The sequence below is a fragment of the Pararge aegeria genome, chromosome 8, assembly GCF_905163445.1.
Source record: "Pararge aegeria chromosome 8, ilParAegt1.1, whole genome shotgun sequence".
Lineage (NCBI taxonomy): Eukaryota > Metazoa > Arthropoda > Insecta > Lepidoptera > Nymphalidae > Pararge > Pararge aegeria.
The window spans coordinates 16,774,226-17,927,658 of NC_053187.1; the positions used below are offsets into that span (position 1 = coordinate 16,774,226).

At 35.6% G+C, this 1,153,433-nt stretch overlaps 24 protein-coding genes across 42 annotated transcripts; 11 read left to right on the top strand and 13 right to left on the bottom strand.

The window, feature by feature from the left end:
* Nucleotides 1–278: 278 nt before the first annotated feature.
* On the top strand, nt 279–14,245 carry LOC120625722 (proton-coupled folate transporter-like). Of its 3 annotated transcripts, none has more exons than XM_039892889.1 (8): nt 279–856; nt 938–1,203; nt 2,811–2,967; nt 3,968–4,069; nt 8,929–9,066; nt 12,531–12,614; nt 13,316–13,472; nt 14,083–14,245. In XM_039892889.1, exons 1-8 carry the CDS (start codon nt 367–369, stop codon nt 14,159–14,161), a joined length of 1,473 nt encoding a protein of 490 aa, XP_039748823.1. In that variant the 5' UTR covers nt 279–366; the 3' UTR covers nt 14,162–14,245. The 3 variants fall into 3 exon arrangements, with proteins under 3 accessions (XP_039748823.1, XP_039748824.1, XP_039748821.1); XM_039892890.1 differs by having other exon boundaries at nt 1,130–1,203; XM_039892887.1 differs by having other exon boundaries at nt 279–1,203.
* A 14,550-nt stretch (nt 14,246–28,795) lies between these two features.
* Nucleotides 28,796–108,580, bottom strand: LOC120625870. The gene is made up of 13 exons (XM_039893121.1): nt 107,522–108,580; nt 98,308–98,467; nt 94,127–94,228; nt 92,102–92,239; nt 87,244–87,327; nt 67,336–67,492; nt 55,398–56,034; nt 51,124–51,283; nt 36,971–37,072; nt 35,763–35,900; nt 33,765–33,848; nt 31,625–31,781; nt 28,796–30,782 (listed from the first exon to the last, which is right to left on the bottom strand). Exons 1-13 carry the CDS (start codon nt 108,296–108,298, stop codon nt 30,695–30,697), a joined length of 2,784 nt encoding a protein of 927 aa, XP_039749055.1. The 5' UTR covers nt 108,299–108,580; the 3' UTR covers nt 28,796–30,694.
* A 25,702-nt stretch (nt 108,581–134,282) lies between these two features.
* LOC120625711 (kinesin-like protein KIF18B) lies at nt 134,283–148,614 on the bottom strand. 4 transcript variants are annotated; one of them, XM_039892863.1, is made up of 8 exons: nt 147,857–148,614; nt 146,012–146,230; nt 145,064–145,269; nt 142,439–142,791; nt 141,503–141,693; nt 140,198–141,125; nt 139,471–139,590; nt 134,283–136,148 (listed from the first exon to the last, which is right to left on the bottom strand). In XM_039892863.1, exons 1-8 carry the CDS (start codon nt 148,373–148,375, stop codon nt 136,081–136,083), a joined length of 2,604 nt encoding a protein of 867 aa, XP_039748797.1. In that variant the 5' UTR covers nt 148,376–148,614; the 3' UTR covers nt 134,283–136,080. The 4 variants fall into 4 exon arrangements, with proteins under 4 accessions (XP_039748797.1, XP_039748796.1, XP_039748795.1 ...); XM_039892862.1 differs by having other exon boundaries at nt 134,283–136,151; XM_039892861.1 differs by having other exon boundaries at nt 134,283–136,163.
* A 42,237-nt stretch (nt 148,615–190,851) lies between these two features.
* On the top strand, nt 190,852–204,972 carry LOC120625887 (signal recognition particle subunit SRP72). Its single transcript, XM_039893145.1, has 13 exons — nt 190,852–190,980; nt 191,750–191,984; nt 192,606–192,750; nt 193,961–194,151; nt 195,157–195,294; nt 196,388–196,520; nt 197,416–197,595; nt 198,877–199,038; nt 200,878–201,090; nt 202,436–202,533; nt 203,348–203,449; nt 203,890–203,994; nt 204,790–204,972. The coding sequence occupies exons 1-13, from the start codon at nt 190,878–190,880 to the stop codon at nt 204,923–204,925; spliced, it is 1,941 nt and encodes a 646-aa protein (XP_039749079.1). The 5' UTR covers nt 190,852–190,877; the 3' UTR covers nt 204,926–204,972.
* Nucleotides 204,973–205,919: 947 nt separating this feature from the next.
* Nucleotides 205,920–209,359, bottom strand: LOC120626065 (probable rRNA-processing protein EBP2 homolog). Its single transcript, XM_039893349.1, has 5 exons — nt 209,159–209,359; nt 208,669–208,889; nt 207,999–208,157; nt 206,903–207,050; nt 205,920–206,332 (listed from the first exon to the last, which is right to left on the bottom strand). The coding sequence occupies exons 1-5, from the start codon at nt 209,210–209,212 to the stop codon at nt 205,967–205,969; spliced, it is 948 nt and encodes a 315-aa protein (XP_039749283.1). The 5' UTR covers nt 209,213–209,359; the 3' UTR covers nt 205,920–205,966.
* Nucleotides 209,360–214,685: 5,326 nt separating this feature from the next.
* Nucleotides 214,686–232,144, top strand: LOC120625664. 2 transcript variants are annotated; one of them, XM_039892782.1, is made up of 12 exons: nt 214,686–214,841; nt 215,474–215,587; nt 217,060–218,786; nt 219,003–221,604; nt 221,826–222,004; nt 222,212–222,389; nt 222,585–223,017; nt 223,205–223,308; nt 223,512–224,891; nt 227,192–227,399; nt 230,770–230,889; nt 231,835–232,144. In XM_039892782.1, the coding sequence occupies exons 2-12, from the start codon at nt 215,549–215,551 to the stop codon at nt 231,861–231,863; spliced, it is 6,999 nt and encodes a 2,332-aa protein (XP_039748716.1). In that variant the 5' UTR covers nt 214,686–214,841; nt 215,474–215,548; the 3' UTR covers nt 231,864–232,144. The 2 variants fall into 2 exon arrangements, with proteins under 2 accessions (XP_039748716.1, XP_039748717.1); XM_039892783.1 differs by having other exon boundaries at nt 223,220–223,308; nt 231,835–232,143.
* Nucleotides 232,145–249,271: 17,127 nt separating this feature from the next.
* On the bottom strand, nt 249,272–289,051 carry LOC120625663 (transcription factor cwo). Of its 3 annotated transcripts, none has more exons than XM_039892779.1 (9): nt 288,656–289,051; nt 259,158–259,278; nt 257,244–257,427; nt 253,330–253,491; nt 252,819–253,013; nt 252,189–252,358; nt 251,548–251,703; nt 250,789–250,879; nt 249,272–250,265 (listed from the first exon to the last, which is right to left on the bottom strand). In XM_039892779.1, the coding sequence occupies exons 1-9, from the start codon at nt 288,706–288,708 to the stop codon at nt 250,087–250,089; spliced, it is 1,311 nt and encodes a 436-aa protein (XP_039748713.1). In that variant the 5' UTR covers nt 288,709–289,051; the 3' UTR covers nt 249,272–250,086. The 3 variants fall into 3 exon arrangements, with proteins under 3 accessions (XP_039748713.1, XP_039748714.1, XP_039748715.1); XM_039892780.1 differs by having other exon boundaries at nt 259,167–259,278; nt 288,656–289,049; XM_039892781.1 differs by lacking the exon at nt 259,158–259,278 and having other exon boundaries at nt 288,656–288,700.
* Nucleotides 289,052–295,909: 6,858 nt separating this feature from the next.
* LOC120625611 (ADP-ribosylation factor-like protein 8) lies at nt 295,910–303,013 on the top strand. Of its 2 annotated transcripts, XR_005658820.1 has the most exons (6): nt 295,910–296,122; nt 297,003–297,083; nt 298,401–298,474; nt 299,632–299,793; nt 301,386–301,969; nt 302,017–303,013. XR_005658820.1 is itself a non-coding variant. In XM_039892683.1 (5 exons), the coding sequence occupies exons 1-5, from the start codon at nt 296,000–296,002 to the stop codon at nt 301,507–301,509; spliced, it is 564 nt and encodes a 187-aa protein (XP_039748617.1). In that variant the 5' UTR covers nt 295,910–295,999; the 3' UTR covers nt 301,510–303,013. The 2 variants fall into 2 exon arrangements, 1 of the variants encoding a protein (XP_039748617.1); XM_039892683.1 differs by having other exon boundaries at nt 301,386–303,013.
* A 9,602-nt stretch (nt 303,014–312,615) lies between these two features.
* LOC120625610 lies at nt 312,616–315,651 on the top strand. The gene is made up of 2 exons (XM_039892681.1): nt 312,616–313,034; nt 314,320–315,651. Exons 1-2 carry the CDS (start codon nt 312,791–312,793, stop codon nt 315,021–315,023), a joined length of 948 nt encoding a protein of 315 aa, XP_039748615.1. The 5' UTR covers nt 312,616–312,790; the 3' UTR covers nt 315,024–315,651.
* On the bottom strand, nt 313,030–315,501 carry LOC120625608 (protein ALP1-like). The gene is made up of 2 exons (XM_039892679.1): nt 315,164–315,501; nt 313,030–314,079 (listed from the first exon to the last, which is right to left on the bottom strand). The coding sequence occupies exons 1-2, from the start codon at nt 315,472–315,474 to the stop codon at nt 313,182–313,184; spliced, it is 1,209 nt and encodes a 402-aa protein (XP_039748613.1). The 5' UTR covers nt 315,475–315,501; the 3' UTR covers nt 313,030–313,181.
* A 1,573-nt stretch (nt 315,652–317,224) lies between the features above and the next one.
* LOC120625606 lies at nt 317,225–327,606 on the bottom strand. Of its 3 annotated transcripts, XR_005658819.1 has the most exons (7): nt 327,336–327,606; nt 325,972–326,151; nt 325,355–325,546; nt 323,488–323,774; nt 321,200–321,362; nt 318,988–319,819; nt 317,225–318,578 (listed from the first exon to the last, which is right to left on the bottom strand). XR_005658819.1 is itself a non-coding variant. In XM_039892677.1 (6 exons), the coding sequence occupies exons 2-6, from the start codon at nt 326,143–326,145 to the stop codon at nt 319,103–319,105; spliced, it is 1,533 nt and encodes a 510-aa protein (XP_039748611.1). In that variant the 5' UTR covers nt 326,146–326,151; nt 327,336–327,606; the 3' UTR covers nt 317,225–319,102. The 3 variants fall into 3 exon arrangements, 2 of the variants coding, with proteins under 2 accessions (XP_039748611.1, XP_039748612.1); XM_039892677.1 differs by having other exon boundaries at nt 317,225–319,819; XM_039892678.1 differs by lacking the exon at nt 327,336–327,606 and adding an exon at nt 326,943–327,011 and having other exon boundaries at nt 317,225–319,819.
* Nucleotides 327,607–328,985: 1,379 nt separating this feature from the next.
* Nucleotides 328,986–334,449, top strand: LOC120625609. Its single transcript, XM_039892680.1, has 5 exons — nt 328,986–329,164; nt 329,648–329,954; nt 330,675–330,880; nt 331,289–331,963; nt 333,394–334,449. Exons 3-5 carry the CDS (start codon nt 330,854–330,856, stop codon nt 333,748–333,750), a joined length of 1,059 nt encoding a protein of 352 aa, XP_039748614.1. The 5' UTR covers nt 328,986–329,164; nt 329,648–329,954; nt 330,675–330,853; the 3' UTR covers nt 333,751–334,449.
* A 688-nt stretch (nt 334,450–335,137) lies between these two features.
* On the top strand, nt 335,138–345,629 carry LOC120625697 (cyclic GMP-AMP synthase-like). Of its 5 annotated transcripts, none has more exons than XM_039892836.1 (6): nt 335,138–335,475; nt 336,225–336,350; nt 337,337–337,486; nt 340,786–340,984; nt 343,397–344,065; nt 344,752–345,629. In XM_039892836.1, the coding sequence occupies exons 2-6, from the start codon at nt 336,235–336,237 to the stop codon at nt 345,115–345,117; spliced, it is 1,500 nt and encodes a 499-aa protein (XP_039748770.1). In that variant the 5' UTR covers nt 335,138–335,475; nt 336,225–336,234; the 3' UTR covers nt 345,118–345,629. The 5 variants fall into 5 exon arrangements, with proteins under 5 accessions (XP_039748770.1, XP_039748771.1, XP_039748768.1 ...); XM_039892837.1 differs by lacking the exon at nt 335,138–335,475 and adding an exon at nt 335,513–335,659 and having other exon boundaries at nt 337,352–337,486; XM_039892834.1 differs by lacking the exon at nt 335,138–335,475 and adding an exon at nt 335,514–335,794.
* A 1,861-nt stretch (nt 345,630–347,490) lies between these two features.
* LOC120625795 lies at nt 347,491–352,985 on the top strand. Its single transcript, XM_039893006.1, has 4 exons — nt 347,491–348,005; nt 348,556–348,795; nt 351,229–351,481; nt 352,841–352,985. The coding sequence occupies exons 2-4, from the start codon at nt 348,785–348,787 to the stop codon at nt 352,880–352,882; spliced, it is 306 nt and encodes a 101-aa protein (XP_039748940.1). The 5' UTR covers nt 347,491–348,005; nt 348,556–348,784; the 3' UTR covers nt 352,883–352,985.
* Nucleotides 352,986–363,408: 10,423 nt separating this feature from the next.
* Nucleotides 363,409–497,489, bottom strand: LOC120625583 (dual specificity testis-specific protein kinase 1). The gene is made up of 10 exons (XM_039892642.1): nt 496,776–497,489; nt 381,960–382,081; nt 373,441–373,642; nt 372,287–372,372; nt 369,433–369,562; nt 367,845–367,970; nt 366,562–366,677; nt 366,010–366,113; nt 365,427–365,946; nt 363,409–365,216 (listed from the first exon to the last, which is right to left on the bottom strand). The coding sequence occupies exons 1-10, from the start codon at nt 497,127–497,129 to the stop codon at nt 364,973–364,975; spliced, it is 2,004 nt and encodes a 667-aa protein (XP_039748576.1). The 5' UTR covers nt 497,130–497,489; the 3' UTR covers nt 363,409–364,972.
* Nucleotides 497,490–505,043: 7,554 nt separating this feature from the next.
* Nucleotides 505,044–649,277, bottom strand: LOC120625821. Of its 3 annotated transcripts, none has more exons than XM_039893050.1 (13): nt 649,108–649,277; nt 624,856–625,149; nt 520,892–521,030; nt 517,991–518,055; nt 516,971–517,109; nt 515,964–516,076; nt 512,129–512,263; nt 511,286–511,420; nt 509,980–510,199; nt 508,370–508,515; nt 507,217–507,546; nt 506,113–506,319; nt 505,044–505,236 (listed from the first exon to the last, which is right to left on the bottom strand). In XM_039893050.1, exons 2-13 carry the CDS (start codon nt 624,998–625,000, stop codon nt 505,136–505,138), a joined length of 1,875 nt encoding a protein of 624 aa, XP_039748984.1. In that variant the 5' UTR covers nt 625,001–625,149; nt 649,108–649,277; the 3' UTR covers nt 505,044–505,135. The 3 variants fall into 3 exon arrangements, with proteins under 3 accessions (XP_039748984.1, XP_039748985.1, XP_039748983.1); XM_039893051.1 differs by having other exon boundaries at nt 512,135–512,263; nt 649,004–649,277; XM_039893049.1 differs by having other exon boundaries at nt 649,004–649,277.
* LOC120625822 lies at nt 534,321–535,130 on the bottom strand. The gene has a single exon (XM_039893052.1). The coding sequence runs from the start codon at nt 535,128–535,130 to the stop codon at nt 534,321–534,323; it is 810 nt and encodes a 269-aa protein (XP_039748986.1).
* Nucleotides 649,278–658,480: 9,203 nt separating the features above from the next.
* On the bottom strand, nt 658,481–721,163 carry LOC120626071 (elongation of very long chain fatty acids protein 7-like). The gene is made up of 8 exons (XM_039893358.1): nt 721,141–721,163; nt 703,505–703,728; nt 695,474–695,664; nt 688,644–688,724; nt 678,841–679,003; nt 678,214–678,350; nt 661,714–661,778; nt 658,481–660,194 (listed from the first exon to the last, which is right to left on the bottom strand). Exons 2-8 carry the CDS (start codon nt 703,602–703,604, stop codon nt 659,849–659,851), a joined length of 1,083 nt encoding a protein of 360 aa, XP_039749292.1. The 5' UTR covers nt 703,605–703,728; nt 721,141–721,163; the 3' UTR covers nt 658,481–659,848.
* A 65,141-nt stretch (nt 721,164–786,304) lies between these two features.
* On the top strand, nt 786,305–801,023 carry LOC120626038 (elongation of very long chain fatty acids protein 7-like; the record flags this gene model as incomplete). The annotated part of the gene is made up of 5 exons (XM_039893319.1): nt 786,305–786,340; nt 795,898–796,083; nt 799,042–799,110; nt 799,417–799,716; nt 800,799–801,023. Coding segments are annotated over 5 exons (816 nt in total), but the record flags the coding sequence as incomplete, so codon positions are not given.
* Nucleotides 801,024–815,687: 14,664 nt separating this feature from the next.
* On the top strand, nt 815,688–870,563 carry LOC120625762 (elongation of very long chain fatty acids protein 7-like). 2 transcript variants are annotated; one of them, XM_039892960.1, is made up of 6 exons: nt 815,688–815,802; nt 859,978–860,120; nt 861,546–861,736; nt 863,359–863,439; nt 863,995–864,294; nt 867,054–870,563. In XM_039892960.1, exons 2-6 carry the CDS (start codon nt 860,024–860,026, stop codon nt 867,294–867,296), a joined length of 912 nt encoding a protein of 303 aa, XP_039748894.1. In that variant the 5' UTR covers nt 815,688–815,802; nt 859,978–860,023; the 3' UTR covers nt 867,297–870,563. The 2 variants fall into 2 exon arrangements, with proteins under 2 accessions (XP_039748894.1, XP_039748895.1); XM_039892961.1 differs by lacking the exon at nt 815,688–815,802 and adding an exon at nt 857,318–857,390.
* An 11,426-nt stretch (nt 870,564–881,989) lies between these two features.
* On the bottom strand, nt 881,990–911,751 carry LOC120625736 (elongation of very long chain fatty acids protein 4-like). The gene is made up of 6 exons (XM_039892907.1): nt 911,616–911,751; nt 892,701–892,762; nt 886,998–887,188; nt 885,033–885,107; nt 883,961–884,260; nt 881,990–882,838 (listed from the first exon to the last, which is right to left on the bottom strand). Exons 2-6 carry the CDS (start codon nt 892,753–892,755, stop codon nt 882,623–882,625), a joined length of 837 nt encoding a protein of 278 aa, XP_039748841.1. The 5' UTR covers nt 892,756–892,762; nt 911,616–911,751; the 3' UTR covers nt 881,990–882,622.
* A 10,292-nt stretch (nt 911,752–922,043) lies between these two features.
* On the top strand, nt 922,044–927,839 carry LOC120626039 (elongation of very long chain fatty acids protein 4-like). The gene is made up of 5 exons (XM_039893320.1): nt 922,044–922,110; nt 923,170–923,360; nt 923,804–923,878; nt 926,652–926,948; nt 927,606–927,839. The coding sequence occupies exons 1-5, from the start codon at nt 922,044–922,046 to the stop codon at nt 927,837–927,839; spliced, it is 864 nt and encodes a 287-aa protein (XP_039749254.1).
* A 3,288-nt stretch (nt 927,840–931,127) lies between these two features.
* LOC120625796 (elongation of very long chain fatty acids protein 7-like) lies at nt 931,128–935,205 on the bottom strand. The gene is made up of 5 exons (XM_039893007.1): nt 935,127–935,205; nt 934,546–934,733; nt 933,363–933,437; nt 932,526–932,825; nt 931,128–931,347 (listed from the first exon to the last, which is right to left on the bottom strand). The coding sequence occupies exons 1-5, from the start codon at nt 935,179–935,181 to the stop codon at nt 931,129–931,131; spliced, it is 837 nt and encodes a 278-aa protein (XP_039748941.1). The 5' UTR covers nt 935,182–935,205; the 3' UTR covers nt 931,128.
* Nucleotides 935,206–1,024,218: 89,013 nt separating this feature from the next.
* On the bottom strand, nt 1,024,219–1,126,043 carry LOC120625655 (glutamate receptor-interacting protein 1). The gene is made up of 16 exons (XM_039892758.1): nt 1,125,651–1,126,043; nt 1,062,244–1,062,453; nt 1,059,989–1,060,233; nt 1,058,925–1,059,217; nt 1,056,160–1,056,335; nt 1,048,650–1,048,751; nt 1,047,057–1,047,213; nt 1,045,991–1,046,217; nt 1,045,408–1,045,553; nt 1,043,977–1,044,334; nt 1,043,279–1,043,434; nt 1,039,569–1,039,697; nt 1,033,478–1,033,987; nt 1,032,324–1,032,523; nt 1,030,523–1,030,630; nt 1,024,219–1,024,366 (listed from the first exon to the last, which is right to left on the bottom strand). The coding sequence occupies exons 1-16, from the start codon at nt 1,125,763–1,125,765 to the stop codon at nt 1,024,295–1,024,297; spliced, it is 3,204 nt and encodes a 1,067-aa protein (XP_039748692.1). The 5' UTR covers nt 1,125,766–1,126,043; the 3' UTR covers nt 1,024,219–1,024,294.
* Nucleotides 1,126,044–1,153,433: the final 27,390 nt, after the last annotated feature.

Sequence of the window (1,153,433 nt, forward strand, 5' to 3'; positions counted from 1 at the left end):
TTCGCTTTATAGATTGTGGTACCAGTAATATAGATATTAAAAGTTATGTTTATAATCTTCTAGAATCTATATACGATATGATAAAGATGTTATTGTATTGCATACACATAGTTGTATACTTTAAAGCATTTCATCTAACCTTCATAACGTTTTAAAGGTTTCTTATCAACGACGTACATTGCAAATATTGGATTTAATTGTTATATAAATAATCATAAACAAGAACAATAATGGAACTAATACTATTATTTAGTTTAGTTTGTATTGTTGCATTGTTCTACAAGCAGACGACGTCAATTTTCGCGATGTAAATATTTTGTGTAATTATTTTTCAATAATAACGTTTCCGAGCTTAATAACAACAAAATGGAAAAGTTAAAAACCAAAGAAGTTAAAGAATTAGAAGATTTGGGCAAAGAAGAAATAAACGAGAGTTCTCCCTTAAAATGCGACCATGAAACTATTGAAAAGAAAGAAAAAAGTGAAAAACTATCATTCATTCAAAGACTTAAGATAATTAAAGCCAACACAACAGTGGAACCTATTCTGGCATGCTATATAATGCCGAGTGTACTAGCTTCGCTGGCAACGCAAAATTTAAACCTAGAAAAGGCCTGTCTCGTAAACCTCAACTACAGTAGTGAAATTTGTGACGCTTTAAAATCTAGGCAGACGGAAAATTATACAGAATACGAGGAGAAGGTTCAAACATTAATTGCCGGAATTCAAGCTTGGAAGAATGTCGTTCAAACTGCGATCCCGGTTTTAATTATTCTGTTCGTGGGCGCATGGAGCGACAAAACCGGCAAAAGAAAAGCGTGTATACTGATGCCGATAGTCGGTGAATTTATAACATGTATAGGTTTCATAATTAACACATACTTTTTACGTGAGCTACCCGCAGAAGTGACTGCTTTAACTGAATCCATATTTCCAGCTTTAGTTGGTGGTTGGTACACCAACTTTATTGGTGTGTTTAGCTACATAGGTGACATCACGTCTCCTGAGGATAGGACCTACAGAATTGGTATTGCTAATTTATGCATGTCACTCGGCTACCCGATAGGTAGTGCGTTAAGTGGAGTACTGCTGACTTGGATAGGTTATTATGGAATATTTTCGCTATCAGCTAGCCTGTATTTATTCAGTCTTGTATATGGATATTTCTATTTGGAAGATCCTAGTCCGAAGCCCAGAGATAAGGTAAGACTTAAATCTGAGTTATTATTTAGAAGAATGTTCCGTCCAGATATTGTAGGGTCAGGACCTCATCTATTTTTTTACTTTACTGCACAACCGTGAATGGATTACGAAATAGGCGGCCTAAATTATTCTATCAAGGCTGGCGAAAAAAATAGCTTTCTGTAACATCTGTCTTAAAACTAACTCTAAATCAAAGTAGTAAGGCCCAGCCGAAATGCAAAAAATAAATGAATATACTACGATTATACACACATCGCCATCTAGCCCCAAAGTAAGCCTAGCTTGTTTTATGGGTACCTACCTCCGTTATAATTTTTCTCAATATTGAACAGGAGAGCTGTGATGAGACGCTCTAGTTAAATAAATAATATTCGGATTGAAAAAAAACCTACCCAACGGTGAGCGCTGTGTATTTAAGTAGGAGGTCCCGGGTTCGATTCCCGGCCCGAGCAATTAAGGAAATTTATAATTTTCCGAATTTTCTCTGGTCTGAGCTGGCTCTTGGGAGGCTTTGACCGTGGCTAGTTACCACCTTACCGAGAAAGACGCGCCGCTTAGCGATAATGGCGGGCTAACCAGTTAGGGAGTATGACTATCATACTCCCTAACTGGTTAGCCCGCCACAATCTTAGATTGAGCCATCACATCAACCAGATGAGATTGAAAGAAAGAAAGAAAGAAATATATTTTTTTTAATATATTTTACATTGCGCCACACTTTACAATATTAACGACACCACGTATGTTATGTGTAGCACAATCTAGAAAAAAGGTGCCAGCTCAGCATTGTGCTGTATGCGCCAGATTTTTAGCTGGCACCTTATACCAGATTGCAATTGAGGGCTTACCTGGAAAAACCTGCTGAAACTATTTTTCCCGGATAAAAAGTATCCAGTGTGAGTCTTGCCAGGGTTAGTTTAGCTGTTATGCCGTGCGTAGGAAATAAAGTCTTTTTTAACCCTCCGCTAACCCGGTGCTTTGTTGGAAAATACTATCTTTACGATATGAATTTAGTTTTATCAAATTCGGTGCAATGGTTGAGCTAATCAATGTAACATAGTAACATTAGTATGGAGTTAAAGCAGCAATTTTGCTATGTGCCTCTTTAAATTGGCCGTAGAAATAAAATTCGTACTCTTCAATGTATTACAAGCACAAAGTGTTTTATGTTGTATTATGAACACCTTGATTTGTCATTGGACCTAATTCTTAGATATGAACTAATTTTAGTTTTTTTTTATTTATTTACTTTATTGCACAACCTAAAAAGCTGTTTTCAAAAGGCGACGTAGTGCTAAAGTATGCTACCAGCCAACTTTCGTGCGAGAAAAATGAGTCAGGGTGTAGCCAAAAATTTTTAGAAGTAAAAAAAAGGAACATATAAACATGTAAAATACAGAAAAAAACATATATAATTAAATGTATAAGTTTAGGGTAAAAAAATGTTACTACACTATCGTGTGCTTTGATAAAGTCGCACACGTGCGTTGAACTTTATGGAAGGAACTAAAAAACCTTTTCAATGTTCAATATAATTGAATGAAAGATTCAGTATCTACTGCAATTCTTATTATGTCAGTGTTCTACAGCCATGTTGTTATTTCCAGAAATACCTTGGAGTGTTCGGTTTCTTTAGAGAGTTCTTCGACGTCGGTCTCGTTATGGAGACTTTTCGGGTTGCCTTCAAGAAAGACGATGGCAACAGGAGGCTACGTGTCTGTTTGTTGCTTATCGTTGTGTGCGTAGTGTTCGGTCCTATGCAAGGTAAGATATCATCGTCATCATCACATCGACCCATTAGAGGCCCACTACAGTACAAGGGTCTCACAGAAGCAATTAAAATATAACTTTATTTAACGGTGAAAGAAAACATCGTGAGGAAACAAGCATGCCTGAGATATCTCCATAACGTTCTCAAGAAGTGCGGAGTCCACCAATCCGCACGAGGCGAGCGTGGTGGACTACGGGCTTAACTCCTTCTCATTGTGGTAGGAGACCCGTCAATGCAGTGGGCCAGTAATTGGTTGATGATGCTTTTTTTATAAACCTAACCTCCATGAGATTTCCACACAATGTTTCTCTTAAAGCAAGTTGAAGTTGAAGCAAGTGATATTTTGAAATTGTTTAAGCTGACACATGAACACAATTAAAGGTAATAACCATTTATATGAAATCTTTAGTTAGACCGCGAACAGTTAAAGCAATTCAAAAGTGCTATTTTTACTATCGCGATTTATATTTCACGTACGGTATTTCACCTACAATAAAATTCCTAACGATTTTTGACAATATTTATAGAGTTCACAGCATAGACGCGCTTCTAAAATGGACAACGAAAATTCGCGCGAATTTAATCCGCACCACGCTAGGTCAAAGTTGTATGAAACCACAGTTTTTTAACAGCGCTAATTTTAAATCGCAAGTGCAGATTTCTCGATATGATTGCAATTGTTAAGGAATTGCGAAAAATCCACTAGACCGCGTACTTTGTATATTGAGATTTTTTTTTCTCATAGGGAAAAGGCAAAGGTATATCACCGTACAGCCTTGTCTTCCGTGTTTAATAATCATGTCTTATTTGATTGTAAGGATAAAATTACAAATTACTAAATACCCCCCTAAATTTTATCCCTCTATTGGAGTTTATGCTTGTCATTTCGTAGAATAACAATAAATTGGTTGCGCTCGTTGGTTAACAGGTCCCGCATTCCGAGTGTAACCGTCATAAGTCATTAAAAAATATTTTTTATTTTTTATTTTGCAGGTGAATTTTCAATACTATACCTGTTCGCGAGATTCAGATTCAATTGGGATGAAGTGAAATTCAGCATGTGGTCAACGTACAGTATAATTACGAATTTGCTAGGTAAGCATTTATAAAATAAATTAATATGGGTTACATATACTTTAAATATTTAAAACTACCCCCGACTATCAAAATAGTGTATATTATTCTACTAGCCAAGCCCTTTCATTTGATACCCATATTAAAGGTGTTATAAAAAAAATGTAATTCGCCATTTTGTGGTGTCGGCCATATTCGACCGATTTCATCAAACATAGCCAAGAACACTTCACCTTTCAAACAAAATCGGTTTATCCGTTAGGAAAATACGATGCCACAGACCAACACACACCCACATACATACTTACAGGCATGTCAAAGTTATAACACCCCATCATTTTTGAATCAGGGTTCAAAGTTCGATTTAAAAGGAAAACTTTTTTCGTCGTGTTACTAACCACTGCGCTACTGAAATCTTCAAAATGATGAATGAATGAATGAAGTGTATTCAACACTTTTATTGCCCACCGCATAAAAACACAGGAGAAATTTTAAATAACGAGTTTAGACAATGCATACAATTCGGCCTTATCGCTACATAGCGATTTCTTCCAGGCGTAAAACTCAGCTCAAGAAGAGAGGTAGATATTGCATATCATCATCATCATCACATCAACCGATAGACGTCCACTGCTGGACATAGGTCTTTTGTAGGGAGTTCCAAGTTCCACGATTCTGAGCCGCTTGGATCCAACTCGGGAAACTCCGTGCCATCTTTTCGTCAGAAATCCCTCAGTGCCTGAAGACGAAAGTCTTCGAACAGTGCGTGTTGCCAGTGATGACCTATGGCTCTGAAACATGGTCGTTAACTATGGGCCTCATAAGAAGGCTTAGAGTCACTCAGCGGGCGATGGAGAGAGCTATGCTCGGAGTATCTCTACGCGATCGAATCAGAAATGTGGAGATTCGTAGAAGAACCAAAGTTACCGACATAGCTCAACGAGTCGCGAAGCTTAAGTGGCAATGGGCCGGGCACATAGATATTGCATATAAATCCTACTAATATTATAAATGTGAAAGTGTGGATATTTGGATGTTTGTTACTCAATCACGAAAAAATGGCTGAACGGATTTGGATGATATTCGGCATGCATGTAGCCTTTGACATGGAAAATAAAATAGGCTACCTTTTATCTCGATTCCTTCAGTAGTTTCTAAAGAAAAATTGAAAATTGTTTTCGAGCTAAGCCACGGGCAGGCAGCTTTGAAATTTGGTACGCATGTCACCTATGCTAATGAAAAGGGCATGTACTTTCTATACCGATCTCTCAAATAGTTCCCGTGGTAGGATTAAAAATTGTTAACGAGCGAAGCTTTAGGCCCAATTCTGAAGTCCACACAAACGAAGTCGCGTGCAGAAGCTAGCTATTTATAAAATATAAGTATTATATGTTTTTGTTATAATGTTTATCAAATCTTCACAAAATTTTCAACAGACCATCTTAATTGTATCGGTATCGAAAATTAATTTCAATGTGTCTTGTCCAGATATACGATTAGTTTCAATTGTATTATTTATTAATTATAAGTTTGCTGTGGGCTTCTTCTTTGACCAGGGTGCGTTTTGAATCTTTGTAGCTTCAGTTTTAAGTTTACGAATGTAGCTATTAACTCACTCCTATCTACATATTTTTCATATTATATTATAACTAGCTGTTGCCCGCGACTTTGTCTGCGTTTGATTTTGATTTTTGATGTGGCATTAAATCTAGTTGTAGATCTAAAAAAAATTAAAGTATTCAGTATCGCTAAGCCTTAAATGAGGGGTTTGCTGCTGTCCGCTGAGAAGTTCTGTCCTCTATCTCCAACCACATTTAGATCCACACAAAGGTTGGGCAAAATTAAACACATATTATAACCTCTATAGTACAAAAATAATTATTTAAATCGGTTATAATTTTCCGGAGTTATGGTGTAAAATAGTCAAACACTCATCCCCTCTCCCAAAGGAACGGAGCTTAATATCGGGATAAAAAGTATCCTATATTACTTCTAACACTTCGAAGAATATGTGTACAAAGTTTCACGAGGATCGGTTGAGTAGTTTTTGCGTGAAAGCGTAACAAACAAACTTACATTGACATTTATAATATTAGTAGGGATAGGGATGTTAGTAGGGATGTACTCACAAAAGTGCCGTCAATGTGCCAATTTGAATTAAGAAATATTTAACTTTGACTCTTTATTAGATTCAACTACTTATTACAAAGTTCTGGGCTATTGCCAAAAAAATATAGGTATTGAAGGAAAGTCCTTAAAGGATCTATAATCCATCTATCTGGTTATTGAACCTAACATGTGATAAAAGTTGTCATAAACCCGCTAACACGTAGCAGTTTGGTGGGTTTAAGCTCTTTGTCCTATTTGTTCTTTATTGGGCTATACTGTTTGTTTTATTTTAAAATTATGCGCATACACCGGAATATATAAACAGTGGCAAATGCAGATAAGATAACCAGGGTCTACTTGTAAAAATTGGTGCGACCACTTTGGCGCCAGCTCTGCCTATTTATGCCTGCTACCTAATGGTTTTATTTAAATTATTCCACATATCTTATACATATAAGTAAAACGTTATGTAAGGAGAAGAACTCATACTATTATGACGGACACTAAACCATATTGTCATCAATATAATTTTTACGTTATTTTCTAACTGTGGGTCTGTAATAAAAAAATTAGTTAAATATAATATGTACCAATTTGTTCTCGTAGAAATTTACACGCTCTTTCTCTCATTTACTCCATTTTATATTGTCCGCAAACGCCGCCATATTTAAAAGAGCGATTCACCTTTCTTGGTAGCAATGTTCACTTAAATCTGCGAGCTAATAATGACAGCAAGTTACACTTTCCTGCTAGTCGTTCATTGGCGTATGGCAATTCTTTTACGGTAAAGGTGGTTAACCTATGGAAAGAGCTGCCGAGGGAAATAAGACAGTCCAAATCATTGAATATCTTTTAATCGTATAGTTAAAAGACTATTTCCTGTCTAGTATGTAGTAAAATATCCATGTAATTTTATGTGTATGTTTAAATAGTAATATGTATTTAAGTTTATATTTTGATAAACATATGATATAACATATATTATAACTTTGTATATGTAGTATTAGTATGGATTGTATATGTAATGTATATCTATAATTAACACAATTTGGGTATGTCACTATCCCATTTTATGTAATATGTTTCTTCAACAAAGGTTGTCTGGAGGAGATCGCTTCAAGCGATAAGAACGCCTTTGTGCATATGTTTTGTATTATCGTTCTTTTTTGTTATCCTGGCTTTCTATTTGTATGTGCAATAAAAAAACTTTCTCTTCTTCTTCTTCTTCTACTAATAACTATTATATATATTGTCCCAACAAATAATAAAAACACGTCAATAAGGTATTATATGAGAAACTGACGTTTTGACGTAGTGGCCACTTTAATCTGTAATATATCCTCTTTGGTTAGGAATTCTAATTCAAATTTATAGCCATTTACTCAAGCTTTTATGTTTTGAAAACCCTAATTCATTTGTTTTTTCATCTTTTGGGTTTTTCTTTGCGTGACTCAGTTAACAAAATGGAAAATTTAAAAAAACGCGTTATTTACTTATATTTTAATTTAGGGTGCAGTGTATTGCCAGTAATTTGGCATGCAATGTCATAAGTAGGCGATGTGCACCATTTTTAAATTATTTTACGATAAAAAAGTACAAAATTGTCAAATACTACTGGTTTTACTAAGATGTTTGAAAAATAGTCTTAAGCATATAGCTTAAGACTATTTTTCAAACATCTTATTTGAAGACTAGATAAAATATAGGCGCCACATTTCTGATGCGTGTATGTTCTAATACTATTATTATTTAAATTTTTTATCATATATAGTTTTAAGTAATCTTCTTAGTCAAATGAATGAATTGACAATTAAATTAAATTTTTCGTTTGTGCTGTTTGACTATGTTATCTCTCAAAAATGTAATGTAATGTAAAACTATAAATGATAAATTATAAATAACTAGTATTAGAACAAACGAATGAGAAATGTTGCGCCTATATTTTATCTAGTCTTCAAATAAGATGTTTGAAATAGTCTTTAAATACTTAGTAAAACCTTATTTCTATAGCTCAAGCTAATTAACGGAGTAAGGACTAACGGTCCCACGCGACTCCATCCGCGTATGAGTCGACCATAAAAGGTTTACCAAGGACCATTTTTCAAACGATTTTTAAAGGGGATCAATTCCGTGATACATCATTTTGGCGTAAATTCAACTGTGTTACGTCGTACGCAATATAAGATTCCAAAATGAACATATTTTTCCTGTTTTTGCAACATTTTTAATTTATGATCCGTTCCTATTAGTGCGTGCAAAGCGTGAGGTTGTTATGTCCTATCTCAATAAATAGACTATCCAAAACAAGATGATTTTTCCTATTCGATCCAGTTGTTGCTGATATTAGCGCGTTCAACCAAACAAACTTTTCAGCTTTATAATAAGAATATAGATTATTTGCAGGTAATAAATTTACGTTCATACGATTTCTTTTGAACCTCCGAAGCAAAAACAACGGGTAGGTATAAGTTTGACGTGACTGTGTGTGTATATGAGTGTTTGTGTGTGTGTGTGTGTGTGAGTATGTGAGTGTGTGTGTGTGTGTGAGTGTGTTTGTGGATTCGTTTCCCGAACGGATGCAATGATTTTGATTTAGTTTTTTTGTTTCAAAGTTGAATTCGTCGAGAGTTTTCTTAGATATGTTTTATGAAAATCGGTACAAGATAGCCGCCGCCATAAAATGGCGCATTACATATTTTTTTACAACTACCTCAATAATATTCACAATATTTAAAGTCGGTGGTTCTTTTAACTACACTATTTTCTTTCAGGTACGGCTTTCTCAATAAGTCTGTTCAGCAACTATCTGAAGCTGGATGACACGCTGCTAGGAATTATCTCAAACATGAGCAAAATCATAGCGTCGTTCGCCTACGCGTTTGCCAGAAACGACTTCGAAATATATCTAGGTGAGTCAAAACACCATTTCAACTGTTCTATTTATTCGCACTATTTAGAGATATATAAAGATTCTGCGCTAATGTAGATTATCTAAACTTTATTTTTTTTAAAGTGTCAGAAGTCCTTCAATATTTATTTAACTGATTCCGTTCCACATGGTCCGAATAAAAGTTGAATGGCTATAAATTATATAGTCTTTTGTCACTATATGTATATCAGTATATGTCATTTGAAAGAAAAAGACAAAACATTGTGAATTATTACTTTATAATGTTTATCACAGACTGGCTTAGCATTGTTTAGCTTGCATACTGGCATTAAAAAAAGACTTTTGTTACCACAACTGGCTTTAGGTCTTCATTTAGGTTCGTTCGGTTCTCCGAGCTATGTGCCCTGCCCATTGCCACTCAGTGGAGTGCACTGGGTTTCTTACCAGGGTATGCATACAGTAGGACAATTGCATGAAACGGCAAACAATACCCTCCAATACGACTTATATAAAATAATTAGGGTATGCAGTGCTTTCGTGCATGTATGAAGTGCACGCTACTGTTGCCACTTAAGCTTCGCGACTCGCTGAGCTATGTCGGTAGCTCTTGTTCTGCTACGGATCTCCTCATTTCTGATTTGATCACGTAGAGATACTCCTAGCCCGCAGAGCAACTATGCGAGTTGTAAATATCAATTCGACGTTGTTCACACTAACACCATACTTTAGTCTAACTTGATTTAACTTGGACGACCAACACAGCTTAAACTTAACTTAACAGATGCACACTTCAACAATGGTTATTGCTCAGTTACAAAGTTCTGTAGCCGTTATTCAGGCAAGTTGAGACAGCTTATTGCTGTTGGCTGCAACGTACGGTTATGATTTTTCAAGTGATGGCGAAGTATCGACTATAGTGCCGTAACTACTCGAAGCCTAGGCGGCAGTACCTTAGGGCTAAGATCGAAGGGTCATTCATCCTCCATGCACGATGCTGTGATAAAGTTGTATAATGCCCTAGTTAAATAAAGAATTTTAGCTGTTCGGCTTCTGACCCACAAAATGTAGCGGCTTGATCTGTAAACACAAAATTTGAAGTTTATTAAGAAGTTTTATCATCATCTGCTTATAAACAACCAGTTGCTGAACAGGATGTCAACACCACCAATTCCCTTAAGCTGGTCTGGGACCGAGAATTTAGACAGTTAATCATATACTCGTAATTAACATTCCTTTTAAAATATTCATTATTTGGTTTAAATAGAGCCCAAACTTCGCCCAAATTTTTAGGTTTGTCGGCCGATTGGAAGTACGCAGCGACCCTGTTTTCGGCCAAAGCCGTGGGTTCGATTTCCGCAACTAAAAAATGTTTTTGTGATGAACATTAATGTTTTTCAGTGTTGTGCGTTTATCTGTATATTATATGTATTTATAATATTTTATCAGTCATCTTAGTTACGCTTACTCTGGGTCTAGATGGCGATGTATTGTCGCAGTATATTTACGATCGACTATTGTCGAATAGTACAAGTTGCCACTTATATAGCTCCGAAAGTGCTTCAAAAAATCTCAGACCCATTCAACTAGCAATGGTCAGAGCTTTCCTTGGATTTTTCTACCTGTTCTACCTGATCACATCATAAATGAGGGGGTCCGTAGAAGTATCAGGGTTATACTCTACCTATCTGACAGAATCTTGAAGCGAGAGTAGCAATAGGCGGGGGAACATAGAAGAAATGGTCTAAAGTTGCTGGAATAACGACCTCACAGCAACGCTGGTAGACTGTCCACTAGGTAAACAGATGTAGAAGGAGTAGGAAAAAAACTTGACACCGTTGGTGATAGACCATGACATTTCGAAGTCCTCCCAAAACACCTTTGTCTCGCATCATCATCTCTAGTGGATATCCATCGTTTGCTATGATGATGATAAGAACATTATAAAAATGCTATTATTACATTAATAAATGAGAGTTTGTAGGTTAATAGCCGATAATGTTTCCAATCTTATCAATCCCTGATAATACAAATAATTCCTTATTGTCACCCACTTATTGTAAAGGAGTGTCTTAATATCACGCGCGTTTATAAAAGTAGCGATTAGACGAGACGTGGCTTGGACAATCTATACTCGCGCTACCTACTTATAATTATTATAAAGCTGTATAGTTTGTGTGGTTGAATACGCTAATCTCAGGAACTAGGATTAGAAGAACTAGGTTTTTTTTTGCGTTTTATCTTCCGATGCGTACGATGCGTAGACGATGAAAGTTATGCCAAAATAATGTAAGCAAGAATTGTATATCATTTAATGTTGACACACATGCGGACAAAGTCACGGGGAGCATGTACCACTAACGTTGTACTCATGCCATTAAGGCCATAATTGTTGTATTTTGAATACCACGCTAAACAGTTCCTAAAAGTTGTTTCAGCGTCATCATCGGGCATCCTATTACCGGGCACTGGCCTAATTCTAAGCTTACCTGGCAGCGATCGATCGAAGCGATAAGGCCGCCTTTTGTATTCTGATTTTGCCTTTTTATATGCTTCTTCTATTTCTTCAACTTTTAGTTGTATGCACATATAACGTTTAAATAAATAAATTAATACACCCAAAAATAAAGGTAACTTGAGTATCTGTAACGGATTAAATCGCGAATGAGAAGAACCAGAGTTACGGACATAGCTCAACGAGTCGCGAAGCTAATCTCGCAATTGGTGGTCTACATAGCCCGGAGAACCGAGAATGGCGAATTGGTAGAATTTCTTTGTATTCTTGATTTCTCTGTTAAGTTCAATTGAATATTATGTTGGGTTACATATATAGGTAGTTATTACGTCAATTTTATTGCGGCTTAGCTTTTTCAGGATTACAAGAAAAAAAAAACGTAGAAATTACAGTACACTTTAAATTAACTTAGTTCACGTATGTACCTATAGCCGCTAAAGTATAATAATAATTTATAGAATAGTAATTTTAATAATCAGGCCGCTGAACATAACGTATCTAGTAACGTCCACTTTTACGACGTTTCTAGCGTTAATCGGCTGATATAATGATGATAATGAAAATGAACAATAAAGATTCTGTTTTATCTATGTTCGTCTCGACCACTGCACTGACTTTTGGCACATGCATATCTTCCTGCGGATGGACATAGGATGGATTCGGGAAAAGCACGGGATTTTGAAACAATGCCATACCGTGCGTAGTTATTGAAAATGAAAAATCACAGTCGCCTATAAACAGAGGAACAGTTCGCAGGGCATGCAAAGAGCAAGTCCTGCAACGAGCCACCCTGTCTATTAACCTGCGCAGTAGGTAGGCGTAGGTTCATGTGCCTGTAATTACACCGACAACCACGCTCGTAAGGCCGAAACACAGCATTGCACCAATGCTGCTTAGCGACAGAAATAAATTTCGTTATAAATTTATTGGTTACTGTGCATCCTTGTTAATCTCATGTTATGATATTACAGCGCCCCTGTTGGAAATTCTGAACGGCACGTCGTTTATCGCTATGCGGTCCATTGCCACGAAACTCGTCAGCGGGGAAGAGTTTGGTTAGTATACGTATATAATGAAAATATAATGTATAAAAGAGATCGCCATCAGCATCGTCATATCAACCACCCACAATGAGATGGGTTTAGACCGTAGTCCACTATGCCAGCCCAGTGCGGATTGGTGAAACACCCAGGGATGAATGAATGAATACAATTTTATTGTACCATCAAATTGTATTAATTCATTCATCCCACCACACACAGAAAATTCATAAAGTAAAAATATAATAAAGCGTTAAGGGTAGAAGGTACAATTTAACGGCCTTAAGCTATATAGTGATCTCTTACATGCAAACGCGTACCTGAGAAGTTTCCTTGACCCTGCTTTCTGAGTCCAAGGCCGTGGGTTCGATTCCCACAACTAGAAAATGTTTGTGTGATGAACATGAATGTTTTTCAGTCTGGATGTTTATCTGTATGTTATAAGTGCTTATGTATATTATTCATAAAAATATTCAACATTTATCTTAGTACCCACAACACAAGCTACGCTTACTTTGGGGCTAGATGGCGATGTTTGCATTATCGTAGTATATATGTATTTATTTATATGTGAGGTTAATGAGGTTTATAATATAAAACCTAAACGGTTCGAGCAATATAACACACGGTAGTTCCGTCGCCAATACCTTAATCTTGGCTCGAACTTGGCTGACACGGTCCGTGTGTCTTGAGCCATGAAATTCTTATATTTTCAGGTAAAGTCAACTCTCTATTTGGGCTAGCGGAAGCAATGACCCCTCTAATATACGGGCCCCTGTACTCCAAGGTATATGTGGCAACCCTCAACGTGTTACCTGGTGCTGTGTTCCTGTTAGGAGCGCTGCTCACGTTACCAGCTATTGCTATATTTGGGTAAGGTTCTTTCCCCAAAATAGATGATTGGACGACCGCTGAGTGAGTGCTGTGAATTTAAGTGCGAGTTCCCGGGTTCGATTCCCGAGACTTCCCGGTGGGCAGTATGAGAATTTATAATTACTGAATTTTCTCTGTTGGTGGCTAGTTACCACCCTACCGACGAAGACGTCCCACAAAGCGATTTAGCGTTCCGGTACGATGTCGAGTAGAAACCGATTAGGAATATGGGTTTAATATAACTGCCATACTCCCTAACAGTTTATCCTGCTACAATCTTAGACTGCATCCTAACTTACCACCAGGTGAGATTGCAGTCAAACGTTTACTTATATTGGCATAAAAAATAAAAAATTACGTACGATAAAATGGCGAACCAAGCAGATGGTCCACTGACTGTAACCGGAAAACCGTTATTTAGAAACAGAGAAACACTTTGCAGGATATGCAAAGAACAAGTCCTACAAGGTGTAGTTCTTTTTCATGATATTGTTATGTTTTTATTCTCAACTATATCTATACCTACCTATAGTTATCTTCGCCAATATTTCTATTTCATCCAAAACAGGTCCTTTATCTAGAATTTTGATATTTTGACATGTTTTTTCAGGTGGCTCTACTTGGAGCACAAAAAGGATAGACTGAAAAACAATCAAGACATAAAAATTGGTGATAAAGACAAATGCTGAAAGAAAATAAATTTAAATGTGTGTTGTACTTATTTGTTGTAGTTGATATCTTATCGATTTGAATAATTATTAGTCCTAAAGACATTATATTTTTCATTTGCAAACTGCATCCCTTAAAATAAGACCGAAATTAAAAAAAAATCACAAACAAAATATTAAAAGGAGCATACTTATTTTTCTATAGAAATTAATTCAAAACATTCTATGTGACAACTAAACTTATGACAACCCTATTGAAGATAATAAAACCAACACGCGCGTAGTACCAATTAGCGAGGCATAGCTTATAAAGTGACAGGAGTCACTTACTTGATTTTAGTTTGGCATGTGATGTAAGGACTGTATCTGATTTCTTTCAGTGAAAAAATTGGTTGTCTGTAAAGTCGGCTTACTGACGATAGTTGAACGTGACAACGTCGTAAGAAAATACTGATGGAATGGTTGCATTTTTCAAAAGAAAATTTTAATTTTATTTGTTTTATAAATATTATCGTTGCTATAAACAATTGACACCACATTCAATTTTCACTGCACTTAATTCTTGCCGAAAACATGTTAATGTATTATTGTATAGAAGCTGTCCACGCGGACGCATCGCTCACTCAAGTAGGAGAGAGACAGATGTCTAACACGGAGGCCGACTGTGCCTCTTTGTCGCTCGTTCCGCGCTCTCACTTGCACTTCAAGCCTTGAATGGAACGCCTCAGAGCGAGGTAACGCCGCATACGTCATGTTTTTTATGAATGAATTATAAGACGTGTCAAAAACTGTGGCAATGGTTTACTCAAAAACTATAAGCGTTTCGGTTTCACAGATAAGTCTTAGAGGCAGTAAATCACCTCTAAAGCACGTGAAGTAATATTTCGGTTTTCATTTACATGTTGTATTGAAATGTATAATTTAATAAAGTACAAGTAAGTACTATGTTGGATTAAGTAACCTGGCATTATATTTTAACGTTAAATATATTTTTAAGCAGCATCATTATCGGTCCCTTTTAATTACTTTTAATGATTAAGCGAAAATTACCTTTTGTTTAATTCGAAAGGGCCTTTATGTGCGGCGACTCGCGTCTTAATGAGGTTTTCAAAATTTAAAGGCAGTTTTGAAAATAATTAACGATCTCCGGGCTGAGTGGTGGAGCTTTTGTCGGCCGTTGACGTTTATCTAATGCTATATCATCATGTTACGTAAGGGCGTACGCAAATGGGCAACTTTTGTTTGTTTAGATTGAGTACTTTCTCTTAACTTATATACTATTACAACCCTTCACCCGAAGACTCTGAGAGGAGCTAGCCAAGATGCAGCACGCTGTGGTTTCAAGTGGGAGATCCCGAATTCTATACCCGACAGGGGCAATTTAGAAATTCATAATTTAGGAATTATCAGAACCCTTTATTTATCCGATAGCCGTCTCTAGGATGCAAATGTTATATACCAAATTTTGAAAAAAGGATAGCTATGCGAAAGGTATCGAATTCTATATTTTTAAACGCGCGTATTTTTGCGTATATATTATTATAGTCATAAAAACCTTACACCTATTTATATTATTCACAAAATATTCATCAGTCATCTTAGTAACCATAACACAAGCTACGCTTACTTTGGGGCTAGATGGCGATGTGCGTATTGTTGTAGTATATTTTTTCGGCTTTCCTTTCGTGGAGACCGTGTTCGAGCGACTTTTGGAGTCCAGTGTGTTTTTTAATTTATTTGTATTCTATTGTTTTTTTTTTATTTTCCTAACTTCATAGTGGTGTACAAATAAAGAGTTAAATAAATAAATCTAAGCAATTTAAATAACACTTGCTTTAAATGGTAAAGGAAGACATCGTGAGGAAACCTGCATGCCTGAGAGTTCTCCATAATGTTCAACGGCGTGTGAAGTCTACCAAAGCGCACTTGGGCAGCAAGGTAGACTACGGCCTAAATCCTTCTTACTCTGAGAGGAAACCCGTGCCCTGTAGTGGGTAATAGGTTGACGATGATGATGATGATGTTCTAGAGATTTAAAAACAAATATCCAGAGAAAAAAACTTGAATTTTGTAATAGTAGAGCATCGCTGTAAAACAAAAAAGCTATCTACATTAATTACCATTAATTATTTAGCAAAAAAGGTAGGTACCATTAACATGGAGCTTTTATTAAATTAGCAAACGTCCGGTGTGGCTTTTTCCTTATATTTGTAGAGGGTGTGACCAATTCAGAGGGGGTGTTTCGTTTTAGCTGAAACTTTGTAAAGCGGTTCATTCTACGTTACCTGAATCTATACTTGCTACTAATACTATAAATGTGAAAATTTGGATGGATAATTGTCTTTTAATTACGGCAGAACGGCTGAATTTAAACATAGATCTTAGTCTGGAAATGCACATAGGCTTCTTTTTAACCGGAAAATATAAAGGGGATAAAGTTTTATTGTTCACGTTTTTTTAGCATACTCTTCAGGGATCGGAGAATACCAGAGGTATTCACATCAAAAGTCGCCGGTAACGATATGATCCATCGTCATTGTTTCCACGTAGTTCTAAAAAAAGGTGGATAAATAAATCAAGCTGCTACCTAATGTTCATGGGCTGCGGTAATTAATTAACACCGGGTCACCCGATTGCTCGCTATTAAACAACCATCAGCTGATAAGTTCATGATTTGGGATTAACAGACTTCTCATATCTGTTACACTTATCTCATGTCTAATCACCTGTCCAAGATAAGCACCTTTTTACATTTTGACGGATTTCCAAAGGACGCGCTGTCAACTAAATAAATCATAGTAAAACTTTCCCATTTGAGTCCAGCTTATCGTGTAAGATGATTAGGTTAGGTTATTATATATTAGGCCAATACTTCTTTAGATTTAGATTTAGTAAACTGCATAACCATAGCATAAAAAAGAAATGCAGTATTTCGGATATTTTCCTGAGCCCGTTTAGACACTACAATCGCTTTGTCTAGACGCCTTTGACGGACCTCTTTGTGACTATCCTTACTCTTTGGTATAACTTTACATCCATTTGGTTGAAAGCTCTACACATATCCCTCTCTCCTCTGAATGGAGACCTTACCATAATGGAACTTTTAATCAGGCTGATATCCGAAACTAATAATCAATAATACTAAACATTTATTTGCAAGAATGTTGTACAATATCAAGATGATCAATTTAAGTTTACGAATATAGTTATCACCAACATATCGATACCACTCGTATATAATTTTTTTTTTATTATTTACGAATTGAAAGTTTCATTTATGAGTCTATTTGAATAAAGAAATATTTGTATAATAATATACATAATCAAAGTCAAAGTCAACGTGACTTTGACTTTGATTATGGTGCTGAACGAGGAGCGTGTGGGTTCTTCCCACACGCTCCTTTCGACAATAATCAAACACCCCCACGAAAGCGCCCACGTCCTTGTGCCAGTATTATTAGAAAGAAAATTTTAAACAAGATTATATCCATAAATAGAATTTAAGCCGACCTTTAATAACATTACGTCTAATCTGTGTTAGTTATTTAGCAAGCCTACTCGCATTTTGTATTAACAAAAGTATGGGAGAAATGAGTCAATGTGACTTATATTCATGATTTCACCCGGCTAGGTTTGTTGTGGGCTTCTTCTTAGACCATGACGCGTTTGGCACCCTCGTAGCTTTAGTTTTAAGTTTACGAATATGGTTATCGCCCTCATTTTACTACCGTGTAAACATTTCTCTTGTAATCTACGCATCTAAAGATATTTTTGACTTTGACTTTTTACTTTATACCCTATTTAGGCACTAAATATGCGTGCACAGTGTACGTGTAAACCTTTACATATCCCCATTGTGCACGCATATTTATATACCATCAACGTAGTTGCATGCAATATTGGAGGGTGGTCTTGCTTAGAGATGGTCACGATCCAGATCTTTCCTTTTTTGTAAAGTGGTACAGAGAATAACATAAGCATCCACATAAAATTTCCATGCGAAGAAAGTCCCGGCCGACGAATAGCAATTCATATGTGTTTCCATATTACAATAACGTCAATTACGTAGTGTTTAATTTATAACTCATCTATATATATGAAAGAAAGTTGTGTTAGTTACACCATTTATAACTCAAGAACGGCTGGACCAATTTTTATGATATTTGATTTTTTGGATTCCTCTTAGACCGGAATCCCTACTAATATTATAAATGTCAGTGTAAATTTGTTTGTTACGCTTTCACGCAAATACTACTCAACTGATCCTCATGCAACTTTGTACACATATTCTTCGAAGTGTTACAAAGTAGTAGAAGTAATATAGGATACTTTTTATCCCGACATTAAGCTCAGTTACTTTGGGAGAGGGGATGAGTGTTTGACGATTTTACACCATAACTCCGACAAATTATAACTGATTTAATTAATTATTTTTGTACTATAGAAGTTATAATATGTGTTTAATTTTGCCCAAACTGTGGTTGGAGATAGAGGACAGAACTCCTCCGCGGACAGAAGCAAACCCGTCATTTAAGGCTTAGCGATACTGAATACTTTAATTTTTTTTATATCTACAACTACATTTAATGCCACATCAAAAAACAAAATCCAACGCAGACAAAGTCGCGGGCAACAGCTAGTAGGATAATAAGTTTTAAAATATAACATTCATCAAAAAGAAAAAGTTACTAAGTTCGCCGGAACAGCTAGTAAGCCATAAAAGTGTCCTGTGATGACGGCAAATCAGAATACGGTTATCACAACCCTTCACCAATCCGCTGGTGTGGTACGGGACTAAGGGTATGTCACGGAAAGTGGGCAGCAGAGTCCTCGTGTGCTACGTCGACTACCATCTACTGCGTTCATTCTCCCGTTGGGAGAGACCTTTAGTCCAACAGTGGACTGTTATATGCTATGATGACGATGAACCCAAAAAATAAGTTTGAATACGATTAACGTAATTGTTTCTCGCGTTAAGTAAACATATTTCAGGAAAATTCCCAAATCACCGGAAAACGAACCCGGGACCTCCCACTTATAAGGCCACAGCGCCTCACCACTTCGCCAGGGAGATTGCCAATCACTGTAAAGTTAGTATTCCACTACTTTAAATTAACAGTTTTAGTCAATAAAACTGAAGAAAAGAAGGCTTAAATGGAGGATTTTTTCTGAGATGAAAACTTATTCCGAATAAAATTAATTATTATTACTGTTAAGAATTAAATAATTCCGAGCTATTATCGAACAATTAACGAATGAGAGAATGAACGAAGAATTGAGAGTGACTGTTGAATAAAAACACTTTAAATTGCAACACAGTAAAGGTTACAGAAAAACAAAATGAATCCTCGGCATTTTCTTCATACGCCTTTGAAATAAATCGCTATGTAGCGATAATGTCGCAAAGGGGTACCTTCTATCTTATCCTTCTTTCGTATTTGCATTTATTCCTTCTTTTGATTTTTGCATGTTGTGTATTCATTCATTCATTCATACAATAGAGCAAGATTAATATTGTGTAGTTTCTATTTCATCTTCTACGAACGAACTCTATAAAAAATAAATCATTTAAAATAAAATAAGTAAATAAAGCCTTTATTGCTGATCTACAGTATTTATTTATTATTTAACTCTTTATTTGTACACCACTATGAAGTTAGGAAAATAAAAAAAAAACAATAGAAATACAAAGACAGAAGTAGAATACAAAAGGCGGCCTTATCGCTTAGTAGCGAGTATGTACAATATGTAAATTTAAATTATTACCACTAATATCTCTGTAACTACTTTTTTTCTTCTTTGGTGTGCAATAAAAGTGTATTCATTCATTCATTTGTATCATATTATATTGAATATTAATTTGAATAAATAAAAATATGGTAGAGACAGACATACACGCACACACACACACACACAAACACACACACACTTATACACATATTACAAAAAAAATACAAATAAATATACTACGACAATACGCACATCTCCATCTAGCGTAGCTTGTATTAAGGGTACTAAGATAGCTGATGAATATTTTTTGAATATAATACACATAAATACTTATAATATACATATAAACACCCAGACACTGAAAAACATTCATTTTCATCACACAAACATTTTCCAGTTGTGGGAAACGAACCCACGGCCTAGGGCTCAGAAAGCAGGGTTGCTGCTCACTGCGCCAGTCGGCTGTCGAAACTTCTGAATATGTATTCTCTTTGTTTTTTCTCTAATTTCGATGCACATATGGGAAGACACTGACCCCCAAGACACGGGACATCCTAGTTTGGGGGTCTAGGGTAATTTTAGAAAGAACATTCTACTTTTAAGCAATTAATAACTATAATTATTATTAAAAGCTCACTGATAAAATCTGTGATCCTAGAGCGGGCAAGTTACCTTGGCCAACGAATTAGTTTGGCCATCCAAAAGGGCAATGCTGCCAGCATCTTAGGGACTGTGCCTCGCTTCGGTGGTTTCGAGGACGTTTTAGATTTTATTAAGTTATAAATAGTTTCTTTTAGGTTATATTTATAAAACAATTATTTCTGAGAAAAATAGAAAAAATAACTTCATATAATTTCTGACTTCGTTTAACATAAAGATACTAATTTGAAGGGTTGCTCATAAGCGCGTAAACTGTGAAGGAACACTTTTGGTATCTCATTAAAAATGAATATGGGATTATGGGTTTCACCCTTCCGAAGCTTTACATTCTTTTCAAAGAGGCTCATTAGTACGCGTGAAAAAATACGGAATACATTAGGGTTTTTTCCATGAACTTGTCTCTTAAGACAAAATAAAAGGACTACATCTTGGTCTACGATAGGCGGTCTGGTGGGAGGCTTCCGCCGTCGCTAGTTACCAACCATGCTGTCAAGCGATTTAATTTTCCGGTACGACTTGGTATATAAACTTATTTAACCTCCCTGGCGCAACGGTGAGCGCTGTGAATTTAAGTAGGAGGTCCCGGGTTCGATTCCCGATAATTTCTGAATTTTCTCTGGTCTGGTCTTTTGGGAGGCTCTGGCCGTGGCTAGTTACCACCCTACCGACAAAGACGTGCCGCTAGGCGATTTAGTGTTCCGACGCCATGTCGCGTGGAAACCGTTTACGGGTATGACTACTATACTCCCTAACAGGTTAGCCTGCTACCATCTTAGACTGCATCATCACCTGGTGGTGACACCAGGTGAGATTGCAGTCAAAGGCTAACTTATAGTAGAAAAAAAAACTGATTAGGAGTAATGGTTTAGCAGAACTGCCGCACTCTTATTACTTCCAAATTAGAAGTCCTCACTTTTAAGCCAAAAGGTACATACAATTTTTTCATCAAAGCAAGAGAAAAGCAAAGGATAAACGCGTTCGAGATGTGGTGCTGGAGGCGCATGTTGAGAATACCCTGGACAGCCGAGCGCACAAATGTGTCTATCCTGGCGCAGCTAGGAGTTAGTGGTCTACTTTCCTCTATATGTAACCAACGTTTGCTTTCGTATTTCGGGCGGCGGGGGAATGATAGCCTGGAAAAAATTATAGTTACGGGCAACACCGAAGGCAAAAGACCTAGAGGTCGGTCCCCAACAAGATGGGCAGACCAATGAAAAAACCTAATTCGGACCGCTTCTATCAAATCGCCAAAATGGCCTCCAACATACGCCGATAGAGACAGTTTACCAACGCGAAGTTAAGATTTCACAGGACCACGATCTTCAGTGATGAAAGAACGACCAGAGAGAGAGAGATAAAATTTTTTGGTTGTATCAAGTTATAGACCTTAACTTCATTTTTTATATAAATGGTCCACCAGATGGTTAGTGGAAAACCATCTTCTAAAAACAGAGCAACACTTCACAGGGCATGCAAGGAGCACGTCCTGCAACATGCGCTTCCTATGAACAAACGGCAGTCAAAGTCACTGGCCATATTTAAAAAAGCCGTTTAGTGTTATTATTTGTCCAACTGAAAGCGATGTTTAACAGTATTTATTTACTTTTATCGAAGTATTTATTATATGTTAAGTTTATTAGGTTTTTTTTTTTAATATTCATTATATGCTAGATTCATTTGTGTATATTAGTTTATGTATTAGTATTTAGTTATTCGTGTGTATTTATTTTATATTTTGTACCACCTGCAGTTCTCCTCTTTTTTTCCTAATTCTAAGGTTGCCTGGCAGAGATCGCTACTAAGCGATAAGGCCGCCTTTTGTATTTTACTTCTATTTTTATGTTTCTTTTTTGTCTTGTGTAATTCTTAATGTGGCCTTTTATTCTAGAAACATACGATAAAACAATTCAAATTAAAATTATTTAAGTTCATAATAACACTTACAATACATACATTACATTTATCATTAAAAATATTACATTAATTTTAATTTTTAGATTAAAAATATTATATATACTATTAATTATTGGTTTCGAGGACGTTTTAGATTTTATTTAGTTTTAAACAGTTTATTTTAGGTTATATTTATATTTTAAAGAAACAATATTACTATAATAAAGTTTTTAGAATAATAAAAATATATAATTAAGTAACTATATCACATAAAAATAGATTAAATTATGTTGCACGTTTTAGATTGCCTATTGGCAAAGGCCTCCTCTAGCTCCCGCCACTGAATTCTATTGGCAACTCTACGCCAGTTTGGTCCCGCGGTCTTTTTTATTTCGTCTTCCCATCTTGTATATGGTCTTCCGTCTTCCTCTGTTTCTGTTTCCATCGCGCGTATACCAATTTGTGACTATTTTACTCCACTTTTCTTGATGATCTCTTTGCGAATGAGGGGTTATTATTATTATTATTATATAATAGACTAAGCAGCTTTCGCTGATGCGTGTATATCATATCTTGCGCTCTTTGTCTTTTTGATGTTTATCCAGTCTATTCTTAAACTGATTCAGTGATTCTGCAGTCACTACATCTTCAGGCAAGGCATTCCACATGTGTATAACTCTATTGCTGATAAAGTGCTTGGAAGGATTAGACGATGCCTGCTGATATTCAAGTTTGAGACCATAGCCCCTTAATCTGGGGTTACTCTTTTTTGAAAATATTTCCTCAAAATTCGGAATGTTGTAATACTTATTTAATATTTTATAAGTTTCAATGAGATCGCCTCTTTCTCGCCTACTTTTGAGGGTGCTGACTCCCAGGTTTGCTCATATGAAAGATTTCTCAATTCTCTTGGCAGTTTAGTGGCTCGTCTCTGAACCATTTCAAGCATTTCTATATCCTTAACAAAATAGGGACTCCAGACCTGGAAAGCGTACTCCAATAAAGGTCTTACACATGTCTTATATATCTGTATGAAGGTTTAAGCCTTATTTGCCTGTAATTACACCGGCAACCACGCCCTTGAGACCGGAACACAGCATTGCAACAATGCTGCTTAGCGGCAAAAATAAGCATGGCGATAGAACTTCCCCGGAGGAGCTCTGACAAAAAAAGCCTCTGCTAAAAAATTGCATTACAAAGCTCTACTAAAAATTTACATTGAAATTTAAGAAAAATATATTCGAAAAGGAATGTTTTATGCAAAATGTCGACTCACATGAAGTTCCTGAACTGTACAAACTCCGGTTCCACAAAACAACCGGACGAATTTATAATTGAGCAAACCATTATTTAGATTTAGGCAAATGAGCGCGTGCAAAACACCGCCATTCACTTACACTCGTACCCGTTTGTCTTTGAGTTTTTGGAAACTTGTTTATAGGCCTGCGTCGTATTACTTAATATTTCGAGAAAGAGGTTAACCGCTTAATCCAGCTCGTATGGGCAGCGTTAATAACTTCGTGACCAGTTTTCATCCAAAATCACTGTAAAGTGTGCGTGTTGCCAGTGATTACTCACGGCTCTGTAACGTGGTCGCTAACTATGGGCCTCATAAGATGGTTCTGCGATAATCTTAATCAAATAAGAAATGAGGAGATCCGCAGAAAAACCGAAGTTACCGACATAGCTCAACGAGAGCTGAATGGGCGGGGAACCGATATACCTAGGGGCCGGAGTAGCACGGACAGACCACATAACGAGTCTGTCCATCGGAAGTCGCTGGATAAAAGCAGCACTAAACCGTCATGAGTGGAAATGCTAACAATAGACCTATCTCCAGCAGTAGACCTCCTATGGTTAAGAATATTTTTTTTATAAATTACTATCGTACCCAGCCGCTTCGCTGGGCTAGATTTTGCTTTATTTTATTAAAACAATGAACTTACATCATTAAGTTTTTAATGTAAGTCTCATAATATATTAAATTATTTATTTCTCTCCGTATTCATTCTCTTTCATTCTCTTCTCGAGCGGGTGAAGATCATTATCTACACCCATGTACACCCAACAATAGAATATCATCATAGTAAATAAAAGCTGTATTTGACAGTTCCAAAAGAGGAGTGCTCCGATCGTCACCAAACTTTACAGGATTACTCGCCAGGTCAACCGGAGATTCCTGAAAGTTTCATTGAAATTGGTCCAGCCGTTTCGGAGCCTATACGGAAAATACCCACACACTTTCTCTTTTATATATATAGAAATTAGATAGATGATCCTCGTTTACCGTCACTTGGACCATATGTCCGTCCGTCAATTATTAATTTAAAAAAAAAAAGATCAAGTAGAAACTACGCATTATTATTTCCCCTAGAGTTCGATGGAATAGAATGCTATGAAAAGATGATTATTATTAGCTTTATGACCTATTTCCAACCCTTTCCTTACTCGCGAGGCAATCATTTCCATACTCCGCGAGTGTTAATTAACACGCATTCCACATTACTACTGATTTACGGCGTCTTAGAAATTAATCCTGTTTGAAAATCCAAACTTCATTATGAGTAGAATCTGAAGAATTAGACATCAAGTTTGTTTTTCGCGCCAACTTTACCTCCATGGCGCAGTGGTTCGCGGTTTGGTCCTACAATTGGGAGGTCCCGGGTTCGGACTACGGCAGGGGCTTTAAGAATTTACTCGTTTAATTTCTGAATTTTTTCTCTGGTCTGCGTCAAGCGATTTAGCGTTCCGTTACGATGTCGCGTTTAAACCGATTATGGAATATGGGCATATTTTAACTGTTATACCCTCGAAAAGTTTAACCCCTTATCATCTTTGACTGCTGCATCACTGACCAGGTGAGGTTGCAGTCAAGGGTTAACGAGTGGAATGAAAAAAGAAATTCGATATCAAGTAGATTTTCCGCGTCAACTCTTTACCTACGCAGCAACGGAGCCCAGCGGTGGGTCTTATAATTGGGAGGTCCCCGGTTCGATGTATGGCTGGATAACATAGGACTCAATGATTGTTGATTTTTTTATAGTCTGTTCTGCTTGGTGGCTTTGATCACCAGTAGAGAGGTACCGCCATGGTACGATGCTGTATACTACGGTCTATAATAACAAGAGACCTGTGCCCAAATAATAAAAAAGATACAAACTTTTTTTGTCTGTTTGCCTGATAATTCAATAGTATTTGTTGTTATTAGACACATAGGCACTCTATAATGACCGGTATCCACTAAGTTCTTTTTTTAGATGTTAGCGGTGAGCGCTGTGTGTTTACGGCCTTAAAGCATTGGGACGGTTGGCGCAGTGGGCAGCGACCCTACTTTCTGAGTCCAAGGCCGTGGGTACGATTCCAACTGCTGGAAAATGTTTGTGTGATGAACATGAATGTTTTTCAGTGTCTGGGTGTTTATAAGTATTTATGTATATTGTTCATAAAAAAAATATTCATCAGTTATCTTAGTACCCATAACACAGGCTACGCTTACTTTGGGACTAGATGGCGGTGTGTGTATTGTCGTAGTATATTTATTTATTTATTAGTTAAAATTGCAAATACATCTAATGACAAAGACTTTCTACTGAAGGGTGGGAGCACTTACTTACAAGGATATCCTCACAAGGGATGAATATTTTTACGAATAAATCATTTTTTTAATTATTATTTTTCATAAATAGTATCGGATGGATTCGGAATTCTTAAAATATAGTTGCACTCTATTACATTGAAACAAGAGAAATTCCAATCTTTTTAATTGCGTACCTTATTAAAAGTTATTTTGTAAAGCATACAAATTAAGTGGACAGGCGGCAAAGCATATTTCCGTAGCTTAATAAGTACCTCTGGCTTTAGCGCCTTCAAACCCTCTCCAATGTTTACAAGAGGATTTCTTTTCTAGAAATTCTATTTAATTTTACTTTACAGTAAAGAAAAATATAATAATTTCTCAGCTTTGGGAGTTGGAATATTATTTTTGTCATACGAAGTCTTAGTTCGCCTCGACCTCTATGGCCTAACTACTTTACAACTTTTATTAAATACTAATGAAATAAAATACATATATATATATAAAATATAATTTAACGTAATCTCAACTGACGTTTTTTCTCCTATACATGAAAAACATAGTAAAAAACATAGCGCCAGTCGGCCGTCTGGCCGACTGGCGCAATGGGCAGTGACCCTGCTTTCTGAGTCCAAGGCCGTGGGTTCGATTCCCACAACTGGAAAATGTTTGTGTGATGAACATGAATGTTTTTCAGTGTCTGTGTGTTTATATGTTTATTATAAGTATTTATGTATATTATTCATAAAAATATATATTCATCAGTCATCTTAGTAACCATAACACAAGCTATGCTTACTTTGGGGCTATATTTCGATGTGTGTAATGTCGTAGTATATTTATTTATTTATTTATAGTAGGTACTTGAAACCAGAGTTATTAATAGTTTTCACGTGGCATACTACCATGAAAAAAAAAACTTTTAATTTATTTATTTTTTAATTCGGGGCCGGCTGAGAAGGAATAATTAACCAGAGCAAACAAATTCCTACAGACCCAGAAAGAGTGTAATAAGTAAAATCTTACCAATGAATAAAATTTGACCTATTAAATCCCATCCGAAATTAACCCAACGAATAAAAATTTCATCGCTCGGGCTACTATATTCCCGGAGTAAAATCTGTCAAATTATAGGCACATAGGCACTCTATAATGACTGGTGTCCACTAACTTCTTTTTTTATATGTTAGCGGTGAGCGCTGTGTATTTACGGCCGAAATGCATTGGGCCGATTGGCACAGTGGGCAGCGACCCTACTTTCTGAATCCAAGGCCGTGGGTTCGATTCCCAACTGGAAAATGTTCGTGGGATGAACATGAATGTTTTCCAGTTTCTGGGTGTTTACATGTATATTATAAGTATTTATGTATATTATCCTAAAAAATATTCATCACTTATTTTAGTACCTATAACACAAGCTACGCTTACTTTGGGACTAGATGGCGGTATGTGTATTGTCGTAGTATATTTATTTATTTATTTAAATAGGATTGAAATTACGGGTTCGAGTCCCAGCAGGGGAATTTCTAAATTTTCTCTGGTCTGGTCTGGTGGGAGACCTTGGCCTTGGCTAGATATCGCCGATAATGACGTTATTATTTATTGATGAAAGAGTACGATGTCCCTGGGACTCCGCGATTACATTTAATATACACTATTTCATTTTATATTCTATTTAAAATTCATTAATATTACTTTCACATTTTATTAATATTTTCATTTGTTAAATAGAAAGAATAATAATAATACTATGATGTGAAACGTTTTTGAAGTCTAAAGTGTGTGTGTGTGTAATGTCTTAAGTTAGGACAACAATTCGGCGGATCATAAAGTTTAAGGGAGCCGTAAACTGACACTTGATGGATGAAAAAAAATATAAATTCAGCCTTTTTCAAAAAAAGAACGACATCCATACGAAAAATTAAAAATATGGTAAGATAAGCACGCAATACCACACCTTGTGGTAAGAACCGTAGTCTAACTTGACTACGGTTCTTACCACAAGGTTATATGAGTTGCTAGTGATAATCGATTGGTGAAAGGTAAATGTATGCCTAGAACCTTCTTTGATTAGGCGTTACTTACTTAGGCATCGCCTTGTCCGTCGTAAGCGAAAACGGGCATGATATATTTATGTACATATATTGTTCGGTTTTTAATTTAATTTGATGTATAATAACTTTGAAAAGTGTATGTAATTTATTTTATCACCTCTTATTAACCTGTTGCACTATGCCGTTTTCCTTAACTTCATTCTACCATAAAAGGTTGTCTGGAGGAGATCGCTTAAAGCGATAAGACCGCCTTTGCGCATTTTATATATATATTTTTTTTTTGTATTTTATTTTTTTCACTTTAATTTGTGCAATAAAGACTTTATATCTATCTATCTTTTTTACCCCTGATATACTGAACCAATTCTGCCGGAACTCCTTCAGTAGTATAAAGTAAAATAAGTTATGAATCTTCTGATACACTATTTACAAACAAAATCAAAGTTATTTTGGTTTGAAATAAAACTCAGTACTGAAACTTATATTTTTTTATTTTTCATATATCTAAAAAAACACAGGAATCTCATATTGTTTAAAATAAAGCTAAAAATATAAATACGAGTATCATCACATCAACTAATTGCCGTTCTACTACAGAGCACGGGAGCCCCTCCCACAATGAGAAGGGGTTAAGGCCGTAATCCACCACGCTGGCCCAGTGCGGATTGGTGGACTCTACACACCTTTGAGAACATTATGTAGAACTCTCATGCATGCAGGTTTCCTCACGATGTTTTTCTTCACCGTTGAAGCAAGTGATATTTTAATTATTTAAAACCGACATAACGCACTAACTCGGCTCCCCGAAAGTGAAGCCGAGCCCAATGCGCTATCCCCGCTTCCTATATATACGAGTATGGTACAGTGAAATCACAATCAATTCCCAACAGTCTATAAAATAAAATTAATATGAGAACATTTAGTTTAGGCATCAGTTGTTAAACCTTCTGTGAAATTTGAACGTAATAGCAAAACGTAAAATATTATACTTGGTTTTCAAAGCGAACGGTGAAATCAGGTCTCAGTCTCAATTTAGGGACACCAGTAATTCCTCGCGGACAAATTCATAGACATCGGCTAGTCACAAATCACTGATATTGATTGCAGTACCGCACATATTTTGATTACGTGAATAACATATAATGCATAAAAGTGGACTGTAAAGAATTCATAGCGCATAAATTAAATGCATTACAGCGTTCACTCTCAACTGACAGATTTTATTCATTTAGCACAAATAAATAATTGATCAGCCGGCAGATTGGAGCTTGAAATTTCACATATTTTTAACTCGATTAAAAGTTAGTGCTTTATCTCAACTGATACTACTATATTTCCATCTAAGGCTGTATCAATTTACAGTTTAGGCCTTCATTAAAGTGCCATGCTGCAGGTGTATGGAACGTTAGTACAAGATATACTTGTTCGCAATCGAGGAGTCATTTTCGAGTATGGAAAACTTGAACATCGTATTAAAATGGATCTTACTTGTTGTTCAATCAAAGCTAAAATTGACCTTCAGTTCTTTAGCTTGGACTTTTGACGGAACATTTGTTAAATTAAAATCAGAAGTACTTGCGACTCTAAAACGAGTGAAATTAGGTCCATTTTTCTTAGAAGATACAGAGTTTGAAATGCCAAATAACCCATTACCCTTTAGGGGCTGAGTGCTGCTTAGTGAGGTTAAAAGAGCTTAAACTATTAATAATCTATATATATCTTAAACCAAAAAAAAGAGATGTTATTTTTAACGTATTTCTGACGTCCCTAATTTTTGCCCGTTTCACGCAATTCAGTAAATTTTTTTGGATAGAAAAAAAAGTACTAACGAAAATTTAAAGTAAGCTTTTCTTAGTTAATAATTAAAATTTGGGATAAAATAAGGAAAAAAAACTAAGTATATATGAAGACATAACTGCGTATTTTGTTTGATTTAATTAACTAATTTATAATGATGTTTCATTTTTATTCTTACTTTACTGACGGTAAAAACACTATTGTAAATATTACTATGCGGTTATCGGCATTCAACGCTCTTTTATGCCATCACTAGCGTCCCGCAAAGACTTCGCGCCGGTGTACATTAGAAAAAAAGTAAAGTTGCTGACGTGTGAATTTATTTATCGGCGACTTGGTTGCAAAATATTACCTTTATTCCATAATATATACATACATAAACATCTGTGAAAAATTATCGCTGATATAAATGATATTAGTGATAAGTATCCTGTTGGAACTATTGTAAAATTAATGTCTTCTAGTCAAACCAGTGAATTGATTACATCAAAATACAGATCTCTATCTATGATGAATTGTCTTTTTTTTATTTATAATCTGAAGAAATAGATAACCCAGAAGAATATCACCGCTCTCGACACCCTTTTGTGAGGAGCGTATAACACAGTTTACTAACGTGGACTCCGTACAACGAGCGATTTCTTTTTTATTAGTTACTTTATGCTTTCTTTGCATTTGAATAATTATAAATTGTAATATTAACTTAAATGTTCACATCTGCCACGTGCCCCAGGCGGCTAACTCTATTTATCTTCCCTCTCTTTTAATCTTCCTCTCTCTCTTAGATTTACTTCATTAACACACCCATTTGATGCTAATTTCGACTACTTTATCATGTATCTGGTCTTATGCAGCATCTGAGGGTGCGGTTGGAATATAAGTTATATTTAATGTTTTCTCACGAGCGTCTTTCTTGTGGCGGCTGTAGAACCATCTGTGAAAATAAAAATAAAAGTTTTTGGTACAGTAGCGGAACCCGAAGTCGGTGATAGTTTAGTCGATTGTATATATAACAACCAATTACCGGGAACCCACCACGCTGGCCCAGTGCAGATTGGTTGACACGCACACCTTTGAGAACATTATGGAGAAATCTCAGGCATGCAGGTTTACTCACGTTGTTTTCTTTCACCGTTGAAGCAATTGATATTTCAATGGCTTTGAAAAGTGAGAGGTGCGCGTGTGCGGTTTCGAACTCGGCCCCCAATTGTGAAGTTGAAGTCCTACCCACTGGGCTATCACCGCTTTATATATATATATAAATATATATAGGTTATTGACGGCCGATTGGCGCAGTGGGCTGCGACCCTGCTTTCTGAGTCCAAGGCCGTGGGTTCGATTCCCACAACTAGAAAATGCTTGTGTGATAAACAAGATGTGACACAAGATAATGTAATGTTTAAACTATTTATGTATTCATATAAAAAAATTCTTTAATCTTAACCCATAACACAAGATACGCTTACTTTGGGGCTAGTTGGCAATCTGTGTATTGTCGTAGTATATTTATGTTTATTTTTTTATTTATTAATATATAAAATAATTATGTTGGCATCAGCATTAACCAGCTGCGTACATAGAGGGTATGCACAGGGTATGCATATGATATAAAATAAAGAAAATTTCCAGTACGAGATATAAATACTTAAAGGTAGGCTTTTTATAACTCGTACAGGAAATTTTCTTCATTTTACATCATCTGCATACCCTGTGCATACCCTCTATGCACGCAGATGGTTGGTATATACCAATAGTATAACCCTTAGTTATACTCACATGAATATTCCGACAGCGGGTATGGTCGCTGTGACGCTGAGTAGGAAAACTGCTCCAGGCAGTATGTGTAGCGTCATGATGTAGGTGCGGGAATACAGCGGAGAAAATATCAGAGGCATCATCGTCTCCGCCAGCCCGAACAGAGAAAACACTTTACCTGCAATTAATAGCACTTAAATGAGGTCCACGATTCGAAAATTTGGGCGGAGGTTTTAATTAGTTAAAAATCCAATATGAAGAAATTATACTAACTTAATTGTGCACTAAGAAGCTCTAACAATGATTACACGTAACACAATATAGTTGTTAATTTTAAAAGTAGCATTCATGCCTACTCAATAGCAATTTCGTTGTAATTTTGAATAGTGGTAACGCTAGCAAACCAAATATTATTCTCCTTATAAAACACAATATTGCTTTATATCTCTTTACACGAATAAATATTTATTATATGTTAAAGTGTATATTAGTTATTTTTTTTTTAATATTTATTATATTATGTATTGTGTTAACTATATATATATATATATTTGTGTAAACTAGTTCAAGTAGTATGTAGTTATGAGAATGTATTTTTTTTTAATATGCACAACCTGCAGTATGTTATCCTTTTGTTTCCTTACCCTAAGGTTGCCTGGAAGAGATCGCTACGAAGCGATAAGGCCGTCTTTTGTATATTGCTTCTGTCTTTGTTTTTTTTTATTCTTCTTCTGTATTTTTTTGTGTGCAAATAAAGAGTATAAGTATACAGAAAAAAACTCTAGTGCGCAATTGCACAGTTAAAATTTTCTAAACATTTATTTTTTAATGCAGACAGATTATATAAGATTGTCACCCTACTAAACAGATCAGCTGTTGTCCTGAGGTAAACACCCTTGCAGCTGCATTGCGATTAGATGCTAATTTTACATAAGGTCTTTAAAAAATATGGTAAAAAAATAACATATCATTTAATGGATGTATATGTTGATGTATAGTTCTATAATAATGATAAAGCATCGACCATCATCTTAAGAAGCTTTCGCTTGGTTGTTGGATCAAGAGTCGGAAACAAAAGGCAGTAGTCCTTGAAACGGCGCGTATTGTGAGGTTTTAAAATAAAAATTAAAATCAATAAATTATAGAGTAAAAAAAAATAAAGCATAACCAAGCCTAATTTAAATAATATACTCGTATCTTTATTTCCGGCATCCAGGCTTTCTATTACTCATTGTGGCGTAAAAGCAGTCTACTGCCGGTACCTCAAACATCCCTGATGCGCTATAAAAATTTTAATTAGTGTACTCTTTGTAATGTTATCCCAATAAGCGAGATAGTTGGTATTTTATTTGGTGTTACCCTCGGCCTCAAAGATTATCACCACAATCTTTCTCGTATTCTTCATAGTTTTAGTTAGTCAAGACCATGTTTACCCACAAAAGCTCCACATATAGCAATCCGCCTTCACCGCGCCACAGATCGATGAACTCAGCGGCACCATATAATAATTTAGCAGTTTCAAAAAAATAATAAATAGATGGCGCTACAAGACCGATGTAAAAAGCATATTATAAAAATTAAGCTTAATTTGCTTTACTCCGCGAACAGCAGGAGAATCTGTATGGTGTAATTCATATTTACTTCAATCCGTGTACTCCACACCAAACAGATCCTCGGCAATGTACCCTCTACGCACTTACAATCAATAATTGTTTTTAACAATTATTCATTGCAAAGTCATCATCTCCTCGGTTTCGGAGCGAAACGTACGTAGAGGGTACATTGCCGGGGATCTGTTTGGTGTGCAGTATACGGATTGAAGTAATTATAAATTACACCAAAAAGATTCTGCTGCTGTTCGCTGATTATAGCAAATTAAGCTTAATTTAGTTAATATGTTATGGATTTCCGCAAAGTAACGCCTGCTTGTATCCAATATTTAAAAAGCATATACTTATTTCGGCATCGACGGTAGAAGAGCCGAAGCATAATCGGTTAAAGCGTTCAGGCGATTGCCATATAGAGTCGCAGGTTCAAATCCTGTCGTTTCCGAAAATTTTTATATCCATTTTTAATATATAAAAAATTGGTAAAATAATCATCCTGTATTTAAAACAATTCTAGTTAGTTAAGTAAACTACAAGGACATAGCTGCACCTACCTAGTTCTTGGTGTGAAACCAACTTCGAGGCGATGGAGCGCAGAGCTATGGTTGTAGTGCCGTCTAATATTTGCGCGAGCGGAGCTGCAAAATAAATGAACGTCTTGATTAATATTTCCAATCCACGACACAAAATCTTAAGTCTATCAGAAAATATCCATATTTTATATCCATGTTTATGTATTTCTATTTATTTTCGAATAAATCATCATCATCATCAACAGCCATTGTGCTGGATATAGGCTTCTTTCAAGCATGCCTACCTCTTTTCGGAGTTCGTCGCTCCATCTAGATGGGGGGCGTCCGACACTCCGCTTACGGACACGCGGTCTCCACTCGAGCACCTTTCGACTCCAACGTCCATCGGTCCTCCGACAAACGTGACACTGCCACTTCAGTATGCTAACACGAAAGGCTATGTCAGTTACTTTAGTTCTTTGGCGAATCACTTCGTTACGGATCTTATCCCTCAAAGAAATACCAAGCAAAGCTCTTTCCATAGCACGCCGAGCGACTTGAAGTTTGTGAATTAGCCTCGCTGTCAGTGTCCAAGTTTCGGCACCGTAAGTCATGACCGGCAGGACGCACTGATCGAAAACTTTTGTCTTCAGGCATTGCGGTATGGGTGATGAAAAGAATCGGCGGAGTTTGCCGAATATATATGTATATATAATTGCACTATCCCACTCTCATGCAGCTTTTCCTTCGGCCAGAGGTTGCTTGTAAGAGATTGCGTGCAGCAATAAGGCCGCCTTTGCATGCCTATAATTCTTGTTCTCTATTTTATGTATATTTTGATGTACATTTTGATGTATCTTTTGATGACGGGCGATTGGCGCAGTTTGCAGCGACCCTGCTTTCTGAGTCCACGGCCGTGGGTTCGATTCCCACAATAATAATATTCATAAAAATATTCATCAGTCATCTTAGTACCCATAACACAAGCTACGCTCACTTTGGGGCTGGGTGGCGATGTGTGTATTGTCGTAGTATATTTATTTATTTATTTATGTTTGTGTGCAATAAAGTATTTCTTCTTCTTCTTCTTAATATTATAAATGCCAAAGTCATCATCATCCTCATACCGCCATTTCCGGCCCACTACAGGGCACGGGTCTCCTCCTACAATGAGGAGGGATTAAGGCTGTAATCCACCACGCTGGCCCAATGGACTCCACACACCTTTGAGAACTGCATGAAGAACTCTCAGTCATGCTGGTTTCCTCACGATATTTTCCTCCACCGTTGAAGCAAGTGATATTTTAATTGCTTAAAACGCACATAACTTAGAAAAGTTATAAGTGCGTGCTGGGATTCGAACTCGACCCCCCGAAAGTGAAGTCGAAGTTCTACCCACTGGGCTATCACCGTTTCCTGCTAAATAATGCTAAAGTGAGTCTGTTTAATTACCCCTCAATTAACTACTACTCCGGAACACGACTAGTCGTATGACACAGCAAATCGTGACAAACGGCAAAACATTTAGCGGCGCGGCAGGGTGGTATTTCAAGCCACGGATCAAACCTACCACCTTTGTTTTGTTGCTCATTTTGCACCACCCAGGGGCCACGTGTAGGGTAATGAGGGTTCCAACCTATCTTTGGTAAAACCTACGGACGCGAGCAACTCTGACCCCTCCATTGTCTTTTAACAATGTTTGGCGCACCCACTGCACCGACCTTTACGAAATTTAGAACATATCATTTCGCACCCTGATGAGGGACATACTATATTTTGTATGTTAGAGAAGTGTATAGTGGAATACATAAATGGAATACATGTTCGATTTTACCTGACTTGTGGGCTCTTCTTAGACCAGGGCGCGTTTGGAACCCTCCTACCTTTAGTTTTAAGTTAACGAATGCAGTTATCACCACACCATCACTAACATTAATGTAACATGTTAAATGTATGAACGCTTCATAAGTGCCTGTAATAAGGTCTACATGATTAAAACATTTTTGAATTTTGATTCGGATTCGAATAAAAAAATCTTACCCATATACACTTCGGTGTTATTTCTTGCAAATGCTAGAACTAAGGATCCAGCTATCTTGCTGGTGGTCGCGATCACCCCGAGTATAGCATCATCGAGTTTTAACTTCTTACTGAACATGCTTATGGAGAACATGGTACCTGGAATAATTTAAAGGCAAGGTAAAATGACAGGAGATAATAAATGGCAGATAACAGAAGAACGCATGTAAGAAAAAAAATTACGTAGCGGTACATATTTGTGGAAATTGCTGGATAAGGAAAATTACTGGTAGATGAAAATTTTTTAGTATGAGAATACTTATTTTGTTTTAAATTGAAAATAACTGCCTTGACTAGATTTGTTTCTCGGATAAGTACAAACTTTTAAGTCAGTTGATGTGTAGTACCCATCGGAGTTAGATAAAATGTCGTAGTTCCACACCTGCGTCTCGTAGAGAACATTAAGCACTGACAATCACTCGAACCTAGATATTCATCATCATTTGTTACCAGCCTACTACAATGCACGGGTCTCCTCTCGGAATGAGAAGGAGTTAGGCGTACTCCACCATGCTAACCAAGTGCGAATTAGTAGACTTCACACGCCTTTGAGATTACACTGAAGAACTCTCAGGGATACAGAGAGATACAGTCTCCGAATTTTTGAAATTTTTTTTATTTCTCTCCTATGATTAAAGATGACTGTGCTACAATGGGCTATCCATGCCCTCAGCTGCACAGCTAGAATACAGGAGACATAAATTGTTTCCCCCGATTGTATCCACAATTTATTTGGCCACCTTCCAAAGCTAAATAAGAATTTTACCCCCGTTTCACCATATTGTTATGAGATAATTTCCACTCGCGCGCCACTGTACGGAGGGTGAATAAAACTTGAAGAACAAAATATTAATAATTGATAATAAAAATAATAATAATAGGCTTTATTGACCACAGCAACAATTGCAATAACATAAAGAAGACGAAAAAAACAGATAAACCGTTTAAATGTACTTTAAGTCTTTGTGGCAATGGTTCAGCTCTTCAGTTTTGTGAGGCAACAGATACCTGCCAAGGAATATTACAACGCAGATTTTTAATAGGTACCCAAGATTATAATTTTAATTTTAAGGCGCATTACTTCCTATCCGCGTGACGAGAATATCTCCTCTCCATACTAGATGTGCTGGGTCAGATAAGGTTTGTCTATGGAACTTCCAAATACTCACCGACAGCATGTGTGACGAGACTGTACGTTGAATATATACTGTACTTCACTTCGTTCCAGTTAAAACGGTATCGCGCAAAAATATACATTATACTCATTTCACCTGAAAAAGTTAAAAAGTCCATTAAGGCGAATACTCTGTGTCCCATGCATATTTAATTTGTATGAAATTATTATATACCCCGGCTTTAGGTTTTTTAAATTAAAAGCCATAATACCGACTGCAGATATACTTCACGCGTATTCCCGATAAGCTTTTATTTTAAAAGGAAGTCACAGTTATTACTATCATAAGATAAATAACGGTTTCAACTGAAAACTGACGGGAGATATATTTTGACCACGGTCAATTTAAAAAGCCTGTAATCTTCCTCTATAAAAAGGTCTACTTAAATCAGAGTTGAGTGCTGTTGTTGAAGCTCTACTCTTTCTATACTAAAAACATAGTATATTTTGAGTGTCGTTTTAGTTTCCACCAGTGTTTAGCTAAGCTAAGCTATATCTTATATCTTTAAACGAGCAATTCTTGTATGTATATATATATATAATTGGAATCTCGGAATCGGCTCCAACGATTTTCATGAAATTTGATATACAGGGGGTTTCGGGGGCGATAAATCGATCTAGCTAGGATTCATTTTTAGAAAATGACATTTTATTTGTGTTTTTTCATTGGAAGAAAAATAACAAAAAGGTGGCGTTTGGGTAGTCCCAATTTAAACTGAAAAATATGACTTCCTGACATCTATTGGCGAATAATAATACTGTTTTTTTTTTTAATTGTGATAATTTTTATAAAAAATATATATTTATAAAGATAAAAAAATGATTGTCAAAAATCTTATGTATGACTATATGTGTAGACGATGTAGCAGTACGCTGCATTCGAAATTTACGCGAGCGAAGCCGCAGGGCATATCTAGTAAATTTTTAAATCTTATTGATTGCACCTCTTTTCTATGTTTTTCCTTTTACGCCTTTGGTTGCCTGGAAGAAATCGCTATGTAGCGATAAAGCCACCAAACTGTACTCTCTTGCTCTGTATTTATATCTCTATAACTACTGTTTTTCTTTGGTGTACAGTAAAAGTGTATTCATTCATAAATAAAAGGTTTTATGCATGGATATTATAAACATCCTATCCTATTTAAACCTATCCTTAGCTTGTTTAGTTAAGGATAGATTTATATATAGTATAACAGGTTAATGGATTGGATGAATTTACTAAAATGGTGAGCACTAGCCTCGTTAAACTAGTGATAGTCACTAAGACACACACACACACTTTGCTGAGTCTCGTACAATACTGAGGTGTATCGAAAAATGTTTCCATATTTATATTAAAAAATCTCCCGTATTTATGTTGAAATACCCAACGAAACAATATCATGAACACTGACTAAGAATAAAATATAATTTAACAATTTCTTGAAAGTACTTATAAATTAAATACGAAATTATTTGCACACTTCAAAAAAAATGCTGGCACTCGTCAAGTTATAATTTATAATTTTATTACTGTAACACTAGGTTTACAAAGTGTGTGAAAAAGTTAACAGTGAGTGAGCGTTCGCCTTAAAAATCATCCATCCATCAAAACGGGCGAAATCTGCGAAAGTGCTCTCACAGTATCATATTTGTTTCACTGTGATGGGACTAAATGTTTTATATCGCCGTGCAATTCAAAATGAACATCAAATGAAAATCACGTATAAAATTCACACGGGGCAGATTGAATTTTATGTATGTGCTGGAAATTTGATGACTACCATCGGACCTTGTGGTTAGCACCTCAACTGACGGCTATACGTTATGTTTTCGTTACCATTTGTAAAAAAAGAGAGCATATTAATATCTAATAATAATAAAAATTTTTGGTACCAAAGCTATAAAGTGCGCCTAGCAAAATCGAATAGCACAGGCAGGTAGGCGCAAAAGAGCGGATACAATTTAGTAAGGGACACTAATCAGAAGATGAACGCGAGCACGGAAAAGAAAGTAGAAGATATACTTACCCTTTTAAGGAAGGTAGGGCAACCGCTCATTAAGAATTTCTCTAAAATCTACCCTAAGTGGGTGGAACAGGGATCAGAAGTTTGCATGAAAGACTTTTAGTTAAAGGTTTAAAGTTGCATAGTTTTAAATTATATACCTCTAAAAGCACTTTTTAAAAGTACCCACCCTCAAGGATGCCAAATAAAAGTTTGTGTGGAAATGTCGTGAGCAACCGCTAATTATGTTATACCTATATATATATACCTCTAAAAAGATTTTTTTAAGGCTCTACGTAAAGCTGTGCTTAAGTTAATTTTCATTCATTACCCGCATCATCTTTCAAATATTTAAAATGAAAGCCCTTTAGAAACCATTGCCTAACGGAAGTAGGTATAAAGTGTAGTGAAGGCTGAAGCTGTCATTTTTCATTCAATCCATGGGAGTGTTTCGAGGAGCGTCAATTACTGAATTGAGCTGACATTAATGGAGTTACTGCGCGAAATGTTCCCGCTATAGTCTAGGAGCTGGTGTTCGCATAAAGTCTCGTGATTGCACACTAAAAAAACAGAGTTTTCTTTTTTTATCTACTGCTTATTTCTATTCATTCATTTGTTTCGTCATCAATATCATCAACATTATCAACCCATCAGAATGAGAAGAGTTTATAGGCCGAAGATATTTTCTGTATATATATATATATAGTGTTTCTTTTGGAAGTCTCGAATGTGATAACAATTTAACTTGGGTACACAAAACCTAATTATTAAGAGAATATATATTTATCATAGGTACCTTATATTATAGGTAAACTATAAAAAAAAATATTCTTACTTACGAGATAAAAAAAGCTTCGTTTGACATTAATAATAAAAAACACTTACATAAAAAGGAAACTTATTTTTGATTGTTGCAAAAACTAACATATGTTACCTAATTTTGATATGTGTAGATATGGAGACCACCGACCACAATATCACCTGATGGATTGTATCTTCATTTTAGCCTAAAATAGGCCTATCATATAGACTGTATGAATAAGAACGCAAGGACCTCGGTAGGGCACTCCAAATCGCAAGCGCGCGGATATGTGAGTTGGTGTGATATGAACAGATGTTAGGTGGTAAAATGATAAGCATAATTTAAAATAATAATTAAAATAACTACAATAAAACTACGATAAAAATAAGTCATAAAAATTACATACAAAAAATTGTGAAATTATGATAATAATTATTCAGGTCTTTGTTAGACTTTAGTGAGTCGCCATCTCTTAGCCTAAAAGATAACATCACAGCGTCATTCGATAAATAATAAAATAAATAAACGAGGTCATTGGGGAGGGGACACCAGAAAGCTATTTAATAATCTCACTAATACTCGATTTAGAGTTAAGATTAAGTCTCTAGACTTTATTTAACATTTCAGGTAATTGGTTGATACCATGGTGAAAATGATGTGGAAAAAACTTCACGCCGTTTGGTCATTATCTCTCCTCTTCCAGAAAGTGTACGAGGTGACTAAGGTAATTTAAAAGAGAACGGGCACTAGCGTACTCTGTGCTACTACCACTTTCTACTGCGATCACCAACACGTTTGCCCAGCGTGATGATTATATGAGCAAACGCTCCTATTTGAAGATGTCTTGAGTCAACCAGTGGACTATTGGATAGAAGCAGGCGTTAATTTGCGGAAACCCATGACATATTATGTAAATTAAGCTTAATTTGCTATACTCCGCGAAAAGCAGGAGAATCTGTGTGGTATAATTTGTAATTTCTTCAAACCTTATACTCCACACCAAACAGATCTTCGGCAATGAAGGGTACACAACGCACGTTTCGTTTCGAAACCGGAGCATCCTCAGGAGATGTTGACTTTACAATGAATTTGTTATAGTTGTTTGTTGTGTTGCTTTTGTATAGTTGTTATATGAATTGTTAAGTGAAAAAAGTAAAATAAAGATGCTTAATTCGATGGTAGGAGAGCCGTAGCTTAATTGGAAAAAGCGCTCATGCTGCGATTGCAAGAGAGTCGCAGGTTCAAATCCTGTCGGTTCCGAAAATTTTTATATGCATATGAAATTTATAAAATTAAGCTTAATTTTCATAATATTAAGCAGTGGCTATTGATGATGTCGAAAACATTGGCTGTTTCGTATTGACCAATATAAATACGAACACGAATATAAATATAAAGAAACTTTGACTTTGATATTGAAACCGCAAAACCGCAGCACAACACGCAAGAGCAATTCAAAATCGCGCATAATTTAATAGATTTCTATAGTTTGCGAATCGTTGTGCGGTTTTACACCGCGCGGCATAAAGTTGCGGTTTTAGGGCGTACCCACTATGCAAATAGATTCTAAAGGGCTCCATACATGCAATTCGTCGCAAGTGTTTTGTGTAACAAGATCGCTTGGATGGCTGCTATTAAAACACTTTTCTAACTGGAAAAGTACCTACATAGTCAGTATTACTGAAAATGTTTTAATAGTTCGATATAAATTATGATTATTATTGTTTTTGTATAGTTTAACGGTAATTTATTTCAATATTAAAAACTTTTGTCATATATAATTTCTTTATGTTTTGTTTTTAAAACTTAATTACAAAATGGTTAAAACATTACAATTCATGTAATAATAAAAATTATTATAAAATTACAGATTTGTATGACATTCAGAAAGTGTACGGTTAGGTTAGGTATAAAATATTTAATTTGATTTGGCTTGATTTGAGTGAAAGATTACGGCGCACATTAATCCTTCAATACTGATTATTTTCATCACAAAGAGATGCTCCGAGAATCAGCTATAATGGCGAGCAATTATCATCATCATAGCTCTCTAAGGACTCTAAGCTTTCTTATCAGGCCCATAGTTAGCGACTAGAGTTAACAAGGATGCTTGGAAGCAGGCCGCTCCGCTCTCATCTCTCACAAGATAGAAAAATTCTGAAGATTGTAAACTGTAAAATGATGTTAAAAAGAGCAATTTTCTGAGTTTCTCGGTAGATAGATACCGCCTTATGAACCGGTGGTAGAGTCACTACAAACAGACTGAATATATTTTTCAAAAAACCTTAAAAACTAGGCCTACTTGAAAAAAAAAATTTGAATTTTTCAATTTTGAATTTGAGTTAACTAGTAGGTAGTTAAACTTTACAAGTAACACTGTGAGATAGCGATATAAATTTTTCTAAAACCTATAACCGTTTAAACAGTCTTACCTTTTGTCTTAAGTTAACGAATTATCACCTTCATCTCTGTACTGTCAATTAGACAAGTTTTTAAGTACCATCGCAACAAAAGTGCCGTATATTTGTAAAAAATAGAACTTGCCAACAGAATATACAGAATATGCAATGTGTAACAGAATAAAGAAATACTGTCGAAGGGTGCATAAGTAAATTTCAAAAGGAATCACCCGGTAAAAATATTAAATCAAAAATGGTATATTTATTTTTCCATACAAACTAATTAAAAACATTCTCAAGTTTTTATGACAACCCTAATAGAGATAAAAAACCGACACGTACATAGTACCGACGCGTACGAAATAAAGTGCCAGGAGTCACTTCATTTTACTTTTGCATGTGGTGTTAGGGCTGTATCTGAATTCTTTCAGTAAAATCTATGGCAATGGTTTACTCAAAAACTTTAAACCTTTCGGTTCCACAGATAAGTCACAAAGATAGTAAATGTACCTCTAAAGCCTCTGAAGTATAATTTCGATTTTGATTAGCACGTCGTTACTTAGAATTTCGATTAAAATATCAGTTAGTATGACCAAAAATAATGAGAGCCCAATGGACTTTTAGGACCCAAAGCGCTGCAGTGGCGACCCCAAACTGGAAAACGCAACAGTTTCCTTATTTTTTCTCCCTGAATCGCAATTCTCGCGGGAAAAAACCGCGCGTTAATCGCAAGTGTGTCTAGCAATACAGTAAGTGCATATTAATGTATGTTCTATGCTTATAGGTACAATAAACAACTGAACAATGACATAATCGCTCCATTTAGATACCCGCGACTGATCTTATTGTTTGTATATTGAACTAAACTGATATATTGCTTTGTATCATCATTACCATCATCAATAGTCTGTGTGCTTACAGTCCACTGCTGAACTAAAGGCCTCTCCCATTGGGAGTGTTTGCCTGAAAGGAGAGATAATGACCATTCAAATTTAAAAAAAAAACTTTAGTGGAATGACCATTAAAGTTTTTTTTTTTCTCCTTCCAGTGTGTTTTTTCTTCTACGTTTCTGAACGAACTGCTAACGTTTGGCGTTTGGAACGCTCTTCCGGCTTCGGTGTTTCCTGATACAAATTAACAGCTTTCAAGGTAACAGTGAATAGGCATTTGCTAGGCAAGCGCACCCTAACTTAGACCGCATCATTGCTTTATATCAAAATTCAAAATTCAAAATTCATTTATTTCAAGTAGGCCTAATACAAGCACTTTTGAAACGTCAAGTCTGTCCGTGTGTAGTGACTCTACCACCGGTTCGGAAAGCAGATTCTACCGAGAAGAAGCCGGCAAGAAACTCAGCAGTTTTTTTTTCCAACATCAAAAATTTACATTTTGCATTTTTAATTTTTCTATCTTGTGAGAGATGAAAGCGGACCCGGATGCTTCCAAGCAACCTTGTCATTAAGAAACTCATCAATTGTATAATAACCTCGCTGTAATAAATGTGTTTTAACACATTCTTCAAACTTATGCATTGGTCAGGTCCTAAATTACCTTAGGAATCATATTATAAAAGCGTATACTCAATCCCACAAATGACTTCTGCATCTTTCGCAGACGATATGCAGATGTCACTAATTTATGACCATTTCTTGTAAGACGACTGTTTATATCCACTTTTTGGTTAATAATTCTAATATGTTGTCTTACAAATACTATATTGTTATAAATATAGTAGTATCAGGCATGATAGTTGTCAAGCGCAAGTCAATGAAGTACAAAAAAAAAGCAATTGATATTTTAATTACGTTAAAGGCACATAACTTAGAAAAGTTAGAGGTGCGTCCTGGGATTGAACTGGGCCCCCAGAAAGTAAAGCCGAGCTCCTGCCATGCGATGCTTTCAGGAATTTTGAATTGAATTTCTTGTCATTAACATACTGTGCTAATTATCGTCAAAGCCCACAGACTCATAAAGGATCAGCATGGTGGATATGTCCTTAAACCATCTCTCATTATGAGTGAGGAGCCATGTGCCGGGAGCAGAGGGACGAGGTTGACGTTAGATATCAAATTAAAAAACGCACTAATTTAGGAACCTCCCCTTTTCTTCTAATTCGGTTAAAGAGTTACTTTACATAGTATTATCTGTGCACTTCATCTAGTCTAACAGCTACCGCATTCAGTGATAAATATTACATTGTCTTATTAGCACAATAGCTATATTGTTTTAAAATATTAGTCATAGATCTATATTATATATTATCAACAGCAATTCGTCAGCGCACATTTAAAATATGTTTTCCCATACAAACTTTTATCCATTGGTCTGCGACCTACCGCATAGCAACGCCCGCCTGTTCGGTTTTGCTTAGCGTTGTTGCTTACTTTTTTATATTTCCTGACTTCTAAGGCATCAATATAAATTAAATTAACATAAAATAAATGTATCCTAACGTAGTCGTCTTAGTTTTACTACTAACAGATTGGCCACAGTGGCCATTAAAGAAATTTAATGTATTATTGTTATTAATATAAGAAAAGGCTAGCGAGTTCGGTTCGGTTCTATTTAATATGCAAATATACTTAATAACATCGCTTATAAGAAGCAGTAAAATCAAAAACACCTTAAGCCTACCTTTATATATTGGTATAAATAGATATATACTACCACAATACACACATCGCCATCTAGCCCCAAAGTAAGCGTAGCTTGTGTTATGGGTACTAAGATAGCTGATGAATAATTTTATGAATAAAATACACAGAAATACTTATAATATACAGATAAACACCCAGACACTGAAAAACATTAATGTTCATCACACAAGCATTTTCCAGTTGTAGGAATCGAACCCACAGCTTTGGACTCAGGAAGCAGGGTCGCTGCCCACTGCGCCAGTCGGCCCACTGTAGGACACGGGACTCCCTTCAGGATGAAAAGGATTAAGGCCTTAGTCGACCATGCGGGCCGAGTGCAGATTGGTCTAAATCAAACTTAAATATTTCTTTATTCAAGTAAGCACATCCATGGCACTTTTGATGCGTTAATTACGTACAAAATATGTCCATAATAATAATAATAATCATTTATTTCAGGCTTTACCCATAAAATTTAACATCATTTACGAAATAAAATAAAATAAAATAGTATAATAATAGTATTGCGTCATGACCGGCGTAAACCTAAAACTAAAGTTACTGGTCTAAAATGAAGCCCAGAACAACCTCAGCAGAGTATTTTTTTTGTTGTAACCATCTCACATTGTCATTTGGTCAACTGCACACGTTTTTGAGAACATTATGGAGAACTCTTAGGCAGGCTGGGTTCCTTACGATGTCTTCCCTCACCGATAAAGTTATATTTTAATTGATTCAATTACAAAACGCACATAACGCCGAAAAGTTATAGGTACGAGCTGGACATCGAACTCGGTCCACTCGAAACGCTACAACCACTGGGCTATTACTGCTGCTAGGCTATCACCTAGTACAGTAAGAGAAAATTACAAGCAGTAGGTAATCTACGAAACCGAGTGATATTTAATTGATTCAAATTTATAAAATATTGGTATGGATGCATAGATTTACAGATACTACATAATGTTATGCGCATACGCATGTATGACCTGTTTGAATGAGCAGACGCAAAAACCCAAACACAATGGCGCAATCACCCACGCGCGCTCCCGGCTTGCACTATTATAAATTTTGACGTCGCATAAAGTCCTATCCACATATATAATTCCCCTAGTTTACGATTTAGATTGTTTGTTTTAATTCCTACGTGCTTACATTTTCAACCGGAGGCAAAGATATGTTCCTTATTTCGGACTTACTTTTGAGGACATAGTTTACAGACGCTTTAGGGAAGCGCGGCAAAAAAATCTCGACTTAATATAAGTTCTTCTTATATGTATAGTATCTATAGTTATTTTCATACATTGTATAGTATTTTATGTGTTTTAATATGGATGCATCAGTTGCCTGAAATAAATAAATAAAGACACGAAAAGAATCTAACGTATTTTGAGGTAGTTGAAGAGCAAAGTAATGGAGAGGTGAATGTTCCAATTGATGACATAGGGATCTGAAACGGGGTAATATGGGTCTTATAAGAAGGCTCAGAGTCACTAAGCGGGCGATGGAGAGAGCTAGGAGTATCTCTACGTGATCAAATAAGAAATGAGAAGATCCGTAGAAGAACTAGAGTTAATGACATCGCGAGTCGCGAAGCTGAAGATGCAATGGGTGGGTCACATAGCTCGGAAAACCGATGGCGACCTCGCAACGGTAAAAGCAGCGTTGGTCGGACCCTGAGGTGGACAGACGTCATCAAGCGAGTCGCAGGCATCCGCTGGAAACAAGTGGCTAAGGAACTTGGATTTTAGAGCTCCCTACAAAATACCTATGTCCAGCAATGGACGCCAATCGGTTGAAGTGAAGGTGATGATGAGATATTAAGGGTCTTACAAATAAATGTGGCATAACACACACGTCACAACGTCACTAAGTGTATGCAGTGTTCAATCACACCCCAAATAAATAAATATAAATAAATATACTACGACAATGCACACATCGCCATCTAGCCCCAAAGTAAGCGTAGCTTGTGTTATGGGTACTAACATAACTGATGAATTTTTTTTATGAATAATATACATAAATACTTATAATATTATATAGATAAACACTCAGCACTAGAAAACGTTCATGTTCAAATGACAGCAACTGTCAGTTTCAGAGCGTGACACTACGTTCCCGGTTACCGGGTACCAGGTTCCCTTTTCAGAATGAGGGCTCATCAACAGCAACAACAACAACCAACAACATCAACAACCAACAACATCAACAACCCATGATGTTGTTGGTTGTTGTTGTTGCTGTTGATTTTTTAATAACAGCTCCACCGATTTCGATAAAATTTAAATGAGACCACTTGGAAAGTATGCCCTATAAAACAAAAAAAGAATTTTCAAATCGGTTCAGGCGTCTTCGAGTTATCGGGTCGGGTCTTCGGGTAACATACATAAAAAATAAGATTCCGACGAATTGAGAACCTCCTTATTTTTGAAGTCGGTTGAAGATAATGTATACTGATAAATAAAAGGTCACGTCTTTTATATGATGCTGATCAATTAGCAACTTGTTATATAATTACAATACAAGACAGATGTTCATAGCGGTCGACTGATGTGTGCGGATAGGCCTTATGCGAGAGCGTAACTCACATTAAAACAGGATGCAAATTAAGCTCTTTTAGAGCATACATTAAGTTTTTGCTATAACATTTAAATATTTTGTTGTCTTATCAATAACTTGTAATTCATAGGGTTTCGTTGTTTGATTTTGTTAACCCCCGACGCAAAAACTACGGGGTGTTATAAGTTCGACGAGTCTATGTATATGAGTGTGTGCGTCTGTCTGTGGCATCGTATTTCCGGAACAGATGAACCGGTTTTTATTTTGTTGTTTTTTGTTTTGAACCTTAAATTAGTCGGGAGTGTTCTTGGCTACGTTTCATGGAAGTCAGTCCAAGATGGCCACCGCCGCTAAATGGCGGTTTTAATATATTTTCTAAACTCCATCAATATGGGTATCAAATGAAAGGGCTTGACTAGTAGAATACTAAACATATGTCAAATGACAAATCCGAGATGGTCTCAAAACGAATTACATATTTCACAACTCCCTATATATAAGTGCAAAATAAAAGGACCTAACTAGTGGAATAATGTACACTATATTAAAATTGGGGGTTTTTAATTTTTATATTTCATAAATATACTACCAAACAGAACTCTCATTTCTCCACGCAGACTCGCACTTGATCGCTTTTTACTTATAATTATTTATTTATTCAAATAATTTATTTTATGTATTTACATAACGCCTTGACGAATATTATCACTTAACTAGAAACTAAAAAAAAATATCTGTAGTAATAAAATTAAAGAGATTGTTTATTGTTTTATTTGAAAGCGCTTATCTCCGGAACTACCAGTAAGATACAAAAAAAAATTATTACAAAGTCGTATGCCATATTGTTCGACGCAGAAAAAAAAAAGAAAAATATAAGACGGGTTGCGCCTTACTTTAAGTCCGATCGCAAAATAGCTTTAGTACGGACCATATGATAGAGCCAAACTACTGTGGGTGGAGTATCTGCTAAGCCCACTCCCACTGATATTACAGCGAGGTCATGTTTGTGCGCAAGTTTTTACCAACTAACGGCCGCTCTACACGTTACGTTCCGGCAGCGGTACGACGCAGGAGCGATGCTTCTGCGGCTTTGTTATCAACATCAACCTATTAACGGCTCAGTACCTGTACTCGGCACGGGTCTCCTTATCATAATAAGAGGCTTTGGATGTAGTCCATCACGCTGGCCCAGTGCGGATTGGTGGACTTCATACGCCTTTTAGAAGATTGTGGAGATCTCTCAGGCGTGCGCACGATGTTTCCCGTCATGGTTTTTAATACGAGCATAATTGTATAAATTAAAAACGCACATTACTCTGGAAAGTTAGAGGAGTGTGCCGGGGTACAAGGTCCCCCCGAAAGAGAACCGAAGCCTAACCACTAGGCTACTACTAGGCTAGCAGGCATAATAGTACGAGTATATTATTGTTACTTTTTATACATATAATAAAAAAGTTGGTATGCCACACAGTGCAGACCAGCACAGCACTTGTAACCATATCTACCTATATCCCTATCTATACCCGTCATGATTTGTAGCAGGTATGGGGTCTTTGGATACTTTAGAACAAAGGCATAGGAGGGCCTGTCTCTTACACTACTTCTTACTCCTTAATAATAAGGTTGACAATCTAGACATACTTAGCAAATGCTGTGCTAGTGCCTGGTAAAACGGTACGAACTTGCAGGGAAAGATTACCACTATTTTCACTCGATTCGTTACGTACGCACTATACTCGAAATGCTCCAACATTTCGCGCGCTCTCGTTTCTTAATAATATGATTGCTCAACACCAACAAATTGACATATTTAATATATTCAGACAAATGAACTAATATTTTTGTAATGTACATCTGTAACTGACTTAGCGTACGTTTTGGCTAGCTGTAGTACTAAGGGTATACATAAATAAATAAATAAATAAACCATCGAGCCAAAGCTAGGAGACGCCGCATTCATCTCCGCCGACAAGTTATGAGAGTTCTAAACATTTAAAATATGCTTCAACGGTGAAGGAAAACATCGTGAGTGAACCTGCATGCCTGAGTGTTCTCCTTGTTCTCGAAGGTGCGTGGAGTCCACCAATCCGCACTAGAATAGCGTGGTGAACTACGGCCTTAAAACCAACTCTCATTGTTGGAGACCCGTGCCCTGTAGTGGGCCGCTAGCGGGTTCATATGATTAATGTAGCCTAAGCTTAAACGACAAATTGAAAGTAATGATATTGATTTTCATCAAATTCTTGTCACATAGATATTTGTCGTGTTTCACTATATTATGTTTCTCGCAAATAGCAAGTTCGCAGTCTTTAAAATAATAATTAAAAAAAAAAAATTTGATACAAAAATTTATAAACATATTTTTCAAAATCTTTAATGCAGTTAAATTATAAAACCTGAACTTTAAATGGTTTTACAATGGCGCAGTCAAGGGCGCTAGCTTTAGAAATATGGATGAATTTGAACTTTAAAACAAGAAGAATAAATTACATTTTACTTTAACGCTACAGTTCGATTCTCTCAAACGAGTCTATGATTTCGAACATAAAAACATGATGCAGAAACGCCAGGATAACGCTTTTCATGTTTGACACCACCTAGTAAATGGTTCTATCTCATCATTATGCTACATTGCTTGTTAAGAATGCAACGCTGATTTTCAGCTGGGTTCCAGCCAAGCCAAGATGACGCCACGGAAATAATTATAAAAAAAGAAAAGAAAACAAAAGCAAAAAATAAAAATTAAAAGGTACATCTTGCAACATGTTATTTAATAATTATTGTATTTGTACAATATATGCTAGTATAATAACGATTCAATGAAAAAAATTATTAGACTGTGGCGCATAGGCAATGGTACGATCCAACTTGTTATACCCAACGGGAAATATTATTTGAACGATGTCTAGGGAACTACGTTATCAATATCTGAAGATATATTGAGGTAGAAATTCTGGCTATTTAGGAAAGTTTGACAGTTGACACCCATAGTGAATGCGGATAATCGAGGAATAGCTAGTAAAATTACAGAACTGGCGAGTTTGTTTGTTATTACTTTTAATTTTGCTAGTAATTGCTGCTGTTCGATTTATTATTTCTGCTCAGAATTTTCCTTTTACTACTGAGGAAAAATATAAGCCAATTTAAATATAATTAGAGTAAAATGAACAACGTAGCACGACACATGAACCTACATATAAATATTAAAATTACAGAACTGTTATTTCTTTTAATTTTGCTTATTATTGCCGTCTCATTTATTATTACTGCTTAATTTTTTTTTCTTTTATTGAGGAAGATTATAGGCCAATTTTAAAAAGTTTTTCATTTTACACATAATATGTTAAAAGTAAAATAAAAAACGTAGCACGACACATGAACCTAGAAAGTAATTGTTCCTAAAGCTTCAGATATTGTTTGTATGTATGTTCAGAAGATCTTAAGATTGTTTCTTATAATTAACTAGCTGTTGCCCGCGACTTCGTCTGCGCTTGATATTGTTTTTAAAGTATTCAGTATCGCTAAGCCTTAAATGAGTATAGTAGTATATATATAACATGTGACTGTCAATTAATTATAGACAAATAATTTGCAATAAAATAAAATTGCGACTATAATTAAAGATCTAAGCTATCCTATCTCTTAAGTTGGACCAGACTGCTCACGGTGTGTCAATTTAATTTAAAATCGGTTAAGTTGTTTAGGAGTCCATCGCGGACAAACATCGTGACAGGAGATTTATATATATTAAGATTAGTACATACCCCAGAAAGGTCCATAGTTCAGGCACACCACAATCATAATCAGACATATCCTTAAGCGTCTGTTGTTGGAGCCTTTTTTGAACGCAATGTGAAATGTGTCCTTTATACTCCGAAAGTCGAAGAACTCGACGAGAAAGCCAGTGCAACAAGCTTTCTTCTCCTGAAACACACTACATTATGTCTTTGATCTTTATATTATAAGAATTATACAACGTGTAAACGAATTACGAAATAATCTTGAAGGATGCATAATTATATTTCATAAGAAATCACCATGTAAAAATATGAAATCAAAAGAAGCTTATGTACTTATTTTTCCATAAAAACTAATTCAATACATTCTAAGTGTTTACTCATGACAACCCTATTGAAGATAAAAGACAAACACGCGCATAGTACTTATGCTACACGACACGTACCCAATAAAATGACAGTCACATGATTTTTACTTTGCATGCGATGGTAGGGCTGTATCTAATTTCTTTCAGTAAAAACTATGACACTCACAAACTGAAAGGTTTTCAGTTTCACAGATAAATCTCTGAGACAGTAATAATGTAATTCTGAAGCCTGTAAAGTATTATTTCAGTTTTCATTAACACGTTGTGGATAAATAGTATATGAGACGCTGTTTACTGTTTACAAATGTAATGGAATATGTATGTTATGGAACAAAACTGCAATAAATGTTCCTTTAGAATAGATCTGAATGAAAATCTATACATCTACATGGATTAATAGACGAACGGATATTGACCAAATAAAGTTTAGGTTTTTTAATCCATTTTGGAGTAGATTAAAAAAACGTTAGTTAGTTCTTATTAATAAAAATATTCACAGTCATCTTAGTACACATAAAACAAGCTAGGTTTTTTTGGGTTACATGGAGATGTGTATATTGTAATAGTACCTTTTTTTATATTAAGTGACCAGGGTTCTTTCCTTTAAAGTTTTAATTAATATATTCAATGTATTTTAACTTATACATTGATATGCCCAAAATTACTTGGGAATCATATTACAAAAGCATATACTCAATACCACAAATGACTTCTTTCGCAGACGATATGCCGATGTCACTAACTTATGTCCATTTATACATATATCCACTCAAGCGCGCTTATTAATGCTTTCCATCAAGCATGATTTATTATAATTGTAACTTTTTAACAAACTTGCTTTGACGGTGAATTAAAACATCGTAAGTATTCGTCAAAAGTGGTTACTTGCCACGACTAAAACCTCCCACCCGACTAGAAAATTCTGAAACTCTAAATTCGAACTTCGAATTTGAGGCCTCCCACTTTTGAGATCACTGTGCGCCTATCACTGTGACAGGGAGATCCACAAACTATCATTCGCATGTAATATTTATCATTATCTATCTATTACCGACCTACAGGGCGCGGCTCTGTGTAAAAAGGGTTTAAAGTCAAAGTCAATAATATCTTATTCAAATAGGCCAATAGATGGCACTTATGATGCGTACATTACATGAGAAATGTGTTACATGGTAGTAAGATGATGGCGATAACCATATTCGTTCCTAAACCTGAAACTAAAGCTACGAGGGTTCCAAACAGGTCCGGATCTAAATAGAAGCCCACAACAAACTTAGCCGAGTGTTATTTTTTGTTATCACCATCTCACATTGTCATTTAAAATTTTTAGAAGAGAATCTGGTTAGAGCTATAATTCTCACCCAAGCTTTTTTATCGTTTACGTAGTCCTTTATACTATAATAGGACTTTTCTATAAACTTACGTTTAATACAAACTTTGAACTTTTTAAGAGACATCTTCAAGATGTCAATGGGTAGTTTATTGTAAATATGAATGCAATTTCCTTTAAGTTTAGGCCACAGTCAACATTGGACAGGTGCTGATTGGTAGACGTCATTCAACTTTGAGAATATTATAAAGAACTTTCAGGCGTACCGGTTTTCGAACTCGAATCCGAACTCCGTTCCCCGATAGGGAGACTGAACCACTAGGCTATTACTGGTTCCTTCTTATATTAAGACTGTAAAATTGTGTTAAAGTTTTTATTCTTACATCACGCAGACCCATAGCAAAGTTTTCATGGGATTCATATAGGTAAATGGTTAAGAGACGCTGTTTGCTGTTTACATTTTATGGAACAAAAATTTCCGATATGTTTTAGAATAGATCAAAATGCATATTTATAAATACATCTTCATGCCTTAATATAACAGAACGGATATTGAAGAAATTGAATTAAGGTTTTTTTTTATCCACTACAAATTAGTCCATATATGCAATCTCACTTGGTTGTACGTGATGATGCAGTCTAAGATTTTATTGGGCTAACCTGTTAGTGGTATGGCAGTTATATGGAACTATAACCCCCGATCGTTTTTTACACGAAATCGTATAGGAAACTAAGCTTCTATCTAGATCTCTAGCTGCGGCCAAAACCGCCAACCTGACCCAGAATCACTCAGAAACTATAAATCCTATATTACCTAGATCGAACCTGGAACCTCTCACATATAAGACAGCGCTCATTGCGGCGCCGGGGAGGTCAGTCATCAATATATATATTTATATATAATTTTTTTTAAATATACTTTTTAAATAAAATACAACCTTACACAATAAACACATCGCCATCTAGCCCCATAGAAAGCGTAGCTTGTGTTTTGGGTACTAAAATAAGATAGCTGATGAATAAATATGTATATATGTATGTATATACACATAAACATTTTATTTATTTGTATATATATAAACAAGGTTAACTATGATCTACAAATATAATGTAAAAAAAATCGTAAATTAAAATAATCCTAATTTGGCCAAAGTTTGGGTGAGTATCTGACTCCAGATTAGTTATAAGTGTATTTAGGATAAGTATCACTTATTCTACCGCGGACTAGTAGCATGAACAGGATTCATACTATAAAACATATGATAATAATAATAATAATACAATATCAATACACGAAAGATGCTTTGATCATGAAAACCCTACTAATACTCTTCTGACTCAAAGGATAGTAATGTTTAAAAAAGGCTCAAGCGAAGTGATATGAGTATACTATACTCATATCACTTTGCTTCTTACCGAAGTAAAGTGGTTTAATATTTCTCATCTTTAGTCTATAACAGTTCACTGATGGACTGAAAGATAGCGTAGTGATTATGGGCAAACCCTCTCCTTGGGAGAGGGTTTGCCCATAATCACTACGCTGGGCAGACGGGTTGTTGATCGAAGTAGATGGTAATAGTACCGCAGAGAACGCTTCTGTCTCTTCTCCGTCATATTCCTTTAGTCGCCTCGTACGACAAACGCGGGAGGAGATGGTGACAACAGTATTCGGATCTGCCGTCACCAAACGCAATATTTCTTTTTAATAATAAATCTATATTTAATTCTATTTTTAATCTTAAGAAGCTTTCGCTTGGTTGTTCGATCAAGGGTCGTATACAGTTGGCAGTAATTCTTGAAGCAGCACGTATTTTGAGGGGGTTCCTCACTCTGGCGCCCTGACCGGTTGCTTGGGTACTCAAAAGCCCTTGCTTGGGTACTTATTTTGCGGAAATCCATGATATATTATAGAAATTAAGCTTCCTTTTGATAATTGTTAATTGTATGCCTAGTTATTCTTTAATAATTCACACAGTTAAAAATTAAAAAAAAAAATGCTAGAATCTTTATTTAAATTAATTAGAAATATTCTTACTACTACCATCTTCTGCGTAATTATGGGCAAAACCTGAGATGCCTGTTCTCCAGCAGTTAACTGTTACAGGCTACTGATACAAATTATTAACTATATTAATACGAAAGTGGTTTGTTTGCGCTTTCACGCAGCATGTAACGTATTTATAATATATTTAACGGAGCATCTTTTTTTTATACCTCTACAAGTTAGCCCATGACTGCAATCTCATCTGGTGGCAGTCTAAGATGGTAGCGGGCTAACCTTTTAGGGAGTATATTAGTCATACCCATAATAGGTTTCTACGGTAAATCGCACCGGAAGACTAAATCGCTTAGCGGCACGTCTTTGTCGGTATGGTGGTAACTAGCCACAGCCAAAGCCTCCCACCAGACCAGACCAGAGAAAATTCTGAAATTCCAAAATTGCCACTGCCGGGAATCGGACCCGGGACCTACCTAAATTCACAGCTCTCACCGCTGCGCCAGGGAGGTCGTCAAACTAACTTTTTAAAACGTAATTCTGAGCGTAATGTCCCATCCCTTACGCTATAAATACGTTAGATGATCAATGAAATAGCAGCACGTACCTTTGGTTTGGTCTGCAGCCACGTATGATCCTTAATGGCGAAAGTCACGTAAAGGAGGTTAAATACATGAAACATACCCGCCACTGCGAACACCCAATAAAAACCCATGTATTTCAAAAGCACCCCACTCAGTCCCATACCTATAGGAAAACCAACTGTCATACACAGACTCAACATCCCTAGCCTAAACGTCCTCATTTCCTTGGAAGTGATGTCACTCAAATAACTATATGTGCCGAGTATAATTGTGTACCATCCTCCAGTGAGCGATGGGAATATGACCTCCATGAACACAGTCCACTCTACTGGGACTTCATAAAAGAAATACGTGTTCGCAATGTTAAGCATACAGGTGATAAACTCCCCAAGGATCGGTATGGTCATACAGATTTTCCGGCGTCCAGTCTTGTCGCTCCAACCTCCGATAAATAACATTAATATGGTGGGAATTACTGTGTGGATCACACTTTTCCAAGCTTGCACAGACGCTATTAACTTCTGCACTTCATCCTCTTCGAATGTGTGATTTGCGCGCTTCCGCAAACGCAAATCTCCGCACACCGCATCACCAAATTGCAAATTAACTCTGCAGGCTTTGTCTAGATTCAGGTTCTGTGCTGCCAACATACCTAGTACGCTAGGCATTACGAATAAGCCAAGTACAGGCTCCACTGTTATATTCGATCTCACATACTGCAGTTTCTGCCAGAAGTTCAAGTTTTGTGCACCCTTTTTGGGTTTATCCTTCAGCGGTTGCTCCTCAGCGTTTTCCGCGATGGGATCCTTTTCACTATGCATTTTTGATTATTTTAATTATTTTTTTAAATTAAACTAAACACATATTTATTTTTAAATTAATTAATTATATCATATCCGTCGCTTGCTAGACGCACCCACTCACTATGATAAACTCGAGAGACCTGCCTAGCGGCGTTGGTTTATGAGAGGACCTAGTGTTCGATTGACCGTCAGCGTCGTTGTGAACGCAAACTTCCTTTTTATTGACATATCAGTCTTAAAACTATCTAAAAACATCTATAGCAGATTGAAAATAAACACGCTGGCTATTATCAAACAAAAAACAGGGCTGCCACTCAAACTAATAATAGAAAATAGGTGCTATACCACATTCGTTCAGATTTTTTTTTTAAATTATAATCAGTGACACTTGGGAATATGTAAAACTCTAACGATACCCCATCCATCCAAATCTGTTTTAGCATTAAGAAGTCATGATGGAAAAAAAAACTCACATACATACATATTCCCTTAAAACATGGCAGTTCTTTTTAAACAATCTATTAACGATGTGTTTCATTTAACAGCGGAAGAAAACATTGTGAGGCATGCCTCCAAATTGTACTCTCTTGCTATGTATTTATATCTCTGTAACTACTTTTTTTCTTTGGTGTTCAATAAAAGTGTATTCATTCATTCATTCATTCATGCCTGAGAGCTCTTCATAATGTTCTCAAAAGTGTGTGGAGTCCGCCAATCCGCACTGGGCCAGTGCGGTGGAATACGGGCTTAAAACCCCTTCTCATTGTAGAGACCTGTAACCTGTAGTGGACCGGTAATGAGTTGATGGTGATGATGACTTGTTAGATTTTAGGAAAATATACAACAGTAAATATATAATGTATTGTTTTCTGTATTATACTATATATCTTGCTCAGTTCTAATATACTGACAACCTGACGACTTATCGACACGAATAGTTAACAATACGAGGTAACGTTCTATTAGAAATATATACCAGCTCTCGCAAACCACAAGCAAATAGGCTATAACCATTTAATAGCCGTATAAACACATTAACTCCAAGCAGTGGCGTGCACTTCATACATGCACAAAAGCGCTGCCTACCCCAACATTTTCATATAACCGGCATCAGAGCAGGATTTCGCCATTGTATGCCATTTTACATCTCTATGCTTACCCTGTTCCAAATTCCTGTGCACGCCACTGACTCTAAGCTATTACTGTTAAAATTTGTGGCAGCCCTTAAATATAGATACAAAGGCTTAGGAGCGTCGAAGTCAATATCTGATTATGATATAATAGCAAATGAAAGTCAAACAAAAAGTTTTATTGTTTAATCCAATGTTAGTCACTTTAAATTAGTTTAATATTATAGTAAAAGACACTAAACTTCTTTATTCACATTCTCCATTTCCTCAACTTGCTTATTGTCCTCTCGATGCTCGAAGTACATCCATCTGAAAGTAATAACACTAATATATATATATATACGGCGGTCTGGCGCAGTGAGTAGCAACCCTGCTTTTTAATTCTCAAACCGTGGGTTTGATCCCCACAACTGGAAAATGTTTGTGTGATGAACATGAATGTTTGTCGGTGTCTGGGTGTTAGTCTGTATATTTAAGTATTTATGTTTATAATTCATACAAATATTCAACAGTCATCTTAGTACCCATAACACTAGCTACGCTTACTTTGGGGCTAGAAATAAAACTCAAAATATAAGCTTTTGATATCTATCTACCTGTGATGCCGTCATTGCAGAGTTTTTTAAGTCACGCTCTGACATTTGACAGGTGCTGTCAGTTGAAGTTTTAATTATCTATGTATCTTTGGAAAAAGCATTGCTTGACTATTCTGACTTTACGCAACGTTAGTTAACAAAGTACTAAAGTGTTAGCAGTGGCGTGCACTACATACATGTACATAAGCACTGCATACCCAAATTATTTTATATAACTCCTATTGAAGAGGAAATTTTATAATCTTTTATTTTCCGAATAAGAGGTAAATAATATAATAAATATAATGTTTACGACCCTTGATCATTTCCTATTGTCCATAGACCATTTTTTAAAGTTTTAGCTGTGGGAAAAACTTTTGATATGATACCGAACCTTCTGACTTGAGTTATGTTGGATTTTAACCCACTCTGCAATATATCAGTTGCGTTTAGGGTAAGTGTAATTGTAAAACGAAAAATCTAAAATCATATAAAATAAAATTACTGGCACATTCGCAACTCAAATTTCCTATTTCTTTTGATGGCAGAGTTATCATGAGATTATAAGCTGCTAAAATTCTGCTGTATAAAGCTGGATATTATGTATATAGCCCAAACTAACCAAACACAAGGAAGTCCAGTTCTATAATCCTATCACGCAAATCCTTGATTGTTAGTTGACAAGCTCTAACTCTGAGCATGTGATAATGAAAAACAAAACGCATAATGTTGCAATGCCAAAAATAAAAACAAAAAAAAAACTCATAAATATTCAATTACAAATTAATAACATTAGCTTCATAGGAATAATACATTACTTAAAGCGTATTCATTTATTCTAAACAAGCGACAAATAGTTAAGTAGGTATACTTTTAAAATGAATACATAATTCATTTGAACAGATTCGATAGCTGCTGAATAACAAATGCCAAATACTAATAATAGCCGTACTTTTATAGATTACAAGCGTCAGCCCGCAACGTCGCTCGGGTACAATCATTTCTTATAATTAGATATTTTTTTTTAAAGATTTTACTAAGATTTTCGTGGTTAATTAACATTTCTTAATTGTAGTTCACGATAATAATAGGTTGGGGAAAAAGTCTTTTCGCTTTATATTATGTATTAACTTGTAATAAAATCTCTTTGGCTATACTACTTGTATCTGGCTGGTTTTGGTATCATTAAAAGTTTAAATTTTAAAGAAGATAATTCCAAATTCAAATTAGGAAAATAATTTTTTAATTTGTTTTTCGTACTGTGAAGATGAATCTAATGAAGAAATTCGATAAATTTTAAACTTTTACTACAAAAAAGGTAAAAATGCAACGCAAGCCGCTAAAAAATTTGCCATGTTTATGGAACTTGTGCAGCGTCTGTGAGAGTAGCACAAATTTGGTTAAAACGTTTTCAAACGTATCCGTATACTCCACACCAAACAGATCCTCAGCAATGTACCCTCTACGCAAGTTCGCTCCGAAACCGGAGCATCCTAGGAGATGTTGACTTTACAATGAATAACTGCACATTGCCGAGGATCTGTTTGGTGTGGATAATAAGGATTGCAGAAATTATAAATTACACCATACTCTCCTGCTGTTCGCGGAGTATAGCAAACTAAGCTAAATTTTCATAAAAATATATAAAGCAAAAAGAAATGGCATTTGCGAGTAGCTATTAGTGATCCTTTTTACGGATGATGTTCTAGTACTCTATATTAAACTAGCTTTATACAATGTAAATGAAAACCGAAATAATACTTCACAGCATTCAGAGGTACGATATGTACTGTCTCTGAGACTTATTTGTGAAACTGAAACCCTAATAGTTTCAGAGTAAACCACTGCCATCATTTTTACTAAATGAAATCAGATACAGGCCTAACACCACATCCAAAATTCAACGTGAGTCCTGTTATTTTATTGGGTACGCGTCGCGTAGCGTAGTTACTATGCGCGTGTCGGTCTTCAATAGGGTTGTCATAAGTAAACACTTAGAATGTTTTGAATTCGTTTGTATGGAAAAATAAATATGCTTCTTTTGATTTAATAACTTAACAGGGTGATTCCTTAAGAAATATACTTAAACATCCTTCTATATTATTTCGTACTTCTGTAAGACGTTGTATATACATGATACTGACATTTTACGCGACCTTGACCCCTTCATAGATTTCGATCTTTATACCTTTTCGTGCATCAATTAAAAACCAAATTTCTACTCTTGGCACGCGCTAATTTTAAATTGGTCAACTCTTTACGGAGACATGTTTCTATTTTTTGGGACTTGCCTGGTAACGAGATCACGAATTTTTTCTCCTTTTTACAATACCCTTATAGAAATGTCTTATACTGGAATCCCGGTTCTGGTTATATGATATATACTATAACTGCACAGTACTCAGTCACGTACTTATTTTTTTTGTTTATCTATTTCTTTTTGGCTACATTTTAAACCTGTATTTCTATAAAACTATGATTTATGGAATCCATGATTAATAATTTATGATGTCCGATATTTATAAAATATTACTAAAAAAATATTGTGTAAATATTTCTTCTATTTCTGTGTGTTATATTAGGTTATATGTATCGCTTATAATATGTCTTTAGAATTATAAAGACATATTAAGACTCATCATAATTATGATGAGGAAACTGACTGATTTCTGACTGAATACTTTGGTCTTGTAAGAAATATTTAATATTGTTCTTTATCATCGCGGCATACCTAAATAGATAGCTAATCGTTAAAAAACTCATCATTGCTTCGTGAGCTAGAGTTTCTGACTGAGTTATAATTTATTATAGATTATTATGAATATATATAAACTATATATTAATTTAAATAAACTGTTTGTAATTCTACCATTGTCAAAAAACTGGTTGACTGCCTTTTTTAGTATTCAATCATTAAAACCTTTTAATTTTAATACCTGAAATAAACTTTCCAGTATTAACACCGGTATCGAACTTTTTATTTATCTCCTCAGTGACTTTTGACAGTGTGAAAAACTAAAAGGATGAACAATAAGAATAACGATTATTTAATGACTGTATGACTGATTGGACTTTTCTAATACATACGAGTACTACGTGTAAGTGAAAACCGAAATAAATCTTTACAGGCTTTAGAGGTAATCAATGTACTGTCTCTAAGATTTATATGGGAAACCGAAACGCTAATATTTTTGGAGTAAAATACTGCCATTGTTTTTACTGAAAGAAATCAGATACAGCCCTTACATCATATAATATAAAAGTTTTAAATAAAACGACTCCTGCCACTTTATTATGCGGAGGGTAGCGTAAGTACTATGCGCGAGTCGGTCTTTCATCTTCAATAGAGATGTTATAAGTAAACATTTAGAATGTTTTGAATTCGTTTGTATGAAAAATAAATATGGTTCTTTTGATATAATATTTTTACAGAGTAAGTCGTTATGAAATATACTCATGCGCCCGCTCAACAGTGTTTCTTAATTTGATTTCGTAAAAATATCTATATTTTTTTTGTGCTTTACATTAATGACTATTATTTATATAAATATTGCTATTAATTGATTTAGAGGTAAAAGAGAACTTTTCGGTAAACCTAGCCAGTGGAAAAGAATTAAAGGATAAAAGGTACAACAATAACTTATTAAAAATAGGGCTAAGACCCTACTTTTCTGAAAAAATATTATAGTTTTTATAATTACTTTACAACGTCTCTCTTCAGTGTCATTTGGAAATGGGAAAGGTTGGAAGAGTTAAGAATAGGTACAACAGCTAACAATAAAAAGTTTTTCATTTCATGTTTATCATAAATCATAATGATATTTTAATAATATTGATATGCCTTCGTGGTCTTGTGGTATTATTGGTGAAAATATGTTTATTTTTACAAGATCACTATTCAATTAGTGGGAAATGTTGCAAGTATGAAGAATAAATACGATTAAAACAGTAACTAACAGTAGTTAAGAAGTTAATAATAAAACTTAATAAAGTTTTATTGTTCAAAAATATATAATTACATATAATACTTTTTTAATACGCAGAAAAAGTAGGTCAGTTTTCTTTTTGCTTGACAAGTACCATTATTACATAAATTATTTAAACCCTTTGAGGTATTTCTAAATAAAATAACTTTCTAATGATAAAAGACTTCGAAGTTTATTGTTTAAAAATAAACAAACAAACAAATTATTCCTCTTTAAAATATTAGTAGGTATAGATATAGATTTACACCGTTTATCAACCTTAGCTTTGAGTATACCAACGCAATACTAATCTTTCAATCTTTCAATCAAAAGGGTACTCTGGGAGCATATAAATACTCGTACCTAATGTTTAGCATAACTTTTTTATTTTTTTATTCATAGTTGTTGTGCAATGCACGTTATTGCACAACGATTTTATTAAATGAAACGGCAAAAGGAAAAAATCCATTTCAATGACCTCTAGCATTGTATAATGTGAAAAGGACAGAAACAATGAAATAAAAGTTCAAAAATAGAAATCTGACTATGAAGAAATTTAGTATTTCTAAAATTTTTAAACTAAGCTAAATAAAAGCTGAAGTTCTCTTAGGTACCTATAGTAAGTTTTAGACCCTGATATCTTGTATCACTCTAATATATGTATTAACAAAAAGGCGTAGTTAGTAAACATTAAGTATTTAAATTTATTACAATAAATAAATTGTGTATGTGTTTAACCAACTAGGTATATACTAGTCTAACGAGACATTTTGTACAACTTAATAATTGTTATGCAATAGATTTCTCAAATAAAAATAAAAGCTACAATACACTGATAATATTTGCGACGTAGACTCGAAATAATTATTCTTAACAACTCGTCAATCCTTAACCGGTTGTTGAGGTCAGGTGACATTCGTTTTTTATCAATGACGATTTAGCACTTCTCTTTCATTTTACTTGTAAGTGAAAATATTGTCAAAATAATAGCTTGCTAATCAATGAAGCGTTTTTTTTATCCTCTTTCCATAAAAATCTAAAACTGACGGGTGGCTTACAAATAATTCTATTTTCAGAGGTAATATATTAAATTAAACAAATTTCAAAATTTAAAACACCGAAATGTAACATTCAGAGACATTTAGTTTAAAAATAAGTAACCATTTAAAAGTTCAGAAACCTAACCTAATCTAATAATAAATAAATAAATATACTACGACAATACACACATCGCCATCTAGCCCCAAAGTAAGCGTAGCTTGTGTTGTGTGTACTAAAATAGCTGATGAATATTTATATGAATATAATACACATAAATACTTTTAATATCAGTAGTATCTATACAGATAAACACTCAGATACTGAAAAAGATTTTTGTTCTTCACACAAACATCGTGGGATCGAAACCACGGCATTGGACGCGGAAAACAGGGTCGCTGCCCACTGCGCCATTCGACTGTCTAAATCTAATAACAAAGATCATAAATTTAACAAACAGACGCAGTCGATGGTTGCAATTTGCAAGTTGCTTTTGAAATTTTTGATGCATTCTAGAAGTCGTCGAGTGTGTCATAAATTAAAATATTAAATTAATTTTTATCAAAGTGCTACCTACTTTTAGAGGAAATATCAGCATTTATTTATAAGTACCTAGACCCGCCCCGGTTTCACGTTACTAATCTTTGAATTTCTTCACCTACAGTATACATGTTTACTACATTTAAACCTTCCTCTTGAATCGCTCTCTCTATTTCTGAAAATGCAATTTTATGTTAAAAACCGTAAATTCTCGATAATGTCTGCATAATTAATAGTAATTTTTATTTTACCCCATTCAATGAACAACAAAGTTACGTTAGAAACTTTACTTCAAAGTTTCGTTAGAGTTAACTTTGTGTTTTTTTTCTCTTGAAATCATTTTAGTGAATAGAGTAAAAGCGGGCAATTATTTAGTCAGTAATTTGGTCAAAGAAACATACTTCTACGACGTGTAAATAAAAAACGATTACTTCAAATGCTTTAAGGGTACATTATTTACTTTCTCTATGACTAATCGATGAAAACGAAAGGTTAATATTTTTCAGTAAACCAGTGCCATAGTTTTTACTGAAAAAAATCAGATGCAACACTAACATCCCATGCAAAAATAAAATCAACTGACTCCTGTCACTTTATTAAGGTTTGCGTCACGTACTGGGGGTACTATGCCCTTGTCGGTCCTTTGTCTTTAATAGGGTTGTCAATGGTATACACTTTTGAATTAGTTTGTATGGAAAAATAAATATGCTTCTTTTGATTTAATATTTTGACAGGGTAATTCCTTATGAATCCTTCAACAGTATTCCCTAATTCGGTTAAAATTTATTTTGTGCTGTAAATAACTGTATGGATTACAACGAGATTAAGTCCCTCCCGTTGGCGGGTAAAGAGTAAGTAAATAGTCATTATCATCGACACACGACAACGGTGCAATCACAAAGCAATACATGTCAAATATTTAAATAAATGAAATTTTAGAGTTCCGTACCAAATTGCAATTGGTGCCGTACGGTCATGGCAGATCTGAATACTAGACGGACTACGTCGATAAAAAAAGATTGGGTGTGAATTATTGCTCTAACCAGGTTGCTCTTCTAATAATTTTAAATGATATTGTGAGATGGTGATAACAAAAAAAAACATCCGGCTAAGTTTGTTGTGGGCTTTTTCTTAGACCAGGACGCCTCGTAGCTTTAGTTTTGAGTTTACGAATGTGGTTCATCATCGCCATCATCTCACTACCGTGTAATTCTTATGTACGCATCACAAGTGCCACCTATGGGCCTACTTGAATAAAGATATTTTTGACTTTGATTTTTTTACCAGCCCTCTCTTCCCGCAGTTATCGGAGAATCGCCGGCAGCGCTCTGTCTACTACTTCAATCTATTGCGATCTCCAACCCGCCTATCCAGTGGTGATTATGGGCTAACCCGCCCAGCAGTGGACAATAGTTTTAATTTATAATATAGTAAATAAGATAATTGTTATTGTTGTTGCAATGGAATTTTTATCTGAATTTAACGTTACTATTATTATTATTATTACAATTTAGTACTCTATCATTTGATGATTTTAATTTTTTTTTAATTCTTAACAATGATTGAAAAAAATAAAATACACTATTAAAAATTTATAAGAAAAAACATCCACCCTCCGCTCGCGGGGCTTTTGAATGCCCAAGCAACCCGCGGTAAGGGCTCCAGAGTGAGGAACCTCCTCACAATACGCTACTCAAGGACCTTCTATATGTCGGATACCTTGTAGTCCTTGATCCAACAACCAACCGAAAGCTTCTTAAGATGTTGGTCGAAGCTTTTCGCGAGAAGACTATTGACTGAACGGTCGACCCTACTTATTATTATTATTGTTATTATTAATAGGCTATTGATGATGTAGCAAATTAGTGAAACTCACTTTGTTGTTGCGTATCTGTTATGTTATTTGAATAACATCTAAAATAAAATTTTAAAAGTTGTTTATGCTTGCCAAACTTTACAACTACCTAGCGAATGTCAGCAACTTCGTCTGCGTAGGATTTCTATCCCATCGGATTAAATTTTTTCCCGCAATGACACCTCTAGGTGTTCATTCAAATTTCAGATTCCTACCTTTAATTGTTTGGGTTGTCTTTCAGTCAGTGAGGAGAAAGTCTTTTACTAAAAAGCTTGGTACTGACTAACTCAAAAACAATATAATATTAATACTATTTAAATTGCGAAGGGGACGAGATATAAGTTTCAAATATAATTATTTCAAAGCCAAATATCCCTATGTAAAAATGTGATACGCACTTGGTTTGTTATTCTTATCTTAGTTTACTTCTGAGGACAATTAGGTGAACAAACTATCGTTAAATGGGACATTAGACACTTATTTGAATTTATAATAGATAATTTCCCTCTACGACCCGCGAATATAATAGACAATTGGACGGCCGATTGGCGCAGTGGGCAGCGACCCTGCTTTCTGGGTCTAAGGTTCGATTCCCACAACGGGAAAAATGTTTGTGTGATGAACATGAAAATCAGTCATCTCAGTACCCATAACACAAGCGACGTTTACTTTGGGTCAAGATAGCGATCTGTGTATTGTCGTAGTATATTTATTTATTTAATTTCCTTCTACGACCTACTACCGCAAATACCTTACTTTTTGGACATTCATTGGATTTATAGTATCCATCGGTAGCCAATAACAGTCCACTGTTGGACTAAAGAACTCTACTAATGAGACGGCACTTAATCCGTCGTTGGCAAAATAATATTAAAAAATTAAGATACTTATATTCGCTTTATAGCCAAGAGTCAACCGATTTTATATTCAAATCACACGGCTATCATACCCAGTACCTGCATCATTTTGTATTTAAGCAATTTAAATATCACTAGCTTTAACGCTGCAGGAAAACATCGTGAGGAAACAAACATGCCTGAGAGTGGTCCATAACGTTCTCAAAGAAGTGTGAAGTCAAACAGTTCGTACTTGGCCACCGTTGTGGACTGCGGCTTAAACCTATATCATTCTGAGGGAAGACCTGTACCATTTGGTGGTCCGGTAATGGGTTGGTGATGGTGACCTGCATAAGATCCGTACTCAAACCTGACTACCACAAAAAACCCACGAAGCAGTGTAAAAGGCCGCAGGAGTCGAATTATTTTAGGTTAGTTAGGGTTCATTCATTATTCTGCAAATCTTTTTCTTAGCTTGGAATAGAAGGTAAACGTAATATTATCGCAGGTATTTTCCCACAGAAACGAGACGTTCTTACCGCAAACAAACTATGAAACCATAGAACAAACAAACTTCACTACAATCAGAGATGTAAAAACTACTTCTCTTTATTCAAAACCACTCATTTATCTTTTTTTACTCCGGTTTATTAAAATTATATTTATATATACTCGTAACTCACAAGTTGCTTGAGTCGTCGATATCGGTGTCTGCCTTTTGTTAAATCGATGTATGGTTGTGCGAAAAAGGAAAACAAAAGTTGTACCTACATCACCGGACGCCCGGCATATGTGAACCATCAACACACAAAGGAGTCGAGAGCCGTATAAACAAGGCTTCTGTTTTTAGGCACCTATGAAACACTAGATACACGTATGTGTGTTGACGTTGGGCTCCCAAGGTGTGGAAATTCTTACACCCACTAATTGGAAACCTATATCCAGCAGTGGACGCCCATCCTTTGAAATTACGCTGATGAAAACGGATCTTGTAAAGTCCAAAGAAACCGTTTTAACTTGGGATATTTCTTATTCAAGCAGGGCCACACCATACGTTTAGCCTGCGTCATCAGCAGCGCGTAAGTATGCCTCGTGCTTGCAACCAATGGGAAGACTTCATGAAAATGGCACGTCTGTGATTGGTCGAAAATTTTGCACGTCGCGGCGGACTCGATTTGGACACTTAGGCGCCTTAGCTTTACTTATAGTTTAACCTTACCCAAAGATTGCTACCGCCGGGACAGTCATAGCGGCTCCCAGAAGGAAGACTGCGCCGGGAAGAACATTCAGGGTGGCCATGTAGACTCTGGAGTACAACGGGCCGTAGACCAAAGGCATCATTGCCTCAGCCAACCCGAACAGAGAGTTCACTTTACCTGTGAATAAACATTTATTAGATCGCACTGCAAGACACCGGGCGGGTTTACATCCCTATGTTGTCAATATCCCAAAAACTCGCACGAAGCGATTTACATCTTCTTTTCTTATACGCATGCAACGTGGGTATCTTTAAAGCAAGAGTGAATAGGCATCTTCTAGGCAAGCGCATCCCGCCTTAGGCCACATCTACACTTTCCATCAAGTGACAATATTGCCAAGCGCTAGTCTGTTAACGTTTAAATAGAAAAAAAATCTTTACTAAAAGTATAAATGCGGAAATGCGTTTGTAAATCTCTATCAGACACACGCCTCATCAACAGAGCTAGCATGGGCAGGACCCATTTTCTCCACGGGAAAGGAAAAAAAGTTTATTTTCTCCCCGTTTTATTCTGTCTATAAGCGTGGGCGTACGAATGGAAATAATAGTTTTAGTAGTAGTAGTTTTTTATCAGAGCTCGTTTGCGGAGCTACTATCGCTATGATTATTTTTGCCGCTAAGCAGCATTGTTGCAATGCTGTGTTCCGGTCTCAAGGGTGTGGTTGCCGGTGTAATTACAGGCACTTGAGGTTTAACGGCTATAGCCAATTGGGTAGGACTTCGACTTCACTTCGGGGGCGAGTTCGAATCCCAGCACGAACCTCTTACTTTTCTAAGTTGTGTGAGTTCAAGCAATGAATGGAAATGAGGAAACCGTAAGGGTTTCACATAATGTTCTCAAAGGTGTGTGGATTCCACCATTCTGCACTGGGACAGCGTGGTGAACTACGGCCTTACACCCTTCTCATTGTTGGAGGAGACCCGTGCTCTGTAGTGGGCCGGTAATGGGTTGATGTGATGATGATATCTCACGTTACATAGCACCGAACACTATGCACACAATGATAAGCAACAGACAGACACGTAGCTTCTTGTTGCCACCGTCTTTCTTGAAAGCAACCCGAAAAGGCTCCATAACTAGACCAATATCAAAGACCTCTCTGTAGAAACCGAAAACTCCAATGTGTATCTGGTAATAGGTTTAATATGATAGCTCGGACGTTGGCTGAGGTTGGCGTTTATAGGTTAGGTTCACGTCTGGCTTCACGGAAGATCAGCGCTGTGTCTTTAACAGGCACTGCAAACATGCTGAGTGAAGACCATTTTGGGATCACACCGTTCCTATAAATGTTGTGTTGACTATTAAGTTGTATTTGAATTCTAGTGTGTGTATATACAAATAAAGTTTTCTTTCTTTCTTTCAAAATTCATTTATTTCAAGTAGGCCTAATATAAGCACTTTTGAAACGTCAAGTCTGTCTGTTTGTAATGATTCTACCACCGGTTCGGAAGGCAGATTCTACCGAGAAGAAGCCGGCAAGAAACTCAGCAGTTGCTCTTTTCCAACATCAACAATTTACATTTTGCATTTTAACATTCATTTTTCTATCTTGTGAGAGCTGAAAGCGGAGCCGGATGGTTTCAAGCAACCTTGTCATTAAAAAATTCATCAATTGTATGATATTGTTTCTTATACTGAGAAATCCATCTAGTTTGTATTCAAATAAAATTTTCTTTCTTTCTTTCTTATACTGAGATATCCATCTAGTGTGTATTGAAATAAAGTTTTCTTTCTTTCTTATTTCTTTCTTATTTTCTATATGATGTCAAAAATCGGACCTTTCCTCTCTGTCGGCAAAGACGGTGGCGTTTTTTCTGTGGTACTTATTTAGGGCATATTGAGTGTCCGTAACAAACGCAACCGCGTGCAACCCCTAGTAAATAATGCGAATGACAACAGTGAGAAATGCAATGCATAAGATAAGCTTATACTGCATTATTGCATTTTAGTAAATAAATAGATAATAATAAGTTATCTTATCTCATAAGTCTAGATTATAGAGTGCATTATATGTTTTGTAAATATCTTAGTGTCTCTGATATATACGTAAATACAAATAATGACGGCTATATAGCCATGTTTGGCTTTAAAATTATAGATACGGTAATCACATAGCGAAAATAACTAACTCGGAGCTGGTACTGAGTGTTTTGGGAAAGCGAAGATTTTTGATCAGATTCATTATTGAAATAAAAGTCAAAGTCAAATATTTATTCACTCAAATAGGCACATAGATGGCACTTTTGATGCGTACCTACATTACAAGTAAAATCCCTATCCCTACTAATATTATAAATGTCAATGTAAGTTTGTTTGTTACACTTTCACGCAAAAACTTCTAAACCGATCCTCATAAAACTTTGAACACATATTCTTGGAAAAGTTAGAAGTAATATAGGATACTTTTTATCCCGATATTAAGCTTGGTTCCTTTGGGAGAGGGGATGAAAGTGCTTTACGATTTTACACCATAACTCCGACAAATTATAACCGAATTAAATAATTATTTTTGTACTATAGAGATTATAATATGTGTTTAATTCTGCCTAAACTGTGGTTGGAGATAGAGAACAGAACTCCTCAGCGCTACAGCAGCAAACCCCTCATTTAAGGCTTAGCGATACTCAATACTTTAATTTTTTTTAGAACTGCAACTAAATTTAATGCCACATAAAAAATCAAAAGCAGACGAAGTCGCGGACAACAGCTAGTATGACATAAGAGTAAGTTGATGGCGACAACTAAATTCGTCAACTTAAAACTAAAGCTACGAGGGTTCCAAACGCACCCTGGTCTAAGAACAACCGGGGACAACCTAAAAGCCGACATGCTTATGAGGTAGTCAAAACACTTATCCATCACAGAACTATATTCAAACCCAAATCTGGATTCCTAACCTAACTTATATTACAATTGCGAAAGTGTGTTTGTTTCATTTGATTCTTGGCACAGAGTTAGTTGAACAGACGTTGAGTAACATATATATATATATATATATATATTTATATACACTACCGGTAGGTGACTCTCGTTCATCTCAAGGCAATTTTTTCCTGTTTCTTGGATTGCTATTTATCGATAAGGCCTCAAATTGTCGCATTGTGTTCACTTATTTTTTTCAATTGAGCTGTATTTTTATGTGGTGTTCAATAAAACTTTAATTGAAGCAATTAAAAATATCACTCGTGAGGAAAGCTGCATGCCTGAGAGTTCTCCATAATGTTCTCAAAGGTGTGAGGAGTCCACCAATCTGCATAGGGCCAGCGTGGTGAAATACGGCCTTAACCCATTCTCATTGTGGGATAAGACCCGTGCCCTGTAGTGGGCCGTTTATAGTGATGGGTTTATATCATGATACAATAATAGTGTATTAATACATACATTCATTTATTTGTTCATTCGTTCTTTCGTTTTTTCGTTCTTTCGTTCTTTCGTTTTTTTTTCTTTCATTCTTTCGTTCTTTCGTTCTTTTGTTCATTCGCTCATTCGTTCATTCGATCGTTCATTCTTTCATTCATAAAAGCGGACATCAGCTAGTTCTAATAATTATTAACAAGTATGACAGTTGTGTATCGCTCATAAAGTCATTACAGTATTTGTTTTACGTTTATGTTCTGTAAATATTAGTACAATGCAACAAACAAAGGTAAGATGTTGAGGAAAACTTCGTTAGTTACTGTTAAAGGTGCGCAAAACGCAGCCTTAGCACTTTAAGTACTTATAAACTTGATTGCTGGTAGAGTCACTACACACTGACGGACATAAAGTTTCAAAAATACTTATATTAGGGCTACTTAAAATAAATGAATTTTAAATTTCTTAAATATAGTTCAACGGATACATACCACGATAATATTTTGGGGTTTGTCGATATTTCGACCCGGTTGCATGGATCGTGGTCACGACGGGACTGCGTAGGTACGAGATGTCAAGTTGGATGTCACGGGCAGAATATGACTAGCCGCTTTCGTGTTCTTCTTGTTGCTATTTCACGAACTGTTCGACACACTACACTGGCAACGTCACTTTAAAATTGAGAAGCTGTAGGATGCTTTCTTGGTTTGCAAACTGACCGAAATATCGATAAATCCCAAATTATCGTGGTGTGTAGTTGTTGAACTATATTTAAGAAATGTTGAATAATCACCAAAATTAATGAATGAATTAATGAATGAAATCTTAATTTTAAAATGAATTTTAATTTGTAAAATAAATGAAAAAGTACACATTTAGGCAAGCGCGTGCCAATATTATACTCAACCATAAATCTTTGTTGTAAGAGCAAGCCTATCACACACAAAACCTAGCTTTGCAATACCCAGAATTGCAAACTCTTTCTTTTTTATTCCGCTACAAGTTAGCCCTTGACTGCAATCTCACACGGTGGTAAGTGATGATGCAGTCTAAGATGGTAGCGGGCTAACCTATTAGGGAGTATCGCAGTTATATGAAATCGTACGGGAACGTTTAATCGCTTAGCGCCATGTGTTTGTCGGTAGGGTGGTAACTAGCAGCAGAACAGAACGGCGAAAATTCAGAAATTTTAAATCCCAAAAACAAAACTTTGAAACAGATTTCCGAGCCAATTAGCAAACAGAATCGAATCAAATTGGTCTATCTAAAACATGATAGTTTTGTAAAACTGAATATAGGAGATAAATGCTAAAATATGGATATATATTTAACCCCGACGCAAAATAAGGGGTGTCATAAGTGTGTGTGTGTGTCTGTGGCATCGGTGGCACAATCTGGTGGCACAAAATGGCGGATTACATATCTTTTCACAACTCCCTCAATATGGGTAAAAATGAAAAGAATACTACTGCACTATGACGAATTTCTAATCCAAGATGGCCGCCACTAAAGCATCTATTAAATGAAAGGGCTTCACTAGTAGAGTAATGTAAACTATAAAGAAGGTCGGGGGTTTTTTCTTTTATATATCATATGTAATTTGAACTGCATAGAAACCTAATATTGCATGAAATTAATTATACCCCACGTAACTATAACTGGGTTAAGTATTGCAGATTTGGTTTATAAAATAAATTATTGAATTGTCAAGGTAACTGCATTGGTAGAAATGAAATCAGAAGACCTTATCTTTTTTTCTTTTTATAGTAATAATTGACGGACCATGCAGATGGCCCACCTGATTGTGGGTGGAAAACCATCGCCTATAAACAGCAGCAACACTTCGCAGGGCATGCAAGGAGCACGTACTGCAACATGCTGCCCTGTGTCCATCTATTTGAGCCATAGGTGTTAAGCCTCATGCGCCTGTAATTACACCGGCAACCCCGCCCTTCAGACCGGAACACAGCATTCCAACAATGCTGCTTAGCGGCAGAAATAAGCATGGCGATAGTACTTCCTCAAACGAGCTCTGTTACAAAAAGCTCTGCTAGTACTAAAATATAGTTTTAATTGTTTACATAGAACTCTAAAATATTTGCTCTGTATGTATTTATTTTTATATTATTTGTATTTGTATTAGCTATTTATGTATTATTGTTATATATAGTAGATGTATTTTATGTTATGACATATTTTTAAAATTGCACTATCACATTTCTATTATAATTTTCTTCTTTCATTAAGGGTTGTCTGGAGGAGATCGCTTAAAGCGATTAGACCGCTTTTGCGCATTTTTATTTTTCTTGTGTTTATGTTTTCAATTTATATTATCTTTATCCCTTAATTGTGTGCAATGAGGAATTTATCTATCTATCTATCTATAAAACGTAAGTTTAAAGAAAAGTCCCAATATAATATTTAAACCATAAAAAGCTAGAGTATGAATAGGTCTTACTTCGTAGCAACATAAAATTAAATGAGAGATGGTGATAATAAAAAAAATACCTGGCTAAGTTTATTTTGGGTCCGTCATTTATTGTCTACTATTAATATATACATATTTACATAATTGGGAAAAATTAATATGGTAAATTGTATATTTGTATATATACAATTTCAATTGAAGGAATTACCAATTGTTATACTTTTCGCATTACAAAAAAAAAAGTTTTATTTTTATTATTTCGCTAAATTTTTATTTACAATTTATATATATTATGTTTATGTACACCACATAAACATATATTCATTTATTCAATTTTATGTAGCCTAGCGAATTACAACTGTGTGATGGAAGTTTTTGTCTTGTTTGCTTCTTATCATTAAAATCTACTACAATATTTCATTAAGCTTTTTTTGCCGCGTAATAGAGTCGGTACTGAAATAAAATATCCTATTTTGTTAAATATTGACTAGATTTTATCTCTGCTTTGCCCGTGTTTTCTATTTGTGTTGCACGGATGTACCTACCGCTCTATGGTCATTCCATTCAATTGGAAAAGCCGTCTTATGTGTACCATTCCAAACCTGAGATACCCAAATAACAAAATCCAGATACAATCCTATTTTAGCGTGAAGAGATTTTCTTTACATCACAACAAGTAAGGTCCTTTACTAAACTATTAACTATAGTGGTAAATGATGATGCAGTCGGACAAACAAAATACAAACACGAATGAAACAATAGACTTAAAAACCAGGTTAGGTGTGCAAAGTTTGTCTTATCGCTAAAGCGATCTCTTCAAGACCACCTTTGGTAAAAATAATTCTTATAAGAAACGGGTTGTTGCAGCAATAAAAATTTAGGCCTACAAATTTAAAAATATAGTAACATACTGGTAACTAAATATAGTATAACTATATAAATATACTATAATATTACTAATAATACACATAAAATAATTTTAGTTTACTGGAGTGAGATGGTGGCGATAACCATATTGGTTATCGCCACCATCCCACCCGTGTACTTTTCATGTAATGTACGCATCAAAAGTGCCACCTATGGGCCTACTTGAATAAATATATTTTTGACTTTGACGTTTACTATGTATAATACATATTGTTTATACATATTACAATAATAAACTACATCCTTAAATTTTACATGCATAAAAAATAGTTTTTCAAACGACTCTTAAAAAGAGCCAAGGATTTTGCCGGACGTTTGTCAGCAGGCAGGGAATTACAGAGTCTGACACAAATAATCGTAAAACAGTTACTATAGTATTTCTTTACAATTTTGTGAAATCCATGCCCCTAATCGCGGCATCGAACCAGAAGTAGAGTGGTAACTAGGCTGAAGCCTCCGAAAAAAAAAATCCCAAGTTGTTCCTGCCATTGATAGAACCCGGCACCTCCCACTTGTAAGACCTCAGCTACAGCTGAGCCATCGACCAAAGTAACATAATTGCTTTTTATAAAAAATAAATACATAAATAAAATAATAAATATACTACGAAAATACAGACATCTAGCCCCAAAGTAAGTGAAGCTTGTGTTATGGGTAACTTGTGTATTTTTATGAATAATATACATAATCAATACTTATTATACACATATAAACACCCAGACAAAGAAAAACATTCATGTTCATCACACAAACATTTTGTAGTTGTGGGAATCGAACCCACGGACTTGCTGCAGGGTTGGTGCCCACTGCGCCTATCGGCTGTTGTTAGATCAACCCCTACAATTCTAAGGTCCAATAAATTATTGTATGCAAAAATTAACTTCTACTTTTGTTGCTTTTTTTCAAACCAGGACAAACCAACAAAAATACTATGCATTTATTCGTAGGTATAAATCTCGAATACGGAAAATTCCCTGATAGGGTAAAAAAATCTTGCATGAATGAAACTGATCTATTTAATTTCTAGAACACTTTTTGCTTGAAAACCTATCGCGTACCGTAGAGCGTAACATAGCACATAATGACAGGTTTTAACGAGTATTTATTCAGAGTTTAGAGTTTACTTGGAGAATTTGCTTACTTTCCGTCGGTTTGTCCGGCCGAGATGTTCTTCGAAAATAAGAAACTTATGTGTCTTACGCGAATGCAACGGAAAACGGGCAGCAGCGTTCTTTGTGCTACTACTACCTACTCTGCGATCACCAGCCCGCTCAGCGTGGTGATTATAGGCAAGCCCTGTCGTTGAGGGAGACCTTTATTCCAGCAGTGGACTGATATAGTTATTGATGAATGAATGATACTAATATATGCTGTTAAGAGTTCTGGAGTTAGCAATGGAGTTTAAACAGTATTTTTGGTATTTCGCAGCCATTTTTCAAATGGGGGATGAAAGCTTATGTAAACGTCCGTCATTTTTCAAGACAAACAAAACAGTAATTGTTAGAATTTATAAAAATTCTACCCGGAAGGGGTAAACAGGAGATATCACAAAAAAGCAGGAAAAAAAAGGTTTGCATTTGATAGCCTCTTTTTTGAGTAAAGCAGGCAAGCGAGTCGACGCGTATTGTGTAGGATAGTGGAGGAAAGATTGTATGAGCAACTTATATTATTGATTGTACGCTGACGAAATCACGGGAGATTGCTAGGTTAGAATTATACATTACTAACTGTTGCCCGCGTTTTTAGTCCGCTTTTCGTACGGTTTTTTACAAATCCCTCGGGACACATTTGTTTTGCTGAGATAAATAAAAAGTAGCCTATCGAATTCCCTCACTCCCGGTCCTTTTAACTAACTCTATGCCAAAAATAAAATTGATTGGTCGCTGCGTTAGGGTTTGACAAAAAGTTTAACAAACAAACTCACTTTCGCATTTATAACATTAGTAAAGTAGTATTTAGCTTCTACAGATTCTTTACCAAAACTAAAGCAAATTAAACTAAAACGAATTACGCTTCTATAATACCTATTAAAATAATGCATTAGCTTAAGGGTGCTTCAGCTGAAAAGGCTTTTACTTCAGCATGATGCAGTATTTGACAACTGCAGCGCTGATTTTCTGGAACAGCCTTGTTTGGCGTCACGTCCCGACTGGGAAAGAGAACGTGAGGACTTGACAAGCAACGTAATTTCTTAAAAATGAATGTTTTTCATAGTTAATGCGCTACTCTTTGACATACGACACTCTCTCTCTGTTCTATGAGAATAGGAGAAAGGGATTGAGAGCTGGGGCCTCCAACCTCATTCCCGTGCTGGCGGGATTTAGTGACTTGCCTGATGGAAAACAATGATGAGTCTAAGTTAGGGCGCAGTGGCCTAGAAAATGCCTGTTCACTCTTGCTTTGAATGCATTAAGGTGCGTGCGTTCCATCGCGTTATGAAACAGAACGTGAATTGAATTTCAACCACATAATATAACTACATCTAACTGTCTATCCTTTGCTATGTAACGCTTCTATTATTTCTAATATCAACACAAATATTTTTGTTTGTATACCTACCCTCGTTTCTATGTTTATTTCTTGTTATGGAAGAGCGGTGTCTTCTGACACAGGGCTAGTAATACTACCCTTAAAAGTAGGCACCAGCTATGAGTGTTTACAGTAATTTTATTTACCCAAATAAACTTTTTTTCTTTATATCTAACAAAGATTTGCGCAATATGACCACGCTGGGCAGGCGGGTTGGTCATCGCAGGGCTAGACTGATCGCACCGGCGTCGCTGCTGCCCGACATCGGTCTGTGACGTCCAACTACAACCAATCGACAGCAGTGGACGTGGATTGGTTGACACAATGATGATGATGATGAATATAACCACGTATGATAATTGTTAAAATCTGCCAACAGTTTGAGCAACGAGAAACGAAGTATGTTCCCAGCTTGATTTTTATCCATAATAATTTAGCTAATGGCTTCAATCAAATGGTTTGTTTGTTTTTAGATTATTTAAATTTATTTCGTTACGTAATTTAAAGATCCTTTCTTTTTTTTCTTTTTTATATATAGTTTAAGTTGTCAATGACAAGTTCTTTGTGTAACTCGTACTTTATATGTTAATTACTGTGTGTTGTTTTTTCTCAAATAAAACATTTTATTTATTATATTTATTTAAGGCGAGATGCACTATAAGACGGTAGCAGGCTAACCGGTTAGGGGTACAGTTAGCAGTTATATTTAACCCCTACCCCGGTTCACGCGCTATCGTACTAGAAGCATGGAACGTCTTACAAGACCAGAAATCTTATTTCTCCTACCTGAGAGTGAACCTGATTCCTTTCTCCTAAAAGTAAACTGACACATATAAGACGCTTTGGGACATTAATAAGCTGATGTCGATTATGACGACGATAGAACAAAAAAAAATTGCTTAAAAGTCAAAAAAAATCTTTTTCAATATAGCGTTCGAGATCGAGGCATAAAACTAGTTTATATGTAACTTTACACCTCCGTAACACGGTGTCTAGAAGCAATGGATCGTCTCAATAGATTTAATAGAAAAAGTAAAAAATATATATTGTTTTGTCAATGATTTCCGTGTCACCTGATAGCGTTGCCTTCAAGTACGTAAGTTGAGATCGCAAGTGCGGAGCTGTAGTATAAATAGTACGTAATAAGAGGGCTCCGTATAAGTACAGTTTTAAGAAGATCATACAGCGTTTGATCTTTTTTTTTTTAATAAAAATAAATATACTACGACAATACACACATCGCCATCTAGCCACAAAGTAAGCTTAGCTTTCTTTAGATGACTGATGAATATTTTTATGAATTAAATACTTATAATATACAGATAAACACCCAGACACTGAAATCATTGTTGCTCATCGCACAAACATTTTCCAGTTGGGGAAATCGAACCCACGGCCTTTGACTAAAAAAAGCAGGGTGGCTGTCCACTGCGCAAATCGGCAGTCAAAAGTCATGAGGTTCCATAAAATACGTGAGGTTTTAAAAAGGGTTGTGGTTCGAGTAAAATCTCAACTAATCTTACGTTGGAGAGAGAGGAGGCCTCGGCAAATAAAACGCAATTTTTAATCTAATTTAAAAAAAAATACTATTTTGACCCATTTATTTTAGATTGTACGTGCTTAAGATTAATTTTATGCAATCGATCAGATAAGATCATTAACTAATTCGTTTGAAAGTAAATTCGTTTGAAAAAATAATTTCATTCATACTTACATCTACTGACTGTCAACCAACCATATTTGTTTTATACCATTTGTTTTTTTCACCTTTTTACAATAAACAATCCAACGCGTTTACGTAAGAAACCCACATTTTGAAAAATCTCACGTTAGATTGGGGGAGGGGGGAGGGTGTTGACTAAAATCTCACGAAATCTCACAAGGGGGGGGCGGGGGGGTGGTGGGGTTTTACAGAAAATTTAAAAAATTTAAAAAACACCTCACGTTATAACACCTCGCGTTATAACGCCCCCTGGCGAAATATGCAAAAAATTTGTTTAAGTATTAAGTATTGCCAATATAAGAATGAATGAAGTATAGCTATCGTTTTTCTATTCCTTTCCCGATGAGCATGGCACTCCTATATATTCCCGGCCATCTTTTTTTTTCAATCAGTGTCCCTCCACTTGAGGCATAGGTGTTATCATGTACCTATAATAACACCGGCAACCACGCTCCTTAGACCGGAGTATTAAACGTAAGCTTATAGAAAAGTCCTATTATAGTATAAAGGACTACGTAATCGATAAAAAAGCTTGGGTGTAAATTATTACTCTAACCAGGCTACTCTTCTAATAATTTAAAATGACATTGTGAGATGGTGATAAAACTCCCGACTAAGTTTGTTGTGGGCTTCTTCTTAGACCAGGACGCGTTTGGAACCCTCGTAGCTTTAGTTTTAAGTTTTTGAATGTGGTTATCGCCATCAACTCACTACCGTGTAATTCTTATGTACGCATCAAAAGTGCCACCTATGGGCCTACTTGAATAAAGATATTTTTGACTTTGACTTTTGAGTACAACCATGCTGCTTCGCCGCTGATTTCCTGACGAGCTACACATACGCATATGAGGTGCACCTATGAACACCTATGCCTCAGGTAAATGAACACAGGGTGACGCTTTTTTAAAACGTGTTCCTTGCATGCCCTGCGAAATGATTCTCTATTTATAGACGATGGTTTTAAACTGGTCTGCTCGCTCGGTAAATTGCTACTAGAAAAAACGTAAACAGTGGTGGGAGGCTTTACCTATAGGCAGACCCTAGTTCTTGTTGCAGGTTTGAGTGAATAAAAAACTTGACTTCGCGAAGGTTGTATTTGAAGAAGTGAATGCTACATTATTTTGTGTGACAAGTTACATTGACAGATGACGCAAAGTTCACTGACATTGACATTGATTATTGTAGTACTTGACATTTCACTATGGTTGTAAAGCGCGCTGACACTCCTTAATAGGTTAGCCCGCTACCATCTTAGACCGCATCATCATTTACCACCAGGTGAGATTGCAGTCTTGCTAACTTGTAGGGGAAAAAAAAAGGTCAAATTCGACAACACTTCTGCAGGCAGGTCTCTGGTCAAAGCTGGCAAAACTAGGATCCAAAATATTTAAAAGGAGTTTATAAGTATCCTATGTTCTAAGGAAACAGGCTAATATGCGAAATTGGGCTAAGATTTGTTTAGCTGTGCATCGAGGATTTTCATTTCCTCGCGAACTTTTTAAAGCTATACTTCATTTGGCGCGTTAGGGACAAATGATGAGAGTAAATTTTTACGATGCACGCGCACATCGTCACGAAAAACCGACACCCTGAAGTTAGCTATAGTCAACCATTTTGTTTTTCAATAAAAGGTATGACACTGTACACTTTTAATTGTCAAAGTCTGCGGACTCATTCCGGTGATTCAATCGATTCAATTGTACAAATAAAGATCTTGAATTTTAATGATGAAACTTGGTTTTTCGATAATGAGATAACTAGATAATGCGTGATAATAAATCTGAAATTTAATGGATTGTGTTAGAGTTGTTTTTTCTACAAACGCAGAATAAGGCGAAAGATAAGATTTTTATCCTGTTACGCCAAAGAAGTACATAAATACACACACGCGTGTACATAAGTACACGCACGTTTTTTTGCGTTCCGAGGTGAAAAATACCCTATGGCCATGTAACTATATGGCTGGACTAAAGGCCTCTCCCAATGGATAAGTTTGCCCACTACGCTAAACAGACGGGTTGGTGATCACAGAACATGGTAGTAGTAGCAGTAGTAGCACAGAATCCGCTGCTGCTGATGTTCCATTACATTCCCTTAGTCACACACTGGAAGAGTGGTGACAGCTGATTTCCGATCTGCTGTCACAACACGACTTATCCATTCAAACTACACATGTGCCCAATTCCAACAAGAACGGTGTAATGGTTGAACTTAAAATACAAACACATTTTCGTATTTACAATAATAATATGGATACTTATTAAAGTAAATATGACTATAGAATCGCATGGCTAAAATCATACCTGCTTTTACTTATCAATATTGTATATGTGAATGCATAATGTAGTACAAAGCAAAACAAGAAATAGCTTACATTAGGGTTCCTTACGAAGAGGGGAACGGTCTCGTTATGTCAAGTGGCTTGACTACTTTTATAAATTTAAAAGTATATAAAAATTTTCGACCGAACCGACAGGATATTTTTACATCAGTCTTATAGCGACTGTTAAAAAAATTGATAATTCTTCTAAGTCTAGGTAAAAACACTAATAAAAATTAGATCCGTGCCCTGTAGTAAGCACTTAAAATGTTTTTAATGCTGTATGTTGGAAAAGAGCAACTGCTCTTTTTTTTTCGGTAGAACCTGCTTTTCGTACTGGTGGTAGAGCCACTACAAACATTTTTGAATTTTATTTTCTTAAAGAATTTATATTCTGTGGTAATGCGGAACACTCGAGTGCGTCTCGAACTTGGTAATTTTTTACACTTTGCAGTTCTAATAGGAATTTTTAATACCTGTTGTTAAAACAACAAAGTTGGTTGTCTATTTCACAATATTTAATGTGATTTTGTCACACTTTCACGATATCCGTATGGTCATTAACTTTAGTTAAGTTTGTTTGTGAGTCACGAAGTCCCAGATTAGATTCCAAAGAGAGTAGAGCCATTCGTGAGATACAAGCAGCATTATTTAGTCGCTCTTAAGCATGATTGCGTGATTGCTGGTCTTGAGGCTTTAAAGGAATTTGAGGCTCGATACCTTCGGCTCACGTTGATGGGCACAATGCGACCGTCACTTTGAAGGACGCACACCCAACGAAGTGTTGGTCTGTTACACTTACATTCCAACGTTTCCACTTATAATCAGGGATATCTACTTGGATGCCAATTAATATGAAAAAACAATGAATAGATAGCCACGGCCGAAACTCCCACCAGACCAGACCAGAGAAAATTCAGAAATTATAAATTTCCAAATTATGAATGGAACTCGCGACTCGACTCAAATTCAAAGCGCTCACCGATGCGCCAGGGAGGTCGTCAAAAGGTCGTCAAAAAATCGTCAAAAGAATGAAATTCACCCGCGAAAAAACTTAGTCTAGACTTTGAGGCGTGCAAAGACGGTCTCAATAGCTAAGGTGCCATAAAGTTTTTATATTGTTTGATAAAAATAGGTGCACTGATCTCGAATTTCCAGAATAATTAATTTGCAAAACAAACATAACATAGGAACTTAAGGATTATTTGCATTTTAAATTGTTACTTAATTTATATAAGGAAATAATTAATTAAGACATCTCATGGTCGCGAGATTTTGCTAACCGTATAGAGCTCAAAAATTTGGTTCTTGTGAAAAATTTGCAAAATATACTTCTATAAAATAAAAATCAAACTAACTTCATAGCTGAGTATTCAAAAATGAAGTTCAAGAAATATATCATCCTTAACTCAAAGTTAAAAATATATTTATAAAAGTAGACCCATAGATGGCACTTATGATGCGTACGTACATTACACGAATGTTTACACGGTAGTGAGATGATAGCGATAACCATATTCGTAAACTTAAAACTAAAGCTACGAGGGTTCCTCGCACCCAGGTCTAAAAAGAAGCCGACAACAAATTTAGCCAGGTGTTATTTTTTGTTATCACCCCATCACCTTATAAAAAATACCTAGTTAGAGCAATAACTCACACCCAAGCTTTTTTAAATACTAAATAAGAAATATACAACGACAATACAAACATCGCCATCTAAGCCTTAAAGTAAGCGTAGCTTGTTTGATGGGTACTGAGATAGCTGATAAATATTTTTATGAATAAAATACACATAAATACTTAGAATTTACAGATACACCTAGACACTGAAAAACATATGTTTAACGCACAAACATTTTCCAGTTGTAATCAAACCCAACTTGGACCCAGAAAGCAGGGTCGCTGCCCACTCAGCCAACCGGCTGTCAAATAATAAGTCTCTTCTATAAGCTTAAGTTTAGAACAAAACTCTTTAAGAGACCTCTTCTAATTATAATCTTCAACCCATTTACACGGCACAGGTCTGCACAGGAAGCAGTCCACCACGCTGGCCTGTGATTGGTAGACTTCACACGCCCTTCAGAACATTATGTAAAACTCTTAGGCATACAGGTTCCCTCACTATGTTTTCCTTCACAGTTAAAACAAGTGATATTTAAACGCTAAAAATAGCATGCAAACGAAGTTCATTTTTTCTTACGTATTTTGTAATGTAAACAAATTTTTGATTACTTTTTATTGTGTTTCAAAAATAATAAAAACATAATTATTCAATGAACAATCTCTTTTTATATTATTTCTTGTCATTTATTTTAGACGCTTGTTATTTCCTTTATATTTTTATAACATACGCAAAAATTTAATTGTAAAATATTGTTTCCATAATTAGAAAAGGTAGTGGTGATAACCCAGCGGGTAGAACTTCGACTTACCTTTCGGCGGGCCGAGTTCGAATCGCAGCACGCACATCTAACTTTTCTAAGCTATGTGCGTGCGTTTCAAGTAATTAAAAAATACTGTTAGGGCAAACATCGTGAGGAAACCTGCATACCTTAGAGTTCTCCATAATGTTTTCAAAGTCTTTCTTTCTCCATAAAGTCCACCAATCCGCACTGGGCCAGCGTGGTGGCCTTAACCCCTTCCTCATTGTAGAAGGAGACCCGTGCCCTGAAGTGGCCCGGTAATGGTTTGATATGATGAGACTCTAAAAACATATTTCATTTTATATATTCGCCACATTGGATAAAAAAGTTAAACTGCTTTGTGGTAACCTGTTTTTTTTTTGCTCAATGGCATATTTTGGCACTTTGAATTAATATGTTGCACAAGAATAAAACTTCTGCGGGGTGTCGCGCTGTTTTATTTACATTTTAAACACCTGATTATTATTAGATCTCATACAAAGGCTAATGAATCCTAAAAAATGCAATCCCACTCGGCTAGCGACTCTATTTACCTACCTACTCGTATTTTTTGTTCCCTATTTCCATAAACCAACTGGAATTCTCCTTTTTTTTTGACATTTTGCACGTAGTACACCACAAGTAAAACTAGCAAGACTTGTTTACTTTGCGTACGTTTATAGTGTGATGTCTTACGGGATCTTATTATTGGGCAAAGCTACTGATATTGAAACTATATTCATATTGCAGAAAAGAGCTGTACGGTCAATATATAAACATAAATCACGTGAATCCCTCTGTGAAAACCTTAAAGAAATGGGTATACTTACGGTAGCCTCACAATAAATTTATAACAATATAGTATTTGTAAGACAACATATTAGTCTTTATAAACGAAAAGTGGATATAAACAGTCAACTTACAAGAAATGGTCATAAATTAGTGACATCTGCATATCGTCTGCGATAGGTGCAAAAGTCATTTGTGGGATTGAGTATACGCTTTTATTATATGATTCCTAAGTAGAGTCCTAAGGTAATTTTGGACCTACCAATGCATAAGTTTAAAGAATATGTTAAAACACATTTATTACAGCGAGGTTATTGTACAATTGATGAGTTGACATGACACAATGACAAGGTTGCTTGGAAGCATCTGGCTCCGCTTTCATCTCTCAAAAGATAAAACATTGAATTGTAAAGTGTAAATTGTTTACGTTGGAAAAGAGCAACTGCTGAGTTTCTTGCCGGCTTCTTCACGGTAGAATCTGCCTTCCGAACCAGTGGTAGAGTCACTACACACAGACAGACTTGACGTTTCAAAAGTGCTTATCAGGCCTACTTGAAATAATTGAATTTTGAATTAGCATTTTTGAATTTAAGTGTGTAGGGTTAAGCTTTTTACACGTGCAGTCTGTAGACTGACTGTACGCAGCGAACATGGTGTTTTTTTACTCCACTTCAAGTAAACCCTGAGTGCAATCTCACCTGGTGGTAATGATGCAGTCTAAGATGGTAACGGCCTTACCTGTTAAAGTCAAAGTCAAAGTCAAAGTCAAAAATATCTTTATTCAAGTAGGCCCATAGAACATGGCACTTTTGATGCGTACATAAGAATTACACGGTAGTGAGATGATGGCGATAACCACATTCGTAAACTTAAAACTAAAACTACGAAAGTTCCAAACGCGTCCTGGTCTAAAAAGAAGCCCACAACAAACTTAGCCGGGTGTTTTTTTTTTTGTTAACACCACCTCACAATGTCATTTTAAATTATTAGTTTAGTTTAGTTAGTGGTATGAACCCTATACCCCAAATCAGATTTTGCGCGCCATCGTACTGGAACACTAAATCGTTTAGCGGCACTTCTTTGTCGACAGGGTGGTAACTAGCCACGGCTGAAGCCCGAAGCACGAAGAAGCCTCACTCTATTGCGTCGTAAACGTTTGCGGATGCTTGTAAACTAAATACTAAACTAAATGAATATACTATGACAATATACACATCGCTAGCTAGCCCCAAAGCAAGCGTAGCTTGTATTATGGATACAATCTCCTTCCACAATATCTAAAATTAAAACAATATATGTACAACTTTATTTGACGAGTGGTCAACTCATTGCCCACGCGTTACACACTTCAAACATCACTTTATGCCACATGACATAAAGCTCACATAACGCATTTCAATGTCGTCTGCGAAAGGTACAAAAGATATTTGTAGGGTTGACTTTTTTCATCATCATTATCATCATCATCATCATATCAACCCATCACCGGCCCACGACAGGGCACGTGTCTCCTCCCACAACCAGAAGGGGTTAAGGCCGCAGTCCATCACGCTGGCCCATTGCGGGTTGATGGAATATTATGTGCTTATAAAATGATTGGTAAGGTATTTTGGACCTAAACTGTGGGCTTGGCTGAGTTTCTCACCGGCTTATAATCGTTTGAATCTGCCTTCGAAACCCGTGGTAGTCACTAAAAAACTTTTACTGGGTTTATTTGATATAAATAAATTTAAATGCCTTGACTTGAGTTGAAATCGATAAGGTGTTTGAATGCCATTAATCTACTAAAAGGTAAAATTATTCATCGACTTTTGGGTGACCTCAACTCTTTATAAAAACTACTTACTTGTCTACTTAATAAAAAAATACTATATATAAAAACACTCGTTCTATATATAAACTACAACTGATTAATGTTCACGACAAAGTCAGCATACTAAAGAGCACCTACCAGCAAACCATAGCGTATCTTATTAATCCATAGAGTTCCATATTCAAACAAGAATAAAGTTATATTTACATAACTATACTAATAATTACCTTTAGAGTTTGTTTTCCTATGTTTTGGTTTGGATGGCCATATTTTTTTTTGAAGTCCAAGTTGGATTTGAATCATCTCTTTTGCATTTGATAGCCCAATTTAGAGGGAAATTATAGGTTTTCTAGCGTCACGCTTCAACTCTTTTAAGAAAAGCTACGGTCGCAAGTTGCGACACCCGTACGATATCGTGGATGAATGGATGAATGGATCGATAGAAACAGAATTTCACACAACACTATTGTCACGCTTAACGTTTGTATAAACTAAACGACAATAACTACTTGGTGTTTGAGAAGCTTGTGTGTGTTTATTTGTGTGTGTCTGCGTGTGCGTGTGAATGTTTGAGTGTGTGTGAGTGTGTTTGTCTGTGGCATCGTACTTGCCGAGCGTATGAACCGAACCGAACGTTTGATTTTGATATTTTGTTTCAAAAGCAGATAAGTTGGAAGCTATGTTTGATAAAAGATGACCGCCACAACAAAATGGCGGTTTTTTTTTTTTTTCACATATACCTCAATATGCATTATCAAATGAATGATACATTACACTATGACAAATTTTAAAGCCATGATGGCCGCCACCACAGATGGTTTTTTTTTTCATTTAAACTTACGCTATGTTATGGACATAGCGTAATCCGTTAAATGGCATATTTTGCGCATTCTTTATTCGAATAATTTGAATCAACAGTCAGAAGAAGTAACCTGACTTTTGCACTGAGATGCATCCTCAGTGAAAACCTAATGGGGAAAACCTAATCCCACCATGCATGCAAGTAGTAATTTCGGGTGTTTTGTACCCAAAAAAATAAAACCCAATAGATCACGAGGTCCTGGGACGGATTCTCGACTAAAGCCAAAATTATTAGCTGATACCCGCGACTTCGTTCGCGTGTATTAAGGTTTTTTATTGCCGCGGGAACTCTCTTATTTCCCGGGATTCAAGGTAGTCTATGTTCTTTTCCATATCAAAAGCTACATGCATACCAAATTTTATCCAAATCCGTTCTACCGTTTTCGCGTGATTGAGTAACAAACATCCACACTCACATTTATAATAATAGTAAGATTAGGAATTTTTCGTTAAAAATTCTCAGTATACTAACCTGTTTAGGAAATAGGCAATGTCCAACCTCGTGCCTTGCCGGGAGCACGTTAAGCCATCGGTGACGGTTATTATCACTATAATGGGGCAACGATCGCTAATGCCCACCAATCCCGCATTGCAGCAGCGTGGTGGGTCAATGCTGTGAAACCCTCTCAAGGCCTGTACCTAGCATTAGAACTATATTAGGCCGGCTCTAAGGACGCAAAACAAAGTTTATTACTTTCCGTTTCCTTTCCTTTATGACTTACCCAATTCTTCGCTTGTCACCAATTTGGATGCGATGGAACGCATCGCGATGAAGGAAGTTCCATTGAATATCTCCACCAGAGGCGCTGCAACAAATAATAGCGTTTAGCAAAATAACACATTTAAGAAAAATAGCTCCCATCACCTTAGAACCGACAGTTGTGAAAAAGCTCTGTATGTTTTGATGGGGAAAAAATTAATAATATTTTTCTATTTTGTTTTATTTATTTATTTATTTTTACTTTACATTTTTTTATTTTATTTTTACTTTAATTGGAAAACCGACAGTTGTAAATACTAAACAGTTAACAAATCGGTTTACTTATAACTAATAACAGGTTTCCACAGATAAGTTTTATTTAAACGAGGGTACCTGGTAGAACCCAACAAAGATGCAGCAAACTATAACTAAAAATAAGGTTTACCTAACATGCAACAGTTTATCGTATATGTTGCGACGTACACTATTCATATTACCATAAAATAAATCAATTTCGGGGTCATTGTAAACAGAATTAAGAAGGCGAGAACGCGGATTATAAAATATTTAAATCTGTTCTTAATTTTAGTTAAAGGTATGTACAGAATCTCGTTATGCCTAGGTAATTTGTGACATCTGCATAACGTTTGTGAAAGGGGCAGAAGTCATTTGAGGGATTGAGTATATGCTTTTATAATATGATTCCCATGGTAATATTGGACCTGCCAATGCATAAGTTTAAACAATGTATTAAAACTCAAGGCTGCTTGGATGCAAGCTCCGCCCTCATCTCTCACAAGGTAGATTTTTTTATATATTTTTTTTTTCATTGTAAACAAAAATGATGTTGAAAAAGAACAATCTGCTGAGTTTCTTGCGGGCTCTACTCGGTGGAATCTGCTTTCCGAACCGGTGGTAGAGCCACAAGCAGACTGACTTAACGTTTCAAGAGTGCTTATAAATTCAAAATAAGTAAGCCCTAGTTGAAATAATTGTATTTTGAATTATGAATTTAGATTTTTTTTTAAATTATAAACGTGAAAATTATGTGAGGGTGTATGGATGATTTATTTGTCTCGATATTCAAAGCTGATGCCCCATTTATGCGCACGGTACTAACTCAATCGTTCGCACGGTTTCATTTCATTTCTTTTTTTAATATTGCACTACAAGTTAGCTTGACTGCGATCTCAGCGTGTGGTAAGTGATGATGCAGCCTAAGATGGCAGCGGGCTAACCTGTTAGGAAGCATGGTAGTCATACTCGTTAGCAGGGGTTAAGGCCGTTGTGCGGATTGGTGGACTCCACATAGGTTTTCTTACGACGTTTTCCTTCACCGTCGAAGTAAGTGATATTTATAATATAATTACTTAAAACGTACATAACTTAGAAAAGTTTAAATTTACGCTCAGTTTGAAAGATAATAGAAGTTTTAATAAGTCTTTCCGAACCTAAACACACGACTAACAACCTAACTACTAAAATTAAGTCGGAAAAAACTAAGGACGGTAGTAAGTATGATAACAGGGCATTGCTCACTAAACAAACACCTTTTCATTTTAGGTATAACCGACAGTTTTCTGTGCAGAGCATGCATGGAGGCAGATGAAACACCGACTCACGTACTACTCCAATGTAGAGGAGTAAAGGAACAACGCGCAGCATACCTTGGCTCCCCAGCATCACTCCCTGAAGCACTTGGCGACCTGGGCGGCCTGCTAAGCTTCTGGAGTGAGCTCGGCTGGCTGGAGTGACCCAGCGGGGAGCCGTACCAGTGGCACTACGTACAACGGAAGGTTCCGGCCGACCAAGTACGGAGACAAGTCCAGAGGAAGAAGAAGAAGAAGTATAAACCTAATTAGTTATACAAGTAATAAAAATACGCGATTTAGTTTTCTTGTATGACATATTTTATACAGTTTTTGGGCTTTAAAACCACAATCGATATGTAAATGAGAAGCTTCATCATTTTTTAAAGTCGTTTAAAACAGAATATATTTTTCATATTAAAACAAATTATTTAAAATGAATGTCAATGCGCACGCGGTTAAAATACTCTACATGTCGCAGAAAGACAACGTGCGCTGTAATGGAAGAGCTCTTTTACCGCATAAGAACTAAGAACCCGCACGTCACCATCGATTTTCTCATAAAATATTAAAGCCACCGAAGTGGATTTAGCTATAAAAGCTTACGTGCCCAAATATTATATATATAATCTATATGTAACAAGTAAATTTTTTACACGCATAAGAGAAAATGTGTGATCGGTTTTCTTTTCTTTTTTTTTGTTGTCTTTGAATCATGGCTTTTTGCATCGTATGTTTTGCTTTAATTCATAATCTTTATGTAGACAAGTTTATCTGTTATAAAAACTGTTAGCTAAAATTTTTCATCTATTAAAAGTTGCTTTTGGAACCTATCATAAACCAAAAGCCAAAGGTACGAATATTAAATTCCCTAAAAAACATAAAAATAATAAAAAGTATAGAAGTGTCGCTTAGACAGTGTTAAAAATACTTACAGACTTTAGCGAAAAAGCTTAAATAGACTGATTTTTATAAAAAAAAAAACCTACAGTCAGGTTAAAATCATCATCCCAATAACCCATTACCGGCCCACTACAGAGCACGGGTATACTCCTACAATGAATAGGGGGGCCGTAGTCAGCCAGACTGGCCCAGTGCGGGTTGGTGGACTCCACACACATTTGACAACATTTTGTAGAACTCTCAGGCATGCAGGTGCGATGTTTTCTTTCCCCGTCGAAGCAAGTGATATTTTAATTACTTAGAAAAGTTAGAGTTGCGAGCTGGGATTCGAACTCAGCCCCCCGAAAGTGAAATCGAGCTAATACCCAATGCGCTGTCACCGCTTCCTTAATAATTAGTGTATAACGATTTTAGGGCGCTCCAATAAATAGCTTAAATTACAATAAATTGGGCTATTATCAATTTGTACACACCAAAATATTAAATGTATTGAAAATTGTTAATCACCAAACTAATTATGACTGCATGGTGCAATGGATTAGGTGAATATTTTAGCACGTCACATTATTTAAATAATTAAATTTATTGCGAGTTTCACAATATGATTATCGTTTACAAATTTACCGATTAAAAATGTTATAGGAAATAAAAACTTATTACGTGGAGCATTACGTATAAAATCTTTAGGATATTAGTTTCTTGAAAGCAATATTGACAATCATTACATTAACCCTTTGCCGGCCCACTAAAGAGCACGGGTCTTCTCCCACAGTGAGAAAGAGTTAAGTAAGTCCACCACGCTGGCCCAGTGCGGATTGGCGGACTCAACACACCTTTAAAAACATTATGGAGAACTCTCAGGCATGCAGGTTACCTCACAATGTTTTCCCTCGCCGTTAAAGCAGTGATATTTTAATTGCTAAAAACGTTATTAAGAGGTGCGGGCTGGGATACGAACTCACCCGCTCAAAAGTGATGTCGAAAACCTATCCATTGGGATATCACCCCTTCCTCACACACCACAACATTTTTTTTTACTACCCTTTAGTTAGCCATTAACGGTTGGACCTCTTGGGAGAGGCCTATCCACAACTAGAGGATTACTGTGCCTCCAACCTAAAAGCTTCAATCAAACTCTTAGAGTGGATATTTGAAGCTATTTAGGGTGAGGGGATTCAAGGACGGGGCGAGCACAAAAGATCCTGGAGAGTCGAAGTGCATCCGCTGAAGCGGGCCTCATTACAAGATAGATAGATAGATAGCCATTAACTGCAATACCACCTGGGGGCAGTGTGGTGTGCACAGGGTTATTTACAAGGGCATAAAGCAAGAAAAAATAAATAATATGGAAAAAACCTCCACCTTCACGAGTCATATAAAAATTTTAGGATGGGCAGTGCTTTTAATGGAGGATCTGTGGAGAGCACGCCATTCCTGTGTAACGTATATGGCACATGGTCATCATGGACATTGTGGTATATGGTCATGGACACACGTCAGATGACCCAAGAGCTGGGAGCTTTTTTAGTCCGAGGGCTAAGTCTTGAAATCTTAAGAGGCAATAGGGTCAGGATTTTGAGTACAAGGCCTTATAGTGCAGCACGTTGGCAAAGCACGGGTTGATAGACTTCACATGCCTTTGAGAAAATTACCGAGAACTACTTTACGAAATACTACACAAGTACGCACAAAACTCCGAAATCTTAGAGGTTCATTCCAGAGACCTAACTCGGTCTCCCCTAAATGGAAGCCGAGGTTTAAACCACCCACTTTCAACCTCTTTGAACACCTCACAGCGACGTACCTCTATGAAGTCGGATATCATTAATCTTCCCAGGACGAGCTACAAATGTTGTGCAAGGCACCGGTGTGTTCCTAGGACATCCCGGAGCCTCCTAAAATTTACTGAGGCTGGCTACCGAGGGAGTTTTAGTGGGTAGAAATCCCACGTAACCCAAATTCTCCCTCAGAAATCGGGTATCTTTTAAGATTTCCCCTCCGTCAAAAAAAAAGGCCTATTTGAACAGTAATTATTATAAAAACTAAGTTATCTAGTTTGCAATATTACTTTAAACTCATATAACTTAATTTGCTATACTCTACGAAAATCAGGAGAATCTGTATGGTGTAATTTATAATTTCTTCAATCCTTATACTCCACACTAAATAAATCTTCGGCAATTGTACCCTTTACGCAAGTTTCGCTCCAAAACCGGATCATCCTCAGGAGATGTTGACTTTACAATGAATAATAATTATTATAAAAAGTAGGTTATTTTAGTTTGCAATATTACTTTAAACTCATATAAGTTAATATTGTATAAGTGACAAAATCCACTGGTTATAACTAGGAGGGCAGTAACAAATTTTGCTTCAACCAATACTCACCGATGTAAATTTCAGTAGTAGTCGTGGCAAATGCGAATATGAAGGACGCCAAGATCTTGCTGGTGCAGGAGATGATGCCCACGATTGTGTCGTCAAGCTTCATGAAGTCGCTGAAGATGCTGATAGAGAACAGCGTTCCTGAGGAAATTATTAACACATGAGCAAGGGTGAATATCCTCATCAAATTAAAATTCTAATTCTAATTCAAAATTTCTCTATTCATGTAGGCCTATCACAGGCACTTATGAAGCGTTCATCCATAAATGTTTACATAATTGTAAGGGGATGGTGATAACTTCGTTAGCCAACTTAAACCTAAAGCTACAAGGGTTCCAAACATGACCTGGTTTAAGAAGAGCCCCAAACTTAGCCGGGTAAATTTTTGTTATCACACAGTAATTTTATATTCAGCTATGAAGCTAGAGCAACTCACACCCAAGATTTTTTATCGTTTAAGTAATAATAGGATTTTTCTCAAATAAATAAATAAAATCAATCTATACTTATATTAAATACTTTATACTTATAACTGTAACCGTTCGAATTCTGTACATTAAAGATATTTAAAATTTGTTTGGGTTGGGGGGGGGGGGGGGCAAAACCTGTACTTATTTTCATTCGTCTCTCTGTCTGACTGCCTGACTGAGTTCAAATGAAACTGTGCACGATTTGAGTTCATACTAAGAGGTAGGACATGGGATACTTTTTATCCCGAAATTGAGCTCAGTTCCTTCGGGAGTGGGGATGAATTTGTTTGGTGGTTTATCACCTCCGTGAAATATAAACTGATTTAAATTATAACTTTTGTGCTGGATATGAATATGATTGAAGATAGAGGACAGAACTTTTCAGCGGACAGCAGCAAACAATGCGTTGGTACATTTATGAAGACTTCAGTACTAGAACTAAATAAAAAATGTTCAAAAAAATTCTTGGTTAGGTTCTTGGTTCCTTTAGCATACGTTTTAAGTAACAACGCCATTTCGATTCTTCCTTTTGTTGAACGATTTTTTGTTTGAAAATTTCTTTATTTGTCAATAAAATGTAACAAATGTTAAACAATAGATATCATAAGTTCTTATTGCTAACGTAAACTAATATTTTTTTGTTGTTCAGGCTAACACACTTTTGTAAACATATAAAATGAGTAAATAAAAAATACAATTACTAAAACTTAACCTTATCACCTACGTAAAAATAAACGTAACACTTTTTCACCTTATCTAAACGTGCTGCTTCCGAAGGCAAGCACATTATTCACACTTATTGCAATAAATTATATTATACTTATAACTTGTACTATCGACGATCTCACATAATACTTATGAGTAGCTACATAGTTTTTAAGTAAAAACAAACTTTTTTTTTACACTACATAAAAAAAACGCTTTAACGATTACTATTCTTTGTAAGTGATAGGAGGTGAGACTGATGGATACCAAATTATCTTATAAATTTACAAAGACGGGCACCCATCTATTTACTGACTTTAGACACAAAGAAAGTCTCAGGAAGGGTTCCTCATGATTTTTCCCCTTCACCGCTAAAGCAAGTGATATTTAATTGTTTTTAATAAAAACGCACATAACTCCCGCAAGGTTAGAGGTGCGTGCCGGGAAAACCGAAGCCTTACCCACTAGGCTATCTCCGCGTATACAACTTATATTGTACATTGACCGAGTGAAAAAACACAAAGTCAAAGTCAAAGTCAAAAATATCTTTATTCAAGTAGGCCCACAGGTGTGCCACCTGATTTTTGATGCGTACATAAGAATTACACGGTAGTGAGATGATGGCGATAACCACATTCGTAAACTTAAAAGTAAAGCTACGAGGGTTCCAAACGCGTCCCAGTCTAAGAAGAAGCCCACAACAAGTTTTTTTTTTTGTTATCGCCATCTCACAATGTCATTTTAAATTATTAGAAGAGCAACCTGGTTAGAGCAATAATTTACACCCAAGCTTTTTTATCGTTTACGTAGTCCTTTATACTATAATAGGACTTTAACTCACTTTAACACTTACCCACTAAGTTGGTGATAATGCTATATGTACAAAACATGCTGAACTGCACCTCGTCCCAGTTGAACCGGTATCTCATGAACAGGTAAAGCACGTTCATTTCACCTGAAAAAACAAAAACAACTCGTCTTAATCTCTGGGCCGTTTGATTCTATTTCTATCAGTATCTACACCGCGACTTCGTTACTTACCAGACCCCGTAGTGCAAGATTTGTTCGCTCGCAATAGAGGATGCGTTTTCGACTATGGGAATACTTGAACATCGTTGTAAAATGGATCTTGTTTGAATCGGATTGAAGCTCAAATTTGCCTATAATTACAAATTACTTAGCACGGTTTTTTGACCGAACGTTTGTATAACTAGTTTGGTAGGAGGCTTTCGCCGTGGCTAGTTACCACCCTACAAAGACTTGCCGCTAAACGATTAACGACAGCGATTAGGAAAATAACTACCATACTCCCCAACAGGTTAGCCTGCTACCATCTTAGACTGCATCACTCATTTTGAATTTTTAGTTGAGATTGCAGTCAAACGTAACTAACTAACTTGTAGTGTAATAAAAACAAAGAAAACTAAATCAGAAGTACAGGATTTGCGACTCTAAACCAAGTACTAGGTCTAGGTCCATTTAACTTTACCAACACAGAGTTTTAAACTCCAAAAGGACTCATCGATTGTGAGCGAGCAAATCCTGTACTACATCTACAAGGTAAGTTCGCAATCTAGCCCTAACAACTGGTCGTGGAATTTTAAAATAACCTTTTTTTATTTTGACATTTTGATTTCTTTAAAGCATTTTTATAGGGTTGGTAAGATTAATTCGTACATGTATTAATTATGTGTTACGAACATAGTAAAGTAAATGAAGGTTTTATTAAACTAATTTGTCCTTAAAATTTTATAATCTTACAACACACAATACGCAAGACTCCATTTATTTAGGTAGTATACCCTTTATTTGTACACCATAAAAATTGTAAAATCAACATGAACGAAACGAAATCAACGACAACGGCTCCTGCCGTTTGGTGACGGCAGATCAGAAAACAGGGCAGTGTCTAGTGAGAGGCATTTTGTTGCTTTGGGGGGGGGGGGGGGGGGGGGTTCCCAGGGATTTCTACCTGCTAAAACCCCCTCGGTGGCCGTACTAAAGGCCTCTCCCGAGGGGAGGGTGTGCCCATAATCAACACGCTGGCCAGACGGGTTGGTGATCGCATTAGATGGTATTGTTACACTTGCTCCATTACGGCGGATTGGCGCAGTGGGCAGCGACCCCACTTTCTGGGTCAAAGGCCGTGAGTTTAATCCCACGACGGGAAAATGTTTATGTCATGAACAGGAATGTTTTTCAGTGTCTGGTTGTTTATATGTATTTTATAATATTTATCTTTATACATAAAAGAAAAATATTCATCAGTCATCTTAGCACCCATAACACAAACTACGATTACTTTAGGGCTAGATGGCGGTGTGTGTATTGTCGTAGTATATTTATTTATTTATTTAAGTTAGCCCCTGACCACTACCTCACCGGATGGTAAGTGAAGATGTAGTCGAAGATGGTCACGGGCTAACCTGTGATGCAGTATGAAGGTCATACCCCTAATCGGTTTCCATGCGACAACACACTGGAACACTAAATCGCTTAACGGCACGTCTTTGTCGGTAGGATGGTAATAAATTCCCGAATTGTCCCTGCCGGGAATTGAATCCGAGACCTCCTACTTAAATTCACAGCGCTCACCGTTGCATCAGGGAGGTCGTTAAACATCTTATACTGCCTCATCACTTTACAGCAGATAAGATACAGGCAAGGGTTAACTTGTAGTGTAAAAAAAAAATGTGCAAACTCTTTTAAAAATGGTCACGTTATCATGGTGATGTTTAAAGCGTTTAACGGAACCACTTATGAATTATCATCTAATACGCGACAAGCTGATATTAAACACTTAGACGTAAGGACATAATACGCAGACACTCTAGATAACGTGAAAATAATATTTCCGTTGATGACTCGTTACCACATTAAAATTTTCGTAGACATCCTGTTTTTTTCAACTCGTTGTTTTTTTTTTCAAATAGGCCGTTACTGCTACCCACGCCTGCGGAGATATCGTTAGTTATGTTAGCGCAAACAGTTAAAATGTACCTAAGGAAATATCCAATAAAACTTCTTCCAGCTTCAATGTAATATACTTAGATGTTATAAAGATTGAATTAAAATTTGAAGAATTCCTCGACATATATTTTCTTCATTTAATTTATATACAGTGTACATTATTCTACTAGTTTAAATTTTAGTTACTTTAAAAATTAAAAGGCTTATTTAATTTTTTATCCATTAGCTTGTAAAATCTAATTCGTAATTCACTAGTGGCGGCAATCTTAGATTTGAAGTTGGTCATAGTGTTTGGTATTGTACTGCCCAACAGTCAAGCCCTTTCATTTGAAATCCATATATAGAGAGTTTAAAAAAATGGCATCAGCCATTTTGCGGCGGCGGCCATATTATGACATATTTATCATACGCTACGCTCCCGACAGGAAGAAAAGGAAAGGAAGAAAAATGAAATCAAAATTGTTTAATCAGTTCGGGCGATACGATCCACTGACAGACACACACACCCACAGTCACACACACTTATATCAGCTCGTCGTTTTTGCGTCGGTGATTAAAAACTTATCACTAAATAACTTCATAAGCCACCTTCTACACTGCTATGGTTTTAAAGCCTGAAAGGTGATGAATTCGACCGGTTTAGCCCTACCATAGTGAGAAAGACTTGCCTTCTAGCGTTCCAGTTGGATGCGTAAAAATCGATATATTTACTATATTATATATTTACTATATCCGCCATAACCCTGCCTTACTAACTAACTAACTAACCTAAACTAACTAAAAAACTACGTAACTCTCACGAAGCATTGTGTATCCTTTTGCAATTTTGTTTACGACTTAGGCTTGTCAATTATTACAATCGAATAAGAAAGCAATTTTGAGGCCTCGGATTGCTTGTCTAAAAATTGCCAGTGAATTTTCGCCTTTAAGGTACTCAAGGTTTAAGAAACAGTAATTCCAGGAGAGTGTTCCACATCATACTCGCCGGGCCGTGTCTATTTCATACATTTGTTTCACTCATGCGATGCTTCGGTCGCGCCCCGCGTTTTCCCGTGGCGAGCATGTTAGTAGCTTAAATCGGATAGCTCTAAATACCTGACCCCTAGTAAAGGAAAGCTGTGTATGTTACCGTAAATACGATTAAAATTATACGCAACGAAACCGTCGACGAAAGTCGTTTATTTTCGCCTTTACAAAAATAAGTATAAAGTATGGAATTAGCCGTATCATTGCGTTGGGACGATCGCTGGAGTCTATCTGAGAACCCCGTAGGGCGCTGGCCCCAGATCCCCGCGCCGCGCGCACTCTAACGGTCAATTCAAACTAGGTATAAGTTTATTTATTTCTTTCTTTGAGAATTTGGTGTAGGATACAGGCAGTGGCGTACACTACACGGAAAATTGCATAAAATGGAAAAAAACGTCCCAGTATGCAGTGCTTTTGTGCATGTATGAAGTGCACGCCACTGGATACAGGTCTCATATATTAAAATCATGTAGGTATAACAGTAAAAATCTCGTCAAATTAATGTCACACTTTATCTATGAGATAGTCATTAATTGCATAGTAACTTTGACGGCCGAGTGGCGCAGTGGACAACGACCCTGCTTTCTGAGTCGTGGGTTCCATTCCCACAACTGGAAAATGTTTGTGTGATGAAAATTAATGTTTTACAGTGTCTGGGTGTTTATCTGTATATTATACGTATTTATGTGTATTATATTCATAAAAAAAAATTCATCAGCTATTTTAGTACCCATAACAAAAGCTCCGCTTACTTGGGGGCCAGATGGCGATGTGTGTAGTGTCGTAGTATATTTATTTATTCATTAGAATTTCTTCAATTTCCACTTAAGCGAAGGAAATTCGCGCGTCTCTATTATGTGTTTAGGTAAGTGATTATATAAAAGTAGACTGATGCAGAAAAGAGCTGTTTGCTGTATGGGTTCCGTAGTTTATGCATACATATTTTACTGCTACAGTTTTCAAATATATCCTAAGTGGGCGCCCTAACACGCTGTACTACCCAGCCAAGGTAAAACCATAGTTGAAATTAATACTTACCATGTAAAGGTCCGAATATAACACACACGACGACTATGAGCAGTGAGACCCGAAGACGCCGCCTCCGGGGCCCGCTTCTGAAGGCGACCGTCAGGGTCTCCCGGACGTGCCGCGCGTCGAAGAACGAGCACACCCAGCCTCGACATCCGACCGGCTGCTCCTAGAGTACAAAGAACGAGTTTTCATATAAGCCATCGTATCCTCGATGCTAGACCTTTATAGTGTAACTAACATCTTCTTCTAAATCTTCCCTACACAGTATAAAACAAACTCACTGTCCGTCTATTTTATTTTATTTTTATTTTATTTACTAGCTGACCCGCGCAACTTCCGCCGCAAGTTTTCTTTCTCCAAATATATTACCATCCTATTTGGGTAGAGAACTTGACTTAAGGATTTGACCCGGATACCAATTATTATTAATGTAATTATATTAAGAGACATTTACTTTAACGTAAAAAACATAGCCTACTTCAACAAATAACTAACTTACTTAGAAGTATATTACACAAAAACAAAGTATAATTCGAAAAAATCCTTATCCTAAGCCTAAGGAAAGCCTATCTTAGGCACCTATGATGCCTTCATATATATTTATTTTCCATATTTTGGGGTGATAGCTACTTTCGTTGACTTAAAACTAAAGTTACGAGAATTACTACACGACCACATAGTTGTGGGCGTGAGTAATTCTCGTATTACGCAGCCGGGTATTTTTTTGTTATCGCCTTCTCACAGAGTTCAATAAAAATTTATTATCTATGAAGTTGGCGCAAATTTATACTGTTTATGATAAAGTTATAGGTTTCTCTAAACTTACATAATTTTATGTAACCTTTAAACTTATTGGGCGACATCCCCAACATTTATTTTGGTATTTTTTAATCCGTCTTTCCACCATGTGTACAATATTCGTAACTTGAGAACTCTCACTTTCTTCTTTTTGTTTTTTCCTTTTTAACTGTTTCTAGCTTTCTTTGTACAATAACTTTTTACGTTATTTTAAATTTTAGTTCTTAATAACACATTTAAAATCCGGAAAGGTATAAGCTATGCCTTAATCTCTGCTGTCTATAATTTTTAAAGATTAAGAAATCACAGGAGGCCGGAGGGCCGTACATTGTATAGTATTCCCATATGATTAACGCTCTTGTTACACAATTTTATAATCATTATTTTACAGACATAAAGCTTAGTCTCAAAAGACTGTCATTTTGAAATAATACTGCAAAGAGTGATTTTATAAGGCGACAAAACAAATTAAGTAACTCAGAATTATTGACACATGCAATTATGCAAGCTAAACTTAGTTTAAGGGTAAAAGAGTGTTCACGGCTACGTATGTCTAAACGTGATTTTATTCTACATGCTTTAACACAATTTTAAACACAAGAACGGAAATTCGTTATATCCTACCTCCCTACAGCACTTAAAGCAAATTCAAATAGATAGCATTCAAATCGATTTTAAAATCGCGCCTTGTATATCAAAACTCAGTTTGTGTGACTTTCGAATCCAATGATAACGGTCGCGGATTCCAGCAAATTCGATATCTATTTTTCATTGAAACCGAAAAATAAATCATTCGTACAACATCCGCGGAAAACGGAATAAATTGACAGCCCTGTCCCGATAGATCGGCGGTATTATAGTACAAGAGTTGTACGTGTGAGTGCTGCGTGTTTATGTACGTTTTCCACTCGCACAAATACGGGATCAGTGCCCTTAACCTACGTTTTCCTTCGATTAATGTAGCTCTATACAAATAACAACGTTGAAGAGTTTGTTTTTTTTTATTTTTGTTTCAACTCACTAACCTCTGGGACCACTGGGATTTGAAAAATATTCTTTGAATTCAATAACGAATTTCTTTAGGAAGGCTAGGTTAAGCTATGGCATTTAAAATGTTGAAGGGGGTTGAATAGGGGATGAAAAAACGACGGGGTGTTATAAATTTGACGTGTCTATGTGTGTATGTGAACCGATTTAGATTATGCTTTTTTGTTTAGATGGTGAATTTGTTACGACGGTTCTTAGCTATGTTTGATGAAATTCCAAGATGGCCGCTGCCACGAAATGGCATTTTAAATTTAGTATGTTTATAAAATTTCTCAGTACCAGCCCTATATGAGGAACTCTGAGAACCAATCATGAAAATTTTACCACTCCATATTAATATGGCAGATTTACTTGAACTAACTGTGAATTTAAATTTGTAATTTTTTATTTATTTGTTTCAGACAGGCCTTTATAAAAACATATTGAATACTTTACAACATAGGAAAAATTGTTAAATAAAAGGAATGTCACAAATACTCTACGGTAATATTAAAATTTTAAATAAAACACTTCCTGCTTCCATATACTGTAAACCTTACAAAAAGTACCGGACAAAAGTCCGGACCAATGATTTTTATTTTTTATTAATTTAAGCACATAACTCCGTAAAGTACTTAATACACTTTCGCTGCAAACGCAACATTGAAATAAATAAACACATCGCCATCTAGCCCCAAAGTAAGCGTAGCTTGTGTTATGGTTACTTAGATGACTGTTGAATATTTTTATGAATAATATACATAAATACTTATAATATACAGAATAAACAACCAGACACTGAAAAACACTCAATCATTTTCCAGTTGCGGGAACCAAACCCACGGCCTTTGACTCAAAAAGCAGGAATGCAGGTATGCTGTGATGTCTATAAAGTTTACAATACAAATTCGTTTTAACATTATTTTCTTTTATTATATTTAAGAATTAATTTATTATTGGTTTTCATATTTAATTTGCAAGGATCCCTCTCAGGTGAAGGCCTCCCCCAAGGATTTCCATTTTGGTCAATTTTTTGGCTGTTTGTAACCAGTTTGTTCCTGTGGTCTTCTTAATATCATCCTCCCATCTCGTGTATGGTCTTCCTATTCGGCATACCAGTGCATAAATCATAGTAAATCTTACAATCGTCTCGTATTACGAATTCAGACACCTATCTGAGCCCCGTGAAACCACTGATTGCGTTACGATGTTCCCCTTCATTCGAATTTGCGTTGTGGCCCAGAGCAATTTATCACTTAGACGTAGGACGACCGGCGAGTGATGAACGGCTCCTGTACCTTAGTCGATATCCAGTAACCAGCGACCCTAGACTTCCGATTGTATTCAACTGTACTATACTATCTATTGTCTCTTCGAAGTACCAGTACATTTGCTGCCTGCCTGCTTGATTAACACTGGAATTCACAGTCAAGATAGACTCTCGATTCTACGGCACCATTCCACCTTTATGCATTTCAAACATAAAAGGCAAATATGTCAAATGACTTTGTCATATATACAACGTGTACGAAATAAATTTGAAGGGAAAGGGAAATATAATACGAGAAGTATATTTCATAAGGAATCAAACTGAAGAAGCATATTTATTTTTCCATACAAACGAATTCAAAACATTCTTAGTGTTTACTTATTACTAGACAACCCTATTGAAGATAAAAGACCGACACGCACATAATGCCTACGCTACGCAACGCGTATGTAATAAAGTGACAAGAGTCACATGATTTTAATTTTGCTTGTGATGTTAGGGTTGCACCTATCTGTTTTCTTTTTCAGTAAAAACTGTAGCAGTGGTTTACTCAAAAACTATTTTTCGGTTTTCGGTTTACAGATAAGTCTCAGAGACAGTACATATAGTACCTCTAAAGCCTGTGAAGTATTATTTCGGTTTTCATTTACACGTTGTTTAGATTCATATGTAAAAAATAGACCATAATGCTTGACTCTATTCAGCTAGAGCTTTTTCAGCGGTTGTCTTTGAAAGACAAAAAATGTTCGTCCAATATTCATGAATGTTAGTATTAGGTTTTGGGGGCTGTTCAGTGTTTCTCGACTACGAATTCCAGTGTGAGAGAGAGATAACTTGACTAGAACGAATTAGTAGATTGTTCAACATGGTGCTAATGCAATGTCTTACGTTACGAGCACTGGGAGAATTCCCAAATGTATCGAGAGATTTTAGAGTAACTACCGCAGATATGTTACATCTACTATTCTGAGTATACTGAGGGTTTTAGGGGCAACCAAATGAAGCATTAACCCCACATACTATACTTTTAACCATCCTAATAATTTCAATAACATTATGGCGAAAAGTTTTGTAGCGTAATTCCAATTGTTTATCTAAAAATTATAAAAATATAAAAAGCAATGTGTCATCTCGTGTGTCAAACGTGTCTTATTTTAATATGGACCTTTGAAAAAGAAGATCGAAACTGCAACGTTTCCTAATAGATGACGCTACAGTCGCTATAAGTACTGATGTGAAAGGCATATACTAATTTCGGCATCGACGGTAGGAGTACCGTAGCTTATTTGTTGAAAGCGCTCAGGCCGCGATTGCCCAAGGGTCGCAGGTTCAAATCCTGTCGGTTTCGAAAATTTATATATGCATTTTAAATTTATAACATAGTTTATCTAAGGTTCGCGCATCTAACATCTCAGGCTTCGGCTATTGAAGAGTAGCATTATGCGTAGCTATATTTATAATGAACAGGGTTATCTTTGGATGCGAGATGGTTCTTAATTAACATCAGTCTACAACTTAGCTTAGTTGGTACTGGTGACGGAGGCATAGGTAGCCGCTCTACGCGAGCAAAAAAAAAAGTGTGTGTGCATATGTACACGCGTTAGAAGCTATGCTTCTTTGGCGTAACAAGATAAGAATCTTTTTCAAAAATATTACCTGTCACCTTATTCTACGTTTGTAGAAAAAACCACACTAACAATAGAAAAAAGGTATTTAATACATTGAAAGGTTTATTATCTCACTAACTGTTGCCCGCAACTTCGTCTGCGTTTCATTTTGTTTTTTGATGTGGCATTAAATTAAGTGGTCATCATCATACGCCTCAGGCCTCATTCAAGCAGCGCTAACTTTTCCTATTTTAGTATTCAGTATCGCTAAGCATTGAATGAGGGGTTTGCTGCTGTCCGCAGAGGGGTTCTGTCCTTTATCTCCAACCACAGTTTGGGCAAAATTAAACACATATTATAAACTCTAATTATTTAAATCGGTTGTAATTTGTCGGAGTTATGGTGTAAAATCGTCAAACATTTTCATCCCCTCTCCCAAAGGAACCGAGCTTAATGTTTGGATAAAAAGTATCCTTTATCCTTCTAACACTTCCAAGAATATGTGTACAAAGTTTCATGAGGATCGGTTAAGTAGTTTTTGCATGAAAGCGTAACATACAAACTTACATTTACATTTATAATATTAGTAGGGATAGGGATAGGGATTATAGGATAACCAAGTTTCACTAGCAAATTGCAATCAATTAAATCACCGTAATGAGCCCGCAGACTTTTACAATTGAAAGTGGACACTGTCAAATCTTTTTTTGAAATCAAAAATGTTGACTACAGCTAACTTCAGGGTGTTGGTTCAATTTACTCTCATAATTTTCCCCTAACGCGCCCAAAAGAAGCATAACTTCAAAAAGGCCATTGAATTTAAAAGTCCCAACTACAGACAACTGGTGAATGGTAACCAGTGTTAAAAATCTCACATCACACCTATAAAAAGTTACATTTTCAGCGCAAAGGCTTTATTTTGTTTCAGTATTAATAAAATTTCTGCCTGAAAACATATTGGTGATTGTCCGCAACCAAGCTGCTTTGACCGCGTGCGCTGACTAAACGATCTGTCATACATAACTATTATGCAGTATAAAAATGTTGACCTTAGTAGTTGCATCGTCCGCGGCATATACTTCTCATTAATAAGACACAAAGAAGATCCTCATGAAACTTTGTACACATATTTTCGGAAGTGTTAGAAGTAATATAGGATACTTTTTATCCCGGAATTAAGCTCGGTTCTTTTGGGAGAGGGGGTGAAAGTGTTTGACGATTTTACACCATACCTCCGACAAATTATAACAGTTTTAAATAAATAGAGTTTATAATATGTGTTTAATTTTGCCCAAACTGTGGTTGGAGATAAAGGACGGAACTCCTCAGCGGACAACAGCAAATCCCCTCATTTAGGGCTAAGCGATACTAGTTACTTTAAATTATTTTAGAACTATAAATAAATTTAATGCCACATCAAAAAACAAAATCAAACGCAGACGAAGTTGTGGGCAACAGCTAGTTAGATATATTTAATAGTATTAAAAGTTTCAAATCATTACAATTGTAGAAGTCAGGTTATGTCTGTTCCATAAACCTACATTCCAGCACCGTGGTGAGTTTACGCTCTACCAAACTCTTTACTATAAAGGACACTTGTGCATTAGATTGACTGATGAATGAAGCCCTAGATTACTAAGCAATCGAGAACTGCAGTGCAACACTCGTTGGTCTTCTCATATTATGTAAAGGTGCATTCAATTGATGCGTCGACTTGCACGTAAGCGATGTCAAATTATACCTATAAAGAGAAAGAATCAGAACGTTGACCCACCACGCTGCTCAAATGTTGTTTGGTGGGCTTTAACGATTTACCGAGCGCGATGGAGAGAAAGCCGATCCTGCTCGGAAAAGACCGAGACGGGCGGATGGTAATCCTAACCCAACTCCTTCTGATCAATAGTCCCAGGTGAAGGGACATAGGGTCGTGTCGGACAGGATGGGGGCTCTTGCCGTTTAACATCAATTTACACGACCCGGGGTTGACAGCAGCTTGCCGTAGCCCATAGCGAGGCACATGAGGTCGGGGAATATTTATTCCCGGGACGAGCTCTACATGCGCTATACGAGGGAGGCACCGGTGCATAGGATATCCCGGAGCCTCCCAAATATGTGCCGAGGATGGCCAACGAGAGTTTGAGTGGGTAAAAATCCCACATAACCCGATCTTCCCTGAGGTCGGGTATCTTTAATAATTTCCCCTCCGTAAACAAAAAAAAGGCTTTAACGATTATTAATTAGATTAATAATATATATCGTGTATAAAGACTCGCGTGTTTCATATAAAACTAGCTGTTGCCCGCGACTTCGTCTGCGTTTGATTTTGTTTTTTGATGTGGCATTCAATTTAGTTGTAGTTCTAAAAAAAATGTATTCAGTATCCCTAAGCCTTAAATGAGGGGTTTGCTGCTGTTCGCTGAGGAGTTCTGTCCTCTAACCACATTCATCAGATCTCCACAAATATTGGGCAAAATTAAACACATATTACAACCTCTATAATACAAAAATAATTATTTAAATCGGTCATAATTTGGTCGGAGTTATGGTGTAAAATCGTCAAACACTTTCATCCCCTAAAGGAACTGAGCTTAATGTCGGGATAAAACGCATCCTATATTACTTCTAACACTTCCAAAGAATATGTGTATAAAGTTTCATGAGGATCGGTTAAGTAGTTTTTGCGTGAAAGCGTAACAAACAAACTTACATTGACATTTACAATATTAGTAGGGATAGGGATTACCGGTCTTGTGTTTTATTTCTGATGTCCCGATGAAGTTAATTTTGTACCTCACTGCAAGTAGTATGTATGAAGATAGAGCATTTTTAATTTAACCGGGTAATAGGTACATGAAAATAGTACACATTTTCTTAAATGAAAATATAACGTGGACCTTCTTAATTATAATAAATTAAAGTTTCTTTCTTAGAGTTTCCGATTTGAGAGTAAGGTTTAACTTATTAACCCATAATGCCAGCAATACGCCACTACAGAGCACGGTAGGGTGATAACGGATCTCGTGACAGGCTTGCGAAAGGCGTAAGTCTTGCAATCACTGCTGTCAAACGTCGCTTTTGTTTATTTATTGTATGGAAAAGTGATGACTTTTCTCAGGATGATAAGGGATATTACGTAGTCCACCACGCTGGCCAAGTGAGGATTGGTCGATTGAAGTGATTCGAACTTTTAAAATACGAAAATATTCCCTCTATTATGTTTTTAATATAGGCTGTATGCAGGCAACGATGCTGGCGATTAGTTCTAGCGCTATAAAAATCGGCGGGCCATTTTCCATAAATAATATTTGGTTAATATTTTCGCTTTGTGGTTGATTAATAATTGAAAATGTCCAGTTGAGGCAGAACAATACTACATTTAACTCAGCCGCGCGCCGGAGGGACTAAACGAGGCACAAATCGAGAGACAACAAACCTGTTTCCACCAAAATCTAGAGCGAAACTTTCATACAGTGAAAAAACAGCAAAAAAGGGCATATATATCTATATATATATACATATTTATATATACATATTTGGAAAACGTATTTAAAAGTTAAGCCTGTTTATTTCCTCGCAAGTGGGATGAAAATCGTCATATGAAAGTCCTTTTACACTCTAAGCTTCCTTATGGACTCGATTATAAAATGCAGTGTACTTGATAAATAATGAATGTACTTACTAATAATATGAAACGGCGCGTATTGTGAGGAGGTTTCTCACTCTGGAGCCCTGACCACCGGTTGCTTGGGCATTCAAAAGCCCCGCAAGCGGAGGGTGGAAGTTTTTTTTTTTTATAAATTTTTAATAGTGTTTTTTAATTTATTCTTAAGCATTGTTAATAATTTAAAAAAAAAAAAAAAGAAAAATAATAAATGATAGACAATATAACTAATAATAATAATGTCGTTGTAAACTTTTATGAATTACCAATTGTTTTCTCTTGTTTCTAAGTTTTGCTTCTTTAGGCTAAATGGATGTAACTTGTCAGAAGATTTTTCTCTATTTTTTTTTAATTATACCTAACATAACATTGTTGTTTCATGAATATGACGCATCCGTGATAATTTAGCCTGCTGTTTGTAAGAAAAATCAATTGCCCGTATTGGGCACAAACAAATAAACAAAAAAAAACGTTCTGTTATCGTGATGTATATGTATATCCTCGAGACCTTAACTAAGCCTTTTTTTAGACCAGGGTGCGTTTAAAACAACGTAGCTTATAAGACCACGGTTGAAAAAAATGGTATTACCGCATTCAAAATGTCTACTTATAGGAGACATTTTGGATGCGTTGTTTAAATACAGCTGATTTAGACTTAACTTAGCTAGCCTTGTTTATAATCATTTACACATTCTTAAGAATAGGTAAATTTCCTATGTTTTGAATAATAATTTGCCAAAAATTCTACATAAATATGGTATTGTGTATATTTCGTTCCATTTAAGAACTCATGCTGCAAGTAAGTAGATGACACAAGAACTAATTTACTTTATAAAAATTGAAACAAATTTAACTTACTCGCTGCCTATCTTCGGCAATAATTGGATCCTTGAGCCGTATGTATCCATAGATGAAACTGGTGAAATACAAACAGTTGGATATGAAGAAGATCCCGTAATACCCGATCTGCTGCAATAGGATCCCACTCAGTGACATTCCTAGGGGAATACCCAACGACATACATAAGTTAGCCACTCCCACTCTAAATGTCCTCATTTCTTTTGTGGTCACGTCACCAATGTAGCTGAATACACCAACGCAAACAGTTATCCACCCGCCGGTCAGCGACGGAAACAAATCGGAGAGGGCCGTGATCTCCAGAGGTAATTCGTAGAAGAAGTATGTGTTTAACATAAAACTTGTCACACACAGCACTTCGCCGACGATCGGCAAGAGGATGCAAGCTTTCCTTTTCCCCGTCTTATCACTCCAGGAACCAACAAATAGCACAAGTATGCAGGGAAATAGTGTCTGCACAATATTCTTCCACGCCTGCACAGACGCTGTCAGTTTCTGCACCTCCGATTCTTCCATCGTGTAGTTCTCAGTCTGCCGTCTATTTAATGCTGAACAAACTTCATCACTGTAACCTAAATTCACCCTGCAAGCTTTTTCCAAATTTAAGTTCTGAATGGCCAATCCGGAAAACACATTGGACATTATGTAGCACGCGATAATCGGTTCCACTGTTATATTGGATCTTATCTGCATTAACTTGTCTTTGACACTTATCCTCTTCTTCTCTTCCTTGGTTTCCCCAGGAGGTTTCTCCGCTGCGACGCTTATTCCGTTCATTATTGAGCTGAATATTGACTTACGGAGATTTATATATTCGAAGTTTGTTTTTTCTCATATTGTCGGCCGATTGACATTAATATTTCTGAGAATAGATTTAAACCCTTGTTGCTTGCCCCATTGTCCGGAACTTTCTTCGTTTATGATGTTCCTCGTGATTTAGGTCACCAATATGCCTCAGGTTAGACGGCAGACTGGAGAATCTTCTTGTCTTAAGTAGATTGAACGGATACGCGTTCGAGTGGAGTCATTTACCAATTTGTTGGTGGAGTGTCGCCTCAGATCGGCAGCGCTCGCGGCACTGCATGGACGGGCGTCACAACCTTGCTCTCAGCTACCGTTTATCCCATTAGACCAATGCCTGTCATTATTGTGAAATAGTGGGTACGTCTGTGTCATTAGTACACGGTCAAGGTACGCTTTAGTAGGCGGATGATATTGAAACGTTCAGGCCCGCTATTTCAGGAGCATGTGACACTTTTGGGAATAGAATTCAAAGGCGCGGCAGGAACCTCTTCTAAAATGGTGGATCTCAGATCCACCATTTTAGAAGAGAAGAAATTATTTAGATTTTATTTAAAAGACATGAAAGCTTGCACTGTAAAGAATTTGCCCGACATCAAACCGACTCACATTCGCTTTTAAAGTATCAAACCTTTACTGCCGAATAAGAGTAATATACGAAAATAAAAAAACTTTTAAACCTTCTTTTCTTTTTGTTAATTCGGTGGCTAAAGTCTCCATATGTATAAGTGAGGTGAAAAAAGCAAAAAGTGCACTTTCACACAAGTAAATTCAGAAACCTTTATTCTCTCGATCAATATATGAAACATATTTCCTAAACCAAATTTCGGCATAAAATTCCAGACCAAAGTTAATATATGAGCGAGGCTAAAATGGCTTAATATCGCGGTCACAAAAGCAATTAAAACACCATACGTCACGGCCTGATGTACTGAACACAGCGCATCTGATACGTTTTTATCTCGTTGATTTATACCACCATTAAATCGGTATAAAAAATCATAGATGCCGCTTTTTGTTTTCATGCAAATGGCCGAGCATTTTATTGCGTGGCTACATGAATGGGTATGAATAAATGTTTTCATAAAGGTGAACAGTTTAATATCTCGAAATTGGAGCGCAAAATAAATCGTGGACAATGGGGTTGCGAGGTTTTTATTACAAGCTTTTATAAATAGGTACGATGTTAGTTTAGGTCCAATGTTGCAAATGATTATAGTACCTACTGCGTAACACTGGGCGGTGGTTTTGCTCTTTTCACAGGCGATGGTTTTCGACTAACCTTCAGTAGGGCCATCTGCTTGGTCTGTCAATTAATTATTACTTAAAAAAAAATTCTAGACACTTTCTAGACTTTCGATATTGTGATTCAAACGTGTCAGTGCAGGTGGACTGAGCATGGTGATTAAGCGGTGATAGCGCAGTGGGTAGGAGCTCGACTTCACTCTCGGGGGGCAAAATTCGAATCCCAGCACGCACCTCTAACATTTCTAAGTTATGTGCATTTTAAGTAAATGAAAATATCACTTGCTTCAACGGTGAAGGAAAACATCGTGAGGAAACCAGCACGCCTGAGAGTTCAAGATATGAGTCTCAAAGGTATGTGGAGTCCACCAATCTACACTGGACCAGCGTGCTGGACTACGGCCTGAACCCCTTTTCATTGTGGGCCGGTAATGGGTCGATACTATGATGATGAAGAATATATCGATTTAAGATCAACACAATTGATGATTTTTTTTACGACAAGGTTGCATGGAAGAAGGCCGGTTTGCTCTCTTCTCTCACAAGATCTGCTGAGTTTCCTGCCGGACAAACAGAATGACTTGACATTTCAAAAGTGCTTATAAACTTGGGCTACTTGAAATAAATTAATTTCGAATTTTGATATATGCTAAATCAATACAGCAAGATAAATGGATCGACGCAGGCGCTTAATACTAGATACTCGTAAATTTCAGAAATTTTGCCTCCTGGGGATCGAACAGAGGACCCAGAGCGCTCACCGGGAAAAGAAAGACTGGATCTATTCAAATTCAGAATCGCATATATGTTGCCATTCCCGGGCTATTTCGTAATAAATAATGTTTAATTGCTTATAAACAATATAGCACAATGCGAGCATTAAGTACGTTCAGATGAATTGCTATTAATTTCCCCGCTTACCCTTATACCTTACGTTTACCATGAATCGCCGGAACAATGGAGTAAGTCCTACTTCGAAACAAATAAAAAATACGGTATCAGAATTGTATTTATTAAATCTATGTGTTTTTTTAATCAATTAAAATATCACTTGCTTTCAACAGTAAACTATATGTATATTAAATACTTCTTAACTTCATTAAATTCGAAAAGAGGTGCAATCTGGTATTCGAACTTGGCCTCCAGGTTTTTTCATGTTTATTATATCTGAATATGATTCAGACGATTTTCAGCTGCAGACAGCCGAATGGTGCAGTGGGCAGCAACCCTGCTTTCTGAGTCCAAGGCCTTGGGTTCGATTCCCACAATTGGAAAATCTTGGATGAACATAAATGTTTTTCAGTGTCTGGGTGTCCATCTGTATATTATAAGTATTTATGTATATTATATTCATCAGCTATCTTAGTACCCGTATGACACGCTGTACTTATGGGCTAGATGGCGATTTGTTTATGGTCATAGTATATTTATTTTATTTTTTATTTAAACGTTGAAAATCAGGACAGTCCTGGCAAAAGCCATTCGCGTGGAAGGCGCACATTTACCCAACTATCCGGAATAATCTTATAACCTGCAATTAATTGGCTAGTTGAGTGCTTAAGTATTCTTGATCCGTTACTTAGATATAATAGAGGCATTTATGGACACTTTATAAGCTTGGTTTCTGTTATAAACCATTTTGTGGTAACACCTTTCTAGGGTTCCGTGGTCAAACAAAAACCTCTTATACCGCTACATCCGACGGTTTATCGGTCTGCGTATTACAACTGATTCCTGAAACAACGGATTTATTGATAATTCAGTTTAACTAAACCAAACTAGACAAGATTTTGATGTATGCCTTTTTTTATTATATTATAACCTTACTAATCATTTTTTTATTTATTTTTAGATACATCTTTAATATTGCAGTTGTTTTACCTGTATATAAATCGAGAAGCAGGCGGCAAGAAAGCAGTTGCTCTTTTCCAACATCAACTATTTACATTTAATATTTATTTTTCTATCTTGTCAGTTATGAAAGCGAAGCCGCATGCTTCCAAGCAACCTTGTCATTCATTCGAGTCTCAAGGAGCCGCTGGAAAAGAAGACCACAAGACTGTGAAGTTTGAAATTACCTATCTAAGACCTACGTCCATCGGTTGACATGACTAAAGTAATCTAAGAAGTTAAATAAAAATTCTACACTGGCAAAAAGAGTTGCAGTCTTATTTCAATTTGTCTGTGGTTTTCACAAAAATGCATTAATAGTTGGAAAATCCAAAAGTGCACGCCTCGTAATCTCATTCATTACAAAAAAATTGAGATTATTTGTAAATAATAATTAAACTACATCTAATTATACCGTGAAAAGTAATAGGCTTCTATTCCTCAAAATACTGAAACCTATAAAAAAAACCAACTCGATAAGTGAAGTATTTCGTTCGTTATCGTAACCACAAGATACGGGATCGGCAAATACAGACACACGGACGTCCAAGATAGAACTTTCTTAAACAATTTTTTAATTATTTTAAATAACAAAAAGAGATTTAACAATATCATGAGAGTTAAAAATAGTGTTTTTCTCAACATTTATCTATTTATATTCACTTATAAAAGAAATAAAGAATAAAAAAGTTTAAGAAACACTCGGTGTACGTAAACTGACAGTAATACCAACCTCAACGCTTCGCTTATGAGGCGTGCAATATTAATAATCTGTACGCAGGCATTAATTCTATACTAATACCCAACCATCCGAAATAAATTCGCATGCAGTTCATAGCTCAAAGCCTGCAAACACAATTAGTCGCCACTTGACTACCTAAGTGCTTTTCATAAGTCGCTGAAAGATTAACAAGCCATTTAAACGTATTATTTCCATGTTCAAAATTGAAATATAAAAGGGGTCTTAAGTATTGCTTATGTTGATGGAGTGTGATGGGAATAAAAATGGAAGGGTTTCACTGATGAGCCGTAAGGATTTATGCATGTTTTTAATGCTCTCATATGGTGAGGCAAACTAAAATTATAAAACATTCACTGACATTTAGTAACAGCTTGTTAGATTTTGTAAGGATTTGTTACATGTTTTTAATGCTCTCATATGGTGAGTCAAACTAAAATTATAAAACATTCACTGACATTTACTAACAGCTTGTTAGATTTTGTAAGGGTTTGTTACATGTTTTTAATGCTCTCATATGGTGAGGCAAACTAAAATTATAAAACATTCACTGACATTTACTAACAGCCTGTTAGATTTTGTAAGGATTTGTTACATGTTTTTATTGCTCTCATATGGTGAGGCAAACTAAAATTATAAAACATTCACTGACATTTAGCAACAGCCTGTTAGATTTTGTTAGGATTTGTTACATGTTTTAAATGCTCTCATATGGTGAGGCACACTAAAATTATAAAACATTCACTGACATTTAGTAACAGCCTGTTAGATTTTGTAAGGATTTGTTACATGTTTTTAATTCTCTCATATGGTGAGGCAAACTAAAATTATAAAACATTCACTGACATTTACTAACAGCCTGTTCGATTTTGTAAGGATTTGTTACATGTTTTTAATGCTCTCATATAGTGATGCTAACTAAAATTATAAAACATTTACTGACATTTAGTAACAGCCTGTTAGATTTTGTAAGGATTTGTAACATGTTTTTAATGCTCTCATATGGTGAGGCAAACTAAAATTATAAAACATTCACTGACATTTAGCAACAGCCTGTTAGATTTTGTAAGGATTTGTTACATGTTTTAAAGGCTCTCATATGGTGAGGCAAACTAAAATTATAAAACATTCACTGACATTTAGTAACAGCCTGTTAGATTTTGTAAGGATTTGTTACATGTTTTGTAATTCTCTCATATGGTGAGGCAAACTAAAATTATAAAACATTCACTGACATTTAGTAACAGACTGTTAGATTTTGTAAGGATTTGTTACATGTTTTTAATGCTCTCATATAGTGATGCTAACTAAAATTATAAAACATTCACTGACATTTACTAAAAGCCTGTTAGATTTTGTAAGGATTTGTTACAGGTTTTTAATTCTCTCATATGGTGAGGCAAATTAAAATTATAAAACATCCACTGACATTTACTCGTAGTAACAGCCTGTTAGATTTTGTAAGGATTTGTTACATGTTTTTAATGCTCTCATATAGTGATGCTAACTAAAATTATAAAACATTCACTGTCATTTACTAACATCCTGTTAGATTTTGTAAGGATTTGTTACATGTTTTTAATGCTCTCATATAGTAATGCTATATAAAATTATAAAACATTCACTGACATTTACTCGTAGTAACAGCCTGTTAGATTTTGTAAGAATTTGTTACATGTTTTTAATGCTCTCATATGGTGAGGCAAACTAAAATTATAAAACATTCACTGACATTTAGCAACAGCCTGTTAGATTTTGTAAGGATTTGTTACATGTTTTTAATGCTCTCATATAGTGATGCTAACTAAAGTTATTAAACATTCACATACATTTACTAACAGCCTGTTAGATTTTGTAAGGATTTGTTACATGTTTTTAATTCTCTCATATGGTGAGGCAAACTAAAATTATAAAACATTCACTGACATTTAGTAACAGCTTGTTAGATTTTGTAAGGATTGGTTACATGTTTTTAATGCTCTTATATGGTGAGGCAAACTAAAATTATAAAACATTCACTGACATTTACTAACAGCCTGTTAGATTTTGTAAGGATTTGTTACATGTTTTTAATGCTCTCATATAGTAAGGCAAACTAAAATTATAAAACATTTACTAACAGCCTATTAGATTTTGTAAATATTTGTTACATGTTTTCTACCATCCCACCGATAATGTTTAATGGTGCATCCACACCGGAGTAATTTTTTGTAAAGCAACATCAAACGACACGATATCATAAGGTGACGTTCTTTTACATTGACGATTATTTATTGAAAGTTGCTCATCCTATCCATATAATAACATAAATAAAATAACAGAAATCTCTTTAGAGATAAGTTGTCTTTGCATGTTCTGTCCTTATTCATATTTGCTTTAATTTTGATACTGAATAAATCAAAATAAATAAGTAAATAGTTGTGTTACCTAAATTTAACTATTTTTAAAAATTAGGCAAGGTTTTTAACACAGCAACATAATACAATTACAACAAATAAGTTTTAGTTGTCGGATGTTGCCCACTAACCCTTGGAAATATTGGTAAACAAAAAGTAATGTTTACAAAACATGAAAACATTTGACGTCATTTATTACAATACAACGAAACAAAGCTTATTAACATTTTATATATATTTTATACCTGCGATATAAAGCCCTAATAATATTATAAATGCGATTTTATTTACAAGAAATGTGTTTGTTTATTTTTTTTTTTTATTCTTTGTCCTTTAGGCCTTAACTTGGCAACCAATATTCTTAATTTTTGCATAAAATTAGTTAAAAGACAGGCTACTTTTATCATTATCATAAACATTTGTTACAATTTATGACAAAATGTTAACTACCAAATTTTATCTAACATTGTATAACTGCAGTTCCCAGTGTAGCAACACCATAAGACGTACTCGTAGCACGAAACAGATCGCGCGTCCAACAGAAGGTCAGGCCCGTAAAGCATGTTTACGGCCTGAGGCCTCGCAAATTGCAATCGTTTCCCCTTCCGTTCCGGCACTTAACAGCCGCTCATAGTTCGCTATACGCCAATGAGGTTATAAGGACACCATATCACTGTGAGATGAGGTTTGAGGAAGCTATGTTTCGGATTTTTTTAGCTATTTCCACCAAAGAAGTGTAAAACCTTTAAAAAAAACCGCCTACCAGTGGCGTGCATTGATGATAAGCGCAGGGTATGCAGATGATATAAAATGAAGAAAATCTCCAGTAAGAGTTATAAAACATTTAAGGATAGGCATTGTAAGAGTTATAAAAAGCCTACTCTTAAGTATTTATAATACACCCTCTCTAAGCACGCCACTGCCGCCTTCTATACTATTTGCCAGGTCCTTTATTTCTTTGTGTGAATATTGTATACACGTTTAGGTACTACAGGATTTAAAAAATATAATAAAAAAACAAAAAATATAGCGCAAGTTAGAAAGAGGGTACTATTTGGCGGCCTTATTGCTACATAGCGATCTCTTCAAATACATAACGATTGCTTGAAAGAATTTTATTTATCTAATATATAGTGTATTTATGTATTTTTGTATCTTGATTTATGTTATATTGATAGGTATTTTATATAATTTTATGTATTTTTAGTATGTAAAGTGTATGTTATTTATCTTATCACTAGTTACTGACCTGTTGCACTATCCAGTTTTCCCTTACTTGATGATTCAATCAAGGGTTGTCTGGAGGCGATCGCTTTAAGCGATAAGATGCCTTTGCGCATGTTATATGTATATTTTTATTGTATTTTCTTGTTTTCTCTGTAACTTGTGCTATAAATGGTCAATCTATCTGTTTCTTTCAGTCTAGCAAAGGCGTGAAAGACAATAGGTCCAAGGTAGGTGGTGCGAAATTACTGCTTATTGTGTGTACGTAACTTCTTCACGCAGTAACATTCAGTATTAAATGCTATATGCCTCTGCGATGGCCTGTGGCGAGGGATTCAGTTTTGCAATCGCATTCCGCTTGTCAGAACTGTGACATGCGTAATCTGCATGAAGCCGCGGGCGATGCTAAAAGCTGAAATTCATGAATTAATTTGCATTTGAAGTTGTACATTAGTTGCCTTAAAACTTGTATATTCGTTGTTCCATTGAAACTATTGAAAGGTCGACTTCATGGTTTATTTTATTCTACTAGGTATAGTTAACCTTTGATGGCAATCACCGTTGGAGCAAGTTTTATTTAATTGCTTAAAACGAACTTATCTCAGAAAAATTAGAGGTGTGGAAGTCGTGCTGGGATTCGAACTCGGCGTCCGGAAAATGAAGAAGAACACTGGGGTATCACCGCTTCTACAATTCGTACAAAACAAACTAATTATCTATAAATTTTCATTTCCCAATAGCTTATGCTAGATGCAAGAAAAGTTTTTCTGTTAAATCGAAGCTTAAAGAAGCAAGCCACGGAATAATATTTGTTTTTGCCTGTTTAACGCAGCAATGTAACTTTATTATAAAAATAAAAATAACCTCCCTATTTCAGTGACAAATAACATGACATTTTTATTATATTCAGCCGACATATTTTAATTTTGTTTATTTTGATGTTTTTTTTTGTAATCATGTAAATGAATTTGTTTAAATTAAGATTTGCATGTCATATATTATGACTAAACATGTATACCTACAATGTTTTATGCAAATAAAAAAATTGAATTGAATTGAATTGAACTTTGTAGGGTCAGTCAATAAAGGAATTATAATAAATACATACACAATTTAAAAATATTAATTACAGATAGGCGTACTCTATAAACACTTTTCAAGCGGGCTATTTGGCCGACTCTATGACTGGTTCGGAAGGCAGATTCTATCGAGAAGAAACGGGCAAGAGACTCAGCAGACGCTCTTTTCCAACATCAACAATTTACAATTTAACATTCATTATTCTTATGAGAAATGAAAGCGAAGCCGGCTGCTTCCAGGCAAGAAATTAATCAATTTTGTACAAAGCTCCACAACATAAACACTTTGCTTAAACTTATGCATTGGTAGATCCAAAATTATCATAAGAATCATATTATAGAAGCATATTATACCTGCCTTAATCCCAATAATGATTCCTGTTCATTTAGAAGACATCATGCAAATTTTTAAAAATTGTACTACTATTACGTCTACTTTTTATTAACCCCGGACGCAAAACGATAAGTTTCGACTTCTACATTTTGGTTCAAATAGGTATTTTATAGTGTTTTTCATCCATATACTTATAATAAAACTGTAACAGTTCTACTTCTGTACTTTTAAGATATTTTGATAACTTCTCTTTTTCCCGGAGTTCAACGCAGTTACATCGGGAGAGGGGGCGGAAGTGTTTGTCGATTTTACAACAAAACGTCTTTAGATATATACCGATTTAAATAATTTTGTTTTACTGTGTAGGTTTGAGACAGAGGAAAGAACTCCTCAGCGGATGCAAACGCTTAAAGCTTAACGATACTGAATATATAAAATGTTGCCACACTTATAAGGACATTAGTGCTAGGATTGGATAAAAAATGTTAGAAAATTTGTGGTTAACCTTTAGTATCCGAATCACTAGGCGATGTAATTTAGATTCTTCCTTTAACGATTACTATTCTTTATAAGTGACAGGAGTGTGTCTGTCTGTGTGTATATATGTGTGCGTATTTCTAGAACAGATGAACCGATTTTGACTAAACTGGTTGTTTTGTTTGAAAGGTGAATTATTCGGGAAGTATTCTAGGCTATGTCTTATGAAAATCAGTCTAAGATGGCTGCCACCACAAAATGGCGGATTACCTATTTTTTGACAAATCCATCAAATATGGGTATCACATGAAAGTGCTAAGCTAGTAGAATAATGTTCACTATACTATATTGTGGTGCATCTAGTAAGAGTTATAAAAAAAACTTTAAAGCCTACCCTTAAGTTTTTATAACTCTTACTGACGATTTTCTTCATTCTACTCCCACAATGAGAAAAAAGATTAGGCTGAAGTCCACCACGCTCACTCATTTGTGCGCATTGATAGACTTCACACGCATTTGGGAGCATTTCGAAGAGTTCTTGATGGACCAAGCAGGAAACCCAACTAATGGTACATGAAAAACTATGAAATAAACAAACAAAATAATAAATATACTACGACAATACACACATCACCATCTAGCCCCAAAGTAAGCGTAGCTTGTGTAAGTGTTATGGGTACTAAGATAGCTGATGAATATTTTTTTTATGAATATAATACATATTTATACTTATAATATACAGATAAACACCCAGACACTGAAAAACATTCATGAATGAATGAATAAATGAATACACTTTTATAGTACACCACAGAGAAAATTTACAGAGATACAATTACAACAGCACAATAAGGTAGAACGTACAATTTGGCGGCCTTATCGCTAGATAGCGATCTCTTCCAGGCAACCAAAGGCATACAAGAAAATGCTATACGAAATTAGTAGGTGGTACAACAAACATTAGTGAAATATTAGGATACATGATCGTCACAAAAAACTGCCTTGGACTCAGAAAGCGGGGTCGCTGCCACTGCGCCACTCGGCGGTCAAATTGCCTATAAACATAAGAACACTTAACAGGACATGCAAGAAACACATCCTGCAACATGCTGCCCTGTGTCCATTAACCTGAGGCGAAGATGTAAGCCTCATGTGCCTGTAATTACACCAGCAACCATGAAAATGCTGCTTAGCGGCAGAAATAAGCATGGTGGTACTTCCCCAGACGAGCTGTGCCACAAGAAGCTCTGTTACTAATAAAAGTGTTCCTCATAATGGTTTCTTCCACCGTTAAAGCAAATGATACTAAATTTATAGCGCACTTTATAAATGTTATATATATCCCTATCCCTACTTCCCTACTAATATTATAAATGTAAATGTAAGTTTGTTTGTTACGCTTTCACGGAGAAACTACTCAACCAATCCTCAACTCATCAACATCAACTTTGTACACATATTCTTGGAAGTGTTAGACGTAATATAGGATACTTTTTATTCCGACATTAAGGTCGGTTTCTTTGGGAGAGGGGATGAGTGTTTGACGATTTTACACCATAACTCCGACAAATTACAACCGATTTAAATAATTACTTTTGTACTATAGAGGTTATAATATGTGTTAAATTTTGCCCCTCCTTAACTCCTCAGCCGTCAGCAGCAAATCCCTCATTCAAGGTTTAGCGATACTGAATACTTTAATTTTTTTTAGAACTACAACTAAATTGAATGCCACGTCAAAAAACAAAATCAAACGTGGACGAAGTCGCGGGCAATAGCTAGTATGTAATAAAGCTTGCAGAGATGCTCAGCGAAACTATATTCACAAGTCAATTGAAAATAGTGACTTTATTTATTTCTTTATTGGACGGCAGCGTATGTCTACTTGTAATAGCCTTGATTTTGATGCACTCAATGCTCACTTTGTTAATGTATCTCCTATGAATTGTTAAGTTTAAATTATCTCAGTAACAGAAACAAGTTAACTTTATTTATATTTTATTTTTTTAATTGTTTTTATTTTTAACTTTTTTTTTTTCTTTCTTGTGTGATTCTTGTATTGTTTCTAAGTTTGTGCAATAAAGTATTCTAAATAAATAAATAAATGTTATTCAACCAACCCAATTTGTAAAACCCTTTCCGGCCCAGTACCTTAGTTTTAAATCATCTGATGTGTTTCCTCAAAAATACAATCTAGAGTTATTCAAGGGGCGGATAAACAAGCCTTTTAAGCCAATTCCTTAAAAGCCGGCAACGCATCGGTGGCTGCTCTGGTGCTGCTGTTTATGGGCGGCGGTGATCACTTATCATCCGGTGGCCCACTTGCTCATTTGCCCGCTATTAATATAAAAAAATAAATCATCATCACCACTTCAACCGATTGGCGTCTACTGCTGGACAAAGGTCTCTTCAGGTAGGGAGTTTCAACAATGTCACGGTCCAGGGCCGCTTGTTTCCAGAAACTTCCAGCGACTTGTTTTATAACGTCTGTCCACATCGTTGGAAGTCGACTAACGCTGCGTTAACCCGTGCGAGGACGCTATAACAGCACTTTGTGACCCCAACGTCCATCGGTTCTCCGAGCAATGTGCCCCGTCTATTGTCACTTCAGCTTTGCGACTCGCTGAGCTATGTCGGTAACCGTAGTTCTTCTACAGATCTCATTTCTGATTGGATCAAGTAGAGGTACACTCAATATAATAAATAAATATACTACGACAATACACACATCGCCATCTAGTCCCAAAGTAAGCGTAACTCGCGTTATGGGTACTAAGATAACTGATGAATACATTTTTATGAATAATATACATAAATACTTTTGATATATAGATAAACACCCAGACACTGAAAAACATTCATGTTCATCACACAAATATTGTCCAGTTGTGGGAATCGAACCGACGGCCTTGGACGCAGAAAACAGGGTCGCTGGCCACTGCGCCAACCGGCTGTCAATATAGTTCTCTGCATCGTCCGCTGAGAGACTGGCCCTTCTTATGACAATAACTGTAAAATTAATATCATCACTTCAACTCATTACCGGCCCACAGAGCACGGGTCTCCTGCAACAATGAGAAGGGGTTAAGCCCGTAGTCCACCACGCTGGCCCAGTGCGGATTGGTGGACTCCATAACCTTTGAGAACATTAGGTAAAACTCTCAGACAAGCAGGTTTCTTCACGATGTTTTCCTTCACCGTTGAAGCAAGTGATACTTTAATTACTTAAAACGCACATAACTCAGAAAAGTTACAGGTGCGAGCTGGGATTCGAACTTGGCCCCCCAAAGTGAAGTCGAGCTCCTACCCAATGCGCTATCACCGCTTATTAATATGAATGTAATCAATCATATTATAGGGCTATACAGTTTCAGTCATCTTACCTCTGATAACACTAACAACGCTACCAAATTGAAATAGCTGGGATGTTCCTCGTAAAGTGAACGATTTATATGGCTCCTAAAGGTGTACGTGTGACACTGTAGTAAGTACTTAGTGGCCAGTAGAGGTTAATAGGGGATGTGACCAGATGTCCCTAAACTGCGGAGAGTCCCGGAACCTTAAAACCTTTATAATACTACTAGTTTTAAATGTAATAAATAAATATACTACGGCAATACACACATCGCCATCGAGCCCCAAAGTAAACGTGTGTTATGGGTACTAAATATGACTGATGAATATTTTTATGAATAATATACATAAATACTTATAATAAAGGTACATATAAACACCCCGGCACTGAAAAACATTGGTGTTCATCACACAAACATTTTCCAGTTGTGGGAATCGAACCCTTGGACTCGGAAAGCAGGGTCGCTGCCGACTGCGCTAATCGGCTGTCAACAATTCAATAGATTACTTCCAGTACTTTCATATTTCAATCCTTATAATGAAAAGTACGTAGATACTACAACTTTCTTGGACATTACCACGTGTTTAAAAAGGTGTTTTAAAAACCTATAGAGAAATTAAGACCTAAATTAAATCTTGGCCATTAGATACTATAATGAGGGTACAGAGACATTATTCATAAGAATTTCTAATTCAAATTAAACAAAATAAAACCCTCACACACACACACACAATCATACAAACATGCGCACACTCACACACAATGATTATATACCTACACACCTCTTTATTTATTTATTTTCCTTGATTTAATTTTGCTTGTAATTTATCAGGATTATAGATATAGGGAAGACACTGCGTCCTGGGAGACAGAGCTTCACACTACTGAAATCTTGTAAGGTCTGCTACGATATTTGCGTTTGTATACCTATGAATTAATGACCTCCTATTTTTAGGAAGTCGGTTAAAAATAAGTATACTTTAGGTTATTGTCCCAGCCGTCCGATTTCTTCTCAAATAGAATTTCCACGTATCCAAATTTTCCGCTATACGCGGTGGTCCCTAGCTTGTGGTAAACGGAGCGCGAATAAACGACGATGTATCGCTAAGCTCATTATTGATTCCACACGAACTACTGAACAGAGTTTGTGTGGTTTACGAAGTTCGCGCTGTTGCCACCATAGCCGGCCTTAGGGTGCCTCTCCACGGGGATGTACTATGTAAGTTGCTAACCGGTGGGTGTGTGTCGAACCAGTGGCGGGCCTAGAGGGTGTGCACACGGTATGCAGATGATATAAAATGAAGAAAATTTCCAGTACGAGTTATAAATACTTATGGGTAGGCTTTTAATAACTCTTACAATGTGACCTTAAGTTTTTATAACTCGTACTGGAGATTTTTTTATTTTTATATAATCTGCATACCCTGTGAATAGGTATGCAGATGATATATAAGCACGCCACTGTGTCGAACCCACAAATGACATCACTTGAAATTCATAGCTTAGCTAAGCTTCCCTCTGGTGACAAGAATACATTAAATAAATCTATATTCTTTGTTTCACAGTAAAAAGGTTTTATTATTTTTCTTACTATATACTTTTTATTGTACTCTTATAGTGACTATATTGAAGCTTCATCATCATCATATCAACCTATTACCGGTTTACTACAGGGCACGGGTCTGCTCCCAAAATGAGGATGGGTCGTACACACACCTTTGAGAACATTATTTAATTAACTGTCTTAGTTCATATAAAACTTAGTTTTGTTGTAGTAACGAAATTTAAGTTTACTTAAAATTAATTTAAGAATGAGTCAATCAAATAAAATTAGAAAAACTATGCTTATTTAATAACGTGATAACTTTAGTATTACGTTCAGAAAGTGTACCTACATTTAGGTGCTTAATTTAAAATAACATACCTATTTGATTGTTTAATTTTTCTATAGAGATTTATGCCTAGTTACCTGCTTTATATTGTGTAAGCCAGGGATGGGCTATGCTACGTAACAATAGTGGAAATGTCAACTAATTTTGTAGCATAACTCTGAACTCGCTTACTGCTTTTATACATTCACCACAGCGCTTTCCACTTATCTCCCACACGTGTGTCATGATTTAAAATATATTATAAGTTTGTCTGGTTTCAAATATATTAAGATGTTTTGTAATTTTAAAATAATTAAGAAAGTAGTTTGATTAAAAATATTTGTATATTGACTTTTAAAAATAAAAGAATTTCGAGTTCGCGTGGTCTGTTCGGTATTCATTCGGGTCAGTGCTGGGGAGGGGATTTGAGAGACCGAGCGGAGAACGCGATGTTCGAAGCGGCTTCCTTATTTTTAAAACACTTTGATTGGAACTTCGGAACCGAGAGGTGGTGTTAAAGAGTTGTATATTAATTTAGCTTGTGTGTAAAGTGAACTAAAATATATATTATTTACTGGTATTGGATAAGGTGTTTTCATTTTACGTGAAACGCATTTATCTATATAGCATAGCTTGTTTTAACGCGTTTCCATCAGTTCTTAGCTAAGCTAAGCCATGAAAATAAAACCTCTTCATTGGTGTATCATACACTTTTTTAGCTACCCAGCTTAGCAGAGCTCCGGTGGGAAAGCAGCCTTAGACTGGGTCCACATTCGATCATTTTAGAATCGTAAATAAATGATACGGCATTATAACGGTGTACCTACCTATATTACACGGCACATTTCGTCGAAATAAGTTTAGTTGCTGAGTCGACCAAAGTTAACAAAGGCTATTTCTTTGAATATCCCAGTTCCTCGGTGTTTTTTCCTCCTAAAGTCCTCCTTTATACATTTTTAAAATATTATCTGGTCTTATTAATAATAACATAAATACTTACAGTACGGCCTAAGTATGTAGAAGTGTCATACTAAATTTAAACAGTGAGCTTACTTATATTTTTTTCTAAAACGCACATAACTTAGAAAAGTTTTGTGCGTTCGGCCCCCCGAAAGTGTCCCCCAAGAAGTCCACCGTATCACCGTATCACCGCTTCAGTGACAAATTAAATCAATGTAATTAAATGTATTATGTGTGTATTGTCGTAGAATATTTATTTATTATAAATACTAATATACAAATATATATACTACGGCAATACACACATCGCCATCTAGCCCCAAAGTAAGCGTAGCTTGTGTTATGGGTACTAAGATGCCTGATGAATATTTTTATCAATAACTAGCGTACCCAGCCCGCTTCGCCGGCCTAGATTTTGCTTTATTTTATTTAAACCGTTCAGCCGTTCCGGAGCCTATACGGAACATACCCACACACTTTCTCTTACACTTAGATAGATAGATAGATATATATGCATAAATACTTAGAATATACATAAATAAATAAATAAATATACGACAATACACACATCGCCATCTAGCCCAAAGTAAATAATTTTATGAATAATATACATAAATACTTATGAAATACAGATAAACACCCAGACGCTGAAAAACATTAATGTACATCACAGAAACAGTTTTCAGTTCTGGGAATCGAACCCACGGCCTTGGACTCAGAAAGCAGGGTCGTGTGTATTGTCGTACCATATACTGTTTTTTATTTATCTTTTAAAATGTTATTGTATGCTCTTATCCTAACTCCGGACTGGTTCTGAAAAATTTGCTATCAATCAACCCAATTTTTCGGGAATCGAACCCAGTACCTCGTAATCCGTAGTTCAATATGCTACCCACTACATTCATGAGGCATTTGTCAAAGCACTATTTCGTGTCTAACACGATATTTTGCAACTAATGCTAATCACGTTTTGCCAACAGGACACGAAAGCCAATTTGGTTACCCTTCACCTTTACCCGTTACCCTTCGCCGGTTACCTTTACGAGTTACCCTGAAAAGGTGCGAGCATAATCGGCCTCTTTTTATTCGGGTCGGACCTCATCAATTAGTGCACACGTGCTTCGGGCTCCCAACATGAGGGTAAATAGAGGTAATCCTTTAACTTATAAGCATTCCATGGCATTACCTAGGACATGGCCAGTGTCGTGCACTTCATATATGCACAAAAGCACTGCATACCCAAATTATTTTATATAACACGTATTGGAGGGGATTTTTTCCATTCTATGCTAAGCACCTGCTTTATGCATTACATGCCGAAATTTTCATCGATATAACTTGAAAAATTATAGCTTTTCATACAAACTCTCATCCCTTATTAAATTCATATCGATGAAATGATATACTTTAATTTTCATAATTTTTTGAACCTTGAACCTATCTCAAAAGTCGAGCTATCAAATGCAAACATCTATATATATAAAAGGAAGTTGTGTTAGTTACACCATTTATAACTCAAGCACGACTGGACAAATTTTTATTTTATTTGATTTTATGGATTTCTCTTACTCTGGAATAGGATAATAAGTATTAAAATATAACATTCATCAAAAATCAAAACATTCATCCGCGGTACGAAGTTCACTGGGTCAGCTTGTTTCAAATAAGACCGATTGCATCTCTATGCAAAATGTTATTTTATCGAATCAATCGACCCTGTTTTGTGAATCCAAGGCCGTGGGTTCGATTCCTACAACTGGAAAATGCTTGTGTGATAAACATGAATGTTTTCAGTGTCTAGGTGTTTATATGTATGTAATAATATTTATGTATATTATTCATTAAAACATTCATCAGTCATCTTACTCATACCACAAGCTACGCTTACTTTGGGGCTAGATGGTGATGTGTGTATTGTCTAATAAGACGGGCGGCAGAGTCCTCAGTGCTACTAGTAACATCTACTGCGATCATACAACCACATTGCAGTCGAACGTGGGTGATGCATACGGTAAGACGTCAACAGTTTGCGAACTTTACAATCCAGGGTGTCCAGTTCAGTTTGAGCCCACTTTAGATTGCCAAAAGTATATATAAGTAAGGGCCCATGCTATGTATGAACCAGCTATTGAAGGCCCGCACCTTTTTACCCACCTATATTCTTATTATGTATCATCAACAGGTTTCTCTGCGCACGCCACTTTTATATGCAAAATTTTGCTACTTTGGATTCCATTTTGCAAGTTTCAAAAGGTTCTCTTAATTTTTTTAAATAAATTGTAGCCTTAACTTCCAGGTGAGGTTTAAATCGTTCCAGTAGTTTCATAGCCTATTCAACAAAAAAATCTTTGCTCTTTATGATATCATAAGTATAGATTAGGTAGATATATAAATACTAACCTGTTTATAAAATAACTAAAAATAAATGTTTAGCCCGAAGTGGCACGAGTGGCCGGAATGGCTGGCCAACCTGGGAGGAATTTACATCGTGTCCCATACGATACACACGCCGCCGTTACCTACATTCGGTCCTCGTATTATGGCAAAATACTTCAAAGAGGATACAAACACGATACCCTTCTCGGAAGACACAATAATAGACATCCGCACAACGCGTCAATTTCACGCAGTTATCCTTTTAATTACTGTTAACACTGAAAGACTATTGGAAAACGTGAAAAGGTGGAGCGCCCTTGCTAAGAAAATGCTTTTTTTTATAGTAATAATTGAAGGACCAAACAAATGTCCCATCTGATGGTTAGTGGAAAACTATCGCCTATAAACGGATTTCACAGAGCATACAAGGGGCACGTCCTGCAACATGCCGCCCTGTGTCCATTGAGGCGTAGATGTTAAGTCTCACGTACCTGTTATAACACCGGCAACTACTGGTGCACAGCAAAGCACCGGTTATTTCAGCTGCTCAGCAGCAACTTAGCTACTGTAGTACCCCTAGTACTACTTCCCCCGACCAGCTTTGTCACAAAACGCCCTACAACCTTCTGAATTTTCAACAACCTAAACTCATAGTGAGATAGCCCAGTGGGTAGGAGCTCGACTTCACTCTCGAGGTGCTGGGTTCGAATTCTAGCACGCATCTCTAACTTTTCTAAGTTATGTGCGTTTTAAGTTATTAAAATATCACTTGTTTCAACGGTGAAGGATAACATCGTGAGGAAACCTGCATGTTCTCAAAGGTGTGTCGAGTCTACCAATCCGCACTGCGCCAGTGTGTTGGACTATGGACTTAACCCCTTCTCATTGTGGGAGGAGACCTAATAGGTTGATATGATGGTACTCTTAGTATAAAGGTGGTTGGAAACACAGAAGCCGGAAATGCATTCAAGGTTTTTGCGGTGCGCTAAGTATATAGGTAAGTAACCTTGGAATATCAAGTACCTATTTACAGATTACAACGTAATGGTACAGATATATATATCTGTACCTATACCTAATATATATAGCACTTAACAATTTTTTACTTGAGGTATCCGAATCGAACCAGTTGGCTACGGATCATCGAGGCCTAAAAAGGTTAGCATTAGACCTGAAAGAAAAGGTATGAGCATATACCCACAAACTTCCAACATGTGGTGTCGGGTAGTGGTGTTAGGTCACGTGCCATAGCCCATAGGTCTGTTTCCGCACTTTTTCCCCGACTTTTTGCGTCGTTCCACGATAATTACTGCGAGTGTTTCGACCAGATCCCGCAAAGTTGGGGCGCGCGGTTTTATATGGGGTCGTTAAAACTCTACGGACTTGTACCTATTTCTTATAGGGTCCAGTTTGTCTTTGGAATACGGAAACTGTAGCATGAAATGAGTTAATGTTATTATCGCACCGCGTTTTGATGGAGTTTAAGAGCCAACTTTTTAGACTTCCCTAGCCTTGACGGCGGATAATGTACAGATATACATTATACAGGGTTAAGTTATAATACTACAAAACTCTTGGCTTCTTATTTCCCGTCATTAAAACTAACAACTTTTGTTCCACGACTTTTCAAAACTCGGTATTACTTTATTTGAAACAAAAAAAAAAAAGAAACGTAATTCTGTAAAGTGACATTACACTGTGCAACCAAATACATGTGATCAGCGAAACAGTCACCATAGTCCACTGTTCCTGTTGCCAAACCGCTGCGAGCCAGCTCGTAAGAGTCGTGTTACGCGCGATGTTGCTGATGCTACATTACAGAGTAGTAACAAGTAGAGTATCTTTGTAAAATATTAAATATTGAATATTTCATTGTCGTGTAAAAAAATAAAGTCGTATAACAAAACTTGTTAGTTTTAATTTAAACTTCTACAGATCTAGCTAGAGCTTTCTGGTATTTTTTATTAACCCTGTGAGGGTCTTGACCGCTGACCATTTATCCCATAATAGTAGGAGTTGAAACACACAAATGCACTAATGTATCTATCCAATAATATATGTCTAATTATGACAGCCGGTTGGCGCAGCGACCCTGCTTTCTGAGTCAAAGGCCGTGAATTCGATTCCCACAACTGGGAACAACTGTTTATCGTAAAAATGTTCATCAGTCATCTTAGTATCCATAACACAAGCAACGCTTATTTTGGGCATAGTCGGCGATGTGTGTATTTATAATATAAATCGAAGAACCTATAATCCCTTCAAAAATCATAATTTAATATAAAAAAACCAAAACACAGCAAAGTCACTTAACTCTGAAATATAAAAAAAGCCCCGCCTTGTTCCCGTAGCCACACACGTGCTTCGTATTTAGACGACACCCCATTTGAAAACTCATTGCATTGGTAAACCGAGGTTTCCCGCAAATGTTGACTCTGCGAGGCGCGCTCGGCGCAATATTGCACGCCACAGACAAACAGCCGTGTTTTTCCAAAGGCTTTACGAGTATCAGCATTAACATATTTGTACCTACTCGCTCTTTTATTAGGTACCAGCTGTTTTCTGTGGTTTCACACGCGTTCAGGAAGTTTTATGTGGTCGAGGCAGATCTGAATACAGTTGTCACGTCTGCTCCTATTCACGCGGGTGTCGTACGAGGCGACTAAGGGAATATAACGGAGAGCGTGCAGCAGCATCATCTGTGCTACTACCATCCACTGCGATCTCCGACTCGCCTGCCCAGCGTGGTGATTACAGGCAATCCCTCTCTTTAGTATTGGAGAGAAGCCTTTAGTATTGGATAGAAGCAAGCGTTACATTCCGGAAATCCATGATATATTATGAAAATTAAGCCTAATTTGCTATAGTCAGGAGATGTTGACTTTACAATGAATAATTGTTAAGACTAATTATTAGTATACAAACAAGGTTATTTTAGTTTGCAATATTACTTTAAACTCATATGAGTTAATATGTTATGAAACTTAAGCTTAATTTGCTATACTCTGCGAAAAGCAGGAGAATCAATATGCTATTTATAATTTCTTCAATCCTTATACTCCACACCAAGCAGATCTTCGGCAATGTACCCTCTACGCACGTTTCGCTCCGAAACCGGAGCATCCTCAGGAGAAGTTAACTTTACAATAATTAATTGTTAAGTGAAGCCTTTAGGCATGTAATGTACTGTTATATTGATGATGGATTTTGGTATAATAGCCACCCGGATATTTATTTATTTATTTATTTTTATTTATACTCTTTATTTGTACACCACTCAAACAAAGAAACAAGACAAAAAAAGAACAAACACATGAAGAATGAAGCAGGATACAAAAGGCGGCCTTATCGCTAAGTAGCGATCTCTGCCAGGCAACCTTAGGATTAGGAAAACTAAAAAGAATACAAATAGGTGGGGTACACTATTTAGTACATACATACAAATATCTACATACTAATACATAAACCAGACTACACAAATAAAAAAAAAATTAAAAATACTATTGATAAATATAAAAAAATAAATATACTAATACATATCTTAATATACCATAAATACTTAAATATGAGTTTGAGTAGATAAATAAATAATAATATCTGACTTAAATAAGTACATCAATCTCTTCCGCACGTCCCGTAATTTTAATTGTTCATTACCTCTAACCTAAACTAGTAGACATGCATTTTTTTTCATTTTACACCTAGTTAGTCCTGCAATCTCACCTGTTCGTAAGTCATACCTCTAATCGGTATCTACGCCCATCGCATCGGAAGACTAAATCGCTTAGCGGCACGTCTTGGTATGTAGGGTGGGTGGGTGGTAACTAGCCGCGGTCAAAGCCAGACCCGACCAAACCATAGAAAATTCAAAAGTTTTAAACTCGCGATTGGGAATCGAACCTGGAACCTCCTACTTAAATTCACAGCGCTCACCGTTGGAGGTCGCAAAAATGCATAACATATGCATGGTAGGTACTTATTCATATTTTCGATTAAGTTTTCTGTATAGGTTTCGGTTTAATTTAATTTTAATTTAAACCAATATATTGAGAAACCGTATCTTAAATAAATATTATAGTGGATAATAAAAAAAATATACGGACATACTACAATGGTAACGTAAACACATGATCTTAAAAATGTATAAACTGTGTTACAATGCCTAACCTCACTGGAAGTGTTAGATACACTGCCGTTGCCAAGCAAAAAAACATTTTTTTGACCAAGTTCTGAGGTTCTGAGGTAAAAAAAGTAGTCTCTTTTTGTGTTTGGCCACAAACACTCCTTTTTTCAAGTCGTAACCGACTAAAAAGGAATTCGAAATAGATATATGATATACACCTAATTTTCTAAACAAAGGTGGTCTACGCCCTTCTCATTCTGAGGGGAGATCCGTGTCTTATAGTGGGCCGGTAATTGATTGGTGGCGAAATGCTTTTTTGGACGAATTTGGCAAAATTCCTTCATCGACTAAGGAACCCCAAAAAATTATGGTTACAAAAAACAAACAGTGGTTGTCCGTTATTGTATTTTAAAAGTGCCTTTAATGCAAATATTTAATCTCAAAGACCAACTTGAAAGGCAATTTGGTTAGCTCAAAAAGGGTGCGGGCGTAATCGGGTTCTTTATATTCCCCTCGGACCTCACCAATTAGCGCCACGTGCTTAGGATTTAGAAGGTGAGGGTAATCCGCAAAGTTACGATAATTCAGAGGTGCTGTGGCTGAAATAGATTTAATTTAGCCTGGAACTTTTTGTCTAGTTTATTGTGATTATTATTAGATATATAGATAGATAGAACACTTTATTGCACACAAAAAAGAAACAACACGAATGACGTCTTAATAATTTTAAACAAATGCAAAGGCGGTCATATTGCTAAAGAAATCTCTTCCAGGCAACCCTTGGGGAAAGTAATTAAAGGTGGTAAAGGGTAGCGGTGCAATATATAGCATACCTATTAAAATAATATATATAATATACAAATATGAATACATACTAAAACAATATACAACGTGCAAATGAAAACCAAAATATTACTTCAGAGGCTTGGGGTACATTGTTTTTTGTCTCTGAGACTTATCTGAGAAACCGAAACCCTAATAGTTTTTTGGGTAAACCACTGCCATATAAACTGAAACTGAAAGAAATCACATACAGCCCTCACATCACATGCCAAGTTAAAATCAAGTGATTCCTGCCACTTTATTAAATACGCGTCAAGTAGCGTAGGTACTATGCGCGTGTCGGTCTTTAATCTTAAATAAAGTTGTCAAAAGTAAGCACTTAGAATGGTTTGAATTAGCTTGTATAGAAAAATAATTATATTTATTTTTCAATCACCCTGATTCCCTATGAAATATACATTGCATCCTTCAACAGTGATTCGTAATTCCGTTACACATTGTATATACTTATATATACCTACGTCTTTATATTATACTAGCTGTTGCCCGCGAGTTCGTCCGCTTTTGTTTTTTGCAAAGACATGTGCCTCATAAATGCACGTACATGACACTTACGCGTAAAATTGATAGACACAGGGCAGCATGTTGCCGGACGTCCTCCTCGCATGCCTTGTGAAGTGTTGCTCCCCATCTGCCACATCCCCTTCCCCCCCCCCCCCCCTTCCTCAATTATTACTATTAAAAAGAACCTATTCTTATGGCCTGATGTGTATCCTGGAAATTGCTATTGGATTATTTTAGGCGCTGTTTAGAAAATTTAGTTTTAAGGTAACTTGTTACCTACGTGTTTGGCAGTTTTATTATACCTTGATAGTTTTCTACGCCCTCCCCGGCGCGGCGCAGCGGTGAGCGCTGTTGTTTCAAGTTGGAGGTCCCGGGTTCGATCTCTGGTAATTAGGGAATTTATAACTTCTGAATTTTCTCGTCTGGTATAGTGGAAGGCTATGGCCGTGGCTAGTTACCACCCTACCGATAAAAACCGTGCCGCTAAGCGATTTAGGGTTTCGGTACGACGAAACCTATTTGGTGTATGGGTTTAATATAACTGCATACCAATAACAGGTTAGCCCTTTACTATCTTACACTGCATCATCACTTACCACCAGGTAGGATTCCAGTCAAACGTTAATTTGTAGTGATTTGTGTAAAAAAAACCGCGTCTTCTTCTTCTTTTAAATTATGGCTTTTCGTAGTGGCAAAACAGCACAACGTACCTTGCCAATGTTAAGTAGCTAAATACCGCGTCATCTTGACTGAAAATTCAAGTTTTGGAGTATTTCTTTTTCAAACTATACTCTATGGTTCGCGCTTCAGTCTCTGGTGAGTGACAGGGGCGCCATCATACGTTAGAGCGAGAAAGCAATATCAGATTGAACAGACTTTATTCGGATACGACTTGCGCGATATTCCTTATTCAAATTATAAAAGCCTCTAAGGACTCCAGAACATTACTTAACCGCAAAGCCTACAGGATGTATGGACGTATAATGTATGTAATAAGGCATTGTCGAGAGAGTGGTGTGAAATAAACATTGAAACTTTGCTCAGAGGTGAAGAGCAACACAAAGCAATTAATGTTGTATCAATCCGTTTGAAGGTTAAAATTTCAAATATGAAGACGGGCAAATCGGTGTGATATTTCTCACCCTCTTGCAGCGAAAAGCTAAAAATAAAAGTATCTCATCAATGTAATATTATGTACGTAAGTACGTAGCATTTATATACTTACTTATATATAATATGTGTGTTGTTAAAGAATTTATAGGTAGTTTATTATAATTATTTTTTACTTAAACATAATTATATTTTAAAGTTGTATAGAAGCAGGCGTTACTTTGCGGAAATCCATGATAGAGGGTATATTGCCGAAGATATGTTTGGCGTGGATTGAAGAAATTATAAATTACACCACACAGATTCTCCTTCTGTTGGCGGAGTATAGCAAATTAAGCTTAATTTTGATAATATATATTTTAAAGTTAAATTGTTGCACCAACACAATGCATAAATGAGAGCAATGTTTTAGGCGGTTAGTGTAAACGGGCATTATTCTTCTTAATCATCGTAGGCATGCGGAAAATAAATAAACCGATTTCGATCCGATTCCCTTAGGCTTTCACCAAAATTTTACGTTAGTAAATAAAACAAAATTAATATTATCATTATATACAAAATTTATTAATTAATCATTTTAAAAGAGCACAACAATATATTAATATTAATAATACCTAGCGCAACAAGCTTATTAAAACACAATTACATAATAAAGGTACGTACATCGCATAGTAAAAAAAAATCATACAATCATATTATATTAAAAAATATAGAAACATTCTTAAAACAATTTACAGTGTCCATCGATATATTAATAAGGTCATATGATATATAATATCAGTGGTGTAACAGTGTTCGCCACCCCCTTATATATGTTTCATAATGCGTCATATACTCAATCCTACAAAATAAAGTTTGTCTGTCTGTTTATTTGTTATTTATCAATGGCTCAATAGCTGAACCAATCTTACCAAAATAAGGTACATATAGCATCCAAAAGGTGATAGACATAAGGACATAAAATAAGTTTATCCCCGAAAAGATTGTGTAGAAATTTTGCACTAATAAGCTTGTATCCTGGAGACTGAAAGAGGATACCTACATGTTGATTCGGGAAAAAAAATTCCCGCGAGATTTTTCAGACTTAATCGGAGGGTCACTTACAAAGAGTAGTTATTCTTACAAAAAAAACAGTCAAATACGACTGTATTTTTTGTTTAAATTCAACTACAGCCTTTAAATGCAATCTCACAAGGTGGGGGGACGGCAGAAGCATATGAAAACCATACGTACCGGAACGCGAAATCGCTTGCGGGCACTCTTTGCCGGTAGCGTGGTAACTAGCCACGACCAAATCCTCCAGACGAGATATTCAGTTTATCTTTATCAAGAATATAGAATTATTATATTTTATTATAAATTTATTTTATTTAACCACTAAAAGCTGTTATTAGTTTAAGCTACTAGTTTTGTATAACACTAACTAGATAATATATTACCACTTATTTATGTTAATTTTATTTTCTCATTAAATGAAACTGTTTCTTTTGAGAATAAAAGTCATTGTTAACATCTATTGTTTTCCCAATTGCCACGGCTACTAATATCCTCTACGCTACGCCACTGTCATATATCAAAAATTTATCTAAGAATATTTCTAATAAATCAGTAGTACACGAATATCCAAACTACAATAAATTGACAGGTTTGTTTATAGTCAATTCCTATTAACAATTTTTCCTAAAACGAGGTACTTATTCGATTGTGTTACAATTAAATTTACAAATCCAAAACTGTAATAGGTTCATCTATTCTCTAATATCTACTCTTAGACTTGTCAATTTAGTGTAGTGTAGAGATATGCAAACAACCGCATTTTTACAGTATGTGTCTAGTTTTAAACCAAAACACACTGATTCTAATACATTAAGATACAAAACATTAATTAAACGCTTACCAAAAAACTTATGTCAAATCGTCATTTAAAATTACATGTCAATACAAAAAGTTAATTATATTAGACAAATTATATAAATCGCTCTTACAAAATATATTATTGTGTAAATGTATTAAAGCTAATAACCATTTATTAAAATCTCTTTATTAATACATACACAAGACGCGACAGATATAAACGAGACGTAAATGTCAGTTTTGTATGGAGATTACATGTTTGTCGGTAATTTTGGAAAAGCTCGTACGTAAAGGATGGTGCGTCATGAGATCACGTCTCGTCACGCAGGAGGTTGAAAATTTGATAATTCTGTTTTTCTTCTTTTTCACTACAAGTTAACCCTAGAAAATTCACTTAATATTAAGCCATGATGCAGTCTAAAACAGTAGCGGGCTAACCTGTATGGGAGAATGGCAGTTATACCCCTAATCGGTTTCCATGCGCCATCGTACCGGAACGCTAAATCGCTTAGCAGCACGTTTGTCAGTAGGGTGTGGCAACTAGCCACCAGACGAGGCCAGACAAAATCCAGAAATTATAAATTCCCCCTCAGCTCTCTGTCCTTTTCACACTTTGTCCCTTTGAAAAGGATAGCACTGTTTATAGACACGCTCACTACTTTGGTTCACAGATACAAGGATGTACAACATAATAATAGTGATTCGTCATGATTACAAAGTTAAACCAGTCGCGAAGCTATGGCAATAGGCTTACACATAACTTCCACATACACATACATGTTGGACAGACTACACCATCGTAGGACGCTGGACGCAAGTGGCAGGAGACCATGGAATTTGTAACCCCTTAAAAAGTCCAGCAGTGGGCGTGCATTTGTTGATACGTTAATGACCATAGCCGGGCGTTTTTTTAAATGCATTTATTTTGTACAAATAATAAAAAAAAATCGCCCTGTTAAGTATTTTTTAATAAAACAATTCCAGAGTATTAAGTTTAAAGAAAAAAAACATACAAAATGTTACGAGCTGGCGTAACAATGCGTTTTAATACTTCTCTCGGCGCGTTATTTAAATCAGATTGTGGTTTTTTTTTTTAACGAAACACACTCATGTTTAAGTAAAATCAATCTTATCTCACATAATTAAAAAAAATTGATTATACTTTCACTTATATTACTGGCACTTCGTTATCAACAGGCAGTGAATGTACAGTCACTTATGTTAACTTCAGCAGTCCCTCCATCATATCTATCATTAAATAAGTAAAGTTTTTGTTGGTCACTAAGATTCTCTACGTCACTTCTTTGTTTACTCGTGTTCATTTCTGTTCACTCCTGTTCACTCCTGTTCACTCGTGTTCACTCGTGTTCACTCGTGTTCACTTCCTGGCGCCGAACGGTGCGGGACGCGAGTACGGGTGCGCCTGCACTCTCTCCCGGCCCCGAACTGCTTTAAAACCCACTGACCTTTCAGTCAACGCAACGTTCTTTTGCCCACCTGTTAGTTTGTTAGTGGACGAATACGAACATTTAGTTAGTGATTATTTATCGTTAAACTAATAGTTGGTAAGACCTCAGCTCTCCGTTCGGGGTACATCACGGCTATCATGGGCAGAAGACAATTATATCCCCGGGGAAAGGATAAAAATATATCTTGTCCCACAGCTTTATCAACTCTCAGAGCACTGGCGCACAAGTGGAAATAATATCCAAATAATATTATATTTGTATACGGGGGTAAACTTTTCCTATTCCATGTTCCCGTGCTTTAGTAATCCCCCGATTATATCCCCTGATATTGGTTATAAGTAACATGTCCATCTGCTAAAGCACAGGATGTGTAATATGGGAAGTTTATCATCGTTTATTTTTACACATATATTATTTAATTTTTTTCTAATGCTCTGATAGTTGATAAAGCTGTGGAAGAGATAATTGTCTCCTGCCCATGGCAGCCGGGCTGATTATGATCCACAGAAAACACAAGCATAACTTTTCGGAGTTATGTGCGTTTTCGGCAATTAAATATCACTAGACAAACACAAACATTTAGTTAGTCAGTATTAATCATAAAACTAACTGCATACAAGACAATGCCTCAATAAATAAGGCCTAATCTAAGGAGATTCGTAGGCATATATCATCCGTTCTCTAATAGGTATCACTTAAGAGTTGGTGAAACGTTATTTTAAAGGCATCGCCTAAATCAGTAGGCATTCCATTTAGGCGATGACTCGTTCTAGTGAAAACGGACATAAGAGTAGTCAATACCAAAGCTTTCGTTTCGGAGGTACAGCTCTCGATCCCCAGAACACACACGAACCTTGAATCATGATACTATAAATCTCCCACGGCTGGGAACAGACCTCCACTTATAGGAGAGGGTATTAGAGCTTGCAGTGGCGTGCACTTCATACATGCACAGATGCACTGCCTACCCTAAAAGAAAATTTATCACTCGTAAAGGAGGATATTTCAATTTCTGCCCAGTTTTTGAATTATGCATACCCTGGTCTGAAACCTTATGCACGCCACTGAGATCTTCGGAATATTATGTTAGTTTGTTAAACGTAACTATCATATTTTAATTAAGTACCTACTTTCAACTATGGCAACAAAAAATAAAGATATAAAAAAAATTAAGTTATGATATTCTTGAAATAATAAAACAATCATATTTACTTTCAGTCTGATATATCTACACCCCTAGTACGATTACTGGGAAACAAAATTCGATATCGAGTTGACTCCATATATTTAATATCTAGTAGTATTTTCGTTTTAGGTACTAAGATAACACTTATTTTTTGTTCAATCATATGATTTGAGGTCAATCCGAAAACGGTCATGACAATGCTCTTACAAAAAACAAATTAATACATAATATCATTAAAACACATACTTCTCTATAATCGACTATAATGACGCAAGCGCGCCGTAGCTACAGTACCTATGGCCATCTTGGTCGGTCATTTATCTGTTTATTTAAATTATAGATTCTTTTATTTGAACAAGCATTACATGCAAAGAATAGAAACATGTATATAGAAGTAGAATACAAAAGACGGCCTTATCGCATATTAGCAATCTCTGCGATACTACCTTGATTAGTTTATCTCAATATGGTGATTAAAATATCGTACTAGTTACATTCTGAATATTCTATTAAAGATAAAGTATAACGCATTACTTATAAATCCCTACAAAGAAAACTGACAAATTTTTCGAGCTGTGCATCGTACTAGGGGTTAGAAATAACAAAGACCTTCATATTATGGAAACATAGTTGGCAATTTCTTCAAATGTCGAACCCCATTCTATTTTACATTATTAATTTCGTAACTCAATCAATATACCGTGTAGGTTTCTAAGATTAAATTAACTTTACTTAAACCGGAGTAATTACTTAACATCGAAATGAACACGTCGGAACTATTGTTTGATATCACGGGGCGGAACTATTGAGTAAGTTACAAGTTTTGTTTAGTACTTTATTAGTATGGGTGATGCATGTGTTAGGATAAAAGCTACGGATTAAATTGAATTCAAATCTTTAAACCGTTATCATTACGTGCAGAAAATCGTATAACTCACAATAGCATATTACAAATACAAATGTTATTATTGAAAGTCACTTTCGTTATTTTTTTTTGTTTTTTAGTTATAATTGACGGGAAGCTTATGGCACACCTGGTAAGTGGACAACCATCGCCTAGAAACAGAGCAGCTTCGCAGTGCATGCAAGGAACACGTCACGCAACATGCCGCCCCGAGTCCAGCAATTTGAGCTATAGGTGTTAAGCCTCATGTGCATGTAGATACACCGGCAACCACACCCTTCAGACCGGAACACAGCATTCCAACAATGCTGCTTAGCGGCAGAAACAAGTATGATGGTAGCACCTCTGACACAAAAAGCTCCACTACTGTCATAAAGTTGTATGCTATTGTGTATAATGTATATATATATAAAGTGGTGATAGCTCAGTGGTTAGAGTTTCGGCATCACTTTCGGGGGGGACAGAGTTCGATCGCCGGCACATACCACTAACTTTTGTAAGTTATGATCGTTTTAAGCAATCAAAATATCACTTGCATTAAAAATGATGATCAGCATCATCATATCAACCCATTACCGACGTCCGATTGGCGCAGTTTGCGCTGCTTTGGCTTTGACCCTGCTTTCTGAGTCCAAGGCCGTGGGCTCGATTCTCACTACTGGAAAATTTTTGTGTGATGAGCGTGAATATTTTTCAGTGTCTGGGTGTTTATATGTATATTCTAAGTATTTATGTATATTACTCATAAAAATATTCATCAGTCATCTTAGTTCCCATAACAGAATCTAAGCTTACTTTGGGGCTAGATGGCGATGTGTATTGTAGAAGTATATTTATTTATTTATTACCGGCCCACTACAGGGTACGGGTCTCCTCCCACAATGAGAAGGGGTTAAGGCCGTAGTCCACCATGCTGGCTTAGTGCGGATTGGTGGGCACTTTGACCTCACAACCTTGAGAACATTATGTAGAACCCTCAGGCATGCAAGTTTCCTCACGATGAATTCCTTCACCGTTGACGCAAGTGATATTTGAATTACTTAAAACTCGCACAAAACTTAGAAATATTAGAGGTGCAGGAATTCCAACTCGGGACCCGAAAAAACTAGTCGACTCTCTATCCACTGGGCTATTATTCATATTATTTTATGGGCATAATATATAAATATTATATTATTGGACTTCATGATTATAATGTGTATTATTTACCTTGTATAGTTCGGAAGTTGGAACCGTCGCGCGACACGCTAGAACCGAAGGCGGGTCCACGCGGGGCTGGCAAGGCGGTGCCCACCCGGCGGACCGGCATCACTGGCTTGACGATACGAGCTGGTGTAGTAAAATAGATTTTTTTTTAATTGTAATATTTGCCGGAACAAATATATCAGAATTCCAAGTGCGAGATTTTCACAAACATTTTTTCCCGTTGTGGGAATATTTATATTATGACTCTTTACTGGTACACCACATGAAGTATAAGAATTAAACAAGAAAAAAATAAACGTAAAAATAGAACCAGAATACAAAAGGCGGCCTTATCGCTTTGTAGCGATCTCTGCCAGGCAACCTTAGAATTAGGAAAAGAAAAAAGCAGAACAGACCGCAAGTGGTACAAAATATAAAATACATACATACCAATAGCTAAATACTAATATATAAACTAATATACACAACATATAATATATATTTCAAAAAAAACCTAATAATATATTATTTACCATATAATGAGATAATAGTAATATCGTCATTTTATTATTATTATTATATTATTAGGAGTATTAAATATAGCCTTCAGTAGGACACATAATAACACCTAACTTAGGATGGCTGCCAACAAGTTCTGTCCCAAAAATTTCTACTACTATTAGTTATATCCCGCGAAATCGTAAAAAAGACGGAAGAAAAAGCTGTCAAAAGCTAGTATTTATAAACGTACCTTTATTGTCATTATTGAAGTTTATAGTCCTTTGTAGAGTGTTAGTCCGATCCGTCAAACCTCTCTTCACCGGCTGTACATCTTTCGATTCAACTTTAACGGGCATCTTTTTAGACACATCCATTTTGCCCGCTAGCACGAATGTTGAATTCAAATCTTTAGGATCAATCTCACCGAAATTATTCAGATTTTCAAACTGCAATCTAGTTTCAGTTTTAATTTTCTTCGCAGAGTTCAAATTCTGAGTGTCCAAAGCTTCTAACGAGTCGTTTATTATAATTGTATCATTGTTTTGCAATTTTATCGGTGTCCCCTTACGTTTTTTAGCACAAGGTTGACGGTTTTCAATGTCTGTCAAATCGTCACTATCAGTCACAATATCAATGGTTGCGTTGAAATCTTGAGATTTTGGCACGTCTTCTTGATTGAAATCGAGTGGAGCAGTAGGGTTTTCTAAGTCAAGGGTCGAGATGAATTTGAAATGTGGATCGTTTTTTATCGTTTCATCCGACCAGCTGATGTTCTTGGCAGATTTCACCTTGTTCATTATCCCGAGATACTCTAAAGTTAAAGCAGGTGGAGCATGCCCGTAACCTTTGAGGGTTAAATAAACTTTTTTTAACATATTGAAAGAATCACTCATGCATTCGGTGGACACAGTAATCTCCTCCTTCATAATTGAACTGAGTTTGTCTTTTAGATCGTTGCTGGCTTTACATATTCTGTATTTGCTTTGAATTTTAACTTTCTCAACCATATCGTTCAAGTATTGGCAGTCCGCGAGACATTCGTCGAGTACTTTCTGTAGTTTCTTGCCACTTACAGTCCAATTGTTCCAAACGTCAATAATTTTTGAATTCCAACTGACATGTTGTTTTATATAGTTCTCTGATGCGCGTTCTTGACGCGGTATTTCTTCGGTGCAAATCTACAAAGAAAATGTATCAAATACAAGGAAAAAAAGAGAATGTAAGTTAAGAAAGAAGAAGATTTTTAGAATAATTTATAACCATATTGTTCGGTGTGGTGACGACAGATCAGGTCACCACCCCTATATTAAAGCTATATTAATAATAATAATCGTTTATTTCAGGCAATATGCCAAACCCATGAAATAAAAGACAAATACTTACTGTAAAGATTTAAATTAAATTAAATTTAAATTAATACACATTAATTAATGAGTTTTAAATTACTACTGATGACGATGATAACAATATTATGAGACAAAAACATAGGGTACCGGCATAATGGTAACTTTAAAATAAAAAACACTCGACTAAAGTATGAGATAAAGTGAGTTACCTGCTCTAGTGCGTCGCATGAAGAACGGTGTGCAAGATCGGCGACGTGCTCAAAAGCACGCGTGCGTAGAAAATGCCTTAGAGCGAGCACACGCTGCTGACTCATCAGAGTAAGTAACTTGCTCTCTAGCGCAACGTGGGCAAGCTCTACTTCATTGATGCGTTGACTCCAGAATGCTTGTTTAGCCAATACTAAAAATATTTAGGTTTTTTTATAATCAAATAGGGAAAAAATATATTTTTATCAAAAAGATACTGTCTAATCGGCTAGTTTTGGATTACATACAAGTTTTTATAGTATGAAATGTTAACACATCTGATATTAAGGTGTGAAAACCTTAGCATATCTTTTTATGACAAATTTGTACAATATAAATACGGTAATTTTACCTGTTTGGCTTATTACCAACTTTCTAACTAATCATATAGAACGTGTTAAAGAATTACGAGATAATATTGAAGGATGCATATGTATATTTCATAAGAAATCACCCCTGTAAAAATATTAAATCAAAAGAAACCTATTTATTTTTCCATACAAACGAATTCATAACATTCGGAGTGTTAACTAATGACAACCCTATTGAAGATAAAACGCTGACACGCGCACAGTACCTATACTACGCGACATTTTAATTTTGCATGTGATGTTAGGGCTGATATCTGATTTATTTCAGTAAAAACTATGGCAGTGGTTTTTAGTAAAAACTATTAGGTTTTCGTCTTCAAAGATAAGTCTCAGAGACAGTACATAATGTACCTCTAAAGCCTGTGAAGAATTATTTCGGTTCACACGTTGTATAAATCTGCGCCATTGAAGAATATACTTATACAAAGCAACCATTGTATTTTTATCTCTTTCGCATAATATTCGTACACCCGTATGTACGAAAGAGATTTTTTCTTGGAGTGGTTTATATAATTAAGATTTTCTTACCATTGCTATCATCAACAGTTGCTGGACTCGAAGACAAAGCCAACTTGGCTTGCAGCTCTTTGATCTTCCTCTCCAACTTGACCTGCACTTCCTTATGTTCTTTATTCTTCTTCTCCTCTTCCTCGAGCTTTCTCTGCAACTCCTTGTTGAGTTTCATACTCTGAGCGGCATTCATGTTGCCGTCGATTATGTTCTTCTTTATGCTGAGCTGGATCTTATTGGCCCTCGCTGCGTATTTCAACGTATTGTAGGTGTCTTCGTAACTGATTGCTGATGGTGACACGTTCGCTATCATCACCGTCTTGCAGTTTCCTCCGAGACTGTCTTTGAGGAGGCGCGTCAGCTTTGAATCCCTGTTAATAGGTTTGATTATTATCAAAATCAGTCTAGACCTCTCCAGCACGAATAGCATGGGTAGGAGACAATTATCTCCCCGGGGAATGGAAATAAATATATCTTCTCCCACGGCTTTAAAAACTCTCAACAGCATTGGCGCACAAGTGAAATTAATAACCAAATAATATAATATGTGACGGCCGAGTGGCGCAGTGGGCAGCGACCATGCTTTCTGAGTCCAAAGTCGTAGGTTCGATTCCCACAACTGGAAAATGTTTGTGTGGTGAACATGAATGTTTTTCAGTGTCCGGGTGTTTATCTGTATACTATAAGTATATATGTGTATTATATTCATAAAAAATATTCATCAGCTATCTTAGTACCCATAACACAAGCTACGCTTACTTTGGGGCTAGATGGCGATGTGTGTATCGTCGTAGTATATTTATTTTATTTCTTTTATAATATATGTGTAATAGGTAAACGGGGGTAAACCTCTCCTATTCCATTTTCCCGTGCTTTATCAGGTGGACACGGTAATTATATCCCTCGTAAGGGGATATAATCGAGGGATATAATTTTTGTCTCCTGCCTGTGCTAGCCCTGCAGAAGGTCTTTGCTCAGCATTCGGCCATTAAAAAGGCTAAGGGCGATGAGTATGCAAAAAAACTTATCTACTAATGCTATCCAAAACAAAAGGATTTTGATTTTATTCTAACTTGAATAACAATTCAATATTAATTTATCATGTTTCCTCCATATCGCGGCACTTTATTTCTTCTCGAATCTCATTCTCTTTATTTTTCAATCATAAATAATGTAGTACGTCAAAATAATTTAATTAATAACTTTTCTAAACATTTCGTGCTACAAAAGAACTATAAAGGATAATTAGCAGCATTCTAAATTCAAAACACTTTATTAAGAGTAGGTAATAACTATTTATTTTTTATCATAAATTTGTAATAAGGGTTTTAAGGTTGTGAGTCGAATATAATTTTCAATACAATGAAAAACGAAACTTTCCACATATCGAAAGCTGTTCAAATAACATACCAAATCCATGGGTCCCAACACGGCACATCCCACCATAACAAATATTTGTAATTTATTTTTTAGGTTTTCTTTTCATTAATCACATTTTTTTAAGACACCACAGTCGTAAATTACAGGTAAAATATTTAAAAGCGTCTACTGACATGGTTTGTCAGTATATATATTTTGTTCTACCCTCAACTATTTTCCAGGAACTACACTCGTTATAATATTATTTATATCTATCTTCTGCATTTTTAAGAAAAACAAAAACTAAATTTCAATTACGTATATCATAGTAAAAAAATGCTTTAAATGTACAGTACCTTCAAAATTGTATAGACTAGAGATAAGCTAGCAAACGCACTGCCACATCTATTCTGAACTACTAACTACTCTCAGGCATGCAGGTTTCCTCACGATGTTTTCCTTCAATGTTTCAACATTGAAGGAAAACATGCAAGTGATATTTCAATTACTTAAAACGCACAGAACTGAGAAAAGGTGCTGGGATTCGAACTCGCCCCCCCAAAAGTGAAGTCGAAGTCTAACTCACTGGGCTATCACAGCTCCTACTACTTCTTTGGGATAAAGAAATTTTATTTATAACTAGCGTACCCAGCCCGCTTCGCCGGGCTAGATTTTGCTTTATATTATTTAAACAATAAACTTACATCATTAAATTTTGAATTTAAGTCTCATAATATATTAAATCATTTATTTCTCTCCGTATTCATTCTCTTCTATTCTCTTCTCGAGCGGGTGAAGATCATTATCTACACCCATGTACACCCAACAATAGAATATCATCATAGTAAATAAAACCTGTATTTGACAGTTTGAGAGTTTAAAAATAGGAGTGCTCCGATCGTCACCAAACTTTACAGGATTACTCGCCAGGTCAATCCGGAGATTCCCCGAAAGTTTCATTGAAATCGATCCAGCCGTTTCGGAGCCTATACGGAACGTACCCACACACTTTCTCTTTTATATATATACTAGCGGATCCCAGCGCCATCTGTCGGGCTGATTTGTGAATCTAAACCATCCAGGGTGCCACCCAAACCCATACCGAAAAATTCATTCAAAACGGTCCAGCCATCTAGGAGGAGTTCAGTGATGTCACTGAACTCCTATCTGCGTGTGTATGTACACACGCACACTAGAAATATATATATAAAGATAGATAGATAGATGGGCCGATGATGAAAACTAGTGGAAGAGCAAACAGCAACACATGCGCAGTATCCTCACCTGTACGGTATGTAGCTGCTACCGTCTGCCAGCTTGTTGATACAGTTGCCGAGCGACAGCAAGCTGCGGTTGATGTTGGCGCCTTCCTTGAACCTCTCCCCCACGCAGCCGGTGGCGGACGCCCGCTCGCTGCCCGCCAGGTCGATCATGGACAGTTTGACCATGCGACACTGACTGCTCGTCTTGCAACGCATTGTCACATACACCTATGGATAATTCTTCTTTTAATTTTTATTCCACTACAAGTTCTGACTGCAAACTCACCTGCAGTGCTAGAACATGCAGGGGATAACAATGATATCCCCTAACAACAACGGGGATAAACTTAACCTATGGGTAACTTAGGAGAAGAATAGGAGAAGTTTACCCCCGTTTGTTATTACACATATATGATTTGGATATTATTTCCACTTGTAATTCTATGAGGTTTGATAAAGCTATGGGAGAAGATATTTTCACCTTTCCCCAGGGAGATAATTGTCTCCTGGTGGTAAGTGCAGGCTAAGATGGGAGGGAGTAATTACTACGCGAAATCGTACCGGAACGCTAAATCGCTTAGCGGTACGTTTTTAACAGTAGGATAGTAACTAGCCACGGCCGAAAGCCTCCCACCAGACAAAAATTATTAATTATTCATAATTATTTAAATGCGACTGCCCAAAAATTTTAAGATGGTGAAAATTTCCCTGTGGCTTCCACAAGGTAAGAATGTACAAAATCATAAAGAAATACAATTGTATTAAAAGTTTGTGGACTTTGGAATTTTGCCCATCACACATTATAAGTGTGTTTCTTTGCATATAATCTTCCATCTGCTATTCTACCACTATTCCGGGACTCACTATTTCACATCACCCTCCGCAAATTAAAAAACAAACTTCAGCTCTGTTATTAATTAAGATCAATGGTTAAGTTAAAGAAGCAGCAAATATTAGGGCAGTAATTCACCTGAAAAACTGCATGGCTCCTGGAACTCTCAGCGTTAGCATCAGTGGGGTGCTGGGTCCTGTTCTGGTTGCCAAACTCCAGCATATCGAGCAGTTCCTGTGCTATCTTTATGTTGTGTATAGACAGCCCCGCTACCGTCACACCATACTGAGGGTAATCCCGCAATTGTAGAGGTGTGGATGATGGTTTTAATAGGTCATACACATTTTCGTTATATACCTGTGGACAAACAAGACTTATTTTAAAGCTTTCATCTAGACTAGATTCTAGTATTTTTGAAGTGAAACTTCTTTGGAGTCGTTGTGATTTCAAACCGGATGCAACAGAAAAAATTACAGGTAAGGGACACAAATACAAAAATGTGTAGGATGAAGCAGGCAAAGAATGAAACAGAAATATACATACTATTATTATATCTGATTTTTTCCTATTTAAGTTACCAAGAAAACCGAATAATATCTAGATAAAGAGACAAACACATAAATATTTAGGACAGAGAGAGATTATACATTTTATTACCTATTCTAGCTACCATGGAAAAAGAATAAACCTTATATTTATCCTAATAGTTCTGATACTCTACATCCACCTCAATCTCTCGTAGGATACTTTTCAGAAGTTACACTTCTGCTGTGTGTGAATAAATTGCACCAGATTTTTTTTTTATAATTAATTATTTATGGACCAAGCAGATGGCCCACCTGATGGTATACACAGGGTATGCAGATGATATGAAATGAAGAAAATCTCCATCAAGAGTTATGAACGTGGGCATTTTAATAACTCTTACCTATCCTTAAGTGTTTTATAACTCATACTGGAGATTTCCTTTATTTTATATCATCTGCATACCCTGTGTATACCCTCTATGCACGCCACTGGTGAAAAACTATTACCTATGTACAGAGCCCAAGAACCTGCAAACTGCTGCTGCTGCTATCAACCTGAGACGTAGGTGTAAAACCTCATGTGAAAAGTTTCATTGAAATGCCTTTAAAAACATATCTAGACAAACTGTCACAGTAAATGGCATTGGCTTTTTGAATAATTTATCTTGATGAAAGTGAGAAATATAGAAGCTACTAAAACAAAAAGGGTGTGTCAACAATTGTGATTTTTAAGCATATTTTTACAGTAAAAAGTTTCCTAAGTTCATTGGAACTGAATAGAAATCCATAAATGAAGTATATTTATTGTGTTTCAGTAATAACCTAGTCTTAAGAAACATTTACTTGTATGGATGTTTGCATGCTTATCTTTATATATATATTTCTTGTGTGCATGTGTATGTCACTGAACTCCTAAACGGCCGGACCGATTTGAATGAATTTTTCGGTATGCGTTTGGGTGGCACCCTGGATGGTTTAGATTCACAAATCAGCCCGACAGATAGTCCTGGGGGCCGTATAGTATTATTATAAATTCTGAACTGCCATTGAAAAGTTTACACGTTTTAAAATTTAGCCTATTTTCATCACAATCATCATCATATCAACCCATTACTGGCGACTACAGGGTTTGGGTCTCCTCCCACTATTAGAAGTGGTTAATATTAGTTAAAAGGGGTTATAGTAAGTTTCCAACACGCTCATCCGATGCAGATTGGTAGACTCCACACAACTTTGTGAACATTATGGAAAACTCTTAGGCATGCAGGTTTGGTTACAATGTGTTTCTCCATTGTTTTAGCAAGTGTGTTCATACTAGGAAAATTTACTCGGCAAATAAAACTCTGAATTAACCAAGTGTGGGAATCACTTGTGAATGCCCATATTGCAGTGCCAAGAGACTGGTATTACTAATGTAATAGCTTCAAAAAACCGTAAGTTTAAATTTATTGCTTACTTCAATATAAGATACGCCAATATCGAATTCTCTATCCACTTGAAAGCCGCTTATGGTGCGAAATAAGTGATCCATAGTCAAATATGTAATGCCAGGGTGTTCTTTACTACCGATCATAGTAAAGGTCTTCCCAGCCCCTGTAGCACCATACACAAACACCGAACAGTTATAGCCCTCCATTAGAGAAGCCAGCATATCTTTCGTCGCACTTTCGAAAACATCTTGATTCGTTGTTTTTGGCCCGCAGACACAATCAAATGCGAATTTCAGCTCCTTGTTGGCGCGTTTGAGGTAATTCTTACTGGGTTGTTGGACCCCTTGGTAGAAAAAAGGCGGCAAGTCCTCCTTGGGATCGAAAACCAGCCGATTTTCGTCAATCACCTCGATCACTGTGCGATTATTTTGTCCCAATTCCCTGTCATTCAAGGGACGCACCCTTACGACAACTTTTATGTTCGAGGCCATATTCTGCGTCGAACCACTTCTGGAAGGTACAAGGGCTGTGCCCACTTTAACCATTTTGAATCCTGTAGCACTAATATAAACGTTAATGTTATTATTGAAACTGTACGTCGAACTTCACCAAACTCCACCAATTATAGCACCCGGTCACAAAATTATACACAAACAGCACTCGAATTCAATCATTAACATAACATAATAAGACAAAACTGTAATCATCGCAATAAATTGTAAGAAATCGTTCGAATTTTTAAATCTTTCGTTAACCGTCAAACGTTGACTTTAGAAGTTTTGAAGCTGACACACGCCATAGCAAATAGCCAATCAGATATAAGAAAATGCGCGTCACAAGCACAACACTCCGCTCGGAAACACGTACCATATTTTATAGTACCATATTTTATACAGTTGCAAAAAAAGTATTTTAATTCAAATAATCTATAATTTTTAATCCACATAAACCTGACGGAAAAATAATTAATTTTACTGTTTTAAAAGCGTAGTACTTATAATTTCCATTATTAGGTATGATGACAGTAACAAGAAATAAGAAAAACGTATTCCTTATATCTAATGCGAGATGGGTATTTATTTCCAATAAATACCACTGAAGAATATAGCGATCTTCAATAACAGATGAAACGCCCAATGACGTCACGTCTTTATAAATATAATGTTGTCCTTCTTGAACTACGAAAATGTCTGCATGTGTTGTTTTCGTATTTCAATTATTGTCTTTAATAATCTATATATATAAAAGAAAGTTGTGTGAGTTACACCATTTATAACTCAAGAATGGCTGGACCAATTTTTATGATATTTGATTTTTTGGATTTCAGTTAGACCGGAATAGGATAATAAGTATCTATTAAAATAACATTCATAAAAAAAAAAATCCTAAGCTAGTACTGACTAAATATTCTATTCCTAAGACAGAATCCTGTATTTGTAATAATTATAAGGGTCAAACTTTTCTATCTTACTGTTACTTAGGGTCTTATTGCTACGCCCTGGCAGGGCCCCATGACTATGTTATTGTTAGGGCATGGTTGCAAGTAATTAAATAAAAAATAATTTTAATATTGAAGGCCTCATAAGCGAAGCGTTGCGTTGTCAGTTTACGCACACCGAGTGATTCTCCGAGTGAGTCACTTTTTTTATTCTTTATTGCTTTTATAAGTGAATATAAATAGACAAATGTTGATAAAAAACACTATTTTTAACACTCATGATATTTTTAAATCTCTTTTTATTATTTAAAGTAATTAAAAAATTGTTTAAAAAAATGTTCTGGCTTGGTCGTCCGTATGTCTGAATGTGCGGATCCCGTATCTTGTGGTCACGATAACGAGCGAAATGCTTCACTTATCGAGTTGTTTTTTTTTATAGGCTTCAGTATTTTGAAGAATAGAGCTAGGCTATTACTTTTCACGGTATAATTAGATGTCGTTTAATTATTATTTATAAATATGTAATCTCAATTTTATTTTATTGAATGAGATTATAAGGCGTGCCCTTTTGGATTTTCCAACCATAGAAAGTATAGATTCAAAACCGTGGTGATGTTGTATTCGCCTCCCCAGGTTTATTAATACCCGTGGCTTAGCCGTTCTTACGTTATTGCGTCGACGCGCGACGGCATTGTATAAGAAACAAATACAATTTCCTCTTAATTTCCGCCGCCGATGTTATCTGGACATAACGAGAGTCTTAGCATTCAGTCGGGACTGTCGCTAAAACTTCGGAGAAACCGGAATTATATTGAGGGCCTTTTGTATACAGAATTAACTACACAAGAGATGGGACCACGGTTTTTTTTGGCGCGGAATATGATCATTTTATAATCCGTAGGTCTAAGTTCTTACATTTCTTAAATTTCAATTTTAATATAAACATATATATTAACTTAGTATATTGACCGCGTTCCACTTCAGCGTTTATAAATCCCGTGGGAACTATGTCTTTTTCTGGGATAAAAAGCATCGTGTTACTCACTATTTTTGGCAGAGTTACTTTTAAAGCGGATTCTGACGACGTTCTTGGCGCTATGGTTTAAAGTGGGACGATTCTATTTTAAAATTTGAGAATTAAAATTTCAGATTTTTCTCTGTTCTGGCCGCACTCGTGACGTCACAGGAAAATTAGAGTTATGTAGAAAGTCCTTGTTCCATAACTAAAGATTTTGGTATTTATAATACAAAAACTGATAGTTTGTAATCACAAAATACTTGATACCTATAATATAAGCTATTTTAACAGTTCAACGGGTACATACGGTAATATTCTGGAATTGTCAATATTTCGACCCAGTTGCATGGATCGTGTTTACGACGGGACTCCATATTCCGGCCCGTACCGGTTAGTAATTAAAGATTTTAAACTAAGCCTTTCGTGATTGGTCAACATTTCTTAAATATAGTTCAATGGGTACATAACACGATAATATTTTGGAGTTCTGCAGCTTTTGCCGACGATATGTCTAACTTTTGATATAACAATTTTTTTCTTCTTTAATAAGCTATACCTATTACCTTTGCCTTGTATGTAAGTAAGAAAACCAATATCGTGTTAGCGGAGGTACGAGTATCTCTTTCAGTACAGTGCCTACTCAAGACTAAACAATTAGTTGGCGAACTCACATTTCACATTCGCATTACAATGCATTGTCTTTGAAACTTTAGCCCGAGTCGTTCTAACTTGGTGCGACGAGTCCTTGCTCGCGAAGAGTTATTTGTTGCGAACGCTGTTCTTCAACATCTACATTGTTTTAAAGCAGGATCTTCAATCGTTAGTTCTGCATAGAAATAGATGCAACACTGTTATAAGCCTCCAACACCCTTGTAACTTAAGAAGGTGAAGAAGAAGAAAAAGAAGAAGTCTTTATCGCACATACAAATAGAAAGCCAGGTTAACAAAATAAACGATAATACAAAACATATGCACAAAGGCGGCCTTATCGACAGACATTAAGACATTAAGAAACATATTACATAAAACGGGATAGTGCAATATCCAAATTTGCTCATTATACACATTATTACTTATACAATACATAGATACTAATACTACATATGTATAGTTAAAACATATATATTAACTTAGTATATTGACCGCGTTCCACGTCAGCGTTTATATATCCCGTGGGAACTATGTCAAAGTCAAAGTCAAAGTCAAAAATATCTTTATTCAAGTAGGCCCACAGGTGGCACTTTTGATGCGTACATAAGAATTACACGGTAGTGAGATGATGGCGATAACCACATTCGTAAACTTAAAACTAAAGCTACGAGGGTTCCAAACGCGTCCCGGTCTAAGAAGAAGCCCACAACAAACTTAGCCGGGTGTTTTTTTTTTTTTTTTGTTATCGCCATCTCACAATGTCATTTTAAATTATTAGAAGAGCAACCTGGTTAGAGCAATAATTTACACCCAAGCTTTTTTATCGTTGACGTAGTCCTTTATACTATAATAGGACTTTTCTATAAGCTTACGTTTAATACAAACTTTGAACTTTTTAAGAGACATCTCCAAGATGTCAATTGGTAGTTTATTGTAAAATTGTATGCAATTTCCTTTAAACGAATTATGAATTTTATGTAACCTAGTATATTGCACTGTAAGTTTATTCTTACTTCTAATGTTTAAATTATTGCAGTCACATTTTTTCTTAAATTTAGAAATGTTTTTATGGACGTACATTAAATTTTCAAATATGTACTGACTATACACTGTCATTATTTTAAAATCTTTAAATTTATCTCTCAATGACTCTCTCGGACCCATTTTGTAGATAGAACGAACAGCCCTCTTCTGCAGCACGAAAATAGTGCTAATATCAGCAGCATTACCCCAAAGTAAAATTCCATATGACATAATGCTGTGAAAGTAACTAAAATATACCAGTCTAGCAGTTTCTACGTCGGTCATATGGCGTACCTATCTTCTTTACCGCATAGGCAGCAGAACTAAGCCTGTTCGATAAATTATTTACATGAGGGCCCCATTGAAGTTTAGAATCTAACGTTATTCCTAGAAAAACTGTCGTATCCTCCAGTTTCAGTTCCTCATTATTAAGTAGTACAGTGGTTTTCACGTGTTTAACATTAGGTAAAGTGAATTTTATACACTTGGTTTTTTTTCCGTTAAGAACCAAATTATTAGCTTCAAACCACTGTACCACTTTAGCGAGAGAGTTGTTTACGTCGTCAAAAGCTAGTTCACGTCGATTTATTTTAAAAGTCAGTGATGTATCATCGGCAAACTAAAATATGTCTTTTTCTGGGATAAAAAGCATCGTGTTACTCTCTATTTTTGGCAGAGTTAGTTTTAAAGCGGATTCTGACGACGTTCTTGGCGCTATGGTTTAAAGTGGGAGGATTCTATTTTAAAATTTGAGAATTAAAATTTCAGATTTTTCTCTGTTCTGGCCGCACTCGTGACGTCACAGGAAAATTAGAGTTATGTAGAAAGTCCTTGTTCCATAACTAAAGATTTTGGTATTAATAATACAAAAACTGATAGTTTGTAATCACAAAATACTTGATACCTATAAGCTATTTTAGAAGTTCAAGCGGTACAGAATTCTGTTTATATAGACCAGATTTTTCTCTGTTCTGGCCGCACTTGTGACGTCACAGGAAAATTAGAGTTATGTAGAAAGTCCTTGTTCCATAACTAAAGATTTTGGTATTAATAACACAAAAACAGATACTTTGTAATCACAAAATACTTGATACCTATAAGCTATTTTAGAAGTTCAAGCGGTACAGAATTCTGTTTATATAGACCTGACGTCATTCGGCTTTTCAACTGTCATGGCCGATCGCTAGATTTTGCAGTTTTATTTATTGAAATAAATTACTGTCATCATGCCTATTACAGCATACCTACCTGATTATAAACTACATCAAACTATTTGAACTTATAACTTAAATTCTCTTCTTCAAGCTCGACATTCCCGCCATCCCTACTCTACGAAGGTAAGTCTGAACTAAGATCCCTTTTTTTTTAAATAAACGTAAAGGCAAAGGTTGCTAACATACATAATGTTAGCAAAACTGCCTTTGCCTTCTACACATTCACTTAAATTATTTGTTGGTAGGAGCTAAATGGTTATTACAAACAAGGAGGTCGTATAGGAATTTGGTTGATTTTCGATCGCATTGGCCGAAAGGTCTCCAGCGGCTACCGTCGTCACCTGTCAACTCCTCGACCTGAGCCCTGTTGGAAATTTAATTTGCCGCCCCCGTGGATAAATTGTGATTTGATAAGTAATTTACTACGAGGGCCGATGGCTATTCGCTCAGTTCTCCGTATTAACGAAAATTGCTTTCTGTACCTGCTTACTAACTCAAGTTATTTCAACGTCCCGTGACCCAGAATTCAAATATGGAATCAAAGGCCGTAGACGGAAAGTCATTTTGGGGAGGACCGAGGATACAGCTTTGGACAACAGATAATAAAAAACAAAAACAAGATGGATTGTTTTACAAATAAATAAATACCTAACTACTTCTGATGTATAATATTGTTGGATGATCTTTTGAAAAATATATGCTGTACGTTTCGAGGCTTTTGAGTCGCGAGAAAATATGCAACTACTTACAGATACTAGATGCTTTGATCTTAGCCAAAAGGCCGAGAAGCGGTGATAGCCTAGTGGGCTTCGGCTTTCCTTTCGTGGCGTCAAGAGGTCGAGCCCCGGCACGCACAACAGACTTTTCGGAACTTGGTGCGTTTTTAATTTAAGCAATTCAAACATCACTTGAAAGAAACTAGTGAAGGATTTGTTGGATTTGTCTCTATCAGCCGCACATCGCTGAAGCGGATCTCGGATTTAAGTGTGTAATTTTAATTATTTATGTATTTCATATAAATTGAGGATAAGGATTGGAAGGATTGTTATATATTTATATAGGTATTTATGTTTTATATTGTATTTGTATTTATATGTAATATTTTTGTATATACATATATATTTTTTTTTATATATTTGTATAATTTTAAATCTTATTTATTGCACCACCTACCTCTTTTCTATGTTTTTTTCTTTTACGCTATTGGTTGCCTGGAAGAAATCGCTATGTAGCGATAAGGCCAACAAATTGCACTCTCTTAATATGTATTTATATCTCTATAACTACTTTTATTTCTTTGATGTACAATAAAAGTGTATTCATTCATTCATTCATTCATTCATCACTTGCTTTTGAAACGGTGAAGGAAAATATCGTGAGGAAACCTGCTTTATTGATTATTTATTTATTTGTAAACATCTATTTATTTATTTACTAGCTGTTGCCCGCGACTTCGTCTGCGTTTGATTTGTTTTTTGATGTGGCATCAATTTAGTTGCAGTTCTAAATAAATTTTAAGTATTCAGTATCGCTAAGCCTTAAATGAGGAGTTTACTGCTGTCCGCTGAGGACTTTTGTTCACTATCTCCAACCACAGCTTGGGAAAAATTATATATAAGTATATAACCTCTATAGTACAAAAATAATTATTTAAATCGGTTATAACTTGTCGGAGTTATGGTGTAAAATCGTCAAACACTTTCATCCCCTCTATAAAAAGTATCCTTTACTTATTACTTCTAACACTTCCAAGAATATGTGTACAAAGTTTCATAAGGATCGGTAAAGTACTTTTTGCGTGAAAGCGTAACAAACAAACTTACATTGACATTTATAATATTAGTAGGGATTTATTTAATGGACAATCAACAGGTTACAACAACAACTTTTAAAAACTAAACAATAAATGAAAAAACATATAAATGTAATATTGTTGACCCACTTAAACACTGCCACAACTTGCGAATACAGAACTATATTGTCAGTTAGAAAGAAAAAAACGATTAAGAGAGACCTGAGAGTAATTATGAGCTGTAAATCTACTGAAAGAATACTGAAGAAACTTTTTTATAAAATTTAACTAAGCACCTACTGAAATAGCAGATGGGAAACCAGCTTGGAATATCGGGTTTGTCTTTATTTCGTTGTATAAAACTGATTTTCGTTCCTCGTCTAACGACTTCATATCATCTTCAGTGTCTCCTTTTTTCTTCTCAAAAATATCAGGATCTCAAACTTCTTTGCTTTTGGCAAGGTTACATTGACAAACTGTGTATCATCATCCATAACAACGTAGCCTTTGCCAATATCCTCTCAACTAACCCAACTTTTGTTGTTGTTTTTTTTTTTTGGCTTCTAACGTAAAAACTGTGACTGAATAACCTAAAAACTTGTGAATCTTTATATTCAATTATATACTGAATACATCCGCGCAACGTGAAGTGTAGAGGCGTGATGTGATAGGATTTCGTAAACAATGCATATTTAAGCGATAGGAGCAAAAGCGGTCGATATGCTGTAGTTTTTTAAAAGTTCTTTTGTCTATCTTCAGAAATCTCCATCAAGTATACTTAAAATTTAAATAGGACAATTTCGAATTAATAATAATAAATAAATATACTACTGTGACAATAGACACATCGCCATATAGCTTAAAGGTAAGCGTAGCTTGTGTTATGGATACTAGGATAGCTGATGAATATTTTTATGCATATAATACACATAAATACTTATAATTTAAAGATAAATACCCAGACACTGAAAAACACTCATGATCATCACACAAAAATGTTTCCAGTTGTGGGAATCGATCCCACGGCCTTGGGCGCACAAAGCAGGGTCGCTGGCCACTGCGCCAACCGGCTGTTAAATTCGGAATAAACCTTTTCCTAAAAAAAAGAATTTTGCATATCCGTATTTTTTGACGACCACCCTGGCGCAGCAGTATGCGCTGTAGTTTCGATTTGATTCCCAGCAGGAGAAATTTAGGCATTTACAATTTTGAATTTTCTAGGTTAGGTGGGACGCTTCGGCCGAGGCTAGTTGCCCCCCTACCGAGAAAGACGTGCCGCTAAGCGATTGAGCGTTCCAGTACGTTATGCAGCAGGTTTCTTCACCTTTGAAGCAAGTGACATTTGCTAATAGTTAATTTTATAGTCGCCAAAAAGTTTATTTTATGGTCCTGCAACGTCCATTCACCTGAGGCGTAGATTTTAAGCCTCATGTGTCTGTATTTACTACGACACTTACGCGTTTCAGAGCGGAACACAGCATTGAAACAATTTATTTATTTATTTATACTCTTTATTTGCACACAAATAAAAGTACAGAAGAAGAATAAAAGAAAACACAGACAGAAGAAGTATACAAACAGGCAGACCAGGCCAGGCAACCTTAGGATAAGGATAACAAAAGGATAACATACTGAGGTTGTGCATATTAAAAAAAAAAAAACATACTAATAACTACATACTAATACTTAAACTAGATTACACAAATAAAATAATACATAATATATTAAAAAAAATAATAATAATAAACTAATATATACTAAAACATATCATAAATACATTAACAACAGTAAATACTATTACAAGTCAAAACACAACAACACAAAAAAAAATGCCGCTTTGTAGCGGAAATAAACATGTACGGGAGCTATGGTGATACGCTCGACCGTAACAATAGAATTGGGGCTCGGCGTAACCGTTCAGGGCGATGGCCCTTCTCGGTCGTTGCAGCGCCGTCTGCAACTGTAGTTGTGTCACTGGGTTGGGACCGTTGGGTCCGTGGTGTCATGTCCGGGTAGAGTCGCGGTAGCGCGATCAAGCCTGCGATATGTCGCGGCGATCAGCGGTGTTGAAATGTCCGAGGGAGGGCTTACGCCCGACGCTCAGCGAGGTCGAGCTTACCAACGTAAGTCCGAACATTCATTTTTGGAAGTTGTATATATAATTATATGTAATGTTTTGCTGAAGCGTAAGGAACTGCAAGAAGAGGTAGAAAAAGAACGTAAACTCGGAAGAAATGTTGTATTACGTTATGACAAAATAGTAAGTTTGCCAGGAAATTTCAAAAATAGGAATTACATGTCAGATACAAGGAAACAAAAACGAAATCTGTCAGCATCCCCAGAACACCAAATTATCTTAGTCAACGAAAGCAATGCCAGACAGATATCAAAGAAAAATAAAACAAATAATATTACATGCTACATGAACATCATAACACTGAAAAAAGGATTAGAGTCCAGCTCGACTGAGAAACACACACAATCAAAAAACGAGTAAAAGAAGCCCCTCTACATCTCCCAATACGGCTTGTCACCGCGGGGGATAAAGACTACAACCCTCCATCCCTAATACAAAAGCTCTACATATGTACCTACAATGCAAAATCTCTACTATCAGAAGAAAGGTTACTTGATTTTAAGAGAGCGATTTCGAAAATAAAATACGACATTATCGGCCTTGCTGAAATACGAAGAATTGGTTATAATATTAGAGAAGAAAACGAACACATTTTCTGCTATTTCTTATTTTAGAGTCGGATTCCTTATTAAAAAAGAATATAAGCTAAATATTGAGAGCTTTATTGGAATCTCCGAACGCATTTGTATCCTAAATCTCAATTTCAACAACACGAAAGTCACTATTGTTCAGGTACACGCGCCAACTGTTGATGCAAGCAACCAAGAAATCGATAATTTTTACCACCAACTCCAGACTGCACATTATCAATATACTAACCAAAAAATAATATTAGGCGATTTTAATGCCCGTGTTGGACAGCGAGTACCTTTTGAAGAAAGCATACTGGGAAAGTTCTGCTACGGAAATAGAGACAAAAGAGGTGAAAAACTACTCCAGTTCTGTTGGGAAAACAAACTATACATTACAAATAGTTTATTTAAAAAAAACAATAAAGCTATGTGGACGTGGCTCTCGCCAATGAAAAGAAGAAGTCAAATCGATTACATATTAATCAATAGAAAAGAAAACATCTCAAACTTTGAAATTATATCAAATTTAACGTTTCCTAGCGACCATCGTCTCCTACGATGCACTTTAAAAATCGCGCCTATAAAGAAAAGTAGAGCAAATTTCAAAAATTATAAAACTAAACTAAATACTTTAGAAGAAAAAGAACAATTCATGCAAACCTTAAAAACTAATATAAATGAAATTGAACTAGGAGAAAATGAAAATGTAGAGTCACAATACAACAAAATTAAAAATACAATACTCACCAGTTTAAGTTCAATTAAACAGAAACCAACAAAAAAACGGGATACTATCCCTGTACAAATAAAATGTCTTATCGAAAGAAGAAATTTATTAACTCGGAAGAAAAATCTGACAAAACAAGAAAAAGTTGAACGTACATACCTCTACAAAAACATCTACCAATTATTGAAACGGGATCGCATGGAACGCAGAATAAAGGAAATTAAAACACATCTTGAATCAACCGGAAGTTTAAAGAGAGGTCTCAAAAATCTTGATACCTCGAAACAATGGATACCTTATATAAAAGAAGATATTACTGGCACGAAAATATCAACAAGATTTAAAATATTAGAAAACGCAACAAAATTTTTCCGCAACTTATACTCGTCAAGAGATGCTCCCACTGAACTCGAAACGACCAACCAGAACTCTACTACTCTTGATAGATTCTCTACACATGAGTTAACAAAAAAAATTGAATCGCTAAAAACCGACAAAAGCAACGGACCCGATGGAATTCCAAAATGAAGCACTAAAATTGGGAGAAATTATACTAGCGCCATATATAACAACTTTATTTAACAAGATTTTAAATGACAGAACAATACCCAACGAATGGGCACAATCTGATATAATCCTGCTTTATAAGAAAGGAGACCCTGCCAATATTAGTAACTACAGACCAATAAGCCTACAACCAAACATGTACAAATTATTTGCTTCTTGTCTTGGGAACCGCCTTGCAATATTCACAGAGAAGTTTCAACCACCGGAACAAGCAGGCTTCAGAAAAAACTTCTCAACAACAGATCACATCCACACTTTAAATTTGATAATAGAGAAATATATAGAGCAAAATAGACCACTCTACCTAGCTTTTATTGACTATGCCAAAGCCTTCGACTCTATATCACATAAAAGCATATGGAAGGCTCTACAGGAGTGCGAGGTACCATCGGAAACTATAGATCTCATAAAGGACATATACTGCAAAAGCAAAAGCCGCGTAAAGTTAGAGAGACATGGCCCTGAAATAGACATTTGTAGAGGCGCCAGACAGGGTGACCCCCTCTCGCCTAGAATTTTTATAACTGTGCTCCAAAGTATAATGAAAACTTTAAACTGGGATAGAAAAGGAATCAATATTAATGGGAAACTACTCAGTAATCTCCGATTTGCAGATGACATCATACTCTTCTCTGAAACAGCATCTCAATTACAGGAAATGATTAATGAACTAAATAATGTCAGCAATACGATCGGCTTAGAACTAAATACTCTGAAAACCAAGGTCATGACAAATCACCACGTTATACCAATAAGGGTTAATAACAACACCTTAGAATACGTTCTAAGCTATGTTTACCTGGGACAACTAATATCTTTCTCTATGACCAGACTCGAAGATAAAGTTAAAAGACGAGTTAACATAACTTGGAATAAATTCTGGAGCAATAAATAAACTTTAAAGTCAAAAATCCCTTTAAAGCTAAAGAAAAAAATAATGGACTCTTGTTTATTACCCTGTCTTACGTATGGCTGCCAAACATGGATTTATAATAATAAAACTAAAAATAGAATACAAGTATGTCAGAGAACGATGGAAAGGAGTTTGCTGAATATAAAACGAATACACAGAATAAGAAATACAGAAATAAGAAAAACAACAAAAATAATAGATGCTTTAGAACATTCTCAAAAACTAAAATGGAAATGGGCGCGTCATATTGCACGTATGGACAAGGAAAAATGGACAAATAGAGTAACCACCTGGCCAGGTCCAACAAGCAAAAGGAAAAGAGGTACACCGAAAGAAAGATGGGTTGACGAAATAATAAGAAAAGCCGGTGAATATTGGTTAACTAAAGCAAAGGACAGACAGTCGTGGGGAAAAATGGAGGAGGCCTTCACCCGTATAGGGGTCCATAGTGAAAATTGATTTTATTATTTATTACTAAGAATTTAATATATACATATATAGATATCATTTTTTTATGCATGCACATATTATAATGTATTAATAATTGATAAAAATGTATTATGGAAATAAAGAGGCTATAATAATAATAATAATATATAATTATATAGGCATTCTTCGTGAACACTTCGCTAGCGCGATGCAGGATTTTTGTAGCGCCATCTAGTTCTGTAATGTGGAGACCGCAACAAACATGAGCTCTGTCTCATAAAGCTCTACTACTCCTATACTAAAGACTAAGTACTACTAGAAATTAAAGGTGCACCTGGAATCGAACTCTGTCCTACGGAAAGACGATCCGAAGCCCTACGCACTAGGCTGTCACAGCTTTTTATTGTCTGCTGATAATATTCTTAGTCGAAGAAAAATTATAGATATTTTTTACTAAATCCATACTGAAAATAAATTCCGAACTGTGAAATCAGTTCTGGAAACTTGTACAACGTTATTATAATTGAAATAATCTCGAACTGGCAGAAGATTGAACACGAATCGCGATACAATCAAAGCAATATTTAACTCTCGCAAAGTTTGAGATAGCTCCCCAGTTGCCAAGAATCCGCACTCGGAATCGATTTGAGCTTGAAATTACTCGTTAATCGATTCTGATTCAGCAAGTTCTCGATTGAAATGGAGTTGCAGATTTCAACAGGATTAAATGTTTGTACTTTGTAACGAAACTTGTGTTTGGCGCCACTTATGAGTAAGTATTAAAGTCTGATGAATTCCATTATGGAGTGAAATTTAAATTTATTTATTTTAAGTAAAAAAGCGTTCAAGTGCGGGTAAGACACCAACTAAAGGTTTTGTAACTTTGAAATGCATAATAAGCAGGTACATGGCATAAAATGGAAAAAATCCACTCCAATACGAGTTATATAAAATAATTTGGGTAGGCAGTGCTTTTGTGCATGTGTGAAGTGCACGCCACTTATTACGCACGGTTATTATAGATGCGCCGAATATTCGTTTAGGATTCAGTTTTCGGCGTATTCAGCATCTTTCCCACTTTACGTATTCGGGCAAATTATTCGGTTTTGTTTCGGCGATAGCCCCGTGGGTAGGACTTCATTTTCACTTTCGAGGGCCGAGTTCGAATCCCAGCACGCACCTCTAACTTTTATAAGTTATGTGCTTTATAAGCAATTGAAAACACTTGCTTCAACGGTGAAGGAAAACATCGTGAGGAAACCTGCATGCCCGAGAGGTCTCCATATACTTCTCAAAGGAAGTCCACCAATCCGCACTGGGCCAACGTGGTGGACGTGTGGCCTTAACTCCTTCTCATTGTGCGAGGAGACCCGTGTCCGTTAGTGAACCGTTAGTGGGTTGCTCTGGTAATGATGATGACTATTCGGCGCATCTTTAATAATAAATATTCATTTCGTTCTTACACATTAATTGAACTTTAATTGAATTAAAGAATTGTCTTTAATTTTACTTCTTCTTGACGGCCGAGTGGCGCAGTGGGCAGCGACCCTGCTTTCTGAGTCCAAGGCCGTGGGTTCGATTCCCACAACTGGAGAGTGTTTGTGTGATTAACATGAATGTTTTTCAGTGTCTGGGTCTTTATCTGTATATTATAAGTATTTATGTGTATTATATTCATAAAAAAATATTCATCAGCTATCTCAGTACCCATAACACAAGCTACGCTTACTTTGGGGCTAGATGGCGATGTGTGTATTGTCGTAGTATATTTATTTATTTTATTTTTACTAAAATACTAGCGGACCATCGCGATCTTCGTCCGCGAATGAATCAACTTCAAAAACTAGTCGTATGTTGTCACGGACAGTTTTATAGAACTTTATAGAAACAATTCCGACAATTCTGATATACTTACTACATACTTCCGTCGTTTAGCGTAACGATTACCGTTCACGCATCGCATGCATCGGAATTACTCAAAAAGGATATTTTTTTGCAGTTTTTGCAACATTTCTCAGTAATGGTAGTAGTTATCGGCCGTAGCATGATATTAAAATTGCTTTAATTGATACTACGAATCCATAAATAAGTCGAAATCGAAACAGCATTTTGCGAGATTTGCGCGTTCAACCAAAAAAACTAAAAAGCTATATAATATTACAAGTATGCCTATCCAATAAACAACATCGATCTAAAACTCTGTTGCGCGGATTTTGAAAGACAGATGCGGAAAAAATAGCGTTGGTATCCTGTTTGCTTTTCTGCGGTAAAAAGAAGCCTATGAGCTATTTCAGGCTATATTGTATGTCTGCCAAATTTCAGTTAAATCGGTTCATTCGTTGTGGCATTAGAGCGTAACAAACATCCATCCATCCATACATCCGTCCTCACAAATTTTCGCATTTTTAATATAAGTAGGATAGGACAGTAGTATGGGACAACGATGTAATGCATCGTTGTCCCATATGCCTTGCGACTTGCTGTTATTAGTGAAGAGTTCTTTATCTCCGACAATATTTATCAGATCTTTATTAAAATTAAATAAAACATGATTGTTAGTATACAATTTTAAATAAAAAAGTATCTCGTAAAATCCAGTGGCTCCAGTCACTTTATTAGGTACGCTTCGCGTAGTTACTATGCGTGTGTCGGTCTTTTATCTTAAATAGGGTTGTCATAAGTAAACACTTAAAATGCTATGAATTAGTTTGTATGGAAATATAAAAATGGTTCTTTTGATTTAATATCTTTATAGAATGATTCCTTATGAAATATACTTATGCACACTTCAACATATCGCGAAATCCGGTTACACGTTGTATATACTCGTATCTAATTTATGTTATATAGCTTTTAAATGAAAATTTACCGCTGTAAAAAAATAAAAAAAGCGTGTGGTGAAGAACATGGAGACAAGAGTGCTTTTTCAAGAGAAACTCCTTGACCAGTCTCTTAACCGACGTCACGGTCTAGATGGAGCTCTTTTGGTCGACTCCGGCAACTCGTTCCACAGCCAAACTGCTTCAAGAAACTCTCTTTCTCGAAATCTTATAATATAGTTCCCCATGCACAGCATTAAGAACATACAGAACTCTTGTACAAGACTAATATTAAGGCATCAAAAACCACTCCACTTTAGTAGTCTTGCTCGAACAGGCGGTTAGTAACTTCATTTTATTTAGCTGTTAACAGTAATTATTTTACCTCCGATTTTCTAAACGTTTACCAGAAAATGGAGAAAATGAGCAAAGTAAATAGCTAACTGCATTCCACGGTTGTGAAGTGTAATGTGTGCTGGGCGTTTTCACTGCTTTTGGGACACAAAGCACTGAATGCAATAATGGCTGAAGGGTTCTGTATGTTCTTGATTCTGAGACCCTCTGTTATAAAGAGGAGTGCAAGTTATAGTGAATAGACTAGTTATTTGGTGCTGTATTTTCAGAGGAGCGAGTCTTAAGGGTGCGAGAGTGTGAGAATTGAAATCATAGGTAAAGTAACGCGCGCTAATTATTCGCAGCTGGAATGTTTGGCATTGTACAAATCCGAAGCGGAGTGGAGTTATTCGCGTACGAACCTAGTCCATACAGCAGAATTAACATATAAATTGTTTTGAATCCGGCGTCTCCATCCCGTTAAATTATTTCGCGAACTTCGCGAATTTACATGGTAATTGCCAAAACTCGAGATTATTGTGGAGATCACGATTGTCCTCGCGCTTAGATAGATGTGTACCTATTTCTGGAAATTAATAGTGAGGCTTTAATATCGTGATTTATGTTCGCTAAAAGTGCGCGTTGCTTCGCAGAAGTCATACTCAAAGGAACCTAGTAGATCTGTGGGCGTACCCAGGAGGGGGCAGGGGAGGGTAGCTGCCTTTTTTTTTGTCGTGGTGGAAAAGCTTTATGGCTACCTCTGTCCTTTTGGGCAGGACAGAGGTTATGTGGGACTCGTTTACCCGAACTAAAAACCACCACGGCATGTCCCTCTCGTTGGCTTTATTGGACGTCCGGGGAACCCGTTGTATACTTCCCAGACGACTACCAACAACCCCAACTGATTGCCAGGGCTACTACGCTAAGGAGGAGGGCATCAGAACAGCTTGACCCCCCCCCTCAGACAGTAGGGAGACTCATATAGGGACGGGTAGCTAGCCCAATAACTACCTGCCGCCTCCCAGGGCAAGCAGACGTATAGACGGCGGGAATATACCGCAAGCAGGCGGCATATTCCCGCCGTCTCCTTCCCCCTCGTCTACGCCGGAGCGGATGTGCGTTTACAGCTTCTTCACGCATCCGCTCCGCGGCCTCCTTCTGCGAGATAACTTCTTCGCAAAAGTCAACCACGGCTTCCCAAAAGGCTCAGCATGGGCAGGGCAGCTGCCTCGCAGAAAATGTATGAACTCGCCGAGGCATTAATAAAAGTGTGAAAGGGGCCTTTTGTGCTAACTTTTTAACTTTTAATAAAAAGCTTAGACACTGGCAAAATGCACGGTGCTATTGACATAAAATGAAACCGCGCAGTGAGCAAGCGCTACAGTCGCCAGATGCTCACTTTTATTTATTTAACTACCTACATATTTAGCAGGATCATTGTGGCGGCTTTCACTACACACTACACCATATATACCTACTAGCTGTTGCCCGCGACTTCGTCTGCGTTCGATTTTGTTTTTTGATGTGGCATTCAATTTAGTTGTAGATCTAAAAAAAAATATAGTATGTAGTATCGCTAAGCCTTGAATGAGGGGTTTGCTGCTGTCCGCTGAGGAGTTCTGCCCTCTATCTCCAACCACAGTTTGCGCAAAATTAAACACGTATTATAAGCTCAATAGTACAAAAATAATTATTTAAATCGGTTATAATTTGTCGGAGTTATGGTGTAAAATCGTCAAACACTTATCCCCTCTCCCAAATGAACCAAGTTTAATGTCGGGATAAAAGTATCCTAAATTACTTCTAACACTTCCAAGAATATGTGTACAAAGTTTCATGAGGGTCGGTTAAGCAGTTTTTGCGTGAAAGCGTAATTAACAAACTTACATTCACATTTATAATATTAAGTAGGGATGTTTCAAAAAGCCCCCCCCCCTCCCACTTTGTTACTGTACTATGCACGTGTAGGTCTTTTATCTTCAATAGGGTTGCCATAAGCAAAAACTAGAATGTCTGAATAAGTTTGTATGGAAAAAATAAATATGCTTCTTTTGATTTAATATTTTTACAGGTGATTCCTTATGAAATATACTTACACGTTGTATGTTTAAAGTAAGTATCTTAACAATTTTTATTTTAACGATGTTGATTACGCATGAATGAATTAAATAAAATAAAAAAATCCGTTTTTTAGGCCTAGTCCGCTGAATTGGGGTAACAGCCAACGCTATAACATTTCGGATTCCGGTCCGCACTAAACAGTTTAACTAATTTACTTCCCCGGCAGCACACCCGCTCTCCACACACTACACAAATTTAAAACAAACTTTTTCAACCGCCAGTGGCTCGAACAACACCTGAACAGATTCTGATTAAAGTTACTCAACTCTAATTGGAAAACTTGTACTGATTAGATTGTTTTCAGAAGGATTACGTTTAACCCCCCCAAATTAATATTCAGGAAGATAAACTTTTCGTTCTAAAAGTTAAATTAAATTATTTTACCCGATCATTTGGCAATATCCAATCCAGGTTAATGAACCAATGCCTTTGGCAATATTTTTGTTAATTATAGTATGACAATAAATACAATTATAATTAAACGTTTAAAAGACTTGGTTATACATTGCTGTAACTGCATAGCTAGTTAATTAGCTGTGAGATAGTGATAGCAAAAAAAAAAATCCGGCCAAGATTGTTGTGGAGAGCTCCAAACACGACCTGGTCTAAGAAGAGCTCTTAGACCAGGTCGTGTTTGGAGCTCTCGTAGCTTTAGTTTAAGATCGCGAACGCAGTTATTAGGAGGTGGTGGACCTTACAGTTATGTAACAATATATGTATGAACGCTTCATGCCTTCGCCTGTGATAGGCCTACATGGATAAAGAATTTTATGAATTTCGAATTTTGAATTTTTATAAGTAGTGACAGCGTAGTGCGAAGTCTTCGGCATACCTAATTCATTTCGGGGCCACTCGCTTTAAAGGTGAAAGAAAACATCGTAAGTGCATGAGAGTTCTCCATTTGGTTACGGTATACGGTAGTTATACGGCCGTAGTGGCCTACAGCCGCCGTTTTCAGAAACTGTCGGGAATCGAAGTCGGTTCCCGTGATAGTTAGGCTGGAGTCATACTCACTAGGCTATCACCGTGAATACAATGAATGTACAGAATAAAAAAGTGGCGAAAATCAGATATGAAATAATGAATATACTACACAATACACATTTCCATTTAGCCCTAAAGTAAGCGTAGCTGTTATGGGTACTAAGATAACTAATGAATATTTTTATTTATTTTTTGTTGCACGCCAAATTAATGGTTATACACTGTTTCAATATAAAAAGCTAAATTGTAACATCTGATTATCTACTAGTATTTATGCAATAAATCTAATTATTATTTTATTATGAATAATATACATAAATACTTATAATATGCCCACCCACCTACAATGGAGCAGCATGGAGGGCCTTTGCTTTTAAACCGTCTCTCCTATGCCCAGGCCTGAGCCCAGCAGTGGGCAGTTATATTCTTTCTATAATATACGAATAAAAACCCAAACACCGAAAACATTAATGTTCGTCACACAAACATTTTCCAGTTGTGGGACTCAAACTCACAGACTTGCCTCAGAAAGCAGAGTCGCTGCCCACTGCGTCAATCGGCTGTCAAATATCGGAAAAGAGGGAGGAAAGTACCTACTTATAATACAATAAATAAACTTGACGAACCTGCCTTTTTCCGAAGCCCGTTTATAAAAAATGTCCCAACAATTCATATACCTATACCTGGTATACCTCCTCCCTGCAAAGCTTACGGCCTCACAGGTGAAGAAACGATAAATTGTCGAAACCAATTTCAAAGCGAAAACGATATTTTGGGCGCATATTCGCGTAATTTTTACTGAAAGCCTCGCACCGCGCACGGGATCTTGGAACGTAATCAAATAGTGAAGAAGGCCAATTTTCCGTGAGAGCGCCCCGAACCTCGTGCTGCCATACCGGCCAAATTAACCCGTTGTGGAGCTTCTACAGTGGTCACAAATATGTCATAAAACTATTATGGACCCTGATTCCGAAAAGGTGCTAAATCGCGGGTACACAAATCACTACATTCAACTTAAATTTACTTTCAAATAATCGTTGGAGTAAGACTATTGATTTTATACTCTGAGGCACTTATTTAGTAAACGTAGCATAACGCCAGGATAGTGATATATGCAGTGGTTTGTCACATGAATTGTGACCGGCAGCACCTTTCGAATATCAAACCGCGACGTTACTACTCCAACGCTACACGACGCAGAATTTTGGCCTTATAAGTTATTAATAAACGTGGCTTCATCATATCGACCCATTTCCAGCCCACTACAGAGCACGGGTCTCCTCCCACAGTGAGAAATACTTAAGCCTTAATCCACCACGGATTGGTGAACTCCACACGCTTTCAATAACATTATGGGGAACTCTCAGGCATGCAGATTTCCTCACGATGTTTTCCTTCACCGCTCAAGCAAGTGACATATTAATTGCTTAAACCCACATAACTTTGAAAAGAACTTGGAACATATTAGAAGGCTGAAATGGCGTTGGAGCTTTTGAATTATTGCATAACTATCCCATTCTTAACAGGAGTCCAACATCAGGATAGTTATGCAGTAATTGTCACACGAGTGACTGATTGCTGTCAGTCACACCTCATGTGACAGATCTAATTTAACGGTGATCGTAAACATAGTAGGGAAACCTGCATGCCTGAAAGTTCTCAAAGACCTGGGAAGTCTACCAATCAACACTTGGCCAGCGCCTTGACTTCCGCCTACGGCCTAACCCCTTGTCATTCAAATTCAAATTCAAAAATGTTTTATTCATGGAGACCTTATTAGTTATTACAGGCACTTATGAAGCGTTCATACATTTAACACGTTAACACTTATGTTAGATGATGGTGATAACTGCATTCGTTAACTTAAAACTAAAGCTATTCCTCTATTCTGGGAACAGACCCGGTAGTGGGCTGTAATGTGTTTGTGATGATGATAGATACATCCATTCTTTCATTATTTTTGTTAGATATTTAGAGCAAATATTTCCTGATGCCTTACTGCGGTTATTGTAGAGGAGTTTTCAATAGTGGCATCATGCGGTAAACGGATTGCGATGTCTAGTTAGAACGAATCAAATCTAGATGTAGGCGACCCGAGCACGCCTAACTCGAGCCGATCCCCGTAATTGAGCTGCTAGCTTCGCATCCTACCACTTTGAGTGCTCTTTTCCTACTTTTTTCGCGAATAAAGTGGTGCAACGTTGAGAAGACATATTCCCGAGCACGGCTACGGAGTAATTGAAATTAGACTCATACCTACTTAATGCCGCTTTTGAATCGTTTCACTGCGTTCAAAGCGAAGTTTCATAAGGTTGTACGCTCAAAAAAGTTAGAGCGTGTAACATTTTACCTGTAATAGCAAAACCTTCTATGCATGACTATAGAATACAGGATTTTCTTAAACCAACTCAGATTTTAAAAATTCAGTGGTAAAAAGTTAGTACCAAAGTCTGTAATTTTTGAAGATCAATCAAGGAAACTAGATACTTCGAGATTTAAAGAAAAAAAAATACTGTTTTTACAGTTTCTGAAAGGATAAATATGGTACAAAACACAGTAGGCACAAAAGATTGAGAAAAAGCATTTAATTTTCAAGCTTAGGTATATCCATTTTTGTGACATTTGGAGTAGAGACATTGGGGTCGAGGGGACGGGAAGATTGAGCTATTTTTCAAGAATTATTAAAAAGGATTAACGAGTCTACCGGTGATCCTAGAGCTGACAGTTACGTTAGCAGTTGTATTGGTTTGGCCATGCGAAGGGGTAATGCTGCCAGCATCTTAGGCACTATCTTAGGCACTGCCTCGCTGCGGTGGTTCTAGATTTAGACGTTTTAGATTTTTTTTGTTTTATTTAGGTTATTTTTATTTATTTACATTTATATTTCAGTTGTATCCATAAGTTTAGGGCTTTGTCTGGTATTTGCTTTGCTGTAGCTTGCTTTCTGGAGATGGTCAAAGGCACCGCGGGAAAACTTATTAATCTCACAGAATATAAATTCTCCGCAGACGAAATGGTTGCCGTCCGTTAGTATAATCATACCTTGTGCAACCACCGAGCTATGTCAGTAACTTAAGCTAATTTATGGATCTCCACACTTATGATTTGACCAAATATAGAATATACCAAGCATTGTCCTTTAAAACTTCTGGTGATTGATTTTCAAATCGGAACAGAATTTCCTGGGACTATCGCGTTCAACCAACAAACAAATTCTTCAGCTTTGTATATTAGTATAAGATATTTTATTTAATACTTACCTTTTTTAAACATATGCAAAGGTACTTTCGGTTCGGTATTATAGTCTAGTAGACAAGTTGAAAATGGTACAAAATAGAGATACTGCTCTTAAAATTAAAAAAAAATAATAGAAAAATTTGCCAAAAGCGTGTCTTGAAATCTTTTTTTTTAATTTCTTAAGTATTAATAGCTTATGAAGTATTGGCAAAAACGAAATGCCATTTTTTTCATCTTCAATTGTTTAAAACTTTTTTAGTACTCGCTTTTGGAACATTTTTCTAGGCGCCATTCCGGATCCAATGAGCTATCGCACATAATTTTAAAATGGTACAAAATAGAGATACTGCTCGTATCGCTATTTTGTACCATTTTCAACTTGTCGACTTGACTATCATACATTAAAAGCAAATGTTCTTCATCTACGCCCCCCCAGTTTCCAGTCTGCTCAAAAAATGATCTGAAATTTTAACATTTGAAGTCTCATTAAAATTAGTATTCTGTCACCCATTATAAAATGAGCCACCCATCTGAATAAACTGAGCGCCGAGCTTTCACATTTTGCGGTTTTATTTACGAGGACCACATTATATTAATGGAGCAATCAAATTTATCAGTCATTGTGAAGTATTGTGTTTTAACAATATAACGCTTTAGGGAATTCAGGATATGCTATTATAAAATCAATTGGATAATAACGTTGGACACGTTTAATTTTGTTAAAACGAATTGGCTAATGGGACTATTACTTAGAGTTAGGGGGCGTTCATAAAATACCTAAGTGAGATGTTTAAGGGGTGAGGGGATCGAGTCAAATCTCATCTAATCTCATTGGAATTTTTTTGGTCTGATTGAAATTTTTACTACACTTATAATTAAACTCTCAGCAATATTGATTATTCGTTTTAACTAGTCGTAAATAAAAGCACGAAGCAATTTTTTTTTTTCTTTGTACAATAACATGAAACGCGTTTTCGTAAGAAACCCATTTTGAAAAATCTCACGTGAGATTGGGGAATGGGGGAGGGGGCTGAATATAATCTTACGACATCACACCAGGGGGGAGGGAGGGACAGAAAATTTAAAAAAAAAACTCACATAATTTATGGACGCCCCCTCAGTAGATGTGGAGCTTTTTGTGACAGCTCGTCCGGGGAAGTACCACCATGATTATTTCTGCCGCTAAGCAGCATTATTGCAGTGCTGTGTTCCTGACCGCAGGGCGTGGGTGCCGATGTAATTACAGGCACATAGGCTTAACAGTTGATGCACACAGGCAGGATGTGTTCCTTACATGTACTGTGAAGTGTTGCTTTGTTCATAGGCGATGGTTTTCCACTTAGCATCAGGTGGGACATCTGCTTGGTTGGTCAATTATTACTATAAAAAAAGAAGAAGCTTATCATTTATTTCATCATCATATCAACCCATAACCGGCCCACCATAGGGTGTTCTCCCACAACGAGAAGGGGCTAAAGCTGGCCCAGTGCGGATTGGTGGACTCCAAACACCTATGGGAACATTATGGAGAACTTACAGGTATGCAGGTTACCTCACGATGTTTTCCTTCACCGTTGAAGCAAGTGATATATATATATTGTGCGTGCTCCGAAGGGTAAGTCGAGCTCCTACCCACTGGGCTATCACCGCTTCATCATTTATTTAGTGATGATTATTATGAATATTCGGGGTCCGAATATGACTTTTACAATCCTCCGTGATTTGCCGTTTTCGGACCAAGCTACCTCAATAGTCAATAACAGCCCACAGCTGGACAACGGCATCCCAATGAAGATGTTTGCCCATTATCACCACGTCTGGGCAGACGGCTTGGCGATCGCAGAAGATGGCAGTAGCAGCACATAGGACGCTGCAGCCCGCTCTCCTTTATATTCCATTAGTCGCTTAAAGGTTTACTTTAACTGCCATATTCCCTAACAGGTTTTTCTGCTACCATGTTAGACTGCATCATAACCTAACACCAGGAGAGATTGCAGTCAAAGGCTAACTTATAGTTAAGAAAAAATAAATCTTTAAGACAAACTTATTAAATTGTAAAACGATGTTGAAAAAGAGCAACTGCTGAGTTTCTTGCCGGCTTCTTCTCGGTAGAATCTGCCTTACGAACCGGTGGTAGAGTCACTACAAACAGACATACCTACTCGACGTTTCAAAAATGCTTATATTAGGCCTACTTGAAATAAATGAATTATGATTTATTTTTTAATTTTATTGTTTTAGTTTTGGCATATTTTTACGACCGTAAACCCTCCTTGGGAATGTTTTTGTTGTTGGAATAACTGCTACCGTTCGATTAAAAGGGGTAATTATGATTTTGATATTACTGTAGGACTATACATACATCATAAATTACGCCAGAGCTTGTCGCATCGTCGGAATTTGTCGCTAGAGGCTTAATATATTTCTCTGTCGACATGCGAAATAGCATTGCGACTGGTTAGATGTATTGCGTTAGTAGCAGAGCTCTAATATGTTAATATGTAAATCAAAGTGGCATTACTAGTAAATTTTGTGATGATGACGACTAAGGTCCAATGTCTTTATCAATAGCCACTTAATAACAGTCCACTGCTGGACCTAAGGCCTCTCCGAACGGGAGGTTGGCACATAAACAACGACGGGTTGGTGATCTCAGAAGATGGTAGTAGAAGTTCAAACAACGCTGCTTTGCCCTTTCTGCTTTATGTTCCCCTGGTCGCCTCGTGCAACATTCAAGGGAAGAGTAGGGGTGGTGAGAACTGTATCTGATCTGCTGTCACAACACGGCACAACGGTAATATTTCAACCGAATCCAAAATCTTCAGATGGCATATTTATTTATTTATTTAACTCTTTTTTAGTTCACCACCATGAAATTAGGAAAAAAAAACAATAGAAATACAAAGACAGAAGTAGAATACAAAAGACGGCCTTATCGCTTAGTAGCGAATACTCATTATAATCAGCACTAAATAAATGATGAATCGGTGATGGCGATATTCTATTTACAGGAAAATAGACCAACTAAAAATTTTGGATTTCATTGTTTATTAATTACGGGCGATACCGGAAACTAATTTCTAACTATTTCTACCTACCAACACGCAGCTTTAAGTTTAAGTTGGCGAACGTAGTTATCACCATCACTTCACAATTATGTAAACATATAAAAGAAAACCCCATATAAATAATTACATAACATAATATAAAACGTTTAATCGTTTTAGTATCTCTTATTACAACATAGCGCATTATAAACTTAAACATCAATCTATCTGAACGTATAGCACACTGTTAATCAACCACAAAGAGAAAACTTCTCCAATCTTATCTTGACGCTTCTGTCTATACTCTACTGTACCTCTATTTTCCCCGCCATTTTATATGACCTTCCTTTTTGATCTGGGTTCCTGTCATTTTGAATTCCTACTCCAACTTATACCGGCCACAGATTATACCTAATTTTGACCAGTCTGAACGAAGATACCTTTTTATCTTTAACCAAATGTACATACAAAGGCAGATTTGCTAACACATATATGTATGAAGTATAAACGCTTCATAAGTGTGTAATTTCTAATCAGAATTTAACGAATGTGCCACCGTTCCTAAGTACCTACTAACGAAACCGTGGGTATGTCTTATTCAAAAAAAATTACCGATTTTCTAGTGGTACGAATACCAAGTTACCTATAGCGGATGAATACATTTACATTTTCCATTCAAATTCCGCGAAAATCAAGCAAATCTTGGTAATTCTCTATAATAGATAACGTTTATACATAAGCGTTTCACACACCAAATAACAATTACGTAATCCCGTAACACCGTAATATTACGCCGAAATTTAGTTCTACGTTGAGTGAAACACCTATCAGGCGATTGTCCCTGAATATGACATACTGTGGAGTTGATAGCTCAATATTGCATCAAAAACGCTTCACGTCGGGGATTTGCTTTTGGGGGCTTTTAGGCAATGCCGGAGTCTCCAATAGGGCCAGTCCTGTACATGCTAACCTCTAGACCAATTTGCTGTATCGCCTAGCATAAAACTTTATTTTATGCTAGGCGATACAACAATAAGGTTAAATAAAAATCTTTTTTAGTTTGATTTTCCAGGAGTGCAGTCCGAACTTAGATCGAACCGTACGCTGACCGTGAGTATGCCGTTCCACAAAACGAAGTGTTACAAGCATTCGTTCACTGTCAAAGCTACTGAATTGTGGAATGTACTCCTATTTAACACAAGACAGTCGAAGTCACTGGGCACTGGTAAAGCTCATTATCTTGCTCAATAAACAGGAGTACCTAAGTTGGTTGGAGTTTATTTATGGTATGCTATAGTATATATTAGTATATTTATTACTATATTTATTTTTATATTAGTTGTATTTGTGTAGTTTGGTTTATGTATGATTTAAACTGTGTTTGTTTTTTAACACCACCTACACAGTCTACTACAATCTTGAAGTGTTTGTAGGTACTTTTTTTTTGTTTTGTGAGTATAAATAAATAAATATTTTAACACTGAACCTAATCCAGTAATCATTAAGATGCGGATGCGAATATAAAGCTGGTAATACACATAAATAATCTTGGGCTTAAAGTTACTTTCAGACAATTTGTCAGGAAAAAGTGTCTCGCCGAAACAAATGGTCCGGACCTTTTTCAGCGCAACGGAATTTTCTAATCTATTATTTCGAACATATTCCCCGAGATTATTACTATAATCTTTTAGTATGCATAATATATTATACTTATATATGCCATGCGTTCCGGTAGAATGTTGCCTTTGTTCTTTTACACAAAATAATGTGTCTTTCCGTCTATCTGTGATTTTGAAATAACTGCTTTTTACTCAGTTCATAATATTACGTTTGTTGCAGGATAACAGTTAACGGTAGAAATACTTATTTCAAATATTTGTCTGTTTGCCCAGGCCAAAAAATGGAACAGGATTTTCACTTTTTCTGGACTTTCGTAAGTCAAGATTGCGATGGGTGGAATTTTTAAATGACCAGTTCATAATTTATATATTCTATGGAATTCGAAAAATATATGAATGATTGAATGAATATAATATAAACTTTACTTTATTTTAATTATTAATTATTGACCATTGATTTTATAAAATATACAATGTATGACGTTCACAAGTGCTGTTACTATAGCCTTAAATGAATATCTAATGAAATCTCATTGATTAATTGATTGATATACTTTTCGTGCACATTACATAAAGCGGATACAAATTAAAAGTATAACAAAACAACATACATACCGTAGCGGCGTAGAGGGCCGCTTGGCCGTTGTATATTTAAAAAAAAAACTATTTTTACCATGCTGGACCAGGCACCTCTAACTTTTCGGAGTTATGCGCATTTTTCTTGACTTAACGGTAAATGGAAACATGGTTAAGGAACCTGCATGCCTGGGAGTTCTTTATAATGTTCTGAACGTCCAAAAACCCGCACTTCGCCTGAGTGGTGCGCTGCGACATGAACACTTCTCAGAGGAGATCTGAGAGGAGATGCATGCCCAATAGTAAGCTGATATGGGTTGATAATGATGTGGCAGTATCTCAGGAAGTTATTCGGCACATGTCTCTGCGTGAAAAAGTCAGGCCAATTTAGCCCTTTTTCTGCGTTAAAGAAGGAATAACTAGCAAACACACTTTCAGAATCATCCTCGCTACATCATTTTTGCTCAGCACAGATCTTGAAGAAACGAAAGTTCGCATCCTGAAACATACAAAGGATAATTTTCATACCGAGAAAGCGATCGGGAACTGTTTCCGCGAAGTGCTAAAAAATAAACTAGGTTACATAACTATGCAGCTAGGTTACATAGTTTTATTGAAGGCATGCTTTTTAGCCCGAGAAAACAATAGGTTCGCGCGGGTATTTAAAAACCCGAAATAAACGCGAACGAAGTCCTGATCAACAGTTAGTAGCTAACATTAATATTTAGGACTATACCTACTCTTTTATATTTTCTCTCCGTATTCAGGAGTTATTTTCGCGGTAGGTATAAGATGGGAAACTATATTGTCGCCTGTCAAAGTAAACTTTAATCGCTACTCCCCCAACTTTCGCAAGCCAAGCGAACTTTTGCGATTTACAGGACACATTGCCTTCCGATATTGCTCCTTTTATAAGTTGTTTCAAAAAGATTTTTAAGAACTTAAATTTTATATGATACTGGTGCCAGTTCGCTTGTACACAAATCTGTAAACTAAATTTAATTGACAAGTTCGAAGTGAAAGATATAAAGCAAGAATTGGATAGAAGCAGGCGTTACTTTGCGGAATTCCATGATATATTATGAAAAATAAGCTTAATTTTTTATACTCCGCGTAAAGCAGGAGAATCTGTATGGTGTAATAAGTTTATTTTCACAATACCTAGTAAATTCTCAGGAACTTCGGCAATGTACCCTCAACATTGCCGAATCTGATCTGTTTGGAGTAAAAGGATTGAAGAAATTATAAAATACACCTTACGCAGAGTATAGCAAATTAAGCTTAATTTTCTTAATAAAAAGTATGCTTTGATTATCATCATCATCAATGCATTACCGGCCCACTACAGGGCTCAGCATGAGAAGGGTTTAGAGTCTAAACCTCCGCAGTCCACCACTTCAAACGCCGTTGAGAACATTATGGAGAACCCTCAGGTATGCAGGTTTCCTCACGATGTTTTCCTTCACCTTCAAGTAACTGCTTAAATTATAAAAGCACATAACTCCAAAAAGTCTTTGTCTCCTGCCTGCTAGCCGTGCTGACGCTCTCAAGATATTTCCAGTGGTTCTAACATAGATGACAATGTACTATTTTGACGACTATTATTAATTTATCTACTCTTAACTTATATTTAAGTATTTATGGTACATGTTAAAGTATGTATTATTATTTTTCATATTATTGTATATTTATTTTTTATATTTATTAATAATATTATTGTATTTGTGTAGTCTGGTTCATGTATTAGTATTTAGTTATTCGTATGTACTCGTAAGTCTTAAACAAACCTTTTCGTTTTTCTTTTTAGTTTTCCTAATCCTAAAGTTGCCTGGCAGAGATCGCTACTTATCGATAAGGCCGCTTTTTATATCATACTTCAATCTTGAAGTCTTTCTTCTTTTTTTTTGTTTTTCTGAATTATGTGGTGTACAAATATAGAGTATAAATATAACTGTAAACAAGCCATACTTTAGCGTTAATGATACTATGGATTGGATATCCAGCTTAACTTGAGAGTCTACATTCAACACCATTAAGGACCCATCTTCCACCAATCCATAGATCATGAATGCAATGACTAACGATCCCCATTTTTGAGTGAAGACAGTCAACAATGAATCTTCGTAACGATCCACTTCCCTTTGATAAGCTTTAAACTGGACGTCATTTTAGTTAATAACTGAACACTTCTCGGATTAAACTGTTTCACTAGTGAGAGAGATTCCAAAAATGGGGAATTTATCAGAAAAGTCATTAATCATCACCGACATGTATTACGTACCGTAGGTACAATATAGGTCGGTGTTGATCACTAATCTTATTACTGCAAAATTTACACTATTTAATTACAGTAAAATGATCAATATTCATACTATAGGACGCACTAGTAAAGAATCTAAAAATTTAGTTCAGGGAGTCTTTTCACCAGGACTTCCCGATATGGGCATAGAGATGTCTCTTAAAAAACGTAAGCTTATAGAAAAGTCCTACTATAGTATAAAGAACTACGTCATAGATAAAAAAGCTTGGGTGTGAATTTTTTTCTCTAACCGTGTTGCTCTTCTAATAATTTCTGAATGTGAGCTAGTGATAACAAAAAAAAACACCCGGCTATGTTTGTTGTGGGCCTCTTCTTAGGCATGCACGCGTTTGGAACACTCGTAGCTTTAGTTTTAAGTTTACGAATACGGTTATCGCCATCATCTCACTAAGGTGTAATTCTCATGTAATGTACGCAACAAAAGTGCCAACCTATGGGCCTACTTGAATTAAGATATTTTTGACTTTGACTTTGACACCGTAGAAAGTACACCGCGAGGCTCACCCTCTGTACTTCAAAAAAATTAAGAGCAAGCCTTCTTATTGGTTGAACCCAGGACTCAAACATTAACGTCCGCTAAGGTCTGCGCTCTCCGCCCGCGTTAATCACGGTTTTATTTACAAATTTCCTATAGCATTTTCTCGTTTGCTCTCGCGGAAACCGTTTGTTACCTTGGCATAAAAAGTTATATTTATATAGATATATATATAATATATATGTTTTATTTATATATTTGAATAAATGAATGAATGAATACACTTTTAATGTACACCAAAGAAAAAAAAAGTAGTTACAAAGAGGTAGGTGGTGCAATAAATAATATTTAAAATCATACAAATATACCTCTTTTCTATGTTTTTTTCCTTTCACGCCGTTGGTTGCCTGGAAGAAATCGCTATGTAGCGATAAGGCCAACAAATTGTACTCTCTTGATATGTATTTATATCTCTGTAACTACTTTTTTTTCTTTGGTGTACCATAAAAGTGTATTCATTCATTCATAAAAAGGAGCATATATTACTCTTCGTACTCTCAATTAATTACTGCTTAATTAGGGCGTAAAGGAAGGACAAAGAAAAAACATACAATCAATCATACTTTCGCATTTATATTTTTATTTTTATTTTTTAGATAGAGTGCTAGATAGTTTTATGAACAATATAAATAAAGAAGGGACTTATTATATAAATATAAACACCCAGACACTGGATATAAGTAGGTAAGGATAGAATATCCTACTTGTACTTTGTATCAGAAAAAAAATGTTGCATAAGGGATTCTCTTTGGACGTTTAAATAAATAACAGTTCCACGGGTGAGGGGGGGCGTATTTTGTCAGGAGCCGTTGATAAATTGCGCGAATTCAATTTAAAAGGGTAATGTTTGTGTCCCTATTACGACGTCACTCCACGCCGCCTATAAACTGTGACGGACCACTGAACAATTGAAATATTGAGGCCTCACATACCTTACTCGTATAAAAATATTGGCCTGAGCCGGATCTCCCCAAACTGTTTTAACTGTTTCCGAAAAAGGCGCTCTTTTCTCTGTACGTTTTTCAGTGTAGGACTGATTTCAACGTGCGCCGCGCCGTTTGTATGCCAGACCTAAAACTTTTACACGCACGTTTACACGTAACTCAGCTTACTTTGAATTAGGGCGAATGTTAATTTCGTCGTTTCTTATGTCCGTTATACCTAATTCAAAAATTGGTTGAAAGTCAGGTTCGACCTATTGAATAGGAGCCGGGATTACTTTGCAGAAATCCATGATTTATATGAAAATTAGACTTTTAAAAATTAAGTATTGTTAATTATTTGTTGTAAAGTGAACATCTCCTGAGTAAGTATGCTCCAGTTTCGGAGATAAACGTGCGTAGAGGTTATATTGCCGAAGATCTTTTTTTTTTTTTTTTTAAGTATATAGACAAGTGCTTGACTGCAATCACACCTGATGGTAAATGATGATGCAGCCTAAGATGAAGCGCGCTTGCCTAGAAGATGCCTATTCACTCTTGATTTGAAGGTACCCAGATTATAGGTATTAGGGAAGACGGAAGATGGGAGGGCATTCCAGGCCTTTGCGGTGCGGATCAGAAAGGAAGAAGCAAAACGCTTCGTACGTGTTGATGGTATTTCAACCACGTAACGGTGCAGATTCTTTCGGTGCCTCGCAGTTCGATGGTAGAAAGGAGATGGTTTGACCAAATCGAATAGCTCCTGAGCACACTCTCCGAAATGTATCTTGTAGAAAACGGCCAGACAAGCAACCTTGCGCCGGTGTTCAAGGCTTTGAAGTCTACTGACTACAAGGTCGTTGCCAATGAGTCTCCCTAGCACGACGATCCACCGAATCCAAAGCATCGAGCTGGTACTTGGCAGAGCCATCCCATAAATGGCTGCAGTACTCCATGCACGACCGAACCTGAGCTTGGTACAGGGTAAGAAGCTGTTCTGGCGTGAAGTAGCGCTTAACTTTGTTGAGGATGCCAAGTTTTTTGCCAGCAGTTTTAGCTTTGGACTCGATGCATTGTCCAAAGCTTAGATTGGACGAAATGCTGATACCTAGGAGCTCAATACTATTCATGATTGGCACAGATACATTTCGGAAAGTCGGAGTTAGGGGGAACGGACTCCGTTTGGCGGAAAACAAACACGCTTGGGTTTGGGAAGCATTAAACTGTACCAGATTAGTGTCACCCCAATCGGACACCTCGCTTAAGGCCAGATTAACGCGTTCCACCAAGCCAAGTCCTCTCTGAGCACAAGAGTTTCGTCTCTACTAGCTCGTGGACTGGACATGTATCTAACCGTCACAGTGCTGTCATCTGCATACCCAAAGATGCCGGGTTTTATCAGATCATTTATATGCAGCAGGAAGAGCGTAGCGGAAAGAACCGATCCCTGAGGGACTCCAGCGTTGATGGCCATTAGGTCAGACGAGGACCCATCGACGACAACCCGAAAAAATCGTCCACTCAAGAAATCAGCGATCCAGTTGCAAAAACTAATGGGTAACCCGTAGGCTGGAAGCTTGTGCAGAAGACTTTCATGCCATGATACATCGAGTGAAACGGCGAGCGCTTCACCGTGCTTATCCATGGCTTCACCCCAGATGTGCGTGGCATACACTAAAAGATCCCCTGTTGACCGATTTCGTCGAAAACCGTACTGACGGTCTGACAGGAGTTCGTTGTTTCTAGGTATGCCAGAAGTCTGTTATTAAGTACACGCTCCAGACTTTTACATAATAAAGAGGTGATAGCAATTGGTCTGTAGTTAGATGGGTCGGCACGGCTACCCTTTTTTGGAACAGGTTGCACGTTGGCAATCTTCCAAGCTTTCGGGACCTGAGTGGTTTTAAGGGAGAGGCGGTATAAACGTGTTAGAATAGGAGACAATTCGGGAGCACAGGTTTTAAGAACCACTGCTGGAATTCCATCTGGACCACTGGCTTTATTCACATCTGTTTGGTGTGGAGTTTAAATATTGAAGAAATTATAAATTAAACCATATAGATTCCTTTTCGCGGATTACAGCAAAATTAAGCTCAATTTTCATAAGATATCAGTTCGACCTTCCAATTTCAGGTCAAGATATTTTTCTTTTAGGCTCCGTTTACACACCTCCATATTATTAACAATATTCTGCATATTGTCAATAAAATTGCCTGTTTGCGGGTCAAGGGTCTCCTCCCACAATGAGAAGGGGTTAAGACCATAGTCCACGACGCTGTCCCAGTGCGGATTGGTGGACTCCACACACCTTTGAAAACATTATGTGGAAATTTCAGGCATGCAGGTTTCCTCAGGATGTTTTCTTTCACCGTTGAAGCAAGTCATATTTTAATTAGTTAAAACGCACTTAACTTAGAAAAGTTAGAGGTGCGTGCTGGGATTCAAACTCGGCCCTCGAAAGTGAAGTCAAGCTCCTACCCAATGTGCTATCGCCGCAATATATTCAATAAAGTATGTCAAATCCTCAACACAAAAAGAAGATTAAACAAAACAACAGAGAAGTTAACTACTGGTCCACAGATGACTGGTATTTTAGTCTTATTGGTAAAAAATATTGTCAATATTTATAGTATGCGGGCAGCCTTAGGTTCTGATAAGCGCTGTGGCCTTAGTGATGAGAGGTTCTGGACTCGATCTCCGGCGGGGAAAATTTTGGAAGTTTAGTTTCTGAATTTCCTCTGTTCTAGTATGGGAGACTTTGGATGTGGCTAGTTTCCACTCTACAGACAAAGACGTGACAAAGCTATTTAATGTTACGGCGTGTACGTATACATACCGCTTAAAAATCGACTCGGTAAGCTCCTACCATCTTAGACTGAATCTTACTATTGGGTGAAATTCCAGTCAAGGGCTTGTAGCGGAAAAAAAAAGAAGAGAAAATGTTAGGTAACATTATTTGCTTGTGGAGCGCATGCTAGCCATACAAGAATCCCATTGACCCCATTTTTAAACCTCTTGCTTGTCGGCGTCCCCTTAAATGGTGACCACTTTGAGGATAACTAGCTTAAGCCTAACTCTTGGTTTCCGATCACGGGCTAGGGTATTAAAGTGTCGACGTAATGGAAAGGATTTGGGAAGAAGTTATAGCCTTTGTTAAGTTGCATGTTCGTGGACCTCCGTCGCAATCGTCTTATAAGTGAAAGGTCCAAGGTCTTATTTATAATTTCGGGTTAAATAAATAAATATATCACGACAACACACATAGCCATCTAGCCCCAAAATAAGTAGGTTTGTTATGGGTACTCAGATAACTGCTGAATAAATATATGAATGAAATACATAAATAAATGGAGCTAAATGAAACTGTAGGATTTAATTTAATACATATAGGATACATTTAACTCCGATGTTCAAGTACTTCCATTCTCGAAAACGACTCCTTCATTGTGAGCGAGCAAACCTGAGACGCTGTCTAATAAAGTGAAACAATTGATCAAGTGTGATATCTAGTGTCTACGATTCTTTACTACGATTGACCTGCGGTTAGAATTGAGTTCTGAACCCTTGGACTGAAGAGTTTCGAGAGTCTTACAAGAGTCTATTGAATATAAGTTTATTACATTTGTAGTATTTATGTGTAAATTACATAAATGTATAATGAATTCATATATATTTATATGCACCACCTACCTCTCTTCTCAAGCTGTGTTTTACGCTATTGGTTGCTCCTAAAAGACCGCTGTTTAGCGATAAGACCGCCAAATTGTATGCGTTGTGTGAACTAGTAATTTCAAATTTTCCTGTATTCTTATGTGATGTACAAAAAACTGTATTCATTCATTCGAGAGTCATCAGGTGTACTTTTTCCAAATCCTCGAACCCCTAGCACATAACAGTATAAACGTAAATGTTCTTAGTAATGTTTTATGGTTATAGGCCACCATGCGGCGAAAATGTTTGAGCTTATGCCAGTATCTTATTTATTATTATTAGATATGGATTCACCAATTTTATGCTCGCATTTATAGGCAGTTTCGATGGCTTGGTACAGAGATAAACATAAAACAGCGTACTAGGTTTGGTTGTAGGTATATTATCATACACCTTTTAGCTTATTAATGACTTGGATACATACTGCGAACTGAGACTCATCATAAAACTTGCTTGATCGCAGCCTAAACCAACAGAAGGAGACCTACCGGGTAGTTGTTTTTATAGGTAGAAGTCGAAGAGGATTTTACTTGGTCAGTCATTGCGCAGTCACGATTCCTATCCCAAAAATTTATATCGATAACTATACAAGCAGCCCAGAGATTCTAAGCCCTTTTCACCTATAAACTACCGATAGTAGAGGCCTATTCCATAATGCACACACTCCACAAGGAACTCATCTAATGGCGAGCTAAGTACCTTTGCAAGCGCCTTTGGAAGTCCCTTTACGAGCTGAGGTCGCTGATGCGCAAGAGTACCGCGTTGGAATCCTTCACGGTTCAATAATACATGAGCATAATAATACGAGTACCTACTACGACCCGGCGTCAGTTCTTGAAATGCTCTACTGGGATCGAACGATTATCACTGACAGGTATATTAAGTGCTAGTAGATCGATCAGTGCGCCTTGCAATAATTGTTGACATTACTATTCCACATGACAATAATCTGGTGAAAGCTTGAAAGGAGAGAGTATCTAAATACTTAGACCTTGCTCACGAGATTACCGCCATGTGGAGTGTTGAGTAAACCGTTATTGTTCCGATCGTCGTTTCAGTCATTGGTCTTCTCGCGAAAAGCTTCGACCAACATCTTCAGAAGCTTTCGCTTGGTTGTTGGATCAAGGGTCGGATACAGAAGTAGTCTTTGAAACGACGCGTATTGTGAGTAGGTTCCTCCCTCTGGAGCCTCGCCGGTTGCTTAGGCATTCAAAAGCCCCGCAAGCGGAGGGTGGATGTTTTTTTTTATAAATTTTTAAAATTGTTTTTGTATATAAGCATTGTTAAGAATCAAAAAAAAGGAACTCATTAAATGATAGAGTACCTACTAATATTAAATTTTCTTTTTTTGTGCATAGTTTAAGTTTACTAATGTGTTTACGAAGCCTAGTTGATGTACCAAAATAGCAAAAACAGATATGTTCTCTCTTAAAAATTGTAACTGTAAAAGAAAATATAAGCACCGATAGTAAAAATATGACAAACAAACTTATTCGCTTGCCCCAATCCTCCAGTGAAGCTTTTAACAACCCTTCACGTGGACAAAGAATCAAAATAGACCTACAAATCTGCCGAAAAAAAAACACTGCAAATCTTGCAAATAGACAGACTTGACATTACGAAACTGACTTTAAAATATGCCTACTTGAAATAAATAAATTTTAAATTTGAAAGGCCCTGCCTTAGGGCTGCGTATGACAAATGAATGATGAACAACGAATGCAATTCTAAAAACGTACCTTACCTATTTGGTAGCCGTTTATACACTATAGGGAACAAAATATCTCTCGAAGGTACGGAACCCTGTATAAATTTCTACCAAAGGAAGCAATTATGAGGTGTCACGTTTTTCCTTGCGGCAACACTGTGCAAACGGCTCGACGGCACAGTGTTGCCAGCGCAATTTATAAGCAATAGAATTTTCAATCCTTCTTAAATCGACTCTTGAGTCTTAAATTAGACGGCAGCCCGTGGATGTTTTGACGCAAATTGGACAGGCGTCAAGACGGGCCGACGCGTCGTTAGTGGTACTTCTAGATTTAACGAGATTGCCTCTCTGGATCTAGGGCTGCCACAACAGTTCTGAGATAAAAGAGTCTCTAATGTAAGTTTTCTTATTATCATGAGAAATAAACGGCTTTAAAGACTAAAATTTAGTTCTTTTTAACTTGGTACGGTTGAATTATGCCCGCCTTTTTAACCGACTTACAAAAAAGTAGGAGGTTCTCAATGCGGTGTTATCATGTCATAAGCCGATTTGAAACACATTTTTTGTTTGTGACGGTTTACTTCCAATGTGGTCCCATTTTCATCAGATCAGGGTCTGTTGAAGGGATTTTGGAGAAATTGAGGGAATTCTTTAAATATTGTAGGGGACAACTATAGCGATTTGAGTATGTTTTAAAGTAACTTGAGCATTTGCTATGAAAGCCACCATTATGTTTGGTCAAGTAAAACTGATGATGAATACTACGAATGGCCACTGGAACTACACAATAATAATTATTACACTGGTTTCGTTTCGATTATTGTATATAGTAGGTACGCAATTTATGCTCGTCATAAAAAGGAAGCTGATGGTGAAGTGCCGGGAGAACTCTTTAAGCATTAACGCACTGACTTCGGAAAAAGCAATATTTAGTAGAAGGTTATGAGCAGTTGACATTACTTGGGTATACTAAAAAGTGTTAATTTCTTTTTGCCAGGATGGAACCGACTTTGTTATACAACTAAAAAGCAAGAAATTAATATTTTCCACAAAAGTAAAATGTGGAAACTACTTACTAGTTGGTACCTTCCTTGCTTCTATATAAAAAGGTTTACGTATACGAAGTACGTACATAGTAACTTTCTAAGTTTTACTTGCTTTTTAGTAGTCAGACAAAGTCGGTTCTTTTTTGTCAATAAATTTTTTTCACAATTCATGTTCGTAGATTTTGAAAGTAAATTGATAATTTAGTACTTCAGAAATGCTTGTATGCCTGGGCAAGAAAGTATTCACAGCAAATGTTAACTTTGTTACTAATATTATAAGTGCGAATGATGTAGGCTTCTTTTTAGTCGCGAAAAAAAAGTTTTTTATGCAGTAGGTACCTATGCGATCTAGAGTGCAATTCTGTTGTTATAAACCTCTTTATGCTAAAATGTATTATGATATTCGGTATTCACTATTCATCAAAGAAAATATCTAGTAAATGCATAATATAGTCCGCTGCTGAAAGAAAGCTTCTCCCAACGGGAGTTGGAGAGAGAGTTTGTCTAAATTTCTGTTATATTCCCTTAATCGTACGTCTCCCACGGAAATAAAAGAGCTAGTGACAACTGTATTCTACTGCCGGCACTGCATTACTTTATTATATATATATAATACATAATCATACTGTTCATGATACCACGTGCTGATGTTGCGCCACGCCGTCTTCTCTACCAGAGATAAATTAAATAATTAAAATCATGATATTTATTATATATATAGATATTTGAACTTTATATATTACTTAATATCTCAATGTTACATTAATATATTATGCTTAAAGTGTGTGGCAAAGGACAATGATCGTAAAGCAAACTCGGACGTCGCTATATGGCAAAACTCTGACGCCGAGGCCGCTACATAATAAAAGTTATTTAAAATATATAAAATAAAAATATCGGTTGGCAGCCCTGAGATCGTCATACACACTCCGGACTCGCAGAATTGATCGCTCGCTATTGCCTAATAAAGACTCCACGTATGGGATTTCAATTTGGGGGCTTTTACTCGGCTTGGGGGCTTCAATTTTCTGTAGCACTAACTGAGGCGCGATGTATTTGACGTCACGATGTTAAGCTAATCAATATCACAAATTGAACTTTATTGAATTGATTCGGTTGGATTTTATGGGTGAAGTGCTCTAATAAATACATCTTTGTAAAGTTTTTGTTCGCCTGTGTGTTAAAATAGTACACTAACAGTTGCACATTATAATATAATTAAAAAAAAAAATATATAATATAATTTTTATATATCGAACTCCTTTTTTCCTTTGCACTTCTAATACACTTTTATTGTAGGTACACAACCTACCATAAAAGTGTTTTAATTCATTCATTCATTAATATCTTAGGGATGCACTTGTCAATGGGATGGGATAGGATTTGTCACGCGATCAAAAAAGAGCTTTTAAAAAGAGTCTTTTCTTTATCACCTAGCAGATTTCTAATCTAATCTAAAAGGCTACGTGCACCGCGTATTTCATTGTGCACCCATTTTATAGTCTTATCTCATAGAAATTGGATGAATGAATGAATGAATGAATACACTTTTATTATACACCACATAAACATATAGCAAAGTATATAAACATACAGTAGATACTCGCACTTAGCCAAAGTAGCAAAAAAATGTACTTTGTTTGACTACTTTAAACGACGTAAAAATAACGAGACGGTGATTCTCGCATGTTTGCAGCGAGTTTGAATTTTTCAATACAGCCGCCGGTGCCAACGACACGCGACGTTCAGACTTCAGGAACTCTCCAAGTTTGATGAGTTCAACACGAGTTCGACACTACACACGGTCTGTCTGGCTTCCACAGTCCATACAAACACTTGATACCGAACCGAATGGCACGAAACTTTAGAACTCCTCTACAAATATCTTATGGAACAAAATATTTCGCTGATTTTTGGCAAACATTTGATAAACCATGCACCAGTTACTGTATTTTTTGTTGTCTAAAAGAACAAGAAAAAAAAAAAAATTGAACAAAATAAATTAAATTTTGTAAATGAAACAGTGATAGCCTAGTGGGTCGGCTTTCCTTTCGCGGGGACCCAGTTCGATCCCAGGTTTCACCCTCCTTTAACATTATCTTATCGGCCTATCCTCATTATAAATGCTTTTGTGAATAAGTAACGATTTTGTAGCATTTATTTGAAAATGTTAATACACTTATCTAATAGGGTAACCAAGAAAAAAATTGTCAACGGCTGGGTGTACAGAAAAATTATTGAGTTTATGCTTACACATTTAAATTAAGACCTAGATGTATATTATGTATGATGAGCATCGATCACTAATAAAAAAGGTGATGAACTAATAAATAAATAAAAATATATGATAACTTTTCGAAGTCATGTGCGTTGTTTAAGCTTTAACGGTGAAGAAAAGATCACGAGGAAACCTGCATGCATGAGCGTTCTCCATAATCTCCTCAATGGTGTGTGAAGTCCACCAAACCGCACTTGACCAGCATGGTGGACAACCCTGAACCCTTCTCATTCTGAGTGGAAATCCGTTCCCCGTATAGGGCCAGTAATAGGTTGACGATGATGAAATGAAGATGTTTTTTTTATATTCTTATTCTAACACTATCATTACAGAGTACTTAAACATAATGCAATAGAGTAGCTTTTTTTTAAAAAATAATCTTTACATTATAATATTTAATTACCTATTCCTGTAACAAATAACCCACATTGCGGTCCTTGTGAATTCACTCAGAGCGCAACAATACAAATGTCATTGCTCTTATATGACATTGAGGAAGCGGAGGGCGCGCGTCATTGGTGCCCCTTTTAATAAATTTGTCCGCCCAATCGGTACTTCCAGCAGTGACGGCCGTCGCCTCCGCCTCACATACCTCTCGGGGACAGACAAGATCGTAACTATCTATCTTCTTCTTCTTTCTCTGGGCTTGTCTCCGTACTTGGTAGGCCGGTACCTCCCGTTGTACGTAGTGCCCAGGGGGTTGTGTAATTTAGTGCACAGGGGGTTTCCGGAGCGATAAATCGATCAAGCTAGGATTATTTTTTTAGAAAATGTCATTTTTTCCGGTAATAACCGATTTAGTGCAGACGAAGTTGCACGGGTCAGCTAGTAAGAATTGACCTAGCCTAGAATAGATATGCGGCTGCAACTAAGCACAGATCACTTTCTTAAAATGAGAGAAAGTCTTAAAGTATAAAACCCAAATAAATTACTCTTCTCCAAAGAACAATGTATCTATTAGATGATTTTGATAAGATTTTTATAAAAAAGTTACAAGTGGCGTGCACTTCATACATGCACAAAAGCGCTGCCTGTCCTAACATTTTCATACAACTGGCAAGGGAGGAGGATTTCGCCATTCTATGCCATTTTACTTCTTACCCTGGTCCAAATTCCTTTGCACGCAACTGATTGTACCCAATAACACCCCACGCACAACTCACTTTACACCTGCAGAATGTTACTAGCTCACAAACTTTTCACATTTTCCCCATTTTATGGTAAAGGTTTCCAACATTTTACTTCTATAAAATAATTACTACTAAATGAAATGAAGTGTATAACCGCCTAGTTCGAGAAACACTACTAAAGTGGAGTGGTTTTCGATGCTTCAATATAAGTCGTGAGCACGGACTCTATGGGTTTGGCGCAGTGTAAACAAAGTGTTCGTTATATCACGCTTTAAGATGCAGTTTTCCAACTTAAATTTTTCAGAACTTGTGCGATTTTTCGTCGCACAGCAAACTCCAGACCCGTAAGCGTCAACGTGCAAGATAGTTGCGTCTTTCTTGGATACAAATACTTCGAAGCTTTTATTTTCTAACTGCTATTCAGTTCGGTTTGATGCTTTAAGTTTGAACACCGAAGAAAACTTTTCTAATTAACCTACTTAGTTACCAAAGCTAACTAAAGTATGTGCAATTTACAAATAAGGATCGACATAACTAAAGATAAGAATGTTAAAGTAAGATTTTGTTAAACAAAGTCCCGGGTGTTAAGTACTTATTCTCAGTATATCAGTACAAAAACATGGTACCCCTTTTTACGAAAATTGCGCGACGGAGGACTATGCAAATCCCCACACTCTTAGTTTATATAGAGAAAAAGTGCAGCATGAATGAATGAATACACTTTTATTGTACACCACAGAGAAATTTACAGAGATATAAATACAACAGCACAGTAAGGTAGAACGTACAATTTGGCGCAGCTTGCTATTTTTTTCTTTTATTATACATAAAAATACATTAAATCAATAAAAAAACCACACACCCCTTGCATTTGACACACACGCATAATATATGCGGTGTGTCTTTTTCAGTAGTGACTTATGACAAATGAACAATGAAGCCTCTGCGAAATATCTGATTATAGAACCACAGTGACCACAGTACCTTAATAATGTTCAAACTTGACTTGACTTCGACCACTAGGCGACTATAACTGTTTAATATACTTTGGTTAATTTCATAACAAGCTCTTGACTTAAACCTCTCTTAGAGGTGTTAGCAGGCGAGGTTAGCAGGCGACCTGTTAAGTGTAGGGCATTATATTGTTACAAAAACCCTTATTAACCTTACGAACCTAAAGTAAAGTAAGTAAATACCATAAGTAAATGCCAGGAAAAATTGCTAGTGCCCATAATTAAACCCAGGACCTTCCTCTTATGAGACACACACACTCACACACACACACACACACGCGCGCGAACATTCACACACACATGTACACACACATACACACACACATGTACACACATACATACACACACACATACACACACATACACATACACACACACAAACTCAACACACACCACAGCGCTCACCACTGCGCCAAGGAGGTACGATGACTAATGGGAGACTAACTTGTGACTGCGGAACTGACAAGAAACTGAGAAAGAAACAATGCTCTTTAAGCGATCAATAGAGTTTCGATCAATGATTACATAAAATTAGAGATAGAATAGCTTTACGTTAGCAAATTAGAGAAAAGTAGATCCTCACCAGAACCAGAGTTCCAAAAAGTTATTCTGAAATGTATGCCATTTGGGCTTTCAAAATTATTTTCTGTTGGGCCCCACACAGAAAATAATTTTAAACGTTGGTAGACACCCTGAGACATAGACAGCGATACAGAGAGTTTTAATCGCTGATGCAGGGATTTTAAAAATCAGTATCATTAAATAAATGAAACATTCCAGTATGACGGCACAAAGGAAACTTTATTTTGAAATTATTTTTCAAAGTTCCGAGCAGGTTCTGAGCCTTCAATCAATGATCATAATATATGATGTCCAAAATTCTACTCTATAATGTGATTAATAATTCATACTCTTTTAAACACGTTTAGTACGCCATCTAACGAATCTTATACTAACTTCGCTCTGTTCGTGAAAGATTAAAATGAAATATTTATTAAGTATTTAAACATAAATACACTTCTATACGAGCATTTAACTGAGTTCTTTTCATAATAATTAGTTGGTTTACTATGTCAAAAATACACAATGCATTTGTCAAGTGAGCAAGCAATATCCAAACGCAATCTCGAAATTATAAAAGTGACAGCCAGCTGTCGAGTTGTCAAAAAATGTCGGCCAACAAGGAAAATAACCTTATTCAGGCCTACGTAGAATTAAATAAATTTTGCCAAAGTAGCGATTATGAAAGGGCATTAAAAGCAGCAGGAAAAAGTAAGTAAAATAATCTGTACATTAATTTATATTCCATTCATAAAACCTCTATTATATTTTACGTTAAGAATTTTCACGTACTTGCTTACGAAACTTTGTTAATGATCCAATGATTCTTAAAACAATCCTTTAATTATCTTATTGTTGTAAAATAAATTTACTTAGGTTATTAAGTTATAATATTTTTTTTAGTTTTTCGCGTAAACAAGTAAGAATGTTTATCAAATTTAACTTATATCAGTCCTTTTATTGCGATCTATGATAACAATGTTAGATACTGCCTTCAAAGCTGCAGAACATCCCTTCGAAGCTAGAGTGTTACATAGATATACTCACAAATGCATCAAGTAATGTCTATGTGAAATGCATTGATCATCCTGAACTATCCTTCACCGATTCAAATTTGAATAAATGATGCATTTTAAACCTGCTTGGGAAATGTTAAAAGAATTTGTTATTTTTAAAGCAGGTTAAGGACTTTGTTAACTGAAGGAAAGTCTAAACTGATTTTGATGGAATTGTTTAGCAGTTTGTAAATAGGGAATTGTGCTAATTCTGTTGTACATAAATACAGTGAAAAAGGATGACATTTCTTTTAGACATGCCAGTTTAGATAAGATTAGATATTTGTGTAAAATACAATCTGCACCAAATACAAGTATTGTGTAAGGCGACTTTATTCTGCAGTATTGAATAACATAAAATATGCCCTCATGAAGTGGCCAATACCGGTTTGTAGAGAAATACAATCCTTTAACATTTCTTCCAGTCCTGCAGATAGCACCAAATGAGCAAAAAGCATTCCACTGTAAAGTGATATGCTTCATACAGCTACATAACTTCAAAGAGGCGCTAACAGTTCTCAGCAATGCCAAGAATGCTTCGCTGGCAAGTGATCTTGTGTTTGAGAAAGCATACTCTCAGTACAGGCTTAACTGTCCCAAAGAGGCCTTGGAGACTGTTGATGGTGCTTCAGAGTTAACACCTGCTTTAAAGGAACTAAGGTAAACTAACTAATCATTCTTTCTTTTGTTATTTATATTATTACTAGCTGTTGCCTGCGACTTCGTCTGCGTTTGATTTAGTTTTTTGATGTGGCATTATATTCAGTTCAGTTCAGTTTGTAAAAAAAATTAAAGTATTCAGTATCACTAAGCCATAATTGAGGGGTTTGTTGCTGTCCGCTGAGGAGTTCTGTCCTCTATCTCCAACCACATTCAGATTTACACAAAGTTTGGGCAAAATTAAACAAATATTATAACCTCTACAGTACAAAAATAATTATTTAAATCGGTTATTACTTCTCGGAGTTATGGTGTAAAATCGCCAAACACTTTCATCCCCTCACCCAAAGGAACGGAGCTTAATGTCGGGATGAAAAGTATCCTATATTACTTCTAACACCTCCAAGAATATTTGTACAAAGTTTCATGAGGATTGGTTAAGTAGTGTTTGCGTGAAAGTGTAACAAACAAACTTACATTGACGTTTATAATATTATTAGGAATTTTGTTTTTCCTTATCTAACATTATGTGGGATTGGCTGAACATGTATTCTTCAAACTTGAAGATGGGATCATTGTTTTGGTTTTATTACATTTTTTATGATAGCGTTTTTCCCATAGGGCTCAAATTTTATACCGCTTAGAGCAGTACCAGGACTGCTACAACCTTTACAGAGATATAGTGAAGAACACCACAGATGACTATGAAGATGAAAGGAAGGCAAATATGTCCGCCGTTGTTTCTAACTTGGCTGCACTAACCCCAGTGAGTTTTGTAGTTTTGAATGTTGCATGTCCCAAAGTTTAAGATACCTTGAATATCATTTTACAATTAGCAAATAAATTTATTGTTATGATGATAAACTTACGTTGATCTTTGGTTTATAATAGCGCTAAGGATACAAAACTATTGCCGATTGGCGCAGTGAGCATCGACCCTGCTTCAAGGCTGTGGGTTCAATCCCCACAACTGGAAAATGTCTGTGTGATGAACATGTATGTTTTTTAGTGGCTGGGTGTTTATTTTTATATTATAAATGTTTATGTATATTATTCATAAACAAACAACGTGTGTGTACTTATGTACACGCGTTAATTATACTTCTTTGGCATAACAAGATAAAATATTTTCAAAGATTTTTGAAAATATTTTATCTTCCGCCTTGTTCTTATTCTATCTTTCTATATATATAAAAGAGAAAGTGCGTGGGTATGTTCCGTATAGGCTCCGAAACGGCTGGACCGATTTCAATGAAACTTTCAGGGAATCTCCGGATTGACCTGGCGAGTAATCCTGTAAAGTTTGGTGACGATCGGAGCACTCCTATTTTTGAACTGTCAAACTGTCAAATACAGCTTTTATTTACTATGATGATATTCTATTGTTGGGTGTACATGGGTGTAGATAATGATCTTCACCCGCTCGAGAAGAGAATAGAAGAGAATGAATACGGAGAGAAATAAATGATTTAATATATTATGAGACTTAAATTCAAAATTTAATGATGTAAGTTTATTGTTTAAATAAAATAAAGCAAAATCTAGACCGGCGAAACGGGCTGGGTACGCTAGTATTCTATAAAAAACGTATTTAATACATTGAAGTTTTTATCATAACGCATTATCTAGCAAAATAAAGTTTATTTGAATATCACAAATACATACATATTGTGAATACAGTTGTCCGTTCTCACGCAAACATACGTAGATGTCCTTACTTTTACTTTGTTGACTGTAGCTAATTTCAGGGGGTTTGTGACGGTGTGCGTGCGCATCGGAAAAATTTACTCTCATCACTTTTCTCTAACGCGCCAAAAGAAGTATAACTTCAAAAATATTCATCAGTCATCTTAGTATCCATAACACAAGCTACGCTTACTTTGGGGATAGATGGCGATGTGTGTATTGTCGTAGTATATTTATTATTATTTATTTACTATTGCATGGTCACGTAAACAACATTGTCGATTTCCCAGACAGCAGATCTGCCAACGTTTGAGGAGAGCACCTACGAGCTGTCATACAATGCTGGCACAACACTGGCTATGCGTGGAAAATACAACGAAGCACTGCCAGTGCTGAAGAAAGCGGAACAGGCGTGCTCTGAGAGCGTCATTGAAGACGGTGGCACTGAGGAGGAAGCTAAAGAAGAAGCCGCTATCATCAGGTACAAAGATTTACAGGCAGATTGACGCAGTGGGCTCGACTAGAAAATGTTTGTGTGGTGATGAATGTTTTTCAGTGTCTGGGTGTTTATCTGTATATTATAAGTATATATTAATATTTAAAAATCTAATTCGTTTGTTTCAAGTAGGCCGAATGTAAGAAGCACTTTTGAAACGGCAAGTCTGAATTTTTGTAGTGACTCTACCACCGGTTCGGAAGGCAGATTCTACCGAGAAGAAGCGAGCAAAAAACTCAGCAGTTGCTCTTTTCCAACATCAAAATTCAAAATTCAAAATTCAAAATTCATTTATTTCAAGTAGGCCTAATATAAGCACTTTTGAAACGTCAAGTCTGTCTGTTTGTAGTGATTCTACCACCGGTTCGGAAGGCAGATTCTACCGAGAAGAAGCCGGCAAGAAACTCAGCAGTTGCTCTTTTCCAACATCAACAATTTACATTTTGTATTTTAACATTCATTTTTCTATCTTGTGAGAGCTGAAAGCGGAGCCGGATGCTTCCAAGCAACCTTGTCATTAAAAAATTCATCAATTGTATAGTAACCTCGCTCTAATAATCTAATCAACAATCAATCGCTCTAATCAACATTTAAAATTTTACATTTTAACATTAATTTTTCTATCATGTGAGAGATGAAAGCGGAGTCGGATGCTTCCAAGCAAACCATTTTAAGAAATTCATCAATTCTAAAGTAACCTCACTGCAATAAATTTGTTTTGATATAATTCTTTCAAATATATGTATTAATTGCTTAGAACGCGTAATTAAAATATCACGTGCTTCAACGGTGAAGGAAAACATCGTGAGGAAACCTGCATACCTGAGAGTTGTCCATACTGTTCTCAAAGGTGTGTGGAGTCCACCAATCTGCATTGGGCCAGCTTGGTGGACTACGGCCTTAACCCCTCCTTATTGTTGGACGAGCCTGCCCTGTAGTGGGCCGATAATGGGTTGATATGATGAAAAGGAAAATATGACTTTGCTCCAGGGTCCAGCAAGCATATTGCCAACAACAAATGGGTAAAGAAAAGGAAGCAGCGTCTTTGTACCAGAATGTTCTAAAGGACAAGCCCTCCGATCAAGCTCTTATCGCCATCGCTAGCAACAACCTGGTTGTCATCAACAGGTAAAGTATACAACGTGTAAATAAAAACTGAAATATTATGAAATTTTATATTAACATTATAAAATTTCATAAAATACGAAATATTACTTTACATGCTTTAGAGTTACATTATTTACTCTGGGAATTATCTGCGAAACCAAAACACTTATAGTATTTGAGTAAACCAATGGCCATAGTTTTACTGAAAAAAATCCGATGAGCCATAAGATCACACGCAAAAATGAAATCAAGGTACTCCCGTCACTTTATTTAGGTACGCGTCGCGTAGCGTAGGTACTATGCACGTGTCGGTATTTTATCTGCAATAGGGTTGTCATAAGTTAGCACTTGGAATGTTTTGAATTAGTTTGTATGGAAAAATAAATATGCTTATTTTGATATAAATTTTTTACAGATTGATTCCTTATTAAATATACTTATTCACCCTTCATCAGTGTTTCGCCATTCCGTTACACGTTGTATAACATTAATATATTATTTTTTTTAATTGTCACAAGCGGAAAATGTATGTGTGATGAACATGTATGTTCTTTCGTAGTATATTTATTATAGTTATTGGGTTGTTAATGATGTGTGTCATTTTTTTTTTCTTTAAATATAATACACAAACATGAAGCATCATTCATGATCTACTTATCCTGCAAAGAATGGTGTGCACAATCATCATAATTCTTTTAAAATAACAATTATTATTTGACGACCTCCTTGGCGCAATGGTGAGCGCTGTGAATTTTAACAGGAGGTCCCGGAATCGATTTCCGGCAGGGGCAATTTACAAATATATAATTTTTGAAGTTTCTCCGGCTTGGTCTGCTGGAAGGCTTCGGCCGTGGCTAGTTACCACCCTACCGACAAAGAGAGGCCGCTAAGCGATTTAGTGTTCCGGTGCGATGTCGCGTAGAAACAGATTAGGGGTATGACTACCATACTCCCTACAGATTAACCCGCTAACATCTTTGACTGCATCATCACTTACCACCAAGTGGGATTGCAGTCAAGGAATAACTTGTAGTGGAATAAAAACAAATATTATTATAAATGCAGTAAATGCAGTACTAATAAACATGCATAACTGAGTCTTTCTGGCGTACAGGGATACGAACGTGTTCGACTCCCGCAAGCGTATGAAGGCGGCAACACAAGACGGCCTCGAACACAAGCTGAACTCACGCCAGCGCGCCAGTATCGCGTACAACCAGGCAATCCTGGCCATCTACTCTAACCAGGTACTCACAACTTCTAAGTACGACCTCACACAGCCAGAATGTCTCACTGAATTCATAATCTTAAATTTCAGCACCTAGCCTCACATATATCTGTACTTGGGTGTCAATTATTGCTCTAAACAGGTTGCTTCTTAAAAAGTTTCAAATTACTTTGTGAGATGGTGATAACAAAAATAATACCCTGATGTTTGTTAGTCCATTCGCGTTTGGAACCCTCGGAAGGTTTAGTTTTAAGTTTACAAATGTATTTATCGACATCATCTCACTATTATGTAGGTACATATTTTGTGTTTAATTAACGCATCAAAACTGCCATCTATATACCTATTTGAGTAAAGAAATATATAACTTGACTTAATAATTCAAATTCATCAGTAGTGTGTTCATTCCCGACACAGGTAAACGTCTTTATGTCAGATGAACTAATACTTGTGGCGGTCTCCACATTATAAAACTAGATGGCACCACAAATACTCTGCATCGCGAAAAAGAAGTGTACACAAAAATTGACCGTATTATAATTTGTCTGAGTTATGGTGTAAAATCGTCAAACACTTTCATCCCCTCTCCCAAAGGAACCGAGCATAATGTCGGGATAAAAAGTATCCTATATTACTTCTAACACTTCCAAGAATATGTGTACAAAGTTTCATGAGGATCGGTTTCGTAGTTTTTGCGTGAATGCGTAACAAACGAACTTACATTGACATTTATAATATTAGTAGGGATTTTATACCATCGGCTCGCTTAGTGCATACCCTGTGCATACCCTCTATGCACGCCACTGGCCTAAACCATTCTCATTCTGAGAGGCTGTGCTCTGTAATGGACCAGTAAAGGGATTATGATGATGGTGCGGCCAAAGGTTTTGTTTTAACATTTCGTTTCATTCCAGCCGGACTTCTGCAAACAATGCTGCGTGAAGCTAACCCGCGAGTTCTCTCAAGAGCGGAGGGCGGCTTTGGTGGAGGCCTGTTCTCTGGTGAAAGAGGGCAAACGGACCCAGGCGGTCACCTTATTGCTCAAACATGGGGGGCTACTAATCCTAGCCGCTGCACAGGTTCTGTTGGCACAGGTCAGTAATTCTCCTACTATCATAAGTAGGGCTAAAATGCGTGCCACGAGGCAGATATGTCCATTCATTTTCTCGTCTTATATCATAGAAATAGAATAGAATCATTGTATTGTCAACGACTATTAATAGCATGTATATACTTACTCATTTATTGTATGTTATATTATTTAAATATGTAAGTGTTGTTATTATATATATAAGTTTATTTTTATATTTATTTATTAATTAAATAATATATTATACACAAATAGATCAAAAGTAAGTAAGTAGTTTGATCTATTTGTGTACACTAGTTTATGTATTAGCATGTAGTTATTCGCATGTATGTATTTTAATATCTGCACCACCAGCAGTCTATTCTCCTCTTCTTTTTTTTCTTAATTCAAAGGTTGCCTGGCAGAGATCGCTATTACGCGATAAGGCCGCCTTTTGTAGTACTACTTCTTTCGATATGTTTCTGTTTTTTATTATATTTTATATATGCTAATGTTGTTGTATACAAATAAAGAGTTTAATAAATAAATAAATAAATAGGACGAGAAAATAGTAGACATATCTCGTAACGCACCAAAGATCGTCATAAAATAAACTTTACCATTTCGTAGGCTAGACAGACGGGTAGATAAAATTTTTTTATCGGAGAAGACGTATTTAAACATTCAAATTTAACGTACTAGTTATATTATGTGACTTTACATAACATATTTCTTAATAATTTTGACTTTTAATGACAAGGTTGCCTAGAAGCAAGCCGCTCCGCTTTCATCTCACACAAGATAGAACAAAGATTGTTAAATTGTAAAACACTGTTGGAAAAGAGAAACTGCTGAGTTCGGTAGAATCTGCCTGTTGTGTATTAAAACCACGAGATCCAGATACTGAACTGATTTATAGGTCACTTATACTGACATACCCACATGGTGCAGTCATTACAAAACTACCTACATATTTCATACACATCACTGCCTTCCTACTTCCTAGAGTCACTACAAACAGACATACTTGACGTTTCAAACGGACAAAAAAAAACACCCGGCTAAGTTTGTTGTGGGCTTCTTCTTAGACCAGGACGCGTTTGGAACCCTCGTAGCTTTAGTTTTGAGTTTACGAATATGGTCATCGCTATCATCTCACTACCGTGTAATTCTCGTGTAATGTACGCATCAAAAGTGCCACGTATGAGTCTACTAGAATAAAGGTATTTTTGACTTTGGCTTTGGCTTATATTAGGCCTACTTGAGTGCATGAATTTTGAATTTGAATTTGACTCTCCATTCACAGGGTGACCGTAAGGCGGCCGTCAAACTGTTGGAGGAGAGCGAGTTCAAGTATCGACCGGCCATCGTTGGGCTGCTGTGTACATTGCTGACTGCTGACAACGACTATGAGAAAGCGTCCAAACTGTTTATAGACGTTTATGAGCATTACAAGGATGATAATGAGGTAAGACTGTGTAATATTTATCACTTGTTTATCCTCATCGCCACAGAAGGCGCGCAGGTCTTTAAATGGTGCCAGCAGCGTCCGCCCTACGAGTCCCATATAAGTTATTCAACTGCTGAAAGCGTGCATTTTTTTAAATGGTGCCAGCAGCGTCTGCTCTAAGGACGCGGTCAAACTGGAAGTAAACTCGAGGACGGGAAATCGCTAATTGTGTTAAGTAACTTGTATGGTTATTTTGACGGGAATAGTGGTTGGATTGACGTCAAACTAAAGCGCGCCGTTGTATCCAACGGCTCTGAGGTTTCGTTATTATGACTTGCAAGCCATTGTGAAGTTGATTTGACTTTATAACAACTTTAATACTTGCAACATGTGATGAAACAGAAGGATTTATTTCCTTCTGTTTCATTACAGGTCGGTTCAAAATGTTTAAACACCTAAAATGGTTCCGTTTGTTCATTACGACGTTTGAATCCATGTATTATTATGGTAAAAATTGACGTACCAAGCAATGGCGTGCACTTCATATATGCACAAAAGCACTGCATACCCTAATATTGATATATAACCTGTATACGAGGGGAATTTTAGCTGTTACATTAAATTTTCCTGCAGTATGCATACCCTGGTAAGGAACCCAATGCACGCCACTGGTACCAAGCAGATGTCCCACCTGATAGTAAGTGGAAAACCATCGCCTATAAACACAGCAACACTTCGAAGGCAAGAAAGAACATTTTACAGCATAAATTACTATTTGCAATTAAGAGAATAACTTTATTAATTTTTCTATTTATGATCAGCCTGCCTATATCCAATGTGCCTAATAGTCCAAATGTTATGTTTCAAATAAGATTTTAATCTAATAATTAATGTGACAATTTATTAATCTAAGTGTTATTATTATATTATTTTGGCATCAATTAGTTGGGCGGTTGTATCTATTTTGTAACATTGCTTGCCAAATTACTGGCAATACACTGTACCTTAAACCAACATGTAAAACCTTATTGACTTGTATTTTGCAATAAATGATTATGATTATGAACGGCATGCAAGGAACACGTCCTACAAATTGCCGCCCTGTGTCCATCAGTGGCGTGCACTTCATACATGCACAAAAGCACTACATACCCAAATTATTTTATATAAGTCGTATAGGGGGTAGTAATTTTTCTATTCTATGCCATGTACCTGCTTTATACATACCCTGGTCGAAGAAGACCCTAAGGTGGTAAGGTAAGGTGTTAAGCCTGTAATTACACCGGCATACGGATAAACAGCAACGAAGCTTGCAGAAGTAAGTGTGCCAGCAGTACTTCCCCGTACGAGCTCGGAAGTACTTCTGCTGAGCCTTATTTACTACGACGGCCGATTGGCGCAGTTTTCAGCGACTGCTTTCTGAGCCCAAGGGCGTGGTTTCGATTCCCACAACTGGAAAAAGTTTGTGCGATGAGCATATGAATGTTTTTCAGTGTCTGGGTGTTTATATGTATATTCTAATATTTATGTATGTTATTCATAAAAATATTCATCTGTCAACTCAGTACATATAACATCAACATAACACAAGCTACGCTTACTTTGGGTATAGATGGCGATGTGTGTATTGTCGTAGTATATTTATTTATAATATTTATAATTTTTATTAGTGTTTTTACCTACACTTGGAGGAATTATCAATTTTATAAATTTAAAATGCATATAAAAATTTTCGGAACCGACAGGATTTGAACCTGTGACTCTCGGGCTATCTCGGACTTTGCGCTTTCACCAGTTAAGCTACAGCTCTCCTACCGTCGATATATATTTATATATTTACTACTGCGATTGTTCCAGAAACTTATTTCCCTCCGGAACGTGTGGCGCGCGGCCGCTGAAGCCCACCAGAGGGCAAACAACACCACAGCGGCTGCTATAGCCCACGAGGCGCTGGCGAAAGCGGCGCCGGGCGACAAGCGTAGTCTAGCTAGGCTGGTGAAGGCTTTGGTGGGAGATCCGGAGCGGGCGAGGAAGTTGGCCGCCGGACTACCGCCTATATCGGAATTGGAGGTAACCATTTCTCTTATCATCATCACTTGTCCACTGCTGGACATAGGTCTTTTGTAGAGAGTTCCAAAATCCATGGTCCTGGGCCGCTTGCTTCCAGCGGCTCCCAGCGAATCGTTTGATGTCATCTGTCCACCTCGTTGGGGACCCAAAAACGCTGCGTTTACCTGTGCGGGGTCGCCATTCCAACACCTTGGAACCCCAACGTCCATCGGTTCTCCGAGCTATGTGCCCCGCCCATTTCCACTTCAGCTTAGCAACTCGCTGAGCTATGTTGGTAACTCTGGTTCTTCTACGGATCGCCTCATTTCTGATTTGATCACGTAGAGATACTCCCAACATTGCTCTTTCCATCGCCTGCTGAGTGATTCTGAGCCTTCTTATGAGGCCCGTAGTAAGCGACACTCTTCTCTTATGTATTACCCTATATTCCATTACCTAGGTTGGCAGCTTCGTGCTGAGGCTTCGTGTAAATGAAAACAAAAATATCACTTCCGGGCAGAAAACTATGGCAGCGATTAACTCAAAAACTTTTTACTAAAAAAAAAAACAACCGAACGTAAAATTAAAATCAAGTTACTCCTGTAACTTTATTAGATACGCGTCGCGTAGTCAGACAGTCTTGATGTTTCAAAAGTGCTTATATTAGGCCTACTTGAAATAAATGTATTTTAATTAGGTACTATGCGCGTGTCGCTCCTTTATCTGCAATAGGGTTGTCATAAGTAAACAGTTAAAATGTTTTGAATTTCTGATTTTATATTTTTACATGGTGATTCCTTATGAAATAAACTTATGCATCCTTCAACAGTATTTCTTAATTCGGTTGGTGCGTCGTACGAGTTGAATAAGGGTGACTAATTCCAGTTTTCACTAAACATATTAACATACTAACATCATAGCAGTTAAACCCAACTGCCATACTCATAGCAGTTAAACCCTTACCCAGCTTAGACAAAATCTCTTTACGCTGATTTTTTTTTAATTCCACTACAAGTTATTCCTTGACTGCAATCTCACCTGGTGGTAAGTGATGATGCAGTATAAGATGGTAGCGGGCTAACCTGTTAGGGAGTATGTTAGTCATACCCCTAATCGGTTTCTACGCGACATCGCACCGGAACACAAAATCGTTAAGCGGCACGTTTTTGACGTTAGGGTGGTCTGTTAGACCAGACCAGAGCAAAATCCAGAAATTATAAATTCCCATATTGCCCCTGCCGGAAATCGAACCCGGAGCCTCCTACTTAAATTCACAGCGCTCACCGTAGCGCCGGGGATTTTCGAGATTGACGAATCTCAAAAATCAAAGTCAAAACGAGAATTGTAATAAAACATATTTTTTAAGAGCAAAATCGACGTGGACGCTTTGGAGTCCTCAAAATGGATGATGGGAGCCAAGATCGTTAAGAAAACCGTCCAGAGCAAACAGGAACAATCGCCTGGGTAAGTTGTTATTCATATTACTAGCGAGCCATTTGTTTATACCATAAACAAGGAACAGATCTCAACCAGACCTTAACGTCAGAGTCAATCTTTATTGTTACCAAACTAAAAAAAAAGAAAACAAAATAAAGAAAACTAAACCATGTTGCAGGTCATTTTAATTTTTTGCCATCCATTTTCGTTTTACCATAAACAATTAGCAAGAACGTGTAGTGGAATAAAACAATAAATAAATCAACAAACGTCTGTGGTTGAGATCTGCTCAACCAGACCTTAACTGTCAAATGAATCTTTAAAATGATAATTTTAGGGGACGTTTGTTGATTTATTTATTGTTTTATTCCACTACACGTTCTTGCTAATGCAATCTCGCCTAGTGTTATGTGATGATGCAGTCTAAGCTGGTAGCGGGCTAACATGTTAGGGGTGTGGCAGTTTTAAACCCCTAATCTGTTTCTACGCAGTAATGCAGTAATTAGCCACTGCCGCCAGAAAAAAATCGGCATGTAAATTCCCATACTTGTTGCCAAAGTGTTCAAAATTGCTTGAAATAAAATAATTTAGTTTTATTTTGCTGGGATAAAAAAGTGTTCAATGTTGATGTTGGAGTTTCTTGCCGGCTCTTCTCGGCAGAATCTGCTTTCCGAACCGGTGGTAGAGTCACTACAAACATACACGTTTCAGTGCATATAAAGTAGGCCTACTTGAAATAAATTAATTTGAAGTTGAAAGGAGAATGCCGGAACACGGTTTCTATGGATGGAAATGTCTAAAATAAATGATTGTTATTATTATTATTATTATTATTCAAAAGGACACCAGGATCGGAACTGGGTCAAAAGACGAAGGCGAAGCGGAAGCGAAAGACCAAGCTGCCACCCAACGCTGACCTGTCCAGACCACCCGACCCGGAAAGGTTTGTACTTTATATTCATTACCCACAGAATTAAGAAAATACAGAGAAACCGTGTAAACGGCTTATATTGAAGCTTGAAGCACCAAAAACTACTCCACTTTAGTAGTGTTTCTCGTACAGGAGGTTGGTCACTTCATTCCATATAGAAGTTGACAGTAATTATTTTAGCTGTACCATGTTCTAAACATTTACCATAAAATTGGAAAAAGTTTGTGAGCTAGCAACATTCCGCGGGTATGTAGTGCTTTATTACCTATAATCAATCTATTATGTTAACAATCTTAGTTTTTATTGTTTATGTTTTAAAACTAAAACTATTTGGCGATGCGTCTATTGTCATAGTATATTTATTTATTTATTTAATATGAAAAAGAAATGTTAAAAATAAAAATTATGGTAAATTGTCGAGAACGAAAATTAAAATACTATTAAACTTACAGATGGTTACCAAAGTACGAGCGTACCGCGTATCGCAAGCGGCGTGGAATACGTCGTGACGTCATCAAGGGAAGCCAGGGGATGACCACAAACGCTGTCGATCAGTAGTAAGTATAATTTATTCGAAACAGTAATACACTGATATCTATAGTACGAGTTTTTACTCAGTTTAGGTAACAGTGATTCATCCAAACAACGTGTGAATATATGATTTTAATTTAAAAAAATAATTACAATTATTTATAGGTTCATTTAATTGGCTAACTCATGTAAAATTCATACTAACAATGAACCTAGTCAATTCTTTTTGACGGACGATATTTGAAATTTAACGCACCGTTTTCGGCTATTTTTTGTTTTTGTTTGACTGGGTCAAATTGACTATTTTGACTTAAAGTATCATCTAAACCTTTGCCCATAATTCTCTGTTCGAGGGACTTAATTTGAAACTGAACGGATCATATTCGGCTCTTATTTATTTACTTATTCATAAAACACAGCAGCAATTAATTGTAACTACATTCATAAAAAAACTAAATTACGTGTTAGAATTAGAAATTGCCTAGTGCCATTACAATAATCCTCAATCCTCATTATCAATCTCCGGTCACTTAAAATATAAAAACTAATATAAGAATTAAAGATCTTTTACTCTTGTAATAAACCACAAGATTGAAGCTCCTTTACCGCACCATGATCTACTTTTTAAGGGAATATTATGTCAGAATTTTAACTGAATTATGTCAGAATTTTAAAGTAATATTATGTCAGAATTTTAACTGAATTATGTCAGAATTTTAACGGAATAATATGTCAGCATTTTAACGGACCGGGGTCGTTCGCCCATGACCTCTTTTCGGCTTTATTAAAATGACATATAAAAATGAACACCTTTGTCACAGTGACATGAGTAAACAAACTCCAACGGCCACGGCAACGGCGGCGAAGAGTCCGCGCGTCGAGCCAAAGTCTGCGGACAGTGCGTGGCAACGCAAACAGCAGCAGAAGAAAAAGGGCAAAGGGAAAGGAAAATGGTAGTTAACCTATACAAATATATACATATATTGTACCATTTATATCATAAACAATTTGTTTTATTGAATGCCCCTATATTTACTTACCAGCGATCGAAGTGATAGCGGATATTGGGTAGGAGCTCCACTTCACTTTCGGGGGCCGAGATCGAATCCCAGCACGCACCTCTAACTTTTCTAAGTTATGTGCGTTTTCAACAGTGAAGGCAAATACCGTCAGGAAACCAGAATGCCTGAGAGATCATCTTCTCAAAAGTGTGTGGAGTCCACCAATCCGCACTGGGCCAGCGTGGTGGACTATGGTCTTAACCCTTTCCCAGTATGGGAGGAGACCCGTGCTCTGTAGTGGGCCGGTAATGGGTTTATGTGATGATAATGATGACGATGATCATCCTCGAAGCGGTCACAGCCCAGTGAGTAAGACTCCGACGTCACTTTCGGGACGCCGAGTTCGAATCCCAGCACGAACCTCATAACTTTTTGTGTTATTTATTTATAAATCTTGTTAGTACTGTAGGGCCAGTTACATTAACTACTAGTCACTACAAACAGACGGACTTTATGTGTTATAGATTCGACAAATTAGCAGTTTGAAATCCCAAACTTTGTGACAAAGGGAAAACGGAACAACAATGCAGAAATATTTTTGGCTCAGTTTGTTGTGGGCTTATTCTTAGACGGACGCGTTTGGAACCCTCGTTGTTTTAGTTTTAAGTTTACGAATATGCATCAAAAGTGCCACCTACTTGAATAAAGATATTTTTGACTTTGATTTTGACCTTTGATGTAAATAAGATCATTACTACCTAGAGTACCTAGAGCTTGTCTTACCTATCAAACCTGAGAATTTAATAGGTATTATAAAAAAATAAATTATACAGATGCTCCTGCCTTTCGTGGAGTATAGCAAAATAAGCTTAATTTTCATAATATATTATGGATTTCCGCAATGTAACGCCTGCTTCTATCCAATATTTACTAGGTAATAAAAAAAACCATTTAATTCCAATATCTTTATTAATCTTATCAAATAAAAACCCTTAAATTATCTCTTAGCATTTTTCCTCTTAGACTTACCAGGCCTTATATTCTTCTTGTTAGGTTTGAATGATTTAGATTTGTAATCGAATGGCTTCTTTTTAGCTGAACTATTAAAACCATCCATTTGGTTTGACGACTCTCTTGTGTTTAATTTAGATCCTTTCTTTTTGCCTCCAAAACCAAACTTGCTGTCTTTCATTGCCCGTCTCTTATTGACTTTGACTTTAGCATTTTTAGGGTTGCCTTTATTTGCATTCTTCCCTTTATTGTCCTCTAAAAAGTCTAGATCTGTAGATTTTCCTTTGCGAACCCTTTTCAGTTGTTCTAACATTTGTTTTTTGTCTGCAGCCTGTTTAAGTTTTGCGTCAATCTGAAAGTATCAATATGACTAAATATTTAGAAAATCATATTGGTTTTTTATTGTTACACTGACATTTCTATATTATTACTAACTAATGTTATCATTTGATTACACCAGTTAATGGAATGAGTGCATAAAGATAAGAAAACAAGAAATCAGTTCCCCGCTGTTATCAAACTTAATTTCATCTTTCCCAAAGTGTTAATGACACATGCAATCAAGTTAAACAGACTATGGCTATTAAATACACGTTTAAGAATTAACTTTTTGGCAGGTGGTTTGCGCAATGGGCAGCAACACTACCCTGTGTGAATGAACACTAATGTTATTCAGTGTCTGCATATTATAAATATTTATTTAAATTCTTCATAAAAATATTCATCAGTCACCTTAGTACCCATAACACATACGCTTACTTTGAGGCTAGACAACAATGTATATATTGTTGTAGTACATTTATTTATCAATTTATTATATATATATAAATGGTGACATTTCTACATGCTATAACACTCAGAGAAAGCCAAATAGTCCAGCAATGCAAGATTGTACAAATTATATGAATTGTTTTCCACATACCTGTACTCTCTTGGCCATTTTCTTCTGGTCCCTCAGCTGGCGAACTTTTTCAGTGCGAGCCTGAGCTGCTTGTTTGGACATCAGGTTCTTACGTACTTTCTGCATGTGATCATCTGACTTTGCCATCTCTGCAAAGTAGTCGTCTGGCCTGAGAGACAACAATCAAATTTAAATGACTAGATATAAGTACAGTACTTCTTCATAGCACCTGGTCTTAGCATCAGCTATCCTCAATAATAAGGCTTTGTAACACAATATGTATTTCATTTATAACATCCAAAGATGGGAAAGTAAGGTCTTCAAACGCTGCAACTCATATATTATGAAAATAAAGCTTAATTTGCTATACTCCACAAACAGCAGGAGAATCTGTATGGTGTATTTTATAATTAGTCCACACCAAACAGATCTTCTGCAATGTACCTTCTATGCACATTTCGCTCCAAAACCGGAGCATCTTTAGGAGATGTTGACTTTACAATAAATATTTGTTAAGAACATCTCCTGCTATGGTTATTAAGCTTAATTTTTATAATATATTATAGATTTCCGCGAAGTAACACCTGCTTCTATCCAATATCTGCAACTGGACTGATCTTCCTAAGGTGTGGTCAATTTATCTTCTGAGCAAATTTAAACATTGTCAGGTTGTTCGCATAGTGAAGTAGTCAAAAACATTTTAAACTTTGTTGGGTTAGGATATTTGAGTATTTTAGAGAAAAAAAATATTAAAATTTATATTAATTAACTAAGAAAATTTTTTGGTCATTTGGTCTATGGATAAATTTTCCGCACCACCAGCATATTTAACCTTGGATCACAGGGTCTTCCACTAAACCTCAGATAGCAGGCGAAACAGTTGATTCTGATTATTTCCACAAATATGGTGACAATAATTATGAAAGCCTGTAAAATCACACATTGGAGTAGCGTGGCAGGTTTGTGTTCTAATTCCCTCTAGTGAGAGTATATTGGGTATTTATGATTGGAACACAGACAAACTTGACACGCTGATCATAAAAAAAAAATATTTAATGAATTGAACTACAGGTCATATCCAAAATTTTAATCAGGAATGCACATGCAAATAGGGTACCTTTTTGTTGGTATATTCAGTTCCTGCAGTCTCTTAATGCCATCAACAACAGCAGCTTGTGCTTGTCTGTGTATTAAGTTCTCTCTCTTAAACTCATTCAGTACCGGGTCCTCTGTGGGGTCATACAATTTGTTGCCTTTTGTGTTTTCCACTACATTCCTGAAAATATTAGAAAGCAGTTATGTTCAACTCTTAGTTAGGTTTTCCTATGATGGTACAAAAAACTAATGATGCACGAATTTTCTTCTTTCTTTGGGAATTTAAAGATTTTCAGCAAGGACTTTGGTTATATTTTTTGTTCATTGCTAATTGTTTAAGTCATTGTTTTTAAATCATAAAAATATAAAAGTTATTTACAAAGTTAAATTAATAGACATTAATTTAATTAATTATAATATTTTATGAAGTTGTAGAAATTTGTATATTTTCTTGTTTGGTCACTTTTCCAGGAGTTGCAACTCAGAATTATTTAATTATTTTATTTATTGAACTTCACACTATTATTTTAATTACATACTAGAAGTATTTCTTCTACTGTCCATTCTTATGTATATTGTTTCTTAGACAATGAATGGTCTTCACTAAACATGCCCAACTAGTTTGAAGCAAAACAAAGCAATAATAGGCAACACTTTTGTCAGTAAAGAAATAATTACGACCAAATACTCACTTCCTTCTTTGTGCTGTCTGTTGCATTTGCAAGGCAATATCAGGAGCCATTGGGGCCACTGTTGTTACTAAGTCAACTGTTTCCAACCAAGGTAGTTTGAGCTCAAATTCCTTCAACTTGGCCCTCAAGTCTGCTACATTGTTCACATATCTCTTCTGTACCTTCTCTATTTCTTCATTTAAGCCAGGTTTAAGTAAACCTTTCGCAAATGCCTCTTGTAACTGAAATATTACGAATTGAATAAAAATTTCATAGTTTAATGATTGATTTTATTTATTTTATTATCATAATGTTTAAACATAAGTCTAACAAGGGATAATGGCTATAAATACAAAAATATCCGAAAAAAGAGCCTAAGAAATTCATACAGAACAATTGTACCAGCTTTATCAAATGCAATGGTTATTTCATGAAAAACTTGAATAATAAGCAAACCCTGTAGCATTCATAAACAGGATAAAAATATTAATTTCATAATAGAAGAACTTACCTCCTCATCAGAATCAACGTCTGTGTCGCTATCATTCAGTACGAAATCACTCATTTTGTGAAGTTGGATAAATCGATCTTATCGCGAAGGCTTTGAGGATTATTAGCAAACCCTCATATTATTCCACCAAATAACCTAAAACACAATTTGAAATCGAAAATAAAAGACAACGTGCACTTGACACAAGTAGACCGCACCACAAACCAATTTTTTTTTTATTTTATTCTTTCCCATGGGGATAACGCATAGGTATATCGCCGTACAGCCATATCTTCAACCAGTTAATGAATACCGCTCAACTACCATTAGCCAGCAGCAGAGAACGGAATAATAAGAGTATACACCTCAGGTACCATTGAACTTTAGAGCTCAAGGGTCCCAGTCTCGGACTAAGAATAATATTGTAGTTCGGTTACACAGAATACTGCTTAAAATTTCAGACTGACTACGCTTGCTTGCTATTTGATTGAAGCAGGTGTTACTTAGCGGAAATCCACAATTTATTATGAAAATTAAGCTTTATTTGCTATACTCAACGAAAAGCAGAAGAATCTGTTTGGTGTGGAGTATATGGATTAAAGAAATAATTAATTACACCATACAAATTCTTCTGCTTAATTTTCAAAATACTTGTTTGGTACCAGCATGGATAATAATTAATAATTATAATAATTAATAATAATTCTTGGACGATGACAGAGTACATATAAATAATATAATTTAACTAAAAGATCGGCGATGAGACAAAGAAAGAAAATACTACAAGCGTATGCTTGAGCGAGGTAGATAGTCACGTTCAGATATCGTATGTATCAAAAATAGTCTTTTCAATTTCATAGTGTCGGTACATAGGCATGAGAATTTGACATTTTACATTTATGCTTTAATTTTTTTTATGTGAGTACTTTTGTTTAGTTTGTTTTATAAATAGTTTTTCTATTTCATTCTTATGGTATTATAATAAATAAAGATCAATCAATCAATCAATCAAAAATACTTTATTGCACACAAGAAAAGAGACAAAAACAACAAAGGTACTATTAAATTTGTGTAACAAAGGCGGCCTTATCACTTATAGTGATTTCTTCCAGGCAACCATTATGAGGAATTGGCTCACATATGAATTCTTATAGCGGTGCGCAAAACTCTAAGAATATACATTCATATTAATAATAACAAAAATTATAAAAACAGTACATATATAAAATAAAATAAAATACTATATGGTAAAATAAATAATACTATTATAACACTAAGTATATATAATAATGTTATCGGTACAGAAAGTAAATGTGGAATATAATAATCATACTTACAGTGTTAAATAATAATTCTTTAGATGCTTCTTAAAAATACTGTGTGATTTAGCCTAACGAATGTCACGTGGAAGATCATTCCACAATTTAACTGCCTTGATAGTAAATGACTCATTGTAACAGTGCGTACGGCTGATTGGCACTTTCAGCTTATTGTCACTCTGAGAACGGAGAGTAAGTGAAAGAATTGAAATAGCACCAAGAAATGTAAAGCGATCTTTAAGATAAGTCGGAGTATGTGTATGAAACAGAATAGTGTAAAGAAAACTTAAAATATGATAGTTTCGTCGGTGTCTAATAGAGAGCCATCGGAGTTTAATTCGGTGTTGAGTTATATGGTCAAACTTCCTAAGCCCAAACACAAATCTTATTATTAGGTTTTGAATTCGTTCAAGCTTGTTAAGTAACTGTTGTGACAAATCTGAGTAACAAGAATCGACATAGTCAAGGATTGGTAGGATGAGTGTGTGAGCAAGAGATATTTTAGTTTTAAGTGGTAGTAGATATACATAATAAAGACAACTTAAAGGAAAATTTTAATACGAAGAAGACTAACGAAAGTAAAAAAGAAACAATTTTTCATCACGCAAAGTGTTGTGTTTAAGGTGTACTGTATCTATTTATAATAAAGGATCTAACGTCATAACGTTCTGAAATCATACTAAAATATCGATTTCTAGAATAACAACTGTTTGACGAAGGTACGAAAAAACATATTGTGCCAAAGCTATTTTCATTAAACCTAGGCACCACCTAAATCGAATGCCTAATGATTTAGGTGATTTCTATTGAACGTGTGTGTACATATGTACACGCGTTAGAAGTTACACTTCTTTGGCGTAACAAAATAAATTCTTTTACAAAATTTTATCTTTGCCTTATAACGACAAAAAAAACGACACTGACAATAGAAAAAATGTGAACGTGTACTAGCGTACACTCGTAAGAAGTGAAACTTCTTTATGACGTTATTTTTCAAAAAATAATTTACTATATGCAACTTTACAGAAATTGGTTAAATAAAGTTAAATTAGATAAAGTTTAATAAAAGGCTTTTATTATCATAGACATAAATACAAATTCTACAATTATTTCATTTTAGCTTATTACTACGAAGATTATTATTGAATTTCATTAATTGTAATAGAATTATTACATTTTAATAAAATTATTTTTTTTTTTTATTTTTTTTTTTTCTATAACTTTCAATCGAACTTTGGTGGATTAGATATTATTTACATCGGAGACTTACGTCAATTACCTCCCGTTCGCGCTACTCCTATCTACAAGCAAACTAAGCTGACTATTGTTGGACCAATATTAACGCGAAATCTGAAATTTTATGAACTAGACCAAGTTATGCGTCAAGCAAATCAACAGTTCTCGTCAATACTTTCAAAAATCGGGAACGGTGAACGTCTTAATGAAAGTGAAATATCTATCATTGAATCTCGTTTTTATTCCGTAGAAGAAGCTGCAACTAAAGGTAAAGTTCCGTAGAAGAAGGTGCAAGGTATTCGATTATTTAATACAAATTACGCAGTCACTGAGTACAATAATCGAATATTAAACTCTTATTCAGAAAAAATAATTTTAACTGCTAATGATGTTTATAGTGGATGTACTATCAAGGATCAAGAGACTTTTGTGCACCAAAAACTACATAAAATGTCCTTGATTGATACAAATAAAAAAATACATTTTTATTTTTATATATTCATAGAACTTGTTTCAGTCAACTGTCGAGATATTTTGTAGGAACTCTTTGAGGAGTCTTGAGTTTTGTTTACAAAAAAGATGGCGCGTAACGGAAAAATGTCACACGTAACGAAAAAATGTTACACTAAATTTTTTTCCAACCCCGATAAAGAAGTTTCACTTCAAAAAAGGTATTTAATTCATTGAAAGTTTTATTATAACAAATTATCTAGTTGAATAAAGTTTATTTAAATATCACAAAAAAAAAATTCTACATAACTAAAGAAATACACATAACAAACATAATTAAATTTGGAATACTAATTGACTCATTACCGGAAAACCAACTTTTACTCAACATTAAAATTTGAGATTTTCGTACAATTAAATCACAGCAATGCAAACTATTGGTGAACGGTTGGTGTTTAGAAATCGCCTTTTAAGTTAGGCATTACTTAATTGCCTTGTTCGTCGTTAGTGAAAACGGGCATAAGGAATAACTCGATGCGATGCGTCAAGGTACTTGAATGTTACGTCTATCAGAAATAATGCCGCACTGTGTGTGGAAACACCAATTTTTTTCTTAAAATTTAACATAAAAAGTTTGTGCTTTATTTCATAGATGAAAATTTAGATTCTATAATAGTGAATTTTATCCTTTCTTTTTGGAAATTCGACATTGCCCACAGTTTCCGAACCCGCTGATAGTACACTTTTCTGTAACCATCTGGAAACTGTACTTTTGGTCAGGGGGCGTGATCTGGTGGGTGGGGACAGTGGGTGGAGCTTGCAGTAAAGTAGGCTTTTTCTCAGGGCGTGTGGCATGGTCAGTGGGCTGGGCACGGTAAACGGAATCTGAGGGCGGGGCCAGTTTGGAGGAGTCAGTGGAGGGCTCTACATCCCCTGCAAGTAGTCTGCTGGATCCAACAGCTAGCTGTGCCCTGGTCCTGACACCCTCGCTGCTGATGTTTTATCTTGGAGTCACAGGCATATTTTTCTAAATTTCACTTCTCTCACCAATTTTTACGCGGTAGTTAAACACAATGGGTCGTCTTGTTTCAGAACACACTTGCAATCGCAGGTCAATGGTACTCCGGAATTGTTGTAGGTCACTATGTTTCACACTTATCACATGTCTGACTGAATGATACTTTAGTTTGCAGGCCACTTCAAAATATTTTTTTGAGAAAAAGAATTAAAAAACGTAATTAAACGTATTTCCATCTCCAAGATATAATCTATCTCCTTGCCCAGTTTCATTTAGATCTGTACAGCTGGTTAGTCTTGAAAAGGTAACAAACAAACAAACAGACAGACAGAGTTACTTTCAAATTAATACTTATTAGTAGGGATGTGATAGTTTTTAAAACAAAAGGATACAAACCAGTGTTTCAAATTGTTTATACAGTGCTTTTAAAATAAACTCAAAAGTAAATTATATTAAGAATTAGTCTAATTCTGTACATTCAAGAAATTAAATAAAAAAATTGAGGGCACTCTATAATCGATACCTAAGCTAAAAATGTAATTTTTTCACGCGCTGTACCTGCTGTATGCTTTCAAATGAAGCTTTGCGCGATCAGAGTTCATTCTCTGAGGTAGGACATAATAGGTATTATCTTGAAATTCAGCCCAGTTCCTTTGGGAAAGGGGATTAAAGTCGATTTCGCACCATAACCCCGTCAAATTTTAACCGATTTGAATAATTATTTTTGTACTGGATAGGTTATACTATCAGTTTATATTTGCCTTAATTTCATGAAAACGGTTGGAGGAAAAGGACAGAACTCTTCAGCGGACCTTAACGATACTTAATAAAGCGTTGTAAAATTATTTATGCAGTAATTTGTCAAAGGGAATTCGACCACACCTCAGTCGTTGTTTCAATATGTTAAGTACATACATATATTAGTATATTATTGAAAAAACTTTACGTGTTGGATTTGATTTATTGAGGTAGGTGTAAATTATGTAGCAGTACGCTGCATCCCGTAATTTACTCGGCGAAAGCGCAAGGCTATCTAATTTAGTAAATGAAATAAAATTTAACTATAAAATCCACAAAATGTTTTGTTTAATATTTCCTATTTCGACTTTTATCTCTACCGTGATATAATACCTTTGCCTATGCCTTACGGGAAAGAATGAAGAAAAAAAAATTAAACCTCTACCGTGAACGCATCAGTTTCAATAAGTTTCTAGAATATTGGCTATGGTACAAAAAAAAACGAAAAAAATCACTATGCCCCAACTATGGACATAGAGTAATTTCATCTTTGTCTATGAAATGTTTAGTCGAACTATCAACTCTTAATATGTCTTGGCGATTCAATTGAGCTTTAATTTATATATAATAATTTTGTTAATTGAGTATAAATACGAAGATTTTATTAATTTCGAGTAACAGTAAATGAAACTTGAATCTTGAATAAAAATTTACGGTAAAGTATTTTTAGCTACTGTTGACCGGAAGTTCTGAGTACTTAGACATGTTCCGTGAAACCCCCCGTTGTTTTGTATCAAGAAAATGCAATGGCCGCCATCTTCGACTCTTGTGAATGTTTTGGTCGTAGTTTCGGATTTTGAGGCCTTTTTCATTTGTGCTATGCAAATTCATAATAGAAATAGTTTCGCTTCATCAAAGGAATACTGAATTCGATACCGTACAGGTTAGTAGTAATCTCCTTCATCATTTTCTCTAAAAGTGTTTACATCTGGATTTCGTAGCCTAACTTATGTGATGTCGTATTTTGCTGTGGATTGTTCGTAAAATTATTAGATTTATCATCATTAATGTACTAATGTTATATTAATTATGTCATATTTGCTGATATAAATATACAAACCTCATTTTCGTATGTATTTATATATTTAATCCCTTTGTTACTAAGCGGGATATTATATTTCATTTGTCCGAACTAATTAGTTTCATTTCAGTCGCTAATTCATTTATTTCGGCTGCATAATTCAGTTTTAGGTTAGTGTTTACTTTTTTGATGTTTGGAGACATCTCAGTTTTTGTGCCACAATAATGGCGGCAGTGAATTTTAACCTATCCACCGATTTTTTCAATTTACAATCTACTATCACAGGCTTTTATGCATTTTTATGCTATTATTTACTGTATTTTCTCGTAGGAATCAGAATAATGTGACTTTTGACTATTTTTTGGAACAATGACCTCGACTGTCATATCGAATTTGTGAACTAAAAATATTTTCACAAGATTGTTGTGCCGCGTTCAGTTTGCGATGATAGCTAATGCAAGGCAGTTGGGTAAAATGACGATTTTCGATTGCAGTCTGATAAAATAAATTGGAGGCCGGGTGCTCTCCATACCATAATCTCGGGTTTGACCCAAGATGCTATTCTCAGCATGTCAGCGACATCAGATTACGAATCAGCGGTCCGGCAAGTGAGTACATTTTTCGCATATTTCAAAAAACCCTGACTTTCTAAGAACCTCCTTACTATGACATACTAGTAAAGCTATGTTATGGAGGATATTTAGGATATATTAATACTATGTTACGCCCCACTGCTGGCGTAAGCTAGCCTTCCACACAGGAGAGGTGGTGGTGGTCACCATCATAAATTTATCTCAATGTTTAGTGTGTTAGGAAATTTTGCTTCCTTTAATTTGATTATAAATATTACCTGTAAGAGTCACCTAAATCTACAATATTCACTAGTGCTATATATCCTAAGAGCAAGATTCTATTTAAGTCTTACAACCTGTGTTTCATGTGAATTTGTGATGCGTAATTTATACTGTGAGTTAAGCCCTCCTGCCAATAGCAAGCGTCAACTCAATAAATAAAAACACTGGTGTATTAGTGGCAAAAATGTTAAGAGAACAATTTGTGTGTTCAGTCTACTTTGTCTAAAAGTTTTTTTCTATAGTATATTATTTGTTATGTATGGATTGAATGATGCAGTGTATATACATACACATACACGCAGGCATAAGTAGCACATTCTTCTTTTTGAAGAACAAAAGTATAAGGCATGCACCAATTCTTAGAATGATAGTTATGCACAATATTTCACACCTACTCCATTCTTGACCTAAAACAATTTCATCATATCAACTCATCATCATCCCTCCACAGGGCATGAGTGTCCTGTCACTTTGAGAGTGGTTTAGGATGTATCCCACCATGCTAGCCCAGTGTGGATTGGTGGACTCCAAACCCCTTTTAGAACATTATGGAGAACTCTTGGGCATGCTGGTTTCCTCACAATTGTTATCATTACTGTTGAAGCAACTGATATTTTAATTACTTAAAACGCATATAACTTCAAAAGTTAGAGGTACTGGGATTTAAACTTGGCCCCACAGAAGTGTAGCGAAAGTCCTCTCCAGTAGTCTATGACCGCTTAAACAATTTAGTAACATAATATTTCTCCTGCATTGTATATTGTTTGTCACTTTCACATTATCATACATAAATGAATATATTATTTCATTCATACAGGTAATAAATAAACAATTTGAAATTCAATGTTGTATTATTGATACCTTTAGTTTGTAATGTTAAAAGTGTATTTTGAATTTTCATAAATACATATTATGTGAAACTGTGTTATGTATTTTAGCTTGTAAAATGAGGTGAGCAGAGGGCTCAGGCAGAGTTATAAGTGTAAATTGAGGACTCTGCCTGAACATTGTTAGATTGTGGTGTGATCCATAAATTATTAAAAAAAATATGCAATTTGTAATTTATGACTTAATTGATAGGTTGTCTTTTTTTTTGCATTCTTACAATGAAAAAATATTGAGTGAAATTATTTTTGATTGAGTTTTTAATTGGCTGTTGCGACTGAATTGCATTTGATTTATCTAATCATAAACTTCATTACTGATTTTTGTAAATATTATTATAGGATTATGGGCCGACCACCTCCAGTGAAAATATGTATGAGCATGTTTTGGATCATAAATTAACAAGTACTATGGATATATCAAGCATTCGAACACCTGTACTAAGGGCTGTTCCCATTTCATCTACTCAGGGTGATCCAGAACCTGATTCTACAAATCCCGAAAGCATAATTCAAACTGTTCACAAAGTAGACAGTAAAGATATTGAGTATATTAATGAAAAGAGATGTGAAGCAGAGATGTCCATTGATTCCCTTCCTAGAATTGTTAGAATTGAAGAAACTACAATTGAAAATGTAGGACATATAGCCTACCCCATTATACAAGAAACCGATGATTCTGGAGATGGCAACTATATAGAAAACACAGCAGCTCTCATTCAAACTCCATTGAATACTTCGATTGTTCAGACTGTCGGCAAACTGCCACAAAACTTCACAATAAATGTTGATGCTGCTGTAGGAAATATATCACATACACAACTTGCAGCCATACAGAATGTATCACAAGATGTATCAGGCAATCAAACATTATGGTTACCAACAATTCTGGCAACTAGTGCAGCTCCAGATGGTAAAAATGATGATGACAGAACACATTCAGGTGTATCACAGATCATAATCACTAGTGAAAGCTATGTAACTGACCCAATTCCATCTAATCGTCGTACAAACATTATTACAGAGGCCAGCTACATTAGCAGACCTAAAACTTCTAAGGTTCAGATATTGAGCAATATATCTTTACCAAAAAATTCAAATTACCCTCAACAGTATATAACTCAGAGTAAAGAGATATCTGCACCCGTATATGGAACTCAAAATCATGTATACAAGTTGAGTGCAAATGTTGTCTCACAAAAGCAATTGAACAGTGCAATGTTGAGCACAAAGCCACCTAAGAACCAGTCGCTGATAGGTGCAGCATCACTTTCACCCACAGTTATAAATAACAGTTCTATGAAGAATGTGCCATATGGTCATACATATTCAAAAAGCACGAACCTAAATAAGCTTAACAATGGTGCTAACTTAAATGCTATAGTTGCTGCCTCATCTGGTAGTACACAATGTCATATTTTATCAAGAGTAGTTTCCGGGCCAAATAAGTTATCGGTTCACTCTGGTAGGAAATCCGTAAGTACATTTAAAGGATCGAAAAGTTCTCAAGTAAATCAGAAGAATCAATCAAGATCTATTAAAATAATACAGCAGGCTGGTACTGCCCACAAATCTGAGAGTAAACCTTGGCCCTTGGCTAGTGTAACATATAAAAGCCAAGCATCAAGTTATGGAATAGTTGAGTCGAACACTTCAAAAGTGATACAGAAAGTTGGAAGTCCCACTCACAAAAATCAACAAACAATGACTGTGCAGAAGATTCCAAAAGGTGAACGCCTCGTTCTACAATCACCTTGTGGACCGGTTTTATTATCTACTGGTCCCATAAGCACCAGTTTAGCTAAAGGTCCACATTATGTCCAATCAGGTGCTACTCCAAATCTTAGATATGTTCAAACATATGGACCAGACAATCAGCTCTCTACAGTGTCCCAAGTATCTGCCAATCAGCAATTGACAGCACAGATCCTAAAATCTCTTTCACAGCCAAAACTTATATTGCAACAATCTCAAACACCTATACATACTATAAATCATAAGCCTCTTGCAGTGGTCACTATTGAAGAGCCAGTAGAAGCTAAACCTATAAACCAAAAGAGGATAGTCTTGTGAGTATTCTAATATTAAGCCATTTCTCATAAGGGAACCTACAGTAATTAGTTATCAGTCAAATGTTTGTCTCACTACTGAATCTTAAACTACTAAGTACTTTTTAAAAATCCAACCTGAAATATACGAATGTGATTAATACAATCAGCTGTAGTTCAAAAGAAAAGTTAAAAGATTATGACCAGGCAATATTAATTATTCTTTTTTTTTTGCAGCGGGGATAAGTCTACCCTTTTGACAGCTGACGATATTGTTGGGATGGAGGAAAGACCCAATTTATCTGAAGAGTTACGTCGTTACTCATTCCAAGCTCTCGCATTTATCATGCTTGATCATACATATGCCTTGCCTGTACAGAAACAGCCAATTGTTAGTACTCCAAGCAGTACTGTGGCATTGTTGTCTCCAATTATAACTTCAACGATTACAACGACTACTCCAATGAGCCCATTAAAAAGTTCCCCAGCCCCAGTGACTAATGTTTCTCAAGAGTTATCACCAAATATACCTATCAGTACCAGTAGTATTGCTCCCATACCAGTGACATCTGTTCAACTAGGTGTTCTTACATACAAACCTCAGCTGCCGCCATTGCCTCCTCAAGATGAGGATACGGCATCTGTCACATCCTCAATAGAAGGGGAAAGAAGACCTCCCATGCCAGGTGGGAGTGACACTGAAACCGCCCCAGAAGGTGAAGAAGAGGGGAAAACTAGATGTATTTGTAATTTTACACATGACGACGGATATATGATATGTTGCGACAGATGCGGCGAATGGCAACACGTTGACTGTATGGGAATAGACCGGAATAACATACCTGACACATACATGTGTGAATTATGCCATCCTCGTCCAATAGATAGGCGTCATGCTCGAGCTATACAAATGAGAAAAAGAGAAGAATTAAGCGCTTTAGGAGCATCTGATTCAGATTCATCAGAATGTGGACGAGCTCCAGGGCAGAGAAGAAAACGGTTATTAACAGTTACAACATATACAAACACCAGTGGATCATGTGTAACTACATATAATTCCAGTTTACCTGTCTTGCCTCCAGTACCCCAACCTTCTCTAACATTACCAAAGAGAGGTCCTAAACGTCCCAAGAAAGCAGAGGTAGTTAGAAAAGGGACAAAGAGAAAACTTGCGGAAAAAAGAGTGAAACGGAAGAAGGAAATGATGCTGAATAGAAGCAAATACAACACAAATATGTCCACTCAGTCTCATTGGCGAGATCAATACGAACTGGCTGTGACGAATCACTATAGCCCTGAACTACGCGCTAAAATTATGAAGTATAGCAGTAAACTTGGTAGCACAGCCAATATGGCGGCTGCGGTAACTGCAAATTTATGTACTACAGTTCCTCACGCCGGCGGTAAAATACTTATAGCTACAAAAGATCTGAAGGACAATTCTCCCATCATCGAATTGAGAGGGAAATACATGCTCTCAATCCAACACAGGCCACAACTACAAAATTCAGCACGTGCCGGTAGTCAAAAACCGGGTCCTTTTGTATTTTTCTATAGATTACCGAAAGATAACACACAAATATGTATTGACACGAGGACATACGGTAACGAAGCAAGATTCGTGCGTCGTTCTTGTAAACCTAACGCTGAATTGCAGCATTGCATCGTTAAAGGCGCATTGCACGTTTATATTGTAACTATAAGTGACATTCAGTCGAATACCGAAATAACTGTTGGACATGACACAAATGGTAGCAAACAACCATGCGCTTGTGGAAATCCTAAGCACTGTAAATTGAATGGACTAAGTCCTTTGGCAACTCGAAAAAGTGTAGATTATACGCAAAGAGAAAAGAGAAGTAGGAATAGATGCTTTAGTGCATCGTCACCCGTATCGCCTCCTTTAAATCTTCTTGTAACAACTCCCACAAAAGATCTACCGTCACCATTCGGTATTATTAAATCTGACAAGAAATCCCCTATAAAACACGAGTATCCTCCTATGTCGCCAGTCAAAGAACCCTTACTTTCTCCAGACTTACCTCCACCTATAAAGTATGAACCATTATTTATGAAGCAAGAAAAAGAAGAAGAGATAGACTTGACAGCAAAAGAAGAAATGAAACCAGAACTTGATGAACCCGATTTTGTTAAAATAGAACCCAAAGTTGAAGAAAATATGGAAGAACCAGAAGATGATGATGACGATGACGACGATGACGATGACGACGATGACGACGATGACGATGAAGACGATGATGATGATGAAGACGAAGATGAAAATGAAATGGAGGTTGAACCGGAGCGGGAATCTATTTTAGAGTTAAAATTAGACGAACATTTAATTAAAGAGCAGGAACCTATTTTACCTCCGCCGGTTGTTGTAGAAAAAATTGTGGAACCAATAAAAGAAATACTAGAGGAGAAACCTTTTACAGCTGAACCAAAAACGGTTCCCAAAATAGAACCCAAGATAGAAACGAAATTGGAGCCTAAAGTAGAATCAAAAGTCGAACCTAAAATAGAACCTAAAGTAGAACCTAAAATTGAACCTAAAAAAGAACTTAAAATAGAACCTAAAATAGAACCTAAAATAGAACCTAAAGTAGAACCTAAAGTAGAACCTAAGGTTGAACCTAAAGTGGAACTTAAAATGGAACCTAAAGTAGAACATGAGAGACCTGTCACTCGGGAGCTAACTGCCAAATCTGCGTGTCATGATAGATCATCGAGATCAAGTCGTACTACTTGCGTCAATCAAGACTCTATGGACGACAAAACTGACGACTCTCAAGACAAAATCACCGCTGCTAATAAGGAGAAAGAAAAACGGAAAATGGTAAGAGAATTGAATAAATATAATAATAAGATTAAACTTTAGCCAAATATTTATTATATTTTTTTATTTCAGTTTATATTTTAAAACTACCTATTTGAATGTGTATGTAAAAAATAACTTTTGAATTATTTACTCGCTGATAAGTAGAAAGTATCTTCATACAATGATTGCACAATTTAATTTGTACCGTTTCTTAATAGGTACCTACTTTTATTTTTCAGACTCGAGAAGAGCGTAAAATGGAAGCTATAATGAAGGCTTTTGAAAGGATGGAAAAAGCTCAGCAGAGGAAACAGGAGGTCAAAGAAAGGCAAAAGAGGAGGGAGTCTGATCCTCATCCCAGCAACATTGATAAAGATGATGATGATGATATACATTGTAGTTCTAGGAAGAGGAGGAAGTAAGTTTTGATACTTGTTTCCTGTTTTTCTCTTCTGGTTTCTGTTTTGACACTAAAGGCAATCTTGACCTATCTGATATTCCGTTTCCTACTACAGCAGGAGACTAAAATCTTCTATGCCTGTGAAAGTTTCATCAAAATCGTTTTAACAGTTAATTTTTTTTTTATACAACCGTTACTTATTCATAATATATGTTTTTCTACCAGACGTAAAGGTCGCGCACGCACAGCATCCCAATCAAACAGACGTCGTCTCAATTCGGCTGACAGTGACATGGTAACGTCTGGAGATGAGGCCGGACCAATGTCTCCGCGAGCCCCGCTTCAATCTGAACATATCATGCCCACACCAGAACTAGAAACTCCACATGAACCAGTGACTGAGGTAAGAAAGAGGTGGCTGTATAACATTTTTGCCAAGGATACATTAAGATTAGAGCTTCAATAGAGCTTCCGGTATAATCTTAAATAAAAAAAAAATTGTTAGTTTCATTTTCGATTACAAATTGAATAATGGGTGTGTGGAAAATTTAGTTATAAGTGTTAATCAAATTGTACCTAACTAAGTTTCCGTTTATAGGATCTGGGCTTAAGTTCGGCATGCCTACTCGTCGAAGCTGCGGTCGGGTCGGTCGAATCGGCGTTCAAACTACCCAAAACGAAGAAAACCATGGCAACAGAATGGATTGGACGATCGCCCGAACGAACCCCTTCACCATACCAATCTCCGTACAGAACTGCATTAGTATCTGCACCATCATTAGAAAGTTTAGTCAGAGTTGCCTCCACAATGATTGGAGATCTCAGTGGGACACCGGATTACCATGATGAAGAGCCATCATCACCTCCAAGGACCCCTGGAAGGGAGAGAAATAAACCTCCTAAGAAGGCTAAAAGGATTACAAGAAGCACCCCTCCAGTGGAAGTTCCTGAAGTGATTCCAGTACAGCATAGTGCTAAGAAACGTTGGTTGAGACAAGCCATTAGTGAGGAAAGCGATTCACCGATAATAGGTAAAAATATATAGTTATCTAGGCTCGGACTGTTATGGTTCCTAATACAATCTTGCAACCTAAACTAAGACATCAATTGGTTTTTATTTATTTTGTATTATAATTCAAGAGTTGGTGCAACTAAAACTTCAGTTCGAGTCACGTTTTTGTTTTTTGTTTTAATTTATTTCATTATTGTCAGTTGTAGATGCATTGGTTTCAGAATCCCCGCCGAACGAAATTGTAACACCATTAAAGAAGAGACGTATGGCCAGGGAATCATTGTCTTGTGAGCAGAATACTATTGTGACTGTAAGTTAATATTGTTTAAGTAGACATTGGCATAGATTAAGTTTCGGGATCGTTTGTCTCCAAGTAACATCCGCCGTAGACATGACATTAATATCTGTTTAATTCCATGACATTCGACTATATTGATTTCAAGGTCATGTTAAATTAGCTATTCTAGCCTTAGCATATATATATATATTTTAATGTTTAAATTTTTGGTTTAGTGTAACGACGAGACGTCTCCCGTATTAACATCTGAGGATTCTCCAGTAAAAGAAGACTCGTTATCTTTAGCACGTCAATATAAACGGAATATAATGGAAATTTACAGTCGGGACCGGACAAGGTCTGATAGTGGACAAGGCTCTGATGATCAGTGTAACATTGATCATGACGTATTAAATGTTAATCTAAGAGGTCCACATAATTCGGAACATATAAGAAGGATTATTGGAGTACCACCAACACCAGAACAGGACGTGCCCCCTGACATAACTAAACCAGAAGATATTGTCATGAATAACAACAATTTGGAACTTGATGAGGGAGCCTACAACAATAAAGTTGTGCCAATGGAGATTGACACAACAGTAGTAACACAAACAAAATTAGAATCAAATGAAAACATCCCAGAAATCAAGGATCTAAAAGGCATAGAGAGCCCGAATGATAAAGTACATAGCTCCCAATCAGCTGATACGTCCGGCAACTCGTCTCCGCAGCGTGACGAGATGGATGATATCCAGAAGAAAATACATTCATTTCACACAGAAAACATACAAATACTGAAGAGTAGAAACAAGAAACCTCCAAAAGAAAAGCGGAAGAAGGTTAATCTAAACTTTGACCTTAACATGGTGGACGATCAGATCAGTATACAATTACGCACCGAAGATGACACAGGATCAAAATCGCCAGAAATTAATGGTGATATTCATGAAGAAGCTAATTCTCACGAGGATGTAAAGTTGCTTGTTTCGCCCGAAAACATACCTTTACCGCCCGTTGATTCGATACCGCTACCAGAGCCTGAGAACATACCACTGCCTGAAGAAACCACGCCGATAGTCATACCATCCCCCGAAACAATACCTCTACCCGAAGAGCCAATGGAGCCTTCGAGAACGGTGATTGTTCAACCACTGGTTGAAAAAGTTGAAGAAAAATGTAGTGATAAACAGTTAAATGACAGACCGTCAGTGTTAGACAACACACTGCCGTTTTCGGCTCGTTTCAGCTCGACTGGTTTATTTTCTGGGATATTCAGTAATATGTCTCATTCATTCAAAGTGGACAACTCAATAAATGAAAACATACCAAATATGTCGTTAATAAAAAGTGCAATAGATAGGACTACAAGTTTAGACGCTAGTTTGTTCGATAAAGGTAGTGTTAGCCCAGTGGACGAGTTGAAGAGTGTACAGGAGATTTTAACTCGCGTGAACAATATGGACTCTAATAACAGTGTGTTGTTGTCTGGAGTTTTGCGCGGGGCCAGCGTGGCGGCGGCTGGCGCCGCCGGAGCCGCCAGGCCCTTCGCCAGGAACAACGACCCGCGCCTCAACCCGCCTCCTCAGGACAAGCCTAAACCTGTTCGGAGAAAGGTAAGTGTCCCATGTAATTTTTTCTTTCACCCCTAGCACCCCGGAACCACTTGTATTTTTCCCTTGATTAACTTGATAGTTTGATTAGTCTTCTTCTTACCCCTATCCCATACAATACAATATTAACTATACAATATTTAATTACTGGGTACTGTTATAAATATTTGGTGTGGTGTTGACAGATCAGAATACAGTTTCTTGCCGGCTCTTCTTATTGGAATCTGCCTTCCGAACTGGTGGTAGAGTCACTACTAACAGACTGATTTGACGTTTCAAAGCATGCTTATAAATTAAGCCTACTTGAAATAAATTAATTATGAATTTTTCACCGACCTTCTACCCACGGGTGATGTACAAGGCGACTAAGGATATATAACTAAATGGGCAGCAGCGTTTTCTGTGCTACTACTACCAGCTACTAGTCACCAACCAGTCTGCCCATAATGATTATTGACTAACACGCCCTTTTTGAAATTCAGCAGTCGATAGGCTATTTTGGATTATTGACGACTGTTTTTCCGTACGAATTCTCTCTTAGACCAATGATTGATATAATCTGTGTCTGAAATTTTATATTTGTGTTATTATGTAGATAATGTGAATGTAGCAAGTTAATATTTACAAAAGTTATGGTTTCCCAATAAATTTACTTTAGCCAATTTTGTACTCAGGAACTCAGAAAGCACTGCTATCGTCATGTGGTCTTATCACTTTACGACCATTTATTTCAAGCATTAGTATAAAAGTTCTTAATTTAGCCAAAAACAGAATTGCATAATGAAAGACATCAGAAATGATTAAAGTTTAACAAATAAACTGGTTTGTTCAAGATGGCAAGGCCTCTCCATGACCTTGATATTACTGAAGTGCATTCAATTTAAGATGTTTTGACTTTTTATTCATGTTTTTACTTCACGAGTTTTTAAAATTGTTATTATTAAGGCTAGTTTCAGAAGCGATTCGGAAAGTCGCACGTATAGTTCGAAATGTTTTTACATAAAACATTGGGTATGTATATATCGCGCCTTTGCGTTGCATCAGATCAGTTCAGATGGCGCTGTTTCGATTCCATATAAATCGTAGTTAACTTTCACGCGATCGAATAAGTAAACGTAGGTAGAAAATCTCACAATGAAAAATCTGATGATTATAAATAATACTTGCGACATCACGCAATCGTCAGAACCTAGCCTTAATTTATTTTTATTGATCATCGATTTAAATTTTGTTTAAATTGTTATACGTGGAACTAGGAATTTAAAATAATGTTAGTTTCAGTAAAGTTTTTTTTTAAAATACATCTTCACAGTAATGTAATTTAGATCAAGGTTGAGATAAGATAGTAATTTAATAATCATAATATTATTTGATATTGACATTTGTGCCAGCTAATAACGTTGTAGAATCCTAGATTATATAATAATAATATACTAAATCTGGTTTTTCTAGTCGAGTAGTTTTCAGTAGAGACCAAGGGAAGGTAACTTGGGAGGTGTACCCCTAATTATATTCAGAAAAATAAACAAAAGTGCCAGATTTCCTGCAGGTCTAGGTGAAGTTATATTCAATTATTTTTAAAAAAACAAATGACAAAATAAGTCTGGACACATTTTCATATATTTTATGGGACTGCATATCTACATTTGCTGTTAAAATTATTAGTTGCATGTTCATTTTAACCCGAGCCTAGAAAATAAATGAATATAAAAGTAAAGTCGATTTTTTAAGAAAACAATACATTCACGAGCGTTATATCTATAGCGTCTATTTAGAGTTTGGAGATATTGTAAAGTCGGAGTAAAATGGATTTAATTTGCCTAGAACGTTTGAAAAACCAGGCATATTAAGTCCTTTTTACTTTGACGATGCAGAGTTTAGGCTACCTTCATCTTTATTCTCCATGCGCCAGCTGATTATCTAAATAAAAATAAATATACTACGACAATAAACACATCGCCATCTAGCCCCAAAGTAAGAGTAGCTTGGGTACTAAGATGACTGGAAATATTTTATGAATAATATACATAAATACTTACACTTAAATATACAATAAACACCCAGTCACTGAAAAACATTCATGTTCATCACACAAATTTTCCAGCTGTCGGAATCGAACCCAACCCACCCACTGCGCCTATCCGCCATCCGTACTATTACAAGTCGACTTTAATGTTAACTATAGTGGTTTTTGACAGCTTTCTTAATTTGACTCTCGAAACATTTGAAACGTCGGGAATACATTGCCGAAGTATGGCAAATTTAAGTTGAATGTTCACTGAGGGAGTGGTTGCGGCCCGCAGCTGTCCATCAGCGAGTACCGCAAGCGGCACCTGGGCGCGCCGGCGGAGGAGGGCGCGGGCGGCGGCGAGGCGGAGGGGGGCGAGTGGTCGCGGGGCTCCTCGGGCTCGGCCTCGCTGTCCCCGCAGCGGCTGGACGCGGCGGCGGCGGCGGCGGCCGACGAGCTCGAGCAGCGCCTGCACCGGGACCTCAACGTGCAACTGCCCAAAGGTAAGCTTTTTTTTAAATCTCAAACTCCTCTTATACTAGTTATATAAATATATAAATTTTAGGGTATGCAATGCTTTTGTACATGTGTGAAGTGGACGGAACACTAAATCGCTTTGCGACACGTCGGTGATAGCTAGCCACAGCAAAAGCCTCCCACCAGACCAGACCAGAGGAAATTCGCAAATTAAAAATTCCTAAATTGCTCCTGCCGGTAATCGAACTCGGGACCTTCTAGTTAAATTCACAGCGCTCCGACCGGCGAATCGTCCAGCGAAATAAACAAATGGACGGAAAAATACCAAGAATGCCACAGGACAGCGGCACCCGGCGACGCGACGCGGCAACTCCCTTCATTTACTCACATCGTGCGAAGATTTTTTCTGTGGCCAGCACGTTAGGTTCCCACCGTGCACCCACCAAAATAAATAAATAAAATTAATATACTACGACAACACACACATCGCCATATCTAGCCCCAAAGTAAGCGTAGCTTGTGTTATGGGTACTTAGATGACTGATGAATAATTCTATGAATAATATACATAAATACTTATAGTATACAGATAAACACCCAAACACTGAAAAACACTTATGCTCATCACACAAACATTGTCCAGTTGTGGGAATCGAACCCACGTCCTTGGACTCAGAAAGCTGGGTCGCTGCCCACTGCGCCAGTCGGCTGTCGAAAATGATACCAAAGACATTAAAATCATCGTATAGTATTGTTTAGAAAAGGGGTGGGTCTATAGCTAAGCATTTAAAGTCTAGAGTTGCTGCAAGCATGGGAGTCAATGAATATAATAAGAGAATTGTATAATTCATCGAAAACATTTTAAATTTCGCACAATGGTAAATGTTAGTTGATAAATAAATATAACTTCAGTATGCATACAACTTGTTTATCATTATTAAATGTTCATGTACACAAATAATATTCCTACTATTTATTGACTGCAGTAAAATAGCTTGATAAGATATAAAACACTCAATTTATTTGACATTTACATTTACTGAGGGTAACAAAATGTGATAACCGTAATGCAATCTGTATCCATACTATTAAATTATTTATATTTAGTATAAATGCGAACGTGTGTTTGTTGGTTTGTTTCCGCTTCCTTCACGCTTTAACTGAGCAAAACCTAATATTTGCTTGTTGAAATTACGGAGAGTAACAAAGGCTACTTTTAGTCCCGGTAAATTAAATTCCCGAGGAAGTGGAAAATCCACAGGAAGAGTCATATTCGCACACCAAATATCGCCATTCTCTTAGGTTTAAAAAAAGCAACTAAACGCGGTTTTCAACACGGGTAACCACGAACGCAATCAACAATCAATATCATGACGAAATTTTGCATAGACTTTATACCGAGAAAATTAAAAAAACGCGAGAACAGTTGCGGACAAATATGTATGTATTTAAGATAATTAAACATTTATTTCGCATCAAAATTAAATCAGTTATTTAATTAGCGTAACATTAGCCAATTACAGAATTGTCATAACTATTTTATTAATGCTATGTTTTCGCCTGAATTTTTGAACCCGTTGGTCGATATCTGGTTCAGCTTTGGAAAGCATTATCGACTGCAAGACGTTTTCGCTGTTTAGTCTTAATATGTTCTAAAGATGAAGTCTACTTTCACATTAATAAGTTGAGGAGAATGGCAAAATTATTCACAAAGTAAGAGTAGCACTTCTGGATTAAGGAGAAAGCGTTCCATCAAAAATTTCTACAAATTTAAGAGCTGATAAGTCAAGTTTTATAGTCGTATTTGCCTTCATTTTGAGAAATCCTTCATGGACATCTTCTGGCAATTAAAAAAACGTTAACCACAAATGAATTGCTGGTCCAGACCAGCAATTTTGAATCACCAATATGCAGTGGCGTGCACAGGGTTTTGGACCAGGGTATGCATAAAGAAGGAAGGTGCCATAAAATGGAACAATCCATCGCATTTATGAGTCATACAAACATTTTAGGGTATGCAGTGCTTTTGTGCATGTATGAAGTGCACGCCACTGCCAATATGGCATCCAGATGTCATATTGGTGATTCAGAATTAACATTTCCGTAATATCGGTGAAATTTTTGGCATGAATATTTAAAGAAAGATTACATCGAGGTTTCTCTTTCTTTCTTACATCTTTTTTTTTATATTTGTCTCCGAGTCCACTGAATATGGCGATAAAAAAGGCGATTTTTTATTTATTGAGTCAAATTTTCATTTAAGTTATTAATTCGATTTTCAAGAAAAATAAATAATAGCGACATGTCTAGATGCTTCTATATTATGAAAGGAGATAATAGGTTAATACATTTGTATAAAGAATCCCTCATATACAATCCTATTGACTCTATAAATGAGCGACAGCCTAAAAAGAAGTCAAAATAAAGAAAAATATAACAGAAACTTCATAGATGGATAACACTGACTTTGTTACCGACCCAACACTCCATTGTTTGAGCTGTAAACAATACATGTTTGAATAATTAATTTCAAACTTGTGTTTTTTCTATATCCAATTGTATAACGATACTTTTAGTTTTGTACTTTATTCCGAACTGGATAAGAACTGTTATTGTACGATGAGTTGTATGTACTTGTAATAGTGCCAAGTCCGAATGCCTAAGCTGTGAGATAATCCGTAGGATATGTGACATTAACATTTGTTTTAATGCAATTTGTATTTTACTAGGTACATGGTTTATTTACGGACGTTTTGTAACATTTCTAAAGCATTTGAGGTTCTGGAGTATAGTACGCTTCATTTTCTCGTAATATCTCTCATCATCTCGTCTAACGGCAATGGCTCCTATTATTGTTAAATGATCTGTTAAATTGAGTCTAGGAAATACGTGGTCGGGTACATTTACTATGACTATGTAATTAACTGGTTTCCTTTATTAAGTAGTCTTATTAGATTTTTTTTTTCTAAATGTTGAGAAAATTGACTTTGTCCACGTACACCTTATAAGTGATTTCTTCCAGACAAACTTTGACCTGTTAAACTACAGAATATACAAAATGCCTTCGAGACACGACGACGAGGCCTGAATTATGGTGATACCCCGAAGATCCGCGTCGCATCGCCCTATCGCGCTATTACTTCGTTTTTTTCTCTCGTCCAGCTTAACATCGCGGTTATAAGTAGCCTATAAATTTTCTCAATAATTGGAGTGTCAAATGAAGTAAATTTTTTTGAAGCGAACTGATTCCTGTTTTTTTCCTGGATGCCATGTTTGGCAGGTGGAAAAGTAAATTTTATCCCATGTCAGTAGATATAAATGGGGGATATTTTTTTTTGTCTATGTGAGCTGTACTGGCACCAATAAATATCCTCGAAACTTGTCTCTTTCCCGCAGGCGTATTCGACGCGCAGCCAACTGCGTCGGAGCGGCAACGCGAAAACCTGAGCTCTCGGCTACGGCGAGAGTTTGGACTCGCGCTCCCCGAAGACGAGGATGCGCGCCTCGCGGATACCGGTGAGTAAAGTCATGAAACAGAACATGTCATAACATAAACATAAGTACAACGACCAATAAAATAAATCGCGACGAACGAGGCCTACTGCAGGGCACGGGTCTCCCCCCACAATGAGAAGCGGTTAAGGCCGTAATCCATCGCGCTGGGTCAGTGCGGATTGGTGGAGTCCACAAACCTTGGTGAAATCTCAGGTATGCGGTTTCCACACGATCTTTTCCTTTACACAGCACACCAAGTGGAAGCCACCACAGCAAGTGGAATTTTAATTGCTTAAAACGCACATAGCTTAGAGAAGTTAGAGGTTCGTGCTGGGATTCGAACTCGCTCCCCCGGGTTTTCACCGCTTCCCAACCAACTGGGCTATCACCGCTTTATATCAGGTATATCAGATGTATATATGAGAATAAAGTGTCAAAAAAATTATGATTTTATAAATTTGGCAAGCAGAGTGCCAAAACTATAAAGAGATTTAATGAAATGAAGATTTCATGTATGTGTATTCATTATACACTTTTTATTGTATACCACATAAAAATACGGGAAAAATTATAAAAAAAAGCAGTTTACACGATGTATACAATTTCATGTAATTAACATTACGTTACAAAGAAAAAATCATTTGCTACATAGCTTGAAATGTTTTGAAATATATATCATTCTCTTAGTAGTAGTGATCGGAGAGCATGTTAGGCTTATTGGTCAAGCGCCTAATATTTTTCCGGTCGTGTTGGATCTGTCATCCCTCTGTGACTGACGCAATAGCGAGTGCATCTGTGTTTGCGTGCACACTTGTGTACTATAACATCCAACTATCCGCTTGATCCGTCAATAATAACTATAAAAAAAACTACCTAACTACTAACTATCCCGTTCATTACACTACTTATTCCGAACAGTGATTATAATTCTAGGAATCTAAATTTATATTCCTGTTTTGTCCTCAGAAGCGGTTGCGAAGCGCTGCGACAGGTAGAGGCGCGCCGAGGCTCAGAAGTATTTTTGTAAATCTCACGCGGTGCGGGTCGGCGCGCTTGTAATATAAACTTTTATAGACGATTCGGTTTTATTGGTGCTGGTTCGGTTGTACACTAACCCTAAACACAATGGACGCCTCTAATAGTTTTGCTGTCCCTTTCACAATGTTCTTTATTTGAAAAGGATAGCGCTACTCTTAAAGTCCTTAAATATATTTAAAGTCGATCGAATTGGCAACCGTTATATTGTATATTTTCAGTTTCGTGTCTTATGGTTTTTATTTTTTATTTTCACGGTTTTTCTGCAAGTACAAATTGTTTTTATTTCCCTCTGTACATATTGTATATAGGAGAGTTTAAGGTAATTTTACGGTACGTATAATATAATGGTATAATTAAAATATAATATTGTATAGAGAAAAGATTTTTTATATGTGTACACACAGCGTTTTATGCAGTGATATGCTATTACCTCTGGAGGGGCAACATCCGCAAAGGTAACAACTACACAGAGTGTCGAGTGTAAGATTTTGGACCTACGCTTACATAAGCTTGAAAGTCAACTACGAGATAAATGGTATGGAAAGAGCGCTATCTAGTGACAGTACAATTTCCTAGTATTGTCACTACATAGTGCACCTTCGATACCATCAATCGTAATAACGCGATCGAATAAGTAAACTTAGGCAGAAAATCTAACACTTGGCACTCATTCCGATTTAATGCTGCTTTCCCTCGCATCGCCTGCTTTATAACTTAAGAAAGAGGATATAAACGTGCTCTCTTGGTTATTAGAATGATTTCCTTAAAATCAAGCATGCACCGAAACACGAAAACGTCTTTTTTTTAATCAAAATAAAGTGCCTTTATATACCAGAATAACTTACTTCCACCATAATAAGTAGTGGAAGCTGAAGGAAGTGAATGCAGAGTGGCAACGCATTCCGACGAACTGTACAGTTAATAAGAGCGTGCTTTATCTTTTTTACTCGTCATTTGATAAGTAATATACGGAGTAAAAAGGATCTTATTTGCATTGAGATAAAGCTCTAATTAGTTTGTAATTCTAAAGCACAGGCTTTTGACATAACGTTTGTAAAACAAAAATCTGGAGTTGAGGATTCGCAACTCTAAAACGAGTGACATTTAGTCCATTTTAGACCATTTTAGACCATTTTACACTGATACAGATTTTAATACTCAAAACCGACTCCTCGCTATCTTGTACTAAGGCTACAGGCTTCCTCAGGTTAATTCACTGTAGCTGGACTGTGCGGTCTCTGGGGGTAATAGCATCTCACTGGTTTTATGTATCATTGCGATATGTTTATTTATTGAATATGGGAGATTCGAGGGGTTAATAATGTATGTCGGGATGACGGATAAGATTTTTGTACGCATAATGTAAGTAAATTAAAATTGTTTTTATTATTATTCGTTTTAACTGAATATATTTTTTTTCTCTCTTTAATCTTACGAGTCCGCACTCGTACGTTTGGGTGACATTCGTTGATTACGTCACAAAAAATGTAGGTTGTGAAAAGGTTTATGTGTGATATGTTATATACCTTTATATAGGTTGCAAAAAGATTGTTACAAGAAGGCAATAAACGTTACGACTTTGTGTATAGTGATATCTTACATCAGACCATGATAATATAATGATGTGATATCAGAAAAGTAATTTTTTTGATAGTTTCTCGCCATTGTTTATGGAGTACATATAAAATACCTGATTCATGATATTAGTTGGGATTACAGGCGACGTTAATATGGTACTCCGACCCATCCATCTTCAACATCATTACGACCCACTGCTGGACACAGGCCTCTTAGGAGAGATAATTCTAGAGCATAGACTCACTACGCTGCTCTAATGCGGTTGGTGGGCACGGGGTTGGACACCGCCAATAGCCTTACCTTGAGCTTGTACTGAGAATTTTTTACCAGAATAATCAAGTACCTACCTAACGATTCTTGGTTTTACCCGGAAATTGAAACCGGAAGGTGCAAAGTGTGCGATTTTCCACCTACGTTTACTTATTATAAGATTACCTACCTAGTGTCCGTACTGTTTCTGAGTATTGTCACTAGATCGCGCTGCTTCGATGCCATATAAATTGTAGTTAACCTTTACTCGATCGAATGAGTGAACGTAGATAGGTAGTCTAGGCACTCTGTTCTCGTCCAGTTACCGAATCAAAATTCCTTTAGCGGCGCAGATCGATCGAAACATAAATGTGATTAATTAGTAATATTTTAGATAGTGATCTTGTTAATGTATGACGTCACACGAATGTGACACTGACGGGTGATATAAGTGTGACGTAATCAACGTAACGGTTTCTCCCCCTTTCTACGTGTAGGTATCTTGTTAGTGTAGGTTTTCTGGTGTAATTTAGTGTCGGAAACAGACTCTCATAAGCCATTCTTAGTAGTAAATACGTGTCATATATATTATAAGAGCGCGTTATTGCAAGGTTTACATCACAAACCCGCGGCACACTTGTAACAAGTCAAGCGGGCCATGGAGTGGCCATGTATATCATGGATTTCCGCAAAATAAGACTATTTTAAACTAAACACCACGTAGCGATCCCGGTCGAAAAAATACGACTACGTTTGTCGACTTCATTTGATTATGACGCGTGACGTTTCCTCGCTTGGCTTTTTTTAAGTGTTTGCCCGCCCTACGGTCTTTATTAGCACTGGAGTTTTACTTGTCGGTTGTAGATTTCCGTTACGATAACCAAGTCTCGTCGAATCCGAACTGATAGGTCTCGAAACTATAAGCAATAACTTTAATCAGAAAATTCAAAAAACACCTCTCGTAATTTATGGACGCCTGCTTACACAAATCTGTACTACAGATTTATATCAAATAGGTCAATTTTAATCTAACATGACGGTGTTTTGATTCTCGATGGCAAATGGTCGATCTCATATGAGATATATAAACGTTTACACGTTCCTAGAGGTTACGCAAGCAAAACAATTTTGCATACGTGAACGCTATTGAGTCGACGTAAAAACTTTGAAACACACAGAAATATGTGAAGACTATTAGTGGGGACGACGAGGCTTTTACTTTAAAAATAATACCAGTAATAAAAATCAGTCAATACTTTTAACAATACACAATTAGATTTTACTAGCTACTAAGTACATTTATCATCACAAATAGTTTAACTTCTTTACGAGCCTGAAAACAAAAGCAGCCGTTCTCATGAAGCTTACAAACATTCGGGGGTTTTTGAGCTTTAGATTTCGTTTGTTTTGAAAAACTAAAACCTTTATTGGTCCTACCATTTCACTTTCACAAAAAATAGAAATACAAATAAACAGGTGTGAAAGAGCTATCTGTCTTTCTTATCCTATGTCCAGGGCTTCAAAAACGTAATATTGAGTTGAAACTACAACGCTGAAAATTTTTCAAGCAAGCTTTTCAAGGCTGTGTGTGATCCAGCACGATGTCACGCTACGTATTTCGAGTCAAATCATTGTAGAACTTTCTGTGGCTATAATCATTCGAAGTTAAGACAAGCTCTACTATTTTAAGCTCACGTACGTAAAGCAACACATACACAAATTATTTGATATCCATTATCGATACTATATAATAGATTTCCAGTTTTTATAACTCTTAAACTAGTTGCCAGAAAATAAACCACAACAAACTACAGTCTAAAAAATTAAGTAGATAAAATTTTTGGTATCAAATTTACGCGACGAAAATTATTCAGTAACTGAGTTTGAGATATTTACCAAATAATTAAATTGTATACGCGATATTGAAAATGTATCCCTATAAAGATTAAAATGACATATCCATTGTGTTTACAGAAATATCACCATCAAATGGCGGTAGACGGACTTAGCTTACTAACTTTGATATTGGAAAGCCAATAAATAACACTGTTGAAATCTTTTCCCCTTTCCAGTCGAATAAGACCTTTTTTTTTCTTCATAACAATTGATTTTACTCAACGAGAAAAGTATTACGTCCAAAATTTGTTATAAACTCCACTGTTCACATATTTTTTATCGCTAAGTCAATTCAAAAATAACAATTTACAAATAAACAACAAAAACAGACTTAAAACAACCAAGAGTACAGAATACCGTACATTCAAACTAAATGATAAAAAAAACAAAAGTAGTTGTATACATTCGCATTAAGTCTTACATGAATGACAACGAATAGATGTTGTGATACCTCGGGCTAAACTTAAACATTTACATAACATATCTGCCATTGTATTACGGAGCTTGATGAGTGTGTTAAGGCGCTTATGGCATCGCTATTGGCATGATATTCTTGGACTGATGCTAAAATTATTCGGCCATTTTTGTTACGGTATATTAGCACAGTTAAATGGTTTCCTTCGTCAATAGTTAGGTTTAACCGATTAATACCAGGAAACGAATACTTAACGTTTGATAAGAAACTTTTTTTTGGAAAGCGTTGCCTGGGTTCATTGAACGCTCTTGTTCCACCTCGCTACCAGCAGGTTTGAATTGTTTTTAAGTTTTTTAGCGTGTATACGAGCCATAAACCGGATTATATTCATAAGCTGTTTATATACAGATTAAATGTCGTAAATTGTGGCAAGGGAAAATTACTACCAGCATCTTTTTTTATAGTACACAAGTAGTAACCTAGCCTTAATTCGACCAATAACAGCCTGTGCTTTAATCGCAATGCACCAATCACAAGCTTTGTAATACAAGGGCTAAAAATCCCAGTGATGCACGTGCAAGTGAAACGGACTTGCAAAATCAAACCATTATTTCCATAAATTTTCTTTCAAATATTATAATTAATTAATCAGTCCATTACATATTAATTTCTTGCCAAATATTCGACTTTACTGGCGCAGAGGCCTAAATTTATTAATAACTGATAATTGTTGAGATTGTTACATAAGTAAAATAATTAAATATTATACGCTTGTTTAGAGCTAAAAATGTGTTTAGGACAAAATTAGTAGTCACATTTTTGAGAATTTTGCATTGTAGGTGAATCTATGTTACATTAATTCAACTATAAAACATTACTTGTGTATCTAAAACTGTTTTATAAGTTAGTTTGAACTCTTGGAGGGAATGGTTTAAGACCAACAATAACTTGGTATGTCGCATAGCCCAGTGCAAGTCAGTCCATCCTAATTGCTCAATTTTACTTTACGTTAAATCAATTCAATTAGAACCCGTCAAATTACAGTTAACTACATCTAAACTCAATTAATATCGATTAATTATTTCATAATTTATGGCTGTATAGTATTGGTTGTACATTTTAAAATGTGTATGTTCGCAACAAAAGCGTTTTCAGGCGAACTTGAATTAAGACAATTTTGATTCTAATGTCATTGTGTAACATCATTGAAACCGGCCAAAATAATTTATCTTGTAAGGCGGAATAGCAACCCTTAATAAAATATTAGCACGCTCACAAACGTGAAGTCGCTTTCGTGTATTTAATCACGCGCATTAAAAAAAATTAACGTGTGTAACACATGTTTTAGAGTAACAAATTGTGTTGTAAAAATTTTATTTTTCTGAAGCACTTAATAAAGAATTTTAAACAAATTGGAGCCTTAAAATTATGATGATGGATATTTTCAGAACTCATCTGGGAATACCACCATGCTCAGTTCTGCCGCTAAGCGGCATTGTTGCAATGTTCCGGTCTAAAGGTTGAATTCCTTTCATGCCTTGCGAAGCGTAGAATATGCTTATAGGCGATAGTTTTCGACTTATCATCAGGTGGCCCATGTGATGATGCGTCAATGTTACTTTAAAAAAAATCAATAAAAACTCGTGACGTTACAGCGTTTCGATATGCGTTAACGACTACCGTTGCGAACTTACTAATCTCGTACTAAGAGTTCTATTCCGCTTGGCCGTCAGCTCAGCGAACTTCTCGCGGTGTTGCGCCAAGCGAGACAATGTTTTCACGCTTACGATATTGGTCCATTCACGGATGTTACGCAACCATGACTTCTTCCTTCTTCCAACAAGTCGTTTGCCTTCTACTTTGCCCATCATTATCAGCTGGTGCAGTTGGAATCGCTCGTGTCTCAGATATTTGATTTTTGTCTTCAGTTCGCACAGTAGCGTAACCGAGTGGTCACTACTATTATTTATTGTTTAGGATCCCAAACTTAGTTAATCTCATTATTATACAACCCTTACCAAATTACGTAGTAATTTTATATACAATTTTTTAAATTTTGTCCCTCGAAACATTTAAGGCCAAATTAAAAAAAAATAAACATTTAAGATGTACCAATTTTGTGTTGTGTTCTAGTTAACTATATTATAACTTTGAATTAATTTAATTAATATATATTGATTACTTTTGCCATAATTACTGTAGCATTTGATTCGAATTGGCGTTATCGCGTCTCGCATGCTCTATTAGTCCGTTATTGCGAAATGTTTGCTTTTACTGCCGCCCTCACGCACCACTATTGGCTATCGGCTAGCGTAATCTTAAAACAAATTTAAATTACATTTTTTCTTACCTGTCTCGTATACTATATACAATCTCGCCGATATTTTTTAATGTAAAAAGTATGTTTTAAAATAAGAAGGAAATAAAATTATACTTATTTAAATAAAATAGTAAGATATTTTTAATATGCTTACATATCTTTTTATTAGTAATATTTTTGAAACATATTTTCGTCTAAAATGTGACAAAAATTTAACATTAAACGACAGGTATACGAGTTACCTATCTACGTTTAGGCCAAAAGTTATGCAGCTTTGCTTTGCGCTGTATATATTTGTAATATGTATATTTTTTTTGTATAAATCGCCCAGGATGGCCTTGATGGTACCGCCTAAATCTAAATTGTACATTTATAATAAGTTGGCTGAGCCATATTATAACAAGTCTTCGTTTCTATACTCCATTGATACTTAATTTTTTGGTGCAATAGTATAATTAATGCAATGGAATGCGATATTTGTGCGTTTGATTTTAATATAGCGTCTGTCATATAACCTTAACTGCCATATATTAAGACACAAGAAATAATTAACTCATGCTTCACTTATTCAAACAGGCTTGTTTTAAAGGTAAAGTAGATTTAAAGTTTTAACTCTTCTTGGTAGCTAGAATTTGTATCCAAAAATATCACACTTGTTTTAGCTGTACGCGGGTCACCATCAAATCTCATTATCTGTTTGTTATTAATCAAATATTTTTTTAAGAGTTATAGCAAGTACGCGTTTACACATTTGCCTGTAGTAAAATATTAATTAATTACTTGTGCGTTGTATATAAATGCTTGTCAAGTTCAAAAATCATTTTAATCATTATGCCGTGTGCATTACAGTGGTGTTTTAATGAAAATTGAAATCCATTGCGTTCAAATTAATGAAAATTTACTTACTCATTTCTCAAGGCATTGGCGACTATCAGTTGCTTCATTTGGGACACTCTTTAAAACACAACGTACGCTTATTTGATCAATAAATGGCGTAAACGACGATCTATGGATAGGTACAGTTAATATATCTGTATTTTACTCTCACACCCATTAACGTCAAAGTTTAATTACATTGTTTATCTTCTTACAAATTGAAACGGTCTTATTCAGAAACGTGACAATATTTTAATGATCTGCAAACCATTATCTACTTAAAAATAGTACCAATTTGATTCTACACATATTACTAACACTAAAAAAGCTGTACTGTTCTTTTCACAAAGTGGATACTAGTGATCATTTAATTAGTAATCAGATTAATTTTAATATGCGAAATCTAATTAAGCATTTGACAAATTAAATGAACACTGAATAATTCTCTGCAATTCGATCACTAAATTATAAATAGCAGCCATGTTTATTTACATCAATAAAACTTTGCTAATTAATATAAATGCTAAAAGCATTAGATTTCGCTGGCAAATGAAATGATAGTTTAAAAAAAGACGCTCCAATTTCAAATTGTGAAAAGGACAAACCGCACTTTTAGTTTTGTCAAATTATGTGTTTAATTTAAATTGGCTCTTTTGCTTATCTGTGCATAATGTTTATTACTATTTAGATGTTAGTTGAACCGTTGCAATAAATCGCCTAAAGGCAATAATGTATTAGTCTATTAGAATAATTAGACGCTAGTGATGTAACTAATTTCGATATACCCATGGAATATACATGTGTCACTCGGAAATCAACGATTAAGAAATCCATGGTACAAAATGTTAAACTAAATTTAAATGACATCATCAAGCCATCCGCAGATGACTGCTTCTCTAGCAGTCATCTCCCTTTGAAGATTTCATACATATTTTTACCATAAGGACATTTTGAAGTAAATTTTTCCAATACAAATTTTCGCCAGCTATTCCATACTGCTTCGCATCACCCTCCACTGGTGCTTATTTCGTTTGTTCGGCAAGCTAGTGGTCGCAACGTGATGTTTATATGCGTAAAAGCATAAACCTTCCTCAAGAATTGGGCTGTAAAATGCATCGAAGATTTTTCTAATCAGACTGGTAACAAGCTTTTCAGCTTGGAGCTTATGCGTATACATTCGTTAACTCAAAACTATAGCTAGGAGAGTTAAAAGTCTAAAAAAAGCCCACAACAAACTCAGTCAGTGGATTGCAAACCAACCTGTGTGTTTTTACATTCGATTTAATTCTCACATTTTGGGATTTTCTTCAGCTTACCTAATACATGAACGGACTTTTAGTTCAGTTGATTACCGTATTCGCCAATAAATAATCGATATCTATATTCGTTACACCACTTGATAGATTCGCAAAATAAAAACAAACACGTTTTTTATTGTTCGATTGCGTGGTTTTATATACAATTTAATTAAAAAAATAAATTTATTGTATAAAAAGGAAATTGTAGATTATATTTTGGGTCCTTTTTTTAACAAATTCATTTATGCTATATACAATTCGGTGTGTTAGTGAATTACACCCGTATTCACAAACATTGCAATGAAGCTTACTTTTGAAAAGTTATATACAACAGTCATGTCGAGTATCGAACTGCAAGGTGAAATAGACTTTAGTTGACTGTTTTTTAAGGTGTTTATTCGGCACTATTGAATTTATATAAGAAAAGTGTTTATAAGATCGCTCAAGAACATATATTCGTATAACCTAAAACTTACAAGGAAACTGGGAAAGGGGGGTACAAAGCCGATGGGGTATTACAGTCTGATAGCGAAAAACATTTTCATAAAGGTTACGCAGTGACAACCATGCCATCAGCTGTGTTTATGTTTTGATTATTTTTATAGAGTATTAGTGATATTTTTAAATCGGCGGTTCCCTAGTACCCTATTACCCAATTATCTTGTAGATGAATGAGAGACGATATAACGTCATATTTAATTAAACTTTATTGGCACTTTATTGTTGTGTTTGTGAATACGGGGAACTATGTATTGAAATTTAATGTAAATATCTAGAATCGGAGTGACTTTACCTTTTAAATATAACTAGGACCGTCTGAAATAGAGATGTATTTAGTTATATGAATACATAACATAATCGTGTATTAAAATAGTATATAATGTATCATCATTATCATATCATATCAACCCATTATCGGCCCACTACATGGCGCGGATCTCCTCCCACAATGAGAAGGGGTTAAGGAAGTATTCCACCACGCTGGCTCAGTGCGGATTGGTGGACTTCACACACCTTTGAGAACATTATGGAGAACTCTGAGGTATGCAGGTTTCCGCACGATGTTTTCCTTCACTGTTGATATTTCAATTGCTTAAAACGCACATAACTCGGAAATCTTGGATGGGATTTTATCACCGATTATTCAATGTTTAGTAATAATAAAATGCAAGACGATTAAAGCAGTAACAGTTTACTAAAAACAATTATTATGTTAGTCTTGAAGAAATCACTATTACTGGCCAGCTTGTATTTCGCAGGATCGCATGTAACATATTCATTCATTTAAATAAATAAATAGGTTACATCTACTGTCAATGTTATACTTAAAGGTCAAGTTACCCCGATTAATTGTATCTCTGGTTGTTGAATATAATTATTGTAAATTGAATTCGCTTTATCTAAATGTTAAAGTGCATTTTGCTGTGATGTTGCATCCATGGGTGTTCTTGAACGCTAGCTTATGTGCGCACGAGAAATATAAACACTTTGCCCCAAACAAGCTGATTAACAAATCCTTCTATCACACGAAGTCCGTTTAGCTTCAATGGTAAAGCAGTGTTTTGACAAACGTTAGCTAAGAAGCGTAGATCTGGTATGGAAACAGTAGATCACAAAAGCAATTTCATTCGAAATTATTCGAGAGATTTTGTACGATCTTTAACGCATAAAAATTGTATTGCTGCCTCGCTGGGAACATTGCTGATTGGCTCTCAGAAAACAATTTGAGAGAGACGTACATTTTAAAAGATATTTTTTATATTTCGTTAGTATGCTTTAGTGAAATACTTGCCATAATATAACTTTGTATAAGAGAAAAATTAAAAGAGTTTAGGAAATATTTTTGGTATAATGTTGATTTGTTTTATTGTAGTAAAGTATTTAGGACGTTTTTAAGGTCACAGTATGTTTTTGTTTCATACTAAGATTAGTTTCCCAAATAAAAAAGTGTAATTCACGCGTTTCAGATTATTAATATGATATCCCATTCGAAGTGATATTTTTGTCACTTATTTAACTAATTGAAACTATCTTAGATTGAAGGTAGTTGTAAAATAAATTGTTTTATAAAAATATTGATGCCAATTTGGCTGTACAGATATCTGAACTAAATAGTCTTATACTAATATTATAGTGCTGCCCGTATCAGAAGACGTGAATGCACTAAATTTAGTTGTATGGGAGTTACACCGATGTACCGCTTTGTAAACAAAATCAGCATGATGCGCTCTAACTTAAATAGTAGTTTATGAATGCATAATATGAGTTATTAAAATACAACTGTGAGTTTAAAATTGTATCACAAAAGTGTTTTAATTACTAGTCTTGTGCACTTTCATACACTACTTTATCTAAATCCATATCTTAAAATAATTTTGTTAGCAAATAAAATATGTCATTATTAAGTCATTATGAGGTCATAATGGTCAGCATTTTAAGATATGTGTTCAGACTAAAGTAAATAATAATATGAAGTATTTTGTAGATTATTAGATGAAATCTTTGTGATAACTTTTAAAATATCATTCAGTAGAGAAAAACTGTGTCTTGTAAATAGTTATGATTAATGGATAAGCGATAAAAAGCTACATATATTTTGTTAACGGATATCGGGGAACGTGTCTTTACCTGTCATTTGCCTTTCGAACTTCTATCTTTCATATCGGAGGTACCTTTTGGCATATATGTTACAATAAATATATATATTAATTAATGGCTATTTTTGACATTCATATTTCGTAAAAAAAAAAGGTCTTCCCAGTTGCTTGTGTTTGACTAAATGTCACCCTCATGATAATATTGTATCAAGTTGTTTTTATTTTGATGAAAAAAAAATACTGGCGGCAACTAATACTTGAAAAAAACTTGCCTATTTTTGTGTATTCGCATACACCTAAAATATATGTCAAAAGGTTCTTTCTATCTGAAAAAGACTCTATGGAGTTGGTATATTTTCCCACCTTTGTCTTGAGTTTCTCCCGAACGGTTTAAATGTATGGTATTCGTGTAACAATGGAATACTTTGCAATATTACATAAATTATATAATTATTATTATATTTTTTTAACTTTTAAGCGGATCGTAATATGGTAGAAGCTCTTGTATATTATGCAGATGTTAAATATTATTATTTCTTTCTTAATGTTTGAAACTAAGCATGTAAAATTTAAAATAATAATATAGAATAAAAGATGTTACGATAATTAATTACATAAAATCTTCGTTTGAATGTAAACGCCTTTCCTTTCGTTTATCCTTGAGCACAATTCCCGCCTACTCTCCTTGGAGCAGCGTGCTGGGACTGATCTCTAAATCCCTCCTAGAAGAGAAGATTACGTGGATACGTTGAATATAAGCCAAATTCAAAATTCGCTATACTATTCTGATAATCAAAATCACAGACAGCTTGGTGGACTACGCGCTACGGCCTAAACTCTTCTCATTTTATGAGGAGACCCAGACCCATGGGCCAGTAATGGGTTGATATGATGATATATCCGATTATACCCAGCCACAAAAGACCTCTGAGTAAGAAAGTCATTCGTACAGAGACAACCTAGGTACTTATGAAGGCAGACTGGTGGCATGAATGTTGCGTTTTCACTAGGGGATTTGAAAAGTGTCATTTTATTTTACAAAATTTATTTCATTTCTTAATGTCATAAAGAATCAGAAAGTCAAACTATACCTAGAGGATAATTAAGTAAAACTCTTTAGTAATATTAAAGATATTTATTTGAACATCTTTGAAATTTAACGCTGACAAAAGAATAACAAAAATGAATGGTGTTGCCAATCCAAAACAATATGGCGGAAAAACTTATTTTCATAGTTCACAGACTATGGAAAATCTTTCCTTTTGTAAGTCTATTGGTAATACGTACACCTATCCTACGTCTAGCATAATATAAAATCTACAAGTCTTATAACGAAAATAATGTTCCAAAATTCAACTTAGTCAAGGTTAACCGCACTTGACTAGTAGGTACATTCTTATATCACAGCCGGTACACTAACACTATATTAGGTATCTTCATCAACTGTTTACAGTCTTCTGTTCACTTCCACCAATCACTAATGATAAAAAATAAAAAAATAACATTTTATTAATGAACATTTAAGTTTAACTTGCCACAATCCTTGACAACGACACAAATCTGTGTGGTATTTTTTTTTTTATTGAAATGCCAATGCCATATAATTAATTTGTAGAAATCGTCACGCAAAGGTTAATGCGTTACCCCCCTCCTTGCGTGTCATTCGGTCTTGTGCTGCATAGTTCGGATATAATCGTCCATCTTACCATATCATACTTGTTTACATAAATGTGACTATTTCCGATGGTGGGATGGCCGGAGGACGGTGTATCCCGACCACACTCGTTTCTTTTGATTTCTACAACGCAGTAATCCCCTGATATATTACGCTGTAGCGCGTTGTAAATTTCACCTCTAAGGATGCCACGGTATCGGGGCGAAACGTGCATTAAGGTGATTTTGGAGATTCTGCGTGTTGCTGCGTACTTATATTTAAATAAACCACACAGATTTGTATGTTTGCCGCGTAATAGCAAATTAAATTTAAATGTTCATTGTACATAGATAGAATACTTGAAATGTATTACCTAGTATGTGTAAAATATCTACAGAGTAAAAATTACTTATTAAGGATTTTACATTACATTTTAAAATTGCAAAGCTGGTTGTATCCGAACCCACTTTCTTGACTTGTATTATTAAAAACTCGTCGCAAATTTTGTATGAACATCACAGCTGCCTTAAAAGTGAAACTTTCTGACTATTTGCCAACCAACCGGTCTTCTCCATACAAAACACATAATTTTTTTACAACTTAGCAATTGTATGACGGTCGCAAGCGGCCACCATATATCGAGTTCGATGCATTTGTCAAAATGCCGCCTACGAATAATTCGACTTCATAGGTTCGTTTGTATTTGTCGCTTGTCGAACCGCAAACGAGACAAAGCCATGGGGCATCCTGCGTTATGAATTGTAACACACCGCACCATTAGTATCATGGCATATGGAATGTATAATAAATTGAATCAGGTGTATAAAATAAATAAAAAATAAAATCCGGCCGCCGAAATAATGCATTCCTGAACAGACAGAGTTCAGAAATGCATCAGTTGGTCATAAAAATAATAAAAATAATTTACTTAACATTAAATTTAGCCCAAAATTTTCGATGATGTTAAAGTTTATTTAATTCAGCGCCACTTTGGAACACATAATTTAACAGCCGGACTGGCATATCTAACGGCACAGACCTTCCAAAGAGGAGAGGAAGATTTAGACGTTTTTATATCCTATCCGATGCACGACTTCAATTTACAAACTCCGGAATGGTACTAAGAATTTAGAAACCCTCAATTTTTGACCAGAACCGGGAATCAAACCTTTGTAATAGTTGAAAATAATATTCCATTATTAAACCTTTTTAATTACTAACAAGTAATCAATATTTGAAGATGACTTTAGATAAATTTATATTATTAAAATATAATATTCATATAATTTAGTTACACATACTTTACAATAATTTAAATTTATATATATTATTATAAACACAATATATATATAATAATAGTAATAAGTAGAAAATCTCTGTACAAAATTAAGTGGTTTTTCATAATCTTAATATATATAAATCTCCTGTCACGATGTTTGTCCGCGATGGACTCCTAAACTACTTAACCGATTTTAAATTAAATTGACACACCGTGAGCAGTCTGGTCAAACTTAAGAGATAGGATAGCTTAGATCGTTAATTATAGTCGCAATTTTATTTTATTGCAAATTATTTGTCTATTTTTAATTGACAGTCACATGTTACATATATACTATTATACTCATTTAAGGCTTAGCGATTCTGAATACTTTAAAAACAATATCAAACGCAGACGAAGTCGCGGGCAACAGCTAGTTTAATATAATTATCCGTTATTTAATCTGAGCGGAAGAAACTTTTCGATTTACGTCATCAGATATTATTTAGTAGCCTGTAATTGTCCACCTCGTAAAAGTGTAACATAAAAAACCGGCTCAATGCAAGTTGGAGTTAATTCATCATCATCATCATCACAACAGATTGACTTTCGCTGCTGGACATGTATCTTTTTATCCAGAGTGTGATTACGTAATTTTATACTTATTCTGTTTTTTTATTCCACTACAAGTTTGCCCTTGACTGCAATCTTACGTGGTGGTAAGGTGGTGGTATCTTACGTACTGCCTGCCATACCACTAACAAGGGCTAACTTGTAAGGGGTATGGCAGTTATGTTAAACCCGTTATCCCATACCACTAATCCGTTTCTAAGCGACATCGCACCTACCGACCTTACTACGATCAAGCCAAATATTGTCCGAAACAATAAAGAGTCTTTCGAATTTTATAGTTTAGTGTAGAAGCCATATTATTAGAAAAAGAACTTTAAGAAATTCAAAATATTCTAATTTAATGCGACGCGACGTTCGAAAAAGACCTCCACAAACAATTTAAAAATTCAAAATTTTGAACTTTTCGAATGTTATAGTTGGTAGGTGCTGCCACATTCGAAGAAAACACCACAAAAAATTCAAAAAAAAATATTTTTTAACATGTCGAATTTTATAGTGTTTGCCATACTCGAAAAAATGCTTATTCGAGTTTGCAAATCTAAAATAGTATTGTACCTGTTGAAGTTTACTTTGAGAAAGTTTCTTCTGCTCAGCACGTTAAACGGATATGTATCCAGACGAAATAGACATCTTTAATAACCAGATAAATTAATCGTCAGTCTTCGATCAATAATACTATCGATAAATAAGAATTCACTCAAGAATCGCATGAATTTATTCGTGCTTTTTTGTATGAAAATGCATAGCTAGTACATTACTGATCGAAGAAAGCAATAGTTAAATGATTCATAATAAATTCGTACTAAAAGCACCTCTATATTGAGACCCTGCTTCAAAATAAGAATAAACGATCCTGAGACCCTTTTTACACTCAGCTCGTTAGTACTTCGATCGTTCATGACTTTATGGTTGTTCGTGAAGAGCATATAGCATACCAAAAAAAGATAACTATTAGGTTAGCTTTTTAACATCACGCTACGACCTTAAGGATGAGACGAAGTAAAATGTCCGGCGAGCACTTTTTGACGCTAAGTGTTTCGATACTCATAGGCAACGGTGCATGTGTAAGAAGGGCCTTACGTGAACTAACACCTGTATTCATTAAATTTAAATTGAGCTCGCACAGTGTATCCAGGTTGCACAATTGAGATTATTAAGAGGTACAGATACAAGTATGTTAAGTTGTATATCAGTAGTTTCGAACTATTATATATTATAAGTTTTTGTTTCACCGTGTTCATCGAGGTCCTAGAGTCGATTCATAAATCTGGCTGAGAAAGGGTTTTAGGAATTCGGCGGGGTCCACGCCATGTGTTCCGTGTCTCGGAAAGCACGTTTTACCGGTCCCGGTTATTATCACTAACATATAGGTAATAATTGTTAAGTCCGCAAACACTTATTGGAGCAGCATGGTGGGTTAGGCTTTAAAACTCTGCCCTGTCAAAGGGGACAGTATTACAGAAGTAAGACGTTAATAGGGCTATGATAAAATTTTGTTTCTATGAATTTTAACCCGAAAATTTGTTTTGCCTGTTTGCCTGAAGAAAAGAAAAAATGTGACTGCAATAATTTAAACATTAGAAGTAAGAATAAACTTACAGTGAAATATACTAGGTTACATAAAATTCATAATTCGTTTAAAGGAAATTGCATACAATTCTACAATAAACTACCAATTGTCATCTTGGAGATGTCTCTTAAAAAGTTCAAAGTTTGTATTTAACGTAAGCTTATAGAAAAGTCCTATTATAGTATAAAGGACTACGTAAACGATAAAAAAGCTTGGGTGTAAATTAACCAGCTTGCTCTAACTAGGTTGCTCTTCTAATGATTTAAAATGACATTGTGAGATGGTGATAACAAAAAAAAAACACCCGGCTAAGTTTGTTGTGGGCTTCTTCTTAGACCGGGACGCGTTTGGAACCCTCGTAGCTTTAGTTTTAAGTTTACGAATGTGGTTATCGCCATCATCTCACTACCGTGTGGTTCTTATGTACGCATCAAAAGTGCCACCTATGGGCCTACTTGAATAAAGATATTTTTGACTATGACTTTGTCCAGACTAATCTTTAGAAGAGTTGAACAAATTTTACTGAGACCCTGACAGAGAATTACATAAAATACGTCTTATTCCGGATATTAACCCTTAAAGGAATGATAATAAGGTACAGGCTTAAGTTCTGTTTTCCAAGTAGAATCATTTAAAATTGATTTTAAGAATTTCCTAAAACTATTTTATTTATAAGCGTCTGCTAAAAACTGCAGGTTTTACAAAAACTCATCCCTAAATTTGAAATTTCAGGCATCGTAAGTCGTAAAACAGTCTTTAATAAAATGGTTCCCGGAACTTGAACTGTGCGTTCAGATACACTGTGAGAACTCCTTGTATGTAAGTAAACACAATTATGAGTCTTCAAAATCGTAGATTGGTACATGATTGTTACTTGCGTGCATAGAGGGTATGCACAGGGTATGCAGATGATATAAAATGAAGAAAATCTCCAGTACGAGTTATAAATACTTGAGGGTAGGCTTTTTATAACTATTACACTGCCTTAAGTTTTTTATAACTCGTACCGGTGATTTTCTTCATTTTATATCATCTGCATACCCTGTGCATACCCTCTATGCACGCCAATGATGATCGCCATTTCATAGTTAATTCAAACAAATTCGAAAATGTAGCGTCAACATTAACTACGATCGGATACCAAAGTACGACATCAATCTTGCGCGTGGATCCAGCTTAAATATAATATCACCAAAATATAAGTATTACAAACAAAATCTGTCATATTCAAACAAAGGAATTATCCAAGGCGCACGGTAGTGCACAAAGCCAAGTTCTTTTAACATTCGTTTGGATGTTACATCATTGTAACAAAGATCCTTGAAGAACATCTTGTCAAAGATTTAAATAGGTACATGGCTGTACCAGCAGCGTTGTACGGAATTAATTTTTGGCACATGTGTATTTAGTATTAGCCATAAACGTGTTATATACTACTTTTCTAATAGATGCGTATATAGAATTCATTGACTGAAATAGGTTTGTAAAAAAATGTATGAAATACAAGATTTATATGATAAGCGCCATCTAGCGACAGTACGGTATTGTAACTGATGCCGGCCAACTATAAAGCTTGATCTCTGAAACTAAAAGTAAAGTGAAAAAGTTTTTTATATAAGCTACTTAACGACCCTTTAAGTGAAGCTATAAGTGTCCCTGAGTGATCGTAGATAAGTTTGATGATAGCTATAAAAATGGCGAATTAATAAACATAGTTAGAAAATCGCACACTATGCGGTCTGTATTTAATAAATCAAGTTTTCAACAAGTAGTATATAACACATTGTCTACTTTGTATTTTTTAAATTCTTAGTACTAGTCTGGCTAGAAGCCTTTTTACATAGGTCGCCATTGCCGTTCACCGGGCTCCCGTTTCACATGGTAGTTGAGGCAGGGAAAGTTGACGTGTATGGTGACAGGATGCAACGCTGTGACAGGGCGTGAGTCTGCGTCCATAGCGCCCAGCTGCCGTGCTATGCAACTGTACTCTACGCTTAGTGGCACGTAGTATTTTCCTGTAGAAATTGATCTAGTTTTATGAATGGCACACATGCTACATACACAAGCTACGTTGTTTTTGGCAAGCTTTGGAAATTTGAGAACATATTTGACCACTATAATAAAGCTCAGCTCAGTATCTAATATATGTTTTCGTAGTAATATTTGTAGCTAATAGCCCACTTGATGTAGGAAAATCATCGCCCACAAACATAGTAGAGCACGCAGGTAATATATCCTGCAATGTAACGACCTGTATCCATCAAGCTGAGAAGGTGAAGGTGCTAAGCCTTATTTGCCTCTAATATTATATATATACACCAGCACAGCATTCCAACAATGCTGCTTAGCGGCAAAAATATGCATGGTGGTGGTACTTCCCCGGAAGAGCTCTGTCACAAACAACTCAACTACTACTTCAATTCTAATCATGCTATTAAATGCTAAAATATTTTTTAAATGTCCGTTTGTAACCTGGATTCTTTAATTTATGTGGTAAACTTAAAACACTTGTTAAATAAAAGGAGACTCAAATCTTACCTAATGAATTGAGAGCGAAGACTGGCACATATTGCGTCGGTAGCTGAGGCTTGTCGTACTGGTGGTGATGAGGCGATTCACTTGATGTATCCTGAAAATATAGAATTAGTTAATAATACAATAAATATAGCATTTTCTCGTATGCCTTTGGTTGCCTGGAAGAGATCGCTATATAGCGATAAGGGCGACAAATTGTACGTTCTACCTTATTGTGCTGTTGTTATGGTTAAATAAAAAATACCAGAAAACTTTCGGCATTTAGTTTACATTAAAACGAACAACTTTTGTTTTACGATTTTTTTTAAATCGATTGTTTGTGAAATATTCAATATTTTACATAGTTGCTCTTCTTATTTCAACTCTGTAATGTTATATCGGCAACAGCGCGCGACCCACGACTCCATCGTGCAGTAGTATTTGTTTTCACAGTGTAATGTCACAGAAATAATAATATTTATTAATTTTATGTAAGAAATTAATTAATACTGAAATTTGAAAATTCTTAGAACTAAAGTTGTTAGTTTTTATGACAGGAACTACAAGGTCGAGCGAGCAAGGTTTCTTTCTGGTGTTTTTTATATGATTGAGTTTTCTCTCAAGAAAATCACAGTACTTGTACAGCCGTCACTATTAGATAATAATCGTTTAAGTCCGCCAATCTGCAATGGAGCAGCAAAAATACTCAACGGTAGGGGCATCCTATAAGATAAACCTTTACTGAGCAGTAGGATTCTAATAGGATCATAATTTAGGCAGTACCTGTGGCGAGGTATCCCTGGCATCTTCAGTGGAGGTGGATGCAGAAGTGGATGCAGATGTGGATGCGGGAGGAGCTGGCTTGATGGCTCGACGCCTCTTCAAGAGCTTGCCGTGACTCGCTCCATTAACTCCGTTGGGCGGTGTAGAATCCTTCACCTGCACGACATATTGGTATTTAAAAGAAAGCTAGATACTCCTCCCCATGAAATGTTTGGAATGGATTTTAAGCATAAGTACTCTTGATTTATTTTATTCTTGCATTAAGGTTGACCCCGAGTTTAACACTTTAATAATTATAGTGAACATGCTAGGATAATTTTTTTTAATAAAACTAGATGATTTGGTAAACTTCGTACCACGTAAATATTAAATAAAAGATATCCGAAGTGACAAATCCCATACAAAAGCTTTATTTGATTTGCCATTTTGTGAGACTAACGGAAATTCCGCACGGAATTCAGTGCGCATCCTGTTAACACATTTACAATATGTTCACAAATTATAACTTAACGAAATGGGGGAAAAAACCGGTAGAATCTTGGTGCACACAAAACAGTATCGTTTTGCCAACCTTCTTTGTGAGTGGTTAAAAACGTAATTGTATTGGTAGGATTAGGTTACAAAATAACAATAAAATCTACCTCGGTATCCAGCGATCTGCTAAATCGCCTCTCTATAGAGTTCTTGAACTTGTAGGAATGGAGGTAGTGTTCAGAGTGGTCCAGTTTGCGTACTTTGCGCAGCGCCTCGCGCTTGAAGCGGCCGTCCAGCTGCAAGGGCTCTGCACTCTCCGCTTCTGGTGGATTTTGTACTGAAATAAAATTGACTTTATTAGCTTATATCGGCGTAAAAGGCGCGTCACACTAGTTCTCATGAAACAGCTTTTATTGAAGAAAGTTTGACAGCAGTATTCTATAAATCTTTAATGCAAATGTTTCTGCTAAAGTTTCATCCAGAGATTTTATCGCTGTAAATATATGAGATCGCATTGAGTACCTGTGACCTTAAAATTCTTCAAACTGGATCTTATATGGCATTGTTTCATATGCAACCTATAATTTCTTAGCCTACGAAAACATATCTACTTCATATAGGAAACATCAGAGTTCCTATTAGCTTTCAGAATATCAAATGTCTTTAATTCAAGTTAGGTATCATATCCTGGTCTTTAAGTAGGGCATAAAGACAAGGATGGGATAGAGACCAGACTAGCATGAAGAAATCTATAATTAAAATTATCAAACTAAACAAGGGAATAAAATTATCTTTACCCCTTTCACATTCCGTAGGATATGAGGGCCCAGTTGAGAGTTCCTGCTCATAAGGCTCCGGTTGAAACGCCGGCGGTACTTCAGGCCTCTGGATGACCTTGACTGCGAATCCTTGAGAACTGCTCGACGAACTTGTTGTCTCTGAAGATGACGTCCCGGGATTTGACCGTGTCTTCTCACGTAGCATCGCGTCACCTATAAGATGGAGATAGGAGCTGTTGAAGTGCTGGGCAGGCCAAATGACTAGGTGAAAACAATCTAATGTCTTTTGATTGATGCTTAAAACCGGCTGAATGCAAAAATTATCTTGGAGCGCTATTTTATGACCTAAATATAAAAAGGTAGATGAGGAATTTAAAGTTCCAAAAGTGATGTCTTTCTGAATATGCAGTCGGGCTGTGCAAAGATACAATCTAAAATTGGCCAAACGTAGCACAAACCTGTGTTAACATAGTCCCTGGTCCTGCAAAATTGCCTGCTGAGCGGAGAATAGTTATGTAAACTAACCAACCTTTGGTAACGACTTCGCAGTGTCGCTGCAGATGCGAAGCGAGCTGCACGCATAGTCCGTCGCTCGGTGAGAAGCCCTGAACCTCGACGAGGAAGCGAACAGCCTCTGCTACGGCTTCTTGGTATCCGGAGCGGAATTCCTCGCCAGCCTGTCGCTCGGCCGCTACAACAACCCACGCGCAAGATGGAACATCTTCGGGCGGGGACTCTCGCAAACATTAGATTCCTTCAGTGTAGTGGCATACCACAGATTGATTTTGCTCAACGGCTGTCCTCGCTTTTTAACACGTCTATGATACAATCCCTTACTTACTACTTTGTCCCCGGAAAACAAACGGTTCCCAAGGGATTTGTAAGAAACCGTAACAAACGCGTACGCAGAACGCGGGCACCACTGGTTTATTACATATTTTATTATAATCGATTACGCTTTGTCATCGTAGTATATGCATATCAGGCGTTTAACCAGATACTGTTTTTTTTTACCAAAGCGATCGTAATCCGTCTTCCGTAAAAGTAAGCGCTTTAGAATAATTTCCAAATACTTAAGCACAACATTTGTAAGCGACCGATAAAGATTGAAATCTTAATAATAACTCTTTTGTCCGCGAGTCTTTCATGATTTTTTTTTGCATTAAAACTTGTTTAGTACAAACTATTACGTTATCCTTATAATCAAATAAAAAAGCGAGTACAGCCGTAACATTTTTAGAAGCATACAATTATTTAAATAGTAACAAAACGAGCATATCAGAATAAAAATTTCAAATGGGTTTCAATCAAAACAAATGTATTCATGACTTATGCAGTTTACTTACTAATTTAATAATTCTAACGTCAATCAATCGTGAAGCACCTGAAGAAAACTAAGTAATCGATAGTCACAAGCCAATATTCTTATATGCCTGACTACCTGAATTTCTTTGTTTTAATTTACAATAATATAATTCTCATTTCCACATGTTTTTAGAACTTTGTGGTAGCACATACGTGCGTCCTATATTACTAAAATATGCAATAATTAATAGACCTTTAAATTTATTTTATTGATTGAGCGAATCAAGGTCTGACAGGTTTAATAAGATGTAATTAAGGTTTGTCAGTTTGTTCTTCTGTTAGATTCTTGTAGCAATAAAATGATGGAAGCAGCTAATATCAATGAATTATTATCAAATAGAAATAATACCTATGTTTTATTGTTGTAAATTTGTTTTCCTTAATCTTACAACATAAACCCATATTTTTTAAAAGTCTAATAAGATTCTCTTTCTTAAGGAAGTTATTGGTTCCAGTGGCGTGCATAGAGGGTATGCAATGGGTATGCAGATGATATAAAATGAAGAAAGTCTCCAGTACGAGTTATAAAAAACTTAAGGATAGGCATTGTAAGACTTATAAAAAGCCTATCCCTGAGTATTTATAACTCGTACTGGAGATTTTCTTCATTTTATATCATCTGCATACCCATTGCATACCCTCTATACACGCCACTGATTGGTTCCAATACTGTTACATAAATTTTTTAACTAGGCTGACAGTCTAAAGGTACAGTCTTTTTTACAATATTTCCTGTGATAAATTGTAAAAAATATGTAGTAATAGTTGTAAAAAGTATGTAGTAAAAATTAGCCGTTGACTGTAATCTCAACTGGTGGTAAGTTATGATGCAGTCTAAGATGGTAGAGGGCCAACCTGTTAGGGAGCATGATAGTCATACCCCTAATAGGTTTCCACGCGACATCGCACCGGATCATTAAATCGCTTAGCGGCACGTCTTTGTCGGTAGGTGGTAACTAGCCACGGCTAAAGCATACCACGACTAGACCTGTCAACTTAGTTTATTTTATAGTTTTGTGTATATAATCAGAATTGGCATCGTTACTGACAACACAGATATAAGCGCTAGACTGCGACCACGCTTGAATGCCAAGAGATATCCTATTCGATCGCGTGAGATTTAATTACCATTTGTATGCAATCGACAGAGCGCCATCTAGTTTGAATACTGGGAAACAGTATTGTAACTGGATAGTGATTTATAGCAGAAAATCTATCACTCCGTTGGTAACTTACGATATATGTATTTACAAAGCACATCTTTAATAAGTTCCACGTGGTACTAGGATGTAACTTTTATATGTTCCACGAGGAACGTTAAAAGCACCACTTTATAACACCAATTTAGCACGCTTCCACTTAGAGCGCTCTCTAGGTGGAAGCGTGCTGGCGCGATAGCCCAGTGGATTCAACTACAACTTCACTTTCCGGTTGGGCGAGTTCGAATCCCATCCTCTCACTTTTCTAAGTAATGTGCGTTTTAAGCAATAACAATACCACTTGCTTTGACGTTGAAGGACAACATCGTGAGGAAACCTGCATGCGTGAGAGTTCTCTTTAATATTCTCAAAGACGTGTGGAGTCCACCAATCCGCACTAGGCCAGCGTGGTGGACTACGGCCTTAGCCCCTTTTCGGTGGTGAAATTAGAGGGCCTCGTGTGAGATTGTCTCATCCTCATCATCATCACATCAAACCATTACCGAGCACGGGTCTCCTCCTCCTACAGTGAAAAGGGGTTAAGGCCGTAATCCACCACGCTGGCCTAGTGCGGGTTGGTGGACTCCACACGTCTTTGAGATATTAAACAGAGCGTGATTGGTGGACTCCACACACCTTTGAGAACATTATGTAGAACTCTCAAGCATGCAGGTCTCCTCACGATGTTTTCCTTCACCGTTGCAGCAAGTGATATTTTAATTACTTAAAACGCACATAACTGAGAAAAGTTAGAGGTGCGAGCTGGGACTCGAACTCGGCCCCCCGAAAGTGAAGTCGATTTCCTACCCAATGCGCTATCACTGCTTCAGATTGCCAACTTTAAACTTATATTTAATTAATTGAACGCGTAAAATCAAACTACGATTTATATGGTATCGAACCAGCGCCATCTAGTTAAAATACTGGGAAACAGTACTTACTGTCACAAGGTGGCAATGTTTTGTTACCATATTAATCGAGATTTTGCTTTCACGCAATCGAATTGGTAGCGCAAGTAGTAAATATCACATATGGCACCTATCTCTCAATCGCAAGCAGGTACGGGTTTGCCGGTTGGGACCAGGGTTGAAGGTTTCAAAGGAGGTAGCAGTCTAACACTTGCTTGAATAAAAGAATTAAATAAAATAGAACAAAGAACATCAAACTTTGGCATTGATCCTAATTCAGATGTAAACAAATCTATACACCGAACTAAATCGGTAGTTCTTAAAATAAATGATATTACAAAACTAAATTGCTATATCCAAAAAAGAAATATACTTCATTGTACCATACGAATAAGAAACCTGGCAGTAGTTACATTATTTAACAGAGGCGACAGTAGAGTAAAAATTTTTTTTTTCAACACAAGTTAGCCCTTTACTGCAATCTGATCTGTAGTTCGTGATGATGCAGTCTAAGATGGTAGCGGGCTTACCTGTTAGGGGTATGGCAGATAGATTATACCTATACCCCTAATCAGTTTCAAAGCGGCATCAGAAACAGACGATAAATTAGTGGCGAACTAATTTATCGTCTGTTCCTTTAGGTTTTAAGTTATTTCTTTTAAATCGCTATTTTGAAGCAAGAAAAACAAAATGTAAAAACTATGAATAACATAGATATCCTAATTCATAGACAAGGAAGATAAAATAAAACTTTAACACCAGTCGTTCAAGTTGCCATATTGAACATATCGATCGATCGATCGATCTATCTAGCCAGTTCGATCTATCTAACTAGCTAGTTAGATAGATCGATCGATAGATTCTATGTACTATTGTTATCTGATATATATTTTTTTGTATATTCATTTAGTTGAGTGTAGCGATTTGTATAACCGAATTACTTCGACCATTTCGCAGGATTCCGCACTAACCATTGACGCGGTCCTGTAAGAACTTGAGGTGTCTGATCGCCATTTCTATGATCTCAGTCTTCTCAACGCGGCCGCGGCCCTTCTTGAGGTAATCCGGCGGGATGAGGCGGGACAGGTCCGCCAGGCAGTTGTTCATGCGATCGCGACGTCGCTTCTCTATGATCCGATGAGACATAGGATCTTGCTGTAATTAAAAGGGATAATAAGTATATGGGGTGGTAAGGCTTAGATGAGACAGCTTTGGTTTCTTATGACAACTAAACTGTACCGAATGAACTCAAAAATGAAGTTCCTGTCAAGTTACCATAAAAAAAACAGTCAAGTTAGAGTCGTAGTAAATCGCGCACGAGGATTCCGTATCATCTATGAAAACGACAATAAAAATCATGTCTGTTGTATGGGAGCTTGTATAATTACAAATTCTAAGGGTATATAATCGACAAGAAGCTGCTCCTTCTGTGCTACTACTACCATCTTCTGCCAACACCAACGCGTCCGCCCAGTCCGCACATAGTCACCGATACCGTGTACACGACCAACATTGAAGTATAAAAAACCACACCACTCAAACAAAGGGTTAGTGACTTTATACCATTTAGCAGTTGACAGTAATTATTTTACCTCTAATGTAAGGGCGGTATATAATTTCATTCAGTAATTGTTCACTGGAAAACTATTAGGATTATGGTTTTAAAGAAAAGTCCCTGAGACTTTTACCGCAAGCCTCGTTGGATATTCCTTACACTTTCAACAAGTCAATGAGAATACAAACATCATCTTTCATCAACAGCCCATCCACTGCTAAACCACACCCTTTCATCATGTCATGTGTCCAGCGGGCTGGAGGTCCCACACTTCGTTTACCGATTCGCAGTCTCCACTCCAGAATTCGTCCGCCCTGTCCGCCCATAGTCACCGCAAACGGAGAGGCCTTTAGTCCACACGTTAGTGGACAGTTATAAGCTATTGATATCGGCGCTAATAACCGAGAGCCTTTGACCTATGCCTTGCTTACTAGCCTACAAGTAAATGTTAAGTCGTGTAATTAGGCTTTAAGCCTGTACGTAAAGTACAATCGGCCGTCAATCTCGTTTACATGTTACCTAACAATCACAGTTATATCCCTGACAACTCACATTATAAATAAAGAATATATATATACTACCACAATACACACATCGCCAGCTAGCGCCAAAGTAAGCGTAGCTTGGGTAATAAGATGACTGATAAATGATTAATGAATAATATACATAAATATTTATACTTAATATACAATAAACCCCCAGACACTGAAAAACAATCAGTTCATCACACAAACATTTTCCAGTTTTGGGAATCGAACCCACGGCCTTTGACTCAGACTTCAGGGTCGCTGCCCACTGCGCCAATCTGCCATCATAGTATTTTAATCGGCATTGGAACAGCATAGTGGGTTTAATAACTCTATCCCCCGCAGTTGCGCATGGAGGCCGTATTTCCAATGCCCCTCGGCAGAAGTATTTATGAATCGAAGAATATAAAACTTTAAATGATTTAACATCAGGATTAATGAACACATACTTCCTAAGCAGTTTCCTACATTGAATGAATGAATATACTTTTATTGCACACCACAAAAAGTACATAGAACAAAAAGAAAAGTATAACAAAACAACGTATACAATTTGGCGGCCTTATCGCTACATAGCGATTTCTTCCAGCAACCAATGGCGAAGATAAAAAACAGTTACAGAAAAAAGTTGGGTGGTGCATATAATACATATTACATACATACTACATTATGGATTTTAATTATAAAACACACAAAATACATTACATCCATATTTTTATTTTAGAATGAATGATGAGTGACAAAACACACACAAACAAAGATAAGAAAGAGGGTAAAAATCGGGCATATTCAGTTTGACTTGCCCTCGAGACCTTCCCCTTCTTGAGATAGGCGCCGGGTGGGTAGTCCGCCTCGTCATCGGACGGCGGCGCGGCGAAGTTCAACTGCTCGCCTCCCCTCCCAAACTCGTCGTTAGAGTTGTAGCTGGAACAGGAGAATAAAGGCGTCAGTAAGGGTTTAAAATAAAAAAATAAACAGTTCATTTCAGGTTTTAAAAACAGATTTAAGAAAACACAGAAACCGTGTACAGGACCAATATTGAAGTATCAAAAACCACTCCACTTTAGAATGCTTTCTCGAACAAACAATAAGTCACCTTATACCATTAAGCAGTTGACAGTAATTATTTTACCTCGAATGTTTTAAGCGTTCACCATAAAATGGGAAAATGGGAAAAAAAATGTCATTTCGCAGGTGTAAAGTGAGACGTGTGTGTGGCGTTTTCCTTGTTTTTGAACGCAATGCACTGCATACAATAATGGCTGAATGAGGGTTCTGTAAGTTCTTAATTCAATGGTTTAAACATAATATTAAAAAAGATATGAAACAAAGAAAATAAAGTAAGTAAATAAGATTTGTTTGTTTTAATTCTTTATTGCACTAAACATCAGTAAGAAATATTTAAACAGGCGAGACAATACCTGGAGGCATTTTCTACCAGTCTAACCTTTGGTAAACTGGGCAGAGTTATTATTATTGTAAAAAGATAAAGCAGGCATAAAAAATAACTGAAAAAAGAATTTAAAGTAATTCAACTTTAATATTATACTACGTGTAACCGAATTACGAAATAATGTTGAAAGATACATAAATATATTTCACAACGACTCATCCTGTAGAAATATTAAATTAAAAGAAGCATATTTATTTTTCCATACAAACGAATTCAAAACATTCTAAGTGTTTATAACCCTATTGAATATAAAATACCGACACGCGCATAGTGCCTACGCTACGCGACGCGTACCTTATTAAGTGACAGGAGACACATGATTTTGCATGTGACGTTAGGGCTGTATCTAATTTCTTTCAGTAAAAACTATAGCAGTGTCTACTCAAAAGCTAGTAGGTTTATGGTTTCCCAGATAAGTCCCAGAGACTTCTACCGCAAGCCGCGTTGGAAGTGCCTTACACTTTCAACAAGTCAATGAGAATACAAACATCATCTTCAACAGCCCATCCACTGCTGAACCACACCCTTTTATCATCATGTCATGTGTCCAGCGGGCTGGAGGTCCCACATCACATCGTCGCAGTCTCCACTCCAGAATGCGTCTGCCTCAAGGGCCACCAGTCCTACGACAGACATAAGCCGTCCAGTGCCTCTTTAACTTGCTTACCCTTTGAGCTATGTCAAAGATTTTGGTTCTCTTACGGATATCCACGTTGCGAATTTTATCCCAATAGTCAGTTTGTCTCCATCGCACGTTGCGCGACTTTTTGGATCAAGTCAACTGTCAGAGTCCACATCTCCGCTCCATGTGTAATTCAGGCCGGGCACACTCAATGAAGACTTTCGTCGTTAGGCATCATCCGCAGTATATTAATTTCCTTAATTTAAAATTAAGGTCTATTCTGACTACATGACGTTAAAGTGTTTATCACTCGAAAAAAATCGAGTTACGAGCAAGAATATCTTATACCAGCTTTACTGGTGAGATGCGACATAAGGATGGGTTTATTTTACGCGGTCGTATTTTCAAAGCGTATTTGATCTGGTCCTGCAGGTCCTATTTTCCTCTATCATTATTCTGTTTTTTTTTCAAGGTTTTCTTTGTACCACTTTTGAATTTATTCAATGTTTATACAGTTAACTAAGTCACTCCTTGTCCACGTGAAATTTTACATATAACACCCACTTAGGCTAGGTTTACCAGAATTCTGGGAAATTCAGTAAAGTCCCAGAGTTGTGTGCATTGAGAGTCACCATCGTCATAAGAATCCTGCTCACGCTACTACCTACTGGGCACAACTCTCAGGACAAGGAGTATTAGATTTTGATTACAAGCATCTAATCGGTGGCAAAATATTTTGGTTCGCTTCGCTAACGCAACCAATAATTTTTCATTCTGCTATGATTTCCTCATTTATTTTACTAGTGGTCCCACTGGTGGTGGTGGTGGTGGTTGTCAAACTTCGATCATAATTAATTAAAATAATAAGTTTGAACATCATAAAGGTTCTGTTGTTAAATACTATACTTACTTTTGTCACAGATTTTGCCAGGGCACTGACACTATTCGTGTTAGTGTGTGAAATGTTTTGTTCATTGATAAAATGTATTTATTATGCATAATTTAAAGAAAAATTAGCATTCTGCACTCCTCTGTATAAACTATAAGTGTGGGAATTTTCATACTTCAAGGTATACAAAGTTTTTTCTTTACGTATTGATATATAGATTTAGTTTAAAATAATGAATAGAAGCGGGTGTCACTTGGTTTGGAAATTTGTGATACTTACAATTAACATTTAAACTTAACCTTTAACCTTGAACAATGAAATAGTTTCTTGCATCCTGCAGTCATAGGTACTTTTTAGTCAGTTGATAGGTACTTTTTTTGTAACTTATACATAAGTTAGAAAAAAGCTAAGCCAGGTAGAGTCGCTAGTAGTATGTTTAACACCGTATTGATATGCCTAGTAAGTCTACCAACCGACACTTGGTCAGCGTGGTGGACTGCGGCCCAAACCCTTCTCTTTGTGGGAGGAGACCAGTGTCCTGTAGAGGGCCCGTAATGGGTTGATAATGATAATGATGATATGTCTAATTGTCGCGAAGTTTAACGATGTTTATCGATTTATTTAAATAAATAAATTAAAAACAAAAGTTATCCCGAAATGATAAGAATATAGCTGGTGACCGTAAATAAGGCCTTAACATGCCTGATTTACCATAAGCCGAGCGCGTGACTTCATAAATATATATTTTCAGTAGGTAACCTTGATGAATTTTAATCCTAAACAAAACATGTTTTTTGTCAGACTTTACAGGATATTTTTCTGAGAGTGTTTTCTGGAACTATTCAATGTGGTCTCTTCCCTTGGTACACAAAGCGTTGATGGGCGTTCTTATTCGAAAGAAGGACATTCTCATAATTAATAGCATTTATAGTAGGTTTTCTGAGATAAGAAGTATCGTACGTTTTTTCTAAGGCTTAAGATACTAATAAAATTTTATCAAAACCCGATATCCAATTTTAGAATGAGCTTTTATTGCGAGTTAGACATATTCCATAGGAACTGTGCATTTGCCTAGGCTTAAAATGAGCATACCATGGCTTTTTCTGTACAAAATAGCGGCCCCGAAACGAATCATTTAGACCCGCACATTTCCTATAAAATTATGTATTCAAAATCTCACTTCAATCCCTTACTCTATCACTGCGTGATCGACGGATTGACCAACAAACAAACACTCGCATTTATAATAATCCCACTTGCCCAAAAATCCCAAGGTTTAGTATGGTTTTTTGCAAATCCCGTGGGAACCGTTTCATTTTTCTGTAATAAAAAGGAGCGAATGCTACTGTCCGTTCCTTTAACTAACTCGATGCTATGAATCAAGTTTATTGATGAAGGACAAACAGACAAACAAATGCACTTTTGCATTTATATAATTAGGTATTCAGTTAGGATTACTTTGCAGAGACACGTGCCTGAATCATAAGGTATCTTATCTTATGCAAAAGTAACATTTCTAAATATAGATACGTTATCGGTTGCGCTGTTGAAGGCAATAAGTAATTATATATACCTGTGATAGGAAACTAGATTGTTCTCGCGTTTTCGTCGGGTGCAATTGTTTATCCGGGATAAAATAGAGTAATTTATTTAATTTTCGCCTCTTTAATGTCCGTTTTCTATATTCAAGCTGAATGAGTGAATGAATGAATACCCTAATTAAACACCACATAAACATTGTAATTAAAAAAATTACCTTGCGGCCTTATCGCTACATAGCGATCTCTTCCAGGCAACCGATGGCGTAAAACACAGCTCAAGAAGGTAGGTGCATATAAATATCTAATAATCTATCCGTAATCTATACGGAGTTTTATTACTTTGTTTTTTTTCTATTTCTAAAGCAGTAGGTATATTGTATTTGTATTTCTATACAATAAGTGTGAAAGAAAAAATTTTGCCATATAAACCGTTTTTATTAAACAGCTAAAAAGCAAGAAATAGATAGATTTACTAGAACATTTTTAAATTGTAGAAAATTACTAGGTACTTTTTTAATTTTTTTTCACCCTTTTTGTGGGTACCTATATCTAATTTATTATAATTGCTTAATGAAGCAAACAAACGAATTGTCATTATGAAAATTAAGCTTAATCTTATACTTTTAGAGTTTGTTTGTTTGTTTGTTTACTTGAACGCGATGATCTCAGGAATTACTGGCTCAATTTGAAAATTTTTTTCAGTGTTAGATCATTTATTGAAGGCTATAGGCTATATATCATTACGCTAAGAACAATAGGATCATTGCGCCAATGAAGAATGTTTCAAAATCAGGCATTTTATTCCTTTCGAGAGCCTCCGCTGCGTGCGCTGCGTAAAAGGTTAAGATTTCGATAACAACATGTTTGACAAAGTGGTTCCCCTTTAAAAGTTAAAAAAAGTCCGCGAAGGCAGATCAATACATCTTTTTTTTTTTTATTGTTAAGGTTGACTTATACGCGGACGAAGTCGCGACGGACCGCTAGTTTGCCATACACAAATTAGAATTATCATAACTATCTCTTGGCCGCAAACTACAAATCGCTATTTTAATGACCACTGTGCCGGCGGAGAGCAACCTTATTACTGTCCTGAACCTGAATCGCTGAGACGCAAGCTTGAATCCTGACGCCTGCAGTGATGAGGGAATATGTTTATTGTTATAATCACAACTAAACAAACAGACGAGCTTAACCTGAGGCGACTTTTCCGATACTGTCGCTTATATCAAAGGTTTTACAAACAAAGGTTGTTAACCTAGCACAGTCGATTTCTGTATATCCAAGTAAATTATAAGAATAATATAAGTTATACCTATTGTGCAGATGTAATGTAACTTGTACCTATGTTTAATTGAACAATAAACGTTTATTGGCTTATTCAATGTTATTTTTATGACGTAGACGACCTTTTTAAATATGACCTCAATTACATGATATCCTAATTATTAATTTTATCAATTATTAATAAAAGTGTGACATTAAATCCTAATTCTATAATTATTGTAAATCGAAATTATTCTTGTTTTAAGTTGACATATTTTAATATTTAAATCAATTGCAATAATAAATTTTATTTTGGATATAATAATTTAAATTAAGTAAAGAAATAAAAATAATTTCGACATTTTTTTTTGCAATGCCACGGTTATGTATGTGCATGTAGCAATTAATAAACAATAAACATAAACATATGTACAGTATCAATATAAATATATATACATGTATATTACAAAGTCCACCAATCCGCACTGGGCTAACGTGGTGCACTACGGTTTTAACTCCTTCGCATTGTTCCTAAGAATGTTGCTAAATAGTATTGTTTACATGACGTGTCTGGAATTTTCCATATTACGTACAAAGTATAAGGTCGCCCGATCGAAGCCTAATGACTTTAAAAATAATTATATTTAGAGCGTGACATAAGCAAGTTGATTCGGATTGTCACGTGCAACGCGGTTAATAAATAAATTAGAATATAATACAAAGATTTAATTTCAACATATAACAGCGGAATGTAAGAGGAAATGAACAAAATTTTAGTAGCGTGCACTTATCTAAATAAAATTTATTTCGTAGATAATCTGGCGGAGTTAGGACTGTTGTGGTCTTTTAAGTGAGAGGTGCCGGATTCGACCCCGGCGGAAGTAATTTGGGAATTTATAATTTCGGAATTTTCCCTGATCTGATCAGGTGGGAGGCTCCGGTCGTAGCTAGTTCCCACCTTACCTACAAAGACATACCTCCAATGGATTTTGCGTAACGGTACGATGCTGCGTGGAAACCGCATGCACGCACATAACTTAGATAAGTTAAAGGTGCGTGCTGGGATTCGAACTCGGCTTCCCAAAAGTGAATTCGAAGTCCTACCCACTGGGCTATCACCGCTTCCACAATAGAATACTTCGCCCTAGATATAAAATTCCACTGTGACGTCAGAATAGGGTTGCCAACCTTGAAATTCAGTATTGTACCCTATTTCATGTACTTTATAATCTGTTAAACTAATTAAGTCCGTAACTCTTTTTTACACAAAGTATGATATACTATATATACTAATACCAGCCACGTATACCTATTGTCATAACACAAAACTTCCACTCTTTCTATCTATCTTGTAATGAGGCCCGCTTCAGCGGATGCACTTCGACCCTCCAGGATCTTTTGTGCTCAAACTTCCACTCTTTACTGTTTATATGTTGGTATCCATTAGGAATACTTGGACAGTCTACACTAGTAGTACAATGTGCTCATTTGGCACACCTTAAAACCGAAACAAGAAAATTGGAGGTCATATAATTATTATAAATTCTTTTGCGGCAATTTTGTTACGTGATGAGTATCAAACAATAAGTTTTCACATTTACAAGTTGGTACTACTGTTTTATTTTCCCTGAAACCAGATATCAATCGCTATTTCTTTAAAAAAAGTTGCTAACCCTACGTCCGAGTCACGTGCGTGCGGTCAAAACGTGACTGCGCCACGCGAGGCGGGCCCGACGAAAACAAGTTGCTTCATTGAATAATTTGTATCAATATAAGCCCGTAGCGCGCATGTACTATTCGTGTTTGGGTACTGTATCCATCCCAACATCCCTATTAAACTTTTGTTTCGTGAGAGGTTAGGAGAGTAACAGGTTAGCCCGCTATCATTTTAGACGGTGCCTGAGAACGTTCACAGAATGCCATTAGTTTTTTCTGTGATCTGTCGAAAGCATTTGATTGCGTTGAACACAAAAGGTTCTTATTCAAACTATGGTGTTTTCAGTGATCTGTCCAAAGCATTCGATTGCGTTGATCACAAAACGTTCTTATTAAAACTAATCCACTATGGCATCAAAAACGATGCACTCAAATTAATTGCCTGCTATCTGCGTTTTTAGCTATGTTTAATGAGAATTAGTAGATGACGGCCGCAACCATAAAATGGCGAATTATATATTTTTTCATTACTCCCACAATATGGGTATCAAGTGAAAGGACTTGATTAGTAGAATAATTACACTTAATTGAAGTAAAGTGGTATTTTTCTGTGATGAAAAAAAAAAGAAAAATTACAGAGCAGTTTATATTGCCAAAATATTCTAAATTCCAGTGGCGTGCACAGGTTATGCAAATGATATAAAATGAAGAAAATCTCCAGTACAGTACATATTTAAGAGTATGCTTTTTATATCTCTTACAATGCCTATAAACGAATGAATGAACGAATGAAGTAATATGTATAACAAAACAACGTGTATAGACGGCCGACTGGCGCAGTGGGCAGCTACCCTGCTTTCTGAGTCCTAGGCCCTGGGTTCAATTCCCACAACTGGAAAATGTTTGTGTGATGAACATGATTGGTTTTCAGTGTCTGGGTGTCTATCTGTATATTATAAGTATTTATATGTATTATATTCATAAAAATATTCAACAGCTATCTTAGTTCCCATAACACAAGCTACGCTTACTTTGGGGCTAGATGGCGATGTGTGTATTGTCGTAGTATATTTATATTTATTTATTTATACGTTGTTGCTTATTTGGCGGCCTTATCGCTTCATAGCGATTTCTTCCAAAATCCTTTCTTTTCAATGCCTAGGTATCCTAAGTTTTTTATAACTCGTTAATTTTACATCATCTGCATACCCTGTGAATATCATCTAGCACGCCACTGCTAAATTCATAGTCGAAAAGTACCAGATCGGATTTTAAACCGAAGATAAATGTTCGGAACACTAAGAAATGTGGAAGCACGAAACAGTGTGCTTTTATAGGATCATGTGGCAAATTGCACGGTCAATGAAATGTAAATCCGGCCTATTACTCATTACCCGGGTCCGGTGACCGGGCACGTGCTCGGCTCAAGTTCATTCGTGTTTCAGCTCGTTATAAAATTTCCCGAAATAAACAATTAATAATCACGGTGACTTATTTTTCTAAGTGTAACAGTAACCTGTTTAATTTGTACCGTATCTACTATTTATTGGTTGAAGCAGTGATAACTAAGTGGGGTAACAGATCGACTTCGCTTTCGGGGGGCCGAGTTCGAATTCCAGCACGCACCTGTAACTTATCTAAGTTATGAGCGTTTTAGGAAAAGAAAATACCACTTGCTTCAACGGTAACGGAAAACATCGTGAGCTGCATTGCCTGAGAGTTACCGACAATGTCCTCAAAGGTGTGTGGAGGCCACCAATCTGCACTGGGCCAGCGTGGTGGACTACGGCCTTAATCCCTTCTCTTTGTGTGAGGAGACCCGTGCCCGGTAGTGGGGCGGTAGCGGGCTGATATGAGGAATGTATAGTTTGGTGAGGCATCCTACATCGAGTATCAGCGGCGCGCAATTCTACGACGGTATCATATCAATCAATGACAGTCGATTAAACTATATTTATTTATTTATTAGCTTTTCATTAAAAACAAACAGAACTATTACACATAAGAATAATGCTGTATTTTTATATCACATAAACCAATGAAGTTTCCACAAATGAGTTATGCATAATCGATAGCATTAACCACAAATTGCTTAGGAATTAAGTACCAACAAAATGAAATTAAAAAAAAAATATATATAAAAAAACGAAATAATATAGATAGCACTGTGAACATTTTTATTCAGGTATAACTCGGTGCAGATTAGGAATAGAGCTATCTGTATCATCATCAGATCCAAAAAACATCACACATAACTGACATCAAATGCTATCGACTTAATATTTGTGTGACTTAATAATCAGTGTTTATAGGATATACTTTGGCGAGTGTGCTCAGGGACTTCGTAACCTTGTTCCTCCGGCACCATTCTACCACAGAACACCGAGACGCCGTGAACGGTGGCATCCTCATGTGGTTGACATTCAGTCAACACGTACGAAGCTCTTTCTTCCTCTTTTTTATATATATGTACCGCTAAGGTTTGCAACGATATTCCGGCATCGGTGTTTCGGAGGGGAATAGACTTTTTCTCGGCAAGTGCAACTTAGACTTTATAATTGCTCTCTGTCTCCCTACAAAAGACCTATGTCCAGCAGTGGAAGTGAATTGGTTGAAATGTTGATATATAGTTATTTGTGTATTTATAGTTAGTTATATATTATGTTTATATATATTTTGTGTAATGTTTATATCTCATTTGTTGCACCACCTACCTCTTTTCTATGTTTTTCCTTTTGCGTCTTTGGTCGCCTGGAAGATTGCTAATGTAGCGATAAGGCCACCAAATTGTACTCTCTTGCTCTACGTGTATATCGCTACACTACTTTTTTACTATTTTTTCTTTTTTGTTACTACTTTTTCCTTTGGTTTACCTACAATAAAAGTGTATTCATTCATGTTGTCGTCAAGCGCAAGGAAAGAAAAAAATATTTTTACATTTATGTCATTTTTGTCATATGGGTATTAGGGCTGAATTAAAAGCATTTATTTATTATTACAATATCACGGTCGGTAGGTATGTTATGTGTGGCACAACCTACTAAAAGATGCCAGCTCAGCATTGTGCTGCATACGCCAGCGGGAGCCTACAGCGCTGATTTTCAGTTGGCAAGGCTCTCTTGTATAAAAAAAACCTCCACTTGGAAGTTGGACGAAATTCAAGGAAAAGCCGAGAAAATGCTTATCCTTGGCAAGTTGTAAAGGTCAGGGATGCGAGTGGAAGCGGTCAGTAAACACCCAGATAATGGTTAGGTCAGTAGGGCGCTGGACGGGGATTCAAGTCTACACACTTAGTCATTGTAAATAGAAAGCAGTGTTTTGTAAACAACACGCTGTAAATGCATCTTCTGCATTAACATTTTACCAAAAAATAACAAACTTTAGAAATAAATGTACAAAGAACGATAACGAAATATAGAGCAAAAATGTTTGTATGAACCAAGCTTGAATACTATGTGCTACATCTAGCTTCCAGAATCGAAAAAATAAGCATTACTTTTTGTTTGGCAGAAAACCCCAATTTACCGAATACATCCATACCCTTTCGAGTGTACAGGCTTGATGTTATGTTATGTTATTGCGTAAACAATGAATATTAATGTGTTAGCAGCAATTACAGTTGAATTGCTTTAATTTTTTGAAGAGTATAAACAGCTGTCTGTCATCGTATCATCAGAACGATGTTAAACAATGGGTCTTCGGAATAAAACCCTTTCGAACAAAAAAATAATTTTGCAAATCTTAATATGTATATAATAAGTATTTATATATATTATTCATAAAAAATAATCATCAGTCATCTTAGTACCCATAACACAAACTACGCATACTTTGGGGCTAGATGGCGATGTGTGAGTTGTCGTATTATATTAATTTATTTATAACCTCCTCTTTTTTGAGTTTGGTTAAAAAGAGGTAAAGTTTGAAAGTGGTTTGAATATTTTTGTTACACTTGCTACACACTTGTTACACTTACTACTAATATGTAGTAGAATAAAAAACCTGTTTTGAATATTTTAATCGCTAATTTTCTGACTTTAATTTCCAGCAGTCTACCTAACCATTATTGGCGTTACCCGGTTATCGAACCCAGGTCCTCATGGTCTTCTTAGTTTAACTCATAAGACTATGTATGAAAAAAAACCTCTGACCTGCACATATACGAACAATTACCCCATTCATAACGCACACAATGGTGCGACGCTGTGACGTAAATCAATAAACATTTACGTGCATCACGTGATTCTTTTGAGGTCAAACGGTCACGATAAAGGTTGAGTAGCGCACATATTTCATACTTACTTGTTTTACTATGTAAAATATCCTTTCATTACAGTAAAAAGTATGTTTTAAAATAAAAAAATATCATAAAAACATACGTCCATAGGAAAAATATCATTTTATTTTATTACTTTTAATGCACTTACATTTTTTATTTATTGATACATTCTTCACAGTATTTTGATTTTTGTTAAGGGAATGAATAAACTTTTATTGTACACCAAAGAAAAAAAGTAGTTTCAGTGATGTAAATACAGAGCAAGAGAGTACAATTTGGTGGCCTTATCGCTACATAGCGATTTCTTCCAGGCAACCAAAGGCGTAAAAGGAAAAAACATAGAAAAGAGGTAGGTGGTGCAATCAATAAGATTTAAAAATTATACAAATATATAAATAAAATATATAAAGGATTGAAGAAATTATAAATTACACCATACAGATTCTCCTGCTGTTCGCGGAGTATAGCAAATTAAGCTTAATTTTCATAAATTCCTTTATATAATATTATGGTGGATGAGAAGCGTGTTTTTTTTTCCTAATACAAGATACCAATAGGGTACTCAATAATATGGCAATCTATCCAATTTAATTTTTAACAAAAAAATATTAAGTGCTGGTCGTTATCAGATGATTAGTTATATTTTCCAGTTTCTTCTAGTGTTCTTTACCGCGGCACTTACGCAAACGTGTTCATGTAATTGTTTACAATGTTATTTTATATAATGGCAACCTTATCATAGACAAGCTTATCTGTAGAGCGTTATTCGTGGAAATAGTGCAAGTAATACTTTTATTTATAGAGTAATCTGTAGTGGGGGATCCAACGCTGCCATTTCCGGCGTGGGGTCAGGTTCGTCGGTGCAGTGTACGTCCATCCGTTGAGATGACGATGATAAATTGATAGCATACGCTCCTGCTACGATATAACTACTTATTTTTGTAAAATTCCTTAACAGTAAAATAATTTTTATGCATATACCTAACATCAGTAATTATAGTATTCTTTTTCTTATCTGTCTTATTATGTAAACTTCTCGTTATCTATGCGATAATAAAAAATATCATAATATACATGGGTACGTATTTTGTTTATTATCCATCTTATTGAAGTTATAGGTACTTCTTTTGGCGCGTTAAGCAAAAATTATGATAGTAATTTTTTACGATACGCGCGCACACCGTCACAAAAAACCGACACCCTGAAGTTAGCTATGTTTGGCAGTGTACACTTTCAATTGTCAGAGTCTGCTGACTCATTGTGAGTGCATTAGTATTCCAAATTTAATTATGTTTATTATGTCCATTTCGTTTTTATGTAGAAATGATGTTTATGTGATATTTAAATAAACTTTATTTCACTAGATAATACGTTATAATAAAACTTTCAATGTTAGATACTATGTTTCTATTATTAGTGTAGTTTTTTTCTACAAACGTAGAATAAGGCGAAAGAAAGAAATCTTGTTACGCCAAAGAAGTATAACTTGTAACGCGTGTACATAAGTACACACAAGTTTTTTTTTATTAAAATTTTCACGGTACTTATTACTTAGTAAAAGGTATGTCTTAAAAATTTAGAACTTTAACTACCATGTTACACTATTGAAACGAACTGAAATGAATACTGCGGGCTCAAGACTCCTGCGTAATTCAAGGCGTGAATTCACACCATAATTTTGGCGCGAAATCATCGCGATAACATATTATGCCGCCACACTCGCTATACCCACCTATTTCACAGTTTAGTGTTTAGTTCGCGCGCTGGTGGATAATGGGCGACGAAATATGCTCTGATATTTTCCTATAACTCCTATAACTGTAGCTTTAGTAAACGATTAACTCGCTCGCAATCGAGTCATTTTCAGGTATTAAACTCTGTATCGTCAAAGGAAAATGGACCTTATGACAATAGTTTTAGATTCGCAAATCCTGTACTTTTTTGTTTTACAAACGTCCTGTCAGCCCGATTTAAAGAGTTGTAGGAAAATTTTAAATTTGAGCTTTAATGAAATGCAAATAACATCCAATTCACTCTGATGCTTAAGTATTTCTACTCGAAACCGACTCCACGTTTATTTACAAATACTTATATTTACCTACATAGCACTCAATCAATTAGAAATATCATTATTTTTGTTATTGTAACTCCTTTTTGTATTAAAACAATGAATAGGTAGTCGCAATTATGAATAACGTACCAAAAACGATCTTGTTACGAAAGTTGATATAAAAGGAATGAAGATTTTATAAAGGTTCCCATTCACGGTCGATCTGTCGCAACAATCCATCGTTTAAATTACTATCTGTACAAGTGCGATAGATCGTTATGACTCGCATCACCGAAAGCTTTATTTGAACAGCATATCCTCGCTTGCGCTAGTCGCTCGTGCGATTAACTTGGATGGGTAGCTTGCGGCGGTAGCTCAGTATAGTTTGTACAACTTACGTGAGCTTAGGTACTTACAGGCGGAAGAGCGCCAAATTGCATGCAATTTCCGAAATTGGCTTCGATTTAGGTATACGTTCTTCAAGCATTTGTTGAAAGGGTAAGCCATTGAATTATGGAATGCGCTTCTAATAAACACACTGCAGTGTCCTGGTATTTTTTTTTATTTTTCCTTTTCTTTTGTATAGTGTGAAAGCAAAGTTTCACATTCATTCATTCATATTCATTTATTTGATTATTTATTTATTAGGTTTATCAACAGTTTATACACTGAAACTAGCTTAGGAACTACCAAATTGAGAAATATAAAGTTATAGTGTAGTGTAAACCCAATTTCTGGCAAAATATATATATTTATTTAAACTTTTTATTTGTACACCAGTAAAAGTTATATGTATAGGAAATAAAAGTAGACTAGTTACAGAAATACAGAAGGTATTAATTATTATTATTATTGTAAGCAATGGGCATGTTCTGTCAGAAAAAGCTCTACTATATGTGATATCCGTCACCATACATGTGATATACGTCGCATTGCAACACGTCTTGCGGCGGATTGTTAGGCGATGGGTCGCTCCGTGTATGGATACGTTTAAAGCAAGTCGCAAGGCGATCGATCCGCCTCGGCAACGTGGGGCGACACGTGCTGCGGTCACGTTGCGCGCCGCGAGGCGACGCCGCGGTCGCGTGACGCAATTCACAGCTGACACTCGATAACGCAGCGGCCCAGGGGAGTTCTTAGGGCTGCCAGCCCGTATGGATACGTTTTCTCCACGGGGATAGGACATAATTTGTATCTTTTCTTTATAAGAAATAAAGTTTGAAGCGGTTTAAATACTTTAGTTTTACTTGTCGACCTCGATGGAAAAATGGTGAGCGTAACATAAGACCACAGGTCTTATTTTATTTATTTATTAACATAAAGTTTACAAAAAAAAAATACTTATAGCTAGCATCAGAAAACCACCCAGATTTGTAATATGCTAACCGAGAATTAAATCTAGGTACGTTAACTATAGAACATTATTGCCAGTTTGCCACGTTGTGTATAAAAATTAGTGTCTTAAAAAGAAGGATTTCAGTTTTTTCTTAATATTACGAGGATTAATATTGTCTCGTACATCAGTGGGTAATTCATTCTTTTATGGGTAGGTCTCGGATTCCATCCCCGGCACGGCTAACATCTCCTCACAAGAGATAAAATTTATGTGTCCACCTACTACAGCATCGGGGAATAGGAAAAGTTTACCACCGTTAATTATTACACATATATTATTTGGATATCGATTCCACTTGAGCGCCAATTCTCGGAGAGTTGATAAAACTGTAGAATCCAAATAATAGTGATGTGATGTGATGTATAAATAGTCGAAGTATAAAAAAATAAAAGCCTAAAGCTAACGAGAGCAATTGGATGATTGGTTGAGGACATAAACCAATTTAATTCTATCCTTGATGGGGAATTTCCATTAAGCTTTTAGTGTTTTAGACGGTTTTTAAAGATTCTTCAATATAATATCAAATAAATAAGAATGGAAATATCTTTGAAGAAATGCCATTCAATGGGTTCCAACATTGAATTATATTTCTTTCAATTTGATTCAATGAAACATTGAATCAAAAATGGTAAGTGGCAACCCTATTTCTACTAGTAGAAATTCGGATCACAATGTTTTGAGACCATTCATTATACATACAGTAAAAAGACGGTTGCAAACTGCAATGTTTTGAAGGTCATTACTTTGTGAGTACACCTATTTAACTCAATTTTATAAACTAAATAGGTAGTTAATGCGAGGTTAATGCAGTGTTTTTCTCGCTCTTCGTGCTGTCAGTTTGAAGGAAGAAAAAACATAGTCAAAATAATTTCCAGCCTGTCTCGTTTATCACTTTTAGTTATTACTTGTAAGGCCCTTAGACCTGTTAGTGTACGAACAGCTTGAGCTTGACGTAAAAAAGAGACTTCGCAATTTGAATATCATAGCTAAAATAAACCCCATATTCATATCTTACAATTTTTAATCGTTTTAGTATCTCTAATTACAACATAGCAAATTATAAACTCAAACATCGATCTATCTGAACGTATAGCACTATTTATTAACTACAAAGAGATAGACTCCTTCAATCTTCCCTTGACACTTCTATCTGTACTCCTCTGTACCTCAATTTTACCGCCATTTTATATGACCTTCCTTTTTGATCTGGGTTCCCGTCATTTTGAATTACTACTCCAACTTATACCGACCACAGATTATGCATAACTTTGCCAGTCTGAACGAAGATACCTTTTTATCTTTAACCAGATGGACATAGAAAGGCAGATTTGCTAACATACAAAAGTTACCCAGAGTAGGTAAATATCATATACATATTCTCAAGAAATAAAACTCAACATCTTTTACCGCAAAATTAAAAAAAAATAGTCCAATTATTTAAATTTTCAAATTTTAAAATTTTATATTTTATACTCATAGTAACTTGGTAAATGTATATTATATATACAATTGCAGTGTCTGCAGTAGTCTGCAGTAGTCTGCAATTACAGTGGCCACATATACCACGACATTGATGGTTTACCCCATTAAAATTGGGGGTGTTGTAAAGCTAACCTGTTTATTTATATATCATTATTAATGAGAAAGGCCAGAAGACAATAACACTAATTAAAAAAGAGATAAAAAAAAGAACAAAGAAACTTAGCAATCAATATTGAAAAGAAAAACAAAATCGTAATAAAATAATTATTGATCTACATTTACACCGGCATCTAAAAAAACTACAGACACGCGCATGATCTTCATCCAATCATCAGCAAACACTTCGAGATCATGCCTCTAGGAAAGCATTGAGCGCAGACAGTGTATCTAAAATAATAACAAATTGGTGGCCACCGACTACGACTTTTTGTTGAATATAAGATCTTTGTTATCGAATCAGGGTTTCTTTGAACTTTGAACTTTCAGCTGAAAACAAGTAGGTACCTAAATTACTATAAACATTAAATTTCTCCATATTCAGGTTTCAGTTTTGAGACTTACTTTATATAGGTATTACCCGCAATAAGAATTTTAAAAATCTATATTCACCTCATTAAATGAAGAAAGTTTCAATTCGACTTAGCATGAATAATAAATACGCCCAGCAATACGACCAGCAATACGACCTTGAACTTATTGACATTTCAGATTCAGTATTTACAGTTTCAGTATATACTGCCAACGAATAACGAACCTATTGTCAAGTGCTTACGGTTCTATATCGTAAAATAAATGGTTTTAATCGAATGCGCGAATGTATTTTTAATGTTCAAACACTATTTTAAGATTCAGAGTGACCTTCTACGCTATGCTTTAATAATATCGGCTTAGTACTATGGCGTCATGAGTCATGATTCCTTAAAATCATGCTTATACGCCTATGCAAACTGCTGAACCCTGCTTTTTGAGAACAGTGGGCAGCGACCCTGCTTTTTGAGTCCAAGTTCAGCTCCAGATCAGCTAGGCTCATAGGAGAGAGGTGGAGAGGTTTTAGAGCATAGACCCACCACGCTGCTGCTATGCGGGTTAGTGGGCTACCTAACCACAAGCTACAATAACAATTCAACTGGATTAAGTCGGTTCAAATACGTTCCATAGTCATTACTTCTTATCAATAGTAACAGTAACTGCGCAGTTAATAATGTGCATGACCTAGGCTAACAGCCAAGATCATTTTACGACTATAACAATATATGTTAGAGTACACATACATATAACCTTATAACGTTTGTATATGCTGTAGAAATGTTTAAGGTCAATCAATCTGTAGCCTTAGTACAAGATGTGTACTGTCCTCGCAAACGAAGAGTCGTTTTCGAGTATGGAAATTATTGAACGTCGTAGTTAAATGGATCTTATCTGCATTAAGTTAAAGCTCGAATTTGCTTGCAATTCTTTAGCTCGGGCTTTGACAGAACTTTTGTAAAAACAAACATAGGATGTACAGGATCTGAAACTCTAAAAGCCATAAGGTCCAATTTACTTCGACGATACAGAGCTTATTACTCGAAAGCGAGCGAACAAATCTTGTACTAAGTCCCCAGTCACGTTCGCATTGATCTTAAACCTTGGCATTAGGGTTCATTCAATTTTAACACTTATTGCGTGCACTCAGGATTCTAATTTGTAGGTGTTCCGCACTATATGCAAGAACGCGACGTAGTAAGCCGGATAAACAGCGGTTGTATACGTTTTAAACTAAGTCACTATTTCCATTGTAGATTTCCTCCTTGCATTAATACTACTAATAAAGTTGAACTGTTTGTTTTAACGGAAGTAGTGGTATGGGATTAACTCCCATACCTCTTAACAGTTTAGTTAGAATGTAATCATCATAGACTGAATCATTACATATCAGGTGTGATTGCAGTCAAGGGTTAGCTAGTTGTACAATAAAGATACAATAAAAACCCTGCAAAGTTTATTTAAACTCTTTCAATAATAATGTTATTTAACTCGATTGCATTGTTCGCATGTTTTTGTCCTTAATTAAATTCTACTTTTAGTGGAAATTTACGACGGAACATAATACCTATTTGAGATGAGTACGCACAAAACGCATATACCTATGTGTTTAACACGTGAGTCTTGTTTTGATGCTCATATCTCTTACAAAATATAAGAGCCTTTTAAAGACGTAATACAATATGCGGAAAATGAAATCCGTCTAGGATCACTTTTTGACGGCCGAGTGGCGCAATGGGCAGTGACCCTGCTTTTTTTTCCTAGGCTGTGGGTTCAATACCCACAAACTGGGAAAAAAATTATGTCATAAACATTTTTTTTTTTTTAATTTTTTTGGTTTTCAACGTCTGGGTGTTAATCTGTATATTATAAGTATTTGTGTGTTTTATTCATAAAAAATATTTACGATTATTTTGGGGCTAGATGGCGATTTGTGTACAGTCGTAGTATATTTATTTAGTTATTTATTTTACCTGTCTGTCCAACTGAAGATGTAGCCTATTTACTCTCGCCTTGATCGAAAAGTACAGGAAAGGTGTCCACACCTAAGCTGTCGGTACGTGTCAGAAACGTGGATAAAATGTTTGGTGCGATATGATTGGAAAGCGTCAACCAGATAAGGATGAAATCGCTTATTCATCGTCCTTATATCCTGGTTAGCAAGCGTTAAAACACAACAGGTTTTTTGTTATCATTGGCCTGTTACAGTCTCACTAATCAAACTAATCTCTCATTCAGGAGAAAGGATTTTAGAGCAGAGACCCACCTCGCTGCTCCAATTAGGGGAGACCATACTCTTGAACGAATCACAGCACGTAACGTTTTAAGTTATTCAAATATCACTTGCTTCAATGGTGATGGAAAAAATCTTGAGGAAACCTGGAAATCTGCATGCCTGAGAGTTCTACGTCATTTTCTCAAAGGTGTGTGGAGTCTATCAATCCGCACTGGGCTAACATGGTGGACTACGGCCTTAACCCCTTCCCATTCTGGGAGAAGACCCGTGCTCTTTATTGGGCCAGGGTTCGTATGATGATGATGATGATAATGAAAGGCTTAAACGAACATGGGGCATGGGCAGTGGCGTCCATAGAAGGTATGCACAGTGTATGCAGATAATATAAAATGTAGAAAATCTCCAGTATGAGTTATAAAAACATAAGGGTAGGCATTTTATAACTCTCACAATGCCTATCCTAAGGTTTTTTTATACCTCTTACTTGATATTTTGTTAATTTCAAATCATCTGCATACCCTATGCATACTCTGTGCACGCCACTGGTCATGGGCAGTCTGTTCATCAGATTATATTTTGATGGTTGTTAAATCAGCCCTCAGTAAACTTGGGTTATAAGGGGTTTCCAACGCGCCCAGTTGCTGTAATGACCTAAGTGTTCTTAGTTGTATTACCTTATACAATTAGAGATACGCCGAAAATTCGCTTCGCTTCGGCGTATTCGGCATCCTTTCCAATAATTGTATTCGGCCAAGTTATTTGGTTTTGTTGCCGAATATATTCGGTTTGTTTTTGAAGTTATACTTCTTTAGCGGTGTTAGGAAAAAATCATGGGAGTCAAATTATACGATGTAACGAAATGCGCGCACATGGACGATTTTAACAGGATGAACGTAGTCGCGAAACAGAGTGAGAGGGGAATACATCGTCCGTTCCAAAAAACCAACACCATGAAGTTAGCTATAGTCGACATTTTAGTTTTTCAAAAAATTTTAGACAGTGTACCTACACTCTCAATGGTTAAAGCCTGCGGGCTCATTCCGGTGATTTAATTGATTCAATTGTACAGAAATGTCAGTCGTTTTCCCTACCAACGTAGAATAAGGCGTAAGATAAAAATTTTGAAAAGTTTTTTATCTTGTTACGCCAAAGAAGTATAACTTCTAACGCGTGTACATAAGTTCACACACTTTTTTTTTATAGGGTTTAATTTCCGCCAATTTCCAGACTCCAGGCTGGTACTAAGAATATCTTAATAGAAAATCCCAATAAGTACTATTTATTAGCCTCAGGACCACGTGATTTGCAGTCAAATATGAGAACCACTATACCAAGTATCAGTAGTATATATAAATAAGTATACTGTGTAGTCTTTTAAGGCCCTAATACAAACACGTGTTTTATGCGCAACCAACATTCGAGCCCCGAGCGGGCGTCACGACTCACGTTTTTCAGTACCTTTTTTTCATTTTACATTGGACATTAACATTTATATACGTTACTGAACTGTGACTTTGATATAATTAGCTATTGTTAGAGCTATTTTTAAACGAGTAGGGAAAAAATGTCAGAGGTTTTCTTTTTGGTGCTAAGTATTTCATCATCACTTAAAGCGATAAGACCGCCTTTGCGCATTTTTATTTTTCTTGTATTTATGTTTTTAATATATATCATCTTTATCCCTTAATTGTGTGCAATAACGAATTTATCTATATATCTAAATTTTTAGTTCCGAATACCACGGTTATTTGCCGCTTGTGTCTAGCTAGTTTACGCTTACGTTTTAATTGCGTTTACTAGTGTCATCATTCCAGCACTTTGGGACCCCAACGTCCATCGGTTTTACAAGCTATCTGCCCCACCCATTGCCTTCAGATTCCAAAGAATTTTACATGAATCTCCTATGACTTACGTATCCGCCTACTAGATATAGTAGTCGCCAATAAGTCCAATATAAAGTTTAGATAAAAGATAAGCTACTTTGGGTTACAATTGCAATTTTCTTTAATAATATTGCCCATACTAATATTAGGAATACGAAAGTGTGTGTGTTTGTTAGTTTGTCCTACCTTCACGCCCTAAATAAGCAACCAATAAATTCTTCTGTATCTTCTTAATCTGCCTTGTCTGTATATCTACGAAATAACAGTCTTCGTTCATCGCCACGGCGTAAGTATTTTAAAACTTTCTCGAACGTAAGCCAGTGTAAAACGAGTAATAAAATTCGGTTGTGCAAAAATAAATATAAATTAAAACAAACCGCAAATTCCCCCTTTTCCCAAAAAAAAAAATGGAGGTTGCTCACAGTGTGAAGGTAGGACAAACTAACAAACAAATACACTCTCGTATTCATAATATTAGTACGGGCAATATTAGTAAAGATAATTGGAATTGTAACCCAAAGTAGCTTATCTTAGTCTAAATTGCTGCATTTTTTTTATCTAAATTTTTTGGGGAGTAAGGGGAAACGGTGCTCAACATCTTAGCCGACTATTGTCAACCTCACCTGCACGTGCCTTACGGCAACAGTATAGTCAATCGGCTGCCGTGGTACCTACTCCCTGCTATACAACGTACGAGGTTCTGGCGACCGATCGATGGCGGTATATCCAAGTGGTCTAGGGTCCAATAAACCCTGAAATAACTAGCGCAGAAGTCAACGGGAAACCACTGCGACTATTGTCCCATGAGAGTTGCAAAGATGAAATTGGAATTCATCTCAGCAACCACGACCAATCTGCCGTGCACGACTAAGAAGAAGAAAATCTAAACTACATATTGGACTACTTAATTAACGACCTGGTAGGCGGGTACCTAACTCATGAAATTTTCTGGGTTAAATCAACAAGTAAAACTTAAGCAATGTTATTCAAATTTCCTTGAGAAATCATTGAAATCGTCGCACCTTGCTATCTATGATTCGTACGCCTTACGTAAGTGTAAACGATAACTGGCATAAATCCGTTGAGTCATCACAAATAACTGTAACTACCTACCAGCTGCGATCACGTTTTTCTCCATGCTTGATAGCCTATGGCTAGGTATCGGCTGTCTCGCTCGCACTCGCGTAATTTCATAATGCCTCTTTTTCATACATTTCTCGTGTTATGAACGTCATTAAACTCACAATATTGGTAGACTACGTGCTATAAACAAAAAACCGGGATTTCCAAGTTTAATATCCGGGAGTATATTTAGATTTCGACATAGCATGCCGTAATTAAAATTTATTTATTAAGGGGCCATATTATGAATATTTTAATTATTTTTATATGTATTGTAAATATCAATGTTATTATCATTATGTGTTTTCTAATTGGAATTATGTTTATGTACGAAAGGGGTTAAGATTTTATAAACCCCAATATATAGCTCTATATAATACAGCGGTAATATATAGAGTTTGTTTGTTTTTTTACTTGAACGCAATGATCTCAGGAACTACTGGTCAAATTAAAAAAAAAAAGACGGTTGGATAGCCCATTTATTGAGAAAGGCTAATAGGCTATATTATATCATCACGCTAAGACCAATAGAAGCATAGCACCAATGAAGTGGCAATTCATTTAAAAAAAATCTACCGATCGTTGTTTGTTTGTTTGAATACTCTATTGCACACACACATTTTATACGAAGTAAACACATATAATACAGAAGAAACAGATTAAAAAAATGGAGCGTGCAAAGGCGGTCTTATCACTAAAGCTATCTCTTCCAGACACCCTCTTGACGTTAGGAAAGACGAAGAAACGGGTTGGTGCAGCAATTTATGTTTAAAAAAAATATATATATATGTATAAATATATCAGACCTTTTTTGTAGAGCGTTCAATTCTCTATAAAGATTGTAACAGCTATTTATCAGTAAACCAGTCGTTTAAACGGTACAAAAATCATAAGAAACAAAAAAAATATCCTGTTTTATTCTTATGGGAATTAAAACAATGCGATGAGGACTATATTAATATTAAGGGCTCATCTTTTCACAGATTTTTTTTTACACCCAAAAAAAAAACTTTTGAGCCTGTATGGAGAAAAAAAAATAGGAAAATAAAAACAAATCTACCGAGTGTCGTGATTGATAATGGGCAAAACCTCACGTTGGAAGAAGCATTTCCTCCAGCTGTGGACTGTTATAGGCAATTGATATAGACAATTGATATGCAGCAGAAAGTATCGAAAGAAGCACATTTAGGTAACCCTTAGCACGATTTACTTAACAATAACTAATTCTAGGTATCTTGTAATTATCTACATAGTGTTTTACGCACGTGTCCACGTGTTGACTCGTGAGCAATTACTTATAACTGTTTCCTATGTTATGCACAATTTCATTGAACTATTAAAAACAAGTCAACGAACATGGAAAATTTTTCTTTGCTTACGCTGTTTGTTTTACGGCTTACTTCATTCAGATCAGAATGAAAAAGCACACGAAATATTCCGTACCACATTGCAACGTAAAAGCAGATGGCACACCTGATGATACCTTGGTAAGTTTTAAGGCATCTGTTATATTATGTAAAAGAAACCACTTATTGGTATCGTTTAAGTATCTTAAACTCATTCTAAACTCGAACATTAAACTATTGGAACGTATTCATTTGATTATTTTTCTTCTTCAATCTTCTTGACACCTTTTCTCGTATTCCTCTCTGCCTTTTATTCCCACCATTCTCTAGTTCTTTTATATAACCTTCCTCTTTGATCTGTGTTCCTATCATTTTGAATTCCCACTCGAACTTATATCGACCACAGATTATGAAAAATTTGGGCCATTTTGAACGAAGATAGCTATTTCTTTAACATAAACGTGGAGGCAAAATCAGTTTTGCTAACATAATAATATGTTCTTTTTGCTTATTCTTTAGTTTACGTATATTTTGATGTTTGTGTGCAATAAAGTATTTCTTCTTCTAATATGTAAAGAGAACACTTCGTAGGGCTGCAAGGAATACGCTGTACAAAATGTCGCCCAGTGTCAATTAATCTAAGACCTAGGTTTTGCCACAAGTGCCTGTCATTACAGCGGCAACTACGCCTTTCAGACGGGAACACAACAATGCTGCTTGGCGGCAGAAATAAGCATGGCGATAGCACGTTCCAGGACGAGCTCTATCACATAAAGCTCACATAGCCATCATTATGTGAACCAATAGACACCCACTGCTGGCCATAGATATTGTAGAGTTCAAAAACTTTACCTAAGTCTAAACAATATATAAAACACATTTAATCAAGCATAGTTACTACACGATTTATGAATTCCTTAACGACAAGGCTTGGAAGCAGGCCACTCCGCTCCCATTTCTCACAAAAACAGAAACATTGTAAAGATTGTTAAACTATAAAATGATGTTGGAAAAGAGCAATCTGCTGAGTTTCTTGCCGGCTCTTCTCGGTGGAATATGCATTCCGAACCGGTGGTAGAATCACTAAAAACAGACTGACTTGACGTTTCAAAAGTGTTTATCAACTATGCCTACTTGAAATAAATGAATTTTAATATATCACGGTACACACGGATTATGTCAGACTCACAGCCATGACTCGGTTTCTTGGTTTCTGAAGATTTCAGCCACAATTTCACGGTCAAAATATTCCTACATACATGGTGAGATACCAACACGCAAGACTGCAACTTTAGAAGGTCATAATTAAATTCCTAATTTAAATTCGCTTAGTAAATTCCTTTACGCCCTAACTAAGCCACCAATAAACTTCATTTTTGTCATTGAGTTTTTCGAACGGATATAGAGTAGCATAGGCTACTTTTTATCTATGGAAACAAACGGTTCCCACTGGATTTATTAAAAGCCGTAATAATATAAAGGCGGATAATTATTTGTAGAAACTATTTATAGAACTTTGAATCATGATAAAATATTGACAAAAACTTAATTTGGATAAAACGTGTTCGTACTTCATACATACATGATAACGTGAACAACGGCCTCAACTTGCGAGCGAGGTGCCTAACCCAACAGTCCCGACTAACAAAGTACTAGCCCAATTGGTCAGGAGAATATAGTTAGTTATTAATGCAAAAACTTAAAGGCACTTGGAACGTCAATTATGACTGTTTTTTCTTAGAAACTGCCATCTGAACTGATTTTAGAGTTACTCAAACGCCATACAAGTTCCCCTGCTTTTCGCGGAGTATAGCAAATTAAGCTTCATTTTCATAATATATCATGGATTTCAAACTTAAATTAACGATTTAAATTAACGCCTGCTTCTATCCAATATGCCATTGTGCTGTCGTCGACATAATTTTAAACGGTAAACAAATGAATTGGTGGGTAATAAATTACCTCCAGAATCATGTTAATAGCCAGTTTCAACTTTTGAAAGGATGTCTTTATGTTGACAAAATTCTGCTGCAATCAATTTACTAACAGTAAATCGATGGTTTATATTACACAACGTGTAACAGAATAACGGAATAATATTGAAAGATACATTAGAATATTTCATAAGAAGTCACCCTGTTAAAATATTAAATCAAAAGAAGCATATTTATTTTTCCATACAAACGAATTCAAAACATTCTAAGTGTTTACTTATGACAACCCTATTGAAGATAAAGACCGACATGCACATAGTACCTACGCTACGCGACGCGCACTTTTAAAGTGACAGGACTCACATGGTTTTAATTTTGCATGTGATGTGAGGGTCGTATCGAATTTCTTTCAGTAAAAACTATTGCAGTGGTTTACTCAAAAACTATTAGGTTTAGGGTTCCACAGATAAATGTCAGAGACAGTACATAATGTACCTCTAAAGCCTGTGAAGTATTATTTCGGTTTTCATTTACAGGTTGTATAGTGAATTGTTACTTCTATGTTCAAGTGCTAATCTTTTTTTATTTTACTACATGTTAGACCTTGAAATCTCACCTGCTGCCTAAGTGTAGTGCAGTCTAATATAGTAACGGGCATGGAAGATATACCCATCAGACCAGACCAGTGGTAATTCTGAAATTATAAACTCCCAAGTGCCGAGAATCGAAGCCAGGACCTCCAAATTAAAACAACAGCGGTCACACAGCGCAAGGGAAGTCGTCAAAAAATAACATAACCGTGTCGCGTTCCTCTGTGTAGTCGGGCGATAGCGAACTTGAGTGGTTATCTCTGTGTGCGTAAGGTATGATCGCCCGACGCGCGATGTCGCAGTGTGCGTGCGGTCACGTTTTGCGCGGCGTGTTGTAGCGGAGGCCGGTACACGCGCGTGTAGTCTCTCCGGCCTCAAGTCACGTGTTCAGCTATTTTAGTTTCGCCGCTCGCTTTCGCCGCCATTCGAATTTCGTGTTGAATTCACGTTGAATAGTGCTGTGCTAGACCTATCGCAGAAATCGATATAACTTCTTTATGATGTCACCGAATTGTATGAATGATGATGACCTTGCAGTAAACCTCCATAACCTAACCTAAACCTTACACAATTAAATAAATATTTTTGTGCTAGCGCCATTTTTAGAAATAAAAATTGAAGTTAACCTATATAAATATACCTCTATACTCTACTCATTTTTGTGGAAGTTTGTGTATCATTCAAATACCTATGCATAACGAGGACAGATAAAAACATGCTGCAACGTACTAAAATTAACCGGTATCCGTAAGAAAAAAACTTTTTTATAAGATAAGGTTAGGTTATCTCCCTTCACAGAAATACTCGTTACGGTTTCCCAATGTGAATTAAATACCCAAGATCTTATTTGAAATGATTTAGGAATATAGTGTGTGTATTTAGGTATCAAGTAGAAATATGATGTACCTACGCAAAAATGTTTCTATAGGATTTTTATTGGAATTAGGACTTTTATTGATAAGGTACCAAAATGTCAAGCTTATCATCATCACGGCTAGTTTCATCATCATTATATCATCACCCTCAGCTAATAATTTCCCACGACTCTGCAAAGGTATCTTTTCTCATAACACGTTCATGCTGCTAATTCTTAAAGTGATTTCCAATAGGTCCTAAATAAAACTATTTTTTTTTTTTCATTTTTAGGTCATCTGTCTGAAACACTTGCACAACACAACACGACCCTGACGACCTCATTAGCGCGATTGTTTGAATAATCGGATTAAGCTACAAATGAAGAAGCCTCTGGGGCAGAAAGATGTTTTTTTCGCATAAATATAAATGTTATACACGACTGTAAATAGCATTTTGGTCTGGTTATCTATTCCCTCTCTTCTTGAAGCAAATGTTATAATAACCAAGGGCAAAAGTCAAAACCCTACTTTTAATTGCTCCCTATACTAAGACTCCGCTGTCCGTGCGTCTGTCTGTCTCTCCGTCTGGCACCAGGCTGTATCTCATTTACCGTGATATTTAGACAGTTGAAATTTTCACAGATGATGTATTTTTGTTGCCGCTATAACAACAAATATCAAATTAAACATTCAAGGGACTCTCATACAGCCGACATGTTTTTTTTTTTGCCGTTTTTATACATGGTATGGACCTTTCGTACGCGATTCGGACTCGAACTAGGTCGGTATTTTTTTATTCAAGTCCACTCAGGTTCATCTACACATCTACTCTTAATAAAAACGATGTTATGCTATAAAAGAATATTTATGTGACATGTTATAGAACTTTGACATATTTTTATAAATAGATTTGTTGTATTTTTATTATTATTTGATTTAATACTTGTTATGTATTTTATTTAATGAGCATTGTAAAGACAGTTTTTAAGAAATCAAAAATTGCATGCCAATCGATGGCGATTGTAGTAGTATTAATACTATTGTACCCACAAACTATGTAACTCAATCTGCAAATGAAGAAATGGAATTGAATTGAATAATACTTGAGTTGTTGAGGCTCCATCTCATTCGGTCATTTAAATGTTTTTTTTTTTTTAATTTAGTTCACAAAACTGACAATCAACTGCTTACTCTTATACAAATTATAGCACTATTTGTCATCAGTGGCGTGCAATTCATACTTTCACAAAAGCACTGCATACCCAAATTATTTTATATAACCCGTATTGGAGGGGAATTTTTCCATTTTATGCCATGTGCCTGCTTTATGCATACCCTGTGCACGCCACTGTTTGGCATGTGTATACAATTGTGCCTTCTCGATGCGAGCATAGCATTCAAATCCGCTTGGTACATAAGGCTGCTGCAAACAGCTAAAAACCAAAAATTCAAATAATATAAAGAAATATAAATTACTTAGAAAAGAAAAACGAAAAAAAAAACAAAAATATTGTGGAAATAAAATTACTTAATTAATTACCTATTTCTTAACTTAAGCTTAACACTGGGATATCGCTGAAGATATCTATACTAACATGAAAGCAATTTGCAAGAAATTGCATTCGATACTATGTTGGCCAAGATTAGTTCTGGTTTGTTAATCATATTTGCATGATCCAAGATAATCGTGCGTCTACCAAGGAGCTAGAATCGTTTGATGTCCGCCAGACTCCATTCAATAACGTAAGGGCCGACTTCAAAAACGCAATGGCCGGCTTAGGGACATAGGGGCTGAGCTTATTATTCAAGTTTTTTTTTATATTAACTGTACCATCTAAAACGCAGTTGCTGCAACTGAAAAATTCAAGTATCAAAACAGGTTTTACTCGTTTGAGTAAGTCTGACGTGTCTGCGTTTTTTTAAGTATGCGCACCCTTCTCTGAAATGTGCCAACTTTTGGGGAACCCGGCCTAGTTCAAGGTCAAATATCGTTGTCCGGGGCCGAAATCAGTTAACAAGTTATTATTGTCCCTGAACCCCAAACCAGCGTTCTAACTGATCTTCAAGGATTTTAGGTTTTATCTTCAAGGTTAATTTTACATGGCAGGTACCTACTTAATTATAATTAAAACGAAGCTACATTACAGTGTGTCATAGTAACATATTTTAATGTTCCTCAGCATCTCATCTGTACATATCATAAAATTGGAACGTCTGTTTGTAATATTGAAATTTTTACTACCTACATGTAATATTTTATAACCTAATTGGAAAAGTTCTATTTAAAAACTACACCCGATTTTTTTTACAAGAATACACAACTTAAAAACCTGATTTGAAAATGAAAACAAACGCGGACGAAGTCGTGGACAACAGCTAGTTATAAATAGAATTACTAACAAGTTCAAGAATCTTTCAGTTGAGTAAATCCCGAAGTGTAAAACTCATAGATAGTCGATTTTGCTATCACATAGAACAATAATAAACTGCTGTTATCCAGAAAGGACTGCTCCAAGGTCGACATCGGTAAACAAGTGATTATTGCCCTTGAAACCAGCTTTCTAAGTGTTTGATCCTCAAGGATTTTACGCAGTAAAGTTTACCGGTAGCTAAGTACCTACCAAGTAAATTATTGAAGTTCGAAGCGTACAAATTAACCTACGTTTCGGTTAGTAACATATTTTAATCTTCCATAACATCTCATCATAAATAGAGAACGAGACAAACGAGAATCTTTGAGTTGAGCAAGTCCCGAAATGCCAAATTTATAGATGGTCGATTTTTTAAAACATAGAACAAAATATATAAACAGCTGTTATGCACAGAGGACTGCCTACTTGCTTACTGAAAATTCCAAGAATTATGCACGACTTTCAAGTCTAAAAGCATTGTCAAGGTGGAATTGAGAATACGTATCGACTATTTGGATTTTAATACGTCCCATTTCTACGATCAAACACTGCTTACCAGCGCTGTTTACTTATGAAATCCTCTTAAAAATTTTCCATAACTGGTGTTACGAAGTTGTTTGTCAAATAAACACACGTGCTATTTTAAATGTACCGACTACAACTCATTCATAAAAAAGGTACGCAAGCGTTGAAAAATTCCCTTGATACTGATATAACCTATAGTGACCCAATTAAAATTAATAATATAAACAACAGATGTTTCACTCACTTGTTATATTTCACGGGATGTGAATTATCCTCCCAATAATTGCGTGTTTCCATATTCGAATTCAAAATCACAAATAGAAAAATAAAAATCCAGTAAACACTTTGTCACCACTATCACTAAAAATAATTACCTTTATTCCGATAACTAATTAAATGTCACATTGTTCCCGTATGGGCACAAAATTAAAACTGTTGCACAAAACAAAACAAAACACTGCAGAGTTAAGAGAACTTAATGCTTTCTCAAGTCATAGTTCAAAGATTGTTTGTTTTTTTATGTTTGTTGTTTTTTGTACGCAGATAACAGCAACGTCAGCGCTGTGAGACGATCGCGGTGATTCTGAGCTCGCGGACTACATCGCCGGCCGGCTAGCCTAGTCATGTGATTACGCCGTCAAAATATGGCACGGGTGTAGGAATGTGCACTGTGCAGGGCTGCCAACGAGGCATGTTTTTAAGTAACGCCGATTAAAGAAAATAATTAGTTATCTTTTTATTATTATACATACCAGTTCTTTACACCTACGCTAGTCTCAACCGATGAACTGTAGAAGTCCGCTGCTCAGCTGGACTAGGTCTTATTTTTGTGATCTAACCTGCTGTTTTTTGAATGTACATACCTATCTTAGGAGATATGATTGTTTTAAAATAAGCCGCAATAAATGCAATGGCGTGGTTCATCAGGATGGGTACTATAATTTTACAGACATTAGCATGATTTAAGAAACACCAGGACACCAGGAAACCTAAAGTGGCTTATTTACCTATACAAGTTAATTGGGTATTGCCTCTTGCAAGTAATGAAATAGGTATGTGTTTGTAGGTTTTTTCCTAAAAATGTGAGCGGTCTTTAAACTGGAGGTCACGGGCTTGATCTTTGACAGGGGCAATATGGGTTATTAATTATTTCTGATCAGTTCAGTAGATAGGCTTCCGTGGTGTATAGTCATGATGCCGCGTAAAAACAGTTTACGGGTAAAACGTTACGTCCCGTTATTTAATATGTCCTAAACTATGCGACCAAATAATGCTGTATAAACCAAGGTTTATCTACAAAATAGTGTTTTGGAACCGAAGTTGTGTAAGGAATAAGGATAATATTTTATGTCCAAAAAATTACGGTTGAAAATAACATTTCTTTCGACTTTAAACGCGATATGTGTATTGTGTCTTTTTTATTTATAAAAGAAAGGTGGTTTTACGATTTTTTTTAAACCAGCTAAATAGGAATAATTTGTTAATAATAATATGGAAAATTACGGGTCAGTATTTTCGTAGAGCAAATTATTCCTGGCCATTAAGACAGCGTGGCGCCCATGGATAAATCAGATAGCTTCTTGTTAGGTATAACATCTTCGGAATTCTTATTATTACTTAAATAACACTTCTTCTTAACTTCATGTACTTTGGTAGGTTGCTTGGTAGAGATCGCTTTTAAGCGATGAGGCCGCCTATTGTACCTTTTCTTTCTTTATTTTAATTGTTTTTTTTTGTTTTAATGCTTTTTATTTGATGTACAATAAAGTGTATTTGATTTGATTGATTTGATTTAAATAGCCTTTGGTAGCTTTTATTGTGGTGTTTTTTATAGTTGCAGAAGTAAGCACGGCGCGGCACGGACGTAGTACTTCGCAGGACGAGCTAACCATCTGATGGGTTGCTACGGCGTCTACGGGGGAATGGGGCGTGCGCGAGAATGTGGGAGACGACGACCCGAGGTGTCTCCTGCGAGGACTCCGATCTGCTCTGCTCGACGTTAATTTGACTGTTGGTGGACTTTTGGACTAATCATTGTTTAGTCCGAACTCCTTCGTGACCGTGGTAAGGGTCTACGTCCAGATGACATCAGAAATCAGGACCGTCGTCGCCGCCGAAGACACTGTGCAGGACGAGCTCAAGAAAGCTCAATAGCCTTAGTACAAGATTCGCTCGCTCACAATCGTTTTATAGTCACAAATTCTGTACTTCGGATTTTGTGTTCTATCAAAAGACCGAGCTAGAGAACTGTAGACAACTACTTAAATTAAACTTTATTCAAATCGCGTGAAAATTTGCGCAACGCTATTTTACCCGTGTCCAGTCCACTTAATATGCTAAACGTGTACGCGAATGAGGTAGTTTAAGATCTAGTTTAGAAACTAGTTCTCCGAAATAGTTGTGCGTCAGTAACCCTACTTGACACATTGAGATGTGTCTGCTGCGTTTTGTCAACATCACCTAATTCCAGGCCGAGGTAGCTTTACATGCTTAGTTATTGCACCCGTTCTCGGAGAGTGTATAAATATGTAGGACACTGACGTATTTTATATTACGTCAGTGGTAGGAGATGATAAACACCAACACAAAATGTCTCCTACCCATATTACTTTTAAACCGGAAGCCACGCCCTTGAGCCTGGAACACACAAATGCTGAAGGAGAAATAAGCATGGCATTATAGCTTTCCCAAACGAACTCTGTCATAAAAAGCTTTTTACTAAACCTAGAAAGCACCTTATTCGGATGCCTAGGAATTAGGTGATTCGTAGGGAAAAAAAATGTTTCACGAACTCTTATATGATGTCTTACGAAGTTAGGCGCGGTCTTAAGTTACGACATCGATTCGGCTGATCGTAAAGTTTAGGAGACTCGTAAACTGGCACTTGACAGATGATAAATTCGTTTTTTTTAATAACTTATTTCCATACAAAAAGGTGCAAGGTATGCCTAGGAATCTTCTTAGATTGATTAGGCGTTACTTAAAACAGTAAGTGCTTCGAAACTGGTAAAAACCAATAAGGTAACTCATTGGTTTTTACCAGTTTCGATCCAAATATTTCTGCCATTATAGGATCGTAAATAAAATGCTACGGTCGTCCACTAATAAATCGATTGATAGTTGCGGAGGGTCTTCACTTCATTTATTTGCAACAAGACTTTTTTTCTCGCCCAAAATATCTTATTATAAGAAGTCTTCAAACAGTGCGTGCTGCGAGTGATGACTTATGGCTCCAAAAAATTACTTATGGTATGGTAAGAAGGCACAGAGTACACACACACACAGCTTGCGATGGAGAGCCCTATGCTAGGGGTATCTCTACGTGAAAGAAACCGAAATAAAGAGCTCCGTAGAAGAAACAGAGATACCAACATAGCTCAACGAGTCGCGAAGCTAAAGTAGCAATGGGCGGGACACAGCTCGGAGAACCGATGGACGTTGGGGTCGCAAGGTGCAGAAATAGCGACCTTATCACCAAGAATCCAATAGTGATCCAAAGGTTGGCTGCTTTGATGTCGACTGACACTATCTACTAAACTAATACACTAATTTTAAATTAGCAAAATAAGATTTTTGTTCATTTATGCCTTATAATTTATATCATTACTCGATAAGGCAGGAATGATGTTAATTTTTATTTCCAACCCTTATCTAAATACCAATTTGCAATGCTATAATAAAAATACTACTTTAAGAAAAACTAAAAATTACGCTTTTATAAATAAACTTAACTCAAAGGTGGAAATTAGTTTGGTGTTTTTATACCAAGCGTGTTTTTAGTGTTCTTGAACTATTAATTTAGTATTGGCCAACTAGCTGCGACTTCATTAGCTTTGGTTACATTATTTTCTTAATTCCACAGAAACCAACCAACAATTGGTTTGTTGGTTGGTTTCTGTGGACTGTCTTTGCAGCAGATGGGCCATCTCCTTAGTCCTGATGGAAGGTAGAAAACCGTCGCCTATACACAGAGCAATACTTCGCCGAGCATGCGAGGAACACGTCCTGCAACGTGCCGCCTATGTGTTTGCAACAATGCTGTTTAGCAGTAGAAGTAAGCATGTCTTTAGTATCGTATCTGCAAATTTGTTGTTCTTTGACACAAGTCCCCACACTTCCTGACACGTGCGTAGAGTTTACACGTGACTCCGCCCCTCTCACGTAACTCTTTGAGGCACAACAGACCTTCTCGACATCCGGGCAAAGAAATAACACAACAGCTAAAGCGAAGGCCACACCGTCACGACTTGCGTCCTTACCAGCGTTCAAGTATACGTCCTGCCCACGTTTCCCTAACTTTTTCAAGAGTTTTTAACAGTGAACGACTGCAGGGCTATTCTGTGTATCTCAGTTTACAAATATTTGGGTAGCCACTGTGGAAAGTTGTTGCCCAAACCGTTATTATATATTCCGTGATTTTATCTTTCAACCGAGTTGAAATAAGCTCAGTTGGAAACTTAGGTTTCTGAATGGAAAAATTGGATTAAACAGCTTGTTGGGTGGTGGTTTGATGACGGCCGATTGGCGCAGTGGGTAGCGACCCTGCTCTCCTGTGTCCAAGGCTGTGGGTTCGATTCCCACAACTGGAAAATATTTATGTGATGAATATGAATGTTTTTCAGTGTCTCGTGTTTATATGTTTATTATAAGTATTTATGTATATTATTCATAAAAATATTCATCAGTCATCTAAGTATCCATAATACAAGCTACGCTTACTGTGGGGCTAGATGGCGATGTGTGAATTGTCGTAGTATTAAAAAAAAGCTAAAGGTGTCTGAGAGTATCGCCATATGCGCCATATACCTTAAGACCTTAAGAGTCAGCAGGGGAGGTCCATCGGATACCTATTAGGGTAGAACATTTTCTTTTTTTTTTGTATTTATTACCTCGTGTTTCTGGCACATTCCCTTCCAGTAGGTACGTGTGACGGCGGTATTTCTACGGCATATGGATGGCATTTGGATATATTTCCGCTTGTGCGCCATTGCTCAGAGAGTTGATAAAGTTGTAGGAGAAACTAAAATAGTATACTTTCCCCAGGGAGAAAAATGTCTCCTGCCCATGTTAGCTGGAGACATTTTACTCCTCGGAAAAGTACAACATTTTATCTACACCCCCGTTTTATCAACTCTCCGAGCAGGCATACTGGTGGAACTAATATAGTGTAATAATGAACGAAGGTAAACTATTCCCTGTTACCGTACTTTTGCAGGTGGAAACATTTTTATACGGAAGGATATAATTTTTACCTCCACTCTATGGTAGCCGTGCAGGTGGCATCAAAGTTGTAGGCCAGTACGAATCTCACTACGGTACTAGAAAATCGCGGTTGTCGCAAGACTCAACAGCAAGGGCTAGAAAAAAATAGCTACAGGCCCGTGTTATTAGCAGCTCCGCTATTTTTGGCTTTAGCAGCTATCACTCAAACATAATCATAGAGTACATTCATAACATAGATAGTTATATCTATCTCTCATCATCTCCCTTTTTATTATTTACAAATTATACAATTCAAGTTTGTTTATTAACATAACTGTTTACAATGTTTTAATTATTCTTACAAGCTATGACCTTACTTACGTTAAAATATCATTAATTTTTGCCTGTTAAATAATCCATGAGATTTGAAGGAGGTCTAACATCTCTTTTAACTATTAAACCTTCTTAACAGAACTGGTTGTAGGAACTTCTTCAGGAGTGATAGACACGGGCTGTTCTGTAGGCACAGCAACTTGAGCCCTTCCTGACTATGTATTGATGTTATCACTTGTTCTATCCTGCGATCCATCTGCTCTGGTTGAGGACTAGTGATTGTTTTCTGGTAGGAAGTACCGGCATTTGACCACCCGACAAAGACTTGCCGCCAAATGCGTTAAAGCGTTTCCATGCGACGCACGCAGAAACTGACTCAAGTTTAACGTGACTGCCATACCCCTAACGGGTTAGTCCACTACCATCTTAGACTACATCACTTTCCACCATTTGGTGTGGAGGTAAGGTTTCAGTCAAAGACTTATTTTAGTGGAAAAAACATCATCATCATCATGTCAATCCATTACCGGCCCATCCCACAGTAGAAAAAATGATACTTAACTTAAATTTAAGGAATGAATTGAATAAAAGGAATTTAAGGAATTTAATAAGGATAAGTGATAGTGATTTAAATTTTACCTTCCCTTTCGGGGAGACCGAGTTCGATCTCTAAGTTATCTGAGTAAGGTGCGTTTTTAATTTTATCAATTCAATATTCAGATTTCTCCATAATGTTCTCAATGGCGTGTGAAATCCACCAATCTAGTAAAACCGGACGGAATAGACGATCCCCACTGAGCCAGCGGCGGCGGCCAGGTTAACTACACGTAAACCCTTCTTGCATAATGGTGACGATGAGAGATAAAAAGCCCTGCCTTCTCCGTTGCTAATATCTGAAGTCAAACTCAACACAGTACCCTCTCCCTCAAGCGCATAAACTAAGAAGATTCTAGTAAATTAGTAATAGTAAACCGCCGCAACGGCTCACGTAAAAAGGTGAACGTGGCGTCGCAGGCTACTTCCAATACTCGACACGTACTGTACAACAGGGCCCCAAGTCTGCTATTATACAAGATTTCTCATTATGACACCATTCCAGCAGTGTCGCGATTAGAACCCTTGAATTGTCTATATTAAAATAAATAAATATTTAAATAAAGTTTTTGTCTATTAGACAATTAAATCCAAACAAAAAACTTTATTTTTTTTTTGGATTTTCATTAATGTAATAAAAGGCATATAAGTTAAATACTAAATGATTGAAACATGTACCTGTCTATTTACTATAACGTGCTTTCACTATGCTACAGTAGAATAATATGTAAAATCCTCAGCAGGGCTAGCACGAATTTCGTGCCACGTGATTGACTGACAGCGCAAGAGTCACGTGACCAAAAAAATTGCTAGCACTATCTTGTCTTACCTGGTTGTCCTAATAAATAGCCAGTTTCAGATACAGAAATCAACAATCTATAGGAGATTGATAGAATTTGCCGTGACTTAGACAAAGAAAGTTTATTACGTAAAGCATCAAAAAGAAAGACATCATAGGTGAACTTAAGCTAAAGGATTATCCTTTATTTTTAGGATTATGTTAGTCCTATTAACAGTGAATTCATTTTATCGATTGTTTAATGTCTTCTTTTTCCTCCATAATATATTGGTGAAGATTGATTTTCTGGCAATAATAATATTTATGGCAGTCGTAGACTGAGTAATACAATGGCAGTCGATTTGTCTATGCCACATTAAACTATGAAGTCTACTGTGTGCCTGTGCGTTTAGAAATATAAGAAAGTAATACAATATCATTATGTTTCAAAGTTGTTCATAATTATGCATTTCTTGTAATAAATTTATGTTTTAGTTAAGTTATATTATAAAATATAGCTATTAAAATTGCTTAGACCTGATACAACTTAAATTTTTAAACATGAAATTCAGTTGATAAACGCAACCGGTGACTGTCAAATTGTTAGCACCAGCGATTTTTCCGAAAGGCGTATTTTAATTTGACTTTCTTCTGAAACAAATATTTATTAACGCAATTAAAATGTTAGCTTTGATCAATCGGATCCTAGATTGGATTAAAAGCTTATTCTGGAAGGAAGAAATGGAGTTAACATTGGTTGGACTACAGTATTCAGGAAAAACAACTTTCGTTAACGTCATAGCCGTATGTATTAAACTTTAACTGAAAACAATCTGAAAGACATCTCTTTCCGTAGTTCCTTAAATAATTTATTCCTATTTCCTTAAAATTACTCTACCTCGTTCTAGTATTCTGTAAAAGGAAAATTAAATTTATATGTGTATTTTTTGTTCTAATTATTTGTTAATGACTCAGTTTATTTGTCTTTATCAAGTCTTTTGTTTATATCTGTCCATGTAAGTTAGATTTTAAAGAAGGGTGAACGAAAGAAAGTTTTGCTAGTAGTATGGTTTCATAAAAGTGAGATAAATTTCTAAAGCTATTTTATTGATTTTAAGGTATTATAATTGAGGAGTTGTAAAACTACAAACTTACCTAATAGTATGTACAATATAATGTATTTCCATCTAAACAGTAACTTCTTAATATGCTTTAAAATTTGGTATGCAACGGACATTAAGTTGCCTGCCAGATTTTGCTATGCATATATCATAAACATCACCAGACTAATAATTCCTTTCTCATAGTAAATAGGGTTTTAGACAATAGACATGGGTGTTGGAAGCAATCTGGCCCCCAAGATACAGGATTACCTAGTTTAGGGGTCAGGATTCCAAAGATTTATTGTACTGAGTTTTTCTAATAAATATTTTCTATTTCTATTCTATCTATTTAATTATTTGGTTGCGTCAACTTTATTTCCCACAGTAATGTCCTTTTTAACTACTTTTAACTGCTAACGTTGTCACCCATATCAAAAATTACCTGAAAACCTTTTTTGTAGATATTCAGAAAACTCTTATAATGTAGATGGCCTTCAAGCAATATCAAAATTGTAAAGTTGTTTAGTTTTTAATATTTCATGTTGTGTGTGAATTATTAAAATAAAATCATTATATTTCAGTCCGGCCAGTTCAGTGAAGATATGATCCCCACGGTTGGATTCAACATGCGTAAAATTACCAAAGGCAATGTCACAATCAAAGTAAGTTTTTATTTTACACTAGTATTTTTGGTAGGTTGATCCCTACCGGCACAAGAAAATCAGCAGTTTCTGGTTTCATTAAAAAATGATTCATTTTAAAAGTCATTCTACTTTGTGTAGTATGAAAGTTGACCTGACTGAATGAACATTGTAATGAGTTATTCTTCTAGCCTTGATGCACAGTCATTGAAGTATATTAGGAGGTCATATTTATATTCATCATCATCATCACCAAAGCTCTACAGCCCTGGGTAGGCCTTGACATGGTCAAGTAAATTTCTCCATTTGAGGCCGCCAAAAGCTAATTCTTTCCTACTCTGAACTCTTACAACTCTCATAACACCCTCAACTACGGTCCACTGAACCCTAGATGGTCCTTTGCCTCAACACCCCTCCAATTCCTATATTTATATTGCCTGCTATTATTTATGTCCTTTGTTTTAAACATTTCTATTCATGTCTATTTGGAGCGACTGATTTGGAATGCAAATTCTGCTGTGAAGACAATGACCATTTACAGCCTGTCATTACTTATGCTCTTTTGAAACATCTTGTTTTATCTATGTACAAACAGTGACTACTATTCTACTGGGAAGAAGTTAGCAAGATGTGTAGCAGTTGCTCTTTTCTAATATATCTATTGCTTAGTAGCATTGTTTCAAAGCTGTGTACCTGTCTGAAGGGTGTGGGTGCTTATGTAATTACAGGCACATGAGTTAACACCTATTCAGGTTGACGGAACCAAGGCAGCATGTTGTAGGAGTTTATTTCAGGTCCTGCAAAGTGTTACTCTTTTTAAAGGCGTCGGTTTTCCACTTACCATTTTACCATTAGGTAGGCCATCTGCTTGGTATTTCAATTAATACTATAAAAAAAAAACAAACATGATTATTTTACATGAAATCAATCCCAAACCTGCTGAGTTTCATGCCGGCTCTCCTCTGTAGAATCTGCCTTCGAACTGGTGGTAGAGTCACTACAAACAGAGTGACTCGAAGTTTTAAAAATGCTTATAAAAGTAAGCCTACTTGAAATAAATGAATGAATTTTGAATTATTTCAAATGTTAAGAGATTGACACACAATAATAGAGAATAGAACTGAGAGGTTTCACGTAAATATAGCCTGTTGTATAAGAGTACTTGCATCCTGGGATTAATAGCCAGGCTTTTGTTTATGTATTTGACCTTGATTGACTAGTCATGGGTCTGTTAGTGGGAGAGTTACAATAAATTCTGCAGTCACCTAATGCCTAAAACATACTTTGTTTTTATAGCTATTCGATTCAAAATTGTGTTAAATTTGATATTGCTTTTAGGTATGGGATATCGGTGGTCAGCCCAGATTCCGTTCAATGTGGGAAAGGTATTGCAGAGGTGTCAACGCTATTGTGTAAGTTGTATCATCTAACTTATTTTTGTACATATCCACACTTATTACACCTACGAGTATGTTACCACAGAATTAACCCATCCTCATTGTAGGAGGAGGCCCGTGCCCTGTATTGGGCCAGTAATGGGTTGATATGATTATTAGTATAATTATTATTATTATATAATAGACAAAACAGCTTTCGCTGATGCGTCTATATCATTTCTTGTGCTCTTTTTGTTTTTGATGTTTGTCCGGTCTATTCTTAAACTGATTCATTGATACTGCAGTCACTACATCTTCAGGCAAGGCATACTAAAATAATAAATAAAGCCTTTATTGCTGATATACAGTATGTACATTATGTAAATTTAAATTAAAGTCAAAGTTAAAGTCAAATATTTGTTTATTCAAATAGGCACATAGATGGCACTTTTGATGCGTTGATTATAAACAAAATGTGTACATACATAGAAGTGAGTAGTGATGGCGATGACTACAATCGTAAACTTAAAACTAAAGCTACCAGGGTTCCAAACGCGCCCTGGTCTAAGAAGAAGCCCTCAACAAACTTAGCCGGGTGTTCTTTTTGTTATCACCATCTCACATTGTCGTTAGAAAATATTTAATTAGGATTATTAACACTAATATCTCGCACTTTAGTTAATAGTAATCACCGCGTCTCCTGTCTCATAGGCCTCCTCCAGGTGTTTCCATGTGTGCCGGTTCTGAGCTTTCCTTGACCATAGTATGCCTGCCGTCTGCTTGATATCATTAATTTATTTATTTATTTATTATTGCATTCACTACATCTTCGGGCGAGGCATTCTACATTTATTTAATTCTATTGCTGATAAAGTGCTTGGAAGGATTAGACGATGCCTGCTGAAATCCAAATTTGAGACCAAATCTCCTTAATCCGGGGTTACTGTTTATTTATTTTATTTTATTTTATTTTATTTATTAGGTTTACTTACAAACACTTAAAATTTTTTATTTTTTTACTTTATTGAAAATATCTCCTCAAAATTTGGAATGATGTAGTGCTTAATCAATATTTTATGAGTTTCAATGAGATCTCCTTTCACTTTTGAGGGTTCTGAGTCCCAGCGTGATGGTGATGAAGATGAGGTGGTGCAGCTAACGGCAATGTGGTTCTCTCCAATTTCTGCTCCCAGATACATGGTAGATGCTGCGGACCCGGACAAGATTGAGGCGTCCCGGAACGAGTTGCACAGTCTGTTGGACAAGCAGCAGCTCACGGGCATCCCGGTGTTGGTGTTGGGCAACAAGCGCGATTTGCCGCACGCGCTTGACGAGCACGGCCTCATCGAGCGCATGTAAGTATTGGGAGACCACGAGTGACGTCACAAAAAAAAACCTTCCTTTGGTCCTTTGCACTTTCCATAGGAACAGTGTTTTTATGTAGTAGCTAGCGATGGCCTTCATGCTGCAAGCATCACGTAACTTCTTTACCTAAACAATTCAAAATTAATTTATTTCAGGTAGGCCTAATACAAGCACTTTTGAAACGTCAAGTCTGTCCGTGTGTAGTGACTCCACCACCGGTTCGGAAGGCAGATTCTACCGAGAAGATGCCGGCAAGAAACTCGGCAGTTGCTCTTTTCCAACATCAAAAATTTACATTTTACATTTTAACATTAATTTTTTCTATCTTGTGAGAGATGAAAGCGGAGCCGGATGCTTCCAAGCAACCTTGTCATTAAGAAACTCATCAATTGTATAATAAATGTGTTTTAACACATTTAAACTTATGCATTGGTAGGTCCAAAAATTAGGAATTACCTTAGGAATCATATTATAAAAGCGTATACTCAATCCCACAAATGACTTCTGCACGTTTCTCAGACGATATGCAGATGTCACTAATTTATGACCATTTCTTGTAAGTCGACTGTCACGGAACAATCTCTTCAGTTCTCTTAGACACGTTTAGTTAAGTAGTTTAAGGTTAATATCTATAGAGCGAGCATTGATTTCAAAGTTACTGTTAAGAAGAGACTTATTTTTGTCTTTTTTTAACTGTTTCTTAGGTGTGAGCAAAGTCGAAGCACACTTTAGCTTAAGAGCCCATGTTGAAACGAGATAAAACTACCAGTTAAACACTACGAACAGCGCAAGATTAAATTACTTGATGTGCGTTTTGGCGATTATTTTTCACATTGAATTACATTTCAACCACACTAGTATAGATACAGAGGCCTTTGGAAGATAAAGATCGACTTTTAAAAAAGAAAAAAATCATTAAAGTGCAAAGTAATCGATGCACATTTTTTTTGTATACGATCTGAATCAAATCTTTGCCACTGTCTCTTGGCCTACATTGTTTTCTATGCTCAAAACGGAACAATCTCTTCAGTTCTGTTGGACACGATATACACGTCACGGAAAGTTTTCCACAGTCTGTTGGACAAACAGCCCAGTGGTAGGACTTCCACTTCACTTCACAATCCCACATAGCACAGCGACGGTAGGGTCACAGAATTGAATTAGTATAGAAGTTGCGCTCCTGTGATCTTGACAAATACCGCTCCTACAATATTTGCTGGATACGTGCATTCTAAATGGCACCTTAACTCCATGCGTACTAGATCGCGATTCCTGTGTTCATCTATGTTGTGTACTTTTATAAGTTACGTGCGTTATTAGCAATTAAGATATCACTGACTTCAACTGTGAAGGAAAACACCGTGAGGAAATCTGCATACCTGAGAGTTCTCCTTAGTGTTCTAAAAGGTGTTTTGAAGTCCATAGCAATCCGAGTAGGCCAGCGTGGTGGACTACGGCCTTAACCCGTTCTCATTGTGGCAGGAGACCATTGGCTGTAGTGGGCCGCTAATGGGTTAATATGATGATGACGATGATGATCAACACTCCGATCTTCAGCTTACCCAGTACTTTTCTCTTCCAGGAACCTATCAGCTATCCAAGATCGCGAGATTTGCTGTTACTCGATCTCGTGCAAAGAGAAGGACAACATCGACATTACTCTTCAATGGCTCATCTCGCATAGTAAGTCAGGTAGTGCGCGTTAACCCGACGAGCGCGCGAGTCGCTCACATACACACACATACGAGTCGCTCACACACACACACATACGAGGCGCGGTCTCGACAGCACACTACCATAAATAAACAGCTATTTTGTTAGGGATCATTCATTTGTTACGTGAAGAGGTTTTCGGGGGAGGCTTTGTATTTCCGAGAGAACATGAACTACGTAAATGTCGTCAGTTTCATTCATACCTTACCAACGAGCGCCAAAGAGATTTTCGTTGGTTCTGTGTGGATAAGCAAAAATAAATCCGTGTAAACTTACCACCGAAGCACTTTGGATTTCTAAAACACTTTGTAGCGCCAATCGGTCGCGATTAAAAGAATACTCAAATATGAATATATCTTACGTAAAATTGGAGTAGGTAGTTTAGATTTTATATTTAACTCAAAATGGGAGGGGGTCCAATTAAAAGAAATCATCTCACGTAATTCATGAAGGGTTCCATAGACGTGTAATAAATTTTAGATACATCGTGGGCCCTAAAGATGTCACATCGCCGACTCCATTGTTGATTTTTGACGCTGCGACAAAAATTACTCAACCTGATACCGAATTCAGTTAACATAATTATGTCACAGTTACAAAAATAGATGTCAAACTATCAAAAGCAAATACAATGGTGCACCGTATGTGCTGAATTTTAGGAAATTCGTGCTTACAGATACAGCGACGGTAGTCATAGAATTAAATAAGTATAGAAGTTGCGCTCCTTTGATCTTGACAAATACCGCTCCTACAACATTTGCTGGATACGTGCATTCTAAATAACACCTTATCTCCATGCATACTAGATCGCGATTCCTGTGTTCAGAATATATTTTAATGACCTTTCAAGCTTCATGGTTGTACATCGAGTGTCGAAGCGCTGTAGGAGCTCATTGAGGTAGACTGAAGACCGAGGTTTTCTGTCCTATTCACTAACTCTTCAAACAAGTTGGCAACTCGTCGACTTCATACAAAACGCATGATTTAATAGCGACAGCTGTCAACTAATCGCTTATTTTGTATGGAGATAAAAAACATTAACAAAGAAACGTTACTTTTAAAATATTATGAGTAACTTACGTCGTCAGCAGTGCACTTATTTTTGTTTTCTTAATATATTAATTGTAACCGAGCGAAAAGAACTTTAATAGATCAACCACAGGACACAATTATAATAGCAGATTTGGGGCTCTCGGGGAGTCGACACTGAAAATTGACGCAATTTGTTTAAGAAATACAATATGTAGCTCTCTTTCTTCGCCTCTCTACGTTTCTATTTTTTTAATTTCAAGACGTGCGCCTAACGTGACCTTGAAATTTCACCCACAATTGCCGCCTAAGAAATTGCAATTTGAAAACAATAAATACTACATTACGATGCCAAAAGAGCAGCATGAGGGATAAAAAATTTAATATTCCTTCGCTCAACAGACACTAATGGCTTCAAGATTCTGATTATGATCCTACAGCATATGTAGGAAATCTTGTGAAAAAAAGTTTTAATTAAGATACCCGCTAGTCTAGAAGCCCAAAACAAAAACAGCCTGGCATTTTTTAAATCAGTCCACACTACAAGCAATTCATTCCCAAGCTTCCTGTATACGATGTACGTAGTAAATGTCGCTGCGTCTGTAAGTGCACTTAAATAGTACGATCATCTTTGGTCTCTAAGCGTTTCAACACAATGGGCCTAAAGCGGTTAACGACACTCTTTCTTAGTAGTGACGTATTGGTATGTATGTACTTAGGTTTGAAAATATAAAATAGACAAATAGTTTTTGCATTCCCCGTTTGAGATTCCCTTAAATATAAATTATTAGAAATAAAAAAAAATAGTCTGTTGAATAGATTGGTATATTTGTAAGAACCGCGAATTTTTGAACTTACTTTCGAAAAATCGCATTTATACTTCGCCACGAGTGTGAATAAAAAAAAAATAGTTGACTTGCTATCATTTATTGCGACTCTAGTTTCGCCAAAACATTTGTCAATGATAATAATAAATGTTACCAACGTAGTTTAAGGTTAATATCTATAGAGCGAGCATTGACTTTTGTCAAAGTTACTGTTAAAAAGAGACCTATTTTTGTCTGACACGTTTTGTCTTATTTTAACTGTTTCTTAGGTGTGAGCGAAGTCACACTATAGATCTTAGCTTAAGAGCCCATGTTGAAACGAGTTAAAACAACCAGTTAAACACAACGAACAGCGCAAGATTAAATTTCTTGATGTGTGTTTTGGCGATTGTTTTTCACATTGAATTACACTTAAACCACACTATTATAGAGACAGGCCAAGGACAAGACAAAGATCGGATTTTTAAAAAAGAAAAAAATCATCAAAGTGCAAGTAATCGATGCACATTTTTTTTGCATACGATCTGAATCAAATCTTTGCCCCTGTCTCTTGGGCTACATTGTTTGCTATGCTCAAATTCATTCTACATTATAGGAATTCTTAGGCACAAATATGAATATTTTATAATACATATGTGACCTTAGTATTACGGTAACGGAAAATTATAAAACATAAAATCTTTTTCCCGTAAACTGAAACGCTTTTTTCACACTTAAATAACGCAAGATGTTAAAACTTAAAATAGACACGTCTTAGGATATTTAATTATCATAGTTCTCAAAAATTAAAAAGCGTTTCAGTAATCGGCGGTTGTACATGAATCCTACACTATTGTCAGCTGTCTCCTACGTACATTGTGTCAAAGGTATGGAGGGTAGAGGTAAGGAGGATCATCTGTGTATATGAAAAAGTGTCGTCAAAATGTATTAAATTAGGATGGCGCCACATTTGCATCAAGGTAACTCTTAAAAGAAGCGCCAAATATAAATATTGTTAGAGTAGGCTTGAAAAATAAACAAGGAAGTAAGGTTATATTTACCACAATATTTTGTACAATGTAAGTTGTTGAAATTCTCAATAATTAACTACTTTAGTCGATAATGACATTAAATTTTTTAACTCGGCATACTTCAATTCATCTACGATTGCTACATTCATACCATACCCTGTGCATCCACCAGCGCTATTGTGGAGGATTTTTGAACTGTTATTTAGCGCATACAACTGGACACTTTTTCAACTTTTCTCCCATATAAGATGACTCTCCTTACCTCTACCCTCCATAGTCAAAGGATAACAGTTGTTGTCTAAATTGACAGATCTTAGACCTGTCAATTTAGTGTAGGATTTATGTATTATTGAATTGTCACCATTATACAATAAAAAATTTAAAGATTTTTTTAGAACAGTTGTGTTAAAATTGTAATTCAATGGGAAGTTATTTATAAATAATTCATTAAGGTCTTAAACATAAGCTTGAGTCGGGGCACTCTCTATATAAGTGTGGCATTATTTTGTCTTCATTCAAAATGGCGGTCTGTCAAATCAGAGTTCGTAAAATTCCATTGTTTTTTTATCAAAAGATGTCATTTAAGTTCTGGATTATTTATTGAATAGAAATTACAATAGAAATGACAATCGGGCACACAAAAAAATAGTTTTTCTAACGAAATCGAAAATTATAATCAATGAGCTATACACGTATACTGAACGTGAAAAGCTGGATACTCTACGTTATACAGCTGTATATTGATATTTTATATTTATATGAACATCTATTATAAAGCTTATGGTATAGATATAAGGTTTAAATTTCTATAAAAAGCTTACCGTAAACGTATGTAATGTGACACATTATCAAGTGTTATCAGTGTAAAATTATAGGATCTGCTAAATTTCTAGTTAAGACAATAAAAATCAATTAATATATAAACACGTGTTAAATCATTATTGGATAGTGATTGAATGATGATTTATATCAGCGAACTCTCAAATGCCACCAATAGGTGCCAAGTTTGTTGAAAGTTTTTAAAATGCATATGATTGTATGAATTCAAGGTACTGCCACATTAAAACAAATATACCTATCCGAACAATTATGGCGACTGATAGAATCAAATATATCAGCAAGTTTTGTGTCAGCAACTATATTTACATTTTACAATTAATATTTGTGCTACTCTAGTTGTAGGCACGCTAAATTGAAACCTAGTGCTTTTTCTGCAAAGAATATTCTGAAAAGGATAATACTAATTTTATAAATGTAAATTCAGAGATTTACTACCGAATTGTCACCGTTGTATTAGTTAATATTTTTGTAAAGTCAGGCTATGTAATTTATATTTAATTGGACTGCATTCATCGTTAATGTAAGTATAGTGTTGCCAGTGTGAAATATATATCAGATATATTTTTTTATCTACCAGTTGCAATATTGAGGATACGTACGTACGTACGTACTGTTAGAGTGTTTAGATTCTTAACATTAGCATATAATATACATAATAATAAATATACTTATCTCATACTGTTAGCTAAATAATAAGTTAAAAATATATTATTGTAATAATAGAGAGTGTGAGAATAATAATATTTTTCTCGATACTAGGCTGTATATAATTAAAAAAAATGTAATTATATATATATATATATATATTCTTTGTTTATTGGCTGTAATTGACTCACACGACAAAATCGTCAGTCATTAGTTTTAAATTATTATTATTAATTAAACTATAGCTTCTCTTGCACGTTGTTGTCGAATGAGGTTTATGTTCTACAATCCCTTAATACTCCCATAAGGCTAGTCACTTAGTAATAAAAAGCTCCCTGATTACTGCTGTAGTGCGATTCTGTATCTCAGTTTAACACCAAATTTACCTAGCCACTGTGAAAGTTTCCATCAAGTAACGCCGAAATTTTTATTAAACAGTAGCTATTGCCCACGACTTCGTCCGCGTTTGTATTTGTTTTCAAATCAGGTTTTTAAATTGTGTATTCTTGTTAAAAAATCGGGTGTATTTTTTAAATAGAACTTTTGTTTTTTTCATCTCACGATGATGTAAAATATTTTTTCTAAAATAAACGTAGCCTAAATGACTCTTTACTACATCAGCTTCCTGCCAATAAAACTCCCGTCAAAATCGATCCAGCCATTTCAGAGATTAGCCAGATCAAACAGACAGACAGACAGACAAAAAATTGTAAAAAACATTTTTTACAATTTTGTTCATATACATGAAGTAAAAAACGGTTATTTGAATATTTCAAACAGGCACAGACAGATAAAGTATCCGCTAACCGAGTTGAAATGAACTCAGTTGGAAACTTAGGTTTTCGAAAGCATAATATAGATTTAACAGCTTATTTGGTCGCAAATTTCCACGGTGGCTAGTAGCTAAATTTGGTGTCAACCGAGATACAGAATCGGCCTGCTGTTCAACACGGTGTGTTGTGAAAACGGCGCGAAAATGGAGTACGCTTGACGCGAGAATTTATTTTGGTCGCCACATACATATAAAAATATTTTTTTTTACTAGTTTAATTTCAAAGCGAAAAAAACTGATGGAAAATTGTATTCATGTTAGCTGAGTTAAGCCGAGACTACAAATATCTAAGCAAATTTTTGGTAGCTGTTGTCGGTTTTTAAAATCGAATCTACTTTTCAATTAGGAAAGGTTACATGATCCAAAAATTTTTCCATCCAATCCATCAATGCTTGGAAACAAAACTTAACAAAAGCTTCATATAAATATACGCGGTGACAACCAGAGCATTTAAGGTCACACGGGGATACAGCGTGTTATGGGAACAAAAAATGAGAAAGTCCTAAATAATTTCAAACAATAACTCAAACCGTGCGTCAACATATAAATGTGATGTCAAGTCAAGTTAAGATCGTAAATTTTTTTAAACTTTAATATGTTAACTGATTATACGTTATCTAAAATTATAATCATTTATCTAAATCTAGCATTAGTGATATTTTTTTTAGGTTACTACCCAATACCCACTTTCCGAACGATGTTGCTACCAGCATCTGAGCATTCAAACAGCTTCGAAGAGGCGAATCACGTTGCGAACTTAAGTTATATAAGTAAGTATTTTAACTAAAAAAATTGCCTTAGGGCCGATTTCACCAATCAATGTTTGTTACTTTAGCGGCCCGTTAAGTGCTTTAAAGGACTGTTCGTGTAAACGTCCCACCACGTGCCAACAAGTGTTTATCATTTCTGACGGGCCGCTAAAGATAATTGCTGGTGTATAGGTCCGTTAAATTTATAACAGATGCATAGCGACGGTGCATATATCAAAATGATTTAAAAAAAGATTGTTTTAGAAAGTTTAGATAAAGACGATTGTATATCGAGATATTTTAAGAGCATCGTCGGTCTTTAACGATTATCATTGGCTTGACGTACTTTTCAAGGAACGGGAATAGAAAAAAACTGTGTAAAGGCTGGATTACCTAATTCCGGACTAGCTCTGAGAATTTCTTAATATAAAACCCAATACTTAACAATTTTTGGTTCGAACCAGGAACTCGTCGTGATACGTAGTTGACTAATAAAACAGTTAATTCATAATATGGCTATACTTATGCTAAGTGTAATATATAATTCCCATTATCTCTACAGCAGTATCTATATAGTACTCGGGGCGGAAACAAAAAAGTAGAAATGTGATGTTGTGTAAACTTTACCAATTTTTGATTATAGTGAACACTAACATATGGAAACTTTTTTTGCATACTAATAGATATATGTAGTTATTAGTTCCTGTCTGAGCTCGCCGCTTCGCAATATATACACGTACGGTTCTTTACTTTTACCCTATCATAATACATGTGATCCTTGCTCCGTAAAACATGGATACACGAATAAAAATACATTAGCGGCATCACCCATGCGAGTTATTCGTGTATAGTGTTCCCTACTTCCATACTAAAATAAATGAATAGAATAGAACAGAATTTGTTTATTTACCAGAACAACACAAACAGACTTACATACGGAGTAAGCTAAGCTTAAGTCTATGATGTGTCGTGCCAATAAAAAGGTTCAAATGCGAACGTTGCTGCGTGAAACGGTGTACCAATAAATACACTCGCTTTTATCTTTAAAAAACAAAGGCAAAAGAACAAATAATTCTTAATCTTTTTAAAATATTATTAAAAAAAAACATTTGGAAAACCAGCAAAATTTTAAATTAAGCCTCCATATTTAACATTTATCTAATAAAAACATGCTATCCGACTAAACAAAATAGTATTACGCTTCTGAAGGACCAATGTATAAAAAACAGAGTAATGTGAGTGTGTCTTTACGCCTGATGCTTGATTTATTGATATTCTGTCATCTGTATGTCAAAACGTAAATTATAACATCCCTGTTGTTTTTAATGCCCCGTTGGCTGATGCCTTGTTGATGCTGGTTAAATGAAACATAAGCACATAAAGTAAAAGTGAAAACTAAAATAAAATAAAACAAAACCTGTGCAATTCACACACTCAGAAGTGAAACTTCTCAATTCTGATAGCCTAAGAGACATTGAGATGAATATCGCTATATTCATCTCAATAATACTCTTACCATAACAAATATAAGTTAATTATTTTTTACCAAGCATAAAAATCATGTAATGTTTTAATGTAAAATATTACATTATTTATTTATTGCAACACCTAACTCATATCTATATTTTTCCTTTTATACCTTCGGTCGCCTAAAAGAAATCGCTATGTAGCGATATTGCCACAAAATTGCCACCCTACTCCAGTATGTTTATATTTGTACCTTATATTTTTATAACTACCTTTTTCCTTGGTGTACGATAAAAGTGTATTCATTCATACGTAATATTATTCAGTTTCCATGGTAACTAAAATTGGAAACAACATTTATAATGTATTCTATATTATTCTGTCCCATACATTTATGTGATTATTTCTTCATCGTGACGCATTTCAGTTTCATCGAGTTCGAATCGAGATTCTAAAGAATTTTCACTTAAGAAATAAAACTAACAGGCTTTTGGACACGTGTTTCAAAAAAAATATTTTGCGTTACGAACCCGTGCGGTTGGAGGACGCACGCTCTTGCACGGAGGACTTGAATCGAACACGAGTTCGGGAAGGAAGTTAGCATAACAAACCCGTGGCTTCCATTGAACTCAGAAATAGAAACACGCGGGCCGTCGTTACGAAATGCAAAATTTTCACTGAGATGCCATGTTGTTTTATTGATAAAAAAGTTACACTCTATTTTAATTGGCGTATTAAATTTGTCACTAACTTTTACCCGTGGCTATCGGAAGCACGTTGTCATGGTCTATTTTAAGTAGCAGTACAGCAATTGAACTAATTTAGGAATTACAGCAATTTAATTTATTTATTTTCTCATAATTTACTTAAAACACTAATAAGTTTAACTTCAACGTGGTTATATGAAAATAGTTTATAAAATTTCTTAGAAAAATTAAGCTTTTGCAGAGTTGAAATTAATTTAATTGTATCTGATGAATACAATCTTCTCTTCTAGCGACACCTTTCAAGCGCCAATTTCTGCCTGGTTTTACTAATACCCCTAGACGATTTTTAGTTCATACGTGGCATCGCACCGGAAATGCTAAATCGATTAACGGCACGGCTTTGACGCTAACTACCCTAGTAGTGACCGTAGTAGCCACGGCCGAAGAATCCCGCCAGACAAGATCAGAGAAAATTCAGAAATTTAAATTCCCAAATTCCCGCTGACCACGGGTCTCTGAGGTCATCAAATACAAGTTATCACCTGTGCAAACTTTTGCTAGTATCGGTTTAGATGTGAAACCGTGCATATGCAACCAACGCTATTTTACAAAGTCCAACTGGAATTCTGTCCGGGATAAAAAGTATCCTATGTCTATCACCATTTAAAAATACCAAATTATCATCAAAACCGGTGCGGGAGATGCAAGTTAACACCTATACTTATAATAAAACTGAAACGGATTGAATTCTGTACATTGAACATATTTTGGCTTAAGGCAAAATGGGAGAAGGTCCTAATAGTGGTGGAGCAGCTTTAGGAGCAAGAACAGAACATATATGTTATTCGCCCACACCTCAGTTGTTTTTGTTTAAATATGTTGAACGAAGTTGGATCCCTATCATTTATACTTGTACTTACTTTTTATCTATTTATATATATATTTCTTGTGTGCGTGTGTATGTCACTGAACTCCTAGACGGCTGGACCGATTTGAATGTATTTTTCGGTATGCGTTTGGGTGCGTGTGGGTCATCTCCAAGCGGCCAATAGGCCGGTCGGGGGTACGGGCCTCGAGGCAACGCCTCCTTACCCGGGTCATATTCGCAGGGCAGCTATGCTGCCCTGGTATTTGTTGTTTTAGCCCCTGTCTAGGGGCTAGGGCCCGCCATCATTGGCTTTGGGCCTGTTGGTTTGTCGTGTCCGTGAAATGTCAGCGTCACTGTCAGCGAAGTCGTCGTCGGCGCGCGCGGGGATGTTATTAATTCCGATGGGCCTTGAGTCATCGATGTCACCATTTGTGCCTCCGCGTTGTCGCGCTGGCGGGGGAGAGGAGGGATTGGAGAAGCTCTCGAGGTAGTGGACGCCCTGTTATAGGTCTGTCCAGCGCTGGGGCTATTCCATGGAGGTGTTCGCACGGCCCGTAGTCTGCGTGAGCGAACATGCGGCGTGCGATTGTGCGGACGAAAACCTCCACGGTAGGCGTCCTGGTGTCTCGATGGATGACGTCATTTCTGACGTACCTTGGAGCTCCTACAATCAGGCGCAGGCACTTATTCTGCTGAACCTGTAGCCGGTCTTTTTGGTGGGCCGAGCAGAGGGCAAACCAGGCTGGGGCTGCGTACGTGAGGCGTGAGGGTGGCACCCTGGATGGTTTAGATTCACAAATCAGCCCGACAGATGGCGCTGGGGTCAGCTAGTAATATAATATATAATACTAGCGGACCCAGCCCTCTTCGCCGAACTAGAAATTGCGTCATTAAATTTTTAATTTCAAGTCTCATAATATATTAAATCATTTATCTCTCTCGGTATACATTCTCTTCTATTCTCTTCTCAAGTGGGTGAAGATCATTATCTACTACTGTACTGTACTACTATGTACACCCAACAGTAGAATATCATCATAGTAAATAAAAGCTGTATTTGACAGTTTGACAATTCAAAAATTGGAGTGCCCCGATCGTCACCAAAGTTTACAGGATTACTCGCCAGGTCAAAGATTCCCTGAAAGTTTCATTGAAATCGGTCCAGCCGTTTCGGAGCCTATACCCACACACTTTCTCTTTTATATATATATACTATGAAATTATATATATGTATATATATATATAATATCATAGTTAGGTATCTGTTTTTTTTGGAAGGCTGTAAGCTATGTACCTAGCAGAAGGGTGCGACCCGTAATATGCAAATCCGCACAGCTAGTTTATAATATTAATATAGCTAAACAAAATAATGTTTTCAAAAGAAGTCATTAAAAAAATAGGTAGGTATTTAATAACTGCTTTTGAGGAGTGTAAAATATTATATCAGCTGTAGGTATGGACAAATGAGTAATATAATGTAAACTGTAGGTACCTACTCACTATTTATCATTCCGATAATATAAATCGGACAAAGTGTACTGTACACTATTTGCTGTTGATAAAATTATATATCACTACTACCATTGTTTAGTAATTAATAATAACATACAAATAAACGCGCAGGGATCAGAACTTTTTGTAATTTTGTATGCTACATGTCGCAATGTCTCCTGGCGGAGACGTGCCTTTGAGATATTACGATGCCGTGTAGAAACTGATTTGGGGTAATTGGCCCGATATCATCTTAGACTGCATCATCACATAGGTACCACCAGACTAGATTCCAGTCAAGGGCTAACTCTACTCTAATTAATAAAATACAATAGTTAGGTTAGTACCTACTATTAACAAAAAAATAATGCATATTTCGCTGAGTACAGGTAGCTACATTGCGAAAACTATGGTTTATAAAACCATACTCAGCGAAATATGCATTATTTTTTGTTTGTATTCTCATATCTACTACAAAATCGGCACTAATTATCTGTCCTGACTAGTTACTATGTTCTCCGATACTCACACACGTGTTATTATCTACACATGATTTTATTTATGTAGATTACTAGAGAAGCAAGTAATAGTAGCTTACCTTTTTGGCTCATCATCAACTTATTAGAGCCCTCGCCCACGGCGACTTTTTGTAGCGATGCTGTCGCGCATTTACTAAACGCACGCCAGCATCACTACTAACGCGTGTTAGTCGCATTTGCAACGCGCTACTGCATCGCGACTGTATCGATGCAAACGCGCGACCGTGTCGGACGACATCGGGGGAAGAACGGAGGGAGGGCGGTGCGTGAATGGAGAACCGAGCATCAGTGCAACACAGACAGGTCGAGAGTGCTGTTGTCCGTCACATGCGTAAAATGGAGTCGTTCGACACTGAATCATTTATTATGGCAATTCAGAACCGTCCTGTAATATGGGACTCGCGTCTTCCTGAGTATTCGAATAAGATTGCAAAAAGAAAGGCATGGGAAGAGATAAATGAAATATTTGATTCAGAATTTGGAGAAAAAACAAATAAAGAAAAGAATGCTTGTGGTAAGTTATTTAACTTTATTAAATTTTATCATTATAAATGTAGATGAGTGGTGAGAATTAATGAGATATAGATGTTCCAGAATAAGTGAATTAAGTTACGTTTACAGCCCTTTCTAGTTACTTATAGCTATTTTAGGTGAAATTATTTCAAATTTTTGAATCTTGCCACGGTACAGAACCTACACCGGTGAAATAGTCAGTATATATGTTTCGGATTGCAGTACCACTTAGTTCTGATCTTCGTCTTCCAATTAAAAGTAAATTATCACTGGCAGGTGGATCTTGGAATCCGACTATACTCAAAGTGTGATCAAACTTGTACCCATCTCGCTTACGTATAAAATTGTGCAATACGCAACACGCTTTAACAATATTCGTAGCAAAATCTACATTAACGTTTATGGGCCGGTTGAAAATTTTAAATTTGTTACTCAATATACCAAACGTACATTCAATATAACGCCTTGCGCGCGTCAAACGGTAATTATATATTCTCTTCTTTCGTGGTAAATGTTTACCAGCGTATGGTCTTTGCAAGTGTTGTGATAAAGCAAATCCTTCGTCGCCAATAAACGAAAACGGTATAGGTATTCCATTGTTAGATATAGGTCTTGGTTGAGGTAAATTATAATTTCCTTGTCGTAACTTTTTTACCCATTCGCTGCTGTCATGTATTGTTGAATCTGAGCTCTTTCCATAACATCCGACATCTATATCTATGAAATTGTAATTAGCGTCACATATTGCTAACAAAACGATGGAAAAAAAATGTTTGTAATTGTAATATTCTGAGCCGGTATGACATGGTTTTATAATTCTTATATGTTTTCCATCTATTGCTCCAATTAAGTTAGGAAAATTAGCATGTTTCATAAATCCTTCAGCGGTTTCTAAATGTAATTCTTCTGTTGGCTCTGGCATGGAGATGTCTTTTACTTTTTTCCATATTACTTCCACAGTTTCCTTTACAATCGTACGTGCAGTAGTATGTCCACATTTAAAGTCCAAATGAAGATCTGTGAAATTACATCCAGTTGCTAAGTACCTGTAAAAAAAGGAAAAAAGAAAATAAAGTAATAAAAAATACATACCTACAAATATATAAATCACGCCTGTAAACCTGTAATCCTTGTCGGGGTAGGCAATTTAAGGGTGATATTCATTTTAACTCTCCGAGTCAAGATGATCCGAGCTAAATAGGGATGCCAAGGTCGTAAGGTTCTAGCTCCATTTGCATTAATTTTTCAATTGCATAACAATAATAAATTTGTATATCTTTTTTCAGCTATTGAACTCCAGAAAAAATGGAAAAGTTTAAAAGATTGCTTTAACAGAGAACGGCTGAAAGAAAAAAATTGTCCCAGTGGGTCCGGGGCTAAACCCAGAAAACAATATGTTTACTATAAATTATTGTCATTTTTACAACCTTTGACCGAAATCAGACCACCAAGTCGACCTACAGTTACTGAGGAAAACGACTCCGAAGGCTGTTTGGAATCTTTTGTTATTCCAAAATCAAAGAAGCTTAAAACAAGTGATGGCGTTGATGATGCACAAAACAAATTATACGAAATTCTAACTGAGAAATTGAACAAAGCCACGCCCGCCATTCAACATCCAGATCAACATTTTTTACTTTCACTTTTTCCACATTTTAATTCCATAAAAGAAGAATATAAACTCGATGCGAAAGCTGAAATGATAAATTTGCTTCGCAAATATAACAATATGGCACAAACGTCTGCATACACCAGTCACTATGGATATCAGTCTGGATACCAAAGCTACGACACAACTCCTGCTCGTACAAGCAATGAAAGTAGTGTGTCGCAACTAATAAATAGCTACCACTCGGCGCCAACGCCTGCTGGTGCCAATGTCAATACTGCAGGTAGTTCATTGCAACATAATGATAATGATAATGAATATAATTACAGTAATGATGATTCTACACAAGATTCTATTATCACAAACCTATATTCGCCGTAAAGTAAAAAGTAAGAAATTAAAACCTTAATTAAGTTTAAGTATGATTAATATTGAATTATAATAATTATTTTTTTAAGTTGTGATTAAAAATGTGCAAAAACTATTAAAAGATAATTAACATAAAATTTGGTTTTTCTTACCTTAAAGTTATTGTTAGTCGTTCTTCAGCTGATATACATTGTCTCATCACTGTATTTCTGCGTGTCAACTCTGGTTTTACAATGGAAAGCAATTCACAAAACGTCGAATATGACATTCTATAACAACTTCTGAATTTGAGATCATAGGATTTTAGTATTTTAAACGTTGTTACATGATGTCCACTGAGTAATCTCTCTTTATTAAATGGGTGCATCCAATATTGACGCTGCTTTCGTTGCCTGCGCTTCGGCTGCTTACGTAAAAGCAGCACCAAAGACAACGTGACTAATGTTGCCTCAACGGAGTCCATCTTGCAACTGTAGCGATCGCAGGTATTTTTGTGCTGTTACTGAATCGCGTTTGCATCGAGACAGAAGCGCGACAGTATCGCGTTTGCTTCGCGACTGAATCTAAGACCGTGGGCGAGGGCACACAGCTAGCGACCGTTTCGCGACTGTATCGATGCGGACACGCGACAGCATCGCTACTGTATCGCTACAAAAAGTCGCCGTGGGCGATGGCCCTTACCGGCCCACTAAACGGCACGGGTCTCTTCTCAGAAGAGGGTTTAGGCCATTGTCCATCACGCTGGCCTAGAACTTCACACGCCTTTGAGAACATTATGGAAAACTCTCTGGCATGCAGGTCATTTCACGATGTTTTTCTTCACTGTTGGCAAGTAATAATTAAGCGAACATAACTTTGAAAAGTTAGAAGCTTAAGCCCAGGGTTCGAACTTGGCCCCCGAAAGTAAAGCCAAAGTCCCATCCAGTAGGCTATCACCGCTTGACCTTTTTGGTGTAAACAAATTAGGGGATTATCATTTGAACTATAGAAATGGATTCCTTTCCTACATGCTATTTATAACAAAAACTTTTGATCGAATTTGTGCTCTATTCAATAGAAAAAAACGATTTAAACTAGCCATATAATTCGTAAAAATACAGTAAGTTCTTGTTTTTTTTTTATATCACTGATTATTTATCGATTGGGTATCGAATTATCGTAAATTAAATTAATTTTAAATAGCGCAATAGTGGCTTACAGTTAGCTCTGGAATGTTTTTCAGTTAAAGTGAACCAGACACAGTACGCAACTGCGCTCCGCATTAGTCCGCTCCGGTGGACAGGCAGCCTTAGGTTGATGAACAAGGACGGCACTTTGCAGAACGTGTTCCTTGCATGCCCTGCGAAATGTTAATCTGTTTATAGGAGATGGCTTTCAACCTACCATCAGGTGGGTCATCCGCTAGTTCTGTCAATCAGTCCTAACAAATAAGGAATGTATTTTTAAACATGCTACATGGTTTAAGCTAAGCTGTGAAATAGAAGTGCTATTTCACGAATAGTCAAATAAAGCTGTTAAAGAATTGAAATACTTTAGCGTAATGCGTGTGATTTCTTATTTGTACACTGGCTGTTAGCTTTTTCTGAGATGACACAAATCTGCAGTGGAAAACATCAATAAATAATGTTTAAGAGAAGAGGGTTTTCTTTTTCATTTCCTTGTACCTACTAACAAGTACTTACCTATACGATTACCTACATAAACGTAGGTAGGTAACCTCGGCGCTGTGTCAACTCTGAAGTTTGAAAGGTGTTGTCAGTTGAAGTGCGACAAAATACTGAACAATAGGTAGGTACTATTCCGACGTTTAAAAGCTCAAACTTGGCGTAAAAAAAGACAAGAGGTTGGGAGGCAAATAAATATATTCTGAAGAAATAAAACTCGGCATCTTTTATTATAAAATTACGTAAAAATGGTTCAGTCATTAAAATGTAATAAGGCACTACCTACTTACTAACTTACCTAATTACAAAATTAATACATCACATAGGTTATAGGTACCCTGCGAGATCGTCCAACCAAATGACCAGTCGGTAGGTGTCTATATCATATCAACGGCAGAGTTCGAATCCCAGCACTCTCCTCTAACTTATGTGTGCTTTAAGCAATTAAAATATCACTTGCTCCAACGGTGAAGGAAACATCTTAAGGATATCTGCACGCCTGAGAGTTCTCGGCAATGTAACCTCTGCGTACGTTTCGCTCCGAAACCGGAGCACCCCCTCAGATGTTGACTTTAAAATGAATAATTGTTAAGTAAATAATGATATTAGATTTAGATTAATAAAGATATAGGTTATTTTTAATATTAGTTTTAGTACGGTATCTTGGCAGTAGGAAAGTTTTAAGAGCTGTATAAAGGACCACGCTCTTACAAGGAAAACCTACAAATTATCAACCAAAGATAAAATAAATTTAATTCATTAGGTAGGTTAAACTTAGATATTAATTAATCATACGATTTTTTTTCCATACTTTACCCGAGAGCCGGTGCTTATTTAGCCCAAAGGACAGACCTTTTTTTTACAAAGAGGCAATAAAGCCAGTGTCTTGGGCACCTCGGCATTGCATGGCCTTGATATTTTACATCTCTATACATTTTAGTTAAAACTACTAGTTAGTGATTTTCAATGGGTGTTAGAAGTGTCAGACAGTTTAGGCTGCTTTTTTCTTATATGATCCATAGAACACGACGTCTACTAGCTCGCGTAACTACTGCAATAGGTACAATACTGAAATGAAGATATTCTGATCCCCCATATAAATTAAATGCAACCAGAGTAAGGCTTCACAACCTGGGCTCTCAAAAATTGTGTGGAGCTCACTAAACTCAACCATCACATTGATGCGATGGGGTAGTTAATTTTTCTTAAATCTTTGTGAAACTATTCGTACATTTTTTTTTTACCAGTAGGTTAGATAGGTATCTATTTCAACAAGCTAAGTTGTTAAGGTTGAGAACCACTGAACTAGAGGGTAAACATAAATTAAAAAAAAAAAAAATGAGGATCAATCCAAATTTTACAGAGAAGATATGAATTATTAGCCATCCTGAGTCGGTTGAGTAAGAACAAGTTAGTTTGTTGATTTTACTGTGTCTTGACTGTCAATGTAATTCAATCGGAGAGTTTTGTCTACCCCTTGGATGCATAGTAAAATTGACTAAGAATTAGTTTTCCAAAGCTAATAAGATCTAGATTTTTATTAATTTAAATACCGAAACACTACGAGGAATTAATTCTTTATGGAATAAATTCATTTTATGTAGCATTTTATATTGTCAAGTACCTACCTATATACCTACATATATATACTGGGGACGCTGTACAGCACAGCATCCCCACATTTATTCCCATTCTCATAGACAGTTCAAGATAGATTGTCATATTAATTGTTGAGTAGTAAGTATTATATCCAATCCCGTAATGTGAATTTCATTAACACTTTTCTAAATATTTATATTTAATAAAATAATGATTGATATTAACTTTTTAATCATTTTGAACATATGGCCACTTATTTTATTTTATTTATTAGATACTAGATGCTCCTGCGTATTTGTACCACCTAAAAATGTCATTTAATGAATGCAATCTAAGTGGTAATTCCAACACACGAAAGATTATTTTCTATTTTTCTGTATCAAGGTCAATAAAACAAAAGTATTTAAATCTCTCTAGCCAATTTTGAGTGTTTGATATATATAAAAAGATAAAAGAAATATTGCAGTTTAAACTATCGCAGAAGAATTCACATTTCATACATTTCACAATTATGAAATGTTTACATTTTTGATTAAATAAAGATATTATTACTATGAATATGGTTCCAGTGTCATTTTTGTTGTCAGACCATATTATAGTCAGTCCATGCGATAATAGCAACCGTGCAGATAGTGCTTATTCTGCTGGCCTGCTTTACATGTAATATTATTATTGCAAACTAAAATGTCATAATTACTTAAATAATCAAATACCTTTAAAATTAGTCCAGTAGTTTCAAGTTGTAAGCCTTTTTAAAATTTAATTTGACCTAACACGCGTCGCGCGTGTTTGTGGAATGTTGTCAATGACTTTATAATAATATTCAATTCAAAAACACAATAAATCAATCACTTCACTATCTGTCTGTTGAGACATTCCCGATATTGATTTCTCTTGATTGCATTCCGTTTCACATTCCTTTGACTGTGTAGAATCTTGATTATTGGTTTTATTTCTAACTTCCTTCAATTCTCTCTCTAATTTTAATATTTTCTCATTTTGCTGTTCCATTTGAACTTTCAACTGGTCAACTTTAAAGACCAGGCTTTTAACAATTTCAATGAGACTGTCATTGTCGTAATTTTTATTAGGTTTTGAGATGTCGACTTCATTTGAACTCGAACTTGCAATTGAAATAGATCGAACAATATTATTCGTTGTAACATTATCTGAAGTAGCCTGTTTCTTATAGAATTCAGAATCTTTAAATTGCTTTATTTCTTCTGTATTCAACAATGCGTATACAACTTTTTCAACGTCGTTAGCATCAATACTATCTAAAACTTGCTTCAGCTTATCCGCATAATTGTTCAAAATGGTTGGTTTCACCCCTTCTATGAGATTATTGTTTTCATTCCAAAAGTACGGTATGTTTTTATCTTTTATAGCATTGTATAACTCTTCGACCATTTCCCGGAAGATAACGCTCAGCTTCTTCTGCCAGTACTTTTTGTCGTTGGTCTTTTGCACTTTCCATAGGAACAGTGTTTTTATGTAGTAGCTAGCGATGTCCTTCATGCTGCATGCATCACGTAACTTCTTTACCTAAACAATTCAAAATTCATTTATTTCAAGTAGGCCTAATATAAGCACTTTTGAAACGTCAAGTCTGTCTGTGTGTAGTGACTCTACCACCGGTTCGGAAGGCAGATTCTACCGAGAAGCCGGCAAGAAACTCAGTAAAATAATAGGCGATCTCTTTGGGGAAACCGAAGGGTTTGTCTGCGCAATACAGGATCAGGTGGTTAAGACGGGAAACGAGCGAAAGTACATTCTAATGGTACTCACGACATTTGTTAAGCCTATCGCCGTACCGACGAGTCACTCAGACATGTGCTTCTATGATGTCCCACGCTTGCTAACACTGTGTACTCGCACATTCACAACTTCACTAAGAGCGTGCTCTTAAGTACGGTCTTTCGAGTCCGGTTCTTTTGGGACCAGTCTAATATCACCGACAGGTCGATCCTGGCTAATAGGCCTGACAATGTGATAATGGACCGGGCACAGTCAAAGGTTATTTTAGTGGAAATCACGATTTCGTATGACGAGAACCTCGTGAGACCGAGAAAACACGTTAGTATCTTGATCTGGCTCACGAGTTTACCGCCATGTGCCACGTGGTGTCCACTGAAACCATCCCTTTCGTAATATCTGCGAATGGTTTAATACCACTTTTCCTGGCACACCATTTATTTATACACTTTATTTGTAAACCACAAAAGAAAGGAAAAAAAGGACAGTACAAGAGTAGGTAGTTAAAAAGTAGGATACAAATGCGGCTTTATCGCTTAGTAGCGATCTCGTCCAGGCAACTTTAGATTCCAGGATTAGGTAAACCAAGAGAAACCGATTGGTGGGATGTATTACTAAACCACCACCATCTGCGGCGACTGGGGTTCCGGTGGTAGTTCGCTCGCTGCCAAGATGCAGAAAGCGGTGTTGCTGGACTCGGCTAGGATAGTCCTCCGCTTTCTTAACCTGTCGCCCTGACCCCCGGCCGTCTGGTCTCCCATGGTTATGTAATGTATATTTAAGTGTATTCATCTCTATGTATCTAAGTAAGAATATTAATTTGGTTGCGGCTAAATATATATTTATCTTGTACACGGGCTTATGATATCTCGCCCATTACAATAATACAACGGAATTACGAAATACTGTTGAAGCGTGCGTAAGTATATTTCATAAGGCCTGTAAAAAAAATAAACAACGATAATTTATAAAATAGTGAAAAATACCTAAGGCCTAAATTTTTGAGGATTTATATTTTTTATTCTGTAATTTAAAAAAAGAAGAGGTAGGTATATATTTTTTTCTTTTTTTTCCCCGTGGGCAGGTCCATCTTCCGGCGTTGGCTAATCGTTATATTTTGGGACACGTTGTATTAAAAGGAAATATCTAAACAACAAAACACGTAGGTACCAATCGTATGGTGGTCTTGAGTTGTGCACAACCCTTGATCATATCCCGCTCGTAGTCGTGGAAGGAGAGCCTCCACAGTCTATTCTTGTGGGCCTCATCAGCAACAGCTTTGTTGGGCTTCGGCACCACCAGCCATTCCTTGATCTGACTGTTCTCAATCATTCTGTAATTTTATTTTTTTAATAGAACACATACCTTTTTGTGACCTATAAAATTGGAGGAAGTGAAATCTAGAATCAATAATTATGTATTTGAATTCCCGTGTAAGTAAATCTATACTCATATTAATACAACTAGCTGACCCGTGCAACTTCGTCTGCACCAAATCGGTTATTACCGGAAAACACGAATAAAATGACATTTTCTAAAAATGAATCCTAGCTAGATCGATTTATCGCCCCCGAAACCCTCTGTAACCTAAATTTCATGAAAATCGTTGGAGCTTCCGAGATTCCAATTATATATATACAAGAATTGCTCGTTTAAAGATATAAGATAGTAGGTACGTCTTTTGTTATGTAGTTATTATTGGTGATTTTTTTTTTTACTACATGCTAGCCCTTGACTTCAATACCTGGTGGTAGTAATCATACAGTCTAAGATAGTAGCGTACTAACCTAATAGGATTCTAAGCGACATCGCACCGGAACGCTAAATCGCTAAGGGTGGTAACTAGCCACGGCCAAGGCCTCCCACCATACCAGACAATTCAGAGAGAAAATTCTGAAAATATAATTCCCAAATTGCCCCTGCTGAGAATCAAACCCGGGACCTCCTACATAAATTCACAGCGCTCACCGCTGCACCAGGGAGGTCGTCAAAAGGTCGTTATTATTAAGATATAATAAATAAATAATAAATAAATAAATAAATAAATATACTTCGACAATACACACATCGCCACCTAGCCCCAAAGTAAGCGTAGCTTGTGTTACGGGTACTAAGATTATTTTTATGAATATAATACACATAAATACTTATAATATACAGATAAACACCCAGACACTGAAAAACATCCATGTTCATCACACAAACATTGTGTGATGAACATGGATAAACGTGGGGCTCGAACCCACGGCCTTCTCAGAAGCGACTCAGAAAGCAGGATTGCTGCCCACTGCGCCAGTCGGCCTTCTGTGGAATCTGCCTTGCGAATCAGCTTATGCAAAATTTAAATTTCAAAAAGTATACGACTTTTCGAAAAAAAAGTTTTAATACTTATACGATTTAAATCAGTTCCTTAAAATAAATAAATTTATATCATCTGCACAGTACACGACTAATATTGAAGCATCAAAAACCACTCCACTTTAGATTGGTTTCTCAGACAAACGGTTTGACACTTCATACAATTTAGCAATTGACAGTTATTATTTTACCTCTAACGTTCTAAGTGTTCCCCATAAAATGGGTAAATGTGAAAAACTTTGTGACCTAGCAACATTCCCCACGTGTAAAGTGAGACGCGCGGTAACGTGTAACAATATTAATATCAGAAGTAAAAATAAACTTGTAGTGCAGCGTATTATGCTGCATGAAATCAGTAATTCATTTAAGGGTTATTTTCTATTATTTTATAACAAATTACCAGATTAAATCCTTGGGATGTCTATCAATAAGTTCAAAGTTTATATTAAAAAATCCTATTATAATACACTAGCTGTTGCCCGAAACTTTGTCTGCGTTTGATTTTGTTTTTTGATGTGGCATTCAACATAGTTGTAGTTCTAAAAAAAATTAAAGTATTCAGTATCGCTAAGCCTTAAATGAGGGGTTTGCTGCTGTCCGCTGAGGAGTTCTGTCCTCAATCTCCAACCACATTCATCAGATCTACACGAAGTTTGGGCAAAATTAAACACATATTATAACCTCTATAGTACAAAAATATTTTTTTAAATCGGTTATAATTTGTCTGAGTTGTGGTGTAAAATCGTCAAACACTTTCATCCCCTCTCCCAAAGGAACCAAGCTTCATGTCGGTATAAAAAGTATCCTATATTATTTCTAACACTTCCAAGAATATGTGTACCAAGTTTCATGAGGATCGGTTATAGTTTTTGCGTGAAAGCGTAACAAACAAACTTACATTGACATTTATAATATTAGTAGGGATTATGATAAAAAGCTTGGATTGCTTGTATGATAAAAAGCATGGGTCGGAATTTCTCGTAACTTCATAGCTAAATATTAATTCATTGGGGCGTTTTCAATGTTTTTCGACACAATGCACTGCATGCAATAATGGCTGAATGAGGATTCTGTATGTTCTTAATTCTACGGTCACCTACCTGTATCCTTCAGGCCACCGTGGCAATAGAAACCGTATAACAGGCACGAGGTCCACATCAAGCAAGAAATGCTCCTCTCCATCGACATTACGAATGTTCAATGTATAAGCTGGGCCAGACATTTTGTACTTCATCAGATAAGTCACTCCGTTGACGGTCACTTTTTCATTGAGCTCGTTGAGTGTCTTCTGAACGATACTGTGCAGCCACTGTCGGAACTTGTTCTGTAGAAAGTACTTGTCTTGATCGCGCCATTCCCTCGTCACTTTGTGGCGGTTTTCCCATTCCTTTGAACAGAATCAGAACAAAGGTACATTCGATTACAAGAGAAATAATATGCGTGGGAATGAAATTGGTTGTTGACATCTTTACCTCATCATCTCTAATCATAATATCATAATAATAAAATATAATATGACAATACACACATCGCCATCTAGCCCCAAAGTAAGCTTAGCTTGTGTTATGGGTACTAAGTTAGCTGGTGAATATTTTTTTATGTATATAATACATATAAATACTTATAATATACAGATTAACAACCAGGCATTGAAAAACATTAATGTTCTTCACACAAACATTTTCCAGTTGTGGGAATCGAACCCACAACCTTGGACTCAGAAACCGGGTTAGCTGCCCACTGCGCCACTATCAACCCATTACCGGACCACTGCAAGGCATGGATCTCCTAAAATAAGAAGGATTAAATCCTTAGTCCACCAGGCTGGCCCAGTGCGGATTGGTGGACTTCACACGCCTTTGAGAAGATTATGAAGAACTCTCAGACATGCATGATGCAGGTTTCCTCACGATGTTTTCCCTTCACCGTTGAAGTAATATTTTGGTATAACAAAATATAGATGGTGATAACAAAAAAAACCTGGCTAAGTTTGTTGTGGGCTCTTCTTAGACCAGGGCGCGTTTGGAACCCTTCAAGCTTTAGTTTTAAGTTAACGAATGCAGTTATCATATCAATGCACCATCACTAACATTAATGTAACATGTTAAATGTTTGAGCGCTTCATGAGGTCTACATGAATATAAAACATTTTTGAATTTGAATTAACCAGTGATACCGAAGTCATAACCACTGGCTTCGCCCGCGTAATTTTGGGAGGCAGCGTACTGCTACATAGTCTACACCTATAGTCATATCTGAGATTTTTAGAATTTTTCACAATTTTTTTTTATCTTACGTAATTTTTTTTTTTCAATGAAAAGTATACTATATTATTTCTAATACCTCCAAGTATATGTATAAAAAGTTTCATGAAGATATGTTCCATCAAGAAGCACCATCTTGTGATGATACTGTTCCTAGTATTAGAACTAGATGTCTCTCTTTCGATTCCATAGAAACCATAGATAGCTTTCTGTAAAGATATGATGATTATGTATAAACCAGATACCCTAAAAGTAGCTACCTTCTCTAACAGTCTGTTTGTAGCCATGCTTTCCCAGTTTCATCCAGTTATGTCTAGGATAGAAGCAGTGAGAGCCCAGTGGGTAGGAGCTCGATTTCACTTTCGGAGGCCGAGTTTAAATCCCAACCTCTAACTTTTTTAAGTTATGCGCGTTTTAAGTAATTAAAATATCACTTGCTTCAACGGTGAAGGAAAACATCGTGAAGAAACCTGCATGCTTGAGAGATCTACATAATGTTCTCAAAGATGTGTGGAGTCCACCAATCCGCACTGGGCCAGCGTGGTGGACAACGGCCTTAACCTCTTCTCCTTGTGGGAGGAGACTCGTGCTCTGTAGTGGGCCAATAATTGGTTGATATGATTATGTCTTGCTGTAATTTGTGCTGCCATTTTTGTTTGCCTATCTGTTATTTGGTATGGAGTTAAAAATAATATTTATTTACCTTTTGTTTATCCAAGTGGTCAAAAGCCTTGATGATCTTGAGTTTAACGAATCCCGGCTGGTCACTCTCTATTATGATGCCATTCTCTCCGTCATCTTGATAGTTGACAGGAAGGCGGACAACTATGTCCATATCAAACTCATCTAGTTTGCTCACCTTGATACCGTCAGACACACTGCCTACATATAGTACCTATTAAGATTTTAATGAATTAAAAAAACAGTAAAATTTAATTTACACTGAGCTCCGTGGCAGTCGGTGGGATGCATAGAGGGTACGCACAGGGTAAGCAGATGATATAAAATGAAGATAATCACCATCACAGGTGACCTCTCTATGAGTTGTAAAAAACTTAAGGATAGGCATTTTGCCCAGCAGTGAACATGTTAATAGCATTTCATTTTGGAGCCAATCATCCAGCCAAGAGTAAGGGACTGGCAATACAGATATCTGATGTTATATAACTTCAATAATATATATATACTAAACTCTAATATGGATCACCAATTTATATAATAAAGAATTAATAATAACATATTTTTTAAATATTTAATATACCTAAGTACTGAGAACATTATAAAGATTTCACCTGGATTTTATTACAAAAAAAAGCTGACCTGTGATGCATATGTTCTAAAGTAGTTGCACTGTTCACCCATCTTCTGTTTGAATTGTTCAAACACACTTTTAAAAACCTCCTGTGATCTTTTATAATCATCATCTTTCAGTGCCACAAATTGCTTGAATATCTCATTTAGGTATACATCAAGGTTCTTCTTTATTGCTGACATGGTTTACTAAAAAGACAATTTATTTAAGTTCACATTTGCGGCACCAGTAATTTAAACTTTTAGGTGCATATTTTGAACAGCCATTGACTGAAATTTCACCTGATGGTAAGTGGTGATGCATTCTAAGATGTTAACAAGCTAACCTGTTAGGGGCTATGGCAGTTATACTAAACCTGTAACTTTACATTATTTTCACCGACCAATCTTATTCCTGCCTTCTTCATCTACGTCACAATGGCAATGTACCTTGTGCCAGGTGGTATCAATAAAAGCAACAAACATTTGAATAATAATATATTGTGGTTCACCAATCTGTCTGCCCAGTGTGGTGATCATGAGCAAACACTACCACTGGGTAAAGCCAGTGCAGCAGTAGAATGTTAAAGGATATTAATGCAGGGTATATTGGGGATCTCCACATATCCATAGATAAAAAGTAACTTGCTAATCTCGATCCTTCCAAGTAATTCTATACAACAATCAAGTCGATTGCTTTGTTATGGCATGAAGAAATACACTTTCGCATTTATGATATACCAGCTGTCTTTGTCCTCATATATTATGATTTTTTTCAAATCCCATGGGAACAGTTAGTGTTCCCGGGATAAAAAGCTCATGATACTCTCTATACTTTCAATTTGCTCTATGCCAAAAATCTAGTTGATTTATTGCTTAATTGGGCGCGAAGGAAGCACAAACAAGACACATGGGCATAAATAACATAAGTAACGAAAACTCAGTAGGTATTCAGTCGAAGAAATGTTTTGCAATGTCTCTCTATAGTAATTGGTACTAACTATTAACTGCACATAGTTATTATATTCTCCGATATTCTCCTTGTCTAGTACTACAGATGGATGTATGTCTGGTACATAGCTAGTAGCCTAGTATAGTTAGTGACAGCATTGCTAATCGGTAACCGGTGTTGGCCTGTATTTAGATATATTGGGATATATAAAAGTACTCTAAGTTTAGATTAGACTCCGTTTCTACCAATGCCAAATAAGTTCTGTATGACCGGTTGACACAGCTAGCGAAAGAATTACACAAAATAGTAATTAGAATTGAGAAGTCCAGTGTCCAAACCGGTTTTTTTAAAGGTAGAATTGGGGGTTCGGTAGAAATGAAACCCCACATTATATTACTTGTTATTTAATTTACAAATTATTAATGTTGTAATCTAAACTTACACGGCGAGTTATCGGGATGTGTGCACGCGAATCCCGACAGCCGAACGAACGCGAGCGACACAAACACTCCCGAATAACTTATTCGCGGGGTTCCGCCAAAGTAGAAATAGATAGATAGTCGCAACTGGTTGATAAATAATAATAAATACCCAGTGCTAACTGTTAATGCCTAATTTTCTAAATAAAGATCAGGAAACAAGTTAAACACTTGAGCTTGACATATTTTGTACTTTCGTAAAAATTTATAATCTGTGTTGTAGACCGTGGCCACCATGTTCATCTTCATGATCAGGATCTACGGGGATTTCCATAAACGTAGACTATACTTTTGAGCGTAAGTGTATTCTTTGACTCTTTGTCTATGGTTAAAGCCTTACAGTCTACAGACATCTCCGACTTTTGAAACCAACTTATAACAACGTATTTACTTTCCGATAAATTTACCTTGCATTCCATAAATTTATTTTTTCTGACTTTTCTCAGTATGAAAAGTTGTAAATATTCTTTTTATTTTACGAAATTATAATAACTATTCTAATTGATACATTTATTATATTATTACTTCTAGTTGGATTATTATAAAGGAGGACACATTATAAGGCACCGAAGACAAAACTCTGCGGTTCTTTCGGTGCTTTTATACCAACCATTGTGTTTCTTCTTCTTTTGCTTTTTTTGCTATAAGGTGTGCCAAATCGGCACGTTGTATTTCGCCAATGTCACATATACTTGGAAGATCCACAAAGGTTTAAGGATTGTCAAAAAATAAACATTATAATAAATATAGCACTCTACTTTTTATAAATGTCAATATTCCAAGATAAGGGGTTCGTAATGAAGTGTGGTGAACCATTGTGTTTGTTTCATATGATAAATAAATTAAAAAAAAATAATAAATCTATCAGCATGTATGAAAATTGATAAAAATGATTAAAATAATTATTACTATGCGTAATAATCGTATAAACTACAGATTTTTTTTTCCGTAAACGACTTACGCTCAAAGAATCTGTGTTATCCATTTTCACGTGGAATATTGTTAAAAGGATAACACTCATGTTAAAACTGTCGATTATGTTTAGTTTAGGTTTGTTGTAAAACAAGAATTGGCGCCAATAGTCATTTATTTTACACTAAAATTGTGAGTAACCTATATAGTAAACTGTGGAATTAATCCACCTTTTTAATTTATTATTATGAATCTAGATTTTTTAAACTTCAAGTGACTACGACTGGACCTTACGTGGGAATTCATTTATGATTGATAAAACACGAATTCGGTCTTGATTACTATAACAAAAATTTAATCAGTCGAAATAACTACATCATCATGTCATCGTGTATCACAAAATAGTCCAATGCTAACTAAGTACCGACGCAACTTGATCTCGAGGTTGGGAGATTGTGTATTGTGTACTTACATATACATCAAGCAACCAAAGTAGAAACTCTATAAAAATATCGAGAATAGAATGTACGATTTTAAAATAAGGTATTTTAGGTTCATTTTGCTGTGTTAATCAATGATTGAGATGTGTGCAATTTAGTACTAAAAATACGTAAATTGTTTTTGGTTGGGGACTTACCGGTTTTTGCAACTGCCAGAATTATATAAAGATTATCTAGAATATTGTAAGTCCTACTCCTGATTCAGGTCTCAGTGTATTGGCGTTGATTTAGGTTATACAATAATAGTCGATTGCTGCAATCTACATGCGGTTCTAGATTCTATATCTTTAATTACCAGTTTGATTCTCTGACAAAATTATATTACGAGAATACTCGTGATAGTGATAGACTAGTGACAGTAGACGTAACAAGTAGTAAGGGTAAGTGAATAATTTAAGTTTAAGCCTTTTTTGCGCAATATGAGTAAAATCCAAAAATGATCGTACCCATCTGAAAGATGCAGACCATACCTAGGTTTTAAAAGATTTATGCTAGAAATATTTTAAAAGAGTACCTATATTATTTAAAAATCTATCGGGCATCATTGTAGATTCCAGGTAAAATTATAATAAAAAAAAAAAATTGCGCCGTATACACAAGATGATAATTATGGTAGTATGTGAAATGTCATCTTCCTCGTAAAAGTGTGAATGCTTTATACAATATTTTAAGATGTACCTACGCGAATTAATACGTTTACCTATTTAAACATATATTATATCAATGCACCTTTAAAGTTTAGAAACTCTGGAATTCATTTGAAGTAATTCCAAAAATTAAAATGGCCTAATGTACCTATTATTGTTGTAGGATATCAGATGATAAAAATAAAATCATTATTAAATTAATGACAATATGTTTAGCTTTTAGACAAGTTATAATGAACCAACGCAATGCGAATAATAGAGATGGGAACGGTAGAAGAAATGGAAACGACGAGAACAATGAAGGCAATTTCAATTTGTGGCAGACGGGCACTGCAGCTGTGGGCGCGGCGGCCGTCGTCGGAGGCCTAGGAGCCCTAGGGTATTGTTGGTTAACTAGAGATTCGACGTCAGCCGCTTCGCAAAGTACGTCGCAGCAACATGGTGCAGAGCAAAAAAGTTTCTTTAGCACTTTAGCAGAGACCCTCGAAGCTATATCAGATGAATCTAATGACAGAAAACCAGGGTACGCATTTATTTTGAGTAATCAATCAATCGCAGGTCAATCGTAGTCCAGCCCAGGTAGCCCCAGTATATTCCACACTCATCAGTTTTCACATTAAGTATCACTTCGTTGTAACTTCACTTCCCTCTCAGAGCATACTGACTCCGTCGCGTTGGGCACCCCCTCATATCACTTCGGAGGCCTAGAAGTAAACAAATGGAAAGATCCAATGGATCCGGAATAATGTACCTTTTTGCTTCGTAGGTACTTATTTGACATTAAGGCGTTAAGTTACCTACACGTTCCAAGTATTAATCTTCTTTGCAACAATATGTATATGGATGATAGAACCATTGAGTGGTCTGAAAATAAAGGCGGAAATCCCTCCAACTGAACCAAGCAGCCCCGTCATGTTTTCCCCATCATTAAAATTAGGTGTGATTGTAGGCAAAAGCTGATCTATATAACTAATAAAAATGAGGCCTAGTTAGGACTTTATACAATTCCATCGTTAATTTGTAGACATTTTCCTGGGAACTTGTTATAGTTGCCTAAGTGTTTTCGGTCGTACAACCGGACGCCACTTTACACTTCCCATGCAGTAAAATTTCTAAAGTTGCTAACCAGCAACTCATACATTTATTTCCATATAAAATGGATCTTAGTGTTGCGTTGTTCTAAGAACAGGTCAGTTGGCTACTTGTGAAAATGTTAAAGTTTAATAGTTGTACTTTCTTCTAGCATGACACCAGCTCTGCAAGTGTCTGCGTGGCCAAACATTAATAGCCTGTCTTGTTTGCTCGATGACATTTACGAGCGATATATAAAGCTGAAGCTAGAGGACTCCCAACTTTACAATAAAGTATTCACTGAGGTGTTCGGACGATTGCACGACCACATGAAGGCTGTCGACAAATACTATGGGCAATATAAGTGTATCTAGCAATGTAAGTGTTACGACATAATCTTAGGTGACGTTTTAAACCAAGGAGTTTTGAATTGGAGATCAAATAACTCTGATAACTTAAAAGTTTAGCCTACCATGAAATAATACTATACCAATATATAAAACTCCAATGTTGGTCTAAAGGGAGGGTTACATCATTATCTCCAGGCTAGGCAGACGATACCCATAAACCAAACTATAAATCATACATGCCAACATACCAAAGTTGGTGACGCAAGCCTTAACTGCCGATTTCAGCCGCCATCAGCGTAATTTAATACCATTTCGATGCAACGATTGTCTACTGCAGGATATCCTGGACCCTGATGAATACGGTATACCTAAATTTCGCAAATGAAGATTGTTGGTATGTAAGGTATTTAGATAGTGGTATTACGATATTTTTCAGATCCAATTTGTTGGTAGTCCCAAAGACCGCCTGCGCATAAACAAACCGGATGGATTTAAAATAGACTTGAACATTGTGATTAGCTTGCCGATCAACATGCACAGAGACCCTGTGAATCCGGAAGAGAGCAACATCATCATCGAACAGAAGTACCCGGGATTCCTGCAGCTCCGCGCTGGAACACAGTACCAAAAAATACTGGTCCGAGATGGACAGGAGTGCCTGATCAATAGAACCGCTAACGAGTGGCTGGATAATAGAAATTACATTCTCCGTTCTAAATTTAGTGACTGGTTCAAAAGCGTAGGCAACAGGGGTCTGAATCAATTCCAAAAAATGAATGGTCAACCGTCCTGCATAGTGGATGGCATGAAATATACGATCCGCACATCTTCAGGTGGACCAGCTTGGACAATAATCATTGAAGCAGGTTTATTTAGGTTGGACGTGGATCTTGTACCAGCGCTCAAATTCCCTGAGAGCAGGTGGCTGGAAGGGAGAAATTACCGTAAGATTCCTCAAGAATGTCGCAGAGGCTACTGGATGGTTGTGCCAGAGCCACATATGGCTGGCCAGATGGATCAAGACGCGCAGCGCTCCTGGCACATCTGCTTACAGTCACAGGAGGACCAGCTGTTCAATAACACATATCTCTTGAGAAAAACATTCCAACTGGTGAGTTTTTCATTTTTACCCGACTACGGAAAGTTTAATATGTAAGCAGTCAGCAGTTATCGCTGACAATATGTTCCTTTGAAATTCTGCTTTAGAACTGAACTCACAAACGTTGAATAACCATAGTATGTGAACAAATTCGACAGATATCTTTTAGAACATTATATAACATAAAATGTATTTGTTTTAATAACTAAAGATTGCTTGCTGGCTTGTTAAAAAAATATATATATTGTACTGTGTTCGTTTGTATTTAACACGCTTTTATTAGCTTCACCTGTATGTTTGTAACCCACTTCTTTGGACGCTATTTTGACCCACTTTAAACGGTCAGATTTCGTTCAAACTTTGTAGACATATCGAGGACCGATGACAATACACTAATTTGAGAAGATTATTCCAATTTTCAATACAAAAAAATAAGATTTTTTAGTTTTTTCGAACTATTAATTACAATTACTACAGCGCCATCTAGACCCAAATGTAAAAACCTATAGCGTTACCAACAGATGGCGTTCGCGTACCTAACAGCGAAATCTAAGGTAAAATACTAATTCCACAGGAAACATTAAGCTACTAGATGGTAGAGGGCCTTAGATGTTACTTTTTAATGGGCTGTTTTAAATAATAATTAGAACTTGCATTTCGAGAGACACTGATCGGGCACTCAGCTTAGCAGCACCCACCCGCGTAGGGACTGTTATGGTACTAACGTCTTAATATAGATTCCTGAGCGGGTAATGGGGCTGTTACCGTACACATTAATAATTTGGAAAATAATTACAGTTACAGAGTTATCACGGAATTGTTAGTAGATTAGATCAAATAACAGTTTAAAAAAAACCAAACTAAAAGTAGAAAATAAATAATAGTTTAAAAATAACTAAAAAACACGCTTTTTATAGGAAACTGAACTAAAAAATAGAAAATAAATTTTAATAAATTTAAATTAAGAATAGTGTTAAAAATTTCAATAAATATAAATTAATAATAGTGTAAATAAAAAAAAAAAAAAATTAAAAAAAAGCGTGTAAATATTTTTTTTTAACTATTATTTATTTTACATATGTTTAACGGTTATGGTATTAATAATAATATATAAATATATTTTATATAAAACTGATATTTAAGTAATATATTGCAATTGTAATTTTTGGGTGCGTCGAATACTACCAGTCATTAGTTTAAACATAAATCAAATTGTTTTTGTTGAAGTGTTCTCACCTTTATTTGTAGGAAATATCAGCATAAATTACCTAGTAGTAAAAATAATTAGACAACCTAAACAACTTAGTAATGTCTGCATATATTATGTTTTAATAAATAACTAAGAAAAATGTAGTATTACAACAGCCCATAGTTAACAACAGCTAGTAATGTATAGTTAAAAAGTCTTAAGTAAAATATATATATAAAATTTTTCTTTTCAGCTTGAAAAACTTCGGGATGCTCAGGGCATGGACAAGCTAGCCCCCTATTATATAAAAACACTTTTCTTCTGGGAAATAGACGACAAGAAAAACACTGACCCAACTTTTTGGCAACGGAAAAATATAGCTACTTTATTCGAATATATGTTGAACAAGTTATATGAAGCGTTAGACAACGGCAGTATACAATATTTTTGGAATAAAAAGAACAACTTGATCGGACATTTGAATACTTGCACCAGAAATGAGTATAAGGGCAAATTTATGTACCTACTTGAAAATATTCGCGATTACAAATTGGTCGCAAAATATCTTTTAACTTCTGTAGAGTACAAGGAATACCAACAGTTCCTGTGAGATGTTACCGTGGGAGTAATGTCGAAAAAGTTCAGAAATTAATTGTTTTGGTTAGGTGATGTTTTTAAATATTTATTATTATAAGTATTTTTTTGAGCATGAAATTATTCCCTTCTGCAATGCATAGGGGTAGCTTCGAGGGTCTAAGCCCTATAATATTGTATTTTATATCATAATCATAATCACGTCATAGAAGATAGAAGAATAATATAATAAAAGCTCAACGGTTGCTATACTCACATATTATGTATCAGTTTTTCTGATTTCAAAGCCTAGGTTGGTATTGCGGAAATAGCTGAATCAGCAATAGTACAAGAGGCTGATGCGTGTCGCTTCTTAATAAACAATGAAAGAAATAAAAGAGTGTGTGCTTAAGACCTCACGGCAGATGTAAAAACAATAACTGTGTTTTTTATAATCTTTAATATTTATAAAGTTTTTCAATACATAATATTAGCACGATGAACCACTAACTACACATACTAACCTCACAATGTAATCCAAATAATTGTTAAAAAAAGTGATTTAGGGGGTATGTGTGTATGTGATAGTGATAGGTAACATCATTGACGTCATTGCCCCATATTTAGCCACAACTTTTAATGAGTGTGTTGATATGGGTATTTTTCCAAATCGAATGAAACATGGAAAACTCATTCCTCTGTTTTAATCTGGTAATAAAGCTGACTTAAATAATTACAGGCCCATTTTTTGTTTATTGTTTATTGTTATTAGGTTCACAAAACAGGTAATAACTAAAAGTATTTCAATCTTACCTTCTCTTAGTCTAAGATTGAAATACTTTTGATTTTTTCAACAACCATCTTATGGTTGTTGAAAAAATCATACTTAACCAACTTTAGAACATTTCGATCTTAATAACCTTCTTCACCCAATCAGTATGGCTTTACTAAAGGTCGTAGCACAACAGATGCGGGTGCTAAACTGATAAAACATGTTTACGATGCCTGGGAACATTCACACGATGCTATTGATGTATTTTGTGATCTATCCAAGGCATTTGATTGCGTTGAACATAAAACAATATTACTTAAACTAAGCCATTATGGCATCAATAACTTTGCAATTGATTTGAATGCCTATTACCTCAGTGATAGAACCCAAAGGGTATGCATAAAAGACAAAGTCGCGGGGTTCGCGTGTTTTAATGGGTGTCCCACAGGGCTCAATTTTGGGTCCCTTTCTATTTTGAGTCTATAAAAATGATCTACCACACCATGTCGGTAATACTTGTGACATTTTACTGTTTGCATCACTAATTTTTAGAGCGATCGAAGTAAAGAAAATTCTGACGATGTAAACCGTGCTATGTCGCATGTATATATGGCTAATAACTTACTTTTAAATTCTAAAAAAAACAGTGTGGAATTTATTTTACAAAATGTGAGGAAGATTGATTGACGGAGAAAGGATTAAAAGGGAGAAATCCACAGTTTTTCTAGGGGTGACCTTGGATTGTAAGCCAAATAATGCCAATGCCAAATGTTTCAATAGTGTATCAGTGGCTCGCCGTCGGATAACCATAATGACGCAATTGTGTTAGTAGAATACAAATACAAACGTTGAGCCCTCGCGCCGGATTAATAGGTTATTAGTCTGTGGTGAAGTATGATTGCGAATCTAGGATGTTTCGTTGCGAGTTTGTCTTTGACTGGGACTTTCCGGTTTCTGCTATCTTGAGGACAGTTAGGTATTATATCTATGGTAGGCACCTTTATATTTAATATTATCATATTATATCCACTGCTTTGTATTCACTAATCACAATCAGTAGGTATTCAGAATTCACGTTGAAATCATTAAGTGTTGTTAGTAATTTCAAACCTGCGTTTCTGCTTAGCATGCAGATAGTAATTTCTTCGAAACATTTTGATAGTGATAAGGAAGTGTACCTAAGTAATATAAACCGAAGTGCTAGTGATCATTATAGGCAACTATGTAAATAAAAATATATATGAAATGCAACTTGTTTATGGAAAAGAACGAATTTGTAAGCGCCCATAGGTAGTGTAGGTATATGTAGGTAATTGAATAGTAAATAATATTGAAGTATGGAGTTTTATCACACCTTCGCGACTATAAACTGACGATGTGTAGGAATATCTATCCACAAATTTACGACGTTGGTCGAGAGGTCAGAAGGTCCTGGGTTTTATTCCCGGGGTAGATCAAAAATTCTTTGTTAATAACCGATGAATGGGAGAGGTATGTTAAGCCGTTGGGGCCGGTTGCGGTTACGGATAAGTGATAAAATTAACGGCAATGTATGGGAACGGGGAATAGAAGTTTACCCCCGTTTATTATTACACGTAGGTATATTATTACATTGGCCTGTGCGCCAATGGTCGGAGAGTTTACAAAGCTGTGGAAGAAAAATGTCTCCTGCCCATAATAGCTGTGCAGGTGAGTTTGTGAGGAACTTGTATTAAAATTTAAAAAAAATTACCATTTAGATAATCCACGATGAGCGGTCGTCCTGATAGAGACAGAAACGGGAACGGGAATGGTGGAAACAATGGTGGCGGTTTGGGCTGGTGGCTGAAGGGGGCTGGCGCGGCAGCCGTTGTCGGAGGCCTGGGGTATTTAATACAATATTTTTTTAGAGTTTACTCCTTAAGAATCGATTTTCATATATAAGGCGCCCGGTATGAGAAAAAAGTGAGGAGTAAAATCTACTGATGAATGACCTCGTTACGTTTTCGCTTTGCGCTTTCGTGTAATTAACTTATTTTTCCGATTTAAGTTGCCAAGAATACCGAATATTATCTAGGTAAAGAAACAAACGCATAAATATATGGGACAGAGTGAGATAGAAAACATTATACATTTTTTTTCCTATTCTTGTTACCATGGAAACTAAATAATAAACATTACATTTATCCTAATAGTTCTGATACTCTACATCCACCTCAATCTCCCGTAGGCTACTTTTTAGTAGTTACAATTCCGCCGCGTGTGAATAAATTGCACAGGATTTTTAATTTACCCTTTCATATGGTATTCATCTTTATTCGGCTAAATAAACTCTTTTTGTATATGTTTCGACAATCCTACTTAAGGAGTAAACTCCAGGCGTGCGTCGGAGCTGACACACACTTTTTATCTAATACTAGCGGTCCCTCGCCACTTCATCCGCGTAAAAGTCAACCTTAAAAGATGAACATGATGTCGCGGACTTTTTTAGAACTTTTAAAGGGGAACCACTTTGGCCATACATGATTTTATCGAAGCTTTAACCGTTTATGCAGCGCACGCAGAGGAAGCTCTCTAAAGGAAAACATAAACACCGGATTTTAAAACATTCTTCATTGATGCTACCTCGTCTCTTATTGATCTTAGCGTGATGCTACATAGCCTAAAGCCTTCCTCTATAGGAATCGGACCAGTAGTTCCTGAGATCATCGCGTTCAAGTAGGGGGTATATCATGTTTTTCTCCTGCCAGCCTGCCGAAAATGCGTGCAGTGCAGATCTTGAAAGCTTCGGACCAATAACATCGAAGTAGGTGCCAGTGTAATATTAATTTTATTAAATCAGTAATGTAAACAGAAATCTTATAACTTATAGGTATTGGCTGACAAGAAATTCGGAGCCAGCGTCGTCGTCAGTCGCAACACCAAATTCGTCGCAGCAAGTCGTCCGAGAGCGGAAAGGCTTCCTTAGCAGTTTAGCGGATTCCCTGCAAGCGATAACAGAAAACTCAACTACCACGGAGAGGTTAGTACAGTACGCGCGGCGAGAGTTTGGCTTTGACCGTTATTGCGCAGAAATCAGAAATTGGGTATCAACGGGCAATTAGCGGGGTGTGGGGCGGGTGTGTAGGCGCACGCGGTGCTCTGATTGGCGCTCCAGTCGTTCCCTGCCTCTCGCATCGATACGACGTACCGCGCACTCCTGTTGTACAATCACGTTCACAAGTGAATTGCTATTTTCGTTAATTGTTTATTGTTGTCGATTGTTATTATTTGTTGAGTTTGTTTGTTTAAGTTTGTCAGTTAAGTTTTTTTTGTTAAATATTAAAAATGGTTTGAAAATGCGTAAAAAAAACATTGTTTTAAAAAGGCAAGCACGGAAAATGATATATGACGTGAATTGCTTTTTAAAGAAAGAAGCTGACGAATGTGTGGATTCATTGAAGCAAATTCGAAGTCAGATTGAGAAAGTTGCTTCTTTACTCAGTCAGTCGGAGAATAACCAAACTATACAGACTATGCAGGTAATGAAAACGGAAACTGTTTCTAAATTAAATTGTGTAGTCAGTAAATTAGCTAAAATTCAAAAACGGACATCGGAGGCCACTAAGACTTCAAATCAAGCCAAGAGTTCCGATTTGCTAATTACTTTCAGAACACCTGGAAAAAAACGTCCCAGAACTAAACCAGTTACGAATATTGATAATTTTGACCAAGGTATTATAACAAGATGTATACACAATTTTCACAAGACGAATAATGAACTTCCCACCATTGGGAAACTAAAAAAGAAACTTGAGGAAGATATAAACTTTAAAGGGTCAGAAACAAGTCTTCGTGTAATTGTAAAGGAGTTAGGATTTCGCTGGAAAAAAACAGAAAACAACCGTAAATGACTAATAGAAACATCGAATATCCGATTACAACGCATTGAATATTTAAGTAAAATAAGAAAATATCGACAAGAAGGAAGACCCATTGTTTACACAGATGAATCCTACGTAGATTCATCGCACTCAACAACCAAAGCCTCGAGCGATGGCCCTACGGAAGGACTAAAAAAACCCATTTCTAAAGGACAACGAGTCGTGATAGTCCACGCAGGATCTGAAGCTGGGTTTATACCAAATGCTTTATTAACTTTTAAAGCCGGCACCAAAACAGGGGACTATCACGACAACATGAATTACGAGAATTATGAAAAATGGCTTAGGACACAATTAATTCCCAACCTACCACCCAATTCTGTAGTGGTTGTCGACAACGCTTCATACCACAATAAACAATGGGATTTAGCACCGTCCTCCAATACCAAAAAAAAGCCGATATGCAGAATTGGCTAACTGATAAAGGCATACAATATGATTCAACAATGCTCAAGCCACAATTGCACAACTTGATAAAAGCTAATAAAGAAAGATTTAAAACTTTTTCAATAGATCAAATTTTAGCAGAAGCAAACCATAGCATATTGAGATTACCGCCTTACCATCCAGATCTCAACCCCATAGAAATGGCATGGGCTACTATTAAATAATATGTAGCTAGCAAAAATGTTAAATGGAATTTACAATGTACCAAACTTATCAAAGAAAAAGTATCCTTAATGGGTGCCCAGGAATGGGGAAAAATATGTAAAAAGGTAAAAGATATAGAAGAAGAGTACGTCAAGAGTGACCATGTAGTTGATTTACTTACCGAGCAATTTATAATTCGCGTCGATGATAGTTCCGAAGACGATGATTCTGATGATGGTTATGAAGATGATGATGATGACAACTGCAACCGAGGAAGCCCTGAACCCGGACCCTCAACAAGCAAAAGACGTTGCACAATTTCGTGTCGCGGCAGCACCACTGGACCATGCGGTGATTTCATAGAAGGCGTTAAACCTTTAACTGACTCAGAATCTGAATAGCACTGCTGCTAAGACTTTTTTTTAATGTTAACTTTTGTATTTAATAATTATTTTAAGTTTTCTTTTGTTTGTATGTACCAATTTTATATGTATCTTGGAATAAATAATTTTATTAAAAAACAATTATTTAGAATTTTCATCGCTGTCTCTGTAAACTTTAAAAGGAAATAAACATTTTATATAAGTAAAATAACTATCAATAGTTTTAATAAATGAAGAAGTTTATCTATTTCGTATTATTTTCTAGCATTATTACCACTGTACATGAATTTTGACCCACTCAAATATCCAACCTGGTACATAAAAAAGGAAAAGTATTGTGTGCGTGACAGTACCCATGCGCAGTAATCCCCTCCACCCGAAGGTCAAAGCCAAACTCTCGCCGCGCGTACTGTACCTACATTAAAGCAACTTTAGATATGTTATCAATGAAATGCGTTACCTATGCGTATTCCCAGCCTCTTATTGAAAATTCCCAAACTGACCCCTATGGGGATCGAACTCAGGACCTCGTACTCGGGTAGGTACGAACCTAAAAAAATTGAATTTGGAAGAATTCGCGATTAACCGTAGTAAATAAAAGCGGTGGAAAAACCATAATGTCATAAATTATGTGTAAAAAAGCATCGTGTGGAAACCTGCATGCATGCCTGTGAGTTTATATATCCTAATAATACGATCGATTCTTGAGTACTGTTCAGCATGCTGTTGGTATACTAACCAGACTAGATATTTTATGTTACCTCGGTAAATCGTGTCTCTCCCGCTATCTCTAATACCTGTTAATGAATAAAATCAAAGCCCATATGGGTATAATTATTATCTTTTATTTATTTTCTTTTTTTTTTTTCTACACAAGTTTAGGCCTTGCCTGCAATTTCACAAAGTAAGCGACATCGTACCGGAACGCTTAATAACTTAGCGGCACGTCGTTGTAGTTAAGGTGGAAACTAGCCACGGCCTTCCACCATACCAGACCGGGGAAAATTCGGAAATTATAAATTCCCAAATTGCCCTCGTCGGGAATCCAACCTGAGACCTCCTACTTATAATCACGACGACCATGCTCCGGAAGGATAGAGGGAGATTAAGGTTTAGAGGTGGCCACATTGCCCCAGTGGCGTGCACTTCATGAATGCACAAAAGCACTGGCTACCCTAAAATTGATATATAACTCGTACACGAGGAGGATTTTTTGATCTTCCAGCTGTATGCATGATTACCAGGGTAAATAACTCTGTGCACGCCACTGCATTGCCCCATTGTGGGTTGGTGGGTTTTGATGATTATTATTACACTTTAGCGATAATAACTGGGAGCGATACTTAACGTTAGAAGTTGAATGTCCCTGATTTAAACCAGAAGTCCAAATTTAATTAGTTAAAAAAATTGTATCTCGGGTATAGTGCGATATCCCGGTCTCAAGTCCCAGCGAGGCCGTCCATAACCAACTTAAACTCCTTACTGGCGGACATCTACGTGCGTTACATCGCGTTGAAGAAGGAAGACTTCCAGCTTCACTACAATGTGTTCACCGAGGTGTTTGGACGACTACACCGCTATATGAAGCAAGTCGACAAATACTATGAGAGATACAGCAGCAACGTGAGTAAGCTAATAAACAAAAAGTGGATATAAACAGTCTACTTACAAATTCTAATTTGTAACTTTTTGTATATTTGACGGCCGGTTGGCGCAGTGGGCAGCGACCCGGCTTTCTGAGTCCAAGGCCGTGGGTTCGATTACCACAACTGGACATTGTTTGTGTGATGAACATGAATGTTTTTCAGTGTCTGGGTGTTTACGTATATATTATAAGTATTTATGAATGAATGAATGAATGAATACACTTTTATTGTAGACCACAGAGAAAATTTACAGAGATACAAATACAACAGCACAATAAGGTAGAACGTACAATTTGGCGGCCTTATCGCTAAATAGCGATCTCTTCCAGGCAACCAAAGGCATACAAGAAAATGTTATAAGAAAAAAGTAGGTGGTACAACAAACAAAATTAAATATTAGGACTTGAAACTAAATTAACATAAAAAAATAAATAATAAAAAAAAAAAAACATAAAACAGTATATACTAAACATAACATATTAACGATATGTACATAAATATAAAATATGTTCCATACATATATACAAACATATAAACATACAAATACGCTACTATAAATACTTAATTAAAAAAAAAAAAAAATAATAAAATAAAAGAACCCTCAAAAATATGTAGAAAACGAAATAAACAAAAAAGAATACAGTGATCATTCCCATCAATGTCCGGCCGATACAGACAAGTAGTGATCCTTCACTTGTTTCTTAAAAATGCCGATCGTTTGCGCCTCACGAATCTCTAACGGCAGGGCGTTCCAAAGTGTAACGGCCTGAACCGTAAAGGATTTGTGGAAAAAAGAGGACTTATGACCAGGCACCTTCAGGATAAACCTCCTCGTAGAGCGAGCATCCTCAGGAGGCCCTGTGAATACAAATTTCTCTTTGAGATAAACAGGAGTAGAAGGATGGAACAAGATACAGTACAGAATAGAAAGAATATGCAAATTCCGGCGAAGTCGGATTGGTAACCACTTGAGACGAGACCGAAATTGGGAAATATGGTCATATTTGCGCAATCCAAATATGAACCGGATGCTAGTATTTTGAAGACTCTCAAGCTTATTTAACTGGTCTTCAGTTAAGTCAACAAAGCTTGCGTCAGCGTAATCAATAATGGGAAGGAGGAGAGTTTGTGCGAGCATAATTTTGGTAGGAATCGGAAGAAAAGAACGAAGGCGACGCAAAGAACCCAAAGCACCCAAGAAACAAAGAACCCAAGCTGCAAAGGTTTTTCTACTGACCTCTTTCAGATGATGTGTCCAACTTAAGGTTTGATCTAGATAAATACCTAGATTTTTAACATTAACACAATAAGGAATTGTTACACCATCGAATTCAATAGGCGGAAGGGAAACCCAGGGTATTATGTATATTATTCATAAAAAATATTCATCAGTTATCTTAGTACCCATAACAAAAGCTACGCTTTGGGACTAGATGGCGATGTGTGTATTGTCGTAGTATATTTATTTATTTATTTATTTAATATTAATATCTCGTGTAAGGTTTTTGATGTAGTTCCGTTTTTATTGTTATATAAAAGTGTAGATGGGTCATAGTTACCAAATAAAGAAATATTATTATTATTACAAGAAATGCTCATAAATTATTGTCATCTGCATAACGTCAAATTTAGATTTTTTATTTTATTTTGAAAACCTTCCTTAAGCCCCGTATTCACTAGGGGACTATCCTGCGACAAGTGTTATACTTTTCCATTCCACTACAAGTTAGCCCTTGACCGCAATCTCACCGGTGGCAGTTATATTAAGCCCATCCCGTAATCAGTTTTTAAGCAACATCGTACCGGAACGCTAAATCGCTTGGCGGCACGGCCGAAGACGATCCCACCAGACCAGACTAGAGAAAATCCTAAGATTTGGCATATTATCAATTCCCAAATTGCATCCGCCTGGATCGAATCCGGGACTAACCACAGCACTCGCTGCTGCGCCAGGGAGTTCGACAAACTACGATTAAATACAACGGCATAACTATGTCTTCCGAGAAGCGAATTACGACTTGTTCCTTACATGATGTCACAGATTATAAACTTGATTTAGGCGACTGCGTGGACTAACGATGTAGTATCACTGCATAAGTACACTTCTAATCTACCACAGTTTTTCCTTTTTTTTGATATGATATACTTAAATACAAAGTTATTAAGCCTCTGCTTACAAACTCCGAAATAGATGCGTCGATTAAATAACGTGGACGAAAAAGATCGCCAGACAACGAGTCGTACGATATACATGGTCCTAGACGTCGTCGACCCGAGTATCAAGACATTTAGGGCCTTTATATTAATAAATGTGGCATAACGCAGTATTATTTCACATTATGAGATTTTAAAGCGAAAAAAATCGTGTAATGCTTCCGATACTTTCTAGGTACAATTCGCTGGCAGTCACTACGATCGCCTCCGTATACAGAAGCCGGATGAGTTTGACATGGATATCGTAATCGACGTGCCGGTCAACATGCACAGAGACCTTGCGAATCCGGAGGAGAGCGATATCGTCATCGAACCGAAGTACCCGGGATTCGTACAGCTCCGCGCAGGGACACAGTACCAGAGAATACTGATCCGCGACGGCCACGACTGCCTGATCAATAGAACCGCTTACGAGTGGCTAGACGACAGGAACTACATACTCCGTTCTAAATTCACAGACTGGTTCAAAAGCGTAGCCAACAGAGGTCTGAATCAATTCCAAACAAAGAATGGTCTACCGGTGTGCGTGGTGGATGGCGTGCAATATACGATCCGCACATCTTCAGGTGGACCAGCTTGGACAATAATCATTGAAGCAGGTTTATTTAGGTTGGACGTGGATCTCGTGCCGGCGCTCAAGTTCCCCGAGAACAGGTGGCTGGAGGGGAGAAGCTACCGCAGGATTCCGATGGAGTGTCGCAGAGATTTCTGGATGGTGGTGCCGAAGCCAAACAAGAGTGGTCAGAACACGTTCGACGAGCAGCGCTCGTGGCGTATTGCTCTGCAAGACCAGGAGAAGCAACTCCTTAACAATACCTACAGTTTACGACAGACTATCCGTCTGGTAAGTGTTTACTCATAAGCGTCCCACAGCTGGTCTCATCTCTCGTAGCAGAGACCTGTAGAGCACATGCTCACACTGCCACAATGAGGGTGGCTTTATCGATCAGGATCACATGTATGGTTTTCAGAGGCACAGGGTTGGTCGACAGAAATAACCTAATTCCACTGAATATGGCAGAAATCGGTCAATCGGTTGTTTTTAGTTTATAATGCATTTGAAAATTTTCGGAACCGACAGTATTTAAACCTGCGTCTCTCTTTTTTTTATAATATGGACCTTTTGAAAAGTGTATCGAAACTACAATGTTTCCTACTAGATGGCGCTATAGTCGCTATAAGACTGATATAAATGCATATACTAATTTCGGCATCGTCAGAAGGAGATCTGTAACTTAAGAGGTCAAAGCGCTCAGGCCGTGATTGCCAGAGAGTCGCGGGTTTAAATTCTGTTTGTTCCCAAAATTTTTATATGCATTTTAAATTTGTAAAATTGATATTTCCTCCAAGTATAAGTACAATCACTAGAAATTATAAAATCGCTTGTTTTGTTAGAACGTGAATGAAAAACGATTCTGCGTAAAAATACGAATGGTCATGTAAACCACCCAAATTTGAGGACCTTTCAACTGCATATCTCTATACAAAAATAGTTGTAATATGAAATAAAGTATATTATATTGTTTTCAGATGAAAAAACTTCGCGATGCCCAAGGCATGAACAAGATAGCCAGTTATTACATAAAAACGCTTTTCTTCTGGGAAATCGAGGATAAGAAAACCACCGACCCCACTTTTTGGAAGCAAAACGACATTGCAACTTTGTTCAAACATATGGTGAACAAGTTCTACATAGCTATGGATAGGGGAAATATACCATACTTCTGGAATAAAAATCACAATATGATTGAAAATTTGAACAGTAACATAAAAAATGAGTATAAACGCAAAATTAGTGCCTTGATAGCAATACTCGAGAACTCGTACAATTATAAATTGGTCGCAAAATATCTTTTAACCCCTGAAGAATACAATACATATCAATACTTCTTATAAAATGTTCATAAGGAGGAGGCTTTCTCTAATATTTGTCATCAATGAACCTAATTCGGATATAATATATATCCTTTGAAGAGAGGTGGAACTCTCGATAAATCTATTTTGGTTAGTTTTTTATTACATTTTATATTTGACAATAAATTTAACTAATAGACATTGAAATGTTTAGGAGTATTTTGGAATACTAAGATTTATAAAAAGTATAGTGCTATAGTTATATAATGTTTACCTTTTGACAATCACCTTAGTGGATCTTCTAAGTATACGTGACATTGGCGAAGTACAACGTGCCGATTTGGCACACCTAAAAGCCAAAGAAGCAAAGAAGAAGAAATGTTTAGGAGATTTATTTATAATGGCTTAAAGGAAATTAATCTATAACTAAGCAAAGTTGTTACAAATTCTATCCATTAATTTTGACCATAATATTTATCACTTCCATATTTATTTTTGATCTTGCTGTAAAGCCGTCTACTCACTCGCGCGCGAACCGCGCGCGAAGGCGCGAAGCACCCGCGAACACGAGTGTAGATCCGATTCACATATTCTTCGCGGCTTCGCGACTCGTTCGCGCTGTGTTCCCCGAAAATTGTCGGTTTTTTGTCCCGCGACAAAGGGCTCGCGTCAAGAGCGCAAACTATACTGTGAGCCTGGCGCGAACCTCTGCGAGTGTGGACTGTTGGCAGTTCTTGCTCCAAATCGCGCCGCGCTTCGCGTCGCGATTCGCGCCGTGATTCGCGCGCGAGTGAGTAGACGGCTTTAGGGTTAAGGGCAAGAAGAATACTTTTTAATTACATTAAATTAAAATTTCCGCGAAGGTAGCACCAGGGAAATAACATCAAAATCAAAGTTCAAAAAGGTGCAAAATTCGAAAACAAACTAAAAAATATCAAATATAAAATATATACCTATTTTTATTTGTAAGTTTAATTCTTATGTACTTATAGGTACATATAATAATAATTATTATTTTGTACAAGAAACTAATAAAAAAAGTACAAAAGTACATCGCTATTTTTATTTAAAACGAAAATATGATATAGTGGGTACCTATGAATTTCTTGAAAATTACAGAAGCTGAACACCGGCACGGCTTCTAGCATGGGCAGGAGATAATTGTCTCCCCGGGGAATGGATAAAAATTTACCTTCTCCCCCAGCTGTATCAACTCACACTTGGCGCACAAGTGGAAATAATATCCAAATAATATATGTGTAATATGTATAATAAATCCATATTCTATGTTCCTTATCAGGGGATATAATTTTTATCTCCCGCCCGTGCAGGTAGTGTTTTTATTCCACAGACGACGACAGTACGAGTTAGACTTTGACTGCAATTTCAACTGGTGGTAAGTAATGACGGTAGTGGGATCACCCGTTAGGGGCCCAGAGTAAAGAACATACAGAACCCTCATTCAGCCATTGTTGTATGTCAATGTGTCTAAAAACAGTGAAAACGCTCCGCGCACATCTTACTTTACACCCCCAGAATGGTACTAGCTCAAGCTTTTCCCATTTTCCCCATTTTATGGTAAACTTTAAGATCATTATAGTTATAAGAGTTAAAATAATTAGGTAGGTACTGTCAACTGCTAAATGGAATATATGAATGAATTGAATGAATGAATGTATAAACGGTCTGTTCGGGAAAAACTACTAAAGTGGAGTGGTTTTTGATGCTTCAATAATATTCAATGTCTTGTACACGATCTCAGTGCTTTAATTCTGTGATTAGGGGTAAGCAACGACTTCATAGATTTATATCGATGAGGGTAAGGCACTTCTATCATCGTACCGAAACTATAAATCGTTTGGCGGCATGATTATGATAATGAGAACCTGCCCTTTGACATCGTTAGTTGATAAATTAGGTAGCATTTTTTATTGTTCCTAGATCAATAGGGATACTTAAACTCTATTGTAGGTATCCTCTTTTTGTAGTTCTGTTATATTCTTTGTTCTAAAATTCCATCTACGGAAAAGATAATATAATCACTAGTTATTTCCTAGACATATCTACGTATCTACGGGTCCATCCAATGAGAATACAACCATTTACCATTACGGTTCTAAATTAACATTAGATCAAACTTGGGTGATAGTTGTCATCGCTGTCAAGTGATATAAGCAGAGTATGAAAATAAGTAATAAGTAAGTTCTTTAATTATACCTATGTTTTCATCGTTAAGTATTTATCTGCCTGATCTGTTATATAATGAGCATTTATATATTATCATTATTTTACGAACAAATAGTGAACCGAATGATAAATCGCCTACCAGCACGTCTTTAACTTCCGAGGCTTCGGCCTTCGTGGACACGTTAAGTTTATCCCTTAATAAAAGAAATAAGATGTAATCTGGGGATATTCAATTTTTGTCTCCAGCGTATTTTAACCTTGCTAACAATAAGAACATGCAGTATCCGAATTCTGGCTTATTGCATGCAGTGCATTGTGTCCAAAAACACAGGAGACGTCTCTAGCACCCAGCAAGCCTCACTTCACACAGCTCACAAACTTTTCACATTTTCCTCATTTTATGGTATACGTTCAGAGGTAAAATAATTACTGTCAACTGCTAAATGAATAAAGTGACTAACTGCCAGTCTAGTAGCATTACTAAAGTGGAGTGGTTTTTGATGCTTCAATATTAGCCGTCTACGCGGATTCTGTATGTTCTTAATTCTGTGAACTTTGGTATAGATATCGGTAGTATGAGCAGCCGCGACACCTGGGTGCCGCTGACGGCGGGTGTGGTGGTCAGTGCTGGGCTGTTGGTGCTGCTCTACAAGGTGCTGAGCGGCAGCGCCAACGCTAAAGCCAACTACAATTACGGTGCAGCGATCTATGTCTGCTCCTGCGAGAAAGGCGGTCCTTCCTTGGTACATTCTCTGTATATCTAAGCTGCCTCCTTGGTCTCGTAGTAAGCATTTTTGACTGCAGATCACGAAGTCCTAGATTCGATCCCCGGCAGGGTGATAACATATCTCGCGACAGGCGTAAATATTGCAATCACTGCTGTAAAACGTCACTTTTCCATACAATAAATAAACAAAAGTGACGTTTGACAGCAGTGATTGCAAGATTTACGCCTGTCGCATTGCTGTCGCGAGATACGTTATCACCCTGCCGGTCTCGCCGAGGGGTGTTGAGTTTGCCTATAAATAAATTCTTAGTACCAATGGAGTTTTTAAATTGGCAGTGGTTCACCCCGTGCCTCGGAGAGCACGCATGCCTATAATTCTTATATTATGTATATTTTGATATTTGTGTGCAATAAAGTATTTCGTCTTCTGATTATAGTAGCTCGTTTGAAGGAAGTTGTTATCATAAAGATCCTTTTTCGCCGCCTACTACTCGCCTATACTATAGTCTTACCACCAATCTGACAACTGGGAAATGTTCGTTGTAACCTATTTCTTAAAATTTCAGTGCCAAATTCACGGAAAGAAGGCCGCATAAAAACAAAAAAGTGCCAATCTGTCTGAATTTATTCTGTCACAATATCAACCTACTGTCTGGATAATAGTTGAATTGGTAAAATGTGTCACTTTGTTTATTCAATAAATAGAAATATGTTATTCCTGAAGATGGAAGCTCAAAAATTATTGTAAAATGCTTTTTTTACCTAAATAGAATTTTGACTATCCTAATAAAGGAAATGTGCGATTGGTGCGTATTTTTGTTTACAATTAAGTCTAAGAATTCATTTTAGAGTTATTATATTACTGTGCTACTGTGTATGAGAAGGGTCCGTGGAAACAAATAAAAAACCGGCCAAGTGCGAGTCAGACTCGCCCACGGAAAGTTCCTTGAAAATGGGCCAAAAATCATGTCTATTGTTATTTGTTTGGGAACCGACAAGAGCCAAAATCCACCCTCGTGTCTCGGAGAGCACGTTAACATGTTTGTTCCGGTTATAATCACTTAGGTACTAGTCTTTAAAGCCCACCAACACACGCATTAGATCAGCGTTGTGGGTGTGGGCTCTACAACCGTCTCTACTACGAGAGACTAGCCCAGCAGTGTGACTTTAATAGGCTGCGGATGATGTAATTTATCATTAGCGGCCATACGTCATTTTTTGGTTTTTGGCTCATTTTATTGTATTTATGATCTAATATTATGTACCTACTTATATAATAAAAACCACATATAAAAAAAAAAAAAATAAAAATAGTTTATTTGGGTAAATAAAATTACTTTAAACACTAATGGCTGGAGCCTTCTTTTAAGGGTAGTATTACTACCCCTGTGTCAGAAGACACCGCTCTTCCATAACAAGAAATAAACATAAAAACGAGGGTAGGTATACAAACAAAAATATTTGAGTTGATATTAAAAATAATAGACATCTTAACAGAAGAAATTAAGTTAACTAAAAAATGAACATTAAAGAAAAATGACATTACAATATATTTAAAGTGTAAAGTAATTCGCGTGCGTGTTTGTGAGTATGCGTGAGGGTGTGAGTATGCGTGTGGGTGTGTGTGTGTGTGCGTGTGCGTGTGCGTGTGCGTGTGCGTGTGCGTGCGTGTGTGTGTGTGTTTTAACCTCTATAATTGTTTTAATATTAAATTATGCGTTTTAATAGCGATTCCACTTCATTATAATTTAATGTTAATAGAAATTTATTTAATATTTCTTTGCATGCATGCAATTTTTGCGGATATATTTTAAGTTTTCTGTTAATCGTGTTATATAAGTAACTTGATTGCGAGAAATATTGATTTCGCGCAAAAACAGTTCTGGTGCGAAGAGGTTTTGCCACAACAAATCGATTACGTTTATTTAAAGCTATAAACGGTAAAGATTTGTGCCTTCTAAGAACTATGTTCAAAACATATAGCTGCCTGACTGAAAGTATCCCAGAGGTGGAGTAGAGTTGTGAAGTAGGGAACAGATAAGATTTAAAGAACATTACTTTTAAAAGAGATCGTTGGGCTCTCTCTAGCTCAATAAATTTCGTTTTGGCTGCACCACCCCAGACTGTTATACAGTAGCATATAATTGATTGAACAAGAGTTATGTACACCGTATTCAAAATTTTTTTAGAAGCTATATGTCTCAGGCTTTTGAATATCCATATTAGTTTCCTGATCCTGTTAGAGACTAAATCTATATGAAAATACCAAGTCATTCGTTGATCTAGCACTACACCGAGGTACTTAATAGTCGAAACTTTCTGTATAACCGGGCAGTCACAGATCGCGTCATTGCGTAACTGTCCGCATGTATGAATCTTAAGTTTAAGATGTTGACCTGGTTGTGTACATTCACGGATAGTAAAACACATATATTTAGTTTTTTCTGTATTAAGCGTCAAAAGATTCCATACCAGCCACTTAGAAATGTCCCTGAGCCCTCTCTCAGCATGACTGTGAACTTCTTCCCAAGAGTTGCCAGTGAACACAATGGCAGTGTCATCTGCGTATGAGAAGATTTGTCCATGTTGTAGCTTTAGATTACACAGTTCATTGATATAGATTAAAAATAAGGTTGGACCCAAAACACTACCCTGGGGGACGCCATAATTAATATCATAACATATATTAATTCATATTTCTTTTTCTTAACAATTTTTGTGTACAGCCCTATATAAGTAATTTAACTTGTTCCACATTGCCTCGCAGATATCGCATTTTAACAATAATGCCGACTTTTCTACCTGCGTAATTTGATTACTATTACTCTTATTGTACTATTGTTGTTTTGGTGTACAATAAAAAAGCGGTGATAGCCCAGTGGGTATGACTTTGACTTAACTTTTGGGGATGCGGAGTTCGAATCCCAGCACGCATTTCTAACTTTTCTAAGTTATATGCGTTTTAGTTACTAAAATATCAACGGTGAAGGAAAACATTGTGAGGAAACCTCCATGCCTGAGCTATCCATAATGTTCTCAAAGGCGAGTGGAGTCCACTAATACGCACTAGGTGGTCATGGCACATGGCGGCCTTCTCATTGCGTTAGGACATCCGTGCCCTATAGTAGCCGGTAATTACAAGATGGATATGACGATGATGTATAATAATGTATATTTTCATTTCATTTCATGATTGGTCGGGTGTTCCAGCACCGAAATACCTTGTATACTATTTTCAGCGCTGAGGAATTGGAACGGAAATCTTCGCGCAGCCATCCTATACCTCCGCTACAGTCCGAAGCGTCGTCCCTCTGCGGGTGGACAGGGCTCCAGGGCTCGTCTCCAGGCCGAGGTGGCTGGGCCAAAGGCTGGGTTCCGGTCATAGGATGCACGACCTTCCTTTTTGCACTCTTTTACAAATTCAAGGACAAGGTCAAGGCGCTGTTATGGGGCAGTGACCCTTGCGATGGTTTCGTAAGGAAAGTGAAACCGGTTAGTGTTTTTTTATTTTAATTCCACTGTAAGTTACGGAGCCCTTGACCAATATCACCTAGTTACTTGTAAGTATTGAAGCAGTCAGTAAGGGTATCATAATTTGACTGCCGACCGGCGTGGGGTCAGCGACTCTGCTTTCTGAGTCCTAGGTCGTGGGTTCGATTCCCACAACTGGAAAATGATGAACCTGATTGTTTCTCTGTGTCTGGGTGTTTATATGTATATTATAAGTATTTATGTGTAATTTATTCATAAAAATATTCATCAGCTATCTTAGTACCCATAACACAAGCTACGCTTACTTTGGGGCTAGATGTCGATGAGTTTATTGTCGTAGTATATTTATTTTTTTATAATCCCAGTACCGGCCCACTACAGGGTCGGGTCTTCTCCTACAATGAGAAGAGGTTAAGGCCTTAGTCCATAGAGCAGATATATTTAACTTATGCCACTAATCGGTTTCTACGCGACATCGTGCCGGAACGTTAAATCTTTGTCTTTGTGGGTAGGGTGGTAACTAGCAGTGGCGTGCATAGAGAGGTATGCACAGGGTATGCAGATGATATAAAGTGAAGAAAATCCCCATTTATCGCTGTGATCTATATTTGTATGTATGTACAAATATAGATCACAGCGATCACTGCGCCAATTTAAGGTCGACAATTTAAATCAAATCAAATCAGTGTATTATGATTTGATTTGATTTAAATTGTACACCATATATAAAGCAACATGAAGATTCTAAGAAGGGTAAGCGTGTACACAAAATAATAAGTATTTAAATAATAAATTAATTAAACATTGGTTGCCTGGAAGAAATCGCTATAAAGCGATTAGGCCGCCAAATTGTATACGTTGTTTTATTATACTGTTCTTTTTTATGTACTTTTTGTGGTGTGCAACAAAAGTATATTCATTCATTTATTCATTCATAAAGCACAAAAATAGATAAATATTAATAAATAAAATATACTTACTTCATATTCGTACCCATATAATAAAAAAATTAATAATAGAATATACAATATATACTTATGAGTACATCAGAAAGGAAAACGAAAAAAAAAGGAGATTATCTATGATTGACTCAACAAGAGTCGAGCGTTGTTTTGATAGCCCTGTGGTGGACTACGGCTCCCTATTGGGGGACCGTGTTCGATCTCGCACGCACCACAAACTTAGAAGTTATGTGCGTTTTTAATTTAAGGAATTTAAATATCATTTGCTTTAACGATGAAGGAAAGCTCTTCATAACGTTCTCAAAGATGCGTGAAGCCGACCAATCCGTTTTTGGCCAGCGTGGTGGACTACGACCTAAGCTCTGCTCATTCTGTTTTAATCAATTATTTGTTTTAGGTACCACAAACAAAAAGCAAAATTTGTGATTGCAAGAACTAATGTAATTAAACACCCATACCTAAAAATCTGATTTTTACAGCCATTTGAGTGTAGACATTTTTACATTTTAAAGAAAATTGGTCAATAAAAGCAATTAAACTAACGCATTGTTTTTCCTTTGTACAATTATCTAATCTACCTAGAGAAAAGTAGAATGTATCTACTCCCATCCTTTAAATCCTCTATAAAAGATTCGAAAACAGTAAGCTTATTACCAACATTAAAACACCCAATGTCCTATTATCTATTATCCCAAACGGATGATAAAAGGTTGTACTGAATTTCATAATAACACTTGATCTTTTTTTAATTCCTTCTGCGCAAAGGGAGTACCCAACAGACAGCCACATTCCCACTATAATCTGTGTTCTCACTGCTTGATTGCTGTAAAATTCTTTATGTATTAAAAAAAATAACACCTGTATATATTTCACCACCAAAACGCCAACACTGTCAAAAAAAAAATTGTTTATTCGTATCCCCGCCAGTTTTACACCCAAGTCACATGTTATTATTAAAGTGAATTTTAATAATTGCACTATACAAAATGACAATCACCACTACAATAGGTAAGCTAACTGTTCCCGAATCTTCTAAAACGGATTCATATTATGGATGTAGATAAACTCTTGAATGAAACTGATGATAATTAGGTATTATGCCCCTTATTATACAGCAGTTGCATAAATAACTTATAATTATCTTTCCCTAGTCACTTACAACACTTGACTCTGCATGAATGCAAAATTCTCTGCGCGAATGCAAAATTCTCTGTGTGAATGCAAAATTGAATATTAAGGAAACTTACCCACTGGTTCCTACTAAGTATTTTATTTGTACTACAATATAGAACTACGGTGCTTCTTACAGAGGACGCTCTCTATAGATTCCAAACAACGATTTTTGTTTGCTGAGTTACGTAGTCAAAACAATCATAGTAATTTTAATCGTCGATAAAAATAAACTTTTATACCACGAAAACATTCAATTGTTGCATTTTAATTTCGTTCAGTTTTTTCATTTATTGATTTCAGAACGTTGCAAACTAAAATAAGCTACATGGAATTTTATGTAGCTCTATGCAATTTTCCATTTTTATTTTATTTGCCAAAATAAAAAATAAGACGTAAATAATCAGTTATCCTAACATAAATATGGTATTATTTTATCCCAAAATTGTTAATTATTTTAAATGTTTTCTTATTCTTATTTCCAGGCAAACAAATCTTACATCGAATTGGCGTTAGAAGTATTTATATATTATTATTTTTTCTGCTTTACTTTTTGGACAATCTTATTCTTGCCGATGAATAAGGAATATTAGTAAAAAACTTATATACTCGTACAAAATGTGTATATAAAAGTGTCATCTAGTAGTAGTAGCTAGTGTTTTGTGGAAATTGTGCATTAACCTGCTGCACAGAATTTTAAATGTTACTTTTTACGACGATTCATAATTATACTTAATAATAAAATTGATTCGCAAGGAACATTGTAAAATGATGGTATAATATCGTTTAAGCGTCCAAATATGTTTCGTTTAAATTAATAAATTTCGATAAACATTCTGAGTATGACACACTAATGTCATAATATTCGACGGCCGACTAGATGTTTGTGTGATGAACATGAATGTTGTACAGTGTCTGGGTATTTATCTGTATATTATAAGTATTGATGTGAATTATATTAATAAAAAAATATTCAACAGCTATCTTAGTACCCATACCACAAGCTACGCTTACTTTGGGGCTAGATGGCGATGTGTGTATTGTCGTAGTATATTTATTTATTTATTAAAAAAAAACATACTAATAATCTACTATAAATAATATGCAGAATATCTACTATACTATAAAATATCTACTATAAAACAATATGCAGAAATCGGGTGCACTAGCGTAAGCCGCCATCCACTTCATACTATACAGTAGCAGCTTTTTGTGCCACAGCTGGTCCGGGGAAGTAGTCCGCCATCGTTATTTCTGCCGCCAAACATCATTGCTGTGTTCCGGTCTCAAGGGCGGTGTTGCCGGTGTAATGACGGCCACATGAGGCATGTCTTTTTATAAACAAAGGGTAATGTATACGTTTTTGGTTCTCCAATCTATGTGCCGCACCAATTGCCACTTCAGCTCCGCGACTCGTTAAGCTATGTTACAGCAAGCAAATAAAATGAAACGCAAATAGAAACAAAATATATTTATTAATACCACCTTTCATTTACAAATTATAGGTATTCTCAAGTGCCTCAGTCGGCCAACTATAACTATCAGCAAGAGCGGGTGTGGGACACAACCGCTTTAACAACACCTCCTTAGTCAACGTTAGTAGTCCTTAAGCGTTGTTTACACTGAGACAGTGCTCCATCGAGATAGCGCAGTGCCCTTAGTATCCCCTTAATATTGAGTATCCTTGTTTACCTCAATCATATGAATTATAGAAACACTATTGTCATACTAAAATTGACGGAAACACCTGGTTTAAAAGCGTTTTTCCGACCGAAAAAACTCGGTTTAAAAGCTCGAAATCGTTACAACCAGTTTATAATATTTTGCATAGTCTATTTTACTTAACCGTTAGTCTATTGATACACAAAACGCAACGAATTTATGACGTTGCTATCAAATTGTTGTTATGAATTCATTGCACTCGGTACAAATATCGTTTTGTAACAAACAAAGGAAGAGTGTTAGCCACTATAATTATAGGAAAATACTGTGATCCTCAAATGTTCGCTGGCTCTTATGACGTCAATTATATCAAATTTCACGTCACAAATTTACAGTTTTGCGCAATAACTAGTATATACTGTGTGGAGCACTTGTGCAGTGTAAACTAGCCATTATATTTGTTAATTATCACATCGAGTATTTAATGCAAATTGAATATTGAATACATAGAACAAACGTAGTCTTTTTGAAAAACATTACTAAAAAAAACATACTTATAACATAAGTACTTATTCTGTTGTAAAAAAAATCTAACCCGTAACTAAAATTGACGTCAATTATAACAGTGACGACACAAGAACATTTGGTGCCCAGGTACTATTCCATTTGGGAACCAAGTCTCAGTCAAAAACCAGTGTAAGTTTTGAATTTGTGCATACAACCAAATAAGCACTATTATTATAATTTTGGACGGTGATACCTAAAGACCCCGTAGCCTGCAAAAACTAGGGGACGTTAAAGGGGCTCAACCACTGACCTCCATGATTACAACTGACAGCTGTCATTTTGTCTCCATTTGAAGCGCTACATTGCACATACTATTGTCTCTGCAACTAATATTGCATGGTTTAATATTATAAATAACATAAAATTATAAAAAAAATTGAGTTAGAGTGGAACGGAGAGTTTGGTGGCCTTATCGCGATCGCACATTAGTTCAACTAAACGCCAAAATAATGTCAATCAATTTTAACAAAACAAAGTTGCAGCAGTCTGTCCAATGGTAATAGATGTGAGTGAGGCCAACAACAGTGCTTTGGTCTTGTTAAAGATTATGCCTAGAAAATAACAGCTTTTAAGACATTATGGAAACATACTTCTCTGGCCGCATTTCACGAAGCTACCGCGAGCATGTCAAGACAGTTGTCTACTTTAGTGAAAAAACTGTTTTTTTTTTTGTAAAACTGAGCCAGTAAATGGGTCAAGCCTTTTTTTCCGTTAAGTCTGAAAATACCGATAAATAAGTATAATTATACCTGTCGAAATCATGTTTAAGTTAAAATCATCTATACAAGCGGGTCTTCAATAAAATAAAATAAAATGCTATACAATTAATCGTTAAATATACCAACATTCAATTTGTTATAAATAGTTTCAATGTTAAACCAACTCTAAAGAAGGAACGTTAGAGTCTTAAGTGTATTCGTATAGTCAACATCACATATATAACATAGTAAAAATAACAAGTAGACATAGTCAAGATACTCTAGCGTTTTGTTTTTTTAGGAAGTCTTAAATAGCAACTTCAATTTCATTTAAACATTATACTATCACTATATTATGCAATATAATTTAAAGATGCATATTTATTTATTATGGTTTATTTACATGGGATTTTCCTTAACTGTAACAAATTCACTGTTTACAAATATTTAAATCACAATTTTACAATAGTTAAGCAAATATCAAAATATCCATCTATTGGTTATATCACAAATATTCATAATATAAGTTTAAATGTCGTTTGGTTATGTTTCAAATTTTCGTATAAAAAATAGGCATCGAGTTTTTTTTTTTGGCATTTTTTAAATGATTTAACCTACATAATTATTTTTTGCGAGGAGCTAACATTATTAATAGTCAGTATCTCCGCCATTTTTATTTTCTTTATAAAATAACGACCACGCCTTTAGACCTGTATTAATAGCCGGCATCAATACAAAGAAAGAAACGTCAAGTTTCAGAGAAATCAAACCTTCGAAGATGTACAATAGGCGTCATCAATGTATGCCATTATGTTGACCGTTTACTTTGTTCAGTAAATATGATGCTGACTGTACGCCGAATTTATTCTTAATACAAAATACACGAGTGATAATAAAACGGTGATTCGTTTTTGGGAATAATACAATAGAAGCAAAAAGCAACGTCAAAATTGACAACTGTCCTTTAAAGTTCACCTAACTGAAAACAGTAACACTTTTTTTAACGATCACTCGTGCATTTTTCAATCTACATTTATTACAAAAATAACTAGATACATACTAACATGTTTTCTGAAACTGATATGATAAACTTGGGTGTAACTTTGCCTTTTTTGAACGGCAATAAAACAGTCAGCGTTGGTGTTGAAACATTCACCAATCCTAAATAATTACTTATATAATTGACAGAAGTTACACCATTTTTGTTGCAGCTGTCATAATTGTGAAAATATTGTGTTTTTGACATTGATTTAAGTATGTAACACTATGATTTGAAGAAAAAAAAAATCCATATTTTTTACAACATTTTATCTCAAGTCAACCTTGGTCGCTTCCTCTTTAGATTGCGGGAATACCCCACACATATTGACTAGCTAATGTCACTAGTGATTATCAATTTTGTCATGCATTACATACGTGTTAATTTTGTAACAATTATTCAAATGGAATATTAAATAAAAACCGTAACACATATTATTTTGTCATATTGGAGAATTGATTTATTTGCCGTATTAGTCACAATTTATAAAATTAACACGTCATATTTTCACAATTCCGTCCGCTGATCAGTCAAAATCATCTCTTTATTCGTCTATTGCACAATATCTACATCGGTGTATCAAATAACAGGTACATCTGACAAATATATTATTTCTATATACTTATAACCTTATTGGCTGATATCTGCGAATTGCGCAAAACACGTTATATTCGTACCACGTTATAATTAGAATACAAAGACTGAAAGAAAAAGATGGCCGCAAACGATAGCGGAGCGGAGCACTGTCACCCGAACTTCCACGAAGACGAAACAGGTAGGTAAATAAAAATAGGCGTAAATCTGCTTGGTAAAGTTAGTTTAGTTTGACACGCAGGTTATTTGATTTCTGTGTTCATTGCTGTTTATTAAGTAGTTAATTAGGCCACGGTAATGGTACTTAAAATAATAGAAGTGATTGAACTTAGCTGTCCAAGGTATTTTATCAACGCATACAATAATCGAAAGAGGCGTCAAGGAACGTGGTCCATTCTGCTTCAATGATTTAGTTGCGTCTCCCTTTTATGAAAAACGAGGCTTTTCTTCTAGTGACAAATTTATAGATGGATGATAATTTCATATAAAAAAAACGTCTATAAAAATCGACAGGTTCCACCTTTTTATATTTAACTATGTTATATACCACATATTATGTGTACGTTTGATACAATCAACTGGCTTCACTTTTATGGATAAATAGTTTTTGTTTGCGTGCGCTCCGTCCATCTTTTCCGTTAGTCTATGGCTAGTATACAGGCAACACAGATTTGTGTTGCCACACGACAAAGATTTATAGACTACAGACAGTCATAGATTTAATAATACAATTTTATTAGTTAGTTTATTATGTAAATTATTAATAAATAATTAAGCTAAAATATCTCGTAGTATTTCCATTTTGTTTTTTATTTTTTATTTTCTAACCAACTTTGAATTTTATTGTATTTTTGAATCGTGTGTTTTCTATTATAAACATTTAAAAACAATTATGCTATGTTAGTTCTTTAAAAAACATACTATCTGTAAACCTTTTGTATAAAAGGCACTTTATCAATTACTATTATGAAAAAAAAGTCTTACATTTAAAACCGGTCGGTGGCGTCAAATAAATGAGACCCTTGCTGGTGACGTCATTTACATGATAAATGTGTTATCGTCGATCGCGTTGCAAAAAACATTGTTTTCAGTACTGAAATGCAATGACATTTTATTAGTCCATTGGCCTATTGCCATTGGTCAAAAACTTTACATCCATTCCTACATCGAAAAAGGGCTAGACAACGACCAAAAAAATTATAAATTTTACTTATCGCGAATCGTTGCCACCAATTAAAATCCGTGAAAACCATATAGGACCGGTCAAAGAAATGCGTTTAATGTCATCAGCACGCGCCCAATTTATCAGAAGCGTGCGTTTCATGCGCCACCAGCTTTCATTAACATCATATTGCAGGTTAAAAATATTGTGATAAAGTATAGTAAAGTGGGATAAAGTATTGACTCAAATTGACCAGATATTAAGACCATTAAGGCTTACCATAGCGACTCGACTCAATTTAGAAGCATTGAAATGTGACATTTTTCCACGTGACAACGTTGTCGTCGTAAGTCGAATCGGTGCTGATATTCTGTTGTGCAAAGGTAAGGTACATAAAAAAGTGGCTTACGTACTTTATCCTATCTGGTTGGCTGAACTCAAACTGTTATTTATTCGCTTAACAGTTGTGACCGTTCCTAACAAGGTTAAGTTATTGTATTGATAAAATCGATACTCGGTGAATACTATTAAAATCATCCTACAAAGCATCCTACTTTACCCGTGGACGGACATAAAATTGCTCTCAGTTTAAAGAAAATAAATATTGCCCTATGTTTCAACACCAACTATTTTTTTTACCATCAAAATATATATTGTTAGACATGCAATTTTATTGTTTATTTTATTAAGATTCGGTTAGTTTGGCACAGACGATCGATTTTCGATTTAATGTTACTTTAATAGAGTACATTGTTTTGTTTTGGATGTTACGATCGAAGATTTAAATCGTAGATATGTCCTGCTACCAAAATCAATATCAATATTTACATTTAGATCATTTGTATAAGATCCGTACTAGACTGCATTCGTCATATGTGTTTTTACAAGATTAGTTGGAAAAGAGGCCACCGATAGGGTAAATGTTGAATGTATTAATTATAAAGAGATAGAGATTTACCGATTTTAAATTAATTAAGCGGTGTCAACCATGTGCCAATTAAATAACTTCTTAAAATAAGATTTGCAATAAAATTCTGTAACGAAACGCCAACAACATTGTTATAATACTGCTTCAAGCGATTATAGTAGGGTCCCTGCATACCACACAGGCAGGAGACAAAAATTATATCCCCCTGACAAGGGATAGGGAACGTGTCCACCTGCTATAGCACTGGAACAGGGAATGGGAGAAGCTTACCCCCGTTTATTATTACGCATATATTATTTGGATATTATTTCCACGTGTGCCCGTGCTCTGAGAGTCGATAAAGATAATTTTCTATCCCTTCCCCGGGCAGAAAATTGTCTCCTACCCATGCTAGCTATGCTGGTGACCCCTTTCCAAATAGCCTTGTTATCGAACATTTATGAGAAGAAGGTAAGTGTGTGACACTTTGCGGGATACCGATTTTGTCACTGCGAAGTTGTGGTGGGAATCTGCATTGTATGTACGATTTAAATCATTCTCTATCAAATCCTTGATTACGATTGTATTTTTAAGTAGATAGATTTTTTCAGGAGTTCATTAGCAACAAAGATACCCTGATGATAACAAACACGGTTACACTTTTTTTTGTAATACTGAAAAAATAAAGATTCAGATTATATTATTATTTATATTTACAAAAATATATCGCTTTGATTTTTTTTTTATTTTAGTTTGAATCGATTATTTCAACAACTAATTTTATTAGCTATTGTATATAAATAATGAAAATATGTATTATCTAACGGTATTTTATTTTCAACAAAAATATATGGATCTTTTATAATTCAGATTAGAGTAATAAAAAAAAATACATATAGCTAAGACTGGGGAGTGCATAAAATAAATGAATTTGCTATGAAAAGACAGGATAAGTAATGCAATAAAAGATGCACTCAATAGAAGAAGAAATAAAATAAATAATTTGATATAATAAAATCGTTTTTATTTTGCATAATTTATAAAAACAGTCACTGGAGGCAACATTTTTCACTGGGCTTGAATATATCACGATGATAATTTCCTTGAATATTCAGTTAGTCTAGAAAATATTCTTGTGTTCTTTTGTCTAAATCAATGTGTTTTTGAATAGTTTCCAGTAAGATTGCTACGGACGTAGCATCTAAGGCTACCGTTACAAAGTACCTACCAAAAACCTAAACAGCCCAAAATGCAATGATGTTTTAAGTAAAAGGCGGTAGATAGGAGATAGATAATTACAAACAGGTGGTTGAGTCACTACAAACAGACAGACTTGACGTAGATTTACAGTTTAATATAAATTTACTGTGAGATGGTGATTACAAAAAAAAAATTAACCTGGCTAAGTTTGTTGTGGGCTCTTCTAAGACCAGGGTGCGTTTGGAACCCTCGTAGCTTTAGGTTTAAGTTGGCACGAAGTTATCACCGTACAATTATGTAAACATATAAGGGCCTATCACGGGCACTTAAGAACGCTTCATAAGTGCCTGTGATAGGCCTACATGAATAAAGAAATTTGGAATTTCCTTATATAGTGGGCCTAAAATTTAATTTGAATTTACCAAACCACAGACAGCAAAAACGTAAAAACGTAACACAAAATTAAAGAAATTTGGACTAAGTCATAAAAGAGTAGAGGTGCACTGTGAGTTATCGAAAGTCCCTAAAAAGGTTAAGGGGGCAGTTATGTAGCTTTCTAATGAATGCAAATTCTTGGCTCGTGAAAATAATTTATTTTTCTGGGAACCGGATATTCTACGCAGTCGATATCGCAGGCATCAACTAGTAATGCTTTATTGTGTCGTTACGCGTATTTAAACAAACATGCAAATATTTGTGCCGTAATAATCGAGACGTAAGACTGGGTTGCAAGTAGGCTAATTAGCCAAGTATAGCGTGCCACACCTTATTTACATCATTTTACTCCTAAAAATCACTGTTTCAACGCTATTAGTAGTATTTTCAATCTAATCGTTTTCGATAAAAAAAGATCATCAAAATAATCGATTCAATAAATTAAACAAGCAATTGATTATTTTCAGAACTGATTTGACACATGTTTTTGTACGATTATTACGGAAGTTAAGTCATTGACTTTTTTATTGGTTTGTCATCAAACCATTTTACATATGGGCCAATGTGTAGGCAACAGAAACCATCCGTACGCAGAGTGTTTTGGCTATTTATCGCGACTGTATGCGAACGTATGTATGTAAAGGCATTATTATTAATGCCCGGGCAAAGTGACATCCAAAGAGAGCAAATACGATAATTAAACGTGAATTTACACAATACATTCGATTGTATAGTATTTTTTTGTAATAAAATTAACTACAAAGACGTGATGACACCTCACTTAATTCAACTGTGGTCTGGATAATAAAGAGCAGCAAAGAACTTTCTTTGTTATTTTATATATCCTTTAAAATATTCCCATTGCCCGGGAGTTTTTGAATTTATAATACCCGATTAATAAGTTCACCCGCAATATATTGTGTTAGGAATAGGGTTTTTATATAATCTTATTTTGGCAAAGTTATGAACATATTTAAAGTTATTATTTCTGCAGTCATTGTTAATGTGGACTTCCCAATCCGGATCGGCATCTTTTTTCCTTAGACGGTTTAGAGTTTTTTTCTAGAGAAGTAATGAAAGATTTTCATCGTAGATATGGATCGCAAAGCTGTCACTGTTTTTGAGTTAATCTGTATAAGTTTTAAATATTAACACACACTTTTCACCAATGTGCAACGAATGAGAGCATATCTACGATTGAAATCGATTTGAAGTTATAATTAGAGCTGTCAAACACATTTGTTCATATAAATAATTAGTTTAAACAATCATTTAACTTTAGGACGAATTCGCAAATAGTATACAAAAATGTTTGTAGCCACACGCAAGATAAATATATAGGTAAATAAATAGTTTTTTTTTGTGGAAGCAATAATAAAAAGAACTCTATGACTCTGTCGTAAAAGTAGCGTAAATAGATAGTGAGATGTTATTACCCCTGGAGGTATAGCTGCCGTATGTTAGCGGCTAAAAATGCGACCAACTTATTTCAATGATTTCCTATTACCGAGACTCAAAATTAATAACCTTCTAAATTTTACGAATATTTCTGTCCCTTTTACTCATGCTATATTAGCAAAAGCACCAAGGATTTTGTCAAAATATAAAAAAATACATATAAGTTAAATCAATGGAATTGTTCCTTTGAGTTTTGATTTATCATGGTATCTAACTATTATGTAACAACCAACTGTGTACAAAAATTAAATAAACTGAGCAGGTTGCAAACTGTTAATAATAAAAAGGCAGTATTATAAGATATGAGACATTAGCAGTTATCAAAAAAACTGGATTACAAAGACATCATTTAAAACTCATAATTTTAACCTTTCAAGTAACTACAACATATAGTTATCTCTTTCACTCGTGTTGCATTACCGTAAGATTGGCGATATTCAAGTTTATTTTTTCTCACTAACCTTGTAAAATAAACAATCTTTTTGTTACTTTTTAGAGTCTATAATGAATGATGAATGAATCAAGAGTCAGATTGAACTGTTTTTAAACCTGCGTTTTTGGCCACGTGCGAATAGGTGTGCTGCATACCGTAAATTAAAATTCAACCGCGGGGCAGATCGGACTGGTAACGCTCAGTGCCACACGGACTTTAGAGGTAATAACATCTCACTGTAAATAACATAATCTTTTCTAATAATTAACTCTCTAGACGAAAATATGATAATTACAAAAAAAACTTATCTTATAACAAAATCAGTACTCGAAATGCTTCACTATTTGCAATAAAAAAGTACAGTGACCTTAGGATAAGTTGTCAAGTTAAAAGAGTAATGGTAACCTGTCAAACTGTTTTCTATGCTATTTTTATGACAGATTAACGCAAACGTAATTGTGACGTTTGTTTAGTTGAAAACTTCCGTTGAGGTCACTGTATTCATTATTATGACTGATTCTAGTGGAACTTAAATATTAAACTCGAATCATAATATTTACAATCTTACGTAAACTGGCAAGTAATAGGTAATATAATACTGTATATAAATTATAAATATTTAAACGAATATAACCTATTATTTACAAATACAAACACCAAATTAAGTATGAAAGAAGTACATCCGTTTAGGGTCCATTCCGAACACGTGAATATGTCGCACCGACATCGTTGCGATGAATATTTGAGATTTATAATACTTTGACTATGGTCTATGGAGACATATCAGGGTAAGTTCCCCAAGTAAAATTAAGCAGTCTATAGAAGTAATGCATCAGCATTAGCTATAAATATTGCATCATGGGCATCTGGGAGCTCAGTATAAGAGTCCTGAAGAATTGGTTTGCATGTTATTATGTAAACAGGGACACCTGATGGGAAATCTCAGATCCCGATGTCTCCATTGACAAACATAACCAAATTTTGCGTTACATTTCTGTTATACATCGAATAGGCCAAATTGTGTACTCTAGTTCAACCGAAAACAAAATATGTAGAGTCAACCATAAGCGAGTCTGCTTCACGTCCACCCGAACTAAACCGTGGTCATTTAACTTAGAACGTCGTGTCCAGCTCGCGCGAGTCCACTCACGTCCCGTCCGCGAACCGCCTCCGCGAGTCAGTCGGCGCCGCGCGGCGGCCGGCGCTACGACTTCTTGTCGAACAGCGGCAGCTTGGAGCGCACGGCGCCCTCGCACACCAGCAGGCGCGCGCGGCGGGGCGCGCCGCAGTCGTCGGCGCGGTGGCGCACGCCCACCACGTACTGCGCGCGCCGCTGCTCGCCCTTGCGCTCGAAGTACTCCACGATGCGCGCGATCTGCGCCGAGCGCGCGGGCGCGGCGCGCTCGTCGTACAGGCTGTCCGAGCCCAGCGACGCCACGTCCTCCGAGCTGTCCGTGTACACGCTGCCGCTGCGCAGGCGCGGCGCGCGCTCGGCCGGGCACGCGCGCGCCGCGCAGCAGCAGCGCGCCAGCACGTGCGCCTCGCGCTCCGCCGCGCCGCCCTCGCACAGGAACGGCGACCAGTGCGGCGCGCGCGCGTCCAGCGGCGCGGCGCGGCGCCGCAGCAGCCCGTCGTAGGCCAGCAGGCAGTCGCCGCACACGCGCAGGCGCCGCTCCGCGCGCGGCGGCCCGGCGCGCCGCCACCAGCAGCGGTGGCAGCCCATGAGCGAGCAGGGGCACAGCGCGCCCAGCGACGCCGGCTCCTCCGTGGCCACGCTGAAGATGCCGCTCTCGCACGAGGCGCGGCGTCGCAGTTCGTCGCGCGGGTCGTCGCGCGGCGCGCGGCGCGCGCTAGTGGGCGACGGCGGCAGCGAGGCGGCGCGCGGCTCGGCGCGCTCGGCGGGCGAGGCGGGCGGCTCGCCCGAGGCGCTGCGCGCGGGCGGCGCGGCGGGCTCCAGGATCTTGTGCACGCCGCGGAAGGAGGTGAGCGCGCGCGCGGGCGCGGGCGCGGCGTGCGCGTCGCGCAGCAGCATGATGTGCGCGAGGCGCAGCAGGCGCGCCAGGCGCGGCGGCGCGGGCGGCGGGGCGGACAGCGCGCCGGCCGAGCGGTGCGGCGCCCGCTCCGCGCCGCGCCACGTCCACTCCAGCTCGGACAGCGAGCGGCGGTGCGCCGCCAGCCCTGCGGAACAGGCGGTGAGTCGGGCGCGCGCGCACGCGGGGCGCGCGGGGGCGGCACACTCACGGTAGTCGCGGCAGTGCGGGCTGCCCTCGGAGCGCAGGCGGCCGGGGCGGCGCCACGCCGACAGGCCGGGGCACGAGCGCGGCCCGGACGAGTCCGCGGAGTCGCTGCAACGAATTCATGCATTTTTCTCAAACGTGCTTGGAAATAATTGAAATTGCATTCATATCAGCCGTGGTGAACAGACAAATAAATTACACCATAAATTCTTATCGTCGTTCGATTCTTCGTTCGACTCTTGGTTGCCATGTACTGGAGTAAAAATATCTTTTACTTCAGTACATGGCAACCAAGGAGGTAACTTATCAAAGGTTTTGTTTACATTTCGAACTAACTTACAAAGAGAAAGCTGTTTTTGCAAAATGAATTCAAGTTAAGAAATATTTTACTAAAGTACCATAAAAGCCTTGGCCACAATTAGGCATTGAAGGACCTACGTATGTGAACCTCGCCTCGACCCAAATTTACACGTTCGTCCAACAATGCTAGTTACGCTGGCCACTGCAGCAATGTACTATATAATTAGCCCCGCACACACACGTCGCGGTCACCGACCTGTCGTAGGAGTTGTTGGGCGTGTGGCACTCCCACGCGGCGTCGTCGAGGCCCTCCTTCACCTCGGCGAGCTTGCTCACTATTTCCGTGAATAGCGGCCGCGCTTTGGCTTCATACTGCGAAAAAAGTGAGTTTAATTAAATAAAGGTCATCTTTTTTAGGATCCTCCATAAAGTATTGCTGTGTAAAAGAAAGTGCTGCGAGAGTTTTAGGAATGATAGTAAACTCGGGTTGCACTTCTCTGTGACGTGGGCAACAGAAAACGCCGACACAGTAAATATATAAGCTAAACCAAACAATTATATTAATAATATTTTCAATTTTCACAAAACAGATGTTGGATTTTAAAAAACGAAAGATTCGGTTTCTAAACAATCAAAACACTGGCATTTAAAAAAAAAAACCGTGGATGGTCAGTGGCGCAAGAGAAACGCAAGCGACCGCTCGTCTCGACACGGTATCCTGCGAAAACCTGCGATAATAGCTTTTATTTATTTCGACGGCCGACTGGCGCAGTGGTGGGCAGCGACCCTGCTTTCTGAGTCCATGGCCGTGGGTTTGATTTCCACAACTGGAACATGTTAGTGTTTATGAACATGGATGTTTTTCAGTATCTGGGTGTTTAAGTTTATATTATAAGTATTTATGTATATTATTCATAAAAATATTCATCAGTCATCTCAGTACCCATAACACAAGTTACGCTTACTTTGGGGCTAGATGGCCATGTGTTCACTGTCGTAGTATATTTATTTATTATTTATTTATTTGTATCCTTAGTATACTTACATCTATCAAAAACGTATACTAAGTCTTACAGATGTTCATTACAAGTATTATTATTTATTTTATTAGTTAATTTATATACTTCTTTTTCTTAGTCGTTACAGTCTTGACAGACTGGTCGTCGTCATCTGGGTGTTGTGGCTCGCTTCACAATTCTTCGCCACTCTTATAGATGGGGGCTATCCCCCATCTATAAGACTATCCCCATCTATCCCTACACTTTTTTAAAGGAATTCCCAGCAAATTTGCATTGGACTTTTTCAATAGCAAGTGTAATTTGCATTGAGTGGGCATCAAACCGCCGAATTGTATTCTAACTTACTAGTTACATATGGGTTATATAAGGTTTGTAGTGCATTAGGCGTTTGGGCTTCGTCGGTTCGTTTATTGTGTGAGTGTACTTTTTCGAACGGCTGTGTGTGCTCGTAGATTCTTAACTGCTGTAATATATTTACTGTGTGTGCACCGACGACGTGTACGATAAAATTTTAACTCACGATGCAGCAATTGAATGCGAGCCTCAGGAACTCTGGCACGGTGTCTTCGTCGCACAGTTCTACAAACGCCATGTAGTTAAGGCCGAAGTTGTCCGTGCGAGGGAGAACGTCCGGATCTGCGTCCACCTGCGTTCATATAAATTTAATAGTGCAATGCTTTCAACAGCAAATATTGTGACGGGCATTTTTTACGTCGTCAAAATTGGCACTTTTAGGAAATTTATTATGGCAAAATAAGTATTTATATAAGCTTTAAAGTTTTTGTTTTTTTTTTTTGTTTTAATAAAATATTTTTGACGTGACAACGTCTTATAATTCGATGGAGCCGGCTGCACGCACGAAAAAACATGACGTATGCGGCGTTACCTCGCTCTGAGGCGTTCCATTCAAGGCTTCAAGTGCAAGCGAGAGCGCGGAACGAGCGACAAAGAGGCAGAGTGAGCGATGCGTCCGCGTGGACAGCTTCTATACAATAATACATTTACATGTTTTTGGCAAGGATGAAGTGCAGTGAAAAGTGAATGTGGTGTCAATTGTTTATAGCAACGATAATATCTATCAAACAAATATAATTAAAATTTTCTTTTGAAAAATGCAACCATTCCATCAGTATTTTCTTACGACGTTGTCACGTTCAACTATCGTCAGTAAGCCGACTTTACAGACAACCAATTTTTTTGTATAATTTTCGTTTTGTAGGGTGCTTATTCCTAAGCAATTGTGGTTAATGTTATCGTATATGTATAACTAAGTTGTAGAAACTTCATTGGTTTATGTGATATAAAAATACGGCATTACTTTTATGTGTAATAGTACTGTTTGTTTCCCTTGAAAAGCTTATAAATAAATAAATAGAAATATTAAAAAATACACCTTTCTTTAGGCTTCATATAAGCAAATAACTACCAGCATTACATAAAATTAAAAAAAAAAAAATTCAATCGTCATTGTTATTTAATAGTAACCAGACATTTTTATGTAGATTTACTAGTAACTAGTTGTATTTCTTGCAGGTCATGATGGGAGAGTTTAAGTTCACCAAATTTTGTCCCATACATGTATGGGCGGAAGTTTATAGTCTTCGAGATATTTGAACATTAACGTCTTTTCACGAATCACCCAAAAAATGTCATTTAAGTCCAAAATAATACAAAAGTATTAATCTAATTGATTTTATTTAAATTTATTTTCGTAGCTGATACTTTATCACAGCAAATACAGTCTTAAAGTGTCCATAAATATTCACGTAAAATTATGCGCCATTACAAAAGTAAGTATTTTTTTTAAATTTACATATGCTCTGTTTCAAAATACATCTCATAACCTGTGATAGCTTAGTGGGTAAGGCCACTGTCCACTTAAATTTCGGAGTTATGTGCGTTTTTTTATTTAAGGAATTTAAATGACACTTGCTTTAACGGTGATGGTAAATGTCGTAAGAAAAACTGCTTGCCTGAGAGTTTTCCAAAATGTTCTCAACATTTATTGCTGCATACATTGTACAGAATACATTCTTGCATTTTAGCTCCCAAAGCATGTACATCAAGGAATACGTCGAGTTACCAGTAACCCGGTATATACAACTTACCCTCGCGATGAGTTGGCACAATATGATGCCGTAGGAGAAGATGTCGGAGCGGTGGTCGTACCACCGGCCCCGGAGGCATTCCGGCGACATCCACCACGGCGAACCGACGCTCGGCAATCTATAGCCATTGCTGAAACCAAAAATGCACTAGTCAGTACTTAACATTTTTAAAACTTCCTGGCGAAAATCCTCCAACCAGACTTCAGAAAAATCCGAAATTATAGAGCTCAATTTCCCTTGCAGCAGGGCTAGCTCAGGCAGGAGACAAAAATTATATCCACTGTCCACCTGCTAAATCACGGGAACAGGCAATAAGAGATGTTTACCCCGTTTATTCATACACATATATTATTTCGATATTATTTCCACTTGTGCGCCAATGCTCTGAGAGTTGAGAAAGCTGTGGGAGCATATTATTATTTTTTCCTTTCCCCGGGAAATATTTAATAATTGTCTCCTGCCCATGCTAGCCGTGCAGAGGACATAACTGGTAACCTCCCACTGCCCAGTGAAACCTGTGAGACAGTGGGAGGTTACGTATTTTACCCTGGTCTGGTTGGAGGCTTAAGGCGAGGCTAGTTACCATCTACAAAGACGTTCCGCGAAGCGATTTCGCTTTTCAGTAGGTTGCCGTGTAGAAACCAATTAGGGGTATGATTTGCAAGAAAACTAATCTTAAAGGTACCTTCACATTATTTATCTTCTGTCCACCGGTCTTTCACTATTCAGGCTGCAAGATTTGAATGCGTTGCCTTTAGAAATCCGTGAGGCTCGGTGAATTAACATTTTTAAGAAACTTGTGAAAGATAACTTCATGTCTCTATCATCTGAACGCCAGTTATGGCTGTTTGCTTATATTTTATATATATATCTGTATATATGTATAAATAATCGTTCTCATATGTACGAGCTTCCTCTCTTGTTTAACTGTTTTAAATTTTGATTGCCTGGAAGAGATCGCTATGTAGCGATAAGGCTGCCCAATTGTATTGTGTTAATAAAAAGTTTTTTTTCATGTTTTTTCCTGCATTTTTATGTGGTGCACTCTAAAAGTGCATTCATTCATTCATATTTATTACACCAGAAGTACGACACCGAAGTCACGAGCATCATCTAATCGCAAATAAAAGAGAAGGGTGGTGGATCTTACACCATTACCCCGTGTGATAGATTACCCAAACTTGACAAGTGACCCGCTCAGCCGCACGATATCGCTTTTCGCACGCGATTTAGCGTGCCGCACTTTCCCGCATCGGGGCATGTGCGTACGAATACTTGTATAATTATCAGTTATGCGCCACAACTGGAAATAATGCGATGCCACTTCTACGCAATACGACTACGTTTTAATTTGATCACTTAATTTTTTGGTAAAACATTTTTCATTAAGAATGCTTTTATTCCGTATACATATAAATACTTTGCAGATAGTTTTATGGTCAAACTTAAATCCAATATATATAAAGTGCATCAGTCCGTCCATCGGACATTATATTATGAAGAAGAAGAAGTCTTAATTGCACAACCAAATAGAAAGCCAGGTTAACAAAATAAACGATAATACAAAACATTTGCACAAAGGCGACCTTATGGCTTGAAGCGATCTCCTCGAGACAACCCTTTGGTTAATTATAGTTTTTATATCTATAATTAACCAAAAGGTTTAAAGTAAAAAAAAAAAATACATATATTAATTATAGTTGACATAGTAATATTTTTTCTAATCACGCCAAATTATTATGATTCCAGTTTTTCTGTCACATAAACCTCAGTCAGCACCAGTCGGGATTTAGGAAAATGAAATAGGCGGTTCAAACCTACTGCTAATAACTGACACTAAATCAGTGTCCAGAGTCTAAGTTACGTTTAATTTCAACTGTAACGGTATTGCGTGATATTGCATAGAAGCAGGCGTCACTTTGAGGAATTCCATGATATATTATGAAAATTAAGCTCAATTTGCTGTACTTGATACTCCGCGAAAAGCAGGAGAATCTGTATGGTGTAATTACTACACACCAAACAGACGTGGAATTCAGTCCCAATAAGCATACGACAGTCAAGGTCACTATACATATTCAAACATGCTGTTAAAGGCCATTATCTTGAGCGATAAAGACGACATTTGGTGATTTATTCTTAATGATATTGATAGCATATATTAGTTAACTTTTTATATTTATTATTTATAAAAGGGGTTATCTGGCTAAGTATTAGTGTGTTTTTATTCATAAGTGTGTATGTGATAATAATACACCTCACCAATCGGTTTCTCTTAGTTTTCCTAATCGTAAGGTTGCCTGGAAGAGATCGCAACTGAGCGATAAGGCCGCCTTTTGTGTCCTACTTTTTAAGTTTCCTCTTGAACAGTCCATTTTTTTTGGTGTACAAATAATGTGTATAAATACAATAAAATAAATAAATAAATATTCGGCTATTAAACCTCTACGCAAGGTTCGCTCCGATACCGGAGCATCCTCAGCAGATGTTGACGTCTTAACAATTTTCGTCTTAGCTTAATTTTTTTAATAATGCTATGACGTAGCTTATGGTAAGTAGTTTGATATTCTATTATAACTGCCTCGTTGCCTTTTGGAATTAAGAGGACCTGGATTCGATTGCCGAGCAAAGAATTATTGGGTGTTGGTTTTTTTTTTAAAAGAATTTCAGTGCTAGCCCAAAGTAAGAATTTATTATTTGCAATGTCCGTCGTTCTCGAAGAAAACGTTAGGCCTTCATTTATGCTATGCCAAGCAACCTCTATTTGAGCAGCGTGGTGGGGTCTCCTACCCTTACCCTCTCTCCTATGAGATAGTCAATATGCTGATGATGAAGATGATGACTGAAAACTTACACCGGATGAGGTATTCTCGCTGCGAGACCGAAGTCAGCTACGATTGCCATATAATCGCCGTCTGGCAGTTTTCTTAATAATACATTCTGAAAGCAGAGAACAGAAAGGTCATTTACCAAGGATCAATTAAAAACAGTTTACAAGGTTTCACATCTGACAGGCGCCCCGTGATGGCTCACAGATTTTTTTCCCAAGTTATATCATCAGGCCACTTAGTGAATTACCAATCTGTGCAATGTACTTATTGCACGCCACTGTTGGGTGGAAACACTGAGAAGTTCGAATTTCGAGTCCTGTATCGACTCGAACGATGCAAAGATTCGAGTGAGAAGAGTGTGTCGATAATGCAGTCGTATTTATATCAAAATACCCACTAACTCAATGTCATGAACATTGGTTGTTAATCCCTACAATTCCCTACTAATTCCTATCTCGACTAATATTATAAATGTCAATGTAAGTTTGTTTGTTACGCTTACACGCAAAATCTGCTCAACCGATCGTCATGAAATTTTGTACACATATTCTTGTGTTTAATTTGGCCCAAACTTTGTGTAGATCTGATGAATGTGGTTGGAGATAGAGGATAGAACTCCTCAGCGGACAGCAGCAAACCCCTCATTTACGGCTTAGCGATACTGAATACTTTAATTTTTTTTAGAACTACAACTAATTTTAATGCCACATTAAAACAAAATCAAACGCAGACGAAGGCAACAGCTAGTCAAATATAATTCTAATTGTTTCTCGAAAACTATTTATTAATTAAATAATAATTATTAGTGTATTTGTAAAAAGTTCCCCCAGAAGTGAAGACAAGTAAAAATATCTTGAAAATATTAATTTATAATTATCAAAAGTTTAATTATATAACTACTTAATAAAATTACTGTAACATTAGATATATATGGTCATGCAATGCGGAGGGAAGAAAGTCATGTGACCGGAAAAGTGTTAAATATGTATGTGTAAGAAAATATTCATCAGTCATCTTAGTACCTATAACACAAGCTACGCTTACTTTGGGGTCAGATGGTGATGTGTGTATTGTCGTAGTAAATTCATTTATTCATTTCCCAAACGAGCTCTGCCGCAAAAACGTTTACTACTTAAAAAACTGGTAATATTAATAGTAACAAACTAGTAGCCCTTACCTTAGTCGTAAGATCTCTATGGAAGACTCCTAACGAATGCAGGTACTTCATGCCCTCAGCAACATCGGCTGCCAGGGATATCCTCAAGGGTTGAGGCAGGGGTTCGGGAGGCCTGCTCAGGATCAACTGCTCAAGGGATCCGCCCTCCATGTACTCCGTGAGCGCGTGCAGTTGACCCTCGTGCACGCAAACGCCCATGAATCTGAAATTATGGGCATAGACTTAAGTAAAGAAGCGGTCTTCAATGTCTAATCTGTCATTGTCTGACCTTCTTCAGAATTCAGAGCAGATTCTGATGTACACAAATCTCTAAAGTAAACTAAAATAGATCTTCGATTCATCAGTCTATAACAGCCCCATTGCTAGAATAACTAGGAAAAGCTGAGCCAAGGTAGCTAGCGACCTCCCACCAGACAAGACCAGAGAAAATTAAAAATTCATAAAATTCCAAAAATTGACCTTCCGCTCAAAACCGCGCTCACCGCTGCGCCAGGGAGGTCGTCAACACCTTTCCACCTGATGAGAGTTGTCAAAGTGCGTACAACAGAAGTGTTGTGGAGTGCTCACAAGTTGCAGCAAATGCATGGAAGTCAACAGCAGAAAACAATGGGCCTACTCGAGACGACATTCAAAACACATTTTGAGGTTCAAGTCTTTTGTTGAGTTAAACAGAAGGCAGGGAAAGCCTGGCCGGCTACAATACTTGTTATGCAGAGCTAAAAAAAACAATATAAAATGAAGAATATAGGTGACATAATACAGCGTATTTTACAAAGTGTTGAAACACAATTATTGGAGGTCGAATATAGAATGTTGCACATTTTTTAAAAGAAGAACCTCATGGGTATCACCTAAAAAGTTTCACTTGAAAATCTTACACCACGAAAGTTTTATGCCAATTCAACTTATCTATTATTATAACAATGGCAATTTCATTCTTTAATCCCTATAATCATCATTTCACTTACCATTTTTACTAAACTTCATTAAGATCAATCAAGAACGTTCAGTCTTTAAACTAGAGGTGCCCAATTATTAGTACAAACCTTTAGTTTATAAAATAAAAAATGGTAGACCCTCAAATCTGGGTTAGAATATTAAGCAGACTCAAATGTCAGGGAAATGCTTTGTTGAAACAATAAACGAGCAAAAATATGCAGCGTTTCATAAAAGTTTGTCGTACAAGCAAAAGGAAAGAGTATAGTAGATGTTGGTACGATTATCTCGAAGACAATGCAATGAAAATAGGACCGGGTGTCAAGGCCTGTCAATCAATCGAGCAATCAATGCGAATTGCCAATTAAAGAGTCGCGTGCACGAGGGCTCAATTATAATGCAAATGACATGGTAGAATAAAATGAACGAGGCGAATGATAGATGCACACGCAAAAGATGTTACGCGGAGTGAAAGTCCAAGTCCTTCCTAGGAAGTTTCGAGAATCGAGAGGCACGATAGTGAATGCCATTGTTATCTTTTAACAATTTAATGATGGGTTCTTATGTGGCTCTTCTCTTGACTAGATAGCAATTATCCGACAAGTTAAATACAAATATTTGTTATTTAAAGTAGGCCTATCTAACAGGTTCTTTTCTAATTTCAAGCATGTAGTAACTCCATCACTTAACTAAAAAAAGCTATGTGCTTTGTGAGGACCGTCGGATCAGAATACAGTTACACCTCCTCTTCTAAAGTGCGTCGTACGAGTAGACTGAGGGAAAATAACGGAGAACGGGCATCAGCGTAGTGATTATGAGCAAACCCTCTGATCTAGAGAGGCGTTTAGTCTAGCAGTGGACTGTTTAAGCTATGATTAAAAATGCAGATTTTGCAGAGAAACGACCAAAGAACTCTGCAGTTTTCTCAAAAGTTGACTATTGACAATTTAACAACATCTTGTCTATAGATGTAAACGAAGCTTCTTGTTTTATGACTGTTTGTAAATAATTATAGGAGCAAAGTGCCTATCTATCTCGAATATATAATTCAGATTTTCGGCGGTATACTTAAAAGTATGCTCAGAATGTTTAAACAAGTTCTGTCAGTATCAGGGCCACAAACAACTGACTATCGGCATATTAGCAAGTCGCTCGGGACTGTTTTACGAATGGAGCAAAAAGTTCAGCCTTTTCCAGAGCGCGGTAAGGATAAAAGTTCGATTGATTCGTTTGAACTTCTGCGACGTCACATTTGTTAAATGCAGAGAGAATGCAGTAAGAGTTTGTTCATTTTAATTAATTCAATACATGAAACATTTTATAAGGAACCAACGGACAACGGGGACCGAATATGAAGATAAAACATATTTCCACTCCCACTGCCCCAAAGCAAGCACAGAAATAGAAACTACTTTTATCACAGACGGACCACATTTATGCACCAGTAAGATGATATAATAGGCGGAACGTAACTTTTGCTTGTTTTAGAGCTTTTTCGCTCCAACCAGTGGCGTGCACAGGGTTTTCGGTCAGGGTATGCATAAAAAAAAATAGGTACTGAACATGCTATTTTGATGTTACTGTATAATTTTATTTGTGAGTAGGTACCTAACCTAACATTGTTTGTGATACCCATGTAGATCTTCTCATCATCTCCTATTTCCAGTAGGTATAGTAAGCTCTGAGACGACCGACTAGCGAGTTTTTAAAATTGTCTGCCATTGCGGCAATTACATTAAATAATGTTTTTTAGTGTAAACAATAAACAAACATAGGTATAATTATATATAAATAATGAAACAAAACATTGATCACTGCTATTCGCCTGTTTCTGTAAGTCAGTCAGAGCTCTTTTTACGTGCCGCTCCTTGTAGGTGCATTCCTTCCTTTACGAATAATCTCAATTAAACGTTAGTTAAGAATTAGCTCTAAACTTACCTACATTATCCAAGCACACTGAACCATCAGATCACACGCCGAATATAAGAACTTTCTTACACTAAGAATATTCCTCACAATCATTTACAAACAGTACACTGTCACAAAGGTTAATGTTAACAATAATAATTGTAACTATTTACAAACAACCGTACAGCAAACTAAAAAAACAGTAATTACCTAATTCTAATTCGGTGAATATAAGTTGTTATGACAGAAGGTAAAAGGTAAACAATAATGGCGCTGAGCGATCGCCAGCGATAATGAGAATACCTATCATAGTCAAAATATGTCCGTAATATTTTCTTAGTACACAAATGCTATTAAAAGTTGTCATTTGAAGAATATTACTTCATCAGTTACCAATGGCACCTGGTATACGTTAATAATTTATTAAACATAATTCGGCAACTTTTAATTTGGTTATTTTAATATACTTTTTGAACAAATTAGGTACTTATAAATTTCTAAAGATCTTGAATGTAATAAAATTCATTGATAAATTTTTTAACTACAAAAAAGAATTATTGCCGTTTAAAACAATAACAAACAAAGCAAATTACTTGTGCTTATAAAAAAACAAAGCATACATTTGGATTTCAAATTTCCGTAAGCAGTGCTTTTAAGATTTGCACACAAGCGAAACCCCTATACTGGAAACCTGGAAAACTCGCACACATAGAAAGAGCCAAATATTGTGTAAGCACGCACGCGATTATATCACTACACACCAGAACTTCCTTGTGTGCTGGTACACACAAGTAACGACAGATGCATTCAATCGCCGTGCTTCTATGGAGACCGCGGCGGCGCGGCGCATTAATTCGAGCGACGAATAAACGATTTGCCCGGCAATGGATACTTAATCGTGAAAACCCCAGCTTATTTTATGAGATTTAAATTATATTTAAAGCGTTAGTTTTTATTTAGGGATACTGGGATACAACTCAAAATTAAAATATAGTCGAAATATTATGCAGTTTGTCTATTTTAGTTCTAAACCATGACACAGGACTTGTCCATTGATTTACATAGAAGTGCGGCCGGTTCTTACTAGATGGCGCTTTTATAGTTTTCTATAAATTGTTTAATTTTTTTTCAATTTTTAAATTTTAAGTCGTCCTTATGGTCTGAGAGGCCCTGAGGTCAAGGTATGCACTGCTTATTTGCATCTATGAGATGCACGCCACTGGCTCCAACATCTTTAAGCGAGACGTTCCAACTTCCTAGAATTTGCTACGATGAAATACTTGGGAAGGAAAATTTATAGTTTTGAACTTTCGCATATTATTCAAATTGTCGACTTCACAAGTCCAGAGTTTGATTTTAACTCCAACACAAAAATCATGGTAGCTTTAGTAAAAAAGGGCTGTGGTTCTGCCTCTTCTTTGTATGAAGCAGGTAGGCGTTACTAGAGCGTATTACGTTACAGACATAGAAATGGTATTTCGGTACAATATTCAATGATAATAATCGTAACGCACTGTAAATCACAATTTGTGATTTAAATTTAACAGTTCTTGCAAAGTGTCACAATGTTTAGTAATGGTTCTAACATAAAAAAGGTTCATAGAAGCTTAAACCTAAATTTATATCTTTATCTAGATGATTGCGCAATTTAACCACAAGGTTTGTGTTGATGTTGGACATCGTGAAAATAATAAAATAAAGCTTCATAAGACAGTTCTTAGAAATTAAATTTGGAGGCAGGTAAGACCATTACGCAATCATCTCTTGGAAGTCGTGATTTAGATGTCAAGCAAAGAGGTCATGTTATGATGCCGCCCCGGTTGCTGAACGATTGGGAAAGTGCATAACAAAACAATAAGACTTGCGTTTTGTCAATTACAGCACATCACGTATGATTCGTAAAATGGTGATTATTACCACCCTACCGCCAAGCAATTTAGCGTACCGGTACAATGTCACGTAGAAACCGATTAGGTGTATGGGTTTAATACTTATAACTGCCATCTGTGACTGCACCAACATTAACCACCAGGTGATATTGCATTAAAAGGTCAACATGTAGCGGATAAATAAAAACATTGTTGTACGGAAATACGACCTCTGACCAGCGACAGCTTTCTATTAAGTCAGATACAAAATAGGATTTAAATAATAAGATCTCACCATTCCTTGTTTAGTTTTAAGATTCGGAAAAAAAATAGAAAGGAAAAAAGGTCAGAGACACTTCCGAGGACGATAGAAGTATCTCTACGTGATTCACTGTGGAGATCCAAAGTTATATATTCATAGCTCAACGAGATGCAAAGCTAAAGTGGCAATGGCGGGGTACATGGCTTGGAAACCACATGGGAACCTGGAAATAAATAGGTGCTTGATCGATAGCCCCTTAAAATGTATGTGTAACCAGTGTGAATGTAAAATCTCCACTTAGTAAACAGGAGATGTTAGACGAGTAATAGATAGCTCAAGACCGTTGAATTGGAAAATACTCAAAAAAAAAAATACCTATGCCCAGCAGCGGACGGTCCAATGCTTGATGTGATGATGTCTTTGGTTCTCTCTATACTTTGTCAATATTCTTTGGCACCATATACATCAAGCTTTCGACTATAATTTTATAGAAATCGAATGTTCTAAAACATTTGCAGCTATGGGATGCAGCAGAGCAACAGAAGTATACCGAGTAGTAACACGAAGAAAAACAGAAAGCAATCTATGCTGTCTAATTCCATGATGGCCTGTGTTAAATAATGGGATTCAGCTGATGATAATTAAAGCCTTATCCGCCGATTATAGCGATATCTTAGACGCTTCGTACGACACCGACGGGTAGAGTAGGCATGATGAAAACTGTGTTTTTATCTGCCGTCATTCGGTTCCTCCAGTTCGAGGAAAACCAAAAAAAGTCCAAGCTTGTCTAACAAGGCAGCCTCAATCAAATGAGCTCAATGCACTCGCATTGACGCGTCCGATTTATGTGCAACTTTGTCTAAATTTAGAAAATAAGATATATATGTCAACACCTATCAAAGGCCTTAGTTATAATTCTTAGAATCATTGTCACACAACATTCAAATGAAAGTGCGCGCATTCTGAACGCCAATCGTAGATGCTGAGAAATATGTTATTCAACAATGTAATCAAAGACGCATTGTTTTTATATTATTTGCGGAGATAGCCGACCAGGAAATGAACTGAAACATAGCGACCCATTGTTTTGGCGTTGTTTGTATTTCGTAACACGTTACGAGACTTACCTATTACCGATGCTTGGTTAGAGAAGATGACTTTTGACCTGAGAAAATTTGTTGCCGGCGTATGTGTTATAGCTTAACGACAATCACATAGCTTGGAGAACCGATGGACGTTGGGTTGCCGAGGTGCTGGAATAGCGACCCCGCACCGGCAAACGCAACGTTGGTCGGCCTTTAACGATGTGACAGACGTCATCAAACGAGTTGGAAACTTGGATTTTGGAACTCCCTACAAATTGATGTCCAGCAATGGACGTCAATTTTATTTTATGAGATGAGATGATTTTAAGTTATGAGATGAGGATTAAATTGAATTGAGGTAAAACTGTACAACACTTATGGCTCCGGAGCTGGTCGCTAACTATAATGGGCCACATAGTAACCGAACGCCTTGATGACGATAGCGACATCGAACGGGAGCGCCGGGCGCTGTCGGTCCGAGGCAATATGCTGGCTCGCAGATTTGCACGGTGTACCACGCAAGTAAAGCTTGCATTATTTACACGTGCAGTCTGTGGACACACTATAGGCAGCGAACATACAGCGCCCTGCGAGTTCATTACAACAATGTGCTGAGGGCGGTTTTGAAGAAGCCACGCTTTGACGCTGCAGCTCGTCAGAGATGTTTGCGGAAGCGCGCGTAGATGATTTTTACGCGATCATCCGCAAGCGTACTGCGTCAATGATGAGCAGGCTCGTGAGCAGCACCAAAACCCTCCTCAGTACACTGGCATTCTGGCTAGACAGCTCTCTCTGGGGAAGCTGGGATGGTGCGCTATAGGGGTGTTATAAGTTAGACTATAAGGAATTTTGTGTATAGAATAAGGTTGTTTTTTAGTTGTTAAGTACTAACATAGGTTTAACTACATTGTTTTACTAACACGATATGGACAAATGTCCGAAATAAAGATTATTATTATTATTATACTCGTTTGGTGACGTCTGTCTCACAGAGGTCATTAATCGAGTTCCTGGGAGGAGCTCCAAACAGGTGGCCCCGGACCTGGATATTGGAACTCTCTACAAGACCTATGTCCAGCAGTGGACATCGATCGGTTTAAGTGATAATGATGTATGAGTTATGAAATGGAGATTAAATTTAATTAAGGTAAAGCGTTACAAAACTTGTGGCTCCGAAACATGTATCTAACTATAATGGGGGTTCATTATAAAAACTCAAGGGTCTTTCAGCTGGCGATAAAAAGCCATATTCGGGTATATCTCCGTGACCAAGTTAGAAATGAAGCTTTACCGGCAAAGAATAACTTGTTGAGAAGTTTGAACGATGGACGTTAGCAAACTTCTCTTCTTGGGTAAATTAGTATAAAAATCTCAATGATATTGTTACTTAAGTATCAGCAATACTTGGTTTGCAGAAGATGACGTTCGAGCTAGAGAAATTCGCTGCTGAAGATTGAGCCAAAAGGTGACGATAAAATTGAATTTCAGTGAGCTGTATAGTACTTATGATTACTAAGTACTATACAGTACTAGTAATACATACATACAGTACAGTACAGTAGAAGTAGTAGTAGTATTATCTTACATATAATTCTATATGTAAGATATGATCACTGGAATATGTTAAATTTGATCTTAACAAGTAACTGTAAATAAATGACCAAGTAAGGTAGGTAATGAAACAAAAAAACAGAAGTCCACGAAGCAAATATTAGAACAAAGGCCCGTTTGCATAAACATTTATGAGCTGCCAATATCACAATGCAAGATTATTTATTTACCGTTTAGCGAAACCGGCATTGTCTCTCATATTTCATACAACGCGGCACTGTTGAAAATGAATGTATTTGAAAATATAAATAAAAATTGGCCATGTGCACATTTTGCTACAGTAAATTGAATCAAGAATCGGTGATAGCGTAGTGGGTAGGAGCTCGGCCGTTTTCGAATCTCAGCTCTAATTTTTCTAAGTTATGTGCGTTTTAAGTAATTGAAAATATCACTTGCTTCGACGGTGAAGAAAAACATCGTGAGGAAACCTGCATGCATGACAGTTCTACATAATGTGCTCAAAGGTATGTGAAGTCCACCAATCCGAAATGGGCCAGCGTGGTGGATTACGGCCTCAATAACAATAAAAAATAAGGACATAATAATAATATACTCATTGTGGGAGGGACCCGTGCCCTGTAGTGGGCCGGTAATGGGTTGATATGATGATGAAATTTAATCATTTGTATCCTGCCGTAAGGAGAAGGATTTAGGCCGTTGTCCATCACCCTGACCAAGTACGGAGTGGCGAACTTCACACGCCTTTGAGAATATAGTGTTGTTTGGTATTTGATACTTATAGTTTTTTATTTTCATCTCGCTTAGTTAAGTGGGAAAATGACAACAAATGTATCTGCCGTCACCACACGGCGCAAATGTACGACAGACGCGACAGGAACAAAAACTTACCCTAAAATATTAGGATGTTTGAGTTTGTTCATGAGCTGCACCTCCCGCAGCATGTTGGGACGGTTGGCGCGCTGCTGGTTCATCTTCAGAACCATCACCTTGCCGGAGGTTTTGTGGGTTACCTGGAAACAAGGAACAGCACTATTAACATCGATATATATAGTCATGCGAATACTCATTCGACCTACAACACAACAAAATCAATTCCATATCTTAGAATCCTTCGTCAAATATTCTGTAATTTGACAATAATACTGCCTATGTATTGAAAAATCAAGTATTAGTAAAAAATATTACATATATTATCAATAATATTGGTTATGAGTAGCCTTATAATTTAAGTGCAACAATTAATGAAACCTGGTTTCATCACGATGTTTTCCTTCATTGTTAAAGTAAGTGTTATTTTATTTGCTTATTTTAAAAACGCCCATAACTCCTCTCAAACTGATAAGGGTTTCGGCCGTGATCCACACCGGCCCCAGTGCAGATTTCTCGACTTCACACGTTATGGGGTTCTCCCGGGCACGCAGGTTTCCTCACGATGTTCTCTTTCACCGTTTAAGCAAGTGACTTAACTGCTAACACCACTTCATTGTAAAATATGACTTAAATTAAAAAGGGCAGTTTTCGTTTATTGGTACCTACTTCCGGTGACGTCACGTACATCATCTCCCTTGCAAACTTCCGCTTATCAGTGCGCACCTCATTACAAGGCAAATCGAGTGAAACCATTTCAGGATGCTTTGCTTCTATTTTTACTCGTACTTGGCAGTGATGGCGCCCACGTGAAGGTCAATAGCGTAGCATCGCCATTATTGGTTGTATATATATTATTATCTAATCATCTTAATCTATACATTCACACAAAAGTATATAGTATAGTCTTTGATATTGAAATCAACATTATCAACCCTTACCGGACACGGGTCTCCTAACAGAAGAGTTTGATCAGAAGAGTTTGTCGTGATTCCACAGTTCACCACGCTGGCGACATGCGGGTTACTTTGCATGTCTTTGGGAACATTATAGAGAACTCTTAGACCGATATTGAAATACCTAACTCTTATTAAATAAATAAAATAAATAAATATACTTCGAAAATACACACATCGCCTTCTAGCGTAGCTTGTGTTATGGGTACTAATATGACTGATAAATATTTTTATGAATAACATACATCAATACTTATAATATACATAGGTATATAAACACCCAGAAACTGAAAAACAGTCATGTTCATCACACAAACATTTTCCAGTTGTGGGAATCGAACCCGCGGTCTTGTACTCAGAAAGCAAGTTCGTTGCCCACTGCGCCAATCGGCCGTCAATTAAGCTCGTCTGATTATTAGAGCGACTGAATTACCCAATCTAATGTTTTATTGGTTATGAAATATCCACGTTTGAAATTAGAACGTTCTGGAAATTATAACGTTGCTCTAACTTCCTAGCTTAGTATTAATTTACTATGAGGTGGTGATATTAAAAAAAATACCCGGCTAAGATTGCTGTGGGCTCTTCTTAGACCAGGGCGCGATTGGAACCGCCGTAACTTTAGGTTTAAGTTGGCTAACGAAGTTATCGCCATCGCCTTACAATTATGTAGACATATATGTATGAATGCTTTATAAGCGCCTGCGATTGGCCTACATGTAAAAGAATTTTTATTTTCATATTGAAATTTTCACTAATTTTCATTTTAAAAATTAGTGAAAATTTCGAATAACGATAAAAAAATTTATGACAACAACGTTATCCATACTTACTGCGTTCTACAAAGTGATTTAATCTAATTTTATCATTCTACTCATATCTAGAAGAAGTTAAACATAATTTCGGTATTTTATCAGAATTTAATCTAATTAGTTTCCGTATCCAGCTCGATTTACCTAAACATCAATACACATAATCTTATTTAAGTACTATAACATAATTAGGTACGAGTATATTCTTGTTATCAAAAATGGCTTCCAAAGAAGTCTTACACTATCGATAGGCTAACAAGTAAATTTTTGTTCATAATGGAAGTTAATTTTCTTGTTTTGCAATTACGTTTTTACAGCGGTTCGAAGACCACGTTAAATTTTCGGTTGACATGACGCACCTATAATGTTTATTATACCAGTTCATTGATTTCTAGAGATTATTTTATGGTAACTAGCCAAAGCCGAAGCCAGACCAGACCAGCACGGCTAGGAGACAATTATCTCCCCGGGGAAAGGATAAAAATATATCTTGTCCCACAGCTTTATCAACTCTGGCACACTAGTAGATATAATATCCAAATAATATATGTGATTAAATGTTATAAAATCTCGGGAATCGGACTCGGGACCTCCAACTTAAAACAACAGCGTTCACCGCTGCACCCGTGAGGTCTTCAAACTAAGACCAACATCTCTATTCTCTGGTCATAACATCATGCAAACTACACACCCACCATCTGGATGCCTTGTATTCTTTCTTCTATAACTTTCTTTATTTCCTGCCACGAATCAACGAATTATGGTAACATATCTTATGCTCGATATAAAAAGTACAACCATTCATAATAAAGAAGCATATTTTATTTATTAGTTATTCATTGTTTAGCTAATGTAAGACCACTTTATTACACCATTCAGTATCTAATAAGATCTAAGCACTCGCTATTTCATCGCTGGTGTCTGGGAAGATTCTGTGCAATTAGACCGGAGTCTGTTCTAGCATGACTAAATTATGTTTTTTAATTAACTTAATCATAAAAATAGGTAGTGATACAAAGAAGATTAGGACTTAACATTGCCAGAATTAGATACCTCCACGTTGAAAAAACAGTTCTTTACAAAAACAGGACTCTAAAGTGATTTATAGTACTGGCTACAAGTACCGAATGGTACTCGATCGCCATCTCTTGCGAAATGCCTCATTCACACCGCACCAAGTGGGATCGTAACAGTATTTCACGCCCACGCCCAAGAGCCTCATGACTTCATTACTTATCCATTGGTTTTCGCCTTTATCACAAGGCCGTAGGGTGCTGAATTAATTCTGTCAAATTTATGTAAAGGTACCATCAAATGCAGTTTGTTTCCGGCGTGAAAACTATAACCAATTCTCGATTTAGTGCGATGCAGACACTGCAGGTAAGTATATTATATGGTTAGCTATTTGTACAGGTGTGTTTGGTTTCCGCGATTAAATAAATCATAGCGAACGGTTAGAAGGTTTCTCGAATTGCACTTAATACGAAATTACACTAGGAAAGTAATGGAGTCGAACAGATGATGTTTTGTTTATTAGTTAGGTGCGTTGTCCAATCTCAGCATCTCGGCAAGTGAAGACAGGGTAATTGTTGCGCTCTGTCTTCTGTCATGGCTACAAGTCTTTATCGAACATGAGCTTTAGCCGCATTTTATTGAGGTTTATTAAAATCCGCGGGAATCGTTATCCAGAAAAAGTGTCTTATGACTGCAAAATGTCGTCAATATTGGTTTGGTTGTGTAGATTTTTTATACGTCTCAAGTATTTTTTTTTTATTTTGAAATATCCCCTGGGAACGTTACCCTGGAACTGCTGTTCTGGAATAGAATAGTATTCAATATCATGAGCAGTGATTCAATCTATATGAGCCAAATTTCATCAAGATCGGTGTAGTATTTAAACCGAATGATATGTAATAAACGAATAATCAAAAGAAATTAAAAAACTTTTGCATTGATATTAGATTTATGACGCAATAAGTTGTCATGTTTTCAATACATTTTTGGTAGACAGACGCACTGATAGACAAGAAGAGCTGTTTAAAAGTTTAAAAAGCATTCAAATTAATATAGAGGACACAGTACGAGATTAGAAAGCGTAAATCAGTAGCCAATAATTCGCTGGACAAAAGTCCTCTCCCAGCGAGGGTTTGTGCGAAATCATTACGCCGGGCAGACGAGTCGGTGATCGCAGTTCATGTAGTAGTATCGCAAAGGACGCTGCTACAAGATCTCCGAAAGCGTAAATTCTGCCAATAATATTGTGATGCTAGCAATATAATAAGATGTAATAAGCGCGTGTCTAAACTAATGCGTCACACAAAATCATCGCATAAAAGAGCCTTTGAGCGTTGAGCATCTACTTGACACGAACTGTAGCCCTTAGTACAAGATTTGTTCGCTCGCAATCGAGGAAACGTTTTCGCATATCAGACTCGCAAGAGTCGCAAGTCTCGTACTTCCTTTATTAATTTTACAAATCTTCTGCCAAAAGCCCTAGCTGAACAAATGTAGGCAAATTTGAGCTATGTAACAATGAACAAGTGATCCATTTTACTAGTTAAAACGACTCCTCGATTGCGAGCGAGGAAATATTGTACTAAGGTTACTGGGATGATGCTATTGTGTGAGATACGCCGGAGTCTTGGAGACCACTTGAACTTTTGCACAATTACCGATCGACCCGGGCGAAGTGGGTGAAGGAATACTGACCGTGCAGAGCGACGTTTTTTTTATGTCAAGCAGGAGAAGGACGCTGTATAATTATCTTTTCCCACGGTGGCATCAGCATCATCATAATGTCCCACTATTGGGCACAGGCCGCCTCTCTCATAGGAGGAATTGGTGGCCGTTAATGGTGGTTAATGATATTATAAATAAATAAATATATTACGACAATACACACATCGCCACCTAGCCCCAAAGTAAGCGTAGCTTGTGTTATGGTAACTAAGATGACTGATGAATATTTTTTATGAATAATTTTATATATATAAATACTTATTATATACATATAAACACCCAGACACTGAAAAACATTCATGTTCATCACACAAACATTTGCCAGTTGTGGGAATCGAACCCACGGCCTTGGACTCAGAAAGCAGGGTCGCTGCCCACTGCGCCAATCGGCCGTCAATTATCATATGTTATTGGTAAAATGTGGGCCAGGTGGCTTAATGCATGGAGGTGGACACCACGTAGTTTCTTATTTCGAGCTGGTGAAGAAAAGTTCTATAGGGACTTAAAAAAAAAATTCCGACCCGGGAATTGAACCAAAGGCCTCATGATCTGTAGTTTAACATGCTAACCAGACTAACGAAGCAGTTCCACGGTGTGGACCTCTTTAATATAAAAGTCTCCACACAAGGACACTGCTGGAACTAGATCTTTCACAGGAACTTCCACATGCCATGAAGGAGTCAAAATTTCTTCCAGATTCGATATTCATCCATATTCTTATTTTCAAGTGATATCAATACAAAAGTGGTTTTTAAAATAGCTTTACGCTTCGGGATAAATAACGTTCTTTATGTACCTACCGAGGCGCACAAAATCTAGGTAAAGCATTCGCAAACAGTGCAGTGCGCGAGTTATAAAAACAAACTCGAGCTCAGGCATACCGCAGATAAGATAACGGATCCAGCGCACATTGTGGCGGAGAACAGCGCTATCTCTTAGCGCATATCTCCGTTGCACTTCATAACAACCAAGGCATTTGCGTCGCGATTTACCGCACACTGAATCTACGCTGTCCAATTTTGGCCGAGCATTCGATCTCCGCCCACCAGGCTGATAGATAAGATACTAAGAACGCACATGAGACAAAACATTATTAGCCTTTATAAACAAAAAGTAAATACTTATAAACAATCGATTACTAGACACGGACAGTGGCGTGCATCGAGGGTATGCACAGGGTATGCAGATGATATAAACAGAAGAAAATCCCCAGTATGAGCTATAAATACTTGAGGGTAGACTTTTTATAACTCTCTCAATGCCTACTCCTCTTACTCCCTCGTACTCGTACTGGAGATTTTCCTCATTTTATATAATCATTTTATCTGCATACCCTGTGCATACCCGTTATGCACGCCACTGGACACGGACCTAAATTAGTAACATTACAATATCGTCTACAAAAGGTATATTTGTGGGATTGAGTATATACTTATAAAGCATTATTCGTTAAAAGTAATTTTGGGCAGCATTGCATAAATTTAACAAAGTGTTAAAAACATTTCTTACTGGTTACGTTTAACGCAATTAATACATTTCTAAATGATAAGGTTGATTGGTGGGAAGTATTCGCTTTACTTTCATCTTCCATTGGAAAGAAAAATTTATGTTGTACAATGTTGATGGTGTAAAAGAGCAAACAAAGATATCTTTTAGCTAAAAATCTTCTACTATGTTGTAGTGGAATAAAAAAATACCGTGCTCTTCTCAGGTGGAATCCAATTGTACCACATTAAGCTTCACTTAACTTGCGGAAAATTCAACGCGGAAAACTATTCACTGGTGGTATACCACAAATGCCACGTACCAAACGTAGCCGCGAGTTAAAACCAAATCAGGTAACCGTATAATTTTGTGCGCATCGATGCCTAACTGTGCTTTATCTAAAACTGCATTAACACCCAAAGCGAATCCCGTCCGGAGCACGTCTCGGAGGAAAATTTCCATAATTACACTGCTTTCAACTGCCCCGCTCTTCAAATATGGCTTCCCTGTGACCCTAAAATGCTAACTACCGTAATATGCCATCCCGATACGGGAATTCTGATACTATCGGCGCTTTTAAAACGATAGACTCTATTGGTTAGATTTGTATTGCGGTCTCGATTTATATGGTAATAATTTATGGCAAATAAATTGCTCTCTGATCTTGTCTGTATATTGTTCACCCATTTATTTGACACATCTAACTATCATCTAACATATAAAGCTGTTCCAGTGTTTGTGTGTTCTTTTTTTACTCAGAATTGACAGATCAGGTGGTTTACCTGATTGTTAGTAGAAAACAATCGCCTATGAACAGAGCAACACTTCGCAACGATTCACTTTGTACAACGTATTTCTTGCACGCCGAAATACGTCTTACAAAGTGAAGCGCTTTATCTATCAACCAAGCCGAATTACACCGGCAATGGCTCTTCCCCGCATGAGCTCTGTGACTAAAATTTCTACTGCTACTGATACTATTACGAGTTACTTATGGATTTTGATACGGTTTTTTTCAAGGACTTCAAAGAGACTCTCCTGTTTCTCGAAGTTCTGACTGAGAAACACTAACTAAATATGATACGTTGAACCCATTGGTGTATTTAAAAATGTTTATCTCCTATTAGATATGTGCCCAGCAGTCGGTAACGTACCAGGAGTTGCTTTAAACTTTACTTAACTTTAAAGGCTAATGTTCAAGTTGTAAATGTAATAAAGTCTTCTACCCGAACTCACGTCACGATTCCACGTGTTATGGTAAACTCGAAACCAATGAACTTGTAAAAACTGGCCGGTCACGAACACATTATTTTGTTTTAAACGTGTCAATTGATACAAAGTTGTATTGAACAATGGGTGTAACGGTACAAATGTAATGTACGAAAGCCATTTACCATACATTACTTTTGACGAGGTACCGTCATATACATACGTGTGGGTGAATTATTGTTATAATAATATTATATTTTTGTACTAATACATGTTAGCCCTTGACTGCAATCTCACCTGGCAATAAATGATGATCCAGTTATATTATCGGTTTTTACATAGCATCGCACCGTAACTCCAAATCGCTTGGCCGCACATCTTTGTCGGTATAGTGTAAAATAGCCACTCTCTTTCCAGACCAGAGAAAATTTAGAATTGCCTTCCAAGAATTCCTAGTAAATATTTTACCATGTAATGTATGTATACAACATTACGTAGTCAACGTTATAAAAATTGCTAGAAACTCTGATAACACTATCTTGCATTGATAACGAAGGTAATGCGAAGGAGAGAAGAGAGCACCATCTATACAAGTAAATAAAATTACAGTGCCTGTCTGCTATCTCAACATATCTAACCATACTGCAGCAGAGTCTAATTTTGCATATAAAAAATTAAGAACCGAAATAAAAATTAGAATTATTCGGAATTTGAACCCTACAAATAACCGAATAAATCTACATAGGGATATAACTAAAACCAAACAAAAGTCAACTTGGGAACAGTAAAAATATAAAAAAAAAAACGTACTATTTTATTATTAATAAAATTATTTATATTTGAGTCTATTATTTTGAGTTTTAGTCTGAGGTTGCATTGGCAATTTCAACGAAACAGCTAAAGCATAAATCATTGAGGAAATAAATCTTCACAGGGATATAATATCAAACAACAGTCAACCTCCATAAAGGTATTCAATAATGATATTTCCTTATGGGAAGACTGTTCGTCTCCTCATTTTGCACGCCCGCTTCGTTACCATAAGCAAGCAACGGGAATCCTCGCTACAATAGTTATAATGGCATTTGATATTCATAGTCTGTGGAGATGGGTTTATTCTAAAACATTTCTTTAGAATTCGAACAGAGGTTTCGTTAAATCAAATACTTATTTCGAAGTACTAAAGTTGAATTTAGGAAATGTACTGTAAGTACGTATGCACGCCGATAATGCGAGTTATATTCACGTCATAAATATTATATTTTTGCTTCGAAACATAAAATTATTAGACATCGCATGAAATTTTACAGTATTTTTGTAAAGTGTGTAAATAATTAAACTATTGATAACTTTTAAATTAGTATTTGCCAGATGTTTTATAAACTTGATTTAGATTTTTACAAATGCGCTCTTTATTAATATTTCATTAAAATAAATACTTTTCAAGAAACAATTACTTAAATTTATATTTCATTCACAACCAATAATCAGGACATTGAGTTGGTGGACACTTTGATATCAATTCGACTGCAGATTCTATGCAAAGATACCTCACGGTGTCTTAGTCGTTATCAGAATATCAATAGTTCTCTGATATAACGCCTTAAATCTGGTCAAGCGGTGATAGGGCTATTACCGTTTGACCAGTATTAACGTTAGGACTTCGGCCTCACTTTCGGGGGGACCGGCTTCTATCCCCGGAACGCACCTCTAATGCAGTTATGTGCGTTTAAAGCAATTAAATGAATGTCTGAGTTCTTAAAGGTTTGTGAAGTCTACTAATCCCTACTTGGCCAGCGTGGTGGACTAGTGCCTAAGCCCTCCTCATTCTGAGATGACACCCGTGCCCTGTAGTAGGCTGGTAATGGGTTGATAATGATTTCGCGTGATCGCTAATTTGGAAAAAAATAGCTGACATTGTACGAGTAGGTAAGCCGGGTATACTAAAATATTTGAATGCTCAGAAATAGATCAAAAACTAGTAATCTTGATAAAAGATAATAGATAATACGTCGAGTTATACCTACCCCTACTAATATTATAAATATGAATGTAAGTTTGTTTGTTACGCTTTCACGTTAAAACTACTGAACCGATCTTTATGAAACTTTTTATACATATTCTTGGAGGTATTAGAAAAAATATAGTATACTTTTCATTGAAAAAAAAATACCTAAGAAAAAAAAGTTTTTGAAAAAATCTCAAAATCTCATATATGAACCTATAGAGGTGTAGACTATGTAGCAGTACGCTGCCTGCCAAAATTACGCGGGCGGAGCAGCAGGGCACATCTAGTGAAAATATAAATTAAACTCGCTACTTGATAGTCAATGTTTACGTGGTCTTAGCTTTCATAACGGGCTACGGATCGTGCAGAGGCGATAAGGCGTGCCCACGGCACTGAGAGTTGCCCGCAGGACCCATCTGGAAGGTGTAAGCGGAAGAAATTGCAAAGATGCATTGTTTATGCGAGAACATCAACCGTAAGAAATGAATCCGATCTAAAACGGTAAATTCGAAATGTTGCTGGAGGATAAGTTATATAAGTTAGAAGAACGTTATGAAGACATCAAAAATAAAAATTGTTAATAAATAAACCAACATTTTAAAAGTGTGCTTGCAATACACATACAATATTGCAACACAATGTTTAATAGAACCAACCTATTCTTGTGGTACTCCAGTGGTCCCTGCCGAATGAAAAAAGAATCAGACACCTCAGATAAATCGGTGTACATAAAAATGATTTTTATGTACGCCGATTAACGGGTATAAAATAATTTCATTCAAATGCCATTTAAATACTCTTGGAAATAGTAAAATTTTCAAAAAAACGGCAGCTGTTAAAATAAGAGTAAAATAATGATGAATGAATAAACTTGAATGGAGTTGTCATTTGTTGGACATTGTCTAATTTCTAAACAGAATTCTTGGAACAATGTTTCAATTCCCCTTTTAAAAATGAAATAATGAGATAAAATATCAGATGATAAACTTTATGAACTAGATTTCACTGTATTTCTATTCATTTCTCAATATGCGAAATGAATAATGATGTGATAGAGGTAATTTGTGTTTGCAAAAATGCTTAACGACTGTACACAGTAAGCGTACCTTGCAATCGACAAATGTCATTCATAACTAATTGTTGCGGCGTCTGTAATGCCTTCGTCGATAGTAAATATGCTAAATGAAACGAGGAAGGAAGATTACTGCAAGTCAATATACTGCAAGTCAATATGCTGCCAGCCTGATTATATAAGCTATATTTGTATAAGCTTTTATATAAGAATAACTGTTATAGGAACCTGCTAACCGATCAAAATTGAATTTTATAGTTTTTTGGTAAAGCATTTATTTGATCAGCATTTCAGTAACTGTGATTTCAATAGAAAATGAAAGCTGCCAACTGCCAACCACCTATTTCAATTTGCATTCGAAAGAAACACCCGTGGATTGCGTAGGACATTATAAATAAAGTGTAAGACCACAAGTGATTCTGGGTTAATCTTAAATTATTTGCTCGATTAATTTTGAAACATGAAAACGTGGGATACAATTAAATGGAGCCACAAGAATATCACAAATTTAGGTCAGTTTACACTTTTAAGATTACTAACTACTTAGTCTGTATTTACAATTACTCCTATGTCGCAACGTTCGCGATTCAGATAATTGATTGTTTACAAAGAATCGTTCATATTTATTCAGTAAATACTTACAATAGATAATTTTTATCACTAATAAATAAAATAATTGATATTATAAACAGATGACTTACTTAGAACGGACAAATTAACATATATGCAAAAAGTATAAAAAACTGAAAAATAAGTTATGGCTAAGGCGCTTTTATAACATGACACCGGACAAGGCAATTTCAGACCTGACAATGCATAGTTTGAAACATGTTTATTATGTCAAGGTTATATACAACAAATGAATTCCTTTATGACAAATATGTTTGGACGCAATCGACTCAATTTTCATAGCACACAAGGTAATAACGATAGATGCTGCTTGATAGTACAATGTTTATGATGAAAAGAGATTTATAAATATTGTTTAATCTCTTGCTGGCTATAGGATCTGCTTTCCGAACCGGTAGTATAGACACTACAAGACGACTGATGTGATATTTTGTGTCTGTAAAGTCATACCTAAAATAAGTTAAATACAGTTGTTATTTGTAATACTTGGATTCTAAAAATACTCGTTTCTTTGGGTTTCAAGAGATCTTTAAAACGTCGTTGTCATCTTTCTACCTTCCGCCAACGCACAAAGGTGATACCGATGCACCGGCAGTGTCTAAGATCGGTTGGTTATTCTTGTCCAACTAAAAATACGGGCATCCAACATGGCGCCGTCTGTAATGCAGTTTTTATGCATCTCGCTAAATATTTTATATGAGACGTTGAATTTCTTCTTAGGCGGAAGGGTGATATTTGCTTGCAGGCACCACCGCATTCCACCACGTCTGGTGAGGATTATCTTCACTCCGAGTAATTTTCGTTGCAAATTGATTAAGCGGAACTTTTGATTCCATAGATACATTTTGCTTTATCGCCGCGGGTAAGCCGTACTCTTTTTGCTCGAATAACTTTCGATTACGCGCGAGTCATACAAGAAATCGCGTTACATTATTGCGAAGCTTTCTTATTAAATCCCCGATTTAATAGCTGTAATATTTAAACTTATTAGGGATATATATTATCGTTTACATTGGGATTTGCTTGGTTTTGCCCATTAGTTCGCATATTCCACATCACTTATTAGATAATTTGAATTCCTTTGAGGGCAACTGTTGTCGTAAAAACAGATTGCATTTGACATAAATACCGAGCGTTCTCGAACCACTTAAAAAAATTTACTCGGAAAATTTGCTATGCTATTAAAGTCTGACCCAGAAATTTGGCATTCGGTTCAACTCGGCACATATTTATTTGAATTTAGACAGGCTAAGATTAACAGACACCCAAAATCGTGATCGTGGATTTAATTAATCGGCTTTTGGAACCTCGTAGTCTAGTTTTGAAACGATTTATATGAAGGCCGTTGCCGATTAACAGACTATACTAAAATGTTATTCTGGATTTTATCTCGCTAATGAAGTACATATTTTAATATAATAATACAAAAAAATAGAATAAAAAAAGTAATCTTGGATCAAATCAACATTGGCAAATGAAAATTTTACAGCTTTGGCAGTGGCACATTAAGCCGGTAATAAGTGTCAATAATACTGATTGTGATGTATTTGGATCATTCTCAAACTCGACTTTTCAAGAAAGCAACATCAAACACTTAAGTTTTTAATGTGCCAAGTTGATGATGAATAAAATTTGGCGAGGCTTCGATTCATCTGATTTGAAATCCATGGCAATAAGTGAATAGTTTAGAATATAATATACTTATAATGTGCTTGTATAATTATATTATATACTTAGACTCTGTTATTTCCATAATAGTATATTAAGGATTGAGGAATATACAAATCGACTGTTACCTAAATTGGTCGGTGTTGTCCTAATTTTGCACTGAATTCGAGCTTGTACCTACTGGTAACATATGGCAATCCATAACGTGGCGCTTCGTCAGTGCCAACGACCTATCGGCCAACGGCCATTGCTGTAGTTTCCTAACTAGTGTCAAATGGTTATTATTTTACAAAAATTAATGGTTACAAAAACTCTGGCCTTTTCTTCATGGATTAACTCTACTAATGATTTTTAAAATTTTAAGAAGCTATTAGGCATTTTTATTCAAGATTCCATCTATCCATCTTGGTTTAGGCAGTTGGCAAAAGCTTCAACCTCATCATGTTTATCAGAATGTTCCAGTGCTATAGACGTAAGCTTTTTCAGTCCTAGAAGAATGATATTATATGAGCCTGGACGCTGGTTGGCAGGACTTCTATTCATATATTGTACTGGAACATACACTGATATTGTCAAGTCCATTAGCAGTAGCTGAAAGCTAACGTGAGCCAAAATACTGTTTGCGTACGACTTATATTAACAGTGGATATTTTCCACATCTCATAAAACATATAGTTACCTTAACAACAGTGGCCATAAAATATATACTACCCTAATAGGGATGATTATTTGTAATTATTTATCATTCATTGTCCTAAATAGATTTTTATAAAATGTTTTTTCATGGAGTTATACTGGCACTGGCATATGTAATAATTACAGTTAAAATTATTTCTATAGTAACGTTTTTTATTTTCGCGAACATCTGCGTGTAAATTTGATAAATTGTACAGTGATTCTGCAGGTTTTCATGCAAATGATTTACGTCGACGCTAGCTAGTATATGTTTTCAAACTTCATAGTAGTCCCAAAGAAGCCCTCTTCCACGGCCTTGAAGCGGCGGGTAGCAAAGTAAAGTAATTCTTCCTGTTGTATTTTATTTGCCTATTTGTCGGAAAGCTTTTGTTAGCGTCTGAAAGGAACTGCTATCGTTTTGCTACGGTCACGTCAGCCTCGTCGGGTTAGTGGGAGCGCCGCACGCGACTCTTCCAAAGAGTTCGGTTTCGTGCCAAGGCTGATGGTTTTTAATAACAATTACATGAACTGCCTGTAATTGTTTAGCAGTTTTAAAAATCTCCCGAACGATAACTTTCCCGGAATAAAGAGTATCCCATGTCTGTCAGATTGCCAGTTGTTTCTACTCCAAATCTCATCAAGAATATCAAGAAGAAGGTACCATGCTTGAGCCGAATATTTGTAACAAACAAATAAATTGACACATTTGGCATCCATTATATTATTTTGGATTCGTGATACACGTGTAAGAATCATCAACACAGCTGACATCGAGATACGTGGTAAGGTTTTGGATATAAGCGGTACAAGAATTTTTTTCAAGAGACTAAGAGACCTTCAAGATTTCTTACCTATCCGGCATGATACGTTAACTGAGTTAATGCCCTATTATTATTTTTTTAATCGTGAATATTTTGTATACGAGTAAACCAGGTACGAGGAGGCACTTCAAACATCTAGTGCAATCGGCAGAAGTAGCCGTTGCGCCTAGATTGCATCAATAATTTTTACCACTTTGCAAGCGCAATTTCATTGGCACAATTTCATTGAGGTTTAAACGCTAAACTGCTATCGCATTGCAGTGATCACGTCAGAGCCGCTTATGCAATTGCTTAATAGAGATGAACCGGTAACAGTAACTGTCTCGGAATTTGTACCGACCGTTTGCAGATTGATTGACGCAGCCATTACTTGCGGTTAAGTATTTATGGAAGGAAATATAGAGCTTAACTGATTTCCATGAATTGTACGTTACTTATAAATTGAGTTGCATTTCTATGCCAATGTAATAAAATGGGTTGCAATTGCATATTGCATATTTGTCAGGGTTTCTTTGGTGACGTCATCCGCTAGTCAATCAACGGTTCCCAAGAAGTGATCTCTAAATTCATCGCATTCTAGAGAACAGTTAAATAGAGTTTTGGAATCTGAATTTCGAATATATACTGACTGGTGTAATAGGTCTTAAAATATGATTGGGAAGTTTTAAAATAACCATTTTTTTCGAAATCATCTGCTTGTGAGATATGCGATTCTAAAGTAGAATTTGTTTCCATTCCCCCAATGATATGTAGCTTTAATTCAGATAAAAATAAGGATGTGATACTTTATAAACTATATTTATTTTTTTATGTAAGTAACTTAGTTCAGATTTGAGACATTTACTTACAAGGTGCTTGGCTTGAAATTTGGTCGGCTTTGATAGCTTAACATGGTTTAGGTGGAAAAAGAAAAGTCTTTTGATTTAGCATCGCTCTTTTGTATCGTGTAACTCAGCTTCCTTCGTGGAAAGGCAGTTTAAATTCTAAAGTCGTAACACTCCCTTAACGGCATAACTGTAAATGGTCCCGGAATCTGTACCAAGGCCGACCGTTTTAATATCGATTGCGATCCGTTCCTTGCGGTCAGCCCTTTGGCAGTTATAAAAGAAACTACGGAGTACGAACCTTGTAGATGTATTAGCATTGAATAGATGGAGCGAGTTAGGAACGGCGGTTGTTCCAAGATAATACTGAATTGCTTTACATTAATGTTTACTAAATTATTTAGCATTGTATTCATTCGATATAGAATGGGTAGAATTTAGATAATTTTAATATTCGGCGTTTAAATTTTGAGCTCATTAAGTTAATAGTTTAGGCACTATTTACCCTAGGGTTTAGTCAATAGGTTTGTTTATTTATAATATTTTTATTTTACTAATTCTAGACTACTAAAATAAACGGTTATAAACGGGACCGAAAATTTATTATTTGGATCGGTAGTTAACGATACAAGTTAAATGATAATTCCTTTCAGTGTCCAGTCAATGAAGACTTTTCTCATTTTAATCTATATGAAATAATCGTTGAAATCAAGACGTTTGTTACCACATTATTGTTTTTTTATGTTTGTTTCAAGAATGAATGGATGAATTGATACAAGCATTAGATAGTATCTATCCTAGAATAGTGTTTGGCTGTTTTTTTTTTATCTTAGATACCTCTGTATTAGTCTTACATATACAGGTTACCAGTTAGAGATGTGCAGTTTTATTGAATCCATACTTCTAATTCGTTTTTACGCGGCATCGTACCGAAATGCCAAATCGCTTGTCAGTAGCGAAACTAGCCACAGCCTAACTCTGATAAGACCAGTCCAGAGAAAATTCATCACACGATTACATCAGATAATAAGTTATGATGCAGCCTAAGATAGAGCGTAAATACTTGTTCAGCATTTATTTACACGTACAATGAATTGCCGATTATTTCTCTGAACATCGTTCTTTTTTTTAGTCCCGCTGTAAAATAAAAGATTCGCGCGAAGGACAGCGTGTGGATACTACAGATACAGATAAATCTGTGAATTCTACTTTTATGTAGCGAAAGGATGTTATTTTGATTATGATGATGATGTTTATTTTTTACGCACAAATGAAAGAACGTATTTAATAAACCTTAACAGTAATGTAGGTTATATTGTTATTTTGATGTAGGTACATTTTAAATATCTTGCTTAAATTGGCCAAAATATAACAAAAAGTGTCAATTAAGTCGAAAAAATTCTGACATCTGTTAGCTATCTCGATGTGCGCTGCATAAACCATTTCATATTATTAAATTGCATTGTTATAAAAATTATTACTTTATCATTTCTCCTATTTAAAGTACACAAACTGGATTCAGTCTCACGGGAAATTCAATGCAGACGGAGTCGCGTACATCCGTTCCGTCAATTATTGTTATATAACTAAAATGTATACACATTTATTAATTAACCGAAACACAAACGGGCGGACATTTAAAAATTAAGAGACCGCTCCACATTGTCAGGAAGTACTTAGTTTAGTTCACAAACGATTAGATTGTACAAATATAGATCCCACCTTTCTAATGGTATTTTCACACGGACTACTTTAAATTTGTTGAGTAAAGTGAATTGTCTACGCATTGAAGGATATTATCTAAAAGATTTTCGCTTTTTTTATATAGCATTATTAACGGACTGTTATGTAAAGTAATGAGGTAATAGTGTGATATCCGTGGGCGTAACATCTGTTTCTGTCGTTGGTACATAATCTAGTTTTTTAACAAGATTTGTATCGCGCGTAACACTACCTAAAGAAGTGAACGCGTTTCATGCGGCGTACATTTTTGCATCCACTGGATCAGGTAAGTTCAATATTAAAGAGCTGAACTGAAATTTCTGGGTTCGACTCCATTATTCAGTGTTACATTTACCGGTGTGAAATTCAAACATGTTTGTTTGAATAAATACATACAGCAGAGTGCCACAATGGAGAGATTTTGCTCTTTGGTTACGAAACCTTAAACTCTTTTCATTTAGGGAATAGAGTCGACAAACAAACAGACACACCTACAGCAGGGTGTCATTAATACAGCTCAATTTTGTTCTTTAAGTAAAATGCCCTCAAGAATTCAATCCGTTTAAAAGCAATAGATTATTTACACGAGGACGGTTGGACGTAGGTCTAGAGGTCCGACTGGCCTGCAGACAAACAAATAAACTAAAAGATTACTGATTTTGCATTGGAGTTAATAGGGATTAGTTTTGATCTTTGGGTAGTAAGGTTTTCGGAGGTGCTTGTTGAATATAATTTTACGGTTATAATTACAGTCGGGTGAAAAGTAATTTGCCACATACTCGTTGACGTGGTCGCGCAGGCAAACAAGCCGCATTATCAACGCTCTACAAATTTCCAAACTGAAAATATTCGGGCCCCGAGCGCCGACCTACTTGTAGTGTTAAGAATTAAAAGTACATTAACATTCTCTATACTACCTACGTGTTTACTATTTGTTTCATAAACAATTTAAAAATACTATTCTCTGAGTGACTGCCATGAATCGCGACAGCACAAATAGCTAAAAATATAATCAAGAAACTAAGAGTTCCCTAAAGGTTAACGAATATCACGATTTCTAGATACTCACAAATGGATTAACAAGAGTTTCACTATTTCTTGATAGTCCCAAATGATTAAACTTATTTCATATTTCACTTTAAGTTGTTACTCTATGAAACAGGTCAGGTTTATTTATGCAATTTTCTTTCTGTTACGATTCCTTTCCTTTACTTTCCCTCAAATATATACTTATAATATTTAAAATATTTCTTATCTTAACTCTTGTTAAACAACAAAATCTGTATATAAACGGAGGTAAGTTATAAAGGAGGAAAAGTATGTTTAAGTGAGAAAACACGATATTTCGTCTTAATAACATTAATTATTGAAACGTTAGAAGAAACAAGAGCAGGAATGAACACTAAATTATAAAAACAATGGTCAAAAAATTACGTTATACGGAACTCAAATGTTCACACAACTTACATAATTAAAAAACTAGCGAAAACAACGGCCATTTGACACAAAAAAATAATATGAGATAAGATCATCTCGCACGAGACAGATCATTTAGAAGATACTAATTAGGAACTCAAAATGGCGCATCGGAAAAGAAATAAAACTTTTGGCAAGACCATACCGACGGAGAGTTTCAAAGGCATTTGGAATCATTAAGTCTGTCAGATGGTTAAAATCTTTTGAAACTGGGTTAACAATGATAAATAGATTCTCGAAGCTGAACATAATGATTATGGAATCCTTCCGCAAAGCTTATTAACTGAAGTTTAAAAAGGAAATAATACGATGAAAAAAATCAATGCTTTAAAGTATACTCTTTATTTTACTAAGCTATTTCTCTTGTCCTCAACCAATGATAAATGGGATAATACCATAGACAACAAACGGTTTAAAAAAATGGATCGTCCAAATTGGTTTACAATGTATTGACGAAGGTGTGAAGTAACATAATCAATGGATAAGCCTGTTCCAATTGATATCCCTCTGATGGGCTTTGTGTCTAACTGGAAAAATCTCTCTTTTTTTAAGTTGGTCGAATATTTCTTGACTCGAGTTATTAATGATAAATTGATTCTTGAAGCTCAACCGTCCTTCTGCGAAGCTTATTAACTGGAATATCAATTTTAAAATATGTTATGGCTTGTAAATAACTCACATGCTGACGATGCAATTACCTAAAATTAATGTAATTAATAATCGTAAATCTAGATTTAAAGCGATCACAGGCGTGGTAAGCAAAGTCAAAGTCAAAGTCAAATATTTCTTTATTCAAATAGGCACATAGATGGCACTTTTGATGCGTTATTATATACAAAATGTGTACATAGCAGTGAGTAGTGATGGCGATAACTACAATCACTTACTACACTACACTACTACGTAAACTTAAAACTAAAGCTACGAGGGTTCCAATCGCGCCCTGGTCTAAGAAGAAGCCCACAACAAACTTAGCCGGGTGTTCTTTTTGTTATCACCATCTCACATTGTCATTAGAAAATATTTAAGAAGCAACCTGGTTAGAGCAATTGTTTACACCCAAGCTTTTTTATCGTTTACGTAATCCTTTATACTATAACAGGACTTTAAGCTTTCGCTTAATACAAACTTTGAACTTCTTTAGTGACATCCCCAAGATATCAACCGGTAATTTATTGTAAAATTGTATACAATTTCCTTTAAATGAATTGCTTATTTTGTGTAGTCTAGTGTACTGTACTGCAAGTTTATTTTTTCTTCTAACGTTCAAATTATTGCAGTCACATTTTCTTTTAAATTTTGATATATTTTTGTGAACATACATTAAATTTTCAAATATGTATTGGCTATAGAGTGTCATTATTTTAACATCTTTAAATCTTCGGACCCATTTTATAGATCGCACGAACAGCCTTCTTCTGCAGCACGAAAATAGTGCCAATATCAGCAGCATTACCCCATAGTAAAATTCCATATGACATAATGCTGTGAAAGTAACTAAAATAGACTAGCCTAGCAGTTTCTATGTCTGTCAGGTGGCGTATCTTCTTTACTGCATTGGCAGCAGAACTAAGCCTGTTCGATAAATTATTTACATGAGGGCCCCATTGAAGTTTAGCATCTAACGTTATTCCTAGAAATACTGTTGTATCCACCGGATTCAATTCCTCATTATTAGTATAGTATAGTGGTTTTTACATGTTTAACATTTGGTAATGTGAATTTTATGCACTTAGTTTTATTTTCATTTAAAAACCAAATTATTAGCTTCAAACCATTGTACTACTTTAGCGAGATAGTTGTTTACATCGTCTAAAGCTAATTCACGTCTCTTAATTTTGAACATAAGTGATGTATCATCAGCAAACAATACTATCCCGTGATTGTCCTTAACAAGGGAAGGCAGGTCATTAATGTAAATAAGGAATAGAAAAGGTCCTAATATAGAACCCTGTGGAACACCAATTTTCACAAATGACCCATTAGACCGCTTTCCATTAACGTCTACCATTTGCACCCTATCACGCAAGTAGTAACTAATCAAGTCGAGAGCTACACCCTGAATTCCATAGTGGTGTAGTTTTCTGACTAACGTTTCATGTACAACACAATCAAACGCCTTAGACAAATCACAGAACACACCAAGTGACTCCTCCCAAGCTTCAAATATATTATGTATTAGCTCAACACCAGCGTCGATAGTTGAGCGACTCCGTGTAAAACCAAATTGTTTAACGTGGAGTAAATCATACTTATGAAAATAGGAAAGTAACTGATTTAAAATAAGTTTTTCAAAAATTTTACTGAAAGTGGGCAGTACTGATATTGGTCTGAAGTTAGTGGGGTCAGAAGTACTACTCGATTTAAACAAAGGAACTATTTTACTATGTTTCATTAAGTCAGGAAACACACCACAATCTATACAGTTATTAAATATTAAAGCAACAAATCTTATATTTATTGAAAATAGGACTAAGATAATATGGTGATATACTCGTATCACCATCATCCTCAGTCTTCCAATGTCCCACCGCTGGCCATAGCCACCCACCACACTGCTTCACTTACATGTTATATTATCGGTCAGAAGACGTCATGAGTACGTATAATACTTACTAGCTGACCCGTGCAATTTCGTCTGCACCAAATCGGTTATTAACGGAAAACACGAATAAAATTACATTTTCTAAATATGAATCCTAGCTAGATCAATTTATCGCCCCCGAAACCACATGTATAATAAATTTCATGAAAATAGTTGGGCCCGATTCCGAGATTACAATTATATATAAGAATTGCTCGTTTAAAGATATAAGATAAAACCTTTTAAGAGAAAAAAATATGGCAGCTCTATTGAACGGATAGAAAGAAAAGCATTTGACGTCACTTTTCCAACTACCAATTCACAGCGTCCGGGCATGATAACTTCCTTCCTATGATTGTAATTATACTACGACTTGTTTATTTTGGTACGGCCATCGGATTGTAAATCATCTCTATAAACAATACTTGCTTTAATTGATTTGAACACTCGGTTTCGTTTCGTTGATTGTTTAGGTGAACTGAGTGATTGATTATTATTTATATTAAATTTTCTGGCGCGCTAGGTTGCACGGTGGGAAAGATTGATTTTGAGATGATTTAGGATCTGTTTTAATGTAGTAATTTCATGTTCTGTGGTATCAAAAGCTAACTGAATAAAAACAAAAGTCGAAATTGACAGGTTTTTTTGATTATCATCATCATCATCATCATCACCGTAGTTTTGGGGGAACATATTAATAAGATAGGAGATTGTTCTACAAACTGCAAGTGTGCGGTTATAAAAAGATTTACGCTTGGCTTAAACCAGGGAAATATGGTCCGCCATATTTCCCTAGTAGAAGACGCCAATAGAAGAAATGTAAAGTGATCAAGTCGAAAAGAAAATAGTTAATCTTAATTGTACACAGTTCAGCTCTAATACTCCGACCTCGACAATTTCGTTCATAGCTACGAAATAAATGTTAATCCAGCAATTATATACATTCTGACGAAGTAAAATATCGCTTCAACAAACAGTGTACGCCACGTTCATTGTTGAGTAACGAGCTTCGTTAACTCCAAAGCTTGCGGGGTTATTAAATTAAACAGAATATCTGAACGTCGCCGTCAAAGCTGCCATGGAACTAAAAAGCTAACTGTTTGGAAACAGGATTAAAGGACTCAATTCAGGCACGTCGACGAAGTAAAGTTGATTAAATTCGACGCATTACGCTTGCCGCGCGCTTGTCTATCTCTGCAAAGAATAGACACATTTTTAAATCCGACGAGGATTTCATAAAAATGTTCAAAGAATGTTGTAATAGAAAGTTGAGGAAACTAGTTGCGTGTAGTATTGCTTCTTTTGAACTAAACCGTCAAAAATAATCTTTTCAACATCATCCTCATAATTTGGACAAAGTTCTCCCCCTAACATAACAGAGATAAATTTAGAGTTAAGCATGCTGGTCTTATGCGTGTTTGCAAGCTTCAACGATTACTATCATCATGTTACTAATAAAAGCTAGGATTGGGGAATTGCTTCTCTCGGACTATCTTACAATATTCGGCCCTATCCGTGAACCGAGCCTAGTGCTACGTTGTCTGTAGTTCAACATGCTAAGTGCTAGACCAGTGAAGATTTTTTTTTTGCCCTTATTACAATAAAAAAGTACCTACACATCATTGCTGGAAATTGGAATAGTAGACATGGTGTGGCTGACATTATAATACGGCTCACAGGCAAATAGCACGGCATATGATTTATTTTATAGCTAGACTTCGGCTGCAGCATGCTACACATGGGTGTCACGGTATAATACACTCGCAACAAGTACACAACAAGTGTCAAAAAGCGCAACCATAATGTCAACCGTTAATGATGGTCACAGTAAAAAATTTGAGTATCATAATTTCAGTTAAGGAGTTGTAAGATGCAGTACCAACAGAAGAAACCGCTATAGTCCGAGCATGCCTAATGCGCTCATTCAGTCTTATATCGCAGTGATATCTAGCGATAAGTGTGAAGCAATCGACACGTTAGTTATAAACGATTGTGAGAGGATTAATTTATTTGCTCCCACAAACAGACATATCAATCACAATCACGAGCACTTTTGATAATAATGGAATTTGACAAGTGTTGTGTGTACGGATAGATGCAACAGTAGATAAAATTGCAAATCTAATAAAAAATCCCGTATTCGTGATAGGTGTTTCGAAATAGAATCATTAAATATGTCGGCGCGATATTTTGCTTTATAATAACGACTTCTTACTCCATCTCAACTAATGGGCGTCCACTAATGAACGTAAGTCGTAAGTGATGAACATAGTTATTGTAAGGGCTATATAAACTCTATGTCTTACAGTGCGGAGTAGCCTTTCTAGCACATTAAGACCCCAAAGTTATATTTCATTATCGATATCTACGCACTTCCAAACTTAATAAGTTTAACGTTCGATAACAGTTGGATGGTATATCGAATTACACTTTTTGAATTGATAGATGACAGAGAGTAGTGATATTTGATAATTTACTACTAAAACTTTTAACTTTCAAGTTTGTTTGTAGTAACTGAAATTGATGGTTTTACCATAAATGAATTTGTTATAAATAATAATCAAACTGTTTGCAGATTGGAATAAATTGCAACACCATAAAATTGAGGATTCAAATTTATTGCAAAGAATGAATGGGCGAATATGCATATAAAAGGATTTACTAAATCCTCTATTTTCCATTAAAAGTTTAAATCTTTTCTTGTATCTTAATTTTTTTAAATACATAGTGAATCTGCCACTTTGTTTTATAAATATTTCTGATCAACTGCCAAATTTTAAAAATATAGTTAGTGCCAAAAATATAATAACGCTAAGAAAAATTCGAAGACAAAATTAGTTGTTATGATAAAATGCACGACCGAAAAAGTCCGTTACGAAATACGCTAAGAACTTGAGGAATGGACATCCGACGTGCCGAAGGGCTTATGAGTGCTATAAATAACGTTCCCACTGATCCGTGGACGCCCGTCTAAGTCCTCACACATCTTAACGACTTACGCATGCACATTGTACGAGTTGGTATTTTGGTAATAATAATCTGTTTTAATGTGTTTGATATTTTTTTTATGGAATATCAAAGAAAAAATCAAATGACAATTTAATAAATCAAAGTTTTAATGAACCTAACATAAAACTAAAAAAAATGCAATGAAAGAAGTCTTAGACGAAGATAGCAATTCAAACTCGCAAAATACTGCAGAAAAAGATTTTCATTGTTGACATAAAGCAATATAAAACAAAATCTGCGGTATATCTATCTTGTTGAAGTGCCAGGAGTCTGAGTAAAAATGCAAACTGCAAGAATTTGTTAAGCCAAGTTTTGTATATTTTGGCAAGCGTCACGGTTGCTTCCAATCGATCGCTGAGGTGTAAGACGCCTTTCCAAGCGCATCATCACAAAATTGTCTTTCAATTTAATTAATTTATATAGCCTTATTTCGCTAACTTCTAAAGTTTCTTTGATAACCTTTCCACAGAATAAATTTTTATTCTCGATTGTATCTTAAATGCCCGTTTTAGTGCGTAGTCGTCATGTTTGCGGTCTCGTGTCCGCTAAACCATCGCGAAGATACCTTTCACTATCACTTAAGTCTGATAATATCCTTATGGGCATATTCCAAAACCTGTTGACCTACATTAGATATGCTTGATCCCTAAAAGTATTAAATAGGCTGATGATGTTAGCGGCAACCGATTATTCAAACGCAAGTCCAATAAACCTAATTGCTTCCGCTAAATGCATCGTTGCTATGCGAGCGGCCTTACCGTCGACCGTGTGAAGTGTAACTGACTAACTATTGCATCGTGCGTCAGTACGACGCATCCCGCGTCTTGACCGTCCTTCGATACTAACGAGCTATTATAATTAGATCGCGTTATGCATTTTAGCTTTAACTCTTTAACTGTACAGCCATTTGTTTCAATGGTATAATTGGAGCTGGTTCGCATAGGAGTATTTTATATGATGGCTGTGAAATTCGTGTAAATCGGATTTAGCGTACGTAGCGAATGCCTACAATTATTTAATACACTACTTGAAAAAAGTTATTTCAAATTGAGTTTAATATACTCTAAAAGTAGTCTAATATAGAGTAACTATCATGAACTAACGAAGCCGAAAGTAAAAACAACTTTATGCTTTTAAAATTGTTCTTAACTATGCTTTGTGTTTACTGCTTAAAATTTTAGAACTAAATACCGTAAAACTCTCGATACAGACGCTCCTGGAAGTACCATCTCAATTCGTACACTTACCTGAAAAGAAAACAGAATCGGATTAAAATAATGCATCAAGTAAACACGGTGGTTATTTCGATTAACATAAACAATTAACCTTTAACAAACCGAAAGTAAGCATAAACAAAAATTTAAGACATGCATTTAAAAATGTACTTGCAAGTCGAAAAAATAAAGTTTTAGCTAGAGCTATTGAGGTATTTCCAGGACAACTACATTGCAATTGCTGTCCTTGGGAAGTTACCGGTTTTATTTCTTAACTAGAGCTCTACCAGAAGTCATGCAAAAGTTGGGTTAAAAGGCACTCCTTTCAGCATTGACAATACTTGGTTCTGGATTTGATATCTTCTTGTTGATGTTTGTTCTGCATTGTTAGTAATTTCTTCTTGTTGATGTTTGTTCTGCATTGTTACTAAAAAATTAATCTTCGTCTCAACAACCGCAAACTGTTAGGAACCAAGGTTCCTAAGAGATCTCATTATGTACTTTTTGTGTCAACCAGCTTGAATTACTCGATCTCGTCTGCATCCTAGCTTACAGAAGCAAATGCGTGGTCGCTATTTCAGTACTGAGAAGCCAGTACATCTGTCCGTCTGCCTATTTCAACTTAGACTTTACGAATCACTAAGTCGTTATCGGTATCCTACTCATAATTAGTAGCCATGCCATTACAGGCAACATGTAGTGAGCAGATCGTAGTCTTTAAACAGGACTTCTCTATTTGAACAATAAGTGTTTCACTGTTGAATTTCATATTTGGCCTATCGAACACACTTTAAAGACATAGATTTTTACACTGGCTTTATTATTTTTCTAGGTATTCACGCTGTTCCTATATCTGGGTTTATTTTTAATGACTGTACTGATTAGGTAATAACGTCTTTCGGTATGTTTACATACTTAAGTACTATGGTACTTAACATTTTATTATTGGGCCGAGTAACTAAACTAACCATTCTAAAATTGAAAGTATATCAAGTAACCGTTGAACAACTATTTGCAATGCTGGATGTTTTAGAGCATAGCCTACTGGGCGCTAGTCCAAAATACCTCACCTTCTAGTTTTCTTCGATGCGTACTTTCTATACAGCGTATGTCATCGACAATATTCGTCCTTACTTATTGGTGTCAGCGTACTAAAAGATAAAAGAAAATGTTGAAAGATAATGTCGTTTTTTAGGCAAAAAAAAACTTTTTCTCATTAAAAGTTTTCAAGAGATTATTCGAGTTGTAAGGTTGAAACTTTAAATGCTTTTTTACCTAATTTCAATAGAGTAGGTTATTGATTTGAATTGTACAATTGATTGAAATGTAAACAAAACGTGGAATAATAGTAAAGTCATCGCTAAGAGACTTATTCCCAAGTCCTTTGAGTCCATGAGTGGCCTTACTTATTAGTTTGTATGTATTTAAGAACAGTTTTCGAGAGACCGTTCGTTTTCGACAATTCCTTAAGATATTTGCTACGGGATAATTATTTTCGATACTATCACACATATCACACATTCTTTCAATAGATTATTATGTGTTTCATTCTTTTATCAATTTGATGAAGTAGAGTAGACTCTCTCGATATTTCATTAGTTAAGATATGCTTGTAATTTAGTGTAGTGTTGTTCTGAAATATACTTGTAGATTGGACTAACTCGTGCGAACTCGTGCCCAATCGTTCCACTTACAAACAAAAGAACTCCAGATTGGTCCTTTGTATTCTGTTCGTTGAAATGGGATCAAGTGGTCTGACAATTAAAATTGCTTACTTTTTGTAGGGGTATTGAATTAGGTCTATTATCCTTAACAATAACTGAACTCGTTTAGTTAATTATTTTTTTACATTTTTGTTTTGACAAATCCTCGATCTAAATTTGAAAGAAAATTATTTTGTAATATTGAATCGTGCTGTCTGCGATGTGGTGACGGCAGATCAGAATACACCTGTCACCACCCCTCCTTTTCCCGCAGTTGTCGTACACGGCGACTAAGAGAATAAAGCGTATAGCAACGTCCTCTCTCTTACTACTATGATCTTCTGCGATCAGCAACCCTTTTACCCAACGTCGTGACAATGGGCAAATTATGCCGTTGGGAGTGGCCTTTAGTCTAGCAGTGGACTGATATATGCTATCGATGATGATCGTGTTGTTATGATAAAGCAAAAAGTATATTATATTAATATGTTCAATGGACCCCAATAATAATGTTAAATTTAAGGTATGTTGTAATTGGTTAGGTATGCAGTCTAGTTTCGTTTAATATTTAGCATTGTCCGAGAATAAATCCAGTAATACTTCTACAAAGACAGAGAAAAATATTTATGTCTATCTAGGCTGCTCATAAATCTAATACCTATCGTACAATATGTTGTAATTGGTTAGGTATGCAGTCTAGTTTCGTTTAATATTTAGCATTGTCCGAGAATAAATCCAGTAACACTTCTACAAAGACAGAGAAAAATATTTATGTCTATCTAGGCTGCTCATAAATCTAATACCTACCGTACAATATGTTATAATTGGTTAGGTATGCAGTCTAGTTTCGTTTAATATTTAGCATTGTCCGAGAATAAATCCAGTAACACTTCTACAAAGACAGAGAAAAATATTTATGTCTATCTAGGCTGCTCATAAATCTAATACCTACCGTACAATCATCTAAGGAAAATTATTTCTCATCTGTCGCAATAAATAACGTAGTTTACAACGGTGTTTTGACTTTTCTTGTCGAAGCCCTTAATACTGGCCTACAGCGTGCACTGTAGGCGTGAATTATTTATGAGCAACGATGGACATTCAGGCAGAGGTAGCTACTACCATCTGATGCAACTTCCTTTGCACCCACGGCACTGTCGAAAGAATAGCTGAGTAAAAAAATTACAACTGCCTCAGTTTTGCAATGTTATGTTTGGTACAGTTAGCTTAGAATATCCCTACTTAATAATATAAATGTGAATTTAACTTTGTTTGTTACGCTTTCACGCAAAAACTACTTAACCGATCCTCATGAAACTTTGTACACATATTCTTGGAAGTGTTAGAAGTAATAAAGGATACTTTTATCCCGAAATTAAGCTCGGTTCCTTTGGGAGAGGGGATGAAAGTGTTTGACGATTTTACATAACTCCGAAAAATTATAACCGATTTAAATAATTATTTTTGTACTATAGAGGTATATGTGTTTAACTTCGCCTCCTCAGCGGACAGCAGCAAATCCCTTATTTAAGGCTTAGCGATACTGAATACTTAAATTTTTTTTTAGAACTACTACTAAATTTAATGTCACATCAAAAAACAAACGCAGACGAAGTCGCGGGCAACAGCTAGTGTGTATATAATTTGTTCATAAGGAAGTGTATAACAATTTCAAGTAGGTATTTAGGTACATCATCATTTATCAATCCTAAAGGAAGGGTTTAAGACGTAGTCCACCATGCTTATAAAGCGCGATTATTTGACTTCACACGCATTTGAAAACATTACAGGCACGCTTTTTTTCTTAACGAATTTTGCTTTTTACCGTCAATTGCTTAAAACGCACATAACTCCAAAAAGTTAGAAGTGCGTACCGGGGACCGACCACCAGTAGCCCTAACCACTAGAGTAGAACTGCTTACGTATTATTTAAGTAAGTCATTACGCAACTACTATTATATATCGGTTAATATCAATGAAACGGATGAACAACTACGCTTGAAACATCAGTGTAATATTTGTAAATGATTTTTAAATGTTCTTTTAAAAGCTGTATTAAATATATATTATTCATTTATAGGAAACCGTGTTCTAGTTGATAATGACCTCTCTTAGACAATTGATGTCGACCTCCCTGGAGCAGTGCCTAATGTTGTGATCCTATGCAGGACAGGTCCCAGGTCTAACTTGTAAGTTCTGAATTGGTGAAGGGCTACCGCCGCGGCTAATTTATATATCTATACAAAGACGTGTCACCAAGTGATTGAGCGTATAAACAGATGAACGAAAAAATCAGGGTTAACATTATACCCATACCCCTTACATAATAGCCCGCTACCATCTTGGAGTGCATCTTTACCACCAGGTGAGATTGCAGTCAATTGAACACGAAGCCTGTCAAATATTAATTTAAAATAATAACTAGGTCGAGAGCATGCCAATAGGAAGTGATATCTGATATTAACTGTACAATATGCATTCTAAGCAGTACTTCGCGAAGCGTATACGAACAATTAAAAAGCAAACGTGTGCCATCGTGTGGCAAAAAAATCTGCCTTTGGAGGAAGCGATTTAATTTCTTCCTTCTTTGTTTCCGCGAGCGAACAATTACGCGTAATCGGCGGATGCGACATATCTAATTATCGACAAGTTTTTTGATGCAATAGATGAGGATGAGGAATTCATGTAGAGTTTTTATATAAAAGGTTATTGTTATCGAACACGAAAGCTTATCGGCACGGGCATTCTGCTTAATCCGTAGTAATATTATAAATGCGATTGTGTGTTCGTATGTTTGGTTCAACTTAATGCACCAATCTTGATTAATTTTGGCACATATACCATGCCTCCAGAAGATTGTTTAGATACTTTTATGAATTCCGGAAAAGCACGAGGAATGTCTCCTAGGGAATTAAAAAAGTTTTGTTACCTTTGCACGGCTTATATGCTAGAGACAACGAGTTCAAAGTGTTAATTCTCGATCAAGCTTCTAACAATATGAGCAATGGCTCCTTCTATTTCGAGCCCCCTCCCGAAAATTTCTTTTTTATTGTTATTTATTTATTATTTTAAATATTAATATTTTTTGTGTTTCTCTGTCCTTATTTTTTTATGTACATGTACTTTCGATACGTTTTTCTAGACAGCATTCCGCAGAATGAACTCATATTTTTATATATTAGATGATTACTGCATTCAAAATAAACTTGATCTTAATGTCTTAAAGTGTAACTCTATATCTTTTACTAGGAAAAGGGAACCTTTTCTCTATGACTACATTTTAAAACATCAAAACCTTAACAGAACTGATATTATAAGAGATCTCGGGGTACTCCTCGACACTAAACTAATTTTTGATTATCATATAGATGCTATTGTGACCAAAGCATTTAAAGCTTTAGGTTTTATTATACGTGTTAGTAAACCATTCAAAAAAATGAAAACCATCAAAATCCTCTACTGTTCACTGGTCCGTAGTCAACTAGAGTATGCTTGCCAAATATGGAATCCTGCGTATCACATTTATATCAATAAATTAGAAAGTATTCAAAAGAAATTCATTACATTCCTTAAGCACAAATTTCACCTTCCTAAAACTTCCTACGAAATATCATGTTCGGATTTACACCTTGTACCCCTTCATACACGTAGAAACATTGCCGACGTTTGTCTCTTACTTAACATTGTTAGAGGGTCAATAGATAGTCCGGAATTACTTACTAAGTTAGATTTATTTGTACCCTCGCGATTACCTAGGCATAAAAAGATTCTGCACGTACCCTTAACTAAAACTAAGAATAGATTTAATTACTTTTTAATCCGTGTCTCTCGCCTTCTTAATTCTGTTTACAATGACCCTGAAATTGACCTATTTTATGGTAATATGAATAGTGTACGTCGCAAATTAGTAGATAAACTGTTGCATGCTAGGTAAACTTAACACTTTGTTTTAGTTTGCTGCGTTTCTGCTGGGTTCTATCAGGTACCCTTGTTTATATAAGACTTATCTGTGGAAACCTGTTATTAGTTTTAAGTCAATCAATCTGTTAACTAGTTAGTATCTACAACTGTTGGTTTTCCAATTAAAGAAAAAATAAAATAAAAAATAAAAATATATAATGGCTCATATTTTTAGAAGCTTGATCAAGAATTAACACGTTTTTGAACTGAACTAACCTTTTAACGAGTAAAAGAATCTGAGCGAAACTTTGCATCCTAGAGACGGATGGACGGACTCTGAGTACTTTTTATTCTGAGAAAACATTTTCCAAGAAACAGAAGGAGCAAAAAAGAAATTTTGGTACATATTTTTGCATAATATTTTATTTTAATAATTCCTATTTTACATATTAAGTAGTTTTCAGTTTTAAAGACCATTTTACATAATGGAAAATGGTCCATTTCTTTGGGTCAGTCCAGTTTCTTTGGGATCTTGGAAACTTAAGCTAATTGAATCACCACGTACCTTTTACATACACACGTTAAACACGTTTACACCGAATAGTAAATTAGAATTCAGCATCAAAATTTAGATATAAATTACATTTTCGGTTTATTGAACCGTCAAGGTAAAGTACGAATTGAGGACGCACATAGCAATATGTAATTTTATTTCATTTATCACCCGAGGAGTCATTGCGATATCATCGCTATGGAACAATATGACCATGGTGCACCCACGAACATGCTTACCTACATTTACGATAGACTGCGATTTATAAAGCGATGATTAATTTATTGTATCAATTACCATAGTTAATAAAGGGCTTTAACCTTATACTAGTCTGTGATAATGGTCTTGCATCGCTGCATATACAGATAACGAACTGGTTCATATCCTGCCAATGATATCTATATCAAAACGTCGCATCATTTTTATAAAGAAACTGGCGATTACCCGCGACTTTGTCTGATTGTCAGATTTTGCGTGAGATTAAGTAGTGTTAACATTGTTTAAAACCGTTAAAGAGAAACAGTCCCACCACACATTATCTTTGAACAGTAACAGGCTATGTGGAACACCCAAAGATAGCTTTCAGAAGGCAGATTTTTTTCAGACTTACTTGACACTCTTTGTTATATTTTTGCTAATTTACAAAGTACCCAGGTAAATAAACATATAAATTATATCATCTGTGTTATGATGTATAAGCTATATTACTAAACATTTTTATCAAATTTAATTGAGTAGTTTTTGCGTATAATATCAAGACATCTTAAAAAAAACCTTCGCGTTAATAATATAAGTAGGATAGGACTAGTGTAGACTAGTCATACTTTAACGATTTTTCATCTTTAAAGTTCAAGTTAATAGGTATTTAATAGAAAATAATAAACTACGAAAATAGAATACGAATAAAACCTGAAGCTTGTTAGGAAATTTGCAATGCACAATTTCAAAGGTTGCCTGTCGATGTGGAAGCTTTTTTGCAAAATACATTTCAGCATACGCTGAAGAACTTATACGATCTTATTTAAAATTTATAGCTTTCAGAGAGTGCACTCCTTTAAAACTCAAATTCTAATAATATTTTCTCGTATACATTATGAGCGCCGCTTTCTAGCGTTAGTCTTGCCTTTCCTAATGAAGGCTTCGAGGCAAGAGCGCATAGGCTTTTAACACAAATCCATGATTGAACAAATTTGCATCACCGCCGTTATTAAATTATCTTTAGTATCGAAATTCACAGAATTTAAGCCAGTCATCTCCCAAATATGTTCGACATAATTAAGTTTAAGGGTTTTATTAGTCGTGTAACGTATTGTGTCACATACAATAACCATCTTATAGAACCATACAGTATCAAGTATCACAGGTTGTTTGACCGAGTGAATTGAAACAGACAGATATAATTTGCGCGGGCGTACATGGCGCCTTACTCCTACGCAACGTCGAACTCAGGTAATATCTATTACGGAATCTCTAGCAAGTTATACGGGTAAATACATATTACACCTGATTTGTTGGAACTGCACCTTGATTTTGAAACTTTTACAGATCATCATCTTCAGCTTATCAGCAAAGAATAAGGATAGTCTTAAGGGTAAAACTAATAATTCATGTAACCCAAAAACTTCAGATGGTAAATTTTACCAAGCAAGACAGGAAGAAAGAAAATATCTTTATTACTAAAATAAGTCACACGCTACAATATTTTAACGCTATGCACTTAAGATGCCACCCAGCGCCTCTGCTAATTGAACACGAATCAATGCACAAGTAGCAGATGCCGATTGATGATGATTGAGTTAGCGCTATTAAATAACATTTGGATTAGATAATCAATCTAATCCGAAATCTTCAGATTAACATGAAGCGATACGGAGCTACTGAGACTGAAAGTAAACTTACTGGCCCCAGTTTTAAGAGACTTTATAGCTTTTATACAGTGTCACGACGCACGTCTAGACGATGTCAGCATTTATGGCGAGATCAAAAATGAACTGCTGCATATTTTTTTTAGACTACGCTATTAGTGTCTAATCAATGCCTCCCCTTTATTAATAAATGTGGCGTAACGATGGTATAGTTATGTAGTGCTTTGTCTCACCTCAACTAACAGCACGTTACAAATGTCAGAATGTGACAAAAAACTGCGTTACTATAATCCAGCGCTAAGCCACGTTCACTCGAAACCGGTAAAGTTTCACAAATAAAAAATAAACTTCACCTTGCAGGTTTCTATAAAGTTAACATAAGAATTAGCTAAAACTTTATCATTACGACCAGATTTGTTTTCAATTTAAATACATACAGGAGACCCAAGCAAATCCCCCAAAAAACATCCTTCACACGTTTCGCTTAGACACCACAACATCCTTAAGCACTATCTTTTTCCTTCACTTAACTTATTTTGTCTAAAAATATTGCTTCTTAAACTTTTTGATTTGCCTAGGTTTATGCCAACTTGCTGTGGAAATCTGGCAAACAAACCTGCCAAAACTGCTTAGATTATTGTTTTTTGTTTAATAGACCTAAGTTCGATTGAGTATTTATCTTCATCATCGTTAATCAATTAAAGTTCTACTTTTTTAAACGGGATCATTTTTTTGTATTGAAATTTAAATTTTCGTTTATTATACTAGCAACATTTTAAGCCGACGAGAATCAACATGCCAATTCGCAGGTAGTAAATTTTATAACTTTTCCCCAACTAAGATATAAAAATTTTACCTCTATTTAATAAAAGAAAATTAATTTCCCATAAAATTTACAATGTTGCTACTATGCAGAAAGATAAAATTTAACCGCTCTAGTAATTTCCATTCCTAAACCGGGAGTAAGTTTTTACGATGCCCACGGATTGAACCAACATAAGACGTTATCTGTGACCATAAGCGGAATATTATGATTACAGGCACCACATACAGGCGTTTGAGGCAACAGTGTTGCAATCTTGATCTCCGCTTATACATATATCTTAACAATTGCACAGATCTCCGCTTCTAAATATATTTAAACAATTGCATGTAAACAACTGATATATATGAATTGCTGTGAAATGTCTCTGTATATGATTTCAAAATAATTGTAAATATGTATGTATGTTATCCTACCCAAACGCACGATTATAAAAAGTTCGTCCATTTGTCTAGAATATTAGCTTCTGACGACAAACGGATTCCTACTGATAGGTAGTGAAATAATTCAGACATTAGACAAGGTGGATGGATCACCTTTCAAAGAAAATAATCGAGAAAATATCAAAGTAACCTAAGTAAATATTGACAATAAGTCCTGCGCACACGATGCGCTGAATAAGCCTACCCTTATGATGATGGATTAATTTTTAAAGGGGGTGTAATAAATTGCTATAATATATCATATCACACTTGTATTTTAGACTGAACCATCACTTATCATCAGGTCAAGCGCTAATATGTCGTAGAAGAGGTTAATACTCTAAAAGCATTTATCTTAGAAGAAGATAAGGCCTGTGCTTAGCAGTCATTGTAGATGGTGCGTATTGCCTTGTCCACATTAAAATTCAAGGTTAAACTTTTATCCAATTAGGTACAAGATAAAAAAAAAAAGAAATGCGAAAAGCGTGAGCACATAAAACTAATTGCAAACCGAATCAAGGTCAATGTATTTAGCGCATCGGCGTATTCGCAGTACGGCGTAGTACAGACAAATGATAATGCCGCTACAAAATCATATCTACCTTGTAGAAATTACCTAATAGACGATAAAAGGACGTGCAGGAAAAAAAAAATATATGGGTGGATTGTGTTAACGAGCATATGTTGACGGAAGTATAATCAGATATATTGCTGATCCCACATGGGATGGGATAGGGCCAATAAAAGGAATCGATGGAAATGATTTGTGATCTAAGCTTGAATTGAATTTTAAAAATTACTCTCCGTTAAAAAAATATGAAACTTTTAAAGAATATCGCTTGCATCAAAACTGCTTTATATGGTAAGTTTGTTGATTAAATACTATGATTTAATGATAACAAGCGTAATACCGGAGTAATGATTGCAATGTTTAGAGAGACTGAGCCGGAAAATCCTCTTTGACGCATTGGGACCGATCTCTAAACATTGGAATCTGTATTTTGAAACCACTATTTACGAGTTAAATTACGCCGGGTAAAGATAAAATGAACTGCCCTGACTTCCTCGTGGAAGTTGACTATAACTTCGTATCCCTTTATGGCGCGATCTTTTGTAATGAGGAAGCTCTAGGTGCAGGTTCTAGGCTCTAAAGACGTATGTTTTGGACAACAAAATATTTACTCAAGTTTTAATCTACATTGTGATATAATTGATTTGTTGAATGAACGCTAATCTGGATAGGAATTTACTTTATAGGAAAGTATCACTTAAATAATTGTCAAAACAAGGAGATAAGTTTGACTGTCCATAAAGCCACAGAGATCGTGTCGATAATAACTACGAGTATCTTACACATCTTGATAAGGCCGATGAACGCGGTCACTGGACCTTGATCACTGTATCTAATTCAGTTATAGGAATCGATTCGTCACGATACCGTTGCTGTAATATTAGCTTTTGTTTGTTGGTAAGCGTGGAAAGCGGATGCCGCCGGTCATCGATTTTTCATGTAAAATATCTATTGGCGTGCCTTGGCAGCAATATAGATCCGTATGCCGTCACTGCAAACGGCATGATGCTTTCTTATGCTGCCATGTTTACGCGGACGCACGAAATATATTTATATGAATATATATATATCAATTTTTACTCAATTTCTTTGTATAAATTATAGTAATTTTTTGGTTTTATTAAATTATGATTTTTTCTTTTATTTCGTTGATGACGAACGTATTACAGATTTTAACAATTCTCTTTGCAAATCTACGAGTATGTAGATTTGTAATATATACTCTTGAGCATATCTCTGTCAAAACGGTTCCTAAAAAAATGAGATCGCGTTTTAGTTTATAACGTACTGGAATCGAATCCGTTTATGCAACGCTCTTTAACATTAACGCCTTATGAAGAATTTCTACATGAAGAACGGGGCACGTCCGAAAAACCTCGTGCGTTCTTAGCGTTACATTTTATCCGAGATAAGGCGGAACGGGCGTCGTGCGTCGGCAGGTGTTCACTCAGACACCTGCTATGAGCTGATTCGATGCGCGACATCTTGAGATGAAAGGTTTGCTATACGTTTATAACTTTCGCTATATAGTTAATTCTACACCAATATTAAGTTATTAATTGCTTAATTATCAGTTGTACTAGTTTATTAGTAATTCTCTTGAAACGTTTGTTCTCTGTACATCCCTATCGCTAAAAGTATATTTTTTTATTGGATGATGTGTCAAATAAGATTAGTTTTACACAAATAATAAAACATGCACTTAATGCTTTATATTTACTTAACAAAATCACACATTGACATATCTTAACTATCTGAACTGCCATTTCTAGCCAATGAGAATAGTCACATTCATGTATCACTAAATCAATTTAATATATTTTGTTTTGCCTTACGATATTTCGATGTTTACGATGCTTCCTCAATAACAGGGTTTGAATGTAGAACACAAGAAAAGATCTCGGAGGCTTACTACCAGTATTATTTTAAAATTAATGTTTATTTGACATATCTGACGTCCTTAAAAATGTTAACTATATTTTTTGAATACCGTTTAACGCGATGGAAGTAAACCCCGAATATATTTTGAAAATATAATAATTTCCAATGTTATGTATGTTGTTCCAAGTATCTCACTTATCGAGACAGCATGCAACGCACCGCTACACCACCGTGGGCGAGAAATACCGAACTGTCATTACAATCGAAGCGTTAGACCGCTAACATGCCGCTGAAGATTTATTGCCGCGATAGTACAAAAAACTAGTAGAAAGTGCCAAGGAGTCAACGGCACTAGGTGCTTGGGCCGAACGGTGGCAAGGCCGCCTCTATTCGATAATAGCCGGCCCGTTGTGAAGTAACCGTTTGTTTATAGTTTTTCTGCACCAGCCGGTGACATAGACGTTCTGTCTCGTCAGCGTGGCATTGAAAGCATAATGGAAAATGTAGCGACGGAAATTGAGTAATTTCGAACAACAAAATGTTACAATAAAAATTGTAGACTGAGATTTAACAAAAGGTAAGCTACAAGCAAAGAAAATACAAAAATAGATACGATATAATGTACAGAAGGTAAGATAGAGAGTTTATATTAGTTATCATAAATCATAGAGTCGTTATCATAGAATCTTGTAATATGAATACAATAAACCAAATATATCAAAATTAAATTTTTTACAATGAGATTCGACAAAAAATAAAATATGTAAGAAAACAGAATACAGAAAGCGAAAAGAAAGAAAAAGAGAAGCTTAGATAGTAGGTTTATTTTGGCTATCACAAAACGAATAAAACATGAGAATAATGGAACTAATCCTTTGCTAATCAGAATATAACAAAAAAAAAGACGTCCGATGGTCTCCCGGAGACTGGAGATAGGCCTCCCATTATAACCGTCGATACAGAAACCCGCCGGTTCTACGATTTGCGATTTGTCTCAAAGTTCTTAACAATTGTTAAGTAAAATGAAATGCCATAATAAGGCTAATTGCGTTATTTTAATTACGTAAGTGATTACAATGTATTTAACTGATTAATACTAACTATAGAACTACTAACTGTGAACGTGCTGCACGCGATTTCAAATAGGATTTCATTTGTCCCGATTCCTTTGACCGCCAAATAGGCATCGCGGTCATTCCCTTAGGTACAGAGGAGTTTTCTCGCTAAGTAACTAGAAGGCTACTGGGTCACATATATATGTGAGCAATTATCGAAGTATGCGTAAATCACGTGTTGTTCTATTTGCTATCAGATGCGTTGCACAGACGGGTTGAGCACGTGCTTTCTTGGACATTTTTGTATTTGACGCCAAGCTCTATGACAAGCATAAAGCAACGAGCACATAATTCGCTAGAGGTCTTTGAAGTGAAAACTCCACTCTGCAACTGGGCGAAGTTTATTTATGTTTTAAGCATTGTTTAACTGAGTTTTCGATTGTTAACATTTGAATTGATTAATTATAAAACACTATGAAATACAATAATAAATAAAACGTATATTTATACGTTATGCCCTATACTGTCTTTTAGGTGAATGAGATTGCAAGCATTTTCCTTTGTGGACGAGTTACTATTTCAACTTCTATGGGCACATGTATTAAGTTGAGTATCAACCCGAACCAATTAAATACTGTTTTTAATATTCGTTTCATGGATTAACGATGCGAAGCGATTTGTTGATTGCTCGACAATCGGCGCACTGGAGCGAAAAGGCTGGGATCACGTGGCCAATGTTTATTTTCAACGATGAAAATTATTTCAAGTTCTTAACAATAATTTTTTGACCTATAAAGGTCGCGTTATAAAAAAATTTGCAATTGTAAGCCTTTAACAAGCTCAGTGTTGATTCCGGTAAAAACTTTTATAATATTGTTGCTTCCTCGTTTACAAGAGCAATTTGTCCTATGGATTGAATAGATATGTGATAACGTCTGAGATACCGGGAGGTATCTGGCATCGTCTGAGTCTCTCACGAGACTGTATTGTATTGAAAATGCACCCGTATTTATATTTAAATGTTATTAACATTGTCTGAGAATTCACTATTTATTGAAAACTATTCATTAATTAAACGAGAATTATTAGCGTATTCGCTAAGGTAATCAACTTAATAAAATACCTGGCACATATCAAGTTATAGTAATTAATAAAAGTTTAATTATTTACCAAAATAACTGTAACATTGGCAATAAACATTCCAGAACTCAATTTGCTATAATCAACGAACAAGAATCTGCATGGTGAATTTTAATTTCTATTAATTTCACAGTTCTGATTCACCTGGTTTTCGCGGAGTACACCACATTATGCTTTATTTTCATTTACATCATTGTGATGCATTGTGATAAGCAGCATATACCAGCTTCTTTCTAATATTTAAAAACGGCAAGCATTCTATAGCAAAGTAAATATCTATGTTAGATTTTCATTGGTTACTAAGTTGGCCTTTAAAATCTCGCAGCATGTGAGCTGCAGAATACAGTTGTTACCAACCCTACTCTACCCGCGAGTGTCGTACGAGGCGACTAAGGGAATATAACGGAGAACGGGCAGCCGCGTTCTCTGTTCTACTCCTACCATGCGATCACAATTACGTCTGCTCAGACAATCTCCTTCGATGACAATCTCCTTAGACTCTCTTCGATGATGGGACAAGTCCGAAGCAGTGGCCCATTACTTATGATGATGATGAAGCTAATACAACTAGAAAAGGTACAAATTAGAAATAACAGAGTTTAAGAAGTCTCCCAAATGAGAAAATCAACTAACTATTAATCCAATACGACATGGTATTCCTATATCCGTACTCAATATTTCCATCGGACATATTATGCTTACAAATTGGATAAATACCTAATCAGAAACATAACAAACGTAACATAAATAATTAAATACCTTTAAGAAGAGATTGGGAATTGCTCGCTTATTTATATGACTTCATTTCATAGCTACATTTCATCTCGTAGTAAATCCATAAATATTGCCACATCGAAAGAAATACTATGATGACATTGGATTGTTTATACCAGTTGTACATTGGATAGCTTTGGGTTTGATTGGATTGTATGCAGAAACTAGAATCGAATGCTCTTCTTTTTACTGGATTCACCTGATGTTTTAAAATTAGTGCTCCTATCAGGCCGTCAATGGATCAACACTTTTTCGCTAGACACCTTAGAACCGCAACTGTACAAATATGTATGGAGTGTTAACCTACTCTGAGTACAACAATGAAAAAGATTGCGTATATCCCAATGCCACTGTATCGCATAGAAGTACACGATCTAACCAAACAACAACATGGCTAGTACATCAGTATATCATAGTATATCACTATATCGTATTTACCAAAGGAGTGTATAGAGAAGCAAGGTTGTGGGCTATAGATTCCGTCGAGCTAGCGATTAGTTACACAAGGTTTCGAGGTCACCGATCCATGCGACTTCAACATACATTGTCGATATTCAATTTTCCAGTTATGTAAACAAACTTAATTGTCAACTGTTAGGGTCAGAGCACACCCGGGACGGCACGGCAGAGCACTTTTGTCATTAGCCAACATAAATAGATAAACTCATCTAATCAAAACCACATTGTGGCATTCATAGTTATAAGACACTTAGTCCTACAAAGAAAACTGACACAAAGTCTGATATATATTCCATTTAGCCGGAAATCCACTTCGATTTCGACAATTTTGAAATCATGCAACGTTTTATTTGAATTCATTTAAACGTTTCAGCGTTATTCGCTTCCAAAATTCGGCCAAACAAAATAAAACAGTTTTGGCTTCAGTGTCTATTATAGTGTGCCCTGCAATAAAAATATTCAATATATCTTTAATATTCAGTATTCAACCCGTTATCCGTTTTATTTTATAAGAAGGTATTGATACACAATCCAATTCAATCTTATTAGATTGTACACATATCCCGAAACTAAACGAATCTGACAGTTCTGTGGAAAAAGGACAGCGCTATTTTTAGACCTGCCAGTTTAGTTTTTTGTTATAATTATGGAGGGTAGAGGTAAGGAGAGTCATCTGTGTATATGAAAAAGTGTCGTCAAAATGTTTAATACATATTGACGACACTTTTTCATATACACAGATGACTCTCCTTACCTCTACCCTCCATACTACATTCATACAATATCCTGTGCATCCGCCAGCGCCATTGTGGAGGATTTTTGAACTGTTATTTAGCGCATACACTGGACACTTTTTCAACTTTTCTCCCATATAAGATGACTCTCCTTACCTCTACCCTCCATAGTAATAATGTTTACAACCAAATTAGCACCATTGTGGTCTTATTTTAAAACTAATACGTCTCCCACGACTGTTTTTTCGTTCTGGATATCCGTTTGCTGCGGCTTGTGGTGAATCATAAATTTGAGCACTTAACACACAGGAGCCGATGCGGAGGCGGTCTCGCCGGGAGTTTATTAAATTTAAATGAAACACCCCAAAATGTGGTGCTGGAATGATTTGTGTGTTGTGGACAAACCGCATCTAAAGTCGCGCGATTGACCATTAAAACGCGGATTTCAAGTATTTGTTTCCAGAGCATCCAAGAAAAGCAAGCAAGAAAATTGATTAGTCATTGAGCACGTTGAGGGCTACAAGTTAGATCTCCAAGCTTACCAGATTCAAGATCAAGTCAGAGAAAAGAGTGCATATAGCATCTCCGTGGAGATCCTCTTGATTGTCAGATGTTGATTAAGACTGTATCATACCATTCGGTCCATTTTTGAACCGTCTTCGCTCCTGTGTGTTTGCCTCTTTTAATCTTTTATTGTTACTGTTTACGTTGCCAAGATGTTAGTATGCTATTAGTTAAGTTTATGATTCGAGTGTGGGGTTAACGTGACCCATTTGTGACGGAATATGTTAAATTGTCGAGTTTGTTGTATAATACCGTTGAACGGAGTTGGGAGCTTGGGATTATAACTGGTATTCAGTCTTACGTATCTCAGAGAGAATGTTAAGACGTCAGTCACTCTGATGGTCTCTAGAAATGTAATCTAAAATGGAGTGGGCTCACCTGAAAGTACTACGTTGCCACGATCACAGCCAGTGTCGTCAGCATTCAGTAGGGCTAACATGAGCGCCAAGCGAGATAATTATGTCGTCGTCCTATATCTATGAGACGAGATGAGAAAATGTGTAGACACAACTATGTCGTGCCGCCTATCTCAGTTCTACTACTATAGTACTAATGTAGTAGTAGTATAGTAGTAGAACTAAGATGCATTATAACATACGATTAAAATAACGTAACATAAATATTCACATATCACGCGAGGATAACATGGGGCGTTTTCCAGTCCTCTGAATCTCGTTTAAAGAAACCCCGGTGATAAAACTATATTGCGCTACCAAAATGTGATAAGAGATGATTTTTAGTGACTTGAAACGACTATAAATAATATCAAACAAGTTTTATTGTTTATAAAAGTTATGCCAAAAGATCCATATGAGGCAAGGGGAATCGACCGAAATTAATAAAATCTTCAGATGGCAGATTAAATTTACTAGTGTTTACTATCCGTGCCTTAATTTTCCATGTAGTTAAGGTTAGAAATACTTAATTCAATCTGACATCTGACATCTGACATCTAAAGTTAGTAATGATATTGATACTTATAAAATTACACAAATAGCACAGATGATACAATAAACCGTTTTAAAAAGCTACAAACGAATTTATATATAGCTCGTTCACGTTCCTATATCAGGCGACTTTTGTTCACCTTCGGCACGTACGAGCGTATTATTTGTACGAAAGTCATCCCAAGGGCTATATCTGCAGACAATAGGTCGTACAAACGACTAATTGCCCAGACAAGGTCGTCCGTACGTCTAGATTCATCTGGATCCACTTAATAACTACCTACACATAGGGTTCGGTATAAAGACCTACCGAACCTAGAAATTGTCCTAGTCATGTTGATTCTATTTATTTATTGGTACAATGAGAAGATATCGATTTTTTTTTATCATAACACTACATTTCGTACATTTATGGAAAATTATCTTAAATTGTTGCTACCTACTAAGTAACAAATCTTGGCAGTCTTCCAATTTCTAAAATAATTTCCGTCTATTTTAACACATTTAGGAAAAACAAATTTGGCAAAAACACATAGTTTAAAATTAGATAATTTTGTGTGCTGAAAAATAATTACAGGTCAGCTAACAACAAAGTTTTCCATTTTAAGAGAAATTATTTTGTTTTTATTAAATAGCAAAAGGCTCGATTCACGCAAATTAAAGTTCGATAAACTTACGTCCGAAATCAATAATTAATCAAAACCATAATGTTCAGATGGCAGATTGAATTTAGTTTTGCTATCCTTTACCCACTTTTCCCAGTTAATAAAGATATCAGTACTACATTCCATCTGCCAACTAAAGATTTAGTATTTGTTTCATTACTAACTTCGGTAGAAGTCCTAATTATACTTTTCACTCAGGTAAATGTGGTAAATGTTTGTGGTAAATGAGGTGTCCTTAAAGCTGAACCAATCTTAAAATTTTATATTTAATTGTTTTACTTTGAGTTTATATACAATGATGAATAAATTAATCAACGTTTTGATTAGTGCCCACTCAAAATTAGTAAGTATTGAAACTGATTATCGTATATCAAATCGTTACATATATCTGTTAGATCTTAAATACCAAAGATTCTCAACAAAGCGCTCAATCGGGATCGCGTGCGCGTTATAATTTGACTGGAGAATGCAAACGCCGACGGTTAGCACTTTTCACTGAGAACCATTTAACGTTTCATCGATAAATTGTAGGAAAATAGAATATTTTTAGTACACTTGCATGCTTATCGACATCGGTATGTGGTGTGATTTTTGACAGAGATGATAGCTCTGACATATTGTCAAAAATGCAGATATGCCAAGTAACAGACTATTCGTCGTAACTATATATAAGAAAATTTAAGTTCGTGTTTGCGCAAATTTTCATCGGCTGCTATTAAAAATTTAGTATCATCCGAGATAAGAGTTCCATGCAAAAACTACTTACTTAATTAAAGAAAGATAGCCCTGTCTATACTAGGGTACCTATGGAATCATTGTCTCCTCCTTTTTCAGTTAAAGAATATAAAGGTATTACCATAATCTCACAATAATTGGAAGAATCTGTATGCGGGTTAATCCCCTCGACGGTTTGTAGAGACACATCAAAGTACTCAATATATTTGGCACAGTGAATTATTTAATGATAATGGCCACTTACAGATTCACAAATATTTCAAACATGCAAATACTCTACGCTTAGTGCGGAACAAACATTACACTAGTACTAATTACTTAATTTCCCATACTTTCGTGTAAGTACTTGAGTGTTTTCTGGTATGCTTTACGAACTTCACACTCTAGAATCAACTTAATCATTAATGCGAATTCGCACCTTCTGTCATGTTTAATTCTTTAGAAGCGTTTTGTAACTGTACAACTAACTGCTATAAAAACGTTTATTAGTAAAAAGATAGGAATATAAAAATTTAAGAAGTACTCAATTGAATACAAAGAAAAAAAAATAGGACGAACGAACGAAGGAAAACGTAATTGGATCGGATAGATTGCAATGATAAATATTATGGATTCCAAAAATTCTTATTAAATAAGTAGGGCAAATTAGACTGAGTAGTTTTAATGAAAATAAATTATTATTTAATTCGCGCAGTGTTCATAACCTCTTTTTTCCTTTATTGGTTCTTAGTCGGTTAAAAATATTAACACTTGAAAATCAGTTTATTTATTTAGAAAATAAAAAAAACAATGGGAAGATGAGTTGGTTGACATGTTTTCTTTCTGTTGTCGTGTGCCTCTTCAATAAGTTGCTCATACACATAGCCTGCCCGCTCGCATATTACTTTTCTTTTTCTATTTAGTTCTTTAATATTTCTTATTTAGCTGTAATGTAAAGAACCTTTAACGAAGTTTGTATATTTTCGCAATATCGGTGACACGTCAATAAAGTGGTCAATAGTGAAAATCAAAGTAACTTAAGTTGATAGTGCATCATTATGAAGATTAAGTATCGTTGTAATTTTAGAAGTATGATTTAATAGAGTGACATCCGTTTCCACAAAAGATAGAGCATGAGCCGAACATTATTCAAAACGTCAAATAGTTCAAATTGATTAAAACTCTTTTGATGAGTCACGTTATGAATTCAAAACATGATTGTGCTTCGGCAAATAAACAACTTCCTCGATTGAAAATTAGTTTGCATACAAACAATGGCCGTGACAATCCAAAGTTCGCGAGGCGACCTAGACAATGAGCTATACACCTAAGGACAGATGATCCGAATCACGGAACCATCATGACATTAGCAAAGGCTGCGGTGTTAGTACATGTTACTGTGCGGAAGGAAAAATAACTATAGAAGGGCGTGACTGTAGTGAATAAACAAATTAGATACTATACTTCTATAGCCTAATGCAAAATCGCATTATGTGATTTCATTGGTATGTAGTATAACTTTCCAGAGATTGCAGCTCTCACAAGTTGAAGAATATTGCGAGAAGTCGTGTCATATCACAGACGCAAAGGTACATTTTTTTAACGGTAATATTGGATATTTGGTTACCATTGTTGAAGAAGTTTAATCATTTACAAATCGAGATTCAACATCATGCTGAACTACAGGTGATTGGAAAGTTAGTACTACCTAGAGCTTATACTTGAGGGCTATAACTATAAAGGTGAAAACATCATCAATAAAATATAAACACAACATATTTCGAGAAGAATTAAATTGAGATAAGTTTTAAGGTTATGTGCAACCTTAGGACGTAGCAGAAGTTTGCTTTAGACATGGGTTAAAAAAAAAACTTGCTTTTATTTACAACCTAAAACATTTTACACAAGTAGGTCAAAATTAATGATTAAAGAAAACAAGCAAACTCTTAAATCGGATTAAGTGGCAGTCCGTACGCACATCGAAGCCTTAGGAACGTTTGGAAAGTTTATGTTTGCACGAAAATAATTACAGTCAGATTTAAAGAGGATTTACTATTGATTTAAGTAAACTACGCATAGTCAGACTGCTCAGTCTTTAGTAGTCAGTAAATATATACCAGACTAGCGGTCTCTCTCGACTTCGTCCGTGAATAAGTCAACCTTACAAGATATTATGCTGTCGCAGACTTTTATTAGAACTTTTAAACGTTCGGGAAAAACTTTGTCATACATGACTTTATCGAATCTCTCAAAAGGAAAAAAAAATCCTGGTTTTGGAACATTTTTCAGTGGTGCTATGCTCCTATTGACCTTAGCATAATGATATATAGCTTATAGCCTTCCTCGATAAATAGGCTATGTCACACAAAATTTTTCAAATCGGACCAGTAATTCCTGAGATTTTCGTGTTTAAATGAAAACAAACTAACTTTTTAGATTTATATATTAGTATAAGATACCCGAATGATAATCGTTGTGGCAGGAGCTCGTAATTACCAGACGAATACACCAGTCGTAAAGTTTATAATAGGTACTAAGAAATGCCTCTTCTCTCTTCGTCTTGTCTTTATCATGCCTTAGTATGTCTTCAAACTTGATTAAAGAATTATTTTGTTTAGGTTATCACTACATGGCATAGGCTTCCTTTCAGAATAAGAACGTAGTCAACCACGCTGGGCAAAGTGCTGATTTGTAGACTCTAAAAACGCTTTCGAGAACTTTGTAGAAAATACTTAGGCATGCAGACTTCCTCACGATTTTTTCTGCAACGTTAACGCAAGTGATATTGAAATCACCCGCAGCCTATAAACATCCCACTGCTGGGCACAGGCCTCGTCTCTCATAGACAGACGGTTTTAGAGAATAGACCCACTACGCTGCTGCAAAGCGGCAGCGTAGTGGGTCTAAATTAAAATCACACAAATTATAGGGGTGCGTGTTATGGGATCGAATCCCGATGTGATCGAAGTGATGCCGAAGTGTTAACCACTAGGCTATAAACGTTCACTAAATTAAAAGACCTCTTAATAGAAGTCATAAATTAAAAGAAACAATAGTTATGATTTAAGGACAGAAATGGTATGCGTAATTAATATTGAAACGAGATAAGTACCTTTATGGCGAAATGAAAGTAAAGCAACTCATGACAATAGAGATAATGTAAGCATTCCAAAACTGTATGTGCCTGATGATGTGGTCGATACGTAGAATAATGGTAACTAAGTTCAATAAGGCACTGTGAACACGTACTTTATTTATAACGACAGAGACAAAGCAATCGGCATAACTTTAACTTCTCATATAATCCCATTTTCATAATTAAGATAAAATGATGCTATAACTCTTACGCAAACGTAACTAATGTTATAGTTTTCAGATTATTTCACTCAAAACATCTATTGTCAGTGGAATACAAAGCGGTATAAATTGAATCAAATATTTTCAAAATCACAATACTTTTACTCCAATTCTTTCTAAAGTAACAAAACCCCACATCACATCCAAACCATTACTAAATCGATGTCTGCTCCAACGTTTATATACCCTTATCGATTAGACGTATACTTTTAATAAAACTTGGCGTAACGTTAGAATACGAGTAGTTACGCAACGTTTACTATACTTCAACTGACAGCACCTTTTGCACTTCACCTTTCGTGATGCACGTTTTTTAAATTATGATGGATTATTAGAACGTTTAAACATCGCTCGATAATATAATCAGAAGCCTGATTAACATGTATTTTAAAAAGTAAAGTATAGAAAAAGCCTACCCTGAATTCTAGTGATTACCGTTGTTACATTACTTCCAATGACGTAATTTATGTGTAAATTCATCATCTTCCTGTTCAGCGTAGTTGTGAAATTAATACTATTGGTTGCCTGGAAGAGATCACTCTGTAGCAATAAGGCCGCCAATTCGTTAATGTAGTATTTTTCTTGTTTTGTGTATTTCTATTATGTTGTCCAATTAAAGTGTATCTACAGATGGTTCTTGTCGCAAACAAAAATCTCTACGTTTGCGCCAGCATCCAGCTCATGCATTCAAATAGACACGTGAGAATCGAACAATACGCGAGCGACGTTTTAAATAGGAACATTAATCAATCAAGATTACGACCATGAAATATGTGTTTCCAAGAGGTCACTGCAGATCATTAAAGGTACTGCTGTGTATGGTAAGCTGTGTGTCGAACCAGAGACTACAGGATTTAGATAAAAAATTATATTGGTCTAGATTATGCTCTATAAGGAAATGTTGATCCTGAATGATGATAAGTAACTTAAGATGCTATGGAAAGATTTATTTAATGTATAAGTGATGTTTACATATAAATATGTCGAGGATTTGATGATCTTCCGAGATGAAAGATGGAGCTCCTCAACTCAATTATTTACAATCAGTGCATACATTTAGTGAGCTTCTGCTTTTTAGCTATTAGTAGTACGTAACTTTGAAGTTGGTTACGGTTTTACAACTCCTATCATTTTGAAGTCTCTTAAAATGCAACGTAATAGGCAAAGGACTACAATGGCTTTCACGTAAATAGTTTAAAGCTTCTCGGTTTCGCTAGATGAGCAATTATGAGATGAAACAGTATATATGCAGACTTACTTGTCACCAAGTGGACTATAAACGACTGCTTCTTTTGAGTACCATACGATTTAATTTAACGGCGCGGCTGTCTGAGCATACAAGATTTAAGGTAAGTGATAAAGAAGGTTTCTAAAATTTAATTTTAACATTTTACAAAAAAGCAAATTAAAAAAAAAATCGTTGTGCACAACTAAAAACTTACAAAGCAATCTGAATTATTTTTAATATTCAGATGGGTTTTGATCTTTCTTTTTGGATAGACTTTTTAAATGATATAGACAGAACCGCAGATCTTTTTTAAATGATCAGTCACTGATACCTTGGAAGAATATCAAAGAACCTTTTCCTTTAAGTGTGTCTAATTTGGATTAGGAACTTTTGTTACAATAATAGTTAGATACTCCTAATTTAATTTTGCAAATAAATAAGCTCTAGAAAAAGACTAACATATTTTAAAAACGGCAAAGCTATAATTCGTCAAAGTCAGTTAACTTCAAGGGGCGGAAATACTCTGAGCAAAACAATGAGTGATATTTGTATTGCAATAATAATAAATAATGTATCCCTGAAAGACTGATCGTAAAGTCAATGTTGTGTGAATCGTGTTAAATTGACCGGGAATCCAAACATTTGTATGATAATAGAAAATTAGGCTAGCATTTCTGATTCTTTGACGAAACTTTTCTTGTGACCGGTCGTCTTCATATCAAATAGAATAGAAATTTTGTAACAAGGCATTGAGTAGTTTTAAAATTGTCTCGTTTAAGGTCAAAAGATCTTTATGTTCTTTTGGCAAATAAAATATAATGAACTTAGCAGTAGTAATTTTGAAACTATAAACATTTTTCATTTTATCAACATCTATTATTATCTTATGTGCAGATGAAAGTGGAACCGATTGATTCTAATCATCTTATCATTAAGAAATTGATCAATTGCCTATACCTTTGTAACCTCGATTAGTTTCAATTGTTTTAATCTACTAAACTAATCTCTGGCAGATCTTAATGTGATCTAAAGTATTATTTTATTAAAATCTTACTTATACTCAACTCTAGCTCTAAAAACATCTTTGGTATCTTCAATGCATTAGGTAGGTATAATATATCCTTAAAATTTATATAGTATTAGAAATTATACAGATTTCGATGACTCGTTGATCTGTTCCGTATCTGGGTTTCCTCAAATCGATTTCAAGTAAACATTACGAAATCGCTTATGCAGTGAAAATAATCGTTGCATCTAGGGAAAACATGAAGTAAATTGCTCGAGCAGTTTCCAGTTTTTGTCATATATACCATTAAAAGTGAATTTTATGTAAGAAAGAAAGTTGTATGCACCTTTTTGGTAAGTCTTATAGACAGTAAACAGTAATGACAGTTCCTCGTGATGTAATAGAAATTTTACAGACAACATATTAAAAGGTCTTAACAAGTGGTACTGATGGTGAGTTTTGTAATTCGATCTGCAGAACTCTAATTAAATCAAATATACAAATGCCTTTGGATGTTCGGACAACTAAGATATTTCGACCATCCCACACAATCTCATCGTTAACTGGTTTTTCTGTTGGCCGAACTGGAAACGAGAGACAAAAGTCGCCGCAAATATTTTTAGTCGTCGCGTCCAATACGGACTAACGAATCGACATTCTTGGATGAAAAACTTGCATGACTAGTACTTATGGTGCAGGCGGCGTGGAAGCCTTGTAGCCATCATCAATAAGCCATGGGTACATAAAGCGCGATGTGAGTTTTTTATATTTGATAAGTTTCACGCTTAACCACGATTCTACCCGATGCAATGTGTACAAAGATAAGATGCCTGTTTACACGTTTTTAGGGTGCCCAGAATAGACGAATAGCCCCAATATATTTAACGTCATCCAGACGAGGTTTTAACCCACGGTCTCGTGCGGATAGTCTCAGTTCCTTTTCTCCAGATTTCTTCGAACCCTAGCTAATAAATTAGTATGAACTCCTGACAAACGTGGCGTCATTTTTATGTCATCAATATCATATCGACCCATTACTGGCCCATGTTAGGGCACAGGTCTCCTCATTCAATGAGCAGGGGTTAAGGCCGTAGCCCACCACGCTGGCCCAGTGCGGTTTGGTGGACTTCACACACCTTTGAGAACATTATGGAGAACTCTCAGGTATTCAGGTTTCCTCACGATGTTTTCCTTCACAGTTGAAGCAAGTGATATTTTAATTGTTTAAAAATTTTATGTATCGTTACATAATTAAATATCAAATGCCCATTTTAAAATAACAAAATATGTTCTGCCAACAGCGCTGTATTAAGCAGCGCACACGGATTTTAGGACTAAGGCTGAGATCCATCCATAGCTCTACTTCCAACTTCAGAAACTGTTAGATTGACCAGGACATGTGTCCAACGTAACTCTGTCTCGTTTTAACACTTAAGTTAATGCGGGTACTGGAGGTATAGCTCGAGGGATCAAAAGTATGGCCATATACCGATATGTACAAGTACAAACCGTCTGTTGCTACTGTTTGGAATCTCAAAAATGTTTCAGACTTGCCTTTTAAGACTGACCTTTCGTTCGTACTTACTGGATAATTTTAATAAAATATTCTAGCGACTTTAACGAATTCAAGGAAATTACGACGCGACGATTTGTACAATTTAGGGACATTAAATATAGATTTGTAAAGTGAGTTTTGTTTACCTTCCGACTTTTAATAAATAATACCAAGTCTGGATATAATTCTAGAGATGTTAATCATTAACAGTAGCATATTAACGCCTCAGTCAGTTAGTGCTTTGCACAATCATAGGAGAGAGGGTTTTTATGAGTATGTCTCTCCTCCAAAACCTGTTGTTTTAAATGTATTAATATTTCAGGCTTTGCCTGAAATAAAGAAATTATTATTACTATTATTGCAGTCCTAGCTAGGTCTTATAATATTTTTTTTAGTTTCGCTACCCAGTCGCCTCGCAAAACGCAGCCTTATGTAGCCTCGGCTTTAATGGGACCGCGCTAACTATAATATTGTCTTACTTTCGCTGGAAAATGTCCATTATTTATTAATACGTGCTTCTATGATTACCGGCCTTCTAATGTTAAAGCAATTTCGAGTTGTATTTTGCTGCACAATCTTTGAGGCTATGCTTTCTAAGTAACATGATTTCTCAGTGCTAATAATTATTAGAATCACCCAACGTAGAAAAGAAACGGGAAGCCAAGAAAAGCTTTCGTTGACTGTGCGAAAAGTGAAGTTCTGCGTCCATATCTCCATATTCGATTGTTTTATTTTTAAGGACTAAAGATGGAAAAATATAACCCCTACGAACTACACACGTAAAGATTTAACCATAAAAAGTCCGTAAAACTTGTAAAAATTTTGATAATCTCGAGGTATCTCACGTAGTAACGCAAGCGATGTGCTTTTTCTTAGCGCTTAAGCTCTTACGACTGCAAATTGCAATCATACAATAAAACCTGGAATAGGAACAAAGTATATTTTAGTGCCAATTCTGTTCTACAGAATACGCAATATCGCTTAACACACTTCTCATGGAGAGCGGTGCCTTTTAGTGCGCCTGTAAATAATGGGTGGAAAATGATGATGATGACATTAATCTAACTTCATAACCAAACATTAACTCGACTGTGAGATGGTGATAACAAAAAATCCTGGCTAAGATTGTTGTGGGCTCTGCTTAGACCAGGTCGCGTTTGGAACCCATTTAGCTTTAGTTTTAAGTTATCGAATGCAGTTATCACTATCACCTAACATTAGTGTTAATTGTATGAACGCTTCATAAAATAAATTAAATAAATAATATAGAATTTGAATTTGACAATACAAAAATACTGTATATTGTGAACGGTGTTGGAAAACGTCGTAAGGATATCTGCATGCCTAAGGCATGTGAAGTCAGCATTTGGTCAGCCTGATGAACTACGTCCCTATACTCTTCTCATTTTTAGAGGAAAGCAGTGGCTTGTTGAGGGCCGGTGAGTAATGGTATGAAAATGTTGATGATCGTACTAAGAAAAGATTACTCTTAGGACGAACCAGAAACATGCCAGTGACGGCAGATCAGAATATAGTTGTTACCACTCCTCCTCTTTCCGCGGGTGGTGTACGAGGCGACTAAGGGAATATATTGGAGACCGGGTAGCAGCGTACTCTGTGTTACTACTACCATCTACTGCGATCACCAACCCGTCTGCCCAGCGTGGTGATTATGGGCAAGTGTGTGTCCAACAATCGACTGTATACGATTCATGAATATCTGATTATGAATACAGAAATACCACATAATATATGTGTTTGCCGAAACGAGGATTTGCTTCTATTTATTTCAGGCTGTTGTTGTTTTTGCTGTTGAGAATACAATAATTTAAAAAGTGTGTTACCAGTTACAAAATAATATTATAATAAGTTATATAATCGCAACTCTGTGTGTTTATGCTAATTAAATTCATTTCAGTTCAAGAATTATTTCATTATTACTCAATATTCTCACTGTTTGTGTCGTGAAAGTGTAACGCTAGGTTTATACCGAGATGTATTATACGATTTATTTCACACGAAATCTTTATCAGGTGTTTTATATTCTCATATTTTGGAGGTTTTTATATTTTATCATATAAATAATGGAATGTTTTTCTTTGTCGGATTCTCGTTAGACTTTTGCTATGTCATTGTTTACCTACTTTGCTAAATTTTTTTGGATTTTAATACTTATTTATTAAATGGGTTTAAAAGTAATAAGTGCTAATTCCCTTTTAACAATGTGATAGATTGTTTTTTTATTACAGACATTATAGATAATTTTGTTATATGTTTATCCATTTCACTACCGATCCTAAGCACTGCCACAACCGCCCTTGTTACGAGTATGTGGCCGGTTGTTACACTTTCCCTTTATTTTTTAAATTTGATTTTATGAGTAAAAATACATCGTATTTAGGGTCACCATATGTGTTAGTGTTTTTACGTAGAACGAATTTTACGAATGGACAATTTATTAATAAAAATATTTTTTTCTTTCTTTTTTACAAATTACGATGCAAGTTCCTTTTTTAGGAGCTAACTAGTAAATTAAGAAAATTATTGGCGATCAAAAACATTGGCACAACTGCACCCAGTCTACCCTATTGCATTATTTCCGAGAGTTGTATAAATTTACATAGCTATATTAAGAAATGTGTTAAAAATAGTATTTTATGCATTATGCAACTGTTTGCGTCCGAAACTATATTGGATAACGAATAAAATTATCGGTATGATGTATTATAACTTTACACCGCTTATTCGGTTTCAAGAGTTATTCAGTTCGCAAAACTTGGCAAACTACTACTCTTTTAAATAAGTGTATTTTTTTTTTTTTATTTTCATAAGTTTTCAATAAATATAAAATATGTTTAAAAAAAAAAAAACATTTAACTAAATCTATTTTTAATTCATTTATATTTATTAATTTGAACACACTTGTTTTTTTCTATTTAAAAAATAAAAGATTTATACTAAAAAGTTGTGTATTAGAAAATAATATAAAGAAAACAGTTTAAAAATTGACTAGGTAGGTCCTGAAAGGTACGATGCCGCGCGCCGCGACAGATGGTTTTATCAATTGCAAATCTAGGTAAGCCAGTGCGGCAATGACTTGACTTATTTATTCTTTAAGCACGAAGGTTCTATATTATAGAACGTGGAGCATAAGGGCGTTTAAATGTGAACCACTAAAACGTTTGCAAGATGACCAAAAAAAAAAAAATATTTATTGAGACTAAACTTATACATGTGAAACTAAAAAGTACCCTTCTGTAGCTATATAGATTGCGCCCTCATTAATTAACAATAGACCTAGAATGGACTAGTCTAAAATTTAACTCTTAAGTTAATAGAGTATATTATAGTATAGTAATACATATACTTTATATCAACATGGCAAAAAGTGAGCAAAGAATTGATTGAACTTCTTTTAAACGTTCATAGTTGCTCAACTGCGACTGCATATCTATGTGTATATAACTTTGTGCTGCAGTAAAAATAATATCTGTACAATTTAATGACATAGATTTCATCTCTGGGCATTCTAGGGCAGTCTTCCATACAACTGTCAGCCAAGTCTGTGTCAGTAAATAAAGTATCTCTATAGCGTATGAAGGACGGATTTTATTTACAAATTTAAAACAAAAGTTAGGTATAAAAATGTGGTCCGTGTATAAGCGGTCTACGCGTTATCTGACATTGATAAAGATTCCTTGTCTCGTACCGACGCGACGCCGAATCATCTTATTCACATTGCGGTTTATTTTTACTCTTATCACGAGAGTCATGAGACATGTCATAATTTATTACAGCGGGGGCATCATTGACTGGGAAAGTTTATATCATATCAAATGTCCAAGTCGCCCTTCAAGAATTGTTTTTATTCTTATACCTTAATCACAGAATTAAGAACACACAGAATCCGTGTACAAGACTAATATTAAGGCATCAATAAACACTCTAATTTAGAAGTGTATTTCGACCAGGCGCTTTATTCATTTAGCAGTTAACAGTAATTATTTTAGTAATTATTTCGTAATGTTCTAAACGTTGACCATAAAAAGAGGAAAATGGGAAAAGTATGTGAGCTAGCAACATTTCGTGGGTGTAAAGTGAAGCGTGCTCGGGCCGTACTCTCTGTTTTTGGACACAATTCACTACATGAAAATATTGGCTGCATGAGGATTCTGTACTTTCTTAATTCTGTGACCATAATGCTATAACAGTTTGTCTGTCCGTATATAGCTATGTTATTTATTATATTATAATAAATTCAACCACTAAACCGAGGTGGCGGTCGGATTCGAAATAACTTTTTAAAACTCAGATACTTCTTTGAGGATCTCCCTGACGCAGAAGTGTGCGTTGTGGTTTTTGAGTGGAACGTCCCAGGTTAGATCACCGGTAGGGGCAATTTGGGAAATCATAATTTCACAATTTTCTCTGCTGTGGTCTGGAGGCAGGTTTCGTTTGTTACCGAAACAGACGCACGTCGCCAAGCGATTAGGTGTTCCGGTATGATGTCGTGAAGAAACCGATATAGTTTTGATATGACTGCCAGACCCCTAATAAGTGAGCCCGTGAAGGTTCATCATCAACATCTTCAACAGCCTATTACAGTCCACTGCTGGACTAACGGCCTCTCCCAACGGCATATTTTGCCCTTATGCCCTATGCTACTTTGGGTTAGTGATCGCAGAAGATCATAGTAGTAGTAGAGAGGACGTTGCCACCCGTTATACGCTATATTCCCAACTGGAGGATTTGCCCATAATCACCACGCTGAGTAGACGGTTTGGTAATCGCAGTAGTTGGTAGTAGTAGCACAGAGGACGCTGCTGCCCGCTCTCCGATATTCCCATAGTCGCCTCGTACGACACCCGCGGGAAGAAGAGGGTTGGTGACACCACACGGCAACACCATGAAGGTTGTGCTTATATAAATAATTCTATTTTAAATAACTTATAAATATCGTTGTATAGTACTAACTTATGTCTATAAATAGCCGGCAATGATAAAAACTCTTCACATATTCGTATCAATACACAACGTTTCATGTTTTCCTAGTAGTTTATTTTTATCCCTATATGATATGGATGAAAATAAATGTAGGTTTTATTCAACTACTTATTGTTTGTGCCTAATATATGTTGTGTTAAACTTTGTATTATGTTTTGGTGTTGGTACAATAAAGTGTAAGTTAAATAGAAATAAAATAAATAAACTACAAAGTCATACTTTTTGTGCCGTCATAATTTCCATCCTATTAATATTTCACGGGGTTCTCTTTTCATTAAAAGAGGGCTTAAGAGCTTATACCTTACACGCTGCTCCATTACGGCTTTACGGGCTTGAACGTTAATTACAAAGTTTGTTTTAATATCCGGGAACCACGGTTTAACTTGCTCTGTGAGGCACGAGGGAAGACAACATAAATGTTCCCGCACCGGAATTTCTTGACAGAAAACTTGATGACCTCCTGGGATGGGTTCGTTTTCTGGCTGGGGCAATTTGGGAATTAATAATTTATCTGGTTTACTGGGGGGCTTCGGCTGTGGCTAGTTACCACCCTACCGACAGAAAAAACGCCGCTAAGCGTTTCAGCGTTCCGGCATGATGTGGCGTAGAAAATGATTATAACTGCCATACTGGCTAACAGGTTAGCCCGCCACCATCTTATACTGCATCATAACTTACCTCAATGTGAGATTGCAGTCAAGGGCTATATTGTAGTGAAATTTAAAAAATAACTTGAAGACAAAGATCTGTCTCAATGTATTTAGCTCTCTGGTACGATGCCTCACAGGCTACCATCTTGGATTCCATCATTCCTTAAATGTGAACGGAGAGTACCTATTATAGACTACTTTTACCACTAGTTAATTATATTGACTCCCCACAGGTTTCGTAAAAAGTGGGCAACATCTAGTTATGACTATAAAAAAACTTGTAGGGAAATTTTAATTAAAAAAAATTACGAAGCATGTTTAGGTACCGCTACGAAAAATAGTCACTTTACTACATACGGGGATATGATAATGAAATAAGATACAGCGTTGCAAAATGTAGGTAATTACGAATTGCCGGCATGTGTTAAGTAGGCAGATATCGGTAGTGAGCTGTCACACAATACCGTATCATCGGGTGTCAGACCTCCGCGCGTCGTACTCGACCTACACGCGCGAAACCGACCTGTCTCCAAACGGCCTCATGTGGCGCCATGGCGGGCGTACTATTACAGATATAAAGATTGTTCTAGAAGCTTTTAAACTCAAGATAAGATAATCCATAACAATGCCCATACTAATATTATAAATGCGAAAGTGTGTTTGTTCGTTTGTCCTTACTTCACGCCCTAATTAAACAACCAATCGACTTAAGTGTTCAGAGTTGAAAGGAGAGTAACATAGGTTTCCTTTTATCTCAGCAAAACAAACGGTTTTGTATAAAACCGTAATATACGTGGACGAAGAATAAAATAAATAATAATAAATATACTACGACAATACACACATCGCCATCTAGCCCCAAAGTAAGCGTAGCTTGTGTTATGGGAACTAAGATAGCTGATGGATATATATTTTTTATTAATACAATACACATAAATATTTATAATATACAGATAAACACACCCAGGCACTGAAAAACATTCATGTTCATCACACTAACATTTTCCAGTTATGGGAATCGAACCCACGACCTTGGACTCAGAAAGCAGGGTCACTGCCCACTGCGCCGCTCAGCCGTCAAAAAGAAGGTGGAAGAAGGTGGGCAACAGCTAGTATCGACTATGTGTAAATAAATGTATGAGCGGTGTTCTAGTGGTAAGGACTTCGGTTTTACTTCCGGGGGGGCCGAGTGCGAATCCCGGCACCTCCAAGAAGTCATGTGCGTTTTAAGCAGTCACATATAATTTGCTTTCATTGTGAAGGAAAATATCGTGAGGAAACCTTCAAGCCTCAGGGTTCTCCATAATTTTCTCAAAGGCGTTTGAATTCCACCAATCCCCACTTGGTCAGCGTGATGGTAACGGCCTTAACCCGTCTCACTCTGTAGGAAACCCGTTTCCTGAAGAATGGGTTATTAATAATTATGATGAAGGTAATAATACTCTTTAATGGAAAGGTAATGTATTCAACTGTCTATCTGTAAATATACGTGATGTCTTCTATGAGTGCGTTATAATAAATAACTAAAATTCACACTATAATTCCAGTAAATTCCAAGGTTTGCTCATTAATCTTTTGAGTTTTGAATTAATGATAATCCATTGCTACATAGGTGCCTGTTGATAAAAATCTTAGAATAGTGCATGTTGCCAGTGCCCACTTACGGATCTGAAACTTAGTTGCTAACTATCGGCTTTATTAGAAAGCTCACGTCACTCACCGGGCGAATGAGAGAGTTATGTCTAGGATGTCACAAAAAATGCTTTAAAGCTAGAAATAGACTGATCACAATGTCACCTGATGGATAGTATAGATTTGGCTGAAGATGTAGGATTCACCCTTTTTTTTATTTTAAAACCTCAGGTTGTGAGAATCAGGAACCATAGCTTTCTACGTTTCCTTTTGGCTTTCCAAACCTAAACCATACTTATAAGGGGTGGAATTGCAAATCTGGCTCGCAAAACTAAAACCCGAAAGGCAGCATTGGATAAGAGTACACAACACCGTGTTGTATGGAAATTCCTACAGACAACTTGACATGGTAATGAAAATGCGTGTATATACAGATGTTCCACTTTAGCGTTGCCCATAATATGAAGATGATTTTGATTAATGTGGTTTCATCGTCGCAGTCCAATCAACACTGCCTTCAAAATCAGCCGACGTAGTATAACAACAAAGACATTTTACAGAAATTGTCCAATTATTACTAAAAGCGCCGTGTAGGCGACCACGCCATATGTCGCGGCACGGGCCTCGTCGAACTACACTACACTAGCTACCGATGCATACCGATAACTTTGTTACAAACATTGCATGGTGTCGAAATACTTGGCAGAAGATTAAAAGCTATCTATATACATGAAGCCGTATACATGAAATTCCCCGAAAGGGGTGACTTAATTGAAAATATTCCCCGTCCCTTAGGGTTTGAATATCTTCAAAATATTTTTGCTTTCTTACTTATTTTTAAATTTGTATGTGCTCGTAGCATACCACTAGTAAATATACTAATAATATCAATAGTTTTGGTGTAATGTGTTCATTTTCTGTCCTAGGTTTCATGCCCAACAGTTGTAATTTCTCGTTGTTCTGTTTTCATTTTTGTATATCTAATTTACTTCAATCAATATTAAATGGGTACGCTATAAAAGTTTTTCCGAGACGGCGGAACTAAGACTCTTAAATATGATGTTAAATAAGTGCATTTCTCCTTCATTTCTTATCCAGCTTAGCAACGTGTCGATTCATGTCGCGAAGTAGGCAACGGTGCTAGGTCAGGCATATGTTACCGATTCTTATTTAATATTATGAGTTTCATAATAACTACTCGCAGTATGTGATTTTCAGTGGAATGTTATACAATACTGTTATTAGTCGCATCAAAGAAAACTGAATGTCGCTTAGAATGATGAAAACTAATTTGAACAAGTTGCGTTTCCGTCTAAAACTAATTGGCCTGTTTCTGCTGTATACAAATACAAAAACAAATAAATTCGCAAGATCTGAAAGATCCTCCATTGATACATATAATATAAATAAAATAAATATTTTATAAATTCACTCATCTAAGAATTGAAAATAAGTCATTGTGATATATTCAACTTATGTTTTTGCAGACATGAAGCAGTTGTCACTAAAGATCTTCGCGAAGAAGGTATTATTTACCACTCATTTACACAGCCTGCATATACAAAGTTCCCCTCTCAGTAAACACCTGCCGCAACATAAGGTGATATGCTCCGATGAACAGGGGTCGCCGCTCAAGTTCAACTATATGACCTCCAAATTTCTTTGAAAACTTACACGATCAACTGCGAGCTAACATAAGTTAATATGCATGGCTGTGCGATTATGCAGATTCTTACCTGGAACATAAAGAAATACAAAATTAATATCGTCCGAATATATAACACTAGAAATGGCTATTTGTTTCCCGGGGGTCTTCAAAATCTTCCCGTGGATAAAGGTTTCCTATGAAAATTTTAAGTTGGTTGTCGGTCATTTAAGTTATACTATAGTTTTTGTTTTTTCTCTAGCCACATCTCATTTCATAAGTTGTGGTAGTTTACTTTTAGGTAAGTAGGTAGGGTCTGACAACGCAACAGTTCACAATCATTGTTCAACGTTACTAAAGAATTATAATTCTAACCAGAAGTTCAAATTTTTTTGGGCGTACAGTTACAAAATATCGTGTTTACGGACGATGATTACGAACCCAGCGTCCCATATCTGCATAAGTTACTCTAATTGCTTAATGTATTTAGAAAAATGGTGCCACTATGATTTAATTATAGCTTATATCACTTTTACCTGCTCTTTTGTTACTTAAACATTGCATAAACATCGACTTAAGTGAAGATAAGTGGAATTAATTCGGACTTCGCAACCGTGTAGAAACTGGAAAACGACCGGTTTGATACAATTTTGCAAATAATGCATACAATTAATATTTTTAAGATACCTTCGGCGTTTGGGAAAGAGCCACATGGACCGCTCAATATTACAATCTTCTGCAATTTTTACGCTAGGTATTTTATTTATAATGTTTCCGTCATCTTAGATTGAGATTAATGTATGAATTTATAGATGCATATCGATATATCCATGCAAATTTTAATCCGTGGATTAGTTTTGACCCAATTGACAAGATATTTGAAAGTTTTCGATCTACGATCCGGAAACTTTGGATTATAGATATTATTGCTTTCATGTTCGTGTGAAGTGAAGAATCTACACAACATACACTTTAGCTAATAAAAAAAAGTATGTCAATTAACCTATATTCCGGATTTTTGTTATTAATGTTGTTATAATCCTTCCGGATTTTTGTTATTAATGTTGAAATGTTTTAATTAAGCAAATCTCTAACTTCCTTAATCCTTTCTCGACTCACATAGGTATTATATGCTTGTTTAATTTAAGTTTGACTCGGTGCTCTTAAGTGAATCTTCAGACCGAAAACAATTTTCATATTACAACGTGGATTCTAGATCAGCGTGTTCATTTATTGCGTTTTGATGGTGGTAAATATGGCAAACTAGATAGACCAACAAATGCAAAATTACCTTGCCATTCTTACATTATCAATGTAGACAGTCAAGAGATTGTTACAACGTGAATTATAAATATCGGAAGTTAAATCTGACCATCTATAAATGTTATGACATTGACAGCAGATATGTGACAGATGTGATGGACAATCTGTAACTGGCGTCCATTAGAGGCCATCAGCGTAAGCTAGCAAAGCCTTGTGTTATGCTCATATTGATTGCATTGTGAAAAATTTAAGTAATCAATAAGATTGAAATTCCATCTACTTGATAGCTCTTTTTTTCTTGATTGCAATATCAGGTCAAGGATACCAAAACTATCTTTAAATTTAATTTGTATATGGTGGTGGTATTTGTATATGGAACTCGGAGACCCATGAAAAAATTACCGGATGTGGATGAAAGTGAAACTATAGAAGACCTCGGTTTCACGAGAACACCATAAAAGCAGTGCGTGTTAAGATGCTATGAAGTTGATGTTTTAACTTTATTAATAGGAAATGATAATCATGTCTGTTTGACATGCAAGAATTAAATCACGGTGACCCTTTCCCGCCCTGGCAAGTAATTATAATTTCAAGTTCCGCATAATATATCTTCCGCCAAGGCCGCTTTTTGTGACGAAGTGCCTAATTTACATAATATTTATACGGGCCTGTTTGTCAGGGAAAAAATAATGACCTAAAAATAATATTCTCCATGCGAATCGTTTTTTATTGTACTTACTCCAATTTTATGAGTAGATTTCATTATTTCTTTCAAATCTAAAAAAGTTCAACCTCAGTCCGATTTCGGTGAAAATTAAAGACAGAACACTTCACACAGACATCCGTTACTACTAGATCTATTGTTTAATGAAAAAAATATTCATATCGGAAATACAAGTCTGATTTTTTGAAACTTATTTAAAATAACTTGATAAAAACATTATTATTCCTTAATGGACCTCAAAAGCTCTTAGCACCAGGTTACGTGTAGCTGAATAACAAATTTTCTCCAATTTCAAACAATGTAGTTACTTACGCAAAATTACTCAAGCAATTTTTAATGTTTTATAATCAAGCAATGAGACTAAAATATCGGAACGAAGCTATAAACACCGTTCTCAATAGAAATTGAGAGATCCTTCCGCATTAAACTTTCAAGTTTTAACAGCGGTAATGTTCGACTACTGTGTAGACTTGAAGAGATGCAAAGCGTAGAGAATGTTTGGTTAGAAATAATTAATTCTAACGACTTTTGCGAGTAAACACAACGTAATTTATATTCAAGAACCAATGAAAATGGAAAGACGCGAGAGTTGAGAGTATGTATAGTGAAAACGCAAATCAGCATCAGTAGTTCAAATATGGTGTAATATATACGCTGTAACATGATATACTTTCAATAGTTTGGAATTTTAAGTGCAATGTTCTACAGAATAACTAATTTATGTTAAGATAAAAATGAACTTTAACTAGAGTTACACAGAAATTATGACTTTTCAATGGATTAGGTAACATATTTACATTTATTAATCGGTTAAGAAGAAGTTGAATTTCCATTGAACAACAATAACAACCTGACGAAATTGCCTTTAAGAAAGGAAGGGAAGGACCTATAGCTAAAAAGGAGCTAAAAAAAATCGGAAGACGGATAGGGTAAAGTGAAGGTCACATAAATAGGAGCGCTTAAGAATGAATAGGTTATACAGCTGGTAATCAAGTTAGTCTGAATATATATTGCTAGCACCTGAGATGCGAAGTGCAATATATTTCAGTCAGATACTAACCCACATTTCGCCAGTACGAATGTTACTGAGAACATAAACACCTACAACGAGAGCAGTGAGTTACGTTTATGTTGTACACGAATTTAGTTTAGCTATCGGTGCCTTATTAGTAACCAGTAAGCCAGTTTATTTTAGAAACTGTCATTGGTGCTAAATCTCTTAGCTAAACTAATTGAAAGGTCTAAAAAAAGTGGCCTTTCTCCAATGATTTTCGTAGAAAAGAATAGTACTTCTTTAAGACCGGTCAATTAGTTTAGTTTATGGATTTGCGCACAAAATATTGGCACCTTTGTCTGACGGCCTAATTTAAACTTCTAGTAGATACTCGCACAGTTGCATTAGTCACATTATTATTAGGTGATCAGTCTGCATTTTCTTACATTGACAAATAGTGTGAGAATTTATAAAAACCCTCGATCTATCAAATCAGCCAGGCGACTTCGGTGTCGGTTTCATATACATACCTATTTCACATACTGAAAATCGGTATGTCGCGGAGAACCACATCCGAGCGCACTAGACCCCGACAAGATTATCTTAAAATAAAGCCGCCACAAAAATGCTGTTTTCGTGGGTCGGCGGATAGTAATCGAAGTCTTGCATACAAGAACAAGTCATTAAAAGTTATGATAAGTATTATTCATCTCAATTGTGTTATACAATGCGGAATACAAAATACCAGTCGCATCATAGGTAAATAAATAAATAATAAATAAATATATAACGCAATACAACATCGCCATCTAGCCCCAAAGTAAGCGTAGCTTGTGATATGGGTACTAAGGTGACTGCTGAATATTTTTATGAATAACAATACTTATAATATACATATAAACACCCAGACACTGAAAAACATTCATGTTCATCACACAAACATTTTCCAGTTGTGGGAATCGAGGTGGCACAATAAAAAGACAAAGGATGCTTGTTCATCGAAGAATTTCGGTTGGCTGGTTTAAGGATCTACGCTAATCGTTTTAACTGTCATTAGCCTCATTGCTAAGAACATTAATTATCAAATGTAAATTAATTGGCAGTAAATAATTTTTGTCATTTATAAAATGACTATTGAAAAAATAATAAAACAAGAAATGTTTTAACGACGACCTATTTATATTTTGTTGCAGTAAAACATACTAGTGCTTGAAAGACGTGATTAAAAAAGAAATTGGTCTAATTCACGGAATGAGGTCAAAGATATGAATTTGTTGTGGTTTGTTAGGCGCTTTTATTCCCCTCGGTCGCCGTTCAAAAGAGTGATTTCCAGCGAAACTTCTCTACAGTATTTTTCTGACCTAGTTGTCATACAATATAAACTTCTTTCATAATAACAATAAAAAAAAACATTACGTAAAGACGAGGAACTTGTGTAAAGGCTGTATAAAGGACGCAATTACGCGCAAACCGGATCGTCATAATATGCAATGCATTATACGAAAATGAAAGTATTACGAAACGACAATCAATATTTTTGGTCCGATCAAGTTGTCTTGACATGATAATCTCGAAAGAGTTCATAAACTCCTACGTGCTGATGTGTACTTTATTTTTAAAGCAGTTGAAGATACAATTGTAGTTTATAATGGAAACTTTGTTAATGCGTTGATAAAGTGCGTTGTGTGTGGTACAACCTGACTATTTTTATCCTTCTCATTAAACTTGCGTGTTTAATCGTTGCTATTTTTTATTTCACGTTCTGTTCTTAATTGGTGTTTGTTGTTTGAAATTATTTTAAGTAAAATTATACAGTTGTAAAAAAATGGACTACTTGTTCATTGTAGATTAAATTTTAGACTTATATCTAGTATAATAGCTAGATTGAACGGAACTAGGCGAGAGAGGAAATCTTGAGCTAAGTAAATCGGATATGCCGTCGGAACCTAAAAAAAAATTTAATATAATTGATAATAGAGTTTTTCAAACCGTCACGCTCATCCTGTTCAACAATTTATTGTAAATAAGACATTGTTTTCTCTATCCGATAATGTTTTAAATAAACCCACTTTCGATTGTGTAGAGCGGTGTTAGAATAACAGTGTTTCTTTAAAAAACAATGTTGTTACAATTTACTGAGTCAGATAAATTTTAAACAATAATTATATTTTCAGGGATGCTCTCTGCAGTATATTATTGGATAGAAGCAGGCATTACTTTGATATGCAATGAACATTATGCTTAATTTGCTATAATACGCGAAAACGAGATTAATCTGCACGGTGCTTTTTATAATTTCTTAAATCTTCATACATTAAATCCGATCTTCCAAAATTCCACTCTCTACGCATGTTTCGCTCCAACACCGAATATTGTTGACTCAGGAATTTTGCATTGTTAATTCTACATCTAATGAGGATTTGCCTGGTTTTCGCGGCAAACCAAACTTAATGTTCACTGATTTTTAACTATTACTCCCTAATGCGCATATAGTTTTACTGTTACAAAACAATTAACACATCGCAAGTGGGAGCTCGGTATAAATCTTTGCTTATGCAAGCGTTTCCGCACACGCTACACCGCCGGAAACGTTTTACACTCGTTGTGACCGTAAAATTTGGTCACCTTTTTTCTATTTTTGTTCGTGACTTGGAAATTTTAAATGCTAGCTAATGTAACTATGTAGTGAAAGAGATTTATTTCCTCACATAAAGTTTAAAAGACAACACGCGAGATAAAAAAAGCAACTGATGTTAATGGCAATGGTAAATGAGTTGTTGTCATACGTTACAGCATGTGTTTTTTTTTGTTTATAATTTCATTGTTAGGTGTACAATAAAGTGTATTTTCGTTTAATTTCATTTTCATTTCCTTCCATGTGGATTTGCTTCTGTTGTTATACCAAATGATTCTGTAGTAGGCGAGTAGAATGTTAGAAAAATCACTCAAGTTTAACAAACAAGAAATGCTATTTCCTTGTTTGTATCCACAGACCTTTACAAATATCTAAAAAAGTGGATCATCACGGGCAGCCAAGTCGAACATTAACGTTTTTACACTTGCAGCCCACTTTATACTTGCAGTAGGTAAAAAGTGCGCACACGCTTACGACACCACTATAAAGTGCAAGCGAGTGAAATTCACGATCGGCATTCCATAAATTTATTTTATTTCGTTTTTAATTTTGTATCATGCTTTATAATTATTTCCGGGTGGGTTGAGCGAAACGACCGAATTTATTTTGAATCGAATACGAATAAATTATAACAGCCAAGATCGATTCAAATTTAAAAGCCCGTAAATATAGAAAGTAAATATTTCTATTAAGTTCCCTTCAATTAATAAATGATCGCCTATAACGATTCAAATTAAAATAAAGATTCAGATTCAATATATATAAAGTAAAATTTTCTATCAAGTTCCCTTCAAAATTACTTAGTACCTATTTAAAATAATATTATCAAACACTTAAAATTACAAGACAAAACTGTTTACGCTATAAATATTTTCCAATTCAGGTTTAATATTAGAATTATGCTGAACAGTTACTTAGAAAATATATTTACACAGATAATGTGCGTAGATCTACATTATTTTCAGACAGTTAACAGTAATGTACAAAAAAGGTAGGTACTAATAATAATAATAATGTGATCTTCTTCTTCTTAGGGTGCCGTCTCCTTACGAAGGTTGGCAATCATTAGGGCTATCTCTACCTTGGATACCGCTGCTCTAAACAATGATTTGGTGCTCTTTCCAAACCATTGTCGTAGATTTTTGAGCCATGATATTCTTCTTCGGCCAGGCCTTCTTCTGCCTGCCACTTTACCTTGTACGATAAGCTGAAGAAGTTCATACTTTTTGGTATTCCGCATAATGTGATACAAAAGAATAAACAGATTATAATATTATTCATACTATTTAACATAGTAGTAAAATTTTAAATAATACTACCTTTAAATAAAACAAGTAAGACTCGAACAACTTGCTGTCAAGAAAGACAACGCTTTCAAATACTGCCAGATATATCCGTTATTTTAAAATCATAACTACAGAAACAACAGATACCTATAAAAATGTGCATGACAAATGCAAATAAAAATAAAACAATAAAGCTTTATCGACCCAATAACAGCAATTTTCAAATGGAAATACTATTCTGTGATATACGAAACAAATTGTATTGACCGCGTCTGGTACAAGTGGTAGTTAGTTAGTTAACTTTACAGGATTTTCTTTAGATATTATGTAGAAAGCGCTGGAGCAATTGATGGTGTCGATTAATACACTCTACTAACAGTTCACAAGAGTGTCTTGAGCTCTACAAGCGAATGTATAACGAATGTTGTATAGGTGAAGATGAAAAATTGGATAGCAATATCTTCAACTTCTTTTTACCTGATGCATCTAGACCCCAGTTCACTTACGCCTGGGTTACGAATTCGCTCGAATGACTACTATGTCTCTTTGGAGATGATTTTATTTAGGTCTCGGCAAAGGCAAGTGAAGTTAAGCAAATACACTTGGGCATCCAAGAATCGAAATAATGTTATTTTTCGGTTGGAAGGAACACAAAGGATACCTTTACTCGGATATTATTTTCGAAACCTAATGAAAAAATGCTTATACAAAAGCTCGCCGAATACGTTTGCGGTGGAGGTGTACGATTATGATGCAGATGAAGTTGTAACTATGGAATGCGATACAAAAAATAACTATAAATTTTTTTGCTTTGCTTTTTTGAACATAACCAAATGATGTGTCACTGGATCTATTTTCATCTGCAAGCTGAAGTTCAATGACCAACTTTATGGAACAAAAACACTTAAAAATTACTTAAGAACATGCGCAATATTTTCAACTGACTTCCAGAACTGTCCCAGTTACTGTACGTCCTATTTAAGTCATAAAACACACACTGATTTTCTACTTGTGTCAAATCAGCGTTAACACTGACTTGCACTTTCTATGGTTGCACGGTACCGTCCAGGTGCTTTTGAAAATAATTTAAATTTTTGATGCGAATGCGAATTTGTGCGACCTTGTAGGCGTGCGAAATTTGTGGCTCCTGTGGTCCTTCAGGGTGCACGCAAACCAAATAAACTGTTCATATCCAACCGAACAGTTTATTTGGTTTGCGTGGAGCCGATTTACACTTCGCTGCGGTCTGCGCTGCAGTTTAATGCAGCCGGAATATCTCTGTTCATCTATAGTAAAACAGTTGATCGCTAGTTGGTCTTTGGGCTGGATTTGGAAATTGTGTAAGAGGCGGGTTCACTGACAGTATATTTTGTTTAATAATACAAACACATTAATTACAACTTAAACCATTAGGTGCTTTCACCAAATGCATATACGATCGCGTTCCTTCTGGTGTAAAGGTCGTATATTTGAAGTAGACCTAGTAACGCCACGTTGAAGAATGTTAGCAAGTAGGCCTCCTAAGGAAGTGTTTGTGTAGTGTATCAACACCAAATCCAAAAGCAGACGTTACCCAATAGAAATTTACAAGAAAGTTATACAGTTATTCATTCCTGTATCATATTACAATTAAACAATGATTATTCTATCTCGTATGCAGAAGATAAAATATCTGTCATCTATATATATAAAAAGCATAGGTGACTGACTGACTGAGCTAACCAGTTAGCTCAGCACAGCTCTAACCACTTGACGGATCGGGCTGAAATTTTGCACACAGATAGTTATTACAACGTAGGCATCCGCTAAGAAAGGATTTGTGAAAATTGCATCCCTAAGAGGGTTAAATGGGGGATGAAAGTTTGTGTAAAATCCTCCATTTAACAATTTATTTTTCAAGTTACATCCATGAAACTTTGATTTTAGGTTTTCGATTAAAAATAGAGAAATACGTGTTTCACAAATTTTTAAAATTCAAACTCAAAAAAAACTCAAAAATCAAATAGGGGATTAAAATTTATATGAATGTTTCTGTTTTTTTAAGTAATTTACGTTAATATTTTTCTATTAACAGCAAGACTTTTTCTTAACCTTTGTAGTTAAAATTTAACGTGAGCGAAGCCGCGGGCAAAAATTGTAACAATCTCATCAATATCGACTCACTATCGGCCCACTACAGGGCACAGGTATTCCTCTCAGAATGAGAAGGGTTTAGGCCGTAGTCTACCACGCTGGCTAACTACGGTTTGTTAGACTTCACAAGCCGTTGAGAACATTGAGAACCATGTTGAGCCATGGAGAACTCTCGGGCATGCAGGTTCCCTCACGATGTTTCCCTTCACAGTTTGAAGGAAGTGATATTTAAATAGCTTAAATTAAAAACGCACATAACTCCGAAAAGACAGTGGTGCGTGCCGGGGCATCCACGAAAGGAAAGCCGATGCTTTACCCACTAGGCCCTCACCGCTTACGCTTTGTAACCTCTACAAGTGATAAATAAGTTTTAACACAAACTTCGCAGTATTATCGGCGATCATGCATATTATTGGATTTGGCAATCAATTAAGCGTTTTAAAAAATTGGTAGGCAGTCAGCATGGAATCTAAAGTGACCTTGCGTTCAGTATCCCGTGGCCCTTACAACGTGGCCCGAATTGTAAAAAGATGATTCACATGAGATCACACAGTTGATATGTGGTGAGTCAGACGCGAAATAATTAAAGAGTATCGCGTGCGACGCTATTATATAATAGTTAGTGCAACGCCCGCTCAAATGTACTATTTATAAAATAATACAGATAAAAATTTAGATTTATAGTTACTTTTTCAGTTTACTTATATATGCTTTATTCTAGGAATAAGGGAAAAACAAACGTCAGTAAATATATATAAATTCGTTAATCTCTTTGTATTGGTGCAAAGAAAAATATTTTTACACAAAGAGCAGCTGTTTTCGAAAATAATGCGGAGTGTGTCTCGGAAAACAGAAAATATTACTAGGTTAAAGCTGGCTCAGAGAGTAAGCTCAATTCATAACTACGCAAATGTTATGATTAAATTTATTGGTCCAGCACAAGTCCTTCCCCCCTCTTATTGCGTTGGGGTCCGGAAATGTATGCGTGATATATACCTACGCCCAGGCAGCACTGAACGCCTGTATGATGACTAATACAGACTATTCGTCACCGAAGGGAACTGCGATATACACGACAGTTATGCTAACAAACCCGAATACTTCGTATGTTTAAACAATACTGGTATAAACTCAAAAGCTAGCTGTTCTGACATCATCAGCAGTATTAAATAACTACTATTTAATACTGCTGATGATGTCCAGAAAGCGATTGTATGGATGTTGATTGTGTGGAAGAAATGGCATGCAGAATTACTATTATCGAACATGTGATTCAGATTATTCAAGGTCATGGCTTTCCAGGGAAACCTGAACTTGTCAGGGACGTCATGCCAATATTTTTAGTTTTTGGTTCGGGGTTTGTCCTACCTACAGCTAAAACAAACACAGGCATTGCGCGTCGTTCTTTAACCTCTTTTTATATTATGTATCTAAAAATAGATTTAAAATCTATTTATAGATACATATACACATATAATCTATCAATTTATATGTATTTTAATAGAGCTGAAATACGTTTAAGAGCATTCTTGTTTTTTCAAGCGACTTCAATATTTGAGGCCGATCGTTTACCAAAGTCATCCTTGAGATAAAAAAAAATGTTATAAATCATTCTTAAATACCATAGCTGGATACATTATGAGCCGCTGCAAAAAAGACATAGAAATCAATAGCGATCTTTTCATTGGTTTATTAAAGAGGTTATTTTTAATTTTGCATGAAGAAAGCTGCTCCGCTAAAACCATCAAAAGGGCACTAACACCATCACACGTAACACAGACGCCGCATAACACAAAAAGAGATTTATCTGCATTCAATTAATTGCGCCGTTTCGCATAAAAATCTTCAGAGACATTTGCAAAAAAATTCCGAGGTAGAATTTTAATCGGCCTTCTTGGTAGCGGACGAGACTTGAGAGTCGAGAGTAAGTAACGCGGGGGACAGGATCCAATTGATTTCTTGTCAGTCTGCATATTTGTAATGACATAAAGTAAAAAATTTCGCGCATCAAACGTATTTTGATCTCAATTTCACTGTTAAAGCTTAAGAAAGATGCGAAAATTTATTTATGTTTAATATTTGTGATGTTCTGATAGATTTCAATAAAGTTTGCGCAAAAGATAAACTATGGCTGATAATACTTTTTACAATATAAGTTATCATCATCATAATTTATACCAAAAGACTTCCACAGCTGGACATGGTTTTTTAAAAGGACTTCCGCTTGGAAGTCCTTTTAAACGGTCCTGTGTAGATAACGTCCAGCGAATCGCTTGATGTCGTCTGTCCCCCTAGTGGGGATTGTGATGAGTTATACCTGCGAAACATGGTCACTAACCATAGGCCTCATAAGAAGGCTCAGACACTCAGCGGGCATTGGAGAGATTTAAGCTACCCTACTTAACATAAAAGAGCAGACGTGTCGGCTACTTAACGTTACGATATGATTCAACTTAAGTATAGGCAAGGAAGGAAAATAAAGTAGATATCTCATTCCTAATTACGGAAATCGTGTGTCCAGCTCAATCATTATATCTGATTAATCTATCCATACTTTTACATCATGAATTTGAAAGTAACTCTATACGTCTGTGTTACCTTTTCAAAATTGCAATAAGATATAGCATTACGGATGAGTAAATCTAAGTTTCTGAGGCATCTAAGAAAAAAAAACATGAATCCCACACACACACAGTTAGTACTTTAATATCATAATGCCAAAGAGTTCATAAAATGGAATTTCCAGAAATTCCCCAATATTCTTATAAATTTTATTTGGTGGTTATGGTATGCTTTCATAGAGCACGTTTAGTTCTGTTTACTATAACTAACATGGGATGATCGTGAGGTGATTGTGATTAGACCATAGTGAACTCTAGATAAAGTAAATACTTTTAATCCTGGAAGTACAAGTGCTTTAACTATGTGTTGTTCCCAAGAACAATTTCATTTCACAGTCGAAGCAATTACGTAAGGACGAGCTACACCCATAAACTGGCCAGTGGCCGCACATAACCGCCGGTCAGTCGACTGCGTAGATTGTATCGCAACGTCCAGCCGTACGCATTATTCCGGAACTTAGAGGCAAAACAATGAAAGTTGCACGATTTTTCGCTCTCATTATTATAGAACATGGCGGTGAGGCCTGAATTACAGCGGGTCTGGAAAACAAGTTCTTTTTACTATTGCTTCCTTGTTGTGTAATTATTCCGGAACTTTGAGGCAAAACGATGAAAGTTGCACGATTTTTCGACGAAAACATGAGAGGTGAGGCCAGAATTACAGCGGATGAACTATCGCCTGCGAATTCACAAATATAGATGGTAGATTGAATTTAGTAGGTAATGCTTTCCTTTTCCCATTCTTCCCTATAGATAAAGATAGGATACATTTCAAAATTGTATGATAGATTGAATTTAGTAATATATAATAATTTATATATATTTTGGATTTGATAAGGTTGTTTGTTATTATCGTTAAGGTTAGCTATGCTGATTACGGATTATATATGTACCACAGTAGACAGAGATCAGAGTTAGAAGGAACATTTTGGGGTAGTATGTATAAAATAGGTAACCAAACACAGGCCTTTTTGGATATTTTATATCAAGCATTGTCACGGTAAGACAAATCATTTCAAATTACATCAAAAACTTCTATAAAGTATGTCTCGCAAAAACTCAAAAATGCCTCGCACAAATTGAATTTTTCTTTTTCGTTCGTCCCAAACTCCTAGCTGGTTGGTTGGTTAAAACTTAAAACCCAGACTGCTGAAAAATAGTTACAATCAAGTAATTTTAAGGTAGTACGAAGTTCACCGGGTCATTTAAAAGAATCACTGAAAAGAAAAACACATTTTATATTTTAATATGTGATCCTGGTGAGAAGTGCACATAATATGAATTACGAGCTACGGGACTCAGGGAGAAAGAAGTAGTGTGTGAAGGAATTTGTTATACATATTTACCAACTATTATTTCCTCTCTGATAAATTTAACTATGAAAACCGCTAGCAATTACACCCCACATAAGTGCCTACGAAGATTTTAAAGAGTCATCTAGATATACGTAGAAACTAGACGAGTTACGTGATACGCGGTAAGTTTGCGAGTGCGGGAAAACTCTCAGCGTCATTTTCATACCTCATATCCACTGAAGGAGTGTTTATAAACATTTTGTTGCGTGTGAAATACTATTATGTATGCAATCAAAAAGTATCTTCAGATGTGCCAAAATCTCCTTTTGACGACCTCCATGGCGTAGCAGTAAGCTGGTGGTCGGGTGTGGTTTTAAGTTGCAGGTCCCGGGGTCGATTACCGGCAGGGGCAATTTGGGAATTTATAATTCCTAAATTTTCTCTGGTCTTGTGGGAGGCTTAGGCCGTTACTAGTTACCACCCCGACAAAGACGTTTTACGATGCTATTCCGGTACGAAGTCGCGTATTAACCGTTTAGATTTATGGGTTAAACATAACTGCCATACTCACTAACAGGTTAGCCGCTACCATCTTAGACTGCGTTATCACTAGGTGAGATTGCAGTAAAGGTCTAACTTGTAGCAAAAAAAAAAACTCGAATGCGCTGACGCTCAAACCTGGCTAACAAACGCTGTGCGAGGTTATTATGTCTACCATTTACTCCTACTATTTATATGAGATAAGACGAAGTTATGATATTTTTTTTCTTCTTCCAATATGTACATGACTTTTCGGATCAAACTAAGGACCACAGTTAACAGGGGATTGTCCATTAAACAAACAATGATCATTTATGGTATATAACCGACAGTGCAGAGCATGCATGAAGGTAGATGAAACACCGGCCGAGGTATTGCTCTGATGTAGAGGAGTAGCAGAGAATCACTCAGCATACGTTGGCTCTCCGGCATCAATCCCTGAAGCAATTGACGACCTGGGCGACCTGCTATGCTTTTGGAGTGAGCTCGGCTGGCTGAAATGACGTAGCGGGGAGCCGTACCAGTGCCACTACGTACAACGGAAGGTTCCAGCCGACCAAGAACCGAGACAAGCTCAGTAAAAAGAAGAAGAAGAAGGTACATGACTTCTTCCACGATATACTGCGATCACTAACCTGACTGCCCAGCGTAGTGATTATAGGCAAATCGTTCCGTTGGCAGATGCCTTTATTTCTGCAGCGGAATGTTGTAGCTAATGATGATGATTGTGATATTCGGTCAGTATAACTGAAGAATGTTGTGAGTTTCCAAATTAAACACCATTCATTCATGAGGTGAGTACCCTTTTACGTAAGCGGCTCATTATCAAGGCGTCATTGTGTTAAATTGTATTATGATTGCAGTTAATGTTATAATTTTTGAGTTGCACAATGAGGATATTATGTTTGGAACACTGTGTTATGTTGCAATGAACAATATACATTTATTATTTTTTATTTTTTTTGGTTGCTACCAGTCGCAGCGGTGAGCGCTGTGGTTTTAAGTAGAAGGTCCAGGATTCAATCCCCGGCAAGGAAAATTCAGTATTTTCTCAGGTCTGGTCAATTATTTTCAACACACCATCTCTATTTATCTATATAGTAAGTATGTCGCAAAATGTTCGAACAAATTAAATATTTTCGATCTTCTATTATAAAAATGAACATAGGTAAAGTGTGTGCCGCGAACAAGCTTATGACTAAGAACCCCGAATGGTTTCGAAGCTAGTAGGGCAATCATCGTCGCAAATTCACGTGAGCTTAGGCGTCGATTACACATTTCAAATGAGCTTTACTCACGATAGCTTAAATTCTAAAAAAGTAAAGTGTTTTGGAGATTAGTAGGTTAAAATGCAGGATGCTTCGAGTATTGGTCAAGCCCTCAAACACGTCATTTGGGTGACGATGGGTCTAACCCAATATATCGGTAATGCGTTTAGTATGTTTTCAAAGGGAAATAGTACAGGTTACAAACGCGCTGAGTCTTAGGCGACGTTCCTCTTTTGGCATAGTGGCTAGACTCGCGTTGCAGCGCGTCCTCTTCTCACTATTCTGAAAAATAATTAACCATGTCGTTTTCCTAAAACGGTGGTATCCACCGTTTCAAAATTTCGAGCCAATATTCATGATCTTGAAGGATGTGAAAGACGGATTGAGCCACCACAAGGGTTTTTTTTTACTATCTTATGTAAAGGAACCCAAAAATATAAATATGAGCTTTGACGGCGTTACATCGCCTTCTTTTAGCAGCCGGTCGAGGATTATTAAGGCCGCACTTGTTAAGTTAAGGCCACGAAATTGTACCTCCACCTTATATGGGTGGAACGTGTTACCAGATATAGCGAAAAAAAAAATCTCGTAAAAGATTGAATAATTACACACGCTGGCGTTATTTACGACGATATATAAATTGCGACCCAGTTAAATTAAATTATGGATCGATTATCGATTCGAAGACAGAATTTTTCGCAGATGTTATTCCATACCTCCGTTAAATTAAAATCCGTTCCGATGATTTTTCCATTCACGGTAATAGCATAGTGCATAGGATTCAGCCTTTCTTTTGGTGGAACTGAGATCAACCCGGTACGCAACTTTAACTTTTTTCAAGTTATAAACAAATTAAATATCATTTAATTTACCGGTGAAGGAATGCATCGCATCGTGAAGAAACCTACATGCGTGAGTGTTCTTCCATAATAATCTCCAAGGCGTGTGAAGACTACCGATCCGAACTGGGCCATCGTGTTGAACTATGGCTTAAGCCATTAGCATTCTGGTAGGAGACTCATGCCCTTTCACCATCAGGAACCCATTGCCGGCCCACTACAGTGCACGGTTTTCCTTTCAGAATGAGAAGAGTTTAGGCCGTAGCTAGTCGTACCACGTTGGCCAAGTGACGATTGGTAGACTTCACACGCCGTTACGAACATTATGGAGAACTCTCAGGCACGCAGGTTTCTTAACGATGTTTTCCTTTACCGTTTAAAGCAAGTGATATTAAAAAAGCCTGTATAACTCCGAAAAGTCAGTGGGAAAGCTCCCAAAGAAACATACGGGTTGGTGATAGCAGAATATTGTAGTAGTAGCACAGGGGGGACGAAGCTGCCCGTTTTCTATCGTACCCTTTGTGGCTTCGTACGACACCCGCGGGAAAAGGAGGGGTGGTGGCAACTATATTTTTATCTGCCGTCCGCGTCACCACAAATCTCGTATAGTGCGTCAAGTATTGCAAGAAAATTGCAAATTGCAACGTAGCGTACTGAAATCGTATCCGGTCACGTAACGATCTTAAAAGTAGAATGAAAAATCTTTGATTTTCTACAGATAGAAAATGTATGAATCAAAATAAGGTTTTCTATTATTGCCAGGTCGTTGATCCCGTCATCTGCGTGTAAGGGCCTCAGGCGGAGGGGACTGGGGAGACGTGTTGAATGGGAGGTTAAGCGGCGCTGAGCGTAACATTGATTTAAGGGCGTCGACGCCTTGACACCGCGTCGAGACGATCACATCCGGTGGATGATTGAAATGAAATAATAGAAACGTTGAATTTAAGTAGTTGATATCCTATGGATACGTACTGTTAGAGCGGAAACATCGGTGTTTATAAAAACACCAACTGTTCTTAAAACCCGAACGTGCCAACAAGACCAACACGTGCATAGTACCTATGCTACGCGACGCGTACCTGAATTGACAGGAGTCACTTGATTTTACTTTTTCATGACGTGATGTTAAAGATGGATCTGGTTTGTTTCAAATCGTTACGATTTTTCAGATAAGTCTCAGAGACAGTAAATAATGTACCTCTAAAGCCTCTAAAGTATTATTTCGGTATTCATTACAACGTTGTAAATTAACAAATGTTTAGTACAGTGGTCTGTTAACTGTCTCGTTCGTTTGTCGGTTGGTTACCATATTTTAGGTACTTGGGGTTCAAAGTCAGAGATTAATTTATTCAAATAGGCACATAGATGGCACTTTTGATGCGTTCATTAAATGTACCAGGAAAATACATACATCGCCCCAAAGTAAGCGTAGCTTGTTTTATGGATACTAAGATAGCTGATGAATATTTTAATGAATAATCTGCATAAATACTTACAATATACATATAAACCCAGACACTGAAAAATATTCATGTTCATCACACAAATATTTCCAGTTGTGGGAATCGAACCCACGGCCTTGGACTCAGAAAGCAGGGTCGCTGCCCACTGCGCCAATCGGCCGTCTAAGCTCTTAACTCTTAGTGGTTACTAGCGCGTTAATATAAAATTAGTGATGCCCACTTCCGCTTGCCCTGGAGAGCAAGTTAAGCATTCGGTTGCGGTTATTATCACCGGTATCGGAGTGAACGTCACAAGATAATGTATTAAGAATATGTGGACTGTGTACTATAAAAAAATACACCCAACAGATTCGTCAGGTAGTCAAGGATTATAACAGATTCAGTTTATTGTTTATTGTATTTCAATGGTTTCTGCAAAGCAACAAAATCCAATAAGAAATCAAAGTCAAATATAACAAAAGGTCAAAAATTTTTTGGTTTTATGAATTCCAGTTGGATTACTTAGACATTATAGTGCTTGCATGCTACATGCATTGGTTCTGTTTATCCGGGTTTATTTAAAGAACGGATCACCCGATTTGGACAGGATTATTAATGATGGAAAGGTAAGAGACATCCTAGAATTTCAACCAGTTAGCTAGAAAGGTCCTCCCTGATATCAAATTAAAACAATTTTCTGTATGTATGTCATCAAACTAAAAGTCCACTGCAGGACTAAAAGCCCTCCCAAGGGGAGGGTTTGTTTGGTTTGTTGGTGAGCGCAAAAAAATGGTAGCAGGGTTATATTGCCTTAGTCGTCTCGTACGACACCCGCGGGATGAGGGGATGGTGACAACTGAATTCTGATCTGCCGTCACCATTCCGGTAGTGGCGTGCACTTTTTACACACACAAAAGCACTGCTTACCCTTAAATTAATGTATAACTCGAATAGGAGGAGGATTTATGACATTTCTTGTAACCTTGCCACTGTATGCATACCCTGGTAAGACACCGAGTGCACGCCACTGCATACGGCTAAAGATTCCCGTGTGGTTCTACATACTATGTACATATTTAATATGTACTATGTTTTACTTTATGTTAATTTGTTTGAAATCCTAATTAATTCACTAATGTTTGTTGTACCACCTACTAATTTCGTATAGCATTTTCTTGTGTGCCTTTGGTTGCCTGGAAGAGATCGCTATTTAGCGATAAGGCCGCCAAATTGTACTTTCTACCTTATTGTGCTGTATTATTTGTATCTCGGTAAATTTTCTCTCTGGTGTACAATAAAAGTGTATTCATTCATACTATGTTATGATTTTTTTTCCTCTCTGAAAACATTGAAATGATCTATAAATAGAATTGCATACGGTTTAGATTTGACGAAGATATGCAGTATCAACTTTAAAAATATAAGGAGTATAATCTGTTTTTGGAAGGCGGGTGATAAGTAAACATTTTTACATTCCTAAAATAGACTCACAAAACTGGCTTACACTCCGCACACGATATAGAATACCTAATAAGCGGATCGGTTTAAATCTCGTACACGTTGATATAAAAATAATCCGAAGATTCACTAATCCTAATGCACTGCCTCGTTGGTATATATAGTGTTTTTTTTTTTTTTATAGTAACAATAATAGTCGGAAACTACGCATGCGCGTGCTCTAGGACGCACGGGGTGGATAACGCCAGTTTCAAACAAGAGCTGGTACTGTATTTTCTAGACATAAAAATACCATACACTTTTTTGACAGCTCAACCCGGGAATGGGACGGGACCTACGCCTCTTGAGGTCTTAGCAATGAGAAATCCAGCTGATGATGATAAATAAATAAATATACTACGAAAATACACATATCGCCACCTAGCCCCAAAGTAGCTTGTGTTTTGGGTACTGAGGTAACTGATGAATATTTTTATGAATAATATAAATAAATACTTAGAATATACAGAGAAACAGACACTGAATAACACATTTAGTAAATAGTATATTTTTTTTTCTCGCCTGTGTATGTTACATTGTTTGCGTTGTCCCTCTTTCATGTTTTCTATTATTACTTTCACCAAGGGTTGTCTGTAAGAGATTGCTTTTGCAATAAAACCGCCTTTGCACACATTTGCATTTAACTTCTTTTTTTTTTTAATAGTGCTGCCATCGAAATCATAACATTCCCTATTTAAAGGTAAATAACTTTTACAATGCCTATCCTTAAGTTTTTTATAACTTGTACTGAAGATTTTCTTCATTTTATATCATTTGCATACCCTGTGCATACCCTCTATGCACGCCACTGGTTAGCACGTTCGACAACGGATTATAAGATAATTTCTATTGATGATGAGAGGAGGCTTATGCTCAGAAAATCATAAGACTTAAGACACACGTTTATCCTTACAGCTACAACAATCACTAGGTATATCTTGGCGTTCGTATGTCAATGCTCGTACGCTAACCCGTGCAGGGTCAACGAACCGTTGGTGCCAGCTAAGCAAGACTCTGCGCCGGCGCAGGCTTATTGTTGTCTATACTATGGCCGTGCTGCGCGACTAGACCCGAAGGTTATGTGGCCTTATTGCGATAGACTTCAACGAATTGTTTACCTTTGGCCAAGCGTATTTGCCTAGAGCGATATTTCGGTCTTGCGTGTGAACGTAACTTGTTCAATTTGCGTGCGGAGGAACGCACGTTCATGCATTTCGGCTAAATTACCATTAAATAGGGAATGTTATGATGTTTTATGATTTCGATGGCAGCACTAGCTCATTGACAGAAATGGCAAGAAGTTAGCTAGTAATTTAAAATGCGCGACGGGACGCAAGGTCGTGTGACCGTCGTCGATTAAAGAAGATCACAATGTAAGATTCCATTTTACGCGAGATCTTACATATGCTTAGAAAGTTAAACCTATCGATCACTTGTACCAATTCGAGAGACAAAGCTTTTTCTCGTTAGCTATTTATTAATTTTGTGGTTCCTTATCTAGCTGGCCTCGTACACACGCGATAGTCTTTTATATATAAAAATATCAAAGTTAAGTGACAGTGAATAACGTGCTCTTGCAAAAATGTCGCGAAAGTAAATAATGTAAGCAATACGTTTATGACTTGACTGATTAGCGACACATATCAGTCTCGAGCATAGATAATCAAATTGTTATACGCCTTCACGGTCACGTAGATATGCGCTGACGTCATAGACAAGCAAACCCGGGCTAAATTCCCGTTTTTTATCTATGAATTACCGAAAATTGAATTGATTGTATCAATTTATAATCAATTTTAATTGAACTCTAAAATTCATAATTGTTTCTATGAATTTTTTCGACCCCAGTATTGAGGCAAACTAAAATACTCAAATCGGTCGAACCATTTTAGAGACTAACCAAGACTAATTGATTTTTATATATCATAGAAAGGAAGAAGAAAGAAAGAAAAAGAAGACTAGCTGACTCGACAGACTATCATATATCGGTCCAAATTTCATTTGCGATCGTTTTACTGATCTGTGAAAACCTATCATAAATTTTAGAAGTGGACTGAAAAAATTCGCTACATTACGTCCCTACTTTATTTTTATCAAAATATTTTATCTATCAAGTTGATAAAAATTGCAAAGGGCGTTTGCCATTACAAGCAGAAGAAAATCAAAAGAAATAAATGGAAAATCTTTGAAACAACTGCTTCGGAATTGGGTTTTATGTATATTTCACACCGAGTATAAAAACACACAAAAATTAAAACACATGGACTTTTATCAAAAAATACACCCGCTTTGCGTACTTGGATAAAAATACGCCACGTTAATGTTAGGATAATAACAAAATTAAATGAGGACGTAAATGAAACTGCACAAAAAACATAAAACTAATTAAAATTCGTACGTACAAACGTTTACAAAAAAAGTTCGAATGATGTAAATTGGCTTCGGTGAGTTTATTATGTAGCTACTTTTTGTCTTTCTGTCGGAATGAATAATAATAATCCCACGTACAAATACGAGTCAAAATAACGATAAGATCACACCTTTATAAATACGTATCTACATAAATATAAATTTACATAATATATAAATTTTATTTCAGCGTTGGCAAACGTTCTTTTGTAAGAGAACACGTTCTGGTTTTTAATAAAAGATTAGACTTGAGTGTCCGAAATAAAGTGGAGCGTTGGTTAGGTTATTGTATACAATTTAAGAGTATCATCATCATCTTAATTAAAGTTTGATTGCTTGGCTCATGAATACCCAAAATCAGTAAGTAATTGATCTAATTCAGAATTTTCAAATTGATCGATTAAATTAATTCGTTTTATCTCTTTATTTTTTCCTGACTTGCAATCTCACTGAAGTGGGCTACCTGTAGGACAATCCTCTTCTTAATGTTCTTTTTCGATTTTGGACTAGAATTATGATTCTAATAATCGTAGTTCTAGGCCATGTACAATTAACATCCAACATGATTTTCCAATGAGAAAAGTGTATATTTTCAATAACACTTAATATCTTCCGTTTTATTATTACATTTAAATTATAAAGTAATTATGTTTCTATTCAACAAATATAACATGACGTTATTTTTAATTACCATTGCAAATCATTGCAATTGAATAAAATGGATGGAATTCAAAACTATGAACTAGTAAGAGATATGAAATCTAATCCACAGTAGGATTGCCAGATGAAGCCCTTCAAAGATCGTGTTGTTAAAAAAAAAAAATTGCGTATTTTAAGACAGGTGAACGAAACTATAATGGCTTTACTTTCATAATTCTTGGCGAATTAGACAATGAAGATATTGTTGGTAACTATAAACTTACTTTCAAAACTAAGAACTGATGAAAGCGCGTTTATTTGTACGAGCGAGAAAGTTTACTGGACGCTGCCTCTGTTACATCTAATCTGAATGATTTATTTCATAGCGTATTATGAATACGACATCAAAATGTCGGTATATAGGAGAATGAGAATTTTATGAATAATGTGCGTGGTGAATGCTTTTCAAATAATTGAAACATACAGATCCTAAGCTATGACTCTTGCGGAGCTATGTGCGTTTTTAATTTAAGCAATTTAAATATCACTTGCTTTAAATGCTGAAGGAAAATATCGCAAGAAAACCGGTATGTGAAGTCTACCAATACGCCATAGCCTGACTTTGGTGGTAGACTACGGCCTAAACCCTTCTCAGTCTGAGAGAAGACCCGTGGCCAGTTGTAGGCCAGTAATAGGTTGATCATGATAAAGCTAAGGATAAAGATCTGGAAATCCTAAAATTGCAGAAGTAAGAACTTTAGCCATCTTTGGCTCGTATTTAGGTTGACTTAAGAGATAAGTGTCTTATTCTTGTACTCAAAAATTTGCGAAAAATAGTGAAATGTCATGTCATTTAGGTCTATTTTAGAAATCGCGCGAGGCAAATTGACTCTTATAAATCGAATAGCTAAGACTTCTCGGATATTATTTCTTTTATCACTTTTAAATACGTGAGGCCAATATGGCGAATTCGGTGCACTTAGTAAATACTAAGGTTGGAGCGTATATTATTTAATTTGCTAGCTACTTCAAAAACCAGTGAAAGAATATCTGAAATTTTTCGCCTCGCGGTTTATTAAGCGCATTAATGTTTCTTTGCAAACATCATCTCTTGAGTTTTTTAATTATATCGAGTTATTAAAAGGATGAATAATTGCGATAAAGCTCTTTATGGTTGTTATAAATATAAAGTTATCTTAAGGTACTTATTAGACGAGTATTTATCGTTAATAATTTAACGATCCACATGATGATAAAATTTGTCGGTCGCTCTGACTTATCTTAAAGTAGAGTCTAAGGATGTAATATTTGTAATTATGACACTTTTTATTTACGAGCGACTATTTTAACATCGCAATTTCTAGTAAAGAGCTTATTTATAAATATTCTTCAACAGTAATTCTAGAAACAGATATGATAGAATAATAAGTGCACTGAATTACTCTTGTTTGTAGTAACATCAGTTATATTATCTTACAAAGATATATATTATCTGTGTTAGTTAATATAAGTGCAATCTTTTCCAGGTTAAAGAGCAGTCTATCGCCCGAAATCAACAATCAATCTTATCTAAAGACTTTAGATTTAAGTAGTTTTTTAGTGAAGTAGTTGTGTCCTTATATAACTCTTCCCTAATGATAAGGTTACCGCTATGCTATACGACTTTTCAGCTTTGTTAAAATCACTATGCACTAATTCACGTAGACATATCCGTTGCTCCGATTTTTCATGAAAGATGGAGAAACACACTGCAACATTTATTATATTAGTAAGCATGAACATTAACTATAAAACCAGATAATTGTCATAGCTAGATGCCTTTTCGCAGAGGTGGTCTAAATTTTCTCGTGGTATCCTTAAGCCACGGTTTTTTTTAATAGTAATAATTGATGGACCACGCTAATTGCCCACCTGATGGTCAATGGGAAACCATTGCGTATAAACAGAGCAACACTTGCTCTGTTTATACGCAATACGTTGCGCAGAGCATGCAAGGAACACATACTACAAAATGCCGATCTGTTTCTATCAAGCTGAGGCGTAGGTGTTTAGGCCTCATGTGACTGAACGGTTGATTACATATCAATGCATTATAAGCAATATTGTCACCCGCTACATTGCTTTAGCTCTCCGCAGAATTGCTCCGATTCAAAACTTCAAGTGAGATCGCAGTAATGCGCTAACTTAGCATCGCGTTAAAAAAAGGCATTCTTTTAGAGTGCCTCCATAAATTGAACATAATGAACACTTATGAATTCAAACGTACATTACACAAAACATTAAAGAAGAAGTAGCCAATCGCAAACACTTTCTCATTCTACAAAAAATGAAGCACTAGACGCCAGTAACCATTGTTATCAGAAGGTACTTGTTTATTCACTAGCGTTTTAGCGTCACCTGTTGTATAGTTGAAGTTGAATCGATCTGTCATCACGAGTGGTACAGTCGGCGTTGAATATAAAATAGAATATAACTCGTTCATAATACCACACACAACAGTAGTTAATACTCACAATCAGATACTACATGAATTCAAAGAGGTCTAGGATGTGTTACACCCATAAAATACTTTTGATATCAGGAGCTGAGGACCCTGTTTTTAATACAAGATAATATTATTGAAAAGGATTAATAAGTAAAGAAAAAAATAACAGATATTAATAAAATTAAGTTTGGCTTATACTAAACTCTATTTAAGTATTAGTATACAAATATAGTCCATTTATATCTTACTACTATTGCTTATATTTATTTCTGCAACATTCTTTTTTAATATGAGATATTTAAAACATATATATTCATCAATCAATCAATAAACATATTCGTCAATCTATCTTTATAATCTTATTGAGCAATCGCAATTCATATTGACGAAACAACTAGTCGTATTAACGTCGATAATTTTAATTTGGCAAAATTATCCTCCTGCTAAAAAAAGTATTCGTAAGTATTCGACATCCAATCTTTCAGTATTTCATTTGCATTATTGATTGATTAAATGACCGTTCAAGTCGATGAGCATTTAAATATGAGAAGATATGCATTACAGATAATATCTTTGAGGGCAACTGTACATTGATTGTTTATGGATTGTCGTTATTGTCAATGCGAATATATCGAGTGAGTTCATGAACCATAGGTGTCGTAGAAAGCGTGGGTGATCGGCAATTAATGGCAACATCTAGAGATCTGCTTGCATTGTTCCGTTGCCACGTGTAATTAGTGGCGAAAGTCGTGAAAGTCTCCCGCACACATGGTCCCACGTTCGTTCTTGCTTTGTTTTTAGGTGTTACGTGTCGGCTGTTACGTCTCAAGGTCGCTGATGTTATTAAATTTTATAAACTTCAACATTTTACAAAAATTTGTCTGTTTTGAGGAAAATTAAATTAGATTTATGCCAATTAATAATCTGAATGATTAGCTTGAGGCATTTATAGCATACTGTTTTAATACATTTTGTAAAAAAAACTTCGACGTATGTGTTATTTTTATTTGTTTTGGCAATGTTGCGCAACTTCTAGTGGTTCTTTCAAATGCAACCCGCCTTGAGTTAACTCTAAGCACACTTGAGCTTCTGAATTCAAAATTCAAAAAAATCTAAATTCATTTACTTCAAGTAGGCCTAATAAATCCACTTTTGAAATGTCGAGTCATCTTTATTTAAATTTGGTGAGCATTTAGGTAAATGTTGAATAAAGACCTTTGGAGGAAGATTATACAACATCAATAACAATCAGTGAAATAGTAAACTAATAGTATTTGAAATGGTAAGTTAAGTTTTTAATCCGATTTCATAAACTCTATTTTATACAACTACGTATCTTAATCATATAATAGTAAAATATTATAAGATTAAAATAGATTTATGCCAAAGAATTTGACATAAGCAATAAACGTGGGAGTTTTAACGAATAGCTAAATAAATGACTACCATTTCAGCCATCTTAACTACCACCACCTGAAATAACTTTTCAAGAAAAATGGTTATAAAATCTTATTTGAAAAGAGTATGGATTATTAGTTAGTCATTATAAATGATTAGTTGGTAGGATCTATTAAACTCACAAACGAAATGGTTAAATTAATAGTATATATTTAAGAAAGTTGACCGTTTTTTTTAATAATAATTGCTTATGCTGATAGAATCTATCAAGACCAGTTTATTCGTTTAAGAAATATAATATTGTATGAAAAATAGGCACATACAAATATTCTATCGAAACAGGTTCTAAGCAGATGAAAACTAGTTCATATAATTGGACTGACGAAGTCTAAATGCGCTAAATTAAGTCATTAAGTATTTATGTTGAGCACATATAATTCTACTTGAACTGGTTGATAATTATTTTATGAATGTAATTGGGTAGGAAAAAATGCATTTGATTGTAATGTATTGTAGTTCTATATTGATTACTTCGGTGTTTAATTCAAATTTTAAATGGCAAACCTCTAAAACGTGAACATTAATGCTTTTGGTGTAGTTGAGGTCAGTTCGACAGAATGATTGACCGTAATAGATTTTTAAACTAAATTTAAATTTTTGATTGACTGGCCTTGACAATTTCAACAGAGTATATAGTTTACTTCCTTCATGTGCTCCCGAAATTTGTCTTATTAATGTCGGAAACACATATTTAACCAGTAAATTAATGCGTAGAATTTTCTTAAACTAATAATACATTAAAAACGTCACACACACACACGCACGTACACACAACCAAGACATACAACTCAATCGTTTTATTTTCTAGTTTATCTTGTCTTTGCTATGGAAGAGTGACACAGATATTTTGATGCTTATTAGGAGGTCTCCAAAACATCCATCATTTACTATGTAAGAAACGAAGTTACCGATTTTTATTATTTATCAGACTCGACATTGTTTCGGGTTGTTCTAGTTATATACAATTTTAAAATTACATTTGTTTAAACACGTTTCACTTTGTGTGGTGTGTCGTGGCATAATAAATGAGTGCGGGGTTCATAATAATTGTCAGTGCACATAATATGCAGGATATTAATTAACAGTTTTGCATTAACAGAGGAATTCTAAAATTTATTTTAGTTGTCGTAGGGTGGTTTTATAGGCCTATTAATTATCATGTATATTATAAAAGGTAGGGTATTTAGACTAAACCACTTAAGTTAAAAGAGTTAAATTAAAAAAAATAAAAACACTATTTTTGGTTTCCGTGATCTTCTGGGTTTACGTGAGAAAAACAGTAGTCAGCCAAGGTTTTGTAACCTATATCGTCTAGGTAGTTAAGGACGTGTTAGGACACCTATGAAAGGCACCATGTTCTAGTTCTACTGTTATCACTACCACAGGTAGTATTGCTACTTTTTGATTGTTGAAACGTGTCTAAGCCGAAACTATGCGTGCGTTATCACCTCGTATGACCTTGACCGACACACACATTTACGTGCTCAGAAATATTTATTATGTTTGTATTGTGATAAATTTAATGTAATTACTTATGTGCAAAGAATTTATGTTCACGCATAAATATATAAGGTTATCTGCAATATCAAAAGAAAATTTCATCTCCTACATACAGAGTTATTTTTTTGTAAACGCTTAGGTATAGAAGTATTGTAGAACTCTCTCCTGTTTATAATATTAGTATGGATGAATCTGACTGTACATTTTAATATAACCTCCATTTTAACCCCTTATCATTCTCTATGTGCCTGCGAAATACTTTAATACAAGGAGAACATATTCAGTAATTATTACCATGCATTATCTACAACAGATCAAGCGGAAAGTATTAGTGGTTTTTATATAGGAACTATTAGGTAACATATGGACAAAAATTAAACGGAAAACAATAGTTAGCTGCGAAAGTTTTTTTACGGAGGTCTTCTCTGCGATTTTTGTGCGATTTGTTGTGAAATCCGACTAAATTAGGTACGAAACCCTAAAAAGAAGTAAGGTCACCACATCAGGGGTTATTGAAACTATTTATTTTTATATAAGTGCGGCTGCGCTGTGGTTTGACGCCTGCTCGTAAATTAGATTACAGGCTTATTCTTTATCTTATTATCTTTCGATTCATTTCGTTACTTTTTACTGCATCCAATTGCTTATCTCCGTTGCCTTTTTAAGTAACTTTTTATAAACTCCGCATTGTGTCTGTATCTATTATTTATTTCGAAGTAAATAACTAGAGTAAATATTTTTGCAAGACCTTCAATAACATTTAAGTTACGCAATTCTTTTTATCTTTTTGAAATACCTAATAGATGATCTAACTTTTCAGAATGATACTAATATTAGAATTAGAGTTTTGGTTTAGTTAAAATGAAATTCTATTCGAAACTATAATACTACGAAAATTATAGTAGAGTTAGTCACAGATTAATTTTTATTTTCTCAATGCTTGTTTATTATGATTTATGTTATAATAGTTCGGCTGCAAACTGACTTGAGATGTCATATAAGTATAAATGTTTTTCTTAATATTATTTCAAATACAGCCAAACAATCCAATCCAAAATTCATTTATTTCAAGTAGGACAACTCTTTTGAAATGTCAAGTCAATCAGTCTGTAGACTCTACTACCGGTTCGGAAGACAGATTCTACCGATAAGAGCCGGCAAGAGATTCAGCAGTTTGCTCTTTTTCAACATCATTTTACAGTTTCACAATCTTTAGAATTTTTCTATCTTGTGAGAGATGAGGATAATAAAGTCTCGTAGTTGGAACACTCTTTAAGACAACCAGACAGAAATTTGAAATATCCCAGACAATCGGTATTAAGTATTAAAAAAAGTATTTATATGTGACAGTCTATTAGTTATTTTCCGAGATATAACATGACTGTTAGTTAATGAAACTGTGTCAAAGCAATTCGAAGGTATCATATTTTTATTTCAGTTCCCACAATAATTAATGTGTGTTCTTGATATGATATTGATATAACTCAAATTTCATGAGTACACCAGATTCAGAACTTACCGCAAAACGATCTAGGCGATAATACTGCCATTGAGGGCTGCCACACTTTGTTGCGGTTTTATCAAAATTGTACCCTATATACTTACGTCCGAAATTCATAATAATCAATCGAATCCAAAACCTTCAGATCGAAGATTAAATTTAGTAGTGCTATCCTTTTGCTATTGTGCCCTGTCGATAAGGATGGAACTACTCACATTATCATAAGTGAATCTAATGATTTTGGATTAGATAGTTAGCTACCTAAATTGAATTAAAATAAATATAAGACAGAGCGAAAGAAAGAAACAGCAGCAGGTAGCTATTGATAGCCGAAGCTGGCGACCAGAGAAAAAGATATACGCGCACACACATAAACAATGGAGAGCGGTGGCAAGACGGCATAAAATAGCGTCATACCTTTTGCCGTGACGGCATACAGTTCGATTTACTGCCAAGGCGCCCCAATATCTGTTGCACATAAGAAACCTAATAATACTAACCTTGACATAGGTACATACCGACGTTTTAAATACAACTAACAACATCTTAACAATCGTAATCATGCCATTTACCATGCCTCGGGCCGTCTAATTACGTTGAAGATGACTTCCATTGTGAATCCTTTCTCACGGTTAGCTGGCGATTCGTATTTTTTTTATTCTGAACCTTAATAAAGTAGAGACGACAGGTGCTGAGTAAGCTTTAGTTTTAATTTCTATAAATAAAAGTATAGGGAGGCGGTACTAATTGAATAGTACGTGTGGGTTGGAATTTAATTGAGACAAATATAGCACGGTAATGGGATGGGGATACATTGGATCAGCTCTAGGATAAGCATTTCAAATATAAACATTAGAACGCCCAATAAAAATTGACTTCTAGGTAACAGGACACAATGGGGGTAAATTTGAAATTGGAGCAAGAGATACTCTGAGAAGTAGGTTAGTAAATAAGTTACAAACAATCTTCCTTCAAAAAGATCAAATGTATACTAATATTATTAATCTAAATGTGTGTCTAATTTGTTTGTTAAGCGCCGCATCGCACCGTTTTGATCGAAATTTGGCATCATCATCATCATCACATCAACCGATAGACGTCCACTGCTGCACATAGATCTTTTGTAGGGAGTTCCAAGTTCCACGATTCTGAGCCGCTTGGATCCAACGGCTACCTGCGACGCGCTTAATGTCGTCTGTCCACCTCGTTGGGGGTCGACCAACGCTGCGCTTACCAGTACGGGGCTGCCATTCCAGCACCTTGGGACCCCAACGTCCATCCTTTCTCCGAACTATGTGCCCGGCCCATTGCCACTTAAGCTTCGCGACTCGTTGAGCTATGTCGGTAACTTTGGTTCTTCTACGAATCTCCACATTTCTGATTCGATCGCGTAGAGATACTCCGAGCATAGCTCTCTCCATCGCCCGCTGAGTGACTCTAAGCCTTCTTATGAGGCCCATAGTTAACGACCATGTTTCAGAGCCATAGGTCATCACTGGCAACACGCACTGTTCGTATTCTGAATATAGGATACTTTATATACCCAAAAATTGTTGAGTAACTATGGTATTTAAGTAAAAATTAACAGCTAAAATTTTTTGACAAAATCTTGTATAAAGATGGTTTGAATCCCGGAGACAGGCAATAAATACTTTTTAGACTGGGAAAATGAATGGTCCTTTAGGAATCAACTATTATTTTACTTTAATATTTGAAACTTTAATTTTAATAATTAAAGCTTTAAATATATTGAGTTGGATTTTTATTGAGGAAGATGAGATAAGCTGTACAACACAGTTAAAAGCAGCCGAGCAGTGACCATAAACGTTAACAAATGTAGCATTATTTATATAAAAAAAAAAATTAGTTTATTGCATTGAACGGGACTCGAAAATACATTTAACAAATATCCTGACTTAATAATGACTTGTTATAATTTTAAGCGGCTGAAACCACTGTACACAGTTATTAGGTTACAAAGTGATGCACGCTTTCGAGAGTTAGGCAAGTGGGAATAACTTCACAAACTACCGAAAAAAGTGTATACTAAACATAAAGTTTGCAAACGGAACACGATAACCGTAAATCAGTAGTTAAATAAGCAACCGTTGTAAACAAAGAAGTTCTAGAAGCTACAGCAGCTGTGAAACTCGATACAAGCGCGAAGGGAGAGCAAGCGGGATTGATTGTATTAAGCCGGCAAAGGTCCCCTCTCCCGAAGCTGGATCTATGTGCACCGCACACATCAATTTAAGTAATTGAACGCTACCGCCAATGAAATTGATGAATGAATACGTTGATTAGTACCGGAGATTTAACAACACGTTTTTTTAAACAATATAAGAGTAAAAAAGCTTTTGCAATTGTTTTTTGTAAAGTCAAAAACCTGAGTCCGGTGTCGGAGCGAAGGGGGCGTTGAGAGTAAATTGCGGAAGATTTGCTTGGTATGGAGTATAAAGATTGAAGAAATTATAAATTACACCGAACAGATTCTCCTGTTTCCGTAAATAAAACCTGCTTCTATCCAATATATTAGTTTTAATCTAAGACTTTTTTTTAAATTAAAATTTTCAGTTAAAATCTATACTCTACTACTAGGTTTCCAAAATTAGTAATAAATTCAATCCATAAACTTCGGATATGAGACTAAAGGCAGTAAAGCCAACCTAATTAACAAGGGTATAAAGAAAGGTAGGTACTACCAACATCAGTAACTTTAATCTGTGATCTTAGACAGATGAATAATAAGGTTTATTATTATCAGTATTAAATCGTAAACCTACGACAAAATTGAACGGTTCATACTGGTGGATTTTTTAAATAAATTGAATATTTTTGTATTTATTTGATTCTAAATTCAATACAATCGTTTTAATGTTACATATTTTCTACACATATATTTGTATTTCGTGTGATGAAGCTCTCTCGAAAGGTGGTATGCTCACTCTCTAAATATCTATCAATGATAACACTTTTTACGACATTAGATTTCTCATGAAGTCGTATGACAACGATGCGACGGCTCATAATAATAAAATAATGAGTACTAACCTGAGAAATAGGATCAAACCGATGAAAGTTCACACAAAACACAATAGCCTGCTAAAATCATCATCATCCATCTGTGATCGGGTAGTGATAATATAACTATAAAACGGATATAGGTTGTTACCTAAATATAAATTAAAAATATAAAATTTCAATTGCCGGATTATTTTATTGGTCAATTTAGGTAATTGAACACTTATCGTAAATTAAATTGATGATAGTTCCCTTTGATTAGTTTAACAGATTATTCTATTTTAAGCAAACATTAGAAAGAAGGAGGTTTAATTCAACTTTGTTAGATGATCTATTTTGATACAAGGTATATTATATATCTAATATGTAACGTTGGAATGGACGGAAAAAAATAATGGATAAAGGATTGGCAATGGATAAGCTTTCAAAAAGTGCCAAAGTTTACAATTATTAGGATTATTTTTTTAAACCATTAGTTGTATTTTATGTACATCCTAGAACATTGGAAACAGTTTTCTATATTTATTAAAACCTATTAGTATACCATAACTTAAAATGTATAACAAATATATTGCAAATATATAGATTAGAAATCCATATCAACAAGACTATCAAAACACATTTAACATATAAACTTAACATAACTTTAGTTTTTAGCTCTCGTATTCGAATAGCAATAAAGTTATTCTGCGACATCTGTATCTACGCAACGAGTTAATACAAATTAATCAAATTTATTCGTAAGATGTTTTAATTTATCTATGGCGGAAACCTGTATTTTTAAATCATTCACATGCGCATCATTACTACCACATACTTTCGCCGACTTCGTGCGTATTACAATATAGTTATAATATGGCGGAAGTATATTTATTTTATGTTAGCTAATCGATTCGCGATAACTAATTATAACGCATTTATTAAATTATTGAAGGAGCTATCAAGAGCGTTTCGCCAGCTCCATGCCAAACCGACCGTTTCATTCTGCAATAAAATACAACTACGGACACAGTAGCGCATGTATTCGTAACACCCTTGTATGTAACAGGTGCCTATTCCTACAAATAACTTGCAGCGTTACATAACAGTTATCATTTTAGTAGTTTTTTAAAGTATCATCACGATAGAAGGCATTTAATTGGTCTGTGAGTGGGTCTCAATAGGTCGAGGGTTCAACATTTATAAATCATGTTTCCTTTATTTCTAATGAAACTATGAATTCCACGCTCAGGTTTATATCATCATGAACTGTTAACATCATAGGGCGTACGAAAATCGCATAAAGCAGTATTATTTTTAAATTACAGTTATTAGTAATTGTGAAAAAAGAGCGTCACATTATTAAAATAACACAGCTTTCAGCTACGGTTTTAAGTCCCTTGAACGCTTTACTATCAAAACATAGTTAAATTTTCTTGTCGAAAGCATAAGCTTTTGACATTATAGTACACATAACTTCACACATTGCTCCATCCTCTTGTACAGTTTTTAAACGGAACCCCGAGAGCAGCAGTGTAAGAACATAAACACTTTCACCAGATTTAAGATTTCCATCATTGCACTGATAACTTTCCAATACAGATGCGTCAATGTATGTGAGATGAGTATTCTTGGAGTTGCACTGATTTCGCGCTGTCATGCACAATCGTTTTTTAATGTTGTTTTCAAAATTTGGACTACGAACGCTTTCATGTACTCTAGTTGCGTGAATTTTCATATATCAAAGCGAGATATGATTAGATTCAACGTTATTTCATCACCGCTAATAAAGTTAACCAAAGGAATGGCAGAAACTGTATGAGTTTTGTATTAATAGTCTTAGAATGAAACATGCTTGCCGTTCCTAGTGACAATTATATATAAAAGAGTATTAGTAGTAAGAATATTAGTAGTCAGAATTCACTTAGTATGTGCAGGAATTTAACATCAGCCGGACTTGCGGATTGGCTTTAATATCAGTTTTTCAAAGTAAATTATAATTCTTGACATGTTATGATAAATCCAAATCTTGGATCAGTTATAACAAATATATTGTTATATTTTAGAAATCTTTCGTCAGAAAAATCTGTATTTTTAAAATGTCAAGTTTTCGAGACCGGCTAACCAAAACTTTAGGGATAGCAAGATTTGGTCAATCCAATAGTCTAAGTAGTTTTTTAAACGCTCTAAAACAAAAATCAATGTATGCCAAAAATGCTAATTTAGCACAATTTGTGGTAAAGTTGGTAAAAATTTAAATAATCTTGTGGATATATCTGCTAGTTGATATATCCACAAGTCTACGTTTTATATAACACTTGGGTTTATTACAAAATTGAGTAACTAAATGTGAACAAATTTTGCGATGCAACGCGTTGTCATCATATTAACGTCATAGAAAACATGACCGTTTTTTTGGTTAAACTGATTCAGCGCTGTCATGCGGATTGATTATCATGTTTTTAGTATTATTCTGAGGATTATATAACTTTAACGTAGTCATGCGCGATAATCGCGATACTGCGTATTAGTTAACATTTAACGACATTTAGGATTTTCGTTAATTTCATCTTCATGAAAATATTCAGATGAAACTATTTTTGAATTTGTAATCGAAAAGTACATAATTTACAATTAGAACTAGGAAGAAAGAAGTTTAATTTGATGTCAGAGAAAATAAAGCCCTAGTAGAAGTTTCGAGATGTGAAAGGGAACTTCTACTGATGTAAAGGACTTATTCGGCATAAATTATCGTAACAGTGATCAACAGTGATTCGACATCGTCATGCGCAATCACGTTCAACACGTGGAAAGTTTGAAGGAACACCGAAAGTAATATATGTTTCTACTTAAATGGAAAATGATAAACAGTTAACTTTTATGACAAGTGAAACTGGATTCACTGCATTGTAATTACCTCGAACGAATGCTCCGGAGTTATAAATGCCCCGTAATACATCTTTTACATTTCGCTTTTACATGTTATTGAGATTTTGATATATTGTATATGCAATAAGTGCATTCACACAAGTGTTAGTGCTTCAAATAAAAAAAATATTAAATATTTGTGTCGATTAAAAGCTTCTTAGTTTCAAACTTTGGGTAGTTTACAAAATGGCTACGTACGATCAATAAATTTCACTAAGTAGAAACGTTACATATTACAGCACGGATTATTTAAAATAAATCTTCTATAATAAATAACTGTTAATGGTTTTAAAGAAACAAACGAGCCCAAACAGCTGATCATGTCAAATATTATCTCAAACACAGAAATTCAACACAGACGAAGTTGCCGACATCCGCTATTTAAATATAACAGTTTTAAATACTATCTAACAATTGTATAAATCGATTATATTATTATAGACGTAATCTCTTTTTCGGGTATAAAATTACATCCGTGGCGTACATAAAGATTTGATCGTTAGTTAATAGAGTTATGCGTATTTCACGATATCATCGATATTGCACGAAACTTGGAAAGGAAAAGGTTATAATATTGCCTTAGTAGGATATAAAGCTGATGGTGATGAGCAAAATTTACAACATTGTTTATTTATTTTAAATCAATCTCATCAAAGTCATTGATCCATTGCACGGTTTTAGTGCCCCATGTGACAACTCTCCCTAAGCCTCCCATTATGTAGTCTGTGTACCGAGTGGGGTGGTTTTACTACGCTTTTTTTTATTCCACTACAAGTTAGCCCTTGACTGCAATCTCACCTGGTGGTAACTGATGATGCAGTCAGGGATGGTAACGGACTAACCTTTTAGGGAGAATGGTTGCCATACCCCGTCATACTAATCGGTGTCTACGCGACATCGCACCGGAACACTAAATCGCTTAGCGGCACGTCTTTTTCGGTAAGTTGGTAACTAGCCACGGTCAATGCCTCCCACGAGACCGACCAGAGAAAACTCAGAAATTATAAATAATAAGACCTCCAACTTAATTCACAGCGCTCACCGTTTCGCCAGGGAGGTCGTCAAGATTCTTATGAGGCTTTGCAGTCTTGGGTCGCCATAAGCATTACATAGCTTTCTCCATAGTGACAGTAGCCTTTTATGAGGCCTTCATCGATGATGGTTCATTATCAACCCATTGCCGGGTCTCCTATCAGAATGAGAAGGGTTGAGACCTTAGTCCACTAAGCTGGCCAAGTGCGTATTGGTTGACTTCACACGACTTTGGGATAATTATGGAGACCTACCAGGCATGCAGGTTTCCTACCAGGCATGCAGGTTTCCTGACGACGTTATCCTTCACCGTTAAAGCAAATTATATTTTATTCCTCAAAACGCACGTAACTCCGAATAGTTAGATTTTAGTGCCTGGGATCATACATGTCCCTTTCGAATGGGAGACGTAAATCTTACCCACCGCTGGGCTATCCCAGCGTTTTTTCATTAGAGCTGTGTTGTTTAAAATAAATGGTTTTTCGTTGATTGTAGGAGAAAAAACGCCAGATAAAAGGAAATTTACTAGCACACCTCATTCATTCATGGAAAATTTAAAATTCAAATTCAGCTTTGCTCCTGCCGACAATACGTGGTACAGCATCTAAGCTCTACGACATCTCATTACTGTGTTCATTGTTGTATATTAGAGATCTTATAAAGCATTTCACGTAACAAAGTTTCCGTTAAATGCCTTGTTTGTATTTAAATTGAACGCTTTGTATTCAGGCAGGCATGCCTTGCCCACCTGCTTACGCTCACAAATTTCTAACTGATGAGCAATAATTACTATTTACTCGTAAATATTACAATATGTTAAACTGTTAACTTAATGAATAATTTTCCAGCTAATACTTGAATATGATCAATGAAAATTAGCGAATCGTAGGATATTTGTAAAATTTCCTTAGTCTATTTTCCTAGATCGATTATCACCTTCGCATATTTCTTGCAGTCAACTCATCCCTTCTTAAAAGCTACTTTGTGAGTCAGTTACTCTGAGATAAATAGCATAGTAATGTCCATCTAAAGGATGCAAATATGTGCTAAATTTTATCAAGTAGAGCCGAAAGAAGGTAAAAAGAAACAAACTAGCAGTCACACTTTTCCAATTTGCAATATTTAGATTTTGATTTTACGCTATTGGTTGTCTTGGTCGCTGTGTAGCGATCTTCATCATTATCGTCCTATCAACACATTACCGGTCCAGTATAAGGCACGGGTCTCCTCCCACAATGAGAAAGAGTTAAGGCCCTAGTCCACCACGCTGGCCCAGTGCGGATTGGTGGACTCCACACACTTTTGAGAACATATGGGGAACTCTCAGGCCCTCATGATGTTTTTCCTCGCCGTTGAAGCAAGTGATATTTTACTTGCTGCTAAGAAAAGTAAGATGTGCGTGCTGGGATTCGAAGTTGGCCCCCCGAACGTGAAGACGAAGTCCTACCCACTGGGCTATCACTGCTTCATACCAGACATATTTAGCAAGAGTTTAGCGATAAGGCAACCAAATTGTATACCCTTCGAAGTGCATGTTTATCTATCTTCTGTACCTTTTAGAGAGAATTTATCTCAAACCGACTTCTGTGTACCAACAAAGTATGATTGCTCGACCTTGTATGTTATGAGCGACCAACACTTGCAATGGAATAATTAACACGTTAATTAAATAGTTCAATTAAGGCGTGTGATAGATTGGTTTCGGCGGAACCATAATTGTGTTACATTGATACAAATTTAAGGGGTTTTGCCAAATGGGATTGACGCCAGAGCTATTAATAAGTTTTCAATTGGATTTGTATAGTTACGTTGATAACGACAGGATAAATTAACGTTTATATTCGGTACCTACTACTTCGTGCAGAATTTGCAGGCAAAGTTTTCAAGAGAACTTGACGGAAAAATTCACTATCGATGATTGTTATGTCACTTTTTATTCCGCTACAAGTTAGCACTAAACGTTAGTGTTTAGGCCGTACTCCACCTCTCTGGCTAAGTGCTGATTGGTCGAAGTCTATCGTCTACAGTCTACGTGAACGCTATGGAGAACTCTCTGGCATGCAAGTTTCCTCAGATGTTTTATAAAGTGCGCCTAAAAGCCTTATCTAAGAATTAAGAAACGGTTGGAACGACACACAAGTTTATGTGTCCAAAATGAATATGTGTGATTCTAAAACTACAGATATCTTAGACCAAGAGGCATGGTGGTGTACAGACCAATTTCCTAATTCAAATTTTTAAATAATTATGTGTCAAGGTTCAAATAGTGGCCGATTTGGGTGGAAGTTTGTGAAACTGTCGCCATGTAGTTTTTTCACGCACTAATTACTTAGGGAACTATAATATAACATTACCTATACACGTGCATTACGTAATTTTTTTATTGATTTACGTAAACGTGTAAATTTTTCCACGCGCTAATTCGTCTGGAAGTGTGACGAAGATATTCTTGCAAAGTAGGTGCTAAGTTTATGGCACAACGCTACAAGCACTGCAGTTGACTTGCAGTCGAAGGTTTCCGTACCAAAGTGCAATATGATATATTGTATGCTCCCGTGGATATTGGTCGGAGTATGTCAGACTACTTTCGAGCTTTGTACACAACGAAAAATTGTTGAGAAAACATTAGGGCATAGCCTATTTGTCAACAGGTCAAGTAAGTTTAGTGTAGTTGTTTCCACACGCCATGGTCACGACACGCTTGTATCCAGGGGCGATGGCATTTGGAGTCCCTGGGTGCTGGACCATGTACTGCGAGTCACAAGATGTCTGTGTGAAAAGACTGTATCGTATATATCCGCCAAATAAAAAAAAAGTTTCAATGTTAAAAGGCTTGCAGTTAAGTGGTGTACGGCACGAACCCTTAAACGTTTTTAGGTTAATGGCTTTGCGTATGTCGGAGACAACCTTGCGGAGAAGGTTATGTACCTGCGTCTGCCTTATCAACTGACGACTGCACTTAACCCTTAATCGGACGCGCCTGAATTTTAACGAAATTGGTCGCTTGGGGTTGGTTAAATCGCAGAAATAAAACGGAAGCACAGTCAAGTGCAATAGTGTTATAAAAGGTACTTTGCTCTGATATAAGGTATAGAGATAGAAGATATAAAAGAATTTTACGAGGTTTTATATTTTAAGCTCATTTGTTATCTAAGGCGGCCAGAAAACTTTATGACATATATAAAGTGTCCATTAAACGTAGGCAGTAATGAATATCCTTTCAGTAGCTCCGATGAGGGTGGCATGTTCAGAATTGAACAAACCTTCCATAAAAATTAAGAAAAAAAAAACTAATTTGAAGTGCGAAGTATCGTGAATGTTGGTAAAACTTGTTGCTGAGGTCAAGTCACTTTCCATCCCCTCGATTTCCAAAACAAGGCTTATACATTGAACTACACTTTACTGTCGCCAAACATATTATCTCGCTCATTTCGCCAGCGCGTTATAGTTACCGTCTTAACCAAAATCAAAAGATGTACCATTTTTTAAGCCCATTAACCTATTAAACTCTTCGAAATATAAACAGTTCGTACTTATATAAGATATTTTTTTTTATCTATAAGCCAATTTGACTTATACTTGCTATGGGGTATATAAAACCCCAAGCAACCAATTAAAGGTTAATGACCACTAAATATATAATTCACCATACCCACAACAGTGGAACCCGTCGTTATTTTAGTCGTGCCCTGACTCAATTTGACATAATATTTGTTTGTTATGTTGTGGCAATGATTTTTTGGCTCCGTCTACAAATATTACAAGTTTTCATGAAACATATTTACAAGTTAGGGTAAATCTATCGTTTGACATGTAGGAACAACGTCAAAATTTGGAAACTCCATATAAATTGGTCAGATTCACTTTTCTCCAATTTTTAAAAGGCTTTCCGCACAGATACCTACCACCGCATCTGTTGGACAATGTCGGACTCTTACAGACAGACTATTATCATCGCCTGGTGACTGGTACACGGGAACGCTTTCGCACGCAACCGCTACCAAGCCAGCGGCGCCCACCGAGTCAGTCCTCGTGGCACGATGGTACCCATGAGGATTTCCCCACGGGAAATAAAAAAGGGGCACAGGTCTCAATAGCCTCTCGATCATTTTCGCGAGCCAAATTATTCAAGACGTCCAAGCAGGTTCAGCGAGGTGGTGGGTAGGTAGGTCCAAAGATCGTTCAATCGCTCGTTACCAGTTAATTGAGAAGAAGTCCTTTGCGAAGGCCGCCTAACAAGTTCTTAATGAGCCATAAAGAATTATAACCGTTGTGTGGATGCAATTAAATGGTATGACGTGCTTCACGTCATAATAGCATTAATTTACATGAATAGAGACTCTAATATAGCTGTAGCGATATGGTCCCGCTAGTCAGGAATGTGGCAGCGTGGTAGGTCTCAGTCCTTCAGTTCTAATATCATCATCGTCTAAACCCTTAAAACCCGTAAAATGTGTTCTTTAAATCCTTTTCTCTCATAGGGCTCTTATATCATGAGACAATGCGTTGGAGCATTAATTCATCACGCAGGTATAATGCAGTTTAACCTTCTGTCTGAGGCGCGAGTATGAAAAAAGTCTGTATCCAAACTCCGGCGCTGTACTGTGAAGATTTCTTTAATATTAAAACTTGATTCTGTTAAAATTTATTAGTCCAACTAAATTAATTACTCAATTCCGTTAAGCCTCATATTGCGGTCCGTTAAAAAGACCGATTGTATCGGTTCGGTTTTTTACGAACTAGCGACGAACGTCGCAACGAGTAAATATTTTTTTTATAAAGTTATAATTGAGGGTTCAAGCATATGGCCCACTTGATGGTAGGAATAAAACGATCGCCGTTAAACAGAGCCATACTTCGCAGGGCATGCAAATAACACGTCCTGCAACATGCCGTCTTATGTCCATAAACCTGAGGCGTAGGTGCTAAACCTCATATGCCTGTAATAACACCCGCAATCACGCCCTTCAGACAAAACACAACATTGCAACAATGCTGCTTAGCGGCAGAAATAAGCATAGTGGTAGTACTTCCCCGGACGAGCTCTATCAATAAAAGCTCTACTACTACTAGGAATGCTGTCTGCAATGCACAATGCAAAAGCATTCCTTACCCTATAATTTGTTTATCATTCCTATCGGAAAACCCTGTGCACTCGACTGTCCACTGGGTTGTAGGTGACAACTGTAAAAGCGAGTCTCAGACGCTTCTTATGTCACTTAATACTAGCTGACCCGTGAAACTTCGTCTGCACCAAATCGGTTATTACCGGAAAACACGAATAAAATGACATTTAAAAAAAATTAATCCTAGCTAGATCGATTTATGGCCCCCGAAACTAAATTTCATGAAAATCGTTGGAGCCGATTCCGAGATTCCAATTATATATATACAAGAATTGCGCGTTTAAAGATATAAGATAAATCAATCTCGAAATCTCGTTCTTTATACTTAAAGACTCAAACAAACGCGCACTAGTGATGTCATTTACGTGACCGATGTGGTGTGCGCATAGATTTCTTTGGGCATGGCTGCTTTAATCCGTAGTACTTTACTAGTCAATGGCTCAATGCCCATTATACTGTTTGCAATGCGGTCCGGTGCGCATACGAAATGTGTACTGATGTGATTGTAGGGGACAGGAATGTAGGAAAAACCAAAATATATTTATCGATATCAATATTTTATGAATGTGTTGAAATTTAGTTCAATCTTCAATATATCGAACAACAAATATAAGTAGCAGTTTAGTAAAACTTAAAGTTAGGTTGTACTTATACTTGATTTTCTTACAGTTTAACCCAAATAATAAGTTAAAGATTTTTTTCTTTTCATTTTAATGTAACACAAGAAATATCGGTTTTTTTTTTTTACTAAGATTTGTGCAATGCAAATTGCAAAGACTGCATTTTCAACCATTATTACGAAAGCTCGTATAGAAGTGCGAACATGTCAATATGAACTGAACGCATGAGATTAACAAAATAGTTCGTATGTTATCGCTCTGTCAATCCATGTCTTCAGACATGAGTGATTCAGAACTGACCCCAGTTAATATTAAACTGCGCCATCCTTATCTGTACAAATAACTAAAACCAAGTTGTCTGTCTGTGATTTTGAAATAAATCTATGCATCCATCATCGTATTTGCGTAAACTGATAGAAAACGAAGACTTTTTTATGCTTGCTAGGGATGGGCTTGACGACTATTATGGGTGATGAAAAGCAATAACCGAGGTTGGAGCGCGCTTGTCAGAGAATGCCTATTAACTTTTGCCTTGTTGGACTCAGGTTGGAAGGAACCAAATATGCTGGAAGAGCGTTCAACACTCTAGCGATACGTATCAGAAATGTGGATGAAGATATAGATGTCCAGGTGGCTATCTATATCTTCTTCCACATTTCTGCTTTAGCAGGTGCTAAAGCACGGGAAATGGAATAGGAGAAGTTTACCCCCGTGTATTACACAAAAACTATTTGGATATTATTTCCAATTGTGCGCCAATGCTCTGAGAGTTGATATAGCTGTGGGATAAGATACATTCTTATTCTTTCTCCGGGAAGATAATTGTCTCCTGCCCATGCTAGCCGTGCAGAGGCACAGGATTGTGAAGTACCTGAGCACATTCGCAAAAGTATATATGTAAAAACCTAAACCAGCCTTACATTACGTCGGTGTTGTAAACTGAGTAACGAAAGTGAAGCCTTATGAAAATTAAGTTTAATTTGCTATACTCCGCGAACAGCGGAAGAATCTGTACGGTGGAATTTATAATTCCTTCAATCTTTATACACCGCACCAAACAGATCTTCGCCAGTTTCGCTCCGACACCTGAGCATCTTTAGGAGATGTTGACGTTAAGTAAGCGCAGCCAAAATACTACCCTATAGGCTATCAATGTTTGTTTAGAAATGTGCGGAAATGCAGAATTGTCACTATCAATTGCAGGGAGTGTTCTAGGAATAGCCTAGAGGTTAGGCCTTCGGCTCCCTTACGGAGGGACCGAGATCGATCCCGGCACGCACATCTAACTTTCCAGAGATATGTGCGTTTTTATTTTAGTAGTAGTAGAGCGTATTGTGCAGAGCTTATCTGGGGAAGAAGGTACTGTTTTCCGGTCTGAAGGGCGTGGTTGCCGGCGTAATAACAGGCACATGAGGCTAAACACCTACGTCTCAATTTGATGGACACAGGGTGGCATGTTGCATGCCCTGTGAAGTGTTGCTCTGTTTATAGGCGATGGTTTTCCACTTTCCATCTGTCCGTCCGTCAATTATTAGTCCTATATAAACAAAATAGCAGTTAAAATATCACTTAGTTTATCGATGAAGGAAAAATTCATGAAGAAACCGGCGTACCTGAGATTTCTCTCTAAGCCGTGTGACCAATCCGCACTAAGACCGGCGTGATGGACTTCTGCCAAAACCTTTCTCATTCTGACAGGAGCCCCGTGCCCTATAGTGGCTCGATAATGGGTGGATAATGATTATGATGCTCTGGTGTTATATCGCGAGAAAGTATAAAATACGGGCAGAATGTCAGCGCGTAAGAAATCGAGGGCAACTGCAAGTTATGAACTATTAATAAAACAGTAATTTAATATAATCAATTAGCTATTTCATTACGCGCGGCGTTATCAAAGCGGCGTCTTATCAATAAGGTTACGACAGAGGCCGCATATAAATAAGGTATGACATAATTATTGTTATGTTGAAAAAAACCAACGAAAAAAATAAGTGAAGTAAGTACTTAAGTAAAGCAAGTTTAATGCCTACCTGCGTATAGCGTCCAGTTTTATGTGGGTCAGCGAGTTAAACGTTGAACGTTAAGGCTTTTTTACGATTTTTCGAAAACAAGAAACGTTGTAAAATTATATTTTGAGTAATCAATGGAAATTTCTTTCACCTATAGCCACTATCGCCATTCAGGGTATGCAGATAATATAAAATTAAAAAAATCTCCATTACCTATCGTGTGTATGTCACTGAACTCCTGCTAGACGGCTGGACCGATTTGAATGAATTTTTCGGTATGCGTTTGGGTGGCACCCTGGATGGTTTAGATTCACAAATCAGCCCGACAGATGGCGCTGGGGTCAGCTAATCCTTATATAAAAAAAAACATAAGGATAGGCATTGTAAGATGTATAAAAAGCCTGCCCTAAAGTTTTTATAACTTGTAATGGAGATTTTCTTAATTTTATATCATCCGCATACCCTCTATACACGGCACTGCCTTAATCAGGTTCTCAGCTGACGAAATTGGCCACGAGAATTGCTTACTCTGTATCTCAGTGAATATGAAATAACGTTAGAAACTATGGCAGGCTCCCATCGAATTACACTCAAACTATTATTGTATAGCCTCAGTCGCCAACAGAGGTGACCATATATTGAATCTCGGTTGGGAACCGAGGTTACATAGTGCAAAGTATGTGTTTAACTGGTTATCGTTAGGTAATGGGTTTGTTCTAAAGGCTCAGAAGTTAGGGCGAAGATGGCAACGTCCATCCACATGCCCCGGAGAGAACGTCAAGTGATCTTTCTCGATCATTATTACTAACAAGTGATAATTGCCCGCCAACGTAATAACCAATAAGGTTAAGCTTTGAATCTTTATCTTGTATGGGAGAAACATTAATAGGCTGTGAATGACGATGATTTGTTCTACTTCGCGCTTTCTCTCTTTCTTTTTTGATTCCAAAACAAGTTAGCCCTTGACTGCAATCTAACCTAGTGATGACACAGACTAAGATGGTAGCGGGCTAACCTGATAGCGAGTAAGACAGTTGTTACATTCCCATAACCAAAAAAGGTATAATTTAACTGCCACAATGGTTTCTACGCGACATCATATCGGAATGCTAAATCGTTTAGCGTACGATGCGTAGGTACGATGGTAACCAGGCCAGACCAGACCAGAAAAAAATCAGAAATTATAAATTCCAAAATTGCCTCTGGAAAAGACAGTCTTCCGACCGACTTCTCCGTGACCGTGGCTTACACAAACAGATCTATGCTGGTTCCATGCAAGTGACAAATAAAGGTGTATTACGAAATCCAGACAGCAATTAGCGTCGTTATCTGAGGCGTATGTCGAAAACATCTGCTCGCGCGGAGCCGGGGTACTTCGTTCGAAAAGCGGTCGAGGTAACCGTCGACCGTCGTCGGGGAATTTATGTCGATGATGTCGCTTTTTGCCGCTAAGCCAGTTATTAGTTGGTTAAATTAGCTGACCAGTACATAATATAATCATTGGTATTACTACGGCATGTCATACCTCCACCTCCACCTCCACAAGGAATTTACAAACATAGCGGAAAGGACCAGCCCCTATATTCAGTAACTTTACTGATTTGTAGCCTTTTAATACATGATCAGGTGCCCTTAGTGCAAGATTTGCTTGCTCGCAATCGAAGAGTAGTTATGGAGTATCGAAATACTTGAACAGCACAGTAAAATGTATCTTACTCATATGTATGTTAAAGCTCAAATTTGCCTACAACTCTTCAGCTAGGGCTTTTGCCAGAACGTTTGTAAAAGCCGTACGACTCTAATAACCGTTGTCACTAACGAAGAACAAGGCAATGCCTGAATAAGTAACACCTAAACTAAAGAGATTTCCAGGCATTCATCAACCGTTCACCAATTGTTATCACCTAAGAGTTGGTGAAACGTTTTTTTTTAATAGACATCGCCTAAATCATTAGGCATTATTTTTATGCGATGCCTAGGTTTAGTGAAAACGGGCATGAATCAGGTAGTAGTACGCCAATTTTACTTTATCGGTACAGACTTAGATATGCGAAAGCGACTCCTCGATTATAAGCGAGCAAATCTTGTACTATGGGTACTGCTCGCTCGCAATCGAGTCGTATTTGAGGTTCTAAGCGGTTAAATCTAAATGTGTAGCTAGCAGTAAAAATCACCGGCTCGACGCACATCACAAACAAATCACACGTGGTTAGCTATAATTAGGCACTTTATAAACGGCTCGCAGACGCAAACCTTGCGGTTGAATCGAAGGTAATGCGCTAGAACATTTTGCACTTTTCCACTAAACAAGACATGAGTCAGTCGATTATATAAACAGTAGATCAATCACTCAATAGATACACAGAGATAATATACAGATATAAGATTTGAGTGTGTCGTATGTAACTTAGTTGATAAACTTACTACTTAACCGATTTTAAAATATCGCGCGATCGCGTTTCGTGGGAGGGTAGTTTATTACAAATGCCTTTCATAATTATGCTTCAATATAATAAACTGCAGGGTGCAGTTAGTTTAAAATAAGGGCAGAAAAAAGTTATATCAAAATTCATAGTCATGATTAAAAGACTTAGTACATTAAGTACTACAGTTTAGGCACCGACGTCCATTCCCATTTTAATGTTATAGTTATAGTTGACGGACCGAGCAGATGGTACTCCTAATGGTAAGTAAGTGGAACAAAAAACAGAGTAACAGTACAAAAAACAAGTCCTACGAAGTGTCCATAAACCAGAGGTTAAGCCTCATACGCCTGTTAATCACATACTTTTAAAATTTTTGAACGCTCTATTGCTTATATAAATCTTTCTAATAACATCGTATCAACATCTATGAACTAGCTATATATATACAACGCAGTGGCGTTCACTTCATACATGCACAAAAGCATTGCATACCCTAAAATATTAACAAAATTCGTATAGGAGGACTTACCCATTTGATGCCATCTTCCTACGTCGTGCCTACCCCAGTGAAAAACCTTGCGCACGCCACTGATACAACGTGTAACGGAATTACGGAATACTATTGAAGGGGCAGAAATAAATTTCATAAGGAATCACTCAGGAAAAAATATTAATTAAAAAAAAGCGTATTTATTTTTCCATACAAACTAATTTAAAACATTCTCAGAGTTTACTTATGACAACCCTATTGAAGATAAAAGACCGACACGCGCATAGTACCTACGCTACACGACGTGTACCTTATAAAGAGACAGGGGTAGCATAATTTTAATTTTGCATCTGATGTCAGTGTCAGAAAATACAGCAGTGGTTTACTCAAAAACTATTAAGTATTCGGTTTCACAGATAAGTCTCAGAGACAGGACATAATGTACCTCTAAAGCTTGTAAAGCAATATTTCGGTTTTCATTAACAAAAATTACAATTCCAAGGGTACGCCTCGTCAGTTTCGTAAAAATAATAAAATAAAACCTTACAGTTCACGGTTGAACCAAAAATGGTAGGCACTTTAAAAAGGACACCTTAGTTAACTTCAAATTGCTAAAAACTATAAACTTATCTACTAAAAATACACGTTGTCTCGTAAACCTTGCACGAAGGTTACATCCTGCATCCACATCAAACTTCCTTAGAAACATTTTCCTGCATTCAATCTCGACAGTTTTACAATGCCGTGCAAAAAAGTTTATTAATTTCTTCCGTGGAACTCAATTGTTGCATCGCTCGATTGTTTTGCGATAACTATAATAATTAGAAATTAATTGACTAGGAATTCTCTTCGCACCCTCTTTACATAAGGTTCTAACATCTGATTTCTGATTGTAATCTACAATATGTTTTCTGAATTCAGACGAGGTTAACAGCTGTTAAGTTATACAGGTTAACTAGGCGTTGAAATATTTATAGAATATATTGTATAAGATAAGAAAGAAATTACTTAATATTATAATTAGATTATCAATTACGTCATGAAGCAAAGGTTGAAAGAACTCTTTCTCATGTCGCGGTAATAGAAATTCACGATCGTTACCTCAGCTTATGTCAACCGACACTATTATTTCCGAAAGCGAAGTTTGCATTAAAATCCTCCCAATAAGACAAGGATCAAATAAGCTTATAGTTCTTTAAACGTGTTGATGAGCTAAACGTTGAAAATAATGCGTTCAGAATTTGAATCCCATTTTGCTTTAACTCAGTTTACTAGATTTTGGTAAACTGTAACCATGAACTTAGCTTGAAATAATCGTGTTTAATTTTATTGGTGAAATCTCTAGATAAAATAAGTTTCATATTTTACGTACCTATGTAGCAATTTATAATCATATTTCTTTAATCTGGAAAGTTGTTCCATTTAGATATAGCTATTCAAGAAGCTATTTCGAATATACGCAATAACTTGGCATTTTTAACGAAGGTTGCGTTGAGAAATTTCGCATAAAATCATATTGTGAAAGCGCGAAGTTTCGCACTTCACCAGTTTTATTATAAAAGTGTACAACCAAGTTGCCGGAAGTTAATGGAGATTGAAGATTTAATAAGCGAGTTTTTTATTACTACATGCACCTCGGCTGTAGACAATATCGTTACAGGTTATTAGGTTTTGTTATAACTTATTCTTCATACTGTACTGTACTCTTTATGAAGGCTTACAATCATTAGGGCATTGTGTAACATTTGGTCTACAATTGTCGTCTTTAAACCACCGACGACAGCCAGGCTTCGATCTACTTTTCTTTCGGTGATAAGTTGAAGGAGTTTGATTTTCGGTTACTATTCCATACTAAGTTGGAAAGGGTATTCTTCTTAGTGTACCGTTTCTTTAATAAGGGTCAGAATCATTATGGCATTATGCAATGTTTGGACAGTTGTTTTTTTTTAAATCATGATGGCTATTAGCCAGATCTTAATCTGATATATATTCAATAATAAGTTGAAGGAGTTAATATTTTTCGATTGCGATTTTGTTATGTTCTTTTATTTTCATTACTCTTTAATTAAAGTATGTATATTTGATATTTGTGTGCAATTAATACAGTTATTTTGATAGATCCAAAAATAAAGTATTTTTTACTTCCAGGAACTTATGAAACGGATAAAGCAATTTTTAGACCTGTCAATGTGGTTTAAGAGATTTATGAACAACCGATTAAGCACCATTATGGACAAGGAATTCGATATAAAAACAATATTATCGATATGCACACAAAAAGTCTACACGTCAACATAAAGTAAATGTTCCACATGATAGTCTCAAAAGATTGCTATGCCCATTTGACGTCCCGACTGATTGCAGATAAAAAATGCGCATGCGTTTGACAGCGTGCTGCGTGATTCTTGATCACTTGTCGCAGATAACGTTGGCATAGACAAGATCGGACGGAGATGTTTTTTGTGTCTTTCTACTTTTGGATCTCACATGATTCTTTCATCTAGGTTTTCATCATTGATGTTGATAGTTTCTCTGCTGCTTGCTGATGTATTTATTCGAAATTTTTAGACTAAAATCGTGACAGTAGTCGTGTATTAAGGATCTGATTTGATTGCAAGTTAGCTCCGGAGGATTAAAATTCTTATTTTATTCAAATTATGTTAGCTCTTGGCTGTATTTGATGATGCAGTCTAAGATTACGACATTTAGGGGTATGATTACGACAGTTATATTAAACCCAATTGGTTTCTTCGCGATTTCGCACCGCAACGCTTAATCGCTTAGCGGCACGTCGGTAGGGTGGTAACTAGCCGCAGACTAGGCCTCCCACGTGGTTATAAATGCTAATCCTATAAAATTAGCTAATAAAACTGATAAAATGGATCGCAATGAATTAATTATACGTTACAGATAGGTGTATATACATTACAGAACAGTTCGTAAAAAAGTTCAAGTATATATATACAAATAAAAATCATGTCCACTATCCAGAAAATTTAATTTTATCCAAAACTAAATAGACAAAATGCTTTAAAATCACAGTGTGTTGTTAATTATTTATACACCATTTTCAATTCGGGTAATGCGATTTTAATAGTTAATTTTTATCCCAATTCGATTTGATTTCATGATAGCTGTTGACGCTTAGATTGGTCAAAGTATTGTCTCATCTACTATATTTGATGGGTTTATTTTAGGCAATTTTGGTTGAAATGCATACTACACAGATTTTGAATGGAATAAACAAATATAAAAGTTTGAAATAATTAATTATTACAATGAAGTAAATGCCAGTAAAATGATTTACTGTAATCTTACTAAACAATTTCGTTATTATCATATGAAATCCCGCCTTCTCTATCTCCGATTAAGTTCGGGTGCAACTGCGCAGACCGGGAAATTGAAAAAAAGTTTAATTCAAACGTTTTAGGATAGAGCCAATCAGACATCCGCTTAGCGTTTACTAGGTCTATTAACTAATTTCAGTATACATCCAGCTTTCTATTAGGTGCGAGACGGACTTCTGTTACGGACGGAGTTTCTACTATTTTTTGTGTCATACCTAACATGTGAAAACGACGTAAACTAGTTTATGCTCCACCCAAAATTAAGAGTATAGATTTTAAAGGGATATTATTAATCAGCAGAATATAAACATATATGGCGACCGCTAATCCTTAACTAATATTATAAATGCGAAAAATCATTTGTTTGTTTGTCCTGCTTAAACGTCCTCATAAACCACTAAATTTGGCTTAGAGTCTATGAAGAGTACATAGGCCACTTGCTATTCCATTAAACCGAACGTTTCCCAAAAACATCTTCACAACATTCACAAGCGTTGTCGTACATTTCCAATGAGCATCCCTAGGTTTGTAAGTGAACCTAATCACTGAGTAAATATTGAAAACGGCTCCTCACTCCTTTGCATCACAATAACGACATTGAACTGTGGAATTTCGCGCACAATAAACACTATTAACAAATGATGTCACAGTCGAAGCACGCCTTTCTTCGCCTCACTTGAACCAACAAAGGTGATATGACAGTGCCGTCACGCTCCTTACGTTCCATCCACTTTGATGACTTTGTATTTACGAGTATTTCACATAGTAATTAACTAACAAGAATGTATGATATGGAGTGTGAGTACAGCTGTATTGTATTGAATATTTATCGGTAAGGTCGCGTTATAAGCTGAGATACCTTGAGGGTAAGGCTTCGGCTTCCTTTTTACGGGGACCGAGTTGGATCCGCGGCTCGCAGCTCTCTTTGCGGAGTAATAACCGTCTTAAGCAATTAAATGTCACTTGCTCTGTGAAGGAAAACCTCGCGATGAAAACCTGCATGCCTGAGTGTTCTCCATAATGCTCTTCAATGCTTGTCTTATCAATCGACACTCGGCCGGCGTGGTAGACAAAGGTCTAAAAACTCATTCTGAGCGGAGACCCGTGCCCCATAGTGGGATGTTGATGATGTATTGCCACGTTCGTGTATATATTTATAAGAGTCTAAGCTATCATCCGTATTCACAAACTTACAGACTTGGCGAGATATTCATATTAATAAACAAAAAATACTCACTTTAGGTCTCCTTGTTACGATCCTAACAGATTAGCAGTGTTGGGTTTACATGAGTATCCAAAACCGAGTCAGATTTTTTTTTATTATAAGACCTTTTTTTATTAATCTTTACATAAACATCTCTGTTCTTTATATAGAAAGTCCCTTTCTTCCATAAAAAGGCTTACAGATCAAATTGTCGTCTGTCCACACATGCCCGGAATTAGTAAATAATCAATGCAATAAATAATCACATAGGTACTCGTAACTAATTGAATGTTTGCAGATAAGAATAAATCTACTGAATTCAATCTGCTATCTGAAGAATTTAGATTAGATAGATTATAGTAACTTCGGTCGTTAGTGTTCTCCTACTAGTTTGACAGAAGTTGCGCTTTCAGCACGCAGTTTTTGATGATGTTCAAGTACGTAAACATGTCTAGAACAACAAAAGTCAAGTAGTTTGCGCAGACACGACGTAAAAATAACGTTTTGTGTGTCACAATCATATCAAAAGGCTGAATCATTTCCCCCGATCCGCCGTGACAAAGCGCGGGAAGGGTGGAAATGTGTTTCGGAAATAAGTTTGTTGTGAATACAACCGACAAAGTAATAAGGAGCTGTCAACAATAATTATTATACGGTAATATCCGAAGCATTCAGTGCCTTGTTTTTAAGCTAGTAAACGTAACGAGTTTTTTTAATCTATTTGCTAACAGTTTCTTGAAATACAATTCAAATTCAAAAATTATTTATTTATAGGCACTTATAAAGCGAACATATAATATAATATGTGTCCAGTGTAGTGAGGCGATGGTGATAACTACATTCGTTAACTTAAAACTAAAGCTAGGAGGATAATTCCACAACCAGCTAGCCTTTGACTGCATAGATAGCAAAAAAAAAATTGGAATTTGCATGTTTTTAAGACAAATAAGTTTTATAGTAATTAAGAGTATCTACCGAGCGATAAATAGTTTTTCTAACACACGGAAGGTGCATCATACTTGCTTTTTCAAACTTGGCCTTAACACATTGTTACTAATCTTGATCACGAATGGAAGGCATATTATTATATTATATGTAACCAAATCACAAAAATATATATGCGAGCTATTAGTACTTAGCAGTACGAAACGTGGTCTAGTATTTTTGCTGGACTCAATGTCATACCTACTATTCAAGGTAATTGACTAACAATTCATAAATACGAATAAACCCAATGAATGAATAAGGTCATTGGCAAGGTTATGAAAACCATAACACGATGATTGCATCGGTAATTTTTTTTTGTTGTTTTAATCAAGACTTTGTAAAATATTATTAAGTGTTTTTTCAACATTAGCATATTGAAATCCCACTGTTGGGCTCTCACCTCCTCTCTTCGTAGTGAAGGTTTAGGGCAAAGACATCCCATGCTGGTCCAATGTGCATTGGTAGACTTCAAGGAATATTATCTCATCTTAGTTATTTAACAACTGGAACCAACTACTTCACATGCTCTCCGAGGAACAGGGTATGGAAAATAGAGTTTTATAGTACTTTGTGTGGGATGCTATCTGAATAATATAAGTTGTTGTTGAGCAAAGAAGACATAATTATTAGTCTTAAATTAATATAAACACAATAATTATCATAACTAATGAAATAAAATACTATGGTACAAAATGCTTTTATGACTCAATGCCATTTAAAGTGTTTTATTGCTAGATTCTGAGTCAGTGATCATATAAATAAACAAACAAAATTGGAGTATGCATATGTGATTTTAAAATCTACATCATCATTATAAATTCATTACCGGCCCTCTGCAGGGACATTCAAAATGAGAAGGGTTAACCATGGACAATGCAGATTGGAAGACTTCCCATTCCTTTGAGAACATTATGTGATTTTCAGATAACTGGCTGTTTATATTTATTAAGACAGAATTAATATTGACAAACTGTCACAGACAACAACTTTACTATGGGAAAGACTAAACCAATTTCAATGGAACATTTTCAGTATTTAAGGTGACTATAGCAAGCTCGATGGACAGATCGCCTTTACATGGTGGTGAGAAGTGGCTGGATGAGGAAGGCAGAGAATTGTGTATAGTGGAACACTCTAGGAAAGGCATATGTTCAACATGGATGCAGTTAATAGAACAGAATGAGATAGACTGTTTGTTTATTGATACAACAGGAATTCTGCCTAGTATTAAAATTACTAGTACTTAAGTCAATGTAGCAGATTGTCCTAAATTACTAACAACTTTTATTAGCAGACAGTCATTTTAATTAGATGCAAATTAGCAACATTCTAGTACAATTATTTAAAGGCAAAATGCCAGTGAAATTGTTAGTAAAGGTGCCACTGCCAAAATATGTCTTGCCAAATAATAATGTGATAACAGCAAGTATTGAAACATGTTTATCAACAAATAAAGAGGCCACGATTATTTTTATTCTATTCTTGTGAAACTTCTTAAGCATTTGCTAATAAGAGCACCTATGATAAAAAATATATATAAATATAATTCAGGTTAATGTTTGAAATCTGAATATATAGTATCATACAGGATAAGTAATAACTATAATAAAGTTTATTTTCAATCAGATATTGTTGAACCAATTATTATTGAATCTAGGAATCTGTATCCTATTAATATGAATTTGAATTAACACCCTTAATATGGCATTAATATAATTTAATTTCGAATTTAATAATTAAAAGTTACTAAAACATGAAGAATAGAATTATATAAGCTGTATAAGATGGTATTATCTTGATAGAAAGAAAATATATAATTGAATCTTCAATTTTCAAAAGAAAACACAAAAAGCAGAGGTTCCCAGGCAGTACATTTGCTAAAGAATTTATGTATGCACACCACATCAAATACTTTTATTTTACTTTGCACTTATTGGTCTTAGTTTTATAATCTATCCCAAATTGCATAGAGAAATAATGAAAAGAATTATTAGTTGTTATAATATTGTGTAATTTGTATCATAAGATAACATTCCCACAGAATATACTAGAGTGAGATTATTGATAGCGATAAGATTGTGGTGTGGAACAATCTAAAGCAATGATTTTGCAAGAATGTTTGTAAAATTTGTGTGAGGAAATTTTAATTCTTAACATATGATAATGTGGATTTTGTTAGCTAGAAGGCAAGAATGCAGTTTCAATTGGCTTAAGCCAGAGATCAGATATTTTGATTCTATAAGTTTCACAAAGTACAACCCTCTCCAAAACTAAGAAGACTAAAAAAACCCAAGCAGTCTAATCTGTATGGTGGTACAGACAGTAATCAATGAATAATTAATATTATGAAAAGCAAATATGCACATTCTAATAAGATACCAATAAATATTTTGCAATTTGTCTTTTTAAGATCAGAGTTATCTAGCTATTTTTCAGTTAGAAAAAAATATTATTGAGAATCCAATTAAAATTTCAACATCTTTATGTCATCAACTGTCTACACAACCTATTATAAACAAACAAAACAGAGCTCAGCACTTTACTAACACTTTAATGTTTACCCATGAAATGTAAATAAACAAATAACCTAACTACCATCAATTTGTAAATAATCATAATGCAAGATGCCAAAGTTAATCACTTTTGCCTCTTGCATTTTGTTACACTGTGCAAATCTCTCGTCCACTCTCTGAATGCGATATATGGTTATTAGCAACATTTATGGTTCTCTTGCTAAATCTGTGCATCTTAGCTGATAGTGTTAACCAATAAGACGGAATCCTCTTAGCACAATGATGCTATACAGACACGCATCAGGCCCACTGATTTGTTTAACAGCTGCTGGCAGAAGTTGGTTACAAAGTTGTCATAATTTAGTCAATCTAGTACAGAGAGGTAGCTGTTAAATACAAAATTTCTGATTTACGTTAACAAATAACCATTTAATTAAACTTTGCAATGTTACACTGTGAATGCTAGAAATGTAATTTTTATTTTTATTTTAGTTTTATTATATTTACCCTGGTTATGATGATGGCCATAACAAACACAGCAGAGAATTTTTACAAATTAAATAATAAATATTCAAGGAATACTTAAATTGTCAAATATTCAACTTGTGCTGATTAATTGCTGTTCATGGACAGTATTCTTATTGGGTATGTTTATTTATAAATGAAAATGGGTTATAACTATTTGATTTAGCAATATTATAAGTTGCGACATTTTGAACTTTACTTTTAATGAATCTTTAATTTTTAAATGAAATGATTTTTGAACACCATGTGATGGCAATCTACCTACTATGATTAATAAACATTGACATTTTGTAATATAACCATATCCTTATTTAACCATAGCCATTTTCAAAAGAAGATGAATGACTTACTTTAAAAACTTCCGAGAAGAACCCGGTCCCAATTTTTTCGAGGATAAAGTCATCGAAGGGATACAACGCGGCGACTGCGGTCCTCAAAGCCGTGCAGGAGGACCCGGTCACTCTGCGATCACCTACTTTCTCACCATCACTAACACTTGACTCCGCACAATTTTCATCACAACACGGTCGTTTACTCCGCCCGCCATTCTCCTGGAACCTCCTGCCGGCCCGCGAGTTCGGGCCACGGACGAAACGACCTGACTTCGCGATTTCGTCCAAGTTCGTAAAACTCTCAGCTATCTTTAACACTTTCGTAGGCCTCCGCTCGAAATTCCTCTTCAGTTCAGTGCACTGGTCTTGCATTCTAACTGTTGATCACGAACTAAAGTTAACCATGGTTAGCCCGCTTCGAACATAGTGAACCTCAGTCTCGCACACAAATCCCATTATAATATTTATGTGGCGGCACTTGAAACTACGCGAAACATTGTTATTGTCACAAAAAAAGAATTCGATTTTACGCGAATGTCACTTTCACATATCTCCGAAGCATCCCAGTTTTGTTGGGTCACAGTTAGTTAAAAACTTAACACTCGAGCTTACCGACTTATAGTTCGTATCGTATGTTATTGTGTTTTGTATTATTTAACCGACCAGGCCATTGACTGGCGACGCGCGTAGAAGCAAAGCAACGAAAGCAGAAAGTAAGCAAGCAAGCATTGCCACTGCCACTTCAACTGCATGACGTTTATAATTTAAGTGGTGGCAGAACTGTGGTGTTTTCATCAGTTGACGTTGGCAATACTCTAAGTATCGTTCAGAAATAATTTTGCAAATGTATTTACAATGTCAATTATAATTTATTCCTGAAATTGGCTAATCTGCGTAATGCCAAAAGGAAAACAAAAAAATAATAATAATTTAGTTTAAATTGAGAATATAAATACTACTCCAGAACTCAAAAGTGCAACAGTTCTAATTAACTAAATATGCAATATATTTAGTTATTAGAACTGTCAATAAAGACGTATCGAATATACGTGGTAATCAAGAGGTATTTAAGCTAGCCTTATTCATTGACACCGTAGACTGAGTAATAAAGATTATTACCTACTCAGTCCGCGTAACAATTGTTACGCGGACACATATTAACTTCTGTGTATGGAGGGTAGAGGTAAGGAGAGTCATCTTATATGGTAGAAAAGTTGAAAAAGTGTCCAGTGTATGCGCTAAATAACAGTTCAAAAATCCTCCACAATGGCGCTGGTGGATGCACAGGGTATGGTATGAATGTAGCAATCGTAGATGAATTGAAGTATGCCGTATGGAGGGTAGAGGTAAGGAGAGTCATCTTATATGGGAGAAAAATTGAAAAAGTGTCCAGTTGTTGCGCTAAATAACAGTTCAAAAATTCTCCACAATGGCGCTGGTGGATGCACAGGGTATGGTATGAATGTAGCAATCGTAGATGAATGGAAGTATGCCGAGTTAAAAAATTTTATGTCATTATCGACTAAAGTAGTTAATTATTGAGAATTTCAAAAACTTACGTTGTACAAAATATTGTGGTAAATATAACCTTACTTCCTTGTTTACCTTGTTTATTTTTCAAGCCTACTCTAACAATATTTATATTTGGCGCTTCTTTTAAGAGTTACCCTGATGCAAATGTGGCGCCATCCTAATTTAATACATTTTGACGACACTTTTTCATATACACAGATGACTCTCCTTACCTCTACCCTCCATAGTATGCCGAGTTAAAAAATTTAATGTCATTATCGACTAAAGTAGTTAATAATTATTGAGAATTTCAACAACTTACGTTGTACAAAATATTGTGGGAAATATAACCTTACTTCCTTGTATCTCCATACTTCCTTGTTTATTTTTCAAGCCTACTCTAACAATATATATATTTGGCGCTTCTTTTAAGAGTTACCCTGATGCAAATGTGGCGCCATCCTAATTTAATACATTTTGACGACACTTTTTCATATACACAGATGACTCTCCTTACCTCTACCCTCCATACTTCTGTGGTAATAAAGAGGTAAATACAACGTTCTAGATTTGTCTATGGCAATATTTATTTGAATACCGATGAGCGCGAAATTCACACGCGCAATGTTTAGCTAGTAGGTTTATTCCCAATAGCAATAAAGGTATTTGTTATATAATATAGTAACAAATTAAATCAATGATGTACTGTGTACATGATAACTACCGTTCTCTCGACTAAGTAACAATAAATAACTAAAGTTGGCAAAAACTTGCGTGTGGATGGTTTGGAAACTAACAAGAAGTTGAAGAATTAGGATCAAAATGGATGGAATTAGAAATCGACAAACACTATATATAAATAGCAAGACTTCCGGACGTCCTTCTATAAAATAGTTAAAGGGAAAGTTTTAATATAGGTACCTAGTTAACTTTTGTTCGTCTGTTGCGTTCGTCTTCATCTGTTTTGGTTACCATTGTAATTGTAAATAAATAAATTTATTTATTTTGTTTAACACTAGTTACGTCGATAATATGTACCTATGAATATGAAAATTACCTGTGTTTTTTCATACAGTGACATACGCTCCCATGTTATGGTGCTTTTACACTTACCTACTAAAATCTTGCTAGAGAAGGATTTGTTACATGTTTTCAATGTTACGTCTGATAATGTTTGAATATTTTTTTTTGCGGTGTAGCAACAACATAATAATGATTATTGACCATTAATTCCTTGAGTCTGGAAAGGTTATATTTTCTTTCGACTATGTGCTATATAATGATTCTTGTGAAAATATGCTCGAGCTATTTAGGATTCTAACTCAGGAGTTTGGCCAACTTTGTTGTTAAAAAGGAAAATACTTCAGCTATTTCAGTAGAAACTCATTTTTTTACTAAGTAAGATTTAACTTAGTAAACAATGCGTTCGTTACTGAGGTAACGTTAATTCGATTTTGCATTTTTCTATAACCTTATAAATAGCCACAGATGGTTAATTATTTGCTTATATATTTGCTTATATTATTTGTTAATTATTTGATTATATATTAATGTTTGTTTATTGTTTACCACGAATAGTTGAAAAAGGGATCTACCCTTTTTCAACTATTCGTGGTAAACACTTTAACTGGGTCAATTAAATTTCGGATATCATTTCAAATATCAAACTCAGCTCTGCAGACAAGATGTTCGGGTTCCATTAAGTAGTTAAACATACGATAAATTGCAGAAACGTGGTGCAGACTGACCCCCCATCGTCCCCCGTAGATCTTCGTGCTATTCAGCCTGTCTGTCATGTACTTCAAATAGTAGCAACGTGGTGGGTCTAACCTCAATATTTCTCATGGCTTATAAAAAGATTTAAACAAAAAAAGGCTTCGTAAAAGACGGTACTGATCATGTGAGAAATAAAACAAAGGCTTACAATTTTGCTGTTTATTATCCATGCTGACGACTATATAATATACTTAATTAAATGTATCTATATCACACGATGTAAACCACGATGACAGTGTGTATCAGAGAATCATCCTCAAGATATCAATCCGTTTCAAAATTTGTTCGTTCTGAACTACTGGCGAGTGCATTTTGTCAACGAGCATCTATTAATAAATAGATGGCTTTATATTAACACTATTTATCTTCTGAATATGTTAAATTTGATAATTTAGTCATCGAGGAAATATTTAACAGTGCTGCTTACCAGATAAATGAATGCTACTGTTACTTTACAGGCCATTATGGCAAAAAATTATAGACTTTAAGGATCTCTCAACAGTGACAATGATTATATATAAATAAAGACCTACTTCAAATAAGAATTGTTTTACTTTCTCTAGAAATTAAAAAAAATATTAAGGTTAAAACATAGAGGCCAGGTTTTTAGAGTGTGGAATTACCAGAATTCAGGGCACTTTAACACGTGAGTATGACTTGTTTCACAATTTGATTTGGTTATATCACTAGTTTCGTTGTATCACTTTCAATAAAAAAATGTGATGGTACCTTGTACCTAGTAAGTAAACTTTTAAATAAGTATGCAAGGATTTTGGAATGAGCTTGGATGGCTGGAGTAGCGAGCAACAAGGGGAAACTTCGACGTACAACAGTGCTTAGGTGCGGAAACTACTCAGAGAGAAGAAGAAGTATGTTAACTTAATTTTCATTTTAATTTCATATTCAACATTTCTTATCGCTGCACTGCATGACCTCAGATTGATTATCTATTAAGTGGAGTCTATTTTTTCTTACTTGTCGTATAATTTAAACAATCTTTTTGTTACCTTTTTGTGTATATTTTCAAATTGTTAGGAAAATAATGAAACCTACATTTACATGAAGAAAATCTCTTTTAAAAGTATTTGTTTTATTTATTTTATCGCACTTGTTTTTTTAGTTTTTTAAAACATGTTTTTTTTTAAATAGTTATGAAAAGATTGCTTCAAGTTAGAAAAAATGTAGTATATAAGTATTACTTCCAGGCTGTATAACAGTATCCTCAAGATGATTCTCTTCATATTTCATAAGAAATAACTCTGTCACAATAAAAAATAACAACACTAGGTCAATTATTCACAACTACCTATTAACTATTAAAAATTTAACGCTCAATAGCTATAAATACAAATATATTATTGCTGTCGCGATTTTATATCTAAACCTTAACTATCTAGTTAACTATACATTAATCTCATAGTGAGTATTCGTTCTTTCTTATCTAAATGTATATTCTATAATTATCTTAGTATTGCTTGATGAAGGAAAACATTGCTTCCCTTAGAAAGTTGTAACAAATACGTATTAACTATAAAAGCAACCATCAAATGGCGCATTTGTAACAATCGTGAATATGAAATTTACAGCTTCCTTCTCATTCTAGAATAAACGATTTACCCTAAATAATATTACAGTACTATTACCTCATAATTTACAACGATGTTCTTGCATAGTCAAGTATCTAAAAGTTTTAGATGTATTTCGCTAAACGTATTGTTCTCATTGCACTATAAAGTGACATAAATTTATAGGCGAGACAACATTAATCTTTTTTTGGTGTTGTTTTTTTTAGACATCTCAACGTAAAACTGCAATACCTTAATTTAATTGATGTTTACAATGGTTCCGTGCTGAGGTATGATTTCGTTGTAATTTTAAATAGTGTTAATACTGCAACTTTAGCAATTATTAACTTAGGCTACCTTTCCGAGAATAAAAAAGAAGCTTTAAAGTTATTGCCTTATCACAATCATTTGCAGAATCTACATTCCACAAGCAACCCAGAAATTCTGGAATACCTTTAAATTTATGCAAGTTTAAAAATAATATTTTTTTAGTATGTACTTTTGTTCGAATAAGCTCCAGAAGAAACAACTAAATATATGGTTATCTCCGGTTTTGAAATGTTAGGTCTGCAATTATGATTGTAATAGAGCTGTGGGTATAGCTAACTTTAAAAATAGTTTAATTAGGGATGAAAAGTATGGAGTAGAAATATGTTTTATTAAATGCAAAGTTATTAAATAATAATATCAGAATGGTTAGGTGGTTGTATGTCAGTTTGTACATCAGGGATTAATTCCTAATGTACAAAGAAAAAATATTTATAACTTTTAACAGATGGGCGGTGATAGAAATAGGAATGGTTTTCACTTTAAAATGAGGGAAAATCAAAGAAAGATACAAAATTATAAGCTTTGTGTTTAAGATAAAGAGGCATAGGTACTTATTGTTCAGTACCCGTATTAATACCTCGTCAAACTGTACACCCTAAAAATGACATATAATTGACGGTCGTAATATAAAATGATTTTACTGCCATAACTTCGTATGATAAAATTAGCATTGCACTAGGTAAGCAAAATAATAGTTTTTGTTACCAATCTTTTCCAGTTCAGAATTGAATGAATGTAATAGTGAACTAACTATATTTATATTCTGTAATATATACTTATGAAAAGAGAATTTCTGACAGTGAGTTTCTTAATAGAAAGCGGTTTCTTTGATTAATTGATTCTTGCTTTGCTGATCTGAAACCGAGACGAAATTATCAAATTCAATCATGGCGTGGTTATTATAAACATAAAGCTTACAATCTTGTGTTAACATTTGAATATTTGGAGTATCTAATCATTTGAACACAGTTCGTTCATAGAAAACATAGCGCTAAATTATTCTAGCTACACAATAACACGTTACAATAACTTTGTACATCTTTACTAAGCTTCGGGTTCGATATTTTTCTAGTAAACATTGTTAACATGAATGTTATTCAAATGAAACATAATAAAATTCTTGGTAATCAAATACATGTATGGTGTGAATTAAAAGCAGGAAACTAAAAATGTTTTCTTTCACAATATGTCTGTGTGTGAAACAAATTATATATTATTGGTCAAGCGCACATTGCTCATAATATTAGGGTACTTCTGCTGGGAGGTATACAACGGGTTCCCCGGGCGACTAACAAAGCCAACAAGAGGGACATGCCGTGGTGGTTTTAGTTTGGGTATTATAACCCTTTAGAGGGGGGAGTCCCACATAACCTCCGTCCTGCCCAAGGGTCGGAGGTAGCAATAAAGCTTTTTTACCACGACAAAAAAAGGGGACTTCTGCTTGTCTGAAAATGTTTTTTTAATTTTCGAAACGTCTACAAATATTTTCACATTTTGCGATTCCTTGAATAATCTCATAATACAGCACCAACAGATTTTCAATTATTAAAATAAGTATTGGGGCAGTATTCTGTATGACCCGATTGTAGTAGTAACCAAACACAGTAATTATATGTATTGTAAAAAAACTCAAATTGTAGATATATTGTGAAAGAAGCTTAAGTTACCTTAACAATTTGAGAAATATACAGTCTTCGATGCTGTGATTAAAGCTAATTTATTTTTTGTAAGTTATAATTTGTATGCCATAATTTTATACATATTATATAGTGGGAGATATTTATTTGAAACTACTACTTATAAGTTATAATACATAAAAGAACTTATGAGTAAGAATTTATAATATTTAAAATAAAACATTTTATATTTCTTTTTAAGGTTTATATTATAATTTTAATAATAATGTGCGTCAATAAATGTATTTATTATAGATTATATAGTGTCCCAAATCCTCTATAGGTTTAGGGTAAGCTGTAATTAAAGTTAAAATTAGGTAACTTAACTTACCTTTACTCTCAAAGGTAAGGTTAGCTAATTTAAAAATGAATGTATAAGATTCTTGTCATATAAATATTCAACTTAAAATGTTAAATTTTTTAGAAGTTATCTTGAGGTAAAACTACTTTCAAAGTCTACCTGTAAAAATGTGAAAAAATTTTTGCACTGCGTCGTAATATAAGCCTTGAAAGACATGATTACGGAGTGATACTTAAATTTATCCTATGAGTTACATCATACGTAATGAAATATTATTACATTCATAACTTTGTTTAAGTGTAAAATAAGCTATGAATAACATGCATGTGCTCAAAATTATTTTATACTTTTAAACCAAAGGCAGTTCATAAATAATATAACTCTTTATAATCAAATATACCTAGGGATATTTATTTACCATTTTATCTCACTAGGTATATTCTGATACGTTGCTTAAGTGAAACGTGAAATTCAAATATTTTATCATAAATTCGCTTTCGCTAATTTTGAACTATTATATTTTGCGAGACTTCTAATATCTAACCAAAAAAATATATACCTAGCTCTGACAGACAGTATCATATATTAAAGTTCCTTTTACCGATGTTACCATATTTTATTACACACTCTAAAACCAAAGAATTAAAGATGATTCCTTCACCAGTAGTTATTAATAAACATTTATTTCACAACCATTTGCACCATCTCTATCATCATTCGAAACAATATTACAAAATATTGAAGTACGAAATTTTAATAACGCGGATAAAAACATTCAAAAGCAGTAGGATTCTGAATACTTTAATTGTGTGAAAGTGGAAGGAGCTGTACTTATGTTTAGTCACTAAGGTGTACCAAAAGTAGTATTGAATTAAGCATTGTTTCGTTAAATTAATAATAATTATTTATTAAGTTGATGAAAATTAATAGGACTTGTTTTCAAATTCAAGTAAAACATTTTCTTAAATCAATCTCTAAGGACAATACGCAGCTAAATAGTTTTATTGTAAAATAATGACATCAAATTTGTCTGTTCAAATTTTAATTATAACTTACCTGTATACACAACATATTAAATAATACCAACTAAATCTAAAACTTATAAATAGCATGATGAGCAATTTTAAAATACATTAAAAAATAATGTAACAATGTGTGAAATGAACATTTTTATCTAAGCTTTTAATATAATTACAACAGTACACGTATCTATGTGAATCACCTCCGTATTATAAAATGCAGGATGACCGCGGTCATATGGATGATGTACGTTGAAGGTAGTTGAGATGGTTGTCCGTTAGGCTTGTCCTGACATTTACCTAAAACAAAGAAGGTCGATGATGAAATTTCTTAATTACTAGTAAAGTGTGTAGCAAAATGTTTAATCTGTGCTACGTAGCAATACTTACAGGTAAGTTAAAAAAAAAAGAATTATATTTCTACCAATTCTGCATGAACATTGAGTTTTGTTCAATTCTTAAACTTTTTTCCATATGTAAACGAAAGATTTTTTCTCTAAATTAAAAAAATATATTAAGGGAGAACAACGCTGTTCGAACCCACTTAAAACCTCAGCGCTCACCGCTGTAGCAGGTGGATATATTACTAGTATCATGATAACGAACAACGGTTTTTGACGTCGTTGTCTGGTCTTGTCTGGTGGAAGGCTTCGGCCGTGGCTAGTTGCCAACGAAGACGTGCTTAGCGATTTAGCGTTCCGGTATGATATCGCGCAGAAACCGAGTAGGTTATCAAAATCATCAACCCATTACTAGTCTACTACAGGACACGGGTCTCCTCGCACAATGAGAAGGGGTTGAGGCCGTAGTCCACCACGCTGGCTCAGTGCGGATTGGTGGACACCACATACTTTTAATATAAATAGAACTCTCAGGCATGCAGGTTTCCTCACGATGTTTTCCTTCACCGTTAAAGCAAATTATATGTGATTTATTAAAACGCATATAACTTAGAAAAGTTAGAGATGCGTGCTGGGATTCAAACTCGGCCCCCCCAAAAGTAAAGTCGACCTACCCACTGCGGTAGCACTACTTCAGTAGGGGTATGGATTAACTATAACTGCCATACTCCGCAAAAGGTTAGCCCGCTACCATCTCAGACTGCATCACTTTACACTGGGTAAGATTGGCAGGGATTACCTACTTGTAGTGAAACGAAAAATATAAGACACCAACCTGTAAATGCAGCGTCAAACAACATGGCCTCTGGCTCTGACACAGCTCGCTCGCAGTTAGCAGCCGACCGTGCCACTGTCAGAGCTCCGTCCCTGGGCTCCCGGCTCACGAAGCAGTACCGCCGAGCTGCCGTGCTGTCCCGGGTAACCGGGGTGGTCACCACGAACGATGCGCCGTTCTCATACCAACCGCCGTGGCATATGTATACTGGAAATAATTTCGTACATTTAGGAAAAATTAACTCAATTACTGAAGACAAAATTAACTGAAGTCATGGACAATGCGTGTTGCTAGTGATGACTTATGGCTCCGGCTCCTCTCGGTAGAATCTGCTTTCCGAACCGGTGGAAGAGTTGACGTTTGACGACAAACAGACTGACTTGACGTCTCAAAAGTGCCTACAAACTGGGCCTACTTAAAATAAAAGAAACGAAAAGTGGTCGCTATGGTTCTCATAAGAATGCTCCGAGCCACTCATTGGGTGATGGTGAGAGGTAGTATCTCTATGTGATTAAATCAGGAATGAGGAGGTCCGTAGAAGAATCAGAGTTACCAACGTAGTTCAGTGGCTCGCAAAGCTGGTGCGGCAATGGGCGGGCACATAGCTCAAAGAACCGATGGACGTTAGGATCCCAAGGTGCTGGAAAGGCGACCTCACACCGGTCAACGCACTGTTGTTAGACCCCAATTAGGTAAACAGATATCGTAAAACCAGTCGCAGGGAGCCCTAGACCCAAGAAGCACAAGACCGTGGTATATGGACCTCCCTACATAAGGCCCATGTCCAGCACATGGACGTCCATTGGTTGACATCTCGGAAAAATCCGGAGAAATCGGAACATCCATCGCAAGACTAAGGTGAAACTAATGCTCTCCAGAATTAATTCGTCTGAAATGTGGTGCTGTCGCCAAATGCTATGGACTGCGCATCGCACAAATGTGTGATAAAATAAATACGACTTTAACAAAAAGATAAGATAAGTTTGGTAAATTTTATTATGACTGAAGAAAAACCGATGAGCGATGTAAGTCTCATAGTCACACCAAAAATAGGTATTTTTATTGTAGGTACGAGTATGTGTGGTGTTTTGAAATGAAACTCACCTGTTACTACTTCCTTATTATCACAAGTGGAATAAAATTCCATGTTCTTATTAGAATTGCACCCGACTGCCAGCCTACTATACACTCCGCCAGCGCAACTCGGTTCTTCCGACTGTCTTCTACTCCTCAATATCGGAGTACTTGACACATTTCTTACGCTAAAATTGAACAGTCTAGTGTGGTTAACTCTATGATTATGTTCAAACATTGCTTTGTCTCGCTTACTCCTATTTCTCTCTCGCTCACTCATACGAAAACTTCGTTTGTGTCTGTGGTTCGAGATTATGTATTTCCCAGAATATGGGCATTCTTTCGATTCTGGATTACTAGCTGAAACACAAAAGTTAGCAAATTAGAAATATAATATCATGCAGGAGCTTGTCTAGGGTCTAAATATAGATATAAATATCCCAAATTGTTTTGAGTACTCAATAGGATTGCAGTAGTGCAGAGACAGTGGTGCCAGTTCTACACATGTCCAAAAAAGGTGCCACCCTTTTTTACACAAAACATAATGTAAGCGATGCCACTACTTTTAGACTTGTCGATTTCGTAAAACAAAATTGAAAACACCATCAGCAAAAGTAAATCCTTCTTTTCTTTTGACATATATTTTTACAACAATAACCTCCAACGATTACTGAAGATCTTCAAACATTAACAACGAAACTATTTAGATTTTACATCCGATTCGAAAGATAATCAAAAAGTGTAATTTTAACCATAACTTATAGTAACACATAACACAGCAAATCCAGTTATCAGTTTTGTTATTTAAATCCTATTTCTAAGATATCTTTCTTAGAAAAATAGTTTGTACAATATATTCCATTCCATTATGGCATTCCATGAGAATTACTTCACATGATAAGGCACATCAATTCAGTTCTAAATATAGTGGACTTTTTCGTCACAACACCTCCTGCAAAGTGTTTCCCTGTGACCTGAGGCGTAGGTGTAAAGCCTCACCGGCAATCATGACCTTCACACCGAAACACAGCATTGCAACAATGCTGCTTAGCGCCAGAAATAAGCACGGTAGTTCCCGGACGAGCTCTGTCACAAAAAGCTTTACTACAAAAATAAAACAATAAAGACTCAATAATATACAAAAATATAGCTTTAAAAACATTAATAAATAAAATCAACCTACCAACTAAAGTAACGTAAGGTGCTGTGACAGCGTTAAAATGGTGGGTGGAACAGGCATCGTCTGGCCTAGAAGTGGGGGTGCCCCGCTGTAACTCCGCTATATAGGTGTCCCGCCGGTACAGCACCACGCACACGTAGCGAGTTGCACTAAAAACATACACCAGTACATCGTTATCATTATGTAGGCCTTCCGAAAAGTGTAAAGGAAGAGATGAACAAAAAAAATACACTCGCAAAGTTAAAACATATTTTTTGAATCAATCTGTATAGTACCAATTCAAGACAATCCAATTGACTGCCCAATTGTGCAGAGGGCAGCGACCCTGCTGTTTCCAAGGAAAATGTTTGTGTGTTGAACATTGAGATTTTTCAGTGTCTGGGTGTTTATTTATATATTATAGTATTTATGTATATTATTTATAAAAAATATTCATCAGTTATTTTAGTACCCAAACCACAAGCTGGGCTTACTTCGGGGCTATATGACAATGTTTGTATCGTCGTAGTACATTAAAAAAAAGAAACCCTCCTACATACTTTAAGCTAGCAGCGATGTTACAATTTACGAATGTTGAGCGATTTATTTGCCTACCCACAAGTATGTTTCATTTTTTATATTTTGCACTAGCCTTATCTTAAAAAATGTTTTATTAGATAACATGGCGCTCAGTAAAAGCAAATGTGAGTATGTGGCACTTCATTTAATATAATTTGGCATGTTTTTATTTAAAGATGAAGATTTAATAAATAAAATGTAAACCAATGGAAGTCCACTGCTGGACTGTCTTTTGTAGGGAGTTTGAAATACCTTATCTCGTGCTGCTGGGGTCAGTTCTCCGAGCTTTGTACCCCGCCCAGCTACATTACATTCTATCAAATGTTTGAGATAATAAGCGAGGCACTGGCGTGGACATTAATAATTGCCTATCATCATATCTGTGTGATAAACATGAATGTGTTTTACTGTCTGGGTTTTTATATGTACTTATGTTATAAGGATTTATATATATTATTGAAATATAATAAATGCAAAAGTATGTATAGATGGATCGATGTTTGTTACTCTTTTATAAGTAGTATGCATTCGATCGCTGTCCCATATGCTTTTCGACTCGCTGTTATCTGTGAATAGTTATGCCCTTTATCTCCGACAATATTTATCCGATCTTCATTAAAATTACACAATACCTGCTTGATAGTATACACTTTCAAATTAAGAATTATTAAAATTGGTTCAAATTTAACGGAGCTGTGAAGTAAAATTTATAAAAAATTTCATCTCATTTCCCGAGAGAAGTTTATTGTTTATCGGGATAAAAAGTAGCCTATATGTTGACCCGGAATACTAAATTATATATTATACCACTAATTATATATTATTATACCACTATACCAAATTTGATTTTAATCCGTTCAGTAGATTTCACGTGATGCCCTGACAGACAGACAGACAGACAAAAATTAAATAAAAATCTGTTTTGGACTCAGTATCGATTATAAAGCATCCCCCGGTCAAAATTTTCAAAATATATTAAATGTACAGAAATCTTACAGTTTTATTATAAGTATAGATTATGCTTAATAATATGCTTTATTAATTAACCAACTTACCAGTGGTGCTGCCAATGTGCTACCAGGGCGACAGAGTTGCCGCTAGGTGAACTCGCTTTGACATAAACACAGTGCACTTTGATCTCAGCCCCCGTTTGATTGGTGATGCGCAATGTGGCGTTGCGCTGGTAGAAAGTGTAGTTGCTGCTGAAGTCGAGGGTGTGCCATGTATGCGAGAACGTCATCCATGATGGAAACTGGCAGTTGAAGCGAACTGATACTGGAAAAAAGTTAGTTAACTTACTTATGAGTTAAGCAAAGCTTTTTTTTTCTTTTTTATAGTAATAATTCATGGACCAACCAGATGGCCCAAATAATCGCTTTTAACCAGAGCAACACTTCCCAGGACATGTTAGGAGAACGTCCTGCAACCACGCCCTACGCAGCAACAATGCTGCCGCTAAGCAGCATTGTTGCTGCTTAGCAGCATCCTCAGGAGACATTGACTTTACAATGAATTATTGTTGTAAAGTCAACCTCTCCTGAGGGTGCTCCGTTTTTTTGTTTTTTGTTTGCAGAGCAAAACGTATGTAGAGGGTACATTACAAAAGATCTGTTTTGTATGGAGTATACAGACTAAAGAAATTATAAATTACACCACACAAATTTCTTTTCGCGGAGTATAGAAAATTCAGTTTAATTTCTTCTATCCAATATGTGATATATTATATATTTACATGGCACATGTACGAACGTCACATAGAACCAATAGTACAAAATTCCGCCCGAACAATTAGAATTTAATTACATTTTACGGCCGATTGGCGCAGTGGGCAGCAACCCTGCTTTGTGTCCTAGGCCGTGGGTTCGATTTCCACTGGCAAATGTTTGTGTGATGAACATGAATGGTTTTCAGTGTCTATAAGTATTTACGTATATTATTCATAAAAATATTCATCAGTCAGCTTAGTAACCATAACACAAGCTACGCTTACTTTGGGGCTAGATGGCAATGTGTGTAGTATATTTATTTATTTTATTTATTTATTTATTTGCTTAAAAAAGCATTGTAATTGTAAAATAAAACTTCGCGGATATTTAGTTAACACTACTACGATGGTATGCCGTGTGGTGACGTCAGATCAGAATGCAGTTATCACCACACCTCTTCTCGTAGTCGTACGAAGCGACTACAGGAATATTACACAGAAGTGACAGCAGCGTCCTCTGTGCTACTACTATCTGTGGCCACAAATGTCGAATGGACTAACCGCCCCCTTGGAAGAGTAGTCCAGCAGTGGACTTATAGGCGTTGATAAGTGATTGTAGTACCTAATGGAGTAGAAGAAAAATAAATGGTAATAACCTCTTTTCAATGCCATAGTTCTAGATCCTTCCGTAGCACTGAACAGTCCATTGCAAGTTGCGTCACCTGACTGCGCGACTCTGTACTCAACACCTCCAGCAGGAGTCGGTCCTTCCTTCATATTGCTGCCTGACGCTGGAAATATAACAGAATATTTTAATTAATTTCGCTATTTAGTCTTTGCAAATGCCAAACTTGATAGTAAAACCCCTTCAAAAAATCGTGTGTGTACTTATGTACACGCGTTATAAGTTATACTTCTTTGACGTAACAAGATAAAAATCTTTACAAAAATATTTCGCCTTATTATAGTATAATACGTTTGTAGAAAAAAGTATAACTTCAAAAATAAATAAAAATCAAAATCGTAGCACGCCCGAAATTAATAATCTTCAGAGCGAAGATTAACTTTAATAATTTTGTATTTCAAAAATTATACACATCTTCGTTTACTGGTTTAGAGTTTTTTTTGTTGTCTTGTGAATTTTGTTTTCCTTCAAAAATGCTTTTATGCACAATATCATAGAAAACTGCTCACACACTCAAACTCCTAAACTTAATTCTATTTTAAAAAAAATTATTTACTAAATAAAATCACACAAACACAAGGAACACAAAATGTAGATTTTACAGAATTCAGCTTAAATAAAGTCACAAATATTTCTTTATTTATTATTTTTTCTCTCTGTGGGTACAAACCCAAAAACAAATGCTTTAATAAAATTAAACGTATATAATCGCCTTTGTGTAAAAATAAAAAAAAAAGGTTTCGACATGAAAAAAAATCATTAATCTTAATAAGGAAACCAAAAAAATACAAACCAAAATTCAACTAAGTCTTACCAATACCATTTGTCTTCTCGTAGACGAAGCATCTGTACCGGTCCTCGTTGCTGGTGGCGTGGTTGTGGTGCAGCTTCCCCACCAGGAACCGAAGGCTGCCTTCCTTCCACGTCGCCAGGCATTCCAGCTCCTCCACTGGAATCAAAAGGAAGAATGGAGTCAAACATCTTCTTATGAGTGATAATATAAATTTAAAATTGAATAAGCCCCGACTTTCAATACAGTGTACATTATTCGACTAGTCAAGCCATTTGATATTTAGGGTGTTGGAAAACATGAAATATAATTCGCGGTTTTATAGGCGGTCTTCTTATGTTTTAAATTTGTCATCGTGTATTCTATTAGTCGGGCCCTTTTTATTTTGATACTCATGGGCCATATTGAGGGAGTTGTGAAAATTGAAACATAATTCGCTGATTTGTTTCGCCAAATACAAGTACACGTCTACCTAACTCTCCCATCTTACAGCGCCAAGAGACGTATGGCCGTATGTAGAATACCTAGTAGCAATCATTTCCCATTAATTGTACTAATTTGGCCTTTACCTCCCTCTGTTCCTCGCAGAACATTTCAAGTCACAACCTATTACCGGCCCACTACAGGACACAGGTCCGCTCCCACAATGAGAAGGTGTTAATGCCTTAGTTCACGCTGACCCAGTGCGGATTGATGTACTCCACACACCTTTGAGAACATTATCGAGAACTCTCAGACATGCAGGTTTCTTTATGATGTTTTCCTTCACCGTTGAAACAGGTGATATTTTAATTACGTAAAACGCACATAACTAAGAAAAGTTAGAGGTACGTTCTGGGATTCGAACTCGGCCCCCCACGAAGGTGAAATCGAGCTCCTAACCACTGCTATATAACGGTTTTAATGATGATGTTAATGAAATTAAAATAGATAAATTAATTTAGAAAGATAAAAAAAAAAATAATAAATAATATAATAAAGATTTAGCCAAATATTAATTAAATCAAATCGAAATCAATATCAAATCAAACATATGAAACTCAAATTTAGAATCAGTAGATAAGAAATGTCAAAAGTTTATAACGCCAATTACAGAAGGTACTAAGATTTGTATAGGGTGTGACCCAAATAATTATTAATTAAACTTTAGCTGTATCTACCAATTAGGAGATGCCGTAAGATCCAGATTTGTCGCTATTCGCCAATCAACAATCTCAAATATTCCCCCAAGTCGGCTGCAGCAAGTTTGCTAACAAGCAACAGCAGAACGAACCCGCCGGGAACCGTCACTTAAAATAGCCAAGTTATTTCTATTGTCTTTATAAATACAATAAGAATCTCGCGACGTCGCGTCTCCGCGTTATAGAAGTTTTGAGAAAAGCATCACCTAATTTTTAAAGGATAAATAAAGATGCTTTTTAGTCTGAATAGTATGTTGAAGCGACAGTTTTTAACATCAGTTAAACAGACAGTTTTAAGAAATCGGTTAAAAATAGGACATTACATAAACTACTCATTACCTATGGCACAGTTTTTTATTTCAATATCCTTGTCCTTTCTTATCGTCAAAGTTGTGTTTTGTTAAAAATCCCACTTGATCAACAAATAGCGAAACAGAGAAAAAACGTGACATTAGCGGCCTCTAGCATTTTAGATAAATTATTGTAAGATAATAAACGAAAATATCCGTAACATTTTTTGTAGACGCTTCGGAAATTCCTCTAGTGTATCTAAAATTAATGGTTTAAATTATTGTGTTTCAAGGTTTATATTTTGGTTCACTTTATATTATTTAATTTTAAGTTGGCATTGTTATTTAATTTCACAGTTTTGATACCTTAATTTTCTAAAATTTTGTATAAAATGGAAAAATAATTTTATAATTAAGGTGTTATTATAATTTGCATACCATAGATTGGCAGATTGTAGCATGGAACTTGTCTTGTTGTCAGATTTGAATTTGTATTTGAATTTTAGAGAAATTCCATAGACTGTAAACGCACGCGTTCTAAAATCAATTTAGAATGCCATGTCAAAGTTTTTTAAATTTTTGACAAGAAAAGAGGCCAAATGACAAAACTTACAAGCCTGGTTTAATCTTGGTTAGGTACCAAAATGAAATATTTTAAACCAAATAATATAGCAGTAGTAGCTAGCATTTTAAATTAAAGTTAAATATCTTCACAACAGAATCTCGTGGCGAGTTATTTTAGAGCGTCAATTAAACAATACTAGGATTTTCAACAGTTCAGTTCAGCGAGAAGCCGAGCATCTTTTGCAAAGCAATCTGGCGCGCAAGCAGAAGCAATGTTTCGCAGCAAAATAATCTCAAACCATCAGTGTTTTAGCAACATCACCATGTAAACCTGATGGTTCTATGAGAATGGTAACTATGCCATGAGACTGGATTGTATTAGTTTGAGAAGAAACATCCCGAAAACGTCTACCAGATATAGGTACTTTTGCAGTCCGCGAATGTCAAATTTCTTTACCAACAGGCCACACAGACTGCCGAGTTCCCACAGCGGTTTTCTGAGGGAAATTTGCTAGAGACTGGATCGTATTCTTCTAAAAAGAAATATGTCAAAAAAGCCCTAGGAACTTTGGTAGTCCTGGTATGCAGAAATGCCTCCTTTCCAAGGATTGTTGTAGTACAGCGGTGTCACCTGAGATATAAAGCGACAAGAATTCTCTCGTCAAATAATTTACCAAAAACAAAACTTTTTAAATTTTAGTAGGGGTTATTCACCATCTTATTAATAGAGTAAGTAGTGAACTGGCGGGTTATTTTAGAGCGGCCATTAAACAATAGTGTAGGATTGCCAGCAGTTGAGTTTGCGAGCTGCCGACCATCTCGTAAAACGATATTGAGTAGCTGTGAAGCAATCTGGCCGCTTTTATTTTTAGCATTTTACTATTTATTGTTAGCGGACTTTATTGTGATCTTCCATTTTGTGGGATTTCTGCACCTAATCAGCATAACGACCGATGAAAATGTATTTAGAAGACGCCGTTAATTTGGTTTATTTTGCAGAATAGTTTTTTCGTTTTATAGCCCAGTGGGTAATTGACTTCACTTTCGGGGGGCCGAGTTCGATAACCAGCACGTTACTCTAACGTTTCTAAGTTATGTGCTATTCAAGCAATTAAAATATAACTTCAAAGTTGAAGGAAAACATCGCGGGGAAACCTGCAGGCTGGAGAATTCTCCATAATGTTCTCAAAGGCGGGTGGAGTCCACTAACTCGCATTGCGCCAGCGTGGTGGAATACGGTCTTAACCCCTTCTCATAGTTGGAAGAGACCCATGGGTTTATATGATGTTGATGATGATAGCAAACAAGCTGTAGTTTGCGTTTTTGCACCGCCTTTAATACCGTTTTTTAAGAAGAATAAAACGGTTAAAAAGAAGCCTACGTTACTTTCAGCTCTTTTAAACTAACTCTATGCCAAAAATTACGTCTAACTAAGCAACCGATTGCTTAGGGACAAACAAACACACTTTCGCGTTTATAATATTTAGTGAGGATTATAGCAGATTGTACTTAGTGATCTGAGAGAAGTAAGTGAAAGTAAGGCACTAAGACTAGGAATTATCTAACAGCATTGAGGAACATACTGCCACCATCGAATTATGACTAAGTGGTAAAATAATTATAATTAATTTTTCTAAAAACAATGTAAACAGGTAACCAGAAAATATCACCCTTTCTTTTGGTTTTAAGTTTTTATTTGTCCCTGAATCCATGGCGCCTTTTTTGTAAGTTCTGGGTGTTTTTTTTTGGCCGAATTTATGATTTTTTATTCATTATTTATTTGTTTGTTCTTTTGTTTTCACCATCATATAAGTTTAAAGTTACCTGTGCTTTCGGAGCCGTAAACGTCTGGGCATGCTTGATAGTTGAGCAGTAGTCTAGAATCTTCTGTGCAACTTTCTATGGACGAAGCTGGTATCTTGCAATCTCCGTGCCCCCTGAAATTTAACACACCATGTTTATATCATTAACGTACACATATAAATGATCAAGAGCAGCCTTCAATGGGCAGCATCACATGGGCAGAAAATCCTCAGGATAACCATCATCCGCTGGGGTAGAGAGTTCTAAAATGAGACCGCGTATCAATTCATGCATTGAAGAACGATTCAGCCTGATGGATGAATCGAGATGAAAGAACTGGCGGGATTTGAACGAGAGCCGAGGAAAGCATTCCCATTCCAGATTAAATGTCTAATCTGGAATGCTTTCCTCGGCTCTTGATGGACTATGGATTTCTGGATTCATCTTTAACAATACATTACCGACCCATTGTAGGGCACGGGTCTTCTCTCAGAGTGGGAATGGTTTCAGCTCAGCCAAGTGTGGATCGGTGGTTTATATTTATAATTTACAATTGTTAATTGTTCAATAAAACAGAGTATAAGTTACATTACATCTGCTTAATTACCTATTAATAACTTATATTATCTATATATATGAAAATGTTGTGTTGGTTTGTGTGCTTCAAAAACTCAAAAAGTTCTGCACCGATCAAGCTGAAATTTTAGCATGATATATAATACGCATCAAGGATTGTTGTTATCTATTTTTCTCAACCATTCAATCACAATGTACCACAGCGAAGCGTGGCAGGGTACAGCTAGTTCTTATATAAGTTTTTACTTGTGTTCTTTCTTATATATCTTTATACGGACTTTGTGAATATTATTGGAAACTCTCAGGTCCCTACGATGATTTCCTTCACTCTTGATAAGCAAGTAATTGCTTAAAATGCACATAACATCGATAAGTTAGAGGTGTAGTGAGTAACCACTAGGTCACCTATTTTATGGATTACTAAGGAGAAATTGTAGTGAGCAGATTCTCACCTATTATAAGTAAAAGAAAAGGGTCCTTTGAGCGGACAGGCCACGGGCTCGGCGTTTTCTCTGAACATGGAGTAGAGCAGGGCGTCGCCGGTTATCATTGAACACAGATGAGGTAGTGCGTCTCGCCGGTGGCAGAAAGCTAGAAATAAATAATTGGTTTACTATCCCGTTGTTCTAGACTCTCGTGTTAAGCATATTAAATTGCGGATCACATTAAAAAATTAATGAATGAATACACTTTTATTGTACATCACATAAATATACAGGAAACATTATAAAAAAAACTAGTTTACACGCTGTGTACAATTAGGCGGCCTTATCGTTACATAGCGATCTCATCCAAAGTTCCAGGCAACCGATGGTGTAACACACAGCTCAAGACGAGAGGTACTCGTAGGTGGTGCATATAAATATATTTATAAATATATACATAAATACTTTATATATTTTTATTAGTGTTTTATTTGTGTAAAATGCATATAAAAGATTTCGAACAGGATTTGAACCTGCGACTCTCTGGCAGTCGCGGCCTGAGCGCTTTCTCCAATTAATAATATTATAATCCTGTCTGTTCCGAAATTTTTTATATGCATTTTAAATTAATAAATTATAATAAACTTCTACACATAATAATATATACATCCCAAAACAAAACAGTAGAGAATCGGCGTTACTAAATTTCCGAAGAGACAGACAAAAAATGATCGTTAAAAAGTTTTTACCGGTATGTACCGATTTTATGGACTGCGCCAAGTAAACGAAAACTTATTTTTTTTTATTCCACCACACGTGAGCCCTTGACTGCAATCTTACGTCGTGGTAAGATGATGCAGTCTAAGATGGTAGCGGGCTAAACTGTTAGGGAGTATGGTAGTCATACCCCAGACACTTTACTCAAATTGAACTGCTTTTTTGTCAACTTTTACAGATTTTATTTTTGTTTTTTTATTTAATGACGGTAACCATACATTTTTATTCCCGATAGGCCGCGGCCAGTGTTAAATAACTTTGACTACTTACTCTCTTTATATTGCAGAACATTCAAATGTTTTTCATGCATCACAACACATCGGTAACAGCCTTTTCTGTAATCAAAACATAATGTAATTAGCATCTAGCATTACGTCTTGTGGTGGTCAAAGGTGGCTTCGGCCGTGGCTAGTTACCACCGTCTACCTACAAAGAGGTGCCGCCAAGTGATTAAGCGTTTCAGAACGATGTCTTGTTGAAACCAATTAGGGGTATGGGTTATTTACAACTGCGATACCCCTAATACGGACAAAGTGCAATTCCACCTCAGAAAACACAACAAAACGTCAAAAATAAGTCATCATACGAGTACTTACACCTATTAAGGTTAAGAAGTAATTTGTGGGATTGAGAACACGCTTTTATAATTTGATTCCTAAGGTAATTTTGGACCTACCAATGCAAAAGTTTAAAGAATATGTTAAAACACATTTATTACAGCGAGGTTACTATACAATTGATGAATTTTTTAATGACAAGGTTGCTTGGAAGCATCCGGCTCCGCTTTCATCTCTCACAAGATAGAAAAATGAATGTTAAAATGTAAAATTGTTGATGTTGGAAAAGAGCAACTGCTGAGTTTCTTTCCGGCTTCTCGGTAGAATCTACCTTCCGAACCGGTGGTAGAGTCACTAACAGACAGACTTGACGTTTCAAAAGTGCTTATATTAGGCCTACTTGAAATAAACGAAATTTTGAACATGAATTTGAATTTATTTAAATGAATACACTTTTATTGTACCTACACCAAAGAAAAAAGTAGTTACAGAGATAGAACATAGAGCAAGTGAGAAACATTTCTTGGCCTTATCGCTACATAGCGATTTCTTCCAGGCAACCAAAGGCGTAAAAGGAAAAAATCACACCTATGTTACAGTAAATTTATTAAGTGGGTAAATAAATTAATTTTAGATAACTATAAATTAATATTTGCCAGATTTTTTATTAAATTGATTAGGATTTATACAAATTTGATTAAAAACCAATGTTCATGACCTTAAGTTGGTGAGTATTTTGATATAAATACTGCTTTTTCGATGTACTTCAGTCCTACATGAACTCCAACGATGCAAAGGTACCTCCCGGTGCCTTAGTTGTTTATCACCTATTTCGGGCTTTGGTTGATCAAAAATATAAGTCATCAAAACATGCATTTTACCTAACTAGCCTAACGGCCTTTCCACACGACGATTTTCAGTGGTAGTAGCTTTTTGTAATTGGGAAAGTAAATCGGTCCAGTTGTGTAAGGGGAATTTTGTGACTAACACACGTACTGAAAAATTATGCATATTGCTGCTGTTTTTAGTATTCTTCTCCCACTTTAAACCTTCCCTGGACTTGCAGGAATACTTCAAGACTAAATTAGCCAAACCTGTCCAGCCATTATCGAGTTTTAGTGAGACTAACAAACAGTTAGTCAGTATTTTATTTTATATATATAAAAAAAAAATAAAAAAAAAATATATAAAAAAAAAATATATATATATATATATATATATATATATATAGATTGGTAGTAAAGCTTTTTGTGACAGATCTCGCCCGGGGAATTACTCCGCAATGATTATTTCTGCCGCCAAGCTTGGCTGTGTTTCGGTCTACAGAGGGTAGTTGCCGGTGTAATTACAGTCACATGAGGCTTAACACCTACGCCTCCGGATCTTGGACACAGGGCAGCGCTTGGTAGAATGTGTTCCGGGCATATCCTGCTCTGTTTATACTAGAAACTTTCCACCACCATCATGTCGACCAAAAAGATCTTCCGAGCTGGTGTTGTGCTCGGAGACCATTCATCTTTGGAAGTTATATATTTGACCCTCATTCAGTAGCGTGCAGTTAATACATGCGCAAAAGCGCTGCATACCCAAATTTTTTATAACTCTTTTTTATACTCGAGATGAGGAGTACTTTACTATTTTATGTCACCTTTCTGCTTTACTGCAATCTCACCGGCTTGTAAGTGATGATGTATTCTAAGATGGTAACGGACTAACATGAAGGGGGTAGCAGTTATATTAAATCCATCTCTTAATCGGTTTTTACGCGACATCGTACTGTAACGCTGAATCGCTTGGCGGCACGTCTTTTTGGGTAGAGTGGTAACTAGCCACGGCCGAAGCCTCCCACCAGACCAGACTGAAGAAAATTCGGAAATTATAAATTCCCAAATGGTTTTTGGCAGGGATCGAGCCCGGGACCGCCTAATGGCTACTTGGAACCACAGCGGTCATCGCTTCGCCATGAAGGTCGTCACCAACTTATTTGTTATCATGGAGACTGCCGCAGTGGTTTGGGCCGCAGACAAATTCTCACTGCACCGTAGCGATAATGCGGCGCTGCAATGCGTTGCAACCTTCAATACGTCACAACCTTTACAGTACGTCACACGTCATGTAGACCGGCCGTAACGTAAAATGACAAAAGTGATAAATGCGCGTCGTTCCAGATTTTATCGAAAGACACTCCGCGGAGCGTTCGAGATCTCGACAATGACAATCTCGGATCGCATAATTCCGAGATTAAAATTATTGCCCTATTCTCCCCCTCTGCCTCCAATCTCGTGGAATGTCTTGAATCAAAACTGAAATGAGGTGAGCGAATGAGAACGCTTTCATTATAATAGTTATTATTTCTTTCAGCAGTTTTCAAATTGTACTGAAGATTGGGGCAGGGAGCAAGATATCTATCGCATGTTACGTAATGTGTTTTTCACAAAATTCCCCTTACGCAACTGGACCGTTTTTAATGAAATTTTGTATGCGTATTTCAATGGGTCCCTGGATGGGTTCAAAAATAAAATTTGTTCCGGTAGATGGCGCTGTTTTATTTTATTTTTATTTAATTTATTAAATGAAAATCTGCCGTCCGTTAGTACAAAATATGAATACTTACTCGTCCACAATGAGAAACTTGTCACCCTCGGAAGAGAGGCAGCGGCCCTTGTTGGAGAGGATGGCGCCGTCTATCATGATGGGCTGGATCACTCCAGACTGGAACCATTTGCCCTGCCATCGTGTAGGGAACGCGCAGCCTGTTAACAAACAAATTGTTGTATTCAATTGACAGTTACAGTGTTTATTCGTTTATTTAGAATATTGGTAAGGGTACAGAATTGACACAATAAACATGGTGCCACGATAACTGTTGCAGTAGTATAAACTGTGTCGCAACAATTAACGCCCACCTCCAACAATAAATGTATAGTACCAATAAAACAAAAGTAGAACATAGTAAATGCCAATAAAAAAAAGAGAATAAGAGTCAATTTAAATAATAAAAACATGTGTGTGTGCAAGTGTGTGTGAGTGTGTGTGTTTGTGTGTGTATATGCATGTGAATGTTAATGATTTGGGCCTATTTAAAAAAATCTGTTGAATTGGCGATAAAAGTAAAGCACTTTTTCACTAACAACTAACCACAGAATGCCTAAAGTCTAAAGTAACGCCAAGTCAGGAGATGCCTAGGCATACGTCCGTTCACAATTAGTAATCACAATTAGTAATCACTCGATGAAAAGTTTTTTTCCACAGAAATCGCCTAAACAATTAATCATTCGATTATGGTTTAGTGAAAACCAGCATAAGAGTTATAGGAAACACGTAAGCAAGACGATACAATACACCGTTCTACATCCGCCCCGTGCCCGTTAGAGCACATTAAATTATAAAAAATTCTTGCATAGGTTCCGGTTTTTAAATGTGATCATCATCATCCTCGTCAACCGGAATCTACCTTCCGAACCGGTGCAGTGGTAAAGGCTTGACGTTTCAAAAGTGCTTATAAATAATAATTGACGGCCGATTGGGCATTGGGCAGTGACCTTGATTTCTGAGTCCAATGCTGTGATTCCCACAATTGGAAAATGTTTGAACATAAATGTTTCTCGGTGTCTAGGTGTTTATCTGTATATTATATATGTATATTATTTATAAAAATATTCATCAGTCATCCAAGTACCCATAACATAAGCTACGATTACTTTGGGGCTAGATTGCAATGTGTGTATTGTTGTTATATATTTATTGATTCACTAGCTGCTGTCCGCGACTTCGTCTGCGTTTGATTTTGTTTTTTGATGTGGTATTCAATTGGCATTCAAGTATTCAGTACCGCTAAGCCGTAAATGAGGAATTTGCTGTTGTGCGCTGAGGAGCTCTGTCCTCTATCTCATACTACATTCATCAGATCTGCACAAAGTTTTGGCAAAATTAAACACCCATTATAACCGCTATAGTACAAAAATAATTATTTAAATCGGTTATAATTTGTCGGAGTTATGGTGCAAAATCGTCAAACACTTTCATCCCCTCTCCCAAAGGAACCGAGCTCAATGTCGGGATAAAAAGTATCCTATATTAATTCTAACACTTCCAAAAATATGTGTACAAAGTTTCATGAGGATCGGTTAAGTAGTTTTTGCGCGAAAGCGTTACAAACAAACTTACATTGACATTTATAATACTAGTAGGGATTATAATAAACTTTTATTTGCAACAAACTAAGACGCATTAGTTAGTATAATTTTAGAATTTTACTTATTTATTTATTTCAAACAAGTAAATCATTGGCTAACCATTCCATTCAAAATAGCGAGGCAATGAATAACGTAAGCAGTCTGACCTGTTTGCGACCAATTTCAGGAAGCTTTTGCTACTGCCCAGTAATCTTCCTAAGATGGCTACTTAGGAAAAATGAATTTTGAGTAAGTTAGTTTCATACACTGGCTTAATATCCTGTTCAATTTCCAGACTGCCGTTAACTGGTCACGGCAGCCTGGAAAAAGCTAAAAATAAAATATGTTTATAAGAGTAATTCTCCATTACCGTTATTAGGTCTTGGCAATCCAGCAATAAGCGCTGTAACGTATGATTACCGCCCCCGTGTAGCAGGCTTGTAGGCTTTGAAAGCGTTTTTAATGTAATGAAAATATAAAATATTCATTGCTGTTGGCTCTAGGATTCTTAGTATTGATTATCGAGTGCTTCTTCCGTTTTGCTTCGTTTATTTTCTCATTTACGTTATGTTGGGTAAAGACCTCAAGTCTACTATGAGTCGTAGGTGATCATTATCATGTACTCACACCGGCAACCTAGCTCTTCAGACCGGAATACGGAATCTGGAGAATGGATGAAAAATATTGGATAGAAGCAGGCGTACTTTGCGGAATTCCATGACATATTATGGAAATTAAAAATGCATTAAAAATTAAACGAAAAGCAGGAGAATCTGTACGGTGTAATTTATAATTTCTTCTGAACAATTAATATAGTTCAAAAAGTAAATATAATTATAATATAGTTTAAAAGTTATTGTTAAATAAAATTTACAGGGATATTTTAGGGTATATACCTATCCTATTTGCATCTTTTTCTCATCGCTATCCTACTACAGTTGTAATACACTGTATCGTGATAATTTCTATTCATTCAGCTAAGGGAGGCGATTGAGCGGGCATTGTGTTGTAATAGCCTGCATCACGAGCGGTGATCGCTTAACAATGAACATTAGCGGCGCACGGGCGTGTGACAGTGCGCGATATATAACACGGATATCTATCATTTAACGTCCATTTTCAATAACCGTAATCTATAGATTTATTACAGAGCAACGTTGTTATTGTCAAAAAAAAATCCATACTATTTTTAATAAATAACAACTCAGCTAAGCCACTCGTCAACGGATTACAGATAGATTGAATATAGAAAACGGACGTAGACCAATACCGAATAAAAATACATGCCTTTTTTTTAAAGTGAAAACTTCGTTAGACGTGTCTAGCTCTTTTTGGATGAACATAAACATTTGGATAAGGCTATATTTACCTAGTACCTATACTGTGTATATTAGATTTATGTACGTTTACACTAAAGACGGACACGGCAATGTAAAGTAAGTAACGCAAAAGTCAAAGAAGATTCTTAGATATATATTTAATTTTCATTAATCAATTTTTATTTACCTTTCATTAACCGATTTTCACTTGTCTATGGTTCTTGCCACAAGGTGAGGGGTGTATTTTGTGTTTATCATTTCCTCATTTTTCGTATGGATTTAAGGTTATTAACAAAAAAAACGGATTTTTATTTTTTCCATCTGCCAAGTGTCACTTTACGAGTCCCCTAAACTTTATGATCCGTGGAATCGGTGTCGAAAGAAGGCGCCTAACGGCGTTAGACATTACTTAAGAGTTCGTAAAACTTTTTTTTTCTTTAGGAATCCCCTAAACTACTAGGCATCCGATTAAGGCGATTCCTAGGTTGAGCGAAAACGGGCATTACTTCTCACTTCTATCAATAGTCCCCGAAGACTTTCCTAATTTTTTTTTTGTGCCCTTGCAGCTACTGCTACTACTAATAGTGATATTGCAGACGATATTAAAATGCACGTAACGATAAGACTAACTTAGAAATGCTTGCCGGGTAGCGAATTCGGGCCCCGAGAGGCATCACTCCTAACTCCTATGCCAATATTTTATTCGGTCGTTATCGTTATGCATTATGCTGTGTAAAGTTTAAATTAAATTTGCTAAAAAGCTGATATTTTGACATTACAAACAGAAACATCAATTTTATTTAATTTCATATCTTCAAGTTCGAAAAATTGGCGCTCTTTATCTAAACTGCGGGTTGGAAACACCTCATTACTTTAGCGCGAGTGGTAAAGTAATTCAAAAAGAGAAGTCGGATCAGCCTCATACTTTTCCATTTTTTTTTATGCGTTGTTTTTTTTTAATTTATCTCCGTTAGGACAGGCAAAGATCATTAACCATACAGCCTACTCAGTAACTATGAAAAGCAGTATGATCAACTGGGGAACACACCCCATTCTCACCCTCTGACTGTGTACGCACGAGCGTAGCGAGGAAATGTCTCGTGTGAGAATTGGGTGTTATCCGTCACATTTAACAAAAAGGCAAATTTCAATACAAAATGGCTTTCAATCTAATAAATCGCACAGACACGCCCTAATTTAAAAAAAACACAAGCCAAAACTTACGTAAGATTGCTGATACCGTTTAATGGTCTACATAAACGCAACCAGGGTAACCCACCTAAGTGTAAAAGTCAACATGTTAATGCACACATACTTGGTATCAGGGCGTATTTGACTTGACCGGGTTATGTAAATTACTTAATTTCGGGCAGAGCATAGGTAAGTTTTTAATTTATTATAATGCTACTTTGATTATGCGGCGGTGACTTTGTGTGGTGGAGGGCGGTTTTGAGTAAATATTGTTACCATGATTAAAAACCTTGATTTCAGTTCACGCTCCAGACATAGGTAGGTACACCATACTTTTTGGTTAACAACAATTGGAATTTATATACATAAAATACATAACATATATTATGATTTAATATAGTAATTGGTACCAAATTAGTTATAATTTTTTTAGTTCTAAGTTGACATATTTTAATATTTAAAAAAATTGCAATAATAAAATTTAATTTGGATATAATAATTGAAATTAAGGTAAGAAATAAAAATAATTTCGAAAAACTATATTGCAATGCCCGGCGGGGCGTCGTGTCTCTTATGTATGTACATGAAGCAATTAATAAACAATATATTTATATTGATAAAACAAAGTTGTCATGTTTTCAATGATATCATAATATAATTCTACCTTCCTACCCACCACCATCTTAATTATATAATAAGTATTATATCAAATAGGACTAATTATTTTCCATTCGGCAAACAATCCGTGGGAGGAATAAATATAGACAGATTTGACCTTGTTTGACCCAATAATGGATTATATATTAGATACGTAAAAACATCGAATTTATTATACGTACAAATTATTAGAGGATTGAATAATTGATGAAGAATCTATCTAACATACAAAAAAGAAATAACAAAATTGTAGTTGTAATAATTGACAGACACAGCAAAAAAAATAAAAAAATATGTAACAATGAAATTAGAAGCTATCGACAGGTACTTATCCATCCTTTCACCGAATGTTTAATGATTTGAGTTTTATGTTTTTTAACTTGAATGTTATTTAATAGTTTTTTTTAAGTTTAACTGCGTTCGTCCAGTGGTTGTTATTTATCAGTACAGCCCGGAATAATGAAAGTGGTCATAATTCCGGGCTGTCGTCAGTCACGCTTATCCACGGAGCAGTGTGGTGGGTGGCTCTAAAACTGGAGGCCAGTACTCAGAAATAGGATATTTGTATGCTAATAGTTATAAAAACTACGTAAAAACGGCAATTTCATGCGTTAACCTCTAATTTTTTCAGAGAAGCGTTTCAGTAAACTTAATTTGATCAAAGCGGTTAAATAGGCACCGTTTTGTTATCCGGATACATTAAGACCGGGCTGAAGGTAGTAATATGTTACGCACTAGAGTAGTCAGGGCTAACGAAATATTCAAAGTCAAAAGTAAAAACTTTACATCAGGAGGGGATTAGGACAGCTTGATAGGCCCCCAGACCAGTGGCGTGAACTTCATACATGCACAAAAGCACTGCATACCCTAAATTTTTTGTATAACTCATAAAGGGGCACGATTTTATGCCATTTTCCTTCTTTATGCATACCCTGGTTAAAAACCCTATGCACGCCACTGCCCCAGACCGTAGTGAGGTCTGTGTAGTGACGGGTAGCTACCCGCAGTTTCCCAAAAGAAGCTGGCGAGCGGTAAGTCGCCGCCGTCTTTTTAGTGGGCAGCTACCCTGCTTTCTGAATTCAAGCGAATTATTGTGTGAGAACATTAATATTTTTCGGAGTCTGGGTGTTTATTTGTACTATAAGTAGGTACATGTTTATGTATTTTATTCATAAAATTATTTATCAGTCATCTTAATACCCGTAATACACGCCACGCTTACTTTGGGGCTGGAAAGCGATATATGTGTGTATTGTCGTAGTATATTTATTTATTTATTAATTTCCAAAAAAAATAACGGACAATACCAGTGATAAAAAAAAAAAATATGCATTAATTTCAGCTTTTGGAAAGAGCCGATTAAATTAAGTGCCTATTTTTAATATTCGAATATAAAATAAATAGCCTCAATAAAATAAACTTTCGTTCGGTTCTGAATATTTATAAAATTGTTAATTCCTCAAATACACTTGGTAAAAATACTAATAAAAATTATGTGCAATGTAATGTATATGAATCTTTTTTTACGAAAAAACCTTGGAAATCTAGGCAATAAATCTATACATCTCTGGTAGATTGAATATTGAAAATTGGCAATGTAGATACATAGATAGATAGGTATGATTCATGATTGTTACCGAGCCTATAGAATTGTTTGGACACGACCACTCTAGTACGTAGAGCATAATAACTCATGGTCCATACTTACTTTCATAAAAAACTTTTCATTTCGTATAATCCGGCTTTATTGTTTGCGTCCGTATTCCTTCGGAAGGCAGCTTGCAATTACGGTGGCCACGGGCTCCTTCGTCCCCGGACTTGTCCTACTTTTGGGACGTTACTTTTTAAGGCCATTGGATATGCAATTGTTATTAGATAAACATTTCGAATACATGCGGTTGGGGGTCGAGTTCGAATCCCAGCACGCACCTCTAACTTTTCTAATTCATGCGTTTTAATCAATCAAAATATCACTTCAACGGTGAAGCTAAACATCGTGAGGAAACCTGCATGCCTGAGAGTTCTCCACAATACTCTCAAAGGCGTGCTGAGTCCACCATTCCGCACTGGACCAGCGTGGTGGACTAAGGCCCAAACCATTTTCACTGTGGAAGGATAGTGTAGTGGCGCGGTAATGGGTCCGGTAAATCGCTGAAAAAATAACTCCTCGTCTCTCATAGGAATAACGAATATGAATCTGCAACTTACCACGATCATACGACGTTTATCATCTGTCTTATGTTAAAACGACTAAGACACCGGGAGGTATCTTTGCATCGTTCGTGTCCATGTAGGACTGCGGTGCATCGATAATGCAGTCGTATTTATATCAAAATACCCACCAACTCAATGTCATGAACATTAGTTGTTAATCAAAGTTTAATTGTTTACCCACTTTATAAATTTACTGTAACACTTATTTAAACCCACCAAGCTTATTTCTGCCGCCCAGGAGCATTACTATGTTTCAGTCTGAACGGCGTTGCCAGTGTGATAACAAGCAGTTGAGGTTTACTACCTACGCCTCAGATTGTTGGACACAGAACGGCACTTTTTCCTTGCATACCCTGCGAAATGTTAATGAGCCATTGTTTTCCATTTTCCAACTGGTGACCCACGTCAATTTTCACAATAAAAAACACACAATCACAAGAAACTCTTTAATACGCCATTTTAATTCCCCCTCTTTCGGGAAAGGCACTCAACATCTATCCCACTTCAACATTAATAAGTATCCCAATTTACTAATTAAGAAGATAGCCATACTAATTGCAATATACTTTATATCTAGCTAAGTTGGAATACGGCCAAGAAAGTTTAATTTTACTAACTAGAAATGAATTAGGCGGTTCAACAAAGAGTGTGTGTGCTCCAAATATTTGCTTAGCGGATTTAATTTCGGGATTTTGTTTTGTTATGTTGATTCTACTTAAGTAGTGTGAAATTTGGAATTAATTTGTTAAACGACTTGCGATGTGGGAAATTCTGTTTTCTAGTTAAGGGGTTTTAATATAAAATGTTATTATTAAACTATGTTGTATGTTTTGTGTGGGGCTCTGGGCGTTATATAATGAAAATTAAGCTAAATTTGCTATTCTCCGCGAAAAGCAGGATAATTGGTATCCACACCAAACGGATATTCGGCAATGTACGATCTACGCAAGTTTCGCTCCGTAACCGGAGCATCCTCAGGATATAAATAAATAAAAAAAAAAAATTCTACGACAGTACACACATCGCCATCTATACAAAGTAAGCATAGCTTGTGTAAGTTAGATAGTTGAATATTTTTATGAATATAATCATGATGCAGTCTCAGATGGTAGCGGGCTAACCATTCAGCGAGTATGGCAGTTAAATTTACGTACCCCTAATCGGTTTCTACGCGTCATCGTAACGGAACGCTAAATCGCTTAGCGGAACGTCTTAGTCGGTAGGGTGGTAACTAGCCACAGGCATGTTCAACTGTGTATTGTGACGTCCTGGATTTGATTCCCGAGTCGGACCAAGAATTGTAAGTAAGTTATAGTTCTATTGCACCAAAGTGTGCCTAAAGATGACTCATAACTACAAATCAGTATGAATCACAACAATACACATACATTTCCATGCAAATTGCGTATCATTTATTGAAAGCAGCCCAGAGACAATGTAGAGGCGAAGTCAAACAAAAGTTAACGGAAACCGGAAGCGGTGCCCTTCGTGAATATAGAATAGACATTAAATACTGAGCAGTATTATGATACCGATAGTGAATATCATTTACTTGATTTATGGTCGTCGTTTGTATTGACACTATTGTTAATTCCATTAGCAATTGCCCACTTTCGAATAGAAAAGGTATATAATACAAGCCTTATTAACAGTTGTGGTAGAGCTTTCTCGGGCGGAGCTTCGCTATGCTTATTTCTGCTACTAATCAGCATTGCCAGAAGAATTCATCGCCCCTTGGGACCCTAACTTACATCGGTTCTCTGACAGATAGAGTTTCAATTGTAACTTTAACGATAGTTCATTCCAACCACTGTTAGTCGCTTACCGTAATAACAGAGTAAATAAATAGTAAATAAGTAATCGATAGAAGCGGGCGTTACTTAGTGGGATTCCATGATATATTATGAAAATTAAGCTTAATTTGCTCTCTACTACGAAAAGCAGGAGAATCGGTATGGTATAATTTGTTCAAACCTTATACTCCACACCAAACAGATCTTCGGCAATGTTCCCTCTACTCACGTTTCGCTCCGAAACCGAAGCATCCTCAGGAGATGTTGACTTTACAATGAATGAAATTGTTAAGAGGTTAGGAGCGCAACGTATGTAGAGGGTACATTGCCGAAGAACTGTTTGGTGTGGAGTATAAGGATTGAACAAATTATAAATTACACCACACAGATTCTTATGCTGTTCGCGTAGTAAAAAAAAATAAGCTTAATTTTCATAATAAGTAAATAAATAAATTAGATAGATAGATAGATAGATAAATTCTTTATTGCACACAATTTATAATATAAATTGAAAACATAAATACAAGAAGAATAACAATGCGCAAAGGCGGTCTTATCGCTTTAAGCGATCTCCTCCAGACAACCCTTAATGAAAGAAGAACAGGAGTATGGAAACGGGATAGTGCAATTTTAAAAATATATAACATAAACTACATCTACTATATATAACAATAATACATAAACAGCTAATACAAATACAAATAATACAGAAATAAATACATACACATATAAACATATATATAAATATATATATATATATATATATATATAAATAAATATAAATATACACAAATACATACAGAGCAAATATATTAGTTTATGACTCCGTAGATAAATAATATTCTTTTAAACGACTTTTGAAGATGCTTAATGATTTAGACTGCCTTATGTCTCTTGGCAATCCATTCCAGAGTATAACCACCTTGACTGTAAAAGAATTTCCATACGCATGCGAGTGACTGGCAGGAACATGCAACCTGTTGTCATCCTTAGCCCTCAAATAGCACTGAACATTGCTACCAAGAAAGTTGAATCGCTCTTTTAAATATGGTGGCGTCTGAGGATAAAATAAAATAGAATATAAAAGACAAAGAGCGTGCAAGTTCCTACGTGATCGAATTGGTAGCCAGTTTAACCGAGAACGATACTCGGACACATGATCAAACTTACGTATACCAAAGATAAACCGTATACATACGTTCTGCAGCCTCTCCAGTTTATCGAGCATGGTCTCTGATAAATCCAAGTAGCAAATATCAGCATAGTCTAAAATAGGTAATAGAAGAGAATTAGCTAAGAGAATTTTAGTTTTTAACGGTAGAAACTTCTTCCACCGTCTCAAGTATCCAACAGCGGCAAAAATTTTGCGACTCATTTCAGAAACTTGAGGTACCCAAGACATTGTATTGTCCAAAATTAGCCCAAGGTCTCTGACTGCACTATTCCAAGGTATAACAGTACCTTCAAATAGAACAGGTGGTAACCTGTTATATGATAGAGAGGAAAGGAAATAAGAGCTGCCTATTATAGTTACTTGAGATTTACTTGGATTTACTTGGAGACCAAATGACCGACACCAAGCCGCAATTTTATTTAAATCAGTATTAATATTATCAATGGCAACGGCAAGATTATCAATAGCCGCCGATGCATAAAACTGCAAATCATCAGCGTAAAAATGATAGGACGAAGATAAAACAGATGACACTGAGTTTATAAAAATTGAAAATAGAAGCGGAGAGAGAACCCTGAGGTACTCCGGAAAGAAGTGGAAGAAAGGAAGATAGTTTACTGTCCGAACGAATACATTGCTGACGATTACATAAGTAAGACCGGAACCAGTTGACAACGTGAGGTGAAATGCTGACTGTCTTTAGAACAGCCAAAAGTAGATCAAAGTCTACGTTGTTAAACGCATTACTGAAATCTAAGAGAACTAATACGGTAAGGAGTTTATTGTCGACAGCGAAACGAATATCATCGCAGACCTTGATCAAGGCTGTTGTTGTGCTATGACCACGACGAAAACCGGACTGGAGGGGGCTTAAAATATCATATCTGGTAAGATAGAGGCTAAGTTGCTGATGGACAATACGTTCGAGAACTTTAGACAGAAACGGAAGAATGGAGATAGGCCGAAAGTTTGAAGGATTTACAGGGTTACGAACTTTAGGAATAGGAACTACATATGCTTTACACCACACGGTGGGAAATGCAGCTGAAGTAAGTGATGAGTTCAGTATGTGAGACAATACTGGCAAAACACCGTCAAGCGCTGCAATTATCATTCTCCTACTTATCCCATCAACCCCAGTCGCATCAGATTTAATAGCAAAAATATGCTTCTTAACTTCATCGACGGTTGTATCACTGAACTGGAATTCAGGTCTTTCGTGTGTAGGCAATGAGTAAAGATAATTAAGCGTCCCTTGTTTAATTAGCGCATTGAATGAACATTTGGCTATAAAGTGTTTGTTAAGGCTCTCCAAGTCAATGCTTTGCGAATCTTGCTGACGCTGACGACCGATTCCCAGTGAAGCCAGAAATTTCCAAGCTTTGTCGGCATTTTTTTGATCCACTGATGAGTGAATATATTCACGCTGAGCATCTCGACAAATTCTGCTACACCGATTCCGTAGCTTTTTATATTTTGTCAGGTTGGCATCTGTCGGATTTAACTTATATTTACTTTTTGCTTTATTGCGTTTGGACATAAGCAGCTTGATGTCATTAGTGAGCCATGGTGCAGGAAGATGCTTAATTTTGATTGGCCGGAGCGGAGCGTGTATATCAAAAAGTTGGGTCAAAAGTGAATTAAATATATTAAGCTTATCATCTACAGAAGGCGTGTCAAAAACAATATCCCAGTCAATATTATTAAGATCTTCCATAAATTTATCATTATTAAAATTACGAAAACTACGACGCATAACAATAGTCGGTTTTGCCTTAGGAGGACGAATTCTAAAGGAAACATAGACCAAATCATGATAAGAAAAAGCCTCCGCCGGCAGTTGTCCATGTGCGTCTACAAGATTTGGAGAAGAAACAATCATGAGATCTAATTGGGAAGGAAAACAGTTGGGGAAAAAATGAGTAGCATGCGTAGGTAATATTTCAAGATTAGAGCTGTTAATAATAGACAATAGACGTTTTGAACGATAGTCATTTTTAATAAGGCACGTATTAAAGTCACCCATAATGATAGAGTGGTCCACTGTTGTTAAATACTCTTCAAGTATAGTCTCTAAAGTATCAAAATAATCAATATGAAGCGAGGGACTATAAAAAACCCCAAGTAGAAGTTTTTTTTGACCACTTTGAACCTCAATTAGTATGTGTTCAGATGATTCAGAGTATAAAGATGGGGACTTATTTAAAATACGAAAAGGAATGTGACAACGTAGGTAAATGGCGACACCACCCCCTCCCTTGCCTGTTCGATCATTTCTAATGAGATGGTAGCCAGGCAAAGAATAGGAAGTTGATGGAAGGCAAGGTTTCAAAAACGACTCCGACACCAAGATAGCATGAATTGCTTTGTTATCAAACGTAGATAAAAAATCTGAATAGTGCGAGGGAATGCTCTGCGCATTGATATGAACTACATTAAAATTTTTAGGGAATGGTGTGAACGTATTGTCTAAAACAGAGCCAAGTGGTACATCTGTGCTATGGAAGCTGTCGCTGGATAAAGAGGAGCCTGTACAATAAACACCCTCACTATCTGAGTTATTGTTAGAAGAAGTCATACTTATAATAATTATGCTTAATATAATAATAAATATAATAAAAAAAAAAAAAGAATACGTATATATAAAATAAAATACAATTTTACAATAAATATATATATATACACGAAAAAAAAATAAAAAATATATGAAGTTTACAAGCGAAAAAAAGGAAAAAAAAAAAAAAAAAAAACAAATAAGTACTCTTCCATTCACCAGCAAGTCTAATAGGAAATCGCTTAAATCACATTAAATTATCAAACACTAATAAATGTATGTTCTAATCGGCGGTTCTTATACATATTTGCATATAAATACAGCCACATACGCATCTAATTAAAAAAAATATCAAAATACTCATACAGAAAAAAAAATAAACAAAAACAAATTAAATAAAATAAAAAAAAAATAGAATAAAATAAAAGAGAAAAAAGCCCAAAAAATTATTTGTAAATCAAAAAATAAAAAAAATTAAACTAAACAAGGAAATCAAAAAAGAAAAACCAAAATCTTAAAAATAAAAAAAAACTAATAGCTACACAATCAATATTTAAATTAATATGAGCGGTTAGTAATGGTACGCGATCGAACAAACCACAACTTAATGCTCTGCAGTAATGTTTATATACTCTTTGCTTTAAACGCAAACTGGATTGCAAAATCAAAACGTTTAGCTCGTCCTTGTCTGTGGTTGGAAATTGACAAAAAGACAAGATTGACATTGAACATTGTTGTGACTTGTGAATACAAAATGAAAATTGAAATAAAATTTATTGAGGGTACAATAGTCGAAAAAGAGGTTATGTCAAGTTTTAACTAAACGAGACTATATTATTTATATTATTTACGTACCTACACCAGTGCAAAATCAGCAAAGCAGACTTTCTGCAAAGGGAAACAATAGTGAACAATACAATGTATGAAACCAATTGAAGACTCTGGAAATCTCATAAAAGGCAGGCATTACCTTCTAACAGCTCGCCTAGGCTTTTCGACCTGAGGCTTGACTGTTTTAGACGAGGGAACTGCAGCATAAGAATGCACTGGCACAACACTTGCACTCGCTATAGCACTAGCTTGATCCGAAGCGGCAGACGTGGTTGCCATTGGGATATCACCGGACTTTACTCCAATCAATTTCACCTCTGCAACTGAAAAAACTCGATGGCGCTTACCATCAGCGCCAAGAACAATTATGGACCCATCCCGCGTCCAGCATCGAGAAACTCCAAACTTTTGCCTCGCTGCCTGAAAGGCGTCATGTCGTTCCTTCGTCAAAAACTCGGATAAAGTGACCCCAGTGCCTTTAAGCTGTTTTTTTGAAAACCAAACTTGATTACGGATAGACAAGTCACAAAACTTGATCAATACAACACGAGCCTTGCCATCCTTTAATTGGCCCAAACGCTTGCAATAACTGAGTTTGGCTTCGGTCAGTTCTGGCATGCTAAGATTGCTGGACAATGCCTCCGCAACTGTTGCGGGCAAACTCTCCTTTTGCACTTCAGGTACACCATGCAGCAGCAGCATTTTCCTCCTGGTTCGTGTCTCCATATTATCACACTGCTTAGAGAGCACCTGGACTTGTAATTGAAGGCTTTCAAGTGATGTCAAGACAAATACTCTAAATGCACCAAACTGTGCTGCAACATTGGAATTTGGACTGGTTGCTGGGATGGATGTCTGAATGACGCGCTGAAACTCAGCCATTCGTGCATTAAAGTGCTCAGTTAATGCAGAAATAGAGTGTTCAATGGATGCCAAATTCTCCATTTTCTTGTTGTAAATTCCGATTAGTGTTGATTACAATAAAATGTGAAGTTCTTAAGGATTTTTTATTTGGATTGCTTGCTGGTATGTGGAAGATATGTTAATATAACATTTCTAAGTTTAGATCACCTTTAAATTATATTTTAAACAAAATTAAAATCAGAGAACATTAAAAACACATGTGACGTTTTCTACACCTACCCGCTTTTTTTTATTTACTTACTACGACATTAAGTCAAAGTCAAAGTCAAAAATGTCTTTATTCAAGTAGATAGGTGGCACTTTTGATGCGTACATAAGAAAACTTAAAAGTAAAGCTACGAGGGTTCCAAACGCGTCCTGGTCTAAGAAGAAGCCCACAACAAACTTAGCCAGGTGGTTTGTTTTTGTTATCACCATCTCACAATGTCATTTTTAATTATTAGAAGGGCAACCTGGTTGGTAGTCCTTTATACTATAATAGGACAAATTACACACTTCACCATCTAGCGCCAAGGTAAGCGTAGCTTGTGTACTAAGATAACTGATGAATATTTTTATCAATAATACACATTAATACTTAGATATAACATACAGATAAAAACCCAGACACTGAAAAACATTCATGTTCGTCACACAAACATTTTCCAGTTGTAGGAGTCGAACCCACGGCCTTGTACTCAGAAAGCACTGTCGCTGCCCACTGCGCCTGTCAACCGTCAAGTACACTCCTAAATAACTAGTTGGGTAAATAGACATTATTAAAATGTAGCTGTTACTTGCGATACTGTAGGCGGCCCGGATATAAAATTAATGTACTCGCGAACTTTGTTAATTAACATCTTTTGTAATATACTCGTACCATAATATTACTTTTATTATTTACGACTTCTTATTTTCAACTTTTGGGATGTGCGTTTTTAAATTTGCGATACTCGTCACTATCGCCCCATTACAACAAGGTGAACCTCCAATTTATTTAAAATTCGTCTAAGGACTAATAAGACAGCAAAGAGTAATATAATACTATTTAAAAAAAAAAAACAACATGCTTTTGACGTACCAAAAATTAGGAAATAAATAAATAAAAGATAAGAGAACATAACATAAAATCTTTAACTTTCCGATATACTATATTCCGAAAGTAATAGTAATAGTATTTTTTTCTCGTCTTAGGGCGATTTACCACTAAATCGTGTTTTTTTAATATGATGTATTTTGATTACATCAAATCCAAAGTAGCACACTCCTTTATAATCTACTTGTAATTATGAAAAAACTAGCTGTTTCCCGCGTCCTTTGTCCGTTTATGTTGAGTTTTTTTTTTTCAATCCCGTGGGAACCGTTTGTTTTCCTGGAATCAAAAGTAGCCTATGTTACTCTCCGACATTTCAGCTAACTCCAGCCAAAAATCAATTAGTTGGGTGCTTAGTTAGGACAAACAAATAAACAAACACAATTCCGCGGTTATAATATTAGTATGGATGGTAAGGATGAGATACGTTCAATATCGTATCGGGGTCGTATCGTGACGCGTAATACTACTTAAATTGGCCGGGGGGTTTATTTGTTTAAATGAATATGTAGAAGGGGGCGATGAATTTTGTTTGGAACTTGACACCTCGTACGTACATAGAAGAGTAATGTTATTATTCTGTAAGTAACGGTTTATTGCTGTTTTCAATTTCTGACACAGAGTAGTAGTATTTGTGTGATAAGAGCTTCAATAAATTTAATTTCAGATATCTATATATATATATGACTAACTGAGGTGGCAAACGTGAGGTGAGTGACTGACTAACTGATCTACCAACGCACAGCTTTAACCACTTTACGGATCGGGCTGAAATTTAAATATACTATAAATATTAATATAAATATACTACGAAAATACACACATCGCCACCAAGCCCCAAAGTATGCGTAGCTTGTGTTATGGGTACTAAGATTTACATAACATAAATAATTAGAATATACATATAAACACCCAGACACTGGCAAACATTCATGCTCATCACACAAACATTTTCCAGTTGTGGGAATCGAACCCACGGCCTTCGGCTCAGAAAGCAAGGTCGCTGCAAACTGCGCCAATCGGCCGCCAAATTTTCCACACAGAAAGTTATTACAACGTAGGCGTCCGCTAAGGATTTTTGAAAATTCCAACCCTTAGGAGAGGGTTAAATGGTGGATGAAAGTTTGTATAAAATCCTTCATTTATCAATTTATTTTTCAAGTTACATCCATGAAACGTTAATTTTAGGTTTTCGATTAAAAATAAAGAAATATGTGTTTTACGAATTTTAAAAATTCCAACTCCAAAAGCATCAAATAGGGGATGCAAAATTATATGAATGATTTTGATTTTTTAAGTAATTGATGTTCATATTTTTCTATTAGCAGCCAGACCTTTTTTTCAACCTTTGTAGTTAAAACTTACCAAATCAAAAATTTAACTTAACGTGAGCGAGGCCGCGGGCAAAAGCTAGTAGTAGTTTAAAATTAAGATTAATTTTAAAGAATAATATAAATTTAATTTGTAAAAGTCCATGAGACCTACTGCCGCCGGACCCGGAGTGTATTACAGTTTCGCAGACTGTGTTTAAGTGTAGGTACAGTATGTACAAACCTGGAAATAATAAAAAAAAGCATTTGCAGATCTATTTAGGGTTCTGTACCGTAGGGTAAAATTACGAAGACTACGCTGACCGTCCGTCTGTCTGTCCGTCCGTCTGTCTGTCCGTCCGTCTGTCTGTCCGTCCGTTTGTCACCAGGTTGTATATAAATAGCCGTGATAGTTAAAATTTTCACAGATAATATAACGAATTTCTGTTGCCGCTTTAACAACAGATATTCAAAATCTAAAATAAAAATTTAAGGGAGGTCCTATACAACAGATATGATTTTTGAATAAAAACATTTTGTATAAGAAGAAAATAAATGTGTATTAAATAAACAGTCATCATTTTCTGGAGAAAATTCGTAAAATTGTATTTTTTTATTATGTCATATTTAGTTCCTGTCATAATCTGTACTTTTGTGCCTATTACTTGTACAAAATAATTTGGATGTTTCACATCTGCCAGGCGTCCCGTGACGGCTCACTTTTTTTTGTTATCACCATTGCACATTGTCATTTAAAATTATTAGAAGAGCAACCTGGTTAGAGCAATAGTACACACCCAAGCTATTTTAACGATAACTTAGTCCTTTGTACTGTATAAGGTCTAAGAGGCAGTTAGAAATAAGTTCCAACAAATATCAATAAGTCTCCCAAATGAGTGCTATAAAAAGACGGCAAGGTATCCCGAGTCAGGTGCTCGCCACCGACCATCATTAATTCCCATTCAGCGACGTGCCCGAATACATTGCATCCATTTGCTGGAAACATTGAAACTAAGCTGTGAACTGAAGGGCCGCGTAAGCGTTTTTATGGGAGTTCTGTTAAGTTGGAAACTATTAAGACTAAAATGCTTTAATATCTACTGACTGTTGTGTTTATTTAATTTTTTAGGGTTCATCGCCATGCTTATATATTTTTATGATGTGAAACATCTTTTTTTGTGTTTTGCACTCAGTTATCCTCTGACATGGTATCGTAGATTTTCTTTATTTTTCGATTTTCGGATGGACACTTGCCGATGACCACGGCGTCACCGGGGGAGTGGGGCGAGCGCGAAAGCTGCCATGAGAAGAGCCCCAGGGCTCGACGACATAGGGGGGAAAGTGGGAGACGTCGACCCCAAGGTGCCTCTTGCGAGGGATCTGATCACGGCTCGGTTCGACATTAATCTGAGTGTTGGTGGACTTTTGGACTAATCATTGTTTAGTCCGAACGCCCCCGTGACCGTGGTAAGGATCCACGCCCGGATGACGTCAGAACTTTCTTTATGCGACCTTTGTTATGAATAAGTGCCAGCTCACGATTGTCGTGATATGGTTATTCTATTTTTTATTTTTTTTACTGCCTTTTAACTTTGCATTCTATTTATGCGTGAATGGCGCTGTCTCCAGTAGCTCTGAGTGTCCCTTCATATATTTTATAAATAATGTATTGATTAATTGAATTCAAATAAGTATCAATTATAAATAAACAAAAAATAAAAGAATTAGATTTCATTCAAATTAAAGTTAATATGTTAATTTTTTTTTTAATATGTTATATCAACTGTTATAATAGTTGATTTAATTTGCGCCTTATTGGTATTCATAGAAGTAGTAAATAAACGGAGTTAGCAATGCTAAGTATATGCTAACTTGCCTGCTTGCATGCTTATATTTGTCGCCAAGCATTGTTGTGTTCCGGTCATGAGGTTTAGGACCAACACCTCGAGTTGATGGACACAGTATTTGTATAACGTGTTGTGAGGTGTTGCTTTGTTTAAAGACGATAGATTAAAGGTACCAACCAGTGAGTCATCCCGTTGGCCCTTTAATAACTTTTTATTATCTTCTTCATGTGCAACGCACGGAAGGCACGAGAGCCCGAAAGAGGTTGATGGAGGGCACTTTGGAGGGGCGTAGAGGCCGAGGACGCCCTAGGGGTCGGTGAAGTGATGGAGTTGAGAGCGATATGAGGGTTCTGGGAGTTCTGAGCTGGAAAACAGCAGCTTCTGACCGCCTCAAATGGAGAAATATGCTTGACCAAGCCAAGGCCCACCCAGGGCTGTAGAGCTTTGATGATGATGATGATGATCTTCTTCTTCTTCCTCGGCCTTTTTCGACCAAATTGGTGGCCAAGATCTTCCATTTCTCGCCACATTAACTGTGTGGATTCAATTCAAACCGGCTACCTTCTTCACTTCGTCCTTCCAGCGCATTTGTGGTCGTCCTTGACGGCGCTTTTCTCCCCATGGCTTCCATTCGAGGAGACGTTGTTGTGCATGTTGCACCAAGAGTTCTCCGGTGTATAGCTCGAAAGGAGAACTATTTATGAAAATTAAGCTTAATTTGCTATACTCCGCGAAAAGCAGGAGAATCTGTATGGTGTAATTAACAATGAATAATTGTTAAGTTGCCTTAACAACTATTCATTGTAAAGTCAACATCTCCTGAGGATGCTCCGGTTTCAGAGATCATTTACATCGCCGAAGATCTGTTAGTTGTGGAGTATAGGGATTAAAGAAATTATAAATTACACCGTACAGATTATCCTGCTTTTCGCGGAGTATAGCAAGTAAAGCTTAATTTTCAAAATTTATCATGGTTTTCCGCAAAGTAACGTCTGCTTCTATCCAATATGGAAAACTATCCCAATCCCTACTAATATTATAAATGTGAATGTAAGTTTGTTTGTAACGCTTTCACGCGAAAACTACTAAGCAGATCTTCATGAAACTTTTTATACATATTCTTCGAAGTATTAGAAATAATATAGTATACTTTTTCAAAAAAAATAACGTAAGATACAAAAATGTTTGTGAAAAAATCTCATATATGTCTATAGGTGTATACTATGTAGCTGCGTCCCAAAATTACGCGGGCGAAGCCGCAGGGCACATCTAGTTTACTATAAAAAACCTAAACCGATTGAGTTTAAAGTTTGCAATGAATGGTAGCTAAGTGAACTTATCCTAAACCCATTACGGCGGACTGAGATAGCGCATTCTATGCTTGACCACTAAAGCTTAAGAAGCTAAGTTCTGAAGTAAAACTTTAGGAATACTGAATGTTTTTCATAGAATTTCGAATGTTCCTTTCTTAACTAAATGCGGCACTTTAGACCGCCTACATTTCGTCTTCGCGATATATTCATCTGCTTACACAATGTCAACTCGTGTAAGTGAACTCCAGTGTTTGTGTGTTGTTTTAAGTATACATTGAGTGCGTTCGGGATTTGGGTTTTTAAATAATTTGTGAAATGTGCGTTAATTCATAACGATATTGCGAATCAATTTGGCCAAATTATAAGGCCGCCTTTGTACCCTAGCACTAAGTACTATTACTGTTTAACTTGTGTTTTTCCTATTGTGTTGTGTTGCAATAAAGTTTTTCTATTCTATTCTAAAACTTAAAAAAGTTTGAGGTGCATGCTTGTCTTCGAACTCAAACTGGGCTATCACCGCTTCAATCCTTAATTACCTGACGAAATTAATATTTATGTTTTTTTAATAAAATTGTAGTCAAATATGGATGTACTGTGACGCGTATTTTGATACATGGATAGATAAACTTGATGAAACTATGCGCTTCCCTAACTGATCAAATAAGCTTAAAAGTTAGAAATCTTAAGTGAAACTTTAATAATTGTGTTTTCCGAGGAATTTATAAAGTACCCTAAAATAAAATGCGGCACTTTAGACCGCCTCCATTCTCCCCCTCGCCGTGATGTATTCACCTACTTCGCATAAAAAATCGTATGCGTTAACTGTAAGTGCGCTCCAGTGTTCGGAGTTCACGTTGAGTGCGTTCGGGAATTTGCGTTCAACAGTTTGTGAATTGTGTGTTAATTCATCACAACGTTGTGGCGGTATATTGCGTATTGTGTTACAGTGATAAGGATAAATAAGAACTGAATATAGTTTTGAACTGAATTAGTTAAGAAGCGGCGATAGCCCAGTGGGTAGGACTTCGACTTAACATTCGGGTGGCGAGTTTAAATCCCAGCACGCACCTCTAACTTTTCTAAGTTAAGTGCATTTTTAGCAATTAAAATATCACTTGCTTTGCTTTGCAACGGTGAAGGAAAACGTCGTGAGCAAACCTGCATGCCTGAGAGTTCTTCATAATGTTCCCAAAGATGTGTGGAGCCCACTAATTCGGACTGGGCCAGCGTGGTAGACTACAGCCTTAATCCCTTCTCAGTAGGTGGTCAGTAACCCGTAAATACAGGGTGGGGGAAATTAAAAAAAAAGCATTTCAGGAACTAAATGCATCGGTATGAAACAAACAAACAAAAAACAATTCTGCACCTTTTTTGTCCGTCTGTTGGTTCCAGCTTATCTTCAAAACACCTGGACCGATTTCCCGACAGACAGGTCAAAAATTACATGGCCCACTTTTTATTTCGGAAATATACCTCTTAAACTAAATGGGGGTTTATATGGTAGGGTAGGGTTTATATAATGGGGGCTTAAAAAACAATACAAGAGAGTCTCATAATTTCAGCTTTTTCAGCTTTTTTATAAACAGTCTCTTTTTTGTTATGCCACATTAAAGGTTATAGTGCATATATTATATTTATTCTATTATATTTTTAATAGTATATGTAATATTATAGTAAGTATATTTTATTTCATTTATTATTATTTATCTACTTTTGTAACATATGTTTATTTTTTTACAATATTTTTTTGTATACACCCTAATCCTTCTTCTTAACTTCATGAACTTTGGTAGGTTGCCTGGTAGAGATTTAACGCTTTTAAGCAATAAGGCCATAATAAGGCATAATTGATTTTTCTTTATTGCTTTGTCTTTGGTGTACAGAAAAGTGTATTTGATTTGATACTTTTGTATAGGAAAAGACGTATCACACATTATTACAATAATAAGCAGGTTCTCAAAGTTTCCTTAAAAAACTGCCAAAACCTTCCTTTTGTTACCCCAATGTTTCCCCGTGCTCCAAATAAAAAAAAATGCGTTCATTGTTAAAAGCGAGTGGGTTCGAGATATGCTCAACAGTTTGTACGAGTATGTATACGAATGTGTTAATTCATCACAGAATTGCGAGCGTGAGCCGAGTTGTATGGAAAACAAAGTAAATAGGTTATTGTCTTTGAAAAATGAGTGTAGCATTATAAAGCGTGTAGCCTTACCCCGGATGGAATTGAGGACGCAGGTTTTTAGCCCTAAGGTATGGTGGAAATGAGGTGAGGGGTTTTAACGCCTTCGTTGGACTGTTACACGGTATAGCCAAGTGGCCAGGGCTGCGGCCTTTCCGGGGCAGAGTTCTATCCCCGGCACGCACCTCTAACTTTGAAGTTATGTGCGTTTAACGATGAAGGAAAACATCGTTAGGATTTACGAAATCAGGTTTGCATTGCTGGGAGTTCCAACGTAAATTCAAATTCAAATTCATTTATTTCAAGTAGGCCTACTTTATAAGCACTTTTGAAACGTCAAGTATGTATATTTGTAGTGACTCTACCACCGGTTCGGAAAGCAGATTCTACGGAGAAGAGTCGGCAAGAAACTCACTAGTTGCTCTTTTCCAACATCAACATTTACAATCATTTTTCTATATTGCGGGAGATGAGAGCGAGGCTGGCTGCTTCCAATCTACCTTGTCATTGAGGAATTCATCAAATGTATAATAACCTCACTGTACTAAATGCTTTTTTATACATTTTTTAAATGTAGGCATTGGTAGGTCAAGAATTTGATTTTCCTTTCCACAAAGGAGTTCTTCACCTTTCGCGGACGATATGCAGATATCACTAATTTATGTCGTAGTGGACTATAACGTCCAAATTTTTTTTCATTCGGTGACCCTTGCTCTGTATTGGGCAGCCAAAATGGGTGATATTGCTTTTAAAATTGAATTAATGATAATATGTATTCCTAGACTACCACGTAATTGATTGGACAAAAAACGCCATGCCATTTTGTGGCTCATTATAAATTGCGCGATTTAAATTTTTGACTATACAACGTGTAATCGAATTACGAAATACTGTTAAATGGTGCGTAAGTATATTTCATAAGGAATTACCCTAAATAATACCCCTAATAAATCTAAAGAAGCATATTCATTTTTCCATACAAACTAATTCAAAACATTCTAAGTGTTGACTTATGACAATCCTATTGAAGATAAAAGACCGAACCGCGTGTAGCTATATAGGAATATTGATACAAACACATGTAATTTTGATATGTTTAATTTCGAAATTAATTTATACGCTGTAAAAGCATGTAATAAGCTGAACATGCACTAGAGCTCACAACGTAAAAACATGGACGAGAAATAATGCGTTAGCTGTTGGTTTTCCAAAATAAATAAATTCTTTATCAATGTCTTGCTGGAGATATTGCAATATAATCCATTTGACACTATTTGTTTACGGAACCCTAAAAATAATATGCAATTAAACTTTGAAAATAACATAAGTATGGTAACTTTATACTGCCATAATTAAAATCATCCGACGTTAAATTTCAATGTCCCATGTATATTATCCGAAGTATAATTCAAACAATCCGACACCTTAACAGCCCGGAGCAGAGTTATATTATACCGAACAAAGACTCACCAAAAATTGTTAGACGGTTACAATCGAGCCAAATGAAGCCCCATGAGGAAAATTATTACATAATCAATTAAACTAATTCCATAAGTCGAAATTTCTTTACTAGCATAAACGAACTAAGAAGACGATTTCTATAATAACCACTAACTTCAGAAATTAACAATCCATCTATTCAAGTCTTCAGTACGGGACATTTTCTTCATTTTATATCATCAGCATACCCTGTGCATACCCTCTATACACGCCACTGGTTGATAGGATGTAAAGATATTGCATTTAATTCAATCAAATGTTAGCGATAAAAATAATCTTCTAGAGAAAAAGCACTTTGACAGTTCAATGTGGCATTTCTCCCTACCTGTCAATAAATGCAAGTAAAATTAATAAACACATAAAATGACTTAAGTGTGTTAATATTCATATGTCGTAAACGTATGATGCGAGAAAAGCCTATAAAGAAATCTCTATGAAGAAAACTAACACAGGACAAGTTAAAACACTGGAAAGATTTGATACGGAGATGCTCGCACTTTCCGAATGGCTAACACACAATAATATTTGGATTTAGAAAGAATACGATGAAGTTCACTGCAAAAACACGCAGATCATCAATATGGTATATTGATATTATATGGTATATATAATTTTTGGAACACGTTAACAATGCTCGTATAATCTATGAAACAGGCCAAATTTGTATAGTGATATGTGTTTTTTTTCCTGCGGCTCCGCTCGCATACTTTCGGAATTAAATGATTTTTTCAAGATAAGTGCTGTGGTTCCAAAGAGATCCAATATATATAATAATACGCTCACTGTTTGACATTAAGGTTTAGTCGCAACAAATAAAAAATCTGATTCCTTCTACTTTTCGTGGAATCTCCGGTTATAAAGTAAAGTAGTGTATAATGTATAATAAATTGTATACCACCTACGCGGCTGAGAGGTATAAATTTCAAGCAACCTATACTTAACCCTGTAATGGCCGTGTAAATAAATAGAACCGAGAGTATTGGATGTTTAGGGTTGTCTATTAAGAGTTTTCATGTATATAATTTGATTTTCTATAATTGAGTCCAAAGCTGATCAGCATACTTGCAGTATGCTTTACCAGTTTATCAGCCTGTTAAGTCAAAAGCACAGCGATAATTTTATGTAATGTTTTTTTTATGAGACCTCACGAAATCGCTTTTGGTCAAAGAGATTTCAACGAATGTGTTCATAGAGGTTTGTGACTAAGACGCAGACAAACTCTTGATACAAGATGAGGTGTGACGTTATAAATTGTAGTTCAATTGCTATTTTTTTTGTTTGTTATTTTGTCTCTTTAGTCTAATAAAGTTCTTAGTTGCGTCTTCTCTTACTTATAATTAAACTAAATTAATTTCCTAGAGAACTTCCAAGATATTGTTGACTATGACTATTACGCCTAAGGTACAAAATGTATTCGTTAAAATCCTAAGCAAACTAAATAACTAAATATATTTATTGAACATGTAGGCAACCCTAGAGGTCATAGATTATTAATATTTTCGGTTGGATAGCGATACCGATACGTGATGTTCAAGACATGTACTCAAAGAGCTAGTGACCGTTAGTATTGATGCGGTTCTAAAATTAAAACATCATTTTTGATTTAGTCCTCATAAAGCGCGGCTTATATTGAAGAACCCATTTGGCGCAGTGGTGTAGTCTAGAAGTGTGTGGCCCCAAGTCTAGCTCGGGTCGAGTTGTAATTTCTAAACATGCTCAGGCAATCTTGTGGGAGTCTGGACCAACAAAGGCTTTCTAAGTTTTGGGTACGATAACGCGTAGAAACTATTTTTTTATGCCATGTTTACCATTTGACGGCCGATTGGCGCAGTGGGCAGCGACCCTGCTGTCTGAGCCAAGGCCGTTCCGGCCGGTTCGATTCCCACAACTGGACATTGTTTGTGTGATGAACATGAATGTTTTTCAGTGGCTGGGTGTTGGTCTATATATTATAAGTATTTATGTTTATTATTCATATAATTATTCATCAGTCATCTTAGTAACCATAACACAAGGATGCTTACTTTGGGGCTAGATGGCGATGTGTGTATTGCGTAGAATATTTATTTATTATTATTCATTTATTTGTTATTTTAGCCTGTATAATCACGTAAAGTGTTGTTTCACTTAGCTACTCAAATAAAATTCAAGAAAGTTTCTATATGCATAGTTCGAGCGTTGAACTACTCAAGTCATCTTTTTTCATACGAACAATTTAATATTGCCCTTATCTAATTCATAAAGTCATAAATACTATGTAAGATTTGTTTTTTTGTAAGATATATTTTCGATTGCTTCGTCTTATAAGTATTATACTTAAAACTTTTGTGTGTGCCCTGAAATTTTTATTTCATACTCATACTCTATTTTACCATTATATACTTTGTTTTGTGGACAATTTACGACTGCAACATATTTTTACACATGGATATTTTATTCCACATTACAAGGTTTAGGTCATCAGCTCTCAGACTCTAAAGTACGTTAGGCGCCTTTAGGGACGTAGAGCTCACTTGACCGACGCTGTTAGCCTTCTTAGAGACCTGATCGGAATACATATACCATTTTTCTGTACCTAATGCATTCAATTACACAAACACTTATTGGAACTTTAGGAGTTCACATACTGGCAGTTACCCAAGAACTCGTGCACTTATTATCTGTATTTTTCCCTTTTCCGCGGGTTAAACATTTTAAACATAAGAAAGGATAAGCAATATAAACAGACAGACATACTCACAACACAATTTAAAAACGCGTGTTCAAAGGTAAGTTTTTTTTTTGAGTGGTTAAAAAGTCAAAAGATTCAGGCCTTTTTTCGTACTACCGTTTTACGATCGAAATGGGAACTTCCATTTGGATCGTAAAACTTTCTAGCATAAAAAAAGGCACGAATCTTTTGACTTTTTAACCACCCACTATATAAAACCATCTTTTTATTTGTCAGTAAACAAACTAATTGACTCATTCTGAATGTGAGGAAAATTAAGCTTAATTTGCAATAGTCCGCGAAAAGCAGGAGAATATGTGTGATGTAATTTATAATTTCTTCAATCCTTATACTCCACACCAAACTAATTTCCGGCAATTTACCCTCTACGCACGTTTCGCTCCAAAACCGGAGCATCCTCAGGAGATGACTTTACAATGAATAATTATTACTTAACAATTATTTCATTTTTTAATTCATTTATCATCTCCTGAGGATGCTCCGGTCCTCCTGCTTTTCGCGGACTATGCTTAATTTTAATAATATATCTTAGATTTCCGCAAAGTAACGCCTTCTTCTATCCAATCGTTCTGAATGATCCACAGATGACCTCTAAGTTATGTGCGTTTTAAGCAATTAAAATATCACTTGCTTCAGCGGTGAAGGAAAACCTCGCGAAGGAACCTGCATGCCTGAGACTTCTCCATAATATTCTTAAAGGCGTGTGGAGTCCATGAATCCGTACTGGGCTTGATTGGTGGACTACGGCCTAGGCCGCTAATGGGTTGATATAATATATAATATAAATATAAATATACTATGACAATACACACATCGCCATCTAGTCCCAAAGTAAGCGTAGCTTGTGTTATGGGTACTAAGATGACTGATGAATATTTTTATGAATAATATACATAAATACTTATAATATACAGATAAACACCCAGACACTGAAAAACATTCATGTTCATCACACAAACATTTTCCAGTTGTGGGAATCGAACCCACGGCCATGGACTCAGAAAGCAGGGTCGCTGCCCACTGCGCCAGTCGGCCGTCAATGAAGATGCATAGTCACATACTCATTATTGCATATGTATCTATGTATTATTTTAGTTTTTTATTAGTCTATGTATAGTTTTTTTTATCTACACCCATTTCGTATTTGTTTTATTTGAAGGGTTTATTTTTGTTATTCCACTACAAGTTAGCCCTTGACTGCAATCTCACTGGTGATGCAGTCTAAGATGGTAGCGGGCTAACCTACCCCTAATCGGCTTCTATGCAACATCGCACCGGAACACTAAATCTCTTAACGGCATGTCTTTGTCGGAAGGGTGGTAACTAGCCGAGGCCTTAGCCTCCCACCAGACCAGAGAATATTCGGAAAGTATAAATTCCCAAATTGCCGCTTCGAACCCGGGACCTCATACTTAAATTCACAGCACCGTTTCGCCACGGAGGTTTTCCAAAAATGTTCTTCATCGAAATTGTCTTTTTATTTTAATTAACTTTAATAACCTTAAGCTTGTTAGTCTTTATTTTTATGTCTTCTTTATCTACGCACAGTAAAAACTAAAAACTGTTATAGTTTTTATCAATCCTGTCAACTTTACAAAAGGTTAGACTGGTAGACAATGCCTCAAGCTATTAAGTTTCGTCTGTACACGTTTTATTTTTTGCTAAAGTGCAGTAAAGAATTAAAAGTAACAAAATCTCGAACGAGTGTAAAAGAGCTACGCCTAAAAATATTATTTTTATATCATTTTCAAACGCAAATCAGGTACTCTGGACCGTTGAATGAACATGGAAAGCATTTTAACCCTAAACTAACACTGCGGTCCGGCCCACCGCTACGCGTCCATTTTGCGAGCAAATATTTTCCAATAGATGGCTAATTGCACGCGTGAGCTATCAGCATAGGATGAAGGTATATTCGCAAGGATGCACTTTACTATTTAGAGCAAAAGGTCATGAGTTGGGTCACAATAGTTTGAAAACCTAAAGATGAATGTGTTTTAACACATTGCTTAAACTTTGCATGCATTAGAAGGAACCAGAGCATCGCATAAAAACAGAAAAATATTTAGCTGATATGAAAGTTGCATTCCTTATTCATTGAGGACCACACATCATATATCATTTCAATCAGATAAACCTTTGTGACGCAAATTTGAACGCTGTTAAGGACGCAAAATCGACGCGGCGGTCTTTCCCTCGCTTTACACCATTTCAGGTTGTTTCTTCAACACGTGATATTTCAGACTGCTCTGCTGTACGATCAGGTGTTAAGCCTATGAGCCTGTAATTACACATGCTGCCTGTGCAACATAGAAATACTGTTGGGCAGAAAAAATATTTTTTCCGGCTTTGTTTTTATTTTCCACAAAGCAATAGATTGGTTTTTTTTTCAAAGTGAACTAACATAGACATTTATAAAAAATATAAGTGATGTTGAAGTCTAATTGTAGCGGGCTAAACTCATAGGGGTTATGGCAATGGCGGTTACATAAAATCCATAGCTCTAATCGGATTCATCTCTGCATCGTAGCGAAAACTACAAGCAAAATCTGCCAAATCAAAAAAACTTCACAATTATTAATTTTCATATTGTCCCTGCCAGCGATCGACATAAGACAATATAGGTAACACCATAGCCGTCACTCTGTTACTACAATTGCTTGCTACTTACGAATTTTAATATAAGCAAGGACCATGGGTAAAGTCCCGATGACGTAAATGATTTAACATGAAAAGCATTTTAAACCCTCAACTGGCATTGCGGTCGCATCGGCCCCGTCGTCGCTTCGTCCGTTTCGCGGCAAATGTTTTCCAATTGACGGTTAATTGTACGTATTTACAGACGAAATGCACTTCGTAAATTTCGTTTCCTATTTTAGTTCCCAGTGTGGCTGCTTTGGAAATACTTATCCGCTATTTTGAAACGTGTCAAGAAAGTTACTTTCGTTCTTTTAACTAGCCATAATGTTTTATTTATTTTTCATAGTAATGCACGTAATATGTTTCAATCTGTCTGGGATAATAAAAAGATCTGAACAAATACGTAGAGGCATTCCAATATTACTATAACACAAAACATTAAGGAAATGCTTTCACAAATATTGAAATACATTAGAGATTAACGCCTGTTGAAATTAATTTAGTTCTAAATATGAATGGGACAGAGTCGATAATTATGTGATGTCCTTGGCAAACGACAAACACAGATGCCAACATCTAATATCCTAATCCTAAATCCGAACAAATGACTTGCCACCCTCAAATAAACCGAAGTCAAGAGGAAGTGTTTAGTTAACTCCCAATTTATGTTACTCTAGTAACCGCTCCGATCTTCTGTTAACGTAGGCTTAGGAGTTTTGTGTAATTAATTTACTAGTATATGTAGATTTAAAGGGCATTTGTAACATTGTGAGGAAACCAGCATGTCTGTGTGTTCTCTATAATGTTCTCAAAGGCGTGTGGAGTCCAGCAATCCGCACCGGGCCACCGTGGTGAACTACGGCCTTAGCCCCTTCTCATTGTACCCTGTCGTGGGCCGATAATGGGTTGCCATGATGATATCATATAACCCATTACCGGCCCACGACAGGACACGGGTCTCCTCCCACAATGAGAAGGAGTCCTTTCTAATTGTGGGAGCCCACGCTGGCCCAGTGCGGATTGTTGACGTGGACTCCACACACCTTTGCATGCTGGTTTCCTCAGATGTTTTCCTTCACCGTTGAAGCAAATGTTATTTTAATTACTTAAAACGCACATAACTTAAGAAGTCGAGCTCCTACTCACTGGGCTATCACCAAATATTATTATGTACCCAGATACTGAAAAACCATTCTGAAGAATTCTCAGGCATGCTGGTTTTATCACGATGGTTTTAAGTTATATTTATTTGCTTAAAACATAGCTCCGTCATCATCATCAATCATATAATGATTTTTCAAGCCCAAGTAAAACCGTGTCATTTGGATTCTCCTCCAGGGTTTCATATTAATTCTAAAAAAACACCAAAAACAAATATTTTGCGAAATAAACTAGACGCAACGGCAAAGATCTCACTGCGATTTTTCTCTGATATCGAAATTCAACATAACAATGCGTTCCAAAATCAAATGAACAATGCAATATATTCGTAAGACCCGTTCTGGACACTAACATAGATTAAGTATTGGATGTGGCATCGGTTTACCTACAATTATATGAATTTGGCATCTTCTTAAATTGCCACCTATGAGCGAATTTGTTATAGCAAGGTTTTTTTTTTACTAACGATAGGCTAGCGTTTGACGCCAATCATGCACGTTAGAAAGCGATGAGGTCTAGGTTGCTTGCCTAGAAAAAGCCTTGAAAGTACTCAAATTATACGTGGCAGGAAAAACAGTTGCCGGGAGGGCGTTCCACATCTTAGCGGTACGCATCAGAAACGTGGATAAAAAACAGTTGTTTAAAATAGGTTTGCATGTGGCATGCTAAGAATTAATGTGAATGCTAATTAATCTAACACTAGGAAACAGTAATTTTTGTACAGATGCTACATTACTATAAGCTATATTTAACCCACCACGGACATATGTTAAGGGCATTTAAACGCTCTAGCATGCCACCCATTAACAATAATCCTTTGTAAAACTGGTGAAATATTGACGTGGTCTCTGGGACCGTATGTCCGTTCGTTTAGGGTTGATTTTACTTCAGTCGTTCGGTTTAAAAAATGGTGCTTATAAAGCTTGTGGGGCGACATAAACTTGCTATTAATCAGGATGTTCGGGAGAAATAAAAACAGTGTTCCTTAGTTGGAACTTTGGCAGGATGAAGTTTTGTCCTGATGTTTTTTGCTGCGGATTAAATATTTTACTACGTCATTAAAATGTTACGTAGGAAAGCTTTCAAATAATATTGCATGAAGTTTTAAGTAGTTTTTTTTAGGTTATACTTATAAATCAATTATTTTAAAGAATAGATAATAAAGATTTAAAGATTTTAGTGCTAATTTTAGAAAAAATATTGAAACTTTCTTCACTTTATTAATAACTTCGAGTAGCTGTTATCCGCATTCTTCGTCCGCTTTTAGGTATTACTTTTGAATACAAATCCCGTGGCAATCGTTAGTTTATCTGGGATAAAAAGTAGCCTATGTTAAACTTAGTTTTTTTAACTAATCGCATGCCAAAAATCAAGTTTATTGATTAGTGTTACAGTAATTTTATACTGGGTTACTAATTAAACTTTTGATAACTATAAATTTATATTTGCCAGATATTTTACCAAATTGATTATGGTTTTTTTACAAATACGCTTATAATTATTTTCTAATTAAAAATAGTTTTAAAGAAACAATTAAAATTTTGTATGATTAACAACCAATGTTCATACATACACTTCAGTCCTACATGGTGATGGCGCCCCAACTAATTAAAATCGACTAAGAGTCAATTTAAATTAGTTGGGGCGCGAAAGAAAGACAACCAAACTTTTTTTTTTTGTTTAGTTTTTAATTATTCTTTTATATAATAGTGTAGATGGGTCATAGTTACCAAATAAAAAAAAAACATCGTCATCATCATATTTACGTCTGTACGTATAACACGGGTTTCCTCCTACAATAAGATGGGGTCCACAAACCTTTGTGAATATAGTAATTAAGTAATTAATAGCCATGTACAATGATGGTTAAAAAAAAAAGTACATAATATGTTATCGTGTGAATATTGCACGGAGAGCATAACATTTATGCGCAAAGTTTTAATTCACAATTACAGTGAGTAATACAATACAATTCTTACGTGATTCTCATAACAACATGCATTCCATACTGATACATTGCTGTATAACTGCGAACTAGAAAAAAAGAGCTTTTATACGAGAAACCTTTTTTATTATGTACAGCTAGGTTGTATTGTATTGTAGGTAGGTATCTTACCAATCTAAATTATATACTCACTTATATATACCAAGATTATTAATTGGGATGTTTTTTTAACTATAAATAAATAATAAATATACTACGACAATACACACATCGCCATCTTGCCCCAAATTAAGCGTAGCTTGTGTTATGGGTACTAAGATAGCTGATGAATATTTCTATGAATAATATACATAAATACTTATATTATACATATAAACACCCAGACACTGAAAAACATTCATGCTCATCATACAAACATTTTCGAGTTGTGGGAATCGAACCCACGGCCTTGGACTCAGAAATTAGGTTAGCTGCAATCTGCGCCAATCGGCCGCCACGCCGTCACGCCTCTATGTTCGGATATTAGATAGTATTGCAAAATTCCTTTTTTTTGCACGAAATGTTCTCATTTAAATTTAATATAGATCTGATGATTAGTTTAGTTCAGACAACGGAACTTTTCAAATTTTTTTAGCAAATCGAAAGGGCATGCTGCTATTGCATATACATTGTTAACGCAATCACACAACTAGCCTGTATACTCCAAAAAGTAACGCCATCTTCATTACCTTTTCAGTATATTTTCAGTATACACATATTTCCCATCAAAGTTGGCAGTAGTTGCATTTTTTCGCAACTGGAAGCTAGTTGTAGAGAATCAGTAGCAAATAACACAGAATTGGCCAGCAGACGAACTAAAAAGTCAGCGTGTTTACCAAACTCAAAATTACTAAGAAACTCAAGTGATGAATATCGAGTCACGGCAGCTTAAACGTTAAGCCACTTGTCTCACCGCCGACGATGAGCTACTCGTAGAAGCTAGTAAAGTTAGAAAGTAGAAAAGAGCTGGTGAGCACCGGGCAGCGATTTTGTATCTTCTATATTTTAAGTGTGAAGAAATCTTTTTTTTTTAAATCATGCTTAAAACACATACTAAATCCACATTAAATCAATAAAAAAAATATTACACACACTACGTACGTTTGACGCTCACACGCATTAAAAAAGAATAAATAAAAATTCAAATTCTAAATTCATTTATTTCAAGTAGGCCTACTTTATAAGCAGTTTTGAAACGTCAGTATGTCCGTTTGTAGTGGCTCTATCATCGGTTGGGAAAGCAGATTCTACCGAGAAGAGCCGGCAAGAAACTCAGTAGTTGCTCTTTTGCAACATTAACATTTATATATCTTGCGGGAGATGAAAGCGAAGCTGGCTGCTTCCAATCTACCTTGTCATTATCATAATTTTTTGGATTGTATGCCAAGCGAACATAGCTGAGCGTCTGTTATCTTTGATAGCTCTTGTTGACATTCAGCAATCAACTATTTATATTTGCATGCTTTTGTTTACAAGAAATGTATATATTATATACTGTACGTAGCGAGAAAATCGGCTATAGTTTTCGCTTTATCGTCGGCGGTGAGACAAGTGCCTTAAGTATACATTCATGTTTTACATGAATAGTAGTTTTTCTTGTTTCAAAGTAACATTATTCTTGCGTGGCGTGCTGTCGCTCGACGTTTCTTGACGTCGCGTGCAGTCGCAGGTCGGAATTAGCCCGCGTTGCCCGCTCTCGGCGTCAATTTGCTTGTACTTAAAACGTCAAACGTTTGAACAAATCCAGCAAATAATATTGAAGGCTTTATTACAACCCCAAAGTGACTAATAACAGTGTTTGGTATCGGGTAATTCGATTTGACGATCACTGAGCTAAAAAGCGCGTTAGGCATTGGCGTGCACGTTTCATACACAAAAGCACTGCCTACCCTTTATTTTTAATAGAACGCTTAAGGAGCATTTTTTGCCTTCTTTAATTTATGGCCTACCCTGTTCAAACACCCTTTGCACGCCACTAACGTTACGCCATCGGTCCCGGTTAATATCTCTGACTGATGATAATAGTCTTTAGCCCAACAACCCGTTTTGGAGCAGCGGGGTGGGTCTATGTCAAGAATAGCACATCTTTTTTTCCATCCTAAGGGGCGGATAAATCACAGAGAATGGGATAAACAAAACATGAAACAATGCCGGTTCCTCTAATTTAATTGAGGCTACTAATTTAAAAATTGGCGATTAAATTTCATGGGCGTCGATCACTTATCATCAGTTGACCCATCCACTTTCTCATTGCCTCGCTATATGCCCTCGCTGTATTTTAAATAGAAGTTTTGAACAAACCTGTCCGTATGGTCAAATATGTTAAGCTTTGTTATGTAAAAATCGTATTTAGAAATTCCCAACATTGAACTCGGGACTTTCCGCTCATAAGACCCTCAGTACTGTGCCAGAGGGTCCATCAAAGGCTCAATATCCAAAGTGGTCGTTGCAACAATATATTGACACATTCAAGTGCTAATAACTCAATGATACCCTACATCATTATGACGTAGCGGGGTGAACAGTACGTAAAGCACAGGCCATTGATATATACGCCAAGATACGACGCTTCCCACTGTCTTAGTTGGTAGTTTGGGAATAATTATTTACTAGCTGTTGCCGTTTTCATGCGTTATTCTCGCAGAAAACCGCTTGTTTTTTTGGGAACAGAAGTATCGTATCTAGGATGCAAGGAGATCTGCTACATATTTTTGACGAGATAGGTGCACCCGTATATGGGTAGCATTGCAATTTTTTAACTCTCCAGGTAACATTACCCGCTTGTTCTTTTGAAAATAAAAGTATCCTATATCCAACTTTAGGATACAAGATTTATTCAGCAAAATTTCGTCAAGATTTCGAAAAAAGTGGTTATCTCTTCCGATCTTGACGAAATTGCGCTTCAATCGGAAAATTCATTTATTTTAAGTAGGCTAAGCTAATTTTAAGTAAACGCTTTAAACATTAAGTATATCTGTTTGCACTCGTAGTAACTCTACTTCAGAAGGTTTATTCTAACGAGTAAAAGCCGATAAGGCTAGCGATTGCTCTTTTCCGACAACAACGATTTAAAATTTTGCAATCTTCTAACATTATTTTGTAAATAATGTTTAAATTACAACCAAACTGATAAATTTCAATAAGGCATTTTAGTTTCTAGGTACATTTGCTACAATTGCAATGACTGCAGTGATCACTGCTAGTTCGGGCTTGAGCGCTACGTTATGCAATATTTTCATGTGATGTCCGGCTGGTCCTTTATGTATATCAATAGTGTAGAACTAATTTTATTTATGGCTAACCACCCCCAACACATTTATTACCACGAAACAGCCGAACCAATAGAACCACTGAATCAAAGAGAAAAAGTGCTTTTAGTTCCATAAATATTTTATTTCGGATAGTGAGAAGTAGGGTGGATATGTGGAGGGAATTACTAATAATAATTTAAAACTTTTCAATCAAGCTTTTAAAGATATCAACATATGTACAAGTAATAAGAGTTATGAGCGAATGAATGAATACACTTTTATTGTACAACAAAGAAAAAAGAGGAGCTACAGATATTGAAACAGAGCAAGGAAGTACAATTTTGAGGCCTTATCGATACATAGCGATTTCTTACAGTCAACCAAAGGCGTAAAGGAAAAACATATATAGGAGTGGTGCAATAAATAAGATTTAAACATTACACAGATATATACATATAAATATAATATATATTTATATATATATATCACATGTAAATACAAATAAGATACACGCAATAACATAATAATTAATGTAATTTACTAAAAATCATGAGTTATGCATTGCATGCTGCTTTTATTTATTTGTATATATTTTAATTCTATAACAAATTCTACCCTTGACTGCAAAATCAGTTGGTAAAATCAGAAACCTAACAGGGGTACAGCAGTAGTTATATTTAACACATAATCAATTTATAGCATCGTAACGGAACGCTAAATCACTTGTCGGCACGACTTTGTCGGTAGGATCAGCTCCCAACCTACCACCACTGCGATCAAAGGTTTTATACAATTACTCCATAAAAACTAACTCTTTGGTTTCATGTTTAAATCTAAGATCTAAGGATAAATGTTTCCACAATAATGCAAAAAAATGTGTCTGCAAAAAACGTACCAAAAAAAATGTGTTTTTTACACGAGATCTTGTAAAAAAAAAACTATCCCACGGAAACCACACAATTTTTCCAGGATAAAAATTAGCCTTCGTGATACCAGACTATATTTATTTGTCCTACGCTAAATTTTATTCGGCCGTTCTGTTGTGATTGAGTAAAAGTCTTTCGCATTTATAATGATAGAATAAATTATTTGAGAAATTGTACTCTCTTGCTTTGTAATTATATCTCTCTAACTACTTTTTTTTTCTTTGGTGCACAATAAAAGTGTATTCATTCATTCATTCGTGTTTTTTTTGTTAAAATCTGAAATATCCACAAATATACCGCAATTTACTTATAAGTGATGATTATTAATATCGATTTAAGATGTTATGAGCTGATACTTGTAATTATGCTGTATATTATGAATTAATAGTTGCTTTAGCTTTTAAGTAAATGCTATCTTCTTTTCTGCCTTTAGTGTCTTCTCCTATCAGAGTTTGGCAATCTAAACAGTGACTTGTACTCATATTAAACCAATGGCGTAGATTTTTCAGCCAGGTTATTCGTATTGGATAGAAGCAGGCGTTACTTTGCGGAAATCCATGATATATTATCAAAATAGAGCTTAATTTGCTATACTCCGCGAAAAGCAAGAGAATCTGTGTGGTGTAATTTATAATTTCTTCAATCCTTATACTCCACACCAAACAGATCTTCGGCAATGTTCCCTCTACGCACGTTTCGCTCCAAAACCGGAGCATTCTCAGGAGATGTTGACTTTACAATGAATAATTATTAAGATCTTTGATAATACAGGTTATTCCTTTCCAACCAGGTCTACGTTTAGACCTTTATATCTCCTTGTATTCTACAATTGGAGCAGTTCGTACTTTGGATTGCGCATTATGTACCGATATTCGATCTTTCTCCTTTGCACTCTTTCTAGACTTCTCCATTCTCTGCAACACATGCGAAGATGGTAATCTAAAGGATAATCGAAGAGTCCGCCTGTACACCCACATGTCGTAAGCTTCCAGCTTGCTCATTGCTTGAGTGAGTGTCCAGGCTCAAATGCTATCTTAGGTTTAACCATATTAGACTTATGTATATATATGCGGTTCTCTACAATGATATTGATCAATAAAGAATTTTTTCAATAAATAAATAAAAGTATAGATAAAAAAACAATATCCTAATAATCCACAAAACCATACTGACACTACACTTAGAGCCGGGCAACTTTACTAATGTGCGCTAGGCAAATGGACTCTTGAGACTCCCGCCATTCAATATGAAGCTTTATGCCTAAAGCGCCAGAATGCATTTCGCTATAATAACCCATTTCGGATGTATGGGAGGATGGGACGGCTCTCTTATTCATGCATATGGAAATTTTGACTTAGGACTATGGAAATGCCTACTTTTACATTGGGCAGCCATTTTGGTGTCTAACGATGGGCTTCCACCATTTGGCCGGGTGTTAAGACCAGTGCGTATTCAAAATCACCTTCAGCCATATTTATATATCAATGCTGGGCTTTTCCTTTCTTTAAGGAAAGTTAGAAATAAGCTTTAAATCTGATAGGTGACTAGTTGAATCTAGTAAACACTTTAATACTTGTATGATTGTCATAATCCTCAAACTATGTGTAAACAGTTAACAATAAAATTCTATTCTATTCTACGATTACATTGTAACACATTTTTGTGGTAATAACGGATGCCGACAGCTTACCATGCTCTCGCAGATACGCGGTCGAAAATGCCAAATAAAACTCTAGGCTGCTAGGTACTAATTGAATTATTCAATAGACTGTAAGCCTAGCTTAAAAGACAGACATATGCTGTCACGGACTTTGTTTTAGAAATTTTAAAGGAGAACAACTTTGTCATACATGATTTTATAGAAAACGTTTACGTAGCGCACGCAGCGAATGCTTTCAGAATAAGAAAAAAACCCTGGACTTCGAAACATTATTCATTGATGCTATACTCTTATTGGTCTTAGCGTGATGATATTGGTCTATCCAACATTGAAATAATTGTTCAAATCACACCATCAAAAGACTGAACTGAAGGCATAAGCTATTGAGCACAAGTAGTCTCCTATCTTTGTTATTAAGAGAATGTTATTGCGGTCGATCACTTAGGAAACGATCGAGTCAAGTAGTTAGTTACAACTTCTAACTATCTTAATGCTATGTTTAGGCCATTAAGTCATTAGTTCATGAAATCATCGCGTTAAAGTAAACAAACAAACTGTTCAGCTTTTATATTAGTATAAGACAATTATTCGCTCGACTTGGGTATTGAACTGATGGAACCAAATAAAGGACCTTCTAATCTGAAGACCTTCTAACCACTAGGCCAACGAACCACTTTAAGACAATCGCTGAAAAAAACACAAGTACACTCAAACACGGCTAACAAATGAAAAAAAAAAACTTAAAAAGAAAATAACATTGCAAACGATATTTAGAACAGCCAAGTCACGCTGATAATATTCAACAAAACCTTTTCACAATTGATGAATCCATTTGAGTGGAAACGTCCCGAAAAAGGTAAACGTATTCAATATATAAAAATAAAAGTGGCTAACAACAAAATATTGTAATAAATATAACAAACAATGACATTGCACAAAATTGTACATGAATGTACACAGCGTTTGTAACAATTTTAACTAAGCCTGTAAGTGGGGTAATTCATAATATTTCCGTTATGTTTATAAAAGATTTAAGGCATTGTATATAATGTTGGCTCCCTATTAAATAAATAAAATAAAAACTTCATATCACTTTTTCTGGAAAAATACCAATTCATTCATTCATTCATTCAAAAGATCAATGCCTGGGAGGCCTCCACAATGTTCCCAAAGGCCACTCCACCAATCCGCACTAAACCAGCACGGCATGGTGGACTTCGGCCTAAAATTGCGACCCTTCTCATTGTGGGAGGAGACCCGTGCCCTGTAATGGGTTGGTGATAAATTAGTACTCCTAACCATCAATTAAAATTAACTGGTGCCACAACTTCGTGCGCCTCAATTACGGTTTCATATAAAACCCGCGGAAATCGTCAGTTTTCCCGGGGTTTTAAGGTACTGTAAAAAAACCATTATTTTTATCATCAATAATTTTGGCAGCAAAGGCCAGTAAATATCCCAGTGGGTATGATCTTTCCGACAATTTTGCCTAACATCGTTCTATTTCAGCTAATTTATAGAAAACCACAATTAATTATACACTAAAATCTGAATCTTCATGAATCACTATGTCTATTAGTGAAAACCAAGTATGCAAATCCGTTAGGTTGTTTTCATTTTTTCGCGTGCAGACAGGAAGATAGACTCGGCGGAAGACTTTGTTTTAGAAAATGTAGTGATTGTTTGAAGCAATTATTGTTCGACTTCACAGACTATGAGAGAGAGAGCGAGAGAGAGATAGTAAATGATTTCGTTTCCATACTGCCATTGCTGTACGTTATTACTGCTTACTACAGATACAATGTCTCGTCTTTCTTTTCTGTCAGTCTTCCCATGAAATTTCATATTAATTAATAAAAAATAAGAAACACGACGTTTCACGGATGACATAGGGAACGAAAGTTTGTACGAAAGTTTATTTATGTATATTCATTGGTATTGTATCTATTATTGGTTTTTTGCCTACCTGTAGCAGGCTTCTATTGACGGGTACAGACAACTCGGGCAATTTTCTTAATCTACGGGATATTATAAATTCTACGCATTCTTTCCTCATAAAAGTAAAAAAAAAAACCCGGTTATGTTTGGACGGACCCACAAGTCCTTCTTAGAACAGAGCGCGTTTGGAACCCTCTATAAGTTAACGAATTATTTATCACTATTACCTCACAGTAATGATAAAGTATATGTACGAACGCTTCATATGTGTCCGTGGTAGGTCTACATGAATAAAACATTTTTGAATTTTAACAGTCAATTCCAACAAGGTTCCATTTTGTTTTCAGATCCCTGAAAAGTTGCATTTATAACGAAACAATGACATAGCATAAACCTTAACATAACAAAGAACCCAACAATGAGACGGTAACACAACATTTTGTATTATATCGTTTTTCGCACGTCCGCTGCGGCTGGGAGCACGCATCCGTCTGCTCTGTGTTCTGATAAATAGATTGGGTACGGAGTCTGCCCGATAATTAGTGGCGCGTGTGCAAATTTAATAACTCTTGTGCGGTTGGCTTAGTATTTACAGCCCACGACAGGGCTGCAAACTGTTACATCTTTTAATATTTTTGACATATTCCACTGTTCCGTTTCCATCATTATTTGTTTCTTACATTAAGGGTTGTTTAAAGGAGATTTTAATTTTAGTTTTGAAGTTATACTTCTTTAGCGGCGTTAGGAAAAAATCATGGGAGTGAAATTATATGATGTAACGAAATGCGCGCGCACATGGTTACACGATTTTAACAGGATGAAAGTTGCGAAACCGTTTGAGAGGGGAATACATCGTCCGCCATCTACCTTTTCACGATGCGGGCGCACACCGTCAATAAAACCGACACCCTGAAATTAGCTATAAAGTTTGATAGTGTATACTTTCAATTGTCAAAGTCTGCGGGCACATTCCGGTGATTTAATTGTACAAATATCTCAAATTTTAATGTCCTGTTGGATAATTAGATTATATTATTCTATTAAGGATAAAAGATCGACACGCGCATAATAACTACCTACGATCCGCGAAGCGTACCTAATAAAGTGATAATGATTTAGCATGAGCTGTATCAGTAAAAACTATGGCAATGGTTTACTCAAAAACTATTAGGTTTTCAGTTTTACAGTTAAGACTCAAAGACAGTACATAATGTACCTCTAAAGCCTGTGAAGTGATTTTCGGTTTTCATTAACACGTTGTATTTTGATTATTATTGGGCTGAGGATGATCGTATCGTATGTTGTAAAGGTCGGTACCCGGGGAGTATTTGCTTACCGCGGCCGCTCGTCAATCACGCTCGAAGGCTGACTGTGCATTTCAATATTAGGCCTCTGCTACATACCTAAGGGAACGAGCTTTTTGCTGCCAAACTAAACATTTGCTAACAAACTACTGTAAACGTTTAGTTTCAGTTCAGTTTCAACTGTTTTAATGTTTTGTTTGTAATGCTTATATTCGCATGGGCGTACCCAGCTTCTGGTATAGGGGTAGCAAGTAAATTCCTTTTAGGTCAGATTGTCCGCTGGTGTTTGGTGAAAAACAATTTAGAGGACCTTCTGTAATCGATACTAAACCCTGTATTTATTTTCATTTTTGTCTGTCTATCCGTCTGTCTGTATCTCAGCCGCCATACATTTTTCACAGAGTTCATACATTTTCTGGGGAGGATACATTTTCTGGTAGGTTTATTTATTCAAGCCCTAAAATGCAATCTCATTATCATCATTCAACCGATTGATGTCAACTGCTGGCATCTTCATGTAGTTAATTTGTAGGAAGTTCCAAAATCCACGGTCCTGGGCCACTTGTTTCCAACTGCCAGCGACTATTTTGATGTCGTCTTCCCAGCTCGTTGGGGGCAGACGAACGCTGCGTTTACCAGTGCGTTTTCGACATTCTAGCACCTTGGGACCCAAACGTCTATCGGTTCTTCGAGCTATGTGCCCCGCTCATTGCCCTACAGCATTGTGACTGGTTGAGCTCAGTCAGTCAGTCAGTAACTCTAGTTCCATTTTGATTTAATTACATAGAGATATACCTTGCTTCATAACTCACTGAATGACTCTGAGCCTTCTAATGAGACCCATATGAAGCTATCATGTTTTAGATCCGTCAGTCATTACTGGCAACACACACTGTTCGAAGACCGTTCTAGGATGGTAACTAACCACGGCCAGAGATAATTCAGAAATTATAAATTGCGAAATTTTACCGCCAGGGATCGAACGCGGGACTTGCCACTTATAAGACCACTACAGTCACCGCTGCGCCAATGGCACAAGCAGTGACGTGCACTTGGTTTCTTACCTGGGTATGCATACAGCAGTAAGTAGCATAAAACTGCAAATAATCTCCTTCAATATGAGTTATATATAAATTTTAGGGTATGCAGTGCTTTTGTGCATGTATGAAGTGCACGCCACTGGGCACAAGCAAGCGAAATCTATGGTAAAAATGTATAACTTACATGACATCGATGATACAACGCAATTGATGAATTACTTCATTACAAGGTTGTTTGTTGATACCGCTTTTATCTAGCTGAGAGTTTCTTGGCGACTTTTTCCCGATAGAATTAGTCTTCTGAAACGGTGGCAGACTCACTACCGACAGAAAAACCAAATGCCTCTAAGTATATAGCGTAAGTAGCGTAAAGTGTTATGATTTGATTTGTAAAGTTGTAAGAAATTTGTAATTTAAATAAAAAACCTTTACAGCATGCCCTTGTAGCATGTAATTTAATCAAATTCAAATTCATTTATTGCATATTGAAGGTCAGGTTGGATATACAAACTATTATTTAAAGACTTAATTATTTAAAACTAGTATCTTAAATGTGATTTTAAAAATAATTATAAAATTCATTATTACTATACAATGTTAACTAAAAATGTATAAAATATTTTTTTTAAATTAATTAAATTAGAGATATTTAAGAATCTGCTTGGAGGTGTTCGAGGAATCAAGAACTTTTAATAATTTGCTTACCATAAACGAGCCTCTAGAGTTTTTGGAAACCTATCATTTTAAAATACCGGGTAAGGAAACAATCTTCGGCTATTTCACCTGGTGGCCTTGAATAACTTATATAATAAGTTAATAAAACTTCATCAAAATCAGCCTAGTGTGTTTTCAGGCTATTGGTAAAGTCAAAGTCAAAGTCAAAAATGACTTCATTCAAGTAGGCCCATAGGTGGCACTTACGATGCTTACCTTACATGAGAATTACACGGTAGTGAGATGGTGGCGATAACCATATTCGTAAACTTAAAATTAAAGCTACGAGGGTTTCAAACGCGTCCTGTTCTAAGAAAGAGCCCACAACTAACTTAGCCGGGTGTTTTTTTTTTGTTATCTCCATCTCGCATTTAAAATTGTTAGGTAGTATGGTCAGTCTCGGCTTATAAGCGCATTTGAAATGTCAAGTCTGTCGATTTACTGTGACTCAGGACACAACCGGCAAATACTCAGCAGTTCATGTTGCCTACATATAAATTTAACAATAATTTCTTCTAACTGGCGTTAAGAAATTCATCAAATGTGCTTATAAAACTTATGTTTTAACACATTGCATTGAAATTTGCGCTATTATTATTGAAATTAGTCACTACAAGAGAACGTACACAAGCGGTAGATTTTCTGCTGATTTTTTGCTATTAACTTCGTCTATGTTTAATTACTTACTAGTTAAATTTTGAATTGTCTATTTTTGTAAATAATAACCAGGTGTAGTTTTTACAACATTTTTTTCAATCAAGGATGTTAAAAATAACTGTTTTGTTTCGGTGCAGTCCTTAAATTTATAAAAAGCTCCTTAGCACCTAAAATAAATATCAGATTGGAATTAGTTAAAATTTGATTGCTATATGAAACCATTTATTTGAATAAGAATAAATACTACGATACTAAAGTAACCTTAACCTAATCCTACCTTTAGTGGTTGCATGGAAGAAATAACTACCAGTGATAAGGCCACCCTTGCGTCCGGTATTACTTCATAAGTTTTTGTTTCCTGTATTGTTTTTTATTTATATTTGGTGTAATATAAGGTTTTATTATTAAAAAACTCTATAAAATTTAAGAATACAAAAGCTGCTATTGCGACTTAACTATGAATAGTTAAATATATCGTCTCATAGACTTTTTGTAAGAAATAATGAGTACTTTAATCATGGGATACATAATTTTTATGTATCATCAATTTTTTTCTTAGAGCACGCCAAGTAATGAATTTTATAGGCATAATTTTGCTACTTTGGATTACATTATTGCAATTTTCTTAATGATCTCCAATTATTTTTTAAATAAATTCTAACCTATGTCACTTCGTGATTGTTTAGCGTTCTTTTGGCGAAGAAATGGTTTAAATCAGTCCAATACTTTCGGAACCTATTGGGTACAAAAAAACTCGCCAAAATTAGTCGATGGCTTAAAAAGTTATTCAACAATCAGAATTCAGGATATTACGAATTCGTTTTTTGTAAAATTATAAAATTATTAATTTAATTTACTCTAACTTCCAAGGTGTAATCATAAACTTTGTAAATAATGGCGACGCTAAAGCTTCGCTTCTCTTTTAACTCGGCCGTACTTCATCGCGCAACTCAAATTAGGACTAACGATTTCTTAAACCTTGATGGGGTCGATTTTAATTTTAATTCCAGAAAAGATTTCAATAGGCATGCCTATGACAGTAACAAAGAATCGCTAAAATATTGTATTTATCTAGTGATATTAATGTATGACCTAATTTTTGTTTTATGAATAGTTTTTATTTATATTCGAAGTGCGATTGGTATTTATTTATATTATATAAAACAGAAAAATCTAGCGATCCGCCATGACATGTGAAACGCCGATTTCAAATTTATTATGTCACGTCTGTATAAACATAATTTTTTACCGCTTGAATTTCGAAAATATCTGCGTGTATTAAGTATTCTGTGATTTCAAACTATCATGGCTAAGTTTTTAACAGTGGCAAACGTTTTCGCGGGAAATAATTTTTTTAAATATAATTTGAAATTTATATCATTAAAACCTCAAATTTCTGCTAAATTTAATATCTATATGTAATAGTTTTTCAAAATTGAATTTATTCCAGGATTTAAAATGATTTTTAATTAGTTACTAAAATAACCTGTAAAATTACCTTTAACCTTATTTTTCTTAAGATTATTTTATCCTTTGCAGTTTTTTTTGTTCTTACCTGAAAAAAAAAAGATAAAAGGTTAATTTCAAGCATAATCCAAACACACGTTTTAGAAAGAATGTCGGTTTGTCTGCTGTTGTGCCTCCATAGTCCATCCAATTCATTTATGCACCAATTTTATGGTAGACTCCATGCGAGCTTCAGTTTTAAGCGAATCAATATTAGTTTTGATAGTCAGACTTATCGATATCTTATATGTAATAAAGCGGTTATTATTTGTAAAAATATTTTAGTGTTGTTTATAAGTAGGGTGCAAATCTTTAACAATTGACAAAACTGGCAAAGTACAAAACAGTAAATAAAATATATAAAAATTATGTAAAAACCCACCCCTACAGATAGACATAGCATGCGGGCAAAGCCGCGAGCTACCACAACTCTTAAGCCGTCTACTCACTCGCGCGCGAATCACGGCGCGAATCGCGACGCGAAACGCGGCGCGATTTGGAGCAAGAACTGCCAACAGTCCACACTCGCAGAGGTTCGCGCCAGGCTCACAGTATAGTTTGCGCTCTTGACGCGAGCCCTTTGTCGCGGGACAAAAAACCGACAATTTTCGGGGAACACAGCGCGAACGAGTCGCGAAGCCGCGAAGAATATGTGAATCGGATCTACACTCGTGTTCGCGGGTGCTTCGCGCCACTCGCGCGCGAGTGAGTAGACGGCTTTAAATATAAAGACGACACTCACAAAAATGCAAAATGACAGCCGAAAGCGGGCTGTCGGCGTCTCAATCGAATTTTGCCTATATAAAGCGAAACGGCCTTAATTGATAAGCGATAGAGGTAGATGATTCATTTATTATAAATAATAACTTTATCCGGAATCAGAAGCGACTAGCTACTTCTGAACTATTAAGACTCATGCCTTCCACTTCCATTGCCAAAAATGAAAAGGAACCAAAAAGATACAAAGTATATCTACGCTTATTAATTTTGCATTTTACTTGGGACTGACTTGAGGAAACGTTGCAGAAAATTTTTATTGCCACTTTTTTAGATGTTTATTAACAAAGACGGTTTTTTTTTGTAATTTTTTTTTAATACTTTTAAATAAACTGTAATTGTTATTCATACTTAATATCAGAAATGTGAAAGTGTATTAACAGCAACGCGGCGCGGGTCAGCCAGCAAGCGACGCCATCCGTCCGATGGCGTCGCTTGAAACAAGCGGCCCAGGACCGTTGATTTTGGAACTCCCTTCACAAGAACTATGTCCAGCAGTAGATATCAATCGTTTGAAATTATTATGATGACTGTTTTATGCGATGCTACTACCATTGAATTAAGAAAATACAAAATCCCCAATTAGCCATTATTGTATGCAGTGCATTGTGTCCAAAAACAGTGAAAACGCCCCGCGTGCTTCTCATCGTGCTTTATCCCCGCGAAATGTTGCTAGGTCATAAATATTGCCTATTTTTCCATTTTATGGTAAACACTTAGAACTTTTGGGGGAAAAATTATAACTGTCAACTGCTCAATGGTATAAAGTGACTAACCGATTGTTCAAGAAACCAATCTAAAGTGGTTATTGATGCTTCAATATTAGTCGCCTTTGTTACACAGATTTAAATGACTTGTACCTTTGTTCTCTTTTATTTATTAATGTTTTGTTCTTGTGGGCAATAAAGTATTTTTGATTGATTGATTAGTCGTGTACACGGTTTCTGTATGTTCTTAATTCTGTAACTACCTATTATAATCGCTATCGCTTGGAAGTTGCGCCAGCGCGCAAAACAACTTGCTTTGATATGACGGCTTTTATCAGGTATTGTTTGGCTTTCGCGATTGATGGAGCGGTGTCGGTAAGGCCGCGCGGCGGAAAACTGAGGGTGCGTTTAAAGAGGAGGCGAGGGGTTACGTTTCGTATTAATCGTTGCGTTAATGATCGTTCTCTAATGAACTAGCAAAATTCCCTTGGATCCCGAAGAATATTAAGTTTCTCTTCAGTGGGCCGGGTGTAATCACCCTTCAGCCACAAGAACCTGTACGTTTTCTTACAGTTGATTACTCCAACGTGACCTAACAACTCGATTTTACTGCGTATCATTGAATTAAGAACATTCAGAGTAAGGACACTGAATGTTCAGCCATTTTGTATTCATTATATTGTGCAAAATATTATTTTAAAAGAAGAAGATAATCCACCTGGCATATGGCATGCCAGGAGCACTTTCTTGCAACGTGCAAGGAAGTGCTTCTGGCATGGCATAACACATCATGTGTCTATCCACCTGAATTGTTGGTGATAAGCCTCATATGCATGTTATTAGTTACACTATCTTGGATAGAAGCACGCGTTACTTTGCGGAAAACCATGATGTATTATGAAATTTAAGCTTAATTAGCTATACTCCGCGAAAAGCAGGAGAATCTGTACGGTGTAATTTATAATTTCTTCAATCCTTATACTCCACACCAAACAGATCTTCAGCAATGTACCCTCTACGCACGTTTCGCGTCGAAACCGGAGCATCCTCAGGAGATGTTGACTTTACAATGAATAATTGTTAAGCCGAAGATCTGTTTGGTGTGGAGTATGAGTATTGAAGAAATTATAAATTACACCATACAGATTCTCCTGCCTTTCGCGGAGTATAGCAAATTAAGCTTAGTTTTCATAATATATAAAAGTTACACCGTCAATTACGCCCTATAGACCGAAACACAGAAATTCTTCTTGGCGTCAGAAATAAGAATGGCGGTAAAACTTTCCCAGACGAACTCTGTTACAAACAGCTCTACAACTATTATTGGCTATTATATATACTTCTTTCAGCGCGGTATACAATTTACGAAATCTCTACATATCATGTAATGTGTTACCCTCACCAAAGTTGTTAAAAGCCTCATAAGAATATCAAAAAGTCCCCGAGATGAGACGTATAGGTATAAACATACCTTTTGTCACGATGTTACCTTTTAAATTGATTTCTTGTGTCGAGAGCGAAACGTTTATTCCTTCTAAATATTTTCAGATTCCTGCTTTATTTAAGTAAGCCTTGTCAGGGTTCCATAACTAATATTAGAATGCTGTGATAATTGACGTTCCAAGCAGATAAATAAATAAATAAATATACTAAGACAATACACACATCGCCATCCTGCCCCAAATTAGGCGTAGCTTGTGTATAGGTACTAAGATAACTATGATGAATATTTATTAATGAATAATATACATAAACATAAATATAATATTGTTTTATATATATTTATTTAAGTAACTATATATTTATTTTATGGGTTATTATATGTATATACTATATGTGCTCCACCAAACTATTTATTGTATTTGTTTTTTTCGCCATTGGTTGCCTGGAAGAAATCGCTATGAAGCGATAAGGCCGCCAAATTATATACGTTGTTTTGTTATACTTTTTTTTATGTTCTTTTTATGGTGTGCAATAAAATCATTCATTCATTCATTCATTGATAAATACTTATAATTTACTCATAAAAACCCAGACACTGAAAAAACTTCTTGTTCATCACACAGACATTTTTCAGTTGTGGGAATCGAAGCCACGGCCTTGGACTCAGAAAGCAGGGTCGCTGCCCACTGCGCCAATCGGCCGATGATGTTGAGATGGCCCACTTGATGGTGAAGTGGAAAATAGGCACCTATAGACAGAACTAAACTTAACTTCGCAGGCCTGAGAAGTAGGCGTTAATCCTCATGAGTTTTATATACATTGTATAAGAATCAGCTCGATCATCAGCGATCTTTTCCGTGAAACGACGTGTACTTACCTTCTGAATAATGAAAAATAAGTCCACTAAAACGAGTGTAAAGGCTCCAGAAGTCCTTAAACTTTCCGTAGTCCTATATAAAGACATCCTTAGAAAAGCCTCCGTTTTAAATTCATATAAAAAAGGCATTCATAAAATTCGTAGTCGGCCATATTTTTTTAATTAAACCGCCATACAAATCGCGGTATAATACGATGCATTTCTTTATGCCTACATAAATGACTAAATAGTAGGAAGATGGATTTTTATTTTTCTTCTTTCTCTGCTTAAAATATTAAAGATTATAAATAAGGTGTTCATAACTTTGTACTAATGTTATAGGACCATCAGGCAGAAATTATCCATGCAGGTGAGATGCAGATCACAGCTATTATATATAACTTAATAATTATAATTTTTTTTTTCTTATAACACTTTTAAAGGAATTTTACACTTATTAAAGCCCAAAGCTAAGCTGAGTGTATGTCCAGCCAAACATAAAGTACAATTTTAAAAATTCTGTGTAGCCGGGTATACATCACGAGTGAAGCGGGACGCGCTCGCCCCGCCTCGCCTGAGTGCCTCGCAGTCGTTCCACATTTCACTTGCCTGTCACTGGAGCGTTCGGAATGACGTCACGGGCACAAAATGTTTAATAGATTTTTATAGTTTTGCTCGAGCTTCGAACGCAATATTGTAAGCATTTGAATTGCAAAAGGGCTTTCAGATTCGCTAGGAAGGAATAGGTAGAGTCTAAGTATGTAGTAGAATCGACAAGATGAAGTTATATACATCCTATTCATACTAGTATTATAGAAAACTGTATTTTCTGATCTCGGAAATAATGGACTTGAACTTCACTCTATGAATGCAGAAGGGTATTTGAAAAAACCTGCATTAAAATTTCTATTGATTTTATTCTATTAAAGATACATGTACAACACGCTTTAATTACGTTTGAAATAGTTGTATGTTGTTTTTACTATATTACGCTGATTTAAAATTTTGTATTTCACTTAAAAAAAGGTGTAGGTGGTGAGACTGTACATATAAAATTTTATAAAATATATACAGGGTTTTTTAAATGATATTTATAAATTAGCATTATTGTGCATTTTAGAACAGTGGACGTTGGTCGGCTTAAGAAGTTATTTTTCCTAAAGTGTCCCGCTTGGTGTAGACCCAGCTAATAACGATAACATATTTCAAAGGTGATATAGTAGGATATAATCTTCGTACAAACTAACTGTAACATGGAACGAATTGCGCTGTTATGAGGACATTAACAGCATATTACTCCATTTTTATAGAGTCATAGACAATACGACTCAGAAGATGAAAGAAAAACGAGTCACGCGAAAGAGGTGTTAAGGCAGTTTTTGAAATACATTCCGTTGACAGTTACTTGTTATTAACTATTATTAATCGTATTTAGAAGTTACTTACAAGTAACCTGAAAATGGACGTGAAAAGAAATACTGTATTTTTGTAATTTTTTGCTGTTGGAAAAGAGCAACTGCTGAGTTTTTTGCCGGCTTCTTCTGGGAAGAATCTGCCTTCTGAACCGGTGGTAGAGTCACTACAAATAGACAGACTTGACGTTTCAAAGGTGCTTTTATAGTAAGTTTACTTCATACTTGAAATAAATGTATTTTGAATTTGAATTTGACTTTGAATAAAAAGCGTTGTCGAGCTTAAATAATGTTCTACATGGTAGGTATAACAATTTTTTAACTAATTTTAAAATATTTTTGATTTATTTTTTGATTTAAATATACCTTAATAATAAGCATGATGACCAGTTTTGAAAAAGTGCCCTATGACGTTTTGAATTATATATGCTAGTGCTATATATCCAAAATATCTTAATTTTGCAGAAATTTAAGGTTTTGTGGTAATTAAATAGCAAATTATATTTCAAAAAAATATTTCTCGCGATAACGCTCACCATGTGACGGTGTCATGGCCGTACTCGTGACGTCATAGGCAAATTAGAGCTATCTGCCTAAGTAAGAATTTCTTTTATAGCTAAAGATTATTTGACTTTAGAATTGATTACACAAAACTGAACTAATGATAGTTTAAAGTCACAAAAAACTTGTTATGCGCAAAAGACAATTGCAAAGATTTTCAAAGTTCAAGCGGTACAGAATTATGTTTGTATAGAAGTGACGTCATCGGCGTTTCACCTTTCATGGCGGATAGCAAATTTTTTTCGTTTTGTTTATTGAAAAAAAAAAACAATATCAATTAGAATATAAATAAAGATACGTCTTTCATAATAAATGAATCGTAAATAAACAGTATTTTTGCGATTTTTTGTTACTGTCATGCCTTTTGACTACTTATTTAGAGGGCATTTAGTAATTTAGGGGGCAGTTATTAGTTTTGTATATTTCGGTTCGTCTGTATACCCTTAAATTATACAAATAAGATAAAAGTCGTGACTAATTAATCATTCCGTAAAAGATCATTTAAAGGGGCTTGCACATGTGTTATCTCTTTTGATCAAATAAAAAACACTGTCTACTAATGGGGGAGATGTAACTTAGGATACCACAAAAATAATCCACGAATTTTCAAAGCTTATAACTATTTACATTAAAGTTCAAATTTCTTTGCAACACAAAGGTAAGTATAAATAATTAGGCGGGCCTGTCATATTAATTTGATTGTTCTGTGAATTTTTAAACACTCAATTTTCCGCTTTAATACCCTATGAATAAAGTTGTAAATTATTAATGTACATTTTGGTTTGGATATTTTTGTTGAATTAATGGTTAATTAGGGCGGCTCATTAAGACGTGTTCCGTTAATATTTATTTGGACTTAGTTAATTTAATTTGGACAATATTAATTGGTATGTCAGGCTTAATGTTCGGAGATTTTTTTATGCTTTAATTGGATAGACGTGTTTACTGTACGTATAAACGTAATATTCAAATAAATATAGGTATCTTACAATAATTTAACCAAAATGTGCAGGTTTAACTAACTACGGGCTGTACCGAAAATTTTTGCAATACTTTCTACAAATTTGGCCCGACCCGGGATTCGAACTCAGAACCTAATGATCTGTAGTTGATCATGCTAACTACTAGACCAACGAAGCAGTGAAATTCAAATTCAAATTCAAAATATCTTTATTCATGTAGGCCTATCACAGGCACTTATGAAGCGTTCAAACATATATCCCTATCCATATCCCTACTAATATTATAAAAGTCAATGTAAGTTTGTTTGTTACGTTTTCATGCAAAACCTACTGAACCGATCCTCATGAAATTTTGTACACATATTCTTAGAAGTGTAAGAAGTAATATAGGATATAGTTTATCCCGAGATTAAGCTCGATTCCTTTGGGAGAGGGGATGAAAGTGTTTGACAATTTTACACCATAACTCCGACAAATTATAACCGATTTAAATAATTATTTTTCTACTATAGAGGTTATAATATGTGTTTAATTGTGCCCAAACTTTGTGTAGATCTGAATGTGCTTGGAGATAGAGGACAGAACTCCTCAGCGGACAGCAGCACACCCCTCATTTAAGGCTTAGCGATACTGAATACTTTAATTTTTTTTTAGAACTACAACTAAATTGAATGCCACATCAAAAAAAAAATCAAACGCAGACGAAGTCGCGGGCAACAGCTAGTGTTAACATAATTGTAAGGGGATGGTGATAACTTAGTTCGCCAACTTAAACCTAAAGCTACGAGGGTTCCAAACGCTCCCTGGTCAAAGAAGAGCCCACAACAAACTTAGCCGGGTAATGTTTTTTTTGTTATCACCATCGACAGTAAATTTATATTAAGATATGAAGTTAGAGCAATTCACACCCAAGTTTTTTTTAACAAAATTCAAAATTCATTTATTTCAAGTAGGCCTAATACAAGCACTTTTGAAACGTCAAGTCCGTCTGTGTGTATAGACTCTACCACCGGTTCGGAAGACAGATTCTACCGAGAAGAAGCCGGCACGAAACTCAGCAGTTGCTCTTTTCCAACATCAAAAATTTACATTTTAACATTCATTTTTTCTATCTTGTGAGAGATAAAAGCGGAGCCGGATGCTTCCAAGCAACCTTGTCATTAAGAAACTCATAAATTGTATAATAACCCCGCTGTAAAAAATGTGTTTTAACACATTCTTTAAACTTATGCATTGGTAGGTCCAAAATTACCCTAGGAATCATATTATAAAAGCGTATACTCAATCCCACAAATGACTTCTGCTCCTTTCGCAGACGATATGCATGTGTCATCTTTCAAGTAATCCTTAACATTATAACAGGATTTTTATGTAAGCTTACGTTTTGTGTGACTCTCGTGCTACTAAATATAGAGCATCATATACCTACATAAAATAGTGCTTACAGCAAAAGTGGAACTAATTCGCGCGCTAGCAAATTGCTAGTTGCTAAAGACTTGGGAGCTGTTTTAATTGTCCAACTCGTTAATTGATAGATGCTACCTGCTACTTTGCGATTCCAAAGTTTCCCCTCCGCACTGTATGTAATTTGTGGGGGTTCATGAGTGAAACTAGGTAACTTAGAAGGCATGGGAATGAGTTCAGAAGTTTACGGTAAACGTTGTTGTTTTCATTTTAATAACTAGCGGCGTATAAATGAAAGAAGACTCAGAGTCACTCAACGGGCGATGGAGAGAGCTATGTTAGGAGTATCTCTACGTGATCAAATCAGAAATGAGGAGATCCTTAGAAGAACTAGTGTTACCGATATAGCTCAGCGAGTCGCGAAGCTGAAGTGGCAATGGGCGGGGCGTATAGCTCTGAGAACCGATGGACGTTGGGGTCTTAAGGTGCTGGAATGGCGACCTCGCACCGGTTAACGCAGAGTAGGTCGGCCCCCAACGAGGTACACAGATGACATCAGGCGAGTGGCTGGGAGCCGCTCGAGGCAAGCGGCCCAGGACCGTGCATTGTGGAACTCCCTACAAAAGACCTATGTCCAGCAGTGGACGTCAATTGGTTGAGATGATGATAAGTGAAATGTTCTTATTTGGTGCGGGAATTAAACGGCATCTTTTTCCCACTACAAGTTAGCCCTTGTCTGCTATCTCACCTGGTGGTAAATGATGATGCAGTCTAAGATGCTAGCTGGCTAACCTGTTAGGGAGTATGGTAGTCACAGTGGCGTGCACAGGGTTTTGACCAGGTTATGCATAAAGAAGGAAGTTGCCATAAAATGGAAAAATCCTTCGCATTTATGAGCAAGTTTTAGGGTAGGCAGAGCTTTTGTGCATATATGAAGTGCACGCCACTGGGTAGTCATACCCTTAATCGGTTTCTACGAGACAACGCATTTGAAAACTAAATCGCTTAGGTACAGCCACAGCCGAAGCCTTCCACTAGAAGACCAGAAAGAATTCAGAAATTATGATTTCCCTAATTACTTTTGCAGTGGGAATCAAACCTATGGTCACAAATTCGCTGAGGAGGTCGACATATACACGCTTGAAATAACAGGGAATATACGGTATCCACAGATTATGCACTAAGCGGGCAGATGATATAAAATTAAAAATAAATAAATAAATAAATATACTACGACAATACACACACCGCCATCTAGCCCCAAAGTAAGCGTAGCGTGTGTTATGGTTACTAAGACGACTAATGATTATTTTTATGAATAATATACATAAATACTTAGAACATACATAAAAACACCCAGACACTGACAAACATTCATGCTCATTACACAAACATTTTCCAGTTATGGGAATCGAACTCACGGCCCTGGGCTTAGAAATCGGCCGTCAAAACCCAGTACGAGTTATAAAAACTTAAGGATAGGCTTTGTAAGAGTTATAAAAATCCTACCCTTAAGTTTTCATATCTTGTACTGGCGATTTTCTTTATTTTATATCATCTGCATACCCTGTGCATACCCTCTATGCGCGCCACTGATATTCCCTTATATACCTAGCTTTTGATTCGTATAATTACTTAATACACACATTATCAGCGCACGGAGCGCAATTAAAATGAAACTTAATAATGCCAGGTAGAATCTATTAGCGCGATACTTGCTTAATTAAAACTATTCGCTAAAATGCCGCTAATGCTGCCAAATGGCATTACTGCCGCGCCCGATGCATCGGCAGTTAAACAACTAGTGCAGTAAAGCGGGTTTAATTACTGTAGTTAATTTGTCCTGGAGTTCACTGTAGATCATCATCGTCATATTGGATAGAAGCAGGCGTTACTTTGCGGAATTTCATGATGTATTAGAGAATTAAGCTTAATTTGCTATACTCCGCGAAAAGCAAGAGAATCTGAGTTCAATCCTTGTACTCCACATCAAACAGTTCTTTGGCAATGTACCCTCTACGTACGTTTTGCTCCGAAACCGGAGCATCCTGAGGAGATGTTGACTTAACAAGGAATAATTGTTAAGTTGACAATTATTCATTGGAAAGTCAAACTAAGTAACAATTATTAAAAACCTTTTCAAACCTACGAGAAAATTATGGAGAATTATCAGATACATGCATGTTTTCTTACGATGTTTTCCTTCACTTCGAAGTAAATGATATTGCAAGGGGTTAAAACGCTCATAACTTAGAAAAGATCTGTGGTGGGATTTGAACTCGGCTCCCCGAAAGTTAAGTCGAAGTCCTACCCACTGGGCTATCACCGCTTAACACGGTCTCGTAGAATCCTTGTTAATATTATAAAAAAAACATTCATTTATTTCAAGTAGGCCTTATTAATATAAGCACTTTTGAAACGTCAAGTATGTCTGTTTGTAGTGACTCTACCACCGGTTCGGAAGGCAAATTCTACCGAGAACAAGCCGGCAAGAAACTCAGCAGTTGCTCTTTACCAACATCATTTTAAAATTTAACAATCATTGTTATATCTTGCGTGAGATGAAAGCGGAGCGGCTTGCTTCTAGGCAACCTTGTCATTAATAAAAGTGTGTTTGTTTTTACTGATTTTTGGCATAGACTTAGTTGGGACGGAGAGTAGCATGGGTATTTTATCCCAGGAAAAACGGTTCCCAGGGGATTCGTAAAAAACCGTAATAAACGCGGGCAAAGAGCTCGGGCAACAACTATTTATTAATAAACGTTAACTCACGTGAGGCTCCTGGATAGTAGATACAAACTGATAGACTTAACGTTCCAGAATTTCTTATAGATTATTTCTTTTTATTCTATGTCGGCGTTTATTAAGTATTTAATTAATGCGTGGGAACCGTTTGCTATCCTGGGAATTGGGATAAAAAGTAGCCTATGTTACACTCCGTTTTTTCAACTAAGTTGATGCCAAAAATCAAGTTGATTGGTTGCTAGGGCGTGGAGGATGGACGGACAAACAAACGAACAAATACACTTTCACATTTCTTATTATAGTAAGGACTAGGCTTACTAAAAGTTATTATTTTTTTAATTTTAAATATTTTAGGCATACTTGGTGTGTTATGCTGATCCCAAAGCCCACCACTGGGCCAGCGTGGTGAAATACAGAATAAACCCTTCTTATTGTGATACGAGACCCTGGCCCTGAAGTGGGTCGGTTATGATGATGATTGAACTCCTAATCGGTTTGTTTATAGATACCAATAAATGTAGCCCTCATATATTTTATTTTATGTCGCCCATTACATGGCCCAGTTTCGTCGCCGACAGATTATCGATAATAGGAAAGCAACCCAGGCTACAGTTTAAAGCTAAAAAGACGAATTAAGTCGTCATGAAGAAATTCTTAACGTTTATTTTTCAGTTATAGAGCGTGACACGACCAATTTCGATTTTGGTATGCGACGTTGAAATTTTCTTCGATGTTAACTAAGAGTAGGATAAATTAATTTTAATTTTATTATCAACCAGTGTTTATTTAGAGGAAACTCATTTATTAGGCCTACTTGAAATAAATGAGTTACTTCTAAATAAAATAAAGTATTCTTTATGAAAAATATTTTGACAAGAATAAAAATAATTACAAAGTGACATTAATATTTACAAAAATATAAGCCGTCTATCGATTCACTTATGGGCATGGTACCCAAAGTGCATCGAACCCACGGCCTTAGACTTCCTGAGTCCAAGGCCGTGGGTTCGATTCCCACAACTGGAAAATGTTAGTGTGATGAGCATGAATGTTTTTCAGTGTCTGGGTGTTTATATGTATATTGCTATTTATTTATGTATATTATTTGTAAAAATATTCGCCAGTCATCTTAGTACCCATAACACAAGCTACGCTTACTTTGGGGCTAGGTGGTGATGTGTGTATTGGTTTAAAGACATTTATTCCCATAAAAAGACCTAAGTCACTTACATAGGAAACTTAATTTTCTATAATAAATTAATACACTTCGCCATTAGACTAAACCAAATTCAATTTTAGTATTATCTACTCATTCAATGTATTCGTCTTTAAATTTATTGGTATTACTTAATATATAACTTGATATATATTGTCGTAGTATATTTATTTATTTATTTATTTATTTATTGGCTCACCAGAGGTCAAGACAATTTTTGCGCCACTATGTTAGTAACATTTTTCGATTCCGAAGATCATAGGCCCAGTCTCAAACGCAAGATCCGAAAAACCGTAATCATTACAAAACGGTATATAACGGAGTACTTACGCTTAAGAATTTGAGCAGATTCGGCAGCAGCACCCGGTTTTTTTAGAGGAAATATCAAATCTAAATAAACCAGCTGATGCCTTTAACTTCTTTCGCCTTTGTTTTGGTTTTTTATAAATCTCATGTCTGTCTCTTGCAAACTATCTTTTCATGCTACAAATCTCCACAAGATCGATCCTGTACACGCCGTACATAGGTTACAATGGTTATTTTTTAAATCTATCTATATCTGGGATAAAAAGATACTATTTACTTATTTATTTTATTTTATTTTATACTCGTATTTACCAAATTTCATCGAGATCGATGTAATGGTTGAGCCAAAAACAAGTTAACAAACAAACACCCTTCCACTTTTAAAATAAGTATAATATTGTATGCTATTAAATCGTTATACATATTTAGGATGATGAGCATACATACTGCGCTGTTAAGATTTTATCAGACAGAATACACTTAGGTACTAGAAAGTAATAAAAATATTTGAATCATTAATGTGGAAAAAGTGTAAAGCAGCATTTTATGCACCCGCAGCAACTTCGACAATGGACGCAGACAGATGACAATGTGAAAACGAATGAAAACTGCGGACGAGCGCTATAATGAGGCGAGCGAAGTTCATCTGCCTGAAAAGGATTATTCAATTTATAGAAATTATCTCCATAGTCGTCCCGCCGTCTGTAAATATTAATTCACTAGGGACGTAATGGTGTAATGAACTCGTAATAACCGTAACCGCAGAATGTTATATTGAATGAATATATCAGAAAGATCGTTAGCCTCATTTCATCAATACTGTCAATTAAATATAACCTAAGACAGTGGTGGTAAATTTTAATTTTATCACATCCGCACTGCGTGGCAAATGTTTTATTATAGCTCAACACATTAACGGTATGATAATAAGCCAAAAAAGCTGGATATTGGACAAACTTGTAACCCACGAGTGACTGTTTGGTCTGGCTCGTGCAAGAAGTTTAAGGCTCCGTTAAATGAACCTCGCTGATTGGCTATCAATATTTCTTATTTTATTAAAAACTTTTTTTTTATAAAAAGCAGTAAGTAATTATATTGAAGGTCTACGCTAAAGTCAAAATAGTTAACTAAAGCCCATGTATTTTTACATTACGTTTTATTTCGTATATTTTTTAACTACTTGAGTATAATTTTGAATAACGAACGCACGTATCACTTCTGGAAAGTCTCGGGTCTCCGGTTCCGCAATAAGAACGATTTCAGCCCGTAGTCCACCATGCTGGCCCAGTGCAGATTGGTGGACTTCACACACCCTCGAGAACATTGTAAAGAACTCTGAGGCATGTAGGTTTCCTCACGATGTTTTCTTTCGCCGTTGAAGCAAGTGATATTTTAATTGCTTAAAACGCACATAACTTAGAAAGGTTAGAGATGCGTACTAGGATTTGAACACCGCCCCCATGAAGAGAACATGAAGACCTGTGCTATAACCCTTTTTTACGGTTGCTTATTTTTTTTTTAAATTTTATTGTTGTGTAATTTAAAGTGCTACCAAGGGTGTTACTTACACTTTACGAACAAATGTTTCGAAAACTTCTTCAAAATTACATTGTTTTGTTCTAAGCAGTAGTAGCCTACTTATATCAGTGGAGCAAATGATAAGTGAGGGCAATGGTTTTATCATTTCCTGCCATCTGTTCACCTTAAGCCAACGAGTATTCACACTAACTTCTTAGTTGCAGATTTGGTTCAAAATAAAAGCGTAGCGATTAGTAACATTATATAAGTTTTTATTTTATCGCACTACGAGTTAGTCCTTGGCTCATCATCTGCATGGGCTGACAATTATCTCCGGTTAAAGGATAAAAATGTATCTTCTCCCACAGCTTTATCAACTCTCAGAGCATTGGCGCACCAGTGGTAATAATATCCAAATAATATATGTGCAATAATAAATGGGGGAAAACTTCACCTATTCCATGTTACTGTGCTTTAGCAGGTGGACACGTTAATTATATCCCCTATTGTCAGGGGATATAATCGGGGGATATAATTTCTGTCTCCTGCCTGCGCTACTCTGAGTAGCGGGCCTACTTTTTCGGGGTATGGCAGTTATATTAAACCAATATCCCTAATCGGTTCTACGCGATACGTACTAGAAGGCTAAATCGCTAAGTGGCACGTCTTTGTCGGTAGGGTGGTCACTAGCCACAGCCTCACATCAGACTAGACTAGAGAAAATTCAGAAATCAAAAAATCACAAATGACCCCTATCGGGAATCGAAACCGGGACATCAAAATGAAAAACCGCAAAGACCGCCAGGGAGATCTTTGTGTGAGGTCAGGTCTTCAAAAATGACTATTAGATCTTTTAAATTTTAAGAGTTCACAATATCGTATATAACAATTGAATGAAACGTCTAATTTATTCCTCAGATGAAGACACGACAGAAAAATCGGTCCTAAGTAATCTGCACTCTGGTACTACTTACCTGGTTTAGCCCTATCCAGGCTCTGGACCTAGGATAGTTAAGAACATCTTCCCCGGGAACCGAGAAAAACTGCGCTTATGCTGTAAAGTATTCACCCATTAAATAATTGTTATTATCAGTGTATTAAGTTTTAATTTTGAGGTTTTTTTTTCGGTTTACAGCTAACCAAAAAAATTTTGGAACACACTGATAAAATAATTGTTAAGCTAATCTGTTCCATGTTTTCTTACTCTACCTAGAAATATTGAAAGCGATGTTCACGTCATTGAATAAATGAAATAGCTTCTTTCAGTATACAGTGTCATAATTACACTAAAATTAATATTAATGTCCAAGATTATAAGGACATGTGCATGTTTATTAATCTGTCGCACGCTTAAAGCATTGGATTTAAAGTAGGCTAGGATAGGTAACACCATCACCCACCGTAAATATTTGACCCACACGAAAAACTTCTTCAAATTATGTGTTGTTGAATCACCTTATGTAATATAACCGCTGTATTCTCTTAACTTGTACCACAATAGTCACAGTTTGCCATTCTAACTCTATTCGGCGGATCGATTACTCGCCAGCCTTTATATCTTTTCTACTTTCTCATCTCCCGGGGATTAACCGACTTCGGACAGAGAACTGCCGGCTTTCTTATTGGCCATTGTTTCGGGGACGAATGAATTGCTATTTGGTTTAACGACAACCTATCTATAACTACCGAGAATACATTTTTCCGGGGCAGAAGCTAGACGGTGGAACTGTAGCGAATAGCGCCGGCAATCATTATTTATAATATACTATACAAGGTGGGATTAAGGGTTGTTGCAGATAGTCGTTGTTATCGCGCGAAGCATGCTAAGAGTTGGGCGTGCTCACTCTCACACACACACACACACACACACACTTCAACACATAATAAATTGAATGTTGATAATGTAAACTCCGAATATGTATTCTCTCTGTTTTTGTCTCCAATCTGGAATCGTAAGAAACTGACGCCCAAGGGTAATTTAAGAAGAATCAAAATTGTACTTTAAATCAAATAAAAACTATTATTATTATTATTATTGTTTTTCGAACAGATTTTATTTGTGCCGCGTTATGTGAACAAGGCGAGCCCAAAATGGGTTTAAACTAGTCGGACGTACTCCGAAAAGAAATCATTTAGGTACAACTATTTTTTGTATAAAAAACTATGAATATTACTAACGTCAGTCTTAACTATAGTATTATAGTTTTTCCTATAAATAAGTAAATTCACAGATAATGCTAAATAATTTTGTACCCTGCAGGCAAAAGCCTCTTCTTTCATAAGGAATGCGCATATAGAGGCATAGCTCTTCACTCTAAAACTAGATTTTCAGTTGATTAGAGCATCAGAATGATCATCTTCACTTAGTGATAACCCAAAATGGGCTTAACGTTCTTTCCGAAGCACTGAGGCAAGGTAAACCAAGACCAGATATCCAAGATTCAGATAGCGTCTTGGCTCAAAGTCTCACTCACCATCAACTATTTGCGCCGCGCCGTTTTAAAAATCATGTAGACGCCCCTTTTTAATAAGAATTAGATCATGCATCGAATGCTCTACTCAAGGTTGGTGTAACCAACCGTAACCATTTTTTAACTTTGTCACAACTAGGCCAAACTCCTATACAATTAAATAACAATTATTACAGGTAGGTGTATCATTATTACGTGATTACAAACTCACTTGTATATCTCATTAGTAAAACACATTTAAATAAAGCTTTCTCAAAACATAGGCGGTAGCGCTCGCGTTTGCGGTCATTGTTATACTATGTGACCTTTCACATAAAATGAAATAAATAGTAAGAGGAGAATTAAAAAAGGCGTGGTTTTGACCCCATTTACAAGCGGGTTCTTGAGAGCGCAATAAAAAATCTTTTAAGGCGCATTTATCTTCATTGTCATACAAAGCCTCAACTTCTTTAGCTACCCAAGAGTCTGATATTGATTATGAGGAAATAGGCTTCTGAAGATGATGATGTTAATTCATCATTATCATCTGCCAGTCAGCATATTTCCGTCTTATTGGAGCTGTCTTCCTGAAATAAATGTTTTTTTTTTTTTTTTTAATTTATTGTTCCAAATAAAAGTAACAAATATTTTTCCAACATAATTATCCATCCCCTTAGAAACTATGCGTTTATGGTGGGGATGGCAGGTTCGCAAGTGTATATCTTAAAAAAAGAAAAAATTTATTCAACTACTTAATCTTAATGTAAAAATATTTAGACAATCTTAATCAAACAGTGGCATTTTTGAACTATTAGCTAAAAAATGTCTTTTACAATTTCTTAAAAATATATGATAATGATAAAAAAAAAGAAATAATTTTTCCATTTACACATTGCAAAGCAGGTGGGAGATGTTCGAATATTTTGGGTAATATGTATTTATAATTCCTTCTTCCGTACACATTATGTGTTTTCGGTAGAATAAACTTTTAGTTTTAGAGCACGTAGGTACGTGCTCTAATGTAGTTTGACGGGCTTTAACGTTTATTATTACACTATTATATTTGTGATGACCACCGGGACTGACGGCTTAACTTGCTTTCTGAGTCACAGGGACAGAGAACTGCTACTTAAAAAGCTGGTAACGAGAATTTTGATAAAAGATAAATCCAACACCAATTTTTAGCCCAACCCAAAAATCAAAATCATCGTCTCGTCATCCATAGTCCAACATGCTAACCATTACAGAAAAAAAGCAGTGTGACAAGCATGATGATACGAGTAGTTAGTGAAAAAACCACATCAGCCCCATGACTGCTTGCAAGCGGACCCCACCGCAAGCACGGTAGAACTGTGAACCAAACGTGTCCGCGAGGGTTGGCCGCCTTTGTTTGGGAAACGCTTTACATGGACTAACAATACATTTTGCATTTTAACACGCTCCAGTTACTAAAATGGGTCACGGTCGCAGAATAGCTTGTACGAGAAACCTCTTTTTTGAGAATGAATGACTAAATACTAAATGCTTGCCTTGAAGATCTAGTGGTCTTGCAGTTCTACTATGAATGTGTACTGTGGACTTTAGTTACGTGCTAAGGTCGAACTAAATACTGAATTGGGGTGTTCTGCCCTAACACGGAAATTTAAGTTGTTACTAAGTACTTATCTCCGCAAGTTACGTTAAGCTATCAGTCCAGATTATTACCACAAGCTTACAAGAATAACTGTTTTAGTGTGGACGGTTTGAGCTGAATGTAGACATCATGTCAGATTAATATAATGATGATCATCATATTAACCTGACTGCTGGACATAGTATTAGATAGAAGCAGGCTTTACTTTGCGGAAATACATGATATATCATGAAAATTAAGCTTAATTTGCTGTAGGTACTCCGCGAAAAGCAGGAGAATCTGTGTGGTGTAATTTATAATTTATTCAATCCTTCAAATTTGTAATAGTGTACAGTATTCTACTCGTCGAGCCCTTTTATTTGATACCCATACTGAGGGAGTTTTGAAAGAATATTTAAATAGCCATTTTGTGTCGGCGGCCATTTTGGACCGATTTCATCAAACGTGGCTAGGAATACTCCGACTAATTCACATTTCAAACAAAAAAAAAATCTAAATCGGTTTGTCCGTTCGGGCGCTACGATGCCACAGACAGTCACACAAACGCACACGCAGACACGTCAAACTTATAACACCCTGTCGTTTTTGCATCGGGGGTTAAAAAGCGTCTAGGCCGTAGTCCAGCAATCCGCTGGCCAAGTGCGGATTGGTAGATTTCACAAGTCTTTGAGAACATTACGTTGAACTCTCACGCGTGTAGTTTTACTTACCGTGATATTTACTTGCATATATTAAAACGCACATAACGAAAAGCTAGAGTATCCAAGTCGGTTTCCCTGCGGCCGAAGCCTAAATAACCCTAGGTTATCTCCATAAGTTACGTATAAATGATAATAAATATTTTCTACAACATTTTCAAGTCGGTGCCAAGTAAAATGTAAAAAAAATAATTAACAAAACAAGAATCAACTTTGTTATACAAAGCAAAAGCAAGAAATAAATATTTTCTACAACATTTTTAAGGCGGTGCTAAGTAACAAATATAAAGTTACTATGTATAGATACTTGGGAACCTCCTCTTTCACAAGAAAAGACACACAAGATGTGCTGTTTTATGTGTGATAATATTTTATAGATATATATTAAAAAATATATTTATATGCATCACCTACCTCTCTTCTTGAGCTGTGTTTTACGCCATTGATTGTCTGGAAGAGATCGCTATGTAGCGATAAGGCCGCCAAATTGTATGCATTGTGTGAACTTATTATTTGAAATTTTCTTGTATTTTTATGTGGTGTACGATAAAAGTTTATTCATTCATTCATTTTGTGTATCAGCAATGAACCCAGAATAGTATTCCGAGTTCATTGGCATTCACTCTTCGCGTAATTGATAAATACTTCGAATTTGTTGGAACACATCCTATGCTATTGGGTCATTATATCGTGGGTGCATTCACTGTTTGACGACCTCCGTGGCGTAACGCGTTGTAAATTAATTTAGGAAATTCTGGGTTCGATACCGGTAGGGGCAATCTGGGAATTTATAATTTCTGAATTTTCTCTGAGAGATTTTGGCGTGGCTAGAAACCACCTTACCGACAAAAACGTGCCGTTAGCGAATATTGCTCCGGTACGATGTGGCGTTGAATCCGATAGAGGTATAATACCATACTCCTCAACAGGTTAGCCGCTACCATTTAAGGCGCATCATCACTTACCACCAGGTTTACGGGCTATCTTTTAGTGGAATAAAAAACAAATGACTTTTAGTTGCGTATGCGTATATATGTTGCAATTATATTTGTTTTTCTATAGAAACTGCTTCAAACTATTTTAAGTGTTTGCTTATGACAGTCCTATTGAAGATATCGGTCTTATATGTACCACGTGCATAGTACCTAATAAAGTGACATAAGTCACTTTATTTTACTTTTGCATTTTATGTTCGGGCTGGATCTGATTTCTTTCAGTATTGGTTTAACTCAATGGTTCAAAAACTATAAGCGTTTCAGATAAGTCTCAGAGACAGTAAATAATGTACCTCCGAAGTCTCCGAAGTAGTATTTCGATTTTTATTTATATAAATATATTTATTCACAGTCGTAGCTGTTTCTTATGCAATTGATTGGCTGAAAGAAATCGCTATGCTTTGATAAGCATAATCTCTGATGAATCTCAAAGAAAATAGAATTTAATTACTCTTTGAATGATCAAGCACTAACTCGAAAAACATTAGCAAATGATCTTGGGGTAATTTTTGATGATAAATTATCTTTTAGAGACCATTACCAGTATATCATTGCTAAATGCAACAAACTAGTGGGATTTATTTTAAGGTCAACGAGAGATTTTACAAAACTATCAAGCTCAATACAACTTTATCAAACTATGGTCCGTAGTATAATGGAGTATAACTCACTAATATGGTCACCGTATTATACCATTCATTGCGATCGTTTAGAAGCTGTTCAAAAAAAATTTTTACGGATATTGTCGTATCGACATCACTTCGGCTATAAACGTACAACTTACCATGACAGGCTTGTACACTTTGGGATGCAAAGCTTGCAATTTCGTCGAAAATACTTTCATTTGATCTTCTTATTTAAGCTCATTAACTCCCAAATTGATTCTTCCGTCTTGCTCTCGCTCATTACTATAAATACTCGCGTTAATCCCAGATTAAAATACCACGGTCACGGGGGCGTTCGGACTAAACAATGATTAGTCCAAAAGTCCACCAACAGTCAGATTAACGTCGAACCGAGCCGAGGTCCGAGTCCTCGCAGGAGGCACCCTCGGGTCGACGTCTCCCATACTCCCCCCGATGTCGTCGAGCCCTGGGGCTCTTCTCATGGCGAGCTTTCGCGCTCGCCCCACTCCCCCGGTGACGCCGTAGCAACCCCTTAGGTGGTTATCGGCAAGTGTCCTTCCGAAAAAGCAGATTAAAATATTTTAAACCATTTTCCCTAAGTGTCTACAAGAACAATACTTCCTTTTACAATCCCATCGTTCGCATGTGCCGCCTTTATAATGATTTAGTATCAAGTAATCATAATATTGACATTTTTAACAAAAGGATAAATATTTTTAAAAATCAAATTATTAAGCACTATTCCACATAATCTTTAGGGAAATAATATATATATTATTATTTAAGTGTTTCTTTTTTGTTTCAACTTTAATTTTATCTTTACTTTCTGTTTAATTTAATTCCAAGTTGTGTACACATACTTTGGGTTGTAGCTTAGAACAAAACTTGTTATTACTTATATTTAGATCTACTTTTAGTTATTACCTGTTTTGTGTACCTAATAACAATAAACAATAAACAATAAACAATAAGCACGACTAACATATACATGGTGATCAGTGGCGTGCATAGAGGGCATGCACAGGGTATGCAGATGATATAAAATGAAGAAAAACTCCAGTACGAGATAAAAATACTTTAGGGAAGCCTTCTTATAACCCTTCTAATGCTTATCCTTAAGTTTTTTATAACTCGTACTGGCTTCTTCTCGGTAGAATCTGCCTTAGAAACCGGTGGTAGAATCACTACAAACAGACAGACTTGACGTTTCAAAAGTGCTTATATTAGGCCTACTTGAAATAAATGAATTTTGAATTTTGATTTTCTTCATTTTATATCATCTGCATACCCTGTGCATGCCCTCTATGCACGCCACTGATGGTGTTACGCTTATGTTCTCTATTTCCTTTCCTTTTATCTGGTGTAAAAAAAAAAGTGTATTTATTATTTTGCTCATTCACACATACGAGATAATATGATGAGTAATTATAGTAGACAACTTCGGTGTATCAGATCTGCCGCACTCATGACTGGATATCATGTACACACAATCATATGACGTCTACCGTCACGTAACAGTATAGCTTTCAGGCTTTGAGCTATTGGACGCCCGAGCGGACAATGCAGTGGGATACTCGATACAAGATGGACTATCTGCACAGAGTAGCAACTTGTTGACATTTAAATCAGAGGCTTGTAAACTTTTTTGTCAAGTAGACCTACTGACCTCTATTACACTATAGTATAATAGAGTTCAGTGAGTAGACCACTTGCCATGATTTTTTTTATCACTATCAACCCATTAGCGGCCCACTACTGTACTGGTGCGAGGCTTTGGCCGTGGCTGGTTGTCACGATACCGAAAAAGACGTTAGACGCTAAGCGATTAAGTGTTCCGATGCGATGTCGCGTAGAAACCGATTATGACTACTACACTCCCTAACGAGTTAGCCCGCTGCCATCTTAGACTGCACCATCACTTACCACCAGGTGAGATTACAGTCAAGGACTTGTAGTGGATTAAAAAAACTAAAGCTCACAGGCTTCCTCTCAAAGTTTCTTTTAAAACTTAAATTGATTCAGGAAATTTCTCTCAGTCATGCAAGTTTTGTCACGACGTTTTCCTTTATTTCATCATTATAACAAGTGATATTTTATTTGCTTTTAATCAAATACACACATAACTCATAAAAGTTAGAGGTCCGTGTGAGTCGAACTCGGTGGCTCCGAAAGGTAGGCCGAAGCTCTAACCATTAGGTTATCACCAAATTTAAATCCATGAATATTCAATGAAGGTAACCCAAGATTAATACATTTAACTATTCTGTATTTATATCCTATGTCCGACTACAGATTACAATCAATCAAATCCAAAAATCCTATTTCTTTGGCAATATTCGTCAAGATTACCAATCTTTGGCAAAATTCGTTACCTTGACGAATTTTGCTAAAGTATGATTGTTACAGTTATTTAGCCCCGACTATATGTAAAAATAAAATGCACTCACGTTATACATAATTGTAAGGAAGTATGTATAAGGAATAAGGATACAAACTGTATCACCTGTATCACAGCCAAATACCGCATCTCGTAAATTATAGTCAGTCTAGTATCTAGTCTATGCCAAAAATCAGATGCAGCGTTCTGCAAAGCGATCGGAATTGGCGTCGTCCGGCGATCATGTCGTTAACAGTTGAGAGTCAAATCTGCATAACGACATCATACCGCTTGCTATTGTAACGAACCTGCCTCGCAAACCCTTTAGTCTTTAGGTACTACAGTTGATAAAGCTACAATAAAGATGTTTGTGCTGTAATTAACTATCCACTCTAGTTATAAATGTGATTTATTTATTTATACTCTTCATTTGTACATTACATGCAGCAACTTTGCTATGCGACTGTGTGTTACATGGTACAGGTGCTTTTGTTTAAGGGAACTTTTTTGACGTGACAAAACATTTTTATTTAGAGCATATTTTAGCATATTTTTACCAGAGTTTTGGGTATCCTAATCATAACTTTTTTCATGTAATAATATAAATGAGATTGTTGTTTGATTCTCTGTCTGTCCTTCCTTCACGCAATGTTGGCAAAAACTTAGTTGAAAGGACAGACAGTAACATAGGCTACTTTTGGTCCTGACAAAAAAATATTGAATTCCCAAGGGTGACTAACATTCGTTTTTTATACGAAAATCGTCCTCAAAACACAAACACATAAATGTATAGGATTCAGTCAGCAAGAGAATGAGATAGAACAAAATCTAGATAAAGAAACAAACACTTGTATGGGACTGAGTGAGATAGAAAACATTATACATTTTTTTACCTTTTATAGTTACCATGGAAACTAAATAATAAACCTTACATTTATCCTAATAGTTCTGATACTCTACATCCACCTCAATCTCTCGTAGGCTACTTTTCAGAAGTTACACTTCTGCCATTTATCTTAACCAGGCATCAAAGCCTAATAATTCTATACCCAGCATAGTTTAATTTACGTTTTTTTTTTCTAAATGAAAATCAAACATGATAAAAAAAGTTTCCAATAGCAATAAAAACTATTCATACCTAGTGCCAACACGTATCCGGGGATTATATCAGGAGAGCAATATGAAGGGTTTCATAACGCGAGACTTATCAAATGCATTTCATCTGGTATTAATCAAGTCACACTTTTCCTGCATCTATCATCACAGTAGAAGTTGGATTCCATAATGCCTTATTTATATATAAAGATATGATAGCCTCCGACCTCCCTTTCGGGGTGACCAAGATCGATCTCCGGCACGCACGACCTTTAGTTTTTCTGAGTTATGTGCGTTTTAATTAAAAAAATAAGTATTCCTATTTCTCTAACTAGTTCATCTTAGTTAATATAGTTTAAATATCCGCAGCTTTGCCCCATGACAAAACCCCGTAGGACATTATACTATGAAACGCAAAATAAGCAAGCCTAGCTGTGTCTACGTCAATAAACTGCCTTATCTTTGAAATATGCAACTGAGCTGTGTCTACCAGCTAGTATCTCTATGTGGGCACCCCACTGAAGCTTACATAAATAAATAAAGCCCTAGAACTGCAGGCCTTTATTTAAATTTGCTAACATATGTGACGTTAGCAAATCTGCTTTTGTGTGTACGTTTGGTTAAAGATAAAGGTATCTTCGTTCACACTGGTCAAAATTATGCATCATCTGTGGTCGATATAAGTTGGAGGAATATTCAAAATGACAGGAACGACCTGGGTTCCTGTTATTTTGATTTGGAAGGTCATATAAAATAGCGGGAAAAAAGAGGTAGATGATAGAAGAGACAGAAGTGTCAAGTCAAGATTAAAAGAAGTTATTGCTATATTATTATAGTTTAGTTAGCTTTATGTTTGATGTTTGAGTTTATAATGTGTTATGCTGTAAAAAGAGATATAAAAACGATTAAACGCTGTTAGATATGAATATGGAGTTTCTTTTACATGTCTTATGGATTGAGATTAGTCCGAAGACGTAGTTGGCGGTGCACACACTCCTCAGATTGGAATCTTGAGACGCATCCGAGGCGGTATCAATGGACCCACCCGGATCCCATTCCGCCGTCTGTACAAACCTCCTTCACGAATATTGAGGACGCATTCCCGCTGTCACACGATACGGCATTGTAATGTGGTAAAATAAAATGGAGAATTTAACAGTCTATGCATGTGTCGTCATCGTCATCATAAACCGATTAACGTCCACTGCTGGACATAGGTCTTTTGTAGGGCGTTCCAAACTCCACGATTCTAGGCCGTTTGCTTCCAGCAGCTCCCCGTGACTCGTTTGATTTCGTCTGTCAACTTGGTTGGGGGTCCACCAACACTGCGCTTAACTGGGAACCCAACATCCATCGGTTCTCTGAGCTATGTGCCCCGCCCATTGCCACTTCAGCTTCGCGACTCGTTGATCTATGTCAGTAGTTCTAGTTCTTTTACAAATCACGTAGCACGTAACGTAGCTCTTTCCATCGCTCGCTGAGTGACTCTGAGTCTTCAGTTAGATAGCCATACTAGAATAAATAGAACGGATGCGGGATGTTTTAAATTCAAATCACATTAAAACCCATAAGGGTAATGGATTTCAATACATGAATACAACCCCGCTATGCATTATGAATGTCATGACGTGCTTCACCAGAGAATAGGTGTAATAAGGAATTCTCCAGCAAATGTTTTTTTTTTTAAACTGTTAAGTCTATTGTACTTCCTTGTAGAAATCCTTACTAAAAAAAAGGAGGTTGTCTATTCAAGATTTATGTTGTTTTAGCAACGACTAACCAAATATTCGTGAATGCAGAACTGGTTACTTAAAATATCACTTGCTTCAACTGTGAAGGAAAACATCGTGATGAAACCGGCATACCTCTGCGACCTCCATCATGTCCTCAAAGGTGCGTGAAGTCCACCAATCCATAGTGGACCAGCGTGGTGGACTTGATCATAAGCCCTTCTCATTGTGGGAGAAAGCAGTGGCATGTGGTGGATGACGATGATGATGATGATGATATGTTTACTGTTCAAGAACTTTCTGTTGTGAAGTGAAAAAGAAAAATACATGTGCATTGGAAACGCACCTTCTCTACATGAGCTTGGTATCGCTTCCTCAAATATTTTCCCGCACCCGAGGTGTTATTCCGTGGAATTATAACGTGTTGTGTCAAAACTTGAGCGCAAACAAAAATTTAATTGATTCGCGTACATAATTTACATTTTGTATTTACATTTTGAGATGGCCATAGGATGTTTTTTATTCCGGAAAAGCTTCATATTAACGTTCCCGCGGGATTTAAAAAAAAATACATTAATCGTACGGCTATAAGCTAAACTCATTTTGGCGAAGATCATGGAAACGGTTATGTATATTTTTTATCCAGGGAAAAATAACGGTTCCCGAGGGAACACGGACAACAGATAATCTACACTAATATTATAAAATGGTGAAGTTTGTGAAGTTGTAAACGTAATGTCGGGATCTACAGAACCAAATTCTTCGAAAATTCTGTTTGTGTTGGATTGTCTATTTATTGAAAAAGCCTATATACTAACTTCAGTGTGCAATCAAAAGTAGGAGCATCAATGCAAAATTTTAAAAACTTATATTCCTTTTGAGAGCTTCCGGTGTGTTCCATGCGTAAACGGTTAAGGTTATGTAAAAAACATTTATGACGGAATTCTGTAAAAGTTTTACAAAAGAGTCCGCAGTTGTATATTATGGATGGTGATAACAAAAAGAACACCCGGCTAAGTTTGTTGTAAGCTTCTTCTGAGACCAGGGCGCGTTTGGAACCCTACGAGGGTTTTAAGTTCACGAATGTAGAGATTGCCATCACTACTCTATGCTATGTACACATTTTGTATCAACGCATCAAAAGTGCACATACTTTTGATGCGTTGATACAAAATGTGTACATAGCTATTTGAATAAAGAAATATTTGACTTTGACTTTATTTGTATCTTTTAAGGTTCACTCATACGCGGAAGAAGTCTCGGGGGATCGCTAGTGTGGTATTATTATTATTATTATTATATAATATATAATTTCTTGTGTTCTTTGTCTTTTTGATGTGATACTGCAGTCACTACATCTTAAGGCAAGGCATTCCAAATTTGTATAACTCTATTGCTGATAAAGTGCTTGGAAGGATTAGACGATGCCTGCGGAAATCCAAGTTCGAGACCATAGCCAAGAGGCTATGGTCTCTCTGTAATCTGGGATTACTTTTTTTTTTTTTTTTTTTTATTTGGAATGTTGTAATACTTATCATTATTTTATAAGTTTCAATGAGATCGCTACTTTCTCGCCTACTTTTGAGGGTAGGTATATGATAAGAAAATTAATAGCCAATGTCTCCGACCATAACATTGGCAGTTGGAAGTGTAATCAAATTTTTCCAAACGGACGATCATAAAAAAGTACCTCCCTACCGTCTTAGGTGAAAATCACAATAACTCAAAATGCCACGGGGTACAGGGGCTAATGAATAACGATACAAGCCATTATGGTCATTAGCCATTAATTAATAAAACTCAGAGTGGCCTCGCCCGGTATTAGGGATAGGGAGTGTCCGGACCCGATAGCGTAATCCCGGCTTTTTATCTCGCGCCCCGCTGTGGGATGGGACGGCTAATAAAGTGGCACGGGTGTTTGACGAGAATTTGGAGGCTTTTTACTCAGCAGCTGAGTCCTTATTGCACGTTTTAAAGTTTTTTTTTATAATCATCACTTCAACCGATTTACGTCCACTGCTGGACAAATATCTTGTAGCTCCAAAAATTCACGGCACTGAGCCGCTAGTTTCCAGCGGCTCCCAGCGACTCGTTGGATGTCGTTTGTCCACGTCGTTATGGATTAGGATGTTATATATTATATATTTATATAGGTATTTATATATAACATATTTACGTATTTATATATGTTGTATATGATTGTTAGTAGTTTACATTAATTATGTAATTTAATGTATGTTTATATCTTATTTGTACTTATATTTAATATATATATTATAGTTATATTTATATATATGTATATATATTTTATTTATATATTTTTTAAATCTTATTTATTGCACCACCTACCTCTTTTCTATGTTTTTTTCCTTTTAAGCCATTGATTGCCTGGAAGAAATCGCTATGTAGCGATAAGGCCACCATATTCCACTCTTTTGTTATGTATTTATATCTCTGTAACTACTTTTTTTCTTTGGTGTACAATAAAAGTTTATTCATTCATTCATTCATTCATTCATTCTTGTTTTTTACAAATCCCGTGGGAACCGTTTATTTTGCTGGGATAAAAAGAAGCCTATGTTACTCTTCTTTGTTACGACTAACTTTATGCCAAAAAACTAGTTGATTGGTTACTGAGTTAAGAGGTGGACAAAAAACAAAAAAAATAAACAAACTTTCGCATCTATATGTATATAAAAGAGAAAGTGTGTGGGTATGTTCCGTATAGCCTCCGAAACGGCTGGACCGATTTCAATGAAACTTTCAGGGAATCTTCGGTTTGACCTGGCGAGTAATCCTGTAAAGTTTGGTGACGATCGGAGCACTCCTATTTTTGAACTGTCAAACTGTCAAATACAGCTTTTATTTACTATGATGATATTCTATTGTTGGGTGTACATTGAGCGGGTGTAGATAATGATCTTCACCCGCTCAAGATGAGAATAGAAGAGAATGAATACGGAGAGAAATAAATGATTTAATATATTATGAGACTTAAATTAAGTTTATTGTTTAAATAAAATAAAGCAAAAACTAGCCCGGCAAAGCGGGCTGGGTACGCTAGTAGGTTATATTAGTAAGAACATTTATAATATTAGTTAGCCTAACGGTAAACGTAAAGCCAAGTAAACAGCAACACTTCGCAGGGCAACTTGTCCTACACATAGCCGCCTGTGTCCATTAGCCTGAGGCGTACCGCGTAGGTATAATAATGCCCAGCGTGTTCAATATAACAACGCCTTGAGAATGCTGTTGAGGCTGCCGTGGCGCTGTAGCGCCTCTAAAATGTTCGCAGACGCAGAAACATATGACTTTTTTGCCATAATGCGTAACAAAGCAGCCTCTCTCCTACAGCGTTTACGTACCAGCGACAACGGCATTCTAAAGGTATTTGCTGCGAGATTCGACTGCCCTATACTGTGCCACAGTGTGAGAGTAGCAATCGGGCGAGTGTAATGTTGTTTATTTATTTATTTATTTTAATCTGACGGCCGATTGGCGCATGGGCAGCGACCCTGCTCTCTGAGTCCAAGGCCGTGGGATCGATTCCCACAACTGGAAAATGTTTGTGTGATGAACATGAATGTTTTTCAGTGTCTGGGTGTTTTTGTAGTAAGTAAGTTTCTATGTATATTATTCATAAAAATATTCATCAGTTATCTTGGTACCTATAACACAAGCTACGCTTACTTTGGGACTAGATGGCGGTGTGTGTATTGTCGTAGTATATTTATTTATTTATTTATTAACGAAAATAGATAACTGTTCGAAGACTTAATTTATTTATTTTTAAGCTTTTTAAAATTCCGCAGTAGGATAACATTTTTTTAGGGGGCTGGTAAAATAATTATAATGATGATGATATATATATTTCGTTAGTAGTAATATGTTTATATGTACACACATAGACAAGATGGACTTCTTCAAGGTCGATGTAGCCGGTAATGCTGATCAAGAGCTTCGAGCTACTACGTGTGTCAGGCTCGAGACAGGGTTTAACTATGGAGAAGTTCCTAACTGTTACAAAGTTTTTTCTTGAAGACTGTAGGTACGGGAGATATGATGATGTGCTCGATTGTACCAATGGGAAGCCTCCGAGCGGGTGTTCGTGATCGGAATCCGATGTCCAACCTTTCATCTTTGGAAATTGTATATATGGTCATTATTGTGAACACACTCTGAGCTATGGACTAAAGCATTTGAGTGTAAACACACAAAGGAGGCCTTTCCAGACCTCAACATACGACTGACAACCAAACTACTTTAACTTAGTCGGATCATCAGATCTAAGAACAGTAGTAAAAAGGCATTGCCAATTAAACAAACACCTTTTCATTTTAGGTATAACCGACAGTACACTATACAGAGCATGCATGGAGGTAGATGAAACACCGAAACACGTAATGCTCCTATTTAGAGGAGTAACAGAACAACGCGCAGAACACCTTGGGAGCCAAGGTGTTCTGCGCGTTGTTCTGTTACTCCCAGCATCACTTCCTGAAGCACTTTGCGATCTGGGCGGACTGTTAAGCTTCTGGAGTGAGCTCGGCTGGTTGGAGTGACCCAGCGGGGACCCGTACCACTAACACTACGTACAACGGAAGGTTCCGGTCGACCAAGTACGGAGACAAGTCCAGGAGAAAGAAGAAGAATGGTCATTATTTGTGAACGTATCGCAAGTTCGCTAGCTCAGAGAGTTAAGACCCTGCAATCCATATCCACTGCGAAACTTCATAAATTTTAAACACACCACTTACTGTGGAGGGCCCCAATGGACGAAAGCGTTTGTAAGATTAATTTCTTAATTATGAAATCGTTCAATTACTTTTTTAATTATTCCATTCAAAATACGACGCCCGCATGGGAATAAAAACTCATTAATGATTCTTTTTGACGAGTCAAGACGCCCCTATGCGAAGTAGGTGCTTCTATAATACTCCATTGTAAGACGCAACCAAAGTGGGTACACAAATATTTTTCAGGGTTCAATACCCGTGCCGTGATTGTGTAGGTAAATGTAAAGGTACTCAGTACGTAACCCTCTCTAGGCAATTATGGCTCGCACTTTTCAATAGTCGGTTATTTGGTATTAAAAATATCATGTACATTATGTTCCATGATACTGTATTACATTTTTCCTCTTAAGCTTCTATTGCCCGTTTTGGCTTACGGAGATCAAGGCAATGCCTAAGTAATAGCCTAGTAAGATTCCTAGCAATACATTTACCTTTACCTTTCACCAATCAATTTTCACTAGGCAACTCATATAACCTAACTTGTCTATGATTCTTGCCTTGTTTTGGCATTTTGTGTTTGTATTATCGTATTTTAATTTTTCATTAAAAAAAACCGAATATATATTTTTTTCATCAGTCAAGTGTCAGTTTACGATTGTCCTAAACATAAAGCACCGCGTACTTAATCGTTGTCTAACTTAAGTAGGCGCCTAACGCGGTTAGTCATCGTCTAAGAGTTGGTGAAACGTTTTATTTCTGTACGCATCACCCAAATCATTAGGCATCCGATTTTAGCATTGCCTCGGTGAAAACGGCCATAATTCCCCTTAACAGAACTCATCTCTATCATCTCTATCTTCAGCTTATTTACGTCCTGAATCATCAAGGGCTGATTTGTAGTAGAATAATAAAAAAAATGTAAGTATGGGATATTTAGGATTAGGTTGGATGTATAGATAATAGATTGTTTTAATGTGTCTCTCATGACAGACATAGCATCTGTCAGGGAGTCGCCCGTATGGCTTTACCGTCGACCCATGTGTCCGGGCCCTAAGTCAATATGCGCACCTGTAATCCCCTGAACGGTCCCAAATAAAGGGAAGGCAGGTGAAAAGACTGCGGTTGGTAATTTATTACAAAAATAAAGCCGTCGGCTATCTGATCGTGACTTACATTGCCCCTTCGCGCCCTTTGGGGACCGCGGCTGTTCGGAGAGCGACCTGCGTCTTGACTGTAATATGTCTATATCTATACTAATATTACAAAGAGGAAAGATTTGTTTTTTTGTAATCGATTGACTTTGAAACTACTGAACCGATCTTTTTGATTCTTTCACCGTTAAAAAGATTTATTGAACGACTAGCTGACCCGCGCATCTTCGACTGCATCAAATCGGTTATTTATTGTTTTAATATCTTAAAAAAACTAAGAACCTAAATGCAGCGCCACCTACAGGTACATAATCAATATAAAACTATTAAATTTTTTAATTACTTTTTGACGGCTGATTGGCGCAGTGGGCAGCGACCCTGCTTTCTGAGTCCAAGGCCGTGGGTTCGATTCCCACAACTGGAAATTTTTTGTGTGATGAACATGAATGATTTCCGGTGTCTGGGTGTTTATACGTACATTATAAGTATTTATGTATATTATATTCAAAAAATTATTTATCAGTCCTCTTAGTACCCATAACACAAGCTACGCTTACTTTGGGGCTAGATGGCGATGTGTGTATTGTCGTAGTATATATATTTATTTATTTATTTTTTTATATTTGGATAAGGATAAATATCATGATAGGAATGTCACCATCTTTAGATCGTACCAATAATTTGATTGACAAATTATTACAAAAAGCGGTTTTTGGACTTAACAGTTAGACATATACATAGCCTCCCTGCAACTTTTTTGTAGATAATAATGATTACTTGAAACATGTAGTACATTATCTTTATATATATATTTCTTGTGTGTCTTGTGTGCTTTATATATATATTTCTTGTGTGACATACACACATGTCACTGAACTCCTCCTAAACGGCTGGACCGATTTGAATGAATTTTTCGGTGTGCGTTTGAGTGGCACCCTGGATGGTTTAGATTAACAAATCAGCCCGTCAGATGGCGCTGGGGTCCACTAGTTTTTATATATTATCAATAATTTTCGCGGTGTACGCCAGTAAAGCTCCAAGTCGGTGTGACATTTTTAACAAACATCGTTATATTTCAGCCAATTTACAGAAAACCATAATAAAATACACTGAAACCTTCCGCACGAGTCACTCTGTTCATTAATGAAAACCGTACGCAAATCCGTTCGGTAGTTTTTCGCTAAGACAGACAGACAGGTCCTCAAATAAGCCTATCCAAAAAACCAGGTCAATCTAAAACACGAATTGCGCGCATTTTGAGACAATTGCGAAAAAAATAGCGATGCTATCCTGTTAAAGCTGTTTTTGAAATCTGATTGTAGACTTCAGATAGCTATCACCTGGTAATTCAGATTTTATAATTTAAATCAAAAACCCGAAGGCATTTTGTGGTGTATGGGAATAGACACCTGCGGCGTTTATTGCGTGAGAATATATAGGAGACCAAAAGGAATACAGGAAAAGACGGTCAGGTGGTGAGGACCTACGGAATTAGTAATGAATGGCTGAGAATCCGATTTTTTATTTAACTTCCAGTGAAGTCTGCAATTTCACCTGGTGGTAAGTAATGATGAGTAAGATGGAAGCTGTTAGGGGTACGTTATATTAAACACATACCAGAAAGCGGTTTCGATTTAGGTCATCGTACTGGAACGATAAATCGCTAAGCGTTTGTCATTAGGGTGGATCATTACTGATGTAGGTATAGATAATATAAACCTAGTATTTCATCATCATCATCATCATCATCATCATCATCATTATATCAAACTATTACCGGCCAACTACAGGGGACGGGTCTCCTGCCATAATGAGAAGGGGTTAAGGCCGTTTTCCACCACGCTGGCTCAGTGCGGATTTGTGGACTCCACATACCTTTGAGAACATTATGTAGAACTCTCAGGCATGCAGGTTTCCTCAGGATGTTGTCCTTCAGCGTCGAAGCAAGTGATATTTTGACGTGACAACGTCTTATAATTCGATGGAGGCGGCTGCACGCACAAAAAAAACATGACGTTGGCGGCGTTACCTCGCTCTGAGGCGTTTCATTCAAGGCTTGAAGTGCAAGCGAGAGCGCGGAACGAGCGACAAAGAGGCACAGTCGGCCTCCGCGTTCGAGATCTGTCTCTCTCCTACTTGAGTGAGCGATGCGTCCGCGTTGACAGCTTCTATACAATAATACATTTACATGTTTTCGGCAAGGATGAAGTGCAGTGAAAAGTGAATGTGGTGTCAATTGTTTATAGCAACGATAATATCTATCAAACAAATAAAATTAAAATTTTCTTTTGAAAAATGCAACCATTCCATCAGTATTTTCTTACGACGTTGTCACGTTCAACTATCGTCAGTAAGCCGACTTTACAGACAACCAATTTTTTATTTACTCAAAACGCACATAACTAAGAAGAGTTAGAAGTGCGTGCTGGGATTCAAACTCGGCCTCCCGAAAGTGAAGTCGAGCTCCTAGCCACTGCGCTATCAACGTTAAATATTTAATTAACCTAAAAAAGGATCTTAAATAACCTAATGATCTAAAATTATTCCTAAATATCGGGCTGCTATTTCGATTTATGACATCGTAAATCAGAAAGTATCCGAAAATATTTGATGGATCATTTGATCAAAATTGTAGGGCTTAGATACCAATTATCCAGTACATTTTAATATAAATCAAAACCCCAAAAACATTTATGGTGTCATAATACGAACTGACACCTGCGGCTTTTTCTGACTTCGGAAAAAAAGACTTTATTGGACGCAAAAACGAAAATAGCACAAACAATATTTATACTTAAGTAGGTATATTTACAACATGTGCCAGTATTACGAAATATTAGTAAACAATTTTAAATGACAACGTGAGATGGTATGGATGGACGTTTGGCAGAAGTGATTGCAAGATTTACGCCTGTCGCTAGCCTGTCGCGAGATACGTAATCGCGCGGGGGTTTCTTTCTGGTATCACCATCTCACGTTGTCATTTAAAATTGTTCACTAAGGGAAATTCGTGAGGAAACCTGCATGCCTAAGAGTTCTACATAATGTTCTCAAAGGTATGTGGAGTCCACCAATCCGCACTGAGCCAGCGTTGTGGACAACGGCCTTTAACCCCTTCTCACTGTGGGAGGAGATCCGTGCCCTGAAGATTGCCGGTAATAGGTTGATATGTTGATGATGGGCCAACTTGAATATATAGATTTTGGACTTTGACTTTAAGTTTGACGTGAAATGCTACAGTCTTTTTTTTAATCTGTTATATCGGAATCACCGGAACATACTATTTATTTTAATTAAAGTCTTCCAAATAAGGTTCAATTATTTCGAAATCACTGAAATACACTTCAACTTTAATAGATGTATAAAAACCAATGAAAGTAAAACCGTGTATATTTTAAAGCCGAAAATTCTAAGGATTTTTTTCTTATGCTTAACGTCCTTGAAAATAAATCTCGAGAGGTTTTTGTTCGATACGAAAAAGTAAAAAGTGTTCTCTCGTATTTATTTCACAAGTTTTCAGGGGACAAAGTCTGAGACACTCATCTCGAGAGCTCCAAGAGTGTACACGAACAAAAATTCTTATATACAACCTTTATATAACGTCGATATCATGACACATTCGATTTTGTGCTTTACAGCTCCCAATTTAGAGTCCAAAGTTATTTCTAATAGCCTTATGAAAGCATTGCCAAATTGAGAATGTAGTCCAGAAAAATTTAATTCTCACATTGTAGCCTTTATGGCGTAAAAAATAAAAGTCACATTGTTTTGTTCTCGTAAGGCGTTTCTATGCATCTTTGTATAATAGCATCTACAGATATGCCAACTTACAACTCCGATCTTACATGCTTGTCTGTCGGCTGTCTAGCCACGGATTAGACAAGATTTAATTATTTCCTTACTACCAATTCTATACAAATACGTTTTTTTACAATTACCTAATTTTAATAAAGTGGCGCAACCAGGTGTTCGGATGTACGCTTAGAGATATCAAAAAGTTTGGTGTAAATACAAATGAATATACCTTACCGTTTTTTGGTAAATCATTATTTTAACGGAAAAAAATCTATATAGTTGCGTGTCATGTTATAAAAGTGTATAAAAGCTCTAAGTTTTCCAATTCAACATATAGCAAACAATTTTATGTCGTGTCTATTTAATACTGACTCTACATAAATACGATTCACATTGTTTAAAAGCACTAAACTAGTACCTGCAGGCAAGTTTGGACTAGCGTATTAACAAGTAATCTTATGTATTAGTGCATAATTAGGTTACTTTAAATAAATGCACATCAATAACAAGGGAAAATATTACGCAATAATTTTCGTTAAAATGGTCGAACTACAAATTTTAGCACATAATTTTTATAGCCATGAACGTAATACCTGATATTAATCATCATCATCATCACATCAACCCATTACCGGCCCAATACAGATCACGGGTCTCCTCCATAATGAGAAAGGGTTAAGGCCGTAGTCCCCCAAGCTGGTACAGTGCGACTGGTGGACTCCACACACGTTTGAGAATATTATGCATTCAGGTTTCCTCACGATGTTTTACTTAACCATTCAAGCAAGTAATATTATAATTACTACTTAAAACGCTCATAACTTAGAAAAGTTAAAAGTGCGTGCTGGGATTGGAACTCGGCCCCCCGAAAGTGAAGTAGAACGCCTACCCAATGCGCTACCACCCCTTATTCGTTATACTGTGCGCTATCACTGATATTCATAATGCTTTATTTTTTTCGACTTTCTTCACATTTATCAACGTTAGACTTATAAATTTAGTTACTAACAATTATTCATTTTTTATATTTTATTTCATTGCATGTTTTGTGCTTGAGAGGCTAACGTATTGGTCGGAACATAGCTAAAGATAATTTGTTGGAACGTCTGTAGACGGTTGTTTGCGAACGCCCTAAAGCAGACGTCAAAAAAGTACTGTAGAGTTTACTAACGAGGGTGGGACAAAGGTTTGTTCCGTTTGTGACAAATGATTACGGCCGTTTATTGTTGAATGTGAGTTTATTTGTAGCATCTAACGTCATTAACCCTTTTAGTTGCAATGAATATCAATTATGTAAAACTTTAATAACAGCATCTTCCTAAATGATCACCTACATCTGTGCACACAGCTTTCAGTGTGTTCTGTGTTCAGACCCACTACGCTGGTTCAATGCGTTTTGGCGGGCGTAGGTATGTAACTCCTAGTTGACCATGTTGTAATGATCGGGACTGACACACAGTTCATCATCATTACCGGCCAACTAAAGGGTCTCAGACTTGCTGGTTTCCTCACGATGTTTTCCTTCACCGTTAACTCAACTTCAACTTACTGACTTAGATTCACATATAAGTTAAAGCAATTAATTATCATGCCGTGTAGCGCACGCCTCTCTGGAGGATTTGGCAGCGATCAGGCCATTGATGATAGGACCCGCCATGCACTGGGGGGTCAAAACCTTGGCGAGAGTGCGGTGAATACGCAAGTGAACCCCGTGCTCTCACTTATAGGTCTATCGAGGGCCACACAGAGTTTTTAGTGGGTGCAAGTCCCACAAAACTACTCCGTTTCCCCCAATGGAGTGGTATGCGTCAGGCATTGTCTCTGTATTAAAAAAAAAGGCCTCCTCTTGCTTAGGAGAGAAAAATTAGGGGGTCGGCTCTCTACGCCACTGCAATCCGTGTTGGTGGGCTTTTTGTATTATCACATGTAACAGGAAAAGGGCGAACGGCTTAACGTGTTGTGCCTACACAGGGATGGACACAGTCGATTCTCCGACTCCGTAGGGTTGGTACCATACAATCCTTGGCCTGCCCGGGTATCGAAAGTAGGACCTCACGATTCGTAGTCGAACTTGCCAATAAGAATTTGCACCCTCGGAAAACTTTAATGACGTCACATTTGTAGCACTTAATGATAAGAGTTGTGCGATTGTGTCACAAATAGGTATCATAGTAGATAGTCACATTCTGATATCAAATTTGCAGTTTATTCCCCTGTACTGTATATGTCTAATAGTCCAGGAGTAGACGTAATTTCTATAAAACATGTCAAACACAATTGGTTGTACTGCGTGTGACATGTTTCAAATCTAAGTATTTGTACAGTAAATCCCGATTCCGCGATGCCTCCATCCGTGCTTTACGTATAAAATACTCAAGTTGTTATGTTAAAATGATAGAACAAACTATTTCAGATAATACATTTTGATGGTGTGTCAATTTCGGCTCTTAAAATAATAAGCATAATTTGACACTAATAATTGTTATCAAAAATACTAAGATGCATTATTATGTCTACTTAATAGTATTTATGTAATCATATGTTAGAAATGTTTACATAGTATATAATTATTATTATGAGTAGGTACCTATACCCATTGATTTTATATATCCGAACATTATATTAACAACACAATTTTGTTTTTTAGAAGAAATATAAAGGGTAAATAAGAAAAAAAAATTCAATTTTATTCGTAAGAGTTATTGCTGAAGATGTTTTTTTTTGGTAGTCGCCTCTTGCACTAAACATTACTGTCGAAAAAAGCTCCCCCTGCGAAACTGTCAGGCAGATAACGTCGCGTCGGAACGAGACACCACGTGCGAGTGAGATGACAAACGCTATCCGTCTTAATATTAATGTAGTTGGAGGATGATGAATGGAGACACAGCAAAGCACTTTGTGGTAAACAGCTCTATTATTATTTCTTAGGGTCAAATTAAGACTTATTTACATGCACCGCTCATTGTCTATTTTAATTTATATTACAGAGCGCGCATTGTGATATAGTCTTTGAATATTAGCCACTGTGTTTCGGTATCTTGAAAATACTGCGTAAACCCATCTATTGTATATATATTACATATATTGGTAGTAAGTATATACTGAAAAAGAGCAACTGCTCAGTTTCTTGCCGGCTTCTTCTCGGAAGAATCTGCCTTCCAAAATAGACAGACTTGACGTTTCAAAAGTGTTTTTCGAAATTTGAATTTTATAATAGGTATAAGTATATTTGCCCCCAGAATACAAGCATCTCAAATTTCATCAAGATCGGTAAAGCCGCATTTCAAATATTTTCTAAATTGACAAAGTAAGAAAGCAGCGATTGTGGAATGATATAAAAAAATTCATCAATATCATAATTTAATTGGTTCGTTAATTTAATTGTTAAAATTGCTGGTTTTTAGTGTATTTTAATAAAAATTCTATGATTTATTCCATAGTCGAAAATAACAGACCATATTTCTAGCTTTATATTGTAGTTTTGATTTACTTCAATTAATCTCTATTTGGTTTCTATTCTTAATAACTACCTGCTAGTAGAGTGATATGTCAAAATATCTATAGCGCAAAGCGTTCTCTTATTAGCACGAAAAGTCTTTTACAACAATTTATAATATTTACTTTCTTTTCACGACTCATAACAGTTATTTTATTTCTTTATTGAAACAGTCATAGACACTTTCAATGCATACCTTCGTATAAACTATATACATAGTATTGAGATGATTTTAACTACATTCGTAAATATTAAACTAAAGCTAAGTGGGTTTTAAACGCGCCCTGGTCTAAGAAGACGCCCACAATAAACTTAGCCGGGTGTTTTTTTTGTCATTACCATCTAATATTTATCGTTTAAAACTATTTAAGAAGCAACCTGGTTAGAGGAAAAATGTCATACCCAAGCTTTTTTATCTACACTCTTTTGAAACTATTGTTGAAACTAATTTAAACTATTTAAGATGCATATTCTCCAAGATATAAACTGGTAAAATATATTGATAAAACGGTATTATTTGCTTACATTTTTGGATTTCAATGTTAACTAAAAACTGGAACACGCCAATCAAATTTCTGCGGTTGAAGTAGAACTAAGCAATTGCCGATTGTAAGCCGTACGTTAATTGTGGTTATAAATACTTCATTTAATATCCGAATAATTAAGAGTCAATACCATTCAAAACTATGTGAATAGTTGTTGCATGCTAAGGCGACACAGCAAAGCACTCAGACGTAAATAAGTCTGTTCCTATTATTAGGGTCGGTTGCTCAGTAGCCTGCCGTCAATTAACACCTTATTTACATACACCGCTCTTTGTCTATTTCAACTTCACTCAAATATATACATTTAAATCATTACCATCAGAACTATTTGAGACTGTCCTCAAGAACTAATTGATCTAGTTCCCCCCTCGCCTTTTTACCATCGAACCGCGAGGCACCGTAAGGATCTGCATCCCTACGTTGTCGCTATACCGCGGACGCGTACGAAGCGCACCTTCGTTTCTGACCCGCACCGCTAGGATCTGGAATGCTCTTCCAGCTTCCATTTTCCCCAGTTCCTACAATAAGAGTACCTTGAAGAGTGAATAGGCATCTTCTAGGCAAGCGCGCTTAACCTAAGGCTGCATTATCGCTTACCATCAGGTGTGATTGCAGTCAAGCGCTCGTCTATAAAAATAAAAAAATCATATTAACCCATTTCCGGCCCACTACAGCAGGGCTAGTACAGGCAGGAGACATAAAACATATCCCCCGATTCTACCCCTGACATAAATAGGGACCATGGACTCAGGAAGCAGGATCGCTGCCTACTGCGCCAGCCAGCCGTCGAAAGTCGTGTTAAAGTGATAGTTATGATGACTATAATTTCGATACTTTTAACGCTCGTTGCTTTAGGTTCAAGTTGGCGAACGAAGTTATCACCATCCCCTTACAATTATGTAAACATATATGTTTGAACGCATCATAAGTGCCTGTGATAAGCCTCCATGAATGAAGTATTAAATTTGAATTTGCTATTTAAAATCGGGGAACCAACACGATTCTTGTTAATACAAAATTATTTTATTTATCCTCAAACGTTGGGCCCCCCGAAAGTGAAGTCTAGCTCCTACCCACTGCGCTATCACCGCTTCTGTACCATACTGTAGCATTTACAGAACTAATTTGAAACATACATACAATTTTATTAATTCACGCTTCAGTTAAATTAAATTTATGAAATCCGAGCGTTTCAATAATTACACAGACGTTGAATTTTATCTGCATATTTTAAAATAATTACATTAAAACGTTGCTCTGTTTAAAAAAAACTTTCGCTTTCATAAGTAAAGGTTTAAAAATTTGGGTATCAGAGTTATATTTAAGGCACACGCAACGGTTTCAAAATGCTAAATCGCATATTTTTGCTGGTAGGTTGGTAACTAGCCAGCCAAGACCAGAGATAATTAAGAAATAATCAAACTCCGAGCCCCCAATGCGTTCACCGACTTATTTAAAAAAAAATCCTGTGCAATTTATTCACACACAGCAGAAGTGTAACTTCTGAAAAGTAGCCTACGAGAGATTGAGGTGGATGTAGAGTATCAGAAATATTCGGAAAAATGTAAGTTTTATTTTTTAGTTTCCATGGTAACTAGAATAGGTAAAAAATGTATAATGTAAAAATGTATGATCTATCTCACTCTGTCCTATTTATTTATGTTTTCGTGTCTCTATGGACTTATTAACGATTGTAATTGAATGTGTGTAATATATAACGATATGTATTAATATTACTGTCATACTGCGTCGGTTTTAAAAACTATCATATATAATTTTGTCGTAACTCAGATCATACCTAATATGTATTTATTATGCATGTATAACTCGCTTTATACGGTGCGGACGAGACTAGAAATAGCATAAAGCTACGCAAAGTTTCACGGCGAACTTTGTATCCATTTCAAGTTTATAAACGTCCATAAATACCGAATTGTCGTTTAAGGATAACGATAATATGATTTATTACTACCCATCTTCAAACCAAAGTTCCTTTTAAGACTCTATATACATGTATATATTTTTTTAATCATAGTTTTTAAGACTTATCTATCTATCGACTCTATAATGGAGAGTGTTCCTTCCTTCCCTGTTCTCTGACCGCACCTCACGCCGTAGAAATAAATTCCACCCTCATCATCTGGATGCCTGGTATAAAAAGAATGAGTTACTGCCTTGAGTTACTCTAGATCGAAATACATTAAGTGGGCAGTCGATGTACGAGGATAAATAAAATCGTAAATGAAGTATTAACAATAATAGTGTTGGTTCCCCGATTTTAATAGCAAATTCAAATTTAATATTTTATTCATGGAGGCTTATCACAGGCACTTATGATGCGTTCAAACATATATGTTTACATAATTGTAAGGGGATGGTGATAACATCGTTCGCGAACTTAAACCTAAAGCTACGAGCGTTAAAAGTATCAAAATTATAGTCATTATCACTTTAACACGACTTTCGACGGCTTTCTGAGTCCATGGCCGTGGTTTGGATTCCCACAACTAGAAGATGTTTGTGTGATGAACATGAATGTTTTTCAGTGTCTAAGTGTTTATCTGCATATTATAAGTATTTTTGTATATTATTCATAAAATTATTCAACAGTCATCTTAGTGACCATAACACAAGCCACGCTTACCTTGGGGCTAGATGGCGATGTATGTATTGTTGTAGTATCTTTATTTATTTATTTATTTAACCGATTGACGTCCTTTGCTGGACATAGGTCTTTTGTAGGAAGTTCCAAATACGGTAGCTTGTTTACCTTGTGCTTACAGTAACTCGTTTGGAGCCGACCAACGCTGCGGGGTTGCCATTCCAGCACTTGGGACCCCAACGACCATAGGTTCTCCGGACTATGTGCCCCGCCCATTGCCACTTCGCGACTCGTTGAGCTACGGCGGTAACTCTAGTTCCTCTACGGATCTCCTCATTTCAAATTTTAGCACGTTATTTAAAGATACTCCTAGCGTACTTCTCTCCACCGCCCGCTGGACTCTGAGCCTTCTCATGAGGCCCATAGTCAGCAACCGCGTTTCACATCCGTAAATTATCACTTGCAACACGCGCTGTTCAAAGATTTAATCTTCAGGCACTGAGTAACATTTTGGCGACCTCCCTGGCGCAACGGTGAGCGCTATGAATTTAAGTAGGAGGTCCCGGGTTCGATTCTCGACAGGGGCAATTCGGGATTTTTTTAAATTTTTCCTTGTCTGGTCTGGTGGGAGGCTTTGACTGTGGCTAGTTACCACCCTACGAACAAAGACGTGCAGCTAAGCGTGTTAGTGTTCCGGTGCGATGTCGCGTGGAAACCAATTAGGGGTATGACTACCTTACTCCCTAACGAGTTAGCCCGCTACCATCTCAGACTGCATCATCACTGTCACCAGTAGATATTGCAGTCAAGGGCTAAACCACAGGGCTAGCAAAGGCAGGAGACAAAAGTTATATCCCCCGATTATATCCCATGACAGGGGATTAATGTATCCACCTGCTAAAGAACGGGAACAGGGAATAGGAGAAGTTACCTCCGTTTATTACTATATATTATTTGGATATTATTTCCACTGGTGCTCTGAGAAATGATAAGACTGTGAGAGAAGAGAAATTTAGTTCTCTTCTCCGGGGAGATAATTGTCTCCTGCCCATGTTATAATAAAATAAAAAAAACATATAGTAGTAATAAATATAGGTACGGAACCCTTCTTCTGATATTTTGTTATACCGCGAGGTCGTAGTTCGGGGCAGAGATATAGTAATATTTATATTTTATACGACGTAATGATGACGTGGCGGACTCCTAGACTAATAAATATTATTTTCCACTTAGGGGTGACTCGTCAAACATACTTGTGAAGCCAAAATAAGCACTTTTCCGTTTTTTTCGCGTCTATTTGTATTGGCATGACGCCAGTAGGGAGATTTTAATCGCGACGCTCGCTGGTGTGTTGGCATTTTGCTTCATAGAAATAACTATACTTATAATAGAGTAAAGCTTGAGTCTTGTGACATTTCCTCTTAAAATTTCGAGATGTTAGTGTAGCTTTTACTAACGTTTTTCTTTAACCAAAAGAATAATAACATAAAAAAACTTTATTTATAACGTTAGAATAAAACTTATAACTAAGCTAATTACTGTAAAGTTCATGCTAGTAGTGGTGATACTGGCTGATTATTTCGTGAATCAGCCAGGCTGATTCTTCGCGCAAAAAATGAGCCACCTATGTGACCAGACGAGCCAATCAACCGCGGTAAAATGTCCCGCAAGTTTTTTTTGCACAGCCCAAGGGTCTTCACGGCAAACGGAACAATTTTGTAACTCTCTGTTAGAAAGAGATAAGTACTTACGCCACTTGATAATAATTCAATAAATAAAAGTAAGGAGGACACGCTTGCGATATTTCAGTGCATGGAGTTTGAAGAGACGAGGAATGAAGCTGGCGAAAACGGAGAGCCTCTAACAAAGGAAAATCTGGTGGGAAATGGAAAATGGAGCTGAAATTGGTGTATCAAGTACCTATATTTAAAAAAAATAGGTGACTTACCTGTTGCGCCGTTACAATTACCTAGAAAGCCAATCTTCTTGAAGTCCTTTAACACCTGTGGGTGCTTAAGGCGAAACTACTTTGTTTCATCCAGATGTGGTCTAATAAATTAATTGGAAGCCTTCTTTTCAGCTTCCAAAGACCGCTTCCATGTTGCCTTTGGCCTTCTAGGCTTTCGTTTGCCATTGAAATGCTTCTTATTGGACAACGGACTGTCTATTTTCTACACCGCGTTTGGTCAAGGATACGGTTTTCTTTGGCAAGGGTTCAGAGATCAGAATTGGAAATTGTTTCAGTTAAAAAGATACCAATGATGTTACACAGACACTTGTTAATGAAGACTTGCAGTTTATTAACTGGAATGCCAATACAACAAGTATTACTACGTTACTGTTACTTCACTTCTGTGCAATGTTGGTACAAATAAAGAACTTCTTTTATTTCTTAAAATGTATACAGCTATTCCAGTTAAGTACACTGTACCGCACAGAAACCTAGTATGTTTCTGACACATCAAAGAGATGCACTTTTTAAAAGCTCTTATTTATTTAACTCGCCTCGTTTTCAATGTGTATTTCTGGTTTAAGAGTCATGAAATTTTCAACCATTTACTGGCATGCGATTCAGTTGAAATTCAGCTGTTTTGTTTTCTGTTTTGAAGCGGTGATAACCTAGTGTTTAAGGCTTCGAGTCCCGGCACGCACCTTTAACTTTTTGGAGTTATGTGCGTTTTTAATTTGACCAATTAAATATCACTTGCTTTAACGGTGAAGGGAAACATCGTGAGCAAAACTTCATACCAGAGAGTTCTCCATAATGTTCTCAAAGGCGTTGTGGGAATTGTGGCGGCCATTTTGTAACTTAAAATTGTAATTGCCCCGGGTTGATGAGTTTTTACTGTTAATGTATTGTACACAACACAGAAAAAAATGCAAATATAAAAAAAGGAAGGTACAATTTGGGAGTCTTATCGCAACATAGCGAGGTCTACCAAGCAACCAAAGACGATCAGAGCAAGAGATAGCAAGCCCCAAATAAACCTGCTTCTGTAAAAATTGTTTTTTGTCGGTAATAACTCGCTTATTTACTGTAAAATAATGCAGAGTGCACACCGGTAAGTTATACAGCGTCTGTCAGTTACCACGCCGCTGTCATCCCCCAGCGACCCCGCATTGCTGTCTAGCGCAAAGTCCCCGATGCAGCACGAGTGTCTTATAACCTCCAAAGGAATAATGCATTTTAGATTCCCTCCATCCTTTGTTTGTGAGAAAGCTGCAATATCTTGAACACAATGCTTCGTGAGAAATAACTATTCCTACAAATATCTACTAGGTAAGATCCAAGGAAGCTGTGAACCTCTACGAGTTGCTAGAAAATAACGGCAATAAAATAAACAAATAAACTACGACATTACCCACATCGCAACCTAGCCCCAAAGTAAGCGTAGTTTGTGTCATGAATACTAAGATGATTGATGAATATTCTTACATAAATACTTATGTAAGAATATTGAATACTGTTGTGGGAATCGAACTCACGGCTTGTAGTCAGAAAGCAAGGTCGCTGCCCACTGCGCCAATCGGTCGTTAAAAATAGTCTTAAATGATTTTCACACTTAGTAATTAAACTTTTTTTTTATTAATGGTGAAGAAAAATATCATGAAGAAAAAAACAAGCGTTGCTATTTACTGATAAGGCCGCCAAATTGTAGCTTCTATCTAACTCGCCCTATATAATAATTGGTGGCTGATAACAGCCACCAATTATAAAAAAAATATATAAATATTTTTTCTGTTTGACCAATATATGAATGTTCATTCATGCCTGCGAGTTTTCCATAATTTTCTTAAAGGTCTACCTAACCACCATTGGCCAGCGTGGTGGACTCCGACCACAAAAACATACAAAAAGATAACCTGCTTCAAAGCAGTCAGACGATAGGTAGTATATGATTCTTGAACTTAATAATGTTAACTCCGCCTACTTCTCTATAGGACCTGAACAACACAAAAAACAGACAAGACGTTTCAAAAGTATGTTTTAAATTTTGAATTTCGTATATTTATCATCTAGCGAACATGATAATATTACTATATGCATTTGAGACTAACTTTAAACAGTAAAAAAAAATAGAGCATAATTAAATTCTCGTATTAAAATCACATAGAGCAAACATACGCGAAGTTGAAACCGCCGGATCCGCGTCGCCTCAAACGCAAACTTTACTAAATTAAGTTAACACGCTCCCGCCTTGACTCGGCGACCCACGTAGACGGCGGTTTCTAGACGAAGTTTTTTTATATTGACTTTTATATTTGTTGGAAATATGCAGTCTACCTTTTACGTACGACTGATTTAAAAAATAACCTGAAAACTAATATGGATCTGGCAGTTATAATTGCAGCAAAATACTTTCTTTATTCATCTGCTCAGTTCTCTTCTTTTTCTTGCCATTATCCCAAGATCTATTATTACTATTATATTTCTATCATTTCTTGATTTTATTTTATTTTTAAAAGAAAAACACTATTAAAAAATATAAAAAAAAAACGTCCTCCACTTGCAGGGCTTTTGAATGCCCAAGAAACCGGCGGTCAGGGCTCCAAAGTGAGGAACCTCCTCACAATACGCGCCGTTTCAAGGACTACTGCTTTCTGTATCCGACCCTTGATCCAACAACCAAGCGAAAGCTTCTTAAGATGTTGGTCGAAGCTTTTCGCGAGAAGACCATTGACTGAATCGGAACAATAACGGTCGACTCAACACTCCACATGGTGGTAATCTAGTGAGCAAGGTCTAGGGTATTTAGACACTTTTTCCTTTTCAGCTTTCACCATATTATCGTCATGTGGAATAGCTTATTACGATTATTATAATCAGCCTTTAAATTTACTTTATAACGTTAAACATTTACTGGAAGGCCAACCCGACACCAAACGAACTGTAGAATCCGACCATGCACCACTCGACCCGACACGACTATAAACACCCACAAAAGTGTTTACTAAAATCACTTATTAAGCTATTTTAAGCGTTCCGCATTAAAATAGTAAAAATAACCCTTAATTTTATGATTTTATCCAAGTTTTTAATTTTGCTGTACACTATAAGAGAGAGAGAGATTAGCAGCGAGTTACACTTTAATTGTGGGTGTTAATAAACCACCAGTCCATGAGTGTCGATTCAATGGGTGTCGGGTCAATGGGAGTCGGGTTAATGGGTGTCGGGTCAATGGGTGTCGGGTCAATGGGTGTCGGGTCAATGGGTGTCGGGTCAATGGGTGTCGGGTCAATGGGTGTCGGGTCAATGGGTGTCGGGTCAATGGGTGTCGGGTCAATGGGAGTCGGGTCAATGGGAGTCGGGTCAATGGGAGTCGGGTCAATGGGAGTCGGGCCAATGGGAGTCTGGTCAATTGGTGTCGGGTCAATGGGTGTCGGCTCAATGGGTGTCGGGTCAATGGGTGTCGGGTCAATGGGAGTCGGGTCAATGGGTGTCGTGTCAATGGGAGTCGGGTCAATGGGTGTCGGGTCAATGGGTGTCGGGTCAATGGGAGTCGGGTCAATGGGTGTCGGGTCAACGGGTGTCGGGTTGGGCTTCAAATAAATGTATAGATGAAGATAATCATCATCATCATCATCATATCGCCCCTGTATTGGGCTGGTAATGGGATCACGTGTTAATTTAGTTTAAAATCCTAATAATTCACTAATGTTTGTTGTACCACCTACTAATTTCGTATAGCATTTTCTTGTACGCCTTTGGTTGCCTGGAAGAGATCGCTATTTAGCGATTAGGCCGCCAAATTGTACGTTCTACCTTATTGTTCTGTTGTATTTCTATATCTGTAATTTTTCTCTGTGGTGTACAATAGAAGTGTATTTATTCATTCATTCATCACGGGTCTCCTCCCACAATGAGAAGGGTTTAGGCCGTAGTCCACCACGCTTGCCCAGTGTAGAGTGGTGGACTTCACACACCTTTGAGAACATTATGGAGAATTTCCAGGCATGCAGGTTACACCACGATGTTTTCCTTCACCGTTGAAGCAAGTTATTTTAATTGCTTCAACCGCATAACAGAAAAGTTAGAGGCGTGCTGGGGTTCGAACTCGGCCCCCCGAAAGCGAAACCGAAGCTATTACCACTAAGCTATCACCGCTAAGAGGAAGATAATACAGATATCAAATAACGTTGGCTAGAACTTCGGTGATTAACGAGCCTGTTTATCAATTAGGAATGTCAGGTGCAAAGTTTTTGTGGGGGTGGAGTTATCAAGGGACGCTTTAGTACACCTACGTGGTAATATAGTTGCTATATACTTTGGTACTTTTACACAGTCTTGTAGTGTAAGTATTAATATTATCTTATGAAAATTAAGCTTAACTTGCTATACCCCTACGGAGATGTTGGCTTTACAATGAATACTTGTCGGCCACTTCGAAGATTCGGCAGGTCTTTACAATGAATAATGCTAAAATTGGGCGTCGGCTACTTCGGAGATTCGGCAGGTATTGTAAACCCGCATTGTACAATGGTGCGTCGTGGTTAATATATACACAGTAAGTATTGTTATTTAAAGAAATGAATATTTGTTCTTAACAATGATGAAATAAATAAATAAATATACTACGACAATACACACATCGCCATCTAGCCCCAAAGTCGGCGAAGCTTGTGTTATGGGTACTAAGGTACTCGTAGCTGTTGAATATTTTTATGAATATAGTATACATAAACTAATAATATACAGATAAGAACACTGAAAAACATTCATATTCATCACACAAACATTTTCCAGTTGTTGGGATCGAAACCATGGCCTTGGAGTCAGAAAGCAGGGTTGCTACCCATTGTGCCATTCGGCTGTCAAAGAATAATGCTCCGATTTCGGAGCGAAATGTACATTGCCGAAGATCTTTTTGGTGTGGTGTATATTCTCCTGCTTTTCGCGGAGTAAAGAAAATTAAACTTAATTTTCGTAATATATCATGGATTTCCGCAAAGTTAAAATGGCGGCTGTATGGCAGCATTTTGAGAATCGATTGTGAAAATTCGTATAGGGTTCAGCAGTCGAGTTATTTGATTTATAGAGCGAAGTTTCTTGAATGGGCATGCGGTAGTTAATCACCACGTAATGAAAAAGCGTTATGCCCCTTCCATACTAGTAATTCGCTTCCGTCCGGCGTAGTTCGGATATCATCAAAGCGCTGGCCGCCATACTTATTTACATCATTTTTAAGCTACGTGTGACTTTTTTGATGGTCAGAGCAAAGTACGGTAAGTAACTTCCTTTTTTCACCCGACCACACACGTGTTGTAAGCGTTTGCGTGTTTGTGATTTTTGCTTTACCAATAGCTTGGTAATCGGCTAACTCCGATTTTAAAAATACCAGACCTGATCCAATTCAGAAGTTATAAATTCCCAAATTATCTAGTCACGACCGGGAATGGGACCTAGGGTACTCCACTCTATATTTACTTAGCCCATTGTATTCCTCGTAAATGGTATTTTATAACACCCAATTGCATAATATACTTTATGACAAGTGTCATAAGAGTCACATTACTTTGGCTTGACGTGTCTCGATGATAAAGACCTTGCCGCGAAGTTAGCAGTTAATATCGATGTATGGGTCTTCAGGGAACGTATGCGTCGCTTATATGCCTCAAGTTTAAGTATAAAGTGGTTCAGATAAACTTGGAATTTATAAGATTTATTTAATTTATAGAGCGAAGTTTCTTGAATGGGCATGCGGTAGTTAATCACCACGTAATGAAAAAGCGTTATGCCCCTTCCATACTAGTAATTCGCTTCCGTCCGGCGTAGTTCGGATATCATCAAAGCGCTGACCGCCATACTTATTTACATCATTTTTAAGCTACGTGTGACTTTTTTGATGGTCAGAGCAAAGTGCGGTAAGTAACTTCCTTTTTTCACCCGACCACACACGTGTTGTAAGCGTTTGCGTGTTTGTGATTTTTGCTTTACCAATAGCTTGGTAATCGGCTAACTCCGATTTTAAAAATACCAGACCTGATCCAATTCAGAAGTTATAAATTCCCAAATTATCTAGTCACGACCGGGAATGGGACCTAGGGTACTCCACTCTATATTTACTTAGCCCATTGTATTCCTCGTAAATGGTATTTTATAACACCCAATTGCATAATATACTTTATGACAAGTGTCATAAGAGTCACATTACTTTGGCTTGACGTGTCTCGATGATAAAGACCTTGCCGCGAAGTTAGCAGTTAATATCGATGTATGGGTCTTCAGGGAACGTATGCGTCGCTTATATGCCTCAAGTTTAAGTATAAAGTGGTTCAGATAAACTTGGAATTTATAAGATTTGCGGTCCTGGGAGTTGCAGTATGTTATAATGGTTAAATAACTTCATTATAATATAAACTTGTTGTTTGCTTATAAATAGACTATGAAAATTGCTTTGCTAAAGTCTGAGTCATCTAAGAGTTAATCAGCGGGCGATGGAGAGAGCAATGCTCGGAGAATCAGTACAAGCTTAAGATTTTGTCTATAATCACCACCTCGGTAGCCAGGAGATCGCAGTATATGGTAGTGGTAGTACAGAGAATGCTGTTGCGTTCTTCGTTATATTCCCTTAATCGCTTCTTACGAGTCCTCTGTGAAGAAGAGGGATGGTAACAGCTGTATTCGGATCACTGTGGTAACGGCACCACAGGGCTCAGGAATCTCATTGTTATCATTATGTCAACCCATTATCGGCCCTCTACATGGCCAGTTTTCCTACCACAATGTAAGGGGTTAAAGCCATCCGCCACGCTGGCTCTGGTGGCCTCCACTCACCTTTTTTTTTAAATATTAATAGCGGCCAAAGTATGTTAAGCGATCACCACCGCCCATCATCATTCATCTGCAGCACCAAAGAAGCCACGGATGCGTTGCCGGCTTTTAAGGAATTTGTTTATCCGCCCCTTGAATAACCCTAGATTGTATTTTTGAGAACATTATGTAGAACTCGTAGGCATGCAGGATTCCTCACGTTTTCCTACACGTCAAAGTAAGTGATATTTTGATTAATTAAAACGCACCTAACTTAGAAAGATTGGAGGTGTGCTGGGATTCGAACTCGGCCCCGGTAAATTCAAATTCAAATTCAAAATTTCTTTATTCATGTAGGCCTATCACAGGCACTCATGAAGCGTTCATACATATATGTTTACATAATTGTATTGTTGATGGTGAACTTCGTACCAACTTAAAACTAAAGCTACGAGGGATCCAAACGCGCCCTGGTCTAAGAAGAGCCCACAACAAACTTAGCCGTATCGTTTTAGAACAGGGTTTAGGCATTTCATTACGACCGACCGCATGTCTCATGTCAAGCTTCCTAACCGCCACCTTTCGGTTTAAAGGGGAAAGGTTGTGATTATCTTTGAATCGCAAAGTCAGTCATGTTTTTTTGTCACTTTTTTTTAATCAAGCCAGAATAAGAAGAAGCAAATCAGTAATCGCTTTAGAAAAGTTTCAAAGAAATACCGAACAGTTTACCTAAGAAATTATCGGCGTTAATATCTTTAAATGGTTTGACTGTGGATATCTTAACTAAGATACGCAGTCCAAGTATTAGACGTTAACAATGAGAGTTAAAATTTGAAGCTCTATAATATCCCTACTAATATTATAAATGTGAATGTAAGTTTGTTTGTTACGCTTTCACGCAAAAACTACTTAACCGACTCTCATGAAACTTTGTACACATATTCTTGGAAGTGTTAGAAGTAATATAGGATACTTTTTATCCCGACATTAAGCTCGGTTCTTTTGGGAGAGGGGATGAAAGTTCTTGACGATTTTACACCATAACTCCTACAAATTATAACCGATTTAAATAATTATTTTTGTACTATAGAGGTTATAATATGTGTTTAATTTTACCCAAACTTTGTGTAGATCTAATGAATGTGGTTGGAGATAGAGGAACAAAACTCCTTAGCGGAAAGCAGCAAACCCCACATTTAAGGCTCAGCGATACCGAATACTTTAATTATTTTTAGAACTACTCAACTTTAAATTATAAACTACAACTCTAAAATTTAATGCCACATCCAAAACAAAATCAGACGCAGACGAAGTCGCGGGCAACAGCTAGTTATCTATAAAAGAATAAAGATCTATAAAAGTTGTACAAAAGCGCCTTCGGTTGCCTGAAAGAAATCGCTATGCAGCGATCATCATCATCATATTATCCCATTAGCGGCCCATTTTGGGCACGGGTCGCCATTGGGGGCAATGAGAAGGGGTTAAGGCCGTAGTCCACCACGCTAGCCCAGTGCGGATTGGTAGACTCCACAAGCTTTTGAGAACATTGTAGAGGCCTTCTAAAATATAGAAATATTTTAATTGTTTAAAAAGCGTATAACTTAGAGTTAAAGGTGCTTGATGGGATTCAAACTCAGCCCCCCGAAAGTCAAAGTCCAAATCAATCAAGTCCAAACAAATCAAGTGTCAAAGGCCTGCCCACTGGGCTATCACCGCTTCTTATAATAAATGAATGAACGAAATCATTAAAATAATACAAACACATAAAAGAAAGCTACAAGTATCTTTATTCATCCGCGACTTTATATCTCTAATTTCAGAGGTGTATCAACGGTCTCCAACTTGATTTTTCCCCACCGTTAATTTTAATTGAGCGACCTGGGTAACCTATTTATAGCCTTTTCGGACTTGCAGCTTAATACGGATTCCCGCTCATGTTTTATAATGAAAAGTAAAGCGTGTTAAGTGTCAGCTGCTCGTTACTATGGTACTGGCGCGGAAATTATGTTAAATATTTAACTATTACATGTATGGGAAATTAATAATACAATTGGATGACCCGCCAAAGTTTGTACCTCAATAACGTAGTTCGATTCAAATTTCGAGCACCTCAAAACTTTTTGTTTGACTACTCAACAAGTTTTGAGGTGCCCCAAATTTAAAAATGGAACGATCCTGTAATTTATACACGCTAAATAATAGCAAATTGATTTGAAAAAAGAACTATTGCTCTGAAAAAAACAAAAACGTTCTGAAATGTTACTGAAACGCTTGCCGTGCTTCATGTTTGGATGGTAAATTAATAGTTCAAAAAAGCTAAAAAAAAACACGCTTGGTATAAAAAATCAAACTAATTTCTACCTGTTAGTTTAGATTTTTTACAAAATAGATTTAAATTAACATCATTCCTGCCTAATCGATTATAGATGAAAATCATACAAATTAACAAAAATCATATTTTTCACATAGAAAATTTGAATGATCTTATCAAATTAGTGTATTGTTATTGGTCCTCGATATATCTACAAAGTTTGAATGAAATCAGTCCGTATGAAGAGGGTTAAAATCAAGTCCAAGGGAGTTCCGAACATACAAACATACACGTGAAGCTAATACAAAGCGTGTAAAAAGTATTAATATGCTGATCAGTGCGGATCGGTGGACTCCACACACCTTTGACAACATTAAGTAAAACTCTCAGGCATGCAGATTTCCTCACGATGTTTACTTCACCGTCGAAGCAAGTGATATTTTAATTGCTTAAAACGCATATAAACTTAGAGTTAGAGGTGCGTGCTGGGATCCAAACTCGGCCCCCCGAAAGTAAAGTCGAAATCCTACCCACTGGGCTATCACCGCTTCTTATAATACATGAATGAACGAAATAATGGAGAGTGTGCTCAAGAACTATTTGATCTAGTTCCCCCCTCGCCTTTTTACCATCGAACCGCGAGGCACCGGAAGGATCTGCATCCCTACGTGGTCGATATACCGCGGACGCGTACGAAGCGCTTCGCATCTTCGTTTCTAATTCGCACCGCTAGGATCTGGAATGCTCTTCCAGCTTCCATTTTCCCCAGTTCTTACAACATTAGTACCTTCAAATCAAGAGTGAATAGGCATCTTCTAGGCAAGCGCGCTCCACCTTAGGCTGCATCATCGCTTACCATCAGGTGTGATTGCAGTCAAGCGCTCGTCTATAAATATAAAAAAAAAAAAAAAAAAAAAATTAAGAAGCACATAAAAGAAAGCTACAAGTATCTACATATACCTACTTTATCCCTACTAATATTATAAATGTCAATGTAAGTTTGTTTGTTACGCTTTCACGCAAAAACTACTAAACCGATCCTCATGAAACTTTGTACACATATTCTTGAAAGATTTAGAAGTAATATAGGATACTTTTTATCCCGATATTAAGCTCGGTTCCTTTGGGAGAGGGGATGAGTGTTTGACGATTTTACACCATAACTCCGACAAATTATAACCGATTTAAACAATTATTGTTGTACTATAGAGGTTATAATATGCGTTTAATTTTGCTCAAACTGTGGTTGAAGATAGAGAACAGAACTTTTCAGTGGACAGCAGCAAACCCCTCATTAAAGGCTTAGCGATACTGAATACTTAATTTTCTTAGAACTGCAACTAAATTTTATGCAACATGAAAAACAAAATCGAACGCAGACGAAGTCGCGGGCAACAGCTAGTATAAAATAAAATAAATTGGAATACTTGACTAAATCGAATTAATTACCAAAAAATATTTGTCGGTATGCAAGGCTTTTATGCATATGTGAACAGTGTGTTACCACCTTAACCGGTTGTATTAAACTCGATATCATCTCGACAAGACAAGATCGTCAAAGGAGAGGTGTTGATTTCGGCAATGCTCTCAGTTCGGATAGCTTCAGATGAAGTTTAACCACACGCCTTTGTGTAGACTGTCAAAGACGAACTATTGGTTGGTTCTCTGTGTTTTAGTTAACCGCTAGATACTCGTGGATTATCTGTGAGAATATTATGTTAGTAGAGTATTTTGCGACAAAGCTCGTCCTACTGCCGTCATGCTTTTTTTATCATCATATAATATTTTTTTTATCATTGTAAACATGTACTCGTATGTATGAACGCTTTATAAGTGCCTGTGATTTGTGATAGGCTTACATGAGTAAAGAAATTTTGAAGTAGAATAAATAAATAAATATACTACGTCCAGTGGCGTGCACTTCATACATGCACAAAAGCATGTATGAAGTGCACGAGGGGAAAACAATTTTATGCCATGTACCTGATTTATGCATACCCTGGTCAGAAACCCTGGTCAGTAGCGTGCACATGTGCACATGTGCACGCTACTGACTACGACAATACACACATCGCCATCTAGCCCCAAGGTAACCGTAGCTTGTGTTATGCTATATGGGTGCTAAGATGACTGATGAAAATTTTTATAAATAATATACATAAATACTTAGAATATACATACAAACACCCAGACACTGAAAAACATTCATGCTCGTCACACAAACATTTTCCAGTAGCGGGAATCGAACCGGCCTAGGACTCAGAAAGCAGGGTCGCTGCATTTTGAAACCTCCTAGCTTTAGTTTTAAGTTAACGAAAATAGATATTACCAACCTAAAAAAACATTAATGGTAACATATTATATGTATGAACGCTTCGTAAGCCCGTGATAAGGCCTTCATGAATAAAACATTTTTGAAGAAGAAGAAACACTTACACGTATAAAATACTGGAAAAGAAACAAGGAAACAAGTAAGGAGTATATAGTTAACAATGAAGACATGCAGAGGCAGCCTTATTGCTGCAAGCAATCTCTCACAGGCTACCTTTGTAGACCGGACTTACAGCATGAGAACGGGATAGTGCCAAGAGTATTGATATTATATATACACATAAATACCAAAATGTATATATACAAAAACATAGATAATTTAAATAAATATACATAATATATAAAATTTGAATTTGAAGAATTTAAAAAATGAAATTGGTATAATATACTCGTAGCAGTACCATCAATGTATCGTTTATTATTCTCGGGCAGATCTCATAAAGGTGCCTCAGTGGATACTCAAACACAGTTTACGAGTTAGTTAGGAGCTAGACGTCTGTAAAGTTGAGAAGTGTTGAGTTTACTGCAAGTAAAAAAAATAGTTACGTTTTCTCTTAGCATTTTCTTGATACGTCATTTATTATTATTTCGATAGTTTCTTTTGGATAATAATTATATTGATTAAACTAAAAGGCTGTGATTATCTATTCCTTAAGACTATGGCTTCTCTTTTGGGAGTAGGTACATCTTAATATGCTCCTTGACATGCCCTCCGTTTCTGACGTGTTCTCAAGCGGTGGACGCTTTGGTCTTAGATGTGGGAGGTCTCGAGTTCGATCCCCGAAGGTGCAATTTGGATTTCATACTTTCAAAATTTTCTCTGGTCCACCACCAGGCATCGACCACTTGTAGGACCACACTGTTCACCACTGAGCCATAAAGCAGAGACCACGATAATGTAGAGGAAAGTATAGACATGATTCTCCATGCAAAGGTATTCCCCTATTTCCACACTGTGAAATGCCTATAGAGCAATCTTTTTTTTTTCTTATAATTAAAGTCCAGACATGAAGCTGAACACTTTAGACCCTCCAAAGTGACCAACAATACACATTTTTTACCGCCATGTTAAGAGGAGTCAAAGAGAAATATGTAAAAAAAATAACATAAAAGAAAGAAAGAGGAACCTAGACGTAATCTTTATTAAAAATTTCATGCCCAAAATAATTAAATCTACTCAGCTTTGGATGAGAAAACATCAATTTATCATAGTTGATATCGGTGTGAACTACATGTCCTTATCGCACTTTACGGGGAAAGACAGGCTCAGCGCGACGGCAAAAGTAGTTTAAATACCTATTCATCAAATTTGTCGTACCTCTTAATACAATAATAATAAAGCTCTATTTATTCCATCTAAATTAACAAAAAAAGTTTTAATCCTCACAAACTACTTGTGTTAGTTCTTGGTTATAGGTTTATTTATTTACTTATTTAAACTCTTTATTTGTACACCACTACACAGTTAGGAAAATACGGGTAAAGGACGGATACAGAGAAACACAAAGACTGGAGTAGAATACAAAATTCGGCCTTATCGCTTAGAAGCGATCTCTGCCAGGCAACTTTAGGATTAGGACAACAAGAGCGAGATCAAATAGGTGGTGTAAAATTATTATAAACCTACATTAAAATAACTACATACGAATACATAAACAGAATATACACAAATAAAAAAAAATATATATAGATATATATACTAGCGGACCCCAGCGCCATCTGTTGGGCTGATTTGTGAATCTAAACGATCCAGGGTGCCACCCAAACGCATACAAAAAAATTCATTCAAATCGGTCCCGCGGTTTAGGAGGAGTTCAGTAACATACACACGCACACAAGAAATATAAAGATAAAATAAATATAAAAGTAATAAACTAATATATATTATGATAAGCTATAAGAATGAATATAGTGATTTTTAATAAATTGTTAAGTTAGTGTTAGTATGTTTGTCCTTATGTTAGATGGATCCCATAGGATGGTTGAAAGCCGGGACCATATATTTTTTGTCCTTCCCAGCGATGTGGATTATATATAATGAGCATGGAATTGTATCACAAAGGTGTATCCACACTTGTCATTACGTCATTAGAATTTCAGTCCACTCAACCCTTGAGCTATTCAGGTACTGTTGCCGTTACGTAATAAGAAATAAACTGCAAGCAACATTTTTCCATCAAAGGCTGAGTCGCCCACCGTGACGACCGGGACGTAGGGCGGATTTAGACAATAGTTCCGAAAAAACAGCCCCTTTTGTTTCGCCAGAACCCTCTGACAGCAATTAATGTTATATTTTAACTTTATGCTGCCGCACACACAGAACAAATCTACCCAATTCGATACTTTGATAAAACCCGTCATGTTATTGGAATTATTCATTTAAACCCGTATGATATCCTAATCACAAATTTTTTTTGGTATTTAATTCTAAGAACCACAGTGTGGTTTTACAGTTTAATTTTTGAAAACTTATTGTACAGACCATTACGTGTTTATATAATTGAATTTGTGTAAACTTATATTAAACCCCAAATTTGATCGTAGAACTGAATTGTGAAAATTATTTTTTAAAACCCACTGTGTAATTTTACAACTGAGATCATGCGAACTAATTTTAAAAACGAACCCATTTTAGAATTGTGTAAACTACTTTTCAACCCGTCATGTGAGTTTAGAATTGGTTTGTGGGATGTTATTTTAAAATCCGTTGTGTGATATAGGAACTGTATTTGTTGCTTACTTAATTCAATTTCTGAATGAAAGCCTCATCTGTCACAAGCAGTTAAGTATTTGAATTTAAATAAATGTTTACTAAATACAAAGTAAATTACAAAATTAATTTTATAACTGATAATATGTGCTTGTCGATCTGTTTGTTTGTTATTTTTCTATGCATAACGGAAAGAATAACGCAAGCAACTATTCAATAACAAATCAAAAATTACTTTAAACTAATAATTTTGAAAATCTGATTTTTTTAAAGGTAGCATGTAATAGTATATGGGGTTACTTAACCCGTTTCGAAACAGATATTTTATTGAGTATCTAATTATGACGTACAAGCGATAACGATAAAAATAATAATACGGTGTGAACTCAGCATTTTATGACGTCTTAATAGAGTTGTTAGAGTGCCACCTGCCAGGGGGGTTAAGCTATCGGATATCACGTATGTAATAAACGATTAATTTAAATAACGAGAATCAATCGTCCGTATTTAGCTAATATCTACATAGTTATAATTAAAAATAGGTTGTTGAGTTGTGATAGTGTTTGTTTGTTGATATACCGTAACTTATAGCAACAGGAATATAATTATGTGACTAGGTATACTGCGACAGAGAATGCTTATGAATTTAACAGACAACAATGTATGTATTACTTTTTTATAGTAATAAATGTCGGATGGTAAGCCACGCCAGGAAGGCAGAACGGATCTGTATGAAACTTAGTCAAATAGATTATAGTAGATATATCAATACTTATTTATAATAAATCTGTAACTGGAAGATTTGTGTACGTTTAATATATTTTGAAAATTTTGACCGGGGGATGCTTTATAACCGATACTGAGTCTAAAACAGATTTTCAGACAGTCTGTCTGTCTATCTGTATGTCCGGGCATCACGTGAAAACGATTGAACGGATTTAAATAACATTTGGTGTAGTGGTAGTTGCTATTCTGGGTCAACATATAGGTAGGATACTTTATATCCCGATAAACAAAAACGTGGAAACAGCTAATATAAAACATTTAAGTTTAATAGAAAAAAGAACACTTACCATCCTGTTTCACAGTGTTCCCCAGAGGTCCGCAGCTAGCCAGCCACACAAAGAAGATCCACCTGAGCATCAGACCTGAGCTTCCACCTCTCTGCAGCTCAGGGTGGTTGTGAAAGTGGCGCGCGGTCGGCCGATGCCGTGCCATCTTGTGATCACCATTGACACTTCACTGTACTTCACTTCACTTATCACCGCTTTACACTTTTTTCAGTTAAACTTCACTTTTGTTTTGTTCATAGTTCTTTAGCGCTGTAATTATTTATGAGTACTTTTGTTTAGCGTAACTTATAGTGACTGAAATGGGTAAAAAAAAGTATGAAGGTTATTTAGAGAGACTTTATTTCATTAAATTTCCTGCGCCAGGAAAGAGATGGCAATAATGGAAGTGGATACTGAAATGAGCACAAATTGAACAACCTTATTTCTTTAAATAAGTAGCTGTAAGTAGGTATGAATAAACTTACACTTTTTGAATTACCTACATTACAAGAAACAATACAAAAAATTGGGACTCGTGACATGTAAACAGCTGGTAATGGATTAATAATGGTAATGATGTAGATGATTTAAAAAAAATATGCATTATATAAAGAAGAAAACTAAACATTATTCAAGTTTATTTGAAAATAGAGAGTTTTATAGATGTGACGTAAAGAGAGTGTGACAAAAACGAGCAGTGATAGGGCACGCAGTCAAAGTAGTTTTCTAAACGGGTGGGTTTGATTCCCACAGTTGGAAAATATTTGAACTGAATGAACATGAATGCTTTTCATTGGCTGGGTGTTTATCTTTATATTATAAGTATTTATGTATACTATTTATAAAATATTCATCATATCTTAGTCCTACTTAACACAAGCTTCCTTACTTTTAGGCTAGATAGCGATGTATGTATTGTCTTAGTATATTTATTTATTCGTTATGTTCCTTATATTATAATAATAAAGCTAGAAATATTATTTCAAACTTTCTAATCTTCGGAACTACCGAAGTTATACGGCAGGTACAGTAGCGAAGGCGGGCAAGTCGACATGGTTGCTCGGGGTATATTCTTGTGCGTTTATACTCAATACAATTCCATACATTTTAATGTAAAATAACTTAAATTTAAGAGGGGCATCTGCAGAGAAATTCGGCATCTATACAGAAAAAAATCAGTTAAATAAGATGAAATATGAAAAATAATTTTAAGTATTTCATGATTTAATCAAAATAAGTGATTTTTAGATTTTTTTTTTACATATGAGTTGTTAAAGTACCTAAGCAGGTGGCTTACAAGCTTATATCAAACGATATCTTGAATCAACATGAAAGGTTACTGCGCTTAACTTATAAGTATTTGTTAGGGCGACCACGTTATTAATTAATATGTTAAAGAGATTTTTTTTCTTCAATAGGCAAGATGATATTATGTTGGAATAGAATAGAATATTATATGCTAAACATAAATAACAATCCCTACTAATATTATAAATGTGAATGTAAGTTTGTTTGTTACGCTTTCACGCAAAAACGACTTAACTGATCCTCATGAGACTTTGTACACGTATTCTTGGAAGTGTTACAAGTAATATAGGATACTTTTTATCCCGACATTAAGCTTGGTTCCTTTGGGAGAGGGGATGAAAGTGTTTGCCGATTTAACACCGTAACTCCGACAAATTATAACCGATTTAAATAATTATTTATGTACTATATAGAGGTGTGTGTGTTTAATTTTGCCTTAAATTTGTGTAGATCTGAATGTGCTTGGAGATAGAGGACAAAACTCCTCAGCAGACAGCAGCAAACCCCTCATTAAAGGCTTAGCGCTACTGACTACTTTAATTTTTTTTAGAACTAAGTACAACTGAATTGAACGCCACATTAAAAAACAAAATCAAAAGCAGACGAAGTCGCAGGCAACAGCTAGAATAGAATAAAGTAATGAAGGCCAGTACATGTTTTGTCAGAAATTAGGGGGGAATTTCCCCGGACGAGCTCGTAAAATTTTTGCCCACTTGTAATCGATGGGAATTTTAGAGTATTGAAAATACAATTATCACTTCAACGTAAAATTTATCAAAAAGTATTGGATAAAGTGTTGGAAAGCCAACAAAAAACTGATGCTTTTTTACGAGTATCACGCAGAATAATTATGAAGTTAGCATCTGCCTGTGACAATGTGGAATTCAGTAACAGTTATTCCTACAGAAACTTGTGATTTTCCGAGTTTGTAGCTTTAATTTAGAGTATAAGGTATTTTCATTCCAAAATTAAACCAAATCGGCTGAGTTATTGTCGCTTGAAAGAGTAACAAATATAAAAAAACTTAAATATCTATACTATTAATAACAGCATCACCGTCATCAACTAAGGTCTCCTCTCAGACTGAAAAGGGTTTAGGCCGTAGTCCACTACGCTGGCCCAGTGCAAATTGGTAGACTTCACATGTCTCCTAATAATTGATTAAGTTAAATTTTTATTGTAATTTAGCTTTAAATATTTATAATTTTAAAGGTTTATACTAACTGACTAATAATTAATTGTAAATAATTTATAAGAATGACTTTTTTACATTTTAATGCATGCTGTGATAACCTATAAATAGTTGAACATTTACTATGTGACTCATTCCAAAAAAAAAAACAAGTTTTAATGTATCTACTGCTGGTTGTCCTTTATAAATGTCTTTGAGATATTTCAGGTATGCTGCTTTTGTCGCGATGCTTTACTTCACTCTTAAAGTAAGCAATATTTTAATTGTTTTTAAATTAAAAGCGCATATAACTACGAAAAGGTTTCATGCCGGGGTTCGAAGTCAGTCCCCCAATCAACACTTTTTCTATCGGTATTATATATAATTTCAGCAAAAGCGCTACTACATTACATCAAATAATAGTTAGTCATGGTGATCTTTAACTTAAAATATGTGAATAGAATTTTGGGATCAATTAGAGGTAATTGTGGTTTTGGCTAGTTTGATTAACCGCATTCAAATTGAAATATTCTACTATTTATAAAATAACTCATATAAATAATTTATTCTACAGAAATGTATTTTGTAATTATTGTGAACTAAATTAAAAATAGGAGGCGGTCCTCTAATAAATAATGTTTGTAATCATTGTGTATTTAGATCTCCTGAGAATTGCCTTTTTTAGATTGAAACGTCGATTGTCTTTTTCAGGTCTTTTCAAAATTAACAATTAGTTTTACGAAAATTAACTATATTTAATGTATGCATCTGTAAAAATAGCACTTGTCTATACCGATGGTATACGATGCCTTCGGGGCCTAGGTCTGCTATTACAATAATTGTATATCACTGATCGATCAAAGACTAAATATAATAAAAATTTTATTTTATTTTGTTTATTAATATTTTACAAGTTTACAATGAAAAAAAGTTCCTACACAATTCAATGCCCATTCAACTTGTGCTTACTCTTTGTTTCACTACCGTAAGTTTTATCACTGTAATAAATAAACATACTACGACAATACGTCAACAGTGAATTATTTAAAGTAATGTAAAGAAGACTTATCACTTCTTGGAGTATTGAGTATTTGTTGCACATAATAATATAATATTAATAATATTTTAGGTATTTTTTGCAATAGCAGTCTTGGGCCCCAGATCTTGGGTTTTAGTTCGAACAGAGGAAAACGTCTTTGGACCGGGCATGAGTTGTACTTAGCTTTTATGGTTATTTTAACTTTTGTCTGCAATGTCCTATCATGTGGAGGTATTGTGGCCACCTTACTGAAGGTAACCTTAATAAATCAAAACGGTGAAACAGATCGTCGATAAGGCCTTTTAGCAGTAATGGACGGACCGGGCCAACGTACCTACGGGCTCTCGAATTTTGATTAATTCTTCTAATCTTCGTTAATACTTTGAACGGCCTTTAATGTTACATGGCTACGTGATTTCGATAAGTGGAACCGTGATTTAAGTAGGCTTATTTTTTTATTTAATCTATGGTTTTTTGGGTTCAATACGTATATACAGTTACGGTAATTTTATAAAGTGAGCAGGTAATTAAACTTTTGATAAGTAAGAATAATAAATTTAATAATTATAATAATTTAGTTTAACAATCTTTAGAATTTTTTTGCGCTCATCTCTCACAAAACAGAAAAAATCTAAAGATTGTTAAACTTTAAAATGATGTTGAAAAAGAGCAATCTGCTGAGTTTCTTGCCGGCTCATCTCAGTGGAATCTGCCTTCCGAACCGGTGGTAGAGTCACTACAAACAGACTTGACGTTTCATAAGTGCTTATTAATTTGGCCTACTTGAAATAAATGAATTTTGAATTTTTGAATTTTTTAAATAACAAATATACTACGATATAATACACATAGCCACCTAGCCCCAAAGTAAGCGTAGCTAGTTTTATGGGTACTAAGATGACTGATGATTATTTTAATAATTAATATACATAAATACAGTACGTATTCAAATAATAATGAAAAACTTTTGTTCCGTAACTTTTCCCGAGAACAATAGTTTTGCGGAACTGTACAAAGTTGTCATAACAAAATACTCAGTGGCGGTTATCAGCTGTTTGTTATTTTTTATTTTTCGTTTGGTATATGAAGTTAAGGAGAAATGGGATCACGGATAACTATGGCAATAGCAAAAAGGTATACTCCATAATCATCGTTACCGGCCCACTACAGGGCACGTGTTTAGGCCGAAGTCCACCACGTTGACCCACTAGAACATTATGAAGAACTCTCAGGCATGCAGGTTTCCTTCACATGATGTTTTCCTTCACCGTTGAAGTAAGTGATATTTTAATTGCTTAAAACGCACATAACTTAGAAATGTTAGAGTAGCCGGAAGTCCAACCTTTGGCCTATAAGAAGGCATTGTGGGAACCCGTGCTCTATAGTGGGCTGGTAATGGTAATGAAGATGATATCTATTTGGACAAACGACATTAAAAGAGTCGCAAAGAGTCGCTGGACACTAGGGCCTGAGGAATTTAAAATTCATCCAAATCCCGCCGCGAACTTCATTTGGTATCTAAGTGATGTAAAATTAACTTTGAAACTTTAGAAAGGCATCAAATAGGTTAAACTCATTTTTACATTCAGACATTCAGTTGTTATGACTTCATCTGCAATTTGTTAAGATGTGTTAAATGATGGTTTGATAGTTATTTGGTGGGAAAATTTTATAGTTCCTAACGCTATTTTCCATTTACGGAGATATTCAAGAGACCTACTGATTATCATGGACGTTTCTTGTACCGGATATCAAAAATGACTCAAGAAACTACAACAGCTGACTGATAATGACGTACCTACCTACGTACTCGTAGTACTTTATTATTTAAAAGATGGCCCGCTAAACTATTATTATCCTCTACCCGCAGAACATCTGCCTCGTTAATAATAGGGTCTTTACTCGATATTTAACTGGTTTTAAATCATGTCGTATTTTCATATTTTTTCTGTCAATACTTAATTATAACGTTTTAAGCTCACTTGTTACAATGTTTAGCAGCTTTTTAAAATATGTTATATACTTAATAGCTTTGCAGTGCAGTGGCGTGCACTTGATGCACAAAAGCACTGCATACCCTAAAATTGATTTATAACTCGGAGGATTTTTGCCATTTTATGCAATTTTACTGTCGTATGCATACCCTGGCAAGAAACCCAGTGTACGCCACTGCTTTTCTGTGATTACCACTAATCTACACTTGACCAGCGTTGTGGACTACGGCCTAAACCAATTCGGAGACCGTGCTCTGTAGTGGGTGGGTAATGTGTTTATGATGACGATTTGAAAGCTTGTCTAAAAATATTATATGACTCGGAATAATCATCATTATCACATCAACCCATCACCGGCCCACTGCAGAGCACGGGTCTCCTCCCACAATGAGAAGGGCTTAAGGCCGTAGTCTACCACGTTGACCCAGTGCGGATTGGTGGACACCACACACCTTTGAGAAAATTGACAGATAAACTCTGTGTGGCTTGAGATGAGGTGAGTGACCTAGTTATCGTTAATTGTTTTACTCTTAAGTTGACCAATAAAAAAAAAATTATGCATGGAGAACTCTCATGCATTGAAGCTGTGATAGCCCAGTGGGTACGACTTCGACTCCAGTTTCGGGGGGCCAAGTTCGAATCGCAGCGCGCACCTCTAACTTTTTTAAGTATATATTTATTTATTTTAGTTTATTTTTCATTCATTGTTAATATACTATAACAGCAATTTACACCATTCAGTATCTGATAAAATCTAACAATTCACTATTTCATTGCTGGTGTCTTGGAACATGCCGCTCAATAAGACCGGAGTTTGTGCTAGAGCTAGCATGAATAAAAGAAAATAAAAAAAATATATACGAAAAGAAACTCACCACCTTTTGTTAAGTAATAAACCATATTCATATATATCACTTGCTTCAACGGTTAAGGTAAATCATTGTGCGGAAACGTGCATGTGCAAAATGTATACCAACCAATAAATACGTAGCTTTATCCTACGGGCAGGCGTATATTAAATATTTGAAATCCCAAGTCTACCGCACTGCAAGATAGCAAGACAGTGTAAACTCATTTTGCAAGAATCCAGCACGGCACGCGTATCAAACTTTAGACCCGAAGGGCAATAGTTGACAAAGTTGGAAAAGAGCAACTACTGAGTTTCTTGCTGGCTCTTCTCGGTAGAATCTGCTTTCCGAACTGGTGGTAAAGTCACTACCAATAGACATACTTGACGTATCAAAAGTTATTATAAAGTAGGCCTTCTTGATTGAATTAATTTAGAATTTTAAAGTGAAATAAGCAAACTTGGTTGCTTATTTACTACGTATAAGGATGGCTATTGTATATTTTTGCCAACTAACTTTTATCTTTCATCATCATAACCCATTATCGGCCCACTACAGAGCACGGGTCTCTCTGGTTTTTTTGTTATGATTAATAATAAAATTAAATGTGGAGTAAATGTCTTCATTTACTCCACATTTAATTTTATTTAGATTCTTTTAAATACGTTATCGATAATAAGTCTTAGGAAAAAATTCAATTGGAGACTTAATACTTAATTAAATCTCCTCCCACAATTAGAAGGGAACCGTAGTCCACCACGCTGGCCCAGTGCGGATTGGTGGAGTCCACACCTTATGCCTTTGAGAACATAATGGAGAATTTTCAGGTATACTGTTCCATAAAACAATTCCTATCCCTATCCCTACTAATATTATAAATTTTTATGTAAGTTTCTTTGTTACGCTTTCATGCAAAAACTACTTTACCGATCATCATTAGAAGTGTTAGAAGTAACATAGGATACTTCTTATTCCGACATTAAGCTCAGTTTCTTTGGGAGAGGGGATGAAAGTTTGACAATTTTACACCATAACTGCGTCAAATGATAACCGATTTAAATAATTATTTTTGTACTATAGATCTATTATAAAGATTCTTACTAATATTATAAATGTGAAAGTGTAGATGTTTGTTACTCAATCACGCAAAAACGATAGAACGGATTTGGATGAAATTTGGCATGCATGTAGCCTTTGACATGGAAAAGAATATAGGCTATCTTTTATCCCGGGAAATAAAAGAGTTCGCGCGGGAACAACAAAACCTTAATCCACGCGACCGAAGTCGCAGGTATCAGCTAGTGTTTTATAATTATTCGGCCGGGAAGACATATATTTATAAGAAGGCAGAGCCGTGGGGGACTGCTTGTTATATTATATTTCATAGATCAAGTATACTAAGTTGATCAAAACTGCATTTCCTACTGGATGACGCTGCAGTCGCTATAAGACTGATATTAATTTCGGCATCGTATGAGAACCGTAGCTTAGTTCGTAACCAAACGAGACAAAGTAGTTCTTGTTCTTATCTTACACAACAGGTCTTTTTCTTCCACTCACTTCATACTTTACTACAATCGATCCATCTCTTCTTTGAGAAGAGATCGCTACTGAGCGATAATGTCGCCTTTTGTATCCTACTTTTTATGTTGCCTCTTGTCCATTTTGCTCTTTGTAGTGACGACCGAGCGACCGACAGCTTTAACATTATTCTGGTAACATGACCGTAATACCATACCATGCTTGACTATTAGTCCACAACTTTGCTGTCACTGGCGTTACTTTTAAACTTATCCTTATATACAAATATCTCATCTTAGCCATTCTTTTCATACTAGAATTTCCATGTTTAAAACAACGAACATCTAAAAAGAGTAACTCACTTAACATTCAAACTGGCAATTCTAAATGGCTAAAATGATTGCCTATCATTTTTATACGCGTTAATAAAAATATGAAGAGCGTTCTGTTTGCTGGAAACTCACAATGTGGGAATGGCATACCTCTAACCCACTCACGTTGAACACCTTTACAATTTAATTGGTTTTTAAATCGACCCGATGGATTCATGCTATATAAAAACTTAAGCCTTTTCAAACGGCCCAGGTATACAACCTACGGGATTCAAAAGGGATTCGAGGGCGCTTAGACAAAGAGCATGTGAGCAATTTGTTTAACCTGGCTAACTTGTTTTCTAAACATTATACAATGATCGTGCTCAGCCTATTGATTAAAGAAGCGGTGATAGCCAAGTGGGTTTGGCTTCAGCTTCCCATTCGGGTAGACCGGGTCCGACCCCAGCACCTCTAAATAATTAAGAAATCTGAACCTGAGAGATCTCCATATTGTTCTTAAAGGCTTGTGAAGTCCATCAATTCGCAATTGGCCAACGTGGCGGATTACGGCCTAAACCTTTCTCAATTTGAGAGGAGCCCGTGCCTTGTAGTGGGCCATTAATGGGCTGATGATGAATAAAGGAAAAAAAAGGTAAAAAATAAAAATAATAAATTTCGTATGAAACGTAACCTTTTTACATTATTATTTTTATTTTACTTTAAGCGGGCTTTTTCAGGCTACATTTGCGAAGGGAGCCAATACAATACATACTAATAACTGCATGTAAGATAGTATAAGGCGCCATTAACATTTTTATTAAATAATTGTTTATAAATGCTAAAAAGAAGCTAGAACACTTTAAAGAAATTGTTCGCCAGCTCTTCGACTATTTTCGATGCTATTCGTGTTCTATTCACGTTAAAGTAAGATTTAGGTTTTTTTCACGTGTGCTTAAGATGGTTCTATTTTTATTTTAATAGCGGTGTCAAATAGTGTCGCTGTGAATAGCTTATTTAAGTAGATATCAAAATAGAAGTTTTTTTTCTTCTGGTTTTGGGTCCTTTTGGAAGTAATAACTTATTAATGCACTACTCTTAGGAGGTGCGACGGTAAGTGACATTTATTTAATTTTTTTATTTTATTACGTGGCTCTTGAAAGCAACCTCACCTGAGTGTCAAGTGTGAGAGCCGCCAAAAACGCATTTTTTGTAGTAATAATTACTACCGGTATCCCACCTACGACGACCTCCCTTGCGCAACATTAATCGTAGTGAATTTAAGTAGGAGGTCCCGTGTTAGATTCCTGGCAAGACAATTTGGGAATTTTTAATTTCCGAATTTTCTCTTGTCTGGTCTGGTGTGGCTTTGGCCGTGGCTAGTTACCACCCTACCGACAAAGACGTGCCGCTAAGCGATTTAGTGTTCCGGTGCGATGTCGCGTTGAAACCGATTAGTTAGGTTACACAGGTTAGACAGGTTAGCCCGCTACCATCTTAAATTGCATCATCACTTACCACCAAGTGAGATCGCAGTCAACTTGTAGTGGAATAAGAAATAAAAACGTTTACTTATACGATTGGGTGAAAGTTAAATACGATTATATGTTATTAAAGGAGTGCCGTCTAGTAACAATACCAGGCAACCATACTTTTAGTGGAGGTAGAGCTGTTTGTGACAGAGCTCGTCCGGGGAAGTACAAACGCCATGCTTATTTCTGCTACTAAGCAGAATTATTTCGACGGCCAATTGAACTGGAAAATGTTTGTGTGATGAGCATGAATATTTTTCAGTGTCTGGCTGTTTATAGTTAGACTATTTGTGCATATCTTCTATCTTTATATATATAAAAGAGAAAATGTGTGGGTATGTTCCGTATAGGCTCCGAAACGGCTGGACTGATTTCAATGAAACTTTCAGGGAATCTCCGGATTGACCTGGCGAGTAATCCTGTAAAGTTTGGTGACGATCGGAGCACTCCTATTTTAAAACATTCAAACTGTCAAATACAGCTTTTATTTACTATGATATTCTATTGTGGGGTGTACATGGGTGTAGATAATAATCTTCACCCGCTCGAGAAGAGAATAGAAGAGAATGAATACGGAGAGAAATAAATGATTTAATATATTATGAGACTTAAATTAAAAACTTAATGATGTAAGTTTATTGTTTAAATAAAATAAAGCAAAATCTAGCCCGGCGAAGCGGGCTGGGTACGCTAGTTATTCATAAAAATATTCATCAGTCATCTTAGTACCCATAACACAAGCTACGCATACTTTGGGGCTAGATGGCGGTGTGTGTATTGTCGTAGTATATTTATTTATTATTTATTTATTGTTGCAATGCTGCGTTCCGGTCTGAAGGGCGTGGTTGGCGTTGTTTTTAATCACAGGTTTAACACCTACCCCTTAAATTTGTGGAGACAGGGTGGCATGTTGCAGGGCGTGCTCCTTGCGTGCCCTTTGAGATCTGCACTGTTTTTAAGGCGATGGTTTTCCACTTACCATCCGGTATGCCATCTGCTTGGTCCGTCAAATATTATTATTAAACTTTCTTTACCATTTACCACATTAGTATAAGTAATGGATTAAATGTATCAAATAAAATGCAAGTTATATGCGATGAGTTTAACATCTACATACAAAAATGCGTAAAGGTTAGTCAAGAAAATTGTAGAAAATTAAGTTATCGTTAAAAATATAGCAAAAAATTTTAAGAATTCAAAAGTCTGAAAGTGGTAGTTATTTTAACGCCGTGATTAAGTTCAAAAGCCGTGTAATAATATTTTCATTCTACTAGAAACCTAGTTTTCATTATAATACTCTAGTAATGAAGCTAACAATCGCTTGGTCTTAATAGTAAAGGCATAAGAGCTATATTCCAAAAAATATTCATAAATTGGTAGTCTATGGGACTCTTCACACATATCAATGAAAATTCCCAACTTATTCTTATAGAATTTAATGGCTTTAAGCGGATACAAAAATCATAGTACTCTGACGGTGATCGTAACATGGATATGAATTCGAAAACAGCCCGTTATTTTATGACTGGTTTGTGTTAACAATTTAACATTATTTAAACAAATTCTAAATGTACTCGTAGTTTGCAGGTCAAAAGTAGCGTCATTATTTGTCTATTGAATAAGGATCTATTCTTATAAACTTACAGAGTATAGTGTAGTATTTCTGAATCAAACAAAATAAAACCGTTGTGAGTATATTTTCTACAATACAAACAATTATCAACTACATTTGTGAAAGTCGTCGTCAGCTTGTTTGCCTGATTGCCAGCCCGCAATAAATTTTTTTTTTAGGCACGGGGAAAGTTTCTGTAAGTATACATTTTAAAGCTAGTTGTAGTATTTATTACTATTATAAATTCAGTATATAAGTATATATACCTATATAAAAATGTTATGTCGGTTTGTGTACGCTTCAATAACTCAAAAAGTTCTGCACCGATCGAGCAGAAATTTTAGCATGATATATAATACGCATCAAGGATTGTTTTTATCTATTTTTCTCAACCATTCAATCACAATGTACAGCTAGTATTATATAAGTTTGTTAACTTGCTGTTTATGTATAAATATTTGAGTTGATGTAAATATGTTATGGCACATTGCGATTCCGTGCCGACAAATGTGTATTGAACCCAAACTTCCTACAAGCCCATCGCGTGACTAGAGAAATTTACAAAATTGTTTCGTGCAGTTAACTTGAACTTTATTGTAACGATTTATGGGCGCCTTTCGTTTATCAGAGCTGTTAATAATTTGGTCTTAATAAAAGTAGAACCATGAGGCATAGTGTTCTCTTGGTTATTATGGCGCACTGATCGAGTGGTTTATTTGACTGATATATTGTCCATATTTCATGAATTCATTTTTGCTTCCAATTTATTATTGGCTTTATGGATTGGACGAGTATTTCGGAGTCACACTTCTTTTCACAATCAGCCTAAATACTGCCTTTTTTTGTACTTTTAAACAAGGTGGTATGTGATGATGCAGTCTAAGATGGTAGCGGGCTAACCTGTTAGGGGTATGACTGTTATATTATACCCAAACCCCTTAACGGCGGCATTGTATCGGAACCGCGTTGTATCGCTTGGCGGCACCTTGTTGCCGGTAGGGTGTTAACTATCCGTAGACGAAGTCTCCTACTTAACGACGTGTAACGGTTCTATGGCTTATGTATTGGACAAAGTTTATTTTGCAAACTTAATCTCCGTCTTTCATTTTCGTGTACATCATTCTACTCAATTTATTTCAGTGGCTTCTTGTAGTGGTGGCCATTTTAAACCGATTTGCATCAACATAGCTAAGAACACTGCCTTTCAAACTAAAAATACAAAATCGAAATTTGTTCATCCTCTGGGCCGCTACGATGCCACAGACACACACACACACGAACGGACACGACAAACTTACGTTTTTACGTACGGGAGACAACTTGCAAACGAGCAAAAATTGTTACCTGGCTTGCTACCTTAACCTATGATTCAACAGAAAAACTTTTCTTGTGTCTATCGTAATATCATACAAAATGCAACTTTATCAATAATTAGAGTGTATTGTACGAATTGTTTAATCGACTGTAATTCGAGTGACAACATAAATTTAAGCTGTTAAATTGTAAATAGGCACCCACGAAACACGAATCACCTAGCATGGGTAGCATCGGTAACATGGAATCTGTAAATGTTGTTTTTGATAATAAATATTTTTAATTTTTTTTTTCAACTTATCTCTAAAGACATTTTTTCCAGAAGCCCTCGAATGTGTGAAAAAATCCTTTTCATTTCCCCGGACGAATGTGAGACTTACTAGGAGTGTAGTATATTCATCATTATCGTTATATTAAGCGATAGACGTCCATTGCCAGACATAAGAAGCCTACAACAATATTTTTTGTGGGGATTTCCCGATCCCCTGGTGCTTGTGTACAGCGGTATACCTTGATGCGTTTGATGTTATATTTCCAGCTAGTAGGCAGTGGCGTGCGTAAAGGGTATGCACAGGGTATGCAGATGACATAAAATGAAGAAAATCTCCAGTACGAGTTATAAATACTTAAGGGTAGGCTTTTTATAACTCTAACAGTGCCTATCCTTAAGGTTTTTATATCACAGACAGGAGATTTTCTTCATTTTATGCCATCTGCATACCCTGTGCATACCCTCTATGCACGCCACTGCTAGCAGGGTTTCAAAATTGTAAAAGAAATACAACGCGAACGTCTCTTGAGGGTCTCAGGTAGAAATGAAACCCTTTTTTCATGGAGACGTGAAAAACTTAGTTTTAATTTCCAGCGACGGTCTCAAGTCACTCGGAAGTAAGTCGGCCAAACATTGTGCTAGGCAAATACGACCATACAGGGTGACCTGTGCAAGCGTTGACTATGTTTGCACAGAGGGACGCAATGTGGTTGGACATTTATCTTTGCAATGGAATCTGCAGGGAAATTTTAGTTGAGGTCTTTCAAGGAGTCTCTCGTCAAAAGAAGAAACTGTGCTATAGTAAGTTTGTAGGGACGTCAGACCAAATAATAAAAGTAAAAAAAAACCTTTTCTTATCAAAAAAACTCAATGAAACGTTTGAATATTTCCTTACGCTTATTTATTAATTGTTTATCGCACTAAATACATATTTTCTTGGGGGTTACTGAGTAAAATTAAAAGTCAGCGATGAGTTTAATATATATTAATGTTTTTCGTATATTAAAAAATAATCGTGATGAACTTATCATGAATATAATTGAGGTTTTCCCTCAATTTATTCGTGATAAATTGAAAGATAAGATAAAAGAAGATGGAAAGGGGGGAAAAGGACGTAAGAGATACTGGCTTTTGTAATACAAAAGGTTGGGTTGAGGACTTATAAACAGGTTAAAGAGAGAAATTATTAGAAAAGCTAGGATAAGGCCAAACCGACAGGAGCTTAGGTCTTAAGTTAAAGAAGAAGAAAAAAACATTTTACGCCTTTTCTTAAATATAGTTCACCGGGTACATACCGCGATAATATTATGGGATTTTTCGATATTTCGGCCCAGTTGCATGGATCGTGGTCGCGTGCGGAGGCACGAGATGTCAAGTTGGGTGTATAATAAATTAATACTGTTTATTCAATTGCAAACAAAAATATAGGTACGTCCACTTTGCGGCTTTGAAACTATCCGTCAGATATTTGATAACTAAATACATATTGTGGTTAACCCAGCTTTTAGGCATCAAGCCAAAATACTATCGATTTACTTTCCGGATGATAATTTTTAATACCCTTTGTTGGAGACAAAATGCAAGTAGGTACCGACAGTACAACTGCGATACAGTAGTAATTGTATTGTATATTCTAGAAACGTTGTTAGTGAAACGTTTTAGAATTATTTATTATTTATTTATTCCATTACAATGTCACATAGATTACTTTAATTATTACATTTTTAAAAGAGAATGTTAATCATTATAATTTTGGTAAATATTAATGTCACTTGGTAATTATGTGTTTTCTAATTGGAATTATATTTATGTACAAATAAAATTAAATACAATATTTCATCTAATTTATACATTTGAAATGGAACATTGTGAGGGGGCTATAACCAGAGAGAGATTTCCGTAATTATTATGTCTGTTTGTTTGTTAGTTACCTAGGCTCAACGATGTAACATTCTTTTTTTTTTTTTTTTTAATATATAGACAAGTGCTTGACTGCAATCACACCTGATGGTAAATGATGATGCGGCCTAAGATGAAGCGCGCTTGCCTAGAAGATGCCTATTCACTCAAAGAATAATTCTTGATAAATATTGGCACACATACTGGTGCCCATAAGATCTTTTATATCCGTGGAAAGCACCTTGGAATGTTTGTTGGTTCCGACGGATTTAAAAACGGTTATCCGCTCTACACGATTCCGGATTTTTTTTCTATAGTGATTTCGAAAAAAATTAGTAAGCTACTTCGTAGACGAAAATTAGTAATTCGTTTCTTTTATTTAAATTCACTGACCTAATATCAAGTTTAATAATTAAAAATTGAGATAAAAAATAAATAAATAAAGTGCACGTGTGTATGTACGGTTATGTGTAGACATTAACTACACAGAATTTATCCAGATTTACCAAAATCAGTAATATTTACTGTAGTTAATAAAATATACTAGAAATGTTTGACGTCCTCCCTGTCGCATCGGTGAGCGCTATGAATTTAAGGAAGAGGTCCCCCTATTTATAGTCCGGTTCTATTCTCGACAGAGGCAATTTGGGAATTTATAATCTCTGAATGGTCTGGTCTGGTGTGAGGCTTTGGCCATGGCTAGTTACCACCCTACCGATAAAGAAGTGCCGCTAAGCGATTTAGTATTCCGGTGCGATGTCGCGTAGAAGCCAATTAGGGGTATGACTACCAAACAATTGATGATTTTTTTAATGACAAGGTTGCTTGGAAGCATCCGGCTCCGCTTTCAGCTCTCACAAGATAGAAAAATGAATGTTAAAATGCAAAATGTAAATTGTTGATGTTGGAAAAGAGCAACTGCTGAGTTTCTTGCCGGCTTCTTCTCGGTAGAATCTGCCTACCGAACCGGTGGTAGAATCACTACAAACAGACAGACTTGACGTTTCAAAAGTGCTTATATTAGGCCTACTTGAAATAAATGAATTTTGAATTTTGAAAACTCCCTAACAGGTTAGCCCGCTACCATCTTAGACTGCACCATAGATTATCACCAGGTGAGGTTGCAGTCAAGAGCTAACTTGTAGTGGAATATAAGAAAATAGTGTGATAATATACATAGATAGATATATAAACACGTGATAATAAAAATATAAAATTTTATTTACACTGAACGACTTCTACATATTATCATAGAAAATTAAGGCTGAGGTTGCATACCTACTGAACTATGTTTGTAATGACAAATTTTTGCTCAACGTCTGTCACATGACAAACAACATACTCGTTGAGATAAATTAATCGCACTGCCCGAGGCCTCCACGTGTGACATAACCAGAATACATTTGCATTATACATAGGACCTATTCGCAGAAGGTTAAAGTCTATTTTTGTGTGTGACAGTTGCGTGAGAAGCAGTTCTGTCAGTTGTCAGTCACATTTTAGTCCCACTTTTTCGCTTGAACGCCCCTGTTGGATTTGAGGGAGAGAAACAGAAAATAGATTTCATTGTTGGAAACATTTACATATAGATTATTTTTGTACGAAAATATCTTAATTTTTTTAAAAACATCATATTTAAAGACCATTTAAATCTATGGCTGCATACAATAGCTATTTTAAAGATAACCAATCGTTATTTAAATAAAGGATCCACTTAGGATATTTGCTCTATGGGAGTTAAGTACGTGCGGATTAACAAAATAGGTACATATATTTAATGTAACATAATATTGTTATTAGTATAATAATATTATGTTACATTAAATATAAGTACCTATTGTATTAATGAATGAGAGATATGATATATCATGTAATATTTCGAAACAAAAGAAGTTTCAACTTCAATATATTAATATGTACTAAATGTAATAGAAAATCTTAAATTTAATTACTCATATAAACACGTTAACGATAATATAAACACGTTAACGATAATATATTTCATTTTCATTTTATATAAAAACAAAATTTAATAGTTGATGTAATTGAGCAATGATAAGCAATTTTTTACATCTACTGCTATATATGACAGTTAAAACAAGAACTGCAATTTTTCACCGGGATACAAATTGCCAAATTTATCACCCTGCAGTACTACCAACTACAAACGAGTAAAATAAAAATATATTCCGCAAGACAAATTGATTTGAACAGAAAGTTCTCAGCACAAAGAAAATAGCCGAGTAGCAATTCAAAAAGTGAATTAGTTCGTAGCTGTGAAATTAATCTTACATGCTGGCTCCCAGTTTCTTAAAATTAAGTAGCACTTAAATTAGATCGTTAATTTTAAGGCTGTGTAGAAGCGAATATTGTACTGCGTTATCGTAAACCAGCTATAAATATCGGTGATGCGTCATAAAATAAAACTCCATTAGTAGTTGAGATAAACATTTGTTACGTCCATCAGCAGTATTGTTTTTGTATGTCAATCAAGAAAGAATTATGGTAATGTATGTATCAGACAAAAATACTGTGAACCTTTTTTTTAAATTAATGGCTTAGGGAGTCAAATGTCGTAGAATGCCTGTGACGGACACAATGTTCTCTTGATTGGTATAAAAGCGAAAAGTGAAAAGCGGTAATAGTCTAGTATGTGGGACTTTACTCTCGGGGGACCGAGTTTTAACCCCGGCACGCACCTCTAACTTGTTTAAGTTATGACAGTTTTATTAATTAGATATCACTTTCTTAGACGGTGAAGAAAAACATCGTGATGGACTCTGCTGACAGTTATCAAAAAAAAATCTCAAATATGTGTGAAGTCTACCTATGCGCACTTGGCCAGCAAGTTGGCCGGCTTTCCCCTTGAAGCCAGGAGACCCGAGCTCTGTAATGGGTCGATAAAGATGCACTAGTACAAACTTTAATATCATTGACTCATACTATTCCCCTATATTTACTTAAATATGAATGGAGTGGGAGTATCATACATTCATCCAATCTAGAACTTCATGTAAGCTAACTACACAAAATTAACTGAACATTGATATTTTGATCCCAATCTTTATCGTATTCTCTACGTACCATTTTGGACTTGCTTTTGTACGTAAAGAAAACCGGTTGAATGCTGATAACTTCCGGAGCGCAAGAAATAAGTCTAAGTCGGGGTAGTTTTGTTCTTATTTTTCTTAGTTCACGTGGTGTTTTTATTTCTTTGGCTCGGCTTTTGCTGGCGTCGGTTTTTGTTGGTGCATCTCTTTTATTAAAACTTGTTCATAGGTTTTTTTTCTAACGTACACCTTTATTTAACGCTCCATTACGTTAAGTGATTTTTGAAGCAGTGTATTCTGAAGCGTATTATTTATTCTTTATAAATAAGTAGACGTATCACAGAATTGGTTTCTTATGAACATTTACGGTAGGTTTTTCATTATATTACTCTACTAGCTAGTTGCGCGAGACTTTGTTTGCGTTTTTATCGGTTTATAGTAATCCCGGTGAAGTTCTGGGATAAAAAGGATCCTATCCTATGTCCTATGCAAAAGGTTCTTTATCTATTCGGCAAAAGACCCTGGACTTCTCATCCCAGCAAAGTATCAGGCTCCCAACGAGTAAATAAACGAAGTTATATAAAATAAATAAAAATAAAAATAAAAAGCCTTTTATTTCTTGCATTCCATAGTACAATTTCATTTACAGTGTGCATATAGAATAGATTAGAAATAAATAAATTAAAATTAATGTGATTATGATAAGCAAATAATTACAATGTAATAATAATATATTCAAATCCATTTTATTTTTGTAGTTTCATTTAAAAATGTATAAGTAAATTAATTAGTTTTTGATTTAAGTTAGTGTTATAATTTGCATAACATCTTCACAGTAATCAATTTAATGTTTTTTTAGCAAGAACCCTCTCCATGAAAGGTAAAGGCCTCCTCCAGAGAAGACCAGTACTCTCTATTCTCTGCCGCTCGTAACCAATGAGGACCTGCTACTTTTATGATATCGTCTACCCAGCGTGCATTTGGTCTTCCTCTTTTTTTCTGTCCTAGTGGGCCTGTCCATTGTGTTGTCTTTCTTGTCCATCTGTTATCGCTTAGCCTCGCTACGTGACCAGCCAACGAAGTTATGTATAACGAGTTAATAAAGTTACATTAACTTTCCGACTGGCGCAGTGGGCAACGACCCTGCTTTCTGAGTCCAAGCCCGTGGGTTCGATTCCCACAACTGGAAAGTGTTTGTGTGATAAGCAAGACTGTTTTTTAGTGTCTGGGTGTTTAGCTGTATATTTAAAGTATTTATGTATATTATTCATAAAAATATTCATCAGTCATCTTAGTACCTATAACACAAGCTACGCTTACTTTGGAGCTAGATGGCGATATGTGTATTGTCGTAGTATATAAACTTTTATACGGCTCATCGGCAGTGGCGTGCGTAGAGGGTATGCACAGGGTATACAGATGATATAAAATAAAGAAAATCCCCATTATGTGTTATAAATACTTAACGGTAGGCTTTTTATAACTTACACAATGCATATCATTAAGTTTTTTTTTAACTCTTACTGGAGACGTTCTTCATTTTATATCATCTGCGTGCCCTATGCATACCCACTATTCACGCCACTGCTCATCGGCCAAAATGTTTTTGACACAATTTAGCATTAAATAGCATACATTTAAAATGTTTATTTAACTTCTAAAGATTGACGTCAGATATTTTCAGCCGGACAAAGTGACCGGTTCCTGAGGCATTGTTCAAAATTATAAATAAAGGAAGAAGTCGCTGGCAACTGTTACTTCGCACTATAATTATGGATTTCATTTTATGAAAAAATATAATAAAACTTGATATTTTTTCATGGGATAAAAATATCCTAAAACTTGATATTTTTTTAACTAATAGGGGATCTCTTTGAGAGATCACTAGTAGTGAGTTAGAATGGAAGCTAGTGGTCAAGAATCTCCTTGCATGGCTAGGAGTACAATCTCAAGCCTTCAGTACCCGGCTCTTCATATAACAGCAAATTGTATGGTACTTCAGATGTCAATCGAAGCTTTCTGTTTGCAAAATGATAGCTTTCATTATTTATCGGTAAATTATTTTAACCATTTGTTTCACAATTGAGTTGGTTTCAGGAAGTAGCATAAAATAAGGGATTAAGAGAATTGTGTATAGCCTTCTCCCCAAAATTTCGAATATGAATACATTATTCTTTTGTGGTCGATCCGTGGGAGGTGGAAATGATTGATGTTTGATTCTTAGATACGAAATACTCTACGATTGATAATCATTTGTGAAAATCAATATGAATGTTAAAGGTTGGTTTTAAACAGAAACCTTTTTTAATTAAAGCTTAATTTGTAAATTCACTGATTTGCATAACAGATTCTCTCTAACGAAGATAAAATTTTCTAAGCCATAAATTTTGTAATCCAATAAGTGTAACACTAAATGGAATAACCAATAAATTACAAGAGTTCCGATGGAATCGATGTTCTTCGGCATCCATTCTCGGATATCTTATGATTCATACCTTCCATTGCTCCTTTCTCACTTAGTGAGGTTTCATCTAATGTTTTGTAAAGGTCTTAACAAGCCATGGCAAATCGCTTAACTAGTAATTTAAAGTATAATATTACACTGTGGTTAATATTTATGATTGGGTCAAGAACCTCAAATCGGGCTTGATTGTTACGCATACTGTTTTTATGATTCAACTGATTACAATAGTTATAGTAACCGTTAGTTTATTGCAAGGTTCTTTGATTGGATTTTTAGTTCTGTTTTGTTCCATTATGTTTTTTTATGTTATGTCAGTCTATAGATCTATAATATCAATGCAGGCTGCAGCCTTCATAAGATCCACAACTTCAATTCTTGCTCCAGATAGTTTTTAACATAGTGATAATAAGCTGTGATAATAATACCTAAACGATTTCAAATGTTTTTACTTCAGTTAGTTTGGACCACCTAACGATAATATCTTGTGTCTGGTTTGTGTCTGTTATTAGATAATTCTTAATCACGTGTTTTGTGCAGGTGGGTTTATTGTAGATAAAAATATTTATGGGATAAAGGTTTGGCCTTTAAAGGTTGATTCTATACAGTCACCCAAATTTAAATGAATAATGTACAGAACGTTCTAAATGGTCGTTCATCTCATGTTTTAGGCGTGCCGTTTATAAATCGTAAACTGGTTGGAAATTTACATTTTAGGAACGAGTCCTCATTGTTTTTGGAGCCAGCTTGCATTGAAAACAAACGAAGCGTGGACGAATTTCACTCCATCTGCCTCTACAAATCCGTATTTTGTGCGCAATTCGACGATTACTGAACCTAACGACATGATCTCAATGGCGTAGCGGTACTCTATTGCCTTGAATGTAAGAAGTCCCGGATTCTCAAATTAAGAAAATATGTTAGCTCTGGATGCGTGATACAATATTTCGTTATGATCCAACATTTTTAACACTTTTTTCAGGCTTGTGCTTCACTTCGAACATATTATGATGATGAACAATGAACAATGAATCTAAGGTTCTGCATGCTTATCTAGAAGATGCCAATTCACTGTTGATGAGTATCTTACTCATACAAAAAGTGGCGGAAAATAATAATATAGCAACGTATAAGAAACGCAAAAGAAAATCAATTACGTAATAATAGAGATATTTACGATGCCTCGCGGTTTTATGGTAGAAAGGTGAGAAAGGAACTCGGTGAAATAGCTCTTAGCTTAGCTTAGCTCTAATGGGGTAAATCTCCGAAACATATACCGTAAGATAGTTGACAGATATACAATATGCCTATGCAAGACATAATTGCACAAATAACATATTTATATATGTGTCCACCAATCAAAATCGACACAACAATACGATAACAAGGTTAGAGTAAAAAGGTTAATTAATAATGAATCATATAAGTCTAAATCTATATCAACAAGAAAGTTTTAAAATGGTTCTTCATTATTGAAACGCCATAGTTACAAATTTATAGATTGACTAAAACATTTCCACTCTTTCGCTTTGCACAGCCAGTAAAAAGCTGAGATATTTGTCAAGCGCTAAACTATTACCCGAGAAAAAATCTGAGCGATTCGTCGATTAGAACCTGAATAGAAAATTACTTATTGAGTTTATTAAAGTGTTTGAAAGAAGGTTGAAAGGGGTGAGTGAAAAAGTAGCAGAACTCTTTTGACCACTGACGGAATTGCAGAGGCTATTATAGAAGTTTGTAAAGCCACTAGTTCTGGATGAATCACTAGTTTCTGAAGCCATTTGGCTGAGTTCTCTGAATGCTAGATTGAAATCGAGTTTTAGTTCTATTCCCGAGATACGATTGTCTGTCTTAACTGCAATACGTACTACTTTAAAAGTAATGAACAGTAACGATTTTTTCCGTAGATAATAATATATCTGATGGAAAAAAAAAATTTGAGTGGAAAAGCTTAGATTGTATTATTTGTTCTACGGCATATAATGATACGTACAATCTAAACATTTCCGTTACATTTTTTTTAATGTAAGGGTTCGGTTCGTCTATATGAATACAGAACTATAATTTTCAATTATAATTAACTATACGAAATTCTAAAACAATTTCATATGACAAACATAAAAATGTATGATTTTGCATTTTCTTTTGCTTCTAACAGACTTATAAAAAGGAGGCGGTTCTTAATTCGTTACCTCAAAACTCTTTCATTTAAAAACCGATTAGATACGTTTTTTATAGTCTAAAACTGATGGACAACTAAAATGCAATAAATTATTTTGTACAACTTTTTAAGTCAGTCCCAAATTAAATATATACTATATAGTACTGGTTGATTCTTGCTTTTTTTTTCGATGTCATTTCTACTCTAAATATTGTTATCAAAAACTTTCGAATAAGCAAATCAGCAGTGGAATAGCCAAATAGAGATAAATCGACTGATTGCAACCTACATCTGTGATTTCACTTAATTCATCGTTGTTTTTAATACTATTTAACTCTTTCATTTATTGACTCTGCCTCTACAATTTCACACAACAATATGTGGAATCGTATAATTAATGCACCCCAAAGATTCCGCGACAATTGCAACCAGCGCTACGTTTCAACTAGCTTTTGTTTTGTTTGAGATAAAAACAAGAGTGCAGACTTTGCAAGTAAATTCAGTCTACCATGACTACCATGACTATAATATTTCTATTATAGTTACGCAATATAGTATAGATTTTGTCGCTTCAATAGAGGTATTAATGTATATCTATATGGGGATCTTTGCAGTTGAATTTTATTTACATCATACATTTACATTTATCACATTAGTGTCTTTATTAAGATTTTCTGCTATATTCACGTACGATATTAATCAAAATAACCCATTTATTCAAATTAAAATATTAGTAAATCGAAGTTTTTTAGCTCTTGTGTAAATACAAATTTACCTAACATTATACTTGCCATACCTACAGACTACTAAGTCAAGTCTGTTGGCAGCGAATCTACCACGGGTTTGTAATTCATATAGTGCTGAGAAGAAACCAGTAAGAAATTCAGAAGCTTCTCTTTTACATTTGTCCATTTTATATACCCACCTAATGTTATTGGCCAAATCAAACAACTTCAAAATTGCGTCAAAATTTACTCTATAATAAAATAGTTAGCTAGTTTAGATTATCTAAACCAAATACAGATTCAGTTAACTCATTGTTATTTTTTAATCATGAACTATAATTAGTAAACTCCTGTGAGTCTTCGTCTGTACGAAGAATAAATAGAATAATCCAAAACTCAACATATTAATGAACCACAGAAATAGATAGGCTAGAACAAAATAAAAATGTCTCTGTTAGGTGAAAACGTAAAATTAAATGTAAACAAAAAAAATATTTGATATATATTTCATATTTGCATACATTAATATTTATTTATTAGAATTATATCAATAAAGGATTGAAATGGATAAGCACGTTTTATGGTAATTGTATAATACTATAATATTTCAACCCCAAAGATGACCAAATCACTATCACTACTGTTTTGAATCTAAATATTTACAAAGGAGAAGCTAAAACAAGGCTCGTAACGCACACATTTCTTATATACGAACAGAGGGAAGGCCAAATAACTGGAGCAATGCTATAGAATAGTATCAATAAAATTTTGGCAGTGACAAAAACACGAAAATTTGCAACACAAATCGCACTGCAGTATCTAGTGCAGAGGTTTTTGTGTGCGGGTTTAAAGAAACCCTCTGATTAGCATATTACACGGACACCCACTCTTTATGTGGTCCAAACATCATTCCATTAAAGTGTATATCTCAACCCCAAGTTGGACACATTACCGATTAAAGCTCACAGTTACGACCGATTTATTGCCGTACAAAATGTTGTTTTATATCATTATTCAAGATACTGGAACGCTGGGTGCAAAGCTTCTTGACGTTACCACTCAATACAACAGGTCCGTTCACATTTTTGTAACAGATAACACTTCGGGCGGCACATGTACACTGTATCTATGCATATTTTAGTGGTTCGGAGAGAGATTTTTGGGTTATTTTGTTGTATTTTGAATGAGAGGTGTGCGGGGATGCGACGCGGCGGTCTGGCGATCCCTTCGCGCGCGCATGAACGACTGATTGTGTTACCCCGGCCGAAGGTTTCGTCCCGGCCGGCGCACGACGTAGACTTCAACCGCGTTCCGTTTTAAGCACAAAAATATGGATTCCCGATTTTACTACTCCCGATTATATCATTTTCAAAAAATAATTAACTATTCCTTATTATATATTGGAACCTGTGTGTATATGTGCAAGAAGTTTAAGTATAATTTACAAAATACTAAATGTATTTATTTATTTAATCGTGGTTTTTCGTTTTTATTCCAATATTTTAAGCCTCAGATTGCCTTGCAAAATTCTGGTAAGAATTCTCAATAATAGTAAAATTTTAATAGTTTACCAAATAAAACGTTAATTTAACAATTTGCGCTTAGAACGGAACGGGTAAATAAATCGGCAACTGTGTCGCCATCTCACTCGCTCTACTTGTACCAAAGGTCCCAGAGTGGTGCGTGTTTCAACCCTGTGTACCCTTCTCAATGCAGGGTAACACTATCCAGTATAACATGAACCACGCTTTTGTTCGTTGTATCCGTTTTCGTTTATATTAATCGCGAGGCCGGGCGAATCGCGGAGTTCCATTCATATTTGGTTTGGTGGGTTTGTTACAATACAGAACGTAGGGCTACAATTTTAGGGCCAACAAATGAGAAAGGGGAGAAAAAACGTCCGAACGTCAGGTTTATTGACATTTCGCCGGGCGATAATTAAGGCTTACGAGGGTTACGAGGGTCCATGGAACTTATCGGCACACCGTTAAATTTTAAAGCTGGGATTTTCGTTTCAATTAGTTCATTCCAATTGGCTCTTAAACGAGGTTGTAACAGAGCGCTCATTTTTATTGGATTTCGGCGTTTAACAGGTAAGTAGGTATTTAATGGGGATCTGTCGCATGGTAGTAAAAAAAAAAGCCCGTCTTTTGCTCAGTACGCTTTGACGTGGGGTCTTTAATTAACTCTCAATTGAATTAACTAAAGCTCTGAAATTTGCTTCGACAGTTTTAAATACAAGTTTATTGCAGACGTCATTTATTAGAGTTTTAAAAGAAATGTCAGTACTGGGATAAAAAAAGAATAAGAAGAGGAAATACTTTATGGCACACACACATAAAAATATATAAAACGTGTCAAAAATTGCAAGATATAGAGAGTCTTTCTGTTTATCTGTTTCTAAATAATCTGTAAATATGCTCCAAGCTCGAAGATCACGTAAAACCGTCTGTCCCGTTTAATTACAGTTACATTTTAGTTACATTATGTATGTTACATTTTATAATACTCCAAAGAGAGAGGAGGCTGTGTCAAGTCTGTGACTTATCTACCATAGACATACACACCTGCAAAGTCTGACATATACATGTCATGAAAATTAAGCTTAAGGAGAATTACCGAAGATCTGTTTGGTGTGGAGCATAAGGATTTAAGAAATTATAAATTACACCGTACAGATTCTCCTGCTTTTCGCGGAGTATGTATCTATGTGAACAAAAAAACATCACCTCAAAATTTTTCGATGCTGATGAGCTTCGGCCCCGTATTGGAGGTATTGGCTTAATATAAGTCAAAAGTCAAAGTCAAAGTCAAAAATATCTTTATTCAAGTAGGCCCATAGGTGGCACTTTTGATGCGTACATAAGAATTACACGGTAGTGAGATGATGGCGATAACCACATTCGTAAACTTAAAACTAAAGCTACGAAGGTTCCAAACGCGTCCTGGTCTAAGAAGAAGCCCACAACAAACTTAGCCGGGTGTTTTTTTTTGTTATCATCATCTCACAATGTCATTTAAAATTATTAGAAGAGTAACCTGGTTAGGGCAATAATTTACACCCATTATAACAAACAGCCACACCCCCTGCACAGGTTAGCCCTCTACCATCTTAGATTGTATTATCAGTGACCACCAGGTGAGATTGTAGTCATGGGATATCCCATCTAAGGCCTATAACAGTCCACTGCTGGACTGAGGGCTTTTCCCAAGGTGGTCCACTATCACCGCGCTGGGCAGACGGATCGCAGTAGATAATAGTAGTGGCACAGAGGAAGCTGCCTCATGTTGAAACAGCTAGGCTTGTTTATTTCGCATACTTTCACAGTATTATGTCCTATGGGATCTTGCTGTGGGGAAAAGCTGCAGATATTGAAAGTATATTTATACTACAGAAAAGAGCCGTACGATCAATATATAAACTTGGATCACGCGAATCGCTTCGTGAAAAATTTAAACAAATAGGTATTCTTACAGTAGCTTCGCAATACATTTATAATAATATAGTCTTTGTGAGGCAAAATATTACTCTTTATAAATCAAAAGCTGAAATTAACAATCGACTTACCAGAAACGGTCATAAATTAGTGATATCTGCATAGGTATATATATATCTTTTTAGTTGTACTAGAGCTTCTTATGACAGAGCCGAGGAAGTACTATCGCCATAAGTTTTTCTGCCGCTAAGCAGCATTGTTGCAATTCTGTGTTCCAGTGTGAAGGAGGTGGTTTGCTGGTCAGGCGTTACAACAAAGCCACAGATTGATAGACACAGAGCGGCACGTTGCAGGACGTGCTCCTTGCATACCCTGTGAAGTATTGCTCTGTTTATAGGCGATGGTTTTCCACCTACCATCAGGTGGCCCATCGGATAGGTCCGTCAATCACTCATAATGAAATATAAAATGACAGCGGAGAAGTAAATCATCAAAAGTTGATAATTTTAATCATATATTCATATGTTCATCTTTGCTGATCCGTCATCTAGGAAATTCTGCTCTAATTATTTATGGATTGATCAGCACTACTCTTGCTGCAATTAAACTGCAATTACCTATAGCAGTTTACCTAATTGCTGGTCTTTCAAAGTTTAGATAATATCCTAACAATTTTGAAAACTTTATTATTTTGTTAGTATAAAGTAAGGTTTTGAAAATTAATTTAAATGAAAAAATGTTATCTCAACTCTCAGTTCGACTGAATTCTTTGATAAAGTCAAGATCAGCACGAGCGCCATCTGCTATCATTTTTATCAACAAACTGAACGCCTTTGAGAACCTTTCCAAAGTTATACAATTACAACACCTCCAACAAGTTTCAGTGATGTTCAATAGATGGCACTGCTTTATTAGGAGTATCTACTTGCCGATCTTATGGAAGCTTTGTATTATATTCTGTTTGTGTTGGTGTTTTGATATGGTAGGTACGCCTTTTTATTAGTGATCGATTGTTAGCGCCCAAACTACGAGTGTTTAATTAACTTTTAAGTGTACTTAGCTATGATAAATATATTTTATTGATAAGTAATAAAAAGAAGTACAAGTTACAGTCATAAGACGCGCGGCAGATGTATAACGTCTTCAATTATATATGAAAACATCAAACATGATTATAGGTATTCTTTTTTTTTGGCGTGGTGGAAAAGCTTTATTGCTACCCTTGGGCAGGACGGAGGTTATCTGGGACTCCCCCCTCTTAATGGGGTAAACCCAAAAAAAAACCATCACGGCATGCCCCTCTTGTTGGCTTTGTTAGACGCCCGGAGAACCCATTTTATACCTAGCCTTTTTATAGTTTAGTAGAGCTTATCCTAACTAATATTATACATTCAAAAGTATGTTTGTCTGTATGTTTGTTTGTCTGTGTTTTGCCTAGCTTAACGCCGTGACTAAGTAGCCAATCGAATTGTTTTTTGGCATAGAGTTCGTTGAAAAGACAGAGAGTAAGCAACATAAGCTAATCCCAGGAAATCCCAACGAGTTCCCAAGCGAGGTACGAAGAACGCAAATAACATTAGATAAATAATTTAAAAAACTTAAATAAAAAACTTAAAAAAAGAATTATTTTCTCTGGACTGGTGGCAGGCTAAGCCCATGGCTGGCTACCACCCTAATGTCAAAGACGTCTCGCTGAGCATTAAGCGTTCCGGTACGGTGCAGTTTCGAAACTGATTTACAATAGGCTAGCGAGTTACCACCAGGTGAGATTGCAGTAAATGGTTAACTTGTAGTGAATTTTAAAAAAGCTGTTAGCATCATTAGCACGCAAACGAAACTTCGAACTTTTGAATTCTTTATTTAGTTGGTAATTTGACTAGGTTTAATGGTCAAACATGAGCCTCATAAGAAGGCTCAGAGTCACTCAGCGGACGATGGAGAGAGCTATGCTCGGAGTATCTTTACGTGGTCAAATTAAAAATGTGGTGATCCGTAGAGGATCCAAAGTTACCGACGTAGCTTGACGAGTCGCAAGCTAAAGTGGTAATTTGCGGGGCATATTATTCGGACAAAGGATGGACGTTTGGGTCCCGAGGTGCTGGAATGGCAGCCCCGCACTAGTGGACAGACGACATCAAGCGCGTCGCAGGTAGCCGCTGGATCCAAGCGGAACAAAACCGTGGAACTTGGGACTCCCTAAAAGACCTATGTCCAGCAGTGGACGTCCATTGGTTGATATGATGATTGGTCAAGCACATAGATGCTGGTGTGATCCTAAAGGCGTGTTAACATAACGCCCACAGGCGCGGCGGCTCGCTGTTTTCCATTATCCGTTATCCATCGTTAGTGTTAAGTCACAACTTATTAGAATAAAATGTTCAGTGTAGTATCCACTTGTCAGATGACGGTATCCGGCAAAAATCTATTTTTTCCACATTTTTGATGTGAAACATTTATAGGCGAGGGTAAACCTAATTGTTGGCGAGGCGATACATGCAGGTAGCTATGTACTACACGAAGTCTATAAGTAGTAGTGTGTATAGTGTATACAGTATTGTTTATTACTTTACATATGTGAGTATCCTCACATGTGTTTTACCATATATGTCTGTCAGCGATAATACAGGAAGTGAAAGTGTACAGCCTCCTACAAAGAAAGCAAAATCACACTATAATTGTAAGGCTTTACCTTTTCACAATGCCACATCTGATTCCTGTTGTAATCATGAAAATATGAAAATGATAAAGCAGGCGAATCTGTATGGTGTAATGTAAACTCATTCAATGTATTCAAAACTAAGTTAGCTTCTTATATATTAAGTAATACCAATAAATTTAAAGACGAATACATTGAATGAGTAGATAATAGTAAAATTGAATTTAGTTTAGTCTAATGGCGAAGTGTATTAATTTATTATAGAAAATTAAGTTTCCTATGACTTAGGTCTTTTTATAGGAATAAATGTCTTTAAACCTAAACCTACTTTCGCAAATAATTTAAGCAAAAACTTGTTAGAATAGTGCGTCAGTTTTCTCACATTTTTCTTGTTTTTGTTTGTTATACTATACTAATATAACTAAAGTAACTTTCTGTCTGGCGTTACATTACATTTTTAAGATATATTTGATATTATTTAGTATTATTGGAATATTGCATGGTTACGTATAGTGTAGCATAAGATTAATATTGTTAGGTCATATTTAAAATGTAAAAGGTTGTGTAGTTAAAATATTTTTAAGATTTGTTTTTATATTTATTTTTAATATTAATTAGTATTAAAATAATTTATTAGATTAGGCAGCTGTTTAAGATATTTCCGTGGCCTCATCTGGACTAGGGTTTTAGCTGAAAATCAGCGCTGCTTTTATACCCGGCAGGGCATATATCACATTCTGAGCTGGAGCCTTTTACTAGATTACAAACTTAATCCTGGCACTTCTGCTATATCTACTACCTAATGAGCACGTGTTGTGAATTGTAATGTGTGGCATAACTTTCGAACTGTATCCCGTTGCCTGCGACTTCGTTCTTGTAGCATGTCGCATGTTTATAAAAACACCTTCGCATTTTCATAACTTTGACAAATATTAACAAATTTGTTTACAATTTAAAGTATACCGGAAAAGATAAATTATGCAGAATATAGCTACGAGCTATCATATTATTTTCGTAGGAATTTCTCGAACGGTTCGACAGTAATTACCGTTGTATGTACCCATTACAACAAAAATCTTAGTTAAGAATCTTGAGAAAAGTTTAATTGATGCATGTATACTGGTGTTTCGAATACAGTGCGGCCAATTTGTCCGTATACTAAATGCAAACAAACAAATGTCAGGCCGTCTGCTTTGTGAAAGGGTAAACAGCAAAAATTAGAATACATTCTAATCTCTATTATATAAAAATAAAAAATAAAATGTTGTTCACCTCTGAAATAGTAAAATAAGCAATCCTAACATCATCTTAAATGTTCACGACCTGACATTTGTTTGGTTCTCGGATAAATTTGCCGCACTTAAGGTCGCTGGTGGTATAATAAAAAATAGTTATGTTAAATATATTTTTAATAATGTAAAAAAGTGTACATTTACGAGTACAATAAAGTCGTATCTTTGTCTTAAATTATTATTTATATACATAAAATAGGCTATACTTTCTACAACTGACTGGTATACATTGGCCTTTAAAATATCTAGTATACGCGCCTAAATATATTATTCCACCGGAAGCTATAATGTTTAGCTATAAATTATACCGAAATAGCTAAAATAATATATCTTGAATATTGTAATACTGTTATTAGCCTTTTTTCCTAAGTTAGATCTAGCATAAGACAAGTTTTACTTATATTTTTGGTCTAATGCCTTATTGGTAGATAATAATTGTTTTCAGCATATAGGCATTTAACCATACTAGGGCCTTTAGACATGGCAACATTTTCACGTGCAGTTACTATATAATATTTACCTTTTGGCCGAATACGTTGCATTACGTACCTGCATTTTGTAGCGCTGCCCACGTGCTTTTGTAAAAGATACGCCGTAAACTTGGTATGAAAGGCGTATGCTTTAAAAATATTTCCAAGCAATTCAATAACAATATTCGTAGGTACACAGTATTTGCAGATTAAATTTACAATATTTACATTTACACCTAAGATTAAATAAAGCTTAATACGGGATAGATATAAGTAGAGGACGGAAGAAAATGAGGTAGTTAAAATAATAAAAAAGAGATAAATCAAAAAATAGTACAGTCTGAGAAAATGTTACTATACAAAAAATATATAGCACCAAAATGGTAACTAAGACTATCTAATATAAAATATTATTAAAAATACTTTTTAAAAGCTTAATTTTCAACAATAACATTTTTAATACTTAAGATAGTTTTAAAATTAATTTTAGTCCGACAAGTTCTCAACTGGTTTTCCTCATACAAAAGGCATAATTAGAAAGCGTCGGTTGTATATCAATCCCAAATAACGTAAGGAAGTCTGGACACTACCGGTTGCACACTGTCAACAAAGATTCAGCAATAGCAGGACTATGCGCTGTACTGCACTGTTGGCATCGGTTATATTTTATTGCTTCTACACTTTACAGGTTTTGACAAAGTCATATCAAAACTTTAAATTTTGATATCTACGAATTGATGTAAAACTAAGATGCCCTTACAGACAAATAAGAAACTGGTACAACGTGATAAGTATATCCTGTATTTATTAATGCTTCGTTTGTGTTAGTTCCAATGTGATATTGCGCAGAAGTAGATTACAATGCGTGTTATTAGATTTATAACACGCATTGTATCATAATTTATCATGGATATGTGATATGTGGAGCTTGGAGGTTCTATAAGAAGTTGGGAACCCAAGATAGCGACTTCACACCGGAAAACTAAGAGTTAGTATACTGAGTAGATATACATTATCAATTATTATTATAAAACGAGACAAAGGGGGTCTCTGACGTCTGTCACAGAAGACAAAAGAGTGTCCACATGCCAAAGATAGACATACCCATCGTTTGAGATGATGTTCGAAAAGCACACAAATAATAAACCGTCTTCTTTACATAACGGTATTTTTAATACGGCCTAGTCCCTGAACACTGCACTGTTGTGTATGGATACAGCTTTATACGTCCCCAAAAACACCGTCTTCAGCGAAATTTTATTAGTACTCGTTTTATTTTCGTCTTCGTATAAATTGATAGTACTAAACATGAACTATCTTTATCTTTTATTGATTCAATAAAAGAAAAAGGAATGGAGGGTTCGACTTATTTTAAGTATATTACCATTAATACTTACAGAGTATGTACAGAAAGTCTTTTAGGGCTTAATTAAATATCTCAATTTCCAAACTAGAAGTTCCTTATCGTCAATAAGTGCAATTAAATATTATTTAAATCATGATTAATTTTGTAGTTTAAAATATATTCAAATTTTTTATTTGAATATATTTTTAATCAAATAAACTGTTTTTTATGCGTGCTTTCTCGATTTAAGGAAAAATATATATTCGATTAACTAAAAACAGGCGTACTTGCACTATTATGGCTTATATACCTTTAGTCTTCGTGTAGGAGAGTAAAATTATTTTTAATCACTATTACAGGTTCTTATAAGGTATTATTAAAAAAGATTTGGTTCAGGAAACTTCTAGTATGGTAAAATACGTAAGGACGTACGTATTATGCACAAATGGTTTACATGTTTTAATTTGGTCCACTATAAAAGTTGCTTGACAATGATTTTGCAAAGTATTTTTTTATTTTGCCAAAAGAAAACCTCTTAAAAAGAAAATAAACATTTGATTCTAAAATTTAACTAGTCCCTTGTTACTTTTTCTTATATTTTTATATTATAGCTTATATTAATACTAAACAATTGAGCCTTTCCATCTTATACACAAGACTATGACAATACTTTAAACAACATCATAATCGGTAAAGCTTCGACTCTAGAAATTACACAGTGACTTTTTTTCGTCGCACAATATTGACCCAGACAAGAATTTTTATGAAAAAAAAAACAACTATAGATTGGGGTTTAAGAAGAATCCTATACCGAATGTAAGCGGCGCGGAGCGGCGGTGGTATTCATTCAATAAATTGCAGTGGTTTTATGCAGCGTATAAAATATTAAACTAGGGACTTAGTTTGATAAGCTGCTTACTTTTTAAATGCAGAAATTAATATTTAATGTTTTATGACTGATGTAGTAATCTTGAATTATTTTGAATATTGATTATTAATATTGTAGATGCGTTAACAAAGCTGTGTATTTTCGACGATAAAAAAATCACTGTGATGGTATACACTTCAAAATGTTATGTAAATGCAAATAACATTAGTATAAAAAATGGCATAATTCCAAAGGAAAAAAAACTACTCTTCATATTTTTAAATCAAAAAACCGTTACTTCATAATAGTTTATTTCAATTTTGTAAAGAAAAAGCTCTTGTACTTTATTATTTAACTGTGTTCCAATCGAGAGTGTGTATACACAATTAAACGTAAAATTATATTTTCGGACGATAGTAATTATTACAAAAAAAAAAATATTATTCGTATGTTTTTATTGTATTACGTTGCCGTAATTTAAAGCATTATTCCACTCGAGAATTATTCGAAGATCATATTTTCTAATGTTATTCACAGTAATTTTGTATGATGCAATAACTTTCGAACATCATATTATGTTTATTGTTACGTATACCTTCATTAAATTGTTTACATGAGCCACCTAATTAGTATATGTCCGAGTTTTAATTTTTTCAATACATTTGCAAACTAAAGCCCTTCAAAATTACCTTTTCGCTTTGCAAGCCTTTCACGGGGCTAACGGGCGGCGAAAAGGAAAATACTACCGTGGTACTTAAAATCATATGTTTTTGTTATGTGCCCTAAAAATACTACAGCATGGTTTTAAAATGAGACCTTGCTATGAAACTGGGCGTATCATCACATATGTATCCTGCCACGAAGCTAAATGAACTAGATTCTTTAATCAATAATAAAATAGATAATATTGATAAGGGGGGCAGGGGGAGATAGGAATAAAAGGTGCGATCAGTCCTCCAGCTCCCGAAGAGGGGACAGATCAAACAGATTATTTTGAGTCTGTCTGTGGTTAAGAGCTGTCAATGCCGATTCGTCAAAAACGATCGATTTAATATGTTAAGCTAACTATCAAAACTATCCCTACTATATATATAGTAGCACATACGATGCGCACAAATTGGAAAGAATTAGATGTGGAATAGTGCACAGAGCACAGAGCCGGGCTTTAATGTAGCATTTTAAGATAATAATCAATCTAATCCAAAATCTTCAGATGGCATATTGAATTTACGAGTGCTACCCTTATCTATAGGGGAAAAAAGAGGAGAAAAAGAATAGCACTCCTCAATTCAATCTATCCTCTTATTTTTTTTGTAGATTGATTATTCGTTAATTTTGGCCATAGTAGTCAGCTTTCTGATATCGGATCTAGTAATGTCACGCTCTTTAAAAAGTGCAGATACACGCATTCGCGCTTTGTTAGAAATCTTTACTGCCACCACAAAAGGCACTAGAGCAGGATAGACATATATGTGTCTCACGTGCCAGCTTTGTGCTCGTCAGCACATTATAAAGTCTCTGCACTGTACTGAACTGCATCGTCTATACGCCTATGTGTGAAGTCTTCTGTAACGTTCTGACAACAACAAATGTATTGAAAAACTTAAGACTCGTTATGTTTTATTGTCATCCTATTCAGCAAGAAAGCCTTTGTACCGTTCGTTTCTTTTAAAATATTTACAATAGTCTTATTAGTCACTTTCACACTGTCTATAGTACGCTCATCGGACTAATGCACTTTTTCTTTTACAATGTGACCGTTGGCATATCCGTTTGTTATACTCGTCTCAGCAGTAACATTGCCGTTTGTCGTAGCATGGCCATTGGATATTGCATGTCCATTGGTCAACGCGTGGCCATTTGTCATGGCATGACCATTTCCTATCGCATGGCCATTGGTTGAAGCATAGCCATTCGTTTTAGCATGGCTATTTGCAATATAACCATTATTATTGTTATTATTACAAGCGTCAACTTTTAGTTTAGGTTTTTCTTTCCTGTAAGCTTGTATGTAGAAGTTTGTGAAGAGCACTATGAAGATTGATGAGTGAAGTATCAGACCGGATGCGATGACTCTGTAACAAATTCCAGGCATCAATAAGGTCATAGGAGTTATTTATCATCTTTTTATGGTGATAATGATATTCATGTGATGTTAATGTAGACGATTACATTAAAGCGCCATTATTCATCTCACACTTTAATAGTAGTTAAGAAACACATAATGTCATCGGTGATCTCTTGTTATGTATTTTTATGTTTTCTATACTTGAGATCAAAAAATTTTACGAACAATTCTTTTATTTGAATGGTTCCTGAAAGTTAGCTTACGGACCAACATTGGATGAAGCTTTGCTTATGATTTCCACTCAGATATTAAATCTCTTGTCAATCTGATGTGGTTATAGGCTTTTGTTGTTTTGATATATTTAAATTTATTATTTAATTGTACTTTAAAATCAGTCAGACAGTAGTAGTAGATACTAAGTATGTATTTGCTGTTCTAATTAGGTAAGTACTTTTTTTACACTCATCAAGTTGTTTGAAAGTAAACACAATCAAATTATAATTGCTCACACACTATAACCACATAAGAGAGCGGACTGTAACATTTAAAGCCTGCTTTCAAAAATGAAATGAATTTACCTAACATCATCAGTTACGGTTAAAAAAAAACAATAAAACAACTAATAACAGTCATCCGAATTACAAAGTAACGCTGCAAAACGGATGTGATGTGATGTAACTCGTAAGATAGATGTGATTATACTGACGATTCTTAAATGGATCTGAACATTAGTGAAGTCATAAAAAAGTATAATTTAGGCACAATATTAAAAATGTATCTTAACCAAAATCTCGTCATCAACAATTGATATGAGATAAATTTTAATCTTAGATTGGTGACAACGTTATTTTTTTCAGCTGTTAAAATAGACTGTGTCAAAATGCACCAAACTTTCGCTATCTATGTTTCTCTTCCGGCGTTCATGTTTCCTGCTAAGTATTATTCGAATATCTTAAAGGCAAAAGTGTATCGATATCTTCTAAGCAATAGTCAAAGTTGACTTGATTATGACTCTGCATCAGTCATAATTGAGGTCAAACATACCAAGCCATGCAAAATAAGTAAAAGTAGACCAATAAACTTAAATATAAATAAAAAGTCGGAAGTTCTACGGACTTCTTCCGACTAGTTCTCTTTTACTATTGCCTTTTGCTTAAATACAGTATTTTATCCAGAGGACGAGAATCACGATCCGAGATAATGTACAATAAAGTAGGATAGGATTTACAAAATCACTGTGGTAGTTCAAATGTTACGTGAAGAACAAGAAATTTAAGAACAATCAAGTAAGCGAGACATACAACAACAATGCAAGGTGATTGAAGCTGTTATGGAGAGAAAGAGTAGGTAAGAAAAAAAATTGAGACAAATTAAGGTACACCTTTAGTATCAACTAGTGGATTCACGGAATAGATACGTTAAACAAATTTGCAATTAATTGTACCAGATTAATTTTCACGAGAAGATCAATAAAACTTAACAGTGATTAATGAAATAAGCTAATAACAAAAGATTTAAGTACGTACTTTGGATAGCCGCAGTCGTATACTAGTGCGCTTATGGAATGAAACAGCACCATAAAGAATTGGATCTGGAAGAAAAGAAAATAAAAATTAAGTATTTAATAAAACCATTATCTTAAATTGTAAGAAATCTTGCGTTCCTTCCAAATAAATTTGTTCCTATATTTCGGATTATAAAATTGAATACTATTACAAATTACACATTTATAAATTACAAATAAGTTATTTGTATAAACTTTATGGCACAGAAAAAAAATAATTAAAAAAGTTTGGCCTTTTAAACTTCTTTCATTTAATTTCCCTTAAACAACCCAAAAATACCAAACCGCACTGGGTCAGCGAGCTTAACCCCTTTTCAGTGTAGGAGGAGACCAGTGCCTTGTAGTGGGCCGGTAATGGATTAATATGATGATGGTGATGATGATGAACCCAAAATCATACCGTTTAGAATCCACGTGGAAGGCGAAAGGTGGTCAGGTTTTGTGAGTAATATTATTATCAGCATCGTGTGTTTCATAGAACTCTGTGAGACTGCTGTTCGGGGGACGTAATATAATTGTCTGTTATTTGATGGCGAATAATAAGTTCCAGAGTAACATATACTATGCATAATGTTGTTCAGATTTATAGAGGTCTTAAATCTAACGATTTGTTGCAGCTTGTGCGAGTCTCAAAACGGTGTCTACTTTCGCATTTGACTACAATTCATGACTAATTACGTAGAATTAGTATGCAATTGTACGTTGTGAAATCAACATATCCAGAGGATGCTTTGGTGCTGGAGTAATATGTGCGTAGATGGCAGAATTTTGGAAATCTGTGTCGTGTGATAATGATTAAAGAAATTATAAATTACACCGTACAATAAATACTGCGTAATTTTAAAATTTAATGCTAATAACAATAAAGAAGTATAATTTATAGTTTTTATAAAATTCGTGGTAAGAAAAGTCTTATGGAGAGTAAATTTAAAATTCATTGGATAGTTCATGAATTTAAACTTAGATGAACAAGGCGAGTGTCTTGTAAATAAATATATACAAACAATTATTTACCCAACATACAAAGTTCTTATGATTTTCTAATGGACATATAACGATTTTACATTATAATAATTATACTTTACTATATGGTTTACATAAAGACTGATTTTGTGAAAATATATAAAATTCAAATTTTTGGTTACATTCCTGTTTACCGTCTCTGAGACGTTTGTTAAGGGATCAGGGTAGCTTAATTTAGCAGTCTCTAATGAAGCATAACCTGCACATAAACACCTGATCTACATTTAAGATTCTAAAACTTTTCTCTTTCTAAACGTACCTACTGAATTAAAAGCCCATTTAAATGCCATTAATTATTCCAAATTTATCAATGCTGGAATAAATACTACCTTCACCTAAGCATATTTTAACGGCTTGTTTTTAATAGCTAATGGGCGTTCCTGATGGTGAAATGGAATCGTAACTTGTTAGTCTAGTTTTCATTAACATGAGCCCTTGGTGACCCAAATTTTACATGCTTTCAAAAATATAAATTCAATTTAATATACAGACATTAAACGGGACGGCTTGTATGGCAATTTTGTATTAAAATTTATATCATATAATATACTTTAATAGACTAAGGAGAACACAAACATGAACCCACTGTTTTACCAAATTAAAATTAATTAACTACCACGACTACTAGAATAACAAGAAATTGAAATTTATAGTTTACTACCATGCCAGATAAGGAGACGATAAGGCTGACGCGAAGAGGAACTTCTCCGAACGGATCCGGAATAATACCATACAATGCTCAAGGAAACTGACTGATGACGCTGCTATCAGAGGAGAAGTACAAAAAAAATCCCAAGCGGAATTGATAACAGGCGCGCTGGTCAAACCACACAGGTTGGTCATAAAATATGTCAAAATGAAAGCAACAAGTAAGTCTTCAGGTATGAATAAGTGCGTATCTTTTTAATTAATATATAAAGCTGACGAGTTTGTTTGTTTGTTTATTTGAACCCAAGAAACTCAGAAATTACTGGGTCCGATTCGAAAAACTACTTTCAGTGTTGGATAGCCCATTTATCAAGGAAGACTATAGGCTAGATATCATTACGCTTAGACCAATAGGAGAATAGCACCACTGAAGAATGTTTCAAAGTTAGGGGTTTTTGTACTTCTGAGAGCTTCCGCTGCTTGTGCTGCGTAAACAGTTAAAGTTTCGATAAAATCATTTATGTCAAAGTCGTTCCCTTTAAAAGTTCTAAAAAAAAGTCCCCGATTATGTCTATCTTTTAAGGTTGACTAATACGCGGACAAAGTCGCGAGTGACCGCTAGTAGTAGGATAAAGTTAGGAAGAAGAGGAAAATAAATAATAACCTTCTAGATTTGCCCGCCTTCTTTCTTCATAAAGTAATAGGAAATCGAAAGGGACGAACCAAAATAACACCTTCGTATTTATAATGTTAGGAATGATATTACTCAATTGTATTTTCATTCAAGATGCAAATGCATGAAAAAGATGTCGGAACGCCTCACACTGTCCTCAAGTCCGAAGCGTACTGACGTTCCGTTCGCGATATGCAACCGGGGCCGTAAACTTGACCTCACCATTGCTTTCTATCAGGCATGACTTTCGTCTATTTTGCGAAATAAAACTCTTCCTAATTTTAATGTCATCAAGTGAACTGATGGCGAAATTACGATTATCATAAAAAAATACCTACCTCATTTCTTTTTTTTAAATCTTTGAACACGCGCTTTCTTGGAATGTCAAAATTACACACTCATCAATTTCTCTTAACACACCTACTTGTAAATGAGGCATAAATTCCAATTGTATATATTTTTGAAAACCAATGATGTGTTTTTGATTGGAGGTTAATTATATTTTCATTTGAGTGTTTTTACTTACTTATATTGTAATTGATATTTTGTTAGTTTTAACCATTTTGATAATGGGGGTGGGGAATACGGTGCCACTTAGTTGATCTATTACAAATTCATATTTTAAGAACAATACATGGTGATAACTAAATTCATTTAATGTATTATTAATGAACAACAAAAGTAGATTGAGGAAAATAATACCCGTTCAAAGCTGGGAACTTACCAAGACCTGACTTGTAATGTAAGAACGAAGTGTTATTTCCGAATTTTAAAAAATGCCTTTCAATACCATCATCTTTTAATGAGTTTTTGCTGAATCCGTTGGTTCAAATTTTATCTAAGACAACTTTGTACACTTTGAGATAACATTTCTGGCAAGATATTGAAATAACATTAGCTAGATATAATTTATTTCAAACGTTCAACTATAAAAATTCTGCGATTGCGTGCAGATTGACTGGTAATTGTTCAGTTTGTCCTTCTGTCACCGTTTACTTGAACACTTACATTTTTCATTTACTGATGCTGTTTGTTGCTCAATTAAGTAAAAACTTAGTATAACGCTTCTAGAGTATTATAATATAAAGTTGTATTACGTGATAATTTATTTCTATCATTTATTCTTTTTCTTTTTTCCTTTTTTTTTTTGGACGGCCGATTGGCGCAGTGGGCAGCGACCCTGCTTTCTGAGTCCAAGGCCGTGGGTTCGATTCCCACAACTGGAAAATGTCTGTGTGATGAACATGATTGTTTTTCAGTGTCTGGGTATTTATCTGTATATTATAAGTTTTTATATGTATTATATTCATAAAGATATTCAACAGCTATCTTAGTACCCATAACACAAGCTACGCTTACTTTGGGGCTGGATGGTGATGTGTGTATTGTCGTAGTATATTTATTTTATATTTATTTATTTTCATATTTTTTTTTTAATTTTTAACAATGCTTAAAAAAATATAAAACACTAATAAAAATTTATAAAAAAAAAAATACACCCTCCGCTTGCGGGACTTTTGAATGCCCAAGTAACCGGCAGTCAGGGCTCCAGAGTGAGGAACCTACTCACAATATGCGCCGTTTCAAGGACTACTGCCTTTTGTATCCGACCATTGATCCACCAACCAAGCGAAAGCTTCTTAAGATGTTGGTCGAAGCTTTTCGCTAGAAGACCATTGACTGAAACGACGATGGAACAATAACTGTCGACTCAACATTCCACATGGCGGTGATCTCGTGGATCTCAAGGTCCAAGTATTTAGATACTTTGTGCCCATGAAAATCAGACTAACAGAAAAGTTTTAGTCGTGTTTTCTTATTTAGAAGTTATACTTCTTTGACGTTAATCATATTTGTAAATACGCATTTAAATAAACTTGAGCTGAGATAAGCAATATTTATTTATATTATTTTATTTTATCAATATTTTCAGTCATATCTCTCCAAAGTTTTAAATGCTGTTCCTTTATAGTTGTTGTTGCTTTGGTGAGATTGAAGCTTCATCGAAAGAATTTCATGTAAAGTACAGAATTTTAAAATTACAATTACTGACGCATTGGAATATTTTCTCATTATAATAACCTTATAACAATATTTATCTGACGTATCCAATTTTGGGCGTGAAAGAAAGTGCATCCTTTCACAAATTATAAGTATTGTACTTTGTATCTGTAATCTGTTGTCAAGTTCCCTCTGTAAATGCTTTTTACTTTCTTTAGTGTTTTAAATCTAGCCTTTTATCTTCGCAATAATACTTCATATTACATGAAGTAAAATTTTATATTAGATGAAGTAAAATTTTCCATTTTACCACACACAACTTTCAACTTCGATTTGACACCCTTCATATGAGTTGATTTTAAAATAAAACGCTTTATAAGTTATTTTAATTCAAAACAATAATCAAACTACAGATATTATTTTATCAAATGCCAAAATGGCTATGCCAAATATTACCAAATTATAATGTGTTATGTATTAAGCGAAATACCAGTCTTAGTATAAACTAAAGCATAGCATAAGTTGTTATAGATAATAATGCAATTCAAATTACTTAAATTAACGAAGCACGCGGTAGTTTGTATGCCAGTAATGTGAAAAATTTGCAAAATTTGTACATTCTCCAAGGTCACCAATATTATCTTCTGGTGTCAAAAGAGTATTCACATTTGGAGCGGAACAGAGTGAAGTTTGATTTATTTTTTCTTTTGTAATATTCTGACAGGACTTAGCAAATATTTAGCTACCTGCGGTAAGCTACAGCTACCAGTTGGTCCGTGATGAGTATATGATTTAAATATGTGAATGCCTCAAAAAAACCTCTGCGCAGCAATGGACATCCATTGGTTAACATGATGATAATCATGATGGGTACGAAGTATTTTTTTAAGACCAAAATCTATCAGTGCTTGTTTCCAGTTACGACATATTATAGCTCCAAATCATGGTGGTTTATTATGGCCCTCATTAGGAAGCTCAACATGTCTGCTGAATTGGTGATTATGAGATTTATCGAAATGCCAAAAAAAACTAAAGTGGTAATAGCAACAATGTATTAAATATTAATGAACCAAGGTTCAGTGCTGCTTTGATGGCAACGCTGCATCAGAATTGGTATACTTGGAAAGTCATCAGAGTGCGCTGAGCTTGTCACAAACTACCTCTGGACAAGATATATATTAAACCGGCATCGCTTTAAACCAAAAAGCCATTGACAACGTACCAGATAAAAATAGATTTACTTAACTCCATAATTTGCACATAATTTTCCTTCTAGCAAAAAACCACCAGAGCTTGAGACATTCTGTTGTACCAAGCGTAACAATTTAACGCACATTTTTTAGATCAAGGCAAATAATTTCCATGATAGGGCCTTGAAGTTAATAAAGTTATTTAGATTTATGCTTTCAAACTTTCTCTTAAACACTTTCAATTTTAACATCCGTACATATAACGCCTCTATTATTGAATGTATCGATCTGATGAGAACGTACACAGATGTTCCAAAACCGGTCACATTATACTTAACGAGTTTCATTAAGTGTCTTCTTCAGCAGGTTTAAGTTTTAATGCAATTTTAGCTGTGATAGCTGGAAGAAGTATGATCACTTTATATAAGAATGGTTGGTATGCGTGTTTATATATTAAGGAGTTTACTCATAGACTTTATTCAGTGTCGTGCATTTCACACTTGCCTTAATTGCTTATTTATGTGTTCCCTTAGAGTTTTTATTTTTATTTTATAGTAATAATTGACGTACCAATGATGACGTACGTATAAATTGATGTAGAGCGGAAAATCATTGCCAAAAAGAAGGCAGAAGGTTCCTACTGATAAAATAAAGAATAAGATGAGAAAGAACTCCTCTTAACAGATACATTGCTCCAGATTTTCTTGTTGAATGTAAGAAGACAAATTATTATTGTCGGTGACTTGTATTTACTTCCTGCTCACAATTAAAACGGTTAACTTGTAACAATTGCAATTTTATTGCAGCACTTCCTTCGGGTACTAATATAGGTACTAACAGCAGATGCAGTCCGAGGAATTCTTGCTACTGCACTAAAATCTAATTATCTAGTTTTCACTGCATCCGAAGGCCTCACTATAACTGGTAGAATGTTCTTGGCAATACAACTAGGGTTGGCAACTGCTTCCAACAATTCTAATAAATGCCACCTGATTTCTAGTAATATACACTTAATTCTTTAAACTAACTTATTTATTTATTACATAATTAAAAATATTAATGACGTCTTTAAGTTAAAATAGATGTAGTTTTACCACAATATCGCATCAGCATATTATGTCAGCATAGTATGTTATGAGTGTGAGCAAAATGTATTCCACGCCGTAGGCATTATATTGTAATTTTAGTTTATTTAATTTAAAATATGTTAATGGATATGATAATGAATACAGTATTTTTATTCCTATTTGATTAAATTAAGACATAATTAAGATTTTAAAATGTTATAGAAAGAGAAGCGGTGATAGCCTAGTGTTTAGACCTTCAACCTCGCTTTCGGGGTAACCGAGTTCGATCCCCGGCAGGCAACTTTTCGGAGTTATATATATGTAGTTATATACTTTTCGGAGGTATAGTACGTTTTTTTTTATTTAAGGACAACATCGTGAGGAAACCTACATGCCTAAGAGTTTTCCATAGCGTTTTCAAAGGTGTGTGAAGTTTTACCATCCGCACTCTGGCGTGGACTATGGCCTAAACGCCCCCCTCATTCTGAGACCATAGAGACCCGTTCGCTAAAGTAGGCACGGGTATGCGATATTGTCGTAAAAACTATATCTATTTTAACTTTAAGACGTTATTAATATTTTTTGAAATGTAATAAATAAAAAAGAATTAAGTGTATATTACTAGAAATCATGTTGCATTTATTGGAATTGTTGGAAGCAGTTGTAACCCTAGTTGTATTGCCAAGAACATGATGATAAAAAAAAAAACAAAAAAATGGACTAACAATAAAGTAGCAACCCTAATTCCAACAGCAAGCAGAGAAAGGATATCACGTTCCGCTTGCAGTGTTGAAATCTTTGAATGTTGCCCCCAACGCTCGATACCGCGCCATATTAGTGCACTAGCAGGTGGCCGCTACTTTGCGTAAATGATTTGTTTATTGATACACGCATATCAGGCAGTAGGCGTGCCGTAGGAAGACGCCAGAGCAGAAAACGGTGGTCACCCTCTCTGGTATAGAACGGAGACGGCCGCAGCATCCTTTGTGCTCGAAGTTCTATCTCATCATCGACGTCCACTGCTGGACATAGGTCTTTTGTAGGGAGTTCCAAATTCTTCGCTTGGATCCAGCGGCTACCTGCGACGCGCTTAATGTCGTCTTTCCACCTCGTTTGGGGTCGAGCAACGCTGCGCTTATCAGTTAGGAGCTGCCATTCCAGCACCTTGGGACCCCAACGAACATCATTTCTCCGAACTATGTGCCCAGCCCATTGCCACTTCAGCTTCGCGACTCGTTGATGTATTGTATCATGTAAATTTATCCATTTAAGACTTAAAGGACTTACGTTTATTTCAATAGTAATGCAAACAATAACGTAACGTAACATTTTATTTTTATTTTTATTCTATTACAAATCTTGTTGTAATGCTAGTTATATCTGTAGCTTAGCAGAAGCTTGGTAATACGACCTTGTCCTTATCATATTTTTTTATCAATGTTATGAAAATGTTGATGCATATCGTACTTTATCATCCAAGTTAATTTTCTTTGTCTTTTTTTAACTTTGTTAAATTTGTCGGTTGCATCCTTAAAATTTGTTGTCTTTTTCATTTAATGTATACGTTATTATCTTTTAATTCTGCTAATGTCTATTAATATTTTTTAATTCCACTACAAGTTAGCTCCGACTGCAATGTCGCCTAGTGGTAAGTGATGATGCAGTCTAAGATGGCAGCGGGTTAACTAGTTAGGGAGTATGGTAGTCATACCCTTAACGGTTTCTACGCGACATCGCACCGGAACACTCAATCAATTGGCGGCACGTCTTTGTCGGTAACGTGGTCACTAGCCACGACCAAAGCCTCACAGCAGACCAGACGAGAGAAAATTCAGAAATTGAATTTTCCAAATTGCGTCTGCCGGGAATCGAATCCGGGACCTCCTACTTAAATTCACAGCGCTCACCGTTGCGCCAGGGAGGTCGTCAAAAATATTTGCTTTAACAAATTTTAAATATTAGCTGACCTTCCTATATAACTACTTATCTTTTGACCGCGTAGTTCACCCGCGTTTTGAGGGTATTTTAAAAATCCCGTAGGAACCTTTGTTTTCCTGGGATAAAGAGGAGCCTATGTTACTCTACGTAGCTTAGTTAGTGAAGGAAGCTCAAACAAACAATACTTTCACATTTATAATAAATATTACTAGTATTGAATTATTGATCGGTCAATCTACGATAGTTTCAGAAACTTTCTGATGTTCAACGCCCTATCTACAAAAGAAGTAGTTATTTATTAAGATTAACGATTTTGAGAGTCGTTTTTGGGTGTCATATGATTAATATCGACGGCCGATTGGCGCAGCGACCCTGCTTTCAGGCTGTGGGTTCGATTCCCACAACTGGAGAATCATTGTGATGAGATGAAATGTTTTTCAGTGTCTGGGTGTTTATACGTATGCTTTAAGAATTTATGTATATAAAATATATTTCTCTTAATCTATCAATATCCCAGTAAGTTTTTGGCCATGGTAGTCAATCTCCAGAGAGGTTTTCCAACTACGCAGTAGATATTTTAGTACCCAAACACATGCATGCATTTTCTTTTAACTCACTCTCATTGCCCAATAGGACTGCAGATCCGACACGACTGGAAAGAGATCAGGCGCAGGACGGGCAGCCTAATGTGCTCTCCGAGGCACGGGGGGGAATCACAGCCAATTTCCAAACTTTGGATTATTACTAAGAACTCCTAGATACTATTCATTGCCCCGACCTGGATGAATGTATAGACCTCGTGATCGGCAGTCAAATATTTTTGAACATCTTCAAAATAAAAGAAACCCAGTGGGAGTATTTGTTATGCATTGAGCAAGTAATATGGGCTGTATAAGGAGGCTCAGAGTCACGCAGCGGGCGCTGGAGAGAGCTATTCTTGGAGTATCTCTACGTGATCAAATCAGAAATGAGGAGATTCGTAGAAAAACCAGAGTTACCGACGTAGCACAACTAGTCGCGAAGCTGAAGTGGCAATTGGCGGGACACATATTATCTCGGAGAATGGATGGATGTTGGAGTCCCAAGGTGCTGGAATGGCAGCCCCGCACTGGTAAGCGCAGCGTTGGTCGACCCCCAACGAGGTGGATAGATTACAACAAGCGCGTAGCAGAGAGGCGCTGGACGAAAGCGAAAACACCGGTCTTTTGTAGGGACTTGGAACTCCTTACAAAAGACCAATGTCCAGCAGTGGAGGTCTATTGGTTGATATGATGAGCAAGTAATATCAAGCATTCTGAAATTGAAAAGAACCCACTCGAAATAATTGTATTTTCGAAATTTCGCCTCATTACATCTTCACTACCTGGCCTTGTTAGAAAATTATAACCATTGCGATCATAAAGTATAATAAAATGGCATGCACCTTACGTTTTGCAATTTAATAATTGCAAATCTGCAATTATTTCTTATTAAAACTTGCTTTGAAACTTGTTATCGAAAAAAATATCTTTGTTACTACATATAATCTGGAACTAGAATATAAAAAAATCGGAATAGTGCGAGTCGGTTTCGCTATGCGAGGGTCCGTACAAATTGGAAGTTATTTTTTCCAGACTATATATTTTATGATTTAATTACAAATGTATACTTTTCCGTCTTTACGAACCGCGATAGCCGAGTGGGTAGGCCTTCGACTTCACTTTCGGGGGGCTGAGTTCGAATCGCACCACGCACCTCTAACTTGTCCAAGTTAAGTGCTTTTCTAAGCAATTAAAATATAGTACAAAGTAGCGAGGGGCCACTAGTGTACAGATGAGTTCCTAAATAAGAGTAGAAGCAAAATACCTATTGCAAATTCAGTACTCAAATTGTTTTATACATTTCAAAGCGTCTTAAAGAAGTTAACCTCTATAACCATCTCTATCCTGAGTGGCGTGCACAGGGTTTTCGACCAGAGCATGCATAAAGAAGGACGTACAAAATTTGTAGGGTAGGCAGTGCTTTTATACTTGTATGAAGTCCATCCCACTGCGTGAGAGAGGAAGCGTATGACCAGCAAAGAGTTAAGTAAATTTTGCCCTTTCAATAAGTCTTCTGAGTGCACCTTCAAGCGTTCACTGTCGTTGGTACTTATATCAATTTCAAATTGTCTGTGATATTACAATCGAGTGTCACTTGTCACTTTAACACTATGATTGCAATTAAAGTTTCTTAATCAAGTCTTCTGAAGTTGCCACCATTCGACCTTGTTCTAGAATTTGTCTCTTTTGTTCAGCCATTGTACAATACTTTATCGTAAATTTTCTTTTTATTCTTACCGATCTCGCAGCCGCCTGTGCGATGTTGGCATTTTGTTACATGGTCATGGGAACTGATAATTCAATGATGTTTACAGTCATCGCTGCGATAATTAGTCACTTTGGTATTAATTACTTTGAATGCGTTTTGAATTCGCTATGACTTTAAGTGGGAGGTCGCGGGTTCGATTCCCGACAGGGTCAATTTGGTATTATCATATCAACGGCCCACTACAGCGCACGGGTTTCATCCTACAATGAGAAGGGGTTAAGGCCATAGTCCACCACGCCGGCCCAGTGACGATTGGTGGACTCCACATACCTTTGAGATCATTATGTAGAACTCTAAGGCATGCAGTTTTCCTCATGGTGTTTTTCAATTATTTAAATCGCAAATAACTTAGAAAAGTTAGAGAAGCGTGCTGGAATTCGAAATCGGTCCCCGAAAGTGAAGTCAAGCTCCATCAGTTCGAAATGCAGATTTTACCGCGAGGCAATATTCCACCTTGTAATAGATGAAAGCAGAGTCGCCTGCTTCCAAGTAATGTAAATAAAAAAGAATACTAGTTATAGCTTTCTGACCCCTGTCGCAGTGATAGGTATCAATTATTTGACAAAGTCCATCATTTAACCGAGACGGCCGATTGGCGCAGTTTGCAGCGACCCTGCTTTCTGAGTCCAAAGCCGTGGGTTCGATTCCCACAACTGGAAAATGTTTGTGTGATGAGCATGAATGTTTTTCAGTGTCTGGGTGTTTATATGTATATTCTAAGTATTTATGTATATTATTCATAAAAATATTCATCAGTCATCTTAGTACCCATAACACAAGCTACGCTTACTTTGGGGCTAGGTGGCGATGTGTGTATTGTCGAAGTATATTTATTTTTTTATTTATTTAAGCCCGCCATCCCACATTGGAGCTTATGGGCTTATCCATGGGTCTTATTTACATAATATTATTTTCTCTGTGAGGCATTAATAATTATCGGCTGATGATAAATCAAAAGCCTAAAAAGAGGTAAGGCGGTAAGCGGTGATGACCCAGTGGGTAGGACTTCGACCACTAATAAATAATAAAATCTTTTAGTTGAGAAAAAAACAACACACAGCAATTAACATGTAAAGTACGAGTTACACAAAGAACTTGTCATTGACAACTTAAACTATATATATAAAAAAAAAAAGACAGGATCACTCTTTCGGGGGGCCGATTTCGAATCCCAGCACGCATCTCTAACATTTCTAAGTTATGTGCGTTTTAATCAATTAAAATATCACTTGTTTCCACGGTGAAGGAAAACATCGTTAGGTTAGCGCATGCCTGAGAGTTCTCCATAATGTTCTCAAAGGTGTGTGTCCACCAATTCGCACTGGGCCAGCGTGATGGTCAGCGGCCTTAATCCCTCCTCATTGTGGGAGGCAACCCGTGCCCTGTAGAGGGCCGGTAATGTGTTGATATGTTGATGATGTTGAAGATATCTGGTTTAGTAATATGATCAATTGCAGAAATTAGATTACAATAAATATTAGAATGGCGCGGTTTAGCGTTCCGGAACGATGTTTTATGACTATGACCAATGGTAATGAAGTCGATAATAATTCTTCACACCTGCAATAATACCTTTACCAAGTTGGTAGTTGGTTTGTTTTATTTTACTGTTAACGTTCAAATGTTCATTTGACTGTTCGATAAACAATTTATTGCAGTTGTTTAGATTTAGGCAACCGTTTTAAATTGTTATTTCACCATCAATTTTATTACTAAATGTACCTTGTGGAAACTCCCATACTGTCCGGTAAAGATTGCATGAGCAATCAATTAAACCAATCAAATTAAATTTATTTAAATAGTTAAGACAATTACAGACTATATTGAAGCGCCCGATTCATATTTTTATCTATGATAGTGATAAAACATGGGTTTGAGATAAAACGCCCAACGAAATAAAATATTTTTATGTTTCATTATTTCGTATCATGTCACAGTGTCACTGTGAACTACAAATAAGAATCAAAATTTAGAAGACGAGATAAATTTATGTCGTTTAACTATTAATAGATTTTTTTATAACGAATGAGAAACCTTTGCACCGTCTGAGTTGAAATAAAAACTGAAGTTTATCGCAAATGTCCCCGTATTTATAACAAAATACCCACCGACACAATGCTATTTATAAACATTCGCTGTATATAAAATAAAATCGTCTTGTCTTGAAAATTATTTATTTATTATATAAGTAGCATTTAATTATATATCGGGCTAATTAATTTAGTTATACTTGGCGCATATCAAGTTAAAGATGTCAAAAGTTTAATTATTTAAACAACTTTATAAAATTACTGTAACACCTAAAGACATCTTGTTATTAAGATTTCTATGGTAACACCGAAGGTATAATAGATGTCTTTCCTTTACGCTTACGAAAAATGAAGGTCGCGGTCAGGAGCAAACACCGACATCCATTGTTAGAGTGCACAAATCAATATTTATTAGCGACTGATTAGTCCGGGGCTGTGTGTTTTCCCACAACTGAAACATTTTTGTGTGATGAACTTAAATGTTTTTCAGTGTCTGCATTATAAGACGTATTTTTGTATGTTCATAAATTTTCATCAATTATCTTTTTACTATGAAAATCAAACTTGCTATACTCCGCGAGAAGAAGGATAATCTGTACGGTGTAATTTATAACTTCTTCAATCTCCATATTCCACACCAAACAAAACAGATCTTCGGCATGTACCTACTCTCTACGCACGTTTCGTTCCGACACACACACACTTTCACACACACACACCCAGAATACCCCACACATACCTACAAAATTTATTCTTTAGTTATAGTTTAATTTTTATTTTGTTTTCTTATTTTTAGCTCTTAAATTTTTATAATATGTATATTTTATAAAACATAGGTTTCAAATAAACAAGCACCCTTTGTAACATCAGGAAGGACCTAGCCTCTGTAACACAGGTTCTCCTTCCGCTGAGGTTAGGGCATTCATGTAATTATTGTATCCATCATTTTTAGCCTGAATAAATGATTATTATTATTATTATTATTATTACTGAAGAGACCTCAAGAGATTATTAAATAAATATTGAAGAAGTTATTAATTACACCGTACAGATTATCCCGCTTTTGGCGGAGTTCAGAAAATTAAATTTTCATAGTATATCATGGAATTCCGCAAAGTGACGCCTGCTCCTATCCAAAAGTTACCTTAGTACCACTAACAAAAGCTACGCTTACATTAAAGCAACATGGCGATGTGTGTATTATCGTAATATAGTCATTTAATGTTATAAATAAATAAAATAACAACTCAACCGATAATGCTGCAGCAGTCGGCCCGATCATATCTGCAAGGACTAAATTGAACTAAGCAGCCAAATGCCAATAGATCATTGCGGAAAATCCTTTCTATTAAAACTCGACTTAAGCGTATCAGGTACTTATCTATATCCTAACAATTTTGCGCAACTTTCCGAGTCAAGGAATTCGGGGTGTGGTGTCGAAAGGCCTTATTCGCTTGAGAATGTGGAAAATCCTGTGGAGTACGGATGTCTTGCACATTACATTTTAATTCAGGTTAGGAACGTTGACTCACTCACTTAGGGACCTGTTAGCACATTGGCTTGAGAAGTGGTTAAGTCGCGGTTAGCACATAGGTTACAATAATTTCTCACTCACGGTTGTTTGCTTAGGTTTCCAATAATAAAGGCCGTTAACTGTCAGAAAATTGTATACCTTAAAAACTATTTTGAAAATGCGTAAAACAACAAAGTTTGATAGTAGTCGACTAAGTGGAAATAGTAGATTATGCAATGTTTTACTCAGTCATAGAACAAGGCCTGCTTTTGCTCGTCGACAATACATCACGCAAGCCATCACTCTTTACAATAAAATAAACAAAGAATTTACTATATACCAAAAAAAGGTTTTTTGAATGTAACAAAACATTGACAGCCTGGCTGAAGACATTAACCTATGACGAAACTGAGGCGCTTCTTCAGTTTAATTATATTTAAAACGTAATAGATATAGACGCACTAATTAACATGTACACACACACTCACACACAAACACACACACACATACACGCGCGCACACACAAACATAAACACCCATACACACCAAGACACATTACTCAATCGTTTTATTTTTATTTTATCTTGTTTTTGCTAAGGAAGAGTAAGGCCTCCTGACACAGGTATTTTGATGCTAACTAGGAGGTCTTCACAACATGTATCATTTACAATGTTAGAAACGAAATAAACGATTTTTTTTTTCTTATTGACAGCTTTAACGCATGCGTTAGGTAAAGCAGATCAACGCAATAAGTTATCAAATAAAACACACTTCTCAAGCTTTACGTCCCTAGTAGAGTAATATTACTGTCATCATATCAATCCATTACAGCCCACTGTAGGGCACGGATCTCCTCTCACAATATTCCGGTGTAATATAACAATATAATCTGGTGTAAATAATCCCTACTAATATTATAAATGTGAATGTAAGTTTGTTTGTTACGCTTTCACGCAAAAACGACTTAACCGATTCTAATGAAAATTTGTACACATATTCTTGGAAGTGTTGGAAGTAATATAGGATACTTTTTAACCCGACATTAAGCTCCTTTGGGAGAGGGGATGAGTGTTTGACGATTTTACACCATAACTCCGACAAATTATAACCCATTTAAATAAGTACTTTTGTACTATAGAGGTATGTGTGTTTAATTTTGCCCAAACTGTGGTTGGAGATGGAGGACAGAACTCCTCAGTGGACAGCAGCAAACTTCTCATGTAAGGTTTAGCGATACTGAATACTTTATTTTTTTTTTGATCTACAACTAAATTTAATGCCACATCAAAAACAAATGGCTAATTTGTAGAGGAATAAAATAATATGGTGATATTTCGTGCAGTTTGGTGACACTGTAGCGAATACAGTACAGTTTAGGTAAAGTATGCGTTAGGTAAAGCTAATCAACGCAATAAGTTATCACATAAAACACACTTCTCAAGCTTTTCATTTCACAGTCATGATATCAATCCATTACCAGCCGGGCACTGGTCTCCTCTCACGATACGATGAAAATGATTGGTGTATATATAATAAGGTTTGTTTTCATTATAAATAAATAAACCTATATTTATAACAGTTACAGGAGTCGCATGAAATTAATTTTGTATGTGGTGTTAGGACTGTATCTGATTTCTTCCAGTAAAAACTATGGTAGTAGCTCACTCAAAAACTATTAGGTTTTCGGTTTCACAGATAAGTCTTAGACAGTAAGAAATGCACCTCTAAATCCTGTGAAGTTTTATTTCGGTTTTCATGTACACGCTGTATAGTATGGCCCATTTAATAGAGTCATTTAAAAATATTTATAAAGGCTCACCGTCGTAATCTTCCATAATATTTGAAGTATTATATTGTCCACTACAGAGTGCAAAAGTAACATATATATTTTTAAAGAATTTAAGGCATTTCTTAATTAAAACATGTCTTAAATTCTTGAGAGATGTGTAACGAGTGATACTCTTCGTTTTTTTTTCCGTTTCTGTTAGCAATATAGAAAGTTGTAAAGGTAAATAAAAAACTGTACTTACTAGTTGTAAAGTGGTGAGGTGCTTCTTCCACCATAGATATTTCTGGTACTGCGGTCCCATGGCGGCCATCATGTAGTAACTGTACATGATCACGTGGACTAGATTATTGACGATGTTCGAGAACGTTCCGTGCCCACCTATTAAAAGAAAAGTAAAAAGTTAGTCATACTTCTCGTTATTTCCATAGATCATAGTCGCAGGCGCTTTTCCTAATCTCTAATTAGCGGCTACCTTAGTACCAAAGATAATATGTTATATGTCTTCAAAACTACGTATTATAAGATATAAGATAATTATCTGTTAATCGCCTTTAAAGATAAGTCGATTCTCTATTGACTTTGTCCGCATTTTTTTTTTTCTTTTTCAATAATAATTGCGGTGGATGACATTAGGCAGTCACTGGGAGCCGCTGGAGGCATGCGGCCCAGGACCGTGGATTGTGGAACTCACTACCAAAGACCTGTGTCCAGCAGTGGACGTCCATCGGTTGAAATGATGATGAATAATAATTGCATATATGTGTAAAGATTTTACAATTAATGTGCTTATAATGATTCCTATTTAAATGAAGTGTAACAAATGCGGACGAAGACACGAGCGACAGCAAGTAAATACATATTCACTTACCTGCAATAAATTTAACTAGCAGCCACGCTTCAAATGGCGTCAAGGAGTGATGGTAGAGGTGAAGCCAAGTGATTTGACTCTTCTTCTTTCTGAGCACGAAGAATATCGTGTCCGCGAACTCGGATAGTTTTGAAAAGTAGTACACCCAGCATAAATGGAGCATCTGAAAAAAAAACTTGTATTGAACCCATAACCATAATCGGTTTCTAAGCGACATCGTAGCGAAACGCTAAATCGCTTAGCGACACGTAATTTTATATAGAACACTTTATTGCACAAACTTAACAATACAAGAAACACACAAGAAAAAAAACAATTAAATTTAAAACAATAAAAAAAAAAGTTAAATACACTCGTGTGAAAAGTCGGTCTTATTGCAAAAGCAATCTCTCACAGACAACCCTTGGTGAAAGTAATAATAGAAAACATGAAAGTGGGACAGTGCAAACAATAAATTGCCTATGTATATAGGCAAAAAAAACTACAATAGAAATATAAATAAATATACTACGACAATACACACATCGCAATCTAGCCCCGAAGTAAGCGTAGCTTGTGTTATGGGCACTAAGATAACTGATGAATATTTTTATGAACAATTTAGGTACATAAATACTTAGAATATACATATAAACACCTGAAAAACATTCATGCTCATCACACAAACATTGTCCAGTAGTGTGAATCGAACCCAAGGCCTTGGACACAGAAAGCAGGGTTGCTGCAAACTGAGCCAATCGGCCGTCGAAATAAATACAATTAATAATAAAATACATATGTATGTTTATTTTATAAACTTCTCAAAGGTGTATGTGTACCAACCCGCACTGGGCCAGCGTGTTAGACTACAGCCTTAACCCCTTCCCGGTGGTGGGCCGGTAATGGGTTGATATGATGATGATGATTGACTGACGGCCGATTGGCGCAGTTTGCAGCGACCCTGCTTATTGAGTCCAAGGCCGTGGGTTCGATTCCCACAACTGGAAAATGTTTGTGTAACGAGCATGAATGTTTTTCAGTGTCTGGGTGTTTATATCTATATTCTAAGTATTTTTGTATATTATTCATAAAAATATTCAACAGTCATATTAGTACCCATAACACAAGCTACGCTTACTTTGGGGCTAGATGGCGATGTGTGTATTGTCGTAGTATATTTATTATTATTATTTATTACTATGATAGGTGATGGTATTCCCCATACTCTCCGTCTATTATTGCTTCAAAAAAACTAGACAAGTAATTTTTTCCTTGTCATATAGGTGATCAAAACTGACACAACTTTCACGTAGACAGTAATTTGGCGGCTCAAGATGCAGTATGTAAATTTAAGTGGACCAGGTGAAAAGGCATTGAATGGTAGCTGGTGACGCTACCACTCGAAGATATTTAACTGTGCAATTAGTTACTCACTGTCTTACCAGTGGTTCAGTGTCCATAACAGAATCGATGCATTGGATTTGGTCCATTTATGTGGATTGCACCCCATGTTTCTATGAGAAATCGTACCGTAACGGTAAATAACCTAGCGGCACACCTTTCTCGGAAGGGTGGTAATTGGCCACGGCCGAAGCCTCCCACTAAACCAGACCAGAGAAAACCTAGTAATTATAAATCAATAAATAAATTACCAAATCGCCCCTGTCGAGAATCGAACTCGGGACCTCCAATTTAATACCACAGTGCTCACTCCTGCGCCAGGGAGGTCGATAGAAAAAAACGCAGAAAACTCATTTGACTGCGTTCTTACAAAAAAAAAATTGGCCTTGGGTCTCCTCCCACAATAAGAAGGCATTAAGGCCGTAGTCCACTACGCTGGCCCATTGCGAATTGGCGGACTCCACAAACCTTTGAGAACATTATGGAGAATGCTCAGGCATGCAGGTTCCTCACGATGTTTTTCTTCACAGTTGAAGCAAGTGATATTTGAATTGCTTAAAATGCAAATAACTTAAATAAGTTGGAGGTGCGCGCTGGGATGCGGACTTGGCTCCCCGAAAGTGAAACCTAGGTCTACCCACATCTATCACCGCTTCGTAAATTACCGTAAATAACCTATAATAACATTATAATAAGCTTTATTATTATTATATATTATATATATATTCAATATTTGGATGTGAAAGACAAAATATGCGTATAAACACAAAATACATGCATATATGCGTATAAATCTATGAATAATTGTTTAGTACCTAACATTTTTTTGGAATAAAGCATTTCAATTTGAAGAAAAAATCTGGAAGGATGACTGCCATGTTTCTAGGTTAGGTAGGCCTTCAATTTCACTTTTGACGTGCGGCCGGCGCGGCGGTGACGTAAACGCTATTGCTAAGTTAACCGCAGTTAAACGCCACGGACGGCTTTCTCCGTTACGTCAGACAAGTTCATTGCGACCGTAAAGGTTGGGGTCAGTGAAACTGGAGGTATGGGTTCACAAAAAGTCTATGCGAAATACCTATTGGTTTGACGACCTTTCCGGCTTAGTAGCGTGAGTTACAAGTAAGTTACCGGGTTCGATTTCATGTTTGCCTTCTGTTGGGGTGCACCCGCGTACGTAATATGAAGTCTTATCATTATTGAAATATTTGTTTTGTGTAATTTCTCGGATTTAAAAGTATTCTATCTTATAGCAAATTACCAAATGAAATCTTTGAGATGTCTCTCAATAAGTTCAAAGTATAAATAAAAAGTAAGCTTACAGAAAAACCTATTTATAATGTTATAAGGATAACTTAAACGACAAAAAAGCTTGGGTGTGAATTGCTCTAACTTCATAGCTTAATAATAATTTCCTGTGAGATTGTGATAGCAAAAAAAAAATACCCGGCTAAATTTGTTGTGGGCTCTTCTTAGACCAGGGCGCGTTTGGAACCCTCGTAGCTTTAGGTTTCAGTTGGCGAACGAAGTAATCACCATCCCCTTACAATTATGTAAACGTATATGTGTGATAGGCCTACATGAATAAAGAAATTTTGTATTTGAATTTGAATTTACTCTTTGTCCGTCCAGCATGCAGTCTATGTTTGTACACAATTACGTTAAGATTCCTTAAGGGGACGATTTCGAATCCCAGCACGCCCCTGTAACTTTTTTAAGTTATTTGCGTTCTAAGCAATTAAAATATCACTAGCTTCAACGGTAAAGGAAAACATTGTGAGGAAACCTGCATGCCTGAGAGTTCTGCATAATGTTCTCAAAGGTGTGGAGTCCACCGATGCGCACTAGTCCAGCGTGGTGGACTGCGGCGTTAACCCCTTCTCAGTGTAGGAGGTGACACGTGCCCTGAAGTGGGCCGGTAATGGGTTGGTATGATGATGATGACGATGATTTTAAGATTAATTCAGAGATTAAGCCAAACATAGGTAACATATAACAAAAAAGAAATTTTAATATGAATCCCGAAGGAACACTTTATTTTACTGGGATAAAAGTACCTATCATATGTACACCGGGATACGAGCTATAAATAATAACAATAAATAAATATACTATGACAATACACACATCGCCATCTAGCCCCAAAGTAAGCGTCGCTTGTGTTATGGGTACTAAGATGCCTGATGAATATTTTTATGAATTATAAACATAAATACATAGAAAATATATATAAACCCCCAGACACTGAAAAACATTCATGCTCGTCACACAAATATGTTCCAGTAGTGGGAATCGAACCCACGGCCTTGGGCTCAGAAAGCAAAGTCGCTGCAAACTGCGCCAATCGGCCGTCTAAAAGCTATGTCTAAAACAGAGGCCCAAAACCGGCACGGGTCAGAATGAGAAGGTTTTAGGCCGTATTCCACCAGGCTAGACGTGTTTGGATTGGTAGGTACTCTTAAAACGCTTTTGAGAACAATATAGAGATCTCTCATGCATATAGGTTTCCCCCCTTCACCTGTTCGGAGGTTAAGTTGAAGGTGCATGCCGAGATCAAACTTGGTCCCAGAAAGGGTGGCCGAAGATTGGCGCAGTGGGCAGCGACTCTGCTTTCTGAGCCAAAGGCTGTGGGTTTTATGCCCACAACTGGGCAACTGGTAAAATGTTTGTGCTATGATCAATAATATTTTTCAGTTATCTGTATATTATAGAATAGAAAAAACTTTAATTCAACACAATTCTAAAGGAAAAGACACAAAGAAAACAGTAATTACTTAGTGCTAGAGTGCAAAGGCGTCCTTATCACTAATAGTATTATAAGTACTACAAGTATTTATGTATATTTTTCATAAGAAATATTAATCAGTTGTTTTAGTACCCATAACACAAGCTACGCTTACTTTGGGGCTAGATGGCGATGTGTCGTAAAAAAAACATCCCTGACAGTATGAAAAATTATGTTAATTATCTTAATGCCATAATTTGTTTAACCTTTATTCAGCTAATTCGCTGCCCTATTTAAACTTTCCCAAATATATTTTCCTTCGTGTCTTTAGGTCTTTACTAAATTTAGGCTCGACCGAAGCCTCTAACCAGTCTAGATCAGAGAAAATTCTGTTTATATTGATTTTATTTACTAATAGGGCGTTAGTTAACCGATCTTTATAACCCAGCGTGTAAAAAAGCTACACTATTAACACGCTAATGTACTAGTATTTACATTAACGGCCGTGTCGCTCCGCCAAAACTAATTTCTCTTTTGTTTCATACTTACATACATACATATATATTGTATGTAACTAGCTGCGGAAAATAAACAGGTATTCGAAAGTATCGCGTAGTGTAGCGAGTGCCTTTGGATGAACTTGACCGAGATTTGCAGAGCTTTGAATGAATAGAGGTGGCATTTGGGAACTTTTACAAGTATTATAGTAATGCAGCGATAGCTCAGTGGCTGGTAGTAATTGGACTTTACTGAACTTTTATTGCATAAGGCTTGAACCCTTCTCTTTGTAGGAGGACATCGGTGCCCTGTAGTGGGCCGTCAATGAGTTGATATGCTGAAGATGATATTAATTATTCCGAAGTCGGTTTTTTTTTGTGTCAAAAGAATGCGGCTGAAATGAAGCTGTGATATCGCGGTGGGTAGGAGCTCGACTTCAGTTTCCGGGGGCCGAGTAGCTCTATCCAGTGCTGGGTGCCCCCTTGTTAGGTTGCTACATGACCCTGAAGTTCTCTCCACCGACCGTCATAATATTCCAAGACTAGTTCGTGAAGCGATTGAAATTTGGAAGCACAAAAATTTCAATCGCGAGGACGGTTTTAAATGAGCAAGTGTGTGAAACCAAGTGGTAGAATTATGCACACCAAGAAAGCATCGTACAGCATCTCAATTTAAAAGTGACGTTGTCAGTGTAGTGTGTCGAACAGTTCGTGAAACACCGACAAAAAGAACACCAAAGCGGGTAGTCAGAAAAATTTTAGCATATTCAAAAATGTTATTATAATACACAATGAATTTCAAACAACCATTTAGGTTTCATCAATTGAAGAATTCAAAGCAATTTCTTTAGTTCTTAGTAACTTGACCTTTGGGGGATATAAGATAGAAATCATTAAGACATTTGGATTTTAAATATATGATGATTAAACCTTTAATTTTAATGCCAGTCAATAATGTAATGAACTAACGAATAGACCGAGAATGAACTGGTCGTAGATTTTAACCAGGATGTTTACAGGGTAAATCAATATGTCAAAAAGTAAGCAAAAAAATCAACGTTCATAGTTTGACCTGCGACTGCATAGCTACGAGTACCTGTAACTTGGATATCTTGACAAAAGCAGATCTGTGTAATTTAAGACATAGATTTCATCTCTGGGCATTTTGTGACAGACTATACAATTTTCGGACAGGTCTTATTAGTAGTTATCATTTGACAAGTTGACAGCGATATAATATGAAGATGCAGTCTTAGATAATAGAGTACTTATCTTGAGAGGGGGAATGTCAGTATAATAATAGTATCTTAGTACTCGCTGTTGCGGTTGAAAAAGAGCTGTTTGCCCATTTTAAAATGACGCGTGAGTTTTTTCGTAAATGAAACTGTTATTTGAGTGCGACAAGTTTACTTGGCGCACGCAAATTATACTTAGCAGACACAAACTATCCTTGCTGCACGCAAAATGACTGTAAAAACAAAAAAAAAACTGTGAAAAAGTGAGGTTGACATTGCAAAGTTTAAAGTTTTATTAATATTAATTAATTTATATTTATTGTTATTTGTTTATGTTTTTTAAACTTTTCATCCGTTTGTTGGGACTTGGGATTTTGTGCCCACATATATCTCTGCATTTGTAATAGTATCTGCTACCCGTGCGATGTTGTCGATTGCTTGTTGCACAATGTACTATTTATCCCGCATGAGTAATAAAAAAATCCATACATCCTTATTCGTTTTGCACGGCATCGTACCCAAACCTAAATCAGTAAGGCTTTGCATTGGTAGACCTGAGCCAACTTAGAAATTATTAATTCTCAAAATAATCACGTACAATGGTACCTTCTACCTAAGGCAATAGGATAGAGGTCGTGAAAAATATCTTTTGCGCTATACGAAATAACTCGTAGTGTCACTAGAAAGTAGTTCATGAGGTGCTAAAAATTCTAGCGCCTTTGACTTAATATAGTGCTAAAAGCAGATACCATAATCTTTATTAATTTTTAACAAGAATAAGAAAATGTGTTTTTTATTTTTGTTTTAAATATTTACTTAACGTAAATTTTTTATTCAATTCAAATGGCATCAAGGATAGGGACGAAATGCGGTACTGAGACAGGTTGCAATAAAACACGTATATCAAGAGTCTATCAAAATTCTATCGCGAGATTATGGTTATTTTATAGAGATTTAGACAAAATGATTTAAAGGTTAGAACGTCCACGCGTCTACAAAATCGCTTGGCGAGCTTTGACTATTCTTCCAAACACATGTCCAAACACACAAGCAGCGTTAAGATTTGAATAAATAACGTTTTATTAACATCTTTTTTATTAAACTATGATCATCAATAGTATATAACAGTCCAATGCTGGACTAAAGATCTTTCCCAACGGGAGAGTTTGCCCATAAACGCTGCGCTGGGCAAACGGGTTGGTGGCATCCTCATGGTAGTAGTAGCACAAAGGACGCTGCTGCTCGCTTAATCACTTAATCGCCTAGTACGACAAAGACGGGATGAGGAGGGGTGGGACCTGTATTCTAAGCTGACGTACCAAACGGTACGCTATGGTAGTTTTTATCTCAAATAAACTATGCTGTATTTTAAAGTTATAATTCTTTAACGGCGTTATGAAAAAACATGGGAGTGAAATTATACGACACGACAACGATATGCATGGTTACACGATTTTAACAGGATGAAGGTAGTTGCGAAACCGAGTGAGAGGGGAATGCATCGTCCGCCAGATCACTTTGCACGTTGCGCACGCGCACCGTTACAAAAAACTCGAACCCCGAATCCCGAATCCCCCCGAACCCCGAACCCCGATCTGCATACCCTGTGCTAACGGACAGGGTATGCAGATAATATAAATTAAAGAAAATCTCCAGTACGAGTTATGAATACTGAAGGGTATGCTTTTTATAACTCTTATAATGACTATCGTCAAGTTTTTTATTACTCGTACTGGAGAATTTCTTCATTTTATATCATCTACATACCATCTATGCACGCCACTAAAGTGAGCTATGATTAGGTTTGACAGGGTATACTTTCAATTGTCAAAGTCTGCAGCTCATTCCGGTGATTTAATTGATTCAATTGTACAAAAATCTAGAATTTTATAATCGTATTAAATACCTTTTTTCCATTGCTAGTGTTGTTTTCTCCACAAACAAACCAATCAATACATATTCGAAGATTTAATTTATGTATATAAATATATAACTAAAATAAAAAGAACTTGGACTGTAACAATATTATTATTAGAAGTAAAATAAACTTGTAGTGCAGTTGACTAGGCTGCAAAAAATTAGTAATTCATTTAAGGGTAATTGTATATCTTTTTATAATAAAATTACCAAATCCTTGAGATGTCTCTCTATAAGATCAAAGTTTATATAAAACGTAAGCTTATAAAAAAATACTATTATAATATTAAGGATTACATGTATAATAAAAAGCTTGGGTATGAATTGCTCTTACTTCATAGCTCAACATTAACTAGACTGTGAGATGGAACATAAAAAAATCCTGGCTAAGTTTGTTGCGGGCTCTTCTTAGACCAGGGCGCATTAGGAACCCTCCTAGTTTTAGTTTTAAGTTAACTAATGCAGTTATCACCATCACGAACATTAGTGTAACATGTTAAATGTATGAACGCTTCATAAGTGTCTGTAATAAGATCTACATGAATAAAACATTTCTGAATTTGAATTTGAATTTGAAAAACGTAGAATAAAGCGTAAGTAAAGAGACACTTTTTTTTACCGGACCACCAAATTTTACTGAACATTAAAATTTGAGTTTTTTGTACAATTGAATCAATTGAATCACCGGAATGAGCCCGTATACTTTGACAATTGAAAGTATACACGTTGTTTTTATATAAATATGCTCTAATATATACGTAACTCTATTAAATGCTCCGCAGAGAGTAACAACCAGTACCGTCTCATCTCTGCACTTTCTATGAGTAATGAGATATGCTCCTCACCGACCATGACCGCCTATATCACTCTTAATAATTATGGAAGAATAATTATACTTATTCTGTTTACTTAATTAAAGTTATATACGTTAACCAGTCGTAATCAACCGTCTTTGAAGTTTTCTCCTTGGTAGGCTCAGTATTTTAAGAGTTCTTAAAAAACAATAAAAAGAAATTTTTTAAATAAAATGACTTCTCATGCTCTTTATGTTCTTGATAATGGAGTGAATAAGAACTTTAACTGATTAAAACTGATATGTAGGCTCTTGTGCATAAAAGTTATAATGCGTGAATAGCAAGAGAAAATAGTAGGTATATTTATTTATTTACCCAGAGATAAGTTACAGTTTCCTAATATTGTTTAACATTGATATTTAAGACACGTATATAATTAGAATAGATTTTTTGTCAGAATTATATGTGAGAAAGAAAGAAAGAAAAGAAAGAAAAATCGTATTTATTGTCACACATTTGTGTAAAATGTTACATTTGTGAAATAAAAAAAGTGTGCCGTAGAATAGACTGAGATCGTTTATATTTTAGCATAAGAGCTAGCAAAAAGAATATATTGGAAACTAAGATATTCTTTTTGCAATCCGTAGTCTAAAGCAAGGTTTTAATTTACCGAATAAAACCTGAGTGTCCATGAATATTTAAGAGCTTACTTACTAATAAACCTAAGAAAAGAATGCGAAATTCTTTCTTAGTTTCAAATGATTGCTAAGACCTATTATCACCTTAAGAAATATTATTATATTACATCGATTTTAATTTCGATTCGAGGAAAACTTGATGTTTAGAAGTGCAATACGAACCATTCTATATGATTCATGTAACCATATATTATTAATTTATTTACACTCTTTTTTTATGCACAACAAGTTATAGGAAAAAAAAAAGAATAGTTAAACAAACTAGCAGAATATGAAACCAGCCGTGTCACTTAAAAGCGATTTATTTTTTGGCATATTGAAGAATAAATTAAATTTTTCTGTTATCTTAAAATTACTGTTCAGTTTATATGCTAGATGTAAGCTAGCTAAAACTGGTTTTATGATATTGTGCATAAAAGCGGTCTTCTCAGAAAATGCTTATATACAGCTGTTATGTAATTATTTTGGCAAGGCACAAGAAATTACGGAATAACAGTCGTGTGACTTCAAAATACTCGTACATGGAATTTACGTGAAATTTATTGCTAGTTACTTACTCGTCTCGCCTTTTCACTGTCGCTGTAGTCGACAGGCTGACACGTGAGGCTGTAGTCGGCCCACCACCCTGACATCAAGTGCTGTAAACAAAAAAATATTTATTAATAATAAAGTAAATAATTTATGATGGCTGATTGGCGCAGTGGGCAGCGACCCTGCTTCCTGAGTCCAAGGCTGTGGTCCGATTTCTACAACTGCAAAATATTTTTGTGATGAACCTGAATGTTTTTCAGCGTCCGGATGATTAATATTATAAAAGTATTTATCTATGTTATTAATAAAAATATTTGTCAGTCATGTTAGTACCTAGAGCACAAGCTACGCTTACTTAGGGGCTAAATGGCGATGTGTGTACTGTCGTGAAAACCCGGGTGGGAAGCTTTGGCCGTGGCTAGTTACCACCCTACCGACAAAGACGTGCCACTTAGCGATTTAGTGTTCCGGTGCCGATTAGGGATTAGTATAACTACCATACTCCCTAACAGGATAGCCCGCTACCATCTTAGACTGCATTATCACTTACCACCAGGTGGACTAACTAACACAGGCTAACTTGTAGTAGACTAAAAAACAAAAAGTTTATTATTTTGCTCAATTGTATATTTTATCCATACTAATGTTCATATTTTATCCATACTAATATTATGAATGCGAAAGTGTCTGTTTTTTGCATGTTTGCTACTTCCGTTCTGTTCAACCGTTGGGCCAATCTTAATGAAACATGATGACTCAAATTTATCAGTGGGATTAAAAAAAAATACCTATTAGCATTTATTACCTACACAGTGTAATTAGACATAGAAAAAGTTTGCATCCTCTATGTCCTTCCTGGGAAAATTAAAAGTTCCAGCGAGATTTTAAAGAACCCAAAATAAACGCGGACATAGTCGCATGTAAATCCTAGTTTTCTTTTTATTGTAATAATTGTCGGACCAAGCAGATGGCCCCAACCCGATGGGGAAAGTCAAGATGGGAAACCCGAAGTTTACAATAACCAAACATGTACTCGTATGTACGATTCATAAGCGCTTTTTTCAGGCCTTTTTGAATATGTAATATACCATTTATGCATTTTTTGAGGCCACCAACGCACTGGGCCACCTTGGTGGACTACGGCCTTAACCCTTTCTCATTGTAGGAGAAGACCTGTGCCCTATAGTGGGCCGGTAATGGGTTTATATGATGATGTAAGTTGTGTATGTGGTTTGAGAAAAGTACAGAAATCCTTTGCGGAGATGGGTATATGTTTTCATAACATAATACCGAAGGTAATATTAGATCTACCTTTACCTAAGTTTAAGCAATATATTAAAACACATTTAACAAATCGTGGTTACTGCACGATTGATGAATTCATTAACGACAAGGCTGCTTGGAAGCAGGCCACTCCGCTCTCATCTCTCACAAAACATAAAAATTCTAAAGATTGTTAAACTTTAAAATGATGGTGGAAAAGAGCAATCCGCTGAGTTTCTTGCCGGATCTTCTTAGTGGAATCTGCCTTCCGAACCGGTGGTAGAGTCACTACAAACAGACTGACTTGACTTTTCAAAAGTGCTTATTAATTAGGCCTACTTAAAATAAATGAATTTTGAATTTGAATTTGATGATCATGCCTTTTCTTAGTCAAACTACCCGCGACTTTATCTCTGCAAAATTTCTGTGTTCCCGTTTAAAACTGGTTGAGGTAGCCTAAGCCCCTTATTTCTACATTCTTTCCCTACCTATATTTTAAATAATATAAGTTAATAGAATTACTTAGTTTTTTTTCATCAATGAATGAAGTAAATTGCGATTCTTTGTCCATTAATTTAAAGGTTATTTTAACATAGAGATTCTTCAACCTGAACCTAAACCTGTGCAGTAGTTTTACAGCTATTTAACTGTATAAAAAAGCGAAATAAAAATTTGAGTCAATTATTAAGCCCGAAGTTTGAATTGTTTTTACATAAGAATTGGGCTATCAAATGCATTTTATTTTAAACCTGTAAGAAAATTCCAGAGATTATAGTGTGCTAACAAATAAACTTTTATTTTATATATAAAAGAGTTCTCTGTCTTATTCAATGCAAAGGGTTAACCCTTTAGGAATATCATTTTGATTAGTTATATATAAAAATATATATAAGTTTTTTTTAATCTGATTGGTAGTTCCATAGGTCGCGTTTTAACAAACAAATTTTAAAATCTACAAGTTTATTATTTGTTACATACATAAGTAGATAAAGGATTACAAAAACTTAAAAAAAACATAGTGCTCTAACTACACGTAGGTTGCTCTTAAATACATTTGCGTGATAATGTGACATGGTGATAATAAAAAAGAGTTAAGTATGCAGCTGGTTTGGCTAAGTTTGCAGATTGTTCTTAACGTGTCCTGAGAGACAAACGGACCCCCCGTTCTTTAGTTTCACATTTACGACATAAATGTCTTCTTGCTACAATGTAATAAATTGTATGTCGATATATTTATAGCTATAGAAGCCTAGTAAAGAAAAAATTTACTTTGATTTTGATTGGACTCTACCATTATATTCAGGCAAAGCCACAGCCGAATATTCAAAGCTACATAATCATAACGACTTTATTAAGAACTTGGATTGTGCGATTATTTTAAAATTACATACAACATTATGTAATTACATGGTCAAAAACACAATAATAATTGTTGTCAAAAACGTCGTAGCAAGGACGTTTAAACCACAAGACATTGGTCGATGTCACATTTGTATTTTGCGATGCTGGGTTGGATTTGGTACGCAACCTTCGTCATAGAAATGTCAAGGAAGACCATTAAATATAATCTTTCAAGCCATGCACCCGTGACGCAGTGGCGTGCACTCCATACTTGCACAAAAGCACTGCATACCCTAAACTTTTGTATGACTCATAAATGCGAAGGATTTTTCCATTTTATCGCACCTTCCTTCTTTATATATACCCTAGCCAAAAACCCTGTGCACGCCACTGCCGTGACGTATACAAAAAACGTTACGTAGTAGTACGCTTTTGTGACGGAGCTCGTCCGGGTAAGTTTTTTTTTTTTTTTATTGGTCAACTTAAGAGTAAAACAATTTACGACAACTAGGTCAATTTACGAGTTTATGTGAGAAGGTATAGATTTTTTGATTTTTTTTTTATTTAAGTTGCAATCGCAACCCTACCAGTAGTCAGTACACAACAGTTAGATAGCAAGTTTATGATTACAACTTGTACCTAGATGTAGTACTATCGCCATGCTTATTTCTGCCGCTAAGCTGCATTGTTGCAATGCTGTTAACCAGCGGATAACCATTCAGTCAAAACTTTGACGGCCGATTGGCGCAGTTTGCAGCGAACCTGCTTTCAGAGCCCAAGGCCGTGGGTTCGATTCCCACTACTAGAAAATGTTTGTGTGTGAGCATGAATGTTTTTCAGTGTCTGGAGGTGTTTATATGTATTTTCTAAGTATTTATGTATATAATTCATAAAAATATTTATAAGGCATCTTAGTACCCATAACACAAGCTACGCTCACTTTGGGGCTAGATGGCGATGTGTGTATGGTCGTGGTATATTTACTATTTATTTTAAATTCAAATTAAACATCGAGTACGGCCCAAAAAGCGGCAGCAGCTGCCGAATCTGCTCAAATGCTTAAGCGCCGTAAATACTTCGTTATTTGTAATGACTACGTTTTTGCGGCGCTTGCGTTTCAGACTCTGGACCCATGGTCTTCGGACACGAAAAATGTTATTAACACCGTGTCCCAAAAACTGGTCTTGACGTCTGGTGACCCAAGATCTGACGCTTATTTAGCCGAACGGCTAAGTCTAGCAATTCAAAGGGGCAATAGCGCTAGCATTTTGGGTACCATGCCCATAAGTGAACAGTTAGGTATTGTAAATATTAATTTTAGTTTGTAATTATTATTACTAACTAAAAGTCTGAATAATAACTTAAAGTCTGAAAAACATCACAAAATTCTTTTGTTTTCGTAGGTAAATAGTTTATAAGTACTATTAACGTCCAGTCAGTCTGTTTGTAGTGGCCGGTGAAGTAAGAATAACTCATATTTTTTTTTTAATTTGAATAACTAAATAGATTATTAAAAGTTTAAGGTCTTTTTAATCCTATGTAGCAGCAGCCTTAAATAATAAAACAAATCTATATTTCTTTCTTTAAGTGTTAAGGAAAACACTCTCAGGTAACCTGCATGCATGGAAGTTCTCCACAATGTTTTCAGAGGTGTGTCAAGTCTACCAATCAGCACTTGTCCAGCGTGGTGGACTATGGCCTAAATCCCTGCGGTGGACCGGTATAGGGTAAAGGGTTGATAATGATGATTATGAAGTTAAGAGTTCGTTGTTAGCTTCTGAGTCTTTATTTGGTTGTTCTACTACAAGTTAGCCTTTGACTGCAATTTCACCAGATGGTAGCGGGCTAACCGATCAAACGTATGGCAAAAATTCAAAATTCAAGTAAGGCTAATATAAGCACTTTTGAAACGTCGAGTTGTATGTTAATAGTAACTCTACCACCGGTTCGAAAGGCAGATTCTACTGAGAAGAAGCCGGCAAGAAACTCAGAAGTGGCTCTATTCCAACATACACTATTTAATTAAAGATTTTAAACTAAGATTTTCGTGGTTAATCAACATTTCAAACCAAAGAAAATACAGAAATTAAAAGTTCCCAAATTTTCTTCGCCAGTGCACAAAGAGGAGTCTTAACTTTAAATACAGTTGAACGAAAGGAGGCTATTGTAATATTACCTTTATTATAGATGGTAGGTAGTACTAAGTTCTGAAGTTGTGTCAACAGGTAAAGCTTAGTCAAGCGTGATCGTTTCACAATATAATAATGACGTATTATATGAACAAGTTCGATGCACGCAATTGCACGTCAGTGGTTGCTTTACAGAAAACTAGCTGTTGTCAACAAATAAGTTTTTATTTTTCGTTTTAATCACGTGGGAACCGTATTTCCTAGGATAAAAGGTATCCTTTGCTGTCTCCAGGATGAAAGCTATCATAATGAGAAATTACGCCATAATTGTTTTCGCTGTGAAGCATGGGTACAAGGAAGCAAAGGAATCAAGCTATCCTATACTGCAGAGCAGGGCTCCTACCATAGTGAGAAAGGTTTAGGCCGTAGTCCACCACGCTAGCCCGGAGTGGTGGACTCCACGCGCTTTTGAGAACATTATGCGTTACATTATGAAGAACTTTTGCAGCTTTCCTCACGATATTTACTTCACCGGTGAAGCAAGTAATATTTAATTTGCTTAAAACGCACATAATTTAGAAAAGTTAAATAAATAAATAAATATACTACGACAATACACACATCGCCATCTAGCCCTAAAGTAAGCGTAGCTTGTGTTATGGGTATTGAGATAGCTGATGAATATTTTTTTATGAATAAATACTTATTATTATAAGATACAGATAAACACCCAGATACTGAAAAACATTCATGTTCATCACACAAACACTCTCCAGTTGTGGGAATCGAACCCACCCAGTTAGAGGTGCGTGCTGGGATTTGAGCCCGGCCCCGAATGAAGTTGAAGCTACAACCACAAGGCTTCTTCTATCAAGCTTTTATCCACCGTTATTTTGGATAGCATCGTGATGGTGCCAACCGCCTATATCCTTCCTCAATGAATGCGGTGTTCAACACAAGAGATTTTCCAGCCAAGTGCTACGACAAGTTTAAACACACACTTGTATGTGTGAAATCTCTAGGATTATAAACACTTTAGCAAATATTTTAGAATTTAAGCAGTATAAAAAATTTTATAGTCATCCTACCGATTTTAAACTAAGATGATTGGATTTAATTAACATTTTCAGTAATGACTTAGTAGGTAAGTTAGCTCATATAGATTTAATTTATTTAATTCACAATTTTATTTATTGTGACAGTTAAGTGTAAAAATGCATATTTTGATGACCTGTTTAATATGTTGAATATTTAATATGTAACCGAGTATATAGAAATTGGAGTAAGTCTTACTGTATGAGCTGTTAGGTGTCCTTAAAAAATAAACGAATAATTTTTCATATAAATAACGGGCAGGTACATGCCATGAAGAAATTAGTTGATATACCGATCCAGTTACATATTAACAGTTTATTATAAGAAATGCAAACATAGGCTTGAAATATAATAAGGTTCAAACTTTGTTTATTATCATAAAATAACGATAAAGGCATTTAACATAGTATAATCTTTTAGATAGAGGTAGACAATAAATAATACAAGAGTTAACTCTAAAACTTAATATATCAAATAAATGGAAAGACAATCTATTAAGAATTTCAAGATTCCAAATTTATGTACATATTTACATCGCACACAGCTTATATGGGCAAAAGCTTGATATTATGCTAATGAATAAATAATGTTTACAACCTCAATATAAATTGATATATCTAATGATAATAGATATTATCAGAAAACATTGCCTTATTCGTTGACTACTGATTCAGAGATATTTTAAAGAGAATTATATATACAAAAGCAGATATAATTTAGTTTTGTTATGTTTTGTAGTATGTATATTATGTTTTGTTTTGTCGTCTTATAGCTTAAGTTTGGAACAGCTCGTGCTAAAATTTGGCACAAAAGTTTGTTTTTAGGAAGGACAAGATAATAATCTTATTTTCATGAAAAAATAAAAACAAATTTCGATTTCTTACGTAAACTTAGTTTTTCATTCAATTTCCTAATTGTTTGTTGTACTCGTATTTCTATATTTTAAAGTTCTAGTAGGTATAACGATACTAGCGACTACTTATATAATTATGTGGTTTTCTATAAATTCAAAAGAATTATCAGCTTACCTCATAAAACATATACAAAGACAGCAAGACCTGTCCAGCGTTATAACCGACTAGAATGTTCTTTATCCGAAATGGTTTTCTGTTCGCCATCCATTGAGGGCCGGCCACCATTACGAAGGCGAGGTATATGATGACCATCACTAAGGTCACCAGGGGTGTGTCGAACAGGAACCATCCTTGTACTCGGGGATCTGAGAACAAAGTCTATGATGAGTGGATTGAATAGTTTCGGACCGAATGAACATCCCTGTAAAATTTTCAATGTATTTTAGATTTCAAATACTGGAAATTAGGCAACATTGCCTAGGCAACATTGCCTAGGCAACATTGCCTATGTTGCAGGCAGCGTACAAAAAAAAAAATAATGTATAAAATATTAATTGCCTTATTGACGCGGATTAAACAAATTATTTATTTTAAAATCCCATCCTCATATTTCTTTGGCTGAGTACCACACACTTGCTACGTGGTTCATTGCGGGACGTGCAATCGAATCTTTAAAACTAAATTTGGCAATGCTAATCATATCCGTGCACACTTCAGACGATGAAGCCAAGGTGTCGCCGTTGACGGATACGTCATGAAGATGTCCTTCATGACGTATCCGTCAACGGATCGTCATCATCATCATCATCACGTGGTTCATTTATTCTCGCAACGAGAGTCATTGTCACTTAACGAGTAAAGGTTTTTAATTTAAGTCTTGCGTGTGGTGGCTTTCACGGTATTAGCATTAGGTATTTTATTTACTTTATTCACGCTTGCTGAAGAAGCTTGATTCTACGCTGCGCTGGCAGGTTCGGAGTTTAAGCTTTATACACAAGCTTTGTAGAGCGGCCATGTTTGGAAACCATACGTTTGAATGGAAAGGATGCTAAAAAGTTGCCCTTTCACCGTTATATCCTTTTGGAGCGAAACATTAAATATTTGAAACAAGTACCTTTGTTGGCATTCACATCATAGTTTTTTTAATTATTCAGTTTATTTAAAACTTTAATTTGTTTAATCCGCGACAGTAAGTTAATTTTTTGTTCTTTATACGCTACCTGCAACATTGCCTTTCAAATACCATTTCTCCGAAAATACAATGCTAGAAATCCGTTATCGCTTAAAAAAGTTGCGTATAATAAATATCTTTACGAAACATTTAGGCAAGTCATACATTTTTAGATGCTATAGAATGTGAAAGTAAAGATTATATTGGTGAAATATGAGCTATCAATTATTATTCACCTGTATTCCTTGCCTAAGTATAAAGGTTTTTTTACAATACTAATGCAAAAACAGCTGTCTCCCGCAGGTTCTTTCGCGTAGAATTTGTAAATACCTGTCTTATATTGAGCGTCTAGCTGTAGCTGATTCGTTATGGCTCAGTCTGATATAAATTTCTGTTATAAAAAGTATGTAAAAAGCCTCTAAACGCAGAAATGAAATGTGATGTAAATAAAGTCAAATCAATCAATCGAATACTTTTCGAGTTTAGTGAACAGTAACGTACGGAAGCCAATGTAATAACTAAAGAAAATGTCCGGTCATAATCATTCAAAGAGAACTTTACATATGATACATTATTAATTAATAGGTGGAATCAAGCATCTAACAATAGTACCGTATTTCGATTGATTAAATTAAAAAAAGCAGTTATTGTGACTTAATATAATGCTACGATTCTTGTAAGCTCAGCAAACAAAGTAATGCGAGCGAACTATGCGACACGGTACGTCAGGTAATATTGATTAGAATAGAGGATGAAAGTTTGTACGGGTGTAAATGTACTTATCAAATGGATAATGGATAGCTCTGTGGACTGCTGTTATTTTTTTATTCAATAAATAATTAGACTTTTCATTGAAATCGGTATTATTAAGAAAATTTGAAAAAATTATTTCCATCAACAACATTTTGTATTGAATTGGTTTAAACCTGCTCGAAAACTTAATATAGGCTTTTTAGTTTCGTTATTTTTGCGAGAGTTCAGTGTATTATATTATTTTATTCGTGCGAATAAAACGATGTAAATGAAGTTGTTTTTGATCACAGTAGTAAAAAAAACTGTAAAAGCAAAAAGTTATTTAGATAAACATAAAGAAGGTACTTTAGGTACTTTATTTTTATCTAACTGTATGAAAAACTGGTTATATATAACATTATTTTATGTGCGTATGTATTATACACAAAAAAGGATGAATTTAAGTTCAGCACAAGGCGTCAATTTTTAACTGGGGCGCGTGGTGGATAGGTCAAATAACTTTCGCGGAAATAGTATTTGTTGAGAACCGGTTATACGTTTTGATGTACGTATGATTGTGAGCATTGTTTTTGGATTTCTTCTGGGTCCCAACACGTGATGAACATAAGAGTTATGCAGAGTGTGATTTTTGTAGAAATAAGTGAAGCGAAAGCATTTCAATTTTTCAAACGGCTAACATTTTCCTGGGAAGATCCAAACTAGTTTTCGACAACAATGATCATCCTAAAGGAACGTTTCCAGAAGATTCCAGATCTATTTCAATTTAAGCTGAAGGTCACCAGGGGGGGTTTTAAGGTGTAGGTGTAGGTATACGTATAGTGTCAATAGGACTAAAAAAACTTGAATATCGAATTTCGAAGGTTTGGTTTTGGACTTTAAATTTCCTCTGTTCTGTGGGGTGCATTGTAAGCTCACGCTCGGTAGCATCGTAAAAACCTTAAGTATTGCTAGTAAATGCGTTACTTAATCCCCTCCCCAGCTCCTCTCCTCCTCCTCGCTCGCTCCTTTAAGCTTTATAGATTCTCCCCTAATTGCTTTTCTTACATATTTTGTGACGTTCGTATATTGGTTTGCAGACATGTTTGTCATCAGACGACCCTTACGGTACCAATCTTTGCTTTTCAAAATCAGGTACTTGTTCATTTTATAGTTTGTTATTGACATGCCACCATCAAAGTATCTACAGTTATTGCCTTCAGTAGCCTGCTCTAAAAACTGTGTTACAGATAGGTTTTATAAGTTTTTCTGGCTTCCTGAGTGCTTGTTTTTTTGCAAAATTCATTCGCATTTTTATGAACTAGATAATGAAGAAAAGTTAAGAGAAACAATCAATATTTCACTTAAAGCTTGTGTTTATGTCATAAGATGTGTGTGGATATTATCGTAGATAATAAATATCGATAGAAATAAAAATATTATTAAATATTGTTTTTATTTAGATTATCTTCATCTAATATTGCCCCAAGATCATAATCTATATAAAATCTTCATATAGCTGATTCATTTAGAGGACTTTCCTTATTTTCAGGAAAGAGTTGGACTAGAATAACACTTATTAATTTCGAGCGCAAGACTGCAAAAGTATTCAAAGTCAAAGTCAAAGTCAAAGTCAAAAATATCTTTATTCAAGCAGGCCCATAGGTGGCACTTCTGATGCGTACATTACATGAGCATTACACGGTGAGATGATGGCGATAACCATATGAAACGAATAGCATCTTATTTACCTTCATAATATCACCTTTGCGAGTTTTTAGCTCTACAAACTGCTCAAACGATGCGTGGTTGGTGATTATATAAGTCTTTGCTGATTGTTTTTTTTTCGCCCACTACCCTGGGCTTACATTTTCAGGTCATTTACCGATAGATGACTATAACTGGATTCTTGTTATCGAGTAAAAAAACTGCTGCTCATTCAAGTTGCAAACTACCTAATGAGTACATTTCGTGAGCTCAATTGAAGGCCAGGATGCTTCTGCTTACAATACAATGAATTTTCCTTGACGTAAAATGTAAATGATCACGGATCATTATAATAATACTAGTCACTGGGACTATCTGTGCGATTAAGTTCGTGATAAATTAAAAGACTAAATGGCTCAATGATATACGGAATATAATCAGAATGGTTGTAGGTTTGAACATGTGGCTTCAGAGAGCAAAGGCAATTTTTAAAAGATGTTCGGCTGCATGCATCTAAGGTATCTGTATCAAAGAGTTTTTCAATCACTGCCCCAACTATAGAGCCAATATAGTGTTTGTATGTGTAAAAGGTTTTGACGACCTCCCTGGTGCAACTGTGAGTGCTGCGAATTCAATTCTCAGGGCAGGCAGGGGACAATTTGGGAATTAATAATTTCCAAAATTTCTCTGGTTGGGTCTGCTGGGAGGCTATGGCCGTGGCAAGTTACCACCCTACCGACAAAGACGGGCTGCTAAGCGATTAAGTGTTCCGGTTCAAGGTATGACTATCATACTCCCTAACAGGTTAGCCCGCTACCATCTTAGACATCCTAACTTACTACCAGGCGAGATTGCAGTTACAGGCTAACTTGTAGTGGAATAAAAAAACAAAAAGTTTGTTATTTGTTTCTGAATACGAAACCTAAGAATGTACTGCCTCATTTAAATAAATAAAGTGTCATGATTAAATACCACTGTTTTAAATTTTGTTTTTTAATATTATATTTGTATTTATATAATAACATAGATAAAAAATCTTTGTGGATCAAAAAGTAAATTAACCATTTACAAATTTCCAGTATAAATAGGTTGGTGCACAGTAATATGAAGCCAATAGAAGTGATTTGCACTTGTACTATATTTATTTATTTATTTATACTCTTTATTTGCACACAAATAAAAATACAAAAAAAAGAATAAAAGAAAACACAGACAGAAGAAGTATACAAAAGGCGGCCTTATCGCTTTGTAGCGATCTCTTCCAGGCAACCTTAGGATAAGGAAAACAAAAGGTGGTCGATATGAGGTGGATTGAAATTGAAAAGGTAGTATCATCATGAAAACAAGGCAAAATGAAACACTGCGTATTTTATGACTGTTTGGCCTTGTTTTGACCATACAGAACTGTGTTCTTTACGGTTGTGGCTCAATCAGAGATTCGTTTAATAAATTTCAGATAAAAAAATATGCAATTAGCCATGTTTTTTAACGTTTTAATTCTGATCTTAATGTAGTGTTAAGAAACTTAATTGCGATACGCATTTCTCTCATTCATTTAAAAAAAAAAAAACATATGTAGTTTAATTTCGACCATCAATTACTTAGATATCTTAAAGGTAGAAAAAATATAAGAACTTTCTTTTTGCATTCAAATGTGAATGAATGGAAACGAAAGGTGCAAAAATAATTTAAGATGATCATTTACTATGTGCCATGCAAAGAGCATAATTTTATTTTGTATGTTGCAGTATACATTTTTTTACTGTCATTTTTTAAGTTGTTAGAAAATAGTAAATGGTTAGAGTGTTGGGTAGCTTTAGTTATCTCATGAGTACATTGAGATTTATTTGTAAGTGACTCAAAACGATCCATATTGTAGGTACCCAATGCTAACGACTCATCAGTTAACAAAAAAAACTTTAATGTTTTTTTCAAAAACGTTTTTTATGGGTTTCTACGCGAACGTGCCATTCCGGTACGATTTCACGTAGAAACCGATGTAAGCAGTAGTGTCAGCTTTGGGTCACCAGGCATCTGGATAAATTTTTGTGATGTAAATATTTTTATACTTAGATTATCTTCATCTACGAGTAATAATGCCTCAAGATCATTTTCTATTTAAAATCTTCACATAGCCGATTTATTTAGTGGAGCTATTTTTATTTACAAGCATGTTATCTATATATTTATCCTTGTTTGTAAGGATAACACTTCATTATAAATTTCGAGCGCAAGATAAAAAAGTGAAATTAATGTTTGATCATTCTTTAACTTAACAATTTTAGATAAATGAATGCATACAGATAGTAAAAAACTTTATACTGACGTGCAGGTTACTTGTTATCTCTATTTATTTATTATAAATCACGCTGTCGATGTTAAGGGCAAAAGACAGTCACATTTAAAAAGAGACTCACAAATTTGAACGTAAATAAAAAAGTCCCAAGACGCTCGTTTTACATGAAACCATTTATACGTTGTTATCAGATTTCTGAATGATGATGACAATGGATTTTGTTTGGTTGAATAATAATTAAATAATGCTCATTTTTACTTTGTATTTTATTACGGAAGTGATCAACTAATTCCTGAATTTAAAAAAGAAGAATTTAAAATTTTTTCCTGGTTTTATGGTTTGCTATTTAGTGTATTATTTTTAAGAATTACTAATATCTTTAAAAATAATATATAATAAGTAAATTATGGTTTTTCAAATTAGTTTATTTTATACATCTGAGTTTAATGAAAATTCAGCTTCACTTGCAATAATTCACGACATATAAATAAATATATAAATTATACCTTAATTGCATCTCAGTAGTCGACCAATAACATCGTTGTAATAATGAAATAAAGTTAATGAAAAAACGTCAAAAGCATTGTATTTTTTTATTGTTATGTAACAATAAAACTTGTAACTAAACTAATTAACTACTGTAAAGGTCATGCCCGCGTGGAATGGTCCTAAGAATGCTGGCTGCATTTCTGCGCCGAACAGCCATTGTTAATCACTTTACAATGAATTAAATTTCCGTTTTTAAGCTGGGTATTCATGAATCCACCAATTCGCACTGGGCCAGGGTGGACTACGGCCTTAACCCTTCTCATTGTCGAGGACAAGCAGGAGGCAAAAATTATATCCCACGATTACATCCCCTGACAAGGACTATAATTAAAGTGTCCACCGCAACGCACGGGGACATGGAATAGGAGAAGTTAACCCTGTTTTATTATTATTTTTCATACACATTTATTGTTCTGATATGTTTTCATATTGTGTGCCATTGCTCCTAGAGTTGATAAAGCTGTGGGAGAAGATATTTTTTTTACCTTTTCCCCGGGGGTATAATTGTGATATTATGATTGTAAATGAAGACACTACATACCATTCGCTATGTACCGATAAGGTCGCCAACTTGTATACTTTTTGTTAAATTTTTATTTATAATTTTACTATATATGTTTGTGTGGTGTACAATATTAGTGTTCAATCATTCATTCACCATTGACCCCTTTGGACCAACTAGTTTTTTTTTAAAACGGTATTCATGTAACTATTGGAGGCTAATTAGACAGTAATCTTCGATATATTTAAAAAAAAACTGCGCATCTCGAACACGGAAAATTGTCATCTCACAAAAAATTTATAAATATGTAAGTACTTATGACGTTTCAAGTGCCTTGTATAAGTAGGTTTGCTTGAGTAGACTTTCACATAAGAGATACCTTAAGCCGTTTTTGTGAAAAAAAAAATGGTATCACTTCTGAATAAAGTTTCATTCATAATAAGTTTTGTATTATATTAGTTAATTTTATTATATATCAATGATACTAGTCAGTATCATACAAGTTAGTTTAGAATTATGATTAGTTTTTTACATACTCTACCCAGACGAATTATTTTTGCTTTAAATAAAAATTAACGCATCTAGGAAATAGGATTTAATTTTATCATATTAATATTACAACTTGTAATGTTACGGCAACGGATTATGATTAACGTGGTTTTTTTTTATTTACATATCAAGTAGCAACTGATTAAGATACCTATTTTTGGACGAATTATATAAATTGTTTTTGATGATTTTGAAATTTTTAAAGCACGGACCCAAGAGAACCCGTTTAAAAGAACAAAGTCAGTTTGAATAAATTTATCTTAGGTAACATTGCGTTTATTTATGAGCATTTCTAAATCTCATAGGATGTTTGAGGTCTGATTATTATACAGTAAAAGTTTGGAAATTATTTTATTTATTATAAAGTTGATAGATTATAGAAATCTAAATTAACCTGAACCCATTAAAGTCCCACTGCTGGGCACAGGTCTATATATCTGCTAGAGATAGCAGAGGGTTTAAGATCATAGACCCACAACTCTGCTCCAATGTGGGTTGGCAGGTTGGCAGGTCCTTCTAGCATAGCCCTTTTATAGAGATATTATATTTTAATTTTTTTTTTAATTTATTAATTTAATGCGGAAAAATCAAACAAATTGATATTCAAATATATGATACGTTATGTTTAAAAAAAATATAAAGTGCGTTTGTTATAGTGAATAATGTAATTTGATTATTATTTATTTATAAATTTAAGCTTACCTGAGACTCTTTCTGCTAGCATCCAATATTTATTAATAATGGTAGTCCAATTGTTGTCCGAGTAATAGTCGTCGATGGCTATTTTAACGAAACCGGACATTTTGGAAATATGTAGTCAATCACTTGCACACTTCAAGTTTAATTTCACTTTGCACACACTTCACTCCACTTGCTAAGAAAAGTCACTACTACTCGGTAACAATTTGCAGCACGCAAGCTGTCACCTGAAACAAACAAAAAACACCATTAAAAAACAAACAAAAAATCACATTATATTTTATAAAACAAGTCAGATAGATTTCAAACATAAAAATAATAGAGATATGTTTTTAATGGTAAATAAACGCGTATCTTAAATAGTTAAAAAAAAAAATTAATTTACATTTAGCAGAAAAACTATAGAAAATGGTTTTCGAACGCAATTTTACATGTTCTTTTTCTAAAAATTTAGTTTAAAAATGGAATGAGTGTTTACCGAAATCTTTTGCCCGCGCAAAGCATTTCTCCAAACGTTATTTATTCATAAATATCCCTCAGTCTTGTGGGATAAAAGCGAAAGCTTGGAAAGTGCTCGCGCGCCGGTCACACAAATGCTATTGAATCTCACGCGGTTGTTTTGACCAATCGTTGCCGTTCCGCCCCACGCGGCACAAGGACGCAAGTGCCGTATTGCGTCAGTTCAAATTGCGTTCTATTACACGAAGCAAAAAGTTTATATTTCCGCAACTATTACAGCTAACATACGCGTTACATGGAAGGCTTTTGCGACAATTTTTTTTTAATATTTATAATTTTTATGTGACCTGCATGGCACCGTGTATCTTATAATAATAATAATTGGAGAACTAAAGCAAGGAATAGAAAAAAATCTGGAATTATTAGTGTTTTGATTTTCAGATGATATTATGGTAGTAGTTACGTACCTTAAAATTACTAAACCGATTTGAGAATATTTGTTTTTTTAGTCTCATTACAAGTATGGTTTAAGGTAAAAGAAAATTAGCCAAAACTTAATATTTGTTTCAATAGATGGCAGTATACACCAACCTACTTTATAACTTGATAATTGTAATTATTAGCTCATTTACTGACTGTTACGTTCGTCCAGTTGTTTGGCTACGGAACATGAGGTGCGATTCCCGCGTTAGGTCAATAATTCAATTGAACTGGGTTTTCCTATCAAGCAATACTCAGTGGCAGCCTGGAGTTAAGTTGACTTTCTCGTAGAGTAAGTTATGTCAATCTCGGATCACTAATGTGGGATAGTAATCGTTAAAGTCCGTCAATTCTCGCCTCCACCCATCTTAGGAGATTACTACTATCACTTACAGCAGTCTTATTTTAATGTTGTTTACGTTCTTGTTTTAAAATAATAATCCTTACATGTTAAGGAACGTCAAGGCATAACATAAAAACTGTCATGGTGGAAGCCTACGTCAGACAATAATAAACTTGTCAGAAATTTTATTTATCATCTGTGACTTTTGAGATCAAAGACTGCAGGCAATAACTTTGACATACTCGTAAATAACGGTCTACATGAGATCGGGGTTAAGCAACGTGACTTCGAATAGCATTGGCCTTCACAGTCTCTAATTTTCACATGTAGGCACATATCTTCAAATTTTCTTTTGTAATATTTTCACATGTAAAAATTATGCAATAGTATATACTTAGGTATGTTTAAAATGTACTTTAATCAATTTTTGCCAGTAAGAAATCTGAGCAAAGAATCCACAGAATCTAAACAAAGAAATCCAAATAAATAAATTTCAATAAAATGGCTGCGTCATGACAAAGTGAAAAGATTTAAAAAGTTCGCCATACATGCCATCTATGAAAGCTCAGCAAAACTTTCCTTCGCGTTTAAGTTTTATCCGTTACCGGTAGATGGCGCTACAAATATATATTATCAAAAACATATAAACTTATATTGTCAAAGGCAAGGTTTCAAATCTATAAGACAGAGCCGTGCCTGCGTCGTCTCTTTTAAATTGTCTTTGCCAAAAAATAAGTAAGTAGGAACCACACATATCAGTGTTATTAATAACACCTTAGAGTACTGTGAGACGGGCGAAATTTAAGAAATTCCTAAGGCATAAGTCAAACATATTCTTTACCAAAATATTATTAAGAAAATGCTATAGTTATTTTATTAGCTTGTACTTATTATAGGAGAGTTTAAAACATTAAAAATTATAAGTTTCTTTAAGGTTATTTTTTTTTGTATCCCAGTTTAGTACAAGTTGACTTATGGATTTCTGGACCATGCCAATAGCTTGAACTTTTGTTTTTATTTCATTCCCTATATTCCCAGGATACAAAAGTTGTCATAGGTTCAAGCTGTATCTGTGGCAAATTTCGCAACCTTTTCTATGGTTGGCATTGATCACAAAGAAATAGGCTTAGGAATTTATTATATTATATTAGTATGGAAATTATAATTATGCAACATGATTATTCATATTTATTCAATAAGAGTTCCGTAACAGATTAATAAAATTCACTGTTAGGATTCATACACACACATGGCATGCCACCGTATGAGAAATCAACTGGTTAGTCGAAACAACGTCAGTTGGAACTCTTACTTGGATGGTGACAGTTTACTTTTGTTTTAAAGGTAAAGGTACCCTTATTTTTTTCAAAGCGCTCCAAATCAAATAGTTATACGTATGAGAAACGAAGATACAAATTGCTTTACGTGAAATTTTATTATATTGATGATTCCCAGAGTAGAATCATAAATGAGAACCCGTCCGGCGTTTTGAGTTGCGATAGTAAACAAAGGCAGGGGAATCCAGTCAATTGTGTATTTTTTATAGCCTAACCTAAGTCGTTCTTTTTTTGTAATGTTCTTTCATAACTTAGGATTATGAACACATTGCATGTTAATGTGTTTTGTATTTCCGAATTAAGAGTTACGTTGGGGAGTTCCAAATTCCACGGTCTTATGCTGCTTGAGTCCAGCGTTTAATGAGTCGCAATTCCAAAACAATCTGCCTATTTATGTTTATCCTAGTGCTTCCTTGATCTGAGATAAGACGAGATAATGGGTAGATAGAATACCTCGTTAAGCTCACCATAGCCCTACTGATCGGTCCAACTTTCTCTGGTGTGACCTCTTTCCGTCGATCTTTGGTAGTAAATTTTTCTTTACCGCTCGTGTCCGAAGTTTACTTCAGTCAAGAATTTGGTAGTATGTTTATTCCAGGTAATATTAAGCATCTGTCTCCAGCATCATATTACAAAATTATCAACTTCCTTCCACTTGGCAGTATTTAAATACAAAGCCTCAGTTCCTTATAGTAAGATACTTCAGTGTGTTCTAGAACATCGCGAGACGTTCCAATTATTCAATAACTTAGAGAGGAAACCCATAGTAGATCATCATCATTATCATCACTTCAACCTGTGGACGTCAACTTCTGGACATAGGTCTTTTGTAGAGAGTTCCAAAATCCACGGTCCTTGGCCGCTTGTTTCCAGCGGCTGCCAGCGTCTTGCTTGAATTCGTCTGTCCACCTCGTGAGGGGTCGCCCAAAGTAGCGTTGGTCGGTGCGGGGACGCCATTCCAGCACCTTGGAACTCCAACGTCCATCGGTTCTCCGAGCTATTTGCCCCAGAAGCCCATTAACATTACCACATAAGCTTCGCGACTCGTTGAGCTATGTCGTTATCTCTAGTTCTTCTACGGATCTCATTTCTTATTTGATCACAAATTCCTAGCTTAGCTCTCTCCATCGCGAGCTGAGCGTCTCTGCCCGTTTTCACTAAACCTAGGCATCGCCTAAATCAAATGCCTTATGGTTTAGGCCATGGAAAACCTTTTACCAATTCTTAAGTGATAACTAATGGTGGACGGTTTATGTATGTTTAGGAATCTCCTTAGATTTAGCGTTACTTATTTAGGCATTGCCTTGTTTGTCGTAAGTGAAAACGGTCATGAGTCTACTTATGAGGCCCATAGTGAGGGACAGTAGAATGTGTATGAAATAACCCTAATCCAAACCGGATACATGCCTAAGTTAATTGGAAAATCTCGAACTCGTCAATGTCAACTTTCGTCAACATTGGGAAAGAAGTGTTTAGTTATGCTGGGCTATTAAACGTCAACCAGGTTAAGGTCAGTGTTATGTGTTGTTTACGTAAGCGAAAAATATTATTGTATGCACACGTCTAGGGCATTTAAGTCAGCTGTTAAAAGCTATTATTGGCATGCAACGGTTTTTTTCCAGTTCTAGACGGAACGAAATGGATTATAAGTTGGAAGTCCGAATGAGTCGAATCCCAGCAGCACTGCGTGAAGGCAGGAGATAAAAATGATATCTCTCGATAACACTTGGCAATGGATAAAATTTACGTGCCAACTTGCCATAGCACGGCGAAGAGGAGAAATTTACCCCCGTTTTATTTGGATATTATCACACGCATAATATTTGGATATTAATATCTCCACAATGCGTCAATGCTGGGAAGTTGATGAAGTTATGGAAGAAGATATTGTCCTTTCCCCGAGCAGAAGAATGTCTCCTGCCTGCAAATCGTATTACATATGCTTAACCTTTTTCCAATGGATAGGAATCATTTATAGAAGAAAATGGAATAAAAATCTATCAAAATATACTAGTCAAGCAATCTAACGTTTGCATCAGACTTACACCTATTTACGGCAAATAACTTTTAACTTTAAGCAACACATCATTTATCGATGAAATTTAATCCGTGACGACCCTACAAATACGAGGTGTGTTATTTACTAGCTGTTGCCCGCGACTTCGTCCGTGATTTTTTATGATAAATTTCGAACTTCAGTACCTACTGATAACTTGAGAACGCTAGATGAGATGGCATTGAAGTAGTAACATGTTGATATTTTTGACTCCCATTTTTTTTATTTTTCATCAGTTAACTAGTTTTTGCGTGACCCGTAACAAACATCCATACATTCAAGTTTATAATATTAATGAGGGTTATGACATTGTTGAAACATTTCCGTTGACGTTCGCCAAGAAAGTAGATAATAGTTATATTTTTGTTTCCCCTAAAATTTTGGTAATATCCCGATTAGGTATATTATTACTTTACCATCCCAATTTAAACTTTCTATTTACTCTACATAGGATGTCCATTAGAATTATATGTACCTATTTGCGATTAGTTTTGCAGAATTCAAAGTCCAACCGCATTGGAACAGCGTGGAAAACTATTTTACCTTCCACGCGAGAGAATCGTGTGCGCCGTAAAAGGAGGGAGACAGGTTTTCGGTGAAGATTACATTTTCAAACACGTGTGTCAATAAAAACACCGTACCTGTGCCCAATAAAGGGGGGATACATCATCAACTCATTACCGGACCACTACTGGTCAACTTTCTCCTCTCAGAATAAGAAGGGTTTAGGTCGTAGTCAACAAGGCTGGCCAATTTGTAGACCTTACACGCCATTGAGAACATTATGGAGAACTCTCAGGCGGGTTTCCTCACGATGTTTTCCTTTACCGTTAAAGCAAGTTATATTTTGATTGTCTTTAACGCAGATATCCTAGATAAGTTAGAGACTGGGATTCGAACTCGGTCCCCAAAAAGGGAATCCGGAGCCTTGCCCACTGGGCTGATGGTAATGATTACATTTTCAAACATGTGTGTCTATAAAAACATCGTACCATGTTCGGAAGATATGTAGAATGCGGGTCAGAGATTGGGTAACCGGTGCACGCAATTGCAGGATATTGCACTCGCTCACTCAAGGACGTGAAAATCGTACGCGCGGAAGTTTTGTATGGAAATGACTAGACTGCGAGTGTCTTGAGCGATTTGTTTAATTGCGAAGTGCAATTAGAATTAATTTGTTGGTATATTTGTGTACAAACAGGTGCGGGCAGTTTCAAAATATACCTTCGTCTGAGTGTTTTTTATTTAGATCAATAAAACCTACAAATTTAACGAAACATTATTTTTTAATAATATATCTGTATAGTGTCTGTAAGACAAAACATTAACCTCAATATGTATAAATAATTAACTTTTAAGTAATAGATATAAATTAGTCAGAGTAATAATCAATTGTGACGGTCGGATGGACTTAGAAAGTCACTCAATAAGGTTTATTGATACAAATTTTTGACCCCCCCACGCACAAACGACGGGGTGTTACAAGTTCGACATATAAGTGTGTCTGTCTGTGGTATCGTATTTCCCGAACGGATGAACTGATTTTTTTTTTGTTTGAAAGGTTAATAAGTCGGAAGTGTTCCTAGCTATGTTTGATGAAAATAAATAACAACATGGCCGCCGCCACAAAATGACGGATTCATATTTTCTCACAACTCCCTCAGTACGGGTATAAAATGAAATTATTTGTTTAGTTAAATAATGTACACAACATTGAAAGTCCGGGCTTTTTTAAATTTTTAATTTATACTAGAATGGTAATGAAGAAAAATACAAATACGGTTGTATAAATTATGCAAATAGATAAATGAACACGTCCCTACAATTGAATAACTAATAGTTATGTCAAAATCTCACATCTGAACTTGAAATTGCGTCATATATAAAACAATAGGATAGATGGAAGAAAAAAAAAATACCAACAACTGAAACAAAGCAACGAGATATCAGTATTACCTACCGCAATATCTGTGCACAAATACCTATGGACACAACTTTGTCCTTTTTTTTTAACAGAATAGGTAAGTATATATGACCAATATTATAAAGAAAAGAGTTTGTTTGGGTATTGAGTTTAAAATGGAAAAATATTTTTGTGTTAAATAAAAAAGTACATTTGCCGAGGAATATTTTAGGGTGTATAACATAAAGGGTGGTCTGGAAGAGACTGCTTTAGCAATAAGACCGCCTTTACATAATAATATTTGTTTAATTTGTTAAGTTTTCTTTTATGTTGTTTCTTTTTATTGTGTACAATAAATGCTGCGACCAATCGGATCATAAATGATTAATGTTGCAGAAAAAAAACATTCCGATGCGTGAAAAAAGTTAGCAAAGTGAAAAAAAGTAAGTTTTCTTTCCCGACAATCTATCTTGTCAAATCCGCGTCACCCGCCATAGATACTATTCTTTTCTTTGATAGCCTACTAAAGGCCATTATTCTATTTTTAATACTGTATCAATGAGTATACAACCTATGTTTTGTTTATATATTTAATATAATCATCGGGTTTATCATATTCCCTATTTCCTAACACGTGCGATGAGCAAAGTTACGGTTAACTTTTAAGGTTGATACGCGGACGAAGTCATGGGGGATTGCTCGTTACTTATACTTAATGTTATTCCCCTTTGTTATATCCAATCTAATAAATATAATTATTTATAATAAATACATGTATTACAGATCTTTATAAATAAAAAGTGTCTGACTTTGATTTCAAAATAATTGCAACTTAGTTACGTACTTTTTTAGTTGACTTTTACAGTATTAGTTTGTACTGTAAAAATAATAAAAACAATAAATAAGAAAGTGTATCTGTTTGTTTATTTGTTTGTTTCCTTGTTTACTATGTTTGGACCAATCACTGTATTACTTTTCAAAATGTGCCACATATATAGCTTTATACCTAGGATATGAACATATAATGGAAATATAAAATAGTGAAATAGAACCGGTGGAAGAGACGCTACAAACAGATTGAATTGACGCTCCAACAGTGCTTATAGAGTAAACTTCTGAATGTGAATTAGATGAATTTAGTTTTTTATTATTTTAATTATTTTTTTATCTTTAACAAAATCACGGTAAATGTGATTTAGAAACGAGCCTTTGGTAGATACATACAAGACTTGACAGTTTAACCGATGTTGGTAAAACTTTGCAAAGAGACAATTTGCACCCTGAAAATGCAGTATACTTCTATTCCCCCGGAAAACTATTTTCCCCTGTAGGATTTTTTAACACTGAGGAAAACTCGGATGGTACTTGGTTGTAATTTTTTCATGTAACCCTCATAAATTTACATTTTAAATTATCTCGTACTTCCGACTACGCTCTACGCTATATAGTTACATAAATAATTTTGTATGGTAATTAAATATTATTCCTTGCATACACTCATATAGTATGACTCGATAGAAGGCGCTACGTTTGAAAGGAAATAGTTATTTATGCAACTTTTGTATAAAACATATAAAACAGTTGCATAAATATAGTAGTATCACGTGACCGTTATACCTAATTATCAACAGTGTTAATCATGACTTTATCGACACCTTATATACTAAATAGATATGAATCCTAAATAAAAGATTCTAGATCAGTTAGCTTACTGCTAACATATAAACTGACAGTCTTAGTAACCTAATATCATCCTTTGTATGAATGTAAAATAAATATTTATCGAAGTAGTAAGTAACATTTTGTATAGTGCAATTATTAAAATTCAGAAGAATATGTTCGTTAAGGTACTCGGCGGAATATTTACCAAAGTAGGTAAAACGCGGTTGTTTTATTTTTAAATTGATACAGATGTTATTTTTTTAAACTCATACATATAGCACGCATTGAGAAGTAAGAATGTGGCTGTCTGCTGGGTAAACTTTAGCGCAGAAAAAAATTAAAAAATAACAAGAAGTGTTATTATGAAATTCAGTACAACATAAAACATTATATCATCTGTTTGGACGATGTTACGGAAAATATGACATTGGGGTTTGATGCAGCCTAAGGTGGAGAGCGCTTGCCTAAAAGATACCTATTCACTCTTGAAATGGAAGCTGGAAGGGCATTCCAGATCCTAGCGGTGCGGATCAGAAACGAAGCGCTGGGTGTTTTAATGTTGGCAATAAGCTAACCATTTCAGATACTTATGCAAAGGATTTAAGCTATGGGGATAGATAACAGTTTTTTATACACCATAGTTACGTCTTAGTTCGTGGCTAACGACTTGTGCACGTAAATATTACAAAATATAAAAAGAGCTCATTAAAGATGCACGGGTTTCAGGAAAACATTACTTATCCTTATTATTTTATAACAAACAATAGTTAAGTTTAAATGTAGGTACAAAAGGTTGCATCAGATCGTGTAATGGATGCAATTATAGAGAGCGATATATCGTAACTTTAATTATTCAATGAAGTTTACCTCATAACACAACGAATAATGTTATTCGAGTACACATTACGCTGAGATAGCTTCACAAATAAAAAAGATGATCGGAGCAAACTTAAAACTTAATCTGATTTTTTTTTAAGTATTCACTAACCGACCAAGCTAATAGATAAATACATACTTAGATGAACAAATTATTGCAAATAAATTCGTCACAAACAACACAAACGAGATTATTATATCTCGTATATAAGTTTATGCAAACATCTTTTAAATTTTAAACTCATCATTGCAAACCAAAATAAGAAATGGTTTACAAATGGCGGACTTAATGCATTTTCTACACACCAACCAACAGACGCGCGAGAAAAAACGAGTGTAGGTGTGGCAAAAACAAAACTTATGGTATTATAAAGTACAATATATCTATATTATATCACATAATATATAATAATATTATGTGATATAATAGAGATATATTGTTTGGAGATACATAATACATTGGCATGCAAAGGCGGTCTTGTTGCTAAAGTAACCTTTTCCAGACAACATTCGGAGAAAGCAATCTAAGAAAATAAAGGGTAGCAATATATGCAATAAACTGAATTTAGTTGTATGGAGCTCCTTGTGACAGAGCTCGTCCGGAGAATGACTACTACCATGTTTATTTTTGCCGCTAAGCAGAATTTTTACAATGGTGTGTTCCGGTATGAAGGGCGTGAGCACGGAAGGCTGTAAATCTTCGCCGTGGGTAGATAAACATAGAACTAAACTTTGTAGGATGTGTTTCTTGCATGCTCTGCGATATGTTACTCTGTTCATATGGTTTGGTTTTCCACTTACCACCACGTATCACTATTCACTTTTGGGGGGGCAAGCTCCTCTAATTTTTTTAAAGAAGATACACTTATATTGCACGTATACACACAGGAAAAGAAACATTAAGAAGTGTACAGTAAACAATGCAGACATGCAAAGGCGGTCTTATTGCTGCAAGAAATCTCTTATAGCAAGAGAACGGGATAGTGCCAAGAGTGTTTTAATATATACATAAATACAAATACATAGATGATTGAAATAAATAAACGTAATATATATAACATACATAATATATTATATAAAAGCTGCATTTAACAATAAAATATCCTCACGATGTTACCTTCACCGTTAAAGCAAGTGTTATTTGATTGCTTAGAAGTGCTTGCTGGTGTTCGAACTCGGCCCCTCTTAAAGGAAAGTCAAAGCTTTACCACAGGGCTACCACCCTTCATTCATATACAACGCGCCAAAATTCGTGCGACGCGATTTGTCCCGTGGCGCGCACGTAAATTGTACCTCAGCAAGTAAAGCAAAAGATGACTTTCGATAATCTCTATTAACACCTTAATGTTGTGAACGGCTTGAAATTAGATTGCTTGGGCAATCTTCAATGGTCAGCTCAGTAAACTTAAATGCTAATTGCCAAGTAATATTCCCCGCGCGTTGATACGAAGGCAATAAATAATGCTCAGATAATCCGCGTCTTGCATGATGATCGCGATTGTACTTCACTAGTGCGTAAACGTTGCTGGAGAAAACTTGAAGGCTAAACTATCACAAAACACGTGTGTTTCTACTAAACAGTTGGGTTTTATTAATGAATAAATATAGTTAAACAAGTTATCCACGTATTTCTTGCATTTTCATTATACAACGTGTACCAGAATAACGAAATAATATTGAAGGATGCATAAGTATATTTGACAAAAAATCACTTTGTAAAAATATTAAATCAAAAGATGCACATCTATTTATTTTTCCATAAAAACGTATTCAAAAGTTCCAAGTGTTTACTTGTTTACCCTATTGAAGATAAAAGATTGACACGTGCATAGTACCTACGCTACGTGACGTGTACCTTATAAAGTGGAGTCGCATGATATTAATTTTGCATCTGATGTTAGGGCTGTATCTGATTCCTTCCAGTAAAAACTAAAGCAGTGGTTTACTCAAAAACACACAGACTGAGAGGCACATTATGCACAAAGACTGCATAATGTGCCTCTAAAGCCTGTTAAGTATTATTTCGGTTTTCATTTACATGTTTTATATGGACGGAAGAATTTACTACTCTTTGTCTCGAAAAAATTGTTTACAGTACCTGTAGTACTGTTCACTGTTCTGCAGACTGTAATAGGCTTATAACATATTTACTATTAGTTTTGTAGTTTTTTGCAGAAGTTGGTCTTTTGGCTACGGAGCTCGTCCAGGGCAGTACTACTTATTTCTGCCAGCAACCCAACTTATTAGGAAAAACAGAGAACTTAAAGACCGCAAGGCAGAAGTGAAAACAATAACTGTGATTTTTATAATCTTTAATGTTTGTAATATTTTAACAATTTAAAATATTAGCACGATAAACCGCTTGCTACACACACTAACCTCAAAATGTAAATCAAATAATTGTTAGAAAAATTATTATTACGTATCAATAATAACTATTAAATTAACTAAGACAATTATTATAATAAGTATGAATTGAATATACTAAAAATACCGAAACAACAGCGAAAAGCAGTTGACTGTATCTTTCTCGCTCGGATACACTCGGCGGTCCCGAGTTCACCCGATCGAACCTCTCATCTCAGAACGTGATGGTTTAGCCTAACTTACTACCAATGGAGAAATCTGTGGGCGATGCGCCAAAATAAGTTTTTCCTTCAAAAAGTTCTATACTCTACTCTTCTCTAAACATTGGAGAAAAGAAAATAAGTATGGCGGCCTGTGTTCGTTGATAATATCCGTACTACCCGAATTGGAACCAAACGACTTGCATGGAGTGCGTATACACACACTCCTCCCACCCACACACAAACACACATACACATATCCACATATACACACACCGTTATTAGCATGATAGATAAAAGATAAATTGTTCAATTGTAAATTTAGGATTCCCAACACTATTGTAAACTGACGAATATTTTAAAAATGAATTTCATTTTCATTTTCATTACTGAAAACCCATATTAAATACCTTGATAATTTAATATGACTAAGAATTATAATTTAAAAACAAGACGAGACTAAAATAAAACTTTTTTTAGTGATGGTAGTAAGATCCCAAAGCCTTATGTAAGTCGTCTGATCTCAATATTTGTAGACCAAGTTCATATAACAAGTTCGAATTTCTTCATGTTTGAACTAAATCACTTCGACAGTGAACCGGGTTAAGCTGAGCACACATTGACGATGTCGACCTCAGAGATGAAATTGGAAGGTCGTCTTACAAAATCGCTTTTGTAATTGCACTTGAGAGCATAAACATAAAGTTGGTTTATTTATTTGATGGTTAAAATAACAGTGCGGTATGATCTAGCAGTTTTGTAGTTCTCAAGGCTCTCTTAGTTAGAGTGAAAAATGTTTATGCCGAACCAATTTTTTAGCAAGGTTGTCAAAGCTTGTGTTCAGTAGAGCTGAATCTCTTTTTTTATTCTAAGGGTCTTTATGACCCTTTTACACTGTTTTAGTTCAACCCTAGGTATGTTAAATTAGTGCAGTGACACCAAAATTTCACCATTGCGGGGACTTGCTACTTGATTGCCTACTTGGGACCAGGGGCGCATCTACTGATCAACCACGTTGGAAAAGATCTTTCTCCTGCAGCAGTGATAGCAACGATGCTTGCGGAGGATAGAGCGTGGAAGGCGGTAGTTTCCTTCTGCGAAACTGTATTAGTCAAGGAGGCTGCCGAGCGAGATCGAGAGCGAGCCCATCCCGCTCGGACAAGACAGCGGCTGAGCTGGTGCTGACCGCGCTCATTCACCTGCTCAATAGTCCCAGACGATGGGACATCAGGGTCTACCTTCAACCCTGGGAAGACAGCCGCTTAATTCTAAAGCAAAGCAACCACAGCGACGTACCTACATGAGGTCGGGAATCATTCTTTTGTGCGTTGTGCAAGGGAGGTACCGGTGCGTTCCTTGGAGATCCCGGAGAATCCTAATATGCTACTTAGGCTGGCTATTCTCCTGCAGAGAATTGGTTATCTCCAGCACTCTGGTCAGAAAATATTTTATATCCGTTAGTTTTATTGAGTTACTATTGTTTTGTTCTTTTTTTTTTTTTGTTACTTTCTGTGTAATTGTTTTTTTTCTGTTGTTTTCCATTATTTATTTTACAGCTGGCGGATTGGGAAAATTAGTTCGTATATAGTTTTAAAAGACACGTTGTCGTTGTTATTATAATTTACATATATATATTTTTTTAATATATATATATATTTTTTTTTTTTTTTTATTATTAAATTTTAATTTATTTTATTAGGTTTATATTGATTATATTAATACTTATTATTTTATTATGTCGTCTGAGAGTCTAAATAGTGATCTTTTTCTGTCTATGTCTTCTAGTTCCAATAGTTTCCACAGTACATCTTTCCTTCCTCTTAATGTCTCCCTTGATTCGTATTTCTCAGATTGTCTGAAAACATTTAATGTTGTTCACATTAATGCACAAAGCATCCCGGCTCATTTTCCTGATATGCTTGCGTCTTTTGAATCCCGTAATTTGCATGCTATCTTGGTGTCTGAATCTTGGCTTAAAACTTCTTTACCTTCATCAGCCTTCTCTTTACCAGGTTTTCGACTAATTCGGAATGACCGTGTTGGCAGGGGAGGGGGTGGAGTTGCGATCTACTTGCGATCCTATATTCCTTTCTCTGTTGTTAGTTCGTCTTCTCAACCCCCTCTTCCTGATGCGGCTGAGCACTTACTGGTGGAAGTTCTCCTATCTCATACTAAAATCCTTCTTGGTGTATTCTATTGCCCTCCATCTATTTCCAATTACTTTCACTCTTTTGAAACCCTGTTAGAAAAAGTAATCCCCTCGTACAGCCATTCAATTATTATGGGAGACTTTAATACATGCTTACTTAAAGATGATTATCGTTCCAGGAATCTTCTGGCTACGATAGAATCCTGTAGTCTTTCGCTACTCCCCCTTGCTGCTACACATTATTCTCCCGGCTGTACTCCCTCTCTTCTTGACTTAATTATAGTTTCTTCTCCAGATTTCGTCAATAAGCATGGTCAATGTCCTGCTGATGCATTTTCCTATCACGATTTGATTTATCTCTCCTATAATATACGTCCTCCTAATTCTTCTGCGGCGTAACTTTGGAGGGATTGATTGGGAGAAGAGTCTTCTATGTGATGATGCCAGACATTTAGATTGGGCGGCTATCATGAATGTGGATTCCGTTGATCGCAAGGTCGAAATATTCAACACGCTGATTACACAGCTCTATGATAAGCATGCTCCGGTAAGACCAATTAAATTTAAGCACTTGCCAGCTCCGTGGTTATCAGAGGAGATTAAAATTCTAATGCATAAGAAGAACACGGCAAAATTTAATTATAAAATTAATGATTCCGATGCTAACCGTATAAAGTATCATAGGGCACGAAATCGCTGTAATACATTGTGTAGAGATGCCCAACGTCGCCACATCCATAAGTCAGTCGAGAACGGTGATACCGCTAAGACTTGGAAATTTCTTGAGTCACTTGGAGTTGGTAAATCATCCCCTAAGACTTCTATCAACATTGATATTGAACTCCTTAATAAACATTTCTCTACTTCTGATACAATTGATAGTGTCAATAAGGAGCGTACTCTTAGTATTCTTTCTTCGTCATCAACTCCAGACTTTTTATCTTTTACCTTCAAGACTTTCACTGAATGTGATGTTAAGAAGAGCATATTGTCCATCGCCTCGAATGCAGTCGGTACTGATAGCGTCAGCCGTAATATGATCGTTCCCATTCTTGACGTTGTTTCCCCTTTTCTTACCCATATTCTCAACTATTCCATCTTGACTAGCAAATTTCCTGAAGCTTGGAAGAATGCACAAGTCACCCCTCTGCCTAAAAAGGCCAATCCTGTTTCTTTCTCTGATTTCCGTCCCATTTCTATTTTACCGTTCCTTTCTAAAGTTCTTGAGAAGCTAGTTTACGAACAATTCCATCTTTTCCTTAATAAAAACTTACTTCTCAGTCCCTTGCAATCCGGCTTTCGTGCTGGTCATAGTACAGTTACAGCGCTAGTAAAAGTAACTGATGATATTCGGTGGGCGATGGATAATAAGGAACTCACAGTACTGATACTGCTAGACTTCAGTAATGCCTTTAACTCAGTTGATTATGATATCTTGTTGAGTATCCTGCGCTCCATTAACATATCTCCATCGGTGATAGATTGGTTTCGGAGTTACCTGTTTGGTCGTCGGCAACGCATTCGGATTGAGGAGACCTCTTCATCCTGGTGTGATGTTGCGGCCGGGGTACCTCAGGGCGGCGTGTTATCTCCCTTACTCTTTGCTATTTTTATTAATTCAATTTCCAAACGTATCTCTTCTCTCTATCACATGTATGCAGATGATATCCAAATCTATCGTCATTCAACCCTTGATAACCTTGGTTCTACTGTTGCTGCTATTAACACCGATCTTAATGAAATTTTTGAGTGGAGCAGGCAGTATGGACTTAAGGTTAATCCAGCAAAATCTCAGGCTATTATTATTGGAAGCCCTGGTATGCGGTCAAGGGTTGATTGGGGAAATCTACCTAGTGTTGATTTTAATGGTGTCATAATTCCGTTTTGTGCCTCTGTAAAGGACCTTGGCTTGCATCTTGATAAAGAGTTATCGTGGTCTGTGCAAGTCAGGGATTTGAGTAGAAGGACTTTTGGCACTTTTAGGTCGCTGTGCCGTCTGCGATCCATTCTTCCAATCCCGACTAAAGTTATGTTAGCACATTCTCTTTTTCTCTCTATTCTCGACTATGCGGACGCAAGCTATCTTAATTTGTCCGAGGACTATCTTAACAAACTTGAGCGTCTTCAAAATCTAGCTATTCGGTTCATATTTGGATTACGCAAATATGACCATGTATCTGAATTTCGTCAGAAGCTTAAGTGGCTCCCTATCCGCCGTCGCCGGGATCTTCATGTACTTTCACTTCTGTACTGTGTGTTATTTAATCCTAAGACTCCTTCTTATCTTAAGGAGAAGTTTAAATTTCTTGGAGTGCAGTCGGAACTTAGATCGAGTCGTGCGCTGACTTTGAGCATGCCGTTCCACAAAACGAAGTTTTATAAGCATTCGTTCACTGTCAAAGCTACTGAATTGTGGAATGCACTCCCATTGATCATAAGACAGTCGAAGTCATTGGGCATATTTAAAAATGCTGTTAAGGCTCATTATCTCGCTCAGTAAAGACGACTATTATTATTTATTATTATTTATTTATCTACTCAAACTCATATTTAAGTATTTATGGTATATTAGGATATGTATTAGTATATTTTTTTTTTTATATTTATCAATAGTATTTTTAATTTATTTTTTTTTTATTTGTGTAGTCTGGTTTATGTATTAGTATGTAGATATTTGTATGTATGTACTAAATAGTGTACCCCACCTATTTGTTTTCTTTTTAGTTTTCTTAATCCTAAGGTTGCCTGGCAGAGATCGCTACTTAGCGATAAGGCCGCCTTTTGTATCCTGCTTCAAACTTCATGTGTTTGTTCTTTTTTTGTCTTGTTTCTTTGCTTGAGTGGTGTACAAATAAAGAGTATAAATAAATAAATAAATAAATATCTCTTAAGAAGAAATATTAAAAAAGATTGTTGAATTTCACATCGCCGTAGCTCAAAATCAAATAAGGAAAAAAAGAAAGGCTGGAAGGAATTAACTAAATTTATTTCGAATTAAGTGCAGACAAAACCTAAGTACTTGCGTGTTTGCTCTGCGGCAGTTTTAAGTACTAATTTCGAGTTGGATCAGCTGTTTCACAGCTGCATTTATTTTTGTTTCTACTTTTTGTTACTATTTTGAGTACACAAGTGCAACTTACTGAAATCATTTTAAAATTATCTAAGAAAATTTGACTACTTTTTACTTGGCCTACTATTTACTAAAAGTAGTAAAAGAATAATAATAAAGAAGATCAGATTAGATTAATTTAAACACAAACTATTTTTGGAGGTATAAATTCTATTATTACTTAACAAAATCTACGAAGGCACGAACGTGTTAAAAAATTAAAATAAATAAATAAATATACTACGACAATACACACATCGCCATCTAGCCCCAAAGTAAGCGTAGCTTGTGTTATGGGTACTAAGATGCCTGATGAAATTTTTTATGAATAATATACATAAATACTTAGAAAATACATATAAACACCCAGACACTGAAAAACATTCATGCTCATCACACAAACACTTTTCAGTAGTGGGAATCGAACCCACGGCCTTGGGCTCAGAAAGCAGGGTTGCTGCAGACTGCGTCAATCGGCCGTCAAAATTAAAGTTATAGTGATGGATTTTAAAAATACGTAATTAAATCCAATATGCGCCATAGAAACTACTAATTAAATAAGAAAATAATTGATTATTTTAGCACTACGTCAAAATTATAAAAGTTAAAAGGAATTAAAAATAGCTATAATCCAAATCTAAATCTAATAAGTTTAATTTGCCTCCAAGTCTATTGAATTATAGTCAGCTGTTACATACCTTTTATAAGTACTTAATAAATATCCACACTTAATATAAATTGTCACAAGTGTTTATTAGTTTAATCACTGTATTCGCATTCGTTTATAAATATTTTTTTTATTAATATCATTTTAAGAAATTAAAAAGGAAAAATAAAAAAGTTTTCATCACTGACTGAGTAAGAATGAAGCGCGCTTGGTGAGATTTTTATTTATACGTAATATAACAAACATCAAAATGTACTAAGCCGGTCAAATTGCACAGTGTACTGACAGGTGCAGAGGTTTCGCGTACATCTAAACTGCAAAGACCTTGTTGCGTCCGGTCCATAGTGAATTCAATTTTTTTTTATTATTAATTAGGTAAAGCCGTAGAGTAGTTAATTTTTATTGACCTAGGAATACCATCCATCATATTCAATGATTAAGAGCGTAGTTATATTAGTTTTACACGCTATTTTGCTATCTCGGTTTCCGTTTTTAATTTTTTTTTCCTTAATTCCAATTTAAGTGATTATAACGCATTTATTGTTTGCCCGTTAAAAAAATAAGATTTAAATTATAATAAAAATAATCTGACTCATTTATCTACAGTGCTACTTTCACTGTAACTAATTATGTACATTTTTTATCAGTTTGTTTTTTTCTTAATTGATTTAATGAGGCACAGTACGGTTTTTAATAGATACAATGGATACGAAATAAATAATGTTTTCTAAATTCTTTATTGCATAAATCTTTCTATAACAGAATTACTCTACCTTTCAGTGGTTCACAAAGGTTTGCGAATTTTTTGTTTCTTCTACGTCTTTCTAATAGTTGTGCTACGTCAAACAATACGCAAAAAATGCCAGGTCATACCTTATTTGTCGCATCTGATGTTCGCTTCGTATTAAATAACAGAGATCGTTAAGTCTTTTTATTTTTTTATGATATTACTTTTATTTAAAATTAATATTATAAATATTGAAACTATTTCAGTTTGTGCGCATCAATCTTAAAGTTAAACTAGGGATTATGCTTAGAGGTTTATGAAGTGACTATGATCATTATTAACATGTCAACCAGCAGATGCCCACTGCTGGGCATAGAATAAATTAACAAATAAATGTACTACCACATACTGCGAGAATGTAGAAGAAATAGAGTTTTTGCGACAGAGCTCGTCCGATGAAGTACTACCTCAATGCTTATTTCTGCCGCTAAGCAGCATTGTTGCAATGGTGGGTTCATCAGCGTGGCCCATCGATTAAAAAAAAAACATTTTTTGCATAAATTCATTATTTTCATCAGAAACTAATTCTGTGACCTAGGAAACTGCCCGCTCTAGGATCACCGGTAGGCTCGATAACCCTTTTTGATGATTCTTTAAAAAGAGCTCGTGCCTCCGGACCCCACGGTCCCAAAGTCTCTACTCCAAAAGGCACAAAAATTAAACTGCTATCCAGTTTTCATAAAAACGCCTCCTGGCCTGCTCGGCACTGGTAGCAGCCGCACCCACCACTGACGAGGTGGCCTGGATGTGTGATGCAGCTAGGGTTCGAAACAAGTGACCTTCACAGCCCCCAAGGAATGCGCGTCATATCATCAGGTCTCTTTATTATTTATTTTCTTTAAAATTTTAAACACGTTGCTTACGAGATTTTATAAGGAAAACTTAATCTTTATATATAGCTAAATAATAAAAGACTATTTCTACCTATTGGTAGAAATAGTGTTTTGGTCTATTGGTAGAAATTGTCAGCACAGCACTTTTTTGAGTATTGAAAATATGAATGATGCAGGAGTCGACGAATGCATGCAAGCAAAAAATTACCGGATAAAAAACCTATAACTATTAGCAAATGCTTAGTATTGTAAATGCCTTATACTTTATATTTAATATTCTATTATTCAACCTAAAGTACTTACTCATATTTAAAAAAGACAATGTAATTTTTTTGTGGTTTTGACTTGAAGTAAACTATGAGTATACCCAATTCGGATGAATGAATATTTGATTGATGAAATCCAACTTCTATTCATCTTCGCTAACAATTGATAACATGTCTGAGTTACCATTAATCTGTGTAATATTTTCCCCGGAGGAGATCTGTCACAAAACCCCTATTCTAAAACTGCTAAAGCTGTACAAAATGTGGAATTTTATTACAGCGCAAGTTGTCAGCGCTTGTTTAAGCTGCATCATATCAACATAGATTTGACGGCCGATTGGCGGAGTGGGTAGCGACCCTGCTTTCTGAGTCAAAGGCCGTGGGTTCGATTCCCACAACTGGACAACATTTGTGTGATGAACGTGAATGTTTTTCAGTGTCTTGGTGTTTATCTATATATTATAAGTATTTATATATATTATTCATAAAAATATTCATCAGTTATCTTAGTACCTATAACACAAGCTACGCTTACTTTGGGGCTAGATGGCGATGTGTGTATTGTCGTAGTATATTTATTTATTTTATATACAAAGAAGATAAGGACAGTATCTGAGGAAACTTCTAAACAGAACACCACGCATTTATCGCTATGAACCCATTACCTGCCCACTACAGGGCACGGGTCGCAGAATGAGACGGGCTTGGGTAGTAGGAGAGCTTTTAGTGGCATAGATGATCCGGGGAAGTACCATCGCCATGCTTATTTCTGCGGCTGAAGCATTTTTGCAATACTGTGCGGTCTAAAGGACGTGTTTGCCGATTTATGTACAACAGGAGCTTTTGGCTTAGCACCTACGCCTCAAATCGATGGATACAGGGTGGCACGTTGCAGGACTTGCTCCTTGCATGCCCTCTGAAGTGTTCTCTGTTTAAAAGCCATGGTTTTCCACTTATGTTTGGTCCGTTAATAAGAACTATAAAAAAGAGGCAGTCTGTAGTCCACTTCTCTAACTAGGTGGTTATTGGTAGACTTCATACGTCTTTGAGAACGTTATGAAAACTCTTAAGATTTCCTCACGATGTTTTTCTTGACCAGCGTTATAAGTGAGATTTTAATTGCTATAATTAAAAACGGCAGCCCCGAACTGGTAAGCGCAGCGTTGGTCGACCCCCAACGAGGTGGACGGACGACATTAAACGCGTCGCAGGTAGTTGGATCCAAGCGGCACAGAACCGAATTTGGAACTCCCTACATCCCCAAGACCGCATCCCTATGTCCAGCAGTGGACGTCTATCGGTTGATATGATGATGATGATGAATTTAAAACGCACATAACTCCGAAAAGTTAAAAAGTGCGTGCCGGGGATCGAATGGGAAGCCGCAGCACATACCAGGCTACCATGAATTACTAGGAATATAATGTGCAAAAACTTACAGCCTTTCCAGTAGACTTATTAGACAAGGTCGATTTCAATAGCCACTTGTTCAATACGGCATAGCCCGATGATGGTGGATGAATTCGTATTCTTCTTCTTCTGTCAGGGCGCATTCTTCGAAGCACCAGAGACCAGCTATCGCCAGAAGAACAGTGTACACCATGCAGTAGATGATGTAGAGTAGGATTGTGAACAGCATTCTGTGGTCTGCTGTGTAGACCGGATTTCGAATCTGGAAAGAATACAAATTTTAAACAAATAACCACAGAATAAAGAACTAAGAGAAAACAAAGTAAAAAAAAAAATTATAAATAAATATACTACGACACACATCGCCATCTAGCCCCAAAGTAAGCGTAGCTTTTGTTATGGGTACTAAGATGACTGATGAATATTATTATATACATAAATACTTAGAATATACATATAAACACCCAGCACTGAAAAACATTAATGCTCATCACAAAAACATTTTCCATTAGTGGGAATCGAACCCACGGCCTTCCACTCAGAAAGCAGGGTCGCTGCAAACTGCGCCAATCGGCCGTCAAATTATGTCTCATTTGTGTTGTTTCATCAAATTTGTGTGCAATAAAGTGTTCATCTATCTATCTAAACGTTGGCAAGAAATTCACCTTTGTCTTTTTTCGGTCACCAATACTGTATATAAATACTAACAATGTATATAATACAGTGATAATAATCAGTAGCACATTAACGTTCCATTACAGGCATCCTTTCTCCGACAAACACGATTTTAAGAACATAGACCCACAACGCTCTTCCGAAGCGGGATGGCGGGTTATAACCATTATTGTTTAAACAATCATAACCGACACCAACTGTACGCAATTCTAAAACCCAATACCTAACAATCTTCGACCTGACTATAGAGCACTTATCTTTATTTACTTTGTCAAAATATTACTTAGGTACGGTTATATTAAAACACATGCCCTTGGGCTTTATAGGTTATTATTATGCATTGTTTCACAATATTTCCACAAGTTCTAACTCACTTTAACTGCGTGATCGCTCTTAATAGACGCGGGCTGAATACTGAGCTAGCTAACTTGCAACGGGACAAATGTACCAATAAATATAATGCTGTGTAATTGTGAGATTCCTTTGCATCTTCTTAAATAAGGTGATCATTGAAGACAATATTTCAACCCTTTTTTATCCCCTAAGGGATGAATTTTCATAAAATCCGTTTTTCGTAAGTGATAATGCAGTCTAAGATAGCAGCGAGCTAACCCGTTATGGAGTATGCAGTGGCGTGCATAGAGGGTATGCACAGGGTATGCTGATATTATAAAATGAAAAAAATCTCCGATAAGAGTTATAAAATACTTAAGATATACTATAGGTATACTTATAGGTATTGTAAGAGCTATAAAAACCCTCCCTTAAGTATTTATAGTTCGAACTGGGGACTTTATACCATCTGCATACCCTGTGCATACCCTCTATGCACGCCACTGGGAGCCTTCGGACCATTAAATCGCTACTTTGTCCGTAGGGTGGTAACTATCTACGGCAAAAACCTCCTACGACACCAGACAAAAAAAAATTAGACATAATAAATTCCCAAAATGCCTCTGCTGGGAATCGAACCCGGGAACTTATACTTAAGCTCACAGCGTTGCGCCAGGTCGTCATATTTGTGAATTTATAAATACTGATTTTTCCCTAGTTTGGTTCGGTGGGAGGCTACGGCCATAGCTCGGTACCAACCGACAAAGTCGTGCAGCCAAGCGTTATAGCATAATCGTTATATTTTCCACACTCTTAACAGGTTAGCCCGCTACCATTTTAGACTGCATCATCACTTACCAGTTAGATATACTTTACATCTCTCTTCTCTGTCATGTAGCGAAATGAGCTCTGAAATTTCACGCTTAACTCTTGTTAAAAAAATATTTTTGCATTAGACAATGTTTCTTCAAAACTAAAACCGCAGGTTATGATTTATCGTCATCATCATCCCGCAATGAGAAGGGGTCAAGGCCGTAGCCACGCTTGCCCAGAGCGGATTGGTGGACTCACACACCTTTGAGAACATTGTGTCGAACTCTCAGGCATGCAGAATTCCTTCACCGCTGAAGCAAGTCATATTTGAATTACTTAAAACGCACATAACTTGGAAATGTTACAGGGCGTAATGAGATTCGAACTCGGCCTCCCGAAATTGAGGTCGAGCTTCTACCCAATGCGCTATCACCGCATTTGATTTTTACATTAAAGTAAATATTTACTCATTGTGCGTGGCGGATTTCGCAAAGTAATTATTAATTTTGAAGTCAGTTTTGTTAGATTTTGATTTGTGAAACGAATCGGCAAACTGCTAGACTAATTGGGTATTTTTAAATGCAGATGCATCTTGAATTTACTACGGACTTTTAGATGAGTATTTGACCTTTATATACACTCAAATTAAAAATAATAGTTTTAAAAAAACTAAAAAACACGCTTTTTATAGAAAACCGAACTAAAAATAGAAAATAAATTTTAATAAATTTAAATTAAGAATAGTGTTAAAAATGACAATATATTTTTAAATAAAATATATTTTTTTATCACACTATTATTAATTTATATTTATTGTCATTTTTAACACTATTCTTAATTTAAATTTATTTTCTATTTTTTAGTTTGGTTTTCTATAAAAAGCGTGTTTTTTAGTTTTTTTTAAACTATTATTTATTTTCTACTTTTTAGTTTGGTTTATTTTAAACTGTTATTTGATCTAATCTACTATCAATTCCGTGATAACTTATTTAAAACAGCCCATTAAAAAGTAACAGCTAACGCCCTCTACCATCTAGAAGCTTAATGTTTTCTGTGGTATTTGTTAGGTACGCGAACGCCATCTGTTGGAAACGCCATAGGTCTTTTACATTTGGGTCTACGGTTTTGTACATTTGGGTCTAGATGGCGCTGTAGTAATTGTAATTAATAGTTCGTAAAAACTAAAAAATCTTATTTTTTATATTGAAAATTGGAAAAATCTTCTCAGATTAGTGTATTGTCATCGATCCTCGATATGTCTACAAAGTTTGAATCAAATCTGATCGTTCAAAGTGGGTCAAAATCGCGCCCAAAGAAGTTGGTTACAAACAAACATACAAACATACAGGTGAAGCTAATAAAAAGCTAATAAAAAGAAGTACGTATTTATTGGTTTGAATTATTGCACCAACGAAAAAAATTGCAAAAACATTTGCAGCAGCAAGTTAACTTATGTTTTACTTAGGTACCTGAATAATTAACAAAGTTAACATGTTTTTTATATTTGGTGCATCTTTTTTTTTTAATCTCTTATTATTTTTTTATTAATAAACCAACGAAAAATATGTTTTTGTAGAGAATATAAAAAAATTTTTTTTTTTTCAGGTGTATCTTTTTTTTTTTTTTTTTCCATATCCATTCTAATAAAATAAATGTCAAAGCTCGCAACCCGGAGACGGATATACGATACATTGTATCTCACAGAAGTACCCGAAGTATTAAAAAAAATGTATCTGCTACCTTTGCACAACCAACAGCTAAACCAATCTTGATGAAATTTTTGCATAGTGATAGTCTATTTTTATTTTGCCTTATGTTATATAGGATACTTTTAAGCCCAGTAGTGAAAAAAGTCACCGCGAGGAATGAAAGATAATACGATGAACGAATTCGTGGGTAATAACTAATATTACATTAGTATAATTAATTCACCTTTTACAAATATTAAATAAAAAGAAGCATATATTGATGGCCTGCATTCTGAGTTCTGTGGGTTCGATTCCCATAACTGGAAGATATTTCTGTGAGGAACATGAATGTTTTTCAGTATCTGGGTGTTTATCGGTATTTTATAAGTAAATATCTTAGTCATCTTAGTACCCATAAAACAAGCTACGCTTACTTTTGGGCTAGATGGCGATGTGTGTATTGTCCTGGTATAGTTATATTTATTTGTATTTATTTTTCCATACCACCTGTTTCAAAATATTCTAAGTGTTTTCTTATGGCAAATCTATTAAAGACAAAAGACCGACACGTGCATAGTACCTATGCTGCGCGACGCGTACCTAATAAAGTGACAGTAGTCACTTGATTCTACTTTAGCATGTGATGTTAGCAGTGGCGTGCACTTTATACATGCACAAAAGCATTGCATACCCAAATTATCTTATATAACTAGTATTGGAGGGGAATTTTTCTATTTTATGCCATGTACCTGCTTTATGCATACCCTGGTCACAAACCCTGTGCACGCAACTGGATGCTAGGGCTGTTTTTGATTTCTTTCAGTAAAAACTATACCAATGGTTTACTCAAAAACTATTAGCATTTAAGTTTTACGGATAAGTCTCAAAGATAGTAAATAATGTACCCCCACAACCTCTGAAGCATTATTTCAGTTTTTTTTTACTCGTTGTATAAAAGCAACTCATAATCATCTCCCAATACGGCTTGTCACCGCGGGGGATAAAGACTACAACCCTCCATCCCTAATACAAAAGCTCTACATATGTACCTACAAAATCTCTACTATCAGAAGAAAGGTTACTTGATTTTAAGAGAGCGATTTCGAAAATAAAATACGACATTATCGGCCTTGCTGAAATACGAAGAATTGGTTATAATATTAGAGAAGAAAAAGAACACATTCTCTGCTATTTCGGCGAGACAAAAGGTCAATACGGAGTCGGATTCCTTATTAAAAAAGAATATAAGCTAAATATTGAGAGCTTTATTGGAATCTCCGAACGCATTTGTATCCTAAATCTCAATTTCAACAACACGAAACTCACTATTGTTCAGGTACACGCGCCAACTGTTGATGCAAGCAACCAAGAAATCGATAATTTTTACCACCAACTCCAGACTGCACATTATCAATATACTAACCAAAAAATAATATTAGGCGATTTTAATGCCCGTGTTGGACAGCGAGTACCTTTTGAAGAAAGCATACTGGGAAAGTTCTGCTACGGAAATAGAGACAAAAGAGGTGAAAAACTACTCCAGTTCTGTTGGGAAAACAAACTATACATTACAAATAGTTTATTTAAAAAAAACAATAAAGCTATGTGGACGTGGCTCTCGCCAATGAAAAGAAGAAGTCAAATCGATTACATATTAATCAATAGAAAGGAAAACATCTCAAACTTTGAAATTATATCAAATTTAACGTTTCCTAGCGACCATCGTCTCCTACGATGCACATTAAAAATCGCGCCTATAAAGAAAAGTAGAGCAAATTTCAAAAATTATAAAACTAAACTAAATACTTTAGAAGAAAAAGAACAATTCATGCAAACCTTAAAAACTAATATAAATGAATTTGAACTAGGAGAAAATGAAAATGTAGAGTCACAATACAATAAAATTAAAAATACAATACTCACCAGTTTAAGTTCAATTAAACAAAAACCAACAAAAAAACGGGATAATATCCCTGTACAAATAAAATGTCTTATCGAAAGAAGAAATTTATTAACTCGGAAGAAAAATCTGACAAAACAAGAAAAAGTTGAACGTACATACCTCTACAAAAACATCTACAAATTATTGAAACGGGATCGCATGGAACGCAGAATAAAGGAAATTAAAACACATCTTGAATCAACCGGAAGTTTAAAGAGAGGTCTCAAAAATCTTGATACCTCGAAACAATGGATACCTTATATAAAAGAAGATATAACTGGCACGAAAATATCAACAAGATTTAAAATATTAGAAAACGCAACAAAATTTTTCCGCAACTTATACTCGTCAAGAGATGCTCCCACTGAACTCGAAACGACCAACCAGAACTCTACTACTCTTGATAGATTCTCTACACATGAGTTAACAAAAAAAATTGAATCGCTAAAAACCGACAAAAGCAACGGACCCGATGGAATTCCAAATGAAGCACTAAAATTGGGAGAAATTATACTAGCGCCATATATAACAACTTTATTTAACAAGATTTTAAATGACAGAACAATACCCAACGAATGGGCACAATCTGATATAATCCTGCTTTATAAGAAAGGAGACCCTGCCAATATTAGTAACTACAGACCAATAAGCCTACAACCAAACATGTACAAATTATTTGCTTCTTGTCTTGAGAACCGCCTTGCAATATTCACAGAGAAGTTTCAACCACCGGAACAAGCAGGCTTCAGAAAAAACTTCTCAACAACAGATCACATCCACACTTTAAATTTGATAATAGAGAAATATATAGAGCAAAATAGACCACTCTACCTAGCTTTTATTGACTATGCCAAAGCCTTCGACTCTATATCACATAAAAGCATATGGAAGGCTCTACAGGAATGCGAGGTACCATCGGAAACTATAGATCTCATAAAGGACATATACTGCAAAAGCAAAAGCCGCGTAAAGTTAGAGAGACATGGCCCTGAAATAGACATTTGTAGAGGCGCCAGACAGGGTGACCCCCTCTCGCCTAGAATTTTTATAACTGTGCTCCAAAGTATAATGAAAACTTTAAACTGGGATAGAAAAGGAATCAATATTAATGGGAAACTACTCAGTAATCTCCGATTTGCAGATGACATCATACTCTTCTCTGAAACAGCATCTCAATTACAGGAAATGATTAATGAACTAAATAATGTCAGCAATACGATCGGCTTAGAACTAAATACTTTGAAAACCAAGGTCATGACAAATCACCACGTTATACCGATAAAGGTTAATAACAACACCTTAGAATACGTTCTAAGTTATGTTTACCTGGGACAACTAATATCTTTCTCTAAGACCAGACTCGAAGATGAAGTTAAAAGACGAGTTAACATAACTTGGAATAAATTCTGGAGCAATAAAGAAACTTTAAAGTCAAAAATCCCTTTAAAGCTAAAGAAAAAAATAATGGACTCTTGTTTATTACCCTGTCTTACGTATGGCTGCCAAACATGGATTTATAATAATAAAACTAAAAATAGAATACAAGTATGTCAGAGAGCGATGGAAAGGAGTTTGCTGAATATAAAACGAATATACAGAATAAGAAATACAGAAATAAGAAAAACAACAAAAATAATAGATGCTTTAGAACATTCTCAAAAACTAAAATGGAAATGGGCGGGTCATATTGCACGTATGGACAAGGAAAAATGGACAAATAGAGTAACCACCTGGCAAGGTCCAACAGGCAAAAGGAAAAGAGGTAGACCGAAAGAAAGATGGGTTGACGAAATAATAAGAAAAGCCGGTGAATATTGGTTAACTAAAGCAAAGGACAGACAGTCGTGGGGAAAAATGGAGGAGGCCTTCACCCGTATAGGGGTCCATAGTGAAAATTGATTTTATTATTTATTACTAAGAATTTAATATATATATATATATAGATATCATTTTTATGCATGCACATATTATAATGTATTAATAATTGATAAAAATGTATTATGGAAATAAAGAGGCTATATTAATAATAAAAGCAACTATTTTTGGCACAACTTGCGAATGGAACCTAGGATCTCGCCGCGGTCAACAATGCTACATATCCAACGTGGCAGTTTTGTTAACATTCTGAAGATTAATACACGCCGTAAAGGAATAAACGACTACTCACGTGAATTGCGTGATCGCCGACCGGCCAGGACTGCATACAAACTACGGTGAAGACAAATAGACATAACCGTGGCGACGTAGCTGAGATTAAAAAAAAATTGCAATTGGACGAGACTTCGTCCGCGTTTAGTGATAATAAAAATCATAATTAATCTGTAAATTGGGGTAAATAAATAATATTCCTTATTTATTTATACTTCAGAGGCTTCAGAATTACATTATTTACTGTTTCTGAGACATCCGTGAAAGCGAAACTCTAATAGTTTCTTAAGTATACCATTGGCATTGTTTTTACTGAAAATACACATGCAAAAGTAAAATCAAGGGACTCATTTCACTTTATAGGTGCGCGTCGCGTAGCATACGTACTATGCACGTGTCGATCTTTTATCATCAATAGTGTTGTCATAAGTAAACACTAATAATGTTTTGAATTAGTTTGTTTAGAAAAATAAATATGCTTCTTTTCATTTAAATTTTTTACAGAGTGATTCGTTATGAAATATACTTATGCACTCTTCAACAGTATTTCGTAATTTCGATTTAATAGTTAGGTACTCATATTGGTTTGTTAAATAAATAGAAATAAACTAACGACAAATACACAGAAACCGAAAATTAAAAAAAAAATATATGAATAAGGCAGTGACATAATATTTAATTAATTTCTGCTTTCATATATCAGTTCTGTTGAGTTTCCTGCCTGCCTTTCGATATTCTATAGGATATATTTCGGAGAGTGTGCTCAAGAACTGTTTGATCTAGTTCCCCCCTCGCCTTTTTACCATCGAACCGCGAGGCACCGTAAGGATCTGCATCCCTACGTGGTCGATATACAGCGGACGCGTACGAAGCGCTTCGCATCTTCGTTTCTGATCCGCACCGCTAGGATCTGGAATGCTCTTCCAGTTTCCATTTTCCCCAGTTCCTTCAATATGAGTACCTTCAAATCAAGAATGAATAGGCATCTTCTAGGCAAGCGCGCTCCACCTTAGGCTGCATCATCGCTTACCATCAGGTGTGATTGCAGTCAAGCGCTCGTCTATAAACATTAAAAAAAAAGAGTTGTTTCTCCCAAATGGAGTATCACCTCAGCGTAATGCTGTAGCAGTAGTGATCACTAAGATCACTGATACAGCGCTGATTTACAGGTGACATTTCTCGAACTCACGGATCCTAGTGTATTTTATCCGTATCTCCGTTTATTTCGGTTTACCAATAACCCTACAGGAACTCTTGATTGTATACAATATTTTCGGGTTAAAATGCCATGTGGCTGTGGCAGATTAGAATACAGTAGTCACTACCCCTGTTCTTCACAAGGGAGTGGTACGTGGCGACTAAAGGACAACGGAGAGGGGGCACCAGCATATCCTAGTAGCACCATCTGCTGCGATCACCACCCGTATGTCTGGAGATTCTGGACAAACCTTCCGATTAGGAAAGGCATTCAGTTGAGCAGTGGACTATTATAGGCTATCTATTGATGACAAAAAGTGTTCCTATAGCGGTCTCCAGGATGCAACATATGCAAATTATTAATTAAATAATTATATTAAATATTTATATGCAAAATTTCACCAAGGCAAGAATCGTATTTTTTTAACGTTTACCAGCAGTTTTTTCGGGATAAATATTATTCTACTTCCATCTCTAGAGTGCTAAATGTGTACCAAATTTTATCAAGATCGGTTCAACGGTTGGTGACAAAGGTATCAATCAAATAAACAAACAAAATTTCGTATTTATATTATTAAGTGTGAATACGGATGTATTGTTGCCCAAATTTTTGCCTTTTGCATGTTAATTGTCTCGTCGGTATAGTATCAAAGGATCACGAAGTTTAAGGTTCGCTTCCAAGGTCGTGTATTTTTTTTTATATTTAAAACATCTCAGTGGAATAGGCTGTCCATGTACGACTGAAGAGCAAGTGTTCCCAGTGGCGTGCATAAAAGGTATACAAAGGGTATGCAGATGATATAAAATGAAGAAAATCTCCAGTATGAGTTATAAATACTTGTGGATAGGCTTTTTATACAATGCCTATCCTTAACACATATAATGCCTTGTCAGCCACATATGGCTGACATTTTCCAAACCAATTGGGCCGTGTCAGCCATATGTGGCTGACGGAATATGCTTGTTTTGAAAGCACGATTTTTCGTCGTCAGCCACGTTTTTTATGTTAAACTATATGTAGTATGGTTGACAAGGCCTAGTAAATTATAACTGTAATGATGGCATTGACACTTTTACTTACATTTTGAGAAATATCAAGTTTGTAAGTGGAAGTTTCGAAAACAAAAGAGTGATTACAAAAATAGTTGGTTTTTGCAAATAAAATTTATAGGTAAATGTTTTAATTGCTTTTATTTATATTTAAGTTGGCATTGGCAAAATAACTCAAACATATCTATGGTTTAAATTGAAACAGCTGATACAATAGTGTGGCTCATTCGGGCAGTCTTCGCAGTATGTTACCACTCTTTTGGTTTTATTTCGAGCATGAACTCTTCCAAATTGGGCACAGTTTTCTTTATAACACCTAACACAATATTTACGACAGGCAGAGGCCAATCCTTGCCTTTTCTTCAATTCATGCTTTACTCGCCTAGGTCTAGAGGAGGCACTAGTTTCCGGGACTCCTGTATGCACGAGGTAGTCAACCAACGCGGTTCTAAACTGGACGACAGAGAGCTTCTTCTTGGTTGTTAATTTATATAAAATATATGAATTTACAATCGCTGTATTCAATAATAACTCCATCGCCAATCTTTTGGGCCATTTCGTTGTCTTCCGAAGAGGGGTTGTGTAAGAGGACATTTGGTCTGACAGATCAACCGCTGATTTTGCATGATTATAATCTACCACAATCTTCGGTTTAATTTTTTCTTTTCCTTTTTTAGTTATTCTTCTGAAACTTACGGAGTGCTTAGTAGACAGCAGCAGTACATCCCGCTTGTCTTTCCATTTCATAATTGTTATTCCGTCGTCATTTTCTTGAGCTGAGAATTCTCCTGTCTTCAGTTTTGTTTGGACAACTGTTTGAGGTAAACCTCGTCTGTTTTTTCTAAGTGTGCCTATGAGATGAGTTTGTCCCGCTAGTAGTTTTCGTGCCAGATCCAAACTGGTATACCAATTATCTGTGCAAACCGTATGTCCTTTATTTAGATAATCGTCACACAAGGCAAGGACAACATTAGTCGGAGTAGTATTGACATTTTCATAATTTTTGCCAGCATAAACTTGCACTTTTACAGTGTATCCTGGGTTTGAGCACAGCTTAAAAAGTTTTATCCCATATTTGTGTCGCTTATTTTTATTGTATTGCCTAAAAATAACGCGGCCACGAAATGGGATTAGACTTTCGTCAACACACATTTCTTGATTAGGTGTATAATGACATTTAAAATTAGCATTTAGCATATCTAATAAGTGTCTAACTTTAAACAATCGGTCCTCCTTATTGTGATTTATTTCATTATTGGCAAAGTGCAACATCCTCAAAATGAGTTCAAATCGATTTCGGCTCATAATGGACTTGACAAATTTCTGTTCAAAACATTTGTTAGTGCTCCAGTACAAAGATAGTTGAGGTAGTTTCACTATCCCCATCCAAATTAAAATGCCAAAGAACCGTTTAATTTCATGGCAATTTGTTGGCATCCATTTCTGCATTCGGTATGATTTTGTTGCACTTTTGTTCAAGGTTTGTAAAGCAAAGCGATTTGTTTCTTCGGCTATGTACTCGAATATACTGTCAGGTACTAGCAATGAATAAAATTCTGCTGGTTTAGCTGAACTCATGCTGGATCGCAATGAAAATGGCTTAAGCCCAGGACATTCAGTATATGGAATAATACTTGGTTGCTTACCCAACGGATTGAACCATACTTCAGTATTTCGTGAGGTTGGTAACACGGGAATCTGATCATCTTCACTGTCGGATAAAATCTGGCGTCGATGATGATTTTTGGTCCGTGCGATTGATACTGTATCATCGAGATCAACGTCAAATACTTGTGTAGCATCACTATTTGATAATGTGTTACATTCTTGATTATACACTGTTAAATCTAATTGCGATAGTTCGTAGTCCAAATCATCATCAAAATCTTCCATTTTTTGTTGAAAATCACAAATCAGTAACTAATAACTTGCTAAATCACTAACTGAACAACTATTTACTGCAGTCTCCTTCGATGCACAGCGACAAATGACGCGCGGGGGGCAAACACAGGCTGCTAAACAATCAAAATGGCGCCGGCGGCGGCGAGCGACGCGTTTGTTTCGCGCGCTTTTGAAATCATATGGCTGACAAAATGGCTGACGCGGCCCCATTGAGAATTTTATTACAGTGGCGCCGCGTCAGCCATATATGGCAGCCACCATTATTTATTTATTTATTTCACTATTACATTATGTAAAATGTAACGAAAATAGTGAATTAAGACATTCCTCACATTCCATGACCGTATTTTACAAAAAAAAAAATACAGTTAGTTCATTTGTTAGTACGGCATTATATGTGTTAAGTTTTTTATAACGGAGTTTTATGTAAGGGAGATCATTTTATATCATCTGCATACCCAGTGCATATCCTCTATGCACGCCACTGACGGTTTGCCGTTTATCCTAATATGTGATAAACCAGCTAACCTATATTGGAGCAGCGCGCGTAGCCTTGTATTATTAAAACATCTCTCTGAGATGATGATGAGACGAGTATTAAGGTAAGAAGTGAGACATTCTTAGGCTGTGGACATAATATTATATTAGGATAATATAATAGGTAAATTGTTTCATAGAGTTATTGTGATTACCTTTTTGTACTGTGCCGAGTTGTTCCCACGTGAATTGTGTTCCTGGAAAAGAAAAAAAAATTAAATCGAGCTCCTTTCATAGGGTATTTTAACCCATTAAATTTTATTTTGACAGGTATAGGTTTTAATGTACACATTTAGGCTTTTGTGAAAAATATCAAAAAATTAAATAGAAACAATGTGTTGTTTTTGAACATATAAAACGATAAAATATTATGAGTGTGTATATTTCAAATGTATGAAAATGTGAGAATCTAGCATTTACAATTTCATAAATTTTTGATATTAAATTACGTAATTTGTTATAAAGATGATTTTTTTAACTAGATTTTTTGTTATTGGATATTTACTTTTTATAATTAAGCCTTATTTTATGCATGTTTCACACCATCCAGGTGTACAAAGATATCTTAATTATTGTTTACAAAGTGTACCCAGATTGTTTTAAACCTCTGTGATTAGAAAAAAATTTGCTCTTCTCATGCACTCAAAAACAACCGGAAAAACTCTTCAATCTAAATAAAGCTCATGATAAATTCAAATTGCGATTATAACCGAAAATAAGTATCTCAACTAATCCCCGAAATCATAAAAAATACACTTATTAGGAACCATTGTTTTATGACAAACGACATAGTATAATGACAGTTTTTTTTTGCTCAGTTACGTAGAAGATTTTTCCATAGTTTCGTTTGGACTTCCCCCATTTTAATTGTAAAAGGGCTTTGTACTACACCACGGTCGATCTTGACTCTATTTGATGATTCAACTTGTAAATGCGATATGGCTTCTTGGAAATGAATGCCATTAGAGACTTATGAGATAAGTAAAAAATTAAAAACCCAAAAGTGCTCACCTCAGACGCTCATTTGCTTCTTAAACGCTTGTTAATTATATAAGGTTTCGTCAAAAAATTTAACGACCTGTTACCTTCTGTAATACAAAAACTGTACAAATGGTGTCGAATGTTCTAAATCATATTTAAAAAACTAAGCACTGGCGAAGCGCCTGATCAAGATTCACAAATAACTGCCTTGATACATTTGTGCGTTTGTGCATTTTCATACTTCAAATTAGTGAGCTATTGCTAAATACGATATTTAAATAGAACTTCATACGTGAACTTTCAAAAATTGGTTATCGATTTGTCCTTCTGTATTGAATAGTTAGCAGTGTTTGCAATATTGTATAGTACTATTATTTAATTTAAGTTGGTGATGAAAGGTAAGGTAGAGCTGAGTTAAGTAGGTACACCAACTCTTGACTTTTAAGATTTGCGTTGAATTCAAATGACTGATGAAATGCCAACGTTAGTTCTGTTAAAGCGTAAGGACATAGCAGTCTAATATTGAAACTACCAACTACCATGGAACCCTAGCCAGACCTGGAATCCTGGACCTTTTACCCACCTCTAGTGCGAGCAGGGAGTGTCTTAAATGACTCAAGTAACACAATCCGTGAACGAAGAGTCGCACATACGACTTATGATGAAATTCTTTGTGTGATAAGTTATTAATATATTATCATCATATTAACCGATGACCAGCCGGCTACAAGGCATGTGTCTTCTTACACAATGAAAAGAGTTTAGCTCCTAGTCCACGATGCTGGCGCAGTGCGAATTGGTGGACTCTTCACGCCTTTGAGAACACAATGCAACTATGAGGCATGCAGCTTCACTCACGATGTTTTCCTTCACCGTTGAAGCAAGTGACATTTTAATTGCTTAAAACTCACATAACTTAGATAAGTTAGAGGTGCTGGGATTCGAACTCGCCGCCTGAAAGCGATGCTGAAGTCCTAACCACTAGGCTATCACCGCCGGCGCGTTCAATAAGCCGATCCGCTATCCCCTCTTAATATATAGTATTTTTTATTTTATCCCAAACAGTTACTAAAAACGTACGTTATAGGTAATCTCGACATTTTTTTTCTAACAATAAAATTCTGTAAACTGAATCGTGTAAAGCCGACAACTATTTAGTCAATAATACGGTAACGAATAACACATCTTTTTTTCGCTATGAAGAACAATAGTTTACTAATAGTTAAGTTTCTTTCAACATAATAACTGAACGCAGCCCAGAAGAGTGACAATCAGAATTGTCGATCCACATTGTGGAGCTTAGTAGTCCTTAACTCTAATATTTTCTTTATGACCAAGGATGCACATCCAGAAGTGGTAAATATTCTACTGATAATGGTGATGTTCTATCGCTTTGAGGAAAAGTATTAGAATAGAATAGAATAGAAAAACTGTATTGCAACACAACAAAAAAAAGGAAAATACAAGGAAAACAGTAATAGTACTTAGTGCTAGGGTGCAAAGGCGGCCTTATCACTAAAAGTGATCTTTTAAAGGCAACCTGAGCGTACGAAGCCGATATTAGTACGAAATAGCTTAAATGGGGGGTTTTGAATCAGTGTATCTACAAAACGGTGGCATATTTATACTTGAAAAGAATATATGCCATTTTTAAGCCCTTAAATCAGTTATTATCTGAGTTTAAAACACAATTGGTTACACTCACACGTTTTTTTACTGGGTAGATATAATTGTTTATTGTCTTTAAGTTGATAAATCACTGAAGACTTTTAACTGATCATATCAAACTGTTAAACTAAACGGATACAAATTTATGTGTGAAATTGTGTATTGATGCATAAAATTAAGTTTACTTAATGGTGTGTTCGCTATTGTATATGAAATTCCCAACATTAAAATAATATTGTAAGTAAAAAACACAATGTAAACCTCTAAAGATACTTACCTGCCGTTTTTATTTACTGGACGTCAGACAAGTCCTAATGGACAAATAAATGCAGTTAGGTAGGTTTCTTCTAATTGATTAATTATGATTTCATTGACCGTAATGTAGTTTAGCCAAAAAATAATGATAGTCCATTTGTTTTGTACTACTTTGAGGGTTATCTACGTTTAATTATTGTACCTACAGAATTATTGAGTTTGTTCAGCGTGGTAAATATGGTCAAACCTTCCCGTTGGGAGAGGCTTTTAGTTATTTATAATAATCTTAAGCTCAGCGAGTTGTAAAGCTGATGTGGAAATGGGCGGGGCACATAGCTCGGAGACTCGGACGTTGGGGTTCCAAGGTGTTGGAATGGCGACCCCGCACAGGTAAACGCAGCTGGAAACAAGCAGCCCAGGACCGTTGATTTACCAAAAAGACCTATGTCCAGCAGTGGATTTCAATCGGTTGAACTGATGGAATAATCTTAAAACAATGCAAGATAGTGAAGAATATTAGCAAAATGGCGTCAATTATTCAGAGAAAAAAAAACAAAGTTACAGCGGATTCTGAAAATTAAGCTTAATTTGTTATACTCCGCGAAAAGCAATGAGGCATTTTTTTTTCAGTGTCACACTTACAAAGACAAAATGGCGTCAAATAATCAGAAAAAAAAAACAAAGTAACAGCGTGCCCAGAGATGTTCCTAGAGGTCAGTGTATGTCGATCTGTAATAAGATGATGATGTCATATATATATAAAACCTATTAGTATTTTATTCATTTACCTATTATTATGTGAGGATTTATTAACTTCACCATAACGTTTGATATATTGTAGTAGCAATTATGTATTTATTCAATGCTGCCGATAAAGGGTTATTAAAGTGATGCGCATAAACTATGAAGCAATGATTCAAATGGGACATCCATAGGTTAAACGTTGCACATCGCAATGCTGTTATTGCAATTTTGTGTTTATCACATGCTTAGTCCCTTTTGTTACATAAGTTTAAAGAATATGTTAAAAAATACATTTATTACAGCGAGGCTACTGTACAAATGATGAATTTCCTAATGACAAGTGTGCTTGGAAGCATACGGCTCCGCTTCAAACTCTCACAAGATAGAAAAATTAATGTTAAAATGTAAAATGTAAATTGTTGATGTTGGAAAAGAGCAATCTGCTGAGTTTCTTGCCGGCTCTTCTCAGTGGAATCTGCCTTCCGACCCGGTGGTAGAGTCACTACAAACAGACTGACTTGACGTTTCAAAAGTGCTTATTAATTAGGCCTACTTGAAATAAATGAATTTTGAATTTGAATTTGAATTTACATAGGTACAATTGTATATAGGCCACCAAACCGCATTGCGCGGCCTGCGTGGTAGACTATGGCCTAAAACCCTTTCCATTGTGGAGACCCGTGCCCTGTATTGGGGTAATTATGGCTTTATATGATGATTTGCATAGCGACCCACGACACTGAAATACCTACCTAATGTTTACCAACAGATATATCGAATATCTTTCTGTAAATGTTCTTTGGTTTAGTAAAAAATAAGAAGCAATTAATATTAAAAATGAAGGCAATCAGCTATGGTGGGTAGAAGCTCGAGTTCAATATCGGGGGGCCGAGTTCGAATCCCAGCACGCACCTCCAATTTGTAAGTAATGTGCGTTTTAAGTAATTAAAATATCACTTGCTTCAACGGTGAAGGAAAACATCATGAGGGAACCTGCATGCCTGATAGTTCTACATAATGTTCTCAAAATTGAGTCCACCAATCCGCACTGGGCCAGCGTGATGGACTACGGCCTTAACCCCTTCTCATTGTGGGAGGAGACCCGTGCCCTGAATTGGGCCGGGGTTCATATGATGTTGATGATGATGAATATTAAAAATGTTTAATTTTTTTTCATTTAAATGACTTATACAGCCTTGGTAAATAAAGACAAAAGATTTTTTGCAAGGAAAATAATCACGATTATGGAGTTACCGCAAACAGCGAGATGTATACGTGAGATTAGAGTAAGTCCTTTAGCCTTCGGATTAGTTTTAAGTTTTTGACGTGACAACGTCTTATAAATTGGTTTGCCGGGTGACACTTCAAGAAACTGCGTTACGCTCCGCTCACGTTATGCGCTCACAATGAGAGCGAGTGAGAGGCACGCGTCCCTTCCACTCGGGCATGGTTAGCCCGCCTAAGAGCGAGAGAGACAGACATAAAAAGTGAAAGGCCAGGCAGGTCCCTTTGTAGCAAACGCTGTTTCATTGTACGCAAATGTATTGCAAGTTATTGTATGTATATTTGTATATAAATACGTATGTATGTGTAAAGGTAAAAATAAAATTTTGTTAATATGAAATTCAGTGCGAGATTCTTTGTATAAATTAATGTTTTAAATATAATTCTTTGTATAAATAAATGTTTTAAATTGTTACTATTATTTCATCCTTCTTCCTACTATACGAATGAATATTCACATTAAAATTATTTTACCACTCAAAGTCGTTGTCACGTAAAACTTTCGCCCGTATACCGACTTTACAGGCAACCAATTTTTTTGCACGCATAAACTAATAGAGCCCTTAATATTCAACTCGTTCTGGCTTCAAATAGCAACTGTATATCATAAATATCTATTATCTATTTATCTATATATATAAAAGAGAAAGTTTGAGGGTATGTTCCGTATAGGCTCCGAAACGGCTGGACCGATTTCAATGAAACTTTCAGGGAATCTCAGGATTGACCTGGCGAGTAATCCTGTAACGATCCTGAGTTTGGTGACGATCGGAGCACACCTATTTTTGAACTGTCACTTATACCTTTTATTTACTATGATGATATTCTATTGTTGCGTGTACATGGGTGTAGATAATGATCTTCACCCGCTCGAGAAGAGAATAGAAGAGAATGAATACGGAGAGAAATAAATGATTTAATATATCACGAGACTTAAATTAAAAATTTAATGATGTAATTTTATTGTTTTAATAAAATAAAGCAATATCTAGCCCGGCGAAGCGGAATTTGTACGCTAGTGTTTTTTAAAATTAAATAATAACATTATTTCAGAATAAACAATTGGCTTTTTGTATATTTTTTATATTACAATAGACGATCGACGATAGACTTGACGATCTTTAGTTCGATGTAGTGATGTAGTGATGTAGTGATGTATGTAATGTCTAATTATTCTGACATATTATTATTATTATATACATATATACATATTATATATATGCATTATACATATATATATTTCTACTAACACTAATTAGAATCCTAAGACAGAAATCGTGTATTTGTGTTAATTTTAAGGGTAAAACTGTTTCTTATTGCTACGCCCTGACAGGACCTCATGACTATGCTAAGGCATGGATGCAAGAAAATAAATAAATAAATAGGGCTGACTTGCAGCTGTTCTGAAAAAGCCCTTAAAAAAAAGAAAAAAGAAGGACTGATGAGAATATTTTAACAATAATTCATACTAAAGCTAATGCGAACACATCATATTTAATTAATTATTTACTTGTAAATGTGATTTCAAGCTATTACTATATTCATGTGTATATTGTCGTAGTATATATATATATTTTTTTTTATTTCGTTAGGGTTGCTAATTTTTTTAGGTTACTTATATGAAAACGGATTTATACCTAATTTAAAATTACCCACAATCAAGTATTAGTTACACGTTTTTAATAGGGTTTTCCTGTTAAACTAGCCTTGTATAGAGTAAAAAAGACAGTGTCAGGTCTTCGGATGATAGTGATTATATATATACCGGCAATAAACGTCTACACCATCAGGCGTAAAATTCAATTCTTTTATATAGCGAAAAGGAGAGTTTCAGGTCACCTGATCTTAAGTTATTAGCCCCACAATAAATGTCTGCAGCACAAGGCTTAGAATTCAATTGTATGCAATGATACGTTCGTATATATTCTTACTAATTAGAATAAATGTACTTAACATAAAGGGAAAAAGCTTTCATAATAATAACCCTGCTTTAAAGTTTGCTAAACTAGCGCCTTTTCTAAAGATCAAAGCAATATCAGCTACGTGAACTGGCACATAAAAGCTAAAACGATTGTTTTACCGAAATATAGTGAGACGGACATTTTTCACGTCAGAATTGGCACTTTAGGAAAATAACTATGGCAAAATATGTAAGGCAAATTACTATGGTAAATATATGGTATGATAACCTGTTTAAAATTTATGTTTTTTATTTTAATTTTATTTTGTTATGTTATTTTCGCTTGGTAGTTGATCACTAATCATTTTGTGGTCAATGTTGACGGCCGACTGGCGCAGTGGGCAGCGACCCTGCTTTCTGAGTCCAACGCCGTGGGTGCGATTCTCAAAACTGGAAAATGTATATTATAAGTATTTATGTATATTATTTATAAGAATATTCATCAGACATCTTAGTACCCATAACACAAGCTACGCTTACTTTGAGGCTAGATGGCGATGTGTGTATTGTCTTAGTATATTTATTTATTTATTTAATGTTATGGTTTATGTATAACTGAGTTGTGAAAACTTTACTGGCTTATGTGATAAAAAATACGGCATTACTCTTATGTCTGGGCCAGCTTGGGTGACTACGGCCTTAACCCCTTCTCATTGTGGGAGGAGACCCGTGCTCTGTAGTCGGCCGTTAATGGGTTTACACTTAAATTCGGCCGTTAATGGGTTGTTTCCCTGGAAAGGCTAACAAATAGATCAATTACGTGATGTATATTATTTTCAAAATTGCATTTTGCACTATCCCGTTTTCTGTAACATGTTTCGGTTAACCAACGGTTTGGATGAGGTTTTCCTCTTTATGTGCTACAAATACTTTTACTACCTACCCGAGCATAGCTCACTACATCGTCTGCTGAGTGACTCTAAGCCTGAATCTAGTACATTGTGAATGGCTTTGTGGTTTCAAGCGATGCTGGTTTAATATATTATATCTCTTGTCCAGAGGTATTCTGTGACAAGTCCGACGCCCTCTGAATTCTTTCCAAGGATCCCAATTCTGATGCAGTGTTGCCATCAAAGCAGCACTGAACCCAGGTCCATTAATCCTTCATTATATTGTCACTTCTATTGTTTCTATTGTTACTTCATTCTTCCGTCTACTACCATTTTAGTTTTTTATTGTCTATTAATCGTTTCTTTTTAAATGTTTATAGACGAGCGCTTGACTGCAATCACACCTGATGGTAAGCGAAGATGCAGCCTAAGGGGGACCGCGCTTGCCTAGAAGATACCTATTCACTCTGTGTTTGTCGTCTGTTTTTGTCTTTGTTTTGAAAGTACTCATATCGTAGGAACTGGGGAATATCGACCACGTACGGTATATCGACCACGTAGGGATGCAGATCCTTACGGTGCCTCGCGGTTCGATAGTAAAAAGGCGAGGGGAAAACTAGATCAAATAGTTCTTGAGCACACTCTCCGAAATATATCCTATAGAATACCGTGCTGTGAATGCTGAATTATCAATTTAGCAGACATGTTGAGCTTCCTAATGAGGCTCTTAGTAAGCGACCACTTTTCAGAGCTGTACCTGCCCTCACCACCACTCGAGTCATCTAGTGTGTAATAATTATGCTCGTATCCCATTACTTCAGAGTAAACAATAAAGTACAATTTCATTGTTTGCGTCACAGACAGACGTCATGACATGCCATTATGGTGCACTTGACCCGTTCCATAATTAACATTATTTACAATTATATAACAATGTGCAATAATGCTAAGATTACTTACATTCTTACACGAGTCCTCCTGAATAGGTAGTATTTAATTTTGAATTAAGTAAATTAAAAATTTATGGATAAGAGAAATGGTCTGGCGCTTCTGTTCTGTAGTTTTGAAGTTTAACGAAATAAATAAATAAACAAACATATCTTTCTCCTTTATAATATTACTAGCTGTTGCCCGCGACTTCGTCTGCTTTTGTTTTTTGATGTGGCATTAAGTTTAGCTGTAGTTCTATAAACATTTTTAGTATTCAGTATCGCTAAGCCGTAAATGAGGGGTTTGCTGCTATCCGCTGAGGCGCTCTGTCCTCTATCTCCAACCACAGTTTGGGCAAAATTAAACACATATTATAATCTCTATAGTACAATAATAATTATTTAAATAGGTTATAATTTGTCGGAGTATGGTGTAAAATCGTCAAACGCTTTCATCCCCTCTCCCAAAGGAACCGAGCTTAATGTCGGGATAAAAAGCATCCTTTATTACTTCTAACACTTCCAAGAATATGTGTACAAAGTTTCATGAGGATCGGTTAAGTAGTTTTTGCGTGAAAGTGTTACAGACAAACTTACATTGACATTTATAATATTAGTAGGGATAGGGATAACTAAATATACTAAAACTGAATCGGTTTGAAATAAAGTTATTAAAGGCCCAGAATTAAAAACATACAGAAACAGCGTACACCGGAAGTATAATAATAAACTATTATATATTATGACTAGCTGAACCCAGCACCATCTGTCGGGCTGATTTGTGATTCTAGACTATCCAGGATACCACCCAAACGCATACCGAAAAATTCATTCCAATCGGTCTAGCCGTCTAGTTCAGTGACATACACACGCTCACAAGAAATATATATATATATATATATAAAGATAAACTATAAATTCTATATACAACAATTACAAGATCTAAAAATGCTTGTGCCGGGGATTGAACCCGGCACCACCAATTTATAACATTCTAGCCCTCACCACAGCGCCTGGGAGGTAGAAAAAAATTCTTCACTAACTAAACTCAAGTGGAATTACTTAGGGTCTCTTTCGTAATATCAAATCCACTTTTAGTATAGAATATGTTAAGTGTTTAAGTAGCGTCTATAATGTACGCAATTTCGAGATAGACTATACGCTTGAGGTCCAGTATACGCGTAAAGCTATAAATGTATCACGTGAACCATTAGAGAGTTGATTTATTAAGTGCGGCCGATATAGTGCTGTCTCTCTCGCACATTATACAGGCGAGCAAGCACTATGCAGTTTTTTGATAATCGTAATTCTTTGGACAAAAAGATGGACCTCTGTAGGTAAATGGCATCACCTGTAAACAAAGCAAAACTTCGGAGGAAATTCAAGGATGTGTCTAACAAAAAGCTACCTTTTGTCCATCAACCTTAGAGATAGGTGTTAAGCCTCATATGCCTGTAATTAAACCGGCAACCACGCATTTCAGACTGGAACACGGCAATGCTTCCTTGCGGCACTTACATTGTAACCCATTACTGCTTCAAGAACTTTTATCTTTAATGAGTTAACTATCACGGGTCATCAGATGATTGAGACAAAAGGTAAACTTTTTAAACATTTGGATACATGTTTACTCTCTTATAGCCAAAGGCAAGCCATTCCAAAGCTTAACAGCCTGAATAGTGAAGGACTTGTGGAAGAAAAAATAGTTATGAGAAGCATAGAACCTTTAGGATCAGTTTCCTTGCAGTGCGGAGAATTTCTCCTTCAAGTAAGGGGGAGTGGAAGGATGAAACGACACACAGTCGAGAATAGAAAGAATATGCAAACTCCGGTAAAGTCGGATGGGTAACCACTTGTGACGAGAACGAAATTGTTATACATGGTCATATTTGCGTAACCCAAACTTGAAATGAATGCTAATATTTTAAAGTCCCTCAAGTTTATTTAACTGGTCTTCAGTTAAGTTAACATAGCTTGCGTCAGCGTAATCAAGAATAGGAAGGAGGAGAGTTTGTGCTAACATAATCTTGGTAGGAATAGGAAGAAAATCTTCCGAAGCGATGTGCGTTTTTTTTTGTGGGGGACAGATGTGTGACCCTACGTCACACATCTGTAACTTTTCTGAATTTTAATAATAAATTTTAGCTTCGCAATAGTTTCTACTGGACTCCTAACCTAAATCTGGTTCCGTTAACATAATTCATACGTATCTATAGAAAGGCATGGCTTGCGACACTGGCGTCCGGACCGTTGCACCACTAGCACCGGATTCCATTGACTTGAGACAGGTCAGGTTCTCGAGCTTCGGAAGGAAGGGAAAGAGGGGGAGGGGAGAAGATAAATACTTCTAAACAGATTTCAGCTTAGTTTTTTGAGTGGGTCCATTTTCGGTAATGTCTTTGTACTCTATGCCGCAAATAGCGTAAAGAAGCCGTAATTTACTTTAAATTAAAAAAGTTTGTGGATCAAACTAAATAATGCTAACAATGTTGTAATAAAAACATAATTCCAAGTTTTCCAATACCTTTGCAAGATGGGGCTCTTCCATAGTTAAATGCATTGTGTAACATGTGACCTGAGTAATTGTTATTTTTTTTAACGCGAACATTGTAGGCATTAGGCATTAGGATTTGACAGCCGACTGGTGCAGTGGGCAGCACCCTGCTTTCAGAGAGCTTTCGTCGCCATATAGCCCCAAAGTTAGCGTAGCTTGTGATATGGGTTTTGAGATGACTAATGAATATTTTTATTATTAATTTACATAAATACTTATAATATACAAATTAAAAAAAAAAATGAAAAAAACATTCATGCTCATCGCACAAACATTTTCCAGTTGCGGGAATCGAACCCACAGTCTTAGACTCAGAAAGCAGGGTCGCTGCCCACTGCGCCAATCGGTTGTCACATCATTCCTGATGGAGAGCAATGATAAGGTTAAATTGGTGTTGACAAAAGATGCCTATTCACTCTTGCCTCTATGTTTTTTTTTTATAATTTTCTATTTTTTCTTCAAGTGATATTGTATTTTTACAATTAATACATATATGATTGCACTCGTTTCAGAAATTTGTCCATAAAATCCCAGTTGTCCATAAAATTAGTACCTATATGCCAAAGGGTCAAGGATGTTGGCTTGATCGCAGGCATCAACCACGCCCCTTGAGGTTTACTTCAATTATAAAATTTTAAAATTATGGGATTATCTTCTTGATCGTCAGTAGCCTATAACAGTCCACTGCTGGACTAAAGGCCTCTCCAAAAGGGAGGGTTTGCCAATAATAACGGGCAGGCGGATTGGTGTTCGCAGGAGATGGTAGTAGTAAGAGAGAGGACAGTACTGCCCGGTCTCCGTTAAAATTACAACTGTCGCTCAGATACGAACGAAGATCTAACATACGAACAAAAGGACATAAATGCTGTTAGCATAATCATAAGGCCAGTGGCGTGCATAGAGGGTATGCACAGGGTATGCAGATGACACAAAATGAAGAAAATCTCCAGTATGAGTTATAAATACTGAAGGCTAGGCTTTTTATAACTCTTACAATGCGTATCCTTAAGTTTTTTATAACTCGTAGTGGCAATTTTCTTCATTTTATATCATTTCTGCATAAGGTTAAATTCAAATATTGTAACCATCCCGCATTAGAGCCGCATGGTTGGCAGTGGCGTGCACAGGGTTTTTGACCAGGGTATGCATAAAGAAGGAAAATGGCATAAAATGGAAAAATCCTTCCCCTTTATGAGTAATAATTTTTTTAGGGTATGCAGTGCTTTCGTGCATGTATCAAGTGCACGCCACTGATGGTTGGTCTTCACTCTTAGCTCCTTTTTAAGAGAGAAGACCAGTGGCCAGCGGTGGGACAAGAATAAGCAGTGAACGATGATGATATCTGGTCTGAGTGTAAATTAATTAAACAGTGATTATGTTACAAATACTAAGAACAAAGCGACCGTTACTCGTCCTTGATCCACTCGTGAATTGGTGCATGATTTTCACGTCCACTTACTTTAAGTTTCCACGCAAAAAGAAGGCTTAGGTATCCTAAGAACTGTTGCGTTACTGAAATTGCTAAAGAAAGAATAAGTTTGGGGAATCTAGGTAGGTAGCGGTTATAAAACATTACACTTATTTTATAAGAATTTAGTAAGAATTTTTTGCGTGTTAAACTTATATGCACATTTTTTCCTAAAATCATTTCGGTAGGTAAGTATAATATTATGTTACCGAATTACGCAGTGCGTATGGTTTAGAAACGATGTAAGTAAGATTTTATCTAAGAAAATGTAAGTAAGATTTGTGTAAGATAAATAAATAATTTAGAAAGACTTTTTTATTTTTTATCGGGAGTGGACTGTGGAGCCATGGAGAAAATTTAGTTTTTAATAAGCCCACCCTTATTGGTTTCTAAGAGACATTATCGACATATCTTTGATAATTGGGTGGTAACGCGCTAACGCTTCCATGGTATTAAAAATTCTAAAACTGTCTCCCTGAGTTACTAGACTAATGCTCACTACTGCACCGCTGCGACATCAATGATTAAGTCTTGATAAATCTGCGGCATAATGGGACAAATTAGAAGGTCTAAGGCACTCCAAGAAATTTTTGATTAACAGACTGAGTAGGAGACAGGCAAGATACGCCATAGCGGCCATAACAGGAAACTTTGGCACAGGGTCCAAGCTGCTCAAAATGGGCATAATTGATGACCCTACATGTGGGAACTGCAACGAGGACGTCGAGTCCATGGAGCATTTGCTTTGTGAATGCGACGGATTGGCTAGACAGCGGTTGGACCTCTTGGGAGTGGCCTATCCACAACCAGAGGATTACTGTGCCTCCAACCTAAAAGCTTCAATCAAATTCTTAGAGTGGATTTTTGAAGCTATTTAGGGTGAGGGGATTCAAGGACGGGGCGAGCACAAAAGATCCTGGAGGGTCGAAGTGCATCCGCTGAAGCGGGCCTTATTACAAGATAGATAGATAGATAGTAGTCTTGATAATAATATAATATCACTCTAGATAACATTTTTTATTATTGATGATTAACACTTTCTTAACACAAGAATGAACTGCCTTCAATCACGCACAGCAGGTGCGGAACGAGAAAGTGTTGTAACGGTATCATTAACTCTACGTATAAACTTACAACGTGACCTTGACTCGTTCCTAACCTGTACTGGTGCGTGAGTTCGTCAACCATTAACGAATTATAATTTAGAGTGAAATGAAATGAAATGAAAATGAAATGAAAATTTATTTTTTTACATATAACAATAGCAGATTAGGCAATTTTAACTTCTATTAAGAAAAAGTCGCTCTTCTCTTACAAAACACATTTTTATTTAATTTTATTTATATAATATTTCTCATTTATATTTATTTTTTGTCAAATAAAACATGCAGTATGAGTGCGAGTATGTTATGTGTACGTGCATGCACGTGTAAGTGTGTGTGTGGTTGCGTGTGTGTGCGAATTGTGAATGCTCTTTTCAGTTTTGATGATCAAATCAGAAATTAGAAGAACTAGAGTTACCGATGTAGCTCAATGAATTGCGAAGCATAGCTCAGAAAACCGATGAGAGGCAACCACGTCCGTCCACCTAGTTGGGGAACTAATGAACTAAAGACCTAGGTGGCCATTCAACGCGCCGCAAGAAGCTTATGAATTTAGAAATCCCTCTAAAAATACCTATATCCACAAGTGATGTCTAACGATGCAGTTTTGATTAAACGATGGTATTTACTGAGTTATGACATTTGTAACATTTGACCCATTACTTTTGACAAGATTAAAATTTTACTATTTAATTATTGTTGCTTAGATTTTCTACCATGTATGGCAATAGTGTATTGCCATACATGGCGTGATAATCTATTTTTAACATATTTTTCTTTCACATCTAACAGCTTTAAAAAGTTTATTATGCAAATAACGACGACCTCCCTGGCGCAACGGTGAGTGCTGTGAATTTAAGCAGGAGGTCCCGGTTTCGATTCCAGGCGGGGGCAATGTGTAAATTTATAATTTCTTAATTTCCTCTGGTCTGGTCTTTTGGGAGGCTTTGGCTGTGGCTAGTTACCACCCTACCGACAAACACATACCGCTAAGCGATTTAGTGTTCCGTTGCGATGTCGTGTAGAAACCGATTAGAGGTATGACTACCATATTCCCTAACAGGTTAGCCCGCTACCATATTAGACTGCATCATCACTTACCACCAAGTGAGATTGCAGTCAAGGGCTCACTTCAAGCGGAATAAAAAAAATAAAAATAAAATAGAGATATATTCTATTGTACATAAGTTCTATCTAAAACGGTATTTTTGGTTCTTTGGGTTATTTAAAAGTTTTAGTGGGTTACACCTTATTTAACTGACATCCTTAGTTACCTAGAATTACAATAAGAAGAAGTAGTAAGTTAAAACCATTGTTTTTTGTAATGATTACTAAATAGACCGTGCCATGTTGTGACAGAAGATCAGAATACAGTTGTTACCACCCCTCCTCTTTCCAGAAAGTTGTACGAGGCGACTAAGGGTGTATAATAAATAATAGGCAGCAGAGTTCGCTATTTTATTACTAGCGTCTACTGCCTTCACCAACCCGTCTGCCTAGCATTGTTATTAGGGGTAAACTCTATTGTCTTGAGAGGCCTTTAGTACAAATAATATACAACGTGTAAACGAAAACCGAAATATTACTTCTGAGGCTTTAGGAGAACATTATTTACTGTCTCTGAGACATGTCTGTGAAACCGAAACGCTAGTAGTTTATGAGTAAACTATTGCCATCGTTTTTACTGAAAGAAATCAGATACAGCTCTAATATTACATGCAAAAGTAAAATCAAGCGACTCCTGTCGCTTTAGTAGGTACGCGTCGCGTAGTATAAGTACTATGCCTGTGACGGTCTTTTATCTTCAATAGGGTTGTCAGAAGTGAACACTTGGAATGTTTCGAATTCGTTTGTATGGTAAAATAGATATGCTTCTTTTGATTTAATATTATTTCATGGTGATTCCTTTTGATATATACTTATCCTTATCCATCCTTTAATATTATTTCGTAATACTGTTACACGTTGTTGTATTATCTCTCATTTACAGCTAAAAGATTTTCTGTAATAACTAGAAACGTCAGTCGCTGCAAAAAAAAATTAAAATGCGATGCCTACATATATTTTGTCTTTAAGAGACATCAACGCGCATGAAGCTTCAACCAAAATCAATGTAGCATAAAATTCACATGCTTTTTATAAAATAAACGATAAGTTTAGTACACCAGCTTTAAATAACACACTGGGGGCAGTGCGAAAAAGATGTGTTATATAAATATAATATATAACGTTCTTAAAATCATCCAGTTTGATAAACAACGGATCCGTGGATACTTCTAGAGGGTACAACACGAGTATAATATTTCTTTGAAACGTGTAAAATGGCGCAATTTACCGGTCTTTGTGTGACCTTCACCCACTGCGCTGCCGTACGTACTTTGATGATTTTACTCCACAAAATGTGTTCAATACGGCATCCATGCTCACGTTATACACGCGAAAGTGTGTTTGTTGGTTTGTCCTTCGATCACAGACCAATAGAGCAACGGATTGCCGTTATCTTTTGCACAGCGAGTGACATAGGCCACTTTTAACCCGGTAAATGGCACGATACGTATGGCGTATTGATTTTTTTAAAAAAATTATGTACATAATGGAAAAAGTATTTTATAAATAGATAGGAAATTTTATTAGGCATAGAATTTATATATTGACTATTTATTTTTTAACAAGGCAATCTTTAATCACCTTGACTTGGCTTTTTGCAGCAGAGGTTTTGAACATGAAGTTTAGGAGATAATGTAAAAATAAAGTAGTAGTAGGTTTTTACATCTATAAGTAAGGGCCCCGCGACTTATATGCTATTTCAGTACGTAGTTTAATGTAGGTGAAATTGCGTTAACGAGCTTGGTTATAGTCTTTATGCTTAAATGCTTAGCGGATTTTGATTACATTTTTATGTTAAGGAATTCTAAGTCCCATACACTTTCACGCATCACATTGGATTTATAACGTAGAAAGGGATGTAGAGATACAGTAAATAAGCATATTTATTATGATCATAGTACACTTGTGCGAAGTCGGTAGATCTAGTATTATACATACTTAATATAAGAAATGTGAAAGTTTGTTTTTTGTTTGTCCATACTTCACGCCCTGACAAAGAGTTAGAAAGGACGTAAAGTGTTATAGGCTGTTTTTTATTCCAGAAGAACTAACGGTTCCCACGGGATTTGTAAAAAATCGTAATAAACAGAGACAAAGAACGCCGACAATAGCTAGCTATTAATTCGAATGTAAACAGATTGCACTAACTTGTTTTCTTAAGTTGATACGACTGGTACATGTTCTGTCACTTTTGATTTTAAACCGGAATTACTTAAGCAAGAACTTGGTTCTACGTTTCTAAGATTCGTATATAATATATGATATCCCTTACACTATTACAAAAAAGCATTTTAATTTATTTATTTTATTTAAATATTTTTATGCATAAAAACGGACAAAAAGTTCAGGGCAAAATAAACATAATTAAAAAGCAAATGGCGACCTTTTCTCCAATAGTGATCTCTTACAGCCTATCCTTTCCAACGGAGCCAGTGAGACACTTGAGAGGCGGAAGATAGCAATAATACAAACATATGCGCACAAATAACTACATGCTCGATAATTTATAAAATAATATTAAACAAACTTTTAACAGCGAAGTGAAAAATATTAATACAAATAAGTTATTGATTTGTAACAACAATAATAAATTAAATTATAGCGACAGAAGAGAAATTTAATGTACCTAAGATGTTTGTTTTAATAATAATAATAATAATAAAATTTTATTTCAGGCATAGTTTTATCTCATACATTTACAGATACGGATACACTTGGAGTGACGCCAAAGAATAATTATAAATCTACAATCATAAAGATATTATGTCCTCTCTCCTATAAGAGACGAGACCTGAGCAGGAGTGGGACGTAGCTGGGCTTAAGATGATGAAACAAAGAGAAGTGATGTGTACTTATTAATATCTTTGATATGCTTAAGAAACTATTTATAATTCAGAGTATGAAAAATCAACTTCGTAATCATGTTCCCAGGACTATAAAGGGCTGTAAGAACATTATCACAATAAGCAAACATCTTTTAGATTTATTTTTTCTAATGAAACTTCATTAAATTTAAACCTTGCCTTGTCAGCATTCATTAATTATTCTACTGAATGTTTATAGAGCGTAACGGTCAATGATCTCGTAACCGGTCAGCTGACTTGGTTGAGATCGATATACAATGTACACTAGCTGTGCTTCGTGGTTTCACCCATGTTAAATTCAAATCATCGTCATTATCAGCCCATTACTTATTTGATTTTTTTTTGTTATTAACGGCCCACAACAGGGGTCACTTCTCCGGAGAGGAGGGTTTAGGCAGTAATCCATAAAATGTTTATCCCATACTTATATTATAAATACTCAGGCCCACGCATTTTAGAACGATAAGGAGAGCTCTCCGACATATAGGTTTTCTCACAATGTTTCACTTCACCGACAAAGCAAGCGATATATAATTGCTTAAATTAAAATCACACATAACTCCGAAAAGTTAGATGTTGGGGATTTAAATAGGTCGTCCAAAAGGGTAGAAAATCACATGGCTATCACCGATTGTAAATTCAAAAAAAATAAACATCAAATTTAAGTTTAGGTTCCCGATTAAATAAATATAAATAATAGATACATAATCTCTTCCGCTATAAAGCGAATAAAAAATAGATACATAATCTCTTCCGCTATAAAGCACAGATTTAAATTTGTAACTACCTCTTAGTGAGTCCTATCTATATACACAATTTCAGTAGAATCCGAGCATCTTTTTGCGAATAATTAACTCAATCGTTTATCAGTAGTATTCTAGATCGCTTTTAACGCACACATTGCTAGCTATATTTATTTACTTATCTTAAATACAATTGGAAAATTAATTATAAATTCTAATTTCATTACATTTATTTTAAGACAAACCTTTGTCAGTTGTCTGTTTGTAGTAAAAAATCAACGGCTTGGAGAGTAGATTCTCCAGTTAATATACTCGATAAAATCTGCTCTTTTAAAATATTTATTTATTTATTATTTATGTACCTTAAATTGTGATTGAGAACATATGATACATGAAGTGTACAAAGGAATAAGGTTTTAAATCGTAAAATACCAATATTTTACAATTTTAAAATCAACCGTAGTGTTTCTTGGTATAGGTTTCTATGCAAAATCGATTGTTGATACGATGTTTTCAATAAACCTGCCTCAATAAGAAAATATTCAATCTTAAATTTAACCAAGCTCTTAAGCCGGGAATACAAAGACTACAATCTACTGCGCCAGAGATCATCAATGGTTGCGTGACGATCAAACTATCGTTGGTCACGTCAAGTTGGAAACATAATATTGCTCAACTTTTATCGGCCTTGGCAAGAACTTCAAGGCTGTCAGATATTGTGAAAACGCTTCTAATATGTCACGCTAAATTATGACGCGTATGTGAAAGATTCGTGATGCGACCTTGATTTGATGATCTTATAACTGTACCTACTAGTAAAATTTAACAGGTGAGTTTAGACAGGGATGGTGTGACCTCCAAGAGCTCGTTGGTGCTCTCTAAAACAATATTTATGCAAGAGTGTTGGATGATTTCGTATTTAATTATATCTATGGTCTCCAGTGTTGCTTTATGATTTGAAGGTCTCGGAATCGATTATCACAGGGGCTCAATTTGGATTTGTAACTTTTAATCGGCTTCGATCTCATCTGGTGGGAGGTTACAAAACTATTCTGTTTTTAAATTATATTCGTTTAAAATCTTTAGTGACATTCATCCATCTGATATGAGATTTAAAAGCGTGTTTTTACTTTCGTAAAAACTACCTTTAACAGTCGTATACTAAAAACTTATTAGAAATATGATATGGACGTTGTTACAGGCCACCTTTTTGAATCCCAGTCCTCTGATGGACGTGATTTGATTCACTGGTAAAACGATAGCACTGGACTCCATGGACTCCACAGACCACATAAAATGAATCCTAGTAGCGACGACGTCGACGCTTACGCCACAGTCTCAGTTCTCATAATGTCAAATAGAACTGTACTGTCCATTGTCCAGTGTCCACTTAAAATAATATAAACGGTGCCAGGTTTATTATTATTATTTCTAATCTTTTTCGGACATCGTTGTAACAATCTTTTGATGTTCTCTGCTGGACATAGGTATCTTACGGAATTTGTACGAACGAAATATTTGGGTTTTTACAGTCTTTCAAAATCACACAACACGACGTTCAATGCAACCGGAGAGTGTGAAAAATAGTTTCTTGTTATTCTAAAATAGGTAAGTAGATTCGATACGCGATTCTCTTGTGTAAAGTGAATGTTTAAATTTAAGTGGTTGTATTGATTGTTATGCGTCTAGTTATTTATTTTTTTGCGCCAGAAGCGCAAAGCCAAAAATAAACATCATGTAATAGAAAAACTACCATGTAACAGAATCACTAAGAGATGAGGATGAGCGCGATTTGTAAGGAGTTGAGTACCAGAGACTTCAAGGGAGGAAACGGTGGCTCAGACTTTGATTCAGGGTGACGTTGGATAGTTTGGGTTAGTTGGACTAGTGTTTCATCTTTTTTCCGGCGTGTAGCCACGGATGAAAGGGACCCATGTTCGCAAGAGGTCAGAATACTGGAGTCTCGTATCCGCCGTTGAAGTCTGGTGCGTCAGGGCTTGGGATATGTTATAAGGTTTACTTAAAAATTATTTATTGTAAAGTCAATATCTCTTGAGGATGCTCTTTTTGTAGCGAAACATGCAAAGTGCACGTTTCGCTACGAAAAGATCAAAGTTCTGTTTAGTGTGGAGTAAAAGATTCCTCCTTTTCGCGGAGTATAGCGAATTATGCTTAATTATTAAGGTTTTTCCAACGCTTTTCAACGGTTTTAAGCAGAAGGGTCCGGGTTCTTATAATCTTAATTTCCTTTTGTCTTGTCTATTGGGGAGGCTTCCGTTGTAGTTAGTCACCATTTACACAAAAAAAATTGTGTTCCGATAACCGATTAGGAGTACGGAACACTAATTCTTTGGTTATGTCTTTGACAAATAATTGCCATACTATTAGTCTGCACCATCATCACTACATGACATTGCAGTCAGGGACTAACTTGTAGGTGAATAAAACAAAAAGGGTTTGTGTGTTTTTTAACTTTATTCAGCTCAAACACTTCACCCGTCTTTATGAAATTTGGCACATATATTCTCTTTCTTCCGGTAAAATAAATGCAACCCGCGTAGTTTAAAAAACAAATGAAAAAAAATGCGGAGGATGAATTGGCCAACGGCCACCATAATTTAACAAAAAACACTGTAAAACATTTTGTATCGCAATACATCTCAAGCACAAACCTGTCATCGATAAAAAATAAACTTATTGACTCACAAGCTCCGTTTTACGAGTGCTACAATTTATAGTGGATACATTTTTTACTTTATTTTCACATTACCTTTTACATTTTGTTAGAAATATGTTGTGTTGCTCTGTATTGCCACATGTAAGTAAAGCCGTTCACCTTTGAAGGTAAAACCTAAAACGGAGCACTGAAACGCGTGTAGGTGCTAACCGTTCAATCTGTTTCTACTTTCTTAATCCATATCTATACTTATAAAACCAAGAGGAAATATGTTTTGGTTGGTTTGTTTTTACTGAAATACTGGATCGATATTAACCATTTTTTCACCAATGGAAAGCTTAATTATCACGGAGTAGCAAAGGCTATATATAGTCTAATGTCTTTTAATCCATATTAGAGATTGTTAAGAAAATGTAATAATGTGACCGAAAGTATTAATATTTCAACTATAAATTATTTCTTTGGGATACGCTTAGATAACTATTGATGATACATAAAAATTATGTACAACGTGATTAGCGTACAATAAATCCGCAAGAAAGTATGTCTAGCTAAATGTTCGTATATAATGTCGTTCTACGAATTCCTCCTGGATTCAGCTACATAGCCTTTAAGTGAGAAGTCAGAGATTCTATTTCGATCTTGGTCAAATATAGGAATGGTGGATGATTTGGTCGGAGGCTTCGGCGGTGGCTTATTACCACAGTTCAGACAAACAAGTATCGCCAAGCGATTTAGCGCGAACGAACAGATATAACAAGCCCCCTCCTAGCAAACTAGCCCCCCACCATAACCAATGGTGTACCCAGCTTCTAGTCAGGGGCTGTTTTTTTGTCTGTCTCTATCTTGGCCGCCATATATTTTTAAGAGAGTTCATAAGTTTTCTGCGGCAGATAGCTGCCCTCCCCTGGCAGAGTCGAACTTGAAATAAATAAGAAGAAGAGGTAAATTGGTTGTGAAGACAACATGTATCATGAGCTTGTAAGACGAAAGTGCCCCGGTACACGAGCATCCTTTGGTACATCAAGCGTGATCGCAAGGACAGCTGTTATCACCTCATATCTTTATCCGACACTTACTCCGCAACTTCGTCCACTTATGAGTGAACCTGAAAAGTTAAACATATTTTTTTGTACTTGTTCAGACGAACAATTCCGTGATATATTATTTTGGTGTGTGTGAACCGTTAACGCAAAGCTCGCATCGGAATCTCTCAAAAGGAACGTTTTTTCTCGTTTTTGCAAAATTTCTCATTTATTCGCTTCGATTGGTTGTGGCGTGATATTATATAGCCTTTCTCAATAAATGTACTATCCGATATAAAAATATTTTTACAACAAATGGACTGACGCAAAAATAAAAGTTGATCTAGTGCCACAATGAGGTAATCTATGAGATTACATGATTATGTTGCACTTTTGTGCTTCGCTTGTGTTCTAGGTCTCACGACATCTAGGTCTTATTGAACAAGCTGGTGAAGTTTGTATGTATGTACACCAGTTTGTTCAATGTTTCTTGGATGAATTGATTATTTTTTTCTTCATTTCGTAATACTCTACTCTGTGAGCTTCCTATCATCGGTTAAAGCAGTATTCTATGTAGAAAAAATAACCAACTTGAATAGCCAGATTTCATTTGATTGGCAAGAGTTGAATAAACATATCTCACAAACATAAAGCCATCAAATTCGAGGATTTTAACGAGATCCCTTTATCAAATCCTGACGTGGTGACAAATGGGATCACCTCGAAGATATACCCTTTCAAACGAATTTCGAAATGTGATCAAACTCGGCTTGAGTTGAGTTAAGGAAAAATAGGGTACAATATTATTTATTATTCAGTCATACGTTTTTTTTTAATGCTTCAAATAATTAATTAGTACCGAATATGGTATGGCAATTTGATAAAAATGGGACTTATGTTTTTTTTTCTTTCTGACGGTATTGGTGAGAATACAACTAGTAAAGTAAAGCCGACTGAAAACTAGGCTTTGTGTAATCGTTAAGCAAACTATGTTGACACGAATTACAATGGCTCTGAGTTGGTTTACACACAAATGTTTAACGGAGCGAGCTAAGGAACAAGCTGTATCGAGTTTAAAGGCCCGATATTGTTGATGACATAAATTCAAAATTCAAATCAAAATTCGAAAACGTTTTATTCATGTAGACCTTATCACAGGCACTTATGAATCGTTTCTACATTTACTATGTTACCATTCATGTTAGGTGATAGTGGTAACTACATTCGTTAACTTAAAACTAAAGCTGGGAGGGTTCCAAACGCGCCCTGCTCTAATAAGAGCCCACAACAAACTAAGCCGGGTTTATTTTTGTTAACTCATAGATAAATTCATATTCAGCTTTTGAAGTTAAAACTTTTCATACTCAAGCTTTTATCAGTCATGTAATATTTCATATTATAATAGGATTTTTCTGTAAACTTACGTTTTTATAAACTTATTGAGTGACATATCAAGGATTTCCTGGTAATTTGTTATAAAATGATATACAATTACCCTTAAACGAATTACTTATTAATTTAATGCAGCCTAGTAAACTGCAGGTTTATTTTTACTTCTAATATTAAAGTTGTTACAGTCCACTTTCTTTAAAAATGTTGTTATATTTTTATGTACATAAATTTAAATTATATATATGTATTGATAATGCACCGACATAATTTTAACTTCTTTTAAATTATCTTTCAAAGACTTTCTTGGGCCCATCTTATATATTGCATTTGGTTCATAGTGGCAGTTTGTCTAACGGCAACAACACGTTAGTGACAATAACCGGGATCCATGGCTTAAAGTGTTCTGCGAGCCAAGGTGGTATATACCGGCCATATCGTAAGAATTGTTAACAGAAAAATCCCAATACCGATAAAATTTTGGCTTGACCCAGGAATCAAACCCATTATCATTACTCAACTTGTTATCCACTAGGTATCCGGTCCCGTTAAACTTTTGGGTTGGTAGGCAATTATGGTTTGTAGACCAACCCAATTTTAACAACTTTGTGATCGAAACCCAACGACATGATCTTTAAAGATCCGTGACGTAACGTTTACGAAACTGACCACGGGCCGTAGGTTACTGTAGTCAGACAAATTCGCAATTATTTGCGACACTTCGATACAGTGCTTCGCTCCATTGACTACGGTTTGTGACGAATTTGATCACTTGTAATCTTTTCAAGCGGTAATAGCCAAATGGTTAGTGGACTTCGGTCGTGCCTAGTAACCACCCTACCAAACACGTGACAAAGACGTACCGCTAAGTCAAGAAACACTAAATTGTTTCTGATGTACCGATAAAAAATCGATCAGCAGAGCTAGCAAAGGCAGGAGACAAAAATTATATGCCCTGACAAAGGATATAATTAGCGGGTCCACCTGCTAATTATATCCACGATGTTTTCCTTCACCGTTAAAGCAAGTGATATTTAATTGTTTATAGATTAAATTATTAAAATAATATATTTTTTTTTTAATTTGGTAACTATAACCCATCTACACTATTACATAACAGAATAATTAAAAACTTAACTAATTGACTTACATGAAATATTAATATTCAATAAACAAAAGTTACAAATTAGAATCTCTGCCTCCAGGCAGCCGTACGTGGAGTTTAATATAAAGCTTGTAAATCGGAGACTCGTATCTATTTATTAATGCTTTCAGAATGCTGTTACTACTTACCCACGTTATTTTCATCAAGGATGCTATTCGTGTTCTTCCGATGGCAAAAAAGTCATCAGTATAAGCCCTGACGAACATTTCTTATGCACTACAATAACGGGGTAAGCCCAACAGCATTCTGAAACCATCATTATACTGAACTCGTAAATATCACTGTCGGTTTCGGTATTGGCCCATAATACGTATTAATTGTATAGCAATTGCCTCACGCCGTATTAGATTATTAAAATATAGACGAGTAACAATAAGATTAATCGTATCGATATAATTTCAAAGCGTGACATAAATAGCTTTATAATTTAAATGCCATAGTTAAATGTTCACGAGTGTGATTAACAGTTAGATCGATAAAAGCAAAGCAAAACTATTTTAATTAACGTAATCTTTTAATGAAAATAATTATTCATTACATTACCTAACTTTTTAATTTAATTAATTTGCTGGCTAAAAACTAAATTATGTTTTTATTTTTATTAATTAATTTGCTATAAACCGCGAGAACCTGACAAAATCTGGTAAGTTATAGCAATTGTGCATTGTAAAGTTAACATTAACTGGTGGTGCTCCGATGTCAGAGCAAAACCTTGCGTAGAAAGTGCATTTTGGAAGATCAACGTTGTATATAAAGATTGAAGAAACAATAAATACCAGGCACGGTGCAGATGTGTCTGGCTTTCGCAGATATTAACAAATAAAGCTAAATGTTCATTGCATACCGTAAAACTCAACAATTTAACACCTCCTTCTATCCAATATTTGAAAATTACTGAATAAACCAGCGTAGCAATAGGTGTGCTTTCGCGCTCTGACATTTGAAACGTGAATTGTGACAGAACACTGCAAAATTATTCAGACTTTATATATACGGCACGCAGACCTAATTTGGAAAGTTTATTAATAATGCCTAAAATTAGAAACATAAATATCAGTCACCGTGCAGATGTGCCTGGCTTTCGCAGATAATATCAAATTAAGCTACATGTTCAATGCCTACCGTAAAACTGCACAATTAACACCTCCTTCTATCCAATATTTGAAAATTACTGAATAAACGAGCGTAGCAAGAGGTGTGCTTTCACACTCTGACATTATAAACGTGAATTGTGACAAAACACTGCAAAAACTTTATTTATACGCAAGTTTATTAATAATGCATACAATATAAAACAATAAATAATTAATAAAGATTAATTATTTATTGTAATAAAGTTGAGCAAAAAGACCGAAAAACACGTTTTTTTAAGATTCAACTCAAAGCATAATAGCATAGTGTTTATTGCATAAATATATGGACTTCTGCAAAGTAACATATATTATCTGAAAAAATATATCAGCATATAAATAAAGTGAACGAGCCTATGGAAAAATAACTAAAGAAGTTTAACTTCTTAAATAACCATCTATAAATCTATTTATAATAACTGAAGGACAATGCGTAGCATTAATGAAAACTAAGAAAGATATCGCGTCTTCTTACGATCATTTACAAAATCACAAGTTACCGTACAATTTTATAATATTCGTTAATTAATACATATTCAGTGCCCTTGTTTGTATTACTTTATAAACATACTGCCCGCGACTACTTCTACTTTTACCACATTTGTTTTTCTAGCATATCATACGTATTACATACTTCATTCATTCATTCATATCCTTAAGTCTTGTATACTGTTTTTGAAAGAACTTAGCAATTAAGTTTTCTTTAGGTGTAGTCCTTCCATTTTTCAAACTTGCGTTTACTTCTACTTTAAATGTCTGTTTGGATTAAATAAACTGCTTTATGAACACTCATGATAATAATCTTATTGTATAAATAAGAATTGATACTGCAATTTTGTCTAATTGCGATTTAATACAATTTTAGAACTCAAAAGCTGCCATTCTGACTTAATTATTACATTTCCTCACAGACTTTTGTATCTAATAATAAGTATGTATGTATTTCATAGGAAAGGAAAATAATATGAAATTCTGTAATATACGAGCCTATTGGGTACAAAAACAAAAAAAACAAAAATTTTTACTCTTTATAACATTAGTGAACTTAAGTCAACTTAAATGAATTTAAATATTGCTGATTATTCAGCAATATTTAAATCCATTTAAGTTGACTTAACATAATTGCATGTGCTGCAACCACCGAACGTGTGGATGAAACTTTATAAATAAACACTCATTAAAATCATTGTTATTTTATATTAACCTTCTGTGTCTGACGCTGACAACAATTGTCTTTGTTATTTTCTTTCTAGAACTCTCCACGTTATATATTTTTTCTCTATCATGTAACGAAGTAACGAAATGCGCATGACGTATCTTTGAATATTTACTTAAAAAATTTAAAAACTAATGGAATTTCCGATTCACTTCAATTCGAGATCTCTTCACAAAAATTCGATTTTTGTAAAGAGATTTAAATCACGTGTAGTTTAAGTTGAATTTTGGGTACCATGCCCATAAGTGAACTGTTAGACGGCTTATATTTATTGTAAACTAGCTGTTCCGGCAAACTTCGTACCGCGGATATTTTTTTTATTTTATGAATGTTATGTTTTAATACTTATTATCCTATTCCGGTCTTAGAGGAATCCAAAAAATCAAATATCATTAAAATTGGTCCAACCATTCTTGAGTTATAAATGGTGTAACTAACATAACTTTCTTTTATGTATATAGATATTAATGCTAGTTTGTATTATGTTTTCTAATTGGAATTACATGTATGCCTACTGAACTGAAAATATTGTTTAAATTGCTTATTTTTGTATAAAAATGGGGTGTAGTTTTTAAAATGAACTGGCGCAGTGGGCAGCAACCCTGCTTTCTGAGTCCATGGCCGTGGGTTCGATTCCCACAACTGGAACATGTTTGTGTGATGAACATGAATGTTTTTCAGTGTCCGGGTGTTTATCTGTATAACTATTTATGTATATAATAAATAAAAATATTCATCTAAGTACCCATAACACAAGCTACGCTTACTTTGGGGCTAGATGGCGAAGTGTATAGTCGCAGTATATATTAAAAGAAAAAAAATGTGAAGCTCAAAAAATAACTGTTTTGTTTAGGTTTAGTCCTTAATATTTTAAGTGAGGGGGTTGTTGCTGTACGCTGAGGAGTGGTTACAGGACCAATAATTACATTAATTTCACAAAATTTTGGCAAAATTAAACTTATATCAAGAATTTTGGTATGGCGGTTATAAATAAAAATCCTTTTGCTTTTCGAGATTAAAAGTTATCTTTATTTTAATCCCAAGTATCAGCTATAAATGAACTGAATTGCATTCTTATCCGTTCAGTAGTTTTAACTGACATACAGACAAACAGACCCACAGACAAAATGACAAGAATTTCAAAAGTTGCATTTTTACGTTCTAGTGCTTATTTCTAACGTCTCCCAGTTACCTATTTGCAAAAATCTTTAATGTATAGGCACGGCTAGTCGACGATATTATATATTACTTGATATTGTCTTTGTTACACTTGTCTGTGCAATGTCACTTATGCTAATGATTCCGTGATCCGTGTTTTATCCTATAATACTGTGAAATTACTTAAAATGTTAAGTAAAATATAATAAATAAAGAGTGAAGAATAAAAGTGTTTAATATCAAACCTCTAACTTCACAAATCTTGTTAAAATATTATAATAATAAAAATGCTTTATTCGCGTCATTGCTCAAAAATATATAGGTACAATCAACTAAGTCGCAGACAAATACGTTTAGGTAGGTCATGGTTGGTACAAAGAGTATAGCTTCTTGAATATAACCAATCAATTATTGGTCTTAAAAACTTTGCAGTCACGTGATCCACATGTCCGTTAACGCTAGGTTGTACCTACCACGCAATTCTAGGAAGTAGGAAAACTACACTGCACCTAGTTGGGTTAAATAATATTACGTTATATGAATACGCTATCAATTAGACTTGGTAGGGTGACAAAATGGTCCGGTATGATGACTGCGAACATAAGCAAGATATTGACGGTCGATTGGCGCAGTGGGCAGCGACCCTGCTTTCTGAGTCGAAGGCTGTGGGTTCGATTCCCACAACCGGAAAATGTTTGTGTGATGAACACGAATGTTTCTCAGTGTCTGGGTGTATATCTGTATTTTATAAGTATTCATGTATATTATTCATAAAATTATTCATCAGTCTTCTTAGTACCCATAACACAAGCTCAAAGTCCCAAAGTAAGCGTTACTTTGGGACTAGATGGCGATGTGTGTATTGTCGTAGTATATTTATTTATTTATTTATTTATATACCGAATCAATATTTCATCATCGTCATCGATATACAAAATATCAACCCATTAACGGCCCATTGCAGAGCACGGGTCTCGTCTCAGAATAAGAAGGGTTTATACTTTAGACCTTCCAACATGTGGGCCAAGAAATTGATAGACTTCACAAGACAATATAGAGAACTCTCAGGGCATGCAGGTTTCCTTCACCGTTGAAGCAAGGGATATTAAAATTTCTTAAATCAAAAACGTACACAGTTCCGAAAAGTAAGAGATGCGTGCCGGGAATCGAACTCAGTTTCCCCGAGAAGGAAGCCGCAGTTTAAACCGTAACAGCTCTATGTAGTAGTGTCACATAAAAAGAGCGCTGATGTTGCTGCCGGAATTTTTGATGATAGTTAAGTATAAATTCAGTATTTACAAACAAATATCATACAGCAACGATATAAATTAATATGTATAAAATTTTGAGCGAGAGTTTAAATGTTACTAACGTCTTAGTATGTTCACTTTTTGACAAAGGGCTAGCTAGACTCCTATTATAGAGGACAACCAGTGGCGTGCACTTGGTTTCTTCCCAGGGTATGCATTCAGCAGGAAAATTGCATAAAACGGCAAAAATCCTCCTGCTATACGAGTTATATATCAATTTTAGGGTATGCCGTGCTTTTGTGCATGTATGAAATGCACGCCACTGAGGACAACAGAGTAAAAACCCACCATGCTGTTCCAATACAAGTAGGTACTCTTTCAGTACTCTTTCAGTATATTTTTAATGGAAAACAGTGCATCCGCGAGCACACAATATAATAGTAAAGCGCTCTTTTTAGGTGACACGAAACCATTAATATACACAGCAAAATAAATAGACAGAGAACATAACAACACAGAATAAAAAAAAACAAATATTGCTCAGAATAAATATTTAAAGCCTTAAAAGTATAGGAGTGCGTTACAAAAGCCAAAGTCAAGTTTAAGACGTTGCCACACTCACCCCAAGGCCGTTGCAAGGTCGCGACGGAGCGGCAAAGCAAATTGGTCCAACGCTCGCTAACTACTGAGAGCTTGGAGTCGTTCGGCGAGCGATTTCGCAACCCCGTGTGGTGGTGTCTTAACATTTCGTAGTGACTGTATCGGTAAGGGAGTTCTTATTTAGGGTTCCGTATGATGTATATGTATATTGAGCTCCGACCGTGCTTCCACATTATGTAATATACTTCCTGACTAAGCTTCTGTATACTATAAATATTTATGTGTATTATTTAATTTATATTTTTTTATTATTTACCTTTTAAATTGTTATAATATGTAGATTTGTTCAAACAGGTTTAAAATAAACATGATACAAAGGGTATCATCAGGAAGAAACTACCCTCTGTAACACAGGTTTTCATTCCGCAGAGGTTAGGGCATTCATCTCAATTTGTATTTTTAAACGGTTTTAGTTATTATTTTTAGAGAGAATAAATGATTTTTATTATTTAAAAAAAATTATCAGTCATCTTATTAATCATAACACAAGCTTGTAGCTCGTGTACTGGTCGTAGTCAGTGGCGTGCATTGAGGGTATGCACAGGGTATGCAGGTGATACAAAATTAAGAAAACCTCCAGTACGAGTTATAAAAAACTTAAGGATAGGCATTGCAAGAGTTATAAAAAGCCTACCCTTAAGTATTTATAACTCGTATTGGAGATTTTCTTAATTTTATATCATCTGCATACCCTGTGCATACCCTCTATGCACGCCACTGGTCGTAGTATATTTATTATTATTTACTAGCTGACCCGTGCAACTTCGTTGCACCAAATCGGTTATTACCGGAAAACACGAATAACAATTGAATGACATTTTCTAAAAATGAATCCTAGCTAGATCGATTTATCGCCCCCAAAACCCCCTGTATACTAAATTTCATGAAAAACGTTGGAGCCGATTCCGAGATTCCAATTATATATACACAAGAATTTAAAGATAAAGCGTTCAAAGATATAAGATATATTTATTTAATGCAAACCCTGCATGTAAAATTCTTGCCAGCAAATTTTTAATTAACTTCTTGATCTATATTTCCTCAGATTCAAATCGAACGTAGTATACAAATGATACAAAGATTCACCGGTTGTCTGTTGTGAGGGTATCACTTGCGCAAACTTGCTTGCTATGTTGCAAGGATTCAATGCTGCTAATATCTTTTAATGCTTGTCGTCGTCAATCGGAAATAGCTGTAACTAGTCTTATACAGTCCTATAGCAACGATGTCGTTATCCTTCATCAATGTACTGAAAGCATGAAAATTATATTTTGCGAACGGAGTAAATGAGACACTTTGGAGGCGGCATAGCAATTATACACATATTATATACCTACAAACGAAAAACATAAAGATAAAAATAATACATTTCTATACAAAGTTAAATTAAAACCGGAATATTACATGCTTTAGAGGTACATTATTTACAGTCTCTGAGACTTATCTGTGAAGCCGAAATGCTAATAGTTTTTTGAGTAAACCGCTGCCATAGATTTAGCCCTAACATCACATGCAAAATTAAAATCTAATTCTAATTGAAAGTGTAATGCTAATTTCCATAGTTTATAAAAAAAATAACAGGATTGTCCGTGCAAAAAAAATTGAGACTATCGCGACCATCGTTACTTGTTTCGAGCAAAGGGTTCCACACCAGGTTACAATATGAAATGCTTCATAGTTTTAAATCTAAACAAATAATAAATAAATAAACTACGACAATACACAAATCGCCATCTAGCTAAATAAGAAACTTCCCTTTTTACTTTTATTTGCTGTTTTACAAGAAATAAGAACCGGTGATAGCCTAGTGGTTGGGACTTTGGCTTCACTTTCAGGGAGCCGGGTTCGAACCCCAGCCCCTGACTTTTCTAACTTATGTGCGTTTTAAAGAATTAAAATAACACTTGCATCTGTTCACTTGTGAAGGGAAACATCGTGAGTAAACCTGCATGCCTAAACATTCCCAAAAGATAGCTTACCACTAACCATCAGGTAGACTATTTGTTTATTTCGTCGATCGCATAAAAAAAAACTAAAATCAGAGAAAGTCAAACTTATTTTTTGGCCAGTCGTGTTAAAAAGTCAAAAGTACCGGTAAACACACTCTAAATTTTGCGAATTATACAAGGTCAAGGTTAAATATCTTTGTTAACTTAACATGGTTTACATTTGACTATAAAGGCCAGCGTACACGATTTTACCATCATCAGGGAACACTGACAATGTCAGAGACCAATTAGAACTGGCATGCTGGTAGCTAATGCGAATGACGCGACGTAAGATATCCCCAAGTTGAAACGGCATGCCTGCGGATGTGAAGGACTGCGACCGCATGCTGAATAACGCCAAGGCATGCAACGGTATGCTTACTGCTGTATTGCGTAACTGGAAGTAAGGGTGCATAAGCAATTCATTTAAAGGAAATTGTATACAATTTTACAATAAATTACCGGTAGATATCTTGGCGATGTCACTAAAGAAGTTCAAAGTTTGTATTAAGCGAAAGCTTATAGAAAAGTCCTATTATAGTATAAAGGATTACGTAAACGATAAAAAAGCTTGGGTGTAAACAATTGCTCTAACCAGGTTGCTTCTTAAATATTTTCTAATGACAATGTGAGATGGTGATAACAAAAAAAACACCCGGCTAAGTTTGTTGTGGGCTTCTTCTTAGACCAGGGCGCGATTGGAACCCTTGTAGCTTTAGTTTTAAGTTTACGATTGTAGTTATCGCCATCACTACTCACTGCAATGTACACATTTTGTATATAATAAATAACGCATCAAAAGTGCCATCTATGTGCCTATTTGAATAAATAAATATTTGACTTTGACTTTGGTGCACGCTTGGTCGGCAGATCATGAAGAATCCCCTGCCTTGGCACTCTTAGCTTGACCTTCAGCATGCCGTGGGATGCCACGGTAGCGACCGGCATGCCACTATTTCTACTAGGCTGCTGAAATTGCCCGTGTGAGTTCGACGATGACAAATCCTGCCATCGTAAAATACCGATGGTGGTGGTATAAGGTGGCACTTATAGAAAAAAATATGAGTGAAGGTTTCCTAAGAGCCATAGATAGGCCTATTTGCATAAATAAGATGATTCAAATTCAAATGGATTCAACTTTGACAGATATATAATATATACATCAACTTATTGTCAAAACCTAGGATTTATTACTAGGCGATTGAAGAGTCGGCTGTTATTAATAATTAAATTTTAATTTGGATTACATCAGTTCCATGAATAATTTAGAAAGGGCGTGGAAATAAACGTCAAAGTTGAAATTCCAGCTTGCGCAAATATTGCTAGAAGTGGAAAACTTTTTTGTTCCCAAGGACCGCTATTCTAGATCTCTCCATAGCGGATTTTTTAAAGAATAAGTTTAAGATTATTTTTTTTTAAGTTACCATTAAAGCTACATAATTGTTATGTCATAATTTCAATCTGTCTATGTATGTTCCGGGGGCGATTGCTGGTTATCCTTAACACAGATAAAATCTAGCTAGGATAGCCAGTTCGTCAACTCATTATATGTGCAATTTTGATGAAGGAAAGAGTCTACCGGTGATCCTAGAGCGGGCAGTTACCTTGGCCAACGAATTAGTTTGGCCATCCAAAGGGGCAATGCCAGCATCTTAGGAACTGTGCCTCGCTGCGGTGGTTTCGAGGACGTTTTAAATTTTATTTAGTTTTAAATAGTTTATTTTAGTTTATATTTATAAAAAAATTATTTTAATGAAAGAAATAAACGATATTATTGTATTATTAATTGCCTTTTGTCATCGTATCAATCCATTACCGGTCCAAGAAAGGGCACGTGTCTAATCCCACAATAAGAAGGGTCTAAGCCGCAGTCCACGCTGGGCCAGTCCGGATTGAACTCCACACACCTTTGAGAACATGATGGGGAACTCTCAGGCATTAGGTTTACTTACGAAGTTTTCCTCCACTGTTGAAGCAAGTGATATTTTTATTGGTTAAAACGCACATAACTTAGAGAAAATAAAGTTAGAAGTGCTGAAATTCGAAGTCGGCCCCCGTAAGTAAAGCCGAAGTCCTAACCTAGTCTATCACACTTTACAAGTGTATGTGGTGTATTACTTCATAATTAATTAAGAAATATTAAATAGTCAACTATTACAACTATATGCGACTTCGTCCACTTTAGTATCTGTTTATTTTTCCGGTCATGATATGAATAATTTAATTAACTAAAATTATTCAAAGCCAAAGAAAATATTCAAATTAAAATGTTGTTACTGTTATTTTTAGTTCTTTAATGAATTTAACAAAGATGACAGATATTGTGGGGGTTTTTTTTTAATCTTTTTTTGCTTTTTTAATTTCCATGGTTTAACATTCAAATATAAAAATAATTTTTAAGTTTGAAAAAAATAATAAACCTTTTTTTGTAATCCTTTGTTCTGGTACTCTGTATTGTTCTCAATCTCTCGAAGGCTACTTTTCAGAAGTTTTACTTCTGCAGAGTGTGAAAATTGCACAGCAAATATTTTTTTTTTGCTAGAAAGAATTCGATAGATTATTAATAGTTTATGTTCTTTTAAACCAAAGCAGCACGCAGCACCTAAGTCATTTGATGGTATAAAAGCAGGTTTACGCGACTTGCGTTTGGCTATTCGTCATGGTGCAGCGAGGACTCGCTTGCGCAAGCGCATGATGCAAGTGTCGAATGCGAGCAATATTTTATAATGCAGCGACCACATATCCAGTAATTGCACGTTATGTCCAGTTGTTGGTGAGGTGTAACCACATACGGTTAGTTTAATCTTCATCGTACGTCCTTTGAAGCGCATGATAAAAAACGCACGATTACAAAGAAGAAACAGCCATGAATATCTCAGCAAGTTTTTAAAAGAACAAAACTAACAATATTAAAAAGAACGTCAAAAAATAAAATATAATCACCCAATATTTCCAAAGTAAATTATTAACAAAAATACAAAACTGATCATTTTTTAACGTTACAAACAACTATAAATATATAAATGAATATTAATTTGCCCTGCCCTATCCGTTTTTTAATATTGACATGAATTCAACCGAAAATAAATTAGCACCATCTCTTAGAAAACTCTTGAAAATAACAAACTAGGCCAAACAAACAAAGATACGTCTTGTTTTCAAAATGGCGCCGTAAGGCCTCCATATTGATTTTATAAATAAAGTTATAATTCATTAATACTTAAGATGTTAAATAAATTACAACGATACACTATAGATCCAAATCTGAATGAATCGAAGTTTACATATTTACACTTTATCAGCTGCCAAAAATAACATGACAATTTTTTTTTTATTTATTCCACTAGAAGTTGGCCCTTGACTGCAATTTTACCTGCTGGTGAGGGCTGATGCAGCCTAGAATGGTAACGGGCTAACCTGTTAGGGGATAAATTTAACCCTATAGAAGATAAATAAACGGTTCCTACGCGACATCTTACCGGAACACTAAAACGCTCATCAGCACGTCTTTGTGGGCAGGGTAGTAACCAGTGGCGTGCACTTCATACATGCACAAAAGCACTATATACCCTAAAATTGATATATAACTCGTATAACAGGATTTTTTCCGTTTTATGCAATTTTCCTGCTGCATGCATACCCGGGTAAGAAACCAAGTGCTCGCCACTGGTAGTAACTGACCACGGCCGGAGCCTTCCATCAGACGATTAAACCCAGTATAAAGTTAACTGAGCGGTTATAGATTGGCCTATTTGTCAAAACGGTATTTCGCAAGCACGCGTTACAAGTGGCCAATTGAAAGTCACCATCGCATACAGTTGCTAAACTTCGTTCGGAAACACTTCCACAGCAGGTTAATTTTAACTCTTTAGTCTCGCGGTATAATTGCACAACCTAGACTACATTATAAAAATTTAAAAATGCAAAAATAATAGTCGTTATAATTATTATGATTACAAAACTGTCATGTGGAACTCTCAGGCATGATTTCGAGAGAACGTATATATATGTAATGACCCTTTGTAGCGAGACCCTTAGACGCTGGTGAAACGGAGATCAGCATAACAACGATCGGAGATTATCATCATAATATCAACCCATTACCGGGCCATTATAGGGCACAGGTCTCCTCCCACAATGAGTCCACCACGCAGGCCCAGTGCGGATTGGTGGACTTCACACGCCTTTAATAATAATAATAATTTTATTTATTCAAATTTTTCAAATGATGCAAAATATAATAAATTTATTTGAAATAGTTGAACCAAAAACTAAGCTAAATGAATATACTACGACATATATATATATAGCCTTTAAGAACGTTATGAAGAACTCTCAGGCATGCAGGTTTCCTCACGATGTTTTCCTTCACCGTTGAAGCAAGTGGTATTTTAATTCCTTAAAACACCCATGACTTAGAAAAGTTAGAGGTGTGATTCAAACTCGGCCCTCTGAAAGTGTAGCCGAAGTCCCTACCATTGTGCTATCACAGATACAACAGCTAGTATTGGATAACAAATATCCACCTCAAAAGAACTGTAAAGTATTGTAAGACAAAACTTCTATTAACTCATGGTAGGTACCTACATGATTATCTCTTCCACCACTTATGTATAATGCAACATTGTGTAAGAACTGTTGTATATGGACTCTTCACTGAGCTGTACAAAAGAGGATCTTGAAACGCTCTTGGCCAACTCAAATCTATTGACCTTGGTGTTAAGCCGAAAATTTTAATGCGTCATTATAACCATGTATGTAATGAGCATTACTGAAAATTAATTCCTAAGTTTTTTATGGGCTGTCAAAATCATTTTTAACGGGGTAAGGGTCTCCTATCCTGTCCAATGTCTATTTGACATATATGGCAGCGACCCTGCTTTCTGAGTCCAAGGCTGTGTGTTCGATTCCAGAACTGGAAAATGTTTGTGTGATGAACATGAATGTTTTTCAGTGTATGGGTGCTTATATGAATATTATAAGCATTTACTCGTATGTATATATTAAAATCATTATTAACCAATGACAGGCTTACTACGGCGCAAGGGTTCTATCCTATACAATACTTGAAGGCTGACTGGCGCAGTGGGCAGCGACCCTGCTTTCTGAGTCCAAGGTCGTGGGTTTGAGCACAACTGGACAATGTTTGTGTGATAAACATTGATGTTTTTCAGTGTCTTATATGTATATTATGAGCATGTATGTATATTATTCATAAAAATATTCATCAGTTATTTTGGTAACCATAACACAAACTACGCTAACATTGTGGTTAGATTGCGATATTTGTATTGTCGTAGTATATTTATTATATCCAGAATAAGCGGGGCCGTAGTGCACCTTGCTGGTCAGTTAAGGAGAACTCTCAGAGATACATGTTTGCTCTTGATTTTTCGTTCACCGTTAAAGCCAAGGATATTTAATTTTACAGCGGAGCCATTTGGCTCTTCCCTCTCGGCTTTCGTCCACTCTAAACGTGTATTTTGTGTTCATATTTCAATTATTAAATTTCCAAAAAATGTAGTAAATAATTCGCCAAAGTACTAGGACTATATAAGATTATCATCGTCTTCTAAGTTAAAGTGACATATTATGTGTTTATCAAACGTCAAAATAAAGATTCTCTCCTAAATACAACTGCAAGTACCAGGGCACCAGGCAGGCCGAGTAAGTTATAGACTACCTGTGCAAGTAAAAACAGACCGTATCTCAATAATAGTAAGCCTACTATGCCGCGAACTACTTCAAGTCAAATAAGTAAAGTACTCGCAAGTGCAGCATCGGATTCTGATCGTTCCGATGTGGTGTCAGACAGAGGAGCTAAATTCGCAACACCTGCCTCGCACCCAACGCAAGCGCCGCCGTTCAAACGAAATTGAATTCCAACTCAATGACTTTAGAGCGGAAATAAAATTTATGATGGATACTTTTATGTAAAAACAAAATAAAAGATTAGAAACCCTTGAAAATCACATTATGGAAGTAAAACAACAAAATGTAGCTATCCAATCGTCGAATCAAGACATTGAGCAATCGCTGAAATTTATGTCCGATGAAATTCGATCGCTCCAAGGAAAAATTGGCAGTATTGAAAAGGATCGCAAAAATCTATCGTTGCATTTGATGCGCCTAGAAGACAAGATTGACGATATTGACAAAAGAACTATAAAGACGTGCGTTGAAATTAGAAATGTTCCGAAGCAATCTCGTGAGACCAAAGACATGCTATACTTATACGTAGATAGTTTATCAAAATGCATAACAAAATCAGAAATAAATAAAGTGGAAGTTCGTGACTTTTATAGATTACCGAGTAAAAAATCCGATGCAAAATGTTCAACCATCATTGTAGAATTTTCGAATACCTTATATAAAAATCACATACTGAATGCAGCCAAGAAGTTTAACCGCGAATATTCCGAAAAACTTAACACATTGAACCTGGGACTTCCAGGCACAAGGCAGCCTATCTATATATCAGAACAATTAACCGCTAAAACTAAGAGACTACTATTTTTTGCCCGAGATTTTGCTAAGTCAGCACAATTTGCCCACTGTTGGACTACAAATGGAAATGTTTATTTACGTAAAAAAGAAGGCACTCCGTACATTTTTGTAAAAAATGAAGAACGTCTGAGTGATATTATCAAGAAGAATATTAATGAAAAGTGACTAGTTCACTTCTGTTGGAATTTGTTTTATATTTTTCTTTTAGAATGTTTATCTTTTACAATTTTAGCATATTTAATAGGGAGTTACTGTTTATTTTTGGTTCTATTGTTTACATGGGTAAAACTCTTAAATCTTTTATTACATATTTATAAGGAAAAGTATAAGTATAAGTACAAAATCAGAACATTACACATTAATATTAAGTTACAATTACAAGGATGGCTTGAAATCGTTCTAATATTAACGGTGGCGCGCAGGCGCTGTTTACGAGTTGCAACGAAGTCTTTTAAAACTACCTACTTTGTATTTTTTTTTTTTTCATTCACTACATTTTTATACATTTAATAGTGCTTCTAACGATGAATATAACAGTTCCGAAGAAAATAATTACTGACCTCATGTTATTATATACAAACATGATTACAAAACATTTACAAAATACATTACATTTACAAAATATTGGAATACATAGTTATCATGCTATAATAATATGTCATGGTTCTTTGTTGGGCTGTATCATAATAATTGTTACTATACTCAATGCATGGATAACATAAGTCACATAATAAATAATTTAGATAATATAAATTTACACCAATCATTTTTGTGCGAACCAGAAAATTGTATTACTTACATGACAGAAACAAACACTAACCTGACAATTTTAACACAAAATATTCGCAGTATTCAACATAACATTACTGACTTTTTAATACTTATTGACCGAATTTCTATTAAACCTGATGTTATTGTACTAACAGAGTGTTGGCTGCGAAGTTGTCATTTCATACCGCAAATTGCTGACTATTATTCATTCTCAACGAAGTACTGCTACAATCAGAATGATGGTATAGTTATTTTCATTAAAAATACAATGCCGTCGAAAACACATGAACGCCAGTTCTGCGAAGCTAATTGTTTGATTACCACAGTAAATAATATTTCTATAGTGTCCATTTACAGACCACCTTCATTTCGAAACTTAAATGGTTTTTTAGAATCGTTAGATCTTACGCTTAGCGCATTACACAAAAGTAAGAACGTTATCTTAATAGGCGACATAAATTCAAAAAGTATTGATTCAAACGCCCATAATTACCTAAATATTATTTCAACGCATGGACTACTTCCTTCACATTCATTCCCAACTCGATATAACAATTGTTTAGACCACGTCCTGTGTAGATCATCATTATCTTCGACTACCCTTGTAATTGCCAATAGCTTGACAGACCATAATACCGTTCTGATATCAATAAATTTGCGTACATCTAAAGAGGCACTAATTAAACATAAAATGCTTAGGAAAATAAATTATTCAGCCATAAAAAGCGATCTTCGGGACACTAATTTTCAGCCTTTGCTCGACATTGTTAATTGTAATGGCGCTACTGATCTTCTTATACATGTAGTTTCAAATATCGTTGAAAATAATACTGTGCTTAGCAGAACATTACATCGTAAAAGTCCGCGTAAGCCATGGGTTACACCTGGTATATTGAGATGCTTAAAACATCGAGATAAATTACATATACATTTAAGAAAAAATCCAAATGATGATTCTATAAAAATTATTTATCGTAGATATAGAAATTTTTGTACCAACTTACTCAGAAAATTAAAACATCAGTATGATCGAACCGATTTAGAGAAAGCTAGCAAAATTAACTTGAAGAAAACATGGGATGTTATAAATAATATAACAAACCTAAAGACTAAAAATTCGGATAAATTCACTTAAAAATACTGGTTCTTCTGGTCTTGATAACATATTTTTAAGGAAATATTTTCAATTTTGCTGTGCCATATCTGTAACTTAGCTTTCTCAAGTGGCCAGTTTCCTTTATTATTTAAGAAATCGGTAATAATCCCCGTATGTAAAAAAGGGGACAGGAAAGTTATAAGTAACTACAGACCAATATCGATATTACCTACCTTTTCCAAAATTTTAGAGTGATTGATTAATAATAGATTGATAAAATATTTAGAACTTAATAATTTACTCTCAACCAATCAATACGGTTTTCGCAAAGCAAAATCCACTTCTGATGCAGTAGCTGACCTTACCAACTGTATTGTGTCAAACTTAGATAATGGAATGAAGTGCATAGCCATATTTCTGGACCTCGCCAAGGTTTTCGACACTGTGACCATACCTCTTCTTTTGAATAAACTGGAACAGCTGGGAATTCGTGGTCTTCAGCTGATGCTGTTCCAGGATTACTTAAAAGATAGAACACAGTGCGTAAGAATCGGTGAGCACATTAGTCCACCTCTATCAGTTGAGCATGGAGTTCCGCAGGGGAGCATATTGGGTCCGACGCTCTTTCTTATTTATATTAACCAACTCTGCAATCTCCAAATGACTAATGGTAGAATTATCACATTTGCAGATGATACTACACTGTTATTTTGGGGGAAGAGCTGGGATGATGTATTTCACAATGCCCAGAAAGGCTTTAACTTGGTTATGACTTGGCTACAGAAGAATCTTTTAAGCTTTAATGCGAGGAAAACTAAATATTTAACATTTTCAATTTTACGATCTGGACAACCATCTTTAGTAAATTTTAGTATTCGAGCACATTCGGTTTTATGTCTTAACTCTAAAGTACGCAACGCATGTGAATGTACCTGTTTAGAAAGATCTGATAGTATTAAATATTTGGGAATAGTGATTGACAATCAACTCTCCTTCGATAATCATATTCACATACTAGTTAATCGTATCCGTAAACTCATTGCCATTTTTAAAAATATTCGTCACGTGGCTGACAAAAAGACGATGAAAATGCTGTACCACACTTTATGTGAGTCACTTTTGACTTATTGCATCGATTCTTGGGGAGGTGCAGCAAAGACGCGTCTTCTTAACTTGGAACGGGCTCAAAGAGCTGTTCTAAAAGTTAGCTCCTTTTTCCTTACAGATATCCTACTTCATCTTTGTATAAGGAAAGTGGGGTACTTACTGTAAGACAGCTTTTTCTTTTAAAAATAATTTTAAAACAACACAAATTCATTAATCAGGAGTCAATTATGAAATTTAAAGATAAACGTCGCAAAAACAGCTTATGTAATATTCCCAAATTCTGCACTTCCTTTTCACAAAAATTTTTCTGTTTCCTTGGTAGCATCATATACAATAAGGCCAATTAAATTCTTTCCATTCACTCACTATCATCCTATAGATGTAAAAAGCAGGTCCATGACTGGCTTCTTGCGCTGGATTATGATAGCACAGAGAATCTACTATCCATTCAAAAATGACATTATCTCACATGTACCTTGTACTACATAAATCCATGACACTTCCCCCACACATCCACCCACACACACATACACTTTATTTGCCTCACGAACACGCACGCAGCACCTACACGCACGCACATACGTTCACACACACACACACACATACACTCATGCACACACTCATACACATTTAAATCACCATTGAATTACCCAATCTCCAAAAATAAACATTTTATTTATTTTTCTTTAATATTTTTGCATGTTGCATGTTAAATCTATATCCAAAATAAAATATACTTGTCGTAGTCTTATGTTGTTGTATCAAAAATTATATAGGGGAGTGCACTGATATCTATAGTACGAGTTTTTACTCAGTTTAGGTACCAGTGATTCAACCATACATAGTACTAAGCTATGATTTCTGTCACAATTTAATAATCGTGTGAATAAATGATTTTATTATTATTATTCATCACATCAACCGATAGACGTCCACTGCTGGACATAGGTCTTTTGTAGGGAGTTCCAAGTTCCACATTTCTGAGCCGCTTAGATCCAACGGCTACCTGCGACGCGCTTAATGTCGTCTGTCCACCTCGTTGGGGGTCGACCAACGCTGCGCTTACCAGTACGGGGCTGCCATTCCAGCACCTTGGGACCTTTATTATTATTATTATATTATTATTATTTATAAAATAGTTTATTTAATTTAAAAAAAAAATAATGATGTAGTGTTATTTCTTAGGTTATTCAGATTTCAGACAACTGAGAGCACCTTTCGAATGTCAGAGCGTGGCAAAGCACTGAAAATCCATTCCGACTTACTTCCGACGATAAGGCACTTAACGCTTAAAAGAATAATTTTGCTTATATTTTACAGAATTTTACCTTATACTTGGATTACTCTTATAGTCCGATGGGAAGGCAGCTCTCACACGACCGGAAAGAGAACAAGCACAGGACCTACAGCTTAAGATGGCGGTTCACTTGTGAGGGTGTCCCAATGCCAATTTCCAAACTGCGGACTGGTACTAAACTAGCTTATCTAGGACATGTGCTTAGGTTGACAGATACAGGCTACTGCAACTGATAATAATGGACAAAGTTGCTGGAAAGAGGTGCATCGGTCACAAGAGGAAACCTTGGTTATGCCACATTAGAGAGTGGACTGGGATCGCAAGTGCCTCACATCTGTTTAGCTTCGCGAGAGAAAGGGCGAAGTATCAAAAACTGATGGCCAACCTTCACTAGTTGGAGAGGCACCTCAAGAAGAAGAAGACTAAACTAAATATCCAGAAATACCGCACTCTGACCGCACTGGTTAGACTGACCCCACGCCTTAGAATTAAATTCCACCCTCATAATCTGGATGCCTGGTATTCTTCTACTGTTCGAAATACCAGATCATTTCTTCCGCGCACTTGCAAATTAAAGAACAATCTCCCATCTGATGTGTTTCCTCAAAAATACAATCTAGGGTTATTCAAGGGGCAGATAAACAAATTCCTTAAAAGCCGGCAACGCATCGGTGGCTCCTCTGATGCTGCAGATGTTTATGGGCGGCGGTGATCACTTCACATCATCATCAGGTGGCCCACTTGCTCGTTTGACGGCTATTAATATAAAAAAAAAAAGAATTGTGTGGTTTTATGAAACCACGGCAAAAGTCAAACTTTTTTCACATCATATTAATTAAACTAAAAATTTTCGAAATAATATTTCATTGAGGCTATGAAAATAGCTTCATCAATATTAATTTTATATTTTGAAAATGGGAATGATACTGGAAAATGTTATAAAAAAAGGTCTCCGACTAATACTTTTATTGAACTCTGTGTCTTAGAGTACGACATACATAATACTTAATAATTATTTAAAGTATATGCACATATTAGAAAACTGAAAACAATATTTAATAATCGTTAAGTCTGAATATTTTATGGAGCACTGGCACAAATGAGTGATAGCCTATACACTACACGGTCAGCTGACGTGAAGTATAGGCGCCGCCATATTGGTCTCGGCTGCTCTAACGAGCGCCTGTCACTTTATCCCTACTCCGCGGCCTACCGTCACGCGACATGCAACACACAGACGAAAACGTTCGAGACGATGTAATAAAAGTTCCACTTTCCCGACCCGGGGATAGAACCCAGGGCCTCGTGATCAAAATGCAAAATTAAAAATACATTTATTTCAAGTAGGCCAACTTTATAAGCAATTTTGAAACGTTAAGTATGTCTGTTTGTAGTGACTCTACCACCGGTTCGGAAAGCGCAAACCGACAAGCGCTGGCAAGAAACTCAGTAGTTGCTCTTTTCTGATCTCAGTCAAACATGTTCCCAACTAGATCAACTAAATATTTTAGTGTTAACTGCCGTTGATTATATTGAATTTGATTTCGGAACGCCGATATGACTTATCGATTTATAGTTTAACCAAATCGCTTCGGGGTACGCCCATTAAATCTATTAATAAGTACTGAAACTTTGAACCAGCCTGTTTATTAGTTACCCAATTTCGTTAATCGTAACCTTCGGTTATATTTGTTTGCTTTTATTCTGACAAACTAAAATCAGATAGACAACCTTCTAAGAGCAGTTGGGTAACGGACAAACAGACTCACGGACAACATTTCACTTTTAATACTATATCAATAAACGTATTGGGTAATGAATGATGTGACAATTTGAAGACTACTAACTATTACTCGCGACTTCGATCGCATGGGAATTTTTATCTTCGTTTGAATATACATGACAAATTTTACTCTCTTGCTCTGTGTGTATATCTCTGTGACTACTTTTTTCTTTGGTGTACAATAAAAGTGTATTCATTCATTCATTCATTCATTCAATGATACATGGCCTGCTTAGTGAAAAAGCTTGGTAATCCTTCGTACAGTATATAGGTGACTTAAGACTATGGTGCTATTACGCCACATTTTATTTACACATATAACCTACATATATTTCCACATTGCGGAGTCTTACTTTATGAGAAACACTGAATCCTGCGGGACTAAAGCACGTGGGAGAAAATGCTATATTTGGAGATATAACAAAACATTTTGCAACAAACAAAAACAATATTTTGAAGGCGTATTACAAGATGTAATACGTCTTCTCTTTGACCACCACAGCATCAGTTGTTTTTACATTAAAGGTAAGTTAGGATTCACACGCATAGACACGTGGAAATTCAATATCAAGTCATGACAATTCGGTCATGGAAAAATTTCAAGTTATTTTTATATGAGAACTAAAGCAATTATATATATCATATAATTATATATATATATGCTTAATTTGAAGTTATAATGATTTCTCTAGTGATATTTTCATGGGTTTCGATACATTATCATATTGTCACAATGTTCGGCAAGAAAACTACATCTCAAAGGTTATACATTGCTTTCGACACACGACACGACATATAAACAAAACTGTAATAGTTACACCTACGCTGTGACAACCAAAGCAACAGTTGTTTTTACATTCAAGGTTAACAATGGTTCACACATATACACGTGTAAATGCGACTTAAAGTCATTACAATAGTCATTTGAAGCTATAATCATTTGTGACATCCAATATAATAAAATAAAATAAATAAATAAATATAATAAATAAATATACTAAGACAATACACACTGCCATCTAGCCTCAAAGTAAGCGTAGCTTGTGTTATGGGTACCAAGATGACTGATGAATATTTTTATGAATAATATACATAAATACATAAAATATAAAGATAAACAACCAGACGCTGAAAAACATTTATGTTCATCACACAAATATTTTCCAGTTGTGGGAATCGAACCCACGGCCTTGGACTCAGAAAGCAGGGTCGCTGCCCACTGCGCCAGTCGGCTGTCTATTGATACACTTTATGGATTTTTCTAGTATCCCCCCCATCTTACAAGCATTGTAGATTAATTTTCGATATTGTCACAAGCTCCGGCAAGCAAGCAAAGCATCTCAGGTCGCAATACTTTCCATACACGCATTGCCACATCACAGTACAAGCAGATCCTACCTATAATTACCAGTCAGTCACTAATTTATTAGAATGACTGCAACAAAGGGTGCTAGTGAGATTGACCAATAGCCGTCATTGTATATTATTATCTTATATCTTTAAACGAGCAATTCTTGTATATTATATAATTGGAATCTCGAAATCGGCTTCAACGATTATCATGAAATGTATATGTATGTATGTATGTATGTATGTATATGTATGTATGTATTCAGGGGGTCTCGGGGGCGATAAATCTATCTAGCTAGTATTCATTTTTAGAAAATGTCATTTTATTCGTGTTTTCCGGTAATAACTGATTTGGTGCAGACGAAGTTGCACGGGTCAGCTAGTCTATATATATATATATATATATATAATTGGAATCTCGAAATCGGCTTCAACGATTATCATGAAATGTATGTATTCAGGGGGTCTTGGGGGCGATAAATCTATCTAGCTAGGATTCATTTTTAGAAAATGTCATTTTATTCGTGTTTTCCGGTAATAACTGATTTGGTGCAGACGAAGTTGCACGGGTCAGCTAGTCTATATATATATATATATATATATATATATAGACCTATATATATATATATATAGACTAGCTGACCCGTGATAAATTTCATTATCGTGAATTTCATGATAATCGTTGAAGCCGATTTCGAGATTCCAATTATATATATATATATAGACTAGCTGACCCGTGCAACTTCGTCTGCACCAAATCAGTTATTACTAATTTTATCAATCAGTTATTATTAATCAGTTATATATATATATATATATATATATATATAAAATTGGAATCTCGAAATCGGCTTCAACGATTATCATGAAATGTATGTATTCAGGGGGTCTTGGGGGCGATAAATCTATCTAGCTAGGATTAAAATGTCATTTTATTCGTGTTTTCCGGTAATAACCGATTTGGTGCAGACGAAGATGCACGGGTCAGTTAGTATATATATATATAATTGGCATCTCGGAATCGGTTCCAATGATTTTCAATTTAGTATACAGGGGGTTTCGGGGTCGATAAATCGATCTAGCTAGGATTCATATATATTGGACATACGACCTTTTTTTAAGTCGAGTCGACTTCGCGATGCGGGGGCAAAGTCGCGCGGGTCCGCTAGTATAGCTATAATAAGATTATCGTTTAATTCCGTCAACTGAAACAAATTAAATGTGTTGCTTTGTAACAACAAATATTTATTTCGTTAGTTTTATTACATTACGCTATAATTGAATTTTTAGACAAATGTGTAAAAACACTTCTACCTGTAACAACAAATAAGCATTTAAAGTTTATTTCTTAAGTAAATTCACAAATAGTTTTTGTTATGAACATTATTTAAGTCACGCAGAATGACACGTCAAATTGTCTTTTTGACTTTCATATTTGTTACTGTTTTATCATAACTTTTGAACTGCTTTGTGAGAATAGAATTTTAAAGAATTCTAAAGAAATATACTTTCTTTACATATATACATTGTATAGTATTATTATTGATAATCTGAAGAACTTGTACCTACCTCATCATTGGCAATATGCAAATAATCGGTAAAAAGTTGATTGCTTAACAAGGGCTGCCGCGTGCGGTAACAGCGATTGGTTCTGTTTTTTTATTCAATTTGAATTTTAAGACAGAGCTCGCCCGGTGAAGTATTATTGTCATGCTTATTTCTGCCGCTAAGCAGCATTATTGCAATGCTGTATCCCCATCTGAAGGGCTTAGTTGCTGGCTTTATTTGGCTCAAGGCCGTGGGTTCGATTCCCACAACTGGAAAATGTTCGTGTGTTGAGCATGAATATTTTTCAGTGTCTGGGTGTGTATATGTATATTCTAAGTATTTATGTATATTATTTATAAAAATATTCAACAGTCATCTTAGTACCCATAACACAAGCTACGCTTTCTTTGGGGCTAGATTGCGATGTGTGTATTGTCGTAATATATTTATTTATTTATTTATATTTATTTAATGACTATGATGTTGGTACGGTTAAGGTTGTTAACTCAGTAGTAGCTATCAAAGCTACTACTGAGTTTGTAGCCAGTTTCTTAACGGTAGAACCTGCCCTCAGAAATACAAACATTTCAAAATGAATATAAAAAAAAGAAACGTGTGTGTACTTATGTATACGCGTTAGAAGTAGTGTTGCCCAAATGCAAGAACAAGACGAGACTTAGCCAGTCTTGGTCTTGGTCTTGCGCCAATACACCTGGTCTTGGTCTTGGTTTTGGTCTTGCGCTCCCAGTCTTGGTCTTGGTCTTGGTCTTGCAGCAAGAGTCTTGCAAGTCTTGCAATTACCTATTAGTCTATTACTATTTATTAAAGTTTACTTTAAATCTTAGAAAAACGTATTAGAATTGGAACATTGTGAGCTTGAATTAACATAGCCATAGTAAAGATCAAGCAGATTAATAAATAACTGAAGATTTGATAAGAAATTCGAAAAATCAACTGACCTATATGTCGTTTTCCATGGAAGTAACTGTTTCTTAATAAACATTTATGATTTATAAGCTTACATTTGCTAAAACATGTAAAAAAACAAATTAATTACAATAACTTGACTGTATTTTAAAGAACAATACTTATCTGTCTAGAAAGAGATTGAACCCTCAACTTATAAGAAATTTAATAAAAGAGTTTTACGATTTATCATTTAATTGAATAAAAAATAAAATACAACACAAATCAACAGCTTTATCATTAGGTTATGATACTTTATATCAATTCTTTTGACCAAGAATTAATACAAAGTAACCATCTGGCTGACTCATCACTTAACCTATTTCTATGTTTTCTAATTACTAATGATGCTTTAGAAAATAACCTCTCAGCAGGTACTGAAGTTGCAGGTATTGAGAGAAAATCACGGGCCATTTTCGATAAAATCGGATACTCTGTCTCATGCGTCCTCCACCAATCTAAAATGTCTTCCGAGCTGGCAGTTCTTGGTTTTCTCAGGTACTCCTCCAACTCGTCTATCACTAAGCCTTGAAGACAAGATCCAGATGACGTCGAGGGACATTCATAGAGTTTATCAAAGTCTATTACGTCTTCATCTTCATCACATACTTTATTGTCTTTTTCTGGTAATTCCAGAGATTTGTTCAGTGAGTGTAGACTTTTATATTCTTCATAAAGTTCATTGAACTTGCGCAGACTTTCTGTTTTAAGTTGCTTCCCCCACATTGTCAGGTCAAAAGTCTGAGCCTTATGCCTTGGGTCTAAAATTAAAGAAGTACAATAAATCCAGTTGCTCTTCTTGTAATGTTTAAGCATTTTGTCTCGAGCTGCTTGGAAAGCTAGAATGAGCCTTTCATCCACTTCAGATCGATTAGGTTTCTCATCTAACTGTTTTACCATGGATTCAATTTTATCTAGCAAGAGATTAAATGATACAATGACTAGCGGTAACGTAACATATTTGTCTCCACCAAGTTTTGTACTTAAAAGTTTAAAGTTTATTAGAAATTTATGTAATTTTTCGAGTACCTGCCATTCATTAGCTGTGATTTGAAAATCATTCAATTCGGTGACAGAACTGCACAATATGTCAATGCCCGCTCTCACTTTTAAACCAAATCCAATCATATCATGTGTGGAATTCCATCTCGTTGGACAGTCAAGAATGGCATTTAGATTTGATGGCACGCCAGCTGCTTCACAAGCAGACTGAAACTTCTTCTTCACTATCTCACTTCTTTTTATTTTACTGGAAATACTGCGTAACTTTGTTACAGATGTACGCGAGTCAGCAATATTTGGTGCAGATTCTTCATCTTCCTCATCCTCAGTTTCGTCTGCATAGTCTTCGTACTGCTGATCTTGCGCGTTAGTGTCAGACTCACAGTGTAATGCTAAGGTCTTTAATAAATCTTGTACACCAAGGTTTAAAATGTGAGCAAAGCACCGGAAATGTTGATTGTCTGAATCAAAGTGTGGCGGCAGCTGTTTGCCCAGTTCATACATAAATTTGGTATTTGCAGTTGCGTTGTCGACCGTGATACCTTGTATTTTATCAATTATGCCATATTCCAATAAACATTCATGGAAAATCGTTGCAATATCTTCCCCAGTATGTCGACCGCGTGATGGTATAAAATCAAGAACTACAGATCGATACTTCCATTCGTTGTCTATATAATGAATAGTAACCCCGTAGTAACTCCTACCAGCAATTGACGTCCACCCATCAATGGTAAACGACATTTTAGATGATAATGGTTGAAGTCGTTCCTTGAGATTCAATTGGAGCTCTTCAAATCGCTCTTTGACTTTCCTTCTAAGTGTAGACCTTTTAGGAAACACCATATTAGGGCAAATACGTCGAAAATATACTTGTGTAGCTTCGTCATCGAAAAATGAGAAGGGAAGATATTTTTTCACCACCCAATCAACTGTAGCTGTCGTGATGTTGTCACTGCTGTTTTCCGACTGAAACAAAACAATAAATCTTGTGTTATTATTTAAAACATACTAGGTTTGAGCGTATAAGAGGAGGAGGTTTGTTGTTGTTAAATCGAGAAAATCGTTAAATTGATATTTGTTATATTAAGGTTGCACTGTACTGTAATTTACCAAAATAAAGTACTTAGTTGTTACTGGCCGATTAAATGAAAATATGGGTGTTTATAAAAAATATTTAAGACGATAATTACATACTTAATATGTCGCACCCCTAGATGAAAACACCACTAACTCAAAAATACTTACGTAAGTTAATGGCGTTTTTGAAAGTATCGCATGAATAGCTACGCGGAGTTAAAATTCTTTTAACTGTTAAAAAAATATTCTTACCTGTCCACTTCTTCCAGCGGTTACTAAAAAGCTTGTGATATCTCCACTTAATTTTGGTTTAACAGGAAGAAATATTTCTGATTCCTTTTTGTGGAAAGACATTAGATGTTTCCTTAAGCCTGAAGTGTTTCTGTTTTTCATTTTTATTTCAATCTTTTTATGTTGGCACAATTTACACAAGGCAGTTTGGGATGCATGAATTATTTCGAAAAACTCCTTAAATTTGCTTTTGGGTCTTTTAGATCTGTGACTCAAACTCTCGTTACTCGGACTAGAATAATTTGAATCTTCGTCACTCATATTAAATTGTACACGTGATACGTTTTTAGAAAACAACGAGAATTAGTAAAAACAATTATTAAGTTAGAATCGAAGCACAGCTCAATTGGAAATGACTGGAATTAAAATAATTCCTTCATTTATAGTACGTTTCCTTGCTTTTTACCTCGCCACGTGCCGGCTCTATGAAAAGGATGCCGCCGCAAATCGAACGATGCCGCGTGCGGCGTACAAACACACACTAAATATTACCTACTTGTACAGACGCGACCCGTGAATAAAATATATGTAAAGAATTAGTGCCAATCACTATTCTTTACATATAAGTGAATGTTTTGGCGTGCATCTATACTAATATTATAAAGCTGAAGAGTTCGTTTGTATGTTTGATGACAGAAGTTTTAAAATAAATAAATAAATCCTGAACGTCACTATACCTCCAAAGTTACTATTCCTCGTGGACGAAGTCGCGGGCACAGCTAGTAAATACTTACTCTCATCATCTCTCTCAGAGATATTCGAACACTTTTTTGCTATTTTTTCTTGTAAAAACTTAAGAAATATAATGACTAAATGTACAATAATAGTACCTAAGTAATTAGTTTAAAACCATATAAGTAATCAATATTATAATTACTTACTAGAATGAATTATTATGACATCTACTACCTATCCTCACCATTTTATCCTAATCATAATACTACTTGCGTGATCAGTATAATGTATTCATTTTCATTCTAAGCACTCTGAAACTTATTTATTCTTTGGAACACCTGTAGGTACTCTTAAAATTCGAAATTATTTTGCATGAATAGTGTCAAATGTTATGATTTCGGCGCGGCGGCAACGATTGTTTTAGATTTCAAAAGAAGCCGCCGGCGCGTGTATCATAACCATGTACTTCCGAAAAGCGGCAAATTTCTTTGAGAAGTAAGTACAAAACCTTTGATGCCGCATTATCAAAGTGCCGATGGTTAAAACATAACTATGCATGCACTCAGTTTGATTTTAATAGATATTTTTTTATTCGCTATGTTTATGGTATTAGTCGTAATGCGCATAGGTCCAGTTTTTCATATTCTTTGATATAGTTTTTTGCGTCTCATAGAATTCCTAAGCGTACCTACCTACCTATACACCGAACTGTTACACCTAACTACTCCGTGAAATAGCGCTAAGTCCTAGCTGCAAGACGCAAGAGTCTTGCAGGCTATGTCTTGTTCTTGCTCAAGTCTTGCACGGTCAGTCTTGGTCTTGGTCTTGCTAAAAATACGCGGTCTTGTTCTTGGTCTTGGTCTTGCAAAAACGCAAGAACAAGACCAAGACTGCAAGACCAAGACTGAATTTGGGCAACACTAGTTAGAAGTTATACCTCTTTGGTGAAACAAGATAAAAATCTTTACAAAAATTTTATCTTTCGCCTTATTCTACATTTGTAGAAAAAACTACACTAACAATAGAAAAAAGGTATTTAATACATTGAAAGTTTTATCATAACGCATTATCTTGTTAAATAAAGTTTACTTGAATATAACAATAAAATTATTTCTTCATAATTAATGGACATAATAAACATAATTAAATTTGGAATACTAATTGACTCAAGTTTCACGCAAAATTCAAATTAGAGATTTGTGTACAATTGAATCAATTCAATTGCTGGAATGAGCCCGCAGACTTTGACAATTGAAAGTGTACAATGTCAAACCTTATAGCTAACTTCATCGTGTCGGTTTTTTGGGACGGTGCGCGCGCGCATCGTAAAAATTTACTCTCATAATTTTTCCATAACGCGCCAATAGAAGTATAACATGAAAAAAGCACGGGTTCAAAAATATAAGGTCGATTCGGTTTATAAATCTTACTATTAAATAAAACCTGTTGCAGTAACATAGGCCTGGAAGACAGCAGATACACAAATGGTTCTAGTCTGTGTAAGGGCTTTGCTGATGTGTCCTAATATACCCTATGTTAGCACTAAGTTTGCGTGCACAATGGGGATATGTAATGTATGTAATATTTCAAATGTGCTTATAATCTAGGCCTACTAATATAACTAAAACAATTCAAACAAATACTACCGGATATTCCATGAGTTTATATAACTTTTAAATAAATATAAATTTACTAACCATTGGTTTTATTTCCTTGCGATCGAAGTAAACATCAGGGATAAAACCCAGCGATCATCGATTTACATAATACCGTCCCTCGCCTTTAATCGTTTGTGTGCGCCTCGCCTTGTTTTGTAATCTACAATTTTTTTAATGATATAACGATAAGGTATAATTGGTTCATTCTATTTTGACGTTACGATACTAAAAAGCGGCGCCTAAATTGCCTATTTGATTAATAAAAGTATTGAATAATATTTATAAAAACACGAAGCTTGGAATGAATAACTTATTTGAAGTTGTTAATTAAAAATAATAAGTACAAAAAAGTTCTTTGCAAAATAAATGTTATGCATTATTCTACTAGATAAAGGAGCGCTAATCGAAGTAATGTTGTAATAGTAAATATTTCATTTACTTAAATGCACTCACGACTTTCAATTCCTTTCTTAGAACAACGCATTGAGAGCATTATTGTGAGCAATATGGCATAATGGACGCAGTGTAGCTATTATACAGTTGTGAGGCAAAAGCGTAGATAATCCTATTAAATGTAGCATTTCCCAAATTTTCTAATTGCTATAAAGATAATTTTAGTGTGGGGAGAGCTATTTTGTACGAACTTGCAAGTTTCCACGAAAGTTCTACAAATCAAAACAATATGAAGTTCGAGTACGTCTATTTTACAGAATTTTTTGACAGGTCGAGCTTGTCAGTTTGTTGTCAGCGTTGACGGACTGCAGATTTTGATGTAAAGATGCTGGCAAGAAACTTACTTGTATGGAAAACTGAACAGGTACAATGGAGTATGTATGGATTCGTTCCATTTTGCAGTTAAATTGTACAAGTAGACATGTCAGACTTTTCCTTGAATAATAGCTTATGGTTAGAAATATTAGGCAAATATAAAAATATTAAGAAAATATTTATTTGATCATTCTATTATATTTCTAATTTAAAATGATTTTACTACGTGATAATAATTATGCAGTGTATTCCACGCTCTGACATTTCAAACGGTGCTATCTGCTGAAGTGCGACAGAACACTGCAAAACTATTCCGACGACGGTGTACCGCTTTTAATAATAAGACCCTAATGCACGTTACACTAACGCCTAACAAATCAATGCCTAATCTAATTATTTTCCTAGGCATACGTCTATCTTTCACGATAGAGATTTCAATAGAGCGTTGGTGAAATGTTTTTTTCTATTAGCACCACCTAAATCATTACACATCCAATTCAGGCGTTTTCTAGGTTTAGTGAAAATGGGCATAAGTGTTTTATAGAGTGTTAGTAAGGCTACCGACGATGACTTATTCCAGCTGCATGATTATTAAACGGTATAATGGAGTATCACGGAGTAAACTCACTGTTTCAGCACACAGTGGCTTAGTTTTTGTCGTGGATGTGTAAGAATAGAATTGCCGCAATTTAAATAACTTTGTTGATTTTTTTGTGACTAAAATGGATATTTCTTTTATGTTATATATTTCTATTAGGTATATAGAGGACTAGCGATTCCTTGCGAGTTCGTCCGCATATAAGTCTTGGACTTTTATTTACCACTTATATGCATGATTAAACTTTAACCGTTTATGCAGCGCACGTAGCGGACGCACTCAAAAGAAAAAAAACCCTGATTTTGAAACATTCTTTATTGGTGCTATGTTGCTATTGTTCTTAACGTGATGATATATTATAGCCTCATCTCTTCTAGTATCTCTTATAGTCTTCCTCGATAAATGGGCTACCTAACTCTGAAAGAATTTTTCAACTCTGAATAAAACCTGAGATCATTGCGTTCAAGTAAGTAAACAAACAAACAAACTCTTCAGATTTATATATAAAGTATAAGAACTTTTTCTAATTATACCATAGAAAGGTTCGAGCTTCAGCAAACGGTGTTTTATTTAAAAGTAATATTCACGCCTGCCAAATTCTATACGGCAATGAAACTTATTGTCTCATTTGCAATTCGTTCGTATTGGATTGTAAACCTTTACGTGACGTGACCGCACGGGCTTTTGTTCGCAAGTATCGCAGTATTTTGATCACCATTATAATCATAGCAACTGATGGACGTCCACAGATGTATTTCACTAATAGTTAGTATGACGTAAGAGATGATGTAGTCTAAGATGGTAGCGGTCTAGCCTGGTTGAGGTTATATAAGACTCATTACTACCCCTTATAAAATTTAGCAATTAAGCCCTTATTAATTTTAGAAATTAGACTATAACGTATTAGAAACATGTAGGAATTTTCCAAATTTTACAGTTTCATACCTCCCTGTGACTTGTTTGATGACGTTTGCCCACTTAGTGGGACTTGGGAGGTCTGCTAGCGTTTTTCGGGTCACTGTTCTATACCCCGGTGCTCATTGTGATTTCTCGCTGTGTTCAAAGTCAAGAGTGAATAACAAGTACATCGCTCAATTGCTTAAAAAGTCAAGAGTGAACAGGCAACCGGAACTGCGTTCCGAAACGAGTAAAAAAAGCGCTTTGATTTATATCCCCCTCCAGTCTTATGTGGGGTTATATAGGTAGTATTTACATTTGAGAAATTTAAATAAAATACGGATTAGGTTACTCCAAAATAGGACATATTTAAATACAAAGTGCTGCGTTACTTGTTAATTATATACATGGTGTTCTGTTGGATACCATCCAGGAATTTCTTTTCTGACTTACTTCAAATTCTTCGTTCGAGTTTCTTAAGAAGTTCGTTTTTGTATCTATGTATGTTTCTTTCATAACATTAACTTTGGTTGAAATTGATTAATTAAATTTCATTATTTCTTGACAAATAAAAAATATGTAAAAGAACTGGCATTTTATATAATAACACTATACGATGTATGTTTTGTGTTTTAGATGAAGTAAATTACCATTATACTAAAACAAAAAGTATTCAACTTTGAATATATAACATTCAACGTAATATATATGTTATGTTATAGCCCAGCATAAAGCAAAGTAACTTTACTCAACTGTCCCTATTAAGTAATTCATTACAAGTTTTCTATTTCCATCTCTCCGTAAGGTTTCATAATAAATTCTCAAATAATTCTGGCACATGATCATCCAGAGGCTAGTACCAACCTTGTTGTCCTAAGTTAACTCAAGACTTTAAGAACGTTAGAAGCAACGAGTTCACTAGACCAAATTCACTAAATATCATCTCGTAAAGACTCGCTCGGGAAGCCGTGCGATCCAATGATGTCTAACGCCATGCAATTCATTCCAGCAGCCACGACCACTCCGTCAACAGTGCACGACTGAGAAGAAAGTATCACTGCTTGGCAAAGCTAGAAATAGGCAAGCAGAAAATTCTATGCATGTGTATCTAGAGATCTTCTGTTAGCTGCTATGCAGGATACCTGATATCGGTTACTCGTCAGCTCATCATTGGCGTGCATAGGGTATGCACTGGGTATGCAGATGATATAAAATGAAGAAAAACTCAGTATGAGTTATAAATACTTCAGGAGAGGCATTATAAGAGTTATAAAAAGCCAGCATTCATAGCTCATACTGGAGATTTTCTTCCTTTCTCCCTCTATGCACGCCACTGCAGCCCATCTCAGACTACTGATGGATTAAGACCTCTTAATTAGCACGCCTTCTTCTTGTACTGCTGGTGAGCTGCATTCAGTTTTACCTTGCTGCCTTGAAAATGTAATCACGAACTGGTGGTCAGCTGACGCTTGTCCAGTACACGGTTGCCAATTCAGGCTCCACCACCTGTCCTCCGATATACGTGGCCAGCCCAACTTCTTAGAGCCACTTCCATTTAAACGATACCAAAAGTAGTGATAAAAAGTCGAACTGGAACCACCAGTTCGATTTTTTATCACTACTTCAGGACTCACTACAGGGCACAGGTCTTCACTCAGAATATAAATAATAATAATATCAATCACACATCGCCATCTAGCACCAAAGTAAGCTTAGCTTGTGTTATGCGTGCTAAGATCACTGATGAATAATTTATTTTAGGCATAATACACATTGCATATAAACGCCCAGACGCTGAAAAACATTGATGTTCATCACACAAATATTTTCCAGTTGTGGGAATCGAACTAACGGCTTTAGACTCAGAAAGCGCGTCGCCGAATGAGAATGAGAAGGGTTTACGCTGCAGTAGGTACACCATTCTGGTCAAGTGCAGATTGGTAGTCTTCGTAACCTTTGGGAACATTAAATTGAATGCTGATGCTTTCCTTCGCCGTTAAAGAAAGTGATATTTAAGTTGCCGGGGCTTGAACTCGGTCCCCCTGAGAAGAGAGGCCGAAGTTTTACTCTCTAGACTATCTAACCTAATCTATCTAATCTAATTTAGATCTTGAAAGATAGTTAAAGCCTTTATTGCACAAATTAAAAGCGAAAACAAGAAATAACAAAACAATAAAAAATACATATATATAAGATGCGCAAAGGCGGTCTTATCGCTTTAGATAATTTTTCGAAACACCTCTATATTCTAGAGACAGGTAATAGGCATTTTATTACATCCACTCATTTTAGCTCGTAACTCAGAGCAATGTGGATTATTTTCAAGTGACAAATAAACGATGCCGAATGAAGAAATTTCTTTGTTTTAGTTGAATTTGAATTGAATATTGAACAGGTTAACTAAATATGTATATTATCTATGTCAGATTCGGTATTCGGTTTAGTATCGGAAGTAGTCTTGAGCGCAGTAGTAAGCCTTTAACCTACTGAAGGATAAGTAAATAAATTTCTAGTGATTTTTATTTACAATGGCTTCATTATTTGACCAGTCATTATTACAAAATGGCAAAGAAAGCCATGATCTATGTAAGTGTTACAATAATATTATCACTCGCAACTTTCTTCTGCGCGTAACTTATGTTATGTTAACGAATAATATATACATTTAAAATATCAATTAAATAATCGGAACTAACAGGATTTGAACCCGCATGATGACGTCAGAGTGGTACACGGTTATCCCCCCACCCCTCCTCTTCCCGTGAAAGTCGTACGAAGCGCCTAAGGGATTATAAGCCTGCCCGTCACCGGATCGGAGTGAGGCAGCGGAGCCGAGAAACGAAGAAATATTAACCTTCAATTGCATAAAATCTCCGCTCCTCTTAAGTGGACTGGGACTTTCGAGCTAGTTTCAAAAATCATATACAACCCGTAAGCGGGGAAACAGGGCGGAGAATCACGTGCGGGGAAGCGCAGCGGTGAAATCGTAGCGTACGTACGGCCAAGCTCCGCATATTGATAAACACAGCAACTCCACTCCGTATTACTTTCTCACTTCGCTCCGCAGCCTCGCTCCGCTCCGGTGGACTGGGCAGCCTTACGGAAAACGAACAGCAGTGTTATCTGTGCTACTACCGACTAATAATAATAAGAATAATAAACTAAACCAGTATTATGAAAATTTAGCTTAATTTGCTATAATCCGCGAAAAGCAGGAGAATCTGTACGGTGTAATTTATAACTTTTCGGATACATTAAATTTGATATATTTATATAATGTAAATATGGACGATTGGCGCAGTGGGCAGCGACCGTGTTTTCTGAGTCCAAGGGTTCGATTCCACAACTGGAAAATTGTTTGTGTGAAGAACATGAATTTCAGTTTTTCAGTTTTCATCCGTTGAATATTATATATATTTATGTATATTATTAATAAATAGCTACGCTTACTTTCGAGCAAGATGGCGATGTGTGTATGGTCGTAGTACTTTTATTTATTTAATGATTATTCATTCTTGCTTGGACCAAAGGTATTAGGAAACAAATACGTCTAGTTTGAAGGGTACAAGTTAAAGCCAAAAGACGGGAATATATTCTTGTGCTTCGCTTCTGGATAGTTTTCCGAGAAGCGCTACTTTTCTTAATCGTATTTTTTACTTCCAGCTACAATTCAAACATGGACATTTGAAGAAACATTTTTGGGTCTGGCGGTCGTCATACTATCATATTTATTTTTAGTACTGAGGTTGTTACCGAATTTCATGAAAAACAGAAAACCTTTTCAATTGAAGAACGCACTGCTGTTTTACAACATCTTTCAAGTTGCCTTCGCATCATATGCAGTATTTTTGGTGAGTACGGTAGATTGCTATAATAATAAAGGAAGGCAAATATAAATAATCAAAACTTGTTCTTTATGGATAAATCAATAAAATAGAAAATATGAAAAATCGAAAAGAAAACTTTTGTTTTTAATTTTTAATAAATTGGATATAAATAATAGAAAATCAATCATAAGTTTGAATTGAATTTTTGCGTACTATTAAATTCGTTGAGTGTTTAAGAGTCAAAAATTATAGATAATAATTTAGACTAAAATAAGATCACTAAATTAATCATAAAAAGTCTCGACCAGATTACTAGTACGTAATGTTACTGTAAGATAGTGATAACAAAAAAAAACCTGGCTAAGTTTGTTGTGGGCTCTTCTTGGACCAGGGCGCGTTCGGAACCCTGCTAGCTTCAGTTTTAAGTTAAAGAATGCAGTTATCATCATCACTAACATTAGTGTGACATGTTAAATGTATGAACGCTTTATAAGTGTCTGTAATAAGGTCTACGCGAATAAAACATTTTTTGAATTTGAATTTGATAATACATGTAGGTACCTCACGATCAGTAACAATTATAAAACACAATTGGACACACCGGATATGAGACGCCAAAATACTTAGGTATATTTTCGCATTTTGACCAACTTTAAAATTATTACAAGTAACCATCGTAAACGCATTTAAAATTACAGAATTAATTAAATTATAAAATACTAATATTCAGTTATTATTTTATTTTCTTAATATACTTATACTAAGAAGCTTTTGCGTTTAAACACCTAAAAGTTACGAAAATATAAACAAAGTTATGTAATTATCGTAATGAAATAGATTAGGCATGAACACGAATGTAAATGAATAAAAAATCCTTTATTTTTATTACCATTAATATCTTCTTATATTAGCAAACGTAAACTTGCTCCAATATTGGCGAAAAGTTAAATAAAATCCATTAATTTCCTTTAAACTTAAAACTACCGTTAGCATACGTAAATATATTTCGAGATATAATAAGCAGTTTTATGTACTGTTGGAAACAGAAATTAGGTATTTTCAGTCATGATTACGATATATTAAAAATTCCATACCTACTTATTATAAAATTAAAAAAAAAAAACAAAAAAAATCCAGTAGGTACTTAACGACAAATTTACATATGTATGTGCAAAAAAACTTGGTGAAATAAAAAGGTTTGCTAACTAAAAGAGGTCAAATAAATTTCGCGGAGGTTTGATTAAAATTAAAACCTACACTATCACTTTTAGTTACAAGGCACCCTAGCACTAAGTACTATTACTGTTTTCCTTGTGTTTTTTCTATTTTTTCTATTCTTTTCTATTCTAAATTCGTATGGTTCGCGGAAGATAATGAAAACTTAAAGCTAATGAAAACTTTAGAGCGCGGCTTGGACACGGAGCGTTAGTATGTTTTGTGTTCTTCCAAAATATAGAAATTCTGTTTCTTGCTTATAACACGTTTCCAACAATATAGTCTTAGAAAAGTCATCATCATCACATCAACCTATTACTATAGAGCACGGGTCTCCTCCAACAAAAAGAAGGGGTTAAGGCCTAAGTCCAAATCGTTGGCCCGGTGCGGATTGGTGGACTCCACATTCCTTTGAGAACATTACGTAGAACTCTCAGACATGCCGGTTTCCTCAGGATATTTTCCTTCACCGTTGAAGCAAGTGATATTTTAATTACTTAAAACGCACATAACTTGAAAAGTTATAGGTTTGTGATGGGATTCGAACTCGACCTCTTACCCAATGCGCTATCACCGCTTAGAAAAGTATTGTATCCTAATTAAACTAAAATACAACAAAGTTAGAATAGATCTAACAGTGTAAATTGGCAAATTGCCACATACTTATCATAACTATAAAATTATTATATATATATCACTAAAATAATGTCAGGTGCTGATTTTCATTTCGCTCCATCTGTAAGTTTGTCAGCCACACTGCTTCGGTGCACCTTCCTGTACCCTTTTAATTTCTAGTTATAGATAAAAAATAGTTGGTAAATCCAAAAGTGCACGCCGCATAATCTCATTCATTACAATAAAATTGAGATTATTTGTTAATAATAATTAAACTTCATCTAATTATACTGTGAAAAGTAATAGGCTTCTATTTTTCAAAATACTGCAGCCTATAAGAAAATAATCAACTCGATAAGTGAAGTATTTCGCTCGTTATCGTGACCAAAAGATACGGGATCCGCACATACAGACAGAAATTTTTTAAACAATTTTTTAATTAGTTAAATAATAAAAAGAATTTTAAAATATCATGAGTGTTAAAAATAGTGTTTTTTCTCAACATTTGTCTATTTATATAGACTTATAAAAGCAATAAAGAAAAAAAAGGGACATTTTAAGATGGAGAATCACTCTGACAGTAATACCCAACTCAACGCTTCGCTTATGAGGCGTGCAAAAATGATATAAAGATTTAAGTACCCTATATTAGGAAGAGTTGTGAATATTACTGGCAACTCGTATTATTTTCCCTATTCTTTGATTAAATAATTGAATCCAAATTTTATTCCTAATTATTCCTGCTTGGTTTTACCTACTTGCCCTTTGCTTCGGAACCATTCTTGAAGCGCCTTAATTTGACATTTCAAACGTAGAGCGTTAACACTAATCTGGGTCACCACAATTCAAAACAGCTCTTGTGAAACGTTCGTAATTACATAATATAATATAGTTTTACTGTGAGTTGGTGATGAACCTTTAAGTAAAGCTAATGAATATAAATTTAATAATTTAGCTGGTAAATAATGGTATATGATTATAATTATAGTCTATGATTGGGTTCTTACAACCATCTCTTAAGTCATTATTATTTTTATATTATTGATCCATGTTTCAAAATTATAATACTTTAAATTTCAGAATAATACTGTTTTAAGCGGATAGTAGTAAGCCTTATGTGTGTAATTTAATTTAAGTGATTATTTTTTTCAGTATACAAGATATATTGTAAAACACGGCGTTATTACAACTCGGTGCCCTAAAGGTGAAGACTTAAAAGCGGTAAGTCAAAAAAACAGTCTTTGTGGACTGCCTATAAAAGTTAAAACTAAATCCATGAAATTATACACACTCTATACATATAGCTCGTGGGCAGCGTGCGGTGACGATGATACGAGTTTCCCGCATTTTGTTCACCAAAAAAAGCTAAGAAGCTTATAGAAGATTTCACTCCAAAAATCTAAATAGTGCTCTTATTTTAAAATGTTATGAAATTTTTAATGCGCCTGTTAATATTGTTAGAGCAATTGTTTGTTTGCACGCTTATGCTAGCACGTATTATTTGTTTATAGACTTTTTATCTTCCAGGTTATTTCCGAAATCACACCATATTTTATAGCAAAGCACATCGACCTATTAGATACGGTATTCTTCGTGCTCCGTAAGAAGGAGAATCAAGTTACTTTCCTCCATGTTTTCCACCACACACTCATGCTTACATGGGCCTGGTTTTACCAGCTGTATTACCCTGCGGACCATTTCGTGGTGGTTGGGCTCATAAACAGCTTCGTACATGTATTGATGTACGCGTACTATGGGATTTCGTCATTAGGACCGGAGTACGCTAAATATGTTTGGTGGAAGAAGCACCTCACTAAAGTTCAGTTGGTAAGCCTTTGCACATTATCAGTGATACTGATTGTTATCAATGATATTATATTATTGCTTATTAAACTGAGGAACTGATAAAAAAAAACCTGGGGCTATTAAAAGAATGTATAAACGAGTAATAATTACAACAAATTAGATTAAATTAAATAATAAAAATAAGCTATATAACATTAAAAATTAAAAGTATTTAAAAATAAAACAATAACCAAAAATTCAAATTCAAAATAATAATAAAAACAAAACATTCAAACATATAATTAATATCCTAGATTACCTACTCTCTAATAACATTTTAATTTGCTTTTGGAGCTGAAGCGGCGGGTGTGAAATATGTCCAGTTCCGAATTACTATGAGTAAGGTCATTGAGCAAGCGTAGCGCACGAGTCAGTGCGTGGTCAATTTAGTTCTGCACCATGGTAAAGCAAACAAATGACGATGACGCGCACTGACATAGCCATCCGGTACATGCAAACCTATCGACCCTAACATAAAGAAATTTATCTTTCGCCTTATTCTGCGTTTGCAGAAAAAACGACACTAACAATAGAAAAAAGGTTTTTAATAAATTGAAAGTTTTATTATGACTTATATCTATTTAAATAAAGTTTATTTTAATATCACAAATAAAAACATTTTGGTGAATACAGTTATCAGTTATCACGCAAACATACGTAGAAGTCTTATATAAACGGGAGTAAACTTCTCCTATTCCATGTTCCCGTGCTTTAGCAGGTGGACACGTTAATTATATCCCCTGTCAGGGGATATAATCGGGGGATTTAATTTTTGTCTCCTGCCTGTGCTTAGCCCCGCTGGGGACTTAATTAATTTTTTATCCTCTGAAAAAAAAGAGCTGACTAGTCATTTGACGAGTAGCTTGCATTAAAAATTTTAAATCTTGTCCCACGGATAGATTAGGTTTGGCAAAGGATAAAATGTATGCCATAGATTTTATATAATTTCACTAGATTGCTATAAAACATTTTTCTTTTTTGAACTAAAGATAACTAAGTAACTATTTATTTTGTGCTACAAAAGATATAAACAAACCTCAACCCTTTTCCACATTGTATTTCAGATACAATTCATCCTGGTGCTATGCAATCTCTACTACCAGCAGAAGTTAACTCCGTGCCCCATTCCAGCCTTGTTCCACTACTACTGCCTCTCCTGCATAATCTCCTTCTTCGTTCTCTTCATGAACTTCTATTTAAGAAGTTACTTTACTGTATCAAGGAAAAAAGCAGCACTGAAAAGTATGGAAGGAAACAATACTTGTGATGTTGGAATAAAAATAAATTGAGCGATTAAACTTTTTTTTTATTTTTTTATAGTCACAATCGACGAACCAAGCAGATGGCCCACTTGATGGTGAGTGGTCGCCTATGAATAGAGCAACACCTCACAGGGCATGTAAGGAGCAAGTCCTGCAACATGCCGCTGTCACAAAAAGCTCTACTACTACTACAAATATTCTTATTCTGTACCTTTTAAAACACCTTTTAGAATTTTTATAAATTTAAAAAGCATATACAAATTTTCGGAACCGACAGGATTTGAACCTGCGACTCTCTCGGCAATCGTGGCCTGAGCGCTTTCTCCAATTATGCTACGGCTCTCCTACCGTCGATGCCGAAATTAGTATATGCCTTTTTAACTTTTAGAATTTTCTAGACGAATATTAGTAGGACCACAATCTAGTTGTGGAGCATAGACCCGCAATGCTGCTTTAATAAGGGTTGGTGAGCTTCAACGATTACTATCTTATGGTATGTTAACCGGGACCGACGGCTTTAAGTGCTCTCCGAAGCACGAGTACGATACTGATTTTTTATAACTCTTTCACTATTAGAATAAATATAAATAAATAAATAAATATACTAAGACAATACAAACATCGCCATCTAGCCCCAAAGTAAGCGTAGCTTGTGTTATGGGTACTAAGATAGCTAATGAATATTTTTATGAATACATACACATAAATACTTATAATGTACAGATAAACACCCAGACACTGAAAAACATTCATGTTCATCACACAAGCATTTTCCAGTTGTGGGAATCGAACCCACGGCCTAGGACTCAGAAAGCAGGGTCGCTGCCCACCGCGCCAATCGGCAGGATGTTATAAGATTTCAGTCTGAAATAGTACTATTTGTTATAAAAAGCCTACCCCTAAGTATTTATAACTCGTAATCGATATTTTCTTAATTTTATATCATCTGCATACCCTGTGCATACCCTCTTTGCACTCCACTGCTTGTAGATACACTATCTAGTACGTTTACATACACGGTCAGAGATTAAAGAAGACGTTCTTTGAACTTTGAACTCAAGGTTTAGTGAAAATATGGTTGTTGTAAATGATAACTCGTAAATATAATACTAAATGCTTACGTAAGTAATATAACGCACAGGATATATTATGTCTTGTTCTTATGAAAAACGTATTGGAATAAGTAAACAGATTTTATAACAATAATTATCACTGGAATACAAGGTGAAATAAGTCTAGCTTTCTAAATAACTGTACCTAGATTTAATTTTTGGGTATTATGTTCATTATTTCATAATTATGTTGAATTACTTAATATATAAAAATAATACTTAAAACTTAAATTAGAAATGCGGAAGTGTGTTTGATAGTTTGTTCTTCTTTCAAGCCCTAGCCACAGTTAGTAGATCCCATCAAAAACTATTTATTTCAATAGATGGCACTTTTGATGCGTAAATACATGTAAAATATGACATAGGAGTGAGTTGATGGCGATAAATAAATTCGTCAAGTTAAAACTAAAGCTACGAGGGTTCCAAACGCGTCCTGATCTAAGAAGAAGCTCACAAAACATAGCCGGTTGTTATTCACTTCATTAACGTCATTTAAAAACTATTAAAGTATTAGAGCAATAATTTACACCCAAGCTTTTTTATCGTTGACGTAGTCCTTAATAGGTACTATAATAGGACTTTTCTATAAGTTTACGTTTAATACAAACTTTGATCTTTTTCAGAGACATCTGCAGGATATCACTGGTAATTTATTGTAAAATTGTATGCAATTTCCTTTAAATGAATTACTTATTTTATTTAGTCTAGAATATTGCACTGTAAGTTTATTTAAACGTTTAAAGCCAAGTTCCATATTTATTTATTTATTTATTTATTTAGGAAAACCAACCGCTAATACATTTTTTCTTGTCCAAGTTTTACGTTGTGAGCTAAGTGAATGTTCAGCTTATTACAGGTTTTCACAACGTTTACAAATAATTTCAAAATTAATTAAATTTTATATATAACTACATTACAAAATAAATGTCTAAAAATATTTTACTAATTAATAAGGTTATAACGTTAAAAAATTAAATAGAATTAAAATTCAAATTCAAATTAAATTAAATTTTTTTTTTAACATTAATGTCCAAGTTTAAGCTTATTAAATTTTAAATTTTGATATGAAGATTATGGGTGGTTGTCGGTTTCACCGAAATTTTTTGATTTATTTATTTATACTCTTTATTTGCACGCAAAAAATACAGAAGAAGAATTAAAAAAACACAGACAGAAGCAGTATACAAAAGGCGGCCTTATTGCTAAGCGATCTCTTCCAGGCAACCTTAGGATAAGGAAAACAAAAGGATAACAGACTGCAGGTTGTGCATAATAAAAAAAAATACATACTAATAACTTCATACTTGAACTAATCGCACAAAAAAATAATACATAGAATAATAATAAACTAATATATAATTTAACATGTCATAAACACATTAATAACAGTAAATACTAATACAAATCGTCTTTAATGTTAACTAAAGTTTCTGTAGATAATCCTTAAATTTATTTATAATAACAGATACCTAACTACAAATATATACAAATTATTTCTAAGTAATTTAAATTTGTTAGTGTAGATGCTATAAGTTAGTGTATTCTTTTAAGGATTGTATTTGTGTTTAATTTTCAGAAATAAGCTGTGAATTAAAATGAAGGAATAAATAAGTAAATAAAAAAATGTTATATAATGACAATTTGTAATACTAACATTAATATTAATCTTAACAAAAAATTATAATTATGGTAGTAGAATGAAAGGCTTTTTAATTTTTTTTTTTTAACAGAACACATTCTAAAAATTTGAATTCAAAACACAATATTTTCTTTTTTTTACTACGACAATGTTTACCTAAGAGACCAATCAACTTCATTTGGCATAGAGAAGAAAGGTCAAAGAGTATTAAAGGCTGCTGTTTATCCCAGGAAAACAGGTGTCCAAAGGCCTGCACACCGTCAAATATTGGTATATCGAGAAGAATCCACAACTTTGTCTTCTTCTAGACCTTATCTCAGCTATACTCGGTCAGCCCAACCGTCTTCCAAATCTTGAAGCGCCATCTTGAGAAGAATTCCAGTCATAGATACAATGTTTTTTTTTATTCCTCCATTCCTTTTATTGTTCAATCCATAAACAAAAATACATTGATTTATGTTACAGTTAAATGAATATTTAGTACGATGCATGGTTTTCTGTATATATACATGAGGTATGTGCTTCTATTATCATGACAGCACGACGTTGTGAATAACAATATAAGTTACTATTAGTTTATTATTGACAAGGGATAAACAAACGAGGGATAAGATAGTCAATGATACCGAACAATATAAATAGATAGATACAATGGCAATGGAAAACAAGAGCAATTGTATATTATTTTATAAAAAATTACCGAATGAAATCCTTGAGATGTCTCTCAATAAGTTCTAAGTTTATATAAAACGTAAGCTTACAGAAAAATCCTATTTTTAACCTTTTTGCGGTATTTGCTTGGATTAAAAATAAAAGAAACTTAATTACCCGGCTATATTAAGAAACCATATCAATATACATACGTGTTTAGTTTTCAGTGAGCGAAAAAAAAAACACAAGTGTTGTAATGTGAAAAACATAAAACACAAGTGTGGTAACAAAATCATTTAATTTTTTTATTTTTCCTGTCAAGACATGTTTTCGATTACCAAGATACGTGCTTGCCACAGGACGCGCTATGCGTCTAAAAAAGCTTGTAGTGACGGAAATATAACAACTACAAAGCAATATGGGCCCCCATACATTTACTCACATCACGAGAAAATTCACGCGATGCAATTTGTCCCGTGGCCAGCACGTTATACTTCACGGACGGCAATACGTGATAGTGAAATACCCTATGCGCAGTAGTGTTACGCCGAAGGTTATATTGGAGCAACGCGCGAATAACTTTCATTTCCTTTTCCGCCGCCGCAACGCGTATCCGATAGTGTTAGTACACGTTCCTTGCGCATCATCTATTATTTTATATTTTCGTTGACTTACGAAAGGAGGGTTTGATATATTAATAATAGTTTGCTACAGCGAGGGTTCCCAACTTCTATGCCATTCTCAGAACAAGAACGGCCTCCTGGGACAGGCTTAGACGCAGCACCATACTGGACACTTTAAATAACTTTACCTTTTAGGTTTTAAGTACTGCAAAATCGTTATTATTATTTAAAATTCTATTTTAGAACTAATCTATTCAATGTTAGAACATTTGCTTGAAAATTAAGAATCATTTTACATTTAATTATTATATCATTTCATTATCATTTTTATAATGTTAAATTTTATAAAATAAAAAAAAAAACTGTTAAAAACTTATAAAGAATTATTATTATTTATTAGGTATTATTGTTAATATTAATATTGCTTCTTTAATTTAAGTCCTTTCCTACTAATGCTATAACCGTAAAATTGTTATTTGTTGTAACGTTTTTTGTTGGGAGTGCTAGAATGCGCGCCACGAGAGAATTATGTCTACCCATTATCTCGTCAATCACTGGTATTTTGGTATCACTAATTTTTTTAATATCGCGTGATAATTTTTGGGTTTAAATCAGTCTTCTTTTCAAAATACTCAATATTTCTATGTACGAATAGAAGTACAATATTTCTATTGAAGAATCTTGGTTGCATGTTATTAAATTGACTATCGACGTTATGTGAATACTAACGGTCCCCAATACTAGAGAACTTCGTCCGCGTATGAGTCAACCTTAAAAAATACTGATATGTTGTCGCGGACTGTTTCTTAGAACTTTTAAAGAGGGACTATATCGTCACACTACATACTTCCGTTGTTTATAAACATGACCTAACGATTTCAATTGTTTTTTTTTTTATATATAAAACGACTTTATGTTACTTGAATATAAAAGTTATAAATAAATAAATAAATATACTACGACAATACACACATCGCCATCTAGCCCCAAAGTAAGCGTAGCTTGTGTTATGGGTACTAAGATGACTGATGAATATTTTTATGAATTATATATACATAAATACTTAGAAAATACATATAAACACCCAGACACTGAAAAACACTTAATGCTCATCACACAAACATTTTCCAGTTGTGTGAATCGAACCCACGGCCTTGGACTCAGAAAGCAGGGTCGCTGCCAACTGCGCCAGTCGGCCGTCAAGTTATACATATGCTGCTGGGAACTTTTTCATACATCTCTCCCATCATTAAAGCAGCGTTCGTAGGGAACGTTTTCGTTGGACCGTTTTTTCTCAGGCTTACTTTGCAAATCAGACTACTACGCAAAGTTATTTTTAGTTTAATATGTATAACCTATGGTAATGACAGATAATGTGGCTTTATATTAGTGAAAGAATTTTCAAAATCGGTTCATTAGTTCCAGAGATTACCCCCGACAGTGTCACATACTCACACTTTACCGCTTTATAACATTAGTATAGAAGTATAGATCCCTACTAATATTATAAAAGTCAATGTAAGTTTGTTTGTTACGCTTTCACGCAAAAACTACTTAACCGATCCTCATGAAACTTTGTACACATGTTCTTGGAAGTGTTAGAAGTAATATAGGATACTTTTTATCCCGACATTAAGCTCGGGAGAGGGTATGAGTGTTAGACGATTTTACACCATAACTCCGACAAATTATAACTGATTTAAATAATTATTTTTGTACTATAGAGCTTAAAATATATAAATTGCGTTAGAATAACGCGAACCAATGGTTACTAAATTAATCCGTAAAGCAAATGTCCGTAAAGTTTAGTTTCTACTGATATATTAAACGAGTAACACTGACCGCTTAGCCTCATCGCGGCCTAAAATATATTCAAATATCTACTTAACAAAAAGTTAGATAATATAAATATTGAATTTTAATGCTAGGCCGTCGATGATTATGCTAGAAATCGAAGGCAATAAAATAAATGTTTCTTATGTAATAATTTGTAACAGTTTTCTGTCATTATGTGTTAATATTCAATCTACGTTTATAAGGTATTTTACTAGGCGTGTATTGGAATTATTTATTCATCTAACTTTTTTTTCTATATCAATACAAGTTGATGGTTAGATGTGATGTGATATGTATGGCAGTAATATTATACCCATACTGTAATCGGTTTGTACGCGACATCGTAACGGAACGCTGAATCGCTTAGCGGCAAATCTTTGTCAGTAGGGTGGTAACTAGCCACGGCCGAAGCTTTACTAGACCAGACCAGAGTAAATTCAGAAATTTTAAATTCCCAAAATGCCCTAGCGCTCACCGCTGCGCCGGGGAGGTAGTCTGACTTTTGCACTACGCAGATTTTAATCACCAGTAACCGAACAATACGGTATTCCCATTATTAAATGAGTGTGTTTCATTAAAATATGTCTTAAGTAGTATGAAGTAAAGTGTTTTTCTTTGTTTTAATATTAGTTCCTTGAGTTTTCTGTCCATTGCGTTTATATACCGATTGACGGCCAATTGGCGCAGTTTGCAGCGACCCTGCTTTCTGAGTCCAAGGCCGTGGGTTCGATTCCCACACCTGGAAAATGTTTGTGTGATAAGCATGAATGTTTTTCAGTGTCTGGGTGTTTATATGTATATTATAAGTATTTATGTATTATATTCATAAAAATATTCAACAGCTATCTTAGTACCCATAACACAAGCTACGCTTACTTTGGGGCTAGATTGCGTATTGTCGTAGTATATTTATTTATTATTTATTTATTTATACCTACTATTTAATCATGTTATATAAATATAAGACAAATATAAAGCCGCTGACTTGCCGACCCACGGCTATTGCATTGTATTTTTAAATTTATTGCAATTTACAATGCCATATATCAAATAGTTGAAACTAATATATGACTTACCGCTAATCTTTTAATAAAGAAGTAGAATTCAGTGTTTTCTCTGAGAGACTCGGATCAGTAAGTAAATAAAAAAATAAGATATTTAGTTTGTGATTTGAAAGCTATCGCGTCTAATCCCCTTAGATAAATTTCGCCCTTAGATTATCTTACGATTACGAAACCTAATGTTAGCAGCTTTTCTTTTTTTTTCAACCTGGTAACCTGATATTAAATTACACCATACAAATTCTCCTGCTGTTCGCGGAGTATAGAAAATTTAGAAGAAATTGTGAAGCTTAATTTTCATAATATTTTATGGATTTCCGCAAAGTAACGCCTGCTACTATTCAATATTTCTTTGGAGTGTTTCTCCCTTGACCTAAGATACTTAAAAATATAAACAGTAGTTTTCATATCATCATTCATCATACTATTTCGCAACTACAAAACTGTTGCTCACTGAGAGTGACGTACAGGTTGCAGAGTGATGGCAATCTTTCCGCATACAGTCTGTTAAGGGCCTACCTCAAACATAAATTAGTAACATAGTTTAATACAGGAATTATTGCAAGACATCAATGCCAACAGAATATAATCGCTTTTTTTTTTAATATGAAAATCTCATCGGTCTTATGTTTAGCGTGTTCTACGTGGTACTGGTATGGAATCCCAGGTTGGGATTTAAAATTGTTAGGTGTTGAGTTTTCGTCTATAAATTTTAATACACCACATTTGTACCAGGCTCAAGTGCGAACAAGCATGGAGTACTGTAGTCACCTGTGGGGTGGCTCTGCCAAGTACCAACTTGAAGCTTTGAATTCGGTGGATCGTCGCGCCAGGAGAATTATAGGCGACAATTCGTTAACACAGGCAAAACTACATAGTCTCCAGCACCGACGCAATGTTGCCTGTTTATCGGTTTTTTACCGGATATACTTCGGTGAGTGTGCTCAGGAACTTCACAATCTTGTTCCCCCTTCCCCGTTCTACCACAGAACAGCGAGATACCGAGAGCGGTGGCATCCTTATGTGGTTGATATCCCATCAACACGCACGAAACGTTTTTTATCCACGTTTCTGATACGTGCCGCTAAGATGTGGAACGCCCTCCCGGTAACTGTGTTTCCTGCCACGTATAATTTAAGTACCTTCAAGGCTAGAGTGAATAGGCTTTTTCTAGGCAAGCGTGCTCCAACCTAGACCTCATCATTGCTTTCTAACGGGCATGATTGTCGTCAAACGCTGGCCTATCATTAATAAAAAAAAAAAAAAAACAGGCCCAGCGTTAGGAATATGAACGTGTCGTAGGACACGTTCACTACAGTGCCAGTCATTATTAATAACATATTGTGATAATATCGACAGCCTAGTGGGTAGAACTTCGACTTCACATTCGTGTGGTCGAGCTCGAATCCCTCACACCTCTAACTTTTCCATGTTATTTGCGTTTTAAAGAATTTAAACCTCATTTGCTTCAACGGTGAAGAGAAACATCGTGAGGAAACCTGCATGCCTAAGAGTTCCCAAAACGTTCCCATAGGCGTGTGACTTCCACCATTCCGTACTGGGCCTGCGTGCTGGACTACAGTCTTAACCCCTTTTAATTGTGGGAGGAGACCCGTGCCCTTTAGTGGGCCGGTAATGGGTTGTAATGACGATGATGATTGTGAAATTCCATCTAGCCAGATTAGAAAAACGTGGAATCAGAGCCCACAATTGACCCAATACTCTAATTTTCTATTTCAAGTCGACAATAATGAAGTAAAATAAAAATCTTTTGTTTTCAGGATGTTTATCCATATATAAAAATTATCTTTGTACTGAACCCTTAATTATGCCTATTTATATTTAGTGACCTCTGCCTCGAAAACACCGATCTGCATAACTTAGTTCGATCGCATGAGATTATTGCTGTTTTCTTGAATGTGCTAATTAGAGAAATCGTTTTAATTATATCACAATATTTACGCAATTTTATATAACTTTATTTATTTAAATCTTTATCGGATATGCAATGATAGTTTTGAAAACCCATCTAATTCTGAAAGGAGACCCGTGACCTGTGCTGTTAATCATGAAACTGCTGTTTATTAAAACTAGGATCCAGATAACATGTATTTCATTCCAAGCCGCTGTCTGTGTCATGAAGTTGACGTGAAGACTTGGAAGAGTTGGATTTAATCGTTTGGGGCCCTTAAATTTGTGTAGGTTAACTATCTGGTTCTGGTTTTGTCGGCCACAATTTATGGTATGATACCAATTTATTATAATATTTCATGGTAAGCGTCAGCGAAAAGATACGCCTTGGTTTTTTTTATATGTATGAGGAACTGTATTTGTTAATGGAATGTTTTAACTTTTTTTAATTTATTCTTTTTATTTTTTAAGTAATAAAATTATGTATTTTTTTAGTACGTCGGACCCGTTTATTGTTCTCTCGTTCGACTTCCCAAGTCCGATTCTCGGCACGCACTTATAACTATTCGGAGTTATGTGTGTTCTGAGAAATAAAAAAAGCTGCGTGGGCGTGTAAAGTCGCAATTTGCCAGCGTGTTAGACTTCGGCATACGCTGACAAATCCGTATCTTGGCTTGGCCATTTCGGAGGAGTATGTCAGCATTTTGGAGTAAATATATCAATTGCGTTTTGGAGTATGTCACATGATGATTTTTTTTTTTTAATTCTTAAGTATTATTCTGTTTTTACTGTTGAAGAACGTCTAAATTTCGAACGTAAATGCAGAGTTAGCTTGTAGGTCCCCACCTACAAGCTAACTCTGCATATACAATGGATAAATTTATAATAATCTCATAATATTTATACTCGATATAAGATAATGTATACAACGGCTGGCTTTTATAAATAAATAAACAAAACATGTAAGCCCGCTACCATCTTAGGCGGCATCATCACTTAGCACCAGGTGAAATTGCAGTTAAAGGGCTAACTTGTAGTGCAATGAAAAAAAGGGCATGGTGGAAGGGCCATGAATTTGGCAGTAGGACATTGACAGGCTAAATACTGATCGTGGAATCAAGATTCACTCAAAAACGCTCAACAAAATATCAATTGTTACTATGAACTGAGTCACCTTGACCTCAACCAGATTTAACGGTTCATTATTGTAACCGTTTATTATTATATAACGCTTTAAGGTTATGTTATCTTTATTAGAGCTAAAATTATTATGGCTAACAGAAAGCAAATAAATAAATTTTTAGTCTAATTGCCTACCATATTTTAAGGTGAATCTCTGTTTAAAATATGGACATTATATTAATTTTACTACTTCCTGCCCGCGACTGCGTGGAAAAATAAAAAAGTTAACCAATGCACGTAGTAATTTTAGCTAAACCTAGCTATGCTTCGCGTCAGTACTATCCTACGGAATGTCGGTATATTCGGGTTATTACAACCAATATAATTATAATATATAGGTATAACAGTTCATGCGGTATTATTAAAACATAGATGTGTTCAATTGTAGTCGTAGCTATTAAAGACATGGAAGAGAACTCACAAAAGGTGTCTTGCAGTTCAATGTAAGATAACGACAGAGAAATAAAATATGTATTTGTTTTACTTTACTACAAGCCAGGGTAGCTGTGGTAGCGCATTGGGTAGGAGCTCGAATACACTATCGGGGGCCGAGTTCGAATCCCAGCACGCACTTTTAACTTTTCTAATTAAAATATCACTTGCTTCATCGGTTAAGGGAAACATCGTGAGGTAACCTGCATGCCTCAGAGTGCTACATAATGGGCTGATAGGTGTGTTGTCCACCAATCCGCTATGGGCCAGCGTGGTGGACTACTGCCTTAATCCCCTTCTCATTGTAGGAGGAGACCCGTGCTTTATAGCGGGCCGGTAATGGTTTTATGTGATGACAACAAGCCTTGCCTTGTTTGAAATCGGTACTAAGTGATGAGAGTAAACTGTTAGGGGTAAGGCAGGCTCTAGGCTGCATCATACCGGGATACCGAATTGCTTTCGGCTCGTATTTTTCGGTAGGGTGGTGGCCGATAATAGCCGAGGTATATATTATAATAACGAACAGTTCCCAAGCAAACTCTCTGTAATATTTATGCGCATATTATGAAAATTAAGCTTAATTTGCTTTAGCCCGCGAAAAGTAAGATTCTAATAATTATTTATTGTAAAATTAAAATCTCCTGAGGATGCTCCGGTTTCAGAGCGAAACGTGCGTAGAGGGTACATTGCCGAAGATATGTTTGGTGTGGAGTATAAGGATTGAAGAAATTATAAAAGAAATTATAAATTAAACCATAAAGATTCTCCTCATTTCGCGTTAAATTTAGCTTAATTTTCATAATATATCATGGATTTCAGCAAAGTAACGCCTGCTTCTATCCAATACATTTATGTGCAAGGAACGCATTAGTGGGTAACGCATGTAACGCAAGTACAAGTTCATAAGTCGGTCGACTGTTTGTAATAATTACACAGAAGTAGAGCCGTGGCCTCATCAACTCCGCCCTCCATCCTGTATTTAACACGCAGGGAGACATGAATGAATCAATTAATAAGACACGAAAGTACAGATAATCGCGACGCTAAAGTGTTATGACGTTGAAGTAACAATGGGCAATGGACATTAGCGTCTTAAGGTGCTTGAATCTCGCATCGATGGATACCCGACGAGATAAACGGATGAAGTCAAGGGAGTTGCAGGGTTTCGCTGGACTCAAGCGGCTCAAGACTGTGATACTTAGAACTTCCTACAAAAGACCAGTGCCCAGTAGATGTGTATTGCTTGACATGGTGACGATGATGACAAAACTAAAGATAATACATTAGAACGAGTCTAAGGCGAAGAGGTTTCCGAACGATGCTCAGGAATACTTTGCGATTAAAAGGAGATACATATATTATGCAATGAAAGGTGGTAATTTCCCATTAACAAAAATATTACCTAGAAGGGGTTCATGTCAAATAAACGAATGCCAAAATCAAAGCCACATGTCTGTCTTTAGTGTGAATAACATCAAACACAAAATTTCAATGATGACTTTATCATCACATACCTAAACCCCTTTTTCCTTATTGTAAATTGCTGAGGAATTAGGGATTCCAGAGACAATTTGAACATCAGCTAGATGTGTTATGACTTGGGAATATAACAAATATAACAAAACCCTAATTTAAGTTAACTGGAGTTGTGATGCTAAACCATCTCGATCATGTTAGCTTTATTATCAATATCACATAAAACCTTTACCGGCTCATTACGACGGCTGATTGGCGCAGTTTGCAGCAACCCGGCTTTTTGAGCCCAAGGCCGTGGGTTCGATTCCCACTACTGGAAAATGTTTGTGTGATGAGCATGAATGTATTTCAGTGTCTGGGTGTATATATGTATATTGTAAGTATTTTTGTATATTATTCATAAAAATCATCACACATCAGTCGCCTTAGTACCCATAACACAAGCTACACTTACTTTGGAGCTAGATGGCGGTGTATGTATTGTCGTAGTGTATTTATTTATTATTTATTATTACAGAGCACAAGTCTCCTTCACGTAGACAACCCAACGCTGGCCCAGTGCAGATTGGTAGACTTCGGGAATATTATGGAGAACACTCAGGCATGCAGGTTTCCTCATGATGTTTACCTTCACCGTTGAATGTTATATTTTAATTACTTAAAACCAGCATAACTTAGACAAGTTACAGGTGCCTCTGAACGAATTTTCATAAGTTTTTTTTTGTTTTATTGGCTTACGTGAAAACGTAGACGTTGAAGCGTTGATAGCCCAGTGGTGAGGTATTCAGCTTCAATTTCGGAGGACCGAGTTCGAATCACAGCACGCACCTCTAACTTTTCTTAGTTATGTGCATTTTAAGTCATTAAAATATCACTTGCTTCAACGTTGAAGGAAAACATCGTGAGGAAACCTGTATGCCTGAGAGCTCTACATAATGTTCTCAAAGGCAAACTTACGGCCTGAGGGAAATGGAGATGTTAACCTATATTCTTTTGTATTCCACTACAATTTAACTCATCTGCAATCTCTACTAATCTTTGGTTTCTACGCAACATCGTACCGGAACGCTAAATCGCTTAGCGGCACGTCTTTGTTAGTAGGGTGGTAACTAGCTACAGCCGTAGCCTTCCACCGGACCAGACCAGAGAATATAAATTCCCAAAAAGCCCCTGCTAGGAATTTTATTTCTTTACCCGTGGAGAAAAATTTCCTCTGCCCGCGCTATCCGTGTTTTCTAACACGAAAAACTTAGCCGGGCATTTTGCCGGAATTTATTTATTTAATAATGAATAATAACCGAATAAATGCAAAAAGTTATTAACTCTTAAGTTAACTCTTCACATTTTAAAGACATAAATAAATACATGATTTGTTCACATTTATATCCTATACATTTTAATCGATATAAATTTTGTAAAACGACCTAATACTCAATTATACTTGATATAATAAATGACGTAATTTATACCGAATAAATTCTCGATCCTTGTCAGTGGATATAATCAGGGTATAAAATTTTGTTTCTTGTCTATTCTAGATAGAATTATTATCATCATCAAAGCTCTACAGCCTTGGGTGGGCCTTAGCTTGGTTAAGCATATTTTTTTATTCCAGGCGGTCAGAAGCTGCTTCTTTAAAGCTCCGAACTCCCGGAACCCTCAGATAACTCTCAACTCCTTCACTCCACCGACCCCTAAGTCGTCCTCGGCCTCTACGCCCCTCCAAAGAGCACACCACCAACCTCTTTGGGGCTCTCGTGCCTTCCATGCGTTGCACATGCCCTGCCCATTGCATTCTTAATAGTTTAATAGTCTTGACGACATTTGGTTCTTTAAAAAGTTCGTATAGTTCGTGATAGTATCGAATGTGCCAAAACCATTATCCTCCTGCATAGCACCAAACACTCGTCGCAAGACCTTTCGTTCTAAAATGAGCACACTGTTTTCGTTTTAAGCAAGGGCTATGCTAAACATTGGTGCATTTAAAACCCTTATAGCTTATCAAAACTGAATTGGAAAAGCCTTATTGGATTAATTACGGTTTTAATTTTCATTAAAAAATTCACGCACGCTAAAACCCGGGTAGATTTAGTAAACAAAGACACTTACTTAACATTTATGATCCTCAAAAAAAATTACAATGTAGAAAGAACAAGAAAGAAAAAAAATATTTTTGACATTGCGCCACACATTACAAAATTAACAACAACACCTATCTGTGGCCTAACCTAGAAAAAAGATGCCAGTTCAGCATTGGCATGCGCCAATGGGAGCAACGCCAATGGGAGCAAGCTGAATAGCCAACCCGACTGCCCAGCATGGTGAATATGGGCAGACCCTCACCTTGGGAGAGGCCATTAGTCCAGCAGGGGAAAGGTACTGTGATGTGATATAGCAAAATTGCTACTGAGTTTCTAAAAACCCTGAACTTGTCATACGCTATTCACGTACGTTCTGTATATAAAACTCATTTTTATCCAAAAGCAACTATTAATGCAATGTATTTACTGCAAGGAAAAACAACTTCAATTCGCATTTTAAGATTCTTTGAAAGACCCAATAAAAACACTTGCCAAAGAATTTGGATCACAAACAAATACTGACTGCAGATATCACAACAAAACCGTAAAGACAAAATTGCCTAGAGAAAACGGTGACGGGCGAATCTCAAAAACGTATCTCACGTTGCGTAACGATATAGGCCTCGATGAGCATCGCGGTACAACCTGCGCCTGCGCAGCCTACTCCGAGAAGCATCAGTTGCTTTCAGACCACTGCCTAGGGCTGACGTGTTCCATGTTCCATTATTGAATTTGAAATTTCAATTACGCGATCGCGTGTGAATTTTTTTTTTCCAGTTGATTGTGTTTCCCAGGAGGAGAGGTTTGTAATTTTTTTTATTATAAGTTAAATGGGTAATTATTTTTTAGATAAACAAAATTTGCATTATTATGCAATTTCAAAAGTAATATTCCATGGTTTAAGTATAGAAAGCATTGCGCTTTAATTACGGTGTGTGGTAATTTCAAACCTTATTACATCTCAAGTGTTTTTTTGACCAAGTACCAAACTAAGTTTAGTAGTTTGTTTTATTTGGGTGAAAGTGTTAAGTGTTGTAATACGCCGTTGTATTTTTAACGTTTTGCAAAACTGTTGTTACAGTTACCTATGTCTTTTTTAAATATAGGAAATAGATAGTAGAAGAGAGTGTTGGTTAGGTTGAGAGTGGGCGTCAAAAATGATGTGATGCAATGGTCTGTGAAGCTATTAGAAGGGTAACCGGACTTTGGTACTCATCATAGACAAGTAATATAAATCAAAAATTCGCAGCACTAAACAAAATAAACTTAAATTTCTAAGGAGCCGTTGTATGGATGAAACCTTTGTCATACAAAAAGGAAACACCGAAATCAGTGTATTAGCTGAGAAAAGAATTGATACACCTGATTGTAAGTCTCATCATTCATCATTATCCTTATTAGAAGCCAGTAACATCCCACTGCTGGGCACAGGGCTCTTCTCTCACACGAGAGAGTGTACTAGAGTATAGACCCACCACGCTGATCTAATGGTGGCTGGTGGGTTTTAACGATTATTCCTACATGCTAGTGATAATATCTGGAACAGATGGCTTACCGTGCTCTACAAGTCAAGATAGCACCAATTCGTTAACTCCGCCACTTTTTTTTGGTTAAAACTCTCAATAGCCGGCCAAAAACTGTTCTACCAAAAAGTTTTTGCCGGGACCGGTAATCAAACCCAGCAATTCATGAGCAGAAGTGAACTGAAGTGAACCTTTTGACGACTGCGGTCGGCAGAGGTCCCAGGTTCAACCCCGGCAGGGGCGATTTGGAAATTTATAATTATCGAATTTTGTCTAGTCTGGTTTGGTCTTCGAGACTTTGGGAGTGGCTAGTTACCACCCTACTCACAAAGACTTGAAGCAATTTACGGCCGATTGGTGCGGTTTGCAGCGACCCTGCTTTCTGAGTCCAAGGCCGTGGGTTCGATTCCCACTACTGGAAAATGCTTGTGATGAGCATGAATGTTTTTCAATGTGTGTGTGTTTATATGTATATTATAAGTATTTATTCATAAAATTATTCATCAGTCATCTTAGTACCCATAACACAAGATACGCTTACTTTGGGGCTAGATGGCGATGTGTGTAATATCGTAGTAAAAAAAAAAATTAGCTTTCCGATAAGATGCCGCATAGAAATTGATTAAGAGTATGGGTTTACTATAACTGTCGTACCCCTAAAAGGTTATCCCACCAGGTGAGATGAAAAAAATATCGTCTATATCCCAGAGAGAACTCTGTCCTTTATCAAGATAAATACCTCAAATAAATTTATTGTTTTATTTTTAATTTACCCTTTACTTGCGGTTTAAGAAATTTATTGTTTTCATAAGAACAGTATTCACTTACATGAAAACTTAAGCTATTACATTATAAGGTTTGCTGAGATTGTAAGTTAGAGCGTGCTACACAAAAAAAAGACTTAATTCAACATGCCAAAAACAATTAATTTACATGCAGCTATCCGTTAGAACTTTTAACTTAAAAGTATACAAAAATATGAGGGTAGTATGGTACCATTGTAACAAAAATCCCACTAACGCTAGGCATATCTACGTCATGAAGTGGATACTTAACAATTATTCATTGTAAAGTCAACATCTGAGGATGCTCCGGTTTCGGAGCGAAACGTGCGTAGAGGGTACATTGCCGAAGATCTGTTTATTGTGGAGTATAAGGATTGAAGAAATTATTAATCACATCATACAGATTCGCCTGCTTTTCGCGGAGTATAGCAAATGAAGCTTAATTTTCATAATACGTTTGAGGACAGTCAAAGAACTGTAGTTTCATAAATGTCATTTCATAAAGGACATATTTCCATAAAAACTTTCTTACTTAAAGGGGTATTGCTATAAAAAAACTCCCTTAGGATATAAGACACCTAAGAAGTTCAAAATTTTAAATTGCCGTTCGGGCCACAGAATTAAGATCATACTGAAACCGTATACACGACTGATATTAAAACATACCACTTAGCTGCTGACAGTAATGATTTTAGATCTAATGTTCTAAGCGTTTACCATAAAATGTGAAAATAGGAAATAGTTTGTGAGCTAGCAACATTCCGCGGGCGTAAAGTTAGACGTGTTCGGTGCGTTTTCACTGTTATTGAACACATGGCTGAATGAGGATTCTGTATGATCTTAATTCATCGAATTCAATATTCTATGAAAACTTCAAACTACGCTATCACCGCTTATGAGAATATTCCGAAATTTGAAGCGTATTTTTGGGGGAAAAGATTTTGCGTATGAACAATCACAAATTGCACGGTGTAGGTTTGTCTGGTTGTCGCGGATTAAAGTAAATGCGGAACTAACAGCTTGCGTGAGGACTTGGGTCCAACTAGTAGGCGCTTCGTGCGAGAGTTAATATAACTGGTGACATAAGTAGACACAGCGCAGGCGCAGCACAATATAAAATTATAATGATTACGGCGTTATATCACGATAAGCTCGCATAATACCTCCAAACCTAAAACTAGCTTATATTCAAACAATTATGTTGGGCTCTGCACTGATCTCAGTGGCTTGCACAGGGTTTTTACCAGGATATGCATAAAAAAGGAAGCGTTATGAGTTATACAAAAATTTAGGGGTAGGCAGTGCTTTTGTGCATGTATGAAGTGCACGCCACTGACTGATCTTGATGAAATTTGGCACACATAAGCATAGCTTGTACTCTGTTTTACTTGTTTGTTTTGTTTGGTTGGCGCATGGGGCTACCCGACTTCTTGAGTCCTAGGATGTGGGTTCGATTCCCACAACTGGAAAATGTTTCTGTAATGAACATTAATGTTTTTCAGTGTCTTTGTGTTTATGTTTATATAATTTGAAGGAGATGTCAATTTGATTCAAACAATATAAAAAGAGTAAATATGCGTGTGTCAACGGGTAATTGTGTTATGTTTTTTTTTTAATTGATTTAATGTTAAATACATATATATAAAGAAATAGCATTCTGCACTCTTTCTCTATATAAACTATGTGTGAAATTTCCAATTTCACACAAATTCGTCTGCGAAATTTTCGTAAAAAGAGTTACAAAGTTTTTGCTTCACGTAGAATTCGCGTAGTTAAATTATACAGTTAGTTGTTATATTGCTAACATTGTAACATTACGTTCTACTTTTGAACTTGTACAAAGATTTGTAGGTTACATATCAGCACATTTACCTTTGAGCAACTTACATCACGTGTAGAGTCGTCAAGAATATTGCTGAGGATGGATATTATTATTACAAAATTGATTTGGTACACTTATTTTATTTGAAATTGCAACTATCCATTAGTTTTGTAAGTAATAATGTTTTAATGTTTTTTAGGTCATTAGCTATTATATATTTCCCGCTACTGCATTTTAATTGTTCATGTAGTGAATATTCTTTAGATTACTGATTTGAAACTCGATAAATGTATGGCAGAGAATGAGATAGAATACATTACATTTGACGGCCGATTGGCGCTGTGGGCAGCGACATTCTGAGTCTAAGGCCGTGGGTTTGATTCCCACAACTGGACAGTATTTGTTTGAAAAATATTCATGAGTTTTCTCAGAACCCATAACACAAGCTACGCTTACTTTGGGACGATGGCGATGTGTGATTGTCGTAGTATGTTTATTTATTTATTACACTTTTTATATTATTATTTTGTTTTCTATTTTAGTTTGCAAGGATTTAATTTAAAATATTAAACAATTTTAAGCTTGGTGAAAATCGACCCTGCTTTCTGAGTCCAAGGCCGTGGGTTCGATTCCCACAACTGGAAAATGTTTGTGTGATGAGCAATAAGTGTTTTTCAGTGTCTGGGTGTTTATATGTATTTTCTAAGTATTTATGTATATATAATTTATAAAAAAATATATTCATCAGTCATCTTAGTACCCATAACACAAGCTACGCTTACTTTGGGGCTAGGTGGCGATGTGTGTAGTGTCGTAGTATATTTATTTATTTATTTATATTTTATTCATAAAAATATTCATCAGTCATATTAGTACTCATAACACAAGCAACGCTTTCTTTGGGGCTAGATGGCGATGTGTGTATTGTCGTCGTAGTATATTTATTTATTTATATCAGTCCATTACCTGTCCACTACAGGGCATGGTGTCCTCCCACTATGAGAAGGGATTAGGCCAAAGTCCACCACGCTTGTCCAGTGTGGATTGGTAGACTTCACTAATATAATAGAAAACTCTCAGACATGCAGGTTCGATGTTTACCTTCACAGTAGAAGCAAGTGATATTTTAATTTCTTAATACGTACATAACATTGAAAGTTGGAGGTGCGTGCTGGGATGCAAACTCGAGCCGAGTTCGAAAGTGAAGCCGACGTCCTAATCACTAAGCTATCACTGCTTCATAAAAAATAATTTATTGAAAAATTATAAACTCTAAAGTTATCCTAATACCCCTGGTAGGTACCTACTCTATATCCCTCTCAATCTCTCAGGTGCAGGGGTCATTTGTGGGATTGAGTATACGCTTTTATAACATGATTCCTAAAGTAATTTTAGACCTACCAATGCATAAGTTTAAAGAATGTGTTAAAACACATTTATTACAGCGAGGTTACTATACAATTGATGAATTTCTTAATGACAAGGTTGCTTGGAAGCATCCGGCTCCGCTTTCATCTCTCACAAGATAGAAAAATGTATTTTAAAATGTAAAATTTAAATTGTTGGTATTGGAAAAGAGCAACTGCAGAGTTTCTTGCCGGCTTCTTCTCGGTTGAATCTGCCCTCCGAGCCGGTGGTAGAGTCACTACACACAGACAGACTTGACGTTTCAAAAGTGCTTATATTAGGCCTACTTGAAATAAATGAATTTTGAATTTTGATTTTTTTATTATTTCGTAGGCTTCTTTTAGAAGTGTTGCTTTTGCCGAGTTTGAAAATTGTACAGCATATATATATTAAAATATGTTTTTTTTATTCACGCTTTAACTGTTAGATTATCGAGAATCAATTCAGTATACCTACCTATAAATCCACAGTTTCACAATGATCCTTTAAGTAGCTAAGCTTAACAAACAAACATCCAAACACTTTGATTATGAAATCGGTGATAGCAGATAGTGGTTAAGCCATTGCCCCACTTTCATGGCATGCACCTCTTACTTTTTGAAAAGTCCCACTGCTGGGCACGTGTCTCCCTTCTCATGGGAGAGAGGGAATGAGAGGATCGACCCACTACGCTGCTGTGATTTAGGGTGTCGGGCTTAAACGGAACGGGCACAACACAAGTTGGACAAACCTTCGTGTGTGTACTGAAAGTTTATTAGAATAAGATTCAATACCTTTGCTGGAAAAATCCGCCAATTTAACCGTGAAACTCGTGATCTTCTGGCTTTCTTTCCAACTATCATTATAAAATACTGAAATCTTATATTTACTGAAATAAAATAAATAAATAAATAAAAATTTTTTCTAATGGAAAAAAATTATTGAAATCAGTGCGGTAGTTTCAGAGCTTATAATAATAATAATAATAATAATAAAGCTTTATTTATATTCCTTACAATTAAATACCTTACTGACTAAATACAATAAGAGTTAAATACAATTTTTCTTAATCCTTATTTCTTATTTTCTATTTATAATGTTTTCTTAACTAAGTAATATATTGCCCTTATTGTTCTTATACTATCTAATTTAGAACATTTATGTAAGGATCGCCAGCGGCGGTAAAAGCCTCCTACATATTTTCCATTTGCACCTGTCCCTTGCAAGAGTACTCCATGTCTTACCCGCAACTTTCGCGATGTCGTCCTCCCATCTTTTCAATGGCCTACCGGGTATTCTCTTCCAATCCATGGGATGCCAGTTGGTAACAATTTTTGTCCATCTACTATCTTGACATATTTAAATAAAAATAAATAAATATACTACGACAATACACGCATCGCCATCTAGCCCCAAAGTAAGCGTAGCCTGTGTTATGGTTACTGAGATAGCTGATGAATATTTTTTTATGAATATAATACACATAAATACTTATAATATACAAATAAACACCCAGACACTGAAAAACATTCATGTTCATCACACAAACATTTTCCAGTTGTGGGAATCCAACCCACGACCTTAGACTCAGAAAGCAGGGTCGCTGCCCACTGCGCCACTCGGCCGTCTTTGAATGCTCATCATCTTTTAAGAGCTTATCGAATATAAACAAAACGTTTCTATATATATAATAGTCATTATTCGTAAGTATTAAAAATTATTTTATCATTCTTAGACTTTAAAACGATATTGTGTTTGCTTAACACAGAAGTTATATCCATAATTGTGTGAAAATTGGTTATCAATTATTCTTAAGACGTCCAAAAAAAAACGAATATGTTATCGCATAGTTACGAATAAGTCATAAAAGTTTATTATGTTGTTTTATTGCGGTGGTAAAAGTTGTCTGTAAATTAGCAAAAAAATTCTATTATGAGGCGAAAAATTTATTAATATCTAAATTCATAAACGAACATTAGGTAACCAGAATATAAAAACACAACTAATATCGTCTTAAACAATAAACTGTTAAAAGTTTTAGACATTTGTAAAATATGAAAAATAAAATAAAAGAAGCACCCTTCAGCAAGTGCGAGCGTCGTGATGCGTTGGTCTACATTATCATGGTCCAAGTTATTTACTTTAGTGAATAATTTATTTGACTGAGCCTCATTGGTCCAGTGATTAGCAAGTTTGCCTTCGGATCATAAGATCCTATTTCGATTCCTATGTCTGGCTAATAGTTTATCTTGATTTTTATCTAGAAATTAACAAAATTCGCAGTCAGTAAATTAGCACCTTCAAACTCGGTGCGTGTTGTTTTTAAAGCCCGCCAACCTGGATTGGATAAGCGTGGTAGATCTTTAATTCCTCTTCCCTAGATTGTTTTTCCAAATTATATAATATAACTCTATTGTTCCGCTAACCTTAATTACAATATACGGGTTTGAGACAATGTGGTTCTTGCCAAATCCACTAAATGTTAAACAGGTAAACAGATAATTGCTTAAGATATCTACCAGTTGTTTAAGAGAATTGTTGGTATTATCATATGAACCCTATTGCTAGCAGAAATTTAATCCACAGACTTCTAACCAGAAAAAGTTAGAAATATTCATTATCGCCATCATAAGCTTAATTATATGTTACAGTTGCGTAAAAGCCTCCAATCTCATAATATAGATGTATATTTAGTTTTAAGTATATGCTTCGAAAAAACTGTTTCAAAATTCTTTTTGACGTGACAACGTCTTATAAATTGGTTTGCCGGGTGACACTTCAAGAAACTGCGTTACGCTCCGCTCACGTTATGCGCTCACAATGAGAGCGAGTGAGAGGCACGCGCCCGCCTAAGAGCGAGAGAGACAGACATAAAAAGTGAAAGGCACGCGTCCCTTTGTAGTAAACGCTGTTTCATTGTACGCAAATGTATTGCAAGTTATTGTATGTATATTTGTATATAAATACGTATGTATGTGTAAAGGTAAAAATAAAATTTTGTTAATATGAAATTCAGTGCGAGATTCTTTGTATAAATTAATGTTTTAAATATAATTCTTTGTATAAATAAATGTTTTAAATTGTTACTATTATTTCATCCTTCTTCCTACTATACGAATGAATATTCACATTAAAATTATTTTACCACTCAAAGTCGTTGTCACGTAAAACTTTCGCCCGTATACCGACTTTACAGGCAACCAATTTTTTTTCATTTAAGATTATAAATAGAGAAATTTGAATTTAATTCAAAATATGAATAGAATAAACTTTACTCCAACAAACTTTATGACGTATTTTATCAAAAATCCTTTGTCCAAAGTCTTCAAACTGTGTCTGTTGCTAGTTACGTCTCACGGTTTTGAAACTTGGTCGCTTTTAAGCCACATAAGAATGCTCAGAGTCACTCAGCTGGTGACGGAGGGAGCTATGCTTGAAATGAAAGACGAGATGAATTCAGAAATCCATAAACTTCTATGGATTTCTGAATTCATCTCATCTCGTTAAGCTAAAGTGGTATAGGCCGGGAAGATTTATTTATTTTTATTTATTTGTGAACAACAACATAAATTAACCGCTAATGCGCTGAACGCCCACCTCCAAAACTTAAAAATTACCACTGTTCACTGGATAGCTCAGATAAACTTTTGTTAGGGTTCCAAAGTGCTAAAATGGCTACCCTATTAAACGCAGCGTTGGTTGGCCACCAACAAGTTATTAAGAGCCGCTGGAAACAAGCGGCCCTAGACCGTCACTTTGGAACTGTTTAAAAATGATAAGATCTAAGTAGTGTACATATATTACGATGATGAAATAAACCTTATTCAAAAGAATGTTTCAATTTAAGGTATAAGCTAGAAAATCACGTAAAAAAAAGATTAAACGAAACTAGCCAATAGGTATGTAAAATTTGTGTAAATTTGTTAAAAGGGATATACCCACTCGCGTATTTCCGAACACGAGTATTTCCGAAACCGGACGATTACAAGGTGGTTCAAGTGCGTGAACACTGAACATTATAAAAACTCAATTATTGGAAATATTGGTGTTTTTCCTATTGCGAAATTCTAACCTCCGAATACTATAACTATTTAATAGGCGAAAGTGCGTAGGTTTTGTATCTTATTCATATGAATTTATATTCGTATTATAACGCGTTAGCGTATTTTGTAATCTATATTTCATCATAGGGTTTCAAATTTAGCAATATAGATTCAAATGACGTTTATTTGAAATGATCATCTCCATCATCACTTCAACCGATTGACGTCCACAGCTGGACATACAAGTTTGTCTCTTGTTTGCAGCGGCTCCCATCGACTCATTTGATGTCGTCTATGCACCTCGTTGTGAACCAATGCTACGTTTATTATTTGAAGTAGGCTCTTTAAAAGCATTTTTGAAACGCCAAGTCGTTCTTTTTGTAGTGACTTTATGAACGGTTCGAAGACAGATTCTACCGGGAAAAAACCGGCAAGAAACTCAGCAGTTGTTTTTTATCAACATAGTTTTTTTTTTACAATATAATTAGTAAGTCTTGTGAAATGTGAAAGCAAAGCGATGTACTTCCAAGCACTTCTTTATTACAATACTAGCTGTGCCCCGCGGTTGCACCCGCGCCAGTGTCTATTTCGTGGGAATATCGGGAAGAAAAAGAAGTAACAGTTGTACTAAATAAATAAATCAAATAATAAATTTAAAGGTATAATTCATAGGTATAATTATGCTACATGGTTTACATTATCGTAATGTTCTTAAGGAACTCTATTTTTGTGGAAAATCAATTATATATTATCAAAGAGCTAGAAAGCTAAATAATCAATTATTTTTTTCATATACCATTTACTAAATCCCTTCTCGGAAAACAAGCGCCTATTATACGTATTTGTGCGAAATACAACGATTTATCTAAAAAGATATCTAGCATCGATATCTTCCATGACTCACCCACAGCTTTTAGAAAAAAACTCCCCGATCACTTATCGGTGAGTTAAATTTTGTGTTAAATTTTTTTTTTTTGCAAATTAAGTTTATATGTCGCTTCGTCAATGCTATGTGCACTTGTCATTGGCGTGCATATCAGTCCATGTGTTCGTGTGTGTCCTATGTTTAAAAAACGTGTAATATGCATGTTGTTAGTGCTCTTAAATAAATAAATAAATTATAGATTATTTAGCTTTCTAATGGTAGGAAAAAATATATGGGTCCAGACTTCGGAGCCTATTTGGTGTAGGTGTTTGTAAACAAGCAATAAAAATTTCCTCTTTTTAATATTTACACCATGCTGCTCCACCGCAAATGCACTAATAAACAAATGAAGCGGTGATACCCTAGTGGTTAGAGCTGTGGGGATGACCGAGTTCGATCACAACCACTTCTAACTTTTCAGAGTTATGTGCGTTTTATGAGAATATGCCGTTCGCCATAATGTTCTCAAGGGCGTGTGAAGTCTATCGATCTGCACTCTGGCAGCGGCCTAAACCCTTCAAATGTTTGGAGTAAACCCAGTTGGCCGGTCATCAGTTGATGACGATGATGACGATGTTAGAAGATATGAATGGGACCGCCCATAGCTTAACGTGGCTTTAAATTTGCGAAGAAAAAAAAAACGTTATTATTGGTTGTCATTAGTGTTGCCCAAATGCAAGAACAAGACGAGACTTAGCCAGTCTTGGTCTTGGTCTTGCGCCAATACACCTGGTCTTGGTCTTGGTCTTGGTCTTGCGCTCCCAGTCTTGGTCTTGGTCTTGGTCTTGCAGCAAGAGTCTTGCAAGTCTTGCAATTACCTATTAGTCTATTACTATTTATTAAAGTTTACTTTAAATCTTAGAAAAACGTATTAGAATTGGAACATTGTGAGCTTGAATTAACATAGCCATAGTAAAGATCAAGCAGATTAATAAATAACTGAAGATTTGATAAGAAATTCGAAAAATCAACTGACCTATATGTCGTTTTCCATGGAAGTAACTGTTTCTTAATAAACATTTATGATTTATAAGCTTACATTTGCTAAAACATGTAAAAAAACAAATTAATTACAATAACTTGACTGTATTTTAAAGAACAATACTTATCTGTCTAGAAAGAGATTGAACCCTCAACTTATAAGAAATTTAATAAAAGAGTTTTACGATTTATCATTTATTTGAATAAAGCTGAAGAGTTCGTTTGTATGTTTGATGACAGAAGTTTTAAAATAAATAAATAAATCCTGAACGTCACTATACCTCCAAAGTTACTATTCCTCGTGGACGAAGTCGCGGGCACAGCTAGTAAATACTTACTCTCATCATCTCTCTCAGATTCGAAAATTCGAACACTTTTTTGCTATTTTTTCTTGTAAAAACTTAAGAAATATAATGACTAAATGTACAATAATAGTACCTAAGTAATTAGTTTAAAACCATATAAGTAATCAATATTATAATTACTTACTAGAATGAATTATTATGACATCTACTACCTATCCTCACCATTTTATCCTAATCATAATACTACTTGCGTGATCAGTATAATGTATTCATTTTCATTCTAAGCACTCTGAAACTTATTTATTCTTTGGAACACCTGTAGGTACTCTTAAAATTCGAAATTATTTTGCATGAATAGTGTCAAATGTTATGATTTCGGCGCGGCGGCAACGATTGTTTTAGATTTCAAAAGAAGCCGCCGGCGCGTGTATCATAACCATGTACTTCCGAAAAGCGGCAAATTTCTTTGAGAAGTAAGTACAAAACCTTTGATGCCGCATTATCAAAGTGCCGATGGTTAAAACATAACTATGCATGCACTCAGTTTGATTTTAATAGATATTTTTTTATTCGCTATGTTTATGGTATTAGTCGTAATGCGCATAGGTCCAGTTTTTCATATTCTTTGATATAGTTTTTTGCGTCTCATAGAATTCCTAAGCGTACCTACCTACCTATACACCGAACTGTTACACCTAACTACTCCGTGAAATAGCGCTAAGTCCTAGCTGCAAGACGCAAGAGTCTTGCAGGCTATGTCTTGTTCTTGCTCAAGTCTTGCACGGTCAGTCTTGGTCTTGGTCTTGCTAAAAATACGCGGTCTTGTTCTTGGTCTTGGTCTTGCAAAAACGCAAGAACAAGACCAAGACTGCAAGACCAAGACTGAATTTGGGCAACACTAGTTGTCATCATCAGCGAGCCATGGTCCACCACGTTGTTCTAATGTGGGTTGGCGGGCTTAGGTAACAAAGTCCGTCTATTATATAACTATGATTATCAGGTGTTATGTCACTAATGACCGGCACAGCCGACTTCGAGGAAATTCAAAGGCCAAATTCAGACGTCAAAGTCGGTCAACCTTTTACCGACGGTTGGATATCATCATCATATCAACCCATTACCGACCCACTACAAAGCACGGGTCTCTTACCACAATGAGCAGAATTTAGGCCGTAGTCCACCACGCAGGCCCAGTACGGATTTGTGGACTCCATACTCCTTTGAGAACATAGAGAACTCACGGGCATGCGGGTTTCCTCACAATGTTTTCCTTCACCGTTGAAGCAAGTGATATTTTGATTGCATAAAACGCCCAAGACTGAAAAGTTAGAGGTACTTGCTGGGATTCGAACTCATTCCCCCCCTGAAATGGAAGCCTTACTACTTAGGCTATTACCGCTTATCTGAATTATCACAGGTTGGTATAGCCCCTATTTATAAAAATAGGGGCTATAATTCTGTAACAAAACTTTATTAATAATTATATTATACTCAAGCGATACTCGTATGTAAGTTTACGTTTACATACAACCTGTGTTTAAGGAACTAAGTTTTGCTCGCGTTCTTTATTCAAACAGATTGTTATCCTGTGATAAAAAGTAATCTGTATGTCCTTTCAACTAGTAATAACTCTTTGTCAAAAATCAAGTTCAATGTTACCTTAAGTTTAGGTTTAAAGATTCTATTCTCGAAATGAACATACTGTTCACTTACAAGAGAAACTTAAAACTTATTAATTAGTAAGACTTAAAACTAATCTAACATAAAGTTTTTGATTATTTTAATTGGTGTCCTATATAAAGACAAATATAATTAATGAGTAAATTAACGAAACAGTTACAAATTTTGACAAAGAGTTTTTATTGTTCTTAAGAATGAAAATCGACTTTTCTAAAAAATTGTTTTGGTGAATCATTATATAGTAGCACTCCTTCAAAATGAATAGTTTTTGGAACAAGTTTAGTTAGGGCGTTAAGAAAGTATAAGCATACAAACACACTTCTGCATTTATAATATTAGTATGGATCATTGATAAATCTAACCAATCAATCAGTTTGAAGGCATATTTAGACAAACTGCTTGACGGTGGTGGGGCCTAGTTCATCTCTCCTACATGAATTAAGAATTTAGAGGGCAATCCCACCTGGCTGCTCCAATGTGGGTTGGTGGGCTCTGGCCTAGAAGTGATACCGTAACAGTCGATTGCTCTAGTTTAACCAGACAATAGTAATTATGTTACATGTCCAAGTTTTGATAGTCAAATTAAAAGCACGGTTCAAACGGAATGTGTACCAGATTTAGTCCAAGAGCTACATGCAACTTTTCCTTTTCAATTTATGAAAATATTCTTTAAATATTGTTCTCGAGAATACATATACATGGTATCTGTCAATATATTAAAGCTTATGTGAAATTAGGTAGACATGTTTATATGTTTGTTAATTTAAGAAAGACTCCTTCCTTCGTTCCTACAATCACAAGTATCCTATTTATCCTACAATATTTTCTTTTTCAAAAAGCAGGCATTTCCACGCTTTGGAGCTAGTGCATTATTTACATCCATGGTTTTTTTTGGGGTATTGGGATAAACTACATGTCTCAATCTCGGTAGGTACTGACAGAATACCAGCGTTGTGCGTACATTATCCAAAACATTAAGCTGAGTCAGAATATTTTTATTGGCACGACACATTATAGACTTAAAAAAATTAAAAATTCAGTATCAAATTATAAGTTACTGCGCATGTAAGTCTGTCTGTGTTGTTCTGGTTATTAAACATGTTTATTCTATTCAATGATGCTGACTTTGTCAAGATCTTTTAAACTGTTATAAATAAACAAAAAATAATTTATCAAAAACTTTTAGACATTACATTACTCTGGTGTCAACATCGAGCAATATATTGTTCTCTAGCTCTCAGTATATGTTCGATTAAGATGATTTATAAGTACGGCGAACTAAATAATTATAATAAGGAATTTTTATTGGCCACCTGTGCCACTTTCGTATTGGTTGTGAAATCTGAGCCTAGCTTATAACTTGTTTCAAATCGACTTCCGAAAATAGCACAGCTTTTAATTTCTAGACGTATTTTTTATGTATGCAAACTGAAACTAATCTTGGGCAATAATATATTTGATTCGTTTGAAAGGATGTTCTCAATTTTAAATTTAAAGTTATTCAATAACAAACACTTAAAAGAAGTTATTGACGACCTCCCTGACGCCGCAGTGAGCGCTGTGGTTTTTTTTTTATGGAACAATAAAATTATTATTATTATTAATTCCCAGCAGACACAATCTGAAAATTTATAATTTCTGAATTATCTCTGGTCTGGTCTTGGAGGCTTCAGTCGTGGCGATTTAGCAGTCTTGTACGATGGCGCGTAGAATCGATTAGAGCTATATTTTATATTTTATAACAAATTACCAAATGAAATCTTTGAGTTGTCTCTCAATAAGTTCAAAGTTTATATAAAACGTAAGCTTACAGAAAAATCCTATTATAACATTGAGGATTATTTAAACGATAAAAAAGCTTGGGTGTGAATTGCTCTAGCTTCATAGCTTAATTTAAATTTACCCGGCTAAGTTTGTTGTGGGCTCTTCTTAGACCAGGGCGCGTTTGGAACCCTCGTAGCTTTAGATTTAAGTTGGCGAACGAAGTTATCACCATCCCGTTACAATTATGTAAACAAATATGTATGAACGCTTCATAAGTGCCTGTGATAGGCCTACATGAATCAAGAAATTTTGAATTTTGAATTTGAAGTTGAATTTGTTATATGTAACTGCCATACTCCCTAGCAGGTTAGTCCGCTACCATTTTAAACTGCATCCTCACTCACCACCAGGTGAGATTAAGGAATCACCTATAAACAACACAAAAAATCACAGGGTATGCAAGGAACACGACATACAAATTGTGCCTGTAAATACACCGGCAACCACGCCTTTTGTACCGGAACACAGCAATGTTGATGGGCAATAGAAACAAACATTGCGGTATGGTACTTCCCTCGGCGAAATCTTTTGCTCAAATTCAAATTGTACAAAAATGTTTTATTCATGTAGACCTTATCTTAAGCTTAATCTGCTATACTCTGCTATACTCTTTAAAGCAGGAGAATGTGTAACTTAACAAATATTGTAAATTCAACATCTCCTGAGGATGGAGGAAGCGTGCGTAGATGTTACATAGCCTAAGATCTGTTTGGTGTGGAGTAGGTATAAATATATTTGACGGCCGGCTGTGGGCAGCGACCCTGCTTTCTGAGTCCAAGGCCGTGGGTTCGATTCCCACAACTGGAAAATGTTTGTGTGATGAGCATTAAGTGTTTTTCAGTGTGTGGGTGTTTATATGTATTTTCTAAGTATTCATAAAATATTCATCAGTCATCTTAGTGACCATAACACAAGCTACGCTTACTTTGGGGCTAGGTGGCGATGTGTGTATTGTCGTAGTATATTTATTTATTATTATTTATTTTTTTATTTAAAGATAAACGAAATTATAAATAACGTCATACGTATTCTCGAGTTGCTATACTCGTCACGAGTATAGCAAATTGAGCTTTATTTACATAAAATCTATGCTAGATAAAAACTCAACAATAAATAAAATCGCGAATTGGATGGCATAAGTTTATCAAAAGAAAACACAGTGTTGTAAGAGTAGAACTTTTGTGACGCTAACTGGAGCGTAGCGCGTCTCATAACATAACGTTACTTTCATGTACCTACCCTCATTGCGAATGCGTACACCTCGCTAAGATGGTCACAGTACGCCGTAAAAGGAAGAATTTAAAAACTAAACATTTGTATACTTAATAGTTTCTCAGATTTCGAAATAGTAATTTAGTCAGTCTTAACGCATTATATTTTGTTGCTCTTGAAAGTATTTTTGCTGAAAAGCGGGGAAATAAATGTAGTCCCACATACATATGACGGGTGGCTTTTCGGGCTGTGTGTTATGGCAGAGAGATCGAGGTACCTATATATCTACTAAATATATACTCTAACTTTTCTAAGTTATGTGCGTTTTAAAATATCACTTGCTTTAACTGTGAAGGAAAAGATTATGAGGAAAACTGCATATCTGAGAGTTCTCCATAATGTTCCCAAAGGAGTGTCAAGTCCACATCTGCACTGGGCTAGTGTGGTGGACTACGGCTCTCATTGTGGGAGGAGACACATGCCCTGTAGTGGGCCGGTAAGAGTTGATATGATGATTCAGAGTACCCCAATCTGTCCACACGTCAGCCAAAGTTAGGGCCTGAGCGTCACAGGGGACTTTTACTATCTGCCTCCTGATCCGTGCCCTTAGACAGAAATAAAAAAAAGGAAGACACATAAAAATAAAAAAGTTCGATCTGTTACCCTGGACCCAACGAGGGCACGGATAAAACAATTATTCAGGTCTGTCCTTTAGGAGGCGCCCTTAAAGTGACCAACTTAAAGTGACGTGCCCCTGTTCTAGCTCGATATCGTTGTTTCCTGGGATCATCTCCAGGAGAAGTTCACCCGCAGCCCTGCCATTTAGAAGCTGTTACAACCTATATTTCTCAGTTCTTAAATATAGTTCATCGGGCATATACGACGATAATTGTACGACAGTTGCATGAATCGAAATATCGACAAATCCAAAATATTATCGTGGTATGTACCCGTTGAACTATATTTAAGAAATGTTGATTAACCACGAAAATCTTAGTTTAACATTTTTCTCAATATTTATCAGTTATTTATAAGGTTTTTTTTATTTTTTTATTTATAATTTGATCTGAAAGAACAACTAAATGCTCCGTTACATTAATGGTAGAAATTTCTCACCTGTCACTTTCTAAGTAATCTGGAGGTAACATCGTGGGGGATCCTGCATACCATAGAGTTCTAAAAGAGTCCATCAATCCTGTTCTGGGAACCCTTGGCTGCGGCCTAAACCCTTGGCTAAGTCCCAAACCCTTGTAATTCTGAGAGGAGACCCATGTCCTGTACTAGTGATGATCTCGTGATTAATGCCAACGCCTTAAACTGATACTGAGAGTCCAATCCAACAAGTCCAAAATTGGTTCAGCCGCTTCAAGATTAGACTACCCAGTTCGATGAACTGATGGACTACGGCCTAATTCAGTGGCTATAGTGAGCTTATAATGGGTTGATATGATATAAATTTCAAATTAATATTTTTTGATATCTAGTTTCCTGCAGAAAACGAGACAGCAAGAAAACAGAAATTCGCCGCTAGTATTGTTATATAACTTTTATGCACGATATATTAACTAATAATAGTCTTTGTTATTTAGGTCAAGTTGTAAAATTTGTAATTATGCTGACCGTAATTCTATGTTAGATAATAACTGCGGCCGTCATCACGAAAGAGGCCTATTCTCCATTTTCCCATTTTATGGTAAATGTTTGGAACGTTAGAGGTAAAATAATTACTGTCAACTGCTAAATGGAATGAAGAGACTAACCTTCTGTTCGAGAAACACTTCGGAGTGGTTTTTGATTCCTCAATATGACTTGTGTACACGGTTTCTGTATCTTCTTTAATCTTTGTTATTATGATGCTACATGATGAACAGTATAAAGAAGTTATAATAAAGTCGATAAGTCTCGTCCTGCACTTATTACTCAACTGCTGTCTAGACGGATTAGTAGTTAAACTCACTAGATCTTCTGAGAACGGAGAATGGAAACATCGTAAGGAAACCTGCATGCCTGGGAGTTCTCCATTATGTTCCCAAAGGCTTGTGAAGTCTACCAATAAGCACCGTCACTTAGAGTTTGAAAACGTGACAGGTATTTCGAAATAATAGAACAACTTAGTTTAAATTTTATTTCTTTGTATAGATAGGTAAAGTTGATGGTAATAAATATCAAAAATAACTGTTATAATTTAATTCAAACAGTTATTTTTGTCTTCCTGAAAAACATTAACGGACACAAAACATATTTTCCATTATTTATTGAGCAACAGAATCACGAAATGTTCTCATCTGGAGAAAACAAGGCCAAGCAGATGAAATAGAAATCAAAAGTTAGCGTTAAGAGCAAACAAAAAGATGAAATGTATTTCAAAATATCTTCTAAATGTAAACAAATTAATAAAGTTGATTGTATCTTAACCATAATGACCGCGAGAAGCGCAAGAGCCAATTTTCAAAAAGACAGGATTCTTAACTTTGAGGGTATATTGTGTAAATGTGTATTTACTGATTTTTCTCAACTTTTTGGAAATTTCGAGCGATGTTTGTCTATACGGTGATAGATATAATGCTCGAAATGATCACATTCAAATTTATTTCACTTTATACAGAACGAGTTGATCGAATAAATGCTAGTGTTTTCACATTTTTACTTATGTTATGCGGTTCGTTGCTATTACGCCTTTTGAAACGGCTGCTGTAAATCTTTTGACTTTAGCGGCTCTTGAGGTATTGTGGGATCAACTTTATAAAAACATAAAAATTACAACATCCTCTGAGGATTTTATATCTATTCATAGACGCGGTTGTTTTATATTACCATTTAATGATTTTCGCGTTATATCATCAAGTGTGGACGACGCCCAAACTAGTTTATGATTTGCAAGAACAGAGAATTCTTGATTTTGGGTCTATAGGTGTACCGGTTTTAGAAAGACGACATTGCCTTTATTTGATGATCTTTAAGTAATAGGCATCTGAGATATGAGGTGATTTCCACGTATTCACACCTTCTATTATTAATTGTTTGAAGCGGATTGCTAACTCTTGAGAACATTTAATATGCAACAATTTTAGTCTTTACTGAATTTTTGATACAGAAATAGGATTTTTCCTATTACAAGTTTTTTTGGAGGCAATGGCTAATCTTATTAGAAAGAGAAAATATTTTACTATGCTAGAATAACGTTTGATCTCATATTATAGATACAGATATTCGATAAATTTAACGTTCACGCGATATATACGACACACGATAGTGGGTCAGCCAAGATCCAGCTAAGAACTATTTTAATTATAAATATCTCCGAAAGTTCTATGTGTCAAAAGTACATACTAGATACTAGATAAGGCCGCCTTTGCTCCCTAACACTTTTACTTTTGTCTTTGTTTTTCTTTATATTGTTTCTTTGTGTTTGTTTGCAATAAAGTTATTCTATATATCTATCTATAGTTCAATATTTTCTCTTTCTAATATGTATAGACATTAAATGAATGAATAAACTTTTATTATACACAACAAAAAATGCATAAAAATAAGAAATGTATAACAAAACAACGTATACAATTTCTTCCAGGCAACCAATGGCAAAGATAACAAATACAAAAAATAGGACATTAATTTTAGATCAGATGATTTGATAGGTAGCCCAAGTCATATCCCCAGCCAGTCACCGTATAGTTGTAAACTTAATAATTTTTTGAAAACTTCTGAAATTACACGCTCTTGGAATAACAGTATATCCGTGACCGTCAACAAGGTTCCACGTGGCTTCATGTTCCGTTTCAAATAAGAACTTGACAATTATATAGATAAAAAGTAAGTCGGTTTTTCCGTTACGTCTCAGATATCAAACACTGATCATGATCGTGGGACTGTAATTGCAGTTTCGGCAAATACAAAGTTGCAGTTTCAGTGACACTTATTGAAAGGAAATACGTGCTTTAATCGCTTGATTTAAGTGTAATATCGATGAGTGCAATATACTGTCATTGTCATAATGTACGGATATAATTGTAGAGTCTGGGTTAAGGCTCTGGGTTAAAGCTATCATTATCATCATATCAACCGATTTTTTAACTCCACGGCCAGTGGATTCAATTTTAAGAATCCAAATTCTTGAATTCATTGTCAATCACAGGCACCTAATAAAGAATTTATAATTTTTTTTTTAAATTTATATCGGTATCATTTGTGTTTATTTTGTATTGTGTTAAGCGTTTGTACAACACCGTTATCTGTGATAGGTCTGCCAAAATTAAGATTTTATGGTTTTGTATAAATACATATATGTATACTACGATAGTACACACATCCGGCCCATTGGCGCAGTTTGCAGCGACCCTGCTTTCTGAGTCAAAGGCCGTGGGTTCGATTCCCACGACTGGAAAATGTTTGTGTGATGAACATGAATGTTTTTCAGTGTCTGGGTGTCTATCTATATATTATAAGTATTTTATGTATATTATTCATAAAAATATTCATCAGTCATCGTAGTACCCATAACACAAGCTACGCTTACTTTGGGGCTTGATGGCGATGTGTGTATTGTCGTAGTATATTTATTATTATTATTATTTACCCATTTAGCCCCAAAGTAGGCGAAGCTTGTGTTTTATATGAATAATACACATACACATATGTAAATACTTATATTTGTGTATTATTCATAAAAATATTCACTTGCTTCAACTGTGAAGGAAAACATCGGGAGGAAACCGGCATGCCTGAGAGTTTACAATAATGTTCTCAAAGCTTTGTTGAGTCCACCAATACGCACTGGGCCAGCGTGGTGGACTGTACCTTAACCCCTTTTCATTGTGGGAGGATACCCGTGCTCTGTAGTGGGCCGTTAACGGGTTTATATGATGATGATGATACATATAAATACCCAGCTAGTAGCAAACAGAAACCTGACCTCTAGTTAGAAAACAATCTTTTTGGAACCTCGTAGCTTTAGTTTTCAGTTAATCACCTTTATCCTTCTGATTCAAATACACATTCAACCCTTATATTAAGCCCGATTGGCGTAATGGAACTGCTATCTGAGTCCAAGGCTGTGGATTCGATTCCCACAACTGGAAAAGGTTTGTGTGATGAACATTAATGTTTTTCAGTGTCTGGGTGTTTATATATTATAATATTATAATTATTTAGTAAAATTTTGATCAGTCATCTTAGTACCCATAACACAAGGGGTAAGTAACTTTGGGGCTAGATGGCGATGTGTGTATTTATTTATTTATAGTGTAGGAAAGGGTAATGTGTGTGTGTTATTAAATTAAAATAACGTAAATTCTATGCATCCGAATTCACGGGCATTCGCTAATTGTTAAACATAATTTGTACATTACTGTGTCATAATACGAAAGCCTTAGTCAATTAGTTATTCTATGCTGTAGGCATATCAAACATATTTAAATAAATAACCATTTTAATTAAGTACATTTTATTATGGATAACATCTCTTGGTATTAATTGGCAGTGAACTTTTCTTCTACTTAAAGTATAATAACATAACTAGCTGCGCCTCGCGGTTTCACCCGCAGCACACTGCTACATAGTCTAAAACCTTCCTCAGTAAATCAGCTAAGAGGCTTTTTTGTTTTCTTTTATTTCTTACTTTTTGAAAACTTTAATAACTTAAACACTCCCAATTAAAACCGATCGCAACGATCTTCCTCAGGATCGACTCAAGTCTCACCTTACCCTATCACAAATGACTGCGAGTAATGTATGCCCAGATTTATTTAAATGCATTGTGTAGTTTCGGCGTGATGCGCGGGCAAGATACAGACAGACATGCAGACAGATGGACAAAAATGAAAAAATAAAGATCGTCAGTATCGTTTATAAAGAGATTCTCAAAATATCTTCAATGTACAGAATTTGAATTCGTTTCCCCCATCGGCACTTAGACTTTTACTTTGACTTTGAATGCCACCCGTTACGGTGTTATTATAAGTATAGATTTCTTGGCAAGTTACACTGATTTAGAGTAAACTGCTCCGTTGATCTTAAATCAACTAAATACCTATCGAAATACCTATTAGCTTGGAGCTAAAAGTATAGTGGTGTTCTCCCTCGTGCCTTAGAAAACAAGTTAAGCCGTTATTCGAGATTATTTTATCTGTAATGTAATGATATTTTTTTAAAGTCCACCAATCCATTTTGTTTGTTTTTTTGGTACGAAAAGGTGAATTAGTCCCGTTTGATAAAAGCAGGTCGAGGATGGGAACCTACCTGGCCTGACTAGTACAATAATGTACACTATAGTGACGGACTGATAACGCTACCATGGCGTCCTACTGAGATATTGGCCTTATGCCCTACTGTCAAAATAAATGCAAGCAATTTGGAACGATGTCATGTAGAAAACGATCGAAGGTTATGTAACTGCCATACTTTTTTACACCCACCTTTTTTCCGTTAACTACATCACCATTTTTCTCCAGGTCAAGGTGGCCATAGCCAATCATAAATTATATGTAGAATATTCCATTAGGAAAATGCAGGTCATTTCGTTGGCATCCATAACTATATTAATATTATAAATGCGAGTGTTTTTGTTTGTTTCATTATTCGGGTCAATCATTGTGCCAAACCTATACATACTCGTATATTCGGGTTCGCTCGGGATTTAAGTGAAATCTTTGGTTATCTATACATACTATTAAATATTATCATCATCACCAACCGATCCACTACAGAGCACGGGTTTCCTCTCAGAATGAGAAGCGTTTAGGCCGTAGAGTACTACGTTGGCCAAATGCGGATTGGTAGACTTCACACGCCGTTGTGATCATTATGAAGAACTCTCAGGCATGCAGGTTTACGTTTATAGCAATTGATATTAAAATTGTTAAAATTAAAACGCACATAACTCCGAAAAATCGTGGTGCGTGCCGTGCCGGTGCTCGAACTTGGTAGGCTACCACCGCTTCAAAACAACCGCTATTAAATCCCTACTAATATTATAAATGTCAATGTAAGTCTGTTTGTTACGCTTTCACGCAAAAACTACTTAACCGTTCCTCATGAAACTTTGTACACATATTCTTTGAAGTGTTAGAAGTAATACAGGATACATTTTATCCCGACATTAACCTCGGTTCCTTTGGGAGGGGGGATGAAAGTGTTTGACGATTGTACACCATAACTCTGACAAATTATAACCGATTTAAATAATTATTTTTGTACTATAGAGGTTATAATCAAATACAAAATCAAACGCAGACGAAGTCGCGGGCAACAGCTAGTATATTTATACCGTAACGTATATATTTTGTGTAGTTATGTCTTCTTCGTCATTGGTTGTCTGAAAGAGCGATAAGGCAGCCAAATTGGTAACGCAGTGTAGTGGTTCTTTTCTGTTTATAAAATTTTGTGGTGTACTTTAAAATTGTATTTTTTCATTCGCTATAAACTAAGCCAAAAAAAATGCGGTTAAAGTTGAGGGCAACAGGTAGTCTCTTATTTTCTATACAACGTGAATGAAAGTTGAATAACACGTGAACAACGTAACGTAATATACGGTACGTTACATAAATATATTAGAATAAATTATACATTCACAGATTAATTTAAATATGGTTTCGGGGTTATGAATACGTGGGTAGATTATAAATGATTAGGTACGCATAATACTATTAGGTCTTTTATTATTATGACATTAGGTCAAAAAACTGATTTATGTAGATGACATCCCTGCTGCAATGGTGAGATCCGTGGTTTCATAAATGGGATGACCTGGGTTTGAGCTGCTTTGGGAGACATTTGGGAATTTATTCTTCAGCTGAATTTTCTCTGGTCTAGTCTGTTGGGAGGCTTGGGATGCCGCGTAGAAACCGATTGGGAGGTATCATTATCATCATCATATAAGACCATTACTGGCCCACCACAGGGCACGAGTCTCATCCCACAATGAGGAAGGGTTGAGGCCGTAGTGCACCACGCTGGATCACGCAGGATTGGTGGACTTCACACGCCTTTGAGAACGTAATGGAGAACTCTCAGGCATGCAGGTTTCCTCACGATGTTATCCTTCACCGTTGAAGCAAGTGATATTTTAATTCCTTAAAACGCACATAACTTACAAAACAGAGGTGTGTCCTTGAATTCGAACTCGGCCCTACGAAAGTGAATTCGAAGTCCTACTCACTGGGCTATCACCACTTTCTTACATAATTTTTTAGGTTTAGGTCAAACATAATTACCGTACACGAACTCTTACCGAGTTTCCCGTCAAGGGCTAAGCTTGTATTAGTATAAAAACGTTTTTTTATGACTAGTTGAATCTTGCAGAAAGTAAAAATAACTAATAACGCTGTTTAAAGTAAGAATTACTTTATAGCACGACTAGCTGTTGCCCGCGACTTCGTCTGCGTTTGATTTTGTTTTTCGATTTCATGCATTCAATTTAGTTGTAAGTCTAAAAAAATTAAAGTATTCAGTATCGCTAAGCCTTAAAGCTTGCTAGATTTGCTGCTGTCCGCTGAGGAGTTTTGTCCTCTATCTGCAACCACATTCAGATCAACACAAAGTTTGGAAAAAATTAAACACATATTATAACAAATATATATATATAACAAATATATTAGTACAAAAATAATTATTTAAATCGGTTATAATTAGTCGGAGGTATGGTTTAAAATCGTCAAACACTTTCATCCCCTCTCCCAAAGGAACCGAGCTTAATTTCGGGATAAAAAGTATCCTATATTACTTCTAACACTTCCAAGATATGTGTACAAAGTTTCATGAAGATCGGTTAAGTAGTTTTTGCGTGAAAGCGTAACAAACAAACTTACATTGACATTTATAATATTAGTAGGGATAGGGATAGGGATTTCCAGACTGCAATAACATAACCGTCTCTTATATATATTCCTATCGTTTAGGTTATCTGCAGGTAGAGATCACTTTTAGTGATAAGGTCGCCTTTTGCCTCTAATTTTTTATATATATTCTTAATCCATCCAAAACTACGCAATAAAGATGTGTAAATAAATAAAGAACACAGAAATGTAGCGGGCATCCATTAGTATTCCTATTTGTGTAAAATAGCTTTTGTAAGTATGATCTCTCACCTTTCTCAAAGGTTGTACACCTAAGAGGAAGTAAAATGAGAGGTCAGACCAGTGCATATAACTTACATATTATATATCCTTTAATGGTGTTGAAACTTTTGTATCAAACCACGCTAAAATGATACTGCGGTTACGACAAAACAAGACTATCAGTTTACTACATAAATCTCTGTGCATAACTGGTATATTTCGCCGTGTGGTGACGGTAGATCAGACTACAGTTGTCACCATCTTTCCACTTCCCGCGGGTATCGTACAAGGCACAAGTGTCATCTGTATAAGAATAATGAAAATATTTTTATGAATATAATACACATAAATAATGTGTATTATATTCATAAAAATATTCATCAGCTATCTTAGTACCCATGGCACAAGCTACGCTTACTTTGGGGCTACATGGTGATGTGTGGATTGTTGTAGTATATTTATTATTTACTAGCTGTCCCGGCGAACTTCGTGCCGCAGATTTTTTTATTATTTGATGAATGTTATATTTTAATACTTATTATCCTATTCCGGACTAAGAGAAATCCAAAAAAATCAAATATCATTATAATTTTTCCAGCCGTTCTCGAGTTATAAATGGTGTAACTAACACAACTTCCTTTTATATATATAGATTATTATTAATAGATTGTCTTAAAACCAGGACCTACAAATGTCAGCCTGCAACTTCCAACTTAAATTTGGGACTTTTCCCACATGTCGGGCCTAGTCGCATTCCAAGCCGTGGCAAATAAATTGGTTTACAATGCCGGTAATGACACCATTATCACTTGACCATGACCTTAGATTGAACATCGTTAAATTACAACGATTCGATTTAAAATTACTGTCCATTACTGTTGACATTCGACTTTTAAGGAATGATGACTTTAAAATAATTGCAAGGAAGTGGAAAAGGTCTTACCTTCGTTATAACATCTCCGTTGAAAAACATGTAGAGCTTATCAAGATTTCTCTGAATTATTATTGTAGAGCTGTCTGTCATATCCGCAATATTGAAATTATTATTACGTCATAGCCTAGGGATTCTGAATCTTTGTGACGTGCTGAAGAACAATATGGGATTGTAATAAGTGTAACACGATTGCGTAAAAAACGTGAATTTTAAATTGACAACGGCTAGATCTGGAGCTGCCTTTTATATTCTGCATCTGTCTATGTATTTCTATTTTCTAGATATGGCATAGCAGCCATATGCCATAATCGCGCAGAAGCGTAGCTTGGCTGTCCATGGTCTTCATCATCAGATCCACCGGAATAAATGGTACTTTTAGAAAGAAGATGCACAAGTTTCTTTAATAAATACTCGATTTCTCCAAGATTCCTTCAATAAATCTTCACAAAATAATATGGGACCACCTCTGAGGTATAACGCAACAAACAAAAAATAATCATCAAAATCGGATTATAATTGGTGGAGTAATCGAGCAACAAATATACAAAAAAACAAAAGTCGAATTGAGAATTTTGTAAGTCGGTTGAAAACTAAAATTCTGCGACAACACAGTTGCAAAAACAAAAATACACTAAAATTAATGATCTATGCAATAGAGTACACGTAACGTTTCGGCAATTTAAATATTACTTAATTGTTTTAGCATGTGTCTGTGAACTACGCGGTTAGGTTTTTTTGAAAGTTTATATATTTTTTTAGTCAATTATGCTACCATTGTGGATTTGTCTGAACGCTATTGTATGGTTTTAGTAGTTCTAAGTTTGAAATTTTAACGACTTTCCGGCTGTAGAGGTCATTGTGGTTGTCTTTTATATGAAATGTCCCAGAATATTTAATAGGGCAGGCAAATAGGGAATTTACAATTTCTGTGTATTTGCTTTGGTAAAGTGAGGCTTCGACCGGGACTAGTTTTTAACAAAGACATGTATTTCTTCATGTTTAGAAATCGAATGTTTAGAATCAGTACTGAGTTAGGGATTGGCCAAGTCAACCTCGTCTTAGAGAGCACTTTAAACCATGGGGGGGGGGGGGGGGAGTTGTACTTTATTATTAGGTATAAAACCTATGTCCAGCAGGTAGAGATCATGATGATGCTACTATAATAAATTAAGCTTAATTTGCTTTTCGCGCAGTGTGAAAAGTAGTAGAATCTGTAGGGCCACCAATCAGATCTTCAGCAATGTATTCCCTACGCACGTTTCGCTCCGACAACGGAGCATCCTCAAGACATTTTGGCTATACAATGAATTATTGCTGATTTTCATAGTATATCATACAATTCTGCAAAGTAACGCCTGCTTCTATCCAATAGATAATAATCTGGTTGGTTACCCTCCGGGGTTCTACCACCGCTGCATTTTGATACAGGGTCGAGTCACCAGCACCCTAATTTCCACCTCAAAACAGTAACTACGGATTTCCTCCCGGCTCATCTCGGTAGAATCTGCTTTTCAAACCGGCGCGGTGGTAAAGTCACTACAAATAGACATACTTCACAAAAAAAACGTTTCAATAGTTCTTATAAAGTAAAGAAATTATTTTTGAACTTTGAAACACCTTATACCCTGGTAGTCCAATATTATCCATGGATATTTGGGTGCCAGGGTGGGATTAACGGGGCCATGTGCCTGCCCGTTTCCAATTCATCTCACTTCATCAAACGGTAGTTTATTTTATAGGGTACATTTTTTTCTACCCTATAAAATAAAGGTTTAAAGGTACTGGCATGGCAGCCGCGCCGCGTAGGGTTGTTAAACTTCAAACTTGGCTGTCTGGAATTTTGACATCCGTATCTAGCAGTTACATCAGTTAAGACGACGGTTTAAATTTATATTGAGACTGCATATACCTACTTGTGCGCAGATTTTAGGTCAATAACAAAATATTTAGACAAAATCGTAACCACTAAACGTTGAAGACCACAAAATCTTGGACCGCAAGTTGAAGCGATCTGTACCGACCTTAACCGCATACTTAAATTGGTGAACATATGAGCAACAGCCTAAAACTACAAGTGAAATAAATTTCGAAACTCAAAATCTGCCAAAGTCTAGATGATTTTACTGCTACAGGTGTTAATTTCAGTCCCATGATATTTTGTTTGTTGTTAGATTGTTTATAGAGAAGTCCTATTATAGTATAAAGGATTACGTAATCGACAAAAAAGCTTGGGTGTGAATTATTGCTCTAACCAGGTTGCTCTTCTAATAATTTTAAATGACATTGTGAGATAGTGATAACAAAAAAAAACACCCGGCTAAGTTTCTTGTGGGCTTCTTCTTAGACCAGGACGCGTTTGGAACCCTCGTAGCTTTAGTTTTAAGTTTACGAATGTGGTTATCGCCATTATCTCACTACCGTGTAATTCTTATGTACGCATCAAAAGTGCCACCTATGGGCCTACTTGAATAAAGATATTTTTGACTTTGACTTTGATTAATCTAACAGCCGGTTGGCGCAGTAAACAGCGACCCTGTTTTCTAAGTCCAAGGCCGTGGGTTCGATTGCCACAACTGAAAAGTATCTGTGTGATGAACATGGAAGTTTTTCAGTGTCTGGGTGTTTATCTGTATATTATAAGTATTTGCAAGTATTGGCAAAGTACCAACTTTTCTTTTTTGAAAAGTTAGTGTTAAACAATGCTTACCTATAAAATAAATTATCTGCGAAACAAATGAGCAAAACTCATTTGTTCCACGGCTAATTAATTTTAACCTACGTAATAAAAACTCATTTTCTAAGCGTCGTAATAAATGTAATTGTAATATATCAAACACAAAGACGAATATTAGTTATTTAATTACGATTCAGACATCTGTCGAAGATATTTATTTAGAATTCTTATTAAGGGCCAATAATGAAAAGTAGTGGGGATATGACAAATTATAAAGATAATTTAAAATCAATTTAATAGAATGATTATTATTGTCATTATCATGATATTTACGATTATGGTGTTTTTTTGTGGTTCCTTATCGAGTTATAAAGTTAAAAACGAACCGTCATGCGTACTATGAAACTTTGTATGTCTGTTACTAGATGTCATTAAAGATCAAATCAAATCAAAATACACTTTATTGTACACCAAATAAAAATCATTAGAACAAAAAAAAAACAAAATGAAAATAAAAAGAGAAAAGGTACAATAGGCGGCCTTATCGCTTAAAAGCGATCTCTACCAGGCAACCTACCAAAGTACATGTAGTTAAGAAAACATTACTACTTATAGACGTCGTTGTTAATACTTACTACTAGTCTGGAATTTACCAAACTAATGAAAATATATTTTTTCAAACCATTTTAAATCCAAAATATAACCATTACGGGTAGTGACAACTGAATGCTAATCTGCCGTCACCATACGGCACAATTAATATTTAAGTAACTTAATGTTTATTACCACTTCTGTTTTTTTTTAAACCGACCATTTAATTTTAACTTTATTTGGCAAATATACTTGCATTCTTCGGGATACTTTTAGAAGGATAATTTTTATATATCGTGTTAACAAACTGTTTAAAAAGAAAGTTTGTGTCTTACAAAAATAGAAAAATAAAAAAAATATGGACACATTTTTAATCTTATGACAAATCAAAAATTTCTAGTCGACTGCTTGTTTAAAATAAATAGTTTCTTTTATATATTTTCTTATTTGCAGTACTAATCGTATCGGGATACGAACTGTTATTTACTATTGAATAATACAGAAACTGTACTTATGACATCGTATATCGGAATACTTTTTATCCCGACACTAAGCTCGGTTCCATTGGGAGAGGGGATTAAAGTGTTTGACGATTTGACACCATAACTCCGATAAATTTTAACCGATTTAAATAATTATTTTTGTACTATAGAGGTTATATTGTGTGTTAATTTTGCCCAAACTTTGTGTAGATCTGAATGTGGTTGGAGATAGAGGACATAAATCCTCAGTGGACAGCAGCAAACCCCTCATTTAAACCTTAGCGATACTGAAAACTTAATTTTTTTTTAGAACTACAACTAAATTAAACGCCACATCAAAAAACAAAATCGAAGAACAAAGGTACTAAGCGATAAGGGGTGGGTTCCACACGCACGAAGTCGCGGTAACAAATAGTAAACAAGTAATTGTTTTGGTGGAAAAATGATATAATCAAATAATTATTTATATATCCATTTAGGGTATAGACGGAACCCACCGCTAAAACTTTATTGTATATGGTTTTTTCCACATGGCCTACTGATTAATGATTTATCACTTCCTACCAGGTCTTACTATTCGGTAACATTTTTAATATATTATCTCTTACAATCAATAAAAGCTTGTTTATGGTGTCGATTAATTTGTACAGAATTCTTTCAACCAAATGAAATTGGCATTAGTCCTACTTTTTACTTAACGGAAAAACGTGATAAAAATGTTACAAAATTTTTACCTATCGCCTAAGTTTCTACTTTTATAGAAAAAACGGCACTAACAGTAGAAAAAAGATATTTAATATTTTGAAAGTTTTATTACAACACATTATCTAGTTAAATTTGAACATCACAAATAAATACATATTGTGAATACAGTTGTCAGTTCTCACGCAAACATACTCGTACGTAGATGTCCTTACTTTTACTTTGTTGACTATAGCTAACTTCAGGGTGTCGGTTTTTCGTGACGGGGTGCGCGCGCATCGTAAAAATTTACTCTCATCATTTTTGCCTAACGCGCCAAAATGATGATGTATAATAAACATTTTATTTGGGAAATATAAACAGTAAGATAGCAAATCACAATACAACGTTGTGACGATCTACCTGGCGCAGTGGGGAAATCTGTATTTTAAGAGAGCGATACCGGGTTCAACAGTTCTACAGCGAGGGCTTGATATTCTGAATTCTGATTTGCGAATTAATTTTTTTACCCCTCGACGCGAAAAGGACGGGGCGTTAGAGATTGACGTGTCTGTGTATGTGACTGTCTGTTCGTATTCGCATCGTAGTTCCGGAACTAATGAACCGATTTTGATATTGTTTTTTTTTTTGTTTGAAAATGGAATTAGTCGGGAATGTTCTACTACAAAAAAACGGGTTACATATTTTTCTGAACTCCCTCAATATGGATATCAAATTAAAAGAATTGACCAGTACAATACTATATATTATATACTATGTTGAAATACAAATCCTAGATGGCTGCCACCACAAAATGGCTACTTTAATTTTTTTACAACTCAAAATATCAATTAAATATGTCAGGGTTATTTTTTTGTAATTTTAAATTTATTATATCAATACATTTTCGAATTTTATCTGATCTGTAGGATCATGCGTGCCACGAGCGAGTTATGTATACCTATTATCCTTTCGATCTCTATTGAAAAATACAAGTGACGGGTAGATATACTTATCTCGTGGCGCGCATGCTAGCCCTACCGTTTTGATGGGAGGCTTCGGGTGAGGCTGATTATTACCCTACCGAGAAAGTTACCGTCAAGTTATTTTGCGTTCTGGTACGAAGCGATTAGGGGTAGGGGTGGGTTACTCCGCTACCATCTTAGACTGGATAACCACTAACGAGTGAGTTTGCAGCCATGGGCTGATTGATTACTGGCAGACTGAAATATTTATTAATAGACTTGATTTTTTATTATTTAATAGACCAATAAAAAAACATTCGCGGTGGTAAGTTCAGCTTCATGATATGAATGATAGGTTTTAAACTAAGATTTTCGTTCATTGCTTCAATATAGTTCAATGGATGCGTGGTTCAAGTGAGTCGAAATATCGACAAATCCAAAAATATTATCGCGGTATGTACCGTTGAACTATAATCAAGATCCTACTAATATTATAAATGTGAAAGTGTGGATTTTACTTACTGAATCACGCAAAAACGGCTGAACGGATCTGGATGAAATTTGGCATGCATTTAGCCTTTGTCATGGAAAACTACCTTTGATCCCGGGAAATAAGGAAGTTCCCGCGGGAATAGAAATCCTTAATCCAAACGAACTAAGTTCATCAGCTAGTTTAAATATAAAAACGCAACAAAGAAACTCAGAATTAAATAAATTTATGGAAATGTAAGCGTAGTTTTATTATTTGATATAATTTTATCACGATAATATTATGTAAATTGTAACTAAATGAGGTTATAAATAGCTATGTACATTTTAATTTTATTGTGCTCACTCTATGGTCTACGATTGTTGAAGATTATATAACACGTTAAATTAACTAAATTCTGTATTTCTGTTAAAGCGATTTTTTATTTAGATTAGAGGTAGACAGCCGAGTTTTGACGGCTGATTAGAATACACATACCACTATCCCTACTCTTTGCAAGGGTGTCGTACGAGGTGACTAAGGTATTATAAGTAAGGTCTCTCTCTCTCTGGTCGTTCCTTCATCACTGAAGATCGTGGTCCTGGTGAGATCTTAACGTCGCGTTGGTAAACTGTCTCCATCGGCTTATGTTGGAGGTCATTCTGGCGATTTGATAGAAGCGGTCCGAATTTGATTTTTTCAACTGGTCTGCCAATCTTGTCGGGGAACGGCCTCTAGGTCTTTTTCCTTCGGTGTTGCCCGTTACTATAATTTTTTCCAGGCTATCATTTCCCCACCGCATTATGTGCGAAATAAGAAAGCAAGCGCTGGTAACATATAGAGGAAAGTCGAACACCAACTCTTAGCTGCGCCAGGATAGACACATTTGTGCGCTTGGCTGTCCAGGGTATTCTCAACATGCGCATCCAGCACCACATCTCGAACGATAAAAAAGCTTGGGTGTGAATCGCTCTAACTTCATAGCGGAATATAAATTTACTGTGAGCTGGTGACAACAAAAAAAAATACCCGGCTAAGTTTGTTGTGGGCTCTTCTGATTTGGAACCCTCGTAGTTTTAGGTTTAAGATGGCGAACGAAGTTATCACCGTCCCCTTACAATTATGTAAACATATATGTATGAACGCTTCCTAAATGCCTGTGATAGGCCTACGTGAATAAAGAAGTTTTGAATTTGAATTTGAATTTATAATGCAGAACGGGCAGCAGGGTCCTCTGTGCTACTACTACCATGTACAGCGATCAGCAACCCAACCCAGTTTGGTGATTTTGGGAAAATACTTTTACTAAGAGAGTCCAGCAGTAGAATGTTATATGCTATTGATGGTGATGATAACAAATACATGTACAATTTAAAAATGCATTTAGGAACTTTAGAACCGGTGGGATTTAAACCCCCTGGCATCATCTTTCTTTGATGGTCGACTGGCGCAGTGGGCAGCGACCCTGCTTTCCGAGTCCATGGCCGTGGGTTCGATTCCCACAACTGGAACATATTTGTGCTATGAGCACGAATATTTTTCTGTGTCTGGGTGGTTATATGTATATTATAAGTATTTGTGTGTATTATATTCATAAAAAATATATATATCAGCTATCTTAGTACCCATAACAGAAGTTACGCTTACTTTGGGGCTAGATGGCGATGTGTGTATTGTATTAGTATATATATTTATTTTATTTATATTTCTGCCAATCGCTTCTGAATGCTTTGCCAATATAGCGGTCCTCGTTCCACCGATACTGAAATTATTACATTATGCCATCAGACTTTAGCGAGCTTTTTGGTTTTTTAACAATACCGCAGGAACAGTTCAAATTTTTTTTCATTTCACTACAAGTTAGCAATTGTCTGAAGTGATGATGCAGTCTTAGATGGTAGCGGGCTAACCTGCTTGGGAGTATGGTAGTCATAACCCTAATCGGTTTCTACGCGACATCGCACCGGAACACTAAAACGCTTAGCGTCACGTCTTTGTCGGTTGGGTGGTAATAAGCCACGGCCAAAGCCTCCCACCAGACCAGACCAGAGGGAATTCAGATATTATAAACTCCCAAATTGCCCCTGCTGGGAATCGAACCCAGGAAATTAAATTCACAGCGCTCACCGTTGCGCCAGGGAGGTCGTCAAGATTCTCATGATGATAAGTTTCTATGCAAATGTTATATGGATAAAATAATTAACGAATTTATACTTGGTAACTGCTATGTAAAAATTATTTATAAGGATTCGATGATCTATTTTAAGTTTATAACCCCACTGTTATATTAATTTTATAACTCACTGTACCGGTGATCCAAGAGCGAATAAGTTTGGCCATCAAAAGGGGCAATGCTGCCAGCATCTTAGGAGTGCCTCGCTGCGGTGGTTTCGAAGATGTTTTATATTTTATTTAGTTTTAAATAGTTTATTTTAGGTTATATTTATACTCACTAGATGCTTTCAAATAACTTATACAATAATTTTGCTAACATGATCCCGGACTTAGGGATCCATAGAATGCTAACCACTAAACCAACGCGGCAGTTAAAGATATAAAAATATGAAAGCATAATATAAAAAAATAACCTTTTGTTTTAAATTGTTATCTGGCTTTATGGAGCAGAAAGCTATGGTACATTTATTGCATCTGATAAGAGATTATGATGGAATGACAGCTGTGCAAGGTTACTTTGGCCCTCTTCCAAGATTCGATAAATTCGTTTTGGAATTGTTTAAAGCTGCAACGTTTTAGGGGTAGGTCATTTTCAGCATCACGTCAACTCATTACCGGCAAACTACAGAGCACGGGTCACCTCACACAATTATGCTTTCATATTTTTATATCTCTAGCTGCCTCGTTGGTTTAGTGGTTAGCATTTTATGGATCCCTAAGTCCGGGGTCATGTTAGCAAAATTATTGTATAAGTTATTTGAAAGCATCTAGTGAGTATAAATAAAACCTAAAATAAACTATTTAAAACTTAATAAAATCTAAAACGTCCTCGAAACCACCACAGCGAGGCACAGTTCCTAAGATGCTGGCAGTATTGCCCCTTTGGATGGCCAAACTAATTCGTTGGCCAAGGTAACTGCCCGCTCTAGGATCACCGGTAGAGTGAGTTATAAAATTAATATAACAGTGGGGTTATAAACTTAATATAGATCATGGAATCCTTATAAATAATTTTTAAATAGCAGTTACCAAGTATAAATTCGTTCATTATTTTATCCATATAACAATTGCATAGAAACTAATCATCATGAGAATTTCGACGACCTCCCTGGCGCAACGGTGAGCGCTGTGAATTTAAGTAGGAGGTCCTGGGTTCGATTCCCGGCAGGGGCAATTTGGGAATTTATAATATCTGAATTCTCTCTAGTCTGGTCTGGTGGGAGCCTTTGGCCGTGGCTAGTTACCACCCTACCGACAAAGACGTGCCGGTTAACTTGTAGTGGAATAAAAAAATAATAATAATAAGGTAAGAAATAACGCCAATAAAACAGTTTTTAATACGACAAGTTCTACAATTATAAGTCTAAGAGGCAGCTAATTTAAATAGCAATAGATATAGAGAATCCTCGCAAGGCACTTACGCATCATTTTGTAATATGAGTGAGAGTGGAAGGGATTTCCGAACGGTATTCTGTGGACCGAGGTATTTAGGACAGGCAGCGGACCGAAGCAGTGTCGAAACAAGCAAACCTGACATCTAGACCAAGCAAATATATCGCTTACTGCATTACACTAAAGTTCGCGCGCACTGCAAATATTATATTTGCTGGTACTTGTAAAAACCAATATGGAAGACCTTTCAGGTTTGACGATTTCATCTTTGCGTGCAACTTTGAGCGGGTCAAGTTGCGTTGGACGAATCTCGTGTAACTTAAATGCAAGTATGAATGAATCTTGCGAAAGTTATACATGGGTGCACTGCAAGTGAAGCTGATGTAATGCAAATGTTTGTGATAGTGAGAGTAATGACCCGTGGACTTTTCGGCAACAGTGCAAGTTCATGGTCGTAATATTGAGCTTTTTTAATTGTTTCACATTCGCCTCAACTTACATTGTTCGTTCACACGCACCGAAATTTAAGTTAACACATTGTAAGGCTTCAGTTTTTAGAGTAATGGAATCCTTATGTAGTGAATTTCCGGGAGTCTGCCATATATTAGAGTTTGGTAGCAAATTTAGAATTTGATTTTTAAATATGTGCCGTCTCCACATACATGATATTTTAATATTTTTATAATAAATTATTTTATTTTATTTCTTAATAGTACCGCTTATTTACAATAATATCACTTTCACGTTCGTTTTATAAATATAACCTAAAAGAAACTATGTAAAACTAAATAAAATCTAAAACGTCTTCGAAACCACCGAAGCGAGGCTCAGTTCCTAAGATGCTGGCATTGCCCCTTTAGATGGCCAAACTAATTCTTTGGCCAAAGTTCTAGGATCACCAGAGTACCAGAGTTGAACTCGGGACGCCCCAATCATAAGACCATTAGCTCACCACTGCGCTAGGGAGGTCAAGCAGCCTTTGTCACCTTGTCAAGAAGAAACCCGATTTAGTCGAAATTTAAATAGATTAAAGTCAAAGTCAAAGTCAAATATTTCTTGATTCAAATCGGCACATAGATGTTACTTTTGCGTACATTACATGTAAAATGTGACCCACTTCTATGGGTTGATGGCGATTAATAAATTCGTCAACTTAAAGCTAAAGCTACGAGAGTTCTAAACGCGCCCTGGTCTAAGAAGAAGTCCACAACAAACTTAGCCGGTTGTTATTTTTTTTCGTTATCACAATCTCACATTGTCATTTAAAAACTATTAAAGAAGCAACCTGGTTAGAGCAATTAATTTTAGTTTCTAAAGAAGGGTATAGGATACTCCTTTATCCAGTAAGAGAATGTAATCGCGGTGCTTTATAAAGCGAAAAGTAGTCGCCTACAAAAACTGGTGACCATAGTATAGGGAAGTTGATTTCATAACAATTTCATTGTTCAGAAAGAAGTAATTATTCTCAATATTGCCTGCTCACTTTTCCCTGCATTGTTCACTTTTTACTAGCTTCCTCCTTTATGTTGGTACATTTTTCTACTTCTATTTGTAGCTAGTAAGGAATTGCAAGGAATTTTTCATCAAAAGAAATCCAATGACGCAATAAAATAAACGCTTAAATAGTTTTAAATTTCAATGTAAGATGGTGATAACAAAAAAAAACAACAGGCTTACTACTGGGGCTTCTTATTAGCCGAGTGCGCGCTTAGAAACCTCGTAGCTTTAGTTTTAAGTTTATGAATTTAGTTATCGGGAAGTCCATACAACTAGGTTATCACCTCTTCGATTATTAATATACAAAAAAATCCTGCGAATTGACCCGTGTCCGTAGTATTTGGTTAATGAGTTGTTAGTGATTATGATGTTGATGGTGGGAAAACGAGTACAAATAGCCCGCTAACCCAAATACACACAGCGTGGAGGGTAAATGAATGAATTAATTACGACTTAATCCCTATCCCGCGCCAACTAAGTTCATAATCAAACTTTTAGGATTTCCCTACACCGTCCATAAGACTTTAAAAATAATTGAAAAATAATAGCACATGTTAATGTAAATCCCATTATTCACGTGATAAGTATTTAATTATTTTTTAAATAAAAATAATTTCATTTGCGATTCGTTGCGCTTTAACCTTAATCGAATACAAGAAAGTGCCCAAAACATGTTTTCGATTACCAAGATAAGGTACTGTTGATGGACTTCGTAGTAACGTATCTTAACTTGCACTTTTAAAAACACAGGTGGGACTTTTTAATGTTATTCAATGACTAATTAAAAAAATACAGACTTTTAATGTTTTTTCCCCTGTGTGTCCAGGTTAATCTTCCGAAAAGCTGAAACGATTTTGAGAAAGCTTTTATGGGAAAGATTATACGGGGAGTGATTTATGTATTTAGGATTAAAGCTATCTTTATGTAAAATTTTGCCAAGTTGAATTCCAAGGGTTCTTTACTTGATACATTTATATCAAGTAAAGAACCCTTGGAATTCAACTCCCTCTAGTTTTTTATAACTCGTACTGGTGATTTTCTTCATTTTATATCATCTGCATACCCTGTGCATACCCTCTATGCACGCCACTGAGTAGAGTCACAACAAACCGACAATATTGTAGTTTCAAAGTGCTTATAAAGTAGGCCTACTTGAAATAAATGAATTTTGAAGTTTTAATTTTAAAAGCTTTGTGCAATATGTGCTAAAATAATAGAGATCATTATTACACCTGTTATAGGTAACAAACAAATTAATTAATAAACTAACATAGATATTTTATCTGTATATTATATATATTTATGTTTACCTGTTAAACCATTAGGTACTATCCCATGTTAGGACAACGCAAATTGCCAAACTCGTGAATCTGAAAATATTCTTGAAAAAAAATCCAGTACTAAAACAAACCGATGACCTCGTAATCCGCAGTTGAATATCCTTACCACTCCACCAACAAAGCAGAACGACTATCCAAACCTTTAATATTATATTCCACCTACAGGCTGATCTAACAAAAATATGTGCCTGTAAAAAATAAAATTAATTAAAATGCATTTGTTTTAAGATTGATTGAAATGCAATATAAATGAAGCTTCATCATCCTCATCATCTTCATCATCATCAGCATAATAATAATTGATCACATTCATGAACCTCAGCCCAGTGGGTAGGACTTCGACTTCACGTTCGGGGGGACCTCTTACTTTTTTAAGTTACGTGCGTTTTAAGCAATTAAAATATCACTTGCTTCAACGGTTAAGTAAAACGTCGTGAGGAAACCTGCATGCATAATATTCTCAAAGGTGTGAGGCAGTGGCGTGCATAGAGGGTATGCACAGGGTATGAAATGAAGAAAATCTCCAGTACGAGCTATAAATACTTAAGGGTAGGCTTTTTATAACTCTTACAAAGCCTATCCTTAAGTTTTTTATAACTCGTACTGGAGATTTTCTTCATTTTATATCATCTGCATACCCTCTATGCACGTCACTGGTGTGAGGAGACCACCAATCCGCACTGGGAAGCGTGGTGGACTACGGCCTTAACCCCTGCCCATTGTGGGAGGAGTCCCGTGCTCTATAGTGGGCCAGTAATTGGTTGATATGATGACACTCAGCTGGACACAGGTTCCGGTGTGGGTTAGCAGCCATATTATTGAAAATAGTTGCGATCGAGAGTTAAGAAGAAAGTATAGGCGGGGTTCTCTATACAAACGGTTTCTCCTATTTCCTCCCAGGATAATGTCTCAAAAGCAATCATTTATTTTCGTAAAATTGAAGTCTATTTTAGACATGTCGTTGTCATTTATGTTTCTTAAAAAGCAAAATACTTTTTTATACTGCCAATTGGCGCAGTGGGCAACGAACCTGCTAAGTCAAAGGCCGTGGGTTCGATTACTATGACTGCAATAGATGTAGAGTGTGATAGGGACAGCTGTCCCGAGCTGTCACGAGGCGAGACAGACGTGACGCCTTTTTTTTATACCTATTTACGAAATTTGTGGTAGCTGCCCCCAATGTCTTAAACGCGATCTCCGAGACAAAGTTTTTCTGAAGTTGCTAAAACCGGGCCAATCAAAATTCCCCTGGTGTAATTCTTGTAGAGACTTATGCCCCAAATGCAATAATCAGTTATAGCTTCATAGCAACTGTGGACTGGCCAGGGTACCAGAAATTTCCACTTTTATTCGTAGTGTCTACAAAAAACCATCTCCGAAGAATTTTGGAAATCGGACCTTAGATTTTAAGTAAGAAAAAAACGGTTTGAGATAATTGTTCAAGCTCTCAAAAGGAGCGTGGTGGTTTTATCTTGTAAAACCTTCTCTTCTATGAAAGAAAGGACATATGTCCAATTATTGGACATATGATACATATATTCATTAAGATACTTCCTCAAGCTTTTAAGCATTAGTTACAAAACCAATGCTTAAGGAAATATTCCATGGTATACATAAATAAATATACTACGACAATACGATACACACATCGCCATCTAGCCCCAAAGTAAGCGTAGCTTGTGTTATGAGTACTAAGATGACTGATGAATATTTTTATTAATAATATAAATAATTACTTATACAGTACTTATACAGTATAGTAGTAATATACAGATAAACACCCAGACACTGAAAAACATTCATGTTCATCACACAAACATTTTCCAGTTGTGGGAATCGAACCCACGGCCTTGGACTCAGAACGCAGGGTCGCTGCCCACTGCGTCAGTCGGCCGCGACCACCACCACCAGATGAGCAGTCAAAATAGTAGCAGGCTAACTGGCTAATCAGTTTATATGCACTGTGCACACCGGAACGGTAAATTTCCTGGCGCACGTCTTTGTCTGTAGGGTGGTAACTAGCCATGGCCAGACAAGAAAAAAATCAGGAATTAATATATAATTAACAATTTTTTAACACCGGGTATCGAATTTTGGATCCTTTAGTTGAAAAATCACAGCGCTTACCACTGAACCAGGGAAGTCGTGATAATAAATGTAGCTTAAATAAATATCTTTGGTGCATACATCATAAAAGCTGTCAACACTTATAATGATAATATATGCGTCAAATTATGTAAAATAAAATGAAATGTTTACAATAAAATTAAATAAATAAGACTAGCTCGTGTACTTTGTTACGTTAATAAAACTAGTTGTTGATATTTATGCAGATTATTAACGGTTGTTAATTTAAACGTCGATTAATCTGCCACGGTCGTTTATACCAATTACGTTGCATCCGAGTCATTTTAACGTTCTGTGTAGGTGTAATAGAACTTTTATAAGATATAGATAATGGTTCCGTATATAAGATAAAATAGAAGATATAGATAGTCTAAAGAAAAAAAAAATAATAATTTAAATCTGTTTATTATAAATAAAAAATACATGGTTGTTTTGATCTCAATTACATTACGCTAATCTTCAATATGGAAGATTTTTGCGCTTGAGAGGGTTGCACAAATATATATTGATTATTATATATTAATTAATATATAATGTAAGGAAAAAAAAAACAAAAGAAATATTTCTATAGTGATAATTAATGGAATTTGTAGGAATGGTCTGGATGAATTTCCGCCTTGTAGTTTTTGCACCAGAGAGTTTCATTCCAGAGTCTGCGAGTGTCTCTCTATAATACCCTAATCTACTGATCCATTTACGTAACTGTAACAAATAATAATAACACTCATGGAAGTAATGTAAATGAACGAATTCGGATTTTTTTGGTAAATTGGCAGGAATTAAGGAAACTTTATAATTTTAAAATAAGAACTTTGTGCCATATCAAGTGAACATTTTTGAATTTATACTTCTTATGGCCCGTTAGGGAAAAATTATGAGAGAAATTTTTTTACGATGCGACACCACCACAAAAAACCGACAACTTGAAATTTATAGTCAACCAAGCAAAAGTATATTTGCGTGAGAACTGACAACTGTTTTACGATATGTATTTATTTGTGATATTTAGATAAACTTTATTTAACTAGATAATGCGTTATAATAAAATTTGCAATGCATTAAATACCTATTTTCTATTGTTAGTGGCGTTTTTCCTACGTTTGTATAAAAAAACTACAATGTCAAGGCGAAAGATAAAATTAATTCTAAAGAAGTAGGTATAACATATAACGTGTGTACATAAATACACACACGTTTTTTTTAATGCATATAATCAAACAACGACACGCGATTTTGTTTGAAAATACTCATTTTGAATATGAAAATAACGTCTGATCCTAACAATACTGACACTGTTTTAATTCGAAATGAAAGATGAGACGACTTAATAAACATGGAAATTTCAGCACATCCTGTAGATAACACCACCCTCGCGATCCCTCCCACTGCTAAAATGGCGCCAAGGGTAGGCTGTAGCCAGCCGAGTAGGGGAGAAGCTCAGTTGCGTCAAAGCTTTCCACGAGAGAGCACGTGTTGTGTTAATGTGATAAATAAAGATAATGGTTTCGTGCTTGTGATATAAATGTAAGCCTTCTCTGTCGCTTTACGTAACCCAATAACCTGAATAATACATCAGTATTACACATAAATATTGCAATGTTTAAAATATTAAAAACGGTGTAGATTTATGTGATCTTTTGTGTCAGTGATGCTGAATCTGCAATGCTTAGTTTATATTTTCGGATGATAGGAACGTGTGTATAAACCATTTCATGAAGAACATAATTTTTTCTGTGTTCTATTCATTAAACTTAATAAAAGTAAATAAATTTATAACACTTAATTGTTTGTGAAAAGTAAAATGGAATACTACATCACACATTCATTCATTCATTCATTCATTATTATTATCTGGTTTTAGACTCGGTTAATAAATTTATTTAGTTTTTAAAAACCATTGTTACTTGTGCCGCTTTTAATTTACAGTGAAAACGAAATGTTATATTTCCTCCGTCATACCTAGTACTTTTATATTTTACGATAAAGTAAATTATTTTAACGCTAATCCTGATGAAGCTTAAGATTTGTGTTTTAAAAACACAAGCTGACGTCCGTAAAAACTTTAAACCGTTAACACTTTGTTATTAGTACATAAAGCATTGATATCTTCATATATATAATTCTTGTGTGCGTGTGTATGTCACTGAACTCCTCCTAAACGGCTGGACCGATTTGAATGAATTTTTTGGTATGCCTTTGGGTGGCACCCTGGATGGTTTAGATTCACAAATCAGCCCGACAGATGGCGCTGGGGTCCGCTTGTATATATATATGACTCTATAAGGACCGGCCGTTTAGCAAATAAAAAGGTGTAAATGTGATATAATCGACATAAACAATCCTATTTCTTCTATCAGCTGATACCATCTCAAGTTATAGATGGATTAGACCAGATAAGAGATACTAGTTTTCTTTACGAGGTACTAACTTAAAATGTATGCTAAAGCTATTAAAACTGCTATTATTTGGCTTGATACTTATTTCATGGCATTAGAGCAGCCTATTATAAAGCAGATAAATCATTATTTGAGATACCGAGATTGCGAACGGCCTGATTTATGTTGACGGATTTTAACATACTTTAAACAACCTTCATTGCATAATGTGCCTCAACAAAACAAACAGTGTATACTCTACTTTCGATGATCCAGATTTCGTTTAAATACCTCAAAACTCGACTTTAAATGTGAAACTTTCCATTGTAGGTAGTTTTAATTATTTTTTTATTTCACTAAAGCTAATATTGACTGCAATCTCACCTGGTGGTAAGTGAGGACCGGTTAGGGAGTATGGTAGTTATATGAAACCCATACTACTAAGCGGTTTAGACGCGACATCGTACCGGAACGCTAAATCGCTTAGCTGCACGTCTTTGTCGGTCTGGTGGTAACTAGCCACGGCCGCAGCCTCCCACCAGACCAGACCAGAGATAATTCAGAAATTAAAAATTCACAAATTGCTCTTGCGGGACCTCTCACAACGCTCACTGCAAAGCTCGTTTTACCCGCCATAATTGGATGATCTCTCTACTGTTTATTGTTCTAGACACTTAACTACGTGTATATTGTATACTTATAACCGACTTCAGAAAATATATTGACTGTTAATATCCTTTTTGTTTGTCTTGTTTATGTTTTTGTTACGATTACTTCGTCGATATAGTAAATAAATAAATATACTACGACAATACACACATCGCAATCTAGCTCCAAAGAAAGCGTAGCTTGTGTTAAGGGTGCTAAGATGACTGATGATATTTATTTTATGAATAATATACATACATACTTATAAAATACATACACCCAGACACTGAAGAATATTCCTGTTCATCGCATTAACATCGCAATAAACAAGTTTATTGTTTAAATAAAATAAAGCAAAATCTAGCCCGGTGAGGAGGCTAGGTACGTTTGTAATATAAGTATAAAAAGAACCGTAGCTTACTCACTGACAGGCAAGAAAGGCATGACAGACGTGGTTGGAGGTTTAGAGACAATAATAAGAATATCCTAAAGTTGCACCAAGAATGGCTTATTTGTAATCGCTGGCCTAAAGATGTCAACTACTTATAGTCTTACGATAACACTGAACTCTATAAAATTCTTATAAATACTAAATACATTTGAAAACACTGCAAAAAGGAGTAATCCTGTTTCTAATATACTGTTACGGTGATGCTCAGATTTAAAATTTACAAAAAAAAACTTGTTTCTTTACTTTTTTGAGTTATTAAACGATGAAATCATATATCAATATTTTGTATTTAGGAAACATACATTAAGCCAATGTGGCGGGGTTTTTCAACGTAGGAATATATCTCATTTCCTTTGATCTGAGAAATTGATTCATCAATTAAATCATCTTACTCACTTCCTGGGGTAGCTGGAAGATATCTCTTATAGAGATAAGCTTTCCTTTGTACACTTCATGTATCTTATGTTCACAATCACAATTTATGGTATATAAATAATAAATAAATAAAATAAATATTGATAATAATTATGTATATAGGCTTTAGGTATTAAACTTAAAAATTATTTACAATTAGTGCTAATAATGTAAAAAGTTCTTTCAGATGGTTATTTGATAAGTTACTATTTCTTATTTCCAGAATCCGCAAATCCAGTAGTCATCAATAAAATGCGGGAGAGTCTCTCATGACAGTTGGAAGTGAACACGCGAGCGGAAGCAAGATGGCGCTCTCGAACAGCTCCATTGCGAAGACGTACAACCGTCTGTTTGTGGAGTTAGCTGGTAAATACTATCTTACTTATAAAACACTCAATATTATTGTTTGACAAGGTAGTGTAATCAGACATGTCTTATTAATACTCTATGTAAAAGGGATAGTTAATACTACTTTAATGCAAAACATATTGCATTTATGATACATATTTACATCTTGTTCATAGTATAAGAGAAAGAAAAAAAAAACACCCCATTTGTATCTCACAAGATTATAAAAAATGTATAGTTATAAATGCTCGTTGAAAAGAGCAACTGCTGAGTCTACTTCATGCCGCTTTCTTCTAAGTAGAACCTGCTTTTCAAACCGGTGGAAGACCAGAAGACGAACTTGACTTGAAAACTTAAATCATTGAATTTGAATGTTCGAGGTTTAAAAAGAACTTGTTCTGTTCTTGTAAAATTTCGAGAGCTTTGGTTGTAAAACATAAGGAATAAAATCATTAAATTTTTTATCTCACTTTCTCTCTTACACCCATTTAATAATGCACAGAAATTGATTTATTAAATTAAAACCGTATAAACGTGCATAAGAAAATATTTTTTTAATTGTATTAACCATTATTATGTAAATAAAACAAGGTATAATGTCTATACCCAAATTACATTGATCTTGCGTTAAATGTACCCACATTTAATATTTATACCCATACCCACAGGTAATATTTGCCAACGGAAATAGGTAGACGCTTAAGAGCCTCTTAGTGGAATCAAGTGGTAAATATTTTAACTTTAGGACAAGGTTAAATGATTTCCGGCGCTTAGTCTTGACAGATAACTGTGTTACTTTGTAATCGAGAGAAAAGTATAACACTGTTTTATTTTTTCAAGTGACCTAACCTTCTACGGGAACAGGACAGGAAAATCCTTTTTATATATAAAGGTCACGTCAGTATGATTTATTTCTTTCTTCTGGTAAATCATACAAATTCACAAATTTTGTACCAGAGAGCAGTAAAATTCAATGATGGTACCGTATAAGATTTAACACAAACCATCCAGGTCATTAAAGGCTTTAATGATATAACGTCAGCTATTTATACATTTTTTATCACTATGCAATTTCAAATTAATTATTTGTGAACAAATTGATGAATAATTAAAATTAACGTTCACTACACGAAATTTCACAATGATGCGTTTGCAATTAAAATGCGTTACATGCATAAAACATATTTTTTTAAAAGAAAATTAAAATATTATAATAATTTGAACTGTTATATGTAGGTACAAAGTTTTGAGGATTTTCTCTTTGGCATAATATGTGAACACGGTATGGGCCTTAGTTCAAGATCATCATCCTAAACATTGGCACTCACCAAAGGACATATTCTCCGCAAGAGTGAGTAAAAGGGATATGAAGTAGGTATTCTGATCACACTGTTCTATATCTCTTAGCGGTTGGTTTTAAAGTTATACCCTTCTCAATTCCAGATCCCCGGACCAATGATTGGTTCCTCATCAAAAGCCCCATACCGGGGCTAACAATAATCGGCCTTTATCTGTACTTCACATTGAAATGGGGTCCACGGTACATGGCTGATAAGAAGCCCTTCCAACTACAGAAGACGTTGGTGGTCTACAACTTTATTCAAGTTTTCGCCAGTTGCTGGTTATTTTACGAGGTCGGTATATTTGTTTTTTTTTGTTTGTACTGTGAAATGTGAAGTGAAGTGGTGATAACCCAGCTACATAATATATATATATAGGGCACGACTTCGACTTCACATTTGTGGTACCGAGTTTGAATCCCAGCACTCACCTCTAACTTTTCTAAGTTATGGGTGTTTTAAGGAATTAAAATATCACTATATCCGGAGGCAAGAGCCCTTTTCTAAGAATTATCGAAAAGGGTTATCGAGTCTACCGGTGATCCTAGAGCGGGCAGTTACCTTGGCCAACGAATTAGTTTGGCCATCCAAAGGAGCAATGCTGCCAGCATCTTAGGAACTGTGCCTCGCTGCGGTGGTTTCGAGGACGTTTTAGATTTTATTTAGTTTTAAATAGTTTAGTTTAGGTTATATTTATATTTTAAAGTTGTACAATATTAATATTGTATGTTACCTGTTAACAAAAATAATAAGTCCAAATATCACTTGCTTCAACGGCGAAGGAAACCATCGTGAGGAAACCTGTATGCCTGAGAGTTCTCCGTAACGTACTCAAAGGCATGTGAAGTGTAGTTCGATAATAGGTTGATATAATGATGATGATGATGATTTTACTGGCGCGGTCGCCAGACGATATGAATGATGACCATTTTGTAATTATGAAATCTGGTAGTCTCATTATCCTCAGCTTATGCTGGTCACAGGTTATATTGGTCACAGGTTCTCATATGAGAGATGGTTTTAGAGCGTCAACGTAGCTGTTCCACTGTGGGCTTCCGGACCCGAAAGATTATGGTACCTTCATCATATCAACCCATTACGGGCCCACTACAGGGCTCGGGTCTCCTCCCACAATGAGGGGGGGCACACACCTTAGAGAACTACTACAATTATGGAGAACTCTCAGACATGTAGGTATCCTCACGATGTCTTCCTTCACCGTTATGTCTGATACATGCTGGTGATTATGCCCGGGCCCAAAAGCTTAACATAAGTACTTTTTGGGGCAAGGTTGTTGGCGCCGGTTGACCCAGAAATCGAACTATTTTAAAACTTCTATGTAGAAAGCATTATTAAAATTAATGGACTATTATTAGCGTACGTTAAATTATTTCCCGTAACTATCATTAGACACTCCAGTTAATCAAAAACTAGACTTTTGATTGATGAAATTCAATCACAGTTAGGTACCAATGGCGAGACGTGCGGAGTTCAAGCTTCCGGTGCAAAAAATGTATCGTTTTAACTTAGGTTATTGAACTTATGGTTTATAAGAAAAGAAAACGTTAGGTTTTTTTCAAGCACACTCAGTTGCCATGTAATAAATCATAAGTGTAGATATTTTTTTTCAAAGTCTTCATCTTACATATTATCTGAAAATAGACAAAAAATAATATTTTGTATTGTAGACCTCGGTGGGCAGTGGTAAATGCAGTTTTAAGGGGGAAGTCCGGGTTCCCTGTCACGATGGAATTTTCAAATGAAACAAGTATTTACGAAGAATTGACTTTTAAAAATGCGGTGGGCATTGAGTTTATAAGTTGCGATGATGGAATCATAAATGATTTGGTATAAAATATGGCATTTTAAGAATTATCTTTATTTGTTACATATTTATTTTTTGTTCCTTTTTTCAGGGCCTCGACGCCGGTTGGTTGAGGACTTACAGTTGGAAATGTCAGCCAGTCGATTCCTCCACGACGCCAGAAGCTATGAGGGTAAATATTACTGTTTTTTCGCTTAAAAGTTAAATCCTTTTTTAAATTTATTCCACTGAAAGTGGCAGGCAGTGGTTTTTGTGCATGTCGTCCAACAGACGTCACTGTTTTGTCACTAATTCGTCGGTAAAAGAGAGTTTCATGTCATTTGCTGGGACCACATAAGAGAGTGCCACGCCGTTTGGCGTGACGGCGCAAGACTACATCATGTCGTGTGCCGTGACGGCAAAAGAAAGTGTCATGTCATTTTCTGGGATCACATAAGGGAGTGCCACGCAATTTGCCGTGATAGGATAAAACTGTATTATGTCATTTGCCGTGTCGGCAAAAGAAAGCATCATGCCGTTTGCCGTGTCAGATTGCCCACCTGATAAATAGTAGTAAATCATCGACATTATCGACGACGACGGCGTGCAAGAAACACGTCTTTTCTAAAGTGCCGCCTTTACCCATCACCCCAGGTGTGAAGTGAGTGACGGTACATAGCGGTACATCTCGAAACCACTGCTGCCAATAGAAGTCCACATCATAAAACTTTTGCATTTCTAATTCCAGATAGCACGAGGTGTTTACATATACTTCTTGGCGAAAATGTCCGAACTGCTGGACACAGTGTTCTTCGTGATAAGAAAGAAGGATCGCCAGATCACCTTCCTGCATCTGTACCACCACACCGTGATGCCGATGATATCCTGGGGTGCGACCAAGTACTACCCGGGAGGCCACGGGACTCTGATAGGAGTGATCAATTCCTTTGTGCATATAATAATGTACACGTATTACATGTTGGCTGCCATGGGGCCTCAGTATCAAAGATTTTTGTTCTGGAAACGTTATATCACTACATTGCAAATGGTAAGAATACTAAATTTTTTTTTATTCTCCTACAAACCTTTTACTCCTACTCATCATCATTATATCATTACATTTCCGGCCCACTACAGGGCACGGGTCAATGAAAAGGGGTTAAGGCCGTAGTCCACCACGCTGGCCCAGTACGGCTTGGTGGCCTCCACACACCTTTGAGCACATTATGGAGAACTCTTAGGCATGCAGATTTTCTCACGATGTTTCATACACCGAAGCAAGCGTTATTAAAATTCCTTAGAACGCACATAACTTTGATAAGATAGAGGTGCGTGCTGGGATTCGGACACTGCCCCTCGAAAGTATAATCGATGTCCTACATACTGAGCTATCACTGCTCTTCTGCCGCTCCTTTGCAGCCTCTAATACCTATAAATTAACCACTATCACACCTGGTGGTCAGTGGTGATGCAGTCGAACGTGCTGGCCACGTGATATTCCGAGCGTCAAGTGGCTGAAACAAATATAAACTAATTAAGCGAAGTAATGGTTACCCACATTTGTTTACATACCGTCAAGATTCGCACCGTACCCCTAATCAGTTTCAAACGGTATTGTACCAGAACGCTAAATCTTTTTTTTATAATTACGTCCAAAGCCTCCTACCAGTACGTACATCGGATGGTCCCAGCCAACTAAGTACGGAGACAGTCCCAGAAGACAGAAGAAGAAAAGAAAGAAGAATTTCCCACCCGAGAGAAAAGGGACCTCCCACTTATTAAGTGGCAGCACTCACCACTGTGCTAGGGAGGTCGCGTCTATGTCCTATGAAAGCGTTTACCTGTGAAATAACTGTGTTTTGCTATTAACACTGGAATGGATTGAGTTCCCTAAATCCCAATAAATATATTTCCAGTGGTTTCACCATACTTTTTAACTGAAATTTATTATAGTAAAACCAATAATATTTTTTTCACTAGCATGTAGGTACTTTAGATTTTAGAATATTAAATAGAATCCAGTACATTCTACCACTCGTTGTATGACTATTTCACATCATTAAAAATGATACAGTATTGAGATTAAATTAAGGAACCACATAACAATGTATTATAATTCAATAGATACAAAATTTAATGTCAATATATATATTAATTGCTATCACTGAAAATTTAAAATGTAATTCCTAAATGTGTAAGCTATATTTGAAATCGGTGTTGCTGTTTTAGACTAACTATAAAACACACAAAACTCAAATCTTTGCTCATAATAATATATGTCAAATAAGAGCTTACACCGTAACACGAAGTGTGCAATTAAAACCTTACGCAATGTTATCATTTAACTTTCAAAGTTAACTATATGCAATTATTTTAATAGTGAAAGTTAAACAAAAGTGTAAGACAAATATTAAGAATGAAATTAGTCACGAGTGGGTTTACTTCATAGGCTTTTGCTCACTTAATTGACATTACGTCACAAATACCTTTAGATGGGATAAACTTGTGGTAACAAACGAGACTTTTATTGCATTAATGCTTTGACCACCAAAAGAAGTTATCATGGATATACTGATGTATACCAACGAAATAACATAAAATAATGTAAGCTTGAATTGGTTATAAAACAGTTCCAAGACCGATTTCGGTCACGGCAGTCAATCTGCACAGAGATTTGCTGACAGAATTTGTATAACAGTCCACTGCTGAACTACAGGCGACTCTCGACGGGAGGGTATGATCATAATCACCACGTTAGGCAGACGGGTTGTTGATCCCAATAGAATCTATTGGGATCAACAACCCTAAATACCCTAATCTATTGAATAGATGGTAGTAGTATTGCAGAGGACGCTGCTGCTTCTGTAATACTAAATACTAAACCAAACATCACATAGTCGTCAACATTTTGGCAAACCTCTCTTACTATTATTTTGATATTCATGAGTGGGGCTGATCACTAAATATCGGCAGGATTATTACGTATCTCGCAACTGGCTTGCGACAGGCGTAAATCTTGCAATCACTTCTGTCAAACGTCACTTTTCCATACAATAAGTAAAAAAAAGTGATGTTTGACAGCAATGATTGAAGGCTCCTTTTGTGGAACGACTGTTTTTCTCAGTATATTCAAAAAAACAATGGTTGCATTTTTTTGAAGAAACGACTTATAAAAAAAATAATATTATATATAATGCAAACCGTAAACCGCTTTAAACTTCGATTATTCCTTTTAAAGATTTTGAAATATTTTCCTGCATATTTCGTATTTTAAATTAAATTTCTCGAAGTTTCGAAAGATTCGATTACTAATTATTTATAGTACTTAAAAATAGTAAAATTCTGTAAATATATGAAGCTAGTAAAACATGTAATGAAAGCTCTGGTGATCTCTACAAGTTTTTGAGGTGTTTGATTATTTAGAACACGTTGTTTCGGAAACAATCAATATTATTTTGATATTTTACTACTTTGTTGATAGTTTAGTAAAACAATGTCTAAATTTGAATGAGTTTTTTTAATGAATGAATGAATACCGCATAGAAAATTCACAAAAATGTAAATACAATACTTCGATAAGGTTAAGTGTACAATTTGGAGGCCTTGTTGCGTCGCTATATAGCAACTTCTTCCAATATGTCACGTCTTTGCTAGATAGTTTTATATACAACTGAATATAGGTACAGAAATACTCAATATCCAGCACAATGGTACTTAGAACCTCTTAACTCCTATTGAAACATATATATAACAATACAATAACGAGACAGTTTCATATTTCTCTAATCTTTATATTTCTTCTTTCAGCTCCAGTTCTGCATCGCTTTCCTTCATTCTTCTCAACTTCTCTTCTACGAGTGCGGCTACCCCCGCTGGTCCGTTGTATTCACCCTCCCCAACTCTATCTTCTTCTACTATCTTTTCTACGATTTCTACTATAAGGCCTATGGAAAACCTGAACACAGAAAAAATAAGGACAAAAAAGAAAACGGAAGCATACAAAACGGTATAGCAAATGGATCAATAAAAACTGAGAAGAAGGACGAATAAATTGTATTGTTGTACATAATACTATGTAAATATAGTGATATAGTCGTACCTACTAACAATGATAATGTATATAATATCTTTGAATTATTTTAATGTAAGTGCTAACGGTTTAATGTAACTTACCAGTGGTTTTGTATTAAAGAAGCTAGTAAAAGTATTTACCATGCCAAAAAGGACATTTGTAAAAAATCTACATTAAAAGAATTAGTTTTTCTCATACCGGCACTCGTTACCTAAATTGACATGACTAAACATATCAATGATTCCGCCAACATACATAGAAACATACAAAGTAATAATGTCTCAAACGCTAACCAAGGCTAGATATATTATAAATCGTGTATTTACTTTTTGTATATTCACAAAATACAAATATATGATTTTAAAATATTTAATTTTACAATCATTAAGTCCGTTGTGCATATTATAACCGTAACAGAAAACACGCGGAGAGTAAACGCAATTATATGTATTACATTATTTTAAATAATATTGTATTATGTTAATGCATTTGAAGATAGAACATAGGGAATCTATCAAAAAAACTAATGCGTTCTTCAGGTTAGAACTATTTGGTACCTATCGAACAAATATTAAAAACAAATCCACATGTAATAAATTGCTATAATTTGAAAAGCTAGTGATAATGTAAAGTAAAAGATAATATGTACATAAATAATGTGTGGTAAAGTGTAACAAATTTTCATATTCGGCTTCCCCATTTTAGCATTTCACCCACTGTATTGTGTAATTTTCTGATAGTTGTAATACATGCGTCGCGCGTCGCGTCGAGTGTACAACCACCCCAGCCAAACCACGGATTGTTCTTATATGAAGGCAACCAGTTGGGAACCTATCAGAAAATTTGCACTGTACGTTAAAAGGAGCGTAAACCTATACTTAACGAACTTAGCTTATATAATTTGATAGTCATACTTGGTTACCATTAGACGAAATAATTTTAAACGATTACAAATTATTATTGGACATAGTAATTAACAAAATACTATACAGCTACTACAGTAGTGCTATATTATTTTTGGTCAGATTTACCAATAATATTAATATAGCTCGGAATCATAAGAATAAAGTTGACTAAGAAAACTGTTTATCAATATTTTCGTGATAAGTAATTTTCTGTAGCTATCTTTATGAACTAACTTAGCGTTAAGGAAATAGTTATTTGGGTAGGCCAAATAACTTTTGTATATACCTACGATAGTTGTTACAGACCTAGTTAAAGGTAGAGCATGACTTATACTCAATCAATGGTATTAACCTGTCGATTTTTAAAGACTTTCATCGATGCACTTTAGGAAAAAGAGTTTTAAATATTTAGTTACCCATATTATGTTAAGTTTCTCCATTTTGTGTTCATCTTGTCCATTTAATTATTATGCTAAAGTTTATTACAACTTTTTATAAAACTATGGTACACCTGGATTATTAATGTCGTGCTGAAATGTGATAGATCAGATGTGAAACATAATGGCGTAATGCAATGATATTGTATAGTATCTGCCTTCACATAACACGTGGGCCGTGGGTTGCTTCTGATGACTCACACTAAACACGATACTCTATTTCATTTCAGTTTCGTATTTCTTTAACTGTAAACTAAAACGGATGTTTTTTTTTCATAATTATTTTAAATGCTCATTTTTCAATTAACTTGTCACTACTCAGATCTGTCAATTATAAAGTATTGTGTATATTTTGAAATTATAAATAACGAAAATTGTGTATTTTAGAACTAATTAGCGAAGGTAGTTCTGTTCTGTTTCGGTTTATTTTCATTTTGACGAATGTGAAAAATGCGTCATTTTATTATGGAGCATAGCGTAAGGGCATGAGCCACATAACTCGTAGGGCTGATGGACGTTGAGTTACCAAGATAGATGGAATAGCGGTCCTCAACAGGGGTACACATACAACTCCTTTTAGGGACACAATAATTACAGTAGACGTCTATCGTTTCGAAAGGCTGAAAATTAAAACTGAAAATTAATCTTTATAACATGAACTAAATTGGTGTAAGATGAATATATAATATTCATAATACATATTTATAATATATAAAATTATTGTTATTGGAGATGTACAAGGAAAATTATGGTCAATCAAAAATCGTTCAGATTGAATTGTTAAGAGTAATGTCTTCCATGAATTAATATGGAAGCAATAATGTTGATGCGATATGAAATGTAAATAAATAAATTATCTTTAATATTGTAAACAGTTTATTCTGTTCATAACAGAGTTTCAGTTTATAACAGAGTTATTCTGTTTGTCTCGTGCTTACCATTCTATAATGTAACCTATTATTTCTCAATAACTATTCCCAGTGTTATTTAGGTATAATCTATTTTGTATTATATTGAGTTTTATATTATCTATGCACGTGAATTAAATTGTTCTAATACATATTTTCTAAAGGTGACGAGAATAATTGACATTTCTCAGGGGAGCTCCAATAGGTAGGTTTATAAGAAACGCGTGCGCGCGTTTTTGATAAAAATAAATTTGTAGGAGTCGACCGCTGGCTGATACGGCCCACATTAAAGCCTGTTTGACAGATTAGAGGTTACTCTGCGGGTTTAGTGTTGTTTTCTGTATCGTTTTAAAAATAAATCAACAATCGGTAGAATTGTACCTCCTGGGTGCTAGGCATTAAGCCCGCAACATTTTTGCAAAACCTCGTACTGTTTATTTTTATATTCATGAGTGGGGCTGATCAGTAAATATTAGAAAGCCTGGCTTTTCGGTTACTAGCTGTGATCTGTAAAAAAGAGTTTACACATGTTTTAACATGAATTATGTGCCTCACATTTTAGGTGACAATTGTAAGAGTCACAGCTAGCCCACTAAGCGCGTGCACACAAAATCTGTTTTTAACTTTACTATTCAGAGCATTAAGGTTGCTTTGCCATTTAGAGCAAAGTCAGTGATTTATCTTGACTTTGCCAACCCGTATTGAAATAGCATAGTGGGTTTACAGTCTATATCCGTGTTTTCTATGAGCAGAGACATGTGACCCTCAGCTGATGGTAGAAAAAAGGTAGGATAAAACACGCCAAACGAATTAAAATAACGAAATTCTCTTTCCAACTTACGTGATGGCAACATGCTAGAAAGTGTTCTTCTTAAATTAGCTGTTAATGATTAAACTTTTGTATTCCTAAAGATAATTTTACACTTGTTATTGTAATGATATCTTAATGCATACCGAAACTGGGTTTGTATCATATTAAAAAGTGTTATACTACTGTCAAATGTTTTATTTTTTCTTGCTTTTCAACACTGATTTAAGCGTGTTCTTTATCGAAACGCACCAAAAATCTGATAATTAATGGCTCCGTAACATGGTCAAAAACTATGAACTACTAACATTAGGTAACATTGAGGTAGCTAGAAGGTGATAGAGAAATAAATAAATATAATAATAAATAAATAAATACACTATGACAATACACACATCGCCATCTAGACCCAAAATAAGCGTAGCTTGTGTTAGATGACTAATGATTCTTTTTTTATGAATAATATACATAAATACTTATAAAATACATAGAAACACCCAGATCCTGAAAAAGATTCCTGTTCCTCACACAAACATTTTACAGTTGTGAGAATCGAACCCACGGCCTTGGACTAAGAGAGCAGGGTCGCTGCCCACTGCGCCAATCGGCTGTCAAAAAAAGATATGCTAGCAGTATGCTTATGTTATGAAATTAGAAATTGCATGCATGCACAAGGCAATGTCTACATAAGTCACGACTAATCTAAGGAGCCCAGGGGTTCGACTTCACTTTCAGGGCAGCCAGTTTGAATCCCGTCACGCACCTCTCCTCACCTCTAACTTTCTAAGTTATGTGCGTTTTAAGCAATTAAAATATCACTTGCTTCAACGGTGGAGGAAAATATCGTGAGGAAACCTACATATCTGAGATTTCTTTACCATTTTCTCGAAGGTGTGTGAAGTCCATCAGTCCGCACTGAGTCAGCGTGGTGGATTGTTTATTGTTTATTGTTATTAGGTACACAAAACAGGTAATAACTAAAAGTAGATCTAAATATAAGTAATAACAAGTTTTGTTCTAAGCTACAACCCAAAGTATGTGTACACAACTTGGAATTGAATTAAACAGAAAGTAAAGATAAAATTAAAGTTGAAACAAAAAAGAAACACCTAAATAATAATATATATATTATTTCCCTAAAGATTTTGTGGAATAGTGCTTAATAATTTGATTTTTAAAAATATTTATCTTTTTATTAAAAATGTCAATATTATGATTACTTGATACTAAATCATTATAAAGGCGGCACATGCGAACGATGGGATTGTAAAAGGAAGTATTGTTCTTGTAGACACTTAGGGAAAATGGTTTAAAATATTTTAATATGGGATTAACGCGAGTATTTATAGTAATGAGCGAGAGCAAGACGGAAGAATCAATTTGGGAGTTAATGAGCTTAAATAAGAAGATCAAATGAAAGTATTTACGACGAAACCCTTACTGGATTACGGCATTAACCCCTTCTCATTGTCGGAGGAGACCCATGTCCTGTAGTGGGCCCGGTAATGGATTGATATGATGATGACGAATCTAAGGAGATTCCTAGGCATACACAAACCGATCACCAAAACTTATCACCTTAGAGTTGGTGAAACTTTTTTTCTATTAACATAACCTAACTTATTAGGCATTTGATTAGGCGATGACCAGCTTTATGCAGCTTTGCTAAACCCACAACTAGGTGCTGTCGCCCTGGTACTCAAACAGCACAATACATAAGGATTTGAAAGTCTTTTTAAGACCTTGGCGGCAGTTGACGTGCATTTTTTTTACAGGCTAGCTCTGATAAGTGATGATGCACCTAAGATGTTAGCGGGCTAACCTGTTAGGGAGTATGGTAGTCATACCCCTCATCGGTTTCTACCCGACATCGCACCGGAATAATAAAGCTCAAGCACGTCTTTGACGGTAACTAGCCACGGCCAAAGCCTCCCACCAGACCAGACTAGAGAAAATTCAGAAATGATAAATTTCCAAATGGGCCCTGCCGGGACCTCCTTCTTAAATTCCCAGCGCTCATCGATGATGATGAACAAGAAAGGCCAAAAAAAAAGGGTCAGGACATTAATTATTAATTAAACCATCAGTTTTCATTTCATACGGCAATAGAAAATCATACTACAATTAGAAGATGAGTAACGTTAACAATATTCGTTAGTTCAGAAATACAGGATTTAAACAAAACGATTTGAATACACCAACACAAGGTTCTCGCTATTTTGCTCAAAATATTAATTAACTTCAACATTATAATGGGCTCCGGCAAAAAATTATCAATTAAGCATTATAATAAGAAATGTAATTAGGGAATACCTATTACCTACTGTGCGTTACATTTAATTACTTCGAATTATAATATTCGTGAAGCGAGGATATCACCGCTTCACGAATGTTATAATTGCCCAGTGGCTCCAACTTTACTTTATCAGTTAGTGATAATATGACAATATCTTCTAAATATATAAAGAAAACCCTACTGACTCACTCACTGACTAATCACGAAATCTCAGGAACGATAGAGCCTTGAAACTTGAAATTTAAAACGCAGGTTTCTTCTAGAAGGTTTGTGTCAGCTTATTTTGAGAATGGTTTGAGAAATTACCCTTTTAAGGGGGGAAGTTTATATGAAAGTCCTATGTTTTTGAAGTTATGTTTTTATAGTGTGAATGTCGGCATTTATGTTATCAGTATTTATCACTAATTTGTCGGAAAAAGCTCATGCTCAGGAATTTTAAGCTAATAAAGTCGCGGGCATCCGCTAGAGTCACCCTGAGGTGCTAAAAGATTTATTTAAAACTTTTGCTTTTATATGCCAGACGTAATTGTGCTAACCTTGAGAGTATGTGTTTCAGTCCGATAGTGACCTGATTATGACGTTCTGTTGTAGATAGGCAAATCAAAATTTCATAGCGAAAGAAGTCGCAGGCAACATATAGTAACATTTATAATTATATGTTAAAGGCAAAGGCAAGCAATCAACTTTTTAGGATAACATAAGAAGCATATAGTTCAACAATGTATTTCATATTATTATCGTATAAGTGCGATAAAAACTATAATAACGTCAAATTAAATGCTAATGAGGTATTTTATTTGTAATTAATTATAATATGTTAATAACGTTTATGTTGACGTTATTTAAAAGACAACCTCGTTGGTAAAATAGTAAGTGTTTCTATCCTCCTCTGATCTCCTTTCTAATCCTCGGCGTAATTCCTAATTCAAACTGCGTCGTAGTCTTTTTTTTTATAGCAACAATTTACGGACCATGCAGATGACCCAATAATTAGAAGAACGTTGTCTATAAACAGAGCAGGGCATGCCAGGAACATGTCCTGCATCAATGCAGGACATGTTCCTGGCATTATTCCTCATATTCCTATAATAACAAAAGCAACCGCGCCGTTCAGAATGGAACACAGCATTGTAACAATTTATTTATGTAAGTATTTATACTCTTTATTTGCACACAAAAAAAAAAATGCAGAAATAGAATTAAAAAAAACACAATTGTAAAAAAACTAAAATTGTGTTGGTGAAGAGCAACTGCTTAGTTTCTTAGCGGGATCTTATCAGTGGAATCTTCCTTCCGAACCGGTGGTAGAGTCACTACAAACAGACATAATTGACGTTACAAAAGTGCTTATATTAGGCCTACTTGAAATAAATGAATTTGGAATTTGAATTTTAGTAGCCAAGTTATTTGCCTTAACAGCGTAAGCGGTAGGTGACAGGGGTGGAGAGGCTCGCCAGGAATTTAGTCCTAGGATTCGGCGACGTCGTGACACAGTAAGAGGTGACTCCAAGCCTAAGCTTGTCATAATGGTATGTAGGTATATAGCGAAGGGAAGTAAGTAAACTGCAACTGAAAAAATGGCGCGCAAACGAACCGAGCTCGAATTTTTTTTCAATTCATAAAATACGTATTTACCGCCATTTATAACAAAACGTTTGTATGGTGAAAAGTTTCATTATAAATGGCGGTAAATACTGATTTTGGCATTGGCATGGCATTGCCAGGCAGGGAAAGCAGGAATCTGATTTGCTTGATAAAGAGAGACAAATTTTGATTGACTGTATATCATCAGTTTGAATGTTATTGTCAAAGGAGTTTATAAATACTTACTTTGGAAACTCCAGGAGAGTGCAGACATACTCCCTGTAGATCCCTACCCGCAATTATGTTCTTTTACCTATGAGAAATTGGAATTGTGTCTAACAAGCACTTTGATTAAAGATCATGGTTAAATTTAGTCATTGGCTTCTACGGAACTCATAAAGCATTTCCAAGGAACCCACTAATAGCGTTCATAATCACATATGAATAACAAAATAATTTTAACATGATCGTAGAGTCATTACAAAAATAATAGTGTTAAGCACTTTAATGATAGGATATTAGCTATAATTGTCATTGATTAGAAGTCATGTGGACATGAGATTTAATGAGATAGGTAAGTCTTGGATAGTGCTTGAATATAATTATTGTGTCTTATGAGACTCTTGGGATTTTCACGCGCGTATTTTGTGCGGACTTTATAAAATGAGGTTTTAATTTATTACCAATCAATTCTACTATCCTACTATCCTACTATCCTACTATCCTCCTATCCTACTATCCTCCTATCCTACTACCCTACTATCCTACTATCCTACTAATATTATAAGTGTGAAAGTGTGGATGTTTGTTTCTCAATCACGCAAAAACGGCTGAACGGATTTAGATGAAATTTTTACTAATGTTTTTATGAATATTTTTATGAATAATTTACATAAATACTTATAATATACAGATAAACACCCAAAAACTGAAATACATTCATGTTCATTACACAAACAGTTTGCAGTTATGGGAATCGAACCCACGGCCTTGGACTCAGAAAGCAGGGTCGGTCTACTGCGCCAGTCGGCTGTCATAATGATTATGATGATGACTACAAAGTCTAGTGCCTTTTAGAGATGAGGATGATGAAAATCCTTCAATCTAAAGAGATTCTAATGTTAAAGCAATAAATTACAAGTAAAACAAAAAGAAATAGATATAATAGAATAAAACTCAGTAGCATAAGTCATGTGTAGAAAATTTATGGTTAATGATAGTATGTAATCGAAGTAATACGCTGAGAACGGATGTGTTCAAAGCCATTGTGTGTATCGACCCTAAACTTAATTAATTGCTAATTATATTCAGTTGCCTTTGACACCCTTTGAGAAAACAATGAACGTCTTGGGAACCAATGACAATACAACGCAACATCTATTCTATTCCGATCTATTTAGTTCATTACCGTAAGGTCAAATTTGTTGATCAATAAAACTATTATCACACCATATCTTCTGTATAAAAAGGGATGGGTTACTGATTTATCAACGCATAGCTTGAACCACTTGACGACGGGCTGAAATTTATTGGGCTTTGAAAAACATTATTGAGAACTAATTCTATAAAAAAAAATTGTCAGCAAAAAAATACGAAACGTCGTCGTTACAACTAAGAAGCAGTAAAAAATATTTTCTACAACATTTTTAAGTCGGTTCCAAGTAAAACGAAAAAGTTATAGATAATAAAATTCGTAACCCCTTTTATATAGTGGCACGGAAAGTACCAGTAATTTTCCACATTTTACTTGCCACCAACTTCTTGCTTTTTTCTTGCTTCTTAGTTGTATAACAAGGACGATTTTTGTTTTTGTAAAAAAAATATTTTCACGTTTTTATTGGCTAGGTTTGCAATCTATGTTTTAATAGCTAAATGTTAACTGCTCAACCTTTTACAAAATATTTCTTTGCCCGAACCGGGGGCTTTAATGGCTGAGGTGTCCTCCCGGCACTTTACCTACAGCTTCTTTTTTGGGACGACATTTTTTATTTTCGATTTGGATGGTCTTCGAACACAAAGGTACAGACAGAAAGAGTGTTGGTAGTTACATAAATTCCTTACCTTCTATATACAGTGGCGTGCACAGAGGGTATGCACAGGGTATGCAGATGATATAAAATTGCGAAAATCTCCAATACGAGTTATAAAAAACTTAAGGATAAGCATTGTAAGAATTATAAAAAGCCTATCCTTAAGTATTTACAATTCGTACTGGAGATTTTCTTCATTTTAAATCGTCTGCATACCCTGTGCATACCCTCGATGCACGCCACTGTCTATATACCATAATAAAAGCGCAACTTGTATTATACTTATTATTGTATAGTTTCGGTGGAAATCCTTGGTCTCTTTATCATCAGTTTGACGTGACTAAATGATACATTTCGAGTGAAAGTTCGAGGTTTGACGAGGTTTGACGGCCGACTGGCGCAGTGGGCAGCGACCCTGCTTTCTGAGTTCAAGGCCGTGGGTTCGATTCCCACGACTGGAAAATGTTTGTGTGATGAGCATAAGTTTTTTTCAGTGTCTGGGTGTTTATATGTATTTTCTAAGTATTTATGTACCTATGTATAATTTATAAAAATATTCATTAGTCATCTTAGTACCCATAACACAAGCTACGCTTACTTTGGGGCTAGGTGGCGATGTGTGTATTGTCGTAGTATATAAAAAAATAAAAAAAAACTTAAAGCTAAAGTTACTTTTAAATTTTATTTTTTAAATTAAAGCAAACAAAAAAAATTTATCATCAATGTCAGTGAATAATTGTCAGAGTTATCGCGTAACAAATAAACAAAAAAAACATACATACCAATGGAGAATCAGGTGAAAATGCACATAACTGCTATTTTCTCGGTCTCGGTCTCTATCCCTATTCGTTTGCTTGTATGCTTAAGACTTGAAATTAATTCATAGATGACAGTGTGACGATGTACGCATTGTAAACTCAGCACCTTCAACATTGAAGTATCAAATAATGTTTTGATGACACAAACGATCTTACTGCGAAAACGAGAATTTTTATGACTCAAGCGGCCATGAAAATTACATACATGTGAGTCAAGAAGGATTTGAAATTTGATATTTTAAAATACTTGCTTTTACGATTGGATTCTCTTTTAACCAGGAGCTTAAGTTTAACACCTGTTCCCATGGAAAGTTTAGGATAAAAGTAGGTAATGAAACACAGCCAAAGATAGCTTATTGGTAAAAGTTTAAGTGCCATGTATATGTATATGAAGCGGTGATAGCCTAGTGGGTAAGGTTTCGGCTTTCATTTCGTGGTGACCGAGCTCGAGCCCCAGCACGCACCTCTGACTTTTCGGAGTTATGTGCGTCTTTAATTTAATCTATTGACGCCGAGTGGCGCAGTGGGCAGCATCTCTGCTTTCTGAGTACAAGGCCGTGGGTTCGATTCCCACAACTGGAAAATGTTTGTGTGATGAACATTAATGTTTTTCAGTGTCTGGCTGTTTATCAGTATATTATAAGTATTAACGTGTATTATATTCATAAAGATATCCATCAGCTATCTTAGTACCCATAACACAAGCTATGCTTACATCTGGGCTAGATGGCGATGTGTGTATTGTCGTATTATATTTATTTTTTAATTTATTTATTTATAATATATTTCAATATTGCAGTAGATTGTACTTAGTTGTAGTACGATCGTTGTAGTTCTGCGTTATATTCGCAAAAAAACGGTGATTGCTATCGGCATAGTACCGAGTACGATCCCCGGCACGCGCCTCTTACAGTTATGAGTTATGTTCGTTTTAAGCAATTAAAGTTTACTTGCTTTAATTGTGAAGGATATCGTGAGGAAACCTGCATGCCTGAGAGTTCTCCGTAACGTTCTCAAGGATGTATGAAGTCTACCAATCCGCACTTAGCCAGCGTGGTAGAGTACGACCTAAACCCTTCTCATTCTGAGAGACCCGTACCCTGTAATGGGCCGGTAATGGGTTGATGATGACGATGAAGGGCTTCAGTCGCCGTTCAGGGGACCTTTATCTTTTCACAATGTGCGTTCTCAATTTTAGAAATTTTAATATCACTAGCACTGACGGTGTAGAAAACATCGTGCCGAAACCTGCATGCCTGAGAGTTCTCCGTAGTATTGTTAAAGAGACTCGTGATATAACGAGTCTCTTCTGAGACTTTAAATCTCAGAAGAGACTCGTGCCCTAAAGTGAGCTGGCTGAGTGAGTGAGGCTTGATAATGACGATAGTAAAAGTGTTTATTATTATTTATTGATGAAAGATTTTCCATTTCATTTAATATTTACTATTTCATCCTATTTCAAAATTCATTAATGTGATTTTAACACATTTTATAAATATTGGCTTTGTTAAATAGAATAACTGAGAGTAGAAAATTGAAGGTTAGATCAGCTCTTGTCAATATAAACTTGTCATTGAATATTATAGAATATCCCAATCGTCAGAAAATGTATTAATAACTAGCGTACCCAGCCCGCTTCGCCGGGCTTGATTTTGCTTTATTTTATTTAAACAATAAACTTACATCATTAAATTTTTAATTTAAGTCTCATAATATATTAAATCATTTATTTCTCTCCGTATTCATTCTCTTCAATTCTCTTCTCGAGCGGGTGCAGATCTTTATCTACACCCATCTACACCCAACAATAGAATATCATCATAGTAAATAAAAGCTGTATTTGACAGTTTGACAGTCCAAAAATAGGAGTGCTCCGATCGTTACCAAACATTACAGGATTACTCGCCAGGTCAATCCGGAGATTCCCTGAAAGTTTCATTGCAAACTGTCCAGCCGTTTCGGAGCCAATACGGAACATACCCACACACTTTCTCTTTTATATATATAGATAGAAAGATTAGAGATTTTCAAAAAACTTTGCAATTTATCATATTTTTTTTAAAACTGTTGTTTTTCTATTCAATTTGCTATTCACAATTGATCTGTTCGAAAATATGGGAAATATAAAATCCTAATTAATTATGATATTTGCCACTAGCTGGCGTATAAGTCAAGAAGCGTGGACATATACTTACGACCAATCCTATTTATTATTTTTAAATAGGGGAAACTACATAGACGTCTGACGTAAGCGTTACTTCCGTCTGATAAAAATCTTAGATACTCCCTAGTCGCGCCTAAAGTTTTACTTCAAAAAACGCTTAGTATCCTATCAGACTTATAAGAGTTTATTATGAGGATGTTTGGTAATTCGTTCCCAGAAAACATGATTTTGGCAGTTTAAGAGTCAACGGTTAAACCAAACAGTAAAAGTAATTAAATATTCACGCAGCTAAGTGTTAGCAAGAGTAATTCTGTGAACAAATAACAAATGTAACTACAAATATTTGACACAACTAATATGGCTTACCAAGACAAATATTTATTCAGTCACGGACAATTTAGGAGTGTGTACGCTAATAAATTCAAGTCGAGATATCACTCGAGTACACAATATCCTTATTCTTATTACAATAACAAGCCTCATTAATGTGCCACTGCTGGGCATGAAGATAGAGATGATGATGATGAAGAATGAATGAATACACTTTAATTGTACACCACATAAACATATAGTAAAATTATAAATAACAATTTAACAAAAAGTATACAATTTGGCGGCCTTATCGCTACATAGCGATCTCTTCCAGGCAACCAAAGGCATTAAACACAGCTCAAGAAGAGAGGTGCATTTAAATAAACATGCATATATACGTATATATACAAATATAATATATACATATAATAAATTTAAAATAAAATATATAGATACTGATAATAATTAATATATACCTATTACCTATATAATTCATATCTATAATACATAAATATATACAATATTGTCGAACCACAAATAAAACAGAAGGGAATAGGCATGTTAAAGATCCGAAGATTCAGACAAAAAATGATTGTTGTCAATTTTTTTTGAAATGGTAATGATGATGATTATGATAATGATTATTATGATGATGATGATGATGATAACGATGATGATGATAACGATGATCATGGTAACGACGATGATGATGGTAACGACGATAATGATGATGATAACGATGATGATGATGGTGACGATGATGATAATGATTATACCGATAATATACAACGCTGTCAGCTTAACGTACACCACGATGCGTCATAAAAAGGCAAAGGCCTAATTCGAAACTCGAAACTTATCTACTACTAGAACTACTTAACGGATTTTGTTGAAACAAGCATGTAAAGCACTTTGTAGAGTTGTGTAGTTTATACCACAGAAAAAAAACAGAAACTCTGAGCGGGTCGTTGAGGGTTGTTAATAAAAACTGTGAGTTTATTATATAAAATTATTTATTTAGTAATTTATCTTATATTACAAATGTATACAAAAATAACTATACAATATTATTGTGATATGTATGTATTTTATTGCATTGATCGTGGCGGAAATATTGTATAAGCCTAGCCTTCAACATCAAAATTTTTGAATCGCCAAATATTACACTAATTTGAGAATTAAATTTGACGTTTTGGTTAAAAATATTGTCTATTTAGGAAATATCTAAAACTTATTCTTCGGACAGTTCAATAATTCCTTAATATTTGAACTATTTAAATAAAATATAAAAGTGAAAAAACAATATCAACCTACTCACAAAGACGTGCCGACAAGTGTAAATCACACAATCGAACTTCGTTTGGGTATGGCCTTATTATAATTACCTACCTACAAAAAGGATCCCACACTGAGTGTTAATTATTTAATTTTGAAAATGTTAATTTATTTACCTACCGATTCATGATAAAGTTGTTAAATTTTTACACCCAATTAATGTTAATTACAATCTAATTTCATAGGTTTTTTTCGCATAAAAAGTAATCATTCGTATAAATATGCAAGTAATTATTATTGTTTGAATTGCATTATTTTAAATATTTTTTTATGTGTCCATTTGATATGAGAAAAACTCAAAGTAAATAACCATCTCACTACGTTTTCATCGATAACATTGAAATAATTAATATAGTAAATAAATACAATATTAATTTTAACTAAAATACCACAATAATTCTAAACTGAATTTTAACCAATTTACTTAATAGTAAGTATTAAATTACTTATCTTTATTAAATATACTACAATTTATTATATTTAACAAATAGATAGACTGGCAAGAAGTTCAAGAGGTTCAGTCAGCGCTTACGCAGTGTTCAGGGCTCGTTTTTGACAATTTCTTGTAGCACTAAGTATTTATTATTTTACCATTATTTATTATGTTTAGTAAAAAGATAGACTGCCAGGAAGTTAATGAGGTTTTGGCAATACATTCATACACAATGTTTAGTGCTCTTAAGACGTCAAAAATATACCGTAAGTCTGACGATAAATCACAAATTTCTGTGTTTTAGTGTGACCATTTTACTTAGTTGGCCCTTTTTTGACGGTACCCAATCACAAATTTCTATTTTCTAGCGTCACCATTTATACTAATTTGGCTCTTTTACTTAAAACTGTCAAAGTTCTTACGAGTATAATCAAATGACCATAATAGGTAGCCAATGGCATCAAAAAAACCAAAGAGCGTCAATTTATTATTTGTTACTTTTAAAACATGCGTGTATGTTATGCTAGAATAATATAAGACAGAAATTTATGAACAATTCTGTATAGTTTTTTTTTTGTATATTTGTATAATTTGTTCCTTATATTTAAAGAAAGTATTATAAATAAATAAATAGGTGATATTTTAAATCTACGCGACCAAATAATTTATCGTTAATATCTATTTTTTAGATTATGTAAGTACATGACATTCAAAAACCTTCCTCAATAGATTGTCATTATTGTAGAAAACGTCATACAATTAAATATACAGATTTCATGGACAGGCTTAATATTAATCTTGTAATTAAGTGATGATGTTTTTCGTATCGCTTAATATGAAATCCGATATAACAAAAGTACTGTTAGGGCTTTTTAAACAACTTCTATGTCAAAATAAATACAAATCACAAAGACAAAAGTTTTACTTTCTAACAAAACTGTTCAAATACCAGGAATCGGAATTTCTGTTCTTTTGTGAGTCTGTTCATCTTTTTAGATATTACATTTGCAGAATTGCTGCCACCGGCCCCTAATACAGTATTATTATACATTATATTATTCTTTTTAAGAGTAATTTTGTTAATCTTTGGTGTAACTCTTGTTTCCATTACATTCGTTTCCAAAACTACTTGGTACAGTACGTTTTAGAAATTATTGTTTATTTCACCATCAATTAAATTAACTAGAAGAGCACAATCAGATCCGTTTCTAAATTTTCTAATAGGGTTTCTTTCTTCTTTTACTATTCTATTGACTATATTTTTATTCTTCTATTTATTCTTCTTTAATACTTTTTTCACATTTTTCTTTATTTGATATTCCATTACACTGTTTATTTATACGATTGTAACTTTGTCGGTAGAAGTTTAAGAACAAGAGTAGGAAGAATACTGTGTTGCACGCGACGAATGTAGCCACGCCGTTGGATGGTGGGCACTCTGAATATCTTACTGCGGTGTTGTAGTGTATGATTATGCATACAAATTGTATCTGAAACAAATGCTTCTATAAATTATAAAATTCGATAACATTAAGATTTATAATTTGTTTTTAATCCTTGATAATCAGTTGAATCTATACGCTTTAGTTTAAAGGTAGTCCTATTTTATATTCTGCATCTTCCAAAGTACTTTTCGCTGACATATAATACATCGTTCAGAGTTGGTTGGTTGTCGCGCATTATAGCAAATAATCAAAATATTTATTGTATATTAAAGTAAACTGAGATATATAACGCATGTTCCTATCCAATAATTATAACACAATTTTTAATATTTATGCGCATAATTCAATGAAATGCCATTGTTTTAATAGGTGTAAGTGATTTATAAATTCATTTTCAACATAACTTCATACACATATTGAGTATGTAATCTCACTTTGTACATTGTATACAGATACGTTGCACAATTTATTTTATTATATGCACCTTGTCATATTTTAATAAAATAGATTGACATCAAAATAAGCCAACTAGTTAAAATATCTCGGAAGATAATAAGATTATGCTAAATTTCATATAAATATTGCTAAGTAGACTTGAATATGATTTACGTATTAAAAAAAAAAATGTACAATATCTCAATGTTATTACCTAATTACAAAATGCTAAATTACAATTAATGTCAACACATATTTTGTTGCTGCAGTAAAACAAACATCAGTTATATTGTTTAACGATAACCTATTGACCTTGGAATGACTTATGTTGGTAACTTAAGATTTTTATAAATACAACCGGAACCTTATCTTTTTATCTGTATATCTGTTTTTTTATATTCATATTTCTTTCATAATAATAACTAGATGTTTATAATCTTATAATCGATTAAAAGTGATTCGATTATAATAAACTTTGAAAGAAATAATATAGCCGATCTGGGTGACGTGATAGACAAAACATAACTTGTAAACCAAAGAACATCATAATTCCAAAGTACTTTTCAAGTTTATAATAGAAACCTCAACAACTTTTATAATCGTAATATAAAGTGGAAATATTGCAACGAAATAAAGCTAAGCTTTAGAATTATTATGACATTCTTGGATGGCAGTAAAAACTTTATTAATATAAAAATATAACGTTATACACCCGATATATTTATTACTCACCAGTTGGATCTTAGTTATGTATTTCTTCCAAAAAATATATTTAGCAACTTCAGGTCCTAAAGCCGCTAAACCGTAATACGTATACATGAAGACGTGAACCATCGAATTCAGGAATCCAATAAAAATTAGAGTTGTTGATGGCCAGTACTTCAAGTAAGCCCAGGTTCCGACCATCATGATTGAGTGATGATAAAGATGGAGGAATGTCACTTGGTTGTCTTTCTTTCTCATCACGAAGAAAACTGTGTCCAGGAGTTCAGTGACCTTTGCAGCAAAATAAAACCATATGCTTATGAGGATCTGAAATGAAGAACAAATATTATAGTTGGATTTGTCGAACTATGACTATTATGGAGTAAAACAGTCGACTTACAAGAAATAGTCATAAATTAGTGACATCTGCATATCGTCTGCGAAAGGTGCAGAAGTAATTTGTGGGATTGAGTATACGCTTTTATAATATGATTCCTAAAGTTATTTAGGACCTACCAATGCATAAGTTTAAAGAATGTGTTGAAACACGTTTATTACTTCGAGGTTACTATACAATTGATGAATTTCTTAATGAAAAGGTTACTTGGAAGCACCCGGCTCCGCTTTCATCTCTCACAAGATAAAAAAATGAATGTTTGTAAAATGTAAATTGTTGATATTGGAAAGGAGTAACTGCTTAGTTTCTTGCCGGCTTCTTCTCGGTAGAATCTTCCTTCCGAACCGGTGGTAGAATCAATACAAACAGACAGACTTGACGTTTCAATAGTGCTTATATTAGGCCTACTTGAAATAAATGAATTTTGAATTTTGAATTTCGAATTTTGAATTTTGTTCAAGATGCAGTATGTAAACTTAAGTGGACCAGGTGAAAGGCATTGACACACAGACAGACTTGACGTTTGAAAAGTGCTTATTTTGGCCTACTTGAATTAAATTAATTTTGAAATTTTTTTGATAGCGATCTAATGTGAATTTAAACCAGAGAGTTGAATTTGTATTGTACTATAATGTTTTGCAGTATTGTAGCTAGATGGCGCAGTTTCGATTTCTATATATATATAATTCAAGGATATCTTACCTCTGTCCTTTCATTTTCGATATCTAGATGACAAGTCCTCGGTAGTATTCCTTGTTGCATCAATTGTACAAAGTACTGAAAAAAAAAAAATAACAAGCCTATTAGCATATCTTAACTAGCTTTTACCCGCCTTCTTCGTTCGCGTTTAACACGGTTTTTTACAAATCCGTTTGTTTTCTTGGAATAAAAAGTACTAAGCCTATGTTACTTTCCATCTTTTCAACTAACTCCATGCCAAAAATCAAATACATTGGTGTCTTAGTTAGGGCATGAAGGACAAAGAAACAAACAAACACATTTAAGCATTATTAACATTAGATGCTTTATATAAAATTGGCGGTTTGTAAGGGAGGATCATCAAGTTCTTTTTTTTAAATATAGTATATTTATTAATTCAAAGTATGTATCATTATTATCTATGAACTTTTGCCATCTTATAGGTTCAGGAAAAATCTTAAAGAGAAAAAAAACAAATGACGTTTTTTAAAATAGAAAGGCAAGGTATTCCTAACCAAAGAGGAGATATTGGAGATCGAAGTGGCCGGAACGATAAAACGCTAACTTCATTTGTAAAGACTTAATATTAGTTAGGAATTCAATAATAAAATATGCAGTTTATTACTGATTTCAACTACTGGGCACGCACGCACACAGGCTCGCACGCTACGCATGTTATTCATTGTAACATCTCCTGTGGATGCTCGGTTTCTGAGCGAAGGTAATTTTGGACCTACCAATGCATAAGTTTAAAGAATGTGTTAAAACACATTTATTACAGCGAGGTTATTATACAATTGATGAATTCTTAATGACAAGGTTGCTTGGAAGCATCCGGCTCCGCTTTCATCTCTCAAAAGATAGAAAAATGAATTTTGAAATGTAAAATGTAAATTGTTAATGTTGGAAAAGAGCAACTGCTGAGTTTCTTGCCGGCTTCTTCTCGGTAGAATCTGCCTTCCGAACCGGTGGTAGAGTCACTACATACAGGCAGACTTGACGTTTCAAAAGTGCTTATATTAGGCCTACTTGAAATAAATTAATTTTGAATTTGAATTTGAATTTGAATTTTGAATTCGAATTTTAATTTGAAACGTGGGTAGAGTGTACATTGCCGAAGATCTGTTTGGTGTGGAGTATGAGTATTGAAGAAATTATAAATTAAACCATACAGATTCTCCTGCTATTCGCCTATTGCAAATTAAGCTAATATTCATAATACAACTAAACATATCTGAAAATATAAAGAAGATAGACTTGCATTTGCAGATAAATCTTTGTTAAAGCGCGCCTAGATAATATTTATATATTCCCGCCTTGAACATTCTTACTCAAGATAAGTGTGTTTAGATTTTAAGGAGATAAGTAACATCGAACAAAAAATAAAGAACAACCGGTACTTTGAATAAAAACTTATGAGTCGTAATCCACCGGAAAATTGATTATAAAGATAAGGCGTTCAAGTACCTCGTTAGTCTAGTGGTTAGCAGCTTTATCTACGTATAATGGGACTCTGGGTTCGATTCCCGGACGGGTAAACAATTGTTAGGTATTGGATTATCCTGCTCAAATAAATCTTAGTTGTTTAAGAGAGGGGGGGGAGGGCGGTCGAGTTAAATCTCAGCTAATCTTACGTTGGAGAGAGGGGGGGGGGGGAGTTTAAAACAAGAAAAAATTATACTATTTTGGTCCATTGGTCTTTTTACGTACGTACGTACTTTTTAAGAAACCCACAGGAAAGTGACGAAAGAGATGGAAGGTAAAAGAACAAGGACGTTAGTGGTAGGCCAAAAGGCAGGTACACTAACGAGTAGAAGGCAGTAGGGGTTTTTAGTCGGTGGAAGTCAGACACTATCCATAGGGATGTCCATAAGGATTTTCCCTTCGTTATTACAAAAAAAAAAGTCTATCAAGACTTTAACGACCAAGTAGAAGAAGAAGACACTAAAAAGATTCATAGAAACTCACCCTTTGCGCTAAATACACGGAACCGACCACTTGGATTCCGTTGTAAAGCACCAATGCAGCTTTTAGTTTATAAGGTTCCCTCTTTGTCATCAAAGAAGGCCCAATTTTCAATACGTAGAGTAAGTACAGCGCCAAAATCATGAGAACCGGTCCCGGAGTAGCCATAAGGGGCAACGCGTCGGTTTCATTATCTGAAACAAAGCAAAAACATTGAGAAAATGTTATTACACAATTAAACTAACACAATAACTTAAGTAATTAAGAAATAAGTAAAAAATAAAAAAAATAAAAATGTACTATGACAATACACACATCGCCACCTAACCCCAAAGTAAGCGTAGCTTGTGTTATGAGTACCTACTAAGAATAATATACATAAATACTTATTATATACAGATAAACACCCAGGCACTGAAAAACATTCATGTTTATCACACAAACAAGTTCCAGTTGTGGGAACCGAACTCACGGCCATGGACTCAGAAAGCTGGGACGCTGTCCACTTCGCCAGTCGACCGTCAAAATAATATATAATTAGAATTAAGGATATTCTGATCAAAGTACTTAGAAAAGAATCCTTTAATACAACTCATTACCGGCCCACAAAAGGGGGAGAAACGGCTCTCAACAGGAAAAGCGTTTGAGCAGTGGTACACGACGCTGACCAAGTGCAAATTTGTGGGCTTCACTAGCCTATGCGAACAATATATAGCTTTCAGGAATTCGGCAGGGTGATTACGCATCTTGCGACAGGCGTAAATCTTGCAATCACTGCTGTCAAACGTCACTTTTGTTTTTTATTGTATTGAAAAGTGACGTTTGACAGCAGTGATTGCAAGATTTACGCCTGTCTCATTGTCGTCGCGAGATACGTAATCACCCTGCGGGTTACTTTACGATGTATCTCACCTTCACCGTTAAAGCAAGAGATATTTCCATTACTTAAATTTAAAACCCTCATCACTCCTAGTGTGTCTATCAACTTAAAGCAAAGGTGTTAAGCCTCATGTGCCCGTTATTATACCGACAACCACGCTGTTAAGACTGAATGCTGCTTGGTGGCAGAAATAAAAATGGCGGTATTTTTTCCCTGGACGATCTCTGTCACAAAAAGCTCAACAATTATTCAGTGGCAGTGTTTTATCGGTTAACACATGTAAGTGATAAAATCCTGAATCGAAATCTGAATACGATCTCATAGGCTGAGAGCCAGACAGCAAATTCTCGAACGATTAAAGTCACCTATTAACGGGTTTGCCTGTTACTATCACAGTCAAAGTCAAATATATATAATATAAATGTCAATGTAAGTTTGTTTGTTACGCTTTCACGCAAAAACTATTTAACCGATCCACATGAAACTATGTACACATATTCTTGGAAGTGTTAGAAGTAATATAGGACACTTTTTATCCCGACATTAAGCTCGGTTCCTTTGGGAGAGGGGATGAAAGTGTTTGACAATTTTACACCATAACTCCGACAAATTATAACCGATTTAAATAATTATTTTTGAACTATAGAGGTTATAATATGTGTTTAATTTTTAATTTTGCCCAAACTTTGTGTAGATCTGATGAATGTGGTTGGAGATAGAGGACAGAACTACTCAGCGGACAGCAGCAAACCCCTCATTTAAGGCTTAGCGATACTGAATACTTTAAATTTTTTAAAACTACACCTAAATTGATTTTGACAACTAGATTGCCACATCGAAAAACAAAATTAAACGCAGACGAAGTCGCGGGCAATAGCTTGTATTATATAAATAGGCACATAGATGACACTTTTGATGCGTTGATGTAAAATATGACATAGAAGTGAGTTGATGGCGATAACTAAATTTGTGAAACTAAAGATACGAGGGTTCCAAATGCGTTCTGGTCTAAGAAGAATCCCACAATCTATATTTATAGTTAGTTAGTTAGTAGTACTTCACTTACAACCAGGGGAGATGGCAAGGGCTAGCTTGTATTGGAATAAAAAAAAGACTCTACCTGGAATCTGAACCAAGGACCTCGCAATCCATACTTAAGGACTACTAAAGTCTGAATAATAAATGTCTGAGGTAAATACATGCATATACTTGGGAATCGATTATATCGTAGGTACACAAATAATTTGTTCAAAACAGACCGACCAAAAGAGGTCAAATAGGACACAATGACGTTAAACATACAATTATTTAATACGAAAGACGTAGGTGCAAAATACTTTTTTGTAATTACTTTTGCTGAATTAACATAGTCTCAACATAGGGGCGATTGTTGTTGGACATTGGGTAACCCATTAACGGTCCAATACAGGGCACGGGTCTAAAGGAGGGTTTTGGCCGTTTTCCCTCATTCTGGCCAAGTGCTGATTGGCAGACTTCAGACTTTATACGTCCTTGAGAATATTATATAAAACTCTCAGGCATGCAGGTTTCCTCACGATGTTTTTTTTTTCAATGTTAATAGCGGGCAAAGGAGCAAGTGGGTCGCCTGATGGTGACGTAGATCACCGCCGCCCATAAACATCTGCAACACCAGAGGAGCCACCGATGCGTTACCGGCTTTTAAGGAATTTGTGTATCCGCCCCTTGAATAACCCTAGATTTTATTTTTGAGGAAACACATCAGATGGGAGATTGTTAATTTGCAAGTGCGTGTTTACCTTCACCGTTAATATTTAATTTTAAAAAAACGCTCTTCTAGTTAGAGGTTCGAGCCGAGGATCGCTCTCGGTCTCCCTAAAGGAGAAGCCGAAGCCTTACGCACATGTCTATCACCGCTACTTGACATTTACACAACATCATCTTCATCATGTCAACCGACAGACTTTCACTGCTGGACATAGGTCTTTTGTAGGGAGTTCCAAATTTCACGGTTCTATGCCGCTGGGTTCCAGCGGCTACCTGCAACGCGCTTAATGTCGTCTGTCCACCTCGTTGGGGGTCGACCAACGCTGCGCTTACCAGTGCGGGGCTGCCATTCCAGCATTTACCACAATACCACGATCTAATGGCGGATTTATCCACTGGGATAAGTACACATTTGATGTCATATTTGTACAACCAGTGGCAGGGCTAGACACCGGTTTTTTTTATCACCATAGTTAGAGAAGACGTTTCAGAGTGTTCCACGTGTCATTACTGGCAACAAATTGTTACCTACATGAATTGTTAGATACATTTAACACTCGGATATACCTAACCAAAACATGCCACATGCCAGGAGATAATAGGATCAACAAAAATCGAAGTTTCAAAAGTTCGGCGGAATATTAAAAAAAGGTCAATTTACAAGACGGTAAAAGTGCACAATTTACTGAGTAAAGTCAGTTGAGAGTTCACTTGTTTTAATGAAACCAATATCGTCTAAAGTTTCAAAGGTTTCCGAGATATAAGCTTATTTGAATTTTTATAGAAATATTTTATAATGATGATGAAGATTATAACCCCGCTATATGAATGTAATGACGTTACATTGAGAAAGTTCTTGTGATAAGGCAATGTTTTGCGGGCGATTGGTGTAAAATAAATTACCTATTATTAATAGTTTTTATTTAATAAAAAGGGGTAAAATATAAATATAATTACACGGGAATACCCAAACAGGATTCTAGCGGTGGTGACGCAAATCGTTCAACATTCCCAAGTGATACATAATCTTGTAATAACTGCATACTTAATTAGCTATGTGGTAAATCTTCTGATTTTCGATGACGTTGTAAACAAGTGTAATTACACCAATTTAACTATTGGCATAGCGCAGCGGTAGGCTTTATAAAAGTTGTTATTGAAATGGTCATCATGACTTGATATGACTTTTGCTTTGGGTTAAAAATGCTGTTTTTTATTAAGTTGAAGCATCTTTAGAAAAAGGTGTTCATAGAATATTTTGATACTTTTAAGAAACTGGTTCGATTGTGGTATCTTTATAGAAATGTTGTTGTTCATAACAGTAAAAATATTGTGTGTATGATGTTAAATATTTTTACTGTTTGCTTAACCTTAAAACTACAAAATACGCATGCAAACATAAAAGGACGCTTTTAACGAGTATTTTCAAAGATAAATACTTCAAGAGTATTTTATGGTTTGCACTTACGGAAAAAAACTATGTTGCTATAAACTGGTTGACATAGGTTGACGATGTGTGATAAAGCGATAGTATTTATTATGTTAATCCTATGGGACTAAGTAAACCGATTTTGATTATTCTATCATAGCGCTTTGGTGTAAATTTTTGAGTTAACAAATACGTCATCAGGTTATGTTGGCAGTATTGTTCTTACATTGTGTAAATGAAAACTGAAATAATACTTAGCAGGCTTTAGAGGTACATTATTTACTGTGTCTGAGACTTATCTGTGAAACCGAAAACCTAATAGTTTTTTAATTAACAACTGTCATGGTTTTTACTGAAAGAAATCAGATATCCCTAACATCACATGCAAAATTAAAATTATGTAATTCCTGTCGCTTTATTAGGTACACGTCGCGTAGCGTAGGTACTGTGCGCGTCTCGGTCTTTTATCTCCATTAGGGTTGTCATAAGTAAACACTTAGAATTTTAATTCGTTTAATAATATTTTTACAGGGTGATACTTATGCATCCTTCAATATTATTTCGTAATTCTGTTACACGTTATATATATATAAAATGTACAAAATGTATTTTGTGTTATGGAAAGCTTTGACTGTTGATTGTTACCAACCTAAAGATGTGTCGCTAAAGGATTAGCGTTCCGGTACGATGAGCGTACAAACCGACTTGGGGTATGCTCTACCGTTAACATGTTAGCCCGCTACCATATTACTCTGACTGTATCATCACTTACCACAATACGCAATCTTAGTTATAGCAAAAAAAAACACACTTAGTACAAATTTACTCTAGTAAGGACAAAAAAATGCTGAGGTCCAAGTATATGGTCACAAGGCGTTCTAAAGTTGACGTTCCCTAAATTTTCTTTGAGCGTCTACTTCTCGCGAAGTTTCTGAGCTCAGTTACACTGTTCTAAGTTACCAGTAATACACAATCAGAAAAAAAACAGTCTCAACTAACTAATATGACTATTGAAAGAATATACAGAACCCTCATTCAGCCATTATTGCATGCAGTGCATTGTATCCAAAAACAGTGAAAACGCACGTCTCCTTCACATGCGCGGAATGTTGCTAGCTCACAAACTTTTCCCATTCTACTATTTTATGGTAAACAGTTACCAGAACACGCAAGCTTAGTTGTAGCAGAATAAATAAAAACCCACTCAGTATAGCAATTTAATCTAGTTAGTACAATTATCGTCAACATTAATTTAATATAATATTACTTATAAAGGTTAAATATAACAGTCATACATATTATAGCACAAGCAGGTTATCCCGCTACTGTCTAATATTGTAAACATTAGAGGTTAAATAATTAATTTCAACTGCTCAATGAAATCAAGTGACTAACCGCCGCGCCTGTTCGAGAAACTACTACAGTGTAGTGGTTTCTGATGCTTCAATATTAGTCATGTACGCGGTTTCTGTACGTTCCTAGTTCTGCGACTCAGAGGTTACTTTGGTTCATTGAAGTTTTTATAGACAAATAAACTCTTTTTACGGTGGTGTTAAAATTATAATACCCATCGTAAATTATTATTGATGTTAGGCGCATGTTTTACGACAGTTGTTTTATTTTTGCGTTATAGGTATATTAGACTACTTACATCTGCTTTTGGTGAGGTCCCAATCAAGGAAACGTAGGTGGCTATCGCCGTTCATGGTGATGCTGCAAAGATGAAATATTATTATTAAACTATTGATAAAATCCTCGTACTTTTTCTACCACAGTTCACAGAGATTTAGTCACTTTGGGCTGTCAAAATCCTTATCCTATCTTAAATTGGACGTAGGGCTCCCTCCCTCCCCCCTGGTGAAATGTCCTTCCCCATTCCCCAATCTCGCGTGAGATTTTCAAAATGTGGGTTTAAAAATTGAGCTATTTGGTATAAAACAAATATGGTGGTTTGACAGTCTGTAGATGTATAACGTCGAAGTATGATTGATTTTTTTTCTTTCGAACGAAATAGTGTTTGATCTTAATGGCATTACGATTACGCTTAAGATTGAATCTTAAGCATGTACAATCTGAATTAAACGGACCAAAATATTTTTTTTGTTTCCATCAGAAAAAAAATGCTTAATATTTGCTGATTGCTCCCCTTTCTCTAAAGTAAGATTAGATGAGATTTGACTCGACCCCATCCCCCCTTAAATATCTCACGTATTTAATGATCGCCCCCTTAAAGTGAAGAAAGTCTTATATTCTAATGATGACGGTACGCTATTGGGAACAGAAAGTAAATCCACAGCCACAGTTCCCATGTAACGGGGTTTCAGTCAAGCGCTTGACTATAAACATTAAAAAAAAACGGTAAATGACAATCAATAGAATCAGAGGAAATTCAGGACTTTGAAAAAGTAACACTCACTCAATTTTACTTTAACGTTATAAGGACGTACGTTATAAACGAGGGATAATTGTGGAATAGTTCTTCAGTGTCTTGTCATGATCTGACATTTGACAGGTCTCCTCAGTTGAAGCGTGACAAAATACTGAACTCGACTTATTACACGTCTGTGGTAGGCACATACTCAAAAACAAATCCACAACTGCGAGTTTAACAATGATATTCTAAAGTTATATCGTATTTTATTCTTAATTGTTTTCCTTTTTAATTAATTAATATGTACGTAATACGTAAATAAATTAATTAGCAGCTGTATTTAAATAATATTAAAGTAGTTTTTGTTGGTCTGTTTATTTTTTGCATGAAACGCTTTGTGAATTGCGCCGTTGTTAGGTTACATAGTTCATTTCAGCGAAATCCTGTAACGAGAACATAGCCAATTGCCCTCATCAAAACTTCTATGTAATATAACGGGGAAAGATTCATTTGTTTGCATAAATTCTCAGACTACTGTACGAATAATAGTTATTTTCCAATTAAAAACCTAACTTACACATACTTAGACATAGCCTATATTTGATTTCAGTAATAACAAGTTTAAAGCCTGAATTGAAGCTATTTTGAAAGCTTGTCTGGAGAAAGTCTGAATGACGTATCTTACGGATACATCTAAAAAAGGTCCGAATTCCAAAGCTGAAAATTATAATATGAATTTTGTATCGAAAATAATAAAAAAAACTAATAGGTGCTTTACCATCGTCATTGTTAGACAGAGAATATAAATCCTTACAAAGGCATTTAATTTTCAAGGAAACCAAACGAACATATACCTTGCCGCCTCAGCATGTTATTCGATTGCATTGATTTGCAAATCTAGTTTAGGCGATAATGGAAAAAAAATTGGAAAATCCAAAAGTGCACGCCTCATAATCCCGTTTCACTAAAAAAAATACGTTAAACTTTTCACCGGATGCGGGCGCTCCAAGCCTTTATTTTTTTTATCATTTACTAGAAGTCAATGACGTAAATGGAATTAAAAAAATACTTTCAACATTTTGCGCCATTCTCGACGCACAGCAACACAATAGCTCGCAAGCGTTGTGAACGAAACCAATTTTCATAAGAATACTAACGGGAGCGGAGTTAACGAGTGAGGTATCCAAGCGGTTCATAATACGAGTAACACGTTTTGAACCTAAAGTTTGCGTCCCGCGTGCGACCAATCATAAAACTGTTGCTAGAACGTGTGCTTAAGTGATTGGTTGGACGCAGGACGCAAAATGGATCGCCGATAAGGACGCAAGTTGGACACCCGATTATTAGCAAAAAGTCGATATAAACAGTCGACTAACTATAATCGGACATAACATGATACCGAAGGTAATATTAGATCTACCTTTACCTAAGTTTAATTAATTAAACAAATCGTGGTACTACACGATTGATGAATTCCTTAACGACAAGGCTACTTGGAAGCAGGCCACTCCGCTCTCATCTCTCACAAAACATAAAAGTTCTTAAGATTGTTAAACTATAAAATGTTGCTGGAAAAGAGCAATCTGCTGAGTTTCTTGACTGCTCTTCTCAGTGGAATCTGCCTTCCGAACCGGTGGTAGAGTCACTACAAACAGACTGACTTGACGTTTCAAAAGTGCTTATAAATTAGGCCTACTTGAAATAAAAGAATTTTGATTTTTTTTTTTAATTATATAAAGTTGCCTTCAGTTGTCGCGGGGATTTGGGATTTATAATAGACTTTTTTTATTTTGGAAAATTTGGTAACAATGAATTTTTTCCGTAGTTATGTAATAAATTCTTAAAAAATAAACACTTCAATAAATAATAATGTATCGAAATAGCCTCCAAAGCGTATTTCCCGTATTTAGTACCTTTTTGACCATCAATAATGAATTTTGTATAAACAATGTGAAATGACACATCTGGTATAAAATATATTAAGCTACATTTAAACGCTTAATTTAAACACATGTGACGTATTTACCAAGAAAGTGCCAAAACACAGACAATGAGCTCATTAATATTTAAAAACTTAAAAAAAAAAAACTTGCGCATTTCGAATTTAAGTTATACAAAATCGAATTAATGTATGTAAAGTGTCAAGAAATAGTCGTACATGACGTCAAAGAACTCAAAACTTAGGTACATTAAAAATAATGAGAATATTAACTATTACATAGTCCACATAATATAATAATTAACACCAAGTTTTTTTTTTTTTTTTGGACCTTGCTCACGAGATTACCGCCATGTGGAGTGTTGAGTCAACCGTTGTTGTTCCGATCGTCGTTTCAGTCAATGGTCTTCTCGCGAAAAGCTTCGACCAACATCTCAAGAAGCTTTCGCTTGGTTGTTGGATCAAGGGTCGGATACAGAAGGCAGTAGTCCTTGAAACGGCGCGTATTGTCAGGAGGTTTCTCACTCTGGAGCCCTGACCACCGGTTGCTTGGGCATTTAAAAGCCCCGCAAGCGGAGGGTGAAAGATTTTTTTTTTTATAAATTTTTAATAGTGTTTTTAAATTATTCTTAATAATTTAAAAAAAAAAAGAAAAATAATAAGTGATAGAAAAAAACACCAAGTTTAATTTCCTATGTAATTTTACTTGTGAAATCTTGAAGACTTCTCTCGTATAGTTAAAAGTTATATTATACCCATGATCATAGAAAGTACCGCCTATGGTCTATATATTATTTCAGTTGAAGTTATTTCTTTAAGTATTTAAAGTATTTTAGTGAATTAACTTAATTAAAACAGTCTAGAGAGACAAGTCATAGTAAGTTTATAGCATAGGAATGTGGTTTTTCAAAGTACCCTAGTTCTAAAATTACTTAGTTTTTTTGTTTTCCACCACGTTCTGACCGCACTTTGTGTGAGTTTAGGTCTTCAAGTAAAAAATAATTACGTGCTTCTTAAGTTAAATTACCAATTTTTTGGTTAACGTATATAATTTATTTTTATATTATTCGGTGCTGCTAGGTATACCTACGCAATTTATATTTCGTCTCAGTCTATTGTACACAGTGTCGGTTTGGTTGTGTGTAAAGTACAATTTAATCCAGTAACCCATACCCGGTTACCATGTGGTGATATGTAGGGTTTAGGAAATAAAAGTCCGACATAAAAACTCCAGCCCCCTCGGCGTGAGTTATCAATGAGGATACAAAGAGGGTTCTGAGGAACAGATCGCTGATTAAACAGCCACATGTTACTTCCTGATCGCTTCTATATATCTTATATGTAACATGCATACAAAAGATTATTTTACCCATGACTCAAGACAAACTGTATGCATGTATGCATATGACATCAAATATAGCATGTGTGTTTTGTAGCGATTTTTAATTTAGACTTTCCTTTAATACCTGAAACTTATATGGACATATATATATCAACAACCCATTACCGGTCTACTGCAGGGCACGGTTGTCCTCTCAGAATAAGATGGGTTTAGCCCATAGTCTACCACGCTGGCTGGCCAAGTGCGGATTGGTAGACTTCACGCGCCGTTGAGAGCATTATGGAGAACTCTCAGGCATACAGGTTTCCTCACGACGTTTTCCTTCACCGTTGTCGCAAGTGATATTTAAATAACTTAAAACAGACTTCACACGCTGTCAAGAACATTATGGAGAACTCTTAGATGTTCTCCATAATGTGATAACTCTCAGACACGCAGGTTTTCTCACGATGTTTTCCTTAACCGTTTAAAGCAAGAATTATTTAAATTGCTTAATTTAAAAACGCACGTAACTCCCAAAAGTGAGTGGTGCATGCCGGGGCTCGAACTCAGTCTTCACGAGAGGAAAGCCGAACCCACTAGGCTATCACCGCTTCCCTTGCCATATGCCTCAAGGAATTCAAAATTCATATTAAAACATCTTTATATATGTAGGACTATACAGGCATTTCTGAGGCTTTCATACATATATTTGGTCCATACTGAAAATCAGCGTTGCAGTATTCCTTGGCAGTTATCGAGTTTTCAATTGAGATGTTATTTTCCTGTAAAACATTTTTAGCATTTTTGATACGGATTGTTACCATAGTTATAATACTTGGTAAAAATAGTTTACACTATTATGTGTAATTACAAAAAATAATTACTGCGACTCGTTAACAACTATTTAAGTAACGATATTTTAATTGGACCTGTTAGAGAGCATTCTCTGCCGAGTAGGTGTTTTATGCAAAACTATATAACTTTTAAGATAACTATGTGCATACATTAAAAAAGGTAAGGCTAGTGTAGGAATTAAGTCTTCTTAACTGGAGGACCAAGTACCCCCAGCACGCACCTCATACTTTTTAGTGTTTTGTGCGCTTTAAAACATTAAATATCACTAATTTTAACAGTGAAGGAAAACAAAGCGATGTTAAATATCACTGGTGAAGGAAAATATCGTGATGAAACCTGCGTGCCTGAGAGTTCTCCATAATGTTCTCAAAAGCGTGTGGAGTACTGAATGAGAAGCCATCCTACAAAGTGCTGATATTTGTCTAGCAACCTGAGGAGTAAGTGTTAAGCTTCATGTTTCTGTAATACCGCCCTTCAGACCAGTACATGACCATGCTAATACAAGCAATATTTCATAATTATATACTACGACAACGCACACATCGCCATCTAGCCCCAAAGTAAGCGTAGCTTGTGTTATGGGTACTGAGATGTCTGATGAATATTTTTATGAATAATATGCATTAAAACTTATAATTTACGTATAAACACCCAGACACTGAAAAAAAATTCATGCTCATCACTCAAACATTTTCCAGTTGTGGGAATCGAACCAAGGGCCTTGGACTCAGAAAGCAGGGCCGCTGCAAACTGCGCCAATCGGCCGTCAAATATGCATTTCGGAAGTACTACCTGGAAGTACTACTAACATAGACATTGTCTCTCATAAATGAGCTTTGATTCACCGGGCTACGACAATGAAAGTTTATAGACTTTAAAAGTTATGATCACATGTAAGTGGCATTAACCAGAACTGACGTGCGGAAGTCGGTCACCGCAAATTGTCTAACTCCGAACTAGTACTGAAATTTTTTAACGAAATGCCTGATATTTGCCTGGATGACACAGGAATCATACGCAATGGGATCGATTCCTCGCGATTTTCGTAGTCGATTATGCCAACTACTATACCAACAAGGCTGAGTTACGTAAATCTATCGTCCCTCGCCGTACCTCTAACTTTTCGGAGTTATGATTGCCAACTACTATACCAACAAGGCTGAGTTACGTTAATCTATCGTCCCTCGGCGTACCTCTACATTTTCGGGGTTATGTGTGTTTTTTAATTTAAGAAATTAAATATCGCATGCTCTAACGGTGAAGGAAAACATCGTTAGGATTCCCGCATGCCTGAGAGTTCTCTATAATCGGCGTGTAAAGTTTACCCACAATAAGTCAGCGTGGTGGACTACGGCCTACATCCTGTTCATTCTGAGAGGAAAATAATCGTATTAAAGAGTCAGTCTCGTCTCGTTCGTTCGTCTGTTCGTCCAGATATGACGTTAGGTATTCAAAACCACATACACTTGGTCGTAACGTTTCTTCACTTGAATGCAAACTTACATATAAATTTTAAAATATCGTCATATTTACCGGCAAATCTGTATAATAATAATGTATGTTACCTGCTAAAAAACCAATTCACCACACTTATTCACATCAAAAATAACGTAAGTACACTATTTATACTAAAATAACTACACTTAAACACTACTCAGTATAAATAACACCACCCACATAGCCGTCTTTCAGTACAATGTTCAAAACCACCAGCTGTCGTCAAAATAATATCCATTAATATCGTTAAATGCATTTCTCAAAAGTTATTAAAGTTTTTATACTAGAGGTAATTAGGAGAGGTGATTAAACATATAATATATTTATTACCTGCTGCAAAATTATGTTTAAATGTTAACGTATAAAATTCTGTGATCGATAACTTTTATAGAAAATGTGACGTCATAACTATAGGTATGCCCAGTGCTAAATATCTACCAACTATGTGTCCTAATTAGGAAGGCATTAATAACAGTGTGATAGCCCAGGACTTCGACTTCACTTACGGGGGGCCAAGCTCGAATCCCAGCACGCACCTGTAACTTTTCTAAGTTTGTGCGTTTTAAGGAATTAAAATATCAGCTTCAACGTTGAAGGAAACCTGCATGCCTGCGAGTTCACCATAATAAGGGTGTGTCTACCAATCCGCACTGGCCCAGCGTGGTGGACTGCGGCCTTTACCCCTTCTCATTGTGGGGGGAGACCCGTGCTCTGTAGTGATGGGTTGATATGATGATGATAATGATGTTGAAAAATAAAGCTTTTCGTGACAGAGCTCGTCCGGGGAAGGACTACATTATTTCTGTCGCTGAACAACTTTGTCCGGTCAAAGTTAAAGTAAAAAATATCTTTATTCAAGTAAGCCCATAGATGGCACTTTTGATTCGTATATTACATCAGAAATGTGTACACGGTAGTGAGAACTTAAAACTAAAGCTACGAGGGTTCTAAACACGTCCTGGTCTAAGAAGAAGCCCACCACAAACTTAGCCGCTTAGCAGGTCCTCTACATGTTAACGGTGGCGTTCAGACTAAACTTTAGTCCATTCAATCCTTAACATCGACTTTCGCAGGAGGCACCCTAGGGTTGACGTCCCCCCTCACCCTTACGTCATCGAGCTCTGGGACCCTTTTCATGGTGACCTATCGCTCTCACCCCCGAACCCCGGTTTGGCTGTTACAACCCTTACGGTGGATATCAGCTACGATCCTTCCGAGAAATGAAATTAAAAAAAAAACTGTATTTTTATAAAGAATTTCATTTTCTGTTCCCGAAACTCATAATCCGATCTATATGGAATAAATGCCTTGGTTATGCCCACACATATAATTATATATATTATATGAAAAAAAAAGAACTGATAATCTCCTTCTTTTTGAAGGAGGTCGGTTAATAAGCATTAATTACTATTTAAAGCCTCTGTATCCAATTTCATAAAGGATTAGATATGATGAGATAACATAAATTATTCATCACCTTTTTATGTGAGGAAAAAATAATACTACATACATACAAATATAACTACTTAATATATATTTCCTTTAAGAATTTTTGAGAAGATTTAGTGATATAATTTTTTTTTTTTTTTGTAAATAAATTAATATTAATTTAGAGGCCAGCTTTTTTTCTTTGTAAAGCAACCGGAATTTTCATTAATTTGTTGATGACAGTGATTTATTGGTACACAACATAGAAAACATAAATAAAATACAAGAAATGCAAGAGAAGGCATAAGGTACAATTTGATGGGATTATCGCTACACAGCGAACTCTTCCAGTAAACCAAAGGCTAAGTAAGAAATAGACGTAGATGCGTGGCAGGTGATGCAATAATTAGATACACTAAAACATATAAATATACTAATAAAACTCATCATCATCATCACATCAACCCATCCCGGCCCACGGGTCTCCTCCCACAGTGAGAATGGGTTAAGGCCGCACACCTTTGAGAACATTATGTAGAACTCTCAGGCATGCAGGTTTCCTTCACCGTTGAAGCAAGTGATATTTCTTTTATTTAAGAAGCACATAACTTAGAAATTTAGAGGTGCAAGCTGGGATTCGAACTCGGCTACCCGAAAGTGAAGTCGATAAAACTCACAAATAAATAAATCATCAATAGCCTATAACAGTCCAGGTTAATGAGGGAGTTGTGTTTTTTGTTTGCTTTATTATCATCTTAATTTTCTCTTAACTGTGGTGTCGTTTCCAGATGGCAGATCAATACATTGCTTGTCCTGAGAAATGTAGCTCTATTTATATCATAAGATTCAAAAAAAAAACCTTAATTCTATTTTCATTTATTTCAAGTAGGCCTAATTATATGCCCTTTAAAAGCGCCAAGTCTGTCTGTTTGTAGTGTCTCTACCACCGGTTCGGAAGGCGGATTCTACCGAGAAGAAGCCGGTAAGAAACTCAGCAATTGCTAATTTTCAAAATCAAGTATATACATTTTACATTTTAGAATTAATATTTTAAAGCAACCTTGTCATTAGGAAATTCATTTATTGTATAGTTACCTCGCTGTAATAAATGTGTCTTAGCATAATTTAAATTTATGCATTGGTAGGTTCAAAATTACCTTAGGAATCATATTATAAGGCCTTATACTTGGTCCGTCACTTATTACTATAAAAATAATAAAATGAGCTCAGTAGAGCTATCTTACCGTAGTATATGGATGGAAAAAAAAATACTCTGTTTTTACTTTAAATGATCTTGGTATATAATTTTTTTCATCTTAATACAACTTCATTTAATTTTGAGACTTTATAATTCTTTGAGGCCAACTGTTTTCCGCGTATATCATCCTGTTCACATGCGTTAGTTTATTTAATCTGTTGCATATAATTAGGATATATTTCATATTATTTTGATTAATATTTTTACGAGCTAAGCTTTTAGGGATAATAATGGCAGCTATATTAAACCCATACCCCTAATCGGTGTCTACGTGCCATCGTACTGGAACGCTAAATCGCTTAGCAGCATGTCCTTGTCGGCAGGGTGGTAACTAGCCGAGAAGGAGGCCTTCCGCCAGACAAGACCAGAGAAAATTCAGAAATTATACATTCTCAAATCACCCCGACGGGGGACCGAACCCGAGAACTTCCTCTTAAAACCACTGCGCTTGCCACTGCGCCAGAGCGGTCGTCAAAATTCATCCAGATTATTTCAATATATTATTAAAATGTCCAGACAGTACTTTATTAACCTATTATCTGAAATATATTCAACTGTCGACTAGCGACTCGCGTAGTGGGCAGCGACCCTGCTTTCCTATCTATTTCTGGCCGTGGGTTCGATTCCCACAGCTGGAAAATGTTTTGTTATAAACATGAATGTTTGTCAGTGTCAGGGTGTTTATCTGTATATTATAGGTATTTATTACGAATATTATACATAAAAATATTCATTAGTCATCTTAGTACCCATAACACAAGCTAAACTTGCTTGCTTTAGGGCCAGATGGCGATGTGTGTATTGTCGTAGTATATTTATTTATTAATTTATATACAGGGCCATGATAATAAATGTAACATTAAGCCGAATTAGTATTCTTCGAATTAGTAGCATTAATTCTGCAACTAAAAGCGCCTTTTAAATGTCAAAATACTTCGTAACAATTCCAACACCATTCCATTTTTAAATTAAAATGACAGTGATTATGCATTGAATTTTTTCAATAATATGTAGTAGATTTTCTTATCGATTTTCTAAAGAGTCAAGATTTAACGATCAACAGTGTACCGTCTTATCGGAATACATTTTTCTTCTGATCAGAAGAATAAGATAAAGAAATGAAAACCTGCATTAATATAAAATATGAAACATAAAACGCCTTTATTCTACTACCAATTATTACAATATTATCTTGTCCAATATTTTTAAAAATCATTATTACTAATTGTAATTTATTTGATAAAAATTACTTAAAGTTAATTTTGTGACGTCTCTTACTGTCTAATTTAAGGTAGAAGTCGCCTCATTGGAGTAGACCTCCCCCAAGTTTTTCCAAAGATCCCCATCCCTACACTTAGTCATCCAATCTGTGCCAATGTGTAAAAACATCTCTCCACTCTTTTCTTTTATCGACCTTTTTTCCTTTCCATGTCTCTAGGTACACAGTAGAACTTGCATTGCGTGTTCTTAAATTAAAAAAAACTAAATTCAAAATTTCGCTTTCGTTCGGCAGGCAGATTCCACTGAAAAGGGCCGGCCGGAAATTCAGCAGATTGCACTTTTAAATATTATAGATTTATTTATTTGTTTTATGTATGTATATGGTTATAAAAATAAGTAAGAAATTTGTGAATATGCCGTGATGGCTTAGTGGTTAGGAATTCGGCTTCACTTTCGAGGGGCCGAGTTCGAATCCTAGCACGCACCTCTAATATTTCCAAGCTATGTGCGTTTTAAGCAATTTAAGCATCACTTGCTTTATGATTTAACGGAGACGTAAAGAAACATCGTGGGGAAACTTGAGAGTTTGAGAGATGTTCTAAAAGGCGTGTGAAGTCCACCAATCCGCAAAGGGCCAGCGTGGTGGATGGCTTAAACCCTTCTTATTGTGGGAGGAGACCCTTGCCCTATCGTAAGCTGATAATGGGTTGTTAAGATTAAGAAATACTATAGTACTTTTATATTGCACCTACAAATGTTGAAATATGTTATTTTAAGAATTTAACATAGAATAACCTTTTTTATGTATGTATTTATAGATATTGGTTATGTATATCATCGTTATTATTTATGTGCACTTTTAAAGTTATTTATTTATTTATACACTTTATTTGTACACCACAAATAGGAAAAAAAAGAACAATGGACACAACAAAAATAAACTTAAAAAGTAGGATACAAATGGCGGCCTTATCGCTTAGTAGAGATCTATTCCAGGCAACCTTAGGATTAGGAAAACCAAGGGAAACCGATTGGTAGGGTGTATTATTATTATATACATCCTTACGAACAATTACTTTCCCTTACTTTTTTTTGTGTACACCCTGATCCTAACCTATCAAAAGTTACTGTATAACTTTTCTCTTATTCTGTGATAGGTTGCCTGGTAGATATCGCTTGTTAGCGATAAGGCCGCCTACTGTACCTGCCTAATCTTTTTAATATTATTCGATTTAAACTTTTTAGTACGTTTTAATGCAAAAATTAAATGAGTACTTTGTAAATAGTTCTTTGGGTTAACTTGTACTGCGGAAAAAGTGAAAACAAAAACTTTGTTTGGACGTAGTCGCGGGTAAAGACTAGATTGCTATAAGGTAGCCTAGTGACCTGTTGATTAGTATCGTTAGCACTTTTGCTGGTATTAGGAGATACCTTACTCAAAGAGGCCTTACATAACATGATTTGTTTAAACAAAATGTTATGGTTTTTTCAACAAATAATAAAAACTTGTGGTGTCGTGGGACATCACATAGAAATGAAGTCTTTATTACGACAATATTAATTTCAAGTTGTTGCCGAGGTAAAAAGAAAATAATTAAAAAATATTATGTATTTTTTTATCGAAAAGAATTCTGTGATTCTTATCGATAATTTTTTTTTTCCTGAATAATTCTTCTTTCCTTTTTTCGCCAAGACACTGGAACTGACACTCTAATTCGCTTTTTTTTTCTTCAAACAAATCAATATCCAAATAATTCGTAAGTGCGAAGTACATGCGTGTGTGCGAAGTACATGGTTAATATTTTTATATTAACTTAATGTATTTTTTATGTATAATTAAAAAGGAATAGTATTCTGCGCTGCTTCTAAACAATGAGTTTTGGTATTCCACCGTACGCGCAATTTTCGTAAAAAGGGATCAATAATTTTTTATATACGTATGAATACATAGATATATGAAAATAACAGTCATCACGCAGACTATACATTAGACATTGTATAGCGAACTCTCATCAACAATACATAAAAATCTCAATACACGATAAGATCGTTGATCGTTACGTATACGTAACGATCTAAGAACAATGAATAATGTAACAATATTTTAAACAAAACGTCAATAATATTAAAATAATACTGGTTTAATTAACCTCGTTATTATTACCGTACAACACTGTAACTTTATTGCAATATTTATGCGTAAATTAATATGGAGATGCCTGGAATATTTCAATATGTCTCTCATATATTGCACATTGATGATTAGGTATTGTGTTCGTGCAATATTGTAAGCAGACACCTTTGTTACTTTGATACAACCTTTGTTAATTCGTTTATGATGAAATTTCTATGACCTTTTGAGAAGTAAAAATTAATATTTTTTAAGCCGGGTCTACATCAATGTTATAGTTTTAAATAATCCTTATTTTGAGGACGTCTTTCAAATAAAGTAGTAAGTAATGTTCAAGTGCAGTATTAAATGTAATATATTTTCTTTATTATTCTGCAATCTCACCGGGTGGTAAGTGATTATGCAGTCTAAGATGGTAGCGGTCTAACCTGTTAGGGATTATGGTAGCCCTAATCGATTTCTACGCGACATCGCAACGGAACACTAACTCGCTTAGCGGCACGTCCTACCGACTAGGTAGGGTGGTAAATAGTCACGGCCAAAGCCTCTCACCAGACAAATGCACCACACACAATAGTTTAATTGATGCGTAAATTAACCATTCAAACGATGAAGATGTCTAGATTATTTCATTTTATACGTCTGTCATATATTGCATATTGAAGATTAGGTATTGTGTTCGTGCAATATTGTAAGCAGACACCTTTGTTACTTGGATACAACCTTTGTTAATTTGTTTATCATGAAATTTCGACACTATGACCTTTTGAGAAGGAAACAATAATGTTTTTCAAGCCGGGTCTACATCAACCTAATAGTTTTGAATGATCCTCATTATGAGGACATCTTTTAAACGTATAAACAATTATTTCACATAATATTTCTTAAAGACATGTTAGTAAGCCCCAGGTGCATTATTTTATGTAATTGTAACTCGAAAGGTGACAAGTCGTTTTAAATGAGCGAACACTGAACAATAGTGCTAATATTTTCATCATTTTTCATTCATTGGTTGAACTTTTTTTGACCAAAAACGTTTAATGAAATTTGGTTGGTTTATTAAACGATTACTATTACTTAATTTTTAGTTTCGCCAGTTCCAGTGTCTGTCTGTAATCTAATCTTGCGAGTTAAACTTGACCCACTTCCCGGTTATCGAAAACTAAAATTTTGTATGCATGTGTAAATCGGATAACAGTGCAACATTATTAAGACATGAAACTAAATATCTAAAGATCTGGTGATGGAGTCGGAAGGTGGTCATGGGAACCCTTTAATAAAACTACGTAATCCCATTGAGTTTGGGCTTGTTGGATTCCTCTTGGCTAGGACTGTGGGTCTAATGGTCTATGATTAGAACAGACTGGACATTTCAAAAGTTCTTATAAACTGGGCCCATATAAAAAAAATAATCTTTTTTTTTTTTGAATTGAGTTAATTAAATCATGACATAGCATAAACTTACATACTTAATCTTTAAAAATTATCAATGGATTTTAACGCTAGTTCTAAGCGATGAATGAAGTGATTTGAGATTTATATGTAGAAAATATACATTGAAATTGACCTCGATTGATTGATGTGGCCTCGTAACAAACATAGTTTTGTGCGTTTATGCTAAAACTTAAGAGATACATCAAAATAATGCTTTACAGAATTTTATTATTAATAACACCAAACTGCCGCACACTGGTATCTACATTACATCTGTGCGAAGGCGGGACGGGTTGCTGATATGATATAGAATAAACATTTAATTTATACATACATAAACACCAAACATTACCATACAAATACATTCCCAAGGGGATTGACGTCATATAGGTGGTCGATTGTAAAATATATTCTAAAACTAAAACAACAAGTTTAAGTCGGGTTTCAGTCCACAATACGTGAGATAAGGGTAAGAAAAAGATGTTTTGCATCCACCATTCATACAAAAGTTCTTATTATTTTTGACGGCCTACTGGCAGCGACCCTGCTTTTTAAGTCCTATGCCGTGGGTTCGATTCCCACAACTGGAAAATGTTTGTGTGATGAACATGATTGTTTTTCAGTGTCTGGGTGTTTATCTGCATATTATAAGCAGTGGCGTGCACAGGGTTTTTGACCAGGGTATGCATAACAAGCTACGCTTACTTTGGGGCTAGGTGGCGATGTGTGTATTGTCGTAGTATATGTATTTATTTATTTAACTTATTCGTTCATTTATTTAAATTTTTATCCTCCGATTATATCCACTGATAAGGGTTAAATTATTCTCGTCAACCTGCCAAAGCACGGCAACGAGGGAAAGGAGAAATTGAATAATTAATTTATAAATTGGATATTATTTTTACTCCACCAGAGTAAGTGGATAAAACGGTGATATTTTTGCCTAACCCCGTAGAGTGAAATTTGTCCTACCTTTTCATATGAAAACTACAGATGTTCTGTTATATATTAAATTTAAATATAGGCCTCATAAGAAGACTCAGAGTCACTCAGCGGGCGATGGAAAGAGCTATGTTAGGAGTATCTCTACGTGATCAAATCAGAAATGAGGAGATCCTTAGAAGAACTAGTGTTACCGATATAGCTCAGCGAGTCGCGAAGCTGAAGTGGCAATGGGCGGGGCGTATAGCTCTGAGAACCGATGGACGTTGGGGTCTTAAGGTGCTGGAATGGCGACCCCGCACCGGTTAACGCAGAGTAGGTCGGCCCCCAACGAGGTGGACAGATGACATCAGGCGAGTGGCTGGGAGCCGCTGGAGGCAAGCGGCCCAGGACCGTGTATTGTGGAACTCCCTACAAAAGACCTATGTCCAGCAGTGGACGTCAATTGGTTGAGGTGATGATGATGATGATAAAATTTAAATTTATACCCTTGGTCTATACCTTTCAATAATGATTATTATTATATTTAAATTATAATTTTAATTGGTTTTATTACCTCAGGCATATTAATTTAATTAATTTAATTTAATATTTTAATTTTAAAATATGTAAATTTAGTATCATTTGATTTAAGGAAATGATATATTTATTTTTTATTAGCTGTCCGCGATCTACGTCCGCATTTATTTCGGTTTTTATAAATTCCTGGGGTTTTTTTTCCGGGGATAAAAAGTAGTCTAAGACTTCGAACTTTAAACTAACTCTATAAATATAAATAAAGTTGTTTGGCCGCTTAGGACGTTAAGGAACGACAAACAAACATTTCCGCATTATTATTTCCGCAGGAATTTTAGTACGTTAATCCCACCAACATATATTGTATCAGCAGTGCGATATTAGATGAAGACGATAAAAAAAAAAATAACACGACAGTTCACACATAGCCCCAAAATAAGCGTAGCGTAGAAAAATTTTTTTATAAATAACACACATAAATACTTATAAAATACAGATAAACACCCAAACACTGAACAGGCTCATAACATACATTTTCCAGTTGCGGGAAACGAACCCACAGCCTTGGACTAAGGAAGCAGGGTCGCTGCCCACTGCGCCAACCGATGATGATAATGATCTATTAGTTATAATCGATGATTCAGGGTTTTTTGTGCCAACTTACACGAGCGATGAAACTGGGTATTATTTAGACGCTGCCTACTGCTAACTACCAAACGAAAGTCCGAATTATCTTCTTATCAAAAGCCAATGATAATCCACAATTGGACTGGCCTCTGGACGGGAGTGTTTACCCAAAATTACTATGCTGGGGAGACGAATTGGTGAACGCAGTAAATGGTAGTACTAGGACAGAAGACGCTGCTAGCCGTTTTCCTTTATATTCCCTTAGTCGTCTCGTACGACACCCGAGGGAAGAGGAAGGGTGGTGACAAACTGTATTCTGATCTGCCATCACCACATCGCACAGTCTACTACTATCTTAACTAATATTTATTACAATGTACATACACTAAATGGACACTAGAGAAGTAAGTATTGATATATTGTTTCTTATAATTGATTATCTTTAAACAAAGCATTGAACTGTATCATAATATTCATTGTATGTTTACGTGTATCAAAACAGAGACTTTAGTCATATGCACTGACTCACTGAACTGGTACCAATTTGCTGGGGCTAAAAGAGCACCAGGGAACGAAAGATAACCTCGTACTGCGACTTGACAATGAAATTTCACTGGATACAATATGCTGATCCCTCATATTTTGTTAGTTATTTTCGTATAGCCGTTCTTACAAAGTATATGCCGTATGACTTGATGACATAAATGCGACGTATTCTTGTAAGGCAAGTAACAGGCGCACCACGAAAAAGTTTTGTCTACCCATATTACGTCGTCTATCAAAATTTAAGAAACACGAGTAATGGGAAGAGATAATTATCTCGTGGCACGCATATAACTCCTCTTGGTCCGTGATAGTTCATAAGTATTCTAGGAGAAGGCACTGAATTATTTGTTGGTCGAATAAGTCAAAAGTATTTAATTAATTTTCTTTCTTATCTATATTAATATTACCAACGAGAAAACGTTTTTGTCTGCTTCTTTGTTTGTACCTAGTAGGCTCCTAAAGTACAGGACCTATTTTAACCATTCTTTCGCCAAAAGAAAGCTAAACTATCACAAAATAACTTAGGCTATCATTTTATTTCAAAAAATTGGAGATCCTTAAGAAATGCAATAATGTAACCAAAGTAGTAGAATTTGGCCTATAATATTAATTTCATTGCGTGCGCTCCGTGAGACAGCGAGACCAGGTCCGATTATTTATTAATGAATCAACGAAAAATTTATTTTTCTAGAGATATAATAATTACAAACTGAAATTAATATTTACAATAAACATAAGCCGTTTAACTGTTCACTTATGGGTATGGTACCCCAAAATGCTGGCGATATTGCCCCTTTGAATTGCTAGACTTAGCCGTTGGGCTAAATAAGCACCGGCTTGCGTGCGCTTAGAAAACTATTGATGATACATACAAAATATGTACTTTGAGAAGGTACTTATTATTACCTATAAAAAGTCCGCGTGGGAATAAACCTAACTAACATATAAAGTCGCAATAACAACTATTGTGTTCTTAAAATTTATTGAATCGCCAGTGGAAACTAAAGTTACATACAGTTTTAATTCTTATCCAAATAAATAGTTTTATGATCAAAGGTTTTTATTTATATAGCAAAAATTTAAGGACTACACAAATCTTAATTGAATAAGTTATTTTTAAGAACTGTTTCCGATTTTTTAAGAAGTTATCCACAACTTAAAAATATGCCCTAAAAACTAAAACAAAAAAACGGATGAAGTCGCGGGCAACAGCTTGTATTATAATATAGATGTCCTTTCACTTTGCAACGAAATAAGTATAACATCAATGTATTCAAAAACTAAAACCGGACTAGCACCTAAATTGCAAGTAATAAAGTTAAAAACTTAAAAACCCACCAAGAAAACAAAATACCTCAGCCGCTTCGGTAAACTGCGTGCATAGCCTGAATATTAATTATCTGTACCTGCTGTCATACTAAAAACGGCATCAAAATTGATCTGGTAGCTTTATAAAATTCATATTCAAAGTTTTTTCAAATAAGTAAATGTTTTAATTTAATTTCTTATATGGCAATTACTGTAAATATATATTTACTTCAAGTAATATATCACCCAAAAGAAGTCAACAAACCTACGGGTATATCTAATGCTCCGCTGTCCGTTCAACTGTCTGTCTGTCAGCGGGTTTTTGACAAGCAGGGGCAATTTGGGAATTTACTCTTTCTGAATTTTCTCTGGTCTGGTCTGGTGGGAGGCTTTTACCGTGGCTAGTTACCACCCTACCGACAAAGCGATTTAGTGTTCCGGCGCGATGTCGCGTAGAAACCGATTAGGGGTATGACTACCATACTCCCTAACAGGTTAGCCCGCTACCGTATTAGACTGCAGCATCACTTAACACTACTTTATTTACCACGCTACTTTATTTCCGCCTCAGCAACAAATTATAAAAATAAAAAAAAATAAAAATTATACTGTATGCGGATACAAGAAGCGAAGTATTTTATATTGGCCTTTGGTACAGAACAATTCCTGGGCAAGTCTAAATCGCAATTAGCTATTTTTATATTTTGTGAGAGACGAAGTATTTTTTTTCGAAATTAACGTCGTGAGAGCTTTATTTTAATAGGTACCTTATTTTATTACTTCGTCTAGATTTGTTTAAGTTTTAGCTGTCTGTTGTTATCCTATGTTGATAAATAGGATGTGACAAATATTTTTAATACCCCTATAAAGTTCTTGAATTTATTTGTAATGCAGTGGTATTTTAAAAAAATATTTTGATATCCTAGGAAGGATGAAATACAGCATTCTTAAATCTAACGCCTGTAAATAAAGATTTTTTTTTACATTTAATTCATTGAATATCTAATTTAATTTAGCTTGAAAAACTTCAAGCCTGTCTGTTTGTTGTGACACTACAACCAGAAGAAGCCGGCAAGAAACTCGGCAGTTATTCTTTTCCAACATTTTACATTTAAATATTCATTTTTCTGTCTTGTGAGAGATGAAATTAATTAAAATATTTAACTTACCGCTTTAATAATGTGTACAATTTGCTATGAACTTTCTTTCAGCACTCGTACGAACACTCGAACTGTCGCGAAATGTCAAGATGTCAATCCAACACTGCGTAGAGAAGCAACACTCAAATCATTATGGTCGCCGAAACACACTAGCGCGAGCTTATGTTTATATGAACTTAGGCGGCGAACAGAAAACGAATGCACAGGTTCAAGGTTGCGTCTGTTTATCAGACGTAGCTATAGAGTTCCTCTGCCTTACTCTTATGACGTATTACTACCTGGTAATCCCCATCCGCAATCAGTTCTCTTATCTTATCAAAGATGAGCATAATTTTAGTTTTTATAACGTTTAACTTGTAGCACACGTGCCTAATGGTCGATACTTGCAACTTGTGGGTTACTTATACGAAGAACAAATGAACGAATAATGTTTTAAAGTACTCGCCCGCTTCTGCAGTACATCACAAAGGTTTGATGCACCTATGACTTTTAGGCAGAGCCGGAATAAGACCTACTTTAAGCAATGCAGGCCTGTGAGGAGGGCCTCATATATCTTTAATTTTTTTTTACTTATTTAAGAAATTTATTTTAAGAATTAACCTCGATTCAAGCGCCCAAAAGCCGGAGGCATCAGGAGTAAGAGGGGTGAAAGAAAAACAAACTCCCTCCGTTTGAACAAACTCCCGTCCGTTTGCCGTCCTTGGCCCCCTAGTCCCGTTCCCAGATAAACCCCAAATCTATAGATGGAGACGACCAGCTAAATAACACCACCTACACACTCCAGCAGCGAAATAATCGCTAACGTATCCTGCATCTTCCGCTTAAGATCGGAGGGACGCGCGGGGTACCCGACCTCATGGAGCCATTAGCTAACAATACCCCACAAGAGAATCAATGCTTCCATGATGCAATGGCTCGAATGGTGCTTATTACCTCGGACAACGTGGGTCAAAAGAACAACGTGGGAGTTACCAGAGCAGCAGCCGTCACAGGAGGTCCTTACTATAACAATTTCCTAACTTATTTTATAAGCGTGTTTGTATGTTTGTCCTTGACAACCAATCAACTCGATTTTTAGCGTAGGGTTACATTGGCTACTTTTGTCCCAGGATTTGTAAAATACAGTAACTAAAGCGGTCGAAGAACGTGGGCGACAGCTAGTATTTTCAGAACCGTAATTTAATATTGATGCGGTGATAGCCGGGTAGTGGGTTGGACTTCGACTTCACTTTCGGGGGGCGCGTTCGAATCACGTACCTCTAACTTTTCTAAGTTATTTGTGTTTAGTTATTAAAATATCACTTGCTTCAACGGTGAAGAAAACATCGTGAGGAAACCTGCATGCCTGAGAGTTTTCCAGAATGTTCTCAAAGACGTGTGAGTCCACCAACCTGCACTGGGCCAGCGTGGTGGACTTCGGCTTTAAACCTTTCTCATTGTGGAAGGAAACTCGTGTCGTGGTTGATATGATGACTTTCGTATTGAAACAAACATACTTTAGCATTTATAATATTAGATTAGACTTAACTTTGTGATGATCTTGCAATTAAACCTTAGTTGTAAGGTATATACTATATATAAAAACTTTACTATGTTGCGTTCGTCCAATAAATTCTATGTTTTAGGAATCTTCAATAAATACTATGATAGTACACACATCGCCATCTAGCCACAAAGTAAGAGTAGCTTGTGTTATGGGTACTACGATGACTGATGAATACGTTTATGAATAATAAAAATAAATATTTTATTTTATAATATATAAATTACATATCGCAGCCCTAGGAAGATAGCAGATGTAGCACGGCCCCACCAATGCAGCCAAGCAGGAATTTAGGTCACGATAATATTTCCTGTTAAGTTACATTTGCATATAGTCAATTATTTTCCGAACTTCGGAAATAACACTAGAATAGTTAGAAAACATAAGAAATTAATTGTAATTTTTATATTTTTAATTAAATTTATATTAAAATAAAATATTTTTTTCTTAAAGTCTTCCTAGCGCTGCGTACGTATTTAATACATAAAAACCCAGCCACTGAAACACATTATTGTTGATCGCACACACATTTTTCAGTTGTGGGAATCGAACTTACAGCCCTCTCCGCTGCGCTTATGGGCCTTCCGACTTTTTTCACGCAAGCTTTATTAGAACATGCACGTGATTTGCTAGAAAGTTTCTAAAAACCAGTATAGTGGGCTCAGGTGAAAAACCGTGTTGAAGTCTACATTCGTGATTTTCGTCAAACAACCTCATTATTTTCTATTAAAATATAGAACGTGGCATGAACATGTTTAACTTTATTAAAAAAAAACCGTTTACTGCGTTTGGATTTAGGACAATACGTCATAAACTGGTTATTATGTTTTGATTCACAGTAGTTTATCATATACTAATACCTACATATTATGAGTTTCTTTTATTTTACGGATCTTTTACTGACTTTGTGCATTTGCTCCGTGTCCCGGAGCTGCGTGTAGGCAGAATAGAAGCAACAAATAAAATTTTGTATTATATTAAATTAATTATCATTATCATTAAATTTGTCAAAATATCATAAGATTCCTCTCGATAGAAGAAAAAAGACAAAGAAAGAAGGAAGAGAAATAGGGCTTTACCTCACCCCGCTCCGGCTATATGGGTGGTCGGGCTTACATCACACCATCACTTATTTAAGTAATATTGTCCTCACACGTACTATTACCATTTTAGGTTAATGTTAACGTGACGTTAATTATTAAGAAAGGAGGATAATATTATGTAATGTATACATTTTGTATTGTCTTGGAAGAGTAGCGTATATCAGCATAGCATTTAACAACGGTTTAACCTTTCATAATATACTCGTATACGCCATTCTAAAAAGTCATATACAAGAATTTAACTATAATGAATAATACTTCTCGGAAAAAAGAAAAATTACAAAGGAAACCTAATTGAAAAGTTTGTTTAAAGTTGTTTAGGTATATTATTTTAAAACAAAATATTGAAATTGAAATTGAAATTAAAATTCAAATTCAATATTTCTTTATTCATGTAGGCCTATCACAGGCACTTATGAAGCGTTCATACATATTTGTTTACATAATTGTAACGGGATGGTGATAACTTCGTTCGCCAACTTAAATCTAAAGCTACGAGGGTTCCAAACGCGCCCTTGTCTAAGAAGAGCCCACAATAGCCAGGTAAATTTATTTTTTTGTTATTACCATCTTCCAGTAAATGTATATTAAGCTATGAAGCTAGAGCAATTCACACCCAAGCTTTTTTGTCGTTTAACGTTTATTGATTAGACTTTAACCATTTTTATTTTGTACATTAAAAACCCTCTGTTAGCCTATAAACCTAAACGATGGCATTAAGGAAAGTTTAACAAAAAAAGTGTCATACATTTTTTCCAAATATTATTTGAAGCTACTTTCTAATAAATTAAGACCTTTTGATGGAATCTGACAGGCCAACTTTCTTCAGACTATTGCCAGCTACGTCTCGGTATAATCTGCCTTCTTAACTGATTGTAGAATTTCTAAACATTAGTATACAGAATTTTGGTTTCATAAGTGCTTATAACTACATTAAATACTACTAAAGTTGATTAATAATAATCATTTTCAAGGTTTACACGTCATATAATTTATAAGAAATTTGATTCTTAACCATATCATGTGAGAAGGTTCAACCACAATATGGTTTTGTAAAAACCCGATTAATGGATTGTTTTGGAATGTTAATCTGTTTGATTGGAATGGAAATGTTTTCTTCGTCATAGATGACCGTACGCACGCCACGCATCGTGCGTCACATAAAATCAATAAACGCTAGTTTGTATCATTATTACGTTGTGATTAGAGAGTTGTTACGGGATTTTTTTAAAAACCTCAATCCACGCGGATGTACTCGCGGCCATTTTGGAATGCTGGAACATCCCAAAACCTGACGCAGTGAAGCAATAACAACAGATTTTCTTCATTGAAGGTGTGAAAAGAAATTCACACTTACTTTAAATCTATGTCATGATTTATATATGTATATATATTTATACTACATATAAGATTTATCTAAATGTACTATTAGTATGTAAAGTACATGTAATGTATCTAAATTATTTATTTTTAAATTGAATGTAGCACTATCCCATTTTCCGTACCAAACATACTTCATCAACCATCGGAGGAGATCGCATTCTCTACGTGATAAAATCAGAAATGTGGAGATCCGTAGAAGAACCAGAGTTACCAACATAGCTCAACGAGTCGCGAAGCTGAAGTGGCAAATACATAGTTCGGAGGCTGTGGACGTTGGGCTGCCAAGGTGCTGGAATGGCAGCCCCGCACTTGTAAACGCAGCGTTGGTCGACCCCCGACGAGGTGGACGGACGACATAAGCCGCGTCGCAGGTAGCCGCTGGATTCAAGCGGCACAAAACCGTGGAATTTGGAACTCCCTACATGATTAATCTTTAATTATAATATTCTGGTAACTTAGTTTTAACAGTTTACGCATGTTTTTCACTTCTAGCTTCTTTTCTCGGAACGGTCTTGCGTCAAAGCGGTTAGCCGTAGGTGTTAATAATTACCAGAAACCCGCAGAGTACTTAATCTACCAGTATGTTAATATAAAGTAAATAAACAATATTATGTTTTTTTTTATGCCTCTACCAGTTAACCCTTGACTGCAATCTCACCTGGTAAGTGATGATGCAGTCTAAGATGGTAGCGGGCTAACCTGTTAGGGAGTATCGTAGTCATACCCTTAATTGGTTTTCTACGCGACATCGCACCTGTAGAATTCTCCTCCCAATGCGCAGACGCCGGTGACTTTTGATGTGGGACTTGTTTAAATAAAAATTCACGTAGTACGAATATTATAATTGTTAATTGACTTAGTTTTTTTTAACGAACATTTTAGAACCGTTTTTAAAAGTATGAATCAACAAAAATTAAAATAGTTTTTTACGAACACAGAACCACCAAACAACCCACCAATAGACATTTATGGTCCAGATTACAGATGAGAAATGTAAATGAATGGCCCAAACAGCACCAGAACACTATCTACACATCACTTAGCGGCACCTTTTTTTTCCTGTGGGGTGGTAACTAGCCACGGCCAAAGCCTCCCACCAGACCAGACTAGAGAAAAAAACAGTAATTTTAAATTCCCAAATTTCCCCGACCGGGAATCAAACCCGGGACCTCCTTCACAGCACTCACCGTTGCGCCAGGGAGGTCGTCAATAATCGTCGTTGAAGTTCATCTAAGTACTGCTACCAGCTAGTTAAGTTATTAAGTTGGAGTTATTAAGTCTAGACAAAGCACGTGCTCTAAAAAGCTATTTCTGCCGCTAATCAGCACTGTTGCAATGCTGTGTTCCAGTCTGAAGGGCGTGGTTGCCGGTGTAATTACAGGCACATGAGGCGTAACCAGACGAAGCGGTGATAACGCAGTGGGTGAAGCTCGACTTCATATTCGGGTTGCCGAGTTTGAATCCCAACACGCACGTCTTACTCTTCTAATTTATGTGCATTTTAAGTTATTAAAATATCGCTTGCTTCAACGCTGAAGGAAAACATCTTGGGAAAACTTGCATGACAGAGAGTTCTGCACAATGGCCTTAACCTCTTCTCATTGTGGGAGGAGACCCGTGCCCTGTTGAGGGCGGAAATGGGTTGATATGATGAGGTTTAGCACCTACGCCTCAAATTAATGGAGAAGGGTGGCATGTTGCAGGACCTGCTACTTGCATGCCCTGTGAAGTGTTGCTGTGTTTTTCTACTGCAATAGATATACTAGCAAAACCTAATTAAACTTCTATATTCAATGTTGCTACATATATTTTTTAGGCGTATACTTATTTTTTATCGATTAAACCGTAACCCTTATTATTTCACCAGCGATTATCCATGACTTCGTCGGTATTTGAGTTCCTATACCTAAATTATTTCGTACAAACTTTCTATTTAATCCCCTATTCTACACAATTATTTGTGTTAGGTTAGTCAGCTGTTAAGCGATTTAGCGTTGTGGTACGATATGGCGTAGAAACCAGTTCGGGTTATAGGTTAAATATTATAATACTGCCATACCCCTAAAAGGTAAGCCCGCTGTTATCATGACTTACTAGCAAATTAGACTGTGGCTCCAATATGATAGTGGAGTAAAAAAATCTTAGTACCCATAACACAAGCTACGCTTACTTTGGGGCTAGATATGTGTGTACTGTCATAATATTTTTATTTAAACCAAACCTCTAACTGTTCTAAGTTATGTGCGTTTTAAGTGAGTAATTCATCTTGAACGGGCCCAGCGATCGGTTCTTAAAGTCATCGGTCATAAATCCTACCGTTTTCCAACTCACCTATTGTACGAATCCTATAAAGTCCTTACAATACGTCAACTATTCTTGTAGTCCATTACCCTCAAGACACATTCATCCATTACATTTGATCCCACATTCCCCGCTAACAAACGCAGAAGTGACATTGTATCCCATATTCCCCGCTAACAAACGCAGAAGTGACATTGTTTGCCGTATCATTTACAAGCCTGGAACATCATTGTATAAACACCAACATTCATTCATAGCTCCCTATATATATAACAAGATCAATAAAAAATACGAAATATTACTACGAAAATTACTACATGGCTACTGCAAATGAGCTATGATCAAACGGAAGAGTTCATTCTATAAAATATATGACATCCCTAGCCATCTTGTAGTACGTATCTATAATATAAACACACACACACACACACTAAATCTAGTGAAACATTTGCTTCAACGGTGAAGGAAAACATCGTGAGGAAACCTGCATGCCTGAGAGTTCTCTATAATGCTCTCAAAGGTGTGTGGAGTCTATCAATCCGCATTGGACCAAAGTTGTGGTCTACGCCCTTAACCCTTTCTTGTTGTGGGAGGAGACCCGTGCCCTGTAGTGTGTAGGTTATGGGTTGATATGATGATGAAGACAATTGTTAGAACGTGTTTGTGTGATTCTATCGTTTGAAGGATGTTTATATTGTGAGGTAGACATCGCTTGTAGTATTTATATTGATTTAAAGTGTTACAGAATCACATATCTGAATAGAAACAGATAGTCTTAAAAGTATTATTTACCACAATTGTGATAGTTCAGCTAAACTTAGAAACAATAAAATGTACGAATAATTCAACGTTAATTCCAAAAAGTTTGCATTTAATTAATCAAATAAGTCGCTATTTCGCCTATGAATAATAATTAAATTCTTTTGGGTAGGTACATGAATATTAAATTTAGTTCTTGATTCATGCATTTCAGTTTAGCAACTGTTTTTCTGTGTGTATTTTTTTTTTATAATACTACAGGTACAACGCGTAATAGAGTTACGAAATAATATTGAAGGATGCATTACTATACATAACGAATCCCCCTGTAAAAAAACCAATCAAAAGAAGCATATTTATATTCATATTATCTTAGTGTTTACTTATGACAACCCTATTGAAGATAAAAGACCGACACGCGCCGACGTACCTACGCTTATTTATTTATTTATTTATACTCTTTATTTGCAAACAAATAAAAATACAAAAAAAGAATAAAAGAAAACACAGACTGAAGAAGTATACAAAAGGCGGCCTTATCGCTTTGTAGCGATCTCTTCCAGGCAACCTTAGGATAAGGAAAACAAAAGGATAACATACTGCAGGTTGTGCATATTAAAAAAAAATACATACTAATAACTACATACTAATACTTAAACTAGATTACACAAATAAAATAATACATAATAAATTAAATATTAATAAACTAATATATACTATAACATATCATAAATACATTAACAACAGTAAATACTATTACAAGTCGTCTTCAATGCAAACTATAGTGGTTTTTGACAGCTTTCTTAAAAATACAAAGTGTCTTAGACTGCCTTATGTCTAGCAACGCGTACCTAATAAAGTGAAAGGATATGATTTTAATTTTGTATGTGAGGGCAGTATCTTATTTCTTTCAGTAAAAACTATGGCAGCGGTTTACTCAAAAACCATTAGGTTTTCGGTTTCACAGAAAAGTCTCAGAGACCGTAAAGTATTTGTGCGGCCTGTGAAGTATTATTTCGGTTTTTATTAACAAGTTGTATAGCACTATTCAGACTTCAGATCATCAACATTATCAACCCACTATAGGGCCCAGGTCTCCTGCCAGAATGAGAAGGGGTTAAGTCGTAGACCACCATTGTGGCCAAATGCGGATTGAGAACTTTGAGGCTTGCGGGTTTCCTCACGATGATTTCACTATCACTGCTCCAAAAAAACTAATTTTATCGAGAACAAAGAAAAGAAGAGAATAGTGATTTAAAAAAATAATAAAACAATGATATTATGTAGTTTCATTATTTGCTTAAAATCTTTGTTGTACATACAAATAATACAGAATAAAAAAAAATAGGAGAAAAAAAAGCATAAAAATACATATTTTTGTGTGCGAAAGCGATCTTACCTAATTTTTAATAACAGGGGACTTTTTCTTTATTTCTTTATTTATTCCCAATCTTACATTTTTATTCTATTTTATTCTATTATTTTTATTCGATTACGAGCCAGCTCTTAACTACAATCTCACCTGATGGTATGTGATGATGCAGTCTAAGATGTTAGCTGCTAGAGATAGGTATGGCAGTTACATTGAACTCATAACCCCTAATTGGTTTTTACGCGACATCGTACCGGAAGACTAAATAACTTGGTGTCAGCAACTCCTTGGGAGCCGAGATTTCGAATTAATAGCACGGGCGGATGATGCAACGCGGTGGTTTGGAGTGCATTATGTGGAAAAGTTGATGAAAGTTAGACGTGGATTTTGGAAACTTATCAAAAGTTGTACGCGGACGAAGTCTCGCTGAATCGCGAATACTTACTATGATTAAATTTTTTAACTGAAAATATTAGATAAATAAAATTCTCATATCTATTTGTCTATATATTTTTTATAAATAATATTTAAAAATGAATCCCTACACCCGGTCACGCCATCACTTTAGACCTTCTTACCGATTTTATCTAACTTTTTTTTTAAGTATTCTTATACTTTGTAGAAGTTTCTTACAGAAAAATATATTTAAAAGTGTCGCAGAAAATTATATAATTTCAAAAACTTAACTAGGTACTTAAACTTTTCTAAATAACCTAAGTACGTTCGACGGTTCATGCGATTCAAATGACCTGCAATCTGTACGTGTTTTTGTCACCTAACTCTTCCTACACGGCTGTACCGATTTGGATGTAATTTGCGGGTATATTTCATTGATTTCCTGGATAGTAGAGCTTTTTGTAACAGAGCTCGTCCGGGAAAGTACTATCGTCACGCTTATTTCTGCCGCTAAGCAGCATTGTTGCAATGCTGTGTTCCGGTGTGAAGGGCGTGTTTGCCGTGTGAAGTGTTGCCCACCAGGTGGGCCATCTGCTAGGTCCATTAATTATTACTATAAAAAAAAAACGGTTGTCTGTAAATTCGGTTTACTGACGATAGTTAAACGTGACAACGTAATAAGAGAACACTGGAATGGTTGCATTTTTCAAAAGAAAATTTAAATTTTATTTGTTTGATAGATATTTTGTATGGATACAGAAAGTAGATAGATTGAAATCACAATTGAATTGATCAAGTTACATTTATTTGTACGCATGAATATAATTATGTGATTTTTTTTTACAATGTACATAGTTTCTATTATCATCGTTGCTATAAACAATTGACACCACATTTACTTTTCACTGCACTTCATACTTGACGAAAACATGTAAATGTATTATTGTATAGCAGCTGTCCACACGGACGCATCGCTCACTCAAGTAAGAGAGAGACAGATGTCGAACGCTGCCGAGCGCAGAGGCCGATTGAGCCTCTTTGTCGCTCGTTCCGCGCTCTCGCTTGCACTTCAAGTCTTAAATGGAACGCCTCAGAGCGAGGTAACGCCGCACGTTGTCATGTTTTTTCGTGCGTGCAGCCGGCTCCATCGAATTATAAGACGTTGTCACGTCAAAAAACAAAAAAGAACATGGTAAGTGGAAAAAGTGGTGGATATCCGGAATACCGAAGTAGAGTTTATAAAGTACCGAATCTCTGACGTACATGGGCGCTGTCTTAGGCCGGCGACAATAAACAACTTATGCTATGGAATGTCAGTTTTTTTTCCTTTTAAAGAACAATCCAATCATTACAATACAATTAACTTGCGAAATTTTGAGCAGTTTAATTATACAATGGATGGTTTCATTGTGGATTAAAATATACAGTTTATTTGTTAATCTAATGTTAAGATAGGAAGACCTCTAATAGATATTGTTCGTAATATAAATAAGTTGTATCGAAAGTTGCTTAATCATATAGTAAATAATCTATTGAGAAATAAGGTGTTATTATATATAAATAACTGTTGGCAAAACAAAATGGATCTTAGCTCCGTAGCTAATAATGGAACGATATCAAAAAAAATATGGAATTTCAAAGGACAAGGTAAAATTATTTACAGTTATTTATAATTTTGTCTTAGATATTTATGAAACTAGGTAGCAAAATATAAATTAATAAAAAACCACAAAAAAATAGAATATCTACCACGATGTGTATTTATAACCTTGTCATGCATTGTATAAGAGAAAAAATGGTAAAGGTTTCCTTTTCGTTTTCGGAGAAACTGCGCACATAAAAACTCAAAAAGTTCATGGAAGACGGAGAACCATCCTTTTGTATATAAAAAAAGTTACAGAAGATAAGATCCGATACTTATATTAGAAAAACTTATAAACTATAAAATCTCGTGTCTCGGTGTTTGTGGTCGCACTTCTTCGAAACAGCTTGACCGATTTTTAGGAAATTTAAATTTAAATTTGGTGTAAATGAGAATTGGTCTTTAAGTATATTATATATTGTAGATTATGACCAGAATTTTTTTTTTATGTTATTTTTTTTTCATTTGTCATAATTAAATACAAAAATTGCGTTATTTAAATCTTATTATAATGATAATAAAGGTTGCTGCATTTATATTGTTGTTTATATACAAGGGCAGATATAGCTAAGAGCAAAAATAGATATATCTAGCTTTTCTTAGAATATGAAATAATATAAGTAGTGGAATGCTCTTCCAATGGTTACATTTATACTCTGTGCCCATAAACATTTTTATGGGCACAGAGTATAAATGTTTATATTTTATAATTTAGTTTACGTACTTTTGTGTTTTTCGTAAAGTCCAATTTTTAATTCTTGGAATTCTGTCATTTATCATTTTATGACATTTCAGTTCTAACATACATTTTTTTAGGCCTTCTTTATTTGATACACAGTTTTTTGTAGATTTACATTACTCTATGACCTGTAAAGAATAAATAATCATGTGTTATAACTTATAAGCAAAATACAAATATTTATTAATGACTGAAGTCAGAAATTAATATGACTAAATAGTTTAGCTACAAAAGGATAATAGAGTTTAAATTTGACGAGATTTAAAATTATGCATTATCTATCTGCCGCTTAAGCCTCCTTAAATATGTAAATGTTTTTTTTCAGTGGACTATGTCGACGATTGGTTTCTTATGAAGACTCCATTCCTTTTACTTGTCATCACGTCCGTGTACTTGCTTTTCGTATTAAAAGTGGGACCTGCTCTTATGAAGAATCGAACTCCGTTCAAATTTACTAATATACTTATATTTTACAACACCTTGCAAGTAATATACTCCTTTTACTTGTTCTGTATTGTGAGTATTGAACAAATTATACGTAACAATAAGTAAAGTAGTTAAGCTTTGACCAACATCTTAAGAAGAAGCCCTCTTCATCATAAGATGGAAGATGGATGGAAGGTGACAATGGAAACTCTGTAATAAATCGATGCAATCCCATCGGCTAACATTACTCTGGGGCTAGACCCAGTTTAGGTTTTTTTTTTTATATTTATAGTATTTATTTGTTTATTTGTGTAATCTAGTTCAAGTATTAGTATGTAGTTATTAGTATGTATTTTTTTATATGCACAAGTTGCAGTCTGTTATCCTTTATTTTCCTTATCCTAAGTTTGCCTGGAAGAGATCGCCACTTACTTCTTCCGTATTTTTTGTGTGCAAATAAAGATTATAAATAAATAACCTTATCATGCAGATCCAATGCGAATTGGTAAATAACGTTGATTTTATGTTTCCAGGGTGCAAGTATTATTTTTCTTAATGGATTGTTGTGCAAATCTTGCCTTATGGAAACAAAAGAGAGCCGCTATTTGGTGAGTGAAAGATCTTCCCCTACCTATTTCGATACTAAAAAATAAAATAAAAACCTTTTGACCTTGACCTATATACGTCAAAAATATAAAAGAAACTGCTCAGTGGTGTAAAGTCACCCTTATTTCATTAGTGTCTTACACAGGCAGAGGTCTGTTTCATGGTAGATATAAATTTAGATCATGCTATCGAGAACGTTTATCACATTTTGGTGGAATGTGTCCAAAGCGAATTAGAAAGACTCTCGTCCAGGGCTCACTTCAATCTCTATTTGCGGGAACTGGGTGTATGTAACACTATTTTTCCGCTATATCGCCATATTATTCATTTTGTTTTTAAAAAAAAATAATTATTTATGCATGCGGTAACTGACATAATATTTATCGATTTAGAAAACGCGGTTGATCTAAAAGAAGACTTTTTTGGCGATTCAGTAACGATACGATACACTAAGGAGGTGATACGATACACTACAGAAATCTTTATGACATACTTTCAGGCATCACTTTTAGTGATAAGGCCGCCTTTGCACCCTAACACTAAATACTATTACTGTTTTCCTTGTGTTTTTTGAAGTTTTTCTATTCTACATAAAGTGTTCATTAAGCGTAGGAATGAATGTCTTTTAAGGTGGTCCGATGAGGGTGGCATGTTCATAAAATAAAAAAATAAAATTTTGCATTTTTGTATCAGCGTGGGCTGTCTATTCTCTCTATTCTGGAGCTACCAGTACATAATTAACACATAAGTTCAAACAATGTATTTAAATAAATTTACTACAGCAAGGTTACTCTACAATAAATGATTAATTTAATGCCAAGGTTGCTTGGAAGTATCTAGCTCCGCTTTCATATCAAACATAAAAGAAATATTATTATGTAAATTGTTGACGTTGGGAAAGAGCAAATGCTGAGTTTTTTGCCGGTTTCTTCTCGGTAGAATCTGCATTCCGAAATAGAGTCAAATAAAAGATTTTAAACTAAGATTTTCGTGGTTAACCAACATTTCTCAAATACAGTTCAACGGGTACATATCACAATAATATTTTTGGATTTATCGATATTTAAGAAGTAATTTTAGTAGAGTCACTACAAATTAACAGACTTGACGTTTCCGTCGTTTATTTCCCCCAATTGCGAGGTTGTCAAAACCTTGAAATTGAGCATTTCAAGGTTTTGACAACCTCACTGGCGCAGCGGTGAGCGCTGTGGGAGGTCCTGGGATCGATCCCCGGCAGGTGCTATTTAGGAATTTATAATATCTGAATGTTCTCTGGTCTACTCTGGTGGAAGGCTTTCCCCACGTGACAGAGACATGCCACCAAGCGATTTAGCGTTTTGGAACGACGTCGCGTAGAAACCGATAAGGCGTATAATTAACTGCCGTACCCCTTAATAGGTTAGCCCGTTAGCATCTTGGACTGCATCATCACTTAGCCTTTGACTGCGGCCATACCTGGTGGTGGGCTAACTTGAAGTAGAGCTAACCTGTTTTTCCAAATAACAGCTATAATGGCTATAATATTGTATTTTGCTGCAATATATTCCTTATAACCTTGCGACTGTTACTAACTAATGCACTAAAGAGGCCAGGAAAGTAAGAGTTAACCATTTCCGTTTTATCACGCAACTGAGTGTTTCATTTACATATTTTCCTGTCCGTGATCCGTTAGCATGCCACGTATCGAGAGATACAAGAGATCTTAACCCTTTTTTAAACTCATCTTATTAATAATCAAGGCATAACAGAGCGATAGCATTGCAATTAAATTTGTATAGTGAGTGACAAAACACTGTATAAGTAATCCATTATTATGCCACATTCATTAACAAGACCCTGGCACAAATAAGAGTTCAAATAATCCCGATATAACACAGGTCAAGGTTTCCTCCTATATAAGAGAGGTTTGTAAATTAAAAACTAAAAATTCATTTATTTCAAGTAGGACCAGTTTATAAGAACTTTTGTAACGTAAAGTCAGTCAAGGCCCTTGCACAAATAACAGTTCTAATAATCCCGATACAACACAGGTCAAGGATTCCTCTTATAGGAGAGAGGGTTGTACACTAAAGACTAAAAATTCATTTATTTCAAGTAGGACCTAAACTAGTCCTACTTGAGCACTTTTGAAACTTCAAGTCAGTCTGTTTGTAGTGACTCTACAACTGGTTTGGAGGGTAGATTCTACCGAGGAGAGCCGGCAAGGAACTCAGCAGATTGCTCTTTTCAACATCATTTTACAGTTAACAATCTTCTATATAACAATCTTGTTTAAATTGTTTTATCTGGTGAGAGATGAGAATGGAGCGGGCAGCTTCCAAGTAGCTTTGTCATTAATAAAATCATCAATGTTTTATAGTAACCACGGTTTATTTAATGTATTTTGGCACATTGTTTAAATTTATGCATTGGTAGGTCCGAAATTACCTTGGTCATCATTATAAAAACATATACTCAATCCCACAAACGACTTCTGCGCAAACACAGTTCGAAATAATCAGCAACATATGAGAATTATATAAATTTTATGAATAATGATAAAATAAAATGAAAAGTTAAAATGAATAATGATAAAAAAATGAATAGTTTTAGTGAATTTTTAAATAATTCGGCAATGAAAGATTTGTTGGGTTGTCTCAAATTGTTAAAATGAGGTTTTTTACATTTAGGATTAATATAGTGTGTCATAAGACTGACTGAATAAGTAATTTAAGTAGGTCAGAATTATTGAAGTTGAGAGCATTTTTTTTTAGGTTTGTAATTGTAATTTTTCAGATCACTTCAAGCATCTACTTGTACTTCGCTGCCAAAATATCAGAGTTAATCGACACTGTTTTCTTCGTTCTGCGAAAGAAGAACAACCAGGTCACCTTCCTTCACGTATACCATCACTCTTTGATGATGTGGAGTACTTGGTTAACCCTGAAGTACGAGCCAACTTACAGCACAATGTTTTTGGGCACGTTGAATTCTTTCGTCCACGTAATCATGTATACTTACTATGGATTATCAGCTTTCCCCAACCTGGAAAAGTACCTGTGGTGGAAGAAGTATATCACGAGCATGCAATTGGTAATTATTAATTTTTATATGAGTTATCAGTTATCCCCGCCAGACCGTATTTTAGCAGTATCGAGGGTTATACTCTAAATATTTTTTTTATCCGTCTTTACAATACACAGTAATTTTTGCGAAAATGTGTATATATATTATACTCCTGGTATTCTATATCCATTTCAATCTCTCGTTGGCTACTTTTCAGTGTGTGTCAAAATTGCACAGGATACCGTGCAATTGTATGTATACGTACGTACGTATGTATGTGCTGAACATTAATATTTTTCAGTGTCTGGGTGGTTATCTGTATATTATAAGTATTAATGTATCTATCTTAATAATATTTTTTCTGGTGGTCTCACTTTGTCTGGTAGGAAACCTTGGGCCGTGGCTACTGGCTGGTTAGTTTACCAACCTACCGACAAAGACGTGCCGCTAAGCGATTTTCTAATTTGTCTTGTCTGACTAAAAAAAGATGGCGCGTAACGAAAAGTGTGACGCGTAACCGAAAAACGTGACGGTACATTTTTTCCCAACGCCGATAAAGAAATTTCACTTCAAAAAAAAGATAGCGATGTGCGGTTTGTCGTAGTACTCGTATATTTATTTAGTTATTATATTTTTTTTATTAAATCAGTAGCACAGGTTTAATCTCGTTTTGTACCTTTTCAGATACAGTTCGTGCTAGTTTTAATACATGCGGTAGCCAATCTACATTATTCCGGCTGCGCTCCATCCAACACTCTGATGATAACAATACTTATCAACGGGTTCTTATTTATATATCTATTTGGTAAATTTTACATCAACTCTTATATGAAATCAAAAGAAAAAGTTGTGAAATGTAATAATAATAATAACAATGTTAATGGGAAAAACTACGAAAAATCTGTGAAAATTAATTAGTTTTGTAGATTTAGAATTTCATAACCATGGCTATTGTTGTGTACCGCACTGAGCTCTATTATTTATTTATTAATTATCTGCAAATAAGTCGTTTTGTTTCTTTGTTAGGGCGTGAAACAAGGACGATATTTGGTGTCGCAATAAGAATGTTCCTGTTCACCCTTGGGAATTTGATATTTTTCCAGGACCAAAAGTATGCTGTACTACTTTCCGTCCTAGTAACTAACTCTATGACAATAATGAGGTCGATTGCTTGCTAAGTTAGGGCGTGGAGTGAGAACAAACAAACAACGTTCACACTTCACATGTATCATTTTTGGTTTTATATTTTTTTCGGAAACATTTTTTTTTATACAACGTGTAACCGAATTAAGAAAAAATGTTGAAGCATGCATAAGTATATTTTGTTGGGAATCACCCTGTAAATATATTAAATCAAAAGAAGCATATTTATTTTTCTAAACAAACGTATTCAAAACATTCTAAGTGTTCTCTTGTGCCAACCCTATTGAAGATAAAAGACCGACACGCGCAGACACGCTACGCGACGCGTAATTAATAAAGTGACTACTACATGATTTTAATTTATTTTGCATACGATATTAGCGCTGTATATAATTTATTTGAGTAAAAACTATGGCAGTGGTTTACTATTAGGTTTTCGGTTTCACAGATTAATCTCAGAGGCAGTAATATTCCTCTAAAGTCTGTGAAGTATTATTTCGGTTTTCATTTACACGTATACAAGACACATTTCATGAATGTAAAGAGCTCTCGGGACCATGAATAGACATAATTATTCAAAGCTATGATATGCAGAAAGTTATCTTGGATTTAGCTATAGCAAAAGTGATACCAAAAACCTTTCAGTTAATTAATTATTTACCTAAATTAGTATCTGTTGCCCGATTTCTTCGTCTGCGTTTATTATGGTTTTTCACAATTCCCGTGGGAACCTTTAATTTTTCTTCGATAAAAAGTATGTATGTATTCTCCGTCCTTCAGCAAAAAATCAAGTTAATTGGTTGCTAAGTTTGGCAAAGGAAGGATAAACAAACAAACAAACAAACACATTTTTGCAATCACACATTTATAATGTTAGTAAGGATTATAATAAGGATTTTAAACAGATATTATACTATCCATGATCTTTACAACCATTTTCCGCTCCAGTTTTAATAATAGTGGAACACTGTATCTTCCAACTTTTTTAAACATCAAGATCAATAAAATCCATTCTTAGTGATGAACTTTGAAATAAATTAGCCGCAACACTCGCGGAAGGGTGCCCGCCATCTTGTAAATTATTATTTCAGCATTTTTAACTAGTAATTTCATATCATACACAAATTTCATTATTTTTCATGAAAATCTACGATTTTTTTCGCGATTAACGGTAAAGGGTGGGGTGTGCGTCTCCTAAGAGTTGGTTACGAATGGAATAGAGAATTATCCTAAGTTTCTATGACTCTAGGATTTTTTATCATAGAAAGTTTTTAGAAAACTTGTCAAAGCGTTTCTGCTATGCTATGAAAAGCTTCTTGTGACGTTAAGTTGATACTTGTGCACCTAGTGTAACTCTTCATGTTAACAAACAAATTTTTTGGGCCAAGTAACTCTGTGTCAAATTTAAAACCCGTCCAATTTTAACATTCGGTCCTTATAGATTGACAAGTTTGCGCTAAATTTTAAGTAGCGTTAGTTAAAATGAAAACTTACACTTATATACAGAACTGTTCATACCACCGATGTAATATGAATATTACGTTAGTGGTTTAAACCATAAGAATGCAAGCCACGAATTTCAGTACAAAATTAAGCAACTTATGTGATATTACGAATAATATTTTATGAAAATTATATTATCTTTATAAAAATATTTTTTTATCGCTGGCCTTTTTATTATAACCTTTTGCCAGCAGCTGTTGTAGTCTACTTGGAGTTCCTGTAAAAAACAGCACGCGGTTTAGAACAGTGAAGTGCATTATTTTGTACTCTTTTTTCTAACAGATAGACTATAGACTTGATAGGCTGCCAGAAAGAGACACTAGTACAATGTTTTTTCCATAGTTGTAGGTTGTCACCAGGCTAGATGTTGCTAGTGATGGGTGTCAGTCTATTAGGTTTGCAAATTGAAATCTAAAAACGGTCGTTAATTTTAGTGGTTTTCGGAGGGAAAATTTTTTTAGGAGCGTTGAGAACTTTTTGGGTGAACGAAACTTAAATTACCATTTATTTAATATGTTACTAGAAATCACTACTTACTGGCTAATTGTTATTGAAACCTAAAAGAATATTGGATAGAAGCCAGTCGTTACTTTGCGGAAATCCATAATATATTATGAAAATTAAGCTTAATTTGCTTTTAATTTAATTGTTAAAAACAATTACAATTACAATGATGAATTGTTAACAATTATTCATTGTCATCAAAGTCAACATCTCCTGAGGATGCTCCGGTTTCGGAGCGAAACGTGCGTAGAGGGTACATTGCCGAGGATCTGTTTGGTGTGGAGTATACGGATTGAAGAAATGATAAATTACACCATACAGATTCTCCTGCTGTTCGCGGAGTATAGCAAATAAAGCTTAATTTTCATAACCTAAAAGAAAAACTACAGGTATCTACAATCTTGAAATTAACATATAGCTTAGAAAAGTTAGTGGTGCGTGCTGGGATTCAAACTCGCCCCCCTGAAATTGAAGTCGAAGTTCTACCTACTGGTCTATCACCGCTTTCAAAAAGCTTGTTGCAAAAGCTCTACCATGCTATAAACTAAGGTTGTCTTCGTTACCAAAACCTAGGTTGATTCTATCGAATTCTAAATAGATAATGAAAAATATGTTTCTCATTTTGGAGTCGTTGGCCCTTATTGTTTATATTTTGCTTGAAACTGACTTCAAATTATTGTAGAAAATAAAAACCTATTTAAGGCATTGATTATGGCGCGACACGCGCACAGTACCTGTGCTACGCGACGCGTAACTAATAAAGTGACAGGAGTCACATGATTTTAATTTATTTTGCATGTGATATTATTTATTTGAGTAAAAACTATGGCAGTGGTTTACTCAAAAACTATTAGGTTTTCGGTTTCACAGATAAAATCATAGAGGCAGAAAGAGCTAAAAAGATAATGAAAAATATTTTCTCTATTTTGGAGTCGTTGCCTCGTATTGTTTATATTTTGCTCGAAACCGATTTCAAAACATTATAGAAAATAAAAACCTATTTAAGGCAATAAATTAATGATTATGGCGTAGATACGTTTAATGAAACAACAGAACTTCAGTTTTGTTTTATTTTTTTACTATCATTACATTTAGCTTTACTTCCTATATAAGATGTTTTTTGTCTATTTGTATATGTTTTTATATAAAAGTTCAAGAACAGGTACACAAACAGGAACAAATGAAAGATGACCGCCACAAAGATAATATTAAACTCGTTGCATCTTGCAATCTTGTATGACACGAAATGGTGTAATATAATCACACAAAATTGAACCTGAAAAGAAAAATTCATGTAATACAATATTTATCTTTTTCTCTGTATACGCTATCTCTTAAAGACTAAAAAATGGCTTGACCATTTTGTTTTGTTATTTTGCTCGGCAGAATAGAGGGGTGACAAAAGGTTTGCTTGAGTAGTTATTACGAGTATATCATACGAATCGCACGTTTACGCAAGCTTTTTTTTTATACCAATACAAGTAAGCCCTCGACTGCAATCTCACCTGGTGGATAATCACGATGCAGTCTAAGATCGGCTACATCATACTTCAAATTTCCATCAAAGATAAGCCCAAAAAAGGAAGTTCATAGAGGTACTTACCAACGTCAAGAATCATTACAAGTTTTTACCAAACACAAGCCAAGAAAAAGAAAGAAAGAAAAAAAAGTTTATTTATAAGTGTTTATTTAGGAACCCCAGAAATAAAGCACATTTTGAAATGAACAAAGAGAAAGGAGAGAAAAATGTGTATGGACCCAAATTGATCTTCAATCACCATTTAGTACGCCTTTGGAGGGACCAAAGCCGCAGCGCAAGTCTTCCGTGGAACCATACGGAGACGCGGACGGATATCAATAAATAATATAGATATAGAACTTAGAAGTTGTTAATATCAACAGTATAAGAATAGAAAAAATAAATAAATATACTACGACAATACACACATCGCCATCTATCCCAAAAGTAAGTGTAGCTTGTGTTATGGGTACTAAGATGACTGATGAATATTTTAATCAATTACATACATATATATAGATATGCACCCAGACATTAAAAAACATTTATGTTCATCACACAAACATTTGCCAGTTGTGGGAATCGAACCTACGGCCTTGGACTCAGAAAGCAGGGTCGCTGCCGGCGCAGTGGGCCGCCAATATATATAATAGAATAATATATACGAGTATATATATATATATATATATATATATATATCCTATGTATAAGCATATTTAGGTATATTAATTGTTCGCATAATTATTTATTTATTGTAGCATATATATACATAGGAACACAGATAAGAGAAGATAAAATCAGAGTATTACAATGCATAATTCGCCACTAGACCGGAGGTAGAAACTTTCCTCACTCTGCTGCTGATGGAATAGAAGTTTCTTTACGTTTGTTTTAAACCAAACTTTTGGTAAAAAGAAGTGCACAGAGGTACTAACCAGTTGAAGGGTGGTAATATACTTCTTCCACCATAAATGTTTCGTCATGCTGGGAAACGCCGATAGCCCGTAATAAGTGTACATAACAATATGGACAATCCCGTTCAAAGCCACTATGAAAGCCCCACTCGGGTTCACAGAATCTATCTTAATCGCGATCCACGCCATGATTATTGTTATCGAGTGATGGTAAACATGTAGGAATGTTATCTGACGTTTATTCTTCTTTAAAACGAAGAAAATTGTGTCGAACAGCTCGGAGAGTTTCGCTATCAGGTATATATAACAACCTCTTGTTAGCTGAAACACATAAACATCTGTATCAAAGTTATTATAATACAGTAAAAGAAAGTATTTGAGTATTGAGAAATCAGTATTTTATAGGGATTACCACTCGTCAAGGTTTTGTGCCGCTTGTATCTAACAATTCCAAGTGACTTGATTTTTTTCACACTAGAAATTGCAGTGTTTGTAAACCCTTAATGTTTTACTAAAAGTTGCCTGAGTTTCTTGCCCGCCTTTCATACCCTTATGAAAGGCTGTATGGTAAAATAAAACATATCTATCTTGCCATCAAGTTTGTTTATTTTGAGTATCACTGCTTATAAAGTAGTAAAATGCATTGTTAAAAAAGCGTAAATGTCTCTTAGAAATTATAATCTCTTTTCTGTGGAAAATAGCAAGAGGTTTATTTAATTTCATTTCTTAACATTTGTTTGAATTTTATATTATTTTGTTTTATAGAGACAGTTGTTTCCACCATCGTCATCACAATCAGCAGCTTATTTTGGTTGTATATAATTATTTCTGTGGGAATGAAAAAATAAAAATTCTTACCAAAATTCTTAATTCCTTGGGATCACCTGGACATATTGACGGGAAAAGGCTATACGTTCGCAGAACGTATAGTGCCTAAAACATGTTTTATTACATTTAATCTTATACTAATAAATAAAGCTGAAGAGTTTGTTTGTTTACTTGAACGCGACAATCTCCAGAACTACTTGTCCGATTTGAATCGCGACTTATGTAAATCTTCATAATAAGAAAAGTGACTGACTGACTGACTGACTTACTGACTAACTGACGATCTGACAGTCTGATCTATCAACGCACAACTCTCATCACTGGGCGGATTATATCATGACGCTTAACCCAAAAGGAGCATAGCATCAATGAGGAATGTTTCAAAATCGGGGTTTCGGGGGGAGTTGACTTGGCTTAAATATGGCATACATAAATAATAATGTATTAAAATGTAGGTAGGTATCCGTTAAGATACGTTTTGTGAATATTTATCTACATAGGACAGTAAACAAGTACGACAAACGAACTTACAAGCCTGAGAAAAAGCTCGTTTATTATATATTATATATTACTCTTAATTACGAAAATCTGAATCCTACATGTCGTACTTTGGTAAACATCTCTACATAATTTGGTTTTTATTCATTTAATATAGTATTACAAAAAACTGTGTGCGTGTTATGTACACGCGTTAGATTATATACTTCTTTAGCGTAACAAGATAAAAATCTTTTCAAGAATTTTCTATTTCGCCTTATTTTGCGTCTGTAGAAAAACCGACAATAGAAAAAAGATATTTAATACATTTTAAGTTTTATTATAACGCATTATTAAGTTAAATAAAGTTTATTTCAATATCACAAAAGAAATATTTCTACATAATTAAATAAATGGACATAATAAACTTTAAATTTGGGATACTAATAGACTCATTATCGGACAACCAAGTTTCACTCAACATTCAAATTTGAGATTTTTGTACAGTTGAATCAATTTAAATCACCGGAATGTGTCTGCAGACTTTGACAATTGAAAGTGCACACTGTCGAACCTTGTAGCTAGCTTCAGGGTGTCGGTTTTCTGTGACGGTGTGCGCGCGCATCGTAAAATTAACTCTCATCATTTTTCCCTAGCGCGCCATAAGAAGTACTCGTATAACTTCAAAAATAAAAACCTGAGCCTGAATAGAAAATATAAAATTACCTTCACTTACTTTACAAGTTGTATAAAGGGAAAATAAAACTTGGAAAATATTGTACGCGACCAGATATTTCTTGACGTGTAAAGGTTCTTTCTTCTTCATGTACATTGGTCCGAGTTTCAACACAAATATCCAATAGCAGCTCATTATTGCTGCCAAAGGAATTGGTGAACGCATAATGAACCATTCGTGAATCAGTTCTGAAAATAAAATATATTTTTGTAGTATCGTGTTTTTGGATAATCATATGGTGACGGCAGACCAGAATGCAGTTGTCATTTCACCCCTCTTTGGGTGGGTGTCGTACGAGGCGATTAAGAGAATATAACGGAGTACGGGTAGCAGCGTTTCCTGTGCTACTACTACCGTTTACTATGATCACCAAAGCGTTTCTCCAGCGTGGAGATTATGGGTTAATAAATATGGGTACTGGCCTCGGTAGTACATAGCCTCTTTACACTTTCGCGACGCTGTTCAAATGTCATTCTGTCAATCTGTCATCATTTACAATTAGATCAAAGGCATCGAACTTAACAAAATAAAAAATGATAATAACGATGTCTATAAAAAATAATTATAGGTATTTGACTTACTTTCGTGTTCATCCCAATGGGAATTTGTTTTATTAAAGTCCGCTAATTCCTCCATGTTAGGGTTTCAGTAACTGCAACTGAAAAATGAAACTGAAAATAAGTAATTATAAGTACCTAATAAAATACCGTGCGATGCAAAAGGTATGGCCATAGTATAAGCGATTGCATTACTAGAGGGTACAATTAACTGTGCTCCACATTAAAATTTCTTCCAGCAGTCTTCAATATCTACACATTATCGGCCCACTATAGGTCTGGTCTTTTCAGAATCAAATTTAAAATTCAAGTTCAAAAACGTTTTCATAGACCTTATGAACACACAGGCACTTATAAAGCGTTTATACATTTAACATGTTAACAGTAATGTTAGTGATGGTGATAACTGCATTCGTTAACTTAAATCTAAGGCTAAGCTAGAAGAGCCCACCACAAACTTAGCCAGGTTTTTTTTGGAATAGAATAGAATAGAACAGAATAGAATGGTCGAGTCACTACACACAGACAGACTTGACGTTTCAATAGTGCTTTTATTAGGCCTACTTGAAATAAATGAATTTTGAATTTTTAATACCAGTTACATATTTAAAAAAAAATAGGTTACAATGACTTGCCAAACATTGCGTGAAAAATCATCAAGGAATAACATGCAAATATAACAGGAAACAACAATTATTGAATAGTAAAATTTGAATCATGAATGTCAAAAGTAAAAGTGTCAAGTGCGGATTGGTGAACTTCACACGCCTTTAAGAAGTTTTTCCTCCCACCCAAACGCGTTTTTCTCGTTCCTCCGAATTGGCTAATAGAAAATGCTTTAGCATTTGATCCGCCTTTTCTTTTTTGGTTGTGCAAAAAGAGTTTAAACTAAAAACACTCTGGAAACTAAGGCATGTAGGTTTCCTCACGAAGTTTTCCTTCACCATTAAAGCAAGTGATATTTTAATTTCTTTTACTCTGAAAAGTTAAGGGTGCGTGCCGGGGATCGAACTTGGCCCTACCGAAAGGGCATTCCATCAACACGAAGCGCTTTGCTTCTTCCTTTCTAATACGCACTGCAAAGGTCTGGAATGCACTTCCATCTTCCGTCTTTCCCCATACCTATAATATGAGTACCTTCAAATTAAGAATGAATAGGCAGCTTCTAGGGAAGCCCCTTCTTAGACTGCGTCATAACTTACCATCAGGTGTGATTGCAGTCAAGCGTTAGTATATATATAAAAAAAATGTTGTATTATTTAAATGTTAGTATATATAATCTTCATGTGCCTGTTATATTATCTAAGGGGGTAAGGTTGGATTTAACTGCCGTACCACTAGCAGGTCATTTCGCTAACATTTTAGACTGAATCATCTCTTAACACCAAAACGAGTCAAATAAACGTTGTTAATTGTTCTTAAGGCAATATTGATATAAACACGCGGTACGTGTTATGGTAAAATAATTTAAAAAATATGCAAATTCAAATTCAAAATTCATTTATTTCAAGTAGGCCTGTTTGTAGTGAATCCACCACCGGTTCGGAAGGCAGATTCCACTGAGAAGAGCCGGCAAGAAACTCAGCAGATTACTCTTTTCCAACATCATTTTAAAGTTTAATAATCTTTAGAATTTTTCTGTTTTATGAGAGATGAGAGCGGAGTGGCCTTCTTCCAAGCAGCCTTGTCGTTTAGGAATTCATCAATCGTGTAGTAACCACGATCTATTAAATGTGTTTTAATATATTGTTTAAACTTAGGTAAAGGTAGATCGAATATAACCTTCAGTATCATGTTATAAAAGCATATACCCATCCCAACAAAGGATTTCTGTAATTTTCTCAGACGATATGCAGATATCACTATTATATGTCCATTTCTAGTTAGTCGACTGTTTATACGACTTTTTGTTTATATACTTTACTTTACATTACTTATCTTTTGTGTAATAAAGATAATCTTAATATATATAAATCTCCTGTCACGATGTTTGTCCGCGATGGACTCCTAAACTACTTAACCGATTTTAAATTTAATTGGCACACCGTGAGCAGTCTGCTCCAACTTAAGAGATAGGATAGCTTAGATCTTTAATTATAGTCGCAATTTTATTTTATTGCAAATTATTTGTCTATTATTAATTGACAGTCACATGTTATACATATATATAACTACTATACTCATTTAGCGATACTGAATAATTTAAAAACAAAATGAACCGCAGACGTCTCGGGCAACAGCTAGTATTATTATAAATATATTGCGAGGCTACTGTAAGTATACCTATTTCTTTAAATTTGGTACGAAGGGATTTGCGTGATCTAAGTTTATATATCGATCGCACAGCTCTTTTCTGTAGTATTAATATAGTTTCTATATCAGAACGCTCTGAGAAAACGTATGTAATACAATTAAAAGAGAATTAATAATGAACTGCAATACATAAAACATACTAAACAGGATAGTAAACTACTTAAGTTATTCAAATTAAAATTGTCTTGATAAAAATGATCTTAAGAGCTCACTTGAATCGTTTAGTAACAAGAATCAATAGTTAATCAACTTACAATGTAAGTGTATTAATGGAAAACCACTAAGAATTTATTAGCTAATACTTTGTTTAGTTTAGATCGGTTATAGTATATTAGTGGAATCTTAATGGAACTAAACATTGTTATTACTGATAATATTCATATACCCAGGACATACGATCAAGATAGGTAGGTCCAATTTTGAGTTCGGGAAAGTTCGTGACATCATTTCCACTAAGATCGATGATCGAAGATTGAATCACTGAGCTATGCTAGGAGTGTCAGAAATGTGGAGATCCTTAGAAGAACTAGAGTTACCGACATAGCTCAGCTCACGAAGTTGAAGGGACAATAAGCGGAGCACATAGCTCGAAGAGCCGATGGTTGATGGGGTCTTAAGGTGCTGGATTAATACATAACGGCTCAGCGAAGTTGTCCTTTTTTTTAAATTACCAAGCATTTTATTTGGACTAAATTCCTACCGTTTTCACTTAGTAATGGTTTATTTTATACACTTTATGATTATATGTAAAAAAAATTTACTAACGAAAAACCTTTCGCATTTTTTGGCAAAAATCCACCATCGTCATCATCGTCAGCACATTATCAGGTCACTACAGAGCACGGGTTTTCTAAAGCAATGAGAAATGGTTAAGGGCATAGTCCACCACGCTGGTCCAGTGCGAATTGGTGGACATCACACACCTTTGAGAACATTATGTAGATCTCTCAAGCATGCAGGTTTCCTTTTCCGGTGTTTTCCTTCACCGTTGAAGAAAATGATACTTGGATAACTTAAAACGCACATAACTTATAAAAGTTAGAGGTGCGTGCTTGGATTCGAAACGAAACCCCCTGAAGTGAAGTCGAGCTCCTACCCAATGCGCTATCACCGCTTCCATCATATTGTTATACAACTAGCTGTTGATGTTTCTTGCTGTTTTGATTGTTTCTTATACCGTAGGGACACTTTATTTTCCCGGGATAAAATGGCCATGTCTAGGATGCATTTCTATGTTAAATTTCACCAAGATAAGATAAGCGGTCAAGCGAAGTAGGTAAGAAAAGATAGATAGATAGATAGATAATTCTTTATTGAACACAATTAAGGGATAAAGATAATATACAAATATATTGAATACAGAAATACAAGAAAAATAAAAATGCGCAAAGGCGGTCTCATCGCTTTAAGCGATCTCCTCCAGACAACACTTAATGTAAGAAGAAAATGATTATGGAAACGGGATAATGCAATTTTTAAAAAATATGTCATAAACTACATCCGAAAAGAAAGATATTTATTTTATCCCGCGTGTATTTTTACCAGTAGCATATCCAGGATAAATATTATCATATCTGCAGAGTTTAAGATACATGACTGCCAAACTTCATGAAGATAATGTCTTCAATATATAACAAACGAATAAACAAACAGGAAAACTTTCGCATTTATTATTATTATATATTATTATTATTGGCTGTTAATCAAATTTTCCGCTCATAGTGACACCATACTAAAACATTTAAAAATCACTTGGATATTCTACGTGTAACATATACACCTTTTTTCACCTTTAAGTGCATTTCGTGAATAATTTATAATGACAATATACCTAGCATGTCCACTTATATACATTTGTATGTAAATCATTTGTTTTTATGTAATTGAAACTTGCATTAATTTGGCACACTACAAAACAAAGCAGAATGGGCAGCAGAATTATATTCTAAGACCATTTTCTTTTGGGAGGCTTCGTGGCCGAGGCCGTGGCTACCATCCGACCGACAAAGAAGTGCCAAGAGGTAGGATCCCGCGAAGAAGTGTACCTTTGTGTGACTTTAATGTTACCATCGTCCACCATCTTTTGTCAGCAGGTGAGATTGCAGTTTAATATATTTAAGCTAACATACGACGCAATAAAAAGAAAAAGAAAATGCCCAAATCACATTTAATAAAATATACTCAAGGTAATATTTGAAGAGTTCCCTCAATTTTTCCATGATCCCTCCTATAGGCCTTCACCAAATTATAATGGGATCATCTCAACATACCAAACAAAAAAAGAATCATCTAAATCGATTTATTAACGCGGAGTAGTCGCGTAACGAATATACAAAAAAAAGATTGTTTTGTTCTGATTAAAAAGGATGCAACTAAAAAATCGGAAGAGATGCAATCTCGTAATTATTTATACGATTAAATATTATGTTTTTGCCAAGTGAATTCTAATCCAATCTTAAAAACTACATCTACCAGTCTGTTATGAAAACAATGTGATACTCTATAGAAACGAACTCAGAGAATGCCAACTGGTGTTTACCTTAGTACACTGTTTTTCTTGTAGATGGCGTTAAATATATATATTTTTTTTCTCTATTGCACCACCATACAACTGCTTACACAACGTGGACGAAAACTGTTATTAAAAAATTTCATGACTCTAAAATGAACAAAGATGTAAAAGACGCTGACGAAGAACGCGGGTAACAGCTAGTATATATTACGTCTGTTATCGCTATATTATTTGACGACCTCCCTGGTGCAACGGTGCGCGCTGTGAATTTAAAGTAGGAGCTCTCGGTTTCAATTCCCGGCAGGGCAAATTTGGGAATTAATAATTTCTGAATTTTCTCTGGTCAGATCTGGTGAGAGACTTTGGCCGTGGCTAGTCCCTACCGAAAGAGACGTGCCGCTAGGCGATTTAGTGTTCCGGTGCGATGTCGCGTAGAAACCTAACAGGTTAGTCCGCTACCATCTTAGACTGCATTACTTATCACCAGGTGAAATTGCAGCCAAGGGATAACGTGTTGTGGAATAAAAAAAAAAGGATTACCCTGCAATCTTATTTAGAAAGTAAAGCGTGGGGGAAATGCATTTTTCTCACATTCTTAATGCCTACTAAGGTAAATTATGTCGCGTGGTGACGGTAAATTAGAATGCAGTTGTCACTAGTCCTTCACTTCCGCGGGTGTCGTTCAAGGCAAAGGTAACACAACATAGAACGGACAGTAACGTTATCTGTGCTACTAGCAGCTACTGCGATCACGTCTTCATAGCGTGGTGATTATAAGTAAACCCTTCCTTTGAGAGAGGCGTGCGTCCAGCAGTACTGGACTGTTATAGGCAAGAAAAAGTTGAAATCAAATCAAATCAAAAATAATTTTACAGTTTTAACAAGATTGTAAGTTTGGAACCTTCTTTTAGATGTCTTCTTTTAGACTACACCTGTATCAGAAGACTCAGCTCTTCCATAACAATTTCCGTTATTTGCGTAAAAGATGTAAGTTGCATTTTAATTTTGTATGTGATGTGTGATGTGTGATTTGTGATGTGTGATGTGTAATGGGTGTTGTCTGATGTATGATGTGTGAATTGTGATGTGTGTGTTTATGTTGAGTTTGTGTGTAATGAGTGAGAGTGTGAATGTGTATAATACGAATAATAGATATGCTTCAAGTAATTATATAATACGCTTTAAACGGTTTTCCACATCTTCGTAACAAAGAGATGAGAGGTACTCAAAGAAGTTAAGCCATGAATGTTGTATTTAACGTAGGTACTATATCATTTAGAAGGTAGGTATCGCCGGACGGTTACGTGGACTAAATGCAATTTCACTCTAGTGAATTGTAAATCCTTGCTTTGCTTTTTAAAAAACATACCTGTTGTCATTTTTCCCACGGTCTAGTTCCCTAAAGCCGTCGGTCATTAGGAGTCATCCCCTTATTTCGTCCCCCATTATTTCCTCTGTCGCAAGTAGACACGTGCCCAGAATTGCGAAACTGTGATTACGGTAAAGCTTGTGGCACACTGAGCGTTAACGACTACCTCACACTTTTCGATGTTATTTAGGTTATGCTATATTTAGCATCGACTTATAAATCATTCAACTTTTTAAAGTTACGACTTGCGATTATTTTATCGAAAAAAATATGATTAGTTATTCTGTCGCTGCCGTGTGGTGACGGCAGCTGATAAGAATACAATTATCAACATTCCTCCTCATCCCGCAGGCGTCGTACGAGGTGACTAAGGGAATTTAACGGAGAACGGGCAGCAGCGTCCTATTTGCTGCCACTCCATCTACTGCGATGACCAACCCGTCGCCCAGCGTGGTGATTGTGTGTAAATCCTCGGTCCTCCCGTTGGGAGAGGCCTTTAGTCCAGCAGTGGACTGTTATAGGCTTTTGATGAAGATAAATCTTTATTGTTTAATACAGTTTAAATTTATTAGAATACTTAAAAAATAGTTTCGAATAACACCAGAAAAGTGGAACTTCTTAACTGCTTAGGTACAAGATTTTTAAAGTGTAACTTTTTTGCGTATTTTACAGATTGGTCTTATATACCGCGTTTGGTGTGTCCCAGCCATAACATAACATCCTGCATAACTATAATTTAAACCTTTTTATAAGGCTCAAAGGTTGACTTTTCCATGACAAACTTTGAAATTGCTTGTCACTATAAAGGCTCTCACGATAGTTATAAACAGGAGAATGTCTGTAGAGTTATGATGGTAAGAGTCATTTTAGTAGTGTTAGTTTTAGTGGCGATTAATGGAGAGTGTTGGGTAAAATTATTGGGAATAACCTAACTTCCAAAAAGGAGAAGTTTATTATCATCATCCTAAGTGTATTGATGTAGACACACAAGCCTATACTGTAATAGGAAAGAAGGAAAAGCTTAGACCCAAAGCGCTGCTCAAATGCAGAATGCGGGCTTGGTATTAATAACTAGCTGACCCGTGCAACTTCGTCTGTACCAAATCGGTTATTACCGGAAAACAAGAATAAAATGTAATTTTCTAAAAATGCGATTTAGATTGATTGATCGCCCCCGAAACCCCCTGTATACTAAATTTCATCAAAATCGTTGGAGCCGATTCCGAGATTCCAATTATATATATATAAATAAACACATACAAGAATTGCTCATTTAAAGATATTAGATAACTAGAACCGGCAGTTTGAACTTTATTCAAACCGGAACACAGCATTGCAAGAATACAATATAGAAGAAATAAGCTACCACCATGTCTTTCCCGAACGAGCTCTGTCAGTAAAATCTCTACTACTTCTAAAACAGTACCAAATTAGGAAAAGGTTTCTCTATACCTCGAATTTCTGATTGCTTTAATAAGTGTGTGATTAAACATATGACTTAGACATTTTTCATAACAGTTACGTTCAATTTAGACGAAAAGTCACAGTCCTCCAAGATCCCTCGTCCTATAAATGTTCAAGGTCTATTAATGCTTGTGTTTAGTCCGTATGTTAAATTCTTATGTAGATACATTAAACGTAACAATTTATATATAACTAGCGGACCCCAGCGCCATCTGTCGGGCTGATTTGTCAATCTAAACCATCCAGGGTGCCACCCAAACGCATACCGAAAAATTCATTAAAATCGGTCCGACCGTTTAGGAGGAGTTCAGTGACATACACACGCACACAAGAAATATATATATAAAGATGTATAAACTGTAAATACATTAGTCGATTACATAAATGTTATGCATAACAACATATAATATAAATTTTGTCTATAACAAAAATTAAAAAAAATATATATATTGTGTTGTTTGATAATAACAATTACTAAAACGCAACCCTGCTATTGCTTTGCGAATCTAAAAAAGTCTCAAGACAATCCGATCGCCCTCCTTTGTGTTTTCTTCAAGCTACCCACCCGACATTGGCGAAATAAACTGTGCCGTGCAGGCATGACAAAAAACCATTAACCCAAAGAAGAAGAAGAGTCACAGTAGTATATTTTTTCTACTAATTAATCTGATTTTAACCCGATTTTAAACTTAAACTTAACTAACAAAATTAGTTAGTAAGTTTTAATTAAGTATTAATAAGTAACATTTCATTAATTATTTTTAAGTCATCAATATTAAAGTCCAAGTCAAAGTAAAAAATAACTTTATTCAAGTTGGCCCATAGATGGCACTATTGATGCGTACAATACGTTTACTGTGTGGCCCATTACAAAAATGAAAATAGTAAGGGTAAATATACCTACTGGTGGTTGTCCATATATCAATATATATAAAAGAGAAGGTGTGTGGGTTCCGTATAGGCTCCGAAACGGCTAGACTGATTTCAATGAAACTTTCAGGGAATCTCTGGATTGACCTGGCGAATAATCCTGTAAAGTTTGGTGACGACTCAAACTGTCAAATACAGCTTTTATTTACTATGATGATATTCTATTGTTGGGTGTACATGGGTGTAGATAATGATCTTCACCCGTTCGAAAAGAGAATAGAAAAGAATGAATACGGAGAGAAATAAATGATTTAATATATTATGAGTCTTAAATTAAAAATTTTATGATGTAAGTTTATTGTTTAAATAAAATAAAGCAAAATCTAGCTCGGCGAAGCGGGCTGGATACGCTAGTTATAAATAAACAAATTAAAGGCATTTAGCATTTAGCGCCTTAGATACATTTGGAATTCGTTTTCCTTATTCGACTTAACTGAACCTTCATATAAAATTCTTGTATCCATTTTACCACTAAACGTAGTTGCTACACGTGTAGGTACAACAATTCGGTTTCCCGCCCTCGGGGAAATCACAGGTAAACGCCACAACACACTGTATTTCGCATTTCACATTTTTACGGATTAAATATGTCCCGCTAGATGTGTTATAACTCATGTAAAAACGTATCCATACCAATGTTACAGACGCGACCGTGCATTTGCTACTTTCTTTTTCTTTCATGCAGCAAGAGAGCAACTGATTAATTGGCTTTTCAAAGTGAATCTAGACCATACAGATTCTCCTGTTTTTAGCGGAGTATAGCAAATTAAGCTGAATATAAAGTGAATCTTCTTAAGAATTATTGTGATTAGAAACTTGATGAAACGAAATCTAAAAATTAACTAAATTACCGAATGAATGAAATTTCAGATGTCTCTCAATAAGTTCAAAGTTTATATAAAACGTAAGCTTACAGAAAAATCATATTGTAATGTTAAGGATTACTTAAACGATAATAAAAGCTTGGGTGTGAATTGCTCCAACTTCATAGCTTAATATTAATTTACTGTGAGATGGTGAAAACAAAAAAAATACCCGGCTAAGTTTGTTGTGGGCCAGGGCGCTTTTGAAATTCTCGTAGCTTTAGGCGAACGAATTTATCACCATCCCCTTACAATAATGTAAACATATATGTATGAACGTTTTATAAGTGCCTGTTATAGGCCTACATGAATAAAGAAATTTTGAATGTGAATTTGAAACTGCGTCACGATAAAGAAACAAACACATATATGTATGGGATAAGGGGGCCAGAGAAAAACTATTAATCATATATTCGCCGACTTACTATTTTGTTAGTTGGCGTATATAAACTTCGAATACTACTATTCATCCCGAAAAAAACCTTACGGTTATTATGGGGAGATTTTATATTTAACTGAAAGGAATGTAATTAGAGAAGAAGTTTATTAAACAGATGATACGCATCAAACCTTCGTGATACCTCTATCAATTCGTTAGTGTAGGTATGTCCTTTGGGAAATCACAACGAAACACGTTCTTTGGAAAAAACTGTTGCTATCTGTCAAGGTTATTTGAACATAAGCAAAGTTAAAGTATTATTTTTTTTATTAGGTATTAGGTTGCGCGAACAATAGTTTTTTAAATGTTTTATTTTTGTTTTGCTACTAGTCCTTGACTGCTGCTGCAGCTGCTTAGTAACTTTTGCGGTAAGTATTTTCCGCTAGTGTAAAGACTGACTAGACCAGAGAAAATTCAGATGATAATTCCCCCTGCTGGGCATCGAACCCGGTACCTCCCACTTGACATTCAACGCTGCGCCAATGTGGTAATGAGACATTTTATATTATCGGCCCCTATCCAGGTTTTTATTAGGAAATTAGGAAATCTGAGACTGATTGTATGGTTGTATTGTTTGGTTTTCTTTTTACAAAAGTTAATATTTTGTTATTAAATATCGAAATATCATCATTATGGATCTGTGGTCGCAGGAGTGATGTCTATGAGTAAAGAATTTTAATCATTCGTCCCACCACCGTTTTCTCAAGATTTACTAAGCTTATTATTCTAATTAAATATAAATAAATATATATACTACGACACATATCGCCATCTAGCCCCAAAGTAAGCGTAGCTTGTGTTATGGATACTAAGATGATTGATGAATAATTCACATAAATACTTATAAAACACAGATAAACACCAATACACGGAAAACATTCAAGTTAACCACACAAACATTTTCCAGCTTTGGGAATCGACCCCGAACCTCTTGGACTCAAGCAGGGTCGCTGCCCACTGCGACAAGCGGCCGTTAAACTAATCAAGAACTGTTTAGTGTTTTAATATAATAAATTGAAAGTTTTGCAATAGCTCCATTTTAAAAGCGTCCATTAATTCGCTTTATTGCATGCCTTCCAAACAATTATGTTAATCGTAAAACAGTACATTTTATTGTGTAACGCCTAAAATTGTCCTCTAAAGTAAACTTAGAGCCGAAACACACTGGAAGTAACTTGCGCCGCGGAATTAACTTAGTTTATGTATTTTATTTGACCAGTGCCTTAAGACCAAAGTCTTCTAACTGTGCGTGTTGCCGGTGATGACTTACAGATCTAAACGTAAACTGATCTATGGGCTTCATAAGTCACTCAGCGGGCGATGGAAAAAGCTATGAGTATCCCTACGAGATCAAATCAGAAATGAGGATATCCTTAGAAGAACTCCAGTTGCTGACATAGCTGAACGAGTCGCCATGCTGAAGTGGCAATGAAAGTGGGCACTTGTATAGGAAATTCAAATTCATGTAGTCCTATCACAGGCACTTACGAAGCGTTCATACATATAATATGTTTACATAATTGTAAGGGCATGGTGATAACTTCGTTCGCCGACTTAAACCTTAAGCTACGAGGGTTCCAGGTTTTCTAGCGTCACACGTACAGATTGAAATAGGCAAAAACAGTGACAGTAGCTTATTCAGTGGTAGTATGAATAAGCTACACAGATCTACACAGATCAGTTAGATATACAGATCTAACCGTATAGTCACGGCCTAAATCTAAAATGTGTAGGTACCTTAGAATTTAACTGAAGCAATAGTCTTATCTGCACGAATTCGGCGCGCGTCGCGAATTAATTAGGTAGACGATATTACGTTAATTATCACTTTGGGGGTGCGGGGTGAACTGTTGCCGGAGATAAACCCGGGCTGACTTATTGCAATTAAGGGAAATGCTGGTTTGCCGGAGGAAGCTATAAGAATTGCTAGGTACTTTATACCTGGTAATTTTGTTGTTTAAAGAATATGTTTAAACACATTTATTACAGTGAAGGTTACTATACAACTGATGAATTTCGAAATGACGAGGTTGCTTGGAAGCATCCGGCTCCGCTTTCATCTCTTACAAGATAGAAGAATGAATGTTAAAATGTAAAATGTAAATAGTTGATGTTGGAAAAGAGCAACAGCTGAGTTTCTTGTCGGCTTCTTCACGGTAGAATCTGCCTTTCGAACCGGTGGTAGAGTCACTACAAACAGACAAACATTACGTTTCAAAAGTCCTTATATTAGGTCTACTTGAAATAAATTATATTATGAAACTTTAAAGTGTGAAATAACTAACCGAAAATTAATATCTTTTATCGAGTTTTTAGTCAACGTTGTAATCGGTATCTGACTCCTATAAAACTAAAGAAGCAATGCTTTGTCGAAAATTCTATTTCTAACAAGTAACTTTCAAAAAGAAAATATTACAATCATTCATTCATTCATTCATTCATTACAAGTAAATAAGTATTTTTTTAAATCCATTCCCACGTTAGCTAACAAATGAAAAATATAAATAAATAAATTGAAATTTAATAATCAGCACAAATTTTATTCATGTTTCTAAACGCCATCGGTTGCCTGGAAGGGATCGCAAAGGCCGCTAAATTATGTATTTTTGTGGTATACTCATTCATTCATGTTTCCCTCACAAAAAGGCTAAAATAATATTTTTCAAAAACTCTGTGTAGATAGTCACACAGTGTAACAGTCAGTTAAGTTAGGGATACATTTTGCGGAAACGAACAGTGTTATGATAATATAACATCTATGCCTTGCTGACTTTGGCTATTAAACCAGCGAAATAATCCATACGACTATTATAAATGCGAAATGCTGTCTGTTTGCTCATTTGTGATAAATGGTGATATATAGCTAATGTATTTTACAATATTTCTATAATGAATTGAAATAAATGAATTGCGTTATTACTTCGAATCTTTATGAAATTTGGCATTTAAATCTCGGGAAAACTAACGGACCTTACAGAATGAGAAGAGCTGACAGCATTTGACCAGCAAGGTAGCAATTGATCAGCATGGTGGACCCCTTGGTCCACCAAGCTGGTCAAGTGCGGTAAAGTGGACTTCACACGCATTTTGTTTAGTTTATCAAATAAGTGCGTTTGGACCTTTAACCAATTATTTGAATTAATATTTATATAGATAATATATATTTGATTGCTTTATAATAAGTACCTATTATTGTTGACTTCTTAATATATGTTATACGTGGGGATTTTTTTAAATTTTGATTTATTTCTTGCAGATTGATTCCCTCTTATTGAATGGCCACACACTACCTGCAAACCGAGGTCCGTTGATCACGTCGGCCGCATCCACGTCTTTATTAATTCAATGCTTTTAATCACCCGTTACGTACACAAGTGCATTTGTGTATGTGTTCGTACGACGTGAGTTCCTTGCAATACGTAAGGAATGCTATTGAGATTTACGTTTAGAAATTGTAACGGTGACTTTTTAATAGTAACTGCTACTACGATTTTCTGAGATTTATTTATTTATTAGGTTCACCAACAGATTATACACTGAAACTAGCTTAGGAACTACAAAATTGAGAAACATAAAGTTGTAGTGTAAACCCAATTACTGGCAAACCGGCTTGCGTATCTTTACAATGATGTTATCGTTGTAACGAAGGAACACTGTATAATGAAACCCGTCTGCAGTGGACTGTTATAGACTATCATTGACGGGCTAAAACAGAAAAATAATGTGCAGATGAAAAATGAAATACCCTATTAAATAACACAATGGCGTTTGTGAAAACAAATAGCATGTAATATAAAGTACATCAGCCGTTACCTCGCCTTACCGGTTAAGTTTGTTGTGGGCTTCTCCTTAGACCAGGGCGCGTTTGGAACCCTCGCGGCTTTAGTTTTAAGTTGACGAATTTAATTATCGCCATCAACTCACTTCTTTGTTATATTTTACATGTAATGTACGCATCAAAAGTGCCATATATGTGCCTATTTGAATAAAGAATAATATTTGACTTTGACTTCAGTATTGTCCGAAAGCGTCTACTAAACTACAAAGTTAAATTAAAGGTCACATGACTACTAACCTCACCCTACTCATTACATTTCAGAGGCCCATAAATATGTCAAGAGACTTCATGTCACCATGAGTAGGTATACAGATTTGACGTTTATTTTTCAGTTAATTGAAAATTCCCCTCTCACACAACACTCATATTGACCCAATTTTCGTATGAGAGTCCTGTAATGGCATGTACTGATTATTAAAACGCGACGCTAATAATTGACAACTCGTCTATACTTGGGTGTGTCGTGTACATTCATTACCAGCCTAATTAACATTCCCACTGCTGGGCATAGGTTTCTCAAAAGAAATAATTATAGAGCGTAGATTCACCATACTGCTCGGATTAGGTAATTAGGTTATTAAGGTAATTTTGGACCTACCAATGCATAAGTTTAAAGAATGTGTTAAAACACATTTATTACAGCGAGGTTATTATACAATTGATGAATTTCTTAATGACAAGGTTGCTTGGAAGCATCCGGCTCCGCTTTCATCTCTCGCAAGATAGAAAAATGAATTTTAAATTGTAAAATGTAAATTGTTAATGTTGGAAAAGAGCAACTGCTGAGTTTCTTGCCGGCTTCTTCTCGGTATAATCTGCCTTCCGAACCGGTGGTGGAGTCACTACACACAGACAGACTTGACGTTTCAAAAGTGCTTATATTAGGCCTACTTGAAATAAATGAATATTGAATTTTTTTTGATCCAAACGGGTTGGCAGGTATAGTCAATCAGTATCGTTTAGGTAAACTTAAATGTATAAAACACATTGACTGTTTCGGAAATTTAGTTGAGTTAAATTTCATTTTGTATTAGTTAATACATAACTGGAAAAATAAATTACGGTATAATTGCAATATTCATCATCGTCATCATCTCTTCAACCGGTTGTAGCTTATATGCTGGACATAGGTCTTTTGTAGGGAGTCCCAAAACCCACAGTCCTGGTCGCTTGTTTCCAGCGGCTCCCAGCGACTCGTTTGATGTCGTCTGTCCCCCTCGTTAGGGGCCAACCAACGCTGCGTTTACCTGTGCGAGGACACCATCCTTGGAACCCATCGTTCATATTTTCTTATACTCACTCAATTACAAACTATTATGAATTTCTCATCAATTAAATATTGTTTAGAATTATTATTACAATTCTTCTTTAGTTTTTTGTTAGTAAAGTTTATAGGCGAAGAACAAATTTTGGCGACCAGTGTAAGACTGCTGTTGTCATACAATGAATTCTGTATGGAGATTACAGATCACGGTCGACTAGATAGGTAAATTGATTTGACGAGTCAAGCAAGTCTCGTTGCGTTTTAAAAGTATGCCGCCGTCATAAGCTTATTCAAAATTCACGGCGAGCGATTTACCGGATTTGTCGGACCACAAAATTTTACCTTTGAAAAGCGCCGTAATTCACCGTTAAACTGAATTTATATTTTATTTTACATTAACCACTGCAAGTGCCATATTAAAAAGGTTAACATTTCATGCACTAGCATGAAATTATGTTATCGGGAGCGAAACGTGGTGTTAGAGTTGACTAGGGTCATATTACATTTTGTCCATTTGGCTGTCAGAGTTCTGTTACTTTTGATTTAACATTGTAAATCATTGGATAGAAGCAGGCGTTACTTTGCCGAAGTCCATGATATTAAATGAATATTTTGCTTTATTTGCTATACCTTCTGCGCGTAAAGCAAAAGAATATGCACACCTAACTTATCTTCTTTGATGGACGATTGGCGCAGTGGACAGCGACCCTGCTTTCTGAGTCTAAAGGCACAATTGGAAAATGTTTGTCTGATTGATGAATTTCTTTACGACAAGGCTGCTTGGAAGCAGGCTCCGCTCTCATCTCTTACAAGTAGAAAATTTATTATATTTATATTTCCATTGTAAACTGTACAATCATGTTCATAAAGAGCAATCTACTGAGTTTCTTGTCGAATCTTCTCGGTTGAATCTGCCTTCCGAACCGGTGGTAGAATCACTTCAAACAGACTGATTTGAAGTTTCAAAAGTGCTTATAAACTGGGCCTCCTTGACATAAATGAATTTTAAACTTTGAATTTTTGATGCACGTTTCGCTCCGCCACCGAAGCATCCTCAGGAGATGTTGACTTTACAATGAACAATGTTTGCGATGAGATTACTGAGCAATTGCAAAAGCGCAGGATTATACCTAGCTTAGGGACAGTAGATTTCTGTATAATATGTCAATTATTAGAATAATATGAGTTATACCTATTGTGCAGAAGCAATGTAGGTTGTACCTATGTTTTATTGAACAAGAAACAATAAACTGAGGCCGCCAAATTGTATACTTTACGTTAAATTTATATTTACAATTTATATGATGTACAATAAAAGTTTATTAATTCATTGTTATTGTTATTATTAATTGCTTTTCCAAATAGTTGCCATTAGATCGTCGTCATAGAAAACGTATTACAGCACCTGTTGTATTCTCGCAATCTTGCTCACAGCAAATTTTTCACGTTGTTAATAACTCGTAGAAGTGGAGCTGATTGTGACAGAACTCGTCCGGGGAAGTACTATGGCCGTGCTTATTTTTGCCGCTAAGCAGCTTTGTTGCAGTGCTGTGTTCGGTCTGAGCGGCGTTGTTGCTGGTGTAATTACAGGCCCATGACACAAAGTCACGCACAGGGCGGCTTGTTACCATCAGGTGGGCCGTTGGCTTGGTCCATCTAGCAACAATAAGTTAAGTTTTGATGGGAAACATCTATAGGCGATGGTAAACCTGATTGTTGGCGTGTCGATACAGGCCGCTTTATGTACTATGCGTAGTCTATACGTGGTAGTGTGTATAGTGTATACAGTATTGTTTACCACGATACACATTTGAGTATAACCTGTGTTTTACTTAAAGAATTTTTTTTTAATAAATAAAATATGTTTGTCAGCAATAATTCAGGTAGTGAGAGTGTGAAGCCGCGACAAAAAAAAAATCACACTATGATTGCAATGCTTTATCTTTTCAGTATGCCACATCTGACTCCTATTGTAATCTGTTCTTAACTTATACGAAACAACGTACAGAAACCGCGTACACGAATAAAATTAAAGCATCAAAAACCAATCGAGTGTAGAAGTTAACTGTAATTATTTTATCTCTAATGTTCAAAGCAATGGGAAAATGGGAAAAAAATTGTTACCTAGCAACATTCCGCGGGTGTGAAGTGAGACGTGAGCGGGACGTTTTCACTGTTTTTGGACACAATGCACTGCATACAATAATATAATATAAATAAGGCTGAAGATTCTGTAAGTTCTCAATAATATACATACACAAATACTACATTCCGTGATTCTAAGTTCCAAATTCAAAATCTGAACTGAAGCTTATATTTAGACACATACAACCTCTCAAATAAATATGGATACTCGTATCATTAGTCCTTTCGTCTTTTTTACTCCCTTACACCATTTTAAGGACAGTAGAAGACACCATACTGTTTCCTATGTTTATGAAACGAAAATGAAATTATTTTATTAGACTTTTTTAATAAGGATCGGGCTCAGGTTTTTCCAACTGCGTGGTTCTAAAAGGTCAATCAAGGGCAACGAAAGTTCAAAAACTTATTATTATTATTCAGGAGGATGGGTTAACGCTAATAACCTTGTTTCCTTTGCGATTATTCCGCCATGGATGAAAACAAAAGTTTTGCTAAATGTTATTTTCTATGTAAATCGTGGTTTTTGTAATTCGAATATATTAAAAGCATTGTTAACTAAAGCTTTCCCTACATTTGCAGCTAAATGAAACGTTTACATAAAGGAAAGAAGCAAACCTGAATTTTCTTTGGTCTGGTCTGGTGGTAAGACAAAGACGTGCCGCCAAGCGATTTCGTGTTGCGGTGCGATGTCGCGTAGAAACGGATAAGGGTAATGACTACCATATTTCCTAACAGGTTAGCCCGGTACCATCTTAGACTGCATCACTTGTTTTAACGGTGGAGGAAAACATCGTCAGGAAACCTGCATGCTTTAGAGTCATCTTAGTACACATAACACAAGCTACGCTTACTTTCGGGCTAGATGGCGATTAATTTATTTATACTACAAAAAATATAAACCTGACTTATGGGCATGCTAACCAAAATGCTGGCACTATTGCCCCTTTGAATTGCGAGACTTAGCCGTTGGGTTAAATAAGCAAAATATAAAAATAATACTTCTTTGCATGCCCCTTGAACAAATAAAGATGTTTGTAAAAATCCATCTTATTGGCACTGGCTATTATTTAATGGGAAAAGTGAATTATGGCGATTGATTGACGCCACTTTCAAATTTAATGGTACAGTTTTCTGCAGTCGTGTTTAATTTTTTTTTAAATATGTACCAGATGATAAATTAATGTATTCAGAAAAACCAGTAGTAGGTAACTACTGGTTTAACTGAATACAGATATGTGGTGTACAACAAAAGTTATTTATTCATTCATTAATATGGTGAGTCTAATATAACCTACGGTGGCGAACGTGGCAAAAATATCGCACTAATTGCAATGTACACGAAAGGCAATTAATCGCCTGCGACCGGTAAAATTGTTATTGTTTGAAATGCACACAGGGCGCGGTTCACAAACATTTTTACTGCGGCAATTCTGTTGGCTATAGCTACATTACTAATGTTATCAACTTGTGGACATTAGGCTAAGGGCGGGCTCGACAGGCATGTATTTTCATGGAATATTTTGCCAAAAATATTGCTTTCAGTATTTCACTATCAATATCAATCTCGCTAACTAATCGCAATCGCAATCATAATAATGTACTCAAGTAAATATTTCAAATAAGTATATAATGTGAGTAAGTAAATAATGTACTTTAGTAAATAAGTAAATAATATATGTAAGTAAATAATGTATAAAAGTAAATAATGTACGTGAGTAAATAATAAAAATAAGTTTATAATTTATTTAAGCTGTCGCTGTCGCTGTCGCTACTATCGCTATCGCCATCGCTATCGCTATCTATATCGTTTTTCTGGGGCTAATGTATCTAACATTTTCCTTTTTTTATTTACTTATATATATAATTTTAACCATGCAGAAAATCAGGTAGATCCGTTGCCATTTTCGACATCCTTTGCCCAATAGAGTAGAAAGTTTTACCTTTAGGTATTCCAGTTCACAATTTAAGTGTACTCTTGGGAGAGACTTAAGCTTTGTCTGATTTACGAGTATGTTACCCTAGTCACTCTGTTAGAAATGCTGATTTCCAAACCTTTCGTTCTACTCTTTTTTTATTTACAGAAAAGTTTTTTTCAAAAACATAATTAAAGAGCTACCAAAAAGTAAACCAATATATAGAAGAAAATAAAAACAAAAAAGGGGGTAAAACATGGTGGGTAAGAAAATACTCAGAATTACCTTGTCGAGACGTACATTATGGAGAATATTTGCTTTTCGTTAGTCAATTAGTATTTTGCTAGAATATGGTGCATGAAACTTATTTTTTATTTGTTTAATATACCTTTTTGTACAACGACAGAAAACTAGAATTAATATACAAATATAAGGCAGGTACCATAGGTGGCCTTATCGATATCTACCAGGCAACCATAATAGTACAGGAGAAAAGATTCAGTATATGTTTAGGATGTAGGTAAAAATATATGCTTTTGTTGTTAAATTGTTGATTAGTCGATAATTAAAGACCTGGTAAATTTTCTTAATTTTGATTTTTATCAAATAAAAATATGTCCCTAAACATTTTAACAATTTTCAACACTATATAAAAATATGAGAAGTATAACATTTACAAGAAAAAAAAACAAAAAACAGCAATACAAATATTACCGAGAATAAGGTCCCCAAACCTTAAGTAGTAAATAACTTTATCGCGTTTTTCTCCAAATCGTCCAAGGACGCCCGTCTTGTTAATCTGTGGATGATTTTATGACATAATCAAAAATTCAAAATTCAAAATCCATTTCTTTAAAGTAGGCCCATTTTATAAGCACTTTTGAAACGTCAAGTCAATCTATTTGTAGTGACTCTTCCATCGGTTTGGAAGGCAGATTCCACCGATAAGAGCCGGCAAGAAATTCAGCAGATTGCTGTTTTTCATTATCATTTTACAGTTTACCATCTTTTAAATTTTCTATCTTGTGAGAGATGAGAGCGGACTGCGATCTGCTTCCAAGCCTCGTCGCTTGCCCACGATTTATTAAATGTGTTTTATCACATTGTTGAAACTTATGCATTGGCAGGTCCAAAATTACCTTCTCCTTTAAGGATATATCCAGCGGGGCAGCGGGGAATGCGCCGATTCACTAAAATTGTTCCTGCCCCGCGTTGATGCATAAACGCAGCACTCTTTTGGGAAAGTATATTACAACCAGAGATCTGGTAGTGGCGTCACTATAGATCGTAACCGGTGGACGTGACTCCAGGTACCAGGCGAACCTGAGCAGCAGCAATAAGAAGAAGGAAGGATCCAACTAAAGATCCGTGAGCTGCGTTACGTAAGTTAGTGAACAGTTACTACTGTGCTGTTACACAAATAATTATCGATTTTTTGAGAATAATTTAAACGTATCTAGCGGTTGCCCGAAATCTTCATCACGTTCATTACAATTATTTACATATCCCGTGGGTTCTTTCCCTGGGATAAAAGCCTATGTTACTCTCCGTCTCTAAAGTGGTTTACGAATTCGAGCTTTTGATTGAATTACACTCTCCAATCTAGGTCCAACCATGTTAGGTTCAGTACAGTAAGTAAAATCACAAGGTCTGGTTGAAATGTCACAAGTTTTATAAAGAGCAGTAACAAAACGCAGCCTGCAAGTTATGTCTTTCACGGCCAGGCGGTGCACTTGATGTCGAAAAAAGAAGTCATAAGCGCTCGCGATAGCAGCAGCCTGGTAACCGTTGAGCGATATCCTTTGTTCTTGCTTGCAAGAACTATGTACCAATTTGGTAAGTTTTTCTTTTTTACTAAAGTTTTAATTTACAAATTCCAATTGAAAAAAAATCTATATTCATGTAGGCCTATCGCAGACACTTATGAAGCGTTCATATATATGATCGTCCTTCTCCGGACGAGCTCTTTTACAATACAACTTGTAAATGAAAACTGAAATATTTCTTCTCATGCTTTAGACGTACATTATTTACTGTATAGAGTTTGGAGTAAACCACTGACATAGTTTTTACTGTAAGAAATCAGATACAGCCTTAGCACGTCACATGCAAAATTAAAATCAAGTGACTCCGGTAACTTTATTAGCTACGTTTGTCGTAGCGTAGTTACAATGCGCGTGTCGGTATTTTATTTTCAATAGGGTTGTCATACGTAAACACTTAGAATGTTTGAAATTCTTTTGTATAGAAAAATAAATATACTTCTTTTGATTTAATATTTTTACAGGGATTATAATATATGCTTATGCACCCTTCAATAGTATTTCGTAATTCGGTTACACGTTGTAAAAAGTGAAAAGTCAAAAGTCAAAAATATCTTTTTTCAAGTAGGCCCATAGGTGGCATTTTTGATGCGTACACATGAGAGTTACACGGTAATGAGATGATGGCGATAACCATATTCATAAACTTAAAACTAAAACTACGGGGATTCCAAATGCGTCCGGGTCTAAGAAGAAGCCCACAACAAGTGTATAAACTCTAGTCCTGATGAAACCGATTAGGGGTATGGTTATTGGTATGTTTTTCATATAACTGCCTTAACTCTAACAGGTTAGAATGCTAACATCTCAGATTTCGTCTACATTATAACTTTCCTCCATTTAGCAATGCAATTTGCAGTAAATAAAATCCGGCTGTCCCGTTTTCAAATATTTTACCTATCTTAGAGTACAATGTAACTTACCAGTAAGATAAGCATTAAAAATAAAAAATCCTGTGCAATTTATTCACACACGGCGGAAGTGTAACTTCTGAAAAGTAGCCTACGAGAGATTGAGGTGGATGTAGATTATCAGAACTATTAGGATAAATGTAAGGTTTATTGTTTAGTTTCCATGGTAACTAGTATAGGTAAAAAAATGTTTAATAGTTTCTATCTCACTCTGTCAAAATGTGTTTGCATTTATGTGTTTGTTTCTTAATCTAAATATTATTCGGTTTCCTTGTTAACTTGAATAGGAAAAAAACAGATAAAATAGTATGTACATTTCTGTCACATTAATTGCTGGCTTCATCCTACACATTTTTGTATTTGTGTCTCTTACCTGTCGCTTTTTCCGTTGCATCCGGTTTGAAATCACAACGATTCTAAAGAAGTTTCATTTCAAAAATAGTAATACTTGTCCTAATTTTTTAAGATGTCGAACCAGAGGGTACGTAAATACCCAATTTTTTTCTATAAACATTGACGGAGGATTAAGCTAAGTATACATAGGATGCCTTTTGTCTTTATTTTCTGAAAAATACATAGGTGCTTTTTCGTCCTTGGATCTCTTCTCTCAGCATTGACTTGCCGCGCTGCGCAAATGCGTATTGGTGGAATTTAACTGCCGTACTGGTCTAGTGGGTAGTATGTTTAGCAACGGACTATAAGGTCCCGGAATCGAAACACAGGTTAAGCCAAAACTTATAGGGTATTGGGGTTTTCTGTTAAAGAGTTCTTAGTACCAGCCTAAAATTAGGAAAATGGCGCTGTAAGCCCCCATGCGTCTGCATGTTAAGCTATCGGTCTAGGTTATTATGACTAGCTTGTAATACTTACGTAAATACTTAGAAAATACATGTGAACACCCACAAACAATCACACAAATATTTTCCACTTGTGGGAACTAACCCAACGCCTTGGTATCAGAAAGCAGGATTGCTGCCCACTGCGCGAACCGGCAGTCTAATATTAAGGCCAAAATTCCGCATAGTAGCAAAATGGTCAGTCTATGCTTTAAAATACTACCTACAGGCGCCTATAACACTCCACTGCTGGTCTCAAAGCCTATGCCTACGTATTTGATTGACTATAATCACCATTCTGGGCCACAGGGTTTTTGACTAGGGTATGCATAAAGAATGCTATAAAATGGGAAAATCCTTCGCATTTATGAGTTCTACAAAAATTTTAAAGTAGGCAGTGCTTTTGTGCATGTATGAAGTGCACGCCACTGTTCTGGACACACAGGTTGATGGCAGTATACGCTAGTAGAAGAACAGAGGAAACTGCTTCCACTTTCTCCGTTATACTCCCTTGCTACAACACACTCGGGAAGTGAAGGGGTGGTGATAACTGTATTCTGATCTGACGTCACCACACAGTCGTATCGTCGGTACGCGAATCAAACTCAGCAATTGTCTCTAATCTGGTCTGGTGGGAGGCTTTGGCCGTGGCTAGTTACCACCCTACCTACAAAGACTTGCCGCTTCGCGATTTATTGTTCCGGTGAGATGTCGCGTAGAACTCGCTTAGGGGTATGACTACAATACTCCCTAACAGGCTAGCCCGCTGGGTGAAATTGTAGTCAAGGGCTAACTTGTACTGGAATAAAAAATAAACTCCTGATCCGTAGTTCAATATGCTTACCACTGGACCAACGTAGCACGGGATTTTTTTTGTACACTCACCCTAAAATAGTGGAGATAGCCATTCTATTTTCCTAGATGACACTGAGTTTTCCGGAACACGCGAGTCATGTGGCTTTATAAGATTTAATTTATGATGCTATTGTGATACGGACAAAGGTTCCTCGTATAGGAGATTAGTTTGCGTTACCGAAATCATATTGAATAGTGAATATTATAATGGTCAAAGATATAAATCGTTAGATACGCCTGCAGCGATAAGCGAAATTTAACGCTACGATTTTAGTACTAGTGAACGAGATATAAGGCAATTATAGCCTAGTGGTTAAGAACTCAGCTTCCCTTTCAGGGGCACCGAGTTTGATCCCGGCAAGCATCTTTGAAATTTCGGAGCTATGTGCATTTTAAGCAATTAAATTAAGCCTGGTTGCTGGTCAAATTAGAGGCACACAAGACCTAACACATACGCATCAGGTTGATTGACATAGGGCTAGTTTTTTATGATTCGTTTATGCCCTGCGAAGCGTTTAATTTGGCAGCCTTATCACTTGATATTGATTTCTTCCAGGCAACCAATGGTGAAGTAAACAAATACAGAAAATAGGTAGGTGGTGCATATATACATACATATTTTGGCGGTGGTGGTGGTGGATAATACTTGTAACTAAATACAAATAAATAAATGAGTATACATTAAATCTTGGCTAAAATATTACGATTATGAGGGTACAGAGAAAATATTTCATAAGAATATCTAATTTAAATAAAACAAATAACAAATTAAAATTGAAATAATAAAAAAAATTACAAACCAACACACCCGCACACACACGCACACATACGCACACACACGCACACCCCCGCACACTCACGCACACACCCGCAAACACACGCACACACACGCACACACACGCATACAAACCCGCGCACAGCCACAAACAAATCAAATGTACATAAGCACCCGCCTCAAAAATTCATATAATTCTTTTGTTAATAAGACCATAGATATAGGGAAGACACTGCCTCCTGTAACACAGTTTAAACTACCGCAGGAGACAGGGCTTCACACTCATGAAATGTATACGTTTTTCTGATAAAATAAAGATATTATTATTATTAACTACCAATATATATAAAATTGATATTTACTTAAAATTATATAATAAATTAAATATGAAACAATATAAGCTTTGCTCGGTTTGTAGGCGAAGGTTTTCGACTAACCATCGTAAGGGCAATATGCTTAGTCCGTTAAATATGACCTAAAAAAACTTAGGGTGTAACGTCATAGCAGTGGCATCTTCACCGAACGTAGTTCCAGATAACCAGCATAAGTGTAAAACCAATGATCCTTATTCTAAGAATTTAGGAGGTCAAGAATAAATTGCTATACACATGAAGTAAAACATAGACGTGTTCTGATGTGTAGGGTACATCTAGCGTTTTATATCACTGCTAATAGTATTATATGATGGCCGATTGGCGCAGAGGGCAGCGACCCTGCTTTCTGAGTCCTACGCTGTGAGTTCGATTCCCACAACTGGAAAATGTTTGTGTGTTGTACAGGAATGTTCTTTAGTGTCTGGGTGTTTATATGCATACTATTCATAAAAATATTCATCAGTTATCTTAGTATCCATAACAAGCTACGATACTTTAGAACGTGCGCTTTCAGGTAGCTCGATGGCGGTTTATTATTAAGGGTTCTTAGAATAGATACTAGCAGTACGTATTATAATTATTTTCTGAATTCTTACGAAAAGTTCTCACTCTGTTAGGAAGTTATATTAAAAAAATACATGGAAAAAAGTTTTGTTTCGTTTATTATTCACGATATTTGATTTACTTTCTCACACACAAAAAAAAAAAACAAAACAACTTGATTCTCATTAAATACGAACGAAATATTCCTATCACGTCTGACGCCATCGTTTACCAAAATACTTTTGCAGTTCGCAAGAGCACGATGTGTTGGAAAACAGACGTATGCACCAGTGTATAAGGGTTAAGGTTGTTTATATCAGTTTTGAAGTTGCTTTTCCGACTGGCAAAGTTAAGTTTGCCTCCCGCGATGCCAGAGGCTGCACAAAATTTCCATTTTCCACACGATTTACCACAAATTAATGCTCCGAATCCGTCGGCGCCTCGCCAATTTATGTGAGGACCTGCATCTAACAAACAAGAGCTAAATTTTTCATGGACGAACGCTGATTGCTGTTTGCTAAAATATTTTTTTCCCACAAAACTGCGGTGGAATCTGACCTAACTTTGTAGTCTATTAGAGAATGAAGACTTTTGATAGCGTACGTTAATTCTAAGGTGCTTATTTGAACTTCCAATAAATTATATCGTTTATTTTCGTTTTATCCATTTTTAAGCTTCTTGCAAAATCTATTTTCACCGTATTTTTTTCTAAGATCCATTTAGCTGGTTTGGCTTGCTAATCGGCCGATATTTTTATATATATACTGAATATGCCCTGCGGCTTCGCCCGCGTAATTTTCGGGACGCAACATACTGCTACATAGTCTACATCTATAGTCATACATTACATTTTTGACGAACTGTTTTTATCTTTCGTAAAATATATACTTTTTTTAATAAAAAGTATCCTATGTTACTTCTGATATCTACAAGAATACGTGTAAAAAGTTTCATGATGATCGGTTAAACAGTTTTCGCGCGAAAGCGTAACAAACAAACATAGATATTAGGAAAGGATTCTAAGGAATTATGTATATTATTCGTAAAAATAATCATCATTCATCTTAGTACCCATAACACAAGCCACGCTTACTTAAAGGCTAGATGGCGATGTTTGTAATCTCGTAGTATATTTATTTATTTTGGTAGTAAATAAAAAGAATGAAATAAATTAACGATTTATCACCATCATCATCGTCCTTAGTCTTTAAACGTACCACTGCTGACAACGGTCTGCTCTCTCAAAGCACGGAAGGCTTAGAGCAAAAACCCACCATGCAGTCCTGAGAGGTGTTGGTGCAATTTAAAGATAACTATCATGCCATGCTAGTGATAATAACCAGTCATCTTATCGTGCTTTGTAAGGCTTTTGGGATTGAACAACGCCAACTTAGTATTTTCTAAAGAAAAAAAACCCATGATTAATAGGTGAGCTTTCTAACCACTTGACTTGATGCTGTTACCACAACGTAACACTATTTCTCTTAACTAAATATTCAGTGACTCGTATTCAGTTAAGCTAGTATATAGGATTATTCTGCTTACCTGACATCAAAGAGGGGATAAGTCAAGGAAGATTAACTATAGCTGGGACGTCGCTGTAAAGTATTTAATTACGACTCTTTGTAATAGAGAATCTAGATTAGACATAAATGTTCCTCGCTAGGTTTTTATTCGAATAAAATTTCTATAATTCTTCAGATTTATAGGCTCCTATTACGCGTCGGGCAATTGCTTCTTTCGATTCGGAAGTTTAGGTTTAACCCACAATGGGTTGAATAAAAATTCCAAAGGGGATCTAGACTCTAAGGTGATGTCACTCTCAAGATATCTCAGGTATTATATCTAATACGTGAGAGTGATGTACAAATTAAAACCACCAAGTTTCTCTATCAAACTGTAACTCAACCAGGCCATTCTCCGGTCAAAGAAATACCCTAAAGATTAAAATGCTGATTAGTTGGCTCGTTGTTCTTTTATGTATTTATTAAAAGAACATCAATAGATTGTTCATAATTGATATACCGATTTTATTTTCGTTTTGTTTAAACAGACATTTATTTTAGTTGGAATTATAATTTTACTGAGAGTCAAGAGAAATAAATTAACTTAACTGAACCCACAAAAGCGAAATATTAAAGAATTTAGAAAGTATTAAGAGAGTTATAACTTCAACAATAATATTATATTCCACAACTGACAACAGTTAATTGAACCAATGTTAACTTTATAACTCAATAATATTTTTAACTCATAAAAGTTTTGAGTCGTGCTTAGAGGGAGTGTTCAGCGGAATTCCTTTCACAGAAAATGGTCTGATAAAAATATATTCTATATTTCTGAGCCACAATACACGTTTGAAACTAGGTTGACCATGTCAATTTTACAATTATGAGTCCGCATGAAAAGTGAAAAACATTTATCTTAAAATAAAAGGGGAAATAAGGAAGATTATTAAATTAATGGGATAAAGTAAATAGCTACATCGTTTTTTTAGAAATAGCTGACGGACCAAGCAAGGCCAACCTGATGGTAAGCGGAAAACCACCACAAACCAACCAACCAACCACACTGCAAAATGTTGCCCTGAGTCCATTAACCTGAAGCGTGAATGTGAAACCTCATGTTTCTGTGATTACACCGGCAATTCCTTCAGACAGGAAGCCAGCATTGCGAAAATGCTGCTTAGCGGCAGAAATAAGCATAGTGGTAGTACTAACCCGGACGAGCTCTGCCAAAACATGCTCAACTACAATATAGATAAGATTTATGATTACTTTCACATGTTAGTGGTAATAAAATGAAGATTACTATCACATCTTAGACGTAATAGTTGGGACTGCCATACTTGCAGACTTTACTAGGGCTTTTGCTACCGGAGGCACGGGAATTAATAACTTCAATTCCTATGAACAGATTGTTTTGCCAAAAAAATCCTACCACCATTACCACTTACTACCATTACACTTTACCATTACTAAAATATTCATCAGTAATCTTAGTACCCATAACACAAGCTAAAAACACAACACAACACAAGCTTTTAAATTAAGTAGATACGAGTATTTAAATCAGAATCTTTTATTTAAATTTTAAATTACTTGAAAAGTTTAAAAAATAAAATTATTTTTTTCTTTTTGTGCATCTAAATAAAAGCTTTTTAAGTTATTTTTTTAATATTTAACTAGGACACTGATTTAAATGTTTCACGGACAGGAGGGCAAGGATTTTTTTATCTCATTATGCTTGACCAGACATGGGCACCCTACTAGCTGTTATACAAGATCGTAATATCCATCGCATTTCCACTCTAAAATGCAAACACCGGCGTTGCGGCAAAACCTATTATTTTGAACAATACAAAAATAGGTAAATTGAAGCTTCTCTCTCAAAATTCAAAATATGAAGCGGTTTGGAATTCATTTCAACTTAACTTGCCCCAAAATAGGTTCTCTTAAGTTACGTTTCTTGTTTACTTGTCCCGATGCAAATGGGGGAGTGTTATAAAATTGGCCTGATGTCAAGTGATAAACCATCGTCTATATAACAACACTGCATGATGATCATGATGAAGATATGTAACAGTAACGTTAAGAGTTTCCTACTATACGGCCTTAAAACTTGGTAACACTCTACCGAGCTAGTTAATAAACTGCAAGTCTTTTTTTTATGGTAATAATTGACATACCAAGCAGGTAGCCCACCTGATGGTAAGTTGAAAACCAGGCAAATAAAATTTATGATAAATACATAACTTTTTCGGGTCACATGTCTCAATTTATAGAGCCATTGCGGTCTTTAGTCAAAGTAGTCATTATAGCGGTAGTCGACTGTCGCGTATCGTAATGTCTGTTATTTCCCGTCTATTATCGGCTTATTCAAAAATATTTCTGGGCTTCCTTACCTGAATTTCAGGGCTCGGTTGTAGAGAAAGCATGTCCTTGACGGCACTATACAAGTTCTTGGTTTTTTTTAGTTCGCGGTCCTTCAAAACCAACATTTCGCTCTGAGCTAGTACTTTTCTGAAATCACATAAACGTAGTAACGAAAACTCGCATGTGTAGGTACTTAATAGTCGACATAATACTACGTATAACTAAATGATATGAATTCACCCACACATAGACCAAGCTTAAAATGTTACAATACTTATAACTGAACTAATTACTATAAAGGTTAGGATAGGTGATGATCAATTTCAAAAAACAAAAAACGGTTATATATTTATACTAGCTGAGCCGCGCAACTTCGTCTGCACCAAATTGTTTAATATCTTAAAAAAACCTAGAAACTAATTGTGTTTCTTTGTGGTTGGTACTACCACGTCCAGTTTTATTCGCAAACTATGTTTTTCGCGGCCCGTCGTCGCCGTACGTGTTATTCTATCGGGATAAAAAGTATTCTATATGTTGACCCGGAATAGACAGACAGACAGACCAAAAATATATTAATTGTACAGAAATCTTCCAGTTACATTTTTATTATAAGTACAAGTATAAGACACTCCAAAATAGTTTCAGTTGCGTAAATCTCTCATGGACAGATGTCATCGATAACGAGGGTATGCACAGGGTATGCAGATGGTATAAAATGAAGAAAATCTCCAGTAGGAGTTATAAAAAACTTAAGGATAGGTATTAAGCGTAATAAAAAGCCTACCCTTTAAGTATTTATAGCTCGTACTGGAGATTTTCTTCATTTTATACCATCTGCATACCCTGTGCATACCCTCTATGCACGCCACTGCTGCCCTGTGGCTTAGGTGTTAAGCCTCATGTCCCTCTAAGTACACCGACAACCACGCTCTTTAGACCGGAACACCTGAGATAATAATTAACGCTAAATTTTACCAATGTTTAAAAAACTTGTTATTGAACATGTAGAACATGTAAAATACCGTTCAGTTAAGTTAATGTGACCTCTATCCTATAAAACGATTTGTATTATCGCTCGCTAACTTTTTCTTTAACCACCCGCAAAAATGTTTACTTTTAAATAATATGTTACATTTGTAAAGCCCTTTGAGATTTTGTATCTAGTACTAATTTTAAAATATTATTGTATTCTCGATGGAAGTGAACTATTGTGTTATTTTTGAGAAATAAATGTCTTTAAGCCGAACACAGCATTACAATAATGTTGCAGAAATAATCATGGTGGTAGTTGTTTCTCGGAGGAACTCTGTGAAGATAAGCTCTACTTCTCATCATCATCACATCAACCCATTACCGGCCCACACAGAGCACGGGTCTCCTCCCGCAATGAGAAGGGGTTAAGGCCGTAGTCCACCACGCTGGCCCAGTGCGAATTGGTGGACTCCACACACCTTTCAGAACATTATGTATGAACATTATGTATGTATTATCGTATCTACTGAGCGACGCGATGGCTCGCAGTACAGAATTACCTACACTGGATTTATTAGTTTACTACATGTTGTATAAATTTAACGAATCCTAAGTTTTCGTTAAGGTAGGCACATTAAATTAACATTCTAGAAAATTAATTTTTTCATATAAAGTTTTGTTTAATCTGTGGTACAGTTTGAAATAAAATTATAAATATAACCTAAAATAAACTATTTAAAAACTAAATAAAATCTAAAACGTCCTCGAAACCACCGCAGCGAGGCACAGTTCCCAAGATGTTGTATTGCTTTTTAGTGGTTAATATATGATATTGTATATATTTAAACTTATGAGATTTTAGAGGAATGTGCAGCGTCCAAATAAACTCATGTGAGTTTCAGGATGCGAAGAATAATAATTTTAGTAGTTTGTGTAATAAAAAATAAATAAATAAATAAATGTAGGACTCTCAGGCATGTAGGTTTCCTCGCGACGTTTTCCTTCACAGTTGAAGCATGTGATATTTTATTTACTTAAAACGCACATAACTTAGAAAAGTTAGAGGTGCGTGCTGGGTATATTGAAGACGAGCTCCTCCCCAATGCGCTATCTAGTTCTTAACTATTAGCTCTTCTTATACTAAAATATAAATGAAATGTTTATATTTTGAAATAATAATGTCCCTACAACGTACTCTATATCTTCGTCTAAGAGGATTATTTCGTTGAATGCAAGTGTGTATAAATTAGTTCTGGCGTACGACAGTATACACAACGCCTATTATATAATTTATTCAAACAAACCCAAGTTCTATGAGATATAATAAGCTGTTCAAAACATAAGAATATTTTGAAAAGATTATTATAAGAATATCAATATACCCACTTGACGGCCGACTGGCGCAGTGGGCAGCGACCCTGCTTTCTGAGTCCAAGGCCGTGGGTTCGATTCCCACAACTGGACAATGTTTGAGTGATGAACATGAATGTTTTTCAGTGTCTGGGTGTTTATCTATCTCTATGTTATAAGTATTTATGTATATTATTTATATAATTATTCATCAGTCATCTTAGTACCCATAACACAAGCTACGCTTACTTTGGGGCTAGGTGGCGATGTGTGTATTGTCGTAGTATATTTATTTATTTATTTATCAATATGTTATTTATATAGTTCTTATATAGTTCAATAATTAACCGTATTAATCTACACATGTCTGATTATAATCCATACATCCATGCTAATATTATAAATCTCAAATGGTCAAAATGCGGTGTTTGTCCTTCCTTCACGACCTAACTCAACCAACATGTTTTTTGGCTTAGTAGTTGTAAATAGTCGGAGAGTAACACACTCTATGAATATTTATCTATTTATCTAGGTAAAACAAACGGTTCCCACGAGATTCGTGAAAAACCGACGAAGAACGCGGGCAATACCTTGTACATTTTAAATACGAAAGTGTGCCTGGCTTTTTGTTCAACTATTTATTACCTACTAGCTGTTGCCTGCGACTTCGTCTGCGTTTGATTTTTGATGTGGCACAAATTTAGTTGCAGTTCTAAAAAAATTTACTAGTACTCAGTATCGCTAAGCCTTGAATGAGGGGTTTGCTGCTGTGCGCTGAGGAGTTCTGTCCTCTATCTCCAACCGCATTCATCAGATCTACACAAAGTTTGGGGAAACACATATTATAACCTCTATAGTACAAAAATAATTATTTAAATCGGTTATAATTTGTCGCAGTTATGGTGTAAAATCATCAAATACTTTCATCCCCTCTCGCAAAGGAACCGGGATAAAAAGTATTCTATATTACTTCTAACACTTTCAAGAATATGTATAAAAAGTTTCATGAAGATCGGTTTAGTACTTTTCGCGTGAAAGCGTAACAAACAAACTTACATTCACATTTATAATATTAGTAGGGATAGGGATGTTCGTCTCAACTACACTTTGCTACACATGTAGCTCGCATCCTGGAAACGGAGACATCATAATATTTATCCGCCAAAGCAGACGGTAAAAGTTATACTTGGCATTAAAAAAAAAAAAATTGACTGCTATGCATGGCTTAATTTATCTTAATGAAATTAGTATGAAAAATTTTGCATTCCACGGCATTTTCGTTCATCATCATAAATATATTTTAAAAAAAAAAGACAACATTTCTTAGTTAAAGTTAGGTTATGAATACAATGCAAATAATTCGTATTCTTAAAAGATTATAAGTTATTTATAACTCTTAGTATGATATAATCCCATTAAAGGTGAGATCTAATCTTGTTAAATCAATTTCAATAGGCACTTTATAATTTTAACAATATAAAATGAAGTAAGGTATACAATGGACATTACCTTATGGTTGGTCTTTTTAATTTTTTATTGGAATTATATAAATACAGGTGGTATTTAAATTTATATTTTCGTCTGGACGCTGTCTGATTTATTTTATCTCCAGTCATCTTTTGGGATATAAAATAAAAATGATTTTCTTTTTTATGCTCCCTGAGATAGGTATTGTGTGTAATTAAATGCCATGATAGCATATGTCATCACAGATTCTGCATCAGTAATTTTATGCAAATACTTGGCTATTCGATGTATTTCGGTTATAATTGGAAACGTTTCACTATTCCCATGGAGTAAGGATGGTTTGGCGTCCATATATAAAATTAGATTTTATAAATTAGTAGTTTCCTACATCAAATTATTATTAAATTCTGTTGTTTTTTAAATTTAACTTTATCAGGTACTCCGTAATGTGAGAAATATTTAATTAAATTTCTTATTATCTCAGGTGTGGATCTGCATTTAAATTCTATTGCATGTCCTTATTTTGAAAATTAATCGACAACAGTTAAAAATGATAATCCCTCTAAAGAAAATATATCTATAAATATTTCTTGAAAAGGTTTACAGATCTGTAATAATTGCGATTGCGATTAGGTAACTGTGTTTTAGTCTGCCTAAATTCTCACGTGGGAGTTCTACGCGATCCTTAACATAAGTTGGTATCACTACGGTGCGACCTTGATCTTGAATGAGTTCTTCGGACTTCTACTTTAACACTTTAATTAATTATTAAATACAACAGTGACGTAACCAACTAGACGGCGAAGGTAGGAATACTTTTACTGAATAACTATGAATAACTATGGTGGGATAGTCCGAGGTTATTTCCAAAGAATCAAAAAATAAATAATTTATCTTGACCGTGAAGTTTTGGTGAACGTAAAATATAATCATAAATTCTATTTATAATTGGCAAACGCTAATCCGCGATATGTTTACGAGCGTAAAATCAGTACTTATCAGGCGTCACCCTTGTTTAGCTGATTATACAATAATATACGATTTATATGTCAAGAAATGTGTAGTTTTATAGTTGCAGAACCATAAATTAATAAAATAATAATTAATTAAATATGCACAAACATAGATAATCTCCCACCGGAGTTTGTTTATTTTAAAATGTTTTGCATTCGATAGATCTATTTAATTAAGAGCCTATCTTGCTATAACCTATATTGCTCAAACATACGAGTATATAACCCAGCACCAGAGTTTATTTATTTGTTTATTTAGTCGCGCTAATTTCTGAAACTAATAGTACGATTAGAAAAATCTTTTTTGCATTTGAATTTTGCCTAAAGGTGTCAAAATTGTGATGAAAATCTGTGTAAAAATCGTTTATTTTTTATTTTATCAGATTAATAGTTGAAATGAAATATATGATATTTAATATTAAAATATTATTTCTTCTGCTTCGAAATTATTGAAATCTTGTTTAAAATCATCTGAATGTATGAAAAACAGAATTGGGTTTAACATATCGGTTCAATTTAAAACCAAAATATAATAACCTAAATTTCAATCTAGTAATATGAGTTCAGTAATTTTCCAAATATCCACTAAGTGCTCGTATAACATACCAGCAATTAAAATAACCACAGCGTACCGCAGACATTGATTATAATCAAAGCTTTATGAACGATTATACCGCGAGTTAACACAATGCCTGTCACAAAATCCGAGAATTAAATCAGGTGTTCCAATTAAAATTCAATCCGATGGCTGAATGGTCTAATCCGGGGGCGCGAGAAATTAATCGCCCCACCATTGTAGCCCGGGGCGAATTAATTCTTAATCCGACCCAAATGAGCTCCGCCCCAGTTCTTGGCCACTTATCGGTCCGATTGCGACCTTAGGCTCACCACACAAGCTAGACAGAACGTACCGACCATCGACTTGATGCATGTTATTTTACACTTAAACAAAAGCCGGAATCCTAAATTCTTTCATAAATAGTATTTTTTTAGTAAAAAGGATATTTAAAAAAAAATAACGAACAAATTCGTTATTTTTTTTATTTGCAGCTTAAATAATTTTATGAATATATAATTAAAAGCCTACGATGCTCGTAGCTAGTAATATGCCTCGTTACGGTGATATCGAAGAAATTTAAATTTTTGTTTATAAATATTTTTATTATAATGAATAAAGTTTCTGAGTACTAAATCATAAGTCACTCTTTATATAATATACCTATATTGTTCTGGTACATAAACATATTTGAACAACTTCATAAAAATCCTATTTACCGATTTCTTGCTGACCGTATAGGTCACGAGGTCTAAATTCTGACTTCTGCAATTCAGTCACAACTTCTATTAAATCTTTGTGCTAGAACTTATTTACTATCTTAGCCTCTAATCAGACACAGTCAAATTATTGCAATACTGTTCGATTTAGTTGAGAGTTCAGTTAAGTAATGGGAACAGTGAGACGCCGCTTCGGTAGCGCAAACTAGAAACCACTAGGTTGTGAATCTGTGCATCCTGCCCCATACAACTTGAGTGCTTACCTTTAAGACTAGAGTGAGTAAGCATTTTCTAAGCAAATGTCTTCCAACACCATCATTATTGCGTCGAGCATGAGAGTCGTCAAGTGCAAGCCTATATCGTAAAAAAACTTCACAAATCTAGCATGTGTGTTCACCTTTATATTTCACAATAGGTAATACCAAAACGGGAATGTCGTCTCTACCGAAGCATTTTCAAATATTTGTAGATTGTACCAATATTCTACCTCATTTCCCCGAATTACTAACTCGTTCCACTCGTAAAGCAAGTATTTTATTATTTGTGTTTTACAAAGTATTACTTCTATAATAATATTACAACTGGATATAGAGTAACCCAATAATTTTTTACCAGTGTGTGAAAAGAAAGAGTAGAAAAGTAGAAAAGTTTAGAGCTATTTTACAGCTATGATATCACTACTTCATCAGATCGTATCTTATCATTCATTCATTGTTTGACGGCCGACTGGCGCAGTGGGCAGCGACACTGCTTTCTGAGTCCAAGGCCGTGAGTTCGATTCCCACTACTCGATAATGTTTGTGTGATGAGCATGAATATTTTTCAGTGTCTGTTTGTTTATATGTATAATCTAAGTATTTATGTATATTAATCATAAAAATATGCATCAGTCATCTTAGTGCCCATAACACAAGCTACGCTTACTTTGGGACTGTAACATTTCCGCGTGCGGCAACAGCGACGATATTTGTGTGATGAACATGTATTTCTTTGTACTATATTCATAAAAAAAAATATTCATCAGCTATCTCAGTACCCATTACAAAAGCTACGCCTACTTTGGGGCTAGATGGCGATGTGTGTATTGTCGTAGTGTATTTATTTATTTATAATAATCGAAATTAAATACAAGAAAACGTGTGGTCTGCTAGTGTACTTATAAATTAAAGAAAACGTTATCGTAAGAAATAGTAAAGAACAGTTGAATAAAAATAAGTGGCTTGTCTTAAAAAAAATGAAAAATTGCAACTTTATCAATTATTCTCAGTTGAGCCGAAGTCCTAGGGGAAATCATTTATTTTTCTAATCCATCTTAATTAGAGGTTTGTTCATTAACAGAGTTTGCTTAAGAAAAGCTCGAAGCGTTCATTTTTATTCCCGAACAGTTTTCTTATTCTTTTGCCTAATTTGTAAAATTAGTTTTTCTTTCGCTGAGGCTATATATAACTTTACCAAAAAAATTAAAGGCCTCTATATAAAAGGTAGTGGCTAAAACATTCCAAGGGGGGTTGACGTTAGTAATCCGGTCCGTTGTAAAAATATGGCAAACACAAAAAAAGTCTGTTAAAAACACGTTATCAAGATTTTTTTTTTGCTGACACAGCGTAATATAAGTCCCTATTTTTTTATTTTTTATATGTGTTTTACCTTCACTTGGAGGAATTATGAATTATCTCAGGCCACGATTGCCTTCATTGCCTTGACTGTCGCCTCCGAAAAAAAATTATGTTCATTTTAAAATTTATGAATATTAAAATCTCAAATGTCTCAAAAAATTAAAAATTGGATAGAAGCAGGCATTTTGTGGAATCAGATGATATATTATGAAAATGTGCTTAATTTGTTATACTCCGCAGAAAGCAGGAGAATCTGTATGGTGTTATTTATTATTTCTTCAATCTTTATTATCATTGACGGCCGACTGGCGCAGTCGGCAGCGACCCTGCTTTCTGTGTCCAAGGCCGTGGGTTCGATTTCCACAACTGGAAGGTGTTGTGTGATGAACATGAATGTTTTTCAGTGTCTGGGTGTTTATTTGTATATTATAAGTATTTATGTACATTATTCATAAAAATATTCAACAGTCATATTAGTACCCATAACACAAGCTACGCTTACTTTGGGGCTAGATGGCGATGTGTGTATTGTCGTAGTATATTTATTATTATTAATTTATTATTTCTACCGATTGACGTCCATGACTGCTTGACATAGATCTTTTGAAAGGCGTTCCTAACACCGCGATTCTGGGCCGCTGGTTTCTAAAACCTAAAGCTAATTTAAACTACCGAGTTCCAATGTGTGAAATTACATACTAAACTGATACTCAACGACATAATATTAATTTTCTGCTGCTCCATTCGACATCGAGATGAATATTTCATACGTCCCAAAAATTTATTAATATACACAATGGAATGAAAACCAGAGCGGTATAGGTCAGATTAAACTGGCTAGATTTACCTGTGGTGGCGAAATTATTTCAAATGCCTTAATTAAAATTACAAATTAATGGCCAATTTGTAAATTTAATCTGCGGGTAACGTTGCAAGGTCCCTAAATGAGGACCTTTTGATAAGTTTTGCCAATATTTGAAGCCATAATATTGAATAAGTAGGAACTTGTTGTGGAATAAGCAAATAATTGTTATTTACATATTTTACCAGCTCTTGCCCGAAGCTTCGTACGCGGTTTTTTGGTTTTTCATGTATCCTGCAGGAACCGTATATTTTCCCAGGATAAAAAGCAGCCTATGTGTTAATCCAGGGTATAATCTATCTCTATTCCAAAATTCAGTCGAATTGGTTCTGTAGTTTTTGCGTGAAGGAGTTACAAAACATCCATCCATCCATCCATCTATACAAACTTTCGCATTTATAATATTAGTAGCTTCCGCTTCATCGCTCGGAACATAACTCCTCAGCATACAAAAGCAAATTACACCTTTAAGTAAGTTACACCAAAAAAACTTTGAGAGTGGAGAACAGTGCAATAATTGTACCATTTTAAAAAAGAAATGTCCAGTTTAACGCGGTTAAACTTTTTTCCCCTTTTATGAACCCTCAGGGTGTGATTTGTGTGGTGGTGTGTGTCATAAGCATTGACAAAATCTTAATAATAGACCTTCGTCTATAATTGTGTATGATTTCGGTTCTCAAAGAGTCATGGCTAAGCTCAAGAAGATCATGTAACTAGTAGGTAATACAATTTGCGAGCCGAGCACTTTGATGAAATTATTAATCATCTTTCTCGTTTCATTTTATTGAAATAACAACATGAAAATTTCTTTCACTAAACCACTTTATTATTACTCTCAAATTTTAATAAAACAAACAAGTGGTTTAGGTCAAAATCTTCTTAGTAATACAGTTCTTCATTTTGTATAGTGAAATATACGTATTTAAATCCAATATAAACCGACGCGTTTAAATGTGTGTAAAGACGGGATTAATTTAAATTGCCCGTCAGGTACATAATTTTTGTAAGGCGCAGTTCTAGTTGAGGATGCGAACACTGAATTCAATTTTCAATTTTGTTTAAGTCTGTGAACTGTAAAAAAGCACAACCACACTGCAATTTTGCACAGTGTTTGTAGTACAAAATACTTTCAACACAATATATAGCATTATGCATTCTACAAACAACTGAATACCTTTGAGGCAATTCTGTATTTGTCTTTTTGTTACTATCTTGTTCAATTGAATAAATTTGTGTCATGAGTTTTTTTTAATAGTAATAATTGACGGTTCAAGCAGATGGCCAACTTGATGGTAAGTGGAAAACGCACGTCCTGGAACATGCCACCCTGTGCGCATAATTTTGTGGCGTAGGCGTTAAGCCTCGTATGGCTGTAATAACACCGGCAACCAGGCATTGCAACAATGCTGCTTAGCGGCAGAAATAAGTGTGGCGATAGTACTTCCCCGGACAAGCTCTATCACTAAAAGTTCTACTACTACTGACTACTGTTCTAGACTACTACTAGTTTTCAGAGCTAGATATCTTATATTCTTCTAAGAGCTTGTGTAGACACTTTGCTTCAAGTACTGTGTGCAATGAAGACTCTTAGATACTTTTCCAGGTCTATTTAAACAAAATAATATTTGACTTCGACGGTAACACCACGCACGCTATCTAAGATCCAAGCCGTAACTGTAAGAAAAGACAGCCTTGTGTTTACGCTAAAAGAAAAATTCGTTATTTAACAGTAATGTAAGGGCGCTTAATTCATTAGGCTTCTGTAATCCACCGATAAATCCTTGGCTCCTCGTTAAGGGTGATTGCCTACCAATTTATCTTCAGTCTAATGTCCATGGGGCGCGGACTGCCAATAACTTTTTTTTTCCTCCACAGCTGTTTATTACTGAAACTACTTTAAGAGATTGAGGATTTCTTAACTTTTTTTAGGTCAGTCAACGTTGAAGCGTGATGAAAGTAAATCCTTAAAGTATCCACCTATATTTAAATAAAGGGCGTAAATCGGCCATTTTTATTCTAAAGAATATTCTGGAAATATGAGTAACGATAGAATACTTGATAAGTAATGTAATATAAGAAAAGTTAAGGCTATCTTAAAATTGAATTTACTTTTTGACAAGTGATAATAGTCGTTTAAGCCCAACAACCTACATTTGAGTAGCTTGGTGGGCCTAGTGTGAGAGACCTGGCCTTTACCCAGCAGTGGGACTGCGGATGATGTTGATGAAACGTAAGCAATAAATATTTTTCGCCGTATAAATTTTACTAATTGCCTAACAACATTCTCTTCGTCACGATATCTCATACTTCAGTATCTACGAAATAATCTACGTGCATTTTTAACCGGATCTCAGCTTTCCGCACACTGTTGTAAAGCTAAATACGTGCTTAGTGCGTGTCGCACCACGCACATTTAAGGGTTCCGTGGTGAAAAATTCACATCCCATATCTCAAAAAATCTTCTGTATATATATAAAAGAGAAAGTGTGTGGGTTATTTCCGTATAGGCTCCGAAACGGCTGGACCGATTTCAATGAAACTTTCAGGGAATCTCCGGATTGACCTGGCGAGTAATCCTGTAAAGTTTGGTGACGATCGGAGCACTCCTATTTTTGAACTGTCAAACTGTCAAATACAGCTTTTATTTACTATGATGATATTCTATTGTTGGCTGTACATGGGTGTAGATAATGATCTTCACCTGCTCGAGAAGAGAATAGAAGAGAATGAATACGGAGAGAAATAAATGATTTAATATATTATGAGATTTAAATTAAAAATTTAATGATGGAAGTTTATTGTTTAAATAAAATAAAGCAAAATCTAGCCCGGCGAAGCGGGCTGGGTACGCTAGTATTTAATAAAAACAAGTTTTCATTGAAGGTTACCTAATTTCTCATTGCTTCAATTTTTTGGAATTGTTCACGTGTTTAGTTGAAAAGTCAGGGTACACTTTTTACGACTTTAAACGCGTATTTTCAAACCAACTTTTTACTTAGTTGAAAGACCTTTATTTAACAAAACCGTACCAACAATACCCGCATGCATCTTTGACCACTGAGTTGCTGGACCCCAACGAAGTCGTGTAGATTCCGATGAGGATTTAATTTAACTGCCACGGAACTAACAAGTCCGCTGTTATCTTAGATTGCATCATCACTTATCAGCTGGTAAGATTGCAGTCAATGGCTAACTGGAAATGGAATAATAAAAAACTTCAGTACACACTACACACACACTTTCAGTCATCAAGTAGAATAGCTATGATATACGTTTATACAGAAACGTACTTTAAGGGTTCTGTTATTGGCATTTGGCTACGGAACTCTAAAATATATGCTTTTGGAACAGCATCAACACATTAACAGCGATAAACGCACGCCATTACGTTTTCGGGCCTCGTATTGGAAATAATAAAATGTCTGGTAAACGATTCCATTTTAACGTGTTAACGTTTTTTGCCTACATGTATTGTGTACTTTGGATGAAACAGCTTTCATATATTTAAGAGGTTATTACTCGTTGCAATTTTCTGTCACTTTTTAGCCTAGTGATTTAGTTGATTCCTACACAAAAAGACGTTTCTAGAACTCTTTATGTACTGCGACGTTAGGCGCAGTCTACAGTTACGACACCGATTCGGCGAGTTGTAAATATTAGGAGACTTTTAAACTTACACTTAACGGATCTCAAAAATATAAATTCGTTTTTTTTACCTCATATATTGTGTTACCTTACTTTACATGAAACAGCTTTCATATATATAAGAAGTTATTGCAATTTTCTGCCACTTTACAGCCAATTTAAACATAAACCCCTGCGTCATCCTAGTTCCCGGACGGATGAACCGATTTCCATTTCATTTGTTTTGTTTGAAAGGTGACTTAGTCGGGAGTGTTCTTAGCTCGGTTTGATTAAAATCGGCCAAAGATGGCCGCCGCCTTATTTATTTATTAGTAATCACAACACAAACGCGTTACGCGTTACGTAACGCGTTTGTGTAGGGTTTATTTTATTACTAAAATAAGGCCAAATCTAGATTACAAATCTAAACTGTGACAATTAATCAATAGGTGCAAGTACAAAATATACAAAACAATCAGTTACGATATTCACAACAGCGTGAATGAGTGGGAGTAGGGGTGAGTGTGCGTAAGTGTGTGCGTATGTGTATAAGAGTGCAAATGTGTGTGCTTGGGTGCGTGTGTGAGTGTGTGTGTATGTGTGCTTAAAGAGGCAGATTACATATTTTTATGCAAGTCCCTCAATGTGGGTATCAAATCAAAGACCTTTGTTAGTAGAATACAAACTATCATCATATGAACCCATAACCGGCCCACTAAAGGGCACGACTCTCCTCCCACAGTGGGTTGGGAAGGGTTTAGGCCGTAGTCCACCAAGTTGTCCCAGTGCTGATTAGTAAACTCCAAACGCCATTGAGAACATTTTGGAGAACACTCAGGCATGCAGGTTTCCTCACGATGTTTTCTTTCACCGTTTAGCAATTTTCTAAACGAACTTTGACTTGACAGGAAATCGAACCTAAGACCGTAGTTGATCATGCTAGTAGAGAAGCATGAGCAGTAGCAGAAAAAGTTGAAGTAAATTTAACTAACGATTTGAAATATGAATAAAATTCTAGATACAATCCGAGTATAGATTCATTGCATCAGTTTCCCCTATTAAAATTTCCACGTTGGAGCAAATCTTTAATCTGTGTTTTCCCAATCCATTTCACCGGAATGAATGCAAAAATATTTGTAGGAATCATCGCGAGCAATTTGTTTGAATGCCGTAATAAAACAGAGTAGGTAGATGCAGATTTATTTTAATTGTACCATTATTCCGATTCTGAATTTAAAAGTGTGTGTCCAGTCGAATCAGGTGGTAGTATTTTCTGCAACCCAATGGCTCGTAGTACCGTCTTTAGCTTTTATGCAGCTCTACCTCTACTACTGGATTTGAACCTGTGACTCTCTGGTAATCGCGGCCTGAGCTTTTAACCATTAAGCTATTGTTCTGACACTGCCGATGCCAAATTTAATATATTATTGACTTTATATCAGCCTCGGTAGTCCTCTTTCCCTCTTTTTTTTTCCTCAATTATATCCACTGTCCATCGATAAACAGAGTTCACAGCTACCAGGGGTGAAGGAAATGGGAAGATGTCAGTACTGACACTGATTTAATATCACAGTCGTTTCCAACGCACTGCAGCAAAGCGCAAATTTCCCGCTAGAATACAGTACACGATCTTGTGAAGCCTATTTCCGTCAAACGTTTTGTTTTCTTTGTTTGTCCGCTTCGCGTTATTTATTTCGAATTTAAAACGCATTCGACAAACAGAATCAAACAATTTCCCCGTCCGGATCAAATGTCCGAAGTTGGGCCTCCGAAGTTCGCCGCTCGACAAAAGCGGAGGGGATTAGAGTCGCCGCTGCGACATTCAAGTTGTGCAGTTCGCGGAATTTTCAACAAACGACCAATTTCAAACTTGCCCACGTCTTGTTAGCCGACATGCGAGCGTTTATCTCCATTGTGTATCCATTGTTACCATTTATTCTTACAATCGTATAACGCTCAACAATCCACATCATTCAAGAAATTCAAATTTTTGAATTCATTTAGAAAACATTACTTTCTCTTTATTTTTTTATATAATTCCAATCAGTAAACACATAGTCATAATTAAGAACTAACATTAATATTTACATAAAATATAAGCCGTCTAACTGTGTTTCACTTTTGGGGATGGCACCCAAAATGCTGGCGCTATTGCCCCTTTGAATTGCTAGACATAGTCGTTGGGCTAAATAAGCGGAACTGGATCACCAGAAGTCAAAACAAATTTTTCGTGTCCGAAGAATATATGGGCCAAGAGTCTCAAACGCAAGCGCCACAAAAATGAAGTCATTACAAATAACGGAGTATTTACGGCGCTTTAGTTTTTGAGCAGATTAGGCAGCTGCTGATCTTTTTGGGCCATACTCGGTAGGTGAGAAACTGCCAACGTATCAACGCAGGTCGCATCCAACACCAGCGCACGCCCCATCGACCACGGTACTATAGTCATACCGTCTGGTCTCTTGCCATCATCTCTGAACAAACCTAGAGGTTCCAATTGTGCAGAAACAGACGCAGAGGCCAGATCGCGACGGGCTATATCATTGATAGCACCGTGACGATAAAAACGGCCAGCACTTCGATTACAACTAAGCCCATGGTGACCCAATTGATCAACGTGAGTGCCACAGGGGCAGTAATGAAGCTCGCATAGCTTAATTTAGAAAATGAATTTAAAAAATTCTTGCTTTTGTCCTGCGAGCGTCCAATAACAAGACTGTTGCTCGGACGCGCCTTTCCTGTATCGTGATAGTTAAACGTTTGACGCAAAATTCGTCGCTAAGAACGAAGGTTGGACCTATGTGCAACTTATCTATACTTCCATACTAATATTACAAAGAGGAAAGATTTTTATGTTTGTCTACACCCAATAGACTCCAAAAGTACTTTGAACCATTTCTACTCCAAAAGAAAGCTTAACAATCACGAAGTAACATAAGCTATAATTTATTTTCAAAACAATTGGAAATCCTTAAGAAAAATGTAATAACGTAACACAAGTTGTAAACTTCTCCCTTTAAAACTCATCATTTAGGGTGCGCTGAGAAAACTATTAAGGATATATAAATAAATACTCAAGGGAATGTATCTTACTAGCACAATAGCAGCATTTGTGTTAAAATGTTATTAGATCGCCGATCGCCGCGAATTTTGGTCGATCGAATCGATATAGCAGTAAAATACTTTTTAAATTATCCCAATCGGACTTTGATGTACCAGTTATCTATGTATATACTCGTATATTAAAAAAGTTATTTTTAAAAAATGCACCCGATTTCTTTAATAGAACTTTAAAATATAGTTAAAACATAAACTATGACAGCTAGCGGATAACATAATGTGAATAAAAGTTAATTTACTTTTAAGAGCAGAGGATATCCTTTAAATAAAGTTTCTGCAGTGGAATTTCTTCGCAAAGTGTCCTAGAGTTTAAGAATTTGGGGCATATTCTAAAAAAGAGACTTAAGATTTGGAAGATATTAAAAGGGAGCGTTGGGTGGTCTGATGGAACAGGCTTACCTTCAGTAAGACTTTTGATAAGATTGTTTTCATGATGCCATAAAACGTATGAAAATGGAAACATGATCTTAACTTTAAAACTTATTGGTCTTTGATCACGTCTCCTAAAATACATGCATTGTGTGAATCGTTCAAAAAGTCAATACTTAATCTCTATGTTATTCTTTTAGCGGCGTTAATAACATCCCACTGCTGGGCACAGGTCTTGTCACTCACAGGAAAGACGGTTTTAGATCATAAACCCACCATGCTAGTAGATGACATAAAATATTATAGATAAATAGTACCTAACTTTTTAAATCAATGAACCAATATAGACTATGATAAGTGGCGTTCCTAGTGTCTTGAATTAGAGCAAGCCCAGTTACATAAATGATTTATTTGCCTCATCATATGACCTGTATAAGGTAGTTTTTGTTGTGCCAAATTACAAACATCAACTCATCTTACATAAACTCAATGACACTACTGATTATGGCCTACAAGCGAATTATTATAAGAAATTTCGATTGATAATTAAAGACGGGCTTTTAGGCTTCTATGGCAGTACCGCCACTGATTAACGGGTAGGTATATACCACGATCATATTTTGAATTTGTTTATATTTCGATCCAGTTGCATAGATCGTGGTCACGACGGGACTCAAATGGATCGTGGTTTGTACCCGTTGATCTATGCTTAAGAAATGTTGATTAACCACGAAAATGTGTAGTAATTGATTGATTTTAAAGATGCGGTGCGGCTGCGGTTTTAATTACTTTGCCAGCCATTCACTCTTTTGAGCAATATATATAAAGGTAATTCAGGGGCAAAGCTTGACTTAACTGAAATGTACGTTTATGACATATAAACCAGCTTTGCAGTAATAATTTACACATAATATCTAACGTACTTAGAGTAACACACTATGCGAGATTCTACCCGCTGTTGCATACTACTACGTGCAATAGTTCGAAGATTTGGAATAAGTACACTGGATGACTTTAATCAGCTGTTCAGAACAAGGTTCCTGGACACTTCGAATCACAGGTCAATCGTAGTCCAGAATGGTAGCCGAAGTCACTAGATTCCACACTGATCACATGTTTCACTTCACTTTCAGAGGAACTGACTCAGTCGCATCGTGTGTCTGGTTTCATACCACTTATCCGGAGGCCTGTAACCTTTTTAACTTGGAAATCGTAAACAAAAGGATCTAGAAAGATTTAGAAATTTCACTTTTTTTTGGAATGACTTTGTTGTTTTGTAGGAATTCACGTAAATCTTGCATGTGATGCAATTTTTTAAGGCTATTTTAAATAATTAGACCACATTTTCTTTTTAATTCTTAGATTAATTAAAAATTAAAATACAACTGAATTGAGAACACATCACAATACATGGAGGTTCGGAATACGTAACAACATTATTATCTTCACGACCAAGTGGTCATCGTACCTTGAATCGGTTGAAGATATGATGTTGTATGTAGCACCTCCCCCTCTGTGGTTGTCTGCTCTTTGGCTTACGTATAACGTAACAGAGCTACTCATGGCTTTCAAACAGAATAGCAAATAGCTCATCCTTTTATCACAGGATCATGCCGTCAATTTTAAACTTTCATTGTACGGTGCACCGGGTGAAGCTCGCCGCATTAGCTACCTCAGGCCGTTCTCACTTTAAAGGCTGTGGAGATTTAAAGCAATATGTACAGTTAATTAATGATCATCATCATATCAGCCTATTACTGGCCAACTACAGGGCACGGGTAACTCCTCCCACAATGAGAAGGGTTTAGGCCGTAATCCACCACGCCCAGTGCGAATAGGTGGACCGGTAATTAGTAAATTTAAAAAACTAGTCTATTCTCTGGTCTGGTATAAGACTTTTTCTGTCTACTTACCATCTATATACATGTATTACCAGCTATGTAGCGATAAGGCCGCCAAATTGTATACGTTGTTTTGTTATACTTTTCTTTTTGTTCTATGTACTTTTTGTGGTGTGCAATAAAAGTGTATTCATTCATTCATTCATTCATTCATTCATTCATCCTATCTCTTTTCTACGTTTTTTCCTTTTACGCCTTTGGTTGCCTGGAAGAAATCGCTATGTACGGAAAGGTCACCAAATTGTACTCTCTTGCTTTTGTATTTATATCTCTGTAGCTACTTTTTTTTTCTATGGTGTACAATAAAAGTGTCATTCATTCATCCTATGGACAAGGGGAATGTGCGTTGCAGTCCGATTTTTTATACTAATGTTTGACGGAATAAGCTGATGACCAACGAGACAGTAGTAACCAGACTAAGTAGTAGGACCGTAATTTCAAGAAGTGCAGTATTATTGGATATAAGCAGGCGTTACTTTGTGGAAATCCATGACATATTATGAAAATTAAGCTTGATTTGCTATAGCCCGCGAAAAGCAGGATAATCTGTATGTGTAATTTATAATATCTTCAATCCTTATGCTCCACACCAAACAGATCTTCGGCAATGTACCCTCTACGCACGTTTCGCTCCGAAACCGAAGCATCCTCAGGAGATGTTGACTTTACAATGAATAATTGTTATCTTAAATATAATTCATTGGAAAGTCAACATCTCGTAGCGTAGAGGGTACATTGCCGAAGATCTGTTTGGTGTGGAGTATAAGGATTGAAGAAATTATAAATTACACCATACAGATTCTCCTGCTTTTCGCGGACTATAGCAAATTAAGCTTACTTTTTCATAAGTGCAGTATTAATAGAAGTTTTTGTGACAGAGCTCGTCCGGGAAATTACTATCACCATGCTTATTTCTGCCGCTAAGCAGCATTGCTGCAATGCTGTGCTGGTCTAAAGGGCGTGGGTGTCGGTGTAATTACAAATACATGAGGCTTCACATTTACGCATCAGGTTAATGGAAACAGGGCAAAACTTTGCAGGTTGTGTTCCTATCATGTGCTGCGAAGTGTTGCTCTGTTTAAAGCCGATGGTTTTCCACTTACCATCAGGTGAGCTAACTAACCTGCATACAAATAGGTTACTACACGGCACCGTACCGGAACGCTAATTGCTTGGCGGCACGTCTTTGTCTGTAGGGTGATTCTGCAGGTGGAAACTAGTTACGGCGGAAACCTCCCACTTGACTACAAAAGAAGATGAATTTTTAAACTGAGTAACTACTTGTACCTTATTCCAAATAGCACACGCCGGGGATCGAATCCGGGACGGCCACTTAAGACAACAGCGCACACAGCAGAGATAGGGAGGTTTCCATAAAAAAAAAAAACTTTCAATGCGCGTCCGCTTCCGCTTACACCCTGCATACAACCTTAAACAATAAAAGCGCGGTTAAAAGCTGCTCGCAAATCGAGGGGGTGGATATATTATAACATACAACGTACAACATAGTTTAGGTAGCGGTAGAAAAAGTTTACCTCACACCGCCTTTAGAACGGTATTGGTTTGGTTACGTGCAGGAAAATTACTGTTGTAGACTTTAGAGCTTAAATTTTAAGCTTAAGTTGGAATGTTGGTTCGCCCTCTAACTCTGTCATAATAAATCGATTAATGTTGGCTGGCCTTTAGAGTCCAGCTGAATTTAATTTCAAATTTAAAATGTGTTTATCGTGCCATGCCACCATTTCTCCTCTTTCCGCGGTGTCTTACGAATAAGGGAATATAACAGAGTACGGGTAGAAATGTCCTCTATAATAATCCCTACTCCCTAGTCCTATCCTATCCATCCTATCCTATCCTATCCTATCCTACTAATATTATAAATGTCAATGTTAGTTTGTTTGTTACGCTTTCACGCAAAAACTACTTAACCGATCCTCATGAAACTTTGTAGATATATTCTTGGAAGTGTTAGAAGTAATATAGAATACTTTTTATTTATGCTACTTTTTTATTAGCTTGTGTTATTGGTACTAAGATGACTGATGAATATTTTTATGAATAATATAACTGAACCACTGAAAAATATTCATGTTCTTCGCACAAACATTTTCCAGTTATGGGAATCGAACCCCCTTGCCTGGACTTGGACTCGAAAAGCAGGGTCGCTGCCCACTGCGCCAAACGGCCGTCAAAGCACTTACAATACCTACGCTTAAGTTTTTTATAACTGGTACTGGGGATTTTCTATATTTTATATCAAAAGTCAAAAAAGTCAAAAGTCAAAAATTTCTTTAATCAAACAGGCACATAGATGGCACTATTGATGCGTTGATTATATACAAAATGTGTACATAGCAGTCAGTAGTGATGCCATAACTACTATCGTAAACTTAAAACTAAAGCTACGAGGGTTCCAATTGTGCCCTGGTCTAAGAAGAAGCTTACAACAAACTTAGCCGGGTGATCTTTTTGTTATCACCATCTCAAATTGTTATTAGAAAATATTTAAGAAGCAACCCGTCAGAGCAATTGTTGACACCCAAGTTTTTATACTAATCGTTTTTTTTACGTAATCCTTTATACTAATAGGGCTTTTCTATAAGCTTTCGCTTAATCCAAACTTCGAACCCAAGATATCAACGGGTAATTTATTGGAAAATTGTATACAATTTCCTTTAAATGAATTGCTTATTTTGTGTAGTCTAGTGAACTGCACTGAAAGGTAATTTTTGCAGTTTGTTTGTTTGTAAGTTTGCAAATTATTGCAGTCACCTGTTCTTTTAACTTTTGATATATTTTCGTGAATATCTGCTCGCTTAGTGCTTACCCTGCATACGAGCCAATGATGCCACTACTAGCCATATACTGCAATCACCAAGACCAACCCGCCCAGCGTGGTGATTATGAGCAAACCATCCCGTTGGAAGAGGCGTTTAGTCCAGCAGTGGATCAGAAGATAGTACTATTTGTAGTGTTCTATAGAACACAAAGAAAAACTTGAATCGATAAAAATAAAAATATCTCAGCTCGTAAAAGGAAAAAGTCTAGGCCTTCTAATCAACGCAAGTCAAGATAGTGGGACGCGAGGATCGATTAGGACGGCCGCACACTAGCTTCTAAAGTCAACTTTTGATGAATGATGCCACTACTAACATCTACTGCAATCACCAAGACCAACCCGCCCAGCGTGGTGATTATGAGCAAACCATCCCGTTGGATAAGGCCTTTACTCCAGCAGTGGACCAGAAGATAGTACGATCCGCTAGTGTTCTATAGAACACAAGAAAAACTTGAATCCATAAAAATATCCCAGCTCGTAAAAGGAAAGCCTTTCCGTATGTCAACAGGCTTTATAGCGTTAACTGTGATAGTTAAAAAGTTAAAATATACATATTTCTGTTGCCGCTATAATAAATAATGAAAAATAAAATAAAATTATTGTTTGGACAACATACATGATTTTTCTGCCATTTTTTAGATAATTAGCACGGAAACCTTAATGTGGGAGTCTGTTCTTTACGGTGAACAATTTTTCTATTACTTTTACTGTAAAACTTGCTTTAAAAATAATAAAAACAGATGTATGTAGCTAGATATTTATGAAAAGGTACTTTACATTACAGGGCAAGAAAAATTGAGTGTAATATATAACATACCACTAAACCTGTATTTCACTAAAAAGGAGCGCTTGTACTCGTATGATAAAAAACTAATTTGAGTTGTTGAAACCTATAATAAATTAACTAATTTAACACAAATGTATTGGGTTTACCGTTTTAGATTGTCAACTAAGATGATTGACACCATTCTTGTTTTTTGTTTTAAAGTAATACTGCATCATGTAAAACATGGCATTAGACTGTAAAAAAGATCTTATACTGTGGATATTAATAATATCCCAGTGTTACAATAATTATAGACAATTAATGAGCAAATATAGTGCATAAATAGTAAAACAAAATAGGCATAAACTAAACTTCAACTTAAAGGAGGTATCAATTCTAATTTGAATTTCGTAACGACTAAAGATAACACGCACGATCATTTCGCAAAACTCGAACTAAAGACTTAAAGAAGTTAGAAGAAAAGCGCTTAGCAAAGATATAAGCAAGAGGTAACATTTCATCATCACATAAGCCTATTACCGGCCAACTACAGAGCACGGGTCTCCTCATCCTATCCTACAAGTAAATAAGGTTAAGGTAACATTTATAACTACAAAATTAAAGCGGAAATTCCCAAAATAAAGTTTCTTAAAATATTTTATTTATGACATTATTAGGTAGATTATTATTATTAGTATATATTATTATTATTATTATTATATTAGTATTATTAGTATTATTAATATTATTATTATTACCATTATTAGGTACATACAGTAAAATACTTAACTATGCCAGTGCGGCCAGCTTAACGGGGATTTTTCCGGAAAGTGTTCCTGCTTCGAAGTAAAACATGTGTCAAGTATGTAGTTAGGGGTGGTGCATATCTTCCACTCGCTGTGTACTCGTTATAACTGGGAATAGAAAAAGTTTTATGCAAGCATGCACCGTGAATAGCATTCAATAGTATAAAGCTAGTTCAGATTATTCTAGAACTTTGGAATTTTGAATAGTTAAAAAAAATATAAATATGCGTGCGGGTTTCAAGTACGAGGTAGTGTGTGAAATGTTTCTTGCATTGATTTAATTTATTTTTCGTTATTTTCTCGACTTGCTGTATCGGCTGTTATTAATATCCCGTCCCGCACTCACAGGAAAAAGATAGCTATATCCTCATTCTATGTATCTAAATGATGGTGTTCTGTACTTCTTCTAGATCGCGTCCGTCGAGGTCGATGACTATGGGCCTCATAAGAATCACTCAGCCGGTGATGGAGAGAGCAATGTTGGGAGTATCTCTACGTGCTCAAATCGGGAATGAAGAGATTCGTAGAAGAACTGGAGTTACCGACATAGCTCAGCGAGTCGCAAAGCTTAAGTGAAATGGGCGGGGCACATAGCTCGGAGAACCTATGGACGTTAGGGTTCCAAGGTGCTGGAATGGCGACCCCTCACAGGTAAACGCAGCGTTTTTGGGTCCCCAACAAGGTGGACAGACGACATCAAACGAATAGCTGGGAACAAGCGGCCCAGGACCGTGAATTTTGGAACTTCCCACAGAAGTCCTATGTTCAGCCGTGGACTTTTTTTTAAATTTATTTTATCGATTTGGATTCAATCGGTTGATAATGATAATTATATAATACTTCCTCTTCCTCTCCCTCTGCCTTTGTCTCATCGTCTATTTTGATGAGTCTGTGTAGTCTGTGTGATTTGGGTAGGAACTATTTATTTATTTATAAATAAATAAATAAAAATAAATATAATAATATTCTGCTTTCTATACAAACTACAATTGTGGGAAATTGCATACTCCAGGCATTTTTCGTAAAAAGGGTAAGTACAAGGTTTTTGGTTCAAGTATAAATATACAGATAATTCACAAAAAACTCATTACTCATTTCTAGAAGAATGGGATGCAAATTAAATGTAAGGCATTATGTTGAGAAATATTTACTGGCATCAATTTGTCATGTCGCTGGTGGCATTCGTACGAGTATCATTAAATAGTCATTAGGGACCGTTATGCATATATTTATTCATATTTTGCTTGCTTTTGCATAAAGCTTAAGTCGCTGCACGTACGGCCCATGATTTCCTGTTACATTTTACCATTTCTAGCCCAAAAGTAAGCGTAGCTTGTATTATGGGTACTAAGTTGACTGATGAATATTTTCAGGAATAACATAGTAGGTATTACTACTATCCTATCCTTTGAGAAAGCTTACATTCTGAAACGTAAATTCTGACTGTTTGCAATGAATGTACCTCCTGTTGTTTTCTGTAGGGGGCAGGTTAGCATGCTATCATCTTATATCTTATCATCATATCTTACCACCAGGTAAAATTGCAGTCAAGGGCTAACTTGTAGAGTGGAATAAAAATAAATATAAATATACTAAATAGATATATTACGACAATACGCACATCGCCATCTAGCCCCAAAGTAAGCGTAGCTTGTGTTATTGGTGATAAGATAGATTTTGAATATTTTTTTTATACATATAATACACATAAATACTTATAATATTTACTGAAAAACAATCATGTTCATCACACAATCATTTTCCAGTAGTGGTAATCGGACCCACGGAACACAGCATTGCAACAATGCTGCTTAGCGGCAGAAATAAGCCTGGCGATAGTAATTCCTGCTCCGCCACAGAAAGCTCTGCTACTACTATATTTTGAAAGCTATTTCATTAACCCCGTGGTTAGAAAATGAATTTCTATATGACAAAATTTCTTTGAAGCATTCGGCTCCGCTTTCATCTCACTTAAAATATAATAGACGAATCTCATATTACAAAACGTTAATGTTAGAAGTGAGCAACCTTTGGGTATCTCGTGGGATTACTTTCAGTAAAACATTTGACGGCCGAAAGGCGCAGTGGGCAGCGACCCTGCTTACTGAGTCCAAGGTCCATTCCCACAACTGAAAAATGTCTGTGTGATGAGCATGAATGTTTTTCAGTGTCTGGGTGTTTATATGTATATTCTAAGTATTTATGTATATTATTCATAAAAATATTCATCGGTCATCTTAGTACCCATAACACAAGCTTCGCTTACTTGTGGCCTAGATGGCGATGTGTGCATTTATTACAGAAGCAATAAGTAAACAAGTAAATTTAGAGATTTTCAAAAAACTTTGCAATTTTAAATTTTTTTTAAACTGTTGCATTTTGTATTCACTTTCCTATTCACAATTGATCTGTTTGAAAATATTGGAAATAAATAATCCTAATTGATTATATTTGCCACTGGCGCTAGCACCAGCTGGCGTATAAGTCAAGAAACGTGGAGTGTATGACATATACTTACGACCAATCCAAATTATTATTTTTAAATAGTGCAAACTACGCAGACCTCTGACGTAAGCGTTACTTCCGTCAGAAAAAAAATCTGAGTGACTCCCTAGTCGCGCCTAAGAAGTTTTGGTTCAAAAACATTTCGGATAGAAGCAGGCGTGGCGTTACTTTGCGTAAATCCATAATATATTATGAAAATTAAGCTTCATTTTCATAATATATCAAACACATTTCGTTTAAACTTATACAATACCATGCATATTTTCAGTTGTAGGATACAACTTGGGATCTAAAAATATGCAGACCTCTGAGGAGAGTCAGTCTGGGGAGGTCTCTTTGAGGTACACTTTATAGAACGTTATAATATTATAATATCTTTAGGAGTTTTGTTTGAGAAACATTTGAATTTCTGCCATCCCATTAATAATACTATCAATTAGGCACAAAGTTTCAAAGCCCAGGTTAGCAACTTGTTAATAAATCAGTGGGTTGGCCGGCTACAATGTAAGATTACCTACATTCGTTAACCTAGAGATAAATATCGTAGATATAAGTTAATATAGCAAAAAAATAAATTTCCTTTTTTTTTATGTAAGTACATGTTAGTTACCACCACGGTAAGCGTTGATGCAGTCTTAGATGGCGGTTTCTACGCGACATCGCACCGGAACACTAAATCGCTTAGCGGCACGTCTTTGTCGGTAGGGTGGTAGCTAGCCACGGCCAAAGCCTCCCACCAGACCAGACCAAAGGGAATTCAGAAATTATAAATTTCCAAATTGCCCTAGCTGGGAGTCGAACCCGGGATCCTCCTACTTAAAAAGATGCATGTTTATTGACTAATTATTCATCATCATCATCATCACATCAACCGATAGACGTCCACTGCTGGACATAGGTCTTTTGTAGGGAGTTCCAAGTTCCACGATTCTGAGCCGCTTGGATCCAACGGCTACCTGCGACGCGCTTAATGTCGTCTGTCCACCTCGTTGGGGGTCGACCAACGCTGCGCTTACCAGTACGGGGCTGCCATTCCAGCACCTTGGGACCCCAACGTCCATCCTTTCTCCGAACTATGTGCCCGGCCCATTGCCACTTAAGCTTCGCGACTCGTTGAGCTATGTCGGTAACTTTGGTTCTTCTACGAATCTCCACATTTCTGATTCGATCGCGTAGAGATACTCCGAGCATAGCTCTCTCCATCGCCCGCTGAGTGACTCTAAGCCTTCTTATGAGGCCCATAGTTAACGACCATGTTTCAGAGCCATAGGTCATCACTGGCAACACGCACTGTTCGAAGACTTTCGTCTTCAGGCACTGAGGGATTTCTGACGAAAAGATGGCACGGAGTTTCCCGAACGCTGCCCATCCGAGTTGGATTCGGCGGTTCACCTCCTTCTCGAAATTGGACCTACCTAACTGGATCGTGTGTCCTAGGTATACGTATTCGTCAACAATTTCGAGTGCAGTGTTCTCAACGATTACTGGTTGAAGCGGAACATGAGCATTAGACATAATCTTCGTCTTGCTCATGTTCATTCGTAGGCCAACCTGTTGAGAAGCTCTGCTGAGGCCATCGAGCATCGTATTTAGGTCTCCCAGAGTCTCTGCCATTATGACTACATCGTCGGCAAACCGAAGTTGAGTGATGTACTCGCCGTTAATGTTGATGCCAAGTCCGTTCCATTCCAGAAGCTTAAAGACGTCCTCCAACGCAGCGGTAAATAGTTTCGGGGAGATAACATCTCCCTGTCGCACGCCTCGCTGCAATTGGATTGGTCTCGTAGTCTGATCCTGTATACGAACTGACATAGTGGCGTTTTTGTACAAACACTGCAACACTTGGATATACCGGTAGTCAATTCGGCATCTCTGCAGTGACCTAAACACAGCCCAAGTTTCCACCGAATCAAAGGCTTTTTCATAGTCCACAAACGCTAAGCAAAGTGGCCGGTTATACTCTTCAGTCTTCTGTATAACCTGCCGCAGCGTATGAATGTGGTCTATGGTACTAAAGCCCTTACGGAAACCGGCTTGTTCGGGAGGCTGGAAGTCATCAAACCTACGAGCGAGACGATTCGTAATGACTCTCGAAAACAGCTTGTAGATATGACTCAGCAGCGAGATGGGTCTGTAATTCTTCAACAAGGTATTATCACCTTTTTTGAAGAACAGAACCACCACACTCCTGTGCCATGCCTCTGGCGTTGTGCCTTGGTGAATAACGGAATCAAACAATCGCTGAAGGACTTTCAGTATCGGTTTTCCACCTGCCTTCAGGAGTTCTGCCGTTATTCCGTCATCACCCGGCGCCTTGCCATTTTTAAGCTGCTTGAGAGCCACACTAATCTCGTATAGGCTGACGTCTGGGATATCTTCGGTATAGTGTCGAGTTAATTTGGCTCTAGGATCCTTAGCCAAATCTTCAACAGGCGTCTGTACTGTGGTGTACAACTGTCCATAAAAGTTCTCAACCTCACCCAAGATCTCAGGTTTGGAAGAGACAAGACTACCATTATTGGTCTTCAGTCGCATCAACTGGCTCTGACCGATAGACAGATCTCTAGCGAACACTTTAGAGCCTCTGTTTTGCTCGATGGCATTTTTAATACGCTCTGTATTGAAGTGCCGCATATCACGAGTCTGTGATTTAGAGATCTGCCTATTAATCCGCCGGTAAGCGGACGCGTCTGCTATAGACTGTAGTCTCATCTCTTGCCTCTCCGTCATAAGCTTGAGTGTATTGGTTGAGAACCTATTGGCCTTGTTTCTACGGTGGGCCTTGTAGAATTTGGACCCGACTGTTTGGACAGTTTCCACCAGCCTGTTGTTCAAATCGTCCACAGTGTCGCAATTTGCTAGGCAACCGAACCGGTTCTGTAGTTCTAGTTGAAAGCTCTCGGGGTTTTGAATATGGGCACGAGTCGGCCGGAGTGTAGACTTCACCAGTCTGACTCTTTCAAGTTGAACGTTTATACTCAATGTGCCTCTTACCATACGGTGATCACTTCCGGTTTTAACCCTGTTGATCACAGAGACATCATTGAATACATGCCGTTTGGTCGACATGATGAAGTCGATCTCGTTTCTCGTGGAACCATCGGGGCTTATCCAGGTCCATTTCCTGTGTGGCCGCTTCTTGAAGAAGGAGTTCATCATATAAAGGCCCTCCTTCTCCATGAAGTCAGCCAACATTTGACCCCTGTGGTTCCGTTGCCCATACCCAAATTGCCCCACCCTCAACTCTGAACCAGTTCGCTCGCCAAGCTTCGCGTTGAAATCCCCCATCACAATATTGTAGTAGGTGTTCGAGGCATGTATGGCTTTTGAAATGTCCTCATACAAAACCTCTACATCCTCGTCTGGGTGTGCCGAAGTCGGCGCGTATACCTGTATGACCTTCAACGAATACCGTTTGGTAATTCTGAGTATAAGGTATGCTACCCTGCTCGACACACTTTCGACTTTTACAACATTGTTGACGAGAGACTTGTGGACGATAAACCCGACACCACCCTGTGACTGTTGGTCACCCTCCCGGTCGTAAAACAAGTTGCCGGATTCCAAGATTATCGAGTCCTCCCCCTCTCGCCGGACTTCAGACAATCCTATAATATCCCAGCGCAACTTGCTCACCACTTCTTCCAGCTCAATCACCTTACCATCGGTCCTCAACGTGCGTGCGTTGTATGTTGCCAGGTCAAGTCGTCGGGGTTGGCAGCGGAATCTCTGCCGGAGATTCTTAACACCCCTTGCCCCGCCGTTACCATAACCGCTGCCAGAGCCAGGAATAGCGGGGCCGCCGGGAACTAGGGGCTGTGGTTTTTTTCTCCTTCCCATTAAAGATATGCCCGATAATGACCACGCTGGGCAGGCGGGTTGGACTAATTATTATGCAAATGTATGCACTCATACCAGTCAACGCTGCCAGCATTCTTATGTTAGAAAAATTAAACAAGCACTCGTTTATAAAAATTCAAGGCTGGGTCAAATTTTAATCCTACCAAAACATTCTGTAAAATACTAGCCAAGTCTCGCTGTAGATGTTTGTTTATCTCTTAAAAGTTATGAAATCTAGACAAAGTCGTGCCACGTCTAATGTTCCTTACTGCGATTGCCCCTCGATTGTACATCTTGTACGTAATGAACGCATGAATAAAAAAGCCACTTTAAATAAAGAAATATTTGACTTTTGACTTTTTTGACAGTTCCACTCGGATATTCGAAGTATTCGAGTGGTGCGAACACCAACAAATTGAAACTGAACTATTATATATATATCACTTAGAAAAGTATTTATAGCAAGCAAGTGTGTATTGCAGACAAAATCGATAAATACTACTATATAAGATAAATATACTATATAAGATAAATATACTATAAAAGAAAAAGAAAGTGACTGACTTACTGACTGACTGATCTTTCAACGCGTAGCTCAAACCATTATATAATTCAAACGGATTGGGCTGATATTCAGCCATTATAGCATCCGCAGAGAAACGATTTCTTTTTGACGGCCGACTGGCGCAGTTGGCAGCGACCCTGCTTTCTGAGTCCAAGGCCGTGGGTTCGATTCCCACAGCTGGAAAATGTTTGTGTGATGAGCATAAGTGTTTTTCAGTGTCTGGGTGTTTATATGTATTTTCTAAGTATTTATGTATATATAATTCATAAAAATATTCATCAGTTATCCTAGTACCCATAACACAAGCTACGCTTACTTTGGGGCTAGGTGGCGATGTGTGTATTGTTGTAGTATATTTAGTATATATTTTTTATTCATTCAACCCTTAAGCTGACAAAATTTATTTTTATTGCTCTAACCAGGTTGCTTCTTTAATTAGTTTTTAAAGTACAATGTGAGATGGTGATAAAAAAAAAATAACAACCGGCTAAGTTTGTTGTGGGCTTCTTCTTAGTCCGGGTCGCGTTTGGAACTCTCGTAGCTTTAGTTTTAAGTTGACGAATTTATTTATCGCCATCAACTCACTCCTATGTCATATTTTACATGTAATGTACGCATCAAAAGTGCCATCTATGTGCCTATTTGAATAAAGAAATATTTGACTTTGACTTTGATTTAAAATATTGGTTTAACTAATATTGTATTAATTTTTAATGAAAATCGTACATAAAACGCGGATAAAAGCTGGACGAAGCTGCAAACGTAACCTCGTCATACCTACATAAAATATACAAGAAGATGGTAGTATTTAACCAAAAACGCATAAAAGATACTCTCGTATCTGGAATGTACCCAACGACGCTTGGCTGGCGGGTATACTGGATATATTTCAGGAATAAAGCCCCGCTTAAGCCTAAATATTGCCTCGGGAGCGTTCGAGGATTTACCCCCAAATTTGCTTCACGGATGAAATGAGAGAATTAAGATTTTATTAATGTTTAAGATGTATAGCGCGATCTAACGAGATTGCAATTCCCTAGCGAAACTTACTGGGGTTTATTATATTAACGAACGTGGCGTAGCGTGGAAACTGAAAAATTAAAAAAAATGCATATAAATAAATAAATGATAGGAATATTTAAATATAGTACATATATAAATCTACAAGTCAAGCCCTTTTAATTGGACAGCCATATTGTGGGAGTTGTAAAATATATATAGTCCGCCATTTTGTGAGGGCGGCCATCTTGGGCTGATTTTCATCAAATATAATACATTATATTCTATGGCAACAGAAAACCTGTTCTACAGTTTGACAGAATGTTTATTCCTGAACATAAAATTTATATAAATAAAATATAATTCGAATGTCGAAGGGTGAAAAAGCACGGTGTAACTATCCCGACGTTATGCCATGTTGATTAACAAAACGGTACGGAGTTAAGCTATGGACAATGTTGTCGTGCCTCTGCTGGACAAAGACCTCCTCTCTCATAGTGCATTATTATAGAGTTTAAGCCCGCCACTCAGAAGGACGTAGACCTTTTTGGTCTTGTGGCAAGCATGTTTAACAACAGATCACGAGATCCTGGGTTCGTACCCCGGATCGAGCCAAAACTTGTTTGGATTTTTCTAATAAATAAATTCAGTATCAACCGGGAAATAAGAAATTGGAAGTATCAATCTTCGTGCGTCAGAGAGTACATTAAGCCGTTGATCGCCAACCTGCATCGGAGTAGCATGGCGGGTTTGCGCTTTAAAACCTTTAAAAGAAAAGAGGCCGGTACTTTCATAGGCGTGGATGATGTAGGTACACATTTTCATCGACAAAACAAAGTAATTGTACGCTAAACCAAATTATATATGGGTAAAGTCGCAAGCTGAAACTAAAGCAAACTGAGCATAGAATTCACGACCTGTTTTATTGTCTTAAAAAACACTTCCTTGCACAGAAAATGGCATAAATGCTTTTACTCTACTAACTATTATGCGTACTCACGTTTATTCCACACAACGGAAAGTTTATCGTAAAACAGTTCTTATCACTTAAGTCATAAGAACTATAAAATACACCGTTTCGAATAGATGTACCAGCGATAATGAAGTGGTGAGCGTTGTACTCGCACACCGCTCTAAGCGCTTTAAAGCGCATCGTCCTCTCATTATGTCAACGGGTTTAACGTATGTTTAGCGATTTAGGCTTTACGCGAGTAAACTGTTTTGAATGAATGAAATTCGCGTATCCTATTAGGTCATTTACATAAGGTTGGTTATACAATAGTGTTAATTACGCTACGCTAAGGGCCGATTTCACAAATCAATGTTTGTTACTTTAGCGGCCTGTTAAGTGCTTTAACGGACTGTTGGTGTCAACGAGTGTCCCACCAACCAACCAACAATCGATTATCTTTCCTGACGGGCTGCTGAACGGAAGTTAATTGCTGGTGTATGGGTCCGTTAAATATATAACAGATGATTAGGGAGGGTTTAAATGTCAAAATAGATACCATTTTTTAAAAATATTGTTTTAGAAAGTTTAGATAAAGACGATATTATATCGAGATAGTTTAAGAACTTAAACTAGACACACTATGCTTCCCCAAAGCGGGTTGATGGTCTTTAACGATTATCATCGGCTTGACGTGCTTTTTGAGGAACTGGAACGGACAACACTGTTTAGGCTGAATTACCTAATTCCGGACTAGCTCTGAGAATTTCTTAATACAAACCCCAATACTTAACAATTTTCTCTCACTACTCGTGATACGCAGTTGGCCAATTTTAACTATTTATGTCAGATTTGATTTAATCAAATTCACTAGGAACTCGCTGTAGGGTCAAATTATAAGCGGCAATAAATACTTATCACCTAAAAGAGCCAGATTAAATGTCTAAAAGTGTTTTTTTAAAGAATAATCACATCTTTCTCTTAACTGATAACAAGGGTCCCAAAATCCAGTGAAAATAAATTTCCCGCCCTACCGTGACCCTCGAGAACGGTTAATAAAAACCTCGCAACGATAAATAAGTTTAAATGAGTAGTCTATTAAAGTACCTTTTTAATTTTTACTTTGGATGAAGTAAAGAATATTCCTGACAAGAAAATAAATGTGAAAATAAGGTCAATTTCCTGTCAAAAAGTTTGAACCATTCTGATATCACAAAAAAGTTATAATAACTGAGACCTCAATGTGCTCTACGAGGCACGGATTTGTCCGCCAATTTTCTAACTCCGAGCTGGTACTGAAAATTCTTTAACGGAATAAAAACAATATAAATACATAAATACTTACAATATGCCACCCAGGCACTGAAAACATTCATGTTCATAACACAAACATTTTCCAGTTGTGGGAATCGAACCCACAGAAACCCCTTTTGACTCAGAAAGCAGGTTTGCCCACTGCGACAATTGGTCGTCCTATTTATAATATACAAGCTGTTGTTATGTGTTGCCATACTCTTAAGTTTGTATCCTGGTAAATTAATGTAGTTTTTAAAGTTAACTTTTTCATTAAGTTTTGTTTAGGTGTAGTCCATAAATTTTTGAAACATGCGATTCGAATGAATTATAAAATATTTTACTGCTATGTTCATACTTACCCTTGATGATATTTATTTATTTGAATAAGAATTAATACTGCGATATTAATGCAATCAACTTTGGTTCCTACCGGCGATGTAGTAAAATTTGAGAACACAAAAGCTGCTATTTGAACTTACTATTTCTAGTTAGATATATTCCCTCGTGCACTTTTTTGTAGATTATAATGAATATTTTAATTATGTTATACAAAACTTTTATAGATCATCAAGAGTTCTCTAAAAATGTTGCTACTTTGAATTATATTCTTGCAATTTTCTTAAAGATCCGATTTTTTTTTGGAAATTTATTGTAGCCTTTGTTACTTCGTAATAGTTTAACATCCTTTTGGAGAAGAAATAGTTAAAATCTGTTCCGCTACAACAAACGAACAAAATAATATTCTCTCTTTTACGAATTTCTAATTTACATTATTGGTTTATGTGATAAAATTACGACATTACTCTTATCTGTTTGTTTCCCCTTAAAAGCTAATAAATAAATAAATAATATTAGTAAGAATTACGGATATATTGCTTGATTACCGGTCAAAAAAGATAATTACTCATTTACTTAATAATTCACTTCATCGTCATTTAACAACCTAGATAACTATTTATGTGTAGGTAAATTAGGAAGCACGGCTAAAATTAGCTAATGCCAAACCGTAATGAAGCCCCTGATTGGATGCTGTGGAAACTCTCCGGGGTGGAACCTCATCAGTACAAACAAATGTACCTGATAGCTTGATGTGTATAATCAGACGAACAAAATTGAGCCAATTGAAATCCCTACATCACAATAAATGAGTATAAATAAGGTGTTTCTCAGAATCTCATTAGTTTTGAGATTATAAATCACATAGAACATAACTTATCTTTATAATTTTAGTATTATAATAACGACGGTGTGTTGGTTGATTTGGCTTTCTTTCACGCAGCAACAGACCCGATTTCATGCTTAGAGTTTGTTAATGGGCCGGTTATTTACATAGACTCTAGAAATGCCCTTACTTTTTATCCGTAAATCGTAAGTAACTAAATAATATATGAAGTTAATAATATACTTAAGTCAATAAAGTATGCAAGTAAAAAAAGGAAGTAAGTAAATAATGTGGGTAGGTAAATAACTCGCAAGTAAGTAATGCATGTATGTAAATAATGTGAGAACGTAAATAATGTGACAAAGTATATAATATATGTAAAGTATAGAACGTAATTAAGTAAAAAATATACCCAAGTAAATAAACAAATTCAGTAAATAATGTAAATAAATAAATAAAGCGAGAATGTAAATACTTAAATAATGCACGTAAGTATATAATGTAATTAAGTAAACCGTTTAAGTAAGTAACAACACGAGTAAGTAAATAATGTGTGTTTTAAATAATATACGTAAATAAAAAAATGTATAAAAGTAACCAATGTCAATAAAGCGACTTACGTAACGTAAATAATGTTCGTAAGTACATAATTGAAGTGAGTAAATAAAGCGAGCAAGTAAATAATGTAAACAAGTAAATAATGTCTGTAAGTAACTAATGTTTGTAAGTAACTAAAGCAAGTTAAAGATAAAGCGCATAAGTAAAGATTACAATCGTAAGTTAAAATGTTTTTAAGTAAATACAGCGAAAGAAATCTAGTTAGTTATATAGTATACTAGCTGTTGCCCGCGACTTCGTCTGCGTTAGATTTTGTTTTTAAAGTATTCAGTACCGCTAAGCCTTAAATGAGTATAGTAGTATATATATATATATATAACATGTGACTGTCAATTAATTATAGACAAAAAATTTGCAATAAAATAAAATTGCGACTATAATTAAAGATCTAAGCTATCCTATCTCTTAAGTTGGAGCAGACTGCTCACGGTGTGCCAATTTAATTTAAAATCGGTTAAGTAGTTTAGGAGTCCATCGCGGACAAACATCGTGACAGGAGATTTATATATATTAAGATAGTAGAAATCTATCCCTTATTGAAATTCATCATTTTTAAGTTTTAAAGTTATACGTATATTATTATGATTTAAATGAAACCTGGAACGTTCGTATATAGAATTCCTTCACCTGTGTTTGGCTAAGTAGCCAAATCCATCTCGACGAAAGTATGCCTAGCGTGAGCTTGCATCATGGAGACAGACATATTGAAATGCTATTCATTACATAAAAAATACACATCCCGCAGAAGTTTTAAAATTTTTATCCAAGCTTTTTGTGTGCGCTGGTTAAAAAGTTTAATTTTAGTGAAATTTGTTCAAGTGTGTTTCTTAACATCGTAACGCTGTATCCTAAATCCCACCCAGCACAGAATGCATATGCAAATGACGGGCATTTACAAACGTTTCAACATGACGCCTAAATGCAACATGACTAAATACACGTAAGCTCTATACCTGGTGGCATAATGAGAGGACATCGTTGCGAAGAGTACCTACATCACTCTACCACTTCATTACTCTGTGCCACGTCAAAATTATGGTCTTTATTACTCTAGCGTTACGGTGTAGTTTCGCATTAAATTGACAGCGTATCTCGGCCGTGCGAAACCGTGAGTGCGCATAATAGGAGGTAAATGAAGGCTTTTGTGTCCTTGCAAATATAGAGCAGGTTAATGTTTGATGTCGCGTTTCACCTATTGACCGATTTGTTTTGGCGAGAATGAATAATATGCATATTTTTTGTAGTACGAGTAGATAACTGCACCGCCACTTGTGATTTAAAATCTACATAGTTTGAAACCACGTGTTGCATGTGAGCTTGATATTGCAAGAAAAGTTACATTTTAATAGTAAACGATTTCATTTGCGTCATAATAAAGGCCTATGACCAATAAATTGCCATTAAAGGGTTTTGTTTTATTAAGTATTCTATCCATCAATTTCAGCACTATAATAATAATAAATAATATTAATTTATTGGATCAAAAATGTTACACATTATATCAATACAACAGTAGAAAGAAAAAGAAATACAACACGAAAAGTAAAAAAAAATCACATAAACTGGTAAACATATTTGTAAAGCTGAATGCACATTATATTGATATTTGCCTCTTATTATTGATTATCTGTGGACGCCACACTAGGCAACAGTATCGTGGGGCCCAGATATATATTAATATTATAATTTACCACTTAATGCATGTGCAAATTATGGACATTTGGCAAACATTTCAGCATAGCGGCTAGACGCAGACTAAATATGTGTTGTAAACTTACGTGGTGGCGTAACGAGAGGACAGTTAGGTAAAAAAAAAGTTCTACCACCTGTTTACTAAATGTACTAACACGTGTTTACTAAACTTCAAAGTTTTAGTTTTTATTACAAAGGTATTAATTAATGCTTTATTTTGAATGAAATTATAAATCTTAAAAGTCGCTTACTAGGATCCAAATGAAGGTTTTTTTGTACCTGCAGGTTAAAGTCAAAGTCAAAAATATATTTGTTCAAACAAAGGTGGCATTTTTGATGCGTATATTACATGAGAATTACACGTTAGTGAGATGACGGCGATAACCATATTCGTAAACTTAAACCTAAAGTTACGAGGGTTTCAAACACGTCCTGGTCTAAGAAGAAGCCCACAAAAAACTTAGCCGGGTATTATTTTATTTCACCATCTCACATTGTCTTTTAAAATTATTAGAAGAGCAACCTGGTTAGAGCAATTATTCACACCCAAGCTTTTTTATCAATTACGTAGTTCTTTATACTATAATAAGACTTTTCTAAAAACTTACGTTTAATACAAACTTTGATCTTTTTAAGAGACATCTGTCAATGGTTAAAGGTATTGACCGACTTATTTTAGCGAGAATAAATAGTTCTACTTATTTTATGCAGAGCATTAAAGCTTGATCGCAGGCAAAGTTACATGGAAATTGAAACAAATTAATGTATTTTAATGTAACGCCGTATGGTGATGGCAGATAAGAATACAACTGTCAACACCTCTCGTCGTCCCGCGGCTGTCGTACGAGGCGACTAAGAGAATATAACGGAGAACAGCGGCGTCGTCTGTTCTTCCATTATCCATCTACTGCGATCACCTACCCGTCTCCCTAACGTGGTGATTACAGGCAAACCCTTCTGCCATCAGAGACTTTTAGTCCAAAAGTTCAACTCTTGCTATTTTACAGAGGCAAATATTATGTAAATTTTTTCCAAGCAATACATCATTTAATTCCATGTTATGATGAAAAATTAATTGATGAAAAAAAAATTCCGTCACTAAGAACTTTATAATAAAGGTTAACAATTTAAATTAAAATTTCGCAATTTACTAAATATAGATATTTTATTACAAAATTTCTATACGAGCAAATAATATTCTCAAAATAAATATAAACAGTGAATTTTCATACATATTTTTTGCCCGCATGTTAAATATTATTCCGTGACAGTAATGAACTACTTTGTGTCTTGTTTGTTGAAAAATGTTGAAATAATATAGTAATTATGAAATGAATTTTTGATGGCTTGACTTATAGCGAATATTTCGCCGTTATTTTATGTAGGACAAGCGGAAATGCCCCGCCACACCGTATTCATCCAATATTTAGCCTTCATGGAGGCCTTATATTGCTAGTAACATAAAAATATAAATAATTGCTAACGTTATATAATAAACGGCTTAATCGATTTTCAATATCTGGCAAATAAAATAAAATTTTGTTTTCCCAAATCCGACAAACGTACTTATTGTAAAATGAACACGTTCCTTCTCCCACGTGCTAAAACCAACTATAGTCGGAACAGATTTATTATAAGAACATGTGATATTTACAATAATAAGTATCAACATATAGACCAACTTTTTTATAAGTATGGAAAGTTTGTATCTGCTATCAAAAAAAGCACTTGATGTGTTTTTTTTCTTTCTTAAGATTAAGTTTTTAAAAAATTAGCAAAAGATTGTTCATTTTTATTGCGTTATTAACTTATTGTAACTAGTATTACTTAGTATAAGTTGCATATCCATATAATTAAACAAAACTCTAAAAGATAATTTTAATTAATAGTGAAAACTTTACTGGTTTGTGTCAGAACTATAATTAAGTTTATCCATTGTAACAATTTATTTATAGCTGTTTGTTTTCCAAATAAAAAAAAAATTAATAAGGTTAAATCATATCCCATCAACTCATTACCGGCCCAATACAGGGCACAGGTCTCCTTTCAGAATGGGAATGGCTTAGACCGTTCTCCGCCATGTTTGTCAAGTGCGGATTATTGACACGCCTTTGAGAACATTATGGAGATATCTCAGGTATACAGCTTTCCTCAAAATAAAATCAAACCATAAAATGAACAAATGTAATGGAATCCTTTAAACTTGCAATTTTTTACCAACATACAACCGATAATATTAAAACAGTGCAGAAAAAAACAGCCCACCAACCCGCATTGAAGCAGCGTGATGGATCTATGCTCTAAAAGCATTTTTCCTTCAAGAAAAAAGGTCAGGTGTGAGCAATCTTATTAGGCTGCAGGTGATCTTTGTTTGTATGTTTGAAATCTTTATTGCACACACACATTTTATACAAAGTAAACACATATACAGAAGAAACTTAGAATATAAAATAGAGCGTGCAAAGGCGGTCTTATCACTAAAGCGATTTCTTCCAGACAACCTTTGACGTTAGGAAAAACGAAGGAACTGGTTGGTGCAGCAAATTTTGACACATAAAGTATATAAAGTATATATATAAACAGTGAATTTTGATACATAAAGTTTATATATACATATATAATATAATTATTAAATGATGATGATAATGAATCGAAAAAAACTATAAGAACCGCTTATATTATATATATTTTAAACTATAGGTGATATTACTATTTACCCGAAGCTACTATTAAGCCAGCTTTTGTATTCGATCTACATCAACGGAGTCGCAGGTAAATCCAAGTTTACTATACCTATTAATATTAATTTATCGTGTATCGATTTTCGCTTATACCCATGGCGGGGGATTATCGTATCACACAAATTGAGTACGGGTCGTAAAGCACGCGTCTTTATCGCCGATAAGCCACCGCTTGAAGTGGCTGCATAACTATGAGGGCGGGGAATTATACTATCAAAACAAGAAGGTAACTCAAATGGAAATTAGCTTGAATCAAGAAAACTATATAATAAATAATGAATAAAAAATAATAAATAGTAAATAATAAATATAATTTAAATAATAAATAAATAATAAATATTATTTAAATAATAAATAATACGTCAATACACATACCGCCATTTAGTCCCAAAGTAAGCGTAGCTTGTGTTATGGGTACTAAGATAACTGATGAATATTTTTATAAATAGTATATATTTATAGTTTACATATAAAAAACCAGACACTGAAAAACATTCATGTTCATCACACAAAAATTGTCCAGTTGTGGGAATCGAACCCACGGCCTTGGACTCAGAAAGCAGGGTCGCTGCCCACTGCGCCAATCGGCCGTCATAATATATAATAATCATAATTTTAATGTCGATGCTGGGCATAAGTCTCCATAACATAGGTGAAATCTATAGAGTTTTGCTCATTACGGTGCTCCAATGGCGTTTGGCCCAATAATCAAATAAATTCAAATTTATATGCCGCGGCTTATATGAGCGGTAGCCTTGCGTGCTCTTATAGGTATATTCAAAGCCAATCGCCAATCTTTAGCAAATAATGTTGAAGTTACCTAACTGTCTAAGATTGCTAACAAGTGAAACTGCACATTTTTGCCTGCAATCACTTAGTTGCAGGTAAGTTTAATTTAACTACTCCTACATCAATTGATAAGAATTAATCGATATATCGATTTTCGCTAATACTCGTGTAGCGTGATTGTCGAATCACACAATTTTAGCACGGGTCGTAAAGCACGTCTATATCGCCGATAAGCCATCGTTCGTAGTGTGTGCATAAACTATAAATGATAAGAAGATTATAACACTTCTTACTACACCAAATAATAAAAATAAAATACAGGAAACAAAACTTATAGGGCGTATGGGCGAAACAAATATTAGTACAGGTTGTTCTAACAAGTACGTTTTATATAACTAGTCCGCTTTGTATACGTTCTACATCAAATAATTGGCATGAAAGTGTTATTTATGAAAGTGCTATAATATCTATTAATATTAATTTCTTGTGTATCGATTTTCGCTTATAACCGTGGCGAAAGATAATCTTATCACGCACGGGTCGTAAAGCGCGTCTTTATTGCTGTTAAGCAACCGTTTGAAGTCACTGCACAACTATATGGGCGAGTAAATATACGGTCACAACTATGCAAAAACTCAAAGGATAATTAGGTATCGAATAATCTATAACCTCGTTATAAGCATTTTCAAGAAAGGTCAAGAGATCCTGAGTTCCAATATCGGGTGGAGCCGGAAATAGTTAGGTATAATGTTTTTGAAGTAAAACTTCTTTAGGCGCGACTAGGGAGTAACTCAGATTTTTTTCTGACGGAAGAAACTTTTACTTCTGACATCTGTGTAGTTTCCGCTATTTAAATATAATAATTTGGATTGGTCGTTGGACGGATGAACGTTGGGGTCCCTAGGTGCTGGAATTGCACCCAGTACGGTACTGGTAAGCGCAGCGTTGGTCGACCCCCAACGAGGTGGACAGACTACATTAAGCGCGTCGCAGGTAGCCGCTGGATCCAAGCAGCACAAAACCGTGGAATTTTGAACTCCCTACAAAAGACTTACGTCCAGCAGTCTATTGGTTGATATGATGACTCCACGCTTATACGCCAGTGGTAAATTTCATCATCAATTAGGATTATTTATTTCCAATATTTTGAAATGGATCAATTGTGAATAAAAAGTGAATAAAAATTCAACAGTTTTAAAAAAATATTTTAAATTGCAAAGTTTTTTGAAAGTCTTTAAATATATAATTTTTCATACATTTTCTGACAATTGCGAATTTCTATAGTATTCTATATTAACCTTCAAGTTTCTACTCTCAATTATTCTATAGTATTTAATGACAAGGTTCTATTGATATGTGCTGATCTAACCTTCAAGTTTCTACTCTCAATTATTCTATTTTACAAATGAAAGTATTTATGAAATGTGAAAGTGATATTAATTAATTTTAAATAGACTATGCAATGAAATAGTGCTTGTTTAATTATTGACGGACCAAGTAGTTTGCCTACCTAATTATAAGTAGAAAACATTGCAGGGCATGCAAGGAACTCGACTCACAAAGTGCTGCCCATATCCTCAGGTGAATTAATTGTGACTGAATGAATTATTATCGGCAGTTCGATTGAACAATGAGCGTAACAGCTAATCTTAGCACTATCCAAATTGTCTCTGTATAGTTTCCTACACTCCAGCACGACTAGCGTGGGCAGGAGTCAATTATATCCCCGGGGAAAGAATAAACATTTATCTTATCGCACAGCATTATCAACTCTCAGAACACAAGTGCAAATAATATCTAAATAATATATATGTAATAATAAACGGGGGTAAACTTCTCCTATTTTCTGTTCCCGTGCTTTAGCAGGTGGACACGTTAATTATATATATTCCCCTGTCAGGGGATATAATCGGGGGATATAATTTTTGTCTCCTGCCCTCTCTAGCCCTACTGAAAAAAAAACAACACCGTTTCTCAGCTAAAATAGAGTTTTCGTGCTAGTAAGATTGCACGAATTTTGTAACTTTTGTGGATTATCAATAAAAATATAAAACGAATGGTGTAGTGTAACTCGACAAAAGGTTATACTGAGCCAAAATCAGCAGTAGGTATTTTTGAGTTGATCGCACATTGACGCAACAGTATAAATAAATATACTAAGACAATACACACACCGCCATCTAGCCTCAAAGTAGGCTTGTGTTATGGGTACTAAGATGACTGATTAATAATTTTATGAATAATATACATAAATACTTATAATATACAGATAAACACCCAAACACAGAAAAACTTACATGTTCATCACAAAAACATTTTCCAGTTATTGAAATCGAACCCACGGCCTTGGACTCAGAAAGCAGGGTCGCTGTCCACTGCGCCAATTGGCCGTCAAAGTATGCATTCAACGTGCTTGGCATTTTGTTATTTTATGCTCATAGGGGTACCTACCGATATCTCTTTTCAAGCATATAAGTTATGAATCCCAATATATTTTCAACTAAATTCAAATTCAAATTCAAAAATGTTTTATTCATGTACACCTTATCACTTTTTATGTAAACTCTGAACTTGAGGAAACCTAATTTAAGGTCACTGTAGAGATGATGAATTGACTATTGGTATATTTGTATATATTGCATATGTATATATAGGTATATATGCAAATATATATGTTTATTTATATGCACCACCTACCTCTCTTCCTGAGCTGTGTCGTCTCGCCTCGCCTTTGGTTGCCTGAAACAGATCGCTATATAGCGATAAGGCCGCCAAATTGTATACTTTTTGTTAAATTGTTATTTATAATTTTCATTCATTCATTCATCCAAGTGTTAAAGTGCTTGCACGAAAGCGCCATTATGTCAGTCCATAGGTATTCAGGCCTAGACTACGGGCCCGATCTAATTGCAGCGAGGAGTGCGTTGTTATCTTCCCTGTAAAAAGGCACTTGCTATCTGACGATATATGAAGCGTACATAACTTGCATCCAAGACACTTATGACCGTCTACTAGACGTACGTAATAAACTTGCATTTTAAGACCGTTTGTAGAAAATGTACTATACTTACATAAAATACGCCAGCAATCTGTATACGAGACGTACTAAACTTGCGTAAAAGACTGCTGTGACCTGCATCAGAGATTTACTAAACTTGCAAAAAATACACTTATGACCTTCATTGAAAACGTACTCAACAAGCATAAAACACAGTTATGACCTTTACTGGGAAAGTAAAGGTCATAAAATAAAAGACACCTGCTATCAGTATTCAAAACGTTCTCAACATATATCTAAAGAATCTTGTGACCTTTACTGGAAACGTACTAAACTGTCATAAAAGACACCTGCTATCTAAGACACTTGTAACCTTTATTGTAAACGTACACTCATATAAAAGACAATTGTGACCTTTATTGGAAATTAACTAAAGTCACATAAAAGACACCTTATTTCTGTATACGAGACGTACTAAACTTGCATAAAAGACACTTCCAACCTATATAAGAGACTTACTAAACATGCATGAAAGACACTTGAGACCTGTATAAGAAACGCACTAAACATGCATAATAGGCACTTTCAATCCTCCTTCTAGACGTATTAAACTTGCATGAAGGGCCATTGTGACCTTTATAAAAAACGCACTAAACTCACATAAAAGACACCTGCTACCTGTATAAGAGACGCACCAAACATGCATAAAAGACACATGTGACCTTTACTGGGAAGTAATTAACTTACATAAAGGACACCGGCTGTTTGTATACAAAACGTTTTAAACATGCATAAAAGACACATGTGACCTATAATGAAAACGTACTAAACTTACATAAAAAACACCTGCTATACGAGACGTACTAAACATGCATTAAAGACAAGTGTGACTTTTATAGGAAACGTACTAAACAAGCGTATAAGACAGTAATGACCTTTATTGAAAACGACCTTTATTCACATAAAGACACTTATGACACGTATACGAGACATACTAAACTTGTATAAAGGAAACTTGCAAACTGTAAACGCGACATGGTAATCTTTCATAAAAGACATTTGCGACCTCCTGTATACGAGACTTAATAAACTTGCATAAACGATGTACTCACCTTGCATAAAAGGCACTGGTGACGTACACTGCAGTGGCATGCGCTCGATTAAAGGATATAAGCACTGCCTACCATAAAAGTTTTGTGTAAATCATATATGAAATAAAATCCATTTTATGCCATCTTCCTTCTTTATATATATATATATAAATAATGGCGCTGGACAAAATCCCTGGTCACGCCATTTATCCTGGTTAGTCCTAGCCGTGTTACCGTAGGTTTCATTTATTGTATCATTTAAAACTACCTAAAATAAAAACGAATCTACTGGGACAGTCATAAATCCGTCTTCCCAGCGTGGTGTTTATGTGCACACCATCTCCTTCGGAGAGGCGTTTAGTCCAGGCTACTGTTAAATGCTATTGATAATAATGATTATGATATTATATGTAGTAAATCTCCAGCGTTGGTTTTATACGGGAACAGACCGAATATATTATGTATATTAGCGAATGCTCCCGGCGTTGCAGCATTGTGAGATCGTTTTTATTTATGAAATTATTAATATTGCATTGCAGTGGGGAAATTGGCACACAAAAAGCGTAGGCTTTTATTATTCGTAATCGTAGATGCGGTAAATTGTATTCGCACGCCGCCACAGTCTATTTTGAGAGAGAAATAAAGATTTCTTGTTCGTTCAAAATTCATAGTATTTTATTTATGTCACGTTTAATACTCAAGACGAAATTCGTTTTGCCCAGCAAAACTTCTGCACAGCTTTGACATTTTAATTGCTTTTTTAATTATCTACCTCATACAAAGTAAATTCAGAAAAATGTAAATTCATTTAATTCAAGAAGGCCTATTTTATAGGCCCTTTTGAAACGTCAAGTATGTAGTGACTGTACCACCGGTACAGATAGCGACTTCTATCTACCGAGAAGAAGCTGGCATGAAACTCAGCAGTTCTAACATCAACATTTTTCTATCTTTCGGGAGATGAGAGCCGAGCTGGCTGCTTCCTTGTCATTAAGAAATTCAACTAATAAAGAACACATTTATTTATGTTTATAACATATTATATAATAATAATCATTTATAACAGACGTTTCCATCCATAGATTGTTACAATTTTTCCATAACCACTAAGTTAGTATTGATTAATTTTATAAATTTAAGGAACCGACAGGATTTGAATCTGCGACTCTCTGGCAACCGCGGCCTGAGCGCATTATCCAATTAAGCTACGGCTCTCCTACTGTCAATGCCGAAATTAGTATATGCCTTTCACATCAGTCTTATACTGTAGCGTTATCCAGTAGGAAACGTTGCAGTTTCGATCTACTTTTTCAAAGGTCCATATCATAATGAGACATGTTTGAAACAATAGATAACACATTGGTTTTTTTTATAATTTTTATGCTTTTCACATTGCTTTTTTATAATATTTTTATTTCCAAATGTAGGTAACACTAATAAAAATTATGAAAAAAAATTTGTTTTAGTTTAAATAATAAGATATAAATAAAAATAAACAATACTCAGTCGCCCGATTGCTACTCTCACACAGAGTTATATAACAATTTTTTGTAGTAATAAATGACGGGCCAATTTAATGTCCGACTCGAGTGGAATAACATCGCCTGTAAACAGAGCATCAATTCGCAGGGCATGGAAGGATACGTTTTACTAAGTGCCTTCCTATGTTTTTGTTCTTTGCATGCCCAACTAAATATGCATGCGCTAATAAAGCTTATCAGAAATAGGCCATACGATGTCGCGGGGAATCTTTAAAGGAATCATATAATTATGATATTCATCACCAGATAAACCCATTAACGGCCCACTACAGAGCACGGGTCTCCCCCCACAATGATAAGGGGTTAAGGCCGTAGTCCACCACGCTTTCCAGTGCGGATTGGTGTACTCCACACAACTTTGAGAACGTTATGTGGAACTCTCAGGCATGCCGGTTTCCTCGCGATGTTTTCCTGCACCGTTGCAGCAAGTGATATTTTAATTACTTAAAACGCACATAACTTAGAAATTTAGAGGTGTGTTCGAAGTCGGCTCCGCGAAGTCGGCGCTATCACCGCTTCAATTATGATAATAGATAATAATAATTCACAATAAAATTATATCTATAAACTGTTTTCTGTAGTTAATATTTTTGGAGCCGGAGCTAAACGGGCCAGGTATTTTGACCTTTGACTTTTTGTTAGATTAAGACTTGGACCTGCCATAAGGGGGCTCGATTTCCGGCATGCGCCGAACTGGTTGGTCGAGTTATGTGCGCTTTAAGCAATTCGATATGACTTGCTTTTACTCGGTACTCGCAGTATAATGATAAAGAAGTACGTCACAAACTAGTAAATAGTTCTTGATGACGCTAAATCGCTTAACGGCACTTTTAAGTCAGTAGGTTAGTAACTAGCCACGCCAAGCCTCCCACCAGACAAAATAATAACTAACTAATCAGTATTAACAATGAGTGCAAACTTATTACCACAATTTCAGCAATATATACTTCCTCACCATTTCAGTAGATAAGATTAAAGCCACACCAATTCAAATAAACCCACAATCCTAGTAACATATCCGAGGAAATCCTCAAATAATTGGAACACGCGTAGTGTCTGGAACTAGCTTAATTGCCCATTGTTCCCTAATTTGTTCATGTCACCACTGTCTCTGGAGAGAGCCAGTGGCCATTATTACAGCGCAACTTTATAAATGAACCATTCAAGCGATTGCAATCCTTATTATTTAAAGTTTAAAGGTTATTACAACTGTAGTTATACGTTGGTAGAATCAGAAGATACAGTTGGTGTGCAAGTCGTTGGTAAATTGTAACAGTGTAGGACATGCCGTGACATCTTTTCCTGATCTATTTGGCTGGAAAAGAAAGCATGGAGAGAAATAATGTATCAATGTCATTCCATAAACAGTAGTTTATTTTTCTTTAAATAGCGACGTTTAAAATAAAAATTAATTTTAAACGCCGCTATTTTATTCAACACTTTCATATGTTTTTAGCTTTCCAAAAAATTCAAAATTAAAAACTCATTTAGTAGTAGGCCCGGTTATAAGCACTTCGGAAAAGTCACGTCAGTCTGTTTGTAGTTACTCTACCACCGGTTCGGAAGGCAGATTCCACCGAGAAGAACCGGCAAGAAACTCAGCAGATAGCTCTTTTTCAACATCTTTTTACAGTTTGCAATCTTTTAAATTTTATATCTTGTGAGAGATTAGAGCAGAGCCTGTTTCCAAGCAGCCATGTCGTTATGAAATTCATCAATCGTATATTAACAACCATTCCTTAAATGTTGTTTAAATTAATGCATTCCAAAAGCAGGTCCAAAATTACCAAGTTTTTAATTATACATTCTTAAACTTTTTTAACACTTTACTTTTTGTTCTTAATAGAAACAGTGACACTGGGTTACCGTTGCGCGTAGTACAACGGTAATGGACAGTAATAGTTTTAATCTTCCAATATTATGTACTATTTTTTGTTAAAAAATAACAAGCAAAAAAAAAAATATTACAAAAATTACATTAATAGTTTGGTGTATAAGAATTATAATATATTAAGTGTCGGCGGCGCGGTGCTGCGGCTGTATAAATTCAATCAATTGGGATCGTTGCGTGCTGCAAAAAAAGTAAATGCTTCAGGAATATTTAAATTTATCCTCACTGATGTTGTCAACTTTATTTGGAATATCGCTTAGAGTAACTATAGATCGGATAGATTCAATGTTTGACGATAAAAAAATCGCTTTGTAAAATGTTAAATAATAATTATTATGGCGAAATTTTAAAATTATGAATGTGTATTACAGAAAAAGGTTTATATTTATAAACAAAAATAACCTAAAATAACCTATGTACCATAATAAAACTAAATTAAATCAATAACGTTTCAAATATTATGTTAGGCCTTCTTGAAATAAACGAATTTTGAATTTTTAAATTTGAATTGATAGGTTTGTTTTAGTTTAAATATATTTGGTACCACTCTACTGTATTTTCGTTATATAAAATATTCACATTCGTTTTACCTATTCGTTATCAATGTTTAAATAATCGATGATCAATCAAATTAAAAATTGAATTTCGGTATGCATTTATGCAGGAGGTTTAACATTCGTTTTCAACTTAAATGCTATTAAGAATTTATTCGTTAATTAATTATTGGAACATTTAAATTAATTAAAAATTATTAATTATTATCTGCACCGAGTTAAATTAATCTTGTATTGGAAACCATGAAATTCCATTAATATATTTTTTAAAACGGAACCAACGAACAAGTTTTCAGTTGGTAATGTAAAATATTATGTAATAAAATTATCCAATTTACCAAGAGGCAGTTCAGAACACACGTTCCTGTGTTTGATTCCTGGATCGAAGTCTCAGATAAAGTACATAATGTACCCAGTGGCGTGCACTGGGTTCCTTACCAGGGTATGCATACACCAGGAAAATTGCATAAAACGGCACAAATTCTCCTCCTATACGAGTTATATATCAATGTTAGGGTATGCAGTGCTTTTGTGCATGTATGGAGTGCACGCCACTGAATGTACCTCTAAAGCCTGTGAAGTATTATTTCGGTTTTCATTTACACGTTGTATATTTTTTTAGTCAACTTTACTGCAATCTCTACTGGTGGCAAGTGCAGTCTAAGGTAACGCTATTCTTTTTAGTTAGGGCCCTACCCCTAATCAGCTTCTCCATCGTAGCACCTTGTTGGTTTATCGGAAGAGTGGTAATCAGCCGCTTACCGGACCAGCAACAATTAAGAAATTATAAATCTCATCGAACCCAGGTCCTCCTAATTATAACCAAAAACCTCACTGCTGCACCAGGGGGGTCGTCGAATTTAAACTGAAGCATTTAGCCAAAATTGCACTCGTTACCACGAAAAAAAATGGTAGCAATTATGGAAACGGATCCATTTATTGCTCCATTCAAATAAAAGACACATTCGTTAAATGTTTTCTTTTTTTTTATTTGCAATAAAATACGCGCGAGTACTGATTTTATTTGACAGCTTGAGCAGCGTTCGACCTTTCATAAGTACCCTGGGGGCTCACTATAACTTCAATAATATTAAAATAATAACTCTAACGACCTCCTTGGCGCAACGGTGAGCGCTGTGAATTCAATTAGGAGGTCCCGGGCTTTGGCTGTTGCAGGATACACTGTCACTGGATGACGTGCCGCTTAGCGATTAAGTGTTCCGGTGCGATGTCGCGTAGAAAACGATTAGGGGTGTGACTAACATAGTCCCTACCGGGTTAGCCCGCTACCATCTTCGACTGCATGATCATTTACCTCCAGGTGAGATTGCAGAGAAGGGCGAACTTGTAGCGGTATAGAAAAAAATAAAGATTAAAGCGGTAATAGTACAGTGGTGAGGATTTTTTACTTAAAAATAATTTATAACTGTACCTAGTGAGTAAGGGTTGGGCTTCCACCGAGTTCGATCCCGGCACGTGCCTCTTTTAACTTTTCAGAGTAATGTGCGTTTTAAATTCAAGCAATTAAAATATCATGACGGCCGACTGGCGCAGTGGGCAGCGACCCTGCTTTCTGAGTCCATGGCCGTGGCTTCGATTCCCACAACTGGAACATGTTTGTGTGATGAACATGAATGTTTTTCAGTGTCTAGTTGTTTATCTGTATATTATAAGTATTTATGTATGTTATTCATAAAAATATTCATCAGTCATCTTAGTACCCATAACAGACGCTTACTTTGGGGCTAGATGGCAATGTGTGTATTGTTGTAGTATATTTATTTATTTATTTATCATAGGCTATACCGGTGAAGAAAAACATCGTGAGGAAATCTGCATGACTTTAACCCTTCTTATTCTTAAGAAGACCCGTGCCCTGTCGTGGGCTGGTAATGGGTTGATGATGGTGGTGGGGTAATAGCCCAGTAGTTAGGAAATATGCTACGGTTACATAAGACCGTTGCGTTTATAAACACTAGAGTACTATTTACATTTCCTTTAAACATTACTTAAGATTTGTGAATCTAAACCATCCAGGGTGCCACCCAAACGCATACCGACACATGACATACACACGCACACAAGAAATATATATAAAGATATATGTTTTAACTTTATATATGTAGTATTAAATACTAGCAAATTTGGTTATCTATCTAACTATCCCGTTTTATGTTTCTTAAACCTAAGGTTGTCTGGAGGAGATCGGAAGCGATAAGGCCGCCTTTGTGCATATTATTATTTATTTTGTTAACCTGGCGTTCTCATTCAAATATGTTACATAAGACCGTTGCCTTTTTAAACACTAGATAATATCTGAATTTACGCAAATTAAAACATTACTATGTATAAAGTAGTTATGTTTGCGTTTCAAATTTTAAATACGTAAAGTGAAAAAAAAAGTTAAAATAAAAAGTTAAAAGACCAACAAATACTTTTATGTGGACTTCCTTTTATTCACAACGAAACATTATTTTAGGTTTATTGTTCAACCGTAATAGCAACACTGCACTCTGTGAAAGTTTATATAAAACGTAAGCGTACATAAAAATAGGATTTTTATGTTAAGGATTACTTAAACGATAAAAAAGCTTGGGTGTGAATTGCTCTAACTTCATAGCTTAATATTAATTTGTTGTGAGATGGTGATAACAAAAAAAATACCCGGCTAAGTTTGTTGTGGGCTCTCTTAGACCAGGGCGCGTTCGGAACCCTCGTAGCTTTAGAATAGAATAGAATAGAATTTGTTTATTTACCAGAACAACACAAACAGACTTACATACGGAGTAACTTAAAAATTTTGTACTTAATTATAAATAGCTTAAGTCTATGATGTGTCGTGCCAATAAAAAGGTTCTGACTCAGCTTAATGCTCCGGATACTAATGTACCCACAACGCTGGTATTCTGTCAGTACCTATTTAGTTGAGGGAAGTCCAATTATGAAATCACATATAAAAACAATAAAAAAAAAAAAAAAATAATATATATATATATATATAAACTTTATAAAAGAAAGTAAACTTCATTATGGAAAGAAGATGAAAATTCATTTTTGTTTAAGTAGTAATGGAAAAGTATGTTAGTCAGATAATAATTTTCAGTTTTTAGTAGTTATTATTGTAAGATAGTGCCACATTAGATTTTTGAATGTTCAGTAGATAATAGCGATATAATTTTTTAAAGCAAAACTTTGATTTGGCATTTCTAAAAGGCGGTGGGATGTCGTTCCAGCATTTGGTGGCAAGATATTTAAAACTGCCACGAAATGCTGCAGACCTGTGGCGTGGCATCGATAGTGGTGGCGCTGTAGTTCCTTTACCGTAGCAAGGGTCGCGCCAAACTAATTTCCTATACAGGTATGGTGGTTCTTTAGTACAAATATAGTATATAAACTTTTTAACATATACATATAAGAATACCTACTTTCCAGAGGCAATACTCTATTAACTGGTATAGGTAATTATGATATTTTAGGAACATCCCGTTATGATCAGTAAGAGTAAAGGTATAGTATAGGTATATTCCTGCACGTGGCAGTGCTTTTTTAATTTTATTTAGGTTTAAGTTGGCGATCGAAGTTATCACCATCCCCTTACTATTATGTGAACATGTATGAACGCTTCATAAGTGCCTGTGATAGGCCTACATGAATAAACAAATTTTGAATTTAGCGTCCCGTTAGCACCCTACGGGTACGGACCCTAGAAATTTATAAACATTTCAAAACTGTCTTCAAATGGTCCTATTTGACGGGTTATAAAGCGGGTTCTACTTTGACTTTGAAAGTTTGAGTAAAAGTTTTAACAAATTTACTTAGTTATTAATTAAAATTATTAATTTACTTTCATACGAGTACCTATGTCTTGAAACGTTGAAACTTAAATATGAAGGCAAACAGTCTTTAGCGAGACAAATTTACAGTTTGGAGTAGGTAAGTAATTCAATTTTAGCAAACAGTCTTACCTTCAAAAGACTTTCATGAACTGTGCAACTCTAAACAAAGTATTTTCAACAGAGCTCCTTGGAAATGGGAATAAAATTATCGCATTAAAGCGACTTAAGGCAACGTTGCCTCAAAAATCATGCAATTTCTGAAACTCATACAGAATTAAGACCAAGTTTTATAATCCTAACTAATATTTAAAATGGAAAATGAAAATGCGTTTGTTTGACCTACCTTTACGCCCTCATTTCGCAACCAATTAACCAACTACTGTGCTTGTGCACAGTAGGAGAAAATGTTTTAGAGCATATATTATTTATTTACACACACACACATCTTGTGTGTGTAAAGATAAACACATAAATGCTCATTGGAATGATCTTAATGAGTTGATGTCAGAATTCTAACTCTCCTGCGCTTTATTGAAATTTATGATGTAATATTGTAACTATCAGCACGTTAAAAAAAACTGTTTTGATTAAAGACTATTTTTAACAGGGGAAATTTTGAACTTCAAAATTGGAACTTAAAATAATAAATAATTATGGCAAAATAAGTATTCTAAGCTTTTTAAATGTTTGTTTTTTATTTGTTTAATTTAATTTTGTTGTATATTTTTTGCTTGGTACTTAATTCCTAAGCAATTGTGGTTAATGTTATCCTTTGTGTATAACTAAGTTGTGAAAACTTCATAGGTTTATGTGTTATAAAAATACGGCATTACCTTTATGTGTTTGTTTCCCTTGAAAAACTAATAAATAAAGAAATAAAAAAGCTCTGTACATTGCATTATTCCAAGTTCTAACATGTTCAGAAAAGTGAATAGCGTCAACGATTATGCCAGTTGAAAAAATTTTGACGTCTATAAAAACGTTCGTCGGATTGTGTGAAACGATTCTTTAAGCTGAAGCGTCCGCGGTACTAACTTTACGCATAATCACTGTCTCTCATTTAAATATATTCAACTTTGTACTTGTTACTAAAAGCATTGAGTATAAAACTTTATAATTAAAGCGGGACGAACGGAGTGCGAAATACGTTTGTGCGGTGGTTAAACAAACCTAGAAACAGGTGGCAAAACATAGCGTTATTATGATAAAGTACACTAATTTCTACTTTATTTATCTATTTAAAAGCGTTTCCTTACTTCTTTGACCAATGCCATCTATACGTTCTATAATTTATTGTTTTTATTTTTTTTAATTCTTAAGAATGTTAAAATATATATTAACATCATGTGTATTATTGTTTATTTTGTTAACCTGGCTTTCTATTTGTATGTGCAATAAAGACTTCTTCTTCTTCTTTAATTGGCGTGTAACCAAACACATTTATTCCGATGCTGCGTCAAGTTTATTTATGAGACTCTTTAACTATGATCTATCCAAAGTGCTGTGAAATAGCTTCACACACCTTTGAGAATATTATGGACAACTCCCAGGCATGAAAGTTTCCTTACGATGTTTTCCTTCAACGTTAAACAAAGTGATATTTAATTACTTATTAAGCACATATGTATATTCTAAGTATTTATGTATGTTATTCATAAAAATATTCATCAGTCATCTTAGTACCCATAACACAAGCTACGCTTACTTTGGCGCTATATAGGGAAGCGATGTGTGTATTTTTATTTATTTATTACATAACTTAGAACCTTTCTAAGTTAGGCTCGAACTACGGAACGCACCTTTAACCTTTTAAGGGTGCGTTCCGAAGTTCGAAATCGTCCCTCCGAATATGAAGCAAATGTCCTGACCACTAGGCAATCATGGCTTCAAGAAACATTGTTCAAAGAACATTCCAAATAAAATTAACCCGTCAAATGGATTATCATCGTCTTCATCGACAATCCATTAAGGGTGAGATATCGCTTCATTAGATTTGATTGGACAATTACTTACGGTGGTAACAGCTGTAATTAGATTGTACCAGATTGATGTGACCGCTTCAAGTGGTTTGACGTTAACTGACTATCCTATAGAGCAGGGGTTCCCAACCTTTTTAAGTCCGCCGCGGCACACTAACTACTTTAGAAATTCATTTCGGCGCCCACTTCTAAACATAGCTTGTTGAAATAGGCACCTAGTGGTTAGATACGCAGCGGGGCAAAAACATTAAAACATTCAGTTTTTTTTTTATAAAAAAAATATATAATGTGAATGGTATAACACATAGGTAATTAAGAAAAATAAAATGACCCGATCCCATCACTGTGGTTGAGCTTGGTGCGTAAGCAAACAAAAAATTCATAGCGGTGGAGTTGCATATTTATAGTTGTTTTTTTTTTAATACAAAAGGAGTGCCAAGTGACGTACTTTCTATGGTGCACCAAGTTGGGATACTTGCTATGGAGTATAAAAAAACGATTTTACCTGACCTCGCTTTCAAAAGCAACTCAAAGCGATGCATTATTAAAAACTTAAATAGGACAAAACCAGTCAAAGTCTCAGTTATTATTGCAGCTAAGTAAGTATATGAAGAGTTTGTTGTGACAGAGCAAGTCCGGGAAAGTAGAAAAATTTGAAGAGGAACAATTCGCAGGGCGTTCAAGAAAACTAACATACATACTGTGTCTCGCAACCTTGGGCGTAGAAGTTAATCCTCATTGTGCCGTGACCGTCAATTCCCTTCAGACCAAAACACAGCAATGGGGCTTGGCGAAAGAAATAAGCATGGCAGTAGTATTTACCCGGACGAGGTGTGTCGCAAAAATTCTACTAAAACTACGTGTAATGTATGATGTTATTTATTTATTTAAACTCTTTATTTGTACACTACACTGTTAGGAAAATAAAGGAGGAATAGAGAGAAACACAAAGAATGGAGTAGAATACAAAGCGGCCTTATCGCTTAGAAGCGATCTCTGCCGGGCAACCTTAGGATTAGGACAACAAGAGCGAGAACAAATAGGTGGTGTTAAATTATTATAAGCCTACATTCAAATAACTACACACGAAAACATTACACAGATAAGAAAATAGTATATGAAATGTTATGGCGTTAAGGCAGCGAGATGCCGCGTGGCGCTATTCTACTCGTGTCGTAATATATATAGATTAAATATATATATATTACGACAACGCACACATCGCCATCTAGCCCCAAAGTAAGCGTAGCTTGTGTTATGGGCACTAAGATGACTGGTTAATATTTTTATGAATAATATACATAAATACTTAGAATATGCATATAAACACCCAGACACTGAAAAACATTCATGCTCATCACACAAACATTTTCCAGTTGTGGGAATCGAACCCACGGCCTTGGACTCAGAAAGCAGGGTCGCTGCAAACTGCGCCAATCGGCCGTCAATCCAAACCGGGTGGCTTACCTTCTGATAGTTTCTCCTGGTCTCCATCACTAGAACAATTAGCTCAATCCAGAGATGATGAGCTAGAAGTATCTTGCTCCAAATTAAACACTAAAATTGTCTAAGTGTTAAAAGCCCCGGACGGGTTCGAAATTGGTCGGGCATACACCGACTAACACACGCGACTTAAGCCTACTTATTTTGATAAAATTATTGCCGTCCGTAATGATGATAAGCATATTACACCGCATGATTGTTTATGGGAAACAATGAAAAATGAATTTGAACTATATTGCTAAATCATCGTGTTGTTCGGAAGGAACTTTATTAGCAAGTTATTTGGCAGAAACATATTTACTTAATGAAGCTTCTAATAATTTCAGGAATATTTCAAATTAGGGTTTTGTAGAATTTTTTGTAGGATATAAAATCCTGTGTTGCTCTCTTCTTTATCTTTTAGACTATGCCAATAATCGAGTCAATTGGTTGTTTAGTTAAGGCGTAATGGAAAGACCAACAAACAAGCGAACAAATAAACACTACCTACACTATCACATTTATAATATTAATAAGGATTATTCGTTCGGTAAAATATAAATTAGTCTCACGATAGTAGGAGAGCCAGACATTTCGACAATTTTAACTTAACTTACTTACCTACAGTAATAACAATAATAATCTTTATTTACAGACATATTACATCTATTTATAATAAATAAAATAGCTATATTATACCTAGGTCTTTTTTAAGTAGTGCAATTTAAAATTATTTTAATTATAATATTATTTTATTTTTAAACCAACGTTTTAAACCAACCTTTTTATTGCTAAATTAGTCATTTTTAATCTGTTGTTGATACATCTATTTATAAAAAATAAAATAATGTTATAATTAAAATAATTTTAAATTGCACTACTTAAAAAAGACCTAGGTATAATATAGCTATGTTAGTTTTAATGCGTTTTAAACCAACCTTTTTATTGCTAAATTAGTCATTTTTAATCTGTTGTTGATCTTTGAGTTAAAGAGCGGATAAAAAAGGTGAAACATTTATTTTGCATGTTTGTTGTTTCTTTTGAAATATAATCTGGAAAGCATAAATCAATATTTAAAATGTCCACAGTAAAAATAAAACAACACATTCAATCACGCATATCATTTTATTAAGTCGAATGCAGCTAGGCTCCTTTCTATACCTCATTAGTTATACATAATTGACAATTAATATAAATTATTCTTACGTTAAAGGTATAAAAATAAAATGTAAAAATCACTATCTACATGTCATCGGCTTATTACAATGTTCAAGTCACTAAATTGCGTTGTATTACCATTTTAAAGAACTGAATAATTTGCCTACACAACGATATAATATTCAAGTAATATGCTAGTACTTCAATTAAAATATTCGTGTACTAGAAAATTAGTAACAATTTTTAGATAGCTACATAATATTTTTCATATAAAAATTTAGACTACGTACTTTGCAAATAGATATAATAATAAATATTATACCAACCTTCATTCAAAATATTATATAGAAATAAGCTATAATTTAACAACATATTATAAATACATTCAACTCGGTATGAACAGCTAAATTAAGATATTTCTAGAAATATTAAATATATATTTTCTAGAAATATTAAATACAATTTCAATAATTGATGTTATACATATATTTTACATTAGATATACATTTTGATTAATTCCTTACTAGCTTTTTTTATTTGGAACTAATACTATTATTTGATCACAGTTAATTTTTCTAAATAAACATTTATATTTTATTTACACATAGAAAAATTAACTGCTTTTATTATAAGTTGAATCAATATTTTATAATGTCATTTTCGTTGGCTCTAGTATTTTCAGGTATGTAATATTAAAAAGTCAACTTGTCAAGCATTTAATAGTAGGTAAACAAACATCCGTATCCTATTTAATTATTATTTTATAGTAACTACCTAAATATCTGTTACAATCCCTATCAGTCTGTTAACAACAATAACTCTACATATATTTAGAATATGAATTACTTATACGGAATAAATGTTGAAATACTAATTCCACCATTTTTTTTAAACTGAAGTTCGCTTTTTTTTAAATGTTATAAATTCATTAATTTCTTCAAAAAGTTTATGCCACATTTTAACTCTTCAACGTGTAACCGAATTTTGAAATACTCCTGAAAGGTGCATAAGTATATTTCATAAAGAATCACCCTGTTAAAATATGAAATTGAAAGAAGCATATTCATTTATTCATAGAAATTAATACCGAATATTTTAAATGTTTATTTATGACAACCCTATTAAAGATAAAAGACCGACACGCGCATAGTACCTACACTACGACGCGTATCAACTTAGTAACTCACTTGATTTTAATTTTGCATGTGATGTAGGGCTGCACCTGATTTCGTTCAGTAAAAACTAAATTTCTTAACTCAAAAACTATTAGCGTTTTTACTTCACAGATAAGTCTTAGAGTAAATAATGAAATAATATTATTTCGATTTTCATTTACACTTTGTATAGTATCATAACTCTATTTTTATATAATAGTATAATAACTATTATAAGTTATGGAAACTAAATTATTACTACTAATGTAAACAAGTAAGTAAAGTGGAAATTAGTATTATTAAATTATCCCGTATCATTAGGTATGTACAATATAATATCGTCTTTAGTATTATCAGCTTATAAATGTATTTTATAATCTTGTAATCTATTTCAAACATCAACATTAGCGAGTTTCATTAAAAACGCCACAAATTACAGGAGTGTGTTTGCGTTATTATTTATATTCGTTCGATTTTTAGTCTACAATGTACAAGTACTATAAGTAACAAAAACTTTTAGATAAAGTGGCCTTACACTGATATTTAATTTAAAAATCTACTTTTTGGGTTCCGTTAGTATTACAAGGAAAAAAAAGTAAGGGGAATGGAGGAGCTGAAAAAAATATGGATGAATACCATCCAGACTAATAAACAAGGTATTACCAAAACGTTAAAAAATGTAATAGCTTAAAGAGAAAAAATAACGGAATTGAAAGTAATCAAATAAAAAATTGAAAAAAGCTAGCACTGATCGACAACCCTACATAAACTATTATTTTGATTTCCAATACAAGTTAGACGATGATGCAGTATAAGATGGTAACGGGTTATGCTATGGCATGCCGGTTATACTGAACCCAAACCCCGTTTCTACACGACATATTATTCATTTCATTTCATTTCATTTCATTTCATTTCATTTCATGGTATCGGAACGCTAAATCGCTTATCTTCACGGCTTTGCCGGTAGGGTGCTAACTAGCCACGGCCGATACCTTCAACCAAACCATACCAGAGACTTCAGAAATTATGAATTCCCGAATGTCCCCAATTCCCAATGCCGGATATCGAATCCGGGACGTCCCATTTAAAACTACAGCGCTACTTACTGCGTCCGGCAGGTCGTCAAAATGACACAAGACGTATAGAAAGTTTACACAATGTATTCCCTATTTTATTCTCAAACTCGATTCCATACAAACAGTATCGAGAAAACGTTTATAAAACTCAAAGTAACTCTACATCTGTCGCTATCGGGTATTGCATAAAAATGAACTTATCTCTTGATTCGTATACATATTTTAACTTTATGCTGTTACGTATTGTGCGATCTGTTACGTTTATTTTATATAAATGTTGTGGCACGATTCTGTACTGCGCTGTGCAACAAATTTTAAAATGCAATATTTTTCGAAGATTTCAGTGCTAGAGATAGTGGTGTTTGGCTCTCATCCAGACCGAAATACAGTCGGCAATATCTCTGATCCTAATTTACAAAGTATATTGCGTTGTTGTATCATGCAATTGAGTGTTTCGCTAGCTACCCACGTTATTGTAAAAATCATCACCTTTAACATCATCATCATGACTTATCAACCCATTTCGAGCCCAAAACAGGGCACGGGAATCTTCTCGCAATGAAAAGCTTTTGGCAACCACGCTGGCTCAGTGCGTATTGGTAGACTCCACACGGCCTTGAGAGCATTAAGGAGAACTCTCAGGCATGCAGGTTTCCTCGCGACGCTTTCCTTCACTGTTGAAGCCTAACTATAACCTAAAACCTAACTATAAGTAGGTACCATATGTGGCTTTTAATGCGGCATGTTAGGTCTACTTATGTGAATTTATGTACTTTTTATTCAGGTGTTTTTACTTGGAGGAAATATCAAATTTATAAATTTCAAATCGCGCCGCGATCGGGTTCCGAATTTTTACATGCATTTTAAACTCATAAATTCTATTACATGATCTTAAACTGTTTTTCCGGATTATAAGCTTAATAATGCAGCACGTTACGTCCGGACTAAAACGTATCCTGTGGCCGTCTGTAGGATGCCAACTATTTACATGCAAAATTTCACCGGGATAAGTTAAGAGTCGAAGCCGAAGAAGAAGTCAACAACTCAGTTTTTCCAGGATAAATATTATAGTTTGTCGTATTATCTCATTATTCTTTTCCAGGTAGCAACGTGTCTGCTAATTTGACTCAAGATCGCTTCAACGGTTTAGCTGAACATAGGTAACAAACAAACACACACGCATTACTACCACATTTGTAATATTTATCGCAAATCACAACTTTTTACTACATTAGCAATAGATTACTTTTCTTTGGTAGCATAAAAAATAATTAATAACAATGTCAAAATAATAATTAAGTTCACATGATCGATTCGTTTTAAGCAATAGTAAAACCATTTATTTCTTTGGTTGCAATTTTTTTTATTTTCTATCATTTATTGATTTTAATTTTTTTTTATTCTTTACAATGTTTGAAAAAAAAAACTTAAACTTTGGTTGCAATTATTATTACAATAACTGATAGACGATTCCATCAAAAGTTTTAAAAGATTATCTATATTATATGATTATTTTTGGCTTTTTTATAGTATTATACAATCATAGAAATGTTAAATACTAAAAGAATGCTTTAAAAGATTCAATACCCGACCGAGATGAATAAAACACAAGTTGTTTAAACACACAAAATATTGTTTTTGGCACAATATATAAATTAAAATTCCATTCTGAGGGTTATTGCGACTATGTTTGATAAGACACTGCTGCGGCAGACATGTATCGGTTCCTATGCCTAAGCAGAAGGTATGAAGGCGTTGTGAATTAAAATTAAAATTTAAAAAATAAATTTTGACTTCGTTTTTTTATAATTCAAATATATTAATTTTCACTATCCATTTTATTTTTAATTTTAACTAACCATCTGCTTTTTTATAAATAAATTAATTTTGAATTTGGAATTTGAATTTGAATTAAACTCAATATTAAAGTAATTCAACACACTTTGACATATTTTTGAAACATTAAAGCAGTGTACTGAATGTAGCTAATTTGATAAACTATAAAACATGATAGGTAAAAAGTAATCCAGACGACTTGAGCATTATAAAATACCTACATAATATTAAAACAATATTATTCCATATCAATACATTCATATTATATCTAATATATTACACAGCTTATTTTTAACTGTTAACTACTATATCATATTGTAAGTACACATTAGGTAATACGGTAAAATTAAATAGTTAATTAAAACAAAACGTTTCAAGTGTTTCTTTTGTAGTTTCACTAAAGTCGGGTTATACACTAAATAGTTTTAGTCACGATACTACTATCACTCGGGCTTGAACTATCCTCTAGCCGTTGGTTTTTGAGGTCCTGTAACAAAAATTGTATTATATTTATCTGTAAAAATAATTATTATCGATATAATACCGGTCTACTACAGAGCACGGGTTTTCTCGGAATGAGAAGGGTCTAGGCCAAGCCACCATTCTGGCCACCATGCTGGTCAAGTGCGGATTGGTGGACTCCACACCTTTAAGAAAATTAAATCTTGTGTGGGGATGGGTATATGCTTTTATAACATAATGCCGAGGGTAATATTAGATCTACCTTTACCTAAGTTTAAACAATATATTTAACCAAATTTTGGTTACTACATGATTGATGAATTCCTTAACGACAAGGCTTGTAAACACACCACTCCGCTCTCATCTCTCACAAAACAGAAAATTTCTAAAGATTGTTAAACTATAAAATGATGTTGGAAAAGAGAAACCTGCTGAGTTTCTTGCCGACAGTTCTCAGTGGAATCTGCCTTCCGAATCGGTGGTAAAGTCACTATAAACAGACTGACTTGACGTTTCAAAAGCGCTTATAAAGTAGGCCTTTTTGAAATAAATGAATTTTGAATTTTTGAATTTTATGGAGGACTATCAAGCATGCAGGTTTCCTCACGATGCTTTCCTTCACTGTTGAAGCAAGTGGTATTTTAAGTGCCTAGAACGCACATACAAATTGAAAAGTTAAAGGTAGGACCTGCTAGGATAGGCATCCAAAGCCCTAACTATGTTATCACGACTTTAATGTAATCATCCGCATCAATTATTAGAAAAATAATTCACAAACTAAACAGCCGAGTTAATTGGAAAACCTATAAACAATGTAACTATCCCTAGGGAATGCAGTTAAAACGACCTGCAAAGTGACACCCTATGTCCATCAAACCGGCAACGCTTCGGTTGCTCCTCTGGTGCTGCAGATGTTTATGGGCGGCGGTGATCACTTAACATCAGGTGACCCACTTGCCCGCTATTAATATATAAAAAAAAAAAAAACAACCTGAGGCGTAGGTATTAAGCCTCTCGTGCCAGTTATTACACTGGCAAGCGCGCCATTCAGACCGTAGCACAAAAATGCAGTTTGATGGCAGAAACAAGCTTGGCAGTAGTACTTCCCCGAACGAGCTCTGACACATAGAAGCTCTACACTACCTCTAAGTTATCTCGTTGGTTGGTTACCTAGACATGTAAGAGTTATATATATATATATATATATATATATATATATATTTTATTTTACCGAAGTATACAAGCGTACAGTGGGCAGTGACCCTGCTTTCTGAGTACATCGCTGTGGGCTCGACACCCACAAATGGAAAATTATGTAAATAAATGTATTTGAGTGGCTGGATTTTTTTGTTTATATTAAAAGTATTACTGTATATTATTCAAATAACATATTCATCAATTATCCTGGCACCCATAATAAAAGCTTCGCTTACTTTGGGGCTGTTTGTATTGTTGTTATATATTTTTTTTATTATTTAGCACAAGAATTTGTTTTAAAGTACATAACTTAAGTTAAATATTTTGATATCCATCCAAAAGCGGCATTACGCCTACGCAATCTGTTCCAGACAACCCTTGGGGAAAACAGGTAATGAATGTATTGGCGCAATAAACAAACTGTCATCGATAGAGGCAATTTTTTTAGTAATAAAAGCCTTAATTGCAAACATAGTCGAGGATTAGATATTATTAAACCCATATATTAAGAAGAAGAAGATTTGGGCCGTAGTCCATCACGCTGGCCATTATGCACTGGCATTGGTGGACTTTACACCCCTTTGAGAACGTTATAAAAAATCTTAGACATCCATGTGTCCTGACGATGTTTCCCTTCACCGCTATAGGAAGTGATATTTTAATTGCCTAAACGAAAAACGCACATAACTCCAAAATGTTAGCGGTCACTCCGGAAGGAAAGCCGATGCCTTTACCTTAGCTGATAGCCTTCTAGGCTATAAATAAATAAAATCATTTTAATTCAGGTCGGGGACCCATATACAAAATTTAACACAAAATAAATATATAAGACAGATTTTAAAAATAGATAAATAAAGAAAAACAAACAAAACAATAATTAATTAAAATCTAGAATTAACAATTAGAATAAATTAAATTTCAATTAAAATTAAAATCCAACTATTTTATATTATTTCGTGTTTGGAATCTGGTGCACTTTTCGCCAATGTTTAATAATGTAATCTAATAGAAGCGAAGTTTAATTAAAATGTTAACAAAAGCATATTTTCTCATGTTATATTTTGTTAAAATCTGAACATTTCATTGTAAACGGAACAAATGTATTCGACATTTGTTCCGTTTACAATAAAATGTTCGTAAAAATGTGGAAATTTAATAAAAAATCACGTTCTATATAAAACTTTAGCTTGAGCCATTTAATTTACTTTTCAACGACTTGATTTGTGAATGCAAAAGAAACAGGTAGGCAGCCAACCAATGGCGTGCACTACATACATGCACAAAAGCACTGCATACCCTAAAATTTTTATATCCCTCATAAATGCGAAGGATTTTTCCGTTTTATGGCACCTTCCTTCTATATGCATACCCTGGTCAAAAACCTTATGCACGCCACTGCGGCCAACAATATAATAATCTACCAAAACATAATTATGTAGAAAAGACGTTATTCAACTTCAATAAAAAATCATTTTCTATATTTGTAACTGTTTAGCTAATTAATTACATAATAATATCAACATAATTTTTTTTAATTAGTATTCGAATTACCGATCAAGATTATAGAAATGAATGTTATTAGTTTTGTGTATTAGGTCAGTATTTTAAGTTGTCTTGTAAGTGAACAGTATGTTTGGAGAATAAAGTATTTACACGTATAATTCACTTCACAATATTTAAGAAGAACATTGTCTTACAGGATATTTTTACCGAAAAAAATAGCTTGAAATTGAAGGCCTTAAGGAAAAATTCGTTAAAACCACTCGTACGTGAAAAGGTTTAGCTACACCGCGATATGTAAATACGCCAGGAGCGGTTTGTTTAAGGAAAAAACGCCTTTATTCTATCGAGGTTACAGTAAAAAATTCAATTCTTACTTTTTTTAATACACGAATTTTATATTACAAGGATTAAGACAATCGTTTCTGAACACATTTTTCTTTATATTTAATGTGTTTTAAGACACTTCACAAACATAGTTTCATCGTGTTTGTTTATTTGTGAGTCGATTTGACATCATATTCAGCAACCAAAAATTTAAAATGATTTTGGAAAAGAGCAGAGTTTTTGCCGGCTCTTCTCAGTGGAATTTACCTTCCGAACCGGTGGTAGAGTCACTACAAACAGACTGACATGACGTTTCAAAAGTGCTTATTAATGAGGCCGACTTGAAATAAATGAATTTTGAATTTGAATTTGAACCATCACATCATCACATCAACCCATTACCTGCCCACTACAGAGCACGGGTCTCCTCCCACAATGAGAAGGGGGTTAAGACCGTAGTCCACCACGCTGGCCCGGGCGGATTGGTGGACTCCACAAACCTTTGAGAACATTATGTCGAACTTTCATGCATACAGGTTTCTTCACGATGTTTTCTATACCGTTGAAGCAAGTGATATTTTAATTGCTTAAAACGCACATAACTTCGAAGAATAAGAGAGGAAGAGGTGCGTATATAAAATTCGAAATCGGCCCCCCGAGGGCCCCGACAGTGAAGTCGAGCTCCTACCCAATGTGCTATAACCGCTTCCATTCATTATATTCAGCAATAATTGTGTTATAATTCATTTAGCATGAAAGACTCTTAGTCAGGATAAATAAATTAACCTGGCACCCCCAGGTGAATTTATTATGATATCCTGACTAAAAGTATTATATAGTATTATAAAGTATTTGTCTTAAAGGTCAGTTCAGGTGTTGGAAATATAAATTATACCTCTACTTAGACATTTCATTTTTTTCTATTTTCTTTACTTTTATTTGTTATACAAGAAAGATGTATTTATTCATAAATATTTTGTCGGCCGATTGGCGAAAAGAGCAGAAACCCTGCTTTATTAGTCCAAGGCCGTGGGTTCGACTCCCACAACTGGAAAATGTTTGTGTGATGAACAGAAATGTTTTTCAGTGTCTGGGTGTTTATATATATTTTATAAGTATTTATGTATATTACATTATGTAAGATGATATATATATGTATAAGAATAAGATGTATATCTTAGCACAGATAACACAAGCTACGCTTACTTTGGTGCTAGATGGCGATGTGTTTATTGTCGTAGTATAACTATTATTATTATTATTAAATTCTCATATTTCAAATTTAAAACGCACAGTTGGTGGGTAGGTTAATTATAAAGAGCATTTATTTCAAGGTGCTAGATAACCTAAAGAAACTTTTCATTGGTGTACATTGGAATTTATTTTGAAAATCGTCGAAATTGTACTATTGTACCCACTGCAATGTATGGATTTGTAATTTTTTTACGTTACGTGAGGCAAAAATAGCGAGATACTATTCTACAAACATGGTTGTTTACAATTCTAAAAGATCTGGTGATTGTATATGTAAAATTGTAAGCCCGTATAATGTGACGTTAGCTTACATCGAGGGCCATAACCTATTTGATCAAGATTCGAGATTCATGCAATAACATGTGTTTAGAAAGTTAAACCTTTGTTAGTGGGTGGCCATAGTTTTAACAAAATCTGAAATGTTTTCATGCGAATACTGGCCTTTGCATATCGACACAACACTGTGACTGAAATTGTAGCATTATGATATTGATTTTATGTTATGTGAGATGAATCAAAATTTTCAAGATTTACACGTTGGTATAATTGGTGATTTTATCTCAAGGTAGCTACTCTACGGAACCCTATTCTTTACTTAGCATCACACGCAAATGGACCGTTCCTGTTTTTCCGGGACTGATGACTGATGAAACTTTAATAAGGATAATCTTTACTTCAAAGACACTGTGCATTATAAGCCGACATAAAAAAAAACCTTGCGAACCTGCCATCCTACAAGACTTTTGTTTTACCTTTCCTTTTGATCTAAAGAGTTCTGTAATACCTCTAATACTCTTAGTAATTATTAATATTGTAGGCGTATTATTTCAACTTTATCCGCTTTATGTTTATTTATGTTAATGGTATGATGGATGTGCGATAGTTTATCATTTAATAATGAAATAATCCCGCCTTTTGTAATCCTGTTAGGGTTGTGCAAAAAGAAAATAATAACGTGGGGAATGTGTTGTTTCGTTGAGTTAAAGAGTTTGAACTATTCCCAGTGAATGGCATGAAATATTTACTTTTATTATTAAATCTATTTTGTTTATCTCTTCTTTATGACATGGAATACATGACATATATATAATATAATATATTATGTTAAATTTGTGCTTTTATTAACACGTGCATTAAAAACAGGTAACCTACATGTACTTAATGTAATATAATGGCATTTTTAGATATAATATCACTACTATTTAAGAAGATTCTGCCAATAAGGGTTGTCTGGATATGTTCGTATTATTTATTACAGGCTTTTGCCCGTGACTACGCCCGCGTTGCTTTTAGGCCTTTTTAAAAACCCGCTGGAACAGGTAATTTAAAAAGGAGGTATGCTAAATTTTGACATGATGTATTTTCTGACAAGCCATAATTAGTTTTTCCGAGACAAAATGTATAAGGATATATTGCAAGATATATGATGCAATCGAAGGAAGAAGTTGAATTTAGTCAAAATCGAAGAATCGGTTGGATCAAAATACAACAAACAAACAACATTTGTAATATTAAAGCATAAATATACCTAGTAAAATTTATGTCCGTAGCTTTAATACATCTTTTTTTAATTTATGTTTCTTTTTTTAATTATGTATCGATAAAGAGTTTATCTATCTTATTTATATAAGTCGAGGAGTTTGCTTTCCAAGTCGCGTAGCCAGAACTTTCAGTAAAGCGAAGCACAAATTTTATGTTTATATATTATCTAGTGACCACCATCACCTCACTACCATGTACCTACACATTTTGTATGTACGCAACAAAACTGCAGTCAATTTACTAAATATATAAAATTTACTAATTTACCTATTTACTTTTAACTGAATAATAATTTAAATTAAATATCAATCCAGAAAACATTACTATGACTAAATTTTAGCCAGGTAGCTATAATACTTACTCGAGACGTCGCCATCCTTTGCACTATGATTTCCAGTCTGTCTCCGGCAGCCGCTATTAGAGGAACTGTCAAACAGCAGTCATAGTCCACAGTCCGCGTACCATTGACCTGTATAATAAATTTGTCAGGGTAAAAAAAAAATGTAGTTACAAGAGATCTATGAAATCTATCTATATTTAAACTTTATCATCAGTATTAGTCCATCGTCGGCCCACTACAGGGCACGGGTATTTCAAAATGAGAAAGGGCCTTAGTCAACCGCGCTTGGCCAGCGTTTTTGAAGTTAGTATAACTTCTCTTTTGGCGCGATAGAGAAAAATGATGAGAGTGAATTTTTACGATGCGTGCGCACACCGACACCTGAATTCTATGTCGTTAAGTTAGTTCTAGTTGGCATGAAAATCGATAACTATGAGTATGTTCAAGTTGTATATTCTACTATTTTTATATTTAGAGCACATGTTTCGTAACAGTACAAACAGTGTGAATAAATAAATATTATTTGTTAATAAAAGCTTTTTTATTTAAAAAAAATCTTTTTGATTAATTTTAATATTTATCGTTAATCACTACTGCATTTTAGTTATTTTATTTCCATACGCCAAAGAAGAATAACTTCTAACGCGTGTACATAAGTACACACACTCTTTTTCCTTGTGATGGCAGGCATATAATGGCAGGTGAAAAATCAGCGCCTAAACAAGGCAGCTACTAGGTAAGCAGAGCATGCAAGGAACTCGTTCTGCAACAAGCCGCCCTGTGTCCATCAACCTGAGGCATGGGTGTTTTAGCCTCATGTTCCTGTAATAACATCGGTAACCGCCCATTCAGACCGGAACACAGCATTGCAACAATGCTGCTGAGCGGCAGAAATAAGCATGGCACTTTACACGCCTTTAAACATTATGGAGAAGTTTCAGGTGTAAGGTCACGATGTTTTTCATCGCTGATAAAGTAATTAGGCATAAGATATTTATTTATTTCAATTAAAAATGCACATTACGATTAAAAGCTAGAGACGCGTGCCGGGGATCGAACTTGGTCTCACTTGGGCCCTGAGCGCTAACACTCGATTATAACACGCGATATTGTCAATTTATTTTTAATAAAATTCATTTAATAACATTTTAAAACCAGTTTTTTAAATTGTTCTACGTAAACTCCTCCATAAGATCCCAGACCTTCTGATTTGAAATCGAACATAGTGTAGGGTTTAGCAAACCTCTAGAGTAAAAAGTAGTCAGCGTTAGAAAAATGGTCAGACTTAATAACATATCGATGGGGGTTGAATGGGCAACAACGGGCGTAAATGCCCTGGCTCTAGAATATAAATTAGTTGGAAGGGGGAATAAGAGCAGCATCCGTAAATTATTACCAATACTTAATTGAGAAAAATGATTTGAATTTTAAAGTGACGAATATTTAATTTTTCTTATTAAAGAACAAAAATGTTGACATCTTATTGTAATGATTTAAGTCACATTTACAAGTAATTTTGCGGATAAAATTGTGTGGGAATTAATCATTTAATATTATATAACACAGCTACTTTAATTTCATTTGTAAACACATTTGATGTTATGGATGACACTGCGTAAATTTGTACATTTATTTCTTTTAAATTTTTGATCTGAATAAAAAGTTTTGGAAGTATTTTAAAGAAGACCTTCTCTCCATAGGAGTTATCACGATCCCTAGTAGTAAGGGGCCGATTGAAGCTATGAACACTGTAATACTTCTTCGGCTTACCCCTTTCCCAACTAGACAAGGATATCCCAAAGCAAAAATAACTGTTGCGTACCTGCAAAATCCTATCATACGGCCTCAACAAACCCACAATGTCGGCAGGGCCGCCCTTTCTTATCCGATTTATGTATACCCCCCGCTCGTATAATCCGTCTGAGACTGAGAAGCCGTAGTCGTCGTAAATGGCGTCTTTGTACAAAATCACGTGATGGATGGAGCCTCGCGCGGGGGAAAGGGTATCGCAGCTATAGAGACCTGGAACAGATGTATTGTAATATATTAGGCATTATGTATCGCATAAAGCGGGATACAATATACATTAATAATGATGTCTTTGTGAATACAAGATAACTAACGATCCGCCCGGGCGAACACCTCGCAGTGTAATAAAATCAGTTTTATGTTGATATTTTAATTTATAGATTAGATAATATCATCAACTTCTGCTGTAGAATTTCTAGTAACACATTAAGTTAAGAAATCCCTCGGCGTTAATGCCAGTCCCCAGAAAGCGAGTTACAGGCCGATAAAGGTCATAATACCATTTAACATTATGACTTAAAAAATGATCTACTTTTCTACAAACTTTTATTGAACCCTTAAGAAATTTTCAAAAACTGCCAAACACTTATTTTTAAGAAAGAGTTGATAAGAAAATGTCTGCCTTTTAGGTATATGGGATGATATGCATCCCATATTGAAAAACTCTTTTCTTAGGCAACTCTGGGGTACACCAAGAAATATTAAATTTCTACGTCTGTCTGTTTGTCCGTCCGTCCGTTAGGATAAAGCCTTTTATATATTTGTACTTACTATAAATATTTATAGAAAATTGAAAATAAAGGATAGAAAGTTCAATGAAATCATTGTTTATAATAGTTATAAAGAGTTTGACTGAAATTATAACTAATAGTACAGGTATAATTTAAACTTGTTTTTACGATACATTTTCGACAAATTAACTAAAACAGCAGTCTGGGAATATCCCAAATCAATCAAAGTATTATACCACTAGAATAGATGAACTGGTTATAAAAATATTTATGAAAAACCTACATACATTATTGCTGAGTGTTATTACAGGCAATATTTTTCTGAGAAACCTCTATCGTCCATAATGGACTAGCTGAAATACAATACTCAAATACAAATATGACTGTGGGTAGTTAGTATGTTTCCAACGTCAAATAACATAAAATTGCAACTTACTTGGCGCGTCATTTTCATAAATAGGACTCGTGGAAAATTGAAAACTCGTGCCAGGGATATTAGGTTTGTGAGGTGATTTCTGCGGCGTCGTCACTGTATAAATGCCGTTATTCAAATAATCGTTGTCCCAGTTTGGTCTCCGGATTTTCGGGGAAACTATACCGTATGGCCCCATCTGGACGTAGTCGCATTTGCAGGAGTTCTTCTCCATGTTATGTAACTGACAGTCCTTCATGTTTGACGTCATTATTTCAATTTGTTGGACGTCATCCTCCCGTGTGATATTCTGCTTATTCTTCAACGTATTCTCGGGAATTATGTGGGTATTCTCATAGTGGAACGTCTTGAGTGAATTGTTCAGTGAGTAGTTGGGCAGAGGAAGATCGTGAACGTTGTAGGCTGCGTTGAAACTTGACGCCATTAGTTTGTCTTCGTCCGTCGGTGAGTAGGGATGCTTATCAATTATTCGAGTTTTGTCCGGCACCGCGTATTCTATTACCTCTGAATTACCTGGGAATTGGACACGTAATGAAATATACATTTGTTTTTTTTAAATAAATAGACCTACTACGACAATACACAAATCGCCATCTAGACCCAGAGTAAGCGTAGTTTGTGTTATGGGTACGATGACTGATGATTTTTTTATGATCAATATACATAAATACTTATAATATACAAATAAACACCGAGACACTGAAAAACATTCACGTTCAACACACATTTATGTTTTTCAATGCCTTCAACCACAGCTTTGGGGTCAGAAAGCAGGGTCGCTGCCCACTGCGCCAATCGGCCGTCCAATAGATATATATAAATGAAAAGGTAGAAGCGATTCGTTTTAGATGGGCTGGCAAATTCGTTTTTGTAAATATCGCGTATTTAATTTAACACAAAATGTTATGGAAGCTGTTTGGAAATTATCCTGAAGGATAAATCTCAAATTTATCTAGAATTCTTTAGCTAAAACTTTTGGCAGAACGTTTGTAATATAAAAATCAGACGTACGATTTGCAACTCTTAACCCGCAGTCATAGGCCCATTTTACTTTGACGGTACAGAGTTTGATATTCGAAAACAACTCCTCGTTTGTGAGCTAGCAGCTAGCCTCGATGTATAGCTACTGCTGGCGTCAGGATATTCTCCAGAACATTGGATGCACCGCACATGAATAATTATTGAGAACGAATTGTTTGTGTCACACTATATTATTTTGTAATTTACCCCTACTTGTTACTAAACAAAGTCTCACTCAGAGTTGATTTACAAAATAATGAATCCAGTTTGTAATAAAAGTTCTTTATAAAGCGAACCGTGAAAGATATTATTACTTATTCCAACCTGGACGAAAATGAAGAATTCATGAGCTCATCTTTTATCTTATATAGCCCGTAAATGCACGAAGTATTTCGGTGAAAATTTCATTTGCAAGTATTATTCGGGTAACTATTTAAGGTAGCTAGGCGTGACTTTGATCAAAACAAATAATAATCTCTACTAAATCTATAAAGTATGTTTCTTGGTTTGCCTTCTTTCACGCAGCAACAGATAATGAAATGACATGATTTTTTGTCAGACTACATTTACATGTATTTGTAATTAAAAAAACGTACCTAAATTTTTGTATTTAAATAACCTACCTAGATATACATGTATGTTTTTAGACCAGTCTTTGCTCGGTTACTTTGGGGTGGATATAGAACAGATTTTGATGAAACTATATTTGGAATCAAACACAGGTCATATTTATCCCGAAAAACCTTCCAATATTAAATTCAAATTCAAAATTTATTCGTGCAAGGGAAATTGTACAATATTTTATAACAAATAACCGAATTAAATCTTTTAGATTAAATAAGTTCAGTTTATATAAAATCCTACCGTTATATTTAGGATTACTTAAACGATGAAAATGTTTGGGTATGAATTGCTTTAACTTATATAGATAAACATAGCTAAGTATGATTATTATATCCCACCTTTACTTTCTGTACCGTTAACTTTATTATATATAGTTTTAGTATTATTTATTTTACCATATAGTTTATTTGATATATACTGTTTTAGTAATTATTAATATGTATGTATACCTATTCTAAGTATTTGCGCACCGCTATAAGGATTCTTATGTGAATTCCTCATAATGGTTGACTGGAAGAAATCACTATAAGTGATAAGGCCGCCTTTGTTACACAAATATAAATTACTTGTACCTTTGTTCTCTTTTATTAATTTTTTCTTGTGTGCAATTAAGTATTTTTGATTGATTGATTGATTAATTTCATAAAAATATTTTAACAGGTACGTACCACCATAATATGAACAATTTTTAAGTAATTTAAGTAATTAACCACGAAAAAATAGTTTAATTTTTTTTATATTAATTGACAGTGCGATGGAAATAACAAATAAAAAATATCCCAGCTAAGATAAGGCCGCGTTTTGATGCTTTAGATTTAAGTTCACCATCACCTCACAATTATTATAAACCCTTCATAAGTACCTGTGATAGGCAGGCCCAGATGAATAAAGAATTTTTTGAATTTGAATTTGGATCGTCATTTCTATATATCTGTAGTGAATCTACCATCGGCTTGGCAGGTACTACTGAAAAAAGGAAGGCAACGAACGAACAGTGGTATCCAAATATTACAATCATTTTTATATCTTGTGAGATACGAGGCTCACTGCTTCCAAGAAACCTTGTTATATTAATGAGAAAGCCAGTTTGTTGGGTTCAAATCAAATCAAAAAAAATTATACATATTTTTCCATATTTTTCTGCCTTTATGTGGTGATTTGATGGATCTACATATTCGTTAACTCAAATCTAATGCTGTGAACAAGGGGTTACAATAATACATAAGCTTCTAAGCCATTATATAATAATAGGATTTTTGTTTAAGACAACGTTCTATAAACAAACGATATTTCCTGGCTCGCCTCATTAAATTATGACGCAGCTGAAGAGTTATTTTCGCAAATAGTTTAATGGAAATATTGAACTAATTATTGAGAAATCCATGCAACAATTATTTAATTCTTAATTCTATAAGTGTAAGCCGAGTGACAACTGTAAAACTTATGGTTAAATGATTAACAGGAACTCTCAATACAGGGGTGTTGTACCTATATACAGTGAGGGTACCAACGATATCATTAGTTGTAAAGCTGTTTTATTTTTACATTTTTGGTATTTTTTTTTTAATTTATATAAAACCTTTTAACCTTTTTAGAGACAATTTATTATTTCGGTAATGCTTTTTAATATAACTTACAATCTACAGTTAAGCCATTGATTGGAATCTTACCAGAGTGGTACCACTAGTGGTAATTGATTTATTTTATTTATAAAACCTTTGAACCTTTTTACAGAAAATTTATTATTTCGGTAATACTTTTTAAAATCACTTAAAATCTACAATGTAGCCCTTGACTGGAATCTTACCAGAGTGGTACCACTTTTGATAAGTGGTAAGTCTAACATGGTAATGGACTAAACTTTTAGTGGGTTAAGTTTAAATATACCCATTCCCCTAATCGGTTTCCACGCGACTTAATATCGGCACGCTAAATCGTCGGCACCAGATCGCACCCAGTACTAAAAAACAAAGCGGTCATCACTGCACCAGGGAGCTCGGAAAATTAACTTTAAATTACTTAATTCGTGTAGCTGCACTGCTAGTTTATTTTTACTTTAACGCCCAGATTGTTATACTGTATCCTTCTTTTAGGACAAACTAACTGTCTAGCTTTTACCACTTGCGTATTTATAACACAGGTAAATTACGAAACACGCGAGCGGAGCCACGTTAATTTATTGTCTACTTACTCACTTAGAACATGTGCGATCTTTCAAGCTAACAACGATGCGATTAAAATAATCCATCATCTCAATAACAGACAATGCGAAATATAAGACGAATTATCCTCGTGTAATGAGAGTAAATATAACAGCTCGGCAAAGTAATACATCGTACATTTTAAAAGAAAACGCATGTAGGCTTTTAGTGTAATAAAAAAAAAAAACATCTTTTGTCACTATTTGTATGTCAGTAACGACAAACTATGCGTATAAGGTATCCCAAATGAATCAAATGAGAAGGGGTTAAGGCCGTAGTACACCACGCAGGCCCAGTGCGGATTGGTGGACTCCACACACCTTTGATAAATATTATGTAGAACTCTCAGGAATGCAGGTTTCCTCATGATGTTTTCCTTCACCGTTGAAGCAAGTGATATTTTAATGACTTAAAATGCACATAACTTCGAAAAGTTAGCGGTGCGTGCTGGGATTCGAACTCTGCCCCCCGAAAGTGAAGTCGAGCTCAGATCACAATCAGAGTTAGTTACAATATTACCATTATCACATTTGTACAACATTGTTTCATGTTAGTAGTCTTTCACACAAGCATCCACTTGCACACTCATTTACGCACTTACGGTCACAAACACACACACACTTACACGCGCACTCAAACTCACACACACATCTCCAGAATGCCCCATACAGACCAACATAATTCATTCTACAGCTATTGTTTAATTTTTATTTTGTTTTCTTATTTTTTTTAGCTTTTAAATTGTTATAATATGTAGTTTTCATAAAACATAGGTTTAAAATAAATATGCACCCTTTGTAACAACTGGAAGGACCTACCCTCTGTAACACAGGTTTTCCTTCCGCAGAGGTTAGGACATTCATGTAATTATTGTATCCATTATTTTAGCCTGAATAAATGATTATTATTATTATTACTATTGATGACTAAATGATAAGCTTTTACACAAGCAAATAGAAAAATAATTGTTAAATTGTGCAATTGTAAAATTATATCAGTAAAGAGCATCTTCGTAGTCTTTTATCGCTCTCTTCTCGGATCTAACTGCCTTCCGAACCAGTTGTAGATTTACAATCATACTTACATTGAGTAGTTACTATTTACATTGAGTAGTTACAATTTACATTGAGTAGTTACAATTACATACTTACAATCATGATCACATTGGATCGAAAGTGCTTTATTTGGTCTACCTACTTGAAATAAAGTAATTATGAATTAGAAATGTTTTTTTTAATTCAATACAAACTAGCCTTTATTTTTAATCAGAGAAAATGCCTGGCGCATAAAACGCAAAATTATGTGGGAATACAAACTAGCCCTTTTATTTTTGTATACAGTGAAAATGATTGATGCTGTGGGACTTGCACCCACTAAAAACTCTGTGTGGCCCTAGATAGACCTATACGTGAGAGTAAGGGATTCAAATACAAGCTAGCCCTTGATTGCAATCTTGCCTGGTGGAAAGTGGTGATGCAGTCTAAGATGGTGGCGGGCTAACCCCTATTCGGTTTTCGGAACCGGAAAGCTAAATATAAAAAATATAAAAATATAATAAATAAATAAATATAAATATACTACGACAATACACACATCGCCATCTAGTCCCAAAGTAAGCGTAGCTTGTGTTATGGGTACTAAGATGACTGATATTTTTATGAATAATACACATAAATACTTGTAATATACAGATAAACACCCAGACACTGAAAAACATTAATGTTCATCACACAAACATGTTACAGTTGTGGGAATCGAACCCACGGCCATGGACTCAGAAAGCAGGGTCGCTGCCCACTGCGCCAGTCGGCCGTCGAGAAATGGCTTGGCGGCACGTCTTTGTCGGTATGGTTTTTGACGACCTCCCTGGCGCAGCGGTGAGCGCTATGGTTACAAGTTACAGGTCCCGGGTTAGATTCCTGGCAGGGGAAATTTGAAATTTGTGAATTTATAATTTCAGAATTTTCTCTGGTCTGGTCTGGTGGGTTCGGCCGTTGTCGACCACCCAACCGACGAAGAAATGCCGCCAAGCGATTTAGCTTTTATATAACTGCCATATTCCCTATCAAGTTAGCCTGCTACCATCTTATACTTGAAGTCTGAGATTGCAGTTAAAGGCTTCTTTTTCGTGAAATAAAAAAAAAGGTTACCATAACAAAACCACACCAGACGAACCATGCGTATCCGCAAGTACCTACAATACCATATTTTACGGAATAAAAGTTCGATTTAATCTTCGATATCCTTACCGCAGTTGGCACTAGTCCTTACAGGTGTGTTCTGATCCCAAGACTCGACCGCGCTGTCATTAGATAACCCTGGGCTGGATGTGGAATGACTGGAATCCCTCACACTGGACTCCGCACAATCCAAGGAACCTAGGAAACGAAAACTTCTTTGACCAGCTTTCTTTTGAAAAAAACACGAGTTACTTTATGGAGTTCCATAATTTTTCTTTTATTTCCCCACAACTCTTGACTGCAATTTCCCCTCCTCAATTTCTCCTGGTCTCACTAAGATGACGGCGGGTTCACCTGTTAGGGGTATGGAAGTTGAACACTTACCGCAGGTTTCTATGCGGTATCTTACCGGAAATTTACATCGCTTGGCGGCAAAACTTATAGGTAGGGTGGAAAAAAGTCAAGGCTTAAGCCGGATAAGACTGGCCTAGACAAGATAACGAAATTATAAAGTCCCAAATTGTCCCTGTGTCGTGTGGTGACCGCGGATCAGAATACAGTTGTACCCATTTCTGCTTTTCCCGCGGGTTTCGTACGAGGCGATTAACAATAATAGTATTAATTTATTCACAAGAATGTAGGTACATTGTGAGATTTTATAATATTAAACAAAACCCAGTATATTCTACCTGTCGGTGTATGAATATTTAACATTACCTATTAAAAATTTAACAGTGTTGAGATTAAAATTAAGGAAATACTTGACAATTTATTATAATTCAATAGATTCATAATTTGTCATGTCATTATAATATATGTTTTAAATAGATTAAATAATATAGATAGATTTAATTCGGAATTATGAATTGTCTTAATATTAACAAAAAGGCTACAATACAAATTTACGAAAAATACTTACACTTAGTGATATAATAATAATTATTATGGTCTTCTCGCGAAAAGCTTCGACCAACATCTTAAGAAGCTTTCGCTTGGTTGTTGGATCAAAGGTCGGATACAGAAGGCCTTGAAACGGCGCGTATTGTGAGGAGGTTCCTCACTCTGGAGCCCTGACCGCCGGTTGCGGAGGGTGTTTTTTATTTTTTTATTATAAATTTTTAATGGTGTTTTTTTAATTTTTGTAAGCATTGTTAAGAATAAAAAAAAAAGAATGAAAATCAATAAATGATAGTAATTTTAAATTATTATATCACTAAGTGAATATTAAGGAGAACGGGCAGTATCGTCCTCTGTGTTACTACTATTTACTGCAATCACCAACCCGTCTGCCCAGGCGGTCATTATGAGCAAACCCTCAAGAGGCGTTTGGACAAGCAGTGTACTGTTATAGGCTATTGATGATATCCGGCCGGGACATCCCACTAAAACACCACACTACTAACCACTGCGCCAATGGGGGTGATCGTCAAAAAATATATATACAACGTGTAAATAAAAACCGAAATAACACTTCAGAGGCATATAGACTTATCTGTACAACAAAAACACTAGTAGTTTTTATTGAAAGAAATCAGATACAGCCCTTACATCACATCAGCAAAAGTAAAAACAAGTGACTCCCGTCACTTTTATTTTATTTTTATTTATACACTTTATTTGTAAACTACAAATAGTAAAAAAAAAAAACCAATGGACACAACAAAAATAAACTTAAAAAGTAGGATACAAAGGGCGGCCTTACTCGGCTCGCGGCGGTCACTTTATTAGTTACGCGTCGCGTAGCGTAGATACAATGCACGTGTCTATCTTTTATCTTCAATAGGGTTGTCAGAAGTAAACACTTTGAACGTTTTGAATTAGTTTGTATGGAATTATGAATATGTTACTTTTGAATTAATATTTTACAATTTTTAATTTTTTTTTTATATATTAATTAATGATTTCTTATGAAATATACTTATGCACCTTTCAACAGTGTTTTGTAATTCCGTTACACGTTGTATATATAGTAAATTGACATTATAATGTTTCGATTTAATAGAACGGAATAACCTAAGGTTATTTAGTGAAAACAGCATTTTCATCATCATCGTCCTATCTTTGTCTCGTCTCAGTATTTATAGAAGGGTGGATTGGTAGACTTCACACGCCTTCAATAACATTACGAAAGACTCTCAAGCATGCAAATCCCTCACGATGTTTTCCTTAAACGTTAATGTATGTGATATTGAATTACTAAAAACGCAGATAGCTCTAAAAAGCTTCAGGTGGCGTGGCGGGGTTCGAACTCGGCCCCTTTAAAGAAAGTCCGAAGTCCTAACCACCAAGCTAAAACAGATTCAAAATAATATCCAGCAATTTAATCGAAAACTTGCGCGAAAATTAAACTCCGTATATTAACTTTGTCGCAACGTCTTGTACAGTACACTGTGGAAGTTTGTTGGTTATTGTGCCAATATCGCGACATTGGTTGACTTTTTGTAATGAAAAAACTTAAATTGTTTGACCGCGGATCCCAGTGACTTCCAAGCAATCACAGAGGGTCGTAACTTTTATTACGAGCGAAATGAAACTCATTATGCCGAGATTCCGTTTGTTAACGCCAAATTGGCAATCAAATATGAAAACGCAGTTCGCCTGTTCTAAGTTTGAATAATAGAATAGTGGATGGAAACTTCGTTTGCTGGTAATAAAAATATATTTTATTTAAGGGGTCTAGAATGAAACAAAAGTTTTGTATGTTATACCTCCTCCATTTTATTTGCCCTTAGTCAGATCAAAATACGCTCTTAATAGTTATATTTATAGAGCTACTCAAAGCTATAATAATAATTTCTCGGATTTAGATTTATTTAATCTTACTCTTGCTCAGTTAAAAAACATCTTTATTCTAAATTCTAACTTCTAATTGTTCTACGTAAAAGTTCTACTTATGTTTTCACATATCCACTTGGATTGGATGGATATTGTTAATAAGGGTATTCCCTTATTTACATTTTCTGTCAATAATATGTGTTTTATACATATTCTAAAGTTTCATAATTATGTTATAAGTTTGCTGTCAATTTTAATGTATTTCGTTAGATTTATAAGCGGCTACTTAATTGGTGTATCTGTTATTTTCTTTGTACTAATTTTAAGTATTAAGTGTACTGTTTGGGCCTTAATAAATAAAAAAAAAAAATAACACTACCTACACGTCAATTTTTCTATCGTATTTCCAATGGCGTGCATAGAAGTTACGAGTATGCATACTATATGCAGATGATGTAAAAATGAAGAAAGTTACAAGTACGAGTAATAAAAACTTAAAGGTAGGTTTTATATAACTCTTACTCTTACCTATCCTTAAGTTTTTCATCACTCGTACTGGAGATTTTTTGATTTTATCTTATCTTTTCGCTTAGTGCATGCCCCGTATGCTCGCCACTACGTATTTCACTCTAGATATTTCTAAGTAATATTAAAAAGGTTTAGTTAACGAGATACAAAAAATAAGCTAGTTTAGAAACATCTGGTAGAATTAAACCCTTTTGCAAATATCCCATTTATTGATTTTATTTATGTACGTATAAATCGTAAAGTCGAAATGTTCAAAGAGTCATTTCTTTTCTCGGCTTTCAGAGCTCGTGAAAAAAAATATCTTGAACGAGTTGTCACAAACAACAACCAAATAATAAATTCTAGTTGAATAACAAAATCGTATACCTACTTAACAAATTCTCAAACTTGTCCAATATACATAACGTTGCTGAATGTTTTCTGAACAAATTTTCCTTATATCATAAAATATAAATTAATAAAAAAAAACAACTTACCTGTCACTTTCCTACACATCTGCAACTGGACTCGCATCCCACTTTGCTGAAGAAGCTTAATCGCTTCAGATAGCGGCTTATTAAGTACACTTTCACCGTTTATACTTAGAAGTTCATCACCTATTGCCAGCTTCCCGCATTTTTCTGCGAGACCACCTGTATGCATGACAACAAAAAATTTAAACTAAGGATGCCAATAACATATATATGAATTCAAAATTTAAAACACCCGTCTCTCGATATAGTGTGCATTATTGTACTAGTCAAGCCACTCAAAATTCAAATTAAAAAAAAATTAAAATTCATTTAAAATTCAAAATTCATTAATTTCAAGTAGGCCTAATATAAGCACTTTTGAAACGTCAATCCTGTCTGAGTGTAACAACTCTACCAGATACCGGTTCGGAAGGCAGATTCATTTGATACCCATTTCGCAGCGGCGGGCATCTTGGATTAGAAATTTGCCATATTGTTCAGTATTCTACTAGTCAAAGCCTTTCTTTTGATACCCATATTGAGGTAATTGTAAAAAAAAAATCTCCATTTTGTGGCTTCTGCGTACGATAAACTCCTTTCAAATAAAAAAAGAACAATATCCAAATCCTTACGGGAAATACAATGCTACAGACACACACACACACAAACACGTGTAATTTAAAACAAAACGTTTTTGCGTCGGGGGTTGATAAAGCAATTACCTTCAATAAGGCCGCTTAGAAGTATCGGCTGCGTAATATCCTCGCTACCAGCAATAGTCAAACCGAGTGGTCCGTTTTCTTGTCTTATTATTTCCACCATAAACACTGCCGTATTACTATTGTCACTACCATGACTTCTCTCGCTTTCCTTAGCACTATTATTAGGACTGTCTGTGTGATGCCCCGAGTCTTCCCCACTGTGAACTACAGCTTTAGTTTCAATATTGCTGAAGCTCTGTAATGTCAACTTTGCATTGTGTTTGTGAATGCTCGACCAGTCCTCCGTGATGTCACGTTTTCGGATCTTCAAAGTTATAATATCTTCGGGGGAGTTTTGGAGGATATTGAAGGCGGTATCCTGTAAAAGTAACTTGATTATAATTTAAAACTTTCTTTACTAACCAGTGAACCAGTGCCCTTATTTTGATGGTGTTTAATAATATAATATATATAATATGGCCACTGACCTAAGTGCTCTTGGGGTTATAAGAGATACTTAATTTTTTAAATATAATTATCTAAACCAATCTTTATCGTCGTAGTAATTTCTTCTTCCAATAAGGCCTATAAATCACGAGACTAACTTTTCAATCGGACTGGTAGATTTAATACGTGTAAATGAAAACCGAAATAAAACTTCACAGGCTTCAGACATTATGTACTGCCTCTGAGACTTATCTCTGAAAGCGTAAACCTAATAGTTTTTGAGTAAACTACTGCCATAGTTTTAACTGAAAGAGATCAGATACAACCCTAACATCACATGCAAAATTAAAGTCATATGACTCCTGTCCCTTTATAAGGTACGCGTCGCGTAGCGTAGGTACTATGCGCGTGTTGATTTTTTATCATAAGTAAACACTTAGAATTTTTTTAATTCGTTTGTATGGAAAAGTAATATGCTCCTTTTTATTTCATATTTTTACAGGATCATTCCTTATGAAATATACTTATGCGTCCTTTAATATTATGTTGTAATTCCGTTACACGTCGTATATAACAATGTACTACCAAATACATATGTTTTTTTTTATACTACCACAATACACTGAATTACTGACAATACTTGAAGCTAGTGTATATAGGATTATATAGGTATATAAAAACACCCAGACACTGAAAAACATTCATGTTAATCAAACAAACATTCTCCACTTGTGGGAATCGAACCCACGGCCTTGGAACTAGAAAACATTGTTGCTGCCCGCTGCCCTAATCGGTTCCGCGGAATGGAATTGTAAACTACGAACATTTTAATGGTCGTTGATTCGACTTCATTATACTTAATCTTAAAATCATCAAATTAAAATCTCTTATCGCATTTTAAAATATTATACGAATATTGATAAAATAGCTTAAAGTAAGTGAAATTCAACTCAAAACGTATTACTTTTGGTTCGATTATAATTGAAAACTTCGGAGAATACTTGCCAATGATAAGTTATGTAACGGCTGTCCGTTGATGGCCAACAGCTGGTCTCCTGGAGCAAGGGCGCCACTTCGATGCGCTACTGATCCCGGTTTGATATCTGATATGACCATTGGCTCTTCATTTGTAAGCAGTTTCTGTTTACAACCTGTACAGAAATGAAATTCTGAGCTCAGATCTGATCCGGTGGTAGGATTCAAGGCTAGTTGCCACATAGTCGTTTTGTCATAGTTCTAAATGTCAAAGTTTCGAATACCATGGTAACGTAAACTAGTTTACGATACCGCTTCTAAACTGATAACTTGGGTCTGAAGGGTTTAATAACACATTAAAAATTTTTACTGTTTCTAAGTAAGCGACATAATCACAATTTTATTGGTAAACTCTGGATTAAGTTTATTAAAAAAGCACGTGTTCTTTGAAATTTGGTGATAAAACGTCTCAAAAACAGTTCGCACTTTTGGTTCGGCCTCACCAAGTTTACGCTGTGGAACGTATAGTGACTTGCCATTAAAAAATAATTATTGTACTTACCATACAACGTATTGGGAAATCACAATAGGGTAAAACAAATGAAATTCTCACCTGTAATAGTAACACCAAGTCCAGCAGTAGTTTTAGCTAGTTTGACATTAAATACACCACTAGAAGCTTCTATTGTGTTCGGCATACTAAACTCTACGTTGAGAGTTAGATATTTTGGATTGTGCGAATCGTTTCTCCTTTGCAGTATTTCATTTGCTACATCCACTGTTAGGTTATCGTGGCCGTTTATTGACATCACTCTATCTCTTATTTGTAAGCAGCCGGACCTAAAGACAATCAAAAAAATTTTATAATTAAATTATTATAAATTAAAAATATTATATTATAAATCCCAGAATGTACGTAGGTACTTTAAAAGTTCACAGGTTTGGATAATTTAATGTTAACCTATGTATCAAGGGGGTTTGATTCGCAGGTCAAACCATAAAATATTAGATAGTTATTAAGTTTGTTGACAAGATAATCTGATATTAGTACCAGCCCGAAGTAAAGATCAGCGTGGTGGACGTAAGCTCTAAATTTCTGCGTAAATTAACGTACGCTAAGCCACCGCTGGTATAAGGTTTATACTGGGGTACCATAAGTTCGATATAAATAAAAGTTCAGATACGCTAAGAAATCGTCTGTAAGAATAAAATAGCAACACGTTTGCACTCACAATCGCTGCAATGATTTACTATACACAACTCCTTTGCATAATAACATTATAACTCTAAAATTTCGAAGAAACTCTTCAACATTTTATTTACCTACTTAGTAAATGTAGCTATGCGACTTATGTTTTCATTTCAGCAATCGACTCAGGTGTGCAAGATTTAATACACCTTTAAATATATAGTATTAATCGCCTATTAATTATTAAGAACAACATTTTATGTACAATTGCTAATTTTTGCAGTCGGTTATTTAAAAAAAATAGTACGTATGTCATATTCGTTACAGGCATACTCTATAGAGTAAGTTTATGCTGTTGCCGGTGCTGTTAAATCACTCGAGAGTGCATATGAATAGTCCCCAGCCGGGTTCGATACTAGGCGAGTGAGCTTCGAAGATTATTCTCGTGATTACGCCGTTTATAAATTCCATTGTGATAACATATACTTACCGATAGGCAGTCGATTGAGGGGCAACGTGTGAAATAATTAATGCAGCATTTTCATCGTGCACCGCAAGCCCGCTGGTTTGTCCCGGAGGCACTTCCAGCTGTATATTCAACGACTCGGTCCGACATACGCCCATGTTCATGTAGTTCTGCTGCCCGTCTAAATTTAGATACAAGCTTGTTACTAAGAATTCAACCGACTATGCAAGTAAGTTACCAAAAAGCAAAAAAAATACAGCCTACATAAGCGCTCTATACGCGACGCTGTTTTAAATAAAACGTGATTTTTAATCTTCATTATTGGGCATAGAATATTAATCCTTACAAAGAGGTATATTTTTATTTACACTTTCTAGATACAATTTCTCCTGTGTAGCTTGTTTTTGTTATCCTCATTTCTTTTAGTGTAAACTACATTTTAAAAATTAAAAAAAAACATATCTCAAAATAAATGAAAACATAATAACTGTAAAATAAAAGGAGATGTTCTTTATGAATTAATTTCAAAATTATTTTGACACTAAAAAGTAATTAAAACATTGTTAAAATTATAAGACACGTATGTAACAAGACATAGTAAGCTGTTACCACACATAACTAATGTTACTAAAGTTCACCTATTTCATGATATTGTTGTTTACCAACCCTTGCGAACTTCAATTTAGAAGAGTCTACTCCAACACCCAAAACACACGGTCTGATCCCTAACTACGAGTACTAAACTACAGAGTTTAATGAGAACACAAATGACAGGGAACCCTAAGCAAATATTGTCCCACCCTTAATCCAAAGCCTTGTTTCCATAAAAAAAATATTTGTTAGTTGAATCAGAGCATCGGGATTGACATAAGAAACTGTTTGTGTCCCAAGTTTTCTTTTAACAAATGATTTAACTTCTTCAATTAAGTATGTTCTACATCTTAACAAAAAACGAAATCTTCTATTTTCGCTTTGTTAGCGAGTGAATTTTTTTACACTCAACAATTATTTAGTGATAAAGAAGCTCGTATCGTAAGTGCATTTCGTTAGCAAACTTTTTTATATACCATTATTACAGGCTAAAATCTTATAGTAACAGATATAAAATATTAAAATGTATGTTTCTTGAAGAAAATGTACCTGTTTATAAGCGTAAGAGTTATATAAATCAAACAAGTGGTTTTTATTTCACAAACACAAAAAAATCTGAACTTTCCAAATTCAATAAACGTAAACATGTAAATATATTTTTAACTATTGATAAAATATGATGAACGTTAAAGGATCAGGTAGGTCCTAGTCATAATAGGTAATTTAAATTTGAGGTGATTTAATTTTGTTTTATTTCTCATTTCGTGTTTTTTATTATTAGAAAGATTAGGAAAACCCAAATAATTCAAATATCATGTTTATTTTTAATATTTTTGGCAAGTTGTTCTATAATTACAACAACGTTTTATTATGATTATAAACCGTTGTTTTCATTTAAACTCTTTGGTTAATCAGAAGGTTTACAAATTAGAAGGTTTTTTGGCTCAATTTAACTCAAAAGCAACCACATTTCCTTTATACCATGGCATTTCAATTAACATCTTATTTAAAAGCATAGAAAGTTACCGTAATCATCTGGTAAGCCTAGTTTAGGCATCGAGCTTTGTCTGTAGTTCCTCTGTCGATGTTTCTTCGGATTCAACGTCGAAGCACCGGACATCGAGTTTTCTGCAATAGAAATATGAATACTAAAATTATGTCTCACAAATATCGGGCTGGAAGAAGTCATTTCACGTAATTTACGAAATATATTTATAAATCATAGCATATAACTATGCTATTTTGATGTATAAGCTATATTTAAATACAGCTTTATGAAAAGACGGTCAGTAAATTTTGCGTGTAAGTTACAAACAATATTAGGATTTTTGATATATCTGGTTAATTTACAACGTACGTATATATTATTCTTATATGCCTACTTACGAGCTGTATTACAATACCTTTATAATAAAATAAGTTCAGTAAATTTTGTTCAAAGAGTAGCAATCTTTAACACAAAATTCATAAATCCATACATCCATCCTCACAAACTTTCATATCTGTACTAATATTATGAAAAAATAAGTTTCTGAGGTTGTATGGTATTATTGTGTTGGATTGCCCATTTTTCGAGGCTATATAACATTACGTTACGGCCAACAGGAGCGAAGCGTTAATGAAAAACGTTACAAACACGAAAAAAAATATTTCTTTTGAAAGCTTCCGATGCGTAAGCAATGCATGACGGAATTTTTCCTATTTAAAAGTTCAAAAAAAAGTCTTGAACAGCATATGTCTCCTATGTTAACTCATACACGGACGAAGTTAAGGGGTACAACTAGTTTATAATATTAATAGGAAATAGAACAGAGACATTGAAGAATCTTATTATTGCGATATTGTGATAGAAAAGTAATATTGTTTCCTATCATAAGCATTCCACAATGGCATTTCTCTTTTATGGGATAATGATATTAAATATATTTTTTTCCTCGTCTTTAATATTCCTACGTTCCAATATTGTGTTTCATCATAATAGGATTAAGCTCGGGAAGGTTCTATCATTTCGTTTAATAAGCTCTACTTGGCTATGATACGAATGAATGAATGATTTATATTAAACAAGCTGTAGCCCGCGTTCTTCGTCCTCGCTTATTACATATCCCGTAGGAACCGTAACGTTTCTCTGGAATAAAGAGCTTATGTTTCTCTAGGTCCTTTTAACTACGCTATGCCAAAAATCAAGCTGATTGGTTGCTTAGGGCGTGAAGGACGGACAAACAAACAAACAAATACACTTCCAAAATTATAATATTAAGTAATTAGTAGTAGAGCTTTTTGTGACAGAGCTCGTCCGGGAAAGTACTATCCCTATGCTTAGTATCAGGTGGAACATGTGCAATTATTAATGTAAAAAAAATAGGCTTGTATTATAGTGACATTGTATTATTCCACTACAAGTTAGCCCTTGACAACATCTTTTTTCCTGATGATACACTCTTAGATGATAGCGGGCTAATCTGTGAGGGGCTTAACATATACAACGTGTAAATCAAAACCGAAATAATAACTCACAGGCTTTAGAGGTACATTATGTACTGTCTCTGAGACTTGTCTGTCTTATCTGTGGAAAATAATTATTTTTTGAGTAAACCACTGCCTTAGTTTTCATTGAAAGAAATCAGATACAGCCCTAATATCACATGCAAAATTAAATCATTTGGCTTATGTCACTTTAATCGGTACGCGTCGCATAGCTGTGTTACTATGCGCGTGCCGGTATTTTATATTCAATAAGGTTGTCATAAGTAAAAACTTAGAACGTTTGGAATAAATTTGTATGGAAATATAAATATGCTTCTTTTGATTTAATAATTTTACAGGATGATTCCTTATGAAATGTACTTATGCATCCTTCAGTATCATTTCGTAATTACGTTACACGTTGTATATTAAACCCACAATCCTAATCTATTTATTTCTACGCGATATTCGATGTTTGAATACTGATGACGAGATTCTGAATGTGATTCTTGGATAGTGCCAATATATGTTTATTTTATTTTATTTATTAGGTTTACTTACAAACACTTACACTAATACAACCGTTTTTAAAATTTAACTATTCTATTTAAGTGTAATGTTTTCTTAAAAGTAAACACAGCATATGAAAATATACAATAACACCATAACATGAAAACAAAAGGTATCGTGAATGAGAATATAATAACAACATTTCTCTCACACTAAAAAATAAAACAAGGTACAGTAAATAAGGGTCAATTGGTCCATGATAAAAATATCTTATCTCTGAACTTATACAACGAGTCAGAGTAAATATCAACTTCAGTGCTAATGTGGTTTAGGGTCTTACATAATCTTGGAACAGGGGAATTGGCACCAAGAACAGTTCTACGCAACGGGGGACAGAGTGGAGTTATAGGTTTACGGGGATAATTAACAGGTACCCTAAATCTAAAACTGGATAGTAATTGAGGACAGTCAATTTTAGCGTTTAGAATCTTATAAACAAACTGCAGGTCTAGAAGTTCCATGCGTTTTTCTAAAGAGTGCATTTTAAAGTATGCTAGCCTTTCCTTGTATGAAAATTTTCTGTCACCATTTCCAATACTTGCAGCCAAATGCCAGAGAAACCTCTTTTGGATACGTTCTATTCTTAATATGTGCGTTGCGTAATGCGGCCGCCATACCACACAACAATATTCTATAACACTTCTTACCAAACTGTTATAAAGAAGCTTCTTGGTTTTAATACTTTTAAAAACTTTTGCATTTCGCATAACAAAACCTAGCATTCTAGAAGATCGCTTTGCAACATTTTCTATATGAGGGATAAATGTTAACTTCTGATCATATATTACCCCTAGATCTCTAACTGTCTCTAGTTTTTCCAATACGTGCTTGTTTATATGGTAGTCGTAGCTAAGAGATTTTAATTTTCTTGTAAATTTGACATAAAAACATTTTTTCTTATTTAATGACATATGGTTATTTTCACACCAAAGAATCAAATTATTGAGATCTTCTTGTAATAGCGCGCAATCATCGTAGGATTCAATCTTTCTAATTTCTTTCTTTTTATGTTAATATGATGATGGTGATGCTAACGATGACCAACCTGAAGTTTAGGGTGTTAATCATCACAATCACCATCATTTTAAGCTAGCCCACCGCAGGACACGGTTCTCCTCTCAGAATGAGCTGGCGTTACACGTATTTGTGCACGTTATGGAAACTCTCAGGCACGCAGGTTTCATCATGATGTTTTCCGTCACCGTCAAAGCAAGTGACAATTTAATTGAACGCACATTACTCCGTAAGGTTAGAAGTGCGTTTCCGAAGGCTCTAACTTCTAGGCTATCGCCGCTGCAGGTTCGCAGTAATTGTAATTCGACAACTCTCTACTTTGGTAGATAAATGGCACTCCAGCGTATTGAAAGCGTACCTACATGTACCAGGAGTTCAGAATTACGAGTGTAAATTATATTACTATTTAAAGTTGCTTTTGACCGCGCTTATAATGTGAACCAAAACAGATTATCTTAGGCGCTTTAAACAAAGAAACTGGACTTAAATCCGTGCGGATTAATGCTAGGACAAACAAGAAGTCCCAAACTACGGTAGCTTAAGAATAATATTTGGGGCAGTAAATGCTCCGCTTTAGGGTGTAGCAGAGTCAATGTTTGGAAGAGCTCATTATGAAACATATATCCAAAATACCTTAACCGAGTTTTGTTTTTATACTTTTTATTACTTCAACCACATGAATAGGCTATTAACTAACACGGTATTAGTAACTCGGGCCCCCGAAAGTTAAGCCAACTTGGGCTTTGAGGCTATCACGGCTCAAAACCGTGAAAAAGGTAAAATTAAGTCCACGTCCACGTCCATTTAATTTAACGTGTTTCAAACTTTGAACAAAAGTTCCTGAATAAGTTATATCTTAAACGAATAAATGTTTTTTTTATATTATATGACAATATAAGTCATCCTTTGACTGTAATCTCACCTACTGGTAAGTGAACATGCAGTCTAAGATGTCAATGGTCTGTTGCTAATCGACATCGCACCTTAACGCTAACTCGCTTAGCGGCACGTCTTTGCGACCGAAGCCTTCCACCAGGTCAGACGAGAGAAAATTTAGAAATTATGAATTCCCACGTTGCTCATGTCGGGGATTGAATCCAGGACTTCCCACTTAAACCACTGACCGTTATATGTTTTAATAGACCATTTGGTAAATGCTGGCACCCCGCGAAATCAATTCGTGGATGACCGCAGACTCCTCGGAATTGTCAAAGGATTAAACTCCGTAATCACTCCCTCCCACCGTATTCGTTAAAGGCGTTCGAGGGCTCAGTTCGTTAAGTTTATTTCGAACAGCTAAAACTATGCGAATAATCTGTTTTTGGGATGCCAATGTTGGGTGTCTGGCGGGAGTTCTTGATTACTTTGAGCTTTGTTGGTAAGAAACGTAACTTTTTACCATAAATTAGGTTTTTTCTCTCTAAGGTTGCCTGGCAGTGATCGCTACTAAGCGATAAATCCGTCTTTTGTATACTGCTCCTGTGTTTGTTGCTATTCTTCTTTTGTCTCTTTAACTTGGGAGTGGTGTGCAAATAAAGAGTATTAATAAATATATTACCAGCCCAGTATATTAACAGGGCACATTTCTCTAGTAAAGAAATAAATGAGTGAGGAACCTTTTACGCGCCGTTTCAAGGACTACTGCCTTCTGTATCCGACCCTTGATCCAAAAACCAAGCGAAAGCTTCTTAAAATGTTGGTTGAAGCTTTTCGCGAGAAGACCATTGACTGAAACGACGATCGGAACAAAAACGGTCGACTCAACACTCCACATGGCGGTAATCTCGTTATTATTTTTATTATTATTAATAATATATTATCATTATAATAATATTTATTATTATTATTACTATTGTAAGCTTTTTAATTGTAAAAAAAAACCATTTGAATCATCGCCAAATTGCAAACTCGGCTAGTACAAAGAATTTCTTGATGGAATAACTCAGTTAAAACTCAGGTCCTCTTGATCTGCAGTCAAACATGCTCACCATTAGACAAACGAGGCAGCGAGCCAAAATACAAACACATAAACTATAGCAATAACACGACTGCCATCCTGCCTGGTCATTATTTGTTAAGCGTACCCAAAAACCGGTCTGGAAATACGCGAATGTTAAGTTAAAACTTGCATTTAAAACATGTTGTTTTTAAACGTTCAACACTTTTATAAACAATGAAATGTTGCAGCCATTTTTTGAGACATGCACGACGATCGTTCTAAAACCTATTCGTTTCGGTATACATTTTAAATTAACATTATAGATTAATCTTATTATTAATTAACATTGTTAGGTTGTGGATATATTGAAATAACTTATAGAGCCAAATCCACAATTCACAGCCGTTTATTTTTAATTGTATTAAACAAACATTATTGTTTGCTTTCTTTCCTTTTTTTATTGCCGTAGACAAGAGACCAAAAATATAGACAAAACAAAATAAGTAAAACTAATAAAACGCCATAGATCTTTACACCAACTGGGATGACTATGAACAAAGATGTAATTAGTAACTGGATCAATACTTAAACGTTTTTTTGTTCAAATATTGAACAAACATTTAACCTGTTAATTTATATTTTTTATTCATTAAACGCTTTGTACATTGCACAAATACGTTGCAAAAAGTAAATTAACGCGCTTCTATCGAAACGCTAACTTGTCAAAGAATCGCTAAGTTTCAGTCCTATCTATACTTTCTGGGAGGGACACTCGATAGCGCGACTCACACTTGCTTAACAAAATACAGTGACATCTGTCGTCAGTATTTAAAAACTTTAGTTACAACTAGTAAAACTATATTGGTCCAATTTAACCTTGAATCGTGCTTTACCTTTACCTATCCCCTGTACGACGTAATATTATTATTTTGACTAGCACTTTTTAATATTACCTTGTCATTACTTAAATTACTAAGGATTCTTACAAGCCCGTAAATTCCTTCACTATAAGGAATTTACGGGCTTGTTTGAATTTTTTGGTGGTTGTGATTTAAAAAGTCCAATAACAAATTATCTGAACAATAATCTAACAAAATATATTTTTTTAATTTAAAACGCGATCCAGATTGAAGTATTAAGTGAATAGCGCCATCTATCGAGGAATTTTATAACTTCTTGACTGAAATATCGGTTCCTTTTGATTTCTCGACGATGTAACGAAATGGGCGATAACAGAAAATACGTTAAAAAATAACGTTTGGTATGTCTAGCTGCGTCAGAAATGCATGGTCTGAATTCAAAGTAGATTATTTTTTCATTTCGAACATTTATAATTTTAAGCCAGTTTCTAGATATTTCACTCCTAATGGCTCGCTTTTTTATAGTATTATTAAAATACTTGTCGGAGCTCTATGAATAACATCACAAAAGCGTATGAGCGACGAGAGCTTTAAAATCCCTCTCTCTCATGATAAAAAAGTCCTCTACCCAGCTCTAGGATATTAATACCTAGATGAAGAGGTTCCTATCTCAAATGTACCTACGTTAAGAGACTCTAAAAGATTTCAGTCATTTCATATATGTCGGAGATATATTGGATAGAAGCAGACAAGCTAACTTATTTATTTATTTATTATTTATGTACCTTAAATTGTGATTGTGAACATATGATACATGAAGTGTACAAAGGAAAGTTTATCTCTATAAGAGATCTCTTCCAGCTACCCCATGATGTGAGTAAGATGATTTTATTGTGGTTAAATGATAACTACTAAAAATATGCAATATATCTACCTTAATATTTACAAATTTTACATACTAATATAGAATAAGATATTAACATCGCTGAAGTATCTAGAATAAAAATTGAAGATATTTTTATTTTTATTTGTGGACAAGTGGTTCCTCGAGACACGGTCGTGTACTAATTCTACTCTCGCATCACGCGGTACTATAGCCATGGTTATTTCTACCGCTAAGCGGCATTGTTGCAATGCTGTGTTCCGGTCTGAAGGGCGTTATTGCCGGTGTAATTACAGACACATGAGGCTTAACACCTACGCCTCAAATTGTTGGACACAGGGCGGCCAGTTGCAGGACGTGACCTTGCATGCCTTTTTTTTGATTTGGATAACAAACAGCTATAAATAAATTGTTACAATGGATAAACTTAATCATATTTAGATCTTACACAAGCCAATAAAGTTTTCGCTATAAATTAAAATTATCATAATGATACGGACAGTGGCGTGCATAGAGGGTATGCACAGATGATATAAAATAAAGAAAATCTCCAGTAAGAGTTATAAAAAACCTAAGGATAGGCATTGTAAGAGTAATAATAAGCCTGCCCTTAAGTATTTATAACCCGTAACTCAGGAATTGAACCCACAGCCTTGGACTAAGAAAGCAGGGTCGCTGGCCACTGCGTGAATTAGCCGTCAAGTCACATCGTACCTTCATTTTATACCGAGTCTTTGCATAATCAAATTCAACTATGTCTTCATTCTTAACATGGCGGACTTCGTTTGCTATACAACTACTAACCTCTTGTAAACCTGCCTCCATGAGCAAGCACATGCCTGGGCGCGACGTGTAGTCTCGTGAAGCCAGCCTCACAGTTCTCTAGGTAGCACATGACCTCCTCCGCCGTATAGTTGTTGCCATCTATCACGTGGTCATCAAAGGCGAGCAGTTGGTCACCGGGGTGAAGAGCACCGCATCTAAAAAGAAATGGTTTTTTTAACCTCACGAATGCAGTTATCGCCATCAATTCACTATTATGTACACATAAAAATTTTTTTGGTAAACTTTGCAAGAAATAATGGCTTTTTTACGAAGCCATTTTAAACAATACAGCATAAATCGTTATCAAACTAAGTGCCTTGGACACATGTGCATTTAATATAAATCTATATTTCTCTTTGCAGCATGTTATTTAAATGAGTGTTTTCGAAGATCACTATTTTAGAATGCAGGGACAGTGCGGTTGCGGCGGTACGGGAAGGCGTACGGCGCGTGCAAATAAAAAAGCGCGAATCAACATTGCACCCGGGTGACGCTGAGGGGGGTCGCTTATATATTTATTTATTGATTTATTTATTAAGAGTACTAACAACGTGCATATTACACGTTTTAAAATATATAGCGCACACACAAACACATGGATTGATATGCATGTCAATTACAAATGCACATAGCATTGACAAAGCGTCAGGTAAATTGAAATTTTACAAAAAATTCAACTTAGGTACCAATAAGTGTTCGGTGATTTTTTCCTAATATATGTATATATAATATTATCAATTTCATTTGCTTATATCGACGACAAAATTATCAGTATCCTAATTACAGCGTCACTAGCATAGGTAAAACCAACAGTATTGCTAATATTCCAATCAGTACACACACCAACACCCAAAATGCTAGTTGGAAAGCTTATTTGCATGTCATTAGATGAATTTCGCCTGCCAAATGCAGTAATTGGAACTAACTAAACCAAACTTTAATTCAGTTATACCTACCTTCGTTAGAATAATTTAGTTACACTCATCCCGAGTTAGGATAATGAGGTTTAGGGATGAGTTAAAAGGTTAACTATTTACAAACTTAAATTTCAAAGTCTTATAACTCCCGGCAAAGTAAATTAATACGCATATTGAGAGGATAAAATATAATTTGCTTTGTTTGCTAGCGGCCATTTTGGATTTAAAAGTTGTAATAATGCATAGTATTCTTCTAAACAAGCCCTTTCATTGGATACCTATATAGAGGGAGTTGTGTTTATGGGGGCGGCCATCTTGGACTGCTTTTCATCAAACATAGCTAAGATCACTCCGGCCTAATTCACCACAGTACGTCAAACTTATGACACCTTCAGCGTCTTTTTTGTGTCGGGTCTTACTTAATAAATCAGTATACAAATAATTTTGAAAATATTACAATTTAAATTGAAATCACGAGGTCTTGGATTTTCCTTCAATTTGTATTTTTATTTAAGTGTTTGTTAGTGTTTTTAAATGCACTGATTATATACTTACTTATGTTTCGATGATTTTGCTTAGTTCACCAAAGTGGTAATTTCTTAATGATGTTATAACTATAATAATAACTAGGTGGTAGAGTTGTATTCCTTTGTTGAATAATGTACAAGATTAAATTGATCACAGATGTCAGTTTACTAATTAGGATCAGAAGGCGTGTGCTAAACTAACAACTATATTATGTGCAATTATGAAATTTCATGTATTTGTATATACCGAATGTAGTTAAATTCAGTTTAAAGAAATACGATATACAAATATTTTTTACAGATTCTTATTCTAAGAGTGGAATAAAATAAATGGCAAAGAAACGGCAGTTAATTTTGCGTACAAATACACAGATGCCAGGGCGGGGCTATTTTTTTTAAACTAATAACCAAGCTGATGACCCAACAGATGATAAAACTATAATAATATGTCCAACAAAGTGTAGGGCTAAATAGGGGAAAAATATCCTCCATCATACAGCATAAAGCAATCCCGTGATATTAAATGCAACATTTTGTATACATTTAATCCTCAGAGTTAACAGTTTACCCACTTTAATAATAACCAATTACTAATGATTATTATTTAATATAGACACTACAACTTTTCACAACAATTCAATTCAAAAATGTTAAATTCATGTAGACCTTATTACAGGCACTTATGAAGCGTAAATACATTTAACATGTTGCACTAATGTTAGTGATGGTGATAACTGTATTTGTTAACTCAAAACTAAAGTAAGGAGGGTTCCAAATGCGCCCTAGTTTAATAAGCGCCCACAACAAACTTAGCCAGGTTTTTTTTGTTATCACCATCTCATAAATCCGAGGTTGAGAGTATCTTAAAATATTTTGTAGTATTCCCTAATCGTTTCTACTTCAATTACGGGTAAAGGTAAAAAGTAACTAATTTAGCAAGTAGTTTAGATTTCAGTTCTACGTTAGACCTGTACGATAAATCATTATAAGGGTGTTTGTACGAAACTTGATCCAAAAGTATTCTACTCGTCGTAGTGGCGTGCATAGAAGGTGTGCACAGGTTATGCAGATGATATAAAATGAAGAAAATCTCTAGTAAAGGTTATGAAAAATTTAAGGATAGGCATTGTAGGATTTATAAAAAGCTTACTCTTAAGTATTTATAACTCGTACTGGGGATTTTCTTCATTTTATATCATATGCATACCCTGTACATACCCTCTATGCACGCCACTGATACTCGTTCCTGACCACTTCCGCCCTGCCTTCTGTGTGTTTATTACGTTATAAAATCACTTACCTATCACTTATACTAGCAGGTAATATACTGTCAATATAAATTGCGTTGCACGTTCCCACCCTCTGGTAGGTATCGGAGCCAGAACTGTACACGTCATCGGAGTACCTCTGATTACTCAGAAACAATCCCAAATCCTCATTACAAGGCCGCTCGATTTCAATCAATAGAGGTCCAGTCGCAAGTTTCACTGATTCCATGATGGATACATCGTATTCTATGGTCAGGCTGGTCACTTGCGGACTGTTCTGGAGGATTTGGTGGACTTCTGATAAGGTTTTGTTTGTGAGTGATATCTGAAACAATTTAAAATGTCATTGATGCTATTTTTGTTTCTGAAAGCTAGAAATTAAGGTTTTGTTGCTGCGTCCATATTGTGAAATTTATATAATTGCAATTATATAAATTTCAGTCAAACTTTTGGTTGCCATCGTTGGACGTATATTTATTTTCATATCTGCCTTAGATTACCATAGCTGAAGAGTTTGTTTGTTTGAACACGCTAATCTTTCGAACTTCAAGTTGGATTTCAAAGACTTTTTTTTTCTAAATATCACCATATCACTCTTTAAATAGCGAACACAAAACACCAATTTTTATTTAAATAGAAATCATTATATCAAAGATTTTAAACTAAGATTTTCGTGGTTTATCAACATTTCTTAAGTATAGTTCAACGGGTACATACCACGATAATATTTTGAAATATACTTAAGAAATATCATTATATCATTCCTTAAATGATTAACAAGAAGACATTTTAAAACCACTTTAGTACCACTTTTTTAGGCTTTGGCTTGACGACTATCATGCCTGACGGAAATTAAAGATGAGACTAAGCTGGGGTGCGTTTGCCAAAAAAATTTATAAATCACTCTTGCCTTGAAGTCGTACAGGTTGTACGTGGCAGGAAACCCAGATGCCGTAAGAACATTCCAAACACTAGTGGTACATACAAGTCCTGCCAAAGGGTCGAAGGTAGCAATAAAGCTTTTCCACCACGCCAAAAAAAAATGGTACATAGAAACATGGATGAACTGTTTGAAACAAAAAAACTTTTTACTTACATGGTCAACTTTTAATAGCCTATCCCCTGGCTTTATTCTAGAAGTATTATACGCTGCTCCGCCAGGCCTCACATGTGTTACCACTAGGGGTAAAGCGTCTAAAGACCTGCTGTTCAGCACCAGGTCTGCACTAGGAGCCGAATTGTCCGGGAGGCCGCCTCGTATAGTGACCCCTAGTGACCCGTTTACTTTCTCAACAGGGACTTCTGCTAACTTAGTCGTAATGTACAGTGAGTTTTGGGATGCTGAAACAACAATAATTAATTATGCAGTCTTTTGATCTGATGGTCAAATAGCTCTTACGAGGACCACTACGCTTACCACCACCAGGTAGGCAGAAGGAGGAAGAAAGGTCACCTCTCGACATATAATTATCATATTACCCACGGACGAAACCATCCAGAAAACCATGTATCTAACGTATATTAATTAATAATAATAAATGATAAATATACTAAACATACTAAAAATACTTAAAATATACAAATATACGCCCATATACTGACTGAAAAACAATCACGTTCATCACACCAACATTTTCCAGGTGTGGGAATCGAACCCACAGCCTCAGGACTCAGAAAGCAGGGTCGCTGCCCCCTGCGCCGCCATAATTATCCATGTTATCAATAGGAAAACTTTTCAACCAAACCCCCATCTCACAGACTATAAACAGTCAACGGGATACCGGAATACCGCGGAAAAATAAAGGAGAGGAAGCAAACAAAACGTGTAGAGTAAATCCGACATCCTGTCAAAAAGTTACAAACCCAAAAGCCGCACAAACATGTACAAACAAGTTAGGTAATGCGTTTTATTTTGAGACTCTGTTATGGAGGTTTCCACAGTTTAACAGGAATTTTGTGTCTCCTTTTAAGTATGTTTACATATGTGGTTGCCATTTTAATGCTGTGAAAACATAAATTCTACTTTTTTTTCCTTTACAATGTAGCCTGACTGCGTTCAAATGGGAGGAGACAATTATATCCCCGGGAAAGGATAAAAAGTTATTTTCTCCCACCAGTAGCGTGCATAGAGGGTATGCAAAGGGTATGTAGATGATATAAAATCAAGAAAGTCTCTCCGAGTTATAAAAAACTTAAGGATTTAAGGATATGCATTGTTAGGGTTAATAAAAGCCTACCCTTAAGTATTTATGACTCGTACTGGAGATTTTCTTCATTTTATAATATCATCTGCATACCTTCTATGCACGCCACTGTCTCCCATAGCTTTATCAACTCTCAGAGCACGTGCGCACGAGTGGAAATAATATCCAAATAATATATGTGTAATAATAAATAGGGGTAAACTTCTCATACTAAATAATCCCGTGCTTTAGCAGGTGGACACGTTAATTATATCCCTTGTATTGTATCTTGGGGATATAATAACGTTTATCATTTTTGTCCCCTGCCCGTGCCAGCCCTGCTGATGGTAAGCGACGATGCAGACTAAAATGGGCACGGGTTAACATGTTAAAGGTATGACAGTTACACCCCTAATCTGTTTTTCCATGATATATATTTATAGTAAATATTTAATTTTCTAGTACACTGATAACGCAGAAATTATAAATTCCTAAATAGACCCTGCCGGTAACCGACTCCTACATCCTTGACGACCTCCTGTCAAATTTAACGTACGCTAATAGTACAGCTAATATACTGAACTATGTCCTTTTCCTGTGACCATGTTCAACGATCAGGAGATTCTAGGGAGATACTGGGTTATTCTATTAAAAAAATCTTAGTAGCCAGCTAAGGAGAGCCAAGAGCCCACCACCGTGTTTCCGAGAGCATATTAAGTCGTTTTTATATTGTGATAATCATCGTCCAAATCGTCAAAACTAAAATAACACAGTTTCAGTCTCTTAACATCCCACTACTGGGCAGAGACTGCATATCTCAAAGAAAGAGTTTTAGGGCTAAGACTAACCAAGTTCACCAATCCACTTTGGGCCAGCGTGGTGGACTATTGCCTTAACAGGGTGAGGAGACCCATGCTCTTTAGAGGGCTGGTAATGGGTCGGTGCGATGATGAACCAAGTTTGTGGGCTTTAATAAGAAGTATAACATTATAAGTTTGATAACCGGGATCAACAGCTTAAATTGCTCTCCGAAGCACGGAGATTTCCTAACTCAGGATTGGGCCCAGATTTTTTTGACAGAAAAATTCAATATGTAACATACATGATACCTGGAAATCGTGATCATGCTTATCATTCGACCACCGAGACAGTTTTACAGTATACTTACCATAATTGGGCATATAATACTCCACTTCCAAAGACGCTCTCTCCTCGACATTGTCCAGTAACCGCAGCACTTCCTCATTAGTCAACCTTGCAGTGGATATACCGTTGACGCTGCATATCCGGTCACCAGGCGCAAGTCTGTCTGACTCGTGGGCGACGGAGTCCTTCGTGAAGCCCACTATTGAAGGTACAACTCCCGGCTCTGAGCGACCTGTGAACAAAGAGATTTCGTTTTTAGTAAATTTTAATTCGGTTCATTATCGTTGAAGCCCACTAACCCAAATATGAGCAACGTGGTGGGTCAGAGCTGTAAAACCATGTCTCATATGAGAGAGGATGCCTGTTTAAAGGTTGCGGATGACTAAGATGATTAATTCTGCTCAATTGATCGTAGTTGGTAGCTTGATGTAAAGCACAAATTATTGTAATCTTCGTTAGATAATCCCAACTCCCTGGAGTTAGCCACCCTTCTGCCTTTGTCCACCCGCTTGCTTCTGCGAGCACGTAAAGCTGGCAGACCCGTAGGGTGATTACTTACCTCAAATCATGCTAGCGAGAAGCATAATTCTCGTCCTCTGCTGTCAAACGTTACTTTTGCTTACAATAAAAAATACAAAAATGACTTCTGGCAGCAAAGATTGCATGATTTTCGCCTGTCGTATGCCTGTTGTGACATACGTTATCACCCTGCCATCGTAACGCAACAGCAATATTTGATAAACAGTATATACATAATGCCTGGTATAATGACTTCGGCTGTGGCTAGTTACCACTCTACCGACAGAGACGGCCAGGTAATTTAGAGTTCTGGTATGTCACGTAGAAACCGATTAGTAGGTTGGTCTAATGCTTCGCGATATCAGGTTCAACTATGGGTCACGGTTCGATTCCTAAGTTAGGTAATAAAATTTAGGATCTTTTTTTTTCCACACAGGAGGGGAAATCCTCCTGGACACCCGCAGCGCTAGGTAGTGCCGGACTTTTACCGGCTGAAACCCCCCCCTGTCACCTCGTTGACCGTGTACCCGCCTTTCGGCCTAAAACACGACAACGATTTTGAAAATTTTTAATGGACTTGTTTTTCTTCTCTTTCTTCGTGTTGGATTTTTCGGTTAATGATTATCAGCACCTGCCGAAGTGGAAAACTGGCGGTGTCCACATGTGTAACAGAAACATTTAAATAAGAAGATTGCAAACACCTATTTATTTTGTTACAGTCAAATTTCATTCAGCGGAAGGGTTGCTGAAGGCCCTGGAAGACGTACCGTTTTGCATAACCATCACATATTCATGCTTTTATGGAAGTAAACAACTTTATTTATTCAGACGATATCGCTACTCCTTTCTTTTGAATAATCCGAAAGTTCATAAGAGGCTCAATAAATATTTATTATTTAGGAGTGCTCGTTTGTCAAAGGGCAAAAGTTAGGAGACTAAAGTCGTCGAGCAGTAAATGTTGCGAGTAATGACATATGGCTCCGAAACGTGGTAGCTCACTAAGGGTCAGTCCAGACAGAACGTAAAATCTTACTATCTAGCTCTAGTCTTCTCTTGTGGCAATTTACGGATCTCATGAACACTCCTCTTCCTTCCGATGTCGTACTAGCTGACCAAGGCAATATAACGGAGAACCGACAGTAGCGTCACTAACCTAGCCCAGCGTGGTGATCACAGAATTAAGAACAAACAGAATACTCATACAGCCATTATTGTATGCAGTGCATTGTGTCCAAAAACAGTGTCCGTCTGACGCGCGTCAACGCCCCGCGGAATGAAGCTGGCTCACAAACTTTTATTCCATTTTCTCATTTTACGGTAGATTTCGAACATTATTTGGAGATAAATAATAAACGTCAACTAAATGGTATGAAGTTACAAACCATTTGAGTAACACTACTAAAATATTAGTAGTGTTACTCGAAGTCTTAGTAGGTTTATGTAGCTTTAATATTAGTCGCGTTCAAGGTTTCTGTAAGTTCTTAGTTCTGTGGTGGTGATTATAGGCAAACCTTTAGGTTGGAATAGGTCTAGCAGTGGGCTAGAGTTAACTAAAGACTATTGATGATGCTACATACATCATATTCCAGTTTTGTGAAGCCCCTGTGAGAGTGGTTTTAATCATTTGGATGTCCCTAGCTTCCTCTTAGCGACCGAGAGTGTGAGATTTGTGAGTTATGTTACGAGTTTGGTATCATATGAATGTCGTTTTAACATGTAGATTCCGAAATTTTATAAAAACAAATATAAAAATAGATTCAACTTGTCTGTGATGAATCTTAAAACGCTTTTTGTGATTTTGGATACTTTTCTTTTTGGTAGCTCATTTTAGGCCGAGTTTAATAAATACATTGTCATTGACTGCGTTTCAATAACTCGAGTGTCGTAAGCTATATGAAATTACGATAAATTCTGTAATATGGCGGATATAAAATATTAAAATACGTAAAAAATGCGCAGCCGAAGACCAGATATTATCGGAGAAAATATTAATTCACAATCTGTCCCTGCCCGGATTCAAACTAAGAACCTTCACTATACCACTGACTACTGCGCCAGAGAGGTAGTGAAATGCGCCAGGGGTGTAACTTGACAATAAATGTAATAATTCAATGAAAACATTTCAAAAGAACGAAATTGTAAAGAATTTTTTGTACAACCTTAAATTTGGTATACGTCTAGACGGGTTTTATTTGGGCGAACGAGCAAAAAATACTAAGGAAATTTCGTCAAGTCCTTTTTGAGAGAGACATTTGGCATTTTCATTAAAAATTAAAAACAAGATTGAAGTAGCACCTACAAGTACCTAAAATTGTGTGTAAAATAACAAAAGTATCCTCTGTTCGATTAAACACCTGCTTTGTCATCCCATTTTATTTGGGTAGCTTTTTTATTCCGTTACGAGTAGTAGGGCGAGTTGGTGGGCTTAACGTTCTTTTTTTTTGCTACAATTATCGCACACCGCCATCTAGCCCCAATGTAAGCTTAGCTTGTGTTATGAGTACTAAGATAGCTGATGAAATTTGAGTATTAAAATATAACTACTACTATATAATACAACATTCATCAAAAAAACAATATCCGCGTTACGAAGTTCGCCGGGACAGCTAGTAATAAATAAATTTATTAATATATTATGTACGATTGAAAACTTTTATTTATAAACACGAATATGAATGTTTTATAGTTGGATATAACGGCTTTATTGTTATTATTTTATAGTTTTTACACCACATTCTGTGTAGGTATCCACAATGAAAATGCAACTTATCCACTTTTGCTTCAGGTAAAATAAAGAACTTAACCAATAATGTGATGTTTTTTTATTTAAATGTATATTATAACATATCTGAAACTTCTGTACAACTGTAAATATCACTCTTATTTCATAAAACATTATTCGGTTGGTATATAACATATTTGTTTTATTCATTTTATTTATATTGTGTGACATGCAATGTTTATAGTTAGGATATCATTTCCCCACGTGCGCAGATGCTTGGAGAGTAGATAGTACTGTAGATGAAGATAAATATTATGTCCTTTTCCCGTGGAGAAAATGTCTGCAGCGAATGCTAGCCGTGTATTGTGCAAAACGCAAATTTATAATTCTATTCAACATGTAACCAATATTCTCTCTACCCAGCCATCGATTCCAGGATCTCGTAATCCGTAGTCAAACTTGTAAATCAATAAACAAATCAGTAAACCGAAAAAAAACAATTTCCAATATTTTAAATATTATCTCGTTAAAATTTTAAAATCGAGCCAAATTGAAAAATTAAACCTTAATGGCGGAACGAATTGAAAACGGACATCCGAAATGTAAAACATCATTATTATTCCACCCCACAAATCGATAGACGGTAAAACACTATTACTTGTTATACAATGCTCGTTATGTAAGACCGAATCACTGATATTACGAGCCCATTACGTGGTGAACACGCTTTGGACATGCACCAAATAACGTTATGTTTACACACCGATATACCGCGATCAATTGCCTGTGCATACCGTCCAATACTTATTGTATTGGACGCAATCACTAATATTACGATGCCGTTACATTCTGAGCGAGCTTTGGATGTGTACCAAATGGCTTTGTCGAACGTGGCATAAAGCCGTTGCGACCACAAACTGGCCCTGAGAATAAAATGTTGCCTCGATATTGCTCGGGTCCCCAGCGTTCAAGCATTTAATGCTTTAAAAATGAACCAAATAAGAGGCCGATATAAAGATATATATAACTGAATTACGCAATACTCTAAAAGGATGCATAAGAATGCATATATCCTGTAAAAATCAAGAGAAGGATATTTATTTTTCTATACAAACGAATTCAAAATATTTAAGTGTTTACTTATGACAACCCTATTGAAGATAAAAGACCGACACGCGCATAGTACCTACGCTACGCAACGCGTACCTAATAAAGTGGCAGGAGTCACACAATTTCTATTTTGCATGTGATGTTAGGGCTGTACCTGATTTCTTTCAGTAAAAACTAAATCAGTGGTTTACTCAAAAACTATTAGGTTTTCGGTTTCACAGATAAGTCTCAGATTCAGTGCATAATGAACTTTCTCTGAGACTTAACTCCCTCTTTCTATAAACCCTAATGGGTTGATGATGTTTAGGTACGCGGGTCAAAGCCGTAGTTCCCCGTTAGTATTACTAATTTGTGGTAACAGCAAGCCTGTCGAAAAAACCCAGCAATCAGCATTAGAGCAGCTCGAAGGGTCTAAACGCTGAATATTTCTTTGCTATGACAGAGGAGGTCTTTACTGTTGCTGATTATCGCACATCGATTCAAAGAATGTTTTTTCAATCAAATGTTGACGGCCGAGTGGCGCAGTGGGCAGCGACCCTGCTTTCTGAGTCCAAGGTCGTGTAGATTCCCACAACTGGAAAATGTTTGTGTGATGAACATGATTGTTTTTCAGTGTCTGGGTGTTTATCTGTATATTATAAGTATTAATGTGTATTATATTCATTAAAAAATATTCATCAGCTATCCCAGTATGCATAACACAAGCTACGCGTACTTTGGGGCTAGATGGCGGTGTGTGTATTGTCGTAGTACATTTAATTATTTATTTATTTTAATCACAAAAACAAAGTTAAGAAAAACAATCCTCATAACAACAAATGTCAGCGAACACAAAATTACGGTGGCGACCGATATTAGCGCTTAATGAGAGGCAATTACCCGTTTATTCCCTAATAGGCCATATCGGTCGCGAATCGGGATCATAATTTCATTATACCCCATGTATTGTGTACCGTAACATGTTGCAATTTGATTTTAAACAAGCCATTGAGTACATCATTATTTTCAGTGAAATCATACAGAATGTCAAACGATAAATCGACAACGTTAAATTCAAAATTAATTAAAAAAAAAAAATTAAAATATTTTTTTATTAACGACCTCTCCGGTGCAGTGGCGATTGCTCAATAGCGATCTCTGCCAGGCAACCTTAAAATTAGGGAAAAAAAAATTATCGACAACAATTCATGATCAACATTCCATGATCAACATTATCGTGCTTTAAAATATAATAATATTAATATTAATATTAATATTGGTTATATAAGCTACTATATCTTTTTTAATTTTATTAATAACAATATATATTCTTAAAAAATAATTGTTTTATAGGTTACTAGCGGACCCCAGCGCCATCTGTCGCTTATTCGTGAATCTAAACCATCCAGGGTGCCACCCAAACGCATACCAAAAAATGCATTCAAATCGGTCCAGCCCTTTAGGAGGAGTTCAGTGACATACACACGCACACAAGAAATATATATATAAAGATATACCTAAAATGAACTATTTAAAATTAAATAAAATCTAAAACGTCCTCGAAACCACCGCACCGAGGCACAGTTCCTAAGATGCTGGCAGCATTGCCCCTTTGGATGGCCAAACGGAGAGCGCTGCGGTTTTAAATTGGAGGTACCGGAATCGATTACTGGTAGGGGCAATTAAAGAATGAATGAATGAATGAATTTACTTTTAATGCACACCACAAAAAGTACATAGAACAAAAAGAAAAGTATAACAAAACAACGTTTACAATTTGGCGGCCTTAACGCTACATAGTGATTTCTTCCAGGCAACCAATGGCGAAGATAAAAAACAGTTACAGAAAAAAGTTAGGTGGTTGAAAGATGGTGGTGGTAGCATTTATAATTTCTGAATTTTCTCTCACTCTATCTAACTCTTAGTATGTGGCTCGTACATACTTTTATTTATCATCAATAGTTTACTCAGCGCACGCCAAGTAATGAATTTTATAGGCAAAATTATGCTACTTTGGGTTACAATCACAATACACTATTGTAATTTTCTTAACGATCTCTAATTTTTCTGTAAACAAATTATAGCTTTTGTTACATTGTGATAGTTTAGCTTTCTTTTGGTGAAGATATTGTTAAAATCGGTCCAGTACTTTCGGAGCCTATTGGGTACTAACAATCAATCATCATATCGTCCCGGCCCTCTATAGGGCACGGATCTCCTCGCACAAAGAGACAGAGTTAAGGCCGTAGTCCACCACGCTGGCCCAGTGCGATTGGTGGACTCCTCATACCTTTGATAACATTATGTACAACTCTCAGGCAGGCAGGTTTCCTCACGATATTTTCCTGCACCGTCGAAGCAAGTGATATTTTTAATTAGGTACATAAAACAGACATAACATAGAAAAGTTAGAGGTGCGTGCTAGGATGGGATGGGGTGTGTTTGCTCTTTTTAATATTAGTTAATAAATATATAATAAAAATAAAGAGTCAGTAGTTTTAGTCGAGTCGATCAAACCCGGGACCTCCCACTTATTAGCGACAGCGCTCACAGGGAGGTCGTCTAATGCCACAATGTGCCTTTTTTATTTCATACAACAAACTCAATCTACACAGAAAAAAAGGTTTCTAAAAGATCAGTAATCTTTGTGTCAATAAGAACTTTTTCTCTCAGACATCGATTCTTCCTAACAATTGTAGTTCCTTCCAATAAAAAACCTGGCTCTTTGGCTCACATTTCTATTGAGCATATATTACAATGACTCATGAATGACATAATAGGTTCTATCTCTTCCCGATGCAGCCTGATTTGCACAACAAACGTTATAGCTGAAGAGCGAGTGGTTTTTTTTGTAATCATAATATACGTGCGAGAAGCGGTGATAGCCAAGTGGTTAGGGATTCGGCATGGCTTTTGGGGGGACCATGTTTGAACCCCGGCCCGCAACTTTAACTTTTACGAGTTTGTGTTTTTAATTTAAGCAATTTAAATATCACTTGCTTTAACTGTAACGGAAAAACATCGTAAAGAAACCTGCATGCCTAAGAGTTCTCAAAGGCGTGTGAAGTCTCACAACCCGACCTTGGCGGGGTTGGACTACGCCCAAACCCTTCTTATTCTAAGGGCAGACCCGTTTTCGTTGCTTTTAATACCGCATTTCTTGAGAAGGGCTATAAAAACTAAAACTTCTTCATTTTTTAATTACATCGATTAAAAATTGTTGACACTTAAATTAGTAAAATACGCGTACCACGATTTATTAAAATTCTATCCCCAAAGGGGTTAGATAGTGGATGAAAGTTTATTTGTAAGAACGTAGTAATCTCTGAACTACTATTCGTATTTGAAAATCTTTTAAGTACTTCATAAAGCAATTCTTGAGTTTATGGACTGTATAAGATTATGCTTTAGAAGTCAAGCAAACGACGTAATAGTGATAGCGGGTGATGCGTTAAAGAATAGGTGGGCAAACACAAGCAAAGTAAACTCATTAATTAATTTATTCACGTACCTATACTGACTGACCAGCAATTCTATACTGTCATACTCAGCTAAGGTAGATATGCTACATCCGGTGTTTAATTTTTAAACCACAGAATTAAGTACATACGGAATCCGTGTAAACGACTAATATTAAATCATCAAAATCACCTACACTTTAGTAGTGTTTCTCGAATAGGCGGTTAGTCACTTAATGCATTTAGCAGTTGACAGTAATTATTTTACGTCTAATGGTCAAAACGTTTACCATAAAATGAGGAAATTGGGAAAAGTTTGTGAGCTAGCAACATTCCACGGTGAAGTAAGGCGTGCTCAGAGGCTATAATAGCTGAATGAGGATTCTGTATGTTCCTAATTCTTTGTTTTAAACACAATTTTTCAGTTACTACCCCTACCCACGAGCTCTCTGTCTAGTATCTGACATACATCTTAAAATATTCAGGTCGCAACCACATTTGCATTTGAAACGATACAGTTGATGCATTGATTGCAGTATAGCCGCTATCATAGGATTTGTCATGACTTAACTATTATTTGTTACTACGAATGTCATTTTACGGCCGATTGGCGCAGTTGGCAACGACTCTGCTTTCTGAGTCCAAGGCCGTGGGTCCTATTCCCCTAACTGGAAAATGTTTCTGTGATGAATATGAATGATTTTCAGTGTCTGGGTGTTTATATGTATATTATCAGTATTTATGCATATATATTTGGAGCGGTGATATCCCAATGGGTTTCGACTTCACTCTCGGGGGGGCGTTTTAAGCATTCAAAATATCACTTGCTTCAACGGTGAAGGAAAACCTCGTGAGGAAACCTGCATGCCTGCCTGAGGGCTCTTCATAATGTTCCCAAAGGTGTGTGGAGTCCACCAGTCCACGTCTCATTATGATAATTATTATATATAAGGTCATAGGCCAAGATTATTATTATAACACGTTATTTGTACATACAGTCAAGAATATATACAAGTAACAAAAAGAAAACAGTAGAATACAAAAAGCAGCCTTATCGCTTAATAGCGATGTCTGCCAGGAAATCGTAGAATAATGGAAAAATAAAACATTATCGACTACAATGCAGGATACAAATTCTATGATCAACATTATCATATAGTGTTTTTTTTAATTTTACTACAAGTTAGCCTTGTCTAACGTGACGTTAGACTCAGGGGTTATATAGTCTATGGTCGTAGCGGGCTAGCCCGTTACTTTTTTGGTTCTACACGTCGTCATACGGGAATGCTAAATCATTTGGCGACACGATTCGTCGGTGGTATCTAGCGACGGTCCAAGCCTCCCATCTTAGTAACATCTTCACTTACCACCAGGTGAGATTGCAAATTCCCCGATTGCCCCTGCTGGGAATCAAACCCAGAAACTCCAGCAAAAAACGAGAACGCACAGCGCTGCGCCAGAGAGGTCGGAGATGTGGCGATTGAGATGCCTTTAGTCTAACAGTGGTCTGTTATAGACTACTGATGATCGATGACAGTACTGAGCATGGCATAAATATCTTAATTAACATGTTTACGGGTTATGTTTTTTAGTAATAAATAATATAGGAACAAGCCTATAAAACAGTGCTTTTTACATTGCATGCAAAAACACGTCCTGCAACATGCCGCCCTGTGTCCATCAATGTTGAGACGTTGGTGTAAGACTCATGCGCCTGTACTGTACAGCCTTCAGACCGGAACACAGCATTGCAGCAATGCTGTTTAGCAGCAGAAATAAGCATGGCGATAGTACTTCCCAGACGAGCTCTGTCACAAGAAAGAAGATTGACGGACAAACGATTAAAATGGAGAATTCCACAGTTTTTCTAAGGGTGACCTTGGATTGTAAACTTCAATGGGGTGCCTATATAGAGACATTAGCGGGTAAACTTAGCTCAGCCTTTCTATGCAGTCAGAAAAATTAGATAGTTCACAGACATTGTAACTGCTAGGGTGTCTATTTTGCGTATTTTTGTAGTGTTATGTCATATGGGATCTTGCTATGGGGCCAAGCAGCTGCCCGACAGCAAGATTCTATATTTATATTACAAAAAAGAGCTGTCCGATCAATATACAAACTTCGATCACGCGAATCTCTCCGTGAAAAATTTAAAGAAATAGGGTATTCTTTTATACTTTTTTATAACAATTTAATCTTTGTAAAACAAAACATTAATCTATTTTATAAATTTAAAATGCATATAAAAAAAAATATATATATATATATCAATTAACAAAAAAAGAGGATATAAACAATGGATTGACTAGAAACGGTCATAAATTAATGATATCAGCATATCGTCTTAGAGGAAAGTACAGAAAACCTTTGTGGGGCTGAGTCCTACTTTTATAACATGCTACCGAAAGTAATATTAGATTTACCATTACGTAAGTTTTCAGAATGTAAAAACACATTTAATACATCGAGGTTACTATACTATTGATGAATTTCTTAATGACAAGGTTGCCTGTAAGCAAGCTGCTCCGCTTTCATCTCACACAAGATAGAACAAAGATGTTAGAAAAGAGCAACTGCTGAGTTTCTTGCCGGCTTTTTCTCGGTAGAATCTGCCTTCCGAACGGTGGTAGAGTCACTACAAACAGACATACTTGACGATTCAAAAGTGCTTATATTAGGCCTATTTGAAATAAATGAATTATGAATTTAGAATTTTTTGAAAAGCTCTACTACTAAATTTGCATTACAAGCTTTGCCTTAGGTTGGAAGTTATCTACTTTAGTTTTGTTGATAGACTTTCGATAAATAACAAATGAAATAGAACAAAGGGGGAGAAAGTGGATTGTCTAACGCCGATCGCAATTCTGTATCAGAATGCATTAGAGCTAAGCACGTTCTCGAATTTATAGAACAATTTAGAGACACTTCTCACTAGAACAGACATAAGACGGTCTTAAGCTGTGCGAAAAAAAATGTCTTTGTTAAATAAATAATTGCTTTACATTAATTGTATAAGTGACACAAAAATCCGAATGTTAATTGTTATTACATTATTGAATAAACTAAAAAGTAAGAAATAAATATTTTCTACAACATTCTTAAGTAAAATATAAAACTAGAGGAACATTATGTACTGCCTGTGAAACTTTTCTGTGAAACTGAATACCTAAATTAAATTCTAAATTCAAATTCAAAACTTCTTTATTAATGTGGCCTATCACAGGCACGAATAAAGCGTTCATACATATAACATGTTTACATACTTGTAAGAAGATGGTGATAACTTCGTTCGCCAACTTAAACCTAAAGCTACGAGAGAAGAGCCCACAACAAACTTAGCCGGGTAATAGTTTCTGAGTAAACCACTGCCATAGTTTTTACTGAAGAACAAAACCAAAGCCCTTACATCACATGCAAAATTAAAATCATGTGACTCCTGTCACTTTATTGAGTACGCGTCGCGTAACGTAGGTATTATGCGCGTGTCGGTCTTTTAACATCAATAGGGTTGCCATGAGTAAACACTTAAAATGTTTTGAATTCGTTTGTAAGGAACAGTTATTTTTTGATAAAATATTTTTTTCGCGCTCATTAGTGGGTAGGTTTGAAATTATATTTAAGTTATATTAGTCGAACTCAAAACCTTCTACAAAATTGCTTTTGCTTTTCCCGTAGCCGGAAGTTAATGGTTGCGGAGTTCTCTCGACTCTTCACCATCAGCTCCTTTATTGTAACGAGCATAGACAGAGTGTGTCGAGAAATCGGTCCTGATCATTGCTGTACCTACTGTCTATTTAGATTGCTAATGATCTGGCTTTTAAACCATAGACAATAAATAGCTTCTGACAACTCTAATGTCGTTATTCTTCTTTCTTTTAAAATACTATAAGTTGAGATAACCTCAGTCTTGTCTTATATCTGCGCTAACCTTTCAAGGAACGTGAACTATCTTTAATTCAACGAATCCACTTAGCCAATGTTCTTTCTAAGAGAGCATTTACAATTTGAGCTGAACGACTTTTAAGTGCTAAACTCTTATTTATTAGCATTTAAACACTTGAAATTCGAATTGATGGAATCATTAGCGTAAGATAGATAATTTTTAAATAAAATATTATATTAAATTTTCGATTTCAAATTTCCGAATTGAATTTTCATCACATTATCTTTTTGAACTGTTTATCTTTCAAGCTATTCATCTATGGAATTTGCTCTCTGATGGAAGCTATTCACACTCCGAAAGTAACAACATAAGAGTTATATCATAAATTATTACCCATATTGGTTCACTATTTTCATATCAACATTTTCTTCTCAATCATTTTTAAATATTCATCCCATATATTATTTAAAGGACACTTTTCTCTAATGATACCATATTTTATTTTGATTTGTATCATCGAATATGATATGATTCTTGTATATATATGTTAACATACAAGTTAACATCTATGTAATCATGAAAATAATAATGAATTATTATTAGTTGCATTTGACACTCTTCGTTGTCTTCCAGTCACTAAAAGAAATGCTTTCCACAGATTTAGCCTTTAGCTAGTTCTTTTAATATCCAAATCCTAAAAAAAAAAAAATTGAGAAACAAAACAAGCCAACGTTTTCCGAATGCTATAATGAATCATACTCTTGATTCTGTATGACATTAAAATTGTACATTCTTGTGAAATACATTATGAAACTAACGTTTAATTTTCACAATTCTTAGCAGAAAATTGCCCAAGTTTGACGTCACAATTTTTTACAATTTTAATGTCAATATCATTCAAAAATTCAAACGAACGAACGAACTTGAGGGCCAAATCTCTGTTTGGATCTCGAGTGGGTATAACTTGGATCTTTAGATTACTCACCGTGTCTTTGGGTTTCGTTTGTTAAGTACCTTTAATGCCAGGCCTGATCAATAAACATTGTAATACCTACTTTAATGTACGTCGATGGTTGAAAGGAAAGTCGTGTACTCTTAGACTCCTTGACATTGATATTGGCTGATATCGATTTCTGTCCCTTCGAAGACCTTCAGATCCGTTCCAGATTTAACCAGAGACGTGGTACAAGTTACAATAGTTTATAAATCGTTAAAAACGTGAAATATTTCATGACGAACATATTGCAAAATAATACTGTGATTGATAACTTAACATTTTGGTTTATTAGGCTCTCTTATTTAATTCTTAGCTTTATTTGACATTAAGAATAAAAGGGGCATTTATTTAACATGTTTATAAAAGAAGGAAAAACGTTTGAAAGTCGGCTGAAAAATGAAGACATTTATTTATAAAAATCTTCTTGCTACTCCTACTGGTAGTGATTCATCGTCAGCGGACTGCGGAAATCCGATGGCAATCAAAACGCCCGGAATATCCTATGTCAAAGAAAAACGATGGACGTTTTTATTTTATTTACACGCATTCGTAAAAGATAGTGGTACGTGATTTTATAAAACACATCGTGGCCTCTCGATAAAAAGATAAAAGGTTTTTTTTTATATTATCTATTTTACATATTATCTTACAATAACTTGTTACATTAAGTTATAAAGCTGACCGACTGCTGGTCTCCCACTTAGCATCAGTTTAAGCTACAGTGCTAGCTTGTAATGGGACCCTAAGGATACGTACCTAAAGTTATTAATCTGACGAACTTCTTTAAAAATTAAAAGCTATTATAAATTTTAAACTTATCAAAATGTACAAAGAAACAAAAATTTTAATAAATTGTAACGAACATATTTTATATGTAGGTAAGTCATTACGGACAAAACTTAAAATTTATTTATTAGGGTAGTGGTAAGGATATCTTTTTGGAAAAACCGAGTTCTACCACTTCTAATTTTTCGGAGTTATGTGGGTTATGGGCAATTAAATATAACTTTTTTTTTTGGCGTGGCGGAAAAGATTTATTGCTACCTCCGACCCCTAGGCAGGACGGACGTTATGTGGGACTCCCCCCTCTAAAGGCGGTATACCCGAACTAAAAACCACCACGGCATGGACATGCCGTTTGGCTCTTGTTGGCTTTGTTAGACGCTCGGGGAAACCGCTGTATACCTCCCGGACCTCTAAATTATTTATCACTTGCTCCAACAGTAAAAGAAAATACCGTTAGGAAACGTGCGTACCTGAGAGTTCTCTATAATGTTTGCAGGGGTATGTGAAGTCTACCAATCCGCAATTGGCCAGCGAGGTGGACTACGGCCTTATTTTTAATTATTCGTAAGCAAGAACAGACTTGAAAGCCGGCTGATTTTTTGAATCCCGAGAGACCATAAAATCACGGTAGGTACTCTCTGTGAAAAACATGCATAGTGTTAATATTTATTTATTTATTTATTCCCATCTTACATTTTTGTCATTACACGAAAAAGTTCTCCTAATACGACAATGCAGCATGTTATGTAAATTTTAATAATATATATAACTATAGTTTAAATAATATAATAATATAATAATAATAATATGTAATATTGTTGTGTTGTATGTAGGTGAATTGGAAATACAAATATTTATTTTATTTTAATTGTTAAATAGTAATTATTCCGTAGTTATTGTTTACTTTTTAATTATATTAAAAGAACGGACCTCTTTTATAATCCAATATCACATTTTTTTATTATCGGTTTGTCTTCTTTTCTCAACTCACTTATCATCGCACTACGACATTTAGGAGCCGAGCAAACGAAGTAAAGGTGCAGGCAGGCGATTAGACACGGTCGGTCGCGGCATATTGTGTAGAATAGTGGATGAAATTTTAATGATTGTTCAACTAAAATGATTTTGAAAAAGCGCTGAGTTGATTGCCGGCTCTGCTCGGTAAAATGTGCCTTTCGAACCGGTGGTCAGTCACTACAAACAGACTGACTTGATGTTGCAAAAGTGCTTATAAGCTAGGCTTACTTGAAATTATGGAATTTTGAATTTAATTAATATTTGTATCGAAAATTTACTTACAAGAAAGTATACAAAGTGGTATAGATATACCGTGATGTATTTCTGTTTGTTATCGCTAATCTCAAAGTGCTGAGCGTTGAACAGTTCTCAATAAAGTTAATGTAGAAACCTTTTATCACTCGGCCAGCTAATGAGGAGTGGCATACTGAAGGATTGATGACAGCTGGAGCGACAGCTAAATTCTAACGACTCCTTTTTGCTTACGAATATTCAAATTTGCTAAATTGACTTATAACTTTTACTGTTTCTAACTTGACAAAATCACTGCTTAATATAGAAATTCAGAGAAAATGGAAGGAAAATGAACAGGGCAAATTTATATAACCCGTCATAATCATGTTCGTCACTTCGACCGATTGATGAACAATCCTGTACCTCTTGTTTCCAGCGGCTCCCAGTGACTCGTTTGATGTCATCTTTGCAACTATCCAGTTTCTTAGAGGCTGACAAACACTGCCTTCACCGGTCGCCATTCCAGAAACTTCAGACCCCAACGTCCATCGGGTTATCCAGACTATGTGCCAGCCCGCCCAGTGTCATTTCAGCTTTGCACATCTTTTGGGTCGCAGAGTTCGAGTCCAGACGCACTTCTAACTTTTCTAAATTATGTGCGTTTTGAGCAGAGTCTACTAATCCGCACTGGACCAGCGTGACTATGGCCTTAAACTTTCTCATTGTAGGACGAGACCTGTGCCTTGTAGTATTCCGAGCCACCACTAAGTCTTAAATGTAATGGTGTTAGCCTAGTGGGTAGGGCTACGGCTTCTCTTTCGGGGGCACCAAGTTGAAACCCCGGCGCAAACCTCTAATTGTTCGGAGTGATGTCCTGTTTTTTAATGTAAGCAATTAAATATTGCTTTAACGGTGAACGAAAACATCGTGAGAAAACTTTTATGCCTGAGAGATCTCCATAATGTTCACAAGGACGTGAGAAGTCTACCAATCCTCACTTGGCCAATAAGCACTTCCCACTCTGACAGGAGACTTGTGCCTGTAGAGGGACGTTAATGAGTTTATGGGGATGCAGTTTAAAATAACATAAATATAATTCACTGATATAAAATGTATGATAGATATGGTGAAGCTCCCGACCCTGAGAATGGAAAGATCTTACTCCAAGGTGGTGTTGCGCTCGGGGACTGTGGTCTAACCATGCATTTTTTGAAGTTATATACATGGTACTCATATGTGAAAATTTCGATATCGCGTGTCTTTTACGATTTCGATATCGATTCAGCAGTCTTCACCTAATCTCTTTAAGCTTACCTATCACTCGCTCCAGGAGTCTGAGCTGCTGAATTAAAGATAGCACACGTCCCAGGCGCCGGTAGCGAGTGATTCACTAACTTGACTTACGAGAGCTCGCTCGAGAATTTATTCACTTACGTAACCGACGAGTTCGATTATAGTTAGCTGATCATCCTGTAGTCTAGTGGTTATTTTTTTATTATTGATTAATTCTAATAACACGTGAGATCGCAGTCAAGGGATAACATGTAGGTTTCACTTTGACGGCCGAGTGGCGCAGTAGGCAGCGACCCTGCATTCTGAGTCCAAGGTCGTGGGTTCGATTCCCACAACTGGAAAATGTTTGTGTGATGAACATGAATGTTTTTCAGTGTCTGGGTGTTTATCTGTATATTATAAGTATTAATGTGTATTATATTCATAAAAAAGAAATATTCATCAGCTATCTTAGTACCCATAACACAAGCTACGCTTACTTTGGGGCTAGATGGCGATGTGTATTGTCGTAGTATATTTATTTATATTTATTAGTTCTATCTATTTAGTGTAAGGCCCTGCTGTACTACAAGATGTGAAATAAATATATAAATAAATAATAAATGTGATAATAGTTGTTAAAGTCCACCGACCCGCATTGGAGCAGCGTCTTTGCTCTAACAACGAGAACCCCGAACCGAACTTCCTCTCCCGAGAGAGAGCCTAGCAGTGGGATGCCAGACTTGGACCATCTTCGCGCGGTGTGCTTTCCGAGGTAACATTAATTTAAAAAGAACGAAAAATCGTCTTTATTATCACACATTTGTGTCATAAATTTGTTTAAAATAAAAATGTGTGACGAAGGAGCTGGCTCAGGATAGGTGCATACTAAAAAGCGCAGCACTGGTTCCAGCAAGCCCCCTTAGTCCCCTTACAACATCCTAACAGACATTAAAAAGCTGACAATGATGACCGTCTCAATGGAAATAAGCTTACCAAGTTATGCTGTCCAAAATTAAAAAAAATATGATCCCTAATAAATTAATAAATAAATAAATACACACCGCGATCTAGTCCTAGTAAGCATAGCTTGTGTTATGGGTACTGACCAAGATAACTGATGAATAATTTTATGAAATAAGTTTATATGTATAATACAAAAATACTTATAATATACATATAAACACCTTCCTTTTCCCCCCGGACCTCGGTATCGAGTAGACGTGCGATCATAGTGTAAATTTTTATATATATTAATATTAAATTAAATTGTGTTCAAAAAATAAATTTAAAATAATAGGAGTGCATAAGTGTTCAGGAGGTCTACTAGGAAGCCACAGGCCCCGTCTCAGCGGCGACGTCAGAGTTAAGAGTGTATGCGCCGCCCCTTCAGGACAGCCATCTTGCTGGAGGGCGTGATTCACTGCTGCGCAAGCGCCTCCTTCATTGAAGCCATCTTGTTCCGAGGCGTGGCCGTTAACGTTGACCTGCGCTGAGCTCATGCAACCCTGGTACCTGACAATTACTAACTGTAACGATTGTGACATTTGAACATCCAGACTTTTGTTATTGTTTGTACAGCGAATGGAGCACATGCGCATTTGATCTCTTAGTTGGGGTATTATAATGCCTGAGCCATACTTTCGACTGATATGATTGGTAATGCTTGTCCCACACTGTCGAGGAGTTCAGATTTGATAAACTAAATTACCTTCTAAGATTATCAAAAGTTAATATAACATAAATTAAAGGATTCAATATGAACAAATCATTCTCTGAATCTAACATTGCGGAAGATTCGCCTAACAAATCGGACTCAACATCAAGTTTTGTCTCATTGCGTAACAAAAGAAAGAGGGAAAAAGAGGACTTTAGTTTTGAATTCTCTGTATTCAAGGAGGAAATGAAAAGCTTGATACACTCTATGGTGTCCACAAATAGTGAAGAAATAAAGAAAATTACACCGACACTAGCAGACATTCAGCAATCAAATCGAAACATAGAAAATTCTATTGCATTTCTCACATCTCAAAATGAAGAATATAAAAAGAAAATTGAATTATTGGAAATGCAAGCGCAGGAAGATAGAAAATACATAACTATTTTGGAAGATAAAATTGAAGACATACAGAAAGGGATGAGGAAAACTAGCTTTGAAGTTAAAAATGTGCCGAGGAATGATAAAGAGACTAAGGAGGATTTGCTTGACATGGTAACTTGCCTGTCCAAAAACATTGATTGTGAAATAAGTAGGTCTGATATAAGAGACATATATAGAGTACGTCCAAGAAAGGAAGGACAAAGGAATACGCCTATAATAATAGAAACAATGTCAACAATAACCAAAAATAACTTCCTTAAAATGAGTAAGTCTTTTAATATAAAAAACAAGACAAAAATCTGTGCGAAACATTTAGGACTACGCCGTGAACCAGACACTCCGGTTTACATATCTGAAAACTTAACAGCGAAGGCCTCCCGACTATATTTTCTGGGAAGAGGGCTTACAAATTCGGGTCTATATAAATACTGTTGGACGTCTTATGGCAAAGTGTATGTGAGGAAAGACGACAATTCGCGAGTGATTCTGATTACTAACGAGGCCCAAATTCAAAAACTGCAACAAGAAGACTGACTATGCTTAGTGAATACAGTGTCAATCACTCTTATAAATTTACATTGTTACTACATCTATCTGATTGTATATAATCTTAAAACATGCGAGCTAAATACTTTCATACACACATCACTTACTTTACTCACACATATCTCTCAAAGGTCACATTCCATAACTTACAATTACAAATTACTACCAAAAATCACCCTATATAGTTTGCTATACACACCAAACATACTCAAACAATCTTTACCTAAAAAATCTATGTTACTACTCTGGAATATCATAGTTGTAACACATGAATTGCTGCTAAGAAGGACGTATATTACACTACACGAAAAATACTGTAAGCTAATCTTTAATCATACCGTGGTGACGAACACTTGCTTCACACGCATACAGGGAAAAACATTTCAAAATGGATAATACACTATCAACAGTGAATGAAATAGACAAAACTGAAATAGCTACTTCAATAAATTGCGATATCGAAAACTTAAATGAATATATACATATAAATAAAAAAGATTTAACTATTATCACCCAAAATATACGAAGTATATATAAAAACATTGATGACTTACAAGTAACAATATCAAATCTAAGGCATGAAATCGACATATTAATACTAACAGAATGCAGACTTGACGACAGTAAAAACTTACCTCAGTTAAATAACTATATATCATTTGCTACAGCTAATCGTCTCAACCAAAACGATGGGGTAGTAATATTTGTTAAAAGCAATCTTAATCCTAAAATAAAAGAAATTATCTTAGATCAAGCATCATGTGTTCAGATTGATATTTTTAATCATATCATACTAGGTATATATAGGTCACCTTCTAATACTAATACTGATAGATTTACTGAATCACTTAGAATGCACCTTGACATAATCAAAACTTGTAAAAGTATTGTAGTAACTGGAGATATTAATATTAATCTTATCCAGAAACCTAATGAAAGTTCCACAGATCATAAAAATAGACATAATTATCTAAATATGCTATCTACGTTTGGACTTTTACCAGGGCATATATTACCAACTAGAGATAATAGCTGCTTAGACCACTTTATGCTAAAACTGGACAGAAAAAAGATCAATGCTAGTGTAGCTGTCTTTAACACAACCATCACAGACCATCTTATGGTATTTTGTAGTTTAACTAAAATTAAATATGCTAGAGAGACTACTAAGAAGAAAACTTATATTGATTTTGACAAAGCTCTTATAACACTAGCAAATAAAAACCTATCTTCTTTACTGCAATGTGACGACCCGAACAGTTTACTTGAAACTCTAACTACTAAAATCACTGAATCTTTACAAGAAAATACACATACTATGAATTTACCTAAAAAACAAAGAACATTAAAACCATGGATAACTCATGGTATCTTACGCTGTATTCGTCATAGAAATAATTTGCAAAAACAACTAAAACGTAATCCAGATGATAACATACTTAAAATAACATTTAAAAGATATCGCAATTACTGTAACAATTTAATTAAGAAAGTAAAACGTTTACATGATAGGAAATTATTACTTGATAAAAATCCAAAAGTGCTATGGAACAATGTAAGAAATTTAACTAATTCAAAACCCAGTAAAACAACAAATTCCCAATTACTAGACATCGACCCATGTCCTGCAAAGGCAGTTAACTCGGTAAATAACTTCTTTGCTAATGTTGGACCCAACCTTGCTAAAGAAATTGAATCAAACAATCAATTATCACTCCTTCACAAATCAATAGAGATACCTAACGGTAATAATCAATTGTCATCCTTTGTTATCTTAAATACCGATCACGAAGAGGTAACTTCAATTCTCTTGAAGTTAAAATCAGACAGTGCTTCTGGTATTGATAACATCCCTACAAAGTTTTTAAAACGCTCAAAAGACTTAATAGTTCCCATACTCACTTATTTAGCAAATCTTTGTTTTACAAAAGGTGTTTTCCCTTCACTTATGAAGCAATCAATTATTACTCCTGTGTATAAAAATGGGGAAAAAACTCAAATCAATAACTACAGGCCAATTTCAGTATTAACGGGTATGTCTAAAGTAATGGAAAAATTAATTAATAACAGACTAATTCACTACCTAAATAAATTTAACATATTATCTACCTCGCAATATGGCTTTAGACAAGGGAAAAGTACGCAAGATATCATCTTAGATTTAACTTCGCGAATTACTGACCATCTTGACCAGAAAAATAAATGTCTAACTGTCTTTTTGGATCTAAAAAAGGCGTTCGATACAGTTTCTATCCCCATCCTTGTAAAAAAACTACATAACATAGGAATTAGAGGAAACCAGCTTAACCTGATGAAGGACTATCTAAGTAACCGAACTCAGCGCGTAAAAATAGACGACTCTATCAGTTCTGATCTTGAAATGACCTTTGGTGTTCCACAAGGTAGTGTCTTGGGACCTACCTTGTTTTTAATATACATAAATGACTTATGTGATTTTAAAATAAATTCTGGACATATTTACTCTTATGCAGATGACACTGCTATAGTATTTTATGGGAAAACTTGGATAGAAGTTCATAGCGCTGCCGAAACAGGCTTAAGAAAAATATCAAGTTGGCTTAATGCTCACTTTCTCACACTTAACACTAATAAAACAAACTATATATGTTTCGCAATAAATAATAAAAGTCAACCAATTACATCAAATCTAAAAATACATTACTGTGACGACCAGAGCGTAATTTGTACGTGTCCTACCATTGATAAAATAAACTCAACCAAATACTTAGGCATAATTATTGACCAAAGATTATCCTGGCATTCCCATCTTGAATTAATATCTAGCAGAATTAGAAAATTAATTTGGATCTTTAAAATCTTAAGACATGTTGCAACAAATAAAGTTGTTAAACAAGTCTATACAGCTCTTGCTAAATCCATACTGTCTTACTGCGTTCCAATATGGGGAGGAGCATCAAAAATTAAATTCCTTGAATTAGAACGTAGTCATCGCGCCTTGTTAAAAGTAATGTACTGCAAACCATATCGATTCCCCACAATTGAGCTATACTCCATAGATAACTTGTTGAGTGTGAGAAAGCTATATATATTACAACTATTATTAAGGAGGCATAAAACAGTAACCATAGACATAAACACAAAGACGAAAAGAAGAATAAACATTAGAACAGGTTCAAATATTGTAAAAACTACATTTGCTAAAAAACAATATACTAGACAATCGACTTATATCTACAAGAAGGTAAACAGTTTATTAAATATACACTCACTTAATACTTACCAGCTTAAAAAGACTCTAACTGAGTGGCTTGGAAAACTAACATATGAAGACACTGAGGCATTACTCGAAGCAAACAAGTAAAATCCCAATCGCAACACAAACACTCACACACACACACACACACACACACACACACACACACAAACACTCACACACACACACACACACACACACACACACACACACAGAAACACACACACTCTCTCCCGGTTATTGATTTGATTTTATATATATAAGAATATATACACAGATAATACATATTATATACATTTTACGGAAGGCGGGACACCCTGGCACAAGTAAAATAATTACTTAAAAGGATGTCCCAACAACGGATAAATGTTAAATGTAAAACGTATTTTTTGAATAAAAATTTTTTCATTTTTTTTTCATTTAAACACACATACACAACAGACATTTACTTATTAAAATATTTTTATTTTAATAAATAAATGATATTTAAGTACAGGTTCTTTAAGTTGCACGTCAAAAGTTGACAAAATTATACTCGCTCTTGGCTGATTTTCTTGGCTTGATTATAAGGTAGGTACGTAACCCTAGAGCCTTTTAGCTTTAAACTTTAAATTTAGGGTTACGTGCATACGATAAAGTCATAAATTGTGTAAAACAAATTTAATCATAGTAGATAATTTTACTACGCACGTTAATAATTAATTATGAACGGTATTTTAATCAGTCATTAATTTTAAATCTAACATTGTTCAAACAGAACGCACTTGTCAGTGCAAATTAATTGTTAAATATTACGCGCAAATATTTTAGTAAAATTAATTGTATATTTTGTCACAAACATGTCCATTATTAGCTTGTTTATATGGATATAATGTGAAGCTCAAAATAACATGGGTGACATAGCAGATAGCAGCAAATACCCACTGAAAAGCTGTGAGGTTTTTTTGGCGAGCCTGTATTTTTATCGGCTACATCTTTTTTAAGACCGGAACAGATCATTGCTGCTTGGTGGCAGAAATAAACATGTGGTGGTAGTACGTCACCACCAAAATGTTTTTTTACTAAAATAAACATGTGGTGGTAGTACGTCACCACCAAAATGTTTTTTTACTAAAATAAACATGTGGTGGTAGTACGTCACCACCAAAATGTTTTTTTACTAAAATATACATGTGGTGGTAGTACGTCACCACCAAAATGTTTTTTTACTAAAATAAACATGTGGTGGTAGTACGTCACCACCAAAATGTTTTTTTACTAAAAAAATTGCCAACAATTCTGTCTTTGCAAAACAACTAAAAAGCAAGAATAAATATTTTCTACAAAATATTTAACTCAACGTGCTAAGCGAAATGTTAAATTACCTAGTATTGATATACTTTTTAAAACAAAGATTGAATACGGTTTCGTTTTATATAGAAGTTTAGGGGTAATGAGTTGCTGAGTTATGAACGTCCGATGATATTGAAGCGGTTATAGCGCAGTGGGTAGGAGCTCGACTTCACTTTCGGGGGAGTTCGAACCCCAGCACCTCTAACTTCTCTAAGTTATGTGCCTTTTAAGTAATTAAAAATATCACTTGCTTCGACGGTGAAGGAAAACATCGTGAGGAAACCTGCATGCCTGAGAGTTCTATATAATGTTCTCAAAGGTTTGTGGAGTCCAGCAATCCGCACTGCGCCAGCGTGGTGGACTACGGCCTTTACCCCTTTTAATTAAGAAAGGAGATCCGTGCCCTGTAGTGGGCCGATATTGGGTCGATATGAAGATGATGATGATATTTAGATTTGTATTTAAGAAGAAGAAATACTTTATTGCACGTATAAAATACAGGAAAAGAAACAGTAATGAGTATCTACACAATGTAGACATGCAAAGGCGGCCTTATTGCTGCAAGCAATCTCTTACAGGCAACCTTGGTATTTAATGTAAAACAAACTTGTAGTTCGGAATCACTTTAGGTAGGCCGTTAGTGTAACTATCACCAACATGCGAACGACTAGCGGGACGAGCGTCATAAAACCAGTCGGGAGCTTGTGCGTTTTAACTGCGAGATCGGTATGGACTATGGTTGCATTACACCGGTAGGAACGATCGTAAATGTTTATACGTCTGTTAGTGTGAATATTTGTATGTTAAAATTATTATTGGTAAATTAGAATCAGGTGTTAAGTAATATATGTATGTAAAAGTATTGAGATTAAGTTTTTTGTTTATACAACGTGTAACGGAAAAACGAAATAATATTGAAGGCAAATATTAAATCGAAAGAAGGATATTTAATATAAAAACGAATTCAAAACATTCTAAGTGTTTACTTATGGCAACCCTATTGAAGATAAAAGACCGACACGCGAATAGTACCTACGGTACGCGACGCGTTGCTTATTAAGAGACAGGATTCACATTATTTTAATTTTGCGTGATTTTAGTACTGATAGTAGTTCTTTCAGTAAAAATATAGCAGTGGTTTACTCAAAACCTTTTAGGTATTCGGTTTCACAGATAAGTCTCAGAGACTATAACAAAACCTCTAAAGCCTGTAAAATATTATTTCGGCTTTTATTGACACGATTTATATTGTGATTAAACTTTACAGAAGCGTAGAAAGTATCTAGTAATTTACTACATTTTACTTAGCACTGACTTAAAAATGTTGTAGAAAATTTATATTTTATTGTTTTTTTTGTTTATTTCAACATACCTAAACGCGCTTAAAATGTGCACTTTTCAAAAGTACAATCCTTGACTCTTACCCCGTAGAGCCCGTTATGAAATTAATTTGCTATAACGGTTCTATCCAAAATATAAACTAAGTAAAAAATTTAAGGAACCCATCAGGCCATCACGTGGCTTTGAGTGAGGGGGCAAAATTAAGCAGCAGCGAGGGCTTGACGTCGCGAGATTGGCAGTAACGTCATAAACGAAAGTACTTATAAGTGAAGTCATACTTTAATATGTGACGACTAGTCTCTAACATGGGGTAACATCACTGAGATATTTTACACGGTTATTATACTGTAAACTAAATTGTAAATAGAAGTAACATGATGTGGAGAAGGAAGTCAGGGGTGGCTTAAGATGTAATAATAATTATAAATAAATATACAACGACACTCACATTTCGCCACCTAGCCCCAAAGTAAGCGTAGCTTGTGTTATGGGTAGTACCCAGATATGATGACTGATAAATATTTTTATTTATCAGTCATCATCATGAATAATATACATAAATACTTATAATATACAAACAAACACCCAGACACTGAAAAAATATTATTCATAAAATTATTATGTCATCTTCGTACCCATAACACAGGCTACGCTTACTTTGGGGCTAGGTCGCGATGCGTGTATTGAGAGAAAGAAGAAAGAAAGAAAATACATTTATTCATGTTAAGTGTTACAAACAGTACATCTAATATATTTATATAGTAACAGAATGTATGTGTGTAACACTAGACAAAAGGGCTGTGCAGTATTGTGGTAGGCCATTTATTTATTTATTTAACTTTGCTGCGAAGGCTCTTATGCCACTTCTATGCTATAAAGAAGTTAAACGACTCATAGTACCCTGAAGTTGATGGGAGCGGCTGTAGCTAACCAACTTGCAAACCTAACGAAAAAGATGTCCCAAGCAATATAGCGTCCCGTTAAGGTGTCCCGTAGAAACTGATTTGGCATACGTTTTTTTTTATTCCACTACAAGTTAGCCCTTGACTGCAATCTCACCGGGTGGTATGTGATGATACAGTGTAAGACGGAAGCGGGCCAACCTGTAAGGGGGTCATACCACTAAGCGGTTTCTACGCGACATCATACCAGAACACTAAATCGCTTAACGGCACGTCTTTGTCGATAGGGTAGTAGCTAGCCACGGCCAAACCAAAGCAGAGTAGAGGAAATTCAGAAGTTCTAAATTCCAATATTGCCTGTGCCGGGAATCGAACCCGGCACCTCCTAAAATTTACAGCGCTCACCGCTGCGCCAGGGAGGTCGACAAAATAATAACACAGCTAACTGGTTAGTCTTTTATTATCTTAGAATGCATCATTACTTACCACCAAGTGAGATTGCAGTCAAGGAAAATGGCGTGTAATGGATTTGAAAATAATATTTATCGATATAAATTTATATATAGTCCTACGGATTTATCTAAGAAGTATTCTCGTTGTTTATATCCAAATTCAAGTTCAAATTTTCTTTATTCATGTAGGTTGTTATCACCATCTCACAGTTTATTTATATTAAGCTATGAAGCTAGAGCATTTCACACCTAAGCTTTTTTATCGTTTAAGTAATCCTTAATATTATAATAGGAAAGAAATACGATCGCGATTATTAAATCAGATCTTGTCGAAAATACTCTTATTTCGAAATAAGGGCTATAAATGCGACATCTTAATTATGCCTGGCTTAGTCAACCCTTATCACACCTAAACCTTGCGACCTTAGACCACAGATAGAAATAATTGCGACCGGGTTTCAGTAGTTGACCACTTTGACAGTTATTTAACTTATTGTTATTTAACTTTGGGCTTTTGTTTGTTTCTCAAAGTTAAGGTTATAGAAATTTCACGGAATACGATCCGCAGTTCAGACGTTAAATTAAAATAAAAAAAAATTGAAATAAAATAATCATCCTTTTAGTTTTTAATGTCATATTATTAAAACATTTGACAGAGAAAGTCAAACAAGCTTCAAGTTGTGTGCGTTTTATGTAATTAAAATATCATTTGCTACATCGGTGGAGGAAAACATCGCGAGGAAACCTGCAAGTCTTAGAATTCTCCTCAATGTTCTCAAAGGCGATGTACGGCCTAAACCCTTCTTATTATGGTAGGAGTTTATAATATATATATATATATATAAAAACTGTTGCAACTTGCCATACAAGTATTTACGTCACAAATCGCGGTTACGGGTGTAGTACGATTTCAATGAAATAGTCGATCCCACAGATTGCATCATCACTTAGGTACCATTTGCTATCGAATAGAAATAAAACACGTGCAGTTTTGCCAATAAAACCCGGCCTCTAGCCGTGTTCAAAATATCAAAAGTCTATTGAATCCAGAAACTAATTTACACAAGCCTTTAATCCTTTCAGAGCGGCAACTGTGAAAACCCGCAATGGGCAACAAAATATCAAATTTACTTTTCATCTCTGATGCGCTAGCTTGTGTTTATTTTTCTTTTCAATGGAAATTATTGTGTAAGAATGAGAGAAACCGATTTCTAATTTTCGTTTACCTTAATTATTTTTTAATAGCAGTAATAATATGGTCTACATTACTCAACTCGTCAAGCCTGTTTATTTTATAACCATATTGAGGAAGTTGTGAAAAAAAAATGTAATGTGCCATTTTATTGTGGCGGCCATCTTGGACTGATTTTCATCAAACATAGAAAATTTTCAAGAACACTCATGACTTATTCACCTTTCAAACAAAAAACAAAATCATAATCAGTATATCCGTTCGGGAGCAACGAAGCCACACAGGCATCAAACTTATTACACTGCGCCGTGTTTGCGTCGGAGGTTAAAAATAAAATTAATTTAAATGTATTTTTATTGTAATTACAATTTAACGAGATATATATTCGCTACTTTTCTAAGCTTAATCTTATTTTAATTTTAAGCAGATTTAATTTCAATATTACACTAAAATGTTAAAATTAAAATAGGAGCCGCTGATTTTGAGACACGTCCTCTTAACAGCTCCACCGATAAATTTTATTAAATTAATATAAATGTTTTTTTTTAAATTACACTCTGATGACATAAAAAGATATATAAGCGCTGCTTTTCTAAGCTTTATGTTATTCTAATTTTAATTTTAAGCAGATTTAATTTAAAGATTACACTAAAATGTTAAAATTAAAATAGGAGCCGCTGATTTTGAAACACGTCCGCTTAACAGTTCCACAGACATATTTTATGAATCCAAGTGACAAATCTACTAAAGTAGGGATTAACCCATGAATATTATATTACATAAAAAATATATACTTTCGTTTTCCCGTAGATGTTGATGTGAAAAAACACGGGCTATGAATCGTGGGACGACTTTATTTGGGAAAGGTTCTGGTCACGTTCTCGGGGTCGTTTGTGACGGGTCAAAGAATAGGTCTACGGATTAGGGCCGACAGGGCCTGACAGTTTGGTGCTTCCTCCAAAATATAGGTATTGTTAAAATATGATACAGTATTTTATTCGATTAAGGTAAAACAAGGAAAGCGAAATGTATGTCGTACTAACTGTACACATAATTATTTTTTTAACAATTATTTGTACTTAAGGTCACAGGGAAACACCGCGGCGCGCAGTTAGTATAAATCAATCATCGAGACAGACATCAAATTTGAGACAGTTTGCTATAATAGCTCGTGACAACTCGTAACGTCAAATTCAGTTTTATACAAATCGCGCGGGAAACATGGTTTTTTCCGAATTAAAAATACATTTGCTAATACATACATGCTAATAAATACATTTTAGCCCTTAACTGCAATCTCACCTAACGGGCTAACATGTTATGGCAGTTATTTAAAACCCATCACCCTCTTCATCTCCGTCGGTTTCTATGCAACATCGTACGGGAACGCTGAATCGCTTAGGCTGAGGCTTTCCCCAGACCAGACCATAGAAATTCAGAAATTATAAATTTCCAAATATATAATTCGATCGAACCCGGTACCTAAAACCCAAGCGCTCACAGCTGCGCCAACTAGGTCGTCGTAATATTCATTCCAAATTATGAAAATTAAGCTTAATTTGCTATACTCCGCGAAAAGCAGGCTAATCTGTATTCTGTAATTCATAATTTCTTCATTTCTTATACTTCACACCAAAGAGATCTTCAGCAATGTACCCTCTACGCACGTTTCGCTCCGAAACCGGAGCATCCTCAGGAGATGTTGACTTTACAATGAATAATTGTTAAGTTAACAATAATTCACTGTAAAGTCAACATCTCATTTAATATAATTGTCATACTCCCTAACAGGTAAGCCCGCTACCCCCTTAGTGCATCGTCACTTGCCATCAGGTGAGATTGCAGTAAATAACTTACACGTGGTGTTTTATACAACGTGTAACATAATTACGAAATACTGTTGAAGGGTGCATGAGTATATTTCATAAAAAGTTACCCTGTAAAAACATTAAATCAAAAGAAGCATAATATTTATTTTTCCATACAAACTAATTCAAAACATTCTAAGTGTGTGCTTTTGACAACCCTATTGAAGATAAAAGACCGACACGTGCATAGTACCTACGCTCCGCGACGCGTACCTAATAAGCTGACAGGAGTCGCTTAATTATTCTTTTGCATCTGATGTTAGGGCTGTATCTGATTTCTTTTAGTAAAAACTATAGCAATGGTTTACTCAAAAACTATTAGCGTTTCGGTTCCACAGATAAGTCTCAGAGACATGAGAAGTATTATTTCGGTTTTCAGTTACACGCTGTATAGACAGATTGAAGGTCAAGATTAACTAATTATCACATAGCTAGGGCTCATGAACACAACTGCTTATATTTCGTTCCTTTGGAACACGATACAAGTTCGTTGGTTTGAAATAATTGGATTCAGTGTGCATTTTATCCGTATTTTCACATGAGTGAATGCGAAAATAAAAACCTAACAAGATAATAGTCTAAGAGATGGTATCTACTTGTTATACAAGAGTTTATCAAACCTAATGTTGCACGTTTAGATTTGTTTGGCGGAATAAATAATCAAAGCGGTAGTACTTCCGCGGATGAGCTCTGTCACGATATACTCTACTACTACTACTACGAGGTACACCTACAGGTGGATCATTTGCTTGGCCCCTCAGTATTTACACTATAAAAAAACGTGTGTGTACTTATGTTCACGCGTTAGAAGATATACTTCTTTGACGTAACAAGATAATAATTTCTTTAAAAATTTTATCTTTCGCCTTATTCTACGTTTGAAGAAAAAAACCACACTAACAGTAGAAAAGGATATTCAATACATTGACAGTTTTGTTATAATTATCTAGTTAAATAAGGTTTATTTCTGCATAATTAAAGAAATTGACATATAAACATAATTAAATTTCGAATACGAATAGACTCAATATAGGACAACCAAGTTTCACTCAACATGAATCAATTAAATCACAGGAATGAGCCCGCAGACTTTGACAATTGAAATGTACACTGTCAAACCTTATAGCTAACTTCAGGGCGTCGGTTTTTGTGATGGTGTGCGCGCGCATCGTAAAAATTCAGTCCTATCATTTTTCCCTATCGCGCCAAAAGGATTAAACCTTCAAAAAATCACGGGTAAATCATACTATATTTATTATATCTCGTCTTAATAATTCATACTGTAGTGTATATTGTTAAACTTTTGTAATTTTCTATAATATGTATCAATATTTAATATATTTGCCTGAAAGAAAGTTTATATTATAAGAAATAAAATTTTATGATACGATAAATCCCGGACACTTACAAGAATCGTCTCATATGAAACTACAGCTGACCCGGATATTCAGAAGTCGCGTAGGAAAACCTACTTTACGTGCTACGTGCTTCCATTACAGTCCAGTAAACGTACTGACGCGACCTAAGTACGTGTTCTTCTGTTCTGACTTTTGGTTCAGACTGAAAATCCAGACACGTGTGTATTAAGGTGTCTTACGCGTGCAAATTCACTGGTATAGTTCGTTTTTTTTGTCACTAAAAGTTAGCTCGTGACTAAAATCTCACCTGTTTGTAAGTAGAGTTCAAGTATAATAATCTTAATTACTTAATATATATTTTCATATGCTGTGTTTACTTTTAAGAAAACATAACACTTAAATAGAATAGTTAAAATTTAAAAAACGGTTGTATTAGTGTAAACCTAAAAAAATAAAATAAAATAAATCTCTTAAGAGATAAGTTGTCCTTGTGCATGTCCTATCCTTTTTTAAACAACTAATTTCAATAAATAAATAGGTGATAACGCAGTCTAAAAAGGTAGTGGGCTAAATTTTTAGGGTTGAGGTATGAGGTGTCATATTATATCCATACCTCTAATCGGTATCTACGCGACTTCGCACCGAAACGTTAAATCGCTTTGTAGGGTAGGAACGCTAAATCGTTTGGCTGCACGTCTTTGTCGTTAGGGAGTAACTAGCCACGATCGAATTGGATGATTTTTGACATGCATGTAGCCTTTGACATGGAAAAGAACAAAGGCTACCGTTTATGCCGACTCCTTAAGTAGTTCCCGAGGGAAAATTGAAAATTGTTTACGAGCTAAACCGCGGGCGGACGGCTTTGCTCGGTATGCATGTCACCAATGCTATGGAAAAGGACATGAACTTTCTATCCGATCTCTCAAATAGTTCCCGTGGTAAGATTAAAGTTGTTAACGAGCAAAGTTGACCCTATACTGAAGTCTGCGCAGACGAAGTCGTGGGTAGAAGCTAGTATTACATAAAATTCTTATTACATGGTAACTAAAACAATATGTGTTATTTTTTATGTTATTTATATTTAAATGCACATAAAAATTTCGGAACCGAACCGGATTAGAACCTGCGACTCTTTGGCAATCGCGACATAAGCGTTTTACCACTAACAAATTAATATACGCGTTTTAGTCAGTCTTATAAGTGTTTTTAACGACATTTTATAAATCTTGGTCATAGCGGCTGTGTTTTATAGGCTTGATATTTCATCCGAGTACAGGTAAAAACACTAATAAAAATTATGATATGTGTTAGTTCTATCTCATTCCCAAACCGACTCCATTCTATATATTTATGAATTTGTTTCTTATTTTGAAACCCAATGGGTAGGAGCTCGACTTCACTTTCGGGAGGCCGAGTTCGAATCCTAGAACGCACCAACTTTGGGGTTTCTTGGGTGATATTTTAATACTTAAAACGCGCATAACTTAAAAAGTTTTGTGCGTTTAAAGTACATAACTTAAAAAGTTATGTGCGTTTAAAGTAATTAAAATATCACTCGCTTCAACGGTAAAGGAAAATATCATGAGGAATCCTGCATGCCTCATAGTTCTGTTTAATATTCTCAAAGGTGTGTGGAGTCCACCGATCCGCACTGGGCCAGCGTTGTGGACTACGGCCTTAACCGCTTCTCATTGTGGGGGGATACCCGTGCCCTGTAGTGGGCCGGTAGTGGGTTTTCCTTCTATCGAGTTTCAAATCACAACGATTTTAAAGAACTTCGAAAAAGATCAGTCAGTTTAAAAAAAATGCATTAAGTTACGCTTGACAACAAAAACGCTAAAGTCGACTCGATGGCTACAATTCCAAGTAAAAATTCACGCCAGCTTTAACTTCTTGAACAACAAACATGTCGTTAATCTTTATTAAGTCCTCCTTCCCCATAAACAAGTTTAAACGCTACACAGTGTTAACTGCAATCTTACAGAATTCTTATTGGGGAAGTTTTAAGAGCCCATAAATAATGGCGTATCTTCCCCCAACCGCGCAAATATAGCTCTTAAATTTAGCATTTGTAAATAAAGTGAACTTTTAATTTTCGATTTTATTATATATACATTTAAAATTTTAAGAGTGTGACGGACTTAATATCGTGTAGATTATTCTACAAGTCAAGGCCGTTCATTCGATACCCATATCGTGGGAGTTGTAAAAAGTATGTATCTACAAACCGACAATGTTTATAAACGTACGAGTATGTTTGTAAACAAAAATAGACGGCCGCTTGGCGCAGTGGGCAGCCACCCTGCTTTCTAAGTCCAAGGCCGTGGGTTCGATTCCCACAACAGGAAAATGTTTGTGTGATGAACATGAATGTTTTACAGGGTCTGGGTATATTATAAGTATTTGTGTATATCATTCATTAGTAGTCATTTTAGCACCCATAACACAAGCGACGCTTACTTTGGGGCTAGTTGGCGATGTGTGTATAGTCGTCATATTTTTTTTGTTTTTTTAATGTATGTAAGAATAATTTTGTCTGTAATCTTTTTCTTTTACAGCATATTTATTTTGTGAACAGTTTTTGAATAAAAAGACCTGAAAAATGTATGTGATAAAATGCAGATTTTAGTAAATCAGGCCTAATGGTGGCTACACACGTGCTGTGATTATTTAATAAATCGCCACGGACGATCATTTACAACTGCCTGTCCACTAAAACCTAAACGCTTTGTTTGATATTATCATAGAGTCTCGCGCCCGATCTTTTCTCTCGACATAACATCGAATGTGAATATTTGATCAAGTACTTGCCCACTGGGGCAAACAAATTTGAGATTTCATTGAGGTGTACAGGGGGTGAAACGCACTCCGGTGCATTTGCTTGCAATAAACTGTGTATGTATTTATATATTTATATAAATACAAGTATTTTTAAATAAAGAAAAGAGACTACCTCGTGATATATTTCAAAGTACCAAATTATCCTTTTTGTTTCATTAGATCCTTAAGCATGTTAAGTAGTTAAACAAAAAGGCAGAAGTTCTCAAATCTGTACATTTTTTAAGCAGATAGTACCGATTTTTCTGTCGTTTCGTGGTAGATTTGCCTAACTATTCTTTGTTTAGTACTTTTGTACTGGTTTAGTTTAGAAATGCTTTTTAATAGCTCTTGTTAAAATGTTGTCAACTTTGCATAGTTTTTTTTATTAAGGTTATTTTACTTTATGCGCAAGGCTAGCACTAAATCGCCAAAATAAAAAGTCTTAAAAAAAGCTTACTTCAAATTGATATAAGTGTAAAAATAAAAAAAATGCAGTTATACTTTGCATGTGTAATTTGTGTTTACTGTTATTTATAATATCTCTAAGGCGTGTGACTCGATGAATGTTTGGTACTACGCAATTAATAAATATAGGTGTTACCGAAAATGATTTGCAATTAATTATAGTAAAACATTCACGTTTCAATTAATTTTGATTAAAATAGAATGGTTCGGCGGTTTCGATCGTAATATAATAGAAATAAGAGTGTTTTTTTTAATCTAACCACTGATATTTAATAGGTTACGATCAGAAACACAAAGTGTCATCAATAGCCTATAACAGTCCACTGCTGGACTAGCAAATCCCAACGGGAGGGTTTGCCCACGCGGGGGAGACGGATTTGTGATCGCAGTAGATGGTAGTGCAGCACAGATGATAACAGACGCTGCTACCCGCGGGAAGAGTAGGGGTGATGACAACTGTATTGTGATCTTCACCACACGGTTCAAATATGGTATTGAAAAAAAAAACGCAAATTCAAACCACTGTTTCACCAAATTTTCTCATCTGAAAATGGCACAATTTATCTGCCATAAATTAATGAAATTAAGCTATAGACGGTGTCACTTGTGGTGATATAAGGATTTTTTGGATACCTCATAACTTCAAATCTGTTCTGGTGATAAGATGTTAAGGTGGAATAAAAAATCATAGATACTCTCATTAAATTAAAGTGCATGGGCAAACGGAGGGGCCAGCGACTTGGACAGAGGTTCCTTTGCTAGGTTTATTAATAACTCATTCTCACTCATTGTTCAGTTTTAAACTACAGTAGGACGAAAGCGAAGCTAAGTAGCGAAGCTTTATATTAAGAACCGATTGGATATTGGACCGATTTGATCTTATAGCGATATGAGAGCAGTGAGGTGGTTCTACTCCAGCTTCATGTTTGAGATATTAGTAAGAATGATGACTAAATGAATAAATTTCATTTCATTCATGTAAATTTCATTTCATTTCTATTTCAGTTATTAAAATATCATTTGCTTCAACGGTGGTAATTGGGTGATGATAATATGCTCAGATTATAAGTATCATTAGTAGTAATAACCGGGACAGATGGCTTAACGTGCTCTCCGAAGTGTGGACACCCCATATTACCTTACTGCGGGATGCTACTCAGTACTTTTAACAGGAAAAGCCCGACCCAGGTAACGAACCTAGTCATCCGTATTTAAATATGCTGACAACCATACCAAAAAATTGAATTGTTAGTCTGACTAATTACTTTGTTCACATCTGTTTTGATTATTTTAAAACGCATGGAATACTGACTCACGGTTCGCATGAGTCAGTGAGTCGCTTGGTTAGGACAGTCACGCGATTGTGTTTATTAGCATAACGTGACTAGCGCGATCCAACAATAACCATAGGGTGATACCAACCCCACAAAACCTTATGGTTCGATAGTTCTTATTTTAAATCAAGTAAAGGTTGGTGGATTGAAGCGATGAAAACAGAGATGATAGCCTAGTTAGAAGCGATGGTAATAGGTAATAATATACCCTGGCCGGGGTGTTATCCTCCGCCCGGTAAAAATATGTAATTTATATTTAAGTATATTAATCTCTATGTATCTAAGTAAGTACATTAATGTTGTTTTTGCTCACTATATATTATAATTATCTTGTACACGTGGTATAATAATATGACGGCCGATTGACGCAATTTGTAGCGATCCTGCTTTCTGAGTCCAAGGCCGTGGGTTCGATTCCCACAACTGGAAAATGTTTGTGTTATGAGCATGACAGTTTTTCAGTGTCTGGGTGTTTATCTATATATTATAAGTATTTGTTTATATAAAATAAAAAAAATATTCGTCAGTCTTCTTAGTGACCATAACACAAGCTACGCTTACATTGGGGCTAGATGGCTATGTTTGTATTGTAGTAATAATAATAAATTTTATTTAATAAACAATTACATTCATATCTTATTTATTACGCTGAGATCTTTTAAGCATATAAAGTCAAAGTCAAAAATATTTTTATACAAGAAGGCCATAAGTACGCCGTAGGCCCATAGGTTGCACTTTTGATGCGTGAGTCAAATTAATAGTGTAGAATTTTAGATAGCATTAATAAAGTCGAACTTAAGTAAAACTTTAGCCAAAAAGATTTATCGAAAGCACTTTTGAGACATGCAAACACATTTTATAATAGAAGGGAGGCGATGCATTTGATAACTATAATAGTCAAATTAATGCTCAAATTGCGAGGGTTCCAAACGAACTTGTTCTAAAAAGCTTACAACAATCTTAGCTGGGTATTCTTCTTTCATATATGAATAGTCTATGACGGTGTTCTACTGGACTAACGGCTTCTCCGATTGTAAAGATGGCACGCTAGGCAATAGAGTTGTAAATCGCTAAAGATGGTAAAGTACCCATAACACAAGCTACGCTTACTTTAAATTGTCATACCCGAATATTCTCATGTCAGCTTGGAGTTGGTTGAAGCGAGAGGAGTCAACTTAGACTGGTGTTGGAGCAAGCTCAATACATTAAGGTTGCATTCAAAATAGAAATCACACGAACTCGATTTGAATCAATCTTGTGTCAAATTGGCAGAGGTGATGGGTGTATTTGAGTTCATTGGTAAGTCAATAGGCTTCTTTGGCAATCCGTTTACGTTGCACTTTTATTTTATTTATTTTACATTACATGAGAATTACACGGTAGTGAGATGATGGCTATAACCATATTCGTAAACTTAAAACTAAAGCTACGAGGGTTCCAAACGCGTCCTCGTCTAAGAAAAAGCCCACAAAAAACTTAGCCGGGTGTATTTTTAGGGGCTAGCCGGGTGTTATTACCATTAATACGTGTATATACATATATATATATATATATATATATATATACTTGTACCGGGAGGTTTCAGTGACTCTAACAAAATGTCTACATAAATTTAGATAATTTTTCTAATTCAACTATACCTATATTATTCAGCAATTAACACTTATAACTAGCTATTATGATAGCATAGTGGTTAGGACTTTGGCTACACTTTCAGGGGGCGAAATTCGAATCCCAGCACGCACCTCTAACTTTTCAAAGTTAAGTGCGTTTTAATCAAGAAGCTATAAAAACATCGTTAGGAAATCGGCATGCTTGAGAATTTCGAATAGCGTTCTCAAAGTGTGGGAAGTTTCATACTCCTCCGACCGCCCAATTTTCGTAAAAAGGGGTACAAAGTTTCCGCCTAACGTATTAGTATATATAGATAAGGTAGCTACTAAATCTTGTCTGATAATATAGATAAGACAAAGTGTACGTTGTTATAATTGTTTATGTAAGTTTATGTAAACTGCTGCTCAATGGATTTACTTAAAAAATACGTAGTTTTAAGTAACTCTTAATTTACGGTAGTTACGAAACCATCGTTACGTCTGAATTTGTTTTATTCTATTACTAATTAGCCCTTGACTGCAATCTCACCTGCATTTCAAGTGATTATAAAGTGCTAACATGGTAACGGGCTAACCTGTTATGGGTATGACAGTTATATCAAAGCCATACCCCTAAACGGTTTCCACGCAACATCGTACCGGAACGCTAAAACGCTTAGCGGCACGTGGTAACTAACCAAGTCCGAAGCATCCCACCAGAGCCGACCAGAGAAAATTCAGAAATTATGAATTCAAAGAATTGCCCCTCCCGGGGATCAAACCTGGGATCTCTCACTTCAAAGCACAATGCTCGACGCTGTGCCAGGGAAGTCGTCTTTGAATTTTAGTGGATATTCAAACATGAGTTGGCAGTCTTAGTTCAACTAGACTGCAAATAAAACTCAATCATTTCGTCCATTTTTCAATGATCTATCCGTGCCTGGATTTAGCCCGGACAGACGCTGTGAGCATATCTCTCGGGAGCGGGATGCGTCTGGAGTTACCAGCAATTTCTGCTAAAAGGGTGCAAATTGAATATCTCCGCAGCAGCACGACAATTTAGACGGATTATTGAATATGCACATAATTATATCTAGAGTGTAGACAGTTGACACTCAATATCCTAAATATCGATAGTGCATTTAAATCGTGCCTAAAATATTGTTAAGCTTGATGTTTTACCGCGATTCCGTCTGCCTTAGGTTCCACGAGACAAAAACCAAGTCTCGCAACTCAGTTCTTCTGCTGTAATAAGTTGTGAGATCCATATAATACCAAGTCGGTTACTATCCTAATTCCGAACTTACTTCTGATTTAGGTAACTACGTAATTAGCTATCTATCATGTGTGAGATGAAAGCGGAGCGGCTTGCTTCCTTATAAATGGCTTTCTTTACTATTTCTTTCCTTAAGAAATGTGAGCACTTAAACAAGACTTGGCGAAAGATGGCGGTAAAATTCCTTACAAAGAGCGGAGTCTCAGTTTGAAGAATAATCGTTCAGATTAAACTCAATCATTTCGTCCATTTTTCAATAATCCATTCGTGCCTGGATTTAGTCCGGACAGACGCTGTTAGTAACATATCTCTCGGGAGCGGGATGGATCTGAGCTACCAGCGATTTCTCCTTAAAGGGTGCAAATTGAATCTCTCCGCAGCGGCTCTTCAATTTAGACGGATTATTGAATATGCGCATAATTATATCTACAGTGTAGACTGCAGACACTCAATATCGGCGGTCCTTTACAGTTTTGGCAAGATAGGGTCACAGTGAACTATATTGCTAATTCCCCTGTTGGACTATGGATCGTGAGGTTCGGGATTTAAAAACTTCGACAGAGATGTCGAACAAAGAACAAATATACCATGCAAGCGCGAGCGAATATATGCTCCGTAGACCTTCTGTCTTTTCCTATTCATTAAGTTCAACGGATTAGTGTAGGATATTGGTGACGGATGGCACCACTAGTTCATTAACTCGCGCGATCGTTTGTCCGTTGCTAAAGTATAACTACCCGGCGTGGTTAATATGTCAGGTTTTCGATTTTTTTTTGTTATAATATAGGCAAAGCTACATATGCCTATATTAAAACTAAAATCCTATATTAAAACCTATACTAAAATTATCATTTAAGTACGTATAAATCTAAAGAATATGACTCACAATGTATGCACTGCAGATTAGTTTCCAAGTTGCATGAAGCATGGCACCTTTACCGCGTTCATTGTCAATGGGGTCTATTCCATGGCGGATGGAAAGCATTGGTCCGTGAATTGCTGAGGTACTAAAGAAATTTGTATAACCTTTTATTCAATATTCGCAGGGTACAGGTTACAGGTCATTATAGTAATAGCATGTCTTGTACAATGTTAATATCATCTTTCATTCATTTTTGGTATATATACACAATATTAAGGTTTATCCATCTAGTTACTGTAAGTGGCCCTGTCGTACGAATAAGATGTAAATAAACAAATAAATAATTATAATTACGTATCTTTTAGTATCGTACCTACTAATATAATAAAGCTGAAAAGTTTATTTACTTGAACGCGATTATCTCAAGTACTGCTGGACCGATTTGAAAATTATTTCTGTGTTGGATAGCCCATTTATCGAGAAAGGCTATATATCTACTAAATATATCACGCTAAGACCAATAGGAGCATAGCACCAATCAAGGATGTTTCAAAATCGGGGTTTTTTATTCCTTTTGAGAGCTTCCGCTCCGTGCGCTGCGAAAATGGATAAAGTTCTAAAAATTAAGTCAGCATATGTCTATCTTTCACATTTACCTATACGTGGGCGAAGTCGCGAGGTACCGTAAGTATTAAATAAAGGTCACATGTTAAACTATTTTCAAAATATAATATAGTATTGTAAGCTGAGTACGTCATTTACTCTCATCCCATTAAATTAATAACACCCGGCACTTTGTCAGAGCTTTTAATAAAATACATATCGTTCATCATTTTCGCTGTGCAAAAGTGTTTATAAAGTATTCCACTTTGCATAAAATTGCATATAACATTTTGTTTAAGTATTTTGCAATAAAATATTCGTACCTACTTTAGCACTTTATATTTTATGTAATTATATCATGTATTACCCAAGGGGAAGAGAGGGTTATTAGATATAACGGATTTGACCACTTTTCTGCCCGATTGTTTGCACCGGAAAAAAACTTTTTTATGAGTAATATTTATGTAGAATGATCAGGCGAAAATTCGTCACGATAAAGAAACACGCACATACAATATGTGTAGGATAAGGTCGGCGAAAGAATGAGATATGATATATTACATATATATTGATACGTTACACATTTTTTTACAGTTACCATGGAAACTGAATATCTATACTTATAATAAAACTGTAACTGGAAGATTTCTGTACATTTAAAATATTTCGAAAATTTTGACCGGGGGATGCTTTATAATCGAAACTTAGTAACTTAGATTTTTATTTAATTTTCGTCTGTCTGTATGTTTGTCTGTTGGTTCTTGGTATTTTAAGGTAGTAATACTCCTAATCTCTTTATAAACTCTTGTAGGCTGGTAGTTCACCTGTGCTGTCTGTGAATTGCACAGGTTTTTTGCAAATCGAGTACTTTTCTTGTTTAGATGTCGTCTCTACTCTTGGTATAGGACGATGCAATCTTTTTTTATTATTTTAACTATGTAACCACTTTGCTAAAAAATAATAATTTGACGGCCGATTAGCGCAGTGGGCAGGGACCCTGCTTACTGTGTCCAAAGGCGTGGGTTCCCACAACTGGACAATGTTTGTGTGATGAACGTGAATGTCTGTATATTATAAGTATTTATGTATATTATTCATATAAATATTCATCCATCACCTTAGTACCCATAACAAAAGCTTCGCTTACTTAGGGCTAGGTCGCCATGTGTGTATTGTCATAGTAGGTATATATTCTTTTTTTTTTTATTTGGGATAGCGCGAACCCAAAACCTAACCTGGCTTACCGTCAAACCAGACCAGAGCCACAACGTATATAAGCAATGGCTTGCTTACGTTCCTAAAAACTAGATATTTGAGTTATCGCCAAAACTTAATTCGTCTATCCTTATATTTTCAATCGGATAGACATTCAAATTGCTGGCTATTACACAAATAAAGCAACAATACTCGTAGGTACTAATTGTTTGAAATAAGAGTATCAAAATTCCCTCTGCAATAAAATATTTTTAATAACAACGCAGAATATTAAAATCCAGAGCGCAACAAATATATACAATCTTTGATTTTCCGCATTTTGTACGAATACATTTCGCATATTAAATTATGTGCCAAAAAATACATCTAACGAAAATGTCACTTATATTGAAACGTTAAAAATATTCATTCAAACATCGAGTTTAATTAAAAAACTGGACAAGCTGGAGCCTCTTCCACTAGGGGTTCCGTGTTCCGGTTAAGGTTTTCTTTTTAAAATCACAACCTATATAACTAACTAGCGGTAGCAAGGGACCGCTAGTATAATATATAATATTTATGTCTTCTAAGGAGCTGGAATGGCAGCCCGTAAGCGCAGCGTTGGTCGACCCCTAACGAGGTGGACAGACGACATTAAGCGCCGGTAGCCGCTGGATCTAAGCGGCACAAAACCGTAGAAATTTGAACTCCCTACAAAAGACCCAAGTAAACGTCTATCGGTTGATATGATGTTGTTTTCTCTGGTTTAAACTACAACAAAGGCGTGAGACCAAGTGACGTCGCGTTCCGGTAAAATCCTAAGTAGAAACCAATTAGCCCTATGGGTGTTACATGACTGGCATAGCCCTAACAGGATAGCTCACTACCATAATAGATTGCATCAACATTTACCATCAACACAGCTACTAGCTAGCATGGGCAGGACGCAATTATCTCCCTGGAGAATGGATAAAAATTTATTTTCTCCTACAGCTCTAACAATCCACTTATGCGCTTGTGATCTGCACTAACGCACAAGTGAAAATAATATCCAAATAATAATAATAAACGGGGGTAAACTCCTATTCCATGTTTCCGTGATTTAGCAAGTGGACACGTTAATTATATCCGTTGTCAGGGGATATAATTCGATGGAGCCGGCTGCACGCACGAAAAAACATGACGTATGCGGCGTTATCTTGCTCTGAGGCGTTCCATTTAAGGCTTAAAGTGCAAGCGAGAGCGCGGAACGAGCGACAAAGAGGCACAGTCGGCCTCCGCGTTCGACATCTGTCTCTCTCCTACTTGAGTGAGCGATGCGTCCGCGTGGACAGCTTCTATACAATAATACATTTACATGTTTTCGGCAAGGATGAAGTGCAGTAAAAAGTGAATGTGGTGTCAATTGTTTATAGCAACGATAATATCTATCAAACAAATAAAATTAAAATTTTCTTTTGAAAAATGCAACCATTCCATCAGTATCTTCTTACGACGTTGTCACGTTCAACTATCGTCAGTAAGCCGACTTTACAGACAACTAATTTTTTTTGTCTCCTGCCTGCACATCGCCCTGCAGGTGAGATTGGGTGAACTTGCAGTGAAATAAAAAAACAAAGCTTTGGCGTTGGGCTTCGGTTTGACTGTGGTTTTATTTATAGATAACAACGGTACCCGTTCGTTTACGAGAAGCCGTCCATACACAGCCCGGTATTTTAATCAAAACATTCTTATTTAAATAACATCGCCGTTATCGGCATAATTATACGAAATGGGGTAATTACATGCGCGAAAACACGCATGAAAGGGTGTGTTAACATCTCTCATACACGTTATTTATTGCCCGGGGCCATATTGGAATACTAGTTAATTCATTGTCGAGGTGCAGTATATTTACCTACTCGTAATTACAGAACATGAATGTTTTTCAGAGTCTGGATGTTTATATGTATATTATTAGAATTGATGTATATTATTTATTCAAACATTCATCAGTCATTTTAGTACCAATAACACAAGCTTCGCCTACTTTGGGGCTAGATGGCGATGTGTCTGATGTCGTAGTATAAGTCACAATAGCAGCTCTTGTGTTCTAAAATTGTATTAGAACGCCGGTAGAAACAAAAGTGGGTTACAATAGTGTCGCAGTGGTACTTCTTATTAAAATAATAGTTTTATCCGGCGTAGCTTGTGCCTACCCTCAAATTGTTATATAACTCGTATGCATACCCTGGTAAGAAACCCAGTGCACGCCACTGAAACACGGAAAAGAAATAGAACGGTGAGGCTAAAATTAAAGTTAAGTTTGAGCAAAGTTGCCCTTGACGTAATTTAATTTCAATGGATAACTTAAGAGAAATCATAGTTTAAAAACTTTACATAAATTTGTAAAAGTTGCTAAATTATTATAACGCTTGATCGCCGTTATTCAATCACAGATTATGGCTAGCAAATGATGTATAAATAACTTATTGAATATCGATAATATAAATGCTCAAAACTTTCTTTAAGTTAATGGTTAAGCAGGCGGCACCAAAATAAACAATTTCTGTGAGCAAATAAAGTGCGTACCTACAAAATCGTTTCCAAGTTGGCCGTGTGAAATTAATTATTTCAGACCCCCAAACTTACATTGCCAAACTTTATTTCGCTAATCGCTTATACAACACACAAGTTAAACGTCTTTACCAACTTCAACAGTAGTTAGTACAATCGGTTCTGAGCCGTCAGCTGCGTTCGGTTAATTTAGTAGCTATGACTCCTTAGTAGAGCAACCAGATTAACGTATTATAACGGAAATTCTAGCTTTTTTTTTATTATACTCCAAGTTAACCTTTGAATGCAATTTCACCTGCTGGTAAGTGATGATGCAATCTAAGATGGTAGCGGGCTAAACATTTAGGATTATAGTTATATATTAGGACAATACACACTTCACCATCTAAGCCCCAAAGTAAGCGTAGCTTGTTTTATGAGTACTAAGATAGTTGATGAATATTTTTATGAATATAAGTAGCTTTAAGCATTTATCACTTGCTTCAACGGTGTAGGAAATCATCATGCGGAAACCAGCTGCATGCCTGAGAGTTCTCCATGATATGATTAAAGTTGTGTAGAGTCCACCAATCAGCACTGTTGGTGGACTCCACTCAATTAATAAAACAAAAAGTTTTACCACTTATAGTCATGGTTTAAAAACATATTGATTAAACAGATTATATAGTCTTTGGCCTGAACTGTTATTAATTTTAATTATTGACGAAACAAGCAGGAAGCTCTGTTTATGGAAACCATTGCCTATTAATAGATCAACGCTTGGTAGGGCATGCGCGTAACTAACATGTTCTACAAAGTACCGTCCTATGATCAAAAACCTGAGACGATAAGCCTATGTACCTATTATGTGCCTGCAATCACACTTTATGTGACTGGAACACAGCAATGCTGCTTGAAGGTAGACAAAGCATGGCGGTTTGAATTTTCCAGCACATTTTTCCAGCACTTTTTTCCGGCATTTTCCCCGGACATAAAGCTCTCTACTACAACTAATTTTTCTATTTTTTTCTTTTAATTAGTTTAAAAATTTCTCATTTTAGCGTCCGTTCTCATGGTCACCCTACACCTGAGTTCAAAATCGAGTGCCTAATTCACATCTAAATGGTTGAGCAAATTCAATGCGCCAAGAGTCAAATATTATCTGATTTACTCTAAACGTTTCTGCTAAATGGTTTCAAGCGTTAACAAGTTTGCAAGTCTCAGCATAGCAACCAAGAGCTGCGTTTCAATATGCCGAAATTGTTGAAAAAAGAAAAATATTAAATAGACTTTCCATTTGTAGGCTATGAAATCATCTACCTTTTTGAAGTTATACTTCTTTAGCGGCGTTAGGAAAAACCATGCAAGTGGAATTATTCGATGTTACGAAACGTTACACGATTTTGCAGTATGAAGGTAGTTGCGAAACCGAGTGAGAGGGGGCTAGCTACATCGTCTGCTAGCTCACTTTTTACGAGGCGAGTGCACTCCCTCACAAAAAACCGACACCCTTAAGTTAGCTATAAGGTACGACAGTGTACTTTCAATATAATTGATTCAATTGTGCAAAAATCTAAAATTTTAATGTTCAGTGAAACTTGGTGGTCCGATAATGAGATAACTAGATAATGCGTTATTATAAAACTTTCAATGTATTAAATACCTTTTCTTTATTGTTAGTGTCGTTTTTTCTACAAACATAGAATAAGGCGGTAGATAATTTCATAATAGATTTTTATCTTGTTACGCAAAAGAAGTATAACTTCTAAGGCGTTTAAATTAGTACACACACGTTTTTATCTGTATAGTAATAATTAAAAAACCAAGAAGGTGGCCCATGGCAGAAGGTGAGTGGAAAACAATCGCTTATAAACAAAGTAACATTTCACAGGGCATGCAACGAAGATACTGCAATGTGCCGCCCTGAGTCCTTTAAGCTGAGGCACAAGTGTTAAGCTGATTCTACCGAGAAGAGGCCGGCAAGAAACTCAGAAATTGATCTTTTCCAGTATCAACAATTTACATTTTACATTTTAAACATTTTTCTTCCAAGCAACCTTGTCATTAAAACTAACTTAAACTAATTAAAACTACTTGCTAGTATGAATACTTTATTTGAATGATCCTCAATTGAAACTTTAGTATCACTCTTGTCTCTCTAGAAAAGACTTGAGCGACGTAAGGTGATGGGACGAAGAGCAAATCCACCTAAATAAACTCCCAAAGAGACTTTTTGACAGAAAATTCAATAGCAAATACAAACGGCAACTATGCGAGTATAACCTACTTCCAGCAATAAATTTATTTGCCAACAGAGAAAAGGAGGTTTCACAAATTTCATTGGACAGAACTGAAAACTGAATTTCGTAACGACTCTATCCCAATAACTGGCTAGTTCTTTACTTCTCTTTTTCGTTTTACAATAAGTGAGTATTCTATGATTGTGAAGACAGGTGCTCTGTAGGCTACATATGAGTACTTTAGTTATTGTAGCTAGCTGTTTTTAAAGCTAATAGACAATAGTGTTATTTTGTAGAGTTATGCATTCAGAACCTATTGAGATAAGCGATTTGAAACATGAACGTGGCAAAATTTGTAAGTTCAGATTATACTTGTAAGGAGACATTAGACCAGAGGAATCTGAAATAATTTAAAAAAGTTTACCGTAAAAGTTTTATTAATTTCGCTAAGTACACTATGCAATTTCTACTTAATCTGGATTGTCATAATTGGGTGCAGACTTCACTATCATAAAGCCTTACATTTCGCTCCTTCTGAATGCAATACTATATCATCGGATGGGAATAATAATAACCTAATTGTGCGGGAAATATAATGTTATAATTGAAATAACAAGATAAAATAATATCCCAATGCATTGAAGTGCAATATAATTGCAATCATTAGATCAAATTAAATTGCATGTATTTTTAATCAACTTCAAAAGACGGAGTTTAATTCAGAACTCCGTCATTAATTAACCGATTTAGAAAAAAGCTTCTTTTGTTTGATACTTCCGAGTTGGTCCCATTGTTATCAGGTTACGGTTAGTTCGTGGGATCTTTGAGATATCGAGGGAACTCTTCCAATATTATACACACGCACCTATAGCTATTGGGGTATCTTTAAAAGTACCTTGTGCATTTCCTCTCGGAAAGCACCCATCGTTCACCTTGAAAATTGATGACCAAGATCCGGATGGCCACCAAAATTAGACGATAATACATTTGTTTTTAATTTTTTATATTGTTTAAAAAAAATTAAATTGTAACAAACATTTTTTGATTCTAAAGTCCACGCAGACGAAGAAGCTAGTTGAATAACAAATGTTGAATCATCTTGTACTCGTATGCCCAAATTCTAGTGGAGATCGATTCATGAACTTGAAGATGAAGGACACTGGGATAGTTCCGCTCTTCATCTAACATGCAGAAAACAGCAAAGCACTTATAATCTGTGCAATAGCTTCAAAACATTTTTTTGACAAAAGTACCGACTTAGTCAAACAACTAAAACGCAAGAAATAAATATTTTCTACAATATTTTTAAGTCGATGCCAATTGTGAAGTTTCGGTGGCCATCCTTGGTCTTTATCATCAGTTTGACGTGACCAAATGGTATATAATAGTGGACTCTCGAAAAAAAATGCTCAAGTTATATTAAAAAATACTCAAATCGCTATAGGTGGTAATAGCATTTGACATTCCCTTTACATTTGAGAGTTCCCTCGATTTCCCAGGATACCTTTAATAGATCTTCAACAAATTAAAATGGGACCACCTCTGAGATTTTTTTTTAAGTCGATGAGAAAGTATACCCACGTACATCTTAGTTTCTAGCGATTAGTCGTATATTTGACACAGGTAGTTCGTTTTTATGAACTTTTTTATCATATAAACGTTCTGAACAACTTTGAAGCAGAATCTCTACAAAAGAAAGTCAAGCACAAAACTAATTTTAAAAAAGTTTACCGAATTAGGTTTTTAATTTCGCTAAGTACACTATGCAATTTCTACTTAATCTGGATTATCATAATTTATTTTCGCAGTGGCCGTAAAAAATAACTGGCTGAGGCAATGGTTGGGTGCAGACTTCATTATCATAAGCCCAATTACTTACATTTCGCTCCTTCTGAATGCGATACGGACCCGCTGGGTGAGAATAATTGGATTCTGTATGCATTCTTCCCGTATTTCTACCTGAATGGGCGGGAAATAAAATCCTCTGACAACAAGATTGAATTAATCTCCCAGTGCATTTTATTTTCGTGTATTTATAAATAGCCCATTAAAATCGGAATTTCCATTAAGTGGCAACGAACTTTTTCGCGGAGTGCGTGCGTGATAATGATCAGGGTATATTTTGTTGATAGTCACTAGGAATAGTCCAATCAAATTTTGTCATATTTCGATAACTATGTTGATATCCCTGACACAGTGGCGAGTAAGGTCAAACTATCAACAACATCATCATATCAACCCATTACCGGGCCCACTGCAGACACACAATGAGAAGTGGTTAAGTCCGTAGTCAACCACGCTGGCCCAGTGCGAATTGGTGGACTCCACATACTTTTGAGGACTGTCAGCCATGAAGGTTTCCTCACGATGTTTTCCTTCAACGTTGAAGTGTTATTTTAATTACTTAAAATGCACATTACCTTGAAAATTGATGACGAAGATCCGGATTGCCGCTAAAATTAGACGATATATATAGAATTTGTTTTTAATTTTTTATATTGGATAATAAAAATTAAATGGAATTTTGGACTCCACTCCATTAATAAAACGAAAATTTTACCACAGAAAAGTTAGAGGTGCGTGCTGGGTTGATAGCGATGCAAAGCGAAGTGGTGTAGGGCATTGGGTAGCTCCTACGCAATGTGCTATCACCGCTTTAATCGCGTTTGCATTGCTAATCGCAAATGAATGTCCCGAGGATCTACTCAAGTTTGACCTTACATAGGTACTATTATTCTTTTAATTCCCCTCACAAATGACTGCAAATAATTTATTTTTCCCAGCAGCAGCATCCCATATTACGGAGGAGGGGGGACAGTTGCTCTGAATTGGTTTTGAAATTTAAAGAATTCAATAAAATCACTTGGTTTAACGGTGTAGGAAAACATTGTAAGGAAACTTGCTTAACTAAGAGTTCTCCATAATGAACGTACTACGTAAAATACCTCCCTAATTCCTGTCTGTTTGGTGTGGAGTATAAGGATTGAAGAAATTATAAATTACACCACACAGATTCTCCTGCTTTTCGCGGAGTATAGCAAATTAAGCTTAATTTTGATAATATATCATGGATTTCCGCAAAGTAACGCCTGCTTCTATACAATACTTTCACACGATTGATTCTATGAACAATTTCCGTTTCTTGCTGCGACTTTCTCATTGGTTTCCTTCAACACCTAAAAAATTGGTTGTCGTATAACTGATCAACCTATTGTTCAACAGCGTGGGTCGCTTTTATTAAGTCTAGTTCCTAGAATAGTTTGTACTACAATTTCTTGGAATTTCACATGCCTGTTTACCATTTATTATTTTTTATTGACTTCACACACACACACAGTGCCTGAAGACCAAAGTCTTCGAACAGTGCGTGCTAATGGCTTATGGATCTAAAACGTTGTCCCTTACTATAGGCCTCGGAATAAAGCTCAGAGTCACTAATCGGAAAATAGAAAGAGTTATGCTAGGAGTATCTCTTAGTGAACAAATAACATGAAAATATCAGAAGTGAGGAGATTCAAAGACCAAATCCAACTAGAGTTATTGTCATAGCCCAGCAAGTCGCGAAGCAGAAGTGGAAATGGGTTGGGCACATAGCTCTGAGAACCGCTGGCCGTTGGGGCCCAAGGTACTGGAATGGCGATCCCGCATCGGTAAACTCAGCGTTGGTCGGCCTACACACGACATCAAACGAGTCGCTGTGAGCAGTTGAAAGCAAGCGGTCTAGGACAGTGAACTTTTGAACTCCCTACAAAAGATATATATCCAACATCAATTGGATGATGGTAATGCGTTACCTCGCCACAGGCTGAAAAGTTACACCAAGAATTTTAAATCACAAACGGCAGCATTCGGTGCAGTCAATATTACATTAACTAGGCTGACAATGATGTAGAATAAGTTTTATTGAAGAAGGCAATAACAGTGGCTTAGTTGAATTCATCAAGTTAATTACTTTACTAACTAAGACTTTACCAAGTTGTGCAGTTATGGCGCTTAGTCTTAGCCGTTAGATATTTGGTTAATTGAGTAGAAGCCTGTTAACTTTGAAAACCAAGTTACAATGTGTTTGAAATCCTGCTTGTTACAATTATTATAATTAAATTGTTTTATAAGTTAAATATTAATATTATTCTATATAGCAGTTATATATATTATAAGTTCTTTGTAATATAAAGATACAGACTTTATTATATTATAAGTTCTTTGTAATATGTGCTCACTTCTGCAATGCCCAGTTTGGATCGTTAAATGGTGCCAGTAGCCTTAAAGTGAGAATAATTCAACGTATTTCTATCCTTATCCCTACTTCTAAATATTATAAATGTAAATGTAAGTTTGTTTGTTACGCTTTCACGCAAAAACTAATTAACCGATCCTCATGAAACTTTGTATACATATTCTTGGAAATGTTAGAAATAAATGTCGCTAACAATGCCTACATTGCAGGATCATTTTTAACGTCGATTATCATTTTTAATACTGTACTAAGTATTGAATGTCACCAGTATATTATAGTCAAACAGCCAACATAGTCATGATAAAATAAATGCATGGAAGATTTAACCGTGATTTTGTAGCCGCACAACAGATTTTTCTCCGCATGAGCCAATCATGACATGTGACAATTCGTAACGAACGTGCGCACGTCAATAAGTAAGGTTGCGATGGACTGGTGACATAAAGGTTTTAAAACTGGATTTGCATTTTGAAATGCTATTATAACTACTAGTTCGTTTGTCGGTAAAGGTGAGAAGTATTGTAAATTCCCGAAAAGAGGCAATTGATATAATTATAAATCAGATCCTGATTAGTAATTGAAGTAGAACTTCTTACTCATGCTTGACTTGGCGAGTAAGCTTGTGAATGCGTGACGAAAAGTTACGAAAAGTGTTGGACGAAGGGAATGGAAGTGGAGAGGGAGATATAAGTTAGTGTAGATAGAAAGAGAGAGAGTCACGTTTTGTATATAACTGAATACTTTTATTGTATTTTTGTGTATACATATACACATACATCCACAATAAACATATACATATGTATATATATATATATATATATATATATATATATATATATATATATATATATATATATACATAGATATAAATGTAGCTAAAGAAGTTTTACTTCGGTCGCGTTGTCTAAAACACGTTCTTGTATTCACAGATTTTATTTATTTTTATTTCACCGAAACTGTGATGAATGTTGACATGACTTGAGTTCATACTACATGGTAATTTTTATTCCAAAATTCAGCACCAATTGGGAGAGGGGATGGGGGGAAAGCTTTTACAACATAGCTCTGTTACATGTACACTGAATTTTAAAATGATTGAACTGGGAAGATTGAATTATCCTTTTATCGTCCTCTAAGTTTAGTGTACATCTAATAAATGATACTGGAGATAGAGGACAGAATTCCTCAGCCGACAGCAGCAAACTGTTTAATTAATGTTCATGGCTTACGGTGCTGAATACACAGGTACATATTATACGAAGGCTTCAACTCTAGAACTGAATCATTTTGTTTGCAAATTTTTTGTTAGTATTCCGAGCTGAGTGAGACAGACGGATGCCAAATTCTCTTTCGAACTTTCAAAGTTGGCTTACCACCTTTTTACTGAATACGGTCAACGTTGCTGGGCCACGCATTTAATTTGTGAATTACGAATGAGAAACGTAATAGGTAAAGTCAAACTGGAATAGGTCCCCGGGACGATAATTTGCGACTTCCAATGTTTTTGTAGTAGACGTATGCTGCGTCCCGTATTTTAAGTGGATGAAATCGCATTTTCTAGTTATATATATATCCTGTAGTTTACGTGGGGCTTTATTAGTTAAATATATATAGTTCACCGTGATATTGTCACGGCCATTTTTTCCCACTTAAATCTGTCCAATCAAACGTTTTAAACAAGGCAGGCGACTTGTAAGTCTAATGTGTATGTAAAAAAATTCTATTTATTTATTTATCTCATTAGATATACCAACGATACACTGTATTATCATTAATCATTTTACATTATAGTTTATTGTCCGAGTACAGTTATCACTTACAGGTACAACATTGAAGTACGTCCGGTTAAAAATAATTAAATTAAGTCAAAAGCAAAAATAGTAAGAATAAAATAATTAATATTAAACAAAGGAAAATAATGATTCAAATAAAAAAAAAAATTAAAACAATAACAAAAAAAAAATTAAAAATATTACTCTTGGTTTATTTCGCCTTAAAGCTAGTTAAAGTGTCATGAAAAATGTCATGCTTCTATCGCTAGGGTAAGGGCCTGAACTCACTCTCTGTAAAGAGTTTGTCTTACTGCACTTTATTCTTTTTGATCAATGTTATTTTATTAATATGTTTAAGTCGAAAAAAAACACAATAAGTGAAGAGGAAGAAGGGTTACAAGTCTATTTTGATATCAGTGCAAAAATAATACTGCGGTTTTGAATTATATACTTAGACTTCGAATATTTTTCGTCAGGGTAAAGGACCAAAATCGCACGCCAGAATGGGTTTTTCTTAAAACAGGTACAGAAATAAAGTAAGCTTAACGAAAAGTGTGCTATTTTTGGGAAGCTGTCTTCCAAAATCTCCCGTTTCCTCTTATGACGACAATCGTAAATATAGATGGCCGAATGGGCCTAAACAGAAATACAGTTCGAAAAACAGATTGTTTGGACTAAATACGCTATTATGCTATTATACGCTATGATATTATGGAAGGGTTACATTGCTAGGGGAAAAAAGTTACATTACATACAAGGTTACATACACGGACATCCAAGACAGAACTTTTTTAAACAATTTTTCAATTCGTTTAAAGAATAAAAAATCATCACCGAGAATCACTCGGTGTGCGTAAACTGACAGTAATACCCACCTCAACGCTTCGCTTATGAGACGTGCATTATACTTGGCCGAATGGGTCTAAAATAAAACACAGTTCGAAAAACAGATTTTTTGGACTAAATACGGATGCTACTATGGAAGGGTTAAATTGCTAAAGGAAAAATTTTATACGTATTTTCTAAATATCGTAGTTTTTAAAGTGGAAAACCGTTGAAACAGTGGAATAGAGTAGTTGGTAAGTGGAAAACCATCGCCTATAAACAGAGCAACACTTCACAGGGCATACAAGGAGCACGTCCTGCAACATGCCGCCCTGTGTCCATCACTTGAGGCGTAGGTGTTAAGCCTCATGAGCCAGTAATTACACCTCCAACCGCACCCTTGAGTCCAGCAGGGTGATGACGTATCTCGCGACAGGTTTGCGACAGGCGTAAATCTTGCAATCTCTGCTGTCAAACGTCACTTTTCCATACAATAAATAAATGACGTTTGTCAGCAGGTGATGTCTCTTATAAAGTTCAAAGTTTGTATTAAACGTAATCTTATAGAAAAGTCCTATTATAGTATAAAGGACTACGAAATCGATAAAAAAGCTTGGGTGTAAATTACTGCTCTAACCAGGTTGCTCTTCTAATAATTTAAAATGACATTGTGAGATGGTGATAATAAAAAAAAAAAACACCCGGCTTTGTTGTTGTTGTGGGCTTCTTCTTAGACTAGGACGCGTTTGGAACCCTCGTATCTTTAGTTTTAAGTTTACGAATGTGGTTATCGCCATCATCTCACTACCGTGTAATTCTTATGTACGCATCAAAAGTGCCAAAAGTGGGGCCAACCTGAATAAAGATATTTTTGACTTTGACTTTGACAGTGATTCCAAGATTAGCGCGTGTCGCAAGCCTGTCGCGAGATACGTAATACCCTTGCGGAACACAGCATTGCTACAATGCTGCTTGGCGGGAGAAATAAGCATGGCGATAGTACTACTAAAATTTATATTATTAGTAATTAAATCAATTACTATGATTGTATATATAACAAATCAATGGTCAACATCTAGTATTGAACATTGAAATTATTGCTCTAAACAAGTTGCTTTTTTAATAGTTTTAAGTGACCATGTGAGACTAACGAGATAACAAAAATAGTTGGAAAATCCAAAAGTGCACGCCTTATAATCTCATTCATTACAATAAAATTGAGAGAGTAAATAATAATAAAAATACATCTAATTATACCGTGAAAATTAATAGGCTTCTATTCCTCAAAAAAAAACGGGATATGCACATACAGACACACCTACGTCCAAGACAGAACATTTTTAAACAATTTTTTGATTAGTTTAAATAATAAAAAGAGATTTTAAAATATAAAAAGTGTTAAAATAGTGTTTTTTCTCAACATTTGTCTATTTATATTCACTCATAAAAGCAATAAAGAATAAAACAGTGACATTTTAAGTTTCTCAACGCTTCGCTTATGAGGCGTGCAAATAAACAACCGGCTAAGTTTGTTGTGGGCTTTTTCTTAGACCAGGGCGCGTTTGGAACCCTCGTAGCCTTAGTTTTAAGTTGACGAATTTAGTTATCGCCATCAACTCACTTCTATGTTATATTTTACATGTAATGTACGCATCAAAAGTGCCATATATGTGCCTATTTGAATAAAGAAGTATTTGACTTTGACTTTGAAAAATGAAATAAATGAAATGAATCGTTTGGACATAAGTCACAAAGCCGGTGACTAAGGAAAGCGTCTGTCAACAGCGGAAATGAAATGGGATCTCTTAAAGGATAATTTATATTAAGGAATTTTAGTACGGAGAAAGTAATAATGGAGCATAAAATGCAAAGAGAAAAGATGAAAAAGTAACTAAGTTAGAAGACAACTACCCGCTAAGCGAAAAGGAGCTGTTTTATGAGGCGAAATTCAATTTAATTTTATATTAAGAGCATAATATTTTTTTTATATGTTCAATTAAAAAAAATATTATGAATTAGCTTTCTGAGTCCAACGCTGTGGGTTCGATTCCCACAACTAGAAAAATGTGTTGACCATTAATGTTTTACAGTGTCTGGGTGTTTATATGTAAAAAAGTATTTATGTATATTATGCATAAAAATATTCAGCAGTCATCTTAGTACCCATAACACCAGCTATGCGCTGGTACTACTTTACTACGTTACTTTGGGGCTAGATGGTCGTGTGTGTATTGTCGTAGTATATTTATTTATTATTTATTATTAGAACCCATTGGTTTGGCGCGGAGCATGGCAAGAGACCTGATGGTATGACGTTCATTAGGTCCTTGACGCTTTAAATTACCTTAACCCACAAACGAACGGCCCAATGTCACAAGACAGATTGCCGAGTTACAGCAATAAAAGAAACGAGAGAAAAAAAAAATTACGCTCGGCTCGTTCCGTGGAGGCTGGGAAGGTCACTTGTCTGGGATCCAACGTGTGTCGATACCCTAGCTGCATCACACATCCAGGCAACCTCGTGGTAGTGGGTGCGGCTGCTGCTAGTGCCGAGCAGGCCAAGAGGCGTAAATATGAAAACCTGAATAGCATATTATTAATAGCAGTATTACTTAATATATTACGGATGTGATATTATATAATACGCAACCAAAAACCTGTCATTCCCAAATAAATAACGTAATACACGGAAGTCGACGATACATTTCTCCCGCAGAATTCAATCAGAAATAAGTGGCAGTACTTTAATACTTTTATCTCGCCTGTATCGCTTTCATTTTCCTGAAGGTGTTGACGCGGAGCAGCAGTGAGAACGGGGTTGGAATTTATTCGGGCATATTTTGTTAGGATTTCGGAGCACGTCCTTAGGGGTCGTTTGTCTTGGGTCAAAAAGTTTGAGTAAGGGATCCGCATGGTCTTACGGCTTGCTACCTCTTCCGGATCCCTGACCTTTTTTAGCGCCTATTATGCATCAATAAGCATGGATATCGTATAGCAAAATGAATTTGTAATGATTTTTCTTATTTTAGAACTGACATAAAATATGGCTTAGGATATTTACTCGTATATTGGCCGATTTGCATATCAGGACAATATAAGAACGGTACAGCACGCAAAGCGCGCCCGGGGATATTTCCTTAAGTAGAATTGATGCTATGCTGGTTCCGGCCTGAAGAGCGTGGTTGCCGGTGTAATTAGTGGCACATGAGGTTTGACATCTTTACCTCCAAGCAGTGCACTTCATCCATGCCCAAAAGCACTGCCTACCGTAAAATTGATAAATGACTCGAATAGTACGAGGATTTTTGTCATTTTGTGCAATTTTCCTGATGATCTAAACAGGGCAGCAAGTTGCAAGACGCGGTCCATGCATTACCTGTTGCCCTGTTTATAGGCGACGGGTTTTGTTTTAAATTCTGGCTTTGTCAGAATGAACTGGGCTAAATATTCTAGAGTGTAGTATTTATAAAACACGTGCAGGCATAAAAGCTTCCTCTGTGTTTATGTAATATATAAATATACGAAAAAAAACGATTAAAATTAAAACTTGGCGCATGAGCATCGTAACTAATCTCAGAAAAACATACTCGGCGCTTCAAGGAATCACTCAATGACACAAAGCAGTAGGTAACACACGCACACATTTATCACACACTAAATAAAACCGAAGAATAAATTCATTCAACACTTGAGTGATAAGCGGTTTCCAAGGCAATTGCCAAATGCGTCACCCCGTACGCGTCGTAAAAATGATTTCTAGCTAAAGACCGCGTTGTGGAGATCGGTAAACAATTATTTGCAGATTTGGTAATACTAACCCAATGGAATCTTCAGAAAAAATAGTAACATACAAACACCTAGTGGGGGAGGGCCTAGTTCGATCTCTAACTTTCCGGAGCTATGTGCGTTTTTAAAGTAAGCTTTTAAATATCATATGAGGTAACGGTGAAAATATCGTGAAGAAACCTGTATGTCTAAGGGTTATCTACAGTGTACTCAAAGGCGTGTGATGTCTGCCAACCAGAACTTGGCCAGCGTGGCGGATTACAGCCTTAACCCATCTCGTGTCGCTCGAGACACGGGCCCAAGATTGGGCCGTCAAGTACCTCATTACATTCTTATGGATAAACATGTTTGTAATATTGTATAGAAATGCATAGGTGTTATTTGAAATAAGATTTTTTTATAACCGTATTTTTTTCATACTACTAAAAAGCAAGTAATAATTTTTTCTATAAAATATTTTGTAAGTCGGTGCCAAGTAAAACGATGAAAACTACTAGATATAAATCATAAACTGCGTATTACCTTTTATACAGTAGCAAGGAAAGTACCGGTAATGTTCAACATTTTACTTGGCACCGACATAAAATGTTGTAGAAAATATATATTTATTACTTGCTTTTTACCTGTATAATAAGTTGGTTTATTTAAAAAAAAAATTCAAAGCAGGGGCTGGCATAGCATATAAATACTTAACTTTTGGCTTAACTACTTGGCTTTTTATAACCCTTGCAATGCCTGTTCTTAAATTTTTTATAACTCTTACTGCAGATTTTCTTCATTTTATATGTTAATAGGACTTTTATAATATGATAATAGGACTTTTCTTAAGCTTTCTTTTTTTTTTACTTCTTAAGAGACGTCTCCAAGATATCAACCGGTAATTTATTGTAAAATTGCATACAATTTCCAAAATACACATGTATTTGTAATAATAACTGAAACCTTATAACTTGATCTCTATGTATTTCATAATATCGGATGGAATAAGATAATGCATATATCTAAACAAAGCTGGCATTTAGAACGCCCGTGCGCTTGTCTGGAAGCGACCTAAGACGCTTTAACAATCTCTTCGCTATCCATTGAGGGTTGACTAATTTTAGAACGTTGCGTAACTGACCCTAATTATGGCACGGCTAGGGCCACGTAAACAAATAGAGGAAGTCTCGGAACGTGGTTGATGGAATTCCTCATAGATTTACGAACATACAGAAGCCTCATTCAGCCATGCCTGTGTCCAAAAACATTGAAAACGACCCGCGCATGTCTCGCTTTACATCCACTGAATGTTGTTAGCTCACAAACATTTAACTATTTTTATGGTGAACGTTTAGAACATTAGAGGTAAAATAATTATTGTCAACCGCTAAATGGTATGAAGTGAATAACCGCCTGTTCGAGAATCAATTCTAAACTGGAGTGGTTTTTGATGTCTGTATCAGTCGTGTACATGTTTACTGTATGTTTTTAATTCTATGAAAATTCTCCACAATTCCTCAGTAAACATCTCATCTCTCATTTCTTCGCATCCGTTAGTATTTTGTCATTCTTCTTATTATTTTGCTCGTGCAGACATAAAACTTTGCATTACGTATTTCACGCCGCGACCACTGCGAGCGACTTCGTTTTTTTGAATGAGAAGCAAATCTAGCTATCTACCAGTTTTCATTTTTTTTTATTTTTGATTTTTTACTTTTCACTGACTTTTGGGAGTTATGTGCGTTTCAATTAATGCAATTTAAATATCACATGCTTTAAAATGTGAAGGAAGACATCGTGTGGAAACCTGCATGCCTGGGAGTTCTACATAATGTTCTCAAAACATAAACTTTACTTTATTTTAAGTATTAATTATTGATCATTGTGGTTTTTTTTTTACATTAATATTTATAAAACAAAAAAAAATTATGACGTTCATAAGTGCTGTAACATATAATATTATAGCCTAAATTCAATAAAGATTTGATTGATTGATTAATTGAAAAGTGTGTGGAGTCTACCAATCTGCTACGGCCTCAACCCTTTCTCATTGTAGGAGGAGACCCATGCTCTGTCGTGTGTCGTGTGTGTATGTCGTGTGTGTGTGTCGTGGCTGGTAATGGGTCGATGTGACGATAATAGCCATGTAAGTGGGAATAGAAATACACACTATCGGTTTAAAAGTTAGCCAATATTTAAGTAGCTGTATGAATAGAATGGCTGGTGTTTTTCAAATACATATTAATTATATTAAGATACGAAAGCCAGATCTCTAAGAGGGGTTATTAGGTCAACACAAGAGAAGGCGCTTAGCATTGACTGCTGTTTATATTTAATTTAAAAGGCACTCATTACAAAATAGTAGGCCAGCATTAAGAGTACGCTAGCCGGTAGATTGTATTTGTGTCTTAAGATGCCGAGTACGTTTGCCATAATGAGGTTTTAAAATTCAATGTTATTATTAAATCTACGTAAAATTCACCACATCGAAAAAAAAATGTTATTCTTTACCATATTTCTGACTACATGATTATGCACTGTACACGATTAAGTAAATTTTTCTCGACGGTAAAAATCGCAAATTTGCAGTAGTCGTAAGTCGAAAAGAAAATCACGTCACGCTCTCAAATGAATAACATGTAACAAAACGTAACTAAACTATTTTCTTACAGAAAATTTTAAGCAATATATTTTCAACAGCGAATTTTTTATTATGTGAAATTATTTTAATGCAAACTTACAGTTTATTAAGCCCCAAGTCTCTTTCTATTTTGCAATGCAATAATAAAGATAGTTCAAACTTTTAGAACAAATGATAATCCTTATAATTGTAGCTTTACTGAGTTTGTATATTTTAGGTAACATCTATAACAAAATAATATAGTGTACTTCCAGTGATATCTCGATTTCGTTTGTAAGCGCAACCTTAATATTCACTACTGGTTTATTTTGTTAGATTTATATTATGGTGTTCTGTTTATTTATACGTCTTAGAATGTAACTGTTTTGTATAAACATTATTCTATAATTATTTCAAAATGTTTTATTTATAAAATACTAGCTGAGCTCTTCGGTTTCACTTGCGTTGCCTAAACGTTGTAATTATTATAAAAATTAAGCTTTATTTGCTATACTCCGCGAACAGCAGGTGAATAATTGTTAAGAATTGTATCATTGTTAAACGAAACGTGCGTAGATTACATTATTATTATTATTTATTATAACTCTTTATTTGTAATGTAATCTAATTATTATTATTCGAGATTTACTCTCACGCCCGTGTACAAAATAAATACATAAAAAGAGCCAAAACAACATTAATATACTTAGATACATCGAGATTAATACACTTAAATATACATTACATAAATACATACTTGCACCGGGCGGAGGATTACACCCCGGCAGGGGAGACCAGACGGCCTGGGGTCAGGGCGACAGGCTTAGGAATCGGCGGACTATCCTAGACTATCCTATTATTATTATTATTATTATTATTAATATTGTACACCACATTAAGAACTATACAAGAAAAAAGAAACATAAAAATAGAAGTAGAATACAAAAGGCGGCCTTATCGCTTGGTAGCGATCTCTGCCAGGCAACCTTAGAAATAGGAACAAAAAAGAGGAGAAGTAACTGCAGGTGCCGAGGTACATTGCCGAGGATCTGTTTAGTATGGAGTATACGGATTGAAGAAATTATAAATTACACCATACAGATTCTCCTGCTGTTCGCGGAGTATACCAAATTAAGCTTAATTTTCATAATATATTATGGATTTCCGCAAAGTAACGCCTGCTTCTATCCAATAAACGTTGTAAAATTATGTTATTAGCCATGCGGATACCTTACTACTCGCGTCGCTTAATATAATTTTTTCATATGTTTCAACATGTTTTAAAACACAAGGTTTATCTACAAGAGTTTATCTTGAAAAAATAAGCTTAATTTGAGTCTTTTTTCGTTTACGTCCACATTAAACAATACACACAAAAGTGAATAAATCATTATGTTCGTATTTAACTTTATAGAGTACACAAGCGACTTAATAATAAACCCTCAGTTATTTAATGCTTCCTATGTACCTCAACATGTCTACACATGCCAGATTGTACTCGCTTCCGGTGATTTACGTTCAGTACAGTAGCAACCATGTTACAACTGCTTTAAACATTAGATCAAGGGTTTCCAACCCTTTTGATGTCAGAAGATACTTTTATGTAAATTATTTAAAAATGTATTTTTAAATGTATGTTTTTTTTAGAAACTCTCGAATGGAATTTTCTTTATGACTCTGATTGATATAAATGAACAAGTATGGTTCTTATGCGAACAAATATTTTGCATTTTGTATTGTATGTACGTATTTTTGGGATTTTGTATTATTTTATAACAAAAAAAGAGTGTATAAATACTTTCTTTTTTGTTGCTTGTCTTAGTGAACCAAATTGAAGTATTATTTATATTTAATAAATATACTACAACAATATACACATCGCCATCTAGCCCTAAAGTAAGCGTAGGTTATAGGTTCTATGATTGATGATTGATGAATATTTTTATGAATAATATACGAAAATGCTTATAATATATATGAGCACGCAGACACTGAAAAACATTCATGTTCATCACACATTCATTTTCCATTTTGTGGGAATAGAATCCACAGCCTTGGACTCGAAGGCACTTAAGGTCGCTGCCCACTGCGCCAATCGGCTGTCAATACTCATATGTTTTAAATAGAAAAAAACAAAAGTTATGTTGAAATTAATAAAAACAAATTAAATAAAAAGAGATATTCTTTATGAATGTATGTTTTTATATTATATTTTTAAGTATTTTCAAAACGATGTTTACACTTAAAATAACGGTTAGATTCTTCACATAGAAGACCTGCAAGAAAAAAAAATAGTGTAAATGAAGTCTGTTTTATTGTAAAAAAAATAGGGGGTTAAAGTCATTTATATTTACAGTTTTGTGTGAATAAGTGTTGCCCTATATAATTTTCTTCAATATTTTATTTTTTTACGTCGCACACTTTTTCATGTTATGAGGACAACACATCAATCATTTGAGAACCCTTGTCTCAATCATTTTACCACTGGGACGGTTGGAGGCACGTGGTGGCCCAATAAAACGAGTTGTTTACAAATACAAACTATTTATATCCCCAGGAACTAAACGTTTCTTGAACGTAACGGAATTGTAGATCTATTGGAACGCTCTCACAGTGATCAGTCGACTGCCTCGTAAGTCTAGTGGTTAGTATGTCCGGCTGGGCTACGAACTGAGTTCGATTCGCGGGTGGTTCTAAAAATTGTCGGATATTCGATACTTTTGAATTTATTTTTTCTCAGTACTAGTCCAAAATTAGTTTCAAAGTATGTTCTACTTTCATCTTAATAATTTGTGAAGATTTATTAAATATTTGCAGTTGCAATATTTAAATTAATTTAAAAAAGTGTGTGGGTGTAACCTTTACGCACTATTGAAGTAAAACTTTTATTATTTATTACAAAAATAATAAATAAACAAGTATATTTAGAGATTTTCAAAAAACTTTGCAACTTAAATTATTATTTTTAAAACTGTAAAAATTTTCTTCACTTTGCTAATCACAATTGATCCGTTGGAAAATATATAATCCTAATTGATAATGATATTTAGCAATAGCTACCTAACATACATCATTTTTAAATAGCGGAAACTACACAGAGGTCTGACGTAAGCGTTACTTCCGTCAGAAAAAAATCTGATTTACTCCCAAGTCGCGCCTAAAAAAGTTTCACTTCAATAAATAAATATATCTTTGTATTTCTATTCTTCTTTTATTTCCCAACATTAAAGTGGTATACAAATAAAGAGTTAAATAATACATAAATATACTTAACTTCGCGAAATGACGGATACAACAGTGTCCTAATATAAACCGAGAGTCGAGACTAACTACATCATTCGGCACATCCCATTAACAAGCCGTCTAATCTGAAGTTCGTAGACCAGCTCATTAGCCCATGTTTACCCTGCCAACTTTCTTGCCGTCTTTGATGTTTCAGCGACAAAGCGGTCCTTGGCGGCGTGGGGTTCACGCTTCTGTAGCATTAAATCTTTTGTAACCTAACTTAACCTAATCCCGTTTGTTTTGTTACCTTGTCTTACCAGTTTCAATATTATTTAGTATTTCAACGCAGTGTAGGTAACTGCACGTTATTTAACAATTCTTTTTCACTTCTCTAACTCCCTTATTTTTACACAACTGTCCAAAAAGGAGTTAATTTATGTTTGCTATGTTTGTTATGTTTGCCAGTTTTTTAATTTACCTGACCAATGACCTTGGCATTGGTCAGGTAAATAAAAAAACTGGTTCAAAAAAACGATAATTGTAGTAAAAAAATGATATTATTTAAATGGTGGTAAAAAACTATATTATTGTCTATCAATGATAGACAATAATATCGTTTGTAGAATTTTAGGGTTCCGTACCCATACGATAAAATGGGAGTAAGATTCCGCCTTCTGTCTGTCCGTCTGTGCGTCTGTCACCTGGCTGTATATCATGAACTGTTACAATAAGACAGTTGAAAGTTTCACAGTTAATGTATTACTGTTGCCTCCATTACATCAAATACTTAGTGAGAAATGTTTAGTAGTGCTAGAGTTTTTTGAGATAGAGCTAATCCGGGCATAGTACCATAGCTATGTTCACTTCTGCCGTTAAGCAGCATTGTTGCAATGCTGTGTTCCGGTTCGGTTACCGGTGTAATTACTAGCACATGAGGCTTAACACCTACGCCTCAAGTTGATGGACACAAGGCCACATGTTGCAGGATGTGCTCCTTGCATGCCCTGTGAAATTTTGCTCTGTTTATAGGCGATGGTTTTGGGTCCGTCAACTATGACTACATAAAAAATACGACAATACACACATCGCCATCTAGCCCCTAAAAACGTAGCTTGTGTTATGGGTACTGAGATAGCTGATGAATATTTTTTACGAATATAATACACATAAATACTTATAATATACAGATAAACACCCAGACACTGAAAAACATTCATGTTCATCACACAAACATTTTCCAGTTGTGGGAATTGAACCCACGACCTTGGACTCAGAAAGCAGGGTGGCTGCCCACTGCGCCACTCGGCCGTCGAAAATAGAATAAAATGAATATTTAAGGGGGCTTCCATGCAACAGATTTTTTTGCCGTTTTTATAGATAGCGGAACCCTTCGTGCGTGAGTTCAACTCGCACTTGGTCGTTTTTTTTAAACTTATTTCGAGATAGATTCAATTAGAGTCACGTGACTAAAGACTACATATACACTTACACTAGTATCTCAGTATAAGTGTATATGATCTGCATTAAAACTTGTTTCGTGATGTTTTTTTATAATATTAAATGATAACTCAATAATATTATTATAAGTTGCAATGTTGATAGTGGAAGAGAGCAAACGCTCAGTTACTTGCCAGCGCCATCTCAGAAGAATCTTCATTCAAAACTGGTGATAGACTAACTAAAAACCGTTTGTCGTTTCAAAATTGAATAAATTAAGTTGTAATTTTCTCAAAGTCCCATATATTGTTTTGCCAACTTACGTCGTTGTTGTTTACGTGACAAAGACGGCGTTCTTGGAGGTTTAGATTTAACACTCCTGTAGCAGTATACCTCTTCTTTCCCCTTCTGTTTCGCCAACTTGAAGCCGGAGAACATTTCACTACAACACCGCACAATGCACAGTACAAATCGAAACCACTGAAAACACACACCAATCCATTTTCATCTCAGAGGTTTTAATCGTTAATTCCTGACACCAAAAACACTTTCACTATTTTCACATTTAATGACAATCCATATAAGATTCTTAGTTAATCTTTATACAAATACTTTGCTATTCTGCTGATCATTACTAATAACAGTCATTAAATATTTCGCCAATAAGAAATTAAAATACGAGCATCTGTACGGTTTATATCTTGGTCTTAAAAGAACGTGCGTGCACGCAGACGTCTGTCGTGCGATTCCGTGCGTTGTTTTGTCGGCACGCGCCCGTTATATATAGAACGTCGAGTCGCTACGTCCGCTACGTATTTTTCTGTTATTAATACACAAGTAGGTATTAGAGGTAATAAAGTGTCTGTAGTAGGCCAGATGAATAATGTATAGGAGTAACTTTTATCTAAACACTGAAAGCCATGAAAGTTTGTACAATACAATTTTATATTTTTTTATATATTATACCTTTATATGTAATGTCCACATATCTTACCACTACTACAGTCAAGTCAAGTCAAGTCAAATATTTCTTTATTCAAATAGGCACATAGATGGCACTTTTGATGCGTTATTATATACAAAATGTGTACATAGCAGTGAGTAGTGATGGCGATAACTACAATCGTAAACTTAAAACTACGAGGGTTCCAATCGCGCCCTGGTCTAAGAAGAAGCCCACAACAAACTTAGCCGGGTGGTCTTTTTGTTATCACCATCTCACATTGTCATTAGAATATATACTTTTTTGTATAAATTATTATGTTTTATGTCTATAATTATTGTATTTAAATATGCTAAATAAAGTACTTCCAACATAAAAATTCTGTTAGTCAATTTATGTATATTTGTTGTATCCTAATTCTTGTTTTTGTTGTTGTATTGATATAATGTGAACGTAACCTTAATCTAATAAATTTTTGTCAGCTTATAAGCTGTGAACAAAGACATTAATGATGATTGCAACATAAATTCAATATGTAATATAATACAATAGCAGCAGGCAGTTATATTCAACTCATAATATATCTAAGGACTTCAAAATTATTGGTTCAGGCAATTGTACATATACTCTTAGAGATACTAACACAATAACAACGGTTCGATCTATGTATTTTGCCTTGATAATATCATAATATGTTCTACATATTTTTTCTACATAACGTTATTCTCAGGTTAGGCCAGTTAAGTTAACCTAACAATTATTAATTATAAAGTCAACATCTCCTGAGGACGCTGCGTTGTCGGTGCGAAACGTGCGTAGGAGTAGAAAGTATAACGATTCAAGAAATTTTAAATGAAACCATATAGATTCTTATGCTTTTCGCGGAATATAGCAAAATAAGCTAATTAAGCTAAGCGGCCGACTGGCGCAGTGGGCAGCGACCCTGCTTTCTGAGTCCATGGCCGTAGGTCCGATTCCCACAACTGAACATGTTTGTGTGATGAACATGAATGTTTTTCAGTGTCTGGGTGTTTGTCTGTATTTATGTATATTATTCATAAAAATATTCAACAGTCATTTTAGTACCATAACACTAGCTACGCTTATTTTCGGGCTAGATGGCGATATGAGTATTGTCCTAGTATATTAATTTTATTTATTTATAATAAGTATATCATGGACTTCCGCAAAATAGCGCCTGCTTTTATCCAAAATAATGCCGTCAAAAGACGTAGAATATAAAAAATAAACCATTATTCCCTTTACATCATGATGTCTCAATAAAATAACTGAACGAAACATGCAAGGGCAATAAATTCATACAAAAACGCAACGTGTACAAATGTTTGGTTTACGGCAGTATATAAATGTGGGGATAATAAAATATGATGGACGGCCAATGGCGAAGCGAGGCAGCCTTTCATGTCTGGTTGTAGCAAGACGCATGTTTGGTTATTTAAAATAATTAATAACTCAGATAAACCAACAGTGTTTAGTTTAAAAAAGTAGTTGGGCTTGGAATCCTGAAATTTAAACAGTGGGTTTCCTTTAAAACGTTAATACACACTAAGAAAGGAAAATTTAATAATTCCACCCCAAAGAAGGTACTTATAGGGTGTTAAAGCTTGTATGAAAGTCCGTTATTCTTCAATTGATATCGATGAAACTTAGTAGAGGGGCTTTCTTAAACAAATTATTTTGAATTTGATACCCCAATTCTCGAGTGTAGATATATGCTACCTTATATCACGATTCTGGCATAATAATAGCCGAAAAACGTAGATATAGAATAAATCGTCGTAGTCTATAGAATCGGGTCGTAGAATATAGAGTAAATATTAATAATAATTTGTATTTATATTTACGCAATTGAAGTCGCGGGGGACTGTTAGTGTTCCATGTCCATATTATGCAAACATTCATTCCATGTTTCCCTTAGGAATTTTGTAGAAGAACATGTCAACTGACAGTCTTATTTTTTCACCATGGGCTCAAAGTCTGCTATTGCAATTTGTTGTGTTTCAGAAGTCAATCAATGTGTAAAAAAACAGAAATAAAATATTAAAAAAACAGAAATAGTGGTTAAGTTTGTTTGCAGCAAATTTCCGGTACATGTTTTTTCTTAAATTATTAATTGTGAAGATACGAGTACTTAAGGTAACTGAGAGAAAAGTAACGACTTACGATAGGCACTAACGAAAATTTTATTTATTGAAAGAAAAATTAGTGGCCCAATGCCTACAATACTCTATTTGCCTGAGAAATTCCTACTAAAACTTGTTGAGACTACGATAGTAATACATCAAATCATTGGACGAGTCATTTTAAGGATTAATCTAGACAATAATAACAATAATTTTAAAAACATGTGTTTTTCGAAGGTATGTGATATGGATGACACGACGCAGAGATCTTTTCTAGCTTAAGGGTAATCGGAATTTCGGTAACATTTTCTAAATTAATTTCTAACTTTCGTCTGAGCTCGGAAATCCTTGCTCCTAGTCAAGACTCGAGACCAAATTGTGAAGACAAGTCAGAGTGATTGATGGAGCTTGCTCTGGTAAAACACCTTAGTAATACATAAATTACAATGAGGGACCGCTAAAAGTCAAAATATTTAACAAGCAAAGGTATCTACTCTGCTCGTATACAGCATGATAGTTGTAATCCCTATCCCTCCTAATCCCTAGTAATATTATAAATTATAAATGTGAATGTAAGTTTGTTTGTTACGCTTTCACGCAAAAACTACTTAACCGATCCTTATGAAACTTTGTACACATATTCTTGGCAGTGTTAGAAGTAATATAGAATACTTTTTATCCCGACATTAAGCTCGGTTCCTTTGGAAGAGGGGATGAAAGTGTTTGACGATATTACACCATACTCCGACCAATTATAACCGATTTACATAATTATTTTTGTACTATAGAGGTATAATATGTGTAGATCTGATTAATGTGGTTGGAGATTGAGGATAGAACTCCTCAGCGGACAGCAGCAAACCCCTCATTTAAGGCTTAGCGATACTGAATACTTTAAATTTTTTTAGAACTACAACTAAATTAAATGCCTCATCAAAAATAAAAATCAAACGCAGACGACGTCGCGGGCAACAGCTAGTGAAGAATAAAAAGTGGTAACTCTAATATAAATTTAGCTCCTTGCAGATACAGATGGCGAGGAACTAGGTTCTTTGCCCACGTCAGTCCCGTACAAGCCTGAAGGTTTGAAATTGGCGGTGATCAACCCCGTGCCTCGAAGAGCATGCCACCAAGACTATCAGACTCCGGTCACACAGCATTGCAGTAATACTGATTGGCGGCAGTTATACTTGACGGTAAATTACGTGCCCGGATCGAACACAACTTGTTTCTAGTCCAAGCTCGGGTCCACCGTTGTGATGCGTGAGTTGGGGCTCACAACTACCATTATTTCAGTAAGAGATAATGCTACCATAAGTGAGTGATACATAGTGAATCCACTTTGCCGTTTAACGGAAAGGATGGATGGAAGGATGAGGTGAAGGAGACATGATGTTGATAAAAGGATCTGGTTATCGAGATCCTATTATTATGCCATTTAAAGAAATCTGTTCTTGTGAACTCGTTGCTTCTGACGCTCTAAAAGTCATGAGATTTTTTGAGACAACAAAGTTGGGGTCTTAACCTCTGGATGATCATGTGCCAGTATTACTTAAGAAATTATGAAACCTTATGGAGAGATCTTTAATAGGACCCAGTTGGTTTAGTCACAACCGTCTGAAACCCCGGCACACCAATGATTGGCTGAGCTGAGGTTCGGCCTCAAATGAGGCGTCCTCAGGCCGACGATCCCTTCGCTTCCCTAAGCCATAGGGTTCAAGCCGTCTCTGGCAGAGCCTCATTCCGAGGCTCGCCAACGAGCCCGCGTTACGCTTATAAAATCATTAGCTTTAATCAGCTACATACAATCCGAAAAAAAAAAGAATGTAAACTATTCCGTACATAATATAGTTATACAATAGAATACAACCTTAATCTCGTTCTTATAATAATGAAAAGTTTAGTGTCGTGTGCAAAATAAGTTCTACTCAGGTATTAGGTTACGCTATTGAATTTTCGATCGAGTGGAAAAAAGGTTAAGTTGAATTTCTGCCTGGATCGCAAGAAAATTGTTATTTGAGTACGCTATAAATAGATTATTTTATTGAGTCTTGAAGTATTTTGATATAAGTAATAATATAATCAAAACCGATACTTTAGTGAAGGAAAATCATAAAAGCTAAGATCAAAGTCATTAAGAAATATATAAAAGATGGTAGAAACTTTTATTTTTATTTTATGACTAGCTGATCCGCGCAACTTCGTCTGCACCAAATCGGTTATAACAGTTGTTTCATATGCCTTGCGACTTGCTATTATTTGTGAAGAGTTATGTCCTTTATCTCCTACAATATTTATCAGATCTTGATTAAAATTAGACAATACATGCTTGATAGTATACACTTTCGAATAAAAAAAGAATAATTAAAATCGGTTTAAATTTAACGGAGCTGTGAAGTAAAATTGATAAATATTTTTATCCCATTTCCCGGAGGAAACTTATTGTTTATCGGGATCAAAAGTATTCGTATCCGTTCAGTAGATTTCACGTGATGTCCGGACAGACAGACAGACAGACAAAAAATAAATTAAAATCTGTTTTGGACTCAGTATCGATTATATATGCATCCCGGATTCAAAATATATCAAATGCACAGAAATCTTCCAGTTAAAGTTTAATTATAAGTATAGATTTCTGAAATCTGAAAGTCCAATTTAAATAAAGCTCGTATGAAATACTATCGTACCCAGTAAGCTAAGGCGGTACGGTTTAGCGAGTTTCAAAGTCATAGTTTCTAAAGACACCTTGCAATTGCTCGCTAGCTGAAAAGTTAGACTGAACAAAAGTCGGGCTTTACATTAACTACAGTCAGTATGGTCATAGCCGTAATGGGTGATCGTTAAGAGTGTAATTAAAGCCTACCACACGTCCCGTCCATTCTCGTCCCAAAGCACTGAGTGAAACGGAGGCTGTTTGAAAACATACGGCCTAAGTTTAGCTGCGTTTACGTTGTTACTTGTACCATGTAGACTATAAATTGACAATGAATGGCACAATATTGGCACTTCTTCGCTCTTAAGAGATTCCCGACAGGCTGTTCCATTGCGTGTGGTGGTATAATGTGACGAACTCTAATCCTATGTTACGAATATTGATTTGGAGTTGATTGTAGTTAGAGCAAATTCAGGTCTCCGAGGTTAGTCACCCATCCAATTACTTGACTTGGGTCATGGTTGTGAAGAAATTAATAAGTCGAAACTAAGCCATACCTTTTACATAAAAAGTTTAGTACCTTTTAATAAAACTTTACAGTTTCAGACAATCATTCAATGATGATAAGGTACCGTTTATAAATAAAATGTAGTCGTAGTAGTAGTGTAGTAGTTTAATCTTTTATTATTTAATATAAACAACGCATACTAAAATAATAAAAACTCAGAAAGTAGTAATCTCTGCCAACACAACACAAGCGAAACAAACAGTTTGTGTAAATTAATTAAGTAAATAAATTATTATAATAATTTTTATCAATTTTATTAAAAAAATAACTACATTTTAATATAATTCAAGTGTAGTCTATAGGCTTATAAATATACTTTTTTTATTGTATATATACATTTCACAAATTAACTAACTACATTAAAGTATTTATAACAATCAGTGAAGTAGAACGCACGAAATTAAGATTTTTATACAAAAGTCAAATCGTTTTTTTTGGTAATATACATACCTATATTTTCCTCATAGACAGTATAAATAAGTGACGTCAGGTCATCGATGGGGATCAACGCCGCGTTTTATTATCTCCCGTGTGTTTTCTAAGCAGCCTTACCTGCGAGTATAATGTCGGTTCGACCGTGGCTCCAGTTTCTCGTGTTACGGGTAATGAATGCTTTTATTGCAGCATTGTAAAGCCAGCGTCAAGAATGTATCCCTAAGTGCTTAGGTAAATGTTGCTGAGTGAATAGGCGTACATTAAATGAGAGAGAGGAAAATGTATGGAGAAAAGAGCATTCATAATTGTTACGATGTTATATTGTACAAGCTTTCAGAGCCAATTTCTTTTCCTTATGGATGTTTTTGAAATAAAAGACTTCGAAAGAGCGAGTATGCTCGACTGTAATACCGAGGTCTTGGGGTCGATATTATTGGGTTTTCTATCAAGAAATTCATAGTACCATTCTGGTGTGGAAATTGGCAGTGATTCACTTTCGTGCCTCAGAGACCATGTTAAGCAGTCAAGGCGGCTGACCTCGTTCCGGTCGTATCAGAGCTACGGTCTTATCAGCCTATGAGAGAGAGAATAGAGATTGCAACTGTGTTTACACACACTTGTTCACTATAATATCTCCCGCGTAGTTGAAATTTCTCTCTGAAGATTGAACATCGTGGCCGTAATCTGTCAGGGAAATGTTCTTGTTTTCTCTTGTAGTAGAGGGTCTTGGTCATAGATCCACCTCGCTGCTCCAATGCGGGTTAGTTGGCAATAGCACTTCTTTCCGCCACTCCATGTCCTTTTTCATAGCATAGGTGACCTACATAGCAACTCAAGTCTGATGTCACTGAACTCCTCCTAAAGGGCTGGACCGATTTGAATGATTTTTTTGGTATGCGTTTTGTGGCAACCTGTATGGTTTACATTCAAAAATCAGCCCGACAGATGGCGCTGGGGTTCGCTAGTATATATATAAGTAGCAAAGATGGAAGCGGGATCTATGGCGATGGCATTACTTTACATTACACAACTAGATGGCACTGCAAGATCCTACATCGCGCTATCGATGTTTTCACAAATGAGGGTCACGTATTAAACTTTCAAAGATTGCCTCGCCTTGCCTCTGCATACACCACCAGCTCAGACGAAGATCTTCCAATTGTTACGGTCGGGAAAATCACCAAGTCCCGTCAATAAAGTGGCATTGGGCCGGGTAAATAGCTCGGTCAGAGATAACTGTGTAGCGGCTGACGAAAAGGCAAGTATTTTTTTCTGCATTGGTGAAACGTGGACCTTCGCATAGCTGGCAACGCACTCAGCCCCCGATTGCCGAAGAGATGCGCGCTTATTTCCGCCGGTTTTAATATGCATTTGAAAATTATATATTCGGCAAGTATTTCATTGATAGCAAAGGGAAGAAAGAGAGAAAAAAAAACATTTACAATTACTTTTTCCATGCATAAAACGGCTTCAAACAAAATATCAGTCCCACTTAACACGGAAACGAAATATTATTTTCACATCGGTGTTAAAATATACTCCATAAACTCCCTAAGGAAGAGGCATATAAAAAGGATAAATTTAATAGAAAAACACGATAATATGTTAACCCTTTCGAGCGAATATTCAAATATTTTTCCGAGCTAGAGCGTTTTAGGGTTACGTAGTTAAATAAAAAACCCTTTGAATCATTTTACGTTCATAAAAATTAATCATATTTTTTTTTTTATATTAAAACGTTTTTGTCAATATTGAAAGGGGTTTTGCGTACTAGCATAGCCTTTTTTTAACCCCATATATTAATATAAGGTATAAGTTTGTAAATAATATAGCCGAAATGCATTTTTTCAACAATGCATAAAACTATTTTTATTTAACTACTTCGACATTAATATTATTGAGGTTTTTTTTGTTCCGATATAGAACTCGGAAACAAAAACATTTTTCTGAAAAGCTTCTTTTCTTCGTTTGAAATAATTTCTTGTAATTTAAAACAACAAAACTGTAAGTTTTCTGGCATAGATTTTTCGCGTTCAGAAAATTTGGAGTAATGGACAATACTTTATTAGTAATATTTAAGTATAAATTATATTAAAAAGCAATGAGTTACCTACTATTTTACTTTAAAACATTATGTCCATCAGTCGAAATTTCCGTTTTTCGTCTGTCTAAGATCGTCTGCAGAAAATGCAGAAAAATTGGTACCCAAAGTACGGTTGCATCTTTTTGTGTCTAGGGAACCCTACTTTATGCGATTCCTGATACTATCTTGACCAGTTATTTCAAGATAAAACTATCGTAGTCAAAGAAAACACCCTATCTAGTCGGCCATAAAGCGGAAAACTTGATTCTCCCATATTAGTTATTACCATAAAAGCATCTGAGTTATTTTATTAGATGCTTTCTTACAAAGAACGAGTTGTGTTATTGATACTAATTTCTTTCGCACTTTTTCCAGAGATGGCAGCACTAACGGATTTATAAACATTACAGACATTTTATTGATTTCAAAGAAAACTATACGTTTTTAAATAAACGAAATAATACATCTATTACGGCGTAACAAAAATCCAACCTGGTTTATCCGTACACCGGTATTAATCGTTCAGTTTTTTAAAGCTAGCAAAATATGATCGGAAAATATGATCGTGGGTAGTTCTAAAAAATAATGATTGCGTTTCAGCTACTACAATTCATAAAACCAGGTAAATATACTACGACAATACACACATCGCCATCTAGCCCCAAAGTAAGCGCTACTTGTGTTTTGGGTACTAAGGTGACTGATGTATATTTTTATGCATAATATACTTTTGTATGTTACTTACTTTATGTATGAAAAACATTCATGTTCATTACTCAAACATTTCTGGTCCTGGTAATCGAACCCACAGCCTTAGACGCAAAGTAACTGTGGATCGTGTAGACAAAAGGTTGTGTCGACGATACCAAAATTACTGTGCCCATATATTGTGAGGAAGAGATAGCAAGATATCGGCATTTTATAAATCTATTATTTAATGGAACGCATTACATACATACAAGAGTAGGTATCAGCAAAACTCTCAGCAATCTCAGGTCTCAGTTATAAACACGCCTTTTGATAACCAGCAGAGTTATGGTTTGTGATCTATATTTCATGTCAAAGAAGAAAAGGGATAGAAGCAGCGGTATATTATTTGGATGGGAGTGATGCACATAATTTGCAATATATTTCGGGCTGCTTGGATTTTCTCATTTCTTTATTTTAATTTCTACCCACGAATAGTGCCACTTTTGAAAAATTACTAAGGCAATGATATCGTTAACAAAGTTTTCAACCCCGTAATTTTTAGCTCGCACTGAAACAGCATCCTTATATCATAACCTATTACAAAATCATACAAGTAGTTCTGCTCTAACATTTTATACTCTATTCCAATTAGAACAGAGGTTATAGTGAGTGAAAACGTAGGATTGTTGACGATTTTATCGTGTACGCTTCGAGAGCTTGTCGTTCGCAAAACCTGCTTTTTCCACGAGTTTTTGAGCTTTTTTTCGTAAACAAACTTCCGGCTTTTGCTATGTTAATACGCTTGATGAGATATTGCCTGTGTTACTCAAAGTTCGGTTAATGTAATCTGTACACACTCTATTTTTTATCTCCCGAAGCATAAAAGGGGCTTTACATTTTGTATAAGTAATTAATGGTTCAAGAACTATATTATTCTCTCAATAAGATAATTATGAAGGAAGAGTCCCAAAAGCGGAGACTCACATCATATGTATGGATTATATACCCTTTCAGAGCGTTAATATAAAGGAAGAATCCCAAAAACGGAGACTCACATCATATAAAATATAGACTTACTATTATTATCGTCACTCGAACTACTAGAAGGTAGACGCATTATACGTTTCCTCGCCAGTGTGTTCGACAAGTTTTCTTCCAGTTTCCTTATTTTTCTAAGAATCCTCGCTTCCCTCGCCTTTGTTTTCCTCTTGACTATCGTGTATTATATAGTTTCACTATTATTTTAATGATAAAACATTAAAAAAAAATGCAACGTGCGAAGGCTGAGCACGAAAATGTTAATGATTAATGGTAGGGTCTAAGTGATGGTGGGAAAAATATACCTAGTGATACCATACGAAAAATTGTTTTTCCCCTACTATGAATAACGTGAAGGCTGATAGCTAGAGAGTGTTGCTACAAAAAGTAAAACCCAAAATCGCTAGAATGAAGCTTGTGAAGCATAATAACAATATAATTGCTTGACTTCTTAAACATGATTAGCCCGTAAAAGTCCGCTAGTTGACTAAAGTCCTCTTCCAAATGGAGGTTTTGCGCATAATCACCAAGGTTGGCAGACTGGTTGGTGATCGCAGTAGATGGTAGTAGTACACAGATGACGCTGCCCCCAGTTCTCTATAATATACTCTTAGTTGCCTCGTACGGCACCCGTAGGAATAGGATGGGTGGAGAGAACTGGATTGTGATCTGCCCTTACTACTCGGACAACTTCTTAATCTATAGATATAATAAAATTAGAGCGTCTGTTTGTAATATTGAAATAACGTTTTTACTACATGTTTATGAATATATATACGTTACATACAACAAAACAACATTTACAATTACAATTTTTGTTTGTCTATCTCTTTGTTCCGGCTAATCTCTGTAATGGCTGGATCTCGATTCTCGATTTTTTCAAAGCAATGCTTGTTTGCAAATGCAAACTTATCCTTTAAAACAAAAACATACGCGGACGAAGTCGCGGGAGACAGCTAGTAGATATACGCTTTTATAATATGATTCCTAAGGTAATTTTGGACCTACCAATGCATAAGTTTAAAGAATGTGTTAAAACACATTTATTACAACGAGGTTATTATACAATTGATGAATTTCTTAATGACAAGGTTGCTTGGAAGCATCCGGCTCCGCTTTCATCTCTCACAAGATAGAAAAATGAATTTTGAAATGTAAAATGTAAATTGTTAATGTTGGAAAAGAGCAACTGCTGAGTTTCTTGCCGGCTTCTTCTCGGTAGAATCTGCCTTCCGAACCGGTGGTAGAGTCACTACACACAGACAGACTTGACGTTTCAAAAGTGCTTATATTAGGCCTACTTGAAATAAATGAATTTTGAATTATTTGAATTGAAAATGTTGTAAATGATTTGTACATTGGCGTACTTAAAACGAAAGATATTAGTCTAATCACTCACATAAGCTACCATAAGCTCTTAATGTAGTCTCAACGAATAACAAAGATGATATCGAACGATCCGGTACATTTAACTGCCGTTATTCAAATCCTTCATACCACATATCTTGAACTTTCCACCCCTAAAACGTTTACATAAACCTGATTTATAAGTGTGCGCGCTAAAACAGGCCGGGGCTCTTTTAGTCCAATGTGGGGCGCATTTACATAATATATTTCGCGTGTAATATATTATGTTTTATTCACAAAAGAGCTCCATACATTACAATATAATACAGACGTGTATAAAGGGCATTAATGTATTTTTTTGTACAAAGATAATATACTGTTTCATAAAAACGTAATAGCCATTCCTCAATGTTGAGATTTTTTTTACGCAAAGCGTAGAAACTTACTGTCATACCATCTGATAGTTATGTAATAAGAGGCCGATTATTAGTTCGTTATTTAGTTGTAAAAAAAACATCATTCAAAACTTAAATTATGATTTTTTTTATTAGTAAAACACTTACAGGATAATATGAGTGCACTAACATCAAGTTAAATAATCTGTCTACAACATATGATATGTATTTTATAAGCAATTATTCGTGTTCAATATAGTAAATAATAATAAAACTAATCATTCTTGGACGTCCGTGTGTCTGTGTTTACGGATCCGTGTATGTGGCAGAGAATTTGGACGAAAAAATTATTAGCTTACCGGATTTTTTTTTTTTTTATTATTTGAAGTAATGCACTGTGCTGATTCCTAGTTAATATTAGCGTTTTAAGTACTGTCGTTTAATTATAATTTATAAAAAACTATTTTTTCTATATGCAAGAGTATGTGGAAAATCAAGATTCGCGCATGCGCTATCTAAATTTCGTCTCATAAATTCGCGTGAGACATAAAGATATTAATTTTATTTGTTATTTCATTTTAAAATACTTGAGTTTTTGTTTGAGGATTTTTTTTTAAATGTGAATGACCGCTACGAGGCTTGCACTTATGCGGTTGCGGCTATCCAGGTTTCCTCACAATGTTTTCCTTCACCATTGATGCAAATGATATTTTAATTGGTTAGAAAATATATATACCTAATATTATGGTAGCTACTCGTAGATACAGACGTGAGAATAATAAAAATGAATAGATACCTATGTATCTATATAAGTTACATGCATGACGAAGGAGTATTATAACAAAACGTTTTTATAGTGTGGCTGAAACATTAAGGTGGAGGTCTCAGTGTATTATGAAGAAACACAAGGTATAATACATTTTACGAGGAAAATGTATTTTATTATTAGCAGTTTCATCCGCGTTTGTTTAGGTTGTATAAAAATTCCGATGGAAGCATTCGTTTTCACTTGAAAAACAATTAAATAGCTATGCTACGCTTTGTAGCCCCAAAGTAAGCGTAGTTTGTGTTATGGGTACTAAGATGAGTGATGAATATTTTCATGAATAATATACATAAATACTTAAAATATATAAATAAACACCCAGGCAACGAAAAAAGGTTTTCGCATAGTGATTTAAAAGACCGAAGAGTAACAAATGTTATAAATGAAAAAAAAAAAAGGAAACTCATCATCAACTTCCAGAAAACCGGGGGCAGTAACACGGACTGCCGACGAACAAAACATCCACAAATTCAAATCAAACTGACGCAAGAAATCCCCGATATCAACGCATGCACTAACACGTAAGGTGGTAATAAATCGAATTTAGGCAATAAATTCCCAAAAGGCATACGAACAAATCGTGATCGTTACGGAGTCGTCACGTCGTGAATCAAATAGCACCGGAAGTCGACCGGGGGATCTGTGGCGTGACTTACGACCCACATCCGCCCGCCATATTTGCTTTACTCACACGACTTCCGGTATTGGTTTCGTAACCAATGATAATACTTTCTAATCGTTGTGCTATTTGACTATTTGATTGGGAGGTTTTGTTTTTGCCTTTATATCATCATAATCATTATATCAACCCATTACCGGGCACAGGTCTCCTTCAAGAATAAGAAGGGGTTAAGGTCGTAGTCCACGACGCTGGCCCAGTGCGGATTGGAGGACTCCGCACGCCATTGAGAACATTGTGGAGAACTCTCTGGCACGCACGATGAAGCAAGCAAAGTAAGTGATATATCAATTGCTTTAAACGCACATAATTTAAATTTAGAGGGCGTTCTGGGATTCGAACTGTGCCCCCCGAAAGTTAAGTCGAAGTCCTACCCACTGGGCTATCACCGTTTCTGCTTCTCGCTTCATAATCATCATCATGATCATTTCAACCAATTGACGTCCACTGCTAGACAAAGGTCTGTAGCGGTCTTCACATTACAGAACTAGATGGCGCCACAAAAATCCTGCATCGCGCTAGCGAAGTTCACGAAGAATGCCTATATACAACGTCCAAAAATGAATATTCGGAGCTCGGTCCCCGAGCACGATCACCCGCTTGGAGGAAGATTTTCTTATTGTTACGGTCGAGCGTATCACCATAGCTTCCGTACAGGTCTTTTGTAGGAAGTTCCACAATACTCGCTTTATATTCATTTTAATAACAGTCATCATAATAAAAGCTGCGTAGTGTATTGGGAGAGAGACATTGTTAGACCCAGCACGGCCCAATACCTGTTACCGGGCTAATACCCGATTTTACTGAACCTATGAATTTATTTAATCGGATGCCTAGTGATTAAGGCGAGTTCTACAGAAAAAAATGTTTCACCAACTCTTAGGTTTAACTATTGGTGAACGGTTGATGTACGCCAAGGAATCTCCTTAGATAAGCGTTACTTATTTCGGCATTGTCTTCCCTCGTTAGTTAAAACAGGCATTAGTTACGTTTGGATTGAATGTTCTATTATTCGTCAAGTGTATTTAAGACGTTAAATCCCTAATTTGGCTAGACACAGAGCTTCGTAACGAACAAGTCATCGCCCCCTTAACTAAACCGTCATCCAAACCTCAACAACTTACCTAAAGCTAAAATCGAAAGATTTATATTCAAACTTCTAAACTTTGGACGTTGATTTACATTGTTTTCACTCTAACTCCACTCCGTAGTCTTCAGCGATAGGATCTCTGAAACGACTGTTTTCGAAATTTTCACAAAGATTCCAGAACGAACCTTTAGCGAACTGACGGGAGATTGGCACTTGCAAATAACATCGACGATATAGAATCGATTCAGTCGATCCAAAAATTTAATCTCTAGTAATTGAATTGGACGAGTAACGAAAATATTTCGCTAAAAATAATAATAATTTTTTACATTATTCGTAGTTTCAAAGCGAACTAATGAAATAATTTGATTCAAATAACAAACTAAATGAGCTGTTTTTTATTATTTTTCAGGAACTCCTTTAAATATCTTCACTGTTTAATAAGCCTTGAGTAGTAATGTTTTGCCTTTTTGTTTTAATCTTTGTCTTCGTTAACATTTTGTTAACTAGGAATAATACATACTGGATATAGTTTTTATTATATTCTAGCTTTAGGTGCATGTGAGATGTATATTAGACGGGCGCTAACTTGCCAACGAACTGGTTAAACAATTTGGCGAGAATTTTTTTTATGTTACATTTGTGCATCTGATAAAAATAAATTATAAAAAGAAAAAAAATGTGCTGAGAGTATGGAGGTATGCGAGGTAATGCGAGGTAGGACACACAATCCGGATGTGCTAATACAAGAAAGGTTGTGTGTTCCCGAGGGTTATGTGAGGCGGAGGCCACGGCCGTCACTGCTGGAAGTACGGACGGACAAATTTATTAAAAGAGGTACCAATGACGCGCGCCCTCCGCATCCTCAATGTCATATCAGATTAATGTTATTTGTATTGTTGCGCTCAGAGTGAACTCACGAGGATCGCAATGTGTGTTATTTGCTACGGGAATAAGTAACAGCATTGGATATAGTATAAGTATATTTTTTTTTAAAAGCTGCATTATTAGGTTTAAGTATTCCCCACGGCATGGACAGGAGACAATTATATCCCCCGGGAAAGGATATAAATTTGTCTTCTCCCACAGCTTTATCAACTCTCAGAGCACTGGCGCACAAGTGGTAATAATATCCAAATAATATTTGAGTATTAACAAACGGGGGTAAACTTCTCCTATTGCATGTTCCTGTGATTTAGCAGGTGGGCAAGTTAATTATATCCCTTGTCAGGGTATATAATCGGGGGATATAATTGTTATCTTCCCCTGCTGTCGAGGATGTTATAAGAATATAAATAAATATATAACTAAAAAAAAATCATTATCCTAAAATAATCCACTGCTACTGCTATAATAACCATAATCACCAAACTGGTCAGACGGGTTGTTGATCGTAGTGTTTGGGTTTTAATAGCACAGAGGTCACTGCAACCCGTTCTGCATTTTATTACTTTAGAGGTTTTTATCACACCCTTCCTACCCTCATTCGGGAAGATGAGGTAGTGACAACTGTATTCTGATCTGCCGTCACCACAGTCTAAGGTTGTAAAGCTAAGCTGTTAAGGGGTATGGCTGCCAGTTAAACAACAGGTGTTTTCCATTACCCTTATTTGATGGTGGGAGGCTTTGGACGTGGCTAGTTACCCTACCGACATAGACGTGCCGTTAAGCGATTTAGTGTTCCGGTGCGATGTCGCGTAGAAACTTATTAGGGGTATGACTATCATACTCCCTAACAGGTTAGTCCGCTGCTATCTTAGACTGCATCGTCACTTAACACCCGGTGAGATTGTAGTTACGGGCTTACTTGTAGTGGAATAAAAAAAAACCGCTAACACTGAAATTGATAGATGGATTGTAATTTTTAACACCACCACGCAAATACGATAAGTTAGTAACGTTTGATGTGTCTGTGTACAATAGCTATATTTGATGGAAATCGATGGAAAAATTTGTCCTAGATTTATGGAAGTAAGTGAAGGCTTTGAGTAAATTATTTGTGGAGGGTTTTTTTTTATTTTTAGTTAATTTTTATATTAGCTTATACTACTATGAAATATCAAACCCACACCATAAAAAGGTGTTTTAGTTTTATCAAAAGCGGTTGATTTTTAGTCATTGATAAAAAAAACTCTTCTCAGGCATTAATGAACGAAACATATTCGCGAACGTTAGAAGAGTAGTCATGTTCCTAAACCTAATTTTGTATATTTTTATATCTCCCTCTAAAACTGAATGAATAAAATTAGTTTCATGACTGATGGCGACATCACCATTCATCGACGCTGTAATTATGCTATAGAATTTTTCCCGCGGACTGAAAAAGTAGGTCACATGCGGGCTAGTTTTCAGTGCTATCTGGCACAAGAATGTTTTTCAGAAAATATTTATATTTTTTTCAAAAGACTTATGAATAAATATTTTATTTTATGATGCACATTTATGTCGTAATAAAGAAGCTTATGTGTGGTACTTTATGATATTTTATATACCATAAAGTAAAGATATCAGTTTATCTGTTTTTAAAACATTGTTTAAACCCTCTGGCAAAATATATAAAATAGCTAGATAGCTATTGCCCGCGACTTCTTTTGCGTTTGATTTTGTTTTTTGATGCGGCATTCAATTTAGTTTAAGTTCTAAAAAAATTAAAGTATTCAGTATCGCTACTAAGCCTTAAATAAGGGATTTGCTGCTGTCCGCTGAGGAGTTATGACCTCTATCTCCAACCGCATTCATCAGATCTACTCAAATATTTGGCAAAATTAAATACATATTATAAACTCTATAGTACAAAAATAATAATTTAAATCGGTTATAATTTGTCGGAGTTACGGTGTAAAATCGTCAAACACTTTCATCCCCTCTCCCTTGAACTGAGCTTGATGTCGGGATAAAAATTATCCTATATTACTTCTAACACTTGCAAGAATATGTGTACAAAGTTTCATGAGCATCGGTTAAGTAGTTTTTGCGTGAAAGCGTAAGTAACAAACTTAAATTGACATTTATAATATTAGTAGGGATAGGGATAGGGATAGGGATGGTTTGTAGCTTGCGTAGCGAGATGCGCTCAACATAGCCAGATGTTATGGGAAAATTGATCGAAACTATATACCTTTATTATGGCAGAAACTGTTGCAAGGACCTGTATATTAGGATTGTAGATGGTAGATGCCTGCCATTACAATACCTATTTCCTATATCAATAAAAAATGGCAACCGTTGACTGGTTGGCATAAATGAATTTCACCATATATATTCTCCTGCTTTTCACGTAGTATAGCAAATTAAGCTTTATTTTTATAATATAACATGTAATTCCGCAAAGTAACGCCTACTTCTATCCAATATCATATGAGCTTTACTTAAGTAAAATTTTTAGAAACCATTGTTTTGTAAGTTTAAAATTTTAGTTTTCTTCTCTTATTAAACTTTAAGTTAACTTGTTACTTGAAGTAGGTATAAGGCTGTACAGTTCCGAGATAAGTTCACAAAGTAATAGGAAGTGAGCTAAGTGGGAAAAACGTTTTGCAGTTTTCGCTGTTTGGTCTTTTTGTTTAATTAGATACTAACTCTGGTAATACAAAACTTGAAATGAAGTTAGTTCCAGTTTCTAACAATACAATGGGTACACGATTCTCTTAGTGCAAGTTTTAAACCAAAGTTACCGATTTCGCTGGAAGAGTAAAAATGGGCAGTTAGCACTGCGGGCCGATTGACGTTGGGCTCCCAAGATGCTACTGTGGCAACATTCAAAAAATTCAAAATTCAAAATTCACTTATTTCAAGTAGGCCCAGATTATAAGCACTTTTGAAACGTCAAGTCAGTCTGTTTGTAATGAATCTACCAAATTGACGCAGACTCCCCATTAGGTTTCGCGTATTCGGGTGTGATGATGTGGAAACCAATTAGGGGCAAGGTTAACCGACAATATCTTAGACTGCATTATTCCTTATCACCAGATGAAATTGCAGTTGAGGGCTAACGTGAATAAAAAAAATTATGATATAAATGAATTTTTGTTTTTTATTACAAAATCTGTGATTAACCTGGCTGGTTCAAGCCCAGTACAGATTATCCGATAATAACTTCCACTATTAATACACACGCTACGCCAGGGAGTTTTTAAAAACCCACTTGTTCCCACCTTAATACCCACGGGACCAGGTACGGAGTTTCGGCAATAAATCCATCCCATTGTAATATACGAGTGAATAATTCCCTCCAAGAATAAATTGCCCAAAAAATTGCTCTCCCCACACCTCGTTAAGCAAATAGCGTGGAAAAACAAGCAATCTGATCTTGTAATATCTGGGTCTGTGCATAGAGATTCACACGAAGGCTAGAAAGGCCATCTTTTAAAATAGCAAGTAACTGTGTGCAAGTTGTTTTTTTTTACGCTGTGATACTATGCATTTATTCGCAATTCTCGAATTTAGCATCCTGTGCGCAGAGACGCTGAAATAAATCGATTTTCTTTCTATAAAATGGTTTCTTGTATTTCAAGTAAATGTTACATTATGTTTCAGTGAAATTAAAAATCATATTAGGCGTGATTTCATGAGTACCACTAGGTCTGCACAATGGTTTTAATTTTAGCAGCAGTTTTACTGGACATATTTAAAAATTTAAAAACTGGCTCGTGTTTGGTATATAGTATAATTTTGCTACTAGCTACTAATCGACTAGCAACACCCATTGATCAAGCAATTTAGCAATCCGGTACGATTATGCGTCAAAACCGTGCTAATTTGTATAAGAAGTATTTATTTTTTCCAACAAACGGTTCTATACAGTTTTAAAAGCTTGTAATGTATGTTGTAGACATAAAAAGCTTGCCTATGGCGTATGCTACGTATTATTATCCAGTCGTAACGTGTATGTATTCCTATGTATCGAAGTCTATGTACCTACCGCTGTATACGTATCACAACTAACCTGTGTTCTTTATAAAGGTTAGTTTTTATTTTAATTATTTGAATATTTCAAACCCGGAAGAAGAAAGCATTATCTTAAACTTCTCGTTCAATCAGATTTTATCATTAGTGTCTATCATGTGCGCCTTTAAACGCAAGTGCAAGGCCATAGTGACTAAAACAATCAATCGTTTATGTACGTTGGTTACGAATAATAACTCCTTCTTCTTGCAAGAAAAACTAGGCAATCGGCCTCTTTTCTTGGCTTATGCTTTTAGTTGATATGTCCCATCTGTCACTGATAAACGGTATATCTATGAATGTGTGTAATTCCTCGTATATTACGTAAAACCCGGGGGTGCGATTATGTCTGTGCCTGTACCACGGCTGATATTTTTCTAATGTTATTTAAATGGTTATTGTAAACACTGGATATTAATCTGAAAACTAAGTCTTTTATTATGTTACTAGATGCTAGCAAATTTGCGTGGTGCTTATACCCGTCGCCAGAAAGTAAGCTACAAGCGAACAAAAGGAAAATAATTTTTTTATGTATATAATTTGAAAATGATACTACTTTCTACAAACTCGTATCCCCTACCTCACCCACCTAGGGTAAAAAGATTTATTTTTTTGGTGGTTCTTTATTGGTAATAGAACATATTTCCACTAAATTTATCATTTTTTTTTACCGTGTCCGAGCATAAAATAAGCAAATCATGGCTACTCGTAATAGTTATCTACCTAAATAAGTAATAGCCCACTACCAGGTGAGATTGCAGTCATGGGCTAACTTGTAGTGGGTTAAAAAAAATACATCGTAATGTGTGGCATTCATGGGTAAGCAATGGGTTTTTCAATTTTAATTGTTTAAGTTTTCATAATGCTTTATATAATGGAATTACCGCTGCGACGATAGGATCGAGTGTGAGAACGTTGATCGCAAGTAAACAGCTGAGAGCTATTGTAGGGTGCCCATAATTATATTTTCCGGAGACTAATCTTTTGTAAACGTTAATTTCTGTATCGTTAAGTAAAACATAAAAAAAAAAAAATTCATAATTTTTGTTCATGTTTGACATATTAAAATATCCGCACTGGAAAAAAAAATATCCTGTACCTATATACTTACTACTTTATATTTAATTGAAATACGTTTTTTTTGTGGATTAAAGGATATTTACCAAATGACTCATGAACTGAAAGAATCAAGAATATCATATTTGAAGCATATCGTATTAATTTCAAAAGATTAGCTTATATTATATGATATACCTTGACGTCCTAAAATATATGATATTAAAACTAAACCTCAACAATATGAAAATTCTGCTTTAAGGCTGCTTTATGTACTTTATAATGTTAAATAAATAAATAGCCATATTTTTTGTTATAAGCACTTCACATTAAATTTATTCTATTCTTTATAATTTCAGCTTCGGCTTTAGAACTATTATAACCATAAATTAGAGAATAGCGTTAGTAGAACTTGAACTTACTTTACTTCTTCTTCTAACTTCTTCTACGGAATATAATAAAGCATAATATATCCTTATGGCCAGATTGTAAGTATAGGTACATGGTATTATGGTATGGTCTGGTCTGGTATTATGGTATGGTATGGTCAATTTAAATTGTGCAATTTACAATCAGCCACACAATGTTAGGCATATGATATAGAATTCGAAAAGAACTTTTCGGATTTATAAGTAAAAAAAAGAAAATAAATAAATAGAGCTTTTTGTGACAGTAGCTCTGTCTCCGGGGAAGTACTGCCAAAATATGTATTTCTGCCGCCAAGAAACTGAGGTTTAATATCTAAGTCTCCGATTGATTCACACCGGGCGGCACTTTGTAAGACATGTTTTTTGCATGCCCCGCGATGTGGTTGCCCAATCGATTACTACCGTAAAAAAACAAACTCAAAAAGTACTAAATGTAGGCCAGTGGAATTTCATTATTAACGAAATTTGCCCCAAAAACAGCAGGTACCCAGAAGGGATAAGCAATGTAATGACGCCTGTAAAGTCGTTTATCCCCAGATTTAATATCACCAGTTTATTGTTTACCTGCCGACGTGAGCGCTCCGCTCTCTTTTATTTGTGGATAAAAAAATATACCCGCCGTGCCCTAAGGCTGATTTTCCAACAGAGATGAGAAGAGTTTGCGTAGCGAGAGATGTGGGAGATGATCTCTTATAAGATCGCTACATTTGCGTATTATATTTGCGTCGTTCGTATTATTTTCGTACTATATATTCGCGTAGATATTATGCTGCAATGCATTTTTTTTTTTTTATACATTTGTCATCATCATTATCAACGCATTACCGGCCCGCTACAGGTCACAGGACTATATTCGGGATAAGAAGGGTTTATGCCGTAGTCCACCACGCTGGCCTAGTGCGGATTGGTGGACTTCAAATACCTTATAAAGAAAATTATGAAGAAATCTCTGGAATGCAATCCTTTTCGTTTTTCTGCGTAGGTTTCCTAATCCTAAGGTTGCCTGGCAGAGATCGCTCCTCCTCCTTTATTCTTTCTTTTTCTGAATGATGTGGTGTACAAGTAAAAAGTAAAAATAAATAATGCAAGTTTTCTCACGACGTTTTCCTGCACTGTTAAACCAAGTAATGTTTTAATTGCTTAAATGCACGTAGCTTAGAAAAGTTATAGATGCGGGATGCTGGGATTCGAACTCGGCCCCTCGAATGTGAACCCGAGGTCCTTGCCACTAGGCTATTACCGCTTTCCTTTAATGCAGGAAAAGCATATCAAGTCTTACCATCGATTCTTACTTTATTTTGACTCCACAAAACCCAGTCGCAAAGTAACGAACTGATGTTGCTCTCTCTTTCTAAACGTAGTAATTTACCTGTAACAAAAAAAAAATAGTCAAATAGTGTGAGAGCTGTATTACAGTCTGAATTACGTGGTTTCCGGTGTATACACGAACATAAGTGCCACACATACCATACGAAGTGTTGCTTTGTTTGTGGGCGATCGATGGTTTTCCACTTAACATCTAGTGTGCCGTTGGCTTGGTCCGTCAATTATAACTATACTTAAATAAAAAAAAACAATAGCGCAAGGCGTTTTTTTTCTTGTGTCACTAATACAACTTCGTCTGTGTATTATTACGTTTTTTTACATATACCGTGGGAACCGTTTGTTTACGTAGTACATATTCATCGTCCTTTTAACCAAATCTATGCCAAATATCATGTTTATTGGTTGCTTAGTTACGGCGTTGAAGGACGACAAACAAACATATAAACAAAAACACTTTTATTAGTAAGGATTGCTTTTAGATCTGATAATTTGTTGTAGATGTTTGAGACAAAAATCATCATCATCATATCAAGCCATTAAGCAGACCGCCACGCTGGCACAGTGCGGATTGGTGGACTTCATACACCTCTGAAATCATTATGGAGAACTTTTGGGTATGCAGGTTTCCTCACGATGTTTTCCTTCACCGTTGAAGCAAGAAATATTTTAATTACTTAAAACACACGTAACAGAGAACAGCAATTTGAGGAATAATTAAAATAACAAGTTTAAAATTCATTTAATTTAATTGTCTTATCAAGTTACATAGAATTTTGATCTTTGCTAAATACTCTGTTAAATACAGAATCTTTCCTATCGTTTCGATGATTCTTTTGCTACGAGGTCGTACTGCATTTGGTGGGCTTATGCCTTAAATGGTGCTTTCATGAAATACCACGTACGGCCTACATACATCGCGTGGCAGTTAAAGAGTTATATTTTTTGCGTAACTCGTCTAAAAGCGTACTATATCAAGCACCAATTGGTTTTAATTTTTTGAAAAAAGTTTGTTTGTTTGCTCATTATGTTTTTCTTATTAAATTAATCTTATTGAAATTTGGTAAACATATAGCTTGCATCCCGGAAATGGTTATAGAATAATATTATTCCCGGAAATATGCTGGTATAACTTACTCGCGAGATTAATAAAAAAATTACATTTGTTACCTATTTAATTGCATGGCTTGTACGCTTAGTAGTAATAATATTAGACAGCCGGTTGGCGCAGTGGGCAGCGACCTTGCTTTCTGCGCCTAAGTCAGTGGGTTCGATTCCCACAACTGGAAAAAATGTTTGCGTGACGAACATTAATGTTTTTCTATGCCTGGGTATTTATCTGTATATTATAAGTATTTATGTGTATTATATTCATAAAAAAAATATAGCAGCTATCTTAGTACCCATAATACAAGCTACGCATTATTGGGGCTAGATGGCGATGTGTGTATTGTCGTAGTATATTTATATTTTATTTATATTATATCTATATTTCAGGTATCAAGGCTCATATTATTTTGAGTTAGTAAAAACACATTGCTTCTTTCTTTATTACTGAAATAAAAGTTTTTGCGAATCACTGCCGCTCCAATCCATTTTAAATATCACAGCAGTGATTCATATACCTGCAGTAATCAACCTGCTAGCAATCATATTCAGGATGCTGTTGGTGCTCCCCAGCAAACTTCGCACCAGGTAGCCACAAATTTGGGGCATTGTGACTCTGAACACTGTATATATTATAGTAAGACAAGTTGGAAAGTGATTTTACCAGTATGCGATAATGGTGGCGTCAAAATAGCCCCATCATAAAACGCTCTGAGCACGCACGACTTGTGATTGGCCGCAAGTACTACACAGTACACATAATTTATAATACAATTAACAAAATTCATAATAATCTAGTAGATTGTGCTATAAGAGCATAAAACAAACTTATCTTTGATATTTAAGTCAAGGATAAAATGGGTTTTATGGCAAAAATTTAATAATTTTATGAACAAGTGCATAAAAAGAGTTTTAGGCCACCTACACATAGCCTAACTTAGATAGATAGATAAATAATTTTAAAAAACATAGATAATTTCCAATGAAGTGTTAGATAGAAGCAGCAAAATTATGATTAATTTAACAAAAAATAAAAAAATAAATTACTGTAAATGACTTGCAATAAATATTAAATGTTAATGTAATATAAGGTTAGATCACATAAAAGGGCCACCTTGTAGTGGAAAAAAAAACTTTAGTAAACATACCTGCATCATATAAGGACGACTTTATGAACATTAGAAGGGCAAAAAATATTTTGTCGATCAATCCTGAATTCAATTTTTCATTTCACTTCAACATGATTTTATACAAAGACACACATTAACGTTATTAAATCAAAATGTAAAATAAAAATAATGTTATTAAATCAAAATGTTAAATAAAAATGTTAAAGTCACAATAATGTCTTAAATGACTTACTTCTAAATATTTAAAGACGTATGGTAAAAGGATCTGTTAACTATCTTCATACTTTTTACATTAAATAAAAATGCCAGTAATAAATAGCGATTCAAATAAAAAGGTGTCTATTCGAAATTAGGTTTATATAAAACTGTCAAAATACAATTAAACTATGAAATTATATTTATATTCATTGATACGAATGCGCTATTCAAATTTGAATATAGTTAGTTTCAACTTTCAATATTATGCAAGTTTTGAGTCATAGAACTTATCCAATGAAACTTTATGCATCAAAATACCTTGTATCTCAATGCCCCTTAGGTCCAGCAGTGTAGAAATGTTAGGACTACCAATTCGACAAATACAATGAATATTTTGCTGTAGGTACTGCGCAAAAAGCTTTCTTTATATGGAGCATAGCAAATTAAGCTTAAACTAATAATCATTGTATATCCACCGCGCCGGCTTCTATCCCGTTCTAGAAATGTGTTTCCTAAAAACATTTGTAAAATTTTTTTATGCTGTCTAATTTCTTCCTCTATTTTTTTTGTTTTTGAAGTCAAAAATCAAAAGAATGCATTGTAAATTTAACATCTCCATCTCATCTGCTAAAGCACGTGAACATACTCGTATATTGTTTGGACATTATTTCCACTTGTGTGCCAGTGATCTAAGAGTTGATAACCAATTTTATCAACTCTCAGTGATAAGATACATTTTTATTCTTTCCCCGGGGAGATAATTGTCTCCTGCCCATGCTAGGCGTGCTGGGGATGTTCCGGTATCGGTGCATAAATGCGTAGGGTGCACATTTCGATAGATCTGTTTTGTGCAATGTATAAAGTTTAAAGAAATTATAAATTGCATCGGATATGAATGCAGATTTGGATGATTTTTGCGTATTAGGTATATCAAATTAAGCGTAATGTAGATTGCTATTAAAGCCATCAAACTAACATAACTATAATTTATGACGTACACTTTGACAATAATTATTGCATTAAAAGGTTTTATAGTTTGATATTATTATTTTTTAATTCCTTACTTGACGTTTTACTAATTTTGATTATTATATTATTTTTTGTTTTATTAAATATTTTTGGACTTAAAAATATTCATTCAGAAAAAGTTTGCTCAAATGCGAATGTACACCGAATCTAAATAAAATATATAAGTTTAGTTTTCCTTTTCTACCAGTAGGTAAGGCTTTCATACGCAGACGTATAAAAGAGTCACAAGCTCGGAATCCCATTTCAGTGTTTCAAAACCCGTTATACACTTTTGAGATGCACTAAATTTCACAAAGCAAATGGGCCAGTCCCATGGGGTATGGGCGGATAGTTTTTCAATCTACCTGGATATACTGCAATTTTATCCCCCGTATATCGTAGGCTGGCGGTTTAGCTGGGATTCGTAATCTGATCGTGATGTTTGAATTTTTGTGGTAAAACCAGTAAATAAAGTTGGTATTTTACCAAAAAAGGGTAACACGACTGATTAGTTAGTTTAGAAGAATGGTTGAGATTCTAATGCTAATATACTGATGCTACGAAATAAAGGTACTTGTAGCACTTGAAGCTTGATGCAATGTGCAACCGGTTTCCTGTGAGTTGGACTTAATGCATTCAATATACAAAAAAAAGGCTGAAAATATTAAAAAAAAATTGTTTGAAAAATATATATTTAGTGTATACCACCGTTTACTTTGCAGTTAAATAACACAAATATATTATGAAAATTAAGCTTAATTTGCTATACTCCGCGAACAGCAGGAGAATCTGTAAAAGAATAATTTATAAGTTAACAATTATTCATTGTAAAGTCAACATCTGCTGAGGATGCTCTGGTTTCGGAGCGAAACGTGCGTAGAGGGTACATTGCCGAAGATCTGTTTGGTGTGGAGGATACGGATTGAAGTAAGTAATTATAAATCACACTATACAGATTCTCCTGCTGTTCGCGGAGTATAGCAAATTAAGCTTAATTATCATAATATATTATGGATTTCCGGAAAGTAACGCCTGCTTATATCCAAATAACACAAAGCTCTCCTCCCACAATGAGAAGGGGTTAAGGCCGTGGTCCACCATGCTGGCCCAGTACGGATTGGTGGACTCCACACACCTTTCAGAACATTACGCAGAACTCTCAGGCATGACGGTTTCTTATTGACGTTTTCCTTCACCTTTGAAACAAGTTATATTTACAAGCTATAATTTAATTCTTCGCATGTCCGATGTAAAGAATTATATATGTATATTAATGTATATATTACTATGTTAGAACCCTAAAGACCCCCATACCTCAACTTTATATTTTTTCTATAAATTTGACTGTTAGCCGTCATAATTCATTATTAAGTACGTTACGCAATTAATCAAGAAATCTAATAATCCTTTAAAATATATAAATTAACTCAACTAATGTTTTTCTTTTACAAAAAAATAGACATCAGAACTTTTTTTTAACAAAAGATAACATTTTATTGGTATAAAAAATCTCATCTCTCATGAGACTTGAAGAAACTTAAGTTTATAGGTAATTAATTTTTAGTTAATTATTAATGAATTGGTTTTTTTTTCTTGCATCGACATTGTCTAAGTCGAAGTCACAAATATTTTTATTCAAGTACTTTTTACCATATTCGTAAACTATAAACTAAAGCTACGAGGGTTCCAAAAGCGTCCTGGTCTAAGTAGAAGCCCACAACAAAATTAGACGGGTGTTTTTTTGTTATCACCATCTCACATTGGCATTTAAAATAATTAGAAGAGCAAACTGTTTACAGCAATAATTCAAACCCAAGCTTCTTTATAGATAACTTAGTCCTTTATACTATACTAGGACTTTTGTATAAACTCGAAAATATAATGAACGATCAAGAGTATCTTTTAGTCTCACGAATCGAACGGTTCGTAAGAGCCAGCTACTGAGGGTAGTAGCGAGCCAAATTGAAATTCGAATACAAGGGTCTACGTGATAGTATGGGCGTAAAATCCTCGGCGCAAGGGTT

Bases quoted from the DNA above. Each gene is read 5' to 3' on its own strand.
- LOC120625722 (XM_039892887.1), top strand. From the start codon at position 367: ATGGAAAAGTTAAAAACCAAAGAAGTTAAAGAATTAGAAGATTTGGGC. The intron at 2,968-3,967 runs GTAAGATATCAT...TTTATTTTGCAG, and splicing joins AGTGTTCGGTCCTATGCAAG to GTGAATTTTCAATACTATAC. The intron at 9,067-12,530 runs GTGAGTCAAAAC...ATGATATTACAG, and splicing joins CGACTTCGAAATATATCTAG to CGCCCCTGTTGGAAATTCTG.
- LOC120625870 (XM_039893121.1), bottom strand. From the start codon at position 108,298: ATGAACGGAATAAGCGTCGCAGCGGAGAAACCTCCTGGGGAAACCAAG. The intron at 87,328-92,101 runs GTGAGTATTGGT...TATTTGTTGCAG, and splicing joins TACTACTGAAATTTACATCG to CGCCTCTGGTGGAGATATTC. The intron at 30,783-31,624 runs GTGAGTATAACT...TTATTTTCACAG, and splicing joins CCCGCTGTCGGAATATTCAT to ATGGTTCTACAGCCGCCACA.
- LOC120625711 (XM_039892860.1), bottom strand. From the start codon at position 148,375: ATGGTTAAAGTGGGCACAGCCCTTGTACCTTCCAGAAGTGGTTCGACG. The intron at 146,231-147,856 runs GTAAGCAATAAA...GTTTGTCCACAG, and splicing joins TTGGCGTATCTTATATTGAA to GTATATAACGAAAATGTGTA. The intron at 145,270-146,011 runs GTGAATTACTGC...AATTATCCATAG, and splicing joins GGAGCCATGCAGTTTTTCAG to GTGTATGTGACAATGCGTTG.
- LOC120625887 (XM_039893145.1), top strand. From the start codon at position 190,878: ATGTCGGCCAACAAGGAAAATAACCTTATTCAGGCCTACGTAGAATTA. The intron at 190,981-191,749 runs GTAAGTAAAATA...CATTTCTTCCAG, and splicing joins ATTAAAAGCAGCAGGAAAAA to TCCTGCAGATAGCACCAAAT. The intron at 203,995-204,789 runs GTAAGTATAATT...CCTTTGTCACAG, and splicing joins ACAAACGCTGTCGATCAGTA to TGACATGAGTAAACAAACTC.
- LOC120626065 (XM_039893349.1), bottom strand. From the start codon at position 209,212: ATGAGTGATTTCGTACTGAATGATAGCGACACAGACGTTGATTCTGAT. The intron at 208,890-209,158 runs GTAAGTTCTTCT...GTAATATTTCAG, and splicing joins ACGTTGATTCTGATGAGGAG to TTACAAGAGGCATTTGCGAA. The intron at 207,051-207,998 runs GTACCCTATTTG...GTTGTCTCTCAG, and splicing joins CTGAATATACCAACAAAAAG to GCCAGACGACTACTTTGCAG.
- LOC120625664 (XM_039892782.1), top strand. From the start codon at position 215,549: ATGTCAGCGACATCAGATTACGAATCAGCGGTCCGGCAA. The intron at 218,787-219,002 runs GTGAGTATTCTA...TTTTTTTTGCAG, and splicing joins AACCAAAAGAGGATAGTCTT to CGGGGATAAGTCTACCCTTT. The intron at 223,309-223,511 runs GTAAGTTAATAT...TTTTTGGTTTAG, and splicing joins AGCAGAATACTATTGTGACT to TGTAACGACGAGACGTCTCC.
- LOC120625663 (XM_039892779.1), bottom strand. From the start codon at position 288,708: ATGGAAACACGCAATTATTGGGAGGATAATTCACATCCCGTGAAATAT. The intron at 250,880-251,547 runs GTACTGCCTAAA...CTATATTTTCAG, and splicing joins CCAGGGATACCTCGCCACAG to GATACATCAAGTGAATCGCC. The intron at 250,266-250,788 runs GTAAGATTTGAG...CAATTTCTACAG, and splicing joins CTTCGCTCTCAATTCATTAG to GAAAATACTACGTGCCACTA.
- LOC120625611 (XM_039892683.1), top strand. From the start codon at position 296,000: ATGTTAGCTTTGATCAATCGGATCCTAGATTGGATTAAAAGCTTATTC. The intron at 296,123-297,002 runs GTATGTATTAAA...ATTATATTTCAG, and splicing joins CTTTCGTTAACGTCATAGCC to TCCGGCCAGTTCAGTGAAGA. The intron at 299,794-301,385 runs GTAAGTATTGGG...TTTCTCTTCCAG, and splicing joins CACGGCCTCATCGAGCGCAT to GAACCTATCAGCTATCCAAG.
- LOC120625610 (XM_039892681.1), top strand. From the start codon at position 312,791: ATGGAGAACCGAGCATCAGTGCAACACAGACAGGTCGAGAGTGCTGTT. The intron at 313,035-314,319 runs GTAAGTTATTTA...ATCTTTTTTCAG, and splicing joins TAAAGAAAAGAATGCTTGTG to CTATTGAACTCCAGAAAAAA.
- LOC120625608 (XM_039892679.1), bottom strand. From the start codon at position 315,474: ATGGACTCCGTTGAGGCAACATTAGTCACGTTGTCTTTGGTGCTGCTT. The intron at 314,080-315,163 runs GTAAGAAAAACC...CTTTTTTTACAG, and splicing joins CGACTAACAATAACTTTAAG to GTACTTAGCAACTGGATGTA.
- LOC120625606 (XM_039892677.1), bottom strand. From the start codon at position 326,145: ATGTCAGCAATAAAGAAGAACCTTGATGTATACCTAAATGAGATATTC. The intron at 323,775-325,354 runs GTAAATAAATAT...TTCTGTTCAAAG, and splicing joins ACCACTTGGATAAACAAAAG to GAATGGGAAAACCGCCACAA. The intron at 319,820-321,199 runs GTACCTACGTGT...TGAATTGTTTAG, and splicing joins TCAAGACCACCATACGATTG to GTAAAGAAGTTACGTGATGC.
- LOC120625609 (XM_039892680.1), top strand. From the start codon at position 330,854: ATGGGCAATATAAGTGTATCTAGCAAT. The intron at 330,881-331,288 runs GTAAGTGTTACG...GATATTTTTCAG, and splicing joins ATATAAGTGTATCTAGCAAT to ATCCAATTTGTTGGTAGTCC. The intron at 331,964-333,393 runs GTGAGTTTTTCA...TTTTCTTTTCAG, and splicing joins TGAGAAAAACATTCCAACTG to CTTGAAAAACTTCGGGATGC.
- LOC120625697 (XM_039892836.1), top strand. From the start codon at position 336,235: ATGAGCGGTCGTCCTGATAGAGACAGAAACGGGAACGGGAATGGTGGA. The intron at 336,351-337,336 runs GTATTTAATACA...TATAACTTATAG, and splicing joins GCCGTTGTCGGAGGCCTGGG to GTATTGGCTGACAAGAAATT. The intron at 337,487-340,785 runs GTTAGTACAGTA...TCTCGGGTATAG, and splicing joins AACTCAACTACCACGGAGAG to TGCGATATCCCGGTCTCAAG.
- LOC120625795 (XM_039893006.1), top strand. The intron at 351,482-352,840 runs GTTAGTGTTTTT...TATTTGTTTTAG, and splicing joins TCGTAAGGAAAGTGAAACCG to GTACCACAAACAAAAAGCAA.
- LOC120625583 (XM_039892642.1), bottom strand. From the start codon at position 497,129: ATGCAAGACCAGTGCACTGAACTGAAGAGGAATTTCGAGCGGAGGCCT. The intron at 366,678-367,844 runs GTGAGTTAAAAT...CTTTTTTCGCAG, and splicing joins TCGCATTCAATTGCTGCATC to TATGAAGCCAAAGCGCGGCC. The intron at 365,947-366,009 runs GTGAGTGTGCCG...CCTGTTCCGCAG, and splicing joins CCCGCACTGCCGCGACTACC to GGCTGGCGGCGCACCGCCGC.
- LOC120625822 (XM_039893052.1), bottom strand. From the start codon at position 535,130: ATGGAGAATTTGGCATCCATTGAACACTCTATTTCTGCATTAACTGAG.
- LOC120625821 (XM_039893050.1), bottom strand. From the start codon at position 625,000: ATGGCACGGCATCGGCCGACCGCGCGCCACTTTCACAACCACCCTGAG. The intron at 512,264-515,963 runs GTAACTTTAAAC...TTTTGATTCCAG, and splicing joins TTACGGCTCCGAAAGCACAG to TGGAGGAGCTGGAATGCCTG. The intron at 510,200-511,285 runs GTTATTACCATT...ACTTTTTTCCAG, and splicing joins AACTATGGCATTGAAAAGAG to TATCAGTTCGCTTCAACTGC.
- LOC120626071 (XM_039893358.1), bottom strand. From the start codon at position 703,604: ATGTCCGGTTTCGTTAAAATAGCCATCGACGACTATTACTCGGACAAC. The intron at 688,725-695,473 runs GTAAGCTGATAA...TTTTGTTTACAG, and splicing joins CTTTGTATATGTTTTATGAG to CACTTGATGTCAGGGTGGTG. The intron at 678,351-678,840 runs GTAAGTGAATAT...TTCTTTTAATAG, and splicing joins GCTAGTTAAATTTATTGCAG to GTGGGCACGGAACGTTCTCG.
- LOC120625762 (XM_039892960.1), top strand. From the start codon at position 860,024: ATGACAGTTGGAAGTGAACACGCGAGCGGAAGCAAGATGGCGCTCTCG. The intron at 861,737-863,358 runs GTCGGTATATTT...TCCTTTTTTCAG, and splicing joins GTTGCTGGTTATTTTACGAG to GGCCTCGACGCCGGTTGGTT. The intron at 864,295-867,053 runs GTAAGAATACTA...TTCTTCTTTCAG, and splicing joins ATATCACTACATTGCAAATG to CTCCAGTTCTGCATCGCTTT.
- LOC120625736 (XM_039892907.1), bottom strand. From the start codon at position 892,755: ATGAACGGCGATAGCCACCTACGTTTCCTTGATTGGGACCTCACCAAA. The intron at 887,189-892,700 runs GTAAGTAGTCTA...GCTTTGTTTCAG, and splicing joins GGACCTCACCAAAAGCAGAT to ATAATGAAACCGACGCGTTG. The intron at 884,261-885,032 runs GTAAGATATCCT...TCTTCATTTCAG, and splicing joins TCGAAAATGAAAGGACAGAG to ATCCTCATAAGCATATGGTT.
- LOC120626039 (XM_039893320.1), top strand. From the start codon at position 922,044: ATGGATCTTAGCTCCGTAGCTAATAATGGAACGATATCAAAAAAAATA. The intron at 923,361-923,803 runs GTGAGTATTGAA...TTATGTTTCCAG, and splicing joins CCTTTTACTTGTTCTGTATT to GGTGCAAGTATTATTTTTCT. The intron at 923,879-926,651 runs GTGAGTGAAAGA...GTAATTTTTCAG, and splicing joins CAAAAGAGAGCCGCTATTTG to ATCACTTCAAGCATCTACTT.
- LOC120625796 (XM_039893007.1), bottom strand. From the start codon at position 935,181: ATGGAGGAATTAGCGGACTTTAATAAAACAAATTCCCATTGGGATGAA. The intron at 933,438-934,545 runs GTAAGTGAAGGT...AACATGTTTTAG, and splicing joins CCCTTTATACAACTTGTAAA to GCACTATACGTTCTGCGAAC. The intron at 931,348-932,525 runs GTTAGTACCTCT...TTTTCTTTTCAG, and splicing joins ATATTACCACCCTTCAACTG to GTTCAATTTTGTGTGATTAT.
- LOC120625655 (XM_039892758.1), bottom strand. From the start codon at position 1,125,765: ATGTTCTCCGGCTTCAAGTTGGCGAAACAGAAGGGGAAAGAAGAGGTA. The intron at 1,044,335-1,045,407 runs GCAAGTATTCTC...TTACTTTTACAG, and splicing joins CGTTACATAACTTATCATTG to GATACCGCCTTCAATATCCT. The intron at 1,039,698-1,043,278 runs GTAAGTTGTTTT...TTCGTTTCCTAG, and splicing joins GATGTGTAGGAAAGTGACAG to GTTCCTTGGATTGTGCGGAG.